This window comes from Festucalex cinctus, chromosome 3 (assembly GCF_051991245.1).
Source record: "Festucalex cinctus isolate MCC-2025b chromosome 3, RoL_Fcin_1.0, whole genome shotgun sequence".
NCBI classification, from domain to species: Eukaryota; Metazoa; Chordata; class Actinopteri; order Syngnathiformes; family Syngnathidae; genus Festucalex; species Festucalex cinctus.
Window position 1 is genome coordinate 3,138,296 of NC_135413.1, and position 1,142,135 is coordinate 4,280,430.

General features: G+C 40.9%; 3 protein-coding genes, 6 long non-coding RNA genes and 4 pseudogenes across 20 annotated transcripts; 4 read left to right on the plus strand and 9 right to left on the minus strand.

Annotated features, from left to right (window-relative positions):
• Window positions 1–93,023: 93,023 nt before the first annotated feature.
• magi2b (membrane associated guanylate kinase, WW and PDZ domain containing 2b) lies at window positions 93,024–831,235 on the plus strand. 12 transcript variants are annotated; one of them, XM_077515480.1, is made up of 24 exons: window positions 93,025–93,669; window positions 129,058–129,174; window positions 211,299–211,322; window positions 241,507–241,626; window positions 255,807–256,031; window positions 268,403–268,622; window positions 407,273–407,352; window positions 509,506–509,563; window positions 537,567–537,688; window positions 568,655–568,837; window positions 585,630–586,159; window positions 604,673–604,841; window positions 644,291–644,322; window positions 704,231–704,423; window positions 705,356–705,471; window positions 708,442–708,634; window positions 803,303–803,524; window positions 803,801–803,986; window positions 804,694–805,006; window positions 810,257–810,476; window positions 811,899–812,057; window positions 814,985–815,123; window positions 823,763–823,851; window positions 830,003–830,206. In XM_077515480.1, exons 1-24 carry the CDS (start codon window positions 93,372–93,374, stop codon window positions 830,057–830,059), a joined length of 4,065 nt encoding a protein of 1,354 aa, XP_077371606.1. In that variant the 5' UTR covers window positions 93,025–93,371; the 3' UTR covers window positions 830,060–830,206. The 12 variants fall into 12 exon arrangements, with proteins under 12 accessions (XP_077371602.1, XP_077371605.1, XP_077371604.1 ...); XM_077515476.1 differs by lacking the exon at window positions 823,763–823,851 and having other exon boundaries at window positions 93,024–93,669; window positions 830,003–831,235; XM_077515479.1 differs by lacking the exon at window positions 823,763–823,851 and having other exon boundaries at window positions 93,024–93,669; window positions 810,323–810,476; window positions 830,003–831,235.
• Window positions 161,001–164,422, minus strand: LOC144015460 (uncharacterized). Its single transcript, XR_013282710.1, has 5 exons — window positions 163,808–164,422; window positions 163,616–163,662; window positions 163,479–163,520; window positions 163,369–163,402; window positions 161,001–163,239 (listed from the first exon to the last, which is right to left on the minus strand). It is a non-coding gene; the product is annotated as an uncharacterized LOC144015460 (long non-coding RNA).
• Window positions 453,831–456,532, minus strand: LOC144015454 (general transcription factor II-I repeat domain-containing protein 2A pseudogene; annotated as a pseudogene).
• LOC144015461 (uncharacterized) lies at window positions 565,373–567,717 on the minus strand. Its single transcript, XR_013282711.1, has 3 exons — window positions 567,377–567,717; window positions 566,884–567,038; window positions 565,373–565,816 (listed from the first exon to the last, which is right to left on the minus strand). It is a non-coding gene; the product is annotated as an uncharacterized LOC144015461 (long non-coding RNA).
• On the plus strand, window positions 636,479–638,931 carry LOC144015458 (uncharacterized). The gene is made up of 4 exons (XR_013282708.1): window positions 636,479–636,725; window positions 636,977–637,070; window positions 637,698–637,813; window positions 637,892–638,931. It is a non-coding gene; the product is annotated as an uncharacterized LOC144015458 (long non-coding RNA).
• LOC144015459 (uncharacterized) lies at window positions 685,964–693,895 on the minus strand. The gene is made up of 3 exons (XR_013282709.1): window positions 693,496–693,895; window positions 692,943–692,996; window positions 685,964–686,008 (listed from the first exon to the last, which is right to left on the minus strand). It is a non-coding gene; the product is annotated as an uncharacterized LOC144015459 (long non-coding RNA).
• A 5,616-nt stretch (window positions 831,236–836,851) lies between the features above and the next one.
• Window positions 836,852–848,530, minus strand: ergic2 (ERGIC and golgi 2). The gene is made up of 13 exons (XM_077515488.1): window positions 848,076–848,530; window positions 847,880–847,988; window positions 847,751–847,797; window positions 846,444–846,511; window positions 845,934–845,974; window positions 845,557–845,658; window positions 844,872–844,964; window positions 840,840–840,895; window positions 840,675–840,773; window positions 840,497–840,594; window positions 840,257–840,419; window positions 837,392–837,471; window positions 836,852–837,292 (listed from the first exon to the last, which is right to left on the minus strand). Exons 1-13 carry the CDS (start codon window positions 848,179–848,181, stop codon window positions 837,212–837,214), a joined length of 1,143 nt encoding a protein of 380 aa, XP_077371614.1. The 5' UTR covers window positions 848,182–848,530; the 3' UTR covers window positions 836,852–837,211.
• Window positions 848,531–849,099: 569 nt separating this feature from the next.
• Window positions 849,100–858,826, minus strand: kxd1 (KxDL motif containing 1). The gene is made up of 5 exons (XM_077515489.1): window positions 858,680–858,826; window positions 857,714–857,874; window positions 852,884–853,036; window positions 850,403–850,449; window positions 849,100–850,138 (listed from the first exon to the last, which is right to left on the minus strand). The coding sequence occupies exons 2-5, from the start codon at window positions 857,809–857,811 to the stop codon at window positions 849,867–849,869; spliced, it is 570 nt and encodes a 189-aa protein (XP_077371615.1). The 5' UTR covers window positions 857,812–857,874; window positions 858,680–858,826; the 3' UTR covers window positions 849,100–849,866.
• Window positions 858,827–898,313: 39,487 nt separating this feature from the next.
• On the plus strand, window positions 898,314–899,452 carry LOC144016607 (apelin receptor B pseudogene; annotated as a pseudogene).
• Window positions 899,453–932,566: 33,114 nt separating this feature from the next.
• On the plus strand, window positions 932,567–934,369 carry LOC144016643 (uncharacterized). The gene is made up of 3 exons (XR_013282947.1): window positions 932,567–932,976; window positions 933,344–933,430; window positions 933,512–934,369. It is a non-coding gene; the product is annotated as an uncharacterized LOC144016643 (long non-coding RNA).
• On the minus strand, window positions 934,207–935,594 carry LOC144016642 (uncharacterized). Its single transcript, XR_013282946.1, has 3 exons — window positions 935,296–935,594; window positions 934,625–934,855; window positions 934,207–934,350 (listed from the first exon to the last, which is right to left on the minus strand). It is a non-coding gene; the product is annotated as an uncharacterized LOC144016642 (long non-coding RNA).
• A 184,566-nt stretch (window positions 935,595–1,120,160) lies between these two features.
• LOC144016608 (apelin receptor B pseudogene) lies at window positions 1,120,161–1,121,046 on the minus strand (annotated as a pseudogene).
• Window positions 1,121,047–1,134,008: 12,962 nt separating this feature from the next.
• LOC144015464 (trace amine-associated receptor 1-like) lies at window positions 1,134,009–1,135,634 on the minus strand (annotated as a pseudogene).
• Between the last annotated feature and the right edge of the window lie 6,501 nt (window positions 1,135,635–1,142,135).

The following is a 1,142,135-nucleotide window of genomic DNA, read 5'->3' on the forward strand; positions in this document are numbered from 1 at the left end:
AAAAAAATACCCCACATACGGTATTTTGTACAAAAAATGTAAACTCATTCTAAGTGTGATAACTAAGTCATTTATGAATATTCTTTTAGTTTCCACCACTCAAAATGTTCACTGGCATCAGACTTATCCAAACATATATATATTTTTATTTATTTTTGATAGCCTCTGTGGACATTAAAAGCAATATCGTGAATGAAGGATATGCTTAATAACTCCACGGTACATGCTCCCAAAAAAATCCCACACTTTACATGTATGCTTATAATCAAGGCCTGAAGGTATCTCGATGACAACATTCAGTTATAAATACAGTGCCACCTAGCCCTTGAGGCTTATATAAAAAAAAAACCCCACATACGGTATTTTGTACAAAAAAATGTAAACTCATTCTAAGTGTGATGACTAAGTCATTTCTGAATATTCTTTTAGTTTCCACCACTCAAATTGTTCACTGGCTTCACACCGATCCAAACGTATGTACGTTTCCCTTTTGTTTTATTCATTTTTGATTGCCCCTTTGGACAATAAAAGTAACATTGTGCAATGAGTACAACGAGCGATGATGTATATATACACTTTTACAAAAAATACCAATCAGGGCAACTCATTGCCTAAAAATAAAAAAGGACGCTGATTTTTGCAGGTCTTAACAATCACCAAAACCCGTTGAGCTTGACACACACTGGCAAAAAAAATATTCTACATGTAAACGTTTATTATGCCATTTTCAAAGAAATTTTGCTTCCAATATGCCAGTACCCCAACGTGCCAGTACCCTAACGTGCAAGTACCCCAACGTGCAAGGACTCCAACGTGGCCCGGGCTGCGAGGGCCCTTTATAGCTGCTCGCAGCTCTAGTTATTATTATTCTTCCTCTTCTTCTTCTTTATTCTCCGCAAACGATCGCGATTTTGGGTACCTAAACATTCACGAAAACTCACCGAACTTTGCGCACTCTTCGGGCCCGGCGAAAAATTTGATATTATGAAGGCGTCATAACAACGCGACTCTATAGCGCCCCCTAGCGTAGAAAAATAATAACCAAGCCCGGCACGTTTGAGCTAGAGCAACGAAAATTGGCAGGCACGTGTAGCACCCCGAGACGCACAAAAAAGTCTATTGGGACCATGTAGCTAAAATGTACAGGAAATGAGCTATGAATTTTTTAATGTCCAATTTTGGCCTATTTTGGCACATTCACTGTGGTCATGCTTTTTCCCCCTTTGCAAACATTTTTCATCCAGTTGACTTCAAAATTGGCATTTATCATCTCAAGACCTAAGACAACAACTGGGCAAAAAACCTTGACTTTTTGAAATACTATATGACGGGGGCGGGGCATCAAATATTGCCTTGAAAATTTCATTTGTCCAGAAAGAGCAAATGCTTAATAACTCCCATGTTCAAGCTCCGAAAAATCTCAAACTTCTCAGAAAACGTAATAGTCACGGCCTGAAAACATCTATATGATAAAATTCAGTTATACATATAGCGCCACCTAGTGGTAACAATAAATGTCATACTTTACGTTTTTAGCTACAGTGCTGAGCTCGTTGAAGGGATCCAGTTGAAAATTGGTCAGAAAAGCCTTAAGATGTTGATCATGCCCCACACCGAATATTGTAACTTTTCGCCAAAGGGCGTGGCCGCTACGGTGACGCAAAGTCTGAAGATTTTTCGTGACAATAAAAGCTGCATTAACTGGACCGAGATGATCCTATCTTCTCAAAATTTCACACATTTGATGAGAGTCCAGCCCTAAAGACATCTACGAACTTATATTTAATCTTACTGATAGCGCCACCTAGTGGCATTTTTTTTTTCTTACGAATTTTCTTCTACGTTTTTGTCCAAACACGTTAACTGGACCTACCTCAGATTTGCTCAGATGAGGGTTTCGGCCTTCATGATGTCACAACACGAAGTTTGTGAGTTTTCGTGAATTGCTGTGGGCGTGGCTAAGCGCTGTTCGCCAAGAAAACAACGCCGGTTTTGAGGGTCTAAACATGCACAGAAACTCATGAAACTTGGCACACACATCTGGCCTGGTAAAATGAGCAATATTTTAATGTTGATTGTGCTATTTTTACAAAAATGACTCAATAGCGACCCCTAGAAAATTTTAACGAAGCAGCCCCGGTTGTACGTTTAAGCAAGATCTACGAAAAATTTTAGGTGTATGAGGGAGCCCAAGACCTACATAAAAGTCTCTTGGACCCATATGCTAAAATGAACAGGAAGTGAGCTACGCATTTTTGAATGTCCCATTTTTGATGATTTTTTCACATTTACAGGGGGCATACTTTTGCCCACTTCTTCTCCACGTTTCATCCGACTGAGTTAAGACTTGACCTGGACAATGTCAAGACCTGAGCCAACGACAGGGGGGAAAATCTTGACTTTTCGAAATACTATATGATGAGGGCGTGGCATCAAAATTTGTGTTTCGCAATGAAAAAGGATATGCTTGATAACTCCCCGGTACATGCTCCAAAAAATCCCAAACTTGACATGTATGTTTATCGTCAAGGCCTGAAGTTATCTCTATGACAACATTCAGTTATATATGCAGCGCCACCTAGCCCTTGAGGCATGAAAATAAAATACCCCACATACGGTATTTTGTACAAAAAATGTAAACTCATTCTAAGTGTGATAACTCAGTCATTTATGAATATTCTTTTAGTTTCCACCACTCAAAATGTTCACTGGCATCAGACTTATCCAAACATATATATTTTTTTATTTATTTTTGATAGCCTCTATGGACATTAAAAGCAATATCGTGAATGAAGGATATGCTTAATAACTCCACGGTACATGCTCCAAAAAAAATCCCACACTTGACATGTATGCTTATAATCAAGGCCTGAAGGTATCTCTATGACAACATTCAGTTATAAATACAGCGCCACCTAGCCCTTGAGGCATTTATATATATATATATATATATATATATAAAAAAAAACACATACGGTGTTTTGTACAAAAAATGTACACTCATTCTAAGTGTGATAACTAAGTCATTTATGAATATTCTTTTAGTTTCCACCACTCAAATTGTTCACTGGCTTCACACCGATCCAAACGTATGTACGTTTCCATTTTGTTTTATTCATTTTTGATTGCCCCTTTGGACAATAAAAGTAACATTGTGCAATGAGTACAACGAGCGATGATGTGTATATACACTTTTACAAAAAATACCAATCAGGGCAACTCATTGCCTAAAAATAAAAAAGGACGCTGATTTTTGCAGGTCTTAACAACCACCAAAACCCGTTGAGCTTGACACACACTGGCAAAAAAAAATATTCTACATGTAAACGTTTATTATGCCATTTTCAAAGAAATTTTGCTTCCAATATGCCAGTACCCCAACGTGCAAGGACCCCAACGTGGCCCGGGCTGCGAGGGCCCTTTATAGCTGCTCGCAGCTCTAGTTATTATTATTATTATTATTATTATTATTATTATTATTATTATTATTATTATTCTTTATTCTCCGCAAACAATCGCGATTTTGGGTACCTAAATATTCACGAAAACTCACCGAACTTTGCACACTCCTCAGGTCCGGCGAAAAATTTGATATTATGAAGTCGTTATAACAATGCGACTCGATAGCGCCCCCTAGCGTAGAAAAATAAAAACCAAGCCCGGCACGTTTGAGCTAGAGCAACAAAAATTGGCAGGCACGTGTAGTACCCCGAGACGCACAAAAAAGTCTCTTGGGACCATGTAGCTAAAATGTACAGGAAGTGAGCTATGAATTTTTTTATGTCCAATTTTGGCCTATTTTGGCACATTCACTGTGGTCATGCTTTTTCCCCCTTTGCAAACATTTTTCATCCAATTGACTTCAAACTTGGCATTTATCATCTCAAGACCTGAGAGAACAACTGGGCAAAACATCTTGCCTTTTTGAAATACTATATGACGGGGGCGGGGCATCAAATATTGCCTTTAAAATTTCATTTGTCGAGAAAGAGCAAATGCTTAATAACTCCCATGTTCAAGCTCCAAAAAATCTCAAACTTCTCAGGCAACGTAATAGTCACGGCCTGAAAACATCTATATGATAAAATTCAGTTATACATATAGCGCCACCTAGTGGTTACAATAAATGTCATACTTTATGTTTTTAGCTACTGTGCTGAGCTTGTTGAAGGGATCCATTTGAAAATTGGTCAGAAAAGCCTTAAGATGTTGATCATGCCCCACACCGAATATTGTAACTTTTCGCCAAAGGGCGTGGCCGCTACGGTGACGCAAAGTCTGAAGATTTTTCGTGAAAATAAAAGCTGCATTAACTTGACCGAGATGATCCTATCTTCTCAAAATTTCACACATTTGATGAGAGTCCAGCCCTAAAGACATCTACTGACTTATATTTCATCTAACTGATAGCGCCACCTAGTGGCAATTTTTTTTCTTACGAATTTTCTTCTACGTTTTTCTCCAAACACGTTAACTGGACCTACCTCATATTTGCTCAGATGAGGGTTTCGGCCTTCATGATGTCACAACACGAAGTTTGTGAGTTTTCGCGAATTGCTGTGGGTGTGGCTAAGCGCTGTTCGCCAAGAAAACAACGCCAGTTTTGAGGGTCTAAACATGCACAGAAACTCATGAAACTTGGCACACACATCTGGCCTGGTAAAATGAGCCATATTTTATTGTTGATTGTGCTATTTTTTACAAAAATGACTCAATAGCGCCCCCTAGAAGTTTTTAACAAAGCAGCCCCGGTTGTACGTTTAAGCAAGAACGACGAATATTTTTAGGTGTATGAGGGAGCCCAAGTCCTACAAAAAAGTCTCTTGGACCCATATGCTAAAATGAACAGGAAGTGAGCTATGAATTTTTGAATGTCCCATTTTTTAAGATTTTTGCACATTCACAGGGGGCAGACTTTTGCCCACTTCTCCTACACGTTTCATCCGACTGAGTTAAGACTTGGCCTGGACCATGTCAAGACCTGAGCCAACGACAGGGGGACAAATTTTGACTTTTCGAAATACTATATGATGAGGGCGGGGCATCAAATTTTGTGTTTCGCAATGAAAAAGGATATGCTTGATAACTCCCCGGTACATGCTCCAAAAAATCCCAAACTTGACATGTATGTTTATCGTCAAGGCCTGAAGTTATCTCTGTGACAACATTCAGTTATATATGCAGCGCCACCTAGCCCTTGAGGAATAAAAAAAAAATACCCCACATACGGTATTTTGTACAAAAAATGTACACTCATTCTAAGTGTGATAACGAAGTCATTTCTGAATATTCTTTTAGTTTCCACCACTCAAAATGTTCACTGGCATCAGACTTATCCAAACATATATATATTTTTATTTATTTTTGATAGCCTCTATGGACATTAAAAGCAATATCGTGAATAAAGGATATGCTTAATAACTCCACGGTACATGCTCCAAAAAAAATCCCACACTTGACATGTATGCTTATAATCAAGGCCTGAAGGTATCTCTATGACAACATTCAGTTATAAATACAGCGCCACCTAGCCCTTGAGGCTTATATAAAAAATAAAAAAAATACCCCACATACGGTATGTTGTACAAAAAATGTACACTCATTCTAAGTGTGATAACTAAGTCATTTATGAATATTCTTTTAGTTTCCACCACTCAAATTGTTCACTGGCTTGACACCGATCCACACGTATGTACGTTTCCATTTTGTTTTATTCATTTTTGATTGCCCCTTTGGACAATAAAAGTAACATTGTGCAATGAGTACAACGAGCGATGATGTGTATATACCCTTTTACAAAAAAATACCAATCAGGGCAACTCATTGCCTAAAAATAAAAAAGGACGCTGATTTTTGCAGGTCTTAACAATCACCAAAACCCGTTGAGCTTGACACACACACTGGCAAAAAAATATTCTACATGTAAACGTTTATTATGCCATTTTCAAAGAAATTTTGCTTCCAATATGCCAGTACCCCAATGTGCCAGTACCCCAACATGCAAGTACCACAACGTGCAAGGACCCCAACGTGGCCCGGGCTGCGAGGGCCCTTTATAGCTGCTCGCAGCTCTAGTTATTATTATTATTCTTCTTCTTCTTCTTCTTCTTCTTCTTCTTCTTTATTCTCCGCAAACGATCGCGATTTTGGGTACCTAAACATTCACGAAAACTCACCGAACTTTGCACACTCCTCTGGCCCGGCGAAAAATTTGATATTATTAAGTCGTCATAACAATGCGACTCGATAGCGCCCCCTAGCGTAGAAAAATAAAAACCAAGCCCGGCACGTTTGAGCTAGAGCAACAAAAATTGGCAGGCACGTGTAGCACCCCGAGACGCACAAAAAAGTATATTGGGACCATGTAGCTAAAATGTATAGGAAGTGAGCTATGAATTTTTTTATGTCCAATTTTGGCCTATTTTGGCACATTCACTGTGGTCATGCTTTTTCCCCCTTTGCAAACATTTTTCATCCAATTGACTTCAAACTTGGCATTTATCATCTCAAGACCTGAGAGAACAACTGGGCAAAACATCTTGCCTTTTTGAAATACTATATGACGGGGGCGAGGCATCAAATATTGCCTTTAAAATTTCATTTGTCCAGAAAGAGCAAATGCTTAATAACTCCCATGTTCAAGCTCCAAAAAATCTCAAACTTCTCAGGCAACGTAATAGTCACGGCCTGAAAACATCTATATGATAAAATTCAGTTATACATATAGCGCCACCTAGTGGTTACAATAAATGTCATACTTTACGTTTTTAGCTACTGTGCTGAGCTTGTTGAAGGGATCCATTTGAAAATTGGTCAGAAAAGCCTTAAGATGTTGATCATGCCCCACACCGAATATTGTAACTTTTCGCCAAAGGGCGTGGCCGCTACGGTGACGCAAAGTCTGAAGATTTTTCGTGACAATAAAAGCTGCATTAACTTGACCGAGATGATCCTATCTTCTCAAAATTTCACACATTTGATGAGAGTCCAGCCCTAAAGACATCTACTGACTTATATTTCATCTAACTGATAGCGCCACCTAGTGGCAATTTTTTTTCTTACGAATTTTCTTCTACGTTTTTCTCCAAACACGTTAACTGGACCTACCTCATATTTGCTCAGATGAGGGTTTCGGCCTTCATGATGTCACAACACGAAGTTTGTGAGTTTTCGCGAATTGCTGTGGGTGTGGCTAAGCGCTGTTCGCCAAGAAAATAACGCCAGTTTTGAGGGTCTAAACATGCACAGAAACTCATGAAACTTGGCACACACATCTGGCCTGGTAAAATGAGCAATATTTTATTGTTGATTGTGCTATTTTTACAAAAATGACTCAATAGCGCCCCCTAGAAGTTTTTAACGAAGCAGCCCCGGTTGTACGTTTAAGCAAGAACGACGAATATTTTTAGGTGTATGAGGGAGCCCAAGACCTACAAAAAAGTCTCTTGGACCCATATGCTAAAATGAACAGGAAGTGAGCTACGAATTTTTGAATGTCCCATTTTTGACAATTTTTGCACATTCACAGGGGGCAGACTTTTGCCCACTTCTCCTACACGTTTCATCTGACTGAGTTAAGACTTGACCTGGACCATGTCAAGTCCTGAGCCAACGACAGGGGGAAAAATCTTGACCTTTCGAAATACTATATGATGAAGGCGGGGCATCAAAATTTGTGTTTCGCACTGAAAAAGGATATGCTTAATAACTCCCCGGTACATGCTCCAAAAAATCCCAAACTTGACATGTATGTTTATCGTCAAGGCCTGAAGCTATCTCTATGACAACATTCAGTTATATATGCAGCGCCACCTAGCCCTTGAGGCATAAAAAAAAAATACCCCACATACGGTATTTTGTACAAAAAATGTCAACTCATTCTGAGTGTGATAACTAAGTCATTTATGAATATTCTTTTAGTTTCCACCACTCAAAATGTTCACTGGCATCAGACTTATCCAAACATATATATATTTTTATTTATTTTTGATAGCCTCTGTGCACATTAAAAGCAATATCGTGAATGAAGGATATGCTTAATAACTCCACGGTACATGCTCCAAAAAAAATCCCACACTTGACATGTATGCTTATAATCAAGGCCTGAAGGTATCTCGATGACAACATTCAGTTATAAATACAGCGCCACCTAGCCCTTGAGGCTTATATAAAAAAAAAAACCCACATACGGTATTTTGTACAAAAAAATTTAAACTCATTCTAAGTGTGATGACTAAGTCATTTCTGAATATTCTTTTAGTTTCCACCACTCAAATTGTTCACTGGCTTCACACCGATCCAAACGTATGTACGTTTCCATTTTGTTTTATTCATTTTTGATTGCCCCTTTGGACAATAAAAGTAACATTGTGCAATGAGTACAACGAGCGATGATGTATATATACACTTTTACAAAAAATATCAATCAGGGCAACTCATTGCCTAAAAATAAAAAAGGACGCTGATTTTTGCAGGTCTTAACAATCACCAAAACCCGTTGAGCTTGACACACACTGGCAAAAAAAATATTCTACATGTAAACATTTATTATGCCATTTTCAAAGAAATTTTGCTTCCAATATGCCAGTACCCCAACGTGCCAGTACCCCAACGTGCCAGTACCCTAACGTGCAAGTACCCCAACGTGCAAGGACTCCAACGTGGCCCGGGCTGCGAGGGCCCTTTATAGCTGCTCGCAGCTCTAGTTAGGGCCCGAGCAGCGACCGCTGCGAGGTCCCTATTGTTTTTGTAAAAATTATTATTATTATTATTATTATTATTATTATTATTAGGGCCCGAGCAGCGACCGCTGCGAGGTCCCTATTGTTTTTGTAAAAATTATTATTATTATTATTATTATTATTATTCTTCTTCTTCTTTATTCTCCGCAAACGATCGCGATTTTGGGTACCTAAACATTCACGAAAACTCACCGAACTTTGCAGACTCCTCAGGCCCGGCGAAAAATTTGATATTATTAAGTCGTCATAACAATGCGACTCGATAGCGCCCCCTAGCGTAGAAAAATAAAAACCAAGCCCGGCACGTTTGAGCTAGAGCAACAAAAATTGGCAGGCACGTGTAGCACCCCGAGACGCACAAAAAAGTCTATTGGGACCATGTAGCTAAAATGTACAGGAAGTGAGCTATGAATTTTTTTATGTCCAATTTTGGCCTATTTTGGCACATTCACTGTGGTCATGCTTTTTCCCCCTTTGCAAACATTTTTCATCCAATTGACTTCAAACTTGGCATTTATCATCTCAAGACCTGAGAGAACAACTGGGCAAAATATCTTGCTTTTTTGAAATACTATATGACGGGGGCGGGGCATCAAATATTGCCTTTAAAATTTCATTTGTCCAGAAAGAGCAAATGCTTAATAACTCCCATGTTCAAGCTCCAAAAAATCTCAAACTTCTCAGGCAATGTAATAGTCACGGCCTGAAAACATCTATATGATAAAATTCAGTTATACATATAGCGCCACCTAGTGGTAACAATAAATGTCATACTTTACGTTTTTAGCTACTGTGCTGAGCTCGTTGAAGGGATCCATTTGAAAATTGGTCAGAAAAGCCTTAAGATGTTGATCATGCCCCACACCGAATATTGTAACTTTTCGACAAAGGGCGTGGCCGCTACGGTGACGCAAAGTCTGAAGATCTTTCGTGAAAATAAAAGCTGCATTAACTTGACCGAGATGATCCTATCTTCTCAAAATTTCACACATTTGATGAGAGTCCAGCCCTAAAGACATCTACTGACTTATATTTCATCTAACTGATAGCGCCACCTAGTGGCAATTTTTTTTCTTACGAATTTTCTTCTACGTTTTTCTCCAAACACGTTAACTGGACCTACCTCATATTTGCTCAGATGAGGGTTTCGGCCTTCATGATGTCACAACACGAAGTTTGTGAGTTTTCGCGAATTGCTGTGGGTGTGGCTAAGCGCTGTTCGCCAAGAAAACAACGCCAGTTTTGAGGGTCTAAACATGCACAGAAACTCCTGAAACTTGGCACACACATCTGGCCTGGTAAAATGAGCAATATTTTATTGTTGATTGTGCTATTTTTACAAAAATGACTCAATAGCGCCCCCTCGAAATTTTTAACGAAGCAGCCCCGGTTGTACGTTTAAGCAAGAACGACGAATATTTTTAGGTGTATGAGGGAGCCCAAGACCTACAAAAAAGTCTCTCGGACCCTTATGCTAAAATGAACAGGAAATGAGCTACGAATTTTTGAATGTCCCATTTTTGACAATTTTTGCACATTCACAGGGGGCAGACTTTTGCCCACTTCTCCTACACGTTTCATCTGACTGAGTTAAGACTTGACCTGGACCATGTCAAGACCTGAGCCAACGACAGGGGGAAAAATCTTGACCTTTCGAAATACTATATGATGAAGGCGGGGCATCAAAATTTGTGTTTCGCAATGAAAAAGGATATGCTTGATAACTCCCCGGTACATGCTCCAAAAAATCCCAAACTTGACATGTATGTTTATCGTCAAGGCCTGAAGTTATCTCTATGACAACATTTAGTTATATATGCAGCGCCACCTAGCCCTTGAGGCATGAAAAAAAAATACCCCACATACGGTATTTTGTACAAAAAATGTACACTCATTCTAAGTGTGATAACGAAGTCATTTATGAATATTCTTTTAGTTTCCACCACTCAAAATGTTCACTGGCATCAGACTTATCCAAACATATATATATTTTTATTTATTTTTGATAGCCTCTATGGACATTAAAAGCAATATCGTGAATGAAGGATATGCTTAATAACTCCACGGTACATGCTCCAAAAAAAATCCCACACTTGACATGTATGCTTATAATCAAGGCCTGAAGGTATCTCTATGACAACATTCAGTTATAAATACAGCGCCACCTAGCCGTTGAGGCTTATATAAAAAAATTTAAAAAATACCCCACATACGGTATTTTGTACAAAAAATGTACACTCATTCTAAGTGTGATAACTAAGTCATTTATGAATATTCTTTTAGTTTCCACCACTCAAATTGTTCACTGGCTTCACACGATCCAAACGTATGTACGTTTCCATTTTGTTTTATTCATTTTTGATTGCCCCTTTGGACAATAAAAGTAAACATTGTGCAATGAGTACAACGAGCGATGATGTGTATATACACTTTTACAAAAAAATACCAATCAGGGCAACTCATTGCCTAAAAATAAATAAGAACGCTGATTTTTGCAGGTCTTAACAATCACCAAAATCCGTTGAGCTTGACAGACACTGGCAAAAAAAATATTCTACATGTAAACGTTTATTATGCCATTTTCAAAGAAATTTTGCTTCCAATATGCCAGTACCCCAACGTGCCAGTACCCCAACGTGCAAGTACCCCAACGTGCAAGGACCCCAACGTGGCCCGGGCTGCGAGGGCCCTTTATAGCTGCTCGCAGCTCTAGTTATTATTATTATTCTTCTTCTTCTTTATTCTCCGCAAACGATCGCGATTTTGGGTACCTAAACATTCACGAAAACTCACCGAACTTTGCACACTCCTCAGGCCCGGCGAAAAATTTGATATTATTAAGTCGTCATAACAATGCGACTCGATAGCGCCCCCTAGCGTAGAAAAATAAAAACCAAGCCTGGCACGTTTGAGCTAGAGCAACAAAAATTGGCAGGCACGTGTAGCACCCCGAGACGCACAAAAAAGTCTATTTGGACCATGTAGCTAAAATGTACAGGAAGTGAGCTATGAATTTTTTAATGTCCAATTTTGGCCTATTTTGGCACATTCACTGTGGTCATGCTTTTTCCCCCTTTGCAAACATTTTTCATCCAATTGACTTCAAACTTGGCATTTATCATCTCAAGACCTGAGAGAAAAACTGGGCAAAACATCTTGCCTTTTTGAAATACTATATGACGGGGGCGGGGCATCAAATATTGCCTTTAAAATTTCATTTGTCCAGAAAGAGCAAATGCTTAATAACTCCCATGTTCAAGCTCCAAAAAATCTCAAACTTCTCAGGCAACGTAATCGTCATGGCCTGAAAACATCTATATGATAAAATTCAGTTATACATATAGCGCCACCTAGTGGTTACAATAAATGTCATACTTTACGTTTTTAGCTACTGTGCTGAGCTTGTTGAAGGGATCCATTTGAAAATTGGTCAGAAAAGCCTTAAGATGTTGATCATGCCCCACACCGAATATTGTAACTTTTCGCCAAAGGGCGTGGCCGCTACGGTGACGCAAAGTCTGAAGATTTTTCGTGAAAATAAAAGCTGCATTAACTTGACCGAGATGATCCTATCTTCTCAAAATTTCACACATTTGATGAGAGTCCAGCTCTAAAGACATCTACTAACTTACATTTCATCTAACTGATAGCGCCACCTAGTGGCAATTTTTTTTCTTACGAATTTTCTTCTACGTTTTTCTCCAAACACGTTAACTGGACCTACCTCATATTTGCTCAGATGAGGGTTTCGGCCTTCATGATGTCACAACACGAAGTTTGTGAGTTTTCGCGAATCGCTGTGGGCGTGGCTAAGCACTGTTCGCCAAGAAAACAACGCCAGTTTTGAGGGTCTAAACATGCGCAGAAACTCATGAAACTTGGCACACACATCTGGCCTGGTAAAATGAACAATATTTTATTGTTGATTGGGCTATTTTTACAAAAATGACTCAATAGCGCCCACTAGAAAGTTTTAACGAAGCAGCCCCGATTGTACGTTTAAGCAAGATCTACGAAAATTTTTACGTGTATGAGGGAGCCAAAGACCTACAAAAAAGTCTCTTGGACCCATATGCTAAAATGAACAGGAAGTGAGCTACGAATTTTTGAATGTCCCATTTTTTACGATTTTTGCACATTTTCAGAGGGCATACTTTTGCCCACTTCTCCTACACGTTTTATCCGACTGACTTATGACTTGACCTGGACCATGCCAAGACCTGAGCCAACAACAGACAGAAAAATCTTGACTTTTGGAAATACTATATGATGAGGGCGGGGCATCAAAATTTGTGTTTCGCACTGAAAAAGGATATGCTTAAGAACTCCCCGATACATGCTCCAAAAAATCCCAAACTTGACATGTATGTTTATCGTCAAGGCCTGAAGGTATCTCTATGACAACATTCAGTTATATATGCAGCGCCACCTAGCCCTTGAGGCATGAAAAAAAAATACCCCACTTACGGTATTTTGTACAAAAAATGTAAACTCATTCTAAGTGTGATAACTAAGTCATTTAGGAATATTCTTTTACCTTCCACCACTCAAAATATTCACTGGCATCAGACCTAACCAAACATACATATTTTTGTTATTTAGTTTTATGTATTTTTGATAGCCTCTATGGACATTAAAAGCAATATCGTGAATGAAGGCTATGCTTAATAACTCCCAGGTACATGCTCCAAAAAATCCCATATTTGAAATGTATATTTAGAGTCAAGGCCTGAAGGTATCTCTATGACAAAATTCAGTTATAAATACAGTGCCACCTAGTCCTTGAGGCATAAAAAAAAATGCCTCACTTACGGTATTTTTGCAAAAATTGTAAACTCATTGTAAGTGTGATAACTAAGTCATTTATGAATATTCTTTTACTTTCCACCACTCAATTTGTTCACTGGTATCAGACCGATCCAAACATACGTATTTTTTATTTATTTATTTTTATTTTTTTTATCGCCTCTATGGACAATAAAAGCAACATTGTGCAATGAGTACGAGCGATGATGTGTGTATATATACTTTTGCGAAAAATACCAATCAGAGCAACTCATTGCCTAAAAATAAAAAAAAAAACGCTGATTTTTGCAGATCTTAACAATCACCAAAACCCATTGAGCTTGACACACTCATCACACCTGGCAAAAAAAAAAAAAAAAGTCCACATGTTTATCATGCCATTTTCAAAGAAATTCTGCTTCCAATGTGCCAGTACCCCAATGTGCAAGTTCCCCAACGTGCAAGTACCCCAACGTGGCCCGGGCTGCGAGGGCCCTTTATAGCTGCTCGCAGCTCTAGTTATTAGGGCCCGAGCAGCAACCGCTGCGAGGTCCCTCTTGTTTTTGTAAGAATTATTATTATTCTTCTTCTTCTTCTTCTCCGTAAACGATCGCATTTTTGAGGGCCTAAACATTTACGAAAACTCACCAAACTTTGCAGTCTCTTCGGGCCCGGCGAAAAATTTGATATTATGTAGTTGTCATAACAACGCGACTCTATAGCGCCACCTAGCGTAGAAAAATAAAAACCAATCCCGGCCCGTTTGAGCTAGAGCTACGAAAATTGGCAGGCACGTGTAGCACTACGAGACGCACAAAAAAGTCAGTGGAAGCCATTTCCTAAAATGTACAGGAAGTGAGCTATGAATTTTTTAATGTCCAATTTTGGCCTATTTTGGCACATTCACTGTGGTCATGCTTTTTCCCCCTATGCAAACATTTTTCATCCCATTGACTTTAAACTTGGCATTTATCATCTCAAGACTTAAGAGAAAAACTAGGCAAAAAATCTTGCGTTTTCAAAATACTATATGACGGGGACGGGGCATCAAATATTGCCTTTAAAATTTCATTTGTCCAGAAAGAGCAAATGCTGAATAACTCCCATGTACAAGCTCCAAAAAATCTCAAACTTCTCAGGCAACGTAATAGTCACGGCCTGAAAACACCTATATGAAAAAATTCAGTTATACATATAGCGCCACCTAGTGGTTACAATAAATGTCATACTTTACGTTTTTAGCTACTGTGCTGAGCTCGTTGAAGGGATCCAGTTGAAAATTGGTCAGAAAAGCCTTAAGATGTTGATGATGCCCCACACCGAATATTGTAACTTTTCGCCAAAGGGCGTGGCCGCTACGGTGACGCAAAGTCTGAAGATTTTTCGTGACAATAAAAGCTGCATGAACTTGACCGAGATGATCCTATCTTCTCAAAATTTCACACATTTGATGAGAGTCCAGCCCTAAAGACATCTACGAACTTATATTTCATCTAACTGATAGCGCCACCTAGTGGCAATTTTTTTTCTTACGAATTTTCTTGTACATTTTTCTCCAAACACGTTAACTGGACCAACCTCATATTTGCTCAGATGGGGGTTTCGGCCTTCATGATGTCACAACACGAAGTTTGTGAGTTTTCGCGAATCGCTGTGGGCGTGGCTAAGCACTGTTCGCCAAGAAAACAACACTAGTTTTGATGGTCTAAACATGCGCAGAAACTCATGAAACTTGGCACACACATCTGGCCTGGCAAAATGAGCAATATTTTATCATGTATTGTCCTATTTTTACAAAAATGACTCAATAGCGCCCCCTAGAAATCTTTAACGAAGCAGCCCCGATTGTACGTTTAAGCAAGATCTACGAAAATTTTTAGGTGTATGAGGGAGTCCAAGACCTACAAAAAAGTCTCTTGGACCCATGTGCTAAAATGAACAGGAAGTGAGCTATGAATTTTTGAATGTCCCATTTTTGACGATTTTTGCACATTTTCAGGGGGCATACTTTTGCCCACTTCTCCTACACATTTCATCCGACTGACTTTAGACTTGACCTGGACCATGTCAAGACCTGAGCCAACTACAGGCAGAAAAATCTTGACTTTTGGAAATACTATATGATGAGGGCGGGGCATCAAATTTTGTGTTTCGCACTGAAAAAGGATATGCTTAATAACTCCCCGGTACATGCTCCAAAAAATCCCAAACTTGACATGTATGTTTATAGTCAAAGCCTGAAGGTATCTCTATGACAAAATTCAGTTATATATGCAGCGCCACCTAGCCCTTCAGGCGTGAAAAAAAAATACCCCACATACGGTATTTTGTACAAAAAATGTCAACTCATTCTAAGTGTGATAACTCCCATGTTCAAGCTCCAAAAAATCTCAAACTTCTCAGGCAACGTAATAGTCACGGCCTGAAAGCATCTATATGATAAAATTCAGTTATACATATAGCGCCACCTAGTGGTAACAATAAATGTCATACTTTACGTTTTTAGCTACTGTGCCGAGCTCGTTGAAGGGATCCAGTTGAAAATTGGTCAGAAAAGCCTTAAGATGTTGATCATGCCCCACACCGAATATTGTAACTTTTCGCCAAAGGGCGTGGCCGCTACGGTGACGCAAAGTCCGAAAATTTTTCGTGACAATAAAAGCTGCATGAACTTGACCGAGATGATCCTATCTTCTCAAAATTTCACACATTTGATGAGAGTCCAGCCCTTAAGACATCTACGAACTTATATTTCATCTTACTGATAGCGCCACCTAGTGGCATTTTTTTTTCTTACGAATTTTCTTGTACATTTTTCTCCAAACACGTTAACTGGACCAACCTCATATTTGCTCAGATGAGGGTTTCGGCCTTCATGATGTCACAACACGAAGTTTGTGAGTTTTCGCGAATCGCTGTGGGCGTGGCTAAGCACTGTTCGCCAAGAAAACAACGCCAGTTTTGAGGGTCTAAACATGCGCAGAAACTCATGAAACTTGGCACACACATCTGGCCTGGTAAAATGAACAATATTTTATTGTTGATTGTACTATTTTTACAAAAATGACTCAATAGCGCCCCCTAGAAATTTTTAACGAAGCAGCCCCGATTCTACGTTTAAGCAAGATCTACGAAAATTTTTACGTGTATGAGGGAGCCAAAGACCTACAAAAAAGTCTCTTGGACCCATATGCTAAAATGAACAGGAAGTGAGGTACGAATTTTTGAATGTCCCATTTTTGACGATTTTTGCACATTTTCAGGGGGCATACTTTTGCCCACTTCTCCTACATGTTTTATCCGACTGACTTATGACTTGACCTGGACCATGTCAAGACCTGAGCCAACAACAGACGGAAAAATCTTGACTTTTGGAAATACTATATGATGAGCGCGGGGCATCAAAATTTGTGTTTCGCACTGAAAAAGGATATGCTTAATAACTCCCCGATACATGCTCCAAAAAATCCCAAACTTGACATGTATGTTTATCGTCAAGGCCTGAAGGTATCTCTATGACAACATTCAGTTATATATGCAGCGCCACCTCGCCCTTGAGGCAAAACAAAAAAATACCCCACATACGGTATTTTGTACAAAAAATGTAAACTCATTCTAAGTGTGATAACTAAGTCATTTATGAATATTCTTTTACTTTCCACCACTCAAAATGTTCACTGGCATTAGACTTATCCAAACATGTACTTTTTTATTTATTTTTGATAGCCTCTATGGACATTAAAAGCAATATCGTGAATGAAGGATATGCTTAATAACTCCACGGTACATGCTCCAAAAAAATCCCACACTTGACATGTATGTTTAGAGTCAAGGCTTGAAGGTATCCCTATGACAACATTCCATTATATATACAGCGCCACCTAGCCCTAGAGGCATAAAAAAAAATACACCAACTTAACGGTATTTTTACAAAAAAAAAAAAAATCCACATGTCAAGGTTTATCATGCCATTTTCAAAGAAATTCTGCTTCCAATGTGCCGTACCTAAACTTGCCAGTACCCCAACGTGCCAGTACCCCAACGTGCAAGTACCCCAACGTGCAAGTACCCCAACGTGGCCCGGGCTGCGAGGGCCCTTTATAGCTGCTCGCAGCTCTAGTTATTATTATTCTTCTTCTTCTTCTTCTTCTTCTTCTTTATTCTCCGCAAACGATCGCGATTTTGGGTACCTAAACATTCACGAAAACTCACCGAACTTTGCACACTCCTCAGGCCCGGCGAAAAATTTGATATTATTAAGTCGTCATAACAATGCGACTCGATAGCGCCCCCTAGCGTAGAAAAATAAAAACCAAGCCCGGCACGTTTGAGCTAGAGCAACAAAAATTGGCAGGCACGTGTAGCACCCCGAGACGCACAAAAAAGTATATTGGGACCATGTAGCTAAAATGTATAGGAAGTGAGCTATGAATTTTTTTATGTCCAATTTTGGCCTATTTTGGCACATTCACTGTGGTCATGCTTTTTCCCCCTTTGCAAACATTTTTCATCCAATTGACTTCAAACTTGGCATTTATCATCTCAAGACCTGAGAGAACAACTGGGCAAAACATCTTGCCTTTTTGAAATACTATATGACGGGGGCGGGGCATCAAATATTGCCTTTAAAATTTCATTTGTCCAGAAAGAGCAAATGCTTAATAACTCCCATGTTCAAGCTCCAAAAAATCTCAAACTTCTCAGGCAACGTAATAGTCACGGCCTGAAAACATCTATATGATAAAATTCAGTTATACATATAGCGCCACCTAGTGGTTACAATAAATGTCATACTTTACGTTTTTAGCTACTGTGCTGAGCTTGTTGAAGGGATCCATTTGAAAATTGGTCAGAAAAGCCTTAAGATGTTGATCATGCCCCACACCGAATATTGTAACTTTTCGCCAAAGGGCGTGGCCGCTACGGTGACGCAAAGTCTGAAGATTTTTCGTGACAATAAAAGCTGCATTAACTTGACAGAGATGATCCTATCTTCTCAAAATTTCACACATTTGATGAGAGTCCAGCCCTAAAGACATCTACTGACTTATATTTCATCTAACTGATAGCGCCACCTAGTGGCAATTTTTTTTCTTACGAATTTTCTTCTACGTTTTTCTCCAAACACGTTAACTGGACCTACCTCATATTTGCTCAGATGAGGGTTTCGGCCTTCATGATGTCACAACACGAAGTTTGTGAGTTTTCGCGAATTGCTGTGGGTGTGGCTAAGCGCTGTTCGCCAAGAAAATAACGCCAGTTTTGAGGGTCTAAACATGCACAGAAACTCATGAAACTTGGCACACACATCTGGCCTGGTAAAATTAGCAATATTTTATTGTTGATTGTGCTATTTTTACAAAAATGACTCAATAGCGCCCCCTAGAAGTTTTTAACGAAGCAGCCCCGGTTGTACGTTTAAGCAAGAACGACGAATATTTTTAGGTGTATGAGGGAGCCCAAGACCTACAAAAAAGTCTCTTGGACCCATATGCTAAAATGAACAGGAAGTGAGCTACGAATTTTTGAATGTCCCATTTTTGACAATTTTTGCACATTCACAGGGGGCAGACTTTTGCCCACTTCTCCTACACGTTTCATCTGACTGAGTTAAGACTTGACCTGGACCATGTCAAGTCCTGAGCCAACGACAGGGGGGAAAATCTTGACCTTTCGAAATACTATATGATGAAGGCGGGGCATCAAAATTTGTGTTTCGCACTGAAAAAGGATATGCTTAATAACTCCCCGGTACATGCTCCAAAAAATCCCAAACTTGACATGTATGTTTATCGTCAAGGCCTGAAGCTATCTCTATGACAACATTCAGTTATATATGCAGCGCCACCTAGCCCTTGAGGCATAAAAAAAAAATACCCCACATACGGTATTTTGTACAAAAAATGTCAACTCATTCTGAGTGTGATAACTAAGTCATTTATGAATATTCTTTTAGTTTCCACCACTCAAAATGTTCACTGGCATCAGACTTATCCAAACATATATATATTTTTATTTATTTTTGATAGCCTCTGTGCACATTAAAAGCAATATCGTGAATGAAGGATATGCTTAATAACTCCACGGTACATGCTCCAAAAAAAATCCCACACTTGACATGTATGCTTATAATCAAGGCCTGAAGGTATCTCGATGACAACATTCAGTTATAAATACAGCGCCACCTAGCCCTTGAGGCTTATATAAAAAAAAAAAAACCACATACGGTATTTTGTACAAAAAAATTTAAACTCATTCTAAGTGTGATGACTAAGTCATTTCTGAATATTCTTTTAGTTTCCACCACTCAAATTGTTCACTGGCTTCACACCGATCCAAACGTATGTACGTTTCCATTTTGTTTTATTCATTTTTGATTGCCCCTTTGGACAATAAAAGTAACATTGTGCAATGAGTACAACGAGCGATGATGTATATATACACTTTTACAAAAAATATCAATCAGGGCAACTCATTGCCTAAAAATAAAAAAGGACGCTGATTTTTGCAGGTCTTAACAATCACCAAAACCCGTTGAGCTTGACACACACTGGCAAAAAAAATATTCTACATGTAAACGTTTATTATGCCATTTTCAAAGAAATTTTGCTTCCAATATGCCAGTACCCCAACGTGCCAGTACCCCAACGTGCCAGTACCCTAACGTGCAAGTACCCCAACGTGCAAGGACTCCAACGTGGCCCGGGCTGCGAGGGCCCTTTATAGCTGCTCGCAGCTCTAGTTATTATTATTCTTCTTCTTCTTCTTCTTCTTTATTCTCCGCAAACGATCCCGATTTTGGGTACCTGAACATTCACGAAAACTCACCGAACTTTGCACACTCCTCAGGCCCGGCGAAAAATTTGATATTATGAAGTCGTCATAACAACGCGACTCTATAGCGCCCCCTAGCGTAGAAAAATAAAAACCAAGCCCGGCACGTTTGAGCTAGAGCAACGAAAATTGGCAGGCACGTGTAGCACCCGGAGACGCACAAAAAAGTCTATTGGGACCATGTAGCTAAAATGTACAGGAAGTGAGCTATGAATTTTTTAATGTCCAATTTTGGCCTATTTTGGCACATTCACTGTGGTCATGCTTTTTCCCCCTTTGCAAACATTTTTCATCCAATTGACTTCAAACTTGGCATTTATCATCTCAAGACCTGAGAGAACAACTGGGCAAAACATCTTGCCTTTTTGAAATACTATATGACGGGGGCGGGGCATCAAATATTGCCTTTAAAATTTCATTTGTCCAGAAAGAGCAAATGCTTAATAACTCCCATGTTCAAGCTCCAAAAAATCTCAAACTTCTCAGGCAACGTAATAGTCACGGCCTGAAAACATCTATATGATAAAATTCAGTTATACATATAGCGCCACCTAGTGGTTACAATAAATGTCATACTTTACGTTTTTAGCTACTGTGCTGAGGTTGTTGAAGGGATCCATTTGAAAATTGGTCAGAAAAGCCTTAAGATGTTGATCATGCCCCACACCGAATATTGTAACTTTTCGCCAAAGGGCGTGGCCGCTACGGTGACGCAAAGTCTGAAGATTTTTCGTGAAAATAAAAGCTGCATTAACTTGACCGAGATGATCCTATCTTCTCAAAATTTCACACATTTGATGAGAGTCCAGCCCTAAAGACATCTACTGACTTATATTTCATCTAACTGATAGCGCCACCTAGTGGCAATTTTTTTTCTTACGAATTTTCTTCTACGTTTTTCTCCAAACACGTTAACTGGACCTACCTCATATTTGCTCAGATGAGGGTTTCGGCCTTCATGATGTCACAACACGAAGTTTGTGAGTTTTCGCGAATTGCTGTGGGTGTGGCTAAGCGCTGTTCGCCAAGAAAACAACGCCAGTTTTGAGGGTCTAAACATGCACAGAAACTCATGAAACTTGGCACACACATCTGGCCTGGTAAAATGAGCAATATTTTATTGTTGATTGTGCTATTTTTACAAAAATGACTCAATAGCGCCCCCTAGAAGTTTTTAACGAAGCAGCCCCGGTTGTACGTTTAAGCAAGAACGACGAATATTTTTAGGTGTATGAGGGAGCCCAAGACCTACAAAAAAGTCTCTTGGACCCATATGCTAAAATGAACAGGAAGTGAGCTACGAATTTTTGAATGTCCCATTTTTGACAATTTTTGCACATTCACAGGGGGCAGACTTTTGCCCACTTCTCCTACACGTTTCATCTGACTGAGTTAAGACTTGACCTGGACCATGTCAAGACCTGAGCCAACGACAGGGGGAAAAATCTTGACTTTTCGAAATACTATATGATGAAGGCGGGGCATCAAAATTTGTGTTTCGCACTGAAAAAGGATATGCTTGATAACTCCCCGGTACATGCTCCAAAAAATCCCAAACTTGACATGTATGTTTATCGTCAAGGCCTGAAGCTATCTCTATGACAACATTTAGTTATATATGCAGCGCCACCTAGCCCTTGAGGCATGAAAAAAAAATACCCCACATACGGTATTTTGTACAAAAAATGTAAACTCATTCTAAGTGTGATAACTAAGTCATTTATGAATATTCTTTTAGTTTCCACCACTCAAAATGTTCACTGGCATCAGACTTATCCAAACATATATATATTTTTATTTATTTTTGATAGCCTCTATGGACATTAAAAGCAATATCGTGAATGAAGGATATGCTTAATAACTCCACGGTACATGCTCCAAAAAAAAATCCCACACTTGACATGTATGCTTATAATCAAGGCCTGAAGGTATCTCTATGACAACATTCAGTTATAAATACAGCGCCACCTAGCCCTTGAGGCTTATATATAAAAAAAAAAAAAATACCCCACATACGGTATCTTGTACAAAAAAATGTACACTCATTCTAAGTGTGATAACTAAGTCATTTATGAATATTCTTTTAGTTTCCACCACTCAAATTGTTCACTGGCTTCACACCGATCCAAACGTATGTATGTTTCCATTTTGTTTTATTCATTTTTGATTGCCCCTTTGGACAATAAAAGTAACATTGTGCAATGAGTACAACGAGCGATGATGTGTATATACACTTTTACAAAAAAATACCAATCAGGGCAACTCATTGCCTAAAAATAAAAAAGGACGCTGATTTTTGCAGGTCTTAACAATCACCAAAACCCGTTGAGCTTGACACACACACTGGCAAAAAAATATTCTACATGTAAACGTTTATTATGCCATTTTCAAAGAAATTTTGCTTCCAATATGCCAGTACCCCAACGTGCCAGTACCCCAACGTGCAAGTACCCCAACGTGCAAGGACCCCAACGTGGCCCGGGCTGCGAGGGCCCTTTATAGCTGCTCGCAGCTCTAGTTATTATTATTATTATTATTATTATTATTATTATTATTATTATTCTTTATTCTCCGCAAACGATCGCGATTTTGGGTACCTAAACATTCACGAAAACTCACCGAACTTTGCACACTCCTCAGGCCCGGCGAAAAATTTGATATTATTAAGTCGTCATAACAATGCGACTCGATAGCGCCCCCTAGCGTAGAAAAATAAAAACCAAGCCCGGCACGTTTGAGCTAGAGCAACAAAAATTGGCAGTCACGTGTAGCACCCCGAGACGCACAAAAAAGTCTATTGGGACCATGTAGCTAAAATGTACAGGAAGTGAGCTATGAATTTTTTTATGTCCAATTTTGGCCTATTTTGGCACATTCACTGTGGTCATGCTTTTTCCCCCTTTGCAAACATTTTTCATCCAATTGACTTCAAACTTGGCATTTATCATCTCAAGACCTGAGAGAACAACTGGGCAAAACATCTTGCCTTTTTGAAATACTATATGACGGGGGCGGGGCATCAAATATTGCCTTTAAAATTTCATTTGTCCAGAAAGAGCAAATGCTTAATAACTCCCATGTTCAAGCTCCAAAAAATCTCAAACTTCTCAGGAAACGTAATAGTCACGGCCTGAAAACATCTATATGATAAAATTCAGTTATACATATAGCGCCACCTAGTGGTTACAATAAATGTCATACTTTACGTTTTTAGCTACTGTGCTGAGCTTGTTGAAGGGATCCATTTGAAAATTGGTCAGAAAAGGCTTAAGATGTTGATCATGCCCCACACCGAATATTGTAACTTTTCGCCAAAGGGCGTGGCCGCTACGGTGACGCAAAGTCTGAAGATTTTTCGTGAAAATAAAAGCTGCATTAACTTGACTGAGATGATCCTATCTTCTCAAAATTTCACACATTTGATGAGAGTCCAGCTCTAAAGACATCTACTAACTTACATTTCATCTAACTGATAGCGCCACCTAGTGGCAATTTTTTTTATTACGAATTTTCTTCTACGTTTTTCTCCAAACACGTTAACTGGACCTACCTCATATTTGCTCAGATGAGGGTTTCGGCCTTCATGATGTCACAACACGAAGTTTGTGAGTTTTCGCGAATTGCTGTGGGTGTGGCTAAGCGCTGTTCGCCAAGAAAACAACGCCAGTTTTGAGGGTCTAAACATGCACAGAAACTCATGAAACTTGGCACACACATCTAGCCTGGTAAAATGAGCAATATTTTATTGTTGATTGTGCTATTTGTACAAAAATGACTCAATAGCGCCCTCTAGAAGTTTTTAACGAAGCAGCCCCGGTTGTACGTTTAAGCAAGAACGACGAATATTTTTAGGTCTATGAGGGAGCCCAAGACCTACAAAAAAGTCTCTTGGACCCATATGCTAAAATGAACAGGAAGTGAGCTACGAATTTTTGAATGTCCCATTTTTGACAATTTTTGCACATTCACAGGGCGCAGACTTTTGCCCACTTCTCCTACACGTTTCATCTGACTGAGTTAAGACTTGACCTGGACCATGTCAAGACCTGAGCCAACGACAGGGGGAAAAATCTTGACCTTTCGAAATACTATATGATGAAGGCGGGGCATCAAAATTTGTGTTTCGCACTGAAAAAGGATATGCTTAATAACTCCCCGGTACATGCTCCAAAAAATCCCAAACTTGACATGTATGTTTATCGTCAAGGCCTGAAGCTATCTCTATGACAACATTCAGTTATATATGCAGCGCCACCTAGCCCTTGAGGCATAAAAAAAAAAATACCCCACATACGGTATTTTGTACAAAAAATGTAAACTCATTCTAAGTGTGATAACTAAGTCATTTATGAATATTCTTTTAGTTTCCACCACTCAAAATGTTCACTGGCATCAGACTTATCCAAACATATATATATTTTTATTTATTTTTGATAGCCTCTGTGGACATTAAAAGCAATATCGTGAATGAAGGATATGCTTAATAACTCCACGGTACATGCTCCAAAAAAAATCCCACACTTTACATGTATGCTTATAATCAAGGCCTGAAAGTATCTCGAAGACAACATTCAGTTATAAATACAGCGCCACCTAGCCCTTGAGGCTTATATAAAAAAAAAAAAAACACATACGGTATTTTGTACAAAAAAATGTAAACTCATTCTAAGTGTGATGACTAAGTCATTTCTGAATATTCTTTTAGTTTCCACCACTCAAATTGTTCACTGGCTTCACACCGATCCAAACGTATGTACGTTTCCATTTTGTTTTATTCATTTTTGATTGCCCCTTTGGACAATAAAAGTAACATTGTGCAATGAGTACAACGAGCAATGATGTATATATACACTTTTACAAAAAATACCAATCAGGGCAACTCATTGCCTAAAAATAAAAAAGGACGCTGATTTTTGCAGGTCTTAACAATCACCAAAACCCGTTGAGCTTGACACACACTGGCAAAAAAAATATTCTACATGTAAACGTTTATTATGCCATTTTCAAAGAAATTTTGCTTCCAATATGCCAGTACCCCAACGTGCCAGTACCCTAACGTGCAAGTACCCCAACGTGCAAGGACTCCAACGTGGCCCGGGCTGCGAGGGCCCTTTATAGCTGCTCGCAGCTCTAGTTAGGGCCCGAGCAGCTACCGCTGCGAGGTCCCTATTGTTTTTCGATCGGATTATTATTATTAGGGCCCGAGCAGCGACCGCTGCGAGGTCCCTATTGTTTTTGTAAAAATTATTATTATTATTATTATTATTATTATTATTATTATTATTATTATTAGGGCCCGAGCAGCGACCGCTGCGAGGTCCCTATTGTTTTTGTAAAAATTATTATTATTATTATTATTATTATTATTATTATTATTATTATTATTCTTCTTCTTCTTCTTTATTCTCCGCAAACGATCGCGATTTTGGGTACCTAAACATTCACGAAAACTCACCGAACTTTGCACACTCCTCAGGCCCGGCGAAAAATTTGATATTATTAAGTCGTCATAACAATGCGACTCGATAGCGCCCCCTAGCGTAGAAAAATAAAAACCAAGCCCGGCACGTTTGAGCAAGAGCAACAAAAATTGGCAGGCACGTGTAGCACCCCGAGACGCACAAAAAAGTCTATTGGGACCATGTAGCTAAAATGTACAGGAAGTGAGCTATGAATTTTTTTATGTCCAATTTTGGCCTATTTTGGCACATTCACTGTGGTCATGCTTTTTCCCCCTTTGCAAACATTTTTCATCTAATTGACTTCAAACTTGGCATTTATCATCTCAAGACCTGAGAGAACAACTGGGCAAAACATCTTGCCTTTTTGAAATACTATATGACGGGGGCGGGGCATCAAATATTGCCTTTAAAATTTCATTTGTCCAGAAAGAGCAAATGCTTAATAACTCCCATGTTCAAGCTCCAAAAAATCTCAAACTTCTCAGGCAACGTAATAGTCACGGCCTGAAAACATCTATATGATAAAATTCAGTTATACATATAGCGCCACCTAGTGGTTACAATAAATGTCATACTTTACGTTTTTAGCTACTGTGCTGAGCTTGTTGAAGGGATCCATTTGAAAATTGGTCAGAAAAGCCTTAAGATGTTGATCATGCCCCACACCGAATATTGTAACTTTTCGCCAAAGGGCGTGGCCGCTACGGTGACGCAAAGTCTGAAGATTTTTCGTGAAAATAAAAGCTGCATTAACTTGACCGAGATGATCCTATCTTCTCAAAATTTCACACATTTGATGAGAGTCCAGCCCTAAAGACATCTACTGACTTATATTTCATCTAACTGATAGCGCCACCTAGTGGCAATTTTTTTTCTTACGAATTTTCTTCTACGTTTTTCTCCAAACACGTTAACTGGACCTACCTCATATTTACTCAGATGAGGGTTTCGGCCTTCATGATGTCACAACACGAAGTTTGTGAGTTTTCGCGAATTGCTGTGGGTGTGGCTAAGCGCTGTTCGCCACGAAAACAACGCCAGTTTTGAGGGTCTAAACATGCACAGAAACTCATGAAACTTGGCACACACATCTGGCCTGGTAAAATGAGCAATATTTTATCATTGATTGTGCTATTTTTACAAAAATGACTCAATAGCGCCCCCTAGAAGTTTTTAACGAAGCAGCCCCGGTTGTACGTTTAAGCAAGAACGACGAATATTTTTAGGTGTATGAGGGAGCCCAAGACCTACAAAAAAGTCTCTTGGACCCATGTGCTAAAATGAACAGGAAGTGAGCTACGAATTTTTGAATGTCCCATTTTTGACGATTTTTGCACATTCACAGGGGGCAGACTTTTGCCCACTTCTCCTACACGTTTCATCCGACTGAGTTAAGACTTGGCCTGGACCATGTCAAGACCTGAGCCAACGACAGGGGGAAAAATCTTGACTTTTCGAAATACTATATGATGAGGGCGGGGCATCAAAATTTGTGTTTCACAATGAAAAAGGATATGCTTGATAACTCCCCGGTACATGCTCCAAAAAATCCCAAACTTGACATGTATGTTTATCGTCAAGGCCTGAAGTTATCTCTATGACAACATTCAGTTATAAATACAGCGCCACCTAGCCCTTGAGGCTTATATAAAAATAAAAAAAAAATACCCCACATACGGTATTTTGTACAAAAAATGTACACTTATTCTAAGTGTGATAACTAAGTCATTTATGAATATTCTTTTAGTTTCCACCACTCAAATTGTTCACTAGCTTCACACCGATCCAAACGTATGTACGTTTCCATTTTGTTTTATTCATTTTTGATTGCCCCTTTGGACAATAAAAGTAACATTGTGCAATGAGTACAACGAGCGATGATGTGTATATACACTTTTACAAAAAAATACCAATCAGGGCAACTCATTGCCTAAAAATAAAAAAGGACGCTGATTTTTGCAGGTCTTAACAATCACCAAAACCCGTTGAGCTTGACACACACACTGGCAAAAAAATATTCGACATGTAAACGTTTATTATGCCATTTTCAAAGAAATTTTGCTTCCAATATGCCAGTACCCCAACGTGCCAGTACCCCAACGTGCAAGTACCCCAACGTGCAAGGACCCCAACGTGGCCCGGGCTGCGAGGGCCCTTTATAGCTGCTCGCAGCTCTAGTTATTCTTATTCTTCTTCTTCTTCTTCTTTATTCTCCGCAAACGATCGCGATTTTGGGTACCTAAACATTCACGAAAACTCACCGAACTTTGCACACTCCTCAGGCCCGGCGAAAAATTTGATATTATTAAGTCGTCATAACAATGCGACTCGATAGCGCCCCCTAGCGTAGAAAAATAAAAACCAAGCCCGGCACGTTTGAGCTAGAGCAACAAAAATTGGCAGGCACGTGTAGCACCCCGAGACGCAAAAAAAAGTCTATTGGGACCATGTAGCTAAAATGTACAGGAAGTGAGCTATGAATTTTTTTACGTCCAATTTTGGCCTATTTTGGCACATTCACTGTGGTCATGCTTTTTCCCCCTTTGCAAACATTTTTCATCCATTTGACTTCAAACTTGGCATTTATCATCTTAAGACCTGAGAGAACAACTGGGCAAAACATCTTGCCTTTTTGAAATACTATATGACGGGGGCGGGGCATCAAATATTGCCTTTAAAATTTCATTTGTCCAGAAAGAGCAAATGCTTAATAACTCCCATGTTCAAGCTCCAAAAAATCTCAAACTTCTCAGGCAACGTAATAGTCACGGCCTGAAAACATCTATATGATAAAATTCAGTTATACATATAGCGCCACCTAGTGGTTACAATAAATGTCATACTTTACGTTTTTAGCTACTGTGCTGAGCTTGTTGAAGGGATCCATTTGAAAATTGGTCAGAAAAGCCTTAAGGTGTTGATCATGCCCCACACCGAATATTGTAACTTTTCACCAAAGGGCGTGGCCGCTACGGTGACGCAAAGTCTGAAGATTTTTCGTGAAAATAAAAGCTGCATTAACTTGACCGAGATGATGCTATCTTCTCAAAATTTCACACATTTGATGAGAGTCCAGCCCTAAAGACATCTACTGACTTATATTTCATCTAACTGATAGCGCCACCTAGTGGCAATTTTTTTTCTTACAAATTTTCTTCTACGTTTTTCTCCAAACACGTTAACTGGACCTACCTCATATTTGCTCAGATTAGGGTTTTGGCCTTCATGATGTCACAACACGAAGTTTGTGAGTTTTCGTGAATTGCTGTGGGTGTGGCTAAGCGCTGTTCGCCAAGAAAACAACGCCAGTTTTGAGGGTCTAAACATGCACAGAAACTCATGAAACTTGGCACACACATCTGGCCTGGTAAAATGAGCCATATTTTATTGTTGATTGTGCTATTTTTAAAAAAATGACTCAATAGCGCCCCCTAGAAGTTTTTAACAAAGCAGCCCCGGTTGTACGTTTAAGCAAGAACGACGAATATTTTTAGGTGTATGAGGGAGCCCAAGACCTACAAAAAAGTCTCTTGGACCCATATACTAAAATGAACAGGAAGTGAGCTACGAATTTTTGAATGTCCCATTTTTGACGATTTTTGCACATTCACAGGGGGCAGACTTTTGCCCACTTCTCCTACACGTTTCATCCGACTGAGTTAAGACTTGACCTGGACCATGTCAAGACCTGAGCCAACGACAGGGGGAAAAATCTTGACCTTTCGAAATACTATATGATGAGGGCGGGGCATCAAAATTTGTGTTTCGCACTGAAAAAGGATATGCTTAATAACTCCCCGGTACATACTCCAAAAAATCCCAAACTTGACATGTATGTTTATCGTCAAGGCCTGAAGCTATCTCTATGACAACATTCAGTTATATATGCAGCGTCACCTAGCCCTTGAGGCATAAAAAAAAAATACCCCACATACGGTATTTTGTACAAAAAAATGTACACTCATTCTAAGTGTGATAACTCAGTCATTTATGAATATTCTTTTAGTTTCCACCACTCAAAATGTTCACTGGCATCAGACTTATCCAAACATATATATATTTTTATTTATTTTTGATAGCCTCTGTGGACATTAAAAGCAATATCGTGAATGAAGGATATGCATAATAACTCCACGGTACATGCTCCAAAAAAAATCCCACACTTGACATGTATGCTTATAATCAAGGCCTGAAGGTATCTCGATGACAACATTCAGTTATAAATACAGCGCCACCTAGCCCTTGAGGCTTATTTAAAAAAAAAAACCCACATACGGTATTTTGTACAAAAAAAATTAAACTCATTCTAAGTGTGATGACTAAGCCATTTATGAATATTCTTTTAGTTTCCACCACTCAAATTGTTCACTGGCTTCACACCGATCCAAATGTATGTACGTTTCCATTTTGTTTTATTCATTTTTGATTGCCCCTTTGGACAATAAGAGTAACATTGTGCAATGAGTACAACGAGCGATGATGTATATATACACTTTTACAAAAAATATCAATCAGGGCAACTCATTGCCTAAAAATAAAAAAGGACGCTGATTTTTGCAGGTCTTAACAATCACCAAAACCCGTTGAGCTTGACACACACTGGCAAAAAAAATATTCTACATGTAAACGTTTATTATGCCATTTTCAAAGAAATTTTGCTTCCAATATGCCAGTACCCCAACGTGCCAGTACCCCAACATGCCAGTACCCTAACGTGCAAGTACCCCAACGTGCAAGGACTCCAACGTGGCCCGGGCTGCGAGGGCCCTTTATAGCTGCTCGCAGCTCTAGTTATTATTATTATTCTTCTTCTTCTTCTCCGTAAACGATCGCATTTTTGAGGACCTAAACATTCACGAAAACTCACCAAACTTTGCACACTCCTCAGGTCCGGCGAAAAATTTGATATTATGAAGTCGTTATAACAACGCGACTCTATAGCGCCCCCTAGCGTAGAAAAATAAAAACCAAGCCCGGCACGTTTGAGCGAGAGCAACGAAAATTGGCAGGCACGTGTAGCACCCCGAGACGCACAAAAAAGTCTATCGGGACCATGTAGCTAAAATGTACAGGAAATGAGCTATGAATTTTTTTATGTCCAATTTTGGCCTATTTTGGCACATTCACTGTGGTCATACTTTTTCCCCCTATGCAAACATTTTTCATCCAATTGACTTTAAACTTGGCATTTATCATCTCAAGACTTAAGAGAAAAACTAGGCAAAAAATCTTGCGTTTTCGAAATACTATATGACGGGGGCGGGGCATCAAATATTGCCTTTAAAATTTCATTTGTCCAGAAAGAGCAAATGCTGAATAACTCCCATGTACAAGCTCCAAAAAATCTCAAACTTCTCAGGCAACGTAATAGTCACGGCCTGAAAACACCTATATGAAAAAATTCAGTTATACATATAGCGCCACCTAGTGGTTACAATAAATGTCATACTTTACGTTTTTAGCTACTGTGCTGAGCTCGTTGAAGGGATCCAGTTGAAAATTGGTCAGAAAAGCCTTAAGATGTTGATGATGCCCCACACCGAATATTGTAACTTTTCGCCAAAGGGCGTGGCCGCTACGGTGACGCAAAGTCTGAAGATTTTTCGTGACAATAAAAGCTGCATGAACTTGACCGAGATGATCCTATCTTCTCAAAATTTCACACATTTGATGAGAGTCCAGCCCTAAAGACATCTACGAACTTATATTTCATCTAACTGATAGCGCCACCTAGTGGCAATTTTTTTTCTTACGAATTTTCTTGTACATTTTTCTCCAAACACGTTAACTGGACCAACCTCATATTTGCTCAGATGGGGGTTTCGGCCTTCATGATGTCACAACACGAAGTTTGTGAGTTTTCGTGAATCGCTGTGGGCGTGGCTAAGCACTGTTCGCCAAGAAAACAACGCTAGTTTTGATGGTCTAAACATGCGCAGAAACTCATGAAACTTGGCACACACATCTGGCCTGGCAAAATGAGCAATATTTTATCATGTATTGTCCTATTTTTACAAAAATGACTCAATAGCGCCCCCTAGAAATTTTTAACGAAGCAGCCCCGATTGTACTTTTAAGCAAGATCTACGAAAATTTTTAGGTGTATGAGGGAGTCCAAGACCTACAAAAAAGTCTCTTGGACCCATGTGCTAAAATGAACAGGAAGTGAGCTATGAATTTTTGAATGTCCCATTTTTGACGATTTTTGCACATTTTCAGGGGGCATACTTTTGCCCACTTCTCCTACACATTTCATCCGACTGACTTTAGACTTGAACTGGACCATGTCAAGACCTGAGCCAACTACAGGCAGAAAAATCTTGACTTTTGGAAATACTATATGATGAGGGCGGGGCATCAAATTTTGTGTTTCGCACTGAAAAAGGATATGCTTGATAACTCCCCGGTACATGCTCCAAAAAATCCCAAACTTGACATGTATGTTTATAGTCAAAGCCTGAAGGTATCTCTATGACAAAATTCAGTTATATATGCAGCGCCACCTAGCCCTTCAGGCGTGAAAAAAAAATACCCCACATACGGTATTTTGTACAAAAAATGTCAACTCATTCTAAGTGTGATAACTCCCATGTTCAAGCTCCAAAAAATCTCAAACTTCTCAGGCAACGTAATAGTCACGGCCTGAAAGCATCTATATGATAAAATTCAGTTATACATATAGCGCCACCTAGTGGTAACAATAAATGTCATACTTTACGTTTTTAGCTACTGTGCCGAGCTCGTTGAAGGGATCCAGTTGAAAATTGGTCAGAAAAGCCTTAAGATGTTGATCATGCCCCACACCGAATATTGTAACTTTTCGCCAAAGGGCGTGGCCGCTACGGTGACGCAAAGTCCTAAAATTTTTCGTGACAATAAAAGCTGCATGAACTTGACCGAGATGATCCTATCTTCTCAAAATTTCACACATTTGATGAGAGTCCAGCCCTTAAGACATCTACGAACTTATATTTCATCTTACTGATAGCGCCACCTAGTGGCAATTTTTTTTCTTACGAATTTTCTTGTACATTTTTCTCCAAACACGTTAACTGGACCAACCTCATATTTGCTCAGATGAGGGTTTCGGCCTTCATGATGTCACAACACGAAGTTTGTGAGTTTTCGCGAATCGCTGTGGGCGTGGCTAAGCACTGTTCGCCAAGAAAACAACGCCAGTTTTGAGGGTCTAAACATGCGCAGAAACTCATGAAACTTGGCACACACATCTGGCCTGGTAAAATGAACAATATTTTATTGTTGATTGTACTATTTTTACAAAAATGACTCAATAGCGCCCCCTAGAAATTTTTAACGAAGCAGCCCCGATTCTACGTTTAAGCAAGATCTACGAAAATGTTTACGTGTATGAGGGAGCCAAAGACCTACAAAAAAGTCTCTTGGACCCATATGCTAAAATGAACAGGAAGTGAGGTACGAATTTTTGAATGTCCCATTTTTGACGATTTTTGCACATTTTCAGGGGGCATACTTTTGCCCACTTCTCCTACATGTTTTATCCGACTGACTTATGACTTGACCTGGACCATGCCAAGACCTGAGCCAACAACAGACGGAAAAATCTTGACTTTTGGAAATACTATATGATGAGCGCGGGGCATCAAAATTTGTGTTTCGCACTGAAAAAGGATATGCTTAATAACTCCCCGATACATGCTCCAAAAAATCCCAAACTTGACATGTATGTTTATCGTCAAGGCCTGAAGGTATCTCTATGACAACATTCAGTTATATATGCAGCGCCACCTCGCCCTTGAGGCAAAACAAAAAAATACCCCACATACGGTATTTTGTACAAAAAATGTAAACTCATTCTAAGTGTGATAACTAAGTCATTTATGAATATTCTTTTACTTTCCACCACTCAAAATGTTCACTGGCATTAGACTTATCCAAACATGTACTTTTTTATTTATTTTTGATAGCCTCTATGGACATTAAAAGCAATATCGTGAATGAAGGATATGCTTAATAACTCCACGGTACATGCTCCAAAAAAATCCCACACTTGACATGTATGTTTAGAGTCAAGGCTTGAAGGTATCCCTATGACAACATTCCATTATATATACAGCGCCACCGAGCCCTAGAGGCATAAAAAAAAATACACCAACTTAACGGTATTTTTACAAAAAAAAAAAAAAATCCACATGTCAAGGTTTATCATGCCATTTTCAAAGAAATTCTGCTTCCAATGTGCCGTACCTAAACTTGCCAGTACCCCAACGTGCCAGTACCCCAACGTGCAAGTACCCCAACGTGCAAGTACCCCAACGTGGCCCGGGCTGCGAGGGCCCTTTATAGCTGCTCGCAGCTCTAGTTATTATTAGGGCCCGAGCAGCGACCGCTGCGAGGTCCCTATTGTTTTTGTAAAAATTATTATTATTATTATTATTATTATTATTATTATTATTATTATTATTATTATTATTCTTCTTTATTCTCCGCAAACAATCGCGATTTTGGGTACCTAAATATTCACGAAAACTCACCAAACTTTGCACACTCCTCAGGTCCGGCGAAAAATTTGATATTATGAAGTCGTTATAACAACGCGACTCTATAGCGCCCCCTAGCGTAGAAAAATAAAAACCAAGCCCGACACGTTTGAGCTAGAGCAACGAAAATTGGCAGGCACGTGTAGCACCCCGAGACGCACAAAAAAGTCTTTTGGGACCATGTAGCTAAAATGTACAGGAAGTGAGCTATGAATTTTTTAATGTCCAATTTTGGCCTATTTTGGCACGATCACTGTGGTCATGCTTTTTCCCCCTTTGCAAACATTTTTCATCCAATTGACTTCAAACTTGGCATTTATCATCTCAAGACCTAAGAGAACAGCTGGGCAAAACATCTTGCCTTTTAGAAATACTATACGACGGGGGCGGAGCATCAAATATTGCCTTTAAAATTTCATTTGTCCAGAAAGAGCAAATGCTTAATAACTCCCATGTTCAAGCTCCAAAAAATCTCAAACTTCTCAGGCAACGTAATAGTCACAGCCTGAAAACATCTATATGACAAAATTCAGTTATACATATAGCGCCACCTAGTGGTTACAATAAATGTCATACTTTACGTTTTTAGCTACTGTGCTGAGCTTGTTGAAGGGATCCATTTGAAAATTGGTCAGAAAAGCCTTAAGATGTTGATCATGCCCCACACCGAATATTGTAACTTTTCGTCAAAGGGCGTGGCCGCTACGGTGACGCAAAATCTGAAGATTTTTCGTGAAAATAAAAGCTGCATTAACTTGACCGAGATGATCCTATCTTCTCAAAATTTCACACATTTGAAGAGAGTCCAGCTCTAAAGACATCTACTAACTTACATTTCATCTAACTGATAGCGCCACCTAGTGGCAATTTTTTTTCTTACGAATTTTCTTCTACGTTTTTCTCCAAACACGTTAACTGGACCTACCTCATATTTGCTCAGAGGAGGGTTTCGGCCTTCATGATGTCACAACACGAAGTTTGTGAGTTTTCGCGAATTGCTGTAGGCGTGGCTAAGCGCTGTTCGCCAAGAAAACAACGCCAGTTTTGAGGGTCTAAACATGCACAGAAACTCCTGAAACTTGGCACACACATCTGGCCTGGTAAAATGAGCAATATTTTATTGTTGATTGTGCTATTTTTACAAAAATGACTCAATAGCGCCCCCTTGAAATTTTTAACGAAGCAGCCCCGGTTGTACGTTTAAGCAAGAATGACGAATATTTTTAAGTGTATGAGGGAGCCCAAGACCTACAAAAAAGTCTCTTGTACCCATATGCTAAAATGAACAGGAAGTGAGCTACGAATTTTTGAATGTCCCATTTTTGACGATTTTTGCACATTCACAGGGGGCAGACTTTTGCCCACTTCTCCTACACGTTTCATCCGACTGAGTTAAGACTTGGCCTGGACCATGTCAAGACCTGAGCCAACGACAGGGGGAAAAATTTTGACTTTTCGAAATACTATATGATGAGGGCGGGGCATCAAAATTTGTGTTTCACAATGAAAAAGGATATGCTTGATAACTCCCCGGTACATGCTCCAAAAAATCCCAAACTTGACATGTATGTTTATCGTCAAGGCCTGAAGTTATCTCTATGACAACATTCAATTATATATGCAGCGCCACCTAGCCCTTGAGGCATGAAAAAAAAATACCCCACATACGGTATTTTGTACAAAAAATGTACACTCATTCTAAGTGTGATAACTAAGTCATTTATGAATATTTTTTTAGTTTCCACCACTCAAAATGTTCACTGGCATCAGACTTATCCAAACATATATATATTTTTATTTATTTTTGATAGCCTCTATGGACATTAAAAGCAATATCGTGAATGAAGGATATGCTTAATAACTCCACGGTACATGCTCCAAAAAAAAATCCCACACTTGACATGTATGCTTATAATCAAGGCCTGAAGGTATCTCTATGACAACATTCAGTTATAAATACAGCGCCACCTAGCCCTTGAGGCTTATATAAAAAAAAAATAAAATACCCCACATACGGTATTTTGTACAAAAAATGTACACTCATTCTAAGTGTGATAACTAAGTCATTTATGAATATTCTTTTAGTTTCCACCACTCAAATTGTTCACTGGCTTCACACCGATCCAAACGTATGTACGTTTCCATTTTGTTTTATTCATTTTTGATTGCCCCTTTGGACAATAAAAGTAACATTGTGCAATGAGTACAACGAGCGATGATGTATATATACACTTTTACAAAAAATACCAATCAGGGCAACTCATTGCCTAAAAATAAAAAAGGACGCTGATTTTTGCAGGTCTTAACAATCACCAAAACCCGTTGAGCTTGACACACACACTGGCAAAAAAATATTCTACATGTAAACGTTTATTATGCCATTTTCAAAGAAATTTTGCTTCCAATATGCCAGTACCCCAACGTGCCAGTACCCCAACGTGCATGTACCCCAACGTGCAAGGACCCCAACGTGGCCCGGGCTGCGAGGGCCCTTTATAGCTGCTCGCAGCTCTAGTTATTCTTCTTCTTCTTCTTTATTCTCCGCAAACGATTGCGATTTTGGGTACCTAAACATTCACGAAAACTCACCGAACTTTGCACACTCCTCAGGCCCGGCGAAAAATTTGATATTATTAAGTCGTCATAACAATGCGACTCGATAGCGCCCCCTAGCGTAGAAAAATAAAAACCAAGCCCGACACGTTTGAGCTCGAGCAACGAAAATTGGCAGGCACGTGTAGCACCCCGAGACGCAAAAAAAAGTCTATTGGGACCATGTAGCTAAAATGTACAGGAAGTGAGCTATGAATTTTTTAATGTCCAATTTTGGCCTATTTTGGCACATTCACTGTGGTCATGCTTTTTCCCCCTTTGGAAACATTTTTCATCCAATTGACTTCAAACTTGGCATTTATCATCTCAAGACCTGAGAGAACAACTGGTCAAAACATCTTGCCTTTTTGAAATACTATATGACGGGGGCGGGGCATCAAATATTGCCTTTAAAATTTCATTTGTCCAGAAAGAGCAAATGCTTAATAACTCCCATGTTCAAGCTCCAAAAAATCTCAAACTTCTCAGGCAACGTAATAGTCACGGCCTGAAAACATCTATATGATAAAATTCAGTTATACATATAGCGCCACCTAGTGGTTACAATAAATGTCATACTTTACGTTTTTAGCTACTGTGCTGAGCTTGTTGAAGGGATCCATTTGAAAATTGGTCAGAAAAGCCTTAAGATGTTGATTATGCCCCACACCGAATATTGTAACTTTTCGCCAAACGGCGTGGCCGCTACGGTGACGTAAAGTCTGAAGATTTTTCGTGAAAATAAAAGCTGCATTAACTTGACCGAGATGATCCTATCTTCTCAAAATTTCACACGTTTGATGAGAGTCCAGCCCTAAAGACATCTACTGACTTATATTTCATCTAACTGATCGCGCCACCTAGTGGCAATTTTTTTTCTTACGAATTTTCTTCTACGTTTTTCTCCAAACACGTTAACTGGACCTACCTCATATTTGCTCAGATGAGGGTTTCGGCCTTCATGATGTCACAACACGAAGTTTGTGAGTTTTCGCGAATTGCTGTGGGTGTGGCTAAGCGCTGTTCGCCAAGAAAACAACGCCAGTTTTGAGGGTCTAAACATGCACAGAAACTCATGAAACTTGGCACACACATCTGGCCTGGTAAAATGAGCAATATTTTATTGTTGATTGTGCTATTTTTACAAAAATGACTCAATAGCGCCCCCTAGAAGTTTTTAACGAAGCAGCCCCGGTTGTACGTTTAAGCAAGAACGACGAATATTTTTAGGTGTATGAGGGAGCCCAAGACCTACAAAAAAGTCTAATGGACCCATATGCTAAAATGAACAGGAAGTGAGCTACAAATTTTTGAATGTCCCATTTTTGACAATTTTTTCACATTCACAGGGGGCAGACTTTTGCCCACTTCTCCTACACGTTTCATCTGACTGAGTTAAGACTTGACCTGGACCATGTCAAGACCTGAGCCAACGACAGGGGGAAAAATCTTGACCTTTCGAAATACTATATGATGAAGGCGGGGCATCAAAATTTGTGTTTCGCACTGAAAAAGGATATGCTTAATAACTCCCCGGTACATGCTCCAAAAAATCCCAAACTTGACATGTATGTTTATCGGCAAGGCCTGAAGCTATCTCTATGACAACATTCAGTTATATATGCAGCGACACCTAGCCCTTGAGGCATAAAAAAAAAATACCCCACATACGGTATTTTGTACAAAAAATGTAAACTCATTCTAAGTGTGATAACTAAGTCATTTATGAATATTCTTTTAGTTTCCACCACTCAAAATGTTCACTGGCATCAGACTTATCCAAACATATATTTTTTTTTATTTTTTTTTGATGGCCTCTGTGGACATTAAAAGCAATATCGTGAATGAAGGATATGCTTAATAACTCCACGGTACATGCTCCAAAAAAAATCCCACACTTGACATGTATGCTTATAATCAAGGCCTGAAGGTATCTAGATGACAACATTCAGTTATAAATACAGCGCCACCTAGCCCTTGAGGCTTATATAAAAAAAAAAACCACATACGGTATTTTGTACAAAAAAATTTAAACTCATTCTAAGTGTGATGACTAAGTCATTTCTGAATATTCTTTTAGTTTCCACCACTCAAATTGTTCACTGGCTTCACACCGATCCAAACGTATGTACGTTTCCATTTTGTTTTATTCATTTTTGATTGCCCCTTTGGACAATAAAAGTAACATTGTGCAATGAGTACAACGAGCGATGATGTATATATACACTTTTACAAAAAATACCAATCAGGGCAACTCATTGCCTAAAAATAATTAAGGACGCTGATTTTTGCAGGTCTTAACAATCACCAAAACCCGTTGAGCTTGACACACACTGGCAAAAAAAAATTCTACATGTAAACGTTTATTATGCCATTTTCAAAGAAATTTTGCTTCCAATATGCCAGTACCCCAACGTGCCAGTACCCTAACGTGCAAGTACCCCAACGTGCAAGGACCATAACGTGGCCCGGGCTGCGAGGGCCCTTTATAGCTGCTCGCAGCTCTAGTTATTCTTCTTCTTCTTCTTCTTCTTCTTCTTCTTCTTCTTCTTTATTCTCCGCAAACGATCGCGATTTTGGGTACCTAAACATTCACGAAAACTCACCGAACTTTGCACACTCCTCAGGCCCGGCGAAAAATTTGATATTATTAAGTCGTCATAACAATGCGACTCGATAGCGCCCCCTAGCGTAGAAAAATAAAAACCAAGCCCGGCACGTTTGAGCTAGAGCAACAAAAATTGGCAGGCACGTGTAGCACCCCGAGACGCACAAAAAAGTCTATTGGGACCATGTAGCTAAAATGTACAGGAAGTGAGCTATGAATTTTTTAATGGCCAATTTTGGCCGATTTTGGCACATTCACTGTGGTCATGCTTTTTCCCCCTTTGCAAACATTTTTCATCCAATTGACTTCAAACTTGGCATTTATCATCTCAAGACCTGAGAGAACAACTGGGCAAAACATCTTGCCTTTTTGAAATACTATATGACGGGGGCGGGGCATCAAATATTGCCTTTAAAATTTCATTTGTCCAGAAAGAGCAAATGCTTAATAACTCCCATGTTCAAGCTCCAAAAAATCTCAAACTTCTCAGGAAACGTAATAGTCACGGCCTGAAAACATCTATATGATAAAATTCAGTTATACATATAGCGCCACCTAGTGGTTACAATAAATGTCATACTTTACGTTTTTAGCTACTGTGCTGAGCTTGTTGAAGGGATCCATTTGAAAATTGGTCAGAAAAGGCTTAAGATGTTGATCATGCCCCACACCGAATATTGTAACTTTTCGCCAAAGGGCGTGGCCGCTACGGTGACGCAAAGTCTGAAGATTTTTCGTGAAAATAAAAGCTGCATTAACTTGACTGAGATGATCCTATCTTCTCAAAATTTCACACATTTGATGAGAGTCCAGCTCTAAAGACATCTACTAACTTACATTTCATCTAACTGATAGCGCCACCTAGTGGCAATTTTTTTTATTACGAATTTTCTTCTACGTTTTTCTCCAAACACGTTAACTGGACCTACCTCATATTTGCTCAGATGAGGGTTTCGGCCTTCATGATGTCACAACACGAAGTTTGTGAGTTTTCGCGAATTGCTGTGGGTGTGGCTAAGCGCTGTTCGCCAAGAAAACAACGCCAGTTTTGAGGGTCTAAACATGCACAGAAACTCATGAAACTTGGCACACACATCTAGCCTGGTAAAATGAGCAATATTTTATTGTTGATTGTGCTATTTGTACAAAAATGACTCAATAGCGCCCTCTAGAAGTTTTTAACGAAGCAGCCCCGGTTGTACGTTTAAGCAAGAACGACGAATATTTTTAGGTCTATGAGGGAGCCCAAGACCTACAAAAAAGTCTCTTGGACCCATATGCTAAAATGAACAGGAAGTGAGCTACGAATTTTTGAATGTCCCATTTTTGACAATTTTTGCACATTCACAGGGCGCAGACTTTTGCCCACTTCTCCTACACGTTTCATCTGACTGAGTTAAGACTTGACCTGGACCATGTCAAGACCTGAGCCAACGACAGGGGGAAAAATCTTGACCTTTCGAAATACTATATGATGAAGGCGGGGCATCAAAATTTGTGTTTCGCACTGAAAAAGGATATGCTTAATAACTCCCCGGTACATGCTCCAAAAAATCCCAAACTTGACATGTATGTTTATCGTCAAGGCCTGAAGCTATCTCTATGACAACATTCAGTTATATATGCAGCGCCACCTAGCCCTTGAGGCATAAAAAAAAAAATACCCCACATACGGTATTTTGTACAAAAAATGTAAACTCATTCTAAGTGTGATAACTAAGTCATTTATGAATATTCTTTTAGTTTCCACCACTCAAAATGTTCACTGGCATCAGACTTATCCAAACATATATATATTTTTATTTATTTTTGATAGCCTCTGTGGACATTAAAAGCAATATCGTGAATGAAGGATATGCTTAATAACTCCACGGTACATGCTCCAAAAAAAATCCCACACTTTACATGTATGCTTATAATCAAGGCCTGAAAGTATCTCGAAGACAACATTCAGTTATAAATACAGCGCCACCTAGCCCTTGAGGCTTATATAAAAAAAAAAAAAACACATACGGTATTTTGTACAAAAAAATGTAAACTCATTCTAAGTGTGATGACTAAGTCATTTCTGAATATTCTTTTAGTTTCCACCACTCAAATTGTTCACTGGCTTCACACCGATCCAAACGTATGTACGTTTCCATTTTGTTTTATTCATTTTTGATTGCCCCTTTGGACAATAAAAGTAACATTGTGCAATGAGTACAACGAGCAATGATGTATATATACACTTTTACAAAAAATACCAATCAGGGCAACTCATTGCCTAAAAATAAAAAAGGACGCTGATTTTTGCAGGTCTTAACAATCACCAAAACCCGTTGAGCTTGACACACACTGGCAAAAAAAATATTCTACATGTAAACGTTTATTATGCCATTTTCAAAGAAATTTTGCTTCCAATATGCCAGTACCCCAACGTGCCAGTACCCTAACGTGCAAGTACCCCAACGTGCAAGGACTCCAACGTGGCCCGGGCTGCGAGGGCCCTTTATAGCTGCTCGCAGCTCTAGTTATTATTATTCTTCTTCTTCTTCTTTATTCTCCGCAAACGATTGCGATTTTGGGTACCTAAACATTCACGAAAACTCACCGAACTTTGCACACTCCTCAGGCCCGGCGAAAAATTTGATATTATTAAGTCGTCATAACAATGCGACTCGATAGCGCCCCCTAGCGTAGAAAAATAAAAACCAAGCCCGACACGTTTGAGCTCGAGCAACGAAAATTGGCAGGCACGTGTAGCACCCCGAGACGCAAAAAAAAGTCTATTGGGACCATGTAGCTAAAATGTACAGGAAGTGAGCTATGAATTTTTTAATGTCCAATTTTGGCCTATTTTGGCACATTCACTGTGGTCATGCTTTTTCCCCCTTTGGAAACATTTTTCATCCAATTGACTTCAAACTTGGCATTTATCATCTCAAGACCTGAGAGAACAACTGGTCAAAACATCTTGCCTTTTTGAAATACTATATGACGGGGGCGGGGCATCAAATATTGCCTTTAAAATTTCATTTGTCCAGAAAGAGCAAATGCTTAATAACTCCCATGTTCAAGCTCCAAAAAATCTCAAACTTCTCAGGCAACGTAATAGTCACGGCCTGAAAACATCTATATGATAAAATTCAGTTATACATATAGCGCCACCTAGTGGTTACAATAAATGTCATACTTTACGTTTTTAGCTACTGTGCTGAGCTTGTTGAAGGGATCCATTTGAAAATTGGTCAGAAAAGCCTTAAGATGTTGATTATGCCCCACACCGAATATTGTAACTTTTCGCCAAACGGCGTGGCCGCTACGGTGACGTAAAGTCTGAAGATTTTTCGTGAAAATAAAAGCTGCATTAACTTGACCGAGATGATCCTATCTTCTCAAAATTTCACACATTTGATGAGAGTCCAGCCCTAAAGACATCTACTGACTTATATTTCATCTAACTGATCGCGCCACCTAGTGGCAATTTTTTTTCTTACGAATTTTCTTCTACGTTTTTCTCCAAACACGTTAACTGGACCTACCTCATATTTGCTCAGATGAGGGTTTCGGCCTTCATGATGTCACAACACGAAGTTTGTGAGTTTTCGCGAATTGCTGTGGGTGTGGCTAAGCGCTGTTCGCCAAGAAAACAACGCCAGTTTTGAGGGTCTAAACATGCACAGAAACTCATGAAACTTGGCACACACATCTGGCCTGGTAAAATGAGCAATATTTTATTGTTGATTGTGCTATTTTTACAAAAATGACTCAATAGCGCCCCCTAGAAGTTTTTAACGAAGCAGCCCCGGTTGTACGTTTAAGCAAGAACGACGAATATTTTTAGGTGTATGAGGGAGCCCAAGACCTACAAAAAAGTCTAATGGACCCATATGCTAAAATGAACAGGAAGTGAGCTACAAATTTTTGAATGTCCCATTTTTGACAATTTTTTCACATTCACAGGGGGCAGACTTTTGCCCACTTCTCCTACACGTTTCATCTGACTGAGTTAAGACTTGACCTGGACCATGTCAAGACCTGAGCCAACGACAGGGGGAAAAATCTTGACCTTTCGAAATACTATATGATGAAGGCGGGGCATCAAAATTTGTGTTTCGCACTGAAAAAGGATATGCTTAATAACTCCCCGGTACATGCTCCAAAAAATCCCAAACTTGACATGTATGTTTATCGGCAAGGCCTGAAGCTATCTCTATGACAACATTCAGTTATATATGCAGCGACACCTAGCCCTTGAGGCATAAAAAAAAAATACCCCACATACGGTATTTTGTACAAAAAATGTAAACTCATTCTAAGTGTGATAACTAAGTCATTTATGAATATTCTTTTAGTTTCCACCACTCAAAATGTTCACTGGCATCAGACTTATCCAAACATATATTTTTTTTTATTTTTTTTTGATGGCCTCTGTGGACATTAAAAGCAATATCGTGAATGAAGGATATGCTTAATAACTCCACGGTACATGCTCCAAAAAAAATCCCACACTTGACATGTATGCTTATAATCAAGGCCTGAAGGTATCTAGATGACAACATTCAGTTATAAATACAGCGCCACCTAGCCCTTGAGGCTTATATAAAAAAAAAAACCACATACGGTATTTTGTACAAAAAAATTTAAACTCATTCTAAGTGTGATGACTAAGTCATTTCTGAATATTCTTTTAGTTTCCACCACTCAAATTGTTCACTGGCTTCACACCGATCCAAACGTATGTACGTTTCCATTTTGTTTTATTCATTTTTGATTGCCCCTTTGGACAATAAAAGTAACATTGTGCAATGAGTACAACGAGCGATGATGTATATATACACTTTTACAAAAAATACCAATCAGGGCAACTCATTGCCTAAAAATAATTAAGGACGCTGATTTTTGCAGGTCTTAACAATCACCAAAACCCGTTGAGCTTGACACACACTGGCAAAAAAAAATTCTACATGTAAACGTTTATTATGCCATTTTCAAAGAAATTTTGCTTCCAATATGCCAGTACCCCAACGTGCCAGTACCCTAACGTGCAAGTACCCCAACGTGCAAGGACCATAACGTGGCCCGGGCTGCGAGGGCCCTTTATAGCTGCTCGCAGCTCTAGTTATTCTTCTTCTTCTTCTTCTTCTTCTTCTTCTTCTTCTTCTTTATTCTCCGCAAACGATCGCGATTTTGGGTACCTAAACATTCACGAAAACTCACCGAACTTTGCACACTCCTCAGGCCCGGCGAAAAATTTGATATTATTAAGTCGTCATAACAATGCGACTCGATAGCGCCCCCTAGCGTAGAAAAATAAAAACCAAGCCCGGCACGTTTGAGCTAGAGCAACAAAAATTGGCAGGCACGTGTAGCACCCCGAGACGCACAAAAAAGTCTATTGGGACCATGTAGCTAAAATGTACAGGAAGTGAGCTATGAATTTTTTAATGGCCAATTTTGGCCGATTTTGGCACATTCACTGTGGTCATGCTTTTTCCCCCTTTGCAAACATTTTTCATCCAATTGACTTCAAACTTGGCATTTATCATCTCAAGACCTGAGAGAACAACTGGGCAAAACATCTTGCCTTTTTGAAATACTATATGACGGGGGCGGGGCATCAAATATTGCCTTTAAAATTTCATTTGTCCAGAAAGAGCAAATGCTTAATAACTCCCATGTTCAAGCTCCAAAAAATCTCAAACTTCTCAGGCAACGTAATAGTCACGGCCTGAAAACATCTATATGATAAAATTCAGTTATACATATAGCGCCACCTAGTGGTTACAATAAATGTCATACTTTACGTTTTTAGCTACTGTGCTGAGCTTGTTGAAGGGATCCATTTGAAAATTGGTCAGAAAAGCCTTAAGATGTTGATCATGCCCCACACCGAATATTGTAACTTTTCGCCAAAGGGCGTGGCCGCTACGGTGACGTAAAGTCTGAAGATTTTTCGTGAAAATAAAAGCTGCATTAACTTGACCAAGATGATCCTATCTTCTCAAAATTTCACACATTTGATGAGAGTCCAGCCCTAAAGACATCTACTGACTTATATTTCATATAACTGATAGCGCCACCTAGTGGCAATTTTTTTTCTTACGAATTTTCTTCTACGTTTTTCTCCAAACACGTTAACTGGACCTACCTCATATTTGCTCAGATGAGGGTTTCGGCCTTCATGATGTCACAACATGAAGTTCGTGAGTTTTCGCGAATTGCTGTGGGTGTGGCTAAGCGCTGTTCGCCAAGAAAACAACGCCAGTTTTGAGGGTCCAAACATGCACAGAAACTCATGAAACTTGGCACACACATCTGGCCTGGTAAAATGAGCCATATTTTATTGTTGATTGTGCTATTTTAAAAAAATGACTCAATAGCGCCCCCTAGAAGTTTTTAACAAAGCAGCCCCGGTTGTACGTTTAAGCAAGAACGACGAATATTTTTAGGTGTATGAGGGAGCCCAAGTCCTACAAAAAAGTCTCTTGGACCCATATGCTAAAATGAACAGGAAGTGAGCTACGAATTTTTGAATGTCCCATTTTTGACAATTTTTGCACATTCACAGGGGGCAGACTTTTGCCCACTTCTCCTACACGTTTCATCTGACTGAGTTAAGACTTGACCTGGACCATGTCAAGACCTGAGCCAACGACAGGGGGAAAAATCTTGACCTTTCTAAATACTATATGATGAAGGCGGGGCATCAAAATTTGTGTTTCGCACTGAAAAAGGATATGCTTAATAACTCCCCGGTACATGCTCCAAAAAATCCCAAACTTGACATGTATGTTTATCGTCAAGGCCTGAAGCTATCTCTATGACAACATTCAGTTATATATGCAGCGCCACCTAGCCCTTGAGGCATAAAAAAAAATACCCCACATACGGTATTTTGTACAAAAAATGTAAACTCATTCTAAGTGTGATAACTAAGTCATTTATGAATATTCTTTTAGTTTCCACCACTCAAAATGTTCACTGGCATCAGACTTATCCAAACATATATATATTTTTATTTATTTTTGATAGCCTCTGTGGACATTAAAAGCAATATCGTGAATGAAGGATATGCTTAATAACTCCACGGTACATGCTCCAAAAAAAATCCCACACTTGACATGTATGCTTATAATCAAGGCCTGAAGGTATCTCGATGACAACATTCAGTTATAAATACAGCGCCACCTAGCCCTTGAGGCTTATATAAAAAAAAAAAACCCACATACGGTATTTTGTACAAAAAAATGTAAACTCATTCTAAGTGTGATGACTAAGTCATTTATGAATATTCTTTTAGTTTCCACCACTCAAATTGTTCACTGGCTTCACACCGATCCAAACGTATGTACGTTTCCATTTTGTTTTATTCATTTTTGATTGCCCCTTTGGACAATAAAAGTAACATTGTGCAATGAGTACAACGAGCGATGATGTATATATACACTTTTACAAAAAATACCAATCAGGGCAACTCATTGCCTAAAAATAAAAAAGGACGCTGATTTTTGCAGGTCTTAACAATCACCAAAACCCGTTGAGCTTGACACACACTGGCAAAAAAAATATGCTACATGTAAACGTTTATTATGCCATTTTCAAAGAAATTTTGCTTCCAATATGCCAGTACCCCAACGTGCCAGTACCCTAACGTGCAAGTACCCCAACGTGCAAGGACTCCAACGTGGCCCGGGCTGCGAGGGCCCTTTATAGCTGCTCGCAGCTCTAGTTCTTCTTCTTCTTCTTTATTCTCCGCAAACAATCGCGATTTTGGGTACCTAAATATTCACGAAAACTCACCGAACTTTGCACACTCCTCAGGTCCGGCGAAAAATTTGATATTATGAAGTCGTTATAACAACGCGACTCTATAGCGCCCCCTAGCATAGAAAAATAAAAACCAAGCCCGGCACGTTTGAGCTAGAGCAACGTAAATTGGCAGGCACGTGTAGCACCCCGAGACGCACAAAAAAGTCTATTGGGACCATGTAGCTAAAATGTACAGGAAGTGAGCTATGAATTTTTTAATGTCCAATTTTGGCCTATTTTGGCACATTCACTGTGGTCATGCTTTTTCCCCCTATGCAAACATTTTTCATCCCATTGACTTCAAACTTGGTATTTATCATCTCAAGACCTAAGAGAACAGCTGGGCAAAAAGTCTTGCCTTTTCGAAATACTATATGACGGGGGCGGGGCATCAAATATTGCCTTTAAAATTTCATTTGTACAGAAAGAGCAAATGCTGAATAACTCCCATGTACAAGCTCCAAAAAATCTCAAACTTCTCAGGCAACGTAATAGTCACGGCCTGAAAACATCTATATGACAAAATTCAGTTATACATATAGCGCCACCTAGTGGTTACAATAAATGTCATACTTTACGTTTTTAGCTACTGTGCTGAGCTCGTTGAAGGGATCCAGTTGAAAATTGGTCAGAAAAGCCTTAAGATGTTGATGATGCCCCACACCGAATATTGTAACTTTTCGCCAAAGGGCGTGGCCGCTACGGTGACGCAAATTCTGAAGATTTTTCGTGACAATAAAAGCTGCATTAACTTGACCGAGATGATCCTAAGGAATACAAAAAACAAAACAAGAACCCTCTAAATTACACATTTTGTTCCAGGCTTTATGTGCGTGCATAGTTTGAGTATACACCTAGGTTTAGGCCAGGAGTGTTCAAACCTTTTGCAAAGAGGGCCGGGTATGGTAAGGTGAAAATGTGTGGGGCCTAATCAACTTGCAAATTGCACAATAAATCTCTGAAAATTCATGTTCATGACAAGTCTGATGTGTTTGCAAAGTTTCATGAGTTTTCATGTGTATAAAAAAAAAAAAGCAGCACTTGACAAACAATGCATTGCTATGGCAACAGCGTGTTACAAAATAAAAAACTTTCGATTACTTTGCATCTTAAACATCTTAAGATGAAACACCAAGTTTGAAGACAGTCGGATAAATTTTGTAGGAGGGGTTCGTTAAAATATGACCCCTGAAAAAGGCCACAAAAAATGGCAACAAATCCCATCATAAATCAAAATGGCAGACTTCCTGTTTGGTTTAGCACATGGTTCCAAGAGACTTTTTTTGTACATCATGGGCTCTTATGTATGCCTGCAAATTATCATAGTTATTGAAAGCTTTTTATTTCGTCGCACGCTGTTGTCGTGGCATGCACTGTTTGCAAAGGGGAAAAAAATCTTCTTAAAGAAGCATTCCCAGTTGTACGAAGCAGCTAGAGCTACGAAAATTTGTAGACATATGTAACAGCCCAAGATGTACAAAAATGTCTCTTGGTGACCTGTGCTAAACCCAACAGGAAGTCCCGCAGGGGCCGGGCATCACATTTTGAGCTAAAAAAAACTCCTCTTTAACGAAGCATTCCCGGTTGTACGTTTCACCTAGGCGCTATGATAATTTGGAGGCATACATAAGAGCCCACGATGTACAAAAAAGTCTCTTGGAACCATCTGCTAAACCAAACAGGAAGTCCGCCATTTTGATTTACGTCGGCATTTGTAGCCATTTTTTGTGGCCTTTTTTAGGGGTCATATTTTCACGAACTCCTCGTACAAAATTCATCCGACCGTCTTCAAACTTGGTGTGTTTCATCTTAAGATGTTTAAGATGCAAAGTTATCGAAAGTTTTTTATTTTGTCACATGCTGTTGCCATAGCGATACATTGTTTGCCAAGTAAAGTGCTGCTTATTTATTTTGGTCTATACAGGTGTGAAAACTCATGAAACTTTGCACACACATCAGACTTGTCATGAACATGAATTTTTAGAGATTTCTTGTGCAATTTGCAATAAATCGCGCCCTCGATACATTTTTATGGAGCATTTCCGATTGGATGATTCAAGCTCGAAATAACTAAAGATGACAACTTGACCTAGAATTGTGAAAACTCAGAGGCATACCGATTAGTCTAAGACCTACAAAAAGTATTCTGTAGCCGTATGCTAAACCTAAAAGGAAGTCCGCCATTTTGAATTTATTTTGGGAATTGCACACCATATTTTGCGTTTTGATGAAACTTTGCACACACAAGGCTTGTCAAAAACATTTTAGATGGTCCTTGTCCTATTTGACAGTACCCCAACGTGCCAGTACCCCGACGTGCAAGTACCCCAACGTGGCCCGGGTTGCGAGGGCCCTTTATAGCTGCTCGCAGCTCTAGTTAGGGCCCGAGCAGCGACCGCTGCGAGGTCCCTCTTGTTTTTGTAAGAATTATTAGGGCCCGAGCAGCGACCGCTGCGAGGTCCCTATTGTTTTTGTAAAAATTATTATTATTATTATTATTATTATTATTATTATTAGGGCCCGAGCAGCGACCGCTGCGAGGTCCCTATTGTTTTTGTAAAAATTATTATTATTATTATTATTAGGGCCCGAGCAGCGACCGCTGCGAGGTCCCTATTGTTCCTGAAGGAATTCTTATTATTATTCTTCTTCTTCTTTTTCTTTGTTATTATTCTTTTCCGCAAACAACCACATTTTTGAGGCACTAAACATGAACGAAAACTCACCAAACTTTACACGCAGATCGGGCCTGGCGAAAAATTTGATATTTTAAAGTCGCCATACATGATAACAGAAAAATGGCTCTGTAGCGCCACCTACATAGGTTTAACGGATCCCTGTCCCGCTACGATTGTCCTATGGCTACGAAAATTGTGTGGCACCTGTAGCACATCCAGATGAACAAAAACCTCTTTGATATGTGTACCCTAAAATAGACAGGAAGTGAGGTATGAGTATTTGAATGTCCAATTTTGGCCCATTTTTGCACATTTACAGGGGTCATACTTTTGCCCGCTTCTCCTACACGGTTAACCCGATTGACTTCAAACTTGGGCTGTACCATCTCAACACCTGGGACAACATCATGGTAAAAAATCTAAAGTTTTAGACATACTATATGACGGTGGCGGGGCATCAAATTTACAGTTTCAAAATTCTTACTTAACAAAGCATTGCCGGTGGTACGTTTAATTGAGAGCCACGGAAATTGGTACACATATGTAACAGACTATGATCTACAAAAAAGCCTGTTGGTGCCATATGCTAAACCTAACAGGAAGTCCGCCAGAGGCGAGGCATCAAATTTTGTGTTTCAAAATTCTTATTTAATGAAGCATTCCCGGCTGTACATTTCACCTAGAGTTACCAACATTTGAAGACATATGTAACAGCCCTCAAGGTACAAAAAACTCTTTTTGTACCATATGCTAAACCGAACAGGAAGTCCGCCATTTTGATTTACTTTGGAACGTGTTGCCATTTTTTGGGCCATTTCATAGGGGTCTTATTTTAACGAACTCCTCCTACAGAGTTTATCCGATCATCTCCAAACTTGAACTTAAAATGTTGAAGATGAAAAGTTATTGAAAGCTTTTTATTTCGTCGCACGCTGTTGCCGTGGCATGCACAGTTTGCAAAGGAAAAAAATTCCCTCTTAATGAAGCATTCCCAGTTGTACGAAGCAGCTAGAGCTACGAAAATTTGGAGACAAATTTAACAGCCCACGATGTACAAAAAAGTCTCTTGGTGCCATGTGCTAAACCCAACAGGAAGTCCCGTAGGGGCCGGTCATCACATTTTGAGGTAAAAAACTCCTCTTTAACGAAGCATTCCCGGTTGTACGTTTCACCTAGCGCTATGATAATTTGGAGGCATACATAAGAGCCCACGATGTACAAAAAAGTCTCATGGAACCATCTGCTAAACCAAACAGGAAGTCCGCCATTTTGATTTACGTCGGCATTTGTAGCCATTTTTTGTGGCCCTTCCTAGGGGTCATATTTTCACGAACTCCTCGTACAAAATTCATCCGACCGTCTTCAAACTTGGTGTGTTTCATCTTAAGATGTTTAAGATGCAAAGTTATCGAAAGTTTTTTATTTTGTCACATGCTGTTGCCATAGCGATGCATTGTTTGCCAAGTAAAGTGCTGCTTATTTTTTTGGTCTATACATGTGTGAAAACTCATGAAACTTTGCACACACATCAGACTTGTCATGAACATGAATTTTTAGATGTTTCTTGTGTAATTTGCAATAAATCGCGCCCTCTATACATTTTTATGGAGCATTTCCGATTGGATGATTCAAGCGCGAAATAACTAAAGATGACTTGACTTGACCGAGATTTGTGAAAACTCAGAGGCATACCTATTAGTCTAAGACCTACAAAAAGTATTCTGTAGCCGTATGCTAAACCTAAAAGGAAGTCCGCCATTTTGAATTTATTTTGGGAATTGCGCACCATATTTTGCGTTTTGATTCAACTTTGCACACACAAGGCTTGTCAAAAACATTTTAGATGGTCCTTGTCCTATTTGACAGTACCCCAACGTGCCAGTACCCCGACGTGCAAATACCCCAACGTGGCCCGGGTTGCGAGGGCCCTTTATAGCTGCTCGCAGCTCTAGTTATTATTATTATTATTATTATTATTAGGGCCCGAGCAGCTACCGCTGCGAGGTCCCTATTGTTTTTCGATCGGATTATTATTATTATTATTATTATTCTTCTTCTTCTTCTTCTTCTCCGTAAACGATCACGATTTTGGGTACCTAAACATTTACGAAAACTCACCAAACTTTGCACACTCCTCAGGCCCGGCGAAAAATTTGATATTATGAAGTCGTCATAACAACGCGACTCTATAGCGCCCCCTAGCATAGAAAAATAAAAACCAAGCCCGGCATGTTTGAGCTAGAGCAACGAAAATTGGCAGGCACGTGTAGCACCCCGAGACGCACAAAAAAGTCTATTGGGACCATGTAGCTAAAATGTACAGGAAGTGAGCTATGAATTTTTTAATGTCCAATTTTGGCCTATTTTGGCACATTCACTGTGGTCATGCTTTTTCCCCCTTTGCAAACATTTTTCATCCAATTGACTTCAAACTTGGCATTTATCATCTCAAGACCTGAGAGAACAACTGGGGACAAAATCTTGCCTTTTCGAAATACTATATGACGGGGGCGGGGCATCAAATATTGCCTTTAAAATTTCATTTGTCCAGAAAGAGCAAATGCTTAATAACTCCCATGTTCAAGCTCCAAAAAATCTCAAACTTATCAGGCAACTTAATAGTCACGGCCTGAAAACATCTATATGATAAAATTCAGTTATCCATGTAGCGCCACCTAGTGGCAACAATAATTGTCATACTTTACGTTTTTAGCTACTGTGCTGAGCTCGTTGAAGGGATCCAGTTGAAAATTGGTCAGAAAAGCCTTAAGATGTTGATCATGCCCCACACCGAATATTGTAACTTTTCGCCAAAGGGCGTGGCCGCTACGGTGCCGCAAAGTCTGAAGATTTCTCGTGACAACAAAAGCTGCATTAACTTGACCGAGATGATGCTATCTTCTCAAAATTTTACACAATTGATGAGAGTCCAGCCCTAAAGACATCTACAAACTTATATTTCATCTTACTGATAGCGCCACCTACTGGCAATTTTTTTTCTTACGATTTTTCTTCAATGTTTTTCTCCAACCATGTTAACTGGACCTACCTCATATTTGCTCAGATGAGGGTGTCGGCCTTCATGCTGTCACAACACGAAGTTTGTGAGTTTTCGCGAGTCGCTGTGGGCGTGGCTAAGCGCTGTTCGCCAAGAAAACAACGCCAATTTTGAGGGCCTAAACTGGCACAGAAACACACGAAACTTGGCACACACAGCTGGCCTGGCAAAATGAGCAATTTTTTATCGGCGATTGTGCTATTTTTACAAAAATGACTCAATAGCGCCCCCTAGAAATCTTTAACGAAACAGCCCCAGTTGTACGTTTAAGCAAGAACGACGAATATTTTTAGGTGTATGAGGGAGCCCAAGACCTACAAAAAAGTCTCTTTTACCCATATGCTAAAATGAACAGGAAGTGAGCTACGATTTTTTGAATGTCCCATTTTTGACAATTTTTGCACATTCACAGGGCGCAGACTTTTGCCCACTTCTCCTACACGTTTCATCCGACTGAGTTAAGACTTGGCCTGGACCATGTCAAGACCTGAGCCAACGACAGGGGGAAAAATTTTGACTTTTCAAAATACTATATGATGAGGGCGGGGCATCAAAATTTGTGTTTCGCAATGAAAAAGGATATGCTTGATAACTCCCCGGTACATGCTCCAAAAAATCCCAAACTTGACATGTATGTTTATCGTCAAGGCCTGAAGTTATCTCTATGACAACATTCAGTTATATATGCAGCGCCACCTAGCCCTTGAGGCATAAAAAAAAAATACCCCACATACGGTATTTTGTACAAAAAATGTAAACTCATTCTAAGTGTGATAACTCAGTCATTTATGAATATTCTTTTAGTTTCCACCACTCAAAATGTTCACTGGCATCAGACTTATCCAAACATATATATATTTTTATTTATTTTTGATAGCCTCTATGGACATTAAAAGCAATATCGTGAATGAAGGATATGCTTAATAACTCCACGGTACATGCTCCAAAAAAAATCCCACACTTGACATGTATGCTTATAATCAAGGCCTGAAGGTATCTCTATGACAACATTCAGTTATAAATACAGCGCCACCTAGCCGTTGAGGCTTATATAAAAAAAAATTAAAAAAATACCCCACATACGGTATTTTGTACAAAAAATGTACACTCAAGTGTGATAACTAAGTCATTTATGAATATTCTTTTAGTTTCCACCACTCAAATTGTTCACTGGCTTCACACCGATCCAAACGTATGTACGTTTCCATTTTGTTTTATTCATTTTTGATTGCCCCTTTGGACAATAAAAGTAAACATTGTGCAATGAGTACAACGAGCGATGATGTGTATATACACTTTTACAAAAAAATACCAATCAGGGCAACTCATTGCCTAAAAATAAATAAGGACGCTGATTTTTGCAGGTCTTAACAATCACCAAAATCCGTTGAGCTTGACAGACACTGGCAAAAAAAATATTCTACATGTAAACGTTTATTATGCCATTTTCAAAGAAATTTTGCTTCCAATATGCCAGTACCCCAACGTGCCAGTACCCCAACGTGCAAGTACCCCAACGTGCAAGGACCCCAACGTGGCCCGGGCTGCGAGGGCCCTTTATAGCTGCTCGCAGCTCTAGTTAGGGCCCGAGCAGCGACCGCTGCGAGGTCCCTATTGTTTTTCGTTCGAATTATTATTATTATTATTATTATTATTATTCTCCGTAAACGATCGCATTTTTGAGTACCTAAACATTCACGAAAACTCACCAAACTTTGCACACTCCTCAGGCCCGGCGAAAAATTGTATATTATGAAGTCGTCATAACAACGCGACTCTATAGCGCCCCCTAGCGTAGAAAAATAAAAACCAAGCCTGGCACGTTTGAGCTAGAGCAACGAAAATTGGCAGGCACGTGTAGCACCCCGAGACGCACAAAAAAGTCTATTGGGACCATGTAGCTAAAATGTACAGGAAATGAGCTATGAATTTTTTTATGTCCAATTTTGGCCTATTTTGGCACATTCACTGTGGTCATGCTTTTTCCCCCTCTGCAAACATTTTTCATCCAATTCACATCAAACTTGGCATTTATCATCTCAAGACCTGAGAGAAAAACTGGGCAAAAAGTCTTGCCTTTTCGAAATACTATATGATGGGGGCGGGGCATCAAATATTGTCTTTAAAATTTCATTTGTCCAGAAAGAGCAAATGCTTAATAACTCCCATGTTCAAGCTCCAAAAAATCTCAAACTTCTCAGGCAACGTAATAGTCACGGCCTGAAAACATCTATATGATAAAATTCAGTTATACATATAGCGCCACCTAGTGGTGATAATAAATGTCATACTTTACGTTTTTAGCTACTGCACTGAGCTCGTTGAAGGGATCCAGTTGAAAGTTGGTCAGAAAAGCCTTAAGATGTTGATCATGCCCCACACCGAATATTGTAACTTTTCGCCAAAGGGCGTGGCCGCTACGGTGCCGCAAAGTCTGAAGATTTTTCGTGACAATAAAAGCTGCATGAACTTGACCGAGATGATCCTATCTTCTCAAAATTTCACACATTTGATGAGAGTCCAGCCCTAAAGACATCTACGAACTTATATTTCATCTTACTGATTGCGCCACCTAGTGGCAATTTTTTTTCTTACGAATTTTCTTGTACATTTTTTCTCCAAACACGTTAACTGGACCAACCTCATATTTGCTCAGATGAGGGTTTCGGCCTTCATGATGTCACAACACGAAGTTTGTGAGTTTTCGCGAATCGCTGTGGGCGTGGCTAAGCACTGTTCGCCAAGAAAACAACGGCAGTTTTGAGGGTCTAAACATGCGCAGAAACTCATGAAACTTGGCACACACATCTGGCCTGGTAAAATGAACACTATTTTATTGTTGATTGTGCTATTTTTACAAAAATGACTCAATAGCGCCCCCTAGAAATTTTTAACGAAGCAGCCCCGATTGTACGTTTAAGCAAGATCTACGAAAATTTTTACGTGTATGAGGGAGCCAAAGACCTACAAAAAAGTCTCTTGGACCCATATGCTAAAATGAACAGGAAGTGAGCTACGAATTTTTGAATGTCCCATTTTTGACGATTTTTGCACATTTTCAGGGGGCATACTTTTGCCCACTTCTCCTACACGTTTTATCCGACTGACTTATGACTTGACCTGGACCATGCCAAGACCTGAGCCAACAACAGACGGAAAAATCTTGACTTTTGTTAATACTATATGATGAGGGCGGGGCATCAAAATTTGTGTTTCGCACTGAAAAAGGATATGCTTAATAACTCCCCGATACATGCTCCAAAAAATCCCAAACTTGACATGTATGTTTATCGTCAAGGCCTGAAGGTATCTCTATGACAACATTCAGTTATATATGCAGCGCCACCTAGTCCTTGAGGCATGAAAAAAAAATACCCCACTTACGGTATTTTGTACAAAAAATGTAAACTCATTCTCAGTGTGATAACTAAGTCATTTAGGAATATTCTTTTACTTTCCACCACTCAAAATATTCACTGGCATCAGACCTAACCAAACATACATATTTTTGTTATTTAGTTTTATGTATTTTTGATAGCCTCTATGGACATTAAAAGCAGTATCGTGAATGAAGGCTATGCTTAATAACTCCCCGGTACATGCTCCAAAAAATCCCAAACTTGACATGTATGTTTATCATCAAGGCCTGAAGGTATCTCTATGACAACATTCAGTTATATATGCAGCGCCACCTAGCCCTTGAGGCAGAAAAAAAAAATACCCCACTTACGGTATTTTTGCAAAAATTGTAAACTCATTGTAAGTGTGATAACTAAGTCATTGATGAATATTCGTTTACTTTCCACCACTCAATATGTTCACTGGCATCAGACCGATCCAAACAAACGTATTTTTTATTTAGTTTTATTTATTTTTTTGATCGCCTCTATGGACAATAAAAGCAACATTGTGCAATGAGTACGAGCGATGATGCGTGTATATATACTTTTACGAAAAATACCAATCAGGGCAACTCATTGCCTAAAAATAGAAAAAAAGACACTGATTTTTGCAGATCTTAACAATCACCAAAACCCATTGAGCTTGACACACTCATCACACCTGGCAAAAAAAAAAAAAAAACCCCACATGTTTATCATGCCATTTTCAAAGAAATTCTGCTTCCAATGTGCCAGTACCCCAACGTGCAAGTACCCCAACGTGGCCCGGGCTGCGAGGGCCCTTTATAGCTGCTCGCAGCTCTAGTTATTATTATTATTCTTTATTCTCCGCAAACGATCGCGATTTTGGGTACCTAAACATTCACGAAAACTCACCGAACTTTGCACACTCCTCAGGCCCGGCGAAAAATTTGATATTATTAAGTCGTCATAACAATGCGACTCGATAACGCCCCCTAGCGTAGAAAAATAAAAACCAAGCCCGGCACGTTTGAGCTAGAGCAACAAAAATTGGCAGGCACGTGTAGCACCCCGAGACGCACAAAAAAGTCTCTTGGGACCATGTAGCTAAAATGTACAGGAAGTGAGCTATGAATTTTTTTATGTCCAATTTTGGCCTATTTTGGCACATTCACTGTGGTCATGCTTTTTCCCCCTTTGCAAACATTTTTCATCCAATTGACTTCAAACTTGGCATTTATCATCTTAAGACCTGAGAGAACAACTGGGCAAAACATCTTGCCTTTTTGAAATACTATATAACGGGGGCGGGGTATCAAATATTGCCTTTAAAATTTCATTTGTCCAGAAAGAGCAAATGCTTAATAACTCCCATGTTCAAGCTCCAAAAAATCTCAAACTTCTCAGGCAACGTAATAGTCACGGCCTGAAAACATCTATATGATAAAATTCAGTTATACATATAGCGCCACCTAGTGGTTACAATAAATGTCATACTTTACGTTTTTAGCTACTGTGCTGAGCTTGTTGAAGGGATCCAGTTGAAAGTTGGTCAGAAAAGCCTTAAAATGTTGATCATGCCCCACACCGAATATTGTAACTTTTCGCCAAAGGGCGTGGCCGCTACGGTGCCGCAAAGTCTGAAGATTTTTCGTGACAATAAAAGCTGCATGAACTTGACCGAGATGATCCTATCTTCTCAAAATTTCACACATTTGATGAGAGTCCAGCCCTAAAGACATCTACGAACTTATATTTCATCTTACTGATAGCGCCACCTAGTGGCAATTTTTTTTCTTACGAATTTTCTTGTACATTTTTTCTCCAAACACGTTAACTGGACCAACCTCATATTTGCTCAGATGAGGGTTTCGGCCTTCATGATGTCACAACACGAAGTTTGTGAGTTTTCGCGAATTGTTGTGGGTGTGGCTCAGCGCTGTTCGCCAAGAAAACAACGCCAGTTTTGAGGGTCTAAACATGCACAGAAACTCATGAAACTTGGCACACACATCTGGCCTGGTAAAATGAGCAATATTTTATTGTTGATTGTGCTATTTTTACAAAAATGACTCAATAGCGCCCCCTAGAAGTTTTTAACGACGCAGCCCCGGTTGTACGTTTAAGCAAGAACGACGAATATTTTTAGGTGTATGAGGGAGCCCAAGACCTACAAAAAAGTCTCTTGGACCCATATGCTAAAATGAACAGGAAGTGAGCTACGAATTTTTGAATGTCCCATTTTTGACCATTTTTGCACATTCACAGGGCGCAGACTTTTGCCCACTTCTCCTACACGTTTCATCTGACTGAGTTAAGACTTGACCTGGACCATGTCAAGACCTGAGCCAACGACAGGGGGAAAAATCTTGACCTTTCGAAATACTATATGATGAAGGCGGGGCATCAAAATTTGTGTTTCGCACTGAAAAAGGATATGCTTAATAACTCCCCGGTACATGCTCCAAAAAATCCCAAACTTGACATGTATGTTTATCGTCAAGGCCTGAAGCTAACTCTATGACAACATTCAGTTATATATGCAGCGCCACCTAGCCCTTGAGGCATAAAAAAAAAATACCCCACATACGGTATTTTGTACAAAAAATGTAAACTCATTCTAAGTGTGATAACTAAGTCATTTATGAATATTCTATTAGTTTCCACCACTCAAAATGTTCACTGGCATCAGACGTATCCAAACATATATATATTTTTATTTATTTTTGATAGCCTCTGTGGACATTAAAAGCAATATCGTGAATGAAGGATATGCTTAATAACTCCACGGTACATGCTCCAAAAAAATTCCCACACTTGACATGTATGCTTATAATCAAGGCCTGAAGGTATCTCGATGACAACATTCAGTTATAAATACAGCGCCACCTAGCCCTTGAGGCTTATATAAAAAAAAAAACCCACATACGGTATTTTGTACAAAAAAATGTAAACTCATTCTAAGTGTGATGACTAAGTCATTTCTGAATATTCTTTTAGTTTCCACCACTCAAATTGTTCACTGGCTTCACACCGATCCAAACGTATGTACGTTTCCATTTTGTTTTATTCATTTTTGATTGCCTCTTTGGACAATAAAAGTAACATTGTGCAATGAGTACAACGAGCGATGATGTATATATACACTTTTACAAAAAATACCAATCAGGGCAACTCATTGCCTAAAAATAAAAAAGGACGCTGATTTTTGCAGGTCTTAACAATCACCAAAACCCGTTGAGCTTGACACACACTGGCAAAAAAAATATTCTACATGTAAACGTTTATTATGCCATTTTCAAAGAAATTTTGCTTCCAATATGCCAGTACCCCAACGTGCCAGTACCCTAACGTGCAAGTACCCCAACGTGCAAGGACTCCAACGTGGCCCGGGCTGCGAGGGCCCTTTATAGCTGCTCGCAGCTCTAGTTATTCTTCTTCTTCTTCTTCTTCTTCTTCTTCTTCTTCTTCTTCTTCTTCTTCTTCTTTATTCTCCGCAAACGATCGCGATTTTGGGTACCTAAACATTCACGAAAACTCACCGAACTTTGCACACTCCTCAGGCACGGCGAAAAATTTGATATTATTAAGTCGTCATAACAATGCGACTCGATAGCGCCCCCTAGCGTAGAAAAATAAAAACCAAGCCCAGCACGTTTGAGCTAGTGCAACAAAAATTGGCAGGCACGTGTAGCACCCCGAGACGCACAAAAAAGTCTATTGGGACCATGTAGGTAAAATGTACAGGAAGTGAGCTATGAATTTTTTAATGTCCAATTTTGGCCGATTTTGGCACATTCACTGTGGTCATGCTTTTTCCCCCTTTGCAAACATTTTTCATCCAATTGACTTCAAACTTGGCATTTATCATCTCAAGACCTGAGAGAACAACTGGGCAAAACATCTAGCCTTTTTGAAATACTATATGACGGGGGCGGGGCATCAAATATTGCCTTTAAAATTTCATTTGTCCAGAAAGAGCAAATGCTTAATAACTCCCATGTTCAAGCTCCAAAAAATCTCAAACTTCTCAGGCAACGTAATAGTCACGGCCTGAAAACATCTATATGATAAAATTCAGTTATACATATAGCGCCACCTAGTGGTTACAATAAATGTCATACTTTACGTTTTTAGCTACTGTGCTGAGCTTGTTGAAGGGATCCATTTGAAAATTGGTCAGAAAAGCCTTAAGATGTTGATCATGCCCCACACCGAATATTGTAACTTTTCGCCAAAGGGCGTGGCCGCTACGGTGACGCAAAGTCTGAAGATTTTTCGTGAAAATAAAAGCTGCATTAACTTGACCGAGATGATCCTATCTTCTCAAAATTTCACACATTTGATGAGAGTCCAGCCCTAAAGACATCTACTGACTTATATTTCATCTAACTGATAGCGCCACCTAGTGGCAATTTTTTTTATTACGAATTTTCTTCTACGTTTTTCTCCAAACACGTTAACTGGACCTACCTCATATTTGCTCAGATGAGGGTTTCGGCCTTCATGATGTCACAACACGAAGTTTGTGAGTTTTCGCGAATTGCTGTTGGTGTGGCTAAGCGCTGTTCGCCAAGAAAACAACGCCGGTTTTGAGGGTCTAAACATGCACAGAAACTCATGAAACTTGGCACACACATCTGGCCTGGTAAAATGAGCAATATTTTATTGTTGATTGTGCTATTTTTACAAAAATGACTCAATAGCGCCCCCGAGAAGTTTTTAACGAAGCAGCCCCGGTTGTACGTTTAAGCAAGAACGACGAATATTTTTAGGTGTATGAGGGAGCCCAAGACCTACAAAAAAGTCTCTTGGACCCATATGCTAAAATGAACAGGAAGTTAGCTACGAATTTTTGAATGTCCCATTTTTGACAATTTTTGCACATTCACAGGGGGCAGACTTTTGCCCACTTCTCCTACACGTTTCATCTGACTGAGTTAAGACTTGACCTGGACCATGTCAAGACCTGACCCAACGACAGGGGGAAAAATCTTGACCTTTCGAAATACTATATGATGAAGGCGGGGCATCAAAATTTGTGTTTCGCACTGAAAAAGGATATGCTTAATAACTCCCCGGTACATGCTCCAAAAAATCCCAAACTTGACATGTATGTTAATCGTCAAGGCCTGAAGCTATCTCTATGACAACATTCAGTTATATATGCAGCGCCACCTAGCCCTTGAGGCATAAAAAAAAAATACCCCACATACGGTATTTTGTACAAAAAATGTAAACTCATTCTAAGTGTGATAACTAAGTCATTTATGAATATTCTTTTAGTTTCCACCACTCAAAATGTTCACTGGCATCAGACTTATCCAAACATATATATATTTTTATTTATTTTTGATAGCCTCTGTGGACATTAAAAGCAATATCGTGAATGAAGGATATGCTTAATAACTCCACGGTACATGCTCCAAAAAAAATCCCACACTTGACATGTATGCTTATAATCAAGGCCTGAAGGTATCTCGATGACAACATTCAGTTATAAATACAGCGCCACCTAGCCCTTGAGGCTTATATAAAAAAAAAACCCACATACGGTATTTTGTACAAAAAAATGTAAACTCATTCTAAGTGTGATGACTAAGTCATTTCTGAATATTCTTTTAGTTTCCACCACTCAAATTGTTCACTGGCTTCACACCGATCCAAACGTATGTACGTTTCCATTTTGTTTTATTCATTTTTGATTGCCCCTTTGGACAATAAAAGTAACATTGTGCAATGAGTACAACGAGCGATGATGTATATATACACTTTTACAAAAAATACCAATCAGGGCAACTCATTGCCTAAAAATAAAAAAGGACGCTGATTTTTGCAGGTCTTAACAATCACCAAAACCCGTTGAGCTTGACACACACTGGCAAAAAAAATATTCTACATGTAAACGTTTATTATGCCATTTTCAAAGAAATTTTGCTTCCAATATGCCAGTACCCCAACGTGCCAGTACCCTAACGTGCAAGTACCCCAACGTGCAAGGACTCCAACGTGGCCCGGGCTGCGAGGGCCCTTTATAGCTGCTCGCAGCTCTAGTTATTATTCTTCTTCTTCTTCTTCTTCTTTATTCTCCGCAAACGATCGCGATTTTGGGTACCTAAACATTCACGAAAACTCACCGAACTTTGCACACTCCTCAGGCCCGGCGAAAAATTTGATATTATTAAGTCGTCATAACAATGCGACTCGATAGCGCCCCCTAGCGTAGAAAAATAAAAACCAAGCCCGGCACGTTTGAGCTAGAGCAAGAAAAATTGGCAGGCACGTGTAGCACCCCGAGACACACAAAAAAGTCTATTGGGACCATGTAGCTAAAATGTACAGGAAGTGAGCTATGAATTTTTTTATGTCTAATTTTGGCCTATTTTGGCACATTCACTGTGGTCATGCTTTTTCCCCCTTTGCAAACATTTTTCATCCAATTGACTTCAAACTTGGCATTTATCATCTCAAGACCTGAGAGAACAACTGGGCAAAACATCTTGCCTTTTTGAAATACTATATGACGGGGGCGGGGCATCAAATATTGCCTTTAAAATTTCATTTGTCCAGAAAGAGCAAATGCTTAATAACTCCCATGTTTAAGCTCCAAAAAATCTCAAACTTCTCAGGCAACGTAATAGTCACGGCCTGAAAACATCTATATGATAAAATTCAGTTATACATATAGCGCCACCTCGTGGTTACAATAAATGTCATACTTTACGTTTTTAGCTACTGTGCTGAGCTTGTTGAAGGGATCCATTTGAAAATTGGTCAGAAAAGCCTTAAGATGTTGATCATGCCCCACACCGAATATTGTAACTTTTCGCCAAAGGGCGTGGCCGCTACGGTGACGCAAAGTCTGAAGATTTTTCGTAAAAATAAAAGCTGCATTAACTTGACCGAGATGATCCTATCTTCTCAAAATTTCACACATTTGATGAGAGTCCAGCCCTAAAGACATCTACTGACTTATATTTCATCTAACTGATAGCGCCACCTAGTGGCAATTTTTTTTCTTACGAATTTTCTTCTACGTTTTTCTCCAAACACGTTAACTGGACCTACCTCATATTTGCTCAGATGAGGGTTTCGGCCTTCATGATGTCACAACACGAAGTTTGTGAGTTTTCGCGAATTGCTGTGGGTGTGGCTAAGCGCTGTTCGGCAAGAAAACAACGCCAATTTTGAGGGTCTAAACATGCACAGAAACTCATGAAACTTGGCACACACATCTGGCCTGGTAAAATGAGCAATATTTTATTGTTGATTGTGCTATTTTTACAAAAATGACTCAATAGCGCCCCCTAGAAGTTTTTAACGAAGCAGCCCCGGTTGTACGTTTAAGCAAGAACGACGAATATTTTTAAGTGTATGAGGGATCCCAAGACCTACAAAAAAGTCTCATGTACCCATATGCTAAAATGAACAGGAAGTGAGCTACGAATTTTTGAATGTCCCATTTTTGACGATTTTTGCACATTCACAGGGGGCAGACTTTTGCCCACTTCTCCTACACGTTTCATCTGACTGAGTTAAGACTTGACCTGGACCATGTCAAGACCTGAGCCAACGACAGGGAGAAAAATCTTGACCTTTCGAAATACTATATGATGAAGGCAGGGCATCAAAATTTGTGTTTCGCACTGAAAAAGGATATGCTTAATAACTCCCCGGTACATGCTCCAAAAAATCCCAAACTTGACATGTATGTTTATCGTCAAGGCCTGAAGGTATCTCTATGACAACATTCAGTTATATATGCAGCGCCACCTAGCCCTTGAGGCATGAAAAAAAAATACCCCACATACGGTATTTTGTACAAAAAATGTAAACTCATTCTAAGTGTGATAACTAAGTCATTTATGAATATTCTTTTAGTTTCCACCACTCAAAATGTTCACTGGCATCAGACTTATCCAAACATATATATATTTTTATTTATTTTTGATAGCCTCTGTGGACATTAAAAGCAATATCGTGAATGAAGGATATGCTTAATAACTCCACGGTACATGCTCCAAAAAAAATCCCACACTTGACATGTATGCTTATAATCAAGGCCTGAAGGTATCTCGATGACAACATTCAGTTATAAATACAGCGCCACCTAGCCCTTGAGGCTTATATAAAAATAAAAAAAAAATACCCCACATACGGTATTTTGTACAAAAAATGTACTCTCATTCTAAGTGTGATAACTAAGTCATTTATGAATATTCTTTTAGTTTCCACCACTCAAATTGTTCACTGGCTTCACACCGATCCAAACGTATGTACGTTTCCATTTTGTTTTATTCATTTTTGATTGCCCCTTTGGACAATAAAAGTAACATTGTGCAATGAGTACAACGAGCGATGATGTGTTTATACACTTTTACAAAAAAATACCAATCAGGGCAACTCATTGCCTAAAAATAAAAAAGGACGCTGATTTTTGCAGGTCTTAACAATCACCAAAACCCGTTGAGCTTGATACACACACTGGCAAAAAAATATTCTACATGTAAACGTTTATTATGCCATTTTCAAAGAAATTTTGCTTCCAATATGCCAGTACCCCAACGTGCCAGTACCCCAACGTGCAAGTACCCCAACGTGCAAGGACCCCAACGTGGCCCGGGCTGCGAGGGCCCTTTATAGCTGCTCGCAGCTCTAGTTAGGGCCCGAGCAGCGACCGCTGCGAGGTCCCTATTGTTTTTGTAAAAATTATTATTATTATTATTATTATTATTATTATTATTATTATTATTATTATTATTAGGGCCCGAGCAGCGACCGCTGCGAGGTCCCTATTGTTTTTCGTTCGAATTATTATTATTATTATTAGGGCCCGAGCAGCGACCGCTGCGAGGTCCCTCTTGTTTTTGTAAGAATTATTATTAGGGCCCGAGCAGCGACCGCTGCGAGGTCCCTATTGTTTTTGTAAAAATTATTAGGGCCCGAGCAGCGACCGCTGCGAGGTCCCTATTGTTTTTGTAAAAATTATTATTATTATTATTATTATTATTATTATTATTATTATTATTATTATTATTCTTTATTCTCCGCAAACGATCGCGATTTTGGGTACCTAAGCATTCACGAAAACTCACCGAACTTTGCACACTCCTCAGGCCCGGCGAAAAATTTGATATTATTAAGTCGTCATAACAATGCGACTCGATAGCGCCCCCTAGCGTAGAAAAATAAAAACCAAGCCCGGCACGTTTGAGCTAGAGCAACAAAAATTGGCAGGCACGTGTAGTACCCCGAGACGCACAAAAAAGTCTCTTGGGACCATGTAGCTAAAATGTACAGGAAGTGAGCTATGAATTTTTTTATGTCCAATTTTGGCCTATTTTGGCACATTCACTGTGGTCATGCTTTTTCCCCCTTTGCAAACATTTTTCATCCAATTGACTTCAAACTTGGCATTTATCATCTCAAGACCTGAGAGAACAACTGGGCAAAACATCTTGCCTTTTTGAAATACTATATGACGGGGGCGGGGCATCAAATATTGCCTTTAAAATTTCATTTGTCGAGAAAGAGCAAATGCTTAATAACTCCCATGTTCAAGCTCCAAAAAATCTCAAACTTCTCAGGCAACGTAATAGTCACGGCCTGAAAACATCTATATGATAAAATTCAGTTATACATATAGCGCCACCTAGTGGTTACAATAAATGTCATACTTTACGTTTTTAGCTACTGTGCTGAGCTTGTTGAAGGGATCCATTTGAAAATTGGTCAGAAAAGCCTTAAGATGTTGATCATGCCCCACACCGAATATTGTAACTTTTCGCCAAAGGGCGTGGCCGCTACGGTGACGCAAAGTCTGAAGATTTTTCGTGAAAATAAAAGCTGCATTAACTTGACCGAGATGATCCTATCTTCTCAAAATTTCACACATTTGATGAGAGTCCAGCCCTAAAGACATCTACTGACTTATATTTCATCTAACTGATAGCGCCACCTAGTGGCAATTTTTTTTCTTACGAATTTTCTTCTACGTTTTTCTCCAAACACGTTAACTGGACCTACCTCATATTTGCTCAGATGAGGGTTTCGGCCTTCATGATGTCACAACACGAAGTTTGTGAGTTTTCGCGAATTGCTGTGGGTGTGGCTAAGCGCTGTTCGCCAAGAAAACAACGCCAGTTTTGAGGGTGTAAACATGCACAGAAACTCATGAAACTTGGCACACACATCTGGCCTGGTAAAATGAGCCATATTTTATTGTTGATTGTGCTATTTTTTACAAAAATGACTCAATAGCGCCCCCTAGAAGTTTTTAACAAAGCAGCCCCGGTTGTACGTTTAAGCAAGAACGACGAATATTTTTAGGTGTATGAGGGAGCCCAAGTCCTACAAAAAAGTCTCTTGGACCCATATGCTAAAATGAACAGGAAGTGAGCTATGAATTTTTGAATGTCCCATTTTTTACGATTTTTGCACATTCACAGGGGGCAGACTTTTGCCCACTTCTCCTACACGTTTCATCCGACTGAGTTAAGACTTGGCCTGGACCATGTCAAGACCTGAGCCAACGACAGGGGGAAAAATTTTGACTTTTCGAAATACTATATGATGAGGGCGGGGCATCAAATTTTGTGTTTCGCAATGAAAAAGGATATGCTTGATAACTCCCCGGTACATGCTCCAAAAAATCCCAAACTTGACATGTATGTTTATCGTCAAGGCCTGAAGTTATCTCTGTGACAACATTCAGTTATATATGCAGCGCCACCTAGCCCTTGAGGAATAAAAAAAAAATACCCCACATACGGTATTTTGTACAAAAAATGTACACTCATTCTAAGTGTGATAACGAAGTCATTTCTGAATATTCTTTTAGTTTCCACCACTCAAAATGTTCACTGGCATCAGACTTATCCAAACATATATATTTTTTTATTTATTTTTGATAGCCTCTATGGACATTAAAAGCAATATCGTGAATGAAGGATATGCTTAATAACTCCACGGTACATGCTCCAAAAAATCCCATACTTGAAATGTATATTTATAATCAAGGCCTGAAGGTATCTCTATGACAACATTCAGTTATAAATACAGCGCCACCAGCCCTTGAGGCTTATATAAAAAAAAAAAAAATTACCCCACATACGGTATTTTGTACAAAAAATGTACACTCATTCTAAGTGTGATAACGAAGTCATTTATGAATATTCTTTTAGTTTCCACCACTCAAATTGTTCACTGGCTTGACACCGATGTATGTACGTTTCCATTTTGTTTTATTCATTTTTGATTGCCCCTTTGGACAATAAAAGTAACATTGTGCAATGAGTACAACGAGCGATGATGTGTATATACACTTTTACAAAAAAATACCAATCAGGGCAACTCATTGCCTAAAAATAAAAAAGGACGCTGATTTTTGCAGGTCTTAACAATCACCAAAACCCGTTGAGCTTGACACACACACTGGCAAAAAAATATTCTACATGTAAACGTTTATTATGCCATTTTCAAAGAAATTTTGCTTCCAATATGCCAGTACCCCAATGTGCCAGTACCCCAACATGCAAGTACCACAACGTGCAAGGACCCCAACGTGGCCCGGGCTGCGAGGGCCCTTTATAGCTGCTCGCAGCTCTAGTTATTCTTCTTCTTCTTCTTCTTCTTCTTCTTCTTCTTCTTCTTCTTCTTTATTCTCCGCAAACGATCGCGATTTTGGGTACCTAAACATTCACGAAAACTCACCGAACTTTGCGCACTCTTCGGGCCCGGCGAAAAATTTGATATTATGAAGGCGTCATAACAACGCGACTCTATAGCGCCCCCTAGCGTAGAAAAATAATAACCAAGCCCGGCACGTTTGAGCTAGAGCAACGAAAATTGGCAGGCACGTGTAGCACCCCGAGACGCACAAAAAAGTCTATTGGGACCATGTAGCTAAAATGTACAGGAAATGAGCTATGAATTTTTTAATGTCCAATTTTGGCCTATTTTGGCACATTCACTGTGGTCATGCTTTTTCCCCCTTTGCAAACATTTTTCATCCAGTTGACTTCAAAATTGGCATTTATCATCTCAAGACCTGAGACAACAACTGGGCAAAAAACCTTGACTTTTTGAAATACTATATGACGGGGGCGGGGCATCAAATATTGCCTTGAAAATTTCATTTGTCCAGAAAGAGCAAATGCTTAATAACTCCCATGTTCAAGCTCCGAAAAATCTCAAACTTCTCAGACAACGTAATAGTCACGGCCTGAAAACATCTATATGATAAAATTCAGTTATACATATAGCGCCACCTAGTGGTAACAATAAATGTCATACTTTACGTTTTTAGCTACTGCGCTGAGCTCGTTGAAGGGATCCAGTTGAAAATTGGTCAGAAAAGCCTTAAGATGTTGATCATGCCCCACACCGAATATTGTAACTTCTCGCCAAAGGGCGTGGCCGCTACGGTGACGCAAAATCTGAAGATTTTTCGTGACAATAAAAGCTGCATTAACTTGACCGAGATGATTCTATCTTCTCAAAATTTCACACATTTGATGAGAGTCCAGCCCTAAAGACATCTACGAACTTATATTTCATCTTACTGATAGCGCCACCTAGTGGCATTTTTTTTTCTTACGAATTTTCTTCTACGTTTTTCTCCAAACACGTTAACTGGACCTACCTCATATTTGCTCAGATGAGGGTTTCGGCCTTCATGATGTCACAACACGAAGTTTGTGAGTTTTCGCGAATTGCTGTGGGTGTGGCTAAGCGCTGTTCGCCAAGAAAATAACGCCAGTTTTGAGGGTCTAAACATGCACAGAAACTCATGAAACTTGGCACACACATCTGGCCTGGTAAAATTAGCAATATTTTAATATTGATTGTGCTATTTTTACAAAAATGACTCAATAGCGCCCCCTAGAAAATTTTAACGAAGCAGCCCCGGTTGTACGTTTAAGCAAGAACGACAAATATTTTTAGGTGTATGAGGGAGCCCAAGACCTACAAAAAAGTCTCTTGGACCCATGTGCTAAAATGAACAGGAAGTGAGCTACGAATTTTTGAATGTCCCATTTTTGACGATTTTTGCACATTCACAGGGGGCAGACTTTTGCCCACTTCTCCTACACGTTTCATCTGACTGAGTTAAGACTTGACCTGGACCATGTCAAGACCTGAGCCAACGACAGGGGGAAAAATCTTGACTTTTCGAAATACTATATGATGAAGGCGGGGCATCAAAATTTGTGTTTCGCACTGAAAAAGGATATGCTTGATAACTCCCCGGTACATGCTCCAAAAAATCCCAAACTTGACATGTATGTTTATCATCAAGGCCTGAAGTTATCTCTATGACAACATTCAGTTATATATGCAGCGCCACCTAGCCCTTGAGGCATAAAAAAAAAATACCCCACATACGGTATTTTGTACAAAAAATGTAAACTCATTCTAAGTGTGATAACTAAGTCATTTATGAATATTCTTTTAGTTTCCACCACTCAAAATGTTCACTGGCATCAGACTTATCCAAACATATATATATTTTTATTTATTTTTGATAGCCTCTGTGGACATTAAAAGCAATATCGTGAATGAAGGATATGCATAATAACTCCACGGTACATGCTCCAAAAAAAATCCCACACTTGACATGTATGCTTATAATCAAGGCCTAAAGGTATCTCTATGACAACATTCAGTTATAAATACAGCGCCACCTAGCCCTTGAGGCATAATATATATAAAAAAAACCAACACATACGGTATTTTGTACAAAAAATTTAAACTCATTCTAAGTGTGATAACTAAGTCATTTATGAATATTCTTTTAGTTTCCACCACTCAAATTGTTCACTGGCTTGACACCGATCCAAACGTATGTACGTTTCCATTTTGTTTTATTCATTTTTGATTGCCCCTTTGGACAATAAAAGTAACATTGTGCAATGAGTACAACGAGCGATGATGTGTATATACACTTTTACAAAAAAATACCAATCAGGGCACCTCATTGCCTAAAAATAAAAAAGGACGCTGATTTTTGCAGGTCTTAACAATCACCAAAACCCGTTGAGCTTGACACACACACTGGCAAAAAAATATTCTACATGTAAACGTTTATTATGCCATTTTCAAAGAAATTTTGCTTCCAATATGCCAGTACCCCAATGTGCCAGTACCCCAACATGCAAGTACCACAACGTGCAAGAACCCCAACGTGGCCCGGGCTGCGAGGGCCCTTTATAGCTGCTCGCAGCTCTAGTTATTATTATTCTTTATTCTCCGCAAACAATCGCGATTTTGGGTACCTAAATATTCACGAAAACTCACCGAACTTTGCACACTCCTCAGGTCCGGCGAAAAATTTGATATTATGAAGTCATTATAACAACGTGACTCTATAGCGCCCCCTAGTGTAGAAAAATAAAAACCAAGCCCGGCACGTTTGAGCTAGAGCAACAAAAATTGGCAGGCACGTGTAGCACCCCGAGACGCACAAAAAAAGTCTATTGGGACCATGTAGCTAAAATGTACAGGAAGTGAGCTATGAATTTTTTTATGTCCAATTTTGGCCTATTTTGGCACATTCACTGTGGTCATGCTTTTTCCCCCTTTGCAAACATTTTTCATCCAATTGACTTCAAACTTGGCATTTATCATCTCAAGACCTGAGAGAACAACTGGGCAAAACATCTTGTCTTTTTGAAATACTATATGACGGGGGCGGGGCATCAAATATTGCCTTTAAAATTTCATTTGTCCAGAAAGAGCAAATGCTTAATAACTCCCATGTTCAAGCTCCAAAAAATCTCAAACTTCTCAGGCAACGTAATAGTCACGGCCTGAAAACATCTATATGATAAAATTCAGTTATACATATAGCACCACCTAGTGGTAACAATAAATGTCATACTTTACGTTTTTAGCTACTGCGCTGAGCTCGTTGAAGGGATCCAGTTGAAAGTTGGTCAGAAAATCCTTAAGATGTTGATCATGCCCCACACCGAATATTGTAACTTTTCGCCAAAGGGCGTGGCCGCTACGGTGCCGCAAAGTCTGAAGATTTTTCGTGACAATAAAAGCTGCATGAACTTGACCGAGATGATCCTATCTTCTCAAAATTTCACACATTTGATGAGAGTCCAGCCCTAAAGACATCTACGTACTTATATTTCATCTTACTGATAGCGCCACCTAGTGGCAATTTTTTTTCTTACGAATTTTCTTCTACGTTTTTCTCCAAACACGTTAACTGGACCTACCTCATATTTGCTCAGATGAGGGTTTCGGCCTTCATGATGTCACAACACGAAGTTTGTGAGTTTTCGCGAATTGCTGTGGGTGTGGCTAAGCACTGTTCGCCAAGAAAACAACGCCAGTTTTGAGGGTCTAAACATGCACAGAAACTCATGAAACTTGGCACACACATCTGGCCTGGTAAAATGAGCAATATTTTATTGTTGATTGTGCTATTTTTACAAAAATGACTCAATAGCGCCCCCTAGAAGTTTTTAACGAAGCAGCCCCGGTTGTACGTTTAAGCAAGAATGACGAATATTTTTAGGTGTATGAGGGAGCCCAAGACCTACAAAAAAGTCTCTTGGACCCATATGCTAAAATGAACAGGAAGTGAGCTACGAATTTTTGAATGTCCCATTTTTGACGATTTTTGCACATTCACAGGGGGCAGACTTTTGCCCACTTCTCCTACACGTTTCATCTGACTGAGTTAAGACTTGACCTGGACCATGTCAAGACCTGAGCCAACGACAGGGGGAAAAATCTTGACCTTTCGAAATACTATATGATGAAGGCGGGGCATCAAAATTTGTGTTTCGCACTGAAAAAGGATATGCATAATAACTCCCCGGTACATGCTCCAAAAAATCCCAAACTTGACATGTATGTTTATCGTCAAGGCCTGAAGCTATCTCTATGACAACATTCAGTTATATATGCAGCGCCACCTAGCCCTTGAGGCATAAAAAAAAAATACCCCACATACGGTATTTTGTACAAAAAATGTAAACTCATTCTAAGTGTGATAACTAAGTCATTTATGAATATTCTTTTAGTTTCCACCACTCAAAATGTTCACTGGCATCAGACTTATCCAAACATATATATATTTTTATTTATTTTTGATAGCCTCTGTGGACATTAAAAGCAATATCGTGAATGAAGGATATGCTTAATACTCCACGGTACATGCTCCAAAAAAAATCCCACACTTGACATGTATGCTTATAATCAAGGCCTGAAGGTATCTCGATGACAACATTCAGTTATAAATACAGCGCCACCTAGCCCTTGAGGCTTATATAAAAAAAAATAAAAATACCCCACATACGGTATTTTGTACAAAAAATGTACACTCATTCTAAGTGTGATAACTAAGTCATTTATGAATATTCTTTTAGTTTCCACCACTCAAATTGTTCACTGGCTTGACACCGATCCAAACGTATGTACGTTTCCATTTTGTTTTATTCATTTTTGATTGCCCCTTTGGACAATAAAAGTAACATTGTGCAATGAGTACAACGAGCGATGATGTGTATATACACTTTTACAAAAAAATACCAATCAGGGCACCTCATTGCCTAAAAATAAAAAAGGACGCTGATTTTTGCAGGTCTTAACAATCACCAAAACCCGTTGAGCTTGACACACACACTGGCAAAAAAATATTCTACATGTAAACGTTTATTATGCCATTTTCAAAGAAATTTTGCTTCCAATATGCCAGTACCCCAATGTGCCAGTACCCCAACATGCAAGTACCACAACGTGCAAGAACCCCAACGTGGCCCGGGCTGCGAGGGCCCTTTATAGCTGCTCGCAGCTCTAGTTAGGGCCCGAGCAGCGACCGCTGCGAGGTCCCTATTGTTTTTCGTTCGAATTATTATTATTATTATTAGGGCCCGAGCAGCTACCGCTGCGAGGTCCCTATTGTTTTTCGATCGGATTATTATTATTATTATTATTATTATTCTTCTTCTTCTTCTTCTTCTCCGTAAACGATCACGATTTTGGGTACCTAAACATTTACGAAAACTCACCAAACTTTGCACACTCCTCAGGCCCGGCGAAAAATTTGATATTATGAAGTCGTCATAACAACGCGACTCTATAGCGCCCCCTAGCATAGAAAAATAAAAACCAAGCCCGGCATGTTTGAGCTAGAGCAACGAAAATTGGCAGGCACGTGTAGCACCCCGAGACGCACAAAAAAGTCTATTGGGACCATGTAGCTAAAATGTACAGGAAGTGAGCTATGAATTTTTTAATGTCCAATTTTGGCCTATTTTGGCACATTCACTGTGGTCATGCTTTTGACCCCTTTGTAAACATTTTTCATCCAATTGACTTCAAACTTGGCATTTATCATCTCAAGACCTGAGAGAACAACTGGGGAAAAAATCTTGCCTTTTCGAAATACTATATGACGGGGGCGGGGCATCAAATATTGCCTTTAAAATTTCATTTGTCCAGAAAGAGCAAATGCTTAATAACTCCCATGTTCAAGCTCCAAAAAATCTCAAACTTATCAGGCAACTTAATAGTCACGGCCTGAAAACATCTATATGATAAAATTCAGTTATCCATGTAGCGCCACCTAGTGGTAACAATAATTGTCATACTTTACGTTTTTAGCTACTGTGCTGAGCTCGTTGAAGGGATCCAGTTGAAAATTGGTCAGAAAAGCCTTAAGATGTTGATCATGCCCCACACCGAATATTGTAACTTTTCGCCAAAGGGCGTGGCCGCTACGGTGCCGCAAAGTCTGAAGATTTCTCGTGACAACAAAAGCTGCATTAACTTGACCGAGATGATGCATTCTTCTCAAAATTTTACACAATTGATGAGAGTCCAGCCCTAAAGACATCTACAAACTTATATTTCATCTTACTGATAGCGCCACCTACTGGCAATTTTTTTTCTCACGATTTTTCTTCAATGTTTTTCTCCAACCATGTTAACTGGACCTACCTCATATTTGCTCAGATGAGGGTGTCGGCCTTCATGCTGTCACAACATGAAGTTTGTGAGTTTTCGCGAATCGCTGTGGGCGTGGCTAAGCGCTGTTCGCCAAGAAAACAACGCCAATTTTGAGGGCCTAAACTGCCACAGAAACACACGAAACTTGGCACACACAGCTGGCCTGGCAAAATGAGCAATTTTTTATCGTCGATTGTGCTATTTTTACAAAAATGACTCAATAGCGCCCCCTAGAAATCTTTAACGAAACAGCCCCAGTTGTACGTTTAAGCAAGAGCTACAAAATTTTTTAGGTGTATTAGGAAGCCCAAGACCTACAAAAAAGTCACTTGGACCCATATGCTAAAATGAACAGGAAGTGAGCTACGAATTTTTGAATGTCCCATTTTTGACGATTTTTGCACATTTACAGGGGGCATACTTTTGCCCACTTCTCCTACACGTTTCATCCGACTGACTTCAGACTTGACCTGGACCATGTCAAGACCTGAGCCAACGACAGGGGGGAAAATCTTGACTTTTCGAAATACGATATGATGAAGGCGGGGCATCAAAATTTGTGTTTCGCACTGAAAAAGGATATGCTTAATAACTGCCCGGTACATGCTCCAAAAAATCCCAAACTTGACATGTATGTTTATCATCAAGGCCTGAAGCTATCTCTATGACAATATTCAGTTATATATGCAGCGCCACCTAGCCCTTGAGGCATAAAAAAAAAAATACCCCACATACGGTATTTTGTACAAAAAATGTAAACTCATTCTAAGTGTGATAACTAAGTCATTTATGAATATTCTTTTAGTTTCCACCACTCAAAATGTTCACTGGCATCAGACTTATCCAAACATATATATATTTTTATTTATTTTTGATAGCCTCTGTGGACATTAAAAGCAATATCGTGAATGAAGGATATGCTTAATAACTCCCCGGTGCATGCTTCAAAAAATCCCAAACTTGACATGTATATTTATAGTCAAGGCGTGAAGGTATCTCTATGACAAAATTCAGTTAGAAATACAGCGCCACCTCGTCCTTGAGGCAAAAAAAAATGCCTCACTTACGGTATTTTTTACAAAAATTGTAAACTTATTGTAAGTGTGATAACTAAGTCATTTATGAATATTCTTTTACTTTCCACCACTCAATATGTTCACTGGCATCAGACCGATCCAAACATATGTGCTTTTTCATTTAGTTTCATTTTTTATTTATTTTTTTTTATTTTTTTTTTTTTTGTTCGCCTCTATGGACAATAAAAGCAATATTGTGCAATGAGTACGAGCGATGATGTGTATATGTACCTTTCCAAAAAATACCAATCAGGGCAACTCATTGCCTAAAAATAAAAAAAGACGCTGATTTTTGCACATCTTAACAATCACCAAAACCCATTGAGCTTGACACAATCATCACACCTGGAAAAAAAAAAAAAAAAACACGTAATGGTTTATCATGCCATTTTCAAAAAAATTCTGTTTCCAACGTACAAGTACCCCAACGTGCAAGTACCCCAACGTCGCCCGGGCTGCGAGGGCCCTTTATAGCTGCTCGCAGCTCTAGTTATTATTATTCTTCTTTTTCTCCGTAAACGATCGCATTTTTGAGTACCTAAACATTCACGAAAACTCACCAAACTTTGCACACTCCTCAGGCCCGGCGAAAAATTTGATATTATGAAGTCGTCATAACAACGCGACTCTATAGCGCCCCCTAGCGTAGAAAAATAAAAACCAAGCCTGGCACGTTTGAGCTAGAGCAACGAAAATTGGCAGGCACGTGTAGCACCCCGAGACGCACAAAAAAGTCTATTGGGACCATGTAGCTAAAATGTACAGGAAATGAGCTATGAATTTTTTTATGTCCAATTTTGGCCTATTTTGGCACATTCACTGTGGTCATGCTTTTTCCCCCTCTGCAAACATTTTTCATCCAATTCACATCAAACTTGGCATTTATCATCTCAAGACCTGAGAGAACAACTGGGCAAAAAGTCTTGCCTTTTCGAAATACTATATGATGGGGGCGGGGCATCAAATATTGCCTTTAAAATTTCATTTGTCCAGAAAGAGCAAATGCTTAATAACTCCCATGTTCAAGCTCCAAAAAATCTCAAACTTCTCAGGCAACGTAATAGTCACGGCCTGAAAACATCTATATGATAAAATTCAGTTATACATATAGCGCCACCTAGTGGTTACAATAAATGTCATACTTTACGTGTTTAGCTACTGTGCTGAGCTTGTTGAAGGGATCCATTTGAAAATTGGTCAGAAAAGCCTTAAGATGTTGATCATGCCCCACACCGAATATTGTAACTTTTCGCCAAAGGGCGTGGCCGCTACGGTGACGCAAAGTCTGAAGATTTTTCGTGAAAATAAAAGCTGCATTAACTTGACCGAGATGATCCTATCTTCTCAAAATTTCACACATTTGATGAGAGTCCAGCCCTAAAGACATCTACTGACTTATATTTCATCTAACTGATAGCGCCACCTAGTGGCAATTTTTTTTATTACGAATTTTCTTCTACATTTTTCTCCAAACACGTTAACTGGACCTACCTCATATTTGCTCAGATGAGGGTTTCGGCCTTCATGATGTCACAACACGAAGTTTGTGAGTTTTCGCGAATTGCTGTGGGTGTGGCTAAGCGCTGTTCGCCAAGAAAACAACGCCAGTTTTGAGGGTATAAACATGCACAGAAACTCATGAAACTTGGCACACACATCTGGCCTGGCAAAATGAGCAATATTTTATCATGTATTGTCCTATTTTTACAAAAATGACTCAATAGCGCCCCCTAGAAATTTTTAACGAAGCAGCCCCGATTGTACGTTTAAGCAAGATCTACGAAAATTTTTAGGTGTATGAGGGAGTCCAAGACCTACAAAAAAGTCTCTTGGACCCATGTGCTAAAATGAACAGGAAGTGAGCTATGAATTTTTGAATGTCCCATTTTTGACGATTTTTGCACATTTTCAGGGGGCATACTTTTGCCCACTTCTCCTACACATTTCATCCGACTGACTTTAGACTTGACCTGGACCATGTCAAGACCTGAGCCAACTACAGGCAGAAAAATCTTGACTTTTGGAAATACTATATGATGAGGGCGGGGCATCAAATTTTGTGTTTCGCACTGAAAAAGGATATGCTTAATAACTCCCCGGTACATGCTCCAAAAAATCCCAAACTTGACATGTATGTTTATAGTCAAAGCCTGAAGGTATCTCTATGACAAAATTCAGTTATATATGCAGCGCCACCTAGCCCTTCAGGCGTGAAAAAAAAATACCCCACATACGGTATTTTGTACAAAAAATGTCAACTCATTCTAAGTGTGATAACTCCCATGTTCAAGCTCCAAAAAATCTCAAACTTCTCAGGCAACGTAATAGTCACGGCCTGAAAGCATCTATATGATCAAATTCAGTTATACATATAGCGCCACCTAGTGGTAACAATAAATGTCATACTTTACGTTTTTAGCTACTGTGCCGAGCTCGTTGAAGGGATCCAGTTGAAAATTGGTCAGAAAAGCCTTAAGATGTTGATCATGCCCCACACCGAATATTGTAACTTTTCGCCAAAGGGCGTGGCCGCTACGGTGATGCAAAGTCCAAAAATTTTTCGTGACAATAAAAGCTGCATGAACTTGACCGAGATGATCCTATCTTCTCAAAATTTCACACATTTGATGAGAGTCCAGCCCTTAAGACATCTACGAACTTATATTTCATCTTACTGATAGCGCCACCTAGTGGCAATTTTTTTTCTTACGAATTTTCTTGTACATTTTTCTCCAAACACGTTAACTGGACCAACCTCATATTTGCTCAGATGAGGGTTTCGGCCTTCATGATGTCACAACACGAAGTTTGTGAGTTTTCGCGAATTGCTGTGGGTGTGGCTAAGCGCTGTTCGCCAAGAAAACAACGCCAGTTTTGAGGGTCTAAACATGCGCAGAAACTCATGAAACTTGGCACACACATCTGGCCTGGTAAAATGAACAATATTTTATTGTTGATTGTACTATTTTTACAAAAATGACTCAATAGCGCCCCCTAGAAATTTTTAACGAAGCAGCCCCGATTCTACGTTTAAGCAAGATCTACGAAAATTTTTACGTGTATGAGGGAGCCAAAGACCTACAAAAAAGTCTCTTGGACCCATATGCTAAAATGAACAGGAAGTGAGGTACGAATTTTTGAATGTCCCATTTTTGACGATTTTTGCACATTTTCAGGGGGCATACTTTTGCCCACTTCTCCTACATGTTTTATCCGACTGACTTATGACTTGACCTGGACCATGCCAAGACCTGAGCCAACAACAGACGGAAAAATCTTGACTTTTGGAAATACTATATGATGAGCGCGGGGCATCAAAATTTGTGTTTCGCACTGAAAAAGGATATGCTTAATAACTCACCGATACATGCTCCAAAAAATCCCAAACTTGACATGTATGTTTATCATCAAGGCCTGACGGTATCTCTATGACGACATTCAGTTATATATGCAGCGCCACCTCGCCCTTGAGGCAAAACAAAAAAATACCCCACATACGGTATTTTGTACAAAAAATGTAAACTCATTCTAAGTGTGATAACTAAGTCATTTATGAATATTCTTTTACTTTCCACCACTCAAAATGTTCACTGGCATTAGACTTATCCAAACATGTACTTTTTTTTAATTTATTTTTGATAGCCTCTAATGGACATTAAAAGCAATATCGTGAATGAAGGATATGCTTAATAACTCCACGGTACATGCTCCAAAAAAATCCCACACTTGACATGTATGTTTAGAGTCAAGGCTTGAAGGTATCCCTATGACAACATTCCATTATATATACAGCGCCACCTAGCCCTAGAGGCATAAAAAAAAATACACCAACTTAACGGTATTTTTACAAAAAAAAAAAAATCCACATGTCAAGGTTTATCATGCCATTTTCAAAGAAATTCTGCTTCCAATGTGCCGTACCTAAACTTGCCAGTACCCCAACGTGCCAGTACCCCAACGTGCAAGTACCCCAACGTGCAAGTACCCCAACGTGGCCCGGGCTGCGAGGGCCCTTTATAGCTGCTCGCAGCTCTAGTTATTATTATTCTTTATTCTCCGCAAACAATCGCAATTTTGGGTACCTAAATATTCACGAAAACTCACCGAACTTTGCACACTCCTCAGGTCCGGCGAAAAATTTGAGATTATGAAGTCATTATAACAACGTGACTCTATAGCGCCCCCTAGTGTAGAAAAATAAAAACCAAGCCCGGCACGTTTGAGCTAGAGCAACAAAAATTGGCAGGCACGTGTAGCACCCCGAGACGCACAAAAAAGTCTATTGGGACCATGTAGCTAAAATGTACAGGAAGTGAGCTATGAATTTTTTTATGTCCAATTTTGGCCTATTTTGGCACATTCACTGTGGTCATGCTTTTTCCCCCTTTGCAAACATTTTTCATCCAATTGACTTCAAACTTGGCATTTATCATCTCAAGACCTGAGAGAACAACTGGGCAAAACATCTTGTCTTTTTGAAATACTATATGACGGGGGCGGGGCATCAAATATTGCCTTTAAAATTTCATTTGTCCAGAAAGAGCAAATGCTTAATAACTCCCATGTTCAAGCTCCAAAAAATCTCAAACTTCTCAGGCAACGTAATAGTCACGGCCTGAAAACATCTATATGATAAAATTCAGTTATACATATAGCACCACCTAGTGGTAACAATAAATGTCATACTTTACGTTTTTAGCTACTGCGCTGAGCTCGTTGAAGGGATCCAGTTGAAAGTTGGTCAGAAAATCCTTAAGATGTTGATCATGCCCCACACCGAATATTGTAACTTTTCGCCAAAGGGCGTGGCCGCTACGGTGCCGCAAAGTCTGAAGATTTTTCGTGACAATAAAAGCTGCATGAACTTGACCGAGATGATCCTATCTTCTCAAAATTTCACACATTTGATGAGAGTCCAGCCCTAAAGACATCTACGTACTTATATTTCATCTTACTGATAGCGCCACCTAGTGGCAATTTTTTTTCTTACGAATTTTCTTCTACGTTTTTCTCCAAACACGTTAACTGGACCTACCTCATATTTGCTCAGATGAGGGTTTCGGCCTTCATGATGTCACAACACGAAGTTTGTGAGTTTTCGCGAATTGCTGTGGGTGTGGCTAAGCACTGTTCGCCAAGAAAACAACGCCAGTTTTGAGGGTCTAAACATGCACAGAAACTCATGAAACTTGGCACACACATCTGGCCTGGTAAAATGAGCAATATTTTATTGTTGATTGTGCTATTTTTACAAAAATGACTCAATAGCGCCCCCTAGAAGTTTTTAACGAAGCAGCCCCGGTTGTACGTTTAAGCAAGAACGACGAATATTTTTAGGTGTATGAGGGAGCCCAAGACCTACAAAAAAGTCTCTTGGACCCATATGCTAAAATGAACAGGAAGTGAGCTACGAATTTTTGAATGTCCCATTTTTGACGATTTTTGCACATTCACAGGGGGCAGACTTTTGCCCACTTCTCCTACACGTTTCATCTGACTGAGTTAAGACTTGACCTGGACCATGTCAAGACCTGAGCCAACGACAGGGGGAAAAATCTTGACCTTTCGAAATACTATATGATGAAGGCGGGGCATCAAAATTTGTGTTTCGCACTGAAAAAGGATATGCATAATAACTCCCCGGTACATGCTCCAAAAAATCCCAAACTTGACATGTATGTTTATCGTCAAGGCCTGAAGCTATCTCTATGACAACATTCAGTTATATATGCAGCGCCACCTAGCCCTTGAGGCATAAAAAAAAAATACCCCACATACGGTATTTTGTACAAAAAATGTAAACTCATTCTAAGTGTGATAACTAAGTCATTTATGAATATTCTTTTAGTTTCCACCACTCAAAATGTTCACTGGCATCAGACTTATCCAAACATATATATATTTTTTTTTATTTTTGATAGCCTCTGTGGACATTAAAAGCAATATCGTGAATGAAGGATATGCTTAATACTCCACGGTACATGCTCCAAAAAAAATCCCACACTTGACATGTATGCTTATAATCAAGGCCTGAAGGTATCTCGATGACAACATTCAGTTATAAATACAGCGCCACCTAGCCCTTGAGGCTTATATAAAAAAAAATAAAAATACCCCACATACGGTATTTTGTACAAAAAATGTACACTCATTCTAAGTGTGATAACTAAGTCATTTATGAATATTCTTTTAGTTTCCACCACTCAAATTGTTCACTGGCTTGACACCGATCCAAACGTATGTACGTTTCCATTTTGTTTTATTCATTTTTGATTGCCCCTTTGGACAATAAAAGTAACATTGTGCAATGAGTACAACGAGCGATGATGTGTATATACACTTTTACAAAAAAATACCAATCAGGGCACCTCATTGCCTAAAAATAAAAAAGGACGCTGATTTTTGCAGGTCTTAACAATCACCAAAACCCGTTGAGCTTGACACACACACTGGCAAAAAAATATTCTACATGTAAACGTTTATTATGCCATTTTCAAAGAAATTTTGCTTCCAATATGCCAGTACCCCAATGTGCCAGTACCCCAACATGCAAGTACCACAACGTGCAAGAACCCCAACGTGGCCCGAGCTGCGAGGGCCCTTTATAGCTGCTCGCAGCTCTAGTTATTATTATTCTTTATTCTCCGCAAACAATCGCGATTTTGGGTACCTAAATATTCACGAAAACTCACCGAACTTTGCACACTCCTCAGGTCCGGCGAAAAATTTGATATTATGAAGTCATTATAACAACGTGACTCTATAGCGCCCCCTAGTGTAGAAAAATAAAAACCAAGCCCGGCACGTTTGAGCTAGAGCAACGAAAATTGGCAGGCATGTGTAGCACCCCGAGACGCACAAAAAAGTCTATTGGGACCATGTAGCTAAAATGTACAGGAAGTGAGCTATGAATTTTTTAATGTCCAATTTTGGCCTATTTTGGCACATTCACTGTGGTCATGCTTTTCCCCCCTTTGCAAACATTTTTCATCCAATTGACTTCAAACTTGGCATTTATCATCTCAAGACCTGAGAGAACAACTGGGCAAAAAATCTTGCCTTTTCGAAATACTATATGACGGGGGCGGGGCATCAAATATTGCCTTTAAAATTTCATTTGTCCAGAAAGAGCAAATGCTTAATAACTCCCATGTTCAAGCTCCAAAAAATCTCAATCTTCTCAGGCAACGTAATAGTCATGGCCTGAAAACATCTATATGATAAAATTCAGTTATACATATAGCGCCACCTAGTGGTAACAATAAATGTCATACTTTACGTTTTTCGCTACTGTGCTGAGCTCGTTGAAGGGATCCAGTTGAAAATTGGTCAGAAAAGCCTTAAGATGTTGATCATGCCCCACACCGAATATTGTAACTTTTCGCCAAAGGGCGTGGCCGCTACGGTGACGCAAAGTCTGAAGATTTTTCGTGACAATAAAAGCTGCATTAACTTGACCAAGATGATCCTATCTTCTCAAAATTTCACACATTTGATGAGAGTCCAGCCCTAAAGACATCTACGAACTTATATTTCATCTTACTGATAGCGCCACCCATTGGCATTGTTTTTTTTCTTACGAATTTTCTTCTACGTTTTTGTCCAAACACGTTAACTGGACCTACCTCAGATTTGCTCAGATGAGGGTTTCGGCCTTCATGATGTCACAACACAAAGTTTGTGAGTTTTCGTGAATTTCTGTGGGCGTGGCTAAGCGCTGTTCGCCAAGAAAACAACGCCGGTTTTGAGGGTCTAAACATGCACAGAAACTCGTGAAACTTGGCACACACATCTGGCCTGGTAAAATGAGCAATATTTTAATGTTGATTGTGCTATTTTTACAAAAATGACTCAATAGCGCCCCCTAGAAAATTTTAATGAAGCAGCCCCGGTTGTATGTTTAAGCAAGATCTACGAAAAATTTTAGGTGTATGAGGGAGCCCAAGACCTACATAAAAGTCTCTTGGACCCATATGCTAAAATGAACAGTAAGTGAGCTACGAATTTTTGAATGTCCCATTTTTGATGATTTTTGCACATTTACAGGGGGCATACTTTTGCCCACTTCTTCTCCACGTTTCATCCGACTGAGTTAAGACTTGACCTGGACAATGTCAAGACCTGAGCCAACGACAGGGGGGAAAATCTTGACTTTTTGAAATACTATATGATGAGGGCGTGGCATCAAAATTTGTGTTTCGCAATGAAAAAGGATATGCTTGATAACTCCCCGGTACATGCTCCAAAAAATCCCAAACTTGACATGTATGTTTATCGTCAAGGCCTGAAGTTATCTCTATGACAACATTCAGTTATATATGCAGCGCCACCTAGCCCTTGAGGCATAAAAAAAAATACCCCACATACGGTATTTTGTACAAAAAATGTAAACTCATTCTAAGTGTGATAACTCAGTCATTTATATTCTTTTAGTTTCCACCACTCAAAATGTTCACTGGCATCAGACTTATCCAAACATATATATATTTTTATTTATTTTTGATAGCCTCTGTGGACATTAAAAGCAATATCATGAATGAAGGATATGCTTAATAACTCCACGGTACATGCTCCAAAAAAAATCCCACACTTGACATGTATGCTTATAATCAAGGCCTGAAGGTATCTCTATGACAACATCCATCCATCCATTTTCTTGACCGCTTATTCCTCACAAGGGTCGCGGGGGCTGCTGGCGCCTATCTCAGCTGGCTCTGGGCAGTAGGCGGGGGACACCCTGGACTGGTTGCCAACCAATCGCAGGGCACACAGAGACGAACAACCATCCACACTCACACGCACACCTAGGGACAATTCGGAGCGCCCAATTAACCTGCCATGCATGTCTTTGGAATGTGGGAGGAGACCGGAGTACCCGGAGAAGACCCACGCGGGCACGGGGAGAACATGCAAACTCCACCCAGGAAGGTCCGAGCCTGGACTCGAACCGGAGACCTCAGAACTGGGAAGCGGACGTGCTCACCACTCAACTACCGTGCCGCCCTCTATGACAACATTCAGTTATAAATACAGCGCCATCTAGCCCTTGAGGCATATATTAAAAAAAAAAAAACACACATACGGTATTTTGTACAAAAAATGTAAACTCATTCTAAGTGTGATAACTAAGTCATTTATGAATATTCTTTTAGTTTCCACCACTCAAATTGTTCACTGGCTTCACACCGATCCAAACGTATGTACGTTTCCATTTTGTTTTATTCATTTTTGATTGCCCCTTTGGACAATAAAAGTAACATTGTGCAATGAGTACAACGAGCGATGATGTCTATATACACTTTTACAAAAAATACCAATCAGGGCAACTCATTGCCTAAAAATAAAAAAGGACGCTGATTTTTGCAGGTCTTAACAATCACCAAAACCCGTTGAGCTTGACACAGACTGGCAAAAAAAAAATTCTACATGTAAACTTTTATTATGCCATTTTCAAAGAAATTTTGCTTCCAATATGCCAGTACCCCAACGTGCCAGTACCCTAACGTGCAAGTACCCCAACGTGCAAGGACCCCAACGCGGCCCGGGCTGCGAGGGCCCTTTATAGCTGCTCGCAGCTCTAGTTAAGTTTTGTTTATATATTATCCGTTCTATATTCAAGGCAAGGCAAGTTTATTTGTGTAGCACATTTCCTACCCAAGGCAACTTAATGTGCTTTCCACAAGGAAAAACAACACATTAGCATCATTCATTGACAATATTAAAACTCATTATTATAACATTGGAGCAGTTGCTCATGTACTGCCTCCGTGGTTCAGTGGGTACAACACAGATTCCTATCCATGAGCTCGCTGGTATGATACCAGTGTGGTCCCTTTATTTTTTATTATGATTATTTTTAAGTTAAATCTGAAATCCCTTGACAACAGCCATTTTCTTTTGTCAAAAATGGTAAAACGTGGCTTGGTAATGCTTGTGATGTTCACATCACATTTATGCTAAGCGATATAAATTTAAACCAACTTACTAAATACAATACTATGTATTGTCATAGTCATCTACATGTTCATGATAGCTGAATGGTTAAAGCAAGATTGGCCCGTGGGAGATCATGGTTTGATCCCTCCTTGGGAAACGTTTTAGCACAACTTTGATTTCATATAGTCGTCATTGTATAATTCTTTGTAGTTGCGCTTTGTAATAATTGGACACAAAATATCTTCACAATAGTGTTTTTGTTTGACCATTTTATGAGTGAAAAAGTTTTAAATGAGCAATTCACATTCAAACCCAAAAACGTTGAATACTTTGCATTTCACTCCCAAACACGTGTACATGTTGTTTTTTTTGTTTTTTTGTTTTTGTTGTTTTTTTACACAAGAGCAGAGAGAAAGCTTTGACAAGCAGCTTGACAGAAAGTGATGGCTTCAACCATTGGGAGTTATTAGGTTCCATGTTTCAAAATCGGACAGCAGGTGGCAGCAGAGTATTATCAATCATTCTGCTATTCGCAGTCAGCTTAGCATTCAGCTATTAGCATTCAGCTTTCAGCATCCCACGCAATTTCTTCAGAAATTGCTTATTCTAGTTGTGGGATGCTGAAAGCATCCCACATATGTTGTTTCTAACCTTTATTGTGGGATGCTGAAAGCATCCCACATATGTTGTTTCTAACCTTTATTATTATTGTGGGATGCTGAAAGCATCCCACATATGTTGTTTCTAACCTTTATTATTATTATACTTAAACTTATTGTGGGATGCTGAAAGCATCCCACATATGTTGTTTCTAACCTTTATTATTATTATTATTATACTTAAACTTATTATTATTATAGCATTTTATTCTCAACACTTTTTGCAATCAAACTACTCCTACATTATACTTCCGATTTACACCGTTCAAATTTCAACTTGCTGACAAAATTCACGCCTTTCGGGCTATTTATCGTTTGACTTCATATTACTTACAGTACTCGCATAATTTAATGTTAAAGATCCACTTTTCCCCATTCAGTTTTAATGGGACTGACACTGAATTTTTTCTAAGTCCCATTTTCCACGCCCACTTCCATACATACAACAGACCATCTTGACTTGCTTTCAGATATTGCTTCGTGGCGCAGTTGGGAGAGTGCATGTACAGTAAGCAGGAGGTCGCAGGTTCAAAGCCTACCGCCGACTGTACATTGCACATATGTCTGTGGCAATTACATAAACAGATATTAAGTATACCAACTGACTATCACACCAGGAAATGCGTTATACTGACATGATCAAACACATGTGTCCCAAATCAGCGCTGATGACTTTCAGCGTCAGGTGACACTTTGAACTACAAATACGCCAATTTGCTCTGCTGCTTATAGGTCCTGTGGGTCAGTGGCTTAAGCGCTTGCGCAAGGTGAATAGCAAAGACAGCCAGATGAGTGGTTCGCTGGTTCAAACCTCGGATGGAGCAACTTTTGGACTTGGACATACTTCTTTTTTTTTTTTAGTTAAAACTAAAACTTTCTTCTTTTTTATACTTATTGTGGGATGCTGAAAGCATCCCACATATGTTGTTTCTAACCTTTATTATTATTATTATTATACTTAAACTTATTATTGTGGGATGCTGAAAGCATCCCACATATGTTGTTTCTAACCTTTATTATTATTATACTTAAACTTATTATTATAGCATTTTATTCCCCATTCCCCATTCAGTTTTAATGGGACTGACACTGAATTTTTTCTAAGTCCCATTTTCCACGCCCACTTCCATACATACAACAGACCATCTTGACTTGCTTTCAGATATTGCTTCGTGGCGCAGTTGGGAGAGTGCATGTACAGTAAGCAGGAGGTCGCAGGTTCAAAGCCCACCGCCGACTGTACATTGCACATATGTCTGTGGCAATTACATAAACAGATATTAAGTATACCAACTGACTATCACACCAGGAAATGCGTTATACTGACATGATCAAACACATGTGTCCCAAATCAGCGCTGATGACTTTCAGCGTCAGATGACACTTTGAATTACAAATACGCCAATTCGCTCTGCTGCTCACAGGTCCGGTGGCTCACTGGCTTAAGCGCTTGCATAGCAAAGACAGCCCTACGAATGGTTCGCTGGTTCAAACCTCGGATGGAGCAACTTTTGGACATGGACATACTTCTTTTTTTTTTTTAGTTAAAACTAAAACTTTCTTCTTTTCATTTATAATTCAACCATAATTTCTCATTTGTAATTTACAACCAATTTATCTTTCTTTATTTAACATACATTTTATTGCATGTTCAGACACATTCGCTCCTTCCATTTCACAACACTTTAGTGATGCCAACAAGTCTTCTGTGGGTCAGTGGATAGATTGGCAGTGCAGTAGCTCATTGAACAGTGAACAGGAGGTGAGGGTTCAAATTCAATCTCAGACTGGTTGAATTTCAACTTCAGTCTTTTCATTTATAATTCATTCATAATTTCTCATATGTAATTTACAGCCAATGTATCTTTCTTTATTAATTTAACATACGTTTTATTTAATGCATTCTGGTTCAGCAAGACATCTCTCAATTACATTTCACACTTCAATGATAACAATAGCATTCTGCTATTAGCAGTCAGCTTAGCATTCAGCTATTTGCGTCGGCTTTCAGCATCCCACGCAATTTCTTCAGAAATTGCTTAGTCTAGTTATTATAGCATTTTATTCTCAACACTTTTTGCAATCAAACTACTCCTTAATAATACTTCCGATTTACACCGTTCAAATTTCAACTTGCTGACAAAATTCACGCCTTTCGGGGTATTTATCGTTTGACTTCATATTACTTACAGTACTCGCATAATTTAATGTTAAAAATCTACTTTTCCCCATTCAGTTTTAATGGAACTGACACTGAATTTTTTCTAAGTCCCATTTTCCACGCCCACTTCCATACATACAACAGACCATCTTGACTTTCTTTCTGATATTGCTCGGTGGCGCAGTTGGGAGAGTGCATGTACAGTAAGCAGGAGGTCGCAGGTTCAAAGCCCACCGCCGACTGTACATTGCACATATGTCTGTGGCAATTACATAAACAGATATTAAGTATACCAACTGACTATCACACCAGGAATTGCGTTATACTGACATGATCAAACACATGTGTCCCAAATCAGCGCTGATGACTTTCAGCGTCAGGTGACACTTTGAATTACAAATACGCCAATTCGCTCTGCTGCTTACTGGTCTGGTGGCTCACTGGCTTAAGCGCTTGCATAGCAAAGACAGCCCTATGAATGGTTTGCTGGTTCAAACCTCAGATGAAGCAACTTTTTTTTTTTTTTTTCTCAGTGTAGTCATAATACAACAAATTAACATCTATTTCGTTAAATGTCATTTGACAAACTATTTCTTCAAAATTGATCCATATTGCATAATGCATTCTATAATTTCACAAAATATCTTCACAATAGTGTTTTTGTTTGACCATTTATGAGTTTTTAAAGTTTTAAATGAGCAATTCACATTCAAACCAAAAAACGTTGAATACTTTGCATTTCACTCCCAAACACGTGTACATGTTGTTGTTTTTTTTGTTTTTTTGTTTTTGTTGTTTTTTTACACAAGAGCAGAGAGAAAGCTTTGACAAGCAGCTTGACAGAAAGTGATGGCTTCAACCATTGGGAGTTATTAGTTTCCATGTTTCAAAATCGGCCAGCAGGTGGCAGCAGAGTATTATCAATCATTCTGCTATTCGCAGTCAGATTAGCATTCAGCTATTAGCATTCGGCTTTCAGCATCCCACGCAATTTCTTCAGAAATTGCTTAGTCTAGTTATTATAGCATTTTATTCTCAACACTTTTTGCAATCAAACTACTCCTTAATAATACTTCCGATTTACACCGTTCAAATTTCAACTTGCTGACAAAATTCACGCCTTTCGGGGTATTTATCGTTTGACTTCATATTACTTACAGTACTCGCATAATTTAATGTTAAAGATCTACTTTTCCCCATTCAGTTTTAATGGAACTGACACTGAATTTTTTTTAAGTCCCATTTTCCACGCCCACTTCCATACATAGAACAGACCATTATGACAGTCTTTTTGATACTGCTCAGTGGCGCAGTTGGGAGAGTGCATGTACAGTAAGCAGGAGGTCGCAGGTTCAAAGCCCACCGCCGACTGTACATTGCACATATGTCCGTGGCAATTACATAAACGGATATTAAGTATACCAACCGACTATCATACCAGGAAATGCGTTATACTGACATGATCAAACGCATGTGTCCCAAATTAGCGCTGATGGCTTTCATCAGGTGACACTTTAAAATACAAATACGCCAATTCGCTCTGACGCTCACAGGTCCGGTTAGCTCACGGGGTTAAGCGCTTGAGCCAGTTACATAGCGAAGACATCCCTACGTGTGGTTCACCGGTTCAAATCCCCGATGGAGCAATTTTTTTTTTTTTTTCCCTGACTCTTCATTAGCATTCTGCTATTAGCAGTCAGCTTAGCATTCAGCTATTAGCATCCCACGCAATTTCTTCAGAAATTGCTTAGTCTAGTTATTATAGCATTTTATTCTCAACAGTTTTTGCAATCAAACTATCCATCCATTTTCTTGACCGCTTATTCCTCACAAGGGTCGTGGGGGCTGCTGGCGCCTATCTCAGCTGGCTCTGGGCAGTAGGCGGGGGACACCCTGGACTGGTTGCCAACCAATCGCAGGGCACACAGAGACGAACAACCATCCACACTCACACGCACACCTAGGGACAATTCAGAGCGCCCAATTAACCTGCCATGCATGTCTTTGGAATGTGGGAGGAGACCGGAGTACCCGGAGAAGACCCACGCGGGTACGGGGAGAACATGCAAACTCCACCCAGGAAGGTCCGAGCCTGGACTCGAACCGGAGACACATATATGCTAAGCGATATAAATTTAAACCAACTGACTATCATATCAGGAAATTAAATGGGAAATGCACGTGTCCCTATTCGACTTGCATTCAGCATCAGATTACTGATCATTACTGACAACTATCTGCAGATAAAGCCCACTGCATAATAGTGGTCGGCGGCTCGATCCAAATATCGATATTATTGATTCCTAGACAGTATCGATACCGGATCGATACTGTCACTAAAATATCGATCTATTAGTTGAGTTTGGCTCAATTTTGTAGTAGATTGCATGAACACAGTATTGTACTCATTTTTTGTTTTGTTTTGTTTTATATTTGTTGTTCACTACAATTACATAAAATGTCACAATCATAACTACAAGTTACTACTACTTAATAATTACTAGTAATACTACTACTGTTTCTATGACTACTACTACTTTATTACTAGTAATTAATAGGTAATTACTTTGTAATTTTCACAGTTTATTTGTTCCCTTCATTAGTATTCAGCTATTAGCATTCAGCTTTCAGCATTCCCATGCAATTTCTCCAGAAATTGCTTAGTCTAGTTTAGTTGTGCTTTTGCATATTTAGACAAATGCTACAGTATATAAACCAATTTATTTGTAATATGGCAGTAGGGTTATTAGTTTTGGAATTTTTCATTTTAGTTAGTTTTTATTACTTTTCAGGGTGGTTCTGTTCGTTTTTATTAGTTTAGTTCCTTAAAAAGTGCTTAGTTTAGTTTAGTTTGTAAGTTTCAGTGTTAGTATTAGTTTTTTTTAAGTTTTTTTTTAAAATGTGTATTACTTGTGCGCAATATTTAAAAAACACCATGGGAGCAACGTCATCTGAAGGTGCTTTTCTATTCTGCTGCAAGATGACGTCACTTTTGTGTGACATACTTTCAAACGTCATTATTACGGTTTATATCAAAATAAATCTACTAAAAATCACGTTTAAAATCATCCCCAAAGGCTCATGCATTAAATTAATTAGCAAAGACTAAAACGAAGGACGTTTGCTATAATTATAGTTAGTTTTTGTTAGTGTTGTAAACATAAAATGTAGTTTCAGTTAGTTTTCGTTTTTGAAAAAGCATTTTCGTTTTTATTTTATTTCGGAAACAATATTGCTTTTTGAATTTTAGTTTTTAGGTTTTTCATTAGTTTTAGTAAACTAAAATAACCTTAATGGCACCTGTTTTTCGATACCTGCCCTTCTTACTTTGACCATGTACAAACATTTTTGTTTTGTTTATTTTATTTGAACTGAGTCAAATGCCATTTTTAGCATATGTTGCGGGCCACTGAAAATTGGACGGCTGGCTGCAAATGGCCTCCGGGCTGTAGTTTGGATACCCCTGAAGTAAAGGATTAAAGATTGACATCACATAGGTCCAGACATCACCTAAAGGATTCAAGATTGACATCACATAGGTCCTCACATCACATAACATCATATAGCGTTTTTCCAGTTGAAACCAGATGATGGTTACATCAGTTCAAAACAGACACTTGACCTCACAGTCATGAACCCAACTTAACAGGTTGAAACCAGATGATGGTTACATCAGTTCAAAACAGACACTTGACCTCACAGTCATGAACCCAACTTAACAGGTCATGAACTCAAACGTAACCCTGGCGTGACCCCAGACATGGCACCGTGTAATATTTCGGGATATATTAAAGACGAGCTCTTGCTTGATCTCACACTGGCGTGAACGTGCCAACTTTATTCCTCATCATTTCATCGTGTCTACAGTGGCGCATCTTGTATACGTCATCACAAGTGGACATGTGATATATGCAAAATACTACACATTTGACCCATCTACCAAGGGAGCGGTGAGCAGCAGCAGGGGCTTGCGCTCAGGGATCATTTGGTGATCTAACCCCCCAATTCCTACCCATAATGCTGAGTGTCAAGCAGGGAGACAAATGGGTCTCATTTTTATAGTCTTTGGTATGACCCAGCTGGGGATTGAACCCACGACCTCCCGGTCTCAGGGTGGACACTCGGCCACTAGGTCACTGAGCTTTTGATATTTTACTGCCAATTATTGATGAATATGTAGCAGAAAATCATACAAGGGTTTATTTTTGAAGAATTGTGAAGCCCAAATGTCCTCCAGTTCCGGAGTGATCCATATCTGTTTAATATCTTGTAATTGTTTATGTTTGGCCATTCACGGCCTGTCTCCCCATAGGGGTTGTCACAGTTGTCGATTAATGTCAGATTGAAGCCTGTCGGTAAAATTGGGGTCATTATGATTGTTACGTTTTTTTCTTTTAAATTCATTAATTTTATCTTTCAATAAATCCCAAAATCAAAATTATTAATTTATTCTTCGTAATAGTATCAAAAAACTGTGATAAAACAAAATTTTATCTACAATGACATTGTCATCATGATCCTTCGATGGTTTTGCTTACTACTAATAATACTAATGAAATAAAGGCTTTCCCAAATAAAATACAGTACTCACACTTTGACAACCATTAATCAGATTTTTTTTGTGTGTACCGAGTAGCGTTTTTATGCTTAAATTAATAATAACTATTGTTATTTTCATAAAAATAATGAGAAAATAAGTTTCACATTTGAGTGCAGTTTGTTGTGTGTTGTGCGTTGACGGCCTCCTCCCTCCCCAACGGGAAGGGGGCCGGGTGATGGAGCGGCGCCCCTGGCTAGCCGAGTAGTGGGAATGTTGTGTCCCCTCCCCTCCTCTTCCAACGACCGAACCAGAACCATTCATCTCTCCCCACCTTCGGATTTCACATCCGGGTTACGGCCCGTTGTTTGTCTGCTGGGTCTGTGTATCTGGACCGTAGAATCATCCCCCCCTACCGTAACAAGCACCTCGACGTGCCACAGCCTATCGACCGATTTGGCGCCTCGCAAAACGGACACAGCTCCCGGCGTGAGTAGGTGATGTCGCTCAGCTGCGGCGAGTCGCACTGAGGCGGGCATGAGGCGGTGGTGGTGCTGATAGTGGCCAGCCAGCGGTGAGCCGAGTCGCCCCTTGCAACGATGTCGAAAAGCCTCAAGAAGAAGAACCACTGGACCAACAAAGTCCACGAAGCGGTCATCAGTCGCGGCAAGGACGGCGAGCTGGGCTTCGAGCTGAAGGGGGGCGCCGAGCTCGGCCAGTTCCCCTACTTGGGCGAGGTGAAGGCGGGGAAGGGGCTCGTCCAGAGCGGCAAGCTGGCCGAGGATGAGCTGCTACTGGAGGTCAACGACATGCCCGTCGCCGGCCTCACCAGCCGAGACGTGCTGGCCGTCATCAAGCACTGCAAGGACCCGGTCCGCTTCAAATGTGTCAAACAAGGTGAGCGTGAGCTAGCCGCAGCCGCGACGTATTTACGTGGTTTGCTGACGTGTGCGTGCGTGTGTGTTTGTGTGGAACTACGTGATTTACGTCAACTGCACACTTTTAATCGATTATTGTGCCGTGTGACAATCAAGAGAACAGAAATGAGTGTTTTTTTGGCTGCTGTGGGTCTGCTGGATTTGACAAAGTGCAAACCGATGCTAGCTGGGCCTGTTTTGAGTGGAGCTCCAGAACCGGAACCAGTAGTAGTAGTAACCGCGGTTGTGGAGGTCCGGAGGGGGCGTGCCCGTCTCCGGTGTGTTGGTGACTTGCTGGAGGAGACAGTGACCGACGTCTGTTGCAAACAGACTGACAGACACATGGCTGCCATTACAGACTTGTTGCAAACATAAAGCTGTCTAATTAGCGAGGGGCCCGACTCTTATTGATTGCTGCTGCTGAAGTTAATGTGGCTTGAAGGAGCGAAATCTCAAATTGAACACACAAACACTAGATAGACAGATAGGTGCATGGATAGATGAATGGTGGATTGATGGGTGATAGATGGATGTATGGATAGATTGATGTGTCGATCAAATTGATGCATGGATAGACAGATGGGTGTACAAATGAATTGAAGGATGGTTTTGATGGGTTCCCAAGCTGTCCTGAATAAGCATTTCCATTTGAAGTTTGAATGGTTTGAATGTGGAAGAAAAGCTAAGTATGTAAAAAAAAAATCATGTGTGTGTGTGTAATGTAGAATACAGTACAGTGTTTCCTTGATACGTAAATCAGTGGTGGAATAAAGACAGGTAAAACAAAATTTCACAAATAAATTAATAAGTATCATATTTTGGTAAGTGAATAAGTAAATACAATAAACACAAGTCGGTACTAAATAAAATAAATATAAATCAATAACACAAAATACAGCAGGCACCGCAAAACACTGAAACAGTGCTGAGTGTCATGCTGAGTCATACACTAAGGTAAGATGGCATATTAGGGTCACGTATAAATATTTTTTCTTTAGATGGCGGGGGTAATATGCTGAGGAAAAAAGTCATACTTGTACTTCAAAAATACCAAAATGCATGCATGTGTAAATGATAATTCTGTTAACATAAATGTTTACAGAATTACATACATACATACATACATACATACATACATACATAATTTAATAATACAAAATACTGTTAGGTTCCGAGGTGTGATGGTGGACCCAGGTGCAGGGTAAACAGGATGTGGAGGCAGAGGTGCAGTCAAAAGGATTTATTGAACCAAAAACAAGGAGCTGGCAAAAAAGGAATTATGCAGAAAGACTCATACAAAACATTGGGGAAACTCTTAAACAAAAACCATAGGCACGACTACAGGGAAACTCAACAACAACAACAACAATGAACCATCAAGAACTGAACGAAAAACAGGTGACTAAATAAACAAATTGACAATGACTAGACACAGCTGGGCAAGACACGTGGCAGGGGAAGCTGATTGGTAGATACTTGGGGTGTGCCAAAAAATCGATTCATAAAAGAATCGAGATTCACATTTGTTAATCGAATCGAATCGATATTAATATCCAAATATCGATTTTATTTAAATTAGAAATGAAGAAGAAGGAGAAAAGGCAGTTGTAGTCCACATGCTGTTTTTGTGGAAAAAGGCACTTACAATAAGAAATTTATAAATGTAAAAAAAAAAAAAAAGTAGATCATGACAATGTTGTGCATATCTGTAAATTGAAGCAGAAATCATTTGTCAATCAAATAATTTTGAATCGAAAATCGTTTGAATCGAAAATCGATTCTGAATCGAATCGTAGACCCAAAAATTGTAATCGAATCGAATCGTGAGACAGTCAAAGATTCCCAGCCCTAGTAGATACACTGGGAAGGGAAGACACACGCAGGTGGACAAGGTTAACAATAACGAGACCAGGGGAGACAAACCAGAAAGCAGAAACAAAAACATGACAAACTCAAAACCCTAACAAAAGCAACCAAAACCCAAACCATAAAGTACCCTTCCCTCAAGGGACGGCTACCAGACGTCCCAACAAAAAACCAGGCAAAGTTAAAAAAATGGGGCGGGCGGAAGGGGGCACGGAGGTGGGAACATGGCCCACCCATTCGTCCCAAACTAGGGCTGTTCAGGAGGGAGTCCATGACGCCAGACGAGAGAGTCCCGTCGGGGCCGTTCAGGAGGGCGTCCACGACGCCCGACGAGGAGGCCCCGGCGGGGCCATCAGGAGGGCGTCCGCAACGCCCGACGAGGAGGGCCAGGCGTGGCCATTCAGGAGGGTGTCCGCGACGCCCGACGAGGAGCAGAGGCGGCGGCATCAGGTCGTGCGCCACCAGGGTAGAAGCTGGAGAAGGCGGCTGCTGGCCGGGTGCCGTTGGAACTGGGGCCGGAGAAGGCGGCCGCTGGCCGGGCGCCGCCAGAACTGGGGCTGGGGAAGGCGGCCGCTGGCCGGGCGCCGCCGGAACTGGGGCTGGGGAAGGCGGCCGCTGGGCGTTCGCCGCCGGAACTGGGGCTGGAGAAGGCGGATGCTGGGCGTGCGCCACCGGACAAGGAGGTGGCAGACTGCAGGGTGTGTGCCGCCAGACGAGGAGGTGGCTGCAGAGCTTGCACTGCCGGACGAGAAGGTGGCGGTTGCAGGTGCGCCGCTGGACGAGGAGGTGGCGGCCGCAGGGCTTGTGCTGCCGGACGAGGAGGTGGCGGCCGCAGGGCTTGCGCCGCCGGACGAGGAGCAGGAGGTGGCGGCCTCAGGTCGTGCACCGCCGGACAAGGAGCTGGAGGTGGTGGCCACACGGCGTGCGCCGCCGGAAGAGGAGCTGGAGGTGGTGGCCGCATTCCATGTGTCGCTGGAGCAGAGTCGGGGACTTGAGGCTGAGGCCGACGTGGAGTCGGGACGGGGACAAGAGGCTGAGGCCGCCGTAGAGGTGAAGCGGCCAGGGGCTGCGGTGGCAGCGGCACAGGGGAAGTGGCCAGGGGCTGCGGCTTGCGTCGCCTCTGCCTCCTTCTTTGCCTCCTTTGTGTTTTCTTTTGCCATCACATTCATTTTTGGTTAATGTACTGTCCATGTTTTTTTCTTTTTTTTTGGGAGGGGTGGGGGGGGGGTGCTGTCGTTCATTTTGAGTTTGATGACATAATTGCGGCCACGTCTCAGTTCTTCTATCTGCTGCTCATGCTAGTTGTGTACATTGACTGGGAGCCACAAACTGCGAAACTGAGACATGAGATGCTTGTAGTATGCATTTAGCTTAGCTGGTGTGTTGGCTGTGGGACATCCCTGTGTAGTTTGGATCCATTGCATTGGATCGTCACGGAAGTTATTCTTTTGGCTCGCGAGCAGTACCACCTCCGGGACATACAAGTGCACCGAGAGGACTCGATAGCCATGGGCTCCTGCTACTGTCTTCAGTTGCATGCTGTCATTTGTTGTGACGCACACGCGTGCGCACGCACCCTATCCCGTGACGTGCCGGTTGACGAGTTGGCTACCGATACGGTCGTTTAGCTCCCCTTGAGGAACGATGGTTCGGTCGAATCGTTTTTTTGTCCCACCCTTAGTCAAAATCAAAATTAAGAAGTGACCCGTTCACTCACGTTCACTGAAAAGATTCGTTCTAAAGAACGCAACACTGGTGCTCTGGCGTGGTTGCGGCCGACAGTTAGATGCAAATTGTCATTAAAGAGTTGTTTGTTCACTGCTTGGCCTGCTCAATTCACCAACGCTACAATACATGTACATTAAAAGAGGCTACGACGTCGGCATCTAAACGGTGAGTAATGACAACCAATAATTTCGTCCGTCCTAATCTTCATTCATGAAATCGAACGACACAACATATGGCCACCTCCACACCTATTTAGCCTCAAAATAAATATAGGACAACTCAAATTTATCATTCGCCGCCGCCTGCTACGCACTTGCATGTACAATACTAAGTTTACAAAACGCGCGACACTACTTCAGCCTAAAAGTCATCTCACAACAGTGAAATGTTTTAAAACCTAACTCAGACAGAATAAACAAGTTAGACACTCGTCTCAAGGTCTCGTGAGACAAAAAAAACTCACCAAAATTACATGTGCACTGACGGCGTTAGGCTTTAGTTACAGCGGTGATGACGTTCCTGCTACCTCCTTTTTCTTCTCTCAGTTTCAATGAGCTTTTTAAATCGCGTCTTGTCAAACCGCGGTTTAACTGCAAATACAATTAATTGTTCAGCCCTCGTCTCCAGCCTGTCTTTTCATTAAACAGTTTTAAAACAATATATTAAAGTTATTTATAAACAGTCCCATATACCATCAATGAATTCTCAAATGATTAGATTATAGCTACGCTCGCTACGTGCATTTCTCTGAAGTTTATAAACTCACAAATCGGCCACTTTATAAACTCACAAATCGGCCACTTTATAAACTCACAAATTTGCCACTTTAGAAAGTCGCAAATTTGCCACTTTATAAACTCGCAAATTTGCCACTTTATAAACTCGCAAATTTATGAGTTTTTGTTTCTCGGCATAGTCCCCCCGCCCTCTAAAAAATACACGTTTATACGTGGTCGTAATACGCCGTCGTACCAAAGAACAAAGATGTGTTGTAAGAGATGTTTTAAAATTGGATAGAGAGGGAGGTTGCCTAATATTTACCAGAAAGGTAATTCCAGAATCTATGGGGAGAGATTTGTCTCACTAATGTTTCTAGAGAGGATAATAATGTGCTGTTAAGCACAATTTGAATTTAAGTAAAAGAAAAGAAAATTGAATCTCTAGATATGAAAGTTGGTCGATCATTAAGTGGAAATACAGTATACTCATGTCTTCTGTATTCATAATTATTGAGTAGAATTTTCTCTATATTTGAATACCTAAATATTCGATAACTGCAGCCCTAAAAGGGACTGCAACCCACAGCGCTATACTAGTTCATACAGCATACAGTAGATGGATAATGAAAGAGACGACCAGACACCTGACTGGCCATCAGGAATTTAATGAATTTCCCAAATGCCCAGCCCAGTCTACTTTCTGACCAGTGGCCATCAGCCCCAGTGGCTAAATATGAATCGTATGTCGCCGACCACTGTGCACACTCCCTTCCCAGGGCCACGAATCGGGAATATTAATGGCTCGATGTCAGTCGAACAACACCTCTGGTACCACCTCTCCCTCAATTTGAGCCAGGAAAAAAAGACTGAAGATTATTCTTGTTCAGTGTTTGCATGTTTAAAGGGGACTAATGTAAAGTCAATCAGTTTTTTTGTGGTTAAAGCAGCTCTATGTAAGATTTAAAATTTCAAATCTCTACTGCCACCTGTGGCCGAAAACAAACTGCACGCTCGTACACGCTGCGCGCACTCGTACGTGCACGACCTCAATACTGAAGACTGGACTCTTCATATCCAATTAAACTATGTTTTCAGAGGTAAGAAGTTTTATAATGTTATACAAAGCTGGCCACTTCACGGAATGAGACTCTCGATCCCCACTAAACAATTGATGTCCACGGGACGTGCAGATCATATTGCTTTAGTCGGTCGAAGTCCAGTCCTGTGCTGTACTCCAAAACGATGTGCAAATTACGTCAATTAATTGGACCTCATTCCGATGTTAATATGCAGGTACATATTGTAGTCACCCCGCTCGACGGACGTCAACCCGATTCTAGTCATTATTAGTGTATGTCGCCCCCAGGCTAGCGTCATTGTGCATGAGCCGAAAGGTGGGCTGTCATTTCTGGAAATTGACGATTGTGAAAAACATATAGACTCATTTACTACTTAGTGTGATATGGCCGTGAATGTTATCGCCATTCAGTAGTACCGTTCACATTCCGTTAGCATAATGTAGCTACAATAGGCTGTTTTCACGGAGGAAAATAAGGCGACATTTAGCCTGATTGAAACGCCGCGGAACGGAACGTCTGTTCTTCATAAAGTCATTCTGTTCTATTACATTCAACTTTGCCGCCCCTTTCACGCTAAATGTTGCCGTCCACCTCACTTTCACCCCAATAGTTACGACCGCGAAGTGATCGATCTTGAGGTTACTGCTATTTGAAAACAACACATTTTCTTCTCAATGTCAAGATACTCGCTTCTTACCTTTTCGAGTAGAAAGAAAGCCAGCTGTGAATCACTTTTCTAATCCAAGTCCGATCTCAACTCTCTCCACCGCTGAAATGTCAAACTAATGTTCACCCTCGGTCTTGCCCGACGTCGGTCACTATCAAGTTTAGATTTTTTTTTTTTCGTGGCACTTGACATTGTTTTCCTTTTTTTTTTTTTGAGCAGCCTTCTGCGGAGTAACAGCGGGTGTCTGGGGCAGCGAAAATCTGTACTAGTTCCGTCTTCGCGTGACAGGAAACAACTGACGATGATGTGACGCGAATAACGTCACATCCCGCAGACAGAGGGCGGGAAATTCGAAGGATTCGGACCGGACGCTTCCTAAATAATATTGGCCAGAGGCTTGTAGGAGTACCCATTGTGAATAGCAAAGATGTTGATCTACTAATTAGTAGGGGTGTGAATTGCCTAGTACCTGACGATTCGATTCGTATCACGATTCACAGGTCACGATTCGATTCGATACCGATTAATCCCGATACGAATTTATAAGTCGATTGTTGCGATTTTTTTCATTAAAATTTAGAAAATACTAATCAGTAAGCTTGTAGAGTGTAAGATTTATATGAAAATGTATTATTTATTCATCTGAAATTTCAGACTTATAGAGGTTGTAATCTGTTTCATGTTTGAACAGCATTAAAATAAAATATTAAGGCTTAATGTTCCGTTCATATAACATTCTTCCATGCTCAAGGTGTGAATACTAAAAAAAAAAAAAATAAATCAAAAAAAAATAAATAAATCAAAAAAAAATAAATAAATCGATTCTGCCGATTATTGAATCGATTCGAGAATCGCGCGATGTAGTATCGCGATATATCGCCGAATCGATTTTTTTTTAACACCCCTACTAATTAGAATATGTTTCAGTCATAAATGGTCAAATGAAAAGGCTATTGTTAAGATATTTTTTGGGAAATCCTACATAGAGTAGCTTTAATGTCATAAGAATTATATATGATTTTTCATTTTTGATTCATTTACATACCAGCCGCGAGAATTGTAAACGTAACCGACTAGACATACCATTGATTGTAATTAAGTAAAAGAGCTACGTGATTTCACTCCCATCATTTCTTTTGATATATGTAAGCTTTTATAGATTGATAGTAAGCACACATTGTTTAGATATTTACAATTTTACCCTTGAATGCATGGGTGGAATTTTTTTCTGTGTGCCTTTCAAATGTCCGACTGCATCTCGTGTCTCGCAAGACACGTCAATGTTTACACTCCTATTAGAGGTAGTGATGGGACTTTTGGCTCTTTCGGGGGAGCCGTTCATGTAAAAGAATCATTCAAATGATTGACTCTTTTATGTTTGTTTGTTTTTTGTTTGTTTTTTTTAGCATTTTTTTTTTAAAATAGCATTGCCATTTTCAAAGAATGGCATATGGAATAGTCTAATATATAACATTCATGGGGGTTTGTAGGGGGATGAACGGCTCAAGATAAAGACTCGGTTCCCATCATTCAGGTTGAAGAGCCGTTCAAAAGACTCGATTCGTTCATGACCGACACATCACTATTTAGAGGCTAGCTGCTAACGCCGGAGACTTGTGTCCTATCATACAATGAACGTGATTAACTAGCAGTTTCTTTGCGTCCTTAATTTATGATTTCACGGTGGTAGTGTGTTGATGTTGGTCATTGAGAGAGGACGAGACAAGCTAGCCACCATGCGCTGCAAGGGTCAACTTCAAATACAAGCCAACTAAGGCATTGATTTGGTAGGCTTTTATTTTGCGGCGCGTGGTGGCATGGCAGCTAGCTTGCGCTTGATCCGAATGCATCACTGCTTCATCAGATGATCCGTTGCACCACTAATTTAAATATGCACTCCCGTCCTGCAACCGCCGACCGGAATATATATATATATATTAGGGGTGTGAATTGCCTCGTACCTGACGATTCGATTCGTATCACGATTCACAGGTCACGATTCGATTCGATACCGATTAATCCCGATACGAATTTATAAGTCGATTGTTGCGATTTTTTTCATTCAAATTTAGAAAATACTAATCAGTAAGCTTGTAGAGTGTAAGATTTATATGAAAATGTATTATTTATTTATCTGAAATTTCAGACTTATAGAGGTTGTAATCTGTTTCATGTTTAAACAGCATTAAAATAAAATATTAAGGCTTAATGTTCCGTTCATATAACATTCTTCCATGCTTAAGGTGTGAATCCTAAAAAAAAAAATAAAAAAAATAAAAAATAAAAAAAAAAATCGATTTTGCCTATTATTGAATCGATTCGAGAATCGCGCGATGTAGTATCGCGATATATCGCCGAATCGATTTTTTTTAACACCCCTAATATATATATATATATATATATATATATATATATATTTTTTTTTTTTTTTTTTTACCAGCAAATACTATAAAGTCAGGGCTGAACTTTAGCGTTCGCCAGATCGCCAATGGCAACTAAAAACCACATCGGGTGAACTCAGATTACAGAACCATTCGCCCGGATGGCGACCTGAAAGCTATTGCGAGTGGACGAGTGCACACAGACTCGTGACAGCGCTTATGGAGGTAAATATTTGGGCTGGGAATCTTTGACTGTCTCACGATTCGATACGATTACGATTTTTGGGTCTACGATTCGATTCAGAATCGATTTTCGATTCTCGATTCAAACGATTTTCGATTCAACATTATTTGATTGACAAGTGATTTCTGCTTCAATTTATATGCACAACATTGTCATGATCTACTCCAGCCTGCTTTGGAAAACAAAATGACAAATAAGGCGCTTTCACACCAAAAAGCCCAGGAACTTTGAGTTCATGGTCGAGTCAGTTCCGGGTCCGAAGAACTTGTGAGCGGCCCACGAGTTTGCGTTCACACGGCATGAAAGCAGGCAGGGTAGTTTATTCAAATGAGACTGATGACGTATGTCAGGGGAGGAAAAAAAACAGCACTACCCCGCCTGTCCAGCAAGTGGCGGTACCGGTAAAACTGAATGACAAACAACCAGTGTGACGTTGAAAAACGCGACCTTTGACCCTCCATCGCCATTTGTTATGATACAAGGCATATCATCTTTTCGTTTTCCTTGTCATGTTGTACAGAGTTGTGTTTGCAGCAATTAGAACTTCACGGGAAAGGTTGATGAGAACCATTGGGACCCGCCGTATTACCACATCAAGATGAGAAATGGGCAGGACTTGCTCACTTGGAAAGACAGTCAAACCTGCAAGCACGAAGACGTGCACTGGTAAGGTTTAAACACAATTATACGAAATTTATTTCACATCGGAATTAAGCTGTAACATGTAACGGAGCTCCCCTTGCAAGGTGGAGAACACGAAAAAAAAAATGAAGTTACAGAGTGTATTAGTGCCTTAAACACAACGTATGACTGGCGCGTTCAGTTGCACGTCTACTTGCGTGTCCCCGCGCGTCGGTCGTTTGTGGATATTTTGTCGTACTTTCTGCCATGAAAAGGGCAATCGCTGGAAACTGGTGTTTCCTGCCTAGTTCTCGTGCAATTCACGGCAAAATAGGGCTTGATGGCGAGTTGCTGTTCACGCTACATGTACGCTGCGTATTTCATAATACCGTTGGACCTGGACGTATTGTTAGTCTGTCCGCATGTTTTTTTTTTTTTTTTTTTTCCTGTTAAACACATGATTGACCGATCCAAAGTGTTGAAATGGCTTGCTTTCTTTGACGATGCACGAATGTTAGAACAAAGGTGCCGGGACTTTGGGAAAAGTGCTGATTTTGGAAGTGTCAGATTGCCACCTCAAGCCAGTGGTTTATCATAGGGCCATAAATTGGTGCATATTCCGCTATTTTAAGGTATTCTGTCATGTAAATCACAAGGCTGTTGCACAAAAGTAATTAATGTAGATATTAACATTTATTAATTTGTTGTGTTTCTGTTTCAGATTTGCCACTTCTACCAATCTGGGTGTGTTCCGCGCAGGGAGTGGAAGAACATCAGAACCTCTGAATGGTGGGACGCTGAAATTATGTTTGCATTACTGTTTGTCAAAAATAAAAACATTAAAAAGAATTCATTGAGCATAAGTTTTTATTCGTGTGGAAAAAAACCCAGAACCACAAAAGTGATATGAAAACAAAAGCATTTATTACTTACTTGCATTTGGCTTATTTGTGTCCACAAGTCTGTTTTGGACTGCCAGGAAGCCCATTTGGAACTCTCTGTCGTGCCTTTGTTCAAACAGCTCATGTGCCACGTGTTGATCTTCCTTGCGCTCCTCGCTTCTGAGGTCAACTTCCTCCTTGTGCTGCTCGCGTCTGAGTTCAAGGTCCTCCTTGTGCAACTGCATTTCTTCTAAGAACATTGCACTCGTGGACTCCCCCTTCTTTTCATCAAATTGGTGCAGGTATTCCAAAAATAGGTGGTCTCGGTCCCATGTCCGCTAACCTATAGGGATGTAAATGTACAATGAGTGACAGTAAATACATTTGATGAGCTTCCAGTTACATGACTTTGAACTTATTGGAACTTGACAAAGGGGCAGGAAACTCTGTTCGAGTGGCGCAGTTTCTGCTTGTGGACGGACCATCCTCGCTTGTACCTTCCTAACGCATCGACTTAAACGGTTTCAACAGATTCGTGCAATGAGTAAGAGTACAGTACAATGATTTAGGTAGGGGTAAAACACGGCACTCACGTTAATGTACTTTCATTTTTCATAGTTACAGAACAGAATATGCCACACTACATTGCCAAATATGGCGGCATGCACTTGAAGCTTTTTTAGGCAATACACACTAGTAAAATTGCAGGAATGTAACTTTTTTTTTTTTTTTTCCCTTTATCAATGCACCATTATGAGTGAAATGAAAATTGTATATGTGAGTATGAGCATTTATTATTGTGTATGCCTATGAATTTCATGTACATACGTTAATGACAAATGCACGCATGTGTTAAGGTGCAATTGTTTACACAAGCAGGATTACACATTTTTCTTTTAGTACATTCCAGTAAAAGAAAATGTGTAGTAAATTAATACATTCCAGTAATGTACTTTTTTTTTTTTTTTTTTAATGAAATGAGTCAGTAGATATAAAGAATGGGTAGGACTAGACAAGTTTTTAACTTCTTTCTACTCCTTTGAACATGTAAACGATTATGAATGATTGCAATAAGTTTCTTCTTTCTTTTAAAATGTTAACTGCTACTCATTTGTTTATAATGTCCAATAAACAAACAAACACACTGCCTTATTCAACGAAGCAAAATTAATTGTGAGTGGGGTGTTGCTTTAAAAGTTTTAAATGAAGCTTTTGAAGTTATATAAAATGAAATGAAACATACCAGGACTGTTCAGGGAGGCATCATAACGTAAAGGAGAGCACAGAGAAGGTCCAGCTGTAAGTCACAGTACATAACATTATTTTTCAGTTTCCCTAGACCTGTTTATGAGTTGTTGTTGTTTTTTTTTTGTTTTTTTTATGAGTTGTTAGGTGATGAGGCTAACAAGTTAAAACGTTTTAGTTACGTTGAATGCAGAGCTTTGTATTAAGGAAAAAAAAACACAAAAAAAAACGAAGTGGTTGTTTTGCTTTTAACAGTGAATAGTATGCCTAGCTTCCACACGTCCTTTTCACGAAGCTTTTCAATTTCGTCACTGAAAGCAGGGCTATTTCGGCGTTAGCTGCCTACATTACTTTTCGTTTACTAGGTTAATTGATTTAGGAATGATTTCACATTACATGGGCTCGGAATTGCCCTGGATGCGTGACTTTGCCAAGCTTAAGCTAACATGCTACGCTAACAGTTTAATGCTAGCGCGGAGTAAAAGCCACGTTGCGACCAAGCATCGACCTAAATAAATTTATATACAAAGATGTGCATGAGGCAATTCTGTCTTACCTTCGTGTGTTAGCAAGGCTGTTGGCAATGAATCCTCGCACACTGCCGTGTCCTTGCACATTGCTTCCAGCATGGTGATTGCAGAGTCCTCCTTTGTACTATTGGTGGTACAACCCATCCGGTGGCCGAGAATGTCGTCCAGTCTTTCATACATTTATTAATTTTGCGGTCATTTCCACTGTGGTTGTTGTGGTCCTTGAGTTTCCTTTAGTCCTGTTGGAGTTTCTTTAGTTTTTCCCTCACCTGCTTTTGTGTGTGTAATGTTAACTCTGCTAGCTTCGCGGTTATTATCGTTTCTTGTTGGACTTTCGAAGTGCCGTTGGGTCTCCTCGTCCCATGTTTGCTCAGGAGAGCCTGTACTTCCTTGTCCGTCCACCTCTCGGTTTTTTAATCCTTCCATTGCCGAAATGTTTGAAGAAAAAGTCGTAGCGCCCGATAGAGTATAGTAAAGAAGAAATGGCGGCTTTACCGCGGGAAAAAAAAATCATCTAACCAAAACGACACACCTCCTCACCCAGTCAACCAATCATAACACACTAGACAACACGCCCCCACCTTGTGTAGTTCAGGGTACACCCAAATACCCTCCTCAGGCCTAGGAACTTAGGTAGTACCGTTTCGACCCCCCCAGACCCGGAACTGGTTTTGTGTGTGAACGCAAACTTTGGACAAACTCCCCCGGAACATAGGGAAGTTCCTTCATAAGTTCCTGCGGTGTGAAAGCGCCTATAGAGACATTAAAGTGTCTTTTTTTGTTTTTTTTGTTTAAACATTTATTAATTTTGTATTGTAAGTGCCTTTTTTCCACAAAACAGCATGTGGGCTACAACTGCCTTTTCACCTTCTTCTTCATTTCTAATTTAAATAAAATCGATTTTTGGATATTCGATTCGATTCATAAATGAGAATCTCGATTCTTTTATGAATCAATTTTTTGGCACACCCCTAGCAAATGGTGCAAAAGTAATGTAAAGTAAAAAAAATAAAATAAAATACCTATAGAAAAAAAGTAAAAGTCGTGATTTGTACCTGTAAAAAATGTGGTACTGTAAAAAATATTGTATGTTAAAAAATGTATGTAAAAAAAAAAAAAAAAATGTACGTTAAAAAAATGCACTGTAGAAAGAAGTGTAAATTTGTATCTGTAAAGATCATGATTTGTACCTGTAGAAATGGCAACTTGTGGTCAAAGAAGTCGCCACTAGGTGTCATAAGTGGTTTTTCTGCTGCTTTCCAGTCACATGACTTTTGCACCAAATTTCTCACTACAGATGGCGCAAAAAGATTCATACTCGTAGAGCTCCGTGATTTGTACGTGTAGAGAAGGGGGCGGGCTGAAGCTCAACCACATTGGTTCAGTGAACGACAGTGGGTTGATCTCAAAAGTGGTCACATATTTCTCATTAATATGCACAAGGGCCAGAATTGCAGAGACTTCAAAGTGGGCAGAAAGAAAGCCGTTTTAGTATGAAGGTAAGATTTATTGTACAATCATAGCTCGTAATCCGGTGCTAGCTAGCTCATCTCCTGTTGCTAATTGTCATGAAAACTGAACACATTGAAGTCACAATTTTCATGTCAAGATTTGAACCCTACACGTTTGGACTGTGACTTTCTCTCCTGAATGTATTTCCATTGTATTATTATAACTGAGACAATAGCTTGTCCCGGCACTTTCTCTACTTAATGTCTTCAAATACTACCTGTATACTTGAACTGAGATATATTAAACTCGACACCCTTAGTTCGTGATTATATATTTGAAGTTTTTATTTTAAAATCCTGTACAGTGCATGCCCCCTACAGTATTCCCAAAGGGGTCGAGGTCTTTTTGATGCATTGGTGATGAATTGTAAATGCACCAAAAAGACCTCGAGCCCTTTGCAGACTGCAGACTTGCAGACTGACTGGAGAACGTTAAGTTTTATTTTTTACATACGCTAGGTAATATTTATGTATAGATAAATTCCAGGGATGCACGATGATATCAGTGGCCGATAATTATCAGCAATTATCGACCAATTTGACATCAAACAGATAACACAGATCGTAAAAAGACCCGGCAATAATTATCGGCAATAATGAACCAACTTGACGTCACAAAGATAAACCAGATAATAAAGAAATCTGACGATAACAATCGACACGCCACGTTGGTCCATCTATTGTGGTTGTGGCTCAAGATGTGCCCAACTCCTCAACCCCACCCCCTCTCCTATGGTAGTGTCGCATATTTGTGACGTCATAATGCGCGTGACCTTGTGTTCACAGAAAATGCATCATGGCATCATGGCAACATGGCTGTCGCCAGTCTTGGCTTTCTTTACTGTCTCCCCAAAATGTTACCCTCGCAGTTTTTTGTAGCATTTTCAAAACATGACTGTTTTGTTTTGGTAAACGCAAAATACGTTACTGGTTGTCTTTGAAGCAGAGATATCAATAAAATTCAGCTTCATGGTGCTTTACACAATTTTTCACTGTATTTGTACATGTTCAGTGATTCTGTTATAATTCATTCAGTACACCACCTTTTTTGCCATTACGACATTTGTTCATGAAACTAAAATTTGTTGGTGTTGCCTCATTCAGAACAGTGTTGCAGGAACCTTCTGTTAGCCATGTTTCACTGAGGAGAAATAAGTCAAGATCATATGTCATAATAATGTCATGAATCAACAATGATTTCTTAACTAGTGATCTTATATTTAGTAGCGCTAGTCTCACAGTGGTAATCGGAGACGCTGGTTTAGTCAGAGGTTGACAAGCTATACTGACTAGGTTTGTAGCTTCTGACTTTCTTCTCATTTCTTTTGCCAACTTTCTATTTCTTGTAATCACAGGAATGCAACAAGCTTCCTTGGGTCCTGACTTATTCTGGGAACACACATTTTTTATATTGTATATGTAGTCTGGACCCAAAGCATATCAGACCGAGCTGTAGTTGAGATTCTCCATAGCCAAAGATGGAGGTCGGCGGGTGGGGAGCTGTATGCTGAGGCTTGGTGGAGTCAGACGATTAGTAGATAACTGAATGTGGCATCTTGGGGGGAGCATGGGCGAACAGTCATCAGTAGACAGCTGCCTGGAGAGACTTTTATTTAGCTGTATGGAGAGATTGACCAGATTGTTCAACCTATTGGTGAGACTCGATGGCGAGTCAGTCATCGGGTCATTCGGGGGCGGTGTACAGCGCGAGGGTGCATCCGGCAGTGAAGCCGGTAGTGGCACTGTCTGGCAGGCGTCGCTTGGGGGCGATGAACAGCGCAGGGGCGCATCTGGTAGTGAAACTGGTGGTGGTGGTGGTCGTGGTGGTGTTTGGCAGGCGTCGTTCGGGAGCAGGGGAGCTGGATGGTTGGTGTTTGGAGTGTGGGCAGATGAGGACAAATCAGTCTTAAGGGCAGGGAGTGGAAGATAGTGAGCCAGCCTCACCAGACCCTCTTCTTATCGGTTGTTGTGTTTCATGTCCTTTGTTTTGGGAACATGGCGTCCAGTGACGCACACTATGGAAGATGTTGGCTGTCAGTAATCTGACTCCCTGCTTATTGAGATAAATCCCATTGCGTGGGAAAAGATTGCGACGTTCACAAAACATAGAAAAATTGTCAATAAAGTTCACTGAGTAAGAAGCACAGATGCTTTTCAGCCATCTCGAGAGTGATATAATCCGACTGAAACGCTCATCACCTGGTCGGACAGTAGGCAGAGGACCACTCAGAAAACCCTCTGCGTTTAGGGATATAATCTTGTGTAGAAGGGTAATAAAGTCTTGCTTCAGTATCTGACTGTTTTTTCAACACATCGAATGCTCCTGTGTGAATCACAATCTTTCTCACAGTCGGGTAGTCAGTAGCAATCTTGTCGACTTTTTCAGAAATGTCCAGCACCATGTCATTTGCAAAACACAGAACTTTTGTGGGTTTTTTTTTGTGACGTTTAACACCAAACAAGGCTTTGTCGCCTATTATCAGTGTTTGTGTCTCAGTAACTGAACGCATTTTCTGAGAAGGTCCGGTTTCATACCTTTGAGTGGTGCTGTGATCCCCCGAGGCTTGCTGGCTCGGCGAAAGCACGGCAAACCTGTTTCTCAGTTCGATATCAGTATTGTGTCTTCGTCAGCCAAGAGACGGTTTCCTTTTTCTTGTTGGTACCAACGTCCAAGACTGATTTCTTGGGGTTGAGGTAGCCTTTTGCACAGGCCGACGTGTTTCCTTAGGCATTAGTTGGCGCTCAGGTCCAGCTGTTGGGCGATGACTCCTCAGTTTTGGCTTTGCTCCCAGCACATTCCACAGAGGATCTGTGGATGGAGCTAGCTGTTTGTTAGCATGTTCATGACCACCGTTTGGAGACATTGGCAGTGTGGTGTCATTCCACGATTTTCCATTCACCTCCACAAACATTTCAAGGCGGTGCATTCTTGTCTTCAGCACTGCCATCTTCTGAAGAAGTTTGTGGTATTCATCGGTCGAGATGGAAGGCATCATTCGTCCAGCCATGCTGCTAGTAGCAGTCGCGTGCTGATTAGCGGGCCGTGCTCACGTTATCGTGGAGTTTCAAAAAAAAAATGTTGAAAAATGCGCCCAGCTGGTTGTATCTACCAAACAAAAAGGTAGTACAGCCACATTGAGGCAAATGTCCAGGAAAAATCCCAGAAAAAGAAAGGAAAAAAGCAGTTATCAGCTGAAAGAATGCAAAGCAAAGCAGGAGCAGAGCAGATTGTGTCTACACACTAGGCAAGCAGTAAGCAGAATTGAAGGAGGGAAAGTGGGTCGCAGGAACGTCACCGCTGTAACTAAAGCCTGGCGCCCTAAGCGCACATAATTTGGGTGAGTTTTGTCTCAGGAAACCTTGAGATGAGTATCTAACATTGTTATGTTCTGGGGTTGGATCCCAAAAGACACAGACACAAATAAGATTTTAACTCTTTATTCGCATAACATCTAGACGCAAAGCTAACTTGGGCTGTGGAGGTGCTTGCGGAAAAAGGAGGAATAATCCGACAAACACACAGACTTCTCAGACCACTACCACAGACAGTGAATCGATCTGATTGGTTGTGACTAAGTAAAGGACTAAAGATTGACATCACATACGTAGCTCCTGACATCACCTAGCTGTCACATAGCTTAAAACCAGTTGAAACTAGATGCTGTTATATGAATTAAAAACAGACACTTGACCTCACGGTCATGAACCTAAACTTAACTGGTCATGAACTCAAACTTAACCCTGGCGTGACCCAGACATGACAGTAACTTCCCCCCCCCACCCCCCCGGGAATTTGGTAATGTCACATTCGGAATGAGGTTTATCTCGCAATCATATGGATGATGTAGAGGCAAGGATTGAGCTTGGTCCTTGCTGAACACCTTCTTCAAATCATGATACTTGACAGGAACGTTATTCAGCTCAATGACCTCGGAACTAGATTCCCTATCGGTTGACAAATGCCTTCAGCGGACTTCAGACAGTGGGAGCAGTCCTCTCGCAGCGCTTCCAAATCGACCGGAGGCTTCACCCCTGCGTCTTCTTTTCCCGACGCCTCAGCTCTGCTGAGGCCAATTATGACGTGGGCAACCTTGAGTTGCTGGCTATCGTCCTGGCTCTGCAGGAGTGGACGCACTGGCTGGAGGGAGCAAAGGAACAATTTACAGTTTTCACAGACCACAAGAATTTAGCTTACAGCCGCACCACCAAGAGACTCAACACCAGACAAGCTCGTTGGGTGTTGATCCTCGCCCGGTTCAACTTTACAGTGACTTACAGACAAGGCTCCTCCAACACCAAGCCTGATGCATTCTCTAGGATCCACGACCCTGCCATGGAGGACGCTCGCAATGAGGCCATTGTTCCAAGTGACCGGGTGGTGGGAGCGGTACGGTGGGAGAAAGAAGGAAGAGTCCAAGAAGCCCTCCACCAGGCCCAAGTTCCGGACGGAGGTCCGGAGGGGAGATTGTTTGTCCCCGACCAGCTGTGCATCAAGATGCTTCAATGGGGACATGCTTCGCGGGTTGCTTGCCATCCCGGGATGAGACGCACGCCTTTTCTCATCGCTCAGAAGTTTTGGTGGCCTAACATGTGGAAACATATTGTCAAGTTCATCAGTGTCTGCTCAGTTCGCGCACACAGGATTGCTACGACCCTTACCCGTCCCTTCACGTCTGTGGTCACATATTTCCTTGGACTTTGTTACTGGCCCCCCGGCTTCCCGAGGCAACACACTAATACTGACTGTAGTGGATTGTTTCTCTAAAATGGCTCATTTTGTCGCCCTACCAAGGCTGCCATCCGCCCTTGAGACTGCAAAATTGTTGACCCGCCACATTTTCCGGGTCCACGGAATCCCCATGGACATTGTTTAGGACCGAGGGCCACAGTTTGTGTCCCGGATGTGGATGAAGTTTTGTTAGGCCTTGGGAGCGACGGCGAGCCTTTCCTCGGGCTATCACCCACAAACGAATGGACAGACAGAGAGGGTCAACCAAGACTTGGAAGCCGCTCTGTGCTGTGTCTGTCATCGTCACCTTACGGCGTGGTCCACTCACCTACCATGGGTGGGAGATGCCCACAACTCACTCGTCTCGTCTGCCACGGATCGGCCCCCCTTCATTTCAGCTTATGGGTACCAGCCCCCCTTGTTCCCTTCACTGGAAGGAGAGGTGGCCGTCCCGTCGATACAGCATCACCTCCGGAGGGCCCATCGGGTGTGACGGGAGACCAGAGCGGCGCTTGCATGCACCGCTGACCACAATCAACAAATCGCTAATCGGCGTCGGACGCCTGCTCTCGATTACTCAACAACTCAACTCAAGTTTATTTATATAGCTCTTTCAAACAGCCTGAGCTGTCACAAAGCGCTTTACAGAAACATGAAAAACACACATAACATAAAATATATAACATAACATAACATAAAGTATTAACACCAATACAATACAGTCACAACAAATGAACATTCTTCCATTCCTACATGCGCTTTGATGTTTGAAGCAGTTAGATGAAAGAGGAGAGAATCAGTTTCCTTTCAGCAGTTGATCAGAGACATGATCTCAGTGTCACACACGTCTACTACAAGCTAAGTTTGCTTATAAGCTAGCTCATAAACAAGCAGCTGCTGCGTTCATGACGAGCACCTTACACACAAAAAGAATGGTCCAATTTTCCAGTCTCATCCAAACTGCCTCTCCTCCAAGCGCCAAACTTCCATCTCGTCCGCGTCCCGGGCACATCACTACGCTTGGCGGCGACGTTTGCGTCGTCAGCTCCACTGCTATCCATCAAGGAGCTGTGAAAAATGTTGCCTGTTTTCCTTGCGTAAAAAACACAAGCGACCCACAGGTGTCCAGTGGAGCAGTTGGATAACACAGATATTCCCCCATCAGAAGCCGCGCTGATGCAGGCATGCAAACAGGCAAAATCGTCGAGCACCAACATCGTCCTTTGAGGAATATCACGGCCAAAACGCTGAGAACAGTTTAGTCCAAAACGCCATCAATCCGGCTCACCAGCGCAGACTGTCCAGCAGCGCAGATTTTCCTACCAAGCAGAAAGAGGCTGTGAAAAATGCTGCCTGTTTTCCTGGCGCAAAAAAGACAAGCGACCCGTAGATGCCCAGTGGGATAGCACAGACCTTCCCTCATTAGCAACCGTGCTGGTGCAGGCATACCGCCGAACGGGCGCAACCGCCGGGCACCGACACTGTCCCTCGAGGAATATTACGGCCAAAACGCTGAGAACAGTCCAGTCCAGATCAGGTCCATACAAAAGACGAAACGACACATGGCAATGTTGTATTTAGCATGCAAACTGTGTTATGACCCTCATCTCTTACCGTAGTCTAGGCGCGAGGCGCTAGGGATTCTGGGAATTGTTGTTCTTATAGACTGCATGCCCGAGAGAGACGAACATGATGGCTGAATAAACGGCAACTGAAAGGCACAGCAAAGCGTCCTTATTTCTTGTAACAAAGAATATTACATGGTGTCAGAGACTCGCCGGACCGAACGCTTCTAAGAAGAGCGAAAAGAGATGATCCAACGGGAGTGCCGATGCCGCAAATGGATTGGGATTCAGCGAACCTTCCTGAAGCATGGCGGAAATTCATGCAGCACGTTAAGCTCATGTTCTCCGGGCCGCTGAAGGGAAAAGAGGAAGCCACCCAATGCAGCTACTTACTTTTGTGGGTAGGTGAAAGAGGCCGCGATGTTTTCGATACTTGGACATTGACAAACGACGAAGCTAAGAAACTGGACACTTATTACAGATGATTTGAAGAGTATGTGTTGCCCAAAACGAACACTATTTTTGCAAGATACAAGTTTAATGAAAGATTGCAAGCGGAAGGGGAATCTTTTGAGCATTTTGTTACTGAACTAAAGCTACTCATGAAGCAATATGGCTATGCTAACAGTGATGAGATGGTGCGTGACAGAATCGTGTTCGCCATTAACTCGCCGCAGGTGAGGGAGAAACTGTATTCCAAGGCTCGGACCTCACACTGGATAAGGCCATTGACATTGCACGCTCATACGAAATAGCACAAAAGCAGTTAAAGATGATGGTGGCCCCCCGCCAAAATTCCCAAACGCCAATGGAAGCGCACGCCATTTCCTCAAAATGGAGACACACACAACAGAGAAGCATCAAAAAAGGCAGCAACAACCCGAAGACATGTGGGCGATGTGCACTGGAACACGGTGAAAAAGATGTGTGTTCTGCTAAAGGGAGAAAATGTAAAAAGTGCCAGAAAATGAACCACTTCGCTAAGGTTTGCCGATCATCGCAACACAAGCCAAACAATGTGGACACAGTGGAACCAGATGATGCAAGTGACAGATGAGCTTTTTGTTGACTCAATCACTAAAGTAAATGAGGGAGGAAACAGCGAGCAGGCATATGCAGACGTAAAGGTAGGAGCACAGTCACACCGTATCAGATTCAAACTTGACACTGGAGCTAGTGCGAACGTCATTCCTGTTTGACTCTACAAAAGACTTTTCAAGCATGTCAAATTGAGCCCAGCCACGTGTCCGTTGCCAGGCTATGGTGGAGAAAGAATAGACAACAAAGGGACATGTGAGCTCAAATGCAGCAGAAAAGGCAATCACCACACATTCACATTTGACATTGTGAACACAGCAGCTCCTCTGATCTTAGGGCTACGAGCATGCCTTGACCTTAACCTAGTCAAGCTGGTCATGTCAGTAGAGCCCCTGAGCCTCATGGAGGAATTTGCAGATGTCTTCAAAGGCATAGGAAAGTTCCCGGGTGAATGCAGCCTACATGTAGACCCCTCAGCAGTGCCAGTTGTATATCCACCACGAAGAATACCCTTCATGGTACGAGATCGTTTGAAGCAGGAGTTGGATGGCATGGAGAAAAACCGAATCATCACCAAAGTCACCGAGCCCACAGAATAGGTAAATGGACTCGTTGTAGCTGAGAAACCGGGTAAGAATAAACTCCGGGTTTGCGTCGATTCTCTTGACCTCAACAAGGCAATAAAAAGGCCACACTACCCTCTTCCAACTTTGCTTTTAAACATTTTTTTTTAAATTCAACAAGTGAATTACATCTTTTCAGGTCAGTTCCGAAGTTATTCCACAAATTAACTCCTTTAACGGAGACACACCTTTGCTTAATACTTGTTCTTGTTTTGTTTTTTTTGTATACACTTGTACCCCTTATCTCATAAGGATAGTGTCTAATTTCAAACAACTTTTGAGTACTGTGGCAGAGTAGATTGTTGTATACTTTGTACATTTGTGCTTTTTTAAACTCAACCAAGTCATAAAATTTCATTGGATTTAATTTAATAAATAGTGGATGTGTTGATTCTGTATATTTTGATCGATTAATAATCCTTATGGCTCTTTTTTGCAATTTAAAAACAGGGTTGGTATTTGTTTTATATGCATTTCCCCAAATTTCCACACAATAGGTCAAGTATGGTAATAATAATGTATTATATAATGTAGTGAATTCATGTTCAGGACCTCCTTGGTTTTATAGAGTATCCCTATGATTGTTGACATTTTCCTTTTAACATTTTCCATGTGTGGCTTCCAACATAATTTATCACCAATAACTACTCCAAGGAATTTATTTTCATACACCCTTTCTATTTCAATTAAATTCACCATAATTTTGACTTGATGAGTGATTGGTCGAGTTCCAAAAACTATGAACTGGGTTTTATTTAAATTTAATGATAATTTGTTCATATCAAACCAATTTTTTATTGTATTTAATTCATACTCCACAGTAGTCAGAAGCTGCTTCAAGTTGTCTCCAGAACAGTATAGAGTTGTATCATCCGCAAACAAAACACAACAGATGTGATTCATATACAATCTAAATAATTTAGGGCCTAGCACAGACCCCTGAGGAACTCCATGAGTAATATTCAAATGTTTTGAATTTGTATTATTAAACTGCACATACTGATATCTATCATCCAAATAACCTTTTATCCATTTATATGCTAAGCCTCTTATACCATATTTCACTAATTTATTCATTAATATAGAATGGTCTATCGTGTCAAATTCTTTCTTTCGATACATAAATATTCCAACAGTAAATTTTTTATTGTCTATTGTAACAACAATTGCCTAAGTTCCACTCTACCCTCTAATTTTTTTTTAAGTTTGCTTCTCCTAAAGCAAATTCTCTGCAGTGCATGAATATTCCACTGCCCAGACAGGATCCAAGCCTGGTCAGCTCGGCAGGTGGTCACCCAGCCACCAACAAACTCTTTTGAAGCCGCTGACCAGGTGACAAAGGAATTTATGCGTCTGCCGAAGGAGTGTATTCAAGCAGTCTTCTCGGAGCCCGAACAAATGGCTCCAATGGTTTGGAATACACAAATGACCGATCAAAGGAATGTTCATGACTTCTTATCAATCACAAAAGGGTATTCTGGCGCCTCGCCCTTCCTGGAACGTCTAGATGGAGCAACAACACCTCCAAGTGGTGAAACTTGGAACTATCCTTAGTGACAATTCACATAAGTAACCGCATTTTGAACTACGAATGATTTATGTTATATCTTTATGTGTATGAACATCCTATTTCATTTGTACTCCATAAAGAATGAAAGATAATCAATATCTCTCAGTTCAGTCAGATTAGACAAGTAGAAGTTACCTCACAAGTTAGTTTATGATGCATTAATTACGATGTGTGTTAAACGGGTTGTGTGGGAAAACTGATTTGCCAGACTGACCAAATTTAATGCCAAATTATTAATCTCTTTAATAATTTTTTTCTTAAAGTCTGCCCGAGCGAGCAGAAGGGTGTGCCATCACCTGCTGAAGCCCCACCCAGAGACTTTAAAAAGGACGAGCAGACCCTCGCTCACTCTCTTGCTCCTCTTCCTGCTCTCCCGCCTCTTCCAAAAACTCTTGCACGACCTGCAAGTGGCCCAGCCTGCTGCGAACTCTTTGTTCCAAGAAACTTGCCAACCACGTGGCCCTTCTCTTTTCTGGCAGGATCCGTTAACGAGAGCGGATCCTCGCTCCACGCCACGCCAAAGCAGGTGCAAACTGCAACGCTGACAAAAGACTCTTTTGTTTTTTTGTTTTTTTTGTTTTTTTCACCATCGGTGCTTGCCCGCCCGACTCCGCGGCCCCCGGCGTAAACTTGCAACGTAGCGCCGGGCTCCAGGTTGTGCACCTAAGCCGCGCACCTCACGTGCTATTCGGTGGCGCTCCGCCGCAGTGCCAACGCACCTCCAACGGCTGGCCTTCCCCGTACGCAGGCGCGTACTGACCGAGCTGCAACACCTGAACTCGTATATATATATATATATATATATATATATATATATATATATATATATATGTATATATATATATATATATATATGTATATATATATATATGTATATATATATATATATATATATATATATATATATATATGTATATATATATATGTATATATATATATGTATATATATATATATGTATATGTATATATATATATATATATATATATATATATATATATGTATATATATATATATATGTATATATATATATATATATATATATATATATATATATATGTATATATATATATATATATATATATATGTATATATATATATATATATGTATATATATATGTATATATATATATATATGTATATATATATATATATATATATATATATGTATATATATATATGTGTATATATATATATATATATATATGTATATATATATATGTATATGTATATGTATATATATATATATATATATATATATATATATATATATATATATATATGTATATATATATGTATATATATATATATATATATATATGTATATATATATATATATATATGTATATGTATATATATATATATATATGTATATGTATATATATATATATATGTATATGTATATATATATATATATATATATATGTATATGTATATATATATATATATATATATATATATATATATGCATATGTATATATATATATATATATATATATATATATATATATATATATGCATATGTATATATATATATATATATATATATATATATATATATATATATATATATATGCATATGTATGTATGTATGTATATGTATATATATATATATATATATATATATATATATATATATATATATATATATATATATATATGCGTATGTATGTATGTATATGTATATATATATATATATATATATATATATATATATATATGTATACATTAGAGGTGTCAGTCGATTAAAATTTTTAATCATAATTAATTGCCTGACTTCAATAATTAACTGATGATTAAACACACATTTTATATCTCAATTTCTATCTATGAACCAGTACCACCAGTATCAGAGTGGTGGTGCTGCGACACCATAGCATCGCACTGCTCTCGTCTCATTCGCCTCCCGCTGGTACGTCTCCCTCTCCTCCTCCTCTTTTCTCTCTTCCCGAGGGCCATCGTCTCTCCGTATCCGTCACTTCGCTCCTCTCTCCACATCTCCCTTCTCCCTACAAAATAACCCTTCCTCAGCTTCCATCGCTGCGCACTTCGCCGGGATTAAATTTGGCTGCAGCCGGCTGCTGAGCGCTTGAGCAGCAGCAGCAGCAGCTGAGGATCAGGAGGAGGACTAGGAGGAAGAAGAAGAGGAAGAGGAGGATGAGGAAGAGGATGTGCGGCTGGCGAGGATAGAGGACGCCAGGGAGGACGGCACACTCTGGGGATGTACACGGGATTATTTTTGGAAAGCAACATCTGGGCCGGATACAAATGAGGTGCATGGACAGCACTGCCTTTATTTCTTCACGTACGAGCGTGTGTGCCTACGTATGCGTGCATGTCTCTGTGTGCGTGTGTGATAAGGTCATTTTCAGTGTGTGCTGTGAAAGCTGGGCGACAGTGTTGACGTGCCCACGTTTTGTTTTCTGCCTCTCCCCCATTAATCACCTTAACCAATCAATTGATTGGCTTCATTTCTTGTCTGCCTCATAGTTATGAGGTTTGGGGATTTCAATCTGGTTCTTTCAACATTCCAAAAGCATGCATGCTTGCGTTGTTGGAGACAGTAGATTGTCCGTAGGTGTGAATGAGTGTGAATGCTTGTTTGTCTATATGTGCCATGAGGTTGGCTGCCAACCAATCCAGGGTGTATGCCAAAGTCACCTGTGATAGGCTCCAAATCAACCGCCACCCTAATGAGGAAAAGTGCTTTAAAATATGAATGAATCAATCAATCAATTTTTGGTTTTGGAACCGTTTCTTGTAGGGGTGTGAATTGCCTAGTACCTGACGATTCGATTCGTATCACGATTCACAGGTCACGATTCGATTCGATACCGATTAATCCCGATACGAATTTATAAGTCGATTGTTGCGATTTTTTTTCATTCAAATTTAGAAAATACTAATCAGTAAGCTTGTAGAGTGTAAGATTTATATGAAAATGTATTATTTATTTATCTGAAATTTCAGTCTTATAGAGGTTGTAATCTGTTTCATGTTTGAACAGCATTAAAATAAAATATTAAGGCTTAATGTTCCGTTCATATAACATTCTTCCATGCTCAAGGTGTGAATCCTAAAAAAATAAAATAAAATAAAAAATAAAATAAAAAAAATAATAAAAAAAATCGATTCTGCCGATTATTGAATCGATTCGAGAATCGCGCGATGTAGTATCGCGATATATCGCCGAATCGATTTTTTTTTTTTTACACCCCTAGTTTCTTGTGTTATAAAAGGACGGAGCCCCGCTGGTGTCAGCGTCTGAATTTATTTGACTAATCTGTACCCAGTTTAGCAATCTGTTCCCACAGTTTAGTAATCTGTACCTACAGTTTAACAATCTGTACCCACAGTTTAACAATCTGTAACCACAGTTTAGTAAACTGAACCCACAGTTTAGTAAACTGTACCCACAGTTTAGTAAACCGTACCCACGGTTTAGCACTTCTGTGGCATTATGTAATACACATTAGCACGCAACATTTGAGTGGTTGCTTGACAGCAGTATTAGCAGTGAACGGCTGCTTTTTTTTTAAAATCTTAAACTGTAGACTAGTTTTGGCAGCTTAACGATGCATTCGGATGAATGGATGACGGAAAGATGAAGTTTCTTTAGCTAAGTATGGCGTATTTATTGCGGAACACAACAAAACACGTCTGCATTTCAACAGCCTTCAGCCTTAACACGGAAGTAAAAGAAAGATAAAAGAAAAGTGTTTGAGCACCTCACAATGGCACAAGCGCAACATTACACATCAACTGAATACATAAGTCTACAGTTTAAGATAAAAAGAAGCAGCCGTTTGCTGCTAATACTAAAGCAACCACTCAAACGTTGCGTGCGCATGTGTATTACATAACGCCACAGAAGTGCTAAACCGTGGGTACGGTTTAGTAAACTGTGGGTACAGATTAGTGAACAGATTGTTAAACTGTGGGTACAGTTTCCTAAACTGGGCACAGATTGTTAAACTGTGGGTTCAGTTTACTAAACTGTGGGTACAGATTAGCAAAAAAAAAAAATAAAAAAAATCAGACCCTGACACCAGAGGGGCTCCGTATAAAAGTCTAGGCGCATACCAGTTTATTGACACATACCAGTTTATTGCTGCTGGCTGGGTGTCTGCAAGGAGATGCTATGCATACACCCAAGATACAATCTACCTCGTAATGGCAAAGGTAAAACGTGTTTATAATGCTAACTGACTTTTTTTTTAAATGTTATTTTTACACATTCTGTCCTATATTGAAACACTGTGGTTATGTCAAGTATGTATCAAGTATTTTCAGTCAGATGCACTTAATAGTTTTGATTGAAGAAGGTACCGTATTTTCCGCACTATAAGGCACACCTAAAAGCCTTAAATTTTTTCAAAAGCTGACCATGCGCCTTATAATCCAGTGCGCCTTATATATGGATCAATACTGAGCCTCAACAGGTCTCGCTGTCAAGATGCTATCGGTGACACTGCACAATCGGTGACGCGCATGTGCAAAAGATCCCGCCATCTTGGATCGCTAGCTAATACTAAAACTTTACCTCAGAGAAAATAATAAAACAGCTGTTTATTCATTTTGGGAGTGATTGGAGTTGTCAGAAAGCAGGTTTGTAATCTATTAATAAAGTTTGACTGACCTTTCTGACTGTTTTGTTGACATTCCCTTTAGCGCAGCACCATCTAATGGATGCAGAATGTTACCCCAGCCTCTACTTTAGCGACTTTATATGGAAAAAGTTTTAAAATATGTCATTCATTAAAGTTGCGCCTTATAATGCGTTGCGCCTTATAGTGCGGAAAATACGGTACTTAAAAACTAAGTTGTATGTGTGCAGTTGGACTGGACGCTAACTACGTGGCTCAAGCTACGTTCACATTAACGATCGTTAATGTGATTTGAAACACGTAATTCGACACCCTGTTACAATCTTTGTTACAGTGTATGTACTAAGTGTACATTTACTAGTAAAATGTATGAAGATTGATCTACTAACCTCGGAAAAAATGCTCGCTGCAAATCCGTGAATACTTTATGGGCTGCCAGTCCTTTATGTTGATTGCCGCTATCCATCGACGTCTTTTGTCTTCATTAGTAGGTATTTAGTAAAAAGCAACATTTGGTTTACTCCCTTGTCTGTTTGTACAACCGACCGCACAGCAAGATATGACCATTTTAGAATTGAATCAACTAGACATAGGACTTCACGCTGTATAAGATTCAGTTGTTACAATCCAGGCAAGTGGTTCTTTTGCCGTCCAGTGTTCAGGAGGGGGCGTTCCCATGGGGGAAGCGACGTCCCGTGCAAATGGTCAATACAGTAAGCTCTTGGAAACATCCGGCATGCACATGACGGCCAAACCAGTATCACACCTGTTCGAAACCTGAGATCATAAATTACATGATGTATGTATGTTTCAAAAAAATTCAAACATTTGTACATCACCAGGGTTCGACAGTGCGAGCATTTCACTCGCAAATGCGGGCAACTTTCAAGTGAGTGCTGGTGAAGAAAAATAGCGCTCGCAGAGCGCGAGCGCATGAATGTTCCCTCTGCACAATGTTTAAAACGTGCATTCGAAAGTCGCCATGTCCTCCGCTGGCTGTCCCGCAGCAACGAGAGCGCGCCGACGTACGCCGACTCACAATCCAATAGTATTTGAGTGAAACATGACTCGCTGCAATGTGACTGGCTGGCTACTTCTTGATCAGCACAGCAGACGTGTACACACGCACACGCAGACCACAATTTATATACAAACATATATAATATGGCACTTTTCCACCGGACCGGTTCCACACCGAAGCGGCATTTTTTGTTTGTCCCGCGGCGGCAGAGCTCTCCATTCACAAATAGCTTCGCGACTCGCGAGCCCGTCGTGTATCGTAATATTTCATCCATGGTGGTCCATGTTAAATTGTAAATATGGTTCAATGTTGGCGTGACATGCCACTCGTGAAATGTTATGGCAGATCCGCACGTGATGGGGAATGCAAGTTTGACTTGGAGAGTTCAAATGATCCTATCCCTCCGCACGCCTCTTGGAACAGAAAAGCGATGGAGGCGGTTGTGGTGTCGTAGCTTGCCGTGCGGGGCTCAGGGAAAAGTGGCAGCGAATTAAAAAAAAACATAAAGCGGTCTATTGTTGATTATTTTCTAAAACAAAATGAGAATGAGGACGAGAATGATGGCGATAAATGAATGCCAGCGGAAGGTGCTAAATCAAACGATACAGATTATTCTGCCCGTCAGAAGTTTTAGTTTGAATTTGTGGAGTCTTTAAGCGCCCTCCTGTGGTTGCTAGGTTTAATGTTTTTGTTGAGTAAAATCGATATTCAACACCACTCCAATGTGGCAGCACGGGAAGCCGACACGTTCATTGTTACGCAGACTCTTGGATCTTATTTTTGTTGTTGTTTTGGACGAGAATTGTCCGTAAGTAGTAGTACATGCGATGTCAGTATAAAAACACTGTAGATTTATTTTAGTTAATTAGGACAATTAGATATTGTTGAATGTGCAATGTAACTAGCTACTAGCATTAAAGTGTGCCGTGTATAGTTCACTAATATTACATTGTTTGTTATTTTATTTTCTAGTTTTACAACGACCTAAAGAGGGTAGTGGTCAGAGGCCATTGTTCAAATTAACAGCACAAGAGGAAAACAAAGTTTGGTTATTTGGAAGGTCGTTAACTCTCTGTCTAGCTGGTGAAATCTAGAAGCTTCGGAGCGAGGACAGCATACAGATGAAAAGGTCAGGGGAACATCGGCCGAGGAGCAGGTGAAGAAAAAAAGTATTGACTTTTACTGCGTATGCCTAAGGTAAAAAAATGGTGCGACTCAATCCTGTGCTGTGCGAGCAACTAAAAATATTACTCGCACCAGTGCTAGTAGTGGAAAAGTTCATGTAGAGCCCTGATCACAGGTCACACGATTCGATTCAGCCCTAGTTTGTTACTTGTTTTTAATTACACAGGTTATTTTAAGCCTAATTAAGTCTCAAAACAATTTATATAAATATGGGCCCACATCGTTCAACTAAGAAATAATGGAAAACATATCATTTATTAAAACGTGAACATTTCTGAAACACTTGAAGAGCCTCATTGAAGGGGCTTGTAAACTACGCCCATATTTGGACTTCCTGAATGGAGCGGTTTGCGTGTCGCTGCAGTCTTGTCAGTGCTGAGTGTGTGTGTGTGAATAATTTATGCTTCAAACTTCAGTAGAGCAACTGCATGTGCACCTAAACTACTATTAAAACCGTGAGGGAAGTGGGAATGGTGTCCTGTTGTGTGGGTGGTACGCGTGCCGGCTGGGGTCACCGTAGTGACATGATGCCCATTCATTTTGACACGACATGGGTGTTCCCCTTGCATTTAAGCTTTTTTTTGGTCACATTTTTCTTTCCCACTCCGTTAACCATATGTACTCTATAAAGTTTCATTTTTTTTCATAGGAAAATAATATAAAAAATACAAACAGTAATAAATACAGCTGCAGGCTAGGATTTTATTATTATTTTTTATTATGCTGCTACGGAGCCCCTAAGGTGACATGGTAGAAAAAAAAAATATTTTTGTTCCCTCGCAAAACATCTTTGCTTTCCGTTGGAAAAAAATTGGCGTTCTCTCGCAAAGATTGTTCCCTCGCAAAACATCTTTGCGTTCCCTCGCAAAGATTGCAAGGGAACGCAAAGATTGCGTTCCCTCGCAAAACAACTTTGCGTCCTTGCGAGGGTACGCAAAGTTGTTTTGCAAGGCAACACAACGTTTTTTCGCCTACCGTTTTTTCGCATACCTAGGTGCGCCGTAAACACTTATGGGTCATCTTCCATGTGAACAAAAGCGATGGAACATTTGTAAACATGAAACAAAGCAGAAAGCTTTCCCAAAGCGACTAGGATGGAGCATGTATTTTCTTACTGCTTTGTTTACACGTTCCATCCTCGTCGCTTTTGGTCACATGGAAGATGACCCGGAAGTGTTTACGGCACACCTAAGGTGACATGGTAGGCGAAAAAACCCCAACTTGCGTTCCCTCGCAATCTCCACAAATAGCTTCCTTGAGGTCTCTAGTTTCATTTCCAAATAACACAAAAGTCAAAATTGTAATAGAAGTGTATAAAAATAAGAAATTATTAGACAGTATGCCTCGTAACTAGGGGGCGCATTTTTAGCCGAACTGCTAGCTTGCACTGCGTCTTAAGTCTTGTTAAAAACAACTCAAATTTCCTAGCCTCAGGCGTAATTCACTAATGATTTATATAAATATTGTGAGGATAAGCGAATCTGCTCATGGATGGATGGATGGATGGATGGATGGACGGATGGATGGATGGACATAGCAACAAAAAAAAAGTCGAAACACATCAGTCAGCACTCAGCACGAAAGTGAACAGACAGTCATCCTACCTCGGAGCAGAAGCTGTTGTCATCGGTCCGGTTACCGCCGAATTGTCATCCAAACAGACAGAGATATTATACAGGATCGTTTTCTTAATGAATCGTTGTCTACTTTTAATTCAAATGACTACATTCACACACTTGACTAAACCATGTCGAACCTGAGCAAGGGATGCAGCCGCGAGCCGCAGAGCAAGCTCGCAGAGGCGGGCTACCCTGCTCCTTCACTCAGACCGAGTCAGGAATTAAAAGTTGTGACATGCGGCAGTGCCTTGTATGCAATGTAGACTAATGTAATAATCAGAGGTGGGTAGTAACGAGATACATTTACTCCGTTACATGTACTTGAGTAACGTTTTTTTTTTTTTTTTTTTTTAAATGTACTTCTAAGTAGGGGTCTTAAAAAAAAAATCAATTCGGCACTATATCGCGATACTACAGCAGGCAATTCTCGAATCGATTCAATAGGCAGCCGAATAGATTTTTTAACATCCATTTTTGATGAAAAATATTCAACAAAACTTCTAAATTTCACACCTTAAGCATGGAAGAATGTTATATTAATGGAACATTAAGCCTTAATATTTTATTTCAACACTGTTCAAACATGAAAAATGTTACAACCTGTTTGTTAAATACAGCAGCTTACAGTTATAAGACTGAAGTTTCAGATCAATAAATAATACATTTTTATACAAATCTTACAGTGTACATGTACAAGTTTACTAAATGGTATTTTCTAAATTTGAGTAAAAAAAATCACAACAATCGGGATTAATCGAATCGAATCTTAACCTATGAATCGTGATACGGATCGAATCGTCAGGTACTAGGCAATTCACACCCCTACTTCTAAGAGTAGTTTTACCACACAATACTTTTTACTTTTACTTGAGTAGATGTGTGAAGAAGGATCGCTACTCTTACTCCGCTATATTTGGCCACACTAAAGTCGTTAGTTTTTCTTGTTTTTTTTATTATATTTACCAGAGACGCCAACAGCGGTTATGCCACATGACTGCGTTTCACCAATCAGACGTAGCAACAATAATAACATGACGACTCCTTCCCTTAACATTCTACCAATCAGACGTAACAATGCAGTCACATGACCACAGGCGGCGTTTGGAACATAGCAGCGGGAGAGGACAAAGCCGGACACCCATGGCCTCAAATAATAAGCTTATGTGTCTGCCGAAACAAACGGACATTTTGGCATATAAAAATTCCACATTGAACCTGAGTTAACATGTCGCGGTAAGTTTGACCTAAAAAAAGGACCTTTTCACATAGACTCTTTTGCAAACACTTGGTTTACTGTTGCCATAAATGAAACAGATCACGACACGTTATATGGAGGCATGAATTGGCAGTAACCACTAAGTGTCACAAATTATTAACTGTAAAGCAGTTTTGGGAACAGATAAACACGTGACTCCATATAATACCAGAACCTGGTAAGAAAACATATCAACGTTAAGCCATTCTTATTCAATGTAGCAATGATAGCATATGTCAACAAAAAAGATTTAGTCTAAAAAGTACAAGTTTCTAATTGCTCTGCTGATGGGTATTTACAGAAATTTAATGATCACAATATTTTCAGGTTTACAATCAGATTTAATACATTCAACTTCAAAAATCCTACTCTAATATAGTTAACTTAATTTAACTTTGCAAATTGAACTGAATGTGAGATTTCAATGGCTTACTTGCCTGTAAACTCATAGCCTGATATTTTTTTGTGTCAACAGAGGGTTCACCCCAACAAAATGAATGAATGTTTTTGTCTGTCTGATTACATTGTTTTTAAAAAATAAATCAGACAATGTTCAAGCAGTTACTCAGTACTTGAGTATTCTTTTCAGCGAATACTTTTTTATTTCTACTTGAGAAAATTTTTTAATGACTACTTTTACTTGAGTAAGATTATTTTGAAGTAACGCTACTCTTACTTGAGTACATTTTTTGGCTACTCTACCCGCCTCTGGTAATAATGTATCGATAAATACTTAATGTAATGGTTTGATCGCTTGTCGATGTTGTCTATTTCATAAGACGCCGGATACGCCGCTTCTTCAATGCGTTAAAAAAAAAAAAAAAAAAAAAAAGTCTGCCTGCATACGTCACAAATATCACTGCAAATTTTCACTTTATGCTCTTTTAAATAGGATGACATGAACATAAAAATGAGCTATGAAATATTTACCATAACTTGAAGATGAAAAATGGTCCTTTCAAAAGAGTTGAAATGACACTCCACCCCAAAATGCACACCATCTATATTGACATGGAAATGCAATAGTTTAGTGTCACTTGTGTATTACTTGGGTTGGGCGGTGCGACAAAATAAGCAAACAAACAAACAAACTAACTAACTAACTAACTAACATTTTCATTTTCTTCATGTGACCAAAAGCACATCCAAGATAAGTTATCAATAAGGCACTTTTCACAGGCCAATCTTTTAATTGACACAAAATTATGAAATCAAATTTCCCACTGTGGTAATATGACCTCATTTAAGTAAGAAAATACCACAAGGAGCAACAATAAAAAAATAAGCAAACTTTGGCTGATGCCGTAGAAGATAAATTGTCAGCTGAATGTGAATTTCAAAGTTGAGACTGATTTCATCTCTTGAGAGGTCAAATTTCCAAAACGTTTAAAGGGGTAAACCAACTTTAAGTTACTTTACTTTAAATATATATGTGACTGGCTCTGGCAAAAGGATCCTCATGTGCAGAAAAAAAATCTAAACTGAGATATTGATATATTCGAATTCTGCACTTCATTCCCTTTAAAATGATATATAATACATGGATGTACCTCAAAAAATGGCAAAGTTACAGCAGTTTTAATGTTGGAAGGTTGAAATTCCTATTCCTATTTTTATTTAAGGGTGATTTTATTATACACGGGTGCGTGTTATTCACACGATTTGACTGTAATTTCCTTAAAGCTGTAATACCGTGAAACTGCGCTAATTTTAATGATTATCATATTGTCAGTTTCTGATAGCAGCCCATTTCTAACTCTTTGACTGCCAAACGTTATCCAAAAAACAACCCCAAGGGTACCAGCCGATTTCGAGCATTTTCACTCATCTTTCAAAGCAAACATAATATTGTGCGGTATGACTACATAAACATGGTGGATACCATATGAAAGATTGGATTCCATTCTTTCATGAGAAAAAAAAAGTATGTTTGTACCTTATTCCGTTCTTTAGTAATCACCATTTGAAATTAGGTCATTAGAGTGACATGAGCGAAAATGAAAAAATAGAAAACAAGCTTTTTGTGAAAAGCTAATTTTTGCACAACAGTGATTTGACACTGTTATTTTGTTTAGTGACAAGGCAGCGCTGCACAAGACATTGCGCTGCCCATTCAGAGGAGAAAAAATAACGTAATAAACGTGAATTAACGTTTATGGTGGCATTCATTTGGATTTTAGAATACGCCATTAAACGTTTTTGATTTGACACTAATGTTTTTTTGTTTAGTGACAAGGCAGCTCTGCACAATTAGGTCATTAGAGTGACATGAGCGAAAATGAAAAAATAGAAAACAAGCTTTTTGTGAAAAGCTAATTTTTGCACAACAGTGATTTGACACTGTTATTTTGTTTAGTGACAAGGCAGCGCTGCACAAGACATTGCGCTGCCCATTCAAAGGGAAAAAACCCCCATAATAAACGTGAATTAACCTTTATGGCGGCATTCATTAGTATTTTAGAATACGTCATTAAACGTTTTTGGCGGTCAAAGAGCTAATATGGTTTAACATGCTTAAATGTGTTTAATGCTTGTAGGAGGGGTAAAAATGTTGTGGGCCCGAAACGTATACCCGAAGATAAAAAGTGTGTTCACTGTAAATTTGAAGAATGTATGCATATTTGTATGCAGTATAATTAGCCATGTGGCCACTTGTAAAGCTTCTATGCTTTTGTCTTGTTTATAGGGGGGGTTGTTGACAAGGACCTGCGACACTACCTCAACCTACGCTTCTCCAAAGGCTCCGTGGACCACGACCACCAGCAGATCATCCGAGACAACCTGTACCTGCGCACTGTTCCCTGTGAGTCTTCCTCCTCATCTGCATCTCAGCATCCACACCATTTGGACAATTCGCTCACCTAGATAGACACCCCCACCCACCCATCCTCCTTCCCCTCCCCACCTGCCCATTTTTTTCCCTGTGTTTGAGTTTCCCTGTTTGCCATCCTCAGGATGTGTTGCATTCCTCCATTATTATTATTTTTTTTTTGCACATTACACACATGCTCTTTCTTGCAGTGTGTTTCCTCCTAACGCGCCTTCCTCCGCCATCGTCCGGATGTCGAGCTTTAAGCCTGAGGTTTCCACGGCAACTAGCCTTTTGTCTCGAGGCTTCTGTTGCATTGGTGCACACACGCAAACTTTCACCTAACACACAGACACTTGTATGCAAAGATAAGATAACGTCACTGGGGATGATGGTTGATGATGATTACGCTACGCACGCAATGCCACAAGGCTGCATTGCATTGCAGACATGCTTATTTTTTGGGGGTGTGTTACCCCTGAGCCTTTTTCGAGGGTGATGTCATTGCTGTCAGTGTGCAGCAGCTTGTGAATCAAAGCTGAAGCGGCTCCCCGGCATGACTCTGCAGAGGACTGTACTTGACACGTTACATTACTATATATATATATATATATATATGTATATATATATATATATATATATATATATATATATATATATATATATATATATATATATATATATATATATATTAGGGGTGTGAATTGCCTAGTACCTGACGATTCGATTCGTATCACGATTCACAGGTCACGATTCGATTCGATACCGATTAATCCCGATACGAATGGTCACGATTCGATACCGATTAATCCCGATACGAATTTATAAGTCGATTGTTGCGTTTTTTTCCCATTCAAATTTAGAAAATACTATCAGTAAATTTGTACATGTACCCTGTAAGATTTGTATGAATATATTTATCTAAAACTTGAGGCTTATAACCGTGAGCCACTGTACACAAACAGTTTGCAATCTGTTTCACATTTGAACAGCATTAAAATAAAAATATTAAGGCTTAATGTGCCGTTCATATAACATTCTTACATGCTCAAGGTGTGAATCCTAAAAAAATAAATAAAAAAAAATAAAAAAAAAAAAAATTTCTGAAAAAAATCGATTCTGCCGATTATTGAATCGATTCGAGAATCGCGCGATGTAGTATCGCGATATATCGCCGAATTTTTTTAACACCCCTAATATATATATATATATATATATATATATATGTATATATATATATATATATATATATATATATATATATATATATATATATATATATACATATATATATATATATATATATATATACATATATATATATATATATATATATACATATATATATATATATATATATATATATATATATATATATATATATATATTCCTATCATGTGTTACTTGACGTGATGATGTTCTGCATGCAAAAAGGCTTGATAGAGAAGGAGCATGAATGCCTGTGTAGGTACTAGGGATGTAACGATATCCAAATATTACGATACGATATTATCACGATATGAAGCTCACGATATGATAATAATCACAATATTGTGGGGAGGTTGGCGATATTTAAAAAAGGTCACAATACTGTAAAAAAAAATGAGCTCACACTAAAAAAGCACAATATTGTGCTTTTGTACATAACAGCAATACATATAAATTACCTTAAATCTCTAATAACACTTAATATTGAGGCACTTAATCGCTGATACAAGCCCACATTGAGTTCCTCCACATATTGACTCGCTTCACAAGCATTTTACAATCCCCTTCATCTGACAATTAGTGTATTTTAAACATGGGGGCGGGTTTCTTCTTTATCGATAAGAAAGATAAGACCTTAAGGCCGTGCGTGGACTATCGAGGATTAAACGAAATTACCGTGAAGAATAAGTATCCGCTCCTACTGCTGCCACCGGCATGCCATCGTCCCGAGGGAACTCTGTCATTCTGACAATTGTGGACCGATTTTCTAAAGTGGCCCACTTTGTGGCACTAGCCAAATTACCCAGGTTTCCCAGGTCTGGCGGAAGTTCAGCAAGCTGTTAGGAGCCACGACCAGCTTGTCATCTGGATATCACCCCTAGTCCAATGGCCAGACTGAAAGAGTCAATCAGGACTTAGAAGCGGCCCTCCGCTGTATGTGCCTTGATTGCCCTGCCTCCTGGACTACCTACCTGCCATGGGTAGAGTATGCCCATAACACCCTGGTTTCCTCAGCTACGGGCCGGTCCCCTTTTGAAGCAGGCTCCGGCTATCGACCACCACTGTTTCCCTCCCAAGAAGGGCCAGTGAACCTCCCCACGGTGCAACTCCACCTCAAGCGGGCCCAGCGAGTTTGGCGGGAGACAGGAGCCGCGCTGTCCCGCACCGCCGCCAGAAACCGCCAGATTGCGGACCGTCGTCGTCACCCGGCGCCCAATTACAGGCCGGGGGATAAAGTCTGGCTGAGCACCAGGGATCTGCATCTGGCGGGGAGCTCCAGGAAGATGGGTCCACGGTACATTGGACCTTATGAAGTGGACTCCATTGTCAACCCGGTATCGGGGAGACTCCGTCTGCCCTCTACATTGAAAGTCCATCCCGTTTTCCATGTCTCCCTACTCAAGCCTGCAGCCTCCAGTCCTTTAAACTCTCCTGCTGCTCCGCCGCCTCCTCCGCGACTGGTGGACGGGGACCCGGTCTACACCGTAAAGGAAATCTTGGACTCTCGGCCGTGGGGCAGGGGTTTCCAGTATCTGGTTGACTGGGAGGGCTATGGGCCAGAGGAGCGTCAGTGGGCCCCTCGCTCCTGGATCCTGGATCCGTCCCTCCTGCGGACCTTCTATGCTGCTAACCCGTCAAAACCAGGTGGTCCGCCAGGGGGCGTCCGTTGAGGGGGTGGGGGGGGGGGGGGGGGTGGGGGGGTGGGGGGGTGTTACTGTTGTAAGGGAAATCGGTCCAATTAATTATTAAATCAATAATTGTTAATTATTAAATTAATAATCAATTGGCTCATTAATTGAAGGAGACTCAAACTTAATATTTAAATTAAGTTGAGCTTGCCTGCGGAGCACCACATCTCTTTTTGATAATTTTATCAGGATAACGGATGAGAACCTCGTTGAATCAGTCATTAAAATGAAGGTTGTGCCCTTACTACAATTTTGTGAGTTCTTTGTTCAGCTTAGAGGTCACTATAAATTGATAAAACACACACACAGTAAACCAGGGGTTGAGTTTTGTGCACGTTTATTCTCTAACCTAGGTGGGACTTAGAATTTAGAGAAGCAAAACTAACTACTATGATAGGAAATGAAACGAGAACTAAAATAATAAAAATAATCAAAGGAGAAGAAAAGAAGAAAAGAGAAACGGTCTTAACCAAGGTGATAGATTTCTTAAACCAACATGGGACCCAAAATCAACCTAGTTTGCACCAATTTGTACTAGGGCGAAGGCCTGCAAAGTTGCACTTACAGATGGGGTTGGTCTGAGAAGCAGGACCCTGGATGGAGACTCGCCAAGCCCGTTTGAAGATAGAATGGAGAAGGTTCAGTTCAGGAGAGGGAGAGACAGGTCGTCCGGCTGGCCAATTGAGCGTCACGGGGTCAACCTGCTGGCTGGGGAGAGGCCCTCTTGGTGGAGGCCTCACGGTGCCTGGAAAGGCACGTCCGTTTGAGCCTTGTGCAGGGACCAAAAGCAGCGTGTTTCGCTGCGCCTGTCGCTACACGCGATGGCTTCTGTGCGTTGCCGTGTGCTGGAGGTTAAGCTAGCTGGGCTAGCCCTTTGTCTGGCAGCCGCGCCGATGGAGACCAGGAAAGAGCCAAGAGGAGCCAAGGAGCAGCGAAGAAGAGCGGGAGCCAAAGCAGCCAAGAAGAGAGGAGCAGCACGCAGGGAGCGTGCTTTTAAATTGGGAGGGCGGCGGCCTCCACCCCAGGGGTCTGGTGAAACCACAGTGGAAAGTTACCAACTGGGGGAGGTTTTTGGTAGACTAATCAGATTGAATCTGGATCCCATGTGTGTTAAGATTCTAAGGTCAGAATTCAACCAATGCAACACGTACAATTGAATACCTCAAATGAAATGTTACCTAGCTTACACTGTTAAAACGTGCATACACATGAAAGTTTAGTGGAGAATCTGCCACTGCAATGGAACATTTTCATGACATTTCATGGAGTCAACATTTCACAAATGGCAAACATAACATTTCATAATTCATTGTTCTGTTGTAAAATAAGAAAGTCAAGTTTCTAAGAAGGCTTTTATTGTTCTGATTTGTGTGTGTGCACGTGCGCGTGCGCGTGTCAATCAGAGCATTTGTGGCTGTTTGTGGGGGATGTTCTTGTCCTCCCCACCCCCCACAGTGGCATGTTCAGGCCACAGGAGCTCAATTCCTTTGGAACTGAGGTTGCAAAAAGTTACAACCGGCCGATAATCGTTACACTGTCATAATCCTGCTCTCAGACTGTGTGTCTGGTGTTTTTCCAATGGGCAAGTGAAGGGGGCGTGTCCACCTGCGCCACACCTGAGGCGCATTTCCACAATCAAGAGGTCTTTAAAAGGACTCCCGGAGCGACAGATCACTGTCGGATTATTTCTTGCACGCAGCCCTTGCTCAAGTCATTCTCTAGACCTTTTGTTCTTGAATCTTAGTGTCGCGTTATAGTATAGTCTTGTTTTTGATTTGATAAGTATTTTTCACGTGTATCTGCCACGGCGCTTTCTGTTTGTATATAGTCAGATTGCAGTGTGTGTTATTGTGTATTGATATTGCCTGCTTGCATTGTAAGTATTTTTTTGTTAACTCCTGTTTCTCCTTACCTTTTGCAAGTGTTTTTTGTGATTTAACTTTTCCGGGTATTGTGCTCGCGCTTTATGTTGTTTTTTCCTCCTGGCATCTGAGCCAGCGTTTTGCGTAGTGTGGGTTTGTGAATAAACCACATCAAAATTATATTTTCCTGTTTGGGCCTACGTTTTTGGGATCCACTTTTCCACCGACAGTAGTCGGAACGTTACAATTGTGGCAGTTCTAATATCACGATATTGCCGGTATCGTTACATCCGTAGTAGCTACCATCTGTGTGTATCTTGATTGGGTTGGGCTTGTTTGTTGTCTTCAAGTGAAGTCAACCATTTAGTCAATTTGCAAGTGTTTTGATTGAAAGCCTTCCAATATTGCTTCCGATTGAATGATGAACTGTTATGTATATGTGACCAGCTGTGGAAAAAGGGTCCTCAGGTGTCACAAAAAAATCAAAATTGATATATTCATATATTCAACACATAATTCCCTTTAAAATGATATGTAATAAATGGACGTACCTCAAAAATTGACAAACCGAGCCGGGCGGTCAGACCTCCCGCGAGCGTCCGAGTGAGTAAGTGTAAGGAGGGAAAAAAAAAAAAAAGACCACACGGATGCATCAAGCATAAACCAAGCTGGAGCCCGCATAAAGTTGAACTGTATAGAATGTGCCACAGACGATCTTGCCGATCTGTCAGCCTTATGTGATCGTCAATACATTAAAATTCTTAACGATCTGATATCGTCATATCGCCCACCCCTACAGTGACTTATAAATGTTCTTCACTATTAAAGAAAAATACTATTGCTTACCACGTAAACAATTACTACAACACTAGACTGCCCTGAGGCTGGTCACCAGTCCAGCATGTACCGGTACATTTGTCCAAAGTCAGCTGGAATAGGCTCCAGCTAACCCGTGAACCAAGTGAAAATAACTGATCGAAAATGGATGAACCAAAAATAATAAGCAACTCAATCGTTTGGTCGCCCGTTTTATCCACGTTTATGCCTTTTCCTTTTGTCACACTTGTTTTGTAAATGACGGCATGAAACAAATTTCAAGTCAGCCTGCTTGACCGGCTGATTGAACCTTGGCTTTTTCGTCACTTTTCAATAAATAAAAAAAAAAAAGCCGTGTCTGGATATAGAAAGACTTCCCCCTCCGTGTGATGTGTGGGTACAGTTGTGACACCCCAGTAATTAAATGCCTATCATTTAAAAAAGCCCATGCAGTGTTATGGAAGATTAGCTCGCCGGCGTCCTGCACCTCACTTTGATTCACATGTTGAATATTTAATTGGCTTCTTAAACATGCCATGTCATACTCGTTTTGATGTACAGCCTTTTCCGGGAGCATTGAGGGGCCACATACGGCCCATTCCGTTCTTTCATCGAGCCTACAGAGTATTTACACATTATCAAGATATCCTGTAAGGATAGACGATATCCAAAAGCTCACAATATTGTAAAAAAAAAAAAAAAAAAAAAAAAAAAAAAAAAAAAAAAAAGAGCTCATACTAAAAACAGCACAAAATTGTGCTTTTGTACATAACAGCAATGCATATAAACCACCTACAATCTCTAATAACAATATTGAGATGTTTAATTGCTAATGCAAGCACACATTGATCGCTTCACAAGCCAATTAGATTCCCCTTCATCTTAGCATAGATTTTAAACAAAGAAGGGCAAAACAACCCTAATGAAAATTAAATTGCACTAATATAATAGCCACTAGAGGGTGCTAGAACTGCACAATTGGAAATCAACCTGACTTTTTGAACAGATGTTCCTTTTAAATATTGTAAACATGACAACGACGATACTGTGGCAGTTTTAATATCACGATATTGCCCTTATCGTGACATCCCTAATATCCTTTAATTAGGGGTATGAATTGCCTAGTACCTGACGATTCGATTCGTATCATGATTCATAGGTCACAGTTCGATACCGATTAATCCCTATATGAATTCATAAGACGAGTGTTGCGATTTTTTTTTTTTTTTTTTTTTTTACTCAAATTTAGAAAATGCTAAATGTAAGCTTGTACATGTACACTGTAAGATTTGTATGGAAATGTATTATTTATTGATCTGAAACTTCAGTCATAACTGAGAGCCAATGTATTTAACAAACAGGTTGTAATCTTTTTCATGTTTGAACAGCATTTAAATAAAATATTAAGGCCTAATGTTCCATTAATATAACATTCTTCCATGCTTAAGGTGTGAACCCTAGCCATTTTGTTGAATATTTTTTCCATCAAAAATGGATGTTTAAAAATCAATTCAGCCGCCTATTGAATCGATTCGAGAATTGCATGCTGAAATATCATGATATATTGCCAAATCGATTTATTTTTAACACCCCCTACCTGTAATAAATGTTGCCTTCTTGCTCTCTTGATGCTTGATGATACACAGAACATAGAGGAGCTACAGTTAGCTTGCAGGCTAGCCGTACCCGTTATGTTTTGCTAAAGAAACAATAAACAATTCATGTTAAACTTACCATTTTCACTGAGCAACAAAGTATATTTCTGTCTTTTTCCGTTTTGCAGCAATTAGTATTAGAATTGCCCTGCGATTGGCTGGCAACCAGTGCAGGGTGTACCCTGCCTACTGCCCAAAGCCAGCTGAGATAGGCTCCAGCACCCCCCACGACCCTTGTGAGGAATAAGCGGTCTAGAAAATGGATTGATGGATAGTATTAGAATGTCGCTAAGTTTCATTATTATTCACAAATCTCTTTAGAACTGTGGGGAAATCAACTTTAACATGGTTCTGGTTGATCGTTTATACTCTGCTGCCACCTGCTGGCCATTTTGTAATAACTACCATTGCTTCAACTGTTCTCTGCACTAGAGAGGCTGCATCAAAGCCTTCTGTATGTTCTAGCATAAAAAAAATAGGGATGTACGATAATATTAGTGGCCGGTAATCGGCAGTTATGGACCATTTTGATGTTATACAGTTAAACCCGATAAAGAAATAAGCCGATAATTATCGGCAATCACTTATTGACCAATTTGATGTTGTTCAGATAAACCAGCTAATAAAGTAATCAGCCAATAATTATCGGCAGTTATCAACCAATTGGATGTCATACAGATAAACCAGATAAAAAAGAAATTCACCGATAATAATCGACATGCTACGTCGGTCCAGCTGTTGTGGTTGTGGTTCAAGTTGTGGCCAACTCCTCAACCCCACCCCTCTCCTATGGTACTGTTGCATATTTGTGACGTCATAATTTGCGCAATCTCATGTTCACAAAAGATTCATCATGGCGACATAAGTCGCTAGTGTGGCTTTCTTTACTGTGTCTCCCCAAAATGTTCCCCTCAGAGTTTTTTGTTGCATTTTTGGCAAACTCAAAATGAGTTACTGGTTGTCTTTGAAGAAGACACATCAATAAGATTCAGCTTCATTGTGCTGTACACAATGTTTCAATGTATTTGTACGTGAGACAGACTCAGAAGTATATTTGTATTCATGTTAATTTTGCAAATAATTATAGGCTTATTGACATCGGCACTTTTCTAAATTATTGGTTATCGCTTGAAAATAGCATTATAGTGCATCCCTAATAAAATAAAATGAAATAAAATAAAATAAACATTAAAAAAACGTATAAATGCGTCTTTGGACACTTAAAGGTGAAGTCCGGAGTTTTGACCATTTCTGTTTGTAAACAAACCATTCAAAACAGACCCCTCCCATGGTTCAACCCATACGAGCTCAACGTTCACGCCCCCTGCCTCTGACCGCACTTAGCCAAGCACTGGTAGATGCTGTACAGCAGCAGAGGGTAATCTATAACCGTGGTACCTGCGAGAATGAGTGACGAGGTATCTTGCAAATGGTCAAACATTTTATTGTTCACATTGTGCATTTGAATAAACTAGGCTAATAAAAATGCTAATGGTGAGCCAATTTTAGCTACCTAAACTCTAACGCTGTACAGTTACTGCAAGAGGCAGCTTGTGTTCTGAATTAACAAGCTAATTCTGATTAGTAGTTATACCGATTTTCATTCAGCCACCCAGAAAAATATATAATTATCATAGGACCGTAATATGCCGAGATTGACTTTAGCGGAGCCAGAATGTCTGACACAGACACAGATGTCAGCTACGGACCATCGCAGCCCCACAGGAGAGGACGCGCAAACCTCGATCGAGTCGGAGTGAGGGGACGATGTCGTGGAAGAGTGAGACGAGTTGGGACTGATCACCAGGAAAGAGTAGCAGCCTTGCAACAGCAGAGAAAATTACAGACTGAGGTTGTTTTCAGTCCCACTGGATGTATATTTTTTTTAATTTGCCTGCCAGTTTCAATGTACTGTAATGGTCAATCATAATAATAATAATAATAATAATAATAATAATAATAATAATAATAACAATCCATCCATTTCCTTGACCGCTTACTCCTCATAAGGGTCGCGGGGGTGCTGGATCCTATCTCAGCTGGCTCTGGGCAGTAGGCGGGGTACACCCTGGACTGGTTGCCAGCCAATCGCAGGGCACACAGAGACAAACAACCATCCACACTAGGGATGCACGATAATGCTATTTTCAACCGATACCGATAAATCAATAATTTAGAGGTGCTGATGTCGATAACCGATAAGTAAGCCGATAATTGTTTGCAAAATTAACTTGAGTACAAATATGCTTTCGAGTCCTACTATAAGTCTAACAAATACATCGAAACATTGTATAAATGTTTCAATGTATGTAAAGCACTATGAAGCTGAATTTTATTGATATGAGCAACAACCACAACAGATGGACCAACGTGGCATGTTTATAATTATTGCTGGATTTCTTTATTATCTGATTTATCTGTATGAAATCAAATTGCCGATAATTATTGGCAGATTTCTCTATTATCTGGTTTATCTGTTTGACGTCAAATTGGTCGATAATTGCCGATAGTTATTGGCCACCGATATTATCGTGCATCCCTAATCTACACTCACAAGCACACCTAGGGACAATTCAGAGCGCCCAATTAACCTGCCATGCATGTCTTTGGAATGTGGAAGGAGACCGGAGTACCCGGAGAAGATCCACGCAGGCATGGGGAGAACATGCAAACTCCATCCAGGAAGGCCGGAGCCTGGACTCGAACCCGAGTTCTCAGTACTGGGAGGCGGACGTGCTGACCATTTATCGCCCTTGTATATAATTATAACTGGTTCATTTAAACTAAAATACACTATCCATAATTCTATAACACACTTTATAAAATATACTTTTACTTGGAGATAAAACGGCAAAATAAAGAAAATATGATAATGGCAATGTGTTTTTGGGGGCTGGTTTTGGTGAGGAGGCAGGTTGTTGTGATGAAGGGTTGGATCCCAAAACGCAGACACAAATAAGATTGTATCTATTTATTCACATTGTGAGGCAGAAACTAAGAGAGATGGACTCAGGAACAGTTGAGCAATAATCTGGCAACCACACACAATTCTCAGACCCTTAAATAGACAGTCAGTCAATCTCATTGGTTGTGGCTAGACATGTGAGTACTCGTACTGACATGGAAATCTCTGATTGGCTGTTGACTCCGTAATTACAGATAGTTCCTGACATCAACAAACATCATATAGCTTAAAAGATCCTTGACATCATATAGTCCAGACATGATATAGCCTTAAAACTAGTTGAAACTGGATGCTATTACATCAATACCAAAACAGACACTTAACGGGTCGTGAATTCTGGCGCACGGTCATGAACCCAAACATTACTCCTGCATGACTCGAGTCATGACACAGGCAGCAGATTTCTGGGTGTACTATAGTTTATGAACAAGTTTGGATGGTGAGCCGTAGAGGATGCTGCTGTAAGAATTGTGTCTGGAGGTGATGAATGCGTGGATGAGGGTTTCTGCAGCAGACAAAGCTAAAGGGATGGAGGCAAGCATCAAATTTTGAACATGCTCAAAATCTCTGCGACAAGAAAAAAGGGTTTGAAGGCATAGAGAGGGTTTGAGAGAGCGTGGCAAGAGGCTTTGTAATGTTTTGTAATACTGAAGGAAGCCTGCACAGGGACTTGTTCCATTTGTTCGGGTTCGTCATCATCATGGGTGCCATAGACAATGGCATCCTTCCCGACAGCTGGTAGTGTGTCCAGGTTTATTAGAGCTTTCTGAAAAGTACCACACCTTCTGTTGTAAAAGTATTTTTTATTTTATTTTATTTTGTTTAATATTGTAACCACAGAGGTTGCGTTTTGTAAAAATAATTTTTAATGTAAAGACAAACCTCAAGGCATACACAGCACATTTAAATATTTGATGACCTTTCACAAAAATATTGTAGATGCATCAATATAACCATACTTGCATATCTGGTGGTCCAGGTTTAATGGGGGACACGGGAATGGTCCCGTCAAAGTCACTTTATGGGTGTTGATGTTGGTGGGCCATTCTCATAGCTATGGAGAGAACAGAAGAGACACAGGTCAAAATCTATCCTTGATTATAAACAGATACCTTCTAAGTGATGCAATACATGCAACCACAACATTCAAGTTATAACCACGAGTGCTGACAATTGACTGCTCCACATAAATATAAAAACGTTTCAGAGTGATTATATTGGTCAACTATCCCGAATGTCAATTTGCGTCGGTAAAGTTTGTTTGCTGCTACAATGTCATAAACAGCTTAAAATTGCTCTGTAGTGCGAATTGAAACAAAACTGAGATTGATAATCACATCTAAACGATATGGCTGACATGACACACTGTTGTGGGAAGCTGCTCTTCCTCCATGAAGCGGAGACATCACGTTACTGATCCGAGACTGTACCGGTGATCACTGACAGGGTTAATAGGTCAAAACAACATTAGCCTTTTAGCTTAGCTTCTCTTGCCAGGTAGGACATAAGAAATGTTCGACCCTCATTCTATATTATCGAGTTACCATTGTCAAAGTGACTTAGCTTAGCATGTCCCTAAATCAGCAAGCTAACATTTTATTTTCTGTCAGTTACCTGTCCAATAGCTAGCAGGCCAACTCTGCGTCGCTCTTCAGCCCATGCCGCTCCTAAGGGCTCGGGAGCGAGTAAATGCAATCCCAAGATTTACTCTTGTTTTCGACTGTGCACTATAGGCTGCACGTTTGGTCATAGTTTACTTTCTTTTTTTCGCTCTGTCAGCCATCACTCTACTCGTCAGCATCCTATCTGCCTACAGTGACACGCCCCCCGCCACCCCCCGCTCTGCGATTGGCTGGAGGGGTAAACAACTGTCTGTCCACGGACACCACTCTGAAACGTCCCGCTGTTGACAAAACAAACACAAAATGGCAAAATACAGGCTAAGAGGAAAAAATCACCACCACATATTAACAGAAGCCCGGAGGTGTAGATTGAGAAGGAATTCATGGGTATACATCCTGTATTTATCTGGTGCAGGGTTGCCAATTCCGGTTCTCAAGGGCCACAGTCCTGCAGGTGTTCCATTTTTCCACCTACCAAGACACCTGATTCATATAATGAGCTAATCAGCGTGCCTGATAACGATACTTATTATTAGTATCAGGTGTGTTTGTAGGCGGAAAAAATGGAAAACCTGCAGGACTGCGGCCCTCGAGGACCAGAATTGGGCAACCCTGATCTATTGCTTTTTCCTGTGAAAACGTTGGACATTACCTTTAAAACATTTAAAATAGAATGTATTTATATGTTTTTGGGAGCAAATGAGTTTAAGCAGCAAATCTTGAATTAACTCGAATAGGTTACTGTACTTATGCCGAAAACCATACCATAGTCCAAAGAAAGAAAAATCTAGTTTGTTCATTATGGTAAATGAAGTAGTGGAAGGGCACTTATATATCACTTTATCTACACCATAGGTCTCAAACTCCGGTCCTCGAGGGCCGCACTCCGACAGGTTTTGGAGGTTTTCCTTCTCCAACACAGCTGGTATATGATCACCTCATCAGCAAGCTCTCCATCAGCATGATAACGATCCTGTTGATCAGAATCAGCTTGTGTTGGAAGAGGGAAACCACCAAAACCTGTCGGAGTGCGGCCCTCGAGGACCGAAGTTTGAGACCAATGATCTACACCATGTTGCCCAAAGTGCTTTACCAAGCCTCATATAGACTTTTTTCTTTTCTTTTCTTTTCTTTTCTTTTCTTTTCTTTTCTTTTCTTTTCTTTCCTTTCCTTTCCTTTCCTTTCCTTTCCTTTCCTTTCCTTTCCTTTCCTTTCCTTTCCCTTTCCCTTTCCCTTTCCCTTTCCCTTTCCCTTTCCCTTTCCCTTTCCCTTTTCCTTTTCCTTTTCCTTTTCCTTTTCCTTTTCCTTTTCCTTTTCCTTTCCCTTCCCTTTCCCTTTCCCTTTCCCTTTTCCTTTTCCTTTTCCTTTTCCTTTTCCTTTCCTTTTCTTAACATACTGGAGTGTAGCAAGATTTAGGTACATGACCAAAATTTTTGTATCTATTTTTATTCAGCAGAACCAAAATCACCGAACAGAGTTAGAATAAAGGAACAAAATAGTTTTTTTAATTTCTTCAATAGGTAAAGAATTAAGGAAGTTGAAGGTATGACATTTTAAAGAAGGCTAAAAATGACCCATTGTTTCACATTCAAATCAAGAGTAAGTGCTGGGATCAATTTTTAAATCTGAGACAATGATGGCTTACCGTATCCTTATATGTGGACTGAATTATAAAAAAAAAAAAAAAAAAGAGAGAAGATTTCACTCGCTATTTGTCTACCAGACTCCCACACCGTTGCAAGCAGCAGACAAAAGTCGTTATCCCTGAGCGACTGCGACTTCGGCCCCAACATCTCGCCTGGGTCTCACGAAAATGGTCACGCAAACAAAGCATACCCAAGACACCATCTTGGAAAATAACAATAAATATGGTATGATCCAAAAATTTGGCATTGTACCATTTTCGCCGGGATCATACGAATATGATTGAAACTACATCAGCATGTCCTCAAATACCTCCAGATTTTATTGATATGTTTATATAAATGAAGTATAAAAAAACAAGCTACCTTTCAACACTTTTGGGTGGGTGTTTAAAGATGTGTTAATAGACCGTGCCTGTGATAGACATCAAAATACTGCTTGCAACTCATGAAGTGGGAAATGAGGTGATAGACGAGATTCTCCTGTACCGAAAAATTGATGTGGTAACATTTTTAACCAGCCAGAGTACAATTCTCTGAGGAGCTCATACTGACTTGGCGTGACGTGATCACACAAAATGATGTCACAAATACGGGTGGATCCGGCTACATTGTCCGACTGGACGCTTTTTTTTTTTTGCTTTTGGTAAAGCTTTACATCTATCTGTGTTCTGTCGTACCAGTTAGCCTAGCGATAAACTAACTTGGGAGGGGTCATCTCTCCGGTCTATCATCCAATTTGCAAACCTCCATCGCGCTAGGATGGCGTTTGTATCTTCCTCACAAGTTATGCTGGATTAAATACCCCAAACCATTTGGGGACTATCTGGTGGCACGCAACCCTAAACAAAACAAAATAATTTTTTTGTCATCATTTTCAGTTTAACTCAGTAGTAGTAGTAAAGGCCCGGTCTGCCGTTTTCACTCAGGAAAAGGCACTTTTTAAATACTGTCAACTTCCGCTTACCCGCAGGACTTAAATCGGGAAATATGTCCTGATCGACTCTCCAATTAAAGGGTTAGAAATTCCCCTTTTTCCTCACCAGCTCTAAGGCGTCAGCGTGAGGAGACGGGAATTAGATAAGCCGATATATCAAAGTGGATTCACCTAGGTTTGTTCACTGTCTTCTTATCATGAGGCCAATCCGTTTCCATCCACCTATCAATCCTGAGTGAGTAACCACACACACAGAGCCCAGGAATGATAATCTGAACACCTCACTTAAATTGGCAGCTCCACTTTTCTAAGTTGTTTGCATTTGTTATTGACCTAGTCATTTAATAATCCTTGTTAGGATCATACGGATTTGTTACATATCAAGCTGGAGTATTTGACTTTATTAATACAGATGGAGACACTCATTAGATGTTATTCGAGTGCACTTACCTTTTTCCAAACGTCCGTTGCTGTTGTCCTCCTCGAAGAGGGAAAAAAATAATATTGATGCGGACTTATTAAATGTCCAAAAATAAAAATTAAATCAAAGACAAATAATAAGGTCTTATAAAACGACCTCGGACTTATAAAATGTCCAACAAAAAAATAAAATAAAAATTAAAAAGAAACAAATTAAATAATTAATTCACAACTGGTTTTTCAATTATTTTATTTGTTCTTATAAAATGACCTCGGACTTATAAAACGTCCAAAAAGAATAAAATAAAAGTTAAAACAAACCAAACAAACTAATTAAATCACAATTAGTTTTTCAATCATTTTATTTGGTCTTATAAAATGACCTCGGACTTATAAAACGTCCAAAAGAATAAAATAAAAGTTAAAACAAAATAAAATAAACTAATTAAATCACAATTAGTTTTTCAATCATTTTATTTGGTCTTATAAAATGACCTCGGACTTATAAAACGTCCAAAAAGAATAAAACCAAAACTAAATAAAATAAAGACTGACAAAACAATAAAATGATTGACTCAAAAATTGTCTTTTAACATTTTTATTGTCAATAATAAAATAACCAATATAAGTCATAAAATTCACATTTAATGATAAAACCTTATATCAATAAAAATAAAATAAAATAAAAACAGGAGATCAAGAATAATATAACCTTTTACCAAATCTTTCTAAGATTGATCATTTCTCGGAAAAGCTTAAGACCTGATTCACAATAAGATGTTTTTGGCTAAAAATATTTTAAAGATATGAGAGTGTATTAAATGGCCCCCACCCTGACTCGCGATTAGTCATTCATATCTTCCTATTATACATCATTATTGATAAAAGTTTTGTACTTTACCCAATCAGTGAAGAATATTCCATTCACGGCCAAAGAGTCCAAGTTCCTTCGTGAAAAATCTTAAAATCCAACAGCAGTAAATCCTATCTTCGTAAACACACTCTGTCCAGACCACATCGCAGGGAAAAGGGCCTCGATCCCAGCTGGTGACGACTTTTTATCACCTTGGGTCATAGGGGTGTGAATTGCCTAGTACCTGACGATTCGATTCGTATCACGATTCACAGGTCACGATTCGATTCGATACCGATTAATCCCGATACGAATGGTCACAATTCGATACCGATTAATCCCGATACGAATTTATAAGTCGATTGTTGCGATTTTTTTCCATTCAAATTTAGAAAATACTATCAGTAAATTTGTACATGTACACTGTAAGATTTGTATGAATATATTTATCTAAAACTTGAGGCTTATAACCGTGAGCCACTGTACACAAACAGTTTGCAATCTGTTTCACATTTGAACAGCATTAAAATAAAAATATTAAGGCTTAATGGGCCGTTCATATAACATTCTTCCATGCTCAAGGTGTGAATCCTAAAATAAAAAAAAAATAAAAAAATCGATTCTGCCGATTATTGAATCGATTCGAGAATCGCGCGATGTAGTATCGCGATATATCGCCGAATCGATTTTTTTTAACACCCTATTGGGTCATATCACTGATTTCTTCCGGTGAATGTCCTTCCGCCTCCTCATATCAAAGCGCACTTGTTGGGACTCATTCTCAGTAATTTTCCACAGATGAGTCGTGAAGATGAGTCATAAATTCTTTACAATTGAGTCATGGACACACAACGTTGAATGAAAATATGAGTCATACATACTTTACAAATGTGTCATAAACATATGTCAATTCGACAATGATAAACGTTAAAATAAATAACATCATAGATATATTAATTAAGCAAGCATGAATAACATGTATATACATGACATGTTGATCCCAAATTCTCTCAGCTTGAACTTAACAGGTTAATTCTAGTTCTTGTTTCACATCTTGTATATATCTTTGTAAAATCAAACAATACATACAGATAATCTTTTCAATGCAGTTACAGCAATATTAACAGCGATAAAAGACAATATCGCTTGTAAATAAAATAAAAGAAAAGAAAAAGACAGCAAAACTTCATAGTTGGGCTCAATGTGCTGTAAACATTGATCCATAAATCAGGTTAACAATTGTCGAATATAGATTGTGTTGTGTATTATTACTTAATTCAGGATATCATTTATCTACACTAATTTTTATCTGGCCTTATAAGGAATGTATGTCCGTTTGTTGAGTGGGTGGCTTAGTTGTACAGGTTTGGCGGCATCTGGTGGTTACTTTGAGGAACTACACCCAGAGGCCAAAGAATAATTATCAGTCCTACAGACACCTATTGGTCTCTAACTAAGAATTGAGTCTAGCCCATTAATTTGTTATCTCATTTTACATGATATGACTTTTCATCTGACCCTACTCAATCCACTCAATTCAACACCCCCTCCTAGAGATCAGTGGTGTCCAAACTGATCAACCGCAAAAGCCCCCAGCTCCAACCAGTCACCTGCATTCAACCCCCTTGTGTCATCCGGCAACGGAGACACCGAGGATTCAGAAGGCAAGGAGTCTGACGGAGGATCAGCAAGAGGAGACCACAGGCCAAGCTCACTTATCATCAGGGAGGGAGATGACCCCGTTCCACCCCCATCCTCGCCTGGCACACCGTCCGGGTCATCAGTGGTCGATGAAACCGTGGGGGAGGGTGATCTCAACAGTGGCATAACCTTACCAACTGGAACATCCTGTCGGGTGGCACTGGGTTCCCCAGGCTCGTCAACCCGGTCCAGGAAGGGCGAGGAGGGCGTTACAGGCTCGTAGGGCCACTCATCCCGATTGGATCCGACCTGTCTCAAAGGAGTGGCGGCTACACAGAAGCCAGCCAAGGTGCTGAATGTCAAGCGCCGAGCACCGTTAGGCAGGCGCCATATCATGCGCATTAAAGGGAAAGTTCTCCCAATGAATTCACCCTTATTGTTAACATAATAACGTATCTCTTTCAAGCGACTTTGAGCCAAACCTTCCAACTTACTTGAGCCCGCGAGATCAGCAAAGCCAGGCCATACCCAGGAACCCCACTGGATATCAATGAAGAGATCACTGACGAAATTTAAAAAAAAAAAACGTCTGGTATGAGCCACATTTCTCTACTCTCATCCTCTGCGGGCAAAGGATAGCAGCAGTGTCCGTAGTAAGCGTCCCCCACCACCCAAGCGGACGTGAGGAGATCACTTCCACAGAAGACACACCGCGGCTTATCCTGGTTATCCTGTTAAACACACATCCAAAATTCGACAATTCTTAGACCTGGGGGAAACCTAAAATATTGCGGCTCCCAATATATACATTCTGATCTTGGTCTAAGTTTCCATCCGCATCTACTCCATCAATGCGGAACACCTCTACTACGGGAGAGCGAGGGTGTGGTCGCTCTTCCGAGTAGCGGAACCTCTTGGCGGGAGAGTAAAAAAAACATAGATAAAAACCCAAATTACTAAAACCAAGTGGTCGACCAGACATAACCAAAGGAGAATTAAAATTATTCCCCACACTATTAATTTAGTTGTTCGCTATATCCGACACAACAATAAAAAAGCCATATTATAAAATTTATCCAATATTCCACTTCATTACTCACGTTATGAAGGGCGCCTGGTCTTCCAATGATACCTTTACCCAAAGCATTACAAGCCATGGTTAGTTGTTGGTTACTGTTCCGCCAAAAGATTTCAGTGAGAAGTGAGGAAGTCAGGGCTAGGGCATCTTATTTATAATTGGGTCGATCCCGCCCTTTTCTGAAGCTCATCCTCACTTCTCAATAATTTCCCCTTAGTCGGCCCCCCCATTTTTTCTGCAGCTCGTTGGCCAATAACTGAGCTTTAACCTTATTTGTTGAGGTTTTCTCTCTATCATTTTGGTGGGTAGATAATGCCAAGGTCCCTCTTTTGATAACTGCAACAGCTATAACTGCTGACAGGACAATTCCTGACACTAGCAGGAACCATACTCCTACATCATATAATAAGCCATACAGCCCTGTACTTATCCCAGTAACCGCCGTCTCCGCTACATCTTCTACAACTTCCACGGCTGTAGTGGCCACAGTTTTTACTACACCTTTTATCGCCAATCCTATCCTCTCATACCAAGTACATACATGTTCCCCCTTATGATCATATTCGTCACTGTGTCCACAATGCAGCCATCTTTCAGCAGGTTCGTGGCATGTGCCAGGGCCATAAATCTTATTAAATCCCAACCAATCAAACCCTGTAACTATATCCCCCTTACAAAGGTTCCTCCTGAGGAAAAACGGAATGAGGGGCCTTTCTACACTTTCTCACCAATTCCTTCCATCTAGGTGATTTATACTGACATGGATTTGCCTTGTTAAAACTAGGACATCCACGTAGCGACCAATGTCTTTTGTGGTCGCCGACTACATGTCCTTCACCGGTACAACCCGGGTATGGACATCCTTGCCACCATTTTTTCTTTGGGCGACCTCTAAGGTCAGATTTTCCCCTGACATGGGTCACTCGTTCTTGCCCGAGCCTTCCCTCACTGAATGAACTCGCATTAAGTTTTTCTAGCTTTTCTGTGGCCACCTGAGCTAATGCCATCATCTTCTCATTACCACTAGGCCTTATTTTTTCACTCTTTTCATCTCTATAGGTTCTACCACTATACATTCTTATCTGTGCACTACTATGGCACTCCCTATAAAAAGTACATTTGGGGTGAAGCCGCTTGGCCTCCTCCTCTGTACTCATTGACACTACCATCCCCAATGAGTATATACCCTCATAAGGTTTCATAGCCATCATTATTTTTACTTTTATCCAGTATCCTGGGTCAGACCTCGTATCTTGTTGAGGCGACACCACTGGACTCACCCTTACTACTGCTGTTTTAGCCTTATATTCCATTTTATCCAATATAGCGTACATTAACACATTACTACTACACATACTACTAATATTTATTACCCTTTCTTGTGGGACGTCAGGTAATGTTTCCATCGGAATATCCCCTCGGGCTAACACACCATTGATTACTGTGGCCCAGGGTACCCCTGGTTCAACTACACACTTAGGTTCAACATATATTAGAGTTGGCGTCGCCTCCGAGCCAACAATAAGCGGAGCCGGGCGATACTCACCTCCTTCTGGCGGCCAGTTGTTGTAAAGCAGTGCCTGAAATCTCGGGTCGCACGTCCTCTCGTTTATCTCCATAGGCCAATAGGTCAGCAAATCGGAACTCAGCGACTTTATTGGGGTTTCTGCTCTAGTTAGCTGCCACCCTTCGGCCTCCCCAGCTCTTATTAGTGAACCTCTTCCCATTCTCATCCAACAATGTTGACAATACAATACCTTCTCTCCATCCCACATACATTTACAATACTGTGCATCCATATTCTCTTGCGGGGATAAATCCCACTGAGCATGCCCTTTTATTCTAGGTAGGCTCTTTATTCTACAATACCCACATACCTGTATTTCAAGTATCTTAGCCGTGCCTACCTCGCTCAAATCCGGCTTAAGCTCGTCCAACCAGCCTTCGTCGGATATCTGTTCCACATTCCACTGGCTCATCGACTCCTCGCTCCCACCACAAATTATGCAGGTCAAGATAGCCGGTTGCCAACTAAAATCTTCTACTCTATTAACAATATATCCTCTTACTGCATTTATCCAAAGATTAAATGCCCTACCAACCATTATTTCCTTTTCAGTCCTCCGCACGATGACAGCTCCTTTCACCATAGCGAGCTTGACAAAGGGCGGAGTGGCTTGTTCCATCTTTTAATTATTTGTCTTACTCCTTAGCTTTAGGCTGAATTAACTGGCATTGGTTTCAGCTGCTCTACCCCTTGGAGCCCCTTTTTTTTTAATCGCACTGTATTTCTGTCTAAAACTTCTTCAATGATGTCAGATTGGTCATACTTTGCTTTTACTGCCTGGCTATCAGATGGACCATGAGATTTTATCCACACTCTCTGTCCTACCTGAAATGGGCACTTTCCCTTCTGAGTGTTATCTGTACTTTGCATCCGTCCTACCTCAGGAGCGACAAAGGGGCGCTGGTTTAACTCCTCTGAAGGGGAAGGTCTATCTGCTCTGCTCCTCCCATTCAGGTCCTTGACCAACTCGACCAATTTTTCACTCCATTCTTTTCCATTAGCATTTGTCCCGAGCCAACTTTTAACTAGGCCAATGGTTCGTTCAGCCACGCCATTAGCTTGAGGGGTCTAAGGCGGAGAGTAAATTCTTATTATTCCCCACTTTTGACACCACCTGTCTATTGTAGCGTTTTTGAAATGAGTTCCATTGTCAGTTCTTAACTCTCTCGGTATGCCTAACCACATACAACCCTCTTCCAGTGTTTTTAGTACGCTATTAGCATTCGCACTACGCACCGCTTTTAATCCAAAATGTCCTGACATCGAATCAACAAGCACAACAAGATACTTCTCACCTTTAGTGCCGTTTACTCCCATGGGGCCTGCTACGTCCATGCAAACTGATGCCCATGGAACAGTGCTTTTAATCGTCAATCCGTCCACTCGTTGCCCTCGGCGTCCTGCATTATATTTATTACACAAATCGCAATTTCGTATAACTGAACGGATTTTCTTTTCTGGGATCCAAAGTTCCAGTTTCTCCAGCTCCCTCTTTGTGGGCAAGGCACCTCCATGGCCTAGCGCTTCATGTACGGCCTTAGTAACCTCACACACAAACTAATTTGGGACCACTTTTCCTCCTTTGGGGGTATTGTCCCATTTTTCTGCTCCTACAATTACCAATCTTCTCTCTTGGACGTATTTATCTATTTCATCGTTTCCTCTCCAGTGAGCCCCCTCCTTGACGTGGGCTTTCTGGTGAACAACATCGATAGTCATATTCAACCTTAACTCGGCTATTTTCTTCCATAACGCAGCATGAGCAATTTCTTTACTCCTCGCTCCTTCAAACCCATTTTCTTCCCAAATGGATAAATCTTCTTTGAGCGCCTGAGCACAATAGTGACTATCGGTTATAAGTCTTACTCGACACACGTGTAATCTTATGGCCTCCAACAATCCTTCAAACACCGCTGTAGCCTCTCCTGCTTGGGCACTGCCAGGAGTCTGACCTTTCCTGCGGCATATCTCTTTACCATTGTGTTTCAGGATGAAGCCTCTTTTTGGATCCATCAGTGTATAGAATCCATTCATATGGTTTCTCCTCACTATTTACAGTTTTCGCCTGTTTTTTAGATATGGATTTTGCTGGTCCTATCTCTAAATCAGGGTCAAGCAGGATATCTTCCCACCTTCCCCATCTCACATTAGTTGCTTTAGTACTTTCTAGTGTGTCTTTACGCAAGTATCGATGTACTTGACTCTGCGTAATAACTTTTATACCTTGTCCTTGGGCTAGATCTTTTAATGTTCCCCAATATTTAGCAAGAACCGCTAATTCTCTCTCCTCCTGGGGAAACTTTTTCTCAACATTATTTATAGTATAAGTCCATAGTGTCACTAAGCCGGCACCTTCATTACTAACACTTACCATTGCATTATCTTCGTCACATTGTATCTCGGCAACTAACCTAACTTCCAAGCTTCTCGGTTCGAGGCGTATAGCATTTTTTACTGCGTTTTTGAGCCCTTCTAAATTCTCTTGGTCTTTAGCTGACCAAGGCCAATCTTTTGTTTTCTTTTCGTTAGGAATATTACGCAATCGGGCATAACGGGGTCTTGCAAATTTCTGATAATACGGAACATGATCTCGAACATAATTACACAGTCCTAATATTTTCTGTAGCTCGTTCTCGGAGGTTGGAGGCAAAATCTGTTCTATTTTCTCTCGATACGCTTGCGACAGCCCCAAGTCTTCAGACACTTGGAATCCCAAGTAATCTACCTCAAACCTGGCAAGCTGACACTTCTTAAGATTTAGTTTTAATCCTGCCACTCGTTCGATTACGGCCTGCAGAATCTCCAAATGTTCCTCCTCCGTGTCACTAGCGATGAACACATCATCGATGTAAACTGTGACTGGGAGACCTTCCAAAATATGCAAGACAGCTGATTGAAATACATTCGGGGAGTTCTTATATCCCTGCGGCAACCGCTGCCAAACGTACGCTTTTCCTTTATGCGTAAACGCGGTTTTCCCTTGTGATGCTTTGGCAATTCTCAGGGAAAAGAATCCATTTGCAAGGTCAATACATGATTTATACTTCTTTACTCTTAATGTTTTTAAAGACGCCTGGGGGTTTATGAGGCTCGCTCGATTAGCCACCGTTCGGCGGTTTAGAGCTTTAAAGTTAATGACTGGCCTCCATCCCCCTCCTACCGCTTCAGGTTTTTTAACAGCTTGAATTGGGCTATTGGTAATAGGGTTTAGTTCTTCACGAATAATGCCAAGTGCTAATAATTCTTTTACAATTACCTCCATTTCGGCCACTGCTCCAGGGTTGAGGGGATATTGCCTTACTGGCGGATGTACCCCCCCAATTATAATATGCACATAATTTGCGCCTAAATCACCGCAATCATTTTTAAAATGTGCGATGGCGGCTTTGTCCAGAATTTCACCTAATTTCTTTTTCCCTTCCAGTGTTAATACACTGTCTTGGATTTGTTGGGCTTTTACGGCAGGTACATCTACTGATTTATACCATTCTTGGTCGGGTATTATTTTTGTAGGGCCTACTTTCACCAATTTCGGTTTTAGTTTTTCCTATCTCTTTTTCGCAACTTGCCTTTTATTTTTAGGTATTTTCATTTATTCTGCATCTTTTAATATCAACAAATTATATGGTCCTAACACCCACACAATTCCCTTCCAAATCCCTACCGGCATTTTGGCAATCGAGCCATCAGCTACCATTACTTTTAGGTGTCCAATTCGTTTTAAGGCTTTACGGGTCATGGACACCTCGGCCCCTGTGTCTACTAAATAGGGCACTCCCTCTACCTTAGCATAAAGGTTATCCCCTATTCTGTAAACCCCTTCTAGGGTGACCCGTGCCTTCGTTTCCATTATTTCCCAGGCCCCCCAGAGGCTGCTGCCTTGCGAGCCTCGAGGAAGGCCTTCCTTTCTTCTGGGTTCAGTTTGTCAAATTCTTCTTTGGGCATATATGCTGGACCTGGTCTTCGCACTGCTGGCTGTTGTCTTGGTTGGGGCCTCGTCTGCTGTCCTGGCTGGGTGGCCTGTCTCTGATTTCCGTTCGCTCTCTGCTGCTGAGGTCTCACGTAGGGGACAGTCTGAACTGGTTGCTGAGCTCCCTGCTGGACCCGCTGTTCGTTCCATCGGGTGCGACTAGCGACTGGTCCGGTTCTCCTTTTCTCAGCGTTATGCTTAGTTAGGCGATCCCACTTCTTAACGGAGGCTTCAATTTTCAGCATCGTGCTATTTGGGGCCATTTTCACAAAGACAGCTTCGTTCCCTCTGTCCTTGACAATCATCCGCAGCACTTTGATATACCTATTTGGAGATATAACTTCCTTAATTTTGTGCCACACATTTAGCAGTGAAACGTCCCTTTTGAGTTGCTCTCTCGCCCTGCTAATATAGGCATCTTCATCCTCATCTTCGCCGTCCACCCATCTTTCATAGACCTGTTGTGGTGTTTCGTTTGGTCCGACAGGGCTAGCAATGATGTACTGAAGCCATAGTTTCTTAGCACCATCTCCTCCTGGGGCGTCTCTAATCATAGGCCATGTCTCAACTAAATACTCTTTAGCTGTCTCTAGCCTACCTTTTTGGCGAACCAACTCCTTCAAGGTCTTAAATTGTTGCACATCACACTCCATGTCCTGTGGTTGGGGCACTGGGTTTGGTACTATTGTAGTTGATCCCAGCTGTGTCACATATTGGGACTGTTGGTTCAAAGAGGTTCTTGGGGCGGCTGGTACCATTACAGTAACCGCTGCTCCATCACTATCCGAATCTGAATTTAGGTCCTCGTCGGCTCTCAGCTCACATTTTGCTTTATTATTTATTGCTTTTTTAAGCCTTCTCAACATAAAATCATGTGCCACCGCCACGTAGCCATCCCTGAAATTCTTAGTCAGGTCTTGGTGAATTAATAATGTGGTATATGGCGGAGCCTGTAAAATGTTAATAGCCTCGCGATAAATTATTCGCATAGTTAGAGGCATTTTACTATCTAGCTTATTGAGCCAGGCAGGTGGATAGGGGCGATTTACTTGCCCTGCCTCGGGTATGTAAGCTTTTCGCCCATCCTTTGTCTCGATCCATCCCAGGTTAAGATCTCTAGCTACCCTTGCTGAGGATTGGTACACGTCAAACGTAGGTTGAGGATTTTTCTTTCTTTTATTAACTGGTCTTGTAACTATTTTCAGGTTCTGGCCGGGGTTGCCCGGGTCATCTTCTGATGAGGTTGAGTCTTGGTCTTCGTCAGCGGGGTTAGCGCCAATCACGGTCGAAACAGGAGCTTGCTCTTCATCGTCTTCCTCTTCGCTCCTATCTCCTGGCATCGCTAACGGTCCCATCGGGTTTACATCTCCCATATGCCTTTTTTGCGAAACCTGTGGCAGGGGCACCGGCGTCATTGGGGGTTGTCCCGGAAAGGGCTCCCGTGCTGTTCCAGGGGTAGACGTGACGGGGCTAAAGGTCACCGTTCCCCTTGGGGCCTTGTTTTTTCCCTTTGGGGTTTGTCTGCTCGGTCCCGCTTGCTCTTCGTCCTCCACCTCCCGGGCAGCTCCTGACTTCCTTCCACTTACCGGGAGAGGCACGGGAGATGTTTTAACTGGGGATGATGACTGGGGTGAGTCCCTGGGTTCTCCGTTAATTGATTGCTGGAGCTGGCGTCGTTCACGATCCATCTGTCTGGTACGGGTTAAAATCTCGTCTGTCACTGATTTAACTCGTTCCTCTCTCTGATTTTTTGATATCACTATCATTAATTCTACTCCCGATGGTGTTGTTACAGGAGTCTTAGCTCTTAGAGTGAACGCTGCTACTGCTATGGACTCAGCCTGTTGCCACTGCATCTTTCCAGTTTTAATCCAATTTACAGCCATCACTATTCTCTCCGCTCCTTCTCCTAACGCTTTGTCGACCCCCCTCTCCAATGCTTTTGCCATCTCGTCCGCATATTGTGACTGATCGATTTTGGGGTTCCACTCTGTCCCTGGCACGTGTATTATCATGCCGTAGGGAGTGTTCCCGCCACTAGTTTTTGCCGCTATTATTGGCCGCTGATCATCTTTTTGTAATTCTTGTTTAACCTCTAATTCATATTCTTGTCCCGCTTCCTGCCTTAAAATGTTTCCAAGCGCTTTACTATGCGGTTTTAGTGATCTATCTGTTATTATCACTATAGCATCCCCCCGTATTTGCCAGGGGCTTCCCACATAGTGGCACAATATTACACCATTCCCGATTGAAACCCTTTTTGTTTCCTCCGGCAGCCCACCCAGGGGCACCGTTCTTATCAGGGGAGTCATTTTTACAATTTTTCCTGGGCTTTCATTTTCTGATGGTCCTGCATCCTCTTCATGGACACATGAGCCCATATCAACAAAGCCCTCTTCACCAACGGCCTCAGCTGGCCTTTTCCGCGTTTTTTGTAACTCTTTCTGCTTTTGATCAAATCCCGACTGCTCCCAGAGGTTGAGGCTTAATGCTTCAGCCCCCTTGGGATTTGCTAATTCCACCCTTATATGCATTTTATCGGTGAGGGATTTAATCGTCGAGTCCCACTTGACTCCGGTGCGAGTTACTTCCACTACGTTATACACATCCAACAACACAGTCCACCAGTGGACCCAACGGCCCACCGTCCCAGGGGTGCATCCATCCTGGGGGTGGTTTATTACTATTGTTGCCAGGCCCATTACTTCGGGAAATTCACTCACAAACACCCCCGTTTCCTTCACCGACCTTTCCACCCCCGCTGGGAGGTCCGTCGGAAGGATTGAAGGGTTGTTTACTTCCAGGTGCCTTCTTGCTCCTGGTGGCCATCGATCTACACCTTCGCCCAGTAGCATAACCACTACTGGTATATCTGGTTGTTCTAGAGGATGGGGTGCAGGCATTAACCCTGCTACCCTCTCTGTAGGGCTGGGGGGCTTTCCCCTCCCATTTCTCCCTATTATTCTTTCCATTACTTCACTAGCGTGTTTTATAGCCCGCTTTGCTTCCTTATTGTAGGAGTGGAGCTATCTATTTCCGAAGCCTTTCCCGCGCGCTTTTTGGGTTCAGGGACGTACTTTAGCTCCTGGCTACTCAGCTCCGTACCCGTGTACGTTGCCTCTACCTCTATCGGGACTACCGCCTTCGGGTTTCCTACCTTTACTCGTCGGCGGATGTCCTCTCTCGAACGGTGGGGTGTGTTATTCTTTAGGTCGGTTGCAATCCTTCCCGCTTCTCCTTTCCGGGATGTGGATTTCTTCTTGTGTCAATAGACACTCCTATTCTGGAACCGAAAAAGGCTGCCTCCACTAGAACATTAGTCTAGTGGAAACACCTACCTTCTCTCCTTGGTTCTCGACGACTTCCTTCTTGTGCCAATGGACACTCCTGTCGGGAACCGAAAAAGGCTGCTTCCACTAGAACATTAGCCTAGTGGAAACACCTACCTTTTCTCCTTGGTTCTCGACCACTTCCTTCTTGTGCCAATGGACACTCCTATCGGGAACCGAAAAAGGCTGCTTCCACTAGAACATTAGTCTAGTGGAAACACCTACCTTTTCTCCTTGGTTCTCGACGACTTTCTTCTCGTGCCAATGGACACTCCTGTCGGGAACCGAAAAAGGCTGCTTCCACTAGAACATTAGCCTAGTGGAAACACCTCTCTCCGAGCAGCCTCTCAACATTAACTCTAACTGTTCAAGCCCTCCTTCTATTTGTGGACTGGCCTGAACCACCCCTTGACTCAACCCCTCCCTCAGGAAAGCGCGGCGCAGCGCGCTCTACCAGGTACACTATCAGTACCTTCACAGCTGACCAGAGCAGCAGGTCGCTGTTAAAGCCCATTCACTTTGAATGGCCTTCTCACACTCAACCTCTCTTAGAGTGCAAGTCTCCTGGGGGAGCCAGTCACCGTTCCTTTAACACAAAATAGTACAATCAACTTCAACTCAAAAATCACACTAGATTTCCACAATTAAAGAAGTTCTTTTCCATGAAACACTATTCATCAAAGAGACTATTTTGTGTTAGCTCAGGGTCGTATGACATGACAATTTATCAGCGAGTTCGCTATCAGCTCTAAGCACTGTGCCCTCCGCTCAGAGCCGCGCTCACTCGGGTTCCTGTTTGGGCCTCGATCGATCCCGATTTTGACAAAAATGAGTCAATCGAAGCCCCACGTTGGGCGCCACATGTCAACTTCCGCTTACCCGCAGGACTTCAATCGGGAAATATGTCCTGATCGACTCTCCAATTAAAGGGTTAGAAATTCCCCTTTTTCCTCACCAGCTCTAAGGCGTCAGCGTGAGGAGACGGGAATTAGATAAGCCGATATATCAAAGTGGATTCACCTAGGTTTGTTCACTGTCTTCTTATCATGAGGCCAATCCGTTTCCATCCACCTATCAAACCTGAGTGAGTAACCACACACACAGAGCCCAGGAATGATAATCTGAACACCTCACTTAAATTGGCAGCTCCACTTTTCTAAGTTGTTTGCATTTGTTATTGACCTAGTCATTTAATGATCCTTGTTAGGATCATACGGATTTGTTACATATCAAGCTGGAGTATTTGACTTTATTAATACAGATGGAGACACTCATTAGATGTTATTCGAGTGCACTTACCTTTTTCCAAACGTCCGTTGCTGTTGTCCTCCTCGAAGAGGGAAAAAAATAATATTGATGCAGACTTATTAAATGTCCAAAAATAAAAATAAAATCAAAGACAAATAATAAGGTCTTATAAAACGACCTCGGACTTATAAAATGTCCAACAAAAAAATAAAATAAAAATTAAAAAGAAACAAATAAAATAATTAATTCACAACTGGTTTTTCAATTATTTTATTTGGTCTTATAAAATGACCTCGGACTTATAAAACGTGCCCCGTGGTTCCCTCTCCCCTCCCCCTTCCTCCCCCCCGTCGCCTCTCCCTCCTCGCCTCCTCCCGCCCATCCTCCTCTGCCTCCCGGTCCCTTTTCCCTTGTCGCCCCCCCCCCCCCCCCCTCCTGCCCTGCAGCCGCCCTTTCGCCTTCTTGTCGTCTTCTCCCCGCTTCCCCCCCCTTCTCTGTCTGCCCTGCGGCCCCTCCCCCTCCCTCTCCCTGGGCCTGGGGCTCCCTCCCCGGCCCGGGCGTCGGGCTCCGGGGGCCGGGCGGGGGTTTGGGGCCTGCCCCACTCCGGTAGAACTCCTGGCGCCCCGGGCGGGCTCCGGTGGCCGGTGGGCTGTCCGGTAGCCCTGCTGCGCTGGCTGTCCGCCCATTGTGGTGCCGGGTGGATGTGCCACCTACACCCGCCGGGTTGGGTGAGGCCCCGCTGGTCGCTCCTCTTACTCACTTCACTAATTTTGCACTATACACTTTGTAAATATACACATAGGGCACACAACACATTTCTTGGTGGGGTGGGGAAGGGTGGAAACACCGTCTTCACCCTTCAACTCCCCTCCAATTTTAATGCACTTCACGTCCAAGGGGAGGGGTGAGTTGGGGCGGGGAGCCATCAGAGGGGATGGACTGCAGTGCCTGGCAGCGCTGTGGTCCCCCCCATTTGTGTCCCTGCCCCACCACTTTGTCCCTCCATTCCCTTTTTTAATGCACCACACATATACATATTCATTTTTTGGGGGGGGATACGGGTGTGCCGGAGTAGGGGAAATTTTTTCCCTCTGCTCCGACTCACCTGCTCCCAATTTTAATGCACCACACGCACACACTTGTATATACACTGGGTGGGGCCACATTCACGGTGTAAGGGTAGAGCTCGCCAGTCGGCGAGCTGGCGGACTCAGTAACAGGGTTAGGTGTCACTAGTACTCTGGCGTGACCACCGTGGCCTCTCCCCACCGGGCTCGGTGTTCTGGTGTTCCGCCTTCTCCCCTGGTGCTTCCTCCTCTGCTTCCCCCCTCCCGCCGCTGTGCTACTCGCACGGCTGGAGGTGGGGTGGGCACATCTTCCCTCTCTGCGCTGCTGCCCGGTGCCGGTTTCCGGGGGGGGGGGGCTCGGGGGGGCCGGGTTCGCGGGGGGGGGTTGGCGGCCATCGGGGGGGGGGCGGCTTGTTTGGGGGGGGGTGGAGGTATGGGTGGGTGGGGGGTTGGGTGTTGGGGGTCGGGGTGTGTTCGGGGGTTTGGGGGTTGGGGGTGGTGGGGCCTGGGTCGTGGTGGGTGGCGGGTTTGGGTGGGGGGGGGGGGTGGGGTCGTGGGGGGATGGGGGCTGGGGACCGGTGGGGCACTGTGGGGGCCCGCTGGGCCTCGTTCTGCGGCCTTGGGCTCGGGGGTGTGGGCCGGGGCTGGGGAGGGGGTCTTCCGGGCGTCTGGGTCGGCTCGCCGACCGGTGTCCGCTCGGGTGGCTTGGGGGTGGCCTTGGTGCTGCCGCGGCCTGGGGATTCCGGGGGGGAGTGCTCGCTTTGCTGGACCGCGGTTGACGGCTTCTTTCTTTGGTGGTGGTCCTTATGCATGCCAGATCCGTCGCACCAGCATCTACTGAAACTCAACAGAAGTAGCCTCTCCCTCCCACAGCCCCTTGAATCAGTTGGTGCTGGTGTCTGTGGTTCTCACTTTGCTTTATCTATCCTTCCCTCCTTCCTCTCTTTAGTTTTTCCTCTGGTCACTTGAGATCTTAATTTATTAGAAGTATGAGGTTTCTGGGGTTGGCATAAGACTCTGGTTTTGTAACCACGTAGGAGGGGTCTTGTTGGTGCTGGACTTCACTTTGATGGATTGGATGTACTGGCTTCTATGGATCTCACTCTGCCTTATCGATCCTTCCCTCCTTCCTCACTTTAGTTTTTCCTCTGGTCTCTTGAGATCTCGCTAAATTTGCTGGAATTTAGAGGCTTCCGGGGTTGGCGTAAGACTTTGATTTTGTAATCATGGGGAAGGCAGGAAGTGTTTGGTCGGTGCTGGATTTCACTTTGATTTACCTTTCTTTTCTCTTTATTTCTTTTTTTTCTGACCTTTTCTCTGGTCTCCTGACCATTTAAACCTCACGACTCTGGCAAGATTCTGAAGTACCTGGTTAAGGCGAAGGGTAATGGGATATTTATAAGGTTTTAGGTGAATGAATGAGTATAAATTTATACGTATTTGCACGCACGCACGCACGCGCACGCACGCAAACGCACGCAAACGCACACACGCAAACGCACGCACGCACGTACACACGCAAACGCACGCACACATACACACAAAAACGAAACAAAAAAAAACAAAAAAAACAAAATTACAAAAAAAAAAAGAGCAATGATGACAAGACGTTGAATCGGTAAGACTACCGAATGAACAATTCTGAGCTCTTTAAAATAAATAAATAAATAAATAAATAAAAAAAAAAAAAAAAAAAAAAAAACGTCCAAAAAGAATAAAATAAAAGTTAAAACAAACCAAACAAACTAATTAAATCACAATTAGTTTTTCAATCATTTTATTTGGTCTTATAAAATGACCTCGGACTTATAAAACGTCCAAAAAGAATAAAATAAAAGTTAAAACAAAATAAAATAAACTAATTAAATCACAATTAGTTTTTCAATCATTTTATTTGGTCTTATAAAATGACCTCGGACTTATAAAACGTCCAAAAAGAATAAAACCAAAACTAAATAAAATAAAGACTGACAAAACAATAAAATGATTGACTCAAAAATTGTCTTTTAACATTTTTATTGTCAATAATAAAATAACCAATATAAGTCATAAAATTCACATTTAATGATAAAACCTTATATCAATAAAAATAAAATAAAATAAAAACAGGAGATCAAGAATAATATAACCTTTTACCAAATCTTTCTAAGATTGATCATTTCTCGGAAAAGCTTAAGACCTGATTCACAATAAGATGTTTTTGGCTAAAAATATTTTAAAGATATGAGAGTGTATTAAATGGCCCCCACCCTGACTCGCGATTAGTCATTCATATCTTCCTATTATACATCATTATTGATAAAAGTTTTGTACTTTACCCAATCAGTGAAGAATATTCCATTCACGGCCAAAGAGTCCAAGTTCCTTCGTGAAAAATCTTAAAATCCAACAGCAGTAAATCCTATCGTCGTAAACACACTCTGTCCAGACCACATCGCAGGGAAAAGGGCCTCGATCCCAGCTGGTGACGACTTTTTATCACCTTGGGTCATATCACTGATTTCTTCCGTTGAATGTCCTTCCGCCTCCTCATATCAAAGCGCACTTGTTGGGACTCATTCTCAGTAATTTTCCACAGATGTCGTGAAGATGAGTCATAAATTCTTTACAATTGAGTCATGGACACACAACGTTGAATGAAAATATGAGTCATACATACTTTACAAATGTGTCATAAACATATGTCAATTCGACAATGATAAACGTTAAAGTAAATAACATCATAGATATATTAATTAAGCAAGCATGAATAACATGTATATACATGACATGTTGATCCCAAATTCTCTCAGCTTGAACTTAACAGGTTAATTCTAGTTCTTGTTTCACATCTTGTATATATCTTTGTTAAATCAAACAATACATACAGATAATCTTTTCAATGCAGTTACAGCAATATTATCAGCGATAAAAGACAATATCGCTTGTAAATAAAATAAAAGAAAAGAAAAAGAAAGACAGCAAAACTTCATAGTTGGGCTCAATGTGCTGTAAACATTGATCCATAAATCAGGTTAACAATTGTCGAATATAGATTGTGTTGTGTATTATTACTTAATTCAGGATATCATTTATCTACACTAATTTTTATCTGGCCTTATAAGGAATGTATGTCCGTTTGTTGAGTGGGTGGCTTAGTTGTACAGGTTTGGCGGCATCTGGTGGTTACTTTGAGGAACTACACCCAGAGGCCAAAGAATAATTCTCAGTCCTACAGACACCTATTGGTCTCTAACTAAGAATTGAGTCTAGCCCATTAATTTGTTATCTCATTTTACATGATATGGCTTTTCATCTGACCCTACTCAATCCACTCAATTCAACAATACAGGATTTAAACAATCAAACTACTTCTCAATTTACAGCTCTGGCCTTCTCATGTCTGGTGATGATTTTGTCCTAAACCCTCAGCCCCTCAGCCTGTATTTTGCCATTTTGTGTTGGTTTTGTAAACAGCGGGACGTTTCTGTGGAAAGACAGTGTTTAAACCCCTTCAGCCAATCACAGAGCAGGGTGTGGCGTGTCGCAACCGAGGCCGGGAGAATTTGTCGGCTGCGTGTCGTCACTCCCGCGGCAACTTGACAGCACGCGCCGATTTATTTTTTTTGGTGGGGGTTTTAGGACAAAATCACCACCAGACATTAACTCTTTGACTGCCAGCCATTTTCGGAAAAGGTAACCCCATACTGCCAGCTGATTTACAGAATTTTACCGATCTTTCAAGCTCCACAGAAAATGTTGTGTTAGGACTATGGAAACGCGGATACTACCAAATGAAAGATTGAAGTCTCATCTTTCATCTAAAAAAAAAGTTTGTTTCTACCTTATTCAGATCTTCAGTAATCAACAATAGAAAACAGCTTCGTTTCACCCAAATCCTCTATTTTCTTCCAAAATACGGAGAAATCAAGCTTTTTGTGAAACGATGTTATTTCATGCACTCTAGTGAATTTGGCACTTTTTTTTTTGCATGAGGGATTCTACAAACACCTAAACTTCTATAAACACTACCCCAACAATAAAAAAAAAGTGTTTTTTGATTGCAAAATAACAGTTTATTTACATGCAACAGTAGCAATCCGAACAAACAATTTGGAAAACTCTTTGCAAACTATTTACACGTGCGCAACTACGCATGTGTGGTGTGTGTGTACGTGTTACTATTTACAATTGTGTGGATGTTTCAACGACACAATTTTTCTTTTTGTGTGATATATTGTGGAGTAATGCCGTGCGTGCTAGGGGGATGCAGCAGGATTTGCATCACAGTTTTTGTCAGTCTGCTTCTGCATGGACTGATTTGCGTAGAGGTTGGTATGATGAACGATGTGCTGGAGAAGTTCATCCGTGATGAGGAGCTCCAGGATGTCAGCTGGCAGGTGGGAATTCAGCTCTGCTGCATCCCTTGGTCCTGGTTTTGCAGCAAAGGTGAAAATGATTGGCTGCCAGCCAACTTCATCAACTTCAAGCCAGCCAGAATCTTTGGGATCTGCAAATATACATGTCAATATCATATATTATTTTAGAGCACTGTGATGCAATGTGTGTGTGTGTGTGTGTGTGTGTGTGTGTGTGTGTGTGTGTGTGTGTGTGTGTGTGTGTGTGTGTGCATGTTTACCTTTTTTTCTTGGATGTATTGGTTGATGCACATTCTGTAAATTATAGAAGATGTTTACCATCAAATATTTTATTAGTGCTGTGGAGAATCTTTTTTTCTTTTCTTTTTACCTTTGTTCTGCTCACTGTGAGAAGGGTCACTTTGAGTAGGAGCTGAAAGAAACATATACAATTACATTACTATCGAAAGACTTAACTTTTATTGTTGCGGTGTATTGAAAACGGTTTTTTTTGTTTTTGTTTTTTACCTTTCTTTGTCGTAGAACCAGTGGTCGGACATTGCTGTGAGCACGATCTATAAAATATACATTCACGTTCACGTTTGTATAGGTAATAGATGTTCTAGTGTATATCAGCACATTTACACACGCTGCTAGCAGATCGCCCGAAAAGTTAGTAAATTAATCTTACTAGCACTCTCTTAGCATGTTAGCGCTTACCTTCACGTTCTTTGGAGGACGAACGACTGTCCAAGACTGTCTTGCATCGGACCCATAGTAGTCGTCATTGTCCGATGAAACGTCATCTGTGCAGACGTGCTCGGTTGTGCACCACTTTTCTCCGGTGTTAGCATCGCTAGCCGGTGGGGCCTTAGGACGTTATTAGCATCGCTAGCCGGTGGGGCCTTAGGACGTGGTCGAAACGGCCGCGTCACCGCTTCAACTATGACTTAACCCCGTCATCACTGTGCTCTTGAGCACTGGTCGATGCTTTTGAGCTTTGAAAATAAGGATCAAGCGTGAGCTGCTTGCCATCTGTAGCCTTTTTTGACTCCCTTAGCCAAGTTAGCCATTCTCTCCCCCTCAACACTCTAGCTCAGCCTCTCTTCTTCTACTGTTGTCTCATACCCGATCTTGTCCAAAAGACTCATCACAGCCATCTAGTGGCCAGGAATACCCATTATAGTAACCCGATCGGCTTGATACTTGGAGCACAGCTGCCCAAGGCTTTCCTCCACCCGTTTCCATAAAAAAACATAGTAGACGTCAATTAACGTCTATGGCGGCCAATCCTAGGATTATACTGAACGTCTTTAAACGTTTATGGCGGTCAAAGAGTTAAGAGAAGGCCAGAGCTGTAAATTGAGAAGTAGTGTGTTTGTTTAAATCCTGTATTTAAAGAGTGCCTTTTCCTGAATGAAAGCGGCAGATCGGGCCTTTAGTCACTTTTTGCGACACAGTAGTACCGCAGTGCCTGTTGTTTACAAACATTATGAAAATATCTATAGAAAATGGATGAAGGGACCTTTGTCTGTTGTTTTGTTCAGCGCGCTGTTCAGCCTTCATGTGTGAAGGTGCGGCTGCGGCGGTGGCTTGCGGGCTGCTTTGTTGTGTTGGTTGGGAGCGATTGTGAAAATCCGTTTTCCTCCCTGCGTCTACACTGCTTGACCGCCACGCTGTCAGTGTGCGTCTGTCAACTTGATGAGCAGACGCCATTCTACATCATAACATGCTGTCACGCTGAAGGATGTGGGAGGAATGTGTGTGTTGTATGTGCGCGTGTGTGTATACAAACTGCTGTAAGCCTCACATTCAGGCATCAACAGCTTCCTGTTACATCATACAACTCGTTCGTATTTACTTGCCCGTTTTATACTAATATATATGACCCGAAAGTGAAAAGGTCATGAGACAAAATCACACTAAAAACATTTTTAATGAAGAGTGCAGATACAAATAATGGCTGCTTTGGTAAAAACATGATGAAATGGCCTAATAAAAATTAGACAACTTTCGTGAACATGACAGCTCACTGATCACAGCTTGCATGATCTAGGGCTGGGCGATATGGCCCAAACTTCATATCAAGGTATCATTCATAACTGTATATATCACAATATAAACTTAAGGTTAAAAATATTTGAAATGAAAATTAATTTAATAAATTATTAGTTTCTGCTTAGTTTTTAATTTATGTAGTCCATTATAGAAGATCAACTGATAAAATGAATGATGGTGAAACAAATATTATAAGATATCATTTATTATGCAAATCAAGTTAGAATTAATAGAGTGCGCTCCATGGTGCAAAATAGTGCAAACGAGAAGAAAAAAAAAAAAAGATAATACAGGTAATACTTAAATTGTGAGCACAAACTTGTGATACGAGTGCTCACAAGCAGTTTGATAGTGAACAATTCTTGAATAAAATGTGTCAAGCTGTTTAACACAACTGCACGATACTCGTTATCACAGTTAATTAATGATTTTAGTGAAGGGGTCAAACTCTAGAATCTAGAGTTTGACCAAACACACTTTGGAACAACTTAAACGGTGGTTGACATGCGGAGACCTCAAAGTAAGCAGAAAGAAATATTTATTGGAAAGGTAAGATTTATGGTATGGTCTACTCTAGACAGATTCTATTTTCAAGTTGTTTGCTAATTTTCACGAAAACGAAACACATTAAAGTCACAATATTCATTTGAAGATTTTAAACCTACCTTTGGTCTGTTACTTTCTGTCTGGAATGTACAGTACGCCTATTTCCTTTTACCTGTTGTCGAGTTGAGGCAGCCCCTGCACTTCAAAAGCTACTAGTACTTGAACTAAGATGTAATTCAAACGTGACACCCTTTCATAAGATGTTAGTTCATAATTATGTAGCTGCAGTTTTTATTTACTTTCAATTATTTTTGTATCCCAAGTTAAAATCATGTATACCCATGTGTCAATTTAATAGCGAAGCCAAACACAAAATAACACAAATGGAAACATTTATGACCAATGTCTGTGCTATCTTTGTCTATCAGCATTACTTGCCAGTATTTTTTATGTTAAAAATGTTACATTTTTTTCCTGGCTAACAAGACAAGGCTATGAACCCATGAAGTATAATGACAATGACTGTGTTTTGATAATAACCGATTTACTTTAGAATGTGTTGCCATTTTTTGGCTGTTTCCTAGGGGTCTTATTTTAATGAACTTCTTCTACAGAATTTATCTGATCATATTCAAACTTAAGATGTTGAAGATGAAAAGTTGTTGAAAGCTTTTTATTTCGTCACACACTGTTGGCGTGGCATGCACTCTTAGCAAAGGGAAAAAAAAATGTTCTTGATGAAGCATTCCCAGTTGTACGTAGCAAACATAGAGCTAAGAAAATTTGGAGGCATATGTAACAGCCCACGATGTACAAAAAAGTCTTTGGGTGCCATGTGCTAAACCCAACAGGAAGTCCCCCAGGGGCCGGGCATCACATTTTGAGTTAAAAAATTCCTCATTAACGAAGTATTCCCGGTTGTATGTTTCACCTAGTGCTATGATAATTTGGAGGCATACATAACAGCCCACGATGTACAAAAAAGTCTCTTCGAGCCCTGTGCTTAACCAAACAGGAAGTCCGCCATTTTGATTTTATTTTGGGAATTATGCATAATTTTTGGCCTTTTTCATGAAACTTTGCACACGCAAGGCATGGAAAAAACATTTACATTTTAGACGGTCCTTGTTCTATGTAACAGTACCCCAATGTGCCAGCACCCCGGCGTGCAAGTACACCAACGTGGTGTTCAATAGCGCCCTCTATACATTTTTTATGGAGCATTTCTGATTGTATAATTCACCTAGATTTGTGAAAATTGGGAGGCATACCTAAAAGCCCAAGACCTACAAAAAGTATTCTGGAGCCGTATGCTAAACCTAAAAGGAAGTCCAGCATTTAGATTTTATTTTGGGAACTGTACACCATCTTTGGTTTTGGATGAAACTTTGCACACACAAGGCTTGGCAAAAACATTTTCCCCGGTCGTTGTCCTATTTGAAAGTACCCCAACGTGCCAGTACCCCGACGTGCAAGTACCCCAACGTGGTCCGGGTTGCGAGGGCCCTTTATAGCTGCTCGCAGCTCTAGTTAGGGCCCGAGCAGCTACCGCTGCGAAGTCCCTTTGTTTTTCGTTCAGATTATTAGGGCCCGAGCAGCTACTATTGCGAGGTCCCTCTTGTTTTTCGTTCGGATTCTTTTCTTCTTTTTCTTCTTCTTCTTCTCCTTCTTCTCCTTCTTCTCCTTCTTCTCCTTCTTCTTCTTTATTCTCCGCAAACGATCGCATTTTTGAGGACCTAAATATTTACGAAAACTCACCAAACTTTGCACACTTTTCGGGCCCGGCGAAAAATATTGATACTATGAAGTTGTCATAACAACGTGACTATAGCGCCCCCTAGCATAGAAAAATAAAAAACAGTCCCAGCACGTTTGACCTAGAGCTACGAAAATTGGCAGGCACTTGTAGCACCCCGGGACGCACAAAAAGTCAATTGGGACCATGTAGCAAAAATGTACAGGAAGTGAGCTATGAATTTTTGAATGTCCAATTTTGGCCCATTTTGGCCCATTCACTGTGATCATGCTTTTTCCCCCTTTGCAAACATTTTTCATCCAATTGACTTCAAATTTGCCATGTATCATCTCAAGACTTGAGACAACAACTGGGCAAACTAAATCTTAACTTTTCGAAATACTATATGACGTGGGCGGGGCATCAAATATTGCCTTTAAAATTTCATTTGTCCAGAAAGAGCAAATGCTTAATAGCTCCCATGTACAAGCTCCAAAAAATTCAAACTTGACATGTATGTTTATTAAGGGTGTCACGATTTCGTTTTTTTCTCGAAATCGATCGAAATTACGTCACGATTTCGAGCATCGAAATAGAAGAGAGGACACACGAAAAAAAAAAAAATCGAAAAAAAAAATCGAATCGTGACCCCAAAATTGAAATTTAAATCGAATCGTGGAGTTGGCGAATCGTGACACCCCTAATGTTTATAGCCAAGGCCTGAAGGTATCTCTATGACAACATTCATTATAAATAAAGCACCACCTAGCCCTTGAGGCATAAAAGAAAAATACCCTACATACGGTATTTTGTACAAAATTTGTAAACTCATTGTAAGTGCGATAACTAAGTCATTTATAAATATTATTTTACATTCCACCACTCAAAATGTTCACTGGCATCAGACCTATCCAAACATATGTACTTTTTATTTTGTTTTATGAATTTTGAAAGCCTCTATGGACAATAAAAGCAACATTGTACAATGATGTGTATATATACTTTTACAAAAAATACCAATCAGGGCAAATGATTGCCTAAAAATAAAAAAGGACGCCAATTTTTAGGAAATTTTGTGACAACATTCAGTTAGAAATACAGCGCCACCTAGCCTTTTGAGGCATAAAAAAAAAATACCCCACTTATGGTATTTTGTACAAATTTTGGAAACTAATTGTAAGTGATAACTAAGTCATTTATGAATATTCTTTTACTTTCCATCATTCAAAATGTTCACTGGCATCAGACTTATCCAAACATATTAACTTTTTATTTTGTTTTATTTATTTTTATAGCCTCTATGGACAATAAAAGCAACATTGTGCAATGAGTACAACGAACGATATGTTTATATACTTTTACAAAAAATACCAATCAGAGCAACTGATTTCCTAAAAATAAAAAAGGACGCTGATTTTTGCAGATCTTAACATTCACCAAAACCCATTGAGCTTTACACACTCATCACACCTGGCAAAAACATTCCACATGTAAAGGTTTATTATGCCATTTTCAAAGAAATTCTACTTCCAATGTGCCAGTACCCCAATGTGACAGTACCCCAACGTGGCCCGGGCTGCGAGGGCCCTTTATAGCTGCTCGCAGCTCTAGTTTCTTCTTGAGTTTTGTTCCGGATTCACGTATATTATCTTTGTTGACTCGCATCTGCAGGATAGTCATGTGCTCTTTTTTGTGCTTCTTCTCAAGGTGTTAAAATATGTTTGTTGTGCTACCCGGGATTTACACCGGATGCGGTTGTGGTGCGGCTTTTAAGAAAGAAGTGTTTTGAGTTATGACAGTGGCAAGCAGTGACTTTTTCGAGTGGGCATGCTGAAGTGTAACATATGGGAGCGCCCGCTGAATAATTCTGGGATATTTATATTTTTAATTTCAATTAATTAATTTCCGTATTTTACGGATTATACGTCGCTCCGGATTATAAGTCGCACCAGCCAAAAAATGCAAGAAGGAAAAAACATATATAAGTCGCACTGGAGTATAAGTCGCATTTTTGGGGGAAATTTATTTGATAAAGTCCAACACCAAAAACATACATGTCATCTTGAAAGGCAATTTAAAATGAAAATAAAATAGAGAACAACAGGCTGAATAAGTGTACGGTATACTAACGTTACGTGACTGACATGCCTGGTAATGTCAGTAACAACGTAACATATTAAGAGTTTGGAGCGAGCAGTGACGGGAGTCAGAGGCGGAGTGTTGAAGCACGGAGCCAAAGGCTGGCATTTTATTGACGTCAGCTTCTGAGGTCTTAACAGCAACTCCCCACTCAGCTGGAAGCTAACAGGCTAACTCCCCTTTTCCTCATAACAAAACCTTCCCAACCGGAACTCTTCCTTCGTCCCAACGTTCCGTGTGTAACGATTATCGGCCGGTTGTAACTTTTTGCAACCTCAGTTCCAAAGGAATTGAGCTCCTGTGGCCTGAACATGCCACTGTGGGGGGTGGGGAGGACAAGAACATCCCCCACAAACACCCACACATGCTCTGACTGACACGCGCACGCGCACACACACACAAATCAGAACAGTAAAAGCCTTCTTAGAAACTTGACTTTCTTATTTTGCAACAGAACAATGAATTATGAAATGTTATGTTTGCCATTTGTGAAATGTTGACTCCATGAAATGTCATGAAAATGTTCCATTGCAGTGGCAGATTCTCCACTAAACTTTCATGTGTATGCACGTTTTAACAGTGTAAGCTAGGTAACATTTCATTTGAGGTATTCAATTGTACGTGTTGCATTGGTTGAATTCTGACCTTAGAATCTTAACACACATGGGATCCAGATTCAATCTGATTAGTCTACCAAAAACCTCCCCCAGCTGGTAACTTTCCACTGTGGTCTCACCGGCCCCCTGGTGTGGAGGCCGCCGCCCTCCCAATTTAAAAGCACGCTCCCTGCTTGCTGCTCTCTCTCTTCTCCGCTGCTCTTTGGCTCCCGCTCTCTTCACTGCTCCTTGGCTCCTCTTGGCTCTTTCCTGGTCTCCATCGGCGCGGCTGCCAGACAAAGGGCTAGCCCAGCTAGCTTAACCTCCAGCACACGGCAATGCACAGAAGCCATCGTGTGTAGCGACAGGCGCAGCGAAACACGCTGCTTTTAGTCCCTGCAAAGGCTCAACGGATGGTGCTTTTCCCAAGCACCCTGAGGCCTCCACCAAGAGGGCCTCTCCCAGCCAGCAGGTTGACCCCGTGACGCTCAGTTGGCCAGCCGGACGACCTGTCTCTCCCTCTCCTGAACTGAACCTTCTCCATTCTATCTTCAAACGGGCTTGGCGAGTCTCCATCCAGGGTCCTGCTTCTGAGACCAACCCCATCTGTAAGTGCAACTTTGCAGGCCTTCGCCCTAGTACAAATTGGTGCAAACTAGGTTGATTGTGGGTCCCATGTTGGTTTAAGAAATCTATCACCTTGGCTAAGACCGTTTCTCTTTTCTTCTTTTTTCTCCTTTGATTATTTTTATTATTTTAGTTCTCGTTTCATTTCCTATCATAGTAGTTAGTTTTGCTTCTTTAAATTCTAAGTAGATTATCCCACCTAGGTTAGAGAATAAACGTGCACAAAACTCAAAACCTGGTTTACTGTGTGTGTGTTTCATCAATTTATAGTGACCTCTAAGCTGAACAAAGAACTCATAAAATTGTAGTAAGGGCACAACCTTCATTTTAATGACTGATTCAACGAGGTTCTCATCTGTTATCCTGATAAACTTATCAAAAAGAGATGTGGTGCTCCGCAGGCAAGCTCAACTTAATTTAAATATTAAGTTTGAGCCTCCTTCAATTAATGAGCCAATTGATTATTAATTTAATAATTAACAATTATTGATTTAATAATTAATTGGACCGATTTCCCTTACACGTGGGTGAATTATGTTCCCATCACTACAAATTATTCATATAACACTAGCATAAAGAACATGCTAACAAGTTCACCAAACTATCAGTTTCACTCCAAATCACTAAATCCAATGAAATCTTTATCCTCGGTGTCACTTTTAAACAACTCCCCCAACTCGGGAGGGAGACGATGCGCCGCTTCCTCTTCTACCGGCAATGTTGAAATTATCAACACAGGCCTAAAGCGCCCTCTTGCGGTTTAGTGTGAAAATAACATGTGAGATGATATAATAATGTGTTAATAATTTCACACATAAGTCACACCAGAGTATAAGTCGCACCCCAGCCAAACTATGAAAAAAACTGCGACTTATAATCCGAAAAGTACAGTAATAATGATTTTATACCACTCTGTAGGTATAAAATTAAAGCGGAAATATTCAAGACTGACGCAGGTTGATACGCACACACTGTAATATCACCAGCTCCGTGGTGAGTGAAATGACAAAATCACAATTTGCCAATTCGTTGCTATTTACAGTATTCGGATATGGCTCGTGGTCTATAAATAGCAGCTACAGTGAGCCGCACGTTTCCCTTCCTCAGATAGCCTATAAATACATGCAGCTTGTCACTTTACATTGGGACACACACTGGACACCCAGCAACCCTTGCTGACAGGGAATCCTCCGTCTGGAGAGGAGGAGGAGGAAGTGAAGGTGGTGGAGGAGATGAAGATGTTGCCTGGTAACGTGGCTTGGGTGCTGGAAGAGGCTGCTCGTGGTCTGAAGTAAAGCAAATGATCACAGGGCGAGGGAACGGCACCTTTAACGTCTGATGCTTGCGGGGAATTTTTAATGACGAGTTAGTGATGTGCTGGAGAGCGCTTTCAAGTCCATGTTTACAAAATGGCTTCAACGGGTTGTTGCTCCAACATGCGGAGTCGCTAAGCAGCTCAAATAGCTCTGAACAAACACAATGTGTCAAAAATGTTGTTTTTAACATGTTGCTTTTCACGACTAAAAGCCTAGTGGCTAGAATACACACTGAATGAATAATTACTGTATTCACAAATATAATGACTCAACAGGGAGCTACAGTACATTGGTACCTTGACTTATGAGTTTAATTTGTTGTGTGACTAAGCTCTAAACTTGGGCTGAACAATTTTAAAAAATTATCTCATTGCGGTTATATCCCACCTTTTCAATATTGAGATTTCAATTTCATATGCTATATTAACTAATTCACTCCCAGCCATTTTCACAGAAGCAGTCCCGTTTGCTCCCGGCTGTTTTACTGGATTTTGACTGATTTTGCAAGGCCCACAGAATCTTGTGTTCAATTTCTATAAAAGCATGGAACCTACCAAAAGAAAGATTAAAGTGCTTTCTTTCATCAGGAACAAAAAGTATGTTTCTATCTGTTTCCGTTTTGCAGTAATTAGCATTAGAAGAGAGCTAAGTTTCATCAGTTTTCACAAATCCATTTAAAATTGTAAGTAATTGAGCCTTTTTTCTAGATGTCCCTGGTTGATCTACTTTGCTCTGCTGCCACCTGCTGGTCGTTTGTGTAATAACTATCATTTCTGCAACCGTTCTTTGCAGTTGAGAGGCTGCATCAAAGCTTTCTGTATGCTCTAGCATAAAAAAACAAAACAAAAAAAAACGTATAAATACGTCTTTTGGGACACTTAGAACATAAAAAAAAGTATTTATAAGTTATTGGGAGCAAATGAGTTAAGAAAATCTGTACAACAGTATGGAATTGGTGAGCTGGTCCTTAAGTGCTCTAAACAGAATCTTCTCTACAAGAAGTGGTAGTGGCGAACGTGCATGCCGGGGGGGGGGGGGGGTGTTTTAGTTTAGTTTGTATTTTGTCGGAATATATTTTAAAAGTGACTTTCCTAACCCTGATTTATACTACTACTACTAGTGCTTTTTATGTGTATCAAAAGACGTTTGAGCATTTATTTATCTTGAAGTGAATTTTCAATAATGCTCAAACAGCTTCCCATAAATGTGTGTACATCGTCACAACGCCTTATCAGGCCTTTGCATTTCCTTCACCTTAGGAAATCCCAGAGTGAGGGGCTGGTGTTGGGGGTGGGAAAGGGACGTGATCAATGTCATCCTGAGACACAGAAGAGAGCGTTCAACTTTTATGTGTGCTTTTAATCAGGATACAATTAAACAAGTGCAAGGTTGTTTCATTGAACCAATATATTTTGCATGCACTGATTGGTTGAATTAAGTGGGGCCACCTCTCGGGGTTGATTATTATCATTTGATTACCTCCACCAAGGTTATTTTTTACAGTGCATTCACATTTTAGTACTACAGTGATTCCCCCATTCATCACGGGAGTTATGTTCTAGACCTAAATCCACAATATAGCGATCCCATTTAAAAAAAAAAATAAAATAAAAAATCTTTATTAGGGTTCACCAATTCCGGTCCTCGAGGTCCAGAGTCCTGCAGGTTTTAGATGATTCCACCTACAACACACCTGATACTAAAGATCAGGATCGTTATCAGGCATGCTGATGAGCTTATTATATGAGTCAGGTGTGCTTGTAGGTGGAAACATCTAAAACCTGCAGAACTCCGGACCTCGATGACAAGATCTGGTGAATCCTGCTTCATAGCTTCAGCAACGTTTCGAACATATTCTTTGGGCCCAAATAAAATGTGTCTACTGCAACTTTATTAGTTAAATAACTTGTCATTTTCATTAGAAAGAAAGAAAGAGAAAGAAAGAAAGAAAAGAAAGAAAGAGAACGAAATTGCTATGTATGATGTGCTCCATGTAAAAATACATCATTCGGAATAAACAGGCCATAACTGAACAGTATTTCATTCACTTTCACAGGGGTAGAATACTTATTTTTCCAAACTGATCAAAAGTATTTTTTTTTTCAAAATTATGCAAATGGTGGATTGGAATGTTGTCAAGGTACATTTTATCTGCACATGCCGTAAATGCACAGTGATATGCTCGTCTACCCACTTGAAAGTATGCCACCTTCCAAAGACAGGACACAGAACATACCTGCTCTGCCTTGGAAAAGCTTGTTTTTAAAACAAACTGTCACAGAATTTAACATTATCACACGCTCAGATGGTAGGAATAAGGTAGGAAAAAGGACTATTGAATTATTTCACAAAGTCTACTAAAAAATAGGGATGCACGATATCGGTGGCCGATAATTATCGTCAATTATCAACCACTTATCAAACAAATAAAACAGATAATAAAGAAATCCACCGATGATTATCAGTAGTTATTTAATGCTGCATTCACACCAAAACCGAACAATTGCCACTCGGAGCGGAAGAGGTGTGTCCCTTGGTGAACGACGACTCTAGAGCACTTTAGCGAGTCAACAAAAAGTGAGCACCACCGACTACTTCCACTTCTTTCCTGGGACTACACAACCGTGGCGCTATTTTCTCCTTTTATTTTTATTTTTTTTGAGGTACATGATTGCACTTTAGCTTTTTTAGTGGCAATCTGGCGGCCGGCAGTTGCGCTAAAAATAGCTTTGGCATGGATCATAAACTTGTGGGGGGAAATCTCGGCAACTACAACTTGAGCTGACTTGGTGACTTAGCCCGCCACTACGGAGCCCCTAAGGTGACATAGTAGGAAAAAAAAAAATAACAAAACTTTGCGTTCCCTCACAATCCTGGTGAACTGATAGAGACAAAAAGTAGAACTAGCCACTTGTTTTAGTAATAGTGTTCCCTCGTTTATCATGGGTGTTGCAATAATGGAAATTCGAGTTATAATTTTTTTTTTCCAAATTCCCGTTAATTATATGTATTTTTTTTAGTTTATTACATGTTTTTTCTTTTTTTGGAATTATTTTTACTTGATTATAAAAGCTTATTCATTCATCATATGTTTTTTTTCCATTTCCTTTTATTTTTTCCATTAAAAGTGTAATAATGTGGAGTGTATGGATGTGATGGATGGCCCCAAAGGCGGATAAACCAGGCAGGGAGAAAGGCAGGAATGAGAATAACTTTATTGACGGGAACCAAGTAGATGACTGGACTGAACGTGGACAGACTGGGCATGATGTGGACAGACTTGGCATGACGTGGATAGACTTGGCATGGCATGACTGAGCAGAATGTGGAGACTTGGGCAGATCGTGGCGACTAGAGCAGAACGCGGAGACTTGGGCAGAACGCGGAGACTTGGGCAGACGTGGAGACTTGGGTAGGAGGTGAGAAACTTGACCAGACGTTGAGAAACTTGACCAGACGTGAGGAAGAAACTTGACCAGACGTGAGGGAGAAACTTGACCAGACATAAGAGAAATTTGACCAGATGCTGAGAACCTTGACCAGACTTTGAGAAACTTGACGAAACGTTGACACTACTAAACACAGCTTAGCACACCTCAGGCGGACAAGACAAGACAAGACAAGACAATGCTCCCTCGTCGCGTGAACAAACACCACTCACTAAATACAACACTAAGAAGCCACTAACAAGACACAGCTGTGAAACACATCAGGCAGAGGGCACCAATTAGTGACACACACATGGAGGGGAGACACACAGGCGGATGAGGTTAACCATGATGAGACCAGGGGAGACAAAACCGGACAACAAACCACAACTCAACCCCCCCCCCACAAAAAACTTGACAGAACCCCCCCCTACTACCACCACCACCAAGGGACGGTTCCAGCCGTCCCAAAACACAACAAAATGAAACAAAACCCCAACAACCAAAACATTAGGGCACAGGGGCAGAAGACGGTCGCAGGGCCTGCGTCGTCGGAACGGGATCAGAGGACGGCCGCTAGGATTGCGTCGTCTGGGACCAGACCCGAAAGGGACGGCAGGGATCGCGCCACCTGGCACCTGGTGCTGGAAACGTAAAATGCTGCGGCGCAGGATCCTTTAGTGCCACCGGGACATGAATCCGGCCCTTGGGACGGCGGCGGCGGCCGCGACGAAGGGATTTGGGATGGCGGCGTCGGCCGCGACTTTGGACTTTGGCTGGGGCAGCTGAGACGAAGAAACTTGAGACTTTGGTTGGGGCAGCTAAGATGAAGAAACCTGAGACTTTGGCTGGGGCAGCTGAGACGAAGAAATCAGAGAATTTGGCTGCGACGAGTGGACTTGAGACTGCGGCACCTCGCCATCGGCCGCGACGAGGGGACTTGAGACGGCAGCAGTCGGCCGCGAAGAGGGAACTTGAGACGGAGGCATCAGCCCAGGGACAGAGAGGCCAGGGTCTCCGTCGGCGAGGGACAGAGAGACCGGGTTCTGCAGCGGCACAGGAGAAACGGCCAGGGGCGGCAGTGGCACAGGTGAAGAGTCTAGAGGCGGCAGCGGCACAGGTGAAGTGGCCAGGGGCTGCCAAGGCGCTGGGACGGGGACTTGAAGCTGGCGAGGCACCGGGACGGAGTGACGTACGGCGCGGTGAGCATTTCAACCACTGCGGCTGTCTTGGCGGACAGTCTTAATTTTAATAATGAAGATACAGGCAGGACACGTAAACCCATTTTGACCTAGGCCGTGTCGCCGCCATGCACCCAAAACACGAGCGCTCGGTGACGTGACGCACGGCGCGGTGAGCATTCAACCACTGTGACTACAGGCTTGGGGTGACTGACTGTCTTAATTTTAATTATGATGATAGGAGGCATGACATGTAAACCCATTTAGACCGGAACTGCATCGTTGCAAAAAAAAAACACCAAACAGAGAGAGACTGCGAAAGATGAACCCCCCAATAAACAAGGAACACTGTACTCGGTTAGTTCTGAAGTTAACTAACAACATTGGTACAGCAGCTTAGAGTGCTTTGACAATATGATCTTCAGTGCATCCAAGGAGCTCGCTTGTTTACTAAAAGCCTGACATAGCTAACATTACTATAAGGTTTTTGCTGATCGAGCGTTCACTTCGTTAACATCCTAGTAACTTATTAACCTTGTTTGGGGCACCAGTAGCTTTAGTTGGCAAACTAGCGAACTCTCATATTTTAACAATTCCAGTGAAAAAGAGCTATACACCCAGCAGTATTAACCTTGCTCTGGCAAGATGAATTATCACGGTATTTGTGAGTTCACATACGCAATACATCTTGTACCGAGCCCATTGATTTCCACCGATGCGAACCATTGGTGGTTCGGACCAATCACAGAGCGACATTGTGTTTGGGGCATGACATGCAACTGTGTCAAAACCAGGAAGCCAGCCCCGACGACGGGGCAAACGAAGAAACCTAACATGGGCGAATGGACGCTACAATTAATTCTGTTCTTGCAGAATCTCATTGTTTCCTTGTTGAATGTTGAACAGCGAGAGGCGCTTCATGCACTTCTAGCTAGTAAGATGTTTATGCTTTTTTCCCTTCGACAAGAACGCAGACGAAGTTTTCACCCGTGGCCGTGATTGGTTAAAACAAACGTGTACAATGCCGCATCAACCAATCAGCTCGAATTATTGTACAGAATGTCCCAACTCTCCAGAGCAAATTACCGTGAAGAGGTACCAGATGAATATTGCTGAGAACTCCCTTTAGTGAAGTGCAATATCAATCTGGCTATTTCCAGATTAAAGCAGTACATGTGAATATATCCTTCCACTGCATATTGCCGACCCTTTTTGCCTCGATCTGGAAGATATTGCACTTGTATTGTACAATGTATGAATGAATGTGCAATATTTATTCTGACGCCTCCGTGTCGATGCATGTATTGCAAAGAGGCTCACAACGATATATTGCTATATAGATTTTTTTGAGCAGACCCCTAATAAACACTGTCTTAAACACAGACGGGATTCCGATTTGGAATATGCAGAGTCAAGCTGATCACTGTTGCTCCACATTGGTGACAATAATGTGCTCTTAGCTCTTGGCTCTAAGCTGTGTATTGACTGACCTCACATCCCTACCTCACACTCTTGCTGAAAGTATCCATGGTGATTGACCACATATATAGTAACAATACAGCAAATGTCAAAAAGTGATTTATTGCCCCTAGCCCTTTGAAGTAAGCCCCGCCCCCTTCCGGCATCTTAGCCCCCCCATAAAACCCCTTTGAAGTAACCACCGCCCCCTTCCGGCATCTTAACCAATTAGAACCCGTTATTTTGAATTAAGCCCTCCCCACTTGCCACCTTCTCAACCAATCAGAAGCCGTAAGACGGCTTCTGTCAAAATTGATTGATGACATTCTACACCCCCCTCCCCACCCCCCTCATCGTCTTAACCAATCAGAGATCGGAAGCCACCCCTCTCATCGTCTTAACCAATCAGAGGCCGGAAGACGGCTTCTGTCAAAAATGATTGATGACATTCTGTTTCCCACAACATCAAACACATGTTTTCCGGTCCCCCCACCCCCTTTAACAAACATAAGGTTCCGGTCACCCCCCACCGATTGTATACGTACTTCCTTTGAACCCCCCAAACAGTAGCTTTGTTGTTTTCCGGTCCCCCCCCACCTTCAACAAACAAATGATTCCGGTCACCCCCCACCGATTGTCTACGTACTTCCTTTGAACCCCCAAACAGTAGCTTTGTTGTCTGAGAGGAAACTCTATCAGCTGATAAAAAACTTTTTTTTTATCTTACAGGAAGGATCCTACCAGCTTTTGAAGTATTATGGGGAAAACGAGACCTTGTATTCATGAAATTTTTCACACGAATACTGATAAAATGTACCAAACGGTGGGAAACGGCGACCCCCCTCAACACCACGACCAATCTTCACACCCCGGATGGGCGTGCGTGAATGTAAATTAGTATGAGGCTCACTTAATCTAGTTAAAGTGAATATTAAAAAATGTTATCCATTTGTTTTATGTTTTTTAAATAAATAAAAAGAGACTTACCGATGCTTCTGAATACGTAGTCGTGTCTCATTCAATGGGGTTTTTCTTTTAAAAAAAATAAAAATAAAATAAATTGGCGTCTGTTTCTAACCGATGGAGTTGTTTTTATAGGCGAAAAAAATAGATTATTCGTGCGTAAAGAGGGGTTATTTAACCCATTTTAGAATAGCGTCCTTCTTTTTTCTGTCACTAAAAACTTGTGTGTTTGTGACTAGGAGCTAGTGAGTTGCGACCCCCTCAAGCCGCGGTAAACGGCGCCATCTATTGGGCATAGGATGTTACTGCATATGGTCCTGGGTTTTCTTTCTCAAAATTTCTTCGTTTGTAGTTAACTGTAGCTTGCGTCTGATACCGCCTCTGCCGCGCATATCCGGAACAACTTGTACTATCATTTGGATCTCGTCGCTAGCTAAAATCTCTATATTAGATTGAGCTATATTTTCCAATAAATTATTAACTTCATCGTTTAAAATATTTGGATCGTCGGTAAGACGCAGATAACAGTTAGCGTTCCTATCACCGCTAATTAATTCCACTTGCACGATATCACCAGGATGTGTTGATCTAGTTACCTCGTCAATTAGTTCGTTTATATTATCTCCTATTTTTGTATAAAAAGTCGCAAAATCAAGGGGCTCATCGGACTCACGTGTATAAATACGTTTACGGAATTCTGTATTATTAAAAACGGGTCTCCTCGTTCTAATAACGATGGAGTTGTTTTTATAGGCGAAAAATAGATTATTCGTGCGTAAAGAGGGGTTATTTAACCCATTTCAGAATAGCGTCCTTCTTTTTTCTGTCACTAAAAATTGTGTGACTCTGTAAAAAAATTCAATGAAAGTCAATGGGGGCTGGCTAGTGAGTTGCGACCCCCTCACGCCGCGGTAAACGGCGCCATCTAAAGGGCAAAGGATGTTACAGCGTATGATTAAGAGAGGGAGCATTAAAGTTAGTCTACAAAAGTAAATTAGGGTATTAAAATGTTGATAATGAATGTAAAACCTAAAAATTTGATTCAAAGGTATTCAATTTGTAAATTATACATTTTGGATGACGGAACAATGTTTGGCATTAGAGTAGCCTTTAAATATTAAGTAGGGTTAATTTTAAATTTTTGGCGACAGCAGATCGAAACTAGCATCATACTATACCCCCCCTGCGGCCATCTTTTTAATGTTACTGAACACTATCCCTATATTAAACCAAACTTAACTCATTTACGTTTCGGTTACAATTGATACGTTTTATTTTTATATGGTATCTATTATAAGACGATGGATGCTAGAATTTGTACATTTTATATATACGTGATGTTTATAGGTATGCTTAGACGTGTATGTTTTTATTATTTTATGTTTATGATGTGTATAAGAGTACGCTGTTTTGGGAGGGATGGGAAAATTTGTTTACCTTTTTTTGTGTGTTTAAAAAAGATAATAATTGTACTAGTTTTTTTTTTTAAAATACTGATTTCGGGAGAGAATATGTATTCACAAACTCAGGCAGTTCCTGCCTGTGGACATTATTGGTCAGACGTCTGCTTCTTTTTAAAACTAAGAGAATTGAAAGTATGAAACTTTGAGTTTCTTGATACGTTATTAGATTTATACTCTACTTAACCCTTAATCTTTAATCTTAAAGCCGATCTTTGCAACAATTTAACCAAAATCATCTTCTTATTAGTAGATTAACACCATAGTCTCTTACAAAGGGTATTCCTGTAAGCCTTTGGCTAATAGTTTTCTATAAAAGGATCCACGGTCTGAATTTATGACACCATAGATGTATTTGTGCATGAAGAAGGGTGTGTACACTTTTATTTTAATTTTAATTAGAGTGAGGCGTGAAATTAATCGGTTGATGTTTTGTGCATTGTATTTGATAGCAATGTAATAAAGAAATCTCGGTAGGATGAACACAATAAAGTTGGTATAATTTTGTCTACAAAAGTAAACTAGGGTATTAAAATGTTGATAATGAATGTAAAACCTAAAAATTTGATTCAAAGGTATTCAATTTGTAAATTATACATTTTGAATGACGGAACAATGTATGACATTCGAGTAGCGAAAATTTGTTTACTTTTTTTTGTGTGTGTGTGTGTGTTTAAAAAAGATAATAATTGTACTAGTTTAAAAAATACTGATTTCTGGAGAGAATATGTAATCACAAACTCAGGCAGGAACTGCATGTGGACATTATTGGTCAGACGTCTGACAGCGTGTGTGCGTGGGTTTTTTTTTTGTTTTTTTTCCTGTGTTTTTTCCCATTAGTAAAACAGACTGTTATATCTGATGCTTTAGTCTGAAGTATACTTTGTATTACGATACAAGCGATTCTATACCTTCTATTTAAAACTAAGAGAATTGAAAGTATGAAACTTTGAGTTTCTTGATACGTTAATAGATTTATACTCTACTTAACCCTTAATCTTTAATCTTAAAGCCGATCTTTGCAACAATTTAACCAAAATCAGCTTCTTATCAGTAGATTAACACCTTTGTCTCTTACAAAGGGTATTCCTGTAAGCCCTTGGCTAATAGTTTTTTAGAAAGGATCCACGGCTTGAATTTATGACACCATAGATGCAATATGTATATGAGGGAGGGTGTGTACACTTTTATTTTAGGGCTGTAGCAATTCAAATTGGAATTTTCCACATTTACCAGATTTAAAGACACACTTATATGTTATCCTAAATGTGATTCACTGTGCAAAATAATAATACTAATGACACTAAATCACGGCGAGGCGTTGCTCACGTTCTAGTTGTAAACCTGCTTTGGGGATATACATTTTCTACAAATGTACCACTGAGAATATTTACGAGCTTGTAAATAAAATACTAAAGGGGTACCAACATGAAAAATTAAATTTTTTGAGGTTTTAGCTGTGTTAAAATGCTCTTACCTCGCCAAATACATGACCGAATTGGAGTTTTCCTCCATTCTCCCCTCTCTGAGAAATTCTGTTCTACAAAACAACAGCCCCACCCAACCTGAGAAAAAAAGCTGTAGGCGGCCTTTGACACCATAAGGTTACCCTCTCTCACGTTTTTGGTGTACGTCTAGCTATGTATTTTATGTTTTCGAGCTGTTGTATATAAGATTGTGTTGTACATAAGAATTTTACCCCCTCTTACGTTTTTGATGCGTTATAAAACTAATAAATGTGCTGATTTTTTTTTTTTTTTTTTTTTAAAGGATTAGACTTAGAGAAGGTGTTGGTGGCACTCTCATGAATAAAGCGCGCGAGTTGTTTTAGCCCCTCTGCAGATGCGTACACGTATAAAATGTTATTTTTCTGTTTCTAGTTTTGTTACCGCTAGTGCTATAATTTGTGTCTATACGATTTTTATCGGATGTCTCTATGTATTTTTGTTGTTGTTTAAGTTTATAAGGTTTGTATATACGAATGCGCTGTGTGGAAACGGGTTTTAACATCTATCGTTTTTGTAATATTTAAAAAACTAATAAATATACTGTTTTTTTTTTTGTTTTTCTTAAACTGATTTATGAAAAGGACTTGTAATCGCAAACTCTTTTTTTTAAAAGCAGTAACTGATTTAGGAGGTGGAGGGGCAATGTATTATGAGGATCATACTTTTTGAAATCTTTAAACTGTCGATTGTAAGAGTCTTCTATCTTGATGTTAGCCTTTTTATCTGAATATGTATGAATGAAATATCTTCTAATAATCAGCTCGGATTATTTCAATGGATAGCCCTGTAACCCTTAGGTTAGTAGTTTTTTAGAAAGTATCTGGGTATGAAATATGTTATGTTAGGAATATGGCGCGTACGTGAAGAAGGTACGTCTGGCTATGTATTTTATGTTTTTGAGCTGTTGTATATAAGATTGCGTTGTACATAAGAATTTTACCCCCTCTTACGTTTTTGATGTGTTATAAAACTAATAAATGTACTGATTTATTTATTTATTTATTTTTTTTAAAAAGGATCAGGCTTAGAGAAGGTGTTGGTGGCACTCTCATGAGCAGAGTGCGCAAGTTGTTTTACCCCCTCTGCAGATGCGTACACGTATAAAATGCTATTTTTCTGTTTCTAGTTTTGTTACCGCTAGTGCTATAATTTGTGTCTATACGATTGTATCGGATGTCTCTATGTATTTTTGTTGTAGTTTAAGTTTATGAGGTTTGTATATACAAAAGCGCTGCGCGGAAATGGGTTTTATCCTCTTATCGTTTTTGTAATATTTAAAAAAAACTAATAAATATACTGTTTGGTTTTTTTTTGTTTTTACTTAAACTGATTTATGAAAAGGACTTGTAATCGTAAACTTTTTTTTTTTTTTTAAAGCAGTAACTGATTTAGGAGGTGGAGGGGGAGGCTGGTCCAAAGTGTGCATGTGTGCATGCGTGTGTAGGGTGTCAGTGTTTACGCCTAGGGGCAGTAAAACAGTCTTTGAAAGTGATTGTTATACGATGCTTCGATCTGAAGTATACTACTTTGTAGTCGCGTATAAATAATTGTATACATTCTTTTTAAAAAGAGAGAAATGTAGGTACGAATGTTCGAGCCTGTTAAAATGCAGCGAACTTTATACTTGATTTAGAAATTATTCTTTAATTTACTAGGGCAATGTATTGTGGGGGTCATACTTTTTGAAATCTCTAAGCTGGTGTTTGTAAGAGTCTTCTATCTTGATGTTAACCTTTTTATTTGATGATGTATGAATGAAATATCTTCTAATTATTACCATGGCTTCTATCAATGGATACCCTTGTAAGGCTTAGGATTGTAGTTTTTTAGAAAGTATTCGGGTATGAAATATGTCATGTTCGGGACATGGTGCGTACGCGAAGAAGGTTGATGTAGTTTTATTTTTGTTTTGTTTACGATTTAGTTTTTTTTTTTAGGGGGATGTAGGCATCGTTTTAAGGTGCCAGGTGTATTTTGTGTAAATAATATATGGATACTTACTTTTTATTTTTGTTACCTATAGTGCTTTGTTTCGTGAAACCCTTATGTTTTGTTTTGTTTCTTGTTTTTTTTTTTAACTTACCCTTCGATGATAAATAAACCGTCTTTAGACTTATCGCTAGCGAAGATGTAGCACGTTTAACATTCTAAATAGTTTTATCGCTGCACGACGTATTCGAACTAAGAGATCCCAAGTCTTTGAGAGTTTTTTTTCTCTTTTAAATACTTAGAAATTCCCATTGTTAAATTAGCCTATAAGATATTATTGAATATGATAGGCTGTAAGATTAGCTATACTAAATCACCCCTGGATTTAAAACACAAAACTATGAGATTTAATCAGAGCGTAACAATCTACCGCGACGATCTTTTTTAATCTTAAAACCGCTCTTTGCAGCAATTTACCTAAATATATAGTGAACAAACGTGTATCTTGTATGACTAAGAGACATTTAACTTTTGATTGAACGATTTATTTTTTTCCTTACAAATCGCGCTTACTTTCCGATGATACGCGTAGGTAAACAATTTTTTACAAGTATGAATGTGAAACTAGAAAAAAAAATTTCCCGTGGAAATTTTGGATGTGACTGCTGACTCTTGCAAGGCGGAAAGCCGAACGCACTCTGGGTCACTTCCTACATGTTAACTTTGCAGGAGGATTAGCATGCTAAGCTAACATTAGCATTAGCGTGCTAACTTAGCATGATCATTAGCATGCTAAGCTAACATTAGCATTAGCATGCTAACTTAGCATTAGCATGCTAACTTAGCATTAGCATTAACATGCTAACTTAGCATTAGCATGCTAACGTAGCATTAGCATGCTAAACTTAGCATTAGGAAAAAAAAAAAAAATTAAAAAAAAAAGTAAAATAAAAAAGAAATAAAAAAAAAAAAAAAAAAAATAAAAAAATAAAAAAATAAAAAAATAAAAAATAAAAAAAAACCTTAGCATTAGCATGCTAACGTAACATTAGCATGCTAACGTAGCATTAGCATGCTAACTTAGCATTAGCATGCTAACGTAACATTAGCATGCTAACGTAACATTAGCATGCTAACTTAACATTAGCATGCTCAGCTAACATTAGCATGCTAACTTAGCACTAGCATGCTCACTTCCTGGTGAAATCAGGTCACTTCCTGTTGAAGTCGGGTCAATTCCTGTTGATATTAGGTCACTTCCTGTTGAAATCCGGTCACTTCCTGTTGATTTTAGGTCAGTTCTGGGTCACTTCCTGTTGAAATTAGGTCACTTCCTGTTCAAATTAAGTCACTTCCTGTTGATATCAGGTAATTTTTAGGTCATTTCCTACTGAAATTAAGTCACTTCCTGTTGAATTTAGGTCTGTCTGGGTCACTTCCTGTTGAAATTAGGTCAATCCCTGTCATACCTAATCAATTGGCCAAGATGGCCGCCACTCAGGGGCCGAGAATCCTGGGTGCACCTCAACAATTGGACAAGATGGCCGCCACTCTGTGTGGGCAGTAGTGTGAGAATCCCTGGCCAAGATGGCCGCCGCTCTGTATGGGCAGTAGTGTGAGAATCCCTGGCCAAGATGGCCGCCGCTCTGTATTGATAGTAGTGTGAGAATCCCTGTCCAAGATGGCCCCCGCTCTGTATGGGCAGTAGTGTGAGAATCCCTGGCCAAGATGGCCGCCGCTCTGTATGGACAGTAGTGTGAGAATCCCTGGCCAAGATGGCCGCCGCTCTGTATGGACAGTAATGTGAGAATCCCTGGCCAAGATGGCCGCCACTGTGTGTGGGCGGTGGTGGGGAAATTCCAGGCGTGGATGACAACAAGCAGCTCTGATTGGCTGAGGCAGTTGCTGTGCAGAAGTGAGAGAGTGGGCAGAATAGCTCAAAAAGCACCATTTAAATAGCAGTTCATTACATTACATTTCATAAACAAAAATATTATATTGTGCTTTGATTTTTTTTTATTAAGCGAAAATAGGGAATGATCTGAAGAGTTTAAAATTCGAATGGTTTTAATTGATCAAGAAATGTGGAAGTTAAGCCATAATCACTAAACTGAAAATGGGTTACTGTCACTTTAACAAATATGCGCATTCACGCACACACATTTCCTAAGTACCAGGTGGGCGAACATTTAGCTTCAATTGAGTTGTATGAGAAAGCGCACACCTCGAACAAAAGGCTCTCACGACTCAACGGTTTAAGATACAGATTTCAGAAATGCCCCGTTAGAACGGCAAGGCTTTGGGGAACGCAAGCATGTTCTCATTTTTTAAATCGGATAAAAAATGACCAAATTAGAGCAGGTTGAAAACGTGTGACTTTTAAAAAAAATGACAAAAAAAGGCGGCGAAAATAACATGGGGCTCAATGGGCGAAAAAGTGCGACTTCCCCTCGCTTCAAGTCAAATAAAAGGTACTAAATGACACCTTTGCCGCACAAAAGTGGGTTTGTCAGAAAGAAGACCCTTGTGACTACAAAATATCCAAATTTGATGTTTACTGAGCAAATATTGTGGCCACGGTGACGAGTTGAAGTGAAATTTTTGGAAAGAATTTTTTTTGTCTCTCCACTCTAGCGCTGATTGCTCCACTCTAGCAAACGCAATACACACTAATGGAAAGAGCCTCTTTTTCTTCATTTCACACCCTGTCTTTGAACCCGCACAGGAGGGAGCGCTTACATTTCTTAAAAAAAATTTCAACACAGAGCTAAAGATGGGAAAAATTGCAACAAAATGAGCTAAAAATCGTCTCGGTCGGTCAATGTATGTGCGCGCAGCGTGGCTTCGAAAAAGGTGTTAAATTTGTGGAGGTTTTTTCCCCTTCTCCATTCATTCCTATGGGACTTTTTGGGGGGTTTTTTGGGGAATTGCGTCGCCATGGTAACTCGAAATTCCGAAAAAAAATGGTACCCCGCCGAGTCAAATCGAGACGCATCTTTTGATACCTCACTTGTGCCGGTACGTTCTACGGTACGACCCGCATTTCGTCTGAAAAAATGTGAAGAATAAGACATAATAATAATAATAATAATAATAAACGCTTTTCCTGGATGGATACTAATATGTGACTGCTTCGCAGCAGTCACATAATAACAGCTACTAAATTACTTAATTTGAATGAATAATATTATTTAAGACGTCTACCCATCTAACGCTTTAAAAATAGCGACATAATTCAGATAAAAATATTATTCGTACTATATTGTTTTTTTGTTGTTGTTTTTTTTACAATAGTTTCCGAGTTCTCACAATAGATGTTCGATGATACTATTTTATGTTTTTCTTACCGGTATGATTAACTTGTATTACATTTATGACTTTTCGCTATTATCTTTGCATCGTTTTAAGGTGGCCGGTGTATTTTGTACAAATAATATATGGATACTTATTGATTTTTGATCAATTTGTACTCGTATATTTACCTACTTTTGCTTTTAGGCGTATGTTAGTTAGTTTAGTTACTTGTATATGAGTGCGTATTCTAACTTTCCCATTCACTTCTTGGTTCCATTCCATCACCCCTGTGAGACCGGACTCGTCTACTTAATATCACTAAAGTCTGTTCAAAAATCATTGGACACCCTGTCAGAGCCTTATCTTCCTTTTGTGACCGAATCCTGCTCGATCCGTTTCACTCACTTCATCGAATGTTTGAGTGGCTTCCACCATCTCAGCAGGCTGAGACGCCCACTCTGACGAACACAGCGGCGGAGGAGGAGGACTACATTTGTCCCCAGAACACTAAAATCTCTTGAACAGTGACCCCCCTCCCGGGCCAAATTGCGACAGACTGACTGACTGACACGTAGCACTTTAGTGTGAAGCACGGAGCACTTTCTTTTTTTTATTTTTTTATTGTTATTTATTATTTTTCGTATTTGTTTTTTTTTTTTTATGTTCATTGATTTCATGTTTTGTTTTTTTAACTTCCCCTCGAGGACAAATAAAAGCGTTTTTGAATTGAATATTTAATTACTTGTGGTATTTTATTCATTTTTAAGTTATTTTTTGTTTGTTTTTTTATAAAGTCAAATTATTACCTTTATGAAACTTTTTAGTTCTCCTTACGCTTTACTATGAAATGTTTCAAAATACTCGGTCCCTCCAAAACAAAGTAAAAAAAACGTGTTTACAAATTTTTATTTTAAAAATTCTAGGCGTAACTTTGTCGAGTATTAATCGCCCGCTTGTATTTTTATTGAATGCGTACGTATACCGTTAAAATTTGTAATTAATATTTAAATACTCGATTCCCGTATTGACTAATTATTCGTGAGGCTAACGTTTTATAATTTAAAGTTATTCCGAGAGTTTACTCTTTAGCGACGTCTTTACACGCTTTAAACGTCGGCTTATACCCCTTGTGTCTTTACTGACGAATATTATCGTTAAATGTTTTATCCCGGATTAAAACAGGGGGGACTTATTCAAAGATGTTTTATTTTACGGTAAATGTTTTTATATTAGTCGCATATTGATTTTAATGTGCGAAGGAATCAAGGAGACTCTCTGACTTTCATTTTTTTTTAAATCTGTTGTTTTAACACCACCAACCTTTTTTTTGGTAAAAACCACGCCCCTGTGGGGGGTCTCGTGCTAATAAAGACCGCTCCCCCTTCGGGAAAAAAAACCCCTAACATTGCGAACGTTTGATAATCTTTGAGGAGATTCACTAGTGCCACCACCTCCGGGGGATCGAGTTAGAACGATCTGGACATCCCCACGACTCTCGAGAAGTATGCAGATTTTCAGCGAGCCGCCAAATCTTACAGCATCTAGTCCTGAGCGTTCGGACGTCGAAGAGGATGAGGCAAACGTAACCTTTATCGACGGACCCTACCGGAGTTCCAGCCCCATGACCGCTCGCAACTTATCCTCGACATCGTCTAATGACTTCGGGTCTACGGCATCCATCCCGGTAAACTACTTTTAACGAATCGATGTAGCCTAATAACATCAATAATAATAATAATAATAATTTAAAAAAGGAGGGTTACCTACGTTTATATTTACAGATGATAGACCCTATCGCTGAGGAAGAGGAGAATAACCCTCCGCCCGGGTCTCCTCAACCCGATGATCGCCCGACTGAGGACGGTACGGAAAGTAACGTTTCCTCTCATGAGACCTCCGTGGACGACGACGACTCGCTAACCAGTCTACCGACGGCTTCTGCCGGGCCTAAGGAGAGGGAGGGTGAATTGGTTTGGAACTACGCACCGGACGTATGGGTAATAAATGCAAGATATAATTGTATTAAGCAGACTGTTAGCTATATGTTGATGAGCGCTATCCATAAATATAGCAGAGAGAATTGCTCCGGATGTGATTTAAAATTACCGAGTCAGTTAAGACATCCCTGCTTATTTTATGATCGGGAACCGTATTATCTTGCTCGGAATTTTGAAGGTATCATGAAACTACTGTGTAACGGACGTTTTCTGTCGACGATTCACCGTATCTTAACCATAACCCATCGTGAGACGACTACCGAGGAAGTCCAACGCATCGTAGAATTTGTGCTACACGACTACGTTCATGAGCGTATGGTGTTAGACAGAATTAAGATCGTTCTCGAAAACTCTTGGGACGGAGGACTGAGCCACGAACAACTAGATCTGATCGCTGATTGGTACGTGTGAGATGGGCGAATCTTTTTCAAAAGCTTGCATAATTGGATAGAAATTGTAGAGAAAACCATTTTACACACATCCATTGAGAACAAAACTGTTGAAGAACCGTGTAAACATGACTAACACGATGGAATATGTATTGAATAATTGGTGTAACCATGATATTAAAGCGGGACATTTGGTGACCGTCATGACATTGTTTATTGACTGTGCTAAATATTATTACGACGACGACGAGTCTTTGAAACTAAAAATGAAATGAAAAACTTCCAAACTGTTATTGAAAGCAAGGTGCGTCCCTATGTTTTATTTGATGTGCTTTACAATGTATATCATGTCTTTTTGTTGACGTCCCGTGTAACTAAATAAAAAATATATCTGTATGGATTAAAATCATGTTTGTCGTTTGTTTTCCTATTGAGTTTTAGACCACCGGTGGAGCAAGGAAGTGCCGAGGGATGCGTGGATAGGAATTAAAAAAAAAACTAAACTTCTAGTGATAAAGACTTTAGTTTCTCTTTTTAAGACCAAAAAATAACTTAAAAATGAATAAAATACCACAAGTAATTAAATATTCAATTCAAAAACGCTTTTATTTGTCCTCGAGGGGAAGTTAAAAAAACAAAACATGAAATCAATGAACATTAAAAAAAAAAACAAATACGAAAAATAATAAATAACAATAAAAAAAGAAAAAAAAAGAAAGTGCTCCGTGCTTCACACTAAAGTGCTACGTGTCAGTCAGTCAGTCTGTCGCAATTTGGCCCGGGAGGGGGGTCACTGTTCAAGAGATTTTAGTGTTCTGGGGACAAATGTAGTCCTCCTCCTCCGCCGCTGTGTTCGTCAGAGTGGGCGTCTCAGCCTGCTGAGATGGTGGAAGCCACTCAAACATTCGATGAAGTGAGTGAAACGGATCGAGCAGGATTCGGTCACAAAAGGAAGATAAGGCTCTGACAGGGTGTCCAATGATTTTTGAACAGACTTTAGTGATATTAAGTAGACGAGTCCGGTCTCACAGGGGTGATGGAATGGAACCAAGAAGTGAATGGGAAAGTTAGAATACGCACTCATATACAAGTAACTAAACTAACTAACATACGCCTAAAAGCAAAAGTAGGTAAATATACGAGTAAAAATTGATCAAAAATCAATAAGTATCCATATATTATTTGTACAAAATACACCGGCCACCTTAAAACGATGCAAAGATAATAGCGAAAAGTCATAAATGTAATACAAGTTAATCATACCGGTAAGAAAAACATAAAATAGTATCATCGAACATCTATTGTGAGAACTCGGAAACTATTGTAAAAAAAACAACAACAAAAAAACAATATAGTACGAATAATATTTTTATCTGAATTATGTCGCTATTTTTAAAGCGTTAGATGGGTAGACGTCTTAAATAATATTATTCATTCAAATTAAGTAATTTAGTAGCTGTTATTTCACATTCATACTTGTAAAAAATTGTTTACCTACGCGTATCATCGGAAAGTAAGCGCGATTTGTAAGGAAAAAAATAAATCGTTCAATCAAAAGTTAAATGTCTCTTAGTCATACAAGATACACGTTTGTTCACTATATATTTAGGTAAATTGCTGCAAAGAGCGGTTTTAAGATTAAAAAAGATCGTCGCGGTAGATTGTTACGCTCTGATTAAATCTCATAGTTTTGTGTTTTAAATCCAGGGGTGATTTAGTATAGCTAATCTTACAGCCTATCATATTCAATAATATCTTATAGGCTAATTTAACAATGGGAATTTCTAAGTATTTAAAAGAGAAAAAAAACTCTCAAAGACTTGGGATCTCTTAGTTCGAATACGTCGTGCAGCGATAAAACTATTTAGAATGTTAAACGTGCTACATCTTCGCTAGCGATAAGTCTAAAGACGGTTTATTTATCATCGAAGGGTAAGTTAAAAAAAAAAACAAGAAACAAAACAAAACATAAGGGTTTCACGAAACAAAGCACTATAGGTAACAAAAATAAAAAGTAAGTATCCATATATTATTTACACAAAATACACCTGGCACCTTAAAACGATGCCTACATCCCCCTAAAAAAAAAAACTAAATCGTAAACAAAACAAAAATAAAACTACATCAACCTTCTTCGCGTACGCACCATGTCCCGAACATGACATATTTCATACCCGAATACTTTCTAAAAAACTACAATCCTAAGCCTTACAAGGGTATCCATTGATAGAAGCCATGGTAATAATTAGAAGATATTTCATTCATACATCATCAAATAAAAAGGTTAACATCAAGATAGAAGACTCTTACAAACACCAGCTTAGAGATTTCAAAAAGTATGACCCCCACAATACATTGCCCTAGTAAATTAAAGAATAATTTCTAAATCAAGTATAAAGTTCGCTGCATTTTAACAGGCTCGAACATTCGTACCTACATTTCTCTCTTTTTAAAAAGAATGTATACAATTATTTATACGCGACTACAAAGTAGTATACTTCAGATCGAAGCATCGTATAACAATCACTTTCAAAGACTGTTTTACTGCCCCTAGGCGTAAACACTGACACCCTACACACGCATGCACACATGCACACTTTGGACCAGCCTCCCCCTCCACCTCCTAAATCAGTTACTGCTTTAAAAAAAAAAAAAAGTTTACGATTACAAGTCCTTTTCATAAATCAGTTTAAGTAAAAACAAAAAAAAAACAAACAGTATATTTATTAGTTTTTTTTAAATATTACAAAAACGATAAGAGGATAAAACCCATTTCCGCGCAGCGCTTTCGTATATACAAACCTCATAAACTTAAACTACAACAAAAATACATAGAGACATCCGATACAATCGTATAGACACAAATTATAGCACTAGCGGTAACAAAACTAGAAACAGAAAAATAGCATTTTATACGTGTACGCATCTGCAGAGGGGGTAAAACAACTCGCGCGCTTTATTCATGAGAGTGCCACCAACACCTTCTCTAAGTCTAATCCTTTAAAAAAAAAAAAAAAAAAAAATCAGCACATTTATTAGTTTTATAACGCATCAAAAACGTAAGAGGGGGTAAAATTCTTATGTACAACGCAATCTTATATACAACAGCTCAAAAACATAAAATACATAGCCAGACGTACCTTCTTCACGTACGCGCCATATTCCTAACATAACATATTTCATACCCAGATACTTTCTAAAAAACTACTAACCTAAGGGTTACAGGGCTATCCATTGAAATAATCCGAGCTGATTATTAGAAGATATTTCATTCATACATATTCAGATAAAAAGGCTAACATCAAGATAGAAGACTCTTACAATCGACAGTTTAAAGATTTCAAAAAGTATGATCCTCATAATACATTGCCTCTCCACCTCCTAAATCAGTTACTGCTTTTAAAAAAAAGAGTTTGCGATTACAAGTCCTTTTCATAAATCAGTTTAAGAAAAAACGTGAGAGAGGGTAACCTTATGGTGTCAAAGGCCGCCTACAGCTTTTTTTCTCAGGTTGGGTGGGGCTGTTGTTTTGTAGAACAGAATTTCTCAGAGAGGGGAGAATGGAGGAAAACTCCAATTCGGTCATGTATTTGGCGAGGTAAGAGCATTTTAACACAGCTAAAACCTCAAAAAATTAAATTTTTCATGTTGGTACCCCTTTAGTATTTTATTTACAAGCTCGTAAATATTCTCAGTGGTACATTTGTAGAAAATGTATATCCCCAAAGCAGGTTTACAACTAGAACGTGAGCAACGCCTCGCCGTGATTTAGTGTCATTAGTATTATTATTTTGCACAGTGAATCACATTTAGGATAACATATAAGTGTGTCTTTAAATCTGGTAAATGTGGAAAATTCCAATTTGAATTGCTACAGCCCTAAAATAAAAGTGTACACACCCTCCCTCATATACATATTGCATCTATGGTGTCATAAATTCAAGCCGTGGATCCTTTCTAAAAAACTATTAGCCAAGGGCTTACAGGAATACCCTTTGTAAGAGACAAAGGTGTTAATCTACTGATAAGAAGCTGATTTTGGTTAAATTGTTACAAAGATCGGCTTTAAGATTAAAGATTAAGGGTTAAGTAGAGTATAAATCTATTAACGTATCAAGAAACTCAAAGTTTCATACTTTCAATTCTCTTAGTTTTAAATAGAAGGTATAGAATCGCTTGTATCGTAATACAAAGTATACTTCAGACTAAAGCATCAGATATAACAGTCTGTTTTACTAATGGGAAAAAACACAGGAAAAAAAACAAAAAAAAAACCCACGCACACACGCTGTCAGACGTCTGACCAATAATGTCCACATGCAGTTCCTGCCTGAGTTTGTGATTACATATTCTCTCCAGAAATCAGTATTTTTTAAACTAGTACAATTATTATCTTTTTTAAACACACACACACACACAAAAAAAAGTAAACAAATTTTCGCTACTCGAATGTCATACATTGTTCCGTCATTCAAAATGTATAATTTACAAATTGAATACCTTTGAATCAAATTTTTAGGTTTTACATTCATTATCAACATTTTAATACCCTAGTTTACTTTTGTAGACAAAATTATACCAACTTTATTGTGTTCATCCTACCGAGATTTCTTTATTACATTGCTATCAAATACAATGCACAAAACATCAACCGATTAATTTCACGCCTCACTCTAATTAAAATTAAAATAAAAGTGTACACACCCTTCTTCATGCACAAATACATCTATGGTGTCATAAATTCAGACCGTGGATCCTTTTATAGAAAACTATTAGCCAAAGGCTTACAGGAATACCCTTTGTAAGAGACTATGGTGTTAATCTACTAATAAGAAGATGATTTTGGTTAAATTGTTGCAAAGATCGGCTTTAAGATTAAAGATTAAGGGTTAAGTAGAGTATAAATCTAATAACGTATCAAGAAACTCAAAGTTTCATACTTTCAATTCTCTTAGTTTTAAAAAGAAGCAGACGTCTGACCAATAATGTCCACAGGCAGGAACTGCCTGAGTTTGTGAATACATATTCTCTCCCGAAATCAGTATTTTAAAAAAAAAAACTAGTACAATTATTATCTTTTTTAAACACACAAAAAAAGGTAAACAAATTTTCCCATCCCTCCCAAAACAGCGTACTCTTATACACATCATAAACATAAAATAATAAAAACATACACGTCTAAGCATACCTATAAACATCACGTATATATAAAATGTACAAATTCTAGCATCCATCGTCTTATAATAGATACCATATAAAAATAAAACGTATCAATTGTAACCGAAACGTAAATGAGTTAAGTTTGGTTTAATATAGGGATAGTGTTCAGTAACATTAAAAAGATGGCCGCAGGGGGGGTATAGTATGATGCTAGTTTCGATCTGCTGTCGCCAAAAATTTAAAATTAACCCTACTTAATATTTAAAGGCTACTCTAATGCCAAACATTGTTCCGTCATCCAAAATGTATAATTTACAAATTGAATACCTTTGAATCAAATTTTTAGGTTTTACATTCATTATCAACATTTTAATACCCTAATTTACTTTTGTAGACTAACTTTAATGCTCCCTCTCTTAATCATACGCTGTAACATCCTTTGCCCTTTAGATGGCGCCGTTTACCGCGGCGTGAGGGGGTCGCAACTCACTAGCCAGCCCCCATTGACTTTCATTGAATTTTTTTACAGAGTCACACAATTTTTAGTGACAGAAAAAAGAAGGACGCTATTCTGAAATGGGTTAAATAACCCCTCTTTACGCACGAATAATCTATTTTTCGCCTATAAAAACAACTCCATCGTTATTAGAACGAGGAGACCCGTTTTTAATAATACAGAATTCCGTAAACGTATTTATACACGTGAGTCCGATGAGCCCCTTGATTTTGCGACTTTTTATACAAAAATAGGAGATAATATAAACGAACTAATTGACGAGGTAACTAGATCAACACATCCTGGTGATATCGTGCAAGTGGAATTAATTAGCGGTGATAGGAACGCTAACTGTTATCTGCGTCTTACCGACGATCCAAATATTTTAAACGATGAAGTTAATAATTTATTGGAAAATATAGCTCAATCTAATATAGAGATTTTAGCTAGCGACGAGATCCAAATGATAGTACAAGTTGTTCCGGATATGCGCGGCGGAGGCGGTATCAGACGCAAGCTACAGTTAACTACAAACGAAGAAATTTTGAGAAAGAAAACCCAGGACCATATGCAGTAACATCCTATGCCCAATAGATGGCGCCGTTTACCGCGGCTTGAGGGGGTCGCAACTCACTAGCTCCTAGTCACAAACACACAAGTTTTTAGTGACAGAAAAAAGAAGGACGCTATTCTAAAATGGGTTAAATAACCCCTCTTTACGCACGAATAATCTATTTTTTTCGCCTATAAAAACAACTCCATCGGTTAGAAACAGACGCCAATTTATTTTATTTTTATTTTTTTTAAAAGAAAAACCCCATTGAATGAGACACGACTACGTATTCAGAAGCATCGGTAAGTCTCTTTTTATTTATTTAAAAAACATAAAACAAATGGATAACATTTTTTAATATTCACTTTAACTAGATTAAGTGAGCCTCATACTAATTTACATTCACGCACGCCCATCCGGGGTGTGAAGATTGGTCGTGGTGTTGAGGGGGGTCGCCGTTTCCCACCGTTTGGTACATTTTATCAGTATTCGTGTGAAAAATTTCATGAATACAAGGGCTCGTTTTCCCCATAATACTTCAAAAGCTGGTAGGATCCTTCCCGTAAGATAAAAAAAAAGTTTTTTATCAGCTGATAGAGTTTCCTCTCAGACAACTGTTTGGGGGTTCAAAGGAAGTACGTAGACAATCGGTGGGGGGTGACCGGAATCATTTGTTTGTTGAAGGTGGGGGGGACCGGAAAACAACAAAGCTACTGTTTGGGGGGTTCAAAGGAAGTACGTATACAATCGGTGGGGGGTGACCGGAACCTTATGTTTGTTAAAGGGGGTGGGGGGACCGGAAAAAATGTGTTTGATGTTGTGGGAAACAGAATGTCATCAATCATTTTTGACAGAAGCCGTCTTCCGGCCTCTGATTGGTTAAGACGATGAGAGGGGTGGCTTCCGATCTCTGATTGGTTAAGACGATGAGGGGGGTGGGGAGGGGGGTGTAGAATGTCATCAATCAATTTTGACAGAAGCCGTCTTACGGCTTCTGATTGGTTGAGAAGGTGGCAAGTGGGGAGGGCTTAATTCAAAATAACGGGTTCTAATTGGTTAAGATGCCGGAAGGGGGCGGGGCTTACTTCAAAGGACTATTTATGGGGGGGCTAAGATGCCGGAAGGGGGCGGGGCTTACTTCAAAGGGGGTCATCAATCACTTTTTGACATTTGCTGTATTGTTACTATATATGACCACCCTGCAGTCCAGAATGTCATTTATACTGGAGAAGTGACATCTAGAAAACCGTAGATAGCCCATGTGGACCACTACTGCTCTCCCACCCCACTCCCCGCCACCTGAGTGAAAGCTTTGGACTTTAACTTGTTCAACTGAATGACTCAGAGCTTGCTCCACTGAACGTGTTGGAGCAATTGATTGATTACAGGGCACAGCTGGTGGAAAGAGACCTACAGTCACTCAAAATATCACCTCTCTATCACCAGCAATGGTTGTTGGACAAAATTATGACAACTTGGAGTAGTTGCTGTTTATTGGGGGGAAAAAAAAGCCTGCCGGAATGAAAGGTGGAGCTGGCTAATTTCAGTTGATGTTAATTGTGGGAATGCTGAAATGCTTATGTTGTTTCTAACCTTTATTATTATTGTGGGAATGCTGGAGCATTCCCACATATGTTAGTGTGATTTTTATTCTTTACACTTTTTTGCCGCGTAACAACTCCCACATAATACTTCCAATTTACACTGTTCAAATTTCAACTAGCTTAAAAAATTCACGCCTCCCGGGGTATATATCGTCTGATTCCACATAACTTACAGTATTTGCATAATTTAACTTATAATAACTTTTTCCCATTCATTTTCAATGGGACAGACATTGAACTTTTTCCAAGTATCACTTTTCACACCCTTATCATTACCAGCCTACCCAGCATTTTTCGGTCTAAAAGATGTCTAATAGACGTCTAAATGGTGCTTATACGTCTAGGCTAAAAACCGTCTACAAATGGTCTAAAAGTGAAAGTTTTTTACGTCTACATCTAGACGTCTATTTGACGTCCAAGCTTAAACGTCTTTTAGACGGCTAAAAAGGTCTACAAATGGTCTAAAAATTAAAGTTTTTTTTAGACGTCTTAGACGTCTATTTGACATCTACGCCTGGACCTCTCATTTAATATATTAAATGTAGACGTTTGCTACATGTTCACTTTTATACCAAAGTTAAACTCCATTAGACATATACATGTCTGTTAAACATATTATTCACAACAAACCAATATTAAAAGTAAAGCTGTCAAAAATGAATGTTAAAGCAGGTTGTCTTAAAAAATAAATAAATAAATAAATAACCTGCGATCCTTACCTTGATGTAGTTCCAGGATGTTATGACGATTCACATCATGTGTTTTTGGACCTTTTAATTAGGTTTCAGTAACACCAATGTGATGCTTATTTTACTACTGGATAACATTAACCAAACTATCCTATTTAAATAGAAATGTATGTTTTTTTCCCAAACATCCAACCATCACAAACATTTGAATGTGAAACCAATATATATTTGATTTATTTACACATTCTTAAATATATTACAATAAAACTATACAATATTACTGATATGTTATGCATATTTGTTTTCATAATGTGGAAATGTGGCTCAAAGTCTAATAAACAAAATTTCCAAAATAGTTTTAAAATAAAAATAATCAGAAAATATTTTTAGTCACCACCTGCCTGGGATCACTGATCAGTATACATACATTTTGAAGTCACGAGGTCACCATATTATTACATCCAAGAAACATTTCTCGGCATACGATCCTATACATTTACAGTATCAAAATTGGACATTTGAGACAGTACTTAGTAGAAACATGATTTGTTTTAAATTTGATAAACATAAGAAGACTTCAGACATTTCACAACTTGCCTTAAATACATGTATAAATGATATGCTTCATGATGTTTACAGAAGGAAGAATTATAACTGTAATTCAAGAAAAGAGGTCTCTTTCAAATATAATATTGGGGGTCTAAGGAACTGAGCCATAAAAGAAAAAGGCCATCCTGTGGCTTCAATGGCTTGCATGGGGGTGTGTGGGCTATACAGTCGTGTATACAGATCAGTGGGATGCATAAATTAAAACACAGAAGAAAAAAAAATACACCTATTTCTAATTTTCCAGAATATCATGTTAAAAGTCCCCAGAGTTTTCATGGGCAACTGTCCATTCTCAGCTTTGATTTCTCCCCAAGACTTGGATGGATGGCAATCAAAGTATCCACATCTCTTGTCTGACACTCTAAGACAAACAGACTATTACTAATTACTACGGATATGACCTTTAAAAATAATAATAAACACATTTGTTTAATCCTTATGACCTCCTTTCTTTGCTCCATTCGTACACTCTCTTCCTAGCTCTTGAAGAGTGAAATAAATATTAACTGAAAGTTTTAAACATTTTCCAATTGCCAAAAAATCTTTGCCTTTTTTTTTTTTTTTTACAAAAATGATGTGGCATTCTGTCTGTGCTTTTGGATATGTTGACTCCTTGCGATCACACAAGATCCACGGTTCAATATTGGGAGGGGAAGTATCTTAACAGCTGATGTACAATCCCATAATCATTATGTTTATTTAAAACATTGTAGCAACTAGCCAACATAAAAGAAATAAAAAGCTAACTTACTCCCTAACACCTTGTGCTGGAAGCACTTATCTTCAAAAGTATTTATAAATGAAACAACTAACACGATGTAGCACAAATTGGCAACTTAACTGTGAACAAACTAACACCATGTATAGAGCATAAACTGGCAAGCTAACTGCAAGCTAACAAGTTAGCTTTTAAGCTAACTTGGTAGCATGCAATCGTTTTACTCACAATCGGACTGTTAGATATATTAAACATTGTAAAACAAAATAACACTTCAATAACGTATCGCTGAGCACTCACCCATAAGCAGCTCTTCGAGCTGTTTTCGAGAAGCAAGTATTTGTTTTGCAACCGATATGGGCAGTCGACTACAGTTGGCATTCTGTTTGTGTTGACCAGAAGTGTAAGCTTCTTTTAAGCGCGTTGCTGCCACCAAGTGGGGAGGAAGTGTTGACCATCTGCATGCTTGGCACTGTCGCTCACCATTCGTGCGAACCGGCATTTTATTTTATACCGAAACTTGTGTAGTTATTTTTGGGACATTATAAGGTATTTAATTACATTGTCAAGATGTGGTATGAAGAGAGGTCTTGATTTAGACGTCTAAATATGAACCTCCGTAATCGTCCGGATTTGGTCTAAATAGAGTTGAAATGAGAACCTCATTTAGACGTCTTTTAGCCCTGGTCTATGGCAGAATTTTTACTTTCTGGACCAAGTCCTTTTGTGTGGGGTGCATTAATAGTGATCCTTGACATGCTCAGAAATTGGTTAGTATTAAATCTATTCAATATATTTGATGGCACATTATGTGCGGGTCAACACTGAGACACAGACTAGGTAATTGTCATGTGAAAATGAACAATCGTTATTTCAGAAGCAACCTGAAGCTTTTCACTATTGCATGGGCAACTGAGGGGGAAAAAAAAGGTATTTGCTTATCAGAGTGACTAGACTGTTTGGTTGACAAACTAGGTCCGTTGGTGCATTAATTTTGCCAATACAGCACCTGCTGTCTTAGACACGGAGGAAAGCTTTGTGGCACCAATTGTCTCTTTTGGGGTCTAGTCCGAATGCTCCACTGTTTGTGTCCAGCTCGTTGCCATGACATTAGGGTATTGCCAAGCCATGGTGTCTTGTAGTGGCAGCAGACGTTTCTGTCGAACTGCTGCCATGCTGTGCTTTGGAGTGTAAATGAGGAAGTGTGCACGCTTGTGCATTTGATCGTTCTTTTGCTGCAGACCTGGTGTCACGCTTCACATCTGCTGGCCGAGGGTGGAATTAGCATTTGTTTGGATGGGATCATAATGATATACAGTAAACAGGAAGTGAAGTCCATCCAGTTTCTATGGCATTAGTCAGTGGTGAGTAGTGCATTTGATCACTGGGGCCTTCAGTGGAAAACCTATCCAACTTTATCCAACTCTTAACTAGCACTATCTGTTATGTCAGTAATGTGTTAGAACACCTGGGGCCTCATTTATCAAACTACGTAGAAAAAAATTGGGATCTATAAAACCATGCGTAGACACACTTACGCACAACTGCACGCAATTTCCCTTTATAAATTTTACACGTACCCAATCCGTGTGCGCAGCTGATTCCAAGCTGTTCCACGCCCAAATCACCCCATATTTGGCCAATGCTAATCAACTCATTAATGGATTTGCGTATAAGCAGCACGTGTCCGTGAACGGCCTAATCGAGACAATGGACGTACACGCAAAATCGAAGAAGACCACTAATTTCACACCGATGGTGATCGAAACACTCATTGGAGAGGTCGAGGCACGCAAGGCTGTGCTGTTTGGGAGACACAGCATGGGCATAACTAACAAAAACAAGCAAAGCCGAGTGGCAAAAGGTTGCCAATTCGGTTAACGCTGTAAGCGCTGCTGGGCGCACTGTTGCAGAAATAAAAAAGAAGTGGTCTGACACAAAGGTAAGCATAATCAATTCATTGTCCGTAAAAAAAAATATAGTAATGCTAAGGAAAATTGCTCACTGTAGAGGCAAATATTAGCCTAATTTAAACAACTGGCCCATACATTAGTTGCACCTAATTAACATAAGAAAAATAGCGGTAGATCCCCATTTAGAGATAAATATAATATAGACACAAAATTCCACCAGTACCACGTTGAATGTCATGCGAGGAAACCGCCTCGCAACATGCTTGTTTAATACGAGTTTCCCTCATAAGTTGGAGGTAAAAAAAAAAAAAAAACGCATGGCGGCGATTCGCCAAAGCCTTGTAGAGACTGGTGGAGGACCAGCCAGCAGGTCCGGACCCACAGACCACCACAGCACAGGGGGCGTGTGCACACCGGCACTGTGCTAGAGCTGCAGAGGAGGACCATAGACTCAGTCGACAACCTCACGCATGAGTTGACAGGAATAAGAGAGGTCTTGTCGGAATTGAAACAATTAATTAAAGAACATTTGAAAAAATAAATATTGCCTGGTTTGCAGACGTCTCACCACATCCCCTCGAATTCTTGAAGCCGCTTGGTATTCCGTGTGTTGAGGCGGTAAAGTGGGTTCATATAACTTGCCAGGGGAAGGGGTGGCAGCTCAGGGGGGAGTGGGATGCAGATTAGACATATACAATGCTTTCAGATTGTTATTACATACAGTAGATATATGACATACATACCGGTCCGCCATTTCTCGCTGAAATGAACCGGTAGCTAAGAAACCAAGTGTAGTGAGTGTCCGTGTATGGACAGATATGGCGTGGTTACGTTGTGTGGGCCTCTCCAGCAACGGTGTGAAGTCTGTGCAGAGCTCCACAAGGACAGCTCTTGGCAGTCTGAAACAACTGATGAGCCAGTGATGGTCGTTGGCCATTCGGTCCTGTTGGTCCCGGAAAACACGCTCCCTTCTGAGACATCGGGTGGCAAGGTACTCCAGCAGTGCCAAGTTTGCCATTGTTAAAGGGACACTTTACTTATTCATCCATTTTCAGCAGCAAAAAGTTGCTACTTTTTCAATAATTAATTTGGTAACGTGATTATTTTTTAATGTACATTTAATAACTTTTAAACCGATGTTAAAATGAATCGAACGCCGGCATGATTGTTACACGTGACTAGATAACCCGGATGTTTACGTCACTAGTGTGTAAACGACGCTACACTATGAAACGCAGCCGTGCATCTAGCGTCAAACCCGGAAGGATTAAACCTTATCGCTTCGAGCCAACACGACAAAATAACCCTACCGAAGGACAATCTGCCTTGGATGTGAAAGTTGTGGCGCCAGATGGTCTTTTCGGGCACAAAATAAACTATTGACCCATTTTTAATAATACTGTTATGATAAATTGAGTATTATGACGTGACTGGCGTCCATAATAAATACATAACAAATCGTACTGTATGATGCACACAGCACTGGTGCAGTTGCAGTTATTTCAGGAAAAAGAAAAAATAATATTATATATACTGTATCGTCGTTACAGCGCCCAACTTCCCCGAGCTGTTTTTTTTCCTTTTCTTTTTTTGCGTGGAGTCCCGATGATGTAAACGAAAGCTTGTAAGAAGGTTGTGTATTAACTGTGTTTATTTATAGACAGAATGAATTAAGGAAATGCGAGACACCGTTACCTAGGCTGGTTATCAATGGTTTGGATGCGAACGAAATTAATAGAAACGCAAATGAAACTGGAATGCACCACAGGAAGAACAGCGGGACAGAACACAACATAACGTCCTCATCCCCGTACTTGACGATGTTCACACTCAAATGAATTATGAAATAAAACAGTCCGTGCAGTATAATAACGAATGCCCCCCCCCCACCCCCTAAACATGCCTACCTTTCGCTTTAAATTTGCTACGCTTCTCCGAGATCTTGCAGTGGCCGTAGGTAGACCTCGATTTGTGCCGGCTGTTGGTGAGAGTGAAGGCTCCGTGTTGCTAGCAGTTGCGGAAGTAGCCGCCAGAGATCCTCCATCGGCTTGATTATTTTCCACGTCTGGTTCTTTAAAGATACTCGGTACTGCGTTGGGCTTTAGTATTAGGCGTGTGGCGTACCCCATCTCAAATTGTAACATATTTTCGAAGTCCTCATGCCTGAAATGTTCGCTGCGCACACGCCTACTTGTCCTTGCCGGGAGGTTGACAGCACTTAGCAAACCATTGTCTACTCAAGTAGCTTTTTTTTTTTTTTTTTTTTTTGGGGGGGGGGGGTCTCGCGGGTTTTTCCTTGCCGACGCCTTGCAAAATTTTGCAATACACAAAGGCATAAGTGACGTTTGTGTCCTCCTCGTTGTTATGTCTGCGTGAACTACTGTTCGCCAAGCGAGTATACACACTTGTTACGTCACCACTTGGGGGCGTTCCAACACGGAAATACTTCTATGTAGAAGAAAAGTTAAATAAATCAATATAAGGGTGTATACTTCAGCTCTTATGCATTTTTCGTAGCTAAACTAACTATTTACTGCCGATCAAGCCATACATGTAAAATTAAAGGAGCCTTCCTTTAAATGGCGGGACGCATTGTTCCCGCTCTTATATAGGCACGGTCATGGATATTGTACGATTGTTCACACCTGTCAGTGCCTATTAAATTTAATTGTATGTCTCAAGCACTTTACCGGTTGGGTATAGCAACAATTTGGGGCCCACATTTGATATTCATAATCATTATTATCATTTCATAATAATACTAATAACAATAGTAATGATGATAATAATAAAATAATAACAATAATAAATTATAAATTACTAGTGTTATTACTATTATTATTCTAAGTGTTATAATTATTATAACAATGCTAATAATAATAATAATTATTATTATTGTTATCATTATATTATTATTATTGTTATAAGTATTATTATTATTATTGTTATTTTTATTAATGTTATTATTATGTTATTCTGTAATTATAATAGATGTTGATTATTGATTTCAAATTTTTGTTATTTATGTTGTTATTAATATTATCACTTCATTATTATTATTTTCACTGTTCTTATTATTATTAACATTATTATTACTAGTCCGAGTGTGCTGTTTGGGGAACATCATCACTAGGGGTGGGAGGAAAAAATGATATCGCAATATATTGTTGTGCTCTCTGTTGCAATAAATTATCGATACACTGACGGTAGATATCGTTGTAATGTGTCCAGTTGTGCGGTGTTATGTTATAAATGTTTATGCACTTTGATTTGTATCACTTTACAATGTTTACAGTTAAAAGACTAAGAGGCGGTGAGGCACTAGGCACGTTGTACAAATTTTGGCATTGAATAAAGGCATAATTAGACATTTTCCTTTTTATGGGCATTTGTTGGCTTTTTCAGTCACATGTCGTGATGTTTTGCTACATTTTTTTTGACACTATATCAAAAACCGTGTATTGTGATATCGATATCGTGAGCCAAATATTGTCACAGTATCGAATCGTGGTTCGTCCTACCCCTAATCATCACCACGGCCGTGCGTCGTATGGACTGTTATGACGAAGTGTATTTATCCAATCTGTTTTTTTTTTTTTTTTTTTTTTTTCATTTCACTTATTCCCTGACATCAAGCTCCATAGAAATCCATAGATCCATAGAAATCTTGCACCAGACTAGTTTACTTGCTACTTTCTATCTTTATTGTATTATGGCATTCATATAGATTAATTTTTGCGTTAAGGTCGGCCGGGCTGGTGGAGGTACCGGCGGCGCATGATGAGCTAACGCGGCATGTGTGTCTCCATTAGTTGGCATTATATGTGCAACTCTCGTTATGTTACATTGGGTGATTTTATTGAGAAATGACAGGCGTTTGATGTAGTGGAGTAATTCACGTGCCTCCTTCCCCACGTGCTTGTGGCATATCAGTGCGTGTGTTTGAGTCATCAACGTAAACCATGCTGAGCTGTGTGGTCGCTGTTTTCCTATGTCTCCAGAATTTGCGGATTGAGTATGGTAGGTCCCAACTTGACGTGGCGGTGCGTCAAGTTTCACGTTCAGTTTGTTTTCTATGAATCCCAACTTTGGCGCAGGAATGTTTGTACGTAGAGTTTTGGCCTCATTTTGATCGTACGCAAGCTTTATAAATGAGGTCCCTGGACTGGTCGACGACCGAATACGGCACACACATACTCTCACTAACATTCACACCTGGCCAAGCGTTTCAATGAACAATGAGTGAAAGCGAATATATGTTTAAACACTCGCTCAACGTGCTGCCTTGAAGTGTACCTGTGGTGCTCAGAAGGAAAAATATACAGTGGTACCGCTACTTACGAACGTCCCTTCATACGAAATTTCTGAAACTCCTCAACATGAAAATATTGCTTGTTACGAAACCAGTTTCATGATACGAAAAGTAAAAATACAGTATGGGCTGATACGCGCAGCTACCAGAGTTTCCTGAATACAACATACTTACAGCTACTCTGCCATTGGCTATTACTGGCATCATCTGGCATCCCATTGGCTAAGAGGGACCTGTACCGTATGTGACCATAGATACAGAATAGAATGTGTCTATGTAGCGTCCTCATCATTCGTCCCTCAGGCCATGAGGTATTTAGATAGTTTTACGTAAATGTGTTACCTAACGGTCCACGAGTTTGTGCAAAAATTCAAACAATTGGTGATTGATGAAGGCTACGTTGCACAGTAAGTTTTTAATTGCAACGAGACGGGCCTTTTTTGGAAAAAGATCCCTCGCTATACCTGAAGTTTCCATCAAGTTTCGGAATTTATTGAAAAGAATCACCCAGAAAAAGTTTTCACCATTCAGGCGATCGCTCAATATGATGATGTTTGCCTTGGACATTTTCGAAGGATTGTTAAAAAAAAAAAAAAAAAAAAAAAAAAAAAGGGGGCTCCAGGTGGCGGAGTGGAACCATCACTTGCCTTCGGGAGATGATGTGCGGCTTACATGATGTAAGCGTGAGTGAGTGAGCGATAAATAAAAAAAAAATACAAAAATAAATAAAATAAAAAATAAACGAGATTGTTTAAAAAAATGAACATCATTGGATCAATTCTTTACAAAACACCAGGCAAAAACACAGAGAGAACATGAATCAAAGAGGGCAAAAAACAAAGACGACAGCAGTTAAAAAGGTAAATGACCATTTTTATTATTTACTCTATTCTTTGTTTTTTACATTATGCACAACTCTCATTTATTGTGCAATAATCGTAACATGTATTTGTAACATGTTTTGATGCCTTTTTATGCTTTATAAAAGATTAATTTTGGGAGGCTTGGAACGGATTAGGGCATTTACATGGAAAATGCGTCTCTACTTACAAAATTTTCTACTTAGAACTTTCTTCCAGAACCAATTAATTTCGTAAGTAGAGGTACCACTGTATCTGGTTTATCAAGAAAAATTGCATCCAATTGTGCTTTTTGTTACACTATTAACGCAAGCTTATAATAGCTCCCGGAACTTATTTTTCGAGACTCCATGACAGCTCGTGTTCACAGCCGTACTTGCCTGCACAGAGTGAAGCCGTGACATCACCACATTGAAAGCCGTCTTGGCTCAGCCCTCGCCCGCAATTCAAAGCAGCATTTTTTGAGTCATTCCCACAACACTCCAGAGTCAATACTGATGGATGGTCCATCAATCCGTCACTGACGGCGATCGTTTGCTGACAGAGAAGACACAACATACTAGGTGCTGCACGCACATGTAATCTCCTCTCGTATGCAAGCCAGAAGCCTTTCTGTTGGGTCAGGTTTTCATTTTTTCAGTTTAAATAAATAATAATACATATATATCCGAGTCGAGAAGACTGATTTACATCATATGGAAGCGATCTGGTGTATCACTCAATCGCAAATAATGGATGCAAGTGACGGCCTGTCAATGTAGTATGTCACGTCCGCCCCAACATGGCCACAACCACTAAAATTAACTAGCAGAATTATTTTGGCAAATACAAGACTAGACACAAAAATGGGAACACTGGATAGTTATCAAACATTCCAATATTGCTCCATTTGCCCATCAATACCTTGAAATGGGTCACCCGAAGTTTACCTGAATTAATATATTCATGGCTATGAAAATATCCAACAAATTAAATCTTTTGGCCACATTCTCCCACACCTTTATTATGATAATCTGTGCATTGGTAGTCTATTTTTAGCATCCCCTCACTGTTTCCTCCGTTCGCCAGCTTCTTTCCTGTCTTAATTATTTAAAAAAAAAAAAAAAAAAATCCTCATGCGTGAAAATTTTGCGTTGAGGAGAAGATGCGCTGCAAGTGAACCAATGGCGTTGTCGGTGTTCATCTTCAGCTGGTCCTCTCCATTATTCAGCAAAGGTCCTTATCCTGTCCCAAATCTGACACCCCATCTGAGTTATTTCAGTATGTCAGCTATTTTGGCTTCACTTCCAAATGGAATTTCCTTGTTAGGTTTCTGCGTCCCATCTTATGCACACACATACACTGGCACCCGTTTTCCGTTTGAACCCCAAACCTCGTTCTACATGAAGTGGCACCTCTGCCGCTGATTATACAATTCACCTAAGTTTGCAACCACTCCAGTGGTGGGAAGTAGCTAAATACTGTGGTATGGTACTCTTAAATCGTAAAGCACTTTGGGCACCATATGGTGTCGTTAAAGCACTATATAAAAAGCAGTCCAGTCCACTCAATGTAAATTTTTGCCATAGCTGTACTTTACCCGCATATTTAGTTTTCTGTCGGCCGCTCATGACATGGCATTGTCAACGCGGTGTAAAAAAGATGGTTTAGATCCTGATTGTTTGCGATGTCAGGGTCTTATAAAGCAGACACATAAGTGGAGCAGCAAGGCAAAATCACCACCAGAACAACATACCATACTACATACATAGCATGCGAATGCCATCTTAGAAACGGGAATATTTGGCTGGTTAACCCCGTGCTGTTGGCAGGTTGCGGTCCGCACCTTCCTCTCACTCGGTCCTAGCAGCTAATGAAAGAGAGTTTGCAAACTCGCTGGTCGGACCTGATAGACAAACTAGCTTAACACCACTGTCCCCTCTAATTTTCCGTGTTACTGTGCATTCACGCAAACTTCTTGAGCATTCCATGGATCATGGTGAGCAACATCCACGGATTTATATACAGACTTCCAATGCCACTTATATCACCATAGCAAGAAGTGAAGCCACGGCAGCCATCTTACGTTGCCACCCACTAAGCCAACCAAACTTGAAAATATTCGTTTTGCCGCAGTGTTTTTATGTTAATTTACTGTCTCCACAGTGAAATGCCACTGTCCGTGGCGTATGGTTGTACGACTAAGACTGCAAGAAGCATTACATGCACATTTCATTGTTATGAAATTAATGCATATATAAATTTTCTCTTATAAGCTATATCTGTGAGGGCTATTCAAAGACTTGTCCACATCATGTTGTCAGAACCATGAACAATGAAATGAGCACAAAGGCCATCAGGTCAAAATTGCCTATGAAATGTAAACCCAACTGAGTCTATTTATATACAGTATACTAAGCTCTTGACAACATCAGACATGCACATGGCAGCCAAACCAGTATTACCTGTCCAAAACCTGAGATCATAAATTACATGATGTATGTATGTTACAAAAAAATTCAAACCACTTGTACGTCATGTGTCAGACGATTAGATTCAGCCCTAGTTTGTTCCTTGTTTTTAATCACAGGTTATTTTAAGCATAACTAAGTCTCTAAAGAATTTTTTATAAATCTGGGCCCACATCATCCACTTAAAAATAATGGAAAATGTAATTTATTAAAACGTGAACATTTCTGAAACGTGTGAAGGGCCTCATTGAAGAGGCTCGTAAACTACGCCCATATTTGGACTTCCTGAATGTCGCGGTTGCGTGTCGCTGTCTCGTCAGTGCTGTGTGAGTGTTTGTATCATGTATGCATGCTTCAAAGTGCAGTAGAACAACTGTGTCCACACCCAAACTGCTATTAAAACTGTAAGTGAAGTGGGAATGGTGTTATAGTGCGGAAAATACGGTAAATATGGTGAAGCTGCATTTGGCTGTTATGCTGCACACAAATGGAATATGCTGCCAATAGCCTTTATAAATAAGACCAGTATCAAACTATTTTTAAACAAGATTTTAGGGAAAAAAAAGTTTTTAACCAGCTTAATGACTTTTTGGCCAATTACAATACTTTTGAAAAGTTGTTAAGATTATAAATGATTTTATGTTTAATCTTGACTGTTAGGAGTTGACGGTGTTGGTGTTGTTGGATCTTAGCGCTGCTTTTGATACAGTGGACCATGCCATTCTTTAAAATAGACTAAAATTCCTGGCTGACCTTGCTGGTGCTTTACATAAATGGTTTTTATCCTACCTCACTGAGAGAACTTTTATGGTAAGTTTAGATACATGCTCCTCAAACTTTTATGGAGTAACGTGGTGTGCCTCAGAGTTCAATTTTAGGTCCTTTATTATTTAATTTATTTTTGCTCCCTCTTGCCGGTGTCATTAGGAGACACGGAGTGAATTTCCATAGGTATGCTGATGACATGCAGTTGTACATCTCTGTGACTCCTGATGACACCAGCTCTTTTTAGCTGTATCACTGACATCAAATCAAGAATGCCAGAAAACTTTCTCCAGCTTAACAGGGTCACGTCTGAAGTTTTAATTATCGGTGCTGAGGCCCAGAGAGAGGAAGTCTTAACTAAAATATGTGCAATGTTCCTACAGCCCTCACCTCAGGTCAATTTTGTACTCTGAGATCACTTTTATTCCACATATTCAAAATTTTACAAAAATGGGGTTTTATCACTTGAAGAACAAAGCCAGCGTCCGCCCTCTCTATGGCCAACAAAGAGACGCTAATACGTGCTTTTATTACTAACCAAATTGATTGATGCTTTCCGGTCTTCATAAAAAGAACATTTTGCACTTACAATTACTGCAAAATTTGGCAAGCACGTATCCTGACTAAAACTGGAAAACGAGAGCATATGACACCAATTTTAAAATCTTTGCATTGGCTTCCTGTGCGCTTCAGGAACAAATTTTAAGGTATTATTATTGTTTTATAAGTGTCTCTATGTTCTTGGGCCTTCATATCTTTCAGAACACCTTTTACCTTATGAACCCTTGAGAGCCCTGAGATCCTCCAGCACTGGCCATTTAATTATTCCATGTCACGGTGTGAATGTGGTGGGACCCAAAAGCGGAGAAACCAGGCAGGGAGAACACCTTATTGAATTGACTGAACGTAGACTGGACAGGACGGAACGTGAGCAGACTGGGCATGACGTGGACAGACTGGGCAGAACGAATGTGGACAGACTTGGCGTGATGAATGTGGGCAGACTTGGCATGGCGTGTAGACTTGAGGAGACCCAGAGAAAACTTAACTAGATGTAGAGAAAACTTAACTAGACGTAGAGAACTTGACCAGACGTCACTTGTCTCGAAGCAGACAATCATATTTAGGTATGATTGTGTAATTTTACTACTATCACTGGTGCGAGTAACATTTTTAGTTGCTTGCACAGCACAGGATTTGGTTGCACCATTTTTTGTGGAGATGCTGCATGACCTTAGGCATACGCAACTCAATATATTTGGAAAAATATTTGATTGTAACACGAGGTTTGCCTGCAACAGCAATGGCTATCAAAACAAGTCAATAATTTCGTATAACTTAACTCATGTCAACATTATTTTGTTTAGCTCAGTCAAAGTCAGTATTTTTTTTTCTTCACCTGCTGCTCGGCCGATGTTCCCCTGACCTTTTCATCTGTATGCTGTCCTCGCTCCGAAGCTTCAAGATTTCACCAGCTAGACAGTGAGTTAACGACCTTCCAAATAACCAGACTTCGTTTTCCTTTTGTGCTGTTAATGTGAACAATGGCCTCTGACCATTACCCTCTTTAGGTCGTTGTAAAACTAGAAAATAAAATAACAAACAATGTAATATTAGCTAACTATACACGACACACTTTCATGCTAGTAGCTAGTTATATTGCACATTCAACAATATTTAATTGTCCTAATTAACTAAAATAATTCTACAGTGTTTTTATACTGACATCGCATGTACTTATGGTCAATTCTCATCCAAAACAACAACAAAAATAAGATCCAACAGTCTGCGTAACAATGAACGTGTCGGCTTTCCGTGCTGCCGCATTGGAGTGGTGTGGTGTCTTTTTTTTTTTTCTTTTTTTTTTTTTTTTTTTTTACTCAACAAAAACATTAAACCTAGCAACCACAGGAGGGCGCTTAAAGACAGCACAAATTCAAACTAAAACTTCTGACGGGCAGAATAATCTGTATCGTTTGATTTCGCACCTTCCGCTGGCATTCCTTTACCACCATCATTCTCCTCCTCATTCTTATTTTGTTTTAGAAAATAAGCAGCAATAGGCCGCTTCATTTTTTTTAAATTTGCTGCCGCTTTTCCCTGAGCCCCGCACGGCACCACAACCGCCTCCATTGCTTTTCTGTTACAGGAGGCGCGCGGGAGGAAGGGGGCGGGATCATTTGAATTCTCCAAGCAAAACTTCCGTGCGGATCTGCCATAACATTTCACGAGTGGCAAGTCACGCCAACATTGAACCATATTTACAATTTCATACGGACCACCATGGATGAAATATTGCGATTCACGACCGGCTCGCGAGTCGTGAAGTTATTTGTGAATGAAGAGCTCTGCCCTTGGCGCTCTCATTCAAGCAAACGGGAACACACGACCACTATATATATATATTTTTTAAACCACAAAATTACAAATCCATCCACACCTTTTAAATTGCAAATATAGTTAAGCGTTGTTATAAAAGATTATTATAATGATTGTATGTACCGTATTTTTACGACTTTGGCGAAGGCCGGCGGGTGCCTTTGCTTCTCTCGCAAAAACAAGGAAATGGCCGTGTGCCACGGCGTTGCCCTCCGCGTTGGGGTCGGTCAATCAGATGACAGGTGACGACATGGCACCCGTAGTCTCGCAACGACCGGCGCTGCAGAACCACTGCCGAAAGAGTTCTAAACAGCAGTTACAACGGAACCACTCAGCCCCGAAAGAGTAATAATATATAGAATCAAGAATAAAACTTCTTGATTGTATTTTAAGATCAGTCACGATGATGGTACTTGGAGGATCAAGAATATTATTCTTTAAGAACCACATAGCATTAGACCAGTTAGCTTCAGAACTGTTGCAGCGGCTATTAAATGGCAAACCATATTGCCACTGAAATTCCTCCCAAAAGATGAAAGAATTAGTCACATGTACTCTACAGTACCATTTAGGATTCAGGGTCAGAGAAGATTGTTGTTTAAAATTTTAGCATTTTCATTCAGAGTTGCGTAATGTAATGTTTTTTTTCTCGGCTTCTGTGTTTCTATCTTTGTATGTCTGTGCGAAGAACCATTGGGAGGGGAGGCCACGGACGGGTCATCAGTATTCTGGCACATTCTGCCTCCTGTGGTGTGGGCAGCAGAATAATTTGATTGTGATCGTCCAGATCGATAGCTGTGCTCGGCGGAAGGCAGTCTGCCGAGAAGCACATGTCCCCTTCAAGATACATTTTTATTTTCTTCGGCGAACGCGCTAAACTATAATGTACTCTGCTCCATTGTGCCGATATTACAGCGGCCTTCATAAAGGCATTTTTATGTTGCGCGAAAAAGAATAGGCAGGATGTGCAGCATGGAGAATAGAAACAGAAAAATCTCCTGCTTGAGAACCATGTTGAATTTGTTTATTGTCCATAAGGTGAATGTGCAGCAGCAGAAGAGTGACAAACAATGCAGCTAGAAATTAATAAAGATGCTAAATGTGCTAATCTAGCAGCAGTTTGATCAGAAGTCTGGAACCAAAACAACTATAAGAAGAGGACTGGAGGCTTTGTGAAGGCTCAACAGTACAGTGTGTCAAACTAGTGGTCTGCTTCTACTTGATCTGATTGGCCCAAATGAATGTGACACACACAGCTTTCAGGGCATCGGGCTTTCTGTTTTTCAAGGCTTTCCCTTTTCTAAACAGTTTTTGTTTGCGTGTTTGCATGTGGATTTGTGACATGCTATTAGATCAAATGCAGAATGTTGCCCTTCATTCTTGATGGATGAACATTTTTATTTTATATAGGCCTACTATTATAACCAGACAATTCACTTGAGTACACTTACTGTACCAGTAGATGATATGTTGCTCCAATATTTTTGTCCACAAGAAACTGAAATGTATGTGTGCGTGCGCGTTGCCGTGCTCACGTGTTATGCTTTGATCACGTGGATTAGTGCTTGCTCACTGAAGGCCCCGTTCCCACGAAAGTACGTTTCAGTGTATCTGCATACGTTTCCTACCGTTTGGGCAGTTTTCCACATGGCGGCACAGTTTCGGAGCTTGAAATCGATAACTTTTGGAAACGGACGCCAGAGGGGAAAGATTTCGAAATGCTCCCTGTATGTTCCAATGTGGACACTATAGCAGGATAGCTACTTCTCTCGTGACTGCGGACGAACCAACAACAATGGCGGATAGCCGCGTCTTCGTTGTTTTGCGCAACCTCCTTACCTTGTTTCTTCTTTTACAGCAAAATGTTTTGTGTGATGTCGTACTTGAATCACCCGGCATTGTCACTTCTCTGTGTCGCGTTCGTCTCACTGATTTGTATACATTACTGGATTGCCGATAGCCCTTACACGCCCATGCAAGCTGTTGAAGCGACAGGGCAGCCATCTTAATCCTCCCATCTCGTCAGCAGACTTTGAAGACCCCTTTTCTTTTATCACTCAGTTGCTAGACCCATGTTGTTTCGACTAAGTACTGTCTCAAATGTTCTCTAATTTCGATACTGTAAATGTATAGGATGGTATGCCGAGAAACGTTTCTTGGGAGGAGTAATATAGCGGCCTCGCGGCTTCAAAACCGTCTATTCAGATCAGTGGTTCGTCTTCTTCGCTGATTCTTCTTCTCCGCTTTCCGTTAACTCCCTCTGGCAGCGCTACAGCGCCACTCCAGGTTTGGCATATATACGTAGAGCTGTTAACTTTTTGACTGCCAAACGTTATCCAAAAAACAACCCAACGGTGCCAGCCGATTTCAAGCATTTTCACTCACCTTTCAAATCAAACAGAATATTGTGCGGTATGACTACATAAACATTGTGGATACCATATGAAAGATTGGATTCCATTGTTTCATGAGAAAAAAAGTATGTTTCTACCTTATTACGTTTTTTTAGTAATCACCATTTGAAATTAGGTAATTTGAGTGACATGAGCGAAAATACAGAAATATAAAGAGAAAACAAGCTTTTTGTGAAATGATACATTTTTTTGCACTACAGAGACTTTGACACTAATATTTATTGTTTAGTGACAAGGCAGCGCTGCACAAGACGTTGCGCTGCCCATTGAGAGAAAAAAAACAACAAACAAAACGTAATAAATGTAAATTAACGTTTATGGCGTCATTCATTAGGATTTTAGAATACGTCATTAAATGATTTTGGCGGTTAAAGAGTTAAACGTCCTACACGTCTTCTTTTGGACACTCGCATGTCTTGAGACGGTTCTGTCTGTACAAGGTTTGTTTGAGGAACGCTTCTGCGTAAACAGGGCCTGAGTGTAAGAGCTATAATGTACAGTTTGATCTCACACACGCGCACAAGAACACGCACTCACTGTCAAGATAAAGGTGCTAAAAGTACAGCTTAAACTCCTGAACTTAAGTAAATAAAATTTAAATTTAAAAAACTTGGCACAATAGAAAAAAAAATATCTGCACACAAAATATTTTCCCTCTTTTATTTTATTTTGGTTCATATATGTGATCATGTAATATGACCAGAGGTGGGTACAGTAGCCAAAAATTGTGTTCAAGTTAGAGTACGGTTACTTTAGTATAATAGAACTCAGGTAGTACTAAAAGTAAAAAACTAGTCTTCCAAACAATTACTTGAGTCAAAATAATGTCGGTATTCAAAACTACTCAAGAAATGAGAAACTGGTGATTGTTTTTTTTTTTTTCATCATAATAAAAAAAAAAAAGTATGTGAAAATTCAGCGATTATCCAACAATGACTGCAACTAAAACAATAAATAAAATATTGATCATGCAAGCAATAAATTAATAGATACAGTGAGTAGATAAAAATAAAAAGTAGTAAACGGAATGCAGCTCAATGTAATTAATGAGCATCAAAACTACTTCAGCAAGTGCAATTTATCCCAAAAGTACTTAAATGTAGCACGTTAGTACCCACCTCTGAATATGACAACACTTGTTGACAACGAGTAATCTAATAAAATCTCTGCATTCCTATATTTGTCATTCTCCGACTATTCCTCAGTCAAGATTCAGTGACTTGTGACATGAAATGGAATGTAGCCAATCCAAAAGTTTGTTTATTATGTGACTGCTGCCCGCAAAGCAGTAGCAAAGCTACTGCTGCGGAGCAGTCACATATTAGTATCCAGAAAAAAAGCGTTTCTTTATTTTTTTTTTTAATTATTCCACCGATTTTTCAGAAAAAATGCGGGCCGTACCGTTGAACATACCGGCACAAGTGAGGTATCAAAAGATGCGTCTCGATCTGACTCGGCGGGGAACCATTTTTTTTTCGGAATTTCGAGTTACCATGGCAACACAATTTCCCAAAACCCCCGCCAAAAAGTCCCATAGGAATGAATGGAGAAGGGGGAAAAACATCGACAAATTTAACACCTTTTTCGAAGCTACGCTACCCGCACATACAGGGTGACCCAAAAAGATGCGTACCCATATTTTATTCGATAAAAAATCAATTTTTTAACGAATGTCTTTTCTGTTGCAGGACGTGAAAGGTGAACCTATCATCATTTGCAGCTATAGTTGCCCTGAAAATGTCTTGGACAAATCAGCAGAAGATATTCTCCCTGGAGACCTATTTTGACCTATTTTCAACTAACAATCGTTGATTTTGATGGAAAGTTGCGACAATGGAAACGCTTTCGAAACTGAATCTGTACACTCTGTTAGGATTTTGTTGCAAAATAGGTCTCCAGGGAGAATATCTTCTGCTGATTTGTCCAAGACATTTTCAGGGCAACTATAGCTGCAAATGATCATCCATAGGTTCACCTTTCACGTCCTGCAACAGAAAAGACATTCGTTAAAAAATTGATTTTTTATCGAATAAAATATGGGTACGCATCTTTTTGGGTCACCCTGTACATTGACCGACCGAGACGATTTTTAGCTCATTTTGTTGCAATTTTTCCCATCTTTAGCTCTGTGTTGAAATTTTTTTTAAGAGATGTAAGCGCTCCCTCCTGTGCGGGTTCAAAGACAGGGTGCGAAATGACGAAAAAAAGGCTTTTTACATTAGTGTGTATTGCGTCTGCTAGAGTGGGGCAATCAGCGTTAGAGTGGAGAGACAAAAAAAAATCTTTCGAAAAATTTCACTTCAACTCGTCACCGTGGCCACAATATTTGCTCATTAAACATCAAATTTGGACATTTTGTAGTCACAAGGGTCTTCTTTCTGACAAACCCACTTTTGTGCGGCAAAGGTGTCATTTAGCACCTTTTATTTGACTTCAAGCGAGGGGAAGTCGCACTTTTTCGCCCATTCAGCCCCATGTTATTTTCGCCGCCTTTTTTTGTCATTTTTTTAAAAGTCACACGTTTTCAACCTGCTCTAATTTGGTCATTTTTCATCCGATTTAAAAAATGAGAACATGCTTGCGTTCCCCAAACCCTTGCCGTTCTAACGGGGCATTTCTGAAATCTGTATCTTAAACCGTTGAGTCGTGAGAGCCTTTTGTTCGAGGTGTGCGCTTTCTCATAGAACTCAATTGAAGCAAAATTTTCGCCCACCTGGTAATTACGAAATGTGTGTGCGTGAATGCGCATATTTGTTAAAGTGACAGTAACCTATTTTCAGTTTATTGATTATGGCTTAACTTCCACATTTCTTGATCAATTAAAACCATTCGAATTTTAAACTCTTCAGATCATTCCCTATTTTCGTTTAATAAAAAAAAATCAATGCACAATATTATATTTTTGTTTATGAAATGTAATGTAATGAACTGCTATTTAAATGGTGCTTTTTGAGCTATTCTGCCCACTCTCTCACTTCTGCACAGCAACTGCCTCAGCCAATCAGAGCTGCTTGTTGTCATCTACGCCTGGAATTTCCCCACCACCGCCCACACACAGTGGCGGCCATCTTGGCCAATTGATTAGCTAGGCCAGGGATTCTCACACTACTGCCCACACAGAGCGGCGGCCATCTTGGCCAATTGATTAGCTAGGCCAGGGATTCTCACACTACTGCCCACACAGAGTGGCGGCCATCTTGGCCAATTGTTGAGGTGCACCCAGGATTCTCGGCTTCTGCCCGCATGGAGCGGCGGCCATTTTGGTCAATTGATTAGCTAGGCCAGGGATTCTCACACTACTGCCCATACACAGCGGCGGCCATCTTGGCCAATTGATTAGCTTGGCCAGGGATTCTCACACTACTGCCCATACAGAGCGGCGGCCATCTTGGCCAATTGATTAGCTAGGCCAGGGATTCTCACACTACTGCCCACACAGAGTGGCGGCCATCTTGGCCAATTGTTGAGGTGCACCCAGGATTCTCGGCCTCTGCCCGCATGGAGCGGCGGCCATTTTGGTCAATTGATTAGCTAGGCCAGGGATTCTCACACGACTGCCCACACACAGCGGCGGCCATCTTGCCCAATTGATTAGCTGGGCTAGGGATTCTCACACAACTGTCCATACAGAGTGGCGGCCATCTTGGCCAATTGATTGGTTAGGCCAGGGATTCTCACACTACTGCCCACACAGAGCGGCGGCCATCTTGGCCAATTGATTCGCTAGGCCAGGGACTTCAGCACCACTGCGCACACACAGAGTGGCGGCCATCTTGTCCAATTGTTGAGGTGCACCCAGGATTCTCGGCCCCTGAGTGGCGGCCATCTTGGCCAATTGATTAGGTATGACAGGGATAGCCCTAATTTCAAAAGGAAGTGACCCAGACAGACCTAAATTCAACAGGAAGTGACATAATTTCAGCAGAAAATGACCTAAAAATTACCTAACAGGAAGTGACTTAATTTGAACAGGAAGTGACCTAATTTCAACAGGAAGTGACCCAGAACTGACCTAAAATCAACAGGAAGTGACCGGATTTCAACAGGAAGTGACCTAATATCAACAGGAAGTGACCCATTTTCAACAGGAAGTGACCTGATTTCAACAGGAAGTGACCTGAAATCAACAGGAAGTGAGCATGCTAGTGCTAATTTAGCATGTTAATGTTAGCTTAGGATGCTAATGCTAGGTTAACATGTTAATGTTAATGCTAAGTTAGCATGCTAATGTTAGCTGAGCATTCTAATGCTAAGTTAGCATGCTAATGTTAGCTTAGCATGCTAATGTTAGCTTAGCATGCTAATGTTAGCTTAGCATGCTAATGATAATGCTAAGTTAGCATGCTAATGATAATGCTAAGTTAGCATGCTATTGCTAATGCTAAGTGAGCATGCTAATGCTAAGTGAGCATTCTAATGCTAAGTTAGCAGGCTAATGCTAATGCTAATTTAGCATGCTAATGCTAATGCTAAGTTAGCATGCTAATGCTAATGCTAAGTTAGCATGCTCTAGAGCAAGTTAACAACTGGATGAACCAAAATTTCCTTCAGCTGAACGAAAACAAAACGGAGCTCATTGTTTTCGGCAATAAAGAAAAGAGGATTGCTGTTAAAAAAACAGCTTGAGTCACTGTCTTTAGAAACTAAAGACCAAGTTCGAAATTTGGGGTACTAATAGACTCAGATCTGACCTTCAGCAATCATATTAAATTCATCACTAAAACAGCCTTTTACCAGCTGAAAAACATATCCAGACTGAAGGACTGCATGCTTCAAGCAGACCAAGAGAAGCTTATCCATGCTTTTATCTCCAGCAGACTAGATTACTGTAACGGTCTTCTGACTGGACTCTCTCAAAAGAACATGAGACAATTGCAGCTCATTCAGAACGCTGCAGCTCGAGTTCTGACCAAAACAAAAAGATCAGAACATATTACTCCAGTACTTAAGGATTTACACTGGCTCCCTGTCAGCTGTAGAATCGATTTTAAAGTTCTGCTACTCGTCTATAAATCACTAAATGGTTTGGGTCCTGAATATATCCAAGAAATGCTGATTGAGTACAAGCCCAGCAGGGCTCTGAGATCTACAGACTTGGGCCAACTAGTGGAACCCAGAGTTCGAAGTAAACATGGTGAAGCTGCATTTAGCTATTATGCTGCACACAGATGGAATAAGCTACCAACAGAAGTGAAGTCAGCCCCGAGTGTAAATGCTTTTAAATCCAGGTTAAAAACTTTGCTTTTTTCTTATACCTTTGATTAGGGACTTTTAAACAGCTTTAATTAAGTGTTTTTTTTTTTTTAAATTATAATTTTTATTTTTATTTTTATTTTTATTTTTATCATTTTAAACTTTTTTATGTTAAATTTTTTAAAGTTTGTTGAATAATGTTTTAAGATTAGTTTGTAACCTATTTTTATTTATTTATTTTTTTTTTGAATGTTGACTATTGTTTTTTGATGTTTATGTGTTGTCTTTCCTCGTGTAAAGCACATTGAGTTGCCTTGTGTATGAAATGTGCTATACAAATAAACTTGCCTTGCCTAAACTTGCCTAATGCTAAGGCTAGGTTAGCATGCTAATGCTAAGTTAACATGCTAATGTTAAGTTAGCATGCTAATGCTAATGTTAGCTTAGCATGCTAATGACAATGCTAAGTTAGCACACTAATACTAAGTTATTACGCTAATGTTAGCAGTAAAAAACTAGCATGTTAATGTTAGCTTAGGATGCTAATGCTAGGTTAACATGTTAATGTTAATGCTAAGTTAGCATGCTAATGTTAGCTGAGCATTCTAATGCTAAGTTAGCATGCTAATGTTAGCTTAGCATGCTAATGTTAGCTTAGCATGCTAATCCTAATGCTAAGTTAACATGTAGGAAGTGACCCAGAACGGACCAGTGCATTCGGCTTTCCACCTTGCAAGAGTCAGCAGTCACATCCAAAATTTCCGCAGGAATTTTTCTAGTTGTTTGTTTATTCCACAATTCCACAAAAATCACACAAACAATGAATGCAATTTCACATCCGTGCGTTCAAAGAGTCTTCTTACATCGGAATATGTATTTTTGTTTAAATTGTGAAAAGGGACACGCCAGGAAGCTATAAGCTTAAATGGGGGTCCAAGCCACCCTGAGCAGGAAATTGATTTACATAACAAAGTGTAGCATATTAACTAGGGGTGGGACAAAAAAACGATTCGACCGAACCATCGGTCGTCAAGGGGAGCTAAACGACCGTATCGGTAGCAGACTTGTCAACCGATACAAAATCCGCCGGGAATCCTTAGATACATCGCTTGTAAAGCTGTGGACCGGATATCGCGTGGCTGTGAATCGGTTGCGAGTGAGGCTTTATGGTTTTCATAACAATAGCAAGAGTTCTGCGCCGTGCTCTACTTGTTTTGTTTACATTTCAGTAGCATCACTATTCAAGCTACTTCCCTGTTTACAGAGCGCTAGCAAAGTAGAGCTCAGAGACGCTTCATTCCCCGGATGTTGTAAACATAATGCAAAGACGTTACGCACCTTGGGGAGGAGCCTACCGTCAACGCCGTGCTCGCGACACGGCGCGCGCGCGCACAACGAGTGACAACATGCAACAGTTAGCAGAAGCTAACCCATTGCTATCGAGTCCTCTCGGTGCACTTGTATGTCCCGGGCCGGCGTTGGTACTGCGCGCGAGCCAAAAAGAATAACTCCCGTGACGATCCAATGCATGGATTCAAACGACACAGGTATGCCCCACAGCCAACACACCAGCTAAGCTAAAAGCACACCGCAAGTATCTCATTTCTCAGTTTGTGGCTCCCTGTCAATGTATACAACTAGCATGAGCAATAGATAGGAGAACTGAGACGTGCCCGTGATTACGTCATCAAACGCAAAATGAACGACAGCCCAAAAAAACAAAACATAAACAGTAGTGATTCCGTGGTCATCATCTTGTCTCAGATTAAAAAAAACAAAAAAACAAAAAGATGTTATACATTAACCAAAAATGAATATGTTGGCAAAAGAAAAACAAATATTGTTAAAAACAAAAATTGTTGATAAAAAGGGAAGGGCACTTTTGGAAATATTTTTGGATATATTAAGTGGTTAAAATGTGTTTGATAGATTTATTGTTCCATAAGGTGGCTTCATATTTCTTTTGGCTGGACGGTAGGTTTATTTCATGTCTTAAATTTATGTTTCTGAAATACTTCACAATGTGGACATATTCTGTTTAATTGTGTTGGTGTCTTTTTAAAGGTTAAATATTTATATTTCAAATTGAATTATCAGCCTTTTTTTCCCTGATCCTTATTTTGAATTTAAAAAAAAAATAAAAAATAAAAAACAATTATAACTCTCAATAACGACTAATAAATATTTAACCTGATACATTTTTCAGTCATATCGCCCAGCCCTTTGTTGCGGTCCATTTAAATAATTGATTCAATATATAAAAATATAGAAGACATTTTTGTTGTTGTTTTTTTTTAAACACATTTGTAGATACTGTAAAAATTTGTGGTGTTTTAAGATTAATGTTTACAAGCAACAAATGTCACTATGTTTTGAATATTGAAATGAATCGTATCGAATCGAAAATCGTATCGTTCCCAAACTTAATCGAACCGCATCGAACCGTTCTGTTCTGAAAGATAATCGTTTTTCAATCGAATCGCAACCTGTGTATCGAGATACATATCGAATCGGCCTCATGTCAGAGATTCCCACCCCTAATATTAACTAATGAGTAATGTATGTCATAATTAGTAAATAATAATAATAATAATAATAATAATAATAATAATAAATAAACAAAACAAAAAGTGGTCATTCTATTGATAAATTTGCAAAATACAAAATAGCTTCGAGTGTAACTAAACATGTAATATATGTTTTTTTTTTCAGATAAATAAAATAGAAATTATTGGAACAATTAAAATTAAAAAAAATGATTTGATTCAACGCGACTGTACCACAATATCAAACAACAGTATATTTCTCCAGAAGTTGAATCTTCAGTTTTCTTTTGAATATTGATAGTTTGATATTGCTGTCCATCTTATTCCATAGGTCAAGGCCTATAGAAGTTCGACTAAAATTGGTGCATTTTAATTTCCTATATTTTACTTTGAAGAGTAATTTGTGCCTAGTGTGATGTTGATGAGATGACACGTGTAGCGGGATTAGATTACAGTGTAGTATATAACCTGTTAACCACTTTGTACATTGTTACATACATTTTGGTATAAATTGATTTCAGGGAGTTTTAGAATATATTTGAGGAAAAGTGCATTTGTTGGAGAATTATGCAAGGACCATGAGATAGCTCTTATGGCTTCTCTTCTGTAATGTCGTTTTGCAGTAAATGTCACAATACATATTATTCCAAATGATTTTACAGTAATTTAGATGTGGCTCAAATAAGAATTTATAAAGTGAGAAGTGCTTCTATTGGTAAGAATTTCCTTACTTTAAAAAGTAGTCCTACAATTTTAGACAATTGTTTTTATAATCTCGTCAATGTGTTTCCTATAATTAATACATTGATCTATGTAGATGCCTAAAAACTTATTAGAATCAACTTTTTTAATAGAGATGCCATCGAGAGTCACATTCATAACTGGATCTATAAATTTTGGTTGCCAGTATGGAAGACCATGTACAAAGTCTTCCCAATATTTAGTGATAATTTACACTTGAACCAAGTATTCACCTTGTCTAACTGCTCATTTAACAGTTTCTCCATCTGATCAATACTTTTGTTGGACACAAATAAATTTGTGTCATCTGCAAAGAGTATTTTGTGAAAATCACTGCAACAAAATGCTAAATAATTCATGTAAATAATAAACAAAAGAGGTCCCAGAATGCATCCCTGGGGAACCCCAAATTCAATATTTACCATTTGTGAGTTTTTCCCCATTTAAATGTACATACTGTCTTCTTCCATAAATGTAGTCGCGAAACCACTGAAGAGCTGAAACGCTACTCCCATAGTGTAAAAGCTTATCAAGAAGTATCTCGAAATCAATAGTATCAAAAGCCTTTGAAAGATCAAGAAATACCCCAACACTATATTCTCTTCTTTCAAAAGCGTTGTTTATTTTTTCCACAAGATCTAAGATAGCCAATACTCGGATTTCTATTTTTTCTAAAGCCATATTGAGAAGGTACAAGAATATTGTGCTTATCTAAATAATTGGCTAATCGTACAAAAACCACTCTTTCTAATACATTAGACATTGTTGGAAATATTGATATGGGACCAGCATGTGCAGCTTCAGAAAGCCTAAGAGTGCTTATTGGCCGATGCAGATACAGATTATTGGCAGAAAAAAAAAAAAAAAGATTACCGATTAATGTGACGATTACTTAAAAAAATATGTATAATTCATAAAATTAACCCCTTCTCCAATTCATTTTCAATGGGTGCCACTTACGCACAAACTTTCGCTATTAAGATTCTCTGCTTTAAATGACAAGTCCATATGAAAAAAATTTCATGAAGTACACAATGTTATTGTATCGATTTATGTGTGAATACTTCTCGTATGTCTATGTGCTGCACTTCTCTAAAGATCCATCCATCCATTTTCTGAACTGCTTATTCACGGTTCAGAATAGGGTTAGCGTCGCGGGGGTGCTGGAGCCTATCCCAGCTGTCTTCGGGCAGTAGGCGGGATCCACCCTGAACTGGTTGCCAGCCAGTCCATGCACACATACAGATTAAAGTGTGAAATCATTGTGCACTAAGGGGCATATTCACTAAGAATGTGCTGCGTCCGGTAATAGCGCGAAATATTGCACCCGCAGTCTGCGGCCAGTTACCCACCTATTCACTAAGGATATTGCTCGAATCATATACCGGCGCAAACACGCCCACAAAACTGACAGCTTGGAGCAAATTTGCACCTGATTTACCACACATGGCAATGGATTTGCGCCAAGAACATGGTTGTTATAGTAACAGTTGCGAGAAAGATGACATTATCAGAAAGCGAGGTTGGACCGAGAGTAAGCGTTTAGAGCGCCATTAAGCTGTACAGAGCAGAGAGGACGACAACGACGTCATTCATTCATAAAGAACAAATTATTGGTTGCGATCGTTTAAAAAAAATATATTTTCAGAGGTTGGCGTAGGCGTAAAGTATGCATCTGGCACGTAAAAATGATCGTAAAATGCCTCCCCGCTATTGCCAATCAGCCCGGGTTACGTTATGTGTCCTAAACTAACACGGAAATACGCGTAGCCCCCCCCCCTCTCTCTCTCTCTCTCTCTCTCTCTCTCTCTCTCTCTCTCTCTCTCTCTCTCTCTCTCTCTCTCTCTCTTTCTCTCTCTCTCTCTCTCTCTCTCTCCCTCTTCTCTTTCTCTCCTCTCTGTGTGATCAGCCTCACATGTTGTGTGGCAAATGGGATGCAGTGCCGGAGATTGAGGTGCATCAGCTTAATACATGCTTTCCAAAAACGTTATTTGCGTCACACAAACGCGGTGTGGCTATTTACGCTTGCGTTAGTGAATTAGACGCTGCATATCAATGAGTCTCATTTGCATTGGGGTGGGCATATTTTGCGTTGAATGTATGCAAATTACCTCATTTACATACGCGCAAATAACACTTGCGCACCGTGACACAATCTGTTCGGCAGAGCACTTAGTGACGGATTTCCCCATCTGCGCGTGTTCAGTGAATTAGGCCCTCGCAGATTGCTCCATTTTTGCCGGTTAGCGCCGTGCAAAGGCGACGCAAACCTTTAGTGAATAGGTCCCAAAGTGTCTCTTTAATCACATTTTTAGGGCCCGAGCAGCGACCACTGTAAAAATTATTATTATTATTATTGTTATTATTATTATTATTATTCCGCTTCTTCTTCTTCTTCTTCTTCTTCTTCTTCTTCTTCTTCTTCTTCTTCTTCTTCTTCTTCTTCTTCTTCTTCTTCTTCTTTATTCTCCGCAAACGATCGCATTTTTGAGGACCTAAACATTTACGAAAACTCACCAAACTTTGCAATCTCTTCGGGCCCGGCGAAAAATTTGATATTATGTAGTTGTCATAACAACGCGACTCTATAGCGGCCCCTAGCGTAGAAAAATAAAAACCAATCCCGGCCCATTTCACCTAGAGCTACGAAAATTGGCAGGCACGTGTAGCACCCCGAGACGCACACAAAAGTCAGTGGAAGCCATTTCCTAAAATGTACAGGAAGTGAGCTATGAATTTTTGAATGTCCAATTTTGGCCCATTTTGGCACATTCACTGTGGTCATGCTTTTCCCCCCTTTGCAAACATTTTTCATCCAATTGACTTCAAACTTGCCATGTATCATCTCAAGACCTGAGACAACAACTGGGCAAAATATCTTGACTATTCGAAATACTATATGACGGGGGCGGGGCATCAAAAATTGGCTTTCAAATTTCATTGTCCAGAAAGACAAAATGCTTAATAACTCCCATGTACAAGCTCCAAAAAATCTCAAACTTCTCATGCAACTTAATAGTCACGGCCTGAAGACATCTATATGATAAAATTCAGTTATACATTTAGCGCCACCGAGTGGTGACAATAAATGTCATACTTGACGTTTTTAGCTACTGTGCCGAGCTCTTTGAAGGGATCCAGTTGAAAATTGGTCAGAAAAGCCTTAAGATGTTGATCATGCCCCACACCGAATATTGTAACTTTTCACTAAAGGGCGTGGCCGCTACGGTGACGCAAAGTCTGAAGATTTTTCGTGACAATAAAAGTTGCTTTAACTTGACCCAGATGATCCTATCTTCTCAAAATTTCACACATTTGATGAGAGTCCAGGCCTTAAGACATCTACAAACTTATATTTCATCTTACTGATAGCGCCACCTAGTGGCATTTTTTTCTTACGAATTTTCTTCTACGTTTTTCTCCAAACACGTTAACTGGACCTACCTCATATTTGCTCAGATGAGGGTTTCCGCCTTCATGATGTCACAACACGAAGTTTGTGAGTTTTCGCGAATCGCTGTGGGAGTGGCTAAGCACTGTTCGCCAAGAAAACAACACCAGTTTTGAGGGTCCAAACATGCACAGAAACTCATGAAACTTGGCACACACATCTGGCCTGGTAAAATGAGCAATATTATATTGTTGATTGTGCTATTTTTATAAAAATGACTATATAGCGCCCCCTAGAAATTTTTAACGAAGCAGCCCCGGTTGTACGTTTAAACAAGATATACGGAAATTTTTAGGTGTATGAGGGAGCCAAAGACCTACAAAAAAGTCTCTTGGACCCATATGCTAAAATGAACAGGAAGTGAGCTACGAATTTTTGAATGTCCCATTTTTGACGATTTTTGCACATTTTCAGGGGGCATACTTTTGCCCACTTCTCCAACACGTTTTATCCGACTGACTTAAGACTTGACCTGGACCATGCCAAGACCTGAGCCAGCAACAGACGGAAAAATCGTGACTTTTCTAAATACTATATGATGAGGGCGGGGCATCAAAATTTGTGTTTCACACTGAAAAAGGATATGCTTAATAACTCCCCGATACATGCTCCAAAAAATCCCAAACTTGACATGTATGTTTATCGTCAAGGCCTGAAGATATCTCTATGACAACATTCAGTTATATATGCAGCGCCACCTCGCCCTTGAGGCATGAATAAAAAAAAACCCACTTACGGTATTTTTACAAAAATTATAAACTCATTCTCAGTGTGATAACTAAGTCATTTATGAATATTCTTTTACTTTCCACCACTCAAAATGTTCACTGGCATCAGAGCGATCCAAACATATGTATTTTTTATTTAGTTTTATTTATTCTTGATAGCCTCTATGGACGTTAAAAGCAGTATCGTGAATGAAGGATATGCTTAATAACTCCCCAGTACATGCTTCAAAAAAATCCCAAACTTGACATGTATATTTATAGTCAAGGCCTGAAGGTATCTCTATGACAAAATTCAGTTATAAATACAGCGCCACCTAGTCCTTGAGGCATAAAAAAAATAAATAAATAACACGTTATTTTGTACAAAATTTGTGAACTCATTGTAAGTATTATAACTAAGTCATTTATGAATATTCTTTTACTTTCCACTACTCAAGATGTTCACTGGTATCAGACCGATCCAAACATATGTACTTTTTTATTTTGTTTTATTTATTTTTTATAGCCTCTATGGACAATAAAAGCAACATCGTGCAATGAGTACGAGCGATGATGGGTATATATACTTTTGGAAAAAATTCCAATTAGGTCAACTCATTCCCAAAAAATAAAAAAAGACGCTGATTTTTGCAGATCTTAACAATCACCAAGACCCATTGAGCTTGACACACACATCACACCTAGAAAAAAAAATCCACATGTAAAGGTTTATCATGCCATGTGCAAAGATATTTTGCTCCTAATGTGCCAGTACCCCAATGTGCGAGTACCCCAACGTGCAAGTACCCCAACGTGGCCCGGGCTGCGAGGGCCCTTTATAGCTGCTCGCAGCTCTAGTCTTAAATTGTGTCAGTATTAGCCTTCACACAATATACACACAATCTTTATTATTTCAGTCATTCCGACCACGTTTTTGGGAGCTATCTACTTCCACATTTTTCACCCGATTCACTCCATTCCAATTTCAAACTATTCCAATAATTCACGCAACGTGTTACCCGTAATTCCCGATTTCGTACCTGATTTTTCCCCATGTATTCTTAATGGGAGATTTAAAATCTCACATGTACTTTCACATGTTTCATCCGATTCACTTCATTCCAAGTTCAATATATTCCAGTAATTCCCGCCATGAGCTCTTCCAGCTTTTCAGCTCCAAAATTCACAATTTCCGATTTTGTACCCGATTATTTCCCACATTCTACATTTTCCATTCACTTCCACATTATTCATCCGATTCACATCATTTCAGCTTCAATCTATTCCAGCATTTCACGCCATGAGCTATTCCAGCTTTTCAGGTTCAAAATTCACACCTTGCCCACAATTCCCGATTTCATACCCGATTATTTCCCACATTCTACATTTTCCATATACTACCATATTTATTTCTTCTCATCATTTCAGCTTCAATCTATTCCAGAATTTCATGCCATGAGCTATTCCAGCATTTCAGTTCCAAAATTCACACCTTACCCACAATTCTCGATTTTGCACCCGATTATTTCCCACATTTTCCATTTACTTCCACATTATTCATCCGATTGACTTCATTCCAACTTATATATTCCAGCAATTCACGCCATGAGCTCTTCCAGCTTTTCAGTTCCAAAATTCAACGTTACCAACAATTCTCGATTTCATACCCGATAATTTCCCACATTCTACATTTTCCATTTACTTCCACATTATTCATCCGATTAACTATATTCCAATTTCAATATATTCCATTTCACGCCATGAACTCTTCCAGCTTTTCGGTTCCAAAATTCACACCTTACCCACAATTCCCGATTTGGTACCCGATTATTTCCCACATTCTACATGGGTGATTCTACATTTCACATTTACTTCCACATTTTTCATCCGATTCACTCCATTCCAACTTCAATATATTCTACCAATTCATGCTATGAGCTCTTCCACCTTACCACCCAACTTACCACACACGGCGGCCATTTTCCAACTTACCATTAACGGCGGCCATTTTAGACAAATGATATTCCCAGGTTTCACGCCAACCTGGCCCCCCAAGGCGGCGGCCATTTGGCCAATTGATTAGGTATGCCTGGGATTCTTGCCAGGATATGCCCTGACCTGAACAGGAAGTGACCTCATATCAACAGGAAGTGACTTAATTTCAACAGGAAGTGACCCGGAAGTTACCTTAAATCAACAGGAAGTTACCTCATATCAACAGGAAGTGACTTAAAATCAACAGGAAGTGACCTAAATTGAACAGGAAGTGACCTGATTTCAACCAGAAGTGACCTGATTTTAACAGGAAGTGACCTCATATCAACAGGAAGTGACTTAAAATCAACAAGAAGTGACCTGCAAGTTACCTTAAATCAACAGGAAGTGACCTCATATCAACAGGAAGTGACATAAAATCAACAGGAAGTGACCTAAATTCAACAGGAAGTGACCTAATTTCAACATGAAGTGACCTGATTTTAACAGGAAGTGACCTCATATCAACAGGAAGTGACCTAAAATCAACAAGAAGTGACCCGATTTCAACAGGACGTGACCTCATATCAACAGGAAGTGACTTAAAATCAACAAGAAGTGACCCGATTTCAACAGGAAGTGACCTGTTAAAACAGGAAGTGACCTGAAATCAACAGGCAGTGAGCATGCTAGTGTTAAGTTAGCATGGTAATCTTAGGTTAGCATGCTAATGCTAGCTGAGCATGCTGATGCTAAGTTAGCATGCTAATACTAATGTTAGCTGAGCATGCTAATGCTAAGTTAGCATGTTAATGCTAATGTTATCTTAGCATGCTAATGCTAATGCTAAGTTAGCATGCTAATGCTAATGTTAGCTTAGCATGCTAATGCTAATGTTAGCTTAGCATGCTAATGTTAGCTTAGTATATTAATGCTAATATTAGCTTAGCATTCTAATGCTAATGCTAGATTAGAATGCTAATGCAAAATTATCATGCTATTGCTAATATTAGCTTAGCGTGCTAATGCTAGCTTAGTATACAAATGGAAATGTGACCTGATTTCAACAGAGAGTGACTATTACTCCATTGGGACAACATCATGGTAAAAAATCTAAAATTTTTGATATACTATATGACGGGGCCGAGGCATCAAATTTAGAGTTTCAAAACTCTTACTAAACGTAGTATTGCCGGTTGTACGTTTAACCTAGAGCTACGAAATTTGGTACACATATGTAACAGGCTCTGACCTACAAAAAACTCTTTTTGAACCATATGCTAAACCTAACAGGAAGTCCACCATTTTGATTTACTTTGGATCGTGTTGCCATTTTTTGGGCCATTTCATAGGGGTCTTATTTTAACGAACTCCTCCTACAGAGTTTATCCGATCATCTTCAAACTTGGTGTGATTCATCTTAACTTTGCTTTTTTCTTATACCTTTGATTAGGGACTTTTAAACAGCTTTAATTAAGTGTTTTTTTAATTATTATTTTTATTTTTATTTTTATTTTTATTTTTATTTTTATTTTTATTTTTTTTATTTTTATTTTTTTTTTTTTATCATTATCATTTTAAACTTTTTTATGTTAAATCTTTTAAAGTTTGTTGAATAATGTTTTAAGATTGTTAGTTTGTAACCTATTTTCATTTATTTTTCTTCCTCTGAATGTTAACTACTGTTTCTTGATGCTTATGTGTTGTCTTTCCTCGTGTAAAGCACATTGAGTTGCCTTGTGTATGAAATGTGCTATACAAATAAACTTGCCTTGCCTTGCCTTGCCTTAAGATGTTGACGATGAAAAGTTATTGAAACCTTTTTATTTCGTCGCACGCTGTTGCCGTGGCACGCACTGTTTGCAAACGCAAAAAAATCCTTCTTAATGAAGCATTCCCTGTTGTACAAAGCAGCTAGAGATACGAAAATTTGTAGACATATGTAACAGCCCAAGATGTACAAAAAATTCTCTTGGTGCCATGTGCTAAACCCAACAGGAAGTCCCCCAGGGGCCGGGCATCACATTTTGAGCTAAAAAACTCCTCTTTAACGAAGCATTCCCGGTTGTACGTTTTACCTAGAGTTACCAAAATTTGAAGACCTATGTAACAGCCCTCGAGGTACAAAAAACTCTTTTTGAAACATATGCTAACCCCAACAGGAAGTCCGCCATTTTGATTTACTTTGGAACGTGTTGCCATTTTTTTGGCCATTTCATAGGAGTCTTATTTTAACGAACTCCTCCTACAGAGTTTATCCGATCATCTTCAACCTGACCTAATATCAACAGGAAGTGACCCAATTTCAACAGGAAGTGACCTGTTTCAACAGGAAGTGACTTGAAATCAACAGGAAGTGAGCATACTAATGCTAGTTTAGCATGCTAATGCTAATGCTAGCATGCTAATGCTAATGTTATCATGTTAATGTTAATGTTAGCTTAGCATGCTAATGCTAATGTTAGCTTAACATGCTAATACTGTTAACTTAGCATGCTAATGCTAAGTTAGCATGCTAATTCTAATGTTAAATTAGCATGCTAATGTTAGCTTAGTATATTAATGCTAATGTTAGCTTAGCATGGTAATGCTAAGTTAGCATTCTAATGCTAATGCTAGATTAGAATGCAAATGCTACATTAGCATGCTATTGCTAATATTAGCTTAGCATGCTAATGCTAGATTAGTATACTAATGCAAATGTGACCTGATTTCAACAGAGTGACTATTACTCCATTGCTTATTAAGTTTGCCACTCCTTAAACCATTGCTACTCTCCTACCCTCCTTACTTCATTGCTTACTTAATTCTTCTCACTTTACTCCATTGCTTACCCGATTATTTGCTACTTCCTCCATTTCTTACTTGATTTCTTCCTTGTTTTCTTGTTTCTTGTTGATTTATTTTTAGTTTTGTGCTATTTGTCTCCCTTGAACTGTTTCTAGATTTCTGGATGAATTCAAACCATTCCAACTTCAGCATGTTAAGCTCATTCCATGTCATTCAGTATCATTCAACATCATTCAACATCATTCAATATCATTCAACACCATTCAATATCATTCAATATCATTCAACATCATTCAACATCATTCAACATTATTCCAAATCATTCCACAGGTATTCATTCAGCTCTCCAGCCTTCACACGCCATTTCCCCAGAAATGGCATTTCTAGTAATTTATTGTATAAATTACAATACTGTTGAGTACTATTTTCTTATTAAAAACATGTTACAAAAGTTTTTGCTGGTGTGTTTTTGGGGAGAGGGAAGGAATGAATGGCATTTACAATCATTTAATAGGACCAAAAAAAAAGTGTACTTAAGAATAGTAACAACTTTATTTCTTATCACTGACACAAGCACGTCCATACAAAGGGCACAGTGTCTGTTCTGTTATTCCACACTTGTTGGATGCCACACACGGCAATCCTACCATCAGATCCACTTGGCATTAGTGCCGTGGGCTTTGTTTCTGACTGTGCGCACATTGCCCAGCGCAGTGGACTTTCCATGCTTTCATGTAGACTTCACTGGGCTCAAAGTGGAATTGGCCGAAGTGCAGACGCGACCACCTCATTAAGCCCAAAGCTGCCATTAAGGCCCATCACAGAGACCCGCTGATGGAGTTCTCCGGAGTGTTGGCAGACTCTAATTGCTCCAAGCCTAAATGCCTTCACCATAATGTTGTGTGCACAATATGTGCTGTTAGGGGGGAAAAAAGTGCCCAGTTGATAGTCTGTTTCCTCACTATATCGCGGGTTAAAATTTACTATGTTTAGAGATTTGCGCCTTCATAACATGCCGAGCAGAATTGAGGTCTGCTGCAAGACATGCAGCATCCGAAGAAGGGGAGGCAGAGAAGGTCCCCCACAAAGCTTCAGGAATCGTCATCGTTCCAACTGAGCAGAATGCCGGTGAGCGTTGTTGTGTGCTCTGTTTGTGCTGCTGCTCTATGTGCTTAAAGTTGTTTGAAGGCTTATAATGAGAGTGGCGCCTTGACATATGTGTTAATTATTTGTCCATGACCAAGCTTGTGAGTTAGGACACTTGTATCTCAAATCATCTTTTCTCATTTTAAATGATTGGAAATGCCGTTATTCTGTTCCAGCCTTCCACAGAAAACAACAAATATTGTGTAATAGAAAAAAAATAGCATTCCATAAGATTGTACTTCATAAAAACATACATTAATAACATTATTCAATAGAATTCAACATTTCTTTTTGTCACATTGCATCAATTGAATGCTTCTCATTCTGGTGTGCACCCCTTGGCCATTTTGGGGCAGTATAGAGTAGTGTTGTTCCGATACTGATACTGGTATCGGCAGAGGCGCCGATACTGCATTAAAACAGTGGTATCAGTAATATGCCTGTGAAGCAAGTCAATATGTGGAGGAACTCAATGTGTGCGTGCATTAACAACATAACATAAAAATAATAATGTAATAATACTAAAACATAATAATAATGTAACATTGATGTTATGTATAAAAGCAAAATATTGTGCTTTTTTTAGTATGAGCTAGGGCTGCTCGATTATGGAAAAAATAATCACGATTATTGTGGTAATAATTGAAATCACGATTACTCAAAACGATTATTTATGTTTTTGTTCAAAGCAAGAAAATGTTTAAACATTTGAAAATATTAAGACAAATAAAAAAAATCATATGTGAGCTCATTTTGGACCAAACAGACTTTATAATATCCATCCATCCATCCATTTTCTTGACCGCTTATTCCTCACAAGGGTCGCGGGGGCTGCCGGCGCCTATCTCAGCTGGCTCTGGGCAGTAGGCAGGGGACACCCTGGACTGGTTGCCAACCAATCGCAGGGCACACAGAGACGAACAACCATCCACACTCACACGCACACCTAGGGACAATTCGGAGCGCCCAATTAACCTGCCATGCATGTCTTTGGAATGTGGGAGGAGACCGGAGTACCCGGAGAAGACCCACGCGGGCACGGGGAGAACATGCAAACTCCACCCAGGAAGGTCCGAGCCTGGACTCGAACCGGAGACCTCAGAACTGGGAAGCAGACGTGCTAACCACTCGACTACCGTGCCGCCCGACTTTATAATAATAAATTATTATTTATGTTACAAGACAATTCTCTTCCCATACATTTTATTCAATGGAATTAAAGTGACATCAGACCCACCATAGCAATTTTTGTCGGCTAAATAAATAGCACATTTGCGTAAGCCTGGTTTGTTAATAAGTGATAGGAAGGGCAAATTAGTCAGGCTGTCAGCATCAAAGTGTCTATCAATCCTTTTTCCGAACTGCTAATCCTCACGTAGGGTGGCCACTTCCATAAGGTCAAAAAGGAGGACATGTTTTAAAAAATGAAGCGGTTCACTTTTCATGGATTTGCTGTTTTGCAGATTATTTTTTTTTTACACAGTAATATACCTATTTTATAACATTTATGAAAGTTTGAACATTGAGAATATTCAAGAGAGAATTTGAGAAAATGTAAATGCATCGAGAAAAGTGTATGAACTGTGTGGTGCGGGGTTTTAGAGCCTTAAAACATGTATCATAAATTTAAAACATAAAGCTAACAATTTCACGAATTTGGGGTATTTTTTGCAACCTAACCCCAGCAGAAAACGAGGGAACACTGTACATCAGTACATCAATAAAGTTTTGCTCTTTTTGTCCACTTTCACACCACAGTCTGCACTTCTGTAGGACTGGTGATGCTTCACAGGTTGTGCAGATTATTGTTTCATTTTGACATATTGAATTGTCATTCAATAAGGTTTCATGATTTTATAGAACACAGGAAAATCTAAATGTGTATGTACAACACTACATACTTTGTCCAGCACGTGTTTACACTGTACCAGCGAGCGTGTTTTGATTGTCTAGCTGTCATTTATCAAATCTACTCTGTACTTACTCAATTCTAGAACTTGGTGGCGAGCTTTTCCTATCACCCTTCTCATCGCACTGGAGTTGTTGTTGTTGTACGCCGGCCGATCCTGTTGTTGTGTTCTTCACTTCTGCCATGCATGACGCGCAGCGAGCAGTGTTGTTTTTTTTTAGGGCCCGAGCAGCGGTGCCGCTGCGAGGCCCTATTGTTTTTGTAGGAATTCTTATTATTATTTTTCTTCTCCGCAAACAATCGCATTTTTAAGACACTAAACGTGAACAAAAACTCACCAAACTTTACACACACATCGGGCCTGGCGAAAAATTTGATATTTTAAAGTCGCCATACACGATAACAGAAAAATGGCTCCGTAGCGCCCCCTACATAGGTTTAATGGATCCTTGTCCCGCTACGATTGTCCTACGGCTATGAAAATTGTGTGGCACCTGTAGCACATCCAGATGAACAAAAACCTCTTTGATAGGTGAACCCTAAAATAGACGGGAAATGAGGTATGAGTCTTTAAATGTCCAATTTTGGCCCATTTTTTCACATTTACAGGGGTCATACTTTTGCCCGCTTCTCCTACACGGTTAATCCGATTGACTTCAAACTTGGGCTGTACCATCTCAACACCTGGGACAACATCACAGTAAAAATGTTTTGACTTACTATATGATGGGGGCGAGGCATCAAATTTAGAGTTTCAAAACTCTTACTAAACGTAGCATTGCCGGTTGTACGTTTAACCTAGAGCTATGAAAATTAGTACACATATGTAACAGACTATGGCCTACAAAAAAAGTCTGTTGGTGCCATATGCTAAACCTAACAGGAAGTCCACCAGAGGCGAGGCATCAAACTTTGTGTTTCAAAATTCTTACTTAATGAAGCATTTCTGGCTGTACATTTCACCTAGAGTTACCAAAATTTGAAGACATATGTAACAGCCCTCAAGGTACAAAAAACTCTTTTTGAACCATATGATAAACCTAACAGGAAGTCCGCCATTTTTTATTTACTTTGGAACGTGTGGCCATTTTTTGGGCCATTTGATAGGGGTCTTATTTTAACGAACTCCTCCTACAGAGTTTATCCGATCATCTTCAAACTTGGTGTGATTCATCTTAAGATGTTGAAGATGAAAAGTTATTGAAAGCTTTTTATTTCGTCGCACGCTGTTGTCGTGGCATGCACTTTTTGCAAAGGAAAAAAATCCTTCTTAATGAAGAATTCCCAGTTGTACGAAGCAGTTTGAGCTACGAAAATTTGGAGACATATGTAACAGCCCACGATGTACAAAAAAAGTCTCTTGGTGCCATGTGCCATGTGTGTGTTTCATCTTAAGATGTTCAAGATGCAAACTTAGCGAAAGTTTTTTTATTTTGTCGCACGCCGTTGCCATAGCAATGCATTGTTTGCCAAGTAAAATGCTGCTTTTTTTTTTTTTTGGTCTAAACAAGCGAAAACTCATGAAACTTTGCACACACATCAGATAAACATGAATATTTTAGAGATTTCTTGTGCAATTTGCAATAAATGGCTCAATCGCGCCCTTTAGACTATCTTATGAAGCTTTTGGAAATGTATGATTCAGCTGGATTTGTAAAAATTGGGATACCTATCAGCCTAAGACTGACAAAAAAGTTTTTAAAACCATATGCTGAACCAAACAGGAAGACTGCCATTTTGATTTACTTTGCTATTTGTAGCCATTTTTTGGGGCCTTTTATAGGCGTCATATTTTCTACAAGACTTATCAGATCGTCTTCATTCTTTGGCGTGTTTCATCTTAAAATATTTAAGATGAAAAGACATTTTTTATTTTGTCACACGCCTTTGCTGTAGCGATGCATTGTTTGCAAAGAAAAATGCTTTTTTTTGAGAGTCTAAACATGAGCGAAAACTCAAAACTGCACACAGATCAGACCTCTCAAGAACATGAATATTTTAGAGATTTGTTGTGCAATTTGTAATAAATGTCTCAATAGCGCCGTCTAGACATTTTTATGAAGTATTTCCGTTTATATGATTCAGCCAGATGTGTGAATATTGGGAGGCACACCTATCAGCCTAATACCTACAAAAATTATTCTATAGCCATGTGCCAAACCATTTTGATTTTATTTTGTTAATTATGCATCATTTTTGGCCATTTTTGGTTGTGGAAGCACAACGCATGGCAAAAACGTTTACAATTTAGACGGTTTCCTATGAAACAGTACCCCAACGTGCCAGTACCACCGACATGCAAATACCCCAACGTGGCCCGGGTTGCGAGGGCCCTTTATAGCGGCTCGCAGCTCTAGGTTTTTTTTTTTTTTGCTTGTTTCAGACCTTAACAAGCCACTAAATTGTTTGATTGACGGTAATGTGCAAAGACGACGAAAGCAAATGCTCGGCGCACTATAGTGGGGAAGGGGGGTTGACGTTGTCCGCTGTCAATAAAGACTCGGTTCCCATCGTTCACATTGACGAGCCATTCAAATGACTCAATTCGTTCATCATCAATAAACTCCAACGCGGCTGTAAAGGCGGCCAAACCAGCGTCCGGTTTAGGGTTGCGCATGACGGCTAACACTGCTGTTAGCTCGCTGTTAGCTAGCAGTCACGGCTAAACACTGGCAACAGGCGCCGTACAATACAACGTCAGCATAATTATGTCTTAGCCTCTTAACCTGGGGCTTGAACGTAACTTCAGGACTTGTGTTACTGAGGTCTGGCCCAACAGTTTGGTGCATTTCCGTTGCCATTGTTCACAAACTCCTAATAGAGGCGCACATAGACAGTCCCGATGACACGCTTCCGGTAACAACTTCAAAATAAAAGTGTTACAATGCATTGATCTACATATACTACTAGGTAAAGTAAGCTTTATTTTGAAATTTGGTTTCTCACAGAACCATGTACTGCCATGCATACTGCCGTTAGCTTGACTACGACTATCTCAGCGGCTATCCGAGGCAGAAATGTCATTTCAGCTCTACTATTAATAATCGTTTTTGTACGATTATGCCTATTTTGTAATTGTAGAGGGTAATAATCGAAATTGTAATTGAATTTCGATTAATTGCACAGCCCTAGTATGATCTCTTTTTTTTTTTTTTTACAATATTGAGACCTTTTTTCAATATCGCCAACCTCCCCACAATATCGGGATAATTATCGTATCGTGAGCTTCATATCGTGATATCGTATTATAACATTTGGATATCGTTACATCCCTAATGTTCACTGCATGCTGATCTAAGATATCCTATTGGCCTTTGAATGCTCTGAACCAATGACAGGACAGCCTTTTCATGAAAAAAAAACCATAGGTATCGGTATCGGCCGATACTTCAAAGCTAGGTATTGGGATCGGTATCGGGGGCCAAAAAACAGTATGGAACAACACTAGTATCGGGTATACTCTTCATTGAGGCTTTATTATGAATCGCATTTTGAGATCTAGGCAGAAAGGCCGAGCTGCTAAATCCCTATCAGCCAAATAATATGACAGCAGGGCATGTTCTAAGTAGAACTCAAGTTGAATTAGTAATAATTCAAATCGTCTGGCAGCTCATCAGTACAGCACTAATATTAGTCATTCTATGCAAGTGACAAAGGATATACAGCATGATCAATGTGAGAACAATGGCAGTCAATTTGTGCAAAAGCCCAAAAACAGACACAACACGCGGCTTAAACTATTGCAATATAATTGGATAATGAGAGTGTATATAACACCAGAAAAACGTAATAGGTTTGAGCCAGCTACACCAGATACATGTATTAGATGTGGTGAGGATAAGGGAACATTATTCCACTGTATATGGAGCTGTCCCAAATTACAGGAATTCTGGAGGGAAGTCAGAAAAATGATTCAATCAATTTTACATGTGAATATGGCACTGGAGCCCAAACTTTTTCTGCTCGGCCTACCCAACTTAGCATAGACTAAATAAATTCCAGCGAATGGTTGTGGATATAAGTTTACGACAGGCAAAGAGAGTGATAGCTCTATCATGGAGGTCAGTTGGAAAACCAAGTATTGGAAAGTGGTTTAAGGAATTGTCTCTGCATTTGCCCTTGGAGAAAATTACCTACACCTTGAGAGGTCAACAGGCTGTCTTTCAAGGAGTTTGGGGACGTTTTCTGGACTATGGCAGGCACAGTGACATTTCTACGGAGCCCCTAAGGTGACATGGTAGAAAAAACAACAACTTTGCGCCAAGATTGTGTTCCCTCGCAAAGATTGCGTTCCCTCGCAAAACAACTTTGAGGGAATATTGTGTTCCCTCGCAAAAAACTTTGCGTTCTCTCGCAAAGATTGCAATTTAAGTTCCTCCCCCAAATCATTACTCTATGCCTTTAGCTTACATTGTGCACTTTCAGTTGAAGATTTGGCTAGCATGTTATAAAATTTAGAAATGCCTCTTCCAAACGGGTCTTTAATTAGACATTCCTCCAGCAATGACAAAGGTGGGATTTGTATATTTCACCCTTGTTCTGCCATTATGAAACTTTAACAGAGCTAAACAAAATAATGTTCACATAAGTGAAGTTATATGACATTATTGACTTGTTTTGATAGTTACTGCTGTTGCAAGCAAACCTTGTGTTCCGCTAAAATATTTTGCAAATATATCGAGATGTGTATGCCTAAGGTCATGCAGTACCTCCACAAAAAATGGTGCGACCAAATCCTGTGCTGTGCGACCAACTAACAATGTTAATCGCACCAGTGCTCCCAGTGGAAAAGTTGGTGTAGAGCCTTGTGCAGCCAACCTGATAGATTCCAGCTCATCAATGAGGAAAAGCAGTACAGTATAGATTGATATATCTGATATTTTTGTTCGCCTATGTGTGGTGTTTTGTATTAAAGCGGACTTTGGTTATTCCATGGCTTGGTTGAACCTTTTACAGTTTAAAAATCCATCTGTCGCTGTACTGTTTATTCTTACTAAGGTCTTATTTGTACTTGTACAATGAGACCATGTGGTAACGAATACTTTGTGAAGTGTGTTTTAGTAGGTTTAACATGTGTAAAAGGGTTAAAACTAGGGCTGACAAATTTAAAGCGTTAATAGATTAATTAATCACAGAAGAAAGTCAAATTAATCACATATTAACACAGATTAATCGCACTATTTTTTTGGACCGTGCTTGAGCCTTGAACGTAACTGCGGATGGTTACATTGCAGGCTGCGCAGGTCAGTGATGAGGTCAATGCACGGCATTTCCTACGCCTGTTGTTCCAAGATGAGCGGGGTGCCTCCAGTTGGTGTGCTCGGTGGTAAATTTCGCTTTCAAAAACACCCCGACGGGACTTTAGATAAAACAAAAGTAATTTGTGTTTATTTAATAATTGCTGAATTGCACCCAATTGATATGATGCTGTTACGTTTTAAGCAATCCACGCATGCATGCAATTGTGTACATGCATTCAATCAATGTTTGCAAATGACATTCAGATAATAAAATGCGTTGTCAAAATATGACGGTATTTTGTATTTATTTTATATTGCGCAAAATACACGAGTAATTTAGCTGATTTATCGTGATTAATCAAAATTTAAAAGTGTGATTAATCAGATTAAAAGTTTTAATCGTTTGACAGCACTAGTTAAAACTAGTGTTGTTCCGATACCGTTTTTTGGCTCCCGATACTGATACCCAGCTTTGCAGTATCGGCCGATACCGATACCATACCGATACTTCAGACTTTTTTTTTTCCTCAACATGAAAAAGCTGTCCTGCCATTGGTTCAGAGCATTCAAGGGCCAATAGGATATCTTAGATCGGCATGCAGTGAACATGTCATATATCAGTGAATGTTGTGCATGAGCAAGTCACAAGATGCTGCATCGAAAATCCTATATTAGTGTTGGAGTTAATGGTATCGGCATGTTACTTGTGAGTAGTCACCGATACCGATACCACTGTTTTTATGCAGTATCGGTATCGGAACAACACTAGTTAAAACAAATTTCAAAATGCTTTATATGGTCTCTTTATCATAGATTTTCACCTATTGCAATTTGACAAGTGAATGATTCTCTCTCTCTCTCTCTCTCTCTCTCTCTCTCTCTCTCTCTCTCTCCCTCTCCCTCTCCCTCTCTCTCTCTCTCTGTCTCTCTCTCTCTCTCTCTCTCTCTCTCTCTCTCTCTCTCTCTCTCTCTCTCTCTCTCTCTCTCTCTCTCTCTCTCTCTCTGGCCCACACGCTCTGGCACTGGCATCCCAATTGGGTGAATGGATTTGGCGTTGGCACTTGACTTCTGACTCAGCTTCTTCTGTTGCCACTTGTCTTTCTGCTGCCTTTCCTGTCTTTTCTTCTTCTCAAGAGCCTTGCCTGACCATTCCTTCATTTTTCTCTTTCTCTCCAGGTACGACCAGGCAGCCCAAGGAGGGGGAGGTGCCGGGGGTGGACTACAACTTTGTGACTGTGGAACGTTTTATGGAATTGGAGCAAAGCGGAGCTTTACTAGAGAGCGGAACCTATGAAGGTCAGTCTCCGGAAAGAAGATCTGTTTTGTGATGCAATTTTGCTGTTTAAACACAAACATAAGTCCTACTTGAGATAATTTTCATGTCAAACTCGGAGGGGAGGGCGGTTGTTCATTTTTGTTGCGTGCTACATTGGTTTCCCTCAGAGGGTTATTATGACTGGGAAAAAAATACATGCATAATTGCATCGTCATATTATTACTAGTGTTGTTCCAATACCGATACTGGTATCGGCAGAGGCCCCGATACTGTATTAAAACAGTGGTATCGGTATCGGTGAGTACTTACAAGTAACACGTCGATTTGATTATTTCCAACACTGATACAGGACTTTGGATGCAGCATCTTGTGTCTTGCTCGTGCACGACATTCACTGATATGTGACATGTTCACTGCATGCCGATCTAAGATATCCTATTAGCCCTTGAATGCTCTGAACGAATGGCAGAACACCTTTTTCATGTTGAGGAAAAAAAACATAGGTATCGTATGGTATCGGTATCGGCCGATACTGCAAAGCTGGGTATCGGAATTAGTGATCTCTTTTCGGTGAACCGGTTCATTTGGATCGGCTCAGTGAAAAGAGACGGCTCTTTTTGGCTCTCAAACGGCTCTTTTAACTTTAGCTTTTCTTTTAAATATTTACGGCAAATTTACCATACATTTTGATAAATGACTTGGTGAACTAAATATTGCACTCTACTGACTGCAAATAGCCACAATTATCAAGCAAAGAAAATGATTTTTTTCTCATTTTATTGAACAAATGAATAGGCTCCATCCAATAAACACGCAACAAAATGAAAACTTCAACCAACAACAATCAAAATAACAATCAAATAACAAAAGTAGTGAGTAGTAATTTAACTGCAGCAGCGAACAAAACAAACATTAGCTACTCACCCGGTCCAGGATAAAAGACCTTGCTTTATTTTAAATTTGCATTAGAAAAAAAAAAAAAAAAAAAAAAAACTAAACATATCAACTTGGACGGGCTGATCCGTTTCCTTCTCTCAACTGACTTGAACCAGTTAAAATGTCTCCAAATGTTACTGCGTTTTCGGCTCATCTTGTAAAAACCGAATTTCTGTGTCATCCTTTCCTCTCCTGTTTGCTCCTCCTCCTGTCTCTGTCTGTCTGCGGCTGCGCAGATGAGGCGGAGCCATGTGCTCCACGTGCAACTTCAGACACGCGAAAAAGAGAGAGCGACATAGGTGGAGAGAGAGAGAGCGATGGAAAATGACGGAGCCGGCTCTCAAGGGAGGGTGCCGGCTCTCATCATTCACTTAAAAGAGCTCTTCGTACAAGCTCATTCGCGACTGACACATCACTAATCGGAATCGGTATCGGGGGCCAAAAAACGGTATCGGAACAACACTAATTATTACATATCATCGCTGTTGGGAGGAATTCACGGATCTCCGAAATTACAACTTTTTAGGAATTCAATTTTGAAAATGTTGATGGTAAAAAGAATTACATCGGCACTGGTGGTATAGTGATACATGCTGATACCCATCCATTGCTGATAAAAAATGGGTGGATTGTAGTGCTGAGTGATTTTGGGATTGAAATTGCGATCTCAGATAACGTGATCTCTTGATCGTCAAAGCGCTCTTAGTCCCATAAGCCAGTCACCAATGCTACTGTGGACAGGTCACACTAACCAGGCTGAGATGGTGAAAAGCATCACGTCTATGTCATCCAACCTCCCGGCTCCTCGCGAATGCTATGTGCAAAGCTAACTTTCCCTGCATGGTGCAGGTCCTCGCCTCCACGTAACTAATCCTTGCCTCTCCTAACAAGTAGCACTATCTCTAATGGGGGATGAGGTTTCACAAAGCATGCAAGACATCAGGCAGGAAGAGAGGACATTAAAAGATGGAGAAGCGAATGCTAATCACAAATATGAAATGCAGAGTCGGAAAAGCACCTAAGTCTGGTTAGAAGTGCAAGACGACAGCTACAATAGCACAAGCTCGAAACCGGAAATGAATAGCTTATGGCTGATGTCAGCCATGATGAGTTCCTGATCAAATGTCTATTGAATATTTATATCAACAATGTACTTTGCACTCTTTTTAGTTGATCTTTTTTTCTTTTAAATTAAATTGATCTTATCCTAAGGGACTATATATTTTTATTTGATACATTCATTTCATTACATAAAAGCAGACATGCTTACATGAAAATGCAAATTTTGAATGAAAAGAAGCAAAATAATTATGATACTTTCTGATCCTTTTAACAGGAAATCTTTACCTCTCCATTTCAATAACCTATTGCAAAATAATTCAAGATTATTTATTACAATTTTACACTCGCCATTTTACTGTGAAGGAGGATTTAATTAATTCCATATTGCAAAGCCTTCAGTCTATGTTTGAAGCTGTTAAATCTCTAACAATATGAAAAAAAAAGTTAACACATTATCTTACTAATAAAGTATATCTTTTATGTTTTGATTGTATGTTGCCATTTTCTGTCATGTTTGTAAATGTTGCTGTACATATGGGACTATTGCAGTGAAGCTTGATTTGAAGAAAATTGTCAATTGAATGATAAACACAATATTTATCAGAAAAATCGCAATTCAGTCTTTTCCTAAAAACGTTCAGCCCTAGTGGGTTGCATAAGGAAGGGCATCCAGCAAAAAAAGAAAAAAAAAAGAGACGATGATTCCTGGAAATTCAGCACAATTTGCAAAATGCCAATTTAATACCAGAGTGAAGAGCATCATTAGTCTCATTAGCATGCTAGTCGAAACTAATAACTAGCACGGGCTGACGTGATATCACACATGTATGCTATACTGCACAACAAACTTTGGACAGACATTATGGGTGATTTAACTCACCTTTTGCATCTACATAATAATAAACGTTCAGGAATACAGCCAGTTGGTATCTATGAGAATGTAGTGGCTCGAGAAACGCTTCAAGTGAGAAGGGAAAGAAAAACAACTGCGGCACTAGTGATGCGTTGAATGACCGCTAACAGAGTAAGAAATTTATGCAGCTGGCGTGGGCCACTCTGCTGGGTGAGCGAGGCTGGGTAGCGCTCAGGAATCATCAAGAACGACAAGTGCTAGCAACAGTGGTGTGCTGAGCTGACCAGAATCGAGGCAAAAATTGCTTGAAAGCAATGGGCCGAATGCAAGCCGATCTACTCTTCAGGAACCACAACATGTGTGAAAGCTGATCCGAGGTCAGCAAAGACGCTACTGGTGAAAGAGAAGAAATGCCCTTGCCTTGGCTGCTCACCTGTCGAGCTATGATTGTACAATAAATCTTACCTCCATACTAAAACGGCTTTCGTTTTGCCCACTTTGAGGTCTTTGCATGTCAACCACCGTTTAAGCTGTTCCACACTGTGTTGGTATATTGAAGCATGTTGAAATTTTCATGCCTGCGACATCCTCTTCTTCCAAACAGACCATACGCTGGTGTCGCTACTCTCTTTGTTTGGGATTTCGGACCTTGTGCATACTAATGGAAATAACATGACCTCTTTTGAGATCAACCCACTGTCGTTCGCTGAACCAATGAGGTTCAGCTTCAGCCCGCTCCCAAATCCTCCTGAGCCTGCCCCCTTCTCTATGAGTACGAATCACGGAGCTCTACGAGTACAAATCTTTTCTCCTAGTAGACTGGACAGCAGCAGAAAAAACACTTGTGACTCCTAGTGGCGAAGTTGTCATTTCTACAGGTACAAATCATGATTTTTACAGATACAAATTTACACTTCTTTCTACAGGTACAATTTTTTTTTTTTTTACACTTACGTTTGTTTTATACGTCCAATTTTTTTTTTTACGTCCAATTTTTTTTATGCACACATTTTTTTTACATACATTTTTTTTTTTACACACAAATTATTTTAGTACACATTTTCTATTTACGGGCACAATTCTTTTTTTTTTTTTTTTTACAAATGCAATATCAAAATGCAATGGCAATTGGCTGTCTTAAAATACCGGAAAGGTTCTGGCTGACACTTGTGTAAACTACAAGTAAAACTTTTACAAAGATAATAATGCGCCATATTGATTGGCACAGTTAGAGAACTATTCATTCACTGATAAAAAAAAAAAAATGCCAAAAAATCGCCTGCATCACACAAAAATGTGTTTGTAAAACAAGAAAATGCAATAAAATTTTGAGGCTGAGTGGATGCATGCCCATGAAGAATTGAATGATAACATACATGGCCTTTCCTTCTCACCATCTTGGCCTCAATCTGATAAGCATACTGAAAATCCAATTTGGCTACGAGTGGAACACAATCTGAGCGCTTTCATGCTTCCTTCAATGCTGCCATTCAAAGAACAGCTGAGAGTGCTTTCACAATAAATTGGTAAGAAATCTCAAAGGAAGGCCAGATAATCATTTAATGTGGTCAACAAAGCCATTTAGTGAACCTTGTTTATATTGACGAATATGTTCCAGACCCAACAGCAATATGGGAAAATCCACCATAGACTATGAAAGAGACCATTTGAACGAAACATTTTTTACACCCCTCCCACACACTTTATGTTGTACCTGTGTTGTTCATAAGAAATAAAAACTGTATCCAAATACATTTTGGTTACACTGGTTGTAATAAAGCAAGCTTATATAGGCGGTGGGCCGAGGCAACGTATTAGGGATGCTCCTATCGATTAGCCACTGATTATAATCGGCCGATATTCGTGAAAAAGTACGTGATCGGAATATTTGATTTGAGCCTTTTGTTCCCAATCAAAAATCCGGTCACCTGTAGCTCATGCTTCGCGGCCTGCCCGAGAGAACACCTTGAGGGCACAGTGTGGCGGCAACTTCCTCATCCAATCCAAATTACTTCCATATGCGAGTTATGGTGTTTTTCTTCTCAACTAATTGAGGGGCCGCTCCAATTGAAGACGACGCAGATGTGCGGGCTACTGCCATGTTGCACGCATTGACTGTTCTTACTTATTGTAGCAACGACAGGGTAGTCATGTGACGCCAGACGTAGTGTGGGTTGCCAGATCACCACTCATTTACACCCCCAAAACAACACAAAAGACGCGACCAGATATGCCGCCTCGGTACCAATGGTACTTCGGGTATTGTAGAAAAGGCAGTACCGTCACATTTTCAGAATCTTGGTATCGACTTGGTACCGAAGTATCGGTTCTTGTGACAACCGTAATGTGTGTACATAGATATATAATAGATATGTGTCTATGGAGCGTCCTCGTCATTCGCCCATCTTGTGTCTGCTCAAGCAACCTCAACTTTCTGTAGCACTAAAGCGTGAAAGACCTCAACAGCCGGCCACGTTGTGCTAATGGGAATAATAGTAATGTGTCGGCCATTCATGACAAGTTAACGCGGCGACAACCTTGAGCTGCATTTTCCATTCATAAAAAAAATTATCGGATGCACAGTACGAAACAACGGTAGCACTACATCCTCAAAATGATCAACACAAAGCTTAAGTGCTTGGTTGGCGAGCATAACTCATCACGCTTTCTTCCTTGCCGATTGACTTTTCGTATCCACTGGTCACGGAGTTTTTTTTTTCCCTTTGGAATGCTAAAGAAGCTCTTGTCACTTCCTTGACCATTAGTGCAACCAAATGCAACACGATAAACCGTCGTTGAACTGGAAAAGAACTCAACCCAAGCGCACACAACCGAACGCTGCTGTGGTGACTTTGGCGTCTGTGATGTCACAGCTCCGGAAACACCCGAAGACACCAGGACCCTAGATTCAAATCGTCGAGGGCACCTTCTGAATTGTATTTAGTGATTAAGCTGCTTTACAGCTACAATATAACCACTTTGTAATGAAAATCATGCTTTGTAAAGGTGTTCTAAAGGTTTAAAGATTAACATGGAAGTGCTTGAAATCTGACCTTTAAGTAACAAACGATTAGCTCTTACTTTTAGCAATGGATGATGCCGCTGTTCATATTTGTTATGTTTTCAGTGTAACTATTGTGAGACAGTTCTTGCATATACCCACGTCTTTCTCTTCTCTCTTCCATATGATAAAATCCGAAATTGAATTTGAATTTGAATTGTATGCAGCCGGTGTTTTGTTTACTTGAGTCTTCTTCGCCTGAAAGTTTGTTGAATGTTTTATTGTATGTTCTTTTTAGTAAATTTTGTAACCTATTTTTATTTATCTTTCTTGCTCTGAATGTTAACTACTGTTTCTTGATGCTTATGTGTTGTCTTTCCTTGTGTAAAGCACATTGAGTTGCCTTGTGTATGAAATGTGCTATACAAATAAACTTGCCTTGCCTTGCCTTGCCTTGAAGACTTCCTCACATTTCCCCGCCATTTTTATGAGGCGCTCCCCCTAGCGGCCCGCCAGGTAATTGCTCAAAAAGGAATAATGGAGCTATTATAGCGTGTATCGATACTTGGCGTAGGCATATCAATAACCCACCGTGAGACAATATATTGCGATGTATCGCCGTATCGTATTGACTTACCTTAACTTGAAGCAAGTGGTAGAATTCTGGTCGTTATTGTGCATCTTACTGCTCTGAATGGTAAATCCTTGTCGGAGCTACATGCTATCTGCTGCATCTCCGTCCACACGACTACGACATCTCGTGCTAGGCTGGGCTATGCTAAGCTAGGCTCGGCGCCAGGGTCCTTTCGAAGGGCGACCGATGCAGAGTCCCAATGGCCGCCTCAGCTTGATCCGTGGGGAAGACATGAAGCACGTCTGCACCTGGATCTGTGGGGAGAACTCGAAACACATCCGCAGTCGGATCCGGGAGGACCCAGAGCACGTCCGCAACCGGATGCGCGAGGAGGACCCGAAGCACATCCAGAGTCGCCAGCGCCTGATGTGGCGGGGGCTGTCTGGCTGCCCTTCAGTGAAATGCAGCGGGGAAGCGTGCAACGCATCAATATCCTTTCCGTCACGCAAAATGCTCACTAGCTTTCACACAATGCAAGTCGCACCGTCTCCGCTTTCCACGTAAAAGATAACTTATTATCAACTAGCTATTTCCTTGTTTAGCGCGCTCAACGGCATTCGGGCAATAGCAAAGCCAAAGCCATGCCACACGCTTAGTTGTGTGGAAAAATTAAGTCTCACTGCCACCGCGTAACTCCAAATTTAATGAAATGTTATAAAAATAAATAAATAAATAAATAAATAACCTCATATATTTATCCCTGCGATTGGCTGGCCTACTGCCCAGAGGCAGCTGAGATAGGCGCCAGCACCCCCCGCGACCCTTGTGAGGAATAAGCGGTCAAGAAAATGGATGGATGGATGGATGGATGAATGGATATATTTATCCGAGTCCTGATCGGCAGACGTCTGATCCCGATCGAGTCAGCAACCACGTGATTGGGCCCGATTTCCGATCACGTGATCGGATCCGGACATCCCTAATATGTAATCCCTATATTTAGCGTGATATATCTATATGAGGAGAACTTCTGCCTCTTCTCCTAAACTGCACCTCTTCCAGTAGACCTCAGTACTGCCTGGCCTGTTGCGGCACTACAATGAAGGCACTCAATTCACTGAAGGCACAACTCTAAATTCGGACTTGTAACCAGTAAAAACCCATTTTATAAAGTGACCACTTCAAAATCTGCAATATAACGGGTTTCAAACAGAGAACCGCAAAATAGCGGAGGAACCTTTAATAACAGATCTATGCCATAGTTGGCAGCAGGCTCTCCGGTGAACATGCAATGAGTGGTTTATAATCTTCCACCAGATAATTAACCAGTTTTTTGCAATGTCTTTGAATGCAGCAGCAGGTTCCTGCTCCCCAACAAATGCTGCCACTTTGCCTCAAGGGACAGTCAGGCTACAAAGCAGGTGTGAGAGAACAGGCTTAGTCGTCATTGTGGTGTGTGTGTGCGTGTTTGCCCGTGTGTGCGCGTGTGGGTGTGTGTGCCTCCGTGAGTGCGTGTTTTTTGGGGTTGGAGCAGATGTGGTACAAAGGCTTGAGGCCTCTGATGTTCATCGTTGTGTGGTCGGAAGCTCTCGGTCTGCGGTAATTTTTTATTTCACTTCTCATGATGGCGACTTTACAGGATAAATAATGAATATGGAAAAGGGGCCAGTATACATCCAGTGGTTATGATACAGCTTTTATTCATTCTCTTTAAAAAAAAATAAATACATTTTTCTTTTGTTATTGTTGAATTATTTATTTTTAGACACACTTTAATTTTGTTAAAACCAAAGTCAGTTTTTACTGTTGTAATAATGGATGCCTCACATTTATGGGCAACTTTTGTCAGCTGCTTTGTCCTCCTGAGAGCCTCCTATTTGAAACCTCACTGTTGTGTCATTAGTAGTTTACAACAGTGATGAACAACGTACCCTTAAACTCTCCATGTGTCTGTTCATTCACACAAACTTCTTGAGCGTTCCATGGACTACGGCACCGGCGGCCATCTTACGTTGCCACCCACTCAGCCCACCGAACTTGAAAATATAGATTTTTCCCGCAGTGTTTTCATGTTATTTACTGTCTCTATGGTGAAAATACCACCGTGTGTGGCAGATGGTTGTGCCAATAAGTCTGCAAGAAGCGCTACATGCACATTTCATTTGTCAGAATGCATTCAGAAATTTTCTCTTATACGCTGTAACTGTGAGTGCTCCTCAAAGATTTGTCCGCGTCATGTTGTCAGAACCATCAACAATGAAATTAAAACATTGCCCATCAGGACAAAATTGCCTGTGAAATGTAAACCTAACTGTGAGTCCATTTATATAGAGTAAGCCAGGCAGCTCGTATCACAAATGTCCAAAACCTAAGATCATAAATTACATGATGTATGTATGTTACAAAAAAATTCAAACTACTTACACATCAGATTTGTGACACGATTAAAATCAGCCTAGTGTGTTACTTGTTTTTAATCACACAGGTCATTTTAAGCATAATTAGAAAACGTCATTTATTAGAACATGAAAATTACTGAAACGCACGAAAAGCCTCATTTAAGGTTTTCCTAAACTACACCCATATTTGGACTCCCGGAATGGAGCGGTTTGCATGTCGCTGTAGTCTCGTCAGTGCTGATCGTGTGAATGTTTGTGTAATCATCTATGTATGCTTCAAACTATAGTAGAACAACTGAGTGTGCACCCAAACCGCAATTGAAACTGCAAGGGATGTGGGAATGGTGTCCTGTTTTGTGCTGGGTACGCACCGGCCGGCGTCACCATAGCCTTTTTTGGACGGGGCCGCTCCGTCCCACGACACAACATAAGTGTTCCCCTTGTATTTAAGCTTTTATTTATTTAATGTCAGGGTTTGTGGGAGGATATGGACCCGTGTGGGGAGGCAAAGCTAGGCGTGGCAGATAGGGCTGGGTTTAAAATATTGATATATCGATATCGTATCAATACACCTTGTCATGTCCCAATATCGATGCATAAAACCATGTATGGATATATTGATTACCCCCCCCCCCCCACACACACACACACACACACATACACACACACCCATGCTACTACACATCCAACACACAGAAACAAACGCTTCCAAGCCCGCGCCACTTACACGGAGGAAGCAATAGGAAAAACAGGGTCAGGTGGCGGCCGCAGGACATGCACCGCCGGAACAGGGTCAAGTGGCGGCCACAGGACGTGCGCCGCCAGAACAGACTCGGGTGGTGGCCGCAGAACGTGCTCCGCCAGAACACTGTCAGGTGGCGGCCGCAGGACGTGCGGCGCAGTAACAGAGTCAAGTGGCTGCCACAGGACGTGCTCCGCCGGAACAGAGTTGGGTGTCGGCCGCAGGACGTGCTCCACCGGCACAGAGTCGGGTGGCGGCTGCAGGACGTGCGCCGCAGTAACAGAGTCAAGTGGCTGCCACAGGACGTGCTCCACCGGCACAGAGTCGGGTGGCGGCCGCATGACGTGCGCCGCAGTAACAGAGTCAAGTGGCTGCCACAGGACGGGCTCCGCCGGAACAGAGTTGGGTGTCGGCCGCAGGACGTGCTCCGCCGGAGCAGAGTTGGGTGGCGGCACCGGATCAGGTGGCGGGCGCAAGACGTGCACCGCCAGAAAAGGGCCAGAGAGCGGCTGGAGCACGCCAGTCCGCCCCACTCTGGCTGAAGCCAGACACCGCAGGGCTTCATCCACCGAAGCCTCAGTTAAATGTCTGTGAATACACATTGCCTCGGCTTGGAGCAATAGCTTCGATATCGCCCCGTTTGGGTCCATTGTTGGTCGAGTCATTCTGTCAGGGTTTGTGGGAGGAGGCAATGAGAGACACCTGGACAAGACACACGTGGTTTGGGTAGCTGATTGGGAGACACCAGGGACCGGAATGACAAAAACATGAGGCCATGCTAAAACTTGACAAGAAATTGACAAAGGGAGGCACACACGCAAAACGTGACAAATAACCCAAACCAAAACCCATACAATGACATTTATTTGTTTTTTTGGTCACATTTTTCCCCACTCCATGTGCTATATAAAGTTTTCTATTTCTTTGTAGTAAGATAATAAAAAACATACAAAGAGTAAACACAGATCAGCTTAGGATTTTTTTTTTTTAATGTGCTGCAGACACTGAAAAGATCACTGAAAATAGGTTGCCAACCACTGTGTTAAAGAACAGCCAGTTGTGCAAAACCTTCTAAGTCGTTGGTGTGAGCTGTTGGACATGTGCATTGCAAAATTCAACAAAGGTCAAGTTTAGTTCACCTTAAAGGTTATACAGTCGGACCTCGGTGTGACGGACTAATTGAGGATATCTGATTGTCCGTTACATTGAAGTACTATTTGTGGTTTAAAAACAACCAATGCAGTACAGTTTCATTGAGACTTTTTTTCATAGTTTGAAAATTCCCAGCAGTACAAAATTATTGGCAGTGGATATTAGTTCTTCTTACAAAGTATTTTCCATTCTGATTAAAAAATGGTAGAAAAGGGCTTTACAAAAAAATAAAAAATAACAGCTAGAAAGACGTGTGCACGACTTGTGCCTGCCTGTGTAAAACACAGACATAGATATAAATAGAGTAAGCGTTACGTGCTTATGCTTAGCTAATGTCAATGCTTTCCATTAGATTTGAAGGCAGTCGCCCCTGACAACACAATCACTACATTGGTGAGCTTTTTAGCCTGTTCTAGGCTCTCTATACACGTAGTTTTTTTTTTTTTTTTGCAAACAGGAGATATTTTTCAGTGCCTTTCCCTGTCATCTACACATCCGCGGGGATTTTTTTCAGTAAAAACGAAAGATTCGAAAAACGGCGGCCAAAGTGAAGATTTGCGTATTTCTCCGGCTCCGCGGTCAGGTGTGCGTCAGTAAATGAAGTTTTACTTTGTCGCTCTACATGCGTCACTCAATTACATACCTCAAGTTGTTAAAAAAGAAGAAAAAGAAGGCGGCGTAGATTCGCTTCCCCACCGGGGAGACCATGTTTGTATGTGTGTATGTGTTTAGATGAGTGAGTGTGGGGTAAAAAAAAAAAAAAAAAAAAGAGTTGTTGCAGCTTTTTAAATTTTTTTATTTATCCTCTTTGTTTTCATCTATGCTCCGTTTATGATGTACTCGTTGACTGATTACAAGTCCATTCCATCCATTTACCACCGCTTATCTGAGGTCGGGTCGCGGGGGCAGCAGCTTTAGGAGAGAAACCCAGACCTCCCTCTCCCCAGCCACTTCAACCAGCTCCACCGGCAGGATCCCAAGGCGTTCCAAGGCCAGCCGAGAGACATAGAAACTGCGTCTTCTCTTTCAGAAAGGGAGGTAACTGAAACCAGAGGATAAGCGGTTACTCTAGCCTGTGTCATAAAGAGGTCATTTAAGCTCTCGATCAGTTACCATAGTAACATTGTCCATGAACCTAATTTGGCCAGTCGCAGCTTTTTCACAATGAGCCTTGAGATTTCCCTGTACCCGTCTCCTTTCAGCCACACACGACAATTAATTTCCTCATTCATTCAGTTCACTGTGGCAACTTTTTGCGTAAATACGGTCAGCCATTGTGGCGGTCTTTTAAGTCTGGTGGTAACTCTAGGTGCAACTACTCAGCGTTGATATAACTCACTGGAATCAGCTGTGCTGGAACCGAAAAAGCAGAGTTTCCTATCTGAGGGCATGTCAACTCGTTCAGGGTTAATCTAAGAGTTTGTTGAACCTGCTTTGTGAAATACACCCCTGGTCATTATTTTGGAATTTTAGTGCATGTTTGTTGGAAGCTTAAATTTTGGGGGAAAAAAATGTTTGTGTAGTACCATTTTCAGGTTAAACACTGAGATAAACATGTTTTTCCTCTCTTTGGATGTACACAAGTTACCCACATTGCTTCTGTGAGGCTGATGTAGCTCCACCCACCGGCTCAGTCTTGTACATGCCTCCTTACACGCAATTGTAGCGTTTGTGAACATCTTTATGTCGATTTTCAGGTTACCGATTTATTTGGATAACATTTGGTTAGTTTATTTAGCAATTCTTGTGGTAGTATGGAAATTATTTAGATCGTAGTTTTCACTGCTGCTGTCAATCACAGTCAGATCGCACCCAACCCTCTCCCCACTCGCAAGCTCAAGTGTCTTCCAGGCACCGCCTCCTTTGAGCGCCGTTTCCAAATATTAGTGAGGGGTGGAGCAAGAGTCTTATTGGAGTGTGGGTAACATTTGCGTGAGAGAGAGAGAGAGAGAGAGAGAGAGAGAGAGAGAGAGAGAGAGAGAGAGAGAGAGAGAGAGAGAGAGAGAGAGAGAGAGAGAGAGAGAGAGAGAGAGAGAGAGAGAGGATTCAGTTCAGTTGAGGATGGACCCAAAGACGGAGAAATACGGCAGGGAGACAAACAGCAATGAGAATGACTATTAACTAAACTGAAAATGGACTGGCGTGACATGATGTGGAGCAGACTTGGCAGGACGAAGGTGGGCAGACTTGACATGGAGTGAAGACTTGTTATGGCGTGAAGACTTGGTATGGTGTGAAGACTTGGAACGGTGGGAAGGCTTGGAATGACGTGGACATGAAGGAGACACTTGGCGTAGATGGAGAGAGACACTTGAGTTGACGGCGAGTGACACTTGACCAGAACGTAGAGAGACTTGACTAGAGCGCAGAATAAACTTGACCAAACTACAGTAGAGACTAGACCAGACTAAGAGAAACTTGATTAAATGTAGAGACCTGAACAGCACTAACTGCCACACAAAGACAAAGTAAGGTAGAGTACTACACAATACAACAATGCTCCCACAACGCATGACATAACCCCACTCCCTAAATACCAACACTAACGAACACTAACAATAGACAGCTGGGACACACAGCGGGCAGAGGGAACCAATTAAAAACACACAGGTGGACCTACTCAGACCTTAACGAGACAGGGAAAAAACACCAGCACACCAGACAACAAACCCTCTCACCAAAATAAAACAAAAACCCAACTCAAACAAAACTGAAACACGACAGAGAGCGAGAGAGAGGGATAGAGAGAGAGAGCGGAAGAAAGAAAAGTAGTTGCACAAAACTTAGTAGACAATTCTTAGTGCTTGTGCTCAGTAGTAGAATTCGGGCAGTCTGGATAAAAGTCAAAATATTTTGTGTATTTCCGAGTTTATTTTTATTTTATTTTATTTTTTATTCATCTTATTAAATTATTGGTCAAGTGATTTATTGTGAGAAATGCAAATTAAAAATATAGATAATGAAAAAAAATTGTGGAAAACGTGTCAAACGAACTCATATTGCCACGAGAATGTTGTAGATTTACGGCATGAAATCATGATGTTGCAAAAACATCTAAGTTTAGAATGTCATAATGTCACAATATCAAAGTTTCAATATAACGAGAAAAAAAGCAAAACTTTCAGATAATGTCACTGGTAAGAGAGTACAGTCATCGTAAGGTTGCAACATAACATTTTAATGTTACAAGAATATAGCTGTAATGTCACAAGAAAACATTTGCAAACTCATAATGTTGCAGAAATTGCAGATTTAATAATTGAATTAATATGTTGTTGTAAGATAAGCCACCACATTTACATATATTCTACATTTAACCTTTATTTTATCAAATAATTTCTTTATTATATTGACCTTTGTAAATAATAAAATCTCAAACTGGTGAAACATTATTTTATCATTTTTATATTAGCATTGACATAAATAATGCAGTTGAACATGCAGTTGAACCATTTTGCTTTCTCTCTGTCATCCTGGTTAGATAACTTCTACGGAACACCCAAGCCACCAGCAGAACCGTCCCCAGCAGCCCCTCCTCTTAATGTGAGTGAGGCCCTGCTGCCCGGAGCCCGGCCCAGCGCCCAGGGCAAGAGAAAGAGGAACCAGTCGGTGAGCAACATGGAGCAGCGCGCCAGCCTGGAGCCGCCCGAGGAGGAGGAAGAGGAGAGCCCCGTCGTCAATGGCAACGGAGTGGCCATCACGCCAGGTACAAATACCACAGCCCATATAATCATACACTAAAGTCCCGTTTATAGTGGAGGTTACATTCAAGAAGCACCTCTGAAAATCTGTGATTATGAAACCATCTGAAAAAATACTTGTCTTTTTTAAGTTTTACACCTCCGACTTCTACTTCTAAGGCCAACGTATTGTAACGTATTTCCAAAACATTACCAGCAGCTGGTCTCACCTTTATTTGAGACAAGCAAACAGCTGCGGTGGGCCATAGCTGAACAAAAGAAAGTACGTAATAGCGAGCTGAAGATAGTAATGCCAACATTAGCAAAAACTCTCTAGCGCGTCTTTCGAAGTTGTGACTGTGTGGGAGTAGACATTGGCATTGGCATTTTTCCATAGACCGCAACAAAGGGCTGGACGTATGACTGAAAAATGTATCAGTTTCAATATTTATTAGTCGTTATTGACAGTTATAATTGTTTTTTTTAATTCAAAATAAGGATCAAGAAAACAAAAGGCTGATAATTTAATTTCAAATATAAATATTTAACCTTTAAAAACACACCAAGACAATTAAACAGAATATGTGCACAGTGTAAAGTAGTTCAGAAACATAAATTTAAGGTCATGAAATAAACCTACCATCCAGCCAAAAGAAATATGAAGCCACCTTATGGAACATTAAATCTATCAAACACATTTTAAACCACTTAATGTATCCAAAAACATTGCCAAAAGTACCCTTCCCTTTTTATCAACATTTTTTGTTTTTCTTTTGCCATCACATTAATTTTTGGTAATTGTTTGACTTCTATTTTTTTTAATTTTTTTTTATTTTTTATTTTTTTATCTGAGACATGATGATGAGCACGGAATCACAACTGTTCATGTTTTTTTGTTTGTTTGTTTGTTTTTCGGTTGCTGTCGTTCATTTTGAGTTTGATGACGTAATTGCGGGCACGTCTCAGTTCTCCTGTCTGCTGCTCATGCTAGTTGTGTACATTGACAGGGATCCACAAACTGAGAAATGAGATGCTTGTAGTGTGCTTTTAGCTTAGCTGGTGTGTTGGCTGTGGGACATACCTGTGTAGTTTGGATCCATTGCATTGGATCGTCACAGACATACAAGTGCACAGAGAGGACTCGATGCTACTGCTACTGTCTTCAGTTGCATGCTGTCATTTGTTGTGACGCATGCGCGCATGCGCACTATCCCGTGACGCGCCGCGAGTCCGGCGTTGACGGTGGGCAGCCCCCCCCCCCCAAAATGTGTGTGATGTCTTTGCATTAATGTTTACAACATCCGGGGAATGAAGCGTCTCTGATCGCTACTTTGCTAGCTCTCTGTAAACACGGAAGTAGCTTGAATAGTGATGCTAGTGAAACGTAAACAAAACAAGTAGAGCACGGCGCAGAACTCTTGCTATTGTTATGAAAACCATAAAGCCTCACTCGCAACCGATTCACAGCCACGCGATATCCGGTCCACAGCTTTACAAGCAACGTATCTAAGGATTCGCGGCGGATTTTGTATCGGTTGACGAGTTTGCTACCTATATGGTCGTTTAGCTCCCCTTGACGAACGATGGTTCGGTCGAATCAGTTTTTTGTCCCACCCCTACCGAGTACTGATGTCACCCACTTGCGTTTAAAGGACTAATAAGACCAATCTGACATCAGCCAAATGAGATAGATGCCTACCCCCTGTGGAGTCGGCCCAGACTTTGGCACGTCGCGTAAAAAATGTCGTAAATACACACCGCACAAACTCCAACTAATCATACTTTCCGGTTACTTTTTCTCTCACGATGTCCTCCCATGTGAATGAAACCCTACAGATTTTTGCACAGTATCGTATAATGCTGTCATTTTCAACCCCCGCTCTTGTGATTGTACGAAGATTAATGAAGCAAAGGCGCAAGATAAGGAGAAACCACACAACATGGGCAAAATCCTCCAGCGACCAAGATACTCCAGCGACCAAGGCAAGGAGCTTACCGAACTTTTGCTAGATGCATTTCTGCGTTTGGAAGCAAGCAAGATATTTCCGCGGCCAAGCCAAACTAATAGTTTATGAAGTATTGTAGTGAAGGGGAAGCCTCGCACTTCCTAGCTTTCTTTGGTTAAGTGTGGTGGCCCACCACTGGTGGGTGGACTTTTCGAAGTTGAACCCAAGTGGCAGCTTGGATGTCCCAGGTTCCCCTCAATTTGCATCGCCATTTGCGAGGAGCACGTTCCCGTCGCCCGCCTCTGCCGACACCCAGAGGTCCATCCTTCAGCCACCGAATCGAATCATGCTATATGGTGCACGGCTTTACCATCGTTACATTTTACAACATGTGATACATTGTGTTTTAGGACAATAATTACCGGGGACTATTACAATTTCATAAGGATAGAATAGTGAAAGCTTGTGGTCAAAATGTAGTGAGCATTACACACCGTGTCATGTACATTGAAATATTTGCTCCCAATTATTCTCCTTTTCTTTCATTTTTCATTAAATTTGTTTACAGACTAGTTCTTTTAATTAATTTTATTTTATATCCTTCACGGTGACCATATACACAATATATAAGATATGATATTTTTGAGTTATCTTTTATTGTTACTATAAAAATCATTTATTACATATAACTATCTTATTGGTGAAAATAATTTGTCAAAAATAACATGCGGGACCGACTTTGGAAAAAAAAATAAAAAATACTAAATTGACCAAAAATTCTATGCGAGATATTGGACCAAGCAAGTGATATGCACAGCCAGTGCTGGTTTTGGCAGGGCCACCAGTAGCATTACGATTCGATGTTCAATTCAGTAGAATTACTATTTGATTCGGTTCAATTCGGTGTAGTGGTGCAATGATTATATTATTACTCAACAATTAGTTTATTGTTAAATTAATTTACAATTATTTTGTTACTCTATAAATGGTTTGAATATCTTGTTTAATTTGAAATGGTAAAAATATTGCAACTTGCACATTTGCAAAAATCTGCTTTTATTTTGTAAATACAGAGATCTGTAAAGTTCTAACATGTTTGAGAGCTTTGCCTTTTGGCTCAACTCTTTCTTCACCACGACGGACGGATACAGAGTCCGTATCACTACAGACGCTGCACCGATCCGCCTGTCGATCTCCCGCTCCATCCTACCCTCACTCGTGAACAAGACCCCAAGATACATGAACTCCTCCACTTGGGGCAGGATCTCATCCCCGACCCGGAGAGGACACGCCACCCTTTTCCTACTGAGGACAATGGTCTCAGATTTGGAGGTGCTGATCCTCATCCCAACCGCTTCACACTCGGCTCCGAACCGCTCCAGTGAGAGTTGGAGATCGAGGCTTGATGAAGCCAACAGCACCACATCTGCAAAGAGCAGAGATGCAATGCTGAGGCCACCAAACCGGACCCCCTCAACGCCTCGGCTGCGCCTAGAAATTCTGTCCATAAAAGTTATGAACAGAATCAGTGACAAAGGGCAACCTTGGTGGAGTCCAAATGAATCCGACTTACTGCCGGCAAATATTTTATTAAGGTTGAAAATATCCTTAGTGCTACTTTAAAGGGGCTGTCTGCCGGATTCACTCAGGAAAATGCACTTTTTAAATACAGGATGTACACACTTTAACTTTCTCTCACGGATTTTTTTCTTCATTCACTTATTCACACATGTAAGCTTCTGTGAGTGAGTGAGTGAGTGAGTGAGTGAGTGAGTGAGTGAGTGAGTGAGTGAGTGAGTGAGTGAGTGAGTGAGTGAGTGAAAAAAGTCCGTGCGTGCTTTCAAATTGCCGCGGGAGTGACGTCACGCAGCTGACACGTTCGCCCGGCCCCGTTTGCGACACGCCACCCCCCGCTCTGCAATTGTTTGGAGGGTTTTAAACACTGTTTTTCCACAGAAACGTCCCGCTGTTTACAAAACAAACACAAAATGGCAAAATACAGGCTGGGGAGGTGGGGGTTTAGGACGAAATTATCACAAAAGGTTAACAAAAACACAAATCTGTAGACTGAGAGAAAGTTAAAGTGTGTACATCCATAAATCTTGTCAACTAGTTGTAAGACGGCCATATAAGCAGATTTTTAAATTTTTTATTTTGCGGAATCCATATTGGTGTTCATGAAGTATTTTATGTGTGTTTAAGTGTTTAAGAATTTGTTTATATACCAGTTTTTTTTTTCAATTTTCGAAAAACATGGAAGCACTGATATGGGTCTGTAATTTGAAAAAAGCCAAGGATCACATGACTTCAAAACTGGGATAACCTTTGCAATCTTAAATTAATGTCAAAGGGAACGTACCAGTTTCAATCGATACCGAAAAAAAAATTAAGGTACAATTTAAATTGTTGAAGACTGGTACACTCTCAAATACTAGATCGTACAGATGTTCAAACATTCAAATTGATTGCTGTCTTTTTAACCAATGGAGAAAGGGGGAAGTGGCTGATGCCGTAAAGCAGCCTGCATGTTTGTAGATTTTGTGTGGCAGTGTTCCTACCACCCTCCTCAAAGTTGCTAGTGCCAGTAAAAGTCATACGGACCCCCTCAGTCCATGACAAAGGTACCATTCAGAAGAGTTATGAAAATATTTTTTAAAGATTGAAAAGTTCAAAAGAATACATTCTTTTTGGAGCCCCAAACGGTCCTATCGGTTGCTGCTCACGAGCGCACACGTGGAATTTAATATAAACGAGCGGCTTCATTCCGTTTTTATTCTCTCCTGATGGAATAAATAAGGAGTTTACTTTGCCTCTTCAAACCGTCTCGTGTCTGCCGCATATCTATAAATCTTGCCTGATGACGGCACCCGGACCGCTCGTTGCCAACATTAATACGCTCAACTCAGGGTCGATGCGGCTGCACCGGGTCCATAAACTTATATAACACGAGCCTCAAAGGCACCTTGATGGCATTTCTATTATCATTGATCTGATGTCCTTTGGCCTTACCGCTTGGCTTCTATTAATACGTCGATCTATTCTTCTCCTTCTCCTGACCGCTCTTCCTCCTCCTTCTCCATCTCCTCCTCGCTTGTTCTGGCTCATTGCAGCATGTCATCGTGTGTAGCCTCCTCGTGTGTCGTGCTATTTTTGCTTCTACATCTGGCCTTTGACAGAAACAACCTCCAGTGATGCTTGCGCGCTGTTTTTCTGCTCCCTCAGCAGAGAAGCAAAAGGCTGCGCATCAGTTGACAATGATGCCGAAAGACTCACATCCACTATAAGACAACCATGTCTTTGTTTCTTAATTTTTTTTTATTATTATTATTTTGCCAGCCATCAAACATCGCATACATCGATCCATCCATTTTCTTGATCGCTTATTCCTCACAAGGGTTACGGGGGTGCTGGAGCCTATCTCAGCTGGCTTTGGGCAGTAGGCCGGGTACACCCTGAACCGGTTGCCAGCCAATCGCAGGGCACACAGAGACCAACAACCATCCACACAAGCACACCTAGGGACAATTCAGAGCGCACAATTAACCTGCCATGCATGTCTTTGGATAGCCGGAGCCTGGACTCGAACCCGAGGACATGCTAACAACTCAACCACCGTGCCACCCACATTGCAAACAGTTTAACAAAATAGCCTGCATATTGTTGCAAACAGTACAGCAGGAATTGGGGTTACTTGCTTCACAATCCTATGCATTTAATCAGATGACTGTTGCCTTGACATTGTAGGCTAGCTGCTAAAACTAGAAAAAATTTCAGCGGAAATTTTGGATGTGACTGCTGACTCCTGCAAGCCGCATGCACTGAACAGTTTGCCAAATCCTGTTGAAATCAAGTCACTTCCTCTTGAAATCAAGGCACTTCCTGTTGAAATGAGGTCACTTCCTGTTGATTTTAGACTACTTCCCGGTCAATTCCTGTTGAAATCAGGTCAGTCCCTAGGTGCTTGATTTGTGGATCTTTTCCCCCCTTCTCCATTGATTCCTGTGGGACTTTTTGATGGGGGGTTTGGGAATTGTGTCGCCATGATAACTCGGAATTCCGAAAAAAAAAATAAATAAAGTCCCCCACTGAGTCAGATTGAGCCGCATCTTTTGATACCTCATTTATGCCGGTACGTTCAACGGTTCGAGACGCATTTTGTCTGAAAAATTCCGATAAATAAAGAAAAATAATTAACGCCGTTTTCTAGGATAGTAATATGTGCCTGCTTTGCTTCGCAGCAGTCACATAATTATTTAAAAATGGTATTTCCCTTTTCTGGGCAAATTACTTCCTTACATCCAAAAGTTTAGGATTAACTCCCGTCATGGCCTTTCGTGTGATCCAACAATGCAACATCTAAAAAAAACCCAAAACAGATTAAAGTTAATATCATCTAAGCTTAAACTCTCCTGTATACCATAACCAGATCCAACACAGTGTAAGAAATGAAAAGAAGGTTGACTAATGTGTTTTTATGCAAACACTTGGGAAGTAAATGAGAAGTGAGAAAGTACAAGCGCAGTGAACCCCCGTTTATTGGAGGGGTTTCATTCCAGATCTGTATGTGGTATGAGAAAATCTGATTGAGAGAAAAAACATTTAAAAAATATATATATAAAACAGTGGCCTGAAACGTGATTGCTGTGGCCACCAAAAACATTGTGTTACCTCTACTACAGACATTAAACACATTTAAACGTAGAACACACTTAAACCTTTTCAGACACACTTCTTAAAGTATTTCTAAGCACTTGTCCCCACTCTCTCATCAATTTCAGGAAATGGGAGATCATATGGGAGTCATATTACATCACTTTGAGGACATAAAAAGAAGACTAAGCTAACAAAGTTCTCCAAATAAGAAGCACAGCGTGCATGCTACAAGATGTTTATTTGTCACTCCCAATTGAAGTTGACTGTAAAAATTAGTGTTGTTCCGATACCGTTTTTTGGCTCCCGATACCAATACCGATACCCAGCTTTGCAGTATCGGCCGATACCGATACTTAACTCATTTGGTCCCAATAACGTATAAATATGTTTTTCTTTTAATGTTCTAAGTGTCCCAAAGACGTATTTATACGTTTTTTGTTTTGTTTTTTATGCTAGAGCATACAGAGAGAAGGCTTTGATGCAGCCTCTCAACTGCAAAGAACGGTTGCAGAAATGGTAGTTATTCCACAAACGGCAAGCAGGTGGCAGCAGAGCAAAGGATATCAACCAGGGCCATCTAGAAAAAAAGCTCAATTACTTACAATTTTAAATAGATTTGTGAAAACTGATGAAACTTAGCTCTCTTCTAATGCTAATTGCTGCAAAACGGAAACAGATATAAACATACTTTTTTTTCTGATGAAAGAAGAGGCTTTAATCTTTCTTTTGATAGGTTCCATGCTTTTATAGCAATAGAACACAATATTTTGTGGGCCTTGCAAAATCAGTCAAAATCCAGTAAAACAGCCGGGAGCGAACGGGACTGCTTCTGTGAAAATGGCTGGGAGTGAATGAGTTAAGGTTTTTTCTCCTCAACATGAAAAAAGCTGTCCTGCCATTGGTTCAGAGCATTCAATGGCCAATAGGATGTCTTAGATTGGCATGCAGTGAACATGTCACATATCAGTGAATGTCGTACACAAGCACAAGATGCTGCATCCAAAATCCTATATTAGCGTTGGAATTAATGGTATCGGCATGTTACTTGTGAGTAGTCACCGATACCACTATTTTAATGCAGTATCGGCATCGGAACAACACTAGTAAAAATGACACATAAAACCAGAGAACTAAAATCCCTGTACATTGAAACATCAAAATGTTCACCCAAACCATTTCATTATGAAAGTCCACTTGCTTAATGGGAACGTATAATGTGAAACTACATAGACAGACTAATGGAAATTAGGATATAAGTTACAAGAAATATAATCCTTCAAACAACTGCTATTTTTAACACACGGGGAGCAGCATCAATACTCATATGCATACTTTTTTTGTGCTTCAGTAAATTTTATAATGTTGTTTTTAGAGGTGTCAAATTTAATCAACAAATTATCAATGATCAAATTAATGGACTATTTTAATGATCACGTAATCAATTAGAGCCTTTGTTTTGTAATAACCTTAGACTTTCAGACATACTCTTTATTACAACATTGATAAAACGACACAATTGTTTTAAAAACCCAATGATAGCCGCCACCCTGACTGCCTGGTGGAAGGCATTAGAAATGACAAACTCCTAATTGGCGCCCTGTGGGCTTTCTCCCATTTGACATAACCCCGACTTTCAACTTAATAATCAGTCGTTTTAATTTAGGTTTATGGGAGCAAAAGGGAATTACACACCTTCACCGTCTTTCCTCAGATTTATATCTTATACAACCTTGGTCCAAAAATATTAAATAAAAAAACGGAAGAAAATGGTTAAGAAACAAATTCCAGCACTTCAGGATACACTCCAACCGCCTGTTTTAGCTAAAGATATTACGCTTTCTCCAACAATAACAACAACAACAAAAAAACTGTCAAAAATATATAAGTTACTTTTACACACAGATAAAATGTATTTACCCATTTTAAAATGGGAGAAAGACCTGTTTGTAATCCCGGAACCTGACTTTTGGACCCAAATCTGTGAAAATGTATTTAAAATAACAAAACATACAAATTTGCAACTTATCCAATATAAGATCCTTCATAGAACATATATTACGCAATATATGATGAAGAAAATGGGACTCTCCGACTCCGACATTTGTCTCCAGTGTTCACAAAACACTGCTAACACTTATCTTCATGCTTTATGGTCGTACTCCAGTATTATATTTTTGGACTAAAGTCTTGGAAAAGCTCTCTGATACATTAAACTGTAGGCTTCCTTTATCTCCAAGATTGTGTTTACTAGGTGACTTAACAACAACTGACCGAACACGTAAACAATCTCAAACTCCCTTATAGCCCTTGCTTGTCATGTTTCGGTTTTGGGTGGTTGGGTTTTAGTTTGGTTTTGGGTGTTTGTGTTGTCTTTTGTCCAGTTTTGTCTCCCCTAGTCTCGTCACTGTTAATTTTGTCCACCTGTGTGTGTCTCCCCTCCCCGTTTGTGTGACCTAATTAGTGCCCGCTGCCTGCTGTGTTTCCCAGGTGTGTCTGGTTATTGTCTCATTAGTGTTGGTATAACGGAGTGGTGTTTGTTTCACGCGGGTGGGGGAGCATTATACATTGCATGTTGTCCTTTTGTTGGTGAAGTGCTTTTGTCTAGTCTGGTTGCTGCATGTTGTATGTTGAATGTTGTATCCAAGTCTTCAAGTCATCCACGCCACGCCAAGTCTTCAAGTCATCCACGCCACGCCAAGTCTTCCAAGTCATCACGCCACGCCAAGTCTTCCAAGTCATCCACGCCAAGTCTTCCAAGTCATCCACGCCACGCCAAGTCTTCAAGTCATCCACGCCACGCCAAGTCTTCAAGTCATCCACGCCACTCAGTCTTCCAAGTCATCCACGCCAAGTCTTCCAAGTCATCCACGCCACGCCAAGTCTTCAAGTCATCCACGCCACGCCAAGTCTTCCAAGTCATCCACGCCAAGTCTTCCAAGTTATCCACGCCACACCAAGTCTTCCAAGTCATCCACGCCACGCCAAGTCTTCAAGTCATCCACGCCACGCCAAGTCTTCCAAGTCATCCACGCCACGCCAAGTCTTCCAAGTCATCCACGCCACGCCAAGTCTTCAAGTCATCCACGCCACGCCAAGTCTTCAAGTCATCCACGCCACGCCAAGTCTTCCAAGTCATCCACGCCAAGTATCTGCACCACGGCAAGTCAGTCCATGTTAGTCATGCCTCATCTGTCCAGGTTCGTCACGCCAGTTCTGCCCCCGTTCGTCACGCCAAGTCTATCCACGTTTCAGCCAGTCAATAAAGTTATTATTATTACGGTCATTACTCTTCCTGCCTGTTTCCTCTGCCTCTGGGTCCATCCACCACACCCCCACCGTGACACTTGCTATTGCCAAAAAAACTTAACTGGAAAAATAAACAATCTCTGAATATCGGCCACTGGTTAAACCTCCTTATAAATTATATTTTAATGGAAAAAATCTCTGATTTAAATAAAAACCAAATATTAAGATTTAAACACTATGGGGCATATTCACTAAGAATGTGCTGCGTCCGGTAATAGCGCGAAATATTGCACCACAACTGCACCCGCAGTCTGCGCCCAGTTACACACCTATTCACTAAGGATATTGCTCTAATCATATACCGGCGCAAACACGCCCCCAAAACTGACAGCTTGGAGCAAATTTCCACCAATTTGCACCAACACATGACAATGGATTTGCGCCAACAACATGGTTGTTATAGTAACAGTTGCGAGAAAGATGACATTCTTGGGGGTTTGTGCCTTGGTGCTGCCCTGGCTTGAGGGATCCGTGGGGGGGCGTGCGGGGGGCGAGGATCCCCTCTTTGGTGACGGTCCGTATACATGCCAGATCCATCACACCAGCATCTACTGAAATTCAAACAGAATTCGCCTTTCCCTCCCACTGCTTGTTGAATCAGTGGATGCTGGTGTCTGTAGACTTCACTCTGCTTCATCTATCCTTCCCTCCGTCCTCTCTTTATAGTTGTTCCTCTGGTCTCTTGAGTTCTCCCTAATCTGTTGGAGTTTAGAGGTTTCTGGGGTTGGTGTAAGATTCTGGTTTTGTAAACCATGTGGGTGGCAGGTTGTGTTTAGTTGGTGCTGGATTTCACTTTGATTTATCTTTCTTTTCTTTGACCTTTCCTCTGGTCTCCTGACCTTCTGAACTTCATGACTGGCGAGACTCTGAAGTATCCGGTTAAGGTGAAGGGTAATGGGATTTTTATTAGGTTTTAGGTGAACTAATGAGTACAAATTTACCCGAATTCACACGCACGCACGCACACCCACATGCACACAAATGCGCACATTTGCACAAAAAAAACAAAAAAAATAGAGCCTTTATTTAATTTAAAATTGTCCATATCCTTTGATATCAATCTCTCAACAGTAATCGCTCTTTGATGATTGCTGTAGTCCCTTATGAAAACAGACTGGTCATCTTTCAAAAAGGTTGTTGAGAACATCATCAATCCTTCTCATGTGATATTGCTGAACTGTTTTTTAGTTGCTATTTTATTCATTCAACAATACCAAATAAACAACAGTAAGTGGTTAATAAACAGTAATCAGCAAATAAGTTGTTTTGTTCATACTTACATGCAAAAATAAAACGTTATCTTATTAATCTGTTAATCGATGGAATGATCGATTATAATCATTCTAAAAATATTCAATAGTGACAGCGCAGCCCAACTTGTTTTAATTGTACTTATTTGCAGCAGTTAAATCAGGACTTTTGCCACACGTATGTTTACTTCCCCCCACTCTTTGCTGCAGCACTTGTGGTGAAATTAGCATGACAATTGATTGCCCCAATCTTGGTCATGCTCCCCAAATCCACCCATGTGATGTGTGTGACGAAAAAAGAGCTGATGGCATCTATTGTCACTCTCTAAATCCTTTCCTTGTGTTTCTGACTCATTCCCTGACCCTGAAAGTCTCCGTCTTTTCTGTCTTTCTCTCTTTTTGACGTGCTGTGTTACTCCTCATGTTCTCTGTCCTCAGAACCCCCTCACCCTCGCTCCCTCTCCTCTCTCCCTCCTGGGGGTTCACAGCTCGGCAGCTTTGACTCATCATGCATGCCGTGTGTAGTGTGTGCAGTGTGAGTCCAGGTCTGCAGATGTGCGTGTGTGTATGTGTATGCATCCACCGCCTCCGAAAAAAAAAAAGACTTGAACTGGCATTTCCAAGTATTTGCAAGAAATAACTAGAATAGAGCGCACACAACTCTTTTCAAAGGCAAGTTTTCACTTCCTCCTTCTTGGAGTTTGAGCTAAGATGAAAGGACCACACAATTTTTATTTATTTATTTTTTTATGTAGCAAAGACTTTTGGTGAGGGGGGTAGGGTCATTCTCGATTGAAATCATACTTCCTTGATAAGAGGTCACTTGCTGTTGATATTGGGTCACTTCCTGTTGAGATCAGGTCACATTAGCATTAATATTAGCATGCTAAGCTAACAATAGCATTAGCATGCTAAGCTAGCATTGGCATGCTAAGTTAGCATTGTCATGCTAACTTAGCATTAACATTAACATGATAACTTAGAATTAGCATTAGCTTGTTAACCTAGAATTCTTATGCTAAGCTAGCATTAGCATTAGCATGCTAACTTAGCATTAGCATTCTAAGCTTTTTTTTTTTTCCAATGTATTGATAATTGTGATGTGATAATAAGTCAGTTTAATTCCCACTGAAGGTCGAGCTAACAAATGTACTGTGACTCTTTCATTTTTATTATGGGCAGTAATAGGAACATTTAAGCCTGATTTGTCCAAAAATGTAACGCAACGGTTCTCCTGTGCAGAGTCCAGTGAACACGAGGACAAGAGCACGGACGCGTCCGGAGAGGTTGCCGTGGAAACCTGCAGCCAAGCGGCAGCCACGAGCGAGGCTCCCACCGAGGCACCCAAATCTCCAGACAAATCCCCCAACAAGGTCCCAGATGTGGATGAGGAAGAGCTGGGCCCTCTGCCTGACAATTGGGAGATGGCGTACACCGAGAAAGGGGAGGTCTACTTCATTGAGTAAGACAAAAAATCGGGCATAGCTTTACCTTGATGGGCAACTTAATGTGTTTGGAACACTGTGGTACAACTTTAAATATGTTGTATTAAACAACATCCATGCCACAATGAAAGGGTCCTCAAATCAGTGCATATTAACCCAGTATTTCACAATTTTTTATTAGGCACGAAAATCATCCCCCCGGATCTATTGCCACAGATCCAGGGTTTTTCCCGAGTCAAATTGAGGCAGAGGTGGGAATATCCTGACAAGGAATGGGCGATTACCGATACCAGGTATCGGCATCGGTGCCGATATCAGTCGACATATATATATATATATATATATATATATATATATATATATATATATATATATATATATATATATATATATATATATATATATATATATATATATACATATATATATATATATATATATATATATATATATATATATATATATATATATATATATATATATATATATATATATTTATACAGCACCTAGCAAAAAGTATGGAATCACCAGTCTTGGACTAGCACTCACTCAGACGTTTTATTCTGTAGATCAAACTCAGATAAAAAGCATGAAACAGTCGTAAGGTCATTCCAAAGTGCAACATCTTGGCTTTCAGAAACACGAAAAGAAATGAAAAAAAAAAACATTGTGCTGATCAGTAAATGTTACTTTTATAGAGCAAATGCAGAGAAATAAATATGGAATCACTCCATTCTGAGGAAAAAAATATGGAATCACTCCATTTTGAGCAGAAAATAAGGACACACCGAGTCAATTTCCTTTCCTTAATTGGGCACCTGCCTCAAATTATATCTGCTCCTTCGTCAGCAGTTAAAAACAGTGCAGTTATCACACTTTGGAGGGCTGCTGGACCAAGTGGATTGGCAAGAATCATGGCTCCAACAAGGGAGATGTCTCCCATGAGACCAAAGACAGGATTATCAAACTTCTTGAAGAAGGTAACTCTACACGATGATTGGCAAAGATGTGGGCTGTTCACAGTCAGCTGTATCGAAGATCTGGACCAAGTACAAACAGCATTGGAAGGTTGTTAAAGTCAAGTGTACTGGTAGATCAAGGAAGACATCTAAGTGTCAAGACAAACAACTAAAGGCCATATGTTGTTATGGTTCCGTGAGGCAAAACAAGGCCAGGACCCAGGATGCAGAGCGAGACAAAGTCAACAGATTACTGTTCACAAAAGTATCAACAGAAAATCACCTTGCTCAGGGAAAAAGTTCTAGAAAACAAAGTAGAAACAAAAAACGCCTTGTTCAGGGACGAGAAAACACTAGAGCACAAAGTAGCAACATAAAACACTTTTTTCAAGGAAACACAAGAGACAAAAGTAGCAATAGCAAGAGTCACCTTACTTGACCAGGGCGAGATTGGTGAAAAAGGGAACAAAGAACACAACGAGCCAGAGAACGGGAACTTGACTATCAAGGGGTGTGGCAGGAGGAGGTAAGCAAACGTAGCGGGTGTAGCAAGGGAATCTTCCGGCACGGAACAAAAGGAGAGGCTGTTTAAATAGGTTGTTGGGTCATCAGCTGATGAGCCCCAGGTGTGCGATGTTGAAGCCGCCTACTGCCACACTCGGGGAACTGCAGTAAGAGAGAAAACAGAACCATGACAGTAACCCCCCCCCCCCTTAGGAACGTCACCTGGCGTTCGACCGGGCCTACTAGGCTTGCGGGCATAAAAATCCTGCAGCAGTTGCGGGTCCAAAATGAGGGCACGTGAGATCCAGGATCAGTCCTCCGGGCCGTACCCCTCCCAGTCGACGAGATACTGGAACCCTCTGCCCTCTGCGGACATCCAGGATGCGATCCACAGTGTAAGCAGGGTATCCATCAATGATGCGGGGAGAAGGTGGCGGCGGAGCGGGTGACTGGAGGGGGAAGTCCGTGACCGGTTTCAGAAGAGACACGTGGAAAACGGGGTGGATCTTGAGGGAGGCTGGAAGCTGGAGTCGGACGGCACTCGGGTTGACGATCTTGTCAATGGGGAAAGGGCCAATGAAGCAGGGAGCCATTTTGCAGGAGTCTACTTGAAGGGGCAGGTCCCGTGCGGACAGCCAGACATGCTGTCCCTCCTGGTAGTCGGGGGCTGGGGTCCTCCTTCGGTCAGCCAGACGGCGGTTGCGCTCCGCTGTCCTGCACAGGGCTGACCGAGCCTCCCTCCAGACTCATCAGGCACGGCAGAACTGGGCATGGATGGACGGGACGGCAACTTCAAACTCCCGGCTAGGAAACAGAGTGGGTTGGTAGCCTGACGTCACCTTAAATGGTGACATGCCTGTGGCAGTGCTGATCAGTGAGTTATGCGCGTATTCCACCCATGGGAGGTGTGTGGACCAGGAGGCAGGAAGGCGTGAGGCTACGCAGTGCAGAGCTGTCTCCAGGTCTTGGTTGGCGCGCTCCGTCTGCCCGTTGGTTTGGGGGTGGTAGCCGGAGGAGAGACTGGAAGAGATCCCCAGTGCCAGACAGAGAAAGCCTTCCAGACTTGAGAGGTGAATTGTGGACCTCTGTCTGACACGATGTCTATGGGGATCCCGTGGAGCCTGAACACATGCTGGACCAAGAGGTTTGCGGTCTCTAAGGCGGTGGAGAGTTTTGGGAGGGGAACATAATGAACTGACCTGGAGAATCGTGTCGTTAACCTCAGATGGGGGAAGACCAGTGACGAAATCCACAGCATTATGAGACCATGGCCGAGAGACGATGGGTAAGGGGCGCAAAAGGCCTGCTGGGGCTTGATGGGAAGGTTTCTTGGGGCGCAAACTGAGCATGAGGCAACAAAGGCTCGAACAGCTGCAGCCATGGCCGGCCACCAGAAGCGCTGTTGGATCAGGGAGAGTGTCCGGTGGATCAAAGGCAAGCGATTCTTGAAGTATGCCCTCAGAGGAGCACGGGAGTCTGGGCGGCAGATGGGACGAACAGTCTCCCTGGAGGACATCCATCTGGAGCCGGTTGGTTGCCAAGTGCCTCCAGAACATCCTTCTCCACCCGCCATCGCATCGCCCCGACCACACACTCAGGGGAATCTGATCGTGCTTTCTCTTCCTCTCCAGAGCCGAACTGCTGTGAGAGGGCGTCAGGTTTCAGGTTTTGGGAACCGGGGCGATAGGTGAGTGTGAAGTAGTAGCTTCCGAGGAAGAGAGCACAGCGAGCATGACGGGAGTTCAATCGTTTGTCAGAGCGAAGGTAGGAGAAGTTCTTGTGGTCCGTTCAAATGATGAAGGGATGTGCCGCACCCTCCAGCCAATGCCGCCACTCTTGAAGTGCTAGGACCACTGCCAGGAGTTCACGGTTCCCCACATCATAGCTCCGCCGGGGAAAGGCGTCAGGAGAAGTAAGCACAGGGGTGTAGTTTTTGGTCCACAGGCAGGCGTTGAGAGAGGACTGCCCCCACTCCTGAATCAGACGCATCCATCTCTACCACGAACCGCTGCTCAGGATCTGGGTGGATGAGAAAAGGGGCATTTACAAAGAGTTCTCTCAGCCGGTTAAAAGCACATTGAGTATCAGTGGACCACATAAAGCAAAGTTTGTTCGAGGTCAATTGCGTGAGAGCAGCTGCAATACTACCGTAATAAATCTTCTATAGAAATTAGCGAACCCAAGAAAACGTTGTAGCTGCTTACGATTGGCAGGCACAGGCCACTCTTTGACTGCTTCAATTTTGGTGTGGTCGTCCCTGAGTTACCCTTTTTTATCACATAGCCCAGAAACCTAACCGTGGAAACATGAAATTCACATTTCTCAACAAGCGACTTATTTTCTACTAACCTCCCGAGGACTTCTCACACGTGACCCACATGCTCCTCATGTGATCGAGAAAAGATGAGAATATCATCAAGGTATACAAAAACATTCTTATCTAGCAGGTCTCTAAATACATCGTTCATGAATAACTGGAAAACTGCTGGAGCGTTTGTGAGCCCAAAGGGCATGACCAAGTACTCAAAATGTCCCAAATGTGTATTAAAGGCAGTTTTCCACTTGTCGCCGTCGTTTATTCTCATCAGGTGGTAGGCGTTTTGGAGGTCCAATGGGGTATATACCACGGAAGAGGCGGGACGTGATTTTGCACATCAGTTTGTTTCCGGTCCGGGTTGCGAATGAGCAACCGAGGGGCACAAAGTCGGAAGCACAAGTATTTTTGACGCAGCCCACACGTTGCAAACCGAACCGGAAACAAACTGATGTGCAAAAACAGTCCCACCTTTTCCGTGGCATATACCCCATTTGGTGAACACCGTTGCATCGTGGAGGGGGCTGAATGCAACGTCCAGGAGCAGCAGAGGGTACTTGTTCTTAAGCCGGTGTAGTCAATTCAAGGGCGCAGAGTTTTGTCCTTCTTTTCTACAAAGAAAAATCCTGCGCCTAATGGAGATGAGGAGGGTCTTATAAGTCCTGCAGCTAGTGATTCTGTAATATATTTTTCCATTGCTTCCCGTTCGGGTTTGGTCAGGTTGTATAGTCTGTGTGTTGGGAGTGGAGCCCCAGGGAGCGATTCAATACCACGGTCATAAGGTCTATAAGGGGGGAAGGGAGCATGCTAAGTCTTTACTGAAAATCGCCTCTAAATCGTGGTATTCTCTGGGGACATTACTTAGGTCGATATCTTCTGAGGAGTGGGTGGAGCTAGGGCCTCTGGCGGGTAGGGCTGACTTTAGACAGTGGGCATGCCAATAGTTGTTCCAGTTCCGAATAGTACTTGTAGACCAACTAGGGAATCCCTAAAATTGCGGTGTCGAGTGGGGAGGAAATCACATAGAACTCGATTACTTCATGGTGGTTACTAGAGAGAGACAGATTAATGGACGTGGTTCGGTGTGTAACCCTTTCTAGGAGCCTTCTGTCTACTGCAAGAACCTCCTCGGGGGAAGTCAGTGGAGTCAGTGAGATATTGTGTTTTTTATCGTAGTCAATGTATATAAATTGTCATCGGCTCCTGAGTCTATCAGCACCTGGACAGGCAATGAGCAAAGTGACATGTGAATCATACTTGGAACATGTATTTGGGAGGAAGAAGGGGAAGATATTCGGCTCACCAGTGCCTCCCTTCCTACTGGTGAGCCCCGGCTTTTGGCAACTCGGGGCAGCTAGCCAGGAAGTGGCCCCCCTGGCCACAGTACAGGCACAGTCGATTCCTCATGCGTCGCTGTCGTTCAACAGGGGTGAGTCGAGCCTTGCCCAACTCCATGGGCTCTTCGCGAGATGTGCTGGATAGGAGTTTGGGAGCGTTGACAGGAGATGAGGCGGTGGTACTCCCAAGTTTAAGCTGGACGGTGAGAAAGTCGGCGAGCGACAACCCAGGTCCGTCTTCTTTTCCCTCCGTCTCTCCCTGAGCCTATTGTCTATCCGAGTGGCTAATGTGATAACTTCATTCAGTGAGTTACATTCTTCCCTTCCAGCCAATTCATCTTTTATCTCCCTAGCAAGTCCCTACTGAAAAATGATTTGTTGTTCAGAGTCCCCCCACCCGCTACTGGCTGCCAGAATCCGTAAAGTTAATGCGAACTGAGACACTGTGTGGCTACCTTGACGTGAATCTAGCAACTGGCCGACCACTTCCTTACCCCACACCTGGTGATCAAAAATGCGTTTCATTTCTCCAGTAACCTGTTCATAATCGTTAAGCAGTACCGATCCTTGCTCAGTAATGGCCAAGGCCCAAGCGGCCTCTTGTCCTGATAATAGGAACATAATGAAGGCAATTTTTGATGGGCGGTAGTATAAGTACTGGGTTACTGGTTAAACACTAACCTACATTGTAGCAGAAACTGAGCACATGTACCTAAGTTGCCAGAATACGAAGCAGGAAGGGGAATAAATGGCTCTCTGGGAGAAGACGGCCAGGAGGCTGGAGGGGCTGCCGTCAGTTGGTGACTCATGGCTGCAACCTGCTCATTCAGCCAGTCAATGCTGGTGGAGAGTTGCTGTAGGCGGTCCATCACTTGTTGCAGGGTTGATTGGTGTCGTCCAACAAGTGCTCCTTGTGCTGAAAGAGCACTCTTTAAGCGCTCTGACTCTGCTGGGTCCATTGTGGCCAGAAGATTCTGTTATGGTGCTGTGAGGCAATGCAAGGCCAGGACTGACCGCGTCTTGCGCACCTTGTTAAAAACAACCCGAGCCTCAGAGGTAATTCACAAATGATTTATATAAATATTGTGAGGCTAAGCGAATCTGCTAATGCATGGCTGGCTGGCTGGCTGGCTAGCTGGCCGGCCGGCCGGACAGCTGGACGGACGGACGGACGCACGCACGCACGCACGCACGCACGCACGCACGCACGCACGCCCGGCCGCTCCAGTCATCATGAAAGTGAACAGAGAGTCATATAGCTCGGAGCAGAAACTGTTGTCATCGGTCCGGTTACTGGCGAATTGTCAATTGTGGATGGTTGTTTGTCTCTGTGTGCCCTGCGATTGGCTGGTGACAAGTTCGGGGTGTACCCCGCCAACTGCCCATAGCCAGCTGGGATAGGCTCAAGCACCACTCGCAACCCTTGTGAGACGTAAGCAGTCGAGAAAATGGATGGATGGCTGGATGGATGGATGGTTGGATCACTAGGAACATTGTACGTGCTCATTTTAGCACGTGAAAAAAATGTTATTCTTTCATTTGACAATAAAAATGTTATTTCTTTAAGTAAGTAAATATCGCAATAATATCGATATCACGATATTCAACAACTACATCGCATAATATATATATATATACATACACATGAGAACATTCATCTAAATAGTAGTATTTAGATGGATGGTATTTAGTATTTAGTAAATGCTGTATGTTTAGTATGAGTAAATGTCAATGAGAGTAATTCTGCGAGAACAGAATTAATTGCAGCGTTCATTCGTCTGTTAGGTTTGTTTGTTTCCCCCTCGCCATCGGCGCTTATTGGTTTCGTCCCGCCCTAAACAATGCCTGGTTGGTCCGACCTAAAAAAGGTCGGCTGCAAACCTATCAGTGGGAGCGGTACAAGATGTATTCTCCGGAGTTTGTGAACTCACAAATACCGGAGAATTCAGCTTCCTGGCAAGGTTATTGTGTAATTCCTGCAACATATTGTTGAACAATAACTCTCTGACAGTGCCAATCGAATCATAGGGTGCATTTAGTATTTTTTTGTGCTACAGTACATTGAACACAATCGTGCAGTCAGATCAGATCCTCTCTTGCCTTCAGTGCAGAGGATTGACTTAGAGATATGCGTGTTTGGGGAGTTTCTCCTAAAAGTTCATGAGCTGGAAATTGTAAAACCATAGTGTTCCGCCAGACTGCAAGGCAAGTGTAAAAAGCTGAGTTCCCCAGCTGGGGATTTCACTCAAGTCAGCGGAGAAGTAAAAATACAAAAAACATGTTGCAGGATAAAGTAGCCCAAGTGTCATACCTTCCGTCCGAAAAGCTTACAATCCAGGTGTAAAGTGAGTCTCGATGAACTAGTGAGGAACAAGTAAAACTAGAGGTGCGAGCATCTATAAAGGGCCCTCGCAGCCCGGGCCACGTTGGGGTACTTGCACGTTGGGGTACTTGCACGTTGGGGTACTCGCACATTGGGGTACTGGCACATTAGGAGCAAAATTTCTTTGAACATGGCATGATAAACCTTTACATGTGAATTTTTTTTTGCCAGGTGTGATGTGTGTGACAAGCTCAATGTGTTTTGGTGATTGTCAAGATCTGCAAAAATCAGCTTCCTTTTTTATTTTTAGGGAATGAGTTGACCTGACTGTTTTTTTTTTTGTAAAAGTATATATACCCATCATCGCTTGTACTCATTGCACAATGTTGCTTTTATTGTCCATAGAGGCGGTCAAAAAAAATGAAACTGAATAAAAAAAGTACTGATGTTTGGATCGGTCTGATACCAGTGAACATCTTGAGTAGTGGAAAGTAAAAGAATATTCATAAATGACTTAGTTATAACACTTACGAGTTCACAAATTTTGTTCAAAATACCGTAAGTGTTTTTTTTTTTTTTTTTTATGCCTCAAGGACTAGGTGGCGCAGTATTTCTAACTGAATTTTGTCATAGAGATACCTTCAGGCCTTGACTATAAATATACATGTCAAGTTTGGGATTTTTTTAAGCATGTACCGGGGAGTTATTCAGCATATCCTTCATTCACGATACTGCTTTTAACGTCAATAGAGGCTATCAAAAATAAATAAAACTAAATAAAAAATACGTATGTTTGGATAGGTCTGATGCTAGTGAACATTTTGAGTGGTGGAAAGTAAAAGAATGTTCATAAATGACTTAGTTATCAGGCTGAGAATGAGTTTACAATTTTTGTAAAAATACCGTAAGTGGGGTATTTTTTTTTTCATGCCTCAAGGGCTAGGTGGCGCTGCATATATAACTGAATGTTGTCATAGAGATAGCTTCAGGCCTTGACTATAAACATACATGTCAAGTTTGGGATTTTTTGGAGCATGTACCGGGAATTTATTAAGCATATCCTTTTTCAGTGCGAAACAAAAAGTTTGATGCCCCGCCTTCATCAAAAAGTATTTGGAAAAGTCAAGATTTTTCCCCCTGTCGTTGGCTCAGGTCTTGACATGGTCCAGGTCAAGTCTTAACTCAGTCGGATGAAACGTGTAGGAGAAGTGGGCAAAAGTCTGCCCCCTGTAAATGTGCAAAAATCGTCAAAAATGGGACATTCAAAAATTCGTAGCTCACTTCCTGTTATTTTTAGTATATGGGTCCAAGAGACTTTTTTGTAGGTCTTGGGCTCCCTCATACACTTAAAAATATTCGTCGTTCTTGCTTAAACGTACAACCGGGGCTGCTTCGTTAAAAATTTCAAGGGGGCGCTATTGAGTCATTTTTGTAAAAATAGCACAATCAACAATAAAATATTGCTCATTTTACCAGGCCAGATGTGTGTGCCAAGTTTCATGAGTTTCTGTGCATGTTTAGACCCTCAAAACTGACGTCGTTTTCTTGGCGAACAGCGCTTAGCCACGCCCACAGCAATTTGCGAAAACTCACAAACTTCGTGTTGTGACATCATGAAGGCCGAAACCCTCATCTGAGCAAATATGAGGTAGGTCCAGTTAACGTGTTTGGAGAAAAACGTAGAAGAAAATTCGTAAGAAAAAAATTGCCACTAGGTGGCGCTATCAGTTAGATGAAATATAAGTTCGTAGATGTCTTTAGGGCTGGACTCTCATCAAATGTGTGAAATTTTGAGAAGATAGGATCATCTCGGTCAAGTTAATGCAGCTTTTATTTTCACGAAAAATCTTCAGACTTTGCGTCACCGTAGCGGCCACGCCCTTTGGCGAAAAGTTACAATATTCGGTGTGGGGCATGATCAACATCTTAAGGCTTTTCTGACCAATTTTCAACTGGATCCCTTCAACGAGCTCAGCACAATAGCTAAAAACGTAAAGTATGACATTTATTGTTACCACTAGGTGGCGCTATATGTATAACTGAATTTTATCATATAGATGTTTTCAGGCCGTGACTATTACGTTGCCTGAGAAGTTTGAGATTTTTTGGAGCTTGAACATGGGAGTTATTAAGCATTTGCTCTTTCTGGACAAATGAAATTTTAAAGGCAATATTTGATGCCCCGCCCCCGTCATATAGTATTTCGAAAAGGCAAGATTTTTTGCCCAGTTGTTCTCTTAGGTCTTGAGATGATGAATGCCAAGTTTGAAGTCAATTGGATGAAAAATGTTTGCAAAGGGGGAAAAAGCATGACCACAGTGAATGTGCCAAAATAGTAAGGGTGGGAATCTCTGACATGAAGCCGATTCGATATGTATCTCAATACACAGGTTGCGATTCGATTAAAAAACGATTATCTTTCAGAACAGAACGGTTCGATACGGTTCGATTAAGTTTGGAAACGATACGATTTTCGATTCGATACGATTCATTTCAATATTCAAAACTTAGTGACATTTGTTGCTTGTATACATTAATCTTAAAACACCACAAATTTTTACAGTATCTACAAATGTGTTAAAAAAAACAACAGAAATGTCTTCTATATTTTTATATATTGAATCAATTATTTAAATAGGCCACAACAAAGGGTTGGGCGATATGACTGAAAAATGTATCAGTTTAAATATGTATTAGTCTATTGACAGTTATAATTGTTTTTTTTGGTTTTTTTTTTTAAATTCAAAATAAGGATCAGGAAAACAAAAGGCTGCTAATTCAATTTGAAATATAAATATTTAACCTTTAAAAAGACACCAACACAATTAAACAGAATATGTGCACAGTGTTAAGTATTTCAGAAACGTAAATTTAAGACATGAAATAAACCTACCGTCCAGCCAAAAGAAATATGAAGCCACCTTATGGAACAATAAATCTATCAAACACATTTTAACCACGTAATATATCCAAAAATATTTCCAAAAGTGCCCTTCCCTTTTTATCAACAACTTTTGTTTTTAACAATTTTTGTTTTTCTTTTGCCATCACATTCATTTTTGGTTAATGTATGACATTTTTTTTTCTTTTTTTTAATCTGAGACACGATGCTGACCACGGAATCACAACTATTCATGTTTTTTTGTTTTTTTTGTTTTTTTGGGCTGTCGTTCATTTTGAGTTTGATGACGTAATTGCGGGCACGTCTCAGTTCTCCTATCTGCTGCTCATACTAGTTGTGTACATTGACAGGGAGCCACAAACTGAGAAATGAGATACTTGCAGTGTGCTTTCAGCTTAGCTGGTGTGTTGGCTGTGTGACATACCTGTGTCGTTTGAATCCATGAATTGGATCGTCACGGAGTTATTCTTTTGGCTCGCGCGCAGTTCCAACGCCGGCCTGGGACATACAAGTGCACCGAGAGGACTCGATAGCCATGGGAAATACCGAGATGTATGGCACTGGCTTCTGCTACTGTCTTCAGTTGATGTTGTCACTCGTTGTGCGCGCGCGCGCGCGCCGTGTCGCGAGCCCGGCGTTGACGGTGTGCCAAAAAAAAAAAAGGTGCGTAACGTCTTTGCATTATGTTTACAACATCCGGGGAATGAAGCGTCTCTGAGCGCAACTTTGCTAGCTCTCTGTAAACACGGAAGTTGCTTGAATAGTGCTGCTCCTGAAACGTAAACAAAACAAGTCGACGGTGCAGAAGTCTTGCTATTGTTATGAAAACTATAAAGTCTCACTCGCAACCGATTCACGGCCAGGCGATATCCGTTCCAGAGCTTTACAAGCGATGTATCTAAGGATTCCCGGCGGATTTTGTATCGGTTGACAAGTCTGCTACCGATACGGTCGTTTAGCTCCCCTTGACGAACGATGGTTCGGTCGAATCGTTTTTTTGACCCACCTCTACAAAATAGGCCAAAATTGGACATTAAAAAATTCATAGCTCACTTCCTGTACATTTTAGCTACATGGTCCCAATAGACTTTTTTGTGCGTCTCGGGGTGCGACACGTGCCTGCCAATTTTCGTTGCTCTAGCTCAAACGTGCCGGGCTTGGTTTTTATTTTTCTACGCTAGGGGGCGCTATAGAGTCGCGTTGTTATGACGACTTCATAATATCAAATTTTTCGCCGGACCTGAGGAGTGTGCAAAGTTCGGTGAGTTTTCGTGAATGTTTAGGTACCCAAAATCGCGATCGTTTGCGGAGAATAAAGAATAACTAGAGCTGCGAGCAGCTATAAAGGGCCCTCGCAGCCCGGGCCACATTGGGGTATTTGCACGTTGGGGTACTTGCACGTTGGGGTACTCGCACATTGGGGTACTGGCACATTAGGAGCAAAATTTCTTTTAACATAGCATGATAAACCTTTACATGTGGATTTTTTTTGCTAGGTGTGATGTGTGTGTCAAGCTCAATGGGTTTTGGTGATTGTTAAGATCTGCAAAAATCAGCGTCCTTTTTTATTTTTAGGGAATGAGTTGACCTGATTGGTATTTTTTGCAAAAGTATATATACCCATCATTGCTCGTACTCATTGCACGATGTTGCTTTTATTGTGAAGAGAGGGTTTCAAAAATAAATTAAACAAAATAAAAAAGTACATATGTTTGGATCGGTCTGATACCAGTGAACATCTTGAGTAGTGGAAAAAGTAAAAGAATATTCATAAATGACTTAGTTATCACACTTACAATGAGTTCACAAATTTTGTACAAAATACCGTAAGTGGGGTTGTTTTTTTCATGCCTCAAGGGCTAGGTGGCGCTGCATATATAACTGAATGTTGTAATATAGATAGCTTCAGGCCTTGACTATAAACATACATGTCAAGTTTGGGATTTTTTGGAGCATGTACCGGGGAGTTATTAAGCATATCCTTTTTCAGTGCGAAACACAAAATTTGATACTCCGCCCTCATCATATAGTATTCCGAAAAGTCAAGAGTTTTCCCACTGTCGCTGGCTCAGGTCTTGACATGGCCCAGGTCAAGTCTGAAGTCAGTCGGATGAAACGCGTAGGAGAAGTGGGCAAAATTATGCCCCCTGTAAATGTGCTAAAATCGTAAAATATGGGACATTCAAAAATTCGTAGCTCGCTTCCTGTTCATTTTAGCACATGGGTCCAAGAGACTGTTTTGTATGTCTTGGGCTCCCTCATACACCTAAAAATTTCCAAAGATCTTGCTTCAACGTACAAGCGGGGCTGCTTCGTTAAAAATTTCTAGGGGGCGCTATTGAGTCATTTTTGTAAAAATAGCACAATCCACGATAAAATATTGCTCATTTTGCTAGGCCAGGTGTGTGTGCCAAGTTTCATGTGTTTCTGTGCCAGTTTAGGCTCTCAAAAGTGGCGTTGTTTTCTTGGCAAACAGCGCTTAGCCACGCCCACAGCGATTCGTGAAAACTCACAAACTTCGTGTTGTGACATCATGAAGGCCGAAACCCTCATCTGAGCAAATATGAGGTAGGTCCAGTTAACGTGTTTGGAGAAGAACGTTGAAGAAAATTCGTAAGAAAAAAAAATTGCCACTAGGTGGCACTATCAGTAAGATGAAATATAACTTCATAGATGTCTTTAGGGCTGGACTCTCATCAAATGTGTGAAATTTTGAGAAGATAGGATCATCTCGTTCAAGTTAATGCGGCTTTTATTGTCACAAAAAATCTTCAGACTTTGCGGCACCGTAGCGGCCACGCCCTTTGGCGAAAAGTTACAATATTCGGTGTGGGGCATGATCAACATCTTAAGGCTTTTCTGCCCAATTTTCAACTGGATCCCTTCAACGAGCTCAGCACAGTAGCTAAAAACGTAAAGTATGACATTTATTGTTACCACTAGGTGGCGCTATATGTAGAACCGAATTTTATCATATAGATGTTTTCAGGCCGTGACTATTAAGTTGTATGAGAAGTTTGAGATTTTTTGGAGCTTGAACACGGGAGTTATGAAGCATTTGCTCTTTTTGGACAAATGAAATTTTAAAGGCAATATTTGATGCCCCGCCCCCGTCATATAGTATTTCAAAAAGGCAAGACTTTTTGCCCAGTTGTTCTCTCAGGTCTTGAGATGATAAATGCCAAGTTTGAAGTCGATTGGATGAAGAATGTTTGCAAAGGGGGAAAAAGCATGACCACAGTGAATGTGCCAAAATCGGACAAAATTGGACATAAAAAAATTCATAGCTCACTTCCTGTACCTAACCCTAACCCTAACCCTAACCCTGTCCAATTTTGGCCTATTTTGGCACATTCACTGTGGTCATGCTTTTTCCCCCTTTGCAAACATTTTTCATCCAATTGACTTCAAACTTGGCATTTATCATCTCAAGACCTGAGAGAACAACTGGGGAAAAAATCTTGCCTTTTCGAAATACTATATGACGGGGGCGGGGCATCAAATATTGCCTTTAAAATTTCATTTGTCCAGAAAGAGCAAATGCTTAATAACTCCCATGTTCAAGCTCCAAGAAATCTCAAACTTATCAGGCAACTTAATAGTCACGGCCTGAAAACATCTATATGATAAAATTCAGTTATCCATGTAGCGCCACCTAGTGGTAACAATAATTGTCATACTTTACGTTTTTAGCTACTGTGCTGAGCTCGTTGAAGGGATCCAGTTGAAAATTGGTCAGAAAAGCCTGAAGATGTTGATCATGCCCCACACCGAATATTGTAACTTTTCGCCAAAGGGCGTGGCCGCTACGGTGCCGCAAAGTCTGAAGATTTCTCGTGACAACAAAAGCTGCATTAACTTGACCGAGATGATGCTATCTTCTCAAAATTTTACACAATTGATGAGAGTCCAGCCCTAAAGACATCTACAAACTTATATTTCATCTTACTGATAGCGCCACCTACTGGCAATTTTTTTTCTTACGATTTTTCTTCAATGTTTTTCTCCAACCATGTTAACTGGACCTACCTCATATTTGCTCAGATGAGGGTGTCGGCCTTCATGCTGTCACAACACGAAGTTTGTGAGTTTTCGCGAGTCGCTGTGGGCGTGGCTAAGCACTGTTCGCCAAGAAAACAACGCCAGTTTTGAGGGTCTAAACATGCGCAGAAACTCATGAAACTTGGCACACACATCTGGCCTGGTAAAATGAACAATATTTTATTGTTGATTGTGCTATTTTTACAAAAATGACTCAATAGCGCCCCCTAGAAATTTTTAACGAAGCAGCCCCGATTGTACGTTTAAGCAAGATCTACGAAAATTTTTACGTGTATGAGGGAGCCAAAGACATACAAAAAAGACTCTTGGACCCATATGCTAAAATGAACAGGAAGTGAGCTACGAATTTTTGAATGTCCCATTTTTTACGATTTTTGCACATTTTCAGAGGGCATACTTTTGCCCACCTCCTACACGTTTTATCCGACTGACTTATGACTTGACCTGGACCATGCCAAGACCTGAGCCAACAACAGACGGAAAAATCTTGACTTTTGGAAATACTATATGATGAGGGCGGGGCATCAAAATTTGTGTTTCGCACTGAAAAAGGATATGCTTAATAACTCCCCGATACATGCTCCAAAAAAATCCCAAACTTGACATGTATGTTTATCGTCAAGGCCTGAAGGTATCTCTATGACAACATTCAGTTATATATGCAGCGCCACCTAGCCCTTGAGGCATGAAAAAAAAATACCCCACTTACGGTATTTTGTACAAAAAATGTAAACTCATTCTAAGTGTGATAACTAAGTCATTTAGGAATATTCTTTTACCTTCCACCACTCAAAATATTCACTGGCATCAGACCTAACCAAACATACATATTTTTGTTATTTAGTTTTATGTATTTTTGATAGCCTCTATGGACATTAAAAGCAATATGGTGAATGAAGGCTATGCTTAATAACTCCCAGGTACATGCTCCAAAAAATCCCATATTTGAAATGTATATTTAGAGTCAAGGCCTGAAGGTATCTCTATGACAAAATTCAGTTATAAATACAGCGCCACCTAGTCCTTGAGGCATAAAAAAAAATGCCTCACTTACGGTATTTTTGCAAAAATTGTAAACTCATTGTAAGTGTGATAACTAAGTCATTTATGAATATTCTTTTACTTTCCACCACTCAATATGTTCACTGGTATCAGACCGATCCAAACATACGTATTTTTTATTTAGTTTTATTAATTTTTTTTATCGCCTCTATGGACAATAAAAGCAACATTGTGCAATGAGTACGAGCGATGATGTGTGTATATATACTTTTACGAAAAATACCAATCAGAGCAACTCATTGCCTAAAAATAAAAAAAAGACGCTGATTTTTGCAGATCTTAACAATCACCAAAACCCATTGAGCTTGACACACTCATCACACCTGGCAAAAAAAAAAAAAAAAGTCCACATGTTTATCATGCCATTTTCAAAGAAATTCTGCTTCCAATGTGCCAGTACCCCAATGTGCAAGTTCCCCAACGTGCAAGTACCCCAACGTGGCCCGGGCTGCGAGGGCCCTTTATAGCTGCTCGCAGCTCTAGTTATTCTTCTTCTTCTTCTTCTTCTTCTTCTTCTTCTTCTTTATTCTCCGCAAACGATCGCGATTTTGGGTACCTAAACATTCACGAAAACTCACCGAACTTTGCAGGCCCGGCGAAAAATTTGATATTATTAAGTCGTCATAACAATGCGACTCGATAGCGCCCCCTAGCGTAGAAAAATAAAAACCAAGCCCGGCACGTTTGAGCTAGAGCAACAAAAATTGGCAGGCACGTGTAGCACCCCGAGACGCACAAAAAAGTCTATTGGGACCATGTAGCTAAAATGTACAGGAAGTGAGCTATGAATTTTTTTATGTCCAATTTTGGCCTATTTTGGCACATTCACTGTGGTCATGCTTTTTCCCCCTTTGCAAACATTTTTCATCCAATTGACTTCAAACTTGGCATTTATCATCTCAAGACCTGAGAGAAAAACTGGGCAAAACATCTTGCCTTTTTGAAATACTATATGACGGGGGCGGGGCATCAAATATTGCCTTTAAAATTTCATTTGTCCAGAAAGAGCAAATGCTTAATAACTCCCATGTTCAAGCTCCAAAAAATCTCAAACTTCTCAGGCAACGTAATAGTCACGGCCTGAAAACATCTATATGATAAAATTCAGTTATACATATAGCGCCACCTAGTGGTTACAATAAATGTCATACTTTACGTTTTTAGCTACTGTGCTGAGCTTGTTGAAGGGATCCATTTGAAAATTGGTCAGAAAAGGCTTAAGATGTTGATCATGCCCCACACCGAATATTGTAACTTTTCGCCAAAGGGCGTGGCCGCTACGGTGACGCAAAGTCTGAAGATTTTTCGTGAAAATAAAAGCTGCATTAACTTGACCGAGATGATCCTATCTTCTCAAAATTTCACACATTTGATGAGAGTCCAGCCCTAAAGACATCTACTGACTTATATTTCATCTAACTGATAGCGCCACCTAGTGGCAATTTTTTTTATTACGAATTTTCTTCTGCGTTTTTCTCCAAACACGTTAACTGGACCTACCTCATATTTGCTCAGATGAGGGTTTCGGCCTTCATGATGTCACAACACGAAGTTTGTGAGTTTTCGCGAATTGCTGTGGGTGTGGCTAAGCGCTGTTCGCCAAGAAAACAACGCCAGTTTTGAGGGTCTAAACATGCACAGAAACTCATGAAACTTGGCACACACATCTGGCCTGGTAAAATGAGCAATATTTTATTGTTGATTGTGCTATTTTTACAAAAATGACTCAATAGCGCCCCCTAGAAGTTTTTAACGAAGCAGCCCCGGTTGTACGTTTAAGCAAGAACGACGAATATTTTTAGGTGTATGAGGGAGCCCAAGACCTACAAAAAAGTCTCTTGGATCCATATGCTAAAATGAACAGGAAGTGAGCTACGAATTTTTGAATGTCCCATTTTTGACGATTTTTGCACATTCACAGGGGGCAGACTTTTGCCCACTTCTCCTACACGTTTCATCTGACTGAGTTAAGACTTGACCTGGACCATGTCAAGACCTGAGCCAACGACAGGGGGAAAAATTTTGACTTTTCGAAATACTATATGATGAGGGCGGGGCATCAAAATTTGTGTTTCGCAATGTAAAAGGATATGCTTGATAACTCCCCGGGACATGCTCCAAAAAATCCCAAACTTGACATGTATGTTTATCGTCAAGGCCTGAAGTTATCTCTATGACAACATTCAGTTATATATGCAGCGCCACCTAGCCCTTGAGGCATGAAAAAAAAATACCCCACATACGGTATTTTGTACAAAAAATGTAAACTCATTCTAAGTGTGATAACGAAGTCATTTATGAATATTCTTTTAGTTTCCACCACTCAAAATGTTCACTGGCATCAGACTTATCCAAACATATATATATTTTTATTTATTTTTGATAGCCTCTATGGACATTAAAAGCAATATCGTGAATGAAGGATATGCTTAATAACTCCACGGTACATGCTCCAAAAAAAATCCCACACTTGACATGTATGCTTATAATCAAGGCCTGAAGGTATCTCTATGACAACATTCAGTTATAAATACAGCGCCACCTAGCCCTTGAGGCTTATATAAAAAAATAAAAATACCCCACATACGGTATTTTGTACAAAAAATGTACACTCATTCTAAGTGTGATAACTAAGTCATTTATGAATATTCTTTTAGTTTCCACAGCTCAAATTGTTCACTGGCTTCACACCGATCCAAACGTATGTACGTTTCCATTTTGTTTTATTCATTTTTGATTGCCCCTTTGGACAATAAAAGTAACATTGTGCAATGAGTACAACGAGCGATGATGTGTATATACACTTTTACAAAAAAATACCAATCAGGGCAACTCATTGCCTAAAAATAAAAAAGGACGCTGATTTTTGCAGGTCTTAACAATCACCAAAACCCATTGAGCTTGACACACACACTGGCAAAAAAATATTCTACATGTAAACGTTTATTATGCCATTTTCAAAGAAATTTTGCTTCCAATATGCCAGTACCCCAATGTGCCAGTACCCCAACGTGCAAGTACCCCAACGTGCAAGGACCCCAACGTGGCCCGGGCTGCGAGGGCCCTTTATAGCTGCTCGCAGCTCTAGTTAGGGCCCGAGCAGCTACCGCTGCGAGGTCCCTATTGTTTTTCGATCGGATTATTATTAATATTATTATTATTATTATTATTATTCTCCGTAAACGATCACGATTTTGGGTACCTAAACATTTACGAAAACTCACCAAACTTTGCACACTCCTCAGGCCCGGCGAAAAATTTGATATTATGAAGTCGTCATAACAACGCGACTCTATAGCGCCCCCAAGCATAGAAAAATAAAAACCAAGCCCGGCATGTTTGAGCTAGAGCAACGAAAATTGGCAGGCACGTGTAGCACCCCGAGACGCACAAAAAAGTCTATTGGGACCATGTAGCTAAAATGTACAGGAAGTGAGCTATGAATTTTTTAATGTCCAATTTTGGCCTATTTTGGCACATTCACTGTGGTCATGCTTTTTCCCCCTTTGCAAACATTTTTCATCCAATTGACTTCAAACTTGGCATTTATCATCTCAAGACCTGAGAGAACAACTGGGGAAAAAATCTTGCCTTTTCGAAATACTATATGACGGGGGCGGGGCATCAAATATTGCCTTTAAAATTTCATTTGTCCAGAAAGAGCAAATGCTTAATAACTCCCATGTTCAAGCTCCAAAAAATCGCAAACTTATCAGGCAACTTAATAGTCACGGCCTGAAAACATCTATATGATAAAATTCAGTTATCCATGTAGCGCCACCTAGTGGTAACAATAATTGTCATACTTTACGTTTTTAGCTACTGTGCTGAGCTCGTTGAAGGGATCCAGTTGAAAATTGGTCAGAAAAGCCTTAAGATGTTGATCATGCCCCACACCGAATATTGTAACTTTTCGCCAAAGGGCGTGGCCGCTACGGTGCCGCAAAGTCTGAAGATTTCTCGTGACAACAAAAGCTGCATTAACTTGACCGAGATGATGCTATCTTCTCAAAATTTTACACAATTGATGAGAGTCCAGCCCTAAAGACATCTACAAACTTATATTTCATCTTACTGATAGCGCCACCTACTGGCAATTTTTTTTCTTACGATTTTTCTTCAATGTTTTTCTCCAACCATGTTAACTGGACCTACCTCATATTTGCTCAGATGAGGGTGTCGGCCTTCATGCTGTCACAACACGAAGTTTGTGAGTTTTCACGAGTCGCTGTGGGCGTGGCTAAGCGCTGTTCGCCAAGAAAACAACGCCAATTTTGAGGGCCTAAACTGGCACAGAAACACACGAAACTTGGCACACACAGCTGGCCTGGCAAAATGAGCAATTTTTTATCGGCGATTGTGCTATTTTTACAAAAATGACTCAATAGCGCCCCCTAGAAATCTTTAACGAAACAGCCCCAGTTGTACGTTTAAGCAAGAACGACGAATATTTTTAGGTGTATGAGGGAGCCCAAGACCTACAAAAAAGTCTCTTGTACCCATATGCTAAAATGAACAGGAAGTGAGCTACGAATTTTTGAATGTCCCATTTTTGACGATTTTTGCACATTCACAGGGGGCAGACTTTTGCCCACTTCTCCTACACGTTTCATCCGACTGAGTTAAGACTTGGCCTGGACCATGTCAAGACCTGAGCCAACGACAGGGAGAAAAATTTTGACTTTTCAAAATACTATATGATGAGGGCGGGGCATCAAAATTTGTGTTTCGCAATGAAAAAGGATATGCTTGATAACTCCCCGGTACATGCTCCAAAAAATCCCAAACTTGACATGTATGTTTATCGTCAAGGCCTGAAGTTATCTCTATGACAACATTCAGTTATATATGCAGCGCCACCTAGCCCTTGAGGCATAAAAAAAAAATACCCCACATACGGTATTTTGTACAAAAAATGTAAACTCATTCTAAGTGTGATAACTAAGTCATTTATGAATATTCTTTTAGTTTCCACCACTCAAAATGTTCACTGGCATCAGACTTATCCAAACATGTATATATTTTTATTTATTTTTGATAGCCTTTATGGACATTAAAAGCGATATCGTGAATGAAGGATATGCATAATAACTCCCCGGTACATGCTCCAAAAAATCCCAAACTTGACATGTATGTTTATCGTCAAGGCCTGAAGCTATCTCTATGACAACATTCAGTTATAAATACAGCGCCACCTAGCCCTTGAGGCATTTATATATATATATATATAAAAAAACCACATACGGTGTTTTGTACAAAAAATGTACACTCATTCTAAGTGTTATAACTAAGTCATTTATGAATATTCTTTTAGTTTCCACCACTCAAATTGTTCACTGGCTTCACACCGATCCAAACGTATGTACGTTTCCATTTTGTTTTATTCATTTTTGATTGCCCCTTTGGACAATAAAAGTAACATTGTGCAATGAGTACAACGAGCGATGATGTGTATATACACTTTTACAAAAAATACCAATCAGGGCAACTCATTGCCTAAAAATAAAAAAGGGCGCTGATTTTTGCAGGTCTTAACAACCACCAAAACCCGTTGAGCTTGACACACACTGGCAAAAAAAAATATTCTACATGTAAACGTTTATTATGCCATTTTCAAAGAAATTTTGCTTCCAATATGCCAGTACCCCAACGTGCAAGGACCCCAACGTGGCCCGGGCTGCGAGGGCCCTTTATAGCTGCTCGCAGCTCTAGTTATTAGGGCCCGAGCAGCGACCGCTGCGAGGTCCCTATTGTTTTTGTAAAAATTATTATTATTATTAGGGCCCGAGCAGCGACCGCTGCGAGGTCCCTATTGTTTTTGTAAAAATTATTATTATTATTAGGGCCCGAGCAGCGACCGCTGCGAGGTCCCTATTGTTTTTGTAAAAATTATTAGGGCCCGAGCAGCGACCGCTGCAAGGTCCCTATTGTTTTTGTAAAAATTATTATTATTATTATTATTATTATTATTATTATTATTATTATTAGGGCCCGAGCAGCGACCGCTGCGAGGTCCCTATTGTTTTTCGTTCGAATTCTTCTTCTTCTTCTTCTTCTTCTTCTTCTTCTTCTTCTTCTTCTTCGTAAACGATCGCGATTTTGGGTACCTAAACATTTACGAAAACTCACCAAACTTTGCACACTCCTCAGGCCCGGCGAAAAATTTGATATTATGAAGTCGTCATAACAACGTGACTCTATAGCGCCCCCTAGCATAGAAAAATATAAACCAAGCCCGGCATGTTTGAGCTAGAGCAACGAAAATTGGCAGGGACGTGTAGCACCCCGAGACGCACAAAAAAGTCTATTGGGACCATGTAGCTAAAATGTACAGGAAGTGAGCTATGAATTTTTTAATGTCCAATTTTGGCCTATTTTGGCACATTCACTGTGGTCATGCTTTTTCCCCCTTTGCAAACATTTTTCATCCAATTGACTTCAAACTTGGCATTTATCATCTCAAGACCTGAGAGAACAGCTGGGCAAAACATCTTGCCTTTTCGAAATACTATATGACGGGGGCGGAGCATCAAATATTGCCTTTAAAATTTCATTTGTCCAGAAAGAGCAAATGCTTAATAACTCCCATGTTCAAGCTCCAAAAAATCTCAAACTTATCAGGCAACGTAATAGTCACGGCCTGAAAACATCTATATGATAAAATTCAGTTATACATATAGCGCCACCTAGTGGTTACAATAAATGTCATACTTTACGTTTTTAGCTACTGCGCTGAGCTCGTTGAAGGGATCCATTTGAAAATTGGTCAGAAAAGCCTTAAGATGTTGATCATGCCCCACACTGAATATTGTAACTTTTCGCCAAAGGGCGTGGCCGCTACGGTGACGCAAAGTCTGAAGATTTTTCTTGAAAATAAAAGCTGCATTAACTTGACCGAGATGATCCTATCTTCTCAAAATTTCACACATTTGATGAGAGTCCAGCCCTAAAGACATCTACTGACTTATATTTCATCTAACTGATAGCGCCACCTAGTGGCAATTTTTTTTCTTACGAATTTTCTTCTACGTTTTTCTCCAAACACGTTAACTGGACCTACCTCATATTTGCTCAGATGAGGGTTTCGACCTTCATGATGTCACAACACGAAGTTTGTGAGTTTTCGCGAATTGCTGTGGGTGTGGCTCAGCGCTGTTCGCCAAGAAAACAACGCCAGTTTTGAGGGTCTAAACATGCACAGAAACTCCTGAAACTTGGCACACACATCTGGCCTGGTAAAATAAGCAATATTTTATTGTTGATTGTGCTATTTTTACAAAAATGACTCAATAGCGCCCCCTAGAAGTTTTTAACGAAGCAGCCCCGGTTGTACGTTTAAGCAAAAACGACGAATATTTTTAGGTGTATGAGGGAGCCCAAGACCTACAAAAAAGTCTCTTGGACCCATATGCTAAAATGAACAGGAAGTGAGCTACGAATTTTTGAATGTCCCATTTTTGACGATTTTTGCACATTCACAGGGGGCAGACTTTTGCCCACTTCTCCTACACGTTTCATCTGACTGAGTTAAGACTTGGCCTGGACCATGTCAAGACCTGAGCCAACGACAGGGGGTATAAATTTGACTTTTCGAAATACTATATGATGAGGGCGGGGCATCAAAATTTGTGTTTCGCAATGAAAAAGGATATGCTTGATAACTCCCCGGTACATGCTCCAAAAAATCCCAAACTTGACATGTATGTTTATCGTCAAGGCCTTAAGTTATCTCTATGACAACATTCAGTTATATATGCAGCGCCACCTAGCCCTTGAGGCATGAAAAAAAAATACCCCACATACGGTATTTTGTACAAAAAATGTACACTCATTCTAAGTGTGATAACTAAGTCATTTATGAATATTCTTTTAGTTTCCACCACTCAAAATGTTCACTGGCATCAGACTTATCCAAACATATATATATTTTTATTTATTTTTGATAGCCTCTGTGGACATTAAAAGCAATATCGTGAATGAAGGATATGCTTAATAACTCCACGGTACATGCTCCAAAAAAAATCCCACACTTGACATGTATGCTTATAATCAAGGCCTGAAGGTATCTCTATGACAACATTCAGTTATAAATACAGCGCCACCTAGCCCTTGAGGCATAAAAAAAATAAATAAATACCCCACATACGGTATTTTGTACAAAAAATGTACACTCATTCTAAGTGTGATAACTAAGTCATTTATGAATATTCTTTTAGTTTCCACCACTCAAATTGTTCACTGGCTTCACACCGATCCAAACGTATGTACGTTTCCATTTTGTTTTATTCATTTTTGATTGCCCCTTTGGACAATAAAAGTAACATTGTGCAATGAGTACAACGAGCGATGATGTGTATATACACTTTTACAAAAAAATACCAATCAGGGCAACTCATTGCCTAAAAATAAAAAAGGACGCTGATTTTTGCAGGTCTTAACAATCACCAAAACCCGTTGAGCTTGATACACACACTGGCAAAAAAATATTCTTCATGTAAACGTTTATTATGCCATTTTCAAAGAAATTTTGCTTCCAATATGCCAGTACCCCAATGTGCCAGTACCCCAACGTGCAAGTACCCCAACGTGCAAGGACCCCAACGTGGCCCGGGCTGCGAGGGCCCTTTATAGCTGCTCGCAGCTCTAGTTATTATTCTTCTTCTTCTTCTTCTTCTCCGTAAACGATCGCGATTTTGGGTACCTAAACATTTACGAAAACTCACCAAACTTTGCACACTCCTCAGGCCCGGCGAAAAATTTGATATTATGAAGTCGTCATAACAACGTGACTCTATAGCGCCCCCTAGCATAGAAAAATATAAACCAAGCCCGGCATGTTTGAGCTAGAGCAACGAAAATTGGCAGGCACGTGTAGCACCCCGAGACGCACAAAAAAGTCTTTTGGGACCATGTAGCTAAAATGTACAGGAAGTGAGCTATGAATTTTTTAATGTCCAATTTTGGCCTATTTTGGCACATTCACTGTGGTCATGCTTTTTCCCCCTTTGCAAACATTTTTCATCCAATTGACTTCAAACTTGGCATTTATCATCTCAAGACCTGAGAGAACAGCTGGGCAAAACATCTTGCCTTTTCGAAATACTATATGACGGGGGCGGAGCATCAAATATTGCCTTTAAAATTTCATTTGTCCAGAAAGAGCAAATGCTTAATAACTCCCATGTTCAAGCTCCAAAAAATCTCAAACTTATCAGGCAACGTAATAGTCACGGCCTGAAAACATCTATATGATAAAATTCAGTTATACATATAGCGCCACCTAGTGGTTACAATAAATGTCATACTTTACGTTTTTAGCTACTGCGCTGAGCTCGTTGAAGGGATCCAGTTGAAAATTGGTCAGAAAAGCCTTAAGATGTTTATCATGCCCCACACTGAATATTGTAACTTTTCGCCAAAGGGCGTGGCCGCTACGGTGACGCAAAGTCTGAAGATTTTTCTTGAAAATAAAAGCTGCATTAACTTGACCGAGATGATCCTATCTTCTCAAAATTTCACACATTTGATGAGAGTCCAGCCCTAAAGACATCTACTGACTTATATTTCATCTAACTGATAGCGCCACCTAGTGGCAATTTTTTTTCTTACGAATTTTCTTCTACGTTTTTCTCCAAACACGTTAACTGGACCTACCTCATATTTGCTCAGATGAGGGTTTCGACCTTCATGATGTCACAACACGAAGTTTGTGAGTTTTCGTGAATTGTTGTGGGTGTGGCTCAGCGCTGTTCGCCAAGAAAACAACGCCAGTTTTGAGGGTCTAAAGATGCACAGAAACTCATGAAACTTGGCACACACATCTGGCCTGGTAAAATAAGCAATATTTTATTGTTGATTGTGCTATTTTTACAAAAATGACTCAATAGCGCCCCCTAGAAGTTTTTAACGAAGCAGCCCCGGTTGTACGTTTAAGCAAAAACGCCGAATATTTTTAGGTGTATGAGGGAGCCCAAGACCTACAAAAAAGTCTCTTGGACCCATATGCTAAAATGAACAGGAAGTGAGCTACGAATTTTTGAATGTCCCATTTTTGACGATTTTTGCACATTCACAGGGGGCAGACTTTTGCCCACTTCTCCTACACGTTTCATCTGACTGAGTTAAGACTTGACCTGGACCATGTCAAGACCTGAGCCAACGACAGGGGGAAAAATCTTGACCTTTCGAAATACTATATGATGAAGGCGGGGCATCAAAATTTGTGTTTCGCACTGAAAAAGGATATGCTTAATAACTCCCCGGTACATGCTCCAAAAAATCCCAAACTTGACATGTATGTTTATCGTCAAGGCCTGAAGCTATCTCTATGACAACATTCAGTTATATATGCAGCGCCACCAAGCCCTTGAGGCATAAAAAAAAATACCCCACATACGGTATTTTGTACAAAAAATGTAAACTCATTCTAAGTGTGATAACGAAGTCATTTATGAATATTCTTTTAGTTTCCACCACTCAAAATGTTCACTGGCATCAGACTTATCCAAACATATATATATTTTTATTTATTTTTGATAGCCTCTGTGGACATTAAAAGCAATATCGTGAATGAAGGATATGCTTAATAACTCCACGGTACATGCTCCAAAAAAAATCCCACACTTGACATGTATGCTTATAATCAAGGCCTGAAGGTATCTCTATGACAACATTCAGTTATAAATACAGCGCCACCTAGCCCTTGAGGCATAATATATAAAAAAAAAAAAAACATACGGTATTTTGTACAAAAAATGTAAACTCATTCTAAGTGTGATAACTAAGTCATTTATGAATATTCTTTTAGTTTCCACCACTGAAATTGTTAACTGGCTTCACACCGATCCAAACGTATGTACGTTTCCATTTTGTTTTATTCATTTTTGATTGCCCCTTTGGACAATAAAAGTAACATTGTGCAATGAGTACAACGAGCGATGATGTATATATACACTTTTACAAAAAATACCAATCAGGGCAACTCGTTGCCTAAAAATAAATAAGGACGCTGATTTTTGCAGGTCTTAACAATCACCAAAACCCGTTGAGCTTGACACACACTGGCAAAAAAAGTATTCTACATGTAAACGTTTATTATGCCATTTTCAAAGAAATTTTGCTTCCAATATGCCAGTACCCCAACGTGCCAGTACCCTAACGTGCAAGTACCCCAACGTGCAAGGACTCCAACGTGGCCCGGGCTGCGAGGGCCCTTTATAGCTGCTCGCAGCTCTAGTTATTATTATTATTATTATTCTTTATTCTCCGCAAACAATCGCGATTTTGGGTACCTAAATATTCACGAAAACTCACCAAACTTTGCACACTCCTCAGGTCCGGCGAAAAATTTGATATTATGAAGTCGTTATAACAACGCGGCTCTATAGCGCCCCCTAGCGTAGAAAAATAAAAACCAAGCCCGACACGTTTGAGCTAGAGCAACGAAAATTGGCAGGCACGTGGAGCACCCCGAGACGCACAAAAAAGTCTATTGGGACCATGTAGCTAAAATGTACAGGAAGTGAGCTATGAATTTTTTAATGTCCAATTTTGGCCTATTTTGGCACATTCACTGTGGTCATGCTTTTTCCCCCTTTGCAAACATTTTTCATCCAATTGACTTCAAACTTGGCATTTATCATCTCAAGACCTAAGAGAACAGCTGGGCAAAACATCTTGCCTTTTCGAAATACTATACGACGGGGGCGGAGCATCAAATATTGCCTTTAAAATTTCATTTGTCCAGAAAGAGCAAATGCTTAATAACTCCCATGTTGAAGCTCCAAAAAATCTCAAACTTCTCAGGCAACGTAATAGTCACAGCCTGAAAACATCTATATGACAAAATTCAGTTATACATATAGCGCCACCTAGTGGTTACAATAAATGTCATACTTTACGTTTTTAGCTACTGTGCTGAGCTTGTTGAAGGGATCCATTTGAAAATTGGTCAGAAAAGCCTTAAGATGTTGATCATGCCCCACACCGAATATTGTAACTTTTCATCAAAGGGCGTGGCCGCTACGGTGACGCAAAATCTGAAGATTTTTCGTGAAAATAAAAGCTGCATTAACTTGACCGAGATGATCCTATCTTCTCAAAATTTCACACATTTGATGAGAGTCCAGCTCTAAAGACATCTACTAACTTACATTTCATCTAACTGATAGCGCCACCTAGTGGCAATTTTTCTTCTTACGAATTTTCTTCTACGTTTTTCTCCAAACACGTTAACTGGACCTACCTCATATTTGCTCAGAGGAGGGTTTCGGCCTTCATGATGTCACAACACGAAGTTTGTGAGTTTTCGCGAATTGCTGTAGGCGTGGCTAAGCGCTGTTCGCCAAGAAAACAACGCCAGTTTTGAGGGTCTAAACATGCACAGAAACTCCTGAAACTTGGCACACACATCTGGCCTGGTAAAATGAGCAATATTTTATTGTTGATTGTGCTATTTTTACAAAAATGACTCAATAGCGCCCCCTCGAAATTTTTAACGAAGCAGCCCCGGTTGTACGTTTAAGCAAAAACGCCGAATATTTTTAGGTGTATGAGGGAGCCCAAGACCTACAAAAACGTCTCTTGTACCCATATGCTAAAATGAACAGGAAGTGAGCTACGAATTTTTGAATGTCCCATTTTTGACGATTTTTGCACATTCACAGGGGGCAGACTTTTGCCCACTTCTCCTACACGTTTCATCCGACTGAGTTAAGACTTGGCCTGGACCATGTCAAGACCTGAGCCAACGACAGGGGGAAAAATTTTGACTTTTCGAAATACTATATGATGAGGGCGGGGCATCAAAATTTGTGTTTCACAATGAAAAAGGATATGCTTGATAACTCCCCGGTACATGCTCCAAAAAATCCCAAACTTGACATGTATGTTTATCGTCAAGGCCTGAAGTTATCTCTATGACAACATTCAGTTATATATGCAGCGCCACCTAGCCCTTGAGGCATGAAAAAAAAATACCCCACATACGGTATTTTGTACAAAAAATGTACACTCATTCTAAGTGTGATAACTAAGTCATTTATGAATATTTTTTTAGTTTCCACCACTCAAAATGTTCACTGGCATCAGACTTATCCAAACATATATATATTTTTATTTATTTTTGATAGCCTCTATGGACATTAAAAGCAATATCGTGAATGAAGGATATGCTTAATAACTCCACGGTACATGCTCCAAAAAAAAATCCCACACTTGACATGTATGCTTATAATCAAGGCCTGAAGGTATCTCTATGACAACATTCAGTTATAAATACAGCGCCACCTAGCCCTTGAGGCTTATATAAAAAAAAATAAAAATACCCCACATACGGTATTTTGTACAAAAAATGTACACTCATTCTAAGTGTGATAACTAAGTCATTTATGAATATTCTTTTAGTTTCCACCACTCAAAATGTTCACTGGCATCAGACTTATCCAAACATACATATTTTTGTTATTTAGTTTTATGTATTTTTGATAGCCTCTATGGACATTAAAAGCAATATCGTGAATGAAGGCAATGCTTAATAAATCCACGGTACATGCTCAAAAAAAAAATCCCACACTTGACATGTATGCTTATAATCAAGGCCTGAAGGTATCTCTATGACAACATTCAGTTATAAATACAGCGCCACCTAGCCCTTGAGGCTTATATAAAAAAAAAATAAAAATACCCCACATACGGTATTTTGTACAAAAAATGTACACTCATTCTAAGTGTGATAACTAAGTCATTTATGAATATTCTTTTAGTTTCCACCACTCAAATTGTTCACTGGCTTCACACCGATCCAAACGTATGTACGTTTCCATTTCGTTTTATTCATTTTTGATTGCCCCTTTGGACAATAAAAGTAACATTGTGCAATGAGTACAACGAGCGATGATGTGTATATACACTTTTACAAAAAAATACCAATCAGGGCAACTCATTGCCTAATAATAAAAAAGGACGCTGATTTTTGCAGGTCTTAACAATCACCAAAACCCGTTGAGCTTGATACACACACTGGCAAAAAAATATTCTACATGTAAACGTTTATTATGCCATTTTCAAAGAAATTTTGCTTCCAATATGCCAGTACCCGAATGTGCCAGTACCCCAACGTGCAAGTACCCCAACGTGCAAGGACCCCAACGTGGCCCGGGCTGCGAGGGCCCTTTATAGCTGCTCGCAGCTCTAGTTATTATTATTCTTCTTCTTCTTCTTCTTTATTCTCCGCAAACGATCGCGATTTTGGGTACCTAAACATTCACGAAAACTCACCGAACTTTGCACACTCCTCAGGCCCGGCGAAAAATTTGATATTATTAAGTCGTCATAACAATGCGACTCGATAGCGCCCCCTAGCATAGAAAAATAAAAACCAAGCCCGGCACGTTTGAGCTAGAGCAACAAAAATTGGCAGGCACGTGTAGCACCCCGAGACGCACAAAAAAGTCTATTGGGACCATGTAGCTAAAATGTACAGGAAGTGAGTTATGAATTTTTTTATGTCCAATTTTGGCCTATTTTGGCACATTCACTGTGGTCATGCTTTTTCCCCCTTTGCAAACATTTTTCATCCAATTGACTTCAAACTTGGCATTTATCATCTCAAGACCTGAGAGAACAACTGGGCAAAACATCTTGCCCTTTTGAAATACTATATGACGGGGGCAGGGCATCAAATATTGCCTTTAAAATTTCATTTGTCCAGAAAGAGCAAATGCTTAATAACTCCCATGTTCAAGCTCCAAAAAATCTCAAACTTCTCAGGCAACGTAATAGTCACGGCCTGAAAACATCTATATGATAAAATTCAGTTATACATATAGCGCCACCTAGTGGTTACAATAAATGTCATACTTTACGTTTTTAGCTACTGTGCTGAGCTTGTTGAAGGGATCCATTTGAAAATTGGTCAGAAAAGCCTTAAGATGTTGATCATGCCCCACACCGAATATTGTAACTTTTCGCCAAAGGGCGTGGCCGCTACGGTGACGCAAAGTCTGAAGATTTTTCGTGAAAATAAAAGCTGCATTAACTTGACCGAGATGATCCTATCGTCTCAAAATTTCACACATTTGATGAGAGTCCAGCCCTAAAGACATCTACTGACTTATATTTCATCTAACTGATAGCGCCCCCTAGTGGCAATTTTTTTTCTTACGAATTTTCTTCTACGTTTTTCTCCAAACACGTTAACTGGACCTACCTCATATTTGCTCAGATGAGGGTTTCGGCCTTCATGATGTCACATCACGAAGTTTGTGAGTTTTCGCGAATTGCTGTGGGTGTGGCTAAGCGCTGTTCGCCAAGAAAACAACGCCAGTTTTGAGGGTCTAAACATGCACAGAAACTCATGAAACTTGGCACACACATCTGGCCTGGTAAAATGAGCAATATTTTATTGTTGATTGTGCTATTTTTACAAAAATGACTCAATAGCGCCCCCTAGAAGTTTTTAACGAAGCAGCCCCAGTTGTACGTTTAAGCAAGAACGACGAATATTTTTAGGTGTATGAGGGAGCCCAAGACCTACAAAAAAGTCTCTTGGACCCATATGCTAAAATGAACAGGAAGTGAGCTACGAATTTTTGAATGTCCCATTTTTGACAATTTTTGCACATTCACAGGGGGCAGACTTTTGCCCACTTCTCCTACACGTTTCATCTGACTGAGTAAAGACTTGACCTGGACCATGTCAAGACCTGAGCCAACGACAGGGGGAAAAAATCTTGACCTTTCGAAATACTATATGATGAAGGCGGGGCATCAAAATTTGTGTTTCGCACTGAAAAAGGATATGCTTAATAACTCCCCGGTACATGCTCCAAAAAATCCCAAACTTGACATGTATGTTTATCGGCAAGGCCTGAAGCTATCTCTATGACAACATTCAGTTATATATGCAGCACCACCTAGCCCTTGAGGCATGAAAAAAAAATACCCCACTTACGGTATTTTGTACAAAAAATGTAAACTCATTCTATGTGTCATAACTAAGTCATTTAGGAATATTCTTTTACTTTCCACCACTCAAAATATTCACTGGCATCAGACCTAACCAAACATACATATTTTAGTTATTTAGTTTTATGTATTTTTGATAGCCTCTATGGACATTAAAAGCAATATCGTGAATGAAGGCTATGCTGAATAACTCCCAGGTACATGCTCCAAAAAATCCCATACTTGAAATGTGTATTTATAGTCAAGGCCTGAAAGTATCTCTATGACAAAATTCAGTTATAAATACAGCGCCACCTAGTCCTTGAGGCATAAAAAAAAAAAAAATGCCTCACTTACGGTATTTTTGTAAACTCATTGTAAGTGTGATAACTAAGTCATTTATGAATATTCTTTTACTTTCCACCACTCAATATGTTCACTGGTATCAGACTGATCCAAACATACGTATTTTTTATTTAGTTTTTTTTTTTTTTGATCGCCTCTATGGACAATAAAAGCAACATTGTGCAATGAGTACGAGCGATGATGTGTGTATATATACTTTTACGAAAAATACCAATCAGGGCAACTCATTGCCTAAAAATAAAAAAAAGACGCTGATTTTTGCAGATCTTAACAATCATCAAAACCCATTGAGCTTGACACACTCATCACACCTGGCAAAAAAAAAAAAAATCTACACGTTTATCATGCCATTTTCAAAGAAATTCTGCTTCCAATGTGCCAGTACCCCAATGTGCAAGTTCCCCAACGTGCAAGTACCCCAACGTGGCCCGGGCTGCGAGGGCCCTTTATAGCTGCTCGCAGCTCTAGTTATTCTTCTTCTTCTTCTTCTTCTTCTTCTTCTTCTTCTTTATTCTCCGCAAACGATCGCGATTTTGGGTACCTAAACATTCACGAAAACTCACCGAACTTTGCACACTCCTCAGGCCTGGCGAAAAATTTGATATTATTAAGTCGTCATAACAATGCGACTCGATAGCGCCCCCTAGCGTAGAAAAATAAAAACCAAGCCCGGCACGTTTGAGCTAGAGCAACAAAAATTGGCAGGCACGTGTAGCACCCCGAGACGCACAAAAAAGTCTATTGGGACCATGTAGCTAAAATGTACAGGAAGTGAGCTATGAATCTTTTAATGTCCAATTTTGGCCTATTTTGGCACATTCACTGTGGTCATGCTTTTTCCCCCTTTGCAAACATTTTTCATCCAATTGACTTCAAACTTGGCATTTATCATCTCAAGACCTGAGAGAACAACTGGGTAAAACATCTTGCCTTTTTGAAATACTATATGACGGGGGCGGGGCATCAAATATTGCCTTTAAAATTTCATTTGTCCAGAAAGAGCAAATGCTTAATAACTCCCATGTTCAAGCTCCAAAAAATCTCAAACTTCTCAGGCAACGTAATAGTCACGGCCTGAAAACATCTATATGATAAAATTCAGTTATACATATAGCGCCACCTAGTGGTTACAATAAATGTCATACTTTACGTTTTTAGCTACTGTGCTGAGCTTGTTGAAGGGATCCATTTGAAAATTGGTCAGAAAAGCCTTAAGATGTTGATCATGCCCCACACCGAATATTGTAACTTTTCGCCAAATAGCGCCACCTAGTGGTTACAATAAATGTCATACTTTACGTTTTTAGCTACTGTGCTGAGCTTGTTGAAGGGATCCATTTGAAAATTGGTCAGAAAAGCCTTAAGATGTTGATCATGCCCCACACCGAATATTGTAACTTTTCGCCAAAGGGCGTGGCCGCTACGGTGACGCAAAATCTGAAGATTTTTCGTGAAAATAAAAGCTGCATTAACTTGACCGAGATGATCCTATCTTCTCAAAATTTCACACATTTGATGAGAGTCCAGCCCTAAAGACATCTACTGACTTATATTTCATCTAACTGATAGCGCCACCTAGTGGCTATTTATTTTCTTACGAATTTTCTTCTACGTTTTTCTCCAAACACGTTAACTGGACCTACCTCATATTTGCTCAGATGAGGGTTTTGGCCTTCATGATGTCACAACACGAAGTTTGTGAGTTTTCGCGAATTGCTGTGGGTGTGGCTAAGCGCTGTTCGCCAAGAAAACAACGCCAGTTTTGAGGGTCTAAACATGCACAGAAACTCATGAAACTTGGCACACACATCTGGCCTGGTAAAATGAGCAATATTTTATTGTTGATTGTGCTATTTTTACAAAAATGACTCAATAGCGCCCCCGAGAAGTTTTTAACGAAGCAGCCCCGGTTGTACGTTTAAGCAAGAACGACGAATATTTTTAGGTGTATGAGGGAGCCCAAGACCTACAAAAAAGTCTCTTGGACCCATATGCTAAAATGAACAGGAAGTTAGCTACGAATTTTTGAATGTCCCATTTTTGACTATTTTTGCACATTCACAGGGGGCAGACTTTTGCCCACTTCTCCTACACGTTTCATCTGACTGAGTTAAGACTTGACCTGGACCATGTCAAGACCTGAGCCAACGACAGGGGGAAAAATCTTGACCTTTCGAAATACTATATGATGAAGGCGGGGCATCAAAATTTGTGTTCCGCACTGAAAAAGGATTTGCTTAATAACTCCCCGGTACATGCTCCAAAAAATCCCAAACTTGACATGTATGTTTATCGTCAAGGCCTGAAGCTATCTCTATGACAACATTCAGTTATATATGCAGCGCCACCTAGCCCTTGAGGCATAAAAAAAAAATACCCCACATACGGTATTTTGTACAAAAAATGTAAACTCATTCTAAGTGTGATAACTAAGTCATTTATGAATATTCTTTTAGTTTCCACCACTCAAAATGTTCACTGGCATCAGACTTATCCAAACATATATATATTTTTATTTATTTTTGATAGCCTCTGTGGACATTAAAAGCAATATCGTGAATGAAGGATATGCTTAATAACTCCACGGTACATGCTCCAAAAAAAATCCCACACTTGACATGTATGCTTATAATCAAGGCCTGAAGGTATCTCTATGACAACATTCAGTTATAAATACAGCGCCACCTAGCCCTTGAGGCTTATATAAAAAAAAATAAAATACCCCACATACGGTATTTTGTACAAAAAATGTACACTCATTCTAAGTGTGATAACTAAGTCATTTATGAATATTCTTTTAGTTTCCACCACTCAAATTGTTCACTGGCTTCACACCGATCCAAACGTATGTACGTTTCCATTTTGTTTTATTCATTTTTGATTGCCCCTTTGGACAATAAAAGTAACATTGTGCAATGAGTACAACGAGCGATGATGTACATATACACTTTTACAAAAAATACCAATCAGGGCAACTCATTGCCTAAAAATTAAAAAAAAGACGCTGATTTTTGCAGATCTTAACAATCACCAAAACCCATTGAGCTTGACACACTCATCACACCTGGCAAAAAAAAATAAAAAATCTACATGTTTATCATGCCATTTTCAAAGAAATTCTGCTTCCAATGTGCCAGTACCCCAATGTGCAAGTTCCCCAACGTGCAAGTACCCCAACGTGGCCCGGGCTGCGAGGGCCCTTTATAGCTGCTCGCAGCTCTAGTTATTCTTCTTCTTCTTCTTCTTCTTTTTCTTTATTCTCCGCAAACAATCGCGATTTTGGGTACCTAAACATTCACGAAAACTCACCGAACTTTGCACACTCCTCAGGCCCGGCGAAAAATTTGATATTATTAAGTCGTCATAACAATGCGACTCGATAGCGCCCCCTAGCGTAGAAAAATAAAAACCAAGCCCGGCACGTTTGAGCTAGAGCAACAAAAATTGGCAGGCACGTGTAGCACCCCGAGACGCACAAAAAAGTCTATTGGGACCATGTAGCTAAAATGTACAGGAAGTGAGCTATGAATTTTTTTATGTCCAATTTTGGCCTATTTTGGCACATTCACTGTGGTCATGCTTTTTCCCCCTTTGCAAACATTTTTCATCCAATTGACTTCAAACTTAGCATTTATCATCTCAAGACCTGAGAGAACAACTGGGCAAAACATCTTGCCTTTTTGAAATACTATATGACGGGGGCGGGGCATCAAATATTGCCTTTAAAATTTCATTCGTCCAGAAAGAGCAAATGCTTAATAACTCCCATGTTCAAGCTCCAAAAAATCTCAAACTTCTCAGGCAACGTAATAGTCATGGCCTGAAAACATCTATATGATAAAATTCAGTTATACATATAGCGCCACCTAGTGGTTACAATAAATGTCATACTTTACGTTTTTAGCTACTGTGCTGAGCTTGTTGAAGGGATCCATTTGAAAAATGGTCAGAAAAGCCTTAAGATGTTGATCATGCCCCACACCGAATATTGTAACTTTTCGCCAAAGGGCGTGGCCGCTACGGTGACGCAAATTGTGAAGATTTTTCGTGAAAATAAAAGCTGCATTAACTTGACCGAGATGATCCTATCTTCTCAAAATTTCACACATTTGATGAGAGTCCAGCCCTAAAGACATCTACTGACTTATATTTCATCTAACTGATAGCGCCACCTAGTGGCAATTTTTTTTCTTACGAATTTTCTTCTACGTTTTTCTCCAAACACGTTAACTGGACCTACCTCATATTTGCTCAGATGAGGGTTTCGGCCTTCATGATGTCACAACACGAAGTTTGTGAGTTTTCGCGAATTGCTGTGGGTGTGGCTAAGCGCTGTTCGCCAAGAAGACAACGCCAGTTTTGAGGGTCTAAACATGCACAGAAACTCATTAAACTTGGCACACACATCTGGCCTGGTAAAATGAGCAATATTTTATTGTTGATTGTGCTATTTTTACAAAAATGACTCAATAGCGCCCCCTTGAAATTTTTAACGAAGCAGCCCCGGTTGTACGTTTAAGCAAGAACGCCGAATATTTTTAAGTGTATGAGGGAGCCCAAGACCTACAAAAAAGTCTCTTGTACCCATATGCTAAAATGAACAGGAAGTGAGCTACGAATTTTTGAATGTCCCATTTTTGACGATTTTTGCACATTCACAGGGGGCAGACTTTTGCCCACTTCTCCTACACGTTTCATCCGACTGAGTTAAGACTTGGCCTGGACCATGTCAAGACCTGAGCCAACGACAGGGGGAAAAATTTTGACTTTTCGAAATACTATATGATGAGGGCGGGGCATCAAAATTTGTGTTTCACAATGAAAAAGGATATGCTTGATAACTCCCCGGTACATGCTCCAAAAAATCCCAAACTTGACATGTATGCTTATAATCAAGGCCTGAAGGTATCTCTATGACAACATTCAGTTATAAATACAGCGCCACCTAGCCCTTGAGGCTTATATAAAAAATAAAAAAAATACCCCACATACGGTATTTTGTACAAAAAATGTACACTCATTCTAAGTGTGATAACTAAGTCATTTATGAATATTCTTTTAGTTTCCACCACTCAAATTGTTCACTGGCTTCACACCGATCCAAACGTATGTACGTTTCCATTTTGTTTTATTCATTTTTGATTGCCCCTTTGGACAATAAAAGTAACATTGTGCAATGAGTACAACGAGCGATGATGTGTATATACACTTTTACAAAAAAATACCAATCAGGGCAACTCATTGCCTAAAAATAAAAAAGGACGCTGATTTTTGCAGGTCTTAACAATCACCAAAACCCGTTGAGCTTGACACACACACTGGCAAAAAAATATTCTACATGTAAACGTTTATTATGCCATTTTCAAAGAAATTTTGCTTCCAATATGCCAGTACCCCAACGTGCCAGTACCCCAACGTGCAAGTACCCCAACGTGCAAGGACCCCAACGTGGCCCGGGCTGCGAGGGCCCTTTATAGCTGCTCGCAGCTCTAGTTATTAGGGCCCGAGCAGCGACCGCTGCGAGGTCCCTATTGTTTTTGTAAAAATTATTATTATTATTAGGGCCCGAGCAGCTACCGCTGCGAGGTCCCTATTGTTTTTCGATCGGATTATTAGGGCCCGAGCAGCGGCGGCGGCGGTGCCGCTGCGAGGCCCTATTGTTTTTGTAGGAATTCTTCTTATTATTCTTCTTTTTCTTCTCCGCAAACAATCGCATTTTTGAGACACTAAACGTGAACGAAAACTCACCAAACTTTACACGCACATCAGGCCTGGCGAAAAATTTTATATTTTAAAGTCGCCATACATGATAACAGAAAAATGGCTCCTTAGCGCCCCCTACATAGGTTAAACGGATCCCTGTCCCGCTACGATTGTCCGACGGCTATGAAAATTGTGTGGCACCTGTAGCACATCCCAATGAACAAAAACCTCTTTGAAGTGTGTACCCTAAAATAGACAGAAAGTGAGGTATGAGTATTTAAATGTCCAATTTTTGCCAATTTTTGCACATTTACAGGGGTCATACTTTTGCCCGCTTCTCCTACACGGTTAACCCGATTGACTTCAAACTTGGGATGTACCATCTCAACACCTGGGACAACATCATTGTGAAAAATGAAAAGTTTTTGATATACTATATGACGGCGGCGGCGCATCAAATTTAGAGTTTAAAAATTCTTACTTCACGAGGCATTGCCGGTTGTACGTTTAATCTAGAGCTACGAAAATTGGTACACATATGTAACAGGCTATGACCTACAAAAAACTCTTTTTGAACCATATGCTAAACCTAACAGGAAGTCCACCATTTTGATTTATTTTGGAACGTGTTGCCATTTTTTTGGCCATTTCATTGGGGCCTTATTTTAACGAACTCCTCCTACAGTGTTTATCCGATCATCTTCAAACTTGGTGTGATTCATCTTAAGATGTTGAAGATGAAAAGTTATTGAAAGCTTTGTATTTCGTCGCACGCTGTTGTCATGGCATGCACTGTTTGCAAAGGAAAAAAAATATCCTTAAAGAAGCATTGCCAGTTGTATGAAGCAGCTAGAGCTACGAAAATTTGTAGACATATGTAACAGCCCAAGATGTACAAAAAAGTCTCTTGGTGCCCTGTGCTAAACCCAACAGGAAGTCCCCCAGGGGCCGGGCATCACATTTTGAGCTAAAAAAACTCCTTTTTAACAAAGCATACCCGGCTGTACGTTTCACCTAAAGTTACCAAAATTTGTAGAGGTATATAACAGCCCTCGAAGTACAACAAACTCTTTTTGAACCATATGCTAAACCTAACAGGACGTCCGCCATTTTGATTTACTTTGGAATGTGTTGACATTTTTTTTTGGCCATTTCATAGGGGTCATATTTTAACAAACTCCTCCTACAGAGTTTATCCGATCATCTTCAAACTTGGTGTGATTCATCTTAAGATGTTGAAAATGAAAAGTTATTGAAAGTTTTTTATTTCGTCACACGCTGTTATCGTGGCATGCACTTTTTGCAAAGGAAAAAAATCCTTCTTAATGAAGCATTCCCAGTTGTACGAAGCAGCTAGAGCGACGAAAAATTGTAGACATATGTAACAGCCCAGGATGTACAAAAATGTCTCTTGGTGCCATGTGCTAAACGCAACAGGAAGTCCCCCAGGGGCCGGGCATCACATTTTGAGCTAAAAAACTCCTCTTTAACGAAGCATTCCCGGTTGTACGTTTCACCTAGCGCTATGAAAATTTGCAGGCATACATAAGAGCCCACGATGTACAAAAAAGTCTCTTGGAACCATGTGCTAAAACAAACAGGAAGTCCGGCATTTTGATTTATGATGGGATTTGTTGCCATTTTTTGTGGCCTTTTTCAGGGGTCATATTTTAACGAACCCCTCCTACAAAATTTATCCGACTGTCTTCAAACTTGGTATGTTTCATCTTAAGATGTTTAAGATGCAAAGTAATCGAAAGTTTTTTATTTTGTCACACGCTGTTGCCATAGCAATGCATTGGAATTGCACACCATATTTTGCGTTTTGATTAAACAGACAAAGCATTCCCGGTTGTACGTTTCACCTAAAGCTATGATAATTTGCAGGCAAACATAAGAGCTCAGGATGTACAAAAAAGTCTCTTGGAGCCATATGCTAAACCAATCAGGAAGTCCACCATTTTGATTTACGTTGGGATTTGTAGCCATTTTTTGTGGCCTTTTTTAGGGGTCATATTTTAACGAACTCCTCCTATAAAATTTATCCGACTGTCTTTAAACTTGGTGTGCTTCATCTTAAGATGTTTAAGATGCAAAGTTATCGAAAGTTATTTATTTTGTCGCACGCCGTTGTCATGGCGATGCATTGTTTGCCAAGTAAAATGCTGCTTTTTTTTTTGGGTCTAAACGTGCAAAAACTCATGAAACTTTACACACACATCAGGCTTGTCATCAGCATGAATATTTTAGAGATTTCTTATTCAATTTGCAATAAATGGTTCAATAGCGCCCTCTAGACATTTTTATGAAGCTTTTGCAAATGTTTTGTGTTTTATGATTCAGCTAGATTTGTAAAAATTTGGATACCTATCAGCCTAAGACTTACAAAAAGGTTTCTAAAGCCATATGCTGAATCAAAAAGGAAGTCTGCCATTTTGATTTACTTTGGTATTTGTAGCCATTTTTTGGGGCCTTTTATAGGGGTCATATTTTCAACAGAACTTATCAGATCGTCTTCATTCTTTGGCGTGTTTCATCTTAAGATATTTAAGATGAAAAGTTATTGAATTTTTTTATTTTGTCACACTCCTTTGCTGTAGCCATGCATTGTTTGTGAAGAAAAATGCTTTTTTGAGAGTCTAAATATGGGTGAAAACTCACAAAACTGCACACACACCAGACCTGTCTGGAACATGAATATTTTATTTAGAGATTTGTTGTGCAATTTGTAATAAATGGCTCAATAGCGCCCTCTAGACATTTTTATGAAGTCTTTCCGATTATATGATTCAGCTAGATGTGTGAATATTGGCAGGCATGCCGAATATATTCAAAAAGTATTCTATATAGCCATGTGCCAATCCATTTTGATTTTATTTTGTTAATTGTGCATCATTTTTGGCCTTTCCATGAAACTTTAAAAACACAAAGCATGGCAAAAACGTTTACAATTTAGATGGTTTCCTATTTGACAGTACCCCAACATGCCAGTACCCCGACGTGCAAGGACCCCAACGTGCAAGGACCCCAACGTGCAAGGACCCCAACGTGGCCCGGGTTGCGAGGGCCCTTTATAGCTGCTCGCAGCTCTAGTTATTAGGGCCCGAGCAGCTACCGCTGCGAGGTCCCTATTGTTTTTCGATCGGATTATTATTATTATTATTATTATTCTTCTTCTTCTTCTTCTTCTCCGTAAACGATCACGATTTTGGGTACCTAAACATTTACGAAAACTCACCAAACTTTGCACACTCCTCAGGCCCGGCGAAAAATTTGATATTATGAAGTCGTCATAACAACGCGACTCTATAGCGCCCCCTAGCATAGAAAAATAAAAACCAAGCCCGGCATGTTTGAGCTAGAGCAACGAAAATTGGCAGGCACGTGTAGCACCCCGAGACGCACAAAAAAGTCTATTGGGACCATGTAGCTAAAATGTACAGGAAGTGAGCTATGAATTTTTTAATGTCCAATTTTGGCCTATTTTGGCACATTCACTGTGGTCATGCTTTTTCCCCCTTTGCAAACATTTTTCATCCAATTGACTTCAAACTTGGCATTTATCATCTCAAGACCTGAGAGAACAACTGGGGACAAAATCTTGCCTTTTCGAAATACTATATGACGGGGGCGGGGCATCAAATATTGCCTTTAAAATTTCATTTGTCCAGAAAGAGCAAATGCTTAATAACTCCCATGTTCAAGCTCCAAAAAATCTCAAACTTATCAGGCAACTTAATAGTCACGGCCTGAAAACATCTATATGATAAAATTCAGTTATCCATGTAGCGCCACCTAGTGGCAACAATAATTGTCATACTTTACGTTTTTAGCTACTGTGCTGAGCTCGTTGAAGGGATCCAGTTGAAAATTGGTCAGAAAAGCCTTAAGATGTTGATCATGCCCCACACCGAATATTGTAACTTTTCGCCAAAGGGCGTGGCCGCTACGGTGCCGCAAAGTCTGAAGATTTCTCGTGACAACAAAAGCTGCATTAACTTGACCGAGATGATGCTATCTTCTCAAAATTTTACACAATTGATGAGAGTCCAGCCCTAAAGACATCTACAAACTTATATTTCATCTTACTGATAGCGCCACCTACTGGCAATTTTTTTTCTTACGATTTTTCTTCAATGTTTTTCTCCAACCATGTTAACTGGACCTACCTCATATTTGCTCAGATGAGGGTGTCGGCCTTCATGCTGTCACAACACGAAGTTTGTGAGTTTTCGCGAGTCGCTGTGGGCGTGGCTAAGCGCTGTTCGCCAAGAAAACAACGCCAATTTTGAGGGCCTAAACTGGCACAGAAACACACGAAACTTGGCACACACAGCTGGCCTGGCAAAATGAGCAATTTTTTATCGGCGATTGTGCTATTTTTACAAAAATGACTCAATAGCGCCCCCTAGAAATCTTTAACGAAACAGCCCCAGTTGTACGTTTAAGCAAGAACGACGAATATTTTTAGGTGTATGAGGGAGCCCAAGACCTACAAAAAAGTCTCTTTTACCCATATGCTAAAATGAACAGGAAGTGAGCTACGATTTTTTGAATGTCCCATTTTTGACAATTTTTGCACATTCACAGGGCGCAGACTTTTGCCCACTTCTCCTACACGTTTCATCCGACTGAGTTAAGACTTGGCCTGGACCATGTCAAGACCTGAGCCAACGACAGGGGGAAAAATTTTGACTTTTCAAAATACTATATGATGAGGGCGGGGCATCAAAATTTGTGTTTCGCAATGAAAAAGGATATGCTTGATAACTCCCCGGTACATGCTGCAAAAAATCCCAAACTTGACATGTATGTTTATCGTCAAGGCCTGAAGTTATCTCTATGACAACATTCAGTTATATATGCAGCGCCACCTAGCCCTTGAGGCATAAAAAAAAAATACCCCACATACGGTATTTTGTACAAAAAATGTAAACTCATTCTAAGTGTGATAACTCAGTCATTTATGAATATTCTTTTAGTTTCCACCACTCAAAATGTTCACTGGCATCAGACTTATCCAAACATATATATATTTTTATTTATTTTTGATAGCCTCTATGGACATTAAAAGCAATATCGTGAATGAAGGATATGCTTAATAACTCCACGGTACATGCTCCAAAAAAAATCCCACACTTGACATGTATGCTTATAATCAAGGCCTGAAGGTATCTCTATGACAACATTCAGTTATAAATACAGCGCCACCTAGCCGTTGAGGCTTATATAAAAAAAAATTAAAAAAATACCCCACATACGGTATTTTGTACAAAAAATGTACACTCATTCTAAGTGTGATAACTAAGTCATTTATGAATATTCTTTTAGTTTCCACCACTCAAATTGTTCACTGGCTTCACACCGATCCAAACGTATGTACGTTTCCATTTTGTTTTATTCATTTTTGATTGCCCCTTTGGACAATAAAAGTAAACATTGTGCAATGAGTACAACGAGCGATGATGTGTATATACACTTTTACAAAAAAATACCAATCAGGGCAACTCATTGCCTAAAAATAAATAAGGACGCTGATTTTTGCAGGTCTTAACAATCACCAAAATCCGTTGAGCTTGACAGACACTGGCAAAAAAAATATTCTACATGTAAACGTTTATTATGCCATTTTCAAAGAAATTTTGCTTCCAATATGCCAGTACCCCAACGTGCCAGTACCCCAACGTGCAAGTACCCCAACGTGCAAGGACCCCAACGTGGCCCGGGCTGCGAGGGCCCTTTATAGCTGCTCGCAGCTCTAGTTATTATTATTCTTCTTCTTCTTCTTCTTCTCCGTAAACGATCACGATTTTGGGTACCTAAACATTTACGAAAACTCACCAAACTTTGCACACTCCTCAGGCCCGGCGAAAAATTTGATATTATGAAGTCGTCATAACAACGCGACTCTATAGCGCCCCCTAGCATAGAAAAATAAAAACCAAGCCCGGCATGTTTGAGCTAGAGCAACGAAAATTGGCAGGCACGTGTAGCACGCCGAGACGCACAAAAAAGTCTATTGGGACCATGTAGCTAAAATGTACAGGAAGTGAGCTATGAATTTTTTAATGTCCAATTTTGGCCTATTTTGGCACATTCACTGTGGTCATGCTTTTTCCCCCTTTGCAAACATTTTTCATCCAATTGACTTCAAACTTGGCATTTATCATCTCAAGACCTGAGAGAACAACTGGGGAAAAAATCTTGCCTTTTCGAAATACTATATGACGGGGGCGGGGCATCAAATATTGCCTTTAAAATTTCATTTGTCCAGAAAGAGCAAATGCTTAATAACTCCCATGTTCAAGCTCCAAAAAATCTCAAACTTCTCAGGCAACTTAATAGTCACGGCCTAAAAACATCTATATGATAAAATTCAGTTATCCATGTAGCGCCACCTAGTGGTAACAATAATTGTCATACTTTACGTTTTTAGCTACTGTGCTGAGCTCGTTGAAGGGATCCAGTTGAAAATTGGTCAGAAAAGCCTTAAGATGTTGATCATGCCCCACACCGAATATTGTAACTTTTCGCCAAAGGGCGTGGCCGCTACGGTGCCGCAAAGTCTGAAGATTTCTCGTGACAACAAAAGCTGCATTAACTTGACCGAGATGATGCTATCTTCTCAAAATTGTACACAATTGATGAGAGTCCAGCCCTAAAGACATCTACAAACTTATATTTCATCTTACTGATAGCGCCACCTACTGGCAATTTTTTTTCTTACGATTTTTCTTCAATGTTTTTCTCCAACCATGTTAACTGGACCTACCTCATATTTGCTCAGATGAGGGTGTCGGCCTTCATGCTGTCACAACACGAAGTTTGTGAGTTTTCGCGAGTCGCTGTGGGCGTGGCTAAGCGCTGTTCGCCAAGAAAACAACGCCAATTTTGAGGGCCTAAACTGGCACAGAAACACACGAAACTTGGCACACACAGCTGGCCTGGCAAAATGAGCAATTTTTTATCGGCGATTGTGCTATTTTTACAAAAATGACTCAATAGCGCCCCCTAGAAATCTTTAACGAAACAGCCCCAGTTGTACGTTTAAGCAAGAACGACGAATATTTTTAGGTGTATGAGGGAGCCCAAGTCCTACAAAAAAAGTCTCTTGGACCCATATGCTAAAATGAACAGGAAGTGAGCTACGAATTTTTGAATGTCCCATTTTTGACAATTTTTGCACATTCACAGGGGGCAGACTTTTGCCCACTTCTCCTACACGTTTCATCTGACTGAGTTAAGACTTGACCTGGACCATGTCAAGACCTGAGCCAACGACAGGGGGAAAAATCTTGACCTTTCGAAATACTATATGATGAAGGCGGGGCATCAAAATTTGTGTTTCGCACTGAAAAAGGATATGCTTAATAACTCCCCGGTACATGCTCCAAAAAATCCCAAACTTGACATGTATGTTTATCGTCAAGGCCTGAAGCTATCTCTATGACAACATTCAGTTATATATGCAGCGCCACCTAGCCCTTGAGGCATAAAAAAAAAATACCCCACATACGGTATTTTGTCCAAAAAATGTAAACTCATTCTAAGTGTGATAACTAAGTCATTTATGAATATTCTTTTAGTTTCCACCACTCAAAATGTTCACTGGCATCAGACTTATCCAAACATATATATATTTTTATTTATTTTTGATAGCCTCTGTGGACATTAAAAGCAATATCGTGAATGAAGGATATGCTTAATAACTCCACGGTACATGCTCCAAAAAAAATCCCACACTTGACATGTATGCTTATAATCAAGGCTTGAAGGTATCTCGATGACAACATTCAGTTATAAATACAGCGCCACCTAGCCCTTGAGGCTTATATAAAAAAAAAAAAACCACATACGGTATTTTGTACAAAAAAATGTAAACTCATTCTAAGTGTGATGACTAAGTCATTTATGAATATTCTTTTAGTTTCCACCACTCAAATTTTTCACTGGCTTCACACCGATCCAAACGTATGTACGTTTCCATTTTGTTTTATTCATTTTTGATTGCCCCTTTGGACAATAAAAGTAACATTGTGCAATGAGTACAACGAGCGATGATGTATATATACACTTTTACAAAAAATACCAATCAGGGCAACTCATTGCCTAAAAATAAAAAAGGACGCTGATTTTTGCAGGTCTTAACAATCACCAAAACCCGTTGAGCTTGACACACACTGGCAAAAAAAATATTCTACATGTAAAGGTTTATTATGCCATTTTCAAAGAAATTTTGCTTCCAATATGCCAGTACCCCACAACCCGATTGTCCCATTTTTGATGATTTTTGCACATTTACAGGGGGCATACTTTTGCCCACTTCTCCTACACGTTTCATCTGACTGAGTTAAGACTTGACCTGGACCATGTCAAGACCTGAGCCAACGACATATTCTACTTGTCTAAATTTGTGTTTCGCACTGAAAAAGGATATGCTTAATAACTCCCCGGTACATGCTCCAAAAAATCCCAAACTTGACATGTATGTTTATCGTCAAGGCCTGAAGCTATCTCTATGACAACATTCAGTTATATATGCAGCGCCACCTAGCCCTTGAGGCATGAAAAAAAAATACCCCACATACGGTATTTTGTACAAAAAATGTAAACTCATTCTAAGTGTGATAACGAAGTCATTTATGAATATTCTTTTAGTTTCCACCACTCAAAATGTTCACTGGCATCAGACTTATCCAAACATATATATATTTTTATTTATTTTTGATAGCCTCTGTGGACATTAAAAGCAATATCGTGAATGAAGGATATGCTTAATAACTCCACGGTACATGCTCCAAAAAAAATCCCACACTTGACATGTATGCTTATAATCAAGGCCTGAAGGTATCTCGATGACAACATTCAGTTATAAATACAGCGCCACCTAGCCCTTGAGGCTTATATAAAAAAAAACAACAACCCACATACGGTATTTTGTACAAAAAATGTAAACTCATTCTAAGTGTGATGACTAAGTCATTTATGAATATTCTTTTAGTTTCCACCACTCAAATTGTTCACTGGCTTCACACCGATCCAAACGTATGTACGTTTCCATTTTGTTTTATTCATTTTTGATTGCCCCTTTGGACAATAAAAGTAACATTGTGCACTGAGTACAACGAGCGATGATGTATATATACACTTTTACAAAAAATACCAATCAGGGCAACTCATTGCCTAAAAATAAAAAAGGACGCTGATTTTTGCAGGTCTTAACAATCCCCAAAACCCGTTGAGCTTGACACACACTGGCAAAAAAAATATTCTACATGTAAACGTTTATTATGCCATTTTCAAAGAAATTTTGCTTCCAATATGCCAGTACCCTAACGTGCAAGTACCCCAACGTGCAAGGACTCCAACGTGGCCCGGGCTGCGAGGGCCCTTTATAGCTGCTCGCAGCTCTAGTTATTATTATTATTATTATTATTATTATTATTATTATTATTATTATTCTTCTTTATTCTCCGCAAACGATCGCGATTTTGGGTACCTAAACATTCACGAAAACTCACCAAACTTTGCACACTCCTCAGGCCCGGCGAAAAATTTGATATTATGAAGTCGTCATAACAACGCGACTCTATAGCGCCCCCTAGCATAGAAAAATAAAAACCAATCCCGGCACGTTTGAGCTAGAGCAACGAAAATTGGCAGGCACGTGTAGCACCCCGAGACGCACAAAAAAGTCTATTGGGACCATGTAGCTAAAATGTACAGGAAGTGAGCTATGAATTTTTTTATGTCCAATTTTGGCCTATTTTGGCACATTCACTGTGGTCATGCTTTTTCCCCCTTTGCAAACATTTTTCATCCAATTGACTTCAAACTTGGAATTTATCATCTCAAGACCTGAGAGAACAACTGGGCAAAACATCTTGCCCTTTCGAAATACTATATGACGGGGGCGGGGCATCAAATATTGCCTTTAAAATTTCATTTGTCCAGAAAGAGCAAATGCTTAATAACTCCCATGTTCAAGCTCCAAAAAATCTCAAACATCTCAGGCAACGTAATAGTCACAGCCTGAAAACATTTATATGATAAAATTCAGTTATACATATAGCGCCACCTAGTGGTAACAATAAATGTCATACTTTACGTTTTTAGCTACTGTGCCGAGCTCGTTGAAAGGATCCAGTTGAAAATTGGTCAGAAAAGCCTTAAGATGTTGATCATGCCCCACACCGAATAGTGTAACTTTTCGCCAAAGGGCGTGGCCGCTAAGGTAACGCAAAGTCTGAAGATTTTTCGTGACAACAAAAGCTGCATGAACTTGGCCCAGATGATCCAATCTTCTCAAAATTTCACACATTTGATGAGAGTCCAGCCCTAAAGACATCTACGAACTTATATTTCATCTTACTGATAGCGCCACCTAGTGGCAATTTTTTTTTTAACAAATTTTCTTCTACGTTTTTCTCCAAACACGTTAACTGGACCTACCTCATATTTGCTCAGATGAGGGTTTCGGCCTTCATGGTGTCACAACACGAAGTTTGTGAGTTTTCGCGAATTGCTGTGGGCGTGGCTAAGCGCTGTTCGCCAAGAAAACAACGCCAGTTTTGAGGGTCTAAACATGCACAGAAACTCATGAAACTTGGCACACATATCTGGCCTGGTAAAATGAGCAACATTTTATTGTTGATTGTGCTATTTTTACAAAAATGACTCAATAGCGCCCCCTCGAAATTTTTAACGAAGCAGCCCCGGTTGTACGTTTAAGCAAGAACGACGAATATTTTTAGGTGTATGAGGGAGCCCAAGACCTACAAAAAAGTCTCTTGTACCCATATGCTAAAATGAACAGGAAGTGAGCTACGAATTTTTGAATGTCCCATTTTTGACGATTTTTGCACATTCACAGGGGGCAGACTTTTGCCCACTTCTCCTACACGTTTCATCCGACTGAGTTAAGACTTGGCCTGGACCATGTCAAGACCTGAGCCAACGACAGGGGGAAAAATTTTGACTTTTCGAAATACTATATGATGAGGGCGGGGCATCAAAATTTGTGTTTCGCAATGAAAAAGGATATGCTTGATAACTCCCCGGTACATGCTCCAAAAAATCCCAAACTTGACATGTATGTTTATCGTCAAGGCCTGAAGTTATCTCTATGACAACATTCAGTTATATATGCAGCGCCACCTAGCCCTTGAGGCATGAAAAAAAAATACCCCACATACGGTATTTTGTACAAAAAATGTAAACTCATTCTAAGTGTGATAACGAAGTCATTTCTGAATATTCTTTTAGTTTCCACCACTCAAAATGTTCACTGGCATCAGACTTATCCAAACATATATATATTTTTATTTATTTTTGATAGCCTCTATGGACATTAAAAGCAATATCGTGAATGAAGGATATGCTTAATAACTCCACGGTACATGCTCCAAAAAAAATCCCACACTTGACATGTATGCTTATAATCAAGGCCTGAAGGTATCTCTATGACAACATTCAGTTATAAATACAGCGCCACCTAGCCCTTGAGGCTTATATAAAAAAAAAAAAAAATACCCCACATACGGTATTTTGTACAAAAAATGTACACTCATTCTAAGTGTGATAACTAAGTCATTTATGAATATTCTTTTAGTTTCCACCACTCAAATTGTTCACTGGCTTGACACCGATCCAAACGTATGTACGTTTCCATTTTGTTTTATTCATTTTTGATTGCCCCTTTGGACAATAAAAGTAACATTGTGCAATGAGTACAACGAGCGATGATGTGTATATACACTTTTACAAAAAAATACCAATCAGGGCAACTCATTGCCTAAAAATAAAAAAGGACGCTGATTTTTGCAGGTCTTAACAGTCACCAAAACCCGTTGAGCTTGACACACACACTGGCAAAAAAATATTCTACATGTAAACGTTTATTATGCCATTTTCAAAGAAATTTTGCTTCCAATATGCCAGTACCCCAATGTGCCAGTACCCCAACATGCAAGTACCACAACGTGCAAGGACCCCAACGTGGCCCGGGCTGCGAGGGCCCTTTATAGCTGCTCGCAGCTCTAGTTATTATTATTCTTCCTCTTCTTCTTCTTTATTCTCCGCAAACGATCGCGATTTTGGGTACCTAAACATTCACGAAAACTCACCGAACTTTGCGCACTCTTCGGGCCCGGCGAAAAATTTGATATTATGAAGGCGTCATAACAACGCGACTCTATAGCGCCCCCTAGCGTAGAAAAATAATAACCAAGCCCGGCACGTTTGAGCTAGAGCAACGAAAATTGGCAGGCACGTGTAGCACCCCGAGACGCACAAAAAAGTCTATTGGGACCATGTAGCTAAAATGTGCAGGAAATGAGCTATGAATTTTTTAATGTCCAATTTTGGCCTATTTTGGCACATTCACTGTGGTCATGCTTTTTCCCCCTTTGCAAACATTTTTCATTCAGTTGACTTCAAAATTGGCATTTATCATCTCAAGACCTGAGACAACAACTGGGCAAAAAACCTTGACTTTTTGAAATACTATATGACGGGGGCGGGGCATCAAATATTGCCTTGAAAATTTCATTTGTCCAGAAAGAGCAAATGCTTAATAACTCCCATGTTCAAGCTCCGAAAAATCTCAAACTTCTCAGAAAACGTAATAGTCACGGCCTGAAAACATCTATATGATAAAATTCAGTTATCCATATAGCGCCACCTAGTGGTAACAATAAATGTCATACTTTACGTTTTTAGCTACAGTGCTGAGCTTGTTGAAGGGATCCAGTTGAAAATTGGTCAGAAAAGCCTTAAGATGTTGATCATGCCCCACACCGAATATTGTAACTTTTCGCCAAAGGGCGTGGCCGCTACGGTGACGCAAAGTCTGAAGATTTTTCGTGACAATAAAAGCTGCATTAACTTGACCGAGATGATCCTATCTTCTCAAAATTTCACACATTTGATGAGAGTCCAGCCCTAAAGACATCTACGAACTTATATTTCATCTTACTGATAGCGCCACCTAGTGGCATTTTTTTTTTCTTACGAATTTTCTTCTACGTTTTTGTCCAAACACGTTAACTGGACCTACCTCAGATTTGCTCAGATGAGGGTTTCGGCCTTCATGATGTCACAACACGAAGTTTGTGAGTTTTCGTGAATTGCTGTGGGCGTGGCTAAGCGCTGTTCGCCAAGAAAACAACGCCGGTTTTGAGGGTCTAAACATGCACAGAAACTCATGAAACTTGGCACACACATCTGGCCTGGTAAAATGAGCAATATTTTAATGTTGATTGTGCTATTTTTACAAAAATGACTCAATAGCGACCCCTAGAAAATTTTAACGAAGCAGCCCCGGTTGTACGTTTAAGCAAGATCTACGAAAAATTTTAGGTGTATGAGGGAGCCCAAGACCTACATAAAAGTCTCTTGGACCCATGTGCTAAAATGAACAGGAAGTGAGCTACGCATTTTTGAATGTCCCATTTTTGATGATTTTTGCACATTTACAGGGGGCATACTTTTGCCCACTTCTTCTCCACGTTTCATCCGACTGAGTTAAGACTTGACCTGGACAATGTCAAGACCTGAGCCAACGACACGGGGGAAAATCTTGACTTTTCGAAATACTATATGATGAGGGCGTGGCATCAAAATTTGTGTTTCGCAATGAAAAAGGATATGCTTGATAACTCCCCGGTACATGCTCCAAAAAATCCCAAACTTGACATGTATGTTTATCGTCAAGGCCTGAAGTTATCTCTATGACAACATTCAGTTATATATGCAGCGCCACCTAGCCCTTGAGGCATGAAAAAAAAATACCCCACATACAGTATTTTGTACAAAAAATGTAAACTCATTCTAAGTGTGATAACTCAGTCATTTATGAATATTCTTTTAGTTTCCACCACTCAAAATGTTCACTGGCATCAGACTTATCCAAACATATATATATTTTTATTTATTTTTGATAGCCTCTATGGACATTAAAAGCAATATCGTGAATGAAGGATATGCTTAATAACTCCACGGTACATGCTCCAAAAAAAATCCCACACTTGACATGTATGCTTATAATCAAGGCCTGAAGGTATCTCTATGACAACATTCAGTTATAAATACAGCGCCACCTAGCCGTTGAGGCTTATATAAAAAAAATTTAAAAAAATACCCCACATACGGTATTTTGTACAAAAAATGTACACTCATTCTAAGTGTGATAACTAAGTCATTTATGAATATTCTTTTAGTTTCCACCACTCAAATTGTTCACTGGCTTCACACCGATCCAAACGTATGTACGTTTCCATTTTGTTTTATTCATTTTTGATTGCCCCTTTGGACAATAAAAGTAAACATTGTGCAATGAGTACAACGAGCGATGATGTGTATATACACTTTTACAAAAAAAATACCAATCAGGGCAACTCATTGCCTAAAAATAAATAAGGACGCTGATTTTTGCAGGTCTTAACAATCACCAAAATCCGTTGAGCTTGACAGACACTGGCAAAAAAAATATTCTACATGTAAACGTTTATTATGCCATTTTCAAAGAAATTTTGCTTCCAATATGCCAGTACCCCAACGTGCCAGTACCCCAACGTGCAAGTACCCCAACGTGCAAGGACCCCAACGTGGCCCGGGCTGCGAGGGCCCTTTATAGCTGCTCGCAGCTCTAGTTATTATTATTCTTTATTCTCCGCAAACAATCGCGATTTTGGGTACCTAAATATTCACGAAAACTCACCGAACTTTGCACACTCCTCAGGTCCGGCGAAAAATTTGATATTATGAAGTCGTTATAACAACGCGACTCTATAGCGCCCCCTAGCATAGAAAAATAAAAACCAAGCCCGGCACGTTTGAGCTAGAGCAACGAAAATTGACAGGCACGTGGAGCACCCCGAGACGCACAAAAAGGTCTATTGGGACCATGCAGCTAAAATGTACAGGAAGTGAGCTATGAATTTTTTAATGTCCAATTTTGGCCTATTTTGGCACATTCACTGTGGTCATGCTTTTTCCCCCTATGCAAACATTTTTCATCCCATTGACTTCAAACTTGGCATTTATCATCTCAAGACCTAAGAGAACAGCTGGGCAAAAAGTCTTGCCTTTTCGAAATACTATATGACGGGGGCGGGGCATCAAATATTGCCTTTAAAATTTCATTTTTCCAGAAAGAGCAAATGCTGAATAACTCCCATGTACAAGCTCCAAAAAATCTCAAACTTCTCAGGCAACGTAATAGTCACGGCCTGAAAACATCTATATGACAAAATTCAGTTCTACATATAGCGCCACCTAGTGGTTACAATAAATGTCATACTTTACGTTTTTAGCTACTGTGCTGAGCTCGTTGAAGGGATCCAGTTGAAAATTGGTCAGAAAAGCCTTAAGATGTTGATGATGCCCCACACCGAATATTGTAACTTTTTGCCAAAGGGCGTGGCCGCTACGGTGACGCAAAGTCTGAAGATTTAAAAAAAAATAAAAGCTGCATTAACTTGACCGAGATGATCCTATCTTCTCAAAATTTCACACATTTGATGAGAGTCCAGCCCTAAAGACATCTACTGACTTATATTTCATCTAACTGATAGCGCCACCTAGTGGCAATTGTTTTTCTTACGGATTTTCTTCTACGTTTTTCTCCAAACACGTTAACTGGACCTACCTCATATTTGCTCAGATGAGGGTTTCGGCCTTCATGATGTCACAACACGAAGTTTGTGAGTTTTCGCAAATTGCTGTGGGTGTGGCTTAGCGCTGTTCGCCAAGAAAACAACGCCAGTTTTGAGGGTCTAAACATGCACAGAAACTCATGAAACTTGGCACACACATCTGGCCTGGTAAAATGAGCAATATTTTATTGTTGATTGTGCTATTTTTACAAAAATGACTCAATAGCGCCCCCTTGAAATTTTTAACGAAGCAGCCCCGGTTGTACGTTTAAGCAAGAACGACGAATATTTTTAGGTGTATGAGGGAGCCCAAGACCTACAAAAAAGTCTCTTGGACCCATATGCTAAAATGAACAGGAAGTGAGCTACGAATTTTTGAATGTCCCATTTTTGACGATTTTTGCACATTTTCAGGGGGCATACTTTTGCCCACTTCTCCTACACGTTTTATCCCACTGACTTATGACTTGACCTGGACCATGCCAAGACGTGAGCCAACAACAGACGGAAAAATCTTGACTTTTGGAAATACTATATGATGAGGGCGGGGCATCAAAATTTGTGTTTCGCACTGAAAAAGGATATGCTTAATAACTCCCCGATACATGCTCCAAAAAATCCCAAACTTGACATGTATGTTTATCGTCAAGGCCTGAAGGTATCTCTATGACAACATTCAGTTATATATGCAGCGCCACCTAGCCCTTGAGGCATGAAAAAAAAATACCCCACTTACGGTATTTTGTACAAAAAATGTAAACTCATTCTATGTGTGATAACTAAGTCATTGAGGAATATTCTTTTACTTTCCACCACTCAAAATATTCACTGGCATCAGACCTAACCAAACACACATATTTTTGTTATTTAGTTTTATGTATTTTTGATAGCCTCTATGGACATTAAAAGCAATATCGTGAATGAAGGCTATGCTGAATAACTCCCAGGTACATGCTCCAAAAAATCCCATACTTGAAATGTATATTTATAGTCAAGGCCTGAAGGTATCTCTATGACAAAATTCAGTTATAAATACAGCGCCACCTAGTCCTTGAGGCATAAAAAAAAAAATGCCTCACTTACGGTATTTTTGCAAAAATTGTAAACTCATTGTAAGTGTGATAACTAAGTCATTTATGAATATTCTTTTACTTTCCACCACTCAATATGTTCACTGGTATCAGACCGATCCAAACATACATATTTTTTATTTAGTTTTTTTTTTTTTTTTTGATCGCCTCTATGGACAATAAAAGCAACATTGTGCAATGAGTACGAGCGATGATGTGTGTATATATACTTTTACGAAAAATACCAATCAGGGCAACTCATTGCCTAAAAATAAAAATAAAAGACGCTGATTTTTGCAGATCTTAACAATCACCAAAACCCATTGAGCTTGACACACTCATCACACCTGGCAAAAAAAAAAAAAAAATCTACATGTTTATCATGCCATTTTCAAAGAAATTCTGCTTCCAATGTGCCAGTACCCCAATGTGCAAGTTCCCCAACGTGCAAGTACCCCAACGTGGCCCGGGCTGCGAGGGCCCTTTATAGCTGCTCGCAGCTCTAGTTAGGGCCCGAGCAGCGACCGCTGCGAGGTCCCTATTGTTTTTGTAAAAATTATTATTATTATTATTATTATTAGGGCCCGAGCAGCGACCGCTGCGAGGTCCCTATTGTTCCTGAAGGAATTCTTATTAGGGCCCGAGCAGCGGCGGCGGCGGTGCCGCTGCGAGGCCCTATTGTTTTTGTAGGAATTCTTCTTATTATTATTAGGGCCCGAGCAGCGACCGCTGCGAGGTCCCTATTGTTCCTGAAGGAATTCTTATTATTATTATTCTTCTTTTTCTTTGTTATTATTCTTTTCCGCAAACAACCACATTTTTGAGGCACTAAACATGAACGAAAACTCACCAAACTTTACACGCAGATCGGGCCTGGCGAAAAATTTGATATTTTAAAGTCGCCATACATGATAACAGAAAAATGGCTCTGTAGCGCCACCTACATAGGTTTAACGGATCCCTGTCCCGCTACGATTGTCCTATGGCTACGAAAATTGTGTGGCACCTGTAGCACATCCAGATGAACAAAAACCTCTTTGATATGTGTACCCTAAAATAGACAGGAAGTGAGGTATGATTATTTGAATGTCCAATTTTGGCCCATTTTTGCACATTTACAGGGGTCATACTTTTGCCCGCTTCTCCTACACGGTTAACCCGATTGACTTCAAACTTGGGCTGTACCATCTCAACACCTGGGACAACATCATGGTAAAAAATCTAAAGTTTTTGACATACTATATGACGGTGGCGGGGCATCAAATTTACAGTTTCAAAATTCTTACTTAACAAAGCATTGCCGGTGGTACGTTTAATTGAGAGCCACGAAAATTGGTACACATATGTAACAGACTATGATCTACAAAAAAGCCTGTTGGTGCCATATGCTAAACCTAACAGGAAGTCCGCCAGAGGCGAGGCATCAAATTTTGTGTTTCAAAATTCTTATTTAATGAAGCATTCCCGGCTGTACATTTCACCTAGAGTTACCAAAATTTGAAGACATATGTAACAGCCCTCAAGGTACAAAAAACTCTTTTTGTACCATATGCTAAACCGAACAGGAAGTCCGCCATTTTGATTTACTTTGGAACGTGTTGCCATTTTTTGGGCCATTTCATAGGGGTCTTATTTTAACGAACTCCTCCTACAGAGTTTATCCGATCATCTCCAAACTTGGTGTGATTCATCTTAAAATGTTGAAGATGAAAAGTTATTGAAAGCTTTTTATTTCGTCGCACGCTGTTGCCGTGGCATGCACAGTTTGCAAAGGAAAAAAATTCCCTCTTAATGAAGCATTCCCAGTTGTACGAAGCAGCTAGAGCTACGAAAATTTGGAGACAAATTTAACAGCCCACGATGTACAAAAAAGTCTCTTGGTGCCATGTGCTAAACCCAACAGGAAGTCCCGTAGGGGCCGGTCATCACATTTTGAGGTAAAAAACTCCTCTTTAACGAAGCATTCCCGGTTGTACGTTTCACCTAGCGCTATGATAATTTGCAGGCATACATAAGTGCCCACGATGTACAAAAAAGTCTCTTGGAACCATATGCTAAACCAAACAGGAAGTCCGCCATTTTGATTTAAGTTGGGATTTGTAGCCATTTTTTGTGGCCTTTTTTAGGGGTCATATTTTAACGAACTCCTCCTACAAAATTTATCCGACTGTCTTCAAACTTGGTGTGCTTCATCTTAAGATGTTTAAGATACAAAGTTATCGGAAGTTATTTATTTTGTCGCACGCCGTTTCATGGCGATGGATTGTTTGCCAAGTAAAATGCTGCTTTTTTTTTTTTGGTCTAAACATGTGAAAAAACTCATGAAACTTTACACACACATCAGGCTTGTCATAAGCATGAATATTTTAGAGATTTCTTATTAAATTTGCAATAAATGCTTCAATAGCGCCCTCTAGACATTTTTATGAAGTCTTTCCGATTATATGATTCAGCTAGATGTGTGAATATTGGCAGGCATGCTTAATATATTCAAAAAGTATTCTATATAGCCATGTGCCAATCCATTTTGATTTTATTTTGTTAATTGTGCATCATTTTTGGCCTTTCCATGAAACTTTACAAACACAAAGCATGGCAAAAACGTTTAAAATTTAGATGGTTTCCTATTTGACAGTACCCCAACATGCCAGTACCCCGACGTGCAAATACCCCAACGTGGCCCGGGTTGCGAGGGCCCTTTATAGCTGCTCGCAGCTCTAGTTATTATTATTATTCTTTTTCTTTGTTATTATTCTTTTCCGCAAACAACCACATTTTTGAGGCACTAAACATGAACGAAAACTCACCAAACTTTACACGCAGATCGGGCCTGGCGAAAAATTTGATATTTTAAAGTCGCCATACATGATAACAGAAAAATGGCTCTGTAGCGCCAGCTACATAGGTTTAACGGATCCCTGTCCCGCTACGATTATCCTATGGCTACGAAAATTGTGTGGCACCTGTAGCACATCCAGATGAACAAAAACCTCTTTGATATGTGTACCCTAAAATAGACAGGAAGTGAGGTATGAGTATTTGAATGTCCAATTTTGGCCCATTTTTGCACATTTACAGGGGTCATACTTTTGCCCGCTTCTCCTACACGGTTAACCCGATTGACTTCAAACTTGGGCTGTACCATCTCAACACCTGGGACAACATCATGGTAAAAAATCAAAAGTTTTTGACATACTATATGACGGTGGCGGGGCATCAAATTTACAGTTTCAAAATTCTTACTTAACAAAGCATTGCCGGTGGTACGTTTAATTGAGAGCCATGAAAATTGGTACACATATGTAACAGACTATGATCTACAAAAAAGCCTGTTGGTGCCATATGCTAAACCTAACAGGAAGTCCGCCAGAGACGAGGCATCAAATTTTGTGTTTCAAAATTCTTATTTAATGAAGCATTCCCGGCTTTACATTTCACCTAGAGTTACCAACATTTGAAGACATATGTAACAGCCCTCAAGGTACAAAAAACTCTTTTTGAACCATATGCTAAACCGAACAGGAAGTCCGCCATTTTGATTTACTTTGGAACGTGTTGCCATTTTTTGGGCCATTTCATAGGGGTCTTATTTTAACGAACTCCTCCTACAGAGTTTATCCGATCATCTCCAAACTTGGTGTGATTCATCTTAAAATGTTGAAGATGAAAAGTTATTGAAAGCTTTTTATTTCGTCGCACGCTGTTGCCGTGGCATGCACAGTTTGCAAAGGAAAAAATTTCCTCTTAATGAAGCATTCCCAGTTGTACGAAGCAGCTAGAGCTACGAAAATTTGGAGACAAATTTAACAGCCCACGATGTACAAAAAAGTCTCTTGGTGCCATGTGCTAAACCCAACAGGAAGTCCCGTAGGGGCCGGTCATCACATTTTGAGGTAAAAAACTCCTCTTTAACGAAGCATTCCCCGTTGTACGTTTCACCTAGCGCTATGATAATTTAGAGGCATACATAAGAGCCCACGATGTACAAAAAAGTCTCTTGGAACCATCTGCTAAACCAAACAGGAAGTCCGCCATTTTGATTTACGTTGGGATTTGTAGCCATTTTTTGTGGCCTTTTTTAGGGGTCATATTTTAACGAACTCCTCCTACAAAATTTATCCGACTGTCTTCAAACTTGGTGTGCTTCATCTTAAGATGTTTAAGATACAAAGTTATCGGAAGTTATTTATTTTGTCGCACGCCGTTTCATGGCGATGGATTGTTTGCCAAGTAAAATGCTGCTTTTTTTTTTTTGGTCTAAACATGTGAAAAAACTCATGAAACTTTACACACACATCAGGCTTGTCATAAGCATGAATATTTTAGAGATTTCTTATTAAATTTGCAATAAATGCTTCAATAGCGCCCTCTAGACATTTTTATGAAGTCTTTCCGATTATATGATTCAGCTAGATGTGTGAATATTGGCAGGCATGCTTAATATATTCAAAAAGTATTCTATATAGCCATGTGCCAATCCATTTTGATTTTATTTTGTTAATTGTGCATCATTTTTGGCCTTTCCATGAAACTTTACAAACACAAAGCATGGCAAAAACGTTTAAAATTTAGATGGTTTCCTATTTGACAGTACCCCAACATGCCAGTACCCCGACGTGCAAATACCCCAACGTGGCCCGGGTTGCGAGGGCCCTTTTTAGGGCCCGAGCAGCGGCGGCGGCGGTGCCGCTGCGAGGCCCTATTGTTTTTGTAGGAATTCTTCTTCTTATTATTATTCTTATTCTTATTATTCTTCTCCGCAAACAATCGCATTTTTGAGACACTAAACGTGACCGAAAACTCACCAAACTTTACACGCACATCAGGCCTGGCGAAAAATTTGATATTTTAAAGTCGCCATACATGATAACAGAAAAATGGCTCCTTAGCGCCCCCTACATAGGTTAAACGGATCCCTGTCCTGCTACGATTGTCCGACGGCTATGAAAATTGTGTGGCACCTGTAGCACATCCCAATGAACAAAAACCTCTTTGAAGTGTGTACCCTAAAATAGACAGAAAGTGAGGTATGAGTATTTAAATGTCCAATTTTGGCCCAGTTTTGCATATTTACAGGGGTCATACTTTTGCCCGCTTCTCCTACACGGTTAACCCGATTGACTTCAAACTTGGGATGTACCATCTCAACACCTGGGACAACATCATTGTGAAAAATGAAAAGTTTTTGATATACTATATGACAGCGGCGGCGCATCAAATTTAGAGTTTAAAAATTCTTACTTCACGAGGCATTGCCGGTTGTACGTTTAATCTAGAGCTACGAAAATTGGTACACATATGTAACAGACTATGACCTACAAAAAACTCTTTTTGAACCATATGCTAAACCTAACAGGAAGTCCACCATTTTGATTTATTTTGGAACGTGTTGCCATTTTTTTGGCCATTTCATTGGGGTCTTATTTTAACGAACTCCTCCTACAGTGTTTATCCGATCATCTTCAAACTTGGTGTGATTCATCTTAAGATGTTGAAGATGAAAAGTTATTGAAAGCTTTGTATTTCGTCGCACGCTGTTGTCATGGCATGCACTGTTTTTAAAGGAAAAAAAATATCCTTAAAGAAGCATTCCCATTTGTACGAAGCAGCTAGAGCTACGAAAATTTGTAGACATATGTAACAGCCCAAGATGTACAAAAAAGTCTCTTGGTGCCCTGTGCTAAACCCAACAGGAAGTCCCCCAGGGGCCGGGCATCACATTTTGAGCTAAAAAACTCCTCTTTAACAAAGCATACCCGGCTGTACGTTTCACCTAGAGTTACCAACATTTGTAGAGGTATATAACAGCCCTCGAGGTACAAAAAACTCTTTTTGAACCATATGCTAAACCTAACAGGGCGTCCGCCATTTTGATTTACTTTGGAATGTGTTGCCATTTTTTTTGGCCATTTCATAGGGGTCATATTTTAACAAACTCCTCCTACAGAGTTTATCCGATCATCTTCAAACTTGGTGTGATTCATCTTAAGATGTTGAAAATGAAAAGTTATTGAAAGTTTTTTATTTCATCACACGCTGTTGTCGTGGCATGCACTTTTTGCAAAGGAAAAAAATCCTTCTTAATGAAGCATTCCCAGTTGTACGAAGCAGCTAGAGCGACGAAAAATTGTAGACATATGTAACAGCCCAGGATGTACAAAAAAGTCTCTTGGTGCCATGTGCTAAACCCAACAGGAAGTCCCCCAGGGGCCGGGCATCACATTTTGAGCTAAAAAACTCCTCTTTAACGAAGCATTCCCGGTTGTACGTTTCACCTAGCGCTATGATAATTTGCAGGCATACATAAGAGCCCATGATGTACAAAAAAAAGTCTCTTGGAACCATGTGCTAAACCAAACAGGAAGTCTGCCATTTTGATTTATGATGGGATTTGTTGCCATTTTTTGTGGCCTTTTTCAGGGGTCATATTTTAACGAACCCCTCCTACAAAATTTATCCGACTGTCTTCAAACTTGGTGTGTTTCATCTTAAGATGTTTAAGATGCAAAGTAATCGAAAGTTTTTTATTTTGTAACACGCTGTTGCCATAGCAATGCATTGTTTGTCAAGTGCTGCTTTTTTTTTTTTTTATACACATGAAAACTCATGAAACTTTGCAAACACATCAGACTTGTCATGAACATGAATTTTCAGAGATTTATTGTGCAATTTGCAATAAATAGCGCCCTCTAGACATTTTTACGAAGCATTTCCGATTGTATGATTTTGCTAGACCTACAAAAAAGTATTATGTAGCCATTTGCCAAACCAAAGAGGAAGACCGCTATTTTGATTTTATTTTGGGAATTATACATCATTTTTGGCCTTTTTCATGAAACTTTGCACAGACAAGGCATGGAAAAAACTAACATTTTAAATGGTCCTTGTTCCATGTAACAGTACCCCAACGTGCCAGTACCCCGACGTGCAAGTAACCCAACGTTGTGCTCAATAGCGCCCTCTATGCATTTTTATGGAGCATTTCCAATTGTATGATTCAAGCGATACACAACTAAAGATGACTTGACCTAGATTTGTGAAAACTGGGAGGCATACCTATTAGCTTAAGACCTACAAAAAGTATTCTGTAGCCGTATGCTAAACCTAAAAGGAAGTCCGCCATTTTGAATTTATTTTGGGAATTGCGCACCATATTTTGCGTTTTGATTAAACTTTGCACACACAAGGCTTGTCAAAAACATTTTAGATGGTCCTTGTCCTATTTGACAGTACCCCAACGTGCCAGTACCCCGACGTGCAAGTACCCCAACGTGGCCCGGGTTGCGAGGGCCCTTTATAGCTGCTCGCAGCTCTAGTTCTTATTATTATTCTTCTCCGCAAACAATCGCATTTTTGAGACACTAAACGTGACCGAAAACTCACCAAACTTTACACGCACATCAGGCCTGGCGAAAAATTTGATATTTTAAAGTCGCCATACATGATAACAGAAAAATGGCTCCTTAGCGCCCCCTACATAGGTTAAACGGATCCCTGTCCCGCTACGATTGTCCGACGGCTATGAAAATTGTGTGGCACCTGTAGCACATCCCAATGAACAAAAACCTCTTTGAAGTGTGTACCCTAAAATAGACAGAAAGTGAGGTATGAGTATTTAAATGTCCAATTTTTGCCAATTTTTGCACATTTACAGGGGTCATACTTTTGCCCGCTTCTCCTACACGGTTAACCCGATTGACTTCAAACTTGGGATGTACCATCTCAACACCTGGGACAACATCATTGTGAAAAATGAAAAGTTTTTGATATACTATATGACGGCGGTGGCGCATCAAATTTAGAGTTTAAAAATTCTTACTTCACGAAGCATTGCCGGTTGTACGTTTAATCTAGAGCTACGAAAATTGGTACACATATGTAACAGGCTATGACCTACAAAAAACTCTTTTTGAACCATATGCTAAACCTAACAGGAAGTCCACCATTTTGATTTATTTTGGAACGTGTTGCCATTTTTTTGGCCATTTCATTGGGGTCTTATTTTAACGAACTCCTCCTACAGTGTTTATCCGATCATCTTCAAACTTGGTGTGAATTCATCTTAAGATGTTGAAGATGGAAAGTTATTGAAAGCTTTGTAGTTCGTCACACGCTGTTGTCATGGCATGCACTGTTTGCAAAGGAAAAAAAATATCCTTAAAGAAGCATTCCCATTTATACGAAGCAGCGAGAGCTACGAAAATTTGTAGACATATGTAATAGCCCAAGATGTACAAAAAAGTCTCTTGGTGCCCTGTGCTAAACCCAACAGGAAGTCCCCCAGGGGCCGGGCATCACATTTTGAGCTAAAAAAACTCCTCTTTAACAAAGCATACCCGGCTGTACGTTTCACCTAGAGTTACCAAAATTTGTAGAGGTATATAACAGCCCTCGAGGTACAAAAAACTATTTTTGAACCATATGCTAAACCTAACAGGACGTCCGCCATTTTGATTTACTTTGGAATGTGTTGCCATTTTTTGGGCCATTTCATAGGGGTCATATTTTAACGAACTCCTCCTACAGAGTTTATCCGATCATCTTCAAACTTGGTGTGACTCATCTTAAGATGTTGAGGATGAAAAGTTATTGAAAGCTCTTTATTTCGTCGCACGCTGTTGTCGTGGCATGCACTTTTTGCAAAGGAAAAAAATCCTTCTTAATGAAGCATTCCCAGTTGTACGAAGTAGCTAGAGCTACAAAAATTTGTAGACATATGTAACAGCCCACAATGTACAAAAAAGTCTCTTGGTGCCATGTGCTAAACCCAACAGGAAGTCCCCCAGGGGCCGGGCATCACATTTTGAGCTAGAAAACTCCTCTTTAACGAAGCATTCCCGGTTGTACGTTTCACCTAGCGCGATGATAATTTGCAGGCATACATAAGAGCCCACGATGTACAAAAAAGTCTCTTGGAACCATGTGCTAAACCAAACAGGAAGTCTGCCATTTTGATTTACGATGGGATTTGTTGCCATTTTTTGTGGCCTTTTTCAGGGGTCATATTTTAACGAACTCCTCGTACAAAGTTCATCCGACCGTCTTCAAACTTGGTGTGTTTCATCTTAAGATGTTTAAGATGCAAAGTTATCGAAAGTTTTTTATTTTGTCGCACGCTGCTGCTATAGCGATGCATTGTTTGCCAAGTAAAGTGCTGCTTTGTTTTTTTATCTATACATGTCTGAAAACTCATGAAACTTTGCAAACACATCAGACTTGTCATGAACATGAATTTTTAGAGATTTATTGTGCAATTTGCAATAAATAGCGCCCTCTAGACATTTTTATGAAGTATTTCCGATTGTATGATTCTGCTAGATTTGTGAAAATTAGGACAGACCCCTATCAGCCTAATACCTACAAAAAAGTATTATGTAGCCATTTGCCAAACCAAAGAGGAAGTCCGCTATTTTGATTTTATTTTGGGAATTATACATCATTTTTGGCCTCTTTCATAGAACTTTGCACAGACAAGGCATGGGAAAAACTAACATTTTAAATGGTCCTTGTTCCATGTAACAGTACCCCAACGTGCCAGTACCCTGACGTGCAAGTAACCCAACGTTGTGCTCAATAGCGCCCTCTATGCATTTTTATGGAGCATTTCCAATTGTATGATTCAAGCGATACACAACTAAAGATGACTTGACCTAGATTTTTGAAAACTGGGAGGCATACCTATTAGCTTAAGACCTACAAAAAGTATTCTGTAGCCGTATGCTAAACCTAAAAGGAAGTCCGCCATTTTGAATTTATTTTGGGAATTGCACACCATCTTTGGCCTTTTGCACTCACAAAGCTTGTCAAAAACATTTTAGATGGTCCTTGTCCGATTTGACAGTACCCCAACGTGCCAGTACCCCGACGTGCAAGTACCCCAACGTGGCCCAGGTTGCGAGGGCCCTTTATAGCTGCTCGCAGCTCTAGTTATTCTTCTTCTTCTTCTTCTTTTTCTTTGTTATTATTCTTTTCCGCAAACAACCACATTTTTGAGGCACTAAACATGAACGAAAACTCACCAAACTTTACACGCAGATCGGGCCTGGCGAAAAATTTGATATTTTAAAGTCGCCATACATGATAACAGAAAAATGGCTCTGTAGCGCCACCTACATAGGTTTAACGGATCCCTGTCCCGCTACGATTGTCCTATGGCTACGAAAATTGTGTGGCACCTGTAGCACATCCAGATGAACAAAAACCTCTTTGATATGTGTACCCTAAAATAGACAGGAAGTGAGGTATGAGTATTTGAATGTCCAATTTTGGCCCATTTTTGCACATTTACAGGGGTCATACTTTTGCCCGCTTCTCCTACACGGTTAACCCGATTGACTTCAAACTTGGGCTGTACCATCTCAACACCTGGGACAACATCATGGTAAAAAATCTAAAGTTTTTGACATACTATATGACGGTGGCGGGGCATCAAATTTACAGTTTCAAAATTATTACTTAACTAAGCATTGCCGGTGGTACGTTTAATTGAGAGCCACGAAAATTGGTACACATATGTAACAGACTATGATCTACAAAAAAGCCTGTTGGTGCCATATGCTAAACCTAACAGGAACTCCGCCAGAGGCGAGGCATCAAATTTTGTGTTTCAAAATTCTTATTTAATGAAGCATTCCCGGCTGTACATTTCACCTAGAGTTACCAACATTTGAAGACATATGTAACAGCCCTCAAGGTACAAAAAACTCTTTTTGAACCATATGCTAAACCGAACAGGAAGTCCGCCATTTTGATTTACTTTGGAACGTGTTGCCATTTTTTGGGCCATTTCATAGGGGTCTTATTTTAACGAACTCCTCCTACAGAGTTTATCCGATCATCTCCAAACTTGGTGTGATTCATCTTAAAATGTTGAAGATGAAAAGTTATTGAAAGCTTTTTATTTCGTCGCACGCTGTTGCCGTGGCATGCACAGTTTGCAAAGGGAAAAATTCCCTCTTAATGAAGCATTCCCAGTTGTACGAAGCAGCTAGAGCTACGAAAATTTGGAGACAAATTTAACAGCCCACAATGTAAAAAAAATGTCTCTTGGTGCCATGTGCTAAACCCAACAGGAAGTCCCGTAGGGGCCGGTCATCACATTTTGAGGTAAAAAACTCCTCTTTAACGAAGCATTCCCGGTTGTACGTTTCACCTAGCGCTATGATAATTTAGAGGCATACATAAGAGCCCACGATGTACAAAAAAGTCTCTTGGAACCATCTGCTAAACCAAACAGGAAGTCCGCCATTTTGATTTACGTTGGGATTTGTAGCCATTTTTTGTGGCCTTTTTTAGGGGTCATATTTTAACGAACTCCTCCTACAAAATTTATCCGACTGTCTTCAAACTTGGTGTGCTTCATCTTAAGATGTTTAAGATACAAAGTTATCGAAAGTTATTTATTTTGTCGCACGCCGTTTCATGGCGATGCATTGTTTGCCAAGTAAAATGCTGCTTTTTTTTTTTTTGGTCTAAACATGTGCAAAAACTCATGAAACTTTACACACACATCAGGCTTGTCATAAGCATGAATATTTTAGAGATTTCTTATTAAATTTGCAATAAATGCTTCAATAGCGCCCTCTAGACATTTTTATGAAGTCTTTCCGATTATATGATTCAGCTAGATGTGTGAATATTGGCAGGCATGCCTAATATATTCAAAAAGTATTCTATATAGCCATGTGCCAATCCATTTTGATTTTATTTTGTTAATTGTGCATCATTTTTGGCCTTTCCATGAAACTTTACAAACACAAAGCATGGCAAAAACGTTTAAAATTGAGATGGTTTCCTATTTGACAGTACCCCAACATGCCAGTACCCCGACGTGCAAATACCCCAACGTGGCCCGGGTTGCGAGGGCCCTTTATAGCTGCTCGCAGCTCTAGTTATTATTCTTCTTCTTCTTCTTTATTCTCCGCAAACAATCGCGATTTTGGGTACCTAAATATTCACGAAAACTCACCAAACTTTGCACACTCCTCAGGTCCGGCGAAAAATTTGATATTATGAAGTCGTTATAACAACGCGGCTCTATAGCGCCCCCTAGCGTAGAAAAATAAAAACCAAGCCCGACACGTTTGAGCTAGAGCAACGAAAATTGGCAGGCACGTGTAGCACCCCGAGATGCACAAAAAAGTCTATTGGGACCATGTAGCTAAAATGTACAGGAAGTGAGCTATGAATTTTTTAATGTCCAATTTTGGCCTATTTTGGCACATTCACTGTGGTCATGCTTTTTCCCCCTTTGCAAACATTTTTCATCCAATTGACTTCAAACTTGGCATTTATCATCTCAAGACCTAAGAGAACAGCTGGGCAAAACATCTTGCCTTTTCGAAATACTATACGACGGGGGCGGAGCATCAAATATTGCCTTTAAAATTTCATTTGTCCAGAAAGAGCAAATGCTTAATAACTCCCATGTTGAAGCTCCAAAAAATCTCAAACTTCTCAGGCAACGTAATAGTCACAGCCTGAAAACATCTATATGACAAAATTCAGTTATACATATAGCGCCACCTAGTGGTTACAATAAATGTCATACTTTACGTTTTTAGCTACTGTGCTGAGCTTGTTGAAGGGATCCATTTGAAAATTGGTCAGAAAAGCCTTAAGATGTTGATCATGCCCCACACCGAATATTGTAACTTTTCATCAAAGGGCGTGGCCGCTACGGTGACGCAAAATCTGAAGATTTTTCGTGAAAATAAAAGCTGCATTAACTTGACCGAGATGATCCTATCTTCTCAAAATTTCACACATTTGATGAGAGTCCAGCTCTAAAGACATCTACTAACTTACATTTCATCTAACTGATAGCGCCACCTAGTGGCAATTTTTTTTCTTACGAATTTTCTTCTATGTTTTTCTCCAAACACGTTAACTGGACCTACCTCATATTTGCTCAGAGGAGGGTTTCGGCCTTCATGATGTCACAACACGAAGTTTGTGAGTTTTCGCGAATTGCTGTAGGCGTGGCTAAGCGCTGTTCGCCAAGAAAACAACGCCAGTTTTGAGGGTCTAAACATGCACAGAAACTCCTGAAACTTGGCACACACATCTGGCCTGGTAAAATGAGCAATATTTTATTGTTGATTGTGCTATTTTTACAAAAATGACTCAATAGCGCCCCCTCGAAATTTTTAACGAAGCAGCCCCGGTTGTACGTTTAAGCAAAAACGCCGAATATTTTTAGGTGTATGAGGGAGCCCAAGACCTACAAAAACGTCTCTTGTACCCATATGCTAAAATGAACAGGAAGTGAGCTACGAATTTTTGAATGTCCCATTTTTGACGATTTTTGCACATTCACAGGGGGCAGACTTTTGCCCACTTCTCCTACACGTTTCATCCGACTGAGTTAAGACTTGGCCTGGACCATGTCAAGACCGGAGCCAACGACAGGGGGAAAAATTTTGACTTTTCGAAATACTATATGATGAGGGCGGGGCATCAAAATTTGTGTTTCACAATGAAAAAGGATATGCTTGATAACTCCCCGGTACATGCTCCAAAAAATCCCAAACTTGACATGTATGTTTATCGTCAAGGCCTGAAGCTATCTCTATGACAACATTCAGTTATATATGCAGCGCCACCTAGCCCTTGAGGCATGAAAAAAAAATACCCCACATACGGTATTTTGTACAAAAAATGTACACTCATTCTAAGTGTGATAACTAAGTCATTTATGAATATTTTTTTAGTTTCCACCACTCAAAATGTTCACTGGCATCAGACTTATCCAAACATATATATATTTTTATTTATTTTTGATAGCCTCTATGGACATTAAAAGCAATATCGTGAATGAAGGATATGCTTAATAACTCCACGGTACATGCTCCAAAAAAAATCCCACACTTGACATGTATGCTTATAATCAAGGCCTGAAGGTATCTCTATGACAACATTCAGTTATAAATACAGCGCCACCTAGCCCTTGAGGCTTATATAAAAAAAAAATAAAAAATACCCCACATACGGTATTTTGTACAAAAAATGTACACTCATTCTAAGTGTGATAACTAAGTCATTTATGAATATTCTTTTAGTTTCCACCACTCAAATTGTTCACTGGCTTCACACCGATCCAAACGTATGTACGTTTCCATTTTGTTTTATTCATTTTTGATTGCACCTTTGGACAATAAAAGTAACATTGTGCAATGAGTACAACGAGCGATGATGTGTATATACACTTTTACAAAAAAATACCAATCAGGGCAACTCATTGCCTAAAAATAAATAAGGACGCTGATTTTTGCAGGTCTTAACAATCACCAAAATCCGTTGAGCTTGACAGACACTGGCAAAAAAAATATTCTACATGTAAACGTTTATTATGCCATTTTCAAAGAAATTTTGCTTCCAATATGCCAGTACCCCAACGTGCCAGTACCCCAACGTGCAAGTACCCCAACGTGGCCCGGGCTGCGAGGGCCCTTTATAGCTGCTCGCAGCTCTAGTTAGGGCCCGAGCAGCGACCGCTGCGAGGTCCCTATTGTTTTTGTAAAAATTATTATTATTATTATTATTATTATTATTAGGGACCGAGCAGCAACCGCTGCGAGGTCCCTATTGTTTTTCGTTCGAATCATTATTATTATTATTATTATTATTATTATTATTATTATTCTCCGTAAACGATCGCATTTTTGAGGACCTAAACATTCACGAAAACTCACCAAACTTTGCACAATCCTCAGGCCCGGCGAAAAATTTTATATTATGAAGTCGTCATAACAACGCGACTCTATAGCGCCCCCTAGCGTAGAAAAATAATAATCAAGCCTGGCACGTTTGAGCTAGAGCAACGAAAATTGGCAGGCACGTGTAGCACCCCGAGACGCACAAAAAAGTCTATTGGGACCATGTAGCTAAAATGTACAGGAAATGAGCTATGAATTTTTTTATGTCCAATTTTGGCCTATTTTGGCACATTCACTGTGGTCATGCTTTTTCCCCCTCTGCAAACATTTTTCATCCAATTCACATCAAACTTGGCATTTATCATCTCAAGACCTGAGAGAACAACTGGGCAAAAAGTCTTGCCTTTTAGAAATACTATATGACGGGGGCGGGGCATCAAATATTGTCTTTAAAATTTCATTTGTCCAGAAAGAGCAAATGCTTAATAACTCCCATGTTCAAGCTCCAAAAAATCTCAAACTTCTCAGGCAACGTAATAGTCACGGCCTGAAAACATCTATATGATAAAATTCAGTTATACATATAGCACCACCTAGTGGTAACAATAAATGTCATACTTTACGTTTTTAGCTACTGCGCTGAGCTCGTTGAAGGGATCCAGTTGAAAGTTGGTCAGAAAATCCTTAAGATGTTGATTATGCCCCACACCGAATATTGTAACTTTTCGGCAAAGGGCGTGGCCGCTACGGTGCCGCAAAGTCTGAAGATTTTTCGTGAAAATAAAAGCTGTATTAACTTGACCGAGATGATCCTATCTTCTCAAAATTTCACACATTTGAGAGTCCAGCCCTAAAGACATCTACTGACTTATATTTCATCTTACTGATAGCGCCACCTAGTGGCAATTTTTTTTCTTACGAATTTTCTTGTACATTTTTCTCCAAACACGTTAACTGGACCAACCTCATATTTGCTCAGATGAGGGTTTCGGCCTTCATGATGTCACAACACGAAGTTTGTCAGTTTTCGCGAATCACTGTGGGCGTGGCTAAGCACTGTTCGCCAAGAAAACAACGCCAGTTTTGATGGTCTAAACATGCGCAGAAACTCATGAAACTTGGCACACACATCTGGCCTGGCAAAATGAGCAATATTTTATCATGTATTGTCCTATTTTTACAAAAATGACTCAATAGCGCCCCCTAGAAATTTTTAACGAAGCAGCCCCGATTGTACGTTTAAGCAAGATCTACGAAAATTTTTAGGTGTATGAGGGAGCCAAAGACCTACAAAAAAGTCTCTTGGACCCATATGCTAAAATGAACAGGAAGTGAGCTACGAATTTTTGAATGTCCCATTTTTGACGATTTTTGCACATTTTCAGGGGGCATACTTTTGCCCACTTCTCCTACACGTTTTATCCGACTGACTTATGACTTGACCTGGACCATGCCAAGACCTGAGCCAACAACAGACGGAAAAATCTTGACTTTCGGAAATACTATATGATGAGGGAGGGGCATCAAAATTTGTGTTTCGCACTGAAAAAGGATATGCTTAATAACTCCCCGATACATGCTCCAAAACATCCCACACTTGACATGTATGCTTATAATCAAGGCCTGAAGGTATCTCTATGACAACATTCAGTTATATATGCAGCGCCACCTAGACCTTGAGGCATGAAAAAAAAATACCCCACTTACGGTATTTTGTACAAAAAATGTAAACTCATTCTATGTGTGATAACTAAGTCATTTAGGAATATTCTTTTACTTTCCACCACTCAAAATATTCACTGGCATCAGACCTAACCAAACACACATATTTTTGTTATTTAGTTTTATGTATTTTTGATAGCCTCTATGGACATTAAAAGCAATATCGTGAATGAAGGCTATGCTGAATAACTCCCAGGTACATGCTCCAAAAAATCCCATACTTGAAATGTATATTTATAGTCAAGGCCTGAAGGTATCTCTATGACAAAATTCAGTTATAAATACAGCGCCACCTAGTCCTTGAGGCATAAAAAAAAAAAATGCCTCACTTACGGTATTTTTGCAAAAATTGTAAACTCATTGTAAGTGTGATAACTAAGTCATTTATGAATATTCTTTTACTTTCCACCACTCAATATGTTCACTGGTATCAGACCGATCCAAACATACATATTTTTTATTTAGTTTTTTGTTTTTTTTTGATCGCCTCTATGGACAATAAAAGCAACATTGTGCAATGAGTACGAGCGATGATGTGTGTGTATATATACTTTTACGAAAAATACCAATCAGGGCAACTCATTGCCTAAAAATTAAAAAAAAGACGCTGATTTTTGCAGATCTTAACAATCACCAAAACCCATTGAGCTTGACACACTCATCACACCTGGCAAAAAAAAAAAAAAAATCTACATGTTTATCATGCCATTTTCAAAGAAATTCTGCTTCCAATGTGCCAGTACCCCAATGTGCAAGTTCCCCAACGTGCAAGTACCCCAACGTGGCCCGGGCTGCGAGGGCCCTTTATAGCTGCTCGCAGCTCTAGTTATTCTTCTTCTTCTTCTTCTTCTTTTTCTTTATTCTCCGCAAACGATCGCGATTTTGGGTACCTAAACATTCACGAAAACTCACCGAACTTTGCACACTCCTCAGGCCCGGCGAAAAATTTGATATTATTAAGTCGTCATAACAATGCGACTCGATAGCGCCCCCTAGCGTAGAAAAATAAAAACCAAGCCCGGCACGTTTGAGCTAGAGCAACAAAAATTGGCAGGCACGTGTAGCACCCCGAGACGCACAAAAAAGTCTATTGGGACCATGTAGCTAAAATGTACAGGAAGTGAGCTATGAATTTTTTTATGTCCAATTTTGGCCTATTTTGGCACATTCACTGTGGTCATGCTTTTTCCCCCTTTGCAAACATTTTTCATCCAATTGACTTCAAACTTAGCATTTATCATCTCAAGACCTGAGAGAACAACTGGGCAAAACATCTTGCCTTTTTGAAATACTATATGACGGGGGCGGGGCATCAAATATTGCCTTTAAAATTTCATTCGTCCAGAAAGAGCAAATGCTTAATAACTCCCATGTTCAAGCTCCAAAAAATCTCAAACTTCTCAGGCAACGTAATAGTCATGGCCTGAAAACATCTATATGATAAAATTCAGTTATACATATAGCGCCACCTAGTGGTTACAATAAATGTCATACTTTACGTTTTTAGCTACTGTGCTGAGCTTGTTGAAGGGATCCATTTGAAAAATGGTCAGAAAAGCCTTAAGATGTTGATCATGCCCCACACCGAATATTGTAACTTTTCGCCAAAGGGCGTGGCCGCTACGGTGACGCAAATTGTGAAGATTTTTCGTGAAAATAAAAGCTGCATTAACTTGACCGAGATGATCCTATCTTCTCAAAATTTCACACATTTGATGAGAGTCCAGCCCTAAAGACATCTACTGACTTATATTTCATCTAACTGATAGCGCCACCTAGTGGCAATTTTTTTTCTTACGAATTTTCTTCTACGTTTTTCTCCAAACACGTTAACTGGACCTACCTCATATTTGCTCAGATGAGGGTTTCGGCCTTCATGATGTCACAACACGAAGTTTGTGAGTTTTCGCGAATTGCTGTGGGTGTGGCTAAGCGCTGTTCGCCAAGAAGACAACGCCAGTTTTGAGGGTCTAAACATGCACAGAAACTCATTAAACTTGGCACACACATCTGGCCTGGTAAAATGAGCAATATTTTATTGTTGATTGTGCTATTTTTACAAAAATGACTCAATAGCGCCCCCTAGAAGTTTTTAACGAAGCAGCCCCGGTTGTACGTTTAAGCAAGAACGACGAATATTTTTTGGTGTATGAGGGAGCCCAAGACCTACAAAAAAGTCTCTTGGACCCATATGCTGAAATGAACAGGAAGTGAGCTACGAATTTTTGAATGTCCCATTTTTGACCATTTTTGCACATTCACAGGGGGCAGACTTTTGCCCACTTCTCCTACACGTTTCATCTGACTGAGTTAAGACTTGACCTGGACCATGTCAAGACCTGAGCCAACGACAGGGGGAAAATCTTGACCTTTCGAAATACTATATGATGAAGGCGGGGCATCAAAATTTGTGTTTCGCACTGAAAAAGGATATGCTTAATAACTCCCCGGTACATGCTCCAAAAAATCCCAAACTTGACATGTATGTTTATCGTCAAGGCCTGAAGCTATCTCTATGACAACATTCAGTTATATATGCAGCGCCACCTAGCCCTTGAGGCACAAAAAAAAAATACCCCACATACGGTATTTTGTACAAAAAATGTAAACTCATTCTAAGTGTGATAACTAAGTCATTTATGAATATTCTTTTAGTTTCCACCACTCAAAATGTTCACTGGCATCAGACTTATCCAAACATATATATATTTTTATTTATTTTTGATAGCCTCTGTGGACATTAAAAGCAATATCGTGAATGAAGGAAATGCTTAATAACTCCACGGTACATGCTCCAAAAAAAATCCCACACTTGACATGTATGCTTATAATCAAGGCCTGAAGGTATCTCGATGACAACATTCATTTATAAATACAGCGCCACCTAGCCCTTGAGGCTTATATAAAAAAAAAAAACCACATACGGTATTTTGTACAGAAAAATGTAAACTCATTCTAAGTGTGATGACTAAGTCATTTCTGAATATTCTTTTAGTTTCCACCACTCAAATTGTTCACTGGCTTCACACCGATCCAAACGTATGTACGTTTCCATTTTGTTTTATTCATTTTTTATTGCCCCTTTGGACAATAAAAGTAACATTGTGCAATGAGTACAACGAGCGATGATGTATATATACACTTTTACAAAAAATACCAATCAGGGCAACTCATTGCCTAAAAATAAAAAAGGACGCTGATTTTTGCAGGTCTTAACAATCACCAAAACCCGTTGAGCTTGACACACACTGGCAAAAAAAATATTCTACATGTAAACGTTTATTATGCCATTTTGAAAGAAATTTTGCTTCCAATATGCCAGTACCCCAACGTGCCAGTACCCCAACGTGCCAGTACCCTAACGTGCAAGTACCCCAACGTGCAACGACTCCAACGTGGCCCGGGCTGCGAGGGCCCTTTATAGCTGCTCGCAGCTCTAGTTATTATTATTCTTCTTTATTCTCCGCAAACAATCGTGATTTTGGGTACCTAAATATTCACGAAAACTCACCGAACTTTGCACACTCCTCAGGTCCGGCGAAAAATTTGATATTATGAAGTCGTTATAACAACGCGACTCTATAGCGCCCCCTAGCATAGAAAAATAAAAACCAAGCCCGGCACGTTTGAGCTAGAGCAACGAAAATTGGCAGGCACGTGTAGCACCCCGAGACGCACAAAAAAGTCTATTGGGACCATGTAGCTAAAATGTACAGGAAGTGAGCTATGAATTTTTTAATGTCCAATTTTGGCCTATTTTGGCACATTCACTGTGGTCATGCTTTTTCCCCCTTTGCAAACATTTTTCATCCAATTGACTTCAAACTTGGCATTTATCATCTCAAGACCTGAGAGAACAGCTGGGCAAAAAGTCTTGCCTTTTCGAAATACTATATGACGGGGGCGGGGCATCAAATATTGCCTTTAAAATTTCATTTGTCCAGAAAGAGCAAATGCTGAATAACTCCCATGTACAAGCTCCAAAAAATCTCAAACTTCTCAGGCAACGTAATAGTCACGGCCTGAAAACATCTATATGATAAAATTCAGTTATACATATAGCGCCACCTAGTGGTTACAATAAATGTCATACTTTACGTTTTTAGCTACTGTGCTGAGCTTGTTGAAGGGATCCATTTGAAAATTGGTCAGAAAAGGCTTAAGATGTTGATCATGCCCCACACCGAATATTGTAACTTTTCGCCAAAGGGCGTGGCCGCTACGGTGACGCAAAGTCTGAAGATTTTTCGTGAAAATAAAAGCTGCATTAACTTGACCGAGATGATCCTATCTTCCCAAAATTTCACACATTTGATGAGAGTCCAGCCCTAAAGACATCTACTGACTTATATTTCATCTAACTGATAGCGCCACCTAGTGGCAATTTTTTTTATTACGAATTTTCTTCTACGTTTTTCTCCAAACACGTTAACTGGACCTACCTCATATTTGCTCAGATGAGGGTTTCGGCCTTCATGATGTCACAACACGAAGTTTGTGAGTTTTCGCGAATTGCTGTGGGTGTGGCTAAGCGCTGTTCGCCAAGAAAACAACGCCAGTTTTGAGGGTCTAAACATGCACAGAAACTCATGAAACTTGGCACACACATCTGGCCTGGTAAAATGAGCAATATTTTATTGTTGATTGTGCTATTTTTACAAAAATGACTCAATAGCGCCCCCTAGAAGTTTTTAACGAAGCAGCCCCGGTTGTACGTTTAAGCAAGAACGACGAATATTTTTAGGTGTATGAGGGAGCCCAAGACCTACAAAAAAGTCTCTTGTACCCATATGCTAAAATGAACAGGAAGTGAACTACGAATTTTTGAATGTCCCATTTTTGACAATTTTTGCACATTCACAGGGCGCAGACTTTTGCCCACTTCTCCTACACGATTCATCTGACTGAGTTAAGACTTGACCTGGACCATGTCAAGACCTGAGCCAACGACAGGGGGAAAAATCTTGACCTTTCGAAATACTATATGATGAAGGCGGGGCATCAAAATTTGTGTTTCGCACTGAAAAAGGATATGCTTAATAACTCCCCGGTACATGCTCCAAAAAATCCCAAACTTGACATGTATGTTTATCGTCAAGGCCTGAAGCTATCTCTATGACAACATTCAGTTATATATGCAGCGCCACCTAGCCCTTGAGGCATAAAAAAAAAATACCCCACATACGGTATTTTGTACAAAAAATGTAAACTCATTCGAAGTGTGATAACTAAGTCATTTATGAATATTCTTTTAGTTTCCACCACTCAAAATGTTCACTGGCATCAGACTTATCCAAACATATATATATTTTTATTTATTTTTGATAGCCTCTGTGGACATTAAAAGCAATATCGTGAATGAAGGATATGCTTAATAACTCCACGGTACATGCTCCAAAAAAAATCCCACACTTGACATGTATGCTTATAATCAAGGCCTGAAGGTATCTCGATGACAACATTCAGTTATAAATACAGCGCCACCTAGCCCTTGAGGCTTATATAAAAAAAAACAACCCACATACGGTATTTTGTACAAAAAAATGTAAACTCATTCTAAGTGTGATGACTAAGTCATTTCTGAATATTCTTTTAGTTTCCACCACTCAAATTGTTCACTGGCTTCACACCGATCCAAACGTATGTACGTTTCCATTTTGTTTTATTCATTTTTGATTGCCCCTTTGGACAATAAAAGTAACATTGTGCAATGAGTACAACGAGCGATGATGTATATATACACTTTTACAAAAAATACCAATCAGGGCAACTCATTGCCTAAAAATAAAAAAGGACGCTGATTTTTGCAGGTCTTAACAATCACCAAAACCCGTTGAGCTTGACACACACTGGCAAAAAAAATATTCTACATGTAAACGTTTATTATGCCATTTTCAAAGAAATTTTGCTTCCAATATGCCAGTACCCCAACGTGCCAGTACCCTAACGTGCAAGTACCCCAACGTGCAAGGACTCCAACGTGGCCCGGGCTGCGAGGGCCCTTTATAGCTGCTCGCAGCACTAGTTATTATTAGGGCCCGAGCAGCGGCGGCGGCGGTGCCGCTGCGAGGCCCTATTGTTTTTGTAGGAATTCTTATTATTATTATTATTATTATTATTATTATTATTATTATTCTCCGCAAACGATCACATTTTTGAGACACTAAACGTGACCGAAAACTCACCAAACTTTACACGCACATCAGGCCTGGCGAAAAATTTGATATTTTAAAGTCGCCATACATGATAACAGAAAAATGGCTCCTTAGCGCCCCCTACATAGGTTAAACGGATCCCTGTCCCGCTACGATTGTCCGACGGCTATGAAAATTGTGTGGCACCTGTAGCACATCCCAATGAACAAAAACCTCTTTGAAGTGTGTACCCTAAAATAGACAGAAAGTGAGGTATGAGTATTTAAATGTCCAATTTTTGCCAATTTTTGCACATTTACAGGGGTCATACTTTTGCCCGCTTCTCCTACACGGTTAACCCGATTGACTTCAAACTTGGGATGTACCATCTCAACACCTGGGACAACATCATTGTGAAAAATGAAAAGTTTTTGATATACTATATGACGGCGGCGTCGCATCAAATTTAGAGTTTAAAAATTCTTACTTCACGAGGCATTGCCGGTTGTACGTTTAATCTAGAGCTACGAAAATTGGTACACATATGTAACAGACTATGACCTACAAAAAACTCTTTTTGAACCATATGCTAAACCTAACAGGAAGTCCACCATTTTGATTTATTTTGGAACGTGTTGCCATTTTTTTGGCCATTTCATTGGGGCCTTATTTTAACGAACTCCTCCTACAGTGTTTATCCGATCATCTTCAAACTTGGTGTGATTCATCTTAAGATGTTGAAGATGAAAAGTTATTGAAAGCTTTGTATTTCGTCGCACGCTGTTGTCATGGCATGCACTGTTTGCAAAGGAAAAAAAATATCCTTAAAGAAGCATTGCCAGTTGTACGAAGCAGCTAGAGCTACGAAAATTTGTAGACATATGTAACAGCCCAAGATGTACAAAAAAGTCTCTTGGTGCCCTGTGCTAAACCCAACAGGAAGTCCCCCAGGGGCCGGGCATCACATTTTGAGCTAAAAAAACTCCTCTTTAACAAAGCATACCCGGCTGTACGTTTCACCTAGAGTTACCAAAATTTGTAGAGGTATACAACAGCCCTCGAGGTACAAAAAACTCTTTTTGAACCATATGCTAAACCTAACAGGACGTCCGCCATTTTGATTTACTTTGGAATGTGTTGCCATTTTTTTTGGCCATTTCATAGGGGTCATATTTTAACAAACTCCTCCTACAGAGTTTATCCGATCATCTTCAAACTTGGTGTGATTCATCTTAAGATGTTGAAAATGAAAAGTTATTGAAAGTTTTTTATTTCGTCACACGCTGTTGTCGTGGCATGCACTTTTTGCAAAGGAAAAAAATCCTTCTTAATGAAGCATTCCCAGTTGTACGAAGCAGCTAGAGCGACGAAAAATTGTAGACATATGTAACAGCCCAGGATGTACAAAAATGTCTCTTGGTGCCATGTGCTAAACGCAACAGGAAGTCCCCCAGGGGCCGGGCATCACATTTTGAGCTAAAAAAACTCCTCTTTAACGAAGCATTCCCGGTTGTACGTTTCACCTAGCGCTATGATAATTTGCAGGCATACATAAGAGCCCACGATGTACAAAAAAGTCTCTTGGAACCATGTGCTAAACCAAACAGGAAGTCCGGCATTTTGATTTAGGCCTTTTTTAGGGGTCACATTTTAACGAACTCCTACGAAATTTATCCGACTGTCTTCCAACTTGGTGTGTTTCATCTTAAGATGTTTAAGATGCAAAGTTATCGAAAGTTTTTTTTATTTTGTCGCAAGCCGTTGCCATAGCGATGCATTATTTGCCAAGTAAAATGCTGCTTTTTTTTTTTTTTTGTCTAAATGAGCGAAAACTCATGGAACTTTACACACACATCAGACTTGTCATAAACATGAATATTTTAGAGATTTCTTGTGCAATTTGCAATAAATGGCTCAATAGCGCCTTATAGATATTTTTATGAAGCTTTTGGAAATGTATGATTCAGCTAGATTTGTAAAAATTGGGATACCTATCAGCCTAAGACTGACAAAAAAGTTTCTAAAGCCATATGCTAAACCAAACAGGAAGTCTGCCATTTTGATTTACTTTGCTATTTGTAGCCATTTTTTGGGGCCTTTTATAGGCCTCATATTTTCTACAAAACTTATCAGATCGTCTTCATTCTTTGGCGTGTTTCATCTGAAGATATTTAAGATGAAAAGTTATTGAAATTGTTTGTCACGCCTTTGCTCTAGCGATGCATTGTTTGCAAAGAAAAATACTTTTTTTTTTGAAAGTCTAAATATGAGCGAAAACTCAAAACTTTGCACACAGATCAGACCTCTCAAGAACATGAATATTGTAGAGATTTGTTGTGCAATTTGTAATAAATGGCTCAATAGCGCCCTCTAGACATTTTTATGAAGTATTTCCGATTATATGATTCAGCTAGATGTGTGAATATTTGGAGGCACACCTATCAGTCTAATACCTACAAAAATTATTCTATAGCCATGTGCCAAACCATTGTGATTTTATTTTGTTAATTGTGCATCATTTTTGGCCTTTCCATGAAACTTTGCAAGCACAAAGCATGGCAAAAACATTTACAATTTAGACGGTTTCCTATGAAACAGTACCCCAACATGCCAGTACCCCGACGTGCAAGTACCCCAACGTGGCCCAGGTTGCGAGGGCCCTTTATAGCTGCTCGCAGCTCTAGTTATTATTAGGGCCCGAGCAGCGACCGCTGCGAGGTCCCTATTGTTTTTGTAAAAATTATTATTATTATTATTATTATTAGGGCCCGAGCAGCGACCGCTGCGAGGTCCCTATTGTTTTTGTAAAAATTATTATTATTAGGGCCCGAGCAGCGGCGGCGGCGGTGCCGCTGCGAGGCCCTATTGTTTTTGTAGGAATTCTTATTATTATTATTATTATTAGGGCCCGAGCAGCGACCGCTGCGAGGTCCCTATTGTTCCTGAAGGAATTCTTATTATTATTCTTCTTCTTCTTCTTTTTCTTTGTTATTATTCTTTTCCGCAAACAACCACATTTTTGAGGCACTAAACATGAACGAAAACTCACCAAACTTTACACGCAGATCGGGCCTGGCGAAAAATTTGATATTTTAAAGTCGCCATACATGATAACAGAAAAATGGCTCTGTAGCGCCACCTACATAGGTTTAACGGATCCCTGTCCCGCTACGATTGTCCTATGGCTACGAAAATTGTGTGGCACCTGTAGCACATCCAGATGAACAAAAACCTCTTTGATATGTGTACCCTAAAATAGACAGGAAGTGAGGTATGAGTATTTGAATGTCCAATTTTGGCCCATTTTTGCACATTTACAGGGGTCATACTTTTGCCCGCTTCTCCTACACGGTTAACCCGATTGACTTCAAACTTGGGCTGTACCATCTCAACATCTGGGACAACATCATGGTAAAAAATCTAAAGTTTTTGACATACTATATGACGGTGGCGGGGCATCAAATTTACAGTTTCAAAATTCTTACTTAACAAAGCATTGCCGGTGGTACGTTTAATTGAGAGCCACGAAAATTGGTACACATATGTAACAGACTATGATCTACAAAAAAGCCTGTTGGTGCCATATGCTAAACCTAACAGGAAGTCCGCCAGAGGCGAGGCATCAAATTTTGTGTTTCAAAATTCTTATTTAATGAAGCATTCCCGGCTGTACATTTCACCTAGAGTTACCAACATTTGAAGACATATGTAACAGCCCTCAAGGTACAAAAAACTCTTTTTGAACCATATGCTAAACCGAACAGGAAGTCCGCCATTTTGATTTACTTTGGAACGTGTTGCCATTTTTTGGGCCATTTCATAGGGGTCTTATTTTAACGAACTCCTCCTACAGAGTTTATCCGATCATCTCCAAACTTGGTGTGATTCATCTTAAGATGTTGAAGATGAAAAGTTATTGAAAGCTTTTTATTTCGTCGCACGCTGTTGCCGTGGCATGCACAGTTTGCAAAGGAAAAAATTCCCTCTTAATGAAGCATTCCCAGTTGTACGAAGCAGCGAGAGCTACGAAAATTTAGAGACAAATTTAACAGCCCACGATGTACAAAAAAGTCTCTTGGTGCCATGTGCTAAACCCAACAGGAAGTCCCGTAGGGGCCGGTCATCACATTTTGAGGTAAAAAAACTCCTCTTTAACGAAGCATTCCCGGTTGTACGTTTCACCTAGCGCTATGATAATTTAGAGGCATACATAAGAGCCCACGATGTACAAAAAAGTCTCTTGGAACCATCTGCTAAACCAAACAGGAAGTCCGCCATTTTGATTTACGTTGGGATTTGTAGCCATTTTTTGTGGCCTTTTTTAGGGGTCATATTTTAACGAACTCCTCCTACAAAATTTATCCGACTGTCTTCAAACTTGGTGTGCTTCATCTTAAGATGTTTAAGATACAAAGTTATCGAAAGTGTTTTATTTTGTCGCACGCCGTTGCCATAGCGGTGCATTGTTTGCCAAATAAAATGCTGCTTTTTTTTTTTTATCTAAACATGTGCAAAAACTCATGAAACTTTACACACACATCAGGCTTGTCATAAGCATGAATATTTTAGAGAGTTTTTCTGCAATTTTCAATAAATGGCTCAATAGCGCCATCTCGACATTTTTATGAAGCTTTTGGAAATGTATGATTCAGCTAGATGTGAAAAAATTTGGATACCTATCAGCCTAAGACTTACAAAAAAGTTTCTAAAGCCATATGCTAAACCAAACAGGAAGTCTGCCATTTTGATTAACTTTGGTATTTGATACCATTTTTGGGGCCTTTTATAGGCGTCATATATTCTTTGGTACGTTTCATCTTAAGATATTTAAGATGAAAAGTTATTGAAATTTTTTATTTAGTCGCACGCCTTTGCTGTAGCGATGCATTGTTTGAAAAGAAAAATGTTTTTTATATGATTCAGCTAGATGTGTGAATATTGGGAGATCAGCCTAAGACTTACAAAAAAGTTTCTAAAGCCATATGCTAAACCAAACAGGAAGTCTGCCATTTTGATTAACTTTGGTATTTGTTGCCATTTTTGGGGCCTTTTATAGGCGTCATATATTCTTTGGCGCGTTTCATCTTAAGATATTTAAGATGAAAAGTTATTGAAATTTTTTATTTTGTTGCACGCCTTTGCTGTAGCGATGCATCGTTTGCAAAGAAAAATGTTTTTTATATGATTCAGCTAGATGTGTGAATATTGGGAGGCATACCTATCAGCCTAATACCTCCAAAAAGTATTCTATAGCCATGTGCCAATCCATTTTGATTTTAAATTGTGCATCATTTTTGGCCTTCCATGAAACTTTGCAAACACAAAGCATGTCTAAAACATTTACAATTTAGACGGTTTCCTATGAAACAGTACCCCAATATGCCAGTACCCCGACATGCAAATACCCCAACGTGGCCCGGGTTGCGAGGGCCCTTTATAGCTGCTCGCAGCTCTAGTTATTATTATTATTATTATTATTATTATTCTTCTTCTTCTTCTTCTTCTTTATTCTCCGCAAACGATCGCGATTTTGGGTACCTAAACATTCACGAAAACTCACCGAACTTTGCACACTCCTCAGGCCCGGCGAAAAATTTGATATTATTAAGTCGTCATAACAATGCGACTCGATAGCGCCCCCTAGCGTAGAAAAATAAAAACCAAGCCCGGCACGTTTGAGCTAGAGCAACAAAAATTGGCAGGCACGTGTAGCACCCCGAGACGCACAAAAAAGTCTATTTGGACCATGTAGCTAAAATGTACAGGAAGTGAGCTATGAATTTTTTTATGTCCAATTTTGGCCTATTTTGGCACATTCACTGTGGTCATGCTTTTTCCCCCTATGCAAACATTTTTCATCCAATTGACTTCAAACTTGGCATTTATCATCTCAAGACGTGAGAGAACAACTGGGCAAAACATCTTGCCTTTTTGAAATACTATATGACGGGGGCGGGGCATCAAATATTGCCTTTAAAATTTCATTTGTCCAGAAAGAGCAAATGCTTAATAACTCCCATGTTCAAGCTCCAAAAAATCTCAAACTTCTCAGGCAACGTAATAGTCACGGCCTGAAAACATCTATATGATAAAATTCAGTTATACATATAGCGCCACCTAGTGGTTACAATAAATGTCATACTTTACGTTTTTAGCTACTGTGCTGAGCTTGTTGAAGGGATCCATTTGAAAATTGGTCAGAAAAGCCTTAAGATGTTGATCATGCCCCACACCGAATATTGTAACTTTTCGCCAAAGGGCGTGGCCGCTACGGTGACGCAAAGTCTGAAGATTTTTCGTGAAAATAAAAGCTGCATTAACTTGACCGAGATGATCCTATCTTCTCAAAATTTCACACATTTGATGAGAGTCCAGCCCTAAAGACATCTACTGACTTATATTTCATCTAACTGATAGCGCCACCTAGTGGCAATTTTTTTTCTTACGAATTTTCTTCTACGTTTTTCTCCAAACACGTTAACTGGACCTACCTCATATTTGCTCAGAGGAGGGTTTCGGCCTTCATGATTTCACAACACGAAGTTTGTGAGTTTTCGCGAATTGCTGTGGGCGTGGCTAAGCGCTGTTCGCCAAGAAAACAACGCCAGTTTTGAGGGTCTAAACATGCACAGAAACTCCTGAAACTTGGCACACACATCTGGCCTGGTAAAATGAGCAATATTTTATTGTTGATTGTGCTATTTTAAAAAAAATGACTCAATAGCGCCCCCTCGAAATTTTTAACGAAGCAGCCCCGGTTGTACGTTTAAGCAAGAACGACGAATATTTTTAGGTGTATGAGGGAGCTCAAGACCTACAAAAAAGTCTCTTGTACCCATATGCTAAAATGAACAGGAAGTGAGCTACGAATTTTTGAATGTCCCATTTTTGACGATTTTTGCACATTCACAGGGGGCAGACTTTTGCCCACTTCTCCTACACGTTTCATCCGACTGAGTTAAGACTTGGCCTGGACCATGTCAAGACCTGAGCCAACGACAGGGGGAAAAATCTTGACCTTTCGAAATACTATATGATGAGGGCGGGGCATCAAAATGTGTGTTTCGCAATGAAAAAGGATATGCTTGATAACTCCCCGGTACATGCTCCAAAAAATCCCAAACTTGGACATGTATGTTTATCGGCAAGGCCTGAAGTTATCTCTATGACAACATTCAGTTATATATGCAGCGCCACCTAGCCCTTGAGGCATGAAAAAAAAATACCCCACATACGGTATTTTGTACAAAAAATGTAAACTCATTCTAAGTGTGATAACTAAGTCATTTATGAATATTCTTTTAGTTTCCACCACTCAAAATGTTCACTGGCATCAGACTTATCCAAACATATATATATTTTTATTTATTTTTGATAGCCTCTATGGACATTAAAAGCAATATCGTGAATGAAGGATATGCTTAATAACTCCACGGTACATGCTCCAAAAAAAAATCCCACACTTGACATGTATGCTTATAATCAAGGCCTGAAGGTATCTCTATGACAACATTCAGTTATAAATACAGCGCCACCTAGCCCTTGAGGGTTATATATAAAAAAAAAAAAATACCCCACATACGGTATTTTGTACAAAAAATGTACACTCATTCTAAGTGTGATAACTAAGTCATTTATGAATATTCTTTTAGTTTCCACCACTCAAATTGTTCACTGGCTTCACACCGATCCAAACGTATGTACGTTTCCATTTTGTTTTATTCATTTTTGATTGCCCCTTTGGACAATAAAAGTAACATTGTGCAATGAGTACAACGAGCGATGGTGTGTATATACACTTTTACAAAAAAATACCAATCAGGGCAACTCATTGCCTAAAAATAAAAAAGGACGCTGATTTTTGCAGGTCTTAACAATCACCAAAACCCGTTGAGCTTGACACACACACTGGCAAAAAAATATTCTACATGTAAATGTTTATTATGCCATTTTCAAAGAAATTTTGCTTCCAATATGCCAGTACCCCAACGTGCCAGTACCCCAACGTGCAAGTACCCCAACGTGCAAGGACCCCAACGTGGCCCGGGCTGCGAGGGCCCTTTATAGCTGCTCGCAGCTCTAGTTATTATTCTTTTTCTCCGTAAACGATCACGATTTTGGGTACCTAAACATTTACGAAAACTCACCAAACTTTGCACACTCCTCAGGCCCGGCGAAAAATTTGATATTATGAAGTCGTCATAACAACGCGACTCTATAGCGCCACCTAGCATAGAAAAATAAAAACCAAGCCCGGCATGTTTGAGCTAGAGCAACGAAAATTGGCAGGCACGTGTAGCACCCCGAGACGCACAAAAAAGTCTATTGGGACCATGTAGCTAAAATGTACAGGAAGTGAGCTATGAATTTTTTAATGTCCAATTTTGGCCTATTTTGGCACATTCACTGTGGTCATGCTTCCCCCCCCTTTGCAAACATTTTTCATCCAATTGACTTCAAACTTGGCATTTATCATCTCAAGACCTGAGAGAACAACTGGGGAAAAAATCTTGCCTTTTCGAAATACTATATGACGGGGGCGGGGCATCAAATATTGCCTTTAAAATTTCATTTGTCCAGAAAGAGCAAATGCTTAATAACTCCCATGTTCAAGCTCCAAAAAATCTCAAACTTATCAGGCAACTTAATAGTCACGGCCTGAAAACATCTATATGATAAAATTCAGTTATCCATGTAGCGCCACCTAGTGGTAACAATAATTGTCAGACTTTACGTTTTTAGCTACTGTGCTGAGCTCGTTGAAGGGATCCAGTTGAAAATTGGTCAGAAAAGCCTTAAGATGTTGATCATGCCCCACACCGAATATTGTAACTTTTCGCCAAAGGGCGTGGCCGCTACGGTGCCGCAAAGTCTGAAGATTTCTCGTGACAACAAAAGCTGCATTAACTTGACCGAGATGATGCTATCTTCTCAAAATTGTACACAATTGATGAGAGTCCAGCTCTAAAGACATCTACTAACTTACATTTCATCTAACTGATAGCGCCACCTAGTGGCAATTTTTTTTCTTACGAATTTTCTTCTACGTTTTTCTCCAAACACGTTAACTGGACCTACCTCATATTTGCTCAGATGAGGGTTTCGGCCTTCATGATGTCACAACACGAAGTTTGTGAGTTTTCGCGAGTCGCTGTGGGCGTGGCTAAGCGCTGTTCGCCAAGAAAACAACGCCAATTTTGAGGGCCTAAACTGGCACAGAAACACACGAAACTTGGCACACACAGCTGGCCTGGCAAAATGAGCAATTTTTTATCGCCGATTGTGCTATTTTTACAAAAATGACTCAATAGCGCCCCCTAGAAATCTTTAACGAAACAGCCCCAGTTGTACGTTTAAGCAAGAACGACGAATATTTTTAGGTGTATGAGGGAGCCCAAGACCTACAAAAAAGTCTCTTGTACCCATATGCTAAAATGAACAGGAAGTGAGCTACGAATTTTTGAATGTCCCATTTTTGACGATTTTTGCACATTCACAGGGGGCAGACTTTTGCCCACTTCTCCTACACGTTTCATCTGACTGAGTTAAGACTTGGCCTGGACCATGTCAAGACCTGAGCCAACGACAGGGGGAAAAATTTTGACTTTTCAAAATACTATATGATGAGGGCGGGGCATCAAAATTTGTGTTTCGCAATGAAAAAGGATATGCTTGCTAACTCCCCGGTACATGCTCCAAAAAATCCCAAACTTGACATGTATGTTTATCGTCAAGGCCTGAAGTTATCTCTATGACAACATTCAGTTATATATGCAGCGCCACCTAGCCCTTGAGGCATAAAAAAAAAATACCCCACATACGGTATTTTGTACAAAAAATGTAAACTCATTCTAAGTGTGATAACTAAGTCATTTATGAATATTCTTTTAGTTTCCACCACTCAAATTGTTCACTGGCTTCACACCGATCCAAACGTATGTACGTTTCCATTTTGTTTTATTCATTTTTGATTGCCCCTTTGGACAATAAAAGTAACATTGTGCAATGAGTACAACGAGCGATGATGTGTATATACACTTTTACACAAAATACCAATCAGGGCAACTCATTGCCTAAAAATAAAAAAGTACGCTGATTTTTGCAGGTCTTAACAACCACCAAAACCCGTTGAGCTTGACACACACTGGCAAAAAAAAATATTCTACATGTAAACGTTTATTATGCCATTTTCAAAGAAATTTTGCTTCCAATATGCCAGTAGCCCAACGTGCAAGGACCCCAACGTGGCCCGGGCTGCGAGGGCCCTTTATAGCTGCTCGCAGCTCTAGTTAGGGCCCGAGCAGCGACCGCTGCGAGGTCCCTATTGTTTTTGTAAAAATTATTATTATTATTCTTCTTCTTCTTCTTCTTCTTTATTCTCCGCAAACGATCGCGATTTTGGGTACCTAAACATTCACGAAAACTCACCGAACTTTGCACACTCCTCAGGCCCGGCGAAAAATGTGATATTATTAAGTCGTCATAACAATGCGACTCGATAGCGCCCCCTAGCGTAGAAAAATAAAAACCAAGCCCGGCACGTTTGAGCTAGAGCAACAAAAATTGGCAGGCACGTGTAGCACCCCGAGACGCACAAAAAAGTCTATTGGGACCATGTAGCTAAAATGTACAGGAAGTGAGCTATGAATTTTTTTATGTCCAATTTTGGCCTATTTTGGCACATTCACTGTGGTCATGCTTTTTCCCCCTTTGCAAACATTTTTCATCCAATTGACTTCAAACTTGGCATTTATCATCTCAAGACCTGAGAGAAAAACTGGGCAAAACATCTTGCCTTTTTGAAATACTATATGACGGGGGCGGGGCATCAAATATTGCCTTTAAAATTTCATTTGTCCAGAAAGAGCAAATGCTTAATAACTCCCATGTTCAAGCTCCAAAAAATCTCAAACTTCTCAGGCAACGTAATAGTCACGGCCTGAAAACATCTATATGATAAAATTCAGTTATACATATAGCGCCACCTAGTGGTTACAATAAATGTCATACGTTACGTTTTTAGCTACTGTGCTGAGCTTGTTGAAGGGATCCATTTGAAAATTGGTCAGAAAAGGCTTAAGATGTTGATCATGCCCCACACCGAATATTGTAACTTTTCGCCAAAGGGCGTGGCCGCTACGGTGACGCAAAGTCTGAAGATTTTTCGTGAAAATAAAAGCTGCATTAACTTGACTGAGATGATCCTATCTTCTCAAAATTTCACACATTTGATGAGAGTCCAGCACTAAAGACATCTACTGACTCATATTTCATCTAACTGATAGCGCCACCTAGTGGCAATTTTTTTTATTCCGAATTTTCTTCTACGTTTTTCTCCAAACAAGTTAACTGGACCTACCTCATATTTGCTCAGATGAGGGTTTCGGCCTTCATGATGTCACAACACGAAGTTTGTGAGTTTTCGCGAATTGCTGTGGGTGTGGCTAAGCGCTGTTCGCCAAGAAAACAACGCCAGTTTTGAGGGTCTAAACATGCACAGAAACTCATGAAACTTGGCACACACATCTGGCCTGGTAAAATGAGCAATATTTTATTGTTGATTGTGCTATTTTTACAAAAATGACTCAATAGCGCCCTCTAGAAGTTTTTAACGAAGCAGCCCCGGTTGTACGTTTAAGCAAGAACGACGAATATTTTTAGGTGTATGAGGGAGCCCAAGACCTACAAAAAAAGTCTCTTGGACCCATATGCTAAAATGAACAGGAAGTGAGCTACGAATTTTTGAATGTCCCATTTTTGACAATTTTTGCACATTCACAGGGCGCAGACTTTTGCCCACTTCTCCTACACGTTTCATTTGACTGAGTTAAGACTTGACCTGGACCATGTCAAGACCTGAGCCAACGACAGGGGGAAAAATCTTGACCTTTCGAAATACTATATGATGAAGGCGGGGCATCAAAATTTGTGTTTCGCACTGAAAAAGGATATGCTTAATAACTCCCCGGTACATGCTCCAAAAAATCCCAAACTTGACATGTATGTTTATCGTCAAGGCCTGAAGCTATCTCTATGACAACATTCAGTTATATATGCAGCGCCACCTAGCCCTTGAGGCATAAAAAAAAAATACCCCACATACGGTATTTTGTACAAAAAATGTAAACTCATTCTAAGTGTGATAACTAAGTCATTTATGAATATTCTTTTAGTTTCCACCACTCAAAATGTTCACTGGCATCAGACTTATCCAAACATATATATATTTTTATTTATTTTTGATAGCCTCTGTGGACATTAAAAGCAATATCGTGAATGAAGGATATGCTTAATAACTCCACGGTACATGCTCCAAAAAAAATCCCACACTTTACATGTATGCTTATAATCAAGGCCTGAAGGTATCTCGAAGACAACATTCAGTTATAAATACAGCGCCACCTAGCCCTTGAGGCTTATATATAAAAAAAAAAACCACATACGGTATTTTGTACAAAAAAATGTAAGCTCATTCTAAGTGTGATGACTAAGTCATTTCTGAATATTCTTTTAGTTTCCACCACTCAAATTGTTCACTGGCTTCACACCGATCCAAACGTATGTACGTTTCCATTTTGTTTTATTCATTTTTGATTGCCCCTTTGGACAATAAAAGTAACATTGTGCAATGAGTACAACGAGCGATGATGTATATATACACTTTTACAAAAAATACCAATCAGGGCAACTCATTGCCTAAAAATAAAAAAGGACGCTGATTTTTGCAGGTCTTAACAATCACCAAAACCCGTTGAGCTTGACACACACTGGCAAAAAAAATATTCTACATGTAAACGTTTATTATGCCATTTTCAAAGAAATTTTGCTTCCAATATGCCAGTACCCCAACGTGCCAGTACCCTAACGTGCAAGTACCCCAACGTGCAAGGACTCCAACGTGGCCCGGGCTGCGAGGGCCCTTTATAGCTGCTCGCAGCTCTAGTTATTATTATTCTTCTTTATTCTCCGCAAACAATCGTGATTTTGGGTACCTAAATATTCACGAAAACTCACCGAACTTTGCACACTCCTCAGGTCCGGCGAAAAATTTGATATTATGAAGTCGTTATAACAACGCGACTCTATAGCGCCCCCTAGCATAGAAAAATAAAAACCAAGCCTGGCACGTTTGAGCTAGAGCAACGAAAATTGGCAGGCACGTGTAGCACCCCGAGACGCACAAAAAAGTCTATTGGGACCATGTAGCTAAAATGTACAGGAAGTGAGCTATGAATTTTTTAATGTCCAATTTTGGCCTATTTTGGCACATTCACTGTGGTCATGCTTTTTCCCCCTATGCAAACATTTTTCATCCCATTGACTTCAAACTTGGTATTTATCATCTCAAGACCTAAGAGAACAGCTGGGCAAAAAGTCTTGCCTTTTCGAAATACTATATGACGGGGGCGGGGCATCAAATATTGCCTTTAAAATTTCATTTGTCCAGAAAGAGCAAATGCTGAATAACTCCCATGTACAAGCTCCAAAAAATCTCAAACTTCTCAGGCAACGTAATAGTCACGGCCTGAAAACATCTATATGACAAAATTCAGTTATACATATAGCGCCACCTAGTGGTTACAATAAATGTCATACTTTACGTTTTTAGCTACTGTGCTGAGCTCGTTGAAGGGACCCAGTTGAAAATTGGTCAGAAAAGCCTTAAGATGTTGATGATGCCCCACACCGAATATTGTAACTTTTCACCAAAGGGCGTGGCCGCTACGGTGACGCAAAGTCTGAAGATTTTTCGTGACAATAAAAGCTGCATTAACTTGACCGAGATGATCCTATCTTCTCAAAATTTCACACATTTGATGAGAGTCCAGCTCTAAAGACATCGACTAACTTACATTTCATCTAACTGATAGCGCCACCTAGTGGCAATTTTTTTTCTTACGAATTTTCTTCTACGTTTTTCTCCAAACACGTTAACTGGACCTACCTCATATTTGCTCAGATGAGGGTTTCGGCCTTCATGATGTCACAACACGAAGTTTGTGAGTTTTCGCGAATTGCTGTGGGCGTGGCTAAGCGCTGTTCGCCAAGAAAACAACGCCAGTTTTGAGGGTCTAAACATGCACAGAAACTCCTGAAACTTGGCACACACATCTGGCCTGGTAAAATGAGCAATATTTTATTGTTGATTGTGCTATTTTTACAAAAATGACTCAATAGCGCCCCCGAGAAGTTTTTAACGAAGCAGCCCCGGTTGTACGTTTAAGCAAGAACGACGAATATTTTTAGGTGTATGAGGGAGCCCAAGACCTACAAAAAAGTCTCTTGGACCTATATGCTAAAATGAACAGGAAGTTAGCTACGAATTTTTGAATGTCCCATTTTTGACTATTTTTGCACATTCACAGGGGGCAGACTTTGGCCCACTTCTCCTACACGTTTCATCTGACTGAGTTAAGACTTGACCTGGACCATGTCAAGACCTGAGCCAACGACAGGGGGAAAAATCTTGACCTTTCGAAATACTATATGATGAAGGCGGGGCATCAAAATTTGTGTTTCGCACTGAAAAAGGATATGCTTAATAACTCCCCGGTACATGCTCCAAAAAATCCCAAACTTGACATGTATGTTTATCGTCAAGGCCTGAAGCTATCTCTATGACAACATTCAGTTATATATGCAGCGCCACCTAGCCCTTGAGGCATAAAAAAAAATACCCCACATACGGTATATTGTACAAAAAATGTAAACTCATTCTAAGTGTGATAACTAAGTCATTTATGAATATTCTTTTAGTTTCCACCACTCAAAATGTTCACTGGCATCAGACTTATCCAAACATATATATATTTTTATTTATTTTTTGATAGCCTCTGTGGACATTAAAAGCAATATCGTGAATGAAGGATATGCTTAATAACTCCACGGTACATGCTCCAAAAAAAATCCCACACTTGACATGTATGCTTATAATCAAGGCCTGAAAGTATCTCTATGACAACATTCAGTTATAAATACAGCGCCACCTAGCCCTTGAGTCTTATATAAAAAAAAATAAAAATACCCCACATACGGTATTTTGTACAAAAAATGTACACTCATTCTAAGTGTGATAACTAAGTCATTTATGAATATTCTTTTAGTTTCCACCACTCAAATTGTTCACTGGCTTCACACCGATCCAAACGTATGTACGTTTCCATTTTGTTTTATTCATTTTTGATTGCCCCTTTGGACAATAAAAGTAACATTGTGCAATGAGTACAACGAGCGATGATGTGTATATACACTTTTACAAAAAAATACCAATCAGGGCAACTCATTGCCTAAAAATAAAAAAGGACGCAGATTTTTGCGGGTCTTAACAATCACCAAAACCCGTTGAGCTTGATACACACACTGGCAAAAAAATATTCTACATGTAAACGTTTATTATGCCATTTTCAAAGAAATTTTGCTTCCAATATGCCAGTACCCCAATGTGCCAGTACCCCAACGTGCAAGTACCCCAACGTGCAAGGACCCCAACGTGGCCCGGGCTGCGAGGGCCCTTTATAGCTGCTCGTAGCTCTAGTTATTATTATTATTAGGGCCCGAGCAGCGACCGCTGCGAGGTCCCTATTGTTTTTGTAAAAATTATTATTATTATTATTATTAGGGCCCGAGCAGCGACCGCTGCGAGGTCCCTATTGTTTTTGTAAAAATTATTATTATTATTATTATTATTATTATTATTAGGGCCCGAGCAGCGACCGCTGCGAGGTCCCTATTGTTTTTGTAAAAATTATTATTATTATTATTATTATTATTATTATTATTATTATTATTATTATTATTATTATTCTTTATTCTGCGCAAACGATCGCGATTTTGGGTACCTAAACATTCATGAAAACTCACCGAACTTTGCACACTCCTCAGGCCCGGCGAAAAATTTGAAATTATTAAGTCGTCATAACAATGCGACTCGATAGCGCCCCCTAGCGTAGAAAAATAAAAACCAAGCCCGGCACGTTTGAGTTAGAGCAACAAAAATTGGCAGGCACGTGTAGCACCCCGAGACGCACAAAAAAGTCTATTGGGACCATGTAGCTAAAATGTACAGGAAGTGAGCTATGAATTTTTTAATGTCCAATTTTGGCCTATTTTAGCACATTCACTGTGGTCATGCTTTTTCCCCCTTTGCAAACATTTTTCATCCAATTGACTTCAAACTTGGCATTTATCATCTCAAGATCTGAGAGAACAGCTGGGTAAAACATCTTGCCTTTTCATAATACTATATGACGGGGGCGGAGCATCAAATATTGCCTTTAAAATTTCATTTGTCCAGAAAGAGCAAATGCTTAATAACTCCCATGTTCAAGCTCCAAAAAATCTCAAACTTCTCAGGCAACGTAATAGTCACGGCCTGAAAACATCTAGATGATAAAATTCAGTTATACATATAGCGCCACCTAGTGGTTACAATAAATGTCATACTTTACGTTTTTAGCTACTGTGCTGAGCTTGTTGAAGGGATCCATTTGAAAATTGGTCAGAAAAGCCTTAAGATGTTGATCATGCCCCACACCGAATATTGTAACTTTTCGCCAAAGGGCGTGGCCGCTACGGTGACGCTAAGTCTGAAGATTTTTCGTGAAAATAAAAGCTGCATTAACTTGACCGAGATGATCCTATCTTCTCAAAATTTCACACATTTGATGAGAGTCCAGCCCTAAAGACATCTACTGACTTATATTTCATCTAACTGATAGCGCCACCTAGTGGCAATTTTTTTTCTTACGAATTTTCTTCTACGTTTTTCTCCAAACACGTTAACTGGACCTACCTCATATTTGCTCAGATGAGGGTTTCTGCCTTCATGATGTCACAACACGAAGTTTGTGAGTTTTCGTGAATTGCTGTGGGTGTGGCTAAGCGCTGTTCGCCAAGAAAACAACGCCAGTTTTGAGGGTCTAAACATGCACAGAAACTCATGAAACTTGGCACACACATCTGGCCTGGTAAAATGAGCAATATTTTATTGTTGATTGTGCTATTTTTAAAAAAATGACTCAATAGTGCCCCCTAGAAGTTTTTAACGAAGCAGCCCCGGTTGTACGTTTAAGCAAGAACGACGAATATTTTTAGGTGTATGAGGGAGCCCAAGACCTACAAAAAAGTCTCTTGGACCCATATGCTAAAATGAACAGGAAGTGAGCTACGAATTTTTGAATGTCCCATTTTTGACGATTTTTGCACATTCACAGGGGGCAGACTTTTGCCCACTTCTCCTACACGTTTCATCTGACTGACTTAAGACTTGACCTGGACCATGTCAAGACCTGAGCCAACGACAGGGGGAAGAAATCTTGACCTTTCGAAATACTATATGATGAAGGCGGGGCATCAAAATTTGTGTTTCGCACTGAAAAAGGATATGCTTAATAACTCCCCGGTACATGCTCCAAAAAATCCCAAACTTGACATGTATGTTTATCGTCAAGGCCTGAAGCTATCTCTATGACAACATTCAGTTATATATGCAGCGCCACCTAGCCCTTGAGGCATAAAAAAAAAAATACCCCACATACGGTATTTTGTACAAAAAATGTAAACTCATTCTAAGTGTGATAACTAAGTCATTTATGAATATTCTTTTAGTTTCCACCACTCAAAATGTTCACTGGCATCAGACTTATCCAAACATATATATATTTTTATTTATTTTTGATAGCCCCTATGGACATTAAAAGCAATATCGTGAATGAAGGATATGCTTAATAACTCCACGGTACATGCTCCAAAAAAAATCCCACACTTGACATGTATGCTTATAATCAAGGCCTGAAGGTATCTCTATGACATCATTCAGTTATAAATACAGCGCCACCTAGCCCTTGAGGCTTATATAAAAAAAAATAAAAAATACCCCACATACGGTATTTTGTACAAAAAATGTACAATCATTCTAAGTGTGATAACTAAGTCATTTATGAATATTCTTTTAGTTTCCACCACTCAAATTGTTCACTGGCTTCACACCGATCCAAACGTATGTACGTTTCCATTTTGTTTTATTCATTTTTGATTGCCCCTTTGGACAATAAAAGTAACATTGTGCAATGAGTACAACGAGCGATGATGTGTATATACACTTTTTCAAAAAAATACCAATCAGGGCAACTCATTGCCTAAAAATAAAAAAGGACGCTGATTTTTGCAGGTCTTAACAATCACCAAAACCCGTTGAGCTTGACACACACACTGGTAAAAAAATATTCTACATGTAAACGTTTATTATGCCATTTTCAAAGAAATTTTGCTTCCAATATGCCAGTACCCCAACGTGCCAGTACCCCAACGTGCCAGTACCCCAACGTGCAAGTACCCCAACGTGCAAGGACCCCAATGTGGCCCGGGCTGCGAGGGCCCTTTATAGCTGCTCGCAGCTCTAGTTCTTCTTCTTCTTCTTCTTCTTCTTCTCCGTAAACGATCTCATTTTTGAGGGCCTAAACATTTACGAAAACTCACCAAACTTTGCAGTCTCTTCGTGCCCGGTGAAAAATTTGATATTATGTAGTTGTCATAACAACGCAACTCTATAGCGCCACCTAGCGTAGAAAAATAAAAACCAATCCCGGCCCGTTTGAGCTAGAGCTACGAAAATTGGCAGGCACGTTTAGCACCCCGAGACGCACAAAAAAGTCAGTGGAAGCCATTTCCTAAAATGTACAGGAAGTGAGCTATGAATTTTTGAATGTCCAATTTTGGCCCATTTTGGCACATTCACTGTGGTCATACTTTTTCCCCCTTTGCAAATATTTTTCAGCCAGTTGACTTCAAACTTGCCATGTATCATCTCAAGACCTGAGACAACAACTGGGCAAAATATCTTGACTTTTTGAAATACTATATGACGGGGGCGGGGCATCAAATATTGCCTTTAAAATTTCATTTGTCCAGAAAGACAAAATGCTGAATAACTCCCATGTACAAGCTCCAGAAAATCTCAAACTTCTCATGCAACTTAATAGTCACGGCCTGAAGACATCTATATGATAAAATTCAGTTATATATATAACACCACCTAGTGGTGACAATAAATGTCATACTTTACGTTTTTAGCTACTGTGCCAAGCTCTTTGAAGGGATCCAGTTGAAAATTGGTCAGACAAGCCTTAAGATGTTGATCATGCCCTACACCGAATATTGTAACTTTTCGCCAAAGGGCGTGGCCGCTACGGTGCCGCAAAGTCTGGTAATTTTTCGTGGCAATAAAAGATGCTTTAACTTGACCCAGATGATCCTATCTTCTCAAAATTTCACACATTTGATGAGAGTCCAGCCCTTAAGACATCTACGTACTTATATTTCATCTTACTGATAGCGCCACCTACTGGCAATTTTTTTTCTTACGATTTTTCTTCAATGTTTTTCTCCAACCCCATTAACTGCACCTACCTCATATTTGCTCAGATGAGGGTTTCGGCCTTCATGATGTCACAACACGAAGTTTGTGAGTTTTCGTGAATTGCTGTGGGTGTGGCTAAGCGCTGTTCGCCAAGAAAACAACGCCAGTTTTGAGGGTCTAAACATGCACAGAAACTCATGAAACTTGGCACACACATCTGGCCTGGTAAAATGAGCAATATTTTATTGTTGATTGTGCTATTTTTACAAAAATGACTCAATAGCGCCCCCTAGAAGTTTTTAACGAAGCAGCCCCGGTTGTACGTTTAAGCAAGAACGACGAATATTTTTAGGTGTATGAGGGAGCCCAAGACATACAAAAAAGTCTCTTGGACCCATATACTAAAATGAACAGGAAGTGAGCTACGAATTTTTGAATGTCCCATTTTTGACGATTTTTGCACATTCACAGGGGGCAGACTTTTGCCCACTTCTCCTACACGTTTCATCCGACTGAGTTAAGACTTGGCCTGGACCATGTCAAGACCTGAGCCAACGACAGGGGGAAAAATTTGGACTTTTCGAAATACTATTTGATGAGGGCGGGGCATCAAAATGTGTGTTTCGCAATGAAAAAGGATATGCTTAATAACTCCCCGGTACATGCTCCAAAAAATCCCAAACTTGACATGTATGTTTATCGTCAAGGCCTGAAGTTATCTCTATGACAACATTCAGTTATATATGCAGCGCCACCTAGCCCTTGAGGCATGAAAAAAAAATACCCCACATACGGTATTTTGTACAAAAAATGTAAACTCATTCTAAGTGTGATAACTAAGTCATTTATGAATATTCTTTTAGTTTCCACCACTCAAAATGTTCACTGGCATCAGACTTATCCAAACATATATATATTTTTATTTATTTTTGATAGCCTCTGTGGACATTAAAAGCAATATCGTGAATGAAGGATATGCATAATAACTCCACGGTACATGCTCCAAAAAAAATCCCACACTTGACATGTATGCTTATAATCAAGGCCTGAAGGTATCTCTATGACAACATTCAGTTATAAATACAGCGCCACCTAGCCCTTGAGGCATAATATATATAAAAAAAAAAACCCACATACGGTATTTTGTACAAAAAATGAAAACTCATTCTAAGTGTGATAACTAAGTCATTTATGAATATTCTTTTAGTTTCCACCACTAAAATTGTTCACTGGCTTCACACCGATCCAAACGTATGTACGTTTCCATTTTGTGTTAGTCATTTTTGATTGCCCCTTTGGACAATAAAAGTAACATTGTGCAATGAGTACAACGAGCGATGATGTATATATACACTTTTACAAAAAATACCAATCAGGGCAACTCATTGCCTAAAAATAAATAAGGACGCTGATTTTTGCAGGTCTTAACAATCACCAAAACCCGTTGAGCTTGACACACACTGGCAAAAAAAATATTCTACATGTAAACGTTTATTATGCCATTTTAAAAGAAATTTTGCTTCCAATATGCCAGTACCCCAACGTGCAAGGACCGCAACGTGGCCCGGGCTGCGAGGGCCCTTTATAGCTGCTCGCAGCTCTCGTTAGGGCCCGAGCAGCGACCGCTGCGAGGTCCCTATTGTTTTTGTAAAAATTCTTCTTCTTCTTCTTCTTCTTCTTCTTCTTCTTCTTCTTCTTCTTCTTCTTCTTCTTCTTTATTCTCCGCAAACGATCGCGATTTTGGGTACCTAAACATTCACAAAAACTCACCGAACTTTGCACACTCCTCAGGCCCGGCGAAAAATTTTATATTATTAAGTCGTCATAACAATGCGACTCGATAGCGCCCCCTAGCGTAGAAAAATAAAAACCAAGCCCGGCACGTTTGAGCTAGAGCAACAAAAATTGGCAGGCACGTGTAGCACCCCGAGACGCACAAAAAAGTCTATTGGGACCATGGAGCTAAAATGTACAGGAAGTGAGCTATGAATTTTTTAATGTCCAATTTTGGCCAATTTTGGCACATTCACTGTGGTCATGCTTTTTCCCCCTTTGCAAACATTTTTCATCCAATTGACTTCAAACTTGGCATTTATCATCTCAAGACCTGAGAGAACAACTGGGCAAAACATCTTGCCTTTTTGAAATACTATATGACGGGGGCGGGGCATCAAATATTGCCTTTAAAATTTCATTTGTCCAGAAATAGCAAATGCTGAATAACTCCCATGTTCAAGCTCCAAAAAATCTCAAACTTCTCAGGCAACGTAATAGTCACTGCCTGAAAACATCTATATGATAAAATTCAGTTATACATATAGCGCCACCTAGTGGTTACAATAAATGTCATACTTTACGTTTTTAGCTACTGTGCTGAGCTTGTTGAAGGGATCCATTTGAAAATTGGTCAGAAAAGCCTTAAGATGTTGATCATGCCCCACACCGAATATTGTAACTTTTCGCCAAAGGGCGTGGCCGCTACGGTGACGCAAAGTCTGAAGATTTTTCGTGACAATAAAAGCTGCATTAACTTGACCGAGATGATCCTATCTTCTCAAAATTTCACACATTTGATGAGAGTCCAGCCCTAAAGACATCTACTGACTTATATTTCATCTAACTGATAGCGCCACCCAGTGGCAATTTTTTTTCTTACGAATTTTCTTCTACGTTTTTCTCCAAACACGTTAACTGGACCTACCTCATATTTGCTCAGATGAGGGTTTCGGCCTTCATGATGTCACAACACGAAGTTTGTGAGTTTTCGCGAATTGCTGTGGGTGTGGCTAAGCGCTGTTCGCCAAGAAAACAACGCCAGTTTTGAGGGTCTAAACATGCACAGAAACTCATGAAACTTGGCACACACATCTGGCCTGGTAAAATGAGCAATATTTTATTGTTGATTGTGCTATTTTTACAAAAATTACTCAATAGCGCCCCCTAGAAGTTTTTAACGAAGCAGCCCCGGTTGTACGTTTAAGCCAGAACGACGAATATTTTTAAGTGTATGAGGGAGCCCAAGACCTACAAAAAAGTCTCTTGGACCCATGTGCTAAAATGAACAGGAAGTGAGCTACGAATTTTTGAATGTCCCATTTTTGACGATTTTTGCACATTCACAGGGGGCAGACTTTTGCCCACTTCTCCTACACGTTTCATCCGACTGAGTTAAGACTTGGCCTGGACCATGTCAAGACCTGAGCCAACGACAGGGGGAAAAATTTTGACTTTTCGAAATACTATATGATGAGGGCGGGGCATCAAAATTTGTGTTTCACAATGAAAAAGGATATGCTTAATAACTCCCCGGTACATGCTCCAAAAAATCCCAAACTTGACATGTATGTTTATCGTCAAGGCCTGAAGTTATCTCTATGACAACATTCAGTTATATATGCAGCGCCACCTAGCCCTTGAGGCATGAAAAACAAATACAGAGGTCCCTATTGTTTCTGAAGGAATTCTTATTATTAGGGCCCGAGCAGCGACCGCTGCGAGGTCCCTATTGTTTTTCAAGGAATTCTTATTAGGGCCCGAGCAGTGGCGGCGGCGGTGCCGCTGCGAGGCCCTATTGTTTTTGTAGGAATTCTTCTTATTATTATTCTTATTATTATTATTCTTATTATTATTCTTCTCCGCAAACAATCGCATTTTTGAGACGCTAAACGTGAACGAAAACTCACCAAACTTTACACGCACATCAGGCCTGGCGAAAAATTTGATATTTTAAAGTCGCCATACATGATAACAGAAAAATGGCTCCATAGCGCCACCTACATAGGTTAAACGGATCCCTGTCCCGCTACGATTGTCCTATGGCGACGAAAATTGTGTGGCACCCGTAGCACATCCAGATGAACAAAAACCTCTTTGATGTGTGTACCCTAAAATAGACAGAAAGTGAGGTATGATCATCTGACTGTCCAATTTTGGCCCAGTTTTGCACATTTACAGGGGTCATACTTTTGCCCGCTTCTCCTACACGGTTAACCCGATTAACTTCAAACTTGGGATGGACCATCTCAACACCTGGGACAACATCATTGTAAAAAATCTAAAGTTTTTGATATACTATATGACGTCGGCGACGCATCAAATTTAGAGTTTAAAAATTCTTACTTCATGAAGCATTGCCGGTTGTACGTTTAATCTAGAGCTACGAAAATTTGTACACATATGTAACAGGCTATGACCTACAAAAAACTCTTTTTGAACCATATGCTAAACCTCACAGGAAGTCCGCCATTTTGATTTATTTTGGAACGTGTTGCCATTTTTTTGGCCATTTCATTGGGGTCTTATTTTAACGAACTCCTCCTACAGTGTTTATCCGATCATCTTCAAACTTGGTGTGATTCATCTTAAGATGTTGAAGATGAAAAGTTATTGAAAGCTTTGTATTTCGTCGCACGCTGTTGTCATGGCATGCACTGTTTGCAAAGGAAAAAAAATATCCTTAAAGAAGCATTGCCAGTTGTACGAAGCAGCTAGAGCTACGAAAATTTGTAGACATATGTAACAGCCCAAGATGTACAAAAAAGTCTCTTGGTGCCCTGTGCTAAACCCAACAGGAAGTCCCCCAGGGGCCGGGCATCACATTTTAAGCTAAAAAACTCCTCTTTAGCAAAGCATACCCGGCTGTACGTTTCACCTAGAGTTACCAAAATTTGTAGAGGTATATAAGAGCCCTCGAGGTACAAAAAACTCTTTTTGAACCATATGCTAAACCTAACAGGATGTCCGCCATTTTTATTTACTTTGGAATGTGTTGCCATTTTTTGGGCCATTTCATAGGGGTCATATTTTAACGAACTCCTCCTACAGAGTTTATCCGATCATCTTCAAACTTGGTGTGACTCATCTTAAGATGTTGAGGATGAAAAGTTATTGAAAGCTCTTTATTTCGTCGCACGCTGTTGTCGTGGCATGCACTTTTTGCAAAGGAAAAAAATCCCTCTTAATGAAGCATTCCCAGTTGTACGAAGTAGCTAGAGCTACAAAAAATTGTAGACATATGTAACAGCCCACAGTGTACAAAAAAGTCTCTTGGTGCCATGTGCTAAACCCAACAGGAAGTCCCCTAGGGGGCGGGCATCACATTTTGAGCTAGAAAACTCCTCTTTAACGAAGCATTCCCGGTTGTACGTTTCACCTAGCGCGATGATAATTTGCAGGCATACATAAGAGCCCACGATGTACAAAAAAGTCTCTTGGAACCATGTGATAAACCAAACAGGAAGTCTGCCATTTTGATTTACGATGGGATTTGTTGCCATTTTTTGTGGCCTTTTTCAGTTGTCATATTTTAACGAACTCCTTGTACAAAGTTCATCCGACCGTCTTCAAACTTGGTGTGTTTCATCTTAAGATGTTTAAGATGCAAAGTTATCAAAAGTTTTTTATTTTGTCGCACGCTGCTGCTATAGCGATGCAGTTTGCCAAGTGAAGTGCTGCTTTGTTTTTTTATCTATACATGTGTGAAAACTTATGAAACTTTGCAAACACATCAGACTTGTCATGAACATGAATTTTTAGAGATTTATTGTGCAATTTGCAATAAATAGCGCCCTCTAGACATTTTTATGAAGTATTTCCGATTGTATGATTCTGCTAGATTTGTGAAAATTAGGACAGACCCCTATCAGCCTAATACCTACAAAAAAGTATTATGTAGCCATTTGCCAAACCAAAGAGGAAGTCCGCTATTTTGATTTTATTTTGGGAATTATACATCATTTTTGGCCTTTTTCATTCAACTTTGCACAGAAAAGGCATGGAAAAAACTAACATTTTAAATGGTCCTTGTTCCATGTAACAGTTGTCAAGTGCTGCTTTTTTTTTTTTTTATACACATGAAAACTCATGAAACTTTGCAAACACATCAGACTTGTCATGAACATGAATTTTCAGAGATTTATTGTGCAATTTGCAATAAATAGCGCCCTCTAGACATTTTTATGAAGCATTTCCGATTGTATGATTATGCTAGACCTACAAAAAAGTATTATGTAGCCATTTGCCAAACCAAAGAGGAAGTCCGCTATTTTGATTTTATTTTGGGAATTATACATAATTTTTGGCCTTCTTCATTAAACTTTGCACAGACAAGGCATGGAAAAAACTAACATTTTAAATGGTCCTTGTTCCATGTAACAGTACCCCAACGTGCCAGTACCCTGACGTGCAAGTAACCCAACGTTGTGCTCAATAGCGCCCTCTATGCATTTTTATGGAGCATTTCCAATTGTATGATTCAAGCGATACACAACTAAAGATGACTTGACCTAGATTTGTGAAAACTGGGAGGCATACCTATTAGCTTAAGACCTACAAAAAGTATTCTGTAGCCGTATGCTAAACCTAAAAGGAAGTCCGCCATTTTGAATTTATTTTGGGAATTGCGCACCATATTTTGCGTTTTGATTAAACTTTGCACACACAAGGCTTGTCAAAAACATTTTAGATGGTCCTTGTCCTATTTGACAGTACCCCAACGTGCCAGTACCCCGACGTGCAAGTACCCCAACGTGGCACGCCTTTGCTGTAGCGATGCATTGTTTGCAAAGAATTTTTTTTTTTATATGATTCAGCTAGATGTGTGAATATTGGGAGGCATACCTATCAGCCGAATACCTCGATAAAGCATTCCATAGCAATGTGAACAAACACAAAAAGCATGGCAAAACATTTACAATTTAGACGGTTTCTTATGAAACAGTACCCCAACGTGCGAGTACCCCGACGTGCAAATACCCCAACGTGGCACGGGTTGCGAGGGCCCTTTATAGCTGCTCGCAGCTCTAGTTCTTCTTTTTATTTGTTATTATTCTTTTCCGCAAACAATCACATTTTTGAGACACTAAACGTGAACGAAAACTCACCAAATTTTACACGCAGATCGGGCCTGGCGAAAAATTTTATATTTTAAAGTCGCCATACATGATAACAGAAAAATGGCTCTGTAGCGCCACCTACATAGCTTAAACGGATCCCTGTCCCGCTACGATTGTCCGACGGCTATGAAAATTGTGTGGCACCTGTAGCATATCCAGAGGAACAAAAACCTCTTTGATCTGTGTACCCTAAAATAGACAGAAAGTGAGATATGAGTATTTAAATGTCCAATTTTGGCCAATTTTTGCACATTTACAGGGGTGATACTTTTGCCCGCTTCTCCTACACGGTTAACCCGATTGACTTCAAACTTGGGCTGTACCATCTCAATACCTGGGACAACATCATGGTAAAAAATCAAAAGTTTTTGACATACTATATGACGGTGGCGGGGCATCAAATTTACAGTTTCAAAATTCTTACTTAACGAAGCATTGCCGGTTGTACGTTTAACCTTGAGCTACGAAAATTGGTACACATATGTAACAGACTATGATCTACAAAAAAGTCTGTTGGTGCCATATGCTAAACCCAACAGGAAGTCCGCCAGAGGCGGGGCATCAAATTTTGAGTTTCAAAATTCTTACTTAATGAGGCATTCCCGGCTGTACGTTTCACCTAGAGTTACCAAAATTTGAAGACATATGTAACAGCCCTCAAGGTACAAAAAACTCTTTTTGAACCATGTGCTAAACCTAACAGGAAGTCCGCCATTTTGATTTACTTTGGAACGTGTTGCCATTTTTTTGGCCATTTCATAGGGGTCCTATTTTAACGAACTCCTCCTACAGAGTTTATCCGATCATCTTCAAACTTGGTGTGATTCATCTTAAGATGTTGAAGATAAAAAGTTATTGAAAGCTTTTTATTTCGCCGCACGCTGTTGTCGTGGCATGCACTTGTTTGCAAAGGAAAAAAATTCTTCTTAATGAAGAATTCTCAGTTGTACGAAGCAGCTAGAGCTTCGAAAATTTGTAGACATATGTAACAGCCCACGATGTACAACAAAAATCTCTTGCTGCTTTGTGCTAAACCCAACAGGAAGTCCCGCAGGGGCCGGGCATCACATTTTGAGCTAAAAAACTCCTCTTTAACGAAGCATTCCCGGTTGTACGTTTAACCTAGCGCTATGATATTTATCCGACTGTCTTCCAACTTGGTGTGTTTCATCTTAAGATGTTTAAGATGCAAAGTTATCGAAAGTTTTTTTTATTTTGTCGCAAGCCGTTGCCATAGCGATGCATTATTTGCCAAGTAAAATGCTGCTTTATTTTTTTTGTCTAAACGAGCGAAAACTCAAAACTTTGCACACAGATCAGACCTCTCAAGAACATGAATATTTTAGAGATTTGTTGTGCAATTTGTAATAAATGGCTCAATAGCGCCCTCTAGACATTTTTATGAAGTATTTCCGATTATATGATTCAGCTAGATGTGTGAATATTTGGAGGCACACCTATCAGTCTAATACCTACAAAAATTATTCTATAGCCATGTGCCAAACCATTTTGATTTTATTTTGTTAATTGTGCATCATTTTTGGCCTTTCCATGAAACTTTGCAAGCACAAAGCATGGCAAAAACATTTACAATTTAGACGGTTTCCTATGAAACAGTACCCCAACATGTCAGTACCCCGACGTGCAAGTACCCCAACGTGGCCCAGGTTGCGAGGGCCCTTTATAGCTGCTCGCAGCTCTAGTTATTATTATTCTTCTTTATTCTCCGCAAACAATCTCATTTTTGAGGACCTAAATATTTACGAAAACTCACCAAACTTTGCACACTCTTCAGGCCCGGCGAAAAATTTGATATTCTGCCGTTGTAATAACTATGCGACTCTATAGCGCCCCCTAGCGTAAAAAAATAAAAACCAAGCCTGGCACGTTTGACCTAGAGCTACGAAAATTGGCAGCCACGTGAAGCACCCCGAGACGCACAAAAAAAGTCTATTGAGACCATGTAGCTAAAATGTATAGAAAGTGAGCTATGAATTTTTTTATGTCCAATTTTGGCCGATTTTGGCACATTCACTGTGGTCATGCTTTTTCCCCCTTTGCAAACATTCTTCATCCAATCGACTTCAAACTTGGCATTTATCATCTCAAGACCTGAGAGAACAACTGGGCAAAAAGTCTTGCCTTTTTGAAATACTATATGACGGGGGCGGGGCATCAAATATTGCCTTTAAAATTTCATTTGTCCAAAAAGAGCAAATGCTAAATAACTCCCATGTTCAAGCTCCAAAAAATCTCAAACTTCTCATACAACTTAATAGTCACGGCCTGAAAACATCTATATGATAAAATTTGGTTCTACATATAGCGCCACCTAGTGGTAACAATAAATGTCATACTTTACGTTTTTAGCTACTGTGCTGAGCTCGTTGAAGGGATCCAGTTGAAAATTGGTCAGAAAAGCCTTAAGATGTTGATCATGCCCCACACCGAATATTGTAACTTTTCGCCAAAGGGCGTGGCCGCTACGATGACGCAAAGTCTGAAGATTATTCGTGACAATAAAAGCCGCATTAACTTGAACGAGATGATCCTATCTTCTCAAAATTTCACACATTTGATGAGAGTCCAGCCCTAAAGACATCTATGAAGTTATATTTCATCTTACTGATAGTGCCACCTAGTGGCAAATTTTTTTCTTCCGAATTTTCTTCAACGTTCTTCTCCAAACACGTTAACTGGACCTACCTCATATTTGCTCAGATGAGGGTTTCGGCCTTCATGATGTCACAACACGAAGTTTGTGAGTTTTCGTGAATTGCTGTGGGCGTGGCTAAGCGCTGTTCGCCAAGAAAACAACGCCACTTTTGAGAGCCTAAACTGGCACAGAAACACATGAAACTTGGCACACACATCTGGCCTGGCAAAATGAGCAATATTTTATCGCGGATTGTGCTATTTTTACAAAAATGACTCAATAGCGCCCCCTAGAAATTTTTAACGAAGCAGCCCCGCTTGTACGTTGAAGCAAGATCTTTGGAAATTTTTAGGTGTATGAGGGAGCCCAAGACATACAAAAAAGTCTCTTGGACCCATGTGCTAAAATGAACAGGAAGCGAGCTACGAATTTTTGAATGTCCCATTTTTTACGATTTTAGCACATTTACAGGGGGCATAATTTTGCCCACTTCTCCTACGCGTTTCATCCGACTGACTTCAGACTTGACCTGGGCCATGTCAAGACCTGAGCCAGCGACAGTGGGAAAACTCTTGACTTTTCGGAATACTATATGATGAGGGCGGAGCATCAAATTTTGTGTTTCGCACTGAAAAAGGATATGCTTAATAACTCCCCGGTACATGCTCCAAAAAATCCCAAACTTGACATGTATGTTTATAGTCAAGGCCTGAAGCTATCTATATGACAACATTCAGTTATATATGCAGCGCCACCTAGTCCTTGAGGCATAAAAAACAAAAAAAAACAAAAAAAAACACTTACGGTATTTTGTACAAAATTTGTGAACTCATTGTAAGTGTAATAACTAAGTCATTTATGAATATTCTTTTACTTTTTCCACTACTCAAGATGTTCACTGGTATCAGACCGATCCAAACATATGTACTTTTTTATTTTGTTTTATTTATTTTTGATAGCCTCTCTTCACAATAAAAGCAACATCGTGCAATGAGTACGAGCAATGATGGGTATATATACTTTTGCAAAAAATACCAATCAGGTCAACTCATTCCCTAAAAATAAAAAAGGACGCTGATTTTTGCAGATCTTAACAATCACCAAAACCCATTGAGCTTGACACACACATCACACCTAGCAAAAAAAATCCACATGTAAAGGTTTATCATGCCATGTTAAAAGAAATTTTGCTCCTAATGTGCCAGTACCCCAATGTGCGAGTACCCCAACGTGCAAGTACCCCAACATGCAAATACCCCAATGTGGCCCGGGCTGCGAGGGCCCTTTATAGCTGCTCGCAGGTCTAGTTGCTTTTAATGTCCATAGAGGCTATCAAAAATACATAAAACTAAATAACAAAAATATGTATGTTTGGTTAGGTCTGATGCCAGTGAACATTTTGAGTGGTGGAAAGTACAAGAATAGTCATAAATGACTTAGTTATAACACTTAGAATGAGTTTACATTTTTTGTAGAAATACCGTAAGTGGGGTATTTTTTTTTCATGCTTCAAGGGCTAGGTGGCGCTGCATATATAACTGAATGTTGTCATAGAGATAGCTTCAGGCCTTGACTATAAACATACATGTCAAGTTTGGGATTTTTTGGAGCATGTACCGGGGAGTTATTTAGCATATCATTTTTCATTGCGAAACACAAATTTTGATGACCCGCCCTCATCATATAGTATTTCGAAAAGTCAAGATTTTTCCCCCTGTCGTTGGCTCAGGTCTTGACATGTTCCAGGTCAAGTCTGAAGTCAGTCGGATGAAACGTGTTGGAGAATTGGGCAAAAGTATGCCCCCTGTAAATTTTCTAAAATCTTAAAAAATGGGACATTCGAAAATTCGTAGCTCACTTCCTGTTCATTTTAGCATATGGGTCCAAGAGACTTTTTTTGTAGGTCTTGGGCTCCCTCATACACCTAAAAATTTTCGTAGATCTTGCTTAAACGTACAACCGGGGCTGCTTCATTAAAAATTTCTAGGGGGCGCTATTGAGTCATTTTTGTAAAAATAGCACAATCCAGGATAAAATATTGCTCATTTTGCCAGGCCAGATGTGTGTGCCAAGTTTCATGTGTTTCTGCGCTAGTTTAGGCCCTCAAAATTGGTGTTGTTTACTTGGCGAACAGCGCTTAGCTACGCCCACAGCGATTTGCGAAAACTCACAAACTTCGTGCTGTGACATCATGAAGACCGAAACCCTCATCTGAGCAAATATGAGGTAGGTGCAGTTTATGTGGTTGGAGAAAAGCATTGAAGAAAAATCGTAAGAAAGAAAATTGCCAGTAGGTGGCGCTATCAGTAAGATGAACTCTAAGTTCGTAGATGTCTTAAGGGCTGGACTCTCATCAAATGTGTGAAATTTTGAGAAGATAGGATCATCTGGGTCAAGTTAAAGCAGCTTTTATTGCCACGAAAAATTACCAGACTTTGCGGCACCGTAGCGGCCACGCCCTTTGGCGAAAAGTTACAATATTCGGTGTGGGGCATGATCAACATCTTAAGGCTTTTCTGACCATTTTTCACCTGGATCCCTTCAAAGAGCTTGGCACAGTAGCTAAAAACGTAAAGTATGACATTTATTGTCACCACTAGGTGGCGCTATATATGTAACTGAATTTTATCATATAGATGTTTTCAGGCCGTGACTATTAAGTTGCATGAGAAGTTTGAGAATTTTTGGAGCTTGTACATTGGAGTTATTAAGCATTTTGTCTTTCTGGACAAATGAAATTTGAAAGGCAATATTTGATGCCCCGCCCCCGTCATATAGTATTTCAAAAAGTCAAGATTTTTTGCCCAGTTGTTGTCTCGTGTCTTGAGATGATACATGGCAAGTTTGAAGTCAACTCGTTGAAAAATATTTGCAAGGGGGTAAAAGTATGACCACAGTGAATGTGCCAAAATGGGCCAAAATTGGACATTCAAAAATTCATAGCTCACTTCCTGTACATTTTAGGAAATGGCTTCCACTGACTTTTTTTGTGCTTCTCGGTGTGCTACACGTGCCTGCCAATTTTCGTAGCTCTAGCTCAAACGGGCCGGGATTGGTTTTTATTTTTCTGCGCTAGGTGGCGCTATAGAGTCGCGTTGTTATGACAACTACATAATATAAAATTTTTCGCCGGGCCCGAAGCGACTGCAAAGTTTGGTGAGTTTTCGTAAATGTTTAGGCCCTCAAAAATGCGATCGTTTACGGAGAATAATAATAATAATAATTCTTACAAAAACAAGAGGGACCTCGCAGCGGTCGCTGCTCGTGCCCTAATAATAATAATAATAATAATAATAATAATAATAATAATTTTTACAAAAACAATAGGGACCTCGCAGCGGTAGCTGCTCGGGCCCTAAATATAGAGCCAATGTAAGTCCCCCTCTGAGAAAAAGCGGTGGGAAAGAATGAGTGGCTGACGCTGTCAAGTGTTTGTTGGGAAAGGATGGGAAAGCCTTCATCATAACAGTTGTCATGGCAACCGTGAGTTTGAACTGTGGATTGCCAGTTTAAACAATAAAGGGAGATGCTTCACGTTGAATAGATGCTTTTAAAAATGTCAGCGGGGAAGAACTAACAATAGCATACACTCCATGACAACAAATTTCATCACACCTGAAAAAGCTAAGGCTGGATTTACACTGCAAGTGGCAATTTGCATGCAAGGGAAGTCAACACAAATGTTTTCTGCACACGCCCCCACTAGTCTAAGCACGGCTTTCTGATTAATATTGCATTTGTGGAATGAGAATTGTAGCGATAATTGGGTCGTCTTTTGGACGAATTAATAATCTGGACGTTAAAGAGGTAAATTATATTTACCTTGATAACCTCTAGGGGCACCACGTTGGCTTTGCTTTGGGTTAACAGGAGCAAACAACGACCAAAATCCTTTCTTCATCAGTCATTTATAATCTAAAGTCGCCACACTCGATATTCAGTGGTTCGTTGTACTAACAAAAGAATAATAATCCACTCGCAAACACAGATGACTTAGGCGGAATAGAGTTAATAAAACATTTATTTATTCATGATTGCTACACTACAGAATCAAAACACTGCCTATCTAACTATTCTACCGTCAGAAGAAAAGAAATAAAATAAAGCTAATGAAAATAAGGAAGGAATGCGAATGAATAAGGAAACAGGGAAAAGAGAAATTTGACCTGCCAGATCTGTGATATGTTTCAAACGTAAGTTGCACACAGTGGTACCGATTTGGGGAACGTGGACTTACGAGAATAGGTGTTGCGTCAAAGCGAAGAGAAACGGGCGGTCTTTTGAAAGGGGGAAAAATAGTCAATGTTCGTTGAAAAAGGCAAGAAAATCAAAAAAAGGGGCTATTCCACAGGTGAGCAAGGAAGCCGCTCGGGGGCTGACGGAGTTGCGCGACTCGTCCCTTGATTGGTCGGCGACTTGGCGAGGTTGATTCTCCGGCGAGGTTGGTTCTGCCGGACTGCTGTCCAACTCCAGGTGTTGGAGCTCGGTCCGCTACGCGCCTGCGTACGGGGAAGGCCAGCCGTTGGAGGTGAGCTAGCACCGCGGCGGGGCGCCACCGAATAGCAGGTGAGGTGCTGGGCGGCTTAGGTGCAACAACCTTGAGTCCGGTGGTACGTGGCAAGTGTACCCCGGGGCAGCTGAGCTCGCCGCTGGGGGGCAATCACCGATGGTAAAAAAAAAAAAAAAAAAAAGGAAAAAAGGAGTAAAAGAGTCTTTGGGGTCAGCGTTGCAGTTTGCACCTGCTTTGGCGTGGCGTGGAGCGAGTGTCTGCTCTCGTAGCAACGGTTGCTGCCAGGGACAAAAGGGGCCACGTGTTTAGCAAGTTTCTTGGAACAAAGAGTTCGAGCAGGCTGGGAAACTTGCAGGTAGAGAACGATCGGAAGATGATGTTGGAGGAGCGAAGTTGGAAGAGGATTTGGAACAGGATTTGGAAGAGAGAGCCTCTCGTCTTTTTAAAGTCTGTGGGCGGGGCTTCAGTAAGGGGTGGCACACCCTTTCTGTTTGCTCGCGCAGACTTAAAAAAAAAAAATTATTAAAGGGAGTAATAATTTGGCATTAAATTTGGTCAGTCTGGCAAATCAGTTTCCCCACACAACCCGTTTAACACATCGTAATTAATGCATCATAAACCAACTTGTGAGGTAATTTCTACTTGAGCCTAATCTGACTGAACTGAAAGATATTGATTACCTTTCATTCCTTATAGAGTACAAATGAAATAGGACGTTCATACACACAAAGATATAACATGAATCATACGTAGTTCAGTTATCTGTCAAGAATTATCATGGTATAAATGTGTAAAAATGCGGTTGCTTGTATGAATTGTCACTAAAGATAGTTCCAAGTTTCACCACTTTTTTTTTTTTTTTTTTTTTTTAAAGAGCTCAGAATTGTTCATTCGGTAGTCTTACCGATTCAACGTCTTATCATCATTGCTCTTTTTTTTTTTTTTTTTTTTTTTGCGCGTGCGTTTGCGTGCGTGCGCGTGCGTGTGTGCGCGTGCGTGTGCGTGCAAATACGTATAAATTTATACTCATGAATTCACCTAAAACCTTATAAATATCCCATTACCTTTCGCCTTAACCAGGTACTTCAGAATCTTGCCAGAGTCGTGAGGTTCAAATGGTCAGGAGACCAGAGAAAAGGTCAGAAAAAATAAAGAGAAAAGAAAGATAAGTCAAAGTGAAATCCAGCACCGACCAAACACTTCCTGCCTTCCCCATGGTTACAAAATCAAAGTCTTACGCCAACCCCGGAAGCCTCTAAATTCCAACAAATTAGCGAGATCTCAAGAGACCAGAGGAAAAACTAAAGAGAGGAAGGAGGGAAGGATCGATGAGGCAGAGTGAGATCCATAGAAGCCGGTACATCCAATCCATCAAAGTGAAATTCAGCACCAACCAAACCCCTCCTGCGTGGTTACAAAACCAGAGTCTTATGCCAACCCCAGAAACCTCAAACTTCCAATAAATTGAGATCTCAAGTGACCAGAGGAAAAACTAAAGAGAGGAAGGAGGGAAGGATAGATAAAGCAAAGTGAGATCCACAGACACCAGCACCCACTGATTCAAGGGGCTGTGGGAGGGAGAGGCAAATTCTGTTTGAGTTTCAGTAGATGCTGGTGCAATGGATCTGGCATGCATTAGGACCACCACCAAAGAAAGAAGCCGTCCCCCCCCCGGAATCCCCAGGCCGCAGCAGCCCCAAGGCCACCCCCAAGCCACCCGAGCGGACACCGGTCGGCGAGACGCCCAGACGCCCGGAACACCCCCGCCCCAGCCCCGGCCCACACCCCCGAGCCCAAGGCCGCAGAACGAGGCCCGGCGGGCCCCCACAGCGCCCCACCGGTCCCCAGCCCCCATCCCCCCACGACCCCCCCGCACCCCACCCAAACCCGCCACCCGCCACGACCCAGGCCCCGCCACACCCGGCCCCCAAACCCCCGAACACACCCAGACTCCCAACACCCAACCCCCCACCCACCCATACCTCCACCCCCCCCCCCAAAAAAAAAACAAGCCGCCCCCCCCGACGACCGCCAACCCCCCTGCGAACCCCGCCCCCCATCCCCCCTGATGGCTCCCCGCCCCAACTCACCCCTCCCCTTGGACATGAAGTGCATTAAAATTGGAGGGGAGTTGAAGGGTGAAGACGGTGTTTACACCCTTCCCCACCCCATCAAGAAATGTGTTGTGTGCCCTATGTGTATATTTACAAAGTGTATAGTGCAAAACTAGTGAAGTGAGTAAGAGGAGCGACCAGCGGGGCCTCACCCAACCCGGCGAGTGCAGGTGGCACGCCCGCCCCCCAGCACACCCAACCCCCCACCCATCTGGCAACACGATAGGCGGACAGGGCCAGCGCAGCAGGGCTACTGGACAGCCCACCGGCCACCGGAGCCCGCCCGGGGTGCCAGGAGTTCTACCGGAATGGGGGAGGCTTCAAACCCCCGCCCGGCCCCCGGAGCCTGACGCCCGGGGGCCCCAGGCCCAGGGATAGGGAGGGGGAGGGGGCGGGGGGCAGACAGGGAAGGGGGGAGGGGGAAGCGGGGAGGAAACGACAAGAAGGCGAAAGGGCGGCTGCAGGGCAGGAGGGGGGGGGGAGGAGGAGGGAGGGCGACAAGGGAAAAGGGACCGGGAGGCAGAGGAGGATGGGCGGGGGGAGGCGAGGAGGGAGAGGCGACAGGGGGGAGGAAGGGGGAGGGGAGAGGGAACCACGGGGCACACCAGAGGCCCACCCGTCCCGAACCGCGCCGCCGGGCACGGAGCAGCGGACCGCGCCGGGACGGCACCGCCCCGGGCACCAGGGAAAGCACCCCAACACCGCACCCCACAGGGGGCCCAGGGAGCGGCCAAGACGCAACCGCTACCGAGCAGACAACGGGAGGGGGCAGAGCCACCCCCGCCCGACCACGGGGGACGGCGTCAAGAAAATTGACTAATTAGCATGCAGTAACACCAAGTGTTGATGCTTAGTGCCCACTAGAAATAAATCTTAAGGAGTTAGTGAGTATAGTGTGGTGTGCTCGAGCCCACTAGCAGCAACTAGGTTCCTGACTATATAAAAATAAAAACAATCAGATACAAAATACCAAATACAATCAGATACAAAATACCAAATACAGAAGCAGCGAAAACAAAAGTTGTAACGATGTGGTGGCTCTCGTTAACAGGCAGAATCTAGGCAGGATTAAGTTGCCAAATTAAGATTAAAATATTCTATGTACATAGACCATATTTGTTTAAATCTTGATACTTGATTTTTATTTAAGGCAGAGATTTTTTCCATTGAGATATAATTTATTAGTAAGTTTAACCAGTGGTCGATATTTAGAGATTGTTTATTTTTCCAATTGACAAGGATTATTTTTTTAGCAATAGTAAGGGCTATAAGTATAGATTGAGATTGTTTACATGGTAGCTCAGTTATTGTTAAGTCACCTAGTAAACACAATCTTGGAGATAAAGGAAGCCTACAGTTTAATATATCAGCAAGCTTTTCCAAGATTTTAGTCCAGAAATGCAGCACTGGAGTACATGACCATAAAGCATGAAGATAAGTATCAGCAGTGTTTTGTGAGCACTGGAGACAAATGTCGGAGTCAGAGAGTCCCATTTTTTTCATCATATATTGTGTAATATATGTTCTATGAAGTATCTTATATTGGATAAGTTGCAAATTTGTCTGTTTGGTCATTTTAAATACATTTTCACAGATTTGGGTCCAAAAGTCTGGTTCCGGAACTGTAGACAAGTCTTTTTCCCATTTTAAAGTCGGTAAATACGTTTTATTTGTGTATAAAAATAACTGATATATTTTTGATATTTTCTTTATTGTTGTTGGAGAAAGCGTTATAATATCTTTAGCTAAGACAGGCAGTTGGAGCGTATCCTGAAGTGTTGGGATTTGTTTCTTAACCATATTTTTAACTTGCAGATAATGTAAGAAATTTCCGTTTTTTATTTCATATTTTTGGACCAAGTTTGTATACGATATAAACTTATTATCTGAGAAAAGATGATGAAGGTGTGTAATTCCTTTCTGCTCCCATAAGCTTAAATGGAACGACTGATTATTAAGTTGAAAGTCGGGGTTATGCCAAATGGGAGAGAGCTCACAGGGCGCCAATTGGGAGTTTGTAATTTCTAATGCCTTCCACCAGGCAGTCAGGGTGGCGGCTATCATTGGGTTTTTAAAACAATTATGTCGTTTTATTGATTTTGTAATAAAGAGTAAATCTAACAGTCTAAGATTATTACATTCCTTCTGCTCCAATTCCAACCAACAGTTAGTATCTCTGTTGGGTTGTGTCCATAGCACAAGATATTGAAGTTGATTAGCTATATAATAGTACATAAAGTTTGGTGCCTCTAAACCTCCTTTAGATTTACTTTCCTGAAGAGTAGATAGACTAATTTTGGCTTTTTTTTTTATTCCAATAGAATTTTATGATAGAAGAGTCCAGCGATTGGAGCCAGTTAGACGTAGGTTTAAATGGAATCATTGAAAATAAATAATTAATCTTTGATAAAACTTTCATTTTTATTGTAGCTATCCGTCCTATTAAAGAGATCGGAAGATTATTCCAGCGCTCCAGGTCACTATGGATGCTATCCAATAATGGTAAAAATTTTAAAGAAGTTAATTCAGTTTACTTAGGTGAAATTTTAACACCTAAGTATTTTAAATTACCTGTAGGAAAGGAGTAGTGTGGATCCTGACTTGTAGGGTTCCATGAATTTTCTGTAATAGGTAATAATGTTGATTTTGTCCAGTTAATAGAGTAATCTGATAAGTGAGAGAATTTAGTTATTAAGTTAAATGCTTCCCCTAACGAGATAGCAGGTTCTTCTAAATAGAGTAATATATCATCGGCATATAGATTAATTTTATGTTCTATTGCCCCGGAGTGGATTCCTTGGATCCGTCTATCCTGACGTATAGCTAATGCAAGCGGCTCAATAAATATAGCAAATAATAAAGGAGACATTGGGCACCCTTGTCTTGTACCCCTTTGTAGAGTAAACCTCTGTGATATAATCCCATTAGTAGTAACTGTAGCTTTAGGAGAATCATATAATATTGAGACCCATTGAATGAATGACTCCCCGAAGCCGAATTTATTTAAGACAGCAAAGAGGAAGGACCAGTTAACTTTATCGAAGGCTTTTTCTGCATCCAGCGAAATAACAACTGCCTTTTTATCATACCGCTGTGACATACTAATCAAGTTAAAGAGCCTCCTAATATTATTCGTAGAATGACGACCTTTAATAAAACCTGTTTGATCGCTATGAATAATTGTCGAGATTACTGTCTCTAGTCGAGATGCCAAGGCCTTACCGATAATTTTAATATCGGTATTAATTAGTGATATCGGTCGGTAACTTGACGGGAGGGTGGGGTCTTTTTCTGGCTTTAATAAAAGTTTAATTGCTGCTATATTCATGTCTTGACGTATATCACCCTTACTTTTAATTTCAGTTACTACTCTTAGAAATAATGGAGCAAACATTAACCAGAAATGTTTAAAAAAATATAGCCGGATAGCCGTCTGGACCAGGTGCTCTGCCATTAGGCATACTGTCTAAAGCACGATACAACTCATCTATAGTAAGCGGGGCATCTAGAATATCTTTATGTTCAGTAGATAACTGAGGTATATTTAAGCTATTTAGGACTACCTCAATATGTTCAGGGTTAGGTCTATTAATTTCTGAGTATAGATTTCGATAATAGTTATAAAAAATATGGTTAATTTCTTCTGGTGATTGTGTGCATTCACCATTTATATCTTTAATAGCCGTTATAAGAGATTTTTCCCGATTCCGTTGATTTGCCAGGAATTTACCTGATTTATTATTATGTTCAAAATTATTATATCTCAACTGTTGTATTATAAACTCTGTCTTTTTATATAACATGTTATCTAACTGTATTTTTATATTCAGTAGTTCTATCCATATTTGATTATTTGGGTTTAATGCATATTCATCCGTTAGTTGTTTAATTTTATCTTCCAGGTATTTTTCTCATTTTTGATCCTGTTTCTTTTTATAAGTTGAATATGATATAATTTTCCCTCTAATTACCGCTTTCCCTGCTTCCCAGAGAAGAGATGGAGATATATTTGGAGAGTCATTTATTTCCAAAAAATCTGCCCATTCCCTTCTAATAATTTTATCAAACTCTACGTCTTTCAGTAGTGAGATGTTAAAACGCCATATCGGGGGTAGTTTAAAGGTAGAGTCAATTTGTAGAGTGAGGGAGACTGGTGCATGATCACTTATAATTATAGAATGTATTTTTATAGCAGTTTTATCAACAATAGAATTATTTGTAAGGAAAAAATCAATTCTTGAGAATGATCGGTGCACCGCAGAGAAGAAAGTAAATTCCTTCTTAGTTGGGTTTTGAAGTCTCCAGCCATCGCTGAGGCCAAAATCCTCCATATATTCATCTATTACTTTAGCGGATCGTAATCTCCTTGTATATATCGTATTATTAGAACGATCTATTAATGGGTTTAAGACCGTGTTAAAATCACCTCCAATAATAATAGTAGAATTTGTTGCTAAATCGAGTAACCGAGAGAAAAATTCATGGAAAAAATCCGGGTCATCATTATTTGGGGCATATAAATTACCAATTGTATATACTTTATTAAATATAGTTACCTGGATAATAATATATCGGCCCTCTAAGTCTATTACTATATTATTTAGAGAAAAGAATAAATTCTTATGTATAAGTATAGAGACACCTCTTTGTCTACTATTATAGGAGGCAGAGTAAACTTGACAAACATTTTTATCTATAAATATTTTTTCTTCAGATTTTTGTAAGTGAGTTTCTTGTAGAAGACAAATATCTGCCTTAAATTTTGAGAGATGGTCTAAAATTTTTATTCTTTTTGCCTGGGAGCGAGCGCCACACACATTCCAGGAGACCAGAACTAATTTCTGCATACAAGCAATATAGAGTCAGTCTTATGTATACATCTATATGAGCTGCTTATTCATATTAACATATTGTAGGATAGCAAAAGAGTAATTAGGCAATTTATATAATTTATATAAAGAGAGAGATAACAAGTAGATAAGTATAATAGTGAAGAAACGAGGGGGGAAGTGAGTGTGAAGGAAATCTGTGGGGGATTCAACATAACAATACACCAGTAAATAGTGACCTAAGCGAGATTATTATTTTTATTATTATTATTTTTTTATTTTTTTAAGAATATATTTTTATATTATTATTATTATTATTATTATTATTATTATATAGCCTATACATGATATAAATTCATATTCTCAGTTTCGTAACCCATTATCCATACATATACATACATATACATACACATATACATACATATACATACATATACATATATACACATACATACACATACATATACATACGTCAAATAATCACACAATACTCGGCTCTACCAATTATCAGTTAGAACAGCCAAGGGGTCGAGGTTGGGTTTCGGAATAGCTGGCCGTCGATATATAATTTATCAACGACCATCGAAGTCCGTTTACCCTCCTGTCTATTTTGTTTCATTATAGGAAACAGTACTTTTCGCCGCTCGTTTATCTCTCTTGGGAATTGATCATTCATCCCGAAAGATGTCCCTTTGAGCTCCCGTCCTTTACTTTTTACCAATTCTTTATGTTTAAAATGTTCGAACTTAGCAATAATAGGACGGGGCTTATTGCCCTTACGAGCTCCGAGCCGGTGTACACGGTGAAAAGAGATATTATTTACCGTCTCCTGAGGGATCTTTAGCGATAATGTCATAAATTTTTTTATCTCGCTCTCTGGATTATCTGGGGTATTTTCGGATATACCTGAAAATATTAGATTTTCCCGCATACTACGGGATTGAACATCTAAGACCGTTTCCTTTAGCATTTTATTCTCCTTTTTAATCGTCTCCAACTCGGCTGTGACAGCGACGAGAGAGGAGCGTAGCTCGGAATTATCTCGTTGGAGATCGCTTACCTGTTGGCTAACGAATTCCAAACTTGCCTTTAATTCTTTGACGTCCGGATACGACAGAGGACGTCAAGTTTTTTATTTATGGAATCCAGTATACTCACCGATACGTCAGCGGTTACTAAATCATCTGTATCTGTTGACGAGTCATTTTTCCTTTTTTTCGAAGGATTGTCCCGACTAGCCACCAGATCATCCATCGCGCAGCTATAAAAATAATCGTCAATAAAGCGTTCGAGGTCGTCCACACTGGATAATATTTCAGATCTTTCTTAGAAAAGAAAAAAATCGAATTTATCTAGTCGTTAAATTCGGGTTCAATTAGAAATATAAAGCTAATTCTATTTTAGCAGCAGGGCGCCGCCATGTTAGATTTTCCCAGTCTCGCTACCGGTCTCGCGATAGTCACAGCATCTCGCGATAGCTCTGCCGCCCGACTTGACGGTGCTGTTGCTCCATCTAGGCATTCCAGGAGTGCCCCATGGAGGGGTGACGCCAGAGAGTCCCCCCTGGTTGATAAGAAACTTCATAAACATTCCTTTGATTAGTCGTTTGTATATTCCAATTCATTGAAGGCGTTTCTCGGGCTCCGGGAAGTCTGGGCCCGAATAGACTCCTTCGGCAGACGCATAAATTCCTTTGTCTCCTGGTCAGCGGCTTCAAAAGAGCTTTGTTGGTGGTTGGGTGACCACCTGCAGACCAAGCTTAGATCCTGTCTGGGCAGTGGAATATTTATGCAACTGCAGAGAATTTGCCTTAGAAGAAGCAAACTAAAAAAAAAATAGAGGGTGGGCTGGGCCATAGGCCATAGTTGTTACAGACCCCCCTTCGTCAAGCGGGATGAATCTTCAGGATGTCCAGGTTGACGGGTCCAGATGATGCATGGCCAGGGTTCAGGCCACGGTCAGACGGCCGGAGTCACAGTCACGCTCTGCTGCAACACTCAAGACATACCACTGGTGCAACTTTTCCCTAACCTCAGCAGGGTTATGTGTATGCAGGGTATGTCTGTGTTTTCAAGGTGTCTCTGTGTGTATTCAGTTAACAGTGTGTGTCTGACTTGGTACTGTGTTAGCTAACTGAGGGACTCGGGTCCCAAAACAGGCGCGGGCCTGGGAAAGACGCAAGACGCGAAGTTCCAAACAAAAGGAAAGGAAGAAAACTTTTCCTAAGGCTATAAGGCTAGTATCATATTATGAGTAACTAGGGAAAACAAACAGCAAATTAAAGAAAGGAGAGAAACCGAAGAAGGGGGCTTTCGCCTTCTAAAACTCAAAAACCCGGGACTATACTCAGGCCATAACTCTCTTATAAAGATGGGGAGGTTGTCTCAGGCACCTGCGTGTCGGTGCAAATCTCCACCCCTGGGGGTATTCGTCAAAAAAAAAAAAAAAAGTCTTAGGTCGGTTAGCGTGACACTATCGTTGCTAGGTACTTAGCTATCGCATCTTCCTATAGAGTAATTAAACACCCAAAAGTCGTGCGCTATCCAAGAATAACTGAAGGAAAAGGAAACAAAAGGGAGTAGGGGAGAAAAAGATACGAAAGGAAAAAAAATAAAAATATCAGAGTATCCTCGGCAGTCACTCTAGACTAAGGGAAGGAAGGCCAAGGGGCTTAGTTAGATTAGCTAGACTCACTAAAGCTTTAAAAAAGAGTACTCTGACCTGCTTTTGAAGGCCTTAAGCACGGGGGAGCTTTTTATAGCTAGCAAAAAAAACTGATTTCACGCAGCATACCATTCATAAGTATTATAACACCTTGAGTGTACATAATCTTTTGAATTCAAGTTGCAAATCGTTTTATAGTTGTCGAGTCTAGTTCTGCATAATACTATCGGTGTTACAGCTAGGACCGTATCCTTAAGTGATGCACCAAGCGTCTGTAAATAAGTAGAAAACACAGTATGCTAACTTCTCGCAATCATTCGTAAGCAATCCTGGTTATTCAATCAAGGCAATTCTCGCTGCAAGTCCGGGTTCAACCGTTTCTGGCCGACTCACCACAGCGGTCATGCACAATATCAGGATCATCATCATATCACACCATCCTCTAGCAATCAACAAAGACAAGCGGATGAGCGTCGCTCGGTGTGGTATCACTTAGGGGTTCGGTAGGTGTAGCGGGGTGTTGGCCCCCCTTTTGCACGTCTGATACTTTTAAACATCGTAGTCAGCTAGGTCGGTCGACGGAGTTTGGCGCGTCTGTCGAGGGTGTTGGTTGGGTCGCTGACTCTGAGTCAGCTGGAGACCCCCCTTTGTCAGTTTCGCGCGTATGCTGGACCTGAGATTCGCTTGATCGCGTTCTCAGACGTTCAAAACCGCAGTGACTTTTGATCTGGTTTCGGAAGAAATCTTCGGGCGATGCCCCTCTGGGCACGCGGAGTATTAGCATTTGGTTGCGCGAACAAGTAGTACCATACTCGATCACCTATATCGAACTCGGTTCGTGAGGCTTTCCTATCGTAGTAGGTTTTCTGACCTTCTGCACTTTGCTTAAGCTGTTGTTGAGCAAATGCAAATGTGGCCCGGAGGTGGGCTTGCAAGTCCTCCACGTACTGGGAGGCCGTGTATGCCGTGGCTAGGTTTGTTTCTCCTGGCTGGTACATCAGGTGCAGGGGGAGCGTCATTCGCCGTCCGGTCATCATTTCAAAGGGGGACACCCCAGTGGATTCGTGAGGGGTGGCTCGAATTGCCATGAGGATCAGTGGGAGTCGGGTGTCCCAGTTCCGATGGTTGGAAACAACAAACTTTTTCAGCAAATTTACCACGGTGCGATTAGTCCGCTCCACCTGTCCTGATGACTGCGGGTGATGGCTAATATGCAACTGGGCCTTGATTCCGAGCATTTGACAAAGTTGTTGATTTACCTCGGCTGTGAAGTGGGTTCCCCTGTCCGAGTTAACCCGTGAGGGCAACCCAAAACGGGAGAACACGTGGTTCATCAGCAGGCATGCAGTGGTGTGTGCGGTGTCGTTTGGAGAGGGCAGGCAGGCATTCTACCCACTTGGTGAGCGCGCAAACTACTGTTAGAAAGTATTTGTTCCCTCTCAGAGATCTGACCAGTGGTCCCACCCAATCAATTTGGAGATCAGACCATGGGAAGGTGACTCCTTTCTGTTGGAGTGGTGCTCGGTGACTCGGGTTTGCTGGCTGAAACTGGCAGCAAACCAGGCATCCTTTGATGTAAGTTGCCACGTCATTATGCATGCGCGGCCAGTATGCCACCTGTTGTAGTGCGGTGACAGTGGCCTTGAATCCGCGGTGGCCTGCATAAGGCGCGTCGTGGGCGTATGTTAGCAAGACCCCCCTTTGGCTCCGTGGAACCACCAACCGCAGGGCAGGTGGAGACCCGGAGTCATTAACCAGAAGGCCCCTAACGAGACGCAGCCTTTGCAACACGGAGAGCAAGTCTTTGAAGTCGCTGTCATCGCTCAACGCGTCAGGCGACACGGGGTTGGCGACAGGATCAGAAAGGTGCTGAATTATTTTGAAAAGCGCGGGGTCGCCGGCCTGTTGGGCGACCAAGTCGGAGGTTCGGATGGGCGGTACGCATGTCATGAAACCCATCAGTGATGTTTACAAATGGAAAGGTTAGGAAAAATGTCTCCGGATCCAAAAAGTATGAGAAGCCCTACTATATAGAGGGAATAAAAGTAAACTTCGCAAGAAATAGAGACGCATTCTATTCCAATTGTTTTTGGTGGCGGTGCTCACCTCGACGAAGGTTTTAGAGGTTCGTGTGGGGTCGTCGCGAGACTTAGCGGCGGCCGCAGCGTGGCGGCGCGTGACAACGTGGACCTCGAGGTTGGGCTGGGTGGGCAGCCAAGCTGTATCAAATGTCCAAGGAGTCCCGTTGAGGGCCCCTTGTTTGGCTAACGTGTCCGTTAGGTCGTTAAAATGTTTGTCAGGTCCTGGGACTTTTGAGTGTCCCCGGACCTTTTTCCAATAGACATGCATATCATTGGAGGAAACCAAATGGTCGCATGTCACAATGAGGTCGCGGTGTTTAACAGGTTTTTCGCTGACGTAAGGGGTACGCGAGACAGGGGGCGGAGCCCAGCTTTTGTTTTAGCATATTCATCGCGTTGTTTTGTTCGTCACCCCAATCGAAGGGCGTATCTTTCTTCAGCAGGTTAGTAAGAGGGCGTGCTATGTCAGCAAAGTGTTCAATGAACTGGCGCGAATAGTTGCACACGCCAAGAAAGCTGCGCAATTTTGACACATCGGTGGGGGTTTTGATGTCAAGAAGGCCTTGAATACGGCTGGATTGTGGTTCAATCCCGTTTGGCCCGACCAAGATCCCCACGTAGTTGATCTTCGAGCGACACCACTGACCTTTCAGGGGGGACAGTTTGGCGCCTGCAGAAGACAGCTGTCCAAGAACGTGGTCAATTTCCATCAAGTGGTCATCCAAAGAGGAGTTCCTCATCATTGTGTCATGGGCCATCGCGAAAGAGGAACCTCTTGGTTCAGTTTGCGATAGTCGATGGTCGGCCTCCATGTGCCGTTTGGCTTCAAGAATGGCCACAATGGAGCCGAATAGGTGCTGTTACAGGGGCGAATGATGCCCTTTTCCAGCATGGCGTCGATAGTCTTCTGTACTGGTTCGTAAGAAGCTATCGGAATCTTGTACTGGCGCACGAAAGTTGGAGGAGCGCCGGGCTGAGTCGGCATGCGGACCACATGTAGTGCCGTCATCCCGCAATCAAAGGAGTCCTTGGCAAAAGAAGATGTGTATTTCATTAACACGGTGCGCAAACGTTCGCGGTCCTGTTCGGACCGGAGCGCGTCGGCGCGGTGCAGAACTTCTTGGAGGTGCGCCTCGAACTCTGGGTACGTTTGAAGGTCCCCATTTGGAGTCATGGTTGATTGAGGTGTCTCTGGGTTTCCAGAGTGAATGCTAGAGGGCGTTGGATGCAACGCGCTCAAGGCATAAATCACCAGTTGTTGGTCTGTCCCCAGGTCCACCCGGACGATGTCTTCATCGGTGGGACCGGCAGGGTTGACTGTAACAAGCTGAGATGGCCTGGTGAGTCTTCGGCCACCGGTGTCTTCAGTCAAGAACAAGTCAGATGGAATGTGTCCAACCACAGGCACCGTTAGAGTGAAGTCGTGGAAGTCGGAACGGATGAGCAGGCCCAGACGGGTCGCTTTTGGTATGCAAACGTCGTATGAAAGGGGGTTGTGAACCAAGATCAGAGTGGTGAGAGAGGCGTCCACGATGGGCGTGGCCTCCAAGAGTAACGACAGGTTCATGAATGAAGGTTGAAAGAAAGCGGAGCGAGCATTCAAGACCTGGTTAGCTCGCGCCACCAAGCGAATCGGGATGTTGATCGTGGTCGCCGGAGCGATCACTTCATCCTCGTTTAAGACTTCGCAAGCATTTGGGATGGTCTGCCCGGACTTCATGTTTGGAAGACTAGGAACACAAGCTAGAGGTTCCGAGTTGGTGAGGGACCACAGCACGTTGTTGATGGTGTCCACATGGACGGCAAGACGAACAAGCAAATCTGCACCCACAAAAAGGGTGTGAGGCGCGTCCGGGACAACCAAGAAGTAGTGGGTCAGTGAGTGCTGCTTCCACTGAAGGTTTAAGGCGCACACGCCCACTGCAGTTATTGTGAGAGGAGGTTCCGTGTTCAACGGAAACCGGCAAGACTTGGAGATGAAAAGAATGTTTGGGTCGAGATCTCGCAAGTTGTCAGCGAATGCTACAGAAATGGCTGATTTGTCAGCCCACAAGGCGAGGACAGCGTCAAGAACAGGTGTACCTTGCACGTGGACACCTCCGATGATGCGCGGGCGTACCCTGCATCAGGGGGTGGTGGGTCAAGGTCACAAAGGAAGGTGTCATGGCTTCTCAGCCGGTCCTTTGTTGGGGACGCGAGGGGTCCTGCCTTGGACTGAGTGGTGTCCCAGCTCCCTGTGGGGCCGTCTGCTTCCCCGTGGGGTGGCTGCGCCCGAGTCACAGTGCATAGCTGAGCCTGGTCAGGGCCCGAAGAAAATGTCGGCAGGGCCTGCCGCACCTGGGCCCAAATCTGGAGTCTCTGGTAGTCTATGATGGGTTGGAAGCGGAACAACAGGTCTTGGCCAATAAGAAGGGGGACCGACTCAATGGGTCCCACATAGACTGGATGAATGAATTCCATGGGGCCAATGGACCAGTGTACCATTGCGACAGACTCCAGCTTTATGTTAGTAGGTAAGAAGGCGCTAACGGTAAGTGGGCACCGCCGTAGGCGGAGCGGGCGACGATTAGCTTGTGACACGGCGCGGAGTTGTTCGAACACCGTGTTGGACATCACCGTGATGTCTGCGGCGGGATCTGCAAGGGCTTCGTAGGTTAGAGCTCGCTCCAGGGTGACGCTCAGATAGAATTTACGAGCTATCCCCCTGGTGGTGAGATCCCCTAAAAGCTGTTGGAACGGTCTCACGTCATCGGTTGATCGCGATACATTCGGGTCAGCTGTAGTATTTGGATCAACCTGCAGTACCAATATTGTTGAGTCAGAAGGCGGTTTAGTAAGTGTCTGAGTGTCGGCTACTGGAGGCTCCGCTGGTGACCTCTGCTGGTGGGTCACTTCAGTGGGCATCCGGCCGTCGGTTAGTCATAACGATGGGTCTTTTGACGAGTCTTTTGACAATTTCAGGAGTGCCTTCCATATGCCGTCGGCAACTGCATTGTGGTCAGTCTCGGAGTCGACTTGGCGGTTCCGGGACTTGCGGCAGGAGTCGGTTGCTGGCGCGCGTTCGACTTTATCACGTTTTGGATGATAGCGCGAATCGGGCTTACGTTTAGCAAATTTGGAGCACCGGCGGTCGTCAGCTTGCTTTTCTCCGTCCGATTTCTCGTCACGCGAGTAGTCGGTTTTGGAGCGCGGTTTCCGGTTTTGCGGGCCACGGGACTGGTTTAACTTTTTTGATCTAGCCTGGTCTTCCCTCGGAGCATAGGAGCAAGCTCCCTCCAGCTCCGAAGGAGGACCCACGTCCACTTTATAAATTCCTGCGTCACCTACCTTGGGGGTGGATAATTTTAGCTTTGCATAGCCCCTAGCTGCTAAGTCACGTAGCTGCGAGCTATTCAGTGTCTCAGGACACAAAGCCAGTCCCAAGTAGTGGTTAAGGTTTTGTTGGAGGTTTCAGACAAACAACGTTTTAAAACCAGGATCTTCCTCCATGTTGGGGTCGTTACGAGTCCCAAAATAGACATCGTGAAGACGACTATAGAAAGCCTGAGGAGACTCCTGCTTTCCCTGTTTGATGAACATGGCTGCTTCCATGCCCGACAACCCAGGAGAGCCGTCAAACTCGCGTGAGATGGCTTGGTGCAGTGCCAAGGGGTCAGACAACACATCAGCGGGCTGCCGTTCCAGCAGTCTATTGACTGCTCGGCTGGACGTCATTTTAATCAAGTACAACTTATCTTCCACGGTTGCTGTTGGGAACATCTGGAGATGATAGTTGATGTCTTTCAAGTACACTGTTGTGTTGTGAGACCCCCCTGGTTTCGGTTCGAATTTGGCTATGTTTCGAGCCAGCTTGTCCAAATCTTTCCAGGCCACGCCCATTTGTCTCTCCAACGGGGGAGTAGACATGGGTCCACGTTGGAAACTGTCAACACCTGATGGCCCTAAATCGTGTGGGGACGCGGCCATTGGCGGTGCCAGGCCTAAAGCGGCGGTGGTCACTGGCGACGTCCTCCAGGCGGTTCCGGACTCAGGTGGCAGTTTGAGCTGTGGTGCTGTGGCTCTGGGATCAGGAGGTCTGTGCGGGGGCGGAGCTCCTGGCCGGGAGGCTCCTCGGGAGACCTCATTCAACTGCTGCGCGCGTTGTAACTCATGTTTAATATGAGCGAACTCTGTCTCATATTGCTGCTGGCATTGTCGGAGGCGGGTAACCTCGGCTTCAGTCAATGCTAATTTGGTTCGCAGGTCATATGAGCGGTCCACTTTGGCATTACGTTCCTCCCTAAAGGTTTGTACTTGAACTTGGAGGCGCTTCACTTCGTCGGTTGACTGAGCTAGCGACGAACTAACCCGAAAGTATTTCGCTTCTCCTAACCGAAGTTGGTCTTTTGACGGTCGTTCAGTCAAGTCAGTCACCTCTGCTTTTAGTTTGTGAATTTCATTTGCCGCGGATCTCAGCAGTTGTTCTTGCTCTCGATTTGTCTCTTCGGCGGACGCGAGAGCTTGGGTTAACTCACCAATCTTTTGAGGGGAGTCGCCAGTGGAAGCAGACTCATCTGCATCACTGTCCAAATTTCCGGTTAGCACCACATCTGCGCGGGCTTCTGCCTCATCCAGCTGCGCTTTAACGTCAACCAGCTGGGTCTCCATGACCTTCACTCGGTCGTGGGCGGCTTCAAGCTGTGCCGTGGCATCACGGCTCTGCTGTCGTGCCATGTCAAGTTGGTGTTTCACTTGACAATCCTCGGCATCGCTCAGCTTCAACTGCGCGGCAAGGTTCAAAGTCAGACATCCGAGCATTCGAATGAGTGATTTGTCCTTTGGGGCTTTTGTCTCAGCGTCGCTCATGAGTTGAACGAGGTTATCATTTAGCATATTGACATCCGCATCCCTAATAGACTCAGCGTATCCAGGTAACAAGTCCTTGGTCAGCTTTTGCACCAGTTGAGCTCAGGTATCTAAGCTCTCACAGGGGCTGGGAGTCTCTCGGAGTGATGCCATATTGTCAATAGCTTTTTAGACGATCAAACTTATACTAGCGTTTAATAGTTAGTTAATTAGCGTACGCAGTTAGCTAACTACCGCTATCAAGTATTATCGTCAACAATACACACTGGGTTCAAATTATCAAAAGGGAAATTGCCACAAAAGCAAAAGATTTGGAGTGGGCTATGCAACGCACAGCTTACACTATAGTTGTGGGAAATCAATTCCAGTTATCAAAACAAACAAAAACAAACAGCAACAAAAAATAAAATAATAAATAAAAAAAATAAAATTAAAATAATAATACTAACTTCAACTTGATTCACTCAGCAAAGAATAGCTTAAATAAGGGACAGAGTAACTCTGAAATGTTGCAGCGGTCAATCCCAAAAGCTAAATAAAAAAAAAAAAAAATAAATAAAAAAATATATATATATATTTTTGGAAGTCGAGTTAAAAGTTGAAATTAAAATTAAATTAAATAAACAACAAAGCAGAAAAGGGGAAAATAAACTTAAAAGGGGTTAATAGTCTTAGTCAAATGACTGATTACAGTGTCAGTACAGTTTTATGCAAATGTCTTGTGGACGGGGTTTGGGACACAGAAACTGCAAAACTGGACAGAAATATTAGAGCTGCCTCTCTAATAATAGCTCATTCGAACTCACACCTTCTTATTAACTAGACACAACCGAAAAACAAAAACAAAAGAACAAACAAAAACAAAATTAAAAATGTGGATAAAAATGAAAAAATAAAAGAGAAGAAAATAATAATAATAATACTTGGTTTACCAAACCAACTAAACAAACACAACACCAGAAATTAAGTGGAATGTTAAGTCAAGAATACAGCTAGTTAGCTGAGTATGAAACTGGATAAAAGGGAATAAGAAAAAAAAGAAAAACACAACAGTGTAAATAGTTCCTTTGTATTAATTTGACTCAGCAGTATGTTTTGTTGATGCAACCGTAATTGCTCTCACGCTAGGCAGCGTAAAAGGCTAGAATGCGGTCGGCTATTACTATAATCATTAAACGCAAGCAGTCAATTGAGCCTACAAATACGTCTAATCGGACGTGGATAATTTTTTTTTATCCTTGCGTACTAACGGTGACTACAATCACTTAGTACAACGCTCGACACGGAAAACAATTCAAAAGCAATGTGTTAACATTGAATCAGAATTATCGCGGAGCAAGGGCCACCGGCGTTAAAAGCAGCAGTGGGGGGTCAGTTGTCTATTGGCAGCGGAGCAAGCTCAACGTGTGATATTATCACCTCAAACACTGACTGACAGCTGACAGCCTGCAAGACTCACTCCCTTTCGGGGCGTCTGCAGGTGTGGCTCAAACTCGCCAACGAGAAGGGAGGGGGAGGTACTCAACCACGCCTCCACGAGCCACACAGCTCGACTTCACAAGGACTATGGCGCCACCTTGTGGAAATGCTTAAACGGTACTTGGTCTGCAGTTAACGTCAGCGCCCTGTTAGTCCGCTCGCCACGAGCTGAAACTTTGAGTCGGCGGCGACAGAAAGCCCAATCACGACTCAAACTTCTCCCACAAGCTAGGTGTAGGAGGACACGGGGAAAATGACTCGGACGTTGTTTACGTTGCTCGCGGTTAGCTACTCCGAAGCACATAACTCGAGTCTGGTCAAAGCGATGCACATCGGCTGTCACCTGACTTCCCACAATTTCTGGAAACACAACACACAAAGACAAACAACTTCAAATTCAGCCAGCTGAATTTTAAAAGTTGCACAACTCGAGTTCTATCACTTACGTTTTCAAATACAAGACACTATTTTCTCAAACGGTGACCGGCTCTTTCTTTTCTTCCATCAATCAATCCCGTTATTCTCGTTTACTTAAAGCAAGCCACTCAGGTGGTAACACACGCAAGATAGCGGCTAACAGACGCTCGATTCAACGCTGAAGGGTAAAGTCAGTGCAGTCTATGTAAGCAGAAATGTTTTCCTTTTTACACAGAGCCAAATGATTAGGTACACTACGTGAAATGTGTTTTAATTTTCACGTCCAAAGTCTTGTATTTTCGAGTGGATCTTCTTATGTTATATAGCCTCACACGGCCGGCACCATTATGTAGCGATAATTGGGTCATCTTTTGGACGAATTAATAATCTAGACGTTACAGAGGTAAATTATATTTACCTCGATAACCTCTAGGAGCACCACGTTGGCTTTGCTTTGGGTTAACAGGAGCAAACAACGACCAAAATCCTTTCTTCATCAGTCATTTATAATATAAAGTCGCCACACTCGATATTCAGTGGTTCGTTGTACTAACAAAAGAATAATAATCCACTCGGAAACACAGATGACTTAGGCGGAATAGAGTTAATAAAACATGCATTTATTCACGATTGCTACACTACAGAATCAAAACACTGCCTATCTAACTATTCTACCGTCAGAAGAAAAGAAATAAAATAAAGCTAATGAAAATAAGGAAGGAATGCGAATGAATAAGGAAACAGGGAAAAGAGAAATTTGACCTGCCAGATCTGTGATATGTTTCAAACGTAAGTTGCACACACTGGTACCGATTTGGGGAACGTGGACTTACGAGAATAGGTGTTGCGTCGAAGCGAACAGAAACGGGCGGTCTTTTGAAAGGGGGAAAAATAGTCAATGTTCGTTATAAAAGGCAAGAAAATCAAAAAAAGGGGCTATTCCACAGGTGAGCAAGGAAGCCGCTCGGGGGCTGACGTAGTTGCGTCCCTTGATTGGTCGGCGACTCGGCGAGGTTGATTCTCCGGCGAGGTTGGTTCTGCCGGACAGCTGTCCAACTCCAGGTGTTGGAGCTCGGTCCGCTACGCGCCTGCGTACGGGGAAGGCCAGCCGTTGGAGGTGAGCTAGCACCGCGGCGGGGGGCCACCGAATAGCAGGTGAGGTGCTGGGCGGCTTAGGTGCAACAACCTTGAGTCCGGCGTTACGTGGCAAGTGTACCCCGGGGCAGCTGAGCTCGCCGCTGGCGGGCAATCACCGATGGTAAAAAAAAAAAAAAACAAGGAAAAAAGGAGTAAAAGAGTCTTTGGGGTCAGCGTTGCAGTTTGCGCCTGCTTTGGCGTGGCGTGGAGCGAGTGTCTGCTCTCGTAGCAACGGTTGCTGCCAGGGACAAAAGGGGCCACGTGTTTAGCAAGTTTCTTGGAACAAAGAGTTCGAGCAGGCTGGGAAACTTGCAGGTAGAGAACGATCGGAAGATGATGTTGGAGGAGCGAAGTTGGAAGAGGATTTGGAAGAGGATTTGGAAGAGAGAGCCTCTCGTCTTTTTAAAGTCTGTGGGCGGGGCTTCAGTAGGGGGTGGCACACCCTTTCTGTTTGCTAGCGCAGACTTAAAAAAAATATTATTAAAGGGATTAATAATTTGGCATTAAATTTGGTCAGTCTGGCAAATCAGTTTCCCCACACAACCCGTTTAACACATCGTAATTAATGCATCATAAACCAACTTGTGAGGTAATTTCTACTTGAGCCTAATCTGACTGAACTGAAAGATATTAATTACCTTTCATTCCTTATAGAGTACAAATGAAATAGGACGTTCATACACACAAAGATATAACATGAATCATACGTAGTTCAGTTATCTGTTAAGAATTATCATGGTATAAATGTGTAAAAATGCGGTTGCTTGTATGAATTGTCACTAAGGATAGTTCCAAGTTTCACCACTTGACGGTGCTGTTGCTCCATCTAGGCATTCCAGGAGTGCCCCCTGGAGGGGTGACGCCAGAGAATCCCCCCTGGTTGATAAGAAACTTCATAAACATTCCTTTGATCAGTCTTTTGTATATTCCAATTCATTGAAGGCGTTTCTCGGGCTCCGGGAAGTCGGGGCCCGAATAGACTCCTTCGGCAGACGCATAAATTCCTTTGTCTCCTGGTCAGCGGCTTCAAAAGAGTTTTGTTGGTGGTTGGGTGACCACCTGCAGAGCTAACCAAGCTTAGATCCTGTCTGGGCAGTGGAATATTTATGCAACTGCAGAGAATTTGCCTTAGAAGAAGCAAACTAAAAAAAAATTAGAGGGTGTGCTGGGCCATAGGCCATAGTTGTTACAGAATTAAGAAGCAAAATCCACCTGTTTGTACCCATGTCAGTAGGCAGCCATTTTGCTGCTTGCTGTCAACTGAAAATAACATCACAGTTGTTCAGGTAACAGCCAACAGCCGTTCTTGCGTGCATGTTAGTTGACCTATTTTAGTTGAACTTGTTGTCTTTTTTCTTTTCTCAATGGCTTTAAATCGGTAGCAGGGGCCGTTCCAGTTCTCCGTCTTTTTCCACTTAAAACCGCATCTCTGGGGAGCCAGAACAGGCTCAGACCATCCTGCCCTGAACAAAAATTGGCAATGCAATGAGATGACATTATACAAATTCAGGAGGAAAAAACACATACGAACAGCCAACCAGCAGGGACGCTGCAGGTTGCTATAATCAGTTCGGCCGCTGCAAGCGTTGCAACTGGGCAGATCACGAAATACTCTAAGAACGTATAAATACGTTCGATATTAAATGTTTTTTTTGTTTTTTTTTAATGCTAGAGCATACAGAAGGCTTTGATGCAGCCTCTGAACTGCAGAGAACTATTGAAGCAATGATAGGTATTGCAAAAACGGCCCACAGGTGGCAGCAGAATAAGAGATCAACCAGGGCCATGTTGCAAACAAGCTGATTTCCCCACAGTTCTAAACAGATTTGTGAATAAACGTGTATGATGAAACTTAGCTATATTCTAAAGGTAATTGCTGTAAAACGGAAACAGATAGAAATATACCCTTTTTTCCCCTTTTTTTTTTTTTTTTAATATTTTTTTCCTGATGAAAGAAGAGCCTCTAATCTTTCTTTTGGTAGGTTCCATGTTTTATAGCAAAAGAACACAATATTCTGTGGGCCTTGCAAAATCAGTCCAGTAAATCCAGTAAAACAGTGAGTGAAGGGGGGTTGTTTCAGTGAAAATGGCTGGGAGTATGTTTTGATTCAATGAGCCATTCATTTTGCAGTGTAAAACATATTGTCCTGTAGTGTCTATTACACTTGAATGTGTTGTGTTTCAGTCAAAATAATAACCACCACCATCCCAAATGAACCTACTCTCTCCCCCTTGCCCTCATTGGTAAAAAAAAAAAAAAAAAATTGAAATATTCATATACTTTAATTCTACACTTAATTCCTTTTAAAAACATTTAGAATCTATGAGCGTACCTTAACCCATTCATTGGTCTTTCTGTCACTAGCACTGTTAAAGTCTAGGACCGAGAGATTGCCAGCTATAAATAATCGAAGTGTCGGTGAGTGTGTGTGCGTGCGTGCGTGCATGAGTGTGTGTTAACATATTTTAGTTGAACTTACCTGTTTTCTTTTCTAAATGGCTTTAAATCGGTAGCAGGGGCCATTCCAGGTCTCCGTCTTTTTCCACATAAAAAAAAGAAAACGTGTTTCAATGTTTTTCAGTCGAAATAATAACCATAGCCCTCCTAACTGAACCTCCTCTCCCCACGTTGCCACTCCAGGTAAAACTGTCTAGGACCACCACCAGGCTCGAGTTAATGGCACGTGCTCTTTTAACATGGACAACATAGCATGTTGTAGGCTCATCATTATGTGTCAGTTAAGTTACTCAATAAACCCAGCCATACATTTTATACATGCCTGTGATAAAAACGCCTTCCACAATTCCAATAATGGACATTTGGTTCCCAGCCTGTCCATCTAGGAAAGGCATTAACTACAACCCTTAGCAAAAAGTATGTAATCACCAGTCTTGAACGAGCACTCACACAGACGTTTTATTCTGTAGATGAAACTCAGATGAAAAGCATGAAACAGTCGTAAGTTCATTTCAAAGTGCAACATCTTGGCTTTCAGAAACACTAAAAGAAATGAAGAAAAAACATTGTGCTGGTCAGTAAATGTTACTTTTATAGAGCAAGTACAGGGAAATAAATATGGAATCACTCTATTCTGAGGAGAGAAAAAATATGGAAACATGAAAAACAAAGAAAAAAAACACATCACTAGTATTTAGTTGCACCACATCTGGATTTTATGACAGCTTGCAGTCTCTGATGCATGGACTTGATGAGTGACAAACAGTATTCTTCATCAATCTGGTGCGAACTCTCTTTGATTGCAGTTGCCAGATCATCTTTGCAGATCGGAGCCTTGCTGTGGACCATTTTTTTTCAATTTCCACCGCAGGTTTTCAATTGGGTTGAGATCTGGGCTATTTGCAGGCCATGACATTGACTGGATGCGTCTTTCTCCAAGAAATGCTTTCACAGTTTTTGCTCTGTGGCATGATGCATTTTATTCTTGGAAAATGATTTCATCATCCTCAATCATTTTTTCATTTGAAGGAATAAGAAAGCTGTCCAAAATGTCAATGTAAACTTGTGCATTTATTGAAGATTTAACCACAGCCATCTCCCCAGTGCCTTTGCCTGACATGCATCCCCATATCATCAAGGACTGTGGGAATTTGGATGTTTTCTTTCTTTGTAAATCTCACTGGAAACAAAACAAAAGTTCCAGCGTCATCACCTTGTCCAATGCAGATTCGTGACTCATAACTGAAGATAACCTTCATCCAATCATTCACAGTCCATGATTGCCTCTCCTTAGCCCATTGCAGTCTTGTTCTTTTTTGTTTAAGCGTCAATGATGGTTTCCTTTTAGCTTTCCTGTATGTAAATCCCATTTCCTTGAAACCATATTGCATAGTTCTGACACATACATTGACTCCAGCTTCCTCCCATTTCTTCATCATTTGACTTGTTGTGCATTTTCTGTTTTCAAGACATATGGCCTTTAGTTGTTTGTCTTGACGCTTAGATGTCTTCCTTGGTCTACCAGTACGCTTGACTTTAACAACCTTCCCATGCTGTTTGTACTTGGTCCAGATCTTCGATACAGCTGACTGTGAACAGCCCACATCTTTGGCAACCGTACGTGTATAGTGTCATGATCCTGCTCTCAGTGTTGTTTGTTTTTTCCCTCTCCTCCCAGTCATGTGAGCGGGCGTTTCCTTCCGTACCACACCTGGGGTCCATTGCCTAATCAGCAATTAGTGGACTTGAAAAGGATTCCTGGTGCAGCAGTCCACTGTCGGATTATTCCTTGCTTACTGCTACTAGCGACAAGAATTCTCTGCAACCTTTTGATTCATAGCCATATAGCCAGTGTTGCCGGTAACGCGTTACTTAGTAACGTAACGCGTTACTCAAAAAAGTTGCTTTCTAAAGTAACTAATAGTCTAACGCGTTACTTCATTCTACAAAGTAGTCTGATTAAAGTTACTGTCCAGAGAATCAATGCGTTACTCCACATTTTCATGAAGAAGGCAAACTATCTCACTGTTGTAACAGTCACAAACAACTACGAAGATGAGGCAGAAGTCATTGATCACCACACTGAATTCAGCCATGGTCTGGTCATGAATGGTTTGCACATTCAAAACAAAAGTGATGATACTTTTACTACTAGTTTTATTAACCAACAGGCACACAACACAACAAAAAAAGTGTGCATTATGGACCATAAAAGTGGTAAAAAAAATAATTTATTTCCATCCTCAACTGGTCCGTGAAGCATTATGGGATGAGGTCGTCTCCGCCCTCTCGCCAGGGGGAGTGACGTCAGACAAGTTACGTTTTCAGTAGGGGTGGAACAAAAAAACGATTCGACCGAACCATCGTTCGTCAAGGGGAGCTAAATGACCGTATCGGTTGCGAGTGAGGCTTTATGGTTTTCATAACAATAGCAAGAGTTCTGCGCCGTGCTCTACTTGTTTTGTTTACATTTGAGTAGCATCACCATTCAAGCTACTTCCGTGTTTCCGTGCTCGCGACACGGCGCGCGCGCGCGCGCAACGAGTGACAACATACAAATGGAGACAGTTAGTAGAAGCCGGTGCCGTACATCTCGGTATTTCCCATGGCTATCGAGTCCTCTCGGTGCACTTGTATGTCCCGGGCCGGCGTTGGTACTGCGCGCGAGCCAAAAAGAATAACTCCCGTGACGATCCAATGCATGGATTCAAACGACACAGGTATGTCCCACAGCCAACACACCAGCTAAGCTAAAAGCACACTGCAAGTATCTCATTTCTCAGTTTGTGGCTCCCTGTCAATGTCTACAACTAGCATGAGCAGCAGATAGGAGAACTGAGACGTGCCCGCGATTACGACAGCCCAAAAAACAAAATATAAACAGTAGTGATTATGTGGTCATCATCGTGTCTCAGATTAAAAAAACAAAAAAAGATGTCATACATTAACCAAAAATGAAAGTGATGACAAAAGAAAAAAAAATTGTTAAATACAAAAATTGTTGATTAAAAAGGGAAATTAACTTTTGGAAATATTTTTGCATATATTAAGTGGTTAAAATGTGTTTGATAGATTTATTGTTCCGTAAGGTGGCTTCATATTTCTTTTGGCTGGACGGTAGGTTTATTTCATGTCTTAAATTTATGTTTCTGAAATACTTCACAATGTGCAAATATTCTGTTTAATTGTGTTGGTGTCTGTCTAAAGGTTAAATAATTATATTTAACATAAAATTATCAACCTTTTGTTTTCCTGATCCTTATTTTGAAGAGAAAAAACAAACAAACCAAAAAACAATTATAACTGTCAATAACTACTAATAAATATTTAAACTGATACATGTGTACACACTGGAATAGCGGAACAAACAAACAATAGAGGAATTTAGGGGATTTTCATTTTCAACCTGGATAGATTTTTATTTTTTGTTTTATAAAAAGTATTTACGTTACAAGAAGTCAAGAGAGACTGCCTATTTTGTTTTTCATAAAAAAAAAACTTTATTTTCATGTTAAAAATGCACTTTCAATAAAGTATTTGGAACTCCGTTTCTACTGCATTATTTTTATGTTGAGATGGTGTTATCGGCAGCTGCTGAAAGTAACTAAAAAAGTAACTTTTAATCTAACTTAGTTACTTTTAAAATCAAGTAATCAGTAACGCAATTTAGTTACTTTTAAAACCAAGTAATCAGTAAAGTAACTAAGTTACTTTTTCAAGGTAACTGTGGCAACACTGCATATAGCCATGTTTATTGTCATAGTCATAGTCTTGTTTGATATTGTTCCTGTTTTTGTGTTCACGTGTGAGTATATCCACAGCGCTTTTGGTTACAATTGATTGGTGGCATATTTTCCTTGTTTCAAGGAGTATTTATTCCTTTGCATACTTTTTGCAAGCGTTTTCTGTTACTTCTTTATACCTTGCCTTTTGCAAGTATTTATCTGGTTCGTGTTTTTCTCCAGCCTTTGTGCTCGCAATTTTTGTTACGTATGCTGGTTGTGATTGCCAGCGCTTTCTGTTAGTTTTCCTCGAGTCCTTCTGAATTGTATTTTCATTTCTGGGCCTGCATTCTTTGGGATCCTCTTTTCTGTCGGCTGAGGTCGACCTGGCATAGTTACCTTCTTCAAGAAGTTTGATAATCCTATCTTTGGTATCAAGAGACATTTCCGTTGTTGGAGCCATGATTCTTGCCAATCCACTTGGTCCAGCAGCCCTCCAAGTTGTGATTACTGCACTGTTTTTAACTGCTGACTAACGAGCAGATGTCATTTGAGGCAGGTGCCCAATTAAGGAAAGGAAATGACTGGGTGTGTCCTTATTTTCTGCTCAAAATTGAGTGATTCCATATTTATTTCCCTGCACTTGCTCTATAAAAGTAACATTTACTGACCAGCACAATGTGTTTTCTTCATTTCTTTAAGTGTTTCTGAAAGCCAAGATGTTGCACTTTGGAATGACATTAGGACTGTTTCATGCGTTTGATCTGAGTTTGATGTACAGAATAAAACGTTTGAGTGAGTGCTAGTCCAAGACTGGTGATTCCATACTTTTTGCTAGGGGTTGTACTTGCAACACCCAATCGATTCATCCACCTCACCTACAATTTATGCTGAATTAATTTTGAAATCTCAACATCTTAGATATGATGAAAATTGTATGCAAATGTTTAAAAACCTAAACATTTTGGGGTATAGCTGATAATGCAAATCCAAACACAGCAATTTTTTTTGTGATCATTTTCAGTTCACATCAGTGGTCGTCAATCACTTTTCTGACGAGGATATCCGTGTGGTTAGCTTTCTTTATAAACATTATGAGAAGGAGTGTATCTCTTTTCCCGTTAGGTGTATTTGGTGTTTGGAAAAGTGTGGTTTAGAAAGTGTAAATGTGTTTAAACTTTGTGGAATAAGCACCATTAGATTATAGTCTGGTGCTGTTATGTCAAGAATAAGCCTAAAATTAAAGGTTCTTGCCAAAATTGATGTTATTGCTTTCAGGCTTGTTTAGGGATCAAATAAGCCTGAAATATCGGGGTTCAATTTTTCCCACCCCTCAACCTCATTTTATAACACCGTTTTCAAAATGGTTGTCAAAATGTTGAATATGTCACATAATGTCCCTTCTAAGTTACATACACTCATGAACTTGGTGTCTAAATCTGTTGGTGAATATATGTAATGATTATTTTTGATCACTTTCAAATAACATGTGCCGTGATGGATATATGTGTCTCAAATTTTGTTTTTGACTACACTCAGTAACCTATAGCAGGCCTCCCCAATCCTGGTCCTCGAGGGTCAGAGTCCTGCAGGTTTAAATGTTTCTGTCCTCCAGCGCACCTGATTCTAAAGATATCAGCATCATTATCAGGCTTCTGCGGAGCTTGCTGATTAGCTGGTTTTAGGAATCAGGTGTGTTGGAATATGGAAACATCTAAAACCTGCAGGGGAAGCTTTCGAGAGCACAGCATGGGGGAGGGTGACTCACGATCGCATGTTGTTTCTTTAGGAACGTTATAGAGGCTTACCTCACTTTCTTTATACTCGTTTTGCATTGCTTGGCAGAGAACGAGTGGCCATTCTACTGCATTGTGATGTAAAAAAAAATGGTGGCGTACGTACGTACAAATAATGTTTCTACAAAATGCATCAAAATGGAAATTATGTTTGAAAAATTAATCTTATAGTAATGTTAGTAACAACCAAATAAATCATATGGAGCAAACTTATTGTTACAGTCGGGGTTCCTTTTAAGTCAAATATATATGACATGGTACTTGAAGGACTTTCAGCAATTTGTTGTTTCATGTTCAAATATAAATGAAAATAACTACAGCTGAACTTGAACTTTACATGGTTATTGACTTTTGTTCAAAACAAATTTTAGACAAAAAAAGTTGTGAAATTTCACATTTTCTGGCAGGCATATTGGGTTTTCAAGATGGCTGCCACTCTATTATCACTACAACAAATACCAGAACAATTCTCACAACCAAAATAATAGGTTTAGACAAAAAAAATTGTGATTGTGTGTTACACAGAAATGTCATTATTTGGCATATTCAAATTAGAGCAGGCTATGGTGGTGTAAAATACAGTCGAGGGGCGGAAAAATTGAACCCTAACATTTTTTGTCTTATTTGAACCTAAACGGAGCCCCCCCCCAAAAAAAAAACCAAACAAACAAACAAACAAAAACAAGAAAATTAATTTTTCCAACAGAAATGGCCAAAATTACATACCGCACCAGACTACTATATCTGAAACAAGTTCTTAAATAGTTTAACTTCTACTTGAATGCTGTGTGTGTACTTGGGCCTTGGCAGAAGTCGACGTTTTCTTCTTATTGTGTGGTTTATTATGTAAACTTTGCAGCACTGCCCTGCCTCTCTATTGAATAATTGATGCATGATAATGTTTGCTAATCAGGCCCGCTCACTTGGATGCGGGTCGTTAGTGTTACTTTGTTCTAATGATCTTCTCTCGCTCGTCATCTTCTTCTTGTGCAGTCACAACACCAAGACCACGTCATGGCTGGATCCTCGCCTGGCCAAGAAGGCGAAGCCCCCGGAAGAATGCAAGGAAGATGGTGAGTGCCAAAGTTGCAATTTTGCAATTCTTCCATTTCTGCATCTGTGTGTATCAGAGTTGAGATGCCGGTTATTATTTAATCTTAATGCTTCCTGCTGTTTTCCTACCTGTGTCGATTTAGCGCTGTGGTGCAAAACTTTTCTGTTTATACAGGTGTGAGTCTCCCGGCCGTGCTCTAAGATTGTGTGATTTTTTTTTTTTTTTTTTTTGAAAGGTTGACAATGACGACACGGCAGCAAGTTAAGCTTATGAAAGTAATATTTGCAGTGGTAGCTTCACACAAATGCACGCACACACACACACTAATTATGAAACTACAATGATGATGATGGTGTACGACGTTAAGTGAAAAAAAAAAAACACGTTTATCCCAGTGATAAGATTAGCCATTTTTGTTGTTGATTTGGTGTTTAAATAGGAAAGCTGTGGGTGGTTGTGACGGGAGGTCAGAATGACTTACTTCCTTATTGGATCTCCACGATTCACATATTTTGGTTGCTAAACGGCGTATTTCACCAAAAGAGGCGTGACCAACGCGACACCTTCCAAGATGAGCTGCTGCTTGTCAAGTTGTAACTTGTTTGGTCATGATTTAGACTTGGTGTGCAACGTTACAGGTAGCCAGTGGTACGCTCCGTACCTCGGTTTTTGGGCCACGGTTTCGGTACGTGATTTGTGCGCAAAGAGAACTATTTCCCCCAAATTCTCTTAATTTGCTTGTCAGCAAAGAATTGCACTTGTGCAATGACAGTTTTAACACTATAAAGTAGTATAAAACGTTTATACAGTGGTACCTCTACTTACGAACGTCCCTTCATACGAAATTTTCAAGTTACAAAACTCCTCAACAGGAAAATATTGCCTCTTGTTACGAAAGAAGTTTCAGGATACGAAAGATAAAACTACAGTATGGGCCGCTACTCGCAGCTCAGAGTTTCCTGAACGCAACATACTTACAGCTGCTCTGCCATTGGCTATTACTGGCATCATCCTGGCATCCCATTGGCTAAGAGGGACCTGTACCGTATGTGACCATAGATACAGAATAGGACGCCTATGTAGCGTCCTCGTCATTCGCCCCTCGGGCCATGAGGTGTTTAGATAGTTTTATGGAAATGTATTAATTTGTGCAAAAATTCAAACAGATGGTGATTGATGAAGGCTACGTTGCACAGTAAGTTTTTAATTGCGACGAGTCGGGCCTTTTTTTGGGGGGGGGGGGGGGGGGGGGGGGGGGGGAATATGCCTCGCCATCGTGCCTGAAGTTTCCATCAAGTTTCAGAATTTATTGAAAATAATCACCCAGAAAAAGTTTTCACCTTTCGGGCGATCGCTCAATATGATGATGTTTGCCTTGGACATTTTTGAAGGATTGTTAAAAAAAAATACAAGGTGGAGGAGTGGAACCGTCACTTGCCTTCGGAGATGATGCGCGGCTTACATGATGTAAGCGTGAGTGAGTGAGCGATAAATAAAAAAAATAATCAATAAATAAAATAAAAATAAACAAGATTGTTAAAAAAAAAGAACATCATTGCATCAGTTCTTTACAAAACACCAGGCAAAAACACAGAGAGAACATGAATCAAAGAGGGCAAAAAACAAAGACGACAGCAGTTAAAAAGGTAAATGACCATCATTTTTATTCTTTACTCTATTCTTTGTTTTTTACATTATGCACAACTCTCATTTATTGTGCAATAATCTTATTGTAACATGTATTTGTTACATGTTTTAATGCAATTTTATGCTTTATAAAACATTTGAATTTTGGGACGCTTGGAACGGATTAGGGCATTTACATGGAAAATGCGTCTCAACTTACAAAATTTTCTACTTAAGAACTTTCTTCCAGAACCAATTAATTGCGTAAGTAGAGGTACCATTGTACGAAATACTACTACTACTACTACTAATAGTAATAATAATATACAAACAAATCCGTGTACATCAAGGTGATGAAGCTGGAGGTACTTGTTCATGTTGCTCGTGTTTCCTTTAATTAACCCATTTTGGCCGGGAGTGCATTATTTTATGCCTTTGGGGCCGGGAGGGCGGATATGCCATTTATTTTTATTTTTTTTTCTCAATCTCTTGGCCGATGATGTGCATCGGAGAGTGCACGACGTGGGGGTGGCGTGGGCCTCGTGGCATTTCCTGGAGTTTTGTTTGGGCGTTTATGGCTGGCATGGATTCACAGGAGTCGTGCGGTGCGCTGGGTGCTTCGAGCCAGTAGGTTGACGGGTCAGCATGCCGTCTGTCACCGTCATTTGCTTCGTGGCTCCCACGGGTTTGTGTCGGCCATGAGTGCTCGAGTGGCGTTCCGGGGGGTGCTGCGAGGCCTGCGTCGCCTTCATGTGTGCGTTCTGATGTATTTCACCGACTGGGGTACCGAGGGTTGGCCGGGCCAGGGAAGGGTGATGTGTCCGCTCCGGCTTGGGGGTGGAGGGGCGCTGCTGCACTCTTGGCTCGGTATTGGTAACGCTCCCGGTCAAAATGGGTTCACGTATGGAACGTGTTTCAAGCAACGTTTAGAGACAGTAGAATTTCTTTTTGCGGTTTTCATTCCCTCGTCGTTGTATTCGATAATGAAGCCGAAATGATTCCACATCGCTTCTTCAAACTTTGGTCTGTCAACTCTGCCGCTTGGCACTTGCCATTTTGTTTTTCCGCTTCTGTTCTTGTGAGGAGGTGAATGGGCGGAACCACAACAGTGATTGGACATTAGCTCGCCGGGAGGGCTTTTCTGCAGCAGGCTGCTTCCGCTTGTGAACACTGGACAGGCACACTTCAATACAAAATTTGTTGCTGAACTGAAATGGGGGGTACTATATGAGGTTGGCTGCTGTTGAGGTAATATTGCTACTGTATCAAATAAGCATTTAGTTCTTTTTATTAAGATTGATTATTCTGGAAAAATGATTAGCTTTAGCTAAAACGAGAGCATATTTATATTTGAGCAAGTTATCGAGGTTTTTGAAAAGTGCTTTTAGTTCATTTTTAGTCAACTATAAATCTAGCATTTTAGTCTTTATTTTAGTCCAAAAAAACAAACTTTTATTTGTCTACTTTCAGTCAACAAAAACTGTCAACATTTTAGTCTAGTTTTAGTCAGGAAAATCATTTACAAAATCATTTTGTCAGCAGATTATGTTTATTATGTGTATTACATTTCAGATCTAAAACTATTTCACATAAAATGTTTTCTCATCTTTTTGATGAAAACCAACTAGACAGACAATTACAGTTTATGAAAAAGTGGCTACTATGGCTCTATGCTATGAGCTAGTAAGTTAGCCAGCATTAGTTAGCGGTCAGATTAACATTATTGTTGAAATATTATAGCCGTTGGATTAATGTTACGTTATAGGCCTAACATTATATTTTAAGCTTGGGTTGAGTGGGCGGAACCGCAACAGTGATTGGAAATTAGCTTGCGGGGAGGGCTTTTCTGCAGCGACACTGAACTGTAAGGATGATTCACAAGAATCTGCTGACTTCATTTTCGTGCTCAAAGTCACCAAACAACCAACATTGTGAGCATTAGTCTCTAATATAACATAAGGTGCCACCAGCAAAATACAGTACTAGGAAGGTGTTAAGCTATGTATCGCTCATAAATGTACTGACTAATTTTCTTGAAAACGAAACATATTGAAGTGACAATTTTCATTTGAAGATGCGAAGCCTACCTTTGGGCTATTACTTTCTGTCTAGAATGCACAATAAGCCTATTTCCTTTTACCTGGGCCATTGTGTTGTCATAGTTGAGGCAGCACCTGGAGTTTAAAAATTTACGTTTTCAAAAACTACTAGTACTTGAACTGATATACAATTAAACTCGACACCCTTTCATAAGATGTTTGTTCATAATTATGTATCTGCAGTTTTTGTTTACTTACAATCATTTTTGTATCCCAAGTTAAAATCCTGTATACCCACGTGTTGGTAAAACCAGTTTTCCAGTGAAATTCAAATGATGTTTCTTACCAATTGTAAACATACACATTAGGCGTCAATCTTATAGCGTAGCCTAATCAAAAATAACATAATGGAAACATTTACAGTGGCATGAGAAAGTATCTGAACCTTTTGGAATTTCTCACATTTCTGCCTAAAATCACCATCAAACGTGATCTGATCTTTGTCAAAATCACACAGATGAAACAACAGTGTCTGCTTTAACTAAAACCACCCAAACATTTACAGGTTTTCATATTTTAACAAGGATAGCATGCAAACAATGACAGAAGGGGGGAAGAATAAGTAACTGAACCATCACATTTAATATTTTGTGGCCCCCCTTTGGCAGCAATAACTTCAACCGGACGCTTCCTGTAGCTGCAGATCAGTCTGGCACATCGATCAGGACTGATCTTGGCCCATTCTTCTTTACAAAACTGCTGTAGTTCAGTCAGATTCCTGGGATGTCTGGCATGAATCGCTGTCTTGAGGTCATGCCACAGCATCTCAATGGGGTTCAAGTCTGGACTTTGACTTGGCCACTCCAGAACGTGTATTTTGTTCTTCTGAAACCATTTTGAAGTCGATTTGCTTCTGTGTTTTGGATCATTGTCTTGTTGCAGCATCCATCCTCTTTTTAGCTTCAACTGTCTGACAGACGGCCTCAGGTTTTCCTGCAAAACATCCTGATAAACTTTTGAATTCATTTTTCCATGAATGATTGCAAGTTGTCCAGGCCCTGAGGAAGCAAAACAGCCCCAAACCATGATGCACCCTCCACCATGCTTCACGGTGGGGATGAGGTGTTGATGTTGGTGAGCTGTTCCATTTTTCCTCCACACATGACGTTGTGTGTTCCTCCCAAACAATTCAACTTTGGCTTCATCAGTCCACAAAATATTTTGCCAAAACTTCTGTAGAGTGCCCAAGTTCCTTTTTGCGAACATTAAACGAGCCACAATGTTTTTTTTAGACAGCAGTGGCTTCCTCCGTGGAGTCCTCCCATGAACACCATTCTTGGCCAATGTTTTACATATAGTTGATGCATGCACAGCGATATTGGACTGTGCCAGTGATTTCTGTAAGTCTTTAGCAGACACTCTAGGGTTCTTTTTTACCTCTCTGAGTGGTCTGCGCTGAACTCTTGGCGTCATCTTTGGTGGGCGGCCACTCCTTGGGAGGGAAGCAACAGTGCCAAACTCTCTCCATTTGTACACAACTTCGCTGACTGTTGATTGATGAACATCCAGACTTTTAGAGATGGTTTTGTATCCTTTGCCAGTTTTATACAAACCAACAATTCTTGATAGCAGGTCTTCCGACAGCTCTTTTGAGTGAGTCATGGTGCACATCAGACAATGCTTCTCATCAAGACAATTCTGACCAGGTGTGTGTTTTATAGTGGGCAGGGCAGCTTTAAGCCACTCATCAGTGATTGGGCACACACCGGACTTAAATTGTTTGGTAAAAATTGGTTTCAATTGCTCTTTAAGTATCCTTAGGCAGAGGGTTCAGTTACTTATTCCTCCCCCTTCTGTCATTGTTTGCATGCTATCCTCATTAAATTATGAAAACCTGTAAATGTTTGGGTGGTTTTAGTTAAAGCAGACACTGATGTTTCATCTGTGTGTTTTTGACAAAGATCAGATCACGTTTGATGCTGATTTTATGCAGAAATGTGAGAAATTCCAAAAGGTTCAGATACTTTTTCATACCACTGTATGTACAATGTCTGTGCTATCTTTGTCTATCAGTATTACTTGCCAGTATTTCTAATGTTAAAAATTTCACTTTTTTCTGGCTAACAAGACGAAGCTATGAACCCATGAAGTATAATAACAATGACTGTGTTTTGATAATGACCCAGGGAGGAATTTATGATTATTTTTTATTGTATTAATATACTGACCCATCCATTCTGTTTGCATGGATTCCATCATGCAGTCAATCAAAAGCTACCTATTGACCAAACTATAGACGGTGGCATCAAATATGGCACTTTACTGTAATTTAATTTATTTAATTCATTTTATTCTCTGGTGTACTAACCTTATTTATGGATTGATTGAATTTTTATGTTTCATTTATTATTATTATTATTATTATTATTACTATTATTATTATTATTATTATTATTACTATTATTATTATTATTATTATTATTATTATTATTATTATTATTATTATTATTATTAATTCAATCTCTGGTGTAATAACCTTATTTATTGATTGATTGAATTATTTTTTATTTTATTATCTGTTCTCATTGCTGCTGGACATGTAAATTCCCCAGAGGGAGCCATCCCAAAGGGATCAATAAAGTCAAGTCTAAGTTTGCCCGGAATATGAATAAATTATGCATCCTAGATGTCTTCCAATTTTGAGTTTGAAATAGTAAAAGAGTATAATTTAATCCAAACAAGAGTTTTTGAAGTAATCCGAGCAAATAACATCATTCAATCATTCAATCAATAAAATTGTGCAATTGAAATGTTTTATTTGATCAAAGGACCAGAAGGGCTGTTTCTGCATCCATTGCTGTGGGTCAATATTGATTTGCAGATTAGGTCGGTGTCTCACCCCGTCCCTTGGATGCTGGATCTGCTTGAAAATGGTGTGTTGTCTCTTCACGTGGGGCTTTCCTTTTACGGGACATTGTCTCCACCTATGAACAACATATTGAAAGTTATTGGATTATGCTCATTTAATACATGAAAAATAAGAAGATAACATTTGACCTAGTTACTTTTGTTAAAGTGGCTTGGTGACAAAGTGACTGCTCACATCTTGGTGACACTGATAAACTAGCATGTTAAAGCCAGAATAGCCAATATAGAGGTTTGTTGTAGACATATGGGGCTTTTCCACCGCCGGAACTTTTGGAGAACTTTTCGTTTTACCTTAGTAAAATTCAGTTTGTGCGTTTTTCCACCAACAACCATTTCCAGGGTAATTAAATGCCCCATGGGGTATCCAATTACTATCTCGGCAGCAGGGTCTTGCTGACCCAGGCTGAAACTTTGAGGGAGGCGGGCTGCAATGACCACGGCTGATTGGTTGGTCAAATTTGGGGCGCGGGGGGGGGGGGGTTGTTTTTACATTGGCTGGGCTCATCAAACTCATACATCATCAAACTCATTTGAATTAATTACCGAGAACTCTAAGACGTTGGGGAAACACAATTATAAATTCCCTGCTGAACTTTTACAACCAAGAACTTCCTTTACCCAGAACTAAAAGATCCTGAGCTTGGTGGAAAAGCAGCTATAGGTTACCCTTTAAGACATCCAATTGGGTTCTATAGCGCTGATACTTTATATTAATTTTCACATCTAAGCAGCAGTGGTCTCCTTAGGTAAACTCGAGGTCTTTTTGGTGCATTTACAATTCACCATGATATATAGTAGATAGCATGTTGTAACAACAACATGTGCAGTGTGTTGTTCTAAAAATAATAGTTGTTCTAACACCTAATTAGTAATATGGACATAACTCTTTAACTACCTTTAAATATCTTCTTTATCCTCTGCAAGGAGCAGGGCGAGCTGAGCTAGTTGAGACTCCATGTGCAGTATATCCATCTGTGTGCTATATAATGGAGGAAAGCATCAAAGTGAATTTTTGGGGGAAAAAAAAAAGTTTAATTCTGTTTACTTAGGTGATTATTGTAAGGTTTTTTTTTAGTGTTGGGGAGACCAGGGACAATGGTAACGTTTTTGAAATTAGTGTTTAACTTTGAACTCTTTTGACCTGCTATGCAAACTAGCTTCAAATGTCTACTAATAAAGGACTTGGAAAATGCCTGTACAACACAAACGTAAAATGCATTATGTAATCTCAAATACAAGGATACAAGTATTGACCCCATGGTCCATGATGTACGCATACTTTGGGTAACATGTAACAATAAATAAATATTAATGATAATGACTTGAGATCGGCTTTATTGTTCAATACATTTAAACAAAAAGTCACTGAACAAATTCAACTTGTATCCGTTTTGGGATTGCTGCAGTGCTTCCTGCTGGTCCCGACCACCCACAACAGACTGTCTGGAACTATCTATGCCTTGCCGACCATGCAGAGTCTGCTGAGTAGCCTACTCCTGTAGCCTGGCTCTGTGTAGTATCTGGGGAAGGGAGTGTTGCAAATGCCAAAAAAGCAAACAAACATTTATGAAGCTCCTGGATGAGAGAGAGCACATCCTCTGGAGCAAGTGCCTTCCAGCACTGGGAGCCAGGAAACATTATTTTTTATCAGGGAAAACAGCCGCTTGGACAGAGGAGGCATGTGCGGGAGCAATAATCCAGTACCATGCTCGGGCTCATCCGCATATTGTTTTCCATTCCACAATAGCTGGCTTTTTACTTTGTGCAACGGTGCATTTCAGCTCACGTTCAGCAGCAATCATGCTTACGGTCATTAAAAATGCATGTAACTTATTTTCATGCCATGTCAAACCAAGCTATAATGAAAATTTTACAAGAAAACCCCTTGTCATATACAGCACAGCAAAGTCATCGTATTGTTAAATGCAGTGGTGCCTTGAGATTGTCATGGTTCGGTTCTCAGCATGTTGTGCTTGTGTGTGTGTGTTCCAGTGCCTGCAACGAGGGGGGCGTTCCCCAGCTCCGCACCTGCAGGGCATTGACAATTATGGCTTTAAAAGGACTCCGAGGAGCACAGCACTTCGTCGGATTATTATTTGCTCACCAGTGTGTCCAAGTGTTCTCCGCGTTTTCAAGTTTGGTAAAGTCCTAGAATCTGTTTTCGTCCTTTAGTTACTCTGTATTCACGTGTGTATATCCGCGTCGCTTTCTGTTGTTTATTCCGCCTTTTTGATTGTTTCCGCATTACATTTCGAGTAGTCCTTGCCGGGTGCAAGTGTTTTATGTTTGTCATTCTGTCCTTGCCTTTTGCAAGTGGTTTTTGTTACTTCCGTGTTCCTTGCCGTTGCAAGTGCTTTTTGTTACATTCGCGTTCCTTGCCGGTTGCAAGTGTTATGTATTACTGTCGTGCTCCTTGCCTTTTGCAAGTGTTTTTTGTTAACTTCGTGTTCCTTGCCTTTTGCAAGTGTTTTGTGTTTCCTTCGGGTTCCTTGCAGTGTGCAAGTGAATATTGTGATCCGCGTAATCTTGCCTGCGAGCAAGATTTACTTCTTCGGTTGTTCAAAGAAATAAACTGTGATTGTTTTCCTTCTCTGAGCCTGCCTTTTTGGGATCCGTTCTTCTTCGACTCAGCCGAGTCGTGTCAGAATAATCCGACCATGGATCCCGCAGACTCGGAAAAGGTGAGAAGGGCCTTGGCCAGTCAGGGACAACGGGTTGGGCAAACCGAGACCACCTTGGCCGGTCTCCAAGATGTGGTAGGCAGGCTTGCTCATCGGTGTGAGGAGATGTTCGGGAGGCTCGAGCAACTCAGTTCCCGCGGGGTGCACAACCCGGAACTTCCGCGTTCGGACACTGCTATGCCGGCGCTCCCGGTTACACATAGAGAACCCGTTTTGCCCCACCCGTCACGCTACGATGGACAGCCTGGAGGTTGCGGTCAATTTTTGCATCAGTGTTCGCTCGTTTTTGACCAGCAACCGTTTACTTACGCTCGTGATCAGTCCAAAGTAGCGTTCGTTATGAGCCTCCTGACTGGTCAAGCCGCTACCTGGGCTATGGTGGTGAGCAACGCGCGACCAGACCTTCGGTCCTCTTTTCCAAATTTTGTGGGTGAATTTCAACGCGTGTTCGATCATCCGGTTAGGGGGAGAGAGGCCGGGGGTCGGTTGCTAGATTTAATTCAGGGGAAAAAATCGGTCGCTGATTATTCCATCGAGTTTCGCATACTGGCCGCCGAGAGCGGGTTTGGAGACTGTGCGTTGCGGAGTGTATTTCGTCGAGGACTGAATACACAGCTCAAGGATGAACTGGCAGTCCGCGACGACACGAGCTCGTTAGAGGGTCTCATTGAACTCACGATTCGTTTGGACAATCGGATACGGGAACGGGGCCGAGAACGCGCTGTGGAGCGGCATGGAGCAGCCGCGAACGAGGACATGTGCAGACTCTCCCTCAACGCCGCCGCCGCCCGCAGCCTTTCTGGACCGCCGGACAATGGAGGGGAGCCCATGCAAATGGGTGGTAGACGTCTGCACCCAGAGGAGCGTCGTCGCCGGTGGCTCGCTGGTGCCTGCCTGTACTGCGGTCAACCGGGGCATCGAGTGGCGTCGTGCCCAGCACGACCTGCCCGCAAGACGCGACCGACCGCCCGACTGGGGGGCCGGGCCGATCAGCTCCTGAAGGCCGAGCCGGAAGCTGACCTGGGTAAGCATGAACCGGGGAGAACCGAACCTAGCCCACCGTCGGGGTCGTCACTTAGTGATAAACGGCTAGAATTGTCGGGGGAGCTGTCGGGATACGGGTTGAGTGTGAGGGTGAGTGCGTTGATCGATTCTAGGGCAGATGATTGCTTTATAGACCCGTGTGTGGTGGAAGCGTTAGGAAGCCCGGTAGAGACCTTAGAAAAGGTTAAAAAGGTTTTCGACCTCAACGGGCACTTATTGGCGGAGGTCCGACTGTCTACCGGTCCGCTGAACTTGAAACTCTCGGGAAATCATGAGGAAAGAAGGAGGTTTTTTATTATGCCGTCCCGTTCTGCGCCCCTAGTAGGGGTGTTAAAAAAAAATCGATTCGGCGATATATCGCGATACTACATCGCGCGATTCTCGAATCGATTCAATAATTGGCAGAATCGATTTTTTTTTTTTTTTTTTTTTTTTTTTTTTTTTTTTTTTTTAGGATTCACACCTTGAGCATGGAAGAATGTTATATGAACGGCACATTAAGCCTTAATATTTTTATTTTAATGCTGTTCAAATGTGAAACAGATTGCAAACTGTTTGTGTACAGTGGCTCACGGTTATAAGCCTCAAGTTTTAGATAAATATATTCATACAAATCTTACAGTGTACATGTACAAATTTACTGATAGTATTTTCTAAATTTGAATGGAAAAAGATCGCAACAATCGACTTATAAATTCGTATCGGGATTAATCGGTATCGAATCGTGACCATTCGTATCGGGATTAATCGGTATCGAATCGAATCGTGACCTGTGAATCGTGATACGAATCGAATCGTCAGGTACTAGACAATTCACACCCCTAGCCCCTAGTGTTGGGCCTTCCCTGGCTAAGAACCCATAATCCGGATATAGATTGGGAGAAGCCGGCTTTGGAGAACTGGAGTCCCTTCTGCCATGCCCACTGTCTGAAGTCGGCAGGAGGGACTACATCGGTGCCAGCAAGTTTAACCCCCGAACCGGTATGCCTAGACCACGTCCCCAAGGAGTATCATGATTTAAGCAAAGTCTTTAGTAAAGATCGTGCACAAGCATTACCGCCCCATCGCCCGTATGATTGTGCGATTGACCTGATTCCCGGGGCACAGTTGCCGGGGTCACGGTTATATCAGGTGTCCCAGCCGGAACAGGACGCTTTACGGGAATATATTAATGAGTCGCTAGCATCTGGTCAGATACGCCCGTCCAAGTCTCCCGTAGGCGCGGGATTTTTCTTCATCGAGAAAAAAGATAAGACACTCCGCCCTTGCGTCGACTACCGTGGCCTGAATGATATCACAGTTAAGAATAAATATCCCCTTCCCTTGCTCGACTCAGCGTTCGCTCCGTTACAGTCGGCCCGAATTTTTTCTAAGTTAGACCTGAGAAGCGCCTATCATTTGGTGAGAATACGGGAAGGGGACGAGTGGAAGACTGCATTCAAGACACCACTCGGACACTTCGAGTACTGTGTCATGCCTTTTGGGCTGACTAATGCCCCAGCCGTGTTCCAATGTTTAATTAATGACGTCCTTAGAGACATGTTAAACACCTTTTGTTTTGTTTACCTCGATGATATACTGATTTTCTCACGCGACATTCAGGAGCATAGGCAACATGTCCGCCTGGTCCTCCAGCGTCTCTTGGAAAACCGGCTCTATGTGAAGGCAGAGAAGTGCGAGTTCCACGCTAAGTCTGTACAATTCCTGGGATTCATTATTGAGGGAGGGCAATTACGGGCGGATCCGGTAAAGACTCAAGCCGTGGTCGAGTGGCCGACTCCCAAGAACCGTAAACAGTTACAACGATTTTTAGGATTCGCTAATTTTTATCGTCGCTTTATCAAGGATTATAGCTTACGGGCTGCCCCCCTTACTAAACTGACGTCGAGTAAAGTACCCTTTAGGTGGTCACCTGTTGCTGATGAGGCATTTGTAAAATTGAAACAGCAGTTTGTAAACCCGCCAGTGCTCATCCACGCTAATACAGATTTGTCTTTTGTGGTCGAGGTTGACGCGTCGGATTCAGGAGTGGGGGCGGTCCTGTCCCAGCGGTCGCCAGAAGACGGGAAGCTCCATCCCTGCGCCTTCTTCTCCCGGCGACTGAGTCCCGCAGAGGCGAACTACGACGTCGGAAATAGGGAACTTCTGGCAATCGTCTTGGCTCTTCAAGAGTGGCGACACTGGCTGGAGGGCGCCAAGGAACCCTTTAGAGTGTTGACGGACCACAAAAACCTGGCATACCTTCGGTCAGCCAAGAGACTCAACTCGCGGCAAGCACGTTGGGCCTTACTGTTCACAAGGTTCAACTTTGTCGTGGACTACCGCCGGGGATCCAGGAACCAGAAGCCAGACGCCTTGTCCCGGATCCACGATGCGGCCACGCCGGAGGCAGGAACGGAACCGGTCCTACCCGCACATTGCTTTGTGGGGGCAGTTCGATGGGAGGTCGAGAAACGAGTCATGGAAGCACAGGAAGGGATTGCTGTTTCGGAGGAGTGCCCGGCTGAGAAACTGTTTGTCCCGGAGCCGGTGCGGGCCGAGGTCCTCCGGTGGGGGCACACATCACGAGTTGCTTGTCACCCGGGAATCAACCGGACTCTTGCCTTGGTCGGCCAGCGGTTTTGGTGGGCCGACATGAAGAAGGACGTCACAGAATTTGTTAAAGCATGTACCGCTTGTGCGTGCGGGAAATCGTCCCACCAGCCGCCGATGGGACTGCTGAGGCCGCTACCCATCCCGGCGCGGCCTTGGTCGCACATCTCGGTAGACTTTATCACCGGCCTCCCCCGGTCAAGGGGAAACACGGTCATAATGACAGTGGTCGACCGATTCTCGAAACTAACTCACTTTGTTGCCCTCTCCAAACTGCCGTCTTCCTGGGAAACTGCACAACTCCTCGTTCGTCATGTCTTCCGTCTGCATGGCATTCCAGTGGACTTGGTGTCCGACCGTGGCCCTCAATTCATCTCCCAGGTCTGGAGGAAATTCTGCAAGCTGTTGGGCGCCACAGTCAGTCTGTCTTCCGGATATCAGCCCCAGACCAATGGCCAATCGGAGAGGGCCAACCAGGACCTTGAGGCAGCTCTACGATGTGTTTGCCTGCACAACCCGGAATCCTGGTCGTCGCACCTCTCCTGGATCGAGTACGCCACGAACACTCTGCCGTCCTCTGCGACAGGTCTCTCACCCTTCAAGGCGGCGTACGGCTACCAGCCACCTCTGTTCCCTTCTCAAGAAGGTCCCGTCGAACTGCCCACCATCCAGCATCACCTCCGGCGGGCCCACAAGGTATGGCGGGAGACCCGAGCGGCGCTATCCCGCTCAGCGGCCCGCAATAAGGAGATTGCGGACCGTCGGCGGCGTCCGGAGCCTTCTTACCAGCCAGGAGACAAGGTCTGGCTCTCATCCCGGGACATGCGTCTGGCTGGTTGCTCGAAGAAGTTGGGTCCGCGCTACATCGGACCATTTGAAATACTCACCATCATCAACCCAGTAACTGTAAAACTCCGTCTGCCGCCTTCACTCAAGGTGCATCCAGTGTTCCACGTTTCCCTCCTCAAGCCAGAGACTCCCAGCCCGCTGAACCCGCCTGCACCCGCGCCGCCGCCTCCCCGAGTGGTCGATGGGGATCCCGTCTACACGGTCAGAGAGATCTTGGACTCTAGGCGCAGGGGCCGGGGCTTCCAGTACCTGGTCGACTGGGAAGGTTACGGACCGGAGGAGCGACAATGGGTCCCCCGCTCCTGGATCCTTGACCCGTCTTTGCTCGACGCGTTCCATGCTGATCATCCAGATAAGCCAGGTGGTCCGCCAAGGGGCGTCCGTTAAGGGGGGGGTACTGTCATGGTTCGGTTCTCAGCCTGTTGTGCTTGTGTGTGTGTGTTCCAGTGCCTGCAACGAGGGGGGCGTTCCCCAGCTCCGCACCTGCAGGGCATTGACAATTATGGCTTTAAAAGGACTCCGAGGAGCACAGCACTTCGTCGGATTATTATTTGCACACCAGTGTGTCCAAGTGTTCTCCGCGTTTTCAAGTTTGGTAAAGTCCTAGAATCTGTTTTCGTCCTTTAGTTACTCTGTATTCACGTGTGTATATCCGCGTCGCTTTCTGTTGTTTATTCCGCCTTTTTGATTGTTTCCGCATTACATTTCGAGTAGTCCTTGCCGGGTGCAAGTGTTTTATGTTTGTCATTCTGTCCTTGCCTTTTGCAAGTGGTTTTTGTTACTTCCGTGTTCCTTGCCGTTGCAAGTGCTTTTTGTTACATTCGCGTTCCTTGCCGGTTGCAAGTGTTATGTATTACTGTCGTGCTCCTTGCCTTTTGCAAGTGTTTTTTGTTAACTTCGTGTTCCTTGCCTTTTGCAAGTGTTTTGTGTTTCCTTCGGGTTCCTTGCAGTGTGCAAGTGAATATTGTGATCCGCGTAATCTTACCTGCGAGCAAGATTTACTTCTTCGGTTGTTCAAAGAAATAAACTGTGATTGTTTTCCTTCTCTGAGCCTGCCTTTTTGGGATCCGTTCTTCTTCGACTCAGCCGAGTCGTGTCAGAGATAAAGGGACCTCGACTAACGGGTTTTTGTTCAGGCATATTATTATTTATTCAATATTAGAGCGGTAGCTTCTATGTCAATCAAACCCAATGAAACACTTTGCATACGAAAAGAAATGTGACGAAGTGTTTTACATGATTTACAATCAGGTGTGATTGTAGTAGTGTCATGGTACCAAGATTTTGACTTCGATACTGTACCTGCATAAAATACCTCGATTTGTACTGAAACGGTACCTCGACAAAAATCTAAAACATCAGCAAAAGCAGCATTGAAACTAAAAAAATAACTTCAAATTGTTATTTTTATTAAATCAAAGCAGTAGGATGTATGTTATTTTATGTAAATACTAGGGGTGTGAATTGCCTAGTACCTGACGATTCGATTCGTATCACGATTCACAGGTCACGATTCGATTCGATACCGATTAATCCCGATACGAATGGTCACGATTCGATACCGATTAATCCCGATACGAATTTATAAGTCGATTGTTGCGATTTTTTTTCATTCATATTTAAAAAATACTAATCAGTAAGCTTGTAGAGTGTAAGATTTATATGAAAATGTATTATTTATTTATCTGAAATTTCAGTCTTATAGAGGTTGTAATCTGTTTCATGTTTGAACAGCATTAAAATAAAAATATTAAGGCTTAATGTGCCGTTCATATAACATTCTTCCATGCTCAAGGTGTGAATCCTAAAAAAAAAAAAAAAAAAAAAAAAAAAAAAAATCGATTCTGCCGATTATTGAATCGATTCGAGAATCGCGCGATGTAGTATCGCGATATATCGCCGAATCGATTTTTTTTTAACACCCCTAGTAAATACTGTATATATTTATGTATATAGCCTACTGTATTTGGTTTCACATTGCATGCCATATTGTTGAAGTACTGTATTTGATTGCATGTGATGTCATCCGTTTGAAATATTGGTCATACAGTGGCACTCTAATGGCTCAATGTAACGTTGCTTGAGTGTGTGAGTGTCTCCGCTCTTCTCCATTGCGCTCCCATAATCGATCAAATACTACAAACAGGGAAAAAATTCATTCACACTCGACTTATTTTTTAAGGGAAGTGTCAAAAATGCGTCACAACCTGTCGCTCTGACTGATGTCGTAGGTTTTTCGATGTATAACTGTGATTTCCTGCCTGTTTGCCTGTTCATTGAACGCACCTTGAGTCCACTGCAGGATTATTGCTTTTTCTTCTGCTTCTCCGTGAAAAACATTCACTTTTGTTACAAAACGTTTCCAAAACTGAAAATTGAAAACCACACGTTGCGTGGATTCCACTCTGCTTGCGCGCTCCCGCGGCTTGGGGGGTGGGGGAGTTACAACTTTGGTACAATACCTGTTAGCGAGGTGTAAGAAAAAAATAAGTTCCGTATGACACTTAATTAGTGTGTGCTTCTCAACAAGGAGTGGATGGCCAGAGAGCGCCACACTTAATAAGCTTAATTAAGAATAAGCTTAATAAGCTTTTTGGTTGAGGCCTCAGGGTGCCTGGAATAGCACCATCTGTTTGAGTATGTGCAGGGACAAAACAGCGTGTTTTGCTGCACCTGTCGCAAAAGCAATGGCTTCCGTGAGCTTGTCGCATGTAATGGTCACGCGAGCCGTCTGCTGGTGGTCACGCTAGCGGTGGGCTAGGCCTTTGTATTGCAGCCATGTCCGACCGAGAGAGGAGGTGTGAAGTAGAAGCCAAGAGAAGCGTCCAGAGTGGAAAGAGCAGCAAAAGAGCGGGGGCAAGGCAGGAAGTTTCCTTTTTTTTTTCTTTTATTATTTTTTTGAACATATAAACAGATGAACAGCAGAAATAAAACAGAAAACAACAACAATCAAAAGAGAAGAAAATCCCAATAAAATAATCATTCAATCAATCATAACTTACATGTTCAAAAGGGAGTAGGAAGAAGTTAAAAACTTATCTAGTCCTACCCCTGTGAAGTCTGCCTTTATAGTGAGGGCTCGACTAACTCCACAGCAGGGGTCCGTTCTCAGATTACACAGTGACAGAAACTGGAAAGTTACCATCTTGGTGTGAATTTTGGTAAAGAATAACCAGATTGAATCTGGATCCCATGTTTACCGAGATTCTAAGGTAAAAATACAATCAATGCACAGGGTTACCAGGAGTAGGCGGCTCAGCTGCGCCAAGGCTGGCCCGGGAAAAGCGCACCTCTTCGGGCAAAGCGGGGTTGTCGGTGGTCGAGCGGCACCCCTTGGTAACCCAGGAGTGGAGCTCCAGGGGGGGCCGGCGGCTGAGAGCTGGCTTCCGGGGAAAGCGCAGGCCGGCGCGACCGAGGCTACCTGGTTGATCCTGCCAGTAGCATATGCTTGTCTCAAAGATTAAGCCATGCAAGTCTAAGTACACACGGCCCGTACAGTGAAACTGCGAATGGCTCATTAAATCAGTTATGGTTCCTTTGATCGCTCCGCCGTTACTTGGATAACTGTGGCAAAAAAAACACGTACAGTTGAATACGTCAAACGAAATGTTACCTAGCTTACAACTGCCAAAACGTGCATCCAAGTGGAGAATCTGCCACTGCAATGGAAGATTTCCATGACAATTCATGGAGTCAACATTTGAAAAATGGCAAGCATATATATAGTCAGGAACCTAGTTGCTGCTAGTGGGCTCGAGCATACCACACTATACGACACTATACTCATTAACTCCTTAAGATCTATTTCTAGTGGGCACTAAGCATCAACACTTGGTGTTACTACATGCTAATTAGTCAATTTTCTTGACGCCGTCCCCTGTGGTCGGGCGGGGGTGGTTCTTCCTCCCCCCCCCCCCCGTTGTCTGCTCGGTGGCGGTTGCGTCTTGGCCACTCCCTGGGCCCCCTGTGGGGTGCGGTGTTGGGGTGCTTCCCCTGGTGCCCGGGGCGGTGCCGTCCCGGCGCGGTCCGCTGCTCCGTGCCCGGCGGCGCGGTTCGGGGTGGGTGGGCCTCCGGTGTGCCCCGTGGTTCCCTCCCGTGGGGGTGCTGGGGGGCGGGCGTGCCACCTACACCCGCCGGGTTGGGTGAGGCCCCGCTGGTCGCTCCTCTTACTCACTTCACTAGCTTGCACTATACACTTTGTAAATATACACATAGGGCACACAACACATTTCTTGGTGGGGTGGGGAAGGGTGGAAACACCGTCTTCACCCTTCAACTCCCCTCCAATTTTAATGCACCTCACGTCCAAGGGGAGGGGTGAGTTGGGGCGGGGAGCCATCAGAGGGGATGGACTGCAGTGCCTGGCAGCGCTGTGGTCCCCCCCATTTGTGTCCCTGCCCCACCACTTTGTCCCTCCATTCCCTTTTTTAATGCACCACACATATACATATTCATTTTTTTGGGGGGGATACGGGTGTGTCGGAGTAGGGGAAATTTTTTCCCTCTGCTCCGACTCACCTGCTCCCAATTTTAATGCACCACACGCACACACTTGTATATACACTGGGTGGGGCCACATTCACGGTGTAAGGGTAGAGCTCGCCAGTCGGCGAGCTGGCGGACTCAGTAACAGGGTTAGGTGTCACTAGTACTCTGGCGTGACGACCGGGGCCTCTCCCCACCGGGCTCGGTGTTCTGGTGTTCCGCCTTCTCCCCTGGTGCTTCCTCCTCTGCTTCCCCCTTCCCGCCGCTGTGCTACTCTCGCGCGGCTGGAGGTGGGGTGGGCACATCTTCCCTCTCTGCGCTGCTGCCCGGTGCCGGTTTCCGGGGGGGGGGGTTCTCGCGGGGGGCCGGGTTCGCGGGGGGGGGGGCGGCTTGTTTGGGGGGGGGGGTGGAGGTATGGGTGGGTGGGGGGTTGGGTGCTGGGGGTTGGGGTGTGTTCGGGGGTTTGGGGGTCGGGGGTGGTGGGGCCTGGGTCGTGGTGGATGGCGGGTTTGGGTGGGGTGCGGGGGGATCGTGGGGGGATGGGGGCTGGGGACCGGTGGGGCGCTGTGGGGGCCCGCTGGGCCTCGTTCTGCGGCCTTGGGCTCGGGGGTGTGGGCCGGGGCTGGGGCGGGGGTGTTCCGGGTGTCTGGGTCGGGTTAGGGTTAGGGTTAGGGTTAGGGTTAGGGGGTGGCCTTGGTGCTGCCGCGGCCTGGGGATTCCGGGGGGGAGTGCTCGCTTTGCTGGACCGCGGTTGACGGCTTCTTTCTTTGGTGGTGGTCCTTATGCATGCCAGATCCGTCGCACCAGCATCTACTGAAACTCAACAGAAGTACCCTCTCCCTCCCACAGCCCCTTGAATCAGTTGGTGCTGGTGTCTGTGGTTCTCACTTTGCTTTATCTATCCTTCCCTCCTTCCTCTCTTTAGTTTTTCCTCTGGTCACTTGAGATCTTAATTTATTAGAAGTATGAGGTTTCTGGGGTTGGCATAAGACTCTGGTTTTGTAACCACGTAGGAGGGGTCTTGTTGGTGCTGGACTTCACTTTGATGGATTGGATGTACTGGCTTCTATGGATCTCACTCTGCCTTATCGATCCTTCCCTCCTTCCTCTCTTTAGTTTTTCCTCTGGTCTCTTGAGATCTCGCTAAATTTGCTGGAATTTAGAGGCTTCCGGGGTTGGCGTAAGACTTTGATTTTGTAATCATGGGGAAGGCAGGAAGTGTTTGGTCGGTGCTGGATTTCACTTTGATTTACCTTTCTTTTCTCTTTATTTCTTTTTTTTTCTGACCTTTTCTCTGGTCTCCTGACCATTTAAACCTCACGACTCTGGCAAGATTCTGAAGTACCTGGTTAAGGCGAAGGGTAATGGGATATTTATAAGGTTTTAGGTGAATGAATGAGTATAAATTTATAAGTCAGCAGGTATTCTAGAGACTCAACTGTTTGTGTACAAGCAATTAAAAAGTCAATTTTCCAGTCCTTAATGGTTTTGCCTTATTTTGAATAATCAACCCCCATGTGAATAACTGGTGTTCGCACACTTACATTTTAAAAACCATGTGCCATCCCTACTGTGCACAGAGTGACAATGGAAAGTCAATCCCCTCCTTGTTTTGGCTCACACTATTGTGCATGAAGTATGGGCCAATAAATATAGATGCAGACAAGGAGAGTGAATAAAACAATGTATGAACAGCTTGACGGTGCGCTTTGCAAACTACCGTTTGCCTTGAAGGCTCCACTAGTCTGCGAAGACAAAAAAAAAAAAAAAATCACTCTTGGAAGTTGTGCCTTTGTATCTTCTGTCACTGTTCTCTTTATGTCACTGATTTGTTTTTGTTCTAGTCTCTTTTTATTGTATTTTTTTCGCAGTGTCACACTGTAACCTCATTCCTGATTCCCTTTTCTCAGACCTCCCGAGCTGCTTCAGGGGGATTTGAGGAGTCGATTGTTTGCGTTGTTGCGTTTGAGCTAAAGTGTAACACGCGTGTTGTGTGCCTGCCACACATGCATATATATTTATATATCAAATATATGTATGTATGTTGTGACAGACTGGTGGGGTTCAAAGGCTTGTCAAGAGTCCTTCTGATAGGTGACACAGGCTCATATCTCCTCTCAGTGTTTCAAATGACAACGCTCTTGTCGCTGCGACTTCTGCCTTTGATAAAGACTTCAATCCTTGCACCACCGTTAATATTTCCTCACATCCAGGATTAGCGACGTGGAGCACCACGTCAGCGCCCTGTCACTGACTAAGACGGGGGAAGGAGAGGAGAAAAAGTGGCAAATGATCAGCTAAACTTGAAGTGGTGCAAGAAGAGAAGACTCTCACTGATTTCAGCAACAACATGTTGGTACAGCAATATAGTAATTCATTGTTGGCACTGTTGCTATATTGCAGTTAGTTCTTCTTTTTTTAATTTTTGTTATTTACAAAGCCTCCCTCGTAAGGATAAGCGGTTTGGATAATGGATGGATAGTTCTTAAATGTCTGCGGAAGGGGGGCAGTGGGCATGCTCATGGGGATGTTGGGAGAGGGGTGGGTTTTCTTTTTATTGTACTATGGATGTTTTAATCACTCAACAATTTGAGTTGTATTTTTAATATATGAAAGGTGTAATTATATATGTTTGATTTGATTTAATTTAATTTTTAAGCATTAAGGTCAGGGGGTTGCAACCTATTATCTTCTGTTAGCTACTTTTACCCACTGAAAGTCCCAGACAACTACATTGATCATTTCCATAACACCAGTGAAAACTTTTGGTTGTCTATAAATTAGGGCTGTCAAAGTTAAAGCGTTAACAGATTAATTAATCACAGAAAATTGTGGCATTAATCACGTATTAACGCAGATTAATCGCACTATTTTTTTTGACCGAACTTGTGCCTTGAACGTAACCGCGGATGGTTACATTGAAGGCTGCGCAGGTCAGTGATGAGGTCAATGCACGGCAGTTCCTACGCCTGTTGGTCCAAAATGAGCGGGGTGACTCCAGTTGGTGTGCTCGGTGGTAAATTTCGCTTTAAAAAACACCCCGACGGGACTTTCAATAAAACAAAAGTAATTTGCGTTTAATTAATTAATAATTGCTGAATTGCACCCAATTGACGTTGCTGTTACGTTTTGAGCAATACACGCATTCATGGAATTGCGAACATGCATTTACACAATGTTTACAACTGACATTCAGATAATAAAATGCGTTAATGTCAAAATATTACGGTATTTTGTATTTATTTTATATTACGCGAATATGCCAGTAATTTAGCTGATTAATCGTGATTAATCAAAATTAAAAAGTGATTAATCAGATTAAAAATTTTAATTGTTTGACAGCACTACTATAAATGGACATTCACAAATGATAAAACAGTACAGGACGCCGATATACTGTATGCATTGTAATCCAGCTCTAGCTGTCTCACCGCAACCACAGTGCCAGGTGGGAACTCTTAACAGTTCATTGAGAGACTGTCTAATTCAATCATCAATTATGATAGCCTTTGTTTTTTTCAAGACAATCCAAATGAACATTTTATACGTATTAGAAAATGCCTTCCAAAAAGTTCTCGATGAAAGCAAGGTTCTAATTCGAACAGCTCTAAATGATGGGTTGGGGGATTCTGAACGCTGCCTATATCAAAGACAAAAGCTAAGATTGGCATTAGCATCATTTTGTATATACATAAGCCTGACTTTTTCTTAAGTATAGTGATATAACTCAAAGGAAACAAAGACATAAGAAGGAATGGATGGATTAAAAAGGGATGAGTGAGTGATGCAACGCAGAGGTAACATTTGAACCTAGTTAAGTCATTCATTAAAGGACTACTTCTGGACTTTTAGCGATGAGCTTACATATTTAATGACATATTGTGGCCAAAGTAATAATGAATTCACCTGGGGCCTATGAGCTATCAACACAACTTTCAGTTCGCAATCTAAGATACACCGCAGGGGGTGAAATATCCTATCTACCAACTGCTGTTCTCTAAGGAACATTGCCTTTGAAACATTGCAATTATTTTCTCATAGATTTGTCTGCAGACTTGAGTCTCTTTTCATTCAAAAACAGCCCCCAAATGTCTTTCGCTGATCAAAAGTGGTTGCAGTCACACTTTACCCAAATGTTTTTCCAGATTACGAGCCCGGCAGTGACCTTGCCGTTGTATTTTGTCATTGCTTTGATATGAAACATTGTCTTTCGAATATGTAGTTGTTTTACCTTAAAATAATGGCTTCAAAATCATGGTGGTGATTTTGTAACCGGTGGAATAACATTGCTGCTCTGCAATGGCACCTCAGATGTACTGTAGTTGGATTACTAAGAGTAAAGGTGGACCGGCCAGGACACTTCTGTGATGCATTACAATACGTGCATTAGGTGCCAGTACTGCACTATTTTCCAATTTATATTGTGCCAAAGCACATAGTTTACATTAGAAAAACCTCACCACCAAGCAAGAGTAGGCCTATCTTGACATCACTTCATAAATATGGCACTTTACTGTACTGTACTGTATTTAATTTAATTTATTTAATTCCATATCAAGTGTAATGACCTTATTTAATGATTGACTGAATTTTTACTTCTTATTCTATTATTATTATTATGATTATTATTATAATTATTATTATTATTATTATTATTAATTCAATATCCGGTGTAATAACCTTATTTATTGATTGATTGAATTTTTATTTTTTTTAATTTTATTACCCGTTTTTATTGCTGCTGGAAATGTAAATTTCCCAAAGGGACCATCCCAAAGGGATCAATAAAGTCAAAGTCTAAGATATGCATGCCAAAAACTTAAAATGTGTTTTTCTCAAAACACCTGCCAACATTGAAATTGCTTTAACGTTGTCAATTATTTGAGGTACCACCACATATTATACATCATGTGAAAGGGAATTAAGTGTAGAATTAAAATGAATATCTATCTATATCTATCATTTTTATGTTATAAACCTGATTCTTTTGAAAACGCATTTTGATTCTTATTTTGATTCGATACTTGGGAATCAATATCGGTACTCAACCAATATATAAATAAATATATGAAGCTTAACACGTAAAACAATCATGAATTTTAAACATATGAGCCAAAGAGAATGGAGTAAAATGAAATAAAGATATAAACATTTTACATGTAATAAAGTATAAATATAATCCATCCATCCATTTTCTTGACCGCTTATTCCTCACAAGGGTCGCGGGGGGGTGCTGGCGCCTATCTCAGCTGGCTTTGGGCAGTAGGCGGGGGACACCCTGGACTGGTTGCCAGCCAATCGCAGGGCACTCAGAGACAAACAACCATCCACACACACAAGCACACCTGGGGACAATTCGGAGCACCCAATTAACCTGCCATGCATGTCTTTGGAATTGTGGGAGGAAACCGGCGTACCCGGAGAAGACCCACGCAGGCATGGGGAGAACATGCACATGCAAACTCCACCCAGCAAGACTGGAGCCCGGACTTGAACCCGAGTCCTCAGAACTGGGAGGCGGACATGCTAACCAGTCAACCACATGCCATGCCGCCCTATAAATAATACAAACAATAAATTAGTATTGCAAAATACAAAGTGTGAACGAAGTTTATGAGTAGTATGAAGAATGAAGAACAGTAATTGTTGTATTCATGGTGGTTTGTCTCTTTTCCTTGTGCAGTTGTTTTTCAAGAAATGGGAAATTGCCAACTCTTCCGCTCCTGCACAGTTACAATTGATAATGGTAGTACCGGCCCAAACCTGTCCATACAAAAAAAAGAAAAAAAAAGTGCAGTACCAAGTTTGTTAACAATCCCTTATCAGGATAAATGGTGTGTGATATAATTCAATGATGGTAATTTTTGAAGTGGAACAATTGGATTTGGTTCCAATCAATGCACTCATCTTTTACATGAAAATGACGTTTCTGACTCAAATTGGGTTTCATTACACCGCTGATTCTGAGCAGAAATAGTCACTGAACTTGCATTTAAAAAGATGATAAAGTGCAATGTGCTAACTGAAAGTAGAACTGTCTTTTACAGCGGCATGTCTACAGCCAACTCTATTTTTACTCGCTGACGCCCACGTCACTCACCAGGCCAGGACCCATGTTTAAAAATCCATACACAATCATAGATAATACAGCGTAGAACATGAGGATGCTGACACCAAGTGAATAACCTGCATCTCACAAACACATTGTGTTGTTTAATAATACATTTTTTAACGAAAATATTTTTATCCAGTTACAGGATAGTCTGAAGAATAATCGATTCTAAAAATGTTTGATAGCTGTAGCCCTACACTAAACAAAATATGTGCCTTTGTAGGCATATTTATGGTTACGGAGCACTTGCACAACTTCCAGGGGTGTTTAATTTTAGGGGAGGAAGATGAACTCTTAAAAAATGTCTGATGGATGCTTATCACAAGTGCTGAATTAGTAGCGTATGCTTGTGTGGGAGCATAGCAGCTTGAGCAGATGGGCTGTGGGTGCGGATGGGCATTTTTCTATGTTTACTAGTGCGTAAAATTGCAAGGTCAATCCTCTTGTTGTGTCCCTTATCCCGCAGAGTGAGCACTTAACCACAAAACATCCTAAATGCTTCATACATCCGCATACAGTGAAGCTCTGTTGATCACCGTGCCGTCGATAGGTTACACACCCTATAGGAGGATCCTTTGTTGACATTTTTTAGCGCATGCGTGGATGGCTGTGTGGCAGAAAAGATGCCGGACTGTATAGAAACAAGTTAGTGGGTGAAATCGCTGCTATTTAAGCATGTTAATGGCGAAGGGTGGAGGAGGTTTACGGTGATGTATTGGCGACAATTTGAAACTATTGACAGCCCATATGAGACGTAGGATGATGACAAAATTTGGTCCGACTCACCTGTTTCATGGTCATACATCTGCTTTCGGGGCATTTACTCTTATTTAATACAAAATCCTGTGCAAAGCTGGGTAAATTTTCCTCATTGAAAGTGTTCTTTGTGGCGCCAAAGGGAAGGAGAGTCCATCACATTACGGCCGTTTCTCAATATCAAGAACACAGAGTACGTTCTTGTGACGCAACGAGCAGGGTCTTGCTAAGTCCGGTCTCAAGAGCATACTTCCCAAGCACGCACATCTTGCTGGCGTATTTCTGTAATTCATTGCAGTTATATGCTTTCAATGGATTTGTACTACTATTTGGATGTTTCAAACTTTACTTACATCCTTGTGATTTCGCGAGACGTCATCAATGGCGGCCCAAGTACTGTTCCAATCGAAAGTACGCATACGCCAAGACCACACGGAATTCCCGGATGTCGTTCTTTATTGCTAGCTTAAACCAAGGATGCATCGGTTGTTGCTTGGTGAAGGCTTGGCCGTGAATATATGCAAAGATGCATTTCGTACTTCAAGGAACGAATGGGAGCGGAGGAGCATCACAATTTTTCTTCTTTCTTCCCACACACCTGTTTTGTGTCGTGTTTTGTGTTGATTAGGCTGCCTTTGGCAGCTGAGTACACCAGTTTGTCGGACTAATCCTCTTGCTGATCTACCGACTTTGCCCAACTAGTCTCGACCTCACCTTTGATTCCGTCTCACCTCAGTCTTGTGCTTGTTTGATTTATTTATTTATTTATTTATTTTTTGGGTGGTGGTGGTGGTGGGGGGGGGGGGGGGGGTATTCTTGTTTCGGTGGTCATCAAACTTGATTTCCTTCCCATGTACTTGAACATGAGATGCATCATCACAATTTCAGAACAATAAGAGCAAAACCTGCAACTCTCACCGGTATCTTTCCAGAACCTTCCCCCCTCAATATTATCGTAAATTGGATAAATCCCATGTATAATTTAATTTCAAATGATATTTTAAAATAGTACTCGGAATTATATAACATCTAGTCACATGGTACAGTTACGGCAAAGCAGGAAGTTTACAGTAAGAACAACATCCGGGTATTCCGTCCATTCAATGCTATTGTTTTTTGAGTATTTGCAATTGGAACAGTGCTTGGGCCGCGACTGATGACGTTTCAAGACATCACGATGAAGTAAGTGCAGACAAGTATGCGTATTGAGAAACGGCCTACATTTAAGTTTGTGGAAGTACGTCACTCCAAAACCAACCCCTCAAAACAATCAACTTTCATTTGTTCCATGGAGGAATTATGTTAACCAACACCACAACTTATTCTTTATTTATTTTAGGAATTGCAGTGACTTTAGTACAGTGACACTTGTGCGTGAGAATTTCAATGGCATCTGCTCTAGTTTTAACAACTGAATATCAGAGCTTACAAAATTCTTCTTTTCAAATCCAGTCTTGGAGAAACATGCAGTCATGTTGCGTAGCATATTAGCATTGTAGCACCTTTTAATGGAGCTGTCAGGATAGGACTTACAACTATAGCTACGGCGTATACACAAGTGAGGTCGGCAGGTATCAAAACAGATGCAGAATGCGATATTTATTTGGAGAAGATGAACAATATGCGGACACTCAAGTATAAAACTAGGCACAAAATATATATTTCCATATTTATAGAAATCTATAACACAATTCTGATATGCCTTTTGATTCTCCGTTCATAACTGGACATCTTTAGCGTTCAGGTTTAGCGATCCAGGGTCGCCCATTTCAAGACGAGGAACAAGTAAGGGTGGTTGTTGATCGTGCTTTGGAACACCTGAATAAGACCGCAAAACAATATGACGCAGCGGATTTTATAATGCACAAACTTGATTAATTTTTTTTTTTTTTTTTTTTAATCATATCCAAACAACAAATATATAGTCACAAGTACTTAAGGGCAATAAAGTGAGCGTTACAAACCCATCAGCATCAGATGGAATCCAGGCTTTGAGCGTTAAGTGACACCCTCCCGGCTCGCAGCCATTTCTTTCCCTTTTCGCGACCCCTTTCGGTGGGAATGCAATTCTAAAAAAACTTTTTATCAGGCCCCCGACTGGCTGTACAGTGTTCCCTCGTTTTTTGCTGGGGTTAGGTTCCAAAAAATACCCGCAATAAATGAAATCCGCGAAGTAGTTAGCTTTATGTTTTACAACTCTTATAAATGTTTTAAGGCTCTAAAATCCCCGACCGCACAATTTATACACTTTTCTCATTTAGGCATTTACATGTTCTCACATTTCTCTCTTGTTCAAACATTGACAATGTTCAAACCTTCATAAATTTTATAAAATGGGTATATTACTGTAAAAAAATATGCAAAATTGCACTTAAAAAAAAATCCGCGATATAGCGAGACCGCGAAAAGTGAACCGCGTTATAGCGAGGGAAGATTGTACAATTGATGGCACAACAAGAATTAACCATCTGCTTCTCTTATTCCTCCTCCAAATGCGTGAAACCATCGCACTCCATGCAAAACACGTTTTTTGCCCCTTGTTTCCCATGATGCAAAACGCGAAACATAAACAATATGTCACACAGGATCCTCCTATAGTGGAAAATGCACACTATACAGGCCATATATGTTTTGTAGGGCTGACACTTTAACACATTAATTTGATGAATTAATTCCACAGCAAATTAGTGCGTTAAAAAAAAATAATGCAATAAAGTGTGAGTGGCAAGTCTATGCGTAAGCATTTGAAATTTGGCCCATTGAGGGACTGTAAACTGCAGACTCAGCAGAGTGACAACAGCAGACATGGATGCGAGTGCGGCACAGGAGAGCGAGACAAACTTACTTGGACTTAGATATCCCAGAGACGTCATTTTGATGGTTATATTCATTTACTGTACATCTTTCACGTCGTCGGGACCCGCGGGGTCGCGCCACTGGACTTCCGTAGTTTGGCGCCACTGGGCAACTGCCACATAGATGCTTTGGCTTTGGATACAAGCTAGATCACCATTGCGAATAAAAAAACAATACTACAGAGGAGACTTTACAGCTACATTCTGAGACGAAGCTGACATGGAGTCTGACAAAAATAAGTGGTCACCGGATCGCTTGGGATTTTCAGACAGCAAGTTCGAATAAGACCAGCCCACCCCCGGCTAAGAGGAGCCGTACCTGCTCCACTGGAAGTTGCGACGCAGTTCAAGGTACAGGGAGTCATCAAGTTACATCGTACGTGACCTACGTCATTTCGACTTTCCTCGTCCGTAGCACCTCCTTTTTTATTAATTTCCCAGAGTAATCACACAATTTTAGTTATTTAAAAACGACGCGCACTAATCTACAAGTTGTCTTTTCGAAGTTATGCTTACGGCGGAAAGCGCGCCTATTAGCTGTATTGCAGCGCGCCGCGCAGTGACATGAACGAACAGAAAAATAGTGCCCGGCAGTAATGGAGTCTGACTTTTTTTTCGGGCGAAGTTTTGTGATGCAAATGTATCACTCCTTTGAAATCAAATTGTTTTTTGAAGAAAAAGGGTTTATTTCCGTGATCCCAGCCAACTTGCCAGACTACTTTCCTAATCGGTATCGAATCGAATCGTGACCTGTGAATCGTGAAACGAATCGAATCGTCAGGTACGAGGCAATTCACACCCCAAATATATATATATATATATATGTATATATATATATATATATATATATATAAGAAGGTCAGATCCCTTGAGATGCTTTGCTTTGTGGAGAATCCTTGCTTTGTCTTTTTACTTTACAAATTTGACCACAATTGGCCTGGGTCCGGCCCTCCCTGGTTCAGGTTTCCCTGTGTGACGTGCTCACTTCACTTTAATCTTTTCTTTCAAATGTAATTTCTCTGTAACGATTTTTTAGTTTTAGTTTATTCATTTTTTCCTTTCGGGCACATTACAGCTTACATCAATCACATCATATCATCATTTGCAACATTGACATCCGAAAGAAGGGCTGACGGGTAGAAGCCGAAGCTTATTCGAGAACCGTCCCCATCGACCATTACTATAACGCATCAATCATATACATTATTTAGAAAAGTCATTAATTTTTTATCGTTATCCATCCCATACTATCCCATCCCAGACACTGCTCGCTCAGTTCATCTTGAATGTCCGTGTGTAGATTGTGGCTAGTCCCAGTCATTTGGAACTGGTGAGTCGGTCCCCAGACGCCACCAGCAGGCCCACCCCACCAGGCGAGCAGCCAAGGCAAGCGCAATCCTTCTCTTTCACCAGTAGGGTCTTCGCTGACCTCGGATCAGCTTTCACACATGTTGTGCTTTCCAGAAGAGTAGATCGGCTTGCATTCTGCCCATTGCGATTCAAGCAATTTCAGCCTCGAGTCTGGTCAGGTAGCACCACTGGTTGCTAGCACGTTGTCGATCTGATGTCTCCTGTACGCTGCCCAGCCTAGCTCACCCAGCAGAGCGGCCCAGGCCAGCCGCATTCCAGGAACCATACCACCAACCCCATTTTGCGTATTGACAGCAGTTTCATTGTAGCCACAATACAGCCTCATCATGTAGACTTGACTGTTACAACAAATGTCCAAACGGAATTTGAGCCAGACAATATTTTGATTCAAACGGGAACAGCAATACATGTTATCAATGCAGGTGTATAAACAAGAGTTAGCCTTGGCAAAGTCAGCAAGTAATCATTTTCAACTCCAGCTTTGGGTAATTAGTGATGTTGTTGTTGTTGTGATATTGTGAATTACTGTTGTCTCTCAAGCGCTGCCAATTCCTCAGCTCCTTTCACGATTCGTGTTTTTAGTTGACCAGAGTTATCTTTAGTTTGAATAAAAATTCGGCAGTGTTTTGTCCACGTGCTTTCGATAAGTCCATTCTTTCTCATTTGTCGTGCCTTTTTGGCGATGTCAGCATTTCGTTTGGTGAGGTTTTCGTTGATGTAGATATGTTTGCCACGAAGCTCGTGACGGTCTCTCAGAAGAGCAATCTTTTTCTTTCTGTCAACAAACCTGATCAGAACTGCCGGTGGTCGTGTCCTTCCAGTTGGAAGCGAAAAGCACATCTGAATGTGCGCAGGATCAACAGTTATTCCCAAATCTCTGAGTTGAAGTGTCACTTGCTGTTCCACAGTCTCGTTTCCTGAAGATTGGTCAGAATCTTCCGTGCTCGTGCTAGCCGCAGCTCTCGAAGGGCCACGGCACGGCTTGATCTTGATACCGGTGACTATCACATCGTTGATACGAAGATTTTGTTCCAAATCATCCACTTTTTGTTCCAAGGCAACAATGCGTCGATCTTTTTCCTGTGTCTCTGTCTTCAATTGCTGTATTTCCTGAAGAAGTGGCTCAATGCTCTTCTTCATTTCAAGTAATTTGGCAACCATTCCACTGAGTTTTTTAACAGAAGATTTTATCTCCTCATTCTCGTCAGCTCTTTTTCCACCAGGCATTCTCCAACAATGTAGTTAAAAAATCCCAATGCAAAAATCAACAAGTAGTTAGATTCACGAGCGAGTGCAGGAGCAAGTACAGATGCGTCCTTCCTCAACAGATGCATCCTTGAAAGTGAGAGATTTGCATCACTTCTTCTGTATCAGTCCATGTTTCTCCGGGGGTTTCTTCCACTCCATCTATAACCAAGTTTTTCTCTTCAACAACCTTCTAAGTAATCAATTTTGTCATTTATTATAAGTAAATTGTCACGCATCTTATAGATTTCTGTTTGCATAGTTTTTCAGTTTACCGTGTGTTGACTTTGAGTCATTTCAATGTCATGAACTTCCTTTTGTGTAAAATGGATGCTGATTTTTACTTCTTGCAATTCCCTTATGTTATTTGATCGTGTATTAGTTGAGTCCATTATCATTTTAACAAAACCTTTAAAATATTCTGAAGGTCCCATTTTATTTTTATTTATTTTTTTGGCCATATGTATATTAGTCACATAGTTACAAAGCGATTCATACGCTGAACCCATTAGAAGAGAATTGAACTGTTAAATTTACTATTTACTTGAAAATTCACATTTGCATTTTCATTTGCATCTGCATCTAATTGGTACCAGTCATTAGCATGGACGAGAACTAGAGCTAATTCCATTTTTCGGATCTAAGAATCATGGGAAATACAGAGATGAGATGGCACCCGTCTATCACTGTTTCTGACGTGCAGCTAATATATACAAATCCAGCGTTACACAGAGAAAGTTTTCAACTAGAGTGTCCAACCAGTCAGTCTGTCATTGCTCGCCGGTCCGACAACGTAAGCTGACCTTTCTAGCAGTATATTTCAAATGTTACAGTGCTTGACCAATGCGAGATGACTGGCACAGCCAGACTCCAATTGCTGTCAGGTTAAATTCCTTCCTATTTACTTTCAAGTTCACATTTGCATTCTCAGTTGCATCTGCATCGAATCGATAGCAGGGAACAGGCATTGACCAGAACTAGAACTTCTTCCTGCTTTTGCATCTAAGATTCATGGGTAATGTGGTCCTACTACTATCCACTGTGGATGCCACTCGTCAGACAACACAAGTTGAGCTTTCTAGCGGTATATTTTACTGTTACAATGCGTAACAGGGCGGCACGGTGGATGACTAGTAGCACGTTCCCCTCCCAGCTCCCAGTAGACGCAAGTTCGAGTCCAGGTTCTTGCCTTCCTGGGTGGAGTTTGCATGTTCTTCCCGTGCCTGAGTGGGTCTTCTCCGGGTTCTCTAGTCTCCTCCCACATTCCGAAAACATGCATAGCAGGTTAATTGGGCGCTCCGAATTGTCCCTAGGTGTGTTTGTGAGTGTGAGTGGTTGTCCGTCTCTGTGTGCCCTGCGATTGGCTGGCAACCAGTTCAGGTTGTACCCCGTCTCCTGCCAAGAAGCCAGCTGGGTGAGGCTCCAGCACCCCTGCGACCCTTGTGAGGAGCAAGCGGTTAAGTAAATGGATTGATGGACAATGCGTAACACAGCCAGCTTCCAATTCCTGTTGGGACAGAGCAATGTGGTATATGCCACGGAGGAGGCGGACTTCCAACTTCAATTGCGCGTTCCAGTTGAGAACCAGAAACAGCGTAGGTGTCAAACTTATGGAAGTCCGTGGCATCTACCCCTTAAAGGTTGGATAATGCATTGGTTGTCTCACGCTGTTGAACTGTCAACCAAGACAACATTTAGCATGAAGCCCAACAGTCACACGGACCCACCCAAGCGTACAAATGTGATACATATTTGCAGGGCTGTCAACTTTTGTCCAAACTTCGGAGTGAGACCAGATGCGATGGGAATGTGAGGGGGTGCTTTGGTGGCCTGCACACCAGCCGGTGATGTCATGCTACAGGATAGAATTGGCAATGTTTCGTGACTTTAGGAATATGATTGTGGTTAATTGTTATTCGGAGGGAAGCCATAGACATGTATGAAGAAATATTTTACATTACATAAATACATTGCAGTATATGCAAACACAATATGCATACAGTCTTGCAGCCCAATCAAATCTGGTACCGACAGTGGACAGAAAATGTCTGGGAAAAAGCGGAAATGTCGTAGGAGCTGGCTCGCCAATGTTGCAGTAATGGCCGTGTTCAACAAACAGATAAATTGTGCCATTTCAAACAGTAACAGAGCCAAAAGGATCAGATGAACTTTATTTATTTATTTATTGAATTTACAAGTAAACTTGATCTTAAGCTATTTGGGGCCAAAGAAACTTTATACACCATCAATAAAATAAAGCAGGCTAATAATTAAAACCTTAGCATTAAAACCTGTGCAAGTAAAAACAAACCAGATAAACAGAAACCCTGAGTACACTCCACCCCCTCTCTTTTTTTTTTCCATACAGAACCATTTTTGTGCAAGTACTACGGTACATGTTTTTCATGTCATTGCATACTGTAAGACAATCAAAAGTGAGCTAATACAGGGGTAGCACACTGGCAAACTAATTACTGCGCCTCGATCAGAGGCTAGTGGGCTTTAGGGAGGGGGAGCACTTCAGCACGTTGGCAATCTTTTTGACAGTGGTGATTGTATGACTGATAAACATGGTTGGTTAAGAAAGCCTTCTGCCGTATCTGCACGTCGCCTATTGATCTCAGCTGCTGTTCGAAGACAAGCAGATGTTATCTGGTTTGAAAGGGTTTACTCCTATTGACAATTCTGAACATCTGGGCATTTCTGATATTTCAACATAATGCAAATGTTTCCTTTACACTGTGAAAACAAACTGTTTATTATTGTATTGCTTGTGACTGTGACTAGTATACAAACCAGGCAGATTATTATAGTCAAATGATATTTCTTCACATTTTGAAATCAGTTCTCACTAGTGTTGTTCCGATACCATTTTTTGGCCTCCGATACCGATACCCAGCTTTGCAGTATCGGCCGATACCATACCAATACTTAAGTTTTTTTTTCCTCAACATGAAAAAGCTGTCAAGCTATTGGTTCAGAGGATTCAATGGCAATATAGGATATCTTAGATCAGCATGCAGTAAACATGTCACATATCAGTGAATGTCATGCACCAGCAAGACACAAGATGCTGCATCCAAAATCCTATATTAGTGTTGGAATTAATGGTATCGGCATGTTACTTGTGAGTACTCACCAATACCGATACCACTGTTTTAATGCAGTATCGGAACAACACTAGTTCTCACACAAATTAAATTACAATGCTTTTCAATGACTGGAGAACTTCCTTTCCCCGCGTCCCCATTTTTTACTTGTGACGTCAGCTCAAACTTGTCATGTATCCACATATGAGTTTGCCAATGAGAATTTGTGGTTCTGTTATGGTGGGTCTGTGAAGAATATTATTACAATGTGTAAGTTTGCATGCACTACACCAGTGGTTTTCAAATGCGGGTACAAGTACCCCTGCAGGTACGTGAAGGCACTCCAGGGGGTAGCTACATGACATTTTAAAATGTATTTAAAATGTATATGTAAACATTTATATATATATATATATATATGTGTGTGTGGGTGTGTGTGTGTGTGTGTGTGTGTGTGTGTGTGTATATATATATATATATATATATATATATATATATATATATATATATATATATATATATATATATATATAAAAATTCATAAAGTGAATTTTATATTCAGTAGGCAATTGAATTTCAGTGTCCTAAAAACCCAGTATTTCCCCCCATACCAGAATGGCTTACCCCAACTTGTCATATGCTACCAAGAATCATGTAACTTGAAAACTTTATTTAAAATTCAGTTAATTATTTCTTTTTGAGAACAGAGCTTTACTATAATCCCAAAAGATGACACTTCATGTTGATAATAATCTGTATGTGCACAAATCTGTATTAATAATTAAATTATTTATTAGGGCCCGAGCAGCGACCGCTGCGAGGTCCCTATTGTTTTTGTAAAAATAATAATAATAATAATAATTATTATTATTATTATTAGGGCCCGAGCAGCGACCGCTGCGAGGTCCCTATTGTTTTTGTAAAAATTCTTCTTCTTCTTCTTCTTCTTCTTTATTCTCCGCAAACAATCGCGATTTTGGGTACCTAAATATTCACGAAAACTCACCGAACTTTGCACACTCCTCAGGTCCGGCGAAAAATTTGATATTATGAAGTCGTTATAACAACGCGACTCTATAGCGCCCCCTAGCATAAAAAAATAAAAACCAAGCCCGGCACGTTTGAGCTAGAGCAACGAAAATTGGCAGGCACGTGTAGCACCCCGAGACGCACAAAAAAGTCTATTGGGACCATGTAGCTAAAATGTACAGGAAGTGAGCTATGAATTTTTTAATGTCCAATTTTGGCCTATTTTGGCACATTCACTGTGGTCATGCTTTTTCCCCCTATGCAAACATTTTTAATCCCATTGACTTCAAACTTGGCATTTATCATCTCAAGACCTAAGAGAACAGCTGGGCAAAAAGTCTTGCCTTTTCGAAATACTATATGACGGGGGCGGGGCATCAAATATTGCCTTTAAAATTTCATTTGTCCAGAAAGAGCAAATGCTGAATAACTCCCATGTACAAGCTCCAAAAAATCTCAAACTTCTCAGGCAACGTAATAGTCACGGCCTGAAAACATCTATATGACAAAATTCAGTTATACATATAGCGCCACCGAGTGGTTACAATAAATGTCATACTTTACGTTTTTAGCTACTGTGCTGAGCTCGTTGAAGGGATCCAGTTGAAAATTGGTCAGAAAAGCCTTAAGATGTTGATCATGCCCCACACCAAATATTGTAACTTTTCGCCAAAGGGCGTGGCCGCTATGGTGACGCAAAGTCTGAAGATTTTTCGTGACAGTAAAAGCTGCATTAACTTGACCGAGATGATCCTATCTTCTCAAAATTTCACACATTTGATGAGTCCAGCTCTAAAGACATCTACTAACTTACATTTCATCTAACTGATAGCGCCACCTAGTGGCAATTTTTTTTCTTACGAATTTTCTTCTCCTTTTTTCTCCAAACACGTTAACTGAACCTACCTCAAATTTGCTCAGATGAGGGTTTCGGCCTTCATGATGTCACAACACGAAGTTTGTGATTTTTCACGAATTGCTGTGGGTGTGGCTAAGCGCTGTTCGCCAAGAAAACAACGCCAGTTTTGAGGGTCTAAACATGCACAGAAACTCATGAAACTTGGCACACACATCTGGCCTGGTAAAATGAGCAATATTTTATTGTTAATTGTGCTATTTTTACAAAAATGACTCAATAGCGCCCCCTAGAAGTTTTTAACGAAGCAGCCCCGGTTGTACGTTTAAGCAAGAACGCCGAATATTTTTAGGTGTATGAGGGAGCCCAAGACCTACAAAAAAGTCTCTTGGACCCATATGCTAAAATGAACAGGAAGTGAGCTACGAATTTTTGAATGTCCCATTTTTGACGATTTTTGCACATTCACAGGGGGCAGACTTTTGCCCACTTCTCCTACACGTTTCATCTGACTGAGTTAAGACTTGACCTGGACCATGTCAAGACCTGAGCCAACGACAGGGGGAAAAATCTTGACCTTTCGAAATACTATATGATGAAGGCGGGGCATCAAAATTTGTGTTTCGCACTGAAAAAGGATATGCTTAATAACTCCCCGGTACATGCTCCAAAAAATCCCAAACTTGACATGTATGTTTATCGTCAAGGCCTGAAGCTATCTCTATGACAACATTCAGTTATATATGCCGCGCCACCTAGCCCTTGAGGCATAAAAAAAAAATACCCCACATACGGTATTTTGTACAAAAAAATGTAAACTCATTCTAAGTGTGATAACTAAGTCATTTATGAATATTCTTTTAGTTTCCACCACTCAAAATGTTCACTGGCATCAGACTTATCCAAACATATATATATTTTTATTTATTTTTGATAGCCTCTGTGGACATTAAAAGCAATATCGTGAATGAAGGATATGCTTAATAACTCCACGGTACATGCTCCAAAAAAAATCCCACACTTGACATGTATGCTTATAATCAAGGCCTGAAGGTATCTCGATGACAACATTCAGTTATAAATACAGCGCCACCTAGCCCTTGAGGCTTACATAAAAAAAAAAAAACCCACATACGGTATTTTGTACAAAAAATGTAAACTCATTCTAAGTGTGATGACTAAGTCATTTATGAATATTCTTTTAGTTTCCACCACTCAAATTGTTCACTGGCTTCACACCGATCCAAACGTATGTACCTTTCCATTTTTTTTTATTCATTTTTGATTGCCCCTTTGGACAATAAAAGTAACATTGTGCAATGAGTACAACGAGCGATGATGTATATATACACTTTTACAAAAAATACCAATCAGGGCAACTCATTGCCTAAAAATAAAAAAGGACGCTGATTTTTGCAGGTCTTAACAATCCCCAAAACCCGTTGAGCTTGACACACACTGGCAAAAAAAATATTCTACATGTAAACGTTTATTATGCCATTTTCAAAGAAATTTTGCTTCCAATATGCCAGTACCCCAACGTGCCAGTACCCTAACGTGCAAGTACCCCAACGTGGCCCGGGCTGCGAGGGCCCTTTATAGCTGCTCGCAGCTCTAGTTAGGGCCCGAGCAGCGACCGCTGCGAGGTCCCTATTGTTTTTGTAAAAATTATTATTATTATTATTATTCTTCTTCTTCTTCTTTATTCTCCGCAAACAATCGCGATTTTGGGTACCTAAATATTCACGAAAACTCACCGAACTTTGCACACTCCTCAGGTCCGGCGAAAAATTTGATATTATGAAGTCGTTATAACAACGCGACTCTATAGCGCCCCCTAGCATAGAAAAATAAAAACCAAGCCCGGCACGTTTGAGCTAGAGCAACGAAAATTGGCAGGCACGTGTAGCACCCCGAGACGCACAAAAAAAGTCTATTGGGACCATGTAGCTAAAATGTACAGGAAGTGAGCTAGGAATTTTTTAATGTCCAATTTTGGCCTATTTTGGCACATTCACTGTGGTCATGCTTTTTCCCCCTATGCAAACATTTTTCATCCCATTGACTTCAAACTTGGCATTTATCATCTCAAGACCTAAGAGAACAGCTGGGCAAAAAGTCTTGCCTTTTCGAAATACTATATGATGGGGGCGGGGCATCAAATATTGCCTTTAAAATTTCCTTTGTCCAGAAAGAGCAAATGCTGAATAACTCCCATGCACAAGCTCCAAAAAATCTCAAACTTCTCAGGCAACGTAATAGTCACGGCCTGAAAACATCTATATGACAAAATTCAGTTATACATATAGCGCCACCTAGTGGTTACAATAAATGTCATACTTTACGTTTTTAGCTACTGTGCTGAGCTCGTTGAAGGGATCCAGTTGAAAATTGGTCAGAAAAGCCTTAAGAAGTTGATGATGCCCCACACCGAATATTGTAAATTTTCGCCAAAGGGCGTGGCCGCTACGGTGACGCAAAGTCTGAAGATTTTTCGTGACAATAAAAGCTGCATTAACTTGACCGAGATGATCCTATCTTCTCAAAATTTCACACATTTGATGAGAGTCCAGCTCTAAAGACATCTACTAACTTACATTTCATCTAACTGATAGCGCCACCTAGTGGCAATTTTTTTTCTTACGAATTTTCTTCTACGTTTTTCTCCAAACACGTTAACTGGACCTACCTCATATTTGCTCAGATGAGGGTTTCGGCCTTCATGATGTCACAACACGAAGTTTGTGAGTTTTCGCGAATTGCTGTAGGCGTGGCTAAGCGCTGTTCGCCAAGAAAACAACGCCAGTTTTGAGGGTCTAAACATGCACAGAAACTCCTGAAACTTGGCACACACATCTGGCCTGGTAAAATGAGCAATATTTTATTGTTGATTGTGCTATTTTTACAAAAATGACTCAATAGCGCCCCCTCGAAATTTTTAACGAAGCAGCCCCGGTTGTACGTTTAAGCAAGAACGACGAATATTTTTAGGTGTATGAGGGAGCCCAAGACCTACAAAAAAGTCTCTTGTACCCATGTGCTAAAATGAACAGGAAGTGAGCTACGAATTTTTGAATGTCCCATTTTTGACGATTTTTGCACATTCACAGGGGGCAGACTTTTGCCCACTTCTCCTACACGTTTCATCCGACTGAGTTAAGACTTGGCCTGGACCATGTCAAGACCTGAGCCAACGACAGGGGGAAAAAATTTGACTTTTCGAAATACTATATGATGAGGGCGGGGCATCAAAATTTGTGTTTCGCAATGAAAAAGGATATGCTTGATAACTCCCCGGTACATGCTCCAAAAAATCCCAAACTTGACATGTATGTTTATCGTCAAGGCCTGAAGTTATCTCTATGACAACATTCAGTTATATATGCAGCGCCACCTAGCCCTTGAGGCATGAAAAAAAAATACCCCACATACGGTATTTTGTACAAAAAATGTAAACTCATTCTAAGTGTGATAACGAAGTCATTTATGAATATTCTTTTAGTTTCCACCACTCAAAATGTTCACTGGCATCAGACTTATCCAAACATATATATATTTTTATTTATTTTTGATAGCCACTATGGACATTAAAAGCAATATCGTGAATGAAGGATATGCTTAATAACTCCACGGTACATGCTCCAAAAAAAATCCCACACTTGACATGTATGCTTATAATCAAGGCCTGAAGGTATCTGTATGACAACATTCAGTTATAAATACAGCGCCACCTAGCCCTTGAGGCTTATATAAAAATTAAAAAAAAATACCCCACATACGGTATTTTGTACAAAAAATGTACACTCATTCTAAGTGTGATAACTAAGTCATTTATGAATATTCTTTTAGTTTCCACCACTCAAATTGTTCACTGGCTTCACACCGATCCAAACGTATGTACGTTTCCATTTTGTTTTATTCATTTTTGATTGCCCCTTTGGACAATAAAAGTAACATTGTGCAATGAGTACAACGAGCGATGATGTGTATATACACTTTTACAAAAAAATACCAATCAGGGCAACTCATTGCCTAAAAATAAAAAAGGACGCTGATTTTTGCAGGTCTTAACAATCACCAAAACCCGTTGAGCTTGACACACACACTGGCAAAAAAATATTCTACATGTAAACGTTTATTATGCCATTTTCAAAGAAATTTTGCTTCCAATATGCCAGTACCCCAATGTGCCAGTACCCCAACGTGCAAGTACCCCAACGTGCAAGGACCCCAACGTGGCCCGGGCTGCGAGGGCCCTTTATAGCTGCTCGCAGCTCTAGTTCTTCTTCTTCTTCATCTTCTTCTTCTTCTTCTTTATTCTCCGCAAACGATCGCGATTTTGGGTACCTAAACATTCACGAAAACTCACCGAACTTTGCACACTCCTCAGGCCCGGCGAAAAATTTGATATTATTAAGTCGTCATAACAATGCGACTCGATAGCGCCCCCTAGCGTAGAAAAATAAAAACCAAGCCCGGCACGTTTGAGCTAGAGCAACAAAAATTGGCAGGCACGTGTAGCACCCCGAGACGCACAAAAAAAGTCTATTGGGACCATGTAGCTAAAATGTACAGGAAGTGAGCTATGAATTTTTTTATGTCCAATTTTGGCCTATTTTGGCACATTCACTGTGGTCATGCTTTTTCCCCCTTTGCAAACATTTTTCATCCAATTGACTTCAAACTTGGCATTTATCATCTCAAGACCTGAGAGAACAACTGGGCAAAACATCTTGCCTTTTTAAAATACTATATGACGGGGGCGGGGCATCAAATATTGCCTTTAAAATTTCATTTGTCCAGAAAGAGCAAATGCTTAATAACTCCCATGTTCAAGCTCCAAAAAATCTCAAACTTCTCAGACAACGTAATAGTCACGGCCTGAAAACATCTATATGATAAAATTCAGTTATACATATAGCGCCACCTAGTGGTTACAATAAATGTCATACTTTACGTTTTTAGCTACTGTGCTGAGCTTGTTGAAGGGATCCATTTGAAAATTGGTCAGAAAAGCCTTAAGATGTTGATCATGCCCCACACCGAATATTGTAACTTTTCGCCAAAGGGCGTGGCCGCTACGGTGACGCAAAGTCTGAAGATTTTTTGTGAAAATAAAAGCTGCATTAACTTGACCGAGATGATCCTATCTTCTCAAAATTTCACACATTTGATGAGAGTCCAGCCCTAAAGACATCTATGAACTTATATTTCATCTTACTGATAGCGCCACCTAGTGGCAATTTTTTTTCTTACGAATTTTCTTCTACGTTTTTCCCCAAACACGTTAACTGGACCTACCTCATATTTGCTCAGATGAGGGTTTCGGCCTTCATGATGTCACAACACGAAGTTTGTGAGTTTTCGCGAATTGCTGTGGGTGTGGCTAAGCGCTGTTCGCCAAGAAAACAACGCCAGTTTTGAGGGTCTAAACATGCACAGAAACTCATGAAACTTGGCACACACATCTGGCCTGGTAAAATGAGCAATATTTTATTGTTGATTGTGCTATTTTTACAAAAATGACTCAATAGCGCCCCCTAGAAGTTTTTAACGAAGCAGCCCCGGTTGTACGTTTAAGCAAGAACGACGAATATTTTTAGGTGTATGAGGGAGCCCAAGACCTACAAAAAAGTCTCTTGGACCCATATGCTAAAATGAACAGGAAGTGAGCTACGAATTTTTGAATGTCCCATTTTTGACAATTTTTGCACATTCACAGGGGGCAGACTTTTGCCTACATCTCCTACACGTTTCATCTGACTGAGTTAAGACTTGACCTGGACCATGTCAAGACCTGAGCCAACGACAGGGGGGGAAATCTTGACCTTTCGAAATACTATATGATGAAGGCGGGACATCAAAATTTGTGTTTTGCACTGAAAAAGGATATGCTTAATAACTCCCCGGTACATGCTCCAAAAAATCCCAAACTTGACATGTATGTTTATCGTCAAGGCCTGAAGCTATCTCTATGACAACATTCAGTTATAGATGCAGCGCCACCTAGCCCTTGAGGCATAAAAAAAAAATACCCCACATACGGTATTTTGTACAAAAAATGTAAACTCATTCTAAGTGTGATAACTAAGTCATTTATGAATATTCTTTTAGTTTCCACCACTCAAAATGTTCACTGGCATCAGACTTATCCAAACATATATATATTTTTATTTATTTTTGATAGCCTCTGTGGACATTAAAAGCAATATCGTGAATGAAGGATATGCTTAATAACTCCACGGTACATGCTCCAAAAAAAATCCCACACTTGACATGTATGCTTATAATCAAGGCTTATAATCAAGGCCTAAGGTATCTCGATGACAACATTCAGTTATAAATACAGCGCCACCTAGCCCTTGAGGCTTATATAAAAAAAAAAAACCCACATACGGTATTTTGTACAAAAAAATGTAAACTCATTCTAAGTGTGATGACTAAGTCATTTCTAATATTCTTTTAGTTTCCACCACTCAAATTGTTCACTGGCTTCACACCGATCCAAACGTATGTACGTTTCCATTTTGTTTTATTCATTTTTGATTGCCCCTTTGGACAATAAAAGTAACATTGTGCAATGAGTACAACGAGCGATGATGTATATATACACTTTTCCAAAAAATACCAATCAGGGCAACTCATTGCCTAAAAATAAAAAAGGACGCTGATTTTTGCAGGTCTTAACAATCACCAAAACCCGTTGAGCTTGACACACACTGGCAAAAAAAATATTCTACATGTAAACGTTTATTATGCCATTTTCAAAGAAATTTTGTTTCCAATATGCCAGTACCCCAACGTGCCAATACCCCAACGTGCCAGTACCCTAACGTGCAAGTACCCCAACGTACAAGGACTCCAACGTGGCCCGGGCTGCGAGGGCCCTTTATAGCTGCTCGCAGCTCTAGTTTATTCTTGTTTTTAGTTATACCTTTTTATTTCCAAATAGTTCAAGAGACCCCATAAATACAAATAGTTCCAAAGTTTAATAATAAATCAGACAATGATGGCACAGCACTCGTTTTTGTTTTTTTGTTTTTTTTTGTCAATCTGGTTCGGGGCTACTTGGCTGAAAAAATATTTCACATGTGGTACATCACTGGAAAAAGGTTGATAACCACGACACAACTCAACTTCTACAATGCAATTGGAGGTGTTTTGAAAAATAGAAACAACTAGAGCTGCGAGCAGCTATAAAGGGCCCTCGCAGCCCGGGCCACGTTGGGGTACTTGCACGTTGGGGTACTTGCACGTTGGGGTACTGGCACATTGGAAGCAGAATTTCTTTGACAATGCCATGATAAACCTTTACTTTTTTTTTTGCCAGGTGTGTCAAGCTCAATGGGTTTTGGTGATTGTTAAGATCTGCAAAAATCAGCGTCTTTTTTTTTTATTTTTAGGCAATGAGTTGCCCTGATTGGTATTTTTTGCAAAAGTACATTTACACATCATCGCTCGTGCTCATTGCACAATGTTGCTTTTGTTGTCCATAGAGGTAATCAAAAAAAGGAAACTAAATAAAAAATTACATATATTTGGATCGGTCTGATGCCAGTGAACATATTTAGTGGTGGAAAGTAAAAGAATATTCATAAATGACTTAGTTATCACACTTACAATGAGTTTAACATTTTTGTAAAAATACCGTAAGTGAGGCATTTTTTTTATGACTCACGGACTAGGTGGCGCTGTATTTACAACTGAATTTTGTCATAGAGATACCTTCAGGCCTTGACTATAAATATACATTTCAAGTATGGGATTTTTTGGAGCATGTACCTGGGAATTATTAAGCATATCCTTCATTCACGACATTGCTTTTAATGTCCATAGAGGCTATCAAAAATCAATAAAACTAAATAACAAAAATATGTATGTTTGGTTAGGTCTGATGCCAGTGAACATTTTGAGTGGTGGAAAGTACAAGAATATTCATAAATGACTTAGTTATAACACTTAGAATGAGTTTACATTTTTTGTAAAAATACCGTAAGTGGGGTATTTTTTTTTTCATTCCTCAAGGGCTAGGTGGCGCTGCATATATAACTGAATGTTGTCATAGAGATAGCTTCAGGCCTTAAATATTAACATACATGTCAAGTTTGGGATTTTTTGGAGCATGTACCGGGGAGTTATTAAGCATATCCTTTTTCATTGCGAAACACAAAATTTGATGCTCCGCCCTCATCATATAGTATTCCGAAAAGTTTTTCCCACTGTCGTTGGCTCAGGTCTTGACATGGTCCAAGTCAAGTCTGAAGTCAGTCGGATGAAACGTGTAGGAGAAGTGGGCAAAACTATGCCCCCTGTAAATGTGCTAAAATCGTAAAAAATGGGACATTCAAAAATTCGTAGCTCGCTTCCTGTTCATTTTAGCACATGGGTCCAAGAGACTTTTTTTGTAGGTCTTTGGCTCCCTCATACACCTAAAAATTTCCAAAGATCTTGCTTCAACGTACAAGCGGGGCTCCTTTGTTAAAAATTTCTAGGGGGCGCTATTGAGTCATTTTTGTAAAAATAGGACAATACATGATAAAATATTGCTCATTTTGTCAGTCCAGATGTGTGTGCCAAGTTTCATGAGTTTCTGTGCATGTTTAGACCCTCAAAATTGGCGTTGTTTTCTTGGCAAACAGTGCTTAGCCACGCCCACAGCGATTCGCGAAAACTCACAAACTTTGTGTTGTAACATCATGAAGGCAGGAACCCTCATCTGAGCAAATATGAGCTAGGTCAAGTTAACGTGGTTGGAGAAAAACATTGAAGAAAAATCGTAAGAAAAAAATTGCCAATAGGTGGCAATTTTAGTAAGATGAAATATAAGTTCGTAGATGTCTTAAGGCCTGGACTCTCATCAAATGTGTGAAATTTTGAGAAGATAGGATCATCTCGGTCAAGTTAATGCAGCTTTTATTGTCACGAAAAATCTTCAGACTTTGCGGCACCGTAGCGGCCACGCCCTTTGGTGAAAAGTTACAATATTCGGTGTGGGGCATGATCAACATCTTAAGGCTTTTCTGACCAATTTTCAACTGGATCCCTTCAACGAGCTTGGCACAGTAGCTAAAAACGTAAAGTATGACATTTATTGTCGCCACCAGTGTTGCCACAGTTACCTTGAAAAAGTAACTTAGTTACTTTACTGATTACTTGGTTTTAAAAGTAACTAAATTGCGTTACTGATTACTTGATTTTAAAAGTAACTAAGTTAGATTAAAAGTTACTTTTTTAGTTACTTTCAGCAGCTGCCGATAACACCATCTCAACATAAAAATAATGCAGTAGAAACGGAGTTCCAAATACTTTATTGAAAGTGCATTTTTAACATGAAAATAAAGTTTTTTTTTATGAAAAACAAAATAGGCAGTCTCTCTTGACTTCTTGTAACGTAAATACTTTTTATAAAACAAAAAATAAAAATCTATCCAGGTTGAAAATGAAAATCCCCTAAATTCCTCTATTGTTTGTTTGTTCCGCTATTCCAGTGTGTACACATGTATCAGTTTAAATATTTATTAGTAGTTATTGACAGTTATAATTGTTTTTTGGTTTGTTTGTTTTTTCTCTTCAAAATAAGGATCAGGAAAACAAAAGGTTGATAATTTTATGTTAAATATAATTATTTAACCTTTAGACAGACACCAACACAATTAAACAGAATATTTGCACATTGTGAAGTATTTCAGAAACATAAATTTAAGACATGAAATAAACCTACCGTCCAGCCAAAAGAAATATGAAGCCACCTTATGGAACAATAAATCTATCAAACACATTTTAACCACTTAATATATGCAAAAATATTTCCAAAAGTTCATTTCCCTTTTTAATCAACAATTTTTGTATTTAACAATTTTTTTTTCTTTTGTCATCACTTTCATTTTTGGTTAATGTATGACATCTTTTTTTGTTTTTTTAATCTGAGACACGATGATGACCACAGAATCACTACTGTTTATATTTTGTTTTTTGGGCTGTCGTAATCGCGGGCACGTCTCAGTTCTCCTATCTGCTGCTCATGCTAGTTGTAGACATTGACAGGGAGCCACAAACTGAGAAATGAGATACTTGCAGTGTGCTTTTAGCTTAGCTGGTGTGTTGGCTGTGGGACATACCTGTGTGGTTTGAATCCATGCATTGGATCGTCACGGGAGTTATTCTTTTTGGCTCGCGCGCAGTACCAACGCCGGCCCGGGACATACAAGTGCACCGAGAGGACTCGATAGCCATGGGAAATACCGAGATGTACGGCACCGGCTTCTACTAACTGTCTCCATTTGTATGTTGTCACTCGTTGCGCGCGCGCGCGCGCGCCGTGTCGCGAGCACGGAAACACGGAAGTAGCTTGAATGGTGATGCTACTGAAATGTAAACAAAACAAGTAGAGCACGGCGCAGAACTCTTGCTATTGTTATGAAAACCATAAAGCCTCACTCGCAACCGATACAGTCGTTTAGCTCCCCTTGACGAACGATGGTTCGGTCGAATCGTTTTTTTGTTCCACCCCTACTGAAAATGTAACTTGTCTGACGTCACTCCCCCTGGCGAGAGGGCGGAGACGACCTCATCCCATAATGCTTCACGGACCAGTTGAGGATGGAAATAAATTATTTTTTTTAACACTTTTATGGTCCATAATGCACACTTTTTTTGTTGTGTTGTGTGCCTGTTGGCTAATAAAACTAGTTGTAAAAGTATCATCACTTTTGTTTTGAATGTGCAAACCATTCATGACCAGACCATGGCTGAATTCAGTGTGGTGATCAATGACTTCTGCCTCATCTTCCTAGTTAGCAGTAGTTGTTTGTGACTGTTACAACAGTGAGATAGTTTGCCTTCTTCATGAAAATGTGGAGTAACGCATTGATTCTCTGGACAGTAACTTTAATCAGACTACTTTGTAGAATAAAGTAACGCGTTAGACCAGGCATGTCAAACTCAGTTTGGCTCTGGGGCCGGATCCAGACTTTCTGTTCTCAGGTGGGCCGGATCAGTAAAAGAATGTCAACTCCAACTATTTAGTTTTGTTTTTCAGTACTATGCTTTATCATTCAGCCTACATTTGTAGCCCACCCTACATATTATAATCACGGATGACAAGGGATCTTTTCTAAGCACAACACATTTATTCACAAACAATGGAGAAAAAAAATGATTTTCATGTTTGGCATTGAATGTGTTAACAACTGGTTTATTTTAACAGTTGAGTGAATGCAGTTTTACACCTGAACCAACTCACCACACTAAACAAACTCAAGTGGGAGCTATGAAAAAAAATGTTTTGCCTTAATTGTCATACTGCTTTGAAATAATAATAAATAAAAATATATAATAATAAATAAAAATACAAAAGAAAAGTTTTAGCAGTGCATGGGCAATAAGATTATACTACATCAGCTCAAACTACTAGGCTGGGCCTACTGAAGCTGAGAATATACTGCACAATATTAATTGTCTTTAATATGAAACCAGATTAATCTTATTTTTAATGATCTGTATTCATGAGTGCAAACAAATGTCGTGTCATCACACTTTTTTCTCTCTCTCACTGCACTCCTGCAGTCTACTTGCTGCTGCTGGCTCCTGAAACTTGGCATCTTTTTGCCTTTACAAGTGCGTCGATATCAGGTTTCAAATCCTGAGTAGCAGCACATTTAACAATGTGATTCAAGTGTTCATTTGTTAACCTTGAGCGCTGCTTTGTTTTATTATTGTTCATCACGGAGAAAACCTGTTCACAAAGATAAGTAGTCCCAAACATGGAGAGAACGTTTGCAGCCATGGCTGTTAATTTGGGGTAACCTGGCACAAGATACTGATAAAACGTATCCAATCCCACGGACCCAAATTTATCCTTCATAGCGGAATCGCACTGCAAGTCAATAAGCTCGAGCTGAATGTCAGCTGGCACATCAGAGGGCTTCACTGTAAATGGCGAGCGAAAAAAGCCGAATTTGTTCTCAAGTTCACTGAAAACCTGAAACCTCCGCTCAAACTCTCGCAGCAAATCTGTTATGTTGTCTTTATATTTATCCAAATCGGGACGATCCGGTGCCTTCGGACGCACAGCTGTGAGACATGAGAAGTGCGTGGTGTCACCGCTGGATAGCTGCGTCTCCCACAGCGACAGTTTCATTTTGAACGCACTTATGCTGTCGTAATATTGAGTGACAACTCTATTACGGCCCTGCAATGTAGTGTTAGGTGTATTCAAGTGTTGCGTAATATCAACCATGAAGGCAAGATCCTGCACCCATTCCTTGCATTGAAGTTCCTTTACTGGGCGTTCTTCTCCATGAACTGTCCAATTTCGCCTCGAGCTCAAAGAAGCGCTTGAGTACTGCACCTCTGCTTAACCAGCGCACGTCAGTGTGGTATGGTAGGCCAGCATGAATGTCATGATCACTGAGAAATGAGTCAAACTGGCGGTGATTTAGACCGCGAGCTCTGATGAAATTGACAGTTTTCACAACCACGCTCATAACATGGTTCATTTGCAGTGTTTTGCAACATAACGCCTCCTGGTGCAAAATACAGTGAAATGCCCAAAACTCCTGTCCTCCATTTGCGGTCTGTACTTTGTCACGGAATTTTGTGGCAACGCCTGCCTTTCTCCCCACCATTGATGGCGCACCGTCGGTCGCCAGGCTCACAGCACGGGACCAGTCCGCCTCCACCTTGTCCAGCGCTCCAACGAGAGCGCTGAAAATGTCATCTGCTGTCGTGGTGTCATTCATGGGCACCAATTCAAGCAGCTCCTCGGTGATGGTCAAAGTTTCATCAACACCTCTAATGAATATGGCCAGTTGAGCAATATCTGTGACATCGGTGCTCTCATCTATTGCAATTGAAAATGCGATAAATGATTTGTTTTTCTCTTGCAATTGGCTGCTCAAGTCACTTGAGAGTTCTGTCACCCGATCTGCGACAGTGTTCCTCGTTAGACTAATATTGGCAAAGGCCAGTCTCTTTTCAGGGCACACGACTTCTGCAGCCTTCAGCATGCATGTTTTTACAAACTCCCCATCAGCAAATGGCTTGGATGCCTGCACCAGCTCGTTGGCAATAATGTAGCTGGCTCTTACAGCCCCATCAGCGATATCGCGGCTGCGCGTAAAAGCAGACTGCTGTTTCTTCAGACGAGTGACCAATTTGTTTATCTCGTCTTTTCTTATTTGTCCTTTCAAGTCGTCATACTTGTCTTTATGATGAGTCTCGTAGTGGCGCCGAATATTAAACTCTTTGAACACTGCAACTTGCTGATTACAAACCAAGCACACTGGTTTTGCATTCACTTCTGTGAATAAATAATTCTCAGTCCATTTTTCCTGGAAAACCCTGCACTCCGTGTCCACTTTTCTTTTTTTTGACAGTGCCATTTTGGGAAGGGTGTGTTGACCGATAACTTGTTTAGTAGTAGTGGTGAATGGTGAAGCAAGCTTACCGGTTAATTTCTAGTTGGACACATCACGTTGCGAATGTTTATTTCCTGGTACGAACTCGTGTCAGTGCCGCATGCTGGACGTGAGCTCTTTTACTGCCCTCTAGCGGCCGGAGCGAGCATTTGGTTTGTATTTATTTAAAAAAATCATAACTTTTGATAGAAATGAGCTATTGACTCGCTTTTTTTTTTTATATACTCAGAAATTTATGACGGGCCGGATAAAATCATCCAACGGGCCGGGTCCGGCCCGCGGGCCGTATGTTTGACATGCCTGCGTTAGACTATTAGTTACTTTAGAAAGCAACTTTTTTGAGTAACGCGTTACTAAGTAACACGTTACCGGCAACACTGGTCGCCACTAGGTGGCGCTATCTGTATAACTGAATTTCATTGTATAGATGTTTTCAGGCCACGACTATTAAGTGGCATGAAAAGTTTGAGATTTTTTGGAGCTTGTACATGGGAGTTATTAAGCATTTGCTCTTTCTGGACAAATGAAATTTTCAAGGGAATATGTGATGCCCCGGCCCTGTCATATAGTATTTCGAAAAGTCAAGATTTTTTGCCCAGTTGTTGTCTCAGGTCTTGAGATGATAAATGCCAAGTTTGAAGTCAATTGGATGAAAAATGTTGGCAAAGGGGGAAAAAGCATGACCCCAGTGAATGGGCCAAAATGGGCCAAAATTGGACATTAAAAAATTAATAGCTCACTTCCTGTACATTTTAGCTACATGGTCCCAAGTGACTTTTTGTACGCCCCGGGGTGCTAGACGTGTCTGCCAATTTTCGTTGCTCTAGCTCAAATGTGCCGGGCTTGGTTTTTATTTTTCTACGCTAGGGGGCGCTATAGAGTCGCGTTGTTATGACGACTTCAGAATATCAAATTTTTCGCCGGGCCCGAAGATTGTGCAAAGTTGGGTGAGTTTTCGTGAATGTTTAGGTACCCGTACTCGAGATCGTTTGCGGAGAATAATAATAATAATAATAACTAGAGCTGCGAGCAGCTATAAAGGGCCCTCGCAGCCCGGGCCACGTTGGGGTCCTTGCACGTTGGGGTACTTGCACGTTAGGGTACTGGCACGTTGGGGTACAGGCATATTGGAAGCAAAATTTCTTTGAAAATGGCATAATAAACGTTTACATGTAGAATATTTTTTTTGCCAGTGTCTGTCAAGCTCAACGGGTTTTGGTGATTGTTAAGACCTGCAAAAATCAGCGTCCTTATTTATTTTTAGGCAATGAGTTGCCCTGATTGGTATTTTTTGTAAAAGTGTATATATACATCATCGCTCTTTGTACTCATTGCACAATGTTACTTTTATTGTCCAAAGGGGCAATCAAAAATGAATAAAACAAAATGGAAACGTACATACGTTTGGATCGGTGTGAAGCCAGTGAACAATTTGAGTGATGGAAACTAAAAGAATATTCATAAATGACTTAGTTATAACACTTAGAATGAGTTTACATTTTTTGTACAAAATACCGTATGTGGTTTTTTTTTTTTTTTATATATATATTATGCCTCAAGGGCTAGGTGGCGCTGTATTTATAACTGAATGTTGTCATAGAAATACCTTCAGGCCTTGATTATAATCATACATGTCAAGTGTGGGATTTTTTTTGGAGCATGTACCGTGGAGTTATTATGCATATCCTTCATTCACGATATTGCTTTTAATGTCCACAGAGGCTATCAAAAATAAATAAAAATGCCAGTGAACATTTTGAGTGGTGGAAACTAAAAGAATATTCATAAATGACTTAGTTATCACACTTAGAATGAGTTTACATTTTTTGTACAAAATACCGTATGTGAGGTATTTTTTTTTTATGCCTCAAGGGCTCGGTGACGCTGCATATATAACTGAATTTTGTCATTGAGATAGCTTCAGGCCTTGACGATAAACATACATGTCAAGTTTGGGATTTTTTGGAGCATGTACCGGGGAGTTATGAAGCATATCCTTTTTCAGTGCGAAACACAAATTTTGATGCCCCGCCTTGATCATATAGTATTTCGAAAAGTCAAGATTTTTCCCCCTGTCGTTGGCTCAGGTCTTGACATGGTCCAGGTCAAGTCTTAACTCAGTCAGATGAAACGTGTAGGAGAAGTGGGCAAAAGTCTGCCCCCTGTGAATGTGCAAAAATCGTCAAAAATGGGACATTCAAAAATTCGTAGCTCACTTCCTGTTCATTTTAGCATATGGGTGGGAAAAAGCATGACCCCAGTGAATGTGCCAAAATCGGCCAAAATTGGACATTAAAAAATTAATAGCTCACTTCCTGTACATTTTAGCTACATGGTCCCAATAGACTTTTTTGTGCATCTCGGGGTGCTACACGTGCCTGCCAATTTTCGTTGCTCTAGCTCAAACGTGCCGGGCTTGGTTTTTATTTTTCTACGCTAGGGGGCGCTATAGAGTTGCGTTGTTATGACGACTTCATAATATCAAATTTTTCGCCGGGCCTGAGGAGTGTGCAAAGTTCGGTGAGTTTTCGTGAATGTTTAGGTACCCAAAATCGGGATCATTTGCGGAGAATAAAGAAGAAGAAGAAGAAGAAGAAGAAGAAGAAGAAGAATTTTTACAAAAACAATAGGGACCTCGCAGCGGTCGCTGCTCGGGCCCTAATAATAATAATTCGAACGAAAAACAATAGGGACCTCGCAGCGGTAGCTGCTCGGGCCCTAACTAGAGCTGCGAGCAGCTATAAAGGGCCCTCGCAGCCCGGGCCACGTTGGGGTATGTCAACTTCCGCTTATCCGCAGGACTTAAATCGGGAAATATGTCCTGATCGACTCTCCAATTAAAGGGTTAGAAATTCCCCTTTTTCCTCACCAGCTCTAAGGCGTCAGCGTGAGGAGACGGGAATTAGATAAGCCGATATATCAAAGTGGATTCACCTAGGTTTGTTCACTGTCTTCTTATCATGAGGCCAATCCGTTTCCATCCACCTATCAATCCTGAGTGAGTAACCACACACACAGAGCCCAGGAAGGATAATCTGAACACCTCACTTAAATTGGCAGCTCCACTTTTCTAAGTTGTTTGCATTTGTTATTGACCTAGTAATTTAATAATCCTTGTTAGGATCATACGGATTTGTTACTTATCAAGCAGGAGTATTTGACTTATTAATACAGATGGAAGCATTGGTTAGAGGTTATTCAAATACATTTACCTTCTTCCAAAAGTCTGTTGCTGTTGTCCTCCTCGAAGAGGGAAAAAATAATATTAATGCGGACTTATAAAATGTCCAAAAAAAATACAATAAAATCAAAGACAAATAATAAGGACTTATAAAACGTCCAAATATAAAAATAAAATTAAAAACAAATAATAAGGACTTATAAAACGTCCAAAATAAAAATAAAATCAAAGACAAATAATAAGGACTTATAAAACGTCCAAAAATAAAAATAAAATCAAAAACAAATAATAAGGACTTATAAAACGTCCAAAATAAAAATAAAATCAAAGACAAATAATAAGGACTTATAAAACGTCCAAAAATAAAATAAAATCAAAACAAATAATAAGGACTTATAAAATGTCCAAATATAAAAATAAAATCAAAAACAAATAATAAGGACTTATAAAACGTCCAAAATAAAAATAAAATCAAAGACAAATAATAAGGTCTTATAAAACGACCTCGGACTTATATAACGTCCAAAAAATAAAAATAATAAAAGTTAAAACAAACCAAACAAACTAATTAAATCACAATTAGTTTTTAAATCATTTTATTTGGACTTATAGAACGTCCAAAAAGAAAAGAATAAAAATAAAATCAAATAAAATAGAGACAAGACAATAAAATGATTAATACGAACATTGTCTTTTAAACAATTTTATTGACAATAATAAGACAACCGATATGAGTCAAAAAAATCACAACATTGTCTTTTAAACAATTTTATTGACAATAATAAGACAACCAATGTTAATCATAACAATCACCTTTAATGATAAAACCTTAAATCAATAAAAATAAAATAAAATAAAATAAAATAAAAACAGGAGATTAAAAATAATATAACCTTTTACAATAAGCTTTATAAGATTGATCATTTCTCGGAAAAGCTTAAGACCTGATTGACAATAAGATGTTTTTGGCTAAAAATAATTTGAAGATATGAGAGTGTATTAAATGGCCCCTACCCTAACACGCGATTAGTCATTCATATCTTCCTATTATACATCATTATTGCTAAAAGAGTTGTACATTACCAATCATTGAAGATAATTCCATTCACGGCTAGTCCAAGTCCTTCAGAAAAAAATCATAAGTCCTCAAACAGGCATAAATCCATCTTCAGCAATACTCTCCATCCAGACCAGATCGCAGGGTGGAAAAAAAAGGGCGTCGATCCCAGCTGGTGACGACTTTTTATCACCTTGGGTCTCGTCACTGACTTCTTGAATGTCCTTCCGCCTCCAAAAATATCAAAGCGCACTTGTTGGGACTCATTCTCAGTAATTTTCCACAGACGAGCCATGAAGATGAGTCATAAATTCTTTACAACTGAGTCATAATCATATGTCAAAGGTCTTCAGCTCTATTCGACAATAATAAACGTTAGAATCAATAAAATCATATATATATTAATTAAGCAAGCATGAATAACATATATATACATGACATGTTAAATCCCAAATTCTCTCAGGGCCCTAACAGGTTGATTCTAAATTCTGTTACACATCTTGTATGTCATGTTGAGAGAACAGTACATACAGTTAATCTTTTCAATGCAGTTACAGCAATATTATCAGCGATAAAAGACAGTATCGATTATAAATAAAGGAAAAGGAAAAAAAAAAGAAAAGAAAAACAAAACTTCATAGTTGGGTTTCAATGTGCTACAAACATTGATCCAAAAATCAGGTTAACAATTGTCGAATATAGATTGTGTTGTGTATTATTACTTAATTCAGGATATCATTTATTTACACTAATTTATATCTGGCCTTATAAGGAATGTGTGTCCGGGCAATGCTGAGTGGGCGGCTTAGTTGTACAGGTTTGGCGGCATCTGGTGGTTACCTTGAGGAACTACACCCAGAGGCCAAAGAATATTTATCAATACTTATAGACACCTATTGGTCTCTAACTAAGAATTGAGTCTAGCCCATTAATTTGTTATCTCATTTTACATGATATGGCGTTTCATCTGACTCTACTCAATCTACTCAACTCAACAGGTACTTGCACGTTGGGGTACTTGCACATTGGGGTACTGGCACATTGGAAGCAGAATTTCTTTGAAAATGGCATGATAAACCATTACATGTGGATTTTTATTTTTTTTGCCAGGTGTGATGAGTGTGTCAAGCCCAATGGGTTTTGGTGATTGTTAAGATCTGCAAAAATCAACGTCTTTTTTTTTTTATTTTTAGGCAATGAGTTGTCCTGATTGGTATTTTTCGTAAAAGTATATATACACTCATCATCGCTTGTACTCATTGCACAATGTTGCTTTTATTGTCCATAGAGGCAATAAAAAAAAAAAAAAAAATGAAACTAAATAAAAAAAGTACATATGTTTGGATCGGTCTGATGCCAGTGAACATATTGAGTGGTGGAAAGTAAAAGAATATTCATAAATGACTTAGTTATCACTAGGGGTGGGAATCTCTGACATGAGGCCGATTCGATATGTATCTCGATACACAAGTTGCGATTCGATTGAAAAACGATTATCTTTCAGAACAGAACGGTTCGATACGGTTCGATTAAGTTTGGGAACGATACAATTTTCGATTCGATACGATTAATTTCAATATTCAAAACTTATAGTGACATTTGTTGCTTGTAAACATTAATCTTAAAACACCACAAATTTTTACAGGATCTACAAATGTGTAAAAAAAAGAAGAACAACAATGTCTTCTATATTTTTATATATTGAATCAATTATTTAAATGGACCGGAACAAAGGGCTGGGCGATATGACTGAAAAATGTATCAGTTTAAATATTTATTAGTTGTTATTGACAGTTCTAATTGTTTTTCTTTTTTTTTTTTTTATTCAAAATCAGGATCAGGAAAACAAAAGGGTGGTAATTCAATTTGAAATATAAATATTTAACCTTTAAAGACACACCAACACAATTAAACAGAATATGTCCACATTGTGAAGTATTTCAGAAACATAAATTTAAGACATGAAATAAACCTACCGTCCAGCCAAAGAAATATGAAGCCACCTTATGGAACAATAAATCTATCAAACACATTTTAACAACTTAATATATCCCAAAATATTTCCAAAAGTGCCCTTCCCTTTTTTATCATCATTTTTGGTTAATGTATGACATCTTTTTTGTTTTTTTAATCTGAGACACGATGATGACCACGGAATCACTACTGTTTATATTTAGTTTTTTGGGCTGTCGTTCATTTTGAGTTTGATGACGTAATTGCGGGCACGTCTCACTTCCCTGCTGCTCATGCTCGTTGTGTACATTGACAGGGAGCCACAAACGGAGAAATGAGATACTTGCAGTGTGCTTTTAGCTGAGCTGGTGTGTTGGCTGTGGGACATACCTGTGTCGTTTGTATCCATGCATTGGATCGTCACGGGAGTTATTCTTTTTGGCTCGCGCGCAGTACCAACGCCGGCCCGGGACATACAAGTACACCGAGAGGCTCGATAGCCATGGGAAATACCGAGATGTACGGCACCGGCTTCTGCTAACTGTCTCAACTCTTGCATGTTGTCACTCGTTGTGCGCGTGTCGCGAGCACGGCGTTGACGGTAGGCGGGCCCCCTCCCCCCAAAAAAAGGTGCGTAACGTCTTTGCATTATGTTTACAACATCCGGGGAATGAAGCGTCTCTGAGCGCTACTTTGCTAGCTCTCTGTAAACACGGAAGTAGCTTGAATTGTGATGCTACTGAAATGTAAACAAAACAAGTAGAGCACGGCGCAGAACTCTTGCTATTGTTATGAAAACCATAAAGCCTCACTCGCAACCGATTCACAGCAACGCGATATCCGGTTCACAGCTTTACAAGCAATGTATCTAAGGATTCCCGGCGGATTTTGTATCGGTTGACAAGTCTGCTACCGATACGGCCGTTTAGCTTCCCTTGACGACCGATGGTTCGGTCGAATCGGATTTTTGTCCCAGCCCTAGTTATCACACTTACAATGAGTTTACAATTTTTGTAAAAATACCGTAAGTGAGGCATTTTTTTTTTATGCCTCAAGGACTAGGTGGCGCTGCATATATAACTGAATTTTGTCATAGAGATACCTTCAGGCCTTGACTATAAATATACATTTCAAGTATGGGATTTTTTGGAGCATGTACCTGGGAGTTATTAAGCATATCCTTCATTCACGATACTGCTTTTAATGTCCATAGAGGCTATCAAAAATACATAAAACTAAATAAAAAATACGTATGTTTGGATAGGTCTGATGCCAGTGAACATTTTGAGTGGTGGAAAGTAAAAGAATATTCATAAATGACTTAGTTATCACACTGAGAATGAGTTTACAATTTTTGTAAAAATACCGTAAGTGGGGTATTTTTTTTCATGCCTCAAGGGCTAGGTGGCGCTGCATATATAACTGAATGTTGTCATAGAGATATCTTCAGGCCTTGACGATAAACATACATGTCAAGTTTGGGATTTTTTGGAGCATGTATCAGGGAGTTATTAAGCATATCCTTTTTCAGTGTGAAACACAAATTTTGATGCCCCGCCCTCATTATATAGTATTTCCAAAAGTCAAGATTTTTCCGTCTGTTGCTGGCTCAGGTCTTGGTCTTGGCATGGTCCAGGTCTTGCTTAAAAGTACAACCGGGGCTGCTTCGTAAAAAATTTCTAGGAGGCGCTATTGAGTCATTTTTGTAAAAATAGCACAATCAACAATAAAATATTGCTCATTTTTACCAGGCCAGATGTGTGTGCCAAGTTTCATGAGTTTCTGTGCATGTTTGGACCCTTAAAACTGGCGTTGTTTTCTTGGCGAACAGTGCTTAGCCACGCCCACAGTGATTTGCGAAAACTCACAAACTTCGTGTTATGACATCATGAAGGCGGAAACCCTCATCTGAGCAAATATGAGGTAGGTCCAGTTAACGTGTTTGGAGAAAAACGTAGAAGAAAAATCGTAAGAAAAAAAAATGCCACTAGGTGGCGCTGTCAGTAAGATGAAATATAAGTTCATAGATGTCTTAAGGGCTGGACTCTCATCAAATGTGTGAAATTTTGAGAAGATAGGATCATCTCGGTCAAGTTAATGCAGCTTTTATTGTCATGAAAAATCTTCAGACTTTGTGGCACCGTAGCGACCACGCCCTTTGGCGAAAAGTTACAATATTCGGTGTGGGGCATGATCAAGATCTTTAGGCTTTTCTGACCAATTTTCAACTGGATCCCTTCAACGAGCTCGTGACAGTAGCTGAAAACGTAAAGTATGACATTTATTGTTACCACTAGGTGGCGCTATATGTAGAACCGAATTTTATCATATAGATGTTTTCAGGCCTTGACTATTAAGTTGTATGAGAAGTTTGAGATTTTTTGGAGCTTGAACATGGGAGTTATTAAGCATTTGCTCTTTCTGGACAAATGAAATTTTAAAGGCAATGTTTGATGCCCCACCCCCGTCATATAGTATTTCAAAAAGGCAAGACTTTTTGCCCAGTTGTTCTCTCAGGTCTTGATATGATAAATCTCAAGTTTGAAGTCAATTGGATGAAAAATGTTTGCAAAGGGGGAAAAAGCATGACTACAGTGAATGTGCCAAAATAGGCCAAAATTGGACATAAAAAAAATCATAGCTCACTTCCTGTACATTTTAGCTACATGGTTCCAATAGACTTTTTTTTTTGTGAATCTCGGGGTGCTACACGTGCCTGCCAACTTTCGTAGCTCTAGGTCAAACGTGCCGGGCTTGGTTTTTATTTTTTTACGCTAGGGGGCGCTATAGAGTCGCATAGTTATTACAACGGCAGAATATAAAATTTTTCGCCGGGCCTGAAGAGTGTGCAAAGTTTGGTGAGTTTTCGTAAATATTTAGGTCCTCAAAAATGAGATCGTTTGCAGAGAATAAAGAAGAAGAAGAAGAACTAGAGCTGCGAGCAGCTATAAAGGGCCCTCGCAGCCCGGGCCACGTTGGGGTACTTGCACGTTGGGGTACTTGCACGTTGGGGTACTCGCACATTGGGGTACTGGCACATTAGGAGCAAAATTTCTTTGAACATGGCATGATAAACCTTTACATGTGGATTTTTTTTTTGCCAGGTGTGATGTGTGTGTCAAGCTCAATGGGTTTTGGTGATTGTTAAGATCTGCAAAAATCAGCGTCTTTTTTTATTTTTTGGGAATGAGTGGACCTAATTGGTATTTTTTGTAAAAGTATATACCCATCATCGCTCGTACTCATTGCACGATGTTGCTTTTATTGTCCATAGAGGCTATCAAAAATAAATAAAACAAAATAAAAAAGTACATATGTTTGGATCGGTTTGATACCAGTGAACATCTTGAGTAGTGGAAAGTAAAAGAATATTCATAAATGACTTAGTTATAATACTTACAATGAGTTCACAAATTTTGTACAAAATACCGTGTGTTTTTTTTTTTTTATGCCTCAAGGACTAGGTGGGGCTGTATTAAAAACTGAATTTTGTCATAGAGATACCTTCAGGCCTTGACTATAAATATACATGTCAAGTTTGGGATTTTTTTTAAGCATGTACCGGGGAGTTATTCAGCATATCCTTCATTCACGATACTGATTTTAAAGTCCATAGAGGCTATCAAAAATAAATAAAACTAAATAAAAAAATACACATGTTTGGATAGGTCTGATGCCAGTGAACATTTTGAGTGGTGGAAAGTAAAAGATTATTCATAAATGACTGAGTTATCACACTGAGAATGAGTTTACAATTTTGGTAAAAATACCGTAAGTGGGGTATTTTTTTTTCTGCCTCAAGGGCTAGGTGGCGCTGCATATATAACTGAATGTTGTCATAGAGATACCTTCAGGCCTTGACGATAAACATACATGTCAAGTTCGGGATTTTTTGGAGCATGTACCGGGGAGTTATCAAGCATATCTTTTTCATTGCGAAACGTGTTTACAATTTTTGTAAAAATACCGTAAGTGGGGTATTTTTTTTTTCATACCTCAAGGGCTAGGTGGCGCTGCATGTAGAACTGAATGTTGTCACCGAGATACCTTCAGGCCTTGATGATAAACATACATGTCAAGTTTGGGATTGTTTGGAGCATGTACCGGGGAGTTATTAAGAATATCCTTTTTCAGTGCGAAACACAAATTTTGATGCCCCGCCCTCATCATATAGTATTTCGAAAAGTCAAGATTTTTCCCCCTGTCGTTGGCTCAGGTCTTGACATGGTCCAGGTCAAGTCTTAACTCAGTCAGATGAAACGTGTAGGAGAAGTGGGCAAAAGTATGCCCCCTGTAAATGTGCAAAAATCGTCAAAAATGGGACATTCAAAAATTCGTAGCTCACTTCCTGTTCATTTTAGCATATGGGTCCAAGAGACTTGGTCGCTGCTCGGGCCCTAACTAGAGCTGCGAGCAGCTATAAAGGGCCCTCGCAGCCCGGGCCACGTTGGGGTACTTGCACGTTGGGTTACTTGCACATTGGGGTACTGGCACATTGGAAGCAGAATTTCTTTGAAAATGGCATGATAAACATGTGGATTTTTTTTTTTTTGCCAGGTGTGATGAGTGTGTCAAGCTCAATGGGTTGTGGTGATTGTTAAGATCTGCAAAAATCAGCGTCTTTTTTTATTTTTAGGCAATGAGTTGCCCTGATTGGTATTTTTCGTAAAAGTATATATACACACATCATTGCTCGTACTCATTGCACAATGTTGCTTTTATTGTCCATAGAGGCGATCAAAGAAAATGAAACTAAATTAAAAAAGTACATATGTTTGGATCGGTCTGATGCCAGTGAACACATTGAGTGGTGGAAAGTAAAAGAATATTCATAAAACTAGACTAAGCAATTTCTGAAGAAATTGCGTGGGATGCTGAAAGCTGAATGCTAATAGCTGAATGCTAATAGCTGAATGCTAAGCTGACTGCGAATAGCAGAATGATTGATAATACTCTGCTGCCACCTGCTGGCCGATTTTGAAACATGGAACCTAATAACTCCCAATGGTTGAAGCCATCACTTTCTGTCAAGCTGCTTGTCAAAGCTTTCTCTCTGCTCTTGTGTAAAAAAACAACAAAAACAAAAAAACAAAAAAAACAACAACATGTACACGTGTTTGGGAGTGAAATGCAAAGTATTCAACGTTTTTGGGTTTGAATGTGAATTGCTCATTTAAAACTTTAAAAACTCATAAATGGTCAAACAAAAACACTATTGTGAAGATATTTTGTGAAATTATAGAATGCATTATGCAATATGGATTAATTTTGAAGAAATAGTTTGTCAAATGACATTTAACGAAATAGATGTTAATTTGTTGTATTATGACTAAACTGAGAAAAAAAAAAAAAAAAGTCGCTCCATCCAAGGTTTGAACCAGCGAACCATTCGTAGGGCTGTCTTTGCTATGCAAGCGCTTAAGCCAGTGAGCCACCGGACCTGTGAGCAGCAGAGCGAATTGGCGTATTTGTAATTCAAAGTGTCACCTGACGCTGAAAGCCATCAGCGTTAATTTGGGACACATGTGTTTGATCATGTCAGTATAACGCAATTCCTGGTATGATAGTCAGTTGGTATACGTAATATCCGTTTATGTATTTGCCACGGACATATGTGCAATGTACAGTCGGCGGTGGGCTTTGAACCTGTGACCTCCTGCTTACTGTACATGCACTCTCCCAACTGCGCCACTGAGCAGTATCAAAAAGACGGTCATAATGGTCTATTCTATGTATGGAAGTGTTCTATGTATTTGAACGGTGTAAATCGGAAGTATAATGTAGGAGTAGTTTGATTGCAAAAAGTGTTGAGAATAAAATGCTATAATAAGTATAATAATAATAAAGGTTAGAAACAACAACTTTCAGCATCCCACAATAAATGACTTCGTTATCACACTTACAATGAGTTTACAATTTTTGCAAAAATACCGTAAGTGAGGCATTTTTATTTTTTTATGCCTCAAGGACTAGGTTGCGCTGTATTTATAACTGAATTTTGTCATAGAGATACCTTCAGGCCTTGACTATAAATATACATGTCAAGTTTGGGATTTTTTTGAAGCATGTACCAGGGAGTTATTAAGCATATCCTTCATTCACGATACTGCTTTTAACGTCCATAGAGGCTATCAAAAATAAATACAACTAAATAAAAAATACATATGTTTGAATCGGTCTGATGCCAGTGAACATTTTGAGTGGTGGAAAGTAAAAGAATATTCCTAAATGACTTAGTTAACACACTGAGAATGAGTTTACAATTTTTGTAAAAATACCGTAAGTGGGGTATTTTTTTTTCATGCCTCAAGGGCTAGGTGGCGCTGCATATATAACTGAATGTTGTCATAGAGATACCTTCAGGCCTTGACGATAAACATACATGTCAAGTTTGGGATTTTTTGGAGCATGTATCGGGGAGTTATTAAGCATATCCTTTTTCAGTGCGAAACACCAATTTTGATGCCCCGCCCTCATCATATATAATTTCCAAAAGTCAAGATTTTTCTGTCTGTTGTTGGCTCAGGTCTTGACATGATCCAGGTCAAGTCTTAAGTCAGTCGGATGAAACGTGTAGGAGAAGTGGGCAAAAGTATGCCCCCTGAAAATGTGCAAAAATCGTCAAAAATGGGACATTCAAAAATTCGTAGCTCACTTCCTGTTCATTTTAGCATATGGGTCCAAGAGACTTTTTTGTAGGTCTGGCTCCCTCATACTCCTAAAAATTTTTGTAGATCTTGCTTTAACATGCAACCGGGGCTGCTTCGTTAAATATTTCTAGGGAGCGCTATTGAGTCATTTTTGTAAAAATAGCACAATCAACAATAAAATATTGTTCATTTTACCAGGCCAGATGTGTGTGCCAAGTTTCATGAGTTTCTGCGCATGTTTAGACCCTCAAAACTGGCGTTGTTTTCTTGGCGAACAGTGCTAAGCCACGCCCACAGCGATTCACGAAAACTCACAAACTTCGTGTTGTGACATCATGAAGGCCGAAACCCTCATCTGAGCAAATATGAGGTAGGTCCAGTTCACGTGTTTGGAGAAAAACGTAGAAGAAAATTCGTAAGAAAAAACATTGCCACTACGTGGCGCTATCAGTAAGATGAAATATAAGTTCGTAGGTGTTTTTAGGGCTGGACTCTCATCAAATGTGTGAAATTTTGAGAAGATAGGATCATCTCGGTCAAGTTAATGCAGCTTTTATTGTCACGAAAAATCTTCAGACTTTGCGTCACTGTAGCGGCCACGCCCTTTGGCCAAAAGTTACAATATTCGGTGTGGGGCATGATCAACATCTTAAGGCTTTTCTGACCAATTTTCAACTGGATCGGTTCAACTAGCTCAGCACAGTAGCTGAAAACGTAAAGTATGACATTTATTGTTACCACTAGGTGGCGCTATATGTATAACTGAATTTTATCATATAGATGTTTTAAGGCCGTGACTTTTAAGTTGCATGAGAAGTTTGAGATTTTTTGGAGCTTGAAAATGGGAGTTATTAAGCATTTTGTCTTTCTGGACAAATGAAATTTTAAAGGCAATATTTGATGCCCCGCCCCCGTCATATAGTATTTCAAAAAGTCAAGATTTTTTGCTCAGTTGTTGTCTCGGGTCTTGAGATGATAAATGCCAAGTTTGGAGTCAATTGAATGAAAAATGTTTGCAGAGGGGGAAAATGCATGACCACAGTGAATGTGCCAAAATAGGCCAAAATTGGACATAAAAAAATTCATAGCTCATTTCCTGTACATTTTTGCTCCATGGTCCCAATGGATTTTTTTGTGCGTCTCGGGGTGCTACGCGTGCCTGCCAATTTTCGTTGCTCTAGCTCAAACGTGCCGGGCTTGGTTTTTATTTTTCTACGCTAGGGGGCGCTATAGAGTCGCGTTTTTATGACGACTTCATAATATCACATTTTTCGCCGGGCCTGAGGAGTGTGCAAAGTTCGGTGAGTTTTTGTGAATGTTTAGGTACCCAAAATCGCGAACGTTTGCGGAGAATAAAGAAGAAGAAGAAGAATAACTAGAGCTGCAAGCAGCTATGAAGGGCCCTCGCAACCCGGGCCACGTTGGGGTATTTGCATGTCGGGGTACTGGCATGTTAGGGTACTGTTTCATAGGAAACCGTCTAAATTGTAAATGTTTTTGACATGCTTTGTGTTTGCAAAGTTTCATGGAAGGCCAAAAATGATGCACAATTAAAATAAAATCAAAATGGATTGGCACATGGCTATAGAATAATTTTTGGAGGTATTAGGCTGATAGGTATGCCTCCCAATATTCACACATCTAGCTGAACCATATAATCAGATATACTTCATAAAAATATCTAGACGGCGCTATTGAGCCATTTATTTCAAATTGCACAACAAATTATAAAATATTAATGTTTGTGAGAGATCTGATCTGTGTGCAAAATTTTGTGAGTTTTTGCCCATGTTTAGACTCTCAAAAAAAAATTTCTTTGCAAACAATGCATCGCTACAGCAAAGGCGTGTGACAAAATAAAAAAATTCAATAACTTTTCATCTTAAATATCTTAAGATGAAACATGCCAAAGAATGAAGACGATGTGATAAGTTTTGCAGAAAATATGACCCCTATAAAAGGCCCCAAAAAGTGGCTACAAATACCAAAGTAAATCAAAATGTCAGACTTCCTGTTTGGTTTAGCATATGGTTCCAAGAGACTTTTTTTGTACATCGTGGGCTCTTATGTATGCCTCCAAGTTATCATAGCTCTAGGTGAAACGTACAACCGTGAATGCTTCGTTAAAGAGGATTTTTTTTTTTTTAGCACAAAATGTGATGCCCGGCCCCTGGGGGACTTCCTGTTGGGTTTAGTACATGGTACCAAGAGACTTTTTTGTACATCGTGGGCTGTTGTCTCCAAATTTTCGTAGCTCTAGCTGCTTCGTACAACTGGGAATGCTTCATTAAGAAGGATTTTTTTTTCCTTTGCAAACAAGTGCATGCCACGACAACAGCGTGCGACGAAATAAAAAGCTTTCAATAAATTTTCATCGTCAACATCTTAAGATGAATCACACCAAATTTGAAGATGATCGGATAAACTCTGTAGGAGGAGTTCGTTAAAATAAGACCCCTATGAAATGGCCAAAAAAATGGCAACACGTTCCAAAGTAAATCAAAATGGCGGACTTCCTGTTGGGGTTAGCACATGTTTCAAAAAGAGTTTTTTGTACCTCGAAGCCTGTTACATATGTCTTCAAATTTTGGTAACTCTAGGTAAAACGTACAACCGGGAATGCTTCGTTAAAGAGGAGTTTTTTAGCTCAAAATGTGATGCCCGGCCCCTGGGGGACTTCCTGTTGGGTTTAGCACATAGCACCAAGAGACTTTTTTTGTACATTGTGGGCTGTTACATATGTCTACAAATTTTCATAGCTCTACCTGCTTCGTACAACTGGGAATTCTTCATTAAGAAGAATTTTTTTTCCTTTGCAAACAAGTGCATGCCACGGCAACAGCGTGCGACGAAATAAAAAGCTTTCAATAACTTTTCATCTTCAACATCTTAAGATGAATCACACCAAGTTTGAAGATGATGGGATAAACTCTGTAGGAGGAGGTCGTTAAAATAAGACCCCTATGAAATGGCCAAAAAAATGGCAACACGTTCCAAAGTAAATCAAAATGGTGGACTTTCTGTTAGGTTTAGCATATGGTTCAAAAAGAGTTTTTTGTAGGTCATAGTCTGTTACATATGTGAACCAATTTCCGTTGCTCTAGATTAAACGTACAACCGGCAATGCTTCGTTAAGTAAGACTTTTTAAACTCCAAATTTGATGGGCCGCCACCGTCATATAGTATATCAAAAACTTTTGATTTTTTACAATGATGTTGTCCCAGGTGTTGAGATGGTACATCCCAAGTTTGAAGTCAATCGGGTTAACCGTGTTGGAGAAGCGGGCAAAAGTATGACCCCTGTGAATGTGCAAAAATTGGCAAAAATTGGACATTTAAATACTCATACCTCACTTCCTGGCTATTTTAGGGTACACATATCAAAGAGGTTTTTGTTCATCTGGATGTGCTATGGGTGCCACACAATTTTCGTCGCCATACAACAATCGTAGCGGGACAGGGATCCGTTTAACCTATGTAGGTGGCGCTATGGAGCCATTTTTCTGTTATCATGTATGGCGACTTTAAAATATCAAATTTTTCGCCAGGCCTGATGTGTGTGTAAAGTTTGGTGAGTTTTCGTTCACGTTTAGCGTCTCAAAAATGTGATTGTTTGCGGAGAAGAATAATAATAAGAATAACTAGAGCTGCGAGCAGCTATAAAGGGCCCTCGCAACCCGGGCCACGTTGGGGTATTTGCACGTCGGGGTCCTGGCATGTTGGGGTACTGTCAAATAGGAAACCATCTAAATTGTAAACGTTTTTGCCATGCTTTGTGTTTGTAAAGTTTCATGGAAAGGCCAAAAATGATGCACAATTAACAAAATAAAATCAAAATGGAATGTCACATGGCTATATAGAATACTTTTTGAATATATTAGGCATGCCTGCCAATATTGACACATCTCGCTGAATCATATAATCGGAAAGACTTCACAAAAATGTCTAGAGGGCGCTATTGAGCAATTTATTACAAATTGCACAACAAATCTCTAAATAAAATATTCATGTTCCAGACAGGTCTGGTGTGTGTGCAAAGTTTTGTGAGTTTCCGCCCATATTTAGACTCTCAAAAAAGCATTTTTCTTCACAAACAATGCATGGCTACAGCAAAGGCGTGTGACAAAATAAAAAAATTCAATAACTTTTCATCTTAAATATCTTAAGATGAAACACGCCAAAGAATGAAGACGATCTGATAAGTTCTGTTGAAAATATGACCCCTATAAAAGGCCCCAAAAAATGGCAGACTTCCTGTTTGATTCAGCATATGGCTTTAGAAACCTTTTTGTAAGTCTTAGGCTGATAGGTATCCCAATTTTTACAAATCTAGCTGAATCATAAAATACAAAACATTTGCAAAAGCTTCATAAAAATGTCTAGAGGGTGCTATTGAACCATTTATTGCAAATTGAATAAGAAATCTCTAAAATATTCATTCTTATGACAAGCCTGATGTGTGTATAAAGTTTCATGAGTTTTTGCACGTTTAGACCAAAAAAAGAGACTTTTTTTTTGTACATTGTGGGCTGTTACATATGTCTACAAATTTTTGTAGCTCTAGCTGCTTCGTACAACTGGGAATGCTTCATTAAGAAGGATTTTTTTCCTTTGCAAAAAGTGCATGCCACGACAACAGCGTGCGACGAAATAAAGAGCTTTCAATAACTTTTCATCCTCAACATCTTAAGATGAGTCACACCAAGTTTGAAGATGATCGGATAAACTCTGTAGGAGGAGTTCGTTAAAATAAGACCCCTACGAAATGGCCCAAAAAATGGCAACACATTCCAAAGTAAATCAAAATGGCGGACGTCCTGTTAGGTTTAGCATATGGTTCAAAAAGAGTTTTTTGTACCTCGAGGGCTTTTATATACCTCTACAAATTTTGGTAACTCTAGGTGAAACGTACAGCCGGGTATGCTTTGTTAAAGAGGAGTTTTCTAGCTCAAAATGTGATGCCCGGCCCCTGGGGGACTTCCTGTTGGGTTTAGCACAGGGCACCAAGAGACTTTTTTGTACATCTTGGGCTGTTACATATGTCTACAAATTTTCGTAGCTCTCGCTGCTTCGTACAAATGGGAATGCTTCTTTAAGGATATTTTTTTTCCTTTGCAAACAGTGCATGCCATGACAAGAGCGTGCGACGAAATACAAAGCTTTCAATAACTTTTCATCTTCAACATCTTAAGATGAATCACACCAAGTTTGAAGATGATCGGATAAACACTGTAGGAGGAGTTCGTTAAAATAAGACCCCAATGAAATGGCCAAAAAAATGGCAACACGTTCCAAAATAAATCAAAATGGTGGACTTCCTGTGAGGTTTAGCATATGGTTCAAAAAGAGTTTTTTGTAGGTCATAGCCTGTTACATATGTGTACCAATTTTCGTAGCTCTAGATTAAACGTACAACCGGCAATGCTTCGTGAAGTAAGAATTTTTAAACTCTAAATTTGATGCACCGCCGCCGTCATATAGTATATCAAAAACTTTTGATCTTTTACAATGATGTTGTCCCAGGTGTTGAGATGGTCCATCCCAAGTTTGAAGTCAATCGGGTTAACCGTGTAGGAGAAGCGGGCAAAAGTATGACCCCTGTAAATGTGCAAAACTGGGCCAAAATTGGACATTCAGATGATCATACCTCACTTTCTGTCTATTTTAGGGTACACATATCAAAGAGGTTTTTGTTCATCTGGATGTGCTACGGGTGCCACACAATTTTCGTCGCCATAGGACAATCGTAGCGGGACAGGGATCCGTTTAACCTATGTAGGTGGCGCTATGGAGCCATTTTTCTGTTATCATGTATGGCGACTTTAAAATATAAAATTTTTCGCCAGGCCTGATGTGCGTGTAAAGTTTGGTGAGTTTTCGTTCACGTTTAGCGTCTCAAAAATGCGATTGTTTGCGGAGAAGAATAATAATAAGAATAAGAATAATAACTAGAGCTGCGAGCAGCTATAAAGGGCCCTCGCAACCCGGGCCACGTTGGGGTATTTGCACGTCGGGGTACTGGCATGTTGGGGTACTGTCAAATAGGAAACCATCTAAATTGTAAACGTTTTTGCCATGCTTTGTGTTTTTAAAGTTTCATGGAAAGGCCAAAAACGATGCACAATTAACAAAATAAAATCAAAATGGATTGGCACATGGCTATATAGAATACTTTTTGAATATATTCGGCATGCCTGCCAATATTCACACATCTAGCTGAATCATATAATCGGAAAGACTTCATAAAAATGTCTAGAGGGCGCTATTGAGCCATTTATTACAAATTGCACAACAAATCTCTAAATAAAATATTCATGTTCCAGACAGGTCTGGTGTGTGTGCAAAGTTTTGTGAGTTTTCACCCATATTTAGACTCTCAAAAAAGCATTTTTCTTCACAAACATTGCATGGCTACAGCAAAGGAGTGTGACAAAATAAAAAAATTCAATAACTTTTCATCTTAAATATCTTAAGATGAAACACGCCAAAGAATGAAGACGATCTGATAAGTTCTGTTGAAAATATGACCCCTATAAAAGGCCCCAAAAAATGGCTACAAATACCAAAGTAAATCAAAATGGCAGACTTCCTTTTTGATTCAGCATATGACTTTAGAAACCTTTTTGTAAGTCTTAGGCTGATAGGTATCCCAATTTTTACAAATCTAGCTGAATCATAAAACACAAAACATTTGCAAAAGCTTCATAAAAATGTCTAGAGGGCGCTATTGAACCATTTATTGCAAATTGAATAAGAAATCTCTAAAATATTCATGCTGATGACAAGCCTGATGTGTGTGTAAAGTTTCATGAGTTTTTGCACATGTTTAGACCAAAACAAAAAAGCAGCATTTTACTTGGCAAACAATGCATCGCCATGACAACGGCGTGCGACAAAATAAATAACTTTCGATAACTTTGCATCTTAAACATCTTAAGATGAAGCACACCAAGTTTAAAGACAGTCGGATAAATTTTGTAGGAGGAGTTCGTTAAAATATGACCCCTAAAAAAGGCCACAAAAAATGGCTACAAATCCCAACGTAAATCAAAATGGTGGACTTCCTGATTGGTTTAGCATATGGCTCCAAGAGACTTTTTTTGTACATCCTGAGCTCTTATGTTTGCCTGCAAATTATCATAGCTTTAGGTGAAACGTACAACCGGGAATGCTTTGTCTGTTTAATCAAAACGCAAAATATGGTGTGCAATTCGATGCATTGCTATGTCAACAGCGTGTGACAAAATAAAAAACTTTCGATTACTTTGCATCTTAAACATCTTAAGATGAAACATACCAAGTTTGAAGACAGTCGGATAAATTTTGTAGGAGGGGTTCGTTAAAATATGACCCCTGAAAAAGGCCACAAAAAATGGCAACAAATCCCATCATAAATCAAAATGGCGGACTTCCTGTTTGGTTTAGCACATGGTTCCAAGAGACTTTTTTGTACATCGTGGGCTCTTATGTATGCCTGCAAATTATCATAGCGCTAGGTGAAACGTACAACCGGGAATGCTTCGTTAAAGAGGAGTTTTTTACCTCAAAATGTGATGACCGGCCCCTACGGGACTTCCTGTTGGGTTTAGCACATGGCACCAAGAGACTTTTTTGTACATCGTGGGCTGTTAAATTTGTCTCCAAATTTTCGTAGCTCTAACTGCTTCGTACAACTGGGAATGCTTCATTAAGAGGGAATTTTTTACTTTGCAAACTGTGCATGCCACGGCAACAGCGTGCAACGAAATAAAAACCTTTCAATAACTTTTCATCTTCAACATTTTAAGATGAATCACACCAAGTTTGGAGATGATCGGATAAACTCCGTAGGAGGAGTTCGTTAAAATAAGACCCCTATGAAATGGCCCAAAAAATGGCAACACGTTCCAAAGTAAATCAAAATGGCGGACTTCCTGTTCGGTTTAGCATATGGTTCAAAAAGAGTTTTTTGTACCTTGAGGGCTGTTACATATGTCTTCAAATGTTGGTAACTCTAGGTGAAATGTACAGCCGGGAATGCTTCATTAAATAAGAATTTTGAAACACAAAATTTGATGCCTCGCCTCTGGCGGACTTCCTGTTAGGTTTAGCATATGGCACCAACAGGCTTTTTTGTAGATCATAGTCTGTTACATATGTGTACCAATTTTCGTAGCTCTAGGTTAAACGTACAACCGGCAATACTACGTTAAGTAAGAGTTTTGAAACTCTAAATTTGATGCCTCACCCCCGTCATATAGTAGGTCAAAAAATTTTTATTTTTTACCATGATGTTGTCCCAGGTGTTGAGATGGTACAGCCCAAGTTTGAAGTCAATCGGGTTAACCGTGTAGGAGAAGCGGGCAAAAGTATGACCCCTGTAAATGTGCAAAAATGGGCCAAAATTGGACATTCAAATACTCATACCTCACTTCCTGTCTATTTTAGGGTACACATATCAAAGAGGTTTTTGTTCATCTGGATGTGCTACAGGTGCCACACAATTTTCGTAGCCATAGGACAATTGTAGCGGGACAGAGATCCGTTAAACCTATGTAGGTGGCGCTACAGAGCCATTTTTCTGTTTTCATGTATGGCGACTTTAAAATATCAAATTTTTCGCCAGGCCCGATCTGCGTGTAAAGTTTGGTGAGTTTTCGTTCATGTTTAGTGCCTCAAAACACAATTAACAAAATAAAATCAAAATGGATTGGCACATGGCGATATAGAATACTTTTTGAATATATTAGGCATGCCTGCCAATATTCACACATCTAGCTGAATCATATAATCGGAAAGACTTCATAAAAATGTCTATAGGGCGCTATTGAAGCATTTATTGCAAATTTAATAAGAAATCTCTAAAATATTCATGCTTATGACAAGCCTGATGTGTGTGTAAAGTTTCATGAGTTTTTGCACATGTTTAGACCCCCCCCAAAAAAGCAGCATTTTACTTGGCAAACAATGCATCACCATGAAACAACGTGCGACAAAATAAATAACTTTCGATAACTTTGTATCTTAAACATCTTCAGATGAAGCACACCAAGTTTGAAGACAGTCGGATAAATTTTGTAGGAGGAGTTCGTTAAAATATGACCCCTAAAAAAGGTCACAAAAAATGGCTACAAATCCCAACGTAAATCAAAATGGCGGACTTCCTGTTTGGTTTAGCAGATGGTTCCAAGAGACTTTTTTGTACATCGTGGGCTCTTATGTATGCCTCTAAATTATCATAGCGCTCGGTGAAACGTACAACCGGGAATGCTTCGTTAAAGAGGAGTTTTTTACCTCAAAATGTGATGACCGGCCCCTACGGGACTTCCTGTTGGGTTTAGCACATGGCACCAAGAGACTTTTTTGTACATCGTGGGCTGTTAAATTTGTCTCCAAATTTTCGTAGCTCTAGCTGCTTCGTACAACTGGGAATGCTTCATTAAGAGGGAATTTTTTCCTTTGCAAACTGTGCATGCCACAGCAACAGCGTGCGACGAAATAAAAAGCTTTCAATAACTTTTCATCTTCAACATTTTAAGATGAATCACACCAAGTTTGGAGATGATCGAAAAAATTCTGTAGGAGGAGTTCGTTAAAATAAGACCCCTATGAAATGGCCCAAAAAATGGCAACACGTTCCAAAGTAAATCAAAATGGCGGACTTCCTGTTCGGTTTAGCATATGGTTCAAAAAGAGTTTTTTGTCCCTTGAGGGCTGTTACATATGTCTTCAAATGTTGGTAACTCTAGGTGAAATGGACAGCCGGGAATGCTTCATTAAATAAGAATTTTGAAACACAAAATTTGATGCCTCGCCTCTGGCGGACTTCCTGTTAGGTTTAGCATATGGCACCAACAGGCTTTTTTGTAGATCATAGTCTGTTACATATGTGTACCAATTTTCGTGGCTCTCAATTAAACGTACCACCGGCAATGCTTTGTTAAGTAAGAATTTTGAAACTGTAAATTTGATGCCCCGCCACCGTCATATAGTATGTCAAAAACTTTAGATTTTTTACCATGATGTTGTCCCAGGTGTTGAGATGGTACAGCCCAAGTTTGAAGTCAATCGGGTTAACCGTGTAGGAGAAGCGGGCAAAAGTATGACCCCTGTAAATGTGCAAAAATGGGCCAAATTTGGACATTCAAATACTCATACCTCACTTCCTGTCTATTTTAGGGTACACATATCAAAGAGGTTTTTGTTCATCTGGATGTGCTACAGGTGCCACACAATTTTCGTAGCCATAGGACAATCGTAGCAGGACAGGGATCCGTTAAACCTATGTAGGTGGCGCTACAGAGCCATTTTTCTGTTATCATGTATGGCGACTTTAAAATATCAAATTTTTCGCCAGGCCCGATCTGCGTGTAAAGTTTGGTGAGTTTTCGTTCATGTTTAGTGCCTCAAAAATGTGGTTGTTTGCGGAAAAGAATAATAACAAAGAAAAAGAAGAAGAAGAAGAAGAATAACTAGAGCTGCGAGCAGCTATAAAGGGCCCTCGCAACCTGGGCCACGTTGGGGTACTTGCACGTCGGGGTACTGGCACGTTGGGGTACTGTCAAATCGGACAAGGACCATCTAAAATGTTTTTGACAAGCTTTGTAAGTGCAAAAGGCCAAAGATGGTGTGCAATTCCCAAAATAAATTCAAAATGGCGGACTTCCTTTTAGGTTTAGCATACGGCTACAGAATACTTTTTGTAGGTCTTAAGCTAATAGGTATGCCTCCCAGTTTTCACAAATCTAGGTCAAGTCATCTTTAGTTGTGTATCGCTTGAATCATACAATTGGAAATGCTCCATAAAAATGCATAGAGGGCGCTATTGAGCACAACGTTGGGTTACTTGCACGTCAGGGTACTGGCACGTTGGGGTACTGTTACATGGAACAAGGACCATTTAAAATGTTAGTTTTTTCCATGCCTTGTCTGTGCAAAGTTTAATGAAAGAGGCCAAAAATGATGTATAATTCCCAAAATAAAATCAAAATAGCGGACTTCCTCTTTGGTTTGGCAAATGGCTACATAATACTTTTTTGTAGGTATTAGGCTGATAGGGGTCTGTCCTAATTTTCACAAATCTAGCAGAATCATACAATCAGAAATACTTCATAAAAATGTCTAGAGGGCGCTATTTATTGCAAATTGCACAATAAATCTCTAAAAATTCATGTTCATGACAAGTCTGATGTGTTTGCAAAGTTTCATGAGTTTTCACACATGTATAGATAAAAAAACAAAGCAGCACTTTACTTGGCAAACAATGCATCGCTATAGCAGCAGCGAGCGACAAAATAAAAAACTTTCGATAACTTTGCATCTTAAACATCTTAAGATGAAACACACCAAGTTTGAAGACGGTCGGATGAACTTTGTACGAGGAGTTCGTTAAAATATGACCCCTGAAAAAGGCCACAAAAAATGGCAACAAATCCCATCGTAAATCAAAATGGCAGACTTCCTGTTTGGTTTAGCACATGGTTCCAAGAGACTTTTTTGTACATCGTGGGCTCTTATGTATGCCTGCAAATTATTATCGCGCTAGGTGAAACGTACAACCGGGAATGCTTCGTTAAAGAGGAGTTTTCTAGCTCAAAATGTGATGCCCGGCCCCTGGGGGACTTCCTGTTGGGTTTAGCACATGGCACCAAGAGACTTTTTTGTACATTGTGGGCTGTTACATATGTCTACAAATTTTTGTAGCTCTAGCTACTTCGTACACCTGGGAATGCTTCATTAAGAAGGATTTTTTTCCTTTGCAAAAAGTGCATGCCACGACAACAGCGTGCGACGAAATAAAGAGCTTTCAATAACTTTTCATCCTCAACATCTTAAGATGAGTCACACCAAGTTTGAAGATGATCGGATAAACTCTGTAGGAGGAGTTCGTTAAAATAAGACCCCTACGAAATGGCCCAAAAAATGGCAACACATTCCAAAGTAAATCAAAATGGCGGACGTCCTGTTAGGTTTAGCATATGGTTCAAAAAGAGTTTTTTGTACCTCGAGGGCTGTTATATACCTCTACAAATTTTGGTAACTCTAGGTGAAACGTACAGGTATGCTTTGTTAAAGAGGAGTTTTTTAGCTCAAAATGTGATGCCCGGCCCCTGGGGGACTTCCTGTTGGGTTTAGCACAGGGCACCAAGAGACTTTTTTTGTACATCTTGGGCTGTTACATATGTCTACAAATTTCCGTAGCTCTTGCTGCTTCGTACAAATGGGAATGCTTCTTTAAGGATATTTTTTTTCCTTTGCAAACAGTGCATGCCATGACAACAGCGTGCGACGAAATACAAAGCTTTCAATAACTTTTCATCTTCAACATCTTAAGATGAATCACACCAAGTTTGAAGATGATCGGATAAACACTGTAGGAGGAGTTCGTTAAAATAAGACCCCAATGAAATGGCCAAAAAAATGGCAACACGTTCCAAAATAAATCAAAATGGTGGACTTCCTGTTAGGTTTAGCATATGGTTCAAAAAGAGTTTTTTGTAGGTCATAGCCTGTTACATATGTGTACCAATTTTCGTAGCTCTAGATTAAACGTACAACCGGCAATGCTTCGTGAAGTAAGAATTTTTCAACTCTAAATTTGATATGTCGCCGCCGTCATATAGTATATCAAAAACTTTAGATTTTTTACAATGATGTTGTCCCAGGTGTTGAGATGGTCCATCCCAAGTTTGAAGTCAATCGGGTTAACCGTGTAGGAGAAGCGGGCAAAAGTATGACCCCTGTAAATGTGCAAAACTGGGCCAAAATTGGACATTCAGATGATCATACCTCACTTTCTGTCTATTTTAGGGTACACACATCAAAGAGGTTTTTGTTCATCTGGATGTGCTACGGGTGCCACACAATTTTCGTCGCCATAGGACAATCGTAGCGGGACAGGGATCCGTTTAACCTATGTAGGTGGCGCTATGGAGCCATTTTTCTGTTATCATGTATGGCGACTTTAAAATATCAAATTTTTCGCCAGGCCTGATGTGCGTGTAAAGTTTGGTGAGTTTTCGTTCACGTTTAGCGTCTCAAAAATGCGATTGTTTGCGGAAAAGAATAATAACAAAGAAAAAGAAGAAGAAGAAGAACTAGAGCTGCGAGCAGCTATAAAGGGCCCTCGCAACCTGGGCCACGTTGGGGTACTTGCACGTCGGGGTACTGGCACGTTGGGGTACTGTCAAATCGGACAAGGACCATCTAAAATGTTTTTGACAAGCTTTGTGAGTGCAAAAGGCCAAAGATGGTGTGCAATTCCCCAAATAAATTCAAAATGGCGGACTTCCTTTTAGGTTTAGCATACGGCTACAGAATACTTTTTGTAGGTCTTAAGCTAATAGGTATGCCTCCCAGTTTTCACAAATCTAGGTCAAGTCATCTTTAGTTGTGTATCGCTTGAATCATACAATTGGAAATGCTCCATAAAAATGCATAGAGGGTGCTATTGAGCACAACGTTGGGTTACTTGCACGTCAGGGTACTGGCACGTTGGGGTACTGTTACATGGAACAAGGACCATTTAAAATGTTAGTTTTTTCCATGCCTTGTCTGTGCAAAGTTTAATGAAAGAGGCCAAAAATGATGTATAATTCCCAAAATAAAATCAAAATAGCGGACTTCCTCTTTGGTTTGGCAAATGGCTACATAATACTTTTTTGTAGGTATTAGGCTGATAGGGGTCTGTCCTAATTTTCACAAATCTAGCAGAATCATACAATCGGAAATACTTCATAAAAATGTCTAGAGGGCGCTATTTATTGCAAATTGCACAATAAATCTCTAAAAATTCATGTTCATGACAAGTCTGATGTGTTTGCAAAGTTTCATGAGTTTTCACACATGTATAGATAAAAAAACAAAGCAGCACTTTACTTGGCAAACAATGCATCGCTATAGCAGCAGCGTGCGACAAAATAAAAAACTTTCGATAACTTTGCATCTTAAACATCTTAAGATGAAACACACCAAGTTTGAAGACGGTCGGATGAACTTTGTACGAGGAGTTCGTTAAAATATGACCCCTGAAAAAGGCCACAAAAAATGGCAACAAATCCCATTGTAAATCAAAATGGCAGACTTCCTGTTTGGTTTAGCACATGGTTCCAAGAGACTTTTTTGTACATCGTGGGCTCTTATGTATGCCTGCAAATTATCATCTCGCTAGGTGAAACGTACAACCGGGAATGCTTCGTTAAAGAGGAGTTTTCTAGCTCAAAATGTGATGCCCGGCCCCTGGGGGACTTCCTGTTGGATTTAGCACATGGCACCAAGAGACTTTTTTTGTACATTGTGGGCTGTTACATATGTCTACAAATTTTTGTAGCTCTAGCTACTTCGTACAACTGGGAATGCTTCATTAAGAAGGATTTTTTTCCTTTGCAAAAAGTGCATGCCACGACAACAGCGTGCGACGAAATAAAGAGCTTTCAATAACTTTTCATCCTCAACATCTTAAGATGAGTCACACCAAGTTTGAAGATGATCGGATAAACTCTGTAGGAGGAGTTCGTTCAAATATGACCCCTATGAAATGGCCCAAAAAATGGCAACACATTCCAAAGTAAATCAAAATGGCGGACGTCCTGTTAGGTTTAGTATATGGTTCAAAAAGAGTTTTTTTGTACCTCGAGGGCTGTTATATACCTCTACAAATTTTGGTAACTCTAGGTGAAACATACAGCCGGGTATGCTTTGTTAAAGAGGAGTTTTTTAGCTCAAAATGTGATGCCCGGCCCCTGGGGGACTTCCTGTTGGGTTTAGCACAGGGCACCAAGAGACTTTTTTGTACATCTTGGGCTGTTACATATGTCTACAAATTTTCGTAGCTCTCGCTGCTTCGTACAAATGGGAATGCTTCTTTAAGGATATTTTTTTCCTTTGCAAACAGTGCATGCCATGACAACAGCGTGCGACGAAATACAAAGCTTTCAATAACTTTTCATCTTCAACATCTTAAGATGAATCACACCAAGTTTGAAGATGATCGGATAAACACTGTAGGAGGAGTTCGTTAAAATAAGACCCCAATGAAATGGCCAAAAAAATGGCAACACGTTCCAAAATAAATCAAAATGGCGGACTTCCTGTGAGGTTTAGCATATGGTTCAAAAAGAGTTTTTTGTAGGTCATAGCCTGTTACATATGTGTACCAATTTTCGTAGCTCTAGATTAAACGTACAACCGGCAATGCTTCGTGAAGTAAGAATTTTTAAACTCTAAATTTCATGCGTCGCCGCCGTCATATAGTATATCAAAAACTTTAGATTTTTTACAATGATGTTGTCCCAGGTGTTGAGATGGTCCATCCCAAGTTTGAAGTCAATCGGGTTAACCGTGTAGTAGAAGCGGGCAAAAGTATGACCCCTGTAAATGTGCAAAACTGGGCCAAAATTGGACATTCAGATGATCATACCTCACTTTCTGTCTATTTTAGGGTACACACATCAAAGAGGTTTTTGTTCATCTGGATGTGCTACGGGTGCCACACAATTTTCGTCGCCATAGGACAATCGTAGCGGGACAGGGATCCGTTTAACCTATGTAGGTGGCGCTATGGAGCCATTTTTCTGTTATCATGTATGGCGACTTTAAAATATCAAATTTTTCGCCAGGCCTGATGTGCGTGTAAAGTTTGGTGAGTTTTCGGTCACGTTTAGTGTCTCAAAAATGCGATTGTTTGCGGAGAAGAATAATAAGAATAAGAATAATAACTAGAGCTGCGAGCAGCTATAAAGGGCCCTCGCAACCCGGGCCACGTTGGGGTATTTGCATGTCGGGGTACTGGCATATTGGGGTACTGTTTCATAGGAAACCGTCTAAATTGTAAATGTTTTAGACATGCTTTGTGTTTGCAAAGTTTCATGGAAGGCCAAAAATGATGCACAATTTAAAATCAAAATGGATTGGCACATGGCTATAGAATACTTTTTGGAGGTATTAGGCTGATAGGTATGCCTCCCAATATTCACACATCTAGCTGAATCATATAAAAAACATTTTTCTTTGCAAACGATGCATCGCTACAGCAAAGGCGTGCAACAAAATAAAAAATTTCAATAACTTTTCATCTTAAATATCTTAAGATGAAACGCGCCAAAGAATATATGACGCCTATAAAAGGCCCCAAAAATGGCAACAAATACCAAAGTTAATCAAAATGGCAGACTTCCTGTTTGGTTTAGCATATGGCTTTAGAAACTTTTTTGTAAGTCTTAGGCTGATCTCCCAATATTCACACATCTAGCTGAATCATATAAAAAACATTTTTCTTTTCAAACAATGCATCGCTACAGCAAAGGCGTGCGACTAAATAAAAAATTTCAATAACTTTTCATCTTAAATATCTTAAGATGAAACGTACCAAAGAATATATGACGCCTATAAAAGGCCCCAAAAATGGTATCAAATACCAAAGTTAATCAAAATGGCAGACTTCCTGTTTGGTTTAGCATATGGCTTTAGAAACTTTTTTGTAAGTCTTAGGCTGATAGGTATCCAAATTTTTTCACATCTAGCTGAATCATACATTTCCAAAAGCTTCATAAAAATGTCGAGATGGCGCTATTGAGCCATTTATTGAAAATTGCAGAAAAACTCTCTAAAATATTCATGCTTATGACAAGCCTGATGTGTGTGTAAAGTTTCATGAGTTTTTGCACATGTTTAGATAAAAAAAAAAAAGCAGCATTTTACTTGGCAAACAATGCACCGCTATGGCAACGGCGTGCGACAAAATAAAACACTTTCGATAACTTTGTATCTTAAACATCTTAAGATGAAGCACACCAAGTTTGAAGACAGTCGGATAAATTTTGTAGGAGGAGTTCGTTAAAATATGACCCCTAAAAAAGGCCACAAAAAAATGGCTACAAATCCCAACGTAAATCAAAATGGCGGACTTCCTGTTTGGTTTAGCAGATGGTTCCAAGAGACTTTTTTGTACATCGTGGGCTCTTATGTATGCCTCTAAATTATCATAGCGCTAGGTGAAACGTACAACCGGGAATGCTTCGTTAAAGAGGAGTTTTTTACCTCAAAATGTGATGACCGGCCCCTACGGGTCTTCCTGTTGGGTTTAGCCTATGGCACCAAGAGACTTTTTTGTACATCGTGGGCTGTTAAATTTGTCTCTAAATTTTCGTAGCTCTCGCTGCTTCGTACAACTGGGAATGCTTCATTAAGAGGGAATTTTTTCCTTTGCAAACTGTGCATGCCACGGCAACAGCGTGCGACGAAATAAAAAGCTTTCAATAACTTTTCATCTTCAACATCTTAAGATGAATCACACCAAGTTTGGAGATGATCGGATAAACTCTGTAGGAGGAGTTCGTTAAAATAAGACCCCTATGAAATGGCCCAAAAAATGGCAACACGTTCCAAAGTAAATCAAAATGGCGGACTTCCTGTTCGGTTTAGCATATGGTTCAAAAAGAGTTTTTTGTACCTTGAGGGCTGTTACATATGTCTTCAAATGTTGGTAACTCTAGGTGAAATGTACAGCCGGGAATGCTTCATTAAATAAGAATTTTGAAACACAAAATTTGATGCCTCGCCTCTGGCGGACTTCCTGTTAGGTTTAGCATATGGCACCAACAGGCTTTTTTGTAGATCATAGTCTGTTACATATGTGTACCAATTTTCGTGGCTCTCAATTAAACGTACCACCGGCAATGCTTTGTTAAGTAAGAATTTTGAAACTGTAAATTTGATGCCCCGCCACCGTCATATAGTATGTCAAAAACTTTAGATTTTTTACCATGATGTTGTCCCAGGTGTTGAGATGGTACAGCCCAAGTTTGAAGTCAATCGGGTTAACCGTGTAGGAGAAGCGGGCAAAAGTATGACCCCTGTAAATGTGCAAAAATGGGCCAAAATTGGACATTCAAATACTCATACCTCACTTCCTGTCTATTTTAGGGTACACATATCAAAGAGGTTTTTGTTCATCTGGATGTGCTACAGGTGCCACACAATTTTCGTAGCCATAGGACAATCGTAGCGGGACAGGGATCCGTTAAACCTATGTAGGTGGCGCTACAGAGCCATTTTTCTGTTATCATGTATGGCGACTTTAAAATATCAAATTTTTCGCCAGGCCCGATCTGCGTGTAAAGTTTGGTGAGTTTTCGTTCATGTTTAGTGCCTCAAAAATGTGGTTGTTTGCGGAAAAGAATAATAACAAAGAAAAAGAAGAAGAAGAAGAATAATAATAAGAATTCCTTCAGGAACAATAGGGACCTCGCAGCGGTCGCTGCTCGGGCCCTAATAATAAGAAGAATTCCTACAAAAACAATAGGGCCTCGCAGCGGCACCGCCGCCGCCGCTGCTCGGGCCCTAATAATAAGAATTCCTTCAGGAACAATAGGGACCTCGCAGCGGTCGCTGCTCGGGCCCTAACTAGAGCTGCGAGCAGCTATAAAGGGCCCTCGCAACCTGGGCCACGTTGGGGTACTTGCACGTCGGGGTACTGGCATGTTGGGGTACTGTTTCATAGGAAACCGTCTAAATTGTAAGTGTTTTTGCCATGCTTTGTGCTTGCAAAGTTTCATGGAAAGGCCAAAAATGATGCACAATTAACAAAATAAAATCAAAATGGTTTGGCACATGGCTATAGAATAATTTTTGTAGGTATTAGGCTGATAGGTGTGCCTCCAAATATTCACACATCTAGCTGAATCATATAATCGTAAATACTTCATAAAAATGTCTAGAGGGCGCTATTGAGCCATTTATTACAAATTGCACAACAAATCTCTAAAATATTCATGTTCTTGAGAGGTCTGATCTGTGTGCAAAGTTTTGAGTTTTCGCTCATGTTCAGACAAAAAAAAAATCATTTTTCTTTGCAAACAATGCATCGCTAGAGCAAAGGCGTGACAAAAAATTTCAATAACTTTTCATCTTAAATATCTTCAGATGAAACACGCCAAAGAATGAAGACAATCTGATAGGTTTTGTAGAAAATATGAGGCCTATAAAAGGCCCCAAAAAATGGCTACAAATAGCAAAGTAAATCAAAATGGCAGACTTCCTGTTTGGTTTAGCATATGGCTTTGGAAACTTTTTTTGTCAGTCTTAGGCTGATAGGTATCCCAATTTTTACAAATCTAGCTGAATCATACATTTCCAAAAGCTTCATAAAAATGTCTATAGGGAGCTATTGAGCCATTTATTGCAAATTGCACAAGAAATCTCTAAAATATTCATGTTTATGACAAGTCTGATGTGTGTGTAAAGTTTCATGAGTTTTCGCTCGTTTAGACAAAAAAAAAAAAAAAAAGCAGCATTTTACTTGGCAAATAATGCATCGCTATGGCAACGGCTTGCGACAAAATAAAAAAAAACTTTCGATAACTTTGCATCTTAAACATCTTAAGATGAAACACACCAAGTTGGAAGACAGTCGGATAAATTTCGTTGGAGTTCGTTAAAATGTGACCCCTAAAAAAGGCCACAAAAAATGGCTACAAATCCCGACGTAAATCAAAATGCCGGACTTCCTGTTTGGTTTAGCATATGGTTCTATGAGACTTTTTTGTACATCGTGGGCTCTTATGTATGCCTCCAAATTATCATAGCGCTAGGTGAAACGTACAACCGGGAATGCTTCGTTAAAGAGGAGTTTTTTAGCTCAAAATGTGATGCCCGGCCCCTGCGGGACTTCCTGTTGGGTTTAGCACAAAGCAGCAAGAGACTTTTTTGTACATCGTGGGCTGTTACATTTGTCTCCAAATTTTCGTAGCTCTAGCTGTTTCGTACAACTGGGAATGCTTCATTAAGAAGGAATTTTTTCCTTTGCAAACTGTGCATGCCACGGCAACAGCGTGCGACAAAATAAAAAGCTTCCAATAACTTTTCATCTTCAACATCTTAAGATGAATCACACCAAGTTTGGAGATGATCGGATAAACTCTGTAGGAGGAGTTCGTTAAAATAGGACCCCTATGAAATGGCCAAAAAAGTGGCAACAGGTTCCAAAGTACATCAAAATGGCGGACTTCCTGTTAGGTTTAGCATATGGTTCAAAAAGAGTTTTTTGTACCTTGAGGGCTGTTACATATGTCTTCAAATTTTGGTAACTCTAGGTGAAACGTACAGCCGGGAATGCTTCATTAAGTAAGAATTTTGAAACTCATAATTTGATGCCCCGCCTCTGGCGGACTTCCTGTTGGGTTTAGCATATGGCACCAAAAGAGTTTTTTGTAGATCATAGTCTGTTACATATGTGTACCAATTTTCGTAGCTCAAGGTTAAACGTACAACCGGCAATGCTACGTTTAGTAAGAGTTTTGAAACACTAAATTTGATGCCCCACCGCCGTCATATAGAATGTCAAAAACTTTAGATTTTTTACCATGGTGTTGTCCCAGGTCTTGAGATGGTACATCCCAAGTTTGAAGTCAATCGGATTAACCGTGTAGGAGAAGCGGGCAAAAGTATGACCCCTGTAAATGTGCAAAAATGGGCCAAAATTGGACATTTAAATACTCATATCTCACTTCCTGTCTATTTTAGGGTACACATATCAAAGAGGTTTTTGTTCATCTGGATATGCTACAGGTGCCACACAATTTTCATAGCCATAGGACAATCGTAGCGGGACAGGGATCCGTTTAAGCTATGTAGGTGGCGCTACAGAGCCATTTTTCTGTTATCATGTATGGCGACTTTAAAATATCAAATTTTTCGCCAGGCCCCATCTGCGTGTAAAGTTTGGTGAGATTTCGTTCACGTTTAGTGTCTCAAAAATGTGATTGTTTGCGGAAAAGAATAATAACAAAAAATAAAAAGAAGAATAATAAGAATTCCTTCAGGAACAATAGGGACCTCGCAGCGGTCGCTGCTCGGGCCCTAATAAGAATTCCTTCAGGAACAATAGGGACCTCGCAGCAGTCGCTGCTCGGGCCCTAACTAGAGCTGCGAGCAGCTATAAAGGGCCCTCGCAACCCGGGCCACGTTGGGGTACTTGCACGTCGGTGTACTGGCACGTTGGGGTACTGTCAAATAGGATAAGGACCATCTAAAATGTTTTTGATAAGCCTTGTGTGTGCAAAGTTTAATCAAAACGCAAAATATGGTGTGCAATTCCCAAAATAAATTCAAAATGGTGGACTTCCTTTTAGGTTTAGCATACGGCTACAGAATACCTTTTGTAGGTCTTAAGCTAATAGGTATGCCTCCCAGTTTTCATAAATATTGGTCAAGTCATCTTTAGTTGTGTATCGCTTGAATCATACAATTGGAAATGCTCCATAAAAATGCATAGAGGGTGCTATTGAGCACAACGTTGGGTTACTTGCACGGCAGGGTACTGGCACGTTGGGGTACTGTTACATGGAACAAGGACCATTTAAAATGTTAGTTTTTTCCATGCCTTGTCTGTGCAAAGTTTAATGAAAAAGGCCAAAAATGATGTATAATTCCCAAAATAAAATCAAAATAGCGGACTTCCTCTTTGGTTTGGCAAATGGCTACATAATACTTTTTTGTAGGTCTAGCATAATCATACAATCGGAAATGCTTCATAAAAATGTCTAGAGGGCGCTATTTATTGCAAATTGCACAATAAATCTCTGAAAATTCATGTTCATGACAAGTCTGATGTGTTTGCAAAGTTTCATGAGTTTTCATGTGTATAAAAAAAAAAAAAAAGCAGCACTTGACAAACAATGCATTGCTATGGCAACAGCGTGTTACAAAATAAAAAACTTTCGATTACTTTGCATCTTAAACATCTTAAGATGAAACACACCAAGTTTGAAGACAGTCGGATAAATTTTGTAGGAGGGGTTCGTTAAAATATAACCCCTGAAAAAGGCCACAAAAAATGGCAACAAATCCCATCATAAATCAAAATGGCAGACTTCCTGTTTGGTTTAGCACATGGTTCCAAGAGACTTTTTTGTACATCATGGGCTCTTATGTATGCCTGCAAATTATCATAGCGCTAGGTGAAACGTACAACCGGGAATGCTTCGTTAAAGAGGAGTTTTTTAGCTCAAAATGTGATGCCCGGCCCCTGGGGGACTTCCTGTTGGGTTTAGCACATGGCACCAAGAGACTTTTTTGTACATCCTGGGCTGTTACATATGTCTACAATTTTTCGTCGCTCTAGCTGTTTCGTACAACTGGGAATGCTTCATTAAGAAGGATTTTTTTTTCCTTTGCAAAAAGTGCATGCCACGACAACAGCGTGTGACGAAATAAAAAACTTTCAATAACTTTTCATTTTCAACATCTTAAGATGAATCACACCAAGTTTGAAGATGATCGGATAAACTCTGTAGGAGGAGTTTGTTAAAATATGACGCCTATGAAATGGCCAAAAAAAATGGCAACACATTCCAAAGTAAATCAAAATGGCGGACGTCCTGTTAGGTTTAGCATATGGTTCAAAAAGAGTTTTTTTGTACCTCGAGGGCTGTTATATACTTCTACAAATGTTGCTAACTCTATGTGAAACGTACAGCCGGGTATGCTTTGTTAAAGAGGAGTTTTTTTAGCTCAAAATGTGATGCCCGGCCCCTGGGGGACTTCCTGTTGGGTTTAGCACAGGGCACCAAGAGACTTTTTTGTAAATCTTGGGCTGTTACATATGTCTACAAATTTCCGTAGCTCTAGCTGCTTCGTACAAATGGGAATGCTTCTTTAAGGATATTTTTTTTCCTTTAAAAACAGTGCATGCCATGACAACAGTGTGCGACGAAATACAAAGCTTTCAATAACTTTTCATCTTCAACATCTTAAGATGAATCACACCAAGTTTGAAGATGATCGGATAAACACTGTAGGAGGAGTTTGTTAAAATAAGACCCCAATGAAATGGTCAAAAAAATGGCAACACGTTCCAAAATAAATCAAAATGGTGGACTTCCTGTTAGGTTTAGCATATGGTTCAAAAAGAGTTTTTTGTAGGTCATAGCCTGTTACATATGTGTACCAATTTTCGTAGCTCTAGATTAAACGTACAACCGGCAATGCTTCGTGAAGTAAGAATTTTTAAACTCTAAATTTGATGCGCCGCCGCCATCATATAGTATATCAAAAACTTTTCATTTTTCACAATGATGTTGTCCCAGGTGTTGAGATGGTACATCCCAAGTTTGAAGTCAATCGGGTTAACCGTGTAGGAGAAGCGAGCAAAAGTATGACCCCTGTAAATGTGCAAAAATTGGCAAAAATTGGACATTTAAATACTCATACCTCACTTTCTGTCTATTTTAGGGTACACACTTCAAAGAGGTTTTTGTTCATTGGGATGTGCTACAGGTGCCACACAATTTTCATAGCCGTCGGACAATCGTAGCGGGACAGGGATACGTGTAACCTATGTAGGGGGCGCTAAGGAGCCATTTTTCTGTTATCATGTATGGCGACTTTAAAATATCAAATTTTTCGCCAGGCCTGATGTGCGTGTAAAGTTTGGTGAGTTTTCGGTCACGTTTAGTGTCTCAAAAATGCGATTGTTTGCGGAGAAGAATAATAAGAAGAATAATAATAAGAAGAATTCCTACAAAAACAATAGGGCCTCGCAGCGGCACCGCCGCCGCCGCTGCTCGGGCCCTAATAAGAAGAATTCCTACAAAAACAATAGGGCCTAGCAGCGGCACCGCCGCCGCCGTTGCTCGGGCCCTAACTAGAGCTGCGAGCAGCTATAAAGGGCCCTCGCAACCCGGGCCACGTTGGGGTATTTGCATGTCGGGGAACTGGCATGTTGGGGTACTGTTTCATAGGAAACCGTCTAAATTGTAAATGTTTTTGACATGCTTTGTGTTTGCAAAATTTCATGGAAGGCCAAAAATGATGCACAATTAAAATACAATCAAAATGGATTGGACATGGCTATAGAATAATTTTTGGAGGTATTAGGCTGATAGGTATGCCTCCCAATATTCACACATCTACCTGAACCATATAATCGGATATACTTCATAAAAATATCGAGACAGCGCTATTGAGCCATTTATTACAAATTGCACAACAAATTATAAAATATTCATGTTCGTGAGAGATCTGATCTGTGTGCAAAATTTTGTGAGTTTTTGCCCATGTTTAGACTCTCAAAAAAAAATTTTTTGCAAACAATGCATCGCTACAGCAAAGGCGTGTGACAAAATAAAATAATTCAATAACTTTTCATCTTAAATATCTCAAGATGAAACATGCCAAAGAATGAAGACGATGTGATAAGTTTTGCAAAAAATATGACCCCTATAAAAGGCCACAAAAAGTGGCTACAAATACCAAAGTAAATCAAAATGGCAGACTTCCTGTTTGGTTTAGCATTTGGTTCCAAGAGACTTTTTTGTACATCGTGGGCTCTTATGTATGCCTCCAAATTATCATAGCTCTAGGTGAAACGTACAACCGGGAATGCTTCGTTAAAGAGGAGGGGTTTTTTTTAGCACAAAATGTGATGCCCGGCCCCTGGGGGACTTCCTGTTGGGTTTAGTACATGGCACCAAGAGACTTTTTTGTACCCGGAGAAGACCCACGCGTGCACGGGGAGAACAAGCAAACTCCACCCAGGAAGGTCCGAGCCTGGACTCGAACCGGAGACCTCAGAACTGGGAAGCGGACGTGCTAACCACTCGACTACCGTGCCGCCCCGGGCTGTTACATATGTCTTCAAATTTTGATAACTCTAGGTGAAACGTACAGCCGGGAATGCTTCTTTAAAGGTACACTCAGTATTATACAGTGGCATCTAGTGGTGAAACAATAAATCATTCGAAAAAAAAAAAAAATTGTTTGTGTTAGTAGTATGTAAAAAGATATGTTGTATCGCATAAACGTACTTTTTTTAAATATAACGGTTAGTCTAGAAATCGCAAATTATCTTACATGTCCGGGCCGCGGCTTCTAGTGTCCGCCATGTTTCGCCGCCATCTTTCTGCTACGGGTGCCGTCAAAGACAAATTTCAGCGCTCCATTTCTTAACGCGTTTTTGGAACGCACTTCCGGTTTGTATGGCGACCGCATGTCCATGAAGAAGAAGAGTTTCCGGTCCCCGAAGAGAGCATTATCAAGCATCACATTTACTTTGGGAATTTATTTTATTTCAGCGCGACAAAACAAGAGTTTATATTGTAGCCGCATTTGCCAGATGGAGAGAAATGAGGAACAGACTAGGTTTGGGACGTGCCGGTGCCTTCGACTGCTTTCTACTTGACCGGTAAGTAAGAGTACATTTGTGTTTACGTTTTGAGAGCGAGAGAAAAAGTATACACCGTACTAATTAATACGATGTTCGTACCTTTGTTTTACGATCACTGTAGCTGTTGATTAGCAACTCCGCACCACTCGAACGATTTCGTTATGTAGCTACTTGCTTTGAAAAAAAAAAAAAAGATTCCCGCTGGCACGTTATATTTAGAGTAAATGCGCAAGTTATTGTGTAATGTAATGCAACTGTGATTTCGGAGGTATATTTGCCCATAACTTCAATGGAGAATCTAAAGCATACTGTATTAGTGGAGGAGTTGAAAATTATTATTTTCGTTGTGGTTGGTGAAAATAGTGTTCTCGAAATTAATTTTCGGCAGGGAATAACTTTCTGGACTTAAATGCTGGCTGTACCGTAAGCACTGCTAGAGTCTGAACTCTCTCACTCAAGTGTGTACTGGTCCATTGTGTAATTGGGTGCACAAGAATTTACAGGCTGCCACGTTTTCCACGGAAATTCGACAAGCAAGCAGCCTTTGCATATTCTATGCAGTATGCAGTCAAGTTACTTTTATCTAGCTAATACAATGTTTTGGGCCCAAAAACTAAAGATCTTACCTCTATTTTGGGGGCTTTGTTGGAAAGTTGGTGACATATAGTAGTATCATCAATTATTCTATTTTATTTTATAATTTTGTTTTTGTTTGTGTCACACTAGATCAACAGCCAAACTTGAGGGGTTCCAGAACCATATTCTGATGTATACAAGCATTCATGCACCGTTTAAATACATCACCGACCTGCAAGAAAAAAAAATATCAAGGGGAGAGTCAGCAGCCAAATTGGAATGCCCCGAATGAGGACACTTGAATGGAGGACCCCAGAAGGCTTCGGTGTTGTACCACCAGTATCTCCACCTACCATATCTGCAACAAACTGAAGTCAGCCGACGTCTTGGTATGTCATTTACATATGGACGGCATTGCACACTACATTAACTTTTTGTGTGAAGCAATACGGAATGGTCACATGTACAAGCACCACTTGTTTTACACAGGACCTGCTGACCAGGTGTCTGAAGCCATGGAGTGACTCCTCCCTCACTTTCCTCAGCAAGCCTTTGAAGAATATGATATCATCGTTGGTGGGAACATGCCCTCACTCCATAACATGTACTTGTGCAGTCAAGGAGCATGTAAAACTTAATAAAACCAGCAAACATTGAAGTGACTTCATTTTTACTGCAGTCTGTTCACACAATCAATGGACAAGCCTTCCTTAATTTTGCCCCAATAACATCATAGAGTAGGCGAAAAGTAGTGTTACAGATCATACTGTGTTCGGGAGAGTTTGAGGAATGTTGCAATGTTAATGGGGGGCAATGTCAGCACACACACACAAAAAAAACAAACAAACATCATGGTATTGAGTTAATCAGATATTTTAGCTGTGTACAACACATACCTGCTCTGTAACACTACTTTTGGCCCAAACCTGTATGTCTATTTTCCATATTTTGAAATGCACAGCGTATTGGTAAAATTCTGGAATAACTGCAATTCATGTAGCTCATTATATTCTAACAGCATTTTTTTTTTTTTTAGTTAAGATGTTCATTTCATGTAGACTTTTATTTTACTTTATTTTATTCATTCATTTTCATGTACTGTACCTTACATTCATTGGCCAATGAAGAATTCCTTGTCATTGCAAGCATTTATAATAATTCTCCAGGCTTTTGATGTTTTACATTTCTGGTCATGTAAAATAGTGTTAGGTTAGGTGTCGAATGAACACTGCATGTTGACGCCAAAGGAAATAGTATTTTTTTAGTTATTCAAAATGTACAAATTAACACACAACAACAATATACAAGTTATACAAACTACAACAACAAGTGTCAGACATGGACTAATTATATGCCAGGTAAAAAACCTTTGTATTGTTCTCAAGTATCTGGGAAAGTGTCACTTATTTGCTACAAGTCCACCAAGGTGCTGCAGTCTGGGATCCAGGTACAGGAAATCATGGTGGTGCTGATGTGGGATCCAGGTACAGGAAATCATGGTGGTGCTGATGTGTCAGCAATGTGTCAAAAAGTATTTCTTGGTGTCAGTCTATCAGCTGGACTTGGATATCTTCATGTTCCTCCATGGTCATTTCCTGTACGAGTCTCTGTAAGAAGGTAACAATAGTATGTCAGATGAGGTACCAAACAATGAACTGAAAGTCACTGAGCCAGTGAAGTACATTATTACATGAGCAAGACTATTTGTGAAAGCCATGTAAATTCCTGCACATCGAAGTACAAGGAAGCTGTTGTATCTTCAATCAAAACTAATTAAGTTGCTTAGTGATATTTATTAGGTAAAATTGTTCAACATGGTGACAAATCGATATCTGAGTAAAGGGTTTCAAATGTTTTTGTAAGCAGCACTTTTCTGAGTGGTTAGTAGCAACAAGACATGGGGGGAATTACGAGTCGGAGTTGCAGATGTGTAGTTCAGTTAACACCATTATTTTTGCACGATATACTAAACATATCAGCAAACGATGTAATCTAAATACCACATATTCCAAGCAAAGGTATGTTTTGAGCCATTCACATGCATGCTCGAATGGAATTATTTTTCCATGATGACATAATTGTACGTTACGAGACACCGCTTTCACTTCCGCGTTCTCTTCCTCGTCGTCTCCCTCGCCCCCTTTGAGATGGTCCACATGTCTATAAAACATAACATAACTGTGTGTTCTCTGTTGCATGGTTTAGTTGCACTAACAAATATGAACATAGTTAGCCATTATCATTAGCTGACGTACAGTATTTCCAAACAATGCCGACAAAAATATTAATTCTGAAATTAAATGACTAAATCACAATTATTAGGGATCTGTACAGTATGTCTAACAAATGCAATTCACTTACGTCATCACTCGAGGGAATACCAGAAGTTGTTTGCGTTCTGTTCCGGTGAAATTGGTGGTAGGCTGTTGAAGTAGGGTCTCTCTGGGACGCCGTAGTTCGTGTGCTTAAAATCATTGCATTATCTTGTTTGACCGATAGATGGCGGTCGTGAGCTACACACTGGGGCTTTAAGGGCTGGACTCTCATCAAATGTGTGAAATTTTGAGAAGATAGGATCATCTCGGTCAAGTTCATGCAGCTTTTATTGTCACGAAAAATCTTCAGACTTTGCGGCACCGTAGTGGCCACGCCCTTTGGCGAAAAGTTACAATATTCGGTGTGGGGCATGATCAACATCCTAAGGCTTTTCTGACCAATTTTCAACTGGATCCCTTCAACGAGCTCAGCACAGTAGCTAAAAAAGTAAAGTATGACATTTATTGTTACCACTAGGTGGCGCTATATGTATAACTGAATTTTATCATATGGATGTTTTCAGGCCGTGACTATTACGTTGCCTGAGAAGTTTAAGATTTTTTGGAGCTTGAACATGGGAGTTATTAAGCATTTGCTCCTTCTGGACAAATGAAATTTTAAAGGCAATATTTGATGCCCCGCCCCCGTCATATAGTATTTCGAAAAGGAAAGATTTTTTGCCCAGTTGTTCTCTTAGGTCTTGAGATGATAAATGCCAAGTTTGAAGTCAATTGGATGAAAAATGTTTGCAAAGGGGGAAAAAGCATGACCACAGTGAATGTGCCAAAATAGGCCAAAATAGGACATTAAAAAATTCATAGCTCATTTCCTGAACATTTTAGCTACATGGTCCCAATAGACTTTTTTGTGCGTCTCGGGGTGCTACACGTGCCTGCCAATTTTCGTTGCTCTAGCTCAAACGTGCCGGGTTTGGTTTTTATTTTTCTACGCTAGGGGGCGCTATAGAGTCACGTTGTTATGACGACTTCATAATATCAAATTTTTCGCCGGACCTGAGGAGTGTGCAAAGTTCGGTGAGTTTTCATGAATGTTTAGGTACCCAAAATCGCGATCGTTTGCGGAGAATAAAGAAGAAGAAGAAGAAGAAGAAGAAGAATTTTTACAAAAACAATAGGGACCTCGCAGCGGTCGCTGCTCGGGCCCTAATAATAATTTTTACAAAAACAATAGGGACCTCGCAGCGGTCGCTGCTCGGGCCCTAATAATTCTTACAAAAACAAGAGGGACCTCGCAGCGGTCGCTGCTCGGGCCCTAATAATAATAATAATAATAATAATAATTTTTACAAAAACAATAGGGACCTCGCAGCGGTCGCTGCTCGGGCCCTAATAATTTCTACAAAAACAATAGGGACCTCGCAGCGGTCGCTGCTCGGGCCCTAACTAGAGCTGCGAGCAGCTATAAAGGGCCCTCGCAGCCCAGGCCACGTTGGGGTCCTTGCACGTTGGGGTACTTGCACGTTAGGGTACTGGCACGTTGGGGTACTGGCATATTGGAAACAAAATTTCTTTGAAAATGGCATAATAAACGTTTACATGTAGAATATTTTTTTTGCCAATGTGTGTCAAGCTCAACGGGTTTTGGTGATTGTTAAGACCTGCAAAAATCAGCGTCCTTATTTATTTTTAGGCAATGAGTTGCCCTGATTGGTATTTTTTGTAAAAGTGTATACATACATCATCGCTCGTTGTACTCATTGCACAATGTTACTTTTATTGTCCAAAGGGGCAATCAAAAATGAATAAAACAAAATGGAAACGTACATACGTTTGGATCGGTGTGAAGCCAGTGAACAATTTGAGTGGTGGAAACTAAAAGAATATTCATAAATGACTTAGTTATCACACTTAGAATGAGTTTACATTTTTTGTACAAAATACCGTATGTGTTTTTTTTTTTTATATATTATGCCTCAAGGGCTAGGTGGCGCTGTATTTATAACTGAATGTTGTCATAGAGATACCTTCAGGCCTTGATTATAAGCATACATGTCAAGTGTGGGATTTTTTTTGGAGCATGTACCGTGGAGTTATTATGCATATCCTTCATTCACGATATTGCTTTTAATGTCCATAGAGGCTATCAAAAATAAATAAATAAAGTACATATTTGGATAGGTCTGATGCCAGTGAACATCTTGAGTGGTGGAAAGTAAAAGAATATTCATAAATGACTTAGTTATCACACTTAGAATGAGTTTACATTTTTTGTACAAAATACCGTATGTGGGGTAATTTTTTTGTTTTGCCTCAAGGGCGAGGTGGCGCTGCATATATAACTGAATGTTGTCATAGAGATACTTTCAGGCCTTGACTATAAACATACCTGTCAAGTTTGGGATTTTTTGGAGCATGCACCGGGGAGTTATTAAGCATATCCTTTTTCATTGCGAAACGTGGTTACAATTTTTGTAAAAATACCGTAAGTGGGGTATTTTTTTTTTCATGCCTCAAGGGCTAGGTGGCGCTGCATATATAACTGAATGTTGTCATAGAGATACCTTCAGGCCTTGACGATAAACATACATGTCATGTTTGGGATTTTTTGGAGCATGTATCGGGGAGTTATTCAGCATATCCTTTTTCAGTGCGAAACACAAATTTTGATGCCCCGCCCTCATCATATAGTATTTCCAAAAGTCAAGATTTTTCCGTCTGTTGTTAGCTCAGGTCTTGGCATGGTCCAGGTCAAGTCATAAGTCAGTCGGATAAAACGTGTAGGAGAAGTGGGCAAAAGTATGCCCCCTGAAAATGTGCAAAAATCGTCACAAATGGGACATTCAAAAATTTGTAGCTCACTTCCTGTTCATTTTAGCATATGGGTCCAAGACACTTTTTTTGTAGGTCTTTGGCTCCCTCATACACGTAAAAATTTTCGTAGATCTTGCTTAAACGTACAATCGGGGCTGCTTCGTTAAAAATTTCTAGGGGGCGCTATTGAGTCATTTTTGTAAAAATAGCACAATCAACAATAAAATATTGTTCATTTTACCAGGCCAGATGTGTGTGCCAAGTTTCATGAGTTTCTGCGCATGTTTAGACCCTCAAAACTGGCGTTGTTTTCTTGGCGAACAGTGCTTAGCCACGCCCACAGCGATTCGCGAAAACTCACAAACTTCGTGTTGTGACATCATGAAGGCCGAAACCCTCATCTGAGCAAATATGAGGTTGGTCCAGTTTACGTGTTTGGAGAAAAAGGTACAAGAAAATTCATAAGAAAGAAAATTGCCAGTAGGTGGCGCTATCAGTACGATGAAATATAAGTTCGTAGATGTCTTAAGGGCTGGACTCTCATCAAATGTGTGAAATTTTGAGTAGATAGGATCATCTCGGTCAAGTTCATGCAGCTTTTATTGTCACGAAAAGTCTTCAGACTTTGCGGCACCGTAGCGGCCACGGCCTTTGGCGAAAAGTTACAATATTTGGTGTGGGGCATGATCAACATCTTAAGGCTTTTCTGACCAATTTTAGCCTGGATCCCTTCAAGGAGCTTAGCGCAGTAGCTAAAAACGTAAAGTATGACATTTATTGTTACCACTAGGTGGCGCTATATGTATAACTGAATTTTATCATATAGATGTTTTCAGGCCGTAACTATTACGTTGCCTGAGAAGTTTGAGATTTTTTGGAGCTTGAACATGGGAGTTATTAAGCATTTGCTCTTTCTGGACAAATGAAATTTTAAAGGCAATATTTGATGCCCCGCCCCCGTCATATAGTATTTCGAAAAGGCAAGATTTTTTGCCCAGTTGTTCTCTCAGGTCTTGAGATGATAAATGCCAAGTTTGAAGTGAATTGGATGAAAAATGTTTGCAAAGGGGGAAAAAGCATGACCACAGTTAATGTGCCAAAATAGGCCAAAATTGGACATTAAAAAATTCATAGCTCACTTCCTGTACATTTTAGGAAATGGCTTCCACTGACTTTTTTGTGCGTCTCAGGGTGCTACACGTGCCTGACAATTTTCGTAGCTCTAGGTCAAACGGGCCGGGAATGGTTTTTATTTTTCTACGCTAGGGGGCGCTATCGAGTCGCATTGTTATGACAACTACAAAATATCAAATTTTTCGCCGGGCCCGAAGAGACTGCAAAGTTTGGTGAGTTTTCGTAAATGTTTAGGCCCTCAAAAATGCGATTGTTTGCAGAGAATAAAGAAGAAGAAGAAGAAGAAGAAGAATTCTTACAAAAACAAGAGGGACCTCACAGCAGTCGCTGCTCGGGCCCTAATAATAATAATTCTTACAAAAACAAGAGGGACCTCGCAGCGGTCGCTGCTCGGGCCCTAATAATAATAATTCTTACAAAAACAAGAGGGACCTCGCAGCGGTCGCTGCTCGGGCCCTAATAAAAATTCTTACAAAAACAAGAGGGACCTCGCAACGGTCGCTGCTCGGGCCCTAATAATAATAATTTTTACAAAAACAATAGGGACCTCGCAGCGATCGCTGCTTGGGCCCTAATAATAATTTTTACAAAAACAATAGGGACCTCGCAGCGGTCGCTGCTCGGGCCCTAACACTGGAAAGTTTTACCCTGGTTGATGCAAGGACACTTGGTCGAGTTTTCTCCCAGGTCAACCCAACAACCTGCCTTTTCGATCCGATTCCCACATCACTTTTTAAGACATTTTATGGATTTTTCGAGGAACAGATTTTAAATATAGTCAATTGCTCTCTTCAGACGGGTGTCTTTCCTGCCGCCTTTAAAACGGCGGTGGTGAAGCCCCTTCTGAAGAAAAGCAATTTGGACCCCAGCAGTTTTAATAGTTATCAACCTATATCCAACTTACCCTTTTTAAGTAAGATTTTAGAAAAAATTGTTTTTATTCAATTAAATTCATTTTTAGATACAAATAATATTTTTGAGAAATATCAGTCTGGTTTTAGGATGAACCACAGTACCGAGACTGCCCTTTTAAAGATTTTAAATGATATCAGGTGTAATGAAGACATGAAAAAGCTTACAGTCTTGGTGCTACTGGATTTAAGTGCTGCCTTTGATACAGTAGATCACCACATTTTATTAAACAGACTTAGAAGCCTGGTGGGCATCTCTGGTGCAGTTTTTAACTGGTTTTATTCCTATCTCACACACCAATATTTGTTTGTAAGTATGGATACATGTTCCTCTGGAACCCATGAAATTAAATGTGGGGTTCCCCAAGGCTCAATCTTAGGCCCATTACTTTTTAATCTTTATATGCTTCCCCTTGGGGAAGTCATCAGGAGACACGGCGTCAACTTCCACAGTTACGCTGACGATACACAGCTGTATATCGCCGTGTCACCTGGTGACATGGGGCCTATTGATACCCTTTTAAATTGTATTTTAGACATTAAGTCATGGATGGCAAAAAATTTCCTGCAGCTCAACCAGGACAAAACAGAGGTTTTAGTCATCGGTCCTGAAGGTCAGAGAGAGAAACTTTTACCTAAACTACAAGATTTTAAACCCACGCAATGTGTAAAGAATTTGGGCGTCATTTTTGACTCTGAGCTTACTTTTAATCCTCATATTAAAAATGTAGCCAAGATCGGTTTTTACCATCTTAAGAATATTGCCAGAGTCCGTTCGTTTCTCTCGCAGGCAAACACGGAGGTGCTGATGCATGCTTTTATTTCTTGTCGTTTAGATTATTGTAATTCCCTGCTCTCTGGTCTTCCCAAAAAGAATATTTCAGTCCTACAGCTCCTTCAGAACTCAGCTGCACGTGTGCTGATGGGGACCGGAGGGCGGGAGCACATTACACCAGTTTTAAAATCGCTGCATTGGCTCCCCGTGCGTTTCAGGATTGATTTTAAGGTGCTTTTATTAGTTTTTAAATGTCTTAATGTCTTGGCCCATCTTATTTATCTGACTTGCTTTTACCCTATTACCCCTCGCGGCTTCTGAGGTCTTCTGGCAGTGGCCTTTTAACTATTCTTTTAACTATAAAGGTGAGGACCAAGACACATGGTGAAGCTGCCTTTAGCCACTATGGTCCTCACCTGTGGAATGGCCTGCCGGAGAGCATCAGGTCTGCAGAGAATATTTATGTTTTTAAGAGGAGGCTTAAGACTTACTTTTTTAGTTTGGCATTTGATTGATCTTTTTTTTATTTTATTATTATTATTATTATTATTATTATTATTATTATTATTATTTATTATTTTTATTTTTATTTTTATTTTTTTATCCCCTTTTATTTATTTAACTATTTTAATCTATATTGTCTTGTAGCTTTGTTTTTATTTATTTATTTTTTCTATCGTGTTTAACTGTTTTCTTTTCGTATTTAAATGTTTTTATTTGGTAGTTGTTAAATTTTTAGCTCCAGTATTTTCTCATGGGGGAGCCTCCACAGTGAGAGGGATGCTTGGTCTTCATCCATCTCACTGTGGATGAACTCCTCCTGAGTGCCTTTCCTTACAGGGTACTTCTGTACCCCGCCATGTTGTGGTTTTCATGTTGTTTGTTGGGTTTTGGATGTGTCTGAGGGTACGATCATGGGGATGGGGGGGCTTTTTCTTTCTTTTATTTTATTGTATTATGGATGTTCAGCACTTTGAGTTGCATTTTAAATGTATGAAAGGTGCTATAGAAATAAAGTTGGTTGATTGATTGATATTTGGGCTGGAACTGATTTTAAGCTTCTTCTCCTAACCTTTAAGGCCTTAAATGGCCTGGCTCCGTCATATCTGTCGTCGGAACTACTCACTCCATATATTCCACCATGCCTTCTTTACTCTTCAAAATAAAAGTCATAGTCAACCGCGTACATAGTCTCCTCGTACATATGGCCTATCTATATATCACAAGCGTTTTTGTTTTTTTTTCATGCAAGGGTGTAAAGGAGGGTCTCGCGCAGCTTCATTCTACACGTTGGTTTTAACCAATCATGGCCATGGGTGAGTTTCTTGCTGAAGGGGGGAAAAGCACGAACATTTTACCAGCTAGAAATGCACGAAGCGCCCCTCGCTGTTCAACATGGAAACTGTGATTAATTCTGCGAAAACAGAATTATTTGAGCGTCCATTTGTCAATGAGGTTTGTTTGTTAGCTCCGGTGTCGGCGCTGGCTTCCTGGTTTTGTCACAGTTGCATATCCTGCCCCCAAACACAACGTTGCTCTGTGATTGATCCAAACCGCCAGTGGTTCAACGGCCGATATCTACGGGGTGGGGGGGAGTGCTGTAGAGAGAGAGAGAAAAAAAGCTGAGTATGCCATCGAATGGACCAATCACGAGCGATGTTACAACCTGCCTGTTCATTTGACGACATGTGCGCTGCACCCGGCCATGAGCGACGCAGTACTTGACTTTAATGACTGGCGTTGATCATGTGATGTACTCCGGTCATTAACGCAAAGGCAAACAGAAGTATAAACCAGGCTTGAGGCTTGACTGCAATGTTATTTAAAAGAAATGGTCTGCAGGTGGCAGCAAGTATAATATCAGCGAGTATTACACAAGGATCTTGTTGCAGAAGAAGAGAAATAGGAAACGTAGCACTGCAAATTTATGCTATCTAACCTAGACTTAACTGTTATGTCAAGCCATAAAGTCTTATTGATCTTGTTATGAGAATTATTTACTGTACAAGAGCAGAATTTCTAAGATTATTAATCTTGTTTTAAAAATATTTGTCTTTTATTTCTTACTTAGTTAGGAAATCCTAAAATTAGTTAATTTTCACGCGTAATAAGCTAATATGCTCTAAGAGTCTATGTTCACTAAAAAAAATCAGATATCTAAAGCCTGGTTCACACGGCAGGAGAATTGGCCCGATTTTAGCCCCGAATTTCCCCTTCCGACAATCGTAAGGACGCGCCGAGACGCAAGCGATAATCTTCACAGATAATCCTGCCGTGTCACCACTAGTGTTGTCCCGATACCGTTTTTTGGTCCCCGATACCGATACCGATACCCAGCTTTGCAGTATCGGCCGATACCGATACCATACCGATACCTAGAGTTTATTTTCTCAACATGCAAAAGCTGTCCTGCCATTGGTTCAGAGCATTCAAGGGCCAATAGGATATCTTAGGTTGGCATGCAGTGAGCATGTCACATATCAGTGAATGTCGTGCACGAGCAAGACATAAGATGGTGCATCCAAAATCCTATATTAACTTTGGAATTAATGGTATCGGCATGTTACTTGTGAGTAGTCACCGATACCGATACCACTGTTTTAATGCAGTATCGGCACCTTTGCCGATACCAGTATCGGTATCGGAACAACACTAGTCACCACACACGGCGCCCCCCCGATGTCGGCGCTCGGAAGGACCCCCGACTTGAAATCGGGCATATCCTACATGTTGGATTTTTTTGGCCCGATTTCACTCCGCGCAGCAGATTGACAGTGTCGTGCAGCCAATCAGAAAGCGAGCCAGCGAGGAAGCCGGTGGAGAATCCAAAATCAAAACAGTCATGACGCAGCAGAAAGTCTGTGCTCGCGCTATTACACTCTTTTTAGTTTTTTAATTATTTGTATTATTATTACTTTTTTATTTATTTATTTTTTTTAATACACGCACACACATTCTCCACAAATAAACGTGGTCTCCGGGTGGGACGCCAGCACCGATAGCAAGCGATGTCTCGCCAGTGCCCATTTACACTCCTTTATTAAACAAGACCTTTTCTTTTTATGCCGCTTTTTCGGCTGAAAACCAGGATGGACTCATGTTGACAACTCGGAAGCCACGTTTAATCTCGAGAGGTTTTGCGAGACTTCCCATCACATTCTTGAATGAACTCGGCTCGTGTGGAGTGTGTTGATTGTGCAGTGTGGCCGCACACCACGCACGGTACGTTCAAAACTGGAACTCCGGTGATTTTTTTTCTCTTCACGTGTTGTGTCTGTCAAAGATTGGAAATCCGCCGACAATTTTAAAATCTTGCCGTGTGAACCAGGCTTAACCTAGACTTAAATGCTTATATCAAGCCATAGTCTTCTTTGTCTTGTTTTGAGAATTATATACTTTGCAAGAGCAGAATTTCCAAGATTATTAATATTGTTTTAAGATTATTTGTCTCATTTCTCACTTAGTTTGTCAATCTTAAAATTGGTTCATTTTTATGCACAATAAGCCAAAATGCTGTAAGAGTCTGACAAGTTATTTTTTACTTAAAATAAGATTGTCAGATAAGATCATTCTGCTTATTTTAAGATACTTATTAGCCTTGAGTGTTAACAGCCAGTTTTAAGGACTGTGAGGCTCAAGACAAATATTTTCCACATTTTAAGATGACTAACCAACATCAAAGGGCAAGAACTGGGGTTTCATGAACTTAATTTTCTTATTTTAAGATTTTGCAGAATGTACTAACAAGATAAATGGAAAATATAAGTGTGAAAACAAACAAAAGCACAATATAGTAGGGATGCTCAATTATGAAGAAAATATTAATCAGAATTATTTTGGTAATAATTGGAAACACGATTAGGAAGATCATTTCTTTTTGGTAGAAAACAAGAAAATGTTTAAACGTAAAAATATTCAGACAAATAAAAATCTTTGACATTATAATTATTCAAGTTCCCTTTGGATGAAACTAAAGTGAATAGTTATTTAAAAAAAAAAAAAAAAAAGCAAGGTGCAAATGTATAAATTTAAACAACTCAAAATTAATTGTAATTTAAATTATTATTATTATTATTATTATTTTAATTATTTTTTTTACAATTATACTGATTTTTTATATTGTGGAGTATAATAATTGAAATTGTAATTGATTTTCGGTTAATTGCACAGTCCTACAACATACAGGACTGTCTCAAAAAAATTAGAATATTGTGGTAAAGTCCTTTATTTTCTGTAATCCAATTAAAAATACCAAACATGCCATACATTCTGGATTCAACTAATCACTTGAATTGTCTAATTAACTCAAAACACCTGCAAGTGTTTCCAAGTGAATCCAGAATGTATGACATTTTTGTTTTTTTAAATGCATTACAGAAAATAAAGGACTTTATCACAATATTAAAATTTTCTGAGACAGTCCTGTTGCATTTTATTGTAAGCAATTTCCTGGTTTTGTCTTACTTAATAAGCTCATTTGCCCTCTTTCCAGTGAACAGGCAAACAGCTCCGTGGTCTAGTGGTAGAGTGTCTACCCTCAGACACGGAGTTTGTGGGTTTGATCTAGTGTTGTTCCGATACCGATACTGGTAGGGGTGTTAAAAAAAAATCGATTCGGCGATATATCGCGATACTACATCACGCGATTCTCGAATCGATTCAATAAAAAAAAAAAGAGATTTTTTTTTTTTTTTTTTTTTTTTTTTTTTTTTTTTTTAATTGCTCAGAATTGTTCATTCGGTAGTCTTACCGATTCAACGTCTTATCATCATTGCCTTTTTTTTTTTTTTTTTTGTGTGTGAATCGATTTTTAAACTTCCATTTTTAATGGAAAAATATTCAACAAAACGTCTGACTTCGGGTTAGGATTCACACCTTGAGCATGGAAGAATGTTATATGAACGGAACATTAAGCCTTAATATTTTATTTTAATGCTGTTCAAACATGAAACAGATTACAACCTCTATAAGACTGAAATTTCAGATAAATAAATAATACATTTTCATATAAATCTTACACTCTACAAGCTTACTGATTAGTATTTTCTAAATTTGAATGAAAAAAAATCACAACAATCGACTTATAAATTCGTATCGGGATTAATCGGTATCGAATCGAATCGTGACCTGTGAATCGTGATACGAATCGAATCGTCAGGTACTAGGCAATTCACACCCCTAGATACTGGTATCGGCAGAGGTGCCGATACTGCATTAAAACAGTGGTATCGGTATCGGTGACTACTCACAAGTAACATGCCGATACCATTAATTCAAACGCTAATATAGGATTTTGGATGCAGCATCTTGTGACTTGCTCTTGCACAACATTCACTGATATATGACATGTTCACTGCATGCCGATCTAAGATATCCTATTGGCCCTTGAATGCTCTGAACCAATGGCAGGACAGCTTTTTCATGTTGAGGAAAAAAAATCTTAAGTACAACAACATTTTCATTCACAATAAATAGTCAACAGTTATAGTGTTTATGCGACGAGGAGAAAGTTGTGAGCTGGCTGTCCGAATCGCCAAACAGACTGAAGGCACTACATATTAAGCCACGATATTGTGCGGGGCTATGTAGTGAATGAGGGGTTAGGGGACAAGGGTGGACATTCGGACACAGCCTGGGAGTGTCGTCTTGTCACTAGCGTAGTGTAGAGCAGCGGAAAGGAAGTAGAAAATAAGCTATGGTCAGAACAAAACAGTTTAACCCTGGAGGACTGCTTTTTGGCTTAAAAAAAAAAAAATCCTCATCATCACCTCATCAAAGCACAACAGCGGCGATCGAGTTGCTGCACGTCAAGGAATGACGCTTGCTTCATCAAGCAAATGCAACGAGCAACCGTTGAGTGATGATCTGCAGGGTTCACGGCTTGTTTCACCGGTCACGTCGGCCCCTGGACCACTGTATGCTGCGGCATACAGTGGTCGGACCAGCCAATTGTTTTTTTTGTTTAGTTTATTTTTTTGTTTTTTTGTTTTTTGTTTTTTGTTTTTTGTTTTATGTGCAATACACTGTTATTTTGTTATCAAAAGTACTTTTTGGAATGTTGTTTTATTGTAGGAAAACATTATTTTGATATTTGAGCTATCACAGAAGAGAAAATAGTATGAAAGTCCGTTGTGCTTGAAATGTTTGTTTTACAGAAAGCTCTTTTTCTATGTTTTTTCTCGGGAATTTGAATTTTGACAAGACTTAGCTATATTCTAACGCTGATAACTAAAACAGAAAAGATAGAAATACACTTCCTTTTTTCTGATGAAAGAAGAGAGTATAATCTTTCTTTTGGTATCGTCCATGTTTATATAGCAATAGAACACAATATTCTGTGGGCCTTGAAAGATCAGTCAAAATCCAGTAAAACCCTGGTTTCGAAGGAGGCTGTTCCAATGAAAATGGCTGGAATTCAATGAGTTAAAGTCATTCTTTATTGCAGACATACAAATCCATACAAATAAAAAACACACAAAAAGAAAATTTGGGGAAAAAAGTGGGAATCACCGGACTAATCAATGTTTATTCCCGTCCCCCACTAGAGTACAAACACAAATTAGCTTTCTTTTCCGATTATCGACTACTGTCAAGGAAAAATTACATTGGGAGTGCAGGCCCATGACCTAAGGTGTGTGTTATCTCCTTTCAGTGGCCCTAGTGTTTTGTTTTGTTCTGCTGCTCATTTCATAAACTGACTTAATTTCCCTCATTTGTTTCCCCGCACCTCAGAGCTGCCCTACGGCTGGGAGAAGATCGATGACCCCATCTACGGCAGCTACTATGTGGAGTAAGTCGCAACGGCGAAAGCAACCATTCCATTGTTTGCATCCTTATGAATTAGGAATGACGTTTTCTCGCTTGTCTTTGACGTTTAACTCTCCTTTGTCAAAACTCTTTTAAAAGAATTCTAATCCGCACGAATTATCAAAATATGAAAGGTTTATGCTGCAATATTTATCGAGTGGATTTTTTTATGCCCTTCGGCTGTACTCATAAATTGCCTTGAGGATTTACCGATTTTGCAGGAAATATACAGTAGCCTACACGTGCATCGCAATAAATTTGAATATATAAAAGTTCATTTATCTCAGTAGTTGAGTTCAAAAAGTGAAGCTTGTATACTATACAGATTCATTAAACAAATGGGGAGATACTTTTCAGACGTCTAGATGGCTACGTAATTTCATTTGCAAAGACAATTTGTAGTTATGTAATATTGGCCTTTCTTCAGATTGAATTGTGGGATTTCATTAGCTGTAAGCTTGAAAAAAATTGTATTAAAATAAAAATAAAAATGGACTTTTATTTGTGTGTAGTAAATCTGCAAGTTTTAGTTTTTGATTGTTTTTTTTTCCCTCAGTATTCTACCTATAGAGATTAGGGGTTTACCTCAACAGCTGACACATCTATCCAAAAGTCAATTAAAAAACAATCGTGCTTTAGCATTAAAAACACAGATGTCAGGTCGAAACCGAAATTATTTAAAATTATTTATACTGGTGTGAGCAGCTATAAAGGGCCTTCACAACCATGGCCACGTTGGGGTAATTAGATTTTGGGGTACTGGTAAAGTATAATTGTTTTTGCTAGGCCGTATGTGTGTTAAAAGTTTCATGAGTATTCAGTAAAATATGACCCCTGTAAAAAGCCAAAAACGATGCGCATTTCCCAAAATAAATTCAAAATAGTGGACTTCCTGATAGTTTTAGCAAATGGTGACTGAACACTTTTTTTTGTAGGTCTTAGGCTGATAGATATGGCTCCCAATTTTCACAATCCTATAGGTGAAACAATCGTGAATGCATCGTTAAAATCGGTAGACAGTGCTATTGAGCCATTTATTGAAAATTGCACTTGAAATCTCTAAAATATTGATGTTCATGACGGGTCTGATGTGTGTGCAAAGTTTCATGAGTTTTCACCCATGTTTACACCCTCAAAAACAGCATCAATTTTATTTGCGAACAGTGCATTGCTATCGCAACAGTCTGCTATGAAATAAAAAGCTTTTGATATTTTTTCATGTTGAACATCTTAAGATGAAACACGGCAACTTTGAAGACGAGCTGATGAATTTTGTAAGAGGAGTTCATTAAATTATCACCTACAAAAGGCCCCAAAAAATGGTAATAAAAAAAAGTCAATCAAAATGGGGTACTTCCTGTTAGGTTTAATATGGCTCCAAATTACTTTTTTGTACATCGAGGGTTGTTAACTCTTTTTATTGCCATATATTATCAAAAAAACAAACAGTGGCAGCTGATTTCGAGCATTTTAACTTCCAAGGCAAACAGAGTATATTGTGCACTTTTACTACATATAAAATGTGGGTACCAAATGAAAGATCGCATTCCAATATTTCATTCGAAAAAAAAACGTTATGTTTCTACCATATTCCATTATTTAGTAATAATCACCATTAGAAAGACATTTGAGAGACATTGCGCAAAAAATTGAGAAGATGAGAAAACAAGCTTTTTGTGAAGATACATTTTCTCCACAACAGTGACTTTGACATGAATATTTTTTGTTTCGTGACGTTCTGTGAATTCTGTTTAATGTGACAAAGGCTTTGATCATTCGTCATCCTTGAAAACGTTTGGTTTCATAATTCCCTACACCAGCAGCCTGTTGAAAAGCGATACAATGCTGCCATCTGCTGGCCATAGTTAGTGGCTGTTTTTTATTTCACAAGTCCATTGACCAGCAGCGCTGCACTTCGATGTTGCACTTCCCACTGATAAAAAATAAAATAAAATAAAATAAAAAATAATACGTAGTTGATATCATTTAACATTTATGGCGGCATACGTCGTGATTTTACTTGTGGTTATTAAATGTTTTTGGCGGTCAAAGAGTTAAGTATATGCCTTCAAATTTTGATGGCTCTACATGGAACCTACAACCGGGAATACTTAGTTAAGAAGCAATTTTGATCTTAAAGGTAAAAAATGCTGCGCAATTCCCAAAATAAATTAAAAATGGTGGACTTCCTGTTAGGTTTAGCACGTGGCTCCAAAAGACTTATTTGTACATCTTGGGCTAATAAATTTACCTCTTAATTTTTACAAATCTAGGAGAAGGCATAGGTATGGCGACTTTAAAATATCAAAATTTTTGGCAGGTCCGATATATGTGCAAAGTGGTGAGTTTTTGTTCATGTTTAGTTACTCAATAATCCACATCTTTATGGAAATAATAACAACGGCATGCCATTGCAGCGTTCCCTGATCAGGCAGTAATTACTAAACAACTAAATAAGCGCATACCTCAGCAGTATGCCGTTAGAGCCGGGAGGACTCCAGCGCTCTTCTTTTAAAGCTGGGAGAGCGGATACGTCATTTTGTTTTGACCAATTCTTGGTCTCTTAGCCGATGAAATGCTTCAGAAAAGACGTGAGAGGGTGACGTGGGCCTCGTAGCATGTCCTGGAATTTATTCGAGCATTTATGGCTGACGACCAAGTCGACTAGGTCGACTTTAAAAATAGGTCGACTGGAAAAATGTAAGTTGACGTTCTGCCCTGAACCATGTTTGCGCCGTCGCCGTCCATGTTTCACACGGACCTTTTATGCCACCGCGTAGAGTGTGTTGCAAACTTCCGTGAGATGGAGGCAGACGGAGTAAAAAATGACTCCTATTTGGTTGGTCTGATTGGTTGTTTGAATTTGGAGGTGTGTTGCACAGCCGCCATTAGCCTAACTGCGAGAATACAGTTCTTTTACTGCAAGCGTGTACATGTACACTCGTCCAGTATTTACAATATGTATTAGTTATGATTATGATCCTCATTGGTTGCAATATTTTAAAATGTAGGAAAAGCAAATGGATAGCAGGACAGAGGTACAGGCTCTTCTAAACATTTGGGAGACAAAGTCATCAGGACGACTTTGAATCGGCGTCACCCAAGCCACCATGCACGTTATTACTGCCAAGCTTGGTGTGCTGAACAACTAAAATGTTCACACGACCCTCAAAAAGTCGGTATAAGCTGCAAAGATACACCAAGACTATAAGACGCTCATGAATTAGTACAGCGCGACCGCTGGGCCAACTTCAGCGTCGTCTTCTCCCTTTCCCGACAGCAGCTGATTGGACAATAGACGTTACGTGTCTGTCGGGAACGCGCATGATGTTACGCATACGCACCAGCTGTACGACAATACGCCTCAGTTCTTTTAGGTGCGAAAAGAGGTGCAAAAGTGTCAAGAAAAGTGGGAATTTGCGCGGACGCTGGCAGGAGAAACGAACTCACTTCGGACATTTATGGATCTGAATGGGATGGAATTAACCTTGCACTCTCAAGATGAATTCTCACGGTATTTGTGAGTTCACAAACCCCTGAGAAACATCTTGGACTGCTCCTGTTGATTTCTGCTGATCCGAAACACTGGTGGTTCGGACCAATCACAGAGCGACATTTTGTTCGGGGGCGGCATATGAAACTGTACCAGGAAGCCAGCGCTGACACTGGAGCTAACAAAAAAAAAAACTGTCGTTCATTTTGAGTTTGATGACGTAATTGCGGGCAAGTCTCAGTTCTCCTATCTGCTGGTCATGCTAGTTGTGTACATTGACAGGGAGCCACAAACTGAGAAATGAGATGCTTGCAGTATGCTTTTAGCTTAGCTTGTGTGTTGGCTGTGGGACATACCTGTGTAGTTTGGATCCATGCATTGGATCGTCACGGAAGTTATTCTTTTGGCTCGCGCGCAGTACCAACACCGGGATATACAAGTGCACCGAGAGGACTCGATAGCCATGGGCTCCTGCTACTGTCTTCAGTTGCATGCTGTCACTCGTTGTGTGCACGCGCGTGCGCACGCACACTATCCCGTGACGTGTCGCGAGTCCGGCGTTGACGGTGGGCGGACCCCCCAAAAAGGTGCGTGACGTCTTTGCATTATGTTTACAACATCTGGGGAATGAAGCGTCTATGAGCGCTACTTTGCTAGCTCTCTGTAAACACGGAAGTAGCTTGAATAGTGATGCTACTGAAACATAAACAAAACAAGTAGAGCACGGCGCAGAACTCTTGCTATTGTTATGAAAACCATAAAGCCTCACTCGCAACCGATTCGCAGCCACGCGATATCCGGTCCACAGCTTTACAAGCAACGTATCTAAGGATTCGCGGTGGATTTTGTATCGGTTGACGAGTTTGCTACCGATACGGTCGTTTAGCTCCCCTTGACCACCGATGGTTCGGTCGAATCGTTTTTTTGTCCCACCTCTAACGGATGGACGCTGGAATTAATCTTGTTCTCGCAGATTTACTCACTGTTTCCTTGTTGAATGTTGAACAGAGAGGGGCGCTCTATGCATTTCGAGCTGGTAAGATGTTCGTGCTTTTCAACCCTTTGGCAAGAACGAAGACGAAATTTTCACCCATGGCCGTGATTGGTTAAAACAATGTAGGATGACGCATCGTCCAATCAGCTTGAATTATTGTACAGAATGTCCCGCCTTTCCCGTCCAAATTACTGTGGAGAGGTACCAGATTGATATTGCGGAGAACTCACTGACCCATCTGGCTATTGCCAGGTTAGGATGGAATGGCACTTGGGTGACACTACGAGATCTTGGCGCATAACCCAAGTTATTTGAAAAATCTTTCTGTGCATGTGTGCGATACCGTTAGTATGCTCCATCAATGGACATTGTTGGCTTCGACAACTCAATGTTTGAACTAGACAAGTGAATACGTCAGGCTTAATCAACATATGATGAAGATGACACACTATTTAAGTGCATTATTAATATTGTGATCAAATTGGATTTTTCATTATGTTGTACTATGAAGTGATTTTCAGGAAAAGTACAATAAGTAAGTGATTTGAGTTTATTCAGGGCTAATGCTTTGCGTTTACTAATCGTTTAGCATAGGCTAATAATGTTGGTGTTTGTGTAATATGTGCATGTGTGCAGAGAATATAAGGAACAATAAGTATTCATATCTACTAAATTCAACTCAGGTTCAACCTTAGTGGACTTTAACAAAAAAATAATTATAATTATTTATTTTTTTTTGGGGGGGGGGGGGGGGGGCGGGGCTATTAGTCCATGTATTGACGGAATAATTGATAGGCGACTCAATTTTTAAAAAGTCGTCAGTGACAGCACTTTTAGCAATGTTGGCACTGCTCCGCTTGACTGTCGGCAGAACGCTCCCACACAGACAGTCACAGCTCTCCACATCTCCCATACACACTGGAATGTCCAGGATTCTCTTTACCCCTCCCCAGTGTCCCGAGGACAGCTCAAAGGCACTGTGTTTTACCCATCAACAATCCAATGGCCTACAATTAGCCACTTTTGTTTTACAAATGCAGCCATTACCTGCCAGATTAGCGGTTTCCAGGCAAACCCTGCTCACTACCTCTTTACAAGTGAATTTAATATTCAGTGAGGGCTTTGCCACCAAACGATTTGATGAGCAACAGCTGCAGCACCACATAATCCAATGACAAATGCAGAAAGGAGAAGGTGTAGCAGTGCCAATTAGGCTCAGATAACTTCTGCAATTCTTGATCAAATCTGTACTAAAACAACAAACTGTGGTAAAGAAACGCATTGAAATACCAAAAGCATTTTCTTGTTTCTAGACCTTTTACAATAAATAGCTGAATGACCTATTATTCTTTTCTTCAGTCAAAAATTTATATTTTTCTTTGTCTATATTGCAGCAATTTCTAAGTGAAGATTTGTTTGAATCTTGTGTGTGCACCAACAATAAATCTCAGCAAGAAATACGAAACATTCTGACCTTTTACTAAAAAACTTTCCATCGTGATCACAAAAGTAGAAATATTACTAATTGTAGCCCGTTGAACACACTGTGGTGTGATTAAAAAATATTGTACCTAGTTCTAAAGATATCGGTCTCTTTGTCATTCCGTCACAACCAATGTTCCCTCTGTAACGATTATCGGCCGGTTGTAACTTTTTGCAACCTCAGTTCCAAAGGAATTGAGCTCCTGTGGCCTGAACATGCCACTGTGGGGGGTGGGGAGCACAAGAACAACCCCCCACAAACAGCCACACATGCTCTGACTGACACGTGCACGCGCACACACACACAAATCAGGACAGTAAAAGCCTTCTTAGAAACTTGACTTTCTTATTTTGCAACAGAACAATGAATTATGAAATGTTATGTTTGCCATTTGTGAAATGTTGACTCCATGAAATGTCATGAAAATGTTCCATTGCAGTGGCAGATTCTCCACTAAACTTTCATGTGTATGCACGTTTTAACAGTGTAAGCTAGGTAACATTTCATTTGAGGTATTCAATTGTACGTGTTGCATTGATTGAATTCTGACCTTAGAATTTCAACAAACATGGGATCCAGATTCAATCTGATTAGTCTCTACCAAAACCTTCTCTAAGCTGGTAACTTTCCACTGTGGTCTCACCGGCCCCCCTGGTGTGGAGGCCGCCGCCCTCCCAATTTAAAAGCACGCTCCCTGCGTGCTGCTCTCTCTCTCTTCCGCTGCTTTGGCTCCCGCTCTCTTCACTGCTCCTTGGCTCCTTCCTGGTCTCCATCGGCGCAGCTGCCAGACAAAGGGCTAGCCCAGCTAGCTTAACCTCCAGCACACGGCAACGCACAGAAGCCATCGCGTGTTGCGACAGGCGCAGCGAAACACGCTGCTTTTGGTCCCTGCACAAGGCTCAAACGGATGGTGCCTTTCCAGGCACACTAGGCCTCAACCAAAAAGGGCCCTTCCCAGCCAGCAGGTTGACCCCGTGACGCTCAGTTGGCCAGCCGGACGACCTGTCTCTCCCTCTCCTGAACTGAACCTTCTTCATCCCTTCTTCAAACGGGCTTGGTGAGTCTCCATCCAGGGTCCTGCTTCTGAGACCAACCCCCTCTGTAAGTGCAACTTTGCAGGCCTTCGCCAGATTACAAATTGGTGCAAACTAGGTTGATTGTGGGTCCCATGTTGGTTCGATTTAAGAAACCCATCACCTTGGCTAAGACCGTTTCTTTTTTTCTTCTTTTCTTCTCCTTTGATTATTTTTATTATTTTAGTTCTCGTTTCATTGCCTATCATAGTAGTTAGTTTTGCTTCTTTAAATTTTAAGTAGATTATCCCACCTAAGTTAGAGAATAAACGTGCACAAAACTCAACCCCTGGTTTACTGTGTGTGTGTTTCAACAATTTATAGTGACCTCTAAGCTGAACAAAGAACTCACAAAATTGTAGTAAGGGCACAACCTTCATTTTAATGACTGATTCAACGAGGTTCTCATCTGTTATCCTGATAAAATTATCAAAAAGAGATGTGGTGCTCCGCAGGCAAGCTCAACTTAATTTAAATATTAAGTTTGAGTCTCCTTCAATTAATGAGCCATTTGATTATTAATTTAATAATTAACAATTATTGATTTAATAATTAATTGGACCGATTTCCCTTACATAATGGTGCCCCGTGTGAGGCCAATTTATGTTACATATTTTGTGAAACACACACATGTAACAATCCAAAAACAGCTTAGTGCAGCGTGTTCTTCTGGGAAAATTTCAGCTCGTTTCCATAGCAACCTAACTACAACTTTATGCCAGAGCCAATCCGCTGTATAAAAGCAGTGTATTTGAAGCGCTAAATAACAGTCTAACGACTAGTTATTGAGAAGAGAATGAATTTGTCGACTATGTGAATGTTACACACACAAAAGTGGAAGAGTAACGATCACATTTTTTCTTTTTTTCTTTTTATTTATTTATTTTTTTTTTTTCTTTTTTTTTTTAAAGAGCTCAGAATTGTTCATTCGGTAGTCTTACCGATTCAACGTCTTGTCATCATTGCTCTTTTTTTTTTTTTTTTTTTTTTTTTTTGTGTGTATGTGTGCGTGCGTTTGCGTGCGTGCGTTTGCGTGCGTGCGTGCGTTTGCGTGCGTGCGTGCGTTTGCGTGCGTGCGTGCGTTTGCGTGCGTGCGCGTGCGTGCGTGTGCGTGCGTGCAAATACGTATAAATTTATACTCATTCATTCACCTAAAACCTTATAAATATCCCATTACCCTTCGCCTTAACCAGGTACTTCAGAATCTTGCCAGAGTCGTGAGGTTTAAATGGTCAGGAGACCAGAGAAAAGGTCAGAAAAAAAAAGAAATAAAGAGAAAAGAAAGGTAAATCAAAGTGAAATCCAGCACCGACCAAACACTTCCTGCCTTCCCCATGATTACAAAATCAAAGTCTTACGCCAACCCCGGAAGCCTCTAAATTCCAGCAAATTTAGCGAGATCTCAAGAGCCCAGAGGAAAAACTAAAGAGAGGAAGGAGGGAAGGATCGATAAGGCAGAGTGAGATCCATAGAAGCCAGTACATCCAATCCATCAAGGTGAAGTCCAGCACCAACAAGACCCCTCCTGCGTGGTTACAAAACCAGAGTCTTATGCCAACCCCAGAAACCTCATACTTCTAATAAATTAAGATCTCAAGTGACCAGAGGAAAAACTAAAGAGAGGAAGGAGGGAAGGATAGATAAAGCAAAGTGAGAACCACAGACACCAGCACCAACTGATTCAAGGGGCTGTGGGAGGGAGAGGGTACTTCTGTTGAGTTTCAGTAGATGCTGGTGCGACGGATCTGGCATGCATAAGGACCACCACAAAAGAAAGAAGCCGTCAACCACGGTCCAGAAAAGCGAGCACCCCCCCCCCCCCCGCCCCCCCCCCCCCCCCCCCCCCCCGGAATCCCCAGGCCGCGGCAGCACCAAGGCCACCCCCAAGCCACCCGAGCGGACACCGGTCGGCGAGCCGACCCAGACACCCGGAACACCCCCGCCCCAGCCCCGGCCCACACCCCCGAGCCCAAGGCCTCAGAACGAGGCCCAGCGGGCCCCCACAGCGCCCCACCGGTCCCCAGCCCCCATCCCCCCACGACCCCCCCGCACCCCACCCAAACCCGCCACCCCCGATCACATTTTTTCTATTGCATGCAAAACTTTTTAGGCCTGGGAATGTTTTTTCTAACTCGTCACGAATTCTGATTGGGTTAAAAATATATTCCAAACCTCACGTGGCGCAATCAGCTTAGCTACCTGATTACGTTACAAGCCTTTAGGCTGAGGAAATAGTCTAGTGCACGAAATTCTGCATTCAGACCACCATTTGAGTCACAGCACACTTCTCAAGGTGTTAAGTTGACTCCCTTTTGTTGGGTAGCGTAGGGCACATGGTGCTAAAACTGCTAGCCTTTTGTGTAAAACACACGTGTTAAGATCCGCCATCTTTGGAGGCGTATCCTTAACTTAACTGGGATTCAGGTAACCACCCCTTGAAACCAGTCGACCAATAAACTAATTTGAGGGGCGGGCCCAACGGCCAGACTTCCAAGTCGCTCCTCATTTTGCTGTGGCCTCCAAGAGAGGATCACGTCTCACCACGTGACCCCCCACTGAGAGCCCAGTCTCTGCCAAATTGTAGCACTGAATAACTAGTTATACAGTTCGCTTAAATTGTTGAAATTAGATTTCCATCTGATTAACACTAAAGTGTACTGTTTGCTTAATACTCATATTGCTACACGGCCAGCTGCCAAACTACAGCCAGTATAGTTGACTCCTGCCTTCTCGCAACTCACGTGTGAAGAGGGACACATCACAGCCCCCCTCCCCCCGTGAGCCTACTGTCTGCCTTCTTCAACATCGCATTCAAAGCACTTTATAATTTAAATAATCAAGTTACCGTGATTTGAAACTAATCGAGGGATTTAAATTACTACTGTACCGTCCTAATCTATGATTTTTTTTTACTAGATTTAAGACAATTTAACATCACGTGTCTTCGCCACTCTTAAACGTTACATCATAATATCTTCCCTACTCCTGTTTCACCAAGTGTTAACACTGAGTTTAGGGTTAATATTTTTGTACGTTTTGCACTTTTTAATCTTCATTAATTCCGTCGTGTTTAATGAATTAACACCGTCTTACAGTAAGTAGTAGATTCCCTTTCCCCTCGACGCGAGTCCTTACAGGATACTAGCATCGCGATATAAACCCATGGGAATTAAAACGTTTCCGTGGTTTCCGTTCCTTGATTTATTTAAATTATAATTATTAGTGTCTTCTTGATAATTCGCCGTCAGTGCCGCGCATAACAACACGCGCTATTATCCGTAAGGAGTGAATTTAACGTGTTTGACAGATTGACAGCTGGCGACACACGCACGCTCAACTTCCGGTGACGTGCCACTCATTGACAAAGTTTACGTTAGCGGCGTCTTGCTAACAACTTTGCTTGCCAAGTGCTACGATTTTAAAACTTGTGCAAGGTAATTAAACGCTCGTTTTAAGACACATTCTGTGTCACTTACGAGCGACGGAGTTGTTTTGTCTATGCGGTAAAGTCATAAAACTTTATTGATCGAACAAAAGTACGACTCTATACTACACACAGGAGCCTCGTTGCGTTTTAAACGCCGACGGCGTCCTCCTGTGGCTATTCACGGTACCGCAGTCGAGGAACTTTTGCTAACAAAATTAAAACGCTTGATAACTTTAATTATTGACTTACCAAAGAGTTTGTTTAAATAATTAACCACCATTTTCAAGTACTTAATTTTGTTTTAATTAAAAGCAACACTCAACCAGTAGTGTATAGCTTTTCTCGTTGTAGTAAAAGTGTTTACCCAATTTTTAGGCACTTTTGGAAACCTCTATTGAATTAAATGTAATTTTAATTTAATGTGACTGTCCTTAGTAGACTTTTGTTTCCTAAAACCTGTAACCTCAAATGTATGCTGTGGTTAATAGTAATTTAGCAGACTAAATTGCTTAACACAATACTTTGTTGAGGGTCTTCAATTATTTAATGCATTGCCATTTAAAATAATTGGTAACATATTTGGATACCATCCTTTAATCTGTGCCTTAATAATTTTGGTAAAACATTTTGAATCAACTAATTGAGCCCAAAAAGCTAATCTTTAAGCATTTTCAGCATTGTCTAATTGGCTAACAATTAGTCCTTCCAAATTGAGTAAAGTGAGCTTACGCATATCTTTGATATTATAACGCTACTTTTAACAATGGATGCTTTGGAAAATGCCCTTGCGACCGTGACTAACAATCTCATTCCAGGCTATGCCGACGCGACAGCCAGCGCTAGCGCAGAGATTCTTGACACCAACATTGCGCAACTCGTTTGCGACGCTCAACAAGGGTCGTTAACCCACGAAGATATGGCACAAATCCTCAGCCGACTAATGGTGAATTTAGTGGCTAGGTGGAAATTAAGTGACCATGAGCTTGAACAAGTGAAAAGCGTTCTGACAGCAGAACAGCAAATTCACGCCCAAGTTAGCAGCAAGCTAACCGAGTTGGAAGCATGGTTGCATGAATCTGACCGCGTGGACTTGGGAAACCAAGTTACAAAATTGACACAGGAACTCAAAGTGAGTACACAAACTGCCCGCACGCATGAACAAAATTGGCATAATGCCACATCTGAAATTCGTGAGCTAAAAGAATGCATTGCAGAACTATCAAATCAGCACACTGAAGCCCATTGGATTGATCTCCAAACTGAGCATGAATTTGACAAGTACTTGCTAGCTCTCGCGAATGATGAAATTGCGGAATTAACTCAAAAGATTAGACTTTTGAAAAATGAACGCACTGAAGGAAAAAGGCAGACGTTTCGTTTGAAATCTCAGTTGATGGCAATGGAAGAAAAACTCCGGCGATTGCAGCATCCATCCTTCAACACTGGCCGGGATGACGAGTCATCCCAGGCTGAATCGAAATTGCAGCAAGTCCCACAAGGTAACACCAGGTGTCCATTGACACCGTCCCAAACCACTGCTTTGGAGGTCCCCGTTCAGGACCTGTCTCAGGTGAACTCTCCTTTGCATTTTGATCCACTTGTGGTGCACTCACCTGTTCCTTTCTCAGACGCTGCCACGTTGTCTGATGTGCTGCAGACTTCCTCTGCAAATCTTGGACCTGTTTCTCAGCCACCTGTGCCACTTCCGGTTCCGACTCGCTCCATGGCAAGCACTTCTCCAATTGCCGCTCAACACACACGGGGGCCCCCTCCCTCTGCAGTGTTACTGAGAGGAGCAAGCTCACCTGTCTCTGTGCTTCCACCAAGAAGCACACTTCTTGTTTCGGCACCCCCGCTCGGCGCCACGCCTTCTTGTGCGACTCCAGTTGCTGCCAACCTTCCTTCTCCTGCTCAACAAGCAGATGCTTCTTCACCTCATCATGTGGCGCAACCAGGCATGTCTACAAAAGAGTTAGACACGATTGCCAAGCACATTCAGAAATTTCAGCCAAAACAAGATTGCTCTGATAACACTTCTGTGTACCTCAAAGACCTTGATTTTCATTTGAGGAGATTCCCACAGGCAACAACGGAAGACAAGATTTACCTCATGAAATTGACGTCCACTCGAGAAGTAAGTGATTGGATCGACCGCCAGCCGATCCACATCTTGAATGATTATCGAGCACTGTGTCACGCATTGTCTCGTGAATTTGATGGCCCAGTATCAGCAATGAGCTTTCTTGCTGCCTGGTCAGTAAAACAAGGCCGAAAGGAATCACCCAGCCTGTATTATAGTCGCCTGCGCAAGGCATACTTTGGGCATCGTAACGAACCCAACATGGAAGAACAGGTAGAATTCAAAACACTATTTTTGAACAACCTCCACCCAAACACAAGCCGCCTCTTGGGTGTGACAACTTGTCCTCGCACGCTAAGTAGCCTAGAGCTACGTGAACTTGCATCCAAGGCCTTTGTGTTTTTACGCGAAAACGCTGCTAAATCAGTGGAATCCTCTGTTTACCATGTTGCAGGTGATTCAGACGAAGTCGAACGACAGTCCGAATCACAGCAAAGCGACGATGACATCGCCGCTTCCTCATCAAATCCTGCACAACGGCCTCAAAATGGTTCTCATCAGAAGCACCAGTACGGCCGCAGTGCACCTGCGCGGTTGAGCCATAGCTCCAGCCGTAGTTGTGAACGGGAGAAACCCTTTGCGAAAACAAAACCTCGCAAAAAGAAACCTCCCCGCACAAATAGTCCTCAGGAGCCCCCATCCACGTCAGGTGACTCCTCAATTGACAGCAACATCTGGACAAAAGTTCTTGATGGGCTGCGCAAATTGTCCAACGACAGTCAGCCGACAGCCATCAATGAGCCAGAGGTGTCGGACAACACCGTTCTTTCAGTCCAACTGGATCCAGCACCTTCTTTGCCTTCTGCCAGTGCACCTGTTACCGAGTCGAATCAACCATTCAAACAGCTTTTAGGTAACCTCAAGATTAAAAGTGCATCGCGTAAGTTCTATTTGAGGACGACACTTGAACAAACATTAGACTATGACGCTTTGGTTGATCCTGGCGCTGACATTACAGTAATGTCCAACACGCTCTTCAACCAACTTCAAGCCATGCTGAAGAAAAGTGGCCGGATGCTCCGCCTCAACCACTGCTCATTGGAGATCGGTGCATTTGCACTGACTAACACCCATCTGGACTCCATGGCAATGTTACACTGGACGATTGGACCACACAAATTGGTCCACCCTGTGTGCGTGTCTGCTGTGGAATCAGTCCCGCTCCTCATTGGTCAAGATCTGCTGGGCCGCTTCAAGCCCCTGATAGATTACGACCGACGTAAAATCTGGTCACAGGTGCGGCAGCCTCTGCCTGCAGCACCGCTGACCAAAACTGCCAATTGTTATGCGGTAAGCCTAACAGAGACTTCTTGTGAACCTGTTCTGAGTGTACAAAACTCACACCAGGACTCTCACCCAGCTCAAGGGGGGACCATGCCTGTTGTCCCCGAGATGCCCTCAAGAGGTCACCTTCGCAACACCAGCTCTCCCCTCGGCCAAGTTGAACATCCCACTCAGGGTGTGCAACTCTGCCACCTTACGGAACGCGACTTGGATTGCACCTCTGAGCTACGCATGACACAAATTGAGGCCGTTGTCCTCACTTTTGAAGCAAACCATTCAGCTTCACCGCGGACTTTGAACTTGAAATCGCACTTGAAATTGTCATCGAACAACCCAAACAACACAGTGGTTGTTCTTTGCAATCTGCTTGGCGCGTTGTGCCTATTTCTGAGCAATTTGTTACCCACCCTGCCCACCCTTGCAATGCAGATGGTGCGCACCACTGCCCTGCCATTCACTGCCCCCGCTTTCGCGCGTGCAGTACTTCTTTTGGGCCACACGTTGTCAGCCTTTGTGCTCAACAACACTTATCTGATTTCAATGAACTTGCAGTCCATTGTTCTTCTCTTGCTTTTGCTCATTGTGTGGCTCACCGCCGCCGCGTGCCTTCCTCGTTCGCCTGTCGACGGCTCACCTGTTCATGCCAAGACATTCGCTTTTGGGGGTCACCTTTTGCTTCCTGTCATGGGCTTTCTTCTTGCTCCTCCGTGGACCGCACATCTCTGCCGTTCGTGGCTCCACGTAGCCGAAGGGGGGGTCATGACATCATACGCCCATGACATGACACATAGCTGTCAAAGGGAGGGCATCACAACAGGACTGGACCAGCCAATCAGGTCCAACCTCCATGACCTCACTTCCTTGGTTACAATTGAGGGACGAACCTCGCCCACCTTTGTTGACCACCATCAGCAGGTACAAGATACACCTGTGATTCTTCCTGTGGTTCATCCAAGATGACTTGGAGCTTTTAGCTCCCACCCATCAGGCACCTATGGGTGCATTTGCCTTTCCAACTGATGCAGGACCCGAACGGTCCCTTTCCAAACAGTGGTTTCAGACACCCTGGCGCCTAATGGCTAACAAATTTTTGCTGCTGTTGTGTATGAATGCGCTCACGACATATTTAAAGTGGCTAGGGCCAAACCTAACCGCCATATCGCCATTGAATAGCCAATTAAATTTGTGCTTCACCCATTCGCACACCTGCACTCATACTTATGACACCATGTGCATAAACAAACACCCTAGAAAGTGTACAGTGACTCAAATGAACTTCAGCAGACTCCCCAAACAACTAAAGTGATTGGTAAGAAATGTGCCTTTAGCTACTGCTTTTATTAGCTTCTTATTTAAAATAAGAACCTTAACTGTTAACGCTGTTAGTCCAAACACCGTTAACTTGAAAATGGCGAAACACGCGAGTCACGACCGAGATTCCTTTTGCCTAACAACGCGTAGCAAACAAATTACCAATCTACCGTCTCCCGACAAAACAACCAAAAGGACTACGCTAGTCCTCAATCTGCCTAGCATCACGCTAAGCTGAACCAAACTCACTACAAGACTTTGTTTCTTCTCGGTGTCCCAACCAGAGCACGCTCACACGCAAGGTGTGACCGCGCTGAGACTTGACATGCTGCACTAATCTGTTTGATACATCAACAGCTCAGTTGTGAGAATGCCTTCTCAGCCTGCATGCTCCCTGAATACAGCTCTCTTTTGCCCTAGAAAGACCCAAAGTCATAGTAAGAACCGAAAGTGTCCCCCTTTCAGTCACATTGACATGACATTCCTACACAGGCCTCTAGACAACTATTGGACTTCTATTTTTCACTCTCGTGTTCTTCTCCTGTTGCGTCTGTTACTTTCCCCTTCCACTCTATACACGACACGTAGTGTAGACCTAGAGGGAAAGATAACATCATAGCCAACTGCCAAGTCTAGCTTTAGCAAAGGGAGGGGAGGGGTGGGTTTGCACCAACTTTGTACTCTGGTAACTGCATTGTTGTGCTTCACCTGTCCACCTGCCGATGCCACGTCTAGAAGTGCCGACCGAAACGTTCTGTCGAAGAACGTTTCCATCGCCAAAGGGAGGATCTGTAACGATTATCGGCCGGTTGTAACTTTTTGCAACCTCAGTTCCAAAGGAATTGAGCTCCTGTGGCCTGAACATGCCACTGTGGGGGGTGGGGAGCACAAGAACATCCCCCACAAACAGCCACACATGCTCTGACTGACACGTGCACGCGCACACACACACAAATCAGGACAGTAAAAGCCTTCTTAGAAACTTGACTTTCTTATTTTGCAACAGAACAATGAATTATGAAATGTTATGTTTGCCATTTGTGAAATGTTGACTCCATGAAATGTCATGAAAATGTTCCATTGCAGTGGCAGATTCTCCACTAAACTTTCATGTGTATGCACGTTTTAACAGTGTAAGCTAGGTAACATTTCATTTGAGGTATTCAATTGTACGTGTTGCATTGATTGAATTCTGACCTTAAAATTTCAACAAACATGGGATCCAGATTCAATCTGATTAGTCTCTACCAAAACCTTCTCTAAGCTGGTAACTTTCCACTGTGGTCTCACCGGCCCCCCTGGTGTGGAGGCCGCCGCCCTCCCAATTTAAAAGCACGCTCCCTGCGTGCTGCTCTCTCTCTCTTCCGCTGCTTTGGCTCCCGCTCTCTTCACTGCTCCTTGGCTCCTTCCTGGTCTCCATCGGCGCAGCTGCCAGACAAAGGGCTAGCCCAGCTAGCTTAACCTCCAGCACACGGCAACGCACAGAAGCCATCGCGTGTTGCGACAGGCGCAGCGAAACACGCTGCTTTTGGTCCCTGCACAAGGCTCAAACGGATGGTGCCTTTCCAGGCACACTAGGCCTCAACCAAAAAGGGCCCTTCCCAGCCAGCAGGTTGACCCCGTGACGCTCAGTTGGCCAGCCGGACGACCTGTCTCTCCCTCTCCTGAACTGAACCTTCTTCATCCCTTCTTCAAACGGGCTTGGCGAGTCTCCATCCAGGGTCCTGCTTCTGAGACCAACCCCCTCTGTAAGTGCAACTTTGCAGGCCTTCGCCAGATTACAAATTGGTGCAAACTAGGTTGATTGTGGGTCCCATGTTGGTTCGATTTAAGAAACCCATCACCTTGGCTAAGACCGTTTCTTTTTTTCTTCTTTTCTTCTCCTTTGATTATTTTTATTATTTTAGTTCTCGTTTCATTGCCTATCATAGTAGTTAGTTTTGCTTCTTTAAATTTTAAGTAGATTATCCCACCTAGGTTAGAGAATAAACGTGCACAAAACTCAACCCCTGGTTTACTGTGTGTGTGTTTCAACAATTTATAGTGACCTCTAAGCTGAACAAAGAACTCACAAAATTGTAGTAAGGGCACAACCTTCATTTTAATGACTGATTCAACGAGGTTCTCATCTGTTATACTGATAAAATTATCAAAAAGAGATGTGGTACTCCGCAGGCAAGCTCAACTTAATTTAAATATTAAGTTTGAGTCTCCTTCAATTAATGAGCCAATTGATTATTAATTTAATAATTAACAATTATTGATTTAATAATTAATTGGACCGATTTCCCTTACACCTCTAAGCTGCGCACGTGCACAATTGCGCAGTGCTCTCACCACCTCAGCGCACAGCAAATGTCCTGCAGCGCAGTTAAAAAAATAAAATAAATCCTAACCTGCAGCTGTATTTACTGTTTGTATTTTTTATATTACCTTCCTATAAACAAATTAAAACTTTATATAGTACGTGTGGTTAAAGGAGTGGGAAAGAAAAATGTGACAAAAAAGTGAACGGGCATCACGTCACTACGGTGACGCCAGCCGGCGTGCGTGCCACGCACGCAACAGGACACCATTCCCACTTCACTTACAGTTTTAATAGCAGTTTGGGTGTGGACACAGTTGTTCTACTGCACTTTGAAGCATGCATACATGATACAAACACTCACACAGCACTGACGAGACAGCGACACGCAACCGCGACATTCAGGAAGTCTAAATGTGGGCGTAGTTTACGAGCCTCTTCAATGAGCCCTTCACGCGTTTCAGAAATGTTCACGTTTTAATAAATTACGTTTTCCATTATTTTTGAGTGGACGATTTGGGCCCAGATTTATAAAAAATTGTTTAGCGACTTAGTTATGCTTAAAATAACCTGTGATTAAAAACATGAACAAACTAGGGCTGAATCTAATCGTCTGACACATGACGTACAAGTGGTTTGAATTTTTTTGTAACATACATACATCATGTAATTTATGATCTCAGGTTTTGGACAGGTGTAATACTGGTGTGGCTGCCATGTGCATGTCTGATGTCAAGAGCTTACTGTATATAAATGGACCCAGTTGGGTTTACATTTCTCAGCCAATTTTGTCCTGATGGCCTTTGCGTTCATTTCATTGTTCATGGTTCTGACAAAATGATGCAGACAAGTCTTTGAATTGCCCTCACAGATATAGGTTATAAGAGAAATATGCATTAATTTCATAACAATGAAATGTGCGTGTAGCGCTTCTTGCAGTCTTATTGGTACAACCATACGCCACACATGGCGGCATTTCACTGTGTAACATGAAAACGCTGCAGGAAAACAAATATTTTCAAGTTTGGTTGGCTTAGTGGGTGGCAATGTAAGATGGCTGCAAGTGGCTTCACTTCACGCTATGGTGATATAAGTGGCATTGTGAGTCTGTACATAAGTCCATGGATGTCGCTCACCGTAATCCATGGAATGCTCAAGACGTTTGCGTGAATGCACAGTCACATGGAAAATTAGAGGGAACATTGGTCACAACACACCGGTTTGGGAAACCAAACCAAAAGATCAGTTAACTTTCTCAGTCGATGCGTACAGAGTAGATGGAGGAGATGTAACGATAAGTTCAATATCGTGATATTAAGACACAATTTCGTCGTCGTCATGTTCACAATATTTAAATGCAACACATCTGTTAAAAAAAAGGCAGGTTGATTACCATTTGTGCAGTTCTAACACCCTCTCGTGGCTAGTTTTTTTTTTTTTTTTTTAGTGCAATTTAATTTCATTAGGGATGTTTTGGCCCTTCTATGTTTTAAAATCTACACTAATTGTCAGATGAAGGGGAATGTAATATGCCTGTGAAGCAAGTTAATATGTGGAGGAACTTCATGTGTGCGTGCATTAACAACATAATAATAATAACATAATGATAATAATGCAAAACAAAATAATATAACATTGATGTTATGTACAAAAACACAATATTGTGCTTTTTTTAGTATGAGCTCTTTTTTTTTAACAATATTGTGACCTTCTCATTTACTGTAGTAACATCCATCCATCCATCCATCTTCTTCCGCTTATCCGGGGTCGGGTCGCGGGGGCAGCAGCTTCAGGAGGGAAACCCAGACTTCCCTCTCCCCAGCCACTTCAACCAGCTCCTCCGGCGGGATCCCGAGGCGTTCCCAGGCCAGCCGAGAGACATAGTCTCTCCAGCGTGTCCTGGGTCGTCCCCGGGGCCTCCCGCCAGTGGGACATGCCCGGAACACCTCCCCAGGGAGGCGTCCAGGAGGCATCCGAACCAGATGCCCGAGCCACCTCAGCTGGCTCCTCTCAACGCGGAGGAGCAGCGGCTCGACTCTGAGTCCCTCCCGGATGACCGAGCTTCCCACCCTATCTCTAAGGGAGAGCCCGGACACCCTGCGGAGGAAGCTCATTTCGGCCGCTTGTATCCGGGATCTCGTTCTTTCGGTCACGACCCACAGCTCGTGACCATAGGTGAGGGTTGGAACGTAGATCGACCGGTAAATCGAGAGCTTTGCCTTTTGGCTCAGCTCTTTCTTCACCACGACGGACCGATACAGAGTCCGCATCACTGCAGACGCTGCACCGATCCGCCTGTCGATCTCCCGCTCCATCCCACCCTCACTCGTGAACAAGACCCCAAGATACTTGAACTCCTCCACTTGGGGCAGGATCTCATCCCCGACCTGAAGACGACACTCCACCCTTTTCCGACTGAGGACCATGGTCTCGGATTTGGAGGTGCTGATCCTCATCCCAGCCGCTTCACACTCGGCTGCGAACCGCTCCAGTGAGAGCTGAAGGCCCCGGCCTGATGAAGCCAACAGCACCACATCATCTGCAAAGAGCAGAGATGCAATGTTGAGGCCACCAAACCGGAACCCCTCCACGCCTCGGCTGCGCCTAGAAATTCTGTCCATAAAAGTTATGAACAGAATCGGTGACAAAGGGCAACCTTGGCGGAGTCCAACCCTCACCGGAAACGAATCCGACTTACTGCCGGCAATGCGGACCAAACTCTGGCAACGGTCGTACAGGGACCGAACAGCCCGTATCAAGAGGCCCGGCACCCCGTACTCCCGAAGCACCCCCCTGTAGTAACATATTCTAGCAAATAAGGACAAAACTTTTGGCCAACAAAAGTCCTGGCCAAGGGAAAAGGCTAATGTGCCAGGTGAACTGTCGGTGTAAGAACAAGCATGCAACAGTGCGCTCTGTTTTGAACACGAGAATTATACACATGGCAAATGCAGAAAGGAGAAGGTGTCATAGTGCCATTTCCACAATTACTGATCAAATCTGTACTAAAACGTCAAACTGTGGTTAATAAAAGCATTGGAATACTGAAAGCATTTCTTGTTTCTAGATCTATTTTTACAATAAACTTGAATAGTTGAAGAAACTTTAATTCTTGACTTCAGATTTCCAAAATAGGCCTTTGTCTTCTCTATCACTTTATCCACATGCTGTACATATGTGTGTTTGTATATTTCATTGTCGCAATTTCTAAGTGAAGATTTGTTTGAATCTTGTGTGTGCCACTGTGCACCAGCAATAAATCTAAGCAAGAAATTCAAAAATCAAATACTTTTGACCTGTTACTAAAAACAGAGGAGAAAACAGCTTTCCATTATGATCATAACAGTGGAAATTTTATACCGTGGTGTGATAAAAATATTGTACACAGGTTCTAAAGATATCTGCCTCTTTCTCATTTTTGGGAAGCCAAAAGATCAGCTCACTTTCCCAGTAGATGCGTACAGAGTAGAGTAATTGCCACATTTACAATGGTGAAAAAATAGTCTAGCAACTTGGATGGTCCCTTCGGCATAGAAATTAGAAAATGCATATTGCTGGGCTTTTAACACCTGGGGTAGGATATTAGCAAAAGCTATTCCAGCCAATTGGCTGCCCTGAATCACATAGATGTTAGAATAGCCAGATGGCTTGGCCTTGTCTCTTCTAGTGCATTAATATTGTGATCAAATTGGATTTTTCATGATGTTGGACTATGAAGTCATTTTCAAGAAAAGTACAAATAAGTAAGTCAATTTATTCAGGCTAATGCTAATTGCGATTGTTAATCGTTTCGCACAGGCTAATTTTGTTGGTGTTTGTGTAATATGTAGTGTTGTTCCGATTCCGTTTTTTGGCTCCCGATACCGATTCCGATACGCAGCTTTGCCGTATTGGCTGATGCCGATACCATACCAATACCTAGGTTTTTTTTTTTCTCATCATGAAAAAGCTGTCTGGCCTACGGATGAGTGTCTCACTTTTCACCTCATCGCACTATTTTTTCCTGCCATTGGTTGAGAGCATTCAAGGGCTAATAGGATATGTTAGATCGGCTTGCAATGAACATTTCACATATCAGTGAATGTCGTGCACGAGCAAGATGCAAGATGCTGCATCCAAAGTCCTATATTAGCCTTGGAATTAATGGTATCGGCATGTTACTTGTTAATAGTCACCGATACCGATACCGCCGTTTTAATGCAATATCGGGCCCTCTGCCGATACCAGTATCGGTATTGGAACAACACTAGTAATATGCGCATGTGTGCAGAGAAGATAAGGATCAATAAGTATTCATATCCACTAAATTAAACTCAGGTTCAACCTTAGTGGACTTATTTATTTATTTATTTATTTTTTTATGGTGGTGGGGGGGGGAGCTATTAGTCGATTAATCGATAGAATAATTGATAGGCAACTCGATTTTTAAAAAAAAGTTGTCAGTGACAGCACTATAAGCAATATGTCAGCACTGTTCCGCTTGACTGTCGGCAGAAACGCTACCACACAAATCAAAAATCTGCAGCAAATGTACTATTGAAAATTGTTATATTTACAGTGATGTCACTTAACCTTAATGCTGTTGAGACCATGGAAATGGAGGATAATGTGCATAAAATTACTGTCATTTCCTAAATGATATATGCCATGTTGTTGTGAAAACACTCAAATTAAATTCTGTTATTTAAAATTAATTGTGGTGGCGAAAAAAAATAACCTTTTTTTTTTTTTTTTCTAAGAGCTCAGAATTGTTCATTCGGTAGTCTTACCGATTCAACGTCTTATCATCATTGCTCTTTTTTTTTTTTTTTTTTTTTTTTGTGCGTGCGTTTGCGTGTGTGCGTTTGCGTGCGTGCGCGTGCGTGCGTGTGCGTGCAAATACGTATAAATTTATACTCATTAATTCACCTAAAGCCTTATAAATATCCCATTACCCTTAACCAGGTACTCCAGAATCTTGCCAGAGTCGTGAGGTTTAAATGGTCAGGAGACCAGAGAAAAGGTCAGAAAAAAAATAAAGAGAAAAGAAAGATAAATCAAAGTGAAATCCAGCACCGACCAAACACTTCCTGCCTTCCCCATGATTACAAAATCAAAGTCTTACGCCAACCCCGGAAGCCTCTAAATTCCAGCAAATTTAGCGAGATCTCAAGAGACCAGAGGAAAAACTAAAGAGAGGAAGGAGGGAAGGATCGATAAGGCAGAGTGAGATCCATAGAAGCCAGTACATCCAATCCATCAAAGTGAAATCCAGCACCAACAAAACCCCTCCTGCGTGGTTACAAAACCAGAGTCTTATGCCAACCCCAGAAAACTCAAACTTCCAATAAATTGAGATCTCAAGTGACCAGAGGAAAAACTAAAGAGAGGAAGGAGGGAAGGATAGATAAAGCAAAGTGAGATCCACAGACACCAGCACCCACTGATTCAAGGGGCTGTGGGAGGGAGAGGCTACTTCTGTTGAGTTTCAGTAGATGCTGGTGCGACGGATCTGGCATGCATAAGGACCACCACCAAAGAAAGAAGCCGTCAACCGCGGTCCAGCAAAGCGAGCACCCCCCCCCGAAATCCCCAGGCCGCGGCAGCACCAAGGCCACCCCCAAGCCACCCGAGCGGACACCGGTCGGCGAGCCGACCCAGACGCCCGGAACACCCCTGCCCCAGCCCCGGCCCACACCCCCGAGCCCAAGGCCGCAGAACGAGGCCCAGCGGGCCCCCACAGCGCCCCACCGGTCCCCAGCCCCCATCCCCCCACGACCCCCCCGCACCCCACCCAAACCCGCCACCCACCACGACCCAGGCCCCACCACCCCCGGCCCCCAAACCCCCGAACACACCCCGACCCCCAACACCCAATAGGAGCGTATCCTGAAGTGTTGGGATTTGTTTCTTAACCATATTTTTAACTTGCAGATAATGTAAGAAATTTCCATTTTTTATTTCATATTTCTGGACCAAGTTTGTATACGATATAAACTTATTATCTGAGAAAAGATGATGAAGGTGTGTAATTCCTTTCTGCTCCCATAAGCTTAAATGGAACGACTGATTATTAAGTTGAAAGTCGGGGTTATGCCAAATGGGAGAGAGCCCACAGGGCGCCAATTGGGAGTTTGTAATTTCTAATGCCTTCCGCCAGGCAGTCAGGGTGGCGGTTATCATTGGGTTTTTAAAACAATTATGTCGTTTTATTGATTTTGTAATAAAGAGTAAATCTAACAGTCTAAGATTATTACAATCCTTCTGCTCCAATTCCAACCAACAGTTAGTATCTCTGTTGGGTTGTGTCCATAGCACAAGATATTGTAGTTGATTAGCTATATAATAGTACATAAAGTTTGGTGCCTCTAAACCTCCTTTAGATTTACTTTCCTGAAGAGTAGATAGACTAATTTTGGCTTTTTTTTTTATTCCAATAGAATTTTATGATAGCAGAGTCCAGCGATTGGAACCAGTTAGACGTAGGTTTAAATGGAATCATTGAAAATAAATAATTAATCTTTGGTAAAACTTTCATTTTTATAGTATCCGTCCTATTAAAGAGATCGGAAGATTATTCCAGCGCTCCAGATCACTACGGATACTATCCAATAATGGTAAAAAATTTAAAGAAGTTAATTCAGTTAACTTTGGTGAAATTTTAACCCCTAAGTATTTTAAATTACCTGTAGGAAAGGAGTAGTGTGGATCCTGACTTGTAGGATTCCATGAATTTTCTGTAATAGGTAATAATGTTGATTTTGTCCAGTTAATAGAGTAATCTGATAAGTGAGAGAATTTAGTTATTAAGTTAAATGCTTCCCCTAGCGAGATAGCAGGTTCTTCTAAATAGAATAGTATATCATCGCCATATAGATTAATTTTATGTTCTATTGTCCCGGAGTGGATTCCTTGGATCCGTCTATCCTGACGTATAGCTAATGCAAGCGGCTCAATAAATATAGCAAATAATAAAGGAGACATTGGGCACCCTTGTCTTGTTCCCCTTTGTAGAGTAAAACTCTGTGATGTAATCCCATTAGTAGTAACTGTAGCTTTAGGAGAATCATATAATATTGAGACCCATTGAATGAATGACTCCCCGAAGCCGAATTTATTTAAGACAGCAAAGAGGAAGGACCAGTTAACTTTATCGAAGGCTTTGTCTGCATCCAGCGAAATAACAACTGCCTTTTTATCATACCGCTGTGACATACTAATCAAGTTAAAGAGCCTCCTAATATTATTAGTAGAATGACGACCTTTAATAAAACCTGTTTGATCGCTATGAATAATTGTCGAGATTACTGTCTCTAGTCGAGATGCCAAGGCCTTAGAGATAATTTTAATATCGGTATTAATTAGTGATATCGGTCGGTAACTTGACGGGAGGGTGGGGTCTTTTTCTGGCTTTAATAAAAGTTTAATTGCTGCTATATTCATATCTTGACGTATATCATCCTTACTTTTAATTTCAGTTACTACTCTTAGAAATAATGGAGTAAACATTAACCAGAAATGTTTAAAAAATATAGCCGGATAGCCGTCTGGACCAGGTGCTCTGCCATTAGGCATACTGTCTAAAGCACGATACAACTCATCTATAGTAAGCGGGGCATCTAGAATATCTTTATGTTCAATAGATAACTGAGGTATATTTAAGCTATTTAGGAATACCTCAATATGTTCAGGGTTAGGTCTATTAATTTCTGAGTATAGATTTCGATAATAGTTATAAAAAATATGGTTAATTTCTTCTGGTGATTGTGTGCATTCACCATTTATATCTTTAATAGCCGTTATAAGAGATTTTTCCCGTTTCCGTTGAAGTTGATTTGCCAGGAATTTACCTGATTTATTATTATGTTCAAAATTATTATATCTCAACTGTTGTATTATAAACTCTGTCTTTTTAGATAACATGTTATCTAACTGTATTTTTATATTCTGTAGTTCTATCCATATTTGATTATTTGGGTTTAATGCATATTCATCCGTTAGTTGTTTAATTTTATCTTCCAGGTATTTTTCTCATTTTTGATCCTGTTTCTTTTTATAAGTTGAATATGATATAATTTTCCCTCTAATTACCGCTTTCCCTGCTTCCCAGAGAAGAGATGGAGATATATTTGGAGAGTCATTTATTTCCAAAAAATCTGCCCACTCCCTTCTAATAATTTTATCAAACTCTACGTCTTTCAGTAATGAGATGTTAAAACGCCATATCGGGGGAAGTTTAAAGGTAGTCAATTTGTAGAGTGAGGGAGACTGGTGCATGATCACTTATAATTATAGAATGTATTTTTATAGCAGTTTTATCAACAATAGAATTATTTGTAAGGAAAAAATCAATTCTTGAGAATGATCGGTGCACCGCAGAAAAGAAAGTAAATTCCTTCTTAGTTGGGTTTTGAAGTGTCCAGCCATCGCTGAGGCCAAAATCCTCCATATATTCATCTATTACTTTAGCGGATCGTAATCGCCTTGTATATATCGTATTATTAGAACGATCTATTAACAGGTTTAAGACCGTGTTAAAATCACCTCCAATAATAATAGTAGAATTTGTTGCTAAATCGAGTAACCGAGAGAAAAATTCATGGAAAAAATCCGGGTCATCATTATTTGGGGCATATAAATTACCAATTTTATATACTTTATTAAATATAGTTACCTGGATAATAATATATCGGCCCTCTAAATCTGTTACTATATTATTTAGAGTAAAGAATAAATTCTTATGTATAAGTATAGAGACACCTCTTTGTCTACTATTATAGGAGGCAGAGTAAACTTGACTAAAATTTTTATCTATAAATAATTTTTCTTCTGATTTTTGTAAGTGGGTTTCTTGTAGGAGACAAATATCTGCCTTAAATTTTGAGAGATGGTCTAAAATGTTTATTCTTTTTGCCTGGGAGCGAGCGCCACACACATTCCAGGAGACCAGAACTAATTTCTGCATACAAGCAATATAGACTCAGTCTTATGTATACATCTATATAAGCTGCTTATTAATATTAACATATTGTAGGATAGCAAAAGAGTAATTAGGCAATTTATATAATTTATATAAAGAGAGAGATAACAAGTAGATAAGTATAATAGTGAAGAAACGAGGGGGGAAGTGAGTGTGAAGGAAATCTGTGGGGGATTCAACATAACAATACACCAGTAAATAGTGACCTAAGCGAGATTATTATTTTTATTATTATTATTATTTTTTTAAGAATATATTTTTATATTATTATTATTATTATTATTATTATTATTATTATTATTATATAGCCTATACATGATATAAATTCATATTCTCAGTTTCATAACCCATTATCCATACATATACATACATATACATACACATATATATACATATACATATATATACATATATATACATATATACACATATACATACACATACATATACATACGTCAAATAATCACACAATACTCGGCTCTACCAATTATCAGTTAGAACAGCCAATGATTCAAGGTTGGGTTTCGGAATAGCTGGCCGTCGATATATAATTTATCAACGGCCATCGAAGTCCGTTTACCCTCCGGTCTATTTTGTTTCATTATAGGAAACAGTACTTTTCGCCGCTCATTTATCTCTCTTGGGAATTGATCATTCATTCCGAAAGATGTCCCTTTGAGCTCCCGTCCTTTACTTTTTACCAATTCTTTATGTTTAAAATGTTCGAACTTAGCAATAATAGGACGGGGCTTATTGCCCTTACGAGCTCCGAGCCGGTGTACACGGTGAAAAGAGATATTATTTACCGTCTCCTGAGGGATCTTTAGCGATAATGTCATAAATTTTTTTATCTCGCTCTCTGGATTATCTGGGGTATTTTCGGATATACCTGAAAATATTAGATTTTCCCGCATACTACGGGATTGAACATCTAAGACCGTTTCCTTTAGCATTTTATTTTCCTTTTTAATCGTCTCCAACTCGGCTGTGACAGCGACGAGAGAGGAGCGTAGCTCGGAATTATCTCGTTGGAGATCGCTTACCTGTTGGCTAACGAATTCCAAACTTGCCTTTAATTCTTTGACGTCCTCGCGGATAAGACAGAGGACGTCAAGTTTTTTATTTATGGAATCCAGCATACTCACCGATACGTCGGCGGTTACTAAATCGTCCGTATCTGTTGACGAGTCATTTTTCCTTTTTTTCGAAGGATTATCACGACTAGCCGCCAGATCATCCATCGCGCAGCTATAAAAATAATCGTCAATAAAGCGTTTGAGGTCGTCCACACTGGATAATATTTCCGATCTTTCTTAGAAAAGAAAAAAATCGAATTTATCTAATCGTTAAATTCGGGTTTAATTAGAAATATAAAGCTAATTCTATTTTTGCAGCAGGACGCCGCCGTGTTAGATTTTCCCAGTCTCGCTACCGGTCTCGCGATAGTCACAGCATCTCGCAATCTTGACTGCATTGTATTTCTATTATTCTGTCCTAATAGTTAATGTTCTTTGCAGTCACATCAATCGCAGGACTCAGTTTGAGAATCCAGTCCTGGAAGCAAAGAGGCGCCTTGAGCAGCAGAGGCAGATGCAGAGTCAGGGCCTCTCCGCTCTCCCGCTGCCAACCATATACAGAGGTACACTGCATCCTGATGTCACGTTATGTGGGACAGTTGCAAACAAAACTCAAAGAGCCTGACCTTTACATTTATAACAGGCACTAACTTCATTGTGGACATAGGTTAGGTTTACAGGATCGGGTGAAATAATCGAGCAATTCATCTTGCACAATTCTATCTAAACATGAACAATACTGTTTAGTTGAAGCAAGTGGATTAGTTTAGACCAGTGGTGTCAAACATACGGCCTGCGTGCCGGGTCAGACCCGCAAAGGGGATTGATCCAGCCCGCAAGATGATTTTACAAAGTTAAAAAAAAAAAATTAAAACATGTACATTTGTAATTTCACAAGCAGTCCTCAGATGAGCAATGCAACTTGTACGGGGGAATCGTCCTGGATGCCTTACTTTACACAAAATTTTAAAGTTACGGTTTGTTTAATTATTATTATTATTATTATTATTTTTAAATCATAGACCGACATAAACGTGTTAAATACGACACAAATTCACTTAGCGGTAACACAAATAGCTATGACAAGGATTAGCGTCCTTATAACATCATTTACTCATTTGCTCCCAAAAACCCAGAAATATGTTTTATTTTAAATTTTACCATGCTCTCAAAGATGTATTTATATGTTTTTATGTGTTTTTTTATGCTAGAGAATATAGGAGGCTTTGATGCAGCCTCTGAACTGAAGAGAATGCTTCCAGCAATGGTAGTTATTACAAAACCAGCCAGCAGGTGGCAGCGGAGTATAAGAGATCAACCTGGACCATGTTGCAAAAAGCTCTTTTTCCCCACTGTTTTAAACAGATTTGTGAATAATGATGAAACTTTGCTAGATTCTAATGCCAATTGCTGCAAAATGGAAACCGATAGAAATAGACCTTTTTTTTTTCCCTCCATGTTTGGTAGCAATAGGACACAATATTCTGTGGGCCTTGCAAAATCAGTGAAAATCCAGTAAAACAGCGAAAAATTTGCTGGGAGTGAGTGAATGAGTTAACTGTGCCACGCAATGCATTCTGGGAACAATATATATATGCAAAACAGGTAGATTTAACACGTCCGGAACTTATTCAGGCAAAATGTTGCCGCGTTCCATTTGCCTCCATGTTATTTTTTGGAACAATATGATTACAGTTGAGCTATAATAGCGAAAATCTGAGTATGAATGACGGCACTCGTTTTTAAGTTATATCTTGTTGTTTTCCCGATGCGGCCCACTTGGTAAAATATTTTCCTCAATGCGGCCCCTGAGCTAACATGAGTTTGACACCCCTGTTTAGAGCAATGGGATCTATGATAACTGAGACGAGCTGTGGTGGCTGAAAGGCTAGTGTATTATTGTTACGCATAGGACACGTAGGCAAAATGAGATTGAGAATGGATCTTATTTTCTCTTGCGCTAACATTTTTCAAATGCCATAGACAAAAATCATTGCATTAAGCAATGCAATATTGGAGCATCAGAATGATCTTAATGCCTTGGTCAGACTACAGGAAAATAGCCAGATTTTGGCCCGACAGATGTGTCCCGGACAAACGGGGCATGTCGTAAACGATTGGGTTGACTAGACGTAGCGTCGCCCGTGTAGTGTGTGGCATAGCGCCAGAGAACACAACTCCTCCGTCCTCAAACTGTGATCAGTCGTCCCCAAACTGTGACCAAATATGCAATTTTATACTCAGCCCAGAATCATATTCTAAAAATATCAAAAGCCACATTATTTTTGATTTTATGGACAGGAGCCACCTTGCAACATTTGTCAACTTCCGCTTACCCGCAGGACTTAAATCGGGAAATATGTCCTGATCGACTCTCCAATTAAAGGGTTAGAAATTCCCCTTTTTCCTCACCAGCTCTAAGGCGTCAGCGTGAGGAGACGGGAATTAGATAAGCCGATATATCAAAGTGGATTCACCTAGGTTTGTTCACTGTCTTCTTATCATGAGGCCAATCCGTTTTCATCCACCTATCAATCCTGAGTGAGTAACCACACACACAGAGCCCAGGAATGATAATCTGAACACCTCACTTAAATTGGCAGCTCCACTTTTCTAAGTTGTTTGCATTTGTTATTGACCTAGTCATTTAATAATCCTTGATAGGATCATACGGATTTGTTACATATCAAGCTGGAGTATTTGACTTTATTAATACAGATGGAGACACTCATTAGATGTTATTCGAGTGCACTTACCTTTTTCCGGACGTCCACTGCCGTCGTGTCCTCCTCGAAGAGGGGAAAAAATATTATTGATGCGGACTTATAAAATGTCCAAAAGTAATAAAATAAAATCAAAGACAAATAATAACGTCTTATAAAACGACCTTGGACTTATAAAATGTCCAAAAAAATAAAATAAAATCAAAGACAAATAATAAGGTCTTATAAAACGACCTTGGACTTATAAAATGTCCAAAAATAAAAATAAAATCAAAGACAAATAATAAGGTCTTATAAAACGACCTTGGACTTATAAAATGTCCCAAAAAAAAATAAAATAAAAATTGAAAAGAAACAAATAAAATAATTAATTCACAACTGGTTTTTCAATTATTTTATTTGGTCTTATAAAATGACCTTGGACTTATAAAACGTCCAAAAAGAATAAAACCAAAACTAAATAAAATAAAGACTGACAAAACAATAAAATGATTGACTCAAAAATTGTCTTTTAACGTTTTTATTGTCAATAATAAAATAACCAATATAAATCATAAAAATCACATTTAATGATAAAACCTTAAATCAATAAAAATAAAATAAAATAGAAAACAGGAGATCAAAAATAATATAACCTTTTACAAAATCTTTCTAAGATTGATCATTTCTCGGAAAAGCTTAAGATCTGATTCACAATAAGATGTTTTTGGCTAAAAATAATTTAAAGATATGAGAGTGTATTAAATGGCCCCCACCCTAACTCGCGATTAGTCATTCATATCTTCCTATTATACATCATTATTGATAAAAGTTTTGTACTTTACCCAATCATTGAAGAATATTCCATTTACGGCTTTAAGTCCAAGTTCCTTCGAAAAAAAAAAAATCTTAAGTCCCAGCCATAAATCCATCTTCAGGAATACACTCCAACCAGACCACATCGCAGGGAAAAAGGGCGTCGATCCCAGCTGGTGACGACCTTTTATCACTTTGGGTCATATCACTGATTTCTTCCGGTAAGTGTCCTTCCGCATCTCCTCATATCAATGCGCACTTGTTGAGACTCATTCTCAGTAATTTTCCACAGATGAGTCATGAGGATACGTCATAAATTCTTTACAATTGAGTCATAGATATACAACGTTGAATGAAAATATGAGTCATACATACTTTACACATGAGTCATAAACACACAACGTTGAATGAGAATATGTCAAAGGTCATGGCTCTATTCGACAATGATAAACGTTAAAATAAATAACATCATAGATATATTAATTAAGCAAGCATGAATAACATGTATATACATGACATGTTGATCCCAAATTCTCTCAGGGAACTTAACAGGTTAATTCTAGTTCTTGTTTCACATCTTGTATATATCATTGTTAAATCAAACAATACATACAGGTAATCTTTTCAATGCAGTTACAGCAATATTATCAGCGATAAAAGACAGTATCGCTTATAAATAAAAGAAAAGAAAAGACAGCAATACTTCATAGTTGGGCTCAATGTGCTATAAACATTGCTCCATAAATCAGGCTAACAATTGTCGAATATAGATTGTGTTGTGTGTATTATTACTTAATTCAGGATATCATTTATCTATTTATCTACACTTATGGCCTTATAAGGAATGTATGTCCGTTTGTTGAGTGGGTGGCTTAGTTGTACAGGTTTGGCGGCATCTGGTGGTTACTTTGAGGAACTACACCCAGAGGCCAAAGAATGATTCTCAGTCCTACAGACACCAATTGGTCTCTAACTAAGAATTGAGTCTAGCCCATTAATTTGTTATCTCATTTTACATGATATGGCGTTTCATCTGACCCTACTCAATCCACTCAATTCAACACCCCCTCCTAGAGATCAATGGTGTCCAAACTGATCAACCGCAAAAGCCCCCAGCTCCAACCAGTCACCTGCATTCAACCCCCTTATGTCATCCGGCAACGGAGACACCGAGGATTCAGAAGGCAAGGAGTCTGACGGAGGATCAGCAAGAGGAGACCACAGGCCAAGCTCACCTATCATCAGGGAGGGAGATGACCCCGTTCCACCCCCATCCTCGCCTGGCACACCCTCCGGGTCATCAGTGGTCGACGAAACCGTGGGGGAGGGTGATCTCAACAGTGGCATAACCTTACCAACTGGAACATCCTGTCGGGCGGCACTGGGTTCCCCAGGCTCGTCAACCCGGTCCAGGAAGGGCGAGGAGGGCGTTACAGGCTCGTAGGGCCACTCATCCCGATTGGATCCGACCTGTCTCAAAGGAGTGGCAGCTACACAGAAGCCAGCCAAGGTGTTGAATGTCAAGCGCCGAGTACCGTCAGGCAGGCGCCATATCATGCGCATTAAAGGGAAAGTTCTCCCGATAAATTCACCCTCAACGTTAAAATAATAACGTATCTCTTTCAAACGACTTTGAACCAAACCTTCCAACTTACTTGAGCCCGCGAGGTCAGCAAAGCCAGGCCATACCCAGGAACCACACTGGATATCAATGAAGAGATCACTGACGAAATTTAGAAAAAGCCCGTCTGGTATGAGCCACATTTCTCTACTCTCATCCTCTGCGGGCAAAGGATAGCAGCAGTGTCCATAGAAAGCGTCCCCCACCACCCAAGCGGACGTGAGGAGATCACTTCCACAGAAGACACACTGCGGCTGATCCTGGTTATCCTGTTAAACACACATACACAATTCGACAATTCTTAGACCTGGGGGGGAACCTAAAATATTGCGGCTCCCAATATATACATTCTGATCTTGGTCTAAGTTTCCATCCGCATCTACTCCATCAATGCGGAACACCTCTACTACGGGAGAGCGAGGGTGTGGTCGCTCTTCCGAGTAGCGGAACCTCTTGGCGGGAGAGTAAAAAAATACATAGATAAAAACCCAAATTACTAAAACCAAGTGGTCGACCAGACATAACCAAAGGAGAATTAAAATTATTCCCCACACTATTAATTTAGTTGTTCGCTATATCCGACACAACAATAAAAAAGCCATATTATAAAATTTATCCAATATTCCACTTCATTACTCACGTTATGAAGGGCGCCTGGTCTTCCAATGATACCTTTACCCAAAGCATTACAAGCCATGGTTAGTTGTTGGTTACTGTTCCGCCAAAAGATTTCAGTGAGAAGTGAGGAAGTCAGGGCTAGGGCATCTTATTTATAATTGGGTCGATCCCGCCCTTTTCTGAAGCCCATCCTCACTTCTCAATAATTTCCCCTTAGTCGGCCCCCCCATTTTTTCTGCAGCTCGTTGGCCAATAACTGAGCTTTAACCTTATTTGGTGAGGTTTTCTCTTTATAATTTTGGTGGGTAGATAATGCCAAGGTCCCTCTTTTGATAACTGCAACAGCTATAACTGCTGACAGGACAATTCCTGACACTAGCAGGAACCATACTCCTACATCATATAATAAGCCATACAGCCCTGTACTTATCCCAGTAACCGCCGTCTCCGCTACATCTTCTACAACTTCCACGGCTGTAGTGGCCACAGTTTTTACTACACCTTTTATTGCCAATCCTATCCTCTCATACCAAGTACATACATGTTCCCCCTTATGATCATATTCGTCACTGTGTCCACAATGCAGCCATCTTTCAGCAGGTTCGTGGCATGTGCCAGGGCCATAAATCTTATTAAATCCCAACCAATCAAACCCTGTAACTATATCCCCCTTACAAAGGGCCTTCCTAAAAGCGTGACCTTCTAAGATCTGCATAATAGAGTCAGGAGGCTTGGGGATCATTCTTAATCCTACCATTTTGGATAAGTCATGATCTTTGTCCCATCGCGTACAATATTCTCTACCTGCAGCTTGGCTCCGGATCCATTGATTACTATTATCCTTGATCCATACTGCCCCCTCATAGTTGGCATAATCCTCATCGCGATAACGTACATTACAAAAATTCCGAAATCGGGAGACTTTATAACAGGGTATACGTGCTAATACAATTGTGCATTCATTAACATTTTTCACGGACTCTCCCCCCTACACATTTCCCATGGTCTTGGATTAGCGTATAAGGCTGGTCTTTCAACGTCAGGCCAAATATCGTTCTCTTTAGAATACACCGTCGCCATATATTGATATTTAACCCAATAATTCTCCGACTCTCCGAAGCAAGGTATTACATCCTGAACCATCTCATCTTTATTGAGCCCCCACCACGTCTTACTTTCATCTCTCGTGTGCCCTTCTTTACATGCTTGTAGCACTCCTTTAATCATTAGGGCCCGAGCAGCGACCGCTGCGAGGTCCCTATTGTTTTTGTAAAAATTATTATTATTATTATTATTATTATTATTATTAGGGCCCGAGCAGCGGCGGCGACGGTGCCGCTGCGAGGCCCTATTGTTTTTGTAGGAATTCTTCTTATTATTATTATTCTTATTATTCTTCTCCGCAAACAATCGCATTTTTGAGACACTAAACGTGACCGAAAACTCACCAAACTTTACACGCACATCAGGCCTGGCGAAAAATTTGATATTTTAAAGTCGCCATACATGATAACAGAAAAATGGCTCCTTAGCGCCCCCTACATAGGTTAAACGGATCCCTGTCCCGCTACGATTGTCCGACGGCTATGAAAATTGTGTGGCACCTGTAGCACATCCCAATGAACAAAAACCTCTTTGAAGTGTGTACCCTAAAATAGACAGAAAGTGAGGTATGAGTATTTAAATGTCCAATTTTTGCCAATTTTTGCACATTTACAGGGGTCATACTTTTGCCCGCTTCTCCTACACGGTTAACCCGATTGACTTCAAACTTGGGATGTACCATCTCAACACCTGGGACAACATCATTGTGAAAAATGAAAAGTTTTTGATATACTATATGACGGCGGCGGCGCATCAAATTTAGAGTTTAAAAATTCTTACTTCACGAGGCATTGCCGGTTGTACGTTTAATCTAGAGCTACGAAAATTGGTACACATATGTAACAGGCTATGACCTACAAAAAACTCTTTTTGAACCATATGCTAAACCTAACAGGAAGTCCACCATTTTGATTTATTTTGGAACGTGTTGCCATTTTTTTGGCCATTTCATTGGAGTCTTATTTTAACGAACTCCTCCTACAGTGTTTATCCGATCATCTTCAAACTTGGTGTGATTCATCTTAAGATGTTGAAGATGAAAAGTTATTGAAAGCTTTGTATTTCGTCGCACGCTGTTGTCATGGCATGCACTGTTTGCAAAGGAAAAAAAATATCCTTAAAGAAGCATTGCCAGTTGTACGAAGCAGCTAGAGCTACGAAAATTTGTAGACATATGTAACAGCCCAAGATGTACAAAAAAGTCTCCTGGTGCCCTGTGCTAAACCCAACAGGAAGTCCCCCAGGGGCCGGGCATCACATTTTGAGCTAAAAAAAACTCCTCTTTAACAAAGCATACCCGGCTGTACGTTTCACCTAGAGTTACCAAAATTTGTAGAGGTATATAACAGCCCTCGATTTACAAAAAACTCTTTTTGAACCATATGCTAAACCTAACAGGACGTCCGCCATTTTGATTTACTTTGGAATGTGTTGCCATTTTTTTTGGCCATTTCATAGGGGTCATATTTTAACAAACTCCTCCTACAGAGTTTATCCGATCATCTTCAAACTTGGTGTGATTCATCTTAAGATGTTGAAAATGAAAAGTTATTGAAAGTTTTTTATTTCGTCACATGCTGTTATCGTGGCATGCACTTTTTGCAAAGGAAAAAAATCCTTCTTAATGAAGCATTCCCAGTTGTACGAAGCAGCTAGAGTGACGAAAAATTGTAGACATATGTAACAGCCCAGGATCTACAAAAATGTCTCTTGGTGCCATGTGCTAAACGCAACAGGAAGTCCCCCAGGGGCCGGGCATCACATTTTGAGCTAAAAAACTCCTCTTTAACTAAGCATTCCCGGTTGTACGTTTCACCTAGCGCTATGATAATTTGCAGGCATACATAAGAGCCCACGATGTACAAAAAAGTCTCTTGGAACCATGGGCTAAACCAAACAGGAAGTCCGCCATTTTGATTTATGATGGGATTTGTTGCCATTTTTTGTGGCCTTTTTCAGGGGTCATATTTTAACGAACCCCTCCTACAAAATTTATCCGACTGTCTTCAAACTTGGTATGTTTCATCTTAAGATGTTTAAGATGCAAAGTAATCGAAAGTTTTTTATTTTGTCACACGCTGTTGCCATAGCAATGCATGGGAATTGCACACCATATTTTGCGTTTTGATTAAACACCTAAAGCTATGATAATTTGCAGGCAAACATAAGAGCTCAGGATGTACAAAAAAAGTCTCTTGGAGCAATATGCTAAACCAATCAGGAAGTCCACCATTTTGATTTACGTTGGGATTTGTAGCCATTTTTTGTGGCCTTTTTTAGGGGTCATATTTTAACGAACTCCTCCTACAAAATTTATCCGACTGTCTTTAAACTTGGTGTGCTTCATCTTAAGATGTTTAAGATGCAAAGTTATCGAAAGTTATTTATTTTGTCGCACGCCGTTGTCATGGCGATGCATTGTTTGCCAAGTAAAATGTTACTTTTTTTTTTGGGTCTAAACATGTGCAAAAACTCATGAAACTTTACACACACATCAGGCTTGTCATCAGCATGAATATTTTAGAGATTTCTTATTCAATTTGCAATAAATGGTTCAATAGCGCCCTCTAGACATTTTTATGAAGCTTTTGCAAATGTTTTGTGTTTTATGATTCAGCTAGATTTGTAAAAATTGGGATACCTATCAGCCTAAGACTTACAAAAAGGTTTCTAAAGCCATATGCTGAATCAAAAAGGAAGTCTGCCATTTTGATTTACTTTGGTATTTGTAGCCATTTTTTGGGGCCTTTTATAGGGGTCATATTTTCAACAGAACTTATCAGATCGTCTTCATTCTTTGGCGTGTTTCATCTTAAGATATTTAAGATGAAAAGTTATTGAATTTTTTTATTTTGTCACACGCCTTTGCTGTAGCCATGCATTGTTTGTGAAGAAAAATGCTTTTTTGAGAGTCTAAATATGGGTGAAAACTCACAAAACTTTGCACACGCACCAGACCTGTCTAGAACATGAATATTTTATTTAGAGATTTGTTGTGCTATTTGTAATAAATGGCTCAATAGCGCCCTCTAGACATTTTTATGAAGTCTTTCCGATTATATGATTCAGCTAGATGTGTGAATATTGGCAGGCATGCCGAATATATTCAAAAAGTATTCTATATAGCCATGTGCCAATCCATTTTGATTTTATTTTGTTAATTGTGCATCGTTTTTGGCCTTTCCATGAAACTTTAAAAACACAAAGCATGGCAAAAACGTTTACAATTTAGATGGTTTCCTATTTGACAGTACCCCAACATGCCAGTACCCCGACGTGCAAATACCCCAACGTGGCCCGGGTTGCGAGGGCCCTTTATAGCTGCTCGCAGCTCTAGTTATTATTATTATTATTATTATTATTATTATTATTTATTCTCCGCAAACAATCGCGATTTTGGGTACCTAAATATTCACGAAAACTCACCGAACTTTGCACACTCCTCAGGTCCGGCGAAAAATTTGATATTATGAAATCGTTATAACAACGCGACTCTATAGCGCCCCCTAGCGTAGAAAAATAAAAACCAAGCCCGGCACGTTTGAGCTAGAGCAACGAAAATTGGCAGGCACGTGTAGCACCCCGAGACACACAAAAAAGTCTATTGGGACCATGTAGCTAAAATGTACAGGAAATGAGCTATGAATTTTTTAATGTCCAATTTTGGCCTATTTTGGCACATTCACTGTGGTCATGCTTTTTCCCCCTATGCAAACATTTTTCATCCCATTGACTTCAAACTTGGCATTTATCATCTCAAGACCTAAGAGAACAACTAGGCAAAAAATCTTGCCTTTTCGAAATACTATATGACGGGGGCGGGGCATCAAATATTGCCTTTAAAATTTCATTTGTCCAGAAAGAGCAAATGCTTAATAACTCCCATGTTCAAGCTCCAAAAAATCTCAAACTTCTCAGGCAACGTAATAGTCACGGCCTGAAAACATCTATATGACAAAATTCAGTTATACATATAGCGCCACCTAGTGGTTACAATAAATGTCATACTTTACGTTTTTAGCTCCTGTGCTGAGCTCGTTGAAGGGATCCAGTTGAAAATTGGTCAGAAAAGCCTTAAGATATTGATGATGCCCCACACCGAATATTGTAACTTTTCGCCAAAGGGCGTGGCCGCTACGGTGACGCAAAGTATGAAGATTTTTCGTGACAATAAAAGCTGCATTAACTTGACCGAGATGATCCTATCTTCTCAAAATTTCACACATTTGATGAGAGTCCAGCCCTAAAGACATCTACTAACTTACATTTCATCTAACTGATAGCGCCACTTAGTGGCAATTTTTTTTCTTACGAATTTTCTTCTACATTTTTCTCCAAACACGTAAACTGGACCTACCTCATATTTGCTCAGATGAGGGTTTCGGCTTTCATGATGTCACAACACGAAGTTTGTGAGTTTTCGCGAATTGCTGTGGGCGTGGCTAAGCGCTGTTCGCCAAGAAAACAACGCCAGTTTTGAGGGTCTAAACATGCACAGAAACTCCTGAAACTTGGCACACACATCTGGCCTGGTAAAATGAGCAATATTTTATTGTTGATTGTGCTATTTTTACAAAAATGACTCAATAGCGCCCCCTAGAAATTTTTAACGAAGCAGCCCCGGTTGTACGTTTAAGCAAGAACGACGAATATTTTTAGGTGTATGAGGGAACCCAAGACCTACAAAAAAGTCTCTTGTACCCATATGCTAAAATGAACAGGAAGTGAGCTACGAATTTTTGAATGTCCCATTTTTTACGATTTTTGCACATTCACAGGGGGCAGACTTTTGCCCACTTCTCCTACATGTTTCATCCGACTGAGTTAAGACTTGGCCTGGACCATGTCAAGACCTGAGCCAACGACAGGGGGAAAAATTTCGACTTTTCGAAATACTATATGATGAGGGCGGGGCATCAAAATTTGTGTTTCGCAATGAAAAAGGATATGCTTGATAACTCCCCGGTACATGCTCCAAAAAATCCCAAACTTGACATGTATGTTTATCGCCAAGGCCTGAAGGTATCTCTATGACAACATTCAGTTATATATGCAGCGCCACCTAGCCCTTGAGGAATAAAAAAAAAATACCCCACATACGGTATTTTGTACAAAAAATGTAAACTCATTCTAAGTGTGATAACTAAGTCATTTATGAATATTCTTTTAGTTTCCACCACTCAAAATGTTCACTGGCATCAGACTTATCCAAACATATATATATTTTTATTTATTTTTGACAGCCTCAATGGACATTAAAAGCAATATCGTGAATGAAGGATATGCTTAATAACTCCACGGTGCATGCTCAAAAAAAAAATCGCACACTTGACATGTATGCTTATAATCAAGGCCTGAAGGTATCTGTATGACAACATTCAGTTATAAATACAGCGCCACCTAGCCCTTGAGGCTTATATAAAAAAAAAAAAAAAATACCCCACATGCGGTATTTTGTACAAAAAATGTACACTCATTCTAAGTTTGATAACTAAGTCATTTATGAATATTCTTTTAGTTTCCACCACTCAAATTGTTCACTGGCTTCACACCGATCCAAACGTATGTACGTTTCCATTTTGTTTTAGTCATTTTTGATTGCTCCTTTGGACAATAAAAGTAACATTGTGCAATGAGTACAACGAGCGATGATGTGTATATCCACTTTTACAAAAAATACCAATCAGGGCAACTCATTGCCTAAAAATAAAAAAGTACGCTGATTTTTGCAGGTCTTAACAATCACCAAAACCCGTTGAGCTTGACACACACTGGAAAAAAAATATTCTACATGTAAACGTTTATTATGCCATTTTCAAAGAAATTTTGCTTCCAATATGCCAGTACCCCAACGTGCAAGTACCCCAACGTGCAAGGACCCCAACGTGGCCCGGGCTGCGAGGGCCCTTTATAGCTGCTCGCAGCTCTAGTTAGGTTTGTGTTCAACCCTGTACAGTTATATATCCAATGAGTCAAAGGTGGCGTTCCTGTCTCCACCAAGGGGCATCGCGGTGAAATTCCACTTATCCACTCCTTCCTATGCAATCTGTTCTTAATGCTACACATTGGTCAATTTTATCAAAGTCACCTTTTGGGACATTATATAAATCATCCGGTGTAGGAATACGTTGAGCCCACATCCGTGCCCATACTACTTTTAACACATTTATTCCCAAAGTTTTATTAAAGGTTGATTTCAATATAAATGTATCTCTTTTCCATATCCATGGAAAGGAATCATTTAGCCATACTTCATGTTTCACTTCTATTTTCTTTTGATATAATGCATTTCCGGCATATAATCTAATAAAGGGACGCAGGATTAAACTTACATCCCCCCTAAGCCCTATATCGGAGAGAGTAATTCTATTACCCTCATCTGCATAACAAAACATATGATAGGGCTCAAAACAATATTTCATCATATTCCAATCACAATAACTATTATTATACGACTGGGCCTTTTCTAGCATTAACTTGCATCCTGGCCGTTGCGTTATTACTAATTTCTTCTGTGGTATTGGTACAGGCTTTTAAAGTTTTGCAAACCCACGTAGCTTAAGAAATTTAGGTGACCTACCTGATGATGGAGTAGGAGTACCTGGCAGATAATCAGTGGTCCCGTTGGTCCCTGGCTCCTCGCACCGAAAGGTTATACAGTTCCAACATGGTTCCCATGCCGGGCGAAATTCAGTACAAGTGTCATTTCGTGGGGCCGCCGGGTAGGTGAAGTCAGAGGCGTCATGGCCTGTCTTCAACCAGTATCCACCTGTTGCATCTGGCAGTCTTGCACAATATTCGTTGAAGTACCAAGCAGGTTCTTCCTTCCCGATCTGGACCCAGTTCTTTCTGACGATTCTTTGTTCTTGCTTCTCCAGACATAACAAGGTAATATTGACTGTAAAGTCGCTTGTTGTGTTATCAACTCGTAGAATCACTGGATGTGCACACTTGCTTTTTGATTTCGCAGGATATGTAGTACTTCTTCTCAAAACCTCTAGGGTTTCACTATGATATGTGCTGTTGAAGGTGCGAAGATAGGAATTTATTACTGCTATCTTCTCCCTTCTCCATCCCACCTCACAGGGTTTTTCCTCGCCAGCACCACAGGCTCCCTTCTTCCTTCTCCATTCCTCACAAGCATGCTTCACCTCCACCTTCCAGCACGTCTGGTTGGTTATTTTAGTGGTGCCATGCCGTATTTCTACTAGGTCGAGGGGATTAATCGGGGCTGTGCCAGCGATGCTAGATTTTTGTCTCATCAAATAATATATCAAAAATATTACCATGAAACAAAGTTTGATAGTTATCAAAACCTTTCCATACCTCCAATTTTGGCGCTGGCGGTTAATAGCTTTAGGTTGTTCATCAACTGTGTCCGGTGGGTCTTCATTCACTGGAGTCTCATAATAGTTCTCTGACTTTCTGCGCTTCTGTTGGCGTGTAATTGTTCCACCATTGTAGTAGACATGCGTCCCTTCTCCTACCTCTAGAGTCAGGGGGTGAGGCACGTTTAGAGTCGCAGGTCGAGGTATGTCATACATCGGGGTCCCGTTTCCAGGCGGATTCCACCCTTGCCGCTCGAGACGTCCCCTTGCCTTGGCTGAACAAAGTTTTCCAGGTATTACTAGCTTGCTACAACCTTGCTCTTCCTCCATCTCGTAGCTCCGTTTCATGCTTTCTTCTTTTGGTCTTGTCCTTTAAGGACTGTTGCGTTTTAACATCTCATTAGCTCCTCCTCCTTTTCTTGGGGGTTGTCCTTCATTACACAATTATCTTATCTTTTTACAAAAACTTATTTTCTTTTAAAATAGGCGGGGGGGTTTTTTTTCCCCTTCTTAATTTATTAATAATCAATTTTCCTAGCTTTTTTGATCTTTTGACTACTTATCTTCATCATGTCTGGCCCTTCCCTCCATTCCGCCTTTGACCTCGCGGCTGGAGTTTCCAATACTTTACCCATCTCCATCTGTTCCTCCTGGGGAAAAACGGAATGAGGGGCCTTTCTACACTTTCTCACCAATTCCTTCCATCTAGGTGATGTATACTGACATGGATTTGCCTTGTTAAAACTAGGACATCCACGTAGCGACCGATGCACTTGGCGGTCGCCAACTACATGTCCTTCACCGGTACAACCCGGGTATGGACATCTTTGCCACCATTTCTTCTTTGGGCGACCTCTAAGGTCAGATTTTCCCCTGACATGGGTCACTCGTTCTTGCCCGAGCCTTCCCTCACTTAATGAACTCGCATTAAGTTTTTCTAGCTTTTCTGTGGCCACCTGAGCTAATGCCATCATCTTCTCATTACCACTAGGCCTTATTTTTTCACTCTTTTCATCTCTATAGATTCTACCACTATACATTCTTATCTGTGCACTACTATGGCACTCCCCATAAAAAGTACATTTGGGGTGAAGCCGCTTGGCCTCCTCCTCCGTACTCATTGACACTTCCATTCCCAATGAGTATATACCCTCATAAGGTTTCATGGCCATCATTATTTTTACTTTTATCCAGTATCCTGTGTCAGACCTCGTATCCCTTTGAGGCGACACCACTGGACTCACCCTTACTACCGCTGTTTTAGCCTTATATTCCATTTTATCCAATGTAGCGTACATTAACACATTACTACTACACACACTACTAATATTTATTACCCTTCCTTGTGGGATGTCTTGTAATGTTTTCATCGGAATATCCCCTCGGGCTAACACACCATTGATTATTGTGGCCCAGGGTACCCTTGGTTCAACTACACACTTAGGTTCAACATATATTAGAGTTGGCGTCGCCTCCGAGCCAACAATAAGCGGAGCCGGGCGATACTCACCTCCTTCTGGCGGCCAGTTGTTGTAAAGCAGCGCCTGAAATCTCGGGTCGCACGTCCTCTCGTTTATCTCCATAGGCCAATAGGTCAGCAAATCGGAACTCAGCGACTTTATCGGGGTTTCTGCTCTAGTTAGCTGCCACCCTTCGGCCTCCCCAGCTCTTATTAGTGAACCTCTTCCCATTCTCATCCAACAATGTTGACAATACAATACCTTCTCTCCATCCCACATACATTTACAATACTGTGCCTCCGTATTCTCTTGCGGGGCTAAATCCCACTGAGCATGCACTTTTATTCTAGGTAGGCTCTTTATTCTACAATACCCACATACCTGTATTTCAAGTATCTTAGCCGTGCCTACCTCACTCAAATCCGGCTTAAGCTCGTCCAACCAGCCTTCGTCGGATATCTGTTCCACATTCCACTGGCTCCTCGACTCCTCGCTTCCACTACAAATTATGCAGGTCAAGATAGCCGGTTGCCAACTAAAATCTTCTACTCTATTAACAATATATCCTCTTATTGCATTTATCCAAAGATTAAATGCCCTACCAACCATTATTTCCTTTTCAGTCCTCCGCACGATGACAGCTCCTTTCACCATAACGAGCTTGACAAAGGGCGGAGTGGCTTGTTCCATCTTTTAATTATTTGTCTTACTCCTTAGCTTTTGGCTGAATTAACTGGCATTGGTTTCAGCTGCTCTACCCCTTGGAGTCCCTTCGTTTTTAATCGCACTGTATTTCTGTCTAAAACTTCTTCAATGATGTCAGATTGGTCATACTTTGCTTTTACTGCCTGACTATCAGATGGACCATGAGATTTTATCCACACTCTCTGTCCTACCTGAAATGGGCACTTTCCCTTCTGAGCGTTTTCTGTACTTTGCATTCGTCCTACCTCAGGAGCGACAAAGGGGCGCTGGTTTAACTCCTCTGAAGGGGAAGGTCTATCTGCTCTGCTCCTCCCATTCAGGTCCTTGACCAACTCCACCAATTTTTCACTCCATTCTTTTCCATTAGCATTTTTCCCGAGCCAACTTTTAACTAGGCCAATGGTTCGTTCAGCCACTCCATTAGCTTGAGGGGTGTAAGGCGGAGAGTAAGTTCTTATTATTCCCCACTTTTGACACCACCTGTCTATTGTAGCGTTTTTTAAATGAGTTCCATTGTCAGTTCTTAACTCTCTCGGTATGCCTAACCACATACAACCCTCTTCCAGTGTTTTTAGTACGCTATTAGCGTTCGCACTACGCACCGCTTTTAATCCAAAATGTCCTGACATCGAATCAACAAGCACAACAAGATACTTCTCACCTTTAGTGCCGTTTACTCCCATGGGGCCTGCTACGTCCATGCAAACTGATGCCCATGGAACAGTGCTTTTGATCGTCAATCCGTCCACTCGTTGCCCTCGGCGTCCTGCATTATACTTATTACACAAATCGCAATTTCGTATAACTGAACGGATTTTCTTTTCTGGGATCCAAAGTTCCAGTTTCTCCAGCTCTCTCTTTGTGGGCAAGGCACCTCCATGGCCTAGCGCTTCATGTACGGCCTTAGTAACCCTCACACACAAACTAATTTGGGACCACTTTTCCTCTTTTGGGGGTATTGTCCCATTTTTCTGCTCCTACAATTACCAATCTTCTCTCTTGGACATATTTATCTATTTCATCATTTCCTCTCCAGTGAGCCCCCTCTTTAGCGTGGGCTTTCTGGTGAACAACATCGATAGTCATATTTAACCTTAACTCGGCTATTTTCTTCCATAACTCAGCATGAGCAATTTCTTTACTCCTCGCCCCTTCAAACCCATTTTCCTCCCAAATTGATAAATCTTCTTTGAGCGCCTGAGCGCAATAGTGATCGGTTATAAGTCTTACTCGACTCACGTGTAATCTTATGGCCTCCAATAATCCTTCTAACACCGCTGTAGCCTCTCCTGCTTGGGCACTGCCAGGAGTCTGACCTTTCGTGCGGCATATATCTTTACCATTGTGTTTCAGGATGAAGCCCCAGTGGGCATACTGGTCTTCACCCTTTTTGGATCCATCTGTATATAGAATCCATTCATATGGTTTCTCCTCACTATTTACAGTTTTCGCCTGTTTTTTAGATATGGATTTTGCTGGTCCTATCTCTAAATCAGGGTCAAGCAGGATATCTTCCCACCTCCCCCATCTCACATTAGTTGCTTTAGTACTTTCTAGTGTGTCTTTACGCAAGTATCGATGTACTTGACTCTGCGTAATAACTTTTATACCTTGTCCTTGGGCTAGATCTTTTAATGTTCCCCAATATTTAGCAAGAACCGCTAATTCTCTCTCCTCCTGGGGAAACTTTTTCTCAACATTATTTATAGTGTAAGTCCATAGTGTCACTAAGTCGGCACCTTCATTACTAACACTTACCATTGCATTATCTTCATCACATTGTATCTCGGCAACCAACCTAACTTCCAAGCTTCTCGGTTCGAGGCGTATAGCATTTTTTACTGCGTTTTTGAGCCCTTCTAAATTTTCTTGGTCTTTAGCCGACCATGGCCAATCTTTTGTTTTCTTCTCATTAGGATTCTTACGCAATCGGGCATAAAGGGGTCTCGCAAATTTCTGATAATACGGAACATGATCTCGAACATAATTACACAGTCCTAATATTTTCTGTAGCTCGTTCTCGGAGGTTGGAGGCAAAATCTGTTCTATTTTCTCTCGATACGCTTGCGACAGCCCCAAGTCTTCAGACACTTGGAATCCCAAGTAATCTACCTCAAACCTGGCCAGCTGACACTTCTTAAGATTTAGTTTTAATCCTGCCTCCGTCACTCGTTCGATTACGGCCTGCAGAATCTCCAAATGTTCCTCCTCCGTGTCACTAGCGATGAACACATCATCGATGTAAACTGTGACTGGGAGACCTTCCAAAATATGCAAGACAGCTGATTGAAATACATTCGGGGAGTTCTTATATCCTTGCGGCAACCGCTGCCAAACGTATGCTTTTCCTTTATGCGTAAACGCTGTTTTCCCTTGTGATGCTTTGGCAATTCTCAGGGAAAAGAATCCATTCGCAAGGTCAATACATGATTTATACTTCTTTACTCTTAATGTTTTTAAAGACGCCTGGGGGTTTATGAGGCTCGCTCGGTTAGCCACCGTTCGGCGGTTTAGAGCTTTAAAGTTAATGACTGGCCTCCATCCCCCTCCTACCGCTTCAGGTTTTTTAACAGCTTGAATTGGGCTATTGGTAATAGGGTTTAGTTCTTCACGAATAATGCCAAGTGCTAATAATTCTTTTACAATTACCTCCATTTCGGCCACTGCTCCGGGGTTGAGGGGATATTGCCTTACTGGCGGATGTACCCCCCCAATTATAATATGCACATAATTTGCGCCTAAATCACCACAATCATTCTTAAAATGTGCGATGGCGGCTTTGTCTAGAATTTCACCTAATTTCTTTTTCCCTTCCAGTGTTAATACACTGTCTTGGATTTGTTGGGCTTTTACGGCAGGTACATCTACTGATTTATACCATTCTTGGTAGGGTATTATTTTTGTAGGGCCTACTTTCACTAATTTCGGTTTTAGTTTTTCCCATCTCTTTTTCGCAACTTGCCTTTTACTTTTAGGTATTTTCATTTCTTCTGCATCTTTTAATGTCAACAAATTGTATGGTCCTAACACCCACACAATTCCCTTCCAAATCCCTACCGGCATTTTGGCAATCGAGCCATCAGCTACCATTACTTTTAGGTGTCCAATTCGTTTTAAGGCTCTAAGGGTCATGGACACCTCGGCCCCTGTGTCTACTAAATAGGGCACTCCCTCAACCTTAGCATAAAGGTTATCCCCTATTCTGTAAACCCCTTCTAGGGTGACCCGTGCCTCTATTTCCATTATTTCCCAGGCCCCCCGGAGGCTGCAGCCTTGCGAGCCTCGAGGAAGGCCTTCCTTTCTTCTGGGTTCAGTTTGTCAAATTCTTCTTTGGGCATATATGCTGGACCTGTTCTTCGCACTGCTGGCTGTTGTCTTGGTTGGGGCCTCGTCTGCTGTCCTGGCTGGGTGGCCTGTCTCTGATTTCCGTTCGTTCTCTGCTGCTGAGGTCTCACGTAGGGGACAGTCTGAACTGGTTGCTGAGCTCCCTGCTGGACCTGCTGTTCGTTCCCTCGGGTGCGACTAGCGACTGGTCCGGTCCTCCTTTTCTCAGCGTTATGCTTAGTTAGGCGATCCCACTTCTTAACGGAGGCTTCAATTTTCAGCATCGTGCTATTTGGGGCCATTTTCACAAAGACAGCTTCGTTCCCTCTGTCCTTGACAATCATCCGCAGCACTTTGATATACCTATTTGGAGATATAACTTCCTTAATTTTGTGCCACACATTTAGTAGTGAAACGTCCCTTTTGTGTTGCTCTCTAGCCCTGCTAATATAGGCATCTTCATCCTCATCTTCGCCGTCCACCCATCTTTCGTAGACCTGTTGTGGTGTTTCGTTTGGTCCGACAGGGCTAGCAATGATGTACTGAAGCCATAGTTTCTTAGCACCATCTCCTCCTGGGGCGTCTCTAATCATAGGCCATGTCTCAACTAAATACTCTTTAGCTGTCTCTCGCCTACCTTTTTGGCGAACCAACTCCTTCAAGGTCTTAAATTGTTGCACATCACCCTCCATGTCATGTGGTTGGGGCACTGGGTTTGGTACTATTGTAGTTGATCCCAGCTGTGTCACATATTGGGACTGTTGGTTCAAAGAGGTTCTTGGGGCGGCTGGTACCGTTACAGTAACCGCTGCTCCATCATTATCCGAATCTGAATTTAGGTCATCGTCGGCTCTCAGCTCACATTTTGCTTTATTATTTATTGCTTTTTTAAGCCTTCTCAACATAAAATCATGTGCCACCGCCACGTAGCCATCCCTGAAATTCTTAGTCAGGTCTTGGTGAATTAATAATGTGGTATATGGCGGAGCCTGTAAAATGTTAATAGCCTCGCGATAAATTATTCGCATAGTTAGAGGCATTTTACTATCTAGCTTATTGAGCCAGGCAGGTGGATAGGGGCGATTTACTTGCCCTTACTCAGGTATGTAAGCTTTTCGCCCATCCTTTGTCTCGATCCATCCCAGGTTAAGATCTCTAGCTACCCTTGCTGAGGATTGGTACACGTCAAACGTAGGTTGAGGATTTTTCTTTCTTTTACTAACTGGTCTTGTAACTATTTTCGGGTTCTGGCCGGGGTTGCCCGGGTCATCTTCTGATGAGGTCGAGTCTTGGTCTTCGTCAGCGGGGTTAGCGCCAATCACGGTCGAAACAGGAGCTTGCTCTTCATCGTCTTCCTCTTCGCTCCCATCTCCTGGCATCGCTAACGGTCCCATCGGGTTTACATTTCCCATATGCCTTTTTTGCGAAACCTGTGGCAGGGGCACCGGCGTCATGGGGGGTTGTCCCGGAAAGGGCTCCCGTGCTGTTCCAGGGGTAGACGTGATGGGGCTAAAGGTCACCGTTCCCCTTGGGGCCTTGTTTTTTCCCTTTGGGGTTTGTCTGCTCGGTCCCGCTTGCTCTTCGTCCTCCACCTCCCGGGCAGCTCCTGACTTCCTTCCACTTACCGGGAGAGGCACGGGAGATGTTTTAACTGGGGATGATGACTGGGGTGAGTCCCTGGGTTCTCCGTTTATTGATTGCTGGAGCTGGCGTCGTTCACGATCCATCTGTCTGGTACGGGTTAAAATCCCGTCTGTCACTGATTTAACTCGTTCCTCTCTCTGATTTTTTGATATCACTATCACAAATTCTACTCCCGATGGTGTTGTTACAGGAGTCTTAGCTCTTAGAGTGAACGCTGCTACTGCTATGGACTCAGCCTGTTGCCACTGCATCTTTCCAGTTTTAATCCAATTTACAGCCATCACTATTCTCTCCGCTCCTTCTCCTAACGCTTTGTCGACCCCCCTCTCCAATGCTTTTGCCATCTCGTCCGCATATTGTGACTGATCGATTTTGGGGTTCCACTCCGTCCCTGGCACGTGTATTATCATGCCGTAGGGAGTGTTCCCGCCACTAGTTTTTGCCGCTATTATTGGCCGCTGATCATCTTTTTGTAATTCTTGTTTAACCTCTAATTCATATTCTTGTCCCGCTTCCTGCCTTAAAATGTTTCCAAGCGCTTTACTATGCGGTTTTAGTGATCTATCTGTTATTATCACTATAGCATCCCCCCGTATTTGCCAGGGGCTTCCCACATAGTGGCACAATATTACACCATTCCCGATTGAAACCCTTTTTGTTTCCTCCGGCAGCCCACCCAGGGGCGCCGTTCTTTTCAGGGGAGTCATTTTTACAATTTTTTCTGGGCTTCCATTTTCTGATGCTCCTGCATCCTCTTCATGGACACATGAGCCCATATCAACAAAGCCCTCTTCACCAACGGCCTCAGCTGGCCTTTTCCGCATTTTTTGTAACTCTTTCAACTTCGGTTGCTCCCAGAGGTTGAGGCTTAATGCTTCAGCCCCCTTGGGATTTGCTAATTCCACCCTTATCTGCATTTTCTCAGCGAGGGTTTTTATCGTCGGGTCCCACTGGACTCCGGTACTAACTACTTCCACTACGTTATACACATCCAACAACACAGTCCACCAGTGGACCCAAAGGCCCACCGTCCCAGGGGTGCATCCATCCTGGGGTTGGTTTATTACTATTGTTGCTATGCCCATTACTTCGGGAAATTCACTCACAAACACCCCCGTTTCCTTCACCGACCTTTCCACCTCCGCTGGGAGGTCCGTCGGACGGATTGAAGGATTGCTTACTTCCAGGTGCCTTCTTGCTCCTGGTGGCCATCGATCTACACCTTCGCCCAGTAGCATAACCACTACTGGTATATCTGGTTGTTCTAGAGGATGGGGTGCAGGCATTAACCCTGCTACCCTCTCTGTAGGGCTGGGGGGCTTTCCCCTCCCATTTCTCCCTATTATTCTTTCCATTACTTCACTAGCGTGTTTTATAGCCCGCTTTGCTTCCTTATTGTAGGAGTGGAGCTATCTATTTCCGAAGCCTTTCCCGCGCGCTTTTTGGGTTCAGGGACGTACTTTAGCTCCTGGCTACTCAGCTCCGTACCCGTGTACGTTGCCTCTACCTCTATCGGGACTACCGCCTTCGGGTTTCCTACCTTTACTCGTCGGCGGATGCCCTCTCTCGAACGGGGGTGTGTGTTATTCTTTAGGTCGGTTGCAATCCTTCCCGCTTCTCCTTTCCGGGATGTGGATTTCTTCTTGTGTCAATGGACACTCCTGTTATGGAACCGAAAAAGGCTGCCTCCACTAGAACATTAGTCTAGTGGAAACACCTACCTTCTCTCCTTGGTTCTCGACGACTTCCTTCTTGTGCCAATGGACACTCCTGTCAGGGAACCGAAAAAGGCTGCTTCCACTAGAACTTTAGTCTAGTGGAAACACCTACCTTTTCTCCTTGGTTCTCGAAGACTTCCTTCTTGTGCCAATGGACACTCCTGTCGGGAACCGAAAAAGGCTGCTTCCACTAGAACATTAGCCTAGTGGAAACACCTACCTTTTCTCCTTGGTTCTCGACGACTTTCTTCTTGTGCCAATGGACACTCCTGTCGGGAACCGAAAACTTAAAATTTTTCCAAAAACTCCAGGAGAAAAGGCAAGAGACAGGGAATCAGGGTTAGGTTTGCAGCGTCAGCCTCTGACACTGAGTCCGCTATCCAAGATAAGGGACTATAAATATCTTCAGGCACCCCGCAATAACTAAGCAAAGAGTATGGTAGTTTTGCTACAAATGGATACCTGAGATAACAAACCAATAAAATGGGCAACCGCACCCAATATGGAAAGCCTAAATAGCGCAAACCATAGTTTATCATCACAAGGTTAGAAGAGAGTGCCTCTCTCCGAGCAGCCTCTCAACATTAACTCTTAACTGTTCAAGCCCTCCTTCTTTTTGTGGACAGGCCTGAACCACCCCTTGACTCAGCCCCTCCCTCAGGAAAGCGCGGCGCAGCGCGCTCTACCAGGTACAGTATCAGTACCTTCACAGCCGACCAGAGCAGCAGGTCGCTGTTAAAACCCATTCACTTTGAATGGCTTTCCTCACACTCAACCTCTTTTGGAGTGTAAGTCTCCTGGGGGAGCCAGTCACCGTTCCTTTAACACAAAATAGTACAATCAACTTCAACTCAAAAATCACACTAGATTTTCACAATTAAAGAAGCTCTTTTCCATAAAACACTATTCATCAAAGAGACTATTTTGTGTTAGCTCAGGGTCGTATGACATGACAATTTATCAGCGAGTTCGCTATCAGCTCTAAGCACTGTGCCCTCCGCTCAGAGCCGCGCTCACTCGGGTTCCTGTTTGGGCCTCGATCGATCCCGATTTTGACAAAAATGAGTCAATCGAAGCCCCACATTATGGGCGCCACATGTCAACTTCCGCTTACCCGCAGGACTTAAATTGGGAAATATGTCCTGATCGACTCTCCAATTAAAGGGTTAGAAATTCCCCTTTTTCCTCACCAGCTCTAAGGCGTCAGCGTGAGGAGACGGGAATTAGATAAGCCGATATATCAAAGTGGATTCACCTAGGTTTGTTCACTGTCTTCTTATCATGAGGCCAATCCGTTTTCATCCACCTATCAATTCTGAGTGAGTAACCACACACACAGAGCCCAGGAATGATAATCTGAACACCTCACTTAAATTGGCAGCTCCACTTTTCTAAATTGTTTGCATTTGTTATTGACCTAGTCATTTAATAATCCTTGATAGTATCATACGGATTTGTTACATATCAAGCTGGAGTATTTGACTTTATTAATACAGATGGAGACACTCATTAGATGTTATTCGAGTGCACTTACCTTTTTCCGGACGTCCACTGCCGTCGTGTCCTCCTCGAAGAGGGGAAAAAATAATATTGATGCGGACTTATAAAATGTCCAAAAGGAATAAAATAAAATCAAAGACAAATAATAACGTCTTATAAAACGACCTTGGACTCATAAAATGTCCAAAAAATAAAATAAAATCAAAGACAAATAATAAGGTCTTATAAAACGACCTTGGACTTATAAAATGTCCAAAAATAAAAATAAAATCAAAGACAAATAATAAGGTCTTATAAAACGACCTTGGACTTTTAAAATGTCCAAAAAAAAATAAAATAAAAATTGAAAAGAAACAAATAAAATAATTAATTCACAACTGGTTTTTCAATTATTTTATTTGGTCTTATAAAATGACCTTGGACTTATAAAACGTCCAAAAAGAATAAAACCAAAACTAAATAAAATAAAGACTGACAAAACAATAAAATGATTGACTCAAAAATTGTCTTTTAACGTTTTTATTGTCAATAATAAAATAACCAATATAAATCATAAAAATCACATTTAATGATAAAACCTTAAATCAATAAAAATAAAATAAAATAGAAAACAGGAGATCAAAAATAATATAACCTTTTACAAAAGCTTTCTAAGATTGATCATTTCTCGGAAAAGCTTAAGACCTGATTCACAATAAGATGTTTTTGGCAAAAAATAATTTAAAGATATGAGAGTGTATTAAATGGCCCCCACCCTAACTCGCGATTAGTCATTCATATCTTCCTATTATACATCATTATTGATAAAAGTTTTGTACTTTACCCAATCATTGAAGAATATTCCATTCACGGCTTTAAGTCCAAGTTCCTTCGAAAAAAAAAAAATCTTAAGTCCCAGCCATAAATCCATCTTCAGGAATACACTCCATCCAGACCACATCGCAGGGAAAAAGGGCGTCGATCCCAGCTGGTGACGACCTTTTATCACTTTGGGTCATATCACTGATTTCTTCCGGTAAGTGTCCTTCCGCATCTCCTCATATCAATGCGCACTTGTTGACTTATTCTCAGTAATTTTCCACAGATGAGTCATGAGGATACGTCATAAATTCTTTACAATTGAGTCATAGATACACAACGTTGAATGAAAATATGAGTCATACATACTTTACACATGAGTCATAAACGCACAACGTTGAATGAAAATATGTCAAAGGTCATGGCTCTATTCGACAATGATAAATGTAGCCAATATTTGCTGCATATTGTAACAAAAGTACAGAAGTAAGAATAGGCTAGGTGTCAGAAGAGTAAGGTCCGGCTCGGGAAGAGAGGAGGCAGAGACTATAACTTGTGTTAGGTAATTTCACCATGTATTAAATTACAGCGTGAACAACAACAACCCTAGTGGACAGGACAAATATACACTTATGTACAAGAAAAAATGAATGGCCATTCAATGCAAAATAATAAATTTTCAATCATTTACCATGGAGAACCAAAATAAAGAAAAGAAGGGAACAACTCTTTATCGAGGCACGGATTGAACTATCTGATTGATAATTTCCAAAGTTCTGCAATATGAAGTTCATTTGTTGGCAATCGCACATTCACAGTTCACTTGCGCAAAAATGAAGTCACAGTTCATGCAACCAGCACTATAGTGATCCAATTGTCCAGCAACCGAGGTGTATGAGTGAATGTGAGTAACTGAGAGAATGAATCCGGAGGGGTTGCAGATCAGAGTGCAAGTGATGGAAAAGTGCAGGCTCGGCTACGAGAGCCTCCTACCAGCCCGAACAGAGCAGGTGGCTGGGGTTCCTGGCAGGAATCTCCATTTCCTTAGCTGCATTCAATGTTCGTTGACTGTTCCTGGGCTTAGCTCACCATCAATTCAAGTCTGGCCTGTATGGAACAGGACCATCTTAATATTCTTTGTGTACACAAATAAGAAACTACATTGCATAAATAACACTAATGTATTATCAATCCAAAAGTTCCAATCCATCATCAATATTGTACAATATAAATCTATTAGACATGTCAATCAATTTATCAAAACTAATGTACTATATGAAAGTGCTAAAGTTGTGCAAAATTAGCAATAGCAGCATTAAATTTAATTCATAAGAATAATGTATTCTAATGAAGATGTATAAAACCTACACAATTCAAGTACATTCAAATATCAAAAAGAACAACTTCATTTAGTAAAATACTGTTCAGTATTATTACATTTCAAACAATCAAATCTGGGTAAAACGCCACATTGTACATAAAATACGAGCGAACAGTGAATAATCAGTACCATTAATCACTTCATTCAGTCGTTTGAGAACCATGTCAAAGCACCACAGAAATGGCTCATGTTAACACATGACTCACCAGTTCGACTTTTCAAACGACCGCGACAGTGAAACAATGCAGTCCGGTGCTGGCAGTCGGCTCTACAAGTCAATAAGTAGGCGTTTAAGTTTCAACATAACTACATTCAAGATAGAGCTTTCTAAAAAACCCACCTCGATCCATAACAAACATTTCCACACGCGTTGCCTGGCTCCTTCCGCACTACTGACCATAAGCGGCTCTTATTGGTGGTACGTGCGGTCACATGACAGAGCGCGGCAATACATCAAAGATCATTTATAAAGGCAAGAGCGTACACTCAACAGGTCGTCTTGGTACTCTTGTTACATAAACGTTAAAATAAATAACATCATAGATATATTAACTAAGCAAGCATGAATAACATGACATGTTGATCCCAAATTCTCTCAGGGAACTTAACAGGTTAATTCTAGTTCTTGTTTCACATCTTGTATATATCATTGTTAAATCAAACAATACATACAGGTAATCTTTTCAATGCAGTTACAGCAATATTATCAGCGATAAAAGACAGTATCGCTTATAAAGAAAAGAAAAGAAAAGAAAAGAAAAGACAGCAACACTTCATAGTTGGGCTCAATGTGCTATAAACATTGCTCCATAAATCAGGCTAACAATTGTAATTACTTAATTCAGGATATCATTTATCTATTTATCTACACTTATGGCCTTATAAGGAATGTATGTCCGTTTGTTGAGTGGGTGGCTTAGTTGTACAGGTTTGGCGGCATCTGGTGGTTACTTTGAGGAACTACACCCAGAGGCCAAAGAATTATTCTCAGTCCTACAGACACCAATTGGTCTCTAACTAAGAATTGAGTCTAGCCCATTAATTTGTCATCTCATTTTACATGATATGGCGTTTCATCTGACCCTACTCAATCCACTCAATTCAACACATTACCACAGTCATGGGTAATGACGACGTCACTAGTACACTAGCACTTGTCTGTCGGACGTCCGTCCGTCCGTCCGTCCCGTCTCCCCGACAAACAAGTGCCGACGCGTGCTCTTGGCATCACAGCATGCGATGATCAGGGGGGTAGGCCCTGGGGTGAACCCCAAAAAAGTGCCTAGAAAATGAGTTTACTACAATGCACCACAAACCTGGAACAAGGCAAAATGGACTAGATGAAAATAGATGCATTCAGAGCCCAGATTATTATAACATATAGAATATTTATTAAAGTATCAGATTGTGTCATCACAGCATGCATTTATACCCCCCGCCCCCCACCCCTGCCCCCCACCCCTACCCCCCACTCAAAAAATATTAATAAAAAAATAAAATAAATAAAATAAAAATCAAATGTGCATTCACAATAAAACCTTTGGAACTTCATTGGAACAGCTCTCTTTTTTGGCAGACCAATTTAACAAAGGTCTGTGTTGTGGAAAAATGGAATACAGACATTTTTATTTTTGCTTGAAAAGTGTTAAAATGGAGAGTTAACATCTTGATAATGAAACAAACAAAATGGCAAATTTTACATAGATTTTACAGCCCTGCACTGTAAAGTGTCCTCGTATGCCCTGTGATTTTACAACCTGATGTTTTACCAGCTATTTGTTAGTGTCACTTTCTTGGCTTACGTCAGTAGACTCAGTAGTTGATGTATCTGATGAGTGAGGTCCCCTGTCTAAAAGTTTGTCAGTTGTTGATAATGTCTCTACAAAAACCATTGCAGAGTTGTTGCTGGAAAGGGGTGTGAAAAACCAGCTGGGGGAAATCACATCTCAATCTTCGTTTCAGTATATACTGCCTGAAATAGAAAATTAAAGGGAAAGATGAGCGCAAGATACACATATTCACATCACATTAGGGCTGCTCTATTATGGAAAAAAAATAATCATCACAATTATTTTGGTAATAATTGAAATCAAGATTATTCAAAACAATTATATTTTGTTCAAATCAAGAAAATATTTAAACATTTGAAAATAAGACAATTACAATCATATGAAACTATAATTATGTAAGTTGCTTTTGGATCCAACAAAATTTATAATATATATTATTATTATTATTATTGTTGTTATTATTGTTATTATTATTATTATTATTATTATGACGTTAGCAAAAATTTGACGTTGGGGTGCAGTAAGCTAGTTTTGACATGGGTGTGTGGTAAAATAACTCGTGTGGGCGTACCACAACTCAAAATTAGTATTATTAGTGCTGCAGCTATCGAATATTTTGGTATTCGAATATCCTACTGAAAATTCTAGTGAATAATCATATATTTGGATAGAAATAAAAATATACCTGTAGGCCTATATACTTTCTCGGTCAAAGAACAATTATAAATACAGAAGACAAAAAAAACACATTTGCATATAATAATTAACAACCAACTGGTTTTCATTTTTAGAGAATCAATTTTATTTATTTATTTATTTTTAACTTAAATTGAGCTTGTCAGCAAACTATTTTTTTCTGAAAGTGAGATTTTAGACAAATCAATTCCCATAGATTTCAGACAATGTTTTTCAGTGTGAAGATTTATACGTTAGCTGTAGTCTGAAGCGTCAAGATCCCCGTGTTTCTTAACACTGTTCACAAACCTCTTAGCTTGTCCATTCTCATCACATCTTTGTCAACTATAATTCTTTGACGGATTACTTGTTCACAAAAGAGTTTGTAGCTCTCAGCATAGGGTTGTCTGAAACACACCTACACTCACTTAACATGTGCAGAGTCATGCTTTCTAATTAATGCTGTCTTGAAATGTAAACAGAATACAAGTGACATATTGCTGACCAATGCTTTACTTTTGAAATGTGTAATTTTAGCAAAGTGACAATGAAATAGTGCAATGTAACAACTCACATTTGTTCGTCCCTGGTTGCTGTTTCTGTTGACTTTAAGAACCTTGTGTAATCTCTGAAACAAAACTGCACCTCCATTGTGACACAGTCTTTTGTCTTGAATATGAAGAAGAATGGAACAGTCTTTCTTCATCTCAGCTGCCTGCAGCAACCCGCCTTTAGACAAAAAAGAATTACATTATGTGTTATTGTCACATCACCTCTTTACAGTATATGCACATCACAGATTTAAGTAAAGTGTTTGTTGAGGTTGATGAGAGAGAGTTTGGGGAAAAGGGAGCGTGTAGCTGTGACTCTCTATTATGACTCTGATGGGCACAGGTAACTCGAGTTTGGTAACAACTGTTGGATTCACTCGATAAATCATTCAGCAGCTCGCGTTTTTAATAAACTATAGCCTTAAAACTTAACCTAGCAACAAATTATTTTCAGCCCTATACAAAATATCGGTCACATTAATAACAGAAATGGGCACGCGTGTGTGTAGCACATACCTGCTGACAATGTTTCTGCTTTGGCGAGATGATCCCTCTTCTGTGTGCCTTCCGATCCCAGACGAATATACTTTGAAATTTATTTTTACAAATGATGCAGATGGCTGGAAGGACGGGGCCAGCTGAAGCGATGGGCAAACCTGAACGGGAATGAAGTTTTTTCACCACTTTCTTTTTAACTTTTTTCTCCTTTCGCTCTTCTTCGCTCTCCGACGTTGTGGTCGCCATTTTTGATATGCGGTTGCTATGGTGAGGAGAAAGCAGCAGCTACCTGATTGGCTCATGTGACCTAAATCACACCACTACCGACCTAATGGCACTACGCCCACACCGGAGATCACTGCGCCTCATTGCAAAATAGTGCCGGGGTTTCACCACCGAAAATACAAAATTGGCAGGTTTTCAGAGGGTGAACTCCATGGATTCTTACTTACTACTAATAAATCTATTTTATGAAGTAAAGATTATTTAGTGCCCCTGGTAGTGGAGCGAAACTGAACGAAAACGTGTGTGACCTGAGGGCCTAGGGAGGATCTTGTCGGTTTCAGACTTATAGTGTGACAACACGTCCGGTCCACGACACAGAGCTAATTTAACGGGTAATCTGACAGCACGACTGTCATGAAAGACAAAAAAGTAGTGTAGTTTGAGCTCGGCACGGGCCGGAGTTTTGCAGGTTTGAGATTTTTCGGTTCTCTGTTCTAAAGATCAGGATCATTATCTGTTGTGTACTGAGAAGTTTGGATCCCAAAAGCACAGACACAAATAAGATTATATCTATTTATTGACATCGAGAGGCAGAACTCTGAGACGCTGTACACAGGACCAGGTGGACAATAATGCTGAGGCCACCAAACCGGACCCCCTCTAGGCTGTGCCTCGAAATTCTGTCCATAAAAGTTATGAACAGAATCGGTGACAAAGGGCAACCTTGGCGGAGTCCAACCCTCACTGGAAATGAATCCGACTTACTGCATTGCCGGTAGTAAGTTGGATTCGTTTCCAGTGAGGGTTGGACTCCGCCAAGGTTGCCCTTTGTCATCCCAAATATTTGACGCCAAATTTGCCATTATTGCTATAACAAAAGCAAAGATATGGGCCTCTTAAGTACAGTCGGCGGCCATTTAAAAAAAAAAAAAAAAAAAAAAGAAAGAAAGAAAAAAGTTATTTCTATGTCCCTTGGGCACTTCCATTCCATTGGATCATGAAATGAAGTCAAAAGTCAGTCGCTAAACCTCTCTACTATCACCTTCAGGCTTCTGTTTGTTTCCCTCGCAGAAAAGCCACTGTTCACGAGGGACCCGACCCAATTGAAAGGCACGTTTCTGTCTACGGGCCTCCAGAAGAGCAACATGGGGTTTGGATTCACAATAATTGGAGGTGATGAGCCTGACGAGTTCCTGCAAGTGAAAAGCGTCATTCCAGATGGTCCGGCGGCTCAAGACGGAAAGATGGACACAGGTACTTCAAAATTATCTTCAAGTTCCTGGAAATTGAAAATAAATGTCTTCTAAATTTGAAACACCACAGAGGAGAGTTGTTCAGCATTTGAATAATTAAAAAATCTGCAAGTATATAGGTGAGAATGATGAAAATCGATCTGTTCTCTGTGCTCTTGTGACATTGAGACGGTCTTAATCAGTGACCCCAGCCCAAATCCCCAGTCTGGCGGCCAAGTTGGACAAATTTTAGCCTTCTCACTCATTCTCCTTCTCTCTATAATGTGCGCACACTCACAGCCAACAACAAGGCACTCTGAAGTGGCCAGGCTAGCGACTGGACTATCTAATGGGAAATTTATTTTCTGGGGTGTAGGCATAGCTAGTAGGGCTGGGTCTAAAATATAGATATATATCAGTATCGAATCAATATTCCTTTTCACTGCCCAATATCGATTCATAAAACCATGAATCGATACTTTTAATACAACTTTTTTTTTACCCCGTAAATTAATATGCAAAATAGACCGATTAATCGGCCGCTGAATAGAATCGGCCGATTATTGGCCTTCGAACATCGGCCAAAACAATCGACCAATTGAGCTAAATGGCTGATTATTTTCCCCTTAAAACGCTATCAAAGAAAGGCGAAGTTTCCGACGCTATGAAAGTAACCTGAATGCAGGATTTAGCTGGCGTAGCATTTGCAACTAGCAAGTGTGTATTGTATGTTATTATGTTGTCTCGAAGCATACTTTAAGTTGTTTAATGACAGTGCTGTTGGAGTTAACTGTAAAACTAAATACACAATGTTAAGAATGACATCCACTGTATATTTAAATACAAAACACGCTTCGTTTTTAAAACAAGCAGGAAGTTAGCAAATGCTAGTTAGCATCGACTTCGGGGAGTGTTTTTCCTTCAAATAACTAATCGAATCAGGCCCCTTTTGAGCTGACCAAAAAAATTAACAAACGCTACCAAAAAGCAGAAGAGTAAAAATGTGTAAGAAAAAATAGAAAAACTAACAATAAGATATGACCACGAAAATTAATCTACCAAAAAAAAGACGCAAATCAAGCAAAAAAATAAAAAAAAATAATTTACCTGAGTCTGACGTCATACAAGTAAATGACAAACTAATAAAAATATGTTATGTTTCGGAATGACCGGATAGTGGATCCCAAAATTACAATACACAGAGGGAGGAAGCAAATTGGTTAATTCACCAAAACACGTGAGAATACAAACACAAAGCGCTGGTCAAAAGCCAGGACAAAAGGTTAACAAAAGGAGCTTGCAAATGCAAGGAGGGAACTTGAGGAGGGAAAATTGAATTGCAGATCGGTCAATTACAAATCAGAGTTAAAAAAAAAAAAAAAAAGAAAGAATAAAAATCAACCAGGAAAAACTTTGTTAAACCTGTGCAGCTAAGGCACTTATAAGTGAAGAAAACCTCACAGTACACCAACAAACAAAAATAAAAAGTTTGCATACTAAAATAATTATCTTAACTCTGTTTAGTCACAAATATACTTGTAGTGTGAAATCTGGCCTTATATAGTTGAACACAAAGCTGCATATTTGCAGGTAACCATGACTTTGTTAATTGTATGAATGGCAACAGAGGGACACACACAGGTTGCTTTTACCTTCAGTTATTTATTATGCCTGCCACTATATGCCACTGGCATAAATTGAATAATAATTTAAATGATAATACAATAATAATAATAATAGTAATATTAATAGTTATAATAATAAATAAACAAATAAATACATTACAGTGTTCCCTCGTTTTCCGCTGGGGTGAGGTTCCAAAAAATACCCGCAATAAATGAAATCCGCGAAGTAGTTAGCTTTATGTTTTACAACTCTTATAAATGTTTTAAGGCTCTAAAATCCCCGACCGCACAATTTATACACTTTTCTCATTGAGGCATTTACATGTTCTCACATTTCTCTCTTGTTCAAACATTGACAATGTTCAAACCTTCATAAATTTTATAAAATGGGTATATTACTGTAAAAAAATATGCAAAATTGCACTTAAAAAAAAAATCCGCGATACAGCGAGACCGCGAAAAGTGAACCGCGTTATAGCGAGGGAAGACTGTAATTAATTAGCTGTGAATAATATACACTTTCTTAACTCCACAACATATTGGATTTTTTTTTTTTGTGGTTTTGTTTTTTTAAAATCATCATACCGAACTGAACCGAAAACCGACCGCATAAAACCGAAAACCGAACCAAACCGTGGATTTAGTTAGTAAACCGTTCCGGACCTAATATATATGTATATATATGTATTAGGGGTGTGAATTGCCTAGTACCTGACGATTCGATTCGTATCACGATTCACAGGTCACGATTCGATTCGATACCGATTAATCCCGATACGAATTTATAAGTCGATTGTTGCGATTTTTTTTCATTCAAATTTAGAAAATACTAATCAGTAAGCTTGTAGAGTGTAAGATTTATATGAAAATGTATTTTTTATTTATCTGAAATTTCAGTCTTATAGAGGTTGTAATCTGTTTCATGTTTGAACAGCATTAAAATAAAATATTAAGGCTTAATGTTCCGTTCATATAACATTCTTCCATGCTCAAGGTGTGAATCCTAACCCGAAGTCAGACGTTTTGTTGAATATTTTTCCATTAAAAATGGAAGTTTAAAAATCGATTCACACACACACAAAAAAAAAAAAAAAAAAAAGGCAATGATGATAAGACGTTGAACAATGAACAATTCTGAGCTCTTAAAAAAAAAAAAAAAAAAGATTTTTTTTTATTGAATCGATTCGAGAATCGCGCGATGTAGTATCGCGATATATCGCCAAATCGATTTTTTTTAACACCCCTAATATGTATATACCCACAGTTTAACAAATCTTACCCCCCAAAAAAGGCAAACATTTGCCCAAAGAGGACAACAATCTGGAAAAAAATACACAATTTGGACAAAAATCAAGCAAAAATGTAAAAGAAAAACTATAAAAAAATCCAAAATATGGAACAAATCTGGCAAAAAGCCTTACAAAATCAGGCAAACAACAGCAACAACAAAATCAAACAAAAACTGGCAAAGAAATAAGAATCCACTCAATATAGATAAAAATCAAGCAATATTCTCAAAATTTGATAGAAATGTCTAAATCCATTTTAAATATACAAAAATTTAAAAAAAAATAAAAATCTGGCAAAAATAACCCCTGACAGAAGTAGGGCATAAACAACTAACAATAATCTGCCAAAAAAAAGAAGAAGAAAAAAAAGAAAACTGACAAAAAGAAACTAGTACTTGTGTCTGTTTGACTATGTGACCGATGTAAAATATGTGGTTTGACGGGATAAGTCGGCCATGCTCAATTATGGCTGTAATTGCTGTTTTTCCTTTGATTGGTTTCTATAATGGCTTACAAGTCTTTTCCATACAAATATTTACTGTAATTATGACTTTACTAATGCTTCAACATGAATTAGTGTTTGGTTCTGTTATATTCCAACATATCCACATATTCAATTCCAGTATGTTGTAAACCGACATGTATTTATGTTTCCGAGCTAATTAGCCTGCATTGTGCTTATTGATTAATCACGTTACCTCAATTTCACCAGAGTTGTTCTACAGTACGAGTTCACAAGCTAGTAATCAGTGTGGGCCCCTTGTACCTAAATTTATTTTTCTTCTACTTCTTTATTCAACTAATGAAGCGCCCCTTCTTCTGTATGTTGCCAACAGCTTGTTAACTTTTGAATATTTTAACTCTTCTGAGCCAAGCAAAGTTCATGAAGTGAAATTATGTAAAATGCTGATGTGAAGGAAGTTACAGTGATGCTGGTTAATGGACGACAGAAAAGTGATAGGGGTGCTAGGAATTGGTGTTAATTTAAAGCGGCAAGACAGCAAATATTTTTCGTTTGCAAAGATACCATTCTGCTTTCAGTATCTGTACTTGTGTTAGCTGTAGAAATGCTTTCACAAGCAATGCTGTTTTATGGGCCTGTTACTTTATTGTCGTTTCAGTTACACACAAAATGCACATGAAGCTTTATGAATTTTGTTATGCCTTTATCGGGATTAAAATGTTACATGTCGTAGTAGCTGTATCTCATCTTGTATGCCATATGTAATAACCTTTAGTGCCTTGAGATACAAGTGACCAGTCTTACAAGTTTTTCAAAATATCTGCTGTTATTCGGCTGACTTTTTTTTTCTTTTTCTTTTTTTTTCTTTGACGTGCATGCAAATTTGAGATATGTGCACTGTTTGTGTGTGACAAGCAATGGCTTATAGGGATGTAATGATATCCAAACATCACGATACAATATCACGATATGAAGGTCGCAATATTATTAGGATATCACAATATTGTGGGGCGTTGGCGATACTCAAAGAAGATCACAAAATTGTAAAAAAAAAAAAAAAAACACTTGTGGAATCTCAAAGCTTTGCCTTACGATCCTCGTTCCTATTAGTTAGCTCTTTACTTCTTAAAGATGGTTGCTGATTTTGATTTCATTATGAAGCAGAGCCAATTGCAATTCATGTTTTACTGTGCAGCAGTTAAGGAAATTCCCAAAATTTGGAAGTCTGCTTTGTTTTTCTTCTTCTACCATTACTGAAAAGGGGTGGCCCTAGTACTGTATTTTAAACAACTATCAACCTCTTTCGAATTTATCAGCACTGGCTAAAATTCTTCAAAGTCTTGTGAGTGATAATAATGGAAAAAGCTTCTATACAATGTTGGTGATTTTAGCTTGGCTGTTTGAATAATTCATTGATGATTTCATCCAAAACGTGTTTTATGAATTTTTACTTGTCTCACTCTCTACTGTATGTCTGTAACTTTGTGTTTTGTTGCTGTTGCCTGTCTTGGCCAGGTCTCTCTTGAAAAAGTTTTTTTCATCTCAACAAGACCAAACTGGTTAAATAAAGGTTAAATGAAATAAATGAAAAGGAAAAGTCCCTTTAGTTAATGGTAAGCAAGCAAAACACTGTAGACAGCCTAACAAATAACCCTTTTAGCAATGGATATTTGAACACAAGCAGTGGAGCAGCACATGTAGACAGACAATATAAATACAGACAGACAATATAACAATACTCAGAGGCGTTCTCTACAAACAAAAGCCTGTCAAGTGTGTATCATGTTTCCCACCCAGCTCGTTAGCATAGTTAGCTGATTAGCACTGTTTGAAAAGCTCCAAGAGCGCCGGATGATGGTGATGTTTGTCAAAGTCAGAGTGCTCATGGCTGTTTGTGCTTTGCACTCCCGTGAACTTGCGATCTGGCCTCACGCCCAGTCTCTCGCTCACTAACTGCCTAAACTGCTCGTTTAAGCCTTCTTCCTCCATCCTCCGTTCTTTCATTTTCATCTCATTCTCCCTCTCTCTGGCCTCCATCTCTCTCTTGTCTCCTTTTTTGTCTCTGTGACTTAGACTTCATTGTGTCTCCCCATCTTAAACTTGCCCTCTGCTTTTTCAGCCTCTATGTGTTTTTCTTCTTCATTATGCATCTTTGCACTTCTTGACTTTTATTCCTCCACCCTTCATCCCTCCTTTCAGGTTTGTCAGCTTTTTCCTCTCCGCCCCCTCTCTCTCTGTTCTAATTTTCTTTCTCCGCAACTTGCTGCTCTCCCCCCTGTGACATTGCCAGAGCTGCTCAGAGGTGCGCGCACACACACACGCACACACACGAGTGTCCCATGGCTGACATTAGCTGGCCTATTTGAGCTGAGCGACATTGCTCTTAGGGATTGTGCGTGATGATGCATGGGACATGTATGCGTGACTGTGCGTGTGTTCGTGCGTGCACGCGTGCATTCGCGGTGAGGGCCTCCAGTAGTGTGAAGTAGAGGATTTAAGGTGACGACATTCGTCATGGGACTGCAACTTTAAAGCAAAAATCCATAAAAATGCCCACAAATAAAACGACTGCAGAGACCATCCAGTGTTGCCTTCTTGAAGTATGTCAGTCCCCGTACATCACCTCCATTTTTTCTAACTCTTCTAACTCTATAGTCAGAAACTCAAGAGAGATTGTGTACTTTATTTAACAATTATATCCATGTGCAGTTGCTTATGCCACTTATAGCCACCCTTGTTAATCCAGTAAACTGATGTTCACTGCCATTTATTTCCTTTCAATTCAATAAGGAAAATTCAAGCAAATCCTTTGTTGAATTTGAATTTGATTTATTTAAAAGGGGACCGTGCATTTTAATAAAACTAGTGCTGTCAAACAATTAAAATGTTTAAAGCAGCTATATGGAAGATTTAAAATTTCAAATCACTACTGCCACCTGTGGCCGAAAACAAACTGCACGCAAGTTTTAGAATGTTATACAAAGCTGGCCACTTGACGGAATGAATTGATGAAATTGATGTCCACAGGACGTGCAGATCATCTTGCTTTTGTCGGTCGAAGTCCAGTTCTGTGCTGTACTCCAAAACGATGTGTAAATTACGTCAATTTTGAAACAACGTCAATATGCAGTCCCATATTGTAGTCACCCCGCTCGACGGACGTCAACCTGATTCAAGTCATTATTAGTTTGTCGCCCCCAGGCTAGTGTCATTGTGCGAATGGGAAATTGACCATTGAGAAAAAACATATAGACCCATTCACTGCTTAGTGTGATACGGCCGTGAATGTTATCGCCATTCAGTAGTAGCGTTCACATTCCGCTAGCATAATGTAACTACAATAGGTTGTTTTCACGGAGGAAAATAAGGCAATATTTAGCGTGATTGAAACGCCGCGGAATGGAAAGTCATTCTTTTCGATTTCATTCAACCTTGCTGGTTACGACCGAGAAGTGATTGATCTTGAGGTTACTGCTATTTGAAAACAACACGTTTTTGTTTTTTTTAAATGTCAAGATACTCGCTTCTTACCTTTTGGAGTCGAAAGAAAGCCAGCTGTGAATCACTTTTCTAATCCAAGTCCGATCTCAACTCTCTCCACCGCTGAAATGTCAAACCAATGTTCACTCTCGTTCTTGCCCGACGTCGGTCACTATCAAGTTTAGATTTTTTTTTTTTTTGTGGCACTTGACATTGTTTTCATTTTTTTTAAGCAGCCTTCTGCGGAGTAACAGCGGGTGTCTGGGGCAGCGAAAATCTGTACTAGTTCCGTCTTCGCGCGACAGGAAACAACTGACGAGGACGCGCATGACGTCACATCCGGCAGACAGAGGGCGGGAAATTCGAAGGATTCGGACCGGACGCTTCCGAAATAATATTGGCCAGAGGCTTGTAGGAGTACCCGTTATGAACAGCTAAGATGTTGATCTACTAATTAGAATATGTTTCAGTCATAAATGGTCAAATAAAAAGGCTATTGTTAAGATATTTTTTGGGGAAATCCTCCATATAGTAGCTTTAATCTGATTATCACACTTTTTAATTTTGATTAATCCAGATTAATCAGCTAAATTACTCGCGTATTCGCTTAATATAAAATAAATACAAAATGTCGTAATATTTTGACAACGCATTTTATTATCTGAATGTCATTTGCAAACATTGATGAAATGCATGTACGCAAATGCATGCATGCGTGTATTGCTCAAAACATAACATGTCTCATATCAATTGGGTGCAATTCAGCAATTATTAATGAATTAAACACAAATTACTTTTATCTAAAGTCCCGTCCGGGTGTTTTTTAAAGTGAAATTTACCACCGAGAACACCAACTGGAGTCACCCCGCTCATCTTGGAACAACAGGCGTAGGAAATGTCGTGCATTGACCTCATCACTGACCTGCACAGCCTTCAATGTAACCATCCGCGGTTACATTCAAGGCTCAAGTGCGGTCAAAAAAAAATATAGCGATTAATATGCATTAATACGTGATCAATGCGACATTTTTCTGTGATTAATTAATCTATTAACGCTTTAACTTTGACAGCCCTAAATAAAACACATAGAAATTCATCCAATCATCCATCCATCCATCCATTTTCTTGGCCGCTTATTCCTCACAAGGGTCGCGGGGGGTGCTGGGGCCTATCTCAGCTGGCTCTGGGCATTAGGCAGCGTACACCCTGGACTGGTTGCCAGCCAATCACAGCACAGAAATTCATGAGCTAAAAATGCCAGAATTATCCAGAAGGCTATTTTCCATCTATTGTCCCCTGGCCATGATGTTAAAAAAGTAATAAAATACAAAAATATAAGTACAACACAGACACACAATTAGTAAAAAAAAAAAAAACAAAACAAAAAAACATCCAATTGTACTAAACAGGTCCCGACACACTAAGAAAACAACACAACTTTGCTGTCAGCACCTGTTGATAATTTGAGAATCTCAGATTTATAGTTGTTAATTGAAACACAGTGAGAGTGATTGTTTAAGTCGGATTCAATCCATTTCACTGAAGATATGGAAAAGTTAAAATGTAAGAGATGACTAAGAAGAACTGAATGATTTAGCGTGTCGAACGCTTTCTTAAGATCCAAAAATACCACTTCTACCACACCACCCAAATCTAGAGATACTTTTATTTACATGTAGCTGTGTCGGTCGAATATTTGGCCCGACATACACCTGTGTCTGGTAAGTAAAAATATAAAAATAAAAAAAAAGATGTGTAGTCATAGCTTCGCAAACAATTCAAGACACCAAAGCAATTTTTATTTCATCAATGAGTTAAGAATAAACTGTTTTTTGTCACCAAAAAAGTTTGTTTTTACGTTTTCCCTTTCATTAATAGTCAGTAGTAGAGCACGGGTTGGTTTCACCCAAAACACTGATTGCTGACCAAAAAGCAAAGAAAACGTTTTTTTGTGAAAATAAACATGTCTAGGAGAACAGGGGTGCTAATATTTTCTGTTTTCTCAAAAACAACAAGAAGACTGAGAGTTCTTGTGATGGCAAAATAATCATTTACAGTGTTCCCTCGTTTTCCGCTGGGGTTAGGTTCCAAAAAATACCCGCAATAAATGAAATCCGCGAAGTAGTTAGCTTTATGTTTTACAACTCTTAGAAATGTTTTAAGGCTCTAAAATCCCCGACCGCACAATTTACACACTTTTCTCATTGAGGCATTTACATGTTCTAACATTTCTCTCTTGTTCAAACATTGACAATGTTCAAACCTTCATAAATTTTATAAAATGGGTATATTACTGATTACTGTTAAAAAAAATATGCAAAATTGCACTTAAAAAAAAATCTGCGATACAGCGAGACCGCGAAAAGTGAACCGCGTTATAGAGAGGGAAGACAGCAGACAGATAGCAGCACATTTTGAAGTAAAGTAATCCAACGTGTTAATTTTTTAGAAAATGTAGGAAAGGTAAACTCTTATATTGAACATAGTGAAATGTATTGTTCGTATATTCAAATTGACATTAGCATTTGAGGGTCGTTTTCAGCGCCTTGAGACTTACATGTTCATAAACAGCAAGTGGAAGAGAGAGAGAGATTTGCATTTTCAAACTGGAAAGTACAGTTGCTATTTTGAGTTTGTGTCAGCTAAAAACAAAAATGTTCAGGTGTGTCGCACACTCTGTTCAGTCGGCAGTGTTATCTATTTAACTTCAATAACAGAATGTCCAAAAAAAAAAAAAAAGTTTGCAGGGCAGTATGCAAGTCAAAGAACACCTTTAGTTTCCTTTCAGAATCAAGATTTTTTATGGAATACTATAAAACAAAATACTCCCACAAGTGTGGGCCATTGATTGCAAACAGGATTTGCTAATTAGTACACACACACACACACACACACACACACACACCCACACGAGTTTTCTGAACAAATTTGTTAAAGAACATTTTGCACAAATAAGCAGACACCGGGGGCGGCACGGTAGTCGAGTGGTTAGCACGTCCGCTACCCAGTTCTGAGGTCTCCGGTTCGAGTCCAGGCTCGGACCTTCCTGGGTGGAGTTTGCATGTTCTCCCCGTGCCCGCGTGGGTCTTCTCCGGGTACTCCGGTCTCCTCCCACATTCCAAAGACATGCATGGCAGGTTAATTGGGCGCTCCGAATTGTCCCTAGGTGTGCGTGCATGTCAGTGTGGATGGTTGTTCGTCTCTGTGTGCCCTGCGATTGGCTGGCAATCAGTCCAGGGTGTCCCCCGCCTACTGCCCAGAGCCAGCTGAGATAGGCGCCAGCAGCCCCCGCGACCCTTGTGAGGAATAAGCGGTCAAGAAAATGGATGAAGCAGACACCGAGAAAAAGACTGACAACTTGTTCATTCCAGGCCTAGCAGACCTGTTGCTACACTGTAGCAAATTTCTGTACAACCTAGAGTAAACAATTACAGCATTATCTTGTTTTTTAATTTCACAGTATTTAATTGTATACCGCAATGCATTATGGGTAAAACAAAGTGAATTGTGGGTAAAAACATGCTGTTATAATTAGCGGTAACATATTGTAAATTTGATAACTATATTTTGTATGTATATATGTGGATTACATGAAGATAGGGCTGGGCGATAAATCAAATTAATTTGAATAATTTGTCTATTTTAAGTACCATGATGTGAAAATGAGCTAAATCGTGAATCGAGGCGCTTATACATAAATACACATCCTCTCACTTGAGCGGCTCACATTTGTTTACGCTCGTTGTTTTGGGCTCCTTCATTTGATGGCTGGCGCACTTGCTGATAACGTCACGCAACTATAGCGAAGCTGCGGTATATGACATCATCGGAAGGTGCACAGGACCCCGCAACAGCCGTACAGGCAGTTCACATCACCACCTGTTTTTTTTTTTTTCCCTTTTCTTTTCACTCAGTCACACAAACACGCACACAAATTTACACAGTCTTCCAGGCGGGGAAGCGAACCAATGCCAACCGGCAGCGAAGGCAAGTGACGGTTCCACACCTCCACCCGGAGCCCCACATCACATCACAGCTAGTTTGCTAATTCGGCCAAACGCTACGCTGCCTACTCATGCACATTATGTCTGCTCCAGAAGACTAACCAAGAAATTGATTCATTCGTCTATTATGGAATTGGTTCGGCTTTTACAAGAGTGATGTAGCGCATACTACAAGCGTGTATAGGGTTGCCAACTGTCCCGTTTTTATCTAGGACGCCCCGTATTTGGGGTAAATTGTTATGTCCGGGACCAATGCTCAATTCTTACACGAAATGCAGCAAACAGCATCTTTGCCATTTTTGGACCATGGCTGCTCCCGTAGGTTGACAAGTAACAAGGAAGTTGCTCGTAGCCAATAAAATGAGTCTCTTGGTGTGACGTCATGTGGAGATCTTGCAAAGTAAGAGAGGCAACTTGAAAGAGAGAGAGGCACTTCCTGGTTTCGTCACAGCTTCATGTCGCCTACACTCTAAATGCCGATCTTAATACGTCGGCTGCGAACGTATCAGCGGGAGCAATACAAGATGTATTCTCGTACTATTTATGAACAAATACTACCAGAATTTAAATTCAAAATTAGCTCTTAACACAGCAAACGGCACTCAACAGGTCCTAGATCAGCTAAAATGGCAATGTCATGAAGCACGGCACCTGTCAGCCAATCACAGGCATCAGGCATCGTCACGTGCATTTTTTGTAGCGACTTATACTGCACAAGTGGCTAGAAAATAATAATAATAATGTTGTGTAGTGTTGTCCGGTCGGTTAGTAAGAGAGAATGGATAAACCTGAAAGAAAGAAAAGACTGTGCTGTTTCAACAAGTATCCATGGAAAAAGTAAATTTGGTGAGTCACGCTCCTCATTTGCATTTTTTTTTTGCACCTGTTTTTTTTTTAACTCATTTGCTCCCAATAACGTGTAAATATGTTTTTTTTAATGTTCTAAGTGTCCCAAAGACGTATTTGTAGGTTTTTTGTTTTTTGTTTTTTTTACGTTAGAGCATACAGAAGGCTTTGATGCAGCCTCTCAACTGCAAAGAACGGTTGCAGAAATTGTAGTTATTACACAAACGGCCAGCAGGTGGCAGCAAAGCAAAGGAGATCAACCAGGGCAATCGAGAAAAAAATCTCAATTACTTACAATTTTTAATAGATTTGTGAAAACTGATGAAACTTGGCTCTCTTCTAATGCTAATTGCTGCAAAACGGAAACAGATAGAAACATACTTTTTTTTTTCCTGATTCTGTGGGCCTTGCAAAACGAGTCAAAATCCAGTAAAACAGCCGGGAGCGAACGGGACTGCTTCTGTGAAAATGGCTGGGAGTGAATGAGTTAATGAAAGAGACAAATTGTGATTTCTTTGAGGTTTAGTATGAGGTTACATAATGATGGCCTGCAGTAAGGATTAAAGGGAATGTACAAACGTTGTGCATTTCAAATCTAATCAGAATATACACTGATTTCACACATCATGCTCACACCACCATGATACCATGCCGTGCACCTGTCCCTTATTTCGGGATGAGAAAATTGGCAACCCTATTCCGAACAGCTACTAAAACAAAGAGGAGCAGCACAACTAACCTTTTCCAGCACTTGTGCCAAAGGCATCCGAAAGAATGGGAGGAATGCCCACGTCTTCGAGAGTGTGGCGTGGTTAACGCTAGCAAAGATAAAAATGTTATCCATATCATACAGTCCCAAATCGAAAAGGCAAATGAAGGCAACTGCTAACCAAACCCAGAAAGAAGGGGCTGTGTCACAGAGTCATTCATTCGGACATAGTTGTTTACAGAAGTGACGAGTGATTTTGTGACAAAACTACACTTTTTTTTTTCCCCCGGTTGTCTTTTAGATTTCAGAATGAACTGCCGCTTTTAAGTGACAGGAAATATTTCTGAGCACTTTTGCAGTTGTCACAAGGCCACTGTTCAACCTGAAGAATGTTAGATTTAGGTTGATGAAGCGTGTTCCCCCCAAAAAAAAGGTAATGACCCCCCACCCCCCCACCCCAGTTCATAAAATGAAATGAAAACGCTAGTATGCTCTCCTAAAGCTAAAAAAAAAAAAAAAAAAAAAAAAAAAAAAAAAAAAAAAAAGATCACTGTCATACTCTCAGGTGGATGCACAGGCTGATACAGCACGGATGTACTAAATGAACTAACTGGGCATGCTCATGCTGTAGCAAAAAGTGAAGCCGGTGGCGGCCGTCTTGCGTTGTCACACAGTAAATTGACTTTTCCACAGCATACTTTCCACGTTATTTTCTTCCTCTACAGCGAAAATACCACTGTGACATCCGGTTGTACCAATAAGTATAAAATAAGTGTGGGAGATGCTCTAAATCCAGATTTCATCAGTAAGAGCGTGAATATAAATGTTCTCTCATAAGGTACTGAGTGCTACTCAGATTGGTCTGCATCATCAGAACCAGTTACCAGAACAATCAACAATGAAATGAAAGCAAAGCACACAAGAAAAAAAGAATTCTTGTAAAATCCCGATTCACAATACTGAAATAATACTCTGAATGGTTGATGTAAATAATTAAGTTTGTTCTTTGCTAGGCTCTCATTATCCATTTGGGGGGGAATGGTGGCACTACAAGAAATCCTGCCTCGGGTGCCAAGTAACTAACAAGTAACTAATGTATATTTATAGTTATTATTAAAAAACAAACAACAAATTAGTAATGTGAAATCTGAAAACATTTGTTATTATTTTAAGTACAGTAATTTTAAAGTCAAATTAAATTGGTGAAACCGTTTACCTTCTGTCATGATTCTATTTGGTGGGTCGCCGACACCTCCCTCTCATCCGTGCGCTGATTCCAGGGAAACACGGACATTTCCAGCTTCTGCTTGTTGCGGAGGCTTTCCTCCTTCATAAACTGTATTTGATAAGCTTGGCGGCGCAAAAATCCCGCTCGTTTCCAAACCCGGAAATGTAGGCGTCCCTCCACCGGCCGCGGCCTGGGCTGGACCTGGTTGAGTGAACGCTGCGTTGTGGACCGAGGCGAAGGCGGTGGCACCCGCGGGCTGGGCGGTTGGTCTCTCAGCCGAGCTGCCACCGGGGTTGTGGCACCCGCTCGCCAACAGTCGCTTCTGCCGACCGACCCCGCAACTCTAGACCGGCCGGGCTCCTGCAAGTCGGTGACGTCAGTGTGCCGTAATCCGCATATAATGTTGCGTTGTGCACCATGGAAAATTGTCAACTCACATACTCCCGCAAAGAGACAACTTAAAACGACGTACTTCAGAACCGAAACATGGCACCGTTTAATTTTACGTGAATCAGTTCTCGGAAGTACTGAGCCAAATCGGCCCATACTACAAAAGTAACGCCTTCGGTACCTAGGGCTGGCAACTTTCTCATCCTTTGTCATGGGGGTGTGAGCATGATCAGTGAAATCAGTGTATATTCTGATTAGATTTGAAATGCACAAAGTTTGTACATTCCCTTTAATCCTTAATGCAGGCCATCATTATGTAACCTCATACTAAACCTCAAAGAAAGCACAATTTGTCTCTTTACCTTAAAAAAAAAAAAAAAAAAAAAACAGGTGCAAAAAAAACAAGAAATGCAAAAGAGGCGCGTGACTCACCAAATGTACTTTTTCCATGGAGACTTTTCTTTCTTTTTTTTCTTACAGGTTTATCCATTCTCTCTTCCTAACCGACCATCACAACATTACACATTATTATTATTATTATTTTCTAGCCACTTGTGCAGTATATGCCGCTACAAAAAATGCACGTGACGATGCCTGATGCCTGTGATTGGCTGACAGGTGCCGTGCTTAGTGAGATTGCCTTTTTTAGCTGATCTAGGACCTGTAGAGTGCCTAATACGCGACAGTTGGCAACCCTATTGGTACCTATCCCTAATCATTATAAATATATAGCTAATTATGTTTAATGCAGCTTTTGCATATTGTATTTTTTGACTAAGGCTTAGCATTCAAAATGAAGAAATGAGTGCTATAGTACGTGCACTCAATACACGAGGGTACTTAAAAAAAAAAAAATCTGTATTATTGTGTCATTGAAGGTAAATTTAATGAGCTCTGCCACACTCTTGCATCTTTTTGTTAGATAAAGTGATTTGAAGACTTCAATCAATGATCATGATAAGAACGAATAAAGACTTCAGCCAAGTGTTATTCAGGCATCACTTATGAGCATCGTCCCTGCGCGCACGCTTACCGCGCCATATAGTCAGATGAGGCTTTTCATAGTTCCACCCGAAGGGACGTACAACCTTCTGCTGCATTGTGCACGAGACGCGACTCAAACAGTTGATCCACGCATCTGTGAGCGTGTCAAGTGTGACATTCCCACAGAGGCTCTCTCTGTAGATGTCATACTGTTTGTACGAGATATTCGTAAAGATTCATCGACCTTCTCCCTCACCTCTGTGTCTCTCTCACGCACTCCTGTGTGTCATCTGCAGGCAGTACCAATACACTGATATTGTGTTTTTATGAGACACTTAAGCGAGACAGCATGTTCCAACACGTCGCGGCAGATTTTTATGTGAGCGCTCCCCAAACACAATGGATACCAGACTGCACAGAAGGTCATGTTTTTCTCATATCATTTTACTGAGTATACCGTATGTCTTCTGTTTTGAAAAATGACAAGATGACTCATTACATCACATCCTTCAGCATCTCTTTCTCACACTTTAACAATATGAACATGACATGGTAAGAAAAGAAATTTTTGCACGTAAGTCAAATAAAAAATCAGCCATATTGCATTGAGCAAAAATGGTCAATATCGTGGTACCTCAACTTACGAAATTAATTGGTTCTGGAAGAAAGTTCTTAAGTAGAAAATTTTGTAATTAGAGACGCATTTTCCATGTAAATGCCCTAATCGGTTCCAAGCCTCCCAAAATTCAGACATAAATGTTTTATAAAGCCTAAAAATGCATCAAAACATGTAACAAATACATGTTACAATTTGATTATTGCACAATAAATGAGAGTTGTGCATAATGTAAAAAACAAAGAATAGAGTAAAGAATAAAAATGATGGTCATTTACCTTTTTAACTGCTTTCCTCTTCGTTTTTTGCCCTCTTTGGTTCATGTTCTCTCTCAGAAGTGTTTTTGCCTGGTGTTTTGTAAAGAACTGATCCAAGGATGTTTGCTTTTTTAACAAATTTTTTTTCACTCACTCACTCACTCACTCACTCACAAGTGAACCCACGCTATCCGGCACCACAAGTGACGGTTCCACGCCTGGAGGCCTTGTTTTTCTTGTTTTGTTTTTTGTTTTTTTTAAATAATCCTTCGAAAATGTCCAGGGCAAACATCATCATAGTGAGTGAACGCCCGAATAGTGAACACTTTTTCTGGGTGATTCTTTTCAATAAATTCCGAAACTTGATAGAAACTTCACGTACGGCGAGGCATATTTTTCCAAAAAAGGCCCGTCTCGTCGCAATTAAAAACTTACTGTCCAACGTAGCCTTCATCAATCACCAATTGTTTGAATTTTTGCACAAATTCGTCATCCGTTAGTTAATACGTAAAACTAAACACCTCATGGCCCAAGTGGCGAATGACGAGGCATATGACGAGGACGCTACGTAGACACATTTCTATTATGTACCTTAGCCAATGAGATGCCAGGAAGATGCCAGTATAGCCAATGGCAGAGCAGCTGTAAGTATGTTGCGTTCAGGCAACTCAGGGAGCTGCGAGTAGCAGCCCATACTGTAGTTTTACCATTCGTATCCTGAAACTTGTTTCGTAACAAGAGGCAATATTTTCCTGTTGAGGAGTTTCGTAACTTGAAAATTCCATATGGAGGGACATTCGTAAGTAGCGGTACTATTGTATACCTAAAAAAAGTACAGTTTTTGTTGTTGTTGTGACTTGTTCTTTTGCATAGCTTAATATAAATTCAATAAGAGTGACGGTCTGTATCCACATTTCCTCCAGGTGACGTCATTGTATACGTAAACGACATCTGCGTGCTGGGCACCACGCACGCCGACGTGGTCAAGCTCTTCCAGTCGGTGCCCATTGGTCAGAGTGTCACCCTGGTGCTCTGCAGGGGCTACCCTCTGCCCTTCGACCCCGAGGACCCCAACACGGCTACCAGCAGCTCCATGACTCCCATTGGGATGGAGCATCGCCCACTCGTGGTGAACGGCCGCAACAGCTACGATCCTTACCTGGAGTACCTGTCCCTGAGCTCCCAGTTGCCTGCTCAGGCCCTGGCGCAGGCTGGAGCATCCCATCCCGGGGACACCCACCTGGACGGCTCCTCGCTGCCGCCAACCACTCCTGGCTCGTCGGCGGCGCTCACGCCGCATGACGACAACGTGTCCATGGCCTCCTCGGGGACGCCGGGTGTTGCCACTACGACGGCGCAAGCGACTGAGCTGCTGACGGTTACCATGGTGAAAGGAGCGGAAGGCTTCGGGTTCACCATTGCAGACAGTCCGACTGGCCAGCGAGTCAAACAGGTCAAGCATTATATTTGAAATATACTTTCAATGGTATTGGTAAGTGGTTACTTAAAGGGGAAGTTGAGTCAAAAATGTTCTTTACAATACTGTTCTATGCGGCACCACTATATTAAACACAAAATTCTGATTAATATTGCATTTATGAATTAAGCAGCAAAATCCATTTTTCTCCATCTCTGGGGGCGGCCACTTTGCCACTTGCTGTCGACCTGAAAATTACATCACAGTTGCTCAGGACTCAAGTAATGACCAATCACGACTCAGCTTGGCCAAACTAGGCCAAATGATTTGGTTGAGCACAAAATTATCCACCTTTACAGACAATCTGCCTGAGCCTGTATAAGTCACAATGTATTTGTGTGTTAAGCAGTTGTCAACACACATTTTTCACTGGACTAAAACCAGACTAGACTAAAACCCTCATTAATAAACAATAACTCGAATTAAATTAACATGCATTTTCGTCGACTAATGAAGACGAGACGAAAATGTCCTTCACTTAATAAAGACTGAACTAAACTCTATGGACACTTTAGTTCATGGAAAAAAAACAAGATGAAAATATAATTTTGTAAAATCTTGTCTCTGGTAATCTGTCACGTCTGTGACACTGTCATGTGACACACAGCACAAACACATGGGACAGGCTTAAGTTAATTTAACGTTAATCCAACAGCTGTAATGTTCCAACAATTATAATGTGACTGCTAACTAATGCTGGCTAACTGACTAGCTCATAGCATGGAGCAGAGTAGCCACTGTAATTGTGGACTATGAAGTTGTTTTTCATCAAAAAGATAAGAAAATTATACGTGAAATTGTTTTAGATCCGAAAAGGTTCAATATAATCCGCTGAAAAAAAAAAAACTTATACAGGGGTAAAATGGTTGTCCTGACTAAAACTAGACTAAAACGTTGACAGTTTTTGTTGATCACAACTAGACGAATAAAATGACATTTTCTTGGACTAAAATAATGTAGCGATAATTGGGTCGTCTTTTGGACGAATTAATAATCTGGACGTTACAGAGGTAAATTGTATTTACCTCGATAACCTCTGGGGCACCATGTTGTTTTTGCTTTGGGTTAGCAGGAGCAAACAACGACCAAAATCCTTTCATCAGTCATTGATAATCTAAAGTCGCCACACTCGATATTCAGTGGTTCGTTGTACTAACAAAAGAATAATAATCCACTCGGAAACACAGATGACTTAGGCGGAATAATGTTCATAAAACATGCATTTATTCACGATTGCTACACTACAGAATCAAAACACTGCCTATCTAACTATTCTACCGTCAGAAGAAAAGAAACAAAATAAAGCGAATGAAAATAAGGAAGGAATGCAAATGAATGAGGAAACCAGGGAAAAGAGAAATTTGACCTGCCAGATCTGTGATATGTTTCAAACGTAAGTTGCACGCAGTGGATACACCGAGCTAGGAATCAAGCGCACTTACGAGAATGGGAGTTGCGTCGAACGAGCAGAAAGGTCTCCAAAAAAAAGGGGGAAAAATAGTCAATGTTCGTTCCAAAAAAGGCAAGAACATAAAATAAAAAAAGTTTATTCCACAGGTAAGCACGGGGAAGCCGCTTGCGGGCCTGGCGTAGTTGCGCGGCTCGTGCCTTGATTGGTCGGCGATCCGCCAAGGTTGGTTCTGCTGGGCAGCTGTCCGAGTTCAGGTGTTGCAGCTCGGTCAGTACGCGCCTGCGTACGGGGAAGGCCAGCCGTTGGAGGTGCGTTGGCACTGCGGCGGAGCGCCACCGAATAGCACGTGAGGTGCGCGGCTTAGGTGCACAACCTTGAGCCCGGCGCTACGTTGCAAGTTTACGCCGGGGCCGCGGCGTCCGGGCGGGCAAGCACCGATGATGGAACAAAGAAAAAAACCAAAAAAAAAACCAAAAGAGTCTTTAGTCAGCGTTCCAGTTTGCACCTGCTTTGGCGTGGCGTGGAGCGAGGGTCCACTCTCTGCTGCCAGAAAAAAAAAAGGCCACGTGGTTGGCAAGTTTCTTGGAACAAAGAGTTCGAGCAGGCTGGGCCACTTGCAGGTCGTGCAACAGAGTTTTTGGAAGAGGCGGGAGAGCAGGCGGAGAAGCAAGAGCGTGAGCAGAGGTCTGCTCATCCTTTTAAAGTCTCTGGGTGGGGCTTCAGCAGGTGATGGCACACCCTTCTGTTCGCTCGGGCAGACTTTAAGAGGAAAATTATTAAAGAGATTAATAATTTGGCATTAAATTTGGTCAGTCTGGCAAATCAGTTTTCCCACACAACCCGTTTAGCACACATCGTAATTAATGCATCAAAAACTAACTTGTGAGGTAACTTCTACTTGTCTAATCTGACTGAACTGAGAGATATTGATTATCTTTCATTCTTTATGGAGTACACATGAAATAGGATGTTCATACACACAAAGATATAACATGAATCATTTTTAGTTCAGTTGTCTGTCAAGAATTATCATGGTATAAATGTGTAAAATGCGGTTACTTATGTGAATTGTCACTAAGGATAGTTCCAAGTTTCACCACTTGGCGGTGCTATTGCTCCATCTAGACGTTCCAGGAAGGGCGAGGCGCCAGAATATCCTTTTGTGATTGATAAGAAGTCATGAACATTCCTTTGATCGGTCATTTGTGTATTCCAAGCCATTGGAGCCATTTGTTCGGGCTCTGAGAAGACTGCTTGAATACACTCCTTCGGCAGACGCATAAATTCCTTTGTCACCTGGTCAGCGGCTTCAAAAGAGTTTTGTTGGTGGCTGGGTGACCACCTGTGGAGCTGACCAGGCTTGGATCCTGTCTGGGCAGTGGAATATTCATGCACTGCAGAGAATTTGCTTTAGGAGAAGCAAACTTAAAAAAAAAAATTAGAGGGTAGAGTGGAACTTAGGCAATAGTTGTTACAGACCCCCCTTCGTCAAGCGGGATGAATCTTCAGGATGTCCAGGTTGACGGGTCCAGGTGATGCGTAGCCAGGGTCCAGGCCACGGTCAGACGGCCGGAGTCCCACTCACGCTCTGCTGCAACACTCAAGACATACCACTGGTGCAACTTTTCTCTAACCTCTGCCTGGTTATGTGTATGCAGGGTATGTCTGTGTGTTTTCAAGGTGTCTCTATGTGTATTCAGTTAACAGTGTGTGTCTAACTTGGTCAGCTGACTGAGGGACTCGGGTCCCAAAACAGGCGCGGAGAAAGAAAAGGAAGAAAACTTTTCCTAAGGCTATAAGGCTAGTATCATATAATGAGTAACTAGGGGAAAACGAACAGCAAATTAAAGAAAAGAGAGAGAGAACGAAAAAGAGGCTGTTGCCTTCTAAAACTCAAAAACCCGGGGCTATATCACGGGCCCTAACTCTCTTTTGAAGAGGGGGGTGCTGTTTCAGGCACCTGGAGGTCGAGGAGAATCTCCTCACTTGGTGGATCTGATTGGCTCTCCCCTGGGGGTGTTCGTTTACGGCGAAAGATCTAAGGTCGGTTGGCGCAGCACTAGTAGCTGGCTATTAAGCTGGTGCACCTTCCTATAGAGCAGGTAAGCTATACCAAAAGTCATAAGGTACCCGAGAATAACCAAGGCTATCAGGGCATTATCGGCTGTAGACCAAGACTGGGTGAAAGAAGGCGGAGGGGCTCGGGCTGTGGTACGAATAGCCTGTAGGGTATTCTCAACAGCGGTCAAGTCTATGGCCTGAGTTCCCTCAGCTTGAATCAGGTCGTGTACCTGGGGATCAAATTTAAGTTGGTCGTGATCAAAGAGGTCAGACACTTCGATTTCGCTTTGATGAGTCTCAGGTGCCAAATGGTACAGCGCCATATTATCTACATGCAGAATGGCGTCACGAGGAACATCGATCCACATGGTTTGATTCGGCAGATTAATTCTAGTCGAGGTATCATGTTGGTCATAGCTCAGAGTAGCGGTCCAGGCTGGGGTGTTAACCAGCCACTTCGAGCCAACAATTTCCACGCGGGTTGTAGTCATTTGGTATCGAGGCGTGGCCTCGGCTCTACATTTCGATCCCTCCTCCAAAGGTTTGAGACCACAAATCCCATCCGTTACATCTCGAAGGAACGGCTTGCTGGGACACAGATAATGGATATCTTTAGTACGCGTACACATCTGCAAATTTGGGGCCAGATAGAGGTTCGGACTCGATTCGTGGTAGGCAATCACCTCAGGCGTGTCAACCCTTACGTAAGTATCCCCTTGCCAAGCGCCCACGTTAATAACGTCCTTCAGACGGTAGATATTACGTGCATCAATAATCGGCAAAGTAATCATAAAAGCTACTTCATATTCTTGGGGTTTGACATATAACACGGTAGCGCTTCCTAGAGCAAAAGCGAGATGGGTTTGAATCGGAGTCGCCGGACTAGTTAAAACTCTAGAAAGAATATCTTGGACCAATTGTAACGGTACTAGGTACGGGGGAACCTTTCCCATAGCGAGCTGGTCCACTGAAGAACTAACTTCACGCAGCAGGTCATCCATAAGCATCATCACGCCTTGAGCGTAGGCCATATCTTTTTGAATCACAGTTGCAAGCAATTTCAAGGCCGATTTAGTCTGATTCAGCATAAGGCTATGTGTGTTGAGGACTAGGATCGTACCTTTAAGAGTCTCGCCAAGCGTTTGTAGCTGGGAGGACTGTCGATCCAGATTACTTCGGATGTCTGGTAGTTCCGCCTGAAGTTCGCTAATTTGTTTACGAATAGTATTCAAGTGAACGGCGTTAACAGTAGATGTTCCTATGCTAAACAGGCTCCCAATTGACGCGGCCGCCAAGAGTAGGCCTCCGATAAATCGTTTTTCACGTCTCGGAGCCCCACTAAGGTCGGATTGGGTGACCACGAATTTCTCGAGTTGTCGTAGCATATGGATAATATCTTCAGCAGCGTGGAACGTAGCTCGAATACCAAAGTGTTTGCCAGCCCAGCTGGTGCCACTCTCGTCATGGTCCGAGTGTTTCCTATACGTTGTATGTGGGTCAAGTTTGACGAATATTCTTTGGGTATGAGTCAGGCAGTTGGTCATGAGCAACCCTGGTTGTTCTCTCAAGGCAATTCCTGCGGCTGGTCCAGGTTCAACCATCCCTGGTTGGCTCGCCACGGCGGTCATACACAACATCAGAATCGTCGTCCGCATCATCTCCTAGTAACAGATAAAAGCACGCGAGTTAGCTTCGCTTGGTGCTATGTCAACAAGTCTGTCTTTGTCCAGTATGTGCAGAGGGGTATCAACCCCCCCTTTTCCCGCGTATAGTACTCTTAGTCGTCATAGTCAGCTGGGTGAGTTGACAGGTTCGGCGCATCTGTCGCGGGTGTCGGTTGGGTCGCCGACTCGGAGTCAGCTGGTGACCCCCCTTTGTCAGTTTCGCGCGTATGCTGGTCCTGAGATTCGCTCGATTGCGTTCTCAGACGTTCAAAACCGCAGTGACTTTTAATCTGGTTTCGGTGGACCCACCTCAGTTGGTCCCCCTGACGTCCTTTATTCATCCTAATTTGATAGGCGACGGGTGACAGTTTGTCGACGATTTCGTATGGTCCTGACCACCGGGGAAGAAATTTCCGGGCGATGCCCCTCTGGGCAGGCGGAGTATTAGCATTTGGTTGCGCGAGCAAGTAGTACCATACTCGATCACCTATTTCGAACTCGGTTCGTGAGGCTTTCCTATCGTAGTAGGTTTTCTGACCTTCTGCACTTTGCTTAAGCCGTTGTTGAGCAAATGCAAACGTGGCCCGGAGGTGGGCTTGAAAGTCCACCACGTACTGGGAGGCCGTGTATGCTGTGGCTAGGTTTGTTTCTCCTGGCTGATACATCAGGTGCAGGGGCAGCGTCATTCGCCGTCCGGTCATCATTTCAAAGGGGGCCACCCCTGTGGATTCGTGAGGGGTGGCTCGAATCGCCATGAGGATCAGTGGGAGTCGGGTGTCCCAGTCCCGATGGTTGGAAACAACAAACTTTTTCAGCAAATTTACCACGGTGTGATAAGTCCGCTCCACCTGTCCTGATGACTGCGGGTGATGGCTAATATGCAACTGGGCCTTGATTCCGAGCATTTCCCAAAGTTGTTGCATTACCTCGGCTGTGAAGTGGGTTCCCCTGTCTGAGTTAACCCGTGAGGGCAACCCAACACGGGAGAACACGTGGTTCATCAGCAGGCATGCAGTGGTGTGTGCGGTGTCGTTTGGAGCAGGCAGGCATTCTACCCACTTGGTGAACGCGCAAACTACTGTAAGAAAGTATTTGTTCCCTCTCAGAGATCTGACCAGTGGTCCCACCCAATCAATTTGGAGATCAGACCATGGGAAGTTGACTCATTTCTGTTGGAGTGGTGCTCGGTGACTCGGGTTTGCTGGCTGAAACTGGCAGCAAACCAGGCATCCTTTGATGTAGGTTGCTACATCATTATGCATGCGCGGCCAGTATGCCACCTGTTGTAGTGCGGTGACAGTGGCCTTGAATCCGCGGTGGCCTGCATAAGGCGCGTCGTGGGCGTATGTTAGCAAGACCCCCCTTTGGCTCCGTGGAACCACCAACCGCAGGGCAGGCGGAGACCCGGAGTCATAGACCAGAAGGCCCTTAACAAGACGCAGCCTTTGCAGCACGGAGAGCAAGTCTCTGAAGTCGCTGTCGTCACTCAACGCGTCAGGCGACACGGGGTTGGCGACAGGATCAGAAAGGTGCTGAATTATTTTGAAAAGCGTGGGGTCGCCGGCCTGTTGGGCGACCAAGTCGGAGGTTCGGATGGGCGGTACGCACGCCACGGGCCCCGTAGGGGTTCGTGTGGGGGCGTCACGAGACTCAGCGGCGGCCGCAGCGCGGCGGCGCGTGAGAACATGGACCTCCAGGGTGGGCTGGGTGGGCAGCCAAGCTGTATCAAATGTCCAAGGAGTCCCGTTGAGGGCCCCTTGTTTGGCTAACGTGTCCGTTAGGTCGTTAAAATGTTTGTCAGGTCCTGGGACTTTTGAGTGTCCCCGGACCTTTTTCCAATAGACATGCATATCATTGGAGGAAACCAAATGGTCGCATGTCAAGATGAGGTCGCGGTGTTTAACGGGTTTCTTCGCTGACGTAAGGAAACCATTTCGACGCCACACCGGTAGACGACAGGTGAAGGCGAGGCGGGCATAGTTTGAGTCAGTGCAGATAACCAGCACCGCGACACCGTTTTCAACTGCCAATTTGAGTGTAATCAGGATGCCAGCGATTTCCGCATATTGAGAAGAGTGGGGGCCCAATTGGAGTTGCAGTGGTTTGCACGGTGTGTCGTTGACCCAAGCGATGCCCACCCCAGCCTGCAGCTAGGTTTGGTGGTGGTAAGAGCAGCCATCCACGTAAGCCGTAGGCATGTCTTTGCAGACATGTTCCTCAAAATAGCGGTGACGCGTGAATTCCGGCATCGGTGCCACGGCGACGTCTGTCGGCGGGGTCGGGGAAGTTGACACACAGTTCTGGCAAATCGCTAGATCGGTACCCAGCGGTAACTTTGCGTTTTTCGTGTACCGGACTCGAACATCGTAACTTTGTAACGCCATAAGCCAGCCGGCAATGCGCGCGTTCGTTACGACGCCGTCTCGAATGCGTTGGTTGTTAAGAAAAGTAACCGGATGATGGTTAGTATCAATCGTTACTTTTTGGCATCCAATGTAGTTTGAGAAATGTTTGATTGCCCATACTGTGGAAAGCAGGGCTTTTTCGCAGTCGGAGTATTTCAACTCGGGGCCGTTCAACGTTTTACTGGCGTACGCCACGACGCGTTTATCCTGGTCGTACATTTGGTATAGACCCGCACTCAAACAATGGTCGGAGAATCCTGCTTCCAAGAAAAATTCCTTGTTGCTATCGGGGTACGCGAGACAGGGGGCGGAGCCCAGCTTTTGTTTTAGCATATTCATCGCGTTGTTTTGTTCGTCACCCCAATTGAAGGGCGTATCTTTCTTCAGCAGGTTAGTAAGAGGGCGTGCTATGTCAGCAAAGTGTTCAATGAACTGGCGCGAATAGTTGCACACGCCAAGGAAGCTGCGCAATTTTGACACATCGGTGGGGGTTTTGATGTCAAGAAGGCCTTGAATACGGCTGGATTGTGGTTCAATCCCGTTCGGCCCAACCAAGATCCCCACGTAGTTGACCTTCGTGCGACACCACTGACCTTTCAGGAGGGACAGTTTGGCACCTGCAGAAGACAGCTGTCCGAGAACGTGGTCGATTTCCATCAAGTGGTCATCCAAAGAGGAGCTCCTCATCATAATGTCATCGACATAAATGAGGTTGCCCCTGGCGGAGGCGTCAGGGCACGCCTTGTTGAGGAAGATGTTAAATTCGGCTGGCGAGTTGGCGTAGCCGAATGGACACCGGTTGAAAGTGTACTGTTTGTTGCCAAAGGTGAATGCCAACTTGTATTGATCCCTGGGGTCTACTGGGATCGTCCAGAACCCCGAAGCCACATCGATGGTGGTGAAGAATTTGGCATCTCGAACCTTGGGAAGTTCCTGTTCAAGTTGTGTCATGGGCCATCGCGAAAGAGGAACCTGTTGGTTCAGTTTGCGATAGTCAATGGTTGGTCTCCATGTGGCGTTTGGCTTCAAGACTGGCCACAATGGAGCCGAATAGGTGCTGTTACAGGGGCGAATGAAAAATAATAATAATAATACTAGGTCTACCAAATCAACTAAACAAACACAAAACCCTAAATTAAGTAGAATGTTAAGTCGAGAATACAGCAAGTTAGCCTAGTATGAAACTGGATAAGAGGGAATATGAAAAAAAGAGAAAAAAGAGAAAAACACAACAGTGTAAATAGTTCCTTTATATTAATTTGACCCAGCAGTATGTTTTGTTGATGCAACCGTAATTGCTCTCACGCTAGGCAGCGTAAAAGGCTAGAATGCGGTCGCTATTACTATAATCATTAAACGCAAGCAGTCAATTAAGCCTACAACTGCGTTTAATCGGACGTGGATAATTTTTTATTATCCTTGCGTACTAACAGTGACGAGAATCACTAAGTACAACGCTCGACACGGAAAACAATTCAAAAAGCAATGTGAAGTGACATTGAATCAGAATTATCGCGGAGCAAGGGCCACTGGCGTTAAAGCAGCAGTGGGGGGGGGGGCGTCAGTTGTCTATTGACAGTGGAGCAAGCTCGAGTGATCTGTGTCACTCCAAACACTGACTGACAGCTGACAGCCTGCAGGACTCACTCCCCTTCGGGGCGTCTGCAGGCGTGGCTCAAACTCGCCAACGAGAAGGGAGGGGGAGGTACTCAACCACGCCTCCACGAGCCACACAGCTCTTCACAAGGACTATGGCGCCACCTTGTGGAAATGCGTACACGGTACAGGTAAGCAGCTAACGTCTTAGCGCTCTGTTAATCCGCTCGCCACGAGCTGAAACTTTGAGTCGGCGGCTACAAAAGCTCAGTCACGACTCAAACTTCTCCCACAAGCTAGGTGTAGGAGGAACACGGGGAAAGTGACTCGGACGTCGTTTACGTTGCTCGCGGTTAGCTACTCCGGAGCACGTAACTCGAGTCGGGTCAAAGCGACGCACATCGGCTGTGACCTGACTTCCCACAATTTCCGGAAACACAATAACACAAAGACAAACAAATTCAAATTCAGCCAGCAGAAATCTAAAAGTTGCACAACTCGAGCTCTATCACGTATGTAGCGATAATTGGGTCGTCGTTTGGACGAATTAATAATCTGGGGGTTTTGATGTCAAGAAGGCCTTGAATACGGCTGGATTGTGGTTCAATCCCGTTCGGCCCAACCAAGATCCCCACGTAGTTGACCTTCGTGCGACACCACTGACCTTTCAGGAGGGACAGTTTGGCACCTGCAGAAGACAGCTGTCCGAGAACGTGGTCGATTTCCATCAAGTGGTCATCCAAAGAGGAGCTCCTCATCATAATGTCATCGACATAAATGAGGTTGCCCCTGGCGGAGGCGTCAGGGCACGCCTTGTTGAGGAAGATGTTAAATTCGGCTGGCGAGTTGGCGTAGCCGAATGGACACCGGTTGAAAGTGTACTGTTTGTTGCCAAAGGTGAATGCCAACTTGTATTGATCCCTGGGGTCTACTGGGATCGTCCAGAACCCCGAAGCCACATCGATGGTGGTGAAGAATTTGGCATCTCGAACCTTGGGAAGTTCCTGTTCAAGTTGTGTCATGGGCCATCGCGAAAGAGGAACCTGTTGGTTCAGTTTGCGATAGTCAATGGTTGGTCTCCATGTGGCGTTTGGCTTCAAGACTGGCCACAATGGAGCCGAATAGGTGCTGTTACAGGGGCGAATGATGCCCTTTTCCAGCATGGCGTCGATAGTCTTCTGTACTGGTTCGTAAGAAGCTATCGGAATCTTGTACTGGCGCACGAAAGTTGGAGGAGCGCCGGGCTGAGTCGGGATGCGGACTACATGTAGTGCCGTCAACCCGCAATCCAAGGAGTCCTTGGCAAAAGAGGGTGTGTATTTCATTAACACGGTGCGCAAACGTTCGCGGTCCTGTTCGGACCGAAGCGCGTCGGCGCGGTGCAGAACTTCTTGGAGGTGCGCCTCGAACTCTGGGTACGGTTGAAGGTCCCCATTTGGAGTCGTGGTTGGTTGAGGTGTCTCTGGGTTTCCAGAGGGAATGCTAGAGGGCGTTGGAGGCAACGCGCTCAAGGCATAAATCACCAGTTGTTGGTCTGTCCCCAGGTCCACCCGGACGATGTCTTCATCGTTGGTGGGACCGGCAGGGTTGACCGTAACAAGCTGAGATGGCCTGGTGAGTCTTCGGCCACCGGTGTCTTCAGTCAAGAACAAGTCAGATGGGATGTGTCCAACCACAGGCACCGTTAGAGTGAAGTCGTGGAAGTCGGAACGGATGAGCAGGCCCAGACGGGTCGCTTTTGGTATGCGAACGTCGTACGAAAGGGGGTTGTGAACCAAGATCAGAGTGGTGAGAGAGGCGTCCACGATGGGCGTGGCCTCCAAGAGTAACGACAGGTTCATGAATTCCGATGAAGGTTGAAAGAAAGCGGAGCGAGCATTCAAGACCTGGTTAGCTCGTGCCACCAAGCGAACCGGGATGTTGATCGTGGTCGCCGGAGCGATCACTTCATCCTCGTTCAAGACTTCGCAAGCATCTGGGATGGTCTGTCCGGACTTCATGTTTGGAAGACTGGGAACACAAGCTAGAGGTTCCGAGTTGGTGAGGGACCAAAGCACGTTGTTGATGGTGTCCACATGGACGGCAAGACGAACAAGCAAATCTGCACCCACAAAAAGGGTGTGAGGCGCGTCCGGGACAACCAAGAAGTAGTGGGTCAGTGAGTGCTGCTTCCACTGAAGGTTTAAGGCGCACACGCCCACTGCAGTTATTGTGAGAGGGGGTTCCGTGTTCAACGGAAACCGGCAAGATTTGGAGACGAAAAGAATGTTCGGGTCGAGATCTCGCAAGTTGTCAGCGAATGCTGCAGAAATGGCTGATTTGTCAGCCCACAAGGCGAGGACAGCGTCAAGAACAGGTGCACCTTGCACGTGGACACCTCCGATGATGCGTGGGGCGTGCCCTGCATCAGGCGGTGGTGGGTCAAGGTCACAAAGAAAGGTGTCATGGCTTCTCAGCCGGTCCTTTGTCGGGGACGCGAGGGGTCCTGCCTTGGACTGAGTGGTGTCCCAGCTCCCTGTGGGGGCGTCTGCTTCCCCGTGGGATGGCTGCGCCCGAGTCACAGTGCAGAGCTGAGCCTGGTCAGGGCCTGAAGGAAATGTCGGCAGGGCCTGCCGCACCTGGGCCCAAATCTGGAGTCTCTGGTAGTCCATGATGGGTTGGAAGCGGAACAACAGGTCTTGGCCAATAAGAAGGGGGACTGACTCAATGGGTCCCACATAGACTGGATGAATGAATTCCATGGGGCCAATGGACCAGTGTACCATCGCGACAGATTCCAGCTTTGTGTTAGTAGGTGAGAAGGCGCTAACGGTGAGTGGGCACCGCCGTAGGCGGAGCGGTCGACTGTTAGCTTGTGACGCGGCGCGGAGTTGTTCGAACACCGTGTTGGACATCACCGTGATGTCTGCGGCGGGATCTACAAGGGCTTCGTAGGTTAGAGCTCGCTCCAGGGTGACGCTCAGATAGAATTTACGAGCTATCCCCCTGGTGGTGAGATCACCTAAAAGCTGTTGGAACGGTTTCATGTCATAGGTTGATCGCGATACATGCGGGTCTGCTGTATTTGGATCAGCCTGCAGTACCAATATTGTTGAGTCAGAAGGCAGTTTAGTAGGTGTCTGAGTGTCGGCTACTGGAGGCCCCTCTGGTGACCTCTGCTGGTGGGTCACTTCAGTGGGCATCCGGCCGTCGGTTAGTCATAAAGGCGGGTCTTTTGACGAGTCTTTTGACAATTTCAGGAGTGAAATTGCCACAAAAGCAAAAGATTTGTAGTGGGCTATGCAATCCACAGCTTACACTATAGTTGTGAAAAATCAATTCCAGTTATCAAAACAAACAAAAACAAACAGCAACAAAAATAAAATAATAAATAAAGAAAAAGAAAAAAATTAATAATACTAACTTCAACTTAATTCACTCAGCAAAGAATAGCTTAAATGAGGGACAGAGTAACTCTGAAATGTTACAGTGGTCAATCCTAAAAGCTAAATAAATAAAAAAAATTCAAAAAAAAAATATTTTATTTTATTTATTTTTTTTTTTTTGGGAAGTCGAGTTAAAAAGTTGAAATTAAAATTAAATTAAATAAACAACAAAGCAGAAAAGGGGAAAATAAATTTAAAAGGGGTTAATAGTCTTAGTCAAATGACTGATTACAGTGTCAGTACAGTTTATGCAAATGTCTTGTGGACCGGGTTTGGGACACCAAAAATTGCAAAACTATACAGAAATATTAGAGCTGCCTCTCTAATAATAGCTCATTCGAACTCACACCTTCTTATTAACTAGACCCAACCGAAAAACAAAAACAAAAGAACAAACAAAAACAACAAAATTAAAAATAATGGATAAAAATGAGAAGAAAAACAAATAAAAGGGAAGAAAAATAATAATAATAATACTAGGTCTACCAAATCAACTAAACAAACACAAAACCCTAAATTAAGTAGAATGTTAAGTCGAGAATACAGCAAGTTAGCCTAGTATGAAACTGGATAAGAGGGAATATGAAAAAAAGAGAAAAAAGAGAAAAACACAACAGTGTAAATAGTTCCTTTATATTAATTTGACCCAGCAGTATGTTTTGTTGATGCAACCGTAATTGCTCTCACGCTAGGCAGCGTAAAAGGCTAGAATGCGGTCGCTATTACTATAATCATTAAACGCAAGCAGTCAATTAAGCCTACAACTGCGTTTAATCGGACGTGGATAATTTTTTATTATCCTTGCGTACTAACAGTGACGAGAATCACTAAGTACAACGCTCGACACGGAAAACAATTCAAAAAGCAATGTGAAGTGACATTGAATCAGAATTATCGCGGAGCAAGGGCCACTGGCGTTAAAGCAGCAGTGGGGGGGGGGGGCGTCAGTTGTCTATTGACAGTGGAGCAAGCTCGAGTGATCTGTGTCACTCCAAACACTGACTGACAGCTGACAGCCTGCAGGACTCACTCCCCTTCGGGGCGTCTGCAGGCGTGGCTCAAACTCGCCAACGAGAAGGGAGGGGGAGGTACTCAACCACGCCTCCACGAGCCACACAGCTCTTCACAAGGACTATGGCGCCACCTTGTGGAAATGCGTACACGGTACAGGTAAGCAGCTAACGTCTTAGCGCTCTGTTAATCCGCTCGCCACGAGCTGAAACTTTGAGTCGGCGGCTACAAAAGCTCAGTCACGACTCAAACTTCTCCCACAAGCTAGGTGTAGGAGGAACACGGGGAAAGTGACTCGGACGTCGTTTACGTTGCTCGCGGTTAGCTACTCCGGAGCACGTAACTCGAGTCGGGTCAAAGCGACGCACATCGGCTGTGACCTGACTTCCCACAATTTCCGGAAACACAATAACACAAAGACAAACAACTTCAAATTCAGCCAGCTGAAATCTAAAAGTTGCACAACTCGAGCTCTATCACGTATGTAGCGATAATTGGGTCGTCTTTTGGACGAATTAATAATCTGGACGTTACAGAGGTAAATTGTATTTACCTCGATAACCTCTGGGGCACCACGTTGTTTTTGCTTTGGGTTAGCAGGAGTAAACAACGACCAAAATCCTTTCATCAGTCATTGATAATCTAAAGTTGCCACACTCGATATTTAGTGGTTCGTTGTACTAACAAAAGAATAATAATCCACTCGGAAACACAGATGATTTAGGCGGAATACAGTTCATAAAACATGCATTTATTCACGATTGCTACACTACAGAATCAAAGTACTGCCTCTCTAACTATTCTACCGTCAGAAGAAAAGAAACAAAATAAAGCGAATGAAAATAAGGAAGGAATGCAAATGAATGAGGAAACAAGGGAAAAGAGAAATTTGACCTGCCAGATCTGTGATATGTTTCAAACGTAAGTTGCACGCAGTGGATACGCCGAGCTAGGAATCAAGCACACTTACGAGAATGGGCGTTGCGTCGAACGAGCAGAAAGGTCTTCAAAAAAAAGGGGGAAAAATAGTCAATGTTCGTTGAAAAAGGCAAGAAAATAAAAAAAAGGGGGTTATTCCACAGGTGAGCAAGGGAGCCACTCAGGGGCCTGACGTAGTTGCGCTGGCTCGTCCCTTGATTGGTCGTGATTCGGCGAGGTTGGTACTCGGCGAGATTGGTTCTGCCGGACAGCTGCCCGATTCCAGGTGTTGCAACTCGGTCCGGAAGGCCAGCCGTTGGAGGTGAGCTGGCACCGCGGCGGGGCGCCACCGAGTAGCAGGTGAGGTGCGCCGCTTAGGTGCACAACCTTGAGTCCGGCGGTGCGTTGCAAGTGTACCCGGGACCGCGAAGGTCGGGCGGGCAAGCACCGATAGTGGAACAAAAAAACAAAACAAAAAAAGCAAAAGAGTCTTTAGTCAGCGTTGCAGTTTGCACCTGCTTTGGCGTGGTGTGGAGCGAGGATCCACTCTCGTTAACGGATCCTGCCAGAAAAGAAAAAGGCCACGTGGTTGGCAAGTTTCTTGGAACAAAGAGTTCGAGCAGGCTGGGCCACTTGCAGGTCGCGCAACAGAGTTTTTGGAAGAGGCGGGAGAGCAGGAAGAAGAAGCAAGAGAGTGAGCGAGGGTCTGCTCGTCCTTTTTAAAGTCTCTGGGTGGGGCTTCAGCAGGTGATGGCACACCCTTCTGTTCGCTCGGGCAGACTTTAAGAGGAAAATTATTAAAGAGATTAATAATTTGGCATTAAATTTGGTCAGTCTGGCAAATCAGTTTTCCCACACAACCCGTTTAACACACATAGTAATTAATGCATCATAAACTAACTTGTGAGGTAACTTCTACTTGTCTAATCTGACTGAACTGAGAGATATTGATTATCTTTCATTCTTTATGGAGTACAAATGAAATAGGATGTTCATACACACAAAGATATAACATGAATCATTCGTAGTTCAGTTGTCTGTCAAGAATTCTCATGGTATAAATGTGTAAAATGCGGTTTCTTATGTGAATTGTCACTAAGGATAGTTCCAAGTTTCACCACTTGGAGGTGTTGTTGCTCCATCTAGACGTTCCAGGAAGGGCGAGACGCCAGAACATCCTTTTGTGATTGATAAGAAGTCATGAACATTCCTTTGATCGGTCATTTGTGTATTCCAAACCATTGGAGCCATTTGTTCGGGCTCCGAGAAGACTGCTTGAATACACTCCTTCGGCAGACGCATAAATTCCTTTGTCACCTGGTCAGTGGCTTCAAAAGAGTTTTGTTGGTGGCTGGGTGACCACCTGTGGAGCTGACCAGGCTTGGATCCTGTCTGGGCAGTGGAATATTCATGCACTGCAGAGAATTTGCTTTAGGAGAAGCAAACTTAAAAAAAAAATTAGAGGGTAGAGTGGAACTTAGGCAATAGTTGTTACACGTACGTTTTCAAATACAAGCCACTATTTCCTCAAACGGTGACCGGCTCTTACTTATCTTCCAACAATCAATCCCGTTACTCTCGTTTACTTATAGCAAGGCACTGCGGTGGTGACACACGCAATATGGCGGCTTAACAGACGCTCGATTCAACGCTGAAGGGGAAAGTCAGTACAGTTCTATGTAAGAAGAAATGTTTACCTTTTGACACAGAGCCAAATGATTAGGTACACTACGTGAAATGTGTTTTACTTTTCACGTCCAAAGTCTTGTATTTTCGAGTGGATCTTCTTATGTTATCTTGCCTCACACGGCCGGCACCATTATGTAGCGATAATTGGGTCGTCTTTTGGACGAATTAATAATCTGGACGTTACAGAGGTAAATTGTATTTACCTCGATAACCTCTGGGGCACCACGTTGTTTTTGCTTTGGGTTAGCAGGAGCAAACAACGACCAAAATCCTTTCATCAGTCATTGATAATCTAAAGTCGCCACACTCGATATTCAGTGGTTCGTTGTACTAACAAAAGAATAATAATCCACTCGGAAACACAGATGACTTAGGCGGAATAATGTTCAGAAAACATGCATTTATTCACGATTGCTACACTACAGAATCAAAACACTGCCTATCTAACTATTCTACCGTCAGAAGAAAAGAAACAAAATAAAGCGAATGAAAATAAGGAAGGAATGCAAATGAATGAGGAAACCAGGGAAAAGAGAAATTTGACCTGCCAGATCTGTGATATGTTTCAAACGTAAGTTGCACGCAGTGGATACACCGAGCTAGGAATCAAGCGCACTTACGAGAATGGGAGTTGCGTCGAACGAGCAGAAAGGTCTCCAAAAAAAAGGGGGAAAAATAGTCAATGTTCGTTCCAAAAAAGGCAAGAACATAAAATAAAAAAAGTTTATTCCACAGGTGAGCACGGGGAACCCGCTTGCGGGCCTGGCGTAGTTGCGCGGCTCGTGCCTTGATTGGTCGGCGATCCGCCAAGGTTGGTTCTGCTGGGCAGCTGTCCGAGTTCAGGTGTTGCAGCTCGGTCAGTACGCGCCTGCGTACGGGGAAGGCCAGCCGTTGGAGGTGCGTTGGCACTGCGGCGGAGCGCCACCGAATAGCACGTGAGGTGCGCGGCTTAGGTGCACAACCTTGAGCCCGGCGCTACGTTGCAAGTTTACGCCGGGGCCGCGGCGTCCGGGCGGGCAAGCACCGATGATGGAACAAAGAAAAAAAACAAAAAAAAAAAGCAAAAGAGTCTTTAGTCAGCGTTGCAGTTTGCACCTGCTTTGGCGTGGCGTGGAGCGAGGGTCCACTCTCTGCTGCCAGAAAAAAAAAAGGCCACGTGGTTGGCAAGTTTCTTGGAACAAAGAGTTCGAGCAGGCTGGGCCACTTGCAGGTCGTGCAACAGAGTTTTTGGAAGAGGCGGGAGAGCAGGCGGAGAATCAAGAGCGTGAGCAGAGGTCTGCTCATCCTTTTAAAGTCTCTGGGTGGGGCTTCAGCAGGTGATGGCACACCCTTCTGTTCGCTCGGGCAGACTTTAAGAGGAAAATTATTAAAGAGATTAATAATTTGGCATTAAATTTGGTCAGTCTGGCAAATCAGTTTTCCCACACAACCCGTTTAGCACACATCGTAATTAATGCATCATAAACTAACTTGTGAGGTAACTTCTACTTGTCTAATCTGACTGAACTGAGAGATATTGATTATCTTTCATTCTTTATGGAGTACACATGAAATAGGATGTTCATACACACAAAGATATAACATGAATCATTCGTAGTTCAGTTGTCTGTCAAGAATTATCATGGTATAAATGTGTAAAATGCGGTTACTTATGTGAATTGTCACTAAGGATAGTTCCAAGTTTCACCACTTGGCGGTGCTATTGCTCCATCTAGACGTTCCAGGAAGGGCGAGGCGCCAGAATATCCTTTTGTGATTGATAAGAAGTCATGAACATTCCTTTGATCGGTCATTTGTGTATTCCAAGCCATTGGAGCCATTTGTTCGGGCTCCGAGAAGACTGCTTGAATACACTCCTTCGGCAGACGCATAAATTCCTTTGTCACCTGGTCAGCGGCTTCAAAAGAGTTTTGTTGGTGGCTGGGTGACCACCTGTGGAGCTGACCAGGCTTGGATCCTGTCTGGGCAGTGGAATATTCATGCACTGCAGAGAATTTGCTTTAGGAGAAGCAAACTTAAAAAAAAAAATTAGAGGGTAGAGTGGAACTTAGGCAATAGTTGTTACAATAAAGACTAAAATGATAGATTTATAGTCAACTAAATATGGACTAAATAAAAAGGGGATGAGGTTGACTAACTGTGATAAACAATCGTGACTGAAATTGTACTAAAACTGAGACTAAATTTAAAAATGGCAGACAAGGTAACACTACCCGGAAGTGAAGCAGTACTGTATAACAGAGTCTTGTTTGGCCCTCCACAAAATATGGAACAACAAGTCACAGGCTAACATGAAGCTATGCTTACAGGTGCTGGATCCGGGCTCACAGACGTCATCGGGCCTGATCGAGGGCGATCTGATCCTGGAGGTGAACCAGCAGCCAGTGGCGGCAGCCGGACACGGACGTGTGGTGGAGATGCTCAAAGAGTGTCCCGTCGGAGCCGAAGCGACATTGCTTATTCAGAGAACGACAACAGGTCAGATACATGGACAGAAGTGACATGCAGTGAGATTTCGAGTCAGATTCACACACTTAAGAGTTAAGGACATATATGGAGCATATAAACCTGAAATTAGCAGCATGACGTTAAAAACTGGTAAATAGATGTTTTTCTGACCTAATATTTGATGCAGATCTTCAATCTCTAGCATTAGTTTTCCTTTATTAATTCTCTCTTTAACTGGTAGTCCAGTTTGGATAAAATATCTTCCACATTTGGCTTTTATTTGGAGCAAAGATTTGGACAGCAACTATGCAAAAGAAGAGAAGAGAAGGGAGAGCAGTTTTTAACTCATTTGCTCCCAAACACGTAAAAATACGTTCTATTTTAAATATTATCAGTGTCCCAAAGACGTATTTATACTAGGGGTGGGAATCTCTGACATGAGGCCGATTCGATCTCGATACACAAGTTGCGATTCCATTGAAAAACGATTATCTTTCAGAACAGAACGGTTCGATACGGTTCGATTAAGTTTGGGAACGATACAATTTTCGATTCGATACGATTAATTTCAATATTCAAATCTTTAGTGACATTTGTTGCTTGTAAACATTAATCTTAAAACACCACACATTTTTACAGTATCTACAAATGTGTAAAAAAAGAACAACAACAATGTCTTCTATATTTTTATATATTGAATCAATTATTTAAATGGACCGGAACAAAGGGCTGGGCGATATGACTGAAAAATGTATCAGTTTAAATATTTATTAGTTGTTATTAACAGTTATAATTGTTTTTTGTCTTTTTTTTTAATTCAAAATCAGGATCAGGAAAACAAAAGGCTGATAATTCAATTTGAAATATAAATATTTAACCTTTAAAAAGACACCAACACAATTAAACAGAATATGTCCACATTGTAAAGTATTTCAGAAACATAAATTTAAGACATGAAATAAACCTACCGTCCAGCCAAAAGAAATATGAAGCCACCTTATGGAACAATAAATCTATAAAACACATTTTAACAACTTAATATATCCAAAAATATTTCCAAAAGTGCATTTCCCTTTTAATTAACAATTTTTGTTTTAAACAATTTTTGTTTTTCTTTGCCATCACATTCATTTTTGGTTAATGTATGACATCTTTTTTGTTTTTTTAATCTGAGACACGATGATGATCATGGAATCACTACTGTTTGTTTTGTTTTTTGGACTGTCGTTCATTTTGAGTTTGATGACGTAATTGCGGGCACGTCTCAGTTTCCTGCTGCTCATGCTAGTTGTGTACATTGACAGGGAGCCACAAACTGAGAAATACTATATAGATATATACTATATATATAGATACTTGCAGTGTGCTTTTAGCTTAGCTGGTGTGTTGGCTGTGGGACATACCTGTGTGGTTTGAATCCATGCATTGGATCGTCACGGGAGTTATTCTTTTTGGCTCGCGCGCAGTACCAACGCCGGCCCGGGACATACAAGTGCACCGAGAGGACTCGATAGCCATGGGAAATACCGAGATGTACGGCACCGGCATCTGCTAACTGTCTCCACTGTTGCATGTTGTCACTCGTGCGCGCGCGCGCCGTGTCGCGAACACGGCGTTGACGGTAGGCTCCCCCCCAATGTGCGTAACGTCTTTGCATTATGTTTACAACATCCGGGGAATGAAGCGTCTCCGAGCGCTACTTTGCTAGCTTGAATAGTGCTGCTATTGAAATGTCAACAAAACAAGTAGAGCACGGTGCAGAACTCTTGCTATTGTTATGAAAACCATAAAGCCTCACTCGCAACCGATTCACAGCAACGCGATATCCGGTCCACAGCTTTACAAGCAATGTATCTAAGGATTCCCGGCGGATTTTGTATCGGTTGACAAGTCTGCTACCGATACGACCGTTTAGCTCCCCTTAACGACCGATGGTTCGGTCGAATCGTTTTTTTGTCCCACCCCTAATTTATACGTGTGTATTTTTTTTATTTTTTTTATTTTAATGTTAGAGCATACCGAAGGCTTTGATGCAGCCTCTAAACTGAGAACGGTTGAAGCATTGGTAGTTATTACAAAAATGGCCAGTGGTTGGCAGCAGAGTATAAGACACCAACCAGGGCCATGTTGCAACAAGCTGTTTTTGCCAGTGTTTTCACCAGGAATGTGACTATTCATGACACTTAGCTATATTCTAATGCTAATTGCTGCAAAACAGAAACAGATACAAATGTACTTTTTTTCATGATGAAATAAGAGAGTCTATTATTTATTTTGGTTGGTTCCATGTTTTTATAGAAATAGAACAGAATATTCTGTGAATCTTGCAAAATCAGTCAAAATCCAGTAAAACAGCCGGGAGCGAAGGGAGTTGCTTCAGTGAAAATGGCTGGCAGTGAATGAGTTAAACAGATTAATGGGTTGGTTAATTATTATATAATAACATAAAGAAAATATATACAAATAAATATATATTAAATATAATAATGATTAGTCAGATTAATGGGACTCTGGATTTCTGAATGTACTTAGAATAACAATTTCTTTAAATCAAAGAACATTTTTATTCCTTTTTTTATGAGACATTTGAGGGACATGTACTTAATTTATTTACCGGTAAGTTTTTGACTGTGCCGTACAATATACAGCTGAATTGCATTACATTACCTTAATCGCTCTGTTTTTGTTTCCATTTCACCTGAGTGATGCTCACTTGTACAGCTAAAAAATAAAAACCAAACAAAGACAACAACAACAACAACAACAACAACAAAACTTGGGTCAGTTGGACTCGCAAGTCACAGTCCCATCTACTGTACAATAGGGATGTAACGATAATGGCAATATCGTGATATCAAAACTGCCACAATATCGTCGTCATTTTCACGATATTTAAAAGCTACACATCTGTTAAAAAAAAAGTCAGGTTGATTTCCATTTGTGCAGTTATAGGCACCCTCTGGTGGCTAGTTTTTTAGTGCAGTTTAATTTTCATTAGGGATGTTTTGGCCCTTCTGTGTTTAAAATCACACAGAGGCAGACGGCCGGACCGAGATTTACGTCCCGGCGGAGGCCGTCTTCACCCTCCCGCCGGGCCGACGCTCAGGGGAGATATGTCGGGAAGGGGGCGGGCGGCTCCGATTGCCCTCTCCAAGAGTGATCGTATATTATGCATCCCGTTGGAAGGAGAGTCTTCGCCTGTATTCGCTTTAAAGGGGAAGTTCAACAACTCAGCATCTAGAAGGAAAAAAGTAACAGAGTGCCGGGCCGAGATTCAAGCTGCAGACAAAAAGATTTATTTGACACAGACATACAAAACAAGACATATATTCTGGCCAGAAGGGATTAGAAATCCGTTGGACAACGGGATGCACTGGTTTATAAAGCCTGTCTAGAGTCCACCCCCAAACTTTTTCCTTGGGCGTAACATCTTAAGGCAGCTAACGGTATTGGACAACTACAAAATGCAGTACTGGGTGCAGTGCTATTTTGTGACCATTGGGGGCACTGTTACTCCACGTAAACTTAGGCTCGCCACCTTTGGCCTAATTTAAAGCTGACCTCTGCATGAACTTCATGGTTACGCAAGCTCATGTGTACCTTCCTGCTCATAAATCTTGTGGACAAGACATTTTTATTGGCTGCAGCTGGTGTTTTGGCTCACTCACTCACATGTAGCACGTGTAGCTCACGTGTTCGGAAAACCCCTATCTCACAGAATGCCTTCAAGGCCAGCCAGAGCACACGTGATCGGAAAACCCCTACATATATCTGCTAGGTCAGAAGAAAGGAAAATGTGTCAGAGCAGATTTGGGCCAAACTAGGTGGCTTTTTTCAGGGATGGGGCATGAATCTACATAGATAACTAAAATTATATACGTCAGTCCCTCTTAAGATAGGCCAGACTTCAGAGAATACACTTCTCTGTCTCTATGCTGAAGTAAATTGTATTGTTTTTTTTATTATTATTATCCTCGCCTAATTTTTTTTATTACGAAATAGAAAACCCATTATAAAAATCAATATTTGCAGAATTATGCACCTGAGTACATTCAGCAAACCCTTGACTACAACTGTACCAAAGTAGATAAGAATACAAAACAGAGCATCAATCTTAGAAAAGTCAATCTACAAAAGTGGAGTAAATAGAAACAGACCTTCTCTTTCTTCACTGTGACATAAATATATATATATATATATATATCATTTAAAGGTAATTTTGCAATTAAAAAAATGCTGATTTCTCCAAAAGCCTGTATAAAGATTGGCCACCACATATTCCTGTTGCATCCTGACAATATGTTAAAGTGATACTTTTACTTGCAAGTTTAATTTGTTTGTTTACCGACCTTGTTACTCAATATACTCATGTGGCCGTGCCTTGAGATATGATGACTTGAATTTATTCCGTGACCACTCTTGTAACTCAACACAGTTGCATCTCAAATCATATTCCCCATGAATGAAAATGCCATTAATCTCTTACAGCCTCCCTTAAATCTTTTTTATGTTTTTGAAATCAAAATTTCCCTCTGTTGTATTGTACTTATACAGATGATGATGAAACCCATGATTTCATATTTATTAGCTATTAGTATATTATAGTAGCTCCTTTCATTGTATTGTCATTTAGTTTTGGTCTTAGCCTTTTTTTTATTTTTTATTATTATTTATTTTTATTTTTTTTATTTTAGCCTTTTATTCTGTTGTCTTTTAGTTTTTAACTCCAGTGTTTCTTCATTGGAAGGCCTCCGTACTGGGAGGGGATGGCGGGGTGGTCCTGGAGGCTCCTCGGGCAAGGTGGACTGGGGGGGCCGTCACGTTGTGTAGGGGCTACCATGGTCAGTCTGGGCTGTGTGTGACAGACACTTTTGCCACGTCCCCATTCATGTTCTCCATCTCATTTGTAAGGTTTTAAAGCTGTTTTTTTCCTGTGACAAAGTTCCAGTTAATTTGCATTGCAATCGCAAAAATAAGGACGTTTGTGTTTATATTTAATTAGCAGTGCAGGCGCTCTCTCTCTCTCTCTCTCTCATTCTCTCGCTCTCTCTTTCATTCCCTCTCCCGCTCGTGCAAATTGAATGAACTGAGGAGTGTAAAAAGAATCCGAATTGCACAAATGACAAAAGCATACAGTGTGTAGCTGACGGGCAGTCTGCCTGGAGCATGCGTGGCATAATTATTGAGCAGCATGTTGGACTGATGACAGCAAACTGTTGCCAAATGTAACTCAAGTGATCGTATTGATGGTGTGTGGTGAGTGATAGCACTGAAGTGTGTAGTAGAATCAAATGTGTGTGAGAGTGTCAGATGGTGGAGGATGGAGGAACATACACAAATTGACAACTGCCACCTGGTGGTGAAGCACTGCCACTGCTGCTGGCTGAAATGAACCCACACCCCAAAACTACCTCGGGAATCAAACCCTGAACCTCACCACTGTCTGGCAAATCTGTTGAACACCCATCTACGCTGCTTTGCAGCCAAATTTGTTCACATTGGCACTCTTTTTTTTTTTTTTTTTTTAATCATTTGACTAATGAAAAGGCTTCTATAAAGTACCTGACCGTAATAATTCAGTGCAAATATCATAGCAGATATTATTTGAGTAGAAATCAGGAAGAAGCTGACAGTTGCTGTGCTATTAGTATAGCTTTATTGACAGACTCAAGTCCATTAAGAGCAAACAAATAATACAACAAAATAAAAAAAAAATGCTGAGCTATCGAATGTAATTTTCTGATATTTCTGAAAATTGTTTATGTACTGTGACACGAAGCGAGGAGGTAGGACTCAGACGCAGAGTGACAGTTGGCCAACAAGGCTGCAGTTTTAATATATCGAAACTTAAAACACCTCTCAAAGAGGGAAAAAAGGCTGAACAAAAAGAGCTCCAAACTGGAGATACAAAAAGGGCACTCAAAAACAGGGACAACTAAAGGCGCTCCACAAGGGAGGAAAACAAGGGGCAAACAAAGGGCGCAAGACAAAGCAAGGCAAGACATCAAACTAGGACTGTGGATCAATGACTGTGAGAACGCTTCCATGCACTGAGATGTGACACTTCGGCACTGAGGGGAGGAATCAGGTGGCTTTTATGTCCGGGTTGATTGGGAACAGGTGGTGGTGATCATGGGCGTGGACCGGTAATCAGTGAGCTGCAGGAAGGGTAAGTGACCTGGGGTGAGATGAGAGTTAGTAATTTCAAAATAAAACAGGAACCTGACTGTGACAAATAAAAGCATGACCCGCCACTCTGGTGGCGGCGTGACATACTGGAAGTAAAAATATTCCAAAAAGTACAGTGTTTTCCGCGCTATAAGGCGCACCGCATTATAAGACGCACATTCAATGAATTACATATTTTAAAACTTTTTCCATATATAAGGCATTATAAGGCGCACCTTCAATGAATGACATATTTTAAAGCTACTATATGGAGGATTTCCCCCAAAAATATCTTAACAATAGCCTTTTTATTTGACCATTTATGACTGAAACATATTCTAATTAGTAGATCAACATCTTAGCTGTTCACAATGGGTACTCCTACAAGCCTCTGGCCAATATTATTTAGGAAGCGTCAGAATCCTTCGAATTTCAGCGCCCTCTGTCTGCGGGATGTGACGTCATGCACGTTCTCGTCAGTTGTTTCCTGTAGTCGCAAAGACGAAACTAGTACAGATTTTCGCTGCCCCATGACACCCGCTGTTACTCCGCGGAAGGCTGCTTAAAAAAAAATGAAAACAATGTCAAGTGCCACGAAAAAAAAAAAAAATCTAAACTTGATAGTGAACATTGTTTTGACATTTCAGCGGTGGAGAGAGTTGAGATCGGACTTGGATTAGAAAAGTGATTCACAGATGGCTTTCTTTCTACTCCAAAAGGTAAGAAGCGAGTATCTTGACATTTAGAAAAAAATTTGTTGTTTTCAAATAGCAGTAACCTCAAGATCGATCACTTCTCGGTCGTAACTATTGGGGTGAAAGTGAGGTGGACGGCAACATTTAGCGTGAAAGGGGCGGCAAAGTTGAATGTAATAGAACAGAATGACTTTATGAAGAACAGACGTTCCATTCCGCGGCATTTCAATCAGGCTAAATGTTGCCTTATTTTCCTCCGTGAAAACAGCCTATTGTAGCTACATTATGTGTTGTGTACATAATGTGAACGGTACTACTGAATGGCGATAACATTCATGGCCGTATCACACTAAGTAGTGAATGGGTCTATATGTTTTTCACAATCATCAATTTCCATAAATGACAGCCCGCCTTTCGGCTAATGCACAATGACGCTAGCCTGGGGGCGACATACACTGACTAGAATCAGGTTGACGTCCGTCGAGCGGGGTGACTACAATATGTAACTGCATAATCACATCGGAATGAGGTCCAATTAATTGATGTAATTTGCACACACGTTTTGGAGTACAGCACAGGACTGGACTTCGACCGATTAAAGCAATATGATCTGCACGTCCCGTGGACATCAATTGTTTAGTGGGGATCAGAGTCTCATTCCGTGAAGTAGCCAGCTTTGTATAACATAAAACTTCTTACCTCTGAAAACATAGTTTAATTGGATATGAAGAGTCCAGTCTTCAGTATTGAGGTCGTGCACGTACGAGTGCGCGCAGCGTGTACGAGCGTGCAGTTTGTTTTCGGCCACAGGTGGCAGTAGCGATTTGAAATTTTAAATCTTCCATATAGCTGCTTTAAAACTTTTTCCATATATAAGGCATTATAAGGCACACCTTCAATGAACTAGACTAAGCAATTTCTGAAGAAATTGTGTGGGATGCTGAAAGCCGAATGCTAATAGCTGAATGCTAAGCTGACTGCTAATAGCAGAATGCTAATGAAGGAAATAAGAAGAAATTCCGTGAAAATTACATCGTAATTAACTATTAATTACCAGTAATAGTAGTAGTAGTAGTAGTAGTAGTAGTAGTATTAGCAGTAGTAGAAACAGTATTACTAGTAGTAGTATTACTCGTAATTATTTTGTAACTTGTAGTCTACATTACATTACATTGGTTGTAAATTACATATGAGAAATTATGAATGAATTATAAATGAAAAGACTGAAGTTTAAATTCAACCAGTCTGAGACTGGTATCGAACCCTCACCTCCTGTTTACTGTTCAATGAGCTACTGCACTGCCAATCTATCCACTGACCCACAGAAGACTTGGTGGCATCATTGAAGTGTTGTGAAATGGAAGCAGCGAATGTGTCATTGAACGAATGCATTCAAAAAAATGTATGTTAAATGAATAAAGAAAGATAAATTGGTTGTAAATTACAAATGAGAAATTATGGATGAATTATAAATGAAAAGACGAAAGTTTTAGCTTTAACTAAAAAAAAAAAAGAAGTATGTCTTACAGTGTATCTTTATTGAAAAGTGACACATGATGCTGAATAATGGGGACCACGTGTTCAATCACTTCAATGAAATTATAGAATGCATTATGCAATATGTATTAATTTTGAAGAAATAGTTTGTCAAATGACATTTAACGAAATAGATGTTAACTTGTTGTATTATGACGAAACTGGGGGAAAAAAAAAAAAAGTTGCTCCATCCGAGGTTTGAACCAGCGAACCACACGTAGGGCTGTCTTTGCTATTCACCTTGCGCAAGCGCTTAACCTCGTGAGCCACCGGACCTGTGAGCAGCAGAACGAATTGGCGTATTTGTAATTTAAAGTGTCACCTGACGCTGAAAGTCATCAGCGCTGATTTGGGACACATGTGTTTGATCATGCCAGTATAACGCATTTCTTGGTGTGATAGTCAGTTGGTATACTTAATGTCCGTTTACATAATTATCACGGGACACATGTGCAATGTACAGTCGGCGGTGGGCTTTGAACCTGTGACCTCCTGCTTACTGTACATGCACTCTCCCAACTGCGCCACTGAGCAGTATCAGAAAGCCAGTCAAGATGGTCTGTTGTATGTATGGAAGTGGGCGTGGAAAATGGGACTTAGAAAAAATTCAGTGTCAGTCCCATTAAAACTGAATGGGGGAAAAGTAGATCTTTAACATTAAATTATGCGAGTACTGTAAGTAATATGAAGTCAAACGATAAATACCCCGAAAGGCGTGAATTTTGTCAGCAAGTTGAAATTTGAACGGTGTAAATCGGAAGTATAATGTAGGAGTAGTTTGATTGCAAAAAGTGTTGAGAATAAAATGCTCTAATAACTAGACTAAGCAATTTCTGAAGAAATTGCGTGGGATGCTGAAAGCCGAATGCTAATAGCTGAATGCTAAGCTGACTGCTAATAGCAGAATGCTATTGTAATCATTGAAGTGTGAAATGTAATTGAGAGATGTCTTGCTGAACCAGAATGCATTAAATAAAACGTATGTTAAATGAATAAAGAAAGATACATTGGCTGTAAATTACATATGAGAAATTATGAATGAATTATAAATGAAAAGACTGAAGTTTAAATTCAACCAGTCTGAGACTGATATTGAACCCTCACCAATTTACTGTTCAATGAGCTACTGCACTGCCAATCTATCCACTGACCCACAGAAGACTTGGGGCATCACTGAAGTGTTGTGAAATGGAAGCAGCGAATGTGTCTGAACATGCAATAAAATGTATGTTAAATGAATAAAGAAAGATAAATTGGTTGTAAATTACAAATGAGAAATTATGGATGAATTCTAAATGAAAAGACGAAAGTTTTAGTTTTAACTAAAAAAAAAAAAAAAGAAGTATGTCCATGTCCAAAAGTTGCTCCATCCGAGGCTTGAACCAGCGACCCATTCATCGGGCTGTCTTTGCTATTCACCTGGAGCAAGCGCTTAAGCCAGTGAGCCACCAGACCTGTGAGCAGCAGAGCGAATTGGCGTATTTGTATTTTAAAGTGTCACCTGATGAAAGCCATCAGCGCTAATTTGGGACACGTGTTTGATCATGTCAGTATAACGCATTTCCTGGTACGATAGTCAGTTGGTATACTTAATATCCGTTTATGTAATTGCCACGGACATATGTGCAATGTACAGTCGGCAGTGGGCTTTGAACCTGCGACCTCCTGCTTACTGTACATGCACTCTACCAACTGCGCCACTGAGCAATATCAGAAAGCAAGTCAAGATGGTCTGTTGTATGTATGGAAGTGGGCGTGGAAAATGGGACTTAGAAAAAATTCAGTGTCAGTCCCATTAAAACTGAATGGGGGAAAAGTAGATCTTTAACATTAAATTATGCGAGTACTGTAAGTAATATGAAGTCAAACGATAAATACCCCGAAAGGCGTGAATTTTGTCAGCAAGTTGAAATTTGAACGGTGTAAATCGGAAGTATAATGTAGGAGTAGTTTGATTGCAAAAAGTGTTGAGAATAAAATGCTCTAATAACTAGACTAAGCAATTTCTGAAGAAATTGCGTGGGATGCTGAAAGCCGAATGCTAATAGCTGAATGCTAAGCTGACTGCTAATAGCAGAATGCTATTGTAATCATTGAAGTGTGAAATGTAATTGAGAGATGTCTTGCTGAACCAGAATGCATTAAATAAAACGTATGTTAAATGAATAAAGAAAGATACATTGGCTGTAAATTACATATGAGAAATTATGAATGAATTATAAATGAAAAGACTGAAGTTTAAATTCAACCAGTCTGAGACTGATATTGAACCCTCACCAATTTACTGTTCAATGAGCTACTGCACTGCCAATCTATCCACTGACCCACAGAAGACTTGGGGCATCACTGAAGTGTTGTGAAATGGAAGCAGCGAATGTGTCTGAACATGCAATAAAATGTATGTTAAATGAATAAAGAAAGATAAATTGGTTGTAAATTACAAATGAGAAATTATGGATGAATTCTAAATGAAAAGACGAAAGTTTTAGTTTTAACTAAAAAAAAAAAAAAAGAAGTATGTCCATGTCCAAAAGTTGCTCCATCCGAGGCTTGAACCAGCGACCCATTCATCGGGCTGTCTTTGCTATTCACCTGGAGCAAGCGCTTAAGCCAGTGAGCCACCAGACCTGTGAGCAGCAGAGCGAATTGGCGTATTTGTATTTTAAAGTGTCACCTGATTAAAGCCATCAGCGCTAATTTGGGACACGTGTTTGATCATGTCAGTATAACGCATTTCCTGGTACGATAGTCAGTTGGTATACTTAATATCCGTTTATGTAATTGCCACGGACATATGTGCAATGTACAGTCGGCAGTGGGCTTTGAACCTGCGACCTCCTGCTTACTGTACATGCACTCTACCAACTGCGCCACTGAGCAATATCAGAAAGCAAGTCAAGATGGTCTGTTGTATGTATGGAAGTGGGCGTGGAAAATGGGACTTAGAAAAAATTCAGTGTCAGTTCCATTAAAACTGAATGGGGGAAAAGTAGATCTTTAACATTAAATTATGCGAGTACTGTAAGTAATATGAAGTCAAACGATAAATACCCCGAAAGGCGTGAATTTTGTCAGCAAGTTGAAATTTGAACGGTGTAAATCGGAAGTATAATGTAGGAGTAGTTTGATTGCAAAAAGTGTTGAGAATAAAATGCTCTAATAACTAGACTAAGCAATTTCTGAAGAAATTGCGTGGGATGCTGAAAGCCGAATTCTAATAGCTGAATGCTAAGCTGACTGCTAATAGCAGAATGCTATTGTAATCATTGAAGTGTGAAATGTAATTGAGAGATGTCTTGCTGAACCAGAATGCATTAAATAAAACGTATGTTAAATGAATAAAGAACGATACATTGGCTGTAAATTACATATGAGAAATTATGAATGAATTATAAATGAAAAGACTGAAGTTTAAATTCAACCAGTCTGAGACTGATATTGAACCCTCACCAGTTTACTGTTCAATGAGCTACTGCACTGCCAATCTATCCACTGACCCACAGAAGACTTGGGGCATCACTGAAATGTTGTGAAATGGAAGCAGCGAATGTGTCTGAACATGCAATAAAATGTATGTTAAATGAATAAAGAAAGATAAATTGGTTGTAAATTACAAATGAGAAATTATGGATGAATTCTAAATGAAAAGACGAAAGTTTTAGTTTTAACTAAAAAAAAAAAAAAGAAGTATGTCCATGTCCAAAAGTTGCTCCATCCGAGGCTTGAACCAGCGAACCATTCATCGGGCTGTCTTTGCTATTCACCTGGAGCAAGCGCTTAAGCCAGTGAGCCACCAGACCTGTGAGCAGCAGAGCGAATTGGCGTATTTGTATTTTAAAGTGTCACCTGATTAAAGCCATCAGCGCTAATTTGGGACACGTGTTTGATCATGTCAGTATAACGCATTTCCTGGTACGATAGTCAGTTGGTATACTTAATATCCGTTTATGTAATTGCCACGGACATATGTGCAATGTACAGTCGGCAGTGGGCTTTGAACCTGCGACCTCCTGCTTACTGTACATGCACTCTCCCAACTGCGCCACTGAGCAATATCAGAAAGCAAGTCAAGATGGTCTGTTGTATGTATGGAAGTGGGCGTGGAAAATGGGACTTAGAAAAAATTCAGTGTCAGTTCCATTAAAACTGAATGGGGAAAAGTAGATCTTTAACATTAAATTATGCGAGTACTGTAAGTAATATGAAGTCAAACGATAAATAGCCCGAAAGGCGTGAATTTTGTCAGCAAGTTGAAAAATAATAATAATGCTTTCAGCATCCCACAATACTACTACTACTACTACTACTACTACTACTAATAATAATAATAATAATAATAATAAAGGTTAGAAACAACATATGTGGGATTATTCACAATAATAATAATAAGTATAATAATAATAAAGGTTAGAAACAACAAATGTGGGATGCTTTCAGCATCCCACAACTACATATTTTAAAACTTTTTCCATATATAAGGCTCACCGCATTATAAGGCGCACCTTCAATGAATGACATATTTTAAAACTGTTTCCATATATAAGGCGCACCGCACTATAAGGCACACCTTCAATGAATTACATATTTTAAAACTTTTTCCATATATAAGGCGCGCACCGCATTAGAAGGCGCACCTTCAACGAATTACATATTTTAAAACTTTTTCCATATATAAGGCGCACCTTCAATGAATTACATATTTTAAAACTTTTCCATATATAAGGCGCACCGCATTATAAGGCACACCTTCAATGAATGACATATTTTAAAACTTTTTCCATATATAAGGTGCACCGCATTATAAGGCACACCTTCAATGAATGACATATTTTAAAACTTTTTCCATATATAAGGCGCACCGCATTATAAGGAGGACCTTCAATGAATGACATGTTTAAAACTTTTTCCATATATAAGGCGCACTGCATTATAAGGCACACCTTCAATGAATGACATATTTTAAAACTTTTTCCATATATAAGGTGCACCGCATTATAAGGCACACCTTCAATGAATGACATATTCTAAAACTTTTTCCATATATAAGGCGCACCGCATTATAAGGAGGACCTTCAATGAATGACATGTTTAAAACATTTTCCATATATAAGGCGCACCGCATTATAAGGCGCACCTTCCATGAATGGCCTATATGAAAACGTTTTTCCATATTATAAGGCACATAAAGTAGAAGCTACTGCAGTGGCTGGGGTTGCATTAAGTGTACAATAGATGAGGGGTGGCGAGATCCGGACCTCAAGGGCTGCAGTCCTGCAGGTTTTGGATATTTCCCTTCTTCAACACAGCTGATTCATGATCAGCTCATCAGCAAGCTCTGCAGAAGCCTGATAACGAGTCTGTTAATTGGAATCAGCTGCACTTCGAGTAGGGAAATCTATAAAATATGTAATAAATATGCTTTCAGCATCCCACAATTACATATTTTAAAACTTTTTCCATATATAAGGCTCACCGCATTATAAGGCGCACCTTCAATGAATGCCATATTTTAAAACTTTTTCCATATATAAGGCGCACCGCACTATAAGGCACACCTTCAATGAATTACATATTCTAAAACTTTTTCCATATATAAGGCGCACCGCATTAGAAGGCGCACCTTCAATGAATGACATATTTCAAAACTGTTTCCATATATAAGGTGCACCGCATTATAAGGCGCACCTTCAACGAATTACATATTTTAAAACTTTTTCCATATATAAGGCGCACCTTCAATGAATTACATATTTTAAAACTTTTCCATATATAAGGCGCACCGCATTATAAGGCACACCTTCAATGAATGACATATTTTAAAACTTTTTCCATATATAAGGTGCACCGCATTATAAGGCACACCTTCAATGAATGACATATTTTAAAACTTTTTCCATATATAAGGCGCACCGCATTATAAGGAGGACCTTCAATGAATGACATGTTTAAAACTTTTTCCATATATAAGGCGCACCGCATTATAAGGCACACCTTCCATGAATGGCCTATATGAAAACGTTTTTCCATATTATAAGGCACATAAAGTAGAAGCTACTGCAGTGGCTGGGGTTGCATTAAGTGTACAATAGATGAGGGGTGGCGAGATCCGGACCTCAAGGGCTGCAGTCCTGCAGGTTTTGGATATTTCCCTTCTTCAACACAGCTGATTCATGATCAACTCATCAGCAAGCTCTGCAGAAGCCTGATAACGAGTCTGTTAATTGGAATCAGCTGCACTTCGAGTAGGGAAATCTATAAAACCTGCAGGACTCTGGCCCTCGAGGACCGCAGTTTGCCACCCCTGCAATAGATGGAGCTGTGCTAAAGGGAATCTGAACAAAACAGATGAGTCAGTCAATATTTATGACCGACAATTGAATACAAACCGGCATTCTGAAAACTTTGTTCACTCCTAAAACGAGTTACCGGTAGTGCAGTCACAATATGGTTCCGTATTAACAATAAAACAACTCAATATTGTCCAAACGTTACTATCCATATCTACAATATTTCACAGCCTTGTTCAGGTGTGGTACTACCGTTCTAACAGCTGTTACTTCGGTGACACCCCCTGACTATGGTAGCCGCACTTAACCAATATTGAGCCACATATAAGGTACACCTGATTATAAGGCGCACTGTCGGTTTTTGAGAAAATTAAAGGCTTTTAGGTGCGCCTTATAGTGCAGAAAATACGATCATTAAAATTTATCTTTCTTTTTTTTTTAAATTTACATCAGAAAATTTACTGAAGTAAAAATGAAATGTGCATAAATAAATTTAAGATATGTCAAATTTCTACTTAAGTATAGCATGTATTGCATTACAAGACGGCATTTTACATGTTTGACGATAACTGCTGAACACATGTAAAGACCGAGAACTATGTTGTACTGAGTTGTGGTGATGTAGCTTTGATATAGTTTTTCACAATTTTTGGATGCAAATTTTCACCATTTCAGAACTATTTATTTATTTGTTTGTTTGTTTGTTTGTTTATTTATTTATTTTTGGGTGGGGGTGGTGAATGCGTGGCTAAACAGAAGCAGTGAACTTTCACACCCTCGTTCTCATCAGCAGTTATTGGGCACAATTGTGAAGTGCTGGTGTGGGCACTTTCGAGTGCCTTGTTGTCACCCTTGAGTGTGCACACATCACAAAGAGAAAGGCAGAAGAGTGATGTAAATAAATAAATAAATAAATAAATAAATAAACAAACAAACAACATAAATAAGTGCCTACCGAGTTACTGTGACATGGACAACCTTTTTTGCTTTTGACCAAGTTCTGTTTGACCAAGTTCAAGTTCACAGTGACAATCAACCTAACACACCAGTGAGTGTTGTGTCTCGATTGTATGTTTTACTCTCTGCTCTATTCAGGATGAAAAGGAGGATAAGGTCTTTTAAAGCAGGGGTATCAAACTATATTATATTTGTGGTCATAGCTCAGTGGTAGAGTTGTCGTCTCCTACCTGTGACAGAGATGGGAAAAGTGCGGATATTTTGTACCTGAGTAAAAGTACAATTACGTGCATAAAAAAATACTTTGGTAAAAGTAAAAGTACTCATTCAAATAATTACTCAAGTAAAAGTAAAAAAGTACAGGGTCTAAAATGTAGTATTTTTATCGGATGTTTCCTTCTTGTGTCATATAATTTAAAGATAATTACATTTAAAAGATCACTTAACAAATCCTCAAAACTGACTAAATCGCCTCTGAAGCATTTTTTTTTTTTTTTACTCCTCTAGACGCTGCCCTTGGTTTAAAGATGCAATGGAAATTAAGTTTCCACAATTTGCCTTAAATACACGTATACATAAATTATATGCTTAATGATGTTTACAGGAGGAAACGTGTTCCGCCTTCTCCCCTGGTGCTTCCTCCTCTGCTTCCCCCCTCCCGCCGCTGTTCAAATCTCGCGCGGCTGGAGGTGGGGTGGGCACATCTTCCCTCTCTGCGCTGCTGCCCGGTGCCGGTTTCCGGGGGGGGGGTTCTCGCGGGGGGTCGGGTTCGCAGGGGGGGGGGTGGCGGCCGTCGGGGGGGGGCGGCTTGTTTGGGGGGGGGGGGTGGAGGTATGGGTGGGTGGGGGGTTGGGTGCTGGGGGTCGGTGTGTGTTCGGGGGTTTGGGGGTCGGGGGTGGTGGGGCCTGGGTCGTGGTGGGTGGCGGGTTTGGGTGGGGTGCGGGGGGGTCGTGGGGGGATGGGGGCTGGGGACCGGTGGGGCGCTGTGGGGGCCCGCTGGGCCTCGTTCTGCGGCCTTGGGCTCGGGGGTGTGGGCCGGGGCTGGGGCGGGGGTGTTCCGGGTGTCTGGGTCAGCTCGCCGACCGGTGTCCGCTCGGGTGGCTTGGGGGTGGCCTTGGTGCTGCCGCGGCCTGGGGATTCCGGGGGGGGGGGGGGGGGGGGGGGGGTGCTCGCTCTGCTGGACCGCGGTTGACGGCTTCTTTCTTTGGTGGTGGTCCTTATGCATGCCAGATCCGTCGCACCAGCATCTACTGAAACTCAACAGAAGTACCCTCTCCCTCCCACAGCCTCTTGAATCAGTTGGTGCTGGTGTCTGTGGTTCTCACTTTGCTTTATCTATCCTTCCCTCCTTCCTCTCTTTAGTTTTTCCTCTGGTCACTTGAGATCTTAATTTATTAGAAGTATGAGGTTTCTGGGGTTGGCATAAGACTCTGGTTTTGTAACCACGCAGGAGGGGTCTTGTTGGTGCTGGACTTCACTTTGATGGATTGGATGTACTGGCTTCTATTGATCTCACTCTGCCTTATCGATCCTTCCCTCCTTCCTCTCTTTAGTTTTTCCTCTGGGCTCTTGAGATCTCGCTAAATTTGCTGGAATTTAGAGGCTTCCGGGGTTGGCGTAAGACTTTGATTTTGTAATCATGGGGAAGGCAGGAAGTGTTTGGTCGGTGCTGGATGTCACTTTGATTTACCTTTCTTTTCTCTTTATTTCTTTTTTTTTCTGACCTTTTCTCTGGTCTCCTGACCATTTAAATCTCACGACTCTGGCAAGATTCTGAAGTACCTGGTTAAGGCGAAGGGTAATGGGATATTTATAAGGTTTTAGGTGAATGAATGAGTATAAATTTATACGTATTTGCACGCACGCACGCACGCAAACGCACGCAAACGCACACACGCAAACGCACGCACGCACGCACGCACGCAAACGCACGCACGCAAACGCACGCACACATACACACAAAAAAAAAAAAAAAAAAAAAAGAGAGCAATGATGACAAGACGTTGAATCGGTAAGACTACCGAATGAACAATTCTGAGCTCTTCAAAAAAAAAAAAAAAAAAAAAAAAAATAAATAAATAAAAAAAAAAAATCACTTAACAAATCCTCAAAACTGACTAAATCGCCTCTGAAGCATTTTTTTTTTTTTTTACTCCTCTAGACGCTGCCCTTGGTTTAAAGATGCAATGGAAATTAAGTTTCCACAATTTGCCTTAAATACACGTATACATAAATTATATGCTTAATGATGTTTACAGGAGGAAACGTGTATATTTTCTACTTAAAGAATTATAACTAATTCAACAAAAGATGCCTCTGCCAAATCTAATATTGGGGTTTAATGAACTGAGTGATAAAAAAAAAGGGGGTGGGGGGTCTTCAAAGCAGCACATACCATTTAACTTAATTTATAGATATTTTTAAAACTTTAAAAAAAAAATTGTGACCACCCCGCCACAAACACTCCACCCCTTACCATCGCCCCCGGCCCTATACTAACTGCCTATGAGTTGTATATGTCTAATCTATACGTATACCGTATAGTTTAAACAGTAGTCTGCTCAGGCTATTGACTTCCCAGTCATATATTCAGATCATTGCATTAACCAAGGCCAAGCTAACGAAAAGGTAATGATTATTTAGCTTAACTGTACCTTACCTCGATAAGTTGTTTCAGATTTGACGGGGAATTCTTGCAGACGGCTAGCTCGTGGACTTTAGGATTACACAGGACACAATGCATTCGCCATGAATCGTTCGTCGAGCCGACCAAGGTGAACATTTCCCACAGGTAAGGCCATGGGTGGGCGGACCGGGTAGTCAGCCGACTCGCTAGTCGCTAGCTCCTTCTGAGTCGAGTCCATAATTTTGACAGTTTCAAACTTGTTTCAACTTGGACATTCTCCAATGTGTAATCTCATAGGTTGAGATGGAGCCTATCACAAGCGGGGATGTCGGAGACAGTGTGGAATGCTTCATATGATTGGCCGTAATGACCAAGCCAGAAACATAGAAGCGCAATAGCTGCCGTCACTTTTTAATCGTTATCAGGCACGTAAAACAAAAGTAACGAGTAACGACCCTCTGTTTTGAAAATGTATCAAGTCAAAAGTACAGATACTGTTTTTAAAATGTCATGGATAAAAGCAAAACATATTCTAAAAAATAAATGCTCCGTGAATTACAAAGTACTGGAAAAAATTACTCAAGAAATTACAAAGTATTTGTATTTTGTTACTTCCCATCTCTGATCTGTGAGCTTGTGGGTTCGATCCTCAGTCCTAGTGACCAGTTGAAGTGTCCTTGAGCAAGATACTGAACCCCAATTTGCTCCCAGTGGACCTGGCAGTGCCTTGCATGACAACAGCCGACCACTGGTGTATAAGTGTTTGTGTGAATGTGTGAATGTGAGGCTTCAATTGTAAAGCGCATATGATGTAGTTACATCGCTATATGGAAAACAGTCCATTTACCATTTAACCATTGCTTGATCTGTAATTGTTAGCTACAGAAAGAAGAAACAAAGTTCAATGTTAAATCAGTGCTTCTGAAAGTGATACAAGACTTCTAACTCATTTTCCAGTCTTGGATTAGTCATTGTGTATAAAGAATAAAAGTGCAAATATATCTGACATCTCATTCCCTGAATTTTCTTTTTAACCGATTAAGTATCCAAATAAGAACATACCGTGGTGAACGGCATTATCCTGGTCATGTGATCATGATGACGTACCCCGTGTGTAAACAAAATCTGACTTGGTTGATTTCAATGGGAGTTTGCTGCCGTAATGGGCAGGAAAATCATATCACTGTGTAGGTATAAAATTAAAGCGGAAATATTCAGGACTGATGCAGGTTGTAACACACACACTAACGCAACCAGCTAAGTGGTGAGTGAAATGACAAAATCACATGACCACAAATTTGCCAATACATTGGAATTTACAGTATTCGGAACTGGCTCGTGCCCATGAAGTGGGCTGAACCTGGGAGAGGAAAAAATGACATTGCAGCAGAGCCGCAAGAGGTTTCAACCAACAATAAAGTTAGCTAACCTGTGGACAGCCAGCTAGCCATTTATGTTTCTCTTATGTCCTTGCTTGAAAGTGAGGGACGAAATTCTTCCTCGTGATGATTACTTCAGTATAGGACACGACCACTTGAAATTATATTCTTGCTGGAGCTTTCCTGGGCATGGCCGGAGGACCGCGGAGCCCGGCCGAGAATGCTGGAGCCTCCACGGGCATGAAATCTAGCATTTGCTGGCCCTCTATCTCCGGGACACAAAGTCGACGAGCCATACACCGTTGGAAAGGTCTCGGCGAGGCGAATCCGAGGATTCTAGCCAGTATGACATAGGGTTTGGGAGATATGACCGCCCAAAGACCTCCAGGGCACAGAGGATTTTCAAAAATTTACCCCGCCACCGATGTTCTCATCCCGGGTAAAAATCCGGCATTTGCCTTTATTAGTTTTTTCAGGAACAATAATCAACTGTAATTGACAAAAATCAAGAGACTGACATAACAATCAGGGAGAGCGAAAAGAAAAGTTTAAAAAAAATAAATAAAGGAATTAAGTAGGAATTAAGTAGTAGGAATTAAGCCATGAAGCAATATAATCCAATGTCCTTATCACCAATAGTCTATAATAGTCACAATTTGAGTAGTCACTTATCAACAAAAGATATCTATTTTTCCCAGTATTTTTTACATTTGACAGGGCAGTGTCTGAGAGAGAAAGTTAACTGTTCCATTGTATAAATGTCTCGCATAATGTCCATCCAGTCCGTTATGGTTGGCGGGTCCTCTTTCAACCATTTCCGAGTAATGGCCTTTTTACTTGCAGCCTGTAATATATGTAGTAGGTACTTGTCTGGGATGTTGCCCAGATAAAATAACAGACTGTGTCGGCAAAGTCCCCTTTCCAGTCTTAGCCCCAAGAGTTGATTGGCCGTTTCAATCACTTTGGCCCAGTAAGGTGTAATTTTCGAACACTCCCAGAATATGTGAAAATGACCCGCTGACATTCTCCCACAGTTTCTCCAACATTTGCCATTTTCTGGATTTTTACTTTGAAGTTCCTTTACGCGTGGAGTGATAAAGAAACACATATTTTTCCATGTAAATTCCTTCCACTGATCGGAACTTGAAGTGGTTGTAATAGTTGCACAAATATTTGACCAATCATCTTGTGACAATTCCATTCCAGTTTCCTTTTCCCATCTGTGTGTATATAATAATGTATAATGTATATAGTAGAAATTTCTTTTTCGTTTGTAATGCTGTGTGGATTTTTGAGACCTGTTTTTTGGATAACGTTCCTTTAATTGCACTAATAAATGTTATTATTAATAGGTTACTGTGCCTCGTTTTGGAGACAATATTTGCGTTATAGTAATGTCTTAACTGTAAGTACCTAAAAAAGTCCCCTTTTCCTAAATCATACTTTTCTGATAATTGTTGAAATGTACCAAGACCGTCCTCTGATCTTATTCCCCAGTAAGCGGTTATACCTCTGCTACACCATTGTTTAAATCTGCCATCAAGTTTTGCTGGGACAAAGTTGGAATCATATGCTCGCCAGCGCAAAATTCTTGCATCAAGTTCTGTTGTCTTATCATTAAGTTCCTTAAGCCAGATATTCAGTGGGGTTCTCATCCAAATAGACATTTTGTTTGAAAGTGTCCGTAATAGTTGTGTGTCCCCCAGGACAGACGCAAGAGCATGGAGCGCCAATTGGTCGATTTCCTTCCACTTAGCGTCACAAGTAGGGTCGCACCAGGCGACTAAACCTCTCAATTGTGCTGCTTTATAATAACTTTCTAAACAAGGAAGAGCCATACCACCTTCATTTTTGGGTAACTGCAATGTCTCAAATCGTATTCTTGTTTTTTTCTGACCCCAAACAAAACCAGAAATCATTCTATTCCATTCAGAAAATTGCTTAGAGGGCACTTCTACAGGCAAAGCCAGGAATAAATAAAGTAATTTAGAGAGTAATATCATTTTTACCATCTCAATTTTGTTATACATTGTCATTGGCAAAAGAGACCAACGGTTCATGTCAGCCTTAATGTTATTATTAAGGAGAATATAGTTATGTATATAAATGTCCCTCAAATCTTTGGGTAGCTGTACCCCTAAATATTTAATCATGTTGTTACTCCAGTTGCCCTGTAGGAGTCCTTTGACCGAGTTGCTTGGGTTATAATTAAAAGTAATAATCTGTGTTTTATGGTAGTTTAATTTGTATCCTGAAAAAGAACCAAACTTGTTAAGTACAGATATCAATGTTGGTAAGCTGCTCTCTGGGTTAGTAATGGTCACCAAAACATCATCCGCGTATAAGCTAACCTTATGCTCTGAACCATATATATTGACACCTTGGATGCCCACACACTCTCTTATGGCCTGAGCCAGTGTTTCAATAAAGAGGACGAACAGAGCCGGCCTGAGCGGGCAGCCCTGTCGGCAACCTCGTTCAAGAAAAACCGCGTCAGAAAGGTCCCCATTCACTTTTATTCTGGCCGTCGAGGAGTAGTACAAAGAGCCTAGACATTTAATTATCTGTTCACCAAAGCCAAAACGTTTTAAAACTAGATATAAGAACTCCCACCTGACCGAATCAAACGCTTTTTCCGCGTCCAGGCTAAAAACTATTGATTTCTTAGTCTTCATGTCATCGAGAAGGCGAAGTGCTCGTCGCACATTATCATGTGTTTGCCTATTTTTTACAAATCCTGTTTGATCTGTGTCTATTAGTTCGGGGATTATATTTTTTTAGATGTTTGGCCATTATCGTTGCGAAGATTTTATAGTCTGTATTTAAAATTGGTATTGGCCTGTAAGAACTACATTCAGAGACATCCTTCCCAGGTTTTGGTATCACGGAAATTAAGGCACGTTTCCAAGATGGTGGCGGTGTTCCGCCTCCCAGAACATAATTGAAACAAGATTTCAAGAGTGGTGTTATGAAAGGTCTCAAGCTTTTATACCATTCTGCTGGATAACCATCTTCCCCTGGCATCTTGTTTCCTTTTAAGCTCAATATTATCTTATCAATTTCTTCATCATTTATCTGACGTGTAAGTTTCTCGTTGTAATGTGTACCTATCGAGGGCAAATCAAGATTGGCTAAAAAATTATCAACAACTGGTAAATCTACTGCAGGGTTTTGGGTGTATAATTTAGTATAGTAGTCCACAAAAGATTGTTTTACATTCTCTAAGTTCAACTCCATCTTTTTAGATGTGGGGTTTCTTATTTTGTAAATATATCTATTCGATTGCTGTTTACGTGCCCTCCAAGCAAGTAATTTTTTGGCTCTCGGACCATTCTCATAGTAGTTCAGTTTAATAAATTTTGCCGTCTTTTCTATTTGGTTCTCGTATAACTCGTTCAAGGTCCGTTTTGTACAATTTATCTGTTTAAGTATGCCCTCATCATTTGTTTTCATGTGATCATCTTCCAAATGTTTAAGCTTTTGCACCAAATCCTCGATTTGCTTGTCGCGTTCCTTTTTTTTCATAGATGACCACACGATTAATTTGCCTTTGAGGACTGCTTTGGCCGCATCCCACAACACACTAGGTGAAACATTGCCATTATCATTGTGAATCACGGAAGTCTTAAGTACCTCCTCTGAATATTTCAAAAATCGAGAATCATTAAGGAAACTCGTATTAAGCCTCCAAAGTGTTCGTTTGTTATCCAGATGCAAAGATAAATAAACCCCTGCATGATCCGACACATCCTTAACTCCAATGTTACAGTCAATTACCTTATGCCTATCCATGTTAAACATAAAAAAATCATCCAGTCTAGAGAATGTTGTGTGGGCAGGAAAAAAAAAAGTGATTTTTTTTTTCACCTGGGTGTAAATCTCTTCAAACGTCTAAAATACCCAATTCCTTTTGAAGTTTTTTAACATACCGCGTTTCAGGAGACAGTTTCTTTAACCTATGTGAAGAGTCTAGTAGTGGTTGTAAAGTGATGTTCCAGTCCCCCCACAAATAGACACACCAGATGTCTCTGTGCATATTATATCAAAAACCTTCTTAATCAACTGCTTGTCCCTCCCTGGAGGCCTATAAACATTCAATAACGTCACCTCCTTATGATCAATAAAACCCTTTACCAAAAAATAATATCCTTCCTTATCCTTGATCTGGGAGGAGAACTGAAAACTAATCCTATTAGAGTTAAGAATTGCCACTCCCCTTGAATTACTTTTCTTAGAGGAGGAATAGTATGTATGTTTGCAACCCATTTTTTTTTAGCTTATCATGCTCTTCATTGCTAAGGTGAGTCTCTTGCCAAAAGATTACATCCTGTTTTTCACGTTTCATTTTAGCAAAACTTTACTCCGTTTAACAGGGTTTGACAACCCATTCAAGTTTAGTGTTACTACATTATACTTCTATCAGTTCATTTCTCCTCCCAGAAATACACAAAAAATAAACACAGAAAAACATTATTGCTGGATGGCTTAATTGAAAAAAAACGGTGTCGGTCTTAACAATACAGAACAAAAATAAGAAAAAGAAACATACCACAACATTGTTGACCTCCAAATTTGAGGTGATATACTGAACGCTTCGAGGTTGGGAGGGGAGTCCCTTAGGAACAAGGGAGCCCCTCGCAATGTGGGCCGAAAGGACCGAGTCGTCCCAGACATCACGACTCGCATTAAAAAGATGGGAGCTAAACCTAGCTTTCCGGCATATGGATCAAAATTACTATTAAAACAAAAAAAGGAAAAAAGGAAGACAGGTTGTCATCATTACCGTCTTATCCTTGGCTCACCAGTCGTTATAACTGAGGGTCTGATTTAAGCCGTATTCTCACGCCGAAAGTCCTTGAGTCTATCCTTGATGCTTTCCAGTCGCGCCTCTCTTGCGCGATGCAATGTACTCTGTGCGTTTTGCAACTCCAGTTGCGTCGTCCTCTTCCCGGTCGTTGTTGTTGAAGAGGCAGGAAGCTCCACGTCGATCACTCCTTTTCCTTTCAGATCCATGCCGGCCTCTCGTGCATCCTTGTAGATTACCGGACCAGTGCTGAGGTGGACCCGAAGCCATGCCGGATGAAGCGTCTGAAAGCGGATTTCTTTCTCTTTTAATGCTCTTCTTAATGAGGTGTAGGCTTTCCTTTTAGCCAAAACTTCACTCGTGTAACCCTGCTTGAAGAAAATGCGTCTTCCATTGTGTCGTATTTCTCTCTTGTTCCATGCTGAGCGGAGCACGAGTTCTTTCGTCTTGAACTCCAGAAAGCAGAGAATCATGGATCTAGGGTTGGAACCTTGTGGGGGTTTGGGGCCAAGCCAGTGGTGGCAGCGCTGTATTCCCAGGGGAGTGTCGGAGAGACCCAGTTCAGATTTAATAAATCGTTCAATGAAGTTCGTGATGTTATCTCCCTCCACTCCTTCCGCTATGCCATGAATGCAAATATTATTTCTTCTTGAATGTGACTCTAGATCGAGTGTGTGCACCAACATTTCCTTGACCTCGGCGGGCAATTCCTCCATCTCCGACACACGCCGCTCGGCCTCCTCAACTCTGCTGTCCATTTTCTTCATGTCAGCGTCAATAACAATGAACCGCTGCGTCATCTCCTCTCTGAAGTCCGAAAGGTCTTTCTGGATCTGTCCGGTTGCTTCGCTGATCTCCTTTCTCACATCGGTGCGTAGTTCCTTTATTTCGGCAATAATGCTAACTCCCATAGCCTCCAAGCTACCTGTGTTGATTAGCTTGCTGCTGCCGGCTACGCAGTCTTCACTCTCACATGACGATAAAACGTCGTCTTCGGCGGTTGCCTGTGCTTTTCCTTTCTTCCTCCCCATTACTCCCCTCATAAATGAGTTTCAGCTGGGTAATATTCACTGTTTTAAGTTAATTTGTAAGGGGAATAACTTGGACCCGCCGGGAGCTAGTAAATAAACTAAGCTGCCACTAGCTTCCCCATTATACCGGAAGTCCTGCCAGCCCTCTTTTCAACCAATGACTGCAAGCCAAGTAAGCCAATTATGTGCATGCGCATAGTCAGACACGCTGCTTTATTGCCAGCTTTTTGCCATTCAATAGGCGCATGTACAGAAACAACCTCTCGGAAGGAACACAACTTGATTTTTTTATTGCGCATGCGCGAACCAAGCTTTCCACCTCTCCGCAAGGAAAAACAGGACAAATTACACAAGAATTTAAGACCAAAGCAGTAGAACTAAAGTACTGAATAACAGATAAATATTTTCAATGATTTTGTTGAAGGGCTTGGGCATGCATCACATTAATAGCTTATGATGACCGCTCGCCACTGCCCCTGAGAATGCCTCTCCAAACCCCTGGAGTTTGATCGAACCAAGGATAAGAATCACTATCTTAAATCTTAGATTAGTGCCATCAGAAAACATAGCGAGGTAACTTTTTTGTGCTTTTGATACAGAACATTTGTATGTTGTCTGTTATTTGTCTTGATTTTGGAACTGGTATTGTGTTGATTGTGCATTGATTGAGTAAAAGTGAAGCATCCATTTGAAACCTTCTTGTCAGTTGATTTAGCTGAGGGACAGCTACTGACATACAGTATGTAGCGCAGTTGTAACAGTCCTCTGAGGGAAACCAAAAGTACATCAACCAAGGCAAGTTTATTTATTTTTTAAATCTATTCTTTGACTCACATGAAGCCAGTGCAGTGATTTCAGGACAGGTATGATATGGTCCATTTATTTTTCTGTTGTTTCTAAGGACTCTGATGGCAGCATTTTGGATCAGCTGCAAGTGCTTGACTGATTATTTATGATGACCTGTAAAAACACCATTGCAGTAATTTAGCCTACTGTAAATAAGAGCGTGAACACATTTTTGTCTAGTTGTCACATTTTGTCTTGTTGAGACAGAAAACCTAATTTGAGCTATGTTTTTTTAATGACAGAGAGGAAAGGTGAGTGCTCATCTTGGACCTTTCTTTTTTTTCTGCCCAAAACCCCCCCCCCCAAAAAAAAACACTTCTCTCCTGTCTGAATTGAGCTCGAGAAAATTCTGGTCCATACAACTTTTTTTTTTTTTTTTTTTTTGATGAATACACTAAATGAAAATATGGAACTATAGCCATGTGATGACACTGAAATGTAAAGTAGTGTGTCATCTGCTTAAGTATGGTAAGAGATGTGATGCAATTTGGACAGCATGTAGATATTAAATAGAAGTGGTCCAAGAATGGAGCCTTTTGGAACCCTGCCTGTAATCTTTGCTTGTTCAAAGTCATGACTACCTAGCTCGTCACCTGTCAGCCAATCACAGGCATCGTCACGTGCATTTGTTGTAGCGGTTTATACTGCGTAAGTGGCTCGAAAATAATGTGTAGAGTTGTCCGGTCGGTTAGGAAGACAGAATGGATAAACCTAAAGGAAAGAAAAGTCTCTATGGAAAAAGTAAATGTGGTGAGTCACGCTCCTCTTTTGCATTTCTTTTTTTTTTTTTTTTTTTATGCAACTGTTTTTTTTAGGTAAAGAGGCAATTGTGGTTTATTTGAGGTTTTGTATGTGGTTCCATAATAATGGCCTGCAGTAAGGATTAAAGGGAATGTACAAACTTTGTGCATTTCCAATCTAATCAGAATATACACTGATTTCACACATCATGCTCACACTACCATGGCACCGTGCCGTGCACCTGTCCCTTATTTCGGGATGAGAAAGTTGGCAACCCTAATTATGATCAACTGTGTGAAATGCAGCACTGAGATCTAACAATACCAAGAACAGTTGTTTTGAAGGCATCATTATTAATATATAATATTTTAGGTAAGAGCACTAGTCATTAGTGGAACACAGACAAGGTGTCAGACCTGCACTTGCATGTTTTTGTGGAGAAGGCCTTGGCTTTTTCCGTCGCGGGCGCTCTTCCAGTCTTCCACTGAGCTCCATCCCCTGACATTCCGGCTTGAAAGCGAGCCAACCGCAAGCGAGAGACAGACACTCCCGGGCGCCAAACGAGGGCGAGGATCGCGGTGGGCAGAAATCACGCCTCACGGACCAAAGCGAGCGCCGTCCAGAAGTCAGCAGGATGAGTTTGACGAGTCAAAAGCTCTCCACCAGGCACTCATTTGTAATTCAGCCACACGCCCGTGAGAACGCCTCATATCCGGCACATATGCTGATGAATTTGATTAGCATTTAAATGAAGCCTAAATGCCTTGTGTGAGGATGACGCGCTGTATTAACATGAGTGGACAATTACCGTGTAGAGCCAGCTAATTTCCTTCCTTGTCACATTAAGGAAAGTTTCCTATGAATGTGCTATTAGAATTCCTTGGAGGCTTTCTCTCTATCCCGTATTCCCTGTTGGAGGTGCTTCTTAGTACATACAACCCACCACTTGCCACTTCATTTCTTCACAATGAGACATGCAGTGGGGCCTTTGGTTATGGGCAGAGGCGGAGCCAAAACTTTCTCAGTGGGGTGGCGAGCGTGACAAAATGACTCATTAGTGGCCAGAAGACGACGTGACATATGCCTTCACCCGCCTGTAGATGACAATCAGAGGTTGTGAGATCCGCCTTGGACAGACAGTGCACATGGCCAAAAGTTCATCATGTCATTCACAATTAGGGTTTCATGAAATGAGATACACACACATATAGTATGGAGAGAGATTTGAAAATTTTTCATACAAATGTATCTGAAATTTTCACGTTTTTCCCATCCGCAAACATATCCATGATTTTTGCATGATTTTCGTATCAATTTTGGCAGTTCTGCTGCCTCCATTGAAACAGGAACGAGTCTTTATTTTTTTGGAAAAAAAATGAAAATAGCCTTTATATGATTGTCTATTATTAATTTAACACAAGTAGTAAAGCAAAATACATTGGAAATTTATTTCCCTCAAGCTTGATTTTTCTTGACAGAGAATTTGTTCTTCTGCTGATGCTATTTCTTCCACGCTGCTGCAGCAGAATGTTTTTTTGTTTTTTTTTTTAATTTTGTGTACATTAACAAATAAAGATGATTCTTGTTCTTCTTCCATATTCATATGTGACCCGCCCTGACAAAAGGGTCCACATGTCGGCAGGATCAATCTAGAGATATGTACAATATTAGAGAGTTATATTCAATTCAATATTTATTCCTTTTGTCATTGTGCAAATAACATGGTTATAAACAACAACGAGATATCGTTATGAGCAACAAATACTGGCGTAATATATCAAAGTGCAGATGTGCATATAGGATGGTATCAGGGATCACACTAATAGCAAGCATAGCAAAACACACACACAAGAAAACAAGTAAATATTTATTATTTATTATATATTTATTTGTCCATTTTGAGATTTCGCCACAAATTGCCTCTTTGAGGTCTCTAGTTTCATTTCCATGCAAGCACAAAAGTCAAAATTGTAAGAGAAGTGAAGTGTATGAATATAACCAATTATTAGACAGTATGCCTCATAACTAGGGGCCGTGTTTTTAGCCTAGCTGCTAGCTAGCTCCGCTTCTTGCGCAACTGTTTAAAAACAACCCGAATTTCCTAGCGTCAAACGTATTTCACAAATGGTTTATAGAAATGGTATGAGGATAAGCGGATCTGCTAATGGATGGATGGACATGGCAACCAAACAAAGTCCAAACACACCATTCAGTACGAAAGTGAACAGAACAGTCAGCCTACCTTGAGCAGAAGCTATGTTGTCATCGGTTCGGTTACCGGTGAATTGTCGTCCAAACAGACAGAGATATTCTCCAGGATCTTTTTCTTACTGAATCGATTACTACTTTTAATTCAAATTACTACATTCACACACTAAAAGCATGTCGAACTCTAACCGGGGGAGCAGGCACAGTGCCCCTGCAGAGCAGAATGATTGACAGGCTGTCACTCTGCTCCTTCACTCAGATCGAGTCAGGAATTAAAAGTTGTGACAGGCGCCAGTGCCTTGTATGTAATGTAGACTAATGTAATAATGTATTGTAAATACTAATGTAATATTTTGATCGCTTGTCGATGTTGTCTATTTCATAGAACGCCGGACACGCCGCTTCTTCAATGCGTCAAAAATGAACAGTCTGCCTGCATACGTCGCAAATATCACCACACATTTTCACTTATTCTCTTTTAAATGGGATTACATGAACATAAAAATGATCTATCAAATATGAAACTTGATGATGAAAAATGGTCCTTTCAAAAGAGTAACAATGGCACCCCGCCCCAAAATGCACACAGGCTATATTGACTTGTAAATAAAATAGTTGTGTCCCTCGTGGATGACTTGGGGTGAGGTGGTGGAACAAAACAAAACAAAACAAAACAAAACAAACAAACAAACAAACAAACCATTTTCATTTTATTCATTTTCAAAAGCATTTGAGACATCACATCCATGATAAGTTATCAATAAAGCACTTTTCACAGTCCACATCAAATGGCAAATAATCTTTTAATTGACACAAAATTATGAAATCAAATTTCCCACTGTGATAATATGACCTCATTTAAGTAAGAAAATACCACAAGGAGCAACAATATAAAAATAAGCAAACTGTGGCTGATGCCTTAGAAGATAAATTGTCAGCTGAACGTGATCTTCAAAGTTGAGGCTGATTTCCTCTTTTGAGAGGTCAAACTTCCAAAACGTTTCAAGGGTTCAAATCTCGGACGATGACCTTGCCTGCTATTGGAATTGACTTTCCATTCCTGAAAATTTCAGGTTCATATCTTTTTCCGAAGGTACTGCTTGTTGCTATGGACATTTGAATGATGCAAGTACCAAAACTTTAAAACCCTTTACTCAAAACTAGCAATTTCAACCTTCCAACATTTGTCAATTTTTTAGCTACATCCATGTATTATATATCATTTTAAAGGGAATTAAGTGCAGAATTCAAATATATATAAATATATAATTTTGATTTTTTTTGCACATGTGGACCCTTTTGCCAGAGCCATATAATACCTACAATTATATATATATTTTTAAAGTGGATGTTGATGTGACCTTTTTTTTTTTTTTTTTTTTTTTGCTGCATGCACTAGAGGGTGTCAAACAACACAGAAACATTTATTATTTTACGATTAAGATTTTTTTTTTTTTGACCTTGAGAAATAAACTTTTTTTGTGAAGAAAATGTAGACATCATTTCTTAATACTGTACATATAAATCAAATCTTTTTCATCCATAGATACATTTTCTATGCCACATGTTCGGGCTCACACTGACATGACTTTTTGTCCAAATTGCTACTAAATTCTTCTGGCCTTTCTATCAGGAATACATCATTTCATTAATGGATCCATTCTTGATGCTGTGGGATGTTTGTTTGTGCATATGCCGTTACAAACATGTTAATACGAGAGAGCCATTGCATGTAGCACATCTCCCACATGTACAATGTACATATATTTGGGAAACATTACATTACAGGCATTACTGCTCGCCTCCTTTGATTTTTCCGTGTCACAGGAGAGCTGTGCTGATTAGAACTAGAGTGATCCCCACTTTCTACACCCTCATGAAATGCAGTATCACGCACGCACGCACGCACACACACAAAACTGTGTGTATGGTGCAGTGGTGGGGAGGGGTTAGCCCGCAGCTAATGATGTAATTATGTTGAGAACAAATGCAACAACAGCGCACATTAGGGAGCTTTTCACAAACAAATTCAAAACAGAGGAATAGAAATCCAACTTTGCTTTCCATATTAGGACACTCCTGCCAAGACGCATTGTCAAATGCAGACATATTCATTTTGCACAACGAAAACAGCAAATCCTTATTCACTCCAAAGAAAGGTTTGAAACCATTTTCAATATCAAGATCAAATAAAATGTACATACTACTAAACAATTGGAAAGATATCAAGTAAATGTTTCTTGGTTACATTCATATAGGAAATCATTCTAGAATATTCACTCCAGTGTGTGAGCGTGCACCACAGAATAAGAAATCAGAGCAGAAGCATCATTACTATGGACCAATTTCATGTGACGTAGCCATGGAGCTGCGCGCGCAACTCGGAGGCAGAAAACTGAGCTACCTTCCCCCTTCCTTTGTGTTAGCTAACAAAACAATGCCGTCGTCGTGCTGTGCCGTGGGTTGTCAGAATAGAAAGAGTACACACAGTGATTTAACGTTTTATAGAATTCCTGCTGGTAAACACTCCTTTAAGAAAAACCGGCGAAAGTTATGGCTACAAGCTTTACGACGTGAGAACTGGACGGAGGAGGAAATTAGGAATGCTCGTCTTTGCAGCGCTCACTTCATATCCGGTAAGTTCTTTAGTTCTACTGTTTTCAGCAAAAGAGCATGATGTTAATTTAGTATAACAAACACCTTTGTGAAAAATGATTGAAAGCACAAGTGAAGCTATTTTGTACAGTCAAACGCGTTTATTATTTTGGGCGAGAAGTAGACTAACTTAATGTGAAACAATCACAAACTATCCGTGAATGGCTTAAAAACAAAAAAAAGGGCATGCCTCCACCCACAAAATCATTTTATTTTATTGTATTTTTTACAGGAAAGGCCTCACTGGAACATGGCATTCCAGACTTTGTTCCGTCAATATTTTCATATACAGCAGCTGCTGCAAGTGGACACTCAAAACTCTCAAGGTAGAACTATGAAGCCAGCAGAATCAGATAAAATTTGTCTAAAGGGAAATTTGAATGAAATTATTGTCCGTGGGTATGATTGTGATGTTGTTTGTCTACCTGTAAGTGGTTCAGAAAATGGATGGATGGACAGACATGAAATATATATATATATTACAGGCCAAAAGTTTGGACACACTGTCTCATTGAATACATTTACTTTATTTTCATGACTATGTACCGGTACATTGTAGATTCTCACTGAAGGCATCACAACTTTGACAACTAACAAACACGTGGAATTGTGTACTTAACAAAAAAGGGGAAAATAATAAAAATAAGTACATAAATAAATACAATAAATGGATTTACACCTTTTTTGTGAAGTACATAACTCCACATCAGTTCATACATAGTTTTGATTCCTTCAGTGAGAATCTACAAAGTAACCAGTCATGAATACAGTAAAACAAATGCATTGATGAGGAACGTGTGTCCAAACATTTGGCCTGTACTGTACATATATATGAACACTAAAATTCAAATACTTGTATTGGTGTATGACCTTTTTTTTTCTTTAGACACACACACACACACAGCTATATACCTATAAATAAATGAATATGTACACTTGTATGTTTTTGACAGATATCAACGGAAAACGAGGCGGCAGGAAACAAAAGTCACACGGGAGCCTGACCATGAAGAAATGGATACTATGACAGCTGCAGAAAGTCTATTGAGCCTTCATTCACAAGTCACTAGTAAGTAGTCTGCTAATCTGCATTTAGATCTCATTAGAATTTTACAAATATGATCATATAAAGTTTCATGCTTTACAGATGATCAACCAGCTGCTCCTGTTACGTGTACAACTACCCCAGTCACCACAGAGCAAATTCTCAAAGACAACTTGGAACTACGAAATGAATTGCAGAATTGTCAGCAACAAAATGAAAGCTTGAAGAAAAAGATATCAAACCAGCAGTTTGGATTTTAAAGTTTGAAAAATTCATCCTCCCTGTTTAAATTCTTTACAGGTCTTCCAAACGAACAAATATTCATGTTGCTGTTGAATATATTACAACCAAATGTTGTAAAAGTTGCATCATGTCTGTCTCTTGAAGATCACCTGTTGATCATTTTAATGAAGGTAAGATTAGGCTTAACTAATCAGGATTTGGCTGTCAGGTTTGACATTTCCAAATGTTTAGTGTCAAGACTATTGAGAAGGTGGTTTCCTGTAATGGGAAAAATATTGAAAGCTCTCATAATCTGGCCATCTAAAGAAGCTGTGAAAAAAAACATGCCCAAAATTTTCAAGAAATCATTTCGAAAATGCAGATGTATAATTGACTGTTCAGAATTGTTAATTGAGCGTCCATCAAACCTGACAGCCAGAGCCCAGACATGGTCTAATTATAAACATCACAACACTGTAAAATATCTTATAGGAATTGCTCCAGGTGGAGCTATCTCTTTTTTATCGCAAGGTTGGGGAGGTCGAGTGTCAGATAAACAGATCACAGTTGAATCAGATTTTTTGGATAAAATTGAACCACATGATATTGTACTTGCAGATAGGGGCTTTCTAATCACAGATGAACTTGCTATGAGAGGTGCTAAAAATTCCAAGTTTCACAAAAGGCAAGAAGCAATTACCCGGTACTGATGTAGATCATTCTCGGGAGTTATTCCGTGTTCGCATCCATGTTGAACGGGTTATAGGGCAATTAAAGAAGTACAGAATTTTGCAAACTGTCATTCCTCTGTCACTTGTAGATCTTATTGATGACATTGTTACAACATGTGCTGCTCTGGTTAATTTGTCGCCAAGTGTTGTTCCCAAAAAGATGAGGAAAATAAAACATTAGAATTCAAAGCTGTCAACACTTTTATTGATGTACAGATAGTTCTTATGCATTTACAATTATAATCCAGTTTTACTTATTCTGTATGTGATTCATCACTGAATATCAGATTGAATTTCAACAACAAACCCAAGCTTTCTTCTTTCTTTTCAAATTGACACATTTGTTATGATGATGCTTTAAGCATGAAGTCTTTGTACATTGTACAGTTTTGCCAAAAAGAGGACCTGAACAAGTTGTGAGAATAGCAGCTCTTGGAGTTGTTTTTCTCAGCAAATTCAGATGTTCATCAGTTATTCCTAAAAATGAAATAGAATATGTATGAGTGACATGTTGAACAGATACTTGTTATTCATATTTGGTACATTGAGGATATTGCTTTGGTGTACTAATGCTGCAATCTATTTTGAGCTCATTCATACTTTTTATTTATTTTTAATTATGTGACTTACCTTGAGTTATTTCAATGTCTGTGGATGTCCTCCTTGTTTTTGATGGTTTGTCACTTCTTTTAACTTTTTTGAAGTTGATGTCTGCCACTTTTGCGGCTTCAACTTTTTTTCTGGACATGTCATTCCAAGCACATGTTTGTGAAGTACATGCAGAAGTGGTGAGTCCCAGCCTCACTGCCATGTCCACCTTAAACATGATAGCTGCAGCATGGCTACAACATGAGTGTGTGGGGCAAACCATAAATTGAACTGAATTGTGACTGAATTATGTGTGATTTTGTTGAGACATTGGTGTTCCTGTGTAGAATAAACATCTATCTTTCAAAAATAACTACATCTAAACTTCTAAAGGATGTAGCTGGTAAGTAAAATCCTAATCATATCATTCATCACACACAAATGCTAGGTACATCTACTGCTTGGTTAACTGCTAAATAATTCTTTCAGCATTTATTTATTTATTTAATTTTTGCTAGGCAGTTTAAGTGTCCAAGTAATAATTGAATTTGATAGTTCATTGACACATTGAAACATCGATTTACTTACCCTGCCATGCATGTGCAGTTAGCTGTCAGTATGGAGACACTCTTCTTATTCACACAAACCCATGCCTGGTAACACTGAGATTTTTGTCCCTGTCTTTGACTGGGCAAAACGTCTGCCTTCAGGAAACAATAGTCTTGATGTTCAGCAGGTTGATAGAAAAAAAACATTTGAACATGTCCACAAACTACGTAGTTGTAGTCATCGAGACTCTTGTACGCTTTGAGCGTCTCGTGTGTGAAAACACTTGGTGTACTTATCAGGTACAGGTAAATGTTTGGAAACTCCAAATTAGGCCAGCGCGACGGATCATTTAGCCACTCACTTGCGGGCAGCGAATAAGGATCAGGTAGGCGAACTCCGGATTTAAGTGTTAATTTATGTAAATGAGCTTCGTTATCGAGATTTCCAAGGTTTTGGAGATAAAGATTTTCCTGCGGTGGTACGCGACGGGCCATTCTGAACGAAGTAGACCGGTGCTTTTGCCTCCGCTCTGCGTGCGCATCCCGATGACGTCACTATTGTTTGTAAACATTGCAACCCGTCTATAAGCAGCCTGTGTAAAAAGTGTGCCACCAGCAGCTCCGCCCACTGCGCATTCACCATTTTGATTTGTTGAGTGAACATCTTGAACCACAAAATAAGGAAGCAGAGCTCACATTATTCTGTAATTCAGTATTTTGTCTACAATTAATGTGGTAACTTCATTATTTTTCATGTACAATTAATACCGTTAAAAAGTATTTTCTCTACTTGCTGTCGACTGATGATGACATCACCTGTACTGAGGAAGTAGGTAACGACGAATCATGGCTCATTTGACTGATCAAACCCAGAAAATAGGTGAGCCATGATTGGCCATTACCTACTTCCTCATCACAGGTGTTGTCATCATCTATCGACAGCAAGTAGAAAAATTACTTTTTAAAGGTATTAATTGTACGTGAAAAATAATGAAGGTATTAAATTAATTCTGGACAAAATATTAACTTTTCACTGCTGAAAATTGTTCAATGAGTCAAGTATCCCTTTAACATCGCAGGAATCACGACATCGAGTGATCAAAACGTTGCATTATTTACATTACATTATCAGAGTACATGATTACACAAAAGACATTTCAAAACTTTTTTACACCAAATCTCTCTGCTGATGGGACATGCTCTCATGTAAAAAAGCGTCTAACGCCCTTGCGACATAACTTGCTTTAAGTGCATCAATTTACGGAAGTTTAGAGCTGCCAATGTGGAGTAAACATTTTTGGCTAGGGCTGGGGACCGGTGGGGCGCTGTGGGGGCCCGCCGGGCCTCGTTCTGCGGCCTTGGGCTCGGGGCAGGGGTGTTCCGGGCGTCTGGGTCGCCTCGCCGACCGGTGTCCGCTCGGGTGGCGTGGGGGTGGCCTTGGTGGTGCCGCGGCCTGGGGGATTCCGGTGGGGCGGTGCTCGCTTTGCTGGGCCGCGGTTGAAGGCTTCTTTCTTTGGTGGCGGTCCTTATACATGCCAGATCCATCACACCAGCATCTACTGAAACTCAAACAGAATTCGCCTCTCCCTCCCGCAGCTCGTTGAATCAGTGGGTGCTGGTGTCTGTGGATCTCACTTTGCTTTATCTATCCTTTTCTCCTTCCTCTCTTTAGTTTTCCCTCTGCTCACTTGAGATCTCCTCAATTTATTGGAAGTTTGAGGTTTCTGGGGTTGGCATAAGACTGGTTTTGTAACCACGCAGGAGGTGTTTAGTTGGTGCTGGATTTCACTTTGATGGACTGGATGTACTGGTTTCTATGGATCTCACTCTGCCTCATCGATCCTTCCCTCCTTCCTCTCTTTAGTTTTTCGTCTGGTCTATTGAGATCTCGTTAATTTGTTGGAATTTAGAGGCTTCTGGGGTTGGCGTAAGACCTTGTTTTTGTAACCATGGGGTAGGCAGGAAGTGTTTGGTCGGTGCTGGATTTCACTTTGATTTATCTTTCTTTTTTTTTTATCTTTTCTGACCTTTTCTCTGGTCTCCTGACCGTTTGAAGCTCACGACTCTGGCGAGACTCTGAAGTATCTGGTTAAGGTGAAGGGTAATGGGATTTTTATAAGGTTTTAGGTGAATTAATGAGTATAAATTTATACATATTTGCACGCACACGCACGCATGCACGCAAATGCACGCACGCACACGCACGCACGCGTACGCAAACGCACGCACACATACACAGATAAAAAAAAAAAAAAGAGCAATGATGATAAGACGTTGAATCGGTAAGACTACCGAATGAACAATTCTGAGCTCTTAAAAGAAAAGAAAAAAAAAAGAGGAAAAGAAAAAGAAAATTAAGTAGACAAAAAACAGTTTTATTCGTAACGTTTACGTTTTATTATGTCTGCCGTGCAAGATTCAGGTTCGTCATTTTCTTTCACTCGCGCATGCGCAAATAATACCCCGTGGCATTATGGGAAGGTATGCTAACTTTGCAGCATGTAGCCTACAAGTACGTTCGAACATATTTGCGAGTATGTTCAAACATATTTGGGAGTATGTTCAAACATATTTGCGAGTATGTTCGAACATATTTGCGAGTATGTTCGAACATATTTCAATACGTATGAATATATTTGCAAGTATGTTCGAACATACTCGCAAATACATTCGCACATACTCGCAAATACATTCGAACATACTCGCAAATACATTCGAACATACTCGTCAACCAAAAAATGTTTACCCCACATTAGCAGCTCTAGGCTTGCGTATAAATATAAGCACTCAATTAAAAGTAGAAATAAGCTTGTTAAAGAAAGAGATGCTGATTCTTCAGGTTTTTATCGCTAAATAAAGTATATATCATCGTGGCCAAAAAACGTAATTTGTTTAATCTGATCATAAAATATATAGCAGAAATATACAACTTTGTCCAGATGACCGTTTACCAGGCCAATCAGTGCTATTTCTGGAGAAGTTGTGTCTTCCTGGTCTGTGACCATGCAACCCAGCAGTGTGCAGTGTCTGTTGGATGAGACATGGCCATCAGCAGAGACCACATTCGCCAATATGGCCTTGGTGGCGAACCTTGAATTCTTTTCATGTCTCTCACTATGCTGCTGGTGTCACTTTTGGCTTAGGGGCATGGCCTTTGAAATTGTAATATATTAAAATACATGTACCGTATTTTCCGCACTATAAGGCGCACCTCATTATAAGGCGCACCTTCAATGAATGACATATTTTACAAATTTTTCCATATATAAGGCGCTACAGTAGAGGCTGGGGTTACGTTATGCATCCATTAGATGGTGCTGTACTAAAGGGAATGTCAACAAAACAGTCAGATAGGTCAGTCAAACTTTATTAATAGATTACAAACCAGCTTTCTGACAACTCCTTACACTCCCAAAATGAATAAACAGCTGTTTTATTATTTTCTCTGAGGTAAAGTATTAGTATTAGCTAGCGATCCAAGATGGCGGGATCTTCTGCGCATGCGCGTCACCGATCGTGCAGGGTCACCGTTAGCGTCTTGACAGCGAGACCTGTTGCGGCTCAATATTGATACTTATATAAGGCGCACTGGATTATAAGGCGCATGGTCAGCTTTTGAAAAAATTGAAGGCTTTTAGGTGCGCCTTATAGTGCGGAAAATACGGTATATTAAAACCGCCCTTTAATGTGTTGTTGTGAAGTTCAAATGGGAACTTTCCCCGGTTCTTTTATCGTGAATGCTCACTATACTAATAATAACAGACTGCATATTCTCAATTGAACTATATACTGAATGCCAGAAATATCGAGTACACAGCTGTGGTGCCTCTTCTGCTGGATACAGAAGAAGGTTCTAATCTATTAAAAATGGGATCTATTGTTATACTGTCTTGACCGCCCACCCACACAGAGGGCGACTCAGCCTAGCCAATGTGAAAATGACATTGACCTGATGGTCATAACTGGTATCAACTAGATAAGTGTGCCAGAGTGCAGATAGATAGGAAGACGCCAAGCCAGGAATAGGTCACAGGGACACAACGGCCCAGCTCAAGTCACCTATCTAATCATTAAGAGGTCTAATCTAACGGTGAGCCTCTTGATATGCCAAACATTTGAGGTGGAGGGATTTTCTCCACTAAAGAGAATAGCTAACACAGATATTTGTGAATTTGTAATTTATGAATGATATTTGAAATAGGCCTTTTGTGTATATAAAAAGTCTTTGATCTTTGAGTGTAGCTACAGTAAATGAAAAATTGCAGTAAAAAACAATTAGTTGTTTGATATTTGTGTTCAGTACAGTGTCAAGTATCAATCTTAGTTAATCTCACTTCATGTCTGTTCACTCAAATTTAAACTGTCTTCACCGATCTGTTTTAATTAATTGTTTCTCTCTGTTCCCTCCATAGGCCACATCTCTCCATGGAAAGCCTCCAAACAGGTATGCTTCATGTTTTACGTGATATTTGTTATGTGGCATCTTGCAGTGATGAAACCAGTTACAGGCACAAAAGCTGTGCTGCCTCAGAGATGTGTGAGTTTTCGTTTTATTATGAAATGAGGCGGCATCTTCAATTTGTGCAACACTTTAGATTTTATACTGCACCAGCCTCTGCAATCACCACTCATTCATCGAATATTCAGCCATGATGAATCTCTTCTCTGCGGATATTGATTTGATTCACTATCGTATCTGCGCCCAACCAAGCGGCTGTTTGTCTTCACGGCATAATTGAGTGAAGCTAAATATATAACACACACTTTAAGGGTGACATGATTCCTTGAGTGGCAATCATCCATCATCCAGACAAGCTGTCTGTACTTGACTTTGTTGTACTTTCCTCACATTCTTGGCTTCTAACTTTACTTGAACTTATTTGGCTCGGCAACTGCAGACAGATCATTTATCATCCGTGAAGGCCTTGCTTGTCCTCGTGCTAACTTCAGGATTATATCTGTGTGTTTGTAACTGCCTGTTGTAGCGATAATTGGGTCGTCTTTTGGACGAATTAATAATCTGGACGTTACAGAGGTAAATTATATTTACCTCGATAACCTCTAGGGGCACCACGTTGGCTTTGCTTTGGGTTAACAGGAGCAAACAACGACCAAAATCCTTTCTTCATCAATCATTTATAATCTAAAGTCGCCACACTCGATATTCAGTGGTTCGTTGTACTAACAAAAGAATAATAATCCACTCGGAAACACAGATGACATAGGCGGAATAGAGTTAATAAAACATACATTTATTCACGATTGCTACACTACAGAATCAAAACACTGCCTATCTAACTATTCTATCGTCAGAAGAAAAGAAATAAAATAAAGCTAATGAAAATAAGGAAGGAATGCGAATGAATAAGGAAACAGGGAAAAGAGAAATTTGACCTGCCAGATCTGTGATATGTTTCAAACGTAACTTGTGAGGTAATTTCTACTTGAGCCTAATCTGACTGAACTGAAAGATATTGATTACCTTTCATTCCTTATGGAGTACAAATGAAATAGGACGTTCACACACACAAAGATATAACATGAATCATTCGTAGTTCAGTTATCTGTCAAGAATTATCATGGTATAAATGTATAAAATGCGGTTACTTATATGAATTGTCACTAAGGACAGTTCCAAGTTTCACCACTTGACTGTGCTGTTGCTCCATCTAGACGTTCCAGGAGTGACCCCTGGAGGGGCGAGACGCCAGAATATCCTTTGTGATTGATAAGAGGTCATGAACATTCCTTTGATCAGTCGTTTGTGTATTCCAAATCATTGGAGTAGTCTTCTCGGGCTCCGGGATGTCGGGCTTGAATACACTCCTTCGGCAGACGCATAAATTCCTTTGTCACCTGGTCAGCGGCTTCAAAAGAGCTTTGTTGGTGGTTGAGTGACCACCTGCAGAGCTAACCAAGCTTAGATCCTGTCTGGGCTGTTGAATATTTATGCAACTGCAGAGAATTTGCTTTAGAAGAAGCAAACTTTTAAAAAAAATAGAGGGTGGACTGGGCCATAGGCCATAGTTGTTACAGACCCACCTTCGTCAAGCGGGATGAATCTTCAGGATGTCCAGGTTGACGGGTCCAGATGATGCGGGGCCAGGGTCCAGGCCACGGTCAGACGGCCGGAGTCCCAGTCACGCTCTGCTGCAACACTCAAGACATACCACTGGTGCAACTTTTCCCTAACCTCTGCCGGGTTATGTGTATGCAGGGTATGTCTGTGTGTTTTCAAGGTGTCTCTATGTGTATTCAGTTAACAGTGTGTGTCTAACTTGGTACTGTGTTAGCTAACTGAGGGACTCGGGTTCCAAAACAGGCGCGGGCCTCGGAAAGACGCAAGACGCGAAATTCCAAACAAAAGAAAAGGAAGAAAACTTTCCTAAGGCTAGAAGGCTAGTATCATATTATGAGTAACTAGGGAAAACGAATAGCAAATTAAAGAAAAGAGAGAAAACGAAGAAGGGGACTTTCGCCTTCTAAAACTCAAAAACCCGGGACTATACTCAGGCCATAACTCCCTTATAAAGATGGGGAGGCTGTCTCAGGCACATGCGTGTCGAGGCAAGTCTCCACCCCTGGGGGTGCTCGTCAAAAAAGTCTTAGGTCGGTTAGCGCGACACTGTCGTTGCTAGGTTCTTAGCTATCGCATCTTCCTATAGAGTAATTAAACACCCAAAAAGTCGTGCACTATCCAAGGATAACTGAAGGAAAAGGGGAAAAAAGGGAGGAGGGGAGAAAAACAAAAGAGAAAAAAAAATCAGAGTATCCTCGGCAGTCACTCTAGACTAAGGGAAGGAAGGCAAAGGGGCTTAGTTAGATTAGCTAGACACACTAAAGCTTTAAAAGAGAGTACTCTGACCTGCTTTTGAAGGCCTTAAGTACGGGGGAGCTTTTTATAGCGAGCAAAAAAAATGATTTCACGCAGCATACCATTCATAAGTATTAAAACACCTTGAGTGTACATAATCTTTTGAATTCGAGTTGCAAATCGTTTTATAGTTGTCTAGTCTAGTTCTGCATAATGCTATCGGTGTTACAGCTCGGACCGTATCCTTAAGTGTTGCACCAAGCGTCTGTAAATAAGTACAAAAACACAGTATGCTAACTTCTCGTAATCATTCGTAAGCAATCCTGGTTATTAAATCAAGGCAATTCTCGCTGCAAGTCCGGGTTCAACCGTTTCTGGCCGACTCACCACGACGGTCATACACAATATCAGGGTCGTCATCATATCACACCATCCTCTAGCAACCAACAAAGACAAGCGAATTAGCGTCGCTCGGTGTGGTGTCACTTAGGGGTTCAGTAGGTGTAGCGGGGTGTTGACCCCCCTTTTGCACGTCTGATACTTTTAAACATCGTAGTCAGCTAGGTCGGTCGACGGAGTTTGGCGCGTCTGTCGAGGGTGTCGGTTGGGTCGCTGACTCGGAGTTAGGTGGTGACCCCCCCTTTGTCAGTTTCGCGCGTATACTGGTCCTGAGATTCGCTCGATCGCGTTCCCAGACGTTCAAAACCGCAGTGACTTTTGATCTGGTTTCGGTGGACCCACCTCAGTTGGTCCCCCTGACGTCCTTTATTCATCCTAATTTGATAGGCGACGGGTGACAGTTTGTCAACGATTTTGTAGGGTCCTGCCCACCGGGGAAGAAATTTTCGGGCGATGCCCCTCTGGGCACGCGGAGTATTAGCATTTGGTTGCGCGAACAAGTAGTACCACACTCGATCACCTATTTGGAACTCGGTTTGTGAGGCTTTCCTGTCGTAGTAGGCTTTCTGACCTTCTGCACTTTGCTTAAGCCGTTGTTGAGTAAATGCAAACGTGGCCCGGAGGTGGGCTTGCAAGTCCTCCACGTACTGGGAGGCCGTGTATGCCGTGGCTAGGTTTATTTCTCCTGGCTGGTACATCAGGTGCAGGGGGAGCATCATTCGCCGTCCGGTCATCATTTCAAAGGGGGACACCCCAGTGGATTCGTGAGGGGTGGCTCGAATCGCCATGAGGATCAGTGGGAGTCGGGCGTCCCAGTCCCGATGGTTGGAAACAACAAACTTTTTCAGCAAATTCACCACGGTGCGATTACAGCCAAGCTGTATCAAATGTCCAAGGAGTCCCGTTGAGGGCCCCTTGTTTGGCTAACGTGTCCGTTAGGTCGTTAAAATGTTTGTCAGGTCCTGGGACTTTTGAGTGTCCCCGGACCTTTTTCCAATAGACATGCATATCATTGGAGGAAACCAAATGGTCGCATGTCAAAATGAGGTTGCGGTGTTTAACGGGTTTCTTCGCTGACGTAAGGAAACCATTTCGACGCCACACCGGTAGATGACAGGTGAAGGCGAGGCGGGCATAGTTTGAGTCAGTGCAGATAACCAGCACCGTGACACTGTGTTCAACTGCCAATTTGAGTGTAATCAGGATGCCAGCGATTTCCGCATATTGAGAAGAGTGGGGGCCCAATTGGAATTGCAGTGGTTTGCACGGTGTGTCGTCGACCCAAGCGATGCCCTCCCCAGCCTGCAGCTGGGTTTGGTGGTGGTAAGAGCAGCCATCCACGTAAGCTGTAGGCATGTCTTGGCAGACATGTTCCTCAAAATAGCGGTGACGCGTGAATTCCGGCATCGGTGCCACGGCGACGTCTGTCGGCGGGGTCGGGGAAGTTGACACACAGTTCTGGCAAATTGCTAGATCGGTGCCCAGCGGTAACTTTGCGTTTTTCGTGTACCGGACTCGAACATCGTAACTTTGTAACGCCATAAGCCAGCCGGCAATGCGCGCGTTCGTTACGACGCCGTCTCGAATGCGTTCGTTGTTAAGAAAAGTAACCGGATGATGGTTAGTATCAATCGTTACTTTTTGGCATCCAATGTAGTTTGAGAAATGTTTGATTGCCCATACTGTGGAAAGCGGGGCTTTTTCGCAGTCGGAGTATTTCAACTCGGGGCCGTTCAACGTTTTACTGGCGTACGCCACAACGCGTTTATCCTGGTCGTACATTTGGTATAGACCCGCACTCAAACAATGGTTGGAGTCTCCTGCTTCCAAGAAAAATTCCTTGTTGCTATCGGGGTACGCGAGACAGGGGGCGGAGCCCAGCTTTTGTTTTAGCATATTCATCGCGTTGTTTTGTTCGTCACCCCAATCGAAGGGCGTATCTTTCTTCAGCAGGTTAGTAAGAGGGCGTGCTATGTCAGCAAAGTGTTCAATGAACTGGCGCGAATAGTTGCACACGCCAAGGAAGCTGCGCAATTTTGACACATCGGTGGGGGTTTTGATGTCAAGAAGGCCTTGAATACGGCTGGATTGTGGTTCAATCCCGTTCGGCCCGACCAAGATCTCCACGTAGTTGACCTTCGAGCAACACCACTGACCTTTCAGGAGGGACAGTTTGGCGCCTGCAGAAGACAGCTGTCCAAGAACGTGGTCGATTTCCATCAAGTGGTCATCCAAAGAGGAGCTCCTCATCATAATGTCATCGACATAAATGAGGTTGCCCCTGGCGGCGGCGTCAGGGCACGCCTTGTTGAGGAAGATGTTAAATTCGGCTGGCGAGTTGGCGTAGCCGAATGGACACCGGTTGAAAGTGTACTGTTTGTTGCCAAAGGTGAATGCCAACTTGTGTTGATCCCTGGGGTCTACTGGGATCGTCCAGAACCCCGAAGCCACATCAATGGTGGTGAAGAATTTGGCATCTCGAACCTTGGGAAGTTCCTGTTCAAGTTGTGTCATGGGCCATCGCGAAAGAGGAACCTGTTGGTTCAGGTTGCGATAGTCAATGGTTGGTCTCCATGTGCCGTTTGGCTTCAAGACTGGCCACAATGGAGCCGAATAGGTGCTGTTACAGGGGCGAATGATGCCCTCTTCCAGCATGGCGTCGATAGTCTTCTGTACTGGTTCGTAAGAAGCTATCGGAATCTTGTACTGGCGCACGAAAGTTGGAGGAGCACCGGGCTGAGTCGGGATGCGGACCACATGTAGTGCCGTCAACCCGCAATCCAAGGAGTCCTTGGCAAAAGAAGGTGTGTATTTCATTAACACGGTGCGAAAAAAGGTTTGCGGTCCTGTTCGGTGCAGAACTTCTTGGAGGTGCTCCTCGAACTCTGGGTACGGTTGAAGGTCCCCATTTGGAGTCGTGGTTGGTTGAGGTGTCTCTGGGTTTCCAGAGGGAATGCTAGAGGGCGCTGGAGGCAATGCGCTCAAGGCATAAATCACCAGTTGTTTGGTCTGTCCCCAGGTCCACCCGGACGATGTCTTCATCGTTGGTGGGACCGGCAGGGTTGACCGTAACAAGCTGAGATGGCCTGGTGAGTCTTCGGCCACCTGTGTCTTCGATCAAGAAAGAGTCAGATGGTATGTGTCCAACCACGGGCACCGTTAGAGTGAAGTCGTGGAAGTCGGAACGGATGAGCAGGCCCAGACGGGTCGCTTTTGGTATGCGAACGTCGTATGCAAGGGGGTTGTGAACCAAGATCAGAGTGGTGAGGGAGGCGTCCACGATGGGCGTGGCCTCCAGGAGTAACGACAGGTTCATGAATTCCGATGAAGGTTGAAAGACAGCGGAGCGAGCATTCAAGAACTGGTTAGCTCGCGCCACCAAGCTAATCGGAATGTTGATCATGGTCGCCGGAGCGATCACTTCATCCTCGTTTAAGACTTCGCAAGCATCTGGGATGGTCTGCCCGGACTTCATGTTTGGAAGACCGGGAACACAAGCTAGAGGTTCCGAGTTGGCGAGGGACCACAGCACGTTGTTGATGGTGTCCACCTGGACGGCAAGACGAACAAGCAAATCTGCACCCACGAAAAGGGTGTGAGGCGCGTCCGGGACAACCAAGAAGTAGTGGATCAGTGAGTGCTGCTTCCACTGAAGGTTTAAGGCGCACACGCCCACTGCGGTTATTGTGAGAGGAGGTTCCGTGTTCAACAGAAACCGGCAAGACTTGGAGACGAAAAGAATGTTCGGGTCGAGATCTCGCAAGTTGTCAGCGAATGCTGCAGAAATGGCTGATTTGTCAGCCCACAAGGCGAGGACAGCGTCAAGAACAGGTGTACCTTGCACTGGACACCTCCGATGATGCGCGGGGCGTACCCGGCATCAGGTGGTGGTGGGTCGAACACCGTGTTGGACATCACCGTGATGTCTGCGGCGGGATATACAAGGGCTTCGTAGGTTAGAGCTCGCTCCAGGGTGACGCTCAGATAGAATTTACGAGCTATCCCCTAAAAGCTGTTGGAACGGTCTCACGTCATCGGTAGATCGCGATACATGCGGGTCTGCTATATTTGGATCAACCTGCAGTATCAATATTGTTGAGTCAGAAGGCAGTTTAGTAGGTGTCTGAGTGTCGGCTACTGGAGGCCCCTCTGGTGACCTCTGCTGGTGGGTCACTTCAGTGGGCATCCGGCCGTCGGTTAGTCATAAAGACGGGTCTTTTGACGAGTCTTTTGACAATTTCAGGAGTGCCTTCAATATGTCGTCGGCAACTGCATTGTGGTCAGTCTCGGAGTCAACTTGGCGGTTCCGGGACTTGCGGCAGGAATCGGTTGCTGGCGCTCGTTCGACTTTATCACGTTTTGGATGATAGCGTGAATCGGGCTTACCTTTAGCAAATTTGGAGCGCCGGCGGTCGTCAGCTTGCTTTCCTCCGTCCGATTTTTCGTCACGCGAGTAGTCGGTTTTGGAGCGCGGTTTCCGGTTTCGCGGGCCGCGGGACTGGTTTAACTTTTTTGATCTAGCCTGGTCTTCCCTCGGAGCATAGGAGCAAGCTCCCTCCAGCTCTGAAGGAAGACCCACGTCCACTTTATAAATTCCTGCGTCGCCTACCTTGGGGGCGGACAATTTTAGCTTTGCATAGCCCCTAGCTGCTTAGTCACGTAGCTGCGAGCTATTCAGTGTCTCAGGACACAAAGCCAGTCCCAAGTAGTGGTTAAGGTTTTGTTGGAGGTTTCGGACAAACGTTTTAAAACCAGGATCTTCCTCCATGCTGGGTTCGTTACGAGTCCCAAAATAGGCATCGCGAAGACGACTATAGAAAGCCTGAGGAGACTCCTGCTTTCCCTGTTTGACGAACATGGCGGCTTCCATGCCCAACAACCCAGGAGAGCCGTCAAACTCGTGTGAGATGGCTTGGTGCAGTGCCAAAGGGGTCAGACAACACATCAGCGGGCTGCCGTTCCAGCAGTCTATTGACTGCTCGGCTGGACGTAATTTTGATCAAGTACAACTTATCTTCCACGGTTGCCATTGGGAACCTCTGGAGATGATAGTTGATGTCTTTCAAGTACTCTGTTGTGTTGTGGGACCCCCCTGGTTTCGGTTCGAATTTGGCTATGTTTCGCGCCAGCTTGTCCAAATCTTTCCAGGCCACGCCCATTTGTCTCTCCAACGGGGGAGTCGAAATGGGTCCACGTTGGAAACTGTCATCACCTGATGGCCCTAAAACGCGTGGGGACGCGGCCATTGGCGGTGCCAGGCCTAAAGTGGCGGTGGTCACTGGCGGCGTCCTCCAGGCAGCTCCGGACTCAGGTGATAGTTTGAGCTGTGGTGCTGTGGCTCTGGGATCAGGAGGTCTGTGCGGGGGTGGAGCTCAATAGACAATTTATAGACAATGTCTAATTTTTATGCTGACAAACCACCTATGTTTTAAAAATAAACTATACTTCCTGTTTGTGAATAAAACCCCTTCAAAGCTTTACACAACTTATTGCCCATAAAACACCAATACTGATTAATATGAATACAAAACTCAAACCAAACTCAAAATAAAAACACATGTCATGTCAAAACCACATTTCTTGTCATCTCATTGTGACAGGCCTAACCTTCTTTCCCTACTCCATGTTAAGTATGTGTGTTATGACAAATGAGTGTGTGCCGTGTGTGTGTGTACTGTGTTACCGTAAATGGGTGTATGTGTTATGTTCTATGCTGGCTTCTGGTTCATAAGTGTATTAACCAATTATGGGGCTTGTTTAAACGTTAATGAAGTTGACACTATACCAAAGATATTTCATACCAGTGTTGTGTGACATACCAGTGCTGTGTGACATACCCGATTATCTCATATAATATTGTAACGCAGCGTTCATTTGTTAATACACATTACAAGATTTTATCATTCATGTTAGTAACATCACCTTAATTCATTAATATTTTGTTTTTGGTGGCATCTGCCCAGCCCTCAGCCCGTGTTATCTGTCACCCCCTCTTTGAGATACGAGGGAGGTCACACACACGCACGAGCCGCGAAAAGTACAGGTCCCGTACCCTTGTCAAGCATCGCACTGACCTCCAGATGAATAGCCCACAGCCGCGCGGTCAGAGTCGTCAATCATCATGGGGCTATCATCCACACCCGATTCCACCTCTCCCAGGCCGGAGAGATCATAGACACGCACCAAGAGCCCGCTGCGATCATCAACACGGTAGCTGCCAGGGGCGTCAGGCGAGGGGGGAGCTGAGGGGCCCAGGCCAGTGTCGAAGAGACGCAACAATACCTCGGATGCCGAGGTATCCTCGTCGAGCGGGGGAGGTCCTGGCACGGGCAGGACCCCCAAGTCTCTCAGTGACTCGGGGGAAGGGGAGGATACGAGCAAACCAGTTGAAGCAGCACTCGTACCCCCAGCCGGAGGCCCCCCAGTGGTTGATCCAGCTGATTCTGGGGCGACCTCACTCTCGTGAGAGTCGTCTGGAACGACCTGTTCCACCGGTTGCAACACCGGTGGATCCTGTTGAACAGCCCTTGGCCGGGCTGCCGGCGCCAGGGGGAGAGGACCACCTCTCCACGGGATCCAGTCAGCGCGTGAGCGACGGGACGAGATCAGCAGGCAGGTGCCATCATCAAGGTGTGTTGTAATGCAACGGGAGTCATATCTGAGCAGCCATGTAACGTGAAACAGGGGGTATGTGTACCCCAGGCAGGTCCCGAGGCTGTCGATGTAGACTTCAGGGTGCCGAGGCTCTCCTCGGGCTGACTGCAGCGTGCCGGAGGACTCAGAGACCACCGCATGAAAGTCGGATTGTGCCAAGTCACGTCGTATGTCAACTTCATCCTCGTTTTTAACATAGAGCCCCTCACAAAAGAACCAGTTGGAATGAGTAGATAAAGGGAAGCAGCAGGTTCCCATCATCACCCCTCCAACGAGCCAGGCATATTTCATGTGGATGGTGCCGCACAGGATACACCGTGGAGTAGGGTTCTAAAACGCAAACCAAAGTTACTACTCAAAATAAAATCATAATAAAATAAATAAGCAACAGCAGGTAAATGTAGCCTCTTTTAGGCTATTTATCATAATCAACTTTTCAATCATTGTTTTCTGTTTTGTTCAGTTGGTGAACCTCTCGTCTACCAGATTGGTGAATTGTAATAGAAACATCATGAGGGACTCTGGCCAGATCAAGCGGCCTTTCAGTCCTGGGTGACAGTGAACCAATAGAGAGAATCGGCTCTCTATTGACCTCACTGACCTTCCGCGATGGAACGGCAAAAACAGCAGCATAACTCATAAACCACATAATTAAAACCAATTGGTCGACAATGTCAAACCACAGGAGAATGGAAATAAATCCCCAAGTTACTCCCCACATTATAAATCTAATGGTTCTAACAATCCAAACTTGTCTCTGTCCCACATTACCCTTAAGGCGAGCAACTAGGCCAATTACATAAATGGCTCGGGCCATGGCTAACATTCCCTCTAAGATTACGGTCCCGTAAATCAGATGAAATGTGAAGGTCGAAGCCATATCGAGCACAGTCCAACACAGGAGGGCCACCCCTTCAGCTATGCCTTTAGCTGTTCTCCACTCGATTTTCACCCTGCCATGCAAGTAGACTAGGAACAACCCTAACCCCAAACTGTATGTGTGAAACACAAACCTTAGCACTAAAACTTTTATCACTGTTGATATCAAAACAATGAAACGGGTAAACTGTAATAATTCCCACCTACCCGTACAGCAGTAGCCCAGCCATATCACAAATAATGACCAAAATTCAACTTCATTACTCACATTTAGTGTTCCAGGGCGTCCCTGAGCCCCTGAAGCGGTTCTATTTGCCATCATTTACAAACAAAAATTATTTTACCGTTCCACCCCGGAGTTTTCGCGGCGATGACCAAAGTCAAAGTGGTCGACGTCCAGTTCCTCCCGAGCTTATAAGAGTTTCAGCTCCGCCTCTTGGGAGGGGCCTTATCTCAATTGGTGATGTCCGAACCCCCTTCTTTTTGGTGCGGAGCAGCTTTTTGATGCCCGTCTTAGTCATGATGTAGACTATAGCCACGGCTGTAATTAAGAGCAAACCGAGTAAAATCCATTTCCATGATTTACTTATAGCTCGCCATAACCCTGAACCTATCGTTTCAAGACTTTGCTCTACGAAATCTAACGTGGAATCGATCACAACTCTTGTAGTTTGAACAAATACCAATTCGATTTTTTCATACCACGTGCAGTCGTGAATGTCACTGCCGTGGCCACATTGAAGCCAATGCTCAGCGGGGGAAAAACAGGTTCCTCTGTTATAAATTTTGTTCGGTCCAATCCAATCAAAACCTAAAACTTGATTACCTTCGCAAAGCGATTTTCTAAATGCGTGTCCTTCCCCAATTTGAACAAGAGAACTAGGTCGATCAGGCATAAATTTTGGATATTCAATTTGTGTAAGCCCGTAATCATTTATCCATTTAAGGCAAGGCCGTTTGTCGGCTTGCATTCGTCTTTTCCATATTTTGGTATTGGGTGATTTGACCCAAAGGGCTCCTTCGGGAGTACTAAAATTTGCATAAGGATATTTATCTTTGCAAAACACCCCAATTTGGCACTGACCCACAGTTTTCGCGGGCCAGCTGAATCAGGCAGGATGTCTTTTCGGAATTGCAATTCATCATCCAAGGCCTGAGGTTAACATATAAATATGGTGACCATGATGTACCTGGATAAGTGTCTTGTTCTTTGGAATACACTGTGGCCAGGTATTGGTATTTAATCCAATAATTAGATGATACATTAAGGCAAGGCATGACCCATTTTTTCATCTCCCAGCTTTGGAAGCCCCACCAGGTTCTAGCGAGGTCACGAGTGTGGAATTCTTTCCAAGCCTGCAAAACTCCTTTTACAGTATTATTCACAAGTAACCCCGAACAATCGTGCACCCACTTTGTGCCTATCAGTTTTTTAACCTCATATAAGGGGCATCTAGGTGAATTACCAACAGACCACTCTTTTTTTATTTAGGTCAGAATATATTCTTTCTACAACACATTTATCAATATTATCAAAATCTCTTTGGGGTACTGAAAACAGGTCATCTGGTGTGGGGATCAATTGAGTCCAAAACATTTCCCTCATAGGTTTTAATTGGAACAAATTATCATGATTTGGGATCGTTTGACTATAATGCACTTTCAACAAATCTTCCCACAACCAAGGGAGAGAATCGTTAATCCAGTGTTCATAGTTAACTATTGAAACCCTTTTGACAATTAACTTATCATAAAATAAATTATTTGTCATATATGTATTTGATGAAGGCCCACGTACATGATAGTTTAACTGGCAAGAATTCATTACATTCCAATAACAGGGCTTTAACTTCATTAGAGCTAAGGCACACTCATTTTGTCGCTGATTTATCAGTGTGTCTGTGCTTCTCTTACCTCTGAAAGACAGTCTTCTCTTGTTTTGAGCCAGGAACTTGACTCTCGTCCAATGCGGCGTGTCGGGGGGAGAGCGGATGCTTGCTGGTGTCGATGCTTTGACAGCTCCTTGGCTTTTGCAACTATAATTTATGCAACTAAAACACGGTTCCCACTCGGGCCGAAATTCCACACAATAATCCTGCCTCTCCTGTTCGGCATTTATGATTAGAATACCAAGATGGTGTTTGACCTTTAAATTGGATCCAATTGGTTCTGACTTCTCTCTGTTCAAGCTTTCTTAGTCCTATTAAAGCAATTAATAGCTTCATGGGATCAGCAACACGATAAATTGTCTTCACATAATATTGTATAACCTGATCCCGGGCCTGTTTTTCTGATATCAGTTTGTCAGAAAAGGTCATCATTGCTTTTAAATCGTCTGTTCTATTGGTGTCATAGCTGGTAAGAGAATTTCTCAAAAGCGTGCTTACTTTGAGTTGGTTTTTTAGAGGGTCATCCTCCATGACAGTGCGTATTTTCACATCTAGTGTACTCATAGTGACACACCAGCATGTCTGGTTATACCTTTTCGTTGTAGCATATCTTATTTCTCTTAAATTTAGGGGGGTTATCTCATCTTTAGCTAAGCCTAGTCTAGCCAAAGCACAAAAGATGAGTGCTATCAACATTGTAAAAAATACAATCGTGGCCATACCGTAATAAAAAATCTTTAACCACGGTATGCCTGACAAGGGAAAAATGTTAGGTTTTGGTACCCCAAAGTCCACATTTTCTGGGGTGAAAGGTGCAGGTTCAGGCTCCGGCTCCTCCATAATAATTACATCATCCCGCCAAAGAAAAATGTCTCTTCTCTCGGGCGCTCCGGGATCAATATTCTGGTACTCATGCTCCTGCTGCCTATACATGACGCTTCTTTCTGTCACGACAGATGGCAGATTGTGTCGGTCTTACCTCGCTCGTGACATTGGCATAGACGGGGGCTGCTCTCGCTAAGCGCCGAGGAACTGCATATCTGGGCTCTCCCGCGGCCCTGAGGCTGACGTATGGTGACGGCTCACTTGATGTTGGTCCATCTGGCCATCGGCCAGCTGCTTGTGCTCCTCTGTTCAGTGGGGCTGGTTGTTGAGTAATAACGGCTCCTTCTGCTGGGATTTGAGAATAGCCGGAAGCCATTAATTCATATTGCATCTCACCTTCAATACTTTGAAACGTTGTTAATGTCACTGGTCCTTCTTCTCCCGTTTCAGGGTTGCTTTCCCTCCACATGGACATGATCCAACTCACGTGGCTCGCTGGACAGTGGTTCGCTGCTGTGGCGGATGAGTGTCCGATAGAAGCTTCCACGCTCGTCCTTAATCTGTGGGTCGAGACCTCGCCACACCTCTTTCCATGACGCAATTAACGCCATTCCCCCCGTAGTACTTCCATAATTTACACTTTGTATTAATTCTTGCTCTTCATCTGATATTTTCAAACCTTTATCATATTTTCCCTCTCTCACTAAAATGAGTTCTTCCCAAATGGGCTGATTCTGTTCAGTTACAATTGATGTCAGTTTCCACCATAGTGGACCATACTGACCTAAGCTCGCAAAGCATTTAAAGGGAGGCTTTGTATCACTTTTGCTCACATATTCTCCCCTTCGTTCCACCATTCTCAATGGCATTTTATCATTTTCAATCATGTAAAATTGCGTGTTGCCCTGAGGGCGCTTTTTTAGGAATTGAAACATGAGCTGGGCTCGTTGTGAAGAGCAGCAATCCTTGTATGGTCACTTCAAAATACATGGGCTGACAGTTATCATAATAATTTGGGCCCCAGCGTATTTTTAAAGCATGGCCAATTGTCACTGAATTTAATATCCAGGGGAGTTTTGTAGGCATTTCTCTATCTTTAAATTTTCTGATAACTTTAGGAGTTATTATTGGCTCGGGGAAGCGCTGGCATGCATGCTGATTAGAAATACCATGATACCATCGTACTTTTTCCCACTGATCAAGTGTTCGTTCAATTTGATACATTGTTTGAGACATATCATTACTTCTCCAATGCATATTTTTGCTACACCAATAATCAACAGAAATAACTTCTTTCCTTTCATAATTAAAATCTCTTTTTGGTATTGATAATCTGGGGCCTGGAGGTTGAAAAGGTATACGGTACTTACCTTTGTTTCTTGATTTTCTGTCTTCTTGCCTTTCGTGTTGTTGACGGCCCGTCGAGGTCATCATCTCGGTTTTGTGCTTGAGGAGGCAACTCCTTTGCTCCTGAGCCCCGGTACACGAAAGTAGGAGCCTTCAACTTGAAGGCTTTCTTTCCTTTTTTGGAATCTGGATCCTCTTCTTTAAGTTGCTTCTGAGCTTTTTCTTTCTCTTTTTCTCTGTGTCTCACTGCCAGGATGATAATTGGTTGCTTCACAAGATGATTCTGAAATGTCTGACACTGAGTCATCATGCCACTCTTCTCTGCCCCACCAGTCTGCGTAGGTGGGGGCCTCTTGCCACATCTGTCCTTGTGCGCCGGTCAAGTCAGGGCACACTTTGCGATCAAGCCACTTCCAGGTTACTACTTTAATCACTCCTGGAATTGAGGCGGGTCCCTGAAACGCCCACGATGCGTTTCGAGGGGGATTGTCAGGATTCCATTTATTTGACATCCACCAAAATTCCAATTGTTCACTTTTTACCACTTTTACTTGTACTAGTTCTTCATACACCGGTTGTTCAATATGGTTAATTAAAGATGTTATTTTCCACCATGCGTCTTTAACGAATCCATGGTTTCCTAGACAACTATAGTTGTCTTTTCGATCAAGTTTAAATTCTTCTTTTCTTACCTGTACTGGTAAGTAATCAGTAGAATTTTCGATTAGACGGGTCATTCCGTCTTTCCATTTTGGCTCTTGCCGTCGCATTTCAACTTCGCGATACTTACACTCATCATTTGTCCAAATCAGGGACAAGCTATGGGTTCTTACATCTATATACGGGGGTTGTACATTATCATAATAATTTGGTCCCCATCTATAGACATAGTTTTTATCATAATGAATGTTCAGGATCCACGGGGCTCCTGTGGGGAATTTTGTGGCTTCTATTTCTTGCCATTGCCAATTAGTTACATTTAAAGCAATGCTATCCTGGCACCACATAGCAGCATCCGAATGGTGGGGCATTATTCCCCATTTAATTTGTAGGTCTTTTATACTGACCTTTTTTTGTCCTAAATCAGCATTCCTAAACGACATTTCGGTTTCAATCCAATAATTATTTGAGCCCTTACCTTTACAGGAAATTTCGTAGTCACACCGTGGATTATAGGTGGGATTTCCTCGATGGGCAATTAATTCATTAAGGGTTAAATAGTCCGTGATAAAGGGGTGATTTTCTTCAGGATTTCTCGTTTCAGTCATTGTCGCTATTCTGGTGCGCGGGGGGCAAATTCCAGAACCCTGCTGGGTCTGTTCAGTTGAGACAGGACTTGCTGAATCCTTCGCCTGCCCTCAGCAGAATAGAGAACACATCTCGGTGGCTCAGGAAGAGCAGGGGAGAGGGGGCGGTGCGCCTTGACCTGTGGTGTCCTCCTGCTGTGTTTCTTCCTCCATAGCAGGTGAGATCACCGGTCAGTCCTTCCTCTTCTCCGTCCGGACAGATGTCTGCGGTTGATGTGCTGGCGTCTTTCAGGACAACAAACCGTGATGACAGCAATTCTTCATAACTTTTTTTCTTCCTCTCTTGTGTGGCCAACCATTCACGGATGGGGACAGCACTTAGCCCCATAGATATTGAATAAATTCCCTCGTATGTTATCATAGCCAGTCCCCCGCCTACTGCCCAGAGCCAGCTGAGATAGGCGCCAGCACCCCCCGCGACCCTTGTGAGGAATAAGCGGTCAAGAAAATGGATGGATGGATGGATGGATGTTATCATAGCCATGTTTACTGTGATTTTTACCATAGCTGAATCCAGTCGCAGCTCATTCGTGTTTTGTTCTCTCTGTCCTTGCTGCCATCTGGGCGGCCTCGGAGCCAAGCAATACACCAACTCTTTTTTCTTGTATTGCAATTTCTTCGGGCTTGGGTCCAGAACAGTGGTATAGCAATACATATCATGAGCGTACCAACTTTTGTCCATTGTTGGCCCCGGCGCGTCTTCGAGAGGTGCGTCCGTGCGTGCCAACAGTTGTCCAACGATGGTAGGCCACACCTTGGGGGACCACAGCCCTCTACCCATGTCGTCCTCTGTGGTTCCTTCCTCCCGGCCAGTCTGCACATCTATTTCTAGATATTCAGGAACTGATTCGCTCATAAGGGGTACTTGGTTAAGAGGCGCTATATACTAGGGGTGGGACAAAAAACCGATTCGACCGAACCATCGGTCGTCAAGGGGAGCTAAACGGCCGTATCGGTAGCAGACTTGTCAACCGATACAAAATCCGCCGGGAATCCTTAGATACATTGCTTGTAAAGCTGTGGACCGGATATCGCGTTGCTGTGAATCGGTTGCGAGTGAGGCTTTATGGTTTTCATAACAATAGCAAGAGTTCTGCACCGTGGTCTACTTGTTTTGTTTACATTTCAGTCGCAGCACTATTCAAGCTACTTCCGTGTTTACAGAGAGCTAGCAAAGTAGCGCTCAGAGACGCTTCATTCCCCGGATGTTGTAAACATAATGCAAAGACGTTACGCACCTTTTTTTGGGAGGGAGTGGGGCCAGCCTACCGTCAACGCCGTGCTCGCGACACGGCGTGCGCACGCGCGCACAACCAGTGACAACATGCAACAGTGGAGACAGTTAGCAGAAGCTGGTGCCGTACATCTCGGTATTTCCCATGGCTATCGAGTCCTCTCGGTGCACTTGTATGTCCCGGGCCGGCGTTGGTACTGCGCGCGAGCCAAAAAGAATAACTTCCGTGACGATCCAATGCATGGATTCAAACGACACAGGTATGTCCCACAGCCAACACACCAGCTAAGCTAAAAGCACACTGCAAGTATCTAATTTCTCAGTTTGTAGCTCCCTGTCAATGTCTACAACTAGCATGAGCAGCAGATAGGAGAACTGAGAGGTGCCCGCGATTACGTCATCAAGCTCAAAATGAATGACAGCCCAAAAAAACAAACAAAATATAAACAGTAGTGATTCTGTGGTCATGATCGTGTCTCAGATTAAAAAAAACAAAAAAGATGTCCTACATTAACCAAAAATGAATGTGATGGCAAAGAAAAACAAAAATTGTTAAAAACAAAAATTGTTGATAAAAAAGGGAAGGGCACTTTTGGAAATATTTTTGGATATATTAAGTTGTTAAAATGTGTTTGATAGATTTATTGTTCCATAAGGTGGCTTCATATTTCTTTGCTGGACGGTAGGTTTATTTCATGTCTTAAATTTATGTTTCTGAAATACTTCACAATGTGGACATATTCTGTTTAATTGTGTTGGTGTGTTTTTAAAGGTTAAATATTTATATTTCAAATTGAATTATCAGCCTTTTGTTTTCCTGATCCTGATTTTGAATTAAAAAAACAAAACAAAAAAACAATTATAACTGTCAATAACAACTAATAAATATTTAAACTGATACATTTTTCAGTCATATCGCCCAGCCCTTTGTTCCGGTCCATTTAAATAATTGATTCAATATATAAAAATATAGAAGACATTGTTGTTGTTCTTTTTTTACACATTTGTAGATACTGTAAAAATTTGTGGTGTTTTAAGATTAATGTTTACAAGCAACAGATGTCACTATAAGTTTTGAATATTGAAATTAATCGAATCGAAAATTGTATCGTTCCCAAACTTAATCGAACCGTATCGAACCGTTCTGTTCTGAAAGATAATCGTTTTTCAATCGAATCGCAACTTGTGTATCGAGATACATATCGAATCGGCCTCATGTCAGAGATTCCCACCCCTACTATATACCACGGCCAATTCTCAGCCATGATCTTGTTAAGTCTATCTTGTACTAAAAAACTATCTAGTGCCTTTATTCCCCCGTGGGCTCTCAAGGCTGGACGGAGCCTTACCAGTGGGGTGATGGCAGAGGTCAATTGCCATCCCTCGGCTTCTCCTCCATTCACCAGATACCCTTTGGCTTCAAAGTCACAGCACTGGGTGCAGTATTTCAAAGCTTGTCCATCCCAGGTGCATCTGCAACTTTGTCCAGGCTGAAGGAGCTGCAATGCACCTTCTCCAAATTCCCACTGTGCAAAAATCTTCATTCGGGGCAATTTTTTGATTTGGCATTCCTCACATATGATCTCATCCAGCACCTTAACGGGGAACATCGGGTCGGTCCCTTCTCCCGCCTGCCGAGGCAACTTGATTGGATCAGTCTGGGGTCTCAGGAATCCTGTCCCGGTCCACTTGGTCGGCAAGGTGTTAGAGCGCAGACAAATCACACATTTCTCCTCAGCATTTCTCCATTTAAACTCTTCCACAGCTGTGGTTAAAAATCCACACTTTGCATTCTCCAAAATGCAATCTGCTAATCCGGCCATTATACCTTTTGGCGATCGTCGTGCGATTACCGCTCCTTTGACCGAGGCCAGCTTGACAAAGGGCGGGATATCTGCGATGTTCGCTGCCATTCTGGCTCCCTGGTTACTTCTTGGCTTGAGCAGGATCGGCTGGCGTTGCTTTCAGCTGCTCTACTCCTTGAATTCCTTTTCTCTTAAGTCGCACTGTGTTTCTGTCTTCTTCAACAATGTCAGGTCGCTCATATTTGGGTTTAACTGCTGTATTGCTGGGCAAATCTCTCGACTTGATCCAAACTTGTTGACCCACTGCAAAAGGGCATTCCTCTTTCTGTGGAGCTGACAGCTCTTGTTCCCTCTTAGCCTGTTGAGTTATGACGGGGCGTTGATTCAATTCTTCTGATGGGGAGAGTCGAGCTGTGCGGCTCCGCCCGTTTAGACTCACGGCCAATTCCACTAGCCTTGTGCTCCACTCCTTTCCATTGGCATTTTTCCCAAGCCAATTTTTAACTAAACCAATAGTTCTCTCAGCCACACCATTTGCTTGGGGCATGTAAGGGGGCGAGTATATTCTTAAAATTCCCCATTTCCTACACCATTCATCAACTTTTGCATTTTTAAAATGCGTCCCATTATCTGTTCTTAATTCTTTGGGTATTCCCAGCCACATACAACTGTCATTCAATGTTTTCAGCACACTGTTAGCATTGGCCTTCCTCACCGCATTAAGCCCCAAATAACCTGACATTGAATCTACAAGCACAATAAGGTATTTCTCACCTTTGGCTCCGTTCACTCCCAGGGGCCCAGCCACATCCATGCAGATTGATCCCCAGGGCACAGTACTTTTAACTCATTCACTGCCTTTGACAAATATACTTGTCAATTGTATTTTTTAGAGCGGTGCTAAATGGGGGCGAATCTGATTATGCTCCACTGTAAATATCAAACTTGGAAACAACTTTACTGATGCCCAACCACCGGTAGATGACATTATTGCCCCATTTTATACAAAATAAACACAGTTTCAGAGTCCATGGGAGAAATGGCTGTATTTTGGCAAACCTACTTTTTTCTACTGTCAATTATAAAAGAACGGGACGGGGCAAAAAGTAGGGAGTCTATTCTGTTATTTGGTAGATTCGGTTTATATATAATTATTGAATGTAATATCACGTGAGTATTGGAAATTAAAAAAATTTCTATAATGACTGGCAGTGAATGAGTTAATGGTTAATCCGTCTGCTCGCTTCCCTCGTCTTCCTGCATTGTACATATTGCACAACTCACAGTCTCGCAACACAGCTCGGATTGTTCTGTCAGGAATCCAAAGTTCCAGCCTTTCCAGCTCCCTCCGTGTGGGCATGGGGCCTGCGTGACCTATAGATTCATGTACAGCCCTGGCCACCTCCCTCACGGACTCTTCTGGAACCACCTTTCCTTGTGGTGTTTTGTTCCAGTTTTCTGTTCCTACAACTATTAACCTTCTTTCTTGAACATATCGGTCAACTTCGTCATTACCTCTCCAGTGGGCCCCCTCTTTGAGGTGGGCCCTCTGGTGGACAATTTTTAATGAAAGTCTCATTTCAGCTATTTTCTTCCATAGCTCACTATGAGCTACTAATTTTCCTTTCGCTCCCTCATAACCATTCTCTTCCCAGATGGCTAGATCTTCCTTGAGGGCTTGTGCACAATAAAAGCTATCGGTTATAACTTGCACACGATTTATGTGTCTCTTTATTACTTCCAACAGCCCTTCCAACACAGCTGTTACTTCTCCTGCTTGTGCACTGCCGGCCACTTTCCCTCGGCTCCGGCAAATCTCTCTCCCATTCTGCTTGAGGATGAAGCCCCAGTGTGCGTGTTTTTCCTCACCTTTCTTTGACCCGTCGGTGAACAGAGTCCACTCACTGGGGGCTTCCTCTTCATCCTGGGTTTTTGGCCTTTCTGTCTGGCTTGCTCCTGGTCCGATTTCCAAATCAGGATCCAGCAATATGTCTTCCCATCTTCCCCACCGGACATGAGTGGCCTTTGTACTTTCAAGTGTGGCTTTTCGCAAAAAGCGATGTACTTGGCTCTGTGTGATGACTTTAATACCTTGTCCTTGTGCCAAGTCCTTCAGCGGCCCCCAATACTTAGCCAGAACTGCAAGTTCCTTTTCTTCTTGGGGAAACTTTTTCTCCACACTGGTCAAGGTGTAAGTCCACAACGCCACCATACCTGCCATTTCGTTGCTGACGGTTACCATGGCGTCATCGTCATCACAGCGTACTTCAGCGACCAGTCGGGTGGTCAGGCTCCTGGGTTCCAGGCGCACAGCATTTTTTACTGCTTCTTTCAATTTTACTAAATTGGCTTGATCTGTTGCTGACCATGACCAATTTTTGGTCTTTGCTTCGTCAGGATCTTTTCGAAGCCGCGCATACAGCGGTCTTGCATGTCTTTGATAGTGGGGGACGTGGTCTCGCACATAGTTGCATAGCCCAAGTATTTTTTGGAGCTCATTTTCAGAGGTCGGCGGCAGAATTTGTTCAATCTTCTGTTGATACCCTTCTGACAGTCCCAAGTTTTCATCAACCTGGAAGCCCAAATAATCTACCTGGAAGCGGGCCAGTTGACATTTTTTGAGATTGAGTTTGAGCCCCGCTGCTGAAACTCTTTCAATCACCGCTTGTAGCATGTCCAAGTGCTCCTCTTCAGTGTCACTGGCAATAAAAACATCATCAATATACACCGTGACCTCTAGTCCCTCTAACACTTGTAAAACTGCTGACTGGAATACGTTGGGCGAGTTTTTGTATCCTTGTGGCAGTCTTTGCCACACGTATGCCTTTCCTTTGTGTGTAAATGCAGTTTTCCCTTGCGAGGCCTTCGCAAGTCTCAGTGAGAAAAATCCATTTGCTAAATCGATGCAGGATTTGTATTTTTTAACTCTTAATGTCTTCAATGATGCTTGTGGGTTAATTAGACTTGCCTTGTTAGCTATTGTTCTTCGATTGAGGGCCTTGAAGTTGATCACCGGCCTCCAGCCACCTCCAACGGACTCTGTTTTTTTGACCGCTTGAATTGGGCTCTCGGATGATTTCTAACTCCAGCAATTCTTTCACAATCATGTCCATTTCGGCCACCGCCCCTGGATTGAGAGGGTATTGTCTTACCGGGGGGTGGACGCCTCCTGCGATGACATGTACGTGTTTAGTTCCAAGGTCACCGCAATCGTTCTTGAGGTGGGCAATTGAAGCTTTGTCCAGAATTCTGGCCAGCCTTTCCTTGCCTCCAGGGGACAGGTTGTTGTCATTTACCTGTTGGATTTTGACAGCTGGCACATCCACTGGTTTGTACCACTCTCTGATTGGTGTTACTTTGGTCGGGCCTACACGGACCATTTTGGATTGTAATTTACTCAGTCTCTTCTTTGCAGACCGGCGCTGGTTTTTCGGCTTTCCCATGTCCTCTGCATCTCGTAAAGTTAATAATATATATAATTCCTCTCCACATGCCAACAGGCATTTTGGTTGTTGTTCCATCAGCTACTATCACATCTAGGTGTCCTTGTTGTCTCAAGGCCTTGCGAGTCATGGACACCTCTGCTCCCGTGTCCACCAAAAAGGGGATTTTTCCCACATTTCTGTAGAGATTATCACCTCTTCGGTAGACTCCTTCAATGGTGACTCGCGCCTGATCAATGCTCATTGCTCGGGCCCTTGGGAGGCAGCAGCAGCTTTGCGTGCCTCCTGAAGGGCCTTTCTTTCTTCCGGGGTCATTTTTTCATATTCTTCTTTTGACACATACGCTCCAGGATTTCTTTTTTTAGTTTGACTACTCTGGGGATCTCGTGTATCATTGTTTGATTTTGCATATGTGTTCTTAGGTGTCTGTTGCTGTTGCTTTGTGTAGGAGGCTCTCTGGGGCTGAGGCCGTATGTCTGGCGCAGCTCTCTGCTGTTGCCGGGGCAACGAATATGTCTCCCTCTCGGGAGCTAGCTTTGGGCCAGCATATGCAGCTCTCCGAGACTGCTGAGCATAAGCCTCTCTCTGCGGGATAGGTTGAGGTGTCTTAGGGGTGGACTGACGCTGCTGGTCGCTCTCACGACGGTTGTTGGCAGGTGCTTCCTTTCTCCTCTCATTATAATGCTTCGTCAGCCTATCCCATTGTTTGATTGAATTTTCAATTTTAGCCACCGTGCTTTCAGGTCCCATTTTAACAAACATGGCTTGGTTCGGTTTATCAGCTACAAGCATTCTCAGGACTTTAACGTACCTGTTTGGTGTTATAATTTGTTTCAATTTATACCATACATTCATCAAGGTGACTCTTTTTTTCAGTTGTTCTTTTGCTCGGGTCACATAAGTCTCTTCGTCCTCCTCGTCCTCGTCAACCCATCTTTCATAAACTCCTTGTGCGGTGTCCTGGGGCCCCACAGGGTCAGAAATCACCAGCTGCAACCACATTTTTTTGGCTATTTCTCCTCCTGAGGCATCTTTGATCATGGGCCAAGTAGCATATAAATACTCTTTCACTGTTTCTTTTGGGTCTTTAACTCGAACCATGGCCTTGAAGGCTCGCATATTCTTTTCCTGATCATCTGATGTCACCAAATCATTTGGGGCTTGTGTTGCTAACACAGGCTGTGCCGTGTTTTGCTGTTGCTGAGGAGCAGAGGCTGAGACTGGCCATGAGGAAGCTGCAACTCCCGTCTGAGTGCCAGCTGGCCTCATTCCAGCTTGATTTATCAAATCCTCTTCACTCCTCAACCCTGCTTGTGCTTTGCAATAAGCAGCTTGTTTTAACAGCTTCAACAAAACATCATACAACACGGTCACAAAACCCTCTCTAAAATTCTTAGTTAATATTGTACAACTTATTAGTGTACGATATGCCGGGGTCATCAACACATTAATTATCTCCCCATAACTTGTTTTCACAATTAAAGATGCTTCTTCGCCAAGTTTGTCCAACCAAGCAGCCGGATAAGGATATTCGGTCTGACCTATCGCAGGTACAAACACACGTCTATCATCTTTAGTTTGCAGGTAGCCAATCCGGAGGTCCAGGGCTATTTTTTCTGAGGCCTTGAGGACACTTAGGACTGGCTGCTGTTTCTTGGTTCCTTTGCGGGTCGCTCCTCTTATTATTTTTGGCTGCTGAGCATTGCTAGGGCTGGTCGGGGGGGCAAATGACTCCAAGGAAACGAGGTCATCCATCTCATCCTCAGGTGGCGCCCTCGGGCCGGTGTCACCTTCATCCTCACTTTCTTCCTCTCCACTGGATGATGATGAGATCGGCGGAGCCATCACTTCAGTGTCTCTGTTTGTTTTCTTTAACGCTTTCCTCCCAGTGACCTCTTTGGTAACAGGGGTCGGGGGGGGCAAATCTCTGTACGAGACATCCACTCCCTGCTGAGAGGAGACAGCTGAGCCCGGGGCTGTTACAGCCTCTTGCATGCTGTTCCTCCCTGGTGATTTTTTTGTCCCCCTTGTTTCCCTACCTTCTCCGGGAAGTGAGGGCCTCCATGGTGTAGTAGGGATGCCGCTAGGGGCCGGATCCTCTCCGCTAGGTCCCGGTTGTTCATCATCTGACACCATCTCCTTGGCAACACTCACCAGCGAACCTGTGACAGATGAAGGGGTGGGGGCCAAAGGCTACATTTTGGGTGTTCATACCTTGTTCTGGGGCCGGTGACCCGGCTCCTTCAAGAGACTTAATCGGGCGAAGCTTCTGCACTGTAATTTCTCCTTTAGTTGTAACCTGGCCTCCTGTAAAGCTCGTGCAGTCCATCTTTCCGTCGCCTCGGCCTCCCTTCTGTTATGTTGTTCTTGGGAGATCGCCACCACGAACTCTGTATCTGGAAGCTGGGTCACAGGGGTCGAGATCTGCAGCCTAAAGGCCCCTAGGGCCATTGACTCGGCTATTGTCCACAACATTTTCCCTGATCTTATTCCGTTCACATCAATCACGACCCGTTCAGCCTCCTGTTCTATCGCCCCCATTATAGCCCTCTCTAAAGGTTTCATCACACTTTTTATATATGCTCTTTGATTTAATTCTGGAGTCCATTTTTTCCCTGGACAATGAATTATCATATAAAAGTTAGAATTTCCTCCACTAGTTATCCGATATTCTTTTGCGTCGGATATCTCCTCTATTGGAGCTTGGCTCCGTATGTCTCTTCTTTCTCTCTCATATTCTATTCCAGCTGCCAATTTTAGACTCGCTCTGAATCTACTATTGTACGGCCTGAGTTTTACATCAGTGAGAACAATAAGGGCGCTTCCACCAATCTCCCACACATTCCCATGGAATTGACACAGCATTATACCATTTCCCACATTTACTTTTTTAGTGGTTTCATCCGGCAAAGGAATTAGCGGAGGCTGCAGTCTAAGAGGACTCATTTTTTGAGTTAGTGCTTTTCGTCTCACTTCCTCTCTAGCCTGCCACTCACTTTCTCTATTGTCATTTTCGGTGTCTGAACCTTCCATTGTAATTTCCTCGGGTGTGTGTTCCTCACCAGAATTATTTTCTTCACATTCACTCTCCACTATATTTCCTTGTTTCCTATATACTGCTATTTCTGATATTTGATCTACTAGTGGTTGATATTCTTTTAAGCTGGGCGCAGCTCTTGTTTCCCCAGGGTTTATCAACTTCCCTTCTATTTGGGCTGTTGCTGCGAGCATTTTCACCACTGGATCGAATTCTGGTCGGGTGCTAACCAATTGCACAACATTATATTCGATAAATATTTCCACCCACCGTCTTAGCCATATTTCACCTTTTTCTTTTGTCTGTCCAACACTTGGATGCTTAACTATGGCAGTTAGCAAATATCCCTGTCCTGTAAGCTCAGCATAAAAAAATGCCTTTTTCCTGAATAGACTCCTCTATCAGTCCTCCGAGTTTATCTGCAGGGATAGACGGGTTTAGACAGTTAAACACTTCTCTTCTTTCATGATGCCAATTCTCTAGACCTTGTCCATAAAGAAAAAGCCGTGTTTGAATATGAGGTTGTCCTTGAGTCAACTGTTGCGTTGCCCCAGGCTCTTCTTGAGCCGAGGTCACTATATTGTCACTGGTTTCGCTTGGCGTTTGCATTCTTCTGCCTCACGTTTTTACAATAGTTGTAGGTTGAAGCTATTTTTTCAGATGCCTCCCTTTTAGCGCTATGGGACTGGGACTTACTATAGCTTCTGGTTACTCAGTGTCTCTGGTTACAGAGTCAGGCGCTGCTGGTGAAGTGACGCTGCTGCCTTGCTGCTCGACATTAATTATATGGAGATAAACTACATCACCGGGCCCTGTTACGGGGCCCGTGTCTGTAAGTTTTAATTCACAACGTTTGATTTACGACGTTTTTAAATCCTTTAACACGCCAGAGTTCTGCCATCACCGTGCTCACTGTGCTTGTTTGCCTGTCCCACCGTCGCGGCCGTTCGGCGGGCCGGAGCTTCTGGTTCCGCCGTCGGGACTGCTGGCCGGGCTTGCGTGCCGGAACAACCGTTGCCGCTGCTCGGGGGCCTGTTCCACCAGTTCTGCTGTCGCCAGCCTGTTTCGCCGTCGCTGCTGTTCGGCGGGCCGGGGTCTCTGGTTGCAGCTGCCTGCCGGGTTCGTCGGCTGGATTGACGGTCGATGCTTCTCGACGCGGCGCCTGACCAGCTCTGCCATCGTCGCTACGCACCGGGGCTTGCCTGGTGAATCGACCGCCGCAGCTACTCGACGCCGGGCCTGCCCAATTCCGCCGTCGTCGTTGCGCACCGGACTTGCCTGATCGTCTCTCGGTTGCTGCTGCTTGGCGGGCTTGCCTGTTTTGTTCAACGGGCTTGCCTGCATCGTTGTTTTTCGCCATTTACACGTTGACTGCAGTACGGCGAGGGGGAAGAGAAGGAGGGGGACCCCTCAATCTCAGGATACTTCGGACAACAACATGCCACCAAAACAGAAACAGGACTCAAAACCGGAGGAGGACTACTTAACGCTCACACAGGTAAACAAAATGCTACAACAACAAAACGAACTTTTCAATACACTCCTAAATCAACAACAGGAACAATTTAAAGGATTTGTTAAAATAATACTGGATTCAACTAATGCACGCATTGACAATATCACCAGAGAACTACAAGAAGTTAAGGGGAGTCTGCAATATACGCAAAAGGAGGTGGATGATCTTAAAACAACTCAAATTAATCACATTGAAAACGGTAAAACCATGCAAACTGAAATGTACAAAATATGTGACAGTTTAATCATTTTAAATGAGAAAATGGAATATTTAGAAGGACAGTGTAAAAGAAACAATCTGATTATTGATGGAATTGAAGAATCACCAGGAGAAACATGGACTGACACTGAAGATAAAGTAATGAAACTATTCAGAGATAAATTACAATTTCAGGAGAAGATAGAATTGGAGCGTGTGTATCGGACTGGCAAACGGGAAACTGGGAGGACCAGACCCAGGACAATTACAGTTAAATTTGAAAAGTACAAAGATAAAATAAAAATTCTACAAAAAACAAAACATCTTAAGGGCACAAACATATACATAAATGAGGATTTTACTGATATTGTTCGAAAAAAACGGAAAGAACTTATACCAGAAATGAAAGCAGCACGGGAAAGAGGAGATATTGCCTACCTAAAATACGACAAGCTTATAATTCATCCCCGTACAAGCACACCCAGACACTTGCACCAACACAACTCATCAATAAAATGAAGGAAGACGCAGTACACTTGATGACGAAAAGTTGACAAATACTAGAATGGAAAATCTATACCCAAACACAAAAAAATTACAAATATTTGATTATACGGAACATAAGACATCTGATCCAGAAAATGGCATTGATCCAGATAAATTTTTATGTAGTAACAACTATGACCTTGCCTGCGAGTACCACACTGATGAGCAATTCAATGTAAATGTAAGTAAGGATTTTCGTGCATTCTCAATCATACATTTTAATAGTAGAAGTCTATATAAAAACTTTACAGAAATTAAAAAATGCTTGAGTAAAATAAATAAATTCCAAATTATAGCCATATCAGAGACATGGCTTGATAATGAGAAAATAAGCGATATAGAAATGGAAGGATATGAATTGTTTACAATGAATAGGGAAAACAGAAGGGGAGGAGGAGTTGCAATATATGTTGATAAGGTTTTCAAATGTAGTAAAATTGAACATCTAACTACTACTGTGGATAATGTAATGGAATGTGTAACTATTGAAGTTCACATAAAAAATATATCAAACGTAATTATAAGTTGTATATATAGGACACCAGGATCATGTCTTGATACATTTAACGATAAGTTAACAGATATCCTTAGTTATACAAATGATAAAAAATTGCGAATATTGTGTGGTGATTTTAACATTGATTTATTAAATCCTAATGGACATCAGAAGACAACTGATTTTATAAATATGATGTATAGTAATAGTTTATTTCCTGTTATTATAAAACCTAGTAGAATAACAATCGATACAGCTACACTAATTGATAATATATTCACAAATAAAATTGACCTTAAAATAGAAAGTGGACTCCTTATTAACGATATAAGTGATCACCTCCCGATCTTTGCAATTTTTTATGATTATTTTGATAAAAAAAATGAAGCCGACTACTTACACATTTGAAACTAGAGTAAGAACAACACGCTCCATGGCTGCCTTTAAGTTGGATTTAGAGAAACACAACTGGTCTGAGGTTTATTCAAATAACGATCCTGATATTGCATATAGTGAATTTCAGTCAACCATTATTTCTTTATATAATAAACATTGTCCATCAATTAAAATTACAAGAAAGTATAAAGGTCCAAATAAGACATGGATGACGAAGGGAATACAGAATGCATGCAAAAAGAAAAATAATTTATATAAAAGATTTATTAAATTGAGAACTGTGGAAGCTGAAACAAAGTACAAGATCTATAAAAATAAATTAGCAAATATTATTCGAATAAGAAAGAAAGATTATTACCATGAATTATTAGAACAGAATAAAAGCAATACACAAGAAATATGGAAAACACTAAATCATGTAATTAAAAAAAGTTCTAAAAAAACAAATTTTCCACAATATTTTATAAAAGATAACGATATGGTAATTGATGAAATTTCTGACATAGCTAATAATTTTAATGAATATCTAGTTAACGTGGGCAGTAACTTGGCAAACAAAATCCCAGAGCCAAGAAACAAACGTGAAATAGATAAGAACATTGTAAATAATTCATCCACAATGTTTCTTAATGATGTTAATGATATAGAAGTATTAAATGTTGTGAAAACATTAAAAAATAAAAAGTCTACTGACTGTCTTAACATTTATATGACATTAGTTAAAAGTATTATGAAATATATTGTACAACCTTTTACATATATTTGTAATTTATCATTTAAAACTGGTATATTTCCATCAAAAATGAAGATAGCCAAAGTCATTCCTGTTCATAAAAGTGGAGAAAGACACACGTTTAATAACTACAGACCAATATCATTGTTGCCACAGTTCTCAAAAATTCTAGAAAAATTATTTTCATATAGATTGGATAATTTTATTGAGAAACATAAGCTCTTAAGTGAAACCCAATATGGGTTTAGAGAAAAACGGACCACCTCAATGGCAGTCATGGAGCTTGTAGAAGCAATATCTACCGAAATAGATAATAAAAAATTTACTGTTGGGATTTTTATGGATTTAAAAAAAGCTTTTGATACTATAGATCATTCTATATTAATGAATAAATTAAATAAATATGGAATAAGAGGTTTAGCTTATAAGTGGATGAAAAGCTATTTGGAAAATAGATATCAGTATGTGCAGTTTAATAATGTACAATCAGAACACATGAAGATCACTCATGGAGTTCCCCAAGGGTCTGTGCTTGGCCCTAAATTATTTATACTGTACATAAATGATATTTGCTATGTCTCAAAAATATTGAAAAGTGTCTTATTTGCTGATGATACAACTTTCTATTGTTCAGGAGAAAACCTGAAGCAGCTTCTGACTACTGTGGAGTATGAATTGAATATAATAAAAAAATGGTTTGATGTAAATAAATTATCATTGAATTTAAATAAAACCAAGTTCATAGTTTTTGGCACTAGACAAATCACTCATCAAGTTAAAATTATGGTGAATTCAATTGAAATAGAAAGGGTGAATGAAAATAAATTCCTTGGAGTTATTATCGATGATAAATTATGTTGGAAGCCACACATAGAAACTGTTAAAAGGAAAATGTCAAAAATCATAGGGATACTCTATAAAAGTAAGGATGTTTTAAACATGAAATCATTATATATATTATATAGTTCACTATTATTACCATATTTGACCTATTGTGTGGAATTATGGGGAATGGCATATAAAACAAATACTAACACCGTTTTCAAATTGCAAAAGAAAGCTATAAGAATTATTAATGGATCAAAATATACAGAACCAACACATCCACTATTTATTAAATTAAATGCAATGAAATTTTATGACTTGGTGGATTTTAAAATAGCACAAATAATGTATAAAGTTTATAACAATTTACTCTGCCACAGTACTCAGAAGTTATTTGAAATTAGACACAGTCCTTATGATATAAGGGGTACAAGTGTGTACAAAAAACCCAAAACAAGAACAAATATTAAGCAAAGGTGTGTATCTGTAAAAGGTGTTGATCTGTGGAATCATTTGGAAATTGCTCTGAAAAATTGTGACTCAATGCTGGAGTTTAAAAAAATGTTTAAAAGTAAAGTTCAAAAAAATTATCTATGTCAGACCAGAATATGAAAAATGTACATGTGAGTATGTGTAAATGATCTAGATAGGTATTATGGTATATGTTTAGTAAATTTATGTATATATGTTTTTGGTAAATGTGAATATGTTAAGTGCACTTGTGTATATGTGTGTATATGTATGTATGTATATATGTATATGTATATATATATATATATATATGTGTGTATGTATGTATATATGTATATATATATATATAACTTGGATTATATATATCATTTATTATTATTATTATTTTTTTATATTTTTTTTTTAATAATTAGTAAATTAAAATTGTATTAATAATGAAATAAGTTTAAATATATTGAGTAAAAGGGGTAGGACTAGATAAGTTTTTAACTTCTTCCTACTCCCTTTTGAACATGTAAGTTATGATTGATTGAATGATTATTTTATTGGGATTTTCTTCTCTTTTGATTGTTGTTGTTTTCTGTTTTATTTCTGCTGTTCATTTGTTTATATGTTCAAAATAATAAAAGGAAAAAAAAAAAAAAAACTTCTTTTCCAATTTTCCTCTACTAATAAAAGGGCTACTATTTTAGCTAACTTTTATTAGTAAAAGGTGGTGGGGTATTTTAATTAGGTTTCATACCAATTTCAACACTCCCCTTGATCAGCGTATTCCTAAGCCCGCCTTGCTATACAGTTTATTTTTGACCTGAGCAGTTGGCCTAAATAACTAGTGTTATTATTGTACCCTAAGGTTCTCAAACAACCAAACAAATTTTTATTTGTTACTTTAAGACTGATCTCCACTACATTTAGACCTATTCCAGTTTTAGCCTACACCACAATTTCCCTTTTGGATGTTATGTTGCAGGTGCTGTTCCAGGAAACTCTATTCCTCACAGCAACTGTTTATATGTCTAATCAAGCTTATCTAACACTAAATGTATACCCTTTCTGGGACAGCAAGGTTCTGGGAAGACAACCTCCGCTACTCCCGGTCCAGGATTCTTTCTACGGACATGAATCAATTAACTATAATCAATTTCATGTCCCTGTTCGGGCGCCAAGTGTCTGATCTCGCTTACCTGGCCAACTCTCCGTTACAAAGGGTTAAGGTCCCCCTTTATCTCAAACCGTAGTAACACGGGATTTACAGAGGTGACGGGGACGCTTCAAGCTGGTGTTGAAAAGGATTCGTTTAGGTTCTCACCGCCCTAGTTTTAGAATGTCAGCCCCAGCTTCCATTAGATTAACACCCTTAAAGAGTAACCTTTGATGATTTAAGGATATAAATCTAATCACACTCTTTTTACAGCGGCTCCCTTTTCATGATCGTTTGCACTTAGAAAGACCTAAATAAGTTTAGCTGTCCTTATCAGGACCGCGAGGGCTTGTTTTATTTTATGATTAATGTGACAACACACATAAACACTCTAAACCACATCTTGTCTTTCTTGATTTATTATTCGATTAATGTTCAAACCAATAGCAAAGCAAAATTGTTCAATAAGGAATATATTTTGATTAATGACAAGAGGTAATGATTCACACCATAATTTCAAACCAAACAAAATCACATGTACTCACAATTTGTTGCTCCTCACTCCAGATCATCAATTGAAGAAATACAAAAAAGTAAAAAGAAGGGCAAAAGCTTTGAGAGAGAATTATTCCTTTGCTGGGTGGTCACGACAGGTAGCTATTCTGTGATGAACCACCTGGATCAAATTATCTTTAAGCTAAACTAATAGCTTAAAGAAGATAATTGAGGAAGTTGACCATTTACTCTCCCAGCTGTTTAATTTTAATAAAACTGATCAAAATAGGGGAAAACTATAATCTTCTAACAGCCAATCAAAACAATTTGTCAACCACAAATTACTCTTATCTTGATTGTTAGAAATACTTCCTCATTCAGCATGTGGGGATAAACGGGGCACAGAGCCAAATTCACTCCTCGACGCAGGATGCTTTGCTCTTTTGTTTTTTGCGCAACCAATTTCATTTTGTCTCTGCTAATTTATAACCTCGGATGCCGAATCATAGCATGACTAAGCAAGGGTGAACGTGTCCCAGCCAGTCTGTACTGGTTTTGACAGACTGCTGAGTTATAAGACATCTAGTACTTACAAACGTTTTCAGTTCCTAAAATGGCCTGTTTTTGGGGACCTTCACGGAACCTGCTCTCCCCAGACTTCCCCTTTTAACTTGTGACCTTGCCAGTTTGGTTTATTCTGCAAAACACATTTATAGACAATGTCTAATTTTTATGCTGACAAACCTCCTATGTTTTAAAAATAAACTATACTTCCTGTTTGTGAATAAAACCCCTTCAAAGCTTTACACAACTTATTGCCCATAAAACACCAATACTGATTCATATGAATACAAAACTCAAACCAAACTCAAAATAAAAACACGTCATGTCAAAACCACATTTCTTGTCATCTCATTGTGACAGGCCTAACCTTCTTTCCCTACTCCATGTTAAGTATGTGTGTTATGACAAATGAGTGTGTGCCGTGTGTGTGTGTACTGTGTTACCGTAAATGGATGTATGTGTTATGTTCTATGCTGGCTTCTGGTTCATAAGTTTATTAACCAATTATGGGGCTTGTTTAAACGTTAATGAAGTTGACACTATACCAAAGATATTTCATACCAGTGTTGTGTGACATACCAGTGCTGTGTGACATACACGATTATCTCATATAATATTGTAACGCAGCGTTCATTTGTTAATACACATTACAAGATTTTATCATTCATGTTAGTGACGTCACCTTAATTCATTAATATTTTGTTTTTGGTGGCATCTGTCCAGCCCTCAGCCCGTGTTATCTGTCAAATACTAACTTCAACTTGATTCACTCAGCAAAGAATAGCTTAAATGAGGGACAGAGTAACTCTGAAATGTTACAGCGGTCAATCCCAAAAGCTAAATCCAAAAAAAAAAATCAATTTTTTTTTTTTTTTTTTTTTTTGGGAAGTCGAGTTAAAAGTTGAAATTAAAATTAAATTAAATAAACAACAAAGCAGAAAAGGGGAAAATAAACTTAAAAGGGGTTAATAGTCTTAGTCAAATGACTGATTACAGTGTCAGTACAGTTTTATGCAAATGTCTTGTGGACGGGGTTTGGGACACAAAACTGCAAAACTATACAGAAATATTAGAGCTGCCTCTCTAATAATAGTTAGTTCGAACTCACACCTTCTTATTAACTAGACACAACCGAAAAACAAAACAAAAAACAAACAAAAACAACAAAATCAAAAATGTGGATAAAAATTAAAAAATAAAAGAGAAGAAAATAATAATAATACGAGGTTTACCAAACCAACTAAACAAACACAACACCAGAAATTAAGTGGAATGTTAAGTCAAGAATACAGCTAGTTAGCCTAGTATGAAACTGGATAAAAGGGAATAAGAAAAAAAAAAGAAAAACACAACAGTGTAAATAGTTCCTTTGTATTAATTTGACCCAGCAGTATGTTTTGTTGATGCAACCGTAATTGCTCTCACGCTAGGCAGCGTAAAAGGCTAGAATGCGGTCGGCTATTACTATAATCATTAAACGCAAGCAGTCAATTGAGCCTACCAATGCGTTTAATCGGACGTGGATAATTTTTATTATCCTTGCGTACTAACGGTGACTACAATCACTTAGTACAACGCTCGACACGGAAAACAATTCACAAAACAATGTGTAGTAACATTGAATCAGAATTATCGCGGAGCAAGGACCACCGGCGTTAAAAGCAGCAGTGGGGGGTCAGTTGTCTATTGGCAGCGGAGCAAGCTCAACGTGTGATATTATCACCTCAAACACTGACTGACAGCTGACAGCCTGCAAGACTCACTCCCTTTCGGGGCGTCTGCAGGCGTGGCTCAAACTCGCCAACGAGAAGGGAGGGGGAGGTACTCAACCACGCCTCCACGAGCCACACAGCTCAACTTCACAAGGACTATGGCGCCACCTTGTGGAAATGCGTACACGGTACAGGTATGCAGCTAACGTCTTAGCGCCCTGTTAATCCGCTCGCCAAGAGCTGAAAATTGGAGTCGGCGGCTACAGAAAGCTCAATCACGACTCAAACTTCTCCCACAAACTAGGTGTAGGAGGACACGGGGAAAATGACTCGGAAGTCGTTTACGTTGCTCGCGGTTAGCTACTCCGAAGCACGTTAACTAGAGTCTGGTCAAAGCGATGCACATCGGCTGTCACCTGACTTCCCACAATTTCCGGAAACACAACACACAAAGACAAACAACTTCAAATTCAGCCAGCTGAAATTTAAAAGTTGCACAACTCGAGTTCTATCACGTACGTTTTCAAATACAAGCCACTATTTTCTCAAACGGTGACCGGCTCTTTCTTTTCTTCCATCAATCAATCCCGTTATTCTCGTTTACTTATAGCAAGCCACTCAGGTGGTAACACACACAAGATGGCGGCTAACAGACGCTTGATTCAACGCTGAAGGGTTAAGTCAGTGCAGTTCTATGTAAGCAGAAATGTTTTCCTTTTTACACAGAGCCAAATGATTAGGTACACTACGTGAAATGTGTTTTACTTTTAAAGTCCAAAATCTTGTATTTTCGAGTGGATCTTCTTATGTTATATAGCCTCACACGGCCGGCACCATTATGTAGCGATAATTGGGTCGTCTTTTGGATGAATTAATAATCTGGACGTTACAGAGGTAAATTGTATTTACCTCGATAACCTCTAGGGGCACCACGTTGGCTTTGCTTTGGGTTAACAGGAGCAAACAATGACCAAAATCCTTTCTTCATCAATCATTTATAATCTAAAGTTGCCACACTCGATATTCAGTGGTTCGTTGTACTAACAAAAGAATAATAATCCACTCGGAAACACAGATGACTTAGGCGGAATAGAGCTAATAAAACATACATTTATTCACGATTGCTACACTACAGAATAAAAACACATCTAACTATTCTATCGTCAGAAGAAAAGAAATAAAATAAAGCTAATGAAAATAAGGAAGGAATGCGAATGAATAAGAAAACAGGGAAAAGAGAAATTTGACCTGCCAGATCTGTGATATGTTTCAAACGTAAGTTGCACACAGGGGTACCGATTTGGGGAACGTGGACTTACGAGCAGGGCCGGCCCTACATGATTTGGTACCCTAGGCGAAAATGTACATGGTAGCCCCCCCCCCAATCCCATAAAAAAAAAACACACAAAAAAAATTATAGATATATTATATTTAATAGCACACCACACAATAAATACCAAATTCCACAAACAAATAAAAATAAGAAAAATAACAGAAGTACAATGCAATGCAACTTTTTATTGCAATTTTTGCAAAATGACAGTATTTAAAACCTCAAAATGTTTTCACTATGTACATTAATAATTGTGTAAGATACAAAAAATAGTAAATGTATCAATATACAAACTTTGATATATCGTAAAACTTTGGCAATAAGGTGATTCACAGATAATGTGAATAGTGTGCAAAAAAAACTTCACTAAATAACTTAGGAACATAACGGCAAATACTTAAAATAGTGCACGCCGGGACCTCCTTGCAGCAAAGGCATCAATTGGTGCGTCAAAGGATAGCTGCCTGGATACTTCTTGATTGATGCTGATAAGTGCCACTCTAGTTAGCCGTTCTTGTGACATGGTAGACCTGAAATAGTTTTTTATTAGTTTAAGCTTGGAAAAGCATCTCTCAGCTGATGCTACAGTCACTGGTATGGTAGCGGCCACTCTGAGTGCTACCCACATGTTGGGATAGATTTCTCGAAGTTTTTTCTCCTCTAGAAAAACTACAAGTTCCATGCTTGACATATTGGATTTTGGCCAGGTAAGAAATGACTGCATCTCTGCTAAGAGTTTGTTTTTTGTTTTTTTAATTTATTAGAGTACATATTGCACAAATAAGTAGACCCCGAGAAAAAGGCTTGTTAATTCCAGGCCTAGCAGACATGTTGCTACCCATAACAGTCATGGAGCTCATAGAAAATACTAGATGTAGTCGTTTTTGTTGTGGGTTGCTTTTTTTTTTTTTTTTTTTTGCATTAGTTAATTTGATTAAATTGAAGATTTTGTAATCTATGCATCCTATTACAACCTTACTTTCATGTTGTGAGTCAAGTGCGTATTCTACAGAAAACATTTTGTCAATATTTTGGAAATTGTTCTTATGTTTATTGAGATATTGAACATCCATCCATCCATCCATCCATTTTCTTGACCGCTTATTCCTCACAAGAGTCGCGGGGAGATATTGAACAAAATCTTTACATTTTTCAAAGGTGGTATACTCATATATGCTGAGCACTGTACATGATGCAGCAATAGCTGATATAACTGAAATAGTCACCTGGATCTAGAAGATCGAGCTTTGTGTCACTCAAAGTACTGCTGATTGGTGCTTGACTGGCTGTTGCTTCAGCTGTACATTAAACAAAATACATCACTTCAAATTATTTTGGTGTTAAAGCAGGGAAAACAAATCCATTTGCATTATGATAGAATACAATGTCAGAAATTATGGCTGTTTGTATTAAATGCACCATCCATGCACTTACATTCAGTAGCCTTTGGTGAAGACGACACTGAAGGATTGTTTACCACAGCTTCTGCAGGTGCTTGTTGTGGCTGCAAATATTTTCTCAGCGCATCTAGTTAAAAAAAAAAAATGCATTTACTATATCGATGTTTACATTAAACCAGCACATAATTCTCATTTTCAATAAATTAATGTGGTTATGTGAAACAATGACTTGTGCAAATCCATTTGCAGGTATCTGGACTTACTGGCTGTTTTAGTTTAAACTCAGCAAGCGTTGCCCCACTCTTGTGTGCAAAGTAGCTACTAGCATGGATGTAATGGTGCAGTAAACAAGTTACAAGCAAGCTAAGAAGCTAACGCTATTTTCGTGTTTATTTTATAAACAATGATGATTGACTGACATACATACCTCTACCCTGGGCCCGTTTTTCCTCCTCCTCCTTTCGCCGCTTTCTTAATGCAGCACTTGAAGGCTTGGACCTTTTCATTGTTGTCGATGTCAATGTATAAACAACCAAGTGTGCCAACCATCTATCTATCTTTCTAAAGTGCTGCCACTACACTCTGAGATGATATACGACCCCTCCCCCTACCTTTCATTCATTGTAAGCGGCAGCAGCGGGTCAGTTTCAGGGCGCCAGGACAGCAGGTCGTGAACTCACAGTCATTTATTTGAAATAGAAGTAATAAAAAAAAAAAAAAGGAACTCAATAAAATATATTTGCTATATAACATTTTATGCTAGAAAACACGAGAGGGGGGGAGGGCTTTTTGTGTTTGTGTTTTTTAAATTTTATTTTTTTTCCTTTCTGCAATTTGGCGCCCCCTGCACAAGATGGCGCCCTAGGCGACCGCCTAGCTCGCCTGTAGCCTGGGCCGGCCCTGCTTACGAGAATAGGTGTTGCGTCGAAGCGAGCAGAAACGACGGCCCTTTAAAAGGGGGGAAAATAGTCAATGTTCGTTGAAAAAGGCAAGAAAAAAAAAAAAAAGGGCTATTCCACAGGTGAGCAAGGGAGCCACTTGGGGGCTGACGTAGTTGCGCGGCTCGTCCCTTGATTGGTCGGCGACTCGGCGAGGTTGATTCTCCGGCGAGGTTGGTTCTGCCGGACAGCTGTCCGACTCCAGGTGTTGGAGCTCGGTCCGCTACGCGCCGGCGTGCGGGGAAGGTCAGCCGTTGGAGGTGAGCTGGCACCGCGGCGGGGCGCCACCGAATAGCAGGTGAGGTGAGGAGCGGCTTAGGTGCACAACATTGAGTCAGTCCGGCGGTACGTTGCAAGTGTACCCCGGGGCCGCGGAGCTCGCTACTGGTGGGCAATCACCGATGGTGAGGAGAAAAAAAAGGGAAAACAAGAAAAGGGAGTAAAAGATTCTTTAGTCAGCGTTGCAGTTTGCACCTGCTTTGGCGTGGCGTGGAGCGAGTGTCTGCTCTCGTGGCAATGGTTGCTGCCAGGAAAAAAGGGCCACGTGTTGGCAAGTTTCTTGGAACAAAGAGTTGGAGCAGGCTGGGAAACTTGCAGGTAGAGAGCGATCGGGAAGAGGCATCGGAAGATGATGTTGGAAGAAGCGAAGTTGGAAGAGAGAGAGCGAGGGGGTCCCCTCGTCTTTTTAAAGTCTATGGGCGGGGCTTCAGTATGGGGTGGCACACCCTTTCTGTTCGCTCACGCAGACTTAAAAAAAAAAAATTATTAAAGGGATTAATAATTTGGCATTAAATTTGGTCAGTCTGGCAAATCAGTTTTCCCACACAACCCGTTTAACACACATCGTAATTAATGCATCATAAACCAACTTGTGAGGTAATTTCTACTTGAGCCTAATCTGACTGAACTGAAAGATATTGATTACCTTTCATTCCTTATGGAGTACAAATGAAATAGGACGTTCATACACACAAAGATATAACATGAATCATTCGTAGTTCAGTTATCTGTCAAGAATTATCATGGTATAAATGTGTAAAATGCGGTTACTTATATGAATTGTCACTAAGGATAGTTTCAAGTTTCACCACTTGACGGTGCTGTTGCTCCATCTAGACGTTCCAGGAGTGCCCCATGGAGGGGCGAGATGCCAGAATATTCTTTGTGATTGATAAGAGGTCATGAACATTCCTTTGATCAGTCGTTTGTGTATTCCAAATCATTGGAGTAGTCTTCTCGGGCTCCGGGATGTCGGGCTTGAATACACTCCTTCGGCAGACGCATAAATTCCTTTGTCACCTGGTCAGCGGCTTCAAAAGAGCTTTGTTGGTGGTTGAGTGACCACCTGCAGAGCTAACCAAGCTTAGATCCTGTGTGGGCTGTGGAATATTTATGCAACTGCAGAGAATTTGCTTTAGAAGAAGCAAACTTTAAAAAAAAAAATAGAGGGTGGATTGGGCCATAGGCCATAGTTGTTACACTGTACTGTAGAAAACTTTACAAACCCACCTGCAACTTTATTACCCTAGGTGGCTTGGCTGCATATTTGAATGACATTCCCCTGTTTGGTCAACGTTCGAGCTGTGGAATTCAATGAAAATGTCTGCTTTAAACCTCCTGGTTAATTTTCTGGCATGGGTCCACGAAACATCCTGTTATGAATGTAATTGACATGACTGTGTACAGTTTTTGCCCATTGCTTAAACACTATAGACACATGCTTAAACCAAGGTAACAAAACTTGTTGTCACAATACCTTAAACCAGGGGTCCCCAAACTTTTTTCCTGTGAGGGCCACATAACGTTTTCCTTCACCGATGGGGGGCCGGGGTCAGTTTATAACAGAAAAAAAGTGTGGCGATTGCAAGGGTGCTTAAACGTTTGTTTTATTGAAAGCCACATATAACCAAATATTGACAACACTTTCCAGGATCTTCACAGAAAAAAAAGTCCGTGGAACATTAATATTTTGTTGACCTTAACAGGTAAAAGTTCAACTTTCAAAGTTCAAAGCAGAACCTCTCATACTTATGACGAATATGAGCAGCCTCTCAATCTTTTAGGTTCCATTTGGCTTGTAGGCACATTAGGCGCTTTCACACCAAAAAGCCCAGGAACTTTGAGTTCATGGTAGAGTCAGTTCCGGGTCCGAAGAACTTGTGAGCGGCCCACGAGTTTGCGTTCACACGGCATGAAAGCAGGCAGGGTAGTTTATTCAAATGAGACTGATGACGTATGTCAGGGGAGGAAAAAAAACAGCACTACCCCGCCTGTCCAGCAAGTGGCGGTACCGGTAAAACTGAATGACAAACAACCAGTGTGACGTTGAAAAACGCGACCTTTGACCCTCCATCGCCATTTGTTATAATACAAGGCATATCATCTTTTCGTTTTCCTTGTCATGTACAGAGTTGTGTTTGCAGCAATTAGAACTTCACGGGAAAGGTTGATGAGAACCATTGGGACCCGCCGTATTACCACATCAAGATGAGAAATGGGCAGGACTTGCTCACTTGGAAAGACAGTCAAACCTGCAAGCACGAAGACGTGCACTGGTAAGGTTTAAACACAATTATACGAAATTTATTTCACATCGGAATTAAGCTGTAACATGTAACGGAGCTCCCCTTGCAAGGTGGAGAACACGAAAAAAAAAAATGAAGTTACAGAGTGTATTAGTGCCTTAAACACAACGTATGACTGGCGCGTTCAGTTGCACGTCTACTTGCGTGTGTCCCCGCGCGTCGGTCGTTTGTGGATATTTTGTCGTACTTTCTGCCATGAAAAGGGCAATCGCTGGAAACTGGTGTTTCCTGCCTAGTTCTCGTGCAATTCACGGCAAAATAGGGCTTGATGGCGAGTAGCTGTTCACGCTACATGTACGCTGCGTATTTCATAATACCGTTGGACCTGGACGTATTGTTAGTCTGTCCGCATGTTTGTTTTTTTTTTTTTTCTGTTAAACACATGATTGACCGATCCAAAGTGTTGAAATGGCTTGCTTTCTTTGACGATGCACGAATGTTAGAACAAAGGTGCCGGGATTTTGGGAAAAGTGCTGATTTTGGAAGTGTCAGATTGCCACCTCAAGCCAGTGGTTTATCATAGGGCCATAAATTGGTGCATATTCCGCTATTTTAAGGTATTCTGTCATGTAAATCACAAGGCTGTTGCACAAAAGTAATTAATGTAGATATTAACATTTATTAATTTGTTGTGTTTCTGTTTCAGATTTGCCACTTCTACCAATCTGGGTGTGTTCCGCGCAGGGAGTGGAAGAACATCAGAACCTCTGAATGGTGGGACGCTGTAATTATGTTTGCATTACTGTTTGTCAAAAATAAAAACATTAAAAAGAATTCATTGAGCATAAGTTTTTATTCGTGTGGAAAAAAAACCCAGAACCACAAAAGTGATATGAAAACAAAAGCATTTATTACTTATGCATTTGGCTTATTTGTGTCCACAAGTCTGTTTTGGACTGCCAGGAAGCCCATTTGGAACTCTCTGTCGTGCCTTTGTTCAACCAGCTCATGTGCCACGTGCTGATCTTCCTTGCGCTCCTCGCTTCTGAGGTCAACTTCCTCCTTGTGCTGCTCGCGTCTGAGTTCAAGGTCCTCCTTGTGCAACTGCATTTCTTCTAAGAACGTTGCACTCGTGGACTCCCCCTTCTTTTCATCAAATATGTGCAGGTATTCCAAAAATAGGTGGTCTCGGTCCCGTGTCCGCTAACCTATAGGGATGTAAATGTACAATGAGTGACAGTAAATACTTTTGATGAGCTTCCAGTTACATGACTTTGAACTTATTGGAACTTGACAAAGGGGCAGGAAACTCTGTTCGAGTGGCGCAGTTTCTGCTTGTGGACGGACCATCCTCGCTTGTACCTTCCTAACGCATCGACTTAAACCAGGGGTGGCGAGATCCGGTCCTCGAGGGCTGCAGTCCTGCTGGTTTTGGATATTTCCCTTCTTCAACACAGCTGATTCATGATCAGCTCATCAGCAAGCTCTGCAGAAACCTGATAACGAGCCTGTTAATTGGAATCAGCTGCACTTCGAGTAGGGAAATCTGCAAAACCTGCAGGACACCGGCCCTCGAGGACCGCAGTTTGCCACCCCTGACTTAAACGGTTTCAACAGATTCGTGCTATGAGTAAGAGTACAGTACAATGATTTAGGTAGGGGTAAAACACGGCACTCACGTTAATGTACTTTAATTTTTCATAGTTACAGAACAGAATATGCCACACTACATTGCCAAATATGGCGGCATGCACTTGAAGCTTTTTTAGGCAATACACACTAGTAAAATTGCAGGAATGTAACTTTTTTTTTTCCCCCTTTCTCAATGCACCATTATGAGTGAAATGAAAATTGTATATGTGAGTATGAGGATTTATTATTGTGTATGCCTATGAATTTCATGTACATACGTTAATGACAAATGCACGCATGTGTTAAGGTGCAATTGTTTACACAAGCAGGATTACACATTTTCTTTTAGTACATTCCAGTAAAAGAAAATGTGTAGTAAATTAATACATTCCAGTAATGTACTTTTTTTTTTTTTTTTTTAATGAAATGAGTCAGTAGATATAAAGAATGGGTAGGACTAGACAAGTTTTTAACTTCTTTCTACTCCTTTGAACATGTAAACTATTATGAATGATTGCAATAAGTTTCTTCTTTCTTTTAAAATGTTAACTGCTACTCATTTGTTTATAATGTCCAATAAACAAACTGTGACGACTCGATTGAGTCGATAAAGAACAGATCCCAAAAAGGCAGGCTCGGAGGAGGAAAACAACCTCGATTTATTCTCTTGGAAAAACCGAAATCACAAAGCTTGCGCGCAGGCAAGACAACGAAATTTTCAGCGGTGCCCCTGCACACAGGCGAGGGACACGGCAGTAACAAAGGACACTTGCAAAAGGCAAGGAGGAATTGGAAAACACAAAACTCCCGCAAAAGGCAGGGAACACGAATGTAACAAAAAGCGCTTGCAACTGCAAGGAAAACTAACATAACCAAAATCGCTTGCAAACGGCAAGGAGAACTAACGTAACAAAAAACACTTGCTAACAGCAAGGACAAGAAAAACATAACTCACTTGCACCCGGCAAGGACGACACGAAATGTACACGGAATCAATCAACACGAGTATATCAAACAAAAGGCGACGCGGAAACACACACGTGAATACAAGTAAACTAAAGACGACGGCAGATTCAAAAAACTTTTACCAACAGGGAAACGCGGAGAACACTTGGACACGGAGGTGAGCAAATAATAATCCGACAGCGTGCAGTGCTGCTCGGAGTCCTTTTAAAGTCTTGATTGCCAACTTGATGCAGGTGTGGGGCTGGGAAACGCCCCCCTCGTAATTGGCACTGAAAACACACACACAAGAGCACAACAGGGCTGAGAACCGAACCATGACAGTACCCCCCCCTTAACGGACGCCCCTTGGCGGACCACCTGGTTTATTTGGGTGTGCAGTATGGAAGGTCTCGAGCAATGACGGGTCCAGGATCCAGGAGCGGGGGATCCACTGGCGCTCTTCGGGTCCATAGCCCTCCCAGTCGACCAGATACTGGAAGCCCCGGCCCCTGGGCCTCGAGTCCAAGATTTCTTTGACCGTGTAGACGGGATCTCCATCGACCAACCGGGGAGGAGGCGGAGCTGGTTCAGGAGGATGCAGAGGGCTGGGGGTCTCTGGCTTGAGGAGGGAGACGTGGAACACCGGATGCACCTTGAGTGAGGGCGGTAGTCTGAGCTTCACTGTAACAGGATTAATGATTGAGAGAATCTCGAAAGGTCCAATGTAACGCGGACCCAACTTCTTGGAGCACCCAGCAAGGTGCATGTCCCGGGAAGAGAGCCAGACTTTGTCTCCTGGCTGGTAGGAGGGTTCCGGACGCCGCCGGCGATCCGCGATCTCTTTGTTGCGGACCGCCGTGCGGGACAACGCCGCTCGGGTTTCCCGCCATACCTTGTGGGCCCGCCGAAGATGATGCTGGACCGTGGGCAGTTCAATGGAACCTTCCTGTGACGGGAACAGGGGTGGCTGATAGCCATAAGCCGCCATAAAAGGTGAGCGTCCAGTCGCTGATGACGGCAGGGTGTTGGTGGCGTACTCGATCCAAGAGAGGTGAGAAGACCAGGATTCAGGATTGTGTAGACAAACACATCGGAGGGCTGCTTCGAGGTCCTGGTTGGCCCTCTCTGTTTGGCCGTTTGTTTGGGGGTGATATCCAGAAGACAAGCTGGCGGTGGCCCCCAGCAGCTTGCAAAACTTTCTCCAGACCTGGGAGATGAATTGCGGCCCACGGTCTGATACCAAGTCCATCGGAATGCCGTGGAGCCGAAACACGTGACGGATGAGGAGCTGTGCTGTCTCCCAGGATGACGGTAGCTTGGCGAGGGCGACAAAGTGAGACAGCTTAGAGAACCGGTCTACCACGGTCATAATCACTGTGTTTCCTCTCGACCTAGGGAGGCCTGTGATGAAGTCCAGGGAGATGTGGGACCATGGCCGCGACGGGATGGGTAGCGGCCGTAGTAGACCCACCGGAGGCTGGTGGGAGGATTTGCCGCATGCACAAGCGGTACAGGCCTTGACGAATTCGACAATGTCCTTCTTCATTTCTGGCCACCAGAAACGCTGGCTGACGAGGGCAAGAGTCCTGTTAATTCCCGGATGACATGCCACTCGTGAGCTGTGACCCCACTGCAGGACCTCCGCCCGCAACGGGACAGGAACAAATAGTTTCTCGGCCGGGCATTCCCCAGGAATAGTGATTCCCTCCAGAGCATCCAGGACTCTTTTTTCGATCTCCCAACGCAGCGCACCCATAAAGCAATGTTCTGGCAGGACCGGTTCTGTCCCGACCTCGGGAGTTGCAGCATCATGCATTCGGGACAGAGCGTCGGACTTCTGGTTCCGGGAACCCGGGCGATAGTTCACGACAAAGTTGAATCGTGTAAACAGCAAGGCCCAGCGTGCCTGCCGTGAGTTGAGTCTCTTGGCGGCCCGGAGGTACGCCAGGTTTTTGTGATCCGTCAGAACCTCAAAGGGCTCCTTGGCGCCCTCCAGCCAGTGTCGCCATTCCTGTAGCGCCAGGACAATTGCCAACAGCTCCCGGTTCCCGACGTCGTAGTTGGCCTCAGCGGGGCTCAGTCGCCTGGAGAAGAAGGCACAGGGGTGGAGCTTCCCGTCTTCTGGCGACCGCTGGGACAGGACCGCCCCCACTCCTGAATCCGACGCGTCAACCTCGACCACAAAAGCAACATCGGTATTAGGGTGGACCAGTACAGGTGGGTTGACAAACAACTGTTTTAAATCATGGAACGCCTCTTCGGCACTAGGTGTCCACCTAAACGGGACTTTACTCGAAGTCAGCTTGGTAAGTGGGGCTGCCCGTAAACTATAATTCCTAATAAAACGCCGATAGAAATTGGCGAAGCCCAAAAAACGTTGCAGCTGTTTCCGTGTCTTGGGGCTCGGCCAATCGACCACGGCCTGGGTCTTGACCGGATCCGCTCGAAGTTGCCCTCCCTCAATGATAAAGCCCAGGAACTGAACCGACTTAGAGTGGAATTCACACTTCTCCGCCTTAACGTAGAGCCGGTTCTCAAGAAGGCGCTGGAGAACCAAGCGGACATGTTGCCGGTGTTCGTGCACATCGCGTGAGAAAATTAAGATGTCGTCCAAATAGACAAAACAAAAAATGTTCAGCATGTCCCTAAGGACATCATTAATCAGACATTGGAACACCGCTGGGGCATTAGTCAAACCGAATGGCATTACGCAATACTCAAAATGCCCGAGTGGGGTCTTGAAGGCGGTCTTCCACTCATCCCCCTCCCGTATCCTCACCAGATGGTAGGCACTACGCAGGTCGAGCTTTGTAAAAATTCTAGCGGACTGTAACGGGGCAAATGCTGAGTCTAACAGGGGAAGCGGATATTTATTTTTTATGGTAATGTCGTTCAAGCCTCGATAATCTACGCACGGACGGAGAGTTTTATCCTTTTTCTCGATAAAGAAAAACCCCGCACCTACGGGTGATTTTGACGGTCGGATCTGACCGGTTGCTAGTGAAGACGAAATATATTCCCGTAAGGCGTCCTGTTCCGGCTGGGACACCTGATAAAGGCGTGAACCCGGCAATGGCGCATTTGGGATCAACTCTATCGCACAATCATAAGGCCTATGGGGCGGCAATGCTTGCGCGCGATCTTTGCTAAAAACCTTACTTAGGTCATGGTATTCCTCGGGGACATGATCAAGACAAACGGGTTCTGGAGCAAGGCTAACTGGTACTGTGGTAGCCCCTCCTGCCGACTTCAAACAATGAGCATGGCAGAAGGGACTCCAGTTCTCTAGGGCCGGCTTCTCCCAATCAATATCGGGATTATGAGTCTTTAACCACGGCAGGCCCAACACTAGAGGAGCAGAACGGGATGGCATAATGAAAAAGCTCCTTCTCTCAACATGGTTCCCCGAAAGCTTCAAAGTAAGTGGTCCGGTAACATGTCGGACCTGCGCCAATAACCGCCCATCGAGGTCGAAAACCTCCTTAACCTTCTCTAATGGTTCCACCGGACTCCCTAACGCCTCGACCACACACGGGTCGACGAAGCAATCATCGGCCCCCGAATCTATGAGTGCCTTAATTTTAAGATTCATACCGCCATCGGACAACTCCCCTGTCAATTCTAACCGTTGAACATCACAGCTAGTCCTACTCGCAAGGCTAGGTTCGGTTCCCCCCGGCAAGTGCTTACCCTGGTTCGAGTCAATTCCAGACTCCTGGGTCTCCTTGGCCCGACCCCCCAGTCGGGTGGTTGGTCGCGTCCGACGTGGTGGTTTCGCCGGGCAGGAAGCCACCCGATGCCCTGGTTGACCGCAGTAGAGACAGGCTCCCGTGAGCCATCGACGGCGACGCTCCTCGGGATGCAGACGTCCACCTCCGACCTGCATGAGCCCCCCTGTGTCAGCTGGGGCGCCCGGGAGGGAACGTGTTTCTGCGTCGTCGACGAGGCTGAGTCCAGTCATGCGGTGGTTGACGGATGGCCCATGCCGCTCACAGACACGCTCTCGGTGCCGTTCACGTAAGCGGTTGTCCAACCGAATGGTGAGTTCTATAAGTCCCTCGAGAGAGTTCGTATCGTCACGGACCGCCAACTCATCTTTAAGTACAGTGTTCAATCCACGACGGAAAATGCTTCGTAAAGCACAGTCATCAAATCCGCTTTCCGCGGCCAGAATTCGAAACGCGATCGAGTAGTCCGCGACTGATCTTTCTCCTTGCACTAAGTCTAACAACCGACCTCCGGCCTCCTTCCCCCTGACTGGATGGTCGAACACACGTTGAAATTCTGAAACAAAAGTCGGGAAGGAGGACCGGAGGTCTGGTCGTGAGTTGCTCACCACCATCGCCCAGGTAGCGGCTTGACCAGACAGGAGGCTCATAATGAAAGCAATCTTAGATTGATCACGAGCGTAGGTGTACGGTTGCTGATCGAAAATAAGCGAACATTGATGCAAGAACTGACCGCAACCACCCGGCTGTCCGTCATAGCGCGACGGATGGGGCAAAACGGGTTCCCTAGGAGCTGCTGGGGGTGCCAACGTGGCTGAGTCTGTTCGCGGAAGTTCCGAGTTGAGCACTCCGCGGGAACCGAGCTGCTCGAGCCTCGCGAACATCTCCTCGCACCGGTGAGCAAGCCTGCCTACCACCTCTTGGAGTCCCACCAAGGTGGTCTCAGTTTGCCCAACCCGTTGCCCCTGGCTGGCCAACGCCCGTCTCACCTTCTCCGAGTCTGCGGGATCCATGGTCGGATTATTCTGTGACGACTCGATTGAGTCGATAAAGAACAGATCCCAAAAAGGCAGGCTCGGAGGAGGAAAACAACCTCGATTTATTCTCTTGGAAAAACCGAAATCACAAAGCTTGCGCGCAGGCAAGACAACGAAATTTTCAGCGGTGCCCCTGCACACAGGCGAGGGACACGGCAGTAACAAAGGACACTTGCAAAAGGCAAGGAGGAATTGGAAAACACAAAACTCCCGCAAAAGGCAGGGAACACGAATGTAACAAAAAGCGCTTGCAACTGCAAGGAAAACTAACATAACCAAAATCGCTTGCAAACGGCAAGGAGAACTAACGTAACAAAAAACACTTGCTAACAGCAAGGACAAGAAAAACATAACTCACTTGCACCCGGCAAGGACGACACGAAATGTACACGGAATCAATCAACACGAGTATATCAAACAAAAGGCGACGCGGAAACACACACGTGAATACAAGTAAACTAAAGACGACGGCAGATTCAAAAAACTTTTACCAACAGGGAAACGCGGAGAACACTTGGACACGGAGGTGAGCAAATAATAATCCGACAGCGTGCAGTGCTGCTCGGAGTCCTTTTAAAGTCTTGATTGCCAACTTGATGCAGGTGTGGGGCTGGGAAACGCCCCCCTCGTAATTGGCACTGAAAACACACACACAAGAGCACAACAGGGCTGAGAACCGAACCATGACACAAACAAACACACTGCCTTATTCAACGAAGCAAAATTAATTGTGAGTGGGGTGTTGCTTTAAAAGTTTTAAATGAAGCTTTTGAAGTTATATAAAATGAAATGAAACATACCAGGACTGTTCAGGGAGGCATCATAACGTAAAGGAGAGCACAGAGAAGGTCCAGCTGTAAGTCACAGTACATAACATTATTTTTCAGTTTCCCTAGAACTGTTTATGAGTTGTTGTTTTTTTTGTTTTTTTATGAGTTGTTAGGTGATGAGGCTAACAAGTTAAAACGTTTTTGTTACGTTGAATGCAGAGCTTTGTATTAAGGAAAAAAAAAAAACAAAAAAAAACGAAGTGGTTGTTTTGCTTTTAACAGTGAATAGTATGGCTAGCTTCCACACGTCCTTTTCACGAAGCTTTTCAATTTCGTCACTGAAAGCAGGGCTATTTCGGCGTTAGCTGCCTACAATACTTTTCGTTTACTAGGTTAATTGATTTAGGAATGATTTCACATTACATGGGCTCGGAGTTGCCCTGGATGCGTGACTTTGCCAAGCTTAAGCTAACATGCTACGCTAACAGTTTAATGCTAGCGCGGTGTAAAAGCCACGTTGCGACCAAGCATCGACCTAAATAAATTTATATACAAAGATGTGCATGAGGCAATTCTGTCTTACCTTCGTGTGTTAGCAAGGCTGTTGGCAATGAATCCTCGCACACTGCCGTGTCCTTGCACATTGCTTCCAGCATGGTGATTGCAGAGTCCTCCTTTGTACTATTGGTGGTACAACCCATCCGGTGGCCGAGAATGTCGTCCAGTCTTTCATACATTTATTAATTTTGCGGTCATTTCCACTGTGGTTGTTGTGGTCCTTGAGTTTCCTTTAGTCCTGTTGGAGTTTCTTTAGTTTTTCCCTCACCTGCTTTTGTGTGTGTAATGTTAACTCTGCTAGCTTCGCGGTTATTATCGTTTCTTGTTGGACTTTCGAAGTGCCGTTGGGTCTCCTCGTCCCATGTTTGCTCAGGAGAGCCTGTACTTCCTCGTCCGTCCACCTCTCGGTTTTTTTAATCCTTCCATTGCCGAAATGTTTGAAGAAAAAGTCGTAGCGCCCGATAGAGTAAAGTAAAGAAGAAATGGCGGCTTTACCGCGGGAAAAAAAAAATCATCTAACCAAAACGACACACCTCCTCACCCAGTCAACCAATCATAACACACTAGACAACACGCCCCCACCTTGTGTAGTTCAGGGTACACCCAAATACCCTCCTCAGGCCTAGGAACTTAGGTAGTACCGTTTCGACCCCCCCAGACCCGGAACTGGTTTTGTGTGTGAACGCAAACTTTGGACAAACTCCCCCGGAACATAGGGAAGTTCCTTCATAAGTTCCTGCGGTGTGAAAGCGCCTATTGTTTGCCATGCTCTCTTTCATCAACTTCCCAGTGAAAATCACAAAGCAATCAGGCTAAGAAACCAAATTTAAGTGATACAGCACTTGCATGTAGCACAAAAGATTTCACTACCTTCACCACTATTTGTGGTGTTGTATTTTATCAGAGTAGATTTATAGATAGATAAAATGTGACGATTTATAATCAGAATTACTCATTCAAGGTTTTTTCTTTTAGTACACTCACTCACACAAACACGCACGCATGCAAACATGTCTCCCGAGTGGGGAAGTGAACCCACGCCGCCTGCATCGAAGGCAAGCGACAATATCGCACCGTACCACCACCCTGCGCCCACTCATTCAAGTTAGAAAAGTGACCATACCTGTGTATTTCCCCTGGATGGCTGTCAGCTCCTCGCGTATCTTAAAGTTGCACTAACTCCACGAATAAAAATAAGCACCTGTGCTGTGGCCTGCGCGTCCGTGCTCTCATCCAGTGCAAATGAAAAAAGGTGATTTTTGTTGTCTTGTCCTGCAGCTGGCCATATTGTGGCGGGATAGTTGCATTCAGAGCTGGGTACTTAAGTCTCACGTCGGTTCCCGTAGTTGAGACATCCGGCTTTCGTCGAGTGCTTCCGCATGTTCAGCGAATGATTTGACTCGAAAAGTACCCGGAATGAGACAAAAATGAGAGAGACTGTCTGTACTCATCCCGATCGACGGAGAGAAACGTGCTTCCTTCAGTGCTCAGTACGTGTATTTATTTGAGGCTATGGAGTTAGAATCATGCCAAAACCCCGTGAACACAAAAAACGTGTTCTACGCACTCAAACCTGTGATCGACGCACACAAAACGTGTTCTACACACACAAAGAAGCAAAAAATGTTTTCCATACGTAAAAAGCAATTCTACAACTACAGATAAAAGTCACGTGACTTTTGGCAGTGATATTCTGCCGACCAGTTCTACGTGCCGAAAACCCAAGATCTACACGCGCAAATCCAGTAAACTTTACAGCAGGGGGCGCGGTTGAATCAGTGCCGTATAGAGAGAGAGTTTGGCCAACTCGTTTAAGAACTACTACGCTGTGATTGGTCAACTGCTGGTCACGTGACATATGGTCGCAGCGTTACCAGACTGCTGCGATTACGTAATGTAGTGCAATTGGCGTTTCCAGAGCCATGGGTGTTTCTATTGTTGTTATCACTTACATTATGCCGTGTTGCTCAGCATGGCGTTTTTCACAATCACCACGGCCAGGCAGTGGCGTTATGATGCAGGATTAGATTTCGGGTTAAATAAAGTAAATGTCACGCCGCCACCGGCGTGACGGCCATGCTTTTATTTTCATAGTCATGTTTCCTGTTTTACTTTGATATTTTGAGTCTCCTCTCACCCCAGGTCACTTTCCCTTCCTGCCGCTCCATAATTACCGGTCCCCGCCCTTGATTATCACCACCTGCCACCAATCACCTACAGCAATAAAAGCCACCTGCATTCTCCCCTCCGTTGCCGAAGTGTCACAGTCAGTGCATGGAAGCGTCCCACAGTCCTCGAGTCCTTGTTCCTGTTACCTTGTTGTTTTGCCTTGTTTTTGTGCCTTATCCTCCACAGCGGAGCGCCCTTAGTTACCCCTTGTGCCTTGAGCCTTGTTTCCTCCCTTGCGGAGCGCCTTTTGTTGTCCCCTGTACCTTTTGCCTGTTTTTTCCTCCCCAGTGGAGCGTTTTTAGTTCTCCACTTTTTGATTCCCCTTTCTCCTCTCAAGTTGAGAGTAGACAGCTGTTGGCCGGAAATAAACCTATTGCCTTTGTGGCCTACCTTTATCCTGCGTCTGAGTCCTACCTCTCCTCGTCGTGTCAGTACACTTCGGCCAGCATGGACCCAGCAGGAAAGGTCGAGGCTGCGCTGCAGGGCCTTGAGGTCCGGCTTGCCAACCAGGAAAAGGTTCAGCAAGCCGTGATTTCGCAGCTGGAGGAGCTGTCGAGCCAGGTCCACGAACTGGTGAGCCAAACGCGGCGTCGAGCTCCAACCCCCACCGGACAGCTACCCCTCCCCGAACTCTCCGTCCCAACCACGTCATTCACCGGGGTAGGATTGAGACTGGCCTCCCCAGAACGATACTCCGGTGAACCTGGACAATGTCAGACTTTTCTCACGGAGTGTGACATCCATTTTGAACACTCACCACAGGCATTTTCCACAGCTCGGTCCCGGGTAGCCTTCATGGTGTCCCACCTGACTGGACGAGCCAAGACCTGGGCAACCGCGGAATGGGCCAGGGGCTCCTTGGTCTGCCAAACTGTACAGGATTTTCAAGCCGCCTTGCGCCAGGTCTTTGATCCCGACAACAATGACCGAGAGAAGGCACGAGCATTGAGCCGGCTCCAACAAGGCAAGGAACCCGTCAACGATTACGCAATCCGCTTTCGCACCTTGGCCACAAACAGTGGCTGGAACTCCACAGCATTACAGGACCACTTTCTGAAAGGACTCTCACCCGCCATCCAAGAACTCCTAATACCCGTGGACCTTCCTACCGACTTGGATGCTCTGATCTCCCTAGCGATTCGTGCTGATCATCGCCGACGGGAGTTGACCAAGTCCAGCGGGCACCATAGAAGGGTGGAACCAACCCCCTTGTCATCGCCAATGGAAATCGAAATGCCACAGCTCATCTTGCCTCCCCGACCAGCGCTAAGGGAAGTGCAGAACGTCGAGGAGGAACCCATGCAGCTTGGTCGGGCCCAGTTAACCACCGAGGAGCGACAGCGTCGCCGCCAAGAAGGCCGCTGCTTCTACTGTGGTGAACTTGGTCATCTGGTTGGAACTTGCACCGTGAAGAGAGGTTCACCGGTGAATTTCCCGTCACCCCGACCTGCCAAGACCCAAAAGATCACGCAAGCCCAGATCAGCCACCATGATATAACCATAGACCTGCCAGCCCTCATCGACTCCGGTTCCGACGAGAGCCTCATGGACTGGGGCCTCGTAAAGCGAGTACGAGCCACCACCAAACCCCTTACCCGGACCATTCAGGCTAGAGCTCTGAATGGCAAGGAACTCTTTTGTATCACTCACATCACCGAACCCCTGAAGGTTCAAATTGGACAACACATCGAGAATCTCCGTTTCCACGTAATCCAAGCTTCGTCACCCACTTTGGTTCTGGGACACCCTTGGCTACGTCTACACAACCCCAGAATCGACTGGAACTCCGGAAACGTACTGGAATGGGGAAAAGACTGTTTGGATCACGTCTTGGACCAATTAGCTACCAGTGCATCCTCAGCCGCAGTCAACCAGGTGACTCTTGAGCCTTTCGATCCTGAACCTCGCCAGTCACTGCCTCAAGACCCCGAGTCTCGCCGGGCGCATCTCCAAGACCCTGAGCCACGCCAAGTCTCTGCATCAAGTCACGCCAAGTCTCTGCATCAAGTCACGCCAAGTCTCTGCATCACGCCGACCAAGCCAAAGCCGACCAAGCCAAAGCCGACCAAGCCAAAGCCGACCAAGCCAAAGCCGTCCACGCCAAAGCCGTCCATGCCAAGCCTGCCACGCCTCGTCAAGTCTGCCAAGCCTGCCACGCCAAGTCTGCCAAGCCTGCCACGCCTCGTCAAATCTGCTAAGCCTGCCACGCCAAGTCTGCCACGCCTCGCCAAGTCTGCCAAGTCTGCCAGGCCTACCAAGTCAAAACGATCCACGGGATTCCCTTGGTACTTTCCGAACCTGATCCTGCGCTAAGAAAAGGTCTTCGGAACGGTCCCGACGGGACTCTCGTCTGGCGTCATGGACGCCCTCCTGAACTGCCTTTTTGTCTGGGACGGATGGGTGGGTCGTGTTTCCCACCTCCGTGCCCCCTTCCGCCCACCCTTGTTTTTGGACTCCTTGTTGAAAGGCCGTCAAGAGCCGGGCCATTGAGGGGGGGGTACTGTCACGCCGCCACCGGCGGAGTAGATTTATAGATAGATAAAATGTGACGATTTATAATCAGAATTACTCATTCAAGGTTTTTTCTTTTAGTACACTCACTCACACAAACACGCACGCATGCAAACATGTCTCCCGAGTGGGGAAGTGAACCCACGCCGCCTGCATCGAAGGCAAGCGACAATATCGCACCGTACCACCACCCTGCGCCCACTCATTCAAGTTAGAAAAGTGACCATACCTGTGTATTTCCCCTGGATGGCTGTCAGCTCCTCGCGTATCTCAAAGTTGCACTAACTCCACGAATAAAAATAAGCACCTGTGCTGTGGCCTGCGCGTCCGTGCTCTCATCCAGTGCAAATGAAAAAAGGTGATTTTTGTTGTCTTGTCCTGCAGCTGGCCATATTGTGGCGGGATAGTTGCATTCAGAGCTGGGTACTTAAGTCTCACGTCGGTTCCCGTAGTTGAGACATCCGGCTTTCGTCGAGTGCTTCCGCATGTTCAGCGAATGATTTGACTCGAAAAGTACCCGGAATGAGACAAAAATGAGAGAGACTGTCTGTACTCATCCCGATCGACGGAGAGAAACGTGCTTCCTTCAGTGCTCAGTACGTGTATTTATTTGAGGCTATGGAGTTAGAATCATGCCAAAACCCCGTGAACACAAAAAACGTGTTCTACGCACACAAACCTGTGATCGACGCACACAAAACGTGTTCTACACACACAAAGAAGCAAAAAATGTTTTCCATACGTAAAAAGCAATTCTACAACTACAGATAAAAGTCACGTGACTTTTGGCAGTGATATTCTGCCGACCAGTTCTACGTGCCGAAAACCCAAGATCTACACGCGCAAATCCAGTAAACTTTACAGCAGGGGGCGCGGTTGAATCAGTGCCGTATAGAGAGAGAGTTTGGCCAACTCGTTTAAGGACTACTACGCTGTGATTGGTCAACTGCTGGTCACGTGACATATGGTCGCAGCGTTACCAGACTGCTGCGATTACGTAATGTAGTGCAATTGGCGTTTCCAGAGCCATGGGTGTTTCTATTGTTGTTATCACTTACATTATGCCGTGTTGCTCAGCATGGCGTTGTTCACAATCACCACGGCCAGGCAGTGGCGTTATGATGCAGGATTAGATTTCGGGTTAAATAAAGTAAATGTCACGCCGCCACCGGCGTGACGGCCATGCTTTTATTTTCATAGTCATGTTTCCTGTTTTACTTTGATATTTTGAGTCTCCTCTCACCCCAGGTCACTTTCCCTTCCTGCCGCTCCATAATTACCGGTCCCCGCCCTTGATTATCACCACCTGCCACCAATCACCTACAGCAATAAAAGCCACCTGCATTCTCCCCTCCGTTGCCGAAGTGTCACAGTCAGTGCATGGAAGCGTCCCACAGTCCTCGAGTCCTTGTTCCTGTTACCTTGTTGTTTTGCCTTGTTTTTGTGCCTTATCCTCCACAGCGGAGCGCCCTTAGTTACCCCTTGTGCCTTGAGCCTTGTTTCCTCCCTTGCGGAGCGCCTTTTGTTGTCCCCTGTACCTTTTGCCTGTTTTTTCCTCCCCAGTGGAGCGTTTTTAGTTCTCCACTTTTTTATTCCCCTTTCTCCTCTCAAGTTGAGAGTAGACAGCTGTTGGCCGGAAATAAACCTATTGCCTTTGTGGCCTACCTTTATCCTGCGTCTGAGTCCTACCTCTCCTCGTCGTGTCAGTAAATCAAATACCACGATTTGATGTAGGTGGGACTGCACACTGCAGCTACCTCATCAAATGAGTGATGTGCCATGTTACTTTTTTTTTTTTTTACTTTAGATTAATGAAGTGTTTGTGATTGTGAACGCCTATTGCAATACATTACGTATTCGCAGCAGCCTGTGTACGTAGATGATGTTTTTTGTGTTTACAGGGTTTTGGCATGATTCTAACTCCATACGAGGCTCGCGTCATTGCCTGTGTCCAAATTCAGAAGGCTGGGTCCTCCGGTATTGTTCAAGGGGCCGGGCCAAATGTGAAGGTGGGCCGTAGTTTGGGGACGCCTGCCTTAAAGAAAGTGTGACCATACCTTAAACAAAAGTGCTACTTTACACTTTAGTTGCAATTCTGTAACACACTTGCTCCTTTTTGTAAAATACTTGCTCCTGCACACTACACACTATTTCATACATAAGCCACTTTGTTCAAAAATGAAATCTCAGGGCACCAATGGGAAAACACATCTATTCAAAATATAACATACATATAACAAACACTTACTCACAAAATTGAACACCAATCAGTGCGCTACAAAAAGACTCAGTTAAGCCATTTTGAGAACTTTGCAAGCATGGACCCTATAGATATATTCAGAAAGCTAGAGGAGTACCTGTGTGGTGGGATGGAGCGGTTCTCAAGATATTGTTGTCAGTGGTGTATTGGTCCCTTGAGAAGTTGTACTCTCAACTTTCACCAGTAATTAAAAAAATAAAATAAAAAATATAGTAGCCCAGAAACACGTCCTCTTTTATTAACTGTGACATGTAAGAATTAAAAATCCGTCATTTGTACTTGCTCACGGTAACACTTTATAATAACTACCCGTTATAACTTGTTAATAGACCATTAGTAAACTGTTAATTCATGAGTTATTAATGACTTATTAAATGTTTGTTAACTGTTTGTTAAGGTTTTAAAATGATGTCTATAAATAGTAAAAAAATTATTTTTAAACTGTTAGTTATTGAGCTCTAAATGACTTGTTAACTGTATAGTAATTATTCATAACTATATTTTATAAATTAGTAATACATCGTTAACAAGCTATTAGAAAATTACTTACTAATGACTTTATAAGTATTACTTCATAGTTTGTATAGGTTATTGGGACGTTATTATAAAGTTGCCACTATTCCTCATTTATTACGTGTTAGTAAATGTGGAGTAGTTGCAACTTTAGAATAACGTCCCAATAACATAAATAGAGTAATAACTAATATTTAAGTAGTAGATTAACTCACTTCTTTACAGCAGTTGTTAATAGTTTGTTAACCATCTACTAATACTATACCAGTGAAACTTTGTAGAGGAGCACATGAGTGGAAAAAGTTCAATGGTACGGAAAATTGATATTTAGGCATGGTAAGGCATAGTAATTTTATATTTTAAATTTCACCTTCAAATTCTGTACTTTCAACTTGTTCCACCTGTTTGTTGTTTGACAAAGTTTCATAGTTATTAGTAGATGGTTAACATCTACTATGTAAAGAATTAGCTAATATATAAGTTAAATATTAGTAAGTAGCTAATTTATACTATTGGGATATTATCGTAAAGTTGCAACTGTTCCTCATTTAATAACAGTTAATAAATGAGGAATAGCTACCACTTTAGAATAACGTCCTAATAACAGATATAAACTATTAACTGATACTTAACAAGTCATTATTAAGTAATTTACTAATAGTTTGTTAACTTAGTCTTACTAATTTATAATATATAGTTACAAATGATTAATATACAGTTAACAAGTCATTTATAACTCAATAACTAACAGTTTAATAATGACATATTAACTGTTTATAGTCATAAGTATAAATCCTTAACAAACAGTTAACAAACATTTAATAAGTCATTAACAACTCATTAATTAACAATCAACTAATGATCTATGAACTACTTATAACGGATAGTTATTATAAAGTGTTACCGCTTCGGTAAAACTTAAGTAGAGCATGTCGTTAGTGTGTAACCGGCAGCATTCACCCCGGGAATCGAACCCACGACGCAATGAAGTATCCCATGTTTGGGTGCAAATCAGTTTACCTGAACTAAATTTCTGGGTCACCATTGCGGAGCATTTGAATGATTGTTTTCCACGACATGACCTGCCCTACTCTGCCTCGAATTGGTTCATCAGTCCTCATGCCAAAAATTAGCCAATCTAATCAGTGTAGGCAGGGAGTACCAGCCAATTAGAGGCAGAGAAGGTTAGGCCGTGGCTGAACGATGTGCATCAGGAGGATTTAGAAGTGAGTATACTCAATGCTGACTGAAAAGGAAGTGGGTATACTCCGTATACCCTCGACGACACCACTGGTTGTTGTGTCCGTTGAATAAAGCCATCCACAATATGCATTTTTTGTTATCTTGGACATGGACAGAGCTGCCCGGACTCATGAATGTATTTACATTGACGAGGCTGTATCCAACCTCAGCAAAAACAGATGACGGAGACCAAATATAATTGGCCAAGGGGCGATTGTGCATATCCCAGTGCAGCGTGGGGGAAGTATCACATTGTATACCGCCATAAGTTTTCAAGGGCTACTGCACCATCATGCCAAACCGGGTCCCTTCAATGCACAACACAAAATCACATTTCTAGATGGACTTCATGATGCAGTAACTTGTACAGGATAGACCAGAGCAGCCAGGTTTGTTGTTGTCAAGGATAATGTTAGTTTCCAACAGCTCAGCAACCATGATCAATATGAGGTTGTGTACTTGACCCCTTACTCACCATTTCGAAATCCTATACAGTAGAATACTTTTATTTCTGCTTGGAGATGGCATGTATATGACCACCAACCACGTGCCCGTCCTCATGCCTCATTTGCAGGCAATGGAACGGGCCTGTGGAGACATTGAGGTAAGGTCAATCCAGGGATGGATTCGGAACACAAGGGGCATATTCCCTCCGATGTTTAGCTCGAGAGGACATTGTCTGTGATGTTGATGAGATCCTGTGGCCAGACCCCAACAGACGTCAGGCTCGTTTAGCCCACTTGCACACAGTCATGTTTTTCTGTATTTAAACTTACAGTAGTGCAAGTTTGTTTCAATTTTCCTTTAACTTGAATTCACTCCACTGGAAAAGACACGACTGTAAAGAAATGACTTTGTATTGAGTAGAGTATTTTAGCTTTTGGTTTTGTGAAAAAGCGCATTCTGTGGAAGTTAATTTAAAAAAAGTGAAAACAGAAGACTGCTATATTTTATATAAAGTAGACTAGTGTGGTGCTGCTGATCTGAGAGTATTCATATGATTCAAGTGAGTATCATTTGTCATCAGAATGACATTTTGACAAAGGATTGTTAGGTTTTGATAGCAGAGTTTCAATTTGACATAGATGTGATTGGTTTATTTCCCTGTATTGTGTCCTATTTGTCATGTCTGGGGGTCACGCCAGGGTTAAGTTAGAGTTCTTGACCTGTTAAGTTGGGTTCACGGCCGTGAGGTCAAGTGTATGTTTTGTACTGATGTAACCATCGTATAATCATCATCTGGTTTCAACTAGTTTTAGGCATGTGATGTTGATTCTTAATCCTTTAAGGTGATGTCTGGACCTATGTGATGTAGATCGATTCACTGTCTGTAGGTGCAGTCTGAGAAACGTGTTCATTGCTGGATTATTAAACACTGTCCTGTGTGCTGCGTTCTTTGTGAATAAATAGAGAAAATCTTATTTGTGTCTGCGCCTTTGGGATCCAAACCTCTCAACACACGACATTATTTGCTTGTGTGTAGAGTTTTGACACAGTCAGCCAAATTTTGCAAAACGTGTTCAAGCAATGGGCAAAAACTGTAATTGATGTAACTGGTGCTGCGGATAGATAGATGGACTAGATTTCTAAAAAGTCTAGATGGACCAGGTCATGAGCTGAAAAGAAACATGTCATTTTAATGTACAAAAATAAATATGTATTTTTTTTTTTTACTTTATAACCAAGGAATTCTCAGTTTTTATCTTTTTTTTTTATACAAGTTATTTATGAATGCAACTGAAATAATTAAATTCATGTGTCATTTGTTTTATTTTTTTCAGAATAATTCCAATATATACAATGGCGTATTAGTGCCACGTAGAAATCTCTCTCTCTCTCTCTCTCTCTCTCTCTCTATATATATATATATATATATATATATATATATATATATATATATAATTTTTTAAATTAATCAACCAATCTTTAGAAATTCAGCTAAAGTGATGCACTAAATATTACGGTTAATGTAATGTTTGGTCGGCCTAATGGAAGAACTATATAAGATTAGGTAATTACCGTACTCATGTTTTCAAAATTGAATTCAACATTGCTTCCTGTGCAGTTACCTGATCAGTGGGACCCGCACGGAAGCCCCCAGGCCAACCTGTCAGGTCCCGTCCTGCCTCCAGGCACGCCCTTCCCCAACCAGCCCCAACATCGCACATCCGTGCCAGACTCCACTGAAGGCTTCGACCTGAACAAGCCGGATCCCTATGACCTTTACGAAAAGTCCAGGGCTATCTACGAGAGCCGACGTGAGTTTGTTTGTGTCAAAAGTACTCGTGGTATTAGTACTTGGTCTCTGTGACTTAAACTTAGACTTAGACAGACTTAGACTTGACTTTATTGATCCCTTTGGGCTGGGTCGGCTCGCCACTGGGAAATTTACATATCCAGCAGCAATAAGAACAGATAAAATAAAAAATAATTCAATCAATCAATAAATAAGGTTATTATCAAGAGATTGAATTAATAATAATAATAATAATAATAATAATAATAATAATAATAAAATAAAAGAAAAAATAAAAATTCAATCAATCAATAGATAAGGTTATTACGCCAGAGATTGAATTAATAATGATAATAATATAATAATAAAAATAAAATAAAAAATAAAAATTCGGTGTAATAACCTTATATATTGATTGATTTTCAATAAATGAGGTTATTACACCGGAGATTGAATTAAATAAATTAAAGTAAAGTGCCATATTTGTGAAGTGAATTGAGTACTCATACTGGAATCAATCTAGAAAAAAAATGGTATTGAATATCCCTACACAGTAAATTTCAAAGACCACATTTTACTCTAAAAAAGGTTATATTCTGACCCAGTCTAAACGGAGTAAACTTTACACTTGGAAGAGAGCAAAATACTTAAAAAAAAAAAAAAAAAAAAAAAAAAAAAATTGCTCAAGGGTTGAGGAACAATCCCACAACCTTCAATATAGTAGACAGGTAGTCAATAGCAATTGCGTGTTTTAAATAAAATTTAAGAATCACTTTTAGAACAGCTGCAGTTACATTTTGTGTCAGGACAACTGTAATTTACACAATTTCATGTTTCAGTATTTTATACGGGGATGATTTGACCTTTCATGTCCTCCAATCTTGAATGACGAAGCTGGCAAAAAAAAAAAAAAAAAAGGAGTTTGGAACGATAACACTGACGTGTTTGCATCAGGTCCGGAATACGAAGAGGTGGAGGTGCACCTGCTGCGCGAGAAGACTGGCTTCGGCTTCCGCATCCTGGGGGGAGACGAGGCCGTGCAGGCTGTGAGTCCGGACGCCCGTGACAAGGCTCGTATGGGACGGGCTGGACCTCATGCTTGCTTAACCCTCGCACTCCGTTTTAACGTCTGCCGAACGTCACGCTTATGCTTCATGTGCACTTACTGGCCACTTATGCGCTTTCAACAAACAAGAATCATGCCAAGTGGAGACAAGTCCAGGGTGCACTCTGCCTTTTGCCCAAGCCAGCCACCCAAATTTCGTTTAATGGTAGATTATCTCAATTGCCTGACTATAAACTTTTTCATTTGAGAGCAAGAGAAATTGTGTTTAGTCCTAAAAATTGTACAAATAATTTATTTGTGCTTTTGCATATTTAGAAAAATGCTACAGTATATGAACCAATTTATTTGTAATATGGCAGTAGGGTTATTAGAGTTTTGGAATTTTTCATTTTAGTTAGTTTTTAGTAGTTTTCAGGGTGGTTCTTTTTTTATTAGTTTAGTTCTTTAGAAAATGCTTATTTTTAGTTTAGTTTGTTAGTTTCAGTATTAATATTAGTTTTTTTTTTAATGTGTATTACTTGTGCGCAATATTTAAAAAACACAATGAGAGCAATGTCATCTGAAGGTGCTTTTCTATTGGCTGCTGCTAGATGACATCACTTCTGTGTGACATACTTTCAAACGTCAATATTACGGTTTATATCAAAATAAATCTACTAAAAATCACATTTAAAATCATCCCCAAAGGCTCATGCATTAAATTAATTACCAAAGACTAAAACGAAGGATGTGTTTGCTATAATTATAGTTAGTTTTAGTTAGTTTTGTAAACATAAAATAGTTTTCGTTTTTTAAAAAGCATTTTTGTTTTTATTTTATTTCGGTAACAATATTGTTTTTTGCTGCGATTGCCTGGCAACCAGTCCAGGGTGTACCCCGCCTACTGCCCAAAGCCAGCTGAGATAGGCTCCAGCACCCCCCGCGACCCTTGTGAGGAATGAGCGGTCAAGAAAATGGATGGATGGATATTGTTTTTTGAATTTTAGTTTTTTCATTAATTTTAGTCAACTAAAATAACCTTTAATGGCACCTGTTTTTCGATACCCTCCCTTCTTACTTTGACCATCTCCAAACGTTTTTGTTTTGTTTATTTTATTTGAACTGCGTCAAATGCCACTTTTAGCATATGTTGCGGGCCACTGAAAAATGCACGGCGGGCGGCAAATGGCCCCCAGGCCGTAGTTTGGACACCACTGGACTATAGACTTTGGCTAATGAGGGCAATCGCTATAGAAAAGGGATAAATCGATGTCAGGTCAGGTGCATATACAGATTTTTGTTTGTTTTTATTTTTGTTACCGGTGCGTTATCCCCCCCCCATTTGCCTTAAAGAACCTGCATTGTGAATTCAGAGATTTGTTTCAAAATATATTTTACATATTTGAAGATAATTGCTTAAGACATGCAAAAACATCCATCCATCCATCCATTTTATTGACCGCTTATTACTCACAAGGGTCGCGGGGGTTGCTGGCTATCAGCTATCTCAGCTGGCTCTGTGCAGTAGGCAGGGGACACCCTGGACTGGTTGCCAGCCAATCGCAGGGCACACAGAGACGAACAATGCTTGCAGCACCTGGTATTCCCAGGCGGTCTCCCATCGAAGTACTAAACAGGCCCGACCCTGCTTAGCTTCCGAGATCAGACGAGATAGGGCGATGCAAAAACATAATAAACTAAATTCCGACTGAATAACCAGCGTGCAGAAGAGTGCTCCGGGTTGGTGTGGCCACTTTAGAGCAACTCGTTGCAGTGTGGAAACGTTCTGCAACAACCTCATGAGCTATATTCCAGCCACCATTGGAGTGGCTTAAACATGTACATCGTCATATGTATGCAGGGGAAAAAAAAAGATAGACATTGATTATAGCATCCTTTTTTGTGGCATTTGATTGACATCAGCACATTCAGTGGACATGCCCACAGCATTCGAGCATGATTTATCTATTTATTGAATTTGTTTTGAAGTCTAATTTTATATACTTGGTGATTTTCCTAATTATTCATAAACAAAAGTATTTTTTACTTTACAAAGACGTTTAATATATCAGGGTATTTTGTGATTTTTGCGACACAATATTATAGATCAATCCCTGGAATGTTTACCTGATAGTTTCAATCAAAATGAAGCATGTTAATGAAGTGGCTGGTATCGTCTAACCACACACACGCAAAAAATGTGCTCACTTATAGCAACATACCAAAACTGACAACATGAACGTTTCCAAAGGTGTCTGCTTCTATATCCTTCTGTTACTCACCTTCAATCTCTCTGCATCTCAGTTGCAATCTACTGATGATGATGGGATTTCTGAGAAAAAAGGCCACTAAGCTCATCGTCATATGCAAGTTTTTATTTTATTATTTATTTATTTGTGTATTTATTTATTTATTTATTTATTTATTTATTTATTTTTTATACATAGTGTACTTGTTTTCAATGTTAGAAAGTAAAACGTCATGAGAAAAAAAATGTATTCAAGTGAAACGAGCATTGTGGTTACTTTTTTCTTTTTTAGTCACGAATGCCTCCTCTGGCCTAAAGCGTAACTGCAGCCACTGTGCAAAGCTTGTGCATGGCGCCGGTCCCCCCTGCCCCTGTCAAGAAACTGTGATGTGTTTGGGGTGAACACTCCACACTGAAGTGAAGATTCAAGTGGATAGGCACACTTTTTGTTAAAAAAAAAAAAAAAAAGTCAGGGCTCTTTGTACTCATCTGGGCATTAGTGGAGTATACTTGATGTGGCTTTAACATTTAAAATGTTCAACTCCACAATACACCTTTAAGTACAAGAGACCTGAAAAATCTACTTACGTGAACGTCGTAACCTCCCACCGCTGACATTTGCTTCGTGCCTCCCATACTGAACAATGCCTTGCTAACATATGCAGCAGTCACAGTGCAATGTGCACCCCAGACTTGCTCAGCCTGTCATTTTGCCATGTTACTAATTTCGCCTTTGTCTCCAAACAGATTGTGATCGGCGCCATTATCGAGAACACCCCTGCCGAGCGTGACGGCCGACTCCGGCCGGGGGATGAGCTCATCTCGGTGGATAAAAATGTGGTTGCTGGGAAGCCTCACAAGTACGTTATCGACTTGATGCACGCCGCTGCTCGCAATGGCCAAGTCAGCTTGACTGTGAGGCGGAGGATACACATGCCTGGTAAGGCTGGGAATCCATCGATCAGTCGTTTTTACAAACAAAACGAGAAGTACAAAAACAAAACAAAAAAAGATTTGTTCCTCAATATTCGTTCCAACGACTCGTTTGCCGATTTCCGATTTTGCGCAAAAATGGAAAATGGGAAACACGGACAACGGGCATTTTGGGACTCGTGGTCGTGCACTGATCTGTATATATTACTCCCAGCACTATACTATAAGAGCGTACGAGCTGTATATGTCTACTCTGTACTAGTATTGTTCCGATACCAATACTGGTATCGGCAGAGGCGCCGATACTGCATTAAAACAGTGGTATCGGTATCGGTGAGTACTCACAAGTAACATGCCGATACCATTAATTCCAAAGCTACTATAAGACTTTGGGTGCAGCATCTTGTGTCTTGCTCGTGCACGACATTCACTGATATGTGACATGTTCACTGCATGCTGATCTAAGATATCCTATTGGCCCTTGAATGCTCTGAACCAATGGCAGGACAGCTTTTTCATTTTGAAGAAAAAAAAACTTAAGTATCGGTATGTTATCGGCATCGGCCAATACTGCAAAGCTGGGTATCGGAATCGGTATTGGGGTTCCAAAAAACGGTATCGGACCAACACTAATCTGTACATATACATATCTGCTCGCAAGAAGGGAGTGGTAAGATGGCCGTCCTGTGGCTTCAGCGTCTTGCATGGGCGTGTATGGGCTATCCAGTAATATATACAGATCAGTGAGTGTGCACTACGAATTGCAAATATGGATGATGATCATAACAATAATAATAATAATGCATTATATTTATAGGCGCCTTTCTAGACACTCAAGGACACCGTACAATTAAAAAAAGATTTAATTAAAAACACTTAAAAAAAAAATGGGGGGTTGGGCTAGTGGGAGTGCAAGGTGGCATTAAGTTGTGTAGGCAGTTTTAAACAAGTGTTTTAAGTTTTGATTTAAATTGTGTAAAAGAGTCTTAAGTTTCTGAATTGTGGCTTTAGTGAGTTCTACAAGCAGGGAGCACAGAGGCTGAACGCTCTGCTCCCCATGGTGGTAAGACGATCGGGGGGGGGAGAGAAAGGTGAATTGAGGAGGATGATCTAAGAGCGCGGGAAGGAATGTTTAGATATGGGGGGGGGGTTATGGATAGCCTTGAATGCTAACAGAAGGATTTTGAAATGAATGCGAGACTGAACCAGGAGCCAATGGAGCTGGTGGGGGACAGGGGTGATATTTTGGGTGGAGGGAGTTCGATTTATGATGCAGGCACCTGAATTCTGGACCAACTGGAGTTTATGGAGGTATTTGTGAGGGAGGCCGAAAAGGAGAGAATTACAGTAATCAAGACGGGCCGTAACAAGACCGTGGACCAGGATGGCGGCAGTGTGGGAGGGTGGGTGCGAAGATGGTTAATATTATGTAAGTGGAAGTATGCAGACCGGGTAATGTTGCTGATATGGGATTGGAAGGAAAGTGTACTGTCAAGGATGACTCCCAGACTTTTGACTTGGGTGGAGGGTGAAACAGTGGTGTTGTCAATGGTGAGGAAAAAGTTAGCTGTTTTTGAGAGAGTGGTCTTTGTGCCAATGAGAAGAAATTCTGTTTTGCTACTGTTAAGTTGCAGCAAGTTTAAAGTAAACCAAGTTTTTATTTCAGAGATGCAGTTCATGAGAGAGGTTGGTGGTAGAGTGAATGAAGGTTTGGTAGAAAGGTATAGTTGGGAATCATCAGCATAACAATGGAATTGGATATTAAATCGACGGAAGATATTGCCATGGGGGTGAAGGTAGATGATGAAAAGGAGGGGCCCCAGGACAGATCCTTGGGGCACACCTGAAGATGCAGATGATTTGAAAGACTTGAGTTGAATGAACTGAGTGCGGCTGGAGAGGTAGGATGAAAACCAGTAAACGGGGTGTTGGAGATTCCAGTGGAAGTGAGTCTGTTGAGGAGGAGGGTTTGACTGATTGTGTCGAATGCCGCACTCAGGTCGAGGAGGATGAGAATAGTGAGAAGTCCAGAATCAGCTGCATGAGGAGGTCATCTGTGATTTTGAAGAGGGCTGTTTCAGTGCTACGAAGTGGACGGAAACCGGATTGGAACTGTTCATACAGATGGTTGTGGGATAGGTGAGAATGGAGTTGAGCAGCAACTGATTTTTCAAGGATTTTGGATATGAAGGGGAGGAGATTATGTGCTCTTCAGCGGGGGTCAGGGAGTAACTCTGAGTCCAGAAGACATGTCCACTGTCAAAGTCGAGCCACAAGTAAGATAAAAACAAAAATAAAATCGCTTCCGGGTCACACATCTTGCGTCAAGTGAAAATATCCAACTCGATCCGTGTCTCTTTTAGTCATTGGATATTTTGTTTGGAAACATTCCATTCATTCATTTTCTTGACCGCTTAATCCTCACAAGGGTCACGGGGAGTGCTGGAGCCTATCTCAACTGGCTCTGGGCAGTAGGCGGGGGACACCCTGGACTGGTTGCCAGCCAATCGCAGGGCACACAGAGACGAACAACCATCCACACTCACAAGCACACCTAGGGACAATTCGGCGCACCCAATTAACCTGCCATGCATGTCTTTGGAATGCGGGAGGAGACCGGAGTACCCGGTGAAGACCCACGTGGGCACGGGGAGAACATGCAAACTCCACCCAGGAAGGCCGGATCCTGGACTCGAACCCGAGTCCTCAGAACTGGGAGGCCGACGTGCTAACCACTCGAGCACCGTGCCGCCTGTTTGGAAACAGATATTAAAAATAAAAAAAGGACTCCTCTGATTTTTGTTTTAAAATAGAAAGACCGTAATTGAAATACAGCTTGATTTTCTCTTTTGGATGTCTGGGACGGTCAAGGAGAAGTCCAATAACAGCTTGATTTTCAGTTTTTATTTCAGAAAAGAAGAAAAGAAATGGCAGAAGACAAAAATGGAAAAACGACCAGTATTTTGGTTTTGGATTGGCGGAAGTTGTCACTGCAATCATTTCTCATACTGGCCAGGAGATGGCGACACTAGCGTCTAAAAAACTATATCGTCTTCTGTATAACTATCTCCAGCCATAATTCCACAAACGCTAAGTACACACTTGGAGAAAAATGTTAGTTAACCTTTTTTGAAAGCAAGAACTCCAAGCTTCATAATTTCTTGTTTTGCTTAGTTAAAACACAAAGAAAACGCGCTTGCTTACATTGAGGCCTAAGGACATCAGTATTCACTGTTGGTTTCAGTTCATATTTTACAATAACACAAGAAATAAGCATTTTACACAGGTTTTTCTAAACCACCATTGAAAAAAAAATTGAAGAAATAAAAAATGAATTATTATTATTATTATTATTATTATTATTATTATTATTAGGGCCCGAGCAGCGACCGCTGCGAGGTCCCTATTGTTTTTGTAAAAATTATTATTATTAGGGCCCGAGGAGCGACCGCTGCGAGGTCCCTATTGTTTTTGTAAAAATTATTATTAGGGCCCGAGCAGCGACCGCTGCGAGGTCCCTATTGTTTTTGTAAAAATTATTATTATTAGGGCCCGAGCAGCGACCGCTGCGAGGTCCCTATTGTTTTTGTAAAAAGTATTATTATTAGGGCCCGAGCAGCGGCGGCACCGGCGGTGCCGCTGCGAGGCCCTATTGTTTTTGTAGGAATTCTTATTATTATTAGGGCCCGAGCAGCGACCGCTGCGAGGTCCCTATTGTTCCTGAAGGAATTCTTATTATTATTAGGGCCCGAGCAGCGGCGGCGGCGGTGCCGCTGCGAGGCCCTATTGTTTTTGTAGGAATTCTTCTTATTATTAGGGCCCGAGCAGCGACCGCTGCGAGGTCCCTATTGTTTTTCAAGGAATTCTTATTCTTCTTCTTTTTATTAGGGCCCGAGCAGCGGCGGCGGCGGTGCCGCTGCGAGGCCCTATTGTTTTTGTAGGAATTCTTCTTATTATTATTATTATTAGGGCCCGAGCAGCGGCGGCGGCGGTGCCGCTGCGAGGCCCTATTGTTTTTGTAGGAATTCTTCTTCTTATTAGGGCCCGAGCAGCGGCGGCGGCGGTGCCGCTGCGAGGCCCTATTGTTTTTGTAGGAATTCTTCTTATTATTCTTCTTTTTCTTCTCCGCAAACAATCGCATTTTTGAGACACTAAACGTGAACGAAAACTCACCAAACTTTACACGCACATCAGGCCTGGCGAAAAATTTGATATTTTAAAGTCGCCATACATGATAACAGAAAAATGGCTCCTTAGCGCCCCCTACATAGGTTAAACGGATCCCTGTCCCGCTACGATTGTCCGACGGCTATGAAAATTGTGTGGCACCTGTAGCACATCCCAATGAACAAAAACCTCTTTGAAGTGTGTACCCTAAAATAGACAGAAAGTGAGGTATGAGTATTTAAATGTCCAATTTTTGCCAATTTTTGCACATTTACAGGGGTCATACTTTTGCCCGCTTCTCCTACACGGTTAACCCGATTGACTTCAAACTTGGGATGTACCATCTCAACACCTGGGACAACATCATTGTGAAAAATGAAAAGTTTTTGATATACTATATGACGGTGGCGGCGCATCAAATTTAGAGTTTAAAAATTCTTACTTCACGAAGCATTGCCGGTTGTACGTTTAATCTAGAGCTACGAAAATTGGTACACATATGTAACAGGCTATGACCTACAAAAAACTATTTTTGAACCATATGCTAAACCTAACAGGAAGTCCACCATTTTGATTTATTTTGGAACGTGTTGCCATTTTTTTGGCCATTTCATTGGGGTCTTATTTTAACGAACTCCTCCTACAGTGTTTATCCGATCATCTTCAAACTTGGTGTGATTCATCTTAAGATGTTGAAGATGAAAAGTTATTGAAAGCTTTGTATTTCGTCGCACACTGTTGTCATGGCATGCACTGTTTTTAAAGGAAAAAAAATATCCTTAAAGAAGCATTCCCATTTGTACGAAGCAGCTAGAGCTACGAAAATTTGTAGACATATGTAACAGCCCAAGATGTACAAAAAAGTCTCTTGGTGCCCTGTGCTAAACCCAACAGGAAGTCCCCCAGGGGCCGGGCATCACATTTTGAGCTAAAAAACTCCTCTTTAACAAAGCATACCCGGCTGTACGTTTCACATAGAGTTACCAAAATTTGTAGAGGTATATAACAGCCCTCGAGGTACAAAAAACTCTTTTTGAACCATATGCTAAACCTAACAGGACGTCCGCCATTTTGATTTACTTTGGAATGTGTTGCCATTTTTTTGGGCCATTTCATAGGGGTCATATTTTAACAAACTCCTCCTACAGAGTTTATCCGATCATCTTCAAACTTGGTGTGATTCATCTTAAGATGTTGAAAATGAAAAGTGATTGAAAGTTTTTTATTTCGTCACACGCTGTTGTCGTGGCATGCACTTTTTGCAAAGGAAAAAAAATCTTATTAATGAAGCATTCCCAGTTGTACGAAGCAGCTAGAGCGACGAAAAATTGTAGACATATGTAACAGTCCAGGATGTACAAAAAAGTCTCTTGGTGCCATGTGCTTAACCTAACAGGAAGTCCCCCAGGGGCCGGGCATCACATTTTGAGCTAAAAAACTCCTCTTTAACGAAGCATTCCCGGTTGTACGTTTCACCTAGCACTATGATAATTTGCAGGCATACATAAGAGCCCACGATGTACAAAAAAGTCTCTTGGAACCATGTGCTAAACCAAACAGGAAGTCTGCCATTTTGATTTATGATGGGATTTGTTGCCATTTTTTGTGGCCTTTTTCAGGGGTCATATTTTAACGAACCCCTCCTACAAAATTTATCCGACTGTCTTCAAACTTGGTGTGTTTCATCTTAAGATGTTTAAGATGCAAAGTAATCGAAAGTTTTTTATTTTGTAACACGCTGTTGCCATAGCAATGCATTGTTTGTCAAGTGCTGCTTTTTTTTTTTATCCACATGAAAACTCATGAAACTTTGCAAACACATCAGACTCGTCATGAACATGAATTTTCAGAGATTTATTGTGCAATTTGCAATAAATAGCGCCCTCTAGACATTTTTATGAAGCCTTTCCGATTGTATGATTATGCTAGACCTACAAAAAAGTGTTATGTAGCCATTTGCCAAACCAAAGAGGAAGTCCGCTATTTTGATTTTATTTTGGGAATTATACATCATTTTTGGCCTTTTTCATTAAACTTTGCACTGACAAGGCATGGAAAAAACTAACATTTTAAATGGTCCTTGTTCCATGTAACAGTTGTCAAGTGCTGCTTTTTTTTTTTTTTTTTATACACATGAAAACTCATGAAACTTTGCAAACACATCAGACTTGTCATGAACATGAATTTTTAGAGATTTATTGTGCAATTTGCAATAAATAGCGCCCTCTAGACATTTTTATGAAGCCTTTCCGATTGTATGATTATGCTAGACCTACAAAAAAGTATTATGTAGCCATTTGCCAAACCAAAGAGGAAGTCCGCTATTTTGATTTTATTTTGTGAATTATACATCATTTTTGGCCTTTTTCATTAAACTTTGCACAGACAAGGCATGGAAAAAACTAACATTTTAAATGGTCCTTGTTCCATGTAACAGTTGTCAAGTGCTGCTTTTTTTTTTTTTTTATACACATGAAAACTCATGAAACTTTGCAAAAACATCAGACTTGTCATGAACATGAATTTTTAGAGATTTATTGTGCAATTTGCAATAAATAGCGCCCTCTAGACATTTTTATGAAGCATTTCCGATTGTATGATTATGCTAGACCTACAAAAAAGTATTATGTAGCCATTTGCCAAACCAAAGAGGAAGTCCGCTATTTTGATTTTATTTTGGGAATTATACATCACTTTTGGCCTTTCTCATTAAACTTTGCACAGACAAGCCATGGAAAAAACTAACATTTTAAATGGTCCTTGTTCCATGTAACAGTTGTCAAGTGCTGCTTTTTTTTTTTTTTTATACACATGAAAACTCATGAAACTTTGCAAAAACATCAGACTTGTCATGAACATGAATTTTTAGAGATTTATTGTGCAATTTGCAATAAATAGCGCCCTCTAGACATTTTTATGAAGCATTTCCGATTGTATGATTATGCTAGACCTACAAAAAAGTATTATGTAGCCATTTGCCAAACCAAAGAGGAAGTCCGCTATTTTGATTTTATTTTGGGAATTATACATCACTTTTGGCCTTTCTCATTAAACTTTGCACAGACAAGCCATGGAAAAAACTAACATTTTAAATGGTCCTTGTTCCATGTAACAGTACCCCAACGTGCCAGTACCCTGACGTGCAAGTAACCCAACGTTGTGCTCAATAGCGCCCTCTATGCATTTTTATGGAGCATTTCCAATTGTATGATTCAAGCGATACACAACTAAAGATGACTTGACCAATATTTATGAAAACTGGGAGGCATACCTATTAGCTTAAGACCTACAAAAGGTATTCTGTAGCCGTATGCTAAACCTAAAAGGAAGTCCACCATTTTGAATTTATTGTGGGAATTGCACACCATATTTTGCGTTTTGATTAAACTTTGCACACACAAGGCTTGTCAAAAACATTTTAGATGGTCTTGTCCTATCTGACAGTACCCCAACGTGCCAGTACCCCGACGTGCAAGTACCCCAACGTGGCCCGGGTTGCGAGGGCCCTTTATAGCTGCTCGCAGCTCTAGTTATTCTTATTATTATTCTTCTCCGCAAACAATCGCATTTTTGAGACACTAAACGTGACCGAAAACTCACCAAACTTTACACGCACATCAGGCCTGGCGAAAAATTTGATATTTTAAAGTCGCCATACATGATAACAGAAAAATGGCTCCTTAGCGCCCCCTACATAGGTTAAACGGATCCCTGTCCTGCTACGATTGTCCGACGGCTATGAAAATTGTGTGGCACCTGTAGCACATCCCAATGAACAAAAACCTCTTTGAAGTGTGTACCCTAAAATAGACAGAAAGTGAGGTATGAGTATTTAAATGTCCAATTTTGGCCCAGTTTTGCATATTTACAGGGGTCATACTTTTGCCCGCTTCTCCTACACGGTTAACCCGATTGACTTCAAACTTGGGATGTACCATCTCAACACCTGGGACAACATCATTGTGAAAAATGAAAAGTTTTTGATATACTATATGACAGCGGCGGCGCATCAAATTTAGAGTTTAAAAATTCTTACTTCACGAGGCATTGCCGGTTGTACGTTTAATCTAGAGCTACGAAAATTGGTACACATATGTAACAGGCTATGACCTACAAAAAACTCTTTTTGAACCATATGCTAAACCTAACAGGAAGTCCACCATTTTGATTTATTTTGGAACGTGTTGCCATTTTTTTGGCCATTTCATTGGGGTCTTATTTTAACGAACTCCTCCTACAGTGTTTATCCGATCATCTTCAAACTTGGTGTGATTCATCTTAAGATGTTGAAGATGAAAAGTTATTGAAAGCTTTTTATTTCGTCGCACGCTGTTGCCGTGGCATGCACAGTTTGCAAAGGAAAAAAATTCCCTCTTAATGAAGCATTCCCAGTTGTACGAAGCAGCTAGAGCTACGCAAATTTGGAGACAAATTTAACAGCCCACGATGTACAAAAAAAGTCTCCTGGTGCCATGTGCTAAACCCAACAGGAAGTCCCGTAGGGGCCGGTCATCACATTTTGAGGTAAAAAAACTCCTCTTTTAACAAAGCATTCCCGGTTGTACGTTTCACCTACCGCTATGATAATTTAGAGGCATACATAAGAGCCCACGATGTACAAAAAAGTCTCTTGGAACCATGTGCTAAACCAAACAGGAAGTCCGCCATTTTGATTTATGATGGGATTTGTTGCCATTTTTTGTGGCCTTTTTCAGGGGTCATATTTTAACGAACCCCTCCTACAAAATTTATCCGACTGTCTTCAAACTTGGTATGTTTCATCTTAAGATGTTTAAGATGCAAAGTAATCGAAAGTTTTTTATTTTGTCACACGCTGTTGACATAGCAATGCATCGAATTGCACACCATATTTTGCGTTTTGATTAAACAGACAAAGCATTCCCGGTTGTACGTTTCACCTAAAGCTATGATAATTTGCAGGCAAACATAAGAGCTCAGGATGTACAAAAAAAGTCTCTTGGAGCCATATGCTAAACCAATAAGGAAGTCCACCATTTTGATTTACCTTGGGATTTGTAGCCATTTTTTGTGGCCTTTTTTAGGGGTCATATTTTAACGAACTCCTCCTACAAAATTTATCCGACTGTCTTTAAACTTGGTGTGCTTCATCTTAAGATGTTTAAGATGCAAAGTTATCGAAAGTTATTTATTTTGTCGCACGCCGTTGTCATGGCGATGCATTGTTTGCCAAGTAAAATGCTGCTTTTTTGTTTTGGTCTAAACATGTGCAAAAACTCATGAAACTTTACACACACATCAGGCTTGTCATCAGCATGAATATTTTAGAGATTTCTTATTCAATTTGCAATAAATGGTTCAATAGCGCCCTTTAGACATTTTTATGAAGCTTTTGCAAATGTTTTGTGTTTTATGATTCAGCTAGATTTGTAAAAATTGGGATACCTATCAGCCTAAGACTTACAAAAAGGTTTCTAAAGCCATATGCTGAATCAAAAAGGAAGTCTGCCATTTTGATTTACTTTGGTATTTGTAGCCATTTTTTGGGGCCTTTTATAGGGGTCATATTTTCAACAGAACTTATCAGATCGTCTTCATTCTTTGGCGTGTTTCATCTTAAGATATTTAAGATGAAAAGTTATTGAATTTTTTTATTTTGTCACACGCCTTTGCTGTAGCCATGCATTGTTTGTGAAGAAAAATGCTTTTTTGAGAGTCTAAATATGGGTGAAAACTCACAAAACTTTGCACACACACCAGACCTGTCTGGAACATGAATATTTTATTTAGAGATTTGTTGTGCAATTTGTAATAAATGGCTCAATAGCGCCCTCTAGACATTTTTATGAAGTCTTTCCGATTATATGATTCAGCTAGATGTGTGAATATTGGCAGGCATGCCGAATATATTCAAAAAGTATTCTATATAGCCATGTGCCAATCCATTTTGATTTTATTTTGTTAATTGTGCATCGTTTTTGGCCTTTCCATGAAACTTTACAAACACAAAGCATGGCAAAAACGTTTACAATTTAGATGGTTTCCTATTTGACAGTACCCCAACATGCCAGTACCCCGGCGTGCAAATACCCCAACGTGGCCCGGGTTGCGAGGGCCCTTTATAGCTGCTCGCAGCTCTAGTTATTCTTCTTCTTCTTCTTTTTCTTTGTTATTATTCTTTTCCGCAAACAATCGTATTTTTGAGACGCTAAACGTGAACGAAAACTCACCAAACTTTACACGCACATCAGGCCTGGCGAAAAATTTGATATTTTAAAGTCGCCATACATGATAACAGAAAAATGGCTCCATAGCGCCACCTACATAGGTTAAACGGATCCCTGTCCCGCTACGATTGTCCTATGGCGACGAAAATTGTGTGGCACCCGTAGCACATCCAGATGAACAAAAACCTCTTTGATGTGTGTACCCTAAAATAGACAGAAAGTGAGGTATGATCATCTGAATGTCCAATTTTGGCCCAGTTTTGCACATTTACAGGGGTCATACTTTTGCCCGCTTCTCCTACACGGTTAACCCGATTGACTTCAAACTTGGGATGGACCATCTCAACACCTGGGACAACATCATTGTAAAAAATCTAAAGTTTTTGATATACTATATGACGGCGGCGACATATCAAATTTAGAGTTTAAAAATTCTTACTTCACAAAGCATTGCCGGTTGTACGTTTAATCTAGAGCTACGAAAATTGGTACACATATGTAACAGGCTATGACCTACAAAAAACTCTTTTTGAACCATATGCTAAACCTAACAGGAAGTCCACCATTTTGATTTATTTTGGAACGTGTTGCCATTTTTTTGGCCATTTCATTGGGGTCTTATTTTAACGAACTCCTCCTACAGTGTTTATCCGATCATCTTCAAACTTGGTGTGATTCATCTTAAGATGTTGAAGATGAAAAGTTATTGAAAGCTTTGTATTTCGTCGCACGCTGTTGTCATGGCATGCACTGTTTGCAAAGGAAAAAAAATATCCTTAAAGAAGCATTCCCATTTGTACGAAGCAGCAAGAGCTACGAAAATTTGTAGACATATGTAACAGCCCAAGATGTACAAAAAAAGTCTCTTGGTGCCCTGTGCTAAACCCAACAGGAAGTCCCCCAGGGGCCGGGCATCACATTTTGAGCTAAAAAACTCCTCTTTAACAAAGCATACCCGGCTGTACGTTTCACCTAGAGTTACCAAAATTTGTAGAGGTATATAACAGCCCTCGAGGTACAAAAAACTCTTTTTGAACCATATGCTAAACCTAACAGGACGTCCGCCATTTTGATTTACTTTGGAATGTGTTGCCATTTTTTGGGCCATTTCGTAGGGGTCTTATTTTAACGAACTCCTCCTACAGAGTTTATCCGATCATCTTCAAACTTGGTGTGACTCATCTTAAGATGTTGAGGATGAAAAGTTATTGAAAGCTCTTTATTTCGTCGCACGCTGTTGTCGTGGCATGCACTTTTTGCAAAGGAAAAAAATCCTTCTTAATGAAGCATTCCCAGTTGTACGAAGTAGCTAGAGCTACAAAAATTTGTAGACATATGTAACAGCCCACAATGTACAAAAAAGTCTCTTGGTGCCATGTGCTAAACCCAACAGGAAGTCCCCCAGGGGCCGGGCATCACATTTTGAGCTAGAAAACTCCTCTTTAACGAAGCATTCCCGGTTGTACGTTTCACCTAGCGCGATGATAATTTGCAGGCATACATAAGAGCCCACGATGTACAAAAAAAGTCTCTTGGAACCATGTGCTAAACCAAACAGGAAGTCCGCCATTTTGATTTACGATGGGATTTGTTGCCATTTTTTGTGGCCTTTTTCAGGGGTCATATTTTAACGAACTCCTCGTACAAAGTTCATCCGACCGTCTTCAAACTTGGTGTGTTTCATCTTAAATTGTTTAAGATGCAAAGTTATCGAAAGTTTTTTATTTTGTCGCACGCTGCTGCTATAGCGATGCATTGTTTGCCAAGTAAAGTGCTGCTTTGTTTTTTTATCTATACATGTGTGAAAACTCATGAAACTTTGCAAACACATCAGACTTGTCATGAACATGAATTTTTAGAGATTTATTGTGCAATTTGCAATAAATAGCGCCCTCTAGACATTTTTATGAAGTATTTCCGATTGTATGATTCTGCTAGATTTGTGAAAATTAGGACAGACCCCTATCAGCCTAATACCTACAAAAAAGTATTATGTAGCCATTTGCCAAACCAAAGAGGAAGTCCGCTATTTTGATTTTATTTTGGGAATTATACATAATTTTTGGCCTCTTTCATTAAACTTTGCACAAACAAGGCATGGAAAAAACTAACATTTTAAATGGTCCTTGTTCCATGTAACAGTACACCAACGTGCCAGTACCCTGACGTGCAAGTAACCCAACGTTGTGCTCAATAGCGCCCTCTATGCATTTTTATGGAGCATTTCCAATTGTATGATTCAAGCGATACACAACTAAAGATGACTTGACCTAGATTTGTGAAAACTGGGAGGCATACCTATTAGCTTAAGACCTACAAAAAGTATTCTGTAGCCGTATGCTAAACCTAAAAGGAAGTCCGCCATTTTGAATTTATTTTGGGAATTGCACACCATCTTTGGCCTTTTGCACTCACAAAGCTTGTCAAAAACATTTTAGATGGTCCTTGTCCGATTTGACAGTACCCCAACGTGCCAGTACCCCGACGTGCAAGTACCCCAACGTGACCCAGGTTGCGAGGGCCCTTTATAGCTGCTCGCAGCTCTAGTTATTAGGGCCCGAGCAGCGACCGCTGCGAGGTCCCTATTGTTTTTGTAAAAATTATTATTATTAGGGCCCGAGCAGCGACCGCTGCGAGGTCCCTATTGTTTTTGTAAAAATTATTATTATTATTATTATTAGGGCCCGAGCAGCGACCGCTGCGAGGTCCCTATTGTTCCTGAAGGAATTCTTATTATTATTATTATTATTAGGGCCCGAGCAGCGGCGGCGGCGGTGCCGCTGCGAGGCCCTATTGTTTTTGTAGGAATTCTTCTTATTATTCTTCTTTTTCTTCTCCGCAAACAATCGCATTTTTGAGACACTAAACGTGAACGAAAACTCACCAAACTTTACACGCACATCAGGCCTGGCGAAAAATTTGATATTTTAAAGTCGCCATACATGATAACAGAAAAATGGCTCCTTAGCGCCCCCTACATAGGTTAAACGGATCCCTGTCCCGCTACGATTGTCCGACGGCTATGAAAATTGTGTGGCACCTGTAGCACATCCCAATGAACAAAAACCTCTTTGAAGTGTGTACCCTAAAATAGACAGAAAGTGAGGTATGAGTATTTAAATGTCCAATTTTTGCCAATTTTTGCACATTTACAGGGGTCATACTTTTGCCCGCTTCTCCTACACGGTTAACCCGATTGACTTCAAACTTGGGATGTACCATCTCAACACCTGGGACAACATCATTGTGAAAAATGAAAAGTTTTTGATATACTATATGACGGTGGCGGCGCATCAAATTTAGAGTTTAAAAATTCTTACTTCACGAAGCATTGCCGGTTGTACGTTTAATCTAGAGCTACGAAAATTGGTACACATATGTAACAGGCTATGACCTACAAAAAACTCTTTTTGAACCATATGCTAAACCTAACAGGAAGTCCACCATTTTGATTTATTTTGGAACGTGTTGCCATTTTTTTGGCCATTTCATTGGGGTCTTATTTTAACGAACTCCTCCTACAGTGTTTATCCGATCATCTTCAAACTTGGTGTGATTCATCTTAAGATGTTGAAGATGAAAAGTTATTGAAAGCTTTGTATTTCGTCGCACACTGTTGTCATGGCATGCACTGTTTTTAAAGGAAAAAAAATATCCTTAAAGAAGCATTCCCATTTGTACGAAGCAGCTAGAGCTACGAAAATTTGTAGACATATGTAACAGCCCAAGATGTACAAAAAAGTCTCTTGGTGCCCTGTGCTAAACCCAACAGGAAGTCCCCCAGGGGCCGGGCATCACATTTTGAGCTAAAAAACTCCTCTTTAACAAAGCATACCCGGCTGTACGTTTCACATAGAGTTACCAAAATTTGTAGAGGTATATAACAGCCCTCGAGGTACAAAAAACTCTTTTTGAACCATATGCTAAACCTAACAGGACGTCCGCCATTTTGATTTACTTTGGAATGTGTTGCCATTTTTTTGGGCCATTTCATAGGGGTCATATTTTAACAAACTCCTCCTACAGAGTTTATCCGATCATCTTCAAACTTGGTGTGATTCATCTTAAGATGTTGAAAATGAAAAGTGATTGAAAGTTTTTTATTTCGTCACACGCTGTTGTCGTGGCATGCACTTTTTGCAAAGGAAAAAAAATCTTATTAATGAAGCATTCCCAGTTGTACGAAGCAGCTAGAGCGACGAAAAATTGTAGACATATGTAACAGTCCAGGATGTACAAAAAAGTCTCTTGGTGCCATGTGCTTAACCTAACAGGAAGTCCCCCAGGGGCCGGGCATCACATTTTGAGCTAAAAAACTCCTCTTTAACGAAGCATTCCCGGTTGTACGTTTCACCTAGCACTATGATAATTTGCAGGCATACATAAGAGCCCACGATGTACAAAAAAGTCTCTTGGAACCATGTGCTAAACCAAACAGGAAGTCTGCCATTTTGATTTATGATGGGATTTGTTGCCATTTTTTGTGGCCTTTTTCAGGGGTCATATTTTAACGAACCCCTCCTACAAAATTTATCCGACTGTCTTCAAACTTGGTGTGTTTCATCTTAAGATGTTTAAGATGCAAAGTAATCGAAAGTTTTTTATTTTGTAACACGCTGTTGCCATAGCAATGCATTGTTTGTCAAGTGCTGCTTTTTTTTTTTATACACATGAAAACTCATGAAACTTTGCAAACACATCAGACTCGTCATGAACATGAATTTTCAGAGATTTATTGTGCAATTTGCAATAAATAGCGCCCTCTAGACATTTTTATGAAGCCTTTCCGATTGTATGATTATGCTAGACCTACAAAAAAGTATTATGTAGCCATTTGCCAAACCAAAGAGGAAGTCCGCTATTTTGATTTTATTTTGGGAATTATACATCATTTTTGGCCTTTTTCATTAAACTTTGCACTGACAAGGCATGGAAAAAACTAACATTTTAAATGGTCCTTGTTCCATGTAACAGTTGTCAAGTGCTGCTTTTTTTTTTTTTTTTTATACACATGAAAACTCATGAAACTTTGCAAACACATCAGACTTGTCATGAACATGAATTTTTAGAGATTTATTGTGCAATTTGCAATAAATAGCGCCCTCTAGACATTTTTATGAAGCCTTTCCGATTGTATGATTATGCTAGACCTACAAAAAAGTATTATGTAGCCATTTGCCAAACCAAAGAGGAAGTCCGCTATTTTGATTTTATTTTGTGAATTATACATCATTTTTGGCCTTTTTCATTAAACTTTGCACAGACAAGGCATGGAAAAAACTAACATTTTAAATGGTCCTTGTTCCATGTAACAGTTGTCAAGTGCTGCTTTTTTTTTTTTTTATACACATGAAAACTCATGAAACTTTGCAAAAACATCAGACTTGTCATGAACATGAATTTTTAGAGATTTATTGTGCAATTTGCAATAAATAGCGCCCTCTAGACATTTTTATGAAGCATTTCCGATTGTATGATTATGCTAGACCTACAAAAAAGTATTATGTAGCCATTTGCCAAACCAAAGAGGAAGTCCGCTATTTTGATTTTATTTTGGGAATTATACATCACTTTTGGCCTTTCTCATTAAACTTTGCACAGACAAGCCATGGAAAAAACTAACATTTTAAATGGTCCTTGTTCCATGTAACAGTACCCCAACGTGCCAGTACCCTGACGTGCAAGTAACCCAACGTTGTGCTCAATAGCGCCCTCTATGCATTTTTATGGAGCATTTCCAATTGTATGATTCAAGCGATACACAACTAAAGATGACTTGACCAATATTTATGAAAACTGGGAGGCATACCTATTAGCTTAAGACCTACAAAAGGTATTCTGTAGCCGTATGCTAAACCTAAAAGGAAGTCCACCATTTTGAATTTATTGTGGGAATTGCACACCATATTTTGCGTTTTGATTAAACTTTGCACACACAAGGCTTGTCAAAAACATTTTAGATGGTCTTGTCCTATCTGACAGTACCCCAACGTGCCAGTACCCCGACGTGCAAGTACCCCAACGTGGCCCGGGTTGCGAGGGCCCTTTATAGCTGCTCGCAGCTCTAGTTATTATTCTTTTTCTTTGTTATTATTCTTTTCCGCAAACAACCACATTTTTGAGGCACTAAACATGAACGAAAACTCACCAAACTTTACACGCAGATCGGGCCTGGCGAAAAATTTGATATTTTAAAGTCGCCATACATGATAACAGAAAAATGGCTCTGTAGCGCCACCTACATAGGTTTAACGGATCCCTGTCCCGCTACGATTGTCCTATGGCTACGAAAATTGTGTGGCACCTGTAGCACATCCAGATGAACAAAAACCTTTTTGATATGTGTACCCTAAAATAGACAGGAAGTGAGGTGTGAGTATTTGAATGTCCAATTTTGGCCCATTTTTGCACATTTACAGGGGTCATACTTTTGCCTGCTTCTCCTACACGGTTAACCCGATTGACTTCAAACTTGGGCTGTACCATCTCAACACCTGGGACAACATCATGGTAAAAAATCTAAAGTTTTTGACATACTATATGACGGTGGCGGGGCATCAAATTTACAGTTTCAAAATTCTTACTTAACTAAGCATTGCCGGTGGTACGTTTAATTGAGAGCCACGAAAATTGGTACACATATGTAACAGACTATGATCTACAAAAAAGCCTGTTGGTGCCATATGCTAAACCTAACAGGAAGTCCGCCAGAGGCGAGGCATCAAATTTTGTGTTTCAAAATTCTTATTTAATGAAGCATTCCCGGCTGTACATTTCACCTAGAGTTACCAACATTTGAAGACATATGTAACAGCCCTCAAGGTACAAAAAACTCTTTTTGAACCATATGCTAAACCGAACAGGAAGTCCGCCATTTTGATTTACTTTGGAACGTGTTGCCATTTTTTGGGCCATTTCATAGGGGTCTTATTTTAACGAACTCCTCCTACAGAGTTTATCCGATCATCTCCAAACTTGGTGTGATTCATCTTAAAATGTTGAAGATGAAAAGTTATTGAAAGCTTTTTATTTCGTCGCACGCTGTTGCCGTGGCATGCACAGATTGCGAAGGAAAAAATTCCCTCTTAATGAAGCATTCCCAGTTGTACGAAGCAGCTAGAGCTACGAAAATTTGGAGACAAATTTAACAGCCCACGATGTACAAAAAAAGTCTCTTGGTGCCATGTGCTAAACCCAACAGGAAGTCCCGTAGGGGCCGGTCATCACATTTTGAGGTAAAAAACTCCTCTTTAACGAAGCATTCCCGGTTGTACGTTTCCCCTAGCGCTATGATAATTTAGAGGCATACATAAGAGCCCACGATGTACAAAAAAGTCTCTTGGAACCATCTGCTAAACCAAACAGGAAGTCCGCCATTTTGATTTACGTTGGGATTTGTAGCCATTTTTTGTGGCCTTTTTTAGGGGTCATATTTTAACGAACTCCTCCTACAAAATTTATCCGACTGTCTTCAAACTTGGTGTGCTTCATCTTAAGATGTTTAAGATACAAAGTTATCGGAAGTTATTTATTTTGTCGCACGCCGTTTCATGGCGATGGATTGTTTGCCAAGTAAAATGCTGCTTTTTTTTTTTTTGGTCTAAACATGTGCAAAAACTCATGAAACTTTACACACACATCAGGCTTGTCATAAGCATGAATATTTTAGAGATTTCTTATTAAATTTGCAATAAATGCTTCAATAGCGCCCTCTAGACATTTTTATGAAGTCTTTCCGATTATATGATTCAGCTAGATGTGTGAATATTGGCAGGCATGCCTAATATATTCAAAAAGTATTCTATATAGCCATGTGCCAATCCATTTTGATTTTATTTTGTTAATTGTGCATCATTTTTGGCCTTTCCATGAAACTTTACAAACACAAAGCATGGCAAAAACGTTTAAAATTTAGATGGTTTCCTATTTGACAGTACCCCAACATGCCAGTACCCCGACGTGCAAATACCCCAACGTGGCCCGGGTTGTTATTATTATTATTCTTTATTCTCCGCAAACGATCGCGATTTTGGGTCCTAAACATTCACGAAAACTCACCGAACTTTGCACACTCCTCAGGCCCGGCGAAAAATTTGATATTATTAAGTCGTCATAACAATGCGACTCGATAGCGCCCCCTAGCGTAGAAAAATAAAAACCAAGCCCGGCACGTTTGAGCTAGAGCAACAAAAATTGGCAGGCACGTGTAGCACCCCGAGACGCACAAAAAAGTCTATTGGGACCATGTAGCTAAAATGTACAGGAAGTGAGCTATGAATTTTTTTATGTACAATTTTGGCCTATTTTGGCACATTCACTGTGGTCATGCTTTTTCCCCCTTTGCAAACATTTTTCATCCAATTGACTTCAAACTTGGCATTTATCATCTCAAGACCTGAGAGAACAACTGGGCAAAACATCTTGCCTTTTTGAAATACTATATGACGGGGGCGGGGCATCAAATATTGCCTTGAAAATTTCATTTTTCCAGAAAGAGCAAATGCTGAATAACTCCCATGTACAAGCTCAGAAAAGCCTTAAGATGTTGATCATGCCCCACACCGAATATTGTAACTTTTCGCCAAAGGGCGTGGCCGCTACGGTGACGCAAAGTCTGAAGATTTTTCGTGAAAATAAAAGCTGCATTAACTTGACCGAGATGATCCTATCTTCTCAAAATTTCACACATTTGATGAGAGTCCAGCCCTAAAGACATCTACTGACTGATATTTCATCTAACTGATAGCGCCACCTAGTGGCAATTTTTTTTATTACGAATTTTCTTCTACGTTTTTCTCCAAACACGTTAACTGGACCTACCTCATATTTGCTCAGATGAGGGTTTCGGCCTTCATGATGTCACAACACGAAGTTTGTGAGTTTTCGCGAATTGCTGTGGGTGTGGCTAAGCGCTGTTCGCCAAGAAAACAACGCCAGTTTTGAGGGTCTAAACATGCACAGAAACTCATGAAACTTGGCACACACATCTGGCCTGGTAAAATGAGCAATATTTTATTGTTGATTGTGCTATTTTTACAAAAATGACTCAATAGCGCCCCCTCGAAATTTTTAACGAAGCAGCCCCGGTTGTACGTTTAAGCAAGAATGACGAATATTTTTAGGTGTATGAGGGAGCCCAAGACCTACAAAAAAGTCTCTTGTACCCATATGCTAAAATGAACAGGAAGTGAGCTACGAATTTTTGAATGTCCCATTTTTGACAATTTTTGCACATTCACAGGGGGCAGACTTTTGCCCACTTCTCCTACACGTTTCATCTGACTGAGTTAAGACTTGACCTGGACCATGTCAAGACCTGAGCCAACGACAGGGGGAAAAATCTTGACCTTTCGAAATACTATATGATGAAGGCGGGACATCAAAATTTGTGTTTCGCACTGAAAAAGGATATGCTTAATAACTCCCCGGTACATGCTCCAAAAAATCCCAAACTTGACATGTATGTTTATCGTCAAGGCCTGAAGCTATCTCTATGACAACATTCAGTTATATATGCAGCGCCACCTAGCCCTTGAGGCATAAAAAAAAAATACCCCACATACGGTATTTTGTACAAAAAATGTAAACTCATTCTAAGTGTGATAACTAAGTCATTTATGAATATTCTTTTAGTTTCCACCACTCAAAATGTTCACTGGCATCAGACTTATCCAAACATATATATATTTTTATTTATTTTTGATCGCCTCTGTGGACATTAAAAGCAATATCGTGAATGAAGGATATGCTTAATAACTCCACGGTACATGCTCCAAAAAAAATCCCACACTTGACATGTATGCTTATAATCAAGGCCTGAAGGTATCTCGATGACAACATTCAGTTATAAATACAGCACCACCTAGCCCTTGAGGCTTATATTAAAAAAAAAAACACATACGGTATTTTGTACAAAAAAATGTAAACTAATTCTAAGTGTGATGACTAAGTCATTTCTGAATATTCTTTTAGTTTCCACCACTCAAATTGTTCACTGGCTTCACACCGATCCAAACGTATGTACGTTTCCATTTTGTTTTATTCATTTTTGATTGCCCCTTTGGACAATAAAAGTAACATTGTGCATTGAGTACAACGAGCGATGATGTATATATACACTTTTACAAAAAATACCAATCAGGGCAACTCATTGCCTAAAAATTAAAAAGGACGCTGATTTTTGCAGGTCTTAACAATCACCAAAACCCGTTGAGCTTGACACACACTGGCAAAAAAAATATTCTACATGTAAACGTTTATTATGCCATTTTCAAAGAAATTTTGCTTCCAATATGCCAGTACCCCAACGTTCCAGTACCCTAACGTGCAAGTACCCCAACGTGCAAGGACTCCAACGTGGCCCGGGCTGCGAGGGCCCTTTATAGCTGCTCGCAGCTCTAGTTAGGGCCCGAGCAGCGACCGCTGCGAGGTCCCTATTGTTTTTGTAAAAATTATTATTATTATTATTATTATTATTATTATTATTAGGGCCCGAGCAGCAACCGCTGCGAGGTCCCTATTGTTTTTGTAAAAATTATTATTATTATTATTATTATTATTATTAGGGCCCGAGCAGCGACCGCTGCGAGGTCCCTATTGTTTTTGTAAAAATTATTATTATTATTATTATTAGGGCCCGAGCAGCGACCGCTGCGAGGTCCCTCTTGTTTTTGTAAGAATTATTATTATTCTTCTTCTTCTTCTTCTCCGTAAACGATCGCATTTTTGAGGGCCTAAACATTTACGAAAACTCACCAAACTTTGCAGTCTCTTCGGGCCCGGCGAAAAATGTGATATTATGTAGTTGTCATAACAACGCGACTCTATAGCGCCACCTAGCCTAGAAAAATAAAAAACAATCCCGGCCCGTTTGAGCTAGAGCTACGAAAATTGGCAGGCACGTGTAGCACTATGAGACGCACAAAAAAGTCAGTGGAAGCCATTTCCTAAAATGTACAGGAAGTGAGCTATGAATTTTTTAATGTCCAATTTTGGCCTATTTTGGCACATTCACTGTGGTCATACTTTTTCCCCCTATGCAAACATTTTTCATCCCATTGACTTTAAACTTGGCATTTATCATCTCAAGACTTAAGAGAAAAACTAGGCAAAAAATCGTGCGTTTTCGAAATACTATATGACGGGGGCGGGGCATCAAATATTGCCTTTAAAATTTCATTTGTCCAGAAAGAGCAAATGCTGAATAACTCCCATGTACAAGCTCCAAAAAATCTCAAACTTCTCAGGCAACGTAATAGTCACGGCCTGAAAACACCTATATGAAAAAATTCAGTTATACATATAGCGCCACCTAGTGGTTACAATAAATGTCATACTTTACGTTTTTAGCTACTGTGCTGAGCTCGTTGAAGGGATCCAGTTGAAAATTGGTCAGAAAAGCCTTAAGATGTTGATGATGCCCCACACCGAATATTGTAACTTTTCGCCAAAGGGCGTGGCCGCTACGGTGACGCAAAGTCTGAAGATTTTTCGTGACAATAAAAGCTGCATGAACTTGACCGAGATGATCCTATCTTCTCAAAATTTCACACATTTGATGAGAGTCCAGCCCTAAAGACATCTACGAACTTATATTTCATCTAACTGATAGCGCCACCTAGTGGCAATTTTTTTTCTTACGAATTTTCTTGTACATTTTTCTCCAAACACGTTAACTGGACCAACCTCATATTTGCTCAGATGGGGGTTTCGGCCTTCATGATGTCACAACACGAAGTTTGTGAGTTTTCGCGAATCGCTGTGGGCGTGGCTAAGCACTGTTCGCCAAGAAAACAACGCTAGTTTTGATGGTCTAAACATGCGCAGAAACTCATGAAACTTGGCACACACATCTGGCCTGGCAAAATGAGCAATATTTTATCATGTATTGTCCTATTTTTACAAAAATGACTCAATAGCGCCCCCTAGAAATTTTTAACGAAGCAGCCCCGATTGTACGTTTAAGCAAGATCTACGAAAATTTTTAGGTGTATGAGGGAGTCCAAGACCTACAAAAAAAGTCTCTTGGACCCATGTGCTAAAATGAACAGGAAGTGAGCTATGAATTTTTGAATGTCCCATTTTTGACGATTTTTGCACATTTTCAGGGGGCATACTTTTGCCCACTTCTCCTACACATTTCATCCGACTGACTTTAGACTTGACCTGGACCATGTCAAGACCTGAGCCAACTACAGGCAGAAAAATCTTGACTTTTGGAAATACTATATGATGAGGGCGGGGCATCAAATTTTGTGTTTCGCACTGAAAAAGTATATGCTTAATAACTCCCCGGTACATGCTCCAAAAAATCCCAAACTTGACATGTATGTTTATAGTCAAAGCCTGAAGGTATCTCTATGACAAAATTCAGTTATATATGCAGCGCCACCTAGCCCTTCAGGCGTGAAAAAAAAATACCCCACATACGGTATTTTGTACAAAAAATGTCAACTCATTCTAAGTGTGATAACTCCCATGTTCAAGCTCCAAAAAATCTCAAACTTCTCAGGCAACGTAATAGTCACGGCCTGAAAGCATCTATATGATAAAATTCAGTTATACATATAGCGCCACCTAGTGGTAACAATAAATGTCATACTTTACGTTTTTAGCTACTGTGCCGAGCTCGTTGAAGGGATCCAGTTGAAAATTGGTCAGAAAAGCCTTAAGATGTTGATCATGCCCCACACCGAATATTGTAACTTTTCGCCAAAGGGCGTGGCCGCTACGGTGACGCAAAGTCCGAAAATTTTTCGTGACAATAAAAGCTGCATGAACTTGACCGAGATGATCCTATCTTCTCAAAATTTCACACATTTGATGAGAGTCCAGCCCTTAAGACATCTACGAACTTATATTTCATCTTACTGATAGCGCCACCTAGTGGCAATTTTTTTTCTTACGAATTTTCTTGTACATTTTTCTCCAAACACGTTAACTGGACCAACCTCATATTTGCTCAGATGAGGGTTTCGGCCTTCATGAGGTCACAACACGAAGTTTGTGAGTTTTCGCGAATCGCTGTGGGCGTGGCTAAGCACTGTTCGCCAAGAAAACAACGCCAGTTTTGAGGGTCTAAACATGCGCAGAAACTCATGAAACTTGGCACACACATCTGGCCTGGTAAAATGAACAATATTTTATTGTTGATTGTACTATTTTTACAAAAATGACTCAATAGCGCCCCCTAGAAATTTTTAACGAAGCAGCCCCGATTCTACGTTTAAGCAAGATCTACGAAAATTTTTACGTGTATGAGGGAGCCAAAGACCTACAAAAAAGTCTCTTGGACCCATATGCTAAAATGAACAGGAAGTGAGGTACGAATTTTTGAATGTCCCATTTTTGACGATTTTTGCACATTTTCAGGGGCCATACTTTTGCCCACTTCTCCTACATGTTTTATCCGACTGACTTATGACTTGACCTGGACCATGCCAAGACCTGAGCCAACAACAGACGGAAAAATCTTGACTTTTGGAAATACTATATGATGAGCGCGGGGCATCAAAATTTGTGTTTCGCACTGAAAAAGGATATGCTTAATAACTCCCCGATACATGCTCCAAAAAATCCCAAACTTGACATGTATGTTTATCGTCAAGGCCTGAAGGTATCTCTATGACAACATTCAGTTATATATGCAGCGCCACCTCGCCCTTGAGGCAAAACAAAAAAATACCCCACATACGGTATTTTGTACAAAAAATGTAAACTCATTCTAAGTGTGATAACTAAGTCATTTATGAATATTCTTTTACTTTCCACCACTCAAAATGTTCACTGGCATTAGACTTATCCAAACATGTACTTTTTTATTTATTTTTGATAGCCTCTAATGGACATTAAAAGCAATATCGTGAATGAAGGATATGCTTAATAACTCCACGGTACATGCTCCAAAAAAATCCCACACTTGACATGTATGTTTAGAGTCAAGGCTTGAAGGTATCCCTATGACAACATTCCATTATATATACAGCGCCACCTAGCCCTAGAGGCATAAAAAAAAATACACCAACTTAACGGTATTTTTACAAAAAAAAAAAAAATCCACATGTCAAGGTTTATCATGCCATTTTCAAAGAAATTCTGCTTCCAATGTGCCGTACCTAAACTTGCCAGTACCCCAACGTGCCAGTACCCCAACGTGCAAGTACCCCAACGTGCAAGTACCCCAACGTGGCCCGGGCTGCGAGGGCCCTTTATAGCTGCTCGCAGCTCTAGTTATTATTATTATTCTTCTTCTTCTTTATTCTCCGCAAACAATCGCGATTTTGGGTACCTAAATATTCACGAAAACTCACCGAACTTTGCACACTCCCCAGGTCCGGCGAAAAATTTGATATTATGAAGTCGTTATAACAACGCGACTCTATAGCGCCCCCTAGCATAGAAAAATAAAAACCAAGCCCGGCACGTTTGAGCTAGAGCAACGTAAATTGGCAGGCACGTGTAGCACCCCGAGACGCACAAAAAAGTCTATTGGGACCATGTAGCTAAAATGTACAGGAAGTGAGCTATGAATTTTTTAATGTCCAATTTTGGCCTATTTTGGCACATTCACTGTGGTCATGCTTTTTCCCCCTATGCAAACATTTTTCATCCCATTGACTTCAAACTTGGTATTTATCATCTCAAGACCTAAGAGAACAGCTGGGCAAAAAGTCTTGCCTTTTCGAAATACTATATGACGGGGGCGGGGCATCAAATATTGCCTTTAAAATTTCATTTGTCCAGAAAGAGCAAATGCTGAATAACTCCCATGTACAAGCTCCAAAAAATCTCAAACTTCTCAGGCAACGTAATAGTCACGGCCTGAAAACATCTATATGACAAAATTCAGTTATACATATAGCGCCACCTAGTGGTTACAATAAATGTCATACTTTACGTTTTTAGCTACTGTGCTGAGCTCGTTGAAGGGATCCAGTTGAAAATTGGTCAGAAAAGCCTTAAGATGTTGATGATGCCCCACACTGAATATTGTAACTTTTCGCCAAAGGGCGTGGCCGCTACGGTGACGCAAAGTCTGAAGATTTTTCGTGACAATAAAAGCTGCATTAACTTGACCGAGATGATCCTATCTTCTCAAAATTTCACACACTTGATGAGAGTCCAGCTCTAAAGACATCTACTAACTTACATTTCATCTAACTGATAGCGCCACCTAGTGGCAATTTTTTTTCTTACGAATTTTCTTCTACGTTTTTCTCCAAACACGTTAACTGGACCTACCTCATATTTGCTCAGATGAGGGTTTCGGCCTTCATGATGTCACAACACGAAGTTTGTGAGTTTTCGCGAATTGCTGTGGGCGTGGCTAAGCGCTGTTCGCCAAGAAAACAACGCCAGTTTTGAGGGTCTAAACATGCACAGAAACTCCTGAAACTTGGCACACACATCTGGCCTGGTAAAATGAGCAATATTTTATTGTTGATTGTGCTATTTTTACAAAAATGACTCAATAGCGCCCCCTCGAACTTTTTAACGAAGCAGCCCCGGTTGTACGTTTAAGCAAGAACGACGAATATTTTCAGGTGTATGAGGGAGCCCAAGACCTACAAAAAAGTCTCTTGTACCCATATGCTAAAATGAACAGGAAGTGAGCTACGAATTTTTGAATGTCCCATTTTTGACGATTTTTGCACATTCACAGGGGGCAGACTTTTGCCCACCTCTCCTACACGTTTCATCCGACTGAGTTAAGACTTGGCCTGGACCATGTCAAGACCTGAGCCAACGACAGGGGGAAAAATTTTGACTTTTCGAAATACTATATGATGAGGGCGGGGCATCAAAATTTGTGTTTCGCAATGAAAAAGGATATGCTTGATAACTCCCCGGTACATGCTCCAAAAAATCCCAAACTTGACATGTATGTTTATCGTCAAGGCCTGAAGTTATCTCTATGACAACATTCAGTTATATATGCAGCGCCACCTAGCCCTTGAGGCATGAAAAAAAAATACCCCACATACGGTATTTTGTACAAAAAATGTAAACTCATTCTAAGTGTGATAACGAAGTCATTTATGAATATTCTTTTAGTTTCCACCACTCAAAATGTTCACTGGCATCAGACTTATCCAAACATATATATATTTTTATTTATTTTTGATAGCCTCTATGGACATTAAAAGCAATATCGTGAATGAAGGATATGCTTAATAACTCCACGGTACATGCTCCAAAAAAAATCCCACACTTGACATGTATGCTTATAATCAAGGCCTGAAGGTATCTCTATGACAACATTCAGTTATAAATACAGCGCCACCTAGCCGTTGAGGCTTATATAAAAAAAATTAAAAAAATACCCCACATACGGTATTTTGTACAAAAAATGTACACTCATTATAAGTGTGATAACTAAGTCATTTATGAATATTCTTTTAGTTTCCACCACTCAAATTGTTCACTGGCTTCACACCGATCCAAACGTATGTACGTTTCCATTTTGTTTTATTCATTTTTGATTGCCCCTTTGGACAATAAAACATTGTGCAATGAGTACAACGAGCGATGATGTGTATATACACTTTTACAAAAAAATACCAATCAGGGCAACTCATTGCCTAAAAATAAATAAGGACGCTGATTTTTGCAGGTCTTAACAATCACCAAAATCCGTTGAGCTTGACAGACACTGGCAAAAAAAATATTCTACATGTAAACGTTTATTATGCCATTTTCAAAGAAATTTTGCTTCCAATATGCCAGTACCCCAACGTGCCAGTACCCCAACGTGCAAGTACCCCAACGTGCAAGGACCCCAACGTGGCCCGGGCTGCGAGGGCCCTTTATAGCTGCTCGCAGCTCTAGTTATTAGGGCCCGAGCAGCGACCGCTGCGAGGTCCCTATTGTTTTTGTAAAAATTATTATTATTATTATTATTATTATTATTATTATTATTATTATTATTATTCTTCTTCTTCTTTATTCTCCGCAAACGATCGCGATTTTGGGTACCTAAACATTCACGAAAACTCACCGAACTTTGTACACTCCTCAGGCCCGGCGAAAAATTTGATATTATTAAGTCGTCATAACAATGCGACTCGATAGCGCCCCCTAGCGTAGAAAAATAAAAACCAAGCCCGGCACGTTTGAGCTAGAGCCACAAAAATTGGCAGGCACGTGTAGCACCCCGAGACGCACAAAAAAGTCTATTGGGACCATGTAGCTAAAATGTACAGGAAGTGAGCTATGAATTTTTTAATGTCCAATTTTGGCCTATTTTGGCACATTCACTGTGGTCATGCTTTTTCCCCCTTTGCAAACATTTTTCATCCAATTGACTTCAAACTTGGCATTTATCATCTCAAGACCTGAGAGAACAACTGGGCAAAACATCTTGCCTTTTTGAAATACTATATGACGGGGGCGGGGCATCAAATATTGCCTTTAAAATTTCATTTGTCCAGAAAGAGCAAATGCTTAATAACTCCCATGTTCAAGCTCCAAAAAATCTCAAACTTCTCAGGCAACGTAATAGTCACGGCCTGAAAACATCTATATGATAAAATTCAGTTATACATATAGCGCCACCTAGTGGTTACAATAAATGTCATACTTTACGTTTTTAGCTACTGTGCTGAGCTTGTTGAAGGGATCCATTTGAAAGTTGGTCAGAAAAGCCTAAAGATGTTGATCATGCCCCACACCGAATATTGTAACTTTTCGCCAAAGGGCGTGGCCGCTACGGTGACGCAAAATCTGAAGATTTTTCGTGAAAATAAAAGCTGCATTAACTTGACCGAGATGATCCTATCTTCTCAAAATTTCACACATTTGATGAGAGTCCAGCCCTAAAGACATCTACGAACTTATATTTCATCTAACTGATAGCGCCACCTAGTGGCAATTTTTTTTCTTACGAATTTTCTTCTACGTTTTTCTCCAAACACGTTAACTGGACCAACCTCATATTTGCTCAGATGGGGGTTTCGGCCTTCATGATGTCACAACACGAAGTTTGTGAGTTTTCGCGAATCGCTGTGGGCGTGGCTAAGCACTGTTCGCCAAGAAAACAACGCTAGTTTTGATGGTCTAAACATGCGCAGAAACTCATGAAACTTGGCACACACATCTGGCCTGGCAAAATGAGCAATATTTTATCATGTATTGTCCTATTTTTACAAAAATGACTCAATAGCGCCCCCTAGAAATTTTTAACGAAGCAGCCCCGATTGTACGTTTAAGCAAGATCTACGAAAATTTTTAGGTGTATGAGGGAGTCCAAGACCTACAAAAAAGTCTCTTGGACCCATGTGCTAAAATGAACAGGAAGTGAGCTATGAATTTTTGAATGTCCCATTTTTGACGATTTTTGCACATTTTCAGGGGGCATACTTTTGCCCACTTCTCCTACACATTTCATCCGACTGACTTTAGACTTGACCTGGACCATGTCAAGACCTGAGCCAACTACAGGCAGAAAAATCTTGACTTTTGGAAATACTATATGATGAGGGCGGGGCATCAAATTTTGTGTTTCGCACTGAAAAAGGATATGCTTAATAACTCCCCGGTACATGCTCCAAAAAATCCCAAACTTGACATGTATGTTTATAGTCAAAGCCTGAAGGTATCTCTATGACAAAATTCAGTTATATATGCAGCGCCACCTAGCCCTTCAGGCGTGAAAAAAAAATACCCCACATACGGTATTTTGTACAAAAAATGTCAACTCATTCTAAGTGTGATAACTCCCATGTTCAAGCTCCAAAAAATCTCAAACTTCTCAGGCAACGTAATAGTCACGGCCTGAAAGCATCTATATGATAAAATTCAGTTATACATATAGCACCACCTAGTGGTAACAATAAATGTCATACTTTACGTTTTTAGCTACTGTGCCGAGCTCGTTGAAGGGATCCAGTTGAAAATTGGTCAGAAAAGCCTTAAGATGTTGATCATGCCCCACACCGAATATTGTAACTTTTCGCCAAAGGGCGTGGCCGCTACGGTGACGCAAAGTCCGAAAATTTTTCGTTACAATAAAAGCTGCATGAACTTGACCGAGATGATCCTATCTTCTCAAAATTTCACACATTTGATGAGAGTCCAGCCCTTAAGACATCTACGAACTTATATTTCATCTTACTGATAGCGCCACCTAGTGGCAATTTTTTTTCTTACGAATTTTCTTGTACATTTTTCTCCAAACACGTTAACTGGACCAACCTCATATTTGCTCAGATGGGGGTTTCGGCCTTCATGATGTCACAACACGAAGTTTGTGAGTTTTCGCGAATCGCTGTGGGCGTGGCTAAGCACTGTTCGCCAAGAAAACAACGCTAGTTTTGATGGTCTAAACATGCGCAGAAACTCATGAAACTTGGCACACACATCTGGCCTGGCAAAATGAGCAATATTTTATCATGTATTGTACTATTTTTACAAAAATGACTCAATAGCGCCCCCTAGAAATTTTTAACGAAGCAGCCCCGATTGTACGTTTAAGCAAGATCTACGAAAATTTTTAGGTGTATGAGGGAGTCCAAGACCTACAAAAAAGTCTCTTGGACCCATGTGCTAAAATGAACAGGAAGTGAGCTATGAATTTTTGAATGTCCCATTTTTGACGGTTTTTGCACATTTTCAGGGGGCATACTTTTGCCCACTTCTCCTACACATTTCATCCGACTGACTTTAGACTTGACCTGGACCATGTCAAGACCTGAGCCAACTACAGGCAGAAAAATCTTGACTTTTGGAAATACTATATGATGAGGGCGGGGCATCAAATTTTGTGTTTCGCACTGAAAAAGGATATGCTTAATAACTCCCCGGTACATGCTCCAAAAAATCCCAAACTTGACATGTATGTTTATAGTCAAAGCCTGAAGGTATCTCTATGACAAAATTCAGTTATATATGCAGCGCCACCTAGCCCTTCAGGCGTGAAAAAAAAATACCCCACATACGGTATTTTGTACAAAAAATGTCAACTCATTCTAAGTGTGATAACTCCCATGTTCAAGCTCCAAAAAATCTCAAACTTCTCAGGCAACGTAATAGTCACGGCCTGAAAGCATCTATATGATAAAATTCAGTTATACATATAGCGCCACCTAGTGGTAACAATAAATGTCATACTTTACGTTTTTAGCTACTGTGCCGAGCTCATTGAAGGGATCCAGTTGAAAATTGGTCAGAAAAGCCTTAAGATGTTGATCATGCCCCACACCGAATATTGTAACTTTTCGCCAAAGGGCGTGGCCGCTACGGTGACGCAAAGTCCGAAAATTTTTCGTGACAATAAAAGCTGCATGAACTTGACCGAGATGATCCTATCTTCTCAAAATTTCACACATTTGATGAGAGTCCAGCCCTTAAGACATCTACGAACTTATATTTCATCTTACTGATAGCGCCACCTAGTGGCAATTTTTTTTCTTACGAATTTTCTTGTACATTTTTCTCCAAACACGTTAACTGGACCAACCTCATATTTGCTCAGATGAGGGTTTCGGCCTTCATGATGTCACAACACGAAGTTTGTGAGTTTTCGCGAATCGCTGTGGGCGTGGCTAAGCACTGTTCGCCAAGAAAACAACGCCAGTTTTGAGGGTCTAAACATGCGCAGAAACTCATGAAACTTGGCACACACATCTGGCCTGGTAAAATGAACAATATTTTATTGTTGATTGTACTATTTTTACAAAAATGACTCAATAGCGCCCCCTAGAAATTTTTAACGAAGCAGCCCCGATTCTACGTTTAAGCAAGATCTACGAAAATTTTTACGTGTATGAGGGAGCCAAAGACCTACAAAAAAGTCTCTTGGACCCATATGCTAAAATGAACAGGAAGTGAGGTACGAATTTTTGAATGTCCCATTTTTGACGATTTTTGCACATTTTCAGGGGGCATACTTTTGCCCACTTCTCCTACATGTTTTATCCGACTGACTTATGACTTGACCTGGACCATGCCAAGACCTGAGCCAACAACAGACGGAAAAATCTTGACTTTTGGAAATACTATATGATGAGGGCGGGGCATCAAAATTTGTGTTTCGCACTGAAAAAGGATATGCTTAATAACTCCCCGATACATGCTCCAAAAAATCCCAAACTTGACATGTATGTTTATCGTCAAGGCCTGAAGGTATCTCTATGACAACATTCAGTTATATATGCAGCGCCACCTCGCCCTTGAGGCAAAACAAAAAAATACCCCACATACGGTATTTTGTACAAAAAATGTAAACTCATTCTAAGTGTGATATCTAAGTCATTTATGAATATTATTTTACTTTCCACCACTCAAAATGTTCACTGGCATTAGACTTATCCAAACATGTACTTTTTTATTTATTTTTGATAGCCTCTAATGGACATTAAAAGCAATATCGTGAATGAAGGATATGCTTAATAACTCCACGGTACATGCTCCAAAAAAATCCCACACTTGACATGTATGTTTAGAGTCAAGGCTTGAAGGTATCCCTATGACAACATTCCATTATATATACAGCGCCACCTAGCCCTAGAGGCATAAAAAAAAATACACCAACTTAACGGTATTTTTACAAAAAAAAAAAAAAATCCACATGTCAAGGTTTATCATGCCATTTTCAAAGAAATTCTGCTTCCAATGTGCCGTACCTAAACTTGCCAGTACCCCAACGTGCCAGTACCCCAACGTGCAAGTACCCCAACGTGCAAGTACCCCAACGTGGCCCGGGCTGCGAGGGCCCTTTATAGCTGCTCGCAGCTCTAGTTATTATTATTCTTCTTCTTCTTCTTCTTCTCCGTAAACGATCGCATTTTTGAGGACCTAAACATTCAAGAAAACTCACCAAACTTTGCACACTCCTCAGGTCCGGCGAAAAATTTGATATTATGAAGTCGTTATAACAACGCGACTCTATAGCGCCCCCTAGCGTAGAAAAATAAAAACCAAGCCCGGCACATTTGAGCGAGAGCAACGAAAATTGGCAGGCACGTGTAGCACCCCGAGACGCACAAAAAAGTCTATCGGGACCATGTAGCTAAAATGTACAGGAAATGAGCTATGAATTTTTTTATGTCCAATTTTGGCCTATTTTGGCACATTCACTGTGGTCATACTTTTTCCCCCTATGCAAACATTTTTCATCCAATTGACTTTAAACTTGGCATTTATCATCTCAAGACTTAAGAGAAAAACTAGGCAAAAAATCTTGCGTTTTCGAAATACTATATGACGGGGGCGGGGCATCAAATATTGCCTTTAAAATTTCATTTGTCCAGAAAGAGCAAATGCTGAATAACTCCCATGTACAAGCTCCAAAAAATCTCAAACTTCTCAGGCAACGTAATAGTCACGGCCTGAAAACACCTATATGAAAAAATTCAGTTATACATATAGCGCCACCTAGTGGTTACAATAAATGTCATACTTTACGTTTTTAGCTACTGTGCTGAGCTCGTTGAAGGGATCCAGTTGAAAATTGGTCAGAAAAGCCTTAAGATGTTGATGATGCCCCACACCGAATATTGTAACTTTTCGCCAAAGGGCGTGGCCGCTACGGTGACGCAAAGTCTGAAGATTTTTCGTGACAATAAAAGCTGCATGAACTTGACCGAGATGATCCTATCTTCTCAAAATTTCACACATTTGATGAGAGTCCAGCCCTAAAGACATCTACGAACTTATATTTCATCTAACTGATAGCGCCACCTAGTGGCAATTTTTTTTCTTACGAATTTTCTTGTACATTTTTCTCCAAACACGTTAACTGGACCAACCTCATATTTGCTCAGATGGGGGTTTCGGCCTTCATGATGTCACAACACGAAGTTTGTGAGTTTTCGCGAATCGCTGTGGGCGTGGCTAAGCACTGTTCGCCAAGAAAACAACGCTAGTTTTGATGGTCTAAACATGCGCAGAAATTCATGAAACTTGGCACACACATCTGGCCTGGCAAAATGAGCAATATTTTATCATGTATTGTCCTATTTTTACAAAAATGACTCAATAGCGCCCCCTAGAAATTTTTAACGAAGCAGCCCCGATTGTACTTTTAAGCAAGATCTACGAAAATTTTTAGGTGTATGAGGGAGTCCAAGACCTACAAAAAAGTCTCTTGGACCCATGTGCTAAAATGAACAGGAAGTGAGCTATGAATTTTTGAATGTCCCATTTTTGACGATTTTTGCACATTTTCAGGGGGCATACTTTTGCCCACTTCTCCTACACATTTCATCCGACTGACTTTAGACTTGAACTGGACCATGTCAAGACCTGAGCCAACTACAGGCAGAAAAATCTTGACTTTTGGAAATACTATATGATGAGGGCGGGGCATCAAATTTTGTGTTTCGCACTGAAAAAGGATATGCTTGATAACTCCCCGGTACATGCTCCAAAAAATCCCAAACTTGACATGTATGTTTATAGTCAAAGCCTGAAGGTATCTCTATGACAAAATTCAGTTATATATGCAGCGCCACCTAGCCCTTCAGGCGTGAAAAAAAAATACCCCACATACGGTATTTTGTACAAAAAATGTCAACTCATTCTAAGTGTGATAACTCCCATGTTCAAGCTCCAAAAAATCTCAAACTTCTCAGGCAACGTAATAGTCACGGCCTGAAAGCATCTATATGATAAAATTCAGTTATACATATAGCGCCACCTAGTGGTAACAATAAATGTCATACTTTACGTTTTTAGCTACTGTGCCGAGCTCGTTGAAGGGATCCAGTTGAAAATTGGTCAGAAAAGCCTTAAGATGTTGATCATGCCCCACACCGAATATTGTAACTTTTCGCCAAAGGGCGTGGCCGCTACGGTGACGCAAAGTCCTAAAATTTTTCGTGACAATAAAAGCTGCATGAACTTGACCGAGATGATCCTATCTTCTCAAAATTTCACACATTTGATGAGAGTCCAGCCCTTAAGACATCTACGAACTTATATTTCATCTTACTGATAGCGCCACCTAGTGGCAATTTTTTTTCTTACGAATTTTCTTGTACATTTTTCTCCAAACACGTTAACTGGACCAACCTCATATTTGCTCAGATGAGGGTTTCGGCCTTCATGATGTCACAACACGAAGTTTGTGAGTTTTCGCGAATCGCTGTGGGCGTGGCTAAGCACTGTTCGCCAAGAAAACAACGCCAGTTTTGAGGGTCTAAACATGCGCAGAAACTCATGAAACTTGGCACACACATCTGGCCTGGTAAAATGAACAATATTTTATTGTTGATTGTACTATTTTTACAAAAATGACTCAATAGCGCCCCCTAGAAATTTTTAACGAAGCAGCCCCGATTCTACGTTTAAGCAAGATCTACGAAAATGTTTACGTGTATGAGGGAGCCAAAGACCTACAAAAAAGTCTCTTGGACCCATATGCTAAAATGAACAGGAAGTGAGGTACGAATTTTTGAATGTCCCATTTTTGACGATTTTTGCACATTTTCAGGGGGCATACTTTTGCCCACTTCTCCTACATGTTTTATCCGACTGACTTATGACTTGACCTGGACCATGCCAAGACCTGAGCCAACAACAGACGGAAAAATCTTGACTTTTGGAAATACTATATGATGAGCGCGGGGCATCAAAATTTGTGTTTCGCACTGAAAAAGGATATGCTTAATAACTCCCCGATACATGCTCCAAAAAATCCCAAACTTGACATGTATGTTTATCGTCAAGGCCTGAAGGTATCTCTATGACAACATTCAGTTATATATGCAGCGCCACCTCGCCCTTGAGGCAAAACAAAAAAATACCCCACATACGGTATTTTGTACAAAAAATGTAAACTCATTCTAAGTGTGATAACTAAGTCATTTATGAATATTCTTTTACTTTCCACCACTCAAAATGTTCACTGGCATTAGACTTATCCAAACATGTACTTTTTTATTTATTTTTGATAGCCTCTATGGACATTAAAAGCAATATCGTGAATGAAGGATATGCTTAATAACTCCACGGTACATGCTCCAAAAAAATCCCACACTTGACATGTATGTTTAGAGTCAAGGCTTGAAGGTATCCCTATGACAACATTCCATTATATATACAGCGCCACCTAGCCCTAGAGGCATAAAAAAAAATACACCAACTTAACGGTATTTTTACAAAAAAAATAAAAAATCCACGTCAAGGTTTATCATGCCATTTTCAAAGAAATTCTGCTTCCAATGTGCCGTACCTAAACTTGCCAGTACCCCAACGTGCCAGTACCCCAACGTGCAAGTACCCCAACGTGCAAGTACCCCAACGTGGCCCGGGCTGCGAGGGCCCTTTATAGCTGCTCGCAGCTCTAGTTAGGGCCCGAGCAGCGACCGCTGCGAGGTCCCTATTGTTTTTGTAAAAATTATTATTATTATTATTATTATTATTATTATTATTATTATTATTATTATTATTATTCTTCTTCTTCTTCTTCTTTATTCTCCGCAAACAATCGCGATTTTGGGCACCTAAACATTCACGAAAACTCACCGAACTTTGCACACTCCTCAGGCCCGGCGAAAAATTTGATATTATGAAGTCGTCATAACAATGCGACTCGATAGCGCCCCCTAGCGTAGAAAAATAAAAACCAAGCCCGGCACGTTTGAGCTAGAGCAACAAAAATTGGCAGGCACGTGTAGCACCCCGAGACGCACAAAAAAGTCTATTGGGACCATGTAGCTAAAATGTACAGGAAGTGAGCTATGAATTTTTTTATGTCCAATTTTGGCCTATTTTGGCACATTCACTGTGGTCATGCTTTTTCCCCCTTTGCAAACATTTTTCATCCAATTGACTTCAAACTTGGCATTTATCATCTCAAGACCTGAGAGAACAACTGGGCAAAACATCTTGCCTTTTTGAAATACTATATGACGGGGGCGGGGCATCAAATATTGCCTTTAAAATTTCATTTGTCCAGAAAGAGCAAATGCTTAATAACTCCCATGTTCAAGCTCCAAAAAATCTCAAACTTCTCAGGCAACGTAATAGTCACGGCCTGAAAACATCTATATGATAAAATTCAGTTATACATATAGCGCCACCTAGTGGTTACAATAAATGTCATACTTTACGTTTTTAGCTACTGTGCTGAGCTTGTTGAAGGGATCCATTTGAAAATTGGTCAGAAAAGCCTTAAGATGTTGATCATGCCCCACACCGAATATTGTAACTTTTCGCCAAAGGGCGTGGCCGCTACGGTGACGCAAAGTCTGAAGATTTTTCGTGAAAATAAAAGCTGCATTAACTTGACCGAGATGATCCTATCTTCTCAAAATTTCACACATTTGATGAGAGTCCAGCCCTAAAGACATCTACTGACTTATATTTCATCTAACTGATAGCGCCACCTAGTGGCAATTTTTTTTCTTACGAATTTTCTTCTACGTTTTTCTCCAAACACGTTAACTGGACCTACCTCATATTTGCTCAGATGAGGGTTTCGGCCTTCATGATGTCACAACACGAAGTTTGTGAGTTTTCGCGAATTGCTGTGGGTGTGGCTAAGCGCTGTTCGCCAAGAAAACAACGCCAGTTTTGAGGGTCTAAACATGCACAGAAACTCATGAAACTTGGCACACACATCTGGCCTGGTAAAATGAGCAATATTTTATTGTTGATTGTGCTATTTTTACAAAAATGACTCAATAGCGCCCCCTAGAAGTTTTTAACGAAGCAGCCCCGGTTGTACGTTTAAGCAAGAACGACAAATATTTTTAGGTGTATGAGGGAGCCCAAGACCTACAAAAAAGTCTCTTGGACCCATATGCTAAAATGAACAGGAAGTGAGCTACGAATTTTTGAATGTCCCATTTTTGACGATTTTTGCACATTCACAGGGGGCAGACTTTTGCCCACTTCTCCTACACGTTTCATCTGACTGAGTTAAGACTTGACCTGGACCATGTCAAGACCTGAGCCAACGACAGGGGGAAAAATCTTGACCTTTCGAAATACTATATGATGAAGGCGGGGCATCAAAATTTGTGTTTCGCACTGAAAAAGGATATGCATAATAACTCCCCGGTACGTGCTCCAAAAAATCCAAAACTTGACATGTATGTTTATCGTCAAGGCCTGAAGCTATCTCTATGACAACATTCAGTTATATATGCAGCGCCACCTAGCCATTGAGGCATAAAAAAAAAATACCCCACATACGGTATTTTGTACAAAAAATGTAAACTCATTCTAAGTGTGATAACTAAGTCATTTATGAATATTCTTTTAGTTTCCACCACTCAAAATGTTCACTGGCATCAGACTTATCCAAACATATATCTATATTTATTTATTTTTGATAGCCTCTATGGACATTAAAAGCAATATCGTGAATGAAGGATATGCTTAATAACTCCACGGTACATGCTCCAAAAAAAATCCCACACTTGACATGTATGCTTATAATCAAGGCCTGAAGGTATCTCTATGACAACATTCAGTTATAAATACAGCGCCACCTAGCCCTTGAGGCTTATATAAAAAATAAAATAAAATACCCCACATACGGTATTTTGTACAAAAAATGTACACTCATTCTAAGTGTGATAACTAAGTAATTTATGAATATTCTTTTAGTTTCCACCACTCAAATTGTTCACTGGCTTCACACCGATCCAAACGTATGTACGTTTCCATTTTGTTTTATTCATTTTTGATTGCCCCTTTGGACAATAAAAGTAACATTGTGCAATGAGTACAACGAGCGATGATGTGTATATACACTTTTACAAAAAAATACCAATCAGGGCAACTCATTGCCTAAAAATAAAAAAGGACGCTGATTTTTGCAGGTCTTAACAATCACCAAAACCCGTTGAGCTTGATACACACACTGGCAAAAAAATATTCTACATATAAACGTTTATTATGCCATTTTCAAAGAAATTTTGCTTCCAATATGCCAGTACCCCAATGTGCCAGTACCCCAACGTGCAAGTACCCCAACGTGCAAGGACCCCAACGTGGCCCGGGCTGCGAGGGCCCTTTATAGCTGCTCGCAGCTCTAGTTATTATTCTTCTTCTTCTTCTCCGTAAACGATCACGATTTTGGGTACCTAAACATTTACGAAAACTCACCAAACTTTGCACACTCCTCAGGCCCGGCGAAAAATTTGATATTATGAAGTCGTCATAACAACGCGACTCTATAGGTCCCCCTAGCATAGAAAAATAAAAACCAAGCCCGGCATGTTTGAGCTAGAGCAACGAAAATTGGCAGGCACGTGTAGCACCCCGAGACGCACAAAAAAGTCTATTGGGACCATGTAGCTAAAATGTACAGGAAGTGAGCTATGAATTTTTTAATGTCCAATTTTGGCCTATTTTGGCACATTCACTGTGGTCATGCTTTTTCCCCCTTTGCAAACATTTTTCATCCAATTGACTTCAAACTTGGCATTTATCATCTCAAGACCTGAGAGAACAACTGGGCAAAACATCTTGCCTTTTTGAAATACTATATGACGGGGGCGGGGCATCAAATATTGCCTTTAAAATTTCATTTGTCCAGAAAGAGCAAATGCTTAATAACTCCCATGTTCAAGCTCCAAAAAATCTCAAACTTATCAGGCAACTTAATAGTCACGGCCTGAAAACATCTATATGATAAAATTCAGTTATCCATGTAGCGCCACCTAGTGGAAACAATAATTGTCATACTTTACGTTTTTAGCTACTGTGCTGAGCTCGTTGAAGGGATCCAGTTGAAAATTGGTCAGAAAAGCCTTAAGATGTTGATGATGCCCCACACCGAATATTGTAACTTTTCGCCAAAGGGCGTGGCCGCTACGGTGACGCAAAGTCTGAAGATTTTTCGTGACAATAAAAGCTGCATTAACTTGACCGAGATGATCCTATCTTCTCAAAATTTCACACATTTGATGAGAGTCCAGCTCTAAAGACATCTACTAACTTACATTTCATCTAACTGATAGCGCCACCTAGTGGCAATTTTTTTTCTTACGAATTTTCTTCTACGTTTTTCTCCTAACACGTTAACTGGACCTACCTCATATTTGCTCAGATGAGGGTTTCGGCCTTCATGATGTCACAACACGAAGTTTGTGAGTTTTCGCGAATTGCTGTGGGCGTGGCTAAGCGCTGTTCGCCAAGAAAACAACGCCAGTTTTGAGGGCCTAAACTGGCACAAAAACTCCTGAAACTTGGCACACACATCTGGCCTGGTAAAATGAGCAATATTTTATTGTTGATTGTGCTATTTTTACAAAAATGACTCAATAGCGCCCCCGAGAAGTTTTTAACGAAGCAGCCCCGGTTGTACGTTTAAGCAAGAACGACGAATATTTTTAGGTGTATGAGGGAGTCCAAGACCTACAAAAAAGTCTCTTGGACCCATATGCTAAAATGAACAGGAAGTTAGCTACGAATTTTTGAATGTCCCATTTTTGACTATTTTTGCACATTCACAGGGGGAAGACTTTTGCCCACTTCTCCTACACGTTTCATCTGACTGAGTTAAGACTTGACCTGGACCATGTCAAGACCTGAGCCAACAACAGGGGGAAAAATCTTGACCTTTCGAAATACTATATGATGAAGGCGGGGCATCAAAATTTGTGTTTCGCACTGAAAAAGGATATGCTTAATAACTCCCCGGTACATGCTCCAAAAAATCCCAAACTTGACATGTATGTTTATCGTCAAGGCCTGAAGCTATCTCTATGACAACATTCAGTTATATATGCAGCGCCACCTAGCCCTTGAGGCATAAAAAAAAAATACCCCACATACGGTATTTTGTACAAAAAATGTAAACTCATTCTAAGTGTGATAACTAAGTCATTTATGAATATTCTTTTAGTTTCCACCGCTCAAAATGTTCACTGGCATCAGACTTATCCAAACATATATATATTTTTATTTATTTTTGATAGCCTCTGTGGACATTAAAAGCAATATCGTGAATGAAGGATATGCTTAATAACTCCACGGTACATGCTCCAAAAAAAATCCCACACTTGACATGTATGCTTATAATCAAGGCCTGAAGGTATCTCGATGACAACATTCAGTTATAAATACAGCGCCACCTAGCCCTTGAGGCTTATATAAAAAAAAAAAAACACATACGGTATTTTGTACAAAAAATGTAAACTCATTCTAAGTGTGATGACTAAGTCATTTATGAATATTCTTTTAGTTTCCACCACTCAAATTGTTCACTGGCTTCACACCGATCCAAACGTATGTACGTTTCCATTTTGTTTTATTCATTTTTGATTGCCCCTTTGGACAATAAAAGTAACAATGTGCAATGAGTACAACGAGCGATGATGTATATATACACTTTTACAAAAAATACCAATCAGGGCAACTCATTGCCTAAAAATAAAAAAGGACGCAGATTTTTGCAGGTCTTAACAATCCCCAAAAGCCGTTGAGCTTGATACACACTGGCAAAAAAAATATTCTACATGTAAACGTTTATTATGCCATTTTCAAAGAAATTGTGCTTCCAATATGCCAGTACCCCAACGTGCCAGTACCCTAACGTGCAAGTACCCCAACGTGCAAGGACTCCAACGTGGCCCGGGCTGCGAGGGCCCTTTATAGCTGCTCGCAGCTCTAGTTATTATTATTCTTCTTCTTCTTCTTCTTTATTCTCCGCAAACAATCGCGATTTTGGGTACCTAAATATTCACGAAAACTCACCGAACTTTGCACACTCCTCAGGTCCGGCGAAAAATGTGATATTATGAAGTCGTTATAACAATGCGACTCGATAGCGCCCCCTAGCGTAGAAAAATAAAAACCAAGCCCGGCACGTTTGAGCTAGAGCAACAAAAATTGGCAGGCACGTGTAGTACCCCGAGACGCACAAAAAAGTCTCTTGGGACCATGTAGCTAAAATGTACAGGAAGTGAGCTATGAATTTTTTTATGTCCAATTTTGGCCTATTTTGGCACATTCACTGTGGTCATGCTTTTTCCCCCTTTGCAAACATTTTTCATCCAATTGACTTCAAACTTGGCATTTATCATCTCAAGACCTGAGAGAACAACTGGGCAAAACATCTTGCCTTTTTGAAATACTATATGACGGGGGCGGGGCATCAAATATTGCCTTTAAAATTTAATTTGTCCAGAAAGAGCAAATGCTTAATAACTCCCATGTTCAAGCTCCAAAAAATCTCAAACTTCTCAGGCAACGTAATAGTCACGGCCTGAAAACATCTATATGATAAAATTCAGTTATACATATAGCGCCACCTAGTGGTTACAATAAATGTCATACTTTACGTTTTTAGCTACTGTGCTGAGCTTGTTGAAGGGATCCATTTGAAAATTGGTCAGAAAAGCCTTAAGATGTTGATCATGCCCCACACAGAATATTGTAACTTTTCGCCAAAGGGTGTGGCCGCTACGGTGACGCAAAGTCTGAAGATTTTTCGTGAAAATAAAAGCTGCATGAACTTGACCGAGATGATCCTATCTTCTCAAAATTTCACACATTTGATGAGAGTCCAGCCCTAAAGACATCTACTGACTTATATTTCATCTAACTGATAGCGCCACCTAGTGGCAATTTTTTTTCTTACGAATTTTCTTCTACGTTTTTCTCCAAACACGTTAACTGGACCTACCTCATATTTGCTCAGATGAGGGTTTCGGCCTTCATGATGTCACAACACGAAGTTTGTGAGTTTTCGCGAATTGCTGTGGGTGTGGCTAAGCGCTGTTCGCCAAGAAAACAACGCCAGTTTTGAGGGTCTAAACATGCACAGAAACTCATGAAACTTGGCACACACATCTGGCCTGGTAAAATGAGCAATATTTTATTGTTTATTGTGCTATTTTTACAAAAATGACTCAATAGCGCCCCCTAGAAGTTTTTAACGAAGCAGCCCCGGTTGTACGTTTAAGCAAGAACGACGAATATTTTTAGGTGTATGAGGGAGCCCAAGTCCTACAAAAAAGTCTCTTGGACCCAAATGCTAAAATGAACAGGAAGTGAGCTACGAATTTTTGAATGTCCCATTTTTTACGATTTTTGCACATTCACAGGGGGCAGACTTTTGCCCACTTCTCCTACACGTTTTATCCGACTGACTTATGACTTGACCTGGACCATGCCAAGACCTGAGCCAACAACAGACGGAAAATTCTTGACTTTTGGAAATACTATATGATGAGGGCGGGGCATCAAAATTTGTGTTTCGCACTGAAAAAGGATATGCTTAATAACTCCCCGATACATGCTCCAAAAAATCCCAAACTTGACATGTATGTTTATTGTCAAGGCCTGAAGGTATCTCTATGACAACATTCAGTTATATATGCAGCGCCACCTAGCCCTTGAGGCATGAAAAAAAAATACCCCACTTACGGTATTTTGTACAAAAAATGTAAACTCATTCTATGTGTGATAACTAAGTCATTTAGGAATATTCTTTTACTTTCCACCACTCAAAATATTCACTGGCATCAGACCTAACCAAACACACATATTTTTGTTATTTAGTTTTATGTATTTTTGATAGCCTCTATGGACATTAAAAGCAATATCGTGAATGAAGGCTATGCTGAATAACTCCCAGGTACATGCTCCAAAAAATCCCATACTTGAAATGTATATTTATAGTCAAGGCCTGAAGGTATCTCTATGACAAAATTCAGTTATAAATACAGCGCCACCTAGTCCTTGAGGCATAAAAAAAAAAAATGCCTCACTTACGGTATTTTTGCAAAAATTGTAAACTCATTGTAAGTGTGATAACTAAGTCATTTCTGAATATTCTTTTACTTTCCACCACTCAATCTGTTCACTGGTATCAGACCGATCCAAACATACATATTTTTTATTTAGTTTTTTTTTTTTTTTTTTGATCGCCTCTATGGACAATAAAAGCAACATTGTGCAATGAGTACGAGCGATGATGTGTGTATATATACTTTTACGAAAAATACCAATCAGGGCAACTCATTGCCTAAAAATAAAAAAAAGACGCTGATTTTTGCAGATCTTAACAATCACCAAAACCCATTGAGCTTGACACATCACACCTGGCAAAAAAAAAAAAATCTACATGTTTATCATGCCATTTTCAAAGAAATTCTGCTTCCAATGTGCCAGTACCCCAATGTGCAAGTTCCCCAACGTGCAAGTACCCCAACGTGGCCCGGGCTGCGAGGGCCCTTTATAGCTGCTCGCAGCTCTAGTTAGGGCCCGAGCAGCGACCGCTGCGAGGTCCCTATTGTTTTTGTAAAAATTATTAGGGCCCGAGCAGCGACCGCTGCGAGGTCCCTATTGTTTTTGTAAAAATTATTATTATTATTATTATTATTATTATTATTATTATTATTATTATTAGGGCCCGAGCAGCGACCGCTGCGAGGTCCCTATTGTTTTTGTAAAAATTATTATTATTATTATTATTATTATTATTATTATTATTATTATTATTATTATTATTATTCTTCTTCTTCTTCTTCTTTATTCTCCGCAAACAATCGCGATTTTGGGTACCTAAATATTCACGAAAACTCACCAAACTTTGCACACTCCTCAGGTCCGGCGAAAAATTTGATATTATGAAGTCGTTATAACAACGCGACTCTATAGCGCCCCCTAGCGTAGAAAAATAAAAACCAAGCCCGACACGTTTGAGCTAGAGCAACGAAAATTGGCAGGCACGTGTAGCACCCCGAGACGCACAAAAAAGTCTATTGGGACCATGTAGCTAAAATGTACAGGAAGTGAGCTATGAATTTTTTAATGTCCAATTTTGGCCTATTTTGGCACATTCACTGTGGTCATGCTTTTTCGCCCTTTGCAAACATTTTTCATCCAATTGACTTCAAACTTGGCATTTATCATCTCAAGACCTAAGAGAACAGCTGGGCAAAACATCTTGCCTTTTCGAAATACTATACGACGGGGGCGGAGCATCAAATATTGCCTTTAAAATTTCATTTGTCCAGAAAGAGCAAATGCTTAATAACTCCCATGTTCAAGCTCCAAAAAATCTCAAACTTCTCAGGCAACGTAATAGTCACAGCCTAAAAACATCTATATGACAAAATTCAGTTATACATATAGCGCCACCTAGTGGTTACAATAAATGTCATACTTTACATTTTTAGCTACTGTGCTGAGCTTGTTGAAGGGATCCATTTGAAAATTGGTCAGAAAAGCCTTAAGATGTTGATCATGCCCCACACCGAATATTGTAACTTTTCGTCAAAGGGCGTGGCCGCTACGGTGACGCAAAATCTGAAGATTTTTCGTGAAAATAAAAGCTGCATTAACTTGACCGAGATGATCCTATCTTCTCAAAATTTCACACATTTGATGAGAGTCCAGCTCTAAAGACATCTACTAACTTACATTTCATCTAACTGATAGCGCCACCTAGTGGCAATTTTTTTCTTACGAATTTTCTTCTACGTTTTTCTCCAAACACGTTAACTGGACCTACCTCATATTTGCTCAGAGGAGGGTTTCGGCCTTCATGATGTCACAACACGAAGTTTGTGAGTTTTCGCGAATTGCTGTAGGCGTGGCTAAGCGCTGTTCGCCAAGAAAACAACGCCAGTTTTGAGGGTCTAAACATGCACAGAAACTCCTGAAACTTGGCACACACATCTGGCCTGGTAAAATGAGCAATATTTTATTGTTGATTGTGCTATTTTTACAAAAATGACTCAATAGCGCCCCCTTGAAATTTTTAACAAAGCAGCCCCGGTTGTACGTTTAAGCAAGAACGCCGAATATTTTTAAGTGTATGAGGGAGCCCAAGACCTACAAAAAAAGTCTCTTGTACCCATATGCTAAAATGAACAGGAAGTGAGCTACGAATTTTTGAATGTCCCATTTTTGACGATTTTTGCACATTCACAGGGGGCAGACTTTTGCCCACTTCTCCTACACGTTTCATCCGACTGAGTTAAGACTTGGCCTGGACCATGTCAAGACCTGAGCCAACGACAGGGGGAAAAATTTTGACTTTTCGAAATACTATATGATGAGGGCGGGGCATCAAAATTTGTGTTTCACAATGAAAAAGGATATGCTTGATAACTCCACGGTACATGTTCCAAAAAATCCCAAACTTGACATGTATGTTTATCGTCAAGGCCTGAAGTTATCTCTATGACAACATTCAGTTATATATGCAGCGCCACCTAGCCCTTGAGGCATGAAAAAAAAATACCCCACATAAGGTATTTTGTACAAAAAATGTACAATCATTCTAAGTGTGATAACTAAGTCATTTATGAATATTTTTTTAGTTTCCACCACTCAAAATGTTCACTGGCATCAGACTTATCCAAACATATATATATTTTTATTTATTTTTGATAGCCTCTATGGACATTAAAAGCAATATCGTGAATGAAGGATATGCTTAATAACTCCACGGTACATGCTCCAAAAAGAAATCCCACACTTGACATGTATGCTTATAATCAAGGCCTGAAGGTATCTCTATGACAACATTCAGTTATAAATACAGCGCCACCTAGCCCTTGAGGCTTATATAAAAAAAAATAAAAATACCCCACATACGGTATTTTGTACAAAAAATCTACACTCATTCTAAGTGTGATAACTAAGTCATTTATGAATATTCTTTTAGTTTCCACCACTCAAATTGTTAACTGGCTTCACACCGATCCAAACGTATGTACGTTTCCATTTTGTTTTATTCATTTTTGATTGCCCCTTTGGACAATAAAAGTAACATTGTGCAATGAGTACAACGAGCGATGATGTGTATATACACTTTTACAAAAAAATACCAATCAGGGCAACTCATTGCCTAAAAATAAAAAAGGACGCTGATTTTTGCAGGTCTTAACAATCACCAAAACCCGTTGAGCTTGACACACACACTGGCAAAAAAATATTCTACATGTAAACGTTTATTATGCCATTTTCAAAGAAATTTTGCTTCCAATATGCCAGTACCCCAACGTGCAAGTACCCCAACGTGCAAGGACCCCAACGTGGCCCGGGCTGCGAGGGCCCTTTATAGCTGCTCGCAGCTCTAGTTATTATTATTCTTCTTCTTCTTTATTCTCCGCAAACAATCGCGATTTTGGGTACCTAAATATTCACGAAAACTCACCGAACTTTGCACACTCCTCAGGTCCGGCGAAAAATTTGATATTATGAAGTCGTTATAACAATGCGACTCGATAGCGCCCCCTAGCGTAGAAAAATAAAAACTAAGCCCGGCACGTTTGAGCTAGAGCAACAAAAATTGGCAGGCACGTGTAGTACCCCGAGACGCACAAAAAAGTCTCTTGGGACCATGTAGCTAAAATGTACAGGAAGTGAGCTATGAATTTTTTTATGTCCAATTTTGGCCTATTTTGGCACATTCACTGTGGTCATGCTTTTTCCCCCTTTGCAAACATTTTTCATCCAATTGACTTCAAACTTGGCATTTATCATCTCAAGACCTGAGAGAACAACTGGGCAAAACATCGTGCCTTTTTGAAATACTATATGACGGGGGCGGGGCATCAAATATTGCCTTTAAAATTTCATTTGTCGAGAAAGAGCAAATGCTTAATAACTCCCATGTTCAAGCTCCAAAAAATCTCAAACTTCTCAGGCAACGTAATAGTCACGGCCTGAAAACATCTATATGATAAAATTCAGTTATACATATAGCGCCACCTAGTGGTTACAATAAATGTCATACTTTACGTTTTTAGCTACTGTGCTGAGCTTGTTGAAGGGATCCATTTGAAAATTGGTCAGAAAAGCCTTAAGATGTTGATCATGCCCCACACCGAATATTGTAACTTTTCGCCAAAGGGCGTGGCCGCTACGGTGCCGCAAAGTCTAAAGATTTTTCGTGAAAATAAAAGCTGCATTAACTTGACCGAGATGATCCTATCTTCTCAAAATTTCACACATTTGATGAGAGTCCAGCCCTAAAGACATCTACTGACTTATATTTCATCTAACTGATAGCGCCACCTAGTGGCAATTTTTTTTCTTACGAATTTTCTTCTACGTTTTTCTCCAAACACGTTAACTGGACCTACCTCATATTTGCTCAGATGAGGGTTTCGGCCTTCATGATGTCACAACACGAAGTTTGTGAGTTTTCGCGAATTGCTGGGGGTGTGGCTAAGCGCTGTTCGCCAAGAAAACAACGCCAGTTTTGAGGGTCTAAACATGCACAGAAACTCATGAAACTTGGCACACACATCTGGCCTGGTAAAATGAGCCATATTTTATTGTTGATTGTGCTATTTTTTACAAAATTGACTCAATAGCGCCCCCTAGAAGTTTTTAACAAAGCAGCCCCGGTTGTACGTTTAAGCAAGAACGACGAATATTTTTAGGTGTATGAGGGAGCCCAAGTCCTACAAAAAAGTCTCTTGGACCCATATGCTAAAATGAACAGGAAGTGAGCTATGAATTTTTGAATGTCCCATTTTTTACGATTTTTGCACATTCACAGGGGGCAGACTTTTGCCCACTTCTCCTACACGTTTCATCCGACTGAGTTAAGACTTGGCCTGGACCATGTCAAGACCTGAGCCAACGACAGGGGGAAAAATTTTGACTTTTCGAAATACTATATGATGAGGGCGGGGCATCAAATTTTGTGTTTCGCAATGAAAAAGGATATGCTTGATAACTCCCCGGTACATGCTCCAAAAAATCCCAAACTTGACATGTATGTTTATCGTCAAGGCCTGAAGTTATCTCTGTGACAACATTCAGTTATATATGCAGCGCCACCTAGCCCTTGAGGAATAAAAAAAAAATACCCCACATACGGTATTTTGTACAAAAAATGTACACTCATTCTAAGTGTGATAACGAAGTCATTTCTGAATATTCTTTTAGTTTCCACCACTCAAAATGTTCACTGGCATCAGACTTATCCAAACATATATATTTATTTATTTATTTTTGATAGCCTCTATGGACATTAAAAGCAATATCGTGAATGAAGGATATGCTTAATAACTCCACGGTACATGCTCCAAAAAAAATCCCACACTTGACATGTATGCTTATAATCAAGGCCTGAAGGTATCTCTATGACAACATTCAGTTATAAATACAGCGCCACCTAGCCCTTGAGGCTTATATAAAAAAAAATAAAAAATACCCCACATACGGTATTTTGTACAAAAAATGTACACTCATTCTAAGTGTGATAACTAAGTCATTTATGAATATTCTTTTAGTTTCCACCACTCAAATTGTTCACTGGCTTGACACCGATCCAAACGTATGTACGTTTCCATTTTGTTTTATTCATTTTTGATTGCCCCTTTGGACAATAAAAGTAACATTGTGCAATGAGTACAACGAGCGATGATGTGTATATACACTTTTACAAAAAAATACCAATCAGGGCAACTCATTGCCTAAAAATAAAAAAGGACGCGGATTTTTGCAGGTTTAACAATCACCAAAACCCGTTGAGCTTGACACACACACTGGCAAAAAAATATTCTACATGTAAACGTTTATTATGCCATTTTCAAAGAAATTTTGCTTCCAATATGCCAGTACCCCAATGTGCCAGTACCCCAACATGCAAGTACCACAACGTGCAAGGACCCCAACGTGGCCCGGGCTGCGAGGGCCCTTTATAGCTGCTCGCAGCTCTAGTTATTCTTCTTCTTCTTCTTCTTCTTCTTCTTCTTCTTCTTCTTCTTCTTCTTTATTCTCCGCAAACAATCGCGATTTTGGGTACCTAAACATTCACGAAAACTCACCGAACTTTGCACACTCCTCAGGCCCGGCGAAAAATTTGATATTATTAAGTCGTCATAACAATGCGCCTCGATAGCGCCCCCTAGCGTAGAAAAATAAAAACCAAGCCCGGCACGTTTGAGCTAGAGCAACAAAAATTGGCAGGCACGTGTAGCACCCCGAGACGCACAAAAAAGTCTATTGGGACCATGTAGCTAAAATGTACAGGAAGTGAGCTATGAATTTTTTTATGTCCAATTTTGGCCTATTTTGGCACATTCACTGTGGTCATGCTTTTTCCCCCTTTGCAAACATTTTTCATCCAATTGACTTCAAACTTGGCATTTATCATCTCAAGACCTGAGAGAAAAACTGGGCAAAACATCTTGCCTTTTTGAAATACTATATGACGGGGGCGGGGCATCAAATATTGCCTTTAAAATTTCATTTGTCCAGAAAGAGCAAATGCTTAATAACTCCCATGTTCAAGCTCCAAAAAATCTCAAACTTCTCAGGCAACGTAATAGTCACGGCCTGAAAACATCTATATGATAAAATTCAGTTATACATATAGCGCCACCTAGTGGTTACAATAAATGTCATACTTTACGTTTTTAGCTACTGTGCTGAGCTTGTTGAAGGGATCCATTTGAAAATTGGTCAGAAAAGGCTTAAGATGTTGATCATGCCCCACACCGAATATTGTAACTTTTCGCCAAAGGGCGTGGCCGCTACGGTGACGCAAAGTCTGAAGATTTTTCGTGAAAATAAAAGCTGCATTAACTTGACCGAGATGATCCTATCTTCTCAAAATTTCACACATTTGATGAGAGTCCTGCCCTAAAGACATCTACTGACTTATATTTCATCTAACTGATAGTGCCACCTAGTGGCAATTTTTTTTATTACGAATTTTCTTCTACGTTTTTCTCCAAACACGTTAACTGGACCTACCTCATATTTGCTCAGATGAGGGTTTCGGCCTTCATGATGTCACAACACGAAGTTTGTGAGTTTTCGCGAATTGCTGTGGGTGTGGCTAAGCGCTGTTCGCCAAGAAAACAACGCCAGTTTTGAGGGTCTAAACATGCACAGAAACTCATGAAACTTGGCACACACATCTGGCCTGGTAAAATGAGCAATATTTTATTGTTGATTGTGCTATTTTTACAAAAATGACTCAATAGCGCCCCCTAGAAGTTTTTAACGAAGCAGCCCCGGTTGTACGTTTAAGCAAGAACGACGAATATTTTTAGGTGTATGAGGGAGCCCAAGACCTACAAAAAAGTCTCTTGGACCCATATGCTAAAATGAACAGGAAGTGAGCTACGAATTTTTGAATGTCCCATTTTTGACAATTTTTGCACATTCACAGGGCGCAGACTTTTGCCCACTTCTCCTACACGTTTCATCTGACTGAGTTAAGACTTGACCTGGACCATGTCAAGACCTGAGCCAACGACAGGGGGAAAAATCTTGACCTTTCGAAATACTATATGATGAAGGCGGGGCATCAAAATTTGTGTTTCGCACTGAAAAAGGATATGCTTAATAACTCCCCGGTACATGCTCCAAAAAATCCCAAACTTGACATGTATGTTTATCGTCAAGGCCTGAAGCTATCTCTATGACAACATTCAGTTATATATGCAGCGCCACCTAGCCCTTGAGGCATAAAAAAAAAATACCCCACATACGGTATTTTGTACAAAAAATGTAAACTCATTCTAAGTGTGATAACTAAGTCATTTATGAATATTCTTTTAGTTTCCACCACTCAAAATGTTCACTGGCATCAGACTTATCCAAACATATATATATTTTTATTTATTTTTGATAGCCTCTGTGGACATTAAAAGCAATACCGTGAATGAAGGATATGCTTAATAACTCCACGGTACATGCTCCAAAAAAAATCCCACACTTGACATGTATGCTTATAATCAAGGCCTGAAGGTATCTCGATGACAACATTCAGTTATAAATACAGCGCCACCTAGCCCTTGAGGCTTATATAAAAAAAAAACCCCACATACGGTATTTTGTACAAAAAAATGTAAACTCATTCTAAGTGTGATGACTAAGTCATTTCTGAATATTCTTTTAGTTTCCACCACTCAAATTGTTCACTGGCTTCACACCGATCCAAACGTATGTACGTTTCCATTTTGTTTTATTCATTTTTGATTGCCCCTTTGGACAATAAAAGTAACATTGTGCAATGAGTACAACGAGCGATGATGTATATATACACTTTTACAAAAAATACCAATCAGGGCAACTCATTGCCTAAAAATAAAAAAGGACGCTGATTTTTGCAGGTCTTAACAATCACCAAAACCCGTTGAGCTTGACACACACTGGCAAAAAAAATATTCTACATGTAAACGTTTATAATGCCATTTTCAAAGAAATTTTGCTTCCAATATGCCAGTACTCCAACGTGCCAGTACCCTAACGTGCAAGTACCCCAACGTGCAAGGACTCCAACGTGGCCCGGGCTGCGAGGGCCCTTTATAGCTTCTCGCAGCTCTAGTTATTCTTCTTCTTCTTCTTCTTCTTCTTCTTCTTCTTCTTCTTCTTCTTCTTCTTCTTCTTCTTCTTCTTCTTCTTCTTTATTCTCCGCAAACGATCGCGATTTTGGGTACCTAAACATTCACGAAAACTCACCGAACTTTGCACACTCCTCAGGCCCGGCGAAAAATTTTATATTATTAAGTCGTCATAACAATGCGACTCGATAGCGCCCCCTAGCGTAGAAAAATAAAAACCAAGCCCGGCACGTTTGAGCTAGAGCAACAAAAATTGGCAGGCACGTGTAGCACCCCGAGACGCACAAAAAAGTCTATTGGGACCATGTAGCTAAAATGTACAGGAAGTGAGCTATGAATTTTTTAATGTCCAATTTTGGCCTATTTTGGCACATTCACTGTGGTCATGCTTTTTCCCCCTCTGCAAACATTTTTCATCCAATTAACTTCAAACTTGGCATTTATCATCTCAAGATGTGAGAGAACAACTGGGCAAAAAGTCTTGCCTTTTCGAAATACTATATGATGGGGGCGGGGCATCAAATATTGCCTTTAAAATTTCATTTGTCCAGAAAGAGCAAATGCTTAATAACTCCCATGTTCAAGCTCCAAAAAATCTCAAACTTCTCAGGCAATGTAATAGTCATGGCCTGAAAACATCTATATGATAAAATTCAGTTATACATATAGCGCCACCTAGTGGTAACAATAAATGTCATACTTTACGTTTTTAGCTACTGCGCTGAGCTCGTTGAAGGGATCCAGTTGAAAATTGGTCAGAAAAGCCTTAAGATGTTGATCATGCCCCACACCGAATATTGTAACTTTTCGCCAAAGGGCGTGGCCGCTACGGTGCCGCAAAGTCTAAAGATTTTTCGTGACAATAAAAGCTGCATTAACTTGACCGAGATGATCCTATCTTCTCAAAATTTCACACATTTGATGAGAGTCCAGCTCTAAAGACATCTACTAACTTACATTTCATCTAACTGATAGCGCCATCTAGTGGCAATTTTTTTTCTTACGAATTTTCTTCTACGTTTTTCTCCAAACACGTTAACTGGACCTACCTCATATTTGCTCAGATGAGGGTTTCGGCCTTCATGATGTCACAACACGAAGTTTATGAGTTTTCGCGAATTGCTGTGGGCGTGGCTAAGCGCTGTTCGCCAAGAAAACAACGCCAGTTTTGAGGGCCTAAACTGGCACAAAAACTCCTGAAACTTGGCACACACATCTGGCCTGGTAAAATGAGCAATATTTTATTGTTGATTGTGCTATTTTTACAAAAATGACTCAATAGCGCCCCCGAGAAGTTTTTAACGAAGCAGCCCCGGTTGTACGTTTAAGCAAGAACGACGAATATTTTTAGGTGTATGAGGGAGTCCAAGACCTACAAAAAAGTCTCTTGGACCCATATGCTAAAATGAACAGGAAGTTAGCTACGAATTTTTGAATGTCCCATTTTTGACTATTTTTGCACATTCACAGGGGGAAGACTTTTGCCCACTTCTCCTACACGTTTCATCTGACTGAGTTAAGACTTGACCTGGACCATGTCAAGACCTGAGCCAACAACAGGGGGAAAAATCTTGACCTTTCGAAATACTATATGATGAAGGCGGGGCATCAAAATTTGTGTTTCGCACTGAAAAAGGATATGCTTAATAACTCCCCGGTACATGCTCCAAAAAATCCCAAACTTGACATGTATGTTTCGTCAAGGCCTGAAGCTATCTCTATGACAACATTCAGTTATATATGCAGCGCCACCTAGCCCTTGAGGCATAAAAAAAAATACCCCACATACGGTATTTTGTACAAAAAATGTAAACTCATTCTAAGTGTGATACTTAAGTCATTTATGAATATTCTTTTAGTTTCCACCACTCAAAATGTTCACTTGCATCAGACTTATCCAAACATATATATATTTTTATTTATTTTTGATAGCCTCTGTGGACATTAAAAGCAATATCGTGAATGAAGGATATGCTTAATAACTCCACGGTACATGCTCCAAAAAAAATCCCACACTTGACATGTATGCTTATAATCAAGGCCTGAAGTTATCTCGATGACAACATTCAGTTATAAATACAGCGCCACCTAGCCCTTGAGGCTTATATAAAAAAAACAAACCCACATACGGTATTTTGTACAAAAAAATGTAAACTCATTCTAAGTGTGATGACTAAGTCATTTCTGAATATTCTTTTAGTTTCCACCACTCAAATTGTTCACTGGCTTCACACCGATCCAAACGTATGTACGTTTCCATTTTGTTTTATTCATTTTTGATTGCCCCTTTGGACAATAAAAGTAACATTGTGCAATGAGTACAACGAGCGATGATGTATATATACACTTTTACAAAAAATACCAATCAGGGCAACTCATTGCCTAAAAATAAAAAAGGACGCTGATTTTTGCAGGTCTTAACAATCACCAACACCCGTTGAGCTTGACACACTGGCAAAAAAAATATTCTACATGTAAACGTTTATTATGCCATTTTCAAAGAAATTTTGCTTCCAATATGCCAGTACCCCAACGTGCCAGTACCCTAACGTGCAAGTACCCCAACGTGCAAGGACTCCAACGTGGCCCGGGCTGCGAGGGCCCTTTATAGCTGCTCGCAGCTCTAGTTAGGGCCCGAGCAGCGACCGCTGCGAGGTCCCTATTGTTCCTGAAGGAATTCTTATTATTATTCTTCTTCTTCTTTTTCTTTGTTATTATTCTTTTCCGCAAACAACCACATTTTTGAGGCACTAAACATGAACGAAAACTCACCAAACTTTACACGCAGATCGGGCCTGGCGAAAAATTTTATATTTTAAAGTCGCCATACATGATAACAGAAAAATGGCTCTGTAGCGCCACCTACATAGGTTTAACGGATCCCTGTCCCGCTACGATTGTCCTATGGCTACGAAAATTGTGTGGCACCTGTAGCACATCCAGATGAACAAAAACCTCTTTGATATGTGTACCCTAAAATAGACAGGAAGTGAGGTATGAGTATTTGAATGTCCAATTTTGGCCCATTTTTGCACATTTACAGGGGTCATACTTTTGCCCGCTTCTCCTACACGGTTAACCCGATTGACTTCAAACTTGGGCTGTACCATCTCAACACCTGGGACAACATCATGGTAAAAAAATCTAAAGTTTTTGACATACTATATGACGGTGGCGGGGCATCAAATTTACAGTTTCAAAATTCTTACTTAACAAAGCATTGCCGGTGGTACGTTTAATTGAGAGCCACGAAAATTGGTACACATATGTAACAGACTATGATCTACAAAAAAGCCTGTTGGTGCCATATGCTAAACCTAACAGGAAGTCCGCCAGAGGCGAGGCATCAAATTTTGTGTTTCAAAATTCTTATTTAATGAAGCATTCCCGGCTGTACATTTCACCTAGAGTTACCAACATTTGAAGACATATGTAACAGCCCTCAAGGTACAAAAAACTCTTTTTGTACCATATGCTAAACCGAACAGGAAGTCCGCCATTTTGATTTACTTTGGAACGTGTTGCCATTTTTTGGGCCATTTCATAGGGGTCTTATTTTAACGAACTCCTCCTACAGAGTTTATCCGATCATCTCCAAACTTGGTGTGATTCATCTTAAAATGTTGAAGATGAAAAGTTATTGAAAGCTTTTTATTTCGTCGCACGCTGTTGCCGTGGCATGCACAGTTTGCAAAGGAAAAAAATTCCCTCTTAATGAAGCATTCCCAGTTGTACGAAGCAGCTAGAGCTACGAAAATTTGGAGACAAATTTAACAGCCCACGATGTACAAAAAAGTCTCTTGGTGCCATGTGCTAAACCCAACAGGAAGTCCCGTAGGGGCCGGTCATCACATTTTGAGGTAAAAAACTCCTCTTTAACGAAGCATTCCCGGTTGTACGTTTCACCTAGCGCTATGATAATTTGGAGGCATACATAAGAGCCCACGATGTACAAAAAAGTCTCATGGAACCATCTGCTAAACCAAACAGGAAGTCCGCCATTTTGATTTACGTCGGCATTTGTAGCCCTTTTTTGTGGCCCTTCCTAGGGGTCATATTTTCACGAACTCCTCGTACAAAATTCATCCGACCGTCTTCAAACTTGGTGTGTTTCATCTTAAGATGTTTAAGATGCAAAGTTATCGAAAGTTTTTTATTTTGTCACATGCTGTTGCCATAGCGATACATTGTTTGCCAAGTAAAGTGCTGCTTATTTTTTTGGTCTATACATGTGTGAAAACTCATGAAACTTTGCACACACATCAGACTTGTCATGAACATGAATTTTTAGAGGTTTCTTGTGTAATTTGCAATAAATCGCGCCCTCTATACATTTTTATGGAGCATTTCCGATTGGATGATTCAAGCGCGAAATAACTAAAGATGACTTGACTTGACCGAGATTTGTGAAAACTCAGAGGCATACCTATTAGTCTAAGACCTACAAAAAGTATTCTGTAGCCGTATGCTAAACCTAAAAGGAAGTCCGCCATTTTGAATTTATTTTGGGAATTGCACACCATATTTTGCGTTTTGATTAAACTTTGCACACACAAGGCTTGTCAAAAACATTTTAGATGGTCCTTGTCCTATTTGACAGTACCCCAACATGCCAGTACCCCGACGTGCAAATACCCCAACGTGGCCCGGGTTGCGAGGGCCCTTTATAGCTGCTCGCAGCTCTAGTTATTAGGGCCCGAGCAGCGACCGCTGCGAGGTCCCTATTGTTTTTGTAAAAATTATTATTATTATTATTATTATTATTATTATTATTATTATTATTATTATTATTATTATTCTTCTTCTTCTTCTTTATTCTCCGCAAACAATCGCGATTTTGGGCACCTAAACATTCACGAAAACTCACCGAACTTTGCACACTCCTCAGGCCCGGCGAAAAATTTGATATTATGAAGTCGTCATAACAATGCGACTCGATAGCGCCCCCTAGCGTAGAAAAATAAAAACCAAGCCCGGCACGTTTGAGCTAGAGCAACAAAAATTGGCAGGCACGTGTAGCACCCCGAGACGCACAAAAAAGTCTATTGGGACCATGTAGCTAAAATGTACAGGAAGTGAGCTATGAATTTTTTTATGTCCAATTTTGGCCTATTTTGGCACATTCACTGTGGTCATGCTTTTTCCCCCTTTGCAAACATTTTTCATCCAATTGACTTCAAACTTGGCATTTATCATCTCAAGACCTGAGAGAACAACTGGGCAAAACATCTTGCCTTTTTGAAATACTATATGACGGGGGCGGGGCATCAAATATTGCCTTTAAAATTTCATTTGTCCAGAAAGAGCAAATGCTTAATAACTCCCATGTTCAAGCTCCAAAAAATCTCAAACTTCTCAGGCAACGTAATAGTCACGGCCTGAAAACATCTATATGATAAAATTCAGTTATACATATAGCGCCACCTAGTGGTTACAATAAATGTCATACTTTACGTTTTTAGCTACTGTGCTGAGCTTGTTGAAGGGATCCATTTGAAAATTGGTCAGAAAAGCCTTAAGATGTTGATCATGCCCCACACCGAATATTGTAACTTTTCGCCAAAGGGCGTGGCCGCTACGGTGACGCAAAGTCTGAAGATTTTTCGTGAAAATAAAAGCTGCATTAACTTGACCGAGATGATCCTATCTTCTCAAAATTTCACACATTTGATGAGAGTCCAGCCCTAAAGACATCTACTGACTTATATTTCATCTAACTGATAGCGCCACCTAGTGGCAATTTTTTTTCTTACGAATTTTCTTCTACGTTTTTCTCCAAACACGTTAACTGGACCTACCTCATATTTGCTCAGATGAGGGTTTCGGCCTTCATGATGTCACAACACGAAGTTTGTGAGTTTTCGCGAATTGCTGTGGGTGTGGCTAAGCGCTGTTCGCCAAGAAAACAACGCCAGTTTTGAGGGTCTAAACATGCACAGAAACTCATGAAACTTGGCACACACATCTGGCCTGGTAAAATGAGCAATATTTTATTGTTGATTGTGCTATTTTTACAAAAATGACTCAATAGCGCCCCCTAGAAGTTTTTAACGAAGCAGCCCCGGTTGTACGTTTAAGCAAGAACGACAAATATTTTTAGGTGTATGAGGGAGCCCAAGACCTACAAAAAAGTCTCTTGGACCCATATGCTAAAATGAACAGGAAGTGAGCTACGAATTTTTGAATGTCCCATTTTTGACGATTTTTGCACATTCACAGGGGGCAGACTTTTGCCCACTTCTCCTACACGTTTCATCTGACTGAGTTAAGACTTGACCTGGACCATGTCAAGACCTGAGCCAACGACAGGGGGAAAAATCTTGACCTTTCGAAATACTATATGATGAAGGCGGGGCATCAAAATTTGTGTTTCGCACTGAAAAAGGATATGCATAATAACTCCCCGGTACGTGCTCCAAAAAATCCAAAACTTGACATGTATGTTTATCGTCAAGGCCTGAAGCTATCTCTATGACAACATTCAGTTATATATGCAGCGCCACCTAGCCATTGAGGCATAAAAAAAAAATACCCCACATACGGTATTTTGTACAAAAAATGTAAACTCATTCTAAGTGTGATAACTAAGTCATTTATGAATATTCTTTTAGTTTCCACCACTCAAAATGTTCACTGGCATCAGACTTATCCAAACATATATCTATATTTATTTATTTTTGATAGCCTCTATGGACATTAAAAGCAATATCGTGAATGAAGGATATGCTTAATAACTCCACGGTACATGCTCCAAAAAAAATCCCACACTTGACATGTATGCTTATAATCAAGGCCTGAAGGTATCTCTATGACAACATTCAGTTATAAATACAGCGCCACCTAGCCCTTGAGGCTTATATAAAAAATAAAATAAAATACCCCACATACGGTATTTTGTACAAAAAATGTACACTCATTCTAAGTGTGATAACTAAGTAATTTATGAATATTCTTTTAGTTTCCACCACTCAAATTGTTCACTGGCTTCACACCGATCCAAACGTATGTACGTTTCCATTTTGTTTTATTCATTTTTGATTGCCCCTTTGGACAATAAAAGTAACATTGTGCAATGAGTACAACGAGCGATGATGTGTATATACACTTTTACAAAAAAATACCAATCAGGGCAACTCATTGCCTAAAAATAAAAAAGGACGCTGATTTTTGCAGGTCTTAACAATCACCAAAACCCGTTGAGCTTGATACACACACTGGCAAAAAAATATTCTACATATAAACGTTTATTATGCCATTTTCAAAGAAATTTTGCTTCCAATATGCCAGTACCCCAATGTGCCAGTACCCCAACGTGCAAGTACCCCAACGTGCAAGGACCCCAACGTGGCCCGGGCTGCGAGGGCCCTTTATAGCTGCTCGCAGCTCTAGTTATTATTCTTCTTCTTCTTCTCCGTAAACGATCACGATTTTGGGTACCTAAACATTTACGAAAACTCACCAAACTTTGCACACTCCTCAGGCCCGGCGAAAAATTTGATATTATGAAGTCGTCATAACAACGCGACTCTATAGGTCCCCCTAGCATAGAAAAATAAAAACCAAGCCCGGCATGTTTGAGCTAGAGCAACGAAAATTGGCAGGCACGTGTAGCACCCCGAGACGCACAAAAAAGTCTATTGGGACCATGTAGCTAAAATGTACAGGAAGTGAGCTATGAATTTTTTAATGTCCAATTTTGGCCTATTTTGGCACATTCACTGTGGTCATGCTTTTTCCCCCTTTGCAAACATTTTTCATCCAATTGACTTCAAACTTGGCATTTATCATCTCAAGACCTGAGAGAACAACTGGGCAAAACATCTTGCCTTTTTGAAATACTATATGACGGGGGCGGGGCATCAAATATTGCCTTTAAAATTTCATTTGTCCAGAAAGAGCAAATGCTTAATAACTCCCATGTTCAAGCTCCAAAAAATCTCAAACTTATCAGGCAACTTAATAGTCACGGCCTGAAAACATCTATATGATAAAATTCAGTTATCCATGTAGCGCCACCTAGTGGAAACAATAATTGTCATACTTTACGTTTTTAGCTACTGTGCTGAGCTCGTTGAAGGGATCCAGTTGAAAATTGGTCAGAAAAGCCTTAAGATGTTGATGATGCCCCACACCGAATATTGTAACTTTTCGCCAAAGGGCGTGGCCGCTACGGTGACGCAAAGTCTGAAGATTTTTCGTGACAATAAAAGCTGCATTAACTTGACCGAGATGATCCTATCTTCTCAAAATTTCACACATTTGATGAGAGTCCAGCTCTAAAGACATCTACTAACTTACATTTCATCTAACTGATAGCGCCACCTAGTGGCAATTTTTTTTCTTACGAATTTTCTTCTACGTTTTTCTCCTAACACGTTAACTGGACCTACCTCATATTTGCTCAGATGAGGGTTTCGGCCTTCATGATGTCACAACACGAAGTTTGTGAGTTTTCGCGAATTGCTGTGGGCGTGGCTAAGCGCTGTTCGCCAAGAAAACAACGCCAGTTTTGAGGGCCTAAACTGGCACAAAAACTCCTGAAACTTGGCACACACATCTGGCCTGGTAAAATGAGCAATATTTTATTGTTGATTGTGCTATTTTTACAAAAATGACTCAATAGCGCCCCCGAGAAGTTTTTAACGAAGCAGCCCCGGTTGTACGTTTAAGCAAGAACGACGAATATTTTTAGGTGTATGAGGGAGTCCAAGACCTACAAAAAAGTCTCTTGGACCCATATGCTAAAATGAACAGGAAGTTAGCTACGAATTTTTGAATGTCCCATTTTTGACTATTTTTGCACATTCACAGGGGGAAGACTTTTGCCCACTTCTCCTACACGTTTCATCTGACTGAGTTAAGACTTGACCTGGACCATGTCAAGACCTGAGCCAACAACAGGGGGAAAAATCTTGACCTTTCGAAATACTATATGATGAAGGCGGGGCATCAAAATTTGTGTTTCGCACTGAAAAAGGATATGCTTAATAACTCCCCGGTACATGCTCCAAAAAATCCCAAACTTGACATGTATGTTTATCGTCAAGGCCTGAAGCTATCTCTATGACAACATTCAGTTATATATGCAGCGCCACCTAGCCCTTGAGGCATAAAAAAAAAATACCCCACATACGGTATTTTGTACAAAAAATGTAAACTCATTCTAAGTGTGATAACTAAGTCATTTATGAATATTCTTTTAGTTTCCACCGCTCAAAATGTTCACTGGCATCAGACTTATCCAAACATATATATATTTTTATTTATTTTTGATAGCCTCTGTGGACATTAAAAGCAATATCGTGAATGAAGGATATGCTTAATAACTCCACGGTACATGCTCCAAAAAAAATCCCACACTTGACATGTATGCTTATAATCAAGGCCTGAAGGTATCTCGATGACAACATTCAGTTATAAATACAGCGCCACCTAGCCCTTGAGGCTTATATAAAAAAAAAAAAACACATACGGTATTTTGTACAAAAAATGTAAACTCATTCTAAGTGTGATGACTAAGTCATTTATGAATATTCTTTTAGTTTCCACCACTCAAATTGTTCACTGGCTTCACACCGATCCAAACGTATGTACGTTTCCATTTTGTTTTATTCATTTTTGATTGCCCCTTTGGACAATAAAAGTAACAATGTGCAATGAGTACAACGAGCGATGATGTATATATACACTTTTACAAAAAATACCAATCAGGGCAACTCATTGCCTAAAAATAAAAAAGGACGCAGATTTTTGCAGGTCTTAACAATCCCCAAAAGCCGTTGAGCTTGATACACACTGGCAAAAAAAATATTCTACATGTAAACGTTTATTATGCCATTTTCAAAGAAATTGTGCTTCCAATATGCCAGTACCCCAACGTGCCAGTACCCTAACGTGCAAGTACCCCAACGTGCAAGGACTCCAACGTGGCCCGGGCTGCGAGGGCCCTTTATAGCTGCTCGCAGCTCTAGTTATTAGGGCCCGAGCAGCTACCGCTGCGAGGTCCCTATTGTTTTTCGATCGGATTATTATTATTATTAGGGCCCGAGCAGCGACCGCTGCGAGGTCCCTATTGTTTTTGTAAAAATAATAATAATAATAATAATTATTATTATTATTATTATTATTATTATTATTATTATTATTATTATTATTATTATTATTATTTATTCTCCGCAAACAATCGCGATTTTGGGTACCTAAATATTCACGAAAACTCACCGAACTTTGCACACTCCTCAGGTCCGGCGAAAAATTTGATATTATGAAGTCGTTATAACAACGCGACTCTATAGCGCCCCCTAGCGTAGAAAAATAAAAACCAAGCCCAACACGTTTGAGCTAGAGCAACGAAAATTGGCAGGCACGTGTAGCACCCCGAGACGCACAAAAAAGTCTATTGGGACCATGAAGCTAAAATGTACAGGAAGTGAGCTATGAATTTTTTAATGTCCAATTTTGGCCTATTTTGGCACATTCACTGTGGTCATGCTTTTTCCCCCTTTGCAAACATTTTTCATCCAATTGACTTCAAACTTGGCATTTATCATCTCAAGACCTAAGAGAACAGCTGGGCAAAACATCTTGCCTTTTCGAAATACTATACGACGGGGGCGGAGCATCAAATATTGCCTTTAAAATTTCATTTGTCCAGAAAGAGCAAATGCTTAATAACTCCCATGTTCAAGCTCCAAAAAATCTCAAACTTCTCAGGCAACGTAATAGTCACGGCCTGAAAACATCTATATGATAAAATTCAGTTATACATATAGCGCCACCTAGTGGTTACAATAAATGTCATACTTTACGTTTTTAGCTACTGTGCTGAGGTTGTTGAAGGGATCCATTTGAAAATTGGTCAGAAAAGCCTTAAGATGTTGATCATGCCCCACACCGAATATTGTAACTTTTCGCCAAAGGGCGTGGCCGCTACGGTGACGCAAAGTCTGAAGATTTTTCGTGAAAATAAAAGCTGCATTAACTTGACCGAGATGATCCTATCTTCTCAAAATTTCACACATTTGATGAGAGTCCAGCCCTAAAGACATCTACTGACTTATATTTCATCTAACTGATAGCGCCACCTAGTGGCAATTTTTTTTCTTACGAATTTTCTTCTACGTTTTTCTCCAAACACGTTAACTGGACCTACCTCATATTTGCTCAGATGAGGGTTTCGGCCTTCATGATGTCACAACACGAAGTTTGTGAGTTTTCGCGAATTGCTGTGGGTGTGGCTAAGCGCTGTTCGCCAAGAAAACAACGCCAGTTTTGAGGGTCTAATCATGCACAGAAACTCATGAAACTTGGCACACACATCTGGCCTGGTAAAATGAGCAATATTTTATTGTTGATTGTGCTATTTTTACAAAAATGACTCAATAGCGCCCCCTAGAAGTTTTTAACGAAGCAGCCCCGGTTGTACGTTTAAGCAAGAACGACGAATATTTTTAGGTGTATGAGGGAGCCCAAGACCTACAAAAAAGTCTCTTGGACCCATATGCTAAAATGAACAGGAAGTGAGCTACGAATTTTTGAATGTCCCATTTTTGACCATTTTTGCACATTCACAGGGCGCAGACTTTTGCCCACTTCTCCTACACGTTTCATCTGACTGAGTTAAGACTTGACCTGGACCATGTCAAGACCTGAGCCAACGACAGGGGGAAAAATCTTGACCTTTCGAAATACTATATGATGAAGGCGGGGCATCAAAATTTGTGTTTCGCACTGAAAAAGGATATGCTTAATAACTCCCCGGTACATGCTCCAAAAAATCCCAAACTTGACATGTATGTTTATCGTCAAGGCCTGAAGCTATCTCTATGACAACATTCAGTTATATATGCAGCGCCACCTAGCCCTTGAGGCATAAAAAAAAAATACCCCACATACGGTATTTTGTACAAAAAATGTAAACTCATTCTAAGTGTGATAACTAAGTCATTTATGAATATTCTTTTAGTTTCCACCACTCAAAATGTTCACTTGCATCAGACTTATCCAAACATATATATATTTTTATTTATTTTTGATAGCCTCTGTGGACATTAAAAGCAATATCGTGAATGAAGGATATGCTTAATAACTCCACGGTACATGCTCCAAAAAAAATCCCACACTTGACATGTATGCTTATAATCAAGGCCTGAAGTTATCTCGATGACAACATTCAGTTATAAATACAGCGCCACCTAGCCCTTGAGGCTTATATAAAAAAAACAAACCCACATACGGTATTTTGTACAAAAAAATGTAAACTCATTCTAAGTGTGATGACTAAGTCATTTCTGAATATTCTTTTAGTTTCCACCACTCAAATTGTTCACTGGCTTCACACCGATCCAAACGTATGTACGTTTCCATTTTGTTTTATTCATTTTTGATTGCCCCTTTGGACAATAAAAGTAACATTGTGCAATGAGTACAACGAGCGATGATGTATATATACACTTTTACAAAAAATACCAATCAGGGCAACTCATTGCCTAAAAATAAAAAAGGACGCTGATTTTTGCAGGTCTTAACAATCACCAACACCCGTTGAGCTTGACACACTGGCAAAAAAAATATTCTACATGTAAACGTTTATTATGCCATTTTCAAAGAAATTTTGCTTCCAATATGCCAGTACCCCAACGTGCCAGTACCCTAACGTGCAAGTACCCCAACGTGCAAGGACTCCAACGTGGCCCGGGCTGCGAGGGCCCTTTATAGCTGCTCGCAGCTCTAGTTATTATTCTTCTTCTTCTTCTTCTCCGTAAACGATCACGATTTTGGGTACCTAAACATTTACGAAAACTCACCAAACTTTGCACACTCCTCAGGCCCGGCGAAAAATTTGATATTATGAAGTCGTCATAACAACGCGACTCTATAGGTCCCCCTAGCATAGAAAAATAAAAACCAAGCCCGGCATGTTTGAGCTAGAGCAACGAAAATTGGCAGGCACGTGTAGCACCCCGAGACGCACAAAAAAGTCTATTGGGACCATGTAGCTAAAATGTACAGGAAGTGAGCTATGAATTTTTTAATGTCCAATTTTGGCCTATTTTGGCACATTCACTGTGGTCATGCTTTTTCCCCCTTTGCAAACATTTTTCATCCAATTGACTTCAAACTTGGCATTTATCATCTCAAGACCTGAGAGAACAACTGGGCAAAACATCTTGCCTTTTTGAAATACTATATGACGGGGGCGGGGCATCAAATATTGCCTTTAAAATTTCATTTGTCCAGAAAGAGCAAATGCTTAATAACTCCCATGTTCAAGCTCCAAAAAATCTCAAACTTATCAGGCAACTTAATAGTCACGGCCTGAAAACATCTATATGATAAAATTCAGTTATCCATGTAGCGCCACCTAGTGGAAACAATAATTGTCATACTTTACGTTTTTAGCTACTGTGCTGAGCTCGTTGAAGGGATCCAGTTGAAAATTGGTCAGAAAAGCCTTAAGATGTTGATGATGCCCCACACCGAATATTGTAACTTTTCGCCAAAGGGCGTGGCCGCTACGGTGACGCAAAGTCTGAAGATTTTTCGTGACAATAAAAGCTGCATTAACTTGACCGAGATGATCCTATCTTCTCAAAATTTCACACATTTGATGAGAGTCCAGCTCTAAAGACATCTACTAACTTACATTTCATCTAACTGATAGCGCCACCTAGTGGCAATTTTTTTTCTTACGAATTTTCTTCTACGTTTTTCTCCTAACACGTTAACTGGACCTACCTCATATTTGCTCAGATGAGGGTTTCGGCCTTCATGATGTCACAACACGAAGTTTGTGAGTTTTCGCGAATTGCTGTGGGCGTGGCTAAGCGCTGTTCGCCAAGAAAACAACGCCAGTTTTGAGGGTCTAAACATGCACAGAAACTCCTGAAACTTGGCACACACATCTGGCCTGGTAAAATGAGCAATATTTTATTGTTGATTGTGCTATTTTTAAAAAAATGACTCAATAGCGCCCCCTCGAAATTTTTAACGAAGCAGCCCCGGTTGTACGTTTAAGCAAGAACGACGAATATTTTTAGGTGTATGAGGGAGCCCAAGACCTACAAAAAAGTCTCTTGTACCCATATGCTAAAATGAACAGGAAGTGAGCTACGAATTTTTGAATGTCCCATTTTTGACGATTTTTGCACATTCACAGGGGGCAGACTTTTGCCCACTTCTCCTATACGTTTCATCCGACTGAGTTAAGACTTGGCCTGGACCATGTCAAGACCTGAGCCAACGACAGGGGGAAAAATTTTGACTTTTCAAAATACTATATGATGAGGGCGGGGCATCAAAATGTGTGTTTCGCAATGAAAAATGATATGCTTGATAACTCCCCGGTACATGCTCCAAAAAATCCCAAACTTGACATGTATGTTTATCGTCAAGGCCTGAAGTTATCTCTATGACAACATTCAGTTATATATGCAGCGCCACCTAGCCCTTGAGGCATGAAAAAAAAATACCACACATACGGTATTTTGTACAAAAAATGGAAACTCATTCTAAGTGTGATAACTAAGTCATTTATGAATATTCTTTTAGTTTCCACCACTCAAAATGTTCACTGGCATCAGACTTATCCAAACATATATATATTTTTATTTATTTTTGATAGCCTCTATGGACATTAAAAGCAATATCGTGAATGAAGGATATGCTTAATAACTCCACGGTACATGCTCCAAAAAAAATCCCACACTTGACATGTATGCTTATAATCAAGGCCTGAAGGTATATCTATGACAACATTCAGTTATAAATACAGCGCCACCTAGCCCTTGAGGCTTATATAAAAAAAAATAAAAAATACCCCACATACGGTATTTTGTACAAAAAATGTACACTCATTCTAAGTGTGATAACTAAGTCATTTATGAATATTCTTTTAGTTTCCACCACTCAAATTGATCACTGGCTTCACACCGATCCAAACGTATGTACGTTTCCATTTTGTTTTATTCATTTTTGATTGCCCCTTTGGACAATAAAAGTAACATTGTGCAATGAGTACAACGAGCGATGATGTCTATATACACTTTTACAAAAAATACCAATCAGGGCAACTCATTGCCTAAAAATAAATAAAGACGCTGATTTTTGCAGGTCTTAACAATCACCAAAACCCGTTGAGCTTGATACACACACTGGCAAAAAAATATTCTACATGTAAACGTTTATTATGCCATTTTCAAAGAAATTTTGCTTCCAATATGCCAGTACCCCAACGTGCAAGTACCCCAACGTGCAAGGACCCCAACGTGGCCCGGGCTGCGAGGGCCCTTTATAGCTGCTCGCAGCTCTAGTTAGGGCCCGAGCAGCGACCGCTGCGAGGTCCCTATTGTTTTTCGTTCGAATTATTATTATTATTATTATTATTATTATTATTATTCTCCGTAAACGATCGCATTTTTGAGTACCTAAACATTCACGAAAACTCACCAAACTTTGCACACTCCTCAGGCCCGGCGAAAAATTTGATATTATGAAGTCGCCATAACAACGCGACTCGATAGCGCCCCCTAGCGTAGAAAAATAAAAACCAAGCCTGGCACGTTTGAGCTAGAGCAACGAAAATTGGCAGGCACGTGTAGCACCCCGAGACGCACAAAAAAGTCTATTGGGACCATGTAGCTAAAATGTACAGGAAATGAGCTATGAATTTTTTTATGTCCAATTTTGGCCTATTTTGGCACATTCACTGTGGTCATGCTTTTTCCCCCTCTGCAAACATTTTTCATCCAATTCACATCAAACTTGGCATTTATCATCTCAAGACCTGAGAGAACAACTGGGCAAAAAGTCTTGCCTTTTCGAAATACTATATGATGGGGGCGGGGCATCAAATATTGTCTTTAAAATTTCATTTGTCCAGAAAGAACAAATGCTTAATAACTCCCATGTTCAAGCTCCAAAAAATCTCAAACTTCTCAGGCAACGTAATAGTCACGGCCTGAAAACATCTATATGATAAAATTCAGTTATACATATAGCGCCACCTAGTGGTGACAATAAATGTCATACTTTACGTTTTTAGCTACTGCGCTGAGCTCGTTGAAGGGATCCAGTTGAAAGTTGGTCAGAAAAGCCTTAAGATGTTGATCATGCCCAACACCGAATATTGTAACTTTTCGCCAAAGGGCGTGGCCGCTACGGTGCCGCAAAGTCTGAAGATTTTTCGTGACAATAAAAGCTGCATGAACTTGACCGAGATGATCCTATCTTCTCAAAATTTCACACATTTGATGAGAGTCCAGGCCTAAAGACATCTACGAACTTATATTTCATCTTACTGATAGCGCCACCTAGTGGCAATTTTTTTTCTTACGAATTTTCTTGTACATTTTTTCTCCAAACACGTTAACTGGACCAACCTCATATTTGCTCAGATGAGGGTTTCGGCCTTCATGATGTCACAACACGAAGTTTGTGAGTTTTCGCGAATCGCTGTGGGCGTGGCTAAGCACTGTTCGCCAAGAAAACAACGCCAGTTTTGAGGGTCTAAACATGCGCAGAAACTCATGAAACTTGGCACACACATCTGGCCTGGTAAAATGAACAATATTTTATTGTTGATTGTGCTATTTTTACAAAAATGACTCAATAGCGCCGCCTAGAAATTTTTAACGAAGCAGCCCCGATTGTACGTTTAAGCAAGATCTACGAAAATTTTTACGTGTATGAGGGAGCCAAAGCCCTACAAAAAAAGTCTCTTGGACCCATATGCTAAAATGAACAGGAAGTGAGCTACGAATTTTTGAATGTCCCATTTTTTACGATTTTTGCACATTTTCAGAGGGCATACTTTTGCCCACGTCTACTACACGTTTTATCCGATTGACTTATGACTTGACCTGGACCATGCCAAGACCTGAGCCAACAACAGACGGAAAAATCTTGACTTTTGGAAATACTATATGATGAGGGCGGGGCATCAAAATTTGTGTTTCGCACTGAAAAAGGATATGCTTAATAACTCCCCGATACATGCTCCAAAAAATCCCAAACTTGACATGTATGTTTATCGTCAAGGCCTGAAGGTATCTCTATGACAACATTCAGTTATATATGCAGCGCCACCTAGCCCTTGAGGCATGAAAAAAATATACCCCACTTACGGTATTTTGTACAAAAAATGTAAACTCATTCTAAGTGTGATAACTAAGTCATTTAGGAATATTCTTTTACCTTCCACCACTCAAAATATTCACTGGCATCAGACCTAACCAAACATACATATTTTTGTTATTTAGTTTTATGTATTTTTGATAGCCTCTATGGACATTAAAAGCAATATCGTGAATGAAGGCTATGCTTAATAACTCCCAGGTACATGCTCCAAAAAATCCCATATTTGAAATGTATATTTAGAGTCAAGGCCTGAAGGTATCTCTATGACAAAATTCAGTTATAAATACAGCGCCACCTAGTCCTTGAGGCATAAAAAAAAATGCCTCACTTACGGTATTTTTGCAAAAATTGTAAACTCATTGTAAGTGTGATAACTAAGTCATTTATGAATATTCTTTTCCTTTCCACCACTCAATATGTTCACTGGTATCAGACTGATCCAAACATACGTATTTTTTATTTAGTTTTTTTTTTTTTTTTTATCGCCTCTATGACATTGTGCAATGAGTACGAGCGATGATGTGTGTATATATACTTTTACGAAAAATACCAATCAGAGCAACTCATTGCCTAAAAATAAAAAAAAGACGCTGATTTTTGCAGATCTTAACAATCACCAAAACCCATTGAGCTTGACACACTCATCACACCTGGCAAAAAAAAAAAAAGTCCACATGTTTATCATGCCATTTTCAAAGAAATTCTGCTTCCAATGTGCCAGTACCCCAATGTGCAAGTTCCCCAACGTGCAAGTACCCCAACGTGGCCCGGGCTGCGAGGGCCCTTTATAGCTGCTCGCAGCTCTAGTTAGGGCCCGAGCAGCGACCGCTGCGAGGTCCCTATTGTTTTTGTAAAAATTATTATTATTAGGGCCCGAGCAGCGACCGCTGCGAGGTCCCTATTGTTTTTGTAAAAATTATTATTATTATTATTATTATTATTATTATTATTATTAGGGCCCGAGCATCGATCGCTGCGAGGTCCCTATTGTTCCTGAAGGAATTCTTATTATTATTAGGGCCCGAGCAGCTACCGCTGCGAGGTCCCTATTGTTTTTCGATCGGATTATTATTATTAGGGCCCGAGCAGCGATCGCTGCGAGGTCCCTATTGTTTTTGTAAAAATTATTATTATTAGGGCCCGAGCAGCGACCGCTGCGAGGTCCCTATTGTTTTTGTAAAAATTATTATTATTATTATTATTATTATTATTATTATTCTTCTTTATTCTCCGCAAACGATCGCGATTTTGGGTACCTAAACATTCACGAAAACTCACCGAACTTTGCAGACTCCTCAGGCCCGGCGAAAAATTTGATATTATTAAGTCGTCATAACAATGCGACTCGATAGCGCCCCCTAGCGTAGAAAAATAAAAACCAAGCCCGGCACGTTTGAGCTAGAGCAACAAAAATTGGCAGGCACGTGTAGCACCCCGAGACGCACAAAAAAGTCTATTGGGACCATGTAGCTAAAATGTACAGGAAGTGAGCTATGAATTTTTTTATGTCCAATTTTGGCCTATTTTGGCACATTCACTGTGGTCATGCTTTTTCCCCCTTTGCAAACATTTTTCATCCAATTGACTTCAAACTTGGCATTTATCATCTCAAGACCTGAGAGAACAACTGGGCAAAATATCTTGCTTTTTTGAAATACTATATGACGGGGGCGGGGCATCAAATATTGCCTTTAAAATTTCATTTGTCCAGAAAGAGCAAATGCTTAATAACTCCCATGTTCAAGCTCCAAAAAATCTCAAACTTCTCAGGCAATGTAATAGTCACGGCCTGAAAACATCTATATGATAAAATTCAGTTATACATATAGCGCCACCTAGTGGTAACAATAAATGTCATACTTTACGTTTTTAGCTACTGTGCTGAGCTCGTTGAAGGGATCCATTTGAAAATTGGTCAGAAAAGCCTTAAGATGTTGATCATGCCCCACACCGAATATTGTAACTTTTCGCCAAAGGGCGTGGCCGCTACGGTGACGCAAAGTCTGAAGATCTTTCGTGAAAATAAAAGCTGCATTAACTTGACCGAGATGATCCTATCTTCTCAAAATTTCACACATTTGATGAGAGTCCAGCCCTAAAGACATCTACTGACTTATATTTCATCTAACTGATAGCGCCACCTAGTGGCAATTTTTTTTCTTACGAATTTTCTTCTACGTTTTTCTCCAAACACGTTAACTGGACCTACCTCATATTTGCTCAGATGAGGGTTTCGGCCTTCATGATGTCACAACACGAAGTTTGTGAGTTTTCGCGAATTGCTGTGGGTGTGGCTAAGCGCTGTTCGCCAAGAAAACAACGCCAGTTTTGAGGGTCTAAACATGCACAGAAACTCCTGAAACTTGGCACACACATCTGGCCTGGTAAAATGAGCAATATTTTATTGTTGATTGTGCTATTTTTACAAAAATGACTCAATAGCGCCCCCTCGAAATTTTTAACGAAGCAGCCCCGGTTGTACGTTTAAGCAAGAACGACGAATATTTTTAGGTGTATGAGGGAGCCCAAGACCTACAAAAAAGTCTCTCGGACCCTTATGCTAAAATGAACAGGAAATGAGCTACGAATTTTTGAATGTCCCATTTTTGACAATTTTTGCACATTCACAGGGGGCAGACTTTTGCCCACTTCTCCTACACGTTTCATCTGACTGAGTTAAGACTTGACCTGGACCATGTCAAGACCTGAGCCAACGACAGGGGGAAAAATCTTGACCTTTCGAAATACTATATGATGAAGGCGGGGCATCAAAATTTGTGTTTCGCAATGAAAAAGGATATGCTTGATAACTCCCCGGTACATGCTCCAAAAAATCCCAAACTTGACATGTATGTTTATCGTCAAGGCCTGAAGTTATCTCTATGACAACATTCAGTTATATATGCAGCGCCACCTAGCCCTTGAGGCATGGAAAAAAAAATACCCCACATACGGTATTTTGTACAAAAAATGTACACTCATTCTAAGTGTGATAACGAAGTCATTTATGAATATTCTTTTAGTTTCCACCACTCAAAATGTTCACTGGCATCAGACTTATCCAAACATATATATATTTTTATTTATTTTTGATAGCCTCTATGGACATTAAAAGCAATATCGTGAATGAAGGATATGCTTAATAACTCCACGGTACATGCTCCAAAAAAAATCCCACACTTGACATGTATGCTTATAATCAAGGCCTGAAGGTATCTCTATGACAACATTCAGTTATAAATACAGCGCCACCTAGCCGTTGAGGCTTATATAAAAAAATTTAAAAAATACCCCACATACGGTATTTTGTACAAAAAATGTACACTCATTCTAAGTGTGATAACTAAGTCATTTATGAATATTCTTTTAGTTTCCACCACTCAAATTGTTCACTGGCTTCACACGATCCAAACGTATGTACGTTTCCATTTTGTTTTATTCATTTTTGATTGCCCCTTTGGACAATAAAAGTAAACATTGTGCAATGAGTACAACGAGCGATGATGTGTATATACACTTTTACAAAAAAATACCAATCAGGGCAACTCATTGCCTAAAAATAAATAAGAACGCTGATTTTTGCAGGTCTTAACAATCACCAAAATCCGTTGAGCTTGACAGACACTGGCAAAAAAAATATTCTACATGTAAACGTTTATTATGCCATTTTCAAAGAAATTTTGCTTCCAATATGCCAGTACCCCAACGTGCCAGTACCCCAACGTGCAAGTACCCCAACGTGCAAGGACCCCAACGTGGCCCGGGCTGCGAGGGCCCTTTATAGCTGCTCGCAGCTCTAGTTATTATTATTATTATTATTATTATTATTATTAGGGCCCGAGCAGCGACCGCTGCGAGGTCCCTATTGTTTTTGTAAAAATTATTATTATTATTATTATTATTATTATTATTATTATTATTATTATTATTATTATTCTTCTTTATTCTCCGCAAACGATCGCGATTTTGGGTACCTAAACATTCACGAAAACTCACCGAACTTTGCACACTCCTCAGGCCCGGCGAAAAATTTGATATTATTAAGTCGTCATAACAATTCGACTCGATAGCGCCCCCTAGCGTAGAAAAATAAAAACCAAGCCCGGCACGTTTGAGCTAGAGCAACAAAAATTGGCAGGCACGTGTAGCACCCCGAGACGCACAAAAAAGTCTATTGGGACCATGTAGCTAAAATGTACAGGAAGTGAGCTATGAATTTTTTAATGTCCAATTTTGGCCTATTTTGGCACATTCACTGTGGTCATGCTTTTTCCCCCTTTGCAAACATTTTTCATCCAATTGACTTCAAACTTGGCATTTATCATCTCAAGACCTGAGAGAACAACTGGGCAAAACATCTTGCCTTTTTGAAATACTATATGACGAGGGGGGGGCATCAAATATTGCCTTTAAAATTTCATTTTTCCAGAAAGAGCAAATGCTTAATAACTCCCATGTTCAAGCTCCAAAAAATCTCAAACTTCTCAGGCAACGTAATAGTCACGGCCTGAAACCATCTATATGATAAAATTCAGTTATACATATAGCGCCACCTAGTGGTTACAATAAATGTCATACTTTACGTTTTTAGCTACTGTGCTGAGCTTGTTGAAGGGATCCATTTGAAAATTGGCCAGAAAAGCCTTAAGATGTTGATCATGCCCCACACCGAATATTGTAACTTTTCGCCAAAGGGCGTGGCCGCTACGGTGACGCAAAGTCTGAAGATTTTTCGTGAAAATAAAAGCTGCATTAACTTGACCGAGATGATCCTATCTTCTCAAAATTTCACACATTTGATGAGAGTCCAGCCCTAAAGACATCTACTGACTTATATTTCATCTAACTGATAGCGCCACCTAGTGGCAATTTTTTTTCTTACGAATTTTCTTCTACGTTTTTCTCCAAACACGTCAACTGGACCTACCGCATATTTGCTCAGATGAGGGTTTTGGCCTTCATGATGTCACAACACGAAGTTTGTGAGTTTTCGCGAATTGCTGTGGGCGTGGCTAAGCACTGTTCGCCAAGAAAACAACGCCAGTTTTGAGGGTCTAAACATGCACAGAAACTCATGAAACTTGGCACACACATCTGGCCTGGTAAAATGAACAATATTTTATTGTTGATTGTGCTATTTTTACAAAAATGACTCAATAGCGCCCCCTAGGAATTTTTAATGAAGCAGCCCCGGTTGTACGTTTAAGCAAGATCTACGAAAATTTTTAGGTGTATGAGGGAGCCCAAGACCTACAAAAAAGTCTATTGGACCCATATGCTAAAATGAACAGGAAGTGAGCTACGAATTTTTGAATGTCCAATTTTTGACGATTTTTGCACATTCACAAGGGGCAGACTTTTGCCCACTTCTCCTACACGTTTCATCTGACTGAGTTAAGACTTGACCTGGACCATGTCAAGACCTCAGCCAACGACAGGGGGAAAAATCTTGACTTTTCGAAATACTATATGATGAAGGCGGGGCATCAAATTTTGTGTTTCGCACTGAAAAAGGATATGCTTAATAACTCCCCAGTACATGCTCCAAAAAATCCCAAACTTGACATGTATGTTTATCGTCAAGGCCTGAAGCTATCTCTATGACAACATTCAGTTATATATGCAGCGTCACCCAGCCCTTGAGGCATTAAAAAAAAATACCCCACATACGGTATTTTGTACAAAAAATGTAAACTCATTCTAAGTGTGATAAATAAGTCATTTATAAATATTCTTTTAGTTTCCACCACTCAAAATGTTCACTGGCATCAGACTTATCCAAACATATATATATTTTTATTTATTTTTGATAGCCTCTATGGACATTAAAAGCAATATCGTGAATGAAGCATATGCTTAATAACTCCACGGTACATGCTCCAAAAAAAATCCCACACTTGACATGTATGCTTATAATCAAGGCCTGAAGGTATCTCTATGACAACATTCAGTTATAAATACAGCGCCACCTAGTCCTTGAGGCTTATATAAAAAAAATAAAAAATACCCCACATACGGTATTTTGTACAAAAAATGTACACTCATTCTAAGTGTGATAACTAAGTCATTTATGAATATTCTTTTAGTTTCCACCACTCAAATTGTTCACTGGCTTCACACCGATCCAAACGTATGTACGTTTCCATTTTGTTTTATTCATTTTTGATTGCCCCTTTGGACAATAAAAGTAACATTGTGCAATGAGTACAACGAGCGATGATGTGTATATACACTTTTACAAAAAATACCAATCAGGGCAACTCATTGCCTAAAAATAAAAAAGGACGCTGATTTTTGCAGGTCTTAACAATCACCAAAACCCGTTGAGCTTGACACACACTGGCAAAAAAAATATTCTACATGTAAACGTTTATTATGCCATTTTCAAAGAAATTTTGCTTCCAATATGCCAGTACCCCAACGTGCCAGTACCCTAACGTGCAAGTACCCCAACGTGCAAGGACTCCAACGTGGCCCGGGCTGCGAGGGCCCTTTATAGCTGCTCGCAGCTCTAGTTATTATTATTCTTCTTCTTTATTCTCCGCAAACAATCGCGATTTTGGGTACCTAAATATTCACGAAAACTCACCGAACTTTGCACACTCCTCAGGTCCGGCGAAAAATTTGATATTATGAAGTCGTTATAACAACGCGACTCTATAGCGCCCCCTAGCATAGAAAAATAAAAACCAAGCCCGGCACGTTTGAGCTAGAGCAACGGAAATTGGCAGGCACGTGTAGCACCCCGAGGCGCACAAAAAAGTCTATTGGGACCATGTAGCTAAAATGTACAGGAAGTGAGCTATGAATTTTTTAATGTCCAATTTTGGCCTATTTTGGCACATTCACTGTGGTCATGCTTTTTCCCCCTATGCAAACATTTTTCATCCCATTGACTTCAAACTTGGTATTTATCATCTCAAGACCTAAGAGAACAGCTGGGCAAAATGTCTTGCCTTTTCGAAATACTATATGACGGGGGCGGGGCATCAAATATTGCCTTTAAAATTTCATTTGTCCAGAAAGAGCAAATGCTGAATAACTCCCATGTACAAGCTCCAAAAAATCTTAAACTTCTCAGGCAACGTAATAGTCACGGCCTGAAAACATCTATATGACAAAATTCAGTTATACATATAGCGCCACCGAGTGGTTACAATAAATGTCATACTTTACGTTTTTAGCTACTGTGCTGAGCTCGTTGAAGGGATCCAGTTGAAAATTGGTCAGAAAAGCCTTAAGATGTTGATGATGCCCCACACCGAATATTGTAACTTTTCGCCAAAGGGCGTGGCCGCTACGGTGACGCAAAATCTGAAGATTTTTCGTGACAATAAAAGCTGCATTAACTTGACCGAGATGATCCTATCTTCTCAAAATTTCACACATTTGATGAGAGTCCAGCTCTAAAGACATCTACTAACTTACATTTCATCTAACTGATAGCGCCACCTAGTGGCAAATTTTTTTTCTTACGAATTTTCTTCTACGTTTTTCTCCAAACACGTTAACTGGACCTACCTCATATTTGCTCAGATGAGGGTTTCGGCCTTCATGATGTCACAACACGAAGTTTGTGAGTTTTCGCGAATTGCTGTGGGCGTGGCTAAGCGCTGTTCGCCAAGAAAACAACGCCAGTTTTGAGGGTCTAAACATGCACAGAAACTCCTGAAACTTGGCACACACATCTGGCCTGGTAAAATGAGCAATATTTTATTGTTGATTGTGCTATTTTTACAAAAATGACTCAATAGCACCCCCTCGAAATTTTTAACGAAGCAGCCCCGGTTGTACGTTTAAGCAAAAACGACGAATATTTTCAGGTGTATGAGGGAGCCCAAGACCTACAAAAAAGTCTCTTGTACCCATATGCTAAAATGAACAGGAAGTGAGCTACGAATTTTTGAATGTCCCATTTTTGACGATTTTTGCACATTCACAGGGGGCAGACTTTTGCCCACCTCTCCTACACGTTTCATCAGACTGAGTTAAGACTTGGCCTGGACCATGTCAAGACCTGAGCCAACGACAGGGGGAAAAATTTTGACTTTTCGAAATACTATATGATGAGGGCGGGGCATCAAAATTTGTGTTTCGCAATGAAAAAGGATATGCTTGATAACTCCCCGGTACATGCTCCAAAAAATCCCAAACTTGACATGTATGTTTATCGTCAAGGCCTGAAGTTATCTCTATGACAACATTCAGTTATATATGCAGCGCCACCTAGCCCTTGAGGCATGAAAAAAAAATACCCCACATACGGTATTTTGTACAAAAAATGTAAACTCATTCTAAGTGTGATAACGAAGTCATTTATGAATATTCTTTTAGTTTCCACCACTCAAAATGTTCACTGGCATCAGACTTATCCAAACATATATATATTTTTATTTATTTTTGATAGCCTCTATGGACATTAAAAGCAATATCGTGAATGAAGGATATGCTTAATAACTCCACGGTACATGCTCCAAAAAAAATCCCACACTTGACATGTATGCTTATAATCAAGGCCTGAAGGTATCTCGATGACAACATTCAGTTATAAATACAGCGCCACCTAGCCCTTGAGGCTTATATAAACCCACATACGGTATTTTGTACAAACAAATTTAAACTCATTCTAAGTGTGATGACTAAGTCATTTCTGAATATTCTTTTAGTTTCCACCACTCAAATTGTTCACTGGCTTCACACCGATCCAAACGTATGTACGTTTCCATTTTGTTTTATTCATTTTTGATTGCCCCTTTGGACAATAAAAGTAACATTGTGCAATGAGTACAACGAGCGATGATGTATATATACACTTTTACAAAAAATACCAATCAGGGCAACTCATTGCCTAAAAATAATTAAGGACGCTGATTTTTGCAGGTCTTAACAATCACCAAAACCCGTTGAGCTTGACACACACTGGCAAAAAAAAATTCTACATGTAAACGTTTATTATGCCATTTTCAAAGAAATTTTGCTTCCAATATGCCAGTACCCCAACGTGCCAGTACCCTAACGTGCAAGTACCCCAACGTGCAAGGACCATAACGTGGCCCGGGCTGCGAGGGCCCTTTATAGCTGCTCGCAGCTCTAGTTATTATTATTATTCTTTATTCTCCGCAAACGATCGCGATTTTGGGTACCTAAACATTCACGAAAACTCACCGAACTTTGCACACTCCTCAGGCCCGGCGAAAAATTTGATATTATTAAGTCGTCATAACAATGCGACTCGATAGCGCCCCCTAGCGTAGAAAAATAAAAACCAAGCCCGGCACGTTTGACCTAGAGCAACAAAAATTGGCAGGCACGTGTAGCACCCCGAGACGCACAAAAAAGTCTATTGGGACCATGTAGCTAAAATGTACAGGAAGTGAGCTATTAATTTTTTTATGTCCAATTTTGGCCTATTTTGGCACATTCACTGTGGTCATGCTTTTTCCCCCTTTGCAAACATTTTTCATCCAATTGACTTCAAACTTGGCATTTATCATCTCAAGACCTAAGAGAAGAGCTGGGCAAAACATCTTGCCTTTTCGAAATACTATACGACGGGGGCGGAGCATCAAATATTGCCTTTAAAATTTCATTTGTCCAGAAAGAGCAAATGCTTAATAACTCCCATGTTCAAGCTCCAAAAAATCTCAAACTTCTCAGGCAACGTAATAGTCACAGCCTGAAAACATCTATATGACAAAATTGAGTTATACATATAGCGCCACCTAGTGGTTACAATAAATGTCATACTTTACGTTTTTAGCTACTGTGCTGAGCTTGTTGAAGGGATCCATTTGAAAATTGGTCAGAAAAGCCTTAAGATGTTGATTATGCCCCACACCGAATATTGTAACTTTTCGTCAAAGGGCGTGGCCGCTACGGTGACGCAAAATCTGAAGATTTTTCGTGAAAATAAAAGCTGCATTAACTTGACCGAGATGATCCTATCTTCTCAAAATTTCACACATTTGATGAGAGTCCAGCTCTAAAGACATCTACTAACTTACATTTCATCTAACTGATAGCGCCACCTAGTGGCAATTTTTTTTCTTACGAATTTTCTTCTACGTTTTTCTCCAAACACGTTAACTGGACCTACCTCATATTCGCTCAGAGGAGGGTTTCGGCCTTCATGATGTCACAACACGAAGTTTGTGAGTTTTCGCGAATTGCTGTAGGCGTGGCTAAGCGCTGTTCGCCAAGAAAACAAGGCCAGTTTTGAGGGTCTAAACATGCACAGAAACTCCTGAAACTTGGCACACACATCTGGCCTGGTAAAATGAGCAATATTTTATTGTTGATTGTGCTATTTTTACAAAAATGACTCAATAGCGCCCCCTCGAAATTTTTAACGAAGCAGCCCCGGTTGTACGTTTAAGCAAGAACGCCGAATATTTTTAGGTGTATGAGGGAGCCCAAGACCTACAAAAAAGTCTCTTGTACCCATATGCTAAAATGAACAGGAAGTGAGCTACGAATTTTTGAATGTCCCATTTTTGACGATTTTTGCACATTCACAGGGGGCAGACTTTTGCCCACTTCTCCTACACGTTTCATCCGACTGAGTTAAGACTTGGCCTGGACCATGTCAAGACCTGAGCCAACGACAGGGGGAAAAATTTTGACTTTTCGAAATACTATATGATGAGGGCGGGGCATCAAAATTTGTGTTTCACAATGAAAAAGGATATGCTTGATAACTCCCCGGTACATGCTCCAAAAAATCCCAAACTTGACATGTATGTTTATCGTCAAGGCCTGAAGTTATCTCTATGACAACATTCAGTTATATATGCAGCGCCACCTAGCCCTTGAGGCATGAAAAAAAAATACCCCACATACGGTATTTTGTACAAAAAATGTACACTCATTCTAAGTGTGATAACTAAGTCATTTATGAATATTTTTTTAGTTTCCACCACTCAAAATGTTCACTGGCATCAGACTTATCCAAACATATATATATTTTTATTTATTTTTGATAGCCTCTATGGACATTAAAAGCAATATCGTGAATGAAGGATATGCTTAATAACTCCACGGTACATGCTCCAAAAAAAAATCCCAGACTTGACATGTATGCTTATAATCAAGGCCTGAAGGTATCTCTATGACAACATTCAGTTATAAATACAGCGCCACCTAGCCCTTGAGGCTTATATAAAAAAATAAATAAATACCCCACATACGGTATTTTGTACAAAAAATGTACACTCATTCTAAGTGTGATAACTAAGTCATTTATGAATATTCTTTTAGTTTCCACCACTCAAATTGTTCACTGGCTTCACACCGATCCAAACGTATGTACGTTTCCATTTTGTTTTATTCATTTTTGATTGCCCCTTTGGACAATAAAAGTAACATTGTGCAATGAGTACAACGAGCGATGATGTGTATATACACTTTTACAAAAAAATACCAATCAGGGCAACTCATTGCCTAAAAATAAAAAAGGACGCTGATTTTTGCAGGTCTTAACAATCACCAAAACCCGTTGAGCTTGACACACACACTGGCAAAAAAATATTCTACATGTAAACGTTTATTATGCCATTTTCAAAGAAATTTTGCTTCCAATATGCCAGTACCCCAACGTGCCAGTACCCCAACGTGCAAGTACCCCAACGTGCAAGGACCCCAACGTGGCCCGGGCTGCGAGGGCCCTTTATAGCTGCTCGCAGCTCTAGTTATTATTATTATTCTTCTTCTTCTTCTTTATTCTCCGCAAACGATCGCGATTTTGGGTACCTAAACATTCACGAAAACTCACCGAACTTTGCACACTCCTCAGGCCCGGCGAAAAATTTGATATTATTAAGTTGTCATAACAATGCGACTCGATAGCGCCCCCTAGCGTAGAAAAATAAAAACCAAGCCCGGCACGTTTGAGCTAGAGCAACAAAAATTGGCAGGCACGTGTAGCACCCCGAGACGCACAAAAAAGTCTATTGGGACCATGTAGCTAAAATGTACAGGAAGTGAGCTATGAATTTTTTTATGTCCAATTTTGGCCTATTTTGGCACATTCACTGTGGTCATGCTTTTTCCCCCTTTGCAAACATTTTTCATCCAATTGACTTCAAACTTGGCATTTATCATCTCAAGACCTGAGAGAACAACTGGGCAAAACATCTTGCCTTTTTGAAATACTATATGACGGGGGCGGGGCATCAAATATTGCCTTTAAAATTTCATTTGTCCAGAAAGAGCAAATGCTTAATAACTCCCATGTTCAAGCTCCAAAAAATCTCAAACTTCTCAGGCAACGTAATAGTCACGGCCTGAAAACATCTATATGATAAAATTCAGTTATACATATAGCGCCACCTAGTGGTTACAATAAATGTCATACTTTACGTTTTTAGCTACTGTGCTGAGCTTGTTGAAGGGATCCATTTGAAAATTGGTCAGAAAAGGCTTAAGATGTTGATCATGCCCCACACCGAATATTGTAACTTTTCGCCAAAGGGCGTGGCCGCTACGGTGACGCAAAGTCTGAAGATTTTTTGTGAAAATAAAAGCTGCATTAACTTGACCGAGATGATCCTATCTTCTCAAAATTTCACACATTTGATGAGAGTCCAGCCCTAAAGACATCTACTGACTTATATTTCATCTAACTGATAGCGCCACCTAGTGGCAATTTTTTTTCTTACGAATTTTCTTCTACGTTTTTCTCCAAACACGTTAACTGGACCTACCTCATATTTGCTCAGATGAGGGTTTCGGCCTTCATGATGTCACAACACGAAGTTTGTGAGTTTTCGCGAATTGCTGTGGGTGTGGCTAAGCGCTGTTCGCCAAGAAAACAACGCCAGTTTTGAGGGTCTAAACATGCACAGAAACTCCTGAAACTTGGCACACACATCTGGCCTGGTAAAATGAGCAATATTTTATTGTTGATTGTGCTATTTTTACAAAAATGACTCAATAGCGCCCCCTAGAAGTTTTTAACGAAGCAGCCCCGGTTGTACGTTTAAGCAAGAACGACGAATATTTTTAGGTGTATGAGGGAGCCCAAGACCTACAAAAAAGTCTCTTGGACCCATATGCTAAAATGAACAGGAAGTGAGCTACGAATTTTTGAATGTCCCATTTTTGACAATTTTTGCACATTCACAGGGCGCAGACTTTTGCCCACTTCTCCTACACGTTTCATCTGACTGAGTTAAGACTTGACCTGGACCATGTCAAGACCTGTGCCAACGACAGGGGGAAAAATCTTGACCTTTCGAAATACTATATGATGAAGGCGGGGCATCAAAATTTGTGTTTCGCACTGAAAAAGGATATGCTTAATAACTCCCCGGTACATGCTCCAAAAAATCCCAAACTTGACATGTATGTTTATCGTCAAGGCCTGAAGCTATCTCTATGACAACATTTAGTTATATATGCAGCGCCACCTAGCCCTTGAGGCATAAAAAAAAAATACCCCACATACGGTATTTTGTACAAAAAATGTAAACTCATTCTAAGTGTGATAACTAAGTCATTTATGAATATTCTTTTAGTTTCCACCACTCAAAATGTTCACTGGCATCAGACTTATCCAAACATATATATATTTTTATTTATTTTTGATAGCCTCTGTGGACATTAAAAGCAATATCGTGAATGAAGGATATGCTTAATAACTCCACGGTACATGCTCCAAAAAAAATCCCACACTTGACATGTATGCTTATAATCAAGGCCTGAAGGTATCTCGATGACAACATTCAGTTATAAATACAGCGCCACCTAGCCCTTGAGGCTTATATAAAAAAAAAAAAACACATACGGTATTTTGTACAAAAAAATTTAAACTCATTCTAAGTGTGATGACGAAGTCATTTCTGAATATTCTTTTAGTTTCCACCACTCAAATTGTTCACTGGCTTCACACCGATCCAAACGTATGTACGTTTCCATTTTGTTTTATTCATTTTTGATTGCCCCTTTGGACAATAAAAGTAACATTGTGCAATGAGTACAACGAGCGATGATGTATATATACACTTTTACAAAAAATACCAATCAGGGCAACTCATTGCCTAAAAATAAAAAAGGACGCTGATTTTTGCAGGTCTTAACAATCACCAAAACCCGTTGAGCTTGACACACACTGGCAAAAAAAATATTCTACATGTAAACGTTTATTATGCCATTTTCAAAGAAATTTTGCTTCCAATACGCCAGTACCCCAACGTGCCAGTACCCTAACGTTCAAGTACCCCAACGTGCAAGGACCATAACGTGGCCAGGGCTGCGAGGGCCCTTTATAGCTGCTCGCAGCTCTAGTTATTATTATTCTTTATTCTCCGCAAACGATCCCGATTTTTGGTACCTAAACATTCACGAAAACTCACCGAACTTTGCACACTCCTCAGCCCCGGCGGAAAATTTGATATTATGAAGTCGTCATAACAACGCGACTCTATAGCGCCCCCTAGCGTAGAAAAATAAAAACCAAGCCCGGCACGTTTGAGCTAGAGCAACGAAAATTGGCAGGAACGTGTAGCACCCCGAGATGCACAAAAAAGTCTATTGGGACCATGGAGCTAAAATGTACAGGAAATGAGCTATGAATTTTTTAATGTCCAATTTTGGCCTATTTTGGCACATTCACTGTGGTCATGCTTTTTCCCCCTCTGCAAACATTTTTCATCCAATTGACTTCAAACTTGGCATTTATCATCTCAAGACGTGAGAGAACAACTGGGCAAAAAGTCTTGCCTTTTCGAAATACTATATGATGGGGGCGGGGCATCAAATATTGCCTTTAAAATTTCATTTGTCCAGTAAGAGCAAATGCTTAATAACTCCCATGTTCAAGCTCCAAAAAATCTCAAACTTCTCAGGCAATGTAATAGTCACGGCCTGAAAACATCTATATGATAAAATTCAGTTATACATATAGCGCCACCTAGTGGTAACAATAAATGTCATACTTTACGTTTTTAGCTACTGCGCTGAGCTCGTTGAAGGGATCCAGTTGAAAATTGGTCAGAAAAGCCTTAAAATATTGATCATGCCCCACACCGAATATTGTAACTTTTCGCCAAAGGGCGTGGCCGCTACGGTGCCGCAAATTTTGAAGATTTTTTGTGACAATAAAAGCTGCATTAACTTGACCGAGATGATCCTATCTTCTCAAAATTTCACACATTTGATGAGAGTCCAGCCCTAAAGACATCTACGAACTTATATTTCATCTTACTGATAGCGCCACCTAGTGGAAATTTTTTTTCTTACGAATTTTCTTCTACGTTTTTCTCCAAACACGTGAACTGGACCGACCTCATATTTGCTCAGATGAGGGTTTCGGCCTTCACGGTGTCACAACACGAAGTTTGTGAGTTTTCGCGAATTGCTGTGGGCGTGGCTAAGCGCTGTTCGCCAAGGAAACAACGCCAGTTTTGAGGGTCTAAACATGCACAGAAACTCATGAAACTTGGCACACACATCTGGCCTGGTACAATAAGCAATATTTTATTGTTTATTGTGCTATTTTTGAAAAAAAGACTCAATAGCGCCCCCTAGAAATTTGTAACGAAGCAGCCCCGATTGTACGTTTAAGCAAGATCTACGAAAATTTTTACGTGTATGAGGGAGCCAAAGACCTACAAAAAAGTCTCTTGGACCCATATGCTAAAATGAACAGGAAGTGAGCTACGAATTTTTGAATGTCCCATTTTTGACGATTTTTGCACATTTTCAGGGGGCATACTTTTGCCCACTTCTCCTACACGTTTTATCCGACTAACTTATGACTTGACCTGGACCATGCCAAGACCTGAGCCAACAACAGACGGAAACATCTTGACTTTTGGAAATACTATATGATGAGGGCGGGGCATCAAAATTTGTGTTCCGCACTGAAAAAGGATATGCTTAATAACTCCCCGGTACATGCTCCAAAAAATCCCAAACTTGACATGTATGTTTATCGTCAAGGCCTGAAGGTATCTCTTTTTTTAAATTTTTAAAAAAAAAATTTTTTCTAAGAGCTCAGAATTGTTCATTCGGTCGTCTTACCGATTCAACGTCTTATCATCATTGCTCTTTTTTTGTGTGTGTGTGTGTGTGTGTGTGCGTGCGTTTGCGTGTGTGCGTTTGCGTGCGTGCGTTTGCGTGCGTGCGCGTGCGCGCGTGCGCGTGCGTGCGTGCGTGTGCGTGCAAATACATATACATTTATACTCATTAATTCACCTAAAGCCTTATAAATATCCCATTACCCTTCGCCTTAACCAGGTACTTCAGAATCTTGCCAGAGTCGTGAGGTTTAGATGGTCAGGAGACCAGAGAAAAGGTCAGAAAAAAATAAAGAGAAAAGAAAGATAAATCAAAGTGAAATCCAGCACCGACCAAACACTTCCTGCCTTCCCCATGATTACAAAATCAAAGTCTTACGCCAACCCCGGAAGCCTCTCAATTCCAGCAAATTTAGCGAGATCTCAAGAGACCAGAGGAAAAACTAAAGAGAGGAAGGAGGGAAGGATCGATAAGGCAGAGTGAGATCCATAGAAGCCAGTACATCCAATCCATCAAAGTGAAATCCAGCACCAACAAAACCCCTCCTGCGTGGTTACAAAACCAGAGTCTTATGCCAACCCCAGAAACCTCAAACTTCCAATAAATTGAGATCTCAAGTGACCAGAGGAAAAACTAAAGAGAGGAAGGAGGGAAGGACAGATAAAGCAAAGTGAGATCCACAGACACCAGCACCCACTGATTCAAGGGGCTGTGGGAGGGAGAGGCTACTTCTGTTGAGTTTCAGTAGATGCTGGTGCGACGGATCTGGCATGCATAAGGACCACCACCAAAGAAAGAAGCCGTCAACCGCGGTCCAGCAAAGCGAGCACCGCCCCCCCCCCCCCCCCGCCCCCCACCCGTAATCCCCAGGCCGCGGCAGCACCAAGGCCACCACCAAGCCACCCGAGCGGACACCGGCGAGCCGACCCAGACGCCCGGAACACCCCCGCCCCAGCCCCGCCCCACACCCCCGAGCCCAAGGCCGCAGAACGAGGCCCAGCGGGCCCCCACAGCGCCCCACCGGTCCCCAGCCCCCATCCCCCCACGACACCCCCGCACCCCACCCAAACCCGCCACCCACCACGACCCAGGCCCCACCACCCCACCCCACAAACCCCCGAACACACCCCGACCCCCAACACCCAACCCCCCACCCACCCATACCTCCACCCCCCCCAAACAAGCCGCCCCCCCCCCCCCCCCCCCGATGACCGCCAACCCCCCCGCGAACCCGGCCCCCCGCGAGCCCCCCCCGCCCCCGGAAACCGGCACCGGGCAGCAGCGCAGAGAGGGAAAACGTGCCCACCCCACCTCCAGCCGTGCGAGAGTAGCACAGCGGCGGGAGGGGGGAAGCAGAGGAGGAAGCACCAGGGGAAAAGGCGGAGCACCAGAACACCGAGCCCGGTGGGGAGAGGCCCCGGTCGTCACGCCAGCGTACTAGTGACACCTAACCCTGTTACTGAGTCCGCCAGCTCGCCGACTGGCGAGCTCTACCCTTACACCGTGAATGTGGCCCCACCCAGTGTATATACAAGTGTGTGCGTGTGGTGCATTAAAATTGGGAGCAGGTGAGTCGGAGCAGAGGGAAAAAATTTCCCCTACTCCGACACACCCGCATCCCCCCCCCAAAAAAAAGGAGGGACAAAGTGGTGGGGCAGGGACACAGATAGGGGGGACCACAGCGCTGCCAGGCACTGCAGTCCATCCCCTCTGATGGCTCCCCGCCCCAACTCACCCCTCCCCTTGGACATGAAGTGCATTAAAATTGGAGGGGAGTTGAAGGGTGAAGACGGTGTTTCCACCCTTCCCCACCCCACCAAGAAATGTGTTGTGTGCCCTATGTGTATATTTACAAAGTGTATAGTGCAAAACTAGTGAAGTGAGTAAGAGGAGCGACCAGCGGGGCCTCACCCAACCCGGCGGGTGTAGGTGGCACGCCCGTCCCCCAGCACCCCCCACCCCCACCCGCCCCCACCCCACCCATCTGGCACCACAATAGGACCGGCCACCGGAGCCCGCCCGGGGCGCCAGGAGTTCTACCGGAGTGGGGCAGGCCTCAAACCCCCGCCCGGCCCCCGGAGCCCGACGCCCGGGCCGGGGAGGGAGCCCCAGGCCCAGGGAGAGGGAGGGGGAGGGGGCGGGGGGCAGACAGGGAAGGGGGGAGGGGGAAGCGGGGGGAAGACGACAAGAAGGCGAAAGGGCGGCTGCAGGGCAGGAGGGGGGGGGGGGGGGGGGGGGAGGAGGGAGGGCGACAAGGGAAAAGGGACCGGGAGGCAGAGGAGGATGGGCGGGAGGAGGCGAGGTGGGAGAGGCGACGGGGGGGAGGAAGGGGGAGGGGAGAGGGAGCCACGGGGCACACCAGAGGCCCACCCGCCCCGAACCGCGCCGCCGGGCACGGAGCAGCGGACCGCGCCGGGACGGCGCCGCCCCGGGCACCAGGGAAAGCACCCCAACACCGCACCCCACAGGGGGCCCAGGGAGCGGCCAAGACAACAACCGCTACCGAGCAGACAACGGGGGGGGGCAGAACCACCCCCGCCCGACCACGGGGGACGGCGTCGAGAAAATTGACTAATTAGCATGCAGTAACACCAAGTGTTGATGCTTAGTGCCCACTAGAAATAACTCTTAAGGAGTTAGTGACTCTAGTGTCGTATAGTGTGGTGTGCTCGAGCCCACTAGCAGCAACTAGGTTCCTGACTATATAAAAATAAAAACAATCAGATACAAAATACCAAATACAGAAGCAGCGAAAACAGAAGTTGTAACGATGTGGTGGCTCTCGTTAACAGGCAGAATCTTGGCAGGATTAAGTTGCCAAATTAAGATTAAAATATTCTATGTACATAGACCATATTTGTTTAAATCTTGATACTTGATTTTTATTTAAGGCAGAGATTTTTTCCATTGAGATATAATTTATTAGTAAGTTTAACCAGTGGTCGATATTTAGAGATTGTTTATTTTTCCAATTGACAAGGATTATTTTTTTAGCAATAGTAAGGGCTATAAATATAGATTGGGATTGTTTACATGGTAGCTCAGTTATTGTTAAGTCACCTAGTAAACACAATCTTGGAGATAAAGGAAGCCTACAGTTTAATATATCAGCGAGCTTTTCCAAGATTTTAGTCCAGAAATGCAGCACTGGAGTACATGACCATAAAGCATGAAGATAAGTATCGGCAGTGTTTTGTGAGTACTGGAGACAAATGTCGGAGTCAGAGAGTCCCATTTTTTTCATCATATATTGTGTAATATATGTTCTAGGAAGTATCTTATATTGGATAAGTTGCAAATTTTTCTGTTTGGTCATTTTAAATACATTTTCACAGATTTGGGTCCAAAAGTCTGGTTCCGGAACTATAGACAAGTCTTTTTCCCATTTTAAAGTCGGTAAATACGTTTTATTTGTGTATAAAAATAACTTATATATTTTTGATATTTTCTTTATTGTTGTTGGAGAAAGCTTTATAATATCTTTAGCTAAGACAGGCAGTTGGAGCGTATCCTGAAGTGTTGGGATTTGTTTCTTAACCATATTTTTAACTTGCAGATAATGTAAGAAATTTCCATTTTTTATTTCATATTTCTGGACCAAGTTTGTATACGATATAAACTTATTATCTGAGAAAAGATGATGAAGGTGTGTAATTCCTTTCTGCTCCCATAAGCTTAAATGGAACGACTGATTATTAAGTTGAAAGTCGGGGTTATGCCAAATGGGAGAGAGCCCACAGGGCGCCAATTGGGAGTTTGTAATTTCTAATGCCTTCCACCAGGCAGTCAGGGTGGCGGCTTTCATTGGGTTTTTAAAACAATTATGTCGTTTTATTGATTTTGTAATAAAGAGTAAATCTAACAGTCTAAGATTATTACAATCCTTCTGCTCCAATTCCAACCAACAGTTAGTATCTCTGTTGGGTTGTGTCCATAGCACAAGATATTGTAGTTGATTAGCTATATAATAGTACATAAAGTTTGGTGCCTCTAAACCTCCTTTAGATTTACTTTCCTGAAGAGTAGATAGACTAATTTTAGCTTTTTTTTTATTCCAATAGGATTTTATGATAGCAGAGTCCAGCGATTGGAACCAGTTAGACGTAGGTTTAAATGGAATCATTGAAAATAAATAATTAATCTTTGGTAAAACTTTCATTTTTATAGTAGCTATCCGTCCTATTAACTCATTCACTGCCTTTGACAAGTATACTTGTCAATTGTATTTTTTAGAGCGGTGCTAAATGGGGGCGAATCTGAGCATGCTCCACTGTAAATATCAAACTTGGAAACAACTTTACTGATGCCCAACCACCGGTAGATGACATCATTGCCCCATTTTATAGGAAATAAACACAGTTTCAGAGTCCATGGGAGAAATGGCTGTATTTTGGCAAACCTACATTTTTCTGCTGTCAATTATAAAAGAACGGGACGGGACAAAAAGTAGGGAGTCTATTCTGTTATTTGGTAGATTCGGTTTATATATAATTATTGAATGTAATATCACGTGAGTATTGGAAATGTAAAAATTTTCTATAATGACTGGCAGTGAATGATCGGAAGATTATTCCAGCGCTCCAGATCACTACGGATACTATCCAATAATGGTAAAAAAAATTAAAGAAGTTAATTCAGTTAACTTTGGTGAAATTTTAACACCTAAGTATTTTAAATTACCTGTAGGAAAGGAGTAGTGTGGATCCTGACTTGTAGGATTCCATGAATTTTCTGTGATAGGTAATAATGTTGATTTTGTCCAGTTAATAGAGTAATCTGATAAGTGAGAGAATTTAGTTATTAAGTTAAATGCTTCCCCTAGCGAGATAGCAGGTTCTTCTAAATAGAGTAGTATATCATCGGCATATAGATTAATTTTATGTTCTATTGTCCCGGAGTGGATTCCTTGGATCCGTCTATCCTGACGTATAGCTAATGCAAGCGGCTCAATAAATATAGCAAATAATAAAGGAGACATTGGGCACCCTTGTCTTGTTCCCCTTTGTAGAGTAAAACTCTGTGATGTAATCCCATTAGTAGTAACTGTAGCTTTAGGAGAATCATATAATATTGAGACCCATTGAATGAATGACTCCCCGAAGCCGAATTTATTTAAGACAGCAAAGAGGAAGGACCAGTTAACTTTATCGAAGGCTTTTTCTGCATCCAGCGAAATAACAACTGCCTTTTTATCATGCCGCTGTGACATACTAATCAAGTTAAAGAGCTTCCTAATATTATTAGTAGAATGACGACCTTTAATAAAACCTGTTTGATCGCTATGAATAATTGTCGAGATTACTGTCTCTAGTCGAGATGCCAAGGCCTTAGCGATAATTTTAATATCGGTATTAATTAGTGATATCGGTCGGTAACTTGACGGGAGGGTGGGGTCTTTTTCTGGCTTTAATAAAAGTTTAATTGCTGCTATATTCATATCTTGACGTATATCACCCTTACTTTTAATTTCAGTTACTACTCTTAGAAATAATGGAGCAAACATTAACCAGAAATGTTTAAAAAATATAGCCGGATAGCCGTCTGGACCAGGTGCTCTGCCATTAGGCATACTGTCTAAAGCACGATACAACTCATCTATAGTAAGCGGGGCATCTAGAATATCTTTATGTTCAATAGATAACTGAGGTATATTTAAGCTATTTAGGAATACCTCAATATGTTCAGGGTTAGGTCTATTAATTTCTGAGTATAGATTTCGATAATAGTTATAAAAAATATGGTTAATTTCTTTTGGTGATTGTGTGCATTCACCATTTATATCTTTAATAGCCGTTATAAGAGATTTTTCCCGATTCCGTTGAAGTTGATTTGCCAGGAATTTACCTGATTTATTATTATGTTCAAAATTATTATATCTCAACTGTTGTATTATAAACTCTGTCTTTTTAGATAACATGTTATCTAACTGTATTTTATATTCTGTAGTTCTATCCATATTTGATTATTTTGGTTTAATGCATATTCATCCGTTAGTTGTTTAATTTTATCTTCCAGGTATTTTTCTAATTTTTGATCCTGTTTCTTTTTATAAGTTAAATATGATATAATTTTCCCTCTAATTACCGCTTTTCCTGCTTCCCAGAGAAGAGATGGAGATATATTTGGAGAGTCATTTATTTCCAAAAAATCTGCCCACTCCCTTCTAATAATTTTATCAAACTCTACGTCTTTCAGTAATGAGATGTTAAAACGCCATATCGGGGGAAGTTTAAAGGTAGAGTCAATTTGTAGAGTGAGAGAGACTGGTGCATGATCACTTATAATTATAGAATGTATTTTTATAGCAGTTTTATCAACAATAGAATTATTTGTAAGGAAAAAATGAGAATGATCGGTGCACCGCAGAGAAGAAAGTAAATTCCTTCTTAGTTGGGTTTTGAAGTCTCCAGCCATCGCTGAGGCCAAAATCCTCCATATATTCATCTATTACTTTAGCGGATCGTAATCGCCTTGTATATATCGTATTATTAGAACGATCTATTAACGGGTTTAAGACCGTGTTAAAATCACCTCCAATAATAATAGTAGAATTTGTTGCTAAATCGAGTAACCGAGAGAAAAATTCATGGAAAAAATCCGGGTCATCATTATTTGGGGCATATAAATTACCAATTATATATACTTTATTAAATATAGTTACCTGGATAATAATATATCGGCCCTCTAAATCTGTTACTATATTATTTAGAGTAAAGAATAAATTCTTATGTATAAGTATAGAGACACCTCTTTGTCTACTATTATAGGAGGCAGAGTAAACTTGACTAAAATTTTTATCTATAAATAATTTTTCTTCTGATTTTTGTAAGTGGGTTTTTTGTAGGAGACAAATATCTGCCTTAAATTTTGAGAGATGGTCTAAAATTTTTATTCTTTTTGCCTGGGAGCGAGCGCCACACACATTCCAGGAGACCAGAACTAATTTCTGCATACGAGCAATATAGACTCAGTCTTATGTATACATCTATATAAGCTGCTTATTAATATTAACATATTGTAGGATAGCAAAAGAGTAATTAGGCAATTTATATAATTTATATAAAGAGAGAGATAGCAAGTAGATAAGTATAATAGTGAAGAAACGAGGGGGGAAGTGAGTGTGAAGGAAATCTGTGGGGGATTCAACATAACAATACACCAGTAAATAGTGACCTAAGCGAGATTATTATTTTTATTATTATTATTATTTTTATTTTTTTAAGAATATATTTGTATATTATTATTATTATTATCATTATTATTATTATTATAGCCTATACATGATATAAATTCACATTCTCAGTTTCGTAACTCATTATCCATACATATACATACATATACATACACATATACATGCATATACATATATATACATATATACACATATACATACACATACATATACATACGTCAAATAATCACACAATACTCGGCTCTACCAATTATCAGTTAGAACAGCCAAGGGGTCGAGGTTGGGTTTCGGAATAGCTGGCCGTCGATATATAATTTATCAACGACCATCGAAGTCCGTTTACCCTCCTGTCTATTTTGTTTCATTATAGGAAACAGTACTTTTCGCCGCTCGTTTATCTCTCTTGGGAATTGATCATTCATCCCGAAAGATGTCCCTTTGAGCTCCCGTCCTTTACTTTTTACCAATTCTTTATGTTTAAAATGTTCGAACTTAGCAATAATAGGACGGGGCTTATTGCCCTTACGAGCTCCGAGCCGGTGTACACGGTGAAAAGAGATATTATTTACCGTCTCCTGAGGGATCTTTAGCGATAATGTCTTAAAAAATTTTTATCTCGCCCTCTGAATTATCTGGGGTATTTTCGGATATACCTGAAAATATTAGATTTTCCCGCATACTACGGGATTGAACATCTAAGACCGTTTCCTTTAGCATTTTATTTTCCTTTTTAATCGTCTCAAACTCGGCTGTGACAGCGACGAGAGAGGAGCGTAGCTCGGAATTATCTCGTTGGAGATCGCTTACCTGTTGGCTAACGAATTCCAAACTTGCCTTTAATTCTTTGACGTCCTCGCGGATAAGACAGAGGACGTCAAGTTTTTTATTTATGGAATCCAGCATACTCACCGATACGTCGGCGGTTACTAAATCGTCCGTGTCTGTTGACGAGTCATTTTTCCTTTTTTTCGAAGGATTATCACGACTGGCCGCCAGATCATCCATCGCGCAGCTATAAAAATAATCGTCAATAAAGTGTTCGAGGTCGTCCACACTGGATAATATTTCCGATCTTTCTTAGAAAAGAAAAAAATCAAATTTATCTAATCGTTAAATTCGGGTTTAATTAGAAATATAAAGCTAATTCTATTTTAGCAGCAGGACGCCGCCATGTTAGATTTTCCCAGTCTCGCTACCGGTCTCGCGATAGTCACAGCATCTCGCGATAGTCTAGCTCTCGCCTGAAGGTATCTCTATGACAACATTCAGTTATATATGCAGCGCCACCTTGCCCTTGAGGCATGAAAAAAAAATACCCCACTTACGGTATTTTTACAAAAATTGTAAACACGTTTCGCAATGAAAAAGGATATGCTTAATAACTCCCCGGTGCATGCTCCAAAAAATCCCAAACTTGACAGGTATGTTTATAGTCAAGGCCTGAAAGTATCTCTATGACAACATTCAGTTATATATGCAGCACCACCTCGCCCTTGAGGCAAAACAAAAAAATACCCCACATACGGTATTTTGTACAAAAAATGTAAACTCATTCTAAGTGTGATAACTAAGTCATTCATGAATATTCTTTTACTTTCCACCACTCAAAATGTTCACTGGCATCAGACTTATCCAAACATGTACTTTTTTATTTATTTTTGATCGCCTCTATGGACATTAAAAGCAATATCGTGAATGAAGGATATGCTTAATAACTCCACGGTACATGCTCCAAAAAAATCCCACACTTGACTTGACATGTATGTTTAGAGTCAAGGCTTGAAGGTATCCCTATGACAACATTCCATTATATATACAGCGCCACCTAGCCCTTGAGGCATAAAAAAAAAATACACCAACTTAACGGTATTTTTACAAAAAAAAAAAAAAATCCACGTCAAGGTTTATCATGCCATTTTCAAAGAAATTCTGCTTCCAATGTGCCGTACCTAAACTTGCCAGTACCCCAACGTGCCAGTACCCCAACGTGCAAGTACCCCAACGTGACCCGGGCTGCCAGGGCCCTTTATAGCTGCTCGCAGCTCTAGTTATTATTATACTTGTGTTAAAAGACCATTAAAAGACCTGTGGTTACCATTTGTGGAATTTTGGCTGGAGATGGTCATGCAGATGTCGTTTTTTTTAGACGCCAGTGTCGCCATCTCCTGGCCAGTATGAGAAATGCTCGCAGTGACAACTTCCGGCTTTCCAAAACCAAACTATGTACTGTTTTTCCATTTGTGTCTCCTGTCATATCCGGTTTTTGTTTCTGAAATACAAATTTAAAATCAAATTGTTCTGGGAATTTCCCTTACCCGTGTTAGACATCCAAACAAGAAAATCAATGTTGGTGTTTCTATTTTTAAAACAAAAATAAAATACTGAGTTGTTTTTCTATTTTGAATATCTGTTTCCAAATGTAATAGCCAATGTCCAAAAGAGACACGGCTCCAAATCGCCTGTTGTCCGTGTTTCCCATCTTCCATTTGTCGTTCTCAGTTTTTTTTCATTTTGGTTTTTGGAACGACTACTTTTTTTTTTTTTTTTTTTGTACTTCCTGTTTTGTAGGGAAAATTACTGAACGAATGATACACAGATTGGGGTTGGAGGGGAAGGGAGCTTCAACAGACTATGTTACATGAAAAAAAGATCTTCCCTGTATCCTCAAAGTTTAAGAAGCTCTGGTGTATAACGCTTCACTCATTGCTTCTTTAATGTATTACCTCCAGGTGAAGGGTGCCCCGTAAACGGCCGCAGCCCCAGCCTAGTGTCCACTCAGCACAGCTCGCCCCGCAATGACACCGTTCATCCAGGCCCCGCCGCGGTGGCCGTGGCCACGGAGGGCTCGGCCCTACACACCAGCGACGTGCTCATTAACCGCAAGGAGAACGAAGGCTTCGGTTTTGTCATCATCAGCTCCCTCAACAGGCCGGAGAATGCCGCCGTCATCAGTAGGTTGATCTACTTATCCACCTTCCAATCCAACCACTACACTACCTACCTAACTTCTGATGCAAGCAATCCAAATTATTTAACTACCTACATACTTACATATCCAAACTAGCTACACCACCTACCTGCCTATCCAACTAGCCTATCCACCTACTGATCCAACCTATCTATATACGATATTGTGATATACTCTCTGTGAATATGTTTACTACACTAGCAAACATTGGGCATTGTTGTACAGTATTTCTAATGGTGCTTGCTTCATGTTTGTCCAGCTGTGCCTCATAAAATTGGACGTATCATTGAGGGGAGCCCTGCAGACCGATGCGGCAAACTAAAAGTGGGCGACCGGATCTTGGCGGTCAACGGCCAGTCCATCATCAGTATGCCGCATGCGGACATCGTCAAGCTCATCAAAGACGCCGGCCTGACGGTTACGCTGCACATCATACCAGAGGAAGGCAAGTACACGGCTTGTGTGTAGTGTACCAAAACTATTTTTCATTTGATGCATAAGTGAACTACGTAGTCCACTATATGATAGGGATGTTACGATAAGGGCAATATCGTGATATTGTGATATTAAAACTTCCACAATATCGTTGTCGTCATGTTCACAATATTTAAAAGGAATACATCTGTGAAAAAAAGTCAGGTTGATTTCCATTTGTGCTGTTCTAGCACCCTCTAGTGGCTAGTTTATTAGTGCAATTTAATTTTCATTAGGGATGTTTTGGCCTTCTATGTTTAAAATCTATGCTAATTGTCAGATGAAGGGGAACCTAATTTGCTTGTGAGGCGATCAATGTGTGCTTGCATTAGCAAGTAAGTGCCTCAATATTGTTATTAGAGATTGTAGGTGGTTTATATGCATTGCTGTTTTGTTCAAAAGCACAATATTGTGCTTTTTTTAGAATGAGCTTTTTTTTTTTTTTTTTCAATATTGTGATCTTATTTAAATATCGCCAACACCCACACCACCCCACCACCCCACACCCACCCACACACACACACACACACGCACACACACACACAATATCATATCGTGATAATATCGTATCGTGATGTTTGGATATCGTTACATTCGTACTATATGAAATTAGTGAATTGAGTAAATGATTCGCAGCAAAGCACTTCACCTCACATGATTTGACGCCTCCCCTCACAGGCTCCCAGTCTGGGCCCAGCTCAGAGAAGCAGAGCCCCATGACCCAGAAACATGGCCCTCAGCCCAACCCCGCGGCCCTGACGAGTCAAGGCGGCGCCCAGCTGTCCGCTCAGTCGGCTCCTCAGCCGGGTCAAATCGCCCTTCAGGCAGGCCAAGCATCCATCCAGCCTGCTCAGACACCCGCCCAGACCAGCCAAATCCTCATTTGTCCACCGGCCACAGCAGCATCGCACCCGGCACCGGCCGGAACGCAGCAGAGCCATGTCAGCCATCCGTCTGGACCCCCGCCGCAGCTCTACCTACACGACGGAAGGTATGACATCAGAGAAGATGGATGGATGGATGGATGGATGGATGGATGGATGGATGGATGGATGGATGGATGGATGGATTGATTGATTGATTGATTGGTGTTAGGGTCCCAAAGTAAAATAAATCAATACATTCAATATAAATTAAGTAGAGTTGAGTAGGATGGATGGATGCCTGAATGAATAGGAGGATGGATGGATGGATGGATGGATGGATGGATGGATGGATGGATGGATGGATGGATGGGTGGGAGGATTGGGTGGCTGGATCGATGGATGGGTGGGTGGGTGGTTGGTTGGCGGATGGATGGATGGATGGATGGATGGGTGGATGGGTGGATGAGTGGGTGGGAGGATTGGGAGGAGGGTTGGAGGGTTGGATGGATGGATGGATGGATGGATGGATGGATGGATGGATGGATGGATGGATGGATGGATGGATGGATGGATGGGTGGGTGGATGGATGGGTGGTTGGGTGGATGGATGGATGGATGGATGGATGGGTGGTTGGATGGATGGATGGATGGATGGATGGATGGATGGATGGATGGGAGGATTGGGTGGAGGGTTGGATGGATGGATGGATGGATGGATGATTGACAGGTAGATGGTATGATGGATGGACAGTCTCCCGAGAGAGGACAAATTCCATAGCAGTACATACTTCAGTTTTATATTGAGTAACTGCTCAAAGAGGCTTCTATACTGGGGGTCGGGGACTTTTTAAATGTGGCTAATAAAATCTTGAAAGCTTAAACAGAGGTCTTGTCTGGAGTGTGCCAATATGATCTTGCTACTGCTACTCTCTCTTTCAACTTTGCCGATTTCCACCACTCAACTCGTGACACTGAATAATTCACCTCGAGGTATCGTTTATATAATGCACGAAGCCAAGCAGTCAGGGACTGTTGTGTGAGTGTGCGTGCATGCGTGCGTGTACACACTCTAGAGTAGCACTCCGACCCAGCTGTGGCTTTCTACCTATTTTACAAGTGAGAGCTTAATGAAAGTTTCAAAAGCTTTTTTTTTTTTTTTTTTTTTAGTGACCCGTGTTGTACACACATGCATGCACACACAAATGCAAGCCACAATGAGGACAGAACCTTCATTTCTGTGAGGAGCACCAAATGCGCTGTGCCTCCTCCTTTTTATGTAAAAAAAAACTTGTCAACCATATACCGATATAGGGGTGTGAATTGCCTAGTACCTGACGATATCGATTCCTATCACTATTCATAGGTCCTGATTCGATTAGATACCGATTAATCCCGATACGAATTTATAAGTCCATTGTTGTGATTTTTTTTTTAATTTAAATTTAGAAAATACTAATCAGTAAACTTGTACAGTGTAAGATTTGTATGAAAATGTATTTATTTATCTGAAACTTCAGTCTTATACAGGGTGTAATCTGTTTCATGTTTGAACAGCATTAAAATAAAATATTAAGGCTTAATGTTCCATTAACGTTTTTCCATGCTTAAAGTGTGAACCCTAAGACGTTTTGGTAAATATTTTTCCATCAAAAATGGATATTTAAAAATCGATTCGAGAATTGTGCGATGTAATATCGCGATATATTGCCGAATCTATTTTTTTAAACACCCCTACACCGATATATATATATTTTTTAAAATTATGTGTATATATGTATATATATATATATATATATATATATATATATATATATATATATATATATATATATATATATAAACAGAGGTCTTGTCTGGAGTGTGCCAATATGATCTTGCTACTGCTACTCTCTCTTTCAACTTTGCCGATTTCCACCACTCAACTCGTGACACTGAATAATTCACCTCGAGGTATCGTTATATATATATATATATATATATACATACATACATGAGACCCGCTCTGGCAACTTAATCAAGTAGGGCTGGGTATTGCTGCCAAACTCACGATACGATACGTATCACGACACAGGGGTCACGATACGATACGTATCGCAATACATATGTATCCCAATACTTGATCTTCAAGGCGATACATATCCCGATATATTACATTAATTTACTTGCATTTTATAATAACAGCCATATGTATACCTTAAGGATATGTTTGTTATGCTGACTGACAAAAATATTTTGTTAGCAGCTCTTCTGGTTTACCACCAAGCGGCACGCCTGGTCTAAATGTGTACGCACTGCAGAGTAAGGAGCAGTTTTCGCAGACACACCGGCAAAATTTATTAATAGGCATGAGCCGATATGAGCAAAAATATCAAAGTATTAAAATTACAGCTCTAAAATGTGCTTATTTGAAATATTTAGGGAGATAAAAACAGCATTTTTTTCATGTAACACATTCTATTTCGTTTTTAAACAAAATATAGGAAAATTGGTACATTAAGACACGTGCAATGTTAAGTTTATAAGTAAATACATGTAGATATTCTTCCTCTGCTCTCATTTTTCTTAGCAAGACACAGTGTCCAATCACTGGTGAGTTATTTTTGCACTAATTGAAGGCAATTAACTTCAAAGATGCTGCTGGTTTTTATTTTTTAGGCAAATGTTAACTGCCTATTTAAAGTTAACGAGCAATATAGATTCTGACACCTGCGTATCAATATGTGGATTGTAATGAGGCCCGCAACGATATTTTGCCGCATCGATTTTTTGAGCACACCCCTATCATCAAGAGATATGTGCGATTTTGGACAGTTGGACATTTTTTGTCCATTTTGAGATTTCTCCACAAATAGCTTCCTTGAGGTCTCTAGTTTCATTTCCAAGCAGCACAAAAGTCAAAATTGTAAAAGAAGTGTATGAAAATAAGCAATTATTAGACAGTATGCCTTGTAACTAGGGGGCGTGTTTTTAGCCTGCTAGCTAGCTAGCATTGCTAAAAAACATTGTTAAAAACGACCCGACTTTCCTAGCCTCAGACGTAATTCGTTACTGATTTATATAAATATTGTGAGTATAAGTGAATCTGCTGATGGATGAATGGACATAGCAATAAAAAAAAGTCGAAACACAATTCAGCACGAATGTGAACAGAAGTCATCCTCCCTAATGGAGCAGAAGCTATGTTGTCATCAGTCCGGTTACCGGCGAATTGCCATCCAAACAGATATTCTCCAGGATCGTTTTCTTAGTGAATCGTTGTCTACTTTTAATTCAAATTGCTAAATTCACACACTTGACTAAACCATGTCGAGCTCGAGCAAGGGATGCAGCCGCGAGCCGCAGAGCAAGCTTGCGGAAGCCCTGCTCCTTCACTCAGACCGAGTCGGGAATTAAAAGTGGTGACATGCATCAGAGCCTTGTATGCAATGTAGACTAATGTAATAATGTATCGTAAATAGTAATGTAATGGTTTGATCGCTTGTCGATGTTGTCTATTTCATACGACGCCGGACATTTCATACGACGCTGCTTTTCGATGCGTCAAAAAAAAAAAAAAAAGTCTTCCTGCATACGTCGCAAATATTGCCACACATTTTCACTTTATGCTCTTTTAAATGGGATGACATGAATATAAAAATGAGCTATGAAATATTTAACGTGAAGATGAAAAATGGTCCTCTCAAAAGAGTCACAATGACACCCCGCCCCAAAATGCACACAAGCTATATTGACTTGTAAATACAATAGTTTAGTGTCACTCTATTACTTGCGGTGGGGTGGTGGGACAAAACAAACAAACAAACAAAAAAAAACAAACAAAAACAGTTTCATTTTATTCATTTTCAAAAGCATTTGAGACATCACATCCATGATAAGTTATCAATAAAGCACTTTTCACAGGCCACATCAAATGACAAATAATCTTTTAATTGACACAAAATTATGAAATCAAATTTCTCACTGTGGTAATATGACCTCATTTAAGTAATAAAATGCCACAAGGAGCAACAATAAAATAAGCAAACTGTGGCTGATGCCTCAGAAGATAAGCCAAATGTGATCTTCAAAGTTGAGGCTGATATCATCTGTTGAGAGGTCAAACTTCCAAAACGTTTAAAGGGTTCAAATCTGGGACGGTGACCTTGCCTGCTATTGGAATTAACTTTCCACTGATATTTGAACAGTTCCTGAAAATTTCAGGTTTATATATTTTTCCTAAGGTACTGGTTGCTATGGACATTTGAAAGATGCAAGTACCAAAACTTTAAAGCCCTTTTTTCTCAAAACTAGGGATTTCAACCTTCCAACATTAAAACTGCTGTAACTTTGTCCATTTTTGCGCTACATCCATGTATTATATATCATTTTAAAGGGAATTAAGTGCATAAAATGATTTATTTTTTAAATAGGGTCAAACTTCAAGCTCTTTCATCAATTAAAAGTTATATTTTCATGAAATAACCATATTGAAGTGTTCAAAATGTGCATAATGTAGAAAGTATTCAACAAAGAAGTCATTAATCATCTCACAGTAGAGCAAAACAATCACTCATTACTTTGGCATTGTCTAATCTACGGGTATCTCAACTTTATTTATAAAGCGCGTTAAGAGCAGGCATTGCTGTATACAAAGTGCTGTACATAAACATAAATATTGGTTGTATCACATAAAAATTGGTCTCATATATTTAAAAATAAGGTAACAAAACAAGAACAAAGCAAACATTTTGAAGTGCGTCTACGGTTTGTTTTGTTTTTTTAACAAATACATTTTGTATTAGTAAATTAATAAGAAGTAGGCGAGTGAATAAAGAAATAATTGAATTCATAAATAAGTAGACTATAAACATCAGTAGAAAGCTGACATTTCCCTTTTGCTAGTTTTGTACTCAACCTAATAATTGTTCATTATGTAATCATTATGAGCAAAAATTGGCCATAAGCAATCATCATGAACTAGCAACACTTGCTATATTAGAGTTCATGACTTTTCATGTAGTATCATGTGGAATAATCACAGATGTGCGCCAACCTGCTGTAGTAGCCACCGTGCCTACAAGACGGCCATGTTGGCAGGGGCAACTTTCCCAATGGCAATGCATGCTTAATATATTGTAATTTGCTCAATTACCAACCACTTTTCATGGTTTACTATTTCCTCAACACCAAAGTGTATGATTTTAGCACCCCCCCCCCCCAAAAAAAAAAATGTTTACCCATGAAAGGTTACTTACTCTCTTATATATTTCAATTATAATGAAAGAACAGTTTTCAATCATTCCATCAAGTGTCACTGAGGAGCACTGTACATACTACGTAAACACTTTGCCCAAACAAAACTCTCTCAGATTGTGTTGCTTTTTCCCTCCTCACAGGTCTGAGGTTAAAGCCAGACAGGATGTCAAACCTGACTTCCGCCATCCTCCATTCACTGATTACAGGCAACCACCCGTAGACTACCGCCACCCGCCGGTGACTGATTACCGGCAGCCCCCGACGCTGGACTATCGGCACCCGCCCGGCCTGTTGGACTTCAGACAGCACACGGCAGCTGCTCAGTTCCCGCTGGGGATCGCTGCAGATTTTCGACCACAGGTATCATCATCACTATCGGGGATATGAAAAGTCGACTCACCCATGGCGGTATAAAAAAAAAATGAGGCCAAGATAACCAAAAACCTATCCAACTCGATAACTCGATAAAAATCTTTTAGAGAAAGAGGTGAAATAATGTGGTTCCACGTGTGTACATTAGGGATGTAATGATATCCAAACATCATGATACAATATTATCACGATACGAAGGTCACAATACAATAATTATCACGATATTGTGAGGGGTTTGGCTATATTTAAAAAAGGTCACAATATTGTAAAAAAAACAAAAAAGATCTCATACCAAAAAAAGCACCATATTGTGCTTTTGTACATAATAGCAATGCATATAAACCACCTACAATTTCTAATAACAATATTGAGGCACTTACTTGTTAATGCACGCACACATTGAGTTCCTCCACATATTGACTCGCTTCACAAGCATATTACATTCCCCTTCATCTGACAATTAACATAGATTTTAAACATAGGAGGCCAAAATATCCCTCATGAAAATCAAATTGCACAAATAAACTAGCCACCACAGGGTGCGAGAAGTGCACAAATGGAAATCAACCTGACTTTTTCAACAGATGTGTTCCTTTTAAATATTGTGAACATGATGACGACGATATAGTGGCAGTATATATATTAGAGCTGGGAATCTTTGACTGTCTCACGATTCGATTCGATTACGATTTTTGGGTCTAGGATTCGATTGAGAATCGATTCTCGATTCCAACGATTTTTGATTCAAAATGATTAGATTGACAAATGATTTCTGCTTCAATTTACAGATATGCACAACATTGTCATGATCTACTCCAGTCTGCTTTGCAAGACAAAATGACAAATAGAGACATTAAAGTGTCTTTTTCTTTTTTTTATTTAAACATTTATAAATTTTGTATTGTAAGTGCATTTTTCCACAAAAACAGCATGTGGGCTACAACTGCCTTTTCGCCTTCTTCTTCATTTCTAATTTAAATAAAATAAATTTTTGGATATTAATATCGATTTTTGATTCGATTCATAAATGAGAATCTCGATTCTTTTATAAATTGATTTTTTGGCACACCCCTAATATATATCACGATATCACGATATTGCCTTTATCGATACATCCCTAGTGTACACCCTCTTGTAACTGGGGGAGTGGCTGGGTTCAGAATAAGCCAATCCCGTTCAAACGGAATAGGAGTCAACACACACCTGCCACAATTTGCCTCTGATGAATTCCAAATAAACTTCAGATGTTCTAATAGGCTTTTTTTTATGACATATTTGCTGTTTAGGATAAACCTGAAGGATTTGAACAGGGGTGTGTCGACTTTTCATATCCACTACACTTGTGCGCTGATTCCACCTGTTCCACCTGCTGCGCTTTTATGATTACGTTTTCTTTTATTTTTTTTTAAGATTCCCCCCCTGCAGGACTTTGATTACTTCACAGTGGAGCTGGAAAAAAGCTCGAAAGGTTTTGGTTTCAGTATCCGGGGAGGCAGAGAGTACAAGATGGACCTGTTTGTGTTGCGCCTCGCAGAAGACGGTCCCGCCATACGGAACGGGAGGATGAGGGTGAGCATGCAAATGCAAAGAGGTTGACCAAAAATATATCAGATGTAGTACTGAATCTCAATTATTACGACAAGACAAATTACACATGTATATTACAGATATCTTAAATTGTGGACCCCTGCTTATTTGCAGTTTGGTGTTTACAAATTTACCTATTCGCTGATTGTTGTTTGTTTGTTTGTTTGTTTGTTTGCTTGTTTTGGGGGGTGGGGCACTTATTCCTCCGTCACTGGCATTAACCCCTGCTTAGTCTTGTGTAGGGATGTAACGATACCGGCAATATTGTGATTTTGTGATATTAAAACTGCCACAATATCGTCGTCGTCATGTTCACGATATTTAAATGCCACACATCTGTTAAAAAAGTCAGGTTGATTTCCATTTGTGCAGTTGTAGCACCCTCTGTTGCCTAGTTTTTTAGTGTAGTTTAGTTTTCATTAGGGATTTTTTGGCCCTTCTATGTTTAAATTACACTAATTTTCAGATGAAGGGGATTGTAAAATGCTTGTGAAGCGAGTCAATATGTGGAGGAACTCAATGTGGGCTTGCATCAGCGATTAAGTGCCTCAATATTAAGTGTTATTAGAGATTGGAGGTAGTTTATATGTATTGCTGTTATGTACAAAAGCACAATATTGTGCTTTTTTTTAGTATGAGCTCATTTCTTTTAGCTCATTTCCCCACAATATCCTGATAATTATCGTATCGTGAGCTTCATATCGTTATAATATCGTATAGTGATATTTGGATATCGTTACATCCCTAGTCTTATGTTGTGCTTTTTTTTTTCTTGTCTTTTGTTTTTTACCCAATCATCTGCTTAATCGTATTTTTTTCCTATTTTTTTTTCCATAAGGTTTTAAAGTAGTTTTAAAGGGTGTGTTAATTCTTTGCAGATTTTCACTATTCAAATTCACATTCACAAATACAGAAAAAAAATCCTCATATAATTGACATATATTGAAAACTAATGAAATTAAACCGTAAAAACTCAATTGCAAAGAGCTCCAGATGCAAACGTTAAACAAGGAATTGGTTCCCGGTGTGGGTACTAGATGTGATCGGGCTGGCAGATTGTATCGGGGTAACCTAATCACACACGTCCCACTACAGGATTGGCTGAAAATTATCCAGTTGACGTCAAACATTGGAAGGAAAATATTAAAGATGTAATTTAAATAACAAAATGTATGGACTGAAATTGTAAAAACAAAAATAAACCTTAGAATATAAATGCAAAATATATTGAATAAATAATAAAATAAGATTGACTAAATGATAAATACAAAAAAAAATTGTCTCAGATGTGACAAATATCGTCAGTTTAGATTGTTACTGTGTACTGTGAGTATAAGTGGTTGTTTTACGCATATGCTTATATATATATTCACTGTTTTCATTTTTACCTTTTTTTTTCTCTGATTGACTTTTTCCACCGGAAGTCCATTGGCATATACCCCATTGCGCGTTCAGGTGTCTAAGGTTGTGTCGTTAGTTTTGGGACACGGCCAGTTACGTCACAAAAGGAACCGGAAACAAACTCTTGTGCAAAATCAGTCCTGCCTCTTCCATGACATATACCCCATAAATTATCCAAACAGATGTGATGCTCCTAGAGGCGACAGAGAGCACTGCAGGCAGTCTCTTGAGTCGTATACAGTACATCACTCCTTGAGTGACCTTAATTTACGCTATAATCTTCACTAATCTTTATATTCTCATGTTGGCAAAATAAATTCAAAAATAAAAAAATGTTACGATGGATTCAAATTGGAGCTCTAATACACAATCTCAACCCTGACCTCAAATCCTACTGTAGTTTCAAATGCAATTTCTAATCCAAAACCCTAATTAACATAGATCTAAAGGACAATTATACAAATAACACATTGAGAACAGCTATAGAATATATTTTTTGTGATACACTATTGGATTAGTTATTAAGAGTATGCAGGTGTTCCTAATTAATTATCTGGATTGTGTGCCTGTTGGATATTGCAGTTCTCTATTTTAATTGATCTTTATTCTTTATGGCAGTATTATTAATAATAATAATAATAATAATAATTATTATTATTATTATTATTATTATTATTATTATTATTTTTATTATTATTATAAAGTATTGAATATGTATATCAACAGTTGGGATGTAACGATATCCAAACATCTCGATACGATATTATCATGATATAGAGGTCGCGATACGATAATTATCACGATATTGTGGGGAGGTTGGTGATACTAATGAAGGTAATATTGTAAAAAAAAAATAAAAAAAATGAGCTCATACTAAAAAAAAAAAGCCCACAACATTGTCCATCCATCCATCCATTTTCTTGACCGTTATTCCTCACAAGGGTCGCGGGAGGTGCTGGCGCCCATCTCAGCCCGCTCTGGGCAGTAGGCGGGGGACACCCTGCACTGGTGCCAGCCAATTGTGCTTTTGTAAATTACAGCGATGCATATAAAGAACCTAAAATCTCTAATAAGACTTAATATTGAGGCACTTACTTGCTAATGCACGAACATATTCAGTTCCTCCACATAATGACTCAGTTCACAAGCTTATTACGTTCCCTTCACCAGACCACTGGCATAGATGTTAAACATAGGAGGCTAAAATATCCCTAATGAAAATTAAATTGCATTAATAAACTATCCACCAGAGGGTGCTAGAACTGCACAAATGGAAGTCAACCTGACTTTTTAAACTGATGTGTTCCTTTTAAATATTGTGAACATGACGACGACGATATTGTGGCTGTTTTAATATCACGATATCACCCTTATCGTTACATCCCTAGCCAGCAGTGGCCAATGTTTGTACTGTATAGCGTTGAACGTTTAAATAAAGTTGCTGTGAATAAAGTGACAATGTTCCACACACGTATCGAATCTGACCAATGTTATCTGTGTGTGTGCAGGTGGGGGATCAAATCATCGAGATCAATGGGGACAGCACTCGGGACATGACTCATGCCCGGGCCATCGAACTCATCAAGGCAGGGGGCCGCAGGGTCCGACTGCTGCTAAAGAGGGGAACGGGGCAGGTGCCCGAATACGGTGGGTCATGTTTCACATCTTCCGTTTCTGTCTTTCTTACTCATCACACATCCTACGGATTCAATTTCAGCAGCAACCTAAAATGCACTCATGACCTCTATAGGTGAACTGAATTTGACCTTTTCAAAACTTTTGACAAGTTTCAATGTTTCAACTTGCTTGCTTGGTCTCTAACTAGGAACAAAACGGCAACGTTCACAGCAGATGAAGTGACGCTACTTCTATGACGCTGTGACTCTTCCAGTGGCAATTCGGCACATTTCCCTCTGAAAAAAATCCTTTTTGAAGCTGGAAACTTTTCATATTTATTTCATCACTAAATTGTTCATCCAAACCATAGATGCCAACAAAATGCTAACATACACTGTGATGTGGAAAGAATCTAAATGCCAGCTAATGATAATTAGGTTTGATGTTACAGTTATTAACTCGTTTACTGCCAAACGTTATCCAAAAAGACAGCCCCAAGAGTGCCAGTCGATTTTGAGCATTTTCACTTATCTTTCAAGGCAAACAGAATATTGTGTACTAGCCATTTTGGTGCCCTAAGCATAAATGTTTTGTGGTGCCCCATCACCCCTCCCCTGATAGAAATGAACAATATCTGAGTATTTGTCAGTTTTGCTTTATTAAACAAAATAACTTGTAAGTAGGGCTGGGTTTAAAATATCCATATATCGCTACCGTATCGTATCGATACACCTTTTCATATCCCAATATCGATACATAAAACCATGTATCGATATATCGACCCCCCCCCCATTTTTGTCAATTTATTTACACAGCCTGTGCTGTGGTTGTAATTTATTTAAATTATTATTTATTGTTTTTATAAGGCCATGTTAAATAAAACAGATTAATGTAACTGCAATGGATTCAATTCTTAATGTAAATATTCCTATTCTTACTAATGCATTAAATTAGAGCAAGAAGTTTCTACTCTTTGCAGCATTGGTACTTTTGACTGTCTAAAATATGTGCTGCATGAATTCCTCAACTGAATCGAAAATCGTTGTGAATCATGAATTGAATCGGGCCCTTGTGAATCGAATTAAATCGATTCTGGAAATCTGAATCGATACCCAGCCCTACTTGTAAGTGTCAATATTGAAGTTTTAAAAATATTCACAAAGATAAGTGATAAATAATAAGTCTTTATAAAACACTAACAATGGCACCAAATACTCAAATAAATAAAGCTAAATAAATTAAAATAAAAAATAAAACTAAATGCCACTACTATTAACAAATAAACATCTGGAAATAAACATAAAGTGCAAGCAAGTTAGTAGAGGCCCTACAGAGGCACATGTCTACATTTCTGGGCTGCAAAATCAGCTATCAGGTCATCATATGACAGCTTTTGTGCAATTTCCGCATTTATGTTAGGGTATGAAATTATGGAGAGAAATTTGTGTCTTTATTTTCAATCAAACAAAAAAGGGATTTGCAATCAAAAAAAATTTCAATCAAACAAAAAGGGGATTTGCAATCAAAAAAAAATTCAATCAAACAAAAAGGGGATTTGCAACCTCAAATAAATCTTAATCAAACAAAAAAGGAATTTCAAATGAAAAAAAAAATTGCAAAAAAAAAAAAAAAATTCAAACATGGATTTGTATTTTAATAAAATCTTTTGCAAGCATTTTTTTCGTTTTGTTTGCGAATCTGTTTTTTGGTTGCGGATCTGTTTTTTGATTGAAACCTGTTTTTTGGTTGCGAATCTTTTTCTGTGTTGTGTGGGCGGGGTCCTCCGTTCAACCGATGATAGAAGCCTTATCATTGGTCAGCTTGGAAGCCGCTGCGACAACTTTCATTGGTCAGATAGGAATGGGGGTGTGACAATGTTCGTCTGACTATTTCCTGGTTCATTTTGTCCAGTCGCCGCCAGCATCGAGGTAAATATGACCCCCCCCCCACTTCTAGTTTTCCGTTTTGTTTATCTGACATTTATCTAAAAGCAACCCTTGATCTATCGTTTATCCGGTGATTTTTTCTAACCATTACAATTAACGTAATCACTCAGCATTGCTTAACCATGTTAGCTAGCTAGGTAACTGATGGTCCGATACATGAGTCAGTCATGAAGCTGTTGTTGGCAGTCAAAACACAAATATACGACTCATTGGGATAGCGGTTCGTATGAAGGTTTTTTTGGGTTTTTTTTTTGTTTTTGTTTTTAACTCATAAAGAAACCTTTGCATTCGCTTTACATACAAGCAGGACTGGGAATCGAATTTATTTACACTAGCTGCTTCCCCTTAATTTTGGATGTTTGAAGTAGAGATTAAATTCGTGATAATTCTGTGATTATTATTTATTGGTCCTGGTTGTTTACTGTACAAGTCAGGTTGAAAAAGAGGGGGAACTCATGCACCGTCAAAGCGGTGACACTGCTACTACTAGGATCCAGGCCACGTAACCGTTTGATTTTGGTTAGTCTAGTCATGAATCGTGATGTTTTGTTGGTACGAGAAACGGCCCAAATAAACGGCCTGCTGAGATAGCTGTTATTATGCTTATTCATGATTATTTTATTACATTACATCATTACATTAATACAATGCTAATTATTAATCACTTATGAGAAGTTCTGGTCATTGAAATAAGTAGCCTCTGCTACATTTATTATGTCTTGGGTGTTGGAAATACAGAGGAAGTGACTGAGATTACATAATATAAATACATTTAGTTCCTGTGATTGTTTCATTGTAGTTTTCCTGTTTCAATAATGTTCAAAACATGTGTCAAACATAACTTTGTCAGAAAAAAAAATGTACATGTTTGGTACTTAATTCAAGCACACTTTTCTTTACTTTTTAGATGCAGAAGATGAAGTTGGTGGTTGGTCACCTCTCTTCATGAGGTGATGCTGTGGATAACTGAGCAGGGCCACAAGCACCTGCTTATGTCAGACAGAGAGCAATTTAAAATATCAATAAACTTTGACCACAATTGTGAGGTACACATGCCAGGTCACACATTATGTTACCCCCTGCACAAACACCATTACATTTCCAACTGCTCATATGAGTGATTACCATTCCTTTAAATCACATCTACTGACTGCTATCACCTTTGATGCCAGATTTGACACAGTGTAATTGAAAGGGCAAAAAAAAAAATCACATCCATTTTTTTTTGAGTAATTACAGGCTGTTCCTACCAAAATGTTTGTTTTAAGTTTAACAGTTCATTTTCTGCGCTTTCTTGATTTCTTGTTGGCAGGCCAATCATTTCTTGAGAAAAGTGTCTGTATAAAATCTATAAAATGCTGAATAATTGACTGGTTGTTAGTTCATATGCATGCTTTTTTTATGAAATAAAAGTCAAACTGCTTTACACAGGAATTTATTTTCATTTTTGACATAAATTTAAATGACCCTTTGGGCCGCGAGACACTAGCACTAGAAGCAACATTGAGAGTCTGCAAATAAATGACGCGACCAAAACTCAAGGACTCCTTGTTTGGATTGATTTGCCGTAAAGCAACAAGTCTTTCCTCAGGTAAACGACAGTGGATGTCAGGTATAACGATCCCGTGTTCACCGTGATGGTCCAAGGGTAGTGTCTCTTCAGCTTGCTGGATCTGTAATATCAAATACATTTATGAAAGCTACAGTAACTCCAAGAACTTTTACTCATATAAAGTTTTTTCCCTCACAGTAAGTGCATACAGTTGTGCTCAGAAGTTAACATTAGGTATATACCATATGGGTATGTAAACTTCAGCGCACAACTGTACTTCAAAGGTCTGAAATTACTGCTTTGACCAATAACCAATACTGGGAAGATGTTTTGAATTCAATTACAAGAAACCTTTACATACAAAAATAGATTAGATTCTTCATCTGAACCTTTCTAGCAATTACTTCACCGACTTCATTCATTCCTGCACCAGGTCTGGCTCTGCAACTGATGCTTGCAGCATCCCAATCATCCATAGCTGATTTGGATCAGATTTCCCTCAGTGCGCACCGGGTGGCAGTTCCAGCTCTCTGTGAAAAGGATCAAATCGGATCAAGTCGTGGTATGAAGATATAGTGAACACAGTAGAGGTGAACAGCATTTGACAGGTCAAGGAAGCCCTCTTCCTCCAATCCGTGAGGTACACTATAATAATTGGATGTTACACTCCAACGGTCTCTCCATAGACGTTCCACCCTACGATTACAAAGAAGGGAGCGGATCTTTTCAATACTGTTTACAAGCTTATGCATCCAAGTAGAAAGCATAGAGCAACAAATATGGCTGTAATCATTTTATCAAAGTATGAATTTTCAGTTGATAATTTATACTAATATTCAGTAATATGCATTATAACATTTCTAAAATGTTCTACCAGTTATGTACATAACCTCTGGTTATGTACGCTTTTACCAGCAATAAAACTGCCCTGACCTGCTCCTCTTACAGTAAACATGCATCTCGCTATGTCTACATTTTCTACCCCTTGGTCTGCTCGCACTCTAAAAGAAAAAATCGAGTCAGTGTAATTGCAAAAGTACACCTACAACTCAGATTCCCCTTCTGTTTCAACCTGACTCGTACAGTAAACAACCAGGACCAATAAATAATAATCACAGAATTATCACGAATTTAATCTCTACTTCAAACATCCAAAATTAAGGGGAAGCAGCTAGTGTAAATAAATTCGATTCCCAGTCCTGCTTGTATGTAAAGCGAATGCAAAGGTTTCTTTATGAGTTAAAAAAAAAAAACCTTCATACTAACCGCTATCCCAATGAGTCGTATATTTGTGTTTTAACTGCCAACAACAGCTTCATGACTGACTCATGTATCGGACCATCAGTTACCCAGCTAGCTAACATGGCTAAGCAATGCTGAGTGATTACGTTAATCGTAATGGTTAGAACAAATCACCGGATAAACGATAGATCAAGGGTTGCTTTTAGATAAATGTCAGATAAACAAAACGGAAAACTAGAAGTGGGGGGGTCATATTTACCTCGATGCTGGCGGCGACTGGACAAAATGAACCAGGAAATAGTCAGACGAACATTGTCACACCCCCATTCCTATCTGACCAATGAAAGTTGTCGCAGCGGCTTCCAAGCTGACCAATGAAAAGGCTTCTATCATCGGTTGAACGGAGGACCCCGCCCACACAACACAGAAAAAGATTCGCAACCAAAAAACAGGTTTCAATCAAAAAACAGATCCGCAACCAAAAAACAGATTCACAACCAAAAAACAGATTCGCAAACAAAACGAAAAAAATGCTTGCAAAAGATTTTATTAAAATACAAATCCATGTTTGAAATGTTTTTTTTGTTTGCAAATTTTTTTTTAATTTGAAATCCCTTTTTTGTTTGATTAAAATTTATTTGAGGTTGCAAATCCCCTTTTTGTTTGATTGAAATTTTTTTTTTGATTGCAAATCCCCTTTTTGTTTGATTGAAAATTTTTTTGGATTGCAAATCCCTTTTTTGTTTGATTGAAAATAAAGACACAAATTTCTCTCCATACGAAATGCTCTTCCATTGGGTCCCTTTGGAAAATTAAAATTAGCGCTGATTTTGAAAGGACCTCTCCGCACAATTTCCACACCTAAAATGTGTGCTGGCCATAGAGCAGGATCAGTTGGAGGGGGCACACATGTCTCGAAACTATCACATGGCCTCTCAGCGACAGGACTCACTCTGCCCTCAGAAGTGGTGGTTGCATGATGAACTGAACTGGTTGATGGTTGCTGGTCAGGGCTGGGTGTTACTGCAAAGTCTATATACCTGCTTTCCCACTTTTACTTGGCTTTGAATTCCTCCTTAAACAAATTGAAGCATTGATCCTGTATTCAGAAATACAAGACAATATTCAGGGATTCTACAATGAAATATGGTTTTGAACCATGGTACACACATTTTCTAAATTGATTATGGTATTATGCAGGCCTATATTTAAAACACAGGTACATGAACATTTTTATAATCTACATTTTTAGAGAAGGACTGATAAGGCACTATGTAAAAATTCTGGACATAATGTTAAAACTATGAATATGAAAGGAGGAAATCTACTTAGCCTTAAGCTGATGACGACGATGATGATGATGATGATGATGATGATTATTATTATTATTATTATTATTTTCAAATTACACTTTCACCAGTACATGCCGCTCTTGGCCTAGGAACCTCTCGAAAATGTCGGCATACTCGTTGGCGTTCCATATGAAACAATATTGTTTCGTCACATTCCATTTAACATACCGTATAATGAACGTGCTGGTGACAACCATTCCACTGCGGCGGTTTGGAGTGTTTTTTGTTGTTGTTTTTTTTTTGCTAACTGTGGTCATGTAAATGTAGCTGTTAGAAAATAAACAAATTGTCATTGTCTTACCTGCAAGTGATGCGCGAGCATCATCTCGTTGTTTTTTCTTTTCCTCTTTTCCGCCCTCAATTCTTGATGCCTTTTTGATGACATGTCCAGATATCCAAGAATAAACTTCTGCCAAATTTGCGATTGAAGCATAAAGTGCACCCCAACCCCTCCCCCTTTCCCTAGTAGTTTGCTTCGTTGGAGCAAAAGTGCACCCCACACCCTACCCCCTTTCCCTAGTAGGAGCAAATTACTGGGGGGGCACCAACGTAGACCGGCGATACCGCTCATAGACTAAATAATGCTACGTTATTTTTTTATTTATTAACATGCTTTACAAGCATTTATTTTAAATATTAGACACTGATGTTATAATTACTAATATAATTATTTTTACGGGCTTGATTTGTTTTTTGGTGCCCCCTTAGGCAGTTGATGCCCTACGCGCAGTGCGTGATAAGCGTATGCGGAGCGCCGTGTCTGTGTACTATGACTACGTAAACATGGTGGATTCCATATGAAGGATTGGATTCCATTTTCTCATTAGGAAAAAACAAAGTATGATTCTACCTTATTCCATTCTTTAACTCTTTGACCGCCAAAAGCATTTAATAACAATTAGTAAAATCACAATGTATGCTGTCATAAACGTTAAATGATGTCATCTACGTTTTTTTTTTAATTTGTTTTTTTTAAATCAACGGGTAGTACAACGTCTAAATACAGCACTGCCTGGTTAATGGGTTGTGGAATCAAAAACACCCACTGTCTATGGCCAGCAGATGGCAGCATTGTGTCTCTTTTCAATGGGCTGCCGGTGTATGGAATTACAATGAAATGTGACGGAATCTGATGAAATCTAATGAATGCTTCTAATCGGCGGAATCGGCTGGCACTGTGGGGTTTTTTATTTTGTTTTTTTATAACGTGTGGCAGTAAAAGAGTTAATATCACCATTTGAAAATGAGTCATTTGATTGATAGCAAACCCATAATAGGAAAAAAAAGAGAAAAAAAAAAGCTTGTTGTGAAGTGGTACATTTTCTGCACAACAGTGACTTTGACAACTAATATTTTTTGTTTAGTGAATGCTCTGTGAATTTGATTTACTGTGACAAACATATTTCCTAAGATCTGCCATGTTTTCATGTAATTTGATCCATGGGGCCCAATTGACAAGAGATACAATGCTGCCATCTGCTGGCCATTTAGTGGGTGATTTAATATATATATATATATATATATATATATATATATATATATATATATATATATATATATATATATATATATATATATATATATTCAACTTATTCATGAAACAAGAGCTACACAAGACATTGCGATGCCCATTGGGGGAAAAAAAACAAAAACATGGTTGACGACAATTAACGTTTTTGGCAGAAGTCGTTGGGATTTCCATTAACGTTAATTACCGTCCTTTCAATTGGGTTATGGTTGATGTTATGGTAAGGAATGGGGGTAGGCAATTGTTTTTGATGGTTGGGGTTGGGGTTAGGGGAAGGGGCTAGGAAATGCATTAGGTCAATGAGAGGGCCCCACATAGGTAGCACCGTAAGGATGGGTGTGCGTGTGTAGAACTGGAGTAAATATCAAAACAGTGAGGAAATGAAAAGAAGACTCACTCACACAGTTCTCAAAATAAGAGGCTTCAAGTTGTTTATTTTCACTCCCAGCTTACCATAATGCTTAGCCAAATGAAAGATTTCAACATATATATGTATATTTAAAACACCAAAATTGTTCAACCTTATCGAACCATGTCATTTCATCGAACAAAAGTCAGCTAGCTTAATGCTAACATACTGTACATGTGAGCAAAAATAAGTTGTTTAAATCTCAACTTTCGCACAACTGCTACTTTAACACACACGGAGTGGCAACACATACAGTATATATCATTTTGGAAAAACTGGAACAGTCACAGTAAGGTGGAGTTGTTTATGTATCGAACAACTGTTGTGAATTGTGAATTTCAGCTTCTTGATAGAGAAGAGAAAGCTGTGCAAAAGCTGCCGAAACAATGAGGAGTTGCGCATGTAAAAAGGTTTGGTGAAGGTCAAATGAAGTTCACTGAAAGCTTGACCATCCTAACTTGCGAGTAGTGGATATCCAAAGGGGCTTTTTAGTCCAGAGCGCATTAACATGCATATTACACTGTTACACTGTTATGTGGCTCTGTGGGCTTCTACTGTCATTAATTATGTCTCTCTCTGTAACATGTTTACGCTTAAAGTCGAATCCTTGGCATATAGGCTTTTACTTGCCTTCCCTCAGGAATGGTACCTTCCAACCTGTCCATGTGCATGAAAGGTGACACACTAAGCTCCCCTTATTTCTTCCTAATGGGCCACGCTAAAGACACGGTTTGTGCAAAACTGCATGTCTTCTCTTGTTTTCTTTTTTCTTCTTGTCACCATGTTGAGTCATGTGATGCTGTGTGTGTGTTGGCATGATCATGTGATAATGCATGGACAATCACGTGTGTGCTTTAGTGTATGGGGAATACAGAGTTGCACTGTCAAAAATCTGCAATATAAGAGAGAACATCTCATATATATATATATATATATGTATATATATATATATATATATATATATATATATATATATATATATATATATATATATATATATATATATATGTGTGTGTGTGTGTGTATGTATTATATGTGTATGTATGTGTGTGTATGTTTTTACCAGGGATCCACGGAAATGAAAATATTTGGTCAAAACTGATTTATTATTAATTATTATTTGCTATGACTGTATACTTACCTGCATTGCAAATGCATAAAGTATCAAATAAATAATGAATAAATTGAACTTTTGCTGCATTTGAGGAAGGTGGGAAGTTGAATTTGTCCCATTCAGATTGTCTCAGTTAGAGCGTTTGATGCAAATGTAAACAACAAAAGATGGCTGATCCAGATAAATTGTTTGTTTTTCAACTTAATGCAGCCATTACAAATCATGTTGTGTTACGTCACGTGTCAACTCAATTAAGGTAACAGTAAATGTAGACAAATAAATATCTGTTTAAAATCTTGTGAATGACATTTTTCCATTCACGGTCTGTCTCTCCATGGTGGTCGCCGTTATCGAGTGATGTCAGATTAAGCCCTTCAGTGAAGTCACGGTCTTTTTTTTCTCCCCCCCCCCAACTTCACAACTGGACCTCTGAGGTCAAAGAGGGGTTCTCGTGTACACTTCCTAGTGCAAAGTTGGAAAAGTCTGACTTCCTACGTTCCTTCGAATGCAGCATACCTTTGCACATTCTTTGCGCTGATTAATTGTTACTCCCAGTTGACGTTTACAGTAAATTGACATTTAATGTAATACAGAATTTTTTCCTTGGCCAGGGTGAAACCATGACTCAAATTGGGGTGGCCATAACTTCATACCTAAAATCTCTAAATCTGTGGTTCTTCGCTGGCCCGTGAGCACCGACTAGAAAAATAATTTCCGCTTTGCAACTGTGGTCCGCGGGGCAGTGTAGAGCATTACGTTAAGTCAGTGCATTGGAGCGCTTGTAATTAATTGTCAAGGAGTTTTCTGCCACTTGGCGGCAGTAAGGCAAATGTCAGTTGATGACCTCTACACGATAAGTAGAAAACCGAACAGCGAAACTCACAAATAAGTATTTGAAAATCCACTGAGGGAGCGGTGAGCAGCAGCAAGGGCCGCACTCGGTGATCACTTTGGTGATCTAAGCCCCTAATTCCAACCCGGAATGCTGAGGGTCAAGCAGGGAGGCAAATGGGTCTCATTTTTATTGTCTTTGGTACGACCGCCCAGTCTCAGGGTGGACACTCTACCACTAGGACACTGAGCTGGTATTCGTATAACGCAACAGTCAGACAGAGAACAACATTAATACTTCATACTTCAGGTGACCATATTTTCACTTAAAAAAAAAAAAAGAGCGAATTCAAAGCTTGAAAGACGCCATATGTTAGAAAAAAACAATTGAATTCTTACTTGACAGATGAATAATGACACATATATCCAATATTTTATTTGTATTTTTTTTTTATTTTTAAACAGGACCAACAGTGAGATATACAGCAACAACAAAGAAAAATTAAGACTAAAAGGACAACAACTTAAACAACATACAAACATCTGCCCCAAACCCAACCCTTGGACCTAAAAAATAATAATAATAATTCAAAACAACAAGATCATATATTGTAGTTTCTAACAAAAATATATGCATGAAAACAATACATACAAAGTTAATATAGTTATAGCAGACAGGTAAAATTAAAGATCTCTATCAAATTTGACTTTTATTTACTCAGCTGCCTCAGTCCAAAATGATATTTTTTGCTGTTTTGCATTATTGATTTGTGCCATTGATAATTTCAAATGAATGATATCAAGAAAAGTTAACCACCAATCAGTAATACTAAGTGTACACTATTTGAGGGTTTCCATCTTGCTGCAATTATGTATTTATTTATTTTGCTGCTGTTCGACCAATCAAAAGCAATTGCTTTTTAAATTGTGATAGATTAATTGAAGCTGGATTACTTAAAATAAAAATTTGAGGGTTTGCCGGAATAGTTTGTGGCTTTGTGCTGTTATTAACAATTGGCCAGAAGCAACCTGTTGCCAAAATTTGGCACATAAAGTTGTTTTAAAATGGGGCAAGATGGGCTCGTACCCGCGCTGTCCTGTGCAGCAACTAGTACTTGCGCTAAAGTTCTGTGCGTGGACAGTGGTTAATTTAAGTAAAAAATTTAAGCCCTCTTTTTTTGGCACATCTGTGAGTTACTCAAAAGGCTATTATTAACCATCCATCCATCCATCCATCCATTTTCTTGACCTCCTATTCCTTACAAGGGTCGCGGGGGGAGCTGGCGCCTATCTCAGCTGGCTATGGGCTACTGCCTACTGGCAGGGACACCCTGGACTGGTTTCCAGCCAATCGGAGGGCACACAGAGACGAACAACCATCCACACTCACAATCACACCTAGGGACAATGGAGCGCTCAATTAATCTGCCATGCATGTCTTTGGAATGTGGGAGGACACCGGAGTACCCGGAGAAGACCCACGCGGGCACGGGGAGAACATGCAAACTTCACCCAGGAAGCTCGGAGCCTGGACTCGAACCAGTGTCCTCAGAACTGGGAGGCGGACGTGCTAACCACTAGACCGCCCCTACTGTTAACAAGTATACAGTATTAATTTTTCACAAGAGCTTTATTTTTACTGTAGCCGTTATAAAGCATGCTACTTAACACAAATTGATGGGCTAATCTTTAGGAAGAAAAATACAGTAGATATGTGTGTTATGATTTGGATGTGGTGGATGGACCCAGAGGCGGAGAAAACAGTCAGGAAGAGGACTGACAGTAAATAGAATAACTTTATTGACAGGCTGAAACGTGAGTAGACTGGTCGTGACGTGGATAGACTGGGCATGACGTGGACAGACTGGGCAGAACATAGACAGGCGTGGACAGACTTGGCGTGATGAACGGGGACAGAACTGGCATCACGAATCTAGACAGATGTGGCATGACGAACATGGACTGACTTGGCATGGACGTGAAAATGACACTTGGAGGTGACGTGAAGACAACTAAACCAGACGTACAGAGCTTGACCAGGCGTAGAGAAAACTAAACCAGACGTAAAGAAAACTAAACCAGACTTAATTAATTTGACCAGATGTAGATTAATTTACAAAGCACCGCACCAGACAAAGACAAAGTATGGTATACTGCAATACAACATACAATGCTCCCACACCCGCGTGAAAGAAACACCACTCCCTTATACCAACACTAATGAAACACTAACGGGACACACCTGGGAGACACAGCAGGCAGAGGGCACTAATTAGGTCACACAAATGAGGAGGGACGACACACACAGGTGGACGAGGTTAACTGACGAGACTAAGGGAGACAAAACCAGACAACATAAACACCCAAAACTAAACAAAACCCCAACCAACCAAAATCGAAACATAACAATGTGTAAACCAACCAACTTCACATCATGACTTTGGGTCTTGACTCGCACCAGTCTAGAGTGGGCGGATTTTAGCAACTCCGCTAGGACGTCCGAACCTACGCGTTCGCGTTAAACTCGGCTAGGCTAGGCGCCGGGCTCCCTAAGAAGGACGTTCAGACTCCAGTTTCGCCAGGCACCGCAGCTGAATTCTCGGGGAGGAAATGAAGCGCGCCCGCAGCTGGATCCGCTGGGATGGAACGAAGCACGTCCAGTCGCCAGTGCCGAAAGCGAAGCGGACCTTCGCCGGCTTGCTCCGGCACGCGAATGTCCCGAGAGTGGGGTCGCTGATTTCGCGGCTCTGTATCTCCGGCCTGGAGGGTCATGGAGGGCCGGCACCGACACCGTTGGAAAGTCAATGTTGAGCCGGTTCCGGGGATTTTCCCCATAGGAACTATGGTTCAACCGGTGGGGTGGGGGTGGGGGGTAAATCTTGCTAGCTGTATCCGAAAAATGAGCATCGTGAGGTGTGTTGGCAGTCCTGAGGTGCACCCCGTGTATCCGGGGAAGGGACCGGCACGGGCATTCACCGTTGTAAAGTTGAGGTCGATAGGGCTCCAGGGATGTGTTCATTTTCCCCGTAGGACTTATGTTCGACCGGTACAGTGGGTGTCAATCCCAGTGTATGCCTGTATCTCCGGCCGGAGGGTCGTGGAGGCCAGGCACCGACACCGTTGGAAAGCAGTTGGGCAGGCCGGTTCTAGGGATATGTGTATCTCCCCGGTCGGAGAGTGGTTAGCAACACATTGCACACAGCGCAAGTCACAACCGCCTCCGCTTTCCACATTAAAGATGATAACTTTAGTATCTCCACTTCCAAATACCTCGGTTTTTTGGAACGATTGCCACTCATTCGCGCTTTGGTGCGCCCCGGAGCGGAGGAGCCGTGTCCCTTGGTGAACAAGGAAGTGGAGCACTTTAGCGAGTCAACAAAAGTGAGCAACGCCAACTACTTCCACTTCTTTCCTGGGACTAAACAGCCGTGCTTTGACATGGATGGTCAACACTGCTGCTACCTCGGTGCAGTTCATTAGCAAGTAAACAGACTTACCAGCACTTGAATGCTACTTCTTTGCTCACCAATCTGTCCGGGCTGGCGTGTAGTTGCGCTCGGGGTGACAATAGAGAGGAAGCTGTGTGTGACGTAGCCCGTACTCGAAGCCTGCCGTGAGGCGAAAAGCGAAAAAAGTTCCATTTTTTTTAACTTTGGCGAATATGCGATTGTGCGGATTTTCGCTGCTGCGCACCGCGTCCCAGCGCTCCAAACGTGTCCTCCGCGCCGCCCTACGCACTTTCGTTCCGTTGCGCGCGAACACCATTGACTACAATGCAAACACGCGGCCGAAATGCCTTCCCCCACTTTTGGTGAGAACGCAGCATTAGCCCTCTGCGCCATTTCCTTATTTAGCCCGGTCAAACACACTGTGCGGAAAAATGAGGTGTCACTCCAGATTTAATTACAAATGTTATTTAAAAAAATAATAATAATAATAATAATGACCTCATATAAATATATGAGTCCTCATCGGGAGACAACGTCCGATACCGATCGAGTCAGCCACGTGATTGAGCCCAATTTCCGATCACGTGATCGGAACGGGACATCCCTAATTTCAACACCCACAGAATATTGTGGTCTGTCCCAATGTAAGTATTGAACATACCACCCGGAAAAAAAGTTTGTGTCTACCCTTTTCCATTCTTTATGAATCAGCAGTAGAAAATAGGTCACTTTCACAAAAACATGAGCTTCTTTTTCAACGAAACACACGTCAAGCAAAACATTGACTGACGCTAATATTTTTTGCTTTTGTTCTGCATCAAATTGTGAAACAACAAAGAGCAGAATGAGGAAGGGCTTTTGATGGCAAGATAATTATTTATTTATAGATATAGAATTGAGAATCACCCTGAGCTATTTTGACTCACCGCATGGCTTGAGTTTAAAGTCAGTTGTTTTTTCACATGGCATCATCCACTCCATCTTGTGTCGCAATTGGGACGCACTTACGCACAATCTGTTTGCCTAAACGTCCAATTTTCAAACGTGTTTGCATTTCGGTTTCACATAATCAACGTGACAAGCAGAGATTTGCACCCTCATTTTTATATTCTAATCTCAAATCTAAAGGGATGCAACACTGCCATCTACAGGTGTCTCTTACAGTGGTTGACATCCAAACTGGGCAAGACCCTCTTGCACGCCTCCTCATTAAAAACCTTATTTGCCGAACGTGTGCGTCACTGCGTGATTTCCAGTGAATGAATCGAAGCGTCCACGGCAGTGAATGATTTTATTTTCTGCATGTCTTCCAGTAAGTCCTCAGTGTTTGCCCAGCATGTCGTGTGGCACTACACAGAAGGCATGCGTCTCTAAATTCAGAATTATATATTTGAAAACCTAATTTAAAAAAAAAAAAAAAAAAGGTCACTGAAAAAAAAGTCAGTTTTACAATGCCCCTTAATGTGTTCTCTGTGGTCTTGAACAGACTGTGTCAGCCCCTGGGATTCCCTTTCTACAATCCACTCTACCCTGCCGGAAGTGACCCTCGAAGCCCACCAGAGTCCATTGCCTCCATCCCATCCGGCCGCATCCCTGGATTCCCCTCATCAGCTCCCTCTAGAGGCCGCAGGGTGCATGGCGGCGGACAAAGCTCCACAGGTGACGGACCACGGCTCCTCGGCTCGAGGGGCCGCAGGTGGCAGGTCCACCCAGCAGAAGTGCATGATCAGAGGGCAGGGAGGAGAGGCCGAGTGCGGGCCGGGCGCCGGGCAGCCTCAGGTTTTGCCTGCCAAAGCCGTCCCGGGGAGGAAGAGGGACGCTTGCTCCCCCTGCTGTGCCAGAAAGGGGGCGGGGGCTCTCTGGCCATGGGACCCTTACATGAGCGTCGCTCCCATCGGAGCCTCCATGGTTGCCGCAGACGCCCACGGCAGCCTCCAGGAGAGGCTGCCGTCCAAGGGCGTTTACCCTAGAGAGGAGGATCCGTCCAGGGTCCAGGCTAAGAGCGCCGAGGAAACCCCCGCCAGGAGAGCCGCAGCCACCTCCCCGGGGCCCTGGAACATCCCTGGGCCGGATAAACTGCCCGGCACCCTGAGGTCCTGGACCTCCACTGTCAGCAGGTAGACAGGATCGGCTTCTTATCAACCACCGTTTGTCCTCCTTCATCCCCTCATCAAGTCCCAATCAGATTTTGCTTTACAAGAGGATTCTTACACCCGCCACCTTAAAAAGCTGATCAACTCTCGTGGATGTTGTAACATAGAGAGTGAGGAGCCCGACGATTTACACCAAAAGACTCCATTTTTTTCGTCATCACAGACAGCGAAACTTCTAGAGCAGTGTTTCCCAACATTTATTGACAATTTGCGTGGGACAACGGCAGAGCCCCGCCACAAATAGTGATTGACTCCCCCCTAAAAAAATTCCCTATATTAACAGTTAAAACCGTAACTATACAACATAGCATCAAAAACACTTCAATCTCATTTTAAAATGTAACCCTTAAAAATAAATGGCTTATCGGTAACTTCCAATAACAGCCCAGGATAACTTTGTGTATTCCCCTGCTAAATCGCCATTCATTGATTGGGACCCGCCTATAATCATCATCATCATTATCATCATCATCATAATACATTTTTTTTAAATGTTTTTATTGTTTGCAATTTTCTGTGTGTCCAAATACATTTACAGTGGGTATAAAAAATGTTTTCAATCAGTATGTTTTTGTTTTGTTTTGTTTTTTGTTCCGTCTCTAAGTGGCGGATGTTCACAAACTGGTAAATAGTCAATCACCAAATCTCACAGCAAACACAAAAAAAGTCACAAAAAGTACACATTGGTTGAATTTGTATCTTCTGACATCTAGTGGAAACACAGTTAGTTGTCCTGCCTGTCACTATACAGGCATGGATAGAAGAACAAGAATACCCCCCCCCCCCCCCCGGGATATATTGTCAAGAATAGTAAAAATCCACTTCCACCACCACCCCAAAATTATTATTGCCTATAGTTGCCAAAAAATGGCGACAAAACACCCCTTTTCCATCATGTTGAATAGCAGCTGCTTACTGTATCTCACTTTGTGTGTTGTTTGGCACCAAGATGCTACAGATGGCGCCATAACACCAATATTTTAATAGTCCACACACCAAAAAATATTTTTTATTTATTTATTTATTTATTTTTTTATGGGTAATGGATGTTCGGTAAAAAAACAAAAACAAAAAACTAATTAGCGAATTTGGGACTATCCAAAGGGAACACTTTAATTTTCAGAACAATTAAGTCAATTGTCATAATTAGTTGTGGTTGGGAATCACTCTTCTAGAAGTCCGTCCAGTGTTGCTCCTCACATGCCTAACAAATATATCATATACTGTAAATGTAAAGATGTCACAACGTGTACATTTGTTGTTGTAAAGAAGCAGAAGAAAAAGGGGGTGGGGCTAACAACAGGACGGAATTATTTTGGATCCGATGGTCCTATCCGGGGCCTCGATTATGACTACATATCAAAGACACGTCAGCAAAATGGTGACTACTGCATGGGCCTCCCAAATCATGAACGAGGACAACTTTGTTCTCCATTTTTTATATATATATATACATATATATATTAGTGACAGCAGGCTTGGTAAGAAGTCACACTATTACACTAACTTGTGTACACAAGCATACATTAACCATTGTGCAGTGTCATACTCATGGAAAATCCATTGAGCAGTTAGACCACATCCTTGATATCCAGCTCCAGGTCCATGCACTAGTATGTTTTGTCCTCACTAGTAAAGCAAATAGAACAATTGTGTCTTACTAGAAATGTACCCCCCCCCACTCGTATAGTCAATTTTGGCCGACTAGCACCCAATTAAATCTTACTTCTAAACTACTCTCCTTCACTAGTAACATTAGGGAAAACTAGTTGTGTCATACACTAGTACCTCCTTATCAAGATTATACCTCATAATTTTGCTTTATTTCCTGATTTCCATCTTAAGGTCTCTGTACTAGTTCGATCTTAGTCCTCATTAGTAATACATTTCAGTGCACTACTAGAACAACTAGCTAGTAACTAGGGCTGTCACGATAAGGGCAATATCGTGATATCGTGATATTAAAACTTCCACAATATCGTCGGCGTCATGTCCACAATATTTAAAAGGAACACATCTGTTAAAAAAAAAGTCAGGTTGGTTTCCATTTGTGCACTTCTAGAAACCTCTAGTGACTCGTTTATTAGTGCAATTTAATTTTCATTAGGGATGTTTTGGCCTTCTACGTTTAAAATCTATGCTAATTGTCAGATGAAGGGGAACCTAATTTGCTTAGGAAGCAATCAATGTGTGCTTGCATTAGTAAGTAAGTGCCTCAATATTGTTATTAGAGATTGTAGGTGGTTTATATGCATTGCTGTTATGTACAAAAGCACAATATTGTGCTTTTTTTATTTTTAGTATGAGCTCTCTTTTTTTAAATATCGCCAATGCCCACACAATATTGTGATAATTATCATATCATGACCTTCATATCCCTATTAGTAACACTTTTTTTTAACACTATGTATGGCATTTCTGCATACTAGTAGGACAGTGAGACAAATGCGCAAAGTTGACATCTGCACTACTGGTGCTACTAGTTAATCATTAGATGTTAACTAGTAAAATTGTATAATGTCACTTGTTGTAGCACACAGTTAATAAGTTGTCTGACTGGTGTGTCAAACTGTTCCTGCTAGTATACAGAAAGTACAGCGTAGTCAGGCACTAGTAGTGTGTAATTGCATACTAATAGCATGTTGTTTGAGCACTGTACTCGATGTAGATATCCTTGATGAGGATTGAAGTCATTTTTTGCAAGCCAAAGGTGTCACAAAATAGTGCGGTGAAAACGTTAAACTAGTGAACCCTTTGTGCTGCTAGTGCTCAAGATTGTTTTTCAAGTGAGGACAAAAAGTGTACTAGTACACTGATCTTAAAATATCAAGGATATGAAATGACCGCTTAAGTAGTGTTGTTCCTATACCGATACTGGTATCGGCAGAGGTGCCGATACTGCATTAAAACAGTGGTATCGGTATCGGTGAGTACTCACAAATAACATGCCGATACCATTAATTCCAACCCTAATATAGGATTTTGGATGCAACATCTTGTGTCTTGCTCATGCTCGACATTCACTGATATGTGACATGTTCACCGCATGCCGCTCTAAAATATCCTATTGGCCCTTGAATGCTCTGAACCAATGGTAGGACATCTTTTTCATGTTGAGGGAAAAAAAAAACGTAAGTATCGGTATGGTATCGGTATCGGCCGATACTGCAAAGCGGGTATCGAATCGGTATCGGGGGCCAAAAAACGGTATCGGAACATCACTACGCTCAAGCGACTTTTCCTACATTTTCATTCAATGCTCCAGTCCGGTCCGGTCCAGTCTATTTGTAAACGCCTTTGACCTGTGCTACATGTACCACATCACTGTGGGAGGGAGGAAGACAATGAGGTGGAGGGGGGCGGAGTGCCTTACTCAAAAGCCTCTCAGACAAATTGACACAGACACAGAACGGCGGCGTGCACGCACACACATATCAGCCTGCTGTTTATGACTGTGTTAGAACACGAGCCTGTCGTGCTGCTGCTGATCAAAAGCATCAAGCTGGGGATGCAAAAGTAGAGTAGCAGTTTTAAAATCATTGTTTTTATTAAGTCATAATTATAATAACAGATACATTTCCAGATGCAACAGAACTACTCTAATACAGTACAAAAAAAAAAAAGATTGGTAGAAGTGCTGATTCATCTCCTTCAGGACAACTTCAAAATGTACATACAGTTTTCAGCGATGTACAAGTGTAGAAAAGGACAAATGCTTACTACCGTCATGTTATATACTATGATAACTTGGCACAATGGGGAAGGGAAACTTCTCTAAGTATAAAAAAAAACTCATTCATAATATTGCCATGATTTCTGAAAAATAATATAAAAAACAAATACTTTCGCATCCCCTGTACTTGTCGTAACACAACCCTTTGACAGAGGAACCTCCAACGTTTTTTTTTGTTGTTTTTTTTTCGTTTTTGCTACATAACATGAATAAGCAGTAGGTGAACTCAAATTGAACTGGAATTTAAAAAAAAAAAAAAATGTACTTAAATAATGATTCAGTTCAAATTTATTGCACATTCTCAAAGATTCAATGCAATTGTACTAAAAAATACACCTGACCTACAGTAAATTATTTCTCATGCCACTAGAGGGAGCCAGTGACTATGCCCACTTTCATTTGTCAAAGATTTGGCGTATGTTTGAAATGCCAACCAATCAAGATTCTGTTGGACCTTGGCGGTTGCACTGCATTTTTCATCACCTTTGTTTTTCCTCATGTTTTTTTTCTTTTGTGGAAACATTTTGTCGCAGCTAAAAGCAAAGAACCCCACTTTGCAATATTGCCCCCTCCCTCAAAATAACATCTTTTCACATGTGGAGCTGTCGTGTTGATAAACGTGACTGAAGTCTGGGCCAGGATTAGCTTTGTTGCTTTCATGGTCCTCAAATGTCAGACAGAGGGTAACACATTAGAACACAAAGTAGCATTAGCAATGGCCTGACCTGAGGAGGAATCAATTAGGGTTCCAATTATAGTTACAGTTGAGGCTTTTGATTATATTTATAAATCCATAACATTCATTAAAAGCCTGGATCCTAACCCTAAATTTATTTGATTACCTTGTCGAGCAGTATTCGGGCCTGTCTATGTTCTCATCATTGTGATCGGGAAACTTCAAAAACAATTATTATTTTTTAATTAAATTTAAAAAAGCGGCATATATTATTTTTGCATTTTTAAACATGTATAGTTAAAGACCGGTATTATTAACACTTTTAGGATGATTATAGCGGTGCCTTGAGATACGAGTTCATAACCAATTGTCATTTGTTGAGGTTTTATATTAATTGTGAGTGGAAGACCGCACTCACTCACTGAAATGAATGAAAATGCTGTTTCCAGCCCACCCATAAAACAATATTTGTGTAATGTGTTTTTAATAACGAAAATAGTAATAGTAACTACCAGTAGTAATAGTACGAATTAAACTATTAATAAAGGGACTGCACCACGGTATTTTAAGCCCTTCCAAAATTTAACTATAGGCATATAATGATTAAATCTTACCTTTGACACCATAGCGATGTAATTTTTTTTAAATGAAATATTAGGTGCTTTGCTGGCTAGATTTGTAACGCAGAAGTAAAATGCCCGGTTCAGTCAAACCCCGCCTCTTCCGGGTGATTGATTTCTATGGCATTTTGCAATGTGTGTTAGTATTGTAATGCTGGCGAAAGAACCAGGCCAAGTGTGTAGCTAACGGCTCTTTTTAATCATCATCAAACAGCAGGCTCAAGAACAAAACGTAACAGCTTAACGTAACGTAACGTAACGTAACGTACCTTCACAAAACAAAAAACAGTGATCCCCTTCAGGGCCCGTCCAGCCCATCGGAAACTACTCAACTCACACCCCACCCCATAGGTCGCAACAGTATTGAGCTAGCGGAAGGCAGTTATGTGGTCTTTTTTTTTTTTTTTTTTACGTGTGCTTGTTAATGCACATTGACAGTAAGCACTTAAGTGACATTTTGTTAAGAATTATTCAGTGTGCTGTCTGTGAACTAAGACCGACTCACATTTTTGTTCTAAAGTGCAAGTAAAAAAAAATCGTTCAAACCATTCATATCTCAAGGCACCAAAAAAACACAAAAAAAACAGACCCACATGGGGACTGACGAATAGCTTTCATTTGTGACATGGTCTCCCGCCCAACAGCGTTGATACTGTTTGTTTGCAGTAGTGTAACACGTGAATGTCACATAGACCGACCTACACGTTGACGATGGTCCAAGCCTTTCGATCCAGCCTGAGCATCACTCGTCTCATGTGAAACGAAGTTGAGTATTATGGAGTCAAAGTTCCGAATATGTCCTCCATCTCCAACCACAGACATTCGCCTTGTCTATCGTGAGTTATTTTATACAGCAAATGAAAAAAAAAAAAGCCACCTCTCTATGTGATCCCTCCAAGTATACTTGTGTAGTGTTAACTGAGTACTTATTCACCTTGTACAGCTGTATTCCTACAAATATGGTTTACTGTATCATTGATACTGTAGTTTCAAAGACATGAACAACTATTTTTATGAAATGCCAACAGTACGGATAATACATTTTGCTAAGAAAAAAAAAATTGTGTACTGAAAGATATTCTGAAATACTGTCAAACTATTGACATGGTCTAAAAGACACTTTGACGTGATCGTATACAGAAGAGACGACTAATCGAGTGGAGAGATTTTATTTAATAAACATTTACACATAGGCACCTTTTGTGTGTGTGTGTGTTTTTTTTTCTCTCATTACAATTCAAATCATATTGCACTTGTATTTTTTTTTTTATTGATATTTGTGGGAAGCTGAGCATTTATTAAAACATCCATGGCATTCAGCTTTTGGTCAATGTTCGAGTAAGTACTTTGTCGTCACTACTAAGAAAATTCATTGTACTAGTTGTGGGATATCAAATACATGCTCAAGCAGGTTTTCAGCCATTTGAGCATTTATTTAACATCCTACTAGTGGGGTGAATTAAAACTAGAAACATTCAAACGGGTTTCCATGCACAAGTTGACACGAGGTATGTCAGCTGATTGGCTGAGTTAAGTTTGTGTCAGGAGGCGCTGTTTGTCCCGCTGACTGTTGCGTTTTCATATGATTCTCCTCCTGAAATGATGAAAACAATTGAAAAAAAATGAGGAAACAAAAAAGTTGTTTTGTGTTGAGATTATGGCTCTTGTGCTCCACCAGGGATAATGTAAGCACCTTGATACGTTTGTAGATTCCCATTTGGAAGCGGCAGCAGACCACATCCACAAAGAAGCCCATCACACTGTGTAGCATGCCTGCAGCACATGGAAGGAAATTAAATCATCTTCATTAGTGAGGTGTCAGTTGCGAACGAGCCGGTACGAAGAGTTGAAGTGACCGATGATAGCTGGCATCCTCCTTCGAGAGAGAGAGCGCTCTCGCTCTCTCTCTCTGTCTGTCTGTCTGTCTGGCAGAGAGAGACAGGAGGAGGAGAAAACTGGAGAGGAAATGACGACACACAAACACGGTTTGTACAAGATGAGCCGAAAACACAGTAACATTAGGAGACATTTTAATTGGTTCAAGTCAGATTAAAGAAGGAGCCAGATCAGGCCGTCCAAGTTGATATGTATTTATTTATTTATTTATTTATTTATCTATTTATTTATTTTTAATGCAAATTTAAAATAAAGCAAGGTCCTGGACTGGGTGAGTAGCTAATGTTTGTGTTGTTCACTGCTGCTGTTGCAGTTAAATTACTACTCACTAATTTTATTTGATTGTTATTTGACTGTTGTTGGTTGAAGTGTTAATTTCTTTTCTTATTTATTGTATTCATTTGTTCAATAAAATGAGAAAAAAATCATTTTCTTTGCTTGATAATTGTTGCTGTTTGCAGTCAGTAGAGTGCAATGTTTAGTTCAAAAAGAGCCGATCCAAATGAACCGGCTCACCGAAAAGAGCCGAAAATCCCATCACTAATCTTCATTTCACAGGCTTCCATCATTTCAAATGTATGTTTTAAAGCTATTTTTATATTTTCATTCAACAAAAGGCAAATATGATTTTAACAATAACATGCAAGTATTTTTTTTAAAGTATAGCATATGTTAAATCTTAAAATGTTTCATTTAAAATATTAAATTGCAAAATTAACAAAATGTTTTAAATAGTGCAAATATATTTTTAAAGAACCCTTAAAATGACATGTATTTTTCAAGGCTTTTGAAATTATATTAAGTATTTAAAATAGACAAAAATGATTTCAGAAATATTTTGAACTTAAATTCACTGATAAAATAGTTATGAACTATTTTAAATGGAAGCGTTGACACCTGAGACACCCTGGCAGCTCCCTTCCAAATATTGTGAACTAGGGCTGGGCGATAAATCGAATTAATTCGATTAATTCGTCCATTGAAAGTGCCACGATGTGAAAATGAGCTAAATCGTGAAATCGAGGTGCTTATAAATAAATACACATCATCTAACCTTGAGCGGCTCGCTTCTGTTTACGCTCGTTGTTTTGGGGTCCTTCGTTTGGAGGCTGGCGCGCTTGCTGATGACGTTACCCTACTATAGCGAAGCTGCGGTATGTGACATCATCGGTAGGCGCACAGGAGCCCGCAACAGCTGTACAGGCAGTCCACATCACCGCCTGTTTTTTTTCCCCCCCGTTTCTTTTCACTCACACAAACACGCACATAAATTAATGAACAAATTAATTCATTAATCTGATGTGTATCACGCACAAGTTTGAAAACAAACGCAGGAGCGGAGTTCTACCGTAACGTCTCCGCGTGAGCCTGAAGCAGAAGTATACTGAGGCCTTTACACGGACTCCCAGGCGGCGAAGCCAACCCACGCCAACTGGCAGCGAAGGAAAGTGACGCTTCCAAATCACCGGGAGCCCCACATCAGCTACTTTGGCTAAACGGTACGCTGCCTCCTCGCGCACATTGTCAGCTCCAGAAGACCTCAGAAAAGGGACTCATGTTTGGCTTTTACAAGGGCAACGTAAAGTAAAAGCGTGTGCAAGGTTTGCCGAACAGCTATTAAAACGAAAAATAGCAGGCAGCACAACTAAGCTCTTCCAGCACTTGCGCAAAATGCATCCGAAAGAATTGGAGGAATGTTCACGTCTTCCGAGAGTGCGGCGTGGCTAACGCTAGCAAAGATAAGTACACGCACACCATGAAATAACAAACTTGAGCTGTATTTAGTACCGGGGGAAACACTGTGACATGCACCAGAGCTTGTCTTTTGCCAGAGTCAGTTGACAGGCTAGTTTTGCTTGTAAGGAATTTGAGTTTATTACAATAAAAGGTGGTGTTGATTATTGTTATGCTGTTGATCTTGAAGTTCTGTTATATACAAATGTTATTGTGAGTTGAGTTGTATATTTGCAGAATACTGGATGTGTGGTTTACAATACCTGTTTCCAATTGTTAGAACTACTTACTTGTGGCAATTAAGTTATGCAAAAGCTATGAGTAGTTTTTTTTTTTTTTTTTTTTTGCACAAGATATGTATGTGACATTTAAGTTGAGCAAAAGATACGAGTAGTTTTTTTGCTCAATCTATATATGTGGCATTTAAGTTGAACAAAAGGCTATAAGTAGCTTTTTTTGCACAAGCCTTGTGGCATTTAGGTTATGCAAAAGCCATTAGTTTTTTTTTGTTTTTTTTTGTATAAGCTATGTATGGCATTTATGTTGAGCAAAAGGCTGTGATTAGTTATTTTGTTTTTTTTGCACAAGTTATGTTGCATTTAAGTTATGCAAAAGATATGAGTAGCTTTTTTTGAACAAGCTATGTTAAATTTACCATGAAACTGATAAAAAAAAAATGTGTGTACGTTATTGCCTGAACATTTTGCACAAGATTAATTTTTGAATAAATCAAACCTTGTTTAAATGTTTTTTTTTTTGTGTGACAGAAAACAATCGAGATTTTATTTTTTGACCATATCGCCCAGCCCTTTTGTGAACTATTTGACTATATTGGGCATGACAATAAAGGTCATCATCTACACTTGAAGTGTTTTGAGACAAAAGTGCCCAAAAAACGAAACGAAAGGACGACGAGCGAGCGGCGTACCGGTGGTGGAGAAGATGCCGCCCACAATGCCGCACAGACGGATCAGAAACTTCCAGAGCGGCATGTGCTGCTCGCTCACTTTGACCATCAGAGAGCTGATGTCATACTTCATGAAGATCCCCGAGATGCCGTGGCTGCCCGCCGCGTGGTTGATGGTGCGTTCCTACACGACACACATGTATGCTCACTGATCACAAGATGTTTGCTCTGGTTACGGCACCTTCCAAAATCTCATCGTACCCTCTCGGTGACAGAGTACTGATGCATGTCGGCCGCAACCTTGTATGTGTTGAGTTTGGTGGGGACGATGGTGATGAAGTACTGGAACATGTGATTGGCTGATGACAACAAACACACGCAAACACACATTAAGTTCGAGCAGACAATCAAAGCAGTCGCGAGAGGAAACGTGTTTTACAGTCGGTGGTGACTTTCTCAGTGCCGTCCAGGGTGCTGATGACGCCCGGGATGTCCTCTCCGAAAGACAGATGGTCGATGCGGTGAGAAAAGTTAAAACCTGCACAAAATAATGGCAACGGCATCAGAGGCTATTTGAGCACAAAGTGAAGAAGAATCAACTCACTGTCGTGGCTGACGAGAGCAGCGAGGTGGGCGTGGCCTCGTGGATGAGGGATGGACCTGCACAGAAGTCCACACTTATTACTAAGACTGTCAGTTTCACATGTTAATTTAGATTAATTACGCACAAATTAGTGTGTTTAAAAAAAAATTACGCAATTGATCGCGAGTGGCAAGTCATTGTGCAATTTGGCCCATCGCGGTACCCACAGACAGCAGTGGCACGCCATTACAGGGTAGCACTAATAGCCACTACGAGCAATGACAACAGCAGACATAGGCACGAGTGCAGCACAGCCAGGAGAGCGAGGCAAACTTATTTGGATCTACAACCCCTAGCAAAAAGTATGGAATCACCAGTCTTGGCCGAGCATTCACTCAGACGTTTTATTCTGTAGATCAAACTTAGATAAAAACCATGAAACAGTCATAAGATCATTCCAAAGTGTAACATCTTGGCTTTCAGAAACACTAAAAGAAATGAAGAAAAAAAACATTGTGCTGGTCAGTAAATGTTACTTTTATAGAGCAAGTGCAGGGAAATAAATATGGAATCACTACAGTCTGAGGAAACAAATATGGAATCATGAAAAACAGACAAAGAAAAAAAACAATCAAAACACATCACTAGTATTTAGTTGCACCACATCTGGCTTTTATGACAGCTTGCAGTCTCTGAGGCATGGACTTGATGAGTGACAAACAATATTCTTCATCAATCTGGTGCCAACTCTCTTTGATTGCAGTTGCCAGATCATCTTTGCAGGTCGGAGCCTTGCTGTGGACCATTTTTTCCACCACAGGTTTTCAATTGGGTTGAGATCTGGGTTATTTGCAGGCCATGACATTGACTGGAAGCGTTTTTCGCCAAGGAATGCTTTCGCAGTTTTTGCTCTGTGGCACGATGCATTGTCATCTTGGAAAATGATTTCATCATCCTCAAACATTTTTTCAATTTCAGGGATTATAAAGCCGTCCAAAATGTCAATGTAAACTTGTGCATTTATTGAAGATTTAACCACAGCCATCTCCCCAGTGCCTTTGCCTGACATGCAGCCCCATATCATCAAGGACTATGGGAATTTTGATGTTTTCTTTGCAAATCTCACTGGAACGGCACCAAACAAAAGTTCAAACGTTATCACCTTTTGTCCAATGCAGATTTGTGACTCATCACTGAAGATAACCTTTATCCAGTCATCCACAGTCCATGATTGCCTCTCCTTAGCCCATTGCAGTCTTGTTCTTTTGTGTATAAGCGTCAATGATGGTTTCCTTTTAGCCTCCCTGTATGTAAATCCCATTTCCTTGAAGCGATTTTGCACAGTTCTGTCACATACATTGACTCCAGCTTCCTCCCATTTCTTCATCATTTGTCATCATTTGTGCATTTTCTGTTTTCAAGACATATGGCCTTTAGTTGTTTGTCTTGACGCTTAGATGTCTTCCTTGGTCTACCAGTACGCTTGACTTTGACAACCTTCCCATGCTGTTTGTACTTGGTCCAGATCTTCGATACAGCTGACTGTGAACAGCCCACATCTTTGGCAACCATACGTGTAGAGTTACCTTCTTCAAGAAGTTTGATAATCCTGCCTTTGGTCTCAAGAGACATCTCCCTTTTTGGAGCCATGATTCTTGCCAATCCACTTGGTCCAACAGCCCTCCAAGGTGTGATAACTGCACTGTTTTTAACTGCTAACTAACGAGAAAATGTAATTTGAGGCAGGTGCCCAATTAAGGAAAGGAGATTGACTGGATGTGTCCTTATTTTCTGCTTAAAATTCCATATTTATTTCCCTGCACTTGCTCTATAAAAGTAACATTTACTGACCAGCACAATGTTTTTTCTTCATTTCTTTTAGCGTTTCTGAAAGCCAAGATGTTGCACTTTGGAATGAACTTACGACTGTTTCATGCTTTTTATCTGAGTTTGATCTACACAATAAAACGTCTGAGTGAGTGCTCGTCCAAGACTGGTGATTCCATCATTTTTGCTAGGGGTAGTATATCTCCCAGAGCCTTAATTTCGACAGTTCTATTCTTTTCAATGTACATGTTTCACATGGCCGGGAACCCGTGGGGTTGCGCCACTGGGTTTCCGTCGTTGCCACTGCCACAACTGCCATTCAGCACGGAGGCTACAAGCTATGGCGGAACACAATGTCGTGGAGAGATGGCACCGACATCGTTGGATAGCTGTCGTCGAGACGAGTCCGGGGATGCTCTCATGTCCCAGGTAAGACGTACGGTTCGAGAGATACGGCCACCCAAAGACGTCCAGGAGATTGATGATTTTCAAAAACTTGCCCTGCCTGCGATGGTTCCTATCCCAGGTAAAATTTGCAGGTTTGTGGGCCCTCTATCTCCGGAAAGCAATGTTGTTGAGCGATTGCAACGACATTGGTTCTGAGTGGCTCCGGGGATGCTATTGGATCCCGGGGTCCACCTGAAAGTTCCCCCCGCCTGAACAGAATCACCTGACAGCACTACTTATTACTAGGGGTGGGACAAAAAAAACAACAACAACAATTCGACCGGATATTGTTCATCAAGGAGAGCAGTGTTGTCACAGATTACTTGAAAAAGTAATGTGATTACTGATTACTCTTCAAAAAAGTAATCTTGTTACTTTACTGATTACTTTATTGTAAAAGTAACTAAGTTACTCAAAAAGTAACTTCTCAGTTACTCTTTAGTACCAATTTCCCCCCTTTGCTGCCTTAACATAAAAATGACAACCGGTTACATAAATAAACTTAATGCATGAACTTGAAACATGAACATGTTTCTTTGTTTCTGTTTCTCTGGTTCTACAACACATAAATTGTTGTAGTATAACACATTACACCTGCAGGCTGGTTACAAACTGTAACTATAACATTTACATGTAGGCTGGTTGCAACTGTAACATTTTCTATTTTCTCAAGTACCAGAGCTTAACTACAGTCATACAGATAGGCTTTATTATTAATTATTATTATCATCATCTTTGTTTGTTTTTTTGTTTTTTTTGTTTTTTTTTTGACGTAACCGGCAAACCTCCTCCGTTATTTTGCCGTTAATGTCTTTGATTGGTCAATCAGAAGAGTGACAAAAATGCCATGATTGCTTGTAGACTTTACTCGCGGATTTGAATAACCCAAATGTGCATGTTTACTCCGCTGCTCGAGAGCCGTTCGTTAGCTTTGCGGCCAGTTAGCATCACAAACTCAAGCCAACTAGATGGTTAGTTACCAGTCACGGTAAAACAGGGTCTTTTTCCATGTCTTTGCGTATATCTGCACATCCTCTCAACTTTAACGGCAACAGTTTTCCTGCACAATTTGCAAAAGATGCATCCTAACTGACAGTCTCCTCATCAAACAACCTCCACACGTCGAAGGTAGCTCACTTTGCCGACAAAACTGGCTGTGTAGCTCACAGCCTCACACGCTCCGACTGCTCACACATGTTGGTACACGTGACCCGTTGCGTCTTTCAGCTGAGAAAACATGACATGCGATGTGACGTCACCAAACGTAAGAGAAACATTTTCTCCTCGAAATTATCTTCAAAATAGACAACAACATTTTGCATTCTACATACATTATGAGATAATAAAAAAATTGTAACGTAGAGCCACTTAGGAAAGTAACTTTAATCAGATTACTGGTTTGGAACAATGAACCCGTTAGATTGCTCGTTATTTAAAGAAAGTAATCAGATTACAGTACTTACTTAGTAACGCGTTAGTGACAACACTGAAGGAGAGCTATAACGACCGTATTGGTAGCAGACTCATCAATTGATCCAAAATCCGCCAGGTAGCATTTTTCCCCGATTACCGTTTATTAACCAGTGATTGGTGTTTATTTTATATTTGGTATTCAAATATACTGATTAAAAAAGGTGGATTGATGTTGTACTATGTTGCCGGTTCGGTCATTGTTTTCCAAAGTAAAAACAGATGTTTGCAAATGTCTTATAGTGGTTTTTCATGAAGGACTCCAGAAATCAGTGAACAATTACAGTCGATATGCTTAAATGTACATACTTGCCAACAGTGATGTGGAAGTTTCCGGCCACCTTGTTGACGTACAGATGTCCGTGAATCCGGCAGGCAGTCAGAGATGTGCTGCTGTCCACACTGTACAACAATGCACACACAACAAACTCCACTTTGACTGCCCTACTTTCCTTTCTTTCCAGTGGTAAGTTTACTTCTTTCTAGTGTGAAGATGATTTACAGTTAAGAGTAAAGCTATGCTGCCTTCACAAATAAGTGTACAACAGTGTCAGTGTCTGGCTTTCCACCTGCTCAACACTAGGGATGTAACAATATTTATAGAAGGGCCAAAACATGCCTTGTGAAAATTAAAACATCACTAAAAAACAAGCCACCAGAGGGTGCCAGAACTGCACAAATGAAACGTTCTGCTTTTAATATCGTGACACGACGATGATATTGTGGGAGTTTTAATATTGCGATATCACGATATTGCTGTTATCGTTACATCCCTAACTCAACATTATCCATCCATTCATAAACCAAACTATTTGAATTTAACAACATTGTATTTTATGGCAAACATTTTTATCTATCAGTTGCTTTACAAAGTATATATTTTTTTTTATAGTGATCACAATAAATGGTGTATTTTTTTTTCTTTTCCCAACGGCCTAATGGCTATGGCTGAGTGAACAGAACATATTTTTTGGGGTGGGGTGGAATTCTGCACCTTCCGGACTGAGCAGGTGGAGATCCTTTCATGGCAGTCTTGAAGATCAAGTCCTGCAGTGAGTGCTCCACTCGCAGACGCTCCTGAATGTGAAGAAGAGTCCTGGAAACAACATAAAAAAAAAAAAAAAAGTCACTTCAGTCCTGTTTTTACATATGTTGAAACTTGAAATACTGTGTACTGTGCTGTATTGACTGAAAAGTTATATTACATCTGTGACCAAGCTCTCATATACAAAATACATTTTCCACATTGAAATTAATTCAAATGCCATTAATCCATCAAACAGGAAAAAAATAAAATGCACAAAAAGTTCAAGCTCAGAGTTCACAAAAAAAAAAAAAAGACAAAGGAATGATGTAATCAGCTCAACTTACATGTGCCATATTTTCTGCTGTGGCGACAGCTCAAAGTTGACCTAAAATGTAAAAGATTCACTCCGATTTATTAAAAAAAAAAAGAAGAAAAAGATCGTTTTTGTTTATTTTTTTTTTTTTTTTTTACAATATTGTGATCTTTTTTAAATATACCCCGCCACAATATCGTGATAATTATCGTATCGTGACCTTCATATTGTGATAATATCGTATCATGATGTTATCGTGATGTTTGGATATCGTTACATCCATAGTCATCAATAGTAAAAATCTATGACTAATTGAGGAGTGTGGACAGATAGCAAAAGATGGCAGCAAATGAAGATAATTATTAATCAAGACCATGCACCTATCATGTACACAATAATGAACCCATGTTACATACTTAATTGTATTGATTAGTTAAATTGTTCAACACCTTTTCTTGAGGCTCATCGATAGTAATAGCCAACCTACCAGCCAAAATAATAATGTGTCACTTCCACCATAAATCCAAGCAAAGATACTGACCGGCTGGTATTTAAGGCCATCAGAAGCAACCATGGTCTCGGCCAGATCCAGAACATCTGCGCCTATGTCTGCACATTTAAACACAAGAATGATTCCAAACTTCACTCTCGCAAAGTTTACAAAAATATACAACACATTTGGACACACCAGTATTTACTCTTAATGGCACATATTTGTTCCTGGGGAAAAGTAAACAAAACTTTGTGTCATTTGGCTAGAGCATAACAATTGAGAAAAAGGGAAATTGTTTGAATGATGATTTTAGGCTTCTTGTCTACCACTGTAGTTTCAATGTGTGAAATGTCAGCCGGAAAAAAAAAAAATATGCTCGGTGAGGTAAGACTGGAAGAGCCTGACTGTTTAAGAACTTCATGTTCATGTTTACGAACAAATCTAACGTACCTGTTATATTTGTCAGTGCTAATGTTTTTCGACTTAAAGGCCTCCTGATGATCATGCCAGTGTCAGAATGCCAACCTTTGTCGGATGGTCCTAAAATAGGGGTGACGACGGAAGCATAGGTAAAATAAAACGGCAGACAAACAGACCAACGATTACATGTTGGTTCGCTTAAAACGACGAGTGTTGGACCAGCAAAATTATGTAAAAAGCCCACCTCTGGACAAATGTCATGGTATCTTTACAATAAAAAGGGAAAATGGCTGTCTAAAAGTGACACACTTATGAATATTACTGTTTACTATGCTAAGTGGAAAATTATCCTATCTATTTTAGTTTTCACACCATCCACAAACATGGAATGTGCTGACACTTTGCCCCCACTAATTAAGCAGCATCGTAGTCACACAGCTTAAAGCACGTCTTATACAGTATGTCTTTTTTTCAAAAGCCAGTTCGGGGAAATACTGTATTGTCATTGGGTAATTCGCTTTCTATCTCAGAATTGTTAACTTGTTTTTTTTGTTTTGTTTTTTTTCTACGGGGGTGGAGTTAGTATTGTTTGGAACCGGAATGACTGGAAATTAATCAAGCACTTTTCCACTTTTCACCTCAGCAGTTCCTTGGTGCGCAAGCAAATGTGCAGTGGCATATATGAAACTCGTAATGAATATTTTCAACGTGTACCTGCTCACCACGTACGTGCGCCACTCTATAGCTACTAGAGGTTCCCAATAAAATATGTCATATGAAATTATCAAAGTAAGGGAAAGGTATTTCATTGAATGTATGTCTACTTTTTGAGACACTATGGGGTGTTGTGCGTTTAATGGCTCCATAAAGGTGGGGGAAAACTGCTCTACAGCTCAACAAAATGTTCATATTGATTGTTAGCGAATACTACTTACACTGGCATCTCATGGCTACCGTGATGTCAATGTTTATTCTCAGTTTGCTGCAAAAGAAAGGCCAGTAGTAAGAGTACATTTTCACACAATATTTAATTAAATAAATAGAAGACTTCCTGGTGCTAGTACCTGCTGAAGTCTTTGTCTACCTCGTACTCGTATTTCATCCATGTGTCCCTGTAGACAAAAAACTCCAAAAAAGCGAGGGCAGCCATGGCACTGAACGCAATCAGAGACACTAGAAGAACGGACGAGGACGACATAATGTTGCCATAAAATGAGAGGTCAGAAATGGCTTTACGCATCTGTCCACTGTCCGAATTACCTGTGCCCCCGCTGGCTGACGACTCCACGTAGCTCTCGGGGACTTTGGGGAAGGCGTCCAGCTCTCTGACCAGCGTTAAAGCTTTCTTTTTGCTCAGTCTCCTCATCTTGTCTTACCTTCGGGCGTGAATGAATGTCGCAGGATGAGATGTTTTGTAGATGTTGTCAAGTTGAGGTGCTGACGTTTAGCGACATGACAGCCGCTAGCTTGATAGCTTGTTGGAGTTAGCGAGAAAGCAAGGCTAGACGTTTACGTAGCAAATGCATGCTCTCGGTTCAGGGCTGGATCAAAGTTTAATTCAAACTCAACCCAAAAATAAATAAAAAATCAAATAAAACAAACGATAATTGGAGCAAAATAAAAACGCGGGTAGTGATGAGGTTTTGTATGTTTGAGTCCTAAATGAGGACGAAAACCGCACGTTTTGACGTAGCGCCCTCGGGTGGATCCTAAAGGAACTGCAATTAGGTACGAAGTTTCGAGGTTACGAACAACACGCGGTGAATGTTATTTCACGTACCACAAGAGAGAGCACGTGTATGTAGCCCTGTTTTTTTGTTTTGTTTTGTTTTTTACTGTACGGGATATCACACAGCAGTCATTTTGTGCTCACTTGACAGCAAGTAGTGTAGTTTGAAGCTTACGGTTATTAAGATATAAACAATCATGATTCCAATACTTGGGTGTGTGAGTGTGTGTGTGTGTGTGTGTGTGTGGGGGGGGGTTAATGTGTAGACATTGCACAACAAAGTTTAAAGTTTAATGAAGACACAATTGCACCCACACACAGCGTATTGAAGTACCTGTGCTTGATTATTCCCAACATAACCCATGGTTTTGAAACTGAAAGTTTGATATTTGATCTTTACCTTCTGAATTTTAAGTAAAGAAAACTAAGGATGGTGTGCTACTGGTTAGCAGGTCTACCTCGCAATTCCGAGGTTCTGGATTCAAATCTCAGTTCCTGCCTTCCTGTGTCCAGTTTAACCGTTCTCATTTTGCAGTGAAGACTCAAACTTGTCCGTAGATGTGAATGTGTGTTTTATTGAGCAACATCAGCTGTGATACTTCCAGCTCATCAACAGTGGTTTTGGTGCTAAGCAGACATAAGTTAGTGTTGTGCTGATACTGCATTAAAACGCTGGCACCTGCGAGTAACAAGTAATGGGCCAATGCCATTTACTGATACTAATGTAGAAATTTGAACGCAACACACACTCACAGGTGATTACAGGTGTCCGGTGCATGCATTTCCTGTTTCACAAAGGTTTTTAAGCAGTGCCTGACCAAGATAGTAATGATTTTACATCCAAGGGAGTTTGCAGTTCTTTAGAATTAAATCAAATTTGCAAATGCCAGACAACAAACAGGCAGCTGTTGACTATACTGTAGGATTTAAGTATGCCTTTAAGTGGTGTGGCCTAATGAATTACATCAGGGGATGGAGTCAGGTACGTTTACCCTGCTTGGTGAGCACCTGTTGGCGAGTTGTCGCCTATGACAGCTCCTTTTGAGTGTTGTCATTTTTGTCATGTGTGTTTGAAACACTTTCCAGTCACTAATCTGCTTGAGAGTGCATTGCCGACTGTGGCTCTCCTTGCCTACATGTGAGGGCATTACAGTTCTTTAACTGCTACACCTTCTTCCACTTCATCCAGAGCAACTAATAACTCGAAAAAACAGTATGTTGGAGTGCTCATAAGTCAAGGTAACACTGTATTTAAAAAAGGAAAGAAAATCGAACATTAAAGTTGAGTTACAGTGATATTGTCCTCCACTCGCAATCTGAAGCTACTCAGGCACAGAGTCTGGGCCCTCATCCTGCAGGCCAGCCGTACGAAGGGTATCTGAGGCGGGCGTGTCAGGCACCTCTTGGGAGAGCTCCTCGGAGCATCTGCTTGCGGCGGGTGAAACCACGTCAGGACTGGAGTCGCAGCAATCTGAGCTCTGGCCCGAGGTGGCCGTGGTGATGGTAGTGGCGCCACTCGGCAGCATTGGGTCCAAGTCGTCGTCGTCGTCATCATCATCATCCTCCTCCTCCGGGATGGGTGACTCGTGTATGTCTGGCCCAAAAAAAAAAAAAAAAAAAAAAAAAAAAAAAAAAAAAAAAAAAAAAAAAAAAAAAAGAGCAGTTCAGAGTTCTTTTTGCAGAAAAATAAAATAAGATATAGATTGAGGAACCGCTAACAGTTATGGGGGTGATTTATGGAACAAATTATAGGTCAGCGATTTGGGTTTCATCGCTGTTACCATAGGAACAGAAATCTATTATAACCCAACGACAACTTGTAATTGGTTATTACATGGATACACAAATTTGAACTTACTGCTGAAGGCATCTGGGTACTGCTTGCCAATCTTCCCCTTTAGTGTCCTGAAGAGTTAAAAAAAATAAAAATAATAATGCTAATGTTTAATGTGTAATATTTAAATCAGCAATATCCATATTTTTTCCATTAAAGGCCACATACAGAAAAATTCAAGGAAGATGAACATATATTGCACATTAAAGGAGCTGAACGCAAGTTAGAGTGTTAAAATAACCGTATTTTTCACCAACACGTTTTACAAATGTTATGGGCAGGAGGCACTATTTTGGCACAATGGCTGTTGCCCCTATTTTATTTATAGAGTCAAATTATGATGATGTTTCGGGACCGAAACTTAAAAGGAACCCCGGGTGTCATGACAAGTGTGCTCTATATTATTTATTTGGTTGTTACTAACATAACTATGAGGTTCATTTTTCAAAAATCCTTTCCAGCTTTATACATTTTGTAGAAGCTTTATTTGGACGTATGCCGTCATTGTTATATGACGTAGAATGGCGGTGGTTCTCTGCCGAGTAATGTGAAACGCCTCTCAAGAAAGCAAGGTAAGCCTCGTAGAGTTCCAAAAGAAACAACATGCGATCCGGAGAGTCACGCTCCCTCTTGCGGTGCTCTCGTCATTCAACAAACGCATTCAGGAGTTTTGATCGTCCCTTTAGGAAAGTAACGGAGGCTTACCTTGTTTTCTTGACCGTTTCACATTGCTCGGCAGAGAACCACCGCCATTCTACGTCACTACGCAAGGAACGCATTGTGACGTAAATAACAATGGCGCCATACGTCTAAATAAAATTTCTACATAAATGTATTAAACTGGAAATTATTTTTGAAAAATGAATCCCATAGTTATGTTAGTAACAACCAAATAAATAATCTAGAGCAAACTTGTCATGACAGCCGGGGTTCCTTTTATTAAAGAGATACAGTGTTCCCTCGTTTTCCGCTGGGGTTAGGTTCCAAAAAATACCCGCAATAAATGAAATCCGCGAAGTAGTTAGCTTTATGTTTTACAACTCTTATAAATGTTTTAAGGCTCTAAAATGCCCGACCGCACAATTTATACACTTTTCTCATTGAGGCATTTACATGTTCTCACATTTCTCTCTTGTTCAAACATTGACAATGTTCAAACCTTCATAAATTTTATAAAATGGGTATATTACTGTAAAAAAATATGCAAAATTGCACTTAAAAAAAATCTGCGATACAGCGAGACCTCGAAAAGTTATAGCGAGTGAAGACTGTACTTCACTTATTTAGCCCATTATAGCAATCAAAACTTAATATTTTGTCTAGAATTAATTTGATACTTTAATTATTTTTCACGTACAAATACTACCTTTAAAAACACATTTTGCAACTTGCGGTCGACTGAAAATGACATCACAAGGGCTCATGTAACCAATCACAGCTCATCTGTTTTCTAGGTTTGGTCATGTGACATTCACAAGCTGAGCTGTGATTGGTTACCTGAGCCCTTGTGATGTCATTTTCAGTTGACAGCAAGTTGCAAAATGTGCTTTTAAAAAGGTACTAATTGTACATGAAAAAAATGAAAACGTCAAATTTATTATAGGCAAAATATTCATGTTTGACTACCAAAAATGGCTCAATAAGTAAAGTATCCCTTTAAGGTTCTCCCTCTCAGGCGCGTGCACGCTCTCACTCTCACTCCACGGAAGCGCTGGGTAGGCAGAAGTGTTTGGGAGTGCATGGATGAGACCGTGAGAAAAGACAAGTGTGTGCGACAGCGGATTAAAAAAAAAAAGAAAAAAAAAGAAGTGTGTCAAAATAATAATAAACCAAGACTGCAGTGCGACCCTCCGTCTCCCAGTGGCTTCTTTTGTTCGACCATTGGGCCGAAAGTTTGGGGACATGCAACGGGAGTTGTCCCCGGAGGTGACTCTGGAGGGAAAAATCTTCCCTGCGTCTCCCGGCCACGGTCTGGATACTGATCAGGAAATGATAACACCTGTTCAGTGTGACAAAAATGGTAAAACTGAAGTCGCACGAGCGGCGCAGGAGGATGCGGATCAATACTGGAGCAGTGTTAATATTTATTTGTGTATGTGGAAAGAACTAAGAGGATGAAACGGGAGTCACAGCTTTCTTTCTTCTTGCTAAAAAGTCCTCGTCCTGAAAATGTGACAGGGCCTATTTATGATGAGCAATGCACAATAAAACTACCACTAACTAACGTCTCGGCACTCTGGGCGCATGCACATCGCTGGCTTACATTCCGCTTTTCGCCAGAGGGGTCGCAAATCTGCAAAAAAAAAAAAATCGGTATCTTACCTCCTCCTCCTTATCCTCCTTTAAAGTGCAAAAAATAAGTAAAATATTTTGGAAAAAAAAATTGTACTCGTAATCTCTTTATGTATATGCTGTCTGACTGTGTTTAACTTTATCATGAGAATACGTGGCAAGCCAAATGGCCCCAGGGCCGGACTTTGAACTTCCCCTTTCAAATAACTCAACCTGATCCGTCGGAAGACGCTGTCCAAATCTTTCTTCATCTCGACGAGAGTGCGGGTGTGGAGCAAGAAGCGCTCATTCATCTGCTGCAGTCGCACGTTGGACAGCCCATTGAAGTTTATCAGCATTTCGTTGGTCTTCTCAAAGCGATCCAGCCTGATGGGGAAAATACGGCACGGTGAATGAGTGGTTAGCATGCCCGCCTCCCAGTATTGAGGATGCAAGATCGAGTCCGGGCTCCGGCCTTCCTGGGTGGAGTTTGCATGTTCCCCCCGTGCCCGCGTGGGTCTTCTCCGGGTACTCCGGTCTCCTCCCACATTCCAAAGACATGCATGGCAGGTTAATTGGGCGCTCCGAATTGTCCCTAGGTGTGCTTTTGAGTGTTGAGTGGTTGTCCGACTCTGTGTGCCCTGCGATTGGCTGGCAACCAGTTCGGGGTGTACCCCGCCTACTGCCCAATGCCAGCTGGGATGGGCTCCATCACCCCCGTGACCCTTGTGAGTATGGAAGCCCAAAAGTGTCAAAATTCAATAAATTAAAAGGCCTTTTTGAAATAACTATCCTTTTGATAAATAACAGACAATTATGTAATATGGATATTAAATTTTAAAATGAGGTGTTAGTATTATTATGAAAAGTGTTATACTATTCTTTAATATTTAACAAATATTTCATTTTGATTAAATATTTCATAATGATTATTTTAACGTCATAATTTTTTAAAATAATGACAGGTGGGGGGCGGGTGGGGGTGGGGGTGCTGGGGGGCGGGCGTGCCACCTACACCCGCCGGGTTGGGTGAGGCCCCGCTGGTCGCTCCTCTTACTCACTTCACTAGCTTGCACTATACACTTTGTAAATATACACATAGGGCACACAACACATTTCTTGGTGGGGTGGGGAAGGGTGGAAACACCGTCTTCACCCTTCAACTCCCCTCCAATTTTAATGCACCTCACGTCCAAGGGGAGGGGTGAGTTGGGGCGGGGAGCCATCAGAGGGGATGGACTGCAGTGCCTGGCAGCGCTGTGGTCCCCCCATTTGTGTCCCTGCCCCACCACTTTGTCCCTCCATTCCCTTTTTTAATGCACCACACATATACATATTCATTTTTTGGGGGGGGATACGGGTGTGTCGGAGTAGGGGAAATTTTTTCCCTCTGCTCCGACTCACCTGCTCCCAATTTTAATGCACCACACGCACACACTTGTATATACACTGGGTGGGGCCACATTCACGGTGTAAGGGTAGAGCTCGCCAGTCGGCGAGCTGGCGGACTCAGTAACAGGGTTAGGTGTCACTAGTACTCTGGCGTGACGACCGGGGCCTCTCCCCACCGGGCTCGGTGTTCTGGTGTTCCGCCTTCTCCCCTGGTGCTTCCTCCTCTGCTTCCCCCCTCCCGCCGCTGTGCAAATCTCGCGCGGCTGGAGGTGGGGTGGGCACATCTTCCCTCTCTGCGCTGCTGCCCGGTGCCGGTTTCCGGGGGGGGGTGGGGGGTTCTCGCGGGGGGCCGGGTTCGCGGGGGGGGGGGTGGCGGCCGTCGGGGGGGGGGGCGGCTTGTTTGGGGGGGGGGGGGGGTATGGGTGGGTGGGGGGTTGGGTGCTGGGGGTCGGGGTGTGTTCGGGGGTTTGGGGGTCGGGGGTGGTGGGGCCTGGGTCGTGGTGGATGGCGGGTTTGGGTGGGGTGCGGGGGGTGTCGTGGGGGGATGGGGGCTGGGGACCGGTGGGGCGCTGTGGGGGCCCGCTGGGCCTCGTTCTGCGGCCTTGGGCTCGGGGGGGTGTTCCGGGTGTCTGGGTCGGCTCGCCGACCGGTGTCCGCTCGGGTGGCTTGGGGGTGGCCTTGGTGCTGCCGCGGCCTGGGGATTCCGGGGGGGGGGGGGGGGGGGGGGCTCGCTTTGCTGGACCGCGGTTGACGGCTTCTTTCTTTGGTGGTGGTCCTTATGCATGCCAGATCCGTCGCACCAGCATCTACTGAAACTCAACAGAAGTACCCTCTCCCTCCCACAGCCCCTTGAATCAGTTGGTGCTGGTGTCTGTGGTTCTCACTTTGCTTTATCTATCCTTCCCTCCTTCCTCTCTTTAGTTTTTCCTCTGGTCACTTGAGATCTTAATTTATTAGAAGTATGAGGTTTCTGGGGTTGGCATAAGACTCCGGTTTTGTAACCACGCAGGAGGGGTCTTGTTGGTGCTGGACTTCACTTTGATGGATTGGATGTACTGGCTTCTATTGATCTCACTCTGCCTTATCGATCCTTCCCTCCTTCCTCTCTTTAGTTTTTCCTCTGGGCTCTTGAGATCTCGCTAAATTTGCTGGAATTTAGAGGCTTCCGGGGTTGGCGTAAGACTTTGATTTTGTAATCATGGGGAAGGCAGGAAGTGTTTGGTCGGTGCTGGATGTCACTTTGATTTACCTTTCTTTTCTCTTTATTTCTTTTTTTTTCTGACCTTTTCTCTGGTCTCCTGACCATTTAAATCTCACGACTCTGGCAAGATTCTGAAGTACCTGGTTAAGGCGAAGGGTAATGGGATATTTATAAGGTTTTAGGTGAATGAATGAGTATAAATTTATACATATTTGCACGCACGCACACGCACGCACGCAAACGCACACACGCAAACGCACGCACACATACACACAAAAAAAAAAAAAAAAAAAAAAAAAAAAAAAAAAAAAAAAGAGCAATGATGACGAGACGTTGAATCGGTAAGACTACCGAATGAACAATTCTGAGCTCTTCAAAAAAAAATAAAAAATAAAAATAAAAAAAAATAATGACATTTAATATATTTTCAAGGTTTTATAAGATAATAAAACGTTGTTTTACAAAGTCAGCTTTTATTTCATAATGTCCTTTTCCACAATGGTCTTCTTTTATATAATGGCGTTTTACAGCCGAATGATTTGGCCTGTCAATCAAAGTCAGTGGGTGGGACCACCTGTGTGAGCCGAGATCACCGTGACGCCTACCCCGTAGCCTGACGCAGAAGTTTAACAAGGCCTTTACGTTATGATCCGATTCTAAACGATTTGCGACTTCTTGGAGTACTTCTGAAAGTGACTTATCTTCCGTAACTATGCTTTAGCAAGCCTGTGACCGCCGTGGCTCCTCATTAGGCGCTAAACTCTCCACGCGTGAATCGATACTGCAAGTGCTGCTGCTCATGTCTGTATAAGGGACTCAGCCAATCACGTAACTGGCTCCGCCTCATATCATTTGATTGACAGGCCAAATCATTCGGCTGTAAAACGCCATTATGTAAAAGAAGACCATTGTGGAAAAGGACATTATGAAATAAAAACTGACTTTGTAAAACAACGTTTTCTTATCTTATAAAACCTTGAAAATAAATTAAATGTCATTATTTTTTTAAAAGTATGACGTTGTTAAAATAATCAACTTATTAAAGAATAGCATAACACCTTTCATAATAATACTAACACCTCATTTTAAAATTTAATGGCCATATTACATAATTGCCTGTTATTTATCAAAAGGATAGTTATTTCAAAAAGGCCTTTTTATTATTGAATTTTGACACTTTTGGGCTTCCATATGTGAGGAGCAAGCGACCAGTGATTGCAGAAAATAACAATCATACGGTTCCAAATACATGTTTTAAGTAAACTATACATCTACTTTATACGATGTCTGATGCTGATACAATGGAGCCAGATGATTTTATTGTGTGCAACTACTTGATGAAATAAAATTGAGTTAATTCAACACACCATTTTTTTTTCCAGTTTATCTAGATTTTGTAATATTGTGTTGCAGTTTCACACTGTGGTTCGATACCGTCGAAAAACAATTTCCTTTTGAAACTGCATTTATTGAACCCAAACGCTGTTGAGACCAGAAAAGTCCAAAAGAACGAAAGGTCTAGTTTCTTCACATTAAGTTGTCAATGTGTTTTGAAACTTTATGTAACAAAAGTACTAGATGTATCGGCCTACTCGGTATCAGTGAGTAATGAAGAGAGGTGTCAGTGTGTCACTCTAGTTTCAATGTGGAGGTTTGATTTCATATGGGTAAGTATGAAATTAACTTGTAAGTCAAGGTATAACTTTACGTAAGTGTATCGGCAATTCTGAGCTTACATCACAGGTCAAAATGGCTGTCAACTCGGGGAAAGGAAGCTCTCCGCTCATTGAAAAGCATTGGACTTTGGGTTCGGGCTGCACAAAAAAATCGAAAAAAAAAATATCAATATTGCGATATTGGCCCATGCAATATGCATATCGCAAAGACATGCAATAAGTTTTATATGGAATTTTATGCTTTTATCTGAATTTGACGAGTCAGCCGCTAACTAAAATATGCACCGCCATCCAACAGTTGAACATTATCGAGCTATAACAATTAAATAACTAAGAATATATTGAGTTTACTTGTCTTGCTGCATGAAAAATTTAATTCTTTCATTAGATCATAAACATGTATTTTCCTTAGGTACATGTTAAATATCACAATAATATCGATATCACTATATTAGGCAACTATATCGCATATTGCATGATATTCCAATATTGTGCAGCCCTACTTGTAATTTGATTTATGAGGATTATTTTGATTTCAAAATGTGATGAAACATCGTTAACTAATATACAGGTTTGCATGCTAGTGACAGGCAAAAGCCATACAATACGCTGTTTATTATAACTGTGCAACGGAAGCATTTTGCATTGCCTTACATTGTGGAAATATCATAAATGCCCGGATGTTTGGAATTGTCAATTGGTAATCAATACAGTCCACATTAAATGTAAATATAGAAGAGTTGCATTAAAACAGACTAAAACTAGAAACAAAAGATGATTCTCATTGTGACATACATGTGTCGCTGGGCCTGGATGATGGCGTTGACATCCTCAGAGTTGACCATGCTCAGCATCCGGCTGCAGAATACGCCGGAGGCACTGGGCTCCACCATGATGAAGCTCCAGGCACAGAACTTCCAAATAGCAGTCGGTCTCAACACAAAACCCTCAGTCCTCTGCGAGAGAGCAAAAAGGTGTTAGTAAAAGCCTACTAGAACATACTAGTGTAACTTTTTTTGGGGGCTATACAAGAGCCACTGCAAATGGTAGCAGGTGTGTGGTAACTCATTTAACATGAGTTAGAATGTGATTAGTTATTTTTTTTTCTTTTTTTTTTTTTCCTGAGCTGATGACCCTTCTCACTATGTGAATCATCCTCTCCCAAACGCCACCAAAATGGGAGGCTGCAGGTGGGTTAAAAGTCCAGTTAACTCCTACCTGCACTAGATGCCTAGTTATTATTTCCTGGTCCAATTTGGTGAGGGCATTCTTCAGCTCTCGCTCCGGTCCCACAAAATTTGTGCCATTGTCAGACCACATATGTTGGACTTGTCCCCTCAGACTTAACTTGCATTAAACGCATGCAGACGTTTTATTTAATTTTTATGTATTTATTTATTTTATGATTAGTTAATTTTAAACACAGCCACATCCTCAGTTATGAGAGTGCATGAACATTTGTGCAACTACATGATGTCAGTCGCTTATACAGTATTTACATCCTCGAAAAAGATTTTTCAACAGCGTCGATTAAATTGTACAGGTTATATATAGATACGATTAATTAAAGTTGGTCTAATTTATATATCAGTAAAATCTGGAAACTTAACAAGGGTGTGTAGTGCAGAAGAAAAGGCTGTCTTAGCGCAAGGTCATGTTATTCGTCTCTATTCAGTCAGTTGAGTTATGTACGACAAGCGGTGTTTCTCCCAGCTAGAAATATTTGACTCCAGACATGCTTCTAATAATTTGGAAACTTACCTTAACTGACGACGCTAAAATAACGACCGAAGCACAACAATGGAATGTCTACCTCGGGTTCAAAAGATGCCTATATTGACGAATGTACGTATTTGGCCAGTATCGAAACAAAGTACTTCCGAGTTTAGCCACTTCCGGTCACGAGGGTTGCATGTCCGGTGGTGTCTCCGTTTTATACAGTTCCCTTCCTTTATTGGAAACAGCAAGAGAAGTGTTCTGTCATTACATTAGTGTCCAAATCTTTCGTTTTTCCGTAGTTATTATGTCAAAATGTTGACAATGTGCATGGCCATACCAATTAAAAATAATAAGCTCTCTTGACTCTCTGGTTCCTTGAAGATTTTTGTTTGTTTGTTTTGTTTTTGTGTGTGTGAACGCATCCACGGTGGGTGTACTACTGTACTCGCCTCTTGCTCAGTCAGCTAGTACTGGCAGTAGGCCATCAGAATTGGCCACCAGATGTCGCTGTGGAGATATGTTTCGAACGTTGCTTCCAAAAGATCGATTCTTTTTCTTAAAGGGATCGTTCGGATTTTTTTTTTCTTTTTTTTTTTTAAAAAGAGCTCAGAATTGTTCATTCGGTAGTCTTACCGATTCAACGTCTTGTCATCATTGCTCTTTTTTTTTTTTTTGTTTTTTTTTTTTTTGTGTGTGTGTATGTGTGCGTGCGTTTGCGTGCGTGCGTTTGCGTGCGTGCGTGCGTTTGCGTGTGCGCGTTTGCGTGCGTTTGCGTGCGTGCGCGTGCGTGCGTGTGCGTGCGTGCAAATACGTATAAATTTATACTCATTCATTCACCTAAAACCTTATAAATATCCCATTACCCTTCGCCTTAACCAGGTACTTCAGAATCTTGCCAGAGTCGTGAGGTTTAAATGGTCAGGAGACCAGAGAAAAGGTCAGAAAAAAAAAGAAATAAAGAGAAAAGAAAGGTATTTTTTAACATGAATCTCAATTTGATCCTCACCTCCCGTGTGTGCGATCAGCACTGACTTACCCCTGACAGCGTTCGGTGACACCAGTTCTGGTCCCAGTTCTGGTCCGGTGTTGGACGAGAGGAAAATAGTCCGAGGAAAATAGTCCAACAAGCTGGCTGGGGTCTCGGAAATAAAGCATTTTTCTTCTAAAAACTATTTGTTTTCAAAAGCGTGATACATTTCCATCGCAATACTCTTTCCTGAATAAAGTCAGACGCCATTACCGCCAGCCACTACTTTTCTGTTCGTTCGTATCACTGCGCGGCACCCTGTAGAGCGCTAACCGACGCACTGCAGCCAGCTAGCTGATACTTCCGCCTGAAGTTGTTTGCCTTTTCGGCGGAAGTATCAGCTAGCTGGCTGCAGTGCGTCGGTTAGCGCTCTACAGGGCGCCGCGCAGTGATACGAACGAACAGAAAAGTAGTGGCTGGCGGTAATTGCGTCTGACTTTATTTAGGAAAGAGTATTGTGATGGAAATGTATCACGCTTTTGAAAACAAATAGTTTTTAGAAGAAAAACGCTTTATTTCCGAGACCCCAGCCAGCTTGCTGGACTATTTTCCTCTCGTCCAACGCCGGACCAGAACTGGTGTCACCGAACGCTGTCAGGGGTAAGTCAGTGCTGATCGCACACACGGGAGGTGAGGATGAAATTGAGATTCGCGTTAAAAAAGCCGAACGATCCCTTTAAATCAGTCTGACCAGTTGTCAAATGGTTAAGTCTTTTTGAGGCAGTTGTAGTCTATTGAAATGTCAATATGCAGTCATATGTTCAATTAATCATAACCAAGTGGCTGATATAGTACTTGTCTCACACTGCAGTTAGAATATAAAACAATCTATACTAAATGGCTACGTTGGAATAATTTAAAAAGATATATCGGCCGATCGATTTTCCTGATCACCTTCAATAGAATTGCTGTGTTAAAGATTCTATAATTGTTTTTTTGTTTTTTTGTTTTTTTTACTGTGAATGTGTTTAAGGCCTTTTCTTTGTATATTTCACATGTGCTCTTGTACTGCAATGTTGTGAAAGTGCCCAATGAGGACAGGAGTTGAGAATTAGCTTAGCTAGAACCTCAATATCAAACATTAGCTACAAGTTTGTAACTGTTTAAAGATTTGAAAAGGGTAAAACTCAGGAGTGTCCAAACTTTTTCATTTGAGGGCCGCATACAGAAAATCAGAAGGATGCAAAGGCCACATAATGGTATGAAGAGAAATTGTGTTTAGTCCTAAAAATTGTACAAATTATTTGTGCTTTTGCATACCGGTGTTTAGAAAAATGCTACAGTATAGAAACCAATTTATGTGTGATATGGCAGTAGGGTTATTCTAGTTTTGGAATTTTTCATTTTATTTAGTTTTTATTAGTTTTAAGGGTGGTTCTGTTAGTTTTTATTAGTTTAATTCTTTAAAAAATGCTTAGTTTTAGTTTAGTTAGTTAGTTTCAGTATTAGTTTGTGTATTACTTGTGCGCAATATTTAAAAAACACAATGGGAGCAATGTCATCTGAAGGTGCTTTTCTATTGGCTGCTTCTAGATGACATCACTTCTGTGTGACATACTTTCAAACGTCATTATTCCGGTTTATATCAAATCTACTAAAAATCACATTTAAAAACATCCCCAAAGGCTCATTCATTAAATTAATTACCAAAGACTAAAACGAGGGACGTGTTTGCTATAATTATAGTTAGTTTTAGTTAGTTTTGTAAACATAAAATGTACTTTCAGTTAGTTTTCGTTTTTTTAAAAAGCATTTTCGTTTTTATTTTATTTCGGTAACAATGTTGTTTTTTGCTGTGATTGGCTGGCAACCATTCCAGGGTGTACCCCGTCTCCTGCCCAAAGCCAGCTGAGATAGGCTCCAGCACCCCCCGTGACCCTTGTGAGGAATGAGCGGTCAAGAAAATGGATGGATGGATAGTTTTTTGAATTTTTGTTTTTTCATTAGTTTTAGTCAACTAAAATAACCTTTAATGGCACCTGTTTTTCGATATCCTCCCTTCTTAGTTTGAGCTTCTCCAAACATTTTTGTTTTATTTTATTTGAACTGAGTCAAATGCCATTTTTAGCATATGTTGCAGGCCACTGAAAAATGCACGGTGGGCCGCAAATGGCCCCCGGGCTGTAGTTTGGACACCATTGGTCTAACTCATTTTTGTGTTTAGACCCGTGTCTGCAAAGAAAACGACATACGACGGTTTTGCCCTTTATTCCAGTAGCACTCGATGCAGATGAATAATGCCGCACACACACAAGTTGCGAGGTTAGCACAAGCATACGGAAGGATGCCAGGAAAAGCGCAAAAGACGAGCCAGACTGTGCAATTGAAGGACGACGCCTCGCCCTCCGTCCAACACCGTCGGCTCCGACCGCCTCTCACATGAAGAGCGCCAAACAGGCGGGGGCGGCCGACGGCAGCAGGAGCCAACGCTGATGGCGGCGGGGATTATGGCGGCGGCGGTCTCTGCGCCCTCATGGGGTTTGTCCTTGTTGCATAAATCCTTGTTACAGCAGTCGGTGCCAGGGGTCGTGGTGGTACAATCTTTAGTCGGTTTACAGTCCATTTGTGTAATCTTGTTTTCTGCAAGTCATCATAAAAACAAAACTTTTGAAGGAGCTGTCCCATCATGTACTTGCCATCAGATTGTGCCAAACTTACCTGTTTTTTTTCAAACACCTAAAGCTGCCGTCATCACAGATCTTTATGGGGCATGATGAAAAATCTCCAGTACAAGGCGTGCAGGATGCTTCATCGGTGCAGTGATAGCATTTCAGGGGTTTGTTACTTAAGTCTGTCTCACAGCAGGTTTTTGGGTCTCCACATGGTGTGTCACAGCCCAACGCGGTAACCATCTTGCCTTGGTCGCCTGCAAGGCATCAGAAAAAAAAAACAAGCACCTTAATTTAAGGAGCATCTCGTGATCGCCGTCAGGCCAAACTTACCCCTGATGATGGAACAGTATTTTATGTCGAGATCACAGAATTCTTTCTCACATCCTGTCATATTTCCAGTGCAACACACGCAGGATGTTCCATCGGTGCAATGACAGCATTTCAAGGGTTTGTAACATGAATCCGTAGTACAGCATGTTGCTGGGGTTGTACAACCCCTAGCAAAAAGTATGGAATCACCAGTCTTGGACGAGCACTCACTCAGACATTTAATTCTGTCGATCAAACTTAGATAAAAAGCATGAAACAGTCGTAAGGTCATTCCAAAGTGCAACATCTTGGCTTTCAGAAACACTAAAAGAAATGAAGAAACAACATTGTGCTGGTCAGTAAATGTTACTTTTATAGAGCAAGTGCAGGGAAATAAATATGGAATTACTCCATTCGGAGGAAAAACAATATGGAATCATTCCATTCTGAGGATAAAAAAAATATGGAATCACTCCATTCTGAGGAGAAAAAAAATATATGGAATCACTCCATTCTGAGGAAATAAGGACACAACCAGACAATTTCCTTTCCTTAATTGGGCACCTGCCTCAAATTACATCTGCTCGTTAGTCAGCAGTTAAAAACAGTGCAGTTATCACACCTCGGAGGGCTGCTGGACCAAGTGGATTGGCAAGAATCATGGCTCCAACAAGGGAGATGTCTCTTGAGACCAAAGACAGGATTATCAAACTTCTTGAGGAAGGTAACTCTACACCAGGGGTGTCCAAACTTTTTCATTTGAGGGCTACATACAGAAATCAGAAGGACGCAAGGGCCACATAATGTTATTGACACGACGAGAGGAGGTAGGACTCAGACGCAGAATGTAAGTTGGCCAACAAGGCTGCAGCTTTAATCGCTCGAAACGAAAAACACCTCTCAAAGAGGGAAAAAAGGCTGAACAAAAAGAGCTCCAAACTGGAGATAAAAAAGGGCACTCAAAAACAGGGACAACAAAAGGCGCTCCACTAGGGAGGAAAACAAGGGGCAAACTAAGGGCGCAAGACAAGGCAAGGCAAGACATCAAACTAGGACTGTGGTATGAGGACTGTGAGGACGCTTCCATGCACTGAGATGTGACACTTCGGCAAACTGAGGGAGAAGGCTGATGGCTTTTATTGCAGGGTTGATTGGAAGCAGGTGGTGGTGATCATGGGCGTGGACCGGTAATCAGTGAGCTGCAGGAAGGGTAAGTGACCTGGGGTGAGAGGAGAGTTAATACTTTCAAAATAAAACGGGAACCTGACTGTGAAAACAAAAGCATGAACCGCCACTCTGGTGGCGGCGTGACAGTACCCCCCCCCCTCAACGGCCGGCTCTCGACGGCCCAGGAATGTCAGAGTGCTCTTCATAGAAATCGTCGATGAGGGAGGGGTCCACGATGAATCGGGCGGGCACCCACTGCCTCTCTTCTGGCCCGTAACCCTCCCAATCAACCAGGTACTGGTGTCCCCGGCCCCGCTTTCTGACGTCCAACAATTTCCTGACTTTATACACCGGGCCCCCCTCCACCATCTCCGGAGGGGGCGGCGCAGGCTCGAGCGGGACCAGGGAACTGTCCTGGACTGGCTTGACCTGGCTCACGTGGAAGGTGGGGTGGGCGTGGAGGGATCGAGGCAGGCGAAGGCGCACGGCGGCAGGACCTATGGTCTTGGCAATTGGGAACGGCCCCACGAATCTTGGGGCCAACTTTGGACATGGTACTTTGAGATGAAGGTGTTTCGTAGAAAGCCATACCTTTTGGCCTGGCTGGTATTGGGGTGCGGCCTTCTTCCTCCGGTCAGCAGCTCTTTTCACCCTGTTGCCTTGACGCTGTAGTGCCAGTCGAGCTGCTGACCAGATTCGGCGACATCTGCGGACCATGGCGAGAACCGAGGGGACTGAGGCTTCCTCCTCCAGGTCCGCGAAGTAAGGCGGATCGTATCCGTGAACACATTTGAATGGCGTGATTCCTGTGGCAGAGGTGGGTAAGGAGTTATGTGCAAGTTCGACCCATACCAAGTTCTTGCTCCAAGTGGATGGGTTTTGGGAGACCAAGCATCGAAGTCCGGTCTCCAGCTGTTGGTTGAGCTTCTCAGCTTGTCCATTGGCCTCTGGGTGATAGCCTGAGGTTAGGTTCGCCTTGGCTCCTATGGCTCTGCAAAACTCCTTCCAAAAACGAGAAACAAACTGGGGCCCGCGGTCCGATACAATGTGTCGCGGGAATCCGTGGATCCTGAATACCTGGTCGATCATGATTTCGGCTGTTCTCTTGGCGGAGGGTAGCTTGGGTAAGGGAATAAAGTGGACCATTTTTGAAAAACGATCGACTACTGTAAGTATCGTGGTTTTACCATGTGAAGTAGGAAGTCCAGTAACAAAGTCCATAGATATCTCGGCCCAGGGTCTTGAGGGGATCGGCAGTGGTTGGAGGAGACCCATCCGGGGTTGATTTGACTATTTATTTCGGGCACAGACTGGGCAGGCCTTGACATATTCCTGCACCGAGGTCTCCATAGAAGGCCACCAGAATCTTCGGGCGACGGCGAACAGGGTCCTACGAGTACCTGGGTGGCAAGACAGACGAGAGGTGTGTGCCCAATTGATCACCTGTGCTCGTAGGGTCTCTGGAACGTAAAGTCGTCGTGGTGGGCACTCCTTTGGTGTGATTGTGTCTTGGAGTGCCTCCTTGACTTCCTCTTCTATCTGCCAAGACATTACTCCTACTACGCAGTCTTTAGGCAGGATGGGCTCAGGTTCGGTTGCTGTGGAATCAGGGTCATGAATTCGGGACAGAGCATCTGCTTTGACGTTCTTGCTTCTGGGTCTGTAAGTTAGAGAAAACGAAAATCTGTTAAAAAACAACGACCACCTGGCCTGTCTAGGGTTCAGTCTTTTGGCTTGGCGCAGATACTCCAAGTTGCGGTGATCTGTCCAAATGATGAAGGGGTGTTCCGCGCCCTCCAGCCAGTGCCTCCACTCTTCAAGGGCGACCTTGACCGCCAGTAGTTCCCGATCTCCAACGCTGTAATTGTGCTCGGCCTTGGAGAGCTTCCGGGACAAGAACGCGCAGGGGTGAACCTTTCCATCCTCCTGGCTTCTTTGGGACAGCACGGCTCCGACGCCCAGATTGGAGGCATCTACCTCGACCACGAACTGGCGGGTAGGATCGGGAACTCTGAGTATCGGTGCCTCCGTGAAACGCGTCTTGAGTTCGATGAATGCGGCGTTGGCTTCAGGAGTCCAAATGAAGCGATGCTGTGGGGAGGTCAAGGCATGGAGTGGAGCTGCGATGGAGCTAAAGTTGCGGATGAAACGACGGTAAAAGTTGGCGAAGCCCAGGAACTGTTGCACCTTCTTTCTAGATTCAGGTGTGGGCCAGTCTCTGACCGCGCTGACCTTCTCCAACTCCATCTCGACTTTGCCAGGAGATACGACGAATCCCAGGAATGAGATGGTATCTGCATGGAAAAGGCTCTTCTCAGCCTTTACATAGAGCTGGTGTTCTAGCAGACGTTTCAAGACTTGGGTAACATGTTGCTGGTGGGTTTCAAGTCCGGTGAGTAGATCAAAATGTCGTCGAGATAAACATATACGAAATGGTCTATGAAGTCCTTGAGCACATCGTTAATCATGGCCTGGAATACAGCCGGCGCATTAGTGAGTCCAAATGGCATGACCAAGTATTCGTAGTGGCCCCGGGGAGTATTGAAGCCGGTTTTCCACTCATCACCTGCACGAATCCTGACGAGATGATAAGCGTTGCGGAGATCCAATTTGGTGAATACTTTGGCTTGCTGTAGCTGGTCGAATACTGATGACATCAAGGGCAGAGGATATCGGTTCTTGACTGTGATTTCATTCAGGGGGCTGTAGTCAATACAAGGGCGTAAAGAGCCATCCTTTTTGCCCACAAAGAAAAACCCAGCCCCAGCTGGCGATGAAGATGGCCGGATAAGTCCGGCTTTCAAAGAAGTGTCAATGTACTCGTTTAGGGCATTGCATTCGGGGCCCGACACAGAGTACAATCTCCCTTTGGGAATGGTAGATCCAGGAATCAGCTCAATAGAACAGTCATACGATCGATGTGGAGGGAGTGACATGGCCTTGGTTTTATTGAACACTTCTCTGAGAGGATCATAGCAAGTGGGAACGGTGTTCAAGTCCGGGTAGTCCTGGTCAGTCGCGAGAGTCACCTTGCGGATGGCAGCGGAAGGTGCCTCTGCCGCTGGCTGCTCCAACCCATGGTGTTCACAGTCATTTCCCCAGTCCAGGACTTGCCCCGATCGCCAGTCGATGCGGGGGTTGTGCAACTGCAACCAGGGATGTCCCAGGACCAGTGTGTGTGACGGGGAACGGAAGACATGGAAGCGAAGGAATTCTCGGTGCTGCCCAATATGGATCTCGAGAGGCTCTGTGACATGCGTGATGAGGAATAAGTCCTTCCCATTGAGCGCCCTGGCCCTCATATGGGTGGAAAGTGGCTCCGTGCCTGCCTGCAATTTTTCCACCAGGCCCCAATCCATGAGGCTCTCGTCCGCTCCGGAGTCGATGAGAGCTAGTAAGTCTGTGGAAATGGCATGGCAAGAAATCTTGACTTGCATGAGTTTTCGGTTCTTGACTTGCTTGTGAGTTTCGGAACTCACCGGAGAGCCTCTCTTGGTGGGACAAGCTACCACCAAATGGCCTTGTTCTCCACAGTAGTAGCACCGCCACCTTCCCACTGGGGAAGTGCACCTTGTGGAGACTCTCTTGCTGCCAGGTGCCGGAAGAATCCGGAGCCGTGTCTCCGTTGATGTCCGCTGGTCTGCATAAGATCTCGCCTTCGATGATCGGTGCGGATGGCCAGCGAGATGAATGAGTCCAAGTCGCCCGGTAAGTCCACGGGCAGTAAGAGTTCTTGCACAGAGGTTGAGAGCCCCTTCAAAAAGTGGTCAAAGAGGGCTGTGTCGTTCCAGCCACTCTTGGCTGCTAGAGTTCGGAATCGGATAGCGTAATCATTCACCGATTCTCTGCCTTGGCTGAGGTTGCATAGTTCTCGAGTCTTTTCTCGATCCATGTTGGTGGGATCAAACACGAGGCGGAGAGCCCTGCTAAACCCGGCTGCGGTGGAGCAAGTCGGGGAGTGCCGTGCCCATTCCGCGGTGGCCCAGTCTCTGGCTCGTCCCGTCAGGTGGGAAATCATGAAGGCCACGCGGGAACGGTCGGTGGGAAATGCCTGTGGTGAGAGTTCGAAATGTATGTCGCATTCGGTCAGGAATGCCTGACAACGTCCTGGTTCTCCCGAGTATCGCTCCGGGGGAGCCAGTCACAGTCCAGCCCCGGCCAGGGCTGGAGTCGGAATCGGTGGTTCAGCTGTTTCTGGTTTCGTGACGGTTGGCGTGGAGTGTTGCAGGTGGCTCACCAGCTCCTGCACCTGTCCAGCGAGCTCTCCCATCCGGGTGACCATGGCCTGCTGGACCTCCTCCTGGTGCGACAGGCGGGCGGCCTGTCTCCGGAGTGCAGCCTCCAACTTCTCTGCTGGGTCCATGCTGGCCGAAGTGTACTGACACGACGAGAGGAGGTAGGACTCAGACGCAGAATGTAAGTTGGCCAACAAGGCTGCAGCTTTAATCGCTCGAAACGAAAAACACCTCTCAAAGAGGGAAAAAAGGCTGAACAAAAAGAGCTCCAAACTGGAGACAAAAAAAGGGCACTCAAAAACAGGGACAACAAAAGGCGCTCCACTAGGGAGGAAAACAAGGGGCAAACTAAGGGGGCAAGACAAGGCAAGGCAAGACATCAAACTAGGACTGTGGTACGAGGACTGTGAGGACGCTTCCATGCACTGAGATGTGACACTTCGGCAAACTGAGGGAGAAGGCTGATGGCTTTTATTGCAGGGTTGATTGGAAGCAGGTGGTGGTGATCATGGGCGTGGACCGGTAATCAGTGAGCTGCAGGAGACCTGGGGTGAGAGGAGAGTTAATACTTTCAAAATAAAACGGGAACCTGACTGTGAAAACAAAAGCATGAACCGCCACTCTGGTGGCGGCGTGACAGTTATGAAGAGAAATTGTGTTTCGTCCTCAAAATTGGTCAAATTATTTGTGCTTTGGTATATTTTGAAAAATGCTACAGTATATAATTTATATATTTATATAATATATAATTTATTTGTAATATATCAGGGTTATTGTAGTTTTGGACTTTTTCATTTTTGTTAGTTTTTATTCATTTTCAGGGTGGTTCTGTTAGTTTTTATTAGTTTTAGTTCTTTAATAAATGTTTAGTTTTAGTTAGTTTCAGTATTAGTATTCTTTTTCCTAGGGGGAGCATGACAGAAAATAATTGAGAAGCACTGTCATAGGTTGAGATAGACCCTATCATAAGCGGGGATGTTGGAACCATGTGTAACACTTTATATGATTGGCCGAGCCAGGAACATTGACGGCAGCTTTTGCGCTTCTCTTTTTAATCGTTGTCATGCAGGTAAAACAAAAGTAACGAGTAACCACCCTCTGTTTTGAAAATGTATCGAGTAAAAAGTACAGATTGTTTTTAAAATGTAATGGATACAAGTAAAAATTATTCTAAAAAATAAATACTCCCTAAATTAAAAAGTACAGTGATACCTCGGCTCACGAACTTAATTGGTTCCCAGAGAGTGTGTGTAAGCCGAAAAGTTCTTCTTCCGAACATTTATTTCCCATAAGAAACCATTAAAATGAGAATAATCCGTTCCAAGGTCCCTATAAAACATAATTTTCTACTAAATAAGCCTTAAAACTACACAAAAATATACCTTATTTTATTATAATAAATGTGCTATTGTATTGTAATTAAAGAAATAAACTGTACTGTATAATAAAGTCGTTTTATTTACCTTTTGATGGCTTGATGGAATGGAGTGGGAGGAGGAGGGAGGGAGGGAGGGAGTTATTGCTTGGAAGGAGAGTCACCTTCCATAAGGACTGTAGGTAACTCAACCTCCGGTGTGGCTTCTCTTCTTTGCTTCTTAGAAGGAGACTCTCTATCCTTGCTGACTAAAAACCTCCTTATTGACACCTGTTGCTTTCTGAGTTGTAAGGTGTTACGAAACTGAGGCATCACATTATCATTCATCATGTTGATGATTCTCATAGCCACAGTCTTTTCTGAATGGTACTGCTCGATGAAAGCCTGCACATCACTCCACTTAGATAACATGGTCTTGATGCTCTCACTTGATGCTGCAGCCATCTCCTCCTCCTCGCCCTCAGATGACAACTCCTGAATGGCTTCCTTCTGCTTTTCCTCTTGAAGGTGAATCAAATCATCTGTGTTGAGGACCTCATTATGGTCAGCAATAAGCTCCTCGATGTCATCTGCATCTATTTCGAGTCCCATGTTCTGTCCCATGGAAACAATGTCGTTCACAACAACAGTGTCTCGAGGATCAAATCCTTCAAAGTCCCTCTCAAGGATGCATGCGGGCCACAACTTCTTCCATGCTGCTTTCAAGGTTCGAAAGGTAACATCATGCCAAGCCTTTTCTATCAGTTGAACACAATGATACACATTGAAATGGTCCTTCCAATAATCCCTAAGGGATAGGTTGGTGTCATTGGTCACGTGAAAGCACCGAGTAAATAAAGCCTTTGTGTAAAGCTTCTTAAAGCTTGCGATCACTTGCTGGTCCATGGGCTGCAGGATGGGGGTTGTGTTGGGAGGGAGGAATTTTACCTTGATGAATTCAAGATCACCTTGAAGTTCCTCCTCTAAACTTGGTGGATGCGCTGGGGCATTGTCAAGGAGAAGAAGACACTTGACAGGGAGTTCTTTCTCCTCGAGATATTTCCTCACTGAAGGAGCAAAAACATCATGCATCCAGTCCATAAACAGGAGACGAGTAACCCAAGCTTTGGTGTTGGATAGAGGTGGGAATCTTGGGGCACCTCACGATTCGATTGCGATTACGATTCAGAGGCTACGATTCGATTATAAAACGATTATTGATTTCCCCCCCAGGCAGCAGAAAAAAAACAATGTATTTTTGTGCTTTTAATGTTTCGTACATTAGTTACAAAAATAGTACAAAAGTCCTCTCAGGCCTACATAAACTACTATTTCAGTATCAAGTTAACAGTTCAAAACAGTAAATAAAATACTCAAGTCCTCATTCTGTAACAACAGCTTTTAAGTATATTCAGTCTTCAACAGAATAAAACATAGCATTGAGCAAAAATATATTATTTTTATCCACTCAAAAGTGCATTGAGGTATAAATGAAAGACAATGTGAACTACTACTTCAATACAAATGCCTAAAAAAAAAAAAAGAAGTGAGAGATGAACATGTAAACATTAAAGTTTCTCAGAGGTACAAAAAAAAAAAAAACCTCAAGTGCTTTTCTGCTTTTTAACTTGTGTAAACATGAACGTGTAAACATTAATGGGATCGTTCGGCTTTTTTAACATGAATCTCAATTTGATCCTCACCTCCCGTGTGTGCGATCAGCACTGACTTCTTTCTGACAGCGTTCGGTGACACCAGTTCTGGTTCGACGTTGGACGAGAAGAAAATAAAAAATAAAATAGTCCAGCAAGCTGGCTGGGGTCTCGGAAATAAAGCGTTTTTCTTCTAAAAACTTTTTGTTTTCAAAAGCGTGATACATTTCCACCACAATACTCTTTTCTGAATAAAGTCAGACGCCATTACCGCCAGCCACTACTTTTCTGTTCGTTCGTTCGTATCACTGCGCGGCGCCCTGTAGAACGCTAACCGACGCACTGCAGCCAGCTAGCTGATACTTCCGCCTGAATTTGTTTGCCTTTTCGGAGCAGGTCTGATCTCACGAAGAGGTGGGTTGGTCAGCTCAGCCATGCTTGTTGTTGTTTTGAATCTCGAGGCGTGAGTTGTGGATGTGTACTCTCGGTTCGTCCCAAAAAGCGTCCCGAAGACCGCGCGCGCTACTGCGTTTCAGTTCCGCGTACTTTTCGCTCGTTTCGCTTCCCTTGGCATATTTATATAATCGGAATTTGGACGTTTGTGAATCGTTCTCGATTGTTCCACGGCCGAATCGTGAATAATCTAAGAATCGGAAATTTTGCACACCTCTAGTGTTGGACTTCCACATTACAGGAAGCTTGGATTTAACCACCTGGTTTTTCTTGAAGGCCCTTGGGTTTTCTGAGTGATAAACCAACATTGGTTTTATCTTACAGTCGCCACTGGAATTGGCGCACATCAGGAGGGTTAGCCTATCTTTCATAGGCTTATGCCCAGGGACGGACTTCTCTTCCTGTGTAATGAAAGTCCGGCTCGGCATCTTTTTCCAAAAAAGGCCGGTTTCATCAGCATTAAACACTTGATGAGGAACGTAGCCTTCTTCTTCCACCATCTTGAGGAATGATTCCTTGTAAGCTTCGGCAGCTTTATCGTCACAACTGGCTGCCTCACCATGGCGAATGACACTATGAATCCCTGTACGACGCTTAAACTTCTCAAACCATCCGTGGCTAGCCTTGAAATCATCAATGGATGACGAACTTCCAGGTTGCCTCTCGATGATATCCGAGTGAAGTTGCCGTGCTTTTTCGCAGATAATAGCCTCACTCACACTGTCCCCTGCGAGCTGCTTTTCATTAATCCAAATCAACAGAAGTTTTTCAACCTCTTCTACTGCCTGAGACCGTTGCTTAGACAACACAGAAACACCCTTAGCCACACACGCAGCCTTAATAGCGTCCTTGTTCTTAAGTATGGTGGCAATTGTAGACTTAGCGTACTGGTACTGGGATGCTAAGTCACAAATACGCACACCTCGTTCGTGTTTTTCGATTATCTCCTTCTTCTGCTCGATCATAATTGTCTTTAATTTTTTCTTAGGCTTACCACTAGCCTGTGGTGGGGTCTTTTTCGATCCCATAATAGCAAAATTAGACTCAACAAACCACGTCCGGGGTGACGAAAGGGGATGAGAAACCGTGAGCGTGCTCTCATAGCCGCCACCGTGGCGCAGTTCGACCGCGTGGTTTGGTTCGTCCGCCGAAAAGTAGTTCGTCAGCAGAGACTAAATTTTCGCGAATTTAATGTTCGTGAGGCGAAAAGTTCGTGAGCTAAAGCGTTCGTGAGCCGAGGTATCACTGTACTAGAAAAAACTACTCAAGTACAAACGAAGTATTTGTATTTCCCTACTTCCCATCTCTGACGGCAACCCGGAACTAAAATGAAGTGCTGCGCTTATCGATAGTGTGGATTAACTTTTAAGGGGCACGATGCAAGATTCTGAATTTTTGCACATTTGCGACCCTTCCGGCGAAACGTGGAATGGAATGGATGTGCACGCAACCAGGAGCGTGCGCGACTTTTCGGGCACGAGCAAACCTCCAAGTTAATCGAACAAACGTAAACACGGAGCACAACGCCTTTTTCATAGGCTTAATAATGTCTACAGAGGTAAGAAACGTATTAATCTTCAAGTTACTTTGTATGTGAAAGTCATTTTGAGTGGCAAAAGCTTACATAATTGCAACCTTCCAAACGTAAATAGTGCATCCTGTGAATCCGATGACATTGAGGATAGCAATACATTGCTAATATGCACAAGTGCGGAGACATTAGTAAGCGACCGTGTGGTAGTTTTATTCTGCACTTCTAATCATAAATAGACCCTATCGTATTTTCGTTACGAAGTCTTACCAAAAGTCAGCAAGCTGTGTTTCCCGTTTCATCCCCAGGATAGCTCTTAGCTCTCTCCACCTGACAAACGCTGTTCCTATATTTATCCGCGTCCTCCCGTGACGCTGGTCTGAAAGTTTGTTACTTCCGTGGAGTCTCCAAAAAGGGATTGAGACGTATCGGGTGAAGGTCTCTTTAAATCCAGTTTGAATTAGCTGTCCTGTCCGTGAAGTTGCGTGAACAATCGTGAAAGCTAACAGGGACAATGGCGTGCACGCGCATGACGTCATGCTCAGAGCCACAGTTAAAGATTTTGACCCGAACGCTCCAACATTTTTTACTTTTACAGAAAAATAGGGGCAACAGTCATTGTGCCACAGTCGTGCCTCCTGTCCATTATACAATTCTTAAAACATGTGAGGGTGAAAAATATGGTTATTTTAACACTCAAATTTCAGTCTAATCTTGCATCGTGCACCTTTCATACCGCATAACAGTGCACAACAACGCAGAATTATACAGTAGAACACTTTAAATAAAATTGTATTGTGCAAAGGAGTTTGCATGAATAAGATGTTGATGATGATGATGATGATGATGATGATGATGATGAACATTGTAGAAGCCATGTAGAGTGCTTGTATTGCGCTCGATTTGGCTCAGTCATCTCCCTATCATTTAAAAAAAGCAAAGAACCATGCACATACTTCATATATATATCTATATATATATATCTATCTATATATATATATATATATATATATATATATATATATATATGTGTGTGTGTATATATATGTGTGTGTATGTGTATGTATGTATGTGTATGTGTGTATATATATATATATATATATATATATATATATATATATATATATATATATGAAGCCAATAACTTACACATTTGAAACAAGGGTAAAAACACCACACTCCATGGCTTGGATTTAGAGAAACATAACTGGCCTTAGGTTTATTCAAATAATGATCCTAATACTGCATATAGTGAATTTCAGTCAACAATTATCTCTATATACAATAAACACTGTTCATTAATTAAAATTACAAGGAAATATTAGATTAGATTAGATTAGATTAGATTAGCCTTTATTGTCATTATACAAGTACAATGAAATGAAAGCTCTGCCATAAGTGCACACATAATAGACAGATAAAAATATATACAATAAAATAAATAGGTAAAAAAAAATAAAATAAAATAAAACCAATACTGTATAAAACCACTGTACATATTACAATGTACAAATGTGCAAAAGTACAATTCTCGTCCCTAAATGAGTCCAGGTCAGTTGTCAGTGCATAGTGGAGTTGAGTATGATGACAGCTTTTGGAAAGAAACTGTCTCTGAGTCTGTTTGTTTTTGCTGATATACTCAGAGACAGTTCAAATGAGGTCCAAATAAGGCATGGAATATATTATTAAACTACAGCAAACGTCAAAAACTGATTTATGGCCCCCGAGGACCAATCAGAGGCCGTTATGTTGAATTAAGCCCCGCCCACTTCCGCCTTCTTAGCCAATCAGAAGCCGTTATTTTTAATTAAGCACCTCCCCCTAACCAATCAGAAGCGGAGGGACCACCTGTCAAAATTTGACAGGTACCCCGCCCCCCAACCAATCAGAACCCGTTATTTTGAATTAACCCCCGCCCCCTCACCACACCACAACCCTAACCAATCAGAAGCCGGAAGACGGCTCCTGTCAAAATTGATTGATGACATTCCGCACCCCCAGCAAACATATGTTTTCCGGTCCCCCCTCCCTTCCCCCTCACAGCCCTAGCCAATCAGGAGTCGGAAGACAGCTCCTGTCAAAATTGATTGATGACCTTCTGCACCCCCAACAAGCATATGTTTTCAGGACCCCCCTCCTCCCACCCCGCCTGTGAACATATGTTTCCGGTCACCCCAACACCCTCCCCATTGTATATGTGCTTCCGGTGACCCCCACGATTCAAGATTGTGACAGGAAGGACCCCCCACCACCACCAGCTTTGAAGTCGCGGAGGAAACGTTCTCCCCACTTTTGCAAGACCCCCATAAATCGTCAACCTCTTGTTAAAAAACTTTTTTTTTTTTCATGTTGCAGGAAGGATCCCACCACCAGCTTTGAAGCCGCGGAGGAAGCGCGCCCCTGTATTCATGAAAATTTTCACACGAATACTGATAAAGCTCCCCATACCCCCTTTGAAGTAGAACAGGGTACCAACCGGGGGTCTCGTGGGAAGCGGCGACCCCCCTTATCACCATGTTGGGCGGCAGGAAGCCCCCACCACCGACGCTTCTATCCCTTATTCAAATTGTTGTGAATATTAAAAAATGTAATCTATTTGCTTCTTGTTTTTTAAATAAATAAATAAAAGAAACTTACCGGTGTTTTAGGATATGAAGTTACGTCTCCTTCGATGGGTTTTTTCTTTTTTTAAAAATAAAATAAAAAAATAAAGGGCGTCTGTTTCTAACCGAAGGAGTTGGAGAGATGGAGAGGGAAATACAGACGAAAAATAGATTATTCGTGCGTATAGGACGGTTATTTAACCCATTTCAGAACCGCAGCCTCCCTTTTTCCTAGATTAAAACTTGTGTGTGACTATGTAAAAAAGCTAAACGGAGGATGGCGGAGAGGTGTGACTCTCTCACGCTGCGGTAAACGGCGCCATCTAAAGGTCAAAGGATGTTACTGTATATGGTCAAGGGAGGGGGGATGGGAGGAGCTACTCAAAGCCCCTTCCATAAAATCCACGTTTTCGGTGTAATACGTCATCAGTTCAGATCTCCCTACTTCGGATTTACTAAGAAGTTTGTCTTTTGGGTCTTTGAAAAAAAAAAAACGGCGTTCAAGATGGTGAAAGGTAACGATCTTTTTATTATTATTATTATTATTATTGTTTTAATTGTATAGATGATATAAAACTATATTTCTATTATATTTCGTATTTTGCAGATACTGTTACAACGACCGCGGAAGTTTATGATGCTCGTGAGTTTACTAAATTTTAATTATCCGTAATATTCTTCTTAATTTTAATATAGGAAAATGTTTTATAAGGTCCTCAGCAATTCAACTTTAGCGATGAGGATTTTACAAAGGAGGATTATGGTAAGAATCTACGTTTAGTCTAAAACATTAGTAGTATATTTAATTTTAACGTATATTTTGTTTTTATTTCTAGATTCTATAAGAGCCACAGAAATTTCAGCACTCCCGAAACAGCTAGAATCGTTTCCTATACTCTGGAGAAATCCAACGGCAGAGGTCACTGTTTTGGCTGACGAGGACTCACGGCCGGTCGCGGGCGGAAGAGACGAAGAAGAAACGAGAGCTGTCTCCGGAGGCGAAGGAAACTTCAACGTGCAGAAGGCCGCTCCTATTTCCCTCGTTTCTGGCCGAGCCAGGATAAATATTAGCAGATACGCAACAACGAGCGGTAAGCGGTTGATATTTATTATTAAAGAGAATTATATAATAAGATAAAGCGTCTTCGTTTATTGTTACCGTAGAAATATGGTACGGTGCAATGGGTGATGTTTTGAAATACTACAATACCCATAATGCTTAACGACCAGATTGTTTTGTTTTACTTTTTTAAAGTTTTTAAGGTAAAAGTAATCTATTTATATTGATAAAATGAATATACGATTATACAGATAGTGAAGAGGTCTCCGCCGAGGACGCTGGACAAGCCGTTGACTCGACGGTGGAAGCCCCGCGGAACATCCCGAACGTGGCCGGTGAATCCGACGCGGACACATCGGCGCGAGGAAGAAGAAGGAGACGGCGACCGAATCCAACCGGACGGAGCTGCCGAACGGGATGCAGGTTTTACGAGGAAGATTGTGTTCGCGAGCGCATAGAAGCGGTTAAGCGGATTACACGTTTAGAAACGACTATGCGTATTTTACAATCTATTATCAATAATTTATAGTTTGATGTTTTTTATTTTAAAAACCTTGTAATGGAACGCTATCACGTGCCTGAGACGTGTAATATACCGACTGAATTGGAAGAAATTGTAAATCAGATAAATGATCCCTTTGCGTCTATAAGACAAATTGATGATTTCGAAGACTTCTTTAGCCCCCTCGATGCGGCGCTAGCAAGACTTAACCGAGCAAATTCAAACGGAGGTGAAAATCAAGAAGTACAGGCACATGTTATTTCTGATAACGATGTAGCTAGTATATCTAATGAAATATCGCTCCCAACCGTTTTGGCATTTGGTGATGGATTGGGATTAGACGATTCAAATGAAACACAACCTGCTGCTGCGCATTACATAAACGAACCGGTTCAATCCGACCAGCAGGTGGCACACATAGATGAAGCACAACAACAACACATAGGTGTTTTGCTACAACCAAATGTGCTACAGCCAAATGAAACACAGCAGCATATACATGATTTGCCGCATTCAAATGAAATACAGTCTGCTGCGCATTACATAAGCGAACCGGCTCAATCCAACCAGCAGGTGGCACACACAGATGAAACACAACAACAACAACAACAACACATAGGTGTTTTGCTACAACCAAATATGCTACAGCCAAATGAAACACAACAGCATATACATGATATGCCGCATTCAAATGAAATACAGCCTGCTGCGCATTACATAAGCGAACCGGCTCAATCCAACCAGCAGGTGGCACACACAGATGAAACACAACAACAACAACACATAGGTGTTTTTCTACAACCAAATGTGCTACAGCCAAATGAAACACAACAGCATATACATGATTTGCCACATTCAAACGAAACACAGCAACACCAATCACCTACGCTATGCATAGGCGATAATCAGGCAATAGATGCAGATGTACAGGAGGGTGCGGGAGGTATTATTAGAACGAGGAGACCCGTTTTTAATAATACCGAATTCCGTAAACGTATATATACACGTACGTCCGACGACCCCCTCGATTTTGCGACTTTTTATACAAATATAGGAGATAATGTAAACGAGCTAATTGACGAGGTAGCTAGATCAACACGTCCTGGTGATATCGTACAAGTAGAATTAATTAGCGGTGATAGGAGTGCTAACTGTTATCTACGTCTTACTGACGATCCAAATATTTTAACCGAAGAGGTTAATAATTTATTGGAACATATAGCTCAATCTAACATAGAGATTTTAGCTAGCGATGAGATTCAAATGGTAGTACAAGTTGTCCCGGATATGCGTGGAGGAGGGGGTGTCAGGCGCAAGCTACAGTTAACTACAAACGAAGAAATTTTGAGAAAGAAACGAAATTGTTTGTATATGACCTACAATGAAAATAACAAACTATGTTTTGCACTAGCATTAGCCTACTTGCTGGACGGGTTGTTAACGGCGGCTCAGGCAATGCAGAGAGCAGAGCATCTACAAAAATGCGTAGGGCTAAGCTGTCAAACACCCGTCAGTCTGAGAGACGTGCATAGATTCGAGACCTACATCAAACGAAAAATCGTAATTCTATACAGAAACGATGATTGTAGGCCCATGTCTTTTTTTGAAATGCAATACCCCAAATCAGAGGATACTCTGTTTTTGTTATTGCTGAACGAACATTATTATGGCATAAAAAGGATCGAACGTTTTGTCGGACAGGGTTACTTCTGCCGACACTGCTACAAGGGGCATTCAAACTGGCGACTTCATAATTGTGAGGGGCGATGCGCGATCTGTCTTAACCCCTTATGTAAACAACAGCAGCCAAAAATCGTTATTTGTCACGATTGTAACAGATCGTGTCTAAACGATGAATGCTATGCTAAACATAAAGAAAGCGATCGGGGGAATGAGAGTAATTGCGACCTCTGGAAAAAATGTCGCAAATGCGGTCTATTGTACTACAAATCAAAACATGCGTGCATACAGCCCCGATGTGTTGTGTGTAGACAGGTGCTGCCGCAAGGGGATGACACGATGTTTAATCCTCATCGTTGTTACATGCAACCCCTAAAAAATGAACAGGTATGTAAACAAATAATCTACTATGATTTTGAAACTTACGTGGAGGCGGACGGTAACCATAAAGCATATCTGGTATGCGCAAAATTAAACGACCTTGAAAAAGAATGGTTAGGGCGTGATTGTGTGCAACAATTCATCGAATACTTCAGAAAAATAAAGATGCAACCTTCATAGCCCATAATGCACGAGCCTTTGATTCATACATCTTAATTAACAAGATGATCTGCATGGGGGTTAAACCCAAAATTATTATGCAGGGCAGCAAAATCATCTGTTTCACAGATACCGACTATAATATGAGATATATCGATTCGATATCTTTTCTTACAATGGCCCTGAGTAAATTCCCGAAATAGTTAGGTTTCGATGATCAGGTAAAGGGTTATTTTCCACACGCATTTAGCTCGTTTAAAAATCTGGACTATATAGGTCCATACCCCGAATCAAAATTTTACGGTGTGGAACGCATGACGTCCTCGCAGCGCACTGAATCTTTTAATCGGTATGAAAAAGTGCGCGGCGGGACCTTTAATTTTACAGAGCAGGCGTTGCTGTATTGTAAAAACGACGTTAACATTTTAGCGACAGGGTGTGAGAAATTCAGGGAGGAATTTTTAAACAGCACAGGATTAGACCCGTTTAAAGCCGTGACGATCGCATCAGCGTGCATGAAAGTTTTTCGCAGGAAATTCTTAATTCCTAACACGCTAGCAATTACCCCGACCGATAATTATAGACGACAGTTCAAAGCATTCTCTCATGACTCTATTCAATACTTGATGTGGATAATGCACAGCCAAAATATTGATATCACGCACGCGCTCAATAGAGGTGAGATGAAGATCGGTCGATATTTTGTAGATGGGTACGCGAATGTAAACGGCGAACAATGGGTATTCGAATATCTGGGATGTTTTTATCACGGATGTATGGAATGTTTCGACCCAAACCAAGAAAAATTTGACGCTACTGAAAAGAGATTGCGTGAGCTAACTCTTAATCACGGCGTTAAACTTTTTGTCATGAGAGAACATGTCTGGCAGCGAATGAAACAGACTGATCCGAGAGTGAGAGAGTTTCTGCGCGAATCAAAATTCCCTGAACCTCTCAACCCTCGGAAGGCTCTTTTCGGAGGTAGAACAAATGCTTTTGTTTTACGGTACACAGCTGCCCCTGATGAACGTGTATTGTACGTCGATGTCACATCTCTGTATCCTTTTGTCAACAGCACCTGTCAATACCCTCTGGGGCACCCCGTTATTATTCACAGAGACTTTGGTGACCTCAGAAAGTATTTTGGTTTCATCAAAGCCGCAGTCGTACCACCGAGAAGGTTATATTTTCCTGTACTTCCTCATAAAACAGCTAGAGGTAAACTTGTGTTTACGCTTTGCAAAACATGCGCAGAACTTAATAACCAAGATAGCGCATGTACTCATAATGAGAAAGAAAGAGAGTTGGCGGGTGTATGGACGACGCCCGAGTTCATCAAAGCTCTAGATCTAGGCTACACCGTCTCACAAGTTGATGAAGTGTGGCATTTTAATGACTCGAGTAATGATGTTTTCAAAGAATACATGAATACCTTTCTCAAAGGAAAGCAGGAATCTTCGGGGTACCCCTCACACGTCACAGATGACGCTGGGAGAGAGAAATACATCTCCGACTACTTGAAGCACCAGGGTATTCAACTCGACGCTAGTAAGATAGCGCCAAACCCGGCTAAAAGACAGGTTTCAAAGCTATGCATGAATTCGACATGGGGCAAACTCGGACAGTGTGAAAATTTAAATCAAACAGAAATTGTAAAAAATCCGGATCGTTTTTTCAACCTGCTGTTCTCAGGGGTGTACGAGGTGAAATTTTTTCACTTCCTTAGCGATGATGTTTCTCTGGTACAGTACAAATACAGCGAACGCGCTCAAACACCCTCCTCAGCGACGTCTAACATCTTCATCGCCTGCCTGACGACCGCCTACGCGCGTTTAATAATGTATGGGTATTTGGAACAACTGCAGACTAGAGTGCTGTATACAGATACAGACAGTTTGATCTATACTGTAAAAGAGGGGGAAAGCACTCTCCCATTAGGCGATCTATTAGGTGATCTTACAGATTAACTAGATAATGACACCATCCAAGAATTTGTCTCCGCAGGTCCGAAAAGCTACGCTTATCAGACCAGAAGCAAGGGGAAATTGGTGATGAAGGCGAAAGGCATCACGCAGACGCATGACACCTGTCAAATCATCAATTTTGACAGCGTCAAGGAGCTGGTTCACGGATACGTCGACAGCATGGGGGCGCGGCCAGGGATGATTCAAACCCCTCAATTCAACATTGTCCGAAATAAGAAGGGGTTTCATTTGAAAAACACTTCATTTATGAAAAAGTTTAAGGTGGTTTACGACAAGCGTCGGTTGCTTCCAGGCGGTCGTAGCGTTCCATTTGGTTTTTGATGAGCTTGTGTTTTTGTTTGTGATTGTGACTGTGTTGTGGTGTGGGGAGAGAAGAAAAAAAAAAATAATAATAATTCTGTGATTGCGGTGGCGGAGGAAAATGAATCCGAACCACATTGATTTCGATACTAGATTAGAAATGCCTTTTTCATGTTTGATTGCAGGCCCTAGTGGGTGCGGGAAAACTTTTTTTGTGAAAAGTGTTTTGGAAAATTGTGAGCATGTTATGAAATCATCTCCTGAGAATATCGTTTGGATATATAATTCTTATCAGGAAATGTATGATGGACTTGAAAAAAAACTGAATAAAAAGATAAAGTTTGTAAAAGGTCTCCCGGAATGCTTTGAGGACGAATCTCTCTTTCCAGCCCATCTTTCGCACCTGATCATCTTGGATGACGTCATCTTCGAGGCGAGTGATCACCCGGAAGTGGTAAACATCTTTACCCAATACAGACACCACCGGAAAATGAGCGTCATGTTACTCACTCAAAACATTTTCCATCAGGGGAAGTATAGCAGAACAATCAGTTTAAACAGTAATTACATTATACTGTTTAAAAACCCTCGCGATAAATTACAGGCGAGTGTTTTGGCTAATCAAATCTACCCCACACGCAAAAAGTACTTTTTGGAATGTTATGAGGACGCCACGAAAAACGCTCATGGGTATTTATTGGTGGATCTGACGCCGGCGTCTCCAGATCAATTTAGGTTGAGAACCGGGGTGTTACACGGGGAGTGGCCTGCTGTATATTTACCCAAAAGCTTGTAAGATGTCAAAACTTTAAAAAAAAAAACGCCCCGCTTCTTCAATTATTGTTTCGTGCGCTCCCTCGTAAACGTAAACAAATTCTCAAACAAGCCCCCAACGACCTGGTGAAAGCGCTCTGTGAGATTGCTTTAAATCTCTTAAAAGGGCATATACCTCTAAAGCCGTCTCAATATAAGAAGCTGAAGAGGAGAAAGAAGTTTATTCGGATTTTAGCGGATAAAAAAAAAAGTCTTAAAAAGAAGCGTGTGACTTTAGTTCAAAAAGGAGGCTTCATACTCCCTCTACTGGCCGCTTTTGCACCTGTCCTAGGCAGCATCGTTACCGGTCTCGTAAACAAATAAAACATGAGTCTGAAAACAGCTCAGAAAATGTTTTTAGTTTCCCCGCACCAACTGGAACGTTTAAGCAAACCCACCCCCAATATCCGCGAAACAGCTGAGAATGATTTGGACGTCAGGATGAGGGAGTTATTAGAAGATCGTTCTATAAATCAATATGAAAAGCTAAGGAGATATCAAACTCTAATGCAACGGTATTTAGGACTGCTTAAACAAAAAGATCGTGAGTTGGTTCCGGTCACCTTGACTCTCGCTAATCAACGCGAAGCTTTTGAAGGGGAAGGAGGGACGCAAAAGAAGAAGGACGTGGGGGTGGATGAGGAGGGGGGTGTCAAGATGGATGCGGATGTATGGGGTGAGATATTACAAACTATCCGGTTACGTCATCGTAAAAACGCCGAATATGTTTTAAGAAAAATATCGTCTCGAGAAGAAAAGGTATGGAACCAGCGAGGAGAGTTTATCTTTAACGGTAGACCCGTTAGAGGGTCCCATATGACCGATTTACTCAAACATCTCACGGTAAACGGAAAGAAGATCAACGAACGAGGTCCGCTGGGTTGGACGGAATTCTTACACCTATTGTCAGAACTTAACATACCAGAGACTATAGTTTCTAATCCCTACGCTAGAGAACGGTTAAGACTATTAAAAAACGATTCTATTTCTAAGCAAAGTGATGATGACGTAATATCCGGCGGTAAAAAGAAGCGAAAGAGGAAGCAGAAAATCATTAAATGGGAGGATTACAAATTTTTCCCCCTAACGTCAAGAGAAGAAGAATAAACACACGCTCACATCTCTGTATCTTTTGTATGTGAATTTTATTGAATAAAATATTTGAAAAAGACATCATGAACAATGGCATTTTTTTTTAAATATATCCAAACAACATGAGATTTGCCCTCCGCACACCGTCTTGGGATACATCCTTCGTTTTTCCACGAATGTTGCTACCATGACATCATTCATAACTACATCGTCGTAATAACGGGTTAAAACCTCACGGTAAGATTCACCACATCCTCGGGCTGATAAATAATAAACACAGTACTGACCGCATACCGTCGAGAATTCGTGTTGTAATTGTCGTTCGTGGTGGAATATCAGGTCGGAATGTTTTTTTAAGAAGCAGTTTATACTCTTCGGATAATAATAAAAATCAGGTGGGAATCCGAAAGAATCGAAAAACGTAGCCGTCCCGTCGTCCGCTAACGTCAGCGCCAGCCAATGCTCCCCCGGGCGGTCGCGAGGGTGTGTATTTACGATATAGTAGGAGGGGATAGGGGGCGCTAATATGCCAGCCAACTCATCTTCAGCGAAGACGCCTTGGAATCTTTCCCTCTGAATTTGTCTCATTAGACGCTCCAAATCACGGCCGTTCATCTTTTAATAATAGTCGATCAAAACTTCTCTTTTTGAATTAATTTCTATAATGCTGTCATAAGCGGCATAAACGATAAGGGTTGCGGTGTGGGGGAGAGGATTTCTAAATCTCATATCTAGTCTTACAACGCCGTTGGAAACAGGTGACAACGCCTCGGTATCGGAGGTGGGGCTTAGATTAAAAGCAAAAAGCGCGTAGCCATTTTGGAAGTCCTGCAAGTCTAAAAACAGGGGCAAATCTTTCAGATACCTCCCGGTAGCTTCAAATAAATTATGAAACTCCCGAACAGAATTCCCCGTAGTAAAAAGTGGTTGAAAAGGTTTATTGGGGATCTGAGTACCGTCTCTCGACAGTGCTAAATATTCAATATCGTGATGGGCGAAATTGAAGGGGTTTAAATCTCTTCTCCCCACAAATGCATTATGGTTAACGAGAGCCAGAACTACGCTTTTTGGGGTAGTTCCTAGAAAGAGGTTGTCTTGGTGACATATACTTGAATTTTGAGGGATAGAATAAGTTTTTATGTTGACTCTCGTGACCGGATATAGGGCATTCCCCTTATTGAGAGCCGAGGCGTGGCCTAGCGCTATAGCGGGGGATACGGTTACTTTTTTGATAAAGAGCGACGCACCCATAATTTTTAAGCGAGTATCACTGTCAGGTGCACTCATCAGACAGAAATCATCGCAGGCTCTTGTCAGCTTCAACCTTAAATCCACGTTATTCAAAAGGTGTCTCTCGCAGTAAAATATATCCGTGTGAATCGGGCCGATGAGATCGAATTCTTTTGAATTCTCTATTATACGAGCTCGTTTGACAAAGCCTTCGTTTACCACGTCCCCTTCCGAGGTTAACGAGTCCATAGCACCTCTCGTATCTTGAAAAAACATCCCCGCCGTAAATTGACTTTTCAGCGTGTCCCCGGAGAAGTTTAATAACGTTTCTATTATAGCTCTATAGGGATGCGAGGCGCTAGATTGAGATATTAAACGGTCTCCGAGGGTGACGTCAACCTGGCTAAAAATAGTATTTAGAGGGAAATTAATTATACTGACGCGTTCGTTAGGTGGGATGTTAGAGCCGTCCCGCCGGGTTATTTTTAAGCGCAGGTGCAATAGCGTATCCGATAAGTCAAGATACTTCGACCCGTCCCCAGGTATAAAAAATTCTATTTTTCTATTTCTAAGCAAAGTGATGATGACGTAATATCCGGCGGTAAAAAGAAGCGAAAGAGGAAGCAGAAAATCATTAAATGGGAGGATTACTAATTTTTCCCCCTAACGTCAAGAGAAGAAGAATAAACACACGCTCACATCTCTGTATCTTTTGTATGTGAATTTTATTGAATAAAATATTTGAAAAAGACATCATGAACAATGGCATTTTTTTTTAAATATATCCAAACAACATGAGATTTGCCCTCCGCACACCGTCTTGGGATACATCCTTCGTTTTTCCACGAATGTTGCTACCATGACATCATTCATAACTACATCGTCGTAATAACGGGTTAAAACCTTACGGTAAGATTCACCACATCCTCGGGCTGATAAATAATAAACACAGTGCTGACCGCATACCGTCGAGAATTCGTGTTGTAATTGTCGTTCGTGGTGGAATATCAGGTCGGAATGTTTTTTTAAGAAGCAGTTTATACTCTTCGGATAATAATAAAAATCAGGTGGGAATCCGAAAGAATCGAAAAACGTAGCCGTCCCGTCGTCCGCTAACGTCAGCGCCAGCCAATGCTCCCCCGGGCGGTCGCGAGGGTGTGTATTGACGATATAGTAGGAGGGGATAGGGGGCGCTAATATGCCAGCCAACTCATCTTCAGCGAAGACGCCTTGGAATCTTTCCCTCTGAATTTGTCTCATTAGACGCTCCAAATCACGGCCGTTCATCTTTTAATAATAGTCGATCAAAACTTCTCTTTTTGAATTAATTTCTATAATGCTGTCATAAGAGGCATAAACGATAAGGGTTGCGGTGTGGGGGAGAGGATTTCTAAATCTCATATCTAGTCTTACGACGCCGTTGGAAACAGGTGACAACGCCTCGGTATCGGAGGTGGGGCTTAGATTAAAAGCAAAAAGCGCGTAGCCATTTTGGAAGTCCTGCAAGTCTAAAAACAGGGGCAAATCTTTCAGATACGTCCCGGTAGCTTCAAATAAATTATGAAACTCCCGAACAGAATTCCCCGTAGTAAAAAGTGGTTGAAAAGGTTTATTGGGGATCTGAGTACCGTCTCTCGACAGTGCTAAATATTCAATATCGTGATGGGCGAAATTGAAGGGGTTTAAATCTCTTCTCCCCACAAATGCATTATGGTTAACGAGAGCCAGAACTACGCTTTTCGGGGTAGTTCCTAGAAAGAGGTTGTCTTGGTGACATATCCTTTAATTTTGAGGGATAGAATAAGTTTTTATGTTGACTCTCGTGACCGGATATAGGGCATTCCCCTTATTGAGAGCCGAGGCGTGGCCTAGCGCTATAGCGGGGGATACGGTTACTTTTTTGATAAAGAGCGACGCACCCATAATTTTTAAGCGAGTATCACTGTCAGGTGCACTCATCAGACAGAAATCATCGCAGGCTCTTGTCATCTTCAACCTTAAATCCACGTTATTCAAAAGGTGTCTCTCGCAGAAAAATATATCCGTGTGAATCGGGCCGATGAGATCGAATTCTTTTGAATTCTCTATTATACGAGCTCGTTTGACAAAGCCTTCGTTTACCACGTCCCCTTCCGAGGTTAACGAGTCCATAGCACCTCTCGTATCTTTAAAAAACATCCCCGCCGTAAATTGACTTTTCAGCGTGTCCCCGGAGAAGTTTAATAACGTTTCTATTATAGCTCTATAGGGATGTGAGGCGCTAGATTGAGATATTAAACGGTCTCCGAGGGTGACGTCAACCTGGCTAAAAATAGTATTTAGAGGGAAATTAATTATACTGACGCGTTCGTTAGGTGGGATGTTAGAGCCGTCCCGCCGGGTTATTTTTAAGCGCAGGTGCAATAGCGTATCCGATAAGTCAAGATACTTCGACCCGTCCCCAGGTATAAAAAATTCGATCGGGGATTGGTCGCCGAGCGCCGAGAGGGGTAATATCTCAATGTATTGACTCTGTTCTATTGAGAGTTGCGTCATAGGAGGGGAAAATAGATCTAATTCGGACATGGTGCATTCTTGCGACTTGTGATGTAAGAGGGCCATTTTTCTTTAAGAGAAAATATCCACGCTGTTTCTCCTACGCTTTCTTTTTCGAACTGATTTTCTTTTAGTACTGCGCTGACGTTTTTTATGCGTCTTCACCCGACGCCCCGCAGGCCTAGAGGCCGGACGTCGCGCCAGTACGACTAAGCCCGAACCATCTTGGCCTTGTTTAACGTCTCTTTTCTGACTCATTCTTTCCATAACACGCCCCGCAACATCGGTGGCTATATTTTTAGCCGCCGACTGTAAGTGCGGTCTGGCCACGTTCAAACCTCTTTTGACTAAGGGAGCTACGAAACGAAATAATTTTGCAAAAATAGATCCTAATCCGCGGCCATATTGGACCGGTGTTCCTTGAAATCCAGGAATACCGCTTCCGGTCTGATTTTCATAATAATGTACGAAGCGGTAGGGGTCCGGATGTGACGTCATAATAACCATGATCTATCTAGGTTTAAAGTGTAACGTTAAAATGATCTTCCCAAACCGGAAACCAACGGGTTGATTTTGATCCGTCTTAATGTGTATCGCTATATCTTCGATGTGCTTCTTACTAACAGGATGGTAATAAGCGGGGTTAAAATTTTTATAAATAATCTCTCCGTAACGACCTAAAACAGGGACTGCTCTCAATAGCGGAGCGGATGCGTCACCAACCGCCTGGTGACGAATTACATCCGTATATACGTACAGATAATACTGTCCTGCCTTTATATCCGCCGGATGCGGCGCGTCGGTCCAGTCTAAATCTATAGTGAACCAATCCCCATCTTTCATACCGAGTATATAAGCTAATGGACCCACGAAGCGAATCTTATACGTAGCTGCCTTCCGCAGCGAAGAAAAAAAATGTTCTTTTCAAGGAGTTGAAATTTAATAAAATGAAAGGGCCTATTTTTTCTCTTATAGCGCCCTCTACCGCCTGTCGCACCTTATCGAGATTATCGTAGTCGCCGGGTTTAATGTCTAAAACGTATTGGGAGGATGTCTTTGTATTCATTAAGAAAAACGAAGTGTGTTCTTCAGGGATGTTCACCCAGCTGCGTGGGTAAGAAATCTCGGTTAGAGCCACCTCCCATTCTCCCTTAACCAGATCTAAATGACGCGCTAGATTAACTCTATACTGCGCAATTGTATTATCCTTAAACATATCCATGCTTGAATTTGACGGGAGAGTTACGTAGAACCCTCCTTCGTTAATGGGATCCATATTAACGTATGATTTAGGATGTATATTTCCGTTGATTTTAAATATCCACAACCTGTGATTCGTGTACCCAGCTGTCAAATTTGGCCGGCCAGCCCTTCCAACGAATTAGATATTGAGTCCGTCCGTTAACCTTACGTCTTTTTATAATTTTTTCTATATGAAAAGCATGATTTTTAGAAATATCGACCTTTTGCAATTCTTCCTCATAAAATGACCCTCCTATTTCCTCGCCGTCGTAATCTGCTAGTTTGTAGACAGGGGGCGCTCGAGGAATACATTCGGTAATTGTGAAATATTCATCGGTGAAGCTCTGTTCATATTTCTTATCGAAAACCCCTCTTAATTTTGATATCCGTACAATATCCCCTTTTTTAAAATTCATTTTAATCTTTCCGCCTACCCGGATGTTTCCGTATAAATTAAAAAATGCTTTTCGAGTCGTTTCGGCGTTAACTTCATTTGGTTTCATTTTAATACTGGAATGAAAGCTTCCATTATAGCTCCTTAGAAGGTCTTGCAATATATCTATATATCTGCGGGTATTTTTTGCCGTAAAATAACGCCACATTCTGGTTTTCAAAGTCCGATTGAACCTTTCCACCACCTGGGCTTTTGTGTCGCTGTGCGTTGCAAAGTGTGTGATTCGAAGCTTTTTCATCAATCTGCCGAAACGGTTATTAAAAAATTATTTTCCTTTATCCGTTTGTAATTTCTTAGGAACGCCGCTCTCGGCAAAAACTGATTCGAATGCCTCTGCCACCCTTGCCGCTGATTTATCTTTTAAAACACGCGCGTACGCTCGTTTTGAAAAAATATCAATAACGGTTAATAAATATTTATTATTGTCGTTGTAGGAGGCCAAGCCCTGCATGTCACACAGGTCGGCCTGGAATTGTCTCAGAGGCCCTGTAATAAATACTCTGTTTCTAGGGAAATTAATACGGGCGGGTTTATGTAACGAATACGTATCTTGTCGAGATAAATATTCTTTCACTTTATCACGTTTTATTTTTTTATTCAAAGCCTCTTGAAGGCCTCTATGGAGACGATCTACACCCCCGTAACTGGATGGTTGTTTGGGGTCAAAGTATAGCTCTTTCAAACGTCTACCCTCCTTCATCCTCATCTCTTAATGGTTAATAAAGGTTGTGTCTATAATTTTTATACACCTTTGATTTAAAATTAACTCTTTTTAAATATTTTATTAGGTAGTGAAATAAATGTATGTTATTATATGTCTATATGGTTTAAATTAAATTGCATCGTTATATTTCAATGCAATATTTACCCTGTGTGTATATTTTTAAAATATGTCTATATGGTTTAAATTAATTTGCCTCGTTATATTTCAATGCAATATTTACCGTGTGTGTGTGTGTGTGTGTGTTATAAATAAGGATTACGCTCAGACTTTTTTTTTTTTTTTTTTAATCGATGGGTAATAAAAAACACAAGTATACATAATTCTAAAAACTAAGAAAAAGTAAAAACACAAAACATACATTTTCAAAAAGTGAGTATACATGATTTTTTTTTTTTTAAATCAGTGGGTAATAACAAAACACAAGTATACATAATTCTAAAAACTAAGAAAAAGTAAAAACACAAAACATACATTTTCAAAAAGTGAGTATACATGATTTTTTTTTTTTTTTTTTTAAATCAGTGGGTAATAACAAAAGACAAGTATACATAATTCTAAAAACTATAAAAGTAAAAAGAAAACATGGTACTAAAAAAACTAAGAAAAGCAAATACATTTTCAACCTTATGTGGGGAGAAAAAAAACTTATGGATTAACATGGTAAAGCACTCTGAACAAGATACGGGGGTGAACTTTGCGTTCGATAAAGCTTTAAAATTGTTTCATTTCAATCACCATATTACGAGGAATGTTATTATCTTCACAGTATCGTACACAGTCTATGAATAGAGCAGTGAGGGTAATCAATTGACCGGCTTTGACGGGATCACCTCTCCACTCACATGTAGCATATTCTATAGTATCTGTAATATTGTGATGACTTATTTCAACAACGCGTTTTACATACTCCCCCCAGGGGTGACCAAACAAGGTGGGGGCCAATGTCCTGACTTTATCAATTAATAAAATCAGGCGTTTGACACGTTTGCAATCATCATCAACATCATCATCAACAGCATCATCATCATCATCATCATCATCACGTTTCTGTATGGTTTTCCCCACAATTTCTATCCAATTATCCATTCCATAGTAATAATTGATTTGCATTTTTCTTAGAAAATTACCCATCGCGATCGTACAACCCTCGGATTATGTCAGGAATTGAAAATGGCAGAAAGCCGTCCCACGTACTGGCAAGAACGGTAGTTATTCTGTCTAAAATCAGCCGTTCATGCGCGTAGTCGTGCAGCACAGATTCGACGATGCGTCTCACGTCTGCGTCTGAGGATGGATGATTGGTAATCGTTACAACCCTGCGGATTGTCGACCTGAAATGCCCATTACATAATTCCTCGACAATAGCATCGAAATTCTGCCCAAAATAATACGGGCGTCTGGGTGCATAAAAACAGGTGTGCTTATTTCGACATATGTATGAATAAAAACATCCGTCACACGTTTTTCTACTATATTTGAGGATAGTGATCCTCAGCATATAGCTAACAGCCTGTTTAATACATTGATAGCGTGCGTTATTCACCCACAAGAAAGGAGAAAGTGTCCACTCCAGACAGGTGGCTCGCTCGTTGCGTGGTGGCGGAGGGGGCGGGGGGATGGCCTTCGCCGGTAATCCTAGGAGCAAAACATTAGGTGATGACGCCCCGTTGGAAGGTCCGTACGCAGATACTTCCGCAGTATCGGGGGAGGCCGTACCGTTTGAGAGTCCCCAGGCAGTTACCGCCGGTGAACGAGGAGAGGGTGATTCGGTCGAAAAATTCCACACGGGTCGCTTCGGCGTCTCGATGGATGACGAAGATTCGCTCGATAGAGCCCACGCTGGAATTTGGCGTGCTTCCGGCGAACTGTTCTCATCACACCCCGTGTCATTTATGGGGGAAAGTGTCTGCGTAAACGGAAGAAGATTCTCTTTTCCAGGCGACCCGCTGACGTCATCGTTCGCCCCAATGCTGCCGCAGACGGTGGGCTCCTCCTCCTCCTCCTTCATCAGTTGTATAACGAAGTCAGACCTCCGTAACAATCTGCCGACGTCGACGGACGGTCATCCCCACCGCTCGGTTCGTCCTTGTGCACTACCTCCATCGTAACATGGTATGGTCCTGCTGTGCGGACGACGTGGTAAAGCCCGGTTGTGTGGAGATCCGACGACACGACCATCGCGCCTCCTCCTCCTCGCTGTACGGGTCCTTCGAGAAAGGTGACGTCCGCCTCGTTTTCTTCGACGTCAGAGCATTCGGGGCTTGAGGAAATTAGAATCGGAGGGTCGAAGCAGGAACGCGTACCTTCGTTGTGTGGAGGGAATAGCAGCGGGGGAGTTGGCGCCGGTGCCGGCGATCTTCCTTTTCGTTCAGCGGTGGGGCGCATGGTCGGAGGCATTTCTTGCTGCGAGTCAGTCGATTGTAGAATGATGATACCCCGTCGGGGGCTACGTGCTATTTTTATGCTTGTAGGGGCGGGAAAAAGTAGGAGGGTGTGAGGAGGGGGTATGGGGGGTAGAGGGAGGGGGGTGTCGCCGGATGAAGCTTAATCAAATTTCAGGGTTTTTCTCACCCCTATGAAATTCAACCACAATCTGCTATTAGAATACAATGTAGAAATTCTCTCAGACTCGCTCAGCATGTGGTCCCGCCATTCGCACCATGGTACACTCACAATTTGGTAAAAAACACCACATTCCGTGTTGAATGATTCCAACGTAAAATACATATGCTCCGGCTCCCTACATCCCCCCGTGGTTTTTGGACAATCTTCGTCTCCTTTGACATGCTCGATCTTTACTCGAAAGTACCATCGTCCGTTTGGTGCTGTTCTACTAACCCATGTAAAACATAGAATCTCACCATTCTGACCGAGCTGATCCGATGGTATCGTGGTGTACTCTTTAAAGTTTATGGGGATGAGTTCGTTGATGATTCCCCAGTCGTTTGAGTTTAGAGTTCCAAAACCAGTTGCCGGGGTCGTCTTGATACCATCGTATTCCATAAAAATACACAGTTCACCCATCTCGTACAAAAAACGGTACCCCCAGAATGCTCCGTTCAGAGGCCACTTCTTTCCCAAAACTCCTTCAGCAGGTTTTTGAACACGGCGTAAAAACATTCTCTGTTTGCGAGGCGTCCTCAGCGGGTTCAACACCTGCATTAAAACGCTAGTCTCGGCGATTACACGATGGTTTGTCTGTGACATTTTTGTTTCAGCTGTCACGGCTCAAATGAAAAAGAAAATTGAATCTCCCCCTCTAGTCAGTCTAAAACACACCCCCTGCCTTTAAATCCATCCCACCCTAATACCACGTGGTATTTAATCTAAAAAGAAAAAAGAAAAAGTACAATCGTCGTCCATTTATTTTTATTTATTTTTGATGAGGAAAACCCTTAACCATATACAGTAACATCCTTTGACCTTTAGATGGCGCCGTTTACCGCAGTGTGAGGGAGTCACACCTCTCCGCCATCCTCCGTTTAGCTTTTTTACATAGTCACACACAAGTTTTTAGTCTAGGAAAAAGGGAGGCTGCGGTTCTGAAATGGGTTAAATAGCCGTCCTATACGCACGAATAATCTATTTTTCGTCTGTATTTCCCTCTCCATCTCTCCAACTCCTTCGGTTAGAAACAGACGCCCTTTATTTTTTTATTTTATTTTAAAAAAAAGAAAAAACCCATCGAAGGAGACGTAACTTCATATCCTAAAACACCGGTAAGTTTCTTTTATTTATTTATTTAAAAAACAAGAAGCAAATAGATTACATTTTTTAATATTCACAACAATTTGAATAAGGGATAGAAGCGTCGGTGGTGGGGGCTTCCTGCCGCCCAACATGGTGATAAGGGGGGTCGCCGCTTCCCACAAGACCCCCGGTTGGTACCCTGTTCTACTTCAAAGGGGGTATGGGGGAGCTTTATCAGTATTCGTGTGAAAATTTTCATGAATAGAGGGGCGCGCTTCCTCCGCGGCTTCAAAGCTGGTGGTGGGATCCTTCCTGCAACATGAAAAAAAAAAAGTTTTTTAACAAGAGGTTGACGATTTTTGGGGGTCTTGCAAAGGTGGGGAGAGCGTTTCCTCCGCGACTTCAAAGCTGGTGGTGGTGGGGGGTCCTTCCTGTCACAATCTTGAATCGTGGGGGTCACCGGAAGCACATATACAATGGGGAGGGTGTTGGGGTGACCGGAAACATATGTTCACAGGCGGGGTGGGAGGAGGGGGGTCCTGAAAACATATGCTTGTTGGGGGTGCAGAAGGTCATCAATCAATTTTGACAGGAGCTGTCTTCCGACTCCTGATTGGCTAGGGCTGTGAGGGGGAAGGGAGGGGGGACCGGAAAACATATGTTTGCTGTGGGGTGCAGGATGTCATCAATCAATTTTGACAGGAGCCGTCTTCCGGCTTCTGATTGGCTAGGGCTGTGAGGGGGAAGGGAGGGGGGACCGGAAAACATATGTTTGCTGGGGGTGCGGAATGTCATCAATCAATTTTGACAGGAGCCGTCTTCCGGCTTCTGATTGGTTAGGGTTGTGGTGAGGGGGCGGGGGTTAATTCAAAATAACGGGTTCTGATTGGTTGGGGGGCGGGGTACCTGTCAAATTTTGACAGGTGGTCCCTCCGCTTCTGATTGGTTAGGGGGAGGTGCTTAATTAAAAATAACGGCTTCTGATTGGCTAAGAAGGCGGAAGTGGGCGGGGCTTAATTCAACATAACGGCCTCTGATTGGCTGGGGGGCGGGGCTTAATTCAAAATAACGGCCTCTGATTGGTCCTAGGGGGCCATAAATCAGTTTTTGACGTTTGCTGTAGTTTAATAATATATCATGGATGACGAAAGGGATACAGAATGCATGTAAACAGAAAAATAATTTATACAAAAGATTTATTAAATTGAAAACTGTGGAAGCTGAAACAAAGTATAAGACCTATAAAAATAAACTATTAAATATTATACGAATAAGTAAGAAAGATCATTATCCATTACTTGAGCAGAATAAAAGCAATACACGAGAAATATGGAAAATACTAAATCATGTAATTAAAAACTGTTCTAAAAAAATAAATTATCCACAATATTTGATAAAAGATAAAAATATTGTAATTCATGAAATTTCTGATATAGCCAATAATTTTAATGAGTAATTAGTTAATGTTGGCAGTAACTTGGCAAACGAAATTCCAGAACCAAGATACAAATATGAAATAGATAAGTACATTGTAAATAATTCGTCCACTATGTTCCTTAATGCTGTTAATGATATAGAAGTATTAAATGTTGTAAAAACACTAAAAAAATAAAAAGTCCACTGACTGTTCTAATATTGATATGACACTAGTAAAAAGTATTATAGAATATGTTGTGCAACCTTTCACATATATATGCAATTTGTCATTTAAAACCGGTATATTTACAAGTTATTCCTATTTACAAAAGTGGAGGTACACATTCAATAACTACAGACCAATATCATTGTTGGACAGTTCTCAAAAATTCTAGAAAAAATGTTTTTTACACCGACTTGACGACTTTATTGAGAAATATAAGCTCTTAAGTGAAAATCAATATGGGTTTTGTCACGCCGCCACCAGCGTGGTGGATAAGGCTTTTATTTTGTTCCCATGTTTCCTGTTTATTTTGAAAAGCACTAACTCCCTTCTCACCCCAGGTCACTTGCCCTTCCTGCTGCCCGCTCATTACCGGTCCCCGCCCATGATTATCGCCACCTGCCACCAATTATCCCCTGCAAAAAAAGCCATCAGCCTTTCTCCCTCAGTTGCCGAAGTGTCACGTCAGTGCATGGAAGCGTTCCACAGTCCTGGAGTCCTCGATCCTGTTGCCTTGCCTTTTTGCCTTGCCTTTTTGCCTTGCCTTTTTGCCTTGTTTTTGTGCCTTTTCCTCCCCAGCGGAGGGCCCTTAGTTTTCCCTTGTGCTCTGAGCCTGTTTTCCTCCCCAGCGGAGCGCCTTTAGTTGTCCCCTGTACCTTGTGCCTGTTTTTTCCTCCCCAGTGGAGCGTTTTTTGTTCTCCACTTTTTGATTCCCCCTTCTCCTCTCAGTTTGAGAGAAGACTGCTGCTGTCGAGTAATAAATCTGCTGCCTTTGTAGCCTACCATCTCCCTGCGTCTGAGTCCTACCTCTCCACGTCGTGTCAGGTTTAGAGAAAAACGGACCACCTCAATGGCAGTCATGGAACTCGTACAAACATCTACTAACATAGATAATAAAAAAAATTACTGTTGGGATTTTTATGGATTTAAAAAAAGCTTTTGACATCATGGATCATTCTATATTAATGAATAACTTAGAGCAATATGGTATAAGAGGTTTAGCATATAAATGGATGAAAAGTTATTTGGATGATAGATATCAGTGTTTGCAGTTTAATAATATACAATCAAAACACTTGAAGATTACTTATGGTGTCCCCCAAGGGTCTGTGTTAAGCCCTAAATTATTTATATTGTATATAAATGATATCTGTAGTGTCTCAAAAATATTGAAAAGTGTCTTATTTGCTGATGATACAACTGCCTACTGTTCAGGAGACAACCTGAAGCTTCTGACTACTGTGGGCTATGAATTGAATACATTAAAAAATTGGTTTGACATGAACAAATTATCATTAAATTTAAATAAAAGCAAGTTCATAGTTTTTGGCACTAGACAAATTACTCACCAAGTTAAAATTATGGTGAATTCAATTGCAATAGAAAGGGTGTATGAAAATAAATTCCTTGGAGTAGTTATTGATGATAAATTATGTTGGAAGCCACATATAGAAAATGTTAAAAGGAAAATGTCAAAAATCATCGGGATACTCTATAAAACTAAGGATGCCCTGAACATGAACTCATTATATACATTATACAGTTCATTATTACCATATCTGACCTATTGTGTGGAAATCTGGGGAAATACATATAAAACAAATACTAACTCTGTTTTCAAATTGCAAAAGAGGGCCATAAGGATTATTAATCGATCAAAATATACAGAATCAACTCATCCATTATTTATCAAATTAAATACAATGAAGTTTTATGACTTGGTTGAGTTTAAAGTTTATAATAATTTACTCTGCCACAGTACTCAGACGTTGTTTGAAATTAGACACAGTCCTTATGATATAAGCAGGGGTACAAGTGTGTACAAAAAACCCAAAACAAGAACAAATATTAAGCAAAGGTGTGTTTCTGTAAAAGGTGTTTATTTGTGGAATAATTTGGGAATTGACTTGAAAAGATGTGACTCACTTGTTGAGTTTAAAAAATTGTTTAAAAGCAAAGTTAAAAAAAATTACTTATGTCAAATAAGAGCATGAAAATTGTATATATGAGCATGAGTATATGAATGCACACATGTCCAAGTGCACTTGTATTCATAAACAGGTTTAGACATTTTATTTTTAAAAATATTAACCTAAGATTGTATTAATAATGAAATAAGTTTAAATAATGTATAAGGGGTAAGACTTCTTCCTACTTCCTTTTGAACATGTAAACTGATGATTTTATGTTGGGGTTTTTTTGTTCTTTTTTTAATCTTTGTTTCTCTGCTGTTTGTTTGTATGTTTATATGTTCAATAAATCAAATCAAAATCATATATATATATATATATATATATATATATATATATATATATATATATATATATATATATATATATATATATATATAGGTCTACACCTTTGAACCAATCACGGCCATCTTCGTTTTTGCGGAAGGGTGAAAAGCGAGAACATCTGACCAGCTAGAAATGCACGAAGCGCCCCTCGCTGTTCAACATTCAACAAGGAAACAGTGATTAATTCTGCGAGAACAGAATTAATTGCAGCGTCCATTCATCCATGTTAGGTTTGTTTGTTAGCTCCGGCGTCGACGACCATCAATCGGAGGAAATCAACGGGCTCGGTACAAGATGTATTCTCCGGAGTTTGTGAACTCACGAATACTGAGAGAATTCATCTTGCGAGAGCAAGGTTACCTCTCTAGTACCTGTAATGAAAATGAAGTCTGAATTGAATGAGAATAGTTGATATGAGGAATATTGCAGTTTTACAAGAAAAGCAGTCATTTTAATTGTAAGTTGAAGAAAACTATTTAGTTATGAAAACTTAATTTCACAGGGAAAAGTAATTTTATGAGAATAGATTGGTAATGGTAAAAAATAAAAAAAGTCATATGTTATGAGAATGTCGTAACACTATGAGAGTATTTTTTATTTTTTTAATTTAAATCCCACATTTATGAGAAAATTGCATATAACGGGGAAAATCAATATGAGTCATAGTGTATGCCAGAATAAAGTAATATTGCAAGACACAAGAGCAAAAAAGGAACAGCTTTATGAGAAAAATGTAATATGACAGAAATAAAGTCATAACAGCTTAGAGCAAAGACACAATTTTACAAGAAAAAGCTGTATTGAAAAAGAAAAAGCTGTATATTGTCATACAGATGTGGTTGCATTGTCACTCAATGTTTTGTCAATTGTAATTCTGATAACAAATCAAATCAGTAGATTACAAATGAGTGAATGTGTTTCCACTTCAAATGGGGAAGTGGTGTTGTGAAATGAGGTGGGTGCACAAGCTCAGAGGCTGGTGTAAGATCAAACGAGCAGCAACACACGCAACCCCGAGCCTAAGAGAGAAAAGCCACGGAGCCGACGAGACTGGTCACTAAACGACTATGAGGAGATGGAGAACTTCACAAGGTGCGATTTCTCCGATTTGCCGATGACCCCATCGTTCATCCCAGTGATCTTCATTCTCATCTTCATCTTGGGCCTATCTGGCAACATCGTGGTCCTTTTCACCGTGTGGCGGGTGAGGGCGAAGTGGCGGGCGCCCACCATCTATATCGGCAACCTGGCCCTGGCTGACCTGGCCTACATCATCACGATGCCCGTGTGGGTGGCGTTCTTCATCATGGATCGCCAGTGGCACTTCGGGGTGGTCATGTGCAAGATGATCAACTTCATGTTTCCTTTCAGCGTGTTTACCAGCGCCTTCCTCCTCACCTGCATGAGCTTCGACCGCTACCTGGCCATCGTGCATTCGCTGTCCAGTACCCATCTGCGCACTCGCGGTCACGTACATGCCTCCCTTGCCGCCGCCTGGACGCTGTCGGGCCTCCTGTCTGTGCCTAACCTCGTGTTTTCCACCACCTGGCAACACCCGAGCAACAACCAAACTTTATGCATCCTTGACTTCAGCCTGGTAACGACCAGTAGGCAGCAGTGGGGACTGTGGCACGCAGGGTTCAGCTTGACGTTGAGCGCCCTGGGGTTCCTGCTCCCCTTCCTGGTCATGATGGTGTGCTACGGGTTGATTGGCTATACCGTGATGCGCCACTTCAACATCCGCCACAAGGAGGACCAACGCAAGTGGCGACTCTTGAGGATTATCACCATCGTGGTGGTGGTCTTCACCGCCTGCTGCATGCCCTACCATGTGTACATAGTCACAGGAGCCCTCTATGGACTGGGCCTGTTCCCATTCACCTGCGCTTTTGAGCGCATCGTGCTACTGACCTTCCCATATGTCTTCACCCTGGCATCTGCCAACAGCTGCCTCAACCCCTTCCTCTACGCCTTCTTAGACCTGCGTTTCAGGTCACAGTGCCTGGGCCTGCTTCACCTCAAGAGGTTCCGCCAGACATCCACCAAGTCTAGCATGCCTGCAGGACTCAGACTCAAACAAGTCAAATAACGCTAGTTGCTTATTTCCAGGTTCTTGACTTTTTGGTCTACTGACTATTGATAGCTATTGGATAAATTTCAAGGACCCAAACGTAAAGTAGACTGTGGAATGCAGCCTATAACGAATAAAACAAACAATGTAATATATTATTTCTATTCTCCCTGTGTGGTCTTTGCTTTATAGAATATCTTTTTAATCCAATAATGTCCATGATATTATTATTAAAACTGCCGAATTTGCATATTCATATACGTGTGAGCCGGGAAGTGTGACGTGAAACAGCCAGCCTCACCTCAAATTGCATAATTGGTTACAGAAACCAGACCCGGCTGCAGAAAGAAATTACAGTGGGGCATTACATTTTTTGGGATGTGTCGGTGTGTGTGTGTGTGTGTGTGTGTGTGTGTGTGTGTGTGTGTGTGTGTGTGTGTGTGTGTGTGCGTGTGCAGGGGGTGGGGGGGGGGTGGGGGTGGGGGGGTTGTATCTCTGTGCTGTTGCCGCTGTTGTCATGTCTGGGTTTAGTTGGAGTAGAGTTCATGACCGTGCGCCAGAGTTCACGACCCATTACGTGTCTGTTTTGGTATTGATGTAACTCCATCCAGTTTCAACTAGTTTGGCTATATGATGTCTGGACTTTGTGATGTCAGGAGTCTTTTATGCTATATGATGTTTATGGATGGCCGGAACTATCTGTAATTACTGGGTTAACAGCCAATCAGAGAATTCCATGTCAGTACTGGTACTCACATGTCTGGCCACAACCAATGAGATTGATTAACTGTCTATTTAAGGGTCTGACAATTGTGTGTGTTTTGCCGGATTATTGACAAACTGTCATGTGTACAGCGTCTCTGAGTTTCTGCCTCTCGATGTGAATAAATGGAGAAAATCTTATTTGTGTCTGTATTTGGGATCCAAACCTTTCAGTACACAACAGCTGTGACCGAAAAGCCATCCTGGGAGAATGACGGAACGCAGAGCACCTCCTTCAGGTTCACATGGATATCGCGGCCTTCGCTGTTCCTTATGAGAACCTTGGCCGTGCCTTTCTTCAGTGCAATCCCGCTGGTCCGCCCTTCCGTCAGCCAACTCGAGAATGTGGCTCTGAAGCTTGGATTAAACTCCTCGAACATCTCGATGTCGGTGATGATGTGCTTCGTAGCTCCCGAGTCGACCATGAGGCCCTTCACTTTCATCGCGCTGACAGGAACGTGCACCTTAAATGTGAACGTGTGGTCCTCCTCGCTTTATCCCGCTTCCTCCGCCGACATTGTGCATCCTTGTTTGTGGCACGCTTGCAGAGGCTGCACCACTGTCTTTGCTCTCTGCGCTCTCCGGCCGACGCACACTGCGGCTTTGAGCCTTTTTGGCCACAATTGAATGAAGCAGGTGACCTTTACGGCCCAATTGTCTCTTCCTTTCACCTTCATCACACTGTCCTCTCCTGAGCTTGAAGCACCAAATCTCTAAGTGCTGTCATAGCTTCTCAATATTGATTTGAACTGGGTGAAAGTTATCTTGTCATCATTCTGTGTAACGTGAACAGAGAATGGTTTAAATGTGTCAGGCGGGCCCTTTAAAACCATTGCGGGGAGCAAACTGTCACTCAGTGTCTCTACTGTGTTACGCAACGCTATGATGGCAGTCTCTGCACGGATAATATAGTCCGTGACACTCCCGTTCACACCTTTTATAAGGAATGTCAGCTCCGAGTACAAATTAGTTACACACGGATTTCCTTTACCTAAATAATGATCACGCAGAATCTGCAGCGCCTTTCTGTCGTCATCATCAAGTGACAAACTTTTGTCGCCCAACAACTGAATGAGAACTGCGTACGCCTTTTACTAGCACCTTCAGCAGCTTCACTCAAAATAGTGGTCTTTAGGTCTAGCAGATGCAAATGTGCCAGGATCTTTGTTTTCCACACTTCATAATTATTTTCATCTCCATCAAAACATAAACGGTTCCATCGGCTTCCAAATTCTTTCCGGTACCTACTGCTGGGCTCATAACCTGTTGGCACAGCCATGCCATAGGACTTGAAAATGCCGGTAGACGGAGTAAAAACACAACACACAGTTTTTGCGTTCGGCCTGCATGCAATTGACTTTGTGAATGAGCAGGCAGCCATTTATTGAATTAACACAGGTGATATATTATTAAAGGACAGCTCTTGTCAAAATCTGATTTATGACCCTCCTATTAGCCGTTATTTTGAATTAAGCCCCGCCCCCTTCCCGCCCCCCCATCCAATCAGAAACCGTTATTTGAATTAAGCCCCGCCCCCTTCCACCTTCTCAACCAATCAGAAACCGTTATTTTGAATTAAGCCCCTCCCCCTAACCAATCAGAAGCCGTGACACCACCTGTCAAAATTTGACAGGTACCCCGCCCCCTAACCAATCAGAAACCGTTATTTTGAATTAAGCACCGCCCCCTTACCGCCCCCCTAACCAATCAGAAGCCGAGGACAGCTCCTGTCAAAATTTGATGGATGGCCTCTACCCCCCTCCTGCACCACACACCCACCCCCTCCCACACCCAGTGAACATATGTTTCCGGTCCCCCTCCCCTCACCCCCCTCCAGCACCGCACCCCCCCCACCCCCTCCCACCCCCCAGTGAACATATGTTTCCGGTCCCCCCTCCTCCAACGAACCCCCATCCCTCCCACATCCAGCGAACATATGTTTCCGGTAGATAAGGTTGTGACCCCATCACCCCTCCCCTTCTGTACCCCTGCCTAATACCTCTCACCCCCCAGCGTACATGTGTTTCCGGTAGATAATGTAGTGACCCCTGTAAGACTCCAGGAAGTAGGCGCAATAATCTAGATAGTTCCACCATCTGCTAATCATAAATCGTGGTGAGTCGTTATCCTCTTGTTAAAAAACTTTTCATCAAACTGATAGCTCTCCTTCATATCATGTCACAGGAAGGACCCCCGCCTTTGAAGTCGTGGAGGCGCCCCTGCAATCCTGATACTTTTCACGCGAGTAGTGATAAAGGTCCCCCGTAACCCCTTTTGAAGTAGAGGGGGGGGGGGATCAACCGGGTTCGTGTAGGAAGCGGGGCCCCTACCACCTTGGTGAAACTTCACACTAAGTCGGGCGATAGGAAGCGCCCTACCGGCGCCTCTATCGTGTATGTACGCGCGTGAATGTAAATTAGTACGAGGCTCTCTTATTCGAGTTAAAGTGTTGTGAATATTAAAAAAATGTAATCTATTTGCTTCTTGTTTTTTTAAAATAAATAAAAGAAACTTACCGGTGTTTCAGGATGTGAAGTTGCGTATCCTTTGACGGGTTTTCCTTTTTAAAAAATAAATAAATAAATAAATAAATAAATAAAAATAAATGGACTGAACGGTGCCATCTAATGGTCAAAGGATGTGGATGGTAGGTATTAGAATGTGATAAGTTTGTCTGTATTTTTAATTTTAAATAGAGTGAGGCGTGAAATTAATCGGTTGATGTTTTGTGCGTTGTATTTGATAGCAATGTAATAAAGAAATTTTGGTAGGATGAAGACAATAAAGTTAGTCTAATTTTGTCTACAAAAGTAAATTAGGGTATTCAAATGTTGATAATGAATGTAAAACCTAAAAATTTTATTCAAAGGTATTCAATTTGTAAATTATACATTTTGGATGATGTAACAATGCATGGCATTAGAGTAGCCTTTAAATATTAAGTGGGGTTAACTTTAAATTTTTGGGGACAGCAGATCGAAACTAGCATCGTACTAAATCCCCCGCAGCCATCTTTTTAATGTTACTGAACACTGTCCTTATATTAAACTAAACTCAACTCATTTACGTTTCGGTTACAAATGATACGTTTTATTTTTATATGGTATCTATTACAAGACGACGGATGCTAGAATTTTTACATTTTATATATACGTGATGTTTACAGGTATGCTTAGACGTGTATGTTTTTATTATTTTATGTTTATGATGTGTATAAGAGTACGCTGTTTGGCGAGGGATGGGAAAATTTGTTTACCTTTTTTTTGTGTTTAAAAAAGATAATAATTGTGCTAGTTTAAAAAAATACTGATTTCTGGAGAGAATATGTAATCACAAACTCAGGCAGGAACTGCATGTGGACATATTGGTCAGACGTCTGCTTCTTTTTAAAACTAAGAGAATTGAAAGTATGAAACTTTGAGTTTCTTGATATGTTAAAAGATTTTATACTCTACTTAACCCTTAATCTTTAATCTTAAAGCCGATCTTTGCAACAATTTAACCAAAATCATCTTCTTATTAGTAGATTAACACCTTAGTCTCTTACAAAGGGTATTCCTGTAAGCCCTTGGGTAATAGTTTTTTAGAAAGGATCCACGGTTTGAATTTATGACACCATAGATGCAATATGTATATGAGGGAGGGTGTGTACAGTTTTATTTTAGGGTTGTAGCAATTCAAATTGGAATTTTCCACATTCACCAGATTTAAAGACACACTTATATGTTATCCTAAATGTTATAAGCGATTCTCTTTGCAACAATTTAACCAAAATCATCTTCTTATTAATAGATTAACACCTTAGTCTCTTACAAAGGGTATTCCTTCTTTCAATGGATAGCCCTGTAACCCTTAGGTTAGTATTTTTTTTAGAAAGTATCCGGGTATGAAATATGTTTTTATTATGTTAGGAATATGGCGCGTACGTGAAGAAGGATGATGTAGTTTTATTTTTGCTTTGTTTCTGTTTTAGTTTTTTAGGTGGGTGAAGGCGTCGTTTTAAGGTGCCAGGTGTATTTTGTGCAAATAATATATGGATACTTATGTTTTATTTTTGGTTCTGTTTTGCTACCGATAGTGCTTTGTTTCGTGAAACCCTTATGTTTTGTTTTGTTTCTTGTTTTTTTAACTTACCCCTCGAGGATAAATAAAACGTCTTTAGACTTATCGCTAGCGAAGATGTAGCACGTTTAACACTCTAAATAGTTTTATCGCTGCACGACGTATTCGAACTAAGAGATCCCAAGTCTTAGTGAGTTTTTTTTTTTCTTTTAAATACTTAGAAATACCCATTGTTAAATTAGCCTCTTTAACGAAGCATTCCCGGTTGTACGTTTCACCTAGCGCTATGATAATTTGGAGGCATACATAAGAGCCCACGATGTACAAAAAAGTCTCTTGGAACCATCTGCTAAACCAAACAGGAAGTCCGCCATTTTGATTCACGTCGGCATTTGTAGCCATTTTTTGTGGCCTTTCTTTTCACTAACTCCTCGTACAAAATTCATCCGACCGTCTTCAAACTTGGTGTGTTTCATCTTAAGATGTTTAAGATGCAAAGTTATCGAAAGTTTTTTATTTTGTCACATGCTGTTGCCATAGCGATGCATTGTTTGCCAAGTAAAGTGCTGCTTATTTTTTTTGGTCTATACATGTGTGAAAACTCATGAAACTTTGCACACACATCAGACTTGTCATGAACATGAATTTTTAGACATTTCTTGTGCAATTTGCAATAAATCGCGCCCTCTATACATTTTTATGGAGCATTTCCGATTGGATGATTCAAGCGCGAAATAACTAAAGATGACTTGACTTGACCTACATTTGTGAAAACTCAGAGGCATACCTATTAGTCTAAGACCTACAAAAAGTATTCTGTAGCCGTATGCTAAACCTAAAAGGAAGTCCGCCATTTTGAATTTATTTTGGGAATTGCACACCATATTTTGCGTTTTGATTAAACTTTGCACACACAAGGCTTGTCAAAAACATTTTAGATGGTCCTTGTCCTATTTGACAGTACCCCAACATGCCAGTACCCCGACGTGCAAGTACCCCAACGTGGCCCGGGTTGCGAGGGCCCTTTATAGCTGCTCGCAGCTCTAGTTATTCTTATTAGGGCCCGAGCAGCGGCAGCGGCGGTGCCGCTGCGAGACCCTATTGTTTTTGTAGGAATTCTTCTTATTATTAGGGCCCGAGCAGCGAGCGCTGCGAGGTCCCTCGCTGCTCGGGCCCTATTGTTCCTGAAGGAATTCTTCTTCTTCTTCTTCTTCTTCTTTTTCTTTGTTATTATTCTTTTCCGCAAACAACCACATTTTTGAGGCACTAAACATGAACGAAAACTCACCAAACTTTACACGCATATCGGGCCTGGCGAAAAATTTGATATTTTAAAGTCGCCATACATGATAACAGAAAAATGGCTCTGTAGCGCCACCTACATAGGTTTAACGGATCCCTGTCCCGCTACGATTGTCCTATGGCTACGAAAATTGTGTGGCACCTGTAGCACATCCAGATGAACAAAAACCTCTTTGATATGTGTACCCTAAAATAGACAGGAAGTGAGGTATGAGTATTTGAATGTCCAATTTTGGCCCATTTTTGCACATTTACAGGGGTCATACTTTTGCCCGCTTCTCCTACACGGTTAACCCGATTGACTTCAAACTTGGGCTGTACCATCTCAACACCTGGGACAACATCATGGTAAAAAAATCTAAAGTTTTTGACATACTATATGACGGTGGCGGGGCATCAAATTTACAGTTTCAAAATTCTTACTTAACAAAGCATTGCCGGTGGTACGTTTAATTGAGAGCCACGAAAAAATTGGTACACATATGTAACAGACTATGATCTACAAAAAAGCCTGTTGGTGCCATATGCTAAACCTAACAGGAAGTCCGCCAGAGGCGAGGCATCAAATTTTGTGTTTCAAAATTCTTATTTAATGAAGCATTCCCGGCTGTACATTTCACCTAGAGTTACCAACATTTGAAGACATATGTAACAGCCCTCAATGTACAAAAAACTCTTTTTGAACCATATGCTAAACCGAACAGGAAGTCCGCCATTTTGATTTACTTTGGAACGTGTTGCCATTTTTTGGGCCATTTCATAGGGGTCTTATTTTAACTAACTCCTCCTACAGAGTTTATCCGATCATCTCCAAACTTGGTGTGATTCATCTTAAAATGTTGAAGATGAAAAGTTATTGAAAGCTTTTTATTTCGTCGCACGCTGTTGCCGTGGCATGCACAGTTTGCAAAGGAAAAAATTCCCTCTTAATGAAGCATTCCCAGTTGTACGAAGCAGCTAGAGCTACGAAAATTTGGAGACAAATTTAACAGCCCACGATGTACAAAAAAGTCTCTTGGTGCCATGTGTTAAACCCAACAGGAAGTCCCGTAGGGGCCGGTCATCACATTTTGAGGTAAAAAACTCCTCTTTAACGAAGCATTCCCGGTTGTACGTTTCACCTAGCGCTATGATAATTTAGAGGCATACATAAGAGCCCACGATGTACAAAAAAATCTCTTGGAACCATCTGCTAAACCAAACAGGAAGTCCGCCATTTTGATTTACGTTGGGATTTGTAGCCATTTTTTGTGGCCTTTTTTAGGGGTCATATTTTAACGAACTCCTCCTACAAAATTTATCCGACTGTCTTCAAACTTGGTGTGCTTCATCTTAAGATGTTTAAGATACAAAGTTATCGAAAGTTAGTTATTTTGTCGCACGCCGTTTCATGGCGATGCATTGTTTGCCAAGTAAAATGCTGCTTTTTTTTTTTTGGTCTAAACGTGCAAAAACTCATGAAACTTTATACACACATCAGGCTTGTCATAAGCATGAATATTTTAGATTTCTTATTAAATTTGCAATAAATGCTTCAATAGTGCCCTCTAGACATTTTTATGAAGTCTTTCCGATTATATGATTCAGCTCGATGTGTGAATATTGGCAGGCATGCCTAATATATTCAAAAAGTATTCTATATAGCCATGTGCCAATCCATTTTGATTTTATTTTGTTAATTGTGCATCATTTTTGGCCTTTCCATGAAACTTTACAAACACAAAGCATGGCAAAAACGTTTAAAATTTAGATGGTTTCCTATTTGACAGTACCCCAACATGCCAGTACCCCGACGTGCAAATACCCCAACGTGGCCCGGATTGCGAGGGCCCTTTATAGCTGCTCGCAGCTCTAGTTAGGGCCCGAGCAGCGGCGGCGGCGGTGCCGCTGCGAGGCCCTATTGTTTTTGTAGGAATTCTTATTATTATTATTAGGGCCCGAGCAGCGGCGGCGGCGGTGCCGCTGCGAGGCCCTATTGTTTTTGTAGGAATTCTTCTTCTTATTAGGGCCCGAGCAGCGGCGGCGGCGGTGCCGCTGCGAGGCCCTATTGTTTTTGTAGGAATTCTTCTTATTATTCTTCTTTTTCTTCTCCGCAAACAATCGCATTTTTGAGACACTAAACGTGAACGAAAACTCACCAAACTTTACACGCACATCAGGCCTGGCGAAAAATTTGATATTTTAAAGTCGCCATACATGATAACAGAAAAATGGCTCCTTAGCGCCCCCTACATAGGTTAAACGGATCCCTGTCCCGCTACGATTGTCCGACGGCTATGAAAATTGTGTGGCACCTGTAGCACATCCCAATGAACAAAAACCTCTTTGAAGTGTGTACCCTAAAATAGACAGAAAGTGAGGTATGAGTATTTAAATGTCCAATTTTTGCCAATTTTTGCACATTTACAGGGGTCATACTTTTGCCCGCTTCTCCTACACGGTTAACCCGATTGACTTCAAACTTGGGATGTACCATCTCAACACCTGGGACAACATCATTGTGAAAAATGAAAAGTTTTTGATATACTATATGACGGTGGTGGCGCATCAAATTTAGAGTTTAAAAATTCTTACTTCACGAACCATTGCCGGTTGTACGTTTAATCTAGAGCTACGAAAATTGGTACACATATGTAACAGGCTATGACCTACAAAAAACTCTTTTTGAACCATATGCTAAACCTAACAGGAAGTCCACCATTTTGATTTATTTTGGAACGTGTTGCCATTTTTTTGGCCATTTCATTGGGGTCTTATTTTAACGAACTCCTCCTACAGTGTTTATCCGATCATCTTCAAACTTGGTGTGATTCATCTTAAGATGTTGAAGATGAAAAGTTATTGAAAGCTTTGTATTTCGTCGCACACTGTTGTCATGGCATGCACTGTTTTTAAAGGAAAAAAAATATCCTTAAAGAAGCATTCCCATTTGTACGAAGCAGCTAGAGCTACGAAAATTTGTAGACATATGTAACAGCCCAAGATGTACAAAAAAGTCTCTTGGTGCCCTGTGCTAAACCCAACAGGAAGTCCCCCAGGGGCCGGGCATCACATTTTGAGCTAAAAAACTCCTCTTTAACAAAGCATACCCGGCTGTACGTTTCACATAGAGTTACCAAAATTTGTAGAGGTATATAACAGCCCTCGAGGTACAAAAAACTCTTTTTGAACCATAGGCTAAACCTAACAGGACGTCCGCCATTTTGATTTACTTTGGAATGTGTTGCCATTTTTTTGGGCCATTTCATAGGGGTCATATTTTAACAAACTCCTCCTACAGAGTTTATCCGATCATCTTCAAACTTGGTGTGATTCATCTTAAGATGTTGAAAATGAAAAGTGATTGAAAGTTTTTTATTTCGTCACACGCTGTTGTCGTGGCATGCACTTTTTGCAAAGGAAAAAAAATCTTATTAATGAAACATTCCCAGTTGTACGAAACAGCTAGAGCGACGAAAAATTGTAGACATATGTAACAGTCCAGGATGTACAAAAAAGTCTCTTGGTGCCATGTGCTTAACCTAACAGGAAGTCCCCCAGGGGCCGGGCATCACATTTTGAGCTAAAAAACTCCTCTTTAACAAAGCATACCCGGTTGTACGTTTCACCTAGCGCTATGATAATTTGCAGGCATACATAAGAGCCCACGATGTACAAAAAAGTCTCTTGGAACCATGTGCTAAACCAAACAGGAAGTCTGCCATTTTGATTTATGATGGGATTTGTTGCCATTTTTTGTGGCCTTTTTCAGGGGTCATATTTTAACGAACCCCTCCTACAAAATTTATCCGACTGTCTTCAAACTTGGTGTGTTTCATCTTAAGATGTTTAAGATGCAAAGTAATCGAAAGTTTTTTATTTTGTAACACGCTGTTGCCATAGCAATGCATTGTTTGTCAAGTGCTGCTTTTTTTTTTATATACACATGAAAACTCATGAAACTTTGCAAACACATCAGACTCGTCATGAACATGAATTTTCAGAGATTTATTGTGCAATTTGCAATAAATAGCGCCCTCTAGACATTTTTATGAAGCCTTTCCGATTGTATGATTATGCTAGACCTACAAAAAAGTATTATGTAGCCATTTGCCAAACCAAAGAGGAAGTCCGCTATTTTGATTTTATTTTGGAAATTATACATAATTTTTGGCCTTTTTCATTAAACTTTGCACAGACAAGGCATGGAAAAAACTAACATTTTAAATGGTCCTTGTTCCATGTAATAGTTGTCAAGTGCTGCTTTTTTTTTTTTTTTATACACATGAAAACTCATGAAACTTTGCAAACACATCAGACTTGTCATGAACATGAATTTTTAGAGATTTATTGTGCAATTTGCAATAAATAGCGCCCTCTAGACATTTTTATGAAGCATTTCCGATTGTATGATTATGCTAGACCTACAAAAAAGTATTATGTAGCCATTTGCCAAACCAAAGAGGAAGTCCGCTATTTTGATTTTATTTTGGGAATTATACATCATTTTTGGCCTTTCTCATTAAACTTTGCACAGACAAGCCATGGAAAAAACTAACATTTTAAATGGTCCTTGTTCCATGTAACAGTACCCCAACGTGCCAGTACCCTGACGTGCAAGTAACCCAACGTTGTGCTCAATAGCGCCCTCTATGCATTTTTATGGAGCATTTCCAATTGTATGATTCAAGCGATACACAACTAAAGATGACTTGACCAAGATTTATGAAAACTGGGAGGCATACCTATTAGCTTAAGACCTACAAAAGGTATTCTGTAGCCGTATGCTAAACCTAAAAGGAAGTCCACCATTTTGAATTTATTTTGGGAATTGCACACCATATTTTGCGTTTTGATTAAACTTTGCACACACAAGGCTTGTCAAAAACATTTTAGATGGTCTTGTCCTATTTGACAGTACCCCAACGTGCCAGTACCCCGACGTGCAAGTACCCCAACGTGGCCCGGGTTGCGAGGGCCCTTTATAGCTGCTCGCAGCTCTAGTTATTCTTCTTATTATTATTCTCCGCAAACAATCGCATTTTTGAGACACTAAACGTGACCGAAAACTCACCAAACTTAACACGCACATCGGGCCTGGCGAAAAATTTGATATTTTAAAGTCGCCATACATGATAACAGAAAAATGGCTCCTTAGCGCCCCCTACATAGGTTAAACGGATCCCTGTCCTGCTACGATTGTCCGACGGCTATGAAAATTGTGTGGCACCTGTAGCACATCCCAATGAACAAAAACCTCTTTGAAGTGTGTACCCTAAAATAGACAGAAAGTGAGGTATGAGTATTTAAATGTCCAATTTTTGCCAATTTTTGCACATTTACAGGGGTCATACTTTTGCCCACTTCTCCTACACGGTTAACCCGATTGACTTCAAACTTGGGATGTACCATCTCAACACCTGGGACAACATCATTGTGAAAAATGAAAAGTTTTTGATATACTATATGACGGCGGCGGCGCATCAAATTTAGAGTTTAAAAATTCTTACTTCACGAAGCATTGCCGGTTGTACGTTTAATCTAGAGCTACGAAAATTGGTACACATATGTAACAGGCTATGACCTACAAAAAACTCTTTTTGAACCATATGCTAAACCTAACAGGAAGTCCACCATTTTGATTTATTTTGGAACGTGTTGCCATTTTTTTGGCCATTTCATTGGGGTCTTATTTTAACGAACTCCTCCTACAGTGTTTATCCGATCATCTTCAAACTTGGTGTGATTCATCTTAAGATGTTGAAGATGAAAAGTTATTGAAAGCTTTGTATTTCGTCGCACGCTGTTGTCATGGCATGCACTGTTTTTAAAGGAAAAAAAAATATCCTTAAAGAAGCATTCCCATTTGTACGAAGCAGCTAGAGCTACGGAAATTTGTAGACATATGTAACAGCCCAAGATGTACAAAAAAGTCTCTTGGTGCCCTGTGCTAAACCCAACAGGAAGTCCCCCAGGGGCCGGGCATCACATTTTGAGCTAAAAAACTCCTCTTTAACAAAGCATACCCGGCTGTACGTTTCACATATAGTTACCAACATTTGTAGTGGTATATAACAGCCCTCGAGGTACAAAAAACTCTTTTTGAACCATATGCTAAACCTAAAAGGACGTCCGCCATTTTGATTTACTTTGGAATGTGTTGCCATTTTTTTTGGCCATTTCATAGGGGTCATATTTTAACAAACTCCTCCTACAGAGTTTATCCGATCATCTTCAAACTTGGTGTGATTCATCTTAAGATGTTGAAAATGAAAAGTTATTGAAAGTTTTTTATTTCGTCACACGCTGTTGTCGTGGCATGCACTTTTTGCAAAGGAAAAAAATCCTTCTTAATGAAGCATTCCCAGTTGTACGAAGCAGCTAGAGCGACGAAAAATTGTAGACATATGTAACAGCCCAGGATGTACAAAAAAGTCTCTTGGTGCCATGTGCTAAACCCAACAGGAAGTCCCCCAGGGGCCGGGCATCACATTTTGAGCTAAAATACTCCTCTTTAACGAAGCATTCCCGGTTGTACGTTTCACCTAGCGCTATGATAATTTGCAGGCATACATAAGAGCCCATGATGTACAAAAAAGTCTCTTGGAACCATGTGCTAAACCAAACAGGAAGTCTGCCATTTTGATTTATGATGGGATTTGTTGCCATTTTTTGTGGCCTTTTTCAGGGGTCATATTTTAACGAACCTCTCCTACAAAATTTATCCGACTGTCTTCAAACTTGGTGTGTTTCATCTTAAGATGTTTAAGATGCAAAGTAATCGAAAGTTTTTTATTTTGTAACACGCTGTTGCCATAGCAATGCATTGTTTGTCAAGTGCTGCTTTTTTTTTTTTTTATACACATGAAAACTCATGAAACTTTGCAAACACATCAGACTTGTCATGAACATGAATTTTCAGAGATTTATTGTGCAATTTGCAATAAATAGCGCCCTCTAGACATTTTTATGAAGCATTTCCGATTGTATGATTATGCTAGACCTACAAAAAAGTATTATGTAGCCATTTGCCAAACCAAAGAGGAAGTCCGCTATTTTGATTTTATTTTGGGAATTATACATCATTTTTGGCCTTTTTCATTAAACTTTGCACAGACAAGGCATGGAAAAAACTAACATTTTAAATGGTCCTTGTTCCATGTAACAGTTGTCAAGTGCTGCTTTTTTTTTTTTTATACACATGAAAACTCATGAAACTTTGCAAACACATCAGACTTGTCATGAACATGAATTTTTCAGAGATTTATTGTGCAATTTGCAATAAATAGCGCCCTCTAGACATTTTTATGAAGCATTTCCGATTGTATGATTATGCTAGACCTACAAAAAAGTATTATGTAGCCATTTGCCAAACCAAAGAGGAAGTCCGCTATTTTGATTTTATTTTGGGAATTATACATCATTTTTGGCCTTTTTCATTAAACTTTGCACAGACAAGGCATGGAAAAAACTAACATTTTAAATGGTCCTTGTTCCATGTAACAGTACCCCAACGTGCCAGTACCCTGACGTGCAAGTAACCCAACGTTGTGCTCAATAGCGCCCTGTATGCATTTTTATGGAGCATTTCCAATTGTATGATTCAAGCGATACACAACTAAAGATGACTTGACCTAGATTTGTGAAAACTGGGAGGCATACCTATTAGCTTAAGACCTACAAAAAGTATTCTGTAGCCGTATGCTAAACCTAAAAGGAAGTCCGCCATTTTGAATTTATTTTGGGAATTGCGCACCATATTTTGCGTTTTGATTAAACTTTGCGCACACAAGGCTTGTCAAAAACATTTTAAGATGGTCCTTGTCCTATTTGACAGTACCCCAACGTGCCAGTACCCCGACGTGCAAGTACCCCAACGTGGCCCGGGTTGCGAGGGCCCTTTATAGCTGCTCGCAGCTCTAGTTAGGGCCCGAGCAGCGGCGGCGGCGGTGCCGCTGCGAGGCCCTATTGTTTTTGTAGGAATTCTTATTATTCTTATTCTTATTATTATTAGGGCCCGAGCAGCGACCGCTGCGAGGTCCCTATTGTTCCTGAAGGAATTCTTCTTCTTCTTCTTCTTCTTTTTCTTTGTTATTATTCTTTTCCGCAAACAACCACATTTTTGAGGCACTAAACATGAACGAAAACTCACCAAACTTTACACGCAGATCGGGCCTGGCGAAAAATTTGATATTTTAAAGTCGCCATACATGATAACAGAAAAATGGCTCTGTAGCGCCACCTACATAGGTTTAACGGATCCCTGTCCCGCTACGATTGTCCTATGGCTACGAAAATTGTGTGGCACCTGTAGCACATCCAGATGAACAAAAACCTCTTTGATACGTGTACCCTAAAATAGACAGGAAGTGAGGTATGAGTATTTGAATGTCCAATTTTGGCCCATTTTTGCACATTTACAGGGGTCATACTTTTGCCCGCTTCTCCTACACGGTTAACCCGATTTTTTTTTTTTTTTTTTTTTTTTTTTTTTTTTGAAGAGCTCAGAATTGTTCATTCGGTAGTCTTACCGATTCAACGTCTCGTCATCATTGCTCTTTTTTTTTTTTTTTTTTTTTTTTAAATGTCCAATTTTGGCCAATTTTTGCACATTTACAGGGGTCATACTTTTGCCTGCTTTTCCTACACGGTTAACCCGATTGACTTCAAACTTGGGCTGTACCATCTCAACACCTGGGACAACATCATGGTAAAAAATCTAAAGTTTTTGACATACTATATGACGGTGGCGGGGCATCAAATTTACAGTTTCAAAATTCTTACTTAACAAAGCATTGCCGGTGGTACGTTTAATTGAGAGCCACGAAAATTGGTACACATATGTAACAGACTATGATCTACAAAAAAGCCTGTTGGTGCCATATGCTAAACCTAACAGGAAGTCCGCCAGAGGCGAGGCATCAAATTTTGTGTTTCAAAATTCTTATTTAATGAAGCATTCCCGGCTGTACATTTCACCTACAGTTACCAACATTTGAAGACATATGTAACAGCCCTCAAGGTACAAAAAACTCTTTTTGAACCATATGCTAAACCGAACAGGAAGTCCGCCATTTTGATTTACTTTGGAACGTGTTGCCATTTTTTGGGCCATTTCATAGGGGTCTTATTTTAACGAACTCCTCCTACAGAGTTTATCCGATCATCTCCAAACTTGGTGTGATTCATCTTAAAATGTTGAAGATGAAAAGTTATTGAAAGCTTTTTATTTCGTCGCATGCTGTTGCCGTGGCATGCACAGTTTGCAAAGGAAAAAATTCCCTCTTAATGAAGCATTCCCAGTTGTACGAAGCAGCTAGAGCTACGAAAATGTGGAGACAAATTTAACAGCCCACGATGTACAAAAAAGTCTCTTGGTGCCATGTGCTAAACCCAACAGGAAGTCCCGTAGGGGCCGGTCATCACATTTTGAGGTAAAAAACTCCTCTTTAACGAAGCATTCCCGGTTGTACGTTTCACCTAGCGCTATGATAATTTAGAGGCATACATAAGAGCCTTCTTCTTCTTCTTTTTAGGGCCCGAGCAGCGACCGCTGCGAGGTCCCTATTGTTCCTGAAGGAATTCTTATTATTCTTCTTCTTCTTTTTATTAGGGCCCGAGCAGCGACCGCTGCGAGGTCCCTATTGTTCCTGAAGGAATTCTTATTATTAGGGCCCGAGCAGCGGCGGCGGCGGTGCCGCTGCGAGGCCCTATTGTTTTTGTAGGAATTATTATTAGGGCCCGAGCAGCGACCGCTGCGAGGTCCCTATTGTTCCTGAAGGAATTCTTCTTCTTCTTCTTCTTCTTCTTCTTCTTCTTCTTTTTCTTTGTTATTATTCTTTTCCGCAAACAACCACATTTTTGAGGCACTAAACATGAACGAAAACTCACCAAACTTTACACGCAGATCGGGTCTGGCGAAAAATTTGATATTTTAAAGTCGCCATACATGATAACAGAAAAATGGCTCTGTAGCGCCACCTACATAGGTTTAACGGATCCCTGTCCCGCTTCGATTGTCCTATGGCTACGAAAATTGTGTGGCACCTGTAGCACATCCAGATGAACAAAAACCTCTTTGATATGTGTACCCTAAAATAGACAGGAAGTGAGGTATGAGTATTTGAATGTCCAATTTTGGCCCATTTTTGCACATTTACAGGGGTCATACTTTTGCCCGCTTCTCCTACACGGTTAACCCGATTGACTTCAAACTTGGGCTGTACCATCTCAACACCTGGGACAACATCATGGTAAAAAAATCTAAAGTTTTTGACATACTATATGACGGTGGCGGGGCATCAAATTTACAGTTTCAAAATTCTTACTTAACGAAGCATTGCCGGTGGTACGTTTAATCTAGAGCTACGAAAATTGGTACACATATGTAACAGACTATGATCTACAAAAAAGCCTGTTGGTGCCATATGCTAAACCTAACAGGAAGTCCGCCAGAGGCGAGGCATCAAATTTTGTGTTTCAAAATTCTAACTTAATGAAGCATTCCCGGCTGTACATTTCACCTAGAGTTACCAATATTTGAAGACATATGTAACAGCCCTCAAGGTACAAAAAACTCTTTTTGAACCATATGCTAAACCGAACAGGAAGTCCGCCATTTTGATTTACTTTGGAACGTGTTGCCATTTTTTGGGCCATTTCATAGGGGTCTTATTTTAACGAACTCCTCCTACAGAGTTTATCCGATCATCTCCAAACTTGGTGTGATTCATCTTAAAATGTTGAAGATGAAAAGTTATTGAAAGCTTTTTATTTCGTCGCATGCTGTTGCCGTGGCATGCACAGTTTGCAAAGGAAAAAATTCCCTCTTAATGAAGCATTCCCAGTTGTACGAAGCAGCTAGAGCTACGAAAATGTGGAGACAAATTTAACAGCCCACGATGTACAAAAAAGTCTCTTGGTGCCATGTGCTAAACCCAACAGGAAGTCCCGTAGGGGCCGGTCATCACATTTTGAGGTAAAAAACTCCTCTTTAACGAAGCATTCCCGGTTGTACGTTTCACCTAGCGCTATGATAATTTAGAGGCATACATAAGAGCCTTCTTCTTCTTCTTTTTAGGGCCCGAGCAGCGACCGCTGCGAGGTCCCTATTGTTCCTGAAGGAATTCTTATTATTCTTCTTCTTCTTTTTATTAGGGCCCGAGCAGCGACCGCTGCGAGGTCCCTATTGTTCCTGAAGGAATTCTTATTATTAGGGCCCGAGCAGCGGCGGCGGCGGTGCCGCTGCGAGGCCCTATTGTTTTTGTAGGAATTATTATTAGGGCCCGAGCAGCGACCGCTGCGAGGTCCCTATTGTTCCTGAAGGAATTCTTCTTCTTCTTCTTCTTCTTCTTCTTCTTCTTCTTCTTTTTCTTTGTTATTATTCTTTTCCGCAAACAACCACATTTTTGAGGCACTAAACATGAACGAAAACTCACCAAACTTTACACGCAGATCGGGTCTGGCGAAAAATTTGATATTTTAAAGTCGCCATACATGATAACAGAAAAATGGCTCTGTAGCGCCACCTACATAGGTTTAACGGATCCCTGTCCCGCTTCGATTGTCCTATGGCTACGAAAATTGTGTGGCACCTGTAGCACATCCAGATGAACAAAAACCTCTTTGATATGTGTACCCTAAAATAGACAGGAAGTGAGGTATGAGTATTTGAATGTCCAATTTTGGCCCATTTTTGCACATTTACAGGGGTCATACTTTTGCCCGCTTCTCCTACACGGTTAACCCGATTGACTTCAAACTTGGGCTGTACCATCTCAACACCTGGGACAACATCATGGTAAAAAATCTAAAGTTTTTGACATACTATATGACGGTGGCGGGGCATCAAATTTACAGTTTCAAAATTCTTACTTAACGAAGCATTGCCGGTGGTACGTTTAATCTAGAGCTACGAAAATTGGTACACATATGTAACAGACTATGATCTACAAAAAAGCCTGTTGGTGCCATATGCTAAACCTAACAGGAAGTCCGCCAGAGGCGAGGCATCAAATTTTGTGTTTCAAAATTCTAACTTAATGAAGCATTCCCGGCTGTACATTTCACCTAGAGTTACCAATATTTGAAGACATATGTAACAGCCCTCAAGGTACAAAAAACTCTTTTTGAACCATATGCTAAACCGAACAGGAAGTCCGCCATTTTGATTTACTTTGGAACGTGTTGCCATTTTTTGGGCCATTTCATAGGGGTCTTATTTTAACGAAATCCTCCTACAGAGTTTATCCGATCATCTCCAAACTTGGTGTGATTCATCTTAAGATGTTGAAGATGAAAAGTTATTGAAAGCTTTTTATTTTGTCGCACGCTGTTGCCGTGGCATGCACAGTTTGCAAAGGAAAAAATTCCTTCTTAATGAAGCATTCCCAGTTGTACGAAGCAGCTAGAGCTACGAAAATTTGGAGACAAATGTAACAGCCCACGATGTACAAAAAAGTCTCTTGGTGCCATGTGCTAAACCCAACAGGAAGTCCCCCAGGGGCCGGGCATCACATTTTGAGCTAAAAAACTCCTCTTTAACGAAGCATTCCCGGTTGTACGTTTCACCTAGCGCTATGATAATTTAGAGGCATACATAAGAGCCCACGATGTACAAAAAAGTCTCTTGGAACCATGTGCTAAACCAAACAGGAAGTCCGCCATTTTGATTTATGATGGGATTTGTAGCCTTTTTTTGTGGCCTTTTTTAGGGGTCATATTTTAACTCCTCCTACAAAATTCATCCGACCGTGTTCAAACTTGGTGTATTTCATCTTAAGATGTTTAAGATGCAAATTTATCGAAAGTTTTTTATTTTGTCGCACGCTGCTGCTATAGCGATGCATTGGTTGCCAAGTAAAGTGCTGCTTTGTTTTTTTTTTATCTATACATGTGTGAAAACTCGTGAAACTTTGCACACACATCAGACTTGTCATTAACATGAATTTTTAGAGATTTATTGTGCAATTTGCAATAAATCGCACCCTCTATACATTTTTTATGGAGCATTTCCGATTGGATGATTCAAGCGCGAAATAACTAAAGATGACTTGACTTGACCTAGATTTGTGAAAACTCAGAGGCATACCTATTATATTATTATTATTTTTTGTACCTTACAAGATTATCTCTTGTGCCACATTAAACCCCTTTGCAGGCCTGAGCCAAACCACGGTCCATACATTTGATACCACTGCTTTATTTCAATGGTCAAGTACTTCATAACCACACCTACTTATGCTTGTCCTTGCATATATAGTAGACAACAAAGAGCTCTTTCAACAAAAGACATTTCCATCTACAAAGTCATACAAGGTAAGCACTCTATAAATTCTGCAATCACTACACTTCTATTCCTAAATTATCACTTCAAATACCAACAATGGTTAATACAGCTACAAATTTCTTGTATGTTAATGAAGTATGATACTGTATTTATTTCTACTCCTTTGCTTTTCTACAGAACATGAACAAATCACCAAGCAAATTCTCTTTTGATAAAGACCCTCTAATCATCTCCATACGCAAAGATTGCCAACTTTTTTCCGTAAGTATACAATACATAAACTAAACAGGACAACTTTCTCAATCATATACAGTATGCCATACATATATGTATTAAGTTCTCATTTATTAACAGGTTTGTTAAAGGCACCTTTAGTGTGTTTTTCTGTTTGTAATGTTTCTCCACGAGCACGTCTAGCCATTGATATCATGTAGAACACATATGCTAACCTTTTAGAGACAATTGAAGCTTACTTGCACAGTAGCCACTATCTTAACCACTTAATTCACATGTCTACTTGACAACTTATTACATGTAGTGAAATGGTACTTTGTGCGTCTTATGCTTTTTTCTGAACACTGCTTTTCAACTCTTTCCTTAAAACCAATACATGCGGCACTGTTATACTGTATAAATATATATGTCCGTGTGTATATATAACCATTTATGTACCTGTCGTATCCTTACTTTTATTCATCATTTCATCACACAATCCTAAAACATTGCTTTTTGACCCAGAGGATTCAACTATACCATTTTTGCGTGTCTTATTACTTACTAGCTATATTATTTATTAACGGGCAAAAACTATGAATATAAGATCACCGTCAAATATTACGTCTGTAATATCCATATACAGTGCATTACATAATATGCATTTGTATTAAGACACTACCATGCTAAAAATATGCACACGACTGTTCTGTAAACTACACCTAAGACAACCAAACTTCACAGATCTAACATGATTCTTCATTCTTTTTTGTTCTACAGATGTATCAAATGCTGCCACACAGACAGAAGAAGCCACTGAGGACATGCACGAAGACGATGATCACAATATAACAGGACAGGTTAACCCCCCTGAAGTTTTAGCCCGCAGGTCAAAGCGTCCTAGGACTAATTCATCCATGGAGGTTACATTATCCTAAGACAGACTATGTGCTAACCCAAACTCTTTGACCCCAAGGGATTCATCTGTCCCAGAAAACTTTTACACTAAAGAGTTTATCTGTCCTAGGGCGCTGTTAACCCCAGGTTAAAGTGTTATTTAATCTGTCCTGTTACAACAGCTATACATAAACAGCTGCATTCCTCTCCTGTTCCATCTCTCGCACTTCTTTCATCTCTTTTTCTCCTCTACTTATACCTATGCTTGCTCATGTGCTTTTTTCCCCTTTAGATGATGTCATTGGTTAGCCTGCTTCAAAGCTACATTTTTTCTTGAATAACTGTCACACATTTACTGTTTGCTGGACCCTACAAAACTGTCACAATACTTCACTATGTCATGAATACATATGTGTTGCACAGCGACACCACATTAAGAGTCATCAAAAAGCTTTTTATTTGATCACACACCATCTCTGTGCCATGCAATGTTTTCAAATAAACAGATGCTGGTTTTGAATATCAAACGAGCGACTTTTCATGAAACTTTGCACACATATCAGAAAGTCCACACTTTTGAATTTATTTTGGGAATTGTGCATCATTTTTGGCCTTTTACTGCACCTTTTTACACACAAGGCACGGCAAATGCATTTCTATTTTCCATGGTCCTTGTCTATTTAACAGTACCCCAACGTGCAAGTCCCCCGACTTGCATATACCCCAACGTGGCCCGGGTTGCGAGGGCCCTTTATAGCTGCTCGCAGCTCTAGTTCTTATTATTATTCTTCTCCGCAAACAATCGCATTTTTGAGACACTAAACGTGACCGAAAACTCACCAAACTTTACACGCACATCAGGCCTGGCGAAAAATTTGATATTTTAAAGTCGCCATACATGATAACAGAAAAATGGCTCCTTAGCGCCCCCTACATAGGTTAAACGGATCCCTGTCCCGCTACGATTGTCCGACGGCTATGAAAATTGTGTGGCACCTGTAGCACATCCCAATGAACAAAAACCTCTTTGAAGTGTGTACCCTAAAATAGACAGAAAGTGAGGTATGAGTATTTAAATGTCCAATTTTTGCCAATTTTTGCACATTTACAGGGGTCATACTTTTGCCCGCTTCTCCTACACGGTTAACCCGATTGACTTCAAACTTGGGATGTACCATCTCAACACCTGGGACAACATCATTGTGAAAAATGAAAAGTTTTTGATATACTATATGACGGCGGCGGCGCATCAAATTTAGAGTTTAAAAATTCTTACTTCACGAGGCATTGCCGGTTGTACGTTTAATCTAGAGCTACGAAAATTGGTACACATATGTAACAGACTATGACCTACAAAAAACTCTTTTTGAACCATATGCTAAACCTAACAGGAAGTCCACCATTTTGATTTATTTTGGAACGTGTTGCCATTTTTTTGGCCATTTCATTGGAGTCTTATTTTAACGAACTCCTCCTACAGTGTTTATCCGATCATCTTCAAACTTGGTGTGATTCATCTTAAGATGTTGAAGATGAAAAGTTATTGAAAGCTTTGTATTTCGTCGCACGCTGTTGTCATGGCATGCACTGTTTGCAAAGGAAAAAAAATATCCTTAAAGAAGCATTGCCAGTTGTACGAAGCAGCTAGAGCTACGAAAATTTGTAGACATATGTAACAGCCCAAGATGTACAAAAAAGTCTCCTGGTGCCCTGTGCTAAACCCAACAGGAAGTCCCCCAGGGGCCGGGCATCACATTTTGAGCTAAAAAAAAAACTCCTCTTTAACAAAGCATACCCGGCTGTACGTTTCACCTGGAGTTACCAAAATTTGTAGAGGTATATAACAGCCCTCGATTTACAAAAAACTCTTTTTGAACCATATGCTAAACCTAACAGGACGTCCGCCATTTTGATTTACTTTGGAATGTGTTGCCATTTTTTTTGGCCATTTCATAGGGGTCATATTTTAACAAACTCCTCCTACAGAGTTTATCCGATCATCTTCAAACTTGGTGTGATTCATCTTAAGATGTTGAAAATGATAAGTTATTGAAAGTTTTTTATTTCGTCACATGCTGTTATCGTGGCATGCACTTTTTGCAAAGGAAAAAAATCCTTCTTAATGAAGCATTCCCAGTTGTACGAAGCAGCTAGAGTGACGAAAAATTGTAGACATATGTAACAGCCCAGGATCTACAAAAATGTCTCTTGGTGCCATGTGCTAAACGCAACAGGAAGTCCCCCAGGGGCCAGGCATCACATTTTGAGCTAAAAAACTCCTCTTTAACTAAGCATTCCCGGTTGTACGTTTCACCTAGCGCTATGATAATTTGCAGGCATACATAAGAGCCCACGATGTACAAAAAAGTCTCTTGGAACCATGGGCTAAACCAAACAGGAAGTCCGCCATTTTGATTTATGATGGGATTTGTTGCCATTTTTTGTGGCCTTTTTCAGGGGTCATATTTTAACGAACCCCTCCTACAAAATTTATCCGACTGTCTTCAAACTTGGTATGTTTCATCTTAAGATGTTTAAGATGCAAAGTAATCGAAAGTTTTTTATTTTGTCACACGCTGTTGCCATAGCAATGCATGGGAATTGCACACCATATTTTGCGTTTTGATTAAACACCTAAAGCTATGATAATTTGCAGGCAAACATAAGAGCTCAGGATGTACAAAAAAAGTCTCTTGGAGCAATATGCTAAACCAATCAGGAAGTCCACCATTTTGATTTACGTTGGGATTTGTAGCCATTTTTTGTGGCCTTTTTTAGGGGTCATATTTTAACGAACTCCTCCTACAAAATTTATCCGACTGTCTTTAAACTTGGTGTGCTTCATCTTAAGATGTTTAAGATGCAAAGTTATCGAAAGTTATTTATTTTGTCGCACGCCGTTGTCATGGCGATGCATTGTTTGCCAAGTAAAATGTTACTTTTTTTTTTTGGTCTAAACATGTGCAAAAACTCATGAAACTTTACACACACATCAGGCTTGTCATCAGCATGAATATTTTAGAGATTTCTTATTCAATTTGCAATAAATGGTTCAATAGCGCCCTCTAGACATTTTTATGAAGCTTTTGCAAATGTTTTGTGTTTTATGATTCAGCTAGATTTGTAAAAATTGGGATACCTATCAGCCTAAGACTTACAAAAAGGTTTCTAAAGCCATATGCTGAATCAAAAAGGAAGTCTGCCATTTTGATTTACTTTGGTATTTGTAGCCATTTTTTGGGGCCTTTTATAGGGGTCATATTTTCAACAGAACTTATCAGATCGTCTTCATTCTTTGGCGTGTTTCATCTTAAGATATTTAAGATGAAAAGTTATTGAATTTTTTTATTTTGTCACACGCCTTTGCTGTAGCCATGCATTGTTTGTGAAGAAAAATGCTTTTTTGAGAGTCTAAATATGGGTGAAAACTCACAAAACTTTGCACACGCACCAGACCTGTCTAGAACATGAATATTTTATTTAGAGATTTGTTGTGCTATTTGTAATAAATGGCTCAATAGCGCCCTCTAGACATTTTTATGAAGTCTTTCCGATTATATGATTCAGCTAGATGTGTGAATATTGGCAGGCATGCCGAATATATTCAAAAAGTATTCTATATAGCCATGTGCCAATCCATTTTGATTTTATTTTGTTAATTGTGCATCGTTTTTGGCCTTTCCATGAAACTTTAAAAACACAAAGCATGGCAAAAACGTTTACAATTTAGATGGTTTCCTATTTGACAGTACCCCAACATGCCAGTACCCCGACGTGCAAATACCCCAACGTGGCCCGGGTTGCGAGGGCCCTTTATAGCTGCTCGCAGCTCTAGTTAGGGCCCGAGCAGCGGCGGCGGCGGTGCCGCTGCGAGGCCCTATTGTTTTTGTAGGAATTCTTCTTATTATTATTATTCTTATTATTATTCTTCTCCGCAAACAATCGCATTTTTGAGACACTAAACGTGACCGAAAACTCACCAAACTTTACACGCACATCAGGCCTGGCGAAAAATTTGATATTTTAAAGTCGCCATACATGATAACAGAAAAATGGCTCCTTAGCGCCCCCTACATAGGTTAAACGGATCCCTGTCCCGCTACGATTGTCCGACGGCTATGAAAATTGTGTGGCACCTGTAGCACATCCCAATGAACAAAAACCTCTTTGAAGTGTGTACCCTAAAATAGACAGAAAGTGAGGTATGAGTATTTAAATGTCCAATTTTTGCCAATTTTTGCACATTTACAGGGGTCATACTTTTGCCCGCTTCTCCTACACGGTTAACCCGATTGACTTCAAACTTGGGATGTACCATCTCAACACCTGGGACAACATCATTGTGAAAAATGAAAAGTTTTTGATATACTATATGACGGCGGCGGCGCATCAAATTTAGAGTTTAAAAATTCTTACTTCACGAGGCATTGCCGGTTGTACGTTTAATCTAGAGCTACGAAAATTGGTACACATATGTAACAGGCTATGACCTACAAAAAACTCTTTTTGAACCATATGCTAAACCTAACAGGAAGTCCACCATTTTGATTTATTTTGGAACGTGTTGCCATTTTTTTGGCCATTTCATTGGAGTCTTATTTTAACGAACTCCTCCTACAGTGTTTATCCGATCATCTTCAAACTTGGTGTGATTCATCTTAAGATGTTGAAGATGAAAAGTTATTGAAAGCTTTGTATTTCGTCGCACGCTGTTGTCATGGCATGCACTGTTTGCAAAGGAAAAAAAATATCCTTAAAGAAGCATTGCCAGTTGTACGAAGCAGCTAGAGCTACGAAAATTTGTAGACATATGTAACAGCCCAAGATGTACAAAAAAGTCTCCTGGTGCCCTGTGCTAAACCCAACAGGAAGTCCCCCAGGGGCCGGGCATCACATTTTGAGCTAAAAAAAACTCCTCTTTAACAAAGCATACCCGGCTGTACGTTTCACCTAGAGTTACCAAAATTTGTAGAGGTATATAACAGCCCTCGATTTACAAAAAACTCTTTTTGAACCATATGCTAAACCTAACAGGACGTCCGCCATTTTGATTTACTTTGGAATGTGTTGCCATTTTTTTTGGCCATTTCATAGGGGTCATATTTTAACAAACTCCTCCTACAGAGTTTATCCGATCATCTTCAAACTTGGTGTGATTCATCTTAAGATGTTGAAAATGAAAAGTTATTGAAAGTTTTTTATTTCGTCACATGCTGTTATCGTGGCATGCACTTTTTGCAAAGGAAAAAAATCCTTCTTAATGAAGCATTCCCAGTTGTACGAAGCAGCTAGAGTGACGAAAAATTGTAGACATATGTAACAGCCCAGGATCTACAAAAATGTCTCTTGGTGCCATGTGCTAAACGCAACAGGAAGTCCCCCAGGGGCCGGGCATCACATTTTGAGCTAAAAAACTCCTCTTTAACTAAGCATTCCCGGTTGTACGTTTCACCTAGCGCTATGATAATTTGCAGGCATACATAAGAGCCCACGATGTACAAAAAAGTCTCTTGGAACCATGGGCTAAACCAAACAGGAAGTCCGCCATTTTGATTTATGATGGGATTTGTTGCCATTTTTTGTGGCCTTTTTCAGGGGTCATATTTTAACGAACCCCTCCTACAAAATTTATCCGACTGTCTTCAAACTTGGTATGTTTCATCTTAAGATGTTTAAGATGCAAAGTAATCGAAAGTTTTTTATTTTGTCACACGCTGTTGCCATAGCAATGCATGGGAATTGCACACCATATTTTGCGTTTTGATTAAACACCTAAAGCTATGATAATTTGCAGGCAAACATAAGAGCTCAGGATGTACAAAAAAAGTCTCTTGGAGCAATATGCTAAACCAATCAGGAAGTCCACCATTTTGATTTACGTTGGGATTTGTAGCCATTTTTTGTGGCCTTTTTTAGGGGTCATATTTTAACGAACTCCTCCTACAAAATTTATCCGACTGTCTTTAAACTTGGTGTGCTTCATCTTAAGATGTTTAAGATGCAAAGTTATCGAAAGTTATTTATTTTGTCGCACGCCGTTGTCATGGCGATGCATTGTTTGCCAAGTAAAATGTTACTTTTTTTTTTGGGTCTAAACATGTGCAAAAACTCATGAAACTTTACACACACATCAGGCTTGTCATCAGCATGAATATTTTAGAGATTTCTTATTCAATTTGCAATAAATGGTTCAATAGCGCCCTCTAGACATTTTTATGAAGCTTTTGCAAATGTTTTGTGTTTTATGATTCAGCTAGATTTGTAAAAATTGGGATACCTATCAGCCTAAGACTTACAAAAAGGTTTCTAAAGCCATATGCTGAATCAAAAAGGAAGTCTGCCATTTTGATTTACTTTGGTATTTGTAGCCATTTTTTGGGGCCTTTTATAGGGGTCATATTTTCAACAGAACTTATCAGATCGTCTTCATTCTTTGGCGTGTTTCATCTTAAGATATTTAAGATGAAAAGTTATTGAATTTTTTTATTTTGTCACACGCCTTTGCTGTAGCCATGCATTGTTTGTGAAGAAAAATGCTTTTTTGAGAGTCTAAATATGGGTGAAAACTCACAAAACTTTGCACACGCACCAGACCTGTCTAGAACATGAATATTTTATTTAGAGATTTGTTGTGCTATTTGTAATAAATGGCTCAATAGCGCCCTCTAGACATTTTTATGAAGTCTTTCCGATTATATGATTCAGCTAGATGTGTGAATATTGGCAGGCATGCCGAATATATTCAAAAAGTATTCTATATAGCCATGTGCCAATCCATTTTGATTTTATTTTGTTAATTGTGCATCGTTTTTGGCCTTTCCATGAAACTTTAAAAACACAAAGCATGGCAAAAACGTTTACAATTTAGATGGTTTCCTATTTGACAGTACCCCAACATGCCAGTACCCCGACGTGCAAATACCCCAACGTGGCCCGGGTTGCGAGGGCCCTTTATAGCTGCTCGCAGCTCTAGTTCTTATTCTTATTATTCTTCTCCGCAAACAATCGCATTTTTGAGACACTAAACGTGACCGAAAACTCACCAAACTTTACACGCACATCAGGCCTGGCGAAAAATTTGATATTTTAAAGTCGCCATACATGATAACAGAAAAATGGCTCCTTAGCGCCCCCTACATAGGTTAAACGGATCCCTGTCCCGCTACGATTGTCCGACGGCTATGAAAATTGTGTGGCACCTGTAGCACATCCCAATGAACAAAAACCTCTTTGAAGTGTGTACCCTAAAATAGACAGAATGTGAGGTATGAGTATTTAAATGTCCAATTTTTGCCAATTTTTGCACATTTAAAGGGGTCATACTTTTGCCCGCTTCTCCTACACGGTTAACCCGATTGACTTCAAACTTGGGATGTACCATCTCAACACCTGGGACAACATCATTGTGAAAAATGAAAAGTTTTTGATATACTATATGACGGCGGCGGCGCATCAAATTTAGAGTTTAAAAATTCTTACTTCACGAAGCATTGCCGGTTGTACGTTTAATCTAGAGCTACGAAAATTGGTACACATATGTAACAGGCTATGACCTACAAAAAACTCTTTTTGAACCATATGCTAAACCTAACAGGAAGTCCACCATTTTGATTTATTTTGGAACGTGTTGCCATTTTTTTGGCCATTTCATTGGGGTCTTATTTTAATGAACTCCTCCTACAGTGTTTATCCGATCATCTTCAAAGTTGGTGTGATTCATCTTAAGATGTTGAAGATGAAAAGTTATTGAAAGCTTTGTATTTCGTCGCACGCTGTTGTCATGGCATGCACTGTTTTTAAAGGAAAAAGAAATATCCTTAAAGAAGCATTCCCATTTGTACGAAGCAGCTAGAGCTACGAAAATTTGTAGACATATGTAACAGCCCAAGATGTACAAAAAAGTCTCTTGGTGCCCTGTGCTAAACCCAACAGGAAGTCCCCCAGGGGCCGGGCATCACATTTTGAGCTAAAAAACTCCTCTTTAACAAAGCATACCCGGCTGTACGTTTCACCTAGAGTTACCAACATTTGTAGAGGTATATAACGGCCCTCGAGGTACAAAAAACTCTTTTTGAACCATATGCTAAACCTAACAGGGCGTCCGCCATTTTGATTTACTTTGGAATGTGTTGCCATTTTTTTTGGCCATTTCATAGGGGTCATATTTTAACAAACTCCTCCTACAGAGTTTATCCGATCATCTTCAAACTTGGTGTGATTCATCTTAAGATGTTGAAAATGAAAAGTTATTGAAAGTTTTTTATTTCATCACACGCTGTTGTCGTGGCATGCACTTTTTGCAAAGGAAAAAAATCCTTCTTAATGAAGCATTCCCAGTTGTACGAAGCAGCTAGAGCGACGAAAAATTGTAGACATATGTAACAGCCCAGGATGTACAAAAAAGTCTCTTGGTGCCATGTGCTAAACCCAACAGGAAGTCCCCCAGGGGCCGGGCATCACATTTTGAGCTAAAAAACGCCTCTTTAACGAAGCATTCCCGGTTGTACGTTTCACCTAGCGCTATGATAATTTGCAGGCATACATAAGAGCCCATGATGTACAAAAAAAAGTCTCTTGGAACCATGTGCTAAACCAAACAGGAAGTCTGCCATTTTGATTTATGATGGGATTTGTTGCCATTTTTTGTGGCCTTTTTCAGGGGTCATATTTTAACGAACCCCTCCTACAAAATTTATCCGACTGTCTTCAAACTTGGTGTGTTTCATCTTAAGATGTTTAAGATGCAAAGTAATCGAAAGTTTTTTATTTTGTAACACGCTGTTGCCATAGCAATGCATTGTTTGTCAAGTGCTGCTTTTTTTTTTTTATACACATGAAAACTCATGAAACTTTGCAAACACATCAGACTTGTCATGAACAGGAATTTTCAGAGATTTATTGTGCAATTTGCAATAAATAGCGCCCTCTAGACATTTTTACGAAGCATTTCCGATTGTATGATTATGCTAGACCTACAAAAAAGTATTATGTAGCCATTTGCCAAACCAAAGAGGAAGACCGCTATTTTGATTTTATTTTGGGAATTACACATCATTTTTGGCCCTTTTCATGAAACTTTGCACAGACAAGGCATGGAAAAAACTAACATTTTAAATGGTCCTTGTTCCATGTAACAGTACCCCAACGTGCCAGTACCCCGACGTGCAAGTAACCCAACGTTGTGCTCAATAGCGCCCTCTATGCATTTTTATGGAGCATTTCCAATTGTATGATTCAAGCGATACACAACTAAAGATGACTTGACCTAGATTTGTGAAAACTGGGAGGCATACCTATTAGCTTAAGACCTACAAAAAGTATTCTGTAGCCGTATGCTAAACCTAAAAGGAAGTCCGCCATTTTGAATTTATTTTGGGAATTGCGCACCATATTTTGCGTTTTGATTAAACTTTGCACACACAAGGCTTGTCAAAAACATTTTAGATGGTCCTTGTCCTATTTGACAGTACCCCAACGTGCCAGTACCCCGACGTGCAAGTACCCCAACGTGGCCCGGGTTGCGAGGGCCCTTTATAGCTGCTCGCAGCTCTAGTTCTTCTTCTTTTTCTTCTCCGCAAACAATCGCATTTTTGAGACACTAAACGTGAACGAAAACTCACCAAACTTTACACGCACATCAGGCCTGGCGAAAAATTTGATATTTTAAAGTCGCCATACATGATAACAGAAAAATGGCTCCTTAGCGCCCCCTACATAGGTTAAACGGATCCCTGTCCCGCTACGATTGTCCGACGGCTATGAAAATTGTGTGGCACCTGTAGCACATCCCAATGAACAAAAACCTCTTTGAAGTGTGTACCCTAAAATAGACAGAAAGTGAGGTATGATCATCTGAATGTCCAATTTTGGCCCAGTTTTGCACATTTACAGGGGTCATACTTTTGCCCGCTTCTCCTACACGGTTAACCCGATTGACTTCAAACTTGGGATGTACCATCTCAACACCTGGGACAACATCATTGTGAAAAATGAAAAGTTTTTGATATACTATATGACGGCGGCGGCGCATCAAATTTAGAGTTTAAAAATTCTTACTTCACGAGGCATTGCCGGTTGTACGTTTAATCTAGAGCTACGAAAATTGGTACACATATGTAACAGACTATGACCTACAAAAAACTCTTTTTGAACCATATGCTAAACCTAACAGGAAGTCCACCATTTTGATTTATTTTGGAACGTGTTGCCATTTTTTTGGCCATTTCATTGGGGCCTTATTTTAACGAACTCCTCCTACAGTGTTTATCCGATCATCTTCAAACTTGGTGTGATTCATCTTAAGATGTTGAAGATGAAAAGTTATTGAAAGCTTTGTATTTCGTCGCACGCTGTTGTCATGGCATGCACTGTTTGCAAAGGAAAAAAAATATCCTTAAAGAAGCATTGCCAGTTGTACGAAGCAGCTAGAGCTACGAAAATTTGTAGACATATGTAACAGCCCAAGATGTACAAAAAAGTCTCTTGGTGCCCTGTGCTAAACCCAACAGGAAGTCCCCCAGGGGCCAGGCATCACATTTTGAGCTAAAAAAACTCCTCTTTAACAAAGCATACCCGGCTGTACGTTTCACCTAGAGTTACCAAAATTTGTAGAGGTATACAACAGCCCTCGAGGTACAAAAAACTCTTTTTGAACCATATGCTAAACCTAACAGGACGTCCGCCATTTTGATTTACTTTGGAATGTGTTGCCATTTTTTTTGGCCATTTCATAGGGGTCATATTTTAACAAACTCCTCCTACAGAGTTTATCCGATCATCTTCAAACTTGGTGTGATTCATCTTAAGATGTTGAAAATGAAAAGTTATTGAAAGTTTTTTATTTCGTCACACGCTGTTATCGTGGCATGCACTTTTTGCAAAGGAAAAAAATCCTTCTTAATGAAGCATTCCCAGTTGTACGAAGCAGCTAGAGCAGGGGTGTCAAACTCATATTAGCTCAGGGGCCACATGGAGGAAAATATATTCGCAAGTGGGCCGGATCGGTAAAATTGTAAAATAATTTTTAAAACATTGCCGTCAATTACATGCAGATTTTCGCTATTTGTGGGCCAGCCCTAAATTGTGGGGCGCATCTGTACAAATATTGTCCAAATTTTTTTTTGCATAAACCTGTATATTGTTCACTGATTGTGTGCCGGGTGCCGTTAATGAAGTTATAAGGACGTTAATCCTTGTCATATGTGTAGTTGAATGTGTCTTATTCAGCATGTTTGTGTTTGATTCATGTTTTTATTTTTTAAACAAACTAACTTTAAATTGTGTTTAAAATAACGACATTCAGAGCAATTCCATGTACAAGATGCATTGCTCAACTGAGACTTACTTGTGTAATTATGAATTTATAAGCTTTGATTGTGGCCGGCTGATCAATTGGGCCGACAGTCTTTTTTTTTTTTTTTTTTTTACTTTACAAAACCATCTCGCGGGCCGGATTAAACCCCATTGCGGGCCTGATTCGGCCCCCGGGCCTTATGTTTGACACCCCTGAGCTAGAGCGACGAAAAATTGTAGACATATGTAACAGCCCAGGATGTACAAAAATGTCTCTTGGTGCCATGTGCTAAACGCAACAGGAAGTCCCCCAGGGGCCGGGCATCACATTTTGAGCTAAAAAACTCCTCTTTAACGAAGCATTCCCGGTTGTACGTTTCACCTAGCGCTATGATAATTTGCAGGCATACATAAGAGCCCACGATGTACAAAAAGGTCTCTTGGAACCATGTGCTAAACCAAACAGGAAGTCCGGCATTTTGATTTAGGCCTTTTTTAGGGGTCACATTTTAACGAACTCCTACGAAATTTATCCGACTGTCTTCCAACTTGGTGTGTTTCATCTTAAGATGTTTAAGATGCAAAGTTATCAAAAGTTTTTTTTATTTTGTCGCAAGCCGTTGCCATAGCGATGCATTATTTGCCAAGTAAGATGCTGCTTTTTTTTTTTTTTTTGTCTAAACGAGCGAAAACTCATGAAACTTTACACACACATCAGACTTGTCATAAACATGAATATTTTAGAGATTTCTTGTGCAATTTGCAATAAATGGCTCAATAGCGCCTTATAGATATTTTTATGAAGCTTTTGGAAATGTATGATTCAGCTAGATTTGTAAAAATTGGGATACCTATCAGCCTAAGACTGACAAAAAAGTTTCTAAAGCCATATGCTAAACCAAACAGGAAGTCTGCCATTTTGATTTACTTTGCTATTTGCAGCCATTTTTTGGGGCCTTTTATAGGCCTCATATTTTCTACAAAACTTATCAGATCGTCTTCATTCTTTGGCGTGTTTCATCTGAAGATATTTAAGATGAAAAGTTATTGAAATTGTTTGTCACGCCTTTGCTCTAGCGATGCATTGTTTGCAAAGAAAAATACTTTTTTTTTTAAAGTCTAAACATGAGCGAAAACTCAAAACTTTGCACACAGATCAGACCTCTCAAGAACATGAATATTTTAGAGATTTGTTGTGCAATTTGTAATAAATGGCTCAATAGCGCCCTCTAGACATTTTTATGAAGTATTTCCGATTATATGATTCAGCTAGATGTGTGAATATTTGGAGGCACACCTATCAGTCTAATACCTACAAAAATTATTCTATAGGTCGCTTGCACATCGTAATGCATCATGGGAGTTTTTCCTTCGGGCGCCATATTGGGTGTCCGCCGGTTCACAAGGTACACTCGCGAGTTACACGGTAGAGCTTATCAACCTGATGTAATTTTCGCAGTATTTTCACGATTTACCGGAAGATCAAAAACAACGATACAGGCAGAAGGTGTCTCTGTGTGGCGGGATTGATCCTAATTACGTCCTGACCAAGGGTGATTTTTTTTTTTTTGACGGAGAAAGCTTGCTGGCCAAATGTGACATCTCTGGACATCTTTCCCTACCTCGTGTTGACAACATGCTCCATAACACGCCAACAAATCCCTGGAGGCTTACAATTATTTTGTAAGCGGGTGGATACAGAGTGTAAACTTTAACATCGCATCAGAAGAAACGGTTGCTGTTGCACGTAAGTAAACCACATGGTGTTGGTAATTCTGCACACAAAAATGTTGATTTGTTCTCAGACTTCCTGTTATCATTGTGTTTACATGCACAGCTGGCTTTACCTGATGTGGTTTTTCTAATAATTTTATAACAGGCAAATATGGCAGAGCGTATAAGAATAAAAAGTAACTGCACAGCCTCCCCGTGGCTTAATTAAATTTAATGCTACCCTTTCACTAGTTACATGTTACTTAATCAACTTATTCTAAATGGTTAAGGTTAACCACACTCAGAGGACGTATATTTAGTTTCAGTTTCCAGTACAATAAAACGTGTTCATGGTAACTACTGAGCATACTGACAGCTTTTCTTATGATCTCACGGTTAAGGAGGCTGTCACAACACCCAATTTCTGTCTGGTGCCAGATGGCAACAATTCCCATCACTTGTCACGACAACACCAATAGTATTACCAGGTATGTATGGCTTTACTTTTTGTAGTTTCTTATTTAATTCTTTGTTTCATATTTTCATTACAATGTTTGTAATATTTTCAGATTCAGGCACAGATGAGTTTAACTGGACGGACTTCTGCGACTTTGTGGTGTGGACAAAGTGTGATTGAGCGAGTCCACCCAGATCGCTCGTTTTGGCCAGTTGGAAAAGCCAGAGTTTTTTTTTTCCCCAAATCCCCTCCTTACCTGAACTGCTCGGGAGAGCATTTACTAGATCAGCAGTGGACTTCCAGTGTTCCTGCTCAGCCGCTGTCACCTACCACTTGCTCATGTACTTCAAAGATGCGGAATAAAGTAGTTTTTTGTGCTGCAGCAGATTGTAAAATCAAATGATATCACTTGAAGTGTGCCAATCTAGACTGCCAAAAGGACAGTGGTTTTGTGACAAGTGTGAAACAAGGATTATTGGGAAAACTGTAACACAGTACTGGTACTTGTCTTACATTAAACAAATTTAAAAGAGAGCAACTTTTTCCTCTGTACATAGCATAATGAAAGTCATTGCGTACCCCATCAACATTACATCATACCGTCATCTCAGGATGGTAGGCACCTGTGCTAAAATAAACTACATTAATTAACAGTTCAATTTTTAACCCTGAAATTACTACATCTAATCATTATTCACTTCATTTTTTGTGCTTTTAGAAATAATAGAGATTTATGCCATTACTTTAAGAGGGACCATATTGCACATTGAGTCAAATCCTGTCATTTGTATTATGTATAGCTTTGTAAACAAACCCAACAATAGAATTTGTATAAACGCTGCCTTTATTAGCGCCAAACAAACAGTCGCATGTTGTCCTCCTCCAATGCTTTGATGCTCGCCTTCGTTTCCATCATGTCATTGGCAATCAAGTCGGTGTGGCATGAGATCCCTAAAGAAAAAAATAAAGAAAAAAAATCACAAAAAAATACGGTACCAGTAATAGGTTTAATATAGTAAAGTAGTATAGTTTTTTTTGTCAGTGTAAAAGAAATGTACACATTTTGTTGCATTTTTTAATGTATGAACATTGCTACAGGCAAATACTTATTTCTATAAACACTTCCAAATGTCTCTAAAATATAAGGTGCGTGTACACACACAAACAAACACATACATTCACTCATGCATACAATATATGATGTAATGAATTCTGAGTGGCATACCAGAGTCAATGATGTCAGCAGTACTTGAGGGTACAGGTTACTGGAGCCATCTGGCTGCATAACTGCAACAATCTCTGCCACTTCGAGTCGTCTTTTCTTTGCTTGTCTCTCCTGTGCACGTTCATATCTTGGCACCGACTGGGCTGAGACATAGATGTTGTAACTTGGGACCCAACTTTAATGTTGGAGCCCAGTCGGGATGATTGGACAGAAAAACGGGCGCAGGGCGACCTGTTAAAATAAATAAATATATGAACAAATAAAATATGGAAAGACTGGTTATTTTACCGCAGTAGGGTGGCCGTGAATAAGTTCTTTAGCATGATGTGTAGGCTACCGGGGGTCTGTTTTCTTGCATCACCCCCGGGGGTCTGTTTTCTTGCATCAGCCCCTTCTGTCTCTTTTTTTCCCAAGTTTACATTTTGCCACCAAAAAACATGTTATCGGCATTAAAAGCCCAAGACTAATCAACCCAATTTCAGCAGTAAACACTTTGCACTGGCACTACTTGGGTGCAAATGTTCGATGTTAGCTTTCGGCTAACGTCCGCTAGCCAGCTTGTACTACCGAACTTGCTTGCTCATGAATCCAAAACATAAGCAACTTGCCCATATATGGGCGGTCGAAACGTTATTAATCCTCATGCATTAAATAAAGGTAAACAAGCTTACCGCTCACAAAGTGATCGCTGCACACACGAGCCCAAAGTAACGACTTCCCTCCGGAGTCCGCACTCCTCTGTCTCCAGGCCCTGGTTCCTAATTATTTTCGGAATTCGGAAAAAAGACCGACCATTTCCCCCCTTGGCTTTGTTCGAACAGCCAACGATGCAGCAACAATGTACCATTTTAAACGCAGAAAACAAACGTGATAGATACGTGTTAGACCGAATCGCTACGTAAATGGAGGCCACCCAGCATGGCGACTACGAGAAATCCGAGGCGGAAGTGACGACATGTGCAAGCGACCTATTGCCATGTGCCAAACCATTTTGATTTTATTTTGTTAATTGTGCATCATTTTTGGCCTTTCCATGAAACTTTGCAAGCACAAAGCATGGCAAAAACATTTACAATTTAGACGGTTTCCTATGAAACAGTACCCCAACATGCCAGTACCCCGACGTGCAAGTACCCCAACGTGGCCCAGGTTGCGAGGGCCCTTTATAGCTGCTCGCAGCTCTAGTTATTCTTCTTCTTATTATTGTCCGCAAACAATCGCATTTTTGAGACGCTAAACGTGAACGAAAACTCACCAAACTTTACACGCACATCAGGCCTGGCGAAAAATTTTATATTTTAAAGTCGCCATACATGATAACAGAAAAATGGCTCCATAGCGCCACCTACATAGGTTAAACGAATCCCTGTCCCGCTACGATTGTCCTATGGCGACGAAAATTGTGTGGCACCCGTAGCACATCCAGATGAACAAAAACCTCTTTGACATGTGTACCCTAAAATAGACAGAAAGTGAGGTATGAGTATTTAAATGTCCAATTTTTGCCAATTTTTGCACATTTACAGGGGTCATACTTTTGCCCGCTTCTCCTACACGGTTAACCCGATTGACTTCAAACTTGGGATGTACGATCTCAACACCTGGGACAACATCATTGTAAAAAATCGAAAGTTTTTGATATACTATATGACGGCGGCGGCGCATCAAATTTAGAGTTTAAAAATTCTTACTTCACGAAGCATTGCCGGTTGTACGTTTAATCTAGAGCTACGAAAATTGGTACACATATGTAACAGGCTATGACCTACAAAAAACTCTTTTTGAACCATATGCTAAACCTAACAGGAAGTCCACCATTTTGATTTATTTTGGAATGTGTTGCCATTTTTTTTGGCCATTTCATTGGGGTCTTATTTTAACGAACTCCTCCTACAGTGTTTATCCGATCATCTTCAAACTTGGTGTGATTCATCATAAGATGTTGAAGATGAAAAGTTATTGAAAGCTTTGTATTTCGTCGCACGCTGTTGTCATGGCATGCACTGTTTGCAAAGGAAAAAAAATATCCTTAAAGAAGCATTCCCATTTGTACGAAGCAGCTGGAGCTACGAAAAATTGTAGACATATGTAACAGCCCAAGATGTACAAAAACGTCTCTTGGTGCCGTGTGCTAAACCCAACAGGAAGTCCCCCAGGGGCCGGGCATCACATTTTGAGCTAAAAAACTCCTCTTTAACAAAGCATACCCGGCTGTACGTTTCACCTAGAGTTACCAAAATTTGTAGAGGTATATAACAGCCCTCGAGGTACAAAAAACTCTTTTTGAACCATATGCTAAACCTAACAGGACATCCGCCATTTTGATTTACTTTGGAATGTGTTGCCATTTTTTTTGGCCATTTCATAGGGGTCATATTATAACAAACTCCTCCTACAGAGTTTATCCGATCATCTTCAAACTTGGTGTGATTCATCTTAAGATGTTGAAAATGAAAAGTTATTGAAAGTTTTTTATTTCGTCACACGCTGTTGTCGTGGCATGCACTTCTTGCAAAGGAAAAAAATCCTTCTTCGTGAAGCATTCCCATTTGTACGAAGCAGCTAGAGCTACGAAAAATTGTAGACATATGTAACAGCCCAAGATGTACAAAAACGTCTCTTGGTGCCATGTGCTAAACCCAACAGGAAGTCCCCCAGGGGCCGGGCATCACATTTTGAGCTAAAAAACTCCTCTTTAACGAAGCATTCCCGGTTGTACATTTCACCTAGCGCTATGATAATTTGCAGGCATACATAAGAGCCCACGATGTACAAAAAGGTCTCTTGGAACCATGTGCTAAACCAAACAGGAAGTCCGCCATTTTGATTTATGATGGGATTTGTTGCCATTTTTTGTGGCCTTTTTCAGGGGTCATATTTTAACGAACCCCTCCTACAAAATTTATCCGACTGTCTTCAAACTTGGTGTGTTTCATCTTAAGATGTTTAAGATGCAAAGTAATGGAAAGTTTTTTATTTTGTCACACGCTGTTGCCATAGCAATGCATTGTTTGCCAAGTGCTGCTTTTTTTAAAATTTATTTATACATGTGTGAAAACTCATGAAACTTTGCAAACACATCAGACTTGTCATGAACATGAATTTTTAGAGATTTATTGTGCAATTTGCAATAAATAGCGCCCTCTAGACATTTTTATGAAGCATTTCCGATTGTATGATTATGCTAGACCTACAAAAAAGTATTATGTAGCCATTTGCCAAACCAAAGACCACGCTATTTTGATTTTATTTTGGGAATTATACATCATTTTTGGCCTTTTTCATTAAACTTTGCACAGACAAGGCATGGAAAAAACTAACATTTTAAATGGTCCTTGTTCCATGTAACAGTACCCCAACGTGCCAGTACCCTGACGTGCAAGTAACCCAATGTTGTGCTCAATAGCGCCCTCTATGCATTTTTATGGAGCATTTCCAATTGTATGATTCAAGCGATACACAACTAAAGATGACTTGACCTAGATTTGTGAAAACTGGGAGGCATACCTATTAGTCTAAGACCTACAAAAAGTATTCTGTAGCCGTATGCTAAACCTAAAAGGAAGTCCGCCATTTTGAATTTATTTTGGGAATTGCACACCATATTTTGCGTTTTGATTAAACTTTGCACACACAAGGCTTGTCAAAAACATTTGAGATGGTCCTTGTCCTATTTGACAGTACCCCAACGTGCCAGTACCCCGACGTGCAAGTACCCCAACGTGGCCCGGGTTGCGAGGGCCCTTTATAGCTGCTCGCAGCTCTAGTTCTTATTAGGGCCCGAGCAGCGGCGGCACCGGCGGCGAGCCGCTGCGAGGCCCTATTGTTTTTGTAGGAATTCTTATTATTATTATTAGGGCCCGAGCAGCGGCGGCGGCGGTGCCGCTGCGAGGCCCTATTGTTTTTGTAGGAATTCTTCTTATTATTATTATTCTTATTATTATTATTCTCCGCAACCAATCGCATTTTTGAGACGCTAAACGTGAACGAAAACTCACCAAACTTTACACGCACATCAGGCCTAGCGAAAAATTTTATATTTTAAAGTCGCCATACATGATAACAGAAAAATGGCTCCATAGCGCCACCTACATAGGTTAAACGGATCCCTGTCCCGCTACGATTGTCCTATGGCGACGAAAATTGTGTGGCACCCGTAGCACATCCAGATGAACAAAAACCTCTTTGATGTGTGTACCCTAAAATAGACAGAAAATGAGGTATGATCATCTGAATGTCCAATTTTGGCCCAGTTTTGCACATTTACAGGGGTCATACTTTTGCCCGCTTCTCCTACACGGTTAACCCGATTGACTTCAAACTTGGGATGGACCATCTCGACACCTGGGACAACATCACTGTAAAAAATCTAAAGTTTTTGATATACTATATGACGGCGGCGACGCATCAAATTTAGAGTTTAAAAATTCTTACTTCACGAAGCATTGCCGGTTGTACGTTTAATCTAGAGCTACGAAAATTGGTACACATATGTAACAGGCTATGACCTACAAAAAACTCTTTTTGAACCATATGCTAAACCTCACAGGAAGTCCACCAATTTGATTTATTTTGGAACATTTCATTGGGGTCTTATTTTAACGAACTCCTCCTACAGTGTTTATCCGATCATCTTCAAACTTGGTGTGATTCATCTTAAGATGTTGAAGATGAAAAGTTATTGAAAGCTTTGTATTTCGTCGCACGCTGTTGTCATGGCATGCACTGTTTGCAAAGGAAAAAAATATATACTTAAAGAAGCATTCCCATTTGTACGAAGCAGCAAGAGCTACGAAAATTTGTAGACATATGTAACAGCCCAAGATGTACAAAAAAGTCTCTTGGTGCCCTGTGCTAAACCCAATAGGAAGTCCCCCAGGGGCCGGGCATCACATTTTGAGCTAAAAAAAAAACTCCTCTTTAACAAAGCATACCCGGCTGTACGTTTCACCTAGAGTTATCAAAATTTGTAGAGGTATATAACAGCCCTCGAGGTACAAAAAACTCTTTTTGAACCATATGCTAAACCTAACAGGACATCCGCCATTTTGATTTACTTTGGAATGTGTTGCCATTTTTTTTGGCCATTTCATAGGGGTCATATTATAACAAACTCCTCCTACAGAGTTTATCCGATCATCTTCAAACTTGGTGTGATTCATCTTAAGATGTTGAAAATGAAAAGTTATTGAAAGTTTTTTATTTCGTCACACGCTGTTGTCGTGGCATGCACTTTTTGCAAAGGAAAAAAATCCTTTTTAATGAAGCATTCCCAGTTGTACGAAGCAGCAAGAGCGACGAAAAATTGTAGACATATGTAACAGCCCAGGATGTACAAAAAAGTCTCTTGGTGCCATGTGCTAAACCCAACAGAAAGTCCCGCAGGGGCCGGGCATCACATTTTGAGCTAAAAAAACTCCTCTTTAACGAAGCATTCCCGGTTGTACGTTTCACCTAGCGCAATGATAATTTGCAGGCATACATAAGAGCCCACGATGTATAAAAAAGTCTCATGGAACCATCTGCTAAACCAAACAGGAAGTCCGCCATTTTGATTTATGATGGGATTTGTTGCCATTTTTTGTGGCCTTTTTCAGGGGTCATATTTTAACGAACCCCTCCTACAAAATTTATCCGACTGTCTTCAAACTTGGTGTGTTTCATCTTAAGATGTTTAAGATGCAAAGTAATGGAAAGTTTTTTATTTTGTCACACGCTGTTGCCATAGCAATGCATTGTTTGCCAAGTGCTGCTTTTTTTTAAATTTATTTATACATGTGTGAAAACTCATGAAACTTTGCAAACACATCAGACTTGTCATGAACATGAATTTTTAGAGATTTATTGTGCAATTTGCAATAAATAGCGCCCTCTAGACATTTTTATGAAGCATTTCCGATTGTATGATTATGCTAGACCTACAAAAAAGTATTATGTAGCCATTTGCCAAACCAAAGACCACGCTATTTTGATTTTATTTTGGGAATTATACATCATTTTTGGCCTTTTTCATTAAACTTTGCACAGACAAGGCATGGAAAAAACTAACATTTTAAATGGTCCTTGTTCCATGTAACAGTACCCCAACGTGCCAGTACCCTGACGTGCAAGTAACCCAATGTTGTGCTCAATAGCGCCCTCTATGCATTTTTATGGAGCATTTCCAATTGTATGATTCAAGCGATACACAACTAAAGATGACTTGACCTAGATTTGTGAAAACTGGGAGGCATACCTATTAGTCTAAGACCTACAAAAAGTATTCTGTAGCCGTATGCTAAACCTAAAAGGAAGTCCGCCATTTTGAATTTATTTTGGGAATTGCACACCATATTTTGCGTTTTGATTAAACTTTGCACACACAAGGCTTGTCAAAAACATTTGAGATGGTCCTTGTCCTATTTGACAGTACCCCAACGTGCCAGTACCCCGACGTGCAAGTACCCCAACGTGGCCCGGGTTGCGAGGGCCCTTTATAGCTGCTCGCAGCTCTAGTTCTTATTAGGGCCCGAGCAGCGGCGGCACCGGCGGCGAGCCGCTGCGAGGCCCTATTGTTTTTGTAGGAATTCTTATTATTATTATTAGGGCCCGAGCAGCGGCGGCGGCGGTGCCGCTGCGAGGCCCTATTGTTTTTGTAGGAATTCTTCTTATTATTATTATTCTTATTATTATTATTCTCCGCAACCAATCGCATTTTTGAGACGCTAAACGTGAACGAAAACTCACCAAACTTTACACGCACATCAGGCCTAGCGAAAAATTTTATATTTTAAAGTCGCCATACATGATAACAGAAAAATGGCTCCATAGCGCCACCTACATAGGTTAAACGGATCCCTGTCCCGCTACGATTGTCCTATGGCGACGAAAATTGTGTGGCACCCGTAGCACATCCAGATGAACAAAAACCTCTTTGATGTGTGTACCCTAAAATAGACAGAAAATGAGGTATGATCATCTGAATGTCCAATTTTGGCCCAGTTTTGCACATTTACAGGGGTCATACTTTTGCCCGCTTCTCCTACACGGTTAACCCGATTGACTTCAAACTTGGGATGGACCATCTCGACACCTGGGACAACATCACTGTAAAAAATCTAAAGTTTTTGATATACTATATGACGGCGGCGACGCATCAAATTTAGAGTTTAAAAATTCTTACTTCACGAAGCATTGCCGGTTGTACGTTTAATCTAGAGCTACGAAAATTGGTACACATATGTAACAGGCTATGACCTACAAAAAACTCTTTTTGAACCATATGCTAAACCTCACAGGAAGTCCACCAATTTGATTTATTTTGGAACATTTCATTGGGGTCTTATTTTAACGAACTCCTCCTACAGTGTTTATCCGATCATCTTCAAACTTGGTGTGATTCATCTTAAGATGTTGAAGATGAAAAGTTATTGAAAGCTTTGTATTTCGTCGCACGCTGTTGTCATGGCATGCACTGTTTGCAAAGGAAAAAAATATATACTTAAAGAAGCATTCCCATTTGTACGAAGCAGCAAGAGCTACGAAAATTTGTAGACATATGTAACAGCCCAAGATGTACAAAAAAGTCTCTTGGTGCCCTGTGCTAAACCCAATAGGAAGTCCCCCAGGGGCCGGGCATCACATTTTGAGCTAAAAAAAAAACTCCTCTTTAACAAAGCATACCCGGCTGTACGTTTCACCTAGAGTTATCAAAATTTGTAGAGGTATATAACAGCCCTCGAGGTACAAAAAACTCTTTTTGAACCATATGCTAAACCTAACAGGACATCCGCCATTTTGATTTACTTTGGAATGTGTTGCCATTTTTTTTGGCCATTTCATAGGGGTCATATTATAACAAACTCCTCCTACAGAGTTTATCCGATCATCTTCAAACTTGGTGTGATTCATCTTAAGATGTTGAAAATGAAAAGTTATTGAAAGTTTTTTATTTCGTCACACGCTGTTGTCGTGGCATGCACTTTTTGCAAAGGAAAAAAATCCTTTTTAATGAAGCATTCCCAGTTGTACGAAGCAGCAAGAGCGACGAAAAATTGTAGACATATGTAACAGCCCAGGATGTACAAAAAAGTCTCTTGGTGCCATGTGCTAAACCCAACAGAAAGTCCCGCAGGGGCCGGGCATCACATTTTGAGCTAAAAAAACTCCTCTTTAACGAAGCATTCCCGGTTGTACGTTTCACCTAGCGCAATGATAATTTGGAGGCATACATAAGAGCCCACGATGTATAAAAAAGTCTCATGGAACCATCTGCTAAACCAAACAGGAAGTCCGCCATTTTGATTTTCGTCGGCATTTGTAGCCATTTTTTGTGGCCTTTCTTAGGGGTCATATTTTCACGAACTCCTCGTACAAAATTCATCCGACCATCTTCAAACTTGGTGTGTTTCATCTTAAGATGTTTAAGATGCAAAGTTAGCGAAAGTTTTTTATTTTGTCACATGCTGTTGCCATAGCGATGCATTGTTTTCCAAGTAAAGTGCTGCTTATTTTTTTGGTCTATACATGTGTGAAAACTCATGAAACTTTGCACACACATCAGACTTGTCATGAACATGAATTTTTAGAGATTTCTTGTGCAATTTGCAATAAATCGCGCCCTCTATACATTTTTATGGAGCATTTCCGATTGGATGATTCAAGCGCGAAATAACTAAAGATGACTTGACTTGACCGAGATTTGTGAAAACTCAGAGGCATACCTATTAGTCTAAGACCTACAAAAAGTATTCTGTAGCCGTATACTAAACCTAAAAGGAAGTCTTTGCACACACAAGGCTCGTCAAAAACATTTTAGATGGTCCTTGTACTATTTGACAGTACCCCAACGTGCCAGTACCCCAACGTGGCCCGGGTTGCGAGGGCCCTTTATAGCTGCTCGCAGCTCTCTAGAGGGCCCGAGCAGCGACCGCTGCGAGGTCCCTATTGTTCCTGAAGGAATTCTTATTAGGGCCCGAGCAGCGACCGCTGCGAGGTCCCTATTGTTCCTGAAGGAATTCTTATTAGGGCCCGAGCAGCGACCGCTGCGAGGTCCCTATTGTTCCTGAAGGAATTCTTATTAGGGCCCGAGCAGCGACCGCTGCGAGGTCCCTATTGTTCCTGAAGGAATTCTTATTATTAGGGCCCGAGCAGCGACCGCTGCGAGGTCCCTATTGTTTTTGTAAAAATTATTATTATTATTATTATTATTATTATTATTATTATTATTATTATTATTATTATTATTATTATTATTATTATTCTTTATTCTCCGCAAACGATCGCGATTTTGGGTACCTAAATATTCACGAAAACTCACCGAACTTTGCACACTCCTCAGGTCCGGCGAAAAATTTGATATTATGAAGTCGTTATAACAACGCGACTCTATAGCGCCCCCTAGCATAGAAAAATCAAAACCTAGAGCAACGAAAATTGGCAGGCACGTGTAGCACCACGAGACGCACAAAAAAGTCTATTGGGACCATGTAGCTAAAATGTACAGGAAGTGAGCTATGAATTTTTTAATGTCCAATTTTGGCCTATTTTGGCACATTCACTGTGGTCATGCTTTTTCCCCCTATGCAAATATTTTTCATCCCATTGACTTCAAACTTGGTATTTATAATCTCAAGACCTAAGAGAAAAGCTAAAATGTACAGGAAATGAGCTATGAATTTTTTTATGTGTGTATGTATTAAAGTTGGTCAGAAAAGCCTTAAGATGTTGATCATGCCCAACACCGAATATTGTAACTTTTCGCCAAAGGGCGTGGCCGCTACGGTGCCGCAAAGTCTGAAGATTTTTCGTGACAATAAAAGCTGCATGAACTTGACCGAGATGATCCTATCTTCTCAAAATTTCACACATTTGATGAGAGTCCAGCCCTAAAGACATCTACGAACTTATATTTCATCTTACTGATAGCGCCACCTAGTGGCAATTTTTTTTCTTACGAATTTTCTTGTACATTTTTTCTCCAAACACGTTAACTGGACCAACCTCATATTTGCTCAGATGAGGGTTTCGGCCTTCATGATGTCACAACACGAAGTTTGTGAGTTTTCGCGAATCGCTGTGGGCGTGGCTAAGCACTGTTCGCCAAGAAAACAACACCAGTTTTGAGGGTCTAAACATGCGCAGAAACTCATGAAACTTGGCACACACATCTGGCCTGGTAAAATGAACAATATTTTATTGTTGATTGTGCTATTTTTACAAAAATGACTCAATAGCGCCCCCTAGAAATTTTTAACGAAGCAGCCCCGATTGTACGTTTAAGCAACACCTACGAAATTTTTAGGTGTATGAGGGAGCCCAAGACCTACAAAAAAGTCTCTTGGACCCATATGCTAAAATGAACAGGAAGTGAGCTACGAATTTTTGAATGTCCCATTTTTTACGATTTTTGCACATTTTCAGAGGGCATACTTTTGCCCACTTCTCCTACACGTTTTATCCGACTGACTTATGACTTGACCTGGACCATGCCAAGACCTGAGCCAACAACAGACGGAAAAATCTTGACTTTTGGAAATACTATATGATGAGGGCGGGGCATCAAAATTTGTGTTTCGCACTGAAAAAGGATATGCTTAATAACTCCCCGATACATGCTCCAAAAAATCCCAAACTTGACATGTATGTTTATCGTCAAGGCCTGAAGGTATCTCTATGACAACATTCAGTTATATATGCAGCGCCACCTAGCCCTTGAGGCATGAAAAAAAAATACCCCACTTACGGTATTTTGTACAAAAAATGTAAACTCATTCTAAGTGTGATAACTAAGTCATTTAGGAATATTCTTTTACCTTCCACCACTCAAAATATTCACTGGCATCAGACCTAACCAAACATACATATTTTTGTTATTTAGTTTTATGTATTTTTGATAGCCTCTATGGACATTAAAAGCAATATCGTGAATGAAGGCTATGCTTAATAACTCCCAGGTACATGCTCCAAAAAATCCCATATTTGAAATGTATATTTAGAGTCAAGGCCTGAAGGTATCTCTATGACAAAATTCAGTTATAAATACAGCGCCACCTAGTCCTTGAGGCATAAAAAAAAATGCCTCACTTACGGTATTTTTCTAAAAATTGTAAACTCATTTTAAGTGTGATAACTAAGTCATTTATGAATATTCTTTTACTTTCCACCACTCAATATGTTCACTGGTATCAGACCGATCCAAACATACGTATTTTTTATTTAGTTTTATTTTTTTTTTTTATCGCCTCTATGGACAATAAAAGCAACATTGTGCAATGAGTACGAGCGATGATGTGTGTATATATACTTTTACGAAAAATACCAATCAGAGCAACTCATTGCCTAAAAATAAAAAAAAGACGCTGATTTTTGCAGATCTTAACAATCACCAAAACCCATTGAGCTTGACACACTCATCACACCTGGCAAAAAAAAAAAAAAAAGTCCACATGTTTATCATGCCATTTTCAAATAAATTCTGCTTCCAATGTGCCAGTACCCCAATGTGCAAGTTCCCCAACGTGCAAGTACCCCAACGTGGCCCGGGCTGCGAGGGCCCTTTATAGCTGCTCGCAGCTCTAGTTAGGGCCCGAGCAGCTACCGCTGCGAGGTCCCTATTGTTTTTCGATCGGATTATTATTATTATTATTAGGGCCCGAGCAGCTACCGCTGCGAGGTCCCTATTGTTTTTCGATCGGATTATTATTATTATTATTATTAGGGCCCGAGCAGCGACCGCTGCGAGGTCCCTATTGTTTTTGTAAAAATTCTTCTTCTTCTTCTTCTTCTTCTTCTTCTTCTTCTTCTTCTTCTTCTTCTTCTTCTTCTTCTTCTTCTTTATTCTCCGCAAACAATCGCGATTTTGGGTACCTAAACATTCACGAAAACTCACCGAACTTTGCACACTCCTCAGGCCCGGCGAAAAATTTTATATTATTAAGTCGTCATAACAATGCGACTCGATAGCGCCCCCTAGCGTAGAAAAATAAAAACCAAGCCCGGCACGTTTGAGCTAGAGCAACAAAAATTGGCAGGCACGTGTAGCACCCCGAGACGCACAAAAAAGTCTGTTGGGACCATGTAGCTAAAATGTACAGGAAGTCACCTATGAATTTTTTTATGTCCAATTTTGGCCTATTTTGGCACATTCACTGTGGTCATGCTTTTTCCCCCTTTGCAAACATTTTTCATCCAATTGACTTCAAACTTGGCATTTATCATCTCAAGACCTGAGAGAACAACTGGGCAAAACATCTTGCCTTTTCGAAATACTATATGACGGGGGCGGGGCATCAAATATTGCCTTTAAAATTTCATTTGTCCAGAAAGAGCAAATGCTTAATAACTCCCATGTTCAAGCTCCAAAAAATCTCAAACTTCTCAGGCAACGTAATAGTCACGGCCTGAAAACATCTATATGATAAAATTCAATTATAAATATAGCGCCACCTAGTGGTGACAATAAATGTCATACTTTTTAGCTACTGTGCTGAGCTCGTTGAAGGGATCCAGTTGAAAATTGGTCAGAAAAGCCTTAAGATGTTGATCATGCCCCACACCGAATATTGTAACTTTTGGCCATAGGGCGTGGCCGCTACGGTGCCGCAAAGTCTGAAGATTTTTCGTGACAATAAAAGCTGCATGAACTTGACCGAGATGATCCTATCTTCTCAAAATTTCACACATTTGATGAGAGTCCAGCCCTAAAGACATCTACGAACTTATATTTCATCTTACTGATAGCGCCACCTAGTGGCAATTTTTTTTTCTTACGAATTTTCTTGTACATTTTTCTCCAAACACGTTAACTGGACCAACCTCATATTTGCTCAGATGAGGGTTTCGGCCTTCATGATGTCACAACACGAAGTTTGTGAGTTTTTGCGAATTGCTGTAGGCGTGGCTAAGCGCTGTTCGCCAAGAAAACAACGCCAGTTTTGAGGGTCTAAACATGCACAGAAACTCCTGAAACTTGGCACACACATCTGGCCTGGTAAAATGAGCAATATTTTATTGTTGATTGTGCTATTTTTAAAAAAATGACTCAATAGCGCCCCCTCGAAATTTTTAACGAAGCAGCCCCGGTTGTACGTTTAAGCAAGAACGACGAATATTTTTAGGTGTATGAGGAAGCCCAAGACCTACAAAAAAGTCTCTTGTACCCATATGCTAAAATGAACAGGAAGTGAGCTACGAATTTTTGAATGTCCCATTTTTGACGATTTTTGCACATTCACAGGGGGCAGACTTTTGCCCACTTCTCCTACACGTTTCATCCGACTGAGTTAAGACTTGGCCTGGACCATGTCAAGACCTGAGTCAACAACAGGGGGAAAAATTTTGACTTTTCGAAATACTATATGATGAGGGCGGGGCATCAAAATGTGTGTTTCGCAATGAAAAATGATATGCTTGATAACTCCCCGGTACATGCTCCAAAAAATCCCAAACTTGACATGTATGTTTATCGTCAAGGCCTGAAGTTATCTCTATGACAACATTCAGTTATATATGCAGCGCCACCTAGCCCTTGAGGCATGAAAAAAAAATACCACACATACGGTATTTTGTACAAAAAATGTAAACTCATTCTAAGTGTGATAACTAAGTCATTTATGAATATTCTTTTAGTTTCCACCACTCAAAATGTTCACTGGCATCAGACTTATCCAAACATATATATATTTTTATTTATTTTTGATAGCCTCTATGGACATTAAAAGCAATATAGTGAATGAAGGATATGCTTAATAACTCCACGGTACATGCTCCAAAAAAAATCCCACACTTGACATGTATGCTTATAATCAAGGCCTGAAGGTATCTCTATGACAACATTCAGTTATAAATACAGCGCCACCTAGCCCTTGAGGCTTATATAAAAAAAATAAATAAATACCCCACATACGGTATTTTGTACAAAAAATGTACAATCAATCTAAGTGTGATAACTAAGTCATTTATGAATATTCTTTTAGTTTCCACCACTCAAATTGTTCACTGGCTTCACACCGATCCAAACGTATGTACGTTTCCATTTTGTTTTATTAATTTTTGATTGCCCCTTTGGACAATAAAAGTAACATTGTGCAATGAGTACAACGAGCGATGATGTGTATATACACTTTTACAAAAAAATACCAATCAGGGCAACTCATTGCCTAAAAATAAAAAAGGACGCTGATTTTTGCAGGTCTTAACAATCACCAGAACCCGTTGAGCTTGACACACACACTGGCAAAAAAATATTCTACATGTAAACGTTTATTATGCCATTTTCAAAGAAATTTTGCTTCCAATATGCCAGTACCCCAACGTGCCAGTACCCCAACGTGCAAGTACCCCAACGTGCAAGGACCCCAATGTGGCCCGGGCTGCGAGGGCCCTTTATAGCTGCTCGCAGCTCTAGTTAGGGCCCGAGCAGCGACCGCTGCGAGGTCCCTATTGTTTTTGTAAAAATTATTATTATTATTATTATTATTATTATTATTATTATTAGGGCCCGAGCAGCGGCGGCGGCGGTGCCGCTGCGAGGCCCTATTGTTTTTGTAGGAATTCTTCTTATTATTATTCTTATTATTATTATTCTCCGCAAACAATCGCATTTTTGAGACACTAAACGTGACCGAAAACTCACCAAACTTTACACGCACATCAGGCCTGGCGAAAAATTTGATATTTTAAAGTCGCCATACATGATAACAGAAAAATGGCTCCTTAGCGCCCCCTACATAGGTTAAACGGATCCCTGTCCTGCTACGATTGTCCGACGGCTGTGAAAATTGTGTGGCACCTGTAGCACATCCCAATGAACAAAAACCTCTTTGAAGTGTGTACCCTAAAATAGACAGAAAGTGAGGTATGAGTATTTAAATGTCCAATTTTGGCCCAGTTTTGCATATTTACAGGGGTCATACTTTTGCCCGCTTCTCCTACACGGTTAACCCGATTGACTTCAAACTTGGGATGTACCATCTCAACACCTGGGACAACATCATTGTGAAAAATGAAAAGTTTTTGATATACTATATGACAGCGGCGGCGCATCAAATTTAGAGTTTAAAAATTCTTACTTCACGAGGCATTGCCGGTTGTACGTTTAATCTAGAGCTACGAAAATTGGTACACATATGTAACAGACTATGACCTACAAAAAACTCTTTTTGAACCATATGCTAAACCTAACAGGAAGTCCACCATTTTGATTTATTTTGGAACGTGTTGCCATTTTTTTGGCCATTTCATTGGGGTCTTATTTTAACGAACTCCTCCTACAGTGTTTATCCGATCATCTTCAAACTTGGTGTGATTCATCTTAAGATGTTGAAGATGAAAAGTTATTGAAAGCTTTGTATTTCGTCGCACGCTGTTGTCATGGCATGCACTGTTTGCAAAGGAAAAAAAGTATCCTTAAAGAAGCATTGCCAGTTGTATGAAGCAGCTAGAGCTACGAAAATTTGTAGACATATGTAACAGCCCAAGATGTACAAAAAAGTCTCTTGGTGCCCTGTGCTAAACCCAACAGGAAGTCCCCCAGGGGCCGGGCATCACATTTTGAGCTAAAAAAAACTCCTCTTTAACAAAGCATACCCGGCTGTACGTTTCACCTAGAGTTACCAAAATTTGTAGAGGTATATAACAGCCCTTGAGGTACAAAAAACTCTTTTTGAACCATATGCTAAACCTAACAGGACGTCCGCCATTTTGATTTACTTTGGAATGTGTTGCCATTTTTTTTTGGCCATTTCATAGGAGTCATATTTTAACAAACTGCTCCTACAGAGTTTATCCGATCATCTTCAAACTTGGTGTGATTCATCTTAAGATGTTGAAAATGAAAAGTTATTGAAAGTTTTTTATTTCGTCACACGCTGTTATCGTGGCATGCACTTTTTGCAAAGGAAAAAAATCCTTCTTAATGAAGCATTCCCAGTTGTACGAAGCAGCTAGAGCGACGAAAAATTGTAGACATATGTAACAGCCCAGGATGTACAAAAATGTCTCTTGGTGCCATGTGCTAAACGCAACAGGAAGTCCCCCAGGGGCCGGGCATCACATTTTGAGCTAAAAAATTCCTCTTTAACGAAGCATTCCCGGTTGTACGTTTCACCTAGCGCTATGATAATTTGCAGGCATACATAAGAGCCCACGATGTACAAAAAAGTCTCTTGGAACCATGTGCTAAACCAAACAGGAAGTCTGCCATTTTGATTTATGATGGGATTTGTTGCCATTTTTTGTGGCCTTTTTCAGGGGTCATATTTTAACGAACCCCTCCTACAAAATTTATCCGACTGTCTTCAAACTTGGTGTGTTTCATCTTAAGATGTTTAAGATGCAAAGTAATCGAAAGTTTTTTATTTTGTAACACGCTGTTGCCATAGCAATGCATTGTTTGTCAAGTGCTGCTTTTTTTTTTTATACACATGAAAACTCATGAAACTTTGCAAACACATCAGACTCGTCATGAACATGAATTTTCAGAGATTTATTGTGCAATTTGCAATAAATAGCGCCCTCTAGACATTTTTATGAAGCCTTTCCGATTGTATGATTATGCTAGACCTACAAAAAAGTATTATGTAGCCATTTGCCAAACCAAAGAGGAAGTCCGCTATTTTGATTTTATTTTGGGAATTATACATCATTTTTGGCCTTTTTCATTAAACTTTGCACAGACAAGGCATGGAAAAAAATAACATTTTAAATGGTCCTTGTTCCATGTAACAGTTGTCAAGTGCTGCTTTTTTTTTTTTTTTTTATACACATGAAAACTCACTAAACTTTGCAAACACATCAGACTTGTCATGAACATGAATTTTTAGAGATTTATTGTGCAATTTGCAATAAATAGCGCCCTCTAGACATTTTTATGAAGCATTTCCGATTGTATGATTATGCTAGACCTACAAAAAAGTATTATGTAGCCATTTGCCAAACCAAAGAGGAAGTCCGCTATTTTGATTTTATTTTGGGAATTATACATCATTTTTGGCCTTTCTCATTAAACTTTGCACAGACAAGCCATGGAAAAAAATAACATTTTAAATGGTCCTTGTTCCATGTAACAGTACCCCAACGTGCCAGTACCCTGACGTGCAAGTAACCCAACGTTGTGCTCAATAGCGCCCTCTATGCATTTTTATGGAGCATTTCCAATTGTATGATTCAAGCGATACACAACTAAAGATGACTTGACCAAGATTTATGAAAACTGGGAGGCATACCTATTAGCTTAAGACCTACAAAAGGTATTCTGTAGCCGTATGCTAAACCTAAAAGGTAGTCCACCATTTTGAATTTATTTTGGGAATTGCACACCATATTTTGCGTTTTGATTATACTTTGCACACACAAGGCTTGTCAAAAACATTTTAGATGGTCTTGTCCTATTTGACAGTACCCCAACGTGCCAGTACCCCGACGTGCAAGTACCCCAACGTGGCCCGGGTTGCGAGGGCCCTTTATAGCTGCTCGCAGCTCTAGTTATTATTATTCTTCTTCTTCTTTATTCTCCGCAAACGATCGCGATTTTGGGTACCTAAACATTCACGAAAACTCACCGAACTTTGCACACTCCTCAGGCCCGGCGAAAAATTTGATATTATTAAGTCGTCATAACAATGCGACTCGATAGCGCCCCCTAGCGTAGAAAAATAAAAACCAAGCCCAGCACGTTTGAGCTAGAGCAACAAAAATTGGCAGGCACGTGTAGCACCCCGAGACGCACAAAAAAGTCTATTGGGACCATGTAGCTAAAATGTACAGGAAGTGAGCTATGAATTTTTTAATGTCCAATTTTGGCCTATTTTGGCACATTCACTGTGGTCATGCTTTTTCCCCCTTTGCAAACATTTTTCATCCAATTGACTTCAAACTTGGCATTTATCATCTCAAGACCTGAGAGAACAACTGGGCAAAACATCTTGCCTTTTTGAAATACTATATGACGGGGGCGGGGCATCAAATATTGCCTTTAAAATTTCATTTGTCCAGAAAGAGCAAATGCTTAATAACTCCCATGTACAAGCTCCAAAAAATCTCAAACTTCTCAGGCAACGTAATAGTCACGGCCTGAAAACATCTATATGATAAAATTCAGTTATACATATAGCGCCACCTAGTGGTTACAATAAATGTCATACTTTACGTTTTTAGCTACTGTGCTGAGCTTGTTGAAGGGATCCATTTGAAAATTGGTCAGAAAAGCCTTAAGATGTTGATCATGCCCCACACCGAATATTGTAACTTTTCGCCAAAGGGCGTGGCCGCTACGGTGACGCAAAATCTGAAGATTTTTCGTGAAAATAAAAGCTGCATTAACTTGACCGAGATGATCCTATCTTCTCAAAATTTCACACATTTGATGAGAGTCCAGACCTAAAGACATCTACTGACTTATATTTCATCTAACTGATAGCGCCACCTAGTGGCAATTTTTTTTATTACGAATTTTCTTCTACGTTTTTCTCCAAACACGTTAACTGGACCTACCTCATATTTGCTCAGATGAGGGTTTCGGCCTTCATGATGTCACAACACGAAGTTTGTGAGTTTTCGCGAATTGCTGTGGGTGTGGCTAAGCGCTGTTCGCCAAGAAAACAACGCCAGTTTTGAGGGTCTAAACATGCACAGAAACTCATGAAACTTGGCACACACATGTGGCCTGGTAAAATGAGCAATATTTTATTGTTGATTGTGCTATTTTTACAAAAATGACTCAATAGCGCCCCCTAGAAGTTTTTAACGAAGCAGCCCCGGTTGTACGTTTAAGCAAGAACGACGAATATTTTTAGGTGTATGAGGGAGCCCAAGACCTACAAAAAAGTCTCTTGGACCCATATGCTAAAATGAACAGGAAGTGAGCTACGAATTTTTGAATGTCCCATTTTTGACAATTTTTGCACATTCACAGGGGGCAGACTTTTGCCCACTTCTCCTACACGTTTCATCTGACTGAGTTAAGACTTGACCTGGACCATGTCAAGTCCTGAGCCAACGACAGGGGGAAAAATCTTGACCTTTCGAAATACTATATGATGAAGGCGGGGCATCAAAATTTGTGTTTCGCACTGAAAAAGGATATGCTTAATAACTCCCCGGTACATGCTCCAAAAAATCCCAAACCTAACATGTATGTTTATCGTCAAGGCCTGAAGCTATCTCTATGACAACATTCAGTTATATATGCAGCGCCACCTAGCCCTTGAGGCATAAAAAAAAAATACCCCACATACGGTATTTTGTACAAAAAATGTAAACTCATTCTGAGTGTGATAACTAAGTCATTTATGAATATTCTTTTAGTTTCCACCACTCAAAATGTTCACTGGCATCAGACTTATCCAAACATATATATATATTTTTATTTATTTTTGATAGCCTCTGACATTAAAAGCAATATCGTGAATGAAGGATATGCTTAATAACTCCACGGTACATGCTCCAAAAAAAATCCCACACTTGACATGTATGCTTATAATCAAGGCCTGAAGGTATCTCGATGACAACATTCAGTTATAAATACAGCGCCACCTAGCCCTTGAGGCTTATATAAAAAAAAAAACCCCACATACGGTATTTTGTACAAAAAAATTTAAACTCATTCTAAGTGTGATGACTAAGTCATTTCTGAATATTCTTTTAGTTTCCACCACTCAAATTGTTCACTGGCTTCACACCGATCCAAACGTATGTACGTTTCCATTTTGTTTTAGTCATTTTTGATTGCTCCTTTGGACAATAAAAGTAACATTGTGCAATGAGTACAACGAGCGATGATGTGTATATACACTTTTACAAAAAATACCAATCAGGGCAACTCATTGCCTAAAAATAAAAAAGTACGCTGATTTTTGCAGGTCTTAACAATCACCAAAACCCGTTGAGCTTGACACACACTGGCAAAAAAATATTCTACATGTAAACGTTTATTATGCCATTTTCAAAGAAATTTTGCTTCCAATATGCCAGTACCCCAACGTGCAAGTACCCCAACGTGCAAGTACCCCAACGTGCAAGGACCCCAACCTGGCCCGGGCTGCGAGGGCCCTTTATAGCTGCTCGCAGCTCTAGTTATTATTCTTCTTCTTCTTCTTCTTTATTCTCCGCAAACAATCGCGATTTTGGGTACCTAAATATTCACGAAAACTCACCGAACTTTGCACACTCCTCAGGTCCGGCGAAAAATTTGATATTATGAAGTCGTTATAACAACGCGACTCTATAGCGCCCCCTAGCATAGAAAAATAAAAACCAAGCCCGGCACGTTTGAGCTAGAGCAACGAAAATTGGCAGGCACGTGTAGCACCCCGAGACGCACAAAAAAGTCTATTGGGACCATGTAGCTAAAATGTACAGGAAGTGAGCTATGAATTTTTTAATGTCCAATTTTGGCCTATTTTGGCACATTCACTGTGGTCATGCTTTTTCACCCTATGCAAATATTTTTCATCCCATTGACTTCAAACTTGGTATTTATAATCTCAAGACCTAAGAGAACAGCTGGGCAAAAAGTCTTGCCTTTTCGAAATACTATATGACGGGGGCGGGGCATCAAATATTGCCTTTAAAATTTCATTTGTCCAGAAAGAGCAAATGCTGAATAACTCCCATGTACAAGCTCCAAAAAATCTCAAACTTCTCAGGCAACGTAATAGTCACGGCCTGAAAACATCTATATGACAAAATTCAGTTATACATATAGCGCCACCTAGTGGGTACAATAAATGTCATACTTTACGTTTTTAGCTACTGTGCTGAGCTCGTTGAAGGGATCCAGTTGAAAATTGGTCAGAAAAGCCTTAAGATGTTGATGATGCCCCACACCGAATATTGTAACTTTTCGCCAAAGGGCGTGGCCGCTACGGTGACGCAAAGTCTGAAGATTTTTCGTGACAATAAAAGCTGCATTAACTTGACCGAGATGATCCTATCTTCTCAAAATTTCACACATTTGATGAGAGTCCAGCTCTAAAGACATCTACTAACTTACATTTCATCTAACTGATAGCGCCATCTAGTGGCAATTTTTTTTCTTACGAATTTTCTTCTACGTTTTTCTCCAAACACGTTAACTGGACCTACCTCATATTTGCTCAGATGAGGGTTTCGGCCTTCATGATGTCACAACACGAAGTTTGTGAGTTTTCGCGAATCGCTGTGGGCGTGGCTAAGCACTGTTCGCCAAGAAAACAACGCCAGTTTTGAGGGTCTAAACATGCGCAGAAACTCATGAAACTTGGCACACACATCTGGCCTGGTAAAATGAACACTATTTTATTGTTGATTGTGCTATTTTTACAAAAATGACTCAATAGCGCCCCCTAGAAATTTTTAACGAAGCAGCCCCGATTGTACGTTTAAGCAAGTTCTACGAAAATTTTTACGTGTATGAGGGAGCCAAAGACCTACAAAAAAGTCTCTTGGACCCATATGCTAAAATGAACAGGAAGTGAGCTACGAATTTTTGAATGTCCCATTTTTGACGATTTTTGCACATTTTCAGGGGGCATACTTTTGCCCACTTCTCCTACACGTTTTATCCGACTGACTTATGACTTGACCTGGACCATGCCAAGACCTGAGCCAACAACAGACGGAAAAATCTTGACTTTTGTTAATACTATATGATGAGGGCGGGGCATCAGAATTTGTGTTTCGCACTGAAAAAGGATATGCTTAATAACTCCCCGATACATGCTCCAAAAAATCCCAAACTTGACCTGTATGTTTATCGTCAAGGCCTGAAGGTATCTCTATGACAACATTCAGTTATATATGCAGCGCCACCTAGTCCTTAGGGCATGAAAAAAAAATACCCCACTTACGGTATTTTGTACAAAAAATGTAAACTCATTCTCAGTGTGATAACTAAGTCATTTAGGAATATTCTTTTACTTTCCACCACTCAAAATATTCACTGGCATCAGACCTAACCAAACATACATATTTTTGTTATTTAGTTTTATGTATTTTTGATAGCCTCTATGGACATTAAAAGCAGTATCGTGAATGAAGGCTATGCTTAATAACTCCCAGGTACATGCTCCAAAAAATCCCATACTTGAAATGTATATTTATAGTCAAGGCCTAAAGGTATCTCTATGACAAAATTCAGTTATAAATACAGCGCCACCTAGTCCTTGAGGCATAAAAAAAAAAAAATGCCTCACTTACGGTATTTTTGCAAAAACTGTAAACTCATTGTAAGTGTGATAACTAAGTCATTGATGAATATTCTTTTACTTTCCACCACTCAATATGTTCACTGGCATCAGACCGATCCAAACATACGTATTTTTTATTTAGTTTTATTTATTTTTTGATCGCCTCTATGGACAATAAAATCAACATTGTGCAATGAGTACGAGTGATGATGCGTGTATATATACTTTTACGAAAAATACCAATCAGGGCAACTCCATCCATCCATCCATTTTCTTGACCGCTTATTCCTCACAAGGGTCGCGGGGGCTGCTGGCGCCTATCTCAGCTGGCTCTGGGCAGTAGGCGGGGGACACCCTGGACTGGTTGCCAACCAATCGCAGGGCACACAGAGACGAACAACCATCCACACTCACACGCACACCTAGGGACAATTCGGAGCGCCCAATTAACCTGCCATGCATGTCTTTGGAATGTGGGAGGAGACCGGAGTACCCGGAGAAGACCCACGCGGGCACGGGGAGAACATGCAAACTCCACCCAGGAAGGTCCGAGCCTGGACTCGAACCGGAGACCTCAGAACTGGGAAGCGGACGTGCTAACCACTCGACTACCGTGCCGCCTCAGGGCAACTCATTGCCTAAAAATAGAAAAAAAGACGCTGATTTTTGCAGATCTTAACAATCACCAAAACCCATTGAGCTTGACACACTCATCACACCTGGCAAAAAAAAAAAAAAAATCCACATGTTTATCATGCCATTTTCAAAGAAATTCTGCTTCCAATGTGCTAATACCCCAATGTGCAAGTACCCCAACGTGGCCCGGGCTGCGAGGGCCCTTTATAGCTGCTCGCAGCTCTAGTTATTATTAGGGCCCGAGCAGCTACCGCTGCGAGGTCCCTATTGTTTTTCGATCGGATTATTATTATTATTATTATTATTATTCTTCTTCTTCTTCTTCTTCTTCTTCTCCGTAAACGATCACGATTTTGGGTACCTAAACATTTCCGAAAACTCACCAAACTTTGCACACTCCTCAGGCCCGGCGAAAAATTTGATATTATGAAGTCGTCATAACAACGCGACTCTATAGCGCCCCCTAGCATAGAAAAATAAAAACCAAGCCCGGCATGTTTGAGCTAGAGCAACGAAAATTGGCAGGCACGTGTAGCACCCCGAGACGCACAAAAAAGTCTATTGGGACCATGTAGCTAAAATGTACAGGAAGTGAGCTATGAATTTTTTAATGTCCAATTTTGGCCTATTTTGGCACATTCACTGTGGTCATGCTTTTGACCCCTTTGCAAACATTTTTCATCCAATTGACTTCAAACTTGGCATTTATCATCTCAAGACCTGAGAGAACAACTGGGGAAAAAATCTTGCCTTTTCGAAATACTATATGACGGGGGCGGGGCATCAAATATTGCCTTTAAAATTTCATTTGTCCAGAAAGAGCAAATGCTTAATAACTCCCATGTTCAAGCTCCAAAAAATCTCAAACTTATCAGGCAACTTAATAGTCACGGCCTGAAAACATCTATATGATAAAATTCAGTTATCCATGTAGCGCCACCTAGTGGTAACAATAATTGTCATACTTTACGTTTTTAGCTACTGTGCTGAGCTCGTTGAAGGGATCCAGTTGAAAATTGGTCAGAAAAGCCTTAAGATGTTGATCATGCCCCACACCGAATATTGTAACTTTTCGCCAAAGGGCGTGGCCGCTACGGTGCCGCAAAGTCTGAAGATTTCTCGTGACAACAAAAGCTGCATTAACTTGACCGAGATGATGCTATCTTCTCAAAATTTTACACAATTGATGAGAGTCCAGCCCTAAAGACATCTACAAACTTATATTTCATCTTACTGATAGCGCCACCTACTGGCAATTTTTTTTCTCACGATTTTTCTTCAATGTTTTTCTCCAACCATGTTAACTGGACCTACCTCATATTTGCTCAGATGAGGGTGTCGGCCTTCATGCTGTCACAACATGAAGTTTGTGAGTTTTCGCGAATCGCTGTGGGCGTGGCTAAGCTCTGTTCGCCAAGAAAACAACGCCAATTTTGAGGGCCTAAACTGCCACAGAAACACACGAAACTTGGCACACACAGCTGGCCTGGCAAAATGAGCAATTTTTTATCGTCGATTGTGATATTTTTACAAAAATGACTCAATAGCGCCCCCTAGAAATCTTTAACGAAACAGCCCCAGTTGTACGTTTAAGCAAGAGCTACAAAATTGTTTAGGTGTATTAGGAAGCCCAAGACCTACAAAAAAGTCACTTGGACCCATATGCTAAAATGAACAGGAAGTGAGCTACGAATTTTTGAATGTCCCATTTTTGACGATTTTTGCACATTTACAGGGGGCATACTTTTGCCCACTTCTCCTACACGTTTCATCCGACTGACTTCAGACTTGACCTGGACCATGTCAAGACCTGAGCCAACGACAGGGGGGAAAATCTTGACTTTTCGAAATACTATATGATGAAGGCGGGGCATCAAAATTTGTGTTTCGCACTGAAAAAGGATATGCTTAATAACTCCGCGGTACATGCTCCAAAAAATCCCAAACTTGACATGTATGTTTATCATCAAGGCCTGAAAGTATCTCTATGACAACATTCAGTTATATATGCAGCGCCACCTAGCCCTTGAGGCATAAAAAAAAAATACCCCACATACGGTATTTTGTACAAAAAATGTAAACTCATTCTAAGTGTGATAACTAAGTCATTTATGAATATTCTTTTAGTTTCCACCACTCAAAATGTTCACTGGCATCAGACTTATCCAAACATATATATATTTTTATTTATTTTTGATAGCCTCTGTGGACATTAAAAGCAATATCGTGAATGAAGGATATGCTTAATAACTCCCCGGTGCATGCTTCAAAAAATCCCAAACTTGACATGTATATTTATAGTCAAGGCGTGAAGGTATCTCTATGACAAAATTCAGTTATAAATACAGCGCCACCTAGCCCTTGAGGCATATATATATATATATATTAAAAAAAAAATAATACCCCACATACGGTATTTTGTACAAAAAATGTACACTCATTCTAAGTGTGACAAATGTTGAGGGTTTCGGCCTTCATGATGTCACAACACGAAGTTTGTGAGTTTTCGCGAATTGCTGTGGGCGTGGCTAAGCGCTGTTCGCCAAGAAAACAACGCCAGTTTTGAGGGTCTAAACAGGCACAGAAACTCATGAAACTTGGCACACACATCTGGCCTGGTAAAATGAGCAATATTTTATTGTTGATTGTGCTATTTTTACAAAAATGACTCAATAGCGCCCCCTAGAAATTTTTAACGAAGCAGCCCCGGTTGTACGTTTAAGCAAGAACGACGAATATTTTTAGGTGTATGAGGGAGCCCAAGACCTACAAAAAAGTCTCTTGGGCCTACATGCTAAAATGAACAGGAAGTGAGCTACGAATTTTTGAATGTCCCATTTTTGACGATATTTGCACATTTACAGGGGGCATACTTTTGCCCACTTCTCCTACACGTTTCATCCGACTGACTTCAGACTTGACCTGGACCATGTCAAGACCTGAGCCAACGACAGGGGGGAAAATCTTGACTTTTCGAAATACTATATGATGAAGGCGGGGCATCAAACTTTGTGTTTCGAACTGAAAAAGGATATGCTTAATAACTTCCCAGTACATCCTCCAAAAAATCCCAAACTTGACATGTATGCTCATAGTCAAGGCCTGAAGGTATCTCTATGACAACATTCAGTTATATATGCAGCGCCACCTAGCCCTTGAGGCAAAACAAAAAAATACCCCACATACGGTGTTTTGTACAAAAAATGTAAACTCATTCTTAGTGTGATAACTAAGTCATTTATGAATATTCTTTTACTTTCCACCACTCAAAATTTTCACTAGCATCAGACCTATCCAAACATACGTATTTTTTATTTAGTTTTATTTATTTTTGATAGCCTCTATTGACGTTAAAAGCAGTAACGTGAATGAAGGATATGCTGAATAACTCCCCGGTACATGCTCCAAAAAATCCCACACTTAACATGTATATTTATAGTCAAGGCCTGAAGGTATCTCTATGACAAAATTCAGTGATAAATACTGCGCCACCTAGTCCTTGAGGCATTAAAAAAAAAAAAAAAAAAAAAAAAAAAAAACACGGTATTTTGAACAAAATTTGTGAACTCGTAAGTGTTATAACTAAGTCATTTATGAATATTCTTTTACTTTCCACTACTCAAGATGTTCACTGGTATCAGACCGATCCAAACAACAGTAGTTTTTTTATTCAGTTTCATTTTTTTTGATCGCCTCTATGGACAATAAAAGCAACATTGTGCAATGAGTACAAGCGATGATGGGTATACATACTTTTGCAAAAAAAAAACAGTCAGGTCAACTCATTCCCTAAAAATAAAAAATGAAGCTGATTTTTGCACATCTTGACAATCACCAAAACACATTGAGCTTGTCACACACATCACACCTGGCAAAAAAAAAATCACATGTAAAAGTTTGTCATGCCATGTTCAAAGAAATTTTGCTCATAATGTGCCAGTACCCCAACGTGCGAGTACCCCAACGTGCAAGTTCCCCAACGTGCAAGTACCCCAACGTGGCCCGGGCTGCGAGGGCCCTTTATAGCTGCTCGCAGCTCTAGTTCTTCTTCTTCTTCTTCTTCTTCTTCTCCGTAAACGATCACGATTTTGGGTACCTAAACATTTACGAAAACTCACCAAACTTTGCACACTCCTCAGGCCCGGCGAAAAATTTTATATTATGAAGTCGTCATAACAACGCGACTCTATAGCGCCCCCTAGCATAGAAAAATAAAAACCAAGCCCGGCATGTTTGAGCTAGAGCAACGAAAATTGGCAGGCACGTGTAGCACCCCGAGACGCACAAAAACGTCTATTGGGACCATGTAGCTAAAATGTACAGGAAGTGAGCTATGAATTTTTTAATGTCCAATTTTGGCCTATTTTGGCACATTCACTGTGGTCATGCTTTTTCCCCCTTTGCAAACATTTTTCATCCAATTGACTTCAAACTTGGCATTTATCATCTCAAGACCTGAGAGAACAACTGGGGAAAAAATCTTGCCTTTTCGAAATACTATATGACGGGGGCGGGGCATCAAATATTGCCTTTAAAATTTCATTTGTCCAGAAAGAGCAAATGCTTAATAACTCCCATGTTCAAGCTCCAAAAAATCTCAAACTTATCAGGCAACTTAATAGTCACGGCCTGAAAACATCTATATGATAAAATTCAGTTATCCATGTAGCGCCACCTAGTGGTAACAATAATTGTCATACTTTACGTTTTTAGCTACTGTGCTGAGCTCGTTGAAGGGATCCAGTTGAAAATTGGTCAGAAAAGCCTTAAGATGTTGATCATGCCCCACACCGAATATTGTAACTTTTCGCCAAAGGGCGTGGCCGCTACGGTGCCGCAAAGTCTGAAGATTTCTCGTGACAACAAAAGCTGCATTAACTTGACCGAGATGATGCTATCTTCTCAAAATTTTACACAATTGATGAGAGTCCAGCCCTAAAGACATCTACAAACTTATATTTCATCTTACTGATAGCGCCACCTACTGGCAATTTTTTTTCTTACGATTTTTCTTCAATGTTTTTCTCCAACCATGTTAACTGGACCTACCTCATATTTGCTCAGATGAGGGTGTCGGCCTTCATGCTGTCACAACACGAAGTTTGTGAGTTTTCGCGAGTCGCTGTGGGCGTGGCTAAGCGCTGTTCGCCAAGAAAACAACGCCAATTTTGAGGGCCTAAACTGGCACAGAAACACACGAAACTTGGCACACACAGCTGGCCTGGCAAAATGAGCAATTTTTTATCGGCGATTGTGCTATTTTTACAAAAATGACTCAATAGCGCCCCCTAGAAATCTTTAACGAAACAGCCCCAGTTGTACGTTTAAGCAAGAACGACGAATATTTTTAGGTGTATGAGGGAGCCCAAGACCTACAAAAAAGTCTCTTGTACCCATGTGCTAAAATGAACAGGAAGTGAGCTACGAATTTTTGAATGTCCCATTTTTGACGATTTTTGCACATTCACAGGGGGCAGACTTTTGCCCACTTCTCCTACACGTTTCATCTGACTGAGTTAAGACTTGGCCTGGACCATGTCAAGACCTGAGCCAACGACAGGGGGAAAAATTTTGACTTTTCAAAATACTATATGATGAGGGCGGGGCATCAAAATTTGTGTTTCGCAATGAAAAAGGATATGCTTGATAACTCCCCGGTACATGCTCCAAAAAATCCCAAACTTGACATGTATGTTTATCGTCAAGGCCTGAAGTTATCTCTATGACAACATTCAGTTATATATGCAGCGCCACCTAGCCCTTGAGGCATAAAAAAAAAATACCCCACATACGGTATTTTGTACAAAAAATGTAAACTCATTCTAAGTGTGATAACTAAGTCATTTATGAATATTCTTTTAGTTTCCACCACTCAAAATGTTCACTGGCATCAGACTTATCCAAACATATATATATTTTTATTTATTTTTGATAGCCTCTGTGGACATTAAAAGCAATATCGTGAATGAAGGATATGCTTAATAACTCCACGGTACATGCTCCAAAAAAAATCCCACACTTGACATGTATGCTTATAATCAAGGCCTGAAGGTATCTCTATGACAACATTCAGTTATAAATACAGCGCCACCTAGCCCTTGAGGCATTTATATATATATATATATAAAAAAAACCACATACGGTGTTTTGTACAAAAAATGTACACTCATTCTAAGTGTGATAACTAAGTCATTTATGAATATTCTTTTAGTTTCCACCACTCAAATTGTTCACTGGCTTCACACCGATCCAAACGTATGTACGTTTCCATTTTGTTTTATTCATTTTTGATTGCCCCTTTGGACAATAAAAGTAACATTGTGCAATGAGTACAACGAGCGATGATGTGTATATACACTTTTACAAAAAATACCAATCAGGGCAACTCATTGCCTAAAAATAAAAAAGGACGCTGATTTTTCCAGGTCTTAACAACCACCAAAACCCGTTGAGCTTGACACACACTGGCAAAAAAAAATATTCTACATGTAAACGTTTATTATGCCATTTTCAAAGAAATTTTGCTTCCAATATGCCAGTACCCCAACGTGCAAGTACCCCAACGTGCAAGGACCCCAACGTGCAAGGACCCCAACGTGGCCCGGGCTGCGAGGGCCCTTTATAGCTGCTCGCAGCTCTAGTTATTTATTATTAGGGCCCGAGCAGCGACCGCTGCGAGGTCCCTATTGTTTTTGTAAAAATTATTATTATTAGGGCCCGAGCAGCGACCGCTGCGAGGTCCCTATTGTTTTTGTAAAAATTATTATTATTATTAGGGCCCGAGCAGCAACCGCTGCGAGGTCCCTCTTGTTTTTGTAAGAATTATTATTATTCTTCCGCTTCTTCTTCTTTATTCTCCGCAAACGATCGCATTTTTGAGGACCTAAACATTTACGAAAACTCACCAAACTTTGCAATCTCTTCCGGCCCGGCGAAAAATTTGATATTATGTTGTTGTCATAACAACGCGACTCTATAGCGCCCCCTAGCGTAGAAAAATAAAATCCAATCCCGGCCCGTTTGACCTAGAGCAACGAAAATTGGCAGGCACGTGTAGCACCCCGAGACGCACAAAAAAGTCAGTGGAAGCCATTTCCTAAAATGTACAGGAAGTGAGCTATGAATTTTTGAATGTCCAATTTTGGCCCATTTTGGCACATTCACTGTGGTCATGCTTTTTCCCCCTTTGCAAACATTTTTCATCCAGTTGACTTCAAACTTGCCATGTATCATCTCAAGACCCGAGACAACAACTGGGCAAAAAATCTTGACTTTTTGAAATACTATATGACGGGGGCGGGGCATCAAAAATTTCCTTTAAAATTTCATTTGTCCAGAAAGACAAAATGCTAAATAACTCCCATGGACAAGCTCCAAAAAATCTCAAACTTCTCATGCAACTTAATAGTCACGGCCTGAAAACATATATACAATGAAATTCAGTTATACATTTAGCGCCACCTAGTGGTGACAATAAATGTCATACTTTACGTTTTTAGCTACTGTGCCGAGCTCGTTGAAGGGATCCAGTTGAAAATTGGTCAGAAAAGCCTTAAGATGTTGATCATGCCCCACACCGAATATTGTAACTTTTCACCAAAGGGCGTGGCCGTTACGGTGCCGCAAAATCTGAAGATTTATCGTGACAATAAAAGTTGCTTTAACTTGACCCAGATGATCCTATCTTCTCAAAATTTCACACATTTGATGAGAGTCCAGCCCTTAAGACATCTACGAACTTATATTTCATCTTACTTATAGCGCCACCTAGTGGCAATTTTTTTTCTTACGGATTTTCTTCTACGTTTTTCTCCAACCACGTTTACTGGACCTACCTCATATTTGCTCAGATGAAGGTTTCGGCCTTCATGATGTCACAACATGAAGTTTGTGAGTTTTCGCGAATCGCTGTGGGCGTGGCTAAGCGCTGTTCGCCAAGAAAACAATGCCAATTTTGAGGGCTGAAACATGCACAGAAACTCATGAAACTTGGCGCACACATCTGGCCTGGCAAAATGAGCAATATTTTATTGTGGATTGTGCTATTTTTACAAAAATGACTCAATAGCGCCCCCTAGATATTTTTAACGAAGCAGCCCCGGTTGTACGTTTAAGCAAGATCTTTGGAAATTTTTAGGTGTATGAGGGAGCCCAAGACCTACAAAAAAAGTCTCTTGGCCCAATGTGCTAAAATGAACAGGAAGTGAACTACGAATTTTTGAATGTCCCATTTTTGACGATTTTTGCACATTTACAGGGGGCATACTTTTACCCACTTCTCCTACACGTTTTATCCGACTGACTTATGACTTGACCTGGACCATGTCAAGACCTGAGCCAACGACAGGGGGGGGAAATTTTGACTTTTCGAAATACTATATGATGAGGGCGGGGCATCAAAATTTGTGTTAAGCACTGAAAAAGGATATGCTTAATAACTCCCCGGTCCATGCTCCAAAAAATCCCAAACTTGACATGTATGTTCATAGTCAAGGCCTGAAGCTATCTCTATGACAACATTCAGTTATATATGCAGCGCCACCTAGCCCTTCAGGCATAAAAAAAAAATACCCCACTTACAGTATTTTTACAAAAATTGTAAACTCATTCTCAGTGTGATAACTAAGTCATTTATGAATATTCTTTTACTTTCCACCACTCAAAATGTTCACTGGCATCAGACCTATCCAAACATACATATTTTTTATTTATTTTTATTTATTTTTGATAGCCTCTATGGACGTTAAAAGCAGTATCGTGAATGAAGGATATGCTTAATAACTCCCCGGTACATGCTTCAAAAAATTCCAATCTTGACATGTATATTTATAGTCAAGGCGTGATTGTATCTCTATGACAAAATTCAGTTATAAATACAGCGCCACCTACTCCTTGAGGCATAAAAAAAACAAAAAAAAACCCACTTACGGTATTTTGTACAAAATTTGTGAACTCATTCTAAGTGTTATAGCTAAGTCATTTATGAATATACTTTTACTTTTTCCACTACTCAAGATGTTCACTGGTATCAGACCGATCCAAACATATGTACTTTTTTATTTTGTTTTATTTATTTTTGATAGCCTCTATGGACAATAAAAGCAACATCGTGCAATGAGTACGAGCGATGATGGGTGTATATACTTTTGCAAAAAATACCAATCAGGTCAACTCATTCCCTAAAAATAGAAAAGGACGCTGATTTTTGCAGATCTTAACAATCACCAAAACCCATTGAGCTTGACACACACATCACACCTGGCAAAAAAAATCCACATGTAAAGGTTTATCATGCCATGTTAAAAGAAATTTTGCTCCTAATGTGCCAGTACCCCAATGTGCGAATACCCCAACGTGGCCCGGGCTGCGAGGGCCCTTTATAGCTGCTCGCAGCTCTAGTTATTATTATTCTTCTTCTTCTTCTTCTTCTTCTTCTTTATTCTCCGCAAACAATCGCGATTTTGGGTACCTAAATATTCACGAAAACTCACCAAACTTTGCACACTCCTCAGGTCCGGCGAAAAATTTGATATTATGAAGTCGTTATAACAACGCGGCTCTATAGCGCCCCCTAGCGTAGAAAAATAAAAACCAAGCCCGACACGTTTGAGCTAGAGCAACGAAAATTGGCAGGCACGTGTAGCATCCCGAGACGCACAAAAACGTCTATTGGGACCATGTAGCTAAAATGTACAGGAAGTGAGCTATGAATTTTTTAATGTCCAATTTTGGCCTATTTTGGCACATTCACTGTGGTCATGCTTTTTCCCCCTTTGCAAACATTTTTCATCCAATTGACTTCAAACTTGGCATTTATCATCTCAAGACCTAAGAGAACAGCTGGGCAAAACATCTTGCCTTTTCGAAATACTATACGACGGGGGCGGAGCATCAAATATTGCCTTTAAAATTTCATTTGTCCAGAAAGAGCAAATGCTTAATAACTCCCATGTTCAAGCTCCAAAAAATCTCAAACTTCTCAGGCAACGTAATAGTCACAGCCTGAAAACATCTATATGACAAAATTCAGTTATACATATAGCGCCACCTAGTGGTTACAATAAATGTCATACTTTACGTTTTTAGCTACTGTGCTGAGCTTGTTGAAGGGATCCATTTGAAAATTGGTCAGAAAAGCCTTAAGATGTTGATCATGCCCCACACCGAATATTGTAACTTTTCATCAAAGGGCGTGGCCGCTACGGTGACGCAAAATCTGAAGATTTTTCGTGAAAATAAAAGCTGCATTAACTTGACCGAGATGATCCTATCTTCTCAAAATTTCACACATTTGATGAGAGTCCAGCTCTAAAGACATCTACTAACTTACATTTCATCTAACTGATAGCGCCACCTAGTGGCAATTTTTTTTCTTACGAATTTTCTTCTACGTTTTTCTCCAAACACGTTAACTGGACCTACCTCATATTTGCTCAGAGGAGGGTTTCGGCGTTCATGATGTCACAACACGAAGTTTGTGAGTTTTCGCGAATTGCTGTAGGCGTGGCTAAGCGCTGTTCGCCAAGAAAACAACGCCAGTTTTGAGGGTCTAAACATGCACAGAAACTCCTGAAACTTGGCACACATATCTGGCCTGGTAAAATGAGCAATATTTTATTGTTGATTGTGCTATTTTTACAAAAATGACTCAATAGCGCCCCCTCGAAATTTTTAACGAAGCAGCCCCGGTTGTACGTTTAAGCAAAAACGCCGAATATTTTTAGGTGTATGAGGGAGCCCAAGACCTACAAAAACGTCTCTTGTACCCATATGCTAAAATGAACAGGAAGTGAGCTACGAATTTTTGAATGTCCCATTTTTGACGATTTTTGCACATTCACAGGGGGCAGACTTTTGCCCACTTCTCCTACACGTTTCATCCGACTGAGTTAAGACTTGGCCTGGACCATGTCAAGACCTGAGCCAACGACAGGGGGAAAAATTTTGACTTTTCGAAATACTATATGATGAGGGCGGGGCATCAAAATTTGTGTTTCACAATGAAAAAGGATATGCTTGATAACTCCCCGGTACATGCTCCAAAAAATCCCAAACTTGACATGTATGTTTATCGTCAAGGCCTGAAGTTATCTCTATGACAACATTCAGTTATATATGCAGCGCCACCTAGCCCTTGAGGCATGAAAAAAAAATACCCCACATACGGTATTTTGTACAAAAAATGTACACTCATTCTAAGTGTGATAACTAAGTCATTTATGAATATTTTTTTAGTTTCCACCACTCAAAATGTTCACTGGCATCAGACTTATCCAAACATATATATATTTTTATTTATTTTTGATAGCCTCTATGGACATTAAAAGCAATATCGTGAATGAAGGATATGCTTAATAACTCCACGGTACATGCTCCACAAAAAAAATCCCACACTTGACATGTATGCTTATAATCAAGGCCTGAAGGTATCTCTATGACAACATTCAGTTATAAATACAGCGCCACCTAGCCCTTGAGGCTTATATAAAAAATAAAAAAAATACCCCACATACGGTATTTTGTACAAAAAATGTACACTCATTCTAAGTGTGATAACTAAGTCATTTATGAATATTCTTTTAGTTTCCACCACTCAAATTGTTCACTGGCTTCACACCGATCCAAACGTATGTACGTTTCCATTTTGTTTTATTCATTTTTGATTGCCCCTTTGGACAATAAAAGTAACATTGTGCAATGAGTACAACGAGCGATGATGTGTATATACACTTTTACAAAAAAATACCAATCAGGGCAACTCATTGCCTAAAAATAAAAAAGGACGCTGATTTTTGCAGGTCTTAACAATCACCAAAACCCGTTGAGCTTGACACACACACTGGCAAAAAAATATTCTACATGTAAACGTTTATTATGCCATTTTCAAAGAAATTTTGCTTCCAATATGCCAGTACCCCAACGTGCCAGTACCCCAACGTGCAAGTACCCCAACGTGCAAGGACCCCAACGTGGCCCGGGCTGCGAGGGCCCTTTATAGCTGCTCGCAGCTCTAGTTATTATTATTCTTCTTCTTTATTCTCCGCAAACAATCGCGATTTTGGGTACCTAAATATTCACGAAAACTCACCGAACTTTGCACACTCCTCAGGTCCGGCGAAAAATTTGATATTATGAAGTCGTTATAACAACGCGACTCTATAGCGCCCCCTAGCATAGAAAAATAAAAACCAAGCCCGGCACGTTTGAGCTAGAGCAACGAAAATTGGCAGGCACGTGTAGCACCCCGAGACGCACAAAAAAGTCTATTGGGACCATGTAGCTAAAATGTACAGGAAGTGAGCTATGAATTTTTTAATGTCCAACTTTGGCCTATTTTGGCACATTCACTGTGGTCATGCTTTTTCCCCCTATGCAAACATTTTTCATCCCAGTGACTTCAAACTTGGCATTTATCATCTCAAGACCTAACAGAACAGTTGGACAAAAAGTCTTGCCTTTTCGAAATACTATATGACGGGGGCGGGGCATCAAATATTGCCTTTAAAATTTCATTTTTCCAGAAAGAGCAAATGCTGAATAACTCCCATGTACAAGCTCCAAAAAATCTCAAACTTCTCAGGCAACGTAATAGTCACGGCCTGAAAACATCTATATGACAAAATTCAGTCATACATATAGCGCCACCTAGTGGTTACAATAAATGTCATACTTTACGTTTTTAGCTACTGTGCTGAGCTCGTTGAAGGGATCCAGTTGAAAATTGGTCAGAAAAGCCTTAAGATGTTGATGATGCCCCACACCGAATATTGTAACCTTTCGCCAAAGGGCGTGGCCGCTACGGTGACGCAAAATCTGAAGATTTTTCGTGACAATAAAAGCTGCATTAACTTGACCGAGATGATCCTATCTTCTCAAAATTTCACACATTTGATGAGAGTCCAGCTCTAAAGACATCTACTAACTTACATTTCATCTAACTGATAGCGCCACCTAGTGGCAATTTTTTTTCTTACGAATTTTCTTCTACGTTTTTCTCCAAACACGTTAACTGGACCTACCTCATATTTGCTCAGAGGAGGGTTTCGGCCTTCATGATGTCACAACACGAAGTTTGTGAGTTTTCGCGAATTGCTGTAGGCGTGGCTAAGCGCTGTTCGCCAAGAAAACAACGCCAGTTTTGAGGGTCTAAACATGCACAGAAACTCCTGAAACTTGGCACACACATCTGGCCTGGTAAAATGAGCAATATTTTATTGTTGATTGTGCTATTTCTACAAAAATGACTCAATAGCGCCCCCTCGAAATTTTTAACGAAGCAGCCCCGGTTGTACGTTTAAGCAAGAACGCCGAATATTTTTAGGTGTATGAGGGAGCCCAAGACCTACAAAAAAGTCTCTTGTACCCATATGCTAAAATGAACAGGAAGTGAGCTACGAATTTTTGAATGTCCCATTTTTGACGATTTTTGCACATTCACAGGGGGCAGACTTTTGCCCACTTCTCCTACACGTTTCATCCGACTGAGTTAAGACTTGGCCTGGACCATGTCAACACCTGAGCCAACGACAGGGGGAAAAATTTTGACTTTTCGAAATACTATATGATGAGGGCGGGGCATCAAAATTTGTGTTTCGCAATGAAAAAGGATATGCTTGATAACTCCCCGGTACATGCTCCAAAAAATCCCAAACTTGACATGTATGTTTATCGTCAAGGCCTGAAGTTATCTCTATGACAACATTCAGTTATATATGCAGCGCCACCTAGCCCTTGAGGCATGAAAAAAAAATACCCCACATACGGTATTTTGTACAAAAAATGTAAACTCATTCTAAGTGTGATAACTAAGTCATTTATGAATATTCTTTTAGTTTCCACCACTCAAAATGTTCACTGGCATCAGACTTATCCAAACATATATATATTTAGGGCCCGAGCAGCGACCGCTGCGAGGTCCCTATTGTTCCTGAAGGAATTCTTATTATTAGGGCCCGAGCAGCGGCGGCGGCGGTGCCGCTGCGAGGCCCTATTGTTTTTGTAGGAATTCTTCTTATTAGGGCCCGAGCAGCGGCGGCGGCGGTGCCGCTGCGAGGCCCTATTGTTTTTGTAGGAATTCTTATTATTATTATTATTATTATTATTATTATTATTATTATTCTCCGCAAACAATCGCATTTTTGAGACGCTAAACGTGAACGAAAACTCACCAAACTTTACACGCACATCAGGCCTGGCGAAAAATTTGATATTTTAAAGTCGCCATACATGATAACAGAAAAATGGCTCCATAGCGCCACCTACATAGGTTAAACGGATCCCTGTCCCGCTACGATTGTCCTATGGCGACGAAAATTGTGTGGCACCCGTAGCACATCCAGATGAACAAAAACCTCTTTGATGTGTGTACCCTAAAATAGACAGAAAGTGAGGTATGATCATCTGAATGTCCAATTTTGGCCCAGTTTTGCACATTTACAGGGGTCATACTTTTGCCCGCTTCTCCTACACGGTTAACCCGATTGACTTCAAACTTGGGATGGACCATCTCAACACCTGGGACAACATCATTGTAAAAAATCTAAAGTTTTTGATATACTATATGATGGCGGCGACGCATCAAATTTAGAGTTTAAAAATTCTTACTTCACGAAGCATTGCCGGTTGTACGTTTAATCTGGAGCTATGAAAATTGGTACACATATGTAACAGGCTATGACCTACAAAAAACTCTTTTTGAACCATATGCTAAACCTCACAGGAAGTCCACCATTTTGATTTATTTTGGAACGTGTTGCCATTTTTTTGGCCATTTCATTGGGGTCTTATTTTAACGAACTCCTCCTACAGTGTTTATCCGATCATCTTCAAACTTGGTGTGATTCATCTTAAGATGTTGAAGATGAAAAGTTATTGAAAGCTTTGTATTTCGTCGCACGCTGTTGTCATGGCATGCACTGTTTGCAAAGGAAAAAAAATATCCTTAAAGAAGCATTCCCATTTGTACGAAGCAGCGAGAGCTACGAAAATTTGTTGACATATGTAACAGCCCAAGATGTACAAAAAAGTCTCTTGGTGCCCTGTGCTAAACCCAACAGGAAGTCCCCCAGGCATCACATTTTGAGCTAAAAAACTCCTCTTTAACAAAGCATACCCGGCTGTATGTTTCACCTAGAGTTACCAAAATTTGTAGAGGTATATAACAGCCCTCGAGGTACAAAAAACTCTTTTTGAACCATGTGCTAAACCTAACAGGACGTCCGCCATTTTGATTTACTTTGGAATGTGTTGCCATTTTTTGGGCCATTTCATAGGGGTCATATTTTAACGAACTCCTCCTACAGAGTTTATCCGATCATCTTCAAACTTGGTGTGACTCATCTTAAGATGTTGAGGATGAAAAGTTATTGAAAGCTCTTTATTTCGTCGCACGCTGTTGTCGTGGCATGCACTTTTTGCAAAGGAAAAAAATCCTTCTTAATGAAGCATTCCCAGTTGTACGAAGTAGCTAGAGCTACAAAAATTTGTAGACATATGTAACAGCCCACAATGTACAAAAAAGTCTCTTGGTGCCATGTGCTAAACCCAACAGGAAGTCCCCCAGGGGCCGGGCATCACATTTTGAGCTAGAAAACTCCTCTTTAACGAAGCATTCCCGGTTGTACGTTTCACCTAGCGCGATGATAATTTGCAGGCATACATAAGAGCCCACGATGTACAAAAAAGTCTCTTGGAACCATGTGCTAAACAAAACAGGAAGTCTGCCATTTTGATTTACGATGGGATTTGTTGCCATTTTTTGTGGCCTTTTTCAGGGGTCATATTTTAACGAACTCCTCGTACAAAGTTCATCCGACCGTCTTCAAACTTGGTGTGTTTCATCTTAAGATGTTTAAGATGCAAAGTTATCGAAAGTTTTTTATTTTGTCGCACGCTGCTGCTATAGCGATGCATTGTTTGCCAAGTAAAGTGCTGCTTTGTTTTTTTATCTATACATGTGTGAAAACTCATGAAACTTTGCAAACACATCAGACTTGTCATGAACATGAATTTTTAGAGATTTATTGTGCAATTTGCAATAAATAGCGCCCTCTAGACATTTTTATGAAGTATTTCCGATTGTATGATTCTGCTAGATTTGTGAAAATTAGGACAGACCCCTATAAGCCTAATACCTACAAAAAAGTATTATGTAGACATTTGCCAAACCAAAGAGGAAGTCCGCTATTTTGATTTTATTTTGGGAATTATACATAATTTTTGGCCTCTTTCATTAAACTTTGCACAGACAAGGCATGGAAAAAACTAACATTTTAAATGGTCCTTGTTCCATGTAACAGTACCCCAACGTGCCAGTACCCTGACGTGCAAGTAACCCAACGTTGTGCTCAATAGCGCCCTTTATGCATTTTTATGGAGCATTTCCAATTGTATGATTCAAGCGATACACAACTAAAGATGACTTGACCTAGATTTGTGAAAACTGGGAGGCATACCTATTACCTTAAGACCTACAAAAAGTATTCTGTAGCCGTATGCTAAACCTAAAAGGAAGTCCGCCATTTTGAATTTATTTTGGGAATTGCACACCATCTTTGGCCTTTTGCACTCACAAAGCTTGTCAAAAACATTTTAGATGGTCCTTGTCCGATTTGACAGTACCCCAACGTGCCAGTACCCCGACGTGCAAGTACCCCAACGTGGCCCGGGTTGCGAGGGCCCTTTATAGCTGCTCGCAGCTCTAGTTATTATTCTTCTTCTTCTTCTTCTTCTTCTTCTTTATTCTCCGCAAACGATCGCGATTTTGGGTACCTAAACATTCACGAAAACTCACCAAACTTTGCACACTCCTCAGGCCCGGCGAAAAATTTGATATTATGAAGTCGTCATAACAACGCGACTCTATAGCGCCCCCTAGCATAGTAAAATAAAAACCAAGCCCGGCACGTTTGAGCTAGAGCAACGAAAATTGGCAGGCACGTGTAGCACCCCGAGACGCACAAAAAAGTCTATTGGGACCATGTAGCTAAAATGTACAGGAAGTGAGCTATGAATTTTTTAATGTCCAATTTTGGCCTATTTTGGCACATTCACTGTGGTCATGCTTTTTCCCCCTTTGCAAACATTTTTCATCCAATTGACTTCAAACTTGGCATTTATTATCTCAAGACCTAAGAGAACAACTGGGCAAAAAATCTTGCCTTTTCGAAATACTATATGACGGGGGCGGGGCAGCAAATATTGCCTTTAAAATTTCATTTGTCCAGAAAGAGCAAATGCTGAATAACTCCCATGTACAAGCTCCAAAAAATCTCAAACTTCTCAGGCAACGTAATAGTCACGGCCTGAAAACATCTATATGACAAAATTCAGTTATACATATAGTGCCACCTAGTGGTTACAATAAATGTCATACTTTACGTTTTTAGCTACTGTGCTGAGCTCGTTGAAGGGATCCAGTTGAAAATTGGTCAGAAAAGCCTTAAGATGTTGATGATGGCCCACACCGAATATTGTAACTTTTCGCCAAAGGGTGTGGCCGCTACGGTGACGCAAAGTCTGAAGATTTTTCGTGACAAGAAAAGCTGCATTAACTTGACCGAGATGATCCTATCTTCTCAAAATTCCACACATTTGATGAGAGTCCAGCCCTAAAGACATCTACAAACTTATATTTCATCTAACTGATAGCGCCACCTAGTGGCATATTTTTTTCTTACGAATTTTCTTCTACGTTTTTCTCCAAACACGTTAACTGGACCTACCTCATATTGGCTCAGATGAGGGTTTCGGCCTTCATGATGTCACAACACGAAGTTTGTGAGTTTTCGCGAATTGCTGTGGGCGTGGCTAAGCGCTGTTCGCCAAGAAAACAACGCCAGTTTTGAGGGTCTAAACATGCGCAGAAACTCATGAAACTTGGCACACACATCTGGCCTGGTAAAATGAACAATATTTTATTGTTGATTGTGCTATTTTTACAAAAATAACTCAATAGCGCCCCCTAGGAATTTTTAATGAAGCAGCCCCGGTTGTACGTTTAAGCAAGATCTACGAAAATTCTTAGGTGTATGAGGGAGCCCAAGACCTACAAAAAAGTCTCCTGTACCCATATGCTAAAATGAACAGGAAGTGAGCTACGAATTTTTGAATGTCCCATTTTTTTCGATTTTTGCACATTCACAGGGGGCAGACTTTTGCCCACTTCTCCTACACGTTTCATCCGACTGAGTTAAGACTTGGCCTGGACCATGTCAAGACCTGAGCCAACGACAGGGGGAAAAATTTTGACTTTTCGAAATACTATATGATGAGGGCGGGGCATCAAAATTTGTGTTTCGCAATGAAAAAGGATATGCTTGATAACTCCCCGGTACATGCTCCAAAAAATCCCAAACTTGACATGTATGTTTATCGTCAAGGCCTGAAGTTATCTCTATGACAACATTCAGTTATATATGTAGCGCCACCTAGCCCTTGAGGCATGAAAAAAAAATACCCCACATACGGTATTTTGTACAAAAAATGTACACTCATTCTAAGTGTGATAACTAAGTCATTTATGAATATTCTTTTAGTTTCCACCACTCAAAATGTTCACTGGCATCAGACTTATCCAAACATATATATATTTTTATTTATTTTTGATAGCCTCTATGGACATTAAAAGCAATATCGTGAATGAAGGATATGCTTAATAACTCCACGGTACATGCTCCAAAAAAAATCCCACACTTGACATGTATGCTTATAATCAAGACCTGAAGGTATCTCTATGACAACATTCAGTTATAAATACAGCGCCACCTAGCCCTTGAGGCTTATATTAAAAAAAAGAAAAATACCCCACATACGGTATTTTGTACAAAAAATGTACACTCATTCTAAGTGTGATAACTAAGTCATTTATGAATATTCTTTTAGTTTCCACCACTCAAATTGTTCACTGGCTTCACACCGATCCAAACGTATGTACGTTTCCATTTTGTTTTATTCATTTTTGATTGCCCCTTTGGACAATAAAAGTAACATTGTGCAATGAGTACAATGAGCGATGATGTGCATATACACTTTTACAAAAAATACCAATCAGGGCAACTCATTGCCTAAAAATAAAAAAGGACGCTGATTTTTGCAGGTCTTAAGAATCACCAAAACCCGTTGAGCTTGACACACACACTGGCAAAAAAATATTCTACATGTAAACGTTTATTATGCCATTTTCAAAGAAATTTTGCTTCCAATATGCCAGTACCCCAACGTGCCAGTACCCCAACGTGCAAGGACCCCAACGTGGCCCGGGCTGCGAGGGCCCTTTATAGCTGCTCGCAGCTCTAGTTATTATTATTCTTATTCTTATTATTCTTCTCCGCAAACAATCGCATTTTTGAGACACTAAACGTGACCGAAAACTCACCAAACTTTACACGCACATCAGGCCTGGCGAAAAATTTGATATTTTAAAGTCGCCATACATGATAACAGAAAAATGGCTCCATAGCGCCACCTACATAGGTTAAACGGATCCCTGTCCCGCTACGATTGTCCTATGGCGACGAAAATTGTGTGGCACCCGTAGCACATCCAGATGAACAAAAACCTCTTTGATGTGTGTACCCTAAAATAGACAGAAAGTGAGGTATGATCATCTGAATGTCCAATTTTGGCCCAGTTTTGCACATTTACAGGGGTCATACTTTTGCCCGCTTCTACTACACGGTTAACCCGATTGACTTCAAACTTGGGATGGACCATCTCAACACCTGGGACAACATCATTGTAAAAAATCTAAAGTTTTTGATATACTATATGACGGCGGCGACGCATGAAATTTAGAGTTTAAAAATTCTTACTTCACGAAGCATTGCCGGTTGTACGTTTAATCTAGAGCTACGAAAATTGGTACACATATGTAACAGGCTATGACCTACAAAAAACTCTTTTTGAACCATATGCTAAACCTCACAGGAAGTCCGCCATTTTGATTTATTTTGGAACGTGTTGCCATTTTTTTGGCCATTTCATTGGGGTCTTATTTTAACGAACTCCTCCTACAGTGTTTATCCGATCATCTTCAAACTTGGTGTGATTCATCTTAAGATGTTGAAGATGAAAAGTTATTGAAAGCTTTGTATTTCGTCGCACGCTGTTGTCATGGCATGCACTGTTTGCAAAGGAAAAAAAATATCCTTAAAGAAGCATTCCCATTTGTACGAAGCAGCGAGAGCTACGAAAATTTGTAGACATATGTAACAGCCCAAGATGTACAAAAAAGTCTCTTGGTGCCCTGTGCTAAACCCAACAGGAAGTCCCCCAGGGGCCGGGCATCACATTTTGAGCTAAAAAACTCCTCTTTAACAAAGCATACCCGGCTGTACGTTTCACCTAGAGTTACCAAAATTTGTAGAGGTATATAACAGCCCTCGAGGTACAAAAAAACTCTTTTTGAACCATATACTAAACCTAACAGGACGTCCGCCATTTTGATTTACTTTGGAATGTGTTGCCATTTTTTGGGCCATTTCATAGGGGTCATATTTGAACGAACTCCTCCTACAGAGTTTATCCGATCATCTTCAAACTTGGTGTGACTCATCTTAAGATGTTGAGGATGAAAAGTTATTGAAAGCTCTTTATTTCGTCGCACGCTGTTGTCGTGGCATGCACTTTTTGCAAAGGAAAAAAATCCTTCTTAATGAAGCATTCCCAGTTGTACGAAGTAGCTAGAGCTACAAAAATTTGTAGACATATGTAACAGCCCACAATGTACAAAAAAAGTCTCTTGGTGCCATGTGCTAAATCCAACAGGAAGTCCCCCAGGGGCCGGGCATCACATTTTGAGCTAGAAAACTCCTCTTTAACGAAGCATTCCCGGTTGTACGTTTCACCTAGCGAGATGATAATTTGCAGGCATACATAAGAGCCCACGATGTACAAAAAAGTCTCTTGGAACCATGTGCTAAACCAAACAGGAAGTCTGCCATTTTGATTTACGATGGGATTTGTTGCCATTTTTTGTGGCCTTTTTCAGGGGTCATATTTTAACGAACTCCTCGTACAAAGTTCATCCGACCGTCTTCAAACTTGGTGTGTTTCATCTTAAGATGTTTAAGATGCAAAGTTATCGAAAGTTTTTTATTTTGTCGCACGCTGCTGCTATAGCGATGCATTGTTTGCCAAGTAAAGTGCTGCTTTGTTTTTTTATCTATACATGTGTGAAAACTCATGAAACTTTGCAAACACATCAGACTTGTCATGAACATGAATTTTTAGAGATTTATTGTGCAATTTGCAATAAATAGCGCCCTCTAGACATTTTTATGAAGTATTTCCGATTGTATGATTCTGCTAGATTTGTGAAAATTAGGACAGACCCCTATCAGCCTAATACCTACAAAAAAGTATTATGTAGCCATTTGCCAAACCAAAGAGGAAGTCCGCTATTTTGATTTTATTTTGGGAATTATACATCATTTTTGGCCTCTTTCATTAAACTTTGCACAGACAAGGCATGGAAAAAACTAACATTTTAAATGGTCCTTGTTCCATGTAACAGTACCCCAACGTGCCAGTACCCTGACGTGCAAGTAACCCAACGTTGTGCTCAATAGCACCCTCTATGCATTTTTATGGAGCATTTCCAATTGTATGATTCAAGCGATACACAACTAAAGATGACTTGACCTAGATTTGTGAAAACTGGGAGGCATACCTATTAGCTTAAGACCTACAAAAAGTATTCTGTAGCCGTATGCTAAACCTAAAAGGAAGTCCGCCATTTTGAATTTATTTGGGGAATTGCACACCATCTTTGGCCTTTTGCACTCACAAAGCTTGTCAAAAACATTTTAGATGGTCCTTGTCCGATTTGACAGTACCCCAACGTGCCAGTACCCCGACGTGCAAGTACCCCAACGTGGCCCAGGTTGCGAGGGCCCTTTATAGCTGCTCGCAGCTCTAGTTATTCTTCTTTTTCTTCTCCGCAAACAATCGCATTTTTGAGACACTAAACGTGAACGAAAACTCACCAAACTTTACACGCACATCAGGCCTGGCGAAAAATTTTATATTTTAAAGTCGCCATACATGATAACAGAAAAATGGCTCCTTAGCGCCCCCTACATAGGTTAAACGGATCCCTGTCCCGCTACGATTGTCCGACGGCTATGAAAATTGTGTGGCACCTGTAGCACATCCCAATGAACAAAAACCTCTTTGAAGTGTGTACCCTAAAATAGACAGAAAGTGAGGTATGAGTATTTAAATGTCCAATTTTTGCCAATTTTTGCACATTTACAGGGGTCATACTTTTGCCCGCTTCTCCTACACGGTTAACCCGATTGACTTCAAACTTGGGCTGTACCATCTCAACACCTGGGACAACATCATTGTGAAAAATGAAAAGTTTTTGATATACTATATGACGGCGGCGGCGCATCAAATTTAGAGTTTAAAAATTCTTACTTCACGAGGCATTGCCGGTTGTACGTTTAATCTAGAGCTACGAAAATTGGTACACATATGTAACAGACTATGACCTACAAAAAACTCTTTTTGAACCATATGCTAAACCTAACAGGAAGTCCACCATTTTGATTTATTTTGGAACGTGTTGCCATTTTTTTGGCCATTTCATTGGGGCCTTATTTTAACGAACTCCTCCTACAGTGTTTATCCGATCATCTTCAAACTTGGTGTGATTCATCTTAAGATGTTGAAGATGAAAAGTTATTGAAAGCTTTGTATTTCGTCGCACGCTGTTGTCATGGCATGCACTGTTTGCAAAGGAAAAAAAATATCCTTAAAGAAGCATTGCCAGTTGTACGAAGCAGCTAGAGCTACGAAAATTTGTAGACATATGTAACAGCCCAAGATGTACAAAAAAGTCTCTTGGTGCCCTGTGCTAAACCCAACAGGAAGTCCCCCAGGGGCCGGGCATCACATTTTGAGCTAAAAAAAACTCCTCTTTAACAAAGCATACCCGGCTGTACGTTTCACCTAGAGTTACCAAAATTTGTAGAGGTATATAACAGCCCTCGAAGTACAAAAAACTCTTTTTGAACCATATGCTAAACCTAACAGGACGTCCGCCATTTTGATTTACTTTGGAATGTGTTGCCATTTTTTTTGGCCATTTCATAGGGGTCATATTTTAACAAACTCCTCCTACAGAGTTTATCCGATCATCTTCAAACTTGGTGTGATTCATCTTAAGATGTTGAGGATGAAAAGTTATTGAAAGCTCTTTATTTCGTCGCACGCTGTTGTCGTGGCATGCACTTTTTGCAAAGGAAAAAAATCCTTCTTAATGAAGCATTCCCAGTTGTACGAAGTAGCTTTAGCTACAAAAATTTGTAGACATATGTAACAGCCCACAATGTACAAAAAAGTCTCTTGGTGCCATGTGCTAAACCCAACAGGAAGTCCCCCAGGGGCCGGGCATCACAGTTTGAGCGAGAAAACTCCTCTTTAACGAAGCATTCCCGGTTGTACGTTTCACCTAGCGCGATGATAATTTGCAGGCATACATAAGAGCCCACGATGTACAAAAAAGTCTCTTGGAACCATGTGCTAAACCAAACAGGAAGTCTGCCATTTTGATTTACGATGGGATTTGTTGCCATTTTTTGTGGCCTTTTTCAGGGGTCATATTTTAACGAACTCCTCGTACAAAGTTCATCCGACCGTCTTCAAACTTGGTGTGTTTCATCTTAAGATGTTTAAGATGCAAAGTAATCGAAAGTTTTTTATTTTGTCACACGCTGTTGCTATAGCAATGCATGGGAATTGCACACCATATTTTGCGTTTTGATTAAACAGACAAAGCATTCCCGGTTGTACGTTTCACCTAAAGCTATGATAATTTGCAGGCATACATAAGAGCCCACGATGTACAAAAAAGTCTCTTGGAGCCATATGCTAAACCAATCAGGAAGTCCACCATTTTGATTTACGTTGGGATTTGTAGCCATTTTTTGTGGCCTTTTTTAGGGGTCATATTTTAACGAACTCCTCCTACAAAATTTATCCGACTGTCTTTAAACTTGGTGTGCTTCATCTTAAGATGTTTAAGATGCAAAGTTATCGAAAGTTATTTATTTTGTCGCACGCCGTTGTCATGGCAATGCATTGTTTGCCAAGTAAAATGCTACTTTTTTTTTTTTGGTCTAAACATGTGCAAAAACTCATGAAACTTTACACACACATCAGGCTTGTCATCAGCATGAATATTTTAGAGATTTCTTATTCAATTTGCAATAAATGGTTCAATAGCGCCCTCTAGACATTTTTATGAAGCTTTTGCAAATGTTTTGTGTTTTATGATTCAGATAGATTTGTAAAAATTGGGATACCTATCAGCCTAAGACTTACAAAAGGTTTCTAAAGCCATATGCTGAATCAAAAAGGAAGTCTGCCATTTTGATTTACTTTGGTATTTGTAGCCATTTTTTGGGGCCTTTTATAGGGGTCATATTTTCAACAGAACTTATCAGATCGTCTTCATTCTTTGGCGTGTTTCATCTTAAGATATTTAAGATGAAAAGTTATTGAATTTTTTTATTTTGTCACACGCCTTTGCTGTAGCCATGCATAGTTTGTGAAGAAAAATGCTTTTTTGAGAGTCTAAATATGGGTGAAAACTCACAAAACTTTGCACACACACCAGACCTGTCTGGAACATGAATATTTTATTTAGAGATTTGTTGTGCTATTTGTAATAAATGGCTCAATAGCGCCCTCTAGACATTTTTATGAAGTCTTTCCGATTATATGATTCAGCTAGATGTGTGAATATTGGCAGGCATGCCGAATATATTCAAAAAGTATTCTATATAGCCATGTGCCAATCCATTTTGATTTTATTTTGTTAATTGTGCATCGTTTTTGGCCTTTCCATGAAACTTTAAAAACACAAAGCATGGCAAAAACGTTTACAATTTAGATGGTTTCCTATTTGACAGTACCCCAACATGCCAGTACCCCGACGTGCAAATACCCCAACGTGGCCCGGGTTGCGAGGGCCCTTTATAGCTGCTCGCAGCTCTAGTTATTCTTCTTCTTCTTCTTTTTCTTTGTTATTATTCTTTTCCGCAAACAACCACATTTTTGAGGCACTAAACATGAACGAAAACTCACCAAACTTTACACGCAGATCGGGCCTGGCGAAAAATTTGATATTTTAAAGTCGCCATACATGATAACAGAAAAATGGCTCTGTAGCGCCACCTACATAGGTTTAACGGATCCCTGTCCCGCTACGATTGTCCTATGGCTACGAAAATTGTGTGGCACCTGTAGCACATCCAGATGAACAAAAACCTCTTTGATATGTGTACCCTAAAATAGACAGGAAGTGAGGTATGAGTATTTGAATGTCCAATTTTGGCCCATTTTTGCACATTTACAGGGGTCATACTTTTGCCCGCTTCTCCTACACGGTTAACCCGATTGACTTCAAACTTGGGCTGTACCATCTCAACACCTGGGACAACATCATGGTAAAAAAATCTAAAGTTTTTGACATACTATATGACGGTGGCGGGGCATCAAATTTACAGTTTCAAAATTCTTACTTAACAAAGCATTGCCGGTGGTACGTTTAATTGAGAGCCACGAAAATTGGTACACATATGTAACAGACTATGATCTACAAAAAAGCCTGTTGGTGCCATATGCTAAACCTAACAGGAAGTCCGCCAGAGGCGAGGCATCAAATTTTGTGTTTCAAAATTCTTATTTAATGAAGCATTCCCGGCTGTACATTTCACCTAGAGTTACCAACATTTGAAGACATATGTAACAGCCCTCAAGGTACAAAAAACTCTTTTTGAACCATATGCTAAACCGAACAGGAAGTCCGCCATTTTGATTTACTTTGGAACGTGTTGCCATTTTTTGGGCCATTTCATAGGGGTCTTATTTTAACGAACTCCTCCTACAGAGTTTATCCGATCATCTCCAAACTTGGTGTGATTCATCTTAAGATGTTGAAGATGAAAAGTTATTGAAAGCTTTTTATTTCGTCGCACGCTGTTGCCGTGGCATGCACAGTTTGCAAAGGAAAAAATTCCCTCTTAATGAAGCATTCACAGTTGTACGAAGCAGCGAGAGCTACGAAAATTTAGAGACAAATTTAACAGCCCACGATGTACAAAAAAGTCTCTTGGTGCCATGTGCTAAACCCAACAGGAAGTCCCGTAGGGGCCGGTCATCACATTTTGAGGTAAAAAACTCCTCTTTAACGAAGCATTCCCGGTTGTACGTTTCACCTAGCGCTATGATAATTTAGAGGCATACATAAGAGCCCACGATGTACAAAAAAGTCTCTTGGAACCATCTGCTAAACCAAACAGGAAGTCCGCCATTTTGATTTACGTTGGGATTTGTAGCCATTTTTTGTGGCCTTTTTTAGGGGTCATATTTTAACGAACTCCTCCTACAAAATTTATCCGACTGTCTTCAAACTTGGTGTGCTTCATCTTAAGATGTTTAAGATACAAAGTTATCGAAAGTGTTTTATTTTGTCGCACGCCGTTGCCATAGCGGTGCATTGTTTGCCAAGTAAAATGCTGCTTTTTTTTTTTTATCTAAACATGTGCAAAAACTCATGAAACTTTACACACACATCAGGCTTGTCATAAGCATGAATATTTTAGAGAGTTTTTCTGCAATTTTCAATAAATGGCTCAATAGCGCCATCTCGACATTTTTATGAAGCTTTTGGAAATGTATGATTCAGCTAGATGTGAAAAAATTTGGATACCTATCAGCCTAAGACTTACAAAAACGTTTCTAAAGCCATATGCTAAACCAAACAGGAAGTCTGCCATTTTGATTAACTTTGGTATTTGATACCATTTTTGGGGCCTTTTATAGGCGTCATATATTCTTTGGTACGTTTCATCTTAAGATATTTAAGATGAAAAGTTATTGAAATGTTTTATTTAGTCGCACGCCTTTGCTGTAGCGATGCATTGTTTGAAAAGAAAAATGTTTTTTATATGATTCAGCTAGATGTGTGAATATTGGGAGATCAGCCTAAGACTTACAAAAAAGTTTCTAAAGCCATATGCTAAACCAAACAGGAAGTCTGCCATTTTGATTAACTTTGGTATTTGTTGCCATTTTTGGGGCCTTTTATAGGCGTCATATATTCTTTGGCGCGTTTCATCTTAAGATATTTAAGATGAAAAGTTATTGAAATTTTTTATTTTGTTGCACGCCTTTGCTGTAGCGATGCATCGTTTGCAAAGAAAAATGTTTTTTATATGATTCAGCTAGATGTGTGAATATTGGGAGGCATACCTATCAGCCTAATACCTCCAAAAAGTATTCTATAGCCATGTGCCAATCCATTTTGATTTTAAATTGTGCATCATTTTTGGCCTTCCATGAAACTTTGCAAACACAAAGCATGTCTAAAACATTTACAATTTAGACGGTTTCCTATGAAACAGTACCCCAATATGCCAGTACCCCGACATGCAAATACCCCAACGTGGCCCGGGTTGCGAGGGCCCTTTATAGCTGCTCGCAGCTCTAGTTTTATTTATTTTTGATAGCCTCTGTGGACATTAAAAGCAATATCGTGAATGAAGGATATGCTTAATAACTCCACGGTACATGCTCCAAAAAAAATCCCACACTTGACATGTATGCTTATAATCAAGGCCTGAAGGTATCTCGATGACAACATTCAGTTATAAATACAGCGCCACCTAGCCCTTGAGGCTTATATAAAAAAAAAAAAAAACACATACGGTATTTTGTACAAAAAATGTAAACTCATTCTAAGTGTGATGACTAAGTCATTTATGAATATTCTTTTAGTTTCCACCACTCAAATTGTTCACTGGCTTCACACCGATCCAAACGTATGTACGTTTCCATTTTGTTTTATTCATTTTTGATTGCCCCTTTGGACAATAAAAGTAACATTGTGCAATGAGTACAACGAGCGATGATGTATATATACACTTTTACAAAAAATACCAATCAGGGCAACTCATTGCCTAAAAATAAAAAAGGACGCAGATTTTTGCAGGTCTTAACAATCCCCAAAACCCGTTGAGCTTGATACACACTGGCAAAAAAAATATTCTACATGTAAACGTTTATTATGCCATTTTCAAAGAAATTTTGCTTCCAATATGCCAGTACCCCAACGTGCCAGTACCCTAACGTGCAAGTACCCCAACGTGCAAGGACTCCAACGTGGCCCGGGCTGCGAGGGCCCTTTATAGCTGCTCGCAGCTCTAGTTATTATTCTTCTTCTTTATTCTCCGCAAACGATCGCGATTTTGGGTACCTAAACATTCACGAAAACTCACCGAACTTTGCACACTCCTCAGGCCCGGCGAAAAATTTGATATTATTAAGTCGTCATAACAATGCGACTCGATAGCGCCCCCTAGCGTAGAAATATAAAAACCAAGCCCGGCACGTTTGAGCTAGAGCAACAAAAATTGGCAGGCACGTGTAGCACCCCGAGACGCACAAAAAAGTCTATTGGGACCATGTAGCTAAAATGTACAGGAAGTGAGCTATGAATTTTTTAATGTCCAATTTTGGCCTATTTTGGCACATTCACTGTGGTCATGCTTTTTCCCCCTTTGCAAACATTTTTCATCCAATTGACTTCAAACTTGGCATTTATCATCTCAAGACCTGAGAGAACAACTGGGCAAAATATCTTGCCTTTTTGAAATACTATATGACGGGGGCGGGGCATCAAATATTGCCTTTAAAATTTCATTTGTCCAGAAAGAGCAAATGCTTAATAACTCCCATGTTCAAGCTCCAAAAAATCTCAAACTTATCAGGCAACGTAATAGTCACGGCCTGAAAACATCTATATGATAAAATTCAGTTATACATATAGCGCCACCTAGTGGTTACAATAAATGTCATACTTTACGTTTTTAGCTACTGTGCTGAGCTTGTTGAAGGGATCCATTTGAAAATTGGTCAGAAAAGCCTTAAGATGTTGATGATGCCCCACACCGAATATTGTAACTTTTCGCTAAAGGGCGTGGCCGCTACGGTGACGCAAAGTCTGAAGATTTTTCGTGACAATAAAAGCTGCATTAACTTGACCGAGATGATCCTATCTTCTCAAAATTTCACACATTTGATGAGAGTCCAGCCCTTAACACATCTAAAAACTTATATTTCATCTAACTGATAGCGCCACCTAGTGGCAATTTTTTTTCTTACGAATATTCTTCTACGTTTTTCTCCAAACACGTTAACTGAACCTACCTCATATTTGCTCAGATGAGGGTTTCGGCCTTCATGATGTCACAACACGAAGTTTGTGAGTTTTCACGAATTGCTGTGGGTGTGGCTAAGCGCTGTTCGCCAAGAAAACAACGCCAGTTTTGAGGGTCTAAACATGCACAGAAACTCATGAAACTTGGCACACACATCTGGCCTGGTAAAATGAGCAATATTTTATTGTTGATTGTGCTATTTTTACAAAAATGATTCAATAGCGCCCCCTAGAAGTTTTTAACAAAGCAGCCCCGGTTGTACGTTTAAGCAAGAACGACGAATATTTTTAGGTGTATGAGGGAGCCCAAGTCCTACAAAAAAGTCTCTTGGACCCATATGCTAAAATGAACAGGAAGTGAGCTACGAATTTTTGAATGTCCCATTTTTGACAATTTTTGCACATTCACAGGGGGCAGACTTTTGCCCACTTCTCCTACACGTTTCATCTGACTGAGTTAAGACTTGACCTGGACCATGTCAAGACCTGAGCCAACGACAGGGGGAAAAATCTTGACCTTTCGAAATACTATATGATGAAGGCGGGGCATCAAAATTTGTGTTTCGCACTGAAAAAGGATATGCTTAATAACTCCCCGGTACATGCTCCAAAAAATCCCAAACTTGACATGTATGTTTATCGTCAAGGCCTGAAGCTATCTCTATGACAACATTCAGTTATATATGCAGCGCCACCTAGCCCTTGAGGCATAAAATAAAAATACCCCACATACGGTATTTTGTACAAAAAATGTAAACTCATTCTAAGTGTGATAACTAAGTCATTTATGAATATTCTTTTAGTTTCCACCACTCAAAATGTTCACTGGCATCAGACTTATCCAAACATATATATATTTTTATTTATTTTTGATAGCCTCTGTGGACATTAAAAGCAATATCGTGAATGAAGGATATGCTTAATAACTCCACGGTACATGCTCCAAAAAAAATCCCACACTTGACATGTATGCTTATAATCAAGGCCTGAAGGTATCTCGATGACAACATTCAGTTATAAATACAGCGCCACCTAGCCCTTGAGGCTTATATAAAAAAAAAACCCACATACGGTATTTTGTACAAAAAAATGTAAACTCATTCTAAGTGTGATGACTAAGTCATTTATGAATATTCTTTTAGTTTCCACCACTCAAATTGTTCACCCCCTTCACACCGATCCAAACGGTATGTACGTTTCCATTTTGTTTTATTCATTTTTGATTGCCCCTTTGGACAATAAAAGTAACATTGTGCAATGAGTACAACGAGCGATGATGTATATATACACTTTTACAAAAAATACCAATCAGGGCAACTCATTGCCTAAAAATAAAAAAGGACGCTGATTTTTGCAGGTCTTAACAATCACCAAAATCCGTTGAGCTTGACACACACTGGCAAAAAAAATATTCTACATGTAAACGTTTATTATGCCATTTTCAAAGAAATTTTGCTTCCAATATGCCAGTACCCCAACGTGCCAGTACCCCAACGTGCCAGTACCCTAACGTGCAAGTACCCCAACGTGCAAGGACTCCAACGTGGCCCGGGCTGCGAGGGCCCTTTATAGCTGCTCGCAGCTCTAGTTATTCTTCTTCTTCTTCTTCTTCTTCTTCTTTATTCTCCGCAAACGATCACGATTTTGGGTACCTAAACATTCACGAAAACTCACCAAACTTTGCACACTCCTCAGGCCCACGAAAAATTTGATATTATGAAGTCGTCATAACAACGCGACTCTATAGCGCCCCCTAGCATAGAAAAATAAAAACCAAGCCCGGCACGTTTGAGCTAGAGCAACAAAAATTGGCAGGCACGTGTAGCACCCCGAGACGCACAAAAAAGTCTATTGGGACCATGTAGCTAGAATGTACAGGAAATGAGCTATGAATTTTTTTATGTCCAATTTTGGCCTATTTTGGCACATTCACTGTGGTCATGCTTTTTCCCCCTTTGCAAACATTTTTCATCCAATTGACTTCAAACTTGGCATTTATCATCTCAAGACCTGAGAGAACAACTGGGCAAAAAGTCTTGCCTTTTCGAAATACTATATGATGGGGGCGGGGCATCAAATATTGCCTTTAAAATTTCATTTGTCCAGAAAGAGCAAATGCTTAATAACTCCCATGTTCAAGCTCCAAAAAATCTCAAACTTCTCAGGCAATGTAATAGTCATGGCCTGAAAACATCTATATGATAAAATTCAGTTATACATATAGCGCCACCTAGTGGTTACAATAAATGTCATACTTTACGTTTTTAGCTACTGTGCTGAGCTCGTTGAAGGGATCCAGTTGAAAATTGGTCAGAAAAGCCTTAAGATGTTGATGATGCCCCACACCGAATATTGTAACTTTTCGCCAAAGGGCGTGGCCGCTACGGTGACGCAAAGTCTGAAGATTTTTCGTGACAATAAAAGCTGCATTAACTTGACCGAGATGATCCTATCTTCTCAAAATTTCACACATTTGATGAGAGTCCAGCTCTAAAGACATCTACTAACTTACATTTCATCTAACTGATAGCGCCACCTAGTGGCAATTTTTTTTCTTACGAATGTTCTTCTACGTTTTTCTCCAAACACGTTAACTGGACCTACCTCATATTTGCTCAGATGAGGGTTTCGGCCTTCATGATGTCACAACACGAAGTTTGTGAGTTTTCGCGAATTGCTGTGGGCGTGGCTAAGCGCTGTTCGCCAAGAAAACAACGCCAGTTTTGAGGGTCTAAACATGCACAGAAACTCCTGAAACTTGGCACACACATCTGGCCTGGTAAAATGAGCAATATTTTATTGTTGATTGTGCTATTTTTACAAAAATGACTCAATAGCGCCCCCTCGAAATTTTTAACGAAGCAGCCCCGGTTGTACGTTTAAGCAAGAACGACGAATATTTTTAGGTGTATGAGGGAGCCCAAGACCTACAAAAAAGTCTCTTGTACCCATATGCTAAAATGAACAGGAAGTGAGCTACGAATTTTTGAATGTCCCATTTTTGACGATTTTTGCACATTCACAGGGGGCAGACTTTTGCCCACTTCTCCTACACGTTTCATCCGACTGAGTTAAGACTTGGCCTGGACCATGTCAAGACCTGAGCCAACGACAGGGGGAAAAATTTTGACTTTTCGAAATACTATATGATGAGGGCGGGGCATCAAAATTTGTGTTTCGCAATGAAAAAGGATATGCTTGATAACTCCCCGGTACATGCTCCAAAAAATCCCAAACTTGACATGTATGTTTATCGTCAAGGCCTGAAGTTATCTCTATGACAACATTCAGTTATATATGCAGCGCCACCTAGCCCTTGAGGCATGAAAAAAAAATACCCCACATACGGTATTTTGTACAAAAAATGTAAACTCATTCTAAGTGTGATAACTAAGTCATTTCTGAATATTCTTTTAGTTTCCACCACTCAAAATGTTCACTGGCATCAGACTTATCCAAACATATATATATTTTTATTTATTTTTGATAGCCTCTATGGACATTAAAAGCAATATCGTGAATGAAGGATATGCTTAATAACTCCACGGTACATGCTCCAAAAAAAATCCCACACTTGACATGTATGCTTATAATCAAGGCCTGAAGGTATCTCTATGACAACATTCAGTTATAAATACAGCGCCACCTAGCCCTTGAGGCTTATATAAAAAAAAATAAAAATACCCCACATACGGTATTTTGTACAAAAAATGTACACTCATTCTAAGTGTGATAACTAAGTCATTTATGAATATTCTTTTAGTTTCCACCACTCAAATTGTTCACTGGCTTGACACCGATCCAAACGTATGTACGTTTCCATTTTGTTTTATTCATTTTTGATTGCCCCTTTGGACAATAAAAGTAACATTGTGCAATGAGTACAACGAGCGATGATGTGTATATACACTTTTACAAAAAAATACCAATCAGGGCAACTCATTGCCTAAAAATAAAAAAGGACGCTGATTTTTGCAGGTCTTAACAATCACCAAAACCCGTTGAGCTTGACACACACACTGGCAAAAAAATATTCTACATGTAAACGTTTATTATGCCATTTTCAAAGAAATTTTGCTTCCAATATGCCAGTACCCCAATGTGCCAGTACCCCAACATGCAAGTACCACAACGTGCAAGGACCCCAACGTGGCCCGGGCTGCGAGGGCCCTTTATAGCTGCTCGCAGCTCTAGTCATTCTTCTTCTTCTTCTTCTTCTTCTTCTTTATTCTCCGCAAACAATCGCGATTTTGGGTACCTAAATATTCACGAAAACTCACCGAACTTTGCACACTCCTCAGGCCCGGCGAAAAATTTGATATTATTAAGTCGTCATAACAATGCGACTCGATAGCGCCCCCTAGCGTAGAAAAATAAAAACCAAGCCCGGCACGTTTGAGGTAGAGCAACAAAAATTGGCAGGCACGTGTAGCACCCCGAGACGCACAAAAAAGTCTATTGGGACCATGTAGCTAAAATGTACAGGAAGTGAGCTATGAATTTTTTTATGTCCAATTTTGGCCTATTTTGGCACATTCACTGTGGTCATGCTTTTTCCCACTTTGCAAACATTTTTCATCCAATTGACTTCAAACTTGGCATTTATCATCTCAAGACCTGAGAGAAAAACTGGGCAAAACATCTTGCCTTTTTGAAATACTATATGACGGGGGCGGGGCATCAAATATTGCCTTTAAAATTTCATTTGTCCAGAAAGACCAAATGCTGAATAACTCCCATGTACAAGCTCCAAAAAATCTCAAACTTCTCAGGCAACGTAATAGTCACGGCCTGAAAACATCTATATGATAAAATTCAGTTATACATATAGCGCCACCTAGTGGTTACAACAAATGTCATACTTTACGTTTTTAGCTACTGTGCTGAGCTTGTTGAAGGGATCCATTTGAAAATTGGTCAGAAAAGGCTTAAGATGTTGATCATGCCCCACACCGAATATTGTAACTTTTCGCCAAAGGGCGTGGCCGCTACGGTGACGCAGAGTCTGAAGATTTTTCGTGAAAATAAAAGCTGCATTAACTTGACCGAGATGATCCTATCTTCTCAAAATTTCACACATTTGATGAGAGTCCAGCCCTAAAGACATCTACTGACTTATATTTCATCTAACTGATAGCGCCACCTAGTGGCAATTTTTTTTATTACGAATTTTCTTCTACGTTTTTCTCCAAACACGTTAACTGAACCTACCTCATATATGCTCAGATGAGGGTTTCGGCCTTCATGATGTCACAACACGAAGTTTGTGATTTTTCACGAATTGCTGTGGGTGTGGCTAAGCGCTGTTCGCCAAGAAAACAACGCCAGTTTTGAGGGTCTAAACATGCACAGAAACTCATGAAACTTGGCACACACATCTGGCCTGGTAAAATGAGCAATATTTTATTGTTGATTGTGCTATTTTTACAAAAATGACTCAATAGCGCCCCCTAGACGTTTTTAACGAAGCAGCCCCGGTTGTACGTTTAAGCAAGAACGCCGAATATTTTTAGGTGTATGAGGGAGCCCAAGACCTACAAAAAAGTCTCTTGGACCCATATGCTAAAATGAACAGGAAGTGAGCTACGAATTTTTGAATGTCCCATTTTTGACGATTTTTGCACATTCACAGGGGGCAGACTTTTGCCCACTTCTCCTACACGTTTCATCTGACTGAGTTAAGACTTGACCTGGACCATGTCAAGACCTGAGCCAACGACAGGGGGAAAAATCTTGACCTTTCGAAATACTATATGATGAAGGCGGGGCATCAAAATTTGTGTTTCGCACTGAAAAAGGATATGCTTAATAACTCCCCGGTACATGCTCCAAAAAATCCCAAACTTGACATGTATGTTTATCGTCAAGGCCTGAAGCTATCTCTATGACAACATTCAGTTATATATGCAGCGCCACCTAGCCCTTGAGGCATAAAAAAAAAATACCCCACATACGGTATTTTGTACAAAAAATGTAAACTCATTCTAAGTGTGATAACTAAGTCATTTATGAATATTCTTTTAGTTTCCACCACTCAAAATGTTCACTGGCATCAGACTTATCCAAACATATATATATTTTTATTTATTTTTGATAGCCTCTGTGGACATTAAAAGCAATATCGTGAATGAAGGATATGCTTAATAACTCCACGGTACATGCTCCAAAAAAAATCCCACACTTGACATGTACGCTTATAATCAAGGCCTGAAGGTATCTCGATGACAACATTCAGTTATAAATACAGCGCCACCTAGCCCTTGAGGCTTATATAAAAAAAAAACAACCCACATACGGTATTTTGTACAAAAAATGTAAACTCATTCTAAGTGTGATGACTAAGTCATTTATGAATATTCTTTTCGTTTCCACCACTCAAATTGTTCACTGGCTTCACACCGATCCAAATGTATGTACGTTTCCATTTTGTTTTATTCATTTTTGATTGCCCCTTTGGACAATAAAAGTAACATTGTGCAATGACTACAACGAGCGATGATGTATATATACACTTTTACAAAAAATACCAATCAGGGCAACTCATTGCCTAAAAATAAAAAAGGACGCTGATTTTTGCAGGTCTTAACAATCCCCAAAACCCGTTGAGCTTGACACACACTGGCAGAAAAAAAATATTCTACATGTAAACGTTTATTATGCCATTTTCAAAGAAATTTTGCTTCCAATATGCCAGTACCCCAACGTGCCAGTACCCTAACGTGCAAGTACCCCAACGTGCAAGGACTCCAACGTGGCCCGGGCTGCGAGGGCCCTTTATAGCTGCTCGCAGCTCTAGTTATTATTATTATTATTATTATTATTCTTTATTCTCCGCAAACGATCCCGATTTTGGGTACCTAAACATTCACGAAAACTCACCGAACTTTGCACACTCCTCAGGCCCGGCGAAAAATTTGATATTATGAAGTCGTCATAACAACGCGACTCTATAGCGCCCCCTAGCGTAGAAAAATAAAAACCAAGCCCGGCACGTTTGAGCTAGAGCAACGAAAATTGGCAGGCACGTGTAGCACCCCGAGATGCACAAAAAAGTCTGTTGGGACCATGTAGCTAAAATGTACAGGAAATGAGCTATGAATTTTTTAATGTCCAATTTTGGCCTATTTTGGCACATTCACTGTTGTCATGCTTTTTCCCCCTCTGCAAACATTTTTCATCCAATTAACTTCAAACTTGGCATTTATCATCTCAAGACGTGAGAGAACAACTGGGCAAAAAGTCTTGCCTTTTCGAAATACTATATGATGGGGGCGGGGCATCAAATATTGCCTTTAAAATTTAATTTGTCCAGAAAGAGCAAATGCTTAATAACTCCCATGTTCAAGCTCCAAAAAATCTCAAACTTCTCAGGCAATGTAATAGTCACGGCCTGAAAACATCTATATGATAAAATTCAGTTATACATATAGCGCCACCTAGTGGTAACAATAAATGTCATACTTTACGTTTTTAGCTACTGCGCTGAGCTCGTTGAAGGGATCCAGTTGAAAATTGGTCAGAAAAGCCTTAAGATGTTGCTCATGCCCCACACCGAATTTTGTAACTTTTCGCCAAAGGGCGTGGCCGCTACGGTGCCGCAAAGTCTAAAGATTTTTCATGACAATAAAAGCTGCATTAACTTGACCGAGATGATCCTATCTTCTCAAAATTTCACACATTTGATGAGAGTCCAGCCCTAAAGACATCTATGAACTTATATTTCATCTTACTGATAGCGCCACCTAGTGGCAATTTTTTTTCTTACGAATTTTCTTCTAAGTTTTTCTCCAAACACGTTAACTGGACCTACCTCATATTTGCTCAGATGAGGGATTCGGCCTTCATGTTGTCACAACACGAAGTTTATGAGTTTTCGTGAATCGCTGTGGGCGTGGCTAAGCACTGTTCGCCAAGAAAACAACGGCAGTTTTCAGGGTCTAAACATGCGCAGAAACTCATGAAACTTGGCACACACATCTGGCTTGGTAAAATGAACAATATTTTATTGTTGATTGTGCTATTTTTACAAAAATGACTCAATAGCGCCCCCTAGGAATTTTTAATGAAGCAGCCCCGGTTGTACGTTTAAGCAAGATCTACGAAAATTTTTAGGTGTATGAGGGAGCCCAAGACCTACAAAAAAGTCTCTTGGACCCATATGCTAAAATGAACAGGAAGTGAGCTACGAATTTTTGAATGTCCCATTTTTGACGATTTTTGCACATTCACAGGGGGCAGACTTTTGCCCACTTCTCCTACACGTTTCATCTGACTGAGTTAAGACTTGACCTGGACCATGTCAAGACCTGAGCCAACGACAGGGGGAAAAATCTTGACTTTTCGAAATACTATATGATGAAGGCGGGGCATCAAAATTTGTGTTTCGCACTGAAAAAGGATATGCTTAATAACTCCCCGGTACATGCTCCAAAAAATCCCAAACTTGACATGTATGTTTATCGTCAAGGCCTGAAGCTATCCCTATGACAACATTCAGTTATATATGCAGCGTCACCTAGCCCTTGAGGCATAAAAAAAAAATACCCCACATACGGTATTTTGTACAAAAAATGTAAACTCATTCTAAGTGTGATAACTAAGTCATTTATGAATATTCTTTTAGTTTCCACCACTCAAAATGTTCACTGGCATCAGACTTATCCAAACATATATATATTTTTATTTATTTTTGATAGCCTCTGTGGACATTAAAAGCAATATCGTGAATGAAGGATATGCATAATAACTCCACGGTACATGCTCCAAAAAAAATCCCACACTTGACATGTATGCTTATAATCAAGGCCTGAAGGTATTTCTATGACAACATTCAGTTATAAATACAGCGCCACCTAGCCCTTGAGGCATAATATATATTTTAAAAAAAACATACGGTATTTTGTACAAAAAATGTAAACTCATTCTAAGTGTTATAACTAAATCATTTATGAATATTCTTTTAGTTTCCACCACTCAAATTGTTCACTGGCTTCACACCGATCCAAACGTATGTACGTTTCCATTTTGTTTTATTCATTTTTGATTGCCCCTTTGGACAATAAAAGTAACATTGTGCAATGAGTACAACGAGCGATGATGTATATATACACTTTTACAAAAAATACCAATCAGGGCAACTCATTGCCTAAAAATAAATAAGGACGCTGATTTTTGCAGGTCTTAACAATCACCAAAACCCGTTGAGATTGACAGACAGTGGCAAAAAAAATATTCTACATGTAAACGTTTATTATGCCATTTTCAAAGAAATTTTGCTTCCAATATGCCAGTACCCCAACGTGCCAGTACCCTAACGTGCAAGTACCCCAACGTGCAAGGACCCCAACGTGGCCCGGGCTGCGAGGGCCCTTTATAGCTGCTCGCAGCTCTAGTTAGGGCCCGAGCAGCGACCGCTGCGAGGTCCCTATTGTTTTTGTAAAAATTATTATTATTAGGGCCCGAGCAGCGACCGCTGCGAGGTCCCTATTGTTTTTGTAAAAATTATTCTTCTTCTTCTTCTTCTTCTTCTTCTTCTTTATTCTCCGCAAACGATCGCGATTTTGGGTACCTAAACATTCACGAAAACTCACCGAACTTTGCACACTCCTCAGGCCCGGCGAAAAATTTGATATTATTAAGTCGTCATAACAATGCGACTCGATAGCGCCCCCTAGCGTAGAAAAATAAAAACCAAGCCCGGCACGTTTGAGCTAGAGCAACAAAAATTGGCAGGCACGTGTAGCACCCCGAGACGCACAAAAAAGTCTATTGGGACCATGTAGCTAAAATGTACAGGAAGTGAGCTATGAATTTTTTAATGTCCAATTTTGGCCTATTTTGGCACATTCACTGTGGTCATGCTTTTTCCCCCTTTGCAAACATTTTTCATCCAATTGACTTCAAACTTGGCATTTATCATCTCAAGACCTGAGAGAACAACTGGGCAAAACATCTTGCCTTTTTGAAATACTATATGACGGGGGCAGGGCATCAAATATTGCCTTTAAAATTTCATTTGTCCAGAAAGAGCAAATGCTTAATAACTCCCATGTTCAAGCTCCAAAAAATCTCAAACTTCTCCGGCAATGTAATAGTCACGGCCTGAAAACATCTATATGATAAAATTCAGTTATACATATAGCGCCACCTAGTGGTAACAATAAATGTCATACTTTACGTTTTTAGCTACTGCGCTGAGCTCGTTGAAGGGATCCAGTTGAAAATTGGTCAGAAAAGCCTTAAGATGTTGATCATGCCCCACACCGAATATTGTAACTTTTCGCCAAAGGGCGTGGCCGCTACGGTGCCGCAAAGTCTAAAGATTTTTCGTGACAATAAAAGCTGCATGAACTTGACCGAGATGATCCTATCTTCTCAAAATTTCACACATTTGATGAGAGTCCAGCCCTAAAGACATCTATGAACTTATATTTCATCTTACTGATAGCGCCAACTAGTGGCAATTTTTTTTCTTACGAATTTTCTTCTACGTTTTTTCTCCAAACACGTGAACTGGACCTACCTCATATTTGCTCAGATGAGGGATTCGGCTTTCATGATGTCACAACACGAAGTTTGTGAGTTTTCGCGAATCGCTGTGGGCGTGGCTAAGCACTGTTCGCCAAGAAAACAACGCCAGTTTTGAGGGTCTAAACATGCGCAGAAACTCATGAAACTTGGCACACATATCTGGCCTGGCAAAATGAGCAATATTTTATCATGTATTGTCCTATTTTTACAAAAATGACTCAATAGCGCCCCCTAGAAATTTTTAACGAAGTAGCCCCGATTGTACGTTTAAGCAAGATCTACGAAAATTTTTAGGTGTATGAGGGAGCCAAAGACCTACAAAAAAGTCTCTTGGACCCATATGCTAAAATGAACAGGAAGTGAGCTACGAATTTTTGAATGTCCCATTTTTGACGATTTTTGCACATTCACAGGGTGCAGACTTTTGCCCACTTCTCCTACACGTTTCATCTGACTGAGTTAAGACTTGACCTGGACCATGTCAAGACCTGAGCCAACGACAGGGGGAAAAATCTTGACTTTTCGAAATACTATATGATGAAGGCGGGGCATCAAATTTTGTGTTTCGCACTGAAAAAGGATATGCTTCATAACTCCCCGGTACATGCTCCAAAAAATCCCAAACTTGACATGTATGTTTATCGTCAAGGCCTGAAGCTATCTCAATGACAACATTCAGTTATATGTGCAGCGTCACCTAGCCCTTGAGGCATAAAAAAAAAATACCCCACATACGGTATTTTGTACAAAAAATGTAAACTCATTCTAAGTGTGATAACTAAGTCATTTATGAATATTCTTTTAGTTTCCACCACTCAAAATGTTCACTGGCATCAGACTTATCCAAACATATATATATTTTTATTTATTTTTGATAGCCTCTGTGGACATTAAAAGCAACATCGTGAATGAAGGATATGCTTAATAACTCCACGGTACATGCTCCAAAAAAAATCCCACACTTTACATGTATGCTTATAATCAAGGCCTGAAGGTATCTCGATGACAACATTCAGTTATAAATACAGCGCCACCTAGCCCTTGAGGCTTATAAAAAAAACAAAAAACACATACGGTATTTTGTACAAAAAATGTAAACTCATTCTAAGTGTTATAACTAAGTCATTTATGAATATTCTTTTAGTTTCCACCACTCAAATTGTTCACTGGCTTCACACCGATCCAAACGTATGTACGTTTCCATTTTGTTTTATTCATTTTTGATTGCCCCTTTGGACAATAAAAGTAACATTGTGCAATGAGTACAACGAGCGATGATGTATATATACACTTTTACAAAAAATACCAATCAGGGAAACTCATTGCCTAAAAATAAATAAGGACGCTGATTTTTGCAGGTCTTAACAATCACCAAAACCCGTTGAGCTTGACAGACACTGGCAAAAAAAATATTCTACATGTAAACGTTTATTATGCCATTTTCAAAGAAATTTTGCTTCCAATATGCCTGTACCCCAACGTGCCAGTACCCTAACGTGCAAGTACCCCAACGTGCAAGGACCCCAACGTGGCCCGGGCTGCGAGGGTCCTTTATAGCTGCTCGCAGCTCTAGTTAGGGCCCGAGCAGCGACCGCTGCGAGGTCCCTATTTTTTTGTAAAAATTATTATTATTATTATTATTATTATTAGGGCCCGAGCAGCGACCGCTGCGAGGTCCCTATTGTTTTTGTAAAAATTATTCTTCTTATTATTATTAGGTCCCGAGCAGCGACCGCTGCGAGGTCCCTATTGTTTTTGTAAAAATTCTTCTTCTTCTTCTTCTTCTTCTTCTTCTTCTTCTTCTTTTTCTTCTTCTTCTTCTTCTTCTTCCATTTTGTTTTATTCATTTTTGATTGCCCCTTTGGACAATAAAAGTAACATTGTGCAATGAGTACAACAAGCGATGATGTGTATATACACTTTTACAAAAAATACCAATCAGGGCAACTCATTGCCTAAAAATAAAAAAGGACGCTGATTTTTGCAGGTCTTAACAATCACCAAAACCTGTTGAGCTTGACACACTGGCAAAAAAAATATTCTACATGTAAACGTTTATTGTGCCATTTTCAAAGAAATTTTGCTTCCAATATGCCAGTACCCCAACGTGCCAGTACCCGAACGTGCAAGTACCCCAACGTGCAAGGACCCCAACGTGGCCCGGGCTGCGAGGGCCCTTTATAGCTGCTCGCAGCTCTAGTTAGGGCCCGAGCAGCGACCGCTGCGAGGTCCCTATTTTTTTGTAAAAATTATTATTATTATTATTATTATTATTATTAGGGCCCGAGCAGCGACCGCTGCGAGGTCCCTATTGTTTTTGTAAAAATTATTCTTCTTCTTCTTATTATTATTATTATTATTAGGGCCCGAGCAGCGACCGCTGCGAGGTCCCTATTGTTTTTCGTTCGAATTATTATTAGGGCCCGAGCAGCGACCGCTGCGAGGTCCCTATTGTTTTTGTAAAAATTATTATTATTATTATTATTATTATTACTATTATTATTAGGGCCCGAGCAGTGACCGCTGCGAGGTCCCTATTGTTTTTGTAAAAATTATTATTAGGGCCCGAGCAGCGACCGCTGCGAGGTCCCTATTGTTCCTGAAGGAATTCTTATTAGGGCCCGAGCAGCGGCGGCGGCGGTGCCGCTGCGAGGCCCTATTGTTTTTGTAGGAATTCTTCTTATTATTATTCTTATTATTATTCTTCTCCGCAAACAATCGCATTTTTGAGACACTAAACGTGACCGAAAACTCACCAAACTTTACACGCACATCAGGCCTGGCGAAAAATTTGATATTTTAAAGTCGCCATACATGATAACAGAAAAATGGCTCCTTAGCGCCCCCTACATAGGTTAAACGGATCCCTGTCCCGCTACGATTGTCCGACGGCTATGAAAATTGTGTGGCACCTGTAGCACATCCCAATGAACTTAAACCTCTTTGAAGTGTGTACCCTAAAATAGACAGAAAGTGAGGTATGAGTATTTAAATGTCCAATTTTTGCCAATTTTTGCACATTTACAGGGGTCATACTTTTGCCCGCTTCTCCTACACGGTTAACCCAATTGACTTCAAACTTGGGATGTACCATCTCAACACCTGGGACAACATCATTGTGAAAAATGAAAAGTTTTTGATATACTATATGACGGCGGCGGCGCATCAAATTTAGAGTTTAAAAATTCTTACTTCACAAAGCATTGCCGGTTGTACGTTTAATCTAGAGCTACGAAAATTGGTACACATATGTAACAGGCTATGACCTACAAAAAACTCTTTTTGAACCATATGCTAAACCTAACAGGAAGTCCACCATTTTGATTTATTTTGGAACGTGTTGCCATTTTTTTGGCCATTTCATTGGGGTCTTATTTTAACGAACTCCTCCTACAGTGTTTATCCGATCATCTTCAAACTTGGTGTGATTCATCTTAAGATGTTGAAGATGAAAAGTTATTGAAAGCTTTTTATTTCGTCGCACGCTGTTGCCGTGGCATGCACAGTTTGCAAAGGAAAACAATTCCCTCTTAATGAAGCATTCCCAGTTGTACGAAGCAGCTAGAGCTACGCAAATTTGGAGACAAATTTAACAGCCCACGATGTACAAAAAAAGTCTCCTGGTGCCATGTGCTAAACCCAACAGGAAGTCCCGTAGGGGCCGGTCATCACATTTTGAGGTAAAAAAACTCCTCTTTTAACAAAGCATTCCCGGTTGTACGTTTCACCTACCGCTATGATAATTTAGAGGCATACATAAGAGCCCACGATGTACAAAAAAGTCTCTTGGAACCATGTGCTAAACCAAACAGGAAGTCCGCCATTTTGATTTATGATGGGATTTGTTGCCATTTTTTGTGGCCTTTTTCAGGGGTCATATTTTAACGAACCCCTCCTACAAAATTTATCCGACTGTCTTCAAACTTGGTATGTTTCATCTTAAGATGTTTAAGATGCAAAGTAATCGAAAGTTTTTTATTTTGTCACACGCTGTTGACATAGCAATGCATCGAATTGCACACCATATTTTGCGTTTTGATTAAACAGACAAAGCATTCCCGGTTGTACGTTTCACCTAAAGCTATGATAATTTGCAGGCAAACATAAGAGCTCAGGATGTACAAAAAAAGTCTCTTGGAGCCATATGCTAAACCAATCAGGAAGTCCACCATTTTGATTTACGTTTGGATTTGTAGCCATTTTTTGTGGCCTTTTTTAGGGGTCATATTTTAACGAACTCCTCCTACAAAATTTATCCGACTGTCTTTAAACTTGGTGTGCTTCATCTTAAGATGTTTAAGATGCAAAGTTATCGAAAGTTATTTATTTTGTCGCACGCCGTTGTCATGGCGATGCATTGTTTGCCAAGTAAAATGCTGCTTTTTTGTTTTGGTCTAAACATGTGCAAAAACTCATGAAACTTTACACACACATCAGGCTTGTCATCAGCATGAATATTTTAGAGATTTCTTATTCAATTTGCAATAAATGGTTCAATAGCGCCCTTTAGACATTTTTATGAAGCTTTTGCAAATGTTTTGTGTTTTATGATTCAGCTAGATTTGTAAAAATTGGGATACCTATCAGCCTAAGACTTACAAAAAGGTTTCTAAAGCCATATGCTGAATCAAAAAGGAAGTCTGCCATTTTGATTTACTTTGGTATTTGTAGCCATTTTTTGGGGCCTTTTATAGGGGTCATATTTTCAACAGAACTTATCAGATCGTCTTCATTCTTTGGCGTGTTTCATCTTAAGATATTTAAGATGAAAAGTTATTGAATTTTTTTATTTTGTCACACGCCTTTGCTGTAGCCATGCATTGTTTGTGAAGAAAAATGCTTTTTTGAGAGTCTAAATATGGGTGAAAACTCACAAAACTTTGCACACACACCAGACCTGTCTGGAACATGAATATTTTATTTAGAGATTTGTTGTGCAATTTGTAATAAATGGCTCAATAGCGCCCTCTAGACATTTTTATGAAGTCTTTCCGATTATATGATTCAGCTAGATGTGTGAATATTGGCAGGCATGCCGAATATATTCAAAAAGTATTCTATATAGCCATGTGCCAATCCATTTTGATTTTATTTTGTTAATTGTGCATCGTTTTTGGCCTTTCCATGAAACTTTACAAACACAAAGCATGGCAAAAACGTTTACAATTTAGATGGTTTCCTATTTGACAGTACCCCAACATGCCAGTACCCCGGCGTGCAAATACCCCAACGTGGCCCGGGTTGCGAGGGCCCTTTATAGCTGCTCGCAGCTCTAGTTATTCTTCTTCTTCTTCTTTTTCTTTGTTATTATTCTTTTCCGCAAACAATCGCATTTTTGAGACGCTAAACGTGAACGAAAACTCACCAAACTTTACACGCACATCAGGCCTGGCGAAAAATTTGATATTTTAAAGTCGCCATACATGATAACAGAAAAATGGCTCCATAGCGCCACCTACATAGGTTAAACGGATCCCTGTCCCGCTACGATTGTCCTATGGCGACGAAAATTGTGTGGCACCCGTAGCACATCCAGATGAACAAAAACCTCTTTGATGTGTGTACCCTAAAATAGACAGAAAGTGAGGTATGATCATCTGAATGTCCAATTTTGGCCCAGTTTTGCACATTTACAGGGGTCATACTTTTGCCCGCTTCTCCTACACGGTTAACCCGATTGACTTCAAACTTGGGATGGACCATCTCAACACCTGGGACAACATCATTGTAAAAAATCTAAAGTTTTTGATATACTATATGACGGCGGCGACATATCAAATTTAGAGTTTAAAAATTCTTACTTCACGAAGCATTGCCGGTTGTACGTTTAATCTAGAGCTACGAAAATTGGTACACATATGTAACAGGCTATGACCTACAAAAAACTCTTTTTGAACCATATGCTAAACCTAACAGGAAGTCCACCATTTTGATTTATTTTGGAACGTGTTGCCATTTTTTTGGCCATTTCATTGGGGTCTTATTTTAACGAACTCCTCCTACAGTGTTTATCCGATCATCTTCAAACTTGGTGTGATTCATCTTAAGATGTTGAAGATGAAAAGTTATTGAAAGCTTTGTATTTCGTCGCACGCTGTTGTCATGGCATGCACTGTTTGCAAAGGAAAAAAAATATCCTTAAAGAAGCATTCCCATTTGTACAAAGCAGCAAGAGCTACGAAAATTTGTAGACATATGTAACAGCCCAAGATGTACAAAAAAAGTCTCTTGGTGCCCTGTGCTAAACCCAACAGGAAGTCCCCCAGGGGCCGGGCATCACATTTTGAGCTAAAAAACTCCTCTTTAACAAAGCATACCCGGCTGTACGTTTCACCTAGAGTTACCAAAATTTGTAGAGGTATATAACAGCCCTCGAGGTACAAAAAACTCTTTTTGAACCATATGCTAAACCTAACAGGACGTCCGCCATTTTGATTTACTTTGGAATGTGTTGCCATTTTTTGGGCCATTTCGTAGGGGTCTTATTTTAACGAACTCCTCCTACAGAGTTTATCCGATCATCTTCAAACTTGGTGTGACTCATCTTAAGATGTTGAGGATGAAAAGTTATTGAAAGCTCTTTATTTCGTCGCACGCTGTTGTCGTGGCATGCACTTTTTGCAAAGGAAAAAAATCCTTCTTAATGAAGCATTCCCAGTTGTACGAAGTAGCTAGAGCTACAAAAATTTGTAGACATATGTAACAGCCCACAATGTACAAAAAAGTCTCTTGGTGCCATGTGCTAAACCCAACAGGAAGTCCCCCAGGGGCCGGGCATCACATTTTGAGCTAGAAAACTCCTCTTTAACGAAGCATTCCCGGTTGTACGTTTCACCTAGCGCGATGATAATTTGCAGGCATACATAAGAGCCCACGATGTACAAAAAAAGTCTCTTGGAACCATGTGCTAAACCAAACAGGAAGTCCGCCATTTTGATTTACGATGGGATTTGTTGCCATTTTTTGTGGCCTTTTTCAGGGGTCATATTTTAACGAACTCCTCGTACAAAGTTCATCCGACCGTCTTCAAACTTGGTGTGTTTCATCTTAAGATGTTTAAGATGCAAAGTTATCGAAAGTTTTTTATTTTGTCGCACGCTGCTGCTATAGCGATGCATTGTTTGCCAAGTAAAGTGCTGCTTTGTTTTTTTATCTATACATGTGTGAAAACTCATGAAACTTTGCAAACACATCAGACTTGTCATGAACATGAATTTTTAGAGATTTATTGTGCAATTTGCAATAAATAGCGCCCTCTAGACATTTTTATGAAGTATTTCCGATTGTATGATTCTGCTAGATTTGTGAAAATTAGGACAGACCCCTATCAGCCTAATACCTACAAAAAAGTATTATGTAGCCATTTGCCAAACCAAAGAGGAAGTCCGCTATTTTGATTTTATTTTGGGAATTATACATAATTTTTGGCCTCTTTCATTAAACTTTGCACAAACAAGGCATGGAAAAAACTAACATTTTAAATGGTCCTTGTTCCATGTAACAGTACACCAACGTGCCAGTACCCCGACGTGCAAGTACCCCAACGTGACCCAGGTTGCGAGGGCCCTTTATAGCTGCTCGCAGCTCTAGTTATTAGGGCCCGAGCAGCGGCCGCTGCGAGGTCCCTATTGTTTTTGTAAAAATTATTATTATTATTATTATTATTATTATTATTATTAGGGCCCGAGCAGCGACCGCTGCGAGGTCCCTATTGTTTTTGTAAAAATTATTATTATTATTATTATTATTATTATTATTATTATTATTATTATTATTATTATTATTATTATTATTATTATTCTTCTTTATTCTCCGCAAACAATCGCGATTTTGGGTACCTAAATATTCACGAAAACTCACCAAACTTTGCACACTCCTCAGGTCCGGCGAAAAATTTGATATTATGAAGTCGTTATAACAACGCGACTCTATAGCGCCCCCTAGCGTAGAAAAATAAAAACCAAGCCCGACACGTTTGAGCTAGAGCAACGAAAATTGGCAGGCACGTGTAGCACCCCGAGACGCACAAAAAAGTCTATTGGGACCATGTAGCTAAAATGTACAGGAAGTGAGCTATGAATTTTTTAATGTCCAATTTTGGCCTATTTTGGCACATTCACTGTGGTCATGCTTTTTCGCCCTTTGCAAACATTTTTCATCCAATTGACTTCAAACTTGGCATTTATCATCTCAAGACCTAAGAGAACAGCTGGGCAAAACATCTTGCCTTTTCGAAATACTATACGACGGGGGCGGAGCATCAAATATTGCCTTTAAAATTTCATTTGTCCAGAAAGAGCAAATGCTTAATAACTCCCATGTTCAAGCTCCAAAAAATCTCAAACTTCTCAGGCAACGTAATAGTCACAGCCTAAAAACATCTATATGACAAAATTCAGTTATACATATAGCGCCACCTAGTGGTTACAATAAATGTCATACTTTACATTTTTAGCTACTGTGCTGAGCTTGTTGAAGGGATCCATTTGAAAATTGGTCAGAAAAGCCTTAAGATGTTGATCATGCCCCACACCGAATATTGTAACTTTTCGTCAAAGGGCGTGGCCGCTACGGTGACGCAAAATCTGAAGATTTTTCGTGAAAATAAAAGCTGCATTAACTTGACCGAGATGATCCTATCTTCTCAAAATTTCACACATTTGATGAGAGTCCAGCTCTAAAGACATCTACTAACTTACATTTCATCTAACTGATAGCGCCACCTAGTGGCAATTTTTTTCTTACGAATTTTCTTCTACGTTTTTCTCCAAACACGTTAACTGGACCTACCTCATATTTGCTCAGAGGAGGGTTTCGGCCTTCATGATGTCACAACACGAAGTTTGTGAGTTTTCGCGAATTGCTGTAGGCGTGGCTAAGCGCTGTTCGCCAAGAAAACAACGCCAGTTTTGAGGGTCTAAACATGCACAGAAACTCCTGAAACTTGGCACACACATCTGGCCTGGTAAAATGAGCAATATTTTATTGTTGATTGTGCTATTTTTACAAAAATGACTCAATAGCGCCCCCTTGAAATTTTTAACAAAGCAGCCCCGGTTGTACGTTTAAGCAAGAACGCCGAATATTTTTAAGTGTATGAGGGAGCCCAAGACCTACAAAAAAGTCTCTTGTACCCATATGCTAAAATGAACAGGAAGTGAGCTACGAATTTTTGAATGTCCCATTTTTGACGATTTTTGCACATTCACAGGGGGCAGACTTTTGCCCACTTCTCCTACACGTTTCATCCGACTGAGTTAAGACTTGGCCTGGACCATGTCAAGACCTGAGCCAACGACAGGGGGAAAAATTTTGACTTTTCGAAATACTATATGATGAGGGCGGGGCATCAAAATTTGTGTTTCACAATGAAAAAGGATATGCTTGATAACTCCACGGTACATGTTCCAAAAAATCCCAAACTTGACATGTATGTTTATCGTCAAGGCCTGAAGTTATCTCTATGACAACATTCAGTTATATATGCAGCGCCACCTAGCCCTTGAGGCATGAAAAAAAAATACCCCACATAAGGTATTTTGTACAAAAAATGTACAATCATTCTAAGTGTGATAACTAAGTCATTTATGAATATTTTTTTAGTTTCCACCACTCAAAATGTTCACTGGCATCAGACTTATCCAAACATATATATATTTTTATTTATTTTTGATAGCCTCTATGGACATTAAAAGCAATATCGTGAATGAAGGATATGCTTAATAACTCCACGGTACATGCTCCAAAAAGAAATCCCACACTTGACATGTATGCTTATAATCAAGGCCTGAAGGTATCTCTATGACAACATTCAGTTATAAATACAGCGCCACCTAGCCCTTGAGGCTTATATAAAAAAAAATAAAAATACCCCACATACGGTATTTTGTACAAAAAATCTACACTCATTCTAAGTGTGATAACTAAGTCATTTATGAATATTCTTTTAGTTTCCACCACTCAAATTGTTAACTGGCTTCACACCGATCCAAACGTATGTACGTTTCCATTTTGTTTTATTCATTTTTGATTGCCCCTTTGGACAATAAAAGTAACATTGTGCAATGAGTACAACGAGCGATGATGTGTATATACACTTTTACAAAAAAATACCAATCAGGGCAACTCATTGCCTAAAAATAAAAAAGGACGCTGATTTTTGCAGGTCTTAACAATCACCAAAACCCGTTGAGCTTGACACACACACTGGCAAAAAAATATTCTACATGTAAACGTTTATTATGCCATTTTCAAAGAAATTTTGCTTCCAATATGCCAGTACCCCAACGTGCAAGTACCCCAACGTGCAAGGACCCCAACGTGGCCCGGGCTGCGAGGGCCCTTTATAGCTGCTCGCAGCTCTAGTTATTATTATTATTCCTCTTCTTCTTCTTTATTCTCCGCAAACGATCGCGATTTTGGGTACCTAAACATTCACGAAAACTCACCGAACTTTGCGCACTCTTCGGGCCCGGCGAAAAATTTGATATTATGAAGGCGTCATAACAACGCGACTCTATAGCGCCCCCTAGCGTAGAAAAATAATAACCAAGCCCGGCACGTTTGAGCTAGAGCAACGAAAATTGGCAGGCACGTGTAGCACCCCGAGACGCACAAAAAAATCTATTGGGACCATGTAGCTAAAATGTACAGGAAATGAGCTATGAATTTTTTAATGTCCAATTTTGGCCTATTTTGGCACATTCACTGTGGTCATGCTTTTTCCCCCTTTGCAAACATTTTTCATCCAATTGACTTCAAACTTGGCATTTATCATCTCAAGACGTGAGAGAACAACTGGGCAAAACATCTTGCCTTTTTGAAATACTATATGACGAGTGCGGGGCATCAAATATTGCCTTTAAAATTTCATTTGTCCAGAAAGAGCAAATGCTTAATAACTCCCATGTTCAAGCTCCAAAAAATCTCAAACTTCTCAGAAAACGTAATAGTCACGGCCTGAAAACATCTATATGATAAAATTCAGTTATACATATAGCGCCACCTAGTGGTAACAATAAATGTCATACTTTACGTTTTTAGCTACAGTGCTGAGCTCGTTGAAGGGATCCAGTTGAAAATTGGTCAGAAAAGCCTTAAGATGTTGATCATGCCCCACACCGAATATTGTAACTTTTCGCCAAAGGGCGTGGCCGCTACGGTGACGCAAAGTCTGAAGATTTTTCGTGACAATAAAAGCTGCATTAACTTGACCGAGATGATCCTATCTTCTCAAAATTTCACACATTTGATGAGAGTCCAGCCCTAAAGACATCTACGAACTTATATTTCATCTTACTGATAGCGCCACCTAGTGGCATTTTTTTTTTCTTACGAATTTTCTTCTACGTTTTTGTCCAAACACGTTAACTGGACCTCCCTCAGATTTGCTCAGATGAGGGTTTCGGCCTTCATGATGTCACAACACGAAGTTTGTGAGTTTTCGTGAATTGCTGTGGGCGTGGCTAAGCGCTGTTCGCCAAGAAAACAACGCCAGTTTTGAGGGTCTAAACATGCACAGAAACTCCTGAAACTTGGCACACACATCTGGCCTGGTAAAATGAGCAATATTTTAATGTTGATTGTGCTATTTTTACAAAAATGACTCAATAGCGACCCCTAGAAAATTTTAACGAAGCAGCCCCGGTTGTACGTTTAAGCAAGATCTACGAAAAATTTTAGGTGTATGAGGGAGCCCAAGACCTACATAAAAGTCTCTTGGACCCATATGCTAAAATGAACAGGAAGTGAGCTACGCATTTTTGAATGTCCCATTTTTGATGATTTTTGCACATTTACAGGGGGCATACTTTTGCCCACTTCTTCTCCACGTTTCATCCGACTGAGTTAAGACTTGACCTGGACAATGTCAAGACCTGAGCCAACGACAGGGGGGAAAATCTTGACTTTTCGAAATACTATATGATGAGGGCGTGGCATCAAAATTTGTGTTTCGCAATGAAAAAGGATATGCTTGATAACTCCCCGGTACATGCTCCAAAAAATCCCAAACTTGACATGTATGTTTTTCGTCAAGGCCTGAAGTTATCTCTATGACAACATTCAGTTATATATGCAGCGCCACCTAGCCCTTGAGGCATAAAAAAAATACCCCACATACGGTATTTTGTACAAAAAATGTAAACTCATTCTAAGTGTGATAACGAAGTCATTTATGAATATTCTTTTAGTTTCCACCACTCAAAATGTTCACTGGCATCAGACTTATCCAAACATATATATATTTTTATTTATTTTTGATAGCCTCTGTGGACATTAAAAGCAATATCGTGAATGAAGGATATGCTTAATAACTCCACGGTACATGCTCCAAAAAAAATCCCACACTTGACATGTATGCTTATAATCAAGGCCTGAAGGTATCTCTATGACAACATTCAGTTATAAATACAGCGCCACCTAGCCCTTGAGGCATAAAAAAATAAAAAAATACCCCACATACGGTATTTTGTACAAAAAATGTACACTCATTCTAAGTGTGATAACTAAGTCATTTATGAATATTCTTTTAGTTTCCACCACTCAAATTGTTCACTGGCTTCACACCGATCCAAACGTATGTACGTTTCCATTTTGTTTTATTCATTTTTGATTGCCCCTTTGGACAATAAAAGTAACATTGTGCAATGAGTACAACGAGCGATGATGTGTATATACACTTTTACAAAAAAATACCAATCAGGGCAACTCATTGCCTAAAAATAAAAAAGGACGCTGATTTTTGCAGGTCTTAACAATCACCAAAACCCGTTGAGCTTGATACACACACTGGCAAAAAAGTATTCTTCATGTAAACGTTTATTATGCCATTTTCAAAGAAATTTTGCTTCCAATATGCCAGTACCCCAATGTGCCAGTACCCCAACGTGCAAGTACCCCAACGTGCAAGGACCCCAACGTGGCCCGGGCTGCGAGGGCCCTTTATAGCTGCTCGCAGCTCTAGTTAGGGCCCGAGCAGCGACCGCTGCGAGGTCCCTATTGTTTTTCGTTCGAATTATTATTATTAGGGCCCGAGCAGCGACCGCTGCGAGGTCCCTATTGTTTGTGTAAAAATTATTATTATTATTATTATTATTATTATTATTATTATTATTATTATTATTATTATTATTATTATTATTATTATTATTATTATTCTTTATTCTCCGCAAACAATCGCGATTTTGGGTACCTAAATATTCACGAAAACTCACCGAACTTTGCACACTCCTCAGGTCCGGCGAAAAATTTGATATTATGAAGTCGTTATAACAACGCGACTCTATAGCGCCCCCTAGCGTAGAAAAATAAAAACCAAGCCCGGCACGTTTGAGCTAGAGCAACGAAAATTGGCAGGCACGTGTAGCACCCCGAGACGCACAAAAAAAGTCTATTGGGACCATGTAGCTAAAATGTACAGGAAATGAGCTATGAATTTTTTAATGTCCAATTTTGGCCTATTTTGGCACATTCACTGTAGTCATGCTTTTTCCCCCTTTGCAAACATTTTTCATCCAATTGACTTCAAACTTGGCATTTATCATCTCAAGACCTGAGAGAACAGCTGGGCAAAAATTCTTGCCTTTTCGAAATACTATATGACGGGGGCGGAGCATCAAATATTGACTTTAAAATTTCATTTGTCCAGAAAGAGCAAATGCTGAATAACTCCCATGTACAAGCTCCAAAAAATCTCAAACTTCTCAGGCAACGTAATAGTCACGGCCTGAAAACATCTATATGACAAAATTCAGTTATACATATAGCGCCACCTAGTGGTTACAATAAATGTCATACTTTACGTTTTTAGCTACTGTGCTGAGCTCGTTGAAGGGATCCATTTGAAAATTGGTCAGAAAAGCCTTAAGATGTTGATCATGCCCCACACCGAATATTGTAACTTTTCGCCAAAGGGCGTGGCCGCTACGGTGACGCTAAGTCTGAAGATTTTTCGTGAAAATAAAAGCTGCATTAACTTGACCGAGATGATCCTATCTTCTCAAAATTTCACACATTTGATGAGAGTCCAGCCCTAAAGACATCTACTGACTTATATTTCATCTAACTGATAGCGCCACCTAGTGGCTATTTTTTTTCTTACGAATTTTCTTCTACGTTTTTCTCCAAACACGTTAACTGGACCTACCTCATATTTGCTCAGATGAGGGTTTCGGCCTTCATGATGTCACAACACGAAGTTTGTGAGTTTTCGCGAATTGCTGTGGGCGTGGCTAAGCGCTGTTCGCCAAGAAAACAACGCCAGTTTTGAGGGTCTAAACATGCACAGAAACTCATGAAACTTGGCACACACATCTGGCCTGGTAAAATGAGCAATATTTTATTGTTGATTGTGCTATTTTTACAAAAATTACTCAATAGCGCCCCCTAGAAGTTTTTAACGAAGCAGCCCCGGTTGTACGTTTAAGCAAGAACGACGAATATTTTTAGGTGTATGAGGGAGCCCAAGACCTACAAAAAAGTCTCTTGGACCCATATGCTAAAATGAACAGGAAGTGAGCTACGAATTTTTGAATGTCCCATTTTTGACGATTTTTGCACATTCACAGGGGGCAGACTTTTGCCCACTTCTCCTACACGTTTCATCCGACTGAGTTAAGACTTGGCCTGGACCATGTCAAGACCTGAGCCAACGACAGGGGGAAAAATTTTGTCTTTTCGAAATACTATATGATGAGGGCGGGGCATCAAATTTTGTGTTTCGCAATGAAAAAGGATATGCTTGATAACTCCCCGGTACATGCTCCAAAAAATCCCAAACTTGACATGTATGTTTATCGTCAAGGCCTGAAGTTATCTCTGTGACAACATTCAGTTATATATGCAGCGCCACCTAGCCCTTGAGGAATAAAAAAAAAATACCCCACATACGGTATTTTGTACAAAAAATGTACACTCATTCTAAGTGTGATAACTCAGTCATTTATGAATATTCTTTTAGTTTCCACCACTCAAATTGTTCACTGGCTTCACACCGATCCAAACGTATGTACATTTCCATTTTGTTTTATTCATTTTTGATTGCCCCTTTGGACAATAAAAGTAACATTGTGCAATGAGTACAACGAGCGATGATGTGTATATACACTTTTACAAAAAATACCAATCAGGGCAACTCATTGCCTAAAAATAAAAAATAAGACGCTGATTTTTGCAGATCTTAACAATCACCAAAACCCATTGAGCTTGACACACTCATCACACCTGGCAAAAAAAAAATAAAAAAATCCACGTTTATCATGCCATTTTCAAAGAAATTCTGCTTCCAATGTGCCAGTACCCCAATGTGCAAGTTCCCCAACGTGCAAGTACCCCAACGTGGCCCGGGCTGCGAGGGCCCTTTATAGCTGCTCGCAGCTCTAGTTAGGGCCCGAGCAGCGACCGCTGCGAGGTCCCTATTGTTTTTGTAAAAATTATTATTATTATTATTATTATTAGGGCCCGAGCAGCGACCGCTGCGAGGTCCCTATTGTTTTTGTAAAAATTATTATTATTATTATTATTATTATTATTATTATTATTATTATTATTATTATTCTTTATTCTCCGCAAACAATCGCGATTTTGGGTACCTAAATATTCACGAAAACTCACCGAACTTTGCACACTCCTCAGGTCCGGCGAAAAATTTGATATTATGAAGTCGTTATAACAACGCGACTCTATAGCGCCCCCTAGCATAGAAAAATAAAAACCAAGCCCGGCACGTTTGAGCTAGAGCAACGAAAATTGGCAGGCACGTGTAGCACCCCGAGACGCACAAAAAAGTCTATTGGGACCATGTAGCTAAAATGTACAGGAAGTGAGCTATGAATTTTTTAATGTCCAATTTTGGCCTATTTTGGCACATTCACTGTGGTCATGCTTTTTCCCCCTATGCAAACATTTTTCATCCCATTGACTTCAAACTTGGCATTTATCATCTCAAGACCTAAGAGAACAGCTGGGCAAAAAGTCTTGCCTTTTCGAAATACTATATGACGGGGGCGGGGCATCAAATATTGCCTTTAAAATTTCATTTGTCCAGAAAGAGCAAATGCTGAATAACTCCCATGTACAAGCTCCAAAAAATCTCAAACTTCTCAGGCAACGTAATAGTCACGGCCTGAAAACATCTATATGACAAAATTCAGTTATACCTATAGCGCCACCTAGTGGTTACAATAAATGTCATACTTTACGTTTTTAGTTACTGTGCTGAGCTCGTTGAAGGGATCCAGTTGAAAATTGGTCAGAAAAGCCTTAAGATGTTGATGATGCCCCACACCGAATATTGTAACTTTTCGCCAAAGGGCGTGGCCGCTACGGTGACGCAAAATCTGAAGATTTTTCGTGACAATAAAAGCTGCATTAACCTGACCGAGATGATCCTATCTTCTCAAAATTTCACACATTTGATGAGAGTCCAGCTCTAAAGACATCTACTAACTTACATTTCATCTAACTGATAGCGCCACCTAGTGGCAATTTTTTTTTAACGAATTTTCTTCTACGTTTTTCTCCAAACACATTAACTGGACCTACCTCATATTTGCTCATATGAGGGTTTCGGCCTTCATGATGTCACAACACGAAGTTTGTGAGTTTTCGCGAATTGCTGTGGGTGTGGCTAAGCGCTGTTCGCCAAGAAAACAACGCCAGTTTTGAGGGTCTAAACATGCACAGAAACTCCTGAAACTTGGCACACACATCTGGCCTGGTAAAATGAGCAATATTTTATTGTTGATTGTGCTATTTTTACAAAAATGTCTCAATAGCGCCCCCTCGAAATTTTTAACGAAGCAGCCCCGGTTGTACGTTTAAGCAAGAACGACGAATATTTTTAGGTGTATGAGGGAGCTCAAGACCTACAAAAAAGTCTCTTGTACCCATATGCTAAAATGAACAGGAAGTGAGCTACGAATTTTTGAATGTCCTATTTTTGACGATTTTTGCACATTTACAGGGGGCATACTTTTGCCCACTTCTCCTACACGTTTCATCCGACTGAGTTAAGACTTGGCCTGGACCATGTCAAGACCTGAGCCAACGACAGGGGGAAAAATGTTGACTTTTCGAAATACTATATGATGAGGGCGGGGCATCAAAATGTGTGTTTCGCAATGAAAAAGGATATGCTTGATAACTCCCCGGTACATGCTCCAAAAAATCCCAAACTTGACATGTATGTTTATCGTCAAGGCCTGAAGTTATCTCTATGACAACATTCAGTTATATATGCAGCGCCACCTAGCCCTTGAGGCATGAAAAAAAAATACCCCACATACGGTATTTTGTACAAAAAATGTAAACTCATTCTAAGTGTGATAACTAAGTCATTTATGAATATTCTTTTAGTTTCCACCACTCAAAATGTTCACTGGCATCAGACTTATCCAAACATATATATATTTTTATTTATTTTTGATAGCCTCTATGGACATTAAAAGCAATATCGTGAATGAAGGATATGCTTAATAACTCCACGGTACATGCTCCAAAAAAAATCCCACACTTGACATGTATGCTTATAATCAAGGCCTGAAGGTATCTCTATGACAACATTCAGTTATAAATACAGCGCCACCTAGCCCTTGAGGCTTATATATAAAAAAATAAAAATACCCCACATACGGTATTTTGTACAAAAAATGTACACTCATTCTAAGTGTGATAACTAAGTCATTTATGAATATTCTTTTAGTTTCCACCACTCAAATTGTTCACTGGCTTCACACCGATCCAAACGTATGTACGTTTCCATTTTGTTTTATTCATTTTTGATTGCCCCTTTGGACAATAAAAGTAACATTGTGCAATGAGTACAACGAGCGATGATGTGTATATACACTTTTACAAAAAATACCAATCAGGGCAACTCATTGCCTAAAAATAAAAAAGGACGCTGATTTTTGCAGGTCTTAACAATGACTAAAACCCGTTGAGCTTGACACACACACTGGCAAAAAAATATTCTACATGTAAACGTTTATTATGCCATTTTCAAAGAAATTTTGCTTCCAATATGCCAGTACCCCAACGTGCCAGTACCCCAACGTGCAAGTACCCCAACGTGGCCCGGGCTGCGAGGGCCCTTTATAGCTGCTCGCAGCTCTAGTTAGGGCCCGAGCAGCGACCGCTGCGAGGTCCCTATTGTTTTTGTAAAAATTATTATTATTATTATTATTATTATTATTATTATTATTATTATTATTCTTCTTCTTCTTTATTCTCCGCAAACAATCGCGATTTTGGGTACCTAAATATTCACGAAAACTCACCGAACTTTGCACACTCCTCAGGTCCGGCGAAAAATTTGATATTATGAAGTCGTTATAACAATGCGACTCGATAGCGCCCCCTAGCGTAGAAAAATAAAAACTAAGCCCGGCACGTTTGAGCTAGAGCAACAAAAATTGGCAGGCACGTGTAGTACCCCGAGACGCACAAAAAAGTCTCTTGGGACCATGTAGCTAAAACGTACAGGAAGTGAGCTATGAATTTTTTTATGTCCAATTTTGGCCTATTTTGGCACATTCACTGTGGTCATGCTTTTTCCCCCTTTGCAAACATTTTTCATCCAATTGACTTCAAACTTGGCATTTATCATCTCAAGACCTGAGAGAACAACTGGGCAAAACATCGTGCCTTTTTGAAATACTATATGACGGGGGCGGGGCATCAAATATTGCCTTTAAAATTTCATTTGTCGAGAAAGAGCAAATGCTTAATAACTCCCATGTTCAAGCTCCAAAAAATCTCAAACTTCTCAGGCAACGTAATAGTCACGGCCTGAAAACATATATATGATAAAATTCAGTTATACATATAGCGCCACCTAGTGGTTACAATAAATGTCATACTTTACGTTTTTAGCTACTGTGCTGAGCTTGTTGAAGGGATCCATTTGAAAATTGGTCAGAAAAGCCTTAAGATGTTGATCATGCCCCACACCGAATATTGTAACTTTTCGTCAAAGGGCGTGGCCGCTACGGTGACGCAAAATCTGAAGATTTTTCGTGAAAATAAAAGCTGCATTAACTTGACCGAGATGATCCTATCTTCTCAAAATTTCACACATTTGATGAGAGTCCAGCTCTAAAGACATCTACTAACTTACATTTCATCTAACTGATAGCGCCACCTAGTGGCAATTTTTTTTTCTTACGAATTTTCTTCTACGTTTTTCTCCAAACACGTTAACTGGACCTACCTCATATTTGCTCAGAGGAGGGTTTCGGCCTTCATGATGTCACAACACGAAGTTTGTGAGTTTTCGCGAATTGCTGTAGGCGTGGCTAAGCGCTGTTCGCCAAGAAAACAACGCCAGTTTTGAGGGTCTAAACATGCACAGAAACTCCTGAAACTTGGCACACACATCTGGCCTGGTAAATGAGCAATATTTTATTGTTGATTGTGCTATTTTTACAAAAATGACTCAATAGCGCCCCCTCGAAATTTTTAACGAAGCAGCCCCGGTTGTACGTTTAAGCAAGAACGACGAATATTTTTAGGTGTATGAGGGAGCCCAAGACCTACAAAAAAGTCTCTTGGACCCATATGCTAAAATGAACAGGAAGTGAGCTATGAATTTTTGAATGTCCCATTTTTGACGATTTTTGCACATTCACAGGGGGCAGACTTTTGCCCACTTCTCCTACACGTTTCATCTGACTGAGTTAAGACTTGACCTGGACCATGTCAAGACCTGAGCCAACGACAGGGGGAAAAATCTTGACCTTTCGAAATACTATATGATGAAGGCGGGGCATCAAAATTTGTGTTTCGCACTGAAAAAGGATATGCTTAATAACTCCACGGTACATGCTCCAAAAAATCCCAAACTTGACATGTATGTTTATCGTCAAGGCCTGAAGCTATCTCAATGACAACATTCAGTTATATGTGCAGCGTCACCTAGCCCTTGAGGCATAAAAAAAAAATACCCCACATACGGTATTTTGTACAAAAAATGTAAACTCATTCTAAGTGTGATAACTAAGTCATTTATGAATATTCTTTTAGTTTCCACCACTCAAAATGTTCACTGGCATCAGACTTATCCAAACATATATATATTTTTATTTATTTTTGATAGCCTCTGTGGACATTAAAAGCAATATCGTGAATGAAGGATATGCTTAATAACTCCACGGTACATGCTCCAAAAAAAATCCCACACTTGACATGTATGCTTATAATCAAGGCCTGAAGGTATCTCGATGACAACATTCAGTTATAAATACAGCGCCACCTAGCCCTTGAGGCTTATATAAAAAAAAAAACACATACGGTATTTTGTACAAAAAATGTAAACTCATTCTAAGTGTGATAACTAAGTCATTTATGAATATTCTTTTAGTTTCCACCACTCAAATTGTTCACTGGCTTCACACCGATCCAAACGTGTGTACGTTTCCATTTTGTTTTATTCATTTTTGATTGCCCCTTTGGACAATAAAAGTAACATTGTGCAATGAGTACAACGAGCGATGATGTATATATACACTTTTACAAAAAATACCAATCAGGGCAACTCATTGCCTAAAAATAAATAAGGACGCTGATTTTTGCAGGTCTTAACAATCACCAAAACCCGTTGAGCTTGACAGACACTGGCAAAAAAAATATTCTACATGTAAACGTTTATTATGCCATTTTCAAAGAAATTTTGCTTCCAATATGCCTGTACCCCAACGTGCCAGTACCCCAACGTGCCAGTACCCTAACGTGCAAGTACCCCAACGTGCAAGGACTCCAACGTGGCCCGGGCTGCGAGGGCCCTTTATAGCTGCTCGCAGCTCTAGTTATTATTATTCTTCTTCTTCTTCTTTATTCTCCGCAAACAATCGCGATTTTGGGTACCTAAATATTCACGAAAACTCACCAAACTTTGCACACTCCTCAGGTCCGGCGAAAAATTTGATATTATGAAGTCGTTATAACAACGCGGCTCTATAGCGCCCCCTAGCGTAGAAAAATAAAAACCAAGCCCGACACGTTTGAGCTAGAGCAACGAAAATTGGCAGGCACGTGTAGCACCCCGAGACGCACAAAAAAGTCTATTGGGACCATGTAGCTAAAATGTACAGGAAGTGAGCTATGAATTTTTTAATGTCCAATTTTGGCCTATTTTGGCACATTCACTGTGGTCATGCTTTTTCCCCCTTTGCAAACATTTTTCATCCAATTGACTTCAAACTTGGCATTTATCATCTCAAGACCTAAGAGAACAGCTGGGCAAAACATCTTGCCTTTTCGAAATACTATACGACGGGGGCGGAGCATCAAATATTGCCTGTAAAATTTCATTTGTCCAGAAAGAGCAAATGCTTAATAACTCCCATGTTCAAGCTCCAAAAAATCTCAAACTTCTCAGGCAACGTAATAGTCACAGCCTGAAAACATCTATATGACAAAATTCAGTTATACATATAGCGCCACCTAGTGGTTACAATAAATGTCATACTTTACGTTTTTAGCTACTGTGCTGAGCTTGTTGAAGGGATCCATTTGAAAATTGGTCAGAAAAGCCTTAAGATGTTGATCATGCCCCACACCGAATATTGTAACTTTTCATCAAAGGGCCGCTACGGTGACGCAAAATCTGAAGATTTTTCGTGAAAATAAAAGCTGCATTAACTTGACCGAGATGATCCTATCTTCTCAAAATTTCACACATTTGATGAGAGTCCAGCTCTAAAGACATCTACTAACTTACATTTCATCTAACTGATAGCGCCACCTAGTGGCAATTTTTTTTCTTACGAATTTCCTTCTACGTTTTTCTCCAAACACGTTAACTGGACCTACCTCATATTTGCTCAGAGGAGGGTTTCGGCCTTCATGATGTCACAACACGAAGTTTGTGAGTTTTCGCAAATTGCTGTAGGCGTGGCTAAGCGCTGTTCGCCAAGAAAACAACGCCAGTTTTGAGGGTCTAAACATGCACAGAAACTCCTGAAACTTGGCACACACATCTGGCCTGGTAAAATGAGCAATATTTTATTGTTGATTGTGCTATTTTTACAAAAATGACTCAATAGCGCCCCCTCGAAATTTTTAACGAAGCAGCCCCGGTTGTATGTTTAAGCAAAAACGCCGAATATTTTTAGGTGTATGAGGGAGCCCAAGACCTACAAAAACGTCTCTTGTACCCATATGCTAAAATGAACAGGAAGTGAGCTACGAATTTTTGAATGTCCCATTTTTGACGATTTTTGCAGATTCACAGGGGGCAGACTTTTGCCCACTTCTCCTACACGTTTCATCCGACTGAGTTAAGACTTGGCCTGGACCATGTCAAGACCTGAGCCAACGACAGGGGGAAAAATTTTGACTTTTCGAAATACTATATGATGAGGGCGGGGCATCAAAATTTGTGTTTCACAATGAAAAAGGATATGCTTGATAACTCCCCGGTACATGCTCCAAAAAATCCCAAACTTGACATGTATGTTTATCGTCAAGGCCTGAAGTTATCTCTATGACAACATTCAGTTATATATGCAGCGCCACCTAGCCCTTGAGGCATGAAAAAAAAATACCCCACATACGGTATTTTGTACAAAAAATGTACACTCATTCTAAGTGTGATAACTAAGTCATTTATGAAGATTTTTTTAGTTTCCACCACTCAAAATGTTCACTGGCATCAGACTTATCCAAACATATATATATTTTTATTTATTTTTGATAGCCTCTATGGACATTAAAAGCAATATCGTGAATGAAGGATATTGTTAATAACTCCACGGTACATGCTCCAAAAAAAAATCCCACACTTGACATGTATGCTTATAATCAAGGCCTGAAGGTATCTCTATGACAACATTCAGTTATAAATACAGCGCCACCTAGCCCTTGAGGCTTATATAAAAAATAAAAAAAATACCCCACATACGGTATTTTGTACAAAAAATGTACACTCATTCTAAGTGTGATAACTAAGTCATTTATGAATATTCTTTTAGTTTCCACCACTCAAATTGTTCACTGGCTTCACACCGATCCAAACGTATGTACGTTTCCATTTTGTTTTATTCATTTTTGATTGCCCCTTTGGACAATAAAAGTAACATTGTGCAATGAGTACAACGAGCGATGATGTGTATATACACTTTTACAAAAAAATACCAATCAGGGCAACTCATTGCCTAAAAATAAAAAAGGACGCTGATTTTTGCAGGTCTTAACAATCACCAAAACCCGTTGAGCTTGACACACACACTGGCAAAAAAATATTCTACATGTAAACGTTTATTATGCCATTTTCAAAGAAATTTTGCTTCCAATATGCCAGTACCCCAACGTGCCAGTACCCCAACGTGCAAGTACCCCAACGTGCAAGGACCCCAACGTGGCCCGGGCTGCGAGGGCCCTTTATAGCTGCTCGCAGCTCTAGTTATTATTATTATTCTTCTTCTTCTTTTTCTCCGTAAACAATCGCATTTTTGAGTACCTAAACATTCACGAAAACTCACCAAACTTTGCACACTCCTCAGGCCCGGTGAAAAATTTGATATTATGAAGTCGTCATAACAACGCGACTCTATAGCGCCCCCTAGCGTAGAAAAATAAAAACCAAGCCTGGCACGTTTGAGCTAGAGGAACGAAAATTGGCATGCACGTGTAGCACCCCGAGACGCACAAAAAAGTCTATTGGGACCATGTAGCTAAAATGTACAGGAAATGAGCTATGAATTTATTTATGTCCAATTTTGGCCTATTTTGGCACATTCACTGTGGTCATGCTTTTTCTCCCTCTGCAAACATTTTTCATCCAATTCACATCAAACTTGGCATTTATCATCTCAAGACCTGAGAGAACAACTGGGCAAAAAGTCTTGCCTTTTCGAAATACTATATGATGGGGGCGGGGCATCAAATATTGTCTTTAAAATTTCATTTGTCCAGAAAGAGCAAATGCTTAATAACTCCCATGTTCAAGCTCCAAAAAATCTCAAACTTCTCAGGCAACGTAATAGTCATGGCCTGAAAACATCTATATGATAAAATTCAGTTATACATATAGCGCCACCTAGTGGTGACAATAAATGTCATACTTTACGTTTTTAGCTACTGCGCTGAGCTCGTTGAAGGGATCCAGTTGAAAGTTGGTCAGAAAAGCCTTAAGATGTTGATCATGCCCAACACCGAATATTGTAACTTTTCGCCAAAGGGCGTGGCCGCTACGGTGCCGCAAAGTCTGAAGATTTTTCGTGACAATAAAAGCTGCATGAACTTGACCGAGATGATCCTATCTTCTCAAAATTTCACACATTTGATGAGAGTCCAGCCCTAAAGACATCTTCGAACTTATATTTCATCTTACTGATAGCGCCACCTAGTGGCAATTTTTTTTCTTACGAATTTTCTTGTAAATTTTTTCTCCAAACACGTTAACTGGACCAACCTCATATTTGCTCAGATGAGGGTTTCGGCCTTCATGATGTCACAACACGAAGTTTGTGAGTTTTTGCGAATCGCTGTGGGCGTGGCTAAGCACTGTTCGCCAAGAAAACAACGCCAGTTTTGAGGGTCTAAACATGCGCAGAAACTCATGAAACTTGGCACACACATCTGGCCTGGTAAAATGAACAATATTTTATTGTTGATTGTGCTATTTTTACAAAAATGACTCAATAGCGCCCCCTAGAATTTTTTAACGAAGCAGCCCCGATTGTACGTTTAAGCAAGATCTACGAAAATTTTTACGTGTATGAGGGAGCCAAAGACCTACAAAAATGTCTCTTGGACCCATATGCTAAAATGAACAGGAAGTGAGCTACGAATTTTTGAATGTCCCATTTTTTACGATTTTTGCACATTTTCAGAGGGCATACTTTTGCCCACTTCTCCTACACGTTTTATCCGACTGACTTATGACTTGACCTGGACGATGCCAAGACCTGAGCCAACAACAGACGGAAAAATCTTTACTTTTGGAAATACTATATGATGAGGGCGGGGCATCAAAATTTGTGTTTCGCACTGAAAAAGGATATGCTTAATAACTCCCCGATACATGCTCCAAAAAATCCCAAACTTGACATGTATGTTTATCGTCAAGGCCTGAAGGTATCTCTATGACAACATGCAGTTATATATGCAGCGCCACCTAGCCCTTGAGGCATGAAAAAAAAATACCCCACTTACGGTATTTTGTACAAAAAATGTAAACTCATTCTAAGTGTGATAACTAAGTCATTTAGGAATATTCTTTTACCTTCCACCACTCAAAATATTCACTGGCATCAGACCTAACCAAACATACATATTTTTGTTATTTAGTTTTATGTATTTTTGATAGCCTCTATGGACATTAAAAGCAATATCGTGAATGAAGGCTATGCTTAATAACTCCCAGGTACATGCTCCGAAAAATCCCATATTTGAAATGTATATTTAGAGTCAAGGCCTGAAGGTATCTCTATGACAAAATTCAGTTATAAATACAGCGCCACCTAGTCCTTGAGGCATAAAAAAAATGCCTCACTTACGGTATTTTTGCAAAAATTGTAAACTCATTGTAAGTGTGATAACTAAGTCATTTATGAATATTCTTTTACTTTCCACCACTCAATATGTTCACTGGTATCAGACCGATCCAAACATACGTATTTTTTATTTAGTTTTATTTTTATTTTTTTATCGCCTCTATGGACAATAAAAGCAACATTGTGCAATGAGTACGAGCGATGATGTGTGTATATATACTTTTACGAAAAATACCAATCAGAGCAACTCATTGCCTAAAAATAAAAAAAAGACGCTGATTTTTGCAGATCTTAACAATCACCAAAACCCATTGAGCTTGACACACTCATCACACCTGGCAAAAAAAAAAAAAAAAGTCCACATGTTTATCATGCCATTTTCAAAGAAATTCTGCTTCCAATGTGCTAATACCCCAATGTGCAAGTTCCCCAACGTGCAAGTACCCCAACGTGGCCCGGGCTGCGAGGGCCCTTTATAGCTGCTCGCAGCTCTAGTTATTAGGGCCCGAGCAGCGACCGCTGCGAGGTCCCTATTGTTTTTCGTTCGAATTATTATTATTATTATTATTATTATTATTATTATTATTATTATTATTATTATTATTCTTCTTCTCCGTAAACGATCGCATTTTTGAGTACCTAAACATTCACGAAAACTCACCAAACTTTGAACACTCCTCAGGCCCGGCGAAAAATTTGATATTATGAAGTCGTCATAACAACGCGACTCTATAGCGCCCCCTAGCGTAGAAAAATAAAAACCAAGCACGGCATGTTTGAGCTAAAGCAACGAAAATTGGCAGGCACCTGTAGCACCCCGAGACGCACAAAAAAGTTTATTGGGACCATGTCGCTAAAATGTACAGGAAGTGAGCTATGAATTTTTTAATGTCCAATTTTGGCCTATTTTGGCACATTCACTGTGGTCATGCTTTTTCCCCCTATGCAAACATTTTTCATCCCATTGACTTCAAACTTGGCATTTATCATCTCAAGACCTAAGAGAACAGCTGGGCAAAAAATCTTGCCTTTTCGAAATACTATATGACGGGGGCGGGGCATCAAATATTGCCTTTAAAATTTCATTTGTCCAGAAAGAGCAAATTCTGAATAACTCCCATGTACAAGCTCCAAAAAATCTCAAACTTCTCAGGCAACGTAATAGTCACGGCCTGAAAACATCTATATGACAAAATTCAGTTATACATATAGCGCCACCTAGTGGTTACAATAAATGTCATACTTTACGTTTTTAGCTACTGTGCTGAGCTCATTGAAGGGATCCAGTTGAAAATTGGTCAGAAAAGCCTTAAGATGTTGATGATGCCCCACACCGAATATTGTAACTTTTCACCAAAGGGCGTGGCCGCTACGGTGACGCAAAGTCTGAAGATTTTTCGTGACAATAAAAGCTGCATTAACTTGACCGAGATGATCCTATCTTCTCAAAATTTCACACATTTGATGAGAGTCCAGCCCTAAAGACATCTACGAACTTATATTTCATCTTACTGATAGCGCCACCTAGTGGCATATTTTTTTTCTTACGAATTTTCTTCTACGTTTTTCTCCAAACACGTTAACTGGACCTACCTCATATTTGCTCAGATGAGGGTTTCGGCCTTCATGATGTCACAACACGAAGTTTGTGAGTTTTCGCGAATTGCTGTGGGCGTGGCTAAGCGCTGTTCGCCAAGAAAACAACGCCAGTTTTGAGGGTCTAAACATGCTCAGAAACTCCTGAAACTTGGCACACACATCTGGCCTGGTAAAATGAGTAATATTTTATTGTTGATTGTGCTATTTTTACAAAAATGACTCAATAGCTCCCCCTCGAAATTTTTAACGAAGCAGCCCCGGTTGTACGTTTAAGCAAGAACGACGAATATTTTTAGGTGTATGAGGGAGCCCAAGACCTACAAAAAAGTCTCTTGTAACCATATGCTAAAATGAACAGGAAGTGAGCTACGAATTTTTGAATGTCCCATTTTTGACGATTTTTGCACATTCACAGGGGGCAGACTTTTGCCCACTTCTCCTACACGTTTCATCCGACTGAGTTAAGACTTGGCCTGGACCATGTCAAGACCTGAGCCAAAGACAGGGGGAAAAATTTTTACTTTTCGAAATACTATATGATGAGGGCGGGGCATCAAAATTTGTGTTTCGCAATGAAAAATGATATGCTTGATAACTCCCCGGTACATGCTCCAAAAAATCCCAAACTTGACATGTATGTTTATCGTCAAGGCCTGAAGTTATCTCTATGACAACATTCAGTTATATATGCAGCGCCACCTAGCCCTTGAGGCATGAAAAAAAAATACCCCACTTACGGTATTTTGTCCAAAAAATGTAAACTCATTCTAAGTGTGATAACTAAGTCATTTATGAATATTCTTTTAGTTTCCACCACTCAAAATGTTCACTGGCATCAGACTTATCCAAACATATATATATTTTTATTTATTTTTGATAGCCTCTATGGACATTAAAAGCAATATCGTGAATGAAGGATATGCTTAATAACTCCACGGTACATGCTCAAAAAAAAAATCCCACACTTGACATGTATGCTTATAATCAAGGCCTGGAGGTATCTCTATGACAACATTCAGTTATAAATACAGCGCCACCTAGCCCTTGAGGCTTATATAAAAAAATAAAATAAATACCCCACATACGGTATTTTGTACAAAAAATGTACACTCATTCTAAGTGTGATAACTAAGTCATTTATGAATATTCTTTTAGCTTCCACCACTCAAATTGTTCATTGGCTTCACACCGATTCAAACGTATGTACGTTTCCATTTTGTTTTATTCATTTTTGATTGCCCCTTTGGACAATAAAGGTAACATTGTGCAATGAGTACAACGAGCGATGATGTGTATATACACTTTTACAAAAAATACCAATCAGGGCAACTCATTGCCTAAAAATAAAAAAGGACGCTGATTTTTGCAGGTCTTAACAATCACCAAAACCCGTTGAGCTTGACACACACACTGGCAAAAAAATATTCTACATGTAAACGTTTATTATGCCATTTTCAAAGAAATTTTGCTTCCAATATGCCAGTACCCCAACGTGCCAGTACCCCAACGTGCAAGTACCCCAACGTGGCCCGGGCTGCGAGGGCCCTTTATAGCTGCTCGCAGCTCTAGTTATTAGGGCCCGAGCAGCGACCGCTGCGAGGTCCCTATTGTTTTTGTAAAAATTATTATTATTATTATTATTATTATTATTATTATTATTATTATTATTATTATTATTATTATTATTTATTCTCCGCAAACGATCGCGATTTTGGGTACCTAAACATTCACGAAAACTCACCGAACTTTGCACACTCCTCAGGCCCGGCGAAAAATTTGATATTATTAAGTCGTCCTAACAATGCGACTCGATAGCGCCCCCTAGCGTAGAAAAATAAAAACCAAGCCCGGCACGTTTGAGCTAGAGCAACAAAAATTGGCAGGCACGTGTAGCACCCCGAGACGCACAAAAAAGTCTATTGGGACCATGTAGTTAAAATGTACAGGAAGTGAGCTATGAATTTTTTTATGTCCAATTTTGGCCTATTTTGGCACATTCACTGTGGTCATGCTTTTTCCCCCTTTGCAAACATTTTTCATCCAATTGACTTCAAACTTGGCATTTATCATCTCAAGACCTGAGAGAACAACTGGGCAAAACATCTTGCCTTTTTGAAATACTATATGACGGGGGCGGGGCATCAAATATTGCCTTTAAAATTTCATTTGTCCAGAAAGAGCAAATGCTTAATAACTCCCATGTTCAAGCTCCAAAAAATCTCAAACTTCTCAGGCAACGTAATAGTCACGGCCTGAAAACATCTATATGATAAAATTCAGTTATACATATAGCGCCACCTAGTGGTTACAATAAATGTCATACTTTACGTTTTTAGCTACTGTGCTGAGCTTGTTGAAGGGATCCATTTGAAAATTGGTCAGAAAAGCCTTAAGATGTTGATCATGCCCCACACCGAATATTGTAACTTTTCGCCAAAGGGCGTGGCCGCTACGGTGACGCAAAGTCTGAAGATTTTTCGTGAAAATAAAAGCTGCATTAACTTGACCGAGATGATCCTATCTTCTCAAAATTTCACACATTTGATGAGAGTCCAGCCCTAAAGACATCTACTGACTTATATTTCATCTAACTGATAGCGCCACCTAGTGGCAATTTTTTTTCTTACGAATTTTCTTCTACGTTTTTCTCCAAACACGTTAACTGGACCTACCTCATATTTGCTCAGATGAGGGTTTCGGCCTTCATGATGTCACAACACGAAGTTTGTGAGTTTTCGCGAATTGCTGTGGGTGTGGCTAAGCGCTGTTCACCAAGAAAACAACGCCAGTTTTGAGGGTCTAAACATGCACAGAAACTCATGAAACTTGGCACACACATCTGGCCTGGTAAAATGAGCAATATTTTATTGTTGATTGTGCTATTTTTACAAAAATGACTCAATAGCGCCCCCTCGAAATCTTTAAGGAAGCAGCCCCGGTTGTACGTTTAAGCAAGAACGCCGAATATTTTTAGGTGTATGAGGGAGCCCAAGACCTACAAAAAAGTCTCTTGGACCCATATGCTAAAATGAACAGGAAGTGAGCTACGAATTTTTGAATGTCCCATTTTTGACGATTTTTGCACATTCACAGGGGGCAGACTTTTGCCCACTTCTCCTACACGTTTCATCCGACTGAGTTAAGACTTGGCCTGGACCATGTCAAGACCTGAGCCAACGACAAGGGGAAAAATTTTGACTTTTCGAAATACTATATGATGAGGGCGGGGCATCAAAATTTGTGTTTCGCAATGAAAAAGGATATGCTTGATAACTCCCCGGTACATGCTCCAAAAAATCCCAAACTTGACATGTATGTTTATCGTCAAGGCCTGAAGTTATCTCTATGACAACATTCAGTTATATATGCAGCGCCACGTAGCCCTTGAGGCATGAAAAAAAAATACCCCACATACGGTATTTTGTACAAAAAATGTACACTCATTCTACAGTGGTATGAAAAAGTATCTGAACCTTTTGGAATTTCTCACATTTCTGCATAAAATCAGCATCAAACGTGATCTGATCTTTGTCAAAAACACACAGATGAAACATCAGTGTCTGCTTTAACTAAAACCACCCAAACATTTACAGGTTTTCATAATTTAATGAGGATAGCATGCAAACAATGACAGAAGGGGGAGGAATAAGTAACTGAACCCTCTGCCTAAGGATACTTAAAGAGCAATTGAAACCAATTTTTACCAAACAATTTAAGTCAGGTGTGTGCCCAATCACTGATGAGTGGCTTAAAGCTGCCCTGCCCACTATAAAACACACACCTGGTCAGAATTGTCTTGATGAGAAGCATTGTCTGATGTGCACCATGACTCACTCAAAAGAGCTGTCGGAAGACCTGCTATCAAGAATTGTTGGTTTGTATAAAACTGGCAAAGGATACAAAACCATCTCTAAAAGTCTGGATGTTCATCAATCAACAGTCAGCGAAGTTGTGTACAAATGGAGAGAGTTTGGCACTGTTGCTTCCCTCCCAAGGAGTGGCCGCCCACCAAAGATGACGCCAAGAGTTCAGCGCAGACCACTCAAAGAGGTAAAAAATAACCCTAGAGTGTCTGCTAAAGACATACAGAGATCACTGGCACAGTCCAATATCTCTGTGCATGCATCAACTATATGTAAAACATTGGCCAAGAATGGTGTTCATGGGAGGACTCCACGGAGGAAGCCACTGCTGTCTAAAAAAAACATTGTGGCTCGTTTGATGTTCGCAAAAAGGCACTTGGACACTCCACAGAAGTTTTGGCAAAAATATTTTGTGGACTGATGAAGCCAAAGTTGAATTGTTTGGGAGGAACACACAACGTCATGTGTGGAGGAAAAATGGAACAGCTCACCAACATCAACACCTCATCCCCACCGTGAAGCATGGTGGAGGGTGCATCATGGTTTGGGGCTGTTTTGCTTCCTCAGGGCCTGGACAACTTGCAATCATTCATGGAAAAATGAATTCAAAAGTTTATCAGGATGTTTTGCAGGAAAACCTGAGGCCGTCTGTCAGACAGTTGAAGCTAAAAAGAGGATGGATGCTGCAACAAGACAATGATCCAAAACACAGAAGCAAATCGACTTCAAAATGGTTTCAGAAGAACAAAATACACGTTCTGGAGTGGCCAAGTCAAAGTCCAGACTTGAACCCCATTGAGATGCTGTGGCATGACCTCAAGACAGCGATTCATGCCAGACATCCCAGGAATCTGACTGAACTACAGCAGTTTTGTAAAGAAGAATGGGCCAAGATCAGTCCTGATCGATGTGCCAGACTGATCTGCAGCTACAGGAAGCGTCCGGTTGAAGTTATTGCTGCCAAAGGGGGGCCACAAAATATTAAATGTGATGGTTCAGTTACTTATTCTTCCCCCCTTCTGTCATTGTTTGCATGCTATCCTTGTTAAAATATGAAAACCTGTAAATGTTTGGGTGGTTTTAGTTAAAGCAGACACTGTTGTTTCATCTGTGTGATTTTGACAAAGATCAGATCACGTTTGATGGTGATTTTAGGCAGAAATGTGAGAAATTCCAAAAGGTTCAGATACTTTTTCATGCCACTGTAAGTGTGATAACTAAGTCATTTATGAATATTCTTTTAGTTTCCACCACTCAAATTGTTCACTGGCTTCACACCGATCCAAACGTATGTACGTTTCCATTTTGTTTTATTCATTTTTGATTGCCCCTTTGGACAATAAAAGTAACATTGTGCAATGAGTACAACGAGCGATGATGTGTATATACACTTTTACAAAAAAATACCAATCAGGGCAACTCATTTCCTAAAAATAAAAAAGGACGCTGATTTTTGCAGGTCTTAACAATCACCAAAACCCGTTGAGCTTGACACACACACTGGCAAAAAAATATTCTACATGTAAACGTTTATTATGCCATTTTCAAAGAAATTTTGCTTCCAATATGCCAGTACCCCAATGTGCCAGTACCCCAACGTGCAAGTACCCCAACGTGCAAGGACCCCAACGTGGCCCGGGCTGCGAGGGCCCTTTATAGCTGCTCGCAGCTCTAGTTATTCTTCTTCTTCTTCTTCTTCTTTATTCTCCGCAAACAATCGCGATTTTGGGTACCTAAATATTCACGAAAACTCACCAAACTTTGCACACTCCTCAGGTCCGGCGAAAAATTTGATATTATGAAGTCGTTATAACAACGCGACTCTATAGCGCCCCCTAGCGTAGAAAAATAAAAACCAAGCCCGACACGTTTGAGCTAGAGCAACGAAAATTGGCAGGCACGTGTAGCACCCCGAGACGCACAAAAAAGTCTATTGGGACCATGTAGCTAAAATGTACAGGAAGTGAGCTATGAATTTTTTAATGTCCAATTTTGGCCTATTTTGGCACATTCACTGTGGTCATGCTTTTTCCCCCTTTGCAAACATTTTTCATCCAATTGACTTCAAACTTCGCATTTATCATCTCAAGACGTAAGAGAACAGCTGGGCAAAACATCTTGCCTTTTCGAAATACTATACGACGGGGGCGGAGCATCAAATATTGCCTTTAAAATTTCATTTGTCCAGAAAGAGCAAATGCTTAATAACTCCCATGTTCAAGCTCCAAAAAATCTCAAACTTCTCAGGCAACGTAATAGTCACAGCCTGAAAACATCTATATGACAAAATTCAGTTATACATATAGCGCCACCTAGTGGTTACAATAAATGTCATACTTTACGTTTTTATCTACTGTGCTGAGCTTGTTGAAGGGATCCATTTGAAAATTGGTCAGAAAAGCCTTAAGATGTTGATCATGCCCCACACCGAATATTGTAACTTTTCGTCAAAGGGCGTGGCCGCTACGGTGACACAAAATCTGAAGATTTTTCGTGAAAATAAAAGCTGCATTAACTTGACCGAGATGATCCTATCTTCTCAAAATTTCACACATTTGATGAGAGTCCAGCTCTAAAGACATCTACAAACTTACATTTCATCTAACTGATAGCGCCACCTAGTGGCAATTTTTTTTCTTACGAATTTTCTTCTACGTTTTTCTCCAAACACGTTAACTGGACCTACCTCATATTTGCTCAGAGGAGGGTTTCGGCCTTCATGATGTCACAACACGAAGTTTGTGAGTTTTCGCGAATTGCTGTAGGCGTGGCTAAGCGCTGTTCGCCAAGAAAACAACGCCAGTTTTGAGGGTCTAAACATGCACAGAAACTCCTGAAACTTGGCACACACATCTGGCCTGGTAAAATGAGCAATATTTTATTGTTGATTGTGCTATTTTTACAAAAATGACTCAATAGCGCCCCCTCGAAATTTTTAACGAAGCAGCCCCGGTTGTACGTTTAAGCAAGAACGCCGAATATTTTTAGGTGTATGAGGGAGCCCAAGACCTACAAAAAAGTCTCTTGTACCCATATGCTAAAATGAACAGGAAGTGAGCTACGAATTTTTGAATGTCCCATTTTTGACGATTTTTGCACATTCACAGGGGGCAGACTTTTGCCCACTTCTCCTACACGTTTCATCCGACTGAGTTAAGACTTGGCCTGGACCATGTCAAGACCTGAGCCAACGACAGGGGGAAAAATTTTGACTTTTCGAAATACTATATGATGAGGGCGGGGCATCAAAATTTGTGTTTCACAATGAAAAAGGATATGCTTGATAACTCCCCGGTACATGCTCCAAAAAATCCCAAACTTGACATGTATGTTTATCGTCAAGGCCTGAAGTTATCTCTATGACAACATTCAGTTATATATGCAGCGCCACCTAGCCCTTGAGGCATGAAAAAAAAATACCCCACATACGGTATTTTGTACAAAAAATGTACACTCATTCTAAGTGTGATAACTAAGTCATTTATGAATATTTTTTTAGTTTCCACCACTCAAAATGTTCACTGGCATCAGACTTATCCAAACATATATATATTTTTATTTATTTTTGATAGCCTCTATGGACATTAAAAGCAATATCGTGAATGAAGGATATGCTTAATAACTCCACGGTACATGCTCCAAAAAAAAATCCCACACCTGACATGTATGCTTATAATCAAGGCCTGAAGGTATCTCTATGACAACATTCAGTTATAAATACAGCGCCACCTAGCCCTTGAGGCTTATATAAAAATAAAAAAAAATACCCCACATACGGTATTTTGTACAAAAAATGTACACTCATTCTAAGTGTGATAACTAAGTCATTTATGAATATTCTTTTAGTTTCCACCACTCAAATTGTTCACTGGCTTCACACCGATCCAAACGTATGTACGTTTCCATTTTGTTTTATTCATTTTTGATTGCCCCTTTGGACAATAAAAGTAACATTGTGCAATGAGTACAACGAGCGATGATGTGTATATACACTTTTACAAAAAAATACCAATCAGGGCAACTCATTGCCTAAAAATAAAAAAGGACGCTGATTTTTGCAGGTCTTAACAATCACCAAAACCCGTTGAGCTTGACACACACACTGGCAAAAAAATATTCTACATGTAAACGTTTATTATGCCATTTTCAAAGAAATTTTGCTTCCAATATGCCAGTACCCCAACGTGCAAGTACCCCAACGTGCAAGGACCCCAACGTGGCCCGGGCTGCGAGGGCCCTTTATCGCTGCTCGCAGCTCTAGTTATTATTATTATTCTTTATTCTCCGCAAACGATCCCGATTTTGGGTACCTAAACATTCACGAAAACTCACCGAACTTTGCACACTCCTCAGGCCCGGCGAAAAATTTGATATTATGAAGTCGTCATAACAACGCGACTCTATAGCGCCCCCTAGCATAGAAAAATAAAACCCAAGCCCGGCACGTTTGAGCTGGAGCAACGAAAATTGGCAGGCACGTGTAGCACCCCGAGATGCACAAAAAAGTCTATTGGGACCATGTAGCTAAAATGTACAGGAAATGAGCTATGAATTTTTTAATGTCCAATTTTGGCCTATTTTGGCACATTCACTGTGGTCATGCTTTTTCCCCCTCTGCAAACATTTTTCATCCAATTAACTTCAAACTTGGCATTTATCATCTCAAGACGTGAGAGAACAACTGGGCAAAAAGTCTTGCCTTTTCGAAATACTATATGATGGGGGCGGGGCATCAAATATTGCCTTTAAAATTTCATTTGTCCAGAAAGAGCAAATGCTTAATAACTCCCATGTTCAAGCTCCAAAAAATCTCAAACTTCTCAGGCAATGTAATAGTCACGGCCTGAAAACATCTATATGATAAAATTCAGTTATACATATAGCGCCACCTAGTGGTTACAATAAATGTCATACTTTACGTTTTTAGCTACTGTGCTGAGCTTGTTGAAGGGATCCATTTGAAAATTGGTCAGAAAAGCCTTAAGATGTTGATCATGCCCCACACCGAATATTGTAACTTTTCGCCAAAGGGCGTGGCCGCTACGGTGACGCAAAGTCTGAAGATTTTTCGTGAAAATAAAAGCTGCATTAACTTGACCGAGATGATCCTATCTTCTCAAAATTTCACACATTTGATGAGAGTCCAGCCCTAAAGACATCTACTGACTTATATTTCATCTAACTGATAGCGCCACCTAGTGGCAATTTTTTTTCTTACGAATTTTCTTCTACGTTTTTCTCCAAACACGTTAACTGGACCTACCTCATATTTGCTCAGATGAGGGTTTCGGCCTTCATGATGTCACAACACGAAGTTTGTGAGTTTTCGCGAATTGCTGTGGGTGTGGCTAAGCGCTGTTCGCCAAGAAAACAACGCCAGTTTTGAGGGTCTAAACATGCACAGAAACTCATGAAACTTGGCACACACATCTGGCCTGGTAAAATGAGCAATATTTTATTGTTGATTGTGCTATTTTTACAAAAATGACTCAATAGCGCCCCCTAGAAGTTTTTAACGAAGCAGCCCCGGTTGTACGTTTAAGCAAGAACGACGGATATTTTTAGGTGTATGAGGGAGCCCAAGACCTACAAAAAAGTCTAATGGACCCATATGCTAAAATGAACAGGAAGTGAGCTACGAATTTTTGAATGTCCCATTTTTGACAATTTTTTCACATTCACAGGGGGCAGACTTTTGCCCACTTCTCCTACACGTTTCATCTGACTGAGTTAAGACTTGACCTGGACCATGTCAAGACCTGAGCCAACGACAGGGGGAAAAATCTTGACCTTTCGAAATACTATATGATGAAGGCGGGGCATCAAAATTTGTGTTTCGCACTGAAAAAGGATATGCTTAATAACTCCCCGGTACATGCTCCAAAAAATCCCAAACTTGACATGTATGTTTATCGTCAAGGCCTGAAGCTATCTCTATGACAACATTCAGTTATATATGCAGCGCCACCTAGCCCTTGAGGCACAAAAAAAAAATACCCCACATACGGTATTTTGTACAAAAAATGTAAACTCATTCTAAGTGTGATAACTAAGTCATTTATGAATATTCTTTTAGTTTCCACCACTCAAAATGTTCACTGGCATCAGACTTATCCAAACATATATATATTTTTATTTATTTTTGATAGCCTCTGTGGACATTAAAAGCAATATCGTGAATGAAGGATATGCTTAATAACTCCACGGTACATGCTCCAAAAAAAATTCCCACACTTGACATGTATGCTTATAATCAAGGCCTGAAGGTATCTCGATGACAACATTCATTTATAAATACAGCGCCACCTAGCCCTTGAGGCTTATATAAAAAAAAAACCCACATACGGTATTTTGTACAAAAAAATGTAAACTCATTCTAAGTGTGATGACTAAGTCATTTCTGAATATTCTTTTAGTTTCCACCACTCAAATTGTTCACTGGCTTCACACCGATCCAAACGTATGTACGTTTCCATTTTGTTTTATTCATTTTTGATTGCCCCTTTGGACAATAAAAGTAACATTGTGCAATGAGTACAACGAGCGATGATGTATATATACACTTTTACAAAAAATACCAATCAGGGCAACTCATTGCCTAAAAATAAAAAAGGACGCTGATTTTTGCAGGTCTTAACAATCACCAAAACCCGTTGAGCTTGACACACACTGGCAAAAAAAATATTCTACATGTAAACGTTTATTATGCCATTTTCAAAGAAATTTTGCTTCCAATATGCCAGTACCCCAACGTGCCAGTACCCCAACGTGCCAGTACCCTAACGTGCAAGTACCCCAACGTGCAAGGACTCCAACGTGGCCCGGGCTGCGAGGGCCCTTTATAGCTGCTCGCAGCTCTAGTTAGGGCCCGAGCAGCGACCGCTGCGAGGTCCCTATTGTTCTTCGTTCGAATTATTATTATTATTATTATTATTAGGGCCCGAGCAGCGACCGCTGCGAGGTCCCTATTGTTTTTCGATCGGATTATTATTATTATTATTATTATTCTTCTTCTTCTTCTTCTTCTTCTTCTTCTCCGTAAACGATCACGATTTTGGGTACCTAAACATTTACGAAAACTCACCAAACTTTGCACACTCCTCAGGCCCGGCGAAAAATTTGATATTATGAAGTCGTCATAACAACCCGACTCTATAGCGCCCCCTAGCGTAGAAAAATGAAAACCAAGCCCGGCACGTTTGAGCTAGAGCAACAAAAATTGGCAGGCACGTGTAGCACCCCGAGACGCACAAAAAAGTCTATTGGGACCATGTAGCTAAAATGTACAGGAAATGAGCTATGAATTTTTTTATGTCCAATTTTGGCCTATTTTGGCACATTCACTGTGGTCATGCTTTTTCCCCCTTTGCAAACATTTTTCATCCAATTGACTTCAAATTTCGCATTTATCATCTCAAGACCTGAGAGAACAACTGGGCAAAAAGTCTTGCCTTTTCGAAATACTATATGATGGGGGCGGGGCATCAAATATTGTCTTTAAAATTTCATTTGTCCAGAAAGAGCAAATGCTGAATAACTCCCATGTTCAAGCTCCAAAAAATCTCAAACTTCTCAGGCAACGTAATAGTCACGGCCTGAAAACATCTATATGATAAAATTCAGTTCTAGATATAGCGCCACCTAGTGGTAACAATAAATGTCATACTTTACGTTTTTAGCTACTGTGCTGAGCTCGTTGAAGGGATCCAGTTGAAAATTGGTCAGAAAAGCCTTAAGATGTTGATCATGCCCCACACCGAATATTGTAACCTTTCGCCAAAGGGCGTGGCCGCTACGGTGCCGCAAAGTCTGAAGATTTTTCGTGACAATAAAATCTGCATTAACTTGACCGAGATGATCCTATCTTCTCAAAATTTCACACATTTGATGACAGTCCAGCCCTGAAGACATCTACAAACTTATATTTCATCTTACTGATAGCGCCACCTAGTGGCAATTTTTTTTTCTTACGAATTTTCTTCTACGTTTTTCTACAAACACGTTAACTGAACCTACCTCATATTTGCTCAGATGAGGGTTTCGGCCTTCATGATGTCACAACACGAAGTTTGTGAGTTTTCGCGAATCGCTGTGGGCGTGGCTAAGCGCTGTTCGCCAAGAAAACAACGCCAGTTTTGAGGGTCTAAACATGCGCAGAAACTCATGAAACTTGGCACACACATCTGGCCTGGTAAAATGAACAATATTTTATTCTTGATTGTGCTATTTTTAGAAAAATGACTCAATAGCGCCCCCTAGAATTTTTTAACGAAGCAGCCCCGGTTGTACGTTTAAGCAAGATCTATGAAAATTTTTAGTTGTATGAGGGAGTCCAAGACCTACAAAAAAGTCTCTTGGACCCATGTGCTAAAATGAAAAGGAAGTGAGCTATGAATTTTTGAATGTCCCATTTTTGACGATTTTTGCACATTTTCAGGGGGCATACTTTTGCCCACTTCTCCTACACATTTCATCCGACTGACTTCAGACTTGACCTGGACCATGTCAAGACCTGAGCCAACGACAGGCGGAAAAATCTTGACTTTTGGAAATACTATATGAGGAGGGCGGGGCATCAAATTTTGTGTTTCGCACTGAAAAAGGATATGCTTAATAACTCCCCGGTACATGTTCCAAAAAATCCCAAACTTGACATGTATGTTTATAGTCAAGGCCTGAAGGTATCTCTATGACAAAATTCAGTTATATATGCAGCGCCACCTAGCACTTGAGGCGTGAAAAAAAAAATACCCCACATACGGTATTTTGTACAAAAAATGTAAACTCATTCTAAGTGTGATAACCAAGTCATTTATGAATATTCTTTTAGTTTCCACCACTCAAAATGTTCACTGGCATCAGACTTATCCAAACATAAATATATTTTTATTTATTTTTGATAGCCTCTGTGGACATTAAAAGCAATATCGTGAATGAAGGATATGCTTAATAACTCCACGGTACATGCTCCAAAAAAAATCCCACACTTTACATGTATGCTTATAATCAAGGCCTGAAGGTATCTCGATGACAACATTCAGTTATAAATACAGCGCCACCTAGCCCTTGAGGCTTATATAAAAAAAAAAAACCACATACGGTATTTTGTACAAAAAAATGTAAACTCATTCTAAGTGTGATGACTAAGTCATTTCTGAATATTCTTTTAGTTTCCACCACTCAAATTGTTCACTGGCTTCACACCGATCCAAACGTATGTACGTTTCCATTTTGTTTTATTCATTTTTGATTGCCCCTTTGGACAATAAAAGTAACATTGTGCAATGAGTACAACGAGCGATGATGTATATATACACTTTTACAAAAAATACCAATCAGGGCAACTCATTGCCTAAAAATAAAAAAGGACGCTGATTTTTGCAGGTCTTAACAATCACCAAAACCCGTTGAGCTTGACACACACTGGCAAAAAAATATTCTACATGTAAACGTTTATTATGCCATTTTCAAAGAAATTTTGCTTCCAATATGCCAGTACCCCAACGTGCCAGTACCCTAACGTGCAAGTACCCCAACGTGCAAGGACTCCAACTTGGCCCGGGCTGCGAGGGCCCTTTATAGCTGCTCGCAGCTCTAGTTATTATTATTATTCTTCTCCGTAAACGATCGCATTTTTGAGTACCTAAACATTCACGAAAACTCACCAAACTTTGCACACTCCTCAGGCCCGGCGAAAAATTTGATATTATGAAGTCGTCATAACAACGCGACTCTATAGCGCCCCCTAGCGTAGAAAAATAAAAACCAAGCCTGGCGCGTTTGAGCTAGAGCAACGAAAATTGGCAGGCACGTGTAGCACCCCGAGACGCACAAAAAAGTCTATTGGGACCATGTAGCTAAAATGTACAGGAAATGAGCTATGAATTTTTTTATGTCCAATTTTGGCCTATTTTGGCACATTCACTGTGGTCATGCTTTTTCCCCCTCTGCAAACATTTTTCATCCCATTGACTTCAAACTTGGCATTTATCATCTCAAGACCTAAGAGAACAGTTGGGCAAAAAGTCTTGCCTTTTCGAAATACTATATGACGGGGGCGGGGCATCAAATATTGCCTTTAAAATTTCATTTTTCCAGAAAGAGCAAATGCTGAATAACTCCCATGTACAAGCTCCAAAAAATCTCAAACTTCTCAGGCAACGTAATAGTCACGGCCTGAAAACATCTATATGACAAAATTCAGTCATACATATAGCGCCACCTAGTGGTTACAATAAATGTCATACTTTACGTTTTTAGCTACTGTGCTGAGCTCGTTGAAGGGATCCAGTTGAAAATTGGTCAGAAAAGCCTTAAGATGTTGATGATGCCCCACACCGAATATTGTAACTTTTCGCCAAAGGGCGTGGCCGCTACGGTGACGCAAAATCTGAAGATTTTTCGTGACAATAAAAGCTGCATTAACTTGACCGAGATGATCCTATCTTCTCAAAATTTCACACATTTGATGAGAGTCCAGCTCTAAAGACATCTACTAACTTACATTTCATCTAACTGATAGCGCCACCTAGTGGCAATTTTTTTTCTTACGAATTTTCTTCTACGTTTTTCTCCAAACACGTTAACTGGACCTACCTCATATTTGCTCAGAGGAGGGTTTCGGCCTTCATGATGTCACAACACGAAGTTTGTGAGTTTTCGCGAATTGCTGTAGGCGTGGCTAAGCGCTGTTCGCCAAGAAAACAACGCCAGTTTTGAGGGTCTAAACATGCACAGAAACTCCTGAAACTTGGCACACACATCTGGCCTGGTAAAATGAGCAATATTTTATTGTTGATTGTGCTATTTTTACAAAAATGACTCAATAGCGCCCCCTAGGAATTTTTAATGAAGCAGCCCCGGTTGTACGTTTAAGCAAGATCTATGAAAATTTTTAGGTGTATGAGGGAGCCCAAGACCTACAAAAAAGTCTCTTGGACCCATATGCTAAAATGAACAGGAAGTTGGCTACGAATTTTTGAATGTCCCATTTTTGACTATTTTTGCACATTCACAGGGGGCAGACTTTTGCCCACTTCTCCTACACGTTTCATCTGACTGAGTTAAGACTTGACCTGGACCATGTCAAGACCTGAGCCAACGACAGGGGGAAAAATCTTGACCTTTCGAAATACTATATGATGAAGGCGGGGCATCAAAATTTGTGTTTCGCACTGAAAAAGGATATGCTTAATAACTCCCCGGTACATGCTCCAAAAAATCCCAAACTTGACATGTATGTTTATCGTCAAGGCCTGAAGCTATCTCTATGACAACATTCAGTTATATATGCAGCGCCACCTAGCCCTTGAGGCATAAAAAAAAATACCCCACATACGGTATTTTGTACAAAAAATGTAAACTCATTCTAAGTGTGATAACTAAGTCATTTATGAATATTCTTTTAGTTTCCACCACTCAAAATGTTCACTGGCATCAGACTTATCCAAACATATATATATTTTTATTTATTTTTGATAGCCTCTGTGGACATTAAAAGCAATATCGTGAATGAAGGATATGCTTAATAACTCCACGGTACATGCTCCAAAAAAAATCCCACACTTGACATGTATGCTTATAATCAAGGCCTGAAGGTATCTCGATGACAACATTCAGTTATAAATACAGCGCCACCTAGCCCTTGAGGCTTATATAAAAAAAAAAAACCCACATACGGTATTTTGTACAAAAAAATGTAAACTCATTCTAAGTGTGATGACTAAGTCATTTATGAATATTCTTTTAGTTTCCACCACTCAAATTGTTCACTGGCTTCACACCGATCCAAACGTATGTACGTTTCCATTTTGTTTTATTCATTTTTGAATGCCCCTTTGGACAATAAAAGTAACATTGTGCAATGAGTACAACGAGCGATGATGTGTATATACACTTTTACAAAAAAATACCAATCAGGGCAACTCATTGCCTAAAAATAAAAAAGGACGCTGATTTTTGCAGGTCTTAACAATCACCAAAACCCGTTGAGCTTGACACACACACTGGCAAAAAAATATTCTACATGTAAACGTTTATTATGCCATTTTCAAAGAAATTTTGCTTCCAATATGCCAGTACCCCAATGTGCCAGTACCCCAACGTGCAAGTACCCCAACGTGCAAGGACCCCAACGTGGCCCGGGCTGCGAGGGCCCTTTATAGCTGCTCGCAGCTCTAGTTAGGGCCCGAGCAGCGACCGCTGCGAGGTCCCTATTGTTTTTGTAAAAATTATTATTATTATTATTATTATTATTATTAGGGCCCGAGCAGCGACCGCTGCGAGGTCCCTATTGTTTTTGTAAAAATTATTATTATTATTATTATTATTATTATTATTATTATTATTATTAGGGCCCGAGCAGCGACCGCTGCGAGGTCCCTATTGTTTTTCAAGGAATTCTTATTATTCTTCTTCTTTTTATTTGTTATTATTCTTTTCCGCAAACAATCACATTTTTGAGACACTAAACGTGAACGAAAACTCACCAAACTTTACACACACGTCAGGCCTGGCGAAAAATTTGATATTTTAAAGTCGCCATAGGTGATAACAGAAAAATGGCTCCATAGCGCCACCTACATAGGTTAAACAGATCCCTGGCCCGCTACGATTGTCCGACGGCTATGAAAATTGTGTGGCACCTGTAGCACATCCAGATGAACAAAAACCTCTTTGATGTGTGTACCCTAAAATAGACAGGAAGTGAGATATGAGTATTTAAATGTCCAATTTTGGCCAATTTTTGCACATTTACAGGGGTCATACTTTTGCCTGCTTCTCCTACACGGTTAATCCAATTGACTTCAAACTTGGGATGTACCATCTCAAGACCTGGGACAACACCATGGTAAAAAATCTAAAGTTTTCGACATACTATATGACGGCGGTGGGGCATCAAATTTAGAGTTTCAAAACTCTTACTAAACGTAGTATTGCCCGTTGTATGTTTAACCTAGAGCTACGAAAATTGGTACACATATGTAACAGACTATGACCTACAAAAAAGTCTGTTGGTGCCATATGCTAAACCCAACAGGAAGTCCGCCAGAGGCGGGGCATCAAATTTGGAGTTTCAAAATTCTTACTTAATGAAGCATTCCCGGCTGTACGTTTCACCTAGAGTTACCAAAATTTAAAGACATATGTAACAGCCCTCAAGGTACAAAAAACTCTTTTTGAACCATATGCTAAACCTAACAGAAAGTCCACCATTTTGATTTACTTTGGAACGTGTTCCCATTTTTTTGGCCATTTCATAGGGGTCCTATTTTAACGAACTCCTCTTACAGAGTTTATCCGATCATCTTCAAACTTGGTGTGATTCATCTTAAGATGTTGAAGATGAAAAGTTATTGAAAGCTTTTTATTTCGCTGCACGCTGTTGTCGTGGCATGCACTTGTTTGCAAAGGAAAAAAATTCTTCTTAATGAAGAATTCTCAGTTGTACGAAGCAGCTAGAGCTACGAAAATTTGTAGACATATGTAACAGCCCACGATGTACAAAAAAAGTCTCTTGCTGCTTTGTGCTAAACCCAACAGGAAGTCCCGCAAGGGCCGGGCATCACTTTTTGAGCTAAAAAACTCCTCTTTAACGAAGCATTCCCGGTTGTACCTTTCACCTAGCGCTATGATAATTTGGAGGCATACATAAGAGCCCACGATGTACAAAAAAGTCTTTTAGAACCATATGCTAAGCCAAACAGGAAGTCCGGCATTTTGATTTACTTTGCTATTTGTAGCCATTTTTTGGGGGCCTTTTATAGGCCTCATATTTTCTACAAAACTTATCAGATTGTCTTCATTCTTTGGCATGTTTCATCTGAAGTATTGCCGGTTATACGTTTAATCTAGAGCTACGAAAATTGGTACACATATGTAACAGACTATGATCTACAAAAAAGCCTGTTGGTGCCATATGCTAAACCTAACAGGAAGTCCGCCAGAGGCAGGGCATCAAATTTTGCATTTCAAAATTTTTACTTAATGAAGCATTTCCGGCTGTACGTTTCACCTAGAGTGACCAAAATTTGAAGACATATGTAACAGCCCTCGAGGTACAAAAAACTCTTTTTGAACCATATGCTAAACCTAACAGGAAGTCTGCCATTTTGATTTACTTTGGAACATGTTGCCATTTTTTTGGCCATTTCATAGGGGTCTTATTTTAACGAACTCCTCCTACAGAGTTTATCCGATCATCTTCAAACTTGGTGTGATTCATCTTAAGATGTTGACGATGAAAAGTTATTGAAAGCTTTTTATTTCGTCGCACGCTGTTGTCGTGGCATGCACTGTTGGCAAAGGAAAAAAAAATCCTTCTTAATGCAGCGTTCCCAGTTGGACGAAGCAGCTCGAGCTACAAAAATTTGTAGACATATGTACACATTTGTCCACATATATATATTTACATATGCATGTAAAAAAATTATGTCAGGCTAAACTAAATGGTTGATTAGGCCCCACACATTCTCACCTTACCATACCCGGCCCTCTTTGCAAAAGGTTTGAACACTCCTGGCCTAAACCTAGGTGTATACTCAAACTATGCACGCACATAAAGCCTGGAACAAAATGTGTAATTTAGAGGGTTCTTGTTTTGTTTTTTGTATTCCTTATATTTCATGTCATTATACTTGACACACTATTTTTACTACTCACTGAATCAGTTATAAGAACATTTAATTGATACAATCCAATCACATCCTAGAGAATTGAAAACACATTCAATCATGAGGTTGTTAAGACACATTTACTTCTGTAGCACTTAACCACAAACAAGTTGCGACATCCCCTGATCTAACCCTCCAACCGGGCAAGGAAAAACTTTCAGGGGTCATATTTTAACGAACCCCTCCTACAAAATTTATCCGACTGTCTTCAAACTTGGTGTGTTTCATCTTAAGATGTTTAAGATGCAAAGTAATCGAAAGTTTTTTATTTTGTAACACGCTGTTGCCATAGCAATGCATTGTTTGTCAAGTGCTGCTTTTTTTTTTATACACATGAAAACTCATGGAACTTTGCAAACACATCAGACTTGTCATGAACATGAATTTTCAGAGATTTATTGTGCAATTTGAAATAAATAGCGCCCTCTAGACCTTTTTATGAAGCATTTCCGATTGTATGATTATGCTAGACCTACAAAAAAGTATTATGTAGCCATTTGCCAAACCAAAGAGGAAGTCCGCTATTTTGATTTTATTTTGGGAATTATACATAATTTTTGGCCTTCTTCATTAAACTTTGCACAGACAAGGCATGGAAAAAACTAACATTTTAAATGGTCCTTGTTCCATGTAACAGTACCCCAACGTGCCAGTACCCTGACGTGCAAGTAACCCAACGTTGTGCTCAATAGCGCCCTCTATGCATTTTTATGGAGCATTTCCAATTGTATGATTCAAGCGATACACAACTAAAGATGACTTGACCTAGATTTGTGAAAACTGGGAGGCATACCTATTAGCTTAAGACCTACAAAAAGTATTCTGTAGCCGTATGCTAAACCTAAAAGGAAGTCCGCCATTTTGAATTTATTTTGGGAATTGCGCACCATATTTTGCGTTTTGATTAAACTTTGCACACACAAGGCTTGTCAAAAACATTTTAGATGGTCCTTGTCCTATTTGACAGTACCCCAACGTGCCAGTACCCCGACGTGCAAGTACCCCAACGTGGCACGCCTTTGCTGTAGCGATGCATTGTTTGCAAAGAATTTTTTTTTTTTATATGATTCAGCTAGATGTGTGAATATTGGGAGGCATACCTATCAGCCGAATACCTCGACAAAGCATTCCATAGCAATGTGAACAAACACAAAAAGCATGGCAAAACATTTACAATTTAGACGGTTTCTTATGAAACAGTACCCTAACGTGCCAGTACCCCGACGTGCAAATACCCCAACGTGGCACGGGTTGCGAGGGCCCTTTATAGCTGCTCGCAGCTCTAGTTATTATTATTATTCTTTATTCTCCGCAAACAATCGCGATTTTGGGTACCTAAATATTCACGAAAACTCACCGAACTTTGCACACTCCTCAGGTCCAGCGAAAAATTTGATATTATGAAGTCGTTATAACAACGCGACTCTATAGCGCCCCCTAGCGTAGAAAAATAAAAACCAAGCCCGACACGTTTGAGCTAGAGCAATGAAAATTGGCAGGCACGTGTAGCACCCCGAGACGCACAAAAAAGTCTATTGGGACCATGTAGCTAAAATGTACAGGAAGTGAGCTATGAATTTTTTAATGTCCAATTTTGGCCTATTTTGGCACATTCACTGTGGTCATGCTTTTTCCCCCTTTGCAAACATTTTTCATCCAATTGACTTCAAACTTGGCATTTATCATCTCAAGACCTGAGAGAACAGCTGGGCAAAACATCTTGCCTTTTCGAAATACTATATGACGGGGGCGGAGCATCAAATATTGCCTTTAAAATTTCATTTATCCAGAAAGAGCAAATGCTTAATAACTCCCATGTTCAAGCTCCAAAAAATCTCAAACTTTTCAGGCAACGTAATAGTCACGGCCTGAAAACATCTATATGATAAAATTCAGTTATACATATAGCGCCACCTAGTGGTTACAATAAATGTCATACTTTACGTTTTTAGCTACTGTGCTGAGCTTGTTGAAGGGATCCATTTGAAAATTGGTCAGAAAAGCCTTAAGATGTTGTTCATGCCCCACACCGAATATTGTAACTTTTCGCCAAAGGGCGTGGCCGCTACGGTGACGCAAAGTCTGAAGATTTTTCGTGAAAATAAAAGCTGCATTAACTTGACCGAGATGATCCTATCTTCTCAAAATTTCACACATTTGATGAGAGTCCAGCCCTAAAGACATCTACTGACTTATATTTCATCTAACTGATAGCGCCATCTAGTGGCAATTTTTTTTCTTACGAATTTTCTTCTACGTTTTTCTCCAAACACGTTAACTGGACCTACCTCATATTTGCTCAGATGAGGGTTTCGACCTTCATGATGTCACAACACGAAGTTTGTGAGTTTTCGCGAATTGTTGTGGGTGTGGCTCAGCGCTGTTCGCCAAGAAAACAACGCCAGTTTTGAGGGTCTAAACATGCACAGAAAGTCATGAAACTTGGCACACACATCTGGCCTGGTAAAATAAGCCATATTTTATTGTTGATTGTGCTATTTTTACAAAAATGACTCAATAGCGCCCCCTAGAGGTTTTTAACGAAGCAGCCCCGGTTGTACGTTTAAGCAAGAACGACGAATATTTTTAGGTGTATGAGGGAGCCCAAGACCTACAAAAAAGTCTCTTGGACCCATATGCTAAAATGAACAGGAAGTGAGCTACGAATTTTTGAATGTCCCATTTTTGACGATTTTTGCACATTCACAGGGGGCAGACTTTTGCCCACTTCTCCTACACGTTTCATCTGACTGAGTTAAGACTTGACCTGGACCATGTCAAGACCTGAGCCAACGACAGGGGGAAAAATCTTGACCTTTCGAAATACTATATGATGAAGGCGGGGCATCAAAATTTGTGTTTCGCACTGAAAAAGGATATGCTTAATAACTCCCCGGTACATGCTCCAAAAAATCCCAAACTTGACATGTATGTTTATCGTCAAGGCCTGAAGCTATCTCTATGACAACATTCAGTTATATATGCAGCGCCACCTAGCCCTTGAGGCATAAAAAAAAAATACCCCACATACGGTATTTTGTACAAAAAATGTAAACTCATTCTAAGTGTGATAACTAAGTCATTTATGAATATTCTTTTAGTTTCTACCACTCAAAATGTTCACTGGCATCAGACTTATCCAAACATATATATATTTTTATTTATTTTTGATAGCCTCTGTGGACATTAAAAGCAATATCGTGAATGAAGGATATGCTTAATAACTCCACGGTACATGCTCCAAAAAAAATCCCACACTTGACATGTATGCTTATAATCAAGGCCTGAAGGTATCTCTATGACAACATTCAGTTATAAATACAGCGCCACCTAGCCCTTGAGGCATAAAAAAAATAAATAAATACCCCACATACGGTATTTTGTACAAAAAATGTACACTCATTCTAAGTGTGATAACTAAGTCATTTATGAATATTCTTTTAGTTTCCACCACTCAAATTGTTCACTGGCTTCACACCGATCCAAACGTATGTACGTTTCCATTTTGTTTTATTCATTTTTGATTGCCCCTTTGGACAATAAAAGTAACATTGTGCAATGAGTACAACGAGCGATGATGTGTATATACACTTTTACAAAAAAATACCAATCAGGGCAACTCATTGCCTAAAAATAAAAAAGGACGCTGATTTTTGCAGGTCTTAACAATCACCAAAACCCGTTGAGCTTGATACACACACTGGCAAAAAAATATTCTACATGTAAACGTTTATTATGCCATTTTCAAAGAAATTTTGCTTCCAATATGCCAGTACCCCAATGTGCCAGTACCCAAACGTGCAAGTACCCCAACGTGCAAGGACCCCAACGTGGCCCGGGCTGCGAGGGCCCTTTATAGCTGCTCGCAGCTCTAGTTCTTCTTCTTCTTCTTCTTCTTCTTCTTCTTCTTCTTTATTCTCCGCAAACAATCGCGATTTTGGGTACCTAAATATTCACGAAAACTCACCAAACTTTGCACACTCCTCAGGTCCGGCGAAAAATTTGATATTATGAAGTCGTTATAACAACGCGGCTCTATAGCGCCCCCTAGCGTAGAAAAATAAAAACCAAGCCCGACACGTTTGAGCTAGAGCAACGAAAATTGGCAGGCACGTGTAGCACCCCGAGATGCACAAAAAAGTCTATTGGGACCATGTAGCTAAAATGTACAGGAAGTGAGCTATGAATTTTTTAATGTCCAATTTTGGCCTATTTTGGCACATTCACTGTGGTCATGCTTTTTCCCCCTTTGCAAACATTTTTCATCCAATTGACTTCAAACTTGGCATTTATCATCTCAAGACCTAAGAGAACAGCTGGGCAAAACATCTTGCCTTTTCGAAATACTATACGACGGGGGCGGAGCATCAAATATTGCCTTTAAAATTTCATTTGTCCAGAAAGAGCAAATGCTTAATAACTCCCATGTTGAAGCTCCAAAAAATCTCAAACTTCTCAGGCAACGTAATAGTCACAGCCTGAAAACATCTATATGACAAAATTCAGTTATACATATAGCGCCACCTAGTGGTTACAATAAATGTCATACTTTACGTTTTTAGCTACTGTGCTGAGCTCGTTGAAGGGATCCAGTTGAAAATTGGTCAGAAAAGCCTTAAGATGTTGATCATGCCCCACACCGAATATTGTAACTTTTCATCAAAGGGCGTGGCCGCTACGGTGACGCAAAATCTGAAGATTTTTCGTGAAAATAAAAGCTGCATTAACTTGACCGAGATGATCCTATCTTCTCAAAATTTCACACATTTGATGAGAGTCCAGCTCTAAAGACATCTACTAACTTACATTTCATCTAACTGATAGCGCCACCTAGTGGCAATTTTTTTTCTTACGAATTTTCTTCTATGTTTTTCTCCAAACACGTTAACTGGACCTACCTCATATTTGCTCAGAGGAGGGTTTCGGCCTTCATGATGTCACAACACGAAGTTTGTGAGTTTTCGCGAATTGCTGTAGGCGTGGCTAAGCGCTGTTCGCCAAGAAAACAACGCCAGTTTTGAGGGTCTAAACATGCACAGAAACTCCTGAAACTTGGCACACACATCTGGCCTGGTAAAATGAGCAATATTTTATTGTTGATTGTGCTATTTTTACAAAAATGACTCAATAGCGCCCCCTCGAAATTTTTAATGAAGCAGCCCCGGTTGTACGTTTAAGCAAAAACGCCGAATATTTTTAGGTGTATGAGGGAGCCCAAGACCTACAAAAACGTCTCTTGTACCCATATGCTAAAATGAACAGGAAGTAAGCTACGAATTTTTGAATGTCCCATTTTTGACGATTTTTGCACATTCACAGAGGAGGACTTTTGCCCACTTCTCCTACACGTTTCATCCGACTGAGTTAAGACTTGGCCTGGACCATGTCAAGACCTGAGCCAACGACAGGGGGAAAAATTTTGACTTTTCGAAATACTATATGATGAGGGCGGGGCATCAAAATTTGTGTTTCACAATGAAAAAGGATATGCTTGATAACTCCCCGGTACATGCTCCAAAAAATCCCAAACTTGACATGTATGTTTATCGTCAAGGCCTGAAGTTATCTCTATGACAACATTCAGTTATATATGCAGCGCCACCTAGCCCTTGAGGCATGAAAAAAAAATACCCCACATACGGTATTTTGTACAAAAAATGTACACTCATTCTAAGTGTGATAACTAAGTCATTTATGAATATTTTTTTAGTTTCCACCACTCAAAATGTTCACTGGCATCAGACTTATCCAAACATATATATATTTTTATTTATTTTTGATAGCCTCTATGGACATTAAAAGCAATATCGTGAATGAAGGATATGCTTAATAACTCCACGGTACATGCTCCAAAAAAAATCCCACACTTGACATGTATGCTTATAATCAAGGCCTGAAGGTATCTCTATGACAACATTCAGTTATAAATACAGCGCCACCTAGCCCTTGAGGCTTATATAAAAAAAAAAAAAAAAATACCCCACATACGGTATTTTGTACAAAAAATGTACACTCATTCTAAGTGTGATAACTAAGTCATTTATGAATATTCTTTTAGTTTCCACCACTCAAATTGTTCACTGGCTTCACACCGATCCAAACGTATGTACGTTTCCATTTTGTTTTATTCATTTTTGATTGCCCCTTTGGACAATAAAAGTAACATTGTGCAATGAGTACAACGAGCGATGATGTGTATATACACTTTTACAAAAAAATACCAATCAGGGCAACTCATTGCCTAAAAATAAATAAGGACGCTGATTTTTGCAGGTCTTAACAATCACCAAAATCCGTTGAGCTTGACAGACACTGGCAAAAAAAATATTCTACATGTAAACGTTTATTATGCCATTTTCAAAGAAATTTTGCTTCCAATATGCCAGTACCCCAACGTGCCAGTACCCCAACGTGCAAGTACCCCAACGTGCAAGGACCCCAACGTGGCCCGGGCTGCGAGGGCCCTTTATAGCTGCTCGCAGCTCTAGTTATTCTTCTTCTTCTTCTTCTTCTTCTTTATTCTCCGCAAACAATCGCGATTTTGGGTACCTAAATATTCACGAAAACTCACCGAACTTTGCACACTCCTCAGGTCCGGCGAAAAATTTGATATTATGAAGTCGTTATAACAACGCGACTCTATAGCGCCCCCTAGCATAGAAAAATAAAAACCAAGCCCGGCACGTTTGAGCTAGAGCAACGTAAATTGGCAGGCACGTGTAGCACCCCGAGACGCACAAAAAAGTCTATTGGGACCATGTAGCTAAAATGTACAGGAAGTGAGCTATGAATTTTTTAATGTCCAATTTTGGCCTATTTTGGCACATTCACTGTGGTCATGCTTTTTCCCCCTATGCAAACATTTTTCATCCCATTGACTTCAAACTTGGTATTTATCATCTCAAGACCTAAGAGAACAGCTGGGCAAAAAGTCTTGCCTTTTCGAAATACTATATGACGGGGGCGGGGCATCAAATATTGCCTTTAAAATTTCATTTGTCCAGAAAGAGCAAATGCTGAATAACTCCCATGTACAAGCTCCAAAAAATCTCAAACTTCTCAGGCAACGTAATAGTCACGGCCTGAAAACATCTATATGACAAAATTCAGTTATACATATAGCGCCACCTAGTGGTTACAATAAATGTCATACTTTACGTTTTTAGCTACTGTGCTGAGCTCGTTGAAGGGATCCAGTTGAAAATTGGTCAGAAAAGCCTTAAGATGTTGATGATGCCCCACACCGAATATTGTAACTTTTCGCCAAAGGGCGTGGCCGCTACGGTGACGCAAAGTCTGAAGATTTTTCGTGACAATAAAAGCTGCATTAACTTGACCGAGATGATCCTATCTTCTCAAAATTTCACACATTTGATGAGAGTCCAGCTCTAAAGACATCTACTAACTTACATTTCATCTAACTGATAGCGCCACCTAGTGGCAATTTTTTTTCTTACGAATTTTCTTCTACGTTTTTCTCCAAACACGTTAACTGGACCTCCCTCATATTTGCTCAGATGAGGGTTTCGGCCTTCATGATGTCACAACACGAAGTTTGTGAGTTTTCGCGAATTGCTGTAGGCGTGGCTAAGCGCTGTTCGCCAAGAAAACAACGCCAGTTTTGAGGGTCTAAACATGCACAGAAACTCCTGAAACTTGGCACACACATCTGGCCTGGTAAAATGAGCAATATTTTATTGTTGATTGTGCTATTTTTACAAAAATGACTCAATAGCGCCCCCTCGAAATTTTTAATGAAGCAGCCCCGGTTGTACGTTTAAGCAAAAACGCCGAATATTTTTAGGTGTATGAGGGAGCCCAAGACCTACAAAAACGTCTCTTGTACCCATATGCTAAAATGAACAGGAAGTAAGCTACGAATTTTTGAATGTCCCATTTTTGACGATTTTTGCACATTCACAGAGGAGGACTTTTGCCCACTTCTCCTACACGTTTCATCCGACTGAGTTAAGACTTGGCCTGGACCATGTCAAGACCTGAGCCAACGACAGGGGGAAAAATTTTGACTTTTCGAAATACTATATGATGAGGGCGGGGCATCAAAATTTGTGTTTCGCAATGAAAAAGGATATGCTTGATAACTCCCCGGTACATGCTCCAAAAAATCCCAAACTTGACATGTATGTTTATCGTCAAGGCCTGAAGTTATCTCTATGACAACATTCAGTTATATATGCAGCGCCACCTAGCCCTTGAGGCATGAAAAAAAAATACCCCACATACGGTATTTTGTACAAAAAATGTAAACTCATTCTAAGTGTGATAACGAAGTCATTTATGAATATTCTTTTAGTTTCCACCACTCAAAATGTTCACTGGCATCAGACTTATCCAAACATATATATATTTTTATTTATTTTTGATAGCCTCTATGGACATTAAAAGCAATATCGTGAATGAAGGATATGCTTAATAACTCCACGGTACATGCTCCAAAAAAAATCCCACACTTGACATGTATGCTTATAATCAAGGCCTGAAGGTATCTCTATGACAACATTCAGTTATAAATACAGCGCCACCTAGCCGTTGAGGCTTATATAAAAAAAATTAAAAAAAATACCCCACATACGGTATTTTGTACAAAAAATGTACACTCATTCTAAGTGTGATAACTAAGTCATTTATGAATATTCTTTTAGTTTCCACCACTCAAATTGTTCACTGGCTTCACACCGATCCAAACGTATGTACGTTTCCATTTTGTTTTATTCATTTTTGATTGCCCCTTTGGACAATAAAAGTAAACATTGTGCAATGAGTACAACGAGCGATGATGTGTATATACACTTTTACAAAAAAATACCAATCAGGGCAACTCATTGCCTAAAAATAAATAAGGACGCTGATTTTTGCAGGTCTTAACAATCACCAAAATCCGTTGAGCTTGACAGACACTGGCAAAAAAAATATTCTACATGTAAACGTTTATTATGCCATTTTCAAAGAAATTTTGCTTCCAATATGCCAGTACCCCAACGTGCCAGTACCCCAACGTGCAAGTACCCCAACGTGCAAGGACCCCAACGTGGCCCGGGCTGCGAGGGCCCTTTATAGCTGCTCGCAGCTCTAGTTAGGGCCCGAGCAGCGACCGCTGCGAGGTCCCTATTGTTTTTGTAAAAATTATTATTATTCTTCTTCTTCTTCTTCTTCTTCTTTATTCTCCGCAAACGATCGCGATTTTGGGTACCTAAACATTCACGAAAACTCACCGAACTTTGCAGATTCCTCAGGCCCGGCGAAAAATTTGATATTATGAAGTCGTCATAACAATGCGACTCGATAGCGCCCCCTAGCGTAGAAAAATAAAAACCAAGCCCGGCACGTTTGAGCTAGAGCAACAAAAATTGGCAGGCACGTGTAGCACCCCGAGACGCACAAAAAAGTCTATTGGGACCATGTAGCTAAAATGTACAGGAAGTGAGCTATGAATTTTTTTATGTCCAATTTTGGCCTATTTTGGCACATTCACTGTGGTCATGCTTTTTCCCCCTTTGCAAACATTTTTCATCCAATTGACTTCAAACTTGGCATTTATCATCTCAAGACCTGAGAGAACAACTGGGCAAAACATCTTGCCTTTTCGAAATACTATATGACGGGGGCGGGGCATCAAATATTGCCTTTAAAATTTCATTTGTCCAGAAAGAGCAAATGCTTAATAACTCCCATGTACAAGCTCCAAAAAATCTCAAACTTCTCAGGCAACGTAATAGTCACGGCCTGAAAACATCTATATGAAAGAATTCAGTTATACATATAGCGCCACCTAGTGGTTACAATAAATGTCATACTTTACGTTTTTAGCTACTGTGCTGAGCTCGTTGAAGGGATCCAGTTGAAAATTGGTCAGAAAAGCCTTAAGATGTTGATGATGCCCCACACCGAATATTGTAAATTTTCGCCAAAGGGCGTGGCCGCTACGGTGACGCAAAGTCTGAAGATTTTTCGTGAAAATAAAAGCTGCATTAACTTGACCGAGATGATCCTATCTTCTCAAAATTTCACACATTTGATGAGAGTCCAGCTCTAAAGACATCTACTAACTTACATTTCATCTAACTGATAGCGCCACCTAGTGGCAATTTTTTTTCTTACGAATTTTCTTCTACGTTTTTCTCCAAACACGTTAACTGGACCTACCTCATATTTGCTCATATGAGGGTTTCGGCCTTCATGATGTCACAACACGAAGTTTGTGAGTTTTCGCGAATTGCTGTGGGCGTGGCTAAGCGCTGTTCGCCAAGAAAACAACGCCAGTTTTGAGGGTCTAAACATGCACAGAAACTCCTGAAACTTGGCACACACATCTGGCCTGGTAAAATGAGCAATATTTTATTGTTGATTGTGCTATTTTTACAAAAATGACTCAATAGCGCCCCCTAGACGTTTTTAACGAAGCAGCCCCGGTTGTACGTTTAAGCAAGAACGACGAATATTTTTAGGTGTATGAGGGAGCCCAAGACCTACAAAAAAGTCTCTTGGACCCATATGCTAAAATGAACAGGAAGTGAGCTATGAATTTTTGAATGTCCCATTTTTGACAATTTTTGCACATTCACAGGGAGCAGACTTTTGCCCACTTCTCCTACACGTTTCATCTGACTGAGTTAAGACTTGACCTGGACCATGTCAAGACCTGAGCCAACGACAGGGGGGAAAATCTTGACCTTTCGAAATACTATATGATGAAGGCGGGGCATCAAAATTTGTGTTTCGCACTGAAAAAGGATATGCTTAATAACTCCCCGGTACATGCTCCAAAAAATCCCAAACTTGACATGTATGTTTATCGTCAAGGCCTGAAGCTATCTCTATGACAACATTCAGTTATATATGCAGCGCCACCTAGCCCTTGAGGCATGAAAAAAAAATACCCCACATACGGTATTTTGTACAAAAAATGTAAACTCATTCTAAGTGTGATAACTAAGTCATTTATGAATATTCTTTTAGTTCCCACCACTCAAAATGTTCACTGGCATCAGACCTATCCAAACATATATATATTTTTATTTATTTTTGATAGCCTCTGTGGACATTAAAAGCAATATCGTGAATGAAGGATATGCTTAATAACTCCACGGTACATGCTCCAAAAAAAATCCCACACTTGACATGTATGCTTATAATCAAGGCCTGAAGGTATCTCTATGACAACATTCAGTTATAAATACAGCGCCACCTAGCCGTTGAGGCTTATATAAAAAAAATTAAAAAAAATACCCCACATACGGTATTTTGTACAAAAAATGTACACTCATTCTAAGTGTGATAACGAAGTCATTTATGAATATTCTTTTAGTTTCCACCACTCAAATTGTTCACTGGCTTCACACCGATCCAAACGTATGTACGTTTCCATTTTGTTTTATTCATTTTTGATTGCCCCTTTGGACAAGAAAAGTAAACATTGTGCAATGAGTACAACGAGCGATGATGTGTATATACACTTTTACAAAAAAATACCAATCAGGGCAACTCATTGCCTAAAAATAAATAAAGACGCTGATTTTTGCAGGTCTTAACAATCACCAAAATCCGTTGAGCTTGACAGACACTGGCAAAAAAAATATTCTACATGTAAACGTTTATTATGCCATTTTCAAAGAAATTTTGCTTCCAATATGCCAGTAACCCAACGTGCCAGTACCCCAACGTGCAAGTACCCCAACGTGCAAGGACCCCAATGTGGCCCGGGCTGCGAGGGCCCTTTATAGCTGCTCGCAGCTCTAGTTATTATTCTTCTTCTTCTTCTTCTTCTTTATTCTCCGCAAAAGATCGCGATTTTGGGTACCTAAACATTCATGAAAACTCACCGAACTTTGCACACTCCTCAGGCCCGGCGAAAAATTTGATATTATTAAGTCGTCATAACAATGCGACTCGATAGCGCCCCCTAGCGTAGAAAAATAAAAACCAAGCCCGGCACGTTTGAGCTAGAGCAACAAAAATTGGCAGGCACGTGTAGCACCCCGAGATGCACAAAAAGGTCTATTGGGACCATGTAGCTAAAATGTACAGGAAGTGAGCTATGAATTTTTTTATGTCCAATTTTGGCCTATTTTGGCACATTCACTGTGGTCATGCTTTTTCCCCCTTTGCAAACATTTTTCATCCAATTGACTTCAAACTTGGCATTTATCATCTTAAGACCTGAGAGAACAACTGGGCAAAACATCTTGCCTTTTTGAAATACTATATGACGGGGGCGGGGCATCAAATATTGCCTTTAAAATTTCATTTGTCCAGAAAGAGCAAATGCTTAATAACTCCCATGTTCAAGCTCCAAAAAATCTCAAACTTCTCAGGCAACATAATAGTCACGGCCTGAAAACATCTATATGATAAAATTCAGTTATACATATAGCGCCACCTAGTGGTTACAATAAATGTCATACTTTACGTTTTTAGCTACTGTGCTGAGCTTGTTGAAGGGATCCATTTGAAAATTGGTCAGAAAAGCCTTAAGATGTTGATCATGCCCCACACCGAATATTGTAACTTTTCGCCAAAGGGCGTGGCCGCTACGGTGACGCAGAGTCTGAAGATTTTTCGTGAAAATAAAAGCTGCATTAACTTGACCGAGATGATCCTATCTTCTCAAAATTTCACACATTTGATGAGAGTCCAGCCCTAAAGACATCTACTGACTTATATTTCATCTAACTGATAGCGCCACCTAGTGGCAATTTTTTTTCTTACGAATTTTCTTCTACGTTTTTCTCCAAACACGTTAACTGGACCTACCTCATATTTGCTCAGATGAGGGTTTCGGCCTTCATGATGTCACAACACAAAGTTTGTGAGTTTTCGCGAATTGCTGTGGGTGTGGCTAAGCGCTGTTCGCCAAGAAAACAACGCCAGTTTTGAGGGTCTAAACATGCACAGAAACTCATGAAACTTGGCACACACATCTGGCCTGGTAAAATGAGCCATATTTTATTGTTGATTGTGCTATTTTTAAAAAAATGACTCAATAGCGCCCCCTAGACGTTTTTAACGAAGCAGCCCCGGTTGTACGTTTAAGCAAGAACGACGAATATTTTTAGGTGTATGAGGGAGCCCAAGTCCTACAAAAAAGTCTCTTGGACCCATATGCTAAAATGAACAGGAAGTGAGCTACGAATTTTTGAATGTCCCATTTTTGACAATTTTTGCACATTCACAGGGGGCAGACTTTTGCCCACTTCTCCTACACGTTTCATCTGACTGAGTTAAGACTTGACCTGGACCATGTCAAGACCTGAGCCAACGACAAGGGGAAAAATCTTGACCTTTCGAAATACTATATGATGAAGGCGGGGCATCAAAATTTGTGTTTCGCACTGAAAAAGGATATGCTTAATAACTCCCCGGTACATGCTCCAAAAAATCCCAAACTTGACATGTATGTTAATCGTCAAGGCCTGAAGCTATCTCTATGACAACATTCAGTTATATATGCAGCGCCACCTAGCCCTTGAGGCATAAAAAAAAAATACCCCACATACGGTATTTTGTACAAAAAATGTAAACTCATTCTAAGTGTGATAACTAAGTCATTTATGAATATTCTTTTAGTTTCCACCACTCAAAATGTTCACTGGCATCAGACTTATCCAAACATATATATATTTTTATTTATTTTTGATAGCCTCTGTGGACATTAAAAGCAATATCGTGAATGAAGGATATGCTTAATAACTCCACGGTACATGCTCCAAAAAAAATCCCACACTTGACATGTATGCTTATAATCAAGGCCTGAAGGTATCTCGATGACAACATTCCGTTATAAATACAGCGCCACCTAGCCCTTGAGGCTTATAAAAAAAAAAAAAAACACATACGGTATTTTGTACAAAAAAATGTAAACTCATTCTAAGTGTGATGACTAAGTCATTTATGAATATTCTTTTAGTTTCCACCACTCAAATTGTTCACTGGCTTCACACCGATCCAAACGTATGTACATTTCCATTTTGTTTTATTCATTTTTGATTGCCCCTTTGGACAATAAAAGTAACATTGTGCAATGAGTACAACGAGCGATGATGTATATATACACTTTTACAAAAAATACCAATCAGGGCAACTCATTGCCTAAAAATAAAAAAGGACGCTGATTTTTGCAGGTCTTAACAATCACCAAAACCCGTTGAGCTTGACACACACTGGCAAAAAAAATATTCTACATGTAAACGTTTATTATGCCATTTTCAAGGAAATTTTGCTTCCAATATGCCAGTACCCCAACGTGCCAGTACCCCAACGTGCCAGTACCCTAACGTGCAAGTACCCCAACGTGCAAGGACTACAACGTGGCCCGGGCTGCGAGGGCCCTTTATAGCTGCTCGCAGCTCTAGTTAGGGCCCGAGCAGCGGCGGCGGCGGTGCCGCTGCGAGGCCCTATTGTTTTTGTAGGAATTCTTATTATTATTATTATTATTATTATTATTATTATTATTATTATTCTCCGCAAACGATCACATTTTTGAGACACTAAACGTGACCGAAAACTCACCAAACTTTACACGCACATCAGGCCTGGCGAAAAATTTGATATTTTAAAGTCGCCATACATGATAACAGAAAAATGGCTCCTTAGCGCCCCCTACATAGGTTAAACGGATCCCTGTCCCGCTACGATTGTCCGACGGCTATGAAAATTGTGTGGCACCTGTAGCACATCCCAATGAACAAAAACCTCTTTGAAGTGCGTACCCTAAAATAGACAGAAAGTGAGGTATGAGTATTTAAATGTCCAATTTTTGCCAATTTTTGCACATTTACAGGGGTCATTGCCGGTTGTACGTTTAATCTAGAGCTACGAAAATTGGTACACATATGTAACAGACTATGACCTACAAAAAACTCTTTTTGAACCATATGCTAAACCTAACAGGAAGTCCACCATTTTGATTTATTTTGGAACGTGTTGCCATTTTTTTGGCCATTTCATTGGGGCCTTATTTTAACGAACTCCTCCTACAGTGTTTATCCGATCATCTTCAAACTTGGTGTGATTCATCTTAAGATGTTGAAGATGAAAAGTTATTGAAAGCTTTGTATTTCGTCGGACGCTGTTGTCATGGCATGCACTGTTTGCAAAGGAAAAAAAATATCCTTAAAGAAGCATTGCCAGTTGTACGAAGCAGCTAGAGCTACGAAAATTTGTAGACATATGTAACAGCCCAAGATGTACAAAAAAGTCTCTTGGTGCCCTGTGCTAAACCCAACAGGAAGTCCCCCAGGGGCCGGGCATCACATTTTGAGCTAAAAAAAACTCCTCTTTAACAAAGCATACCCGGCTGTACGTTTCACCTAGAGTTACCAAAATTTGTAGAGGTATATAACAGCCCTCGAGGTACAAAAAACTCTTTTTGAACCATATGCTAAACCTAACAGGACGTCCGCCATTTTGATTTACTTTGGAATGTGTTGCCATTTTTTTTGGCCATTTCATAGGGGTCATATTTTAACAAACTCCTCCTACAGAGTTTATCCGATCATCTTCAAACTTGGTGTGATTCATCTTAAGATGTTGAAAATGAAAAGTTATTGAAAGTTTTTTATTTCGTCACACGCTGTTATCGTGGCATGCACTTTTTGCAAAGGAAAAAAATCCTTCTTAATGAAGCATTCCCAGTTGTACGAACCAGCTAGAGCGACGAAAAATTGTAGACATATGTAACAGCCCAGGATGTACAAAAATGTCTCTTGGTGCCATGTGCTAAACGCAACAGGAAGTCCCCCAGGGGCCGGGCATCACATTTTGAGCTAAAAAAACTCCTCTTTAACGAAGCATTCTCGGTTGTACGTTTCACCTAGCGCTTTGATAATTTGCAGGCATACATAAGAGCCCACGATGTACAAAAAAGTCTCTTGGAACCATGTGCTAAACCAAACAGGAAGTCCGCCATTTTGATTTATGATGGGATTTTTGTGGCCTTTTTCAGGGGTCATATTTTAACGAACCCCTCCTACAAAACTTATCCGACTGTCTTCAAACTTGGTATGTTTCATCTTAAGATGTTTAAGATGCAAAGTAATCGAAAGTTTTTTATTTTGTCACACGCTGTTGACATAGCAATGCATCGAATTGCACACCATATTTTGCGTTTTGATTAAACAGACAAAGCATTCCCGGTTGTACGTTTCACCTAAAGCTATGATAATTTGCAGGCAAACATAAGAGCTCAGGATGTACAAAAAAAGTCTCTTGGAGCCATATGCTAAACCAATCAGGAAGTCCACCATTTTGATTTACGTTTGGATTTGTAGCCATTTTTTGTGGCCTTTTTTAGGGGTCATATTTTAACGAACTCCTCCTACAAAATTTATCCGACTGTCTTTAAACTTGGTGTGCTTCATCTTAAGATGTTTAAGATGCAAAGTTATCGAAAGTTATTTATTTTGTCGCACGCCGTTGTCATGGCGATGCATTGTTTGCCAAGTAAAATGCTGCTTTTTTGTTTTGGTCTAAACATGTGCAAAAACTCATGAAAATTTACACACACATCAGGCTTGTCATCAGCATGAATATTTTAGAGATTTCTTATTCAATTTGCAATAAATGGTTCAATAGCGCCCTCTAGACATTTTTATGAAGCTTTTGCAAATGTTTTGTGTTTTATGATTCAGCTAGATTTGTAAAAATTGGGATACCTATCAGCCTAAGACTTACAAAAAGGTTTCTAAAGCCATATGCTGAATCAAAAAGGAAGTCTGCCATTTTGATTTACTTTGGTATTTGTAGCCATTTTTTGGGGCCTTTTATAGGGGTCATATTTTCAACAGAACTTATCAGATCGTCTTCATTCTTTGGCGTGTTTCATCTTAAGATATTTAAGATGAAAAGTTATTGAATTTTTTTATTTTGTCACACTCCTTTGCTGTAGCCATGCATTGTTTGTGAAGAAAAATGCTTTTTTGAGAGTCTAAATATGGGTGAAAACTCACAAAACTTTGCACACACACCAGACCTGTCTGGAACATGAATATTTTATTTAGAGATTTGTTGTGCAATTTGTAATAAATGGCTCAATAGCGCCCCCTAGACATTTTTATGAAGTCTTTCCGATTATATGATTCAGCTAGATGTGTGAATATTGGCAGGCATGCCGAATATATTCAAAAAGTATTCTATATAGCCATGTGCCAATCCATTTTGATTTTATTTTGTTAATTGTGCATCGTTTTTGGCCTTTCCATGAAACTTTAAAAACACAAAGCATGGCAAAAACGTTTACAATTTAGATGGTTTCCTATTTGACAGTACCCCAACATGCCAGTACCCCGACGTGCAAATACCCCAACGTGGCCCGGGTTGCGAGGGCCCTTTATAGCTGCTCGCAGCTCTAGTTATTCTTCTTCTTCTTCTTTTTCTTTGTTATTATTCTTTTCCGCAAACAACCACATTTTTGAGGCACTAAACATGAACGAAAACTCACCAAACTTTACACGCAGATCGGGCCTGGCGAAAAATGTGATATTTTAAAGTCGCCATACATGATAACAGAAAAATGGCTCTGTAGCGCCACCTACATAGGTTTAACGGATCCCTGTCCCGCTACGATTGTCCTATGGCTACGAAAATTGTGTGGCACCTGTAGCACATCCAGATGAACAAAAACCTCTTTGATATGTGTACCCTAAAATAGACAGGAAGTGAGGTATGAGTATTTGAATGTCCAATTTTGGCCCATTTTTGCACATTTACAGGGGTCATACTTTTGCCCGCTTCTCCTACACGGTTAACCCGATTGACTTCAAACTTGGGATGTACCATCTCAACACCTGGGACAACATCATGGTAAAAAATCTAAAGTTTTTGACATACTATATGACGGTGGCGGGGCATCAAATTTACAGTTTCAAAATTCTTACTTAACAAAGCATTGCCGGTGGTACGTTTAATTGAGAGCCACGAAAATTGGTACACATATGTAACAGACTATGATCTACAAAAAAGCCTGTTGGTGCCATATGCTAAACCTAACAGGAAGTCCGCCAGAGGCGAGGCATCAAATTCTGTGTTTCAAAATTCTTATTTAATGAAGCATTCCCGGCTGTACATTTCACCTAGAGTTACCAACATTTGAAGACATATGTAACAGCCCTCAAGGTACAAAAAACTCTTTTTGAACCATATGCTAAACCGAACAGGAAGTCCGCCATTTTGATTTACTTTGGAACGTGTTGCCATTTTTTGGGCCATTTCATAGGGGTCTTATTTTAACGAACTCCTCCTACAGAGTTTATCCGATCATCTCCAAACTTGGTGTGATTCATCTTAAAATGTTGAAGATGAAAAGTTATTGAAAGCTTTTTATTTCGTCGCACGCTGTTGCCGTGGCATGCACAGTTTGCAAAGGAAAAAATTCCCTCTTAATGAAGCATTCCCAGTTGTACGAAGCAGCTAGAGCTACGAAAATTTGGAGACAAATTTAACAGCCCACGATGTACAAAAAAGTCTCTTGGTGCCATGTGCTAAACCCAACAGGAAGTCCCGTAGGGGCCGATCATCACATTTTGAGGTAAAAAACTCCTCTTTAACGAAGCATTCCCGGTTGTACGTTTCACCTAGCGCTATGATAATTTAGAGGCATACATAAGAGCCCACGATGTACAAAAAAGTCTCTTGGAACCATCTGCTAAACCAAACAGGAAGTCCGCCATTTTGATTTACGTTGGGATTTGTAGCCATTTTTTGTGGCCTTTTTTAGGGGTCATATTTTAACGAACTCCTCCTACAAAATTTATCCGACTGTCTTTAAACTTGGTGTGCTTCATCTTAAGATGTTTAAGATACAAAGTTATCGAAAGTTATTTATTTTATCGCACGCCGTTTCATGGCGATGCATTGTTTGCCAAGTAAAATGCTGCTTTTTTTTTTTTGGTCTAAACATGTGCAAAAACTCATGAAACTTTACACACACATCAGGCTTGTCATAAGCATGAATATTTTAGAGATTTCTTATTAAATTTGCAATAAATGCTTCAATAGCGCCCTCTAGAAATTTTTATGAAGTCTTTCCGATTATATGATTCAGCTAGATGTGTGAATATTGGCAGGCATGCCTAATATATTCAAAAAGTATTCTATATAGCCATGTGCCAATCCATTTTGATTTTATTTTGTTAATTGTGCATCATTTTTGGCCTTTCCATGAAACTTTACAAACACAAAGCATGGCAAAAACGTTTAAAATTTAGATGGTTTCCTATTTGACAGTACCCCAAAATGCCAGTACCCCGACGTGCAAATACCCCAACGTGGCCCGGGTTGCGAGGGCCCTTTATAGCTGCTCGCAGCTCTAGTTAGGGCCCGAGCAGCGACCGCTGCGAGGTCCCTATTGTTCCTGAAGGAATTCTTATTAGGGCCCGAGCAGCGGCGGCGGCGGTGCCGCTGCGAGGCCCTATTGTTTTTGTAGGAATTTTTCTTATTATTAGGGCCCGAGCAGCGGCGGCGGCGGTGCCGCTGCGAGGCCCTATTGTTTTTGTAGGAATTCTTCTTATTATTATTATTCTTATTCTTATTATTCTTCTCCGCAAACAATCGCATTTTTGAGACACTAAACGTGACCGAAAACTCACCAAACTTTACACGCACATCAGGCCTGGCGAAAAATTTGATATTTTAAAGTCGCCATACATGATAACAGAAAAATGGCTCCTTAGCGCCCCCTACATAGGTTAAACGGATCCCTGTCCCGCTACGATTGTCCGACGGCTATGAAAATTGTGTGGCACCTGTAGCACATCCCAATGAACAAAAACCTCTTTGAAGTGTGTACCCTAAAATAGACAGAAAGTGAGGTATGAGTATTTAAATGTCCATTTTTTGCCAATTTTTGCACATTTACAGGGGTCATACTTTTGCCCGCTTCTCCTACACGGTTAACCCGATTGACTTCAAACTTGGGATGTACCATCTCAACACCTGGGACAACATCATTGTGAAAAATGAAAAGTTTTTGATATACTATATGACGGCGGCGGCGCATCAAATTTAGAGTTTAAAAATTCTTACTTCACGAAGCATTGCCGGTTGTACGTTTAATCTAGAGCTACGAAAATTGGTACACATATGTAACAGGCTATGACCTACAAAAAACTCTTTTTGAACCATATGCTAAACCTAACAGGAAGTCCACCATTTTGATTTATTTTGGAACGTGTTGCCATTTTTTTGGCCATTTCATTGGGGTCTTATTTTAACGAACTCCTCCTACAGTGTTTATCCGATCATCTTCAAACTTGGTGTGATTCATCTTAAGATGTTGAAGATGAAAAGTTATTGAAAGCTTTGTATTTCGTTGCACGCTGTTGTCATGGCATGCACTGTTTTTAAAGGAAAAAAAATATCCTTAAAGAAGCATTCCCATTTGTACGAAGCAGCTAGAGCTACGAAAATTTGTAGACATATGTAACAGCCCAAGATGTACAAAAAAGTCTCTTGGTGCCCTGTGCTAAACCCAACAGGAAGTCCCCCAGGGGCCGGGCATCACATTTTGAGCTAAAAAACTCCTCTTTAACAAAGCATACCCGGCTGTACGTTTCACATAGAGTTACCAAAATTTGTAGAGGTATATAACAGCCTTCGAGGTACAAAAAACTCTTTTTGAACCATATGCTAAACCTAACAGGACGTCCGCCATTTTGATTTACTTTGGAATGTGTTGCCATTTTTTTTGGCCATTTCATAGGGGTCATATTTTAACAAACTCCTCCTACAGAGTTTATCCGATCATCTTCAAACTTGGTGTGATTCATCTTAAGATGTTGAAAATGAAAAGTGATTGAAAGTTTTTTATTTCGTCACACGCTGTTGTCGTGGCATGCACTTTTTGCAAAGGAAAAAAATCCTTCTTAATGAAGCATTCCCAGTTGTACGAAGCAGCTAGAGCGACGAAAAATTGTAGACATATGTAACAGCCCAGGATGTACAAAAAAGTCTCTTGGTGCCATGTGCTAAACCCAACAGGAAGTCCCCCAGGGGCCGGTATCACATTTTGAGCTAATTACTCCTCTTTAACGAAGCATTCCCGGTTGTACGTTTCACCTAGCGCTATGATAATTTGCAGGCATACATAAGAGCCCATGATGTACAAAAAAGTCTCTTGGAACCATGTGCTAAACCAAACAGGTAGTCTGCCATTTTGATTTATGATGGGATTTGTTGCCATTTTTTGTGGCCTTTTTCAGGGGTCATATTTTAACGAACCCCTCCTACAAAATTTATCAGACTGTCTTCAAACTTGGTGTGTTTCATCTTAAGATGTTTAAGATGCAAAGTAATCGAAAGTTTTTTATTTTGTAACACGCTGTTGCCATAGCAATGCATTGTTTGTCAAGTGCTGCTTTTTTTTTTTATACACATGAAAACTCATGGAACTTTGCAAACACATCAGACTTGTCATGAACATGAATTTTCAGAGATTTATTGTGCAATTTGCAATAAATAGCGCCCTCTAGACATTTTTATGAAGCATTTCCGATTGTATGATTATGCTAGACCTACAAAAAAGTATTATGTAGCCATTTGCCAAACCAAAGAGGAAGTCCGCTATTTTGATTTTATTTTGGGAATTATACATCATTTTTGGCCTTTTTCATTAAACTTTGCACAGACAAGGCATGGAAAAAACTAACATTTTAAATGGTCCTTGTTCCATGTAACAGTTGTCAAGTGCTGCTTTTTTTTTTTTATATACACATGAAAACTCATGAAACTTTGCAAACACATCAGACTTGTCATGAACATGAATTGTCCGACGGCTATGAAAATTGTGTGGCACCTGTAGCACATCCCAATGAACAAAAACCTCTTTGAAGTGTGTACCCTAAAATAGACAGAAAGTGAGGTATGAGTATTTAAATGTCCATTTTTTGCCAATTTTTGCACATTTACAGGGGTCATACTTTTGCCCGCTTCTCCTACACGGTTAACCCGATTGACTTCAAACTTGGGATGTACCATCTCAACACCTGGGACAACATCATTGTGAAAAATGAAAAGTTTTTGATATACTATATGACGGCGGCGGCGCATCAAATTTAGAGTTTAAAAATCCTTACTTCACGAAGCATCGCCGGTTGTACGTTTAATCTAGAGCTACGAAAATTGGTACACATATGTAACAGGCTATGACCTACAAAAAACTCTTTTTGAACCATATGCTAAACCTAACAGGAAGTCCACCATTTTGATTTATTTTGGAACGTGTTGCCATTTTTTTGGCCATTTCATTGGGGTCTTATTTTAACGAACTCCTCCTACAGTGTTTATCCGATCATCTTCAAACTTGGTGTGATTCATCTTAAGATGTTGAAGATGAAAAGTTATTGAAAGCTTTGTATTTCGTTGCACGCTGTTGTCATGGCATGCACTGTTTTTAAAGGAAAAAAAATATCCTTAAAGAAGCATTCCCAGTTGTACGAAGCAGCTAGAGCTATGAAAATTTGTAGACATATGTAACAGCCCAAGATGTACAAAAAAGTCTCTTGGTGCCCTGTGCTAAACCCAACAGGAAGTCCCCCAGGGGCCGGGCATCACATTTTGAGCTAAAAAACTCCTCTTTAACAAAGCATACCCGGCTGTACGTTTCACATAGAGTTACCAAAATTTGTAGAGGTATATAACAGCCTTCGAGGTACAAAAAACTCTTTTTGAACCATATGCTAAACCTAACAGGACGTCCGCCATTTTGATTTACTTTGGAATGTGTTGCCATTTTTTTTGGCCATTTCATAGGGGTCATATTTTAACAAACTCCTCCTACAGAGTTTATCCGATCATCTTCAAACTTGGTGTGATTCATCTTAAGATGTTGAAAATGAAAAGTGATTGAAAGTTTTTTATTTCGTCACACGCTGTTGTCGTGGCATGCACTTTTTGCAAAGGAAAAAAATCCTTCTTAATGAAGCATTCCCAGTTGTACGAAGCAGCTAGAGCGACGAAAAATTGTAGACATATGTAACAGCCCAGGATGTACAAAAAAGTCTCTTGGTGCCATGTGCTAAACCCAACAGGAAGTCCCCCAGGGGCCGGGCATCACATTTTGAGCTAATTACTCCTCTTTAACGAAGCATTCCCGGTTGTACGTTTCACCTAGCGCTATGATAATTTGCAGGCATACATAAGAGCCCATGATGTACAAAAAAGTCTCTTGGAACCATGTGCTAAACCAAACAGGTAGTCTGCCATTTTGATTTATGATGGGATTTGTTGCCATTTTTTGTGGCCTTTTTCAGGGGTCATATTTTAACGAACCCCTCCTACAAAATTTATCCGACAGTCTTCAAATTTGGTGTGTTTCATCTTAAGATGTTGAAGATGCAAAGTAATCGAAAGTTTTTTATTTTGTAACACGCTGTTGCCATAGCAATGCATTGTTTGTCAAGTGCTGCTTTTTTTTTTTTTATACACATGAAAACTCATGGAACTTTGCAAACACATCAGACTTGTCATGAACATGAATTTTCAGAGATTTATTGTGCAATTTGCAATAAATAGCGCCCTCTAGACATTTTTATGAAGCATTTCCGATTGTATGATTATGCTAGACCTACAAAAAAGTATTATGTAGCCATTTGCCAAACCAAAGAGGAAGTCCGCTATTTTGATTTTATTTTGGGAATTATACATCATTTTTTGCCTTTTTTATTAAACTTTGCACAGACAAGGCATGGAAAAAACTAACATTTTAAATGGTCCTTGTTCCATGTAACAGTTGTCAAGTGCTGCTTTTTTTTTTTTTTTATACACATGAAAACTCATGAAACTTTGCAAACACATCAGACTTGTCATGAACATGAATTTTCAGAGATTTATTGTGCAATTTGCAATAAATAGCGCCCTCTAGACATTTTTATGAAGCATTTCCGATTGTATGATTATGCTAGACCTACAAAAAAGTATTATGTAGCCATTTGCCAAACCAAAGAGGAAGTCCGCTATTTTGATTTTATTTTGGGAATTATACATCATTTTTGGCCTTTTTCATTAAACTTTGCACAGACAAGGCATGGAAAAAACTAACATTTTAAATGGTCCTTGTTCCATGTAACAGTACCCCAACGTGCCAGTACCCTGACGTGCAAGTAACCCAACGTTGTGCTCAATAGCGCCCTCTATGCATTTTTATGGAGCATTTCCAATTGTATGATTCAAGCGATACACAACTAAAGATGACTTGACCAAGATTTGTGAAAACTGGGAGGCATACCTATTAGCTTAAGACCTAAAAAAAAGTATTCTGTAGCCGTATGCTAAACCTAAAAGGAAGTCCGCCATTTTGAATTTATTTTGGGAATTGCGCACCATATTTTGCGTTTTGATTAAACTTTGCACACACAAGGCTTGTCAAAAACATTTTAGATGGTCCTTGTCCTATTTGACAGTACCCCAACGTGCCAGTACCCCGACGTGCAAGTACCCCAACGTGGCCCGGGTTGCGAGGGCCCTTTATAGCTGCTCGCAGCTCTAGTTATTCTTATTATTCTTCTCCGCAAACAATCACATTTTTGAGACACTAAACGTGACCGAAAACTCACCAAACTTTACACGCACATCAGGCCTGGCGAAAAATTTGATATTTTAAAGTCGCCATACATGATAACAGAAAAATGGCTCCTTAGCGCCCCCTACATAGGTTAAACGGATCCCTGTCCCGCTACGATTGTCCGACGGCTATGAAAATTGTGTGGCACCTGTAGCACATCCCAATGAACAAAAACCTCTTTGAAGTGTGTACCCTAAAATAGACAGGAAGTGAGGTATGAGTATTTAAATGTCCAATTTTTGCCAATTTTTGCACATTTACAGGGGTCATACTTTTGCCCGCTTCTCCTACACGGTTAATCCGATTGACTTCAAACTTGGGATGTACCATCTCAACACCTGGGACAACATCATTGTGAAAAATGAAAAGTTTTTGATATACTATATGACGGCGGCGGCGCATCAAATTTAGAGTTTAAAAATTCTTACTTCACGAGGCATTGCCGGTTGTACGTTTAATCTAGAGCTACGAAAATTGGTACACATATATAACAGCCTATGACCTACAAAAAACTCTTTTTGAACCATATGCTAAACCTATCAGGAAGTCCACCATTTTGATTTATTTTGGAACGTGTTGCCATTTTTTTGGCCATTTCATTGGGGTCTTATTTTAACGAACTTCTCCTACAGTGTTTATCCGATCATCTTCAAACTTGGTGTGATTCATCTTAAGATGTTGAAGATGAAAAGTTATTGAAAGCTTTGTATTTCGTCGCACGCTCTTGTCATGGCATGCACTGTTTGCAAAGGAAAAAAAATATCCTTAAAGAAGCATTGCCAGTTGTACGAAGCAGCTAGAGCTACGAAAATTTGTAGACATATGTAACAGCCCAAGATATACAAAAAAGTCTCTTGGTGCCCTGTGCTAAACCCAACAGGAAGTCCCCCAGAGGCCGGGCATCACATTTTGAGCTAAAAAACTCCTCTTTAACAAAGCATACCCGGCTGTACGTTTCACCTAGAGTTACCAAAATTTGTAGAGGTATATAACAGCCCTCGAGGTACAAAAAACTCTTTTTGAACCATATGCTAAACCTAACAGGACGTCCGCCATTTTGATTTACTTTGGAATGTGTTGCCATTTTTTTTGGCCATTTCATAGGGGTCATATTTTAACAAACTCCTCCTACAGAGTTTATCCGATCATCTTCAAACTTGGTGTGATTCATCTTAAGATGTTGAAAATGAAAAGTTATTGAAAGTTTTTTATTTCGTCACACGCTGTTATCGTGGCATGCACTTTTTGCAAAGGAAAAAAATCCTTCTTAATGAAGCGTTCCCAGTTGTACGAAGCAGCTAGAGCGACGAAAAATTGTAGAAATATGTAACAGCCCAGGATGTACAAAAATGTCTCTTGGTGCCATGTGCTAAACGCAACAGGAAGTCCCCCAGGGGCCGTGCATCACATTTTGAGCTAAAAAACTCCTCTTTAACGATGCATTCCCGGTTGTACGTTTCACCTAGCGCTATGATAATTTGCAGGCATACATAAGAGCCCACGATGTACAAAAAAAGTCTCTTGGAACCATGTGCTAAACCAAACAGGAAGTCCGCCATTTTGATTTATGATGGGATTTGTTGCCATTTTTTGTGGCCTTTTTCAGGGGTCATATTTTAACGAACCCCTCCTACAAAATTTATCCGACTGTCTTCAAACTTGGTATGTTTCATCTTAAGATGTTTAAGATGCAAAGTAATCGAAAGTTTTTTATTTTGTCACACACTGTTGCCATAGCAATGCATGGGAATTGCACACCATATTTTGCGTTTTGATTAAACAGACAAAGCATTCCCGGTTGTACGTTTCACCTAAAGCTATGATAATTTGCAGGCAAACATAAGAGCTCAGGATGTACAAAAAAGTCTCTTGGAGCCATATGCGAAACCAATCAGGAAGTCCACCATTTTGATTTACGTTGGGATTTGTAGCCATTTTTTGTGGCCTTTTTTAGGGGTCATATTTTAACGAACTCCTACAAAATTTATCCGACTGTCTTTAAACTTGGTGTGCTTCATCTTAAGATGTTTAAGATGCAAAGTTATCGAAAGTTATTTATTTTGTCGCACGCCGTTGTCATGGCGATGCATTGTTTGCCAAGTAAAATGCTGCTTTTTTGGGGGGTCTAAACATGTGCAAAAACTCATGAAACTTTACACACACATCAGGCTTGTCATCAGCATGAATATTTTAGAGATTTCTTATTCAATTTGCAATAAATGGTTCAATAGCGCCCTCTAGACATTTTTATGAAGCTTTTGCAAATGTTTTGTGTTTTATGATTCAGCTAGATTTGTAAAAATTGGGATACCTATCAGCCTAAGACTTACAAAAAGGTTTCTAAAGCCATATGCTGAATCAAAAAGGAAGTCTGCCATTTTGATTTACTTTGGTATTTGTAGCCATTTTTTGGGGCCTTTTATAGGGGTCATATTTTCAACAGAACTTATCAGATCGTCTTCATTCTTTGGCGTGTTTCATCTTAAGATATTTAAGATGAAAAGTTATTGAATGTTTTTATTTTGTCACACGCCTTTGCTGTAGCCATGCATTGTTTGTGAAGAAAAATCCTTTTTTGAGAGTCTAAATATGGGTGAAAACTCACAAAACTTTGCACACACACCAGACCTGTCTGGAACATGAATATTTTATTTAGAGATTTGTTGTGCAATTTGTAATAAATGGCTCAATAGCGCCCTCTAGACATTTTTATGAAGTCTTTCCGATTATATGATTCAGCTAGATGTGTGAATATTGGCAGGCATGCCGAATATATTCAAAAAGTATTCTATATAGCCATGTGCCAATCCATTTTGATTTTATTTTGTTAATTGTGCATCGTTTTTGGCCTTTCCATGAAACTTTAAAAACACAAAGCCGGGCAAAAACGTTTACAATTTAGATGGTTTCCTATTTGACAGTACCCCAACATGCCAGGACCCCGACGTGCAAATACCCCAACGTGGCCCGGGTTGCGAGGGCCCTTTATAGCTGCTCGCAGCTCTAGTTATTATTCTTATTATTCTTCTCCGCAAACAATCGCATTTTTGAGACACTAAACGTGACCGAAAACTCACCAAACTTTACACGCACATCAGGCCTGGCGAAAAATTTGATATTTTAAAGTCGCCATACATGATAACAGAAAAATGGCTCCTTAGCGCCCCCTACATAGGTTAAACGGATCCCTGTCCCGCTACGATTGTCCGACGGCTATGAAAATTGTGTGGCACCTGTAGCACATCCCAATGAACAAAAACCTCTTTGAAGTGTGTACCCTAAAATAGACAGAAAGTGAGGTATGAGTATTTAAATGTCCAATTTTTGCCAATTTTTGCACATTTACAGGGGTCATACTTTTGCCTGCTTCTCCTACACAGTTAACCCGATTGACTTCAAACTTGGGATGTACCATCTCAACACCTGGGACAACATCATGGTAAAAAATCTAAAGTTTTTGACATACTATATGACGGTGGCGGGGCATCAAATTTACAGTTTCAAAATTCTTACTTAACGAAGCATTGCCGGTGGTACGTTTAATCTAGAGCTACGAAAATTGGTACACATATGTAACAGACTATGATCTACAAAAAAGCCTGTTGGTGCCATATGCTAAACCTAACAGGAAGTCCGCCAGAGGCGAGGCATCAAATTTTGTGTTTCAAAATTCTAACTTAATGAAGCATTCCCGGCTGTACATTTCACCTAGAGTTACCAATATTTGAAGACATATGTAACAGCCCTCAAGGTACAAAAAACTCTTTTTGAACCATATGCTAAACCGAACAGGAAGTCCGCCATTTTGATTTACTTTGGAACGTGTTGCCATTTTTTGGGCCATTTCATAGGGGTCTTATTTTAACGAACTCCTCCTACAGAGTTTAACCGATCATCTCCAAACTTGGTGTGATTCATCTTAAAATGTTGAAGATGAAAAGTTATTGAAAGCTTTTTATTTCGTCGCACGCTGTTGCCGTGGCATGCACAGTTTGCAAAGGAAAAAATTCCCTCTTAATGAAGCATTCCCAGTTGTACGAAGCAGCTAGAGCTACGAAAATTTGGAGACAAATTTAACAGCCCACGATGTACAAAAAAGTCTCTTGGTGCCATGTGCTAAACCCAACAGGAAGTCCCGTAGGGGCCGATCATCACATTTTGAGGTAAAAAACTCCTCTTTAACGAAGCATTCCCGGTTGTACGTTTCACCTAGCGCTATGATAATTTAGAGGCATACATAAGAGCCCACGATGTACAAAAAAGTCTCTTGGAACCATCTGCTAAACCAAACAGGAAGTCCGCCATTTTGATTTACGTTGGGATTTGTAGCCATTTTTTGTGGCCTTTTTTAGGGGTCATATTTTAACGAACTCCTCCTACAAAATTTATCCGACTGTCTTTAAACTTGGTGTGCTTCATCTTAAGATGTTTAAGATACAAAGTTATCGAAAGTTATTTATTTTATCGCACGCCGTTTCATGGCGATGCATTGTTTGCCAAGTAAAATGCTGCTTTTTTTTTTTTGGTCTAAACATGTGCAAAAACTCATGAAACTTTACACACACATCAGGCTTGTCATAAGCATGAATATTTTAGAGATTTCTTATTAAATTTGCAATAAATGCTTCAATAGCGCCCTCTAGAAATTTTTATGAAGTCTTTCCGATTATATGATTCAGCTAGATGTGTGAATATTGGCAGGCATGCCTAATATATTCAAAAAGTATTCTATATAGCCATGTGCCAATCCATTTTGATTTTATTTTGTTAATTGTGCATCATTTTTGGCCTTTCCATGAAACTTTACAAACACAAAGCATGGCAAAAACGTTTAAAATTTAGATGGTTTCCTATTTGACAGTACCCCAAAATGCCAGTACCCCGACGTGCAAATACCCCAACGTGGCCCGGGTTGCGAGGGCCCTTTATAGCTGCTCGCAGCTCTAGTTAGGGCCCGAGCAGCGACCGCTGCGAGGTCCCTATTGTTCCTGAAGGAATTCTTATTAGGGCCCGAGCAGCGGCGGCGGTGGTGCCGCTGCGAGGCCCTATTGTTTTTGTAGGAATTCTTCTTATTAGGGCCCGAGCAGCGACCGCTGCGAGGTCCCTATTGTTTTTCGTTCGAATGATTATTATTATTATTATTAGGGCCCGAGCAGCGGCGGCGGCGGTGCCGCTGCGAGGCCCTATTGTTTTTGTAGGAATTCTTCTTCTTCTTCTTATTATTATTATTATTATTATTATTATTCTCCGCAAACGATCACATTTTTGAGACACTAAACGTGACCGAAAACTCACCAAACTTTACACGCACATCAGGCCTGGCGAAAAATTTGATATTTTAAAGTCGCCATACTTGATAACAGAAAAATGGCTCCTTAGCGCCCCCTACATAGGTTAAACGGATCCCTGTCCCGCTACGATTGTCCGACGGCTATGAAAATTGTGTGGCACCTGTAGCACATCCCAATGAACAAAAACCTCTTTGAAGTGTGTACCCTAAAATAGACAGAAAGTGAGGTATGAGTATTTAAATGTCCAATTTTTGCCAATTTTTGCACATTTACAGGGGTCATACTTTTGCCCGCTTCTCCTACACGGTTAACCCGATTGACTTCAAACTTGGGATGTATCATCTCAACACCTGGGACAACATCATTGTGAAAAATGAAAAGTTTTTGATATACTATATGACGGCGGCGGCGCATCAAATTTAGAGTTTAAAAATTCTTACTTCACGAGGCATTGCCGGTTGTACGTTTAATCTAGAGCTACAAAAATTGGTACACATATGTAACAGACTATGACCTACAAAAAACTCTTTTTGAACCATATGCTAAACCTAACAGGAAGTCCACCATTTTGATTTATTTTGGAACGTGTTGCCATTTTTTTGGCCATTTCATTGGGGCCTTATTTTAACGAACTCCTCCTACAGTGTTTATCCGATCATCTTCAAACTTGGTGTGATTCATCTTAAGATGTTGAAGATGAAAAGTTATTGAAAGCTTTGTATTTCGTCGCACGCTGTTGTCATGGCATGCACTGTTTGCAAAGGAAAAAAAATATCCTTAAAGAAGCATTGCCAGTTGTACGAAGCAGCTAGAGCTACGAAAATTTGTAGACATATGTAACAGCCCAAGATGTACAAAAAAGTCTCTTGGTGCCCTGTGCTAAACCCAACAGGAAGTCCCCCAGGGGCCGGGCATCACATTTTGAGCTAAAAAAAACTCCTCTTTAACAAAGCATACCCGGCTGTACGTTTCACCTAGAGTTACCAAAATTTGTAGAGGTATATAACAGCCCTCGAGGTACAAAAAACTCTTTTTGAACCATATGCTAAACCTAACAGGACGTCCGCCATTTTGATTTACTTTGGAATGTGTTGCCATTTTTTTTTGGCATTTCATAGGGGTCATATTTTAACAAACTCCTCCTACAGAGTTTATCCGATCATCTTCAAACTTGGTGTGATTCATCTTAAGATGTTGAAAATGAAAAGTTATTGAAAGTTTTTTATTTCGTCACACGCTGTTATCGTGGCATGCACTTTTTGCAAAGGAAAAAAATCCTTCTTAATGAAGCATTCCCAGTTGTACGAAGCAGCTAGAGCGACGAAAAATTGTAGACATATGTAACAGCCCAGGATGTACAAAAATGTCTCTTGGTGCCATGTGCTAAACCCAACAGGAAGTCCCCCAGGGGCCGGGCATCACATTTTGAGCTAAAAAAACTCCACTTTAACGAAGCATTCTCGGTTGTACGTTTCACCTAGCGCTATGATAATTTGCAGGCATACATAAGAGCCCACGATGTACAAAAAAGTCTCTTAGAACCATATGCTAAACCAAACAGGAAGTCCGGCATTTTGATTTGCGCCTTTTTTAGGGGTCACATTTTAACGAACTCCTACGAAATTTATCCGACTGTCTTCCAACTTGGTGTGTTTCATCTTAAGATGTTTAAGATGCAAAGTTATCGAAAGTTTTTTTTATTTTGTCGATGTAACAGCCCACGATGTACAAAAAAGTCTCTTGCTGCTTTGTGCTAAACCCAACAGGAAGTCCCTCAGGGGCCGGGCATCACATTTTGAGCTAAAAAACTCCTCTTTAACGAAGCATTCCCGGTTGTACGTTTCACCTAGCGCTATGATAATTTGGAGGCATACATAAGAGCCCACGATGTACAAAAAAGTCTCTTAGAACCATATGCTAAACCAAACAGGAAGTCCGCCATTTTGATTTACTTTGGAACGTGTTGCCATTTTTTTGGCCATTTCATAGGGGTCCTATTTTAACGAACTCCTCCTACAGAGTTTATCCGATCATCTTCAAACTTGGTGTGATTCATCTTAAGATGTTGAAGATAAAAAGTTATTGAAAGCTTTTTATTTCGCCGCACGCTGTTGTCGTGGCATGCACTTGTTTGCAAAGGAAAAAAATTCTTCTTAATGAAGAATTCTCAGTTGTACGAAGCAGCTAGAGCTACGAAAATTTGTAGACATATGTAACAGCCCACGATGTACAAAAAAGTCTCTTGCTGCTTTGTGCTAAACCCAACAGGAAGTCCCTCAGGGGCCGGGCATCACATTTTGAGCTAAAAAACTCCTCTTTAACGAAGCATTCCCGGTTGTACGTTTCACCTGGCGCTATGATAATTTGGAGGCATACATAAGAGCCCACGATGTACAAAAAAGTCTCTTAGAACCATATGCTAAACCAAACAGGAAGTCCGGCATTTTGATTTACGCCTTTTTTAGGGGTCACATTTTAACGAACTCCTACGAAATTTATCCGACTGTCTTCCAACTTGGTGTGTTTCATCTTAAGATGTTTAAGATGCAAAGTTATCGAAAGTTTTTTTTATTTTGTCGCAAGCCGTTGCCATTGCGATGCATTATTTGCCAAGTAAAATGCTGCTTTTTTTTTTTTTTGTCTGAACGAGCGAAAACTCATGAAACTTTACACACACATCAGACTTGTCATAAACATGAATATTTTAGAGATTTCTTGTGCAATTTGCAATAAATGGCTCAATAGCGCCCTATAGACATTTTTATGAAGCTTTTGGAAATGTATGATTCAGCTAGATTTGTAAAAATTGGGATACCTATCAGCCTAAGACTGACAAAAGAGTTTCTAAAGCCATATGCTAAACCAAACAGGAAGTCTGCCATTTTGATTTACTTTGCTATTTGTAGCCATTTTTTGGGGCCTTTTATAGGCCTCATATTTTCTACAAAACTTATCAGATTGTCTTCATTCTTTGGCGTGTTTCATCTGAAGATATTTAAGATGAAAAGTTATTGAAATTGTTTGTCACGCCTTTGCTCTAGCGATGCATTGTTTGCAAAGAAAAATGCTTTTTTTTTTTGAAAGTCTAAACATGAGCGAAAACTCAAAACTTTGCACACAGATCAGACCTCTCAAGAACATGAATATTTTAGAGATTTGTTGTGCAATTTGTAATAAATGGCTCAATAGCGCCCTCTAGACATTTTTATGAAGTATTTCCGATTATATGATTCAGCTAGATGTGTGAATATTTGGAGGCACACCTATCAGTCTAATACCTACAAAAATTATTCTATAGCCATGTGCCAAACCATTTTGATTTTATTTTGTTAATTGTGCATCATTTTTGGCCTTTCCATGAAACTTTGCAAGCACAAAGCATGGCAAAAACATTTACAATTTCGACGGTTTCCTATAAAACAGTACCCCAACATGTCAGTACCCCGACGTGCAAGTACCCCAATGTGGCCCAGGTTGCGAGGGCCCTTTATAGCTGCTCGCAGCTCTAGTTATTATTATTATTATTAGGGCCCGAGCAGCTACCGCTGCGAGGTCCCTATTGTTTTTCGATCGGATTATTATTATTATTATTAGGGCCCGAGCAGCGGCGGCGGCGGTGCCGCTGCGAGGCCCTATTGTTTTTGTAGGAATTCTTCTTCTTATTATTATTATTATTATTATTAGGGCCCGAGCAGCGGCGGCGGCGGTGCCGCTGCGAGGCCCTATTGTTTTTGTAGGAATTCTTCTTATTATTCTTCTTTTTCTTCTCCGCAAACAATCGCATTTTTGAGACACTAAACGTGAACGAAAACTCACCAAACTTTACACGCACATCAGGCCTGGCGAAAAATTTGATATTTTAAAGTCGCCATACATGATAACAGAAAAATGGCTCTGTAGCGCCCCCTACATAGGTTAAACGGATCCCTGTCCCGCTACGATTGTCCGACGGCTATGAAAATTGTGTGGCACCTGTAGCACATCCCAATGAACAAAAACCTCTTTGAAGTGTGTACCTTAAAATAGACAGAAAGTGAGGTATGAGTATTTAAATGTCCAATTTTTTCCAATTTTTGCACATTTACAGGGGTCATACTTTTGCCCGCTTCTCCTACGCGGTTAACCCGATTGACTTCAAACTTGGGATGTACCATCTCAACACCTGGGACAACATCATTGTGAAAAATTAAAAGTTTTTGATATACTATATGACGGCGGCGGCGCATCAAATTTAGAGTTTAAAAATTCTTACTTCACGAAGCATTGCCGGTTGTACGTTTAATCTAGAGCTACGAAAATTGGTACACATATGTAACAGGCTATGACCTACAAAAAACTCTTTTTGAACCATATGCTAAACCTAACAGGAAGTCCACCATTTTGATTTATTTTGGAACGTGTTGCCATTTTTTTGGCCATTTCATTGGGGTCTTATTTTAACGAACTCCTCCTACAGTGTTTATCCGATCATCTTCAAACTTGGTGTGATTCATCTTAAGATGTTGAAGATGAAAAGTTATTGAAAGCTTTGTATTTCGTCGCACACTGTTGTCATGGCATGCACTGTTTGCAAAGGGAAAAAAATATCCTTAAAGAAGCATTCCCATTTGTACGAAGCAGCGAGAGCTACGAAAATTTGTAGACATATGTAACAGCCCAAGATGTACAAAAAAGTCTCTTGGTGCCCTGTGCTAAACCCAACAGGAAGTCCCCCAGGGGCCGGGCATCACATTTTGAGCTAAAAAACTCCTCTTTTACAAAGCATACCCGGCTGTACGTTTCACATAGAGTTACCAACATTTGTAGAGGTATATAACAGCCCTCGAGGTACAAAAAACTCTTTTTGAACCATATGCTAAACCTAACAGGACGTCCGCCATTTTGATTTACTTTGGAATGTGTTGCCATTTTTTTTGGCCATTTCGTAGGGGTCTTATTTTAATGAACTCCTCCTACAGAGTTTATCCGATCATCTTCAAACTTGGTGTGATTCATCTTAAGATGTTGAGGATGAAAAGTTATTGAAAGCTCTTTATTTCGTCGCACGCTGTTGTCGTGGCATGCACTTTTTGAAAAGGAAAAAAATCCTTCTTAATGAAGCATTCCCAGTTGTACGAAGTAGCTAGAGCTACAAAAATTTGTAGACTTATGCAACAGCCCACAATGTACAAAAAAGTCTCTTGGTGCCATGTGCTAAACCCAACAGGAAGTCCCCCAGGGGCCGGGCATCACATTTTGAGCTAGAAAACTCCTCTTTAACGAAGCATTCCCGGTTGTACGTTTCACCTAGCGCAATGATAATTTGCAGGCATACATAAGAGCCCACGATGTACAAAAAAAGTCTCTTGGAACCATGTGCTAAACCAAACAGGAAGTCCGCCATTTTGATTTACGATGGGATTTGTTGCCATTTTTTGTGGCCTTTTTCAGGGGTCATATTTTAACGAACTCCTCGTACAAAGTTCCTCCGACCGTCTTCAAACTTGGTGTGTTTCATCTTAAGATGTTTAAGATGCAAAGTTATCGAAAGTTTTTTATTTTGTCGCACGCTGCTGCTATAGCGATGCATTGTTTGCCAAGTAAAGTGCTGCTTTGTTTTTTTATCTATACATGTGTGAAAACTCATGAAACTGCAAACACATCAGACTTGTCATGAACATGAATTTTTAGAGATTTATTGTGCAATTTGCAATAAATAGCGCCCTCTAGACATTTTTATGAAGTATTTCCGATTGTATGATTCTGCTAGATTTGTGAAAATTAGGACAGACCCCTATCAGCCTAATACCTACAAAAAAGTATTATGTAGCCATTTGCCAAACCAAAGAGGAAGTCCGCTATTTTGATTTTATTTTGGGAATTATACATAATTTTTGGCCTCTTTCATTAAACTTTGCACAAACAAGGCATGGAAAAAACTAACATTTTAAATGGTCCTTGTTCCATGTAACAGTACCCCAACGTGCCAGTACCCTGACGTGCAAGTAACCCAACGTTGTGCTCAATAGCGCCCTCTATGCATTTTTATGGAGCATTTCCAATTGTATGATTCAAGCGATACACAACTAAAGATGACTTGACCTAGATTTGTGAAAACTGGGAGGCATACCTATTAGCTTAAGACCTACAAAAAGTATTCTGTAGCCGTATGATAAACCTAAAAGGAAGTCCGCCATTTTGAATTTATTTTGGGAATTGCACACCATCTTTGGCCTTTTGCACTCACAAAGCTTGTCAAAAACATTTTAGATGGTCCTTGTCCGATTTGACAGTACCCCAACGTGCCAGTACCCCGACGTGCAAGTACCCCAACGTGACCCAGGTTGCGAGGGCCCTTTATAGCTGCTCGCAGCTCTAGTTCTTATTATTATTCTTCTCCGCAAACGATCACATTTTTGAGACACTAAACGTGACCGAAAACTCACCAAACTTTACACGCACATCAGGCCTGGCGAAAAATTTGATATTTTAAAGTCGCCATACATGATAACAGAAAAATGGCTCCTTAGCGCCCCCTACATAGGTTAAACGGATCCCTGTCCCGCTACGATTGTCCGACGGCTATGAAAATTGTGTGGCACCTGTAGCACATCCCAATGAACAAAAACCTCTTTGAAGTGTGTACCCTAAAATAGACAGAAAGTGAGGTATGAGTATTTAAATGTCCAATTTTTGCCAATTTTTGCACATTTACAGGGGTCATACTTTTGCCCGCTTCTCCTACACGGTTAACCCGATTGACTAAAAACTTGGGATGTACCATCTCAACACCTGGGACAACATCATTGTGAAAAATGAAAAGTTTTTGATATACTATATGACGGCGGCGGCGCATCAAATTTAGAGTTTAAAAATTCTTACGTCACGAAGCATTGCCGGTTGTACGTTTAATCTAGAGCTACGACAATTGGTACACATATGTAACAGGCTATGACCTACAAAAAACTCTTTTTGAACCATATGCTAAACCTAACAGGAAGTCCACCATTTTGATTTATTTTGGAACGTGTTGCCATTTTTTTGGCCATTTCATTGGGGTCTTATTTTAACGAACTCCTCCTACAGTGTTTATCCGATCATCTTCAAACTTGGTGTGATTCATCCTAAGATGTTGAAGATGAAAAGTTATTGAAAGCTTTGTATTTCGTCGCACGCTGTTGTCATGGCATGCACTGTTTTTAAAGGAAAAAAAATATCCTTAAAGAAGCATTCCCATTTGTACGAAGCAGCTAGAGCTACGAAAATTTGTAGACATATGTAACAGCCCAAGATGTACAAAAAAGTCTCTTGGTGCCCTGTGCTAAACCCAACAGGAAGTCCCCCAGGGGCCGGGCATCACATTTTGAGCTAAAAAACTCCTCTTTAACAAAGCATACCCGGCTGTACGTTTCACATAGAGTTACCAACATTTGTAGAGGTATATAACAGCCCTCGAGGTACAAAAAACTCTTTTTGAACCATATGCTAAACCTAACAGGACGTCCGCCATTTTGATTTACTTTGGAATGTGTTGCCATTTTTTTTGGCCATTTCATAGGGGTCATATTTTAACAAACTCCTCCTACAGAGTTTATCCGATCATCTTCAAATTTGGTGTGATTCATCTTAAGATGTTGAAAATGAAAAGTTATTGAAAGTTTTTTATTTCGTCACACGCTGTTGTCGTGGCATGCACTTTTTGCAAAGGAAAACATTCCTTCTTAATGAAGCATTCCCAGTTGTACGAAGCAGCTAGAGCGACGAAAAATTGTAGACATATGTAACAGCCCAGGATGTACAAAAAAGTCTCTTGGTGCCATGTGCTAAACCCAACAGGAAGTCCCCGAGGGGCCGGGCATCACATTTTGAGCTAAAAAACTCCTCTTTAACGAAGCATTCCCGGTTGTACGTTTCACCTAGCGCTATGATAATTTGCAGGCATACATAAGAGCCCATGATGTACAAAAAAGTCTCTTGGAACCATGTGCTAAACCAAACAGGAAGTCTGCCATTTTGATTTATGATGGGATTTGTTGCCATTTTTTGTGGCCTTTTTCAGGGGTCATATTTTAACGAACCCCTCCTACAAAATTTATCCGACTGTCTTCAAACTTGGTGTGTTTCATCTTAAGATGTTTAAGATGCAAAGTAATCGAAAGTTTTTTATTTTGTAACACGCTGTTGCCATAGCAATGCATTGTTTGTCGAGTGCTGCTTTTTTTTTTTATATACACATGAAAACTCATGAAACTTTGCAAACACATCAGACTTGTCATGAACATGAATTTTCAGAGATTTATTGTGCAATTTGCAATAAATAGCGCCCTCTAGACATTTTTATGAAGCATTTCCGATTGTATGATTATGCTAGACCTACAAAAAAGTATTATGTAGCCATTTGCCAAACCAAAGAGGAAGTCCGCTATTTTGATTTTATTTTGGGAATTATACATCATTTTTGGCCTTTTTCATTAAACTTTGCACAGACAAGGCATGGAAAAAACTAACATTTTAAATGGTCCTTGTTCCATGTAACAGTACCCCAACGTGCCAGTACCCTGACGTGCAAGTAACCCAACGTTGTGCTCAATAGCGCCCTCTATGCATTTTTATGGAGCATTTCCAATTGTATGATTCAAGCGATACACAACTAAAGATGACTTGACCTAGATTTGTGAAAACTGGGAGGCATACCTATTAGCTTAAGACCTACAAAAAGTATTCTGTAGCCGTATGCTAAACCTAAAAGGAAGTCCGCCATTTTGAATTTATTTTGGGAATTGCGCACCATATTTTGCGTTTTGATTAAACTTTGCACACACAAGGCTTGTCAAAAACATTTTAGATGGTCCTTGTCCTATTTGACAGTACCCCAACGTGCCAGTACCCCGACGTGCAAGTACCCCAACGTGGCCCGGGTTGCGAGGGCCCTTTATAGCTGCTCGCAGCTCTAGTTATTATTCTTCTTCTTCTTCTTCTTCTCCGTAAACGATCACGATTTTGGGTACCTAAACATTCACGAAAACTCACCAAACTTTGCACACTCTTCAGGCCCGGCGAAAAATTTGATATTATGAAGTCGTTATAACAACGCGACTCTACAGCGCCCCCTAGCATAGAAAAATAAAAACCAAGCCCGGCACGTTTGAGCTAGAGCAACGAAAATTGGCAGGCATGTGTAGCACCCCGAGACGCACAAAAAAGGCTATTGGGACCATGTAGCTAAAATGTACAGGAAGTGAGCTATGAATTTTTTAATGTCCAATTTTGGCCTATTTTGGCACATTCACTGTGGTCATGCTTTTTCCCCCTATGCAAACATTTTTCATCCCATTGACTTCAAACTTGGCATTTATCATCTCAAGACCTAAGAGAACAGCTGGGCAAAAAGTCTTGCTTTTTCGAAATACTATATGACGGGGGCGGGGCATCAAACATTGCCTTTAAAAATTCATTTGTCCAGAAAGAGCAAATGCTGAATAACTCCCATGTACAAGCTCCAAAAAATCTCAAACTTCTCAGGCAACGTAATAGTCACGGCCTGAAAACATCTATATGACAAAATTCAGTTCTACATATAGCGCCACCTAGTGGTTACAATAAATGTCATACTTTACGTTTTTAGCTACTGTGCTGAGCTCGTTGAAGGGATCCAGTTGAAAATTGGTCAGAAAAGCCTTAAGATGTTGATGATGCCCCACACCGAATATTGTAACTTTTCGCCAAAGGGCGTGGCCGCTACGGTGACGCAAAGTCTGAAGATTTTTCGTGACAATAAAAGCTGCATTAACTTGACCGAGATGATCCTATCTTCTCAAAATTTCACACATTTGATGAGAGTCCAGCTCTAAAGACATCTACTAACTTACATTTCATCTAACTGATAGCGCCAGCTAGTGGCAATTTTTTTTCTTAGGAATTTTCTTCTACGTTTTTCTCCAAACACGTTAACTGGACCTACCTCATATTTGCTCAGATGAGGGTTTCGGCCTTCATGATGTCACAACACGAAGTTTGTGAGTTTTCGCGAATTGCTGTGGGCGTGGCTAAGCGCTGTTCGCCAAGAAAACAACGCCAGTTTTGAGGGTCTAAACATGCACAGAAACTCCTGAAACTTGGCACACACATCTGGCCTGGTAAAATGAGCAATATTTTATTGTTGATTGTGCTATTTTTAAAAAAATGACTCAATAGCGCCCCCTCGAAATTTTTAACGAAGCAGCCCCGGTTGTACGTTTAAGCAAGAACGACGAATATTTTTAGGTGTATGAGGGAGCTCAAGACCTACAAAAAAGTCTCTTGTACCCATATGCTAAAATGAACAGGAAGTGAGCTACGAATTTTTGAATGTCCCATTTTTGACGATTTTTGCACATTCACAGGGGGCAGACTTTTGCCCACTTCTCCTACACGTTTTATCCGACTGACTTATGACTTGACCTGGACCATGCCAAGACCTGAGCCAACGACAGGGGGAACAATTTTGACTTTTCGAAATACTATATGATGAGGGCGGGGCATCAAAATTTGTGTTTCGCACTGAAAAAGGATATGCTTAATAACTCCCCGATACATGCTCCAAAAAATCCCAAACTTGACATGTATGTTTATTGTCAAGGCCTGAAGGTATCTCTATGACAACATTCAGTTATATATGCAGCGCCACCTAGCCCTTGAGGCATGAAAAAAAAATACCCCACTTACGGGATTTTGTACAAAAAATGTAAACTCATTCTAAGTGTGATAACTAAGTCATTTAGGAATATTCTTTTACTTTCCACCACTCAAAATATTCACTGGCATCAGACCTAACCAAACATACATATTTTTGTTATTTAGTTTTATGTATTTTTGATAGCCTCTATGGACATTAAAAGCAATATCGTGAATGAAGGCTATGCTTAATAACTCCCAGGTACATGCTCCAAAAAATCCCATACTTGAAATGTATATTTATAGTCAAGGCCTGAAGGTATCACTATGACAAAATTCAGTTATAAATACAGCGCCACCTAGTCCTTGAGGCATAAAAAAAAAAATGCCTCACTTACGGTATTTTTGCAAAAATTGTAAACTCATTGTAAGTGTGATAACTAAGTCATTTATGAATATTCTTTTACTTTCCACCACTCAATATGTTCACTGGTATCAGACCGATCCAAACATACGTATTTTTTATTTAGTTTTATTTATTTTTTGATCGCCTCTATGGACAATAAAAGCAACATTGTGCAATGAGTACGAGCGATGATGTGTGTATATATACTTTTACGAAAAATACCAATCAGGGCAACTCATTGCCTAAAAATAAAAAATAAGACGCTGATTTTTGCAGATCTTAACAATCACCAAAACCCATTGAGCTTGACACACTCATCACACCTGGCAAAAAAAATAAAAAATCCACATGTTTATCATGCCATTTTCAAAGAAATTCGGCTTCCAATGTGCCAGTACCCCAATGTGCAATTTCCCCAACGTGCAAGTACCCCAACGTGGCCCGGGCTGCGAGGGCCCTTTATAGCTGCTCGCAGCTCTAGTTATTATTCTTATTATTCTTCTCCGCAAACAATCACATTTTTGAGACACTAAACGTGACCGAAAACTCACCAAACTTTACACGCACATCAGGCCTGGCGAAAAATTTGATATTTTAAAGTCGCCATACATGATAACAGAAAAATGGCTCCTTAGCGCCCCCTACATAGGTTAAACGGATCCCTGTCCCGCTACGATTGTCCGACGGCTATGAAAATTGTGTGGCACCTGTAGCACATCCCAATGAACAAAAACCTCTTTGAAGTGTGTACCCTAAAATAGACAGGAAGTGAGGTATGAGTATTTAAATGTCCAATTTTTGCCAATTTTTGCACATTTACAGGGGTCATACTTTTGCCCGCTTCTCCTACACGGTTAATCCGATTGACTTCAAACTTGGGATGTACCATCTCAACACCTGGGACAACATCATTGTGAAAAATGAAAAGTTTTTGATATACTATATGACGGCGGCGGCGCATCAAATTTAGAGTTTAAAAATTCTTACTTCACGAGGCATTGCCGGTTGTACGTTTAATCTAGAGCTACGAAAATTGGTACACATATATAACAGCCTATGACCTACAAAAAACTCTTTTTGAACCATATGCTAAACCTAACAGGAAGTCCACCATTTTGATTTATTTTGGAACGTGTTGCCATTTTTTTGGCCATTTCATTGGGGTCTTATTTTAACGAACTTCTCCTACAGTGTTTATCCGATCATCTTCAAACTTGGTGTGATTCATCTTAAGATGTTGAAGATGAAAAGTTATTGAAAGCTTTGTATTTCGTCGCACGCTGTTGTCATGGCATGCACTGTTTGCAAAGGAAAAAATATATCCTTAAAGAAGCATTGCCAGTTGTACGAAGCAGCTAGAGCTACGAAAATTTGTAGACATATGTAACAGCCCAAGATGTACAAAAAAGTCTCTTGGTGCCCTGTGCTAAACCCAACAGGAAGTCCCCCAGAGGCCGGGCATCACATTTTGAGCTAAAAAACTCCTCTTTAACAAAGCATACCCGGCTGTACGTTTCACCTAGAGTTACCAAAATTTGTAGAGGTATATAACAGCCCTCGAGGTACAAAAAACTCTTTTTGAACCATATGCTAAACCTAACAGGACGTCCGCCATTTTGATTTACTTTGGAATGTGTTGCCATTTTTTTTGGCCATTTCATAGGGGTCATATTTTAACAAACTCCTCCTACAGAGTTTATCCGATCATCTTCAAACTTGGTGTGATTCATCTTAAGATGTTGAAAATGAAAAGTTATTGAAAGTTTTTTATTTCGTCACACGCTGTTATCGTGGCATGCACTTTTTGCAAAGGAAAAAAATCCTTCTTAATGAAGCGTTCCCAGTTGTACGAAGCAGCTAGAGCGACGAAAAATTGTAGAAATATGTAACAGCCCAGGATGTACAAAAATGTCTCTTGGTGCCATGTGCTAAACGCAACAGGAAGTCCCCCAGGGGCCGTGCATCACATTTTGAGCTAAAAAACTCCTCTTTAACGATGCATTCCCGGTTGTACGTTTCACCTAGCGCTATGATAATTTGCAGGCATACATAAGAGCCCACGATGTACAAAAAAGTCTCTTGGAACCATGTGCTAAACTAAACAGGAAGTCCGCCATTTTGATTTATGATGGGATTTGTTGCCATTTTTTGTGGCCTTTTTCAGGGGTCATATTTTAACGAACCCCTCCTACAAAATTTATCCGACTGTCTTCAAACTTGGTATGTTTCATCTTAAGATGTTTAAGATGCAAAGTAATCGAAAGTTTTTTATTTTGTCACACACTGTTGCCATAGCAATGCATGGGAATTGCACACCATATTTTGCGTTTTGATTAAACAGACAAAGCATTCCCGGTTGTACGTTTCACCTAAAGCTATGATAATTTGCAGGCAAACATAAGAGCTCAGGATGTACAAAAAAGTCTCTTGGAGCCATATGCGAAACCAATCAGGAAGTCCACCATTTTGATTTACGTTGGGATTTGTAGCCATTTTTTGTGGCCTTTTTTAGGGGTCATATTTTAACGAACTCCTACAAAATTTATCCGACTGTCTTTAAACTTGGTGTGCTTCATCTTAAGATGTTTAAGATGCAAAGTTATCGAAAGTTATTTATTTTGTCGCACGCCGTTGTCATGGCGATGCATTGTTTGCCAAGTAAAATGCTGCTTTTTTGGGGGGTCTAAACATGTGCAAAAACTCATGAAACTTTACACACACATCAGGCTTGTCATCAGCATGAATATTTTAGAGATTTCTTATTCAATTTGCAATAAATGGTTCAATAGCGCCCTCTAGACATTTTTATGAAGCTTTTGCAAATGTTTTGTGTTTTATGATTCAGCTAGATTTGTAAAAATTGGGATACCTATCAGCCTAAGACTTACAAAAAGGTTTCTAAAGCCATATGCTGAATCAAAAAGGAAGTCTGCCATTTTGATTTACTTTGGTATTTGTAGCCATTTTTTGGGGCCTTTTATAGGGGTCATATTTTCAACAGAACTTATCAGATCGTCTTCATTCTTTGGCGTGTTTCATCTTAAGATATTTAAGATGAAAAGTTATTGAATTTTTTTATTTTGTCACACGCCTTTGCTGTAGCCATGCATTGTTTGTGAAGAAAAATCCTTTTTTGAGAGTCTAAATATGGGTGAAAACTCACAAAACTTTGCACACACACCAGACCTGTCTGGAACATGAATATTTTATTTAGAGATTTGTTGTGCAATTTGTAATAAATGGCTCAATAGCGCCCTCTAGACATTTTTATGAAGTCTTTCCGATTATATGATTCAGCTAGATGTGTGAATATTGGCAGGCATGCCGAATATATTCAAAAAGTATTCTATATAGCCATGTGCCAATCCATTTTGATTTTATTTTGTTAATTGTGCATCGTTTTTGGCCTTTCCATGAAACTTTAAAAACACAAAGCCGGGCAAAAACGTTTACAATTTAGATGGTTTCCTATTTGACAGTACCCCAACATGCCAGGACCCCGACGTGCAAATACCCCAACGTGGCCCGGGTTGCGAGGGCCCTTTATAGCTGCTCGCAGCTCTAGTTATTATTCTTATTATTCTTCTCCGCAAACAATCGCATTTTTGAGACACTAAACGTGACCGAAAACTCACCAAACTTTACACGCACATCAGGCCTGGCGAAAAATTTGATATTTTAAAGTCGCCATACATGATAACAGAAAAATGGCTCCTTAGCGCCCCCTACATAGGTTAAACGGATCCCTGTCCCGCTACGATTGTCCGACGGCTATGAAAATTGTGTGGCACCTGTAGCACATCCCAATGAACAAAAACCTCTTTGAAGTGTGTACCCTAAAATAGACAGAAAGTGAGGTATGAGTATTTAAATGTCCAATTTTTGCCAATTTTTGCACATTTACAGGGGTCATACTTTTGCCTGCTTCTCCTACACAGTTAACCTGATTGACTTCAAACTTGGGATGTACCATCTCAACATCTGGGACAACATCATTGTGAAAAATGAAAAGTTTTTGATATACTATATGACGGCGGCGGCGCATCAAATTTAGAGTTTAAAAATTCTTACTTCACGAAGCATTGCCGGTTGTACGTTTAATCTATAGCTACGAAAATTGGTACACATATGTAACAGGCTATGACCTACAAAAAACTCTTTTTGAACCATATGCTAAACCTAACAGGAAGTCCACCATTTTGATTTATTTTGGAACGTGTTGCCATTTTTTTGGCCATTTCATTGGGGTCTTATTTTAACGAACTCCTCCTACAGTGTTTATCCGATCATCTTCAAACTTGGTGTGATTCATCTTAAGATGTTGAAGATGAAAAGTTATTGAAAGCTTTGTATTTCGTAAGTAATAGATGAATATATGGAGGATTTTGGCCTCAGCGATGGCTGGAGACTTCAAAACCCAACTAAGAAGGAATTTACTTTCTTCTCTGCTGTGCACCGATCATTCTCAAGAATTGATTTTTTCCTTACAAATAATTCTATTGTTGATAAAACTGCTATAAAAATACATTCTATAATTATAAGTGATCATGCACCAGTCTCCCTCACTCTACAAATTGACTCTACCTTTAAACCTCCCCCGATATGGCGTTTTAACATCTCATTACTGAAAGACGTAGAGTTTGATAAAATTATTAGAAGGGAGTGGGCAGATTTTTTGGAAATAAATGACTCTCCAAATATATCTCCATCTCTTCTCTGGGAAGCAGGGAAAGCGGTAATTAGAGGGAAAATTATATCATATTCAACTTATAAAAAGAAACAGGATCAAAAATTAGAAAAATACCTGGAAGATAAAATTAAACAACTAACGGATGAATATGTATTAAACCCAAATAATCAAATATGGATAGAACTACAGAATATAAAAATACAGTTAGATAACATGTTATCTAAAAAGACAGAGTTTATAATACAACAGTTGAGATATAATAATTTTGAACATAATAATAAATCAGGTAAATTCCTGGCAAATCAACTTCAACGGAATCGGGAAAAATCTCTTATAACGGCTATTAAAGATATAAATGGTGAATGCACACAATCACCAGAAGAAATTAACCATATTTTTTATAACTATTATTGAAATCTATACACAGAAATTAATAGACCTAACCCTGAATATATTGAGGAATTCCTAAACAGCTTAAATATACCTCAGTTATCTATTGAACATAAAGATATTCTCGATACCCCGCTTACTATAGATGAGTTGTATCGTGCTTTAGACAGTATGCCTAATGGCAGAGCACCTGGTCCAGACGGCTTTCCGGCTATATTTTTTTAAACATTTCTGGTTAATGTTTGCTCCATTATTTCTAAGAGTAGTAACTGAAATTAAAAGTAAAGGTGATATACGTCAAGATATGAATATAGCAGCAATTAAACTTTTATTAAAGCCAGAAAAAGACCCTACCCTCCCGTCAAGTTACCGACCGATATCACTAATTAATACCGATATTAAAATTATCGCTAAGGCCTTGGCATCTCGATTAGAGACGGTAATCTCGACAATTATTCATAGTGATCAAACAGGTTTTATTAAAGGTCGTCATTCTACTAATAATATTAGGAGACTCTTTAACTTGATTAGTATGTCACAGCGGTATGATAAAAAGGCAGTTGTTATTTTGCTGGATGCAGAAAAAGCATTCGATAAAGTTAACTGGTCCTTCCTCTTTGCTGTCTTAAATAAATTCGGCTTCGGGGAGTCATTCATTCAATGGGTCTCAATATTATATGATTCTCCTAAAGCTACAGTTACTACTAATGGGATTACATCACAGAGTTTTACTTTACAAAGGGGAACAAGACAAGGGTGCCCAATTTCTCCTTTATTATTTGCTATATTTATTGAGCCGCTTGCATTAGCTATACGTCAGGATAGACGGATCCAAGGAATCCACTCCGGGACAATAGAACATAAAATTAATCTATATGCCGATGATATATTACTCTATTTAGAAGAACCTGCTATCTCGCTAGGGGAAGCATTTAAATTAATAACTAAATTCTCTCACTTATCAGATTACTCTATTAACTGGACAAAATCAACATTATTACCTATTACAGAAAATTCATGGAATCCTACAAGTCAGGATCCACACTACTCCTTTCCTACAGGTAATTTAAAATACTTAGGTGTTAAAATTTCACCTAAGTTAACTGAATTAACTTCTTTAAATTTTTCACCATTATTGGATAGTATCCGTAGTGACCTGGAGCGCTGGAATAATCTTCCGATCTCTTTAATAGGACGGATAGCTACTATAAAAGTGAAAGTTTTACCAAAGATTAATTATTTATTTTCAATGATTCCATTTAAACCTACGTCTAACTGGTTCCAATCGCTGGACTCTGCTATCATAAAATTCTATTGGAATAAAAAAAAAGCCAAAATTAGTCTATCTACTCTTCAGGAAAGTAAATCTAAAGGAGGTTTAGAGGCACCAAACTTTATGTACTATTATTTAGCTAATCAACTACAATATCTTGTGCTATGGACACAACCCAACAGAGATACTAACTGTTGGTTGGAATTGGAGCAGAAGGATTGTAATAATCTTAGACTGTCAGATTTACTCTTTATTACAAAATCAATAAGACGACATAATTGTTTTAAAAACCCAATGATAGCCGCCACCCTGACTGCCTGGTGGAAGGCATTAGAAATTACAAACTCCCAATTGGCGCCCTGTGGGCTCTCTCCCATTTGGCATAACCCCGACTTTCAACTTAATAATCAGTCGTTCCATTTAAGCCTATGGGAGCAGAAAGGAATTACACACCTTCATCATCTTTTCTCAGATAATAAGTTTATATCGTATACAAACTTGGTCCAGAAATATGAAATAAAAAAGGGAAATTTCTTACATTATCTGCAAGTTAAAAATATGGTTAAGAAACAAATCCCAACACTTCAGGATACGCTCCAACTGCCTGTCTTAGCTAAAGATATTATAAAGCTTTCTCCAACAACAATAAAGAAAATATCAAAAATATATAAGTTATTTTTATACACAAATAAAACGTATTTACCGACTTTAAAATGGGAAAAAGACTTGTCTATAGTTCCGGAACCAGAGTTTTGGACCCAAATCTGTGAAAATGTATTTAAAATGACCAAACAGACAAATTTGCAACTTATCCAATATAAGATACTTCATAGAACATATATTACACAATATATGATGAAAAAAATGGGACTCTCTGACTCCGACATTTGTCTCCAGTGCTCACAAAACACTGCCGATACTTATCTTCATGCTTTATGGTCATGTACTCTAGTGCTGCATTTCTGGACTAAAATCTTGGAAAAGCTCGCTGATATATTAAACTGTAGGCTTCCTTTATCTCCAAGATTGTGTTTACTAGGTGACTTAACAATAACTGAGCTACCATGTAAACAATCTCAATCTATATTTATAGCCCTTACTATTGCTAAAAAAATAATCCTTGTCAATTGGAAAAATAAACAATCTCTAAATATCGACCACTGGTTAAACTTACTAATACATTATATCTCAATGGAAAAAATCTCTGCCTTAAATAAAAATCAAGTATCAAGATTTAAACAAATATGGTCTATGTACATAGAATATTTTAATCTCAATTTGGCAACTTAATCCTGCCAAGATTCTGCCTGTTAACGAGAGCCACCACATCGTTACAACTTCTGTTTTCGCTGCTTCTGTATTTGGTATTTTGTATCTGATTGTTTTTATTTTTATATAGTCAGGAACCGAGTTGCTGCTAGTGGGCTCGAGCATACCACACTATACGACACTATACTCAATAACTCCTTAAGATCTATTTCTAGTGGGCACTAAGCATCAACACTTGGTGTTACTGCATGCTAATTAGTCAATTTTCTTGACGCCGTCCCCTGTGGTCGGGCGGGGGTGGTTCTGCCCCCCCCCCCCCCCCCGTTGTCTGCTCGGTGGCGGTTGCGTCTTGGCCGCTCCCTGGGCCCCCTGTGGGGTGCGGTGTTGGGGTGCTTCCCCTGGTGCCCGGGGCGGCGCGGTCCGCTGCTCCGTGCCCGGCGGCGCGGTTCGGGGTGGGTGGGCCTCCGGTGTGCCCCGTGGTTCCCTCTCCCCTCCCCCTTCCTCCCCCCCGTCGCCTCTCCCTCCTCGCCTCCTCCCGCCCATCCTCCTCTGCCTCCCGGTCCCTTTTCCCTTGTCGCCCTCCCTCCTCCTCCCCCCCCCCCCCCCCCGCCTCCTGCCCTGCAGCCGCCCTTTCGCCTTCTTGTCGTCTTCTCCCCGCTCCCCCCCCCCCCCTTCCCTGTCTGCCCTGCGGCCCCTCCCCCCTCCCCCTCCCTCTCCTTGGGCCTGGGGCTCCCTCCCCGGCCCGGGCGTCGGGCTCCGGGGGCCGGGCGAGGGTTTGGGGCCTGCCCCACTCCGGTATAACTCCTGGCGCCCCGGGCGGGCTCCGGTGGCCGGTGGGCTGTCCGGTAGCCCTGCTGCGCTGGCTGTCCGCCCATTGTGGTGCCGGGTGGATGAGGTGAGGGGCGGGTGGGGCTGGGGGTGCCACCTACACCCGCCGGGTTGGGTGAGGCCCCGCTGGTCGCTCCTCTTACTCACTTCACTAGCTTGCACTATACACTTTGTAAATATACACATAGGGCACACAACACATTTCTTGGTGGGGTGGGGAAGGGTGGAAACACCGTCTTCAACCTTCAACTCCCCTCCAATTTTAATGCACCTCACGTCCAAGGGGAGGGGTGAGTTGGGGCGGGCAGCCATCAGAGGGGATGGACTGCAGTGCCTGGCAGCGCTGTGGTCCCCCCCATTTGTGTCCCTGCCCCACCACTTTGTCCCTCCATTCCCTTTTTTAATGCACCACACATATACATATTCATTTTTTTGGGGGGGATACGGGTGTGTCGGAGTAGGGGAAATTTTTTCCCTCTGCTCCGACTCACCTGCACCCAATTTTAATGCACCACACGCACACACTTGTATATACACTGGGTGGGGCCACATTCACGGTGTAAGGGTAGAGCTCGCCAGTCGGCGAGCTGGCGGACTCAGTAACAGGGTTAGGTGTCACTAGTACTCTGGCGTGACGACCGGGGCCTCTCCCCACCGGGCTCGGTGTTCTGGTGTTCCGCCTTCTCCCCTGGTGCTTCCTCCTCTGCTTCCCCCCTCCCGCCGCTGTGCAAATCTCGCGCGGCTGGAGGTGGGGTGGGCACATCTTCCCTCTCTGCGCTGCTGCCCGGTGCCGGTTTCCGGGGGGGGGTGGGGGGTTCTCGCGGGGGGCCGGGTTCGCGGGGGGGGTGGCGGCCGTCGGGGGGGGGGGGGCGGCTTGTTTGGGGGGGGGGTGGAGGTATGGGTGGGTGGGGGGGTTGGGTGCTGTGGGTCGGGGTATGTTCGGGGGTTTGGGGGTCGGGGGTGGTGGTGCCTGGGTCGTGGTGGATGGCGGGTTTGGGTGGGGTGCGGGGGGGTCGTGGGGGGATGGGGGCTGGGGACCGGTGGGGCGCTGTGGGGGCCCGCTGGGCCTCGTTCTGCGGCCTTGGGCTCGGGGGTGTGGGCCAGGGCTGGGGGGGGGGGTGTTCCGGGTGTCTGGGTCGGCTCGCCGACCGGTGTCCGCTCGGGTGGCTTGGGGGTGGCCTTGGTGCTGCCGCGGCCTGGGGATTCCGGGGGGGGGGGGAGTGCTCGCTTTGCTGGACCGCGGTTGACGGCTTCTTTCTTTGGTGGTGGTCCTTATGCATGCCAGATCCGTCGCACCAGCATCTACTGAAACTCAACAGAAGTACCCTCTCCCTCCCACAGCCCCTTGAATCAGTTGGTGCTGGTGTCTGTGGTTCTCACTTTGCTTTATCTATCCTTCCCTCCTTCCTCTCTTTAGTTTTTCCTCTGGTCACTTGAGATCTTAATTTATTAGAAGTATGAGGTTTCTGGGGTTGGCATAAGACTCTGGTTTTGTAACCACGCAGGAGGGGTCTTGTTGGTGCTGGACTTCACTTTGATGGATTGGATGTACTGGCTTCTATGGATCTCACTCTGCCTTATCGATCCTTCCCTCCTTCCTCTCTTTAGTTTTTCCTCTGGGCTCTTGAGATCTCGCTAAATTTGCTGGAATTTAGAGGCTTCCGGGGTTGGCGTAAGACTTTGATTTTGTAATCATGGGGAAGGCAGGAAGTGTTTGGTCGGTGCTGGATTTCACTTTGATTTACCTTTCTTTTCTCTTTATTTCTTTTTTTTTCTGACCTTTTCTCTGGTCTCCTGACCATTTAAATCTCACGACTCTGGCAAGATTCTGAAGTACCTGGTTAAGGCGAAGGGTAATGGGATATTTATAAGGTTTTAGGTGAATGAATGAGTATAAATTTATAAGTATTTGCACGCACGCACACGCACGCACGCAAACGCACGCAAACGCACACACGCAAACGCACGCACGCACGCAAACGCACGCACGCAAACGCACGCACACATACACACACACACACACACACACACAAAAAAAAAAAAAAAAAAAAAAAAAAAAGAAAAGAGCAATGATGACAAGACGTTGAATCGGTAAGACTACCGAATGAACAATTCTGAGCTCTTCAAAAAAAAAAAAAAAAAAAAAAAAAAAAAAAAAAAAAAAAAAAAAAAAAAAAAAAAAGGATATACGTGTGCGTGCGTGCGTGCGTGCGAATAAGGATCCCAGAGCAGATAATCCGAGACAAATAACGATACTTTAATTTAACAAAAGGCGCATGGAAAAAGTTCCAAGGAAGCAGCAATGTACAAAGTAGCAAAATAATAAAACTATACAGCATGAGTACCAAACAACCGAGAGTGCGCAGAAGGACTAAATCGCCGCGAGCAAGATGACAAAGGAGGAAAACTACTAGGCGTCTACAAATAACTAAAAGAGCCGAAGAGCAACTAAGGACGCGCGCGTGGACAAAACCGCTGCGGACCGGAGAATACATAAAACAAAACGTAGCAAGGCGAGGAACGAGTGGTCGCGTTGGCAGCAAGCAAGGGAGCAATGCGGAATAGCCCGACGTCTCCTGTCTGCCGACACCCGGCTTTTAAACCCCTGCTGATTACAAAGTGACAGCAGGTGCGCCGTGGTTGACACCGCCCCTCTGGCACCATGGCAACTTCAACAGAAAACAAACTCAACAAGATAGCCTAAACATAACAGTATCCTCCCCCAAAAGGGACGCCCCCTGGCGGCCTACCTAGGCTTTGAAGGATTGAGTGAGTGGAAGTCGCGAATCAACGCGGGGTCAAGGATCCAGGAGCGGGGGACCCAGGAGCGCTCCTCAGGGCCATACCCCTCCCAGTCGACCAGGTACTGGAGTCCTCTACCCCTCCTTCTCGAGTCCAGCAGCGCTCTAACTGTGTACACGGGCTGATCATTGACCAACCTTGGAGGGGGTGGAGGCACCGCAGGAGGGCTTAGAGGGCTCTCAGAAACAGGTTTAAGCAGCGATACGTGAAATACAGGGTGCACCTTAATAGTGGGTGGCAGCCTCAACTTCATGGCCGCCGGGTTAATGACAGAGTCGATGACGAAAGGGCCTATGTAGCGTGGCCCCAGTTTCCTCGATTCTCCGGCCAGTTGCAAGTTCCGTGTCGAAAGCCACACTCTCTCGCCCGGTTGGTAGGTGGGGGCTGGAACCCGGTGTCGATCCGCAATCTGCTGATTCCGAGCCATGGTGCGCCCCAAAGTCGCCCTGGTGTCTCGCCACACTCGTCGAGCCCTGCGAAGATGAACCTGGACAGAAGGAACAGAGACACTCCTCTCCTGTGTTGGAAAGATCGGAGGTTGGTAACCATAGGCCGCTTGGAATGGCGACAGTCCAGTGGCCGAACAGACAAGGGAGTTGTGGGCGTACTCGACCCAAGGTAAGTGAGTGGACCAGGTCGATGGGTGTTGCTGGCAGACACACCGAAGGGCTGATTCGAGGGTCTGGTTAGAGCGCTCTGCCTGTCCATTAGTCTGGGGATGGTACTCAGATGATAAGCTGGAAGTGGCCCCCAAAGCCTTGCAGAAAACCTTCCAGACGCGGGAGACAAATTGCGGTCCTCGGTCTGAGACCAGGTCCACCGGGATGCCGTGGAGGCGGGACACCTCCCTGATGAGAATCTCCGCCGTCTCCAGGGCTGAGGGAAGCTTTGGCAGCGCCACGAAATGGACCATCTTTGAGAAACGGTCCACCACATTCAGGATGACCGTCTTCCCACGTGACTGTGGGAGGCCTGTAACAAAGTCCAGCGCGACGTGAGACCATGGGCGAGCCGGAATTGGTAAAGGGTGTAGCAGCCCAGCCGGGGGTTGGTGAGAAGACTTGTTCCGAGCGCAGACCGAACATGCCGAGACAAACTCACCAATGTCCTTCCGAAGCCCTGGCCACCAAAACCTCTGGGCTACGAGGAAATGAGTCCGGCCTATCCCCGGATGGCACGCCAACTTGGAGGAGTGACCCCAATCCAATACCTCCGGGCGCAGGTGGACCGGAACGAACAGTTTGTCTGCTGGGCATCCGTCGGGTACATGAGTGTCCTTGATGGCACCCGCCACCTTTCTTTCGACTTCCCATTGGAGAGCCCCCACCACCCGGGTTGCCGGAACAATAGTCTCTGGGGTGGCGTGGTCCTCAGTCGGACCAAACATCCGGGACAAGGCGTCGGGCTTGGCGTTGCGTGACCCAGGGCGGTAAGTGATTGTGTAATCGAAGCGGGTGAGGAACAACGCCCATCGGGCCTGGCGTGGGTTGAGTCTCTGGGCTGACTTTAAGTATGCCAAGTTTTTATGGTCAGTCAAGATCTGAAAAGGTTCCACCGCCCCCTCCAACCAGTGCCTCCACTCCCCGAGTGCCAACACTATTGCCAGCAACTCCCTATTACCCACGTCATAATTGCTCTCGGCTGGGGTCAGGCGCCGTGAGTAAAATGCACATGGATGCAGACGCTGGTCGACTGGGGACCGCTGAGACAACACCGCCCCCACTCCTGTCTCCGAAGCATCGACCTCTACAACAAAAGGGAGAGCAGTGTTAGGGTGAATGAGAACCGGCGCGTGAGAAAATAAATCCTTCAAACGAGAGAAAGCAGCTTCAGCTCTTGGGCTCCACCTAAACTGGTCCTTGTTTGATGTAAGCCTTGTCAGAGGTTCCGCCACCATGCTATAATTTCGAATAAAACGCCTGTAGAAGTTGGCGAAGCCCAGGAACCTCTGCAAGTGCTTCCTTGATGTGGGTGACGGCCAGTCGACCACAGCCTGTATTTTGGCTGGATCCGCTTTGAGTTGGCCCTTCTCCACTATGAACCCCAAGAACTGAACCGAAGCAGTGTGAAATTCACACTTTTCAGCCTTGACGTAAAGGCGATTTTCTAGAAGGCGTTGGAGGACTAGTCGGACATGTTGACGGTGCTCGGGGAGGTCTCTGGAAAAAATAAAAATATCATCAAGGTAAACAAAACAGAATTTGTTTATCATGTCCCGTAACACATCATTGATCAAGTTCTGGAAAACCGCAGGTGCGTTGCAAAGGCCAAACGGCATAACCAAATACTCGTAATGACCCATGGGTGTGTTAAATGCTGTTTTCCACTCGTCCCCCTTTCTCACCCTAACCAAGTGATAAGCATTGCGCAAGTCCAATTTGGTAAATATGGTAGCAGACTGTAGTGGTGCGAACGCGGAATCTAGCAGTGGCAATGGATATTTATTCTTCACAGTAATGTCATTGAGACCTCGGTAATCAATGCAAGGTCTTAACGTTTTGTCTTTCTTGTCCGTGAAAAAAAACCCCGCGCCTACTGGTGATGTTGATGGGCGAATGAGCCCTGTTGCCAGCGAGGTTGAGATGTATTCGTGGAGTGCTTCCTGTTCGGGCTTTGAGATCTGATATAGTCTCGCGTGTGGCAGGGGCGCGTTGGGTACGAGATTGATGGCACAGTCGTATGGCCGATGAGGTGGAAGAGACAGTGCCCTGTCTTTACTGAAGACCAGTCGCAAGTCATGGTATTCTGGTGGGACGTTCTCCAAGTTCAGAGGTTCTACAGCTCTAGCTGGAATGATGGGAGCTGAATTGGCCGATCTCAGGCAGTTAGAGTGGCAAAACAAACTCCAGTTAGTTATCTCGCCCTTTTTCCAGTCAATGTCTGGGTTATGCATTGCTAGCCAAGTCCGTCCCAACACTACAGGGGCCTTGTGCATGTGTGCAACAAAAAATTGTCTGTTCTCCACGTGGTTACCAGACAAGCGTATTTGCAAAATATCGGTGATATGTGTTACCACGGCCAACAACCGTCCGTCCAGATCAAATACCTCGGTGGGCTTCTCCAGCTCTAACACCGGGCATCTCAACTTGTTAACAATTGATTCGTCTAAAAAACAGTCATCAGCCCCGGAGTCCACCAGGGCTACGATTTCAACCCTGGCCCCATAACCCGACACCTCCCCTCTTAGTTGCAGTCTTTTCCCCTCCGACGGTTTCGACCTGGTAGCTGGCTCCGCCGCCGAAACGGCCGACGAGTACTCACAGTTAGGGGACGAGGAGGTCCGGGGGTTCGTACCGTTGGCCCGTCGATCGGGTCTAGCTGGGCAGGCCGAAATGAGGTGCCCCGACACCCCGCAGTAGAAACAGAGACGGCCTGTCGTCCGTCGTTGGCGCTCCGCCGGGGTGAGCCGTCCTCCTCCCAATTGCATGGCTTCCTCGGCGTGGGCAGTCGGCGGGCTGGCAGCTGTCGAAGGAGTAGGGAGAAGACCCGGAGCTGGCTCAACCGTGGCTGGTGCCCTCATCCCCCGGGTGTTGAAACCTGGCTGCCGCCGTTCCTCGTCTCTCCTCTCGCGGTGACGTTCCCGCAGCCGATTGTCCAGCCGCATGGCCAGTCTTATTAGCTCCTCCAAGCTGGTGGTTTCATCCCGCACTGAAAGTTCGTCCTTGATCGACGGATTCAGTCCTTGACGAAAAACGCTGCAAAGTGCAGTCTCATCAAAACGGCTTTCCGCGGTCAAGATACGAAAAGTGATAGAGTAATCCGCGACTGACATGTCCCGCTGTTTTAGGCTCAGCAGACGGCTGCCCGCCTCCTTGCCTTTTACCGTGTCTGATCCCGCTTACCTGGCCAACTCTCCGTGACAAAGGGTTAAGACCCCCCTTTGGCTCCAACCGTAGTAACACGGGATTTACGGAGGTGACGGGGGCGCTTCAAGCTGGCGTCGAAAAGGATTCGTTTAGGTTCTCACCGCCCTGGTTTTAGAATGTCAGCCCCAACTTCCTTTAGACTACACCCTTAACGAGTAACCTTTAATGATTTAAGGATATAAATCTAATCACACTCTTTTTACAGCGGCTCCTTTTCATATGATCGATTGCACTTAGAATGACCTAAATAGGGTTTGGCTATTCTTGTTAGAATCGCAAGGGCTTGTTCTATTTGTTCATTTAAGCCGAAATAACCTTACAGGAATTTTGGAACGCGGCCAACATGTAGATGAAACTGTTATCTATTTAACAAGGTATCTCTAAGTATGACTCAAATAGCGAGAGAAACAGGTCAAAGTAGAAAAGTGAAGGTAGGGTTCAAGAAATCAATGATTAATGTGACCACACACATGAAAACTCTAAACCACATCTTGTCTTTCTTGATTTATTACTTGATCAGTGTTCAAACCAATAGCAAAGCAGAATTTGTACAAGAATGTATATATGTTGATCAATGACAAAAGGTGATGATTCACATCATAAATTCAACCCAAACAGAATCACATGTACTCACAATTTGTTGCTCCTTACTCCAGATCGTCAATTGAAGAAACAACAGAAAAATAAAAAGGAAAAGACAAATCGAAACTAAAAAGAAGGGCAAAAGCTTTGAAAAAGAATTATTCCTTTGCTGGGTGGTCAAGACAGGTAATTACTCTGTGATGAACCACCTGGGCCTAATTATCTTTGAGCTAAACTAGTAGTTCAAAGGAAACAATTGAGGAAGTTTACCATTTACTATCCCGGCTGTTTAATTTTATCAAAACTGATCAAAACAAGGGAACTTATTATTTTCTAATAGCCCAACAAGACGATGTGTCTACCACAATTTACTCTTATTTTGCTTGTTAGAATCACTTCCTCATTTAGCATATAGGGGTAAATGGGGCACAGAGACGAAAAATGTCTCCCGGGGGAGAGAGCTTCGCTCCTTTTTTGCGCGCGCAGTTTCGTTTCCCCCAACCAAGTTATAACCTCGGATTGCTGACTATAGCATGACTAAGCCCAGATTGGGTGGGAGTATATTCTAGCCGGTTTGTACCAGATTCGAACTGCTAAGTTCCCCAAGCCTAGTGCTTACACCCCCTGTTTCAGTTCCTCTCAAAAATTGTGACCTTAACAGTTCTGCAATACACATTTGTTGACAAGGTCCCATTTTTTATGCTGATAAAACATTCATGTCTTTAAAATAACTCGTACTTCCTCTTTGTGAATAAAATCCCTTCAAAGTCTTTTGCTCACACCACATAAATACTGATTAATATGAACATAAAACTCAAACCATACTCAAATAAAATACATGTTATGTCAAAACCACGTTTCTTGCAATCTCATGGCAACATGTCAAAAGGCCTTTACTCCCGTACTCCACTTAAGTATGTGCTTTGACATGTGAGCGTGTTGTGTGTGCAAAGTGTGTGCAATTGTGTTACCGTAAATGGATATATGTGTATGTGTTTTATGCTGGCTGCTGGTTCACAAGTATATTTACCAATTATGGGGCATGTTTAAACGCTAATGAAGTTGACAATTACACCAAAGACATTTCAGACTAGTGTTGTGTGACATACCAGTTTTGTGTGACATAGCGATTATCTCAAACAATCATTGCATCGTTGCATTCATCTGTTAATACATGGCACAGGGTTCACATTATACATGTTAGTGACATCATCCATATTTTAACTTTTGGTGACATCCGCTCAGCCCTCAGCCCGTGTTACCCGTCACCCCCCACATGAGATATGAGATAGGGAACACACAACAGCTGAGAGACAAATCCCGCACAAACATCAGGCATCACAATGAACCCCGGATGAACCGCTCACCGCACGCTCCTCATCAATCACCATGGGGCTGTGGTCAGCCCCTGAGATCCCCTCTCCCAGCTCGGAGAGATCGTACACACGCACCAAGAGCCCGCTGCGACCATCAATGCGGTAGCTGACAGGGCCGCCAGGCGAGGGGGGGGAGGAGGCGCAGAGATCAGAGTCAAAAAGGCGCCTCAACACCTCAGACGCCGAGGTATTCTCATCGAGCGGAAGGGGCGATGGCGCAGGGAGAAGTCCTAAGCCACTTAGTGTCTCAGGCGAAGGGGAGGATACGAGCAATTCTGTCGGAGCAGTACCGGCACCCCCAACCGGGGGCTCCCCAGCAGTTGGTTCGGGTGATGCAGGGGTGACCTCACCATCGTGAGGGTCGTCCGGAACGACCTGATCCACAGCAACCGGCGAATCCCGTTGAACAGCCCTTGGCCGGGCTGCAGGCGCCAAGGGGAGAGGTCCACCTCTCCACGGATTCCAGTCAGCGCGTGAACGCCGAGACGAGATCAGCAGACATGTGCCATCATCAAGGTGCGTTGTAATACAACGGGTGTCGTCTCTCAGCAGCCATGTAACGTGAAACAGTGGGTAGGTGAACCCCAGGCATGTTCCGAGGTTGTCGATGTACACCTCAGGATGCCGAGGCTCTCCTCGGGCCGACTGCAGTTTGCCGGAGGACTCAGAGACCACCATACGGAAGTCTGATTGTGCCAAGTCACGTCGTATGTCAACTTCATTCTCGTTTTTAACATATAGCCCCTCGCAGAAGAACCAATTGGCGTGGGGAGAGAGGGGGAAACAGCAGTTTCCCATCATCACGTCCCCCACCAGCCAAGCATATTTCATGTGGATTGTTCCACACAGGATACATCGTGGAGTAGGGTTCTAAAACAGAAGATCAAAATCACTACTTGAACTAAAATCATAACAAGACAATTGAGCAACAGCAGGTTAAATGTAGCCTTTTTTTTTTTCTCTCCTTTTATATTTCCCAGGCTATTTATTTTAATCAACTTTTCAATCATTGTTTTCTGTACTGTTCAGGTGGTGAACTTCTCTCCTTCCAGATTGGTGGATCGTTACAGACACATCATGAGGGATTCTGGCTGGTTCAAGCGATCTCTCAGTTCTGGATGACAGTGAAGCAACAGAGAGAATCGGCCCTCTGTTGACATCACTCTCTCCCCGGGGTGGAACGACAACAAAAACAGCTGCATAACTCATAAACCACATGATTAATACTAATTGATCGACAATGTCAAACCACAGGATAATGGAAATAAATCCCCAAGTTATCCCCCACATTACGAATTTGATGGTTCTAACAATCCAAATTTGTCTATGTCCCACATTACTTTTAAGGCGAGCAACTAGGCCAACTACGTATATGGCCAGTGCTAGGGCAAGCAATCCCTCTAAAATCACGGTCCCGTAAATCAGATGGGATGTGAAGGTTGAGGCCATATCCAGCACAGTCCAGCATAACAGGGCCACACCTTCAGCAATGCCTTTCGCGGTTCCCCATTGAATCCTTGTCCTGCCATGCAGGTAGACCAAAAATAATCCCAACCCGAGACTATAGGTATGAAACACAAATCTCAGCACTAAAACTTTTATCACTGTTGATATCAAAACAATAAAACGGGTAAACTGTAACAATTCCCATCTACCCGTACAACAGTAGCCCAGCCATATCACGAATAATGACCAAAATTCAACTTCGTTACTCACATTAAGAGTTCCAGGGCGTCCCTGGTGCCCTGAAGTGGTCCTATTTGCCATCATTTCCAAATACAAATTGTTTTGTCGTTCCACCCTGGAGATTCCGCGTGGATGATCAAAAAGTCAAAGTGGACTATGTTCAGTTCCTCCCGAGCTTATAAGAGTCTCGGCCCCGCCTTCTGGGAGGGGCCTCATCTCAATTGGTGACGTCCGAGCTCCCTCCCTTTTGGTGTGGAGTAGAATTTTGGCGCATGTTTTGGTCTGGAGGCAGGTTGTGACCGCTGCTGCAAGCAAAAACAAACCAAGTAAAATCCACTTCCATGATTTACCTACAACACGCCACAACCCTGAACCTATGGTTTCAAGACCTTGTTCCATAAAATTTAACGTGGAATCGATCACAACTCTTGTAGTTTGAACAAATACCAATTCAATCTTTTCATACCATGTGCAGTCATGAAGGTCGCTGCCGTGTCCACATTGGAGCCAATGTTCAGCAGGGGAAAAACAAGTTCCCCTGTTATAAATTTTGTTAGGTCCAATCCAATCAAAACCTAAAACTTGATTACCCTGGCAAAGCGACTTTCTAAATGCATGTCCCTCCCCAATTTGCAATAAAGCGTCAGGTCGATCAGGCATGAATTTTGGATATCCAGTTTGGGTAAGCCCATAATCATTCACCCATTTAAGACAAGGTTGGTTGTCAGCTTGCATTCGTCTTTTCCATATTTTGGCATTAGGGGCTCTAACCCAAAGGGCTCCTTCAGGAGTACTAAAATTTGCATATGGATACTTATTTCTGCAAAATTCACCCCAATTTGGCACTGATCCACAATTTCCGCGGGCCAGCTGAATCAAACAGGATGTTTTTTCGGAATTGCAATTCATCATCCAAGGCCTGGGGCTAAAATATAAATATGGTGACCACCCCGACATACCTGGATAAGTGTCCTGTTCTTTAGAATACACTGTGGCTAAGTATTGATATTTAACCCAATAATTACATGACACATTAAGGCAAGGCAGAACCCATTTTTTCATTTCCCAGCTCTGAAAGCCCCACCAGGTCCTGTCGAGATCACGTGTACGAAATTCTTTCCAAGCCTGCAAAACACCTTTTACAGTTTTATTCACAAGTAACCCTGAACAATTATGCACCCATTTTGTTCCTATTAATTTTTCCACTTCATATAATGGGCATCTGGGCGAATTGCCAACAGACCATTCCTTTTTATTCAGGTCAAAATATATTTTCTCTACCACACATTCATCAATATTATTAAAATCTTTTTGTGGCACTGAAAATAAATCATCTGGTGTGGGTATCAATTGCGTCCAAAACATTAACCTCATAGGTTTCATTTGAAACAAATTATCATGACTTGGGATCGGGTGACTATAATGCACTTTCAACAACCTCTCCCACAACCAAGGGAGCGTATTGTTGATCCAGTGTTCATAGTCAACGACCAAAACTCTTTTAACAGTTTGCGCCTTATTAAACAAATTACTTGTCATGTACGTGGTCGATGAAGGACCACGCACATGATAATTTAACTCACAGGAATCCATAACATTCCAATAACAGGGTTTTAACTTCTTCTGAGCTAAAGCACACTCATTCTGTCGCTGATTCAGTGTGGCTGTGCTCCTCTTACCTCTAAGAGGGGATTTCCTTCTGCTGGGCTCCAGGAACTTGGCTCTCGTCCAACGTCTCGAGTCGAGAGGGGAACGAACACTTCCCGTGGTAGTTGCTCTGACAGATTCTGGGCTCACTCCGCAGCTGTAATCAATGCAACTAAAGCATGGCTCCCACGAGGGCCTAAACTCTGTACAAAACTTTTGTCTCTCTTGTGCTGGCGTAATGATATCTCGCTGCCGACTAGGATCCGAATATTCCCAATATCCTGTCGCGTTGAGTTCCGGGATTGGTCGGCATTTATGATTAGAATACCAGGATGGTGTTTGACCTTTAATTTGGATCCAATTAGTTCTGACTTCTCTTTGTTCAAGCTTTCTTAGTCCTATTAAAGAAAGTAACAGCTTAATGGGATCAGCTCCACGATAAATTGTCTTCACATAATATTGCATAACCTGATCCTGGGCCTGTTTTTCTGATATCAATTTGTCAGAAAAGGTTGTCATTACCTTTAAATCATCTGTTCTGTTGGTGCCATACTTGGTAAGAGAATTTAACAAATGTGCCGTTACCTTAAGTTGGTTGTTTAGCGGGTCAGCCTCCAAAACAGTGCGTATTTCCACATCTAGCGTACTCATTGTGACACTCCAGCATGTCTGGTTATATTTTTTCGTGGTAACATATCTTATCTCTTTTAAATTTAGGGGGGACGCCTCATCTCTACCCAGGCCTAGTTTAGTCAAAGTACATAAGACGAGTGTCGTCAACATTGTTACACATACCATCGTGCCTATACCGTAATAAAGAATCCTTACCCACGGTATGCCCGACAAAGAAACATTGTTAGGTCTCGGTACCTCAAAGTTCACATGTCCTGGGTTGAAAGACGGAGCTTCAGGCTCCGGCTGCTCCATAACAAATCCATCCTCTCGCCAAAGGAAAATGTCTCTTCTGTCCGGTACCCCTGGATTAATTTCCTCAATGTCTTGGTATTCATGCTCCTGACGTCTAAACAGGACGCTCCTTTCTGTCATGACAGATGGCAGATTTAAAGCTGGGGTCGGTCTTACCTCGCTGGTAGCATTGGTGTACACCGGGCTGGCTTTTGCTGAAGGCCGAGGAACTGCATATCGGGGCTCCCTTACGGCCCTGAGGTTGACATATGATGACATCTCACTTGCTGCTGGGCGTTCTGGCCCTCGGCCAGGTGCTTGTGTTCCTCTATTCAAAGAGGCTGGTTGCTGGATGATAACGACTCCTTCTGCTGGAACTTGAGAAAAGCCAGAATCCATTAATTCATACTGTGTCTCACCTTTAAAACTTCGAAATGTTGTTAACGCCATTGGTCCTGTTTCCCCCGTTCCAGGATTGTTCTTTATTCTGCTGGCCATCCTCCAACTCTGGACCGTGGTTCGCTGCTGTGACGAACGAGTGTCCGATAGAAGCTTCCGCGTCCATCCTTAATCTGTGGATCGAGACCTCGCCACACCTCCTTCCATGACGTAATTAGCGCCATTCCCCCTGTCATACTTCCATAATTTACCCTCTTTATCAATTCCTGCTCTTCCTCTGATATTTTCGAATCTTTATCATATCTTCCTTTCCTGACCAAAATGAGCTCTTCCCACAAGGGCTGATCTTGTTCAGTTACAACCGAGGTCAATTTCCACCATAGCGGACCATACTGACTCAAACTTGCAAAACATTTAAAAGGAGGTTTGGTATATTTTTTGCGTACAAACTCTCCACTTCTCTCTGTCATTCTTAACGGCATTTCTACATTTTCAATTACGTAAAAGTGCACATTGCCATGAGGGCGCTCTTTTAGGAAGTGAAACATGTGCTCACTCGTTGTAAAGAGCAGCAATCCTTGTATAGTTATTTCAAAATACATGGGTTGACAGTTATCATAATAATTCGGGCCCCAGCGTATTTTTAAAGCATAGCTAATTGTCACTGAATTTAATATCCAGGGAAGTTTTGCAGGCATTTCTCTATCTTTAATTTTTCTGACCACTCTTGGAATTATTAATGGCTTGGGGTAACGCTGGTAGGCAAATCGATTAGAAACACCATGATACCACTGTAAACTTCCCCATTGATCGATCGTTTGTTCAATTTGATACATTGTCCGTGACATGTCATTACTCCTCCAGTGCTTATCTTTGCTACACCAATATTCAACAGAAGTCACGTCTTCACTCTCATAATTAAAATCTCTTTGTGGCATGGATAGTTTAGGGCCTGGAGGTTGAAAAGGTATATGTTGCTTACCTTTGCTTCTTGGTTTTCTGTCTTCTCGCCTTTCGTGTTGTTGACGGTTGGTCGTCATCGCGGCCGTCTGCTGGCGGAGGAAGTTCCTTGGCAGCCGTTCCGCGATACACAAAGGTGGGGGCCTTAAGTTTGCGACTTCCTCTTTTGGACGCAGGAGCTTCTACTTCAAGTTGCTTCAGGGCCTTTTCTATTTTTTTCCCTTCGTGCCTTATTGCCCTTTTACCAGGTCGAAGGGGATGATAATTAGTAGCATCACAAGATGAATCTGTTGTGTATGACACTGTGTCATCATCCCATGCTTCCTTGCTCCACCAGTCTGCGTAGTCGGGGGCTTTTTGCCACCTCTGCCCTTGTGCCCCGGTCAAGTTAGGGCACACTTTGCGATCGAGCCACTTCCAAGTAACTACCTTAATCACCCCTGGAACTGGGGCAGGTCCCTGAAACGCCCACGATTCATTCCGAGGAGGATTATCAGGATTCCATTCGTTGGACATCCACCAAAATCCCAATTGTTCACTTTTTACCACTTTTATTTGCACCAATTCCTCATACACTGGTTGTTCATTGTGGTTAATTAAAGATGTTATTTTCCACCACGAGTCTTTAACGAACCCGTGATTGCCTAAACAACTGTAGTTGTTTTTCCGATCAATTTTGAATTCTTCTTTCCTCACCTGTACCGGTAAGTAATCAGTAGAATTTTCAATTAGACGGCCAATTCCGCCTTTCCATTTAGGCTCTTGCCGGCGCATTTCAACTTCGCGATACATACATTCATCATTTGTCCAAATCAGGGACAAGCTGTGGGATCTCACATCTACGTATGGGGGCTGTACATTGTCATAATAATTTGGTCCCCATCTGTAGACATATTCTTTATCATAATGAATGTTCAGGATCCAAGGGGCTCCTGTGGGGAATTTTGTGGCTTCTATTTCTTGCCATTGCCAATTGGTTACATTTAAAGCACCACTATCTTCGCACCACATTGCAGCCTCAGAATGGTGTGGCATCCAACCCCATTTAATTTGTAGGTCTTTTGTACTGACCTTTTTTTGTCCCAAATCACCATTCCTAAATGACATTTCAGTTTCAATCCAATAATTATTTGAGCCCTTACCTTTACAGGAAATTTCGTAGTCGCACCGTGGATTATAGGTCGGGTTTTCCCGATGGGCCATTAATTCATTTAAGGTCAAATAGTTCGTGATAAAGGGGTGATTTTCTTCGGGCTGCCTTGTTTCAGTCATGGTTGCTACTCCGGTGCGCGGGTTGCAAATTCCAAAACTCTGCTGGGTCTGCTCAGCTGAGACAGCACGTGGATCCTTCGCCTCCTCCCTCCTATATGAAGAACACATCTTGGTTGCTCAATACTAGCAGGAGGGGGAGGGGGTGCGCTTTGTTCTGCACTGTCTTCCTGACGTGGCTGTGTTTCTTCCTCCATGGCGGTGGTTAGGTCAATTATCGGGGGTTCCGCTTCTGCTTCTCCTCCCAGACATAGGTCTGCGGTTGATGTGCAGGCGTCTTTAAGGACAATATACCTTAATGCCAAGAATTCTTCAAAACTTTGTCTTTTCCTCTCCTGTATCGCCAGCCATTCAAGAATAGGGATCGCACTCAATTCCATAGAGATGGAATAAATTCCTTCATATGGCACTACAGCCATGTTTACTGTGATTGTTACCATGGCTGAATCCAGTCGCAGCTCGTTCGGGATTCGTTCTTTCTGTCCCTCCTGCCATCGTGGCGGTCTTGGTGCCAAGCAGTACACTAACTCTTTTTTCCTGTACTGCAGTTTTTTAGGGCTCGGGTCCAAAACTGTGGTATAGCAATACATATCATGCGCATACCAATTTCTGTCCATTACTGGCCCTGGGACCTCCTCAAGAGGGGTGTCCGTGCGTGCCAGAATTTGCCCAACGAGAGAGGCCCATACTTTAGGAGCCCAAGGTCCTCTCGCAATTTCCTCTTCTGTGATTTCTTCCTCCTGACCAATTTGCACATCTATTTCCAGATATTCAGGGACAGAGTTGCTCATAAGCGGTGCTAGGTTAAGGGGTGCCACCTGCCAAGGCCAATTCTCAGCCATGAGCTCGTTAAGTCTGTCTGGTGCCAAAAAACTATCTAGCGCCTTTATTCCTCCGTGGGCTCTCAAGGTCGGACGGAGTCTAACCAGTGGTGTAATGGCAGATGTAAGCTGCCAACCCTCGGATTCGTTTCCACTTACCAGATAGCCTTTGGCCTCGCAGTCACGACACTGGGCGCAGTGTTTCAGAGCTTGTCCATCCCAGGTGCATCCGCAACTTTGTCCAGGCTGAACCAGCTGCAATGCCCCCTTTCCTACTTCCCACTGCGTATAAATCTTCATACGGGGCAATTTTTTGATCTGGCACTCCTCACATATTACCTCATCCAGGACTTTGACAGGAAACAGTGGATCACCCCCCTCTCTTGTCCACCGAGGCATCCGGAGTGGTTCAGCCCGAGGTCTCCTGAATCCAGTCCCGGTCCACTTGGTCGGCAAGGTGTTAGAACACAGACAAATCACACATTTCTCCTCTGCATTCCTCCATTTAAATTCCTCCACCGCTGTGGTTAAAAATCCACACTTTGCATTTTCCAAAATGCAATCTGCCAATCCGGCCATCATACCTCTTGGCGAGCGGCGTGCAATTACCGCACCCTTGATTGAAGCTAACTTGATGAAGGGCGGGATGTCGGCGATGTTCGTGGCCATTCTAATTCCCTGGTTATTTCCTGGCTTGAGCTGGATGTAGCTTTGAGCTGCTCCACGCCTTGAATTCCTTTCTTTTTCAATCGGACTGTGTTCCTGTCCAAAATTTCTTCAACAATGTCAGGCCGCTCGTATTTAGGCTTAACTGCTGTGTTGTTGGATGAGTCTCTTGACTTAATCCAAACTTGCTGACCCACTGTAAAAGGACATTCCTCTTTTTGCGGCGCTGACAGCTTTTGTTCCCTTTTTGCATGTTGAGCTATGGCTGGGCGTTGATTCAATTCTTCCGACGGAGACAGTCGAGCTGTGCGGCTCCGCCCATTTAAACTCACTGCCAATTCCACCAGCTTTGTGCTCCACTCCTTCCCATTGGCATTTTTCCCGAGCCAGTTTTTAACCAACCCAATTGTTCTCTCTGCAACTCCATTTGCTTGGGGCGTGTAAGGGGGCGAGAATATTCTCATAACTCCCCATTTCCTACACCATTCATCAACTTTAGCATTTTTAAAATGCGTCCCATTATCTGTTCTTAATTCGTTGGGTATTCCCAGCCACATACAGCTGTCATTCAGTGTCTTCAGTACACTGTTAGCATTAGCCTTTCTCACAGCATTAAGTCCCAAATAACCTGACATGGAATCGACAAGTACAATCAGATATTTCTCACCTTTAGCTCCGTTCACCCCTAGAGGACCAGCCACGTCCATGCAAATTGACCCCCAGGGCACGGAGCTTTTAATGGTTAATCCGTCTGCCCGTTTCCCTCGTCTTCCTGCATTGTACATATTGCACACCTCACAGTCTCGCAACACAGCTCGGATTGTTCTATCAGGAATCCAAAGTTCCAGCTTTTCCAGCGCTTTCCTTGTGGGCAGGGGGCCAGCATGACCTATAGCCTGGTGTACAGCCGCAGCCACCTCCCGCACGGACTCGTCTGGAACCACCTTCCCCTGTGGTGTTCTGCTCCAGTTTTCTGCTCCTACAACTATTAACCTTCTCTCTTGAACGTACCGGTCAACCTCGTCATTTCCTTGCCAGTGGCTCCCTTCCCTAAGGTGTGCCTTTTGATGGACAACATCAATTTTTAATGAAAGTCTCATTTCAGCTATTTTCTTCCATAACTCACTGTGAGCTACCATTTTCCCTTTCACTCCCTCATAACCATTTTCTTCCCAGATGGCTAGATCCTCCTTGAGAGCCTGCGCACAATAAAAGCTATCGGTTATAACTTGCACATGATTTATGTGTCTTTTTATTACTTCCAACAGCCCTTCTAGCACTGCGGTTACTTCCCCTGCCTGCGCTCTTCCGGCAACTTTGCCGCGACTGCGACAAACCTCTTTCCCGTTCTGTTTGAGGATGAAGCCCCAGTGTGCGTGCTTTTCCTCACCCTTCTTCGACCCGTCCGTAAACAAGGCCCATTCACTCGGAGTTCCCCCTTCCTCCTCGGTCCTCAGCCTTCCTGTATGGCTCGCCCCTGGACCGATTTCCAAGTAGGGATCAAGCAATATGTCCTCCCATCTTCCCCACCTGACATTAGTGGCTTTTGTACTTTCAAGTGTGGCTTTTCGCAAAAAGCGATGTACTTGACTTTGTGTGATGACCTTAATACCTTGTCCTTGTGCCAGGTCCTTCAACGGCCCCCAATACTTGGCCAGAACTGCAAGTTCCTTCTCTTCTTGGGGAAACTTTTTTTCCACACTGGTCAAGGTGTAAGTCCACAATGCCACCATACCTGCCTTCTCGTTGCTGACGGTTAACATGGCATCATCGTCATCACAGTGTATTTCAGCGACCAATCGAGTGGTCAGGCTCCTGGGTTCCAGGCGTACAGCATTCTTTACTGCTTCCCTTAATTTTACCAAATTGGCTTGATCTGTTGCTGACCATATCCAATTTTTAGTCTTTGTCCCATCTGGATCTTTCCGGAGCCGCGCGTACAGCGGCCTTGCATGTCTTTGATAATGTGGGACGTGGTCTCGCACGTAGTTGCACAATCCAAGAATTTTCTGGAGCTCATTCTCAGTGGTTGGCGGCAGAATCTGTTCAATCTTCTGTCGATACCCATCCGACAGTCCCAAGTTTTCATCAACCTGGAAGCCCAAATAATCTACCTGGAAGCGGCCCAGTTGACATTTTTTGAGGTTGAGTTTGAGTCCTGCAGCTGAAACTCTCTCGATCACCGCTTGTAGCATGTCTAGGTGCTCTTCCTCGGTGTCACTGGCAATAAATATATCGTCAATATACACCGTGACCTCCAGTCCCTCTAGTACTTGTAAAACTGCTGACTGGAATACATTGGGGGAGTTTTTATACCCTTGTGGCAGTCTTTGCCACACGTATGCCTTCCCTTTGTGTGTAAATGCAGTTTTTCCTTGCGAAGCTTTCGCAATTCTCAATGAGAAAAATCCATTTGCCAAATCAATGCAGGATTTGTATTTTCTAACCCTTAATGTCTTCAAGGATGCTTGGGGGTTGATTAGACTTGCCTTGTTAGCTATTGTTCTTCGATTGAGGGCCTTGAAATTGATTACCGGCCTCCAGCCGCCTCCAGCAGATTCTGGTTTTTTGACTGCCTGAATTGGGCTGTTCGTAATCGGATTAAGTTCCTCTCTGATGATTTCTAACTCCAGCAACTCTTTCACAATCATGTCCATTTCGGCTACCGCCCCTGGATTGAGTGGGTATTGTCTTACCGGGGGATGGACCCCACCCGCGATGGCATGCACGTGATTCGTTCCCAGGTCTCCGCAGTCATTTTTGAAATGAGCAATGGAAGCTTTGTCCAGGATTCTGGCCAGCCTTTCCTTTCCTCCAGGAGACAGGTTGCTGTCTTTTACTTGTTGGATTTTGACAGCTGGCACATCCACCGGTTTATACCACTCTCTGCTTGGTGTTACTTTGGTCGGGCCTACACGGACCAATTTAGCTTGTAATCTACTCAGTCTCTTCTTTGCAGACCGGCGCTTGTTCTTCGGCTTTCCCATGTCTTCAGCATCACATAAAGTCAATAAATTATATGGTCCCATAACCCATATAATTCCTCTCCATGTGCCAAAAGGCATTTTGGTTGTTGTTCCATCAGCTACTATCACATCCAGGTGTCCCTGTTGTCTTAAGGCTTTGCGAGTCATGGACACCTCTGCTCCCGTGTCCACCAGATAGGGGATTTTCCCCACATTTCTGTAGAGATTATCTCCCCTTCGGTAGACGCCTTCAATGGTGACTCGCGCCTGTTTAGGGCTCATTGCTCAGGCCCCTGGGAGGCCGCAGCAGCTTTGCGCGCCTCTTGCAGGGCCTTTCTCTGTTCCGAGGTCATTTTCCCATATTCTTCTCTCGACACATATGCTCCAGGATTCCTTTTTTTAGTCGGATCATTTTGTGGGTCCCGTCCATCATTATTTGGTTTCACATATGTGTTTTTAGAAGCTTGTTGCTTGTTGTATGCGGCCCTCTGAGGCCTTGGGCCCGGCGCAGCTCCCTGCTGGTGCCGGGGCAACGAATATGTCTCCCCCTCGTGCGCGCGTGGCTGCGGACCAGCATACGCAGCTCTTCGAGGCTGCTGGCTATAGTTTTCTCTTTGCTGGACAGGCTGGGGTGTCTTTGGGGTAGATTGACGCAGCTGGTCGCCCTCACGCCGGTTGTTAACCTCTTTCCTTCTCTCATTATAATGCTTTGTCAACCTATCCCATTGTCTGATAGATTCTTCAATCCTCAAGACTGAACTTTCCGGTCCCATCTTCACAAACATAACTTGGTTTGCTTTATCAGCTACAAGCATCCTCAGGACTTTAACGTACCTGTTTGGTGTTATAATCTGCTTCAATTTGTACCACACATTCATCAAGGTGACTCCCCTTTTGAGTTGTTCCTTGGCCCGGGTTACATATGTCTCTTCGTCTTCTTCGTCTTCATCAACCCATCGTTCATAAACTCCTTGTGCGGTTTCGTGGGACATTACTGGGTCGGAAATCACTAATTGCAACCACATCTTTTTGGCTAGTTCCCCTCCTGGGGCATCTTTGATCATGGGCCAAGTTGCATATAAATACTCTTTCACTGTTTCTTTTGGGTCTTTAACTCGAACCATGGCCTTCAAGGCCTTAAATGCTCGCATGTTTTTTTCCTGATCATCCAACGTAGCCAAATCATTTGGGGCCTGTGTTATTAACACAGGCTGTGCCGTGTTTTGCTGTTGCTGAGGAACAGTGACTGAGACAGGCAATGAGGAAGTTGCAGATCCTGCTTGAGCGCCAGCAGGCCCCACTCCGGCCCCGTCTTGATTTATGACATCATCCTGTTCTCTCAACTCTGTCTGAGCTTTGCAGTAAGCCGCCTGTTTCACCAGCTTAAGCAAAACATCATACAACACGGTCACAAAACCTTCTCTGAAATTTTTAGTCAACATTGTACAATTTATTAATGTACGATATGCGGGGGTCATCAACACATTAATTATCTCTCCATAACTCGTTTTCACAGTTAGGGATGCTTCTTCGCTGAGTTTGTCCAACCAAGCAGCAGGATAAGGATACTCTGTTTGACCTACTGACGGCACATACACACGCCTGTCTTCCTTAGTCTGCAGGTAACCAACCCGGGTGTCCAGGGCTATCCTTTCTGAGGCCTTCAAAACACTTAGGACTGGCTGCTGTTTTTTGGTCCCCTTGCGGATTGCTCCTTTTATTACTTTTGGCTGCTGAGCATGGTTAGGGCTGGTCGGGGGGGCAAATGACTCCAAGGACCCGAGGTCATCTCTCTCATCCTCAGGTGGCGCCCTCGGGCCGGTGTCCCCTTCATCCTCACTCTCTTCTTCTTCGCCGGATGAAGATGAAATTGGCGGATCCATCACCTCAGCGTCTCTGTTTGTTTTCTTCAACGCTTTCCTACCCATGACCTCTTTGGTAACAGGGGTCGGAGGAGGCAACTCCCTATATGAGTCATCCACTCCCTGCGGCGAGGAGGCCGCTAAGCCCGGGGCTGTCACAGCGTCCTGCATGCTATTTCTACCTGGTGATTTTTTTATCTCCGTTAGTTTTTCCCTACCTTCTCCAGGTAGCGAGGGCCTCCAAGGCGTGGTGGGAAGGCCGCTGGGGCCGGGTTGTTCATCATCTGACACCATCTCCTTGGCCACACTCACTAGTGAACCTGTAACAGAGGAAGGGTGGGGGCCAAAGGTTACATTATGCGTGCTCATACCTTGTTCCGTCGCCGGTGACCCGGCTCCTTCAGGAGATTTCATCAGGCGCCGCTTCTGACGCTGTGATTTCTCCTTCAGTTGCAGCCTGGCCTCCTGCAAGGCTCGTGCAGTCCATCTCTCCATGGCCTCGGCCTCCCTCCTGTTATGCTGTTCTTGTGATATGGCCACCACAAACTCTGTATCTGGAAGCTGGGTGACAGTGGTCGCGATCTGCAGCCTAAAGACCCCTAGGGCCACCGACTCGGCTATTGTCCACAACATTCTTCCTGATCTTATACCGTTTACATCAATCACGACACGCGTAGCTTCCTGATCAATAGCTCCATTTATAGCCCTCTCCAAAAGTTTCATCACATTTTTTATATATGCTCTTTGATTTAATTCTGGAGTCCATTTTTGCCCTGGGCAATGAACTATCATGTAAAAGTTAGAACTTCCTCCACTTGTTATTCTGTAATCCCTTGCATCAGATATTTCCTCAATTGGAGCTTGGCTCCGTATGTCTCTTCTCTCTCTTTCATATTCTATTCCAGCTGACGATTTTAAACTCGCCCTGAACCTACTATTGTACGGCCTGAGTTTTACATCAGTGAGAACAATAAGAGCGCTTCCACCAATCTCCCACACATTTCCATGGAATTGACATAGCATTATACCATTTCCTACATTCACTTTTTTGGTGGTTTCATCCGGCAAAGAAATCAGTGGAGGCTGCAGGCTAAGAGGACTGATTTGCTGAGATGGTGCTTTCTGTCCCACTTCCCCCCTAGCCTGCAACTCACTTTCTTTATTGTCATATTCCGTGTCTGTACCTTCCATTGTAAATTCTTCGGGTGAGCGCTCATCACTTGAATCAATTTCACTTCCACTTTCCAGTATATTTCCCTGTTTTCGATATACTGCTATTTCGGTTATTTGATCCAATAGTGGTTGATACTCTTTTAAGCGAGGCATAGCCCTCGTTTCACTAGGCTTTATCAACTTCCCTTCTATCTGGGCTGTTGCGGCGAGCATTTTTACCACCGAATCAAATTCTGGTTGGGTGCTGACCAATTGCACAACATTATATTCGCTGAATATTTCCACCCACCATCTTAGCCATATTTCACCTTTTTCTTTTGTCTGTCCAACACTTGGATGCTTAACTACGGCAGTTAGCAAATATCCCTGTCCTGTGAGTTCAGCATAAAAAATGCCTTTATCTTGAATAGTATCTTCTATCAACCCTCCGAGTTTATCTGGGGGGATAGACGGGTTTAGACAGTTAATTGCTTCTCTTCTTTCATGATGCCAATTTCCTATACCTTGCCCATGAAGAAAAAAGCCGTGTTTGAATATGAGGTTGTCCATGAACTGACTGTTGCGGTTCCTCAGGCCCTTCTTGACCCGAGGTCACTAAATTTTCACTGGATTCGCTCGGCCCTTGCATTCTGCTGCCTTACGATTTTACAATAGTTGTAGGTCGAAGCTATTTTTTCAGTTGCCTCCCTCTTGCGCATAGAGGGTCTGGGACTTACTATAGCCTCTGGTTACTCAATGCCTCTGGTTACAGAGTCACTTCTTCTCTACTAACAAAAGGGCTATTACTTTAGCTAACTTTTATTAGTAACTTCTAGTGGTGGGATATTTCAATTAGGTTTCCTTCCTATTTCAACATTCCCCTTGATCAGCCTTTTTTGGCGTATTTCTGAGCCCGCCTTGCTGTACAGTTTACCCTGGACCTGAGCAGTCAGCCCAAATAAACTGGTGTTATTTTTATACCCTAAGGTCTTCAAACAACCAAACAAATTTTTATTTGTTACTCTAAGACTGATCTCCACTATTTTTAGACCTATTCCAGTTGTAGCCTACAGCACAATTTCCCTCTTGGATATTTATGCTGCGGGTGCTGTTCCAGGAAACTCTATTCCTCACAGCCACTGTTTATACGTCTAACTAAGCTTATCTGACACTAAATTTATGTCCTTTCTGGGGTAGCGAGGTCCTGGGAAGTCAACCTCAGCTACTCCCCGTCCAGGTTCTTCCTACGGACATGAATCAATTAACTTTAATCAATTTCATGTCCCTGTTCGGGCGCCAAGTGTCTGATCCCGCTTACCTGGCCAACTCTCCGTGACAAAGGGTTAAGACCCCCCTTTGGCTCCAACCGTAGTAACACGGGATTTACGGAGGTGACGGGGGCGCTTCAAGCTGGCGTCGAAAAGGATTCGTTTAGGTTCTCACCGCCCTGGTTTTAGAATGTCAGCCCCAACTTCCTTTAGACTACACCCTTAACGAGTAACCTTTAATGATTTAAGGATATAAATCTAATCACACTCTTTTTACAGCGGCTCCTTTTCATATGATCGATTGCACTTAGAATGAACTAAATAGGGTTTGGCTATTCTTGTTAGAATCGCAAGGGCTTGTTCTATTTGTTCATTTAAGCCGAAATAACCTTACAGGAATTTTGGAACGCGGCCAACATGTAGATGAAACTGTTATCTATTTAACAAGGTATCTCTAAGTATGACTCAAATAGCGAGAGAAACAGGTCAAAGTAGAAAAGTGAAGGTAGGGTTCAAGAAATCAATGATTAATGTGACCACACACATGAAAACTCTAAACCACATCTTGTCTTTCTTGATTTATTACTTGATCAGTGTTCAAACCAATAGCAAAGCAGAATTTGTACAATAATGTATATATGTTGATCAATGACAAAAGGTGATGATTCACATCATAAATTCAACCCAAACAGAATCACATGTACTCACAATTTGTTGCTCCTTACTCCAGATCGTCAATTGAAGAAACAACAGAAAAATAAAAAGGAAAAGACAAATCGAAACTAAAAAGAAGGGCAAAAGCTTTGAAAAAGAATTATTCCTTTGCTGGGTGGTCAAGACAGGTAATTACTCTGTGATGAACCACCTGGGCCTAATTATCTTTGAGCTAAACTAGTAGTTCAAAGGAAACAATTGAGGAAGTTTACCATTTACTATCCCGGCTGTTTAATTTTATCAAAACTGATCAAAACAAGGGAACTTATTATTTTCTAATAGCCCAACAAGACGATGTGTCTACCACAATTTACTCTTATTTTGCTTGTTAGAATCACTTCCTCATTTAGCATATAGGGGTAAATGGGGCACAGAGACGAAAAATGTCTCCCTTGGCCGGGGGAGAGAGCTTCGCTCCTTTTTTGCGCGCGCAGTTTCGTTTCCCCCAACCAAGTTATAACCTCGGATTGCTGACTATAGCATGACTAAACCCAGATTGGGTGGGAGTATATTCTAGCCGGTTTGTACCAGATTCGAACTGCTAAGTTCCCCAAGCCTAGTGCTTACACCCCCTGTTTCAGTTCCTCTCAAAAATTGTGACCTTAACAGTTCTGCAATACACATTTGTTGACAAGGTCCCATTTTTTATGCTGATAAAACATTCATGTCTTTAAAATAACTCGTACTTCCTCTTTGTGAATAAAATCCCTTCAAAGTCTTTTGCTCACACCACATCAATACTGATTAATATGAACATAAAACTCAAACCATACTCAAATAAAATACATGTTATGTCAAAACCACGTTTCTTGCAATCTCATGGCGACATGTCAAAAGGCCTTTACTCCCGTACTCCACATAAGTATGTGCTTTGACATGTGAGCGTGTTGTGTGTGCAAAGTGTGTGCAATTGTGTTACCGTAAATGGATATATGTGTATGTGTTTTATGCTGGCTGCTGGTTCACAAGTATATTTACCAATTATGGGGCATGTTTAAACGCTAATGAAGTTGACAATTACACCAAAGACATTTCAGACTAGTGTTGTGTGACATACCAGTTTTGTGTGACATGAGCGATTATCTCAAACAATCATTGCATCGTTGCATTCATCTGTTAATACATGGCACAGGTTCACATTATACATGTTAGTGACATCATCCATATTTTAACTTTTGGTGACATCCGCTCAGCCCTCAGCCCGTGTTACCCGTCAACCGGGTGATCAAAAACATTGCGAAACTCAGTAAGGAAGTCGGGTAAGTAATTACGTAATGTGGGGTCCGTGTTGCTTACTGCCAACGCCCAAGCAGCGGCCCGACCCGTCAAGAGACTCATTATGTATGCGATCTTTGATTGATCGGAAACGAACGTACGGGGTTGTTGATCAAAAATTAAACTACACTGGTGAATAAATTGACTACATAACCCAATCTCCCCCGAGTAGTGCTGCGGATGTGGCAAGTTGGGTTCTTTACCCTCGTGCGCGCCGGCGAGGGGGGCGGGGGCTTCCGCACGGGATCGAGTTAGCGAGCCGGGTGCCTCCTGGGCCGACATCTGGTTAACGCGAGTAGCGAGCGAGCCAAGGTGTGTCGTGAGGGAAGACACAGCTTCCATGAGCTGTCGGAGGGTTTGCTCATGTGTGCCGAGAAGTTGTCCCTGACTGGACAACGCATGGCGGACGTGATCGGAATCTGCGGGATCCATCGTGGTCGGGCTATTATGTTAAGGATATACGCGTGCGTGCGTGCGAATAAGGATCCCAGAGCAGATAATCCGAGACAAATAACGATACTTTAATTTAACAAAAGGCGCATGGAAAAAGTTCCAAGGAAGCAGCAATGTACAAAGTAGCAAAATAATAAAACTATACAGCATGAGTACCAAACAACCGAGAGTGCGCAGAAGGACTAAATCGCCGCGAGCAAGATGACAAAGGAGGAAAACTACTAGGCGTCTACAAATAACTAAAAGAGCCGAAGAGCAACTAAGGACGCGCGCGTGGACAAAACCGCTGCGGACCGGAGAATACGTCATAAAACAAAACGTAGCAAGGCGAGGAACGAGTTGGCAGCAAGCAAGGGAGCAATGCGGAATAGCCCGACGTCTCCTGTCTGCCGACACCCGGCTTTTAAACCCCTGCTGATTACAAAGTGACAGCAGGTGCGCCGTGGTTGACACCGCCCCTCTGGCACCATGGCAACTTCAACAGAAAACAAACTCAACAAGATAGCCTAAACATAACAACAACAACAATTTACGTTGCAGGATTTATCACTTTATAATACAATGTGAGTTGAATTCTGTTTTTGCCAAGCTTCTAATATTGTTGAGTGTCACCAAGTTCTAATAAACAATCCTTTTAGATTGATATTTTGCTTAGCTTTCACTGAACTCAAATATCGCTCTTGTATCAGTCTTGCAGTAGAGGCAAGTAAAATGAAATAACACAAAATAAAATGAATTAATATCACAAGTAGGTAAGTGAACAAGTAAATACAATTAATATTAATACAATAATAACAAGAAGTAGGACAGTAAATAAATAAATATCAATAAATTAACAAAATGCAGCATGCAGACACTATTAAAACACTAAAACGATGCAAAGTCTCATGCTGAGTCAAAGACCAGAGAATAAAGATTTCTGACAAAAACTGCAAGATATGAAATGTTGTCAATATCGTACAGCCTTAAATCCAACCAGCGAATGACTACTAGCCACTCCCAGATAAAAGGGGCTGGGTGAGAGTCATTCCTTCAGACATAGTTGTCGACAGAAATGGCGTTTGGCTTTGTTGCTATAATGAACTTTTGAGTTGAATAAATGCACACAGAACTACACCATTTTTTTTCCGTTTGTCTTTTAGACTTCATGATGAACTTACGCTTTTAAGTGACAGAAAATATGTAAGAGCACTTTTACACTTGTTCAGCCTGACAGACATTAGATTTAGGTTGAAGAAGTAAATATTTATTTATTTATTTATTTATTTATTTTTTATTAGTCACAGTCATGTGCAGGTGCTCTGCCTCCCCTGACCAGACGGTCCTGCATTCCACAAAGTCTACTTTACGTTTGGTTCCTTGAAAACAGATCCAGTTCAGAGAGGGCTCCTGTGACTATGTACACATGGTAGGGCATGCAGCAGGCGGTGGAGACCACCACCACGATGGTGATAATCCTCAAGAGTCGCCACTTGCGTTGGTCCTCCTTGTGACAGATGTTGAAGTGGCGCATCGCGGTATAGCCAATCAACCCGTAGCACACCATCATGACCAGGAAGGGGAGCAGGAACCACAACGTCAAGCTGAACCCTGCGTGCCACAAACCCCACTGCTGCCTACTGGTCGTTACCAGGATGAAGTCAAGGATGCATAAAGTTTGGTTGTTGCTCGGGTGTTGCAAGGTGGTGGGAAAACACGAGGTTAGGCACAGACAGGAGGCCCGACAGCGCTCCAGGCGGCGGCAAGGGAGGCACGTGCGTGACCGCGAGTGCGCAGATGGGTACTGGACAGCGAATGCACGATGGCCAGGTAGCGGTCGAAGGTCATGCAGGTGAGGAGGAAGGCGCTGGTAAACACGCTGAAGAAAAACATGAAGTGGACTATCTTGCACATGACCACCCCGAAGCGCCACTGGCGATCCATGATGAAGAACGCCACCCGCACGGGCATCGTGACGATGTAGGCCAGGTCAGCCAGGGCCAGGTTGCCGATATAGGTGGTGGGCGCCCGCCACTTCGCCCTCACCCGCCACACGGTGAAAAGGACCAGGATGTTGCCAGTCAGGCCCAAGATGAAGATGAGAATGAAGATCACTGGGATGAACGATGCGGTCCCCTGCCAATCGGAAATTTCGCATATGGTGAAGTTCTCCATCTCCTCGTTAGTCGTACTTGTGACCGCTTTCAGTCGGCTATGTTGCTTTTCTATCTTAGGCTCAGGATTGCATTTATAGCTGCTCGTGAGATCTTACACAAGCATCTGAGCTTGTGCACCCACCTCATTTCACAACACCACTTCCCCACTCCAAGTAGAAACGTTGACTCATTTGTAACTTATTGATTTGTTTGTCAGAATTATGCTTGAAAAAACATCCTCAACCAATGCAACCACATCTGTCTGACAATATAATAATACAGCTTTTACTTGTAAAATTGTGACTTTGCTCTCTCTGTTATGACTTTATTTCTGTCGTATTACTTTTTTTCTGAAAAAAATGGTTCATTTTTTTGGTCTTGTATCTTGCAATATTACTTTATTCTGGTACAAATGATCTTTTTTTCACATTTCTTTCTTCTTCATCATGTTATGACTTTGACCAATTTAGCTTTTGGTGCACTTCGACATGTTTGAAACCAATAGAAGTTGACATGGTTTTGAGAATCAAATATGTGAACGCCTTTTTTTTTTTCTTTTTTTTTTTTTTTAGGGGTCTTCGGTCGGTCGTGAAGTTGGTCTAAAAAAAAAGTCTAAAAAAGGTCTAAAATTTCACCGAGTGATTCCTGCAAGAACCCTGCTATCTGTTCAATGAGAAGAAGCCCATCCCACAAATGGGATCACCACGAGTACAAAGGTGGGCTGTTAAACTCACTGCATACAAATACAACATTGTCTACAAACCTGGCAGACAATATGCAAATGCTGACGCCTTGAACAGATTGCTAGTCCCAGTAAAATTAAAAAGGAGGAGAAAACTGAGCAAGTGCTGATGATGGACATGTTGGATGAGTCACTGATAAATGCTGAGAACCCTCGTGCCTTGAAACCAGTGATACCCTCGAAGAGTATACTTTAGCCAAATAAGTAATTCTACTTTGAGGTGTGATAACTAAGTCAATTTTTAACATTTTTTTTTATTTCAACCACTCAAAATGTTCATTGGCATCAAAACTATCCATACATATGAAGTTTTTTTTTTTTTTTTATGTATTCCCCCCTCTTAGGACAATACAAGCCCAAAGAATGGACTATGAAGAAAACGAACTGTGCTGTATACATGTATAAAAAATAAATAAAAAATTAATACTTCATATGACATAATTAGAGCTTCGAATAAGGCAATAAGTTATAACAACAATTTTTTCAATGCATGCCAAATTTTTTGACAATGGCAATTTAACTAAAAAAAAAACCCTCGCAAATATTTTAGCCAAATAAGTAATTCTACTTTGAGGTGTGATAACTAAGTCAATATTTAATATTTTTTTATATTTCAACCACTCAAAATGTTCATTGGCATCAGAACTATCCATACGTATGAAGTTTTTTTTGTTTTTTTTTATGTATTCCCCCCTCTTAGGACAATACAAGCCCAAAGAATGGACTATGAAGAAAACTAACTGTGCTGTATACATGTATAAAAAATAAATAAAAAATTAATACTTCATATGACATAATTAGAGCTTTGAATAAGGCAATAAGTTATAACAACAATTTTTTCAATGCATGTCAAATTTTTTGACAATGGCAATTTAACTCATAAAAATCTCCTCGCGATTATTTTAGCCAAATCTGTCACACCGCCACCTGCGTGACAGGCCTTTATTGTCATAGTCATGTTTCCTGTTTTATTTTGAATTTCTGATTCCCTTCGCACCCCAGGTCACTTGCCCTTCCTGCAGTTCACTAATTACCGGTCCCCGCCCATGATCATGTCCACCTGCCACCAATCAACCAAGACAATAAAAGCCACCTGCATTCTCCCCTCCGTGGCCGAAGTGTCACACACAGTTAGTGCATGGAAGCGTCCCACAGTCCTCGAGTCCTTGTTCCTTGTTCCTTGTTCCTTGTTCCTTGTTCCTTGTTCCTTGTTCCTGTTGCCTTGTTGTTTTGCCTTGCTTTTGTGCCTTGTCTTGTTTTTGTGCCTTTTCCTCCAGTGGAGCGCCTTTTGTTACCCCTTTTGCCTTGTGCCTGTTTTTTCCTCCCTAGTGGAGCGCTTTTTGTTCTCCACCTTTTTGATTCCCCCTTTCTCCTCTCAGTGTGAGAGGAGACTGCTGCTGCCCGGCAATAAAACCTGTTGCCTCTGTGGCCTACCTTATCCTGCGTCTGGGTCCTACCTCTTCACGTCGTGACAGTACACTTCGGCCAGCATGAACCCAGCGGGAGTGTCCAAATTGGAGACCTGGCAGAGGCTTGAAGACATCGCCCGAGTCATTGCAGAGATAAAAGAGTTGATGGCTTTGGACCGTGGCGACTGGGGTGAAGGGTCGGACTGGCCTCAGAACCCCGAACCTCGTCTGCTGCAGCCTCTCGCCCCTGAACCTCGTCTGCTGCAGCCTCTCGCCCCTGAACCTCGTCTGCTGCAGCCTCTCGCCCCTGAACCTCGTTTGCTGCAGCCTCTCGCTCCGGAACCTTGTCTACTGCCGCCGCAGCCCCTGGCCGCTTCGCCTGTGCCGCTGCCGCCGCAGCCCCTGGCCGCTTCGCCTGTGCCGCTGCCGCCGCAGCCCCTGGCCGCTTCGCCTGTGCCGCTGCCGCCGCAGCCCCTGGCCGCTTCGCCTGTGCCGCTGCCGCCGCAGCCCCTGGCCGCTTCGCCTGTGCCGCTGCCGCCGCAGCCCCTGGCCGCTTCGCCTGGGCCGCTGCCGCCGCAGTCCCTGGCCGCTTCGCCTGGGCCGCTGCCGCCGCAGTCCCTGGCCGCTTCGCCTGGGCCGCTGCCGCCGCAGTCCCTGGCCGCTTCGCCTGGGCCGCTGCCGCCGCAGTCCCTGGCCGCTTCGCCTGGGCCGCTACTTCCTGTTCCTCGTCAGGCGGCGCATGGATTGCGGCCGCCACCTCCTGTTCCTCGTCAGGCGGCGCATGGATTGCGGTCGCCACCTCCTGTTCCTCGTCAGGCGGCGCATGGATTGCGGTCGCCACCTCCTGTTCCTCGTCAGGCGGCGCATGGATTGCGGCCGCCACCTCCGGTTCCTCGACCGGCGGCGCCCAGCCAGCGGCCGCCTCCTCTTGCACCAGTTCCGGCGGCGCCCGGCCAGCGGCCGCCATCACCTGCACCAGTTCCGGCGGCGCCCGGCCAGCGGCCGCCTCCTGCTCCTCATCTGGCGGCGAACACCCCGCCGCCACCTCTGCTCCTTGTCGGGCGTCGAGGACGCCCTCCTGACTGGCCCCGCTGGGACTCTCTTGTCGGGCGTCGAGGACGCCCTCCTGAACTGCTTTTTGTCTGTACGGATGGGTGGGCCGTGTTCCCACCTCCGTGCCCCCTTCCGCCCACCCTTGTTTTTGGACTCTTTGGGTCGGATGGCCGTCAGGAGCCGGCCATTGAGGGGGGGGTACTGTCACGCCGCCACCTGCGTGACAGGCCTTTATTGTCATAGTCATGTTTCCTGTTTTATTTTGAATTTCTGATTCCCTTCGCACCCCAGGTCACTTGCCCTTCCTGCAGTTCACTAATTACCGGTCCCCGCCCATGATCATGTCCACCTGCCACCAATCAACCAAGACAATAAAAGCCACCTGCATTCTCCCCTCCGTGGCCGAAGTGTCACACACAGTTAGTGCATGGAAGCGTCCCACAGTCCTCGAGTCCTTGTTCCTTGTTCCTTGTTCCTTGTTCCTGTTGCCTTGTTGTTTTGCCTTGCTTTTGTGCCTTGTCTTGTTTTTGTGCCTTTTCCTCCAGTGGAGCGCCTTTTGTTACCCCTTTTGCCTTGTGCCTGTTTTTTCCTCCCTAGTGGAGCGCTTTTTGTTCTCCACCTTTTTGATTCCCCCTTTCTCCTCTCAGTGTGAGAGGAGACTGCTGCTGCCCGGCAATAAAACCTGTTGCCTCTGTGGCCTACCTTATCCTGCGTCTGGGTCCTACCTCTTCACGTCGTGACAAAATCAGTAATTCTACTTTGAGGTGTGATAACTAAGTCATTTTTTAATATTTTTTTTTCTTTCAACCACCCAAAATGTTCATTGGCATCAAAACTATGTATAAATATAGTATATTTATTTATTATTATTATTTCCCCCCGCCATAGGACAACAGAAGCCAAATAATAGATTATGAAGAAAATTAACTGTGTTGTATATATGTGTAATAAAGAAATAAATTTGAATCTATCATATGACATAGTTAGAGCATCAGGCAACACGGTAGCTTTGATAGAAAACTTTGGGGAAAAAAGTACTTTTTGTGGGGCTCCGGAGCGGCACCGGGACCCCTCCGTGACTTTAGCCGCAAATTGTGTTTGCTTTTCGGATACAGGAAGGCCCGATTTACACCCCCGTATCCGGCGTCGCACTTCAACGAGCCACGTATCTCTGTGCTCACGGTTCCAGATATGTGTCAGATATGTGCCATTTTCCCCGTAGGACGTACGGTTCCGGAGAAATAACGGAAAGAAAAAGCTCCATTACACCGAGACGTCCGTTGAGTTTACCCGGATATCGTGCTTGTTTTTCGGATAAATTTACACCGCCTGTATCCAATTGTATCCGGCGAACGGAAGTCAACACAGCGACGAGCTACATACCGTTGGGAAGCTGCACGTCCCCCGCGGCATTCTAGGACGTGCTCATATGTTCGTTTATGTTTATTTTGTAGAAGTACTTACTTGCCAACTTGCATTTGCAGCTTTTTGTGTCTCCGATCGCCGTTCTTTTACTTAGATCCAGGAAGCTCATGCCTCTTGCACATTAGCCAAATGTGTTGTGAATCCAAACTAGCCGAATAAAAATCGAAGCTTAGCACTTTCACACGTAGAAATGCAACGGCCAGATAAGATAACCGACGAGGAATTCATCTCGACAACCGTTACATGTTACACTTCATAAGTTGCAAAAAAAAAACACGTTTTTTTTTGTTTTGTTTCATCCCTTCTGCTTGCTGTTTTCACCGATCCATGCTCCTTGCCATGTTTTGAAGAATGCACGAAGGGAAATACGTCACCTCCACGTTGCACGCACGTTTGGCCACAATGGCACGCCTCCCCCCTGCAGGCTTTGCAGAGCAAATGGCAATGGTAGGCTGGTTCAAAATGGATGATCGAACTGCGCATGCGTGTGGAATATGCACGCTATCAATTCTAAAGTTCTAAAGTGAAGAAAGAGAAAAAAATATATAAATAACAGCCTTCACACACTGAGGAAAACCGCTGTATTGCAACGACGCCCACCTCTAACAGTGGCTCATTTTGGGGACATAACAACGACAAAGAGCGTTGCCATTCGACCCCTCCCACTAGGGAACGTTTCTCCCACGTCCATGCAGACTAACAAACAGCATATCCTAACACGGAACATAAGTCAATAGCTCGCAATACCTTTTTCTGCACAAAAATATAAGTGGCGCGCGTGTACGCGCATCCACGAACACGCACGCGCGCCCACTAACGTGCACGCGCATCCACTAACATCTTGTCGAATGCACAATCAGTAAAAAGCACGAAGAAATAAGTCTGTGTGGAATATGGCGTGGTGGAAACAGTCCGGTGTTTGCAAGGAAAATCATTAATTGGCCTCTTCCGCCACCTGGTGGATTTGGGGTGCGAAATCTTTCTCATGCCCATGGCACCGTCGAGGAATGTCCATAGAAGGATTTCATGCAGAAATCACGGAAATTGCAATAAAATACATGCAGTGTCCAATCGGTCCAAAAATGTCACTTATAATGTACATTAATGTTACGCGGCTGGCTAACGTATCTTCCAGGGTTATAAAATGAGTAATCTGCCTCATGCAATGGCTGAGAAATGTCGGCACACTCGCATTTTGACGGTCCCCCAGTTTTCCAAAGCCGTGGCTCATTTTTTTTCTTTTTTTTTTTTTTTTTTGTGTTTTCCCCCTGCACAATCAACTCCCAATTTACATATTTGGCTAAACAATGGCACAAAAAAAGACGGACTTCAAAAGATGCTGTCTTGTCACAAGTGCATGCTTACATCTTGAAAGGATGGCCGGCAGAAACCAACCCAAACCTCAGAGCGTTTCAACAGAGAAAACTGGAACTCAGTGTGAGCTGCGTTCTCTGGGGAGCCAGAGTTGCAATCCCTACAAAAGGAAGCGAGAGGATGCTCAAGTTATTACATCAAACTCATGCAGGAATGACTAAAATGAAAGGTTTGGCCAGATCATACATGTGGTGGCCAGAGATGGGTAACGGTGTTGAGAGAACTGTTCGGGCATGGCAAGAGTGTCAGGCACATCAAAAAGCACCTGGCCTGCACCTTTACATCCATGGGAATGGTCTGAATCACCTTGGTCAAGGATTCATATGTACTACGCAGGACCTTTCTTAGGAGAAATGTTTCTTGTGATTGTGGATGCACATTCAAAGTCGCTGGATGTCTACCCGACAAAAACATGCACCTCCCAAGTCACTATTGAAAAACTCAAACGATTTTTTAGTATTTTTGGAATACCAAAAATGCTTTTATCTGACAATGGAACTTGCTTCACAAGTGCAGAGTTCGAAGCATTCACAAAGCAAAATGGTATTCATCATGTGTTCCACCCATCCTCAAATGGACTCGCTGAGAGAGCAGTTCAGACCTTCAAGGAGGGAATGAAGAAGATGAATGATGGAACACTACAAACAAGGTTGTCGAGATTCTTGTTGAGCTACCGGATCACACCGCATCAAATGACAGGCTTGTCACCTGCGGAACTCATGATGTCACGCAGACTGAGGTCAGCTTTGGATTTGATTGTTCCAGACGTGAAAACCAAAGTGCAACAAAAGCAACTGAAGCAGAAGACAACTCACGACACACACAGCAAGCCGTGCGGATTTACATCTGGAGATGCTGTAATTGTAGAGGTTTCCTCCGGCCACTAGGGGTCACTGGGGTACTGAGTTTGTTGTGTTGCCTCGCGGCAGCAGTTCTCCATTTTGGTGTGCTGCCGACAGGACACGTTGTTACAGTGCTGCCGACTTCATGTTACGTTGAGCTGCTGACGTTGTTCATGTGAGTCTACATGTTTAATGTGTGATTATCAGTTAGGTGGAGATTCTTAATGTTGTCCACCTGTTTTATGTAAGTATAGTATATGTATATGTACAGTAGACATTGGTGTATCCATAGAGGAATGGAACGTGTTCACTTGTCGCTGGGAAGTCTTCCGCGCTGGCTCGGGCATAGGAGATGCACAGGCCCCTTTCCAACTGTTTCAGTGTGCCAGGCCCAACTTACGTGACAGCCTATTGAAAGCCGATCCCGATGCTGCTTCCAGGCCTTTGCCAGATCTCATCGCTGCCATGCGCTCACTTGCTGTCATCCCAGTGGCTACTTGTGTGCTACGTACCGAGCTGCTTCAGTTGCACCAGGAACGTGATGAAACGTTCCGAGCCTTTGCTGCCAGAGTGAGGGGGAAAGCGGAGACATGCGCCTACGCTACAGTGTGTGAGTGTGGGAGGGATGTGGACTTTACTGACCACATCATCCGCGATGTTTTGATCAATGGCATCTATGACTCGGACATACGCCGTGCCACTCTGGGCATATCTGATGTCCTGCGTAAGCCGGTGAATGATGTGATTGCACTAGTCGAAAGCAGAGAAATGGCTCGTGATGCTCTCCCGTCTCCCACCCTCTCAGCGATGTCGTCATTTCGCAGCCAGAAGAGAGATCCACGTATGGATGCTGCCCCGCCCCCAGCAGACAGGACCAGGCAGTCGACGTGCCCTGACTGTAAAAGCCTATTTCAGGTTTTCACTGAAGGGCCTCGGGGGTGGAACACCAAGCCCCACCAGGTCTGCGTTGAGTGCTATCGGGCCCGACGACGCAAAAAGCGGCAGCTGCCGCAGATGACAGAGAGTCATCAGGCCGCCATGGAATCTGAACCAATCTCTATGGTTTCATCGATTCAGTCCAGAGCCGGACCCGCGCGATGTCGTAGGGCCCGACGCCGTGCTTCAACTACACACAGTGATGTCCACAAACCCGCACCTATCAGACTTGAGCACCACATCTTTACTAAAGGTGAATGGAGGCGCGCCAAGCTACGGGACCACCCCCGCGTGTCCGTCGCCATCTCGATCGACAGGCCAGTTGGACAGGGAGGCGGCGACGGGAGCCGGGGCCCGGTCAAACCGGTAAACGTATCCGCCATCGCTGACACTGGCGCGCAATCGGACCTTTGGTCTCTAGAGGAATTTCTCGCCTGTGGATTCTCTCGCGATGACTTGTACCCTGTCTGTCTCGGATTGTCTGCTGCCAATCGCTCCCCCATTAACATTGTAGGAGCATTCTTCGCCGAGCTCTCGACTGTCCCCGGTCGTGGTGATGTAGCGGTGACCTCCTGCCACTGCATGATGTATGTGAGCAACTCCGTCCGTGCCATGTACCTCTCTTATGATACGCTGCTCAACCTCGGACTCTTACCTGTTGGCTTCCCGTCTGGCGACAACCTGGTAGGAACCAGTGGCGTTCAGGGTCCTGACGCCCCTGATGCGACGGTCACGCTGCCGCCTTTCAATGCTATACGGTCCATTAATGGTGGCTGTAAAGGTCCATACGGTCCCCGTGACACGCACTGCTTCTGTCCCCAGCGTACAGCCCCTCCACCACGTCCTACGGAGCTGCCATTCCCTTGTACACCGGAAAATAATGGTCGGATGAAGGCCTGGCTCCTCAACAGATACGCCTCATCTACTTTCAACACCTGCCCTCACCGGCCTTTGCCATGTATGGATGGGCCACCCATCGAAATTCATGTGGACCCGGCGGCTACGCCTAAGGCTTGCCACACCGCCGCCACCATACCTCTGCACTGGCAGCAACAGGTCTACGATGACCTCCTGCGGGACGAAGCCCTTGGCGTCATTGAACGTGTTCCTTACGGCGATCCTGTAACTTGGTGCCATCGTATGGTCGTCACTCGGAAGCATGACGGCTCCCCCCGCAGGACGGTGGACCTCTCCCCTCTCAACAAGTTCTGCCAGCGCGAAACCTTCGCTACTGAATCCCCATTCCGCCTTGCGCGTCGCATCCCGAAAGGCACTTGGAAGTCCGTGACTGATGCCTGGAATGGCTACCATAGTGTGCCCCTTCGTGAGTCGGATCGTCACCTGACGACCTTTATCACGCCCTTTGGCCGCTGGCGTTACACTAGGGCGCCTCAAGGCTTTCTGTCATCGGGGGATGGATACAACCGTCGTTTTGATGCTGTCCTCTCTGACTTCGAGCGCAAGGAGCGCTGTGTGGACGACACTGTCCACTACGACACTGACCTTGAACAGCACTGGTGGAGGACCATTGACTTTCTCGCACGTGTCGGTCGGTCAGGGATTGTGTTGAATGCTGACAAGTTCCAATTTGCAGAAAAATGTGTTGATTTTGCTGGGTTCAGAGTCTCTGACGCCTCCATCGAACCACTCCCCAAGTACTTGGATGCAATTAGGGACTTTCCCTCCCCAGTGTCTACGACTGACATCAGAAGTTGGTTTGGCCTTGTCAATCAGGTGGCCAACTATGCGCAGTTGCGTGACACGATGGCGCCATTCAAGCAGTTCCTCAGCCCCCGCTGCAAGTTCTCCTGGTCTTCTGAATTGGAGGAAGCGTTCCAGGCGTCCAAGCTATCCATTATTGGAGCCATCCGCAAGGGCGTGGAGATCTACGACATGCGGAAACGTACCTGCCTCCGCCCAGACTGGTCCAGGTGTGGTATTGGTTACTTCCTGCTCCAACAGCATTGCGATTGCGCCTCTGGTGTACCTGATTGTTGCTCGGGGGGTTGGAAGATCACCCTGGCTGGCTCTCGTTTCCTGTCTTCGGTGGAGCAGCGCTATGCTGCCATCGAAGGTGAGGCCCTTGCTGTGGCCTGGGGCCTTGAGCAAACGAAGTATTTCACACAGGGTTGTGACAACCTTGTTGTGGTTACCGACCATAAGCCCCTGGTTAAGATCTTTGGCGATCGCACGCTGGATGAAATTACTAACTCTCGCCTATTCAGACTTAAACAACGCACCCTCCCATGGCGCTTTGACATTGTGCACCTACCTGGCAAGAGTAACCACGCCGCTGATGCTGCCTCGAGGCATCCGTCTCTCTCTGGACCGGTGGATGAGCCACCGGTGAAGTTGTGTAGTGTGCCTGATGTGGTGGAGTCAGCACTAATGGCCTCCATCCGTGTGGACGCGCAGGATCTCGGTGCCATATCGTGGTCCCTCCTCGCACAGGAAACTGCGGCCGATGCGTGCTTCGCCCGGGTCCTGCGCCTCATCGAGAATGAGGGTAGGATTGATGCGAGCGACCCCGCCCTGGCGGGCCTGTCCCCGGTCTGTGAATCGATCTACGCGCAGGATGGTGTCCTGCTGTATCACGACCGCGTCGTTGTCCCTCCATCCCTTCGTGGTAGGGTCCTTCAGTATCTCCACGCTGCTCACCAGGGCGTTTCTGCGGTGGAGCAGCGTGCTCGTGCTATAGTCTACTGGCCTGGGATGGCCAAGGAGATACATGCCACCAGGTACGGCTGTGCTGACTGCAACCGCAACGCCCCTTCGCAGGCAGCCACACCGCCTCTGCCGTCGTCGCCGCCGTCCACCCCGTTCGAGGCTGTGTTCGCCGACTTCTTTGACTATGGCGGGCTACTTGGTCGTTGGGGATCGGCTCTCGGGCTGGGTGGAGGTTCTGAGCTCTACGGCGGGCACGGATCTGGGTGGCTCGGCTGGTCTGGTTCGGCACCTCCGTTCTTTCTTCGCTACCTTTGGGGTGCCTGAGGAGCTTTCGAGCGATGGTGGTCCTGAGTTCATGTCGAGCCACACTGAGAACTTCTTCCGCTTATCGTGCATCAGGCATCGTGTGTCCTCGGTCGGTTTCCCGCAGTCGAATGGGAGAGCTGAGGTCGCTGTGAAGACTGCTAAGCGCCTCCTTGTTTCTAATACCGGCCCTACTGGCACCCTCGACAATGACCGCTTTCTGCGTGCCATGTTGCAGTTGCGTAACACCCCTGATCCTGACTGCAACCTCTCCCCGGCTCAGATTATCTTTGGTCGCCCTCTTAGGGACTCACTCTCTTTTATCAACAGGCTGGAGAAGTTCTCTAGCCCGCACATCCGTCCTCTATGGCGCCAGGCTTGGGCGGCCAAGGAGGACGCTCTCCGTACCCGCTTTTCCCGTACTACTGAATCGCTGAGGGCTCATTCGAGGCCTCTCCGCCCGCTGGTGCTCGGCGAGACAGTGTTCATCCAGAATCAGCTGGGTCCGAGCCCTCATAAGTGGGACAGGTCTGGTGTGGTGGTGGAGTCGCTGGGCCACGATCAGTACCGTGTCAAGGTCGACGGGTCAGGGCGCCTGACTTTGCGCAACCGTCGCTTCCTCCGCGCCTTCACGCCGGCTGCCCCCTGCATTGGGCAGCCTCCGTCGGGTTCGTTGCCACTGCCCCTTGCCCAGGTGCTGGTTACCCCGTCGGTGCGGCCCTGTGGTGTCCCGGGTGAATCCTCGCCTGCCGAACGATGTGCCCCGCGACTCGGCCTCGGATGTGGACGTGCCTGCGCCGAGTGATGGACCTCCCGTGGGGCTCGTGGCCCGTGGGGATCCTGTCGCTGTTGATGCGGCTCCGGCTGCCACGACCCCGCCTTCGCGGTCGCCACCTTTGTTGCCCCCTACCCCTCGTCCATGTCGTGTGAGGAGGCCGCCCAGGCGCTATGAGCCTGAGAGTGGCCGTTGGATTCGTGGCTGAGTCCGTCTACCTATATATCGATAGGCTTCTGGACTGGGGGGGATGTAGAGGTTTCCTCCGGCCACTAGGGGTCACTGGGGTACTGAGTTTGTTGTGTTGCCTCGCGGCAGCAGTTCTCCATTTTGGTGTGCTGCCGACAGGACACGTTGTTACAGTGCTGCCGACTTCATGTTACGTTGAGCTGCTGACGTTGTTCATGTGAGTCTACATGTTTAATGTGTGATTATCAGTTAGGTGGTGATTCTTAATGTTGTCCACCTGTTTTATGTAAGTATAGCCATTATATGTTTGGGCCTCTGCAGGGCTCCTTCATCGCTGTCAATAAATGATATTTGACATTGAGGAGTGTGTTTCTTCAGTAATTATCAGGAATTATTCGTATGGACCGAAATGGATTCCTGGTGTTATCCAAGACTGTTTAGGACCACTTTCTTGCACTGTTAGTGTTGGTACGGGTCAAGTTGTGAAAAGGCATGTAGATTAGATCAGAGCGAGAGTCCCCGATTCCAAGCTAAACGTTGAGAAAGAGCAAACTCAAGTGATTCCCAACAACACCTCAAATGTTGTTACATTACCAGAGTTGAACAAACCACAAATGTTAGAACAGGGTTCTAGTGCAGAAAATGTGTCAGATACCACCCGTTCCAGACACTCAGGTTGAGATAGCCTTACCTACTGAACCAGAATTGAGACGGTCTACCAGAGAGAGACGCAAACCTGTTCACTTGAAAGACTACTTTATTCGTTGAAGTAGGAGGATTTTCAGTTAGAGTATTGCTTAGGTTTTTGCTAAGTCATTTTCAGTTTACTATTATAGTATATATTTAATTAGAGATGCTATTTGTCTTATTGTTTGAATTATTGCAGACATTTTTTTGCTTAAAAGTGGGGGAAATGTGGTATCTTGAGTGGATGCGTTAAATACATGTTTTTGTATTACTATAGGTTCCCCAGTAGAGGGCGAACTCGCTTTATGTTACCTTAAAATGTTACCATGTAGGATGCATGAGAACGAGAACCTTGTAGCGCAATGTTGGTGTGCACCAGTAAAGCTTTTGGAACGACCACTTGAGATGTTGTCTTTAGTTATTCGGCTACTATTCAACATCCATCCTATTAAAATGATTTATATGCAAGCCTTTAGTTGGTGTCGTCTTTTATGCACACGTGAAATATGAGATGTTGATGTTTGAGTTGGAAATGAAATACCAGTTATGGTTCTACGCTTTATTGTCATATTGTAAATATATGTGCAGTCAGCAATGCTCTTGTAGTTCATGTAAGAGTTACAGAACACAAAAACATCCATCCATTGTCTCGACTGGTTATTCTCAAAACAGTGCTCTTAATGTCACTCAGTTGCAAGCCTCAGATGAAAACTAAACACACACACATATTAATACTACCACTACTACTACTAATAATAATAATACATTGCATGTGTATAGTACTTTTCAAAGGACTCAAAGACATCACTTCATTTCCACTGTTAAGCAAGACTTCTATAAATATACATTAAAAGATACATCTACACTACACACATCTATCAATAAATAATATAGGACAAATGCAGAAGAAACAAGGCACAGAACAAATATCACAGATTATAAGCAGTTCTACAAAGGTGGGTTTTTGAGGTGTGATATGAATGAGAGTATTTTAGTACAGTCTCGGATGTGTTTTGGAAGAACGTTCCGGAAGCTGGGAGCGGCTATGGAGAAGGCTCTGTCACCCCATCTCCAGTGCTTGGTTCTGAGAGGTGGAGACAGGAGGTCACACATTCGAATGTGACTTACAGTATTTTGCAGCGGGAGCCAGGCTGCAGTATGCGCAGAGTAAAAATCTGTCTAACTGCTTTTCGAAACCACGGGTAGAACAAGGTGTATATTAAGGGATTCACACACGAGTTAAAAGAATATAAATGAAGAAGAAAAGTCTTGAGTGCAGTCATTTTTGGGCTGTCGTGTGTGAGAGAGATGATGTAGTATGGACAGAGACACATGACAAAGACAAGAATGAGAACACCGAGAGTCCTGGCTGCCTTCAAATCGGATTTCTTTGCTCTTACAGAGATGGAATGTTGTAATTTGACATGAGCGCGCATGGCTCGCGCCTGAGACACAGCGACTACAAACACTCTTGTGTACAGAGTGACGATGACGCTGAGTGGAAGGATGAAAGTCACCAGCAGGTCAACAGCACCTGCATTGTAATCAATAGTGACGACACATTCTCCATAACAGGAGCTAAACTTTCCCGGATGCACCAGCTGGTCATTTAAAATGATGCAACAGTAGAGAAGAGATGAGAGCCAACAGAGACAACACACACTTGAATTCTTTTGACAGTGACTTTGACCTTATAATGCAGAGGGTCACAAATTGCAACATAACGGTCAGCTGATATCAGCACCATGTTTCCAATTGAGGCAGACGTCACCATAATCAATATTAGATTAAAGAGAGTACACAGAATATCACCCAGCAACCAGCAGGATGCTGAACCATAGAGCTGTGCAGGTATCATCAGGAGACCTAATAGAAAGTCAACGGCAGCGAGCGAGAGGAGGAGGAGGTTGGTGGGAGTGTGGAGCTGCCTGCACACAAGAAAACAAAAATGACAGCAACATGATTCATGAGACAGGTTTTCATTTGGACAAAAGACACAAAATAAAACATTAACTCTGTCAGTCACAAACATCAGTACTCAATTCAATCATAGGCAACAGGTGTGAAATGGCGCTGCAAGCCTGGAGAAAGAACATGTGCCTGAAGTGGGAGACAGCGATGATGACGAGCAGGTTGAGCAGCACAGTGAGGACGCAGATGAAGGGCAGCACAACACCTGAAAGAACTCTCAAAAGAAAGCCTTCAGATGAACCAGGCGAGGATTTCCTGCAGGAGAGGTTGGCCAGCTGTGGAAAGCAGAGCTCTGATTGCTCCTCCATCGCCACCAAGGAGCTGCAGCTCAGGCAGCGTTCTGTCCAAACGTCTCTTTTGTATGCCACATTTATGTGTTCTAGTCCCTCCCACAAGAACATCTGATTGGATAAAAGTTTGTCATACATGCTAACCATCAACAGTAATCTGAATACATATTCAATCTCACATAATACTACTAAACATCTCATTCCATTTTCATTCACAAATGTGTCTTTTTGTCAAGCTGAAATGGTAGGTTTAAGGCCCAGCAATATGAAGCTGCTCATTGGCATTTGCGAGAAGGAAGCAGTGTTACAGGTTTCAGGATGGTGGTACGGTTGTTAATAAATAGGTTATTAAATAGGTTGATTAACCCATAGGCAGTATTGTGACCCGTTTTGGGCTCTTTGGTGGCTCTGACCAAGTCATTTCAAAATAAGATATGCCTACGGGCTACAGAAGACCTGGTCATCGCTTCAGTGGTTGACGGTAGAACAATTGTGTGAAAAATACATGTGGTCTTGATTTATTTGGATCCTTCAGGCGTGGTTAATATCTGCTAAAGAAAGCATTTGGAAATTTAAAGTGGGCCAGTTGGTGTAAAATAAATGGTGGGATGGTCAGTCAGGCTATGGATAGTGTGTAGTGAATTTGATCAGGTTTCCTCTTCTACTTGGTTGAGAAGACAGCTGGGTGTTGGGAATGGTGAAGGAAGACACATCCATCCATCCAATTTCTTAACCGCTTGCTCCTCATAAGGGTTTCAGGCGATGCTGGAGCCTATCCCAGCTGGCTTCGGGCAGTTGGCGGGGCACACCCTGAAATGGTTGTAAGCCAATCGCCGGGCACACAGGGACAAACAACCATCCACACTCGCAAGCACACCTAGTGACAATTCAGAGCACCCAATTAACCTGCCATGTATGTCTTTTTGGAATGTGGGAGGAGACCAGAAGACGCATGCAGGCACGGGGAGAACATGAAAACTCCACCCAGGAAGGCCGGAACTCGATCTTGCGTCATCAGTAATGGGAGGCGAACGTGCTAAGTAGTCAGCCACCGTGCCGCCCTGCTGAAGGGAGACTCCACTGAACAACGAAGACTTTATTTTCTAGCAAGCAATGTTCCAGCGTGCCAATTTGGTTACTCTGTCCTGTCATAGTGGCATCCCAAACACAAAGTTTACTACATCACTAAATGGTGTGCTGTGAAAAACGTCCACAGGGAAAGATTTTGAGCCAAGTTTATTTGTATAGACCTTAATCACAAAAGAGTCTCAAATGGTTTCACAAGGCCACAAATACTAGCAACATCTGCTAATGTTGGGTTCTTGAGAGATGAGCAGTGTGTGACGTGGTTATTGATGAACATAGAGGTCTTAAAAAGGGCTCAAAGTCTAAAGGTCTGGGTAGCCTAGAGAAGTTAGATTTGGTAAATAAGTCCTAATTTTAATTTCTGTTTTGTGTTGAGAAGATCTATACAGTTGAAAGGTGGGGAAAAAGGAAGCAAAGAAGGCCAAGTTTGGTTTGACGGTGGATGTAGAAGCAATGTGTTATGTTTGTTTTTTTTGTGGTGTTTGCTTTTGGTTCCCCTGTGTGTGTGTGTTTTTTTTTGTTTTTTTTTTGTGATTTCCTTGTATCTAGGGATGGGTACCTTTCACATTTGAACTGGTACTGGAAAATTGTTACTCAATGGTACCAATTTTCTGTTCTTTTTTTTGTTTTTGTTTTTTTGTTTTGTTTGTTTGTTAAATTTGATTTATTAAATGGGCGGCACGGTGTTTGAGTGGTTAGCACGCCTGCCTCCCAGTTCTGAGGTTCGAGTCCAGGCTCCGGCCTTCTTGGGTGGAGTTTACATGTTCTCCCCGTGCCTGCGTGGGTCTTCTCCGGGCACTCTGGTCTCCTCCCACATTCCAAAGACATGCATGGCAGGTTAATTGGGTGCTCCGAATTGTCCCTAGGTGTGCTTGTGTGTGTGGATGGTTCTTCGTCTCTGTGTGCCCTGCGATTGGCTGGCGACCAATCCAGAGTGTACACCACCTACTGCCCATAGCCAGCTGAGGTAGGCTCCAGCACCCCCCGCGACCCTTGTGAGGAATAGGCAGTCAAGAAGATGGATGAATGGATGATTTATTAATTAATTAACTTCTCACATGACTGTGCACGAACTGCCAGTCTGTCAACAACAATACTCGTGTCTTCGTCGTTTGTCGCAACCTTCTTAGCTTGTTTATGCTTTTATAGCAAAATGTTTTGCGTGACATTGTACTTCAATGACCCGGCATTGTCATGTCTCCTGTGTTGTGTTCGTTTCACTGATCTATATGAATTACTGGATAGCCCATAAACGCTTGTGCAAGACGTTGAAGCGACAGGGACATCTTACTCCTCCCATCGCGAAACAGACTACTGTTTAAACTACTATGAAGACCCCTTTTCTTTAATTGCTCAGTTGCTAGATCCCTGTTGTTTCTATTAAGTACTGTCTCAAATGTTCTCTAATTTTGATACTGTAAATGTATAGGGTCATATGCCAAGAAATGTTTCTTGGGAGGAGTAATATGGCGGCCTTGCGGCTTCAAAACTGGCTATTCAGATTAGTGGTTCGTCTTCACTGATTCTTCTTCTACTCATTCTGTTAACTCCCTATGGCAGTGCTACAGCGCCACTCCAGACATGGCATATATATTACAGCTGTTAAACGTCCAAGACGTCTTCTTTTGGACACTCGCATGTCTTGAGACGGTTCTGTCTGTACAAGATTTTTTTAGAGGAACTGCTTTGCTTCCGTATAAACAGTGCCTAAGTCTCCTGTTTTTGGTTGGTCCATTGTTGTTGCTTGCTACCCTATGGCATGCTGCCGTTGTTTCTCCACGTCTTGTCTCACTTAACACTTTTGGACTATGTTGTTTTGGTTTCATAGTTTGTTCATAGATTTATTTTTGCCACCTTGTTTTTGTTTGTTAAACATTTTGGACTTCAGTCTCTGCCTCCTCACTTAAGCCTACCTACATTTGGGTCCTCCACCACAGTTTAGATGTAATAATGAATGGCATGTGTGTGTATTCTGAGGTGTAGCCTATGAGGGGTTTGGAACAGGGAAGGAAATTCCTTAGTTTTTTTTCTTTTTTAAGACAAAAAGGTTTTTGTTTACCTTGACTAGTTTTGCTGTCAACTGCCACCTTCTTCAGAAGCTGTCAAAGTCAAAACGACAGTTGTGACTTGTCCTCTTATCAGGTGATGTCTCTGGACGTAGCCGGTGTGGCAGGACTGTCATATGACGCTCCACGCCGACCTGATGACTGATGCTGCCCAGCAGGACAGGTTAAAATACCCAAGTGTTATTGAGTCGATATTATGTACCTAAGATGTACCTATAAAAAAAACAAAAACAAAAAGTAGTTAGACTGTTCTTTGGTGAAAAACACTGATGTCATCGTGCTTTCAACTTTGTCCAGTTGGTGAAAAACTACTAAAGTCTACTGGGAAAAAAAAACAAGCATTGCCTCACGTGTTATGTTGTCTTCACACCTCTGATTGCAAGCCGCTGTCATCGTTGCACGCTAATGGGCCAAGGTGTCAAAAACATGGCTGATTGAAAGCTCCAGAGACCCACTTGGCAGACTTGAAAATACATTTCATAGTATAGCGCGATAACAAGATCAATGTTTGTTTATATGACGTCAATAGACATGATACATATTACTACACAGGGCATAAGCAATATGATTTATTCCACATGAAGACCACTGCGGCAACATTACATGCCAGTCATTAAACCAGGACATCAAAAGGGAACCTCATGCTCTAATGTTTCTAATCTAGCCATCATCTCTTTCCCTCCCTGCCTGAGACTAATAGGACCCTGACCCTAACCCTAACACCCTAATCCAACAACCAGTTAGAAGCCAACGCAAATCCCCTGACATATCCAGAACCCTAAACCTAACCCCAGGGCATCCAGTCAGACCGTTAAATTCCATCCCAATACCCAGTTATTCAATGATTTTAAAACTCAAAAGTTGGTTTTCAATTATTCTTTGTACATAAATATTACTGTTCGGTATATTACAAGAAAATTAATCAAGTTAGTGTAACCCTGCACTGGCAGCCAAATGAGCCAGAGCAACCAGTACACTAGAAAAATAGATGTTAATATATCGCAATATATAGTGTAATCAGTAGGCTAATTCATCAGAAGATTCTAGGATTTCGCTCAGAAGAGAGTGAACAGGAAACTGAGATTGATTTGCAAAAAGTGTATTAAATATGAAAACCAAATACCAATACCAGAATGTAATTATGTACAGTAAATATTAACAATCATGTTTAAAACAGTTCAATCAGCGCTTCATCAAATTCATTCAATAACAACACTCCCAAAGTCAATCAATAACATCCAAAGCCCAACGTTGACGAATGCGAAAAGCCCTCAGTCCATCCACAGTTGGTTGACGACCCACGTCTGGGTCTAATGAGAAAAATGTGTGTGTGCATGTGTAAAAGGTGAAAAGGGGGTTTTAAGCAGTTGGTGGAATGGAAAGAGGTTCTGCAAAAGGTCGGATGCATAGTAGCCAAGATGTCAAAAGGCGAAAGTGGGGTTGTGGGCCACGAAGAGCCCCCTACCGGCCTGGCAGGAGGAGGTCGACTCTTGAGAGGTTTCAATCCATTTCAATTTGTAGGTGCGTTTCCTACTCCTTTTTAGCTCACCATCAGTTGAGAACACAGCCTAACAACAGTACCATAAATTCTCAATCACAAGGTTCATTACAATCGCATATTCCAATGTGCACATAAAACCATCCATATAAATATTAGCAATAGGCCTATTTACAAAATGGATCATCTAACATCATCAATACATAATCAACAGTTAACAGTTGTCATCGACATTCATAATTCTATCAACAATAAAGTAACAGTTGAGGTTCTTTAACAGTTAAAATTGCTCCATTCAAACATTCAAAAGCATATTAACAGCTTCACTAATCACGTTAAGTGAGCCCAGCCGACTCTCACTATCACAGCAACATACATTTCACTCACCCGTCGTCGCGGTGCACAACACGCCACCCCGCTGCGTGAACGTAACACACTCGACCGGCCACGGTAGAGGGCTCCTACAAATCCACGCAATAAGGTGGTTTAGTTACAAATCCAAACGTAAAATGTGCGGGAATGAAAGATTCAAACCTGTAGCTCGCGGCGGAGCACACCCACCCCACTCCTTTTCCCGGCGCTACGGTACTTCCGCATTAAATCTCCCATACTGACCGCGCTGCCGCATGACGTCACCCCTTTCAGAAGCGATTGGATAATCACTGGTCACATGACCAGTGAAAATATAATATGAATGAAATAACCCGACTAGTGGTTTATCATCTATGTTACATTAGTTTTTGTGTCTTCTTCAAAATCAGTATTAAAGGAACAGTTCGGATTGTTTTTACATGAATCTCTATTTCATCCTCACCTCCAGTGTGTGCGATCATCACTGACCTACCCCTGACAGTGTTCTGTGACACGAGTTCTAGTCCGGTGTTGGTCGAGAGGACAGTTGTCCGGCAAGTTGACTTGGGTCACGGAAATAAAGCGTTTATCTTCTAAAAACAATTAGTGTTCAAAAGAGTGATACATTTGCATCACTAAACTCCATTTCTGAAAAAAGTCAGACGCCATTACCACCGGCACTACTTTTCTGTTCGTTCGTATCACTGCGCAGCGCCCTGTAGACAGCTGATAGATATGCACTAATCTACAAGTTGTTTCTTATCGAAGGCGGAAGGCGCGCGAGTTGTTTTTGTACATAATAAGGTGCGATATAAATAAAATTTGACTTGACTTCAGCTGAACCAGGGAGTAGTAGTAGCACCCATCTTGCCTCCACTGAAACCATTGTTACATCTGGTGATGGAGGTCCTCCAACAAAAAAAAGCCAGAAGACCAAAAGAGAGCAATGATGATGACATGTTGTATCGGTAAGAATACTGAATGCTGAATGCAGTACTGAGAAAAAGAAAAGGATGACACAGGCCAAAAGACCTTTGCAGTATGGGACTTTTTCATTGTCTGTCGAAATGATCCATCCAAAGCCATGTTTAAGCTGTAAATACTAAATAGTTATTATTGTGATTAAAAACACTGAATCTAAATTCTCAGACTGCTCAGTAAGTATTTATTCATTCACATACATTTTCTGAATTTATAAAAAAAAAAACGTGTTCGAAAAATAGTTCTTACTTTTGTGATCAAAAGCTCTAAATTCAATGTAAATCTTAAACATTGATTTATGATTACTATGAGCATTTTTATTTCATTAAGACAGGGGTAACAACAATTTTGCCAATGTGTACATATGCATGTAATATATTAAAAAGTCATGCAAACACAGAGATCATACAAACTAAAAAAAAAAGAAACGAAATAGTCAAAGCCAGACACCACCTTACATTCTTTTGAGTTTTAAATACAATTTATAAATTTAAAAAAACATGTATACATGCTTTATTGTAATATTGAGTCAGTCTAGAC

Bases quoted from the DNA above. Each gene is read 5' to 3' on its own strand.
- magi2b (XM_077515476.1), top strand. From the start codon at position 93,372: ATGTCGAAAAGCCTCAAGAAGAAGAACCACTGGACCAACAAAGTCCAC. The intron at 509,564-537,566 runs GTAAGTCGCAAC...TGTTCTTTGCAG, and splicing joins TACGGCAGCTACTATGTGGA to TCACATCAATCGCAGGACTC. The intron at 705,472-708,441 runs GCTCGTATGGGA...GTCTCCAAACAG, and splicing joins GTCCGGACGCCCGTGACAAG to ATTGTGATCGGCGCCATTAT.
- ergic2 (XM_077515488.1), bottom strand. From the start codon at position 848,181: ATGAGGAGACTGAGCAAAAAGAAAGCTTTAACGCTGGTCAGAGAGCTG. The intron at 844,965-845,556 runs GTGCAGAATTCC...ATTGTTGTACAG, and splicing joins CCACCTGCTCAGTCCGGAAG to TGTGGACAGCAGCACATCTC. The intron at 837,293-837,391 runs GTGCTTACATTA...TCATCATTTCAG, and splicing joins GAATCTACAAACGTATCAAG to GAGGAGAATCATATGAAAAC.
- kxd1 (XM_077515489.1), bottom strand. From the start codon at position 857,811: ATGGTGGAGCCCAGTGCCTCCGGCGTATTCTGCAGCCGGATGCTGAGC. The intron at 853,037-857,713 runs GTATGTCACAAT...TTTCCCCATCAG, and splicing joins ATCCAGGCCCAGCGACACAT to GCTGGATCGCTTTGAGAAGA. The intron at 850,450-852,883 runs GTTGAGTTATTT...TTAACTCTTCAG, and splicing joins AGCGTCTTCCGACGGATCAG to GACACTAAAGGGGAAGATTG.